General features: G+C 40.0%; 2 protein-coding genes and 3 non-coding genes across 6 annotated transcripts; 3 read left to right on the top strand and 2 right to left on the bottom strand.

Annotated features, from left to right (window-relative positions):
• The first annotated feature begins 11,756 nt into the window (after positions 1–11,756).
• LOC123644195 lies at positions 11,757–11,863 on the top strand. The gene has a single exon (XR_006737022.1). It is a non-coding gene; the product is annotated as a U6 spliceosomal RNA (small nuclear RNA).
• A 9,066-nt stretch (positions 11,864–20,929) lies between these two features.
• Positions 20,930–21,036, bottom strand: LOC123644196. The gene has a single exon (XR_006737023.1). It is a non-coding gene; the product is annotated as a U6 spliceosomal RNA (small nuclear RNA).
• A 121,911-nt stretch (positions 21,037–142,947) lies between these two features.
• LOC123644207 lies at positions 142,948–143,051 on the top strand. Its single transcript, XR_006737032.1, has one exon. It is a non-coding gene; the product is annotated as a U6 spliceosomal RNA (small nuclear RNA).
• A 90,177-nt stretch (positions 143,052–233,228) lies between these two features.
• Positions 233,229–1,006,766, bottom strand: CNTNAP5 (contactin associated protein family member 5). Of its 2 annotated transcripts, none has more exons than XM_045559127.1 (24): positions 1,006,685–1,006,766; positions 839,125–839,229; positions 818,839–819,032; positions 664,750–664,897; positions 645,131–645,334; positions 635,589–635,773; positions 617,762–617,905; positions 590,740–591,004; positions 573,196–573,345; positions 570,146–570,317; positions 537,551–537,657; positions 499,443–499,562; positions 473,744–473,944; positions 372,207–372,363; positions 356,566–356,693; positions 356,219–356,389; positions 346,603–346,821; positions 333,488–333,727; positions 326,122–326,346; positions 280,492–280,622; positions 273,402–273,489; positions 241,128–241,346; positions 235,952–236,023; positions 233,229–233,425 (listed from the first exon to the last, which is right to left on the bottom strand). In XM_045559127.1, the coding sequence occupies exons 1-24, from the start codon at positions 1,006,764–1,006,766 to the stop codon at positions 233,229–233,231; spliced, it is 3,924 nt and encodes a 1,307-aa protein (XP_045415083.1). The 2 variants fall into 2 exon arrangements, with proteins under 2 accessions (XP_045415083.1, XP_045415084.1); XM_045559128.1 differs by having other exon boundaries at positions 617,765–617,905.
• Positions 578,287–579,033, top strand: LOC123643549 (RNA-binding protein 42-like). Its single transcript, XM_045559129.1, has one exon. The coding sequence runs from the start codon at positions 578,306–578,308 to the stop codon at positions 578,879–578,881; it is 576 nt and encodes a 191-aa protein (XP_045415085.1). The 5' UTR covers positions 578,287–578,305; the 3' UTR covers positions 578,882–579,033.
• Positions 1,006,767–1,153,433: the final 146,667 nt, after the last annotated feature.

The raw sequence follows: 1,153,433 nt of genomic DNA, 5'->3' as shown, positions 1-1,153,433 counted from the left end.
TTAAGTAATTTTTGCACAGATAATCCAAAACTTATTTCTATCTATAAATCTGGGCATGGCATTTTTTTTCTGCACTTGTGTTTGTGCTTTGTTTTTCAGATTATGTGGTATTTTGTCTATGTAGGACTAAAGAAAATCTATTTTGAAATGTAAGTTTGAGTTTCCAAGTAGGTGAAATGAAATAGGAAATGCCAAGATGTTTTGGCATTAGCAAAATAAGAAATACTGACCAGGAGCTGGGTCTGTGAGATGCTAGATGGGCAGCACATTGGCTCTGTTTCAGGGGCGTTCCACCAGGAGGCACAAAGCCCACTGCCTGCGTACGGCTGAGAGAGCAGGGGAGCTCTGGATGTAGGATCAGAGCAATGGTTTCCAGTCTTACCACTGCTGTGCAACTTTGAACAAATCAATTGGCCATTCTGAGCCTCACTTCTTTTATCCCAAACATATGGCAATAAAACAGTCTTTACTTGATATTTGATAATTAAATAACATAGAACTAATTATAATAAGCATACCATCTCTGGTTTTTGAGCAACAGGCATATACCAGACCCTTGGTTAAATAGTATGCCATTCAATCCTCCCAATTGCACAGGTGAGAAGTTTCATTATTTTACAGATGAGAAAGTCAGTGTCCTGAGGCTTAGAGGAATTACCCAGGATCACACAAGTCTTAAGTAGCTTCATAGGGATTGGTTAGGAGTCAGTGGAGGTTGCCTGATTTCAGTCTGTAATGTCAGTCCAAAACTTATGTCTATGTATAAATCAGTCAAGCTACATACATCTGTAAAGATATTTGAAAACCATGAAGCATATGCAGATTGTTGCTACTTCAAGAAGATTAAAGATAGAGTATTTTAGGAATATTATTTTAGTTGATTCATTAATGTTTTCTTGATAGTAATTAACTTGTAATTGTTCACTGCCATTTTAAATGCTTAGAATTTTTAAACTCTCTTTTCGATCGAGTAGGGTATGATTTTTTTGTACAAGTAAGTGGGAAGTATTATAATTCTTATTTCACTGACATAGTTATTTTCTCAAGGATATTAATAGGGGGATGATGTCTGGACCACATATTTTTAATTCTTATTTCCTGTTTCTTTCTATTAAAAATGAATGTTACAGTACAGGACCTTATGATCACAATGAGAAAAACTTCCTAAGATGACATGTTGAACGACATTTAGACTCTGCTCTGCTGGTACTCTCTGTACCCCACGGCTCTGCTCATCCTTCCCTCCCATCGCTAACGTCCTCCCAATCTTCAGCATAACTCCTGTCTGTGATGATTTTCAAAATAAGTTGGGAGTTACTTTTTCTTTGTTTGTTTTGTTTTTGTAGGCTGCTACTCTAACCATATCATCATCCTGCTAATGTTTTACAGAGCCTCTTCATTGTCTTATTATAATTACTAAACTCTTCCTTTTGCTATCTCAGGGCCTTTAGGATCTGTCCTCTTTGTGACACTCCTCACTTAGCAGGCCAGCAAACAGGACACTAATCCGCATGAACTTTCAGGTCTCCTTCCCTTCTCACATAATGTCATCTCCTAGTTTTTCCTCAGTGAGTGTTCTTTCGGCTCCATTAAACTCCTTGAATAATAAGTTTGCATTATTTTCTCTCACAGGATTTTTCCACTGGTTCCTTTGTTCCCCCAAAACCTGTACTTACTCTTGTCATTTCAGGATCGATCATAGTGTATTGTTATAATGTCTTACTAAGATGTATATTTACAGGATACTTTGTTTGATTCACCTTTGAACTGTCATGATCCATAACAGGATGCTTTATGCTTAGTGAATTTCATTTTCTCACTTCACAGCTCCTTCTTCAGATTCTGAGACTGACACGCTGCCCACTTTGCTAAGAGGCCTTGTGACAGCTCCTTAAAGAATAGGAGAAAAGTTAGGTTTACACACTGAATACACATAACATAAGCATAAAGCAAAAAACCAATCCTCTAACCCAAAGCTCATTTTGGTTAAGTTATGTCATTTTCAGCTTCCGGACCTCTGGGTGCATGAACATGAGCCCTTTAAATAGAGCTGCATGTCTTATTCATCTGTGATAAGCTGTCCATCTTCTCTCAGCTCATATGTTCTACATGTATGCATGTCCACCAGTTGTTCTGGCATCATGGATAACCATGTGGTCCACAGTTATATTGGCCACTTACTGAGTGCAAAACACTCTGCTAAAAAAGTAGGAGCTATACGTCATTTAAACCTGACAATATGCTAAGGTGCAGATTTGTAACTTTTTTTCACTTTATAAATAAGCTCAGAGAGGTTAAAATATTTGTCCAAAATACTCCAGTTAACAAATTCTAGATCTAGGACTCAAACTAATGTCTGCTGACGTCAAAATATGTATGTTCAACCACTATGTGGCTATGCTATGCCATTAAATCATTATCAAATTGTATCTGTTTGTCAGTGCTAGAAATGAAAATTCAAGGCTCTGAGAAATGCCAAATCACTACATATTGCAGATCTCTATAGGAATTATTAGATGGCAAATTACTTTTTGCATCCCAGTTTTTCTGGCAAAACTAAAAACATTAAAATGCCTTTAAATATGTGAGACATATCAGTAATTCTAGTCCTTAATTCATTTTTACATAGTGTCTTCACTTATTTAGTTTCCTAAATAGTTTGCCTATAGGAAGAAAAACTTTTGATAAGGTTGATACAAAGTTCTGGCTCTGTTGACAGTTATATCACTCAGATTAAGTGAATTGGTTGACATGCACATTCATATTTTATACTCTTGTGAGTACTCTTAGTGTGTACTTTGTAAGTATAAGTTTGCATTCATGCTGAAAATCAATCCTGGAGATCCAGGATCATGATAAAAAAGGTAAGCTGATCCTCACAGCAGGTGGGCTAGAACTGCTGTGGTTTACCTGGATCAGAGGGCATGACATTTGTGGCCATGGTAGTAATGTGTGTGACTTTTTATTTGAATTAATATCCCTTTTAACTGTTAAGCTACTAATAAATGTGTGTTTATTACATTCATTGAATTAAATCTTGCTAAATTTGATTTGATTTAATTAGCCAAAACAATCAACCTGTATTAGAATTATGGCACATTATTAACCTTTATTTTATTTATTTATTTATTTATTTATTTTGAGACAGTGTGTCACTTTGTTGCCCGGGCTACAGTGAGTGCCGTGGCATCAGCCTAGCTCACAGCAACCTCAAACTCCTGGGCTTCAGCGATCCTACTGCCTCAGCCTCCCGAGTAGCTGGGACTACAGGTATGTGCCACCATGCCCGGCTAATTTTTTCTATATATATTTTAGTTGGCCAGATAATTTCTTTCTATTTTTAGTAGAGACGGGGTCTCGCTCTTGCTCAGACTGGTCTTGAACTCCTGACCTCAAGTGATCCACCCAACTCGGCCTCCCAGAGTGCTAGGATTACAGGCGTGAGCCACCGTGCCCGGCCTTAACCTTTATTTTAGATGTTTTGTTTCGGAAATTTTCCAAATGAATTAAGCTTGATCATAGAGATATAAGGAGGGAGCCAGGACCTAAACACAGGTTTTTCAAGCACCACTCACTATGAAGTCATCAAAAAAATGTCATACTGAATTCAGTTAGACATTAATAAAAACATAGTTCACCTAGGAGAAGAAATAAATGCTTTAGAAAATAAAGTTAAATAATTTAGAGTCAGTGTCTAGGACTATCATGAAAATGAAAAGGAAAATCTTGTTCAACTGAACCACATGTTCTTTTCTTCTTTCATCTCAGTCTGCTTTTCATCTAAACATTTGCTGTTGCAAAGAATACATCCTTAATGAAGCGAATAATTTTCTTTCAGTTACCAATTTCTAAATAATGTGTTAGGAAAAATAGAGTAAAAAATATGTTTCTCTTCTAGTTTTTTTTAATAGAAAATGGAGCCTTCATATTATGTAAATTAGGCAAATAAATAAATAATGGGACATTTGTTCAAGTTAGAGTTGCATGGTTCCATGGGAACTCTTGTTCTCAATTTTTTTTTAACAAAAATCTACAATTGAAAGCTTTCATTATTGATTTAACTCTTCCAAAATACTATTTAATTCACTGCACCTTCTCTCTCTTTGAGTCTCTGGCTCTCTACCCCTCCTCTCCATTCCCACTAAGTTGTTCTTCCTACAGTCCTGCTTTGAGCATGTGCCCCATTTAACACCTCCTAATGGTTGCTATGACCAGTACACAAATTCAGAACATCTTGACCCAGAATTCAAGGGCTTTTAGAGTCTTTTTATCACCTTTTCTTTCTTAGCTTCCAAATACATCTATTTTATTTCATTCAAATTGAGCTGTCCCTGTTACAAGTCTATGACTTCTATGTTTATATTTTAGAAAGATCGTTCTTGATTCAGTGTAGAGAATGGCTTAAGTAATGGCAGGGGAAGAGAGGAGAAAACACATAATATTTTTTAAATGAGTTATTCCAGAAAAAAATAATATAGATGTAAGAATAAAAGATACTTAAATATATAATAGTGGCATTTTCTTTAAATAAAGAAAAATATACATTAAGAGTTAGAAAGAGAGTACTGCACCCCAGAGAGAAAAATGCTGAATTTCAACAAATATTTAGATTATACTGGTGAAGTTGCCACAATCATCCAAAGAAAAACAATGAGAAAATAAGTATTAGACAAACACTAAAAGAAAAAATGCAACAATATGCAACAAGCTTAAATTTTTATGTTTAAAAATTAAATTAAAGAAAAAGATGTCTTTATTTTTAAAAAGTGAATATAATATTATATAGTGATAGTCCAGGAAATTATAAGTTTATGAACTGAAAGTGTTGATTGGACAATAATGATCAGTGGAACTGTACAGTGTATTGGAAGAGCTGTTAGCAATGTTAATTAAAATACATAAACAGAGATGCTAATAAATAAGGGAAGTGTACAAATTGAAAATAAAGCAAGACAAACAAAATAGGGAGAAGGATACTGGACAATTGTAGAAAATTTACATTTCTTAAACTTCAGGAAAGGATCTATCTTAAAGAATCATCTCAAAAAAATAAATTTTGTGTTTAAATTAAGGGCAAATTGTCCAGGCTTTCCTTTTAATTGCAGTGGCAATAGAGCTCTCTGCTTATGGTAATGATTTTATAATAAGAAAATGAACATGAAGATTAATTAGATACTGATTTGGAGCAGAGCAAGATGTGATCTAGATAATGGCGTATTGAAGGAAAATCTAGGGAGGGGTTTGGAAGGATGTATGACACTTGCAAAGCATTAGATTATGAAAGGAGGAAGTGGAATTGTGTGAAAAAATTGTTTGGATGTAGTAGGTCCATGCTACTTTATCATGAGTTTAAATGCAATGAATGAAAATAAATCTGTAGTTGCAGGTCCATATCATCAGACTTGTTCTACAAATTTGAATTGTTCCTTAAAGGGTATTTTTGGCTGATAGGAGTGCCACTGTCCCTTACCTCTGTAGCAATTTTTAGCTACAGTAGAAGTCTGCTGTTCAGATTTCCTCTACTCCCTTTACTGTGGGCTGTCAGGATTGAGACTGACGAAAGATGGTGAAAGAATAGAACTGAATTGGCCAAATGATTATTAAAAGCTCTAATATAATTTGTAACTCATTTAGTTATAAAATAATTGATCTGATAACATCCTTACATGCAAATAAGAGCAACCATAAATTATAGTAAAAAATTCCATTTCCAATTACAATAAAACATGAAAACTATTTGGGAGTTCAAATAAGTCTTGACTATGAAAATAATTTATTTCTTAGCTAGAGAGACAATCTTATAAAGATCATAATTATTCAACAATTATTTTGGGAATTCCATTGGATTTGAATAAACATATTAACAAGATTTATTGAAAGGAGAGTATGGGCAAGCTCATTCAAAAGCCCATATGAAAAATAAACATACAACAATAGTCAGGATATTTTTGCAAAAGAAGAATAATTAGAGGGAAATCAACTTTTTATAACATATTTAAAAGTTGCTAGATTTCAAACTTTATTCTCACAACAAAGTAAATTACAGGTGGATCAATGATTTACATTTTTAAAAGGAATCAAAAAGACATTAACATTTAAAATAGGGAAATTTTATATGAAAATTAATTAGAGTAGAGACAGACTTTAAAATACAGAATCCAGAAAAGGAAAGATGGATGCAAAATACAGAATCCAGAAAAGGAAAGATGGATACATTTGAAAATATTAATAAAAATGTAAGATTTCCACATAAAAAATTACATGAACAAAGCTGAAAGACATCTTACAAACTAGTGGAAAAGTACAGTGTGTGTGATAAGAAAGTGTAAATTCATTTAAGATATAAAGAACTTAATAAAAATTCAATAACTGAATAAAAATAAATTCATTTGAAATTATATAAATCTATGACTAAATTTACAACCATATGCATAATATCAAAAATGCAAAATAATTTTAAATGCAAAAATATATAATACTTTTTACCCCCTGGATTGGTGAAAAAAAATATTTTAAAATACAAATTTTGATGCATTGGGAAAATGAGTATATCACGAACTGCAGCAGAATAAATCATTGCCATGTAATAATATATGGAGGATAGCTTAAAAATGTTAATCAAAATTTTAATTGCATATATCCTTGATACTAAAGTTCCAGTTCCAGAAAGTTATCTTACATATTTCCTTTCACCTGTGCATCAATTTTTTGTGAAAGAATGTTCAACAAAGTATTTGTTTGTAGAAGAAAAAGAGTGAAACAACCTAATTGCCCAGAGGTAGGAGTGTGCTAAAGAAATGTGGAATTCAGTATGAGGGAGTGCTCCACAAACCTAGAAAGAGTGAGGAGCTTGCAACTACTAATAGGGGAGAAACTCAATATTGTAAGTGTAAAAAATGTGTTTCCTGTGTGGAAAAAACAAAAGGTATACACTGTGTGTGGGGGGGTGCGAGAGAGGAGAGAGGGAGAGAGATTGTGTAGCACACTGCTCAGGTACAATTCTAGTAGCTGCCTCTGAAAAGGGGAACTGGAGACCTAGGGTGGGAGAAACACTTTTTTTCACTTTTTTGTTTGTCTCTGATTTTTTTAACATGGGTGCATTAAATTTTTAATTTAAAAAAGTTTAAAAATTATGACTGCAATGTAGCCTGAACTTAAGGATGGCAGTGTTGATGAGGAAAGTATAACAGTGGAAATTAAACATATAAAACATTAAGAGAAACATATTTAGGAAGTAGACCTGGCCTGCCTGTGAGATGGACTGGATGAGGTTGAGGTTTAGGGGGAGTGAAGCGTTGATGATGAATTACTAATATATGGACTAAGAAGCAAAGAAGCTAAAAGAGCCAAAATCTAAGGTAGGAATTACATGAGAAATAGTAAGTTTAAAAAGGCATAGAATTAGTTCAGTTTTGTATATCATAATAAAATCTAAAGTCTATTCATTGCTCACAATGTGTCAGTCATAGTTTTAATTACTTTACATGCATTCACTCAATTTAATCCCCATAACAACCTAATAAAAAGGTATTAAGATTACAACGTCCTTTCAAAATTCTTGGCACATAACTGAACACACAGTACATATTTCTTTTTTTTTTTTTTGAGACAGAGTCTCACTTTGTTGACCGGGCTAGAGTGAGTGCCGTGGCGTCAATCTAGCTCACAGTAACCTCAAACTCCTGGGCTTAAGCGATCCTACTGCCTCAGCTTCCCAAGTAGCTGGGACTATAGGCATGCGCCACCATGCCCGGCTAATTTTTTCTATATATATTTTTTTAGTTGTCCAGATAATTTCTTTCTATTTTTAGTAGAGATGGGGTCTCACTCAGGCTGGTCTCAAACTCCTGACCTCGAGCGATCCACCAGCCTCAGCCTCCCAGCGGGCTAGGATTACAGACGTGAGCCACCTCGCCCGGCCTATATTTCATTTATCACAACACACTCCCATCAGAGTCAGGGACAGCACCCTATTAATAAATACATTGATATTTTTATAGGAACATATATGAATATTTACACTGAGTATGATAAAGAGACTCTTGGCCTCTTGGTTATACCAATTTGAAAGGTTTAAAGTTCCTTTGGGACATCCAGGTAGAGGCATCCGGAGAGAAACAGAATTCAGAAAGGACCTGGCAGCCATGACCAGAAGGGTGGTCACTGCAGGCATGGTTTGGATAAAACGCCCAGTTGGAGTCCACACTCAGAGAGGAAGGAACCCATGGCGTAAACCTGAAAGGGGTCAACACTGAAGGGACAGGCAAAAAAAAGAAAAAATAATGAATCGTAATAGCTAATATGTATGGAGAAATTTCTGTGCCAGGAAAAGCACATGCATTATTCCATTTCAGCTTTCCACTAACTCTATCAGAGTGTTTTTGTAATCGGCATTATGCTGGTTAGGAAAGAGCCTCTTTTGGTTATACCACAATGGGAGTGAATGTCAACGTCTCTGTTCTGCTCCAAAGACATGAGGTTTTCCACCTTGCTGAGTTCACAAAACGAGGGAGATATAGAGACAAAATGTTTGACTAACTTTGTTATATTTATGCCTAACTACATTTCAGTGAATAATTTAATTTTTATTTATTCCAAAAATCTTTACTGCATACCTATAGCCACAGGAAACTGCTGGGTGTTTGGAATAAAGGAATACATAAATAACATTTCTGCTCTCAAGTAGCTTACAGAAATTCTAGACAGTAGTTAAAAAATAAGGTGATAATTGCTCTTGGGAGAGTCACAAATCATGCTTGAGGAGTGCTAGAGGTGCCTTCTTGAAGGAGCTGAAATCTAAGCTGAGAACTAAGGTATGGATAAGCAAAAAAAAAAAGAAAATTTTTCATGAAGAGTTATGACCAAAAAATGCTCCTGAAAGACATGGCAGAATGAACAAAGGCGTAGCGTGAGCAAATGCATGGCTTTGTAGAGCAGACCGTAGTGCACTGCGGCTGTGTAGTCATGCGGAAAGCGGAAGTGTGCTGGAGAGGTCAGAAAAATGAGGTATGGCCAGATCAATGAAGCGCTTGCATGCGCTAAGGAGTCTCCGTTCTCGCATGCCATAGCGCTACACTATTAGCTTGTGACTCACAGAATTAGATCAGAGCTTTCATTCATTTATTCATGCATGCACTTTGCAGGTGCTGTTGTAAAAATATATGTGAGCACATTGATAAGTTGAAGAATGTGCTCCAACTGTGAGAAATGATTTTGATTCCATACAAGGGAGATAGTTGTTAGTTTCAATTATACAACATACTCAGGGTTTGAATTCTGAGTAAAAGAAATTCTGAATGTGATTACTGGCTTTCCAGAACTCCATTGTAACTGAGCAGTGGAGACAGCAATGACTTTAGGCAACTTTCTCAAGGCAGTGAGAAGCAGTGGGAGGTGCCTCGTCTAGGGAATAAAGAAGTCTTGGGTTGCAGTTCCATTTCTTCTACTTCCAACATGCTTTGCATTGGAAAACTTTTTCACTTCTGGAACTTTAGTTTTCCCACCTGCCAAATTGTTATCTTTAGCATAAGCAATTGGAAAGATGGACTCCCATTGTCTCTTTCTCTTTACTCTTTGAAAATCTAAGATAAAAAATGTTCTTGTTTTCACTCTAAAGTGCTTTTTTTACCCATAGGTAAGGGGGTGTGTGGTTTACTTATTCTATTGACATTTGAGTTTGCAATGTAGAAAAATGAGTGAAGCACACATGATTAATATTAATAATGATAATAAAATTTCCCACAAAGGTTTCCCACTAATCTTATATTATTCAGGCTATGGGGCGTAATGAACATCCTGAATATTTAATAACTCAAGGAAAGAAAATCCAATTGAAAGAACATCTCGAGCTGTCATATATATGCATGAAAAAGCCCCTTATCCTATGACAAGGGAGAACTAACTGGATCTGTCAATGGTAAAATATGACATTTTTACACCTTTAGTCAAATGCCACTACAGATTGCAAGTGACATCTTATAACAAAGAACAACTTCCTATACAATATGAAAAATATAAATCCTTCTTTCCTCGGGAAGAATTCATATTGAAAGGTCATTACAGTGCATAGAAAATCCCTCTGAAGCTGCTTAATGCACTTTCTATTTTCACTTCGTTATTATCAGGTGAGAGTGGGCCTGGTGTAATTAAAAGCAGGCTGTGATTTGCACAGGCAGAAGCAAGAGAAAAGCAGATAAGTGAGGGTTTGCTTGGGGAAAAATAATTGATCAACCCAGAAATAATGCAGACATGATGGAATTAAAATGTCTATGTCTTTGCACTTTGTTTGTAGAAAGAAAGGTTGTTTTCTTCTTTCTTCTTCTTCCTTTTTCTCTCACAACCTCCCCTGACAAGGCACAGGCATCTCCTTAGGGCAAAGGCATGTTCCTGCAAAGCACATAAAGACTTTATGAGATACAAAGTTTTCTTAAGAAAATGAGATTTTTTCCAATTCAGTTCACCCTCAAAATGAAATTAGTTTGGTGTATTGTGTGAATTGTGGCTTTTTTCCTTTCTTTGTATATTCAGCATTTTGAATATAACAACAGAGGCTAAGAGAATATTTGGGAGAAGGGAATAGACCTCAAAGAAATTGATTTGTATTTGGTGAATGTAAAAAGCTGCCATCAAAAGAAATCTTAGTCTGCTTTTTATGGTAAGCTTTTACACTGTATTTTTCCTCTTTATTTAAAAACCATCACCTTTTCAAATCAGGTGACAGCTTATTTTCCTTGTGTTCATTTTGCCCTTATTCCCTACCTTAGAAATCAACAAAATGTTGTTCAACATTTCCTTTCATTGTTCATTTTCATTAACGTTAATAGGTTTATATTAGTCCTGATAGAGTGCTCACTAAAAGATTGACAAGCCCTGAAACCCATGGTTAGTAATCCTTTAAAAATTTACTGCAAGCTAGAATTTGCCAAATTCTAAGATCACATAGGCACTGAATGTCGAATAGGATTTCTGTTTATCAATGTACTGGGAGAAACACTAGCAGCCCGCAGAGATCTTATGAGTTAGTCAATCCATTCCCATGATATAAAATAGATATGAAACCAAACCAGGAAAAAGAGGTGGAAATCCATTCCATTATAAATGTCCAAAACATATAGGGTACATAAAAATATCTTCTATTCTTTCATACCGATTTTTTAAAAACCCACGTACATTTTACTATGTCTGGCAGAATTCTTCATTTTATAAAAGATATGCCTTCCAAAAAATACCGGATGGAGGTATTGAAACTGAAGCATAAAAAATTGATTTTATATTATGTTTATAACCATGAAATCACAATATGCATGTAAGACGACTAGAAAAATACTTGAAATATCAACAAGAATTGTTTCTAGGTTTTGGAATATGAGTGATTTTTCCTCCTTTCAGTTTTAGTTTATTCTTTACATTTTCTAAAATTCAAATGATTAGATTTTATCATAATAGAATATTTTATTATATGATTGTTTCTTGGACATTTGGCTAAGATCAAGTGTAGTGGAGAGAAATGTAGTATGAAAGCTGTACACTGTAATTCAAATTCCCTACCACTTTATAACAGTTCTGTATTCATATAAAAAATTAACAGAGTCTCCCTAGTTGAAATAAGTTGAGAAGTTTCAATGAAAAATATTGGCTACATAATATACTGAGAGTCTATTTATTCAACAATATTTTTGATTGCTTGAAAAATGTCTACCATATTACCAGGCATATAATTGGGCTTTGACAAATATTTATCGCATTAAAAAAATTGGGTGCTCATTTCAGCTGCACATATAATAAAATTGGAGCAATACAGGGAAGATTAGGATGGCTCCTGCACAAGAATGACACGCAAATTCATGAAGCATTCCATATTTTCAGGTGTAGCCATTCTCATGGCATATAAAATTGACTTTAAATCAACAATGGTAAAAAAAGACAATAATGGTAATTATGTAATGGTAAAGAGAGTATTCCAATAAGAAGACATAACAATCCTAAATATTTATACACCTAACACAGAAGCACCCAGATTCATAAAGCAAGATCCAAGCAAAGAGATAAACAGCAGCATCTCAGTTGCTAGGGACTTCCACACCCCACTTAGAGAGTTGGACAGATTGTTCAAGCAGGAAATAAATAAAGAAACACAGGACTTAAAGGAGACTCTAGAACAAATGGGCCTAACAGGCATTGACAGAACAGGATACCTCAAAACTACTGAATATAGGTTCTTCTCATCAACACATGGAACATTCTCTAAGACTGATCGTATCTTAGGCCACAAAACATGTCTCATCAAATTAAAAAAAATAGAAATCATACCATGTATCTTCTCTGACCACACTGGAAGAAAACTGGAAATCAATTCCAAGAGAAACGCTGAATTCTACAAAAAGTCATGGAAATCCTGAAACTGCACAATTATTAGGTCAATAATGAAATTAAGATGAAAATCATAGCCACATGCAGAAGACTGAAACTGGATCCCCACCTCTCACCTCTCACAAAAATCAGCTCACGATGGATAACAGATTTAAACCTAAGACATGAAACTGTAAGAATTCTAAAGTAAAATGTAGGGAAAACTCTTATAGACATCAGCCTAGGCAAAGAATTTATGAAGAAGACCTCAAAGCAATCGCAGTGGCAACAAAAATAAATAAATGGGAACTGACCAAATTAAAAAGCTTCTGCACAGCCAAGGACACTATCATTAGAGCGAAGACAGCCGACAGAATGGGAGAAAATATTTGCATGCTACACATCTGATAAAGGGCTAACAAGAATCTATATAGAACTTAAGAAGATTAACAAGAAAAAGTCAAACAACCCCATCAAGTGGGCAAAGGACATGAACAGAAACTTTTCAAAGGAAGACAGAATGATGGCCCACAAACATAAAAAAGTGTTCGACATGTCTATTTATTAGGGAAATGCAAGTCAAAATCACAGTGAGATATCACCTAACTCCAGTGAGAATGGCCTTTATCAAAAAGTTTCAAAACAATAAATGCTTTAATTTTTGATTTGGAAATTTCCTCAGCTATCTAGTCCACATACTGCCAGAAATGGAAACTACAGACAAATTATTTTAACTTCACAAATATACCATTTGGAATATAAGCATTAATTTAAAAAATCAACAAAAACTGGGGCTATGGTGACAATTTAGTTTGAAACTCTGGGCTTTTTAATCTAGATGTAGTAAAAAGTCAAATGCCCATATATACTGTTTCATACTTTATTAAAAAATACCTATAAAGACATGTATTGGTACAGTTTTGTTCTTTCATGTGGCTTTATACCTAAGGATGCTTACAGATGTTAGCTTGGACATTCTAAATGTATGTACTTTTGGCTTTTGGTGAATATTAATTAGGTTTATGAGTTCAGCTGTTTCATTGAGACTCAAAATATCAGAGGCTTAAAGATGTAAGCATGGCAGCCCAAGGCTGGAGTGGCAGCTCCACTCGCCAGTGAGCCAGGTCCCTACTGTCATGATACTCCAATATCCCTACAGGGTTGTTCTTGTCTGTACAGTCTATGACACCTCACCCTTGTATCCACACCCCTCTCAGAGAAAAGAACAAACAGAAAGAGGAAGGGCATACCTCTTCCATTGATCTTTTACTACAAAAGAAGCAGGACTGAATATGAATCGTTAATCATTTTATTTTTTGTATTGTTAAATTCCCTATGAGTTAAGACAAATGACAATAAGAATGGTTACATAGCCTCAATGGTTAGCAGATGGAGCAGGATTTCCAAACTGAGGAGACACTAAGAGCCTGGAGGAATGATAAGATATGTGTAATGCATCAGGCATAATATTGGATGTTCCACATCTGCTATGCAATATTTAATTCTAGGACAGGAAAGTCCTAGCTTGGATTGCCCTTCAAAATGACTTTGAGGCAAGGATTTGGGTGCAATGGTTCTTTTGGGCAATGAACCCAGGCAAGGCTATGAGAACATGAGGAAACAAGGCAGGAAAGACACAAGTACCAATATTTTGCCACCGTGGCAATGGGGACCACCTGAGAAATTGTGTGCCTGACACTTCCAATGTGTCCAGTAAAGGACGAGGAAGGCAATGAAATTATTTTCCATATTCACAAACTCTATTCCTCCTTGTTGGGGCTGCGTACAACCTGCTTGCAACCTGTTCGTTGTCACTCTCATCATCACCCATCCCCCTCAACTCTGGCCCAACACCTGGACAATCTGGCTGGTCCTTCAGACTTCACTTCCTTGGGAACGTACCCCAATGCCTGTCATCATTTTCATAGGGCCCTGTGTTTTCATTCAATAGCATTTACCCCGAGTGTAAGTGCGTATTTACCTGTGTAATTATTTGTTTGACACTAGGCTCTCTCTTGATAAGCTCTACAATGCCAGAGCCCCTTTGGGCCATTTTCACCAGTGTATATTCAGCAAAATATAGGATTCGAAGTAGGCAATCAAAAAATTTGTTGAATGTTTTAATTGATTGCTATTCTAAAAAGTTTAAGCAGTCAAAGTCAAAAGAAAAGAAAAAAAAATTAATGAAAATGTAGCCACCCCCCCAAAAAATTGTTTTCATTCTACATAATCTCCCAATTGCTGACTAGTTTTTATAATTGATTTGTATTTTCATCATGATGTAAATATAATTCCATACTCTTCTTGATTTGGGACCTTACCATTCTAACAAGTATTTCTCCATGTCACTTCATAGTCATTGTATTATTAATTTTACATTGTCATAGAATCGTGGGGTGATGGCAACATTGTAGTATGTTTACTTATTCCTCCAAAGCTGCATATTTAAATTACTTTTTCTATCAGGTCTTCTTAACTTTTTATTGTATATTATCCTGTAATAAACAACATGCATAAACATTTTTTTTGTTTTTTATTTATTTACTTTGGATAAATTCCCAGAAGCAGAAATAAAGATGTATATAGCTACCTACTGCTCTAAAAATGTCATCTTTAAAATACTTTCTAAAAACAGTATGAATTTAGATTTCTACTAACTATATAGGGGCCCCATTCTCACTTGCTACCTTCAAGATAAGTAATGTTAACAATCTGTCTAGATACCTTTACATTAACATCTTTCTCAGTATTCAATAAACATGAAAACGTAAGTTTACATGGAGAGGAATATGTTTTTGTTCATTTCTCCATTCCTTGATTTTCTCACTCAACCTTTCCCCATATCTATTAAAGAAGACAATATAACCTTTTAAATAACCACTAACTATTTCAAAATACAAATTCACCAAATTCATCCCTTTAATGATAGACATCAAGGTGTTTCCAAGTTGTTTTTGTTTCCTTGCTTGCTTGTTGTGCAGCATTACAAATAATTCTCTAAGTACGTAAAACTATACTTTCCAATGCCTTAACTTCTTAACTCTCTAAAAAAAGATTCCCACCAGTGAGATTACTAGGTCAAACACTGTTTGTATTTTGAATTTTAATAGATACTGACAGATTCCTCTTCAAAATAATACTTTAGAATTCAATCACCATATACCACACTGCATGAGATATATATGAAAACATAGGAGATATATATGAAGATAGAACTTTCTCCGCATCTATTCTAGGGATAATTGACTAAAGAAAATTTTGATTTTTTGCTTTTTTGCATTGCCTACTCATATACTTTGCCAATTTTTATATGCATTTTATTTTCTCATAAATTTTGGGACCTAGTTTGATAATTAATACTATACACACACTTTCTTTATAGTATGAATTGCAAATAGTTTGTTCCAAATATAGTATTTGTCTTTTTGCTTTGTATGGCATTTTTAAAACTATGCATTATTTTACATTTACATTTTTATATAGCCAAATGTTATTTGTTTCCATAGATTCTGGATTTCTTATATAAATTGCTCTCACCTTGCCAAGTTTATATAGCCTCCGAAATTGTCTCAAGAATTTTGAACATTTTATTTATTATGCCAAAATTTATTCAGCTTTACATTTATCTTTACAGATGCTGTGATATAAGAACACAAACTTTTTTGTTTTGCTTTAATCTAAATATATAATCAAAATTTCCATAATCACTTATTAAATGAACCATCATTTCCCCACTGAAATAAAATATTACTTTCCTTCAGAGTCCTAATTTCTATCCTTCTCATTTGTCTCTTTCTTTTTTAATACAATACTTGTGTTGCAGCTTGATGGTAATTAATATATTTTAAAAAGTATTGGAATCTTGAAAAAGAAAAGAACTTTAAAAAGTATTTGTCATTTTCACAGCTATTTGTCCTTATGAGTATTTTGTTTTGAAATGCCAGTTCCAAATGGAAAGCTTGCTGAAATTCTTATGAAATTTGGATTGAAATTGTATTATAAATTTGAGTAAGAGTAATATAGTTATATTTTCATCATGTAGATTTTAATTTTTCTAAGAAATTTACAGTATTTGTTGTTCCAGTAATTATTTATATTGAACTATGAATTGCTGAACTATGAGTTGAAGAAATTAATTCTATGTTTTATTAATTCTATTTTTTAAATAATCTAACAGTGTTATCACTTTGTTTTTTTTTCTATTTTTTATTTCAGAATATTATGGGGAAATATTATGTTTTGTTTACATGGATTGCTTTTGTACTACTTGAGTCAAAGTTGTAAGTGTGTCCATTAACCAGACAGTGTACATTGTACACATAAAGTCTGATTTCCACATCACCTCATCCCCCCTCCAATCTGCATGATTTCCATTGAGTTTTACTTCCATCTGTGCACATGAGTGCTGATTGGTTAGTTCCAATTTAATAGTGAATACATTTGATGCTTGTTTTTCCATTCTTCAATGTATCAATTAGGAGGCTGATCTCCATTTCCATCCAAATTATTTCAAAAGGTATTAATTCTTTTTTTATGTCTGAGTTGTACTCCAGGGTATACATATACCAAATTATATTAATCCACTCAAAAATTGATGGGCACTTGGGTTGATTCCACATCTTTGCAATTGTGAATTGTGCTGCTGCAAACACTCAAGTCCAAGTGTTTTTGATAAAATGACTTTTTTTTTCCTTTGGGTAAATACCCAGAAGTGAGATTGCTGGATCAAATGGTAGATATACTTTTAGTTCTTTGAGTAATCTCTATACTATTTTCCATAGAGGTTGCGCTAGTTAGCAGTCCTATCAACAGTGTATAAATGTTCCTTTCTCTCTGCATCCATGCCAGAATCTACTGTTTCGGGATCTTTTGACAAAAGCCATTTTCACCAGGGTTAGGTGCTATTTCTTTGTGGTTTTGATTTTCATTTCTCTGATGATTACTGACCTTGAGCATTTTTCATATGCTTATTGGCCATTAATCTGTCTTCTTTTGAAAAGCTTCAGTTCAAATCTTTTGCCCACTTTTTAATGAGGTTGTTTGATTTTCTCTTGCTGATTTGCTTGAGTTCTTTGTAGATTCTTCTTATTAGCCCTTTATTGAACGAATAGCATGTGAATACTTTCTCCCCTTCTTTACGGTGTCTATTTGCTCCATTGATTGTTTCTTTGGCTATGCAGAAGCTTTTTGATTTAAACAAGTCCCATTTATTTATTTTTTTTGTTGCATAATCACCCTTGAGGTCTTCTTCATAAATTCTTTGCCTAGGCTGATATCTAGAAGAGATTTTCCAACATTTTCTTGTAGAACTCATATGGTTTCATGTCTTAGATGTAAGTCTTTTATCCATCTTGAATTAATGTTAGGGAACGGTAAGAGGTGTGGATCCTGTTTCATTCTTCCACATGTGGCTATCCAATTATTCCAGCATCATTTATTCAATAAGAATTCTTTTCCCCAGTGTATATTGCTGTCTACTATGTCAAAGATCAGATAACAATATGTAGATGACTTTATACCTGCATTCTTTATTCTGTTTCATTGGTTTATGTCCCTTTGGTTGTGCCAGTATCATGCTGTTTTGGTTACTAGCCTTGAAGTAGAGCTTAAAGTTAGGTAAAGTGATGCCTCTAGATTTATTCATTTTGCTTAAGGTTGCTTGGGTTCTTTGCACTCTTTTCTGGTTCCAAATGAAGTGTAGAATAATTTTTTTCTAGATTTGTGAAAAATGACGTTGATATTTTGATGGGGATTGCATTGAATCTGTAAATCACTTTGGGTAGTATGGTTATTTTAACAATAATAATTCTGCTGATCCACGAGCATGATATGCTTTTCCATTTGCTTACATTATTTACAATTTCCTTACTCGGGGATTCATAGTTCTCTTTGTAGAGATCTGTCACTTCCTTGATTAAATATATTCCTAGGTATTTTATTTTCTTTGTAACCATTGTGGAATGTATTAAGTCTTTGATTTGATTCTCAGCTTGACTTTTTGGTGTATAGGAATGCTACTGATTTGTGTACTTTGATTTTGTACCCTGAGGCTTTGCTGCATTTATTTGTCAATTTCAGGAGTCTCCTGGTAGAATCTTTGGGGTTTTCTAGATATAAGATCATATCATCAGCAAAGGGCAATAGTTTGGCCTCCTCTTTCCCCATTTGGATACCCTTAATTTTCTTCTCTTGTCTGATTGCTCTGGCTAGGACTTCCAGCATAATGTTGAATAGAAGTGCTGACAATAGACATCCTTGTCTTTTTCCAGTGCTGAGTGGAAATGCTTTCAAATTTTCCCCATTCAGTATGATGTGGGCTGTGTGTTTGTTGTATATGGCTTTTATAATATTGAGGTTTGTTTCACCTATGCTTATTTTGTTAAGAGTTTTTATCATAAAAGAGTGTTGTATTTTTTAATGCTTCTTCTGTATCTATTGAGATGATCATATTATCTTTGTTTTTGCTTCCGTTTATGTGCTGAATGACATTTATGAATTTATGCATGTTGAAGCATCCCTGCATCTCTGGGATGAAGCCCATTTTGTAGTGTAGGATTTTTTTTTTTTTTTTTTTTTTTTGGTGTGCTGCTACATTTATTTGCTAGAATTTTACTGAAGATTTTTGCATCTATGTTCATAAGGGATACTGGTCGATAGTTTTCTGTTGTTGTTTCCTTTCCTGACTTTGATATCAAGATTGTACTGGGTTCATAGAATGAGTTAGGGAGGGTTCCTTGCTTCTTCATGTTATGAAATATTTTCTGATGTATAGATATCAATTGTCCTTTGTATGTCTGATAAAATTCGACTGTGAAACCATCCAGCCCAGGGATTTTTTTTTGTTGGAAGATTTTTTATTCCTTTCTCAATTTAATTCCTCATAATTGGTCTGTTTAGGAGTATTATTTCTTCCTGACTGAGTCTTGGAAGGATGTGTGTTTACAGAAATTTGTCCATTTCCTCAACATTTTTTAGTTTATGTTCATAGAGATTTTTATATTATTCACAGATTATATTTTGTATATCTGTGATATCAGTTATAACATCTCCTTTTTCATTTCTAATTAACTTTATTTGAGTTGTCCCTTTTCTATTTCTGGTTAATATAGCAAGAAATCTATCAATTTTGTTTATCTTTTCAAAGAAGCAACTTTTTATTAATCAATTATATTATTCTTGTTATTATTTCATTTAGTTGTGCTCTGACCTTAGTTATTTCTTTTCTTCTGCTGGGTTTGGTATTGGTTTCCTCTTCATTTTCTAGTTCCTTGAGGTGATTCATTAGATTGTTGATTTGTGGTCTTTCTGTCTTTTTGATGTAGGGATTTAAGTATATGAATCTTCCCCTAGGACTGTTTTTGCTGAATCACACAGATTTTGATGACTTGTGTCGCCTTTGTCATTTAGTTCAAGGAATCTTTTGATTTCCACCTTAATTTCTTTCTTGATCCTATAATTGTTTAGCAGTAGGTTGTTTAATTTCCATGACTTTGTGTAGAATTAAGTGTTCCTGTTGGAGTTGATTTCTAATTTTATTCTACTATGATCTGATAAGATATATGGTATGACTTCAATTTTTTTGAATTTGTTGAGACATGTTCTGTGGCCTAAGATGTGATCAATCTTAGAGCATATTCCATGTGCTGATGAGAATGTATATTCAGTAGTTTTGTGGTAGAATCTTTTGTAAATATCTTTTAGGCACATTTGCCCTAGAGTTCTGTTTAATCTTAGTGTTTATTTATTTATTTTCTGCTTGGAGGTTTTGTCCAGTTCTGTCAGTGGGGTGTTGAAGTTCCCAGCAATTATGATGTTGCTGTTTATTGCTTTGTTTATTGCTTTATGAATCTGGATGTTTCTGTGTTATGTGCATAAATATTTAGGACTGTTGTGCCTTTTTGATGAATTTCTCCCTTTACCATTATGTAATGACCATCTTTTCTTTCTTCACTATCATTTTTTGAAGTCTATGTTATCTGAGAATAGCTACACCTGCTATCTTTTGATTTTCATTTGCATGGCATAATTTTTTCCATCCCTTCATCTTGAGTCTGAATGAGTCCTTGTGGGTTATGTATTTTTCCTGGAGACAGCCAATTCTTGGCTTATATTTTTTTATCCATTCAGCCAGCCTATGTCTCTTCAGTGGGGAATTCAAACTGTTCACATTTATTGAAAGAATTGATAAAGGGGATCCATTTCTGTTCATTCTGTTGGGTAGAACCTTATTGCTTTGTTTTACCTCTTGAGCCATTATTTTATATGGGCTCTGATCTATAGTTTTTGTGTAATTTTACACCAGTGGGTTTCTACTGTGCTGATGGATGTATAATCCAGATCTGAGTACTTCCTGAAGGGCAGATCTGATCTTGATAAATTAACTCAGTGTTAGTTTTTCTGAAAAAGTCTTTATTTCTCCCTCACATAAGATACTTAGTTTTGCAGGATACAAAATTCTAGGCTGGCCATTATTTTGTTTAAGAAAACTGAAGATGGGTTCCCAATCCTTTCTGTCTTACAAGGTCTCAATTGAGAATTCTGCATTAGCCTGATGGGTTTTCCTTTGTAAGTTCCTTCTGCTAAAAATATAAAATTTTTAATGAATTTGTGTGTTGTCTTTGCACAGGGGCCATGCTAATCTTCTCTGTATCATTCCAATTTTAGTATATGTGTTGCCAAAGTGAGCATCACCTTTATCAATTTATTTAGAGATATTATATTAGAATTTCTAAGGTTGTATTAAGCAAACTCTAATGTGACCAGCAAGTGAAAATAATTTCATGACTTTTCATAATTATAATAATTATCATAATTTTGTAATGGTATAAGAATTTCTCAAATTAGAGTAGTTTAAAAATTTCTCACATACTATAGGTTTAGTCTAACAATTGTTGTTCCCAAGGCACTTATACAAATGAAGATCCACATAGCCTATGTCTAAATATTTAAAAATTATAAATTAAACTATCCAAAAATAAACTATTAAATGTAACATGTTCTGTCTCCCACTTTGACTAACATATTTCCATTACCATTTGGAAAGCCATTTAAAATTTAGAGTTCTCTTTCTTTGAATTCTACTCTAGAATGTGGATGAACAAAGATAATGGATCCTGTATCACTACCATGAGACTAATAGTGATTTCTATTTTCTGGACTTCTTACAGTAATTTTTGGTAACTTTGCTTGCTTCTTTGATTTTTATTATTTTTGTGTGTGTTTGGACAACCATATTGCCTGTCAATAAGCATCAATGATTGATTATTTCACTGTTTATAGCTTTTGTTTGCTTGTTCTTATTCCTTTGCCATTTCCTCTCTTTGTTTCTTCTCTTTTTCTTCCTTTCTTTGTTATTCCATTAGTCAGTTCTTTTTGAACAATGTTGGGTAGAAAACATGATAGTAATGGTTCTAGTTACCTTTCTGACTTTTTAGGAAATGATTTTAAAGTCTCATAGCTTAGCATGATGATTACTGCAGAGTTTTGCAAGATACATTTTATCAAGTTAAGAAGAAATCCTATTACTTATTCATAATCTCCAAAAATCTTTTAATGATGGATGTTTGTTTAATTTTATCAAAAAGTTTTTATTTTTACCTACTAAGATGATGGTAAAGTCTTGTTTTTAAAATCTGTTAGTGTGGTGTATAACATTACAATTTATGATTTTGAGATTCCTTCATTTCTAAAATAATTTGGAATTTTTTCTTTCCCAAATTTCGATGACTAGACTACATATTTTAACTCACTTGTGAGGTTATTTATAAAATAGTTCTAAGTCTGCCTATTTTGTGTATATATATGTGAGTGTGTTTTAATTCTGCTTTTAAAATGTATTTTATTATCTCTTTTCTGGATTTGTTGTTTTTCATGTCTGCCTTCAGTAGTCATGTATTCGCCCTGCATGTTGCTTTTATTGTGTTTCAATCTTCCTTAACACAGGTAGTTGCCATTACCTTCTAGCCAGCATCAGGGAATTTTTTTAAGTATATATACAGTCAGGTTTAATTGCCACTTGGTTATTCTGGCTTACACAGATTGCTCTCATCGATGTGTGTGCGTGTGTGTGTGTGTGTGTGTGTGTGTGTGTAATATTGCATTACACTGTGCTTTTCCATGTTGGCTGAGAATTGAGAGCAGAAACTGGAGACTCAGGCTAATTTTCCACATAAGTCTTGCCATGTCTCCATGTATGCACACCATCTGAAAGCTGCGAAGGGCTATTATTTACTAAGTTGACTATGTTAGCTCTTGGAATAGTCAGTCTATTTTATTTTCTTTTTCAGTCTTCTCTGCTTCATTAAAATGATTTTGGTTTATAACTAGACACCATGCTCTGCCTTAACAGTCTTCTTTCTTCCTAAGTCTAATTTATAGTCATTCGTAGCTTAAGGATGGGGACACACTCTGAGAAATGCATAGTTAGGCAATTTCAAAGTTGTATGAACATCATAGAGTGTACTTACACAAACCTAGCTTGTATAGCTGTCTGCACACCTAGGCTGTATGGTGTAGCCTATTGCTCCTAGGCTACAAACATGTATAGCATGCTACTATACAGAATACTGTAGGCAATTTTTGTAACACAATGATAAATATCTGTGTACCTAAATATGTCTAAACATAGAGAAAGTACAGTAAATATATGATATAAAAGATTTTAAAGAGTGGTATAGCTATATAGGATACTCACCATGAATAGAGCTTACAGGATTGGAAGTGAGTGAGTGAGAGAGTGAGTGTGAAGGCCTAGGACATTACTGTAGATTACCATAGACTTTATATAAACAGTAAACACTTAAGATATACTAAATTTATTAAACACATTTTTATTTCTTCAATAATAAATTATCGTTAGCTTATTGCAAGATTTTTGCTTATAAACTTTTCAATTTTTTGGTTTTTTTTTTTTTACTCTTTTTTGAGAATACTTAGCTTAAATCACAAATACATTGCATAACTATACAAAATATTTTCTTTATTTATGCCTTTATTTGATTTAATTTTTTTTCCTTTTTTGCTTTTTGAAATTTTGTTAAAATCTAAAACACAAATATACACATAAGTCTAGACCTATGCAGGGTCTAGAATATCATTTTCACTATCTTCTCCCTCCACATCTTGTTCCATTAGAAGGTCTTCAGGGTCAATAACACATGTGGAGCTGTCATCTCCTAAGTTAATGCCTTCTTCTGAAAAATATCTTCAAAAACCTGTTTGAGATTGTTTTACAATTAACTTTTTTATATAAGCAGGAGGGGTACTCTCTGAAATAATTATTAAAATGTATGGTATAGTAAATATATAAACCAGTAAGATAGTCATTTTTTTCACTGCCAAGTATTATGTACTGTATATAATTATATGTGCTATACTTTTATAAGGCTGGTAACACAGTAGGTTTCTTTACACCAACATCATGACAAATATGTGACTAATGCATTTTATTAGGACATTATTATGAGGTCTATGATGTCACTAGGCTATAGGAACTTTTCAGCTCTGTTACAATCTTATGGGAACACTGTCATATATGCAGTCTGACATTGCCTGAAAGATCATTATACATCACATGTCTGTAATTTATTAATGCCATGAACCAATCATAAGTATACAGGCTCTGGAAAGCTGTTAAAGTATTATCTTAGGAATAAAATACACAGGATTGAGGCTAAGAGTTCTAAGTATGTTTTCTAGGTCTTCAGAGGCTTTTTCTCCCTACTTACATTCTCTAAACTCTATTCTAGATAGTTTTCAGATAAATAAAGCATAGGTTGATGGGTGTATAAACGATTGGCTGCCAAACAAACATTAATCCCCAGATGTTATAGGAGTTATTAAGAAATGAAATACATAATCATGTAGAAATTCTTATTAGAGTTTGATTATATATAACAATATCTTAGGATGGGTAAAGTAAATACATAGGAAAGTGCTAGTGAACTAAGAGGTAAGAGATCTAGACTCAATCTGCATCAACTTTGAGTGCAAATTAAGTCACATAACTTTGCAAATTCAATGTTATTCAAATGATTTTTCAATAAAAATAATTCAAACTTTTTATAGAAATTCTAAATACATAGATGTAGAAACACTTCCAACAATTTTACCTTCCTTCAAACTAACAATTAACAATTTAGAGTACATTCTTTGACATCTTTGTCCAAGCTTATGCACACATATAAACAGATACAAACAAGGATTTTTGTTGCTGTTTCTTTTTAATTTTCAATTATAGAGTTGCATTACTAAATAATCTTGCTGCTTCATTGTTTTACCTAGTGATACAAGCTGGTAGCTTTAGATAGATGTCAATTTTATTAGCTAAATATATATTATACAATTGAATATTCAGAAGGTTTTCAGGTTTTATGTTGTTTTTTTTCCACTTAAGCAATTTGACAATAAAATAATGGCACATGTAGTCTTATATCCTGGATGTTACTTTTTATTTATTTAGAATTGATTCACATATTTAGGACATATCAAAGTCTGTCTTTTTATTTTTTCACTTTTACATATTGTATTTGCAAAGCTACACTATACTTTATTGTCACTCAAACGCAATGCAAACTGAGTCCAGAACTTCTAACTCTTTAGTTCACTAGCATTTTCTTATACCTTCGCTATTTTTTACCCTAAAATGTTGTTATACATAATTAAATAATAAAGAATTTCTACCTCAAAGAGAATTATATATGCCTATGTCTTTCATTTTTTTTAATAATCTATAAAACATTGCTCCAATTTTTATCTCCACAAGCAATGGAAGAGAGTGACAATATCATCAACAGCCCCTGAGTCTATCTATACTTTTACCAATTGGATGGGTTAAAATGGTATTAAAATATAATTTAAATTTGATTTCTTACTAATAGTATGAAGATTAAATATCTATATTGACTATTTTGACACCTTCAATAATCAATTGCCTATCATAGTTTTGTGAACAATATTATGACAGAGAGAAAGAGAGTTGACATCATCCTGGGGCAAGATAATGAATGTGTACTGACATCCTTCACATATAAATGCAAACTGCTTTTGATACTCTTTGGTGATGGAGATTGAAAATAAAATGCAGTTACCGTATCAGTGGTTACATACCAAATGCCAGATTCTATGCTATAATAATAAATTGGCACAAATATTTATCCCATGCTTTTGGTGTTACCATATATAACTCATAATAATAAGTTTTAGTTTGCAGTCATCATATTTTTGGAAGTATTATAACTATAACTATTATAACTTAAGTATAGTTATAATGGAGACCACTACACTTGGAATTTAAGTATTTCATGGTGGTGCTATTCTATTACATTTTTACTTGGATAAAACACTGCTTTTGATTTACTACATTGGTTAGATGTGGGTGGTTTCAGGAGCCTCCACTGATATTTTCCCATGTAGTAACTTGACTTTCAAAAAATAATCAAAAAATGGAAATTACAAATAACACAAAAAGTTTCTATATTTCTCTGAGAGCAATAAAACAATAAAATGCTTAATAAAATCATAAACTTCTGAAAAGTATGATGAAAGAGCAACAGAGTGAGAGACAAATAAGCAGAATGTGCACGAACACACACATACGCAAATAATATTATGTATTCAAAGGAGACATAATTTTAATTATTCTAAATAGTAAAAATAATAAGACACTTATAAATACAAAACTGTACCAATACATTTGAAAACTAAAAAGGACTAATCCTTAAATCATCTAATCACCAAAACTTGGTCAAAGGTAAATAAATAATGTGAATATACCTATAAGTATTAAAAGTAATAAAAATATGTCCCATAGAAGTTTGTACTATTTTACCGTTCAGCTTCAAATATCAGAAAAATGTCAATATTCTAAATTCTGTAGTAACATAAGATAACTTTGAGGAAATTTTCTCAAAATCTATATTTATATTTTTTCACTCATGAATATAGATGTAAAAATTTCCAAACTGTCAGTAGAAAAAAATCCATTAATGTACAAAGCGTTATCAAAGAGTAAAGCCAAGGTGCCATGTATGCAATACTTGTGTATCATAAAGTCTATTGATATCTTTCACCACATTTTGAACTAAATGATAGTCATAAGGTTTTCTGAATAAATGTAGAAAATGTCTTTAATCTATTTCAGCACCCATTTGTTTTAAAACCCTTGGCAAACTAAGAATACTAGAAAACTTCTATTACATGATAAAGATTATCTGCAAATCATATATCATGCCTAATAGTAGAACATTAGAAATAGTTATTTTAAAATCAGAAATGAGAAAAGTATGTTTCTCATTGCTGCTTCTACCAGTATAGAAATAAAGGCTCTGGACAGACCAGCAGGATCACCAAACAAATAACAGGAGGAAAATTTAAAAAACAGATCTGTCATTAGTTGACTAGAATATGATTTTCCATATAAACACAGGTTTTTTTAAAGGCAGATGCACAGTACAGAGCTCAGTAGGTTTAAAAAATATGTAGGATGAATATATAAAAATTAATTAAACATCTTTACATCAATTTATAGAACATATATTTTCAAGTCATATATTTTTAATAGCTGTAAATAGGAAAATCCCCAGAAATAAATCTCATAATTTTTTTGCATGGCCTCTAATGAACAGAAAATTTAAATGTGTGTGTACATATGTGTGTCTAGATATATGTAATATATATGTATACAAGTAAAATTTATATACACACACACGTTTTCTTTATGAAAAACCTAGCATTATAGATATGTCAATTATTCTAAAGTGCATCTATGTAGTGAAAATAGAGTTAATAAAAAATTCTTCCAGAGTAATTCATAGGACTTGACAGGTGGTTTCTATTTTGCATATGAAAAAGAGAGGATCAAGATTAACTAAGACAGCAGCATTGTGCAGAATAGCTAACAGGTGAGAACAAAACAAATGTTTATCAACTGATGAATGGCTAAAAAATATGTAGTACATCCATACAATTGAATATTATTTGGCAGAAAAAATAATGGAATATTGATACACGCTACAACATGGGTGAAGCTTGAAATATGCTAAATAAAAGAAGCCAATCCCAAAATGACACATATTTTACAGTAACATTTATATGAAGTACCCAAAATAGGCAAGCCCATAGAGACAGAAAGTAGACAATGTTTGCCTATAGCTGTGTGGGCAGTGGGGAATGCAAAGTGACTATCACTCAATACAGGGATTCTTTTTGGGGTAATGAAAATGTTCTAAACTTAGATTATGATTATGATTGTACAACTTTGTGATTATACCAAAAAAAATGGAATTGTACATTTTAAATGGGTGATTCTATAATATATAAATTATATCTCATAAAGATGTAGAAGAATATTAGCTAAGAAAGTTTTGAATTTTTTTTTTTTTAATTTCAGCTCATCATGGGGGTACAAAAGCTCAGGTTATATATATTGCCCATGTCCCGCCAATCCCCCTGAGTCAGAGCCTCAAGCATGTCCATTCTCCAGATGGTGCATAACGCACTCCTCATGTAGGCATACACCCATCCCCTCCCCCCGCCTCAGTCTGATATCCAGTTGGTATCATTCCCCAATGTGCATTTAGGTGATGATCAAAGAAACCAATTATCTGGTGAGTACATGTGATGCTTGTTTTTCCATTCTTAGGATACTTCACTTAATATAATGGGTTCCAACTCTCTCCAGGAGAACCAAAGAGATGTCATATCACCGTTATTTCTTATAGCTGAGTAATACTCCATTGTATACATATACCACAATTTACTAATCCATTCGTGGATTGATGGGCATTTGGGTTGTTTCCACATCTTTGCAATTGTGAAATGTGCTGCTATAAACATTTGGGTGCAGGTGTCTTTGTTATAGACTGACTTCTGTTCCTTTGGGTAGATGCCCAATAATGGGACTGCTGGATCAAATGGTAGGTCTACTTGAATCCATTTAAGGTATCTCCATAATGCTTTCCACAGGGGTTGCAATAGTTTACAGTCCTGCCAGCCGTGTATGAGTGTTCCTGTCTCTCCGCATCCACGCCAACATGTGTTGTTTTGGGATTTTTTTGATAAAGGCCATTCTCACCAGAGTTAAGTGATATCTCATTGTGGTTTTGATTTGCATTTCCCTGATGATTAGGGATGTTGAGCATTTTTTCATATGTTTGTTAGCCATTCTTATCTTCTTTTGAAAAATTTCTATTCATGTCATTTGCCCACTTTTTTGCAGGGTTGTTTGATTTTTTCTTGCTGATTCTCCTGAGTTCTAAATAGATTCTTCTTATCAGTCCTTTATATGATGTGTAGTATGCAAAAATTTTTTCCCATTCTGTAGGTTGTCTGTTTATTTTCATGACTGTTTCTTTGGCTGTGCAGAAGCTTTTTAATTTAATAAGGTCCCATTTGTTTATTTTTGTTGTTGCTGTGATTGCCTTAGGTGTCTTCTTCATAAATTCTTTGCCTAGACCAATGTCTGTAAGAGTCTTTCCTACATTTTCTTCTAGAATTCTAATCGTTTCCCATTTAAGGTTTAAATCTATTATCCACTATGATTTGATTTTTGTGAGTGGTGAAATCTGTGGATCCTGTTTCAGTCTTCTACATGTGGCTATCCAGTTTTCCCAGCACCATTTATTGAATAGGGATTCTTGTCCCCAGAGTATGTTTTTGTCTATTTTGTCAAAGATTAGATGGCTATATGAGGATGGTTTTTTATTTGGATTTTCTGTTCTGTTCCACTGGTCTGTGTCCATGCACTTGTGCCAATACCAGGCAGTTTTAAGAACCACAGCCTTGTAGTATAGTTTGAAGTCTGGCAAATTAATACTTCCCATTTTGTTTTTATTTTTTAAAATTGCTTTTGCTATATGGGGTCTTCTCTGATTCCATACATAGTGTATAATTATTTTTTCTAAATCTGTGAAAAATGATGTTGGTGATTTAATAGGGATTTCATTGAATCTGTAGATTACTTTGGGTAGTATAGACATTTTAACAATGTTGATTTTTCTGATCCACAATCATGGTATGGTTTTCCACCTATTTACATGTTCTGCAATTTCCTTCCTCAGTGTTTTATAGTTCTCCCTGTAGAAGTCCTTTATCTCCCTAGTTAAATAAAGCTGTGATTATTAAAACTGCTTGGTGTTGGCAGAAGTGCAGGGACACAGACCAGCAGAACAGAAGAGAAAATCCAGATATAAAACCATCCTCATATAGCCATCTAATCTTTGACAAAGCAGACAAAAACATACTCTGGGGGAAAGATTCCTTATTTAACAAATGGTGCTGGGAAAACTGGATAGCCACATGTAGAAGACTAAAACAGGACCCACAGATTTCACCTCTCACAAAAATCAAATCACGGTGGATAACAGACTTAAACATTAGGTGGGAAACTATTAAAATCCTAGAAGAAAATGTAGGAAAGACTCTTACAGACATTGGCCTAGGCAAAGAATTTATGATTGCCCCTAAGGCAATCATAGCAACAACAAAAATAAGTAAATGGGACCTGATTAAATTAAAAAGCTTCTGCACAGCCAAAGAAACAGTCATAACAGTAAACAGACAACCTACATAATGGGAAAAAATTTTGCATGCTACACATCAGATAAAGGACTGATAACAAGGATATATTTAGAACTCAGGAATATCAGTAAGAAAAAATCGAACAACCCTATCAAAAAGTGGGAAAGGGACATCAATAGACATTTTTCAAAAGAAGATATAACAATGGCTAACAAACATATGAAAAAATGTTCAACATCTCTAATCATCAGGGAAATGCAAATCAAAACCACAATGAGATACCACTTAACCCCAGTGAGAATGGCCTTTATCAAAAGGTCCCAAAACAATACATGTTGGCATGGATGTGGAGAGACAGGGACACTCATACACTGCTGGTGGGACTGTAAACTAGTGCAACCCCTATGGAAAACAATATGGAGATACCTTAAACAGGTTCAAGTAGACCTACCATTCGATCCAGCAATCCCATTATTGGGCATCTACCCAGAAGAACAAAAGTCATTCTATAACAAAGACACCTGCACCCGAATGTTTATAGCAGCACAATTCACAATCGCAAACATGTGGAAACAACCCAAATGCCCATCAATTCACGAATGGATTAGTAAATTGTGGTATATGTATACCATGGAGTATTACTCAGCTATAAGAAATAACAGTGATACGACATCTCTTTGGTTCTCCTGGAGAGAGTTGGAACCCATTATATTAAGTGAAGTATCCCAAGAATGGAAAAACAAGCATCACATGTACTCACCAGAAAATTGGTTTCCCTGATCATCACCTAAATGTACATTGGGGAAGGATACCAATTGGATATCAGACTGAGGAGGGGGGTGGGGGAAGGGGATGGAGGTATGACTACATGGTGAGTACCAGGCGCACTGCCTGGGGAATGGACACGCTTGATGCTCTGACTCAGGCAGATGGGTGGGACAGGGGCAATATATATAACCTGAGCTTTTGTACCCGCACAATAAGCTGAAATTAAAAATAAATAAAGAAAAAAAGAAAGAAAGAAAAGTAATGGGGACAGTGTGCAGCCTTGTCTGGTTCCAGTTCTGAGTGGGAATGCTTTCAATTTTTCCCCATTTAGTATGATGTTGGCTGTGGGTTTGTCATATATGGCTTGTATAATTTTTAGGTAGGTCCCGTTTATGCCTATTTTGTTAAGCATTCATATCATAAATGGGTGTTGAATTTTGTCAAATGCTTTTTCTGCATCTATTGAGAGGATCATATGGTCTTTATTTTTGCTTCTATTTATGTGTTGAATTACACTTATAGAATTACGAATGTTGAACCACCCCTGCATCTCTGGGATGAAGCCCACTTGGTCGTGATGAATTATTTTTTTGATAAGCACTTGGATATGATTTGCTAGGATTTTATTGAGAATTTTTGCATCTATATTCATGAGAGAAATTGGTCTGTAGTTTTGTTTTTTTGTTGCATCCTTTCCTGGTTTTGGGATCAATGTTATATTGGCTTGGTAAAACGTGAAGAAGACATAATTCTGAAGATAGTATGAATCTGATACTTTGATAAAATAAAAAGAATGAAAAATAATAGAGAGGTCAAAGATGGAGAAACGCATTAGTGAAAATTTGTTACCCAATTTAAAAATGGTTTTACAAATCACTGAGAAAGAAGATGGAATACTCAATAAATGACTCTGGAAAAAAATTTAGTCTTTCATATAATGTACACAAATAAATTAAATATAAATTGAAAACCAGAATGAGTAGCAAAACTTTAAGACTTTTTGGAAAAAAATGAGAATTTATTACCTTAACATAGGGAAGAGATTATTAAATTATTAAGGTTATTAACTATGAAATGTCAGATTTCCTTAAGTACTATGTTTGACAGTTGATATTTCTGACATTTCACTTTAACACTTCTTGTTTTATGTTTATTGTGAAGGTACATCCTTATTCTTTCAAAAGCATGGTTTGGCTCATGATTATCTTTCAATTTTTTTAGAGCACTTTTTATGAAACCATGGATGAGTTAAAAATTCATGTTGTTTTTGAATAGAAGCTCTGTCATGGAACCAATGCTGTGCCAACAGGTCAAAATATCAATGAACTGTTTGTAAAGGATGTGGCTACTCAACACACAGTATATCGATGGTTTGAGAAGTCCTGTTCTGGTAATTTTTATCTTAAAAATGAGGCATGTGGGTGACCTGAGACCCAGGTGGATATTGATGAGCTCAAAGCTGCAGTGGAAGCGAATCCACCTCAACCTAAGTGTGACTTAGCAGCAAGGTTGGATGTTACTGTTCCAACAATATTGGACCACTTGAAACAAATGGGCAAGGTAAAGAAGCTGGATAGATGGGCCCTGCATGAATTAAAAGAGCTACACTGGCTATGACCTCTAATATTATGGCAAATTAAAGTAGTCATGGCAGGCATTATTTCAGTATAATTTAAAGTAATGATGTCACCATTTTATCAACAAGTAGGATGTTTACTCTATATTTTTATATACCCTTACCATATGCCATATAAAGATTGTTTTTGTTTTTGATTTTCAAAGAGTCTTTTGTCTTTTCTTTTTAATGTTTCCTTTTTGAAACAGGGTCTTTCTCTGTCTCCCAGGCTAGAGTGTAGTGGAGTCATCCTACCTTACTACAACCTCACACTCCTGGGCTCAAGGGATCTTCCTGCCTCAGCCTCTTAAGTAGCTGGGACTGCAGATGCACAACACCACACCTGGCTAATTTTTTAATTTTTTGTAGAGACATGGTCTGGTTCTTGCTTAGGCTGATCTTGAACTCCTGGCCTCAAGCCACTTTTTTGAAGTGAGAGCACCTATGGTCTATGTCAGAGACTATTTTTTCCCAGTCTGCAAATTGATGTCACCAATAGTGCTCTCCTTTCTACTATTTAGCTGTCCTGGTGATCTTACAGATGACAAATACAAGTGTGAATATGGATTAAAAATAAATTTACCATATAATTTACTGACTGGAATGACATCTTCTGAGAGTGCGAGTAAGTATCACTCTGAAGCACACTGGTGTAACAGGTGGAACTAGCGTAGTGGTCTCCATCATAATTGTAGTCAGTTCCTTTTTAATAACTTCAAAAATGTGATGGCAGAAAACTAATACTTATTCCTACAAATTATATGTTGTAACACCAATAGCATGATTATTTGTACCCATATATTAGTGCAGCATCTGGCATTTGGTATGTAACTACATGTTACGATAAATGCATTTTGTTTTCAATCTCTATCACACAATTGGATTAGTTTGAGAAAAACAAGTAGCAAAAATACATCAGTAATGCACCATTCAGATAAACACATAAAACAGGACAGAGAACATGTAATTTTTACATGTGTTGCTAAATATGTATATCTTTGTGATAAAAATATATACATACACATAGGTAAAATAAATTAAATGCAGAATGGTAGTGATCACTTGAAAGAAGAACAAATAAAAACAAGAAGGGGAATCAGGTACCACAATTAAGTTGGTAATATTTTATTTTTAAAGCTGGTGGTGAAACAGGAGTTTTTGCTATATTATTCTTAATGTATTTGCTATATTTTGAAACACAAATTGATTAAAAAATGTAAATCAGTACCATTCCTACACTCCAACAACAGTCAAACTGAGAACCAAATCAAAGACTCAATACCCTTCACAGTAGCAACAAAGAAAATAAAGTAGTTAGCAATACATCTAACTAAGGATATGAAAGGCCTCTACAAGGAGAATTATGAAACACTGAGGAAGGAAACAGCAGAGGACATAAACAGGTGGAAAAACATACCATGTTCATGGATCAGCAAAATCAACATTCTTAAAATGTCTATACTACCCAAAGTTCTCTACAGATTCGATGAAATCCGTATTAAAATACCAACACCATGTTTTGCAGATCTGGAAAAATAATTCTACGCTTTGTATGGAACCAGAGAAGATCCCATAGAGCAAAAGAAATCTTAAGTAAAAAAAAAAAACAAATTGGGAGTCATCAATTTATCAGACTTCAAGCTATACTACAAGGCTATGGTAACTAGAATGGCATGGTACTGACACAAGAACAGAGACATAGACCAATGGAACAGAACTGACTACAGAACATAGACAAAAAACCATCTTCATATAGCAATCTAATCTTTGACAAAGCAGACAAAAACATACACTGAAAAGAATTCTTATTCAATAAATGGTGCTGGGGAAAATTGGACAGGCATATGTAGAAGACTGAAACAGGATGCACACCTCTCAGTGAGCTCTCACAAAAATCATCACATGGTGGATAACAGATTTAAACCTATGGCATGAAACTATAAGAATTCCACAAGAAAATGTTAGAAAATATCTTATAGACATTGGCCTAGGTAAGGAGTTTATGAAGAAGACCCCAAGGTCAATCACAGCAACAAAAAAACTAAATAAATGGGACCTGATAAAATTAAAAAGCTTCTACATAGCCAAGGAAACTATGATGATACCAAATGGACAACCTATATAATGGGAGAAAATATTTGCATGCTACACTTCTGATAAAGGGCAGGTAACTAGAATCTATATGGAATTCAGGAAAATCAGCAAGAAAAAAATCAAACAATCTCATTAAAAAGTGGGCAAATGATACAAACAGAAACTTTCAAAAGGAGACAAATGGCCAAGAAACATATAAAAAATTGCTTAACATCTCTAATCACCAGGGAAATGCAAATCAAAACCGCAATGAGATATCACTTAACTATAGTGAGAATGACTTTTATCAAAAATTCTCAAAATAATAAATGTTGGCTTGGTTTCAGAGAGATAGGGACACTCGTACACTGTTGGTGGGACTGCAAACTAGTAAAACCTCTATGGAAAGTAATGTGGAGATACCTCAAAGTGCTAAAAGTAGAACTACCATTTGATGCAGCAATCCCAGGACTGGGCATCTACCCAAAGGAACAAAAGACATTCTATAAAAAAGACATCTGCACTCGAATGTTTATAGCAGCACAATTCACAATTGCAAAGATGTGGAAATAACCCAAGTATCCATCAATCCAAGAGTAGACTAATAAAATGTAGTATGTGTGTACCACGGAGTTCTACTCAGCCAGAAAAAAACAATGGTGACCTAACACCTCTTGTATTATCCTGGATAGAGCTGGAACCCATTCTACTAAGTGAAGTAACACAAGAATGGAAAAACAAGCACCACATATACTCACCATCAAATTGGTGTTAATTCATCAATACTTAATGTGCACATATAGTAGTAATATTCATCAGGTGTTGGGCAGGTGGAAGGGGGAGGAGGGGATGGGTATATTCACACCTAATGGCTGTGGTGTGCACCATCTGGGGGACGGACACACTTGAAGCTTTGAACCAGCTGGGGCAAAGGCAATATATGTAACCTCAACATTTGTGCTCACATCATATGGTGAAATAAAAATAATGTAATGTAAATTACTAGTAGTGAAGAGTTAACAAATATGTGGTCTAATTCTCTTTATCCTATGTATTCATTCAAATAACACATTCTCCAAATTTTTTTGAATTTTCAAACTGGCATTGATCAGTGTACAAATCACCCTGAAATCATTTAATAGATTTGCTACTGCTGCATGTCTTGGTTGGAATTACATAGACCAGGTCCTATAATGTCCAGTACCAGGTGTTTAGAGAGCCATATAAAGAAATAACAGGGCCTAATAATGCTTGTTTTATTAATTTTAATAAGATTCTACAAATGATATTTTGAAATAAATTTTAGATTTAGCATATAGTTTTATTTATTAAATCATTTTACAGAGGGCTAACTACAGCAAATTAAAAAAAATCAAATTGAAAATCAACAACAATTTAGAGTTTAAGCTACCAAGCTATAAGCTACAGGGATCCTTAATTCTATACATAGTTATTTTCTATGAGAAAAAAAAAAAAGGCACGCAGTTAAACAACTAGTTACAAGACTAATGTTGTTCCTCTAATAATTAATATTTTCTTTTCTCACTTATTTTTATCTGCCATTAGTAGAAGAGCTCTACATGAAGAGTTGAGTTGTCAGAAGGTATTTAGGTTATTAAAACTTTAAGGAAATTCTGCATAGCAACTACATAGTTAGACATCTTGTTTGTTACATTCACTCGTTATTATCATGTACTATGCACTGGTGCAGAATATCATGGTCCCTAATGGGCTTGCAATCCAGCTGGTAATTAAATAATACAGAAAAATGGTAAGACACACACATACCGGCAAGATTGTGGGTTCAAAATAAATAATATCTAGTCTAGAAAGAGCATATGCACGTGTAGCAGTTGATGGCTTCAGAAAGTGACAGTCAACATAAATAATTTCTGAAACAATATAATGCCTTCATAGTTTTAAGAGAACTATATAAAGGTGGGTGTCACTGTTTCTTGTAATTTATAATGGCCAATTTTATTTGAAGAAAAAAAAAAGACTATGGGCTCCATGATCCACTGATCTTTATCTATAATAGTGAACAGGGAGTAGCATGGTGGCAGGCTATGTCTCCACACAGAAGGAAATGTACTGAAATTGCTTTTTCCATTACATTTACTGGGTTTCTGAGGGAATTCACTCACTGTGTATGAGTTCAGAAAAGGAAAAAAACAAAAACAAAAAAAACCTCAGAAACGCCTGGGGTAAATACAAAAGGCTTTGATGGAGAAGATTTTGGAGATGGACAAGATTTTTACAGGGGAATAGGATGAGAAAAGGTAGTAGACAGCATTTCTCTGATTAACAATTCTTCCCCTTAGGAAGAAGCTGCTGATCTTAACCAACCTCAAGTAATTTACCTATTTAATTTTCACAAAGTCTTTGCTATGAAGGCAGGTGCTGGAATTCAAGCAAGGGAATGAATTTAATATTCGGGAGTGAGGCTATGTTTTGCCTTTCCTGCAGTGTTACATAACTAGGATACAAGTTGAGATAAGAATGAAAGATAAGAAAATATTGCTTTTGTTTTTGTCCATTTAGATGGAAAATTGTAGTCTGTGTAGTTCTTCAAAATTACTTTAATCTGCATTGAGTTCCAATATTATTCAAATAATAATGCCTAGGATTTATATAAAACCCTTCTTTAAGGGAGCAAAGGAGTTTTATGGGTGCTATCTAATTAGTCCTCTTTATAGCCCTGGGTAAAAGAGGGCTGGGACCAGTGGGCCCATTATCACAAATGAGAAAATGTGAATATGAAACCCTAACTAGCTCACTTAGCAAAGCAGTAGTCATGGCTGCCTGGAAATGCTCCCCAGCCCTACCAAGTCTCCTTTTTTTCATGCCAAGCCTTATCAACTTGTCAGGTGGAAAGATGAACACAGGCTCTGCACCCAAAGAGACCCTCAAATGCTTATACCAATACTTATACAATGTGTATTGTTAGCTTAAAAGGGTTAGTCTGCGCCCTCTTTCTTCAACAGAAACCTCACCAACTTGTGGACCCTATCTTGGGTCTTGAGCACACTAAGGCCCAAGGCTTCCTGCATGCCTCCATAGGTATAAAAACATCAATACTTCACCCACTGTCAGGTCTGCACAGCTTCCACACTTTTCTTTCTGACTTGCCCACAACACATGTTCCTTTTTTTTATCCTCATTTCTACAGGGCTTTTCTAAGTGATTGTTTAATAAATTAATTTATATAAAGTTAGTGATAATTTGAACAGACTATCTTTGAAAGTCACTTCTGATGCTTCTCGCATTAGGGAAGCAACCAAAAAATGATAAATTCTATAGTTTCACACATTGTGAATGATTAAGAGAACTATGGGTCAGAGTTTACGCTATTTCATGAGTCGAATACATGGGTGGGGTAGGGGCTCAAATACCTTCTCAAGTGCTAGGCATTTTCAAATCTTTTCTCTAATTAGGATCCTTAATTTTTCCTATTACACGACTGTGTTTTAAAATAGCACTCACTGTCACTCTCTAATAGATACCATTTGAGTCATAAATTATATGGTAAACTTATCTTTAATTTGAATTTATACTCAATCACACACAATTTTTTAAATAATGGTAAGAATTCTGAGAAATTAAGTAATTTTATAATAAATCATACATATAATGAATGCTGCAGCCAGTACTCAAAATTTAAAGCACAGTGTTTAGCACATGGAACAAAGCACAGATTATTTTTTAAATAAGCTGACAAGATTCATGGTCCTTCCCAGTATACAATGATATCATGTTGTGCCATCAGAAGGGATTAAATATTCCATGGTAACTAATTACAATAAAGTTTTGTACCTCAGTTACATGTTATACCCATCATGTGTTGAGAGGAAGGGAGAGGTCTGGAAACATATTGGATTTTTTTATCAGGAATGTTTTTAATTCATAAGTCAATTTTTAAAAGTAGATTAGTTGAATATATATCCTACTTTCAGATTTAATTTTGGTTAAGCAATATTTTGATGCTATAGTAAATGCTATTTTTAAAAATAATGTTTATTTGATTTTTTTGTATTTTTTTTAAATCTGAAAAACTTACTAAACTCAAATACCATGCAGTATTACTCAGCTATAAGAAATAACAGTGATATAGAATCTCTTATGTTCTCCCGAAAAGAGTTGGAACCCATTCTACTAAGTGCAATATCCCAAGAATGGAAAAATAAGCACCACATGTACTCACCAGCAAATTGGTTTCCCTGATCATCACTGAAGTGCACATTTGGGAACAACACCAATTGGGTGTCTGGCAGATGTAAGGGGTGGGGGGAGGGGATGGGTGCATACCTACGTAATGAATGCGATGTGTACTATCTGGGGAATGGACATGCTTGAAGCTCTGACTCAGCGGACTGGGGGGCAGGGACAATATACATAACCTAAACTTTTGTACTCCCATAATAAGCTGAAATTAAAAAAAAATGGATTCAGATGATGTCAACCTGATCCATCCATTAAAAAGTATCTCTCATGAACTGTCACCCAATGTTTGTGGTGGCCATTGACAATCATTGCCTAGAGCCACGATTCCAGTAGGGGCTTTATTTTGATTAATCACTCCTTTCATGTTACAAGTATACCACAGAGATAATTTACCCTTGAATTGGTTCAGCTAAATCAGAAAAAAACTAAAATTCCACACATTTCAAAAAACAGTAAACACACTTTTTACAGTTATTCCAAAAAATAAAAGTAGCAGCCTTCACAATATAGATTTTCTCACTTTGAGAACAAGAACCCTATTGTAATATCTAAAAAATTCACAAACTCCTACTTGATAGTACTTTTCCTTTTAATACATATTGATTATAAAAATATAAATGATGAGCCTGTAAATAGATTGCTATTATGTTAATCATAACAGTACTCTGCTCATGCTTAAGATACATCAAAGCATATGTCATAGGGATAAAATAAAATATTGTAAATTTAAAAAATGTATAATTTAAAAAATTTGTCTTTTGGGGTCTTCTTAATAAATTCTTTCCCTAGGTCCATATCCATAAGAGTTTTTCCAGCATTTTCTCCTAGAATTCTTATAGTTTCATGCCTTAGGTTTAAGTCTGTTATCCATTTTGAATTAATTTTTGTGAAAGGTGAGAGTTCTGGATCCTGTGTAAGTCTTCTACACGTGCCTATCTAATTTTCCCAGCACCATTTATTGAATAAGGATTCTTTTCCCCAGTGTATGTTTTTGTCTGCTTTGTCAAAGATCAAATGACAATATGATGATGGATTCTTATCTGTGTTCTCTACTCTGATTCATAGATCTGTCTCTGTTTTTGTTCCAGTACTATGCTATTTTGGTTACTATAGCTGTGTAGTATAGTTTGAAGTCTGATAAAGCAATCACAGCAACAACAAAACTAAAAAATGAGACCTGATCAAATTAAAAAGCTTCTGCACAGCCAAGGACACAATCAACAGACCAAACAGACAACCTATAGAATGGGAGAAAATATTTGCATACTATACATCCAATAGAGGGCTGATAACCAGAATCTATAAAGAACTCAAGCAAATCAGCAAGAAAAAAATTAAACAAGCCCATTAAAAAGTGGGCAAAAGACATGAACAGAAACTTTTCAAAAGAAGATAGACTAATGATCAAAAACAAATGAAAAAATGCTCAATGACTCTAATCATCAAGGAAATACAAATCAAAATCACAATGAGATATTACCAAACTCCAGTGAGAATGGCTTTTATCAAAAAGTCCCAAAACAACAGATGCTGGTGAGGATATGGAGAGAAAGGTACACTTATACACTGTTGGTGGAACTGCAAACTAGTACAACCTCTGTTGAAAGTAGTATGGAGATACCTCAGAGAACTAAAAGTAGACCTACCACTTGATCCAGCAATGCCACTACTAGGTGTTTACCCAAAGGAATAAAAAGACATTTTATAAAAAAAGACACGAGTTCAAATATTTATAGCAGGACAATTCACATTTGCAAAGATGTGGAATCAACCCAAATGTCCATCAATATGTGAGGGAATTAATAAAATGTGGTATATGTATACATGGAGTACTACTCCTCCATAAACAAAAAAAATGGTAATCTAGTATCTTTTCTGACAACATAGATGGAGCTGGAGGCCATTCTTCTTAGTGAAGTACGGAAAAACAAACACCGCATGTACTCAATACCAAACTGGAACTAATCAATCAACACTTATGTGCACATATGGAAATAAAACTCAAGGGAAATCAATTAGATGGGAGGGAGGAGGAGGTGATGGGTAAATTCACACCTAATGGATATAAGGCACACACACTAACTGGCTGAAGAGCACACTTATAACTTTGACTCAAACTGTACAAAACCAAATTTTTTAATGAAAATGTGTGTATCCCTATATAATTTTGAAATAAAAAATAAGAAATAAAAATTTTATGTTCATATTCTTCTGGGTTTTTTCCATATAAATTATCTACTACTGATAATAATTTTATTTTTTCTTTCACATTCTTACATATATTAGTTCATTTGTTTGGCTATAGCACTAGCAATGGTCTCTAATATAATCTCAAATTAAAGTGATCATGGCAGATTTCATTGTCTCAGTACAATCTAAAGGGAATAACTTCATTATTTCATCAACCAATGGGATGTTTACTATATATTTTATGTACTCTTATCATATAAAGATTCTTTTTGTTCTTGATTTTCCAAGTATTTTTCCTTCTTAAATTCATAAACACATCATAAATTTCATCAGAGAATTTTCTATATCTATTTTAATGTTCATATAAAGTCATCTCTTAAAATGTTAATACAGAAAAATCTATCAATTACATTTTAATCAATTTTGAATTCCTGACATAAAGTCAACTCAGGGAAAATATATGATCAGATTTTTACATATTAATGTGTTTGATTTGGTAATATTTTGCTTTGAATTGAAAATATATTTTCTAGAATGAGATGAACCTACAATTTTATGTTTGCCTGCAATTTTCTCTTTTTCATGCTGACCTTGTCATGGTTATTAGGGTTTTTAGCCTCATAAAATAATTGGAAGGATACATTTTCTTTTTTTATTATCTGAATGATTAATTTAAGATTGGAGCAATTTCTCACTTTACAATGTAATATTTTGGCTAGTAATGTCATGTGAAAAATCTTTATGAGAAGAATTTAATTACGAAGTAAATAACATTAATCATTATATGACCATTCAAGATTTCTTTATCATTTTGTGTCAACTTTTATAAACAATATTATTCCAGTGATTTATACATTTCTTAAATATATATGTTTTGTTATGTTTTTTTTTCAAAGTATTCTCTTATGATGATTTTAATTCTGCATGGAACTTTAGCAGTATTGAGTTTTTCACACTTGATATTTATTAAATTATACTTGTTTTCTCTCTCTCTTGCTTCCTTCCTTTTTCCTACCCTCTCTTTCCTGTTTTTTCCCTATCTCCCCACACTTATTTTGATCAATGAGGTTTTAGACTTCTCAATTATGTTAGTCTCTTGAGAATCCACATTTATATATATAGATTCCCTCTAAATATAGTTTTCTGTCATCTTTATATCTTCCTGTATTCTCTGAGATTATTTACTATTTTATTTAGCAAGATAAATATGTTTTAAATTGATATTTTATTTTAACATATTCATGTAAGGCTATATATTTTACTCTGAATAAAATAGTAGCTATAACTTTGATAAATTTTTTATTATTATTATAATTTCTAATATAATTTTGTTTGCTTAATGGTTGACTTATAAATTATAATATCTGAATATATTCTAAGATTAAGCTTTACATTCTTATTATTGATTTCTAGCATTCTTGAACTGTTGCCAGAAAAACTACATACACAACCTTAATCCTATTTAGAATTCTATATTTGATATATTAGCTCATATTTTTAGTTATATAAGCTCATATTTTTAACTATTTTAATTGTCCTTCTTACAGAAAATACAGGATCTTAGATAACCCTAATTACAGTTACCCATTCATGATGTATTGTATAATTTAGTTATATTTCTATGCATTTTAAAGCCAATATAATATTGTCAGTGTTATACTGTCAAAATTCAATTTCTTGATAAGTTCTTTTTGTTTATTTTTTTTTATTTCAGCATATTTTAGGGATACAAATGTTTAGGTTACATATATTGTCTTTGCCTCACACAGGTCAGAGCTTCAAGCATGTCCATCACCCAGACGATATGCACCACATCCATTAGGTGTGAATATACCCATCCCCTCTTCCCTCCTCCCACACGTCCAACACCAGATGAATGTTACTATTAAAGTCATGCATAAGTGTTGATCAGTTAATACCAATTTGAGGGTGAGTACATGTGGTGCTTGTTTTTCCATTCTTGTGATACTTCACTTAGTAGAATGGGCTCCAGCTCTATCCAGGATAATATAAGAAGTGCTAGACCACCATTATTTTTTGTGGCTGAGGAGAACTCCATAGTATACATATATGATATTTTATTAATTTACCCATGTATTGATGGGCACTTGGGCTGTGTACACATCTTTGCAATTGTGAATTGTGATGTTATAAAAATTTGACTGCAGGTATCTTTTTTATAGAATGTCTTTTTTTCCTTTGGGTAGATGTTCAGTAATGGGATTGCTGGATCAAATGATAGTTCTTCTTTTAGGACTTTGGCGTATCTCCATCTTACTTTCCACAGAGGTTGTACTAGTTGCAGTCCCGCCAGCAGTGTATGAGTGTTCCTATCTCTCCACAACCACACCAACATGTGTTTTGGGACTTTTTGGTAAAAGCCATTCTCACTGTAGTTAGGTGATATCTCATTGTGGTTTTGATTTGCATCTCTTTGATGATTAGAGATGTTGAGCATTTTTTCTTATGTTTCTTGACCATTAGTCTGTTTTCTTTTGAAAAGTTTCTGTTCATGTTCTTTGTCCACTTTTTAATGGGGTTGTTTGATTTTTTTCTTGGTGATTTCCCTGAGTTCTATATAGATTCTAGTCATCAGCCCTTTATCAGATGTGTAGCATGTGAATATTTTCTCCCATTCTGTAGGTTGTCTGATTATTTTTATGATAGCTTCCTTGGCTGTGCTGAAAGTTTTTCATTTGATCAGGTACCATTTATTTATTTTGTTGTTGCTGTGATTGCCTTTGGGATCTTATTCACAAACCTTTTCCCTACACTGATGTCTCATAATAGTTTTTCCAAGATTTTCTTCTAGAATTCTGATAGTTTCATGCCTTACATTTAAGCCTGTTATCCACCATGAGTTGATTTTTGTGATAAGTGAGAGGTGTGGATCCTGTTTCAGTCTTCTACATGTGGCTATTCAATTTTCCCAGAAACATTTATCGAATAAGGATTCTTTTCCCCAGTGTATGTTTTTGTCTGCTTTGTCAAAGATTAGATGGCTAAATGAGGATGGTTCTCAGAGTCCTGTGGTATAAAATTAGAAATCAACTCCAACAGAAACTCTCATCTCTACACAAAGTTATAGAAACTAAATAACATTCTGCTGAATGATTATTGGGTTAAGAGGAAATTAAAATGGAAATCAAAAGATTCTTTGGACTAAATGATAAAGGAGACCCAAATATCAAAATCTGTGGGAGACAGTTAAAGCAGTCCTGAGAGGAAAATTTATATCCATAAATGCCTTCATCCAAAAGACAGAAAGATCCCAAATAAACAATCTAATGAATCATCTCAAGAACTGAAAAAGGAGGAGGAAACCAACCCCAAACACATCAGAAGAAAAAAATAACAAAGATTTGGGCAGAACTAAGCGAAATCGACTACACACACACACACACACACACACACACACACACACACACACACAGAAGATAATAAAACAAAAAGTTGGCTCCTTGAAAAACTAAACAAGATTGACAGCCCTCTTGCTAGATTAATGAGAGGCAGAAAAGGAAGGACTCTAATAAGCTTCATCAGGAATGAAAAAGGAGAGATTACAACTGATACTAAGGAAATACAAAATATTATCTATGAATACTATAAAAACCTCTATGCACATAAACTTGAAAATGTGGAGGAAATGGACAAATTCTTAGCAACACACAGCCTACCTAGGCTCAATCAGGAAGAAATAGCATTCCTGAACAGACCAATGTCAAGTACCGAAATGGAAGCAGCAATAAAAAACCTTCCTTAAAAGAAAAGTCCTGGACCAGATGGTTTCACACTCAAATTTTACCAGACCTACAAAGTGGAACTAGTGCCTACCCTGCAGAAATTATTGATAAGTCCTTTATTTGACTTTCATTCTTGAAGGATTCTTTTCTTTCATTTGTGACACTCTTGTAATTTTGGAAGGTTTTAGTCTCCTCATGGTAATGGAACCATTCAATTGTCTTACAACTTCCATGGCTGCTATTGAGAAGTCCTTTAATATATCATATTTCTTAAAGATGAAAATGCTTTAGTTACTTATTTTTGTCTTTCAATCTTTTACAGTTTCACAGTTATTTGTTTAAGGATGGATTTTTTATAACATCCTTGAGAGTTTCTGGGACTCTTAGATCTGTTTATGTTGTTAATAAGATTTTTTTAATTTTTTTGAGCCTTTTTTCTTAAAACATTCATTTTGTCCATCTCTTTTTCTTCTTTGTCTCTAAAACTCCAATTATCTGTATGTTGCACCTAAACATTCTATTCTCTATGCTGTTCACCTTCGTTTCTGTTTTTTCACCTTTTTGTTTGCATAGTTCAATCTAGATAACATCTTCAGAGCTATATCTTTGGTCATATTTTTCTCTTCATCTGTGCCTTTTGTAATGTTATGCAATAACTGATATTTCAAACTTAATATATATGTTCATTTTTAAACTGTATGTCAACTTTTATAGTTTTCATGTTTTTCTAAAAGTTTTAAGCTTGACTTTTATCATCTTGAATAGACTAAAATACTATTTTATAGCAATATTTCTAATATTTGGAGCCCCAGGGATCTATTCCATTGTCAGTTATTCCTTCTGGCTCTTGTATATAGAGTTCAATATACTTATTTGCATATGTGTCTGTAAGCACCTATAAGCTGGACATTATATTCTCAAAATCAGTTTCATATTGAGAATCATATTAAACTATGCTAAATGGCCACTCAGAAAATGCAAAGCCTAGCTGCAGTCCATAGACTAATTTAAATAGTTAATTTTTTATATCAAAATTGCTTTAGGGTCATAGCACAAAGCAGTTGATGTTTACCAGTTTTTTTCTTATTGGTAGGCCCAAGACTCATTGTGGTCTGAATTCCTATGAACTAAATTGCATATTTCAATATCGCTAATGTTCCTTTTACAAAATATTAGTGAAAGGAGGAAGAAGAAATCATTTAGTTATGGAATGAATGTATATATTCCAATGAATAATGTATATATATATAATGTTTAGCTGGTCATGAGGATATATTATGCATTTATCACGTTTTTTCCACTATCCATTTTTTCTTGTTCTTGCCCCCAACCAGCACATCTTTATCTAGTGGACTAATTTAAACTTTCATTTTAATGGATCTGAGTCTATAGAGGCTCTGTATTTATTGAATTTCTCTATTGTGACCTTTATTATAGGATACAGAAGCACTAAACATAATCTTGCCTGCCTTATTTGTAGTAGCAAACCAATTTTTAATTGATAATTGATATCACCATACAGCCAGTAGAATAACGACTTTTGGTTCAGGGTTATGAGAAGATCAATATAAGAATGAGTGCATTTTGTCAGAGGAAGTGAGTGGGCAGAGAAGCAGGACCAAAATTAATTCATCAACACAGGTTGGCCTCAAAATCGTCTGTAACATTTTTTTGAAGTGCAGATTTTTGGGCTTGCTTTCATCTCCTTTGTTTACTATTTTTCAGGCTAAGGTCCAGGAAATTTGTATAAAAATGATTATGTATTTATGAAAACAGTTTTGAAGTACTAAAACAATAAGCTATGAGTATCTATTTAGCTTCAGAAGAAAAAAAACTTGAAAAAGGTAATGAATAAATAGATATGATTTAGTATAGGAAAGTATTAATATTTTGTAAATTCAACTTTTTTATAATAGAAAGAGCTACTTTTTAAGTTAGTGAGCTTACTAACACCAAAGTGCTTTAGTTTAAACGGATACCAACTTGGTTTTTTTTGTTTTTTTTTTTTTTTTTTGAGACAGAGTCTCGCTTTGTTGCCTGGGCTAGAGTGAGTGCTGTGGCGTCAGCCTCGCTCACAGCAACCTCAAACTCCTGGGCTTAAGCCATCCTACTGCCTCAGACTCCCGAGTAGCTGGGATTATAGGCATGCACCACCATTCTCAGCTAATTTTTTTTTCTATCTATATATATATTTTTTTCTATCTATATATATTTTAGTTGGCCAGATAATTTCTTTCTATTTTTTTTAGTAGAGATGGGGGTCTCACTTTTGCTCAGGCTGGTCTTGAACTCCTGACCTCGAGCGATCCACCCGCCTCGGCCTCCCAGAGTGCTAGGATTACAGGTGTGAGCCACTGCGCCTGGCCTCACCTGCCAACTTGTGACAGATATTGTAATGGGGATCCCTTTGGTGATGAAAGTCTGCAAGTCACATGATTGTAATATCCTATCATTCTAACTTTAAGTCCCCCAGATTAGTTTATACCTGCTAAGAAGTACCTTTGCTAACAAATATTATTTTATGTTCTTATGTTGATAAGATGGAATTTTAATATAGCAGATAAGAAGTTGCTTGAATATTCCTACCGTTTTAAGCTCACGAGGAACTGCCTTAAGACGAGATACTGCCAGTCCATGGAATTTCCAAAGAATAAAACTGGCAGCCTTTTTTCTGAAGACATCTTCAAAACAATCCTCCGAATGCACACTCTCCGGTATAGCTCATGGTTTTCTTGTCTGCATGATCGAGTCTTTGATCTGCCTCTTAGACTGAGGGCCCTTCCTGTGCCCTGTCTTCACCCATGATGTGTCTGTTGTCACTGCTCACCCTTCCTGTAGCATCTAGGTTTACACTGCTAGCAAATCTAGAGTTTGGGATAAGGGGCAGAAAATCACCTGAAGTCAGCATCCACATGGTCATAAACCTAGGAACACAGCATTTCTACTGTGTTAACAGTAGACTTGAGATGTAACAAGTCTGGATTTGCTTCCTAGTTCTTCCAATTTACTGGCTAGAAATTTCAAGCTAGTCCATTCATCTTTACCTCCTAATCTGAGGGGATAATAATATCTTCCTCTTTCCCAGGGGACATTATAGAGGTTAATTAGATGGCACAACTTATGTAAAGCATCAGACAGACATTAGAAACCCAATAAATAATACACATTTTGTTTTGTTACTGCATCAGGCTAAGATATCAAAGGTCCCAGAGGAAGCATCTGAATCTCACACCTGTTTTCTCCCAGAAATTTTAAAACATAATAACTTTGTTAAAGAAATAACAGCCAGGAGGCTCATTTTTTTACTCATTGGATAAACGAGGGTGATGATCTTCATCTATAGAAACTGCAATCACATTGACAGCACAGGGAAGTATCATATTTGAAGGGATTGTTTTTTCCAATGAAAAGTCTCAGTTTATGCTTACAGTGCTTGGGAAGAAGAGATTGGAATGAAGCAAATGTTAAAGTAAACAAATAAAACTCAACAAATCTACATAAAGAAGGCAAACAACTAGCATACTATGGAGTAAGAATTCCCTTACCCTTTTTTCATTATTCCTTCCCTTTTCTTCTCTACTTCTCTCTTCTCTGGGGCCACTGATCTGCTTCTAATGGGTCTTATGAGGATCATACTAAAAGACATTAGTATGCACTGAAAAGAGGAAAAAGTATGTTAATATGCTAAGAGCAAGGCAGAGTTTTCCCCTCCAAAAATGCTCAATTACTGGGTAAGCCAAGGCTGCAAGCCAAAAAACTAACAAAAAATATTAGTCTACACCTCAGGCTGGAAATTCTATTTTATGTAAACCCAATTTCTTATGTTTTGTGCCTAAGTGACCCTGACAAATGAAGGCAAAGAAATCTAACAAGTGTTTGTAGTGGAAAAACTAAATGCAAACATGACATAATGAGATGAATTTTGAGTATACTTAAATTGAAAAACCTGAAACACATTAAAATGGAGATTTCAGATTTCAGTGTAGGGTTTATGGGTCTAGAACTCACAGATGAAGCTCTGGAGTTATGAATTTGGGAGGCACTTATATATAGATAATATGTGAAACTCTTCTGTTAGGCTTATAATCAAATGCTACCATGTTCATTTTGAAAAATAATTGACTACATGTATGGTCTGACTGAGTAGAATACAAGATTCTTAACAAAAGATCTGAGTAAACCACATGTCTACCACACTGAGCTAAACATATACCAATTATCAATAAGTACTTGTTAAGTTGATTTCCTTTGAAACTAATAAACTGTTACGACTTGGGTTTGTTCAACTTCTATGGGCTCCAATGTTATCAACTATAAAGTGATGGGGCCTCAGTTAAACACTGTTTCCAGTTCCTGTCAAGCCTAAAGCTCTGATTTCATATATTGTTGGCTTCAACTGTATATTTTTGTTGTTGTTTTTATTAAATGTTTGCAGATGGGCCTTCAAAAGCCCCTGATTAAGTAGGATATGCTAGTTGTCATTCTGAATGAGCAAAGAAGGACCTGACTTATACCTCCAAAGTAGTTTTATTGTCCTAAAGTCTATGTGGCCAGAAAACATATTTGGTTCAAGCGGTTGGTTTTCTTATTGAAAAATAGCACTAAATGTTTCATCCTGTTTTATATATATGAGACAAATTCTTTGAGGTGAATTTTATAAATCAGTGACTTTTCACCACTATGTCTCAGAGAATAAAATATATTAATAATTGAAAATATTTCTTTTGCTTTCAGAAATTTGAAGGTTGTATACTCAAAGGAGTTCTTCAAAGAAAATAAAGTGATTTTTCCTTATAGAAGGCAGCAGTGTGAAGATGGGCATTTGTTATCTATTTGGGTACTATGGAGATTTCAAAAGGCTCCCTTCCTCTTTCATTGCTTTGCCCTAAGTGCATTGACTGCCTGTGTGGTCTTATCAAATCTCCTAACCTCTGTTTCCTCATGTCAAGATGTTGGTAATGCCAAGAACTAGCTCAAAAGTTTCAAATTAAATAACATTAAAATCATATCATATAAAATTGAATATTCATGTATGTATATACATTATTAAACATATTTTCCCAAACACAGTACAGACCCTAACAAGCACTTAATAAAATGTATGTATTTATTTCTTAATGTGGTAGTCATAAAATTAACAGAAAGAGCATAAAGAAGATATTGAGGCTCTAACATGTAGAGAAGAGGTCAAGACAAACAATTGGAATGAGACTAGTTAAACTTGAGCTAACATTTCCTGAGCATTTAAGTTATGGCAGACATAAAGTTAGGAATTCTTCCAAGTAACATCTCACTTTTTCTTCTCAATTCTCTTATGTTGTAAATAATTTCCTCATTTTGTAGATTAGATCATTGAATTTCAGAGCTCCAGAAAACTTTCCAAAGCCATACTAAGTATTTTCTCTATGTTTAGGTTTGCCACATAAAATGATGGGTACCCATTCAAGTTTGAATCAGATAAGCAACATGTTTTAGTATAAGTAACAAATATTGCACGAGACATGTTTATTATCAAAAAAAATTATCTGAAATTGAAAGTTAGCTGGACCACCTGTACTTCTATTTGCTAAGTCTGCCAAATGTATGTATATTTCTACCCAGGACTTTTGACTAAAATATCCCCCTATTTCTACGAATTGTTAAATAATTTAGGCAAATTTAAACAAATATTTATTGTAGATGCAGCAAGGTGTAGAGACTGCACAGAATTTGGAAACAGAAGACAAAGCATCAAGTCTAATGACCACCAGCCAGATGGATAGCCTTATAAAATTGTTCAGTTTAATATTCACTCTCTTTACTATGAGAATGCTTCTTAGTAATTGATCAAAACAAACTACCTAAAAGCTAAGTGACTTAAAAAAACAATTTATGGATGTGATTATAGCTCATGATTCTATGGGGCAGCAATGTGAGAAGGACTCAGATTGAAGATTCTTCTACACCAACTGAACAAACTTGGTGGTTTTCAGCTGGCAGCTGGGCCAGGGTGGACCATCCAAGATAGCTTTTCTTTCCCATCTATTACCTCATTGGTTGCAGATGGAAAGGCAACCTCAGGTGGGCATTTCCAAACTTGTCCTTCCAGATAAAGAGCAGCCTTCTTCCTTGGTGGTTCAGGATTCTAACAGACCAGACAGAAGCCACTGGTCTTTTATGGCTGCCTGGAAATGTTTGAGCATAAAATATACTGCACCCTACTATGTCAAAATATTTACAAACTGGCCCAAATTAAAGAAAAAAAAAATAGACCATGGGAGGAGGGTCTGAAGATTTGAAGGTTAAAGATTGGATGAGGGAGATTAAATAATCATGTGTGAAACACTACTTAGAAGCTATAAATAAATGCTTATTAATATTGTTTTATATTGTTATATTCAAGATATCTATCATTTTATTCCATTTCCATTTCAGTGGCTGACACATAGTGTGTGCTCAATGTTTATATATATATATGTATATATATAGATACCACAAGATAAAACCAAAATGAGAAATGCTGCTATGTCCTCCCAATAACTTTCAAGATGAGAAGGAAATTTATGTTAGGTAAGGCAATATGAAGGTGGCCATATCCAAGGTATGTAAAATGCTCTGTATGTTCAAAGGAAGGAGGGGTAATGTCCAATGATGAGGGAGAATCAAGAATTATTAGGGTGCTCTGACCTTTGGAGTTCCTAGTTTAGAGGGAGGGATCTTCCCTTTGATTTATTTACTGTTTAAAATGGTCTCTGACTGACATGAGAAGATATTTACTTCTCAGAAGAAACCTTTACTAGTAGAAGAGGATGAAATGGCAAAATTCAAATGAGAAATAAGGGAAGGTTTCTCAGAGTGTATTATATTTGAACTGGGTCAGCCTCAGAAGCTATGCTGTCATCAAATAAGTGTGTAAAGGGGTGAGAGCACTGTCTGGTTAGCAATGAGGGCTGGGAACAACACACTGCATGCACTGCGTGAAGGCAGCACAGGAAATGAACTAACTAGAAATTGAGGTTGGGGAACTTTTGAAAATGACTTTACATGCCACAGAGGTGCTTGACTTTTATTATCTTTATTTAAAGGGACCATAGAGTGCTTCTTTTATAAAATAAGTACTGCCATTCTATGGTTATTGTTGTGTTGTAGAAAAGTAACTCTGGTTGCAGTGTGAGGAATGTAATAAAGAAGATGTGGCTTAATGGCAAGCAGTGTATTAAGTGGACATACATGCAGAGTAAAGGTAGGAAAAAAAAAAGGAAGCATATGTGAAAACAATGGCATGGGGAATGTAAGGAAAGGCAGGGTGGTGACCTCTTTGCCTTCTCGGCAAATGCAAGTAAGCCATGGAGATTCACTGAGTGCATGTAGTGTTATTATACAAAAACATTGCAATGGATCATGAGGAAAAGTTGCTGAGTAGATTGGGGTTAGGGAGAGAAGTGGAAGTTATCTTTGCAGGGATGACTGTGAAAACCAGAAGAGATGACAAAATACCCGAAAGGTACAGTTTCTTCATTTAGTAAAGAAAAAATTAAAACCACCCATAGAAAAGGAACTTGGCATAAATAATCTATTTGATCCTCCCTCAATGAAAAAATTGAATTTGGGCATTTATTAAATGCCAAGCACTGAGAGTGCAGTTGGAAGTAATGAAGTGTTAGTAAAATATAGGAATAAATACAAAGATAAATAAGACAATTTTACATAGCCATCACTGCTAAAATCAAAAATGACGCAATAGGAAATGCTGCCAGTAAGGTGGAGGTGAAGGTAGTTTGCTCAGATACAAGTGAAAGGATTCCCTCACTGAAAAGAGAACATTTGACCAAGGAACACAAATAATGAAAAAGAATAAACTAGAAAACTATCTGGTTATCGCCTGACCAAAAGGTCAAAAAGTGCAAAGATTCCAAGAGACAAGGCTTGCATGTTTCAGAAACAGAGAATATCATGGTGGCTGGAGCAGAGCATGTCAGCTTCAGGGTAGGAGGAAAATGGGTTAATGGTGGGAACAGAGAAGCGAGAGTGGAAGTCTCTAAGATGTCAGGTGTTCTGAAGACAGAAATCTTATATAAACACTATACCACAAGTTTTCTAGGACACCAGCCTACACAATATTGCTCAAATTGAACAAATGTAATACCCACAGTCAGTAACTTCAGCCAAAGGATATATCTCACGGGGGGGGGGGGGGGGGGTTGAGATTGTTTTTAATGGCTTTATTTGCTCTTGAGATTTTCTTTTCTATTCCATTTCCTGCCCATGGTTGTTTGTGTACACAGGTGCAGAAGGTAAAACCAAAATTAATTTAGTTACTAAAATGAAAAAAAAAAAAAAAAAAAACTCCACTAGTGACATCAGCTGGACTGCTTCTGCCATCCAACCACCAGATTGGATTAGAATTGCCGTTAATAGAACTACTATGTGCCAAAAAGCAAAACTGAACCCAAGCTGAGTCTAGAATACAAATCACAGCCATCAGTCTCAAAGCCTGGTCTGGAGCTCTTTCTGTCACAGCTGTTTCCATTTCTCTTCCTGACACCTTGAGGCAGATAGTCATTTGATGACACAAGAAGATAAACAGAATCTTGTTATGGCCTTTATATAAAATTTGACAAATTTCGAAGAGGTGGGCCAAAAAGTAAAGGTCAAAAGTCATCCTGTTCAGGAGAAAGGGGCAAGATGGTGGGCGAGAAAAACCTCCAGCCAGAGTGTCTCTGCAAGAAAGACAGATTTTAGAAGAAAGTGAAAAAAAAAAAAAATAGGCAAGCATATATCGGATGAGGGTCTGAAGAAAGTGTGTCTGGAACTACAGGAGACTCCGCGGCAAGAAGTTGCAGAGGGGATCTAGAAGGAGAAAGGCCCTTAGAGGCTTGGAGACCAGTGACAAGGGTAGGTAGAGCGGTTAAATTCCCCCTCCCTTGCATCTCGGACTGCTGCTGGGCTCCTGAGTAGTTGGAGAGACCTGCTAGCACCAGCCAAGAGATCGCTGTGGCCAGTGAGTGGTGAGCCTCTCGCAGGCAGGGCACCAGGCTCCCAGCTCCCTCGGGCACCTCCCGGCCCGTAGACTCCAGCCGATTGGCAGGCACCATATTGCTTCATTCTCCCCTTCCCCTTCCCTACCCGCAGCTGCTGAGAGAGACAATTTAGCTACCACCCAGAGGCATCCACAGGGAATGGGACCTTTCCTTTGGGGGCCATACAGCAGACTGAGGGGTGCTCAGACTGTGAGCTCCCTACTCACCAACCCTCCCAGATGCTGCTAGTCTGGTGACTCCAGGAGAGCAGGACAAATCCTGAGGCGGAGAGACACCAATCCAGCTTGTGCACCCCGTGAGTGACTTGAGAACAGCACTCCTCTCCCTGGTAGGGTCAGGGATTGATCTTTGGGACCCAGGGGACAGGATTGCAGACCAGATCCTGTGCACCCAGGTCTTGATCACATTGTCCAGGAGCAGAGAAGGAATATTTGTGAATGAGCCTACTGAGGTATGTGTGCCTTCTGGGGCAGGTCAGCATGCTTGAGGGGCAACCCTCACTCCTAAAGGAAAAAAAAGTCATTATATCAAAAAGACGCCTGCCCTGAATGTTTATCACAGCAAAATTCACAATGACAAAGATAAGAATTCAACCTAAGTGCCCATCAACTGATGAATGGATAAAGAAAATGTGTGTACACATGTGCACACATGCACACACACACACACACACATGCACACACACACTATGGAGTACTACTCTGCCATAAAAAGGAAGGAAATAATGTCTTTTTTACAACAACTTGTATGGAACTGAAGACCATTATCCTAAGTGAACTGCATCAGGAATGGAAAGACAAACACCACATAATCTCAGTTATAAGTGGGTGCTAAATTATGGGTATACATGGTCATAAAGTGGTGTAAAGGACATTGGAAACTAAGAAAGGGGAGGGTGGGAAGGGTATGAGAGACAAAATTTACCTATCTGGTACAATGTATGCTATTCTTGTGAGGGGTATGCTGAAAGTCCTGACCTCAGCATTATACAGTTCATCAAAGTAACAAAATCACTTGTGTCCATTAATTTTTTGAAATAAAAAAAATAAAAACAAAATTTATTTTTAAAAGTTGCAAAGACCAGCAAGTCCAAATTAAGGCACTGCCAGATCTGGTGTCTGTTGAGAGTACCGTGCTTGCATTGCAGACTTTGCCTTGTAGCCTCATGTGCCAGAAAAAGAGAGAGACACTGAGAATGAATAAGTGATATCAGTGACCGAATCTCATAAGGGATGGGAGAGTGTGATTGGGATACTCTTATAAGGTACTTTCACTGCATATGAAGTTGTATAATGTTATTTGATGAAACTAAAAATAAAAAGTAGATAATTTTAGTATTATAAATGTAGTTTTCATTACTTCCATTTCAAGGTCAGATCAGGTTGCAGAAAACCACTAAGAATACAGATGATCTGAACTGCAATACTACTCTCAATCTCACATGAGACATTCACTGAGATAGAGAACATTCTAGGACATAATACACAAATTAGAAAATTTTATAATAAAAATCATAAAAAGTATATTGTTAGACTTCAATGCAATTAAACTGGAAACCAATAAAAGAAAGATAACTGGAAAATACAGTAGTAACAATATATTTCTAAAAAGCATATGGGTCAAAAAAATGTCTTAAGAGAAACAAAAAATATATATTTTGCATTAAATGAAAATAAAAGTATCATTTATCTAAATTTGTAAAGTTCAAGTGAAGCAGTAAAGAAAATATATAATATTAAAAGCAAATGTTAGAAAAAAAATTAAAATCAATAACCTAAGCTTCCACCTTAGTAAACTTAAGAAAGAAAAGCAGTTTAAGACTAAATAACCAAAAGAGAATAATACAAAATCAATGAGATTGAAAGCAAGAAAACAAAAAAAGGAAATTAACAACATAAAAGAGTGGTTATTTGGTAACATTAATAAAGTTAATAAAATTTTAGTCAGGCTAATGAAGAAAAAAATGGAGAATATACTAATGTCCAATATCAGAAATGAAAGAGGTTCATCACTACTGACCCTATGACATTAAAGTAATAATGAAGGAATACTTTGAACAACTCTATGCCACAAATTTGATAACCTGGAGAAATCCTTGAAAGTAACAAAGTAGCAAATTCACATAAAATAAATAATTTAAATAATTTTATATATAATAAGAAATTAGGCTAATAGTTAATAGTCTTTGAAAAAAGAAATCACCAGGCCCAGCTGGTTTTATTAGTGAATACTACCAAATATATAAAGAAGAATAATGCCAGTTCTTCACAGTCTCATTCAAAAAACAGAAGCCACAGAAACACTTCCTAATTGTTTCTACATGGTCAGCATTACCATAACACCAGAACCATATAAAAACATTATATGAAAGAGAAAAAAACCCAAATACATATCATGAATATAGATGCAAAAATTCTAAACAAAACTAGCAAATTAAAACTAACAATGTTTTTAGAAAACTATATACAACAAAGTGGGATTTATTCCAAGCATACAAGGCAGAGTCAACATTTGAAAATCAATCCATGTTATCTATCGCATCGATAGGCTCAAGAAGAAAAAGAATACAATCATATCAATTGATAGAGGAGGAACATTTGACTAAATAGAATACACATTTATGAGTAAAGAAAATGTCTCTCAGTGAACTAGGAATAAAGGGGGGATGTATTTAACTTGATTAATAACATCTCCAAAAATCAACAGTTATGTCACATTTAATGGTGAGAAAATAGACTCATTCAAAGATTGGAAACAAAGCAAGGATGTTACCTTTCATCAATACTATTTAATACTGTACCAGAAGCCCAAAATACTGCAGTAAATCAGGAAAAAGAAATGAAAGTTATACCAAATAGAAAGAAAGAAAGAAAACTATCCATATTTGCAGATGACCATATAAAAAAAAATTCCAAAAAATCAACAACAGCAAAAACAAAAACAAACAAACAAACACAAATTTTTGACACTGAAAAGAGATTATAACCAACTTGCAGGATACAATGGTAATACACTATCATCAATTAGTTTCCTATAGACCAAAAGTAAACTACAGGAATTTGAAACTTAAATGTAACTCTTTACAATAGCTCCCCTAAAATAAAATACTTAGATATAAATTTTCAAAAAAAAAGTACAGGATTTACATTCATAAAATTACAAAGTGCTGATAAAATAAATCAAAGAAGAGCTAAATAACTGGAGATATAGGACATATAACAACTGGAAGTGTTTACGGGTTAGAAAAGTAAAAGTAATAATGTCAATTCTTCCCCTCCTAATCTATAGATTCAATGCTCTCTCAATCAAAATCTCAGAAAACTATTTTGTAGATATTAACAAAAGTATTCAAAAGTTTTATATGAAAGGCAAAAGACTTAGAACTTTCACTACAAAATTGAAAAAGAAAAAAAAAGTTGGAAGACTCAAACAAATTGATATCAAGACTGACTACAATGTTTTAGTAATCAAGCCAGTGTGGTATTGTCAAAAGAAGAGACATATAGATCAATGGGTCACAATAGAAAGTGTAGAAATAGATGCACACAATATAATTAATCGATCATTGATAAAGAAACAAATGCAATTCTATACAGAAAGGATAGCATTTTCAACTAATGTAATAATTAGATGTCCATATGCAAAAATTTAACCCAGACACAGAACTTCTACATTTCACAAAAATTACCTCAAAACATGTAGATCTAAATGTAAAAAGCAACAAAACTTTTAGAAGAAAATATACGAGGAAATCTATGTGACCTGTGGATTGCTGATGATTTTTAGATACAATGCCAGAAGCCTAATCCATGAAATCAAAATTGATTGGGGCTTTAGTAAAATTAAAAACTTCTATTCTGTGAGAGACTCTATTGAGAACATCAAAAGACAAGCCACAAACTGGGAGAAAATATTTGCAAAACATAAGTCTGATTTTAAAAAAACTCACATATTTTTAAAAACCTACAAAAAACCAAGTTAGCATTAAGAAAAAAAACAACCACATTTAAATAGAGGTAAATGATCAAAACAGATACTTCACAAACAAACGCATACAAATGGCAAATAAACATATGAAAGAATTTCAATATTATTTTTCATTCAGGAAATGCACATTAAACAGCAATGATTTCATGCCTTAGGTTTAAGTCTGTTATTCATTGTGAGTTGAATTTTTGTGAGAGGAGAGAGATGCAAATCCAGTTTCAATCTTCTGCATGTGGTTATCCAATTTTCCCAGAACCATTTATTAAATCAAGATTCTTTTCTCCAGTGTATATTTTTGATTTGTCAAAGATTAGATGACAAAATGAAGATTGTTTTATATCTGGGTTCTCAATTCTGTTCCAAAGATCTATATCTCTATTCTTGTGCCAGTACCATGCTGTTTTGGTTACTATAGCCTCGTAGGATAGCTTGAAGTCTGGTAGACTGATGCCTTCCAATTTGTTCTTTTTGCTTAAGATTGCTTTGGCTATACAAGGTCTTTTCTGGTTTCATATAAAGCATAGAATTATTTTTTCTAGATCTGTAAGAATGATAATAATATTTTGATAGGGATTGCATTGATTCTGTAGATCACTTTAGGTAGTACGAACATTTTAATAATATTGATTCTGCCAATCCATGAACATGGTGGGGTTTTCCATCTCTTTACACCATCTACAATTTCTTTTCTCAGTGTTTCATAGTTCTTCCTATATAGGTCTCGAATTCTAGAAGAAAATGTTGGGAAAAACTCTTATAGACATTGGCCTAGACAAAGAATTTATGAAGACCCCCAAAGCAATCACAGGAGCAACAAAAATAAATAAATGGGACCCGATCAATTAAAAAGCTTTTGCACAGCCAAGGAAACTATGATTAGAGTGAATAGACTACCTAAAAAATGAAGAAAAAAATTTGCATTCTACATATCCAATAAAGAGCTGATAACTAGAATCTATATAGAACTTAAGAAAATTAACAAGAAAAAATCAAACAACCCCATTAAAAAGTGGGGAAAGGACATGAACAGAAACTTTTCAAAAACAGATAGAATAAGGCCAACAACCATATAAAAAAGTGCTCAACATCTCTAATGATCAGGGAAATGCAAATAAAAACCACAATGAGATATCACTTAACTCTAGTGAGAATGGCTTTTATCAGAAAGTCCCGAGACAATAAATGCTAGCATGGATGCAGAGAGATAGGAACACTCTTACACTGCTGGTGGGACTGCAAATTAGTACAATCTCTGTGGAAAGTAATTTGAAGATATCTCAAAGAACTAAAAATAGAAATATGATTTGATCCAGCAATCTCACTACTAGGCATCTACCCAAAGGAAAAAAATGACATTCTACAATGAAGACATTTGCACTCAAATGTTTATGGCACCACGATTCACAATTGCAAAGAGGTGGAAATAATCCAAGTGCCCATCAATACATGAGTGGATTAATCAAATGTGGTATATGTATTCCATGGAATACTACTCAGCCACAAAAACAATGGTAAGCTTGCACCTCTTATATTATCCTGGGGGGAGCTAAAGCCCATTCTTCAAAGTGAAATATCACAAGAATGGGAAAAGAAGCACCACATATACTCACTATCAAATTGGTACTAACTGATCAACACCTAGGTGCTCACTTGGAAGTAATATCAATCGGGAGCTGGGTAGGTGGGAGGGGGATGGAGGGAATGGGTAAATTCATAACTAATGGGTGCGGAGCACACTGTATAGGGAATGGGCATGCTTGTAGCTCTGGCTTGGGTGATGCAAAGGCATTATATGTAACCAAAATGTTTGTACTCCCCTAATATTTTGAAATTTAAAAAATATATAATTCTATAATTAATAAGTTAACAAATAAAACAATGAGAAATAACTGAATACCTATTAGAATGACTAAAATACAAAATATGGCATTGCCAATTGCTGGTGAGAAAGTAGCACAAAAGGAGCTCTCAATGATTGTGGATGAGAATTAAAAATGGTATTCAAAATTGTACAGCCACCTTGGAATACAGTTAGGAAGCTAATTATAGAGCTATAAATATTGCCTGCTTCTAGATATTTACACCAATAATTTCAAAAATTATGTTCATATAAAAAGCTGCATGTGAATGTTTCCTGCAGCTTTATTCTTAATCACCCCAAGCTGAAAGCCATCAAGATGTTCTTCAACAGGTAAGTGGGTAACAAACTGTGGTATATCCATGTAATCAAACATTATTCAGCATAGAAAGAAATGAACTCTGAATTCATGCAAAGATGTGAATAAATATTCAACGTTTTTTTGCTAAGTGAAAGAAGCTAGTTTGAAAATGCTACATACTGTGTGTTTCTAATTATATAACATTCTGGGAAAGGCAAAGTTCTGTGGTTGTTAATCGTTTGGGAGAGAAGGGGAAACTTCAAGAAGTGGAGGACAAGGGACATTTTTGGGAAGTGAAACTATTCTTTGTGATATTATAATGATAGTTCCATGACACTCTCCATTGGTCAAAGCCTAGAGAACCTGACACCACAAAGAGTGAGCTGCAAAGTGTGCAATTATTTCAAAAACTCATTCAAAAGGTTGTGAAGTATCAGGATGGAATGGAGAATGTAATAAAATAATCTAACAGTATTTCAAATGTATGTAAAAAGCTAGCAAAAGAGGTGGACAGAGAAGGTGATGACCTAAGTAATTTTGGAAATGAGAGGGGTCTGCAAGACTAAAAGAAACTATATAGGAACTATATTCTAGTTGATCAAGCTGCTTACCATAGGGGTATAGTTTAACAATTCTGACATTTCTATGCAAGTATGCTGGAACTGAAAGGATAAATGAATGAATGGCACACAGTGGGAGGCAGGCTTCTCAGCGTTGGAGTGGGAGATTACATATAAGCAGTGATTCAGGCTAAAATGATCCATGTGGCTGTGGATTTGAGTTAGAAATATGGAGTCATGCTTACTTGACATAGATGCAGATGATCATATATAGAATTATTTACAGATAGGTGTATATACACTTGATTAGTATATGCACATGTACTTCCTTGTTCTGTCAGGTGACAAGGCCTATAAGCAATGATACCCTAGGGGCATCAAGCACATTTAGTGCAGGAGCCAATTGAAAGTGATCCAATAGCCAAAGCTGGAACAATCAGCCAAGATAAATAGCATAGTTTTGGACTATAATAAAAAATAAATATGCATAAGTCCACATTGACTTAATACTTTAATACATAAATTAAACACATGAATATTTGGGAGAATAAGACATACCTCTGTGCTCCTGTGCAGAAGAATTCCAAATAATTTACTTGGAAATCCTTCCCTGAAGCACATGGAATATACCTTTCGACTCCGTAAGTTTCAAAGCATATAGTATGGAAAGGAAGATAAAAAAGAATGATTTTGCAGTGAGGAATAATAAAGCCTAAATCAATTTTGATTTCATGGATTAGGCTTTTGGCATTGTATCTAAAAGTCATCAGCAATCCAAAAGTCACAAAGATTTCCTTCTATGTTTTCTTCTAGAAGTATGCAGTTTTGCATTTTAATTTAGATCTATCTGTTTTTAGGCAATTTTGGTAAAGTCTGTGTCTGGGTTTATATTTTTGTATATGGGTGAGAAAAAAATAAAGGGCATTCTAACTGGAAAAAGTCAAATTACCCTTGTTTGCAGACATACGATCTTATATTTAGAAAAACCTAAAGACCTCACGAAAAACCTATTAGATAAACAAATTCAGTAAAGTTGCAGGATGCAAAATCAATACACAAAAGTCAGTAGCATTTCTATACGCCAGCAGCGAACAATCTGAAAGGGAAAACAGCATTTTACCTTCATGGTTTTCCTCCCAAAAACCTATTATCCAAGTCTAATCATAAAAAAGCACATCAAACAAATCCCAGTTGGGGGACATTCTAGAAAATACTTGACCAAAATGCCTCAAAATTACTAAGGTCGCCCAAAACAAGAAAAGCCTGAGATAATTTCACAGCCAAGAGGTACCTGAAGAAACATGAAAACTAAACATTATATAGAATATCTCATGAGATCCTGGAAGAGTAAAAGGATAATAGGTTAAACCTGAGAAAATTTGAATAAAATATGGACTTTAGCTAATTACAATGTATTAATATGGGCTTTTAATTTTAACAAATTTATGATATAAGATATTAGCAAAGGAAACTGGGTGTGGAGCATATGGGAACTCTGGATACTATCTTTGCAATTTTTCTGTAAATCTAAAATGGTCCTAAAATAATTAGAAATAATTGTTGAGTGCCTACCCTGTTTCAGTCACTTTAGAAGGCATGTAGAGCAAATGATATAAAAAAGCAGATAAAATTCTTGTCTCGATGAGCTCATACACTAGGGAAAAGACAGACAATAAAAAATGTTAACTATTAAGAAGATAATCTTATATAAGAAAACGGTAAGACAGAAATAAAAAGTTATCAGAATAAGATGACTTTGTAAGGTACAATGGATGATGGGGGAAGATAGCATTTAATCAAGTCATCAGCAGGGCTAATTTCAGCATTAAGCACTGCAGTCTGTGGGCCATTCACTCATATAATATTTGAAATAAAACAAGGACTTCAATATAAGTGTGAAATTTTCAATTTTTTTATTCCCTTTGAGAGCAACAAAATTCTTTTTAAAACACACAAAACCCTGCCTTCAGTAGCCCTAACAACACATTTATCCTAGGCATGAAGAAACTATATCTGAACCCAGATATGGAAGGTAAGAAAGAAACAGGTATTTCAAAAGGAACAGAAGGGTATTTAAAGCTAGATAGAAGGGCCAAAACAACAATGTCTACAACAATAGCAATAATATTAACTAAACAACATTTATTACTTAGTATGTGTCATGCATTGTTCTACATATTTTAACTCATTTACTCTTTCAAAAGCCCTGTATAGTAGGTACTATTATGTATCAATTTCACAGGTAAGAAAATTGAGGTCTAGAGGCACCGACTTGCTTGTCTCAGAAGGGCAGGAATCAGGCAATCTGGTTCTAGAACACATGATTGTAACCGTATTTCCACACTGGAGCTGTGTATTGACTGACATTTTCTGAGTGCTCAGTGTGAGCCACGCAATGCTCTGGGTGCTCATTCTGTATTAACTCATGTCACTACCAACCACTGCATTGCAGGAGTTTGGAATAGAAATCCCTCTATTTTAGAGACAAAAATAAAAGCTGTTTCTGGCCCAGAGAGTTTGGCTCCAGAGTCCATGACCTTAGCCAAAGCAGGGATGTGTGTGGAGCATTTTGAGAATATTAATAGAATGAGGCCAAGATAGCCAGCACCAGAGTAAAATAAGGAAAATTCTACTCAATTCTGCTATTTTATTTTCTAAGTTTTTCTTTTTTTTTTTTTTTTATCGGTAGAAACACTTTTCTGCCATATTCCTGGTGGGTTTTTCATTAGTATTTTATTTCTGGAGTTACATTAATAGATACCTTAATACCATTAAAACTGATTTTCCCTTTGCTTCTGGACCAGGAACTGATATAAAGACTTTTAAGGGCAATAAATTTGAAGATATGTTCATCTCATGACCAAGCAATTCCACTCCCAGATATATACCATAACTTAACCTTCGCACTGTTGTAATAAAACGTTATCTCCATTGCTACATTACACATATCTGTTAATGTTTCTCTCCCTCTGTAGTTTACAAGCTCCTTTAGGGCAGACACAAAGTCTTATGCATTCAATATTTTCAGTGCCAACACTTGTACTAAGCACAAAGTAGATACTTAATACATATGTGGTGAAATGTACTCAACATTTTAAAAAGACATAAAATGGTAAAGAAGGTCATTATATATTCAGTTATATCCACTCCTTCAGCAAGTTCCCTACAATTCTTCAGATCATTTTCCACTCAGGCAGATTGTGAAGTAAGGGGAGTTGTGTAATTTAAAAAAAACCTCAAAATTAAGAAATAACCTTCTTATTGATCATAAACATATAAATATAATGAAGTTACTTCTGGAAAGAAGTAATGAACATTTTTAAAATCTGAGGGATTATATATCCAAGAATATCTTGTTGTATTGTGTATTGCACTGTATTTTTGAGAATCCCAAAAGATTAAGGAATACGTTGGATTCACCATTATGTAAGCATCAAATCCTCAAAAGGTCTTAACATTCCTTTACCACAGATAACCCCAAATATACTTCAGTGCTTACATGACTACTATGAAATTCAAATTCCTCACTCTCAAAAAAAAAACCTCAGGCATTAAACAATACAGTATTAATGATGTTTAATTTTTACATTCTATAGGAGAGTGGAATTTGACTGTTATAAATGTATTGCCTAAAACTAAACAATTTATTTGATTCTAATAAGTCAATCTATATATGCTTACCTTTGAAATCATAATGCATAAGTAAACGATTTTTTAACAATTGCATAGCATTTAAATTTTGAATCAAAATATTTACACCTGTAAACTCTTAGATTTTCAACAATTTCAGATTTGGCAAGAGTCTAAAATCTCTCCAAAATTCTGAAGTTTGGTTAGCTCATAACTTTACTAGCTAGCTTTAAATTTATGTTTTACATATAAGAAAGAACAGAAATAGTGGCATTCAATTTACAAGTAAGGAAATTAATCAGAGATATATTAATAAGACCTTATTATGAGCATAGTGGACATTGTAGTTCAGACACAGAAAGTAACAACAATGCTATTTGGGAAACTGAGCTCAGAAGGGCACCTGATTAGTCTAAAGATAATCTTATTGAAAACTCTTGGTAAAGAAATAAACATGTGACTAAACTCAGACCAATAAAATGTAAGACAAGGTTGCTACAAGATTTGAGAAAACATATGTTTTGTGCACTAAAGAAAGATGAAATGCACACAGTCTTTAGTTCCCTTAGGATACCTACAAAGAACCAAGCAACATTCTTAATATAAGTTATCCTATGAACAAAAGAGGAACAAGTTTCATGGTATAGCCAACCATGTAGACAGCAGAACAGAAGTATAAAATCAGGTCCTCAATGGATCCTGAGCCTGTGCTAACTCTAGGCCTCCTACTGTGTGCACTAATGAATTTTATAATTGTGTAAGGCAGTAGGGAACACTTTATGTTATTCAAAGCCAAAAAGTTTAGGTACTGCAGATAATTCTAGAGATAGCTACTATTAATGCTGTTTTCTGACATCCAAGCAACAAGCTTTCTATTAGGAGCTCTGCTCACAAACAGCCTTGGGCAAGGGACAAAAAAAAAAAAAAAAAAAATGACTCACCATTTTCACATGTACTCTTGTCCTTTTCCCCCAGATATAAATCTCAACTTTTCTGTGTACCTTTATCACTTCTCAGAAGTGAAAGGATGTAGAAATTAGAGGTCTGATTATATCTTTTCTTTTCAATTACTTAGATAAAAAAGATAGTGAATAAGAGGGTAAAATGGAAAGGGCAGGGTTAGGTGTTTACACAGGAAACTGCCCAAGAGCATAGCAAGGGGTAGCTCTTCTCCTCTGCTCCTGTAATCTCTTGAGAATTCAGCACTTATAGCCACTTTCTAGAACACTATCTTTCTACATAATGCACTTACTCACCTAGCCCCTTTTAAGTATGTGTCTTACAATAGGTGCTTCGTGGCTAACAAAAAATGTGCAACAGTGATCCTGGCTCCTAGAAGCATTACAGACTTATCTGTGGTGAGAAGTACACAGGCAAAAAAATAAGAGAATGCCAGGGTCAGTAACTGGCATTTATTGAATGCTGCATTTAGGCCAGGTATGCTACCTAGGTATTTTCACTTTGCAAGTATAGTGTAAAATTCCTCCCAACTCTCTAAAGTTTGTTGTGTTCTCCACATCCACGTAAGTGTGGAGGTGGAAGCTTCCAGTGTGGAACAATTTTTAGAGTTAAAACATTTTATGAAAGAGCTGATACTTGAAGTTACCATTAGGAGTGGAAAAAAGTAAAGGCCTCAAATGAGCACTTGAAAGACATAAAGAAAAAAAATTATAATTGAATCAAAAATGTGGATTGAGTCTATAAGTCTATACTTTTTTCCATTTAAAAAAAACTCATTTGAGCAAATGAAAACATGATATACTATGTTCTAGAAAAAAAATGCCATTAGCAAACAAGGTGTTAAGGCATTGCTCTGCAAAAGCATCAGAAAAATCAGACTCACACAATTTGTAGGAGATAAATGTCATTGTTCCTGTAGAGTTCAAGCTACAGGAGCTTGAGAGGAGAAAAGCTCCCTGGAGCAACAATCAGACCGGCGATATGGGCATGTAGAGGGCACACTTACCCTCCAAAGAAAGTCAGAGCCATACCTCCATGCAAATCGTAAAATAACTAGGTATATAGAGACCACACACTGAGATGACATGCAACTGGCACTTTTCACTTTTAAGTACAGCTCTTCCACCTCACTCCTTAATACCACCAGAGGTAATTACGTATAATCATAACTTGCACCTACAATGAAGATAGAAAGGGATTCTAGAACACAAAAGGGAGTCAGTATACCCCCAAACAACCAATAATTGTGAAAGTAAAACCAAGACAAAAGAACAATTAGTAGAAGAACTAGCAGGGAAGAAAAATAAGTCAGTAGGCCAAATAAAGACATTTAAAGGAAGGATAATTCCTATCCACAGAGAAATTAAATAGAATATTGTGTCATATACAGCTATCACATAATCAATTAGAAATACTGACATTTGAGACTTAATCACATAAATGAAACAGATCAATAAAAGGAAATCACCAAAAAGTGAATTATTTTAAGTTTTCCTGGAACATGGAAAAAAAGATCAAAGATGTAATTCCTGAGAGAGAATTCAAAACATAAGGATAGAAACAGAAATTTTAAACTAGAAAATTTCTCCAACTCAAAAGATTTTGGTCATCAGATGATGAAAGTTGCCACTTGATAGTACAGGATAGTATTAACATAAAAAGAACAATATCTAGACATATCATGGTGAAATTTTGAAAAATTGAAGGCATCGAAAAATATACAAAAGACTCCAAAAAGAAAGAAAAGATGTTACCTCCTATAAAAACAATTGACCAGTAACTTCAAAATTCATATGGAAATTACTCCATGAAATATAATCTTATACCCAGCACACTAGCATTAATTTGAAAAAAATACAAAAAATTATGTATATAAGAAATCAGAAAATTCCTCATAGTTAAATACTCTATAAAGGGATAATTCAAAAATTTAAGGCAGCAAAATAAAAAATGCAAATTTAGAAAATATGAGATAAAAATAAAATTTAAAAAATTAAGTGTTTCATTATTGATATTGGAGAAAATAGAATTCAAGGTGAGGATACCAAATAGACAAAAGGATTGTTTTTCATTTATAAATTTTCCAATTAACTATAAAAAAATTTTTTTGTTTTGAGACAGAGTCTCACTCTGTTGCCCAGGCTAGAGTTCCATGGCGTCAGCCTAGCTCACATCAGCCTCAAAGTCCTGGGCTCAAGCAATCCTCCTGCCTCAGCCTCTCGAGTAGCTGGGACTACAGGCATGCGCCACTATGCCCAGCTAATTTTATATATATATATTTTTAGCTGTCTATATAATTTCTTTCTGTTTTCAGTAAAGACAGGGTCTCACTCTTGCTCAGGCTGGTCTCGAACTCCTAACCTCAAGCGATCCTCCTGCCTCAGCCTCCCAGAGTGCTACCAATTAACTATAAATATATAGCAGTCATGTACATTTTCATACCTGCATATAAACATTTCTACTACCCCTCAAGCTAAAAGAAAGTAAAAATTGATGAAAATGAAAGTAGAAGTTTTATAATCTATAATCCTAGCATGAAGTTTGATCATCATTTACAAAATTGTCAACAACACAAAAACATATAAATAAACCATGCATTTAATAGCAATTAATGCAAAAATACATAACTTAGTACCCAACAAACAGAATGCTTATTTTTTTCAAAGTTGGACGCATTAAAAGCATAAATATATTTTTCAAAAACAAATAGGAATACAGCACTGATCATGAAAACATTGACAACTCAATGAATACAAATTGAAGGTGGAGATTGCTATGAAGGGAGGAGTGGATGGATGGTGATCTGAGAAGGGTTACTGACTATATTTTGTTGTTTGCTTTTAACATCTCAGGCTTTGCTGGTTTAACCATGGTTCTACTTTGATGATCTGTCACACTATGAAAGAAGTTCACACAAACTTGTGAATTCTCACAGTCAAATTATGCAATGTGATGCTCCCTCCGCAATATAAGGCTATACTAAAGGAGGGTGTTGAATGGCCATTTTCTATGATAAAATGCAAAATGAAGTGATGGTCAGTGTGGGATATGTCAGTGCTTTGCCAAACTTTTCACAATATGCTTTTTTAGGAAAATAATGACATTTGAATGGCATACTGGATTAAATGGAAGAAGAGTTTCGGCTGCTCCTGTCCCTGCTTGGATACTTCAAAACCAAGGAGATCAACTTCTTGGCATCTACAAACAATTCAAGGTTTCTATACTCACGTTGTTACAGAAATCAGTCTTGTACTATTAAAGATAGGGCTTAAGTGTAGTCTGGAAAAATGAAGCCATAACTCAAAGAAATGAGGCACATGAAATAAAATAAAATAACATGGCAAGTATATAGATAAAGAACAATTTCTTAAATCCAGAATACTGTGTGTGTGTGTGTATGTGTGTGTGCCAGCCAGAAATAGAAACAGAGAGACTACTACCTATTATATTTATCCTGTTCTTACCCATTTGCAAAGCATACATGAGCAAATCGGTAAATTCCCTTGAGTAACCTAAAAGCCCATATTTTTTTTTACCAATGTACCATGTTCAAAGTGTGTTATAATTGCTCTATTTGTTAAAATTGCAATAGAATTCTTCAAATATTAGCACTGAAGACCTTCAGATTTCTCTTTGTAGGAACACTATGCAGAGTTGAATAAATTATTTTTCTCAGCAGTTTTTTTTCTTTTTGTTTATTTCAGCACATTACAGGGGTACAAATGTTCAAGTTACATATATTGACTTTGCCCCACTCAAGTCAGAGCTTCATGTGTGTCCATCCCCCAGACAGTGTGCACAACACTGATTAGGTGTGTATATACCCATCCCATCTGCACCTCTCATCTTTCCAACACCCGATGAATGTTATTACTATATGTGCACTTAAGTGTTGATCAGTTAATACCAGCTTGATGGTGAATACATGTGGTGCCTGTGTTTCCATTCTTGTGATACTTCACTTACTAGAATGGATTCCAGCTCTATCCAGGACAATACAAGAGATGCTAGATCAGCATGGTTTTTTTGTGACTGAGTAGAACTCCATGGTATGTGTATGTATGTATGTATGTGTGTGTATATATATATATATATATATATATATATATATATATATATACACACACACACCACATTTTATTAATCCACTCGTGTTGTTTCCACATCTTTGCAATTGTGAATTGTGCTGCTATAAACATTTGGGTGCAGATGTCTTTTTTATAGAATGTCTTTTGTTCTTTTGGGTAGATGTCCAATACTGGGATTGCTGGATCAAATGGTAGGTCTACTTGTATCTGTTTAAGGAATCTCCATATTGCTTTCCACAGAGGTTGCACTAGTCTGCAGTCTCATCAGCAGTGTTTGAGTGTTGCTATCTCTCCACATCCACAACAACATTTATTGTTGGGGACTTTTTGATAAACGCTATTCTCACTGGAGATAAGTGATATCTCATTGTGATTTTGATTTGCATTTCTCTGATGATTAGAGATGTTAACATTTTTTCATATGTTTGTTGGCCATTAGTCTATCTTCTTTTGAAAAGTTTATGTTCATGTCCTTTGCCCACTTTTGGATAGGGTTGTTTAATTTTTTCTTGCTGATTTTCCTGAGTTCTATATAGATTCTAGCTATCAGCCCTTTATCATATGTGTAACATGAGAATATTTTCTCCCATTCTGTATGTTGTCTGTTTGCTCTCATGATAGTTTCGCTGGCTGTGCAGAAGCTTTTTAATTTCATCAGGTCCCATTTATTTATTTTTGTTGTTGCTGTGATTGCCTTTGGGGTCTTCTCATAAATTGTTTCCCTAGGTCAACATCTACAAGAATTTTTCCAACATTTTCTTCTAGAATTCTTATAGTTTCATGCCTTATGTTTAAGTGTGTTATCCACTGTGAGTTGATTTTTGTGAGAAGTGAAAGGTGCAGATCCTATTTCAGTCTTCTTCATGTGGTTATCCAATTTTCCCAGCACTTTTTATTGAATAAGGATTCTTTCCCCCAGTGTATGTTTTTGCCTGCTTTGTCAAATGGCTATATGAGGATGGTTTTATATCTGGGTTCTCAATTCTGTTCCATTGGTCTATGTCTGTGTTCTTGTGCCAGTACCATGCTGTTTTAGTTACTATAGCCTTATAGTATAGCTTGAAGTCTGGTAAATTGATTCCTCCCAATTTGTTCTTTTTGCTTAAGATTAGTTTTGCCATATGGGGTCTTCTCTATTTCTATATGAAGTGTAGAATTACTTTTTTCTAGATCTTCAAAAAATGATGTTGGTATTTTAATAGGGATTGCATTGAATCTATAGATCATTTTGGGTAGCATACACATTTTAACATTGTTGATTCTGCCGACCCATGAGCACAGTGCAGTTTTCCACCTGTTTACATGCTCTGCTATTTCCTTCCTCAGTGTTTCATAGTTCTCCCTGTAGAGGTGTTTTACCTCCTTCATTAAATATATTCCTAGGTATTTTATTTTCTTTGTTGCTATTGCGAAAGGTATTGATTCTTTGATTTGGTTCTTAGTTTGACTGTTGTTGGTGTATAGGAATGCTACTGATTGCTGTACATTGATATTTTAACCTGAGACTTTGTTGAATTTGTTTATCAATTCCAGATGTCTCATGGCAGCATCTTTGTGGTTTTCCAGGTACATAAATAGAAGCAAAAACAAAGACCATATTATCCTGTCAGTAGACGCAGAAAAGGCATTTGACAAAATTCAACACCCTCTTATGGTAAGAACACTTAACAAAATAGGCATAGACATGACTTATCTAAAAATGATATGAGCCATTTATGACAAACCCACAGCCAACATCACACTGAATGGGAAAAATTTGAAAGCATCCCCACTTAGAACTGGACCAGACAAGGTTGCCTTCTATCACTATCTATTCAACTTAGTGCTAGAAATCCTAGCCAGGAGCAATCAGACAAGGGAAGGAAATCAAGGGCATCCAAGTGGAGACAGAAGAGGTCAAACTATTGCTCTTTGCTGATGATATTATCAGTAGTTTTTTATATAAAAATAATTTGTAGGTTATATCATTTAAGCTTAATTAAATTTTGTTTTACAGGCATTTTCACTGCCATTCTACACAGTCAGTTCTGAAATGATGAATGCATTTGCTCATTATAATTACAATATATGAACTGTTTTGCAGAGGTTTTGCTGGGAATTGGCATAATTTTTTGGCTGTAGAACACTGGGGGCCCTTTTACATTATTTATAGAGATATATAGGCATAGAGACTCTTCCCTGCACACATATGTTCTCACACATGCTCACACACACACAAACAGAATTCCTTAGCTATTAAGAAATTGCATGCAGAAACAACCTGGAGTACTGGAAAGGTTTGGAGTCACATTTTTCTAGGTTGCTTTTCCAGCATGGCCATTTACTGGCTGTGTGAGCTGGCATTTATTTCTTCTACCATAAAATGTAATAGTCATATCTACCTCACAGAGGAGTTATGGAGCGCAAAAGTAGTATATAAACTTTCTTAGAACAAAGCTTTATACTTGTCATTCAAAATATGGTACCTGATACCATTATCCAATGTATATTCCAATACTAGTACACATGTATTTAATGCTTCCTATGCTCCAGACATTATTTTAAGTGTTTTTTTTTTACCCATTAACTCTTGTAAAATTAACTCCATCTTATAGATGAGGTCGCTGAGGCCCAGAGAGGTTAAGTGAGTTGCCTAAACCTATATGGTATGACAGAAAAGGCTAGGTGATCATTGATAGTCTTATCTCTTTTTTTTTCTACCTGCACACCTAACGAAAGGCAAGTAGGCAAAAATGCTGACATCACTTCCAAGCCTACAAGGGCTTTCTCTTTGGCCATTGGATGCTTGGCTGAAGAGAAACAAGCAGGAAACTGCAGGAATACTGGAGCCACTAGGTAAAGAGGCCTGTCTCCCTAAATGGCTGAGGGCAGCGGAGCCTCCTCACTCCCAACATCTCCCACTGGACTGGAATGTGAGTTATAAAAAACACTAAATTTTTGCTGTTTATCTGCTAAAAGCTTGGGATTGCTTGTCACAACCATCAGTGTTACTTATTTTGTCTAAAGAACTTAAACAATTGACCTTTAGCGTGTTCACTGTCTCTTCTGAGAATAACCCTGATGAAATTCTTGCAGACAGAATTTCTTACAGCCAGTGGTCACCTTTCTTTCTCTTTTTAGACTTTGGTACCCCCAACTATCCTTATATGGGTCCTAATATGAGTGATGCTTCCAAATTTACCAAAGAAGTAACCAGATATAGTGGCAAAATCCCTTTGCACTATGCCCTCCAAAACCTATTTCTCTGATAATAAACACCTCCTCCTTCTCCTTACAATACCATTCTGTAACTCCTGGCCTAAGTCATCACTTCTAGAAAACCATGCCAAAGTGGTTATTAGTTATTCCCTTACATCCCAGAGCTTTTGAAAAATAATTCTACACGACATGGCTTGTCTTTCACTGAGAAGTTTGAAAATTCACTCTCCCTTCTTCCCGTAAAGATGGTGTGTTTACCATCCAACACACCAATCTCTCAAATATTATACTTCACTTCTCATTTTCAGGGACTTTAAACTGCTCTACTAATCAAATCTCAAATTCAAATATCTCACTCTCTCCTACTACCTCACATCGTTATAGGTATTTTAATCCATTACTTCCAGTCTATTATTTTCTAGGCCTCATTCCTGTCTCTTTCACATCTCAAATTTCATGAACTTTGACTGGCACTGATTCTCAACCCTGACACATATTACAGGTGTCAGTGGAAACTTAAAAGCATTTTCCTAATCCCCATCTGTAGAAATTCTGATTCCATTGACATGACTGAGTTCTGAGCATCCATAGGTTCAAAAATTCTCTCTCTGGGGTTCAAATATGCAGCACTTGGTAAACCCTCATGTTTTACATTCTTTCAGTTCATCCCCTTCTTAACTATTCAGTTCAGCTTCCGCTCCATGGCTCATTATTTCACCTCTTTTGTCAATAGTTGTAACTCCCCTCTTCTTTGATCATAAGGTTTTCTGTCTGGAAACACTCCAGCCAGGGTCATCGCACACCCCTCAGACTGCCGACTAGCACCTGGGCAGTGAGTTCCTGCAGCAAACCGAATGGCCAGGAAACACCATGTCATGGCCCGTTGTGTGGCCTGGTCGCCAGCCACAACTGAATGCTCACTTCCACACTTCTATTTTCCTGTGCTCTGCTCCAGCTCTGATGTACCAAGGGCATCTCCACTCTCTTTTTCCTTCTAGCTTCTTGTTCTCAAGACCAAGAAAAACATTCTTCCCCCTTGACCCCCACTATGAAGAGAGGTAATCCATGTGTACTTATTCTGCTATCTAGAACTGGAAACCCTCAAGTAACTTAAACAGTGTTGCATAGGTTTTGTTTCATACTGGCTTCTTTTAACCTAAGATATCACCAAGCCTAGCATACTCTATTGGGTATTAGTATTATTTTTTATATAATTTCTTATAAATGTTCTACATTATTAAAAAAAATACTAGAACACTGAAAAAAACTCTGATTATAAAACACTTTACAAATTCATTCTGAATTTTTAATCATCAAGTCTGAATGTTCACCATCAGGTGCCCCATTATAATTTCTGGCAGCTTAAATCAAAGTTCTAGGTCACACAGCCCATAAATGTTAAGTGAGAATTCTTCTCCATGCTGTGATCACTAAATGTCTGTAAGTAATCCACCTGGTCTCTAAAGAAAATGCCCAGGGCAGCTGTTTCTCTAGAGCTATCATTCTACATGGTGAATTCTGAAATAATGAATACATTTGCTCCTTACAATTACAATATCTGAACTGGTTGGCAGAAGTGTTTGAGTATGAACATCATTCATTGGATGCAGAACACTGGGGAGAAATACAGTTTCCTATGTGCACCTATGATCACCTAAGATCCTCTTCCCATGTTGAAGATGACAGTATCTACCTTAAAGGGCTTCACTAGGAGAACAAAGGAGCTGAGAATTGGCCATTGGGCTTTACAGGGAGTGATTTTTAGAGTTCAAAGAAAAGGCTCCAAAAGATTTAGAAATCCTGCCATCTAAATATCCAGCACAGTTCAACCTAATTCTATTTGAACAACTCCTAGTTAAATCTTCCTCAGTATTTTAAAATGTCCTGGATGGTTTCTGTCTAGATATGTAGGTTACTTTCTTTGGGCATGATGGGGCTTTTCTGAAACTAATGATTTGCCCCAGAGGATAAGGTCCTCTAGCTAAGGCTTACATTTTCAACATTATAGGAGAAAGGGAATTACTGTTGTACATGGTGGCTGTATTAACGTCTCATGAAGGAGAAGATTAAAAGATTTTTTTTTAAATGTCCAAAGGCAGAGAAAGGAAACTGCTTGTCTGGGAGAAAGACCAAAATGTTTCAGGCATGTTTTCAGGATGATTGACAGATTGAGAAGAGTATAAGGCTGATATTAAAGAATAATAATATAATAAAGGTACCATCAAAGCAAACTCATATGACATATATATTACATTAAGGCAGGGGTTCTCAGCCTTGGCACTGGGGACATTTTGCACCAGGTATTTTTTGCTGTGGTGGCCATTCTGTGTGTCGTAGATGTTTCATAGCACCACTGACCTCTGCCCTTTAGATGCTACTGGTACCCATACCCCAAGGTGTGATAATTAAAATTGTTTCCAGACATTGTCAGATGTCCCTGGGAAGAAGGGGAGCCAAAAGCCTTGTGAGAACCATAGACTAAGGGGCATGAAATTTCTCTGTTAGCCAGTGAAAAGCAAGTGAAGACTTTTGAACAAGAAAAAGCGAGCTTTATGGAGGTTATTGTGGTGACATTACACAGGGTGTATTATAAGTGAAAAGAACCAGAAACCGAGTTTGAGTTTTGAATTGCAGTAATGTAGAAAATGTGAACTAAATGATGCCAGTGGGAAAGAAAGGAAAGGATATTAACAAGAAGAAAGGACTTAGGAAAACTAGAATCAGCACAATGATTATTGGGCCTGAGGAACAATAGGAGGAATATTAATTGTTTTCATGACTTAGGCAGTATGTTGAATACCATTTTTTTTCTCACCCTCTTCACTCTTGGAACCAGATTTGTTACGATTTTTTCCCTTCCATCTCTATCCAAGAACACATTAGATGTTTGTCCTTGGTGTGAAGGCAGAGCAGAAATGTGCACTGAGCTGACGAGATCTAGAATTAGGTCTAGACAAAACATGGAGAACAACCTTGAGGAAGTGTATGCACAGAGGCACTTACTGAAGTAGTGTGATCTTCTATGGAGAGAACGTCAGGTAGAAAATTAGGGAAGGTCATAGCATGTCATAGGTAAAGGCGTTCATGTAGAGAGGAGCAAGAGAGGGGGGAAGGAAAAATGCCAAAAGGGTAAACAAAGTCTTAAGTTCAAGTGCAAAAGGAAAAACGTTTCTAGGAGTGTGAAATCAACTTAAATAATTTAAGAAGTTAAAGACCATGAGATATCAGAGGGGACCAAAGATGGTCCCTGGGCAGGTTTAGGTCATGCTCTGAATAATAGAGAGGGCAGTGGTTATTTAATAGACAGATATAAGTTATGTGGTGATGGGTGGTTATAGAGGCTTAAGATGAGTACTGTCAACATTTTGCTAGAATAAGAAACATAAAGAAATAGAATGGCATCCTGAGAGGGAAGATCAGGTATACATTTTAATGAGGTAAGAGAAACCTATGTCTGTAACAGGAGTAAGTAAAGGAAAAAAAAATGATTGAAAACACGGAAAGTAAGCCCTAAAGATTATAGATCTCCATTAGAATGTGGACAGGTCCCTGTGTTTGTGTAGACATACATAAATGAACTACTTTCTGTTTCAATGGCTTTGAGCTGTGCCGAACCTTTTAAAAGAACTAAACAAAGATTGACACAATTGGATATTGCATCTATTTATACCAAAAAGAAATTTCAAACCCTATAAAATTTGTCATATTTCAAGAATTAAAAAATAGACCTACAATGGGGAAGAAATAAACCATGCTCTGTAAATGTCAAAATCATGAACAAAATCACACCCGTAAGAATCAGAAAAACTGCTGTATTTATAGCCAGTGCTCCTGGTATGGAGAAACAGGTGGCAGGTTTTTAGTGAACTTTGTACTATGGCCATTTATTATGCTTCAGACCTTTACAATATTTTTGCAAGAGGACTGAAATTTCTCAGCCAAGATTGTTAAGCATAAAGGCTGCAACATGAAAGTTGTGTAGGCTATGTAGGCTCAATTAGTTCATAGAAAAGCAAGATAACATGAAGAGCCTATTTACTGGCTCTAAAACATGATGCTTTAGTTCTTTCAACTAAAATCCTTTATTTCTGTTTTAGTTTAGACATCAAAATGAGGGCTGACATTAAGAATGCAAAGCCACAATCTTACCTGCATCTAGCTTGTTGAATTGCCTCCTGCCTGTCCCAGATTCCCACAATGGATTCCACCCGGGGGAGGTATACTATTCACACAGACACTGGGCTTCACTCTTGAGGTGACTGGGAATTGTTAACACTGCGTGATGTTCATTCAACTTTCTGGCTCATGACAAAGGTGAAAAAATAATGCAGTTATTTGATAACGTAGAATGACACAGTATTGTCTTTGTATGTATACTTATAGTTCTTTTCTACTAGTATTTAAAGTTAAAATAGTATATTTGGTCATGCAACATGTATTCCCAAAGCACAGTCTTAAAGAAATCAGTCTGTAGGCCACAGACATTTCTTCTTATAGGTATTGATGAATGCCACCTCTGCTTCCATTTTCTAGAATTAACTCTTTGGTGACTGAAGAAGCTGCTAGCTAATGCGAACTTACTTGGCACTCCTAGCGATTTTCTGCCCATATTGTTTTCACTTTCACTCACTGAAGAAAGACTTTGGAATGCCTTCTTTGTGTAGACCTTGTGCAAGAGACATATCAGAAGATTACTAGAGGATAAAAAGAGTAATGAGAAATACTTTGTACTCTCACATGGCTCTCAACAGAGATAGTCACTATGGAAGATGCACATGGTGGAACACAGTGGGGAGGAACCAGGGAACCTTCAACAGAGGAAAGTACAGACCCATGAGTAATACTTTGAAATATGTGAGTTCACCAGATGGGTAAAGGTGATTTCACATCCAAGATATTAAAACAAAAAGTACAGACTCATGACAAGCCATGATGTGTCCAGACACATGAATTTCCAGACACATTTAAAGCATTTTAGAATGGAAATTGAAAGCATTTTAGAATGTCCAAAGCTTACAGAAAGTGGCTGCATGATTAAAAAAAGGAAAGGATTAGGAATAGAAATATGAGGAAAGTGTAATGAGAAGAAATGTTCTGGAAAATTCATTTGCCTAACACATTATTAATAATTATCAAAGTGGCTTTGGGTTCTGATGGAACCTGCAAAGTTAGCATTTGGAGGTGCCACTAAGGATGGGATTTTTTTAAGAAATGAGACTTGAAACAAGAGCTAGATACAGAATCTTACCCATATTCTTTCCTGAGGTAATAGGAGCCAATAAAACATTCTCAGCCAGAAAGAGGCAATGGCAGTGCAATTCAGGAGGAGCCACTGGGAATTCAGCAGAGATTGCACTGGAGTAGGTCAGGACGTTGGCAGCTGCCCTTTGTTGAAGACCCCTTTCTTGGGATTAAAGGACACAGGGGTATGACTGAAAAATGATGCTGAAATTCCTGCTGATGCCTGTGTAACAGTTTGGCATTTAATTACTCTGTCACTGATTATGCTTTCATTACTTCTGTATTTAGGCAGCATCACGTAATAAGGTCAGACAGGTCTGTCCAGATTACACTTTAGCCCAATCATCAACCATGTGACATTGGGCAAATTCCATATTCTACTTCCTGCTTTCTCTCCTTCCCTCTCTTCCTTTCTCCCATTTTTGAAAACACTATTCTAGTGATTTTATTTATATGATTTAGCTTATTTTTCTTAGTTATGCATGCATGTAGATTAAAGAAGAAATTATACAAAGATTACTATAAAAACCAACCAATAGGCTCTCACTTTTGTAGCCCCAAGTCTTATTTCCCCAAGCAAGACATTATCTGGTTTTTTTTTCCTGACTCCTTGGTATTTGTTTCTAAATATCATGCTGCTATTTATTATTCTAATTTTCACTTAAAATATTTTCTAGTGACATCTCCCTGTGAAACATGAAGATTTAGATTTCTCTCTTTGATACCATGTCTGTACCATTTTTTCTGATTGTTAACATGAGATTATGTGTGTGTATATGTGTATGTTTCTCTCAGGTAGAGCTTCTGTAAGAATCTTCTTTTGTTCAGAGTACTCAGAGTTTTCACAAAGTTTAACTTGATTTTCTATTTATAAATGTTTATTTGAATTCCCCTTTTCAACGTTACCACATTTAACTATATTCAGTTTTCTTTCTTTCACCTCTATTTTCATAAGTACCTACTAGAACTATGCTATGGATGTTTGGGCTTTTATTTCTTTCCTTTTCTTCTTTCTTTCTTTCCTTTCTTTCTCACTTTCTTTTATTTCTTTCTTATACTGAGTTGCTTTTTTTTCTCCCTCTCTCTACTACCTAAGGGAATAGCACTCTGGTTTGTTAAGCCAGTCTCCATGCATCAATCTGCTTTGAAGCTTCCAAAAAATTATACCTGCTGTCTCCTCTTCTATTTCATTGTATATTCATGCCAGTAAATAAACCTCCATTGTTTTATAATCCTTACAGTGGGCATAATGATATTACTTTACACAGTTGTTATGAATATTAGAAATGAAACTCGCCTATCACATAGAAACTCTATAAAATAAATGCAAAGAACTATGTTAAACTTCTTAAGGACAGGCAGAGTAGAAATAAAATCAGATAATGTCAAAAGAGAGAAAAGTAACTTCTCTTTTTAAATAGAACTACAAATTCATTTGTAATCTTCTTATACTTTCTCATCTCAGTCTTTTAGAAAACTATTCATTATGCTATGTTATTAATAGTTCATACTATGACATATAGGTAGAACTCAGCCCAATTACGAAAGAAAAATTTAAAAGTTTGGTGAGGCTTGGAATTTTTAAAATAACTATTGATTATTTAAATGAGCCTTGTAATCCTGTATTTGCATAACATTTCAATATTTATCTCATCTACATGTTTAATACCCAACATATTCACGCATTCCTAATTCTCTGCTTCTTCAGGTGCCAGATCTCGGCAGGGTCAGACATGCAAGACTGTGGCAGGTGGGGATGTTTTCCAATGGACAGTCTAAAGCAAATACAGATCCAGAAAAGGGGACATGTGGTGTGATTGGAGAATGGACTAGAAAGATGAAGAAACCATCTGTCCCTTGGAAAGACCAACAGTAAGTGCTGAGTAGAAAAGAAAATAAAGAGATGAAATTGAGGTTGCGGCAAAGAGGGCAGAAAGAAAATAAAGACACTGATACCTTGCAGCTAGATTCGAGACAAATTTCACACACGCTCCAAGTCTGGCATGGATTGCCCTGCTTTGCTGGCAGAGAAACAGACCACTGAAGTTCACTTCCCCTCCCATTTCCATATTTTCTACTGAGAAAAATCTAAATAGTACTGCAGTTTTGATTCATGATCTGAATCTGATCAAATTCCTCCTTCAAATTTTATTGCTAGCCCTGCTCCTTTAGACAAGCCTCATTTCAGCAGGTGTGTCCCTACGTCCTCCCTAACTGGTATCTTTTCACTACAAACCATCAAGTTAATTTTCCAAACACCACTCTACATGTATTTCCTAAATAAACTCCCAAGGAACAACTCCTTGGATATCAAAGTTTAAACTCAGTCTAACACAGAGTATTTCAGCATTTTCATAATTAAGACCTTGTTTCAATATTGTGAACAGGTAAGCAAAACTTCGTAGATCTCAAATGTGAATGGATGACTTTAAGCGTATACTGGAAGTCATTTGAATGTAATGGTTAAGAGTACGGTTCTGGAAATTTAAAGCCTGTGTTCATATCCCACTCCACTGTATACTAAATATATGTCCACTGGCAAGCTACTCAACTTCCCTACACCTTAGTGTCTTAGTCCATTTTTCTCTTGCTATAACTGAATACTGTAGACTGAGTAATTTATAAAGAAAATAGCTTTATTTGGTTCATAGTTGTTGAGGCTGGGAGGTTTAAGAGCATGGCACCAGTATCTGACAAGAGCATGGTAGAAGGCATTACATGGCAAGTGTGTGCACGAGAGGGAGGAGGGCAGGAGCAGGCAAGAGAACAAAGGGGCCAAATTCATCTTTTTTATCAGAAGTAAACTCCCATGATAACGGATAACTAGCCCGCTCCTGTGATAACAGCATCTGTCCATTCATGGGAAACAAAGCCTTCATGACCTAATCACCTCTTAAAGACCCCACTACCCAGTACCGTTACATCGGCATCTAAATTTCAATGTGAGTCTTGGAGGAGACATTCAAACCATATCACTCGGCCTCCTATCCTCTAAAACAAGATTATCACAACAGAATTTACTATAAGGTTCTGAAGAATGTCAGTGAAACACATAAAAAACCATTTTTAAAGTTTTTAAATCATTTTAAATGCTTACTAAATGTTAATTATTGTTATTAGCTGAGAAAACATGAATTGACAAAAAAGCAGTATGAATTTGTGTTTTATACACCACAGATGTATCTGCATTTACTTAAAATAAGGATATAATAGTTAATAAATGCAGGCGATACTTAGTCTATAGATGGTATTTGGTGCACATCTGAATTTGCAAATAGATTTTAGTAGCTTTCTATTCACTTAGGCTTTAGGAACAATGGTCCTAGCATGACTGGATTCAGGACCTTTTAATTTGCTAAGTACATCACTTATGAGATCAGTGTTTTTAAATGGTTTGGGAATACTGGAACCTTTTTGAAAATCTGATAATACCTTTTGGTTCTCTCCCCACCAGAAAAATGCACAAAAAGGAATATTTACAAAATTAAGTATTCTGGAACTTTCATCTAAATAAATCAATAGAGATGTAGATCTTGAAACAATGTCTGGAGCCTGATAAGTGCTTGAAATATTATGCATAATTATTATTCCATGTTTAAGAGAGTGAGTAAAAGTATTTTTGCCACATTCTTCTCATGAATAAGAAGAAAATAATACATCCCCAAAACAATTTGAAGAATGAAACAGAATCTCAAACTGTGTCTTCAGTGAAACTAGGTATTATACCTGGTGCCCTTATAACATTCAAGGAGCAACTACCAAGTGCACTGAAGATTAAATGCAAGGGTGAAGGGACACATGCAACAGCTACAGCTCAAGAGCTCGGATAAATGTGGAGACTGAACACAAATATCCAGAGTTGGTACTTCACCTTGAAGGCTCAAAGCAATGTTATTGTTTAGCACGGTGACAAAAGGGTGTTTGCTCCAATAGTATAATTTTTTGAACCACATTCTACATGATGAGGTATCAAGGGGAGGCAGATCTGGATGAGGAAACACAGAGAAGTCATTTTAAAAGAAAGCAGTCTGCCTGTGAAACAAGATGTAAAATAGAGATTTTCATTTTAAGTAATCATTTAGCTGTTAATCTCTATTGACTGGGGAGAAGGAAAGCCAAATAAATGTGGGCCTGACAACTATGTTTCTATGGAGATCCACTGTGATCTAGAGAAAATTGCTTCTAGCTTAGGATGCTTCTCTATTTTATTCCTGGGAACATGTTTCAAATAGTTGATCCAAGAAAAATACATTTTATTCAAGGATTAATGATATTACAATAAGCAACAACACAATTTACAAATATACTAATAGAAATACTAAAAGTAAAAAGGTTGTTAAGGATAATAAAAAAATAAATAGCAGAGAAGAAACACTCGCCAGCAAAAAAAAATCACCTTCAACCAGATAAAAATGGACACCATATATAAATTTAAATAAATTCATAAAACAATGAGGTAAAATCAGAGGAACTCAAGACTTTGGGATATCTTGCAAAATAATAGAAAGAGGTCATTCAAAACTAACATATCAGTTAAAAAGTGGAAGAGAAAAATAAAACACCATAGAAACAAATTCTAAGAAGCAGTATAAAGAAAAAGTAGTTACTACTAAAAATAGAGAAATGAGGAATAGAATATAGATTACAAAATAAAATATTATGGACAAATAAACAATAAATTAAAATAAATAAGAAATAAATATCCATTAGGAAACACAAAGAAGATACAATATTTCAATAATTACTGTCCTTTGGGAATAAAAGTTTCAAATTTGAAAATAATATCAAAGATATAACTAAAGAAAAATTTTCAAAATTCAAAGCAGACAGACACATGGATTGAAACAAAACCTTATTCTCCTAAAGAAAGAAAACAAATATAAAAATGATAATTAATATAACTTAGAAATATCAATAGATGTTCAAAATAACTATTCAGTGGTGTTGAAGCCATAACACCCAGTATCTCAGATTGTGGCTGTATATGACCTTTGCAAAGGTGATTAAGTCAAAATGAGGACTTTAGGGTGGGCTCTAATCCAATCTACCTTGTATCTTTCTTTATAAAAAGAGAAAATTGGGCACAAGAGAGACACCAGAGATATGTGTGCACAGAGGAAAGACCATGTAAAGAGGCAGGAAGAGGGTGACCATCTGTAAGTCAATTAGATAGCTCTCAGAAGAAACTAACACTGTAAGCCTCTTAGTCTTGGACTTCCAGCCTCCGTAACTGTGAGAAAATACATGTCTATTGTTTAAGCCACCCTGTTTGTGGTATTTTGTATGGCAGCCCTAGCAAACTAACATCATAGGATATAAGGCAAAATGAAATATAAAGCTATAGGTAAGACAAAAAAAAATGTGAAGCAAGTCTTAGACTTCTACAGTGAAATTAAAATTTGGAGGGTATTTGCACAATGCCTCCAAAGTCCTGTGAGACAAGAGTGGTCCCAGAATCTTACAGACAATCAAACTGCTACAACTCAAATTTTAAAAATGAATATTTATGAATATGCAAGAACTCAGGCAATATATTTTGCATAAGCACTTCATTAACAAATCTACAGTACATTTAATTAACAGAAACACTGAGTATTTAACAGTAAAATATCTCACTATGAGCAATTAATTGATTTAAATTTATGTTTGAGTCTAAAAATTTTTCTGTGATTTATGGTTGCAGAACAGAATGGTTATATATGTTGATATTATGAACCACATTAATGTAGAAATAATGTGACTAATAATAAGTACGAGAGGAAAGAAGTGTGAATACTGGGAGTATTGTTAACTATCATAATTTTCCCAAGTTTTCTAACAGTGGTGTCAAAATATAATTTATAAAGTATAAACCAAAGATTAGAGATGGTAAGGTAAAATTTTAAGAAATAAAATAGATAAATAAATGAATTAAATAATCAGCTAAAATACATGGTGAAAGTTAGAAGAAGAAGAAGGGGAGGTGTAGAAGAAGGGGAAGTAAATTGATATAGTCTTTGCTCAGATAAGAAAATTAAACATTACTTCCTAAAGTAAAAAAGGATCAGGTCTATTATATAAAGCTATGGTTAAAATGGTAATGGCTAGAAAATCTCAAACTAGAATCTTAAATGATGAGAAATTTTAAACAAAAACACATACATACCAAACTGGGGGTAAGGGCGGTCATAGTGCATAGATTGAAAAATAAGAAAGTGTTAAAGTCATGTGGTCTCAGCTGCAACTATTTAAGTCTTTCATCTTAGTATAAAAGAAGCCACAGGCAATACACAAATAAATGTGTGTGACCAGATATGACCTAAAGGCCACAGTTTTCTGAACCTTGATTTTAATAGAATGACTAATTTCACAAAATGAGACAAAGGTACATGTTGTTTATAAAAGAAACTATGAAAGGTATTTGTTTGTTGTTTTTTGTGGGGTTTTTGTAGAAATGTTGATAATAAAGGAAAGGGCAAAGGCATACTTATGATATGAAAAATAGAGCAAAACTCTTATACTAATAAAACATTAGAATGAATTTAGGGCAAAAGAAATAAACTTTAAAGAATGAAAAAAGGATTAAATCTATAATGACTATTTAATGGTTACTATACCAAATAGTATATCATCCAAATCCATTAACTAGAACTACAGAAATAAAGGGAAACACAGTCTCAATAGTATTAGTAAACATTAATACATCTTTCAGCATATGACAGACCAAATCAGAAAAAAAAATACAGACAACATAAATAAAGTAAAATACTCTCAATAAATAGAAAGTTTTTGATATTTTATACTTCTTACAAGCTAACAAATTGGTCTGTCACAGTTTTACAGATACTGGCACAACATCCCATTCTCCTGAATCAGAGACAATGTAAACATTAAGATATTTGCATCAGTTCCATTTACTTACCACAAAGCTCAATAAAACACACACTAAATGCAAAAAGATCCACACATAGATACAATTCAAACAGTGAAAAACAAAAATCATGAAAGTAACAAAAAGAAACATTACTCATTATATACAGGAAGGCACCAATACAATTAACGGCTTATTTCTCATCTGTGACAATGGTGGATAAAAGGCAGTGGAATGATATAGCCAGAATGTTGATGCATGGAGTGTGGGCTGTAAACCAAGAATTTTATATCTAGCAACAATGTTCTTCAAAAGTTAAAGTGAAACAGATGTTCCTAAATAAATAAAAAGTAATTGAACTTATTGCTATCACACCTGCCTTATAAGAAATAATTAAGTTCTTCAGGCTGTAAGAAAATGGCACCACATTATAAGTTAAGTATAAAAAAATCATCAAAAATGGTAAATATGTGTGGTAATGTGAACAATTGCATATATTCATTTTGCTAATTGTTTCTCCTAAATTTAAAAGACATAAAATAGTGTAAAACAAGAATTATAAAATTATTTTAAATAGCTATATTTAAAATCACTATTTAGGTAGTGATATATTTGATAGAAGTTTATTTAAACATATTATACATGTTACATCTCTTTATGGTTATATACCTACAAAGATACACACACACATACAAATATATCGCAAAGGAGGGGGAAGTAGAAGTTTCTATATTTTAGTGGAATTACATTAGAATTAATTTGAAACAGATTTTGGTTTTGATAAATCTAGATGTTTTTCCTGGAGAAATAATTCAAATTTCAGTAAAATTTTCCAACAAAGTAGTATGCTAAAACATTTGTGTTTAAGAGAAAAGAAAGCAATGAAGGAAAAAGATAAGAACAATAAATGCAGGAGACATATACAAAATAAATAGCAAAATATGTAACATGAATACAAGTGAAAATGTATTAAAAACAATGAAAACTTAATTATTTGTCTAAAGGTCTGGAAAAACATTTAAATATATGCTGTCTACAAGAAACAAACCTTAGATTCAAAGAAAAAACAAATTTTTGTTTTAAAAGAATAGAACAATGTATACTATAGGAGCATAATCATAACAGAAATTAAGTGGCTGTATTAATGTGAGACAAAATATACTTTAAATAAAAAAAGTAGTATCACTAAAGACAGAGAGGGGACATTTCTGAAAATGGCAATACATAAGGAAGAAAAAGCAAGTATTAATGTGCATATGTCTTGTAATAGACTCAAAATACATGAAATAAAAAAGAAAATGATTGAAAAAATAAAGAGAAAATTCAGGAAAAATAGAGATTTCCCCATACCATTATCAATAATTAATAGAACAACTAGACAGAAAATAATCAAGAATATAGCTTTGAACAAGATTGTCAACATAACCTAACATATATAGAATGTTCACCCCAACTAATACAAGATATACATTATTTTCAAGCAAACATGGAAAATTTTCTAGGGCAAATATTATGCTAAGCTAAATAAAATAAATTTAAAATTATTAAAGTCATACAAATTATGCTCTCTGACCACAACACACTTAAATTAGAAATCAACTACAAAAAGAAATATGAAGGAGTCCTAGGCAAGGAATTAGGCCAGAAAAAATAAATAAAGGAAATTCAAATTGGAAAGGAAAAGGTCAAATTATTCTTGTTTTCTGACAACATGATCTTATATTTAAAGAAACATAAAGACTTCACCAAAATATGCTCAGAATTGATAAACAAATTGAGTAAAGTTGCAGGATACTAAAGCAACATTTAAAAATCAGTAGTGTTTTTATGTGCTAACAATAATCAATCTGAAAAAGAAATTAAGAAATCAATCACATTTTAATAGCTAAAACAAAAGAATAAATTTAATCAAGGAAGTGAAAGATTGCTACCAAAAAATTATAAGACACTGATGAAAGAAATTGAAGAGGACACAAAAAATGGAAAAATATTCCATGCTCACAGATTAGAAGAATTAATATCATTAAAATGTCTATAATACCCAATGGGATTTATAATTCTAATGCAATCCCAATCAAAATATCAATAACATTTTTCACAGAAATATAACAAGAAATCCTAGAATTTGTATGAAACTACAGAAGACCCTGAATAGCCAAAGAAATTCTGAGCAAAAAGACCAAAGCTGGAGGCACCAGACTACCTGATTTCAAATTATACACAAAAAGCTATAGTAACCAAAACTGTGGTACTAGCATAAAAACAGACACATAGACCATTGGAATAGAATAGAGAACCCAAAATAAATCCACACCTTTATAACCAACTCATTTTCCACAAAAGTTCCAAAGACATACATTGGGGAAAGAAAAGTCTTTTCAATAAATGGTGCTGGAATAACTGAATATCCAAATGCATAAGAATGAAACTAGTTCCCCATCTTTCATCATATACAAAAATCAAATCAAAATTGATTACAGACTTAAATATAAGACTTAACACTATGAAACTACTACTAAAGGAAAGCATTGAGGAAATGCTATAGGAAATTGATCTAGGCAAAGATATTTTAGGTAAGATCTCAACAACACTGACAGGAAAAACAAAAATAGACAAATTAAATTATGTCAAGCTAAAAAGCTTCTTCACAGCAATGGAAACCATGAAAAATGAAAAGATTAGTGAGAGAATGGAAGAAAATATTTGAAACTACGTATTTGACAAGGGATTAATAAGCAGAATATGTAAGATACTCAAGCACCTAAATAGAAACAAAAATAATCTGATTAAAAAATGGACAAAAAACCTGTATAGCCATTTCTCAAAAGAAGACATACACATAGCCAATAGTTCTATTAAAAAAATGCTCAATGTCAGTAATCATCAGGGAAGTGCAAATAAAAGCTCAATGAGACATCATCTCTCTCCCTTTAGGATGGATATTATCAATAGGACAAAAAATAACAAATACTAGAGAGAATATGGAGAAAGGGGAACAATTGTACTGCTGGTAGACATGAAAATTAGTATAGCCATTATGCAAAACAGTATGTAAGTTTCTCAAAAAACTAAAAATAGAACTGCCATATTATTCAGCAATCCCTCTGCTGGATATATATCCAAAAGAAAGAAAATTAGTATATTAAAGAGATATCTATACTTTCAAGTTTATAGAAGTAATATTCATAATAAGTATGATATAGACTCAAACTAAGAGTCCATCAATGGATTAATTAATAGATAAAATGTGGCATATATACACAATGGAATATTACTCCACCATAAAAATAAGGAAATGTTGTCATTTGCAGCAACATGGATGGAACTGCATAACATTACGTTAAGTGAAATAAGCTAGACACAGAAAGATGAATGTTGTATATTCTCATTTATACACGGGAGCTATAAAAGTGAATTTCATGTAGGTAGAGAGTATAATGCCAGATAGCAGAATTTGGGAAGGGAAGGGATTGGGGGATTGAAGAGAGGTTGGTTAAGGGGTTCAAAAATATAGTTAGGAGAAAAAAGTTCTAGTATTTGATAGTACAATAGGGAAACGATAGTTAATATTAATTTATTGTGTATTTCAAAGTAGCCAGAAAAGAAGATTTGTAAATGAAATTTGTAGCCACAAAGAAAAGTGTTTTAGCTAATGCATATCCTAATTGCCTTGATTTAATCATTACACATTATATACAGTTATCAAAATATCACACATAGCCTAAAAATATTTACAAATAACATATACCCAAAAAAAGAAATATGGGATACCCACAAACATTTTTAATTAAATTACTCACTTTCAAACAACTTGTGAGTCAAGAAAATATCCCAAGAGAAGTTAAAATATTTTAATAAAAATAAAGAAACATATCAATGTATATGAACCACAGACAAAACAATACTAAGAGAAAAATTTCTTTTTCAAATGCCTATTTATAAAAAAGAAAGGTTTCAAATCAGTAGCTAAGCTGTCACTAGTAGAAACTAGCAAAATAAATATAGCAAACTCAAATAAAGAAAAAGAAAGGAAATAATACAAATAAGAGCAGGAATCAATGAAATAAAAACAGAAAACAATGGAGAAATTTGATGAAACCAAAAGTTGATTCTTAGAAAAAAATCGACAAAGTTGATAAAACTTTGTTTACATCAGGGGTCAGTCAACTATAGCCCGTGGACTAAATATTGCATGCAGACTGATTTCTACCAAGTTTTACTGAAGCACAGCAACACCTGTCCAATTATGTATTAATATTATCTATGGCTGATGGCTGCTTTCACATTACAATAACAGAGTTAAATAGTTGCAATAGAGACCATATGGCCTATAAAGCCTAAAACATTTATTATTGAGAGTTTTTAATTGCTACATAAAAATTATACATATTTATGAGTTACAGGTGACATTTTGATACATACATAAATGTGTAAAGATCAAATTAGGGTAATTAGAATATCCAGTACCTCAAATATTTATCATTTCTCTGTGTGAGAAACATTCCAAATGTTCTCTTCTAGCTATTTTTAAATACACTATAAATTATTGTTAACCATAATCACCATATTGTGCTATCAAACACTAGAATTTATTCCTTCTACCTGTATTTTTTTTTAATCTGTATTTTTGTACCCATTAATCTACTTCCCTTCAGCCCACTCCCTTCCTAGCTTCTGGTAACCATCATTCTTCTCTACCTCCATGAGACCAATATTTTTATCTCCTACATATGAGTAAAAACATGTTATGTCTTTCTTTCTGTGCCTACCTTATTTCATTTAACATAATGTTCTCCAATTTCACCCATGTTGCTGCAAATGACAAGATTTCATATTTTATGGCTGAATAATATTCCATTGTATATATACATTCCATTGCATATATATAATATTTTATTTATTTATTCATCCATTAATGAACACTTAGCAATTTACAATTCCATACTTATGCTGACTATTGTACATATGCTGGAATCAATATCAGAGTGTAGATATCTCTTCAACATAATGGCTTCATTTCTTTTGGCTATAAACTCAGCAGGGTTGCTGGATCATATGATAAATATATTTTTAGTTTTATAAGCAACCTCCATACTGTTTTGCATAGCAGCTGTACTAATTTATATCCCCCCCAGAAGTGTACTCGCATTTCCATTTCTCTACATCATCACTAGAATTTGTTATTTTTTGTCCTTTTGATAATCCCCATACTAACTTGGGTGAGATGACATTACATTGTGGTTTTAATTTGCCTTTTCCTGATGGTTAGTGATGCTTTGCAGTTTTTTATATACCTGTTGGCCATGTGTATGTCTTCTTTTGTGAAATGTCTATTCAGATCACCTGACTATTTTTAATTGGATTATTTGGTTTTTTGCTATTAAGTTGATTGAGTTCCTCACATATTCTTGTTAGTAATTCTTTGTCAGATGGATCATTTTCACGTATTTTCTCCCATTTCATAGATTGTCTCTTTACTATGTTGTTTCTTTGATGTGCAGAAGCTTTTTAGCTTGGTATAATCTCACTTGTCTATTTTGCTTTTGCTACCAGTGTTTTTGAGGTCTTATCCAAAAGATCCTTGCCCACACCAATGTCCTTTATTATTTCTCCAATGTTTTCTTCTAGTAATTTCATAATTTCAGTCTTACACTCAAGTCTTTAATCCAAAGTGATTTGATTTTTGTGTATGGTGAGAGATAGGGGTCTAGTTTCATTCTTCTGCATTTGGATATCTATTTTCCCACCACCACTAATTGAAAAGACTTTTCTTTCCCCAATTTATGTTCTTGGTGCTTTTATGGAAAATGATGTGGTTGTAAATGTGTGGATTAATTTGGGTTCTCTATTCTGTTCCAATGGTCTGTGTGTCTGTTTTTATGCTAATGCCATACTGTTTTGTTTACCGTAGCTTTGTAGTATATTTTGATGTCAGGTAGTGTGACACCTCCAGTTTTGTTCTTTTTGCTCAGGATTTCTTTGGCTATTCAGGATCTTCTATTGTTCCCTACAAATTCTAAGATTGTTTTTTTCAATTTCTGTGAAGAAGGTCTTTGGTATGTTGATACAGATTTCACTGAATCTGTAGACAATTTTTGTAATATAGACATGTTAATGATATTATTTTTTTCAATCCTTGAGTATGTATTATCTTTTCATTTTTTTGTGTCCTCTTCAATTTCTTTCATCAGTGTTTTATACTGTTCATTGTAGAAACTTTTCTCTTCCTTGGTTACGTTTATTCCTATGCATTTTACTTTTATTATTTTGAGGTAAGTTCCTTCTATACCCAGTCTGTTGAGGATTTTTATCATTATATGATTTGAATTTTACTGAATGTTTTTGCATCTATTGAAATGATTATATGGGTTTGTTCTTGGTTCTGTCAATGTGATGTGTCATGTTTATTGATTTGTGTATGTAGGGCCATAATTGCCTTCCTGGGATAAATCCCAGTTGATCAGGATGAATGATTTTTTAAGGTCTTCTTGAATTCAGTTTGATAACATTTTGTTCAGGATTTTTCCATCTATGTTCATGAGGGTTATTGGCCTGTAGTTTTCTTTTTTGTTGTGTCCATCTCTGATTTTGATATCAGGATAATGCTTGCCTCATAGAATTAATTTGCAAATACTTTCTCTCATTCAATATTTTATGATGGTTTGACTACAATTAGTAGTGGCTCTTCTTTAAATATTTGGTAGAATTCAGCAGGAAGCTTCTAGGCCTTGTGCTTTCTTTAACTAGAGACTTTTTATTACTGTTTCTATCTCCTTACTCATTATTGGTTTGTTCAAGTTGTTTATTTCTTCATGATTCATTCTTGGTAGGTTGAATGTGTCCAGGAATTTATCCATTTCTAGGCTTTCAGCTGGTTGGTGTATAGAGACTATCATAATAGTCTCTAATGATCCTTTGTATTTCTGTGGTATCAACTTTAATGTCTCCGTTTTCATTTCTGATTTTATTTATTTTGATTTTCTCTTTTTACCTTAGTCTAACTTACACTTTGTCTACTTTATTTTTTCAAAAACCATCTTTTCATTACATTGATATTTTGTTTTATTCTGTCTCAGTTGTACTTATTACTGCTTTGATCTTTACTATATGTTTCCTTCTATCAATTTTAGGTTTGGTTTGTTCTTGTTTTTCTAGCTTCTTAAAGCGCAACATTAGATTGTTTATTAGAATTCTCTTTATCTTTTTGATGTGTTTATTGTTATAATCTTCCCTCATAGAATTGCTTTTGCTATATCTCATAGGTTTTGGTATGTTGTGCTTTTTTATTTGTCTTAATAACATTTCTAATTTTCTTTTTATTAATAACTTCTTCATTGATCCATTTGTTGATCAGGAACCTGTTTAGTTTTCATAAATTTGTACAGTTTCCAATATTTCTTTTATTATTGATTTCTAATTTTATTCAATACTGGTTAGAAAATATACTTGATATGAGTGAATCTCACTGGGGTTAGGTGATATCTCATTGTGGTTTTGATTTGCATTTCTCTAATGATTAGAGATGTTGAGGTTTTTTTTATTTGTTTGCTGGCCATTATTCTGTCTTCTTTTAAAAAGTTTCTGTTCATATCATTTGCCCATTTATTGATGGAGTTGTTTGATTTTTTCTTGTTGATTTTTTTTATGTTCTAGATGGAGTCTTGTTATCAGCCCTTTATCAGATGTGTAGAGAGCAAATATTTTCTCCCATTCTGTAGGCTGTCTATTAGCTCTAATGATAGTTTCCTTGGCTGTCCAAAAACTTTTTAATTTGATAAGATCTCATTTATTTATTTTTGTTGCTGCTGTGATTGCTTTGGGGGTCTACTTCAAAAATACTTTGCCTAGGCCAATGTCTGAAAGGGTCTCCCCAACATCTTCATCTAGAATTCTTAAGGTTTCATGCTTTAGATTTAAGTCTGTTATCCATCTTGAATTGATTTTTGTAATAGGTGAGAGGTGGGGATCCAGTTTCAATCTTCTGCTTGTAGCTATCCAGTTTTCCCAGCACCCTTTATTGAAAAGAGATTCTTTTCCCCAGTGTATATTTTTGTCTGCTTTGTCAAAGATTAAATTACCATATGCAGATGGTTTCCTCTATCAAAAAATCCCAAAACAACAAATGCTGGCAAGATGTGGAGAGACAGGAACACTCTTACACTGCTGGTGGGACTGTCAATTAGTGCAACCTCTGTGGAAAAGAATTTGCAGATACCTCAAAGAGCTAGAAATATAAATACCAGCAACAGCACTATTAGGCATCTACCCAAAAGTTGTCTATAATAAAGACATCTGCACCCAAATGTTTATGGTAGCACAATTCATTATCGCAAGGATGTGGAAACAACCCAAGTGCCCATCAATTCATGAGTGGGTTATTAAAATCTGGTATATGTTTACAATGGAATATTACTCAATTATAAGAAACGACAGTGATCTAGCACCTCTTATATTTTCCTGGATAGAGCTTGAGCCCATTGTCTGAAGTGAAGTATCACAAGAACGAAAGAATAGGCTCCAGATGTACTCACCATCAAATTGGCACTAACTGATCAACACTATGGTGCTCACACGGTAGTAATATTCTCCAGGGATTAGGGGATTGGGATGGGTAAACTCACAACTAATGCACATGGTGAGCATTGTAGAGGGGAAAGGCATTCCTCTAATCCTTGCTTGGAGGAGGTAAAGTCATAAAATGTAACCAAAATGTTTGTACCCTCATAATATCTTGAAATAAAAAGAAAAAGAAAAAGAAAAAGAAAATATACTTGATATGATTTTGATATTTTAGAAAGTTTTTTGATTTGTTAGGATTTGTTTTGTGATCTAAAATATAGTTTATTCTGGGAAAATATTCTATGTTCTGTTGAGAAAAATATGTATTCTGCAGCTATTAGATGGAATGTTTTGTAAATATCTATTACGTTTGTTTTGTCTAGAGTATAGTCTAACTTCTATGTTTTCTAGTTAATTTTCTGTCTGGCTGATTTGTCCACTGCTATAAGTTAGGTTTTGAAGTCCACTATTATTATTGTATTGCTGTCAATCTCTTGTTTTAGGTTTATTATTATTATTTTTTTAATATTTGGGTGCTCCCATGTTGAATTCATATATATGTATAATTATATACAATTATTTACAATTATATTTATAATTATATATGATTATATCATCTTGCTGTATTGACCCCTTTATCATTATATAATGGCATTCATTTTTTTATCACTCTTGACTTTAAGTCTATTTTATCTACTATAAGTATAGCCACCTCTGCTTTATTTTTGGCTTCCTTTTATATAGAATATCTTTTTCTCCCCCTTCAATTTCAGTCTATATATATCTTTATAGTTCAAGTGAGTTTCTTATAGACAGCATACAGTGGATCTTGTTTTTGTTTGTTTATTTTTTTATTTTAGGATATTATGGGGGTACAAATATTTTGGTTACAAGTAATGACTTTGCCTCCCCCAAGCCAGGGCTAGGGGCATGCCCTTCCCCCATACAGTGTGCACCGCATGTTTGTTTATTTTTTATCCATTCATCCACTTTGTATCTTTTAACTGGAGAATTTAATCTATTTAAACTCAACATTGTTTCTTAGAGGTAAAGATTTGCTACTGCTACTTTGTTACTTGTTTTCTGGCTGTTTTGGAGATCCCATTTTTCCCTCTCTTACTGTCTTCCTTTGAGGTTATGTGATTTTTTTAGTAGTATGTTTTGATTCTGTGTTATATATTTTTAGTGTATCTATTATAGGTTCTTGCATTGTGGTTGCCATGGAGCTTAACTTAAATGATGGCCTGTTGTTTTGTCCTATTCTGAGGAGCACTTATAGTGAGCACCAGGAGCTAAAACATTGCCCTAGAACAAACTTGTTGCCCTGTCATTGTTTCCTGGCCTGGGGGAAGACTTATAGTGAACTTTGGAGTGTAAACACTGCGCCAGAACTAAATAACTGCCCTGACATTGTTTCTTGTTCTGAGGAAGACTTATGGTGAGCTCCAGAACTTAAAATTTTTATGGAACTATATTGCTGTCCTGCCACTGTTCAGTCTGGAGAAGACTTAAGTCAGTACCAGAACTTAATCCTCACCTAGTTTTTTCCGGGGCAGGGGAAATCTCCACAGGAGCACCTGTGATTTGTGGAAAATACAGCATGGAATTTGGGCCTTTGGTAGATTGTGTTCCCTACAAAGCTCTATGACACCAGCCAGTCTCTTCAATGTGGCGTCCCCGCTGATCAGAGCGCAGTGTAGCTGTCAGGATCAGCATGCCAAGTGCCGCTTTCGGCACCCCACCCCAACCCTTTGTCCCCAGTTCACCCTCCTCGTAGTTCAGCCCTCCTCATATTCTCAGTGATTCCTGTGGGATGGCACCAGAGTGTGCTTCTTTCTAGGGCCAGTAGGGAGATCATATGTCCACCCCTCATTCCTTCCTTTCACCTCAGAAACAATGGGTCTAGGAAAATTCTCCACGAGTGGCATTTTTCTGGCTTGGTAGAGGGAGTGGTGGAGTCTGAAATGACCATTCCTGTTACTGGAGTGACTTCTCTTGATTCTGCAGGATCAGGGGCTTCTTCCCTCATTTCTGGTATATTCAGAGTGATATTCTATTCTTTAAATGTTTTCTAGTTGTATTTTTGTTGGGGGAAAATGCTGGGGGATCTATTCTACCATCTTGCTGATATCACTCCCTTAAAGATCTTTACAGAAAAAGTAGACCAATGCCTGATACAGACTTGCATCTTTTATGAACATACACACAAGAATTCTTAGCAAAATGGCAGCAAACTAATCTAGAAATGTATATAAAAGGATTTTCCATTATGACTCAGTAGAATTTATCCCAAGAATGCACAGCTGGTTTAACAAAAGTCAATTAATGTACTACATATATTTAATATAATGAAAGACTAGTAAGAAACACATGAATATTTCAAATCATGATAAAAATTGATAATAGTTTATGCAAATTTATGGTAAACCTCTTAACAAATTAGAAATATAAGGGAACTTCTTCAACCTACTAAAATGTCTCTATGAAGATCATATAGATAACATCATACTTAATGATTAAAGACTGAATGTTTTCTCCTGAGATTAGCAGTAAGAATGCCTACTCTTTTTACTTTTAGTCAACATTGTGTGGGAAGTTCTAGGCAGTGAAATAATGTGAAAAGATGGAAGTACGGAATGAAGAAAGAAAGGAAGAAAGAAAGGAAGGAAGTAACAAAAAAAGAAAGGAAAGAAAAAAGGAATTAATTTAAGTGATCTATATTCACAAATGACATAATTCTGCTTGCATAAAATATGAAGAAAGGCACCACAGATAAATATATACTAAAACAAATAATTGAGCTTCTAATAGTCACAGGACACAGGATCAATATATTTTAAAAATATAAACTGTGTTTCTGTACATACTTAATGAGCAATGCAAAAATAAAATTAAGGAAACAATTCCATTCACAATAGCCATCATGAAGAATAAAATACTTAATAATAGACATAGACAAATAAATGTGAGACTTATAAATTGAAAACTATAAAACATTGCTGAGAGAAATTTAAAATGATATCTACAGAAATAAAGGACATTTTATGTTCATGGGTTGGAAGACTAAATATTTTTAAATCATCAATTTTTTAGAAAACAATCTGCAAATTCAATGAATTTCTTATAAAAATTACAGTAGATTTTTTTATAAAAATTGACAAATTGATTCTAAAATATATGAGGCAATGCAAAACACCTAGAAGAGCCAAATAATGTTTTTAAAAATAAAACAAATTCTGAAAAACTAAAACAAATTTTGAAAAGCTACAATAAACAATTTTAAGACAGTATAAAATCATTATAATTGAGAAAATGTGATCTTGGTACAAGGATAAGCAGATATATCAGTGGGACAGAATTGAGAGTCTAGAATTAAAATCTTATAGTCAATTAATTTTTGACACTATTTCCAAGATAATGCAATGGGAAAAGGATAGTATTTTGGGCAAATGTTGCTGGGACAATTATATATACATATGCACAAATATCCACTTAGATTTTTATGTCACAAAATTAATTCATCAGTGATCATAGCATATTAGATCCTTTAGGCTTTAGAAAAATGTCCATTCTATTCACAGGCAATGAGCCTGTGAAGGTTCTCTTGAAACTCACTACATTTGCATTAGGGTGAAGGGAAATCGCCCCTCCTCCTCTTGAAGAGGCTTTGTGGGAGGTGAGGAGGCCTTTTTGAGTGTACCAAAAAGTCTCCTTCTCAACTTCCTGATCAATCCCTTAGCAATTCTGTATGGCATGCAAATTTGCAGTACATGATGCTCAGGAGTGGAAGAACCACTCATTGAATACCTCCTCCATCAGTTATCTAGAACTTTGTTTTGAAATATGAAAATATTTGGCCACTTCCATTTAGTTTGATTGCCTTTGCCCTGAAGTTTTGGAGTATGAAGTCATGCCACATTCACTCCTCCAGAAACTTATTTTTGAAAGCCTGAATCTGAATAGAGTTGATGGGGAGCAAGCAGCACATCTAATAGTTTTGGGCAAAGGTGAATGCTTTGTAATGGGCCTGTTTGGAATCCCAGAGATGGAAGCCTGACTGGATCATTTTGAAAAGAACTTCCAAAACAGAGAGTTTCTTGACAGTTAACCTTGCCAGAAATTGTCTATCTGGTGAGATAGGCTTTTGGGTGTGGAAGCTTATGGGGCACCTTAGTAGCCATCAGAGAAGAGGTGGAGAGGCTACATCCCTCAGAGAGTTTTGGCAAAGAATTTTCTGGGACTACTAGGATTCAAAGAATCTACATTCAGAGTTCACTCTTCCAAGCAGATTTTACCTGTTCCAATTTTACCACTAGAGGCCAATCAAGAAACAGAGACCAGAAAGGGCAATGGAGCTCCTGAGAAGCCAAGCGGGGCAGTGAAGGAGCTCAGAGGTTCACGAAGCAGGAAGCCCTTACCACCTCAGGAGGCAGTGGGAAGTGTCAGGGATGTTGAGCACAAGGGCTGGGGTCACCAAACAGGCCGGGACCTCAGCCAAGTCTATCAACAAGAGATGAAGCCAAAGAAGAAATGTCACCTGAGATAAAAGGCAGGGAGATAAATACCATGGCTTTTCCTTTCTTCGTTGTCTCGGTATTAGTCCAGTGCCTTCAACTGGTCAAGCATGGCCAAAATTCCAACCCTTTCTGGATATGCACTGAGCAAGGACCAGCTGCCCTGAATCGCAGAGCAGAGGAGAAGGTTAAGAAACGCATCTGAGTGCAGTAGTGCCCCAAACAACCAAACGATCACAACATTCGAACGCGACCTTCCGTGTGCCTATCTTTCCCAAGGCACCCAGTAGAGAGGGGAGAGAGAAGGATCACAGTGCAGGAAACAGAGAATAAACCAGCTATTCTCTTCTTCCTCCCTCTCATTCCCAACCTCCTTCCCCACACAAACACATAAACAGAGCTCCCCCATCCTCCACAGGTGGAGACCAATCTGTGTAAGATTAGACAGCACAGCAGCAATGGTCCAAGTGTACCACCACATCACACTCAAACTAAACTAAATGCAGAATCTTCGTGCCACATGGGCTGGGGACATTCTCTAGTCTTCATACAGTTACCAGTTTTATGACATTTCTTCCAATGGAAGAACACAGGATTAGGAATTATATGGATTTTGATTCAAATCTTGCTAGACTCTGTAGATACCTACAATCCTAATCAAGTCATTTAACCTCTCAGAATTGAAATGTCCTCCTCTGGTACAAGAGGATGGCGATGCCAATCATTTAGGCTCTCATGGGGTGAGTGCCCCTGCTTCGGACCAGGTAAATGCTTAACAGGTATTGGTCTCATTTCCATAGTTTTATTAATTAGATTGTTATTAATCTCCTCTCCATCTGTGAGAAGCTGAACTATTTGATAAAGCCCCATTAAAGATTAAACCTCTGTCAAAGAGAGAGGAGTACTGTTTATCCATATATCTCTTTTTACCACATCCATTTCTTAGTGGTGACACAGTAGTTACTCAAGATATTACAGGTGGAGGATAAGGAGGATACACAGTTGACAGAGAGAGCACTATTCACACTGTGGGCTCCAATTCATTCTGCATTCTTTCATGTAAAATCAACATCCACTGAGCATTCACTGTTCACGTCCTTCCGGAGCTCAGGATCAGGGGCTAGATTGCTTTCATCCAAATCTTGGCTCTACTTCTTGGCAACCAAAGGACTTTGGGAAGATTATTTAACCTCTTTCTTCTACGGTGGTACCATGTACAAAATGGAGATAATCATATACCTATCTCATAGGCATATTGTGAGTACTGTGAAAAATTAGTTATGTAAGATGTTCAGTGCACGATACACACTAAATAGAGGTTGGATGTTACTATCCTTTGCAGGTACGGATAAGCCTTTAAGTCTCCCAACAAGGAATTCATATTCATTCAACTGTGATTTGTTACTAGAAAAATTTTCTGCTATTTACTTACTTGTATGTTTATTCATCCACACCTTTTTAAAGATTATTTTCTACTGCATTTATTGCCACAGGGAAATTCATACAGACATGTAATTACCCAGATTCAGTTCCTCAAGTATTTCTAATGGGACTAATTTATTTTATAGATGGCTTTCCTACACCAAGTGATAGATATCTGTATAAAAATAAACACATTCAACTGAATTGAATCCCATGGGAAAATGAAAATTGTGTCTATGACTATATGTCTGTATGTATTAAAAAACTACTTTTGTATATACAATTTTTGTGTACATTTCCTTCTAACATAATGTATTTTAGGTAATTTAAGTGTTGAGTAAGTAATACTTAATCTTTGATTTTTTGCAGAAAAGGAAAAATAAATTGATATTTTCATGTTTTTAATATTTTTTACTCTCTTTTTTTAATAAAGGACTTTGGTCCCTGACTTCTGTCTGTGGTGGACTCTTTGCAGCCCTGCCACATTCTGTCATCCTGTGCAGTTGGAAGTTTACAAAGGAGAGAAATAAGTTATAAATGGGTCTACCCTGGCAGAGGCCCCTGCCTCGGTGAGCAATCATCCTGAGCTGACAGGTTCACAGCCTCACATCTCTTCTACCTGGCTCCCTTTTACCTTGCCAGTGGAATGGTTTTCAAATTAAACTTCCACACATCCACCGTCCAAGGAAGCCATGACTTTGATTGCCTCGGCTTGTGCCTTTCAGGTATTCTAATGAACACCTGTCATTTTCAGATCAATATAATTTAAAGCACCGTTTATTTATTTTCATCTCCTCTCTCCCTTGCTAAATAAAGGTTATAGCACTACCCACTACCCCAACCCCCCATACACACGTACTTCTCTACCAGCAAAGGCACATCCAGGCAGCCTGTTTTATGTCCAATTTGTTTATCGTGATGAGAAATGAGGGAATCTTTGGCAGAGATCATTAATTTTATAGCTTGTGTTTCAAAAAGTAGTGCCTGGGCTATTTACATCTCTTCATATTAACACCTGAGAAAATGAGCCTGCTGAAGATATAAACCAGAAAGTGTGTTTACCGTCCCCCTCTAAATATAATTCATGGCTCAGAACAGATCTTTATGACTCATGATCAAATATTTTCCTGGGGTTGCATTTGATGTTTGCTGCAGTGACACTGAATGTCTTTGGGTCTTTTGATTCAAAGACATTTAGCTGACTGTTGGATTTTTATATTCAAGATGGAATTATTACAATCCATCTTGGCAGGGAGAATCACTCTTTGAATTAACTGGTATGAATATTGTGCTTTGCAAAAGATTCTCAAAGTAGGAAAAAAAGAATACTTGTTTGGCGAGAGAAGGGTCTGAAAGGAATCCCAGAGATTGCATAGTGCCATCTTGTTGTTTTGATAATTAAGGCGAATGAAATCTGATAGGCTAACCTACACAAGGACAAAGTCTGTTCTAATCCCAGAACCCATACCATGCCTGGCACACAATTTGCACTCAAATTTATTTATTATATAATGAAAGAACTTCTACTCTTTCTTTTTCCCCTTTCCTCCTTATTTTTGTCTTCTTCTAATGCATGTTTATTGAACATTGACGGGCTAATCAATTAGGAGCGTGTATAAGCAGAGTCCAGGTTTCTACTCAGAGATGCTATGAAAGCGGCAGGTTTTGAGTAAAATCTTGGACCAGAGCTTCTCTAAGGCAGGTCATTCTAAATGTTGACCCACATATCCAGGCCTTCCTAACACCACTTCAATAGAAATTAATTTAAAAATTATTTATAGACCTATTACTATATAGTCTCTTCAGAATGACTGGGGTGAAATCTAGGAATATCTATTTTATTATTTTCTTTCCACTTTTTGCTGGAAATGCAAACTGATTTGTCACATTTACCTACCATCCTCCACAAAGTTTAGTAAAATGATAGGGAAAATATGAAAAGAATAACTAAGTAATAAGAAAGAAGAGATAAAGGACACCAAGAATTTCGATGACATTTTGGAAGACAGAAAGAAAATAGTGTCTTACAACTGTGCTGAGAACTCAGCCCAGAGAAGCTGGAGAGAGTTGGAAGCTGGAGCTACTTTGCTCACGTGGAGAGGCTCTGCTTTGAGCTTGGTGGGCAGAGAAAGCCAGAGCAGGAAAAGGGCAGAGATCAGGGGGATTAATGAATCAGATAAATCAGATTATCTCTCCCTCGAACCTCTCCATCCAGAGTTACAGACACCATAGAGTATTCTCCAATCTGGAAGAAGCGGATGCCCATTCAGTGGTGTTTTACTATCTGTCTAGAGATAGCCAGAAGTCCTAGTTCGTACCAAGTATAAGGGACTTAGTCTGAAATCGTGGGATGGAAGTGGGATAAGCAATCTCATCCCTACCTCATTTCTAAGCAAACAGAGCATCCACATGTAAGGGCTCATAATGAACCCCCCACCTCCTTCGCACAGATACTTCTGGGCAGACAGACCAATTCAAGAAGAAAGGAACCCCAGGGTAGTTTCTTATGCTAATCAACATTTCCCTTCATTCACAACTATGAATGAATATCCAAGAGACCATCAGACATTTGAGAAAAACAAATGTAACAGTAGTAAAAAAAAAATGGAAGCAGGCAGAAACATGTCATACACCCAAATAAAAAAAAAAAAAAACATAACAGATATTTGAGGGGACAAAAAGAGAACTTAATGGAAAAAAAATAAATCCTTCTAAAAAAGAAAAAAATTGTGTTTATTTATTAATAAATATTTATCAGCCACCTGCTATGAGCCAGGTTCTGCTGTAATAAAGAGGATAAATCACAGTAAGCAAGGTACATAATGTCTCTGCCCTTATGGAACTTACATTCTAGTGAGGACATTTAAAAAATTAGTAAATAAAACCTAATTTCAAGTAGCAGTAATACTGGAAAGCTAATTAAGCACGTTAAAGAACAAAAGAGTTTAGCAAGCAACAAAATTGACTTTGAGTGCAACAGAAAACAAATGCATTAATAGGATCTTAAGGAATTTTAGAGGATCAGACTTTTACAATGACCAAAATCAAGCCACAAACCTGGCGCAGTGCTGTCACTACTGGCTGCTGCCTACGTTAGCATTCATGCTCCTCCATCACCAGAAACCCCCAGAAATCACTGCAGCTGCTGCTTCAGGGAAGTCCATGCAGCAGCCTGCCAGGGAAACTGGGGAGGCCCTCTTTAGTCACATCATTAGCTCCCAATTTGAAGTCTAAGGTGGGTGCATCTAATGGTAGAGCTCTGTAAGCCACCAAGAAGAGGCTGTAACAGTTAGAATGTGGCCTTTTCAGTTCTAGGATATGAGATAGACTATGATTTTTCTTTTTTCTTTTTTCTTTTTTTTGGGGGACAGAGTCTTGCTCTGTTACCCAGGCTAAAGTGCAGTGGCTTCATCATAGCTCACAGCAACCTCAAACTCCTGAGCTCAAGAGATCCTCCTACCTCAGCCTCCCAGGTATCTGGGACTACAGGACCGTGCCGCCACACCCAGCTAAGTATTTATTTATTCATTTATTTATTGTAGAGATGGGGTCTCGCTATTGGCTGATCTTGAGCTCCTGGCCTCAAGTGATCCTCCCTCCTCAACCTCCCAAACAGACTCAGATTCTTAAATGGAGGATTCCTTAGGCATAGGAACGGGTTTAAGAGAGTGAGCTACCAAATGAAATGACAAATATCCACCACAGTGGATAAAAAGATCAGGCTGCAATTCTAGGTCATGTTTCTATCCTCTTGGGCCTTCGATGCCATTTTTTTCCTCATCTCAAAAATGTAGACTCAATTATTGCCAAAGTCACTTTCATCTTTTACATTCTACAATTCAGTGATTGAAAGGTAAAAGACAAGGAGACACAGTTCAAACATGACATTCAGAAAGTAGACAGGGAAAAGTAGGAAGAGAATTTTCTGAGTGAAACAAGAAGTTCAGTGCAATCTTCATGAGGAGAAAGACAGAATGTGGAATTACAAAAGAGAAAGAGAGAGCAAAAGGAAGAGAGAATAGAGTGTGCAGAGAAGCTAGCTCATGCATTTATGAGACAGTTGAATTTTTCTGCTTGAAACATGAATCAGCTGAACTGACTGATACAAAAAGAAAACTATAGATATTCCTTAGCCTCACACTCATAGCAGAGAGAGGTTGTGTGGCAGATAATGCTTATGACACTAAGTGCCTTACCTGAGGTGGGAAAAGTCTAAGAATGTAAGAAAGAAATATCATTATTCAATCTTGAAATCATTCATTCATTCAGCAAACATTTTGCCCCACCTTCTGCATTTATTAAAAATAAAACTTATACTGCCCTCTGCAAGGACTCACAGCCTAGCTATATCATTAATAATTATTTCATCACTATAACAAGTGTCATAAAGTCAGTAAGCATATTATGAACTCAAGGAACAGAAAAAGGACACCTGGAAGCCTATGAGATGATATACATATATATCCTATAAATATTTCATATATATATACACATACACACACATATTTCCAAAGCGAGATTAAGCTCCATCTTGAAAGAAAAAGAGAAACTCACCAGGAGGATATGTTCTCTTTTTTCTTCTTCTGGAACAAAAGAGAACATATGATCTGAGAAAAATACTGAAAAGGGAAAGATTTTGACTTATTTGGGGAATTGAAGGTCAGTGCAGGTGAGCTCGTGCTTGCATGCAGAGAAGCACGCCTGGAGCCCAGGACTTGAGCTACATCACCCCCGCTTTTGCGTGTCTCGTTCAGTCATGGGCTACATTATGAACATGACAAGCAGCACCAGAGGGTTTTGGATGAGGAAATAATGAGGTCAAATTGATGAGGAGTTTGGAGGTAAGAAACAATAGGACAAATGAAAAGATAATTTTAATGCAACAGGAAAGAAGCAATGATAGATCCAAGGAAAGGTGGTGGAGAAGAAATAAATAACATAACAGGTTCTAGAGAAAATATGACAAAGATGTGAGCTGGTTCATATGCTAATTAGGTCAATTTAGTCATTCCACAGTGTATATGTATTTTAAAAGAACATGTTGTATGTAACAAATATGTATAGCATTTATTTGTCAATTTAAAAAATCAAAAAAAAAGAGAGAAAATATGGAAGATCAGTTGAGAGAATGCAGGGAGCACGATCCTGAGCGTGGATTCCTCACGCCCTGTCAAGTGACTTGCAATCTAGGAAGCAAGAAAATGGAAAAATATGTAAGAGTGTGTGTGTGTATGTGTGCATGTGCACATGTGTGGGCATACATAGTAGTAACATATACACACAATGCTATGCAAAATGTAAAAGATTTGTTCTGTGATCAAAACCCTGAGTGCCACATTTCCTACATGGTAGCATTACTGTAAGGCTAATGTATTCAAGAAACACTTGTTCTGTGGAAAAGATGAAATTTTTATATGTGATCTTTAAAAACAATTAATATTTAGCTCCCCAGAAAAATGAGAGACTCATCTTTCAGCTGTGGGGCACAAATTGATCAAAGGAATTAGTTTGGTACGAGTCTGAGATGGGCTAGGGTTGGTGAGAGGATGATACCAATTAAATAAGCTGTCCGCACATAGAGGGAAAACGTATAGACTGCTAAAGAAACTAAAATAATCAGCTCCCTCTGGAAGAACCATTGCTCTTGGTTTGTGGGTGGTTGTAGCAGGCGCAGTTGAGAGAAGGTTGGTTTAAGGAATAATTTAGAGACAGATAAGACAAACAGACTGGCCTGTGAGGAGGAGGAGCCTGGCTGTTAGTGGCAGAAGGAACAGTCCAGGCACTGGGAGAGTTGGCCGAGAGCAGGAGCAATGAAGAGGTAAGTTTTGATAGTTGAGCCAAAGTCCAACAGAAACACAAAAGAGAAAGGTCACCTCAGACAGCAGGATCATCCTGTGTGAAGACAGGCAAGCCCACCATGGCAAGACACGGTCATGGGCCTCTGAGCAACTGGACATGTCTGAGTGACAAGGCATGTGTGTGTGTGTTTGAGGGCTAGAGATGCTGAGAGGATGGTACCAGTCACGTGTTGGGGGCATGTAGTGGGTGGGAATGCCTGGGCTAGAGAAAGGCAGGAGGCAAATCTTAGATGATCTTACGTAGAATATCCTGGAGCCTGGGCTGTACCCGATGATGTGGTGTCAGGAGGAAGGTCTGTGGTAAGATCCACAATTTCAAAAATCTGTCGTCACAGTAGAGAATGAATGGAGGGAGGGAGAGATGGAATGGACCCATACTAGTCATTCTAGGGGTTCTCAAAACTTATTGTGTGTGAGAAATCCATCCGGGGATATTGTCAAAACACAGATTCTGACTTAATGGATCGCAGTGGAGTGGAATGTGAGTTTATGCATTTGTAACATTTCTAGGAGTCAAAAGATGCAAGGCTGCTGGCCCATGGGCAGCACTTTGAGTAGCACAGGATAAAGAAAAATCATTTTTCTGACCCTGGGAAGTGATATCGGCCTGACCTATAAACTATGACTGCTGCTATACACCTATTTAGTGTGTTAACTAGCTGATTTCCTGATTAGTCACAACACTGATATGTAGCACCCATGAATTTCAATTACTAACTGCGATAGCCATTTATGAATGTTCACACAGGCCTGTGTCCTCTAGGTTTTCTCGTCTGTATGCATCAAGGACGCATCCATTGGCATGTTTCTTCATAGAAACACCTGTTTCATTTGTAGATGAGTTCTCCATGAAGCTATATGCCCACCTGATTTTCTCTAATAGAAATATAAAAACAGATCACAAAATAGTAATGCATTTTTTTGCAATACTCACAGTCATAAGTTTCTACTCCAAGCTGGAGAGGCTGGGCAAATTAAATATGTTCCTTTCCAATGTATGTTTAAACATTGATGTAATGAGGCTTCTGTTTCCTCTCTTATCCAAACTGATTTGGCGACCCATACTTGTCAGTGAGGGGAGTTTTCTTATGTTTCCATCCTCTTCCAGTTATAGGCACATATAATTTATTTTGGTCCTTGCTTGCAGGTTGAAGAGTGACTGACTCTTCCTTTTCTAAACATAGAACAACAGAAAAGGAAGAGACCTCTGCAAAACTTTTATTTTTGTCAATTGGGTCAAGCTGTTCCTTAGAGTCAGTCTTCCTTCATTAACTTACCCAAACTGTATATAATATGCAAAAATAATAGGTCTATAGAAGTTTGATTTAGTTGTGAGATGTTTTCTCAGCCTCACTTATGGCTTTTAATTTTCCTACCTCATGTTTATTCTTTCTCATCCCCAAGCTCATTTCCAGTCTTACCTGGCAAATTTGTTTACTGAAAATCTATACAAGTTTCCCCTAAAAAAATGTTAGATGCCTATTAAATAAAAATAAGAAGTGAAATATTTCTCTACAAATGAAAAAATATTCCATTAGGTCTGCTGTCAAAAGCTACTGTGGGTCAAAGATTTTACTCTACTAATGAGCTAACAAGTTAGCCTGCTATATTGTCATTGTCCTGAGAGAAGAAACAGACTCCTGGGCCAGAGACAAAGGACATATATTCATAGGGTGACAGCACAGGCTTCAGGTTCATGTGGGTTTTCCTTCCCATCCCCGTTCCCACAGGGATGACACAGAAAGCCCCAGAGATACACTGCCCATGCAGTGTGTGTGTGTGTCACAGCTGAGGAACCTTGAGTTTAGGGAACCCAAACCTTTTATTATGAGCTGCAAGCAAACATGCCCAACATTTGCCATTTATTATACTGGACAGAAACCTAACCTGTCCTCTCCTCTAGAGGGAGACAGCATCTCTGTCTTCCCAGGCGGTTCACTACTCAAACATCTTTGACCAGACAGTCCAGAACAAAAACGCTGCCAGCGCCTCTGCTCACCTGCTCACAGGAGGGGTGAGGAAGCGAAAGATACACAGATAATCGTATCTCACACCTATCACCTGATTTCTGTAATTTATGATCTCAAGCATCAATAACAAGTTGACACATAAAAAAGATTATTTTCTAAGATTTCATTTTCATCAGCTACCACAAAGAACAGTTGCCATTGTATTTCTCAAAGAAGCAGGATGAAAAGACCTTTGGAGTTTAAGTCATGAATTTAATTGTGGCTCAGCTACATTTAGATGAATCATTGTGGACAATAAGCTTTCACCTGTCTAACCCCCGGGTAGCAGGAACCTAAAAAGGGACAATGACACTTCTGTAGTATGAATGTCCCCGCACAATACCTGAACTACAGTAGGCGCTCACCAAGTGCGTTTGCTCCTCACACTCTTCTTCTCCTCACTCTGGGAGTTTACTCCTGCAGATGGAGGTACCCTGGCCTTCCCACTCAATCCTAAGTAGAATAGCTCACTGCCATTTACTTTCCCTTTATTCTCTGACTAACCAAAGAAGAAAAGAAAAGGAGATACAATCTGGGACAGTCTTATTAGAGGGGCAAAAAACAAATGCACAGGACAGCAGCAAATCTTATTATAAACTAATTTTAAGAAAGCAACTATTACAGCGATGCAATTTGATTAATTAGAGTTCTCTTCAGGCACAGGGCAGAGGAGTTGGAAAAGAACACAGATTTTGGAGTCATGCCTGCCTTGAACCCAGCTCTGTTTCTCAGTTTATAAACCTGTAAAGATATCAAATGTGGAAGAGTTCAGTTTCTATAGAAATATATATAAAATGGGCTTCAACATGTGTATCTACCGTGCTGTAGGGATTGAATGAAATAACATGGGTGAAGTACCTAACACACTGTATTATAGGTACACAAAGAAATCAGTTTCCTTTTCTTACCTCTTCCGTCTACCATTTATATCACAAAGTTTTTTAACTAAGTATTTGTGGACTTCCTGACCACATTTGAGGGACACCTCACTTGATCTTGCTCTTCTTCCCAACTACTCTCCTACTTTTTTATTTCCTTAATTACCAGAACTCTCAAAGGAGTGACCTATGTCCATTGCTCTCTCATGAATTTTCTTCAGCATGAACCTTCTCCCCGGCATAACTCTGGGATACATCAATTTAAATGCACTGCCGAATCACCCACCCCAGTCATTCTTGCAAGCACATTTCCTGTTATACTTTGCAGCAGATTATATTTTCCAAAAATGGCCATAGGAATATTTCTAGTCCTTCATGTCCTTCCAAAACTTTGTCAGCCCTCATCAAAAGGTAGGGTCTATTTTCCCTCCCTTTGGGTAGATGTGTGACTGCTCTGACCAACAGTTTTGTGTTTTTCTTTTTCTTTCTTTTTTTTTGTTTTCCATTTACAAGTATTTATTAGGGTAAGAGGTCATAAAATATATTTTTACACATACATAAGAAAAAACACATTTGAAAGAATAAAAAATAAAATGACAGAGGGTGACAGAATTTAGTGTTTATAAATGAGATCTTCAATAATTTTAATAATTCAGAAAAAATTTAAAGTCTATTTAAAAGCTGAGACCATGCTTTATAATATTTTGTAATAAAAAAGGCATTAGGCTTTTAAAGGTGATATATGATTTAATAGTTTTTCAAATGATTTCACAATGGGTTTCTAGATCTTTATGTGGACATTAAAAAAAAATCAAGAACTTTGGCAAGTCAAGTATTAATCCATAGCAGCTTGGTAAAAGTTTACTTTATATAAAGATTCTTCAATGTCCATTTGTTCTTGTTACAGGAGCAGAGAAAATGAAACTAACATGCTAATTATATTTCAGAAGTCTGTAAGCTATACAGCAAAAATAATTACCTTAATAAAGCCTGAATTCTAGGAAATTCTACAGAATATGACAGGAACCCGTCTGTGGGACTTCCAAGGCTAGGTCATCAGACACACATGGCTTCGGGCTCTTCCTCTCTTCGGACGTACGCGCCTTTGAGGCCGGACCGTGAGGCCGCGAGGCCAAGCCCAGGCTGAGGCTGGAGTGGTGCCCCAGCGCCCTGGCCCCGCTCAGGTCCCGGGTGACAGCCAGCACCGGCCACCTGACCTGAGTGACCGCCCGAGGGTGGTGCCAGCTTTTAACTGCCACGTCCTTCCGGGCTTTGCCTCCTCCAAGCGGAGGCCCCAACGCCGCGGAGCGGGGACAAGCTGCCCCGCGGTGCCTCCTCTGCACTCGATTCATGGATTCTGCAGATCCAGTAAACGGTTTCTGTCTCAAAGGTTTAAAGTCATTGTTTTCTCAGGCCTGGTAACCGGAACATATTCCTCACCAACCACTCCTTCGGAAATTCTCTCCTGTTTGAGTGCCGAACACTTCAAAGCTCCGGGCTGTCACCCTGATCCTTTGACAGATCTTCTCTTTGCTGTAGTTCATCTTCCTGCCCTGCATCGACCCCGGGATTTCCTCCCGAGGAGCTGCTCTCCGCCTTACGCTGTCCCTTGTGCGGCGTGCGGGGCCACGCCGGGTGTTTGGAAACCCGTGTCAGGACGCAGCCGCGGCGCCGCCGGCCCCTGAGACCCGAGTTCAAGGGCCTCTGACTCCCGGGACCGCGCAAGCGCCTTCCTAAGTCCGCGCCGGTCACTTCGCTGCCTCCTCTGAGCCCGGCCTCTCCTCTGTCTCTGCTTGCCTTTCCCTCACCGTCCCCGCCTGTCCCCACGGTTCAGTGGTGAAATGGACAGGCTCACGGTGGGGGTAATTTTAGCCCTAAGTGTTTTGGTTTTGTCATCTGTAAGATGAGGATAATGGTGTTATGTATGACTCAGGACTAATGGAGAGAGGAAAGGCATAAATAAAAATAAAGAGCTTACAACAGAGCCTGTAACGTAAATTAATAAATATTAACTATTAGCATTCTCGATTGCTTTCATATTCTTACATGCCTCCTCATTACAATAATTAATTTCCACATACATGAAATTGGACTCATGTTCAAAGCCTAAAATAACACTTCTGCGTCTCTCCACTCCAGACAATGGTACTAACATCGTTTAAATCACTTAGGCCCAAATTTAAAATAACTTTTGAACTCTTCTCATTTTGGTAATTTTGTTGTACTCATATCTCTTGTACCTTTCTTTAGTCTTCATCTTGTATTTGGGCCTTCAGATGTTTGGTAAACCCTGATTGTATGAAAATTTTCACTTGTGTGCACCTCACCGGATTGCTGGTGGAACGGCCACCCCCACTCCACCCTCAGAAAAGTGTTCCAAACAGCAGCTTTATGGCCACTCGTCACCACCCCAGGATGCTGGGTTCCCCATTTTCTAGCACAGCAATTTACACATCTCAGGAGTATAGTCACGGCTATCCAGTGAGCTTGATTAACTCATTTGACCTCATTTTCCATTAACATATAAAATACATTTTCCTAGGTGAACATTCTCCTGATTGTTCTATAAAATAAAATTGCCAACTTAAGCATGTGCCTTTGTAAATGGTAGTTCTTTCTTCCGATATGCATGATCCATTTTTGGGGTTGGCCTTTCAAAGTGGCTGTTTTGCATGTAAATATTGTTATGATTGACCACTGTTCAATATTACATAAAATAAATAAAACTATGGGTATAGGGATTTTTGATAAACAAAAAGAAAGGACTATAATTTTTTTTTTTAAGTTTTGGTTATATGGAAGCTTCAGTATCTAAAATAATCCCCAGGATTCCAATACAGGATTGTAAATAATATAAAAGTTATTGATAATCTTAAATGAATTAATCAATTTACTTCTTTCTCTGTAGAAATGATATATTTTCTTTTCTGAGGTAATATGGTATAAGGTACATTCTTTAGAGATTCTAAGAAAATTAGCAAATCAGACACAAATTGATTTGATGAGACCATATAATCACAGAATCATTGAAACACTTACAGAGGCCATGATCTTATTTTCTGGCCAAGTTTTATCTAAAACAGTATGATATTAATGAAATTTCATGATATTAATGAAATTATTTATAAATACTGTAGTCATCTTTTGTTAATGCACATTATCTCAATATTTCATAAGATTTAAATATTTTTTCTTTAGCATTCAGCTTAGAAAGTAATTTCTGAATAAATAATACTGAATTTACTAATGTTTTCTCTGCATTTTCTAGGTATCTTGAAGCATTAAAAAATTCCGTACTATCTTCATGAGTTATATGGTCTTCTCAATTTTGATACTATCATCACAGGCAAAAACTAAACAAGACCCATCCCCCAAGTCAATTATGTTTTTTTTTTTAACTGACACATGGAGAGATTTAAATTGAAAAGATAGTTTTAATAGGCAAGTCAGTGAATTGTAGAAAGAAAGTGTTTTTGTTGTTTTTTTTTTAAAGACGTTCGAAAAAGAAAAAATATTTCATGGAAGGCTATCATTTTGATTTATTAAACAAGAGAAAATAAATAATAATCTTGCAGGGAGACATCTCAACAGTCTATCTTTTGCAAGAAAACCTGCTCTTCCTCTAAGTATTGAGCAGTTGACAAATAATTAAGACTGTAACCAAATATATTGATAAATTGCAGATAAGAGTTCCCTGTGGGAGCCAGGCAAGGGATGGATGACGGAGTATCTTGAAAGGCTGTGACTTATCCATTTCTCAAGCCACTGTATTTGCATCTGGAATGTCTCTAATGTGAAAAACAATAAAAAGATAGTAAGAGAAGTCTATTGGGGTACTGCCCTTCAAGTTGTAGAAATAACATTTGATCCTAATCATCTTCTATAATATTTAATGTCCACCGTCAGAATTATTAACATAAAAAAGAGTAATGTATTTGCTCCAAGAACATAATGCATTTATAATGAAGAAAATGAATATTACTGCAGATCAAACTACCTCATCCTTGGTTTCTTATGATTAACATTAAAAATGGACTAAAGATCAAAAATGGCTAAATCCTATTAGATAATTTGAAACTACGAATTCAGCCTTCTACTTGAAGCATTGTCTGATGGCTGAGGAATGACCAATGTACTAGATGTAAAGTCAGATGATAAATAGTAGCCTATTCAGCCAAGAGGTTTTCCTGCAAGGTGCTAAGGGGATGAGAGCTGGGCTGCATTTAATTTGTCATTGTTATTAATGATATGGAGAATAGTACAAACAACAGATAGATTAAATGGGCAGGCAATGTCAGATTGGAAAGTGTTACATATCAATGCAGTCAATGCACAATGATGAGACCCAAAGCAAGCTGATAACCCACAATGCACCCAAGAGGTGACAAAACACTATTTAAGCCAGAAAATAACAAAATGCACACAAAAACCAATGAAATACATAAATTGAGGATAAATGAAATTAAAAAAAAAACAAGGAAAGCACTAAGTTAAAATAATTAAGACTTGAGTAGTCCAGTATATATCACATATGTGGTTTGAATATGTTCAAATAGCCAGGGTTCTTTTTTTTTATTTATTTATTTCAGGATATTATGGGGATACAAACATTTTGGTTACATGTTATGACTTTGCCACACCCAAACCATGATTTGGGGTGTGCCTTTTCCTCCCTACAATACTCACCACATCCATTAGTTGTGAGTTTACCCATCCAACCCTCTAATCCCTGGAGAATATTACTACTGTGTGAGCATCATAGTGTTGATCAGTTAGTGCCAATTTGATGGCAAGTACATGTGGAGCCTATTCTTCCATTGTTGTGATACCTCACTTTGGAGCATGGGCTCAAGCTCTATCCAGGAAAATGTAAGAGGTTCTAGATCACCGTCACTTCTTATAATTGAGTAATATTCCATTGTATACATATACCAAATTTTAGTAATCCACTCATGTATTGATGGGTACTTGTGTTGTTTCCACATCCTTGCAATAGTGAATTGTGCTGCCATAAACATTCGGGTGCAGATGTCTTTATTATAGAATGTCTTTTGCTCTTTTGGGTAGATGCCTAATAGTGCTATTGCTGTATCGAATGGTTTGGTATTTCTACTTTTAGCTCTACTCTATTTTATTCTCCTTTTTTGTACTTCATCACAAATGTCAAGTTGTAATGTCAAGTTAATGGATTCATGTTTGTTGTAAATGTTTATTTAAAATATGTATGCATATACAGTGTGATTTCTTCTGGAAATATGATATAAGCCAAAGTTAAAAGGACAGTGGTGGCTTATCAAAAATTTAGCTCTTTTATCAGTTTTTTTAAGGGTACTACCACTATAGAAACTGTCAGCTATATCTCTATGTCTCCTGTGAACATGAAGGGCAAGTAGATCCTCACTTCTATTTAGTTCTGTATTCTTGACTAAAGAAATTGAAATTTATTGTGTATGCTCATGTGTGGTCATTTCCCACAAATCTACAACCTTGCAGTACTGCAAATGCATTTCAGAGTTGCATTCCATACGATAAAAATTTTTTTCTAAATCTCTGATCTATAGAACAGTGTTCATGATTTCACAAATTGTAAATAGTAAAAGAATAAATAGAAAAAATACTGGGACTATGTACAAAAAAAAAAAAGATTCTTCAGAATAGTTGCAGCCCTCACCTTAATACACTGTGAGGGTATTGCTGACTGTCCTCTTTCTCTTTCTCTCTCTCTCTCTCTCTTTTAAGAAAGAGCTCAGCTAGGACTGAAGCCACCAATCAACATAAGAGAGCCAATTTATTGACTCCAACTGTAATAGACTTCAAAAAGGTACATAACAAATAATAAAATACTAAAAAATATTAAGGGGCTGCCAAGTTGGTCATAGATCCATCAAATTGTGTTGGCTCCAACTACAGTCATCACATTAAAACATTCTTGGAACACACAGTCAAGTGTCGAATAACAGGCTCTCAGAATGGGAATGGAATTTAGGTCATCTATATTAGCCCTCCAACTAGATGTATAAATTCCAAATAAATGGCCACATAGCCTCTTATTGCACACTTCCAGTGGTGGGGAATTCACTGCCTCACCAGGCAGTTCATTCCATTTTAGGACAAGTTTAATTATTTGAAAATCTTTTCTTCCATTAAGCCAAAATCTAGCTTCTAATAATTTCCACTTAGAGATCTTACTTCCTTTTTCCAGGTCTACAAAATAAAGAAGGAGTGAAAATAAGAGGCCCAACAATTCCCTCTTAATTCTGGCCACTAACTTTGAAGATAGCAATCATGTCAACCTAAGTCTTTGTCACAGGCTAAATACCATCTTTTTTTTTTTTCAGCTCTTCTCTTCACATATCCTCAGTGGTTTACCCACCAGTTTCTTGTTCTCTCTCTATCTCTTCATCTTTAGTTTATTATGAGCTTTATTTTAAGAGCTTTATTCAGGATTTAATCTGCCACTATTCTAAATAATGATGTAATTACCATGAAGTAAAGTGGTACTGTCACCATCTGGTGCTGAACACTAAGTTTACTCTACTGCCAAAGACAATACTATCTATCTTGGAGCCTCTGTTGGTTGATGATGGGCACTTAGTTGATGGTTAGTCACATACGTGGGATAATTTCTGGCCCCTTTTTTCCTCAAGCCTCATTCTTTCATTGAGATATCATTGGTGCCTCAATAATTTGTAAGCAAAAAATGTACTTTCGCATTGTACAATCCCTTGGTAGAAGGCATACAATGTTTTAAAATCAATGATGTGAAGGCATAAGTAGTTATCATTAGATCACTGGCTGAGCAAACAAGGAGGCTGATAAAGTAAAGAGTAATTTTGTATAGGGAAGGAAAGGGGGCTAGAAGAATGTATATCTGTAAAAAAAGTGCTTTGCTAACTTACATTGTTCCTAAAGTTATTCTTTAAAAAAATGTGTGCTGAGATGGAAATGTCATATTTGGAGAAAAGTAGACTGGCCCTGGATCCGTGCTCATCTACCCACTTGTTCTTTGAATTTACAGCAATTACGTAACATCTCCAATCATTAATTTCCTCCTTCACAAAATCTAGATAATTCTAGCACTGACTTCAAAGATTTAAAATGAGAATTAAATAGGATAATGTACTACATTGATGAACAAAATTGACCAGTATGGAGCTTTACATTTATACACAGTAACTTCTACTTCTCCCTTAATACCTAGGATAGGACTCATGAAAGTTTTAAATCCTACAGATAGCTCATTAGCAATTTTGGTTACTATTAATACAAACCTCTTCTGGGAGCAGATGAATATTGATGAATTGTGATTTGAGGGGGAATGAATGTAGGTCTTGCCTACACACATCCCTTCCTCCTAGCTCTACCTCACTGCCATTGTGCCTTGATCTCTCCTGAGCAATTTCTCAAATCTGCTTTCTCTGTGAGAGCTGAGTGACCAGGAATTATAGGCGGACGAGCAAGAAAGCAGACAGGGCAGAGAGGGAAGCAGGGATCACTGATCACCCAGCGTAGGCCAGCTGAGGAAGGAGGCATCTGTGCCTAGGAAATGGAAGGGCTGCAGAGGAAGTGAGATGGGTGGAAGTGGTGAAAGGGAACTACCTGGCTCTCTTTGGTTCATTTCCTTACACATCAATGTGGGAGTGGGCTCCAGCGTCAACGGAAGAACGCTGACACAAAGGGCAAGAAAGACTCATTTTTGAGAAAGACTTTTTAATTTTTATTTTTCCAGAAGAGCAATGATAAGAGGGCACAGACTCAAGGCAGGGCATTGGCAATCAACCAAGAGCCCCAGGACCAAGGAACAAGGAGGATAGCAGGAGCTCACGAGAGATGAAGGATTCAGGCTACCCTTGGGCAGAAAAGGATGCTGGACGTGTATGGCCATTGAGACATGGTCTCCGGGTAGGAAAGGTAAAGTTGTCCAAGGGCCCAGAGAGATAAAAAGCAACAAAACACATGTTCTTTTTAACTATATCCCATGTTGGCCATGACCAAAACAACATGCTGGTTCAATGTCTTATATCCTCAAGATGCTTTGTTTTTCATGATCTAGAAATACTGGGAATGTACTAATATGTATGACTGGGCAAAATATCAGCATTATAATTACCATAGACATGTTAACCATAAATAATGAAGTCATTGGTTAGGTCTGAGCCCATAAAACAAAAAGGTAGCAATTAGTGAATCAGTGTCCGAAGGAGCCACAATTGTTTGTGGGGTTTTTTTGTTTTGCTTCTTTTGTCTTACCATAGCTCCTGATGGATGCTGTTTACTTAAATTGCTTTGCAAAAACTCAGTTTGCTTTTTTGTTTCATTTTGGTTTATTTACCTAGAAATAAATGATTGCTACATTCTTGGCTGCTGAACTCTGGTTCATATTTCCCATAAATGAAGTAGGTAAGAAAAATATCCTTTCCTTGAATGAGGAGGATTTTTTAAAAATATTCTTTTAAATATGAAATCAATCAAATCCATCACCTTAATCATGGTATGAATAAATCAGATTCCATTCTTACGACTCTTTTAGTTCTAAATAACTTGTAATTATAATTAGCTCTTAAAAGGTCAGTTGTGAGTGTATGAGTCTTTTGGTGAGAGCCTGTGTTCCCCCTCTGCGGGGCACCATAGAAGGTTTTGCGCCACCGTGGTCGTGTGTGTGCACACAAACACAAACAGACACACAAACACACACAGCCTGTGCAACAGAGTGGAGCAAGATCATGCTGCAGAATCAGCCTCACCCAGATTCAATTCAAAGCCTCTGAACTTAGCTTCATCACCTTGGACAATGCACTTAACATCTCTGAAACTCACTTTTCTTGCTTTTCTTGACCGCAAAACTTTTTCACGTTTTTTTGTACCAGTTTGAATAATGCTGGCACAGTCCCTAGCAAACATATCATATGATGGCCAATTTCATCATGATCCATATGTATAAAAATTTAGCTTAGTGACACATGCATAGATGGTACTTAAAAAATAGGGCCTAGTGTGGTATTTCTCACTACTTTATCATCATGTTAAATTTGGAGCACCAAATAGAACACCATGTATATAACTGGTATATAACTGCCACAGAATAAATGATAGCTGCACAGTGTGATATAAGTGAACTAAAGACTGTTCTTACACGAATACAGCAGGTGAGTGGTCTCCAGGACGGGATCATGCATAGGGGGCTCCTGATAAAGGATGCTGATAACAGGGCTGATTCATTTTGCATGAAAAGCTCGTACTAAAAAACTAAACCCACGGCAGCTGCTTAATAAGTAGTAGACATTATTATGCTCTCCACAACTAATATCGGACATAACAGGTTTATCCATCGCCTCAATCGATCTCTGTATCAGTAGTGAATATTTACGCTTCCTAAGTGGATTAGCTTTAGGAGGCCAGGCATTTTGTTTTGTTTTCTTTTTTCCAAGGTGTCTAGGCCCTTATTGATACAGGGTTTATCTAAAACAAATAACATGAGTCTGTGCAAAGGAGAGAGTTGAGTGAGAAGCAGGAGATGTCTCTGTCAGGACTGCAGTCAACACGGGCAGACGGGGTGTTTGCTGCTGCGACTGCCCACGCAGAGCGTCCGTGCATCCCTCTGCCAGCGTGTGGCCGTGGGCGCCGACAGTCACTGAGCTAGCTAGCTGCACACCGCAGCCCGCAGGAGACAGATGGGAATGGGACCTTCCTGGTAAGGATTTCTCCGCTGTGCGCAATTCCGAAAACTAGGACTAGGAGCCCTTTAACCTAGGGAGGTGGCTCTGCCTTGGCCAGCTTTCAGGATCATACCTCTGAGAAAAATGATAGCAATAAGCCAAAAAACAGAGAATAAGCTAATTTAAACGTGTCTTGTGGTTGGTTTTTTTTTTGTTTGTTTTTGGAACTGGGGGCATTGTTCATGCCCACCTAAGCCTGGAATTGGGTTAAGATCCTGATATTTGGGCAAATTTACCCAAGATTCACCCTGAAAACACACATATACACTCCCAACATAAGAACAAATAGAACTGTCCAAGTACGATTTGACACATGCTTAAGAATAAGCCATACTCCATGTACCACAGCGTTAGACGGCCTTGAGCTGGGTGCCTGCTGGACATGGAGCATAAGGTCTCATCTGCATGGGGTGTTTCTGCCCTTCTCTTCTGAAAGTGGACCGAGACTTGCACAGGCAGGCTCCAACACGTGTGATGCTTGAGAATACCCTCAGACTTGTGAGGAGGGCAAGGCCATGATTATAATTAAGCAGACAAGCTCAGGGTCTGTGGCCCGTGGTCCACATGATGTACTTTCAGAGGCATTGTCTCTCTACTTTTTCTTCCCTTGCTTTGCTGAGGCTCTGACACTGAGGCTTTAAGGGCAAGTAAAACCCCAGTCCCCGTGGGGAATGAACCCAGTGACTTGCATTTATTCAGAGTAAGTGACTACCAACCAACTGTCCTGAAAATGGATTCAGGCCAAAGAAAAAGGAGAAGAGAGAATAAGATGATGGAGAACAAAGAAAAAATGGCACTGAGAGCATCAAAATGATGAAGTTGGAAGGACAACTTCATGACTGTATTACAGCAAGAAATGCTCTCAGACTAGATCTGGGAGCTGCCGCGTGTGCATAAACACTAAGAAGTGCAGGAAAGACTATTGCTAATTTGTGGAGCTGGATTTTTTCCTAGTTTATTTGTTAAAAACAAAAAACAAATATGAACAAACAAAAATTCCAAAACTGATTTGACTTTATTAAAACAATGGTGACATTTTTATCTTATTTTTGTTTTTTAGTTTAATTCCACAGATGAACTTAACATTTTTTTAAGGCCCCTAGAACCTTGATTCTAAGAGACATGCCGAACTTAGAACATGGAAAACGCACTCACGTGAGGCATGTTCTTTTCATTAAAGCTTTCTATTTTACTTTCCTGCTTAGTTTTCTCTGATGGTGCTATGGTTGGTCTGCTAATTCTATTATTTAAACTTTTGAGGAGTTTCAGACTGTTTCCCAAAGTGACTGTAGCATACACATCCCCACCAGTTAGGTATGGGGTATATCAGCTTCTTCACATCCTCCGCTACAACCGTTATTGTCTGTGTTCCTGATAATAACCACATTGGTGGCAGGAAGAAATATCTTGTGAGTTTGATTTGCATTTCCCTAATGGCTAATGCTATTGAACATCTTTTCATGTCTTCATTGGCCATTTCCAAAACTTCTTTGCAGAAATGTCTGTTCAAATTGTGTGCAATTGTTAGTTATCTTTTTTATTGCTTTGAATAATGATTTTCATAGTCTAGATACTAGTTCCATATCAGATATAAGATTTGCACATATGTTCTCTCATTCTGTGGGTTGTCTTGTCACTTTCTTGAAGATACATGTACAAAATAAATGGGCATACATTTAGATCTATAATCCATTTTTAATTAATCTATGTTAAGATATAAGACTGTGGTCCAATTTTATTTTTTTTGCATGTGGATATCCAGTTAATGTAAGCATGATTTGTTAAGACTGTTTTTTCCCCACTTAATTGTCCTGTTATCCTTGTTGAAAATTTAACTGTATAAATGTAAGTATTTATTTCTGGACCCTCAATTATATTTAAATGAAATATATATGTTATATGTCTATCCTTATCCTGACATTACACTGCTTTGATTACTGTGGGTGTAGTGTGTTTTCAAATCAAAAAGAGTGGGGAGTGACAGGTTTCTCTTGGGAGTGATGAAAATGTTCTGGAATTATATAGTAGTGATGAGGGCACAACTCTGTGAATGTACTAAAACCATTGAATTGTACATTTTATATGTGTAGATTTTATGGTGTGTAAATTATATTTCAATAAAGGTGTTTAAAAAGTCAGGAAGCACTTCCCACAGAAGCTGAGGTCCCATCTCGGTTTGGTATAAGAGTTTGCAGGTGGAGAAGAAAAGGAAAGGCGATCCCAAGCAGAAACCGTAGGGGCGCAAATGCAGAGGGGTGACTCGGAACAGTTTTGTGCTGGGTTACTTAAGCAGACAGCACTGCAGGAGGAAAACAGAGTCCACTGAGGATCTCATTCTGTGCAACAGAAAGGAGTTCAGATTTTATTCTATAGACTGATGAAAATATTTTTATCATGTACTGCCTGTATATGTACTTACATAGTTCCAAATTTTAAAAAATATATATATATGTTACTGAATTATTAGTTCAGTATATAATATTTGTGTCTTATATAATAATATACAATATATTATATATATTATATATTTTAAGTATATAATGCTTTGTAATATTTTAACATTATTTAAAAGCTATAAAATAAGAAAAAATACTAAAACAAATATAAAAATAAAGATAAGCAGAAAGTCTGATGTTCAGTTCTCCCTTTCCAAGCAATCAAGTTTACCCCTTGGGTATGATCAAATAGGTGCAGAACTCTTCATGGTGAGAGGAAGGAAGGAAGAAAGAATGAAAAGGAAGGAAAGAAGAGAAGAAGGGAGAGAGGGAAGGAGGGAAGGAGGGAGGAAGAAAAAAGGATTGTACTTTAATGTAATTTGCAATGTTAAACCAAGAAAATATTTCAAATTCAGAGGGAATCCATTTCTAGTAATGGAGTTTAGTCAATGAGATATGTTAGTAGGGAAAGATGTAACGGCTGGAGGCCTGTCTGGAACATTTAAAATAAATGGGATTTAATTGCCACATATTTCTTTATCTTAATGTACATGTCTTAACCTGCTATTGCATAAATTTCTTTCTTTATTTTTAAGACCAAGCTATGACAAAACAGAAGAACAAAATATAGTGATGCTTTGGCTGACTCTTTTTCTAGCTTTGGTAGAAAATGATTTGTATTATATTAGCTGAAATGTCTTTTGCTGTGTTTTTGTCTTTGTTTTCATCTTTTTCTTTTTCTTTCTTTTTTTTTTTTTTTTTCAGGCAGAGTCTCTCTCTGTCATCGTAGCTTACTGCAACCTCAAACTCCGGGGCTCAAGTGATCCTCCTACCTCAGCCTCCCAAGTAGCTGGGACTATAGGCACGTGCCATGACACTCAGCTAGCTAATTTTTCTATTTTTTGTAGAGACAGGGTCTCACTTGCTCAGGCTGATCTTGAACTGCTGATATCAAACGATCCTTCTGCCTGGGCCTCCCAGAGTGCTAGGATTACAGGCGTGAGCCACCACAGCTGGCCCTGAAACATTTCTTTTATGATTAACTAGCATAAAAAAATAATAACAAGGAGTATATTGTTCTCTTGACTGTTTAAAGAAAACACAGATTGCTAAAGGACTGAAAACGACTCTTTCCAGTTTTCTTCTACCCTTCCTGTGTGGAAAAAATATAAAGTCTCTTATTTCTTAAATTAGTATTCAAAGTCCTCTCTTTATTTCTTTGACTTTACTTTCAACCTGTATATAATAGCAGATAAAAAATGCTTGCCACTTCCATTTTATAAATAAAGAAATTACAGGCCAGGTGCAGTGGCTCACGTCTGTAATCCTAGCACTCTGGGAGACTGAGGCAGGAGGATCACTTGAGCTCAGGAGTTCGAGACAAGCCTGAGCAAGAGTGAGACCCTATCTTTACTAAAAATAGAAAAAAGTAGCCGGGTGTGGTGACATTCGTCTGTAGTCCAGCTACTCAGGAGGCTGAGGCAGAAGGATTGCTTGAGCCCAGGAGTCTGAGGTTGCTGTGAGCTAGGGTGATGCCACAACACTCTAGCCTGGGCAACAGAATGAGACTCTGTCTAAAAAAAAAAAAAAAAAAGAAGAAATTACAGTTCAATAATAACTGACATTTGTTAATTATTCTGCTTTACACATAATGCTTAACATCCACATCTTTTCAAAAATTTTCACCAAAAGTGTGTGAACTAAGTATTGTCTCCCCATCTTACAGATGAAAAGACAAAGTTAATAAGAACAATCACAACATGGGAAACAGTCATCCACGATTTAGTCCAGAGTTCTTCTGCTCCTGGGTCAATGTGTACTTGCTCATTGATAAGCACCTGGTGAGATCAAGCTGTGCACCACGGTCCGTCCTGGACAGCAGATCTGTGGATTCCAGAGATGTGAATGTGAACAAGACAGACCAAAACCTTGACTTCACTGGGCATCTTATATTCTTGAGGGATCATAAATAAATAACAGTGGAGTTATATAAAATAACCCTAAGTGAAAAGAGGTTTTATGCTAGAAAATAGAGCAGGAAAAGGAGTCAGAAACTGATTGGGGGATGAGGGCACTATTTTAGTTGAAGTGGTCAGTGAAAGCTTCTCTGAGCAAGGGCACATGCATGCAGAGATCTGAATAAAGGGCAAGAGAGCACATGCCTCGAGGTGGTATTTGAGTATTCAGAGAATAAGTAGCAGCAAGTCAAAGATTCCCCAGGCTGACAAAGCAATTTGCCCACCATAGTTGAGAAAGAACAAGAAAGTTGGTACAGCAGGGTGGGGAGGATGTGAGACGGGGAGAGCGGCAGGAGCAGACCATGTGGGATTTTGAAGGACAATATAAGTACTTGAGCTTTAATTACAGTTGTAGGGTGATCCATTAGAGGGTTGAGAGCTGGAGAGGGCTGTGGTCTTATTTAAGATTTTAGAAACAGCATTCACGAGCAGAGAAAGGGAGACCATTGGGAAGCTCTCAGGACAAGAGAGCAAAGAGATGATATTGACAGAGGCCCAGAGTGGAGTGGCAAGTAGAGAGATGGGAGATATTTAAAAAAGAAAGAACTGACCAGACATGTGGATTAGTTCAATTTTTAGTGTAAAATAACTGGGGAAATGAAAAATAGTTCAATACTATTTTTGGTTTTTGTTTGTTTAACTTGAGTGACTGTGTACATGTCAAGTCTATTGAGTGAACTGGAGAAAACCCTGAGTAGAATAAATTTTAGGGGGTAGTGAGCTAAAAATGCTTCTTGAAGCATGGTAAGTTTGACTTGTTTCTAAGCCATGCAAATAAGGATATGGAATAAGCAAAGAAACACGCCATATTTTACTGATCCCAAAGCTTATTTTCCTAATGCTCTTTAACAAATCTCTAAAATAGAGTTGCCTGGTACAACTGATGTTCCCTTAAATCATTGGTAGTCAGGTGGCGAATATGATGTAGCTGCCATTGTCCGATTTTGGGCAAACTTAGCATGGCTGTTTGTATCGTCAGGACTTCAATTAAGTGCTGTGCATTATTAGTCTTCTGGCCACATAAATGACTTTCTGATTCTTACTCAAAATATTTGGGACTCCTCAACATGTAAATAGCACTTAAGTGATAACTGTATGAGATGCCCTAGGGCATCAATACAGGCAGGAAGACAAGAAGCCTAAACCTGAGCCTTGTGACATGCCAACATTCAGAAATCATAATATCAGGATAAATTCAGCAAAGGAAATTGGAAAAGAGATTTCCAGGCAAGACAGTGGACTAGAAGCAGCCTGCATGCACCACTGTCAAGAACAGGACCAAAAGTCTCAGGTGGCTACAAACCTATCGATGGGCCTTCTTAGAGAGAGCATCTTGACACATTGGAGAAGTGAAAGGTGGCATTCAGAGTGAAGGAGAAGGTGACACAGTGATCCATTTGGCAAGATCGGAAGGCATCCACATGTAGAGAAGGGCAGGAGGAGAGAGCCCTGGGGCTCCACACTCCCCCTCCAGACACTGAGGTCCAAGCTATGAGGGGACCCCCACCACCATTGCAGACCTTCCAACTGATCAGGGAGCTGTGCAGCGACATTGCACTGGAGAGCAGGAACAGCAGGAAACAAGTAACCTTCATTTCCAGGTTGTTGCAGCTGACACCATTCTGAACTCTCCAGTCCAGTGCACCTGATCTAACACAGGGCTCAGTTTTGCTGCAGTTGCCTCCTCATCACACCAGCCAGTCCAAGGTGGAAGCAGGGAAAGCAGATGCTCTTGAAAGCCCATTATTTGGGAGCTGAGCACCCTTCCCCTTCACATGGGAGTCTAACAGAATGGCATCACGATGCCACCTGAGAAGCCTTGTGGCAAATGCCTCCCCAGGTCCTGGGCAGGTGAGAGCCATGGGCATACAGAAGCTTGGCCTTGATCCTCTGTCCCCAAGGCTTCTACACTGCCAGGCCCTGTGGTGCAACATTCTGCCAGGTACATGTGAGCTGCAAGCCTCCATCACATCTGCACCCAGATGGAGTGAACACCTCCAGCTCTGACACCCATGACCACTCCCTAGATAGTGTCACCCAGCTGCAATTGCCACCATTGTGGGGAGACATGGGTAGAGCAATATCCTGCAATGTCAGCCTCTATGGACAGGTAATTGCCCAGTGTCTAGCCTGAGCTTCCAACAATGGCCTAGGGAACAACCCACCACTCCACATAGAGATCATCCAGCACTGGCTTGGACTATAACAAACACAGGACAATACAAAACAGCTGGGCTACAGGCTGTCAGTGCATCTGCCCCTCTCCTGCAAAGTCAACCTTCCAGAATAGGTCAAAAAAGTGCCATCTAGTGACCTCTCCTTCTTCTCACTCAGTAGGAGATTCCCCACAAAGCCAAAGAGGTGCACCGCAAACCTATCTGCCCCAAGCTGAGAGAAGAGTTTTCAGATGAGAAGAAATCAGCAAAAGAACTTTGGCAACATGAAAAACCACCTAATTCAACACCCTCAAAGGATCAGAACAGTTCTACAGCAAAGAACCCCAACCAAAATGAAATTGTCAAAATGTCAGAAATGGAATTCAGAATATGGATTGCAAATAAGATGAAGGGCATTAAAGAGAAAGTTGAAAACCAACACAAAAAAGCCAAAAAAATTTTAGGACATCAACCAAAGAAATGAAAAAGTCACTAAAGACATAGATGACATAAGAAAGGATATAACAGAACTCAAAGAAATAAAAGAGGCATTTAGAGAACCTCAAAATACAGCAAAAAGCTTCAAACCCAGGCTAGACTAAGCAAAAGAAAGAATCTTGGAACTTAAAGACAAGGCTTTCAAGCTATCCCTGTCAGTCAAAAAGGCACAAAGATGAAGAAGAATGAACAAACACTCAGAGAAATATGGGACTATGTGGAACAAGCCAATATATGAATCAGAGGTATCCCTGAGGAAGAAGAATAAAAACCAGAAGCATGAAAAACCTATTCAAGGGAATTATATAGAAAAACTTCCCTGATATTGTCAGAGATTCAAATATCCATACACAAGATGGTAATCAAACACAGGGAATATTCATAGCAAATAAGACATCACCAAGACACAGATTCATCAAACTGGCCAAAGTCAAAATGAAAGAGACAGTTCTACAAGCTGCAAGATGAAAGCCACAAGTAACCTACAAAGGAAAACACATCAGTCTAATAGCAGACTTCTCAGCAGAAACCTTACTAGCCAAAAGGGATAGGGATTGGATCCCCGTTTTTAGTTTTCTTAAACAGAAAAATTTCCAGTTTTATATTCCACAAAACCAAGTTTCATAAGTGATGGATAAATAAAGATTTTTGCTGACAAGCAATCACTATGGAAATTTTTCAATACTAGGCCTGACCTATAGGAAATTCTCCATAATGCTTTAAACATGGAACAACACAATAGATACCCACCAGTGTAAAAATACCTGAAAGTTAAGCTCACAGAACTTACAAAACAATAGCACAAGAGAGAAAACAGAACAACAAACTATCATCCAACATGATGAACACATCAGTATTCACATATCAGTACTAACACTAAAGGTGAACAGTCTTAATGCCCAACTTAAAAGTCATAGACTGGCTGAATGGATGACAAATCATAAGCCAGTTATATGCTGTCTCTAAAAAATAAATCTAACTTGCAAGGACTTGCACAGATTCAAGTTAAAGGAATGGGAAAAAAATTATGTGCAAATGAAAACCAAAATCAAGCTGATGTAGCCATTCTCATACCTAAAATAGGATTTAAATCAACAATGGTAAAAAGAAGATAAAAATGGTCATTATATAATGGCAAAGGGAGCAATTGAACAAGAAGGAATAATGATCCTAAACACATACACACCTAACCCAGGAGCTCCCAAATTCATAAAGCAAGTTCTTCTAGAACTAATCAAAGAAATAAACAGAGGCACTGTAATTTCTGGGGACTTCAACACCCCAATGACAAAACTAGACAGGTCATCAAAGCAGAAAATACATAAAGAAACACTGGAATTAAATGGAACTCTAGAAAAAATGGACCTAACAGACATTTTCAGAACACTCTACACAAAAACTACTGAATATACATTCTTCTCATGAGCACATGTGACATTTTCCAAGAGTAATCATAGGCCACAAAATAAGTTCCAGCAAATTAAAAAAAAAAAAAAAACGAAATCATACCATGTATCTTCTTAGACCACAGTGGAATAAAAGTAGAAATCAAATCCAAGAGAAAAACTTAAAGCTTCACAAAGCCATGGAAATTAAATAATCTGCTGCTGAATGATCCTTGGGTAAATAATGAAATTAAGAGAGAAATCAAAAGATTTCTCAAATAAAATGACAAAGGGGACACAAGCTCTAAAAATCTATGGGAGAAAGAAAAAGCATTCCTAAGAGGAAAGTTCATAGCTGTAAATGCCTACATCAAAAAGACAGAAAGATCACAAATTAAAAACCTAAATTCACATCTCAAGGAACTAGAAAAAGAAGAGTAAATCAAACCCATAGCCAGCATAAGAAAATAAATAACAAGGCTCAGAGCAGAACTAAACAAAATGTAAATAATGACAACAAAAAAACAATACAAAGTATCAATGAAACAAAAAGTTGGTCTTTGAAAAGATAAAATCAATAGCAATTAGCTAGATTAATCAGAAACAGAGAGAGAGGACTCGTGTAAGCTCATTCAGAAATGAAACAGGAAAGATTACAACTGATAAACAAAGAAATACAAAATATCATCTACGAATATTACAAAAACCTCCGTGCCACGAACTAAAAAATGAAGAGGAAATCGATAAATTCCTAGAAACACACAGCCTCCCTAGAAACACAAAGCCTGAGCTAGGAAAGAAATATAAATCCTGAACAAACCAATAATGAGGAGTGAGATTGAAGCAGTAATAAAAAATTTCCCAAGAACAAAAAAAGACAACCTGGACCAAATGGATTCACAACCAGATTCTAAAAGATATAAAAGAACTTGTACCTATCCTACAGAAATTATTCCATAACTTCAAGAAGGAGGGAATCCTCCCTAACTCATTCTACAAAGCCAGTATCACCTTGATAGCAAAGGACAGGAAAGGGCACAACAAATAAAAGAAAAAGAAAACAAACGACAGACCAATATCTCTTATGAACATAGATGCAAAAATCATCAAAAACTTCTACCAAACTGACTTCAACAGCACATCAAAACAATAATTCACCATGATTGAGAGGGTTTCATCCCAGGAATGCAAAGATATTTCAACATGTACAAATCAATAAATTGTGATTCACCACATAAACAGAAGCAAAAACAAATATCATATGATCATTTCAATAGATACAGAAAAAGCACTAGACAAAGTTCAGCACCATTTTAGAATAAAAACTCTTAATAAAATAGACATAGATAGAAAATACCTCAATATTATAACAGCCATATAGGACAAACCCATAACCAACATCATACTGAATGGGGAAATATTGAAAGCTCCCACTCAGAACTGGAACAAGACAAGGATGTCCACTGGCACCACTTCTATTCAACATAGTACTAGAAGTCCTAACCAGAGCAATCAGGAAAGAGAAGGAAATTAAGGGTATCCAAATGGAGAAACAGGAGGTTAAATTATTGTTCTTTGCTGATGATACGATCTTACGTCGAGAAAACACCAAAGATTCCACCAAAAAACCCTGGAATTGATAAACAAATTCAGCAAAGTTTCATGCTACAAAATCAATGTACACAAATCAGTAGCATTCCTAAACACCAACAACAGTCAAACTGAAAATGAAATCAAAGATTCAATACCTTTCACAATAGCTACAAAGAAAATAAAATACCTAGGAATATATATAACCAACAGGGTGAAAGAGAACTATGAATCACTAAGGAAGGAAATTGCAGCTGATATAAACAAAGGAAAAATCATATCATGATCATGGATTGACAAAATCAACATTCTTAAAATATCCATACTACCCAAAGTGATTTACATACTCAGTGCAACCCCCATCAAAATTCCAACCTCACTTTTCATAAGTCTAGAAAAAATAATTCTATGCTTTGTTTGGAACCAGAAAAGAACCTGAATAGCCAAAGCAACCTTAGGCAAAAGGAACAAATCCAGAGGAATCACTTTACAAGACTTTAAGCTATACTATAAGGCTGTGGTAACCAAAACAGCATATTACTGGCCGAGAGATAGAGACATGGATCAATGCAACAGAACAGAGAACCCAGATATGAAACCATGCACATGTTGCCATCTGATCTTTGACAAAGTAGACAGCAATATGCACTGGGGATAAGAATCCTTATTCAATAAATGATGCTGGGAAAATTGGATAGCCACATGCAGAAAAATGAAACAGAATCCATATCTCTCACCACTAACAAAAATTAATTCAAGATGGACAAAAGACTTAAATGTAAGGCATGAAACCATAAGAATTCTAGAAGAAAATGTTGGGAAAACTCTTCTAGATATCAGTGTAGGCAAAGAATTTATGAAGATGACTCCAAATAGCAATTACAGCAATAATAAAAATAAATAAATAAATGAGACTTGATTAAATTAAAAAGTTTCTGCACAGCCAAAGAAACAATCGACAGAGCAAATAGACAACATACAGGATGGGAGAAAATATTCACATACTATACATCCAGTAGAGGGCTAATAACCAGAATCCACAAGGAACTCAGAAGATCAGCAAGAAAAAAAATCAAACAGCCCCATTAAAAAGTGGGCAAAAGACATGAACAGAAGTGTGTCTTCTCAAAAGAATATAGACTAATGGCCTATAAACATGAAAAAATGCCCAAGGTCACTAATAATAAGAGAAATGCAAATCAAAACCACAATGAGATATCATCTAACACCAGTGAGAATGGCTTTTATCAAAAAGTCCTAAAACAGTACATGCTGACATAGAGCAGAGACAAAGGAACACTTACACACTGTTGGTGGAACTCCAAACTAGTGCAACCTCTCTGAAAAGGAGTATGGAGATTCTTCAAAATACTAAAAGTAGTCCTATCATTTGATCCAGCAATCCCACTTCCACTAGATATTTACTCAAAGAAAAAGAAGTCATTTTATCAAAAAGACAATTGTACTAGAATGTTTATGGCAGCACAATTCACAATTGCAAAGATGTGGAATCAACCCAAGTGCCCATCACTTCGTGAGTGCATTAACAAAATGTGCTATATGTATACCATAGAGTGCCATACAACAATAAAAGAATTAATTAACACCTTTTGCAACAGTCTGGTTGGAACTGGAGACCATCCTCCTAAATGAAATATTGGAAGAATGAAAAAACAAACACCACATGTATTCACTATTCAACTGGAACTAACTGATCGGCACTCATGTGGAAATCATGCAGGAGGGAGGGGGGAGGAGGGAATGGGTGAAATCATACCTAAAGGATATAATGTACACTATCTAGATAATGGGCACACTTACAACTTTTACTCAAGCAGTACAAATCAAACCATGTAACCAAAACATTTATACCCCCATGATATTCTGATAAAATCAAATAAATTTTAAAAAATTTAAAATGCCAAAATCGTTGTACACAAATCAGTAGCATTTCTGTATACTAATAATAGTCAAGCTGAGAGTCAAATCCAGGACTCAATACCATTTACAATAGCTACAAGGAAAAATAAAATACCCAGGAGTATACTTAATTGTGGCGGTAAATATCTTTGTAAGGAGAACTACAAAGCACTGAGGAAAGAAATATTAGATGACACAATCAAATGGACTGTGCCAAATCCATGCTAATGGATTGGCAGAATCAATATTGTCAAAAGATCCATCCTGCCCAAAGTAATTTACAGAGTCAGTACAATCTCCATCAAAATACCAATGTCATATTTCATAGATCTAGAAAAAAAATAAGTCTAAGCTTAATTTGGAAGCAAAAAAGAGCCTGAATAGCCACAGCAATCTTAAATAAAAAGGTCAGATCTGAAGGCATCACATTACAGGACTTGGAGTTATACTACAAGGCTATGGTACTAGTATAAAAGTAAAGACACAGACCAATGGAACAGAATAGAGAACCAAGAAACAAAACCACCTACCTACCACAAACTAATCTCTAACAAAGTGGACAACATACACTGGGAAAATGAAGCCTTATTCAATAAATGGTGCTGGGAAAACTGGATAGCCACATGCAGAAGAATGAAACATGACCCCTATCTCTTCATGTATACAAAAATTAATTCAAGATATACAAAAGACATAAATGTAAGGCATAAAACCATAGAAATCCTAGAAGAAAAAGTAGGAAAAACTCTTCTAGACATAAGCCTAGGCAATGAATTTATGACTAAGACTCCAAAGGCAAATACAGTAATAACAAAAATAAATAAATGAGACTTAATTAAATGAAGAAGCTTCAGCACAGTAAAGAAAATAAATGATAGGGTATATAGGCAACCTGCAGAATGGGAGAAAATATTTGCAAACTATACATCCAATAAAGGGTTAATATCCAAAATCTACAAACAATGCAAACAAATCAGTGAGAAAAAACAAACAACCCCATTAAAAGTGGACAAAAGACATGAACAGAAGCTTCTCAAAAGAAGATAGACTAATGACCAACAAATATATAAAAAAAATGCTGCTGAACATCACTAATCATCAGGGAAATGCAAATTAAACCCACAATGAGATATCTCCTTACCTGTGTTAGAATGGCTTTCATTAAAATGTCAAAAAACAATAGATGCTGGCATGGATGAACAGAGAAAGAAACGCTTATACACTGTTGATGGGACTGCAAATTAGTACAACCTCTATGGAAAACAGTATGGAGATTCCTCAAAGAAATAAATGTAGACCTGCCATTCTATCTAGCAATCCCACTACTGGGTATCTACCCAAAGGAAAAGAAGTCATTTTATCACAAAAACTCTTGCACTACAATGTTTATTGCAGCACAATTCACAATTGGAAAGATGTGAAATCAACCTAAGTGCCCATCAATTCATGAGTAGATAAAGAAAATGTGGTGTCACACACACACACACACACACACACACCCCATGGAGTGAATGGAAAACAAACACCACATGCACTCACTAATAATTGGGAGCCAAACGATGTGCAGGCACGGGCACGAGAGATGTAAAGGACATTGGAAACAAGGAAGGGTGGGGTGGGAGTGGAATGAGGGTAAAAACTTACCTCCCGGGTACAGCGCACACTGTTATGGTCATGGACACACTAAAAGCCCTGACTCTTAAGTATTATACAAGGTATCCATATAACAAAAACATTTGTGCCCCCTTAATGTTTTGAAATAAAAGAAAAAAGAACTTTAAAAAGAGTGGTTAATTAGATAAGAAAAAATGGAAAAAAGTAGAGAAAGCATTTATTTACAGAAGGAGAAAATAGTCAACGGGATTAAATGTTGCTGAAAGTTTAAATAAGATACAAACTGAGGATTCAACTTGGGAAAAGGTGAGCCATTTATGACCTTGACAAGGACAGGAGCAGTTCCATGGCAGAGGCAGTGACAAAAGCCTCATTGGAGTGACTTGGAAAAAACAAGAGAGGAGGAAATGGAGTCACAGAAGATAACTTCTTTGAGGAGCTTTAGAATAAGAGTGATCTAAAAACATAGACGAGGGGTTGTCAAGAGAGACTTTGTTTTAAAACAGAAGATCTTACAATCTTTTTATAAGCTTATCACAATGTCATAAAGAAAAGAGGGAAAAAGAGACATGAAAGAACCAGGGACTACAGAAACAAAGTTGCTAAGTACACAAAAAAAAGGATACATTTTGACAGAATCAGTCTGGCCTTACAAGGAAACAGGCAGAATGCTGCTTTTGCTGCATGGAAGAGCCTTCTTCACATTGAGCGGATGAGAGACTTTCACCTGCACTCAGGGCAAGCAGAGTAACCTAAAGGACAATGACTTGTCATAGTAACAAGGTTCTCCGCGCTTCCAGCTCCTCCTCTGGCACATGCACGCCACAAACTGTGCCTTTAGATAACACTCACTGTGCTATAGCAGCCCAAGGAAAGCTAGATGCCAGGGCAGTTTGAACAGTTCAAAATATTCTACAAAATCGAAGGTGCTATGATTGTTTTCCATCAGACTGTAGTCGGCTCTCAGAATCATTTTTTGTTCATTTCTGTGCCAATGTGCCTGTACACCACCCCCACCAGAACCCCAATTTATTTTATTGGCAACAGTAAAAAGCCCTACTGGGGAAGAACCATGTGTTTCACTCCACATGGCTTGCTAAATGCCAGTAGCTCACACACAAGGACAATTTGGAGCACAGTCAGCGCCCCGGATCTCCTGGTGTGACTTTCCTCAGGGTGTGATGGCTGTCTCAGCACCACCTGGCACCCCCGAAGCTACCAACTGCTGTGCTTTGGAGGAATCCATGAGGGCTGGGACTCAGGAGGAGCTATCAATACCATACATCTTCAGAAAATTGGAAAATGTGAAAGCATATTACTGAGAGTTGCTAAGCAAAGGATTTGAGATTTTTTCTTTCTTTTTCCACTTCAGATACGTGTTGTGTATGTGTTTCTGTCAATTATTACCCAATCGATTCTGTAGATACCTGTGAAATGCCTACATTTTAGGCATCTCCTCAGCCCTGGAGAGGCTCCAAAGCCTTGTGACAACATCAATACACAAATAATTGTCCCAGAAAAGCCAAATCAGGGAAAAGCCCAAGTTCCAGAGTCCACAGGGACTCTGCAGGGAGAAAGCAACTATGTTAACATCGAGAAGGTAACTTGGCAACTCTGACTTCTGTGTTTGGTTTTGAAGGAGGTAGGGAGTGGGCATTTCAGAAGTTCCAGAAAGGGAGAACAAACATTCTGAAGACTCAGAGATATAAAATGACAACATTTTGGAGAATTGTACACTTTTAAATGTATCACTCTTCTGAAGACCGATTGGATCATCAATTACTCATGGGAAAGGATTATGCCTTTTCATTTTTCTGTCATCTAATGACAAAAGCTGTCAGCACAAGACACGTACAGGATGTGGCCAACATGGAGACGCGTGGCCCTGATCCTCATTCGAGGGTGAGTTTCTGCCGGGTGCGGGTGCCATCAGCAGACAGCATCTTGCTGTCAGTCATCTCAGGGTCTGCTGCAGCTGCAGCGTACAGCCTCACCTACGGGCATGATCCCCCTGGGGTAGCCACAGGCCGAAACTGAGCAAGGTGGGAGTGTCAAGGCCCAGCCCTTTGGCTCAATGTGAAAACAATTCCATCGACCAGTATTTACTCCAGAGCATCCACCAGTTTGTATGAGGATTTGTGAGCCTGCATTACAATTTGACTTTTCCTTCCACAGGTGTTGATCCCAATGAACCCCCCTACTTCAAACTCCGTGCTTCTGGAAAGCTCAACCTGTGATGAGCTTTGCACATGGTAAGAACTAAATCACTGATTGGCTATTTTTGCTTTCTATCCTTTTCATTTTGGTTATTGTGGTTAATGCCAGAAACAAAACAAGAGGGAGCACAAAGGCGGCAAGCTTCACCTGCTTTGCAGTTTCTGCCCAGGGCCAGTCTTCTTGCCCATTCAAACCCAGGAAAAATTGCTCAGCATCAGTAGTTAAACAAAAATAAATGAATAAATTTCTTATAATTGTCTGTAAAGCCTTTACAAAAATGCAAAAACAGGGAAATAAGAAAAAGAAATTTGTGGTGATAATACAAATTGCAATAATGAGCATTTGAGAATAAGTGCTGATTCATTTTTTTAATTGCAGTACAGATCAGAATTGATCTGGCTGTCTCAGAGGAGGCATATGAAGGGAAGGAGGAGAGGGGTGTGAATATCAAAATCATTCCAAAGGCATTAAGATAAACTTAGATAAAAGGCTGATGAAATATTGAATTTTAAATAAATATTCAAGAGATGAAAAGCCCCCAAAATCTCTTCTTGCCTCTTTAGATAACTGGGTCTGCTTAAAAGGAGTGTGCTTATATCAATATAGCCCAATAGCTTTCTCTTAGGAGACATTATCCAGGCTTTTTTTCTATTAAATAATTTTGTGGGTGTTGTCAGGCAAGTACTTTTCAGTATATATTTCTTCTAAAGCTAAAGTCATAATCAGTAGCACTGGAAGTTTCTAAGGTATTATTTAAAGCACTGCCTTTGTTTTAAGAGTTATGATACAGAGTCTGAGGCAGATAAAGCAGTTGGTGTCAGGTGACAGAGACAGCAGAACCAGGATGAGAACTCAGGTCTTGAATCCCAGACCAGCACACTTTGTAATATCCCAAGCTGCAAAGTATCATTTGATTGCAACTGAGGCATGTTTTCACGTCTCTATCACAGATAACACCATTATCTTTGTTCCAAATAGTGGTATAAAATAATTCCAGGGTGTGATGATAAACCAGCTCTGTGGGGAAATCTGGGGGAACAAAGCCTGGATTTGTAGCTTTGCAGATTTCTCTGATGTAAATATTCACAAATGTGTTCACTGTGGACAATTTCAAGCTACAAAGTGAAATCACTGGGAGCTAATTTGGAAAGTGAGGTGTATCATCAGCTATAATCAAAATCATCCCGATCATTAAACTGGGCCTGTGGCTACCATTGCACCCTTCTCATCGTCTCAGACTCCTTGCATGTTCAAAGGAAACATTCTTCACAGGCTACAAATACAGTTAATTAGTGAAGAAACAAATGTCAGCTCCAGCAGAGAATCCACAGAACTGAACCTGCAATGTGAATTACTTGCTTTTGAGGTCCTCAGGAAGCTGGTGGGAGAACATACAAAATGTTCCACATCTTTAGAAATTAGAATCCATGGAGATATGATAAAAAAAAATCCTGTCTCCATGTAAACTTTCTAGTTCTTGGATCTTTGAATGTTATATAATATTTTAAGTTAAAGGCAATTTTCATCACATAATGGAACCTTCCTATTTTTCCACTAAACAGAGGAGATCCAGAAATCTGTGTACAAAGCTTATTGGCAAAGTGAGAACTAGAATCCTGTCTTCTAACTTCCAAACACTCTCAAACCTTCTGCTCTGTACTGACCTACATAGATTTCTGTTTCCAGAATTAGCACTAAGTTTCTATAAAATCCCTTTTCTCTCCTACAAATTTAAGGGTCTGAATTTTTTTCCTCTCTTTGGAAGGATCTTAATATGAGCTGTGCCCTAGACAACTCACACCTGTCTCCAAAACCTCCTTCTTGAATGCTATTCTCTCAGTATCATATTTTTTCCTTCGTGTCTTCATTCTTTGATTTACACACAAAACATCTATTAAACAGCAATAGAACCTCAAAACCAGTATCCAGAATGCTTACAGTCTAAAACGGGCAACAGACAAGTAAAAACAACACCACCACAGTAAAAGAATAAATGTGATAATGTATGTAAGCACACATTGGGGAGGCATGTTGGGGTAATCAAACCTTCTGTGGTAGGCAATTAGAGTTTCATGGGGCCGAGACCTAGTCTGGGTCTTTTGGGATGACTAGGAGTTTGCAAATATGTTGGCAAAGAGTAATCCTGGAAAAGGAAATAATATTAATAGCATGTACACATGACCTGATTAAGTAATTAATAGGCATACTCTCTCCCAAGTTTCACTCCTTTTATGCTTATTTTCTCCCAATCTAGACTGCTAGGTTCAAGAAGTATCTTCACAAAGAATAAGAAAGTATAGACCTCAAATGCTTGGCTTTTACATTGAAAAAAGCAAAGTTCCAGATCCAACAAATGAATCAAAGAATACCTGCGGATGACATGTCTGTATCCCAGAGAAGATATAAAATTTTTAGGCCAGGGGATCGAAGGGAAAGCTAAAGAGAAGATAAAATAGAAGAACTGGTGAGATTTCTGAGAAAAAGCCCTAACTGTGCCCTCCTTTTCTCCCCAGGAAGTGCTCTAAGCAGGAAGAATATCAATAAAGCCCATAGTTCAGTCTGGGCAATCAAAGGAGATCCACTTCAGGCATGAGAGCATGAGAAAATGTGCTGACAGCCCCCAAGTGAATCTGGTGATAAATAATTAAAAATAAATAAATAAAGACTCTGGAAATAGCCTGAAAGTGAAACAGCAAATAAAGATATATTCATACAAATCTATGAAAAATTGGTGAGAAACTCAAGAAGTTGTGGCATTGGCACCTCTTATATTATCCTGGATAAAGCTGGAGCCCATCCTTCAAAGTGAGGTATCATAAGAATGGAAAAAAAAGCACCACATGTACTCGCCATCACATTGGTACTAATTGATCAACACCTAAGTGCTCACACGGAAATAATATTCATGGGGTGCTGGGCGGGTGGGAGGGGCTGGTGGGGGTGGGTAAACTCACAACTAATGGGTGCGGAGCCCACTGTATGGGGGAAGGGCACGCTTCTAACCCTGGCTTGGGAGAGGCAAAGGCATTACATCTAACCAAAATGTTTGTACCCCCATAATATTCTGAAATTTAAAAAAAACTAAATAAATAAAAGAGTCAAAATTTTTTAAAAAGTGTTAGAGATCAGCCTTCAGTACAAAACCATAGCATTTTTGTTCTTTCTGATCACATAAGTAAATATGCTCTGTAGTAATTTTGGAAAGTATTAATTTTATAAAGAAAGTTTTAAAGTTACCTACAGTTTCATCTCCCAAAATCCCATTAAGATATTTGTTCATTTTCTTCCAGGCTTTTTTCTTTGCATTTTAAAATATGTATGATATATTATATGTAATTTTATTCTGTTTTTCTTTCACTTACCATATAATGAATGCTTCCATCATTAAAAATATTTTGAAAATATTAAAAAATAATATGTGGAAACAAACCAAGTGCCCATCAGTACGTGAGTGGATTAATAAAATGTGGCATATGTATACCATGGAGTATTACTCAGCCACAAAAAAGTGGTCAACTAATGCCTCTTATATTAACCTGGATGAAACTGGAGACCAGTCTTCTAAGTGAAGTATCACAAGAATGTAAAATCAAACACCACATGTACTCACCATTAAATTCATGCTAATCGATTAACACTTCTGTGCACATACAGAAGTAGGAAGCAGCATTCTTCAAGGGTCAGGCAGGTGGGGAGGAGGAGGGGATGGATAAATTCACACCTAGTGGGTACACTGCGTGCTGTCTGGGAGATGGGCACACTTGTAGTTTTCACTTGGGCTGTGCAAAGACAATTTATGTGATCGAATGGTTTATACCCATGTGATGTTCTGAAATTTAAAAAAAGAAAATGAAAAAAAAAAGAAGTTCTGGTATTGGAAGCAAGACTGCTACCCACCCCCATCCCCCTGCCCACAGCTGAGTTAGGTAGAGACTCTACTTCCAGTGACTGAAGCAAAGAATACAGGGTTCCCTCTCTTCCAGCTGGAGGGCTTTCTTCCTACCCAGCAGGGCTTCAGCATTTCTCATCCTAACCCTAGATGCCATTGCTGAGGCCAAGTCCCAGGTGAGTGCATTAGAGAAGTGAGGGCAGAGCTTCTTCTGCCTACCTCCCCACTCAATGGCAAGAAGGCTGTACCTTGGGCATGGCATGCCAAGAATACTGGGGTCCTGATAGTTCTTCCCCAGCTTTTGATGAGGCTGTGTGAAAACAATTGGTAAGATAGTCATAGATCTAATGGAGATAAGACCTAAACTGCAGGCTACTTTGCAAAACAGAAGCAGAAAATAGAAGAACTGGAAGAAACACTGCTGGGGTAGAATAAGTATTAAAAACTGGCCTCAGCAACCATATTTTCCAAGTAGCTTTAATTTGATTTGTTTAGTTTGTAAACAAACATATGTCCCAGGGTATTTTACTAAAAACAGTAGAGCAATAGCTGGCTATTAGTGGAGTTTAATAGTTGGATGTGGTTTGGGAAGGAGTAGAATAGAGAACTTCCAAGACCACTGTCTTCCCAGAATGACTGTGGTCATAACCAAACATGTACACCCCTGAGGAAGAACACTAGAGGCTTATCACTGTGTATGGGGGTGGATGGGTAGTGAATAGACTTCACCAATATAATCCAGACAGTCACTAAACAAATAAATAAGCATAAAACAATGAAAAGTTTCAGACTTGCTACAATAAATTATCTCAAATGTCCATCTTCTAGCAAAAAGTTATGAGGTATGCAAAGGAAGAGGAAAGTATAACCCACACAATGGGGGGAAAACAGGTAACCAAGCTGCCTATAAGAACATCCAGATGTTGGATGTAACTAAAAATGTAGGCAGTATAAATATGTCCACAGCAGGAAAACAAAGCATTATTAAAGAAATAAAAAAAAAAGATATGATGACAATGGTGCATCAAACCAAGAATATGAGTGAAGAAATAGAAATCGTAAAATATAACAAATAGATATTCTGGGGTTGAAAAGTGCAATAGCTAAAATTTTAAAAAAAATCACTAGAGGGGCTCAATAATATATTGAACTGGAAGTAGAAATAATTACTAAAATTAAACATAGATCAATAGAAACTATATAAGCTGCATAACAAAAGGAAAATAAGAATGAAGCAAAATGAGCAGAGCTTTAGAGAAATGTGTGATACCATTAAGTGCACCAAGATAAGAATAATAGAAATACCAGAACAACAGAAGAGAAAGAGAAAGGATGTGAAAAAAATATTTGAAGAAATAATGACTGAAAACTTTCAAAATTTAATAAAAAGCAATAACTTACACTCCAGCAAGCTCAACAAACTCCTGGTAGTATAAACACAAAGAATTCCACAAACTGACACATCATAGTAAAAATTCTGAAAATTAACGACAAGGAGAAAAATCTTGAAAGCAAGATAAGGATAATATGTCCTCCTACTAGTAACCCCAGTAAGATTTTCAGTGGATTTCTCAGCAGAAACAATGGTCAGAAGGCAGTGGAATAACATATTCAAAGTGCTCAAAAAAAAAAAAAAAAAAAGAACAAATAGAGACTGCTAGGCTAGAATCCTATATCCAGCAAAGCTATCTTTCAAAAATAAAGGCTGAATAAAGACTTTCTCAGATAAACAAAAAATGAGAGAATTTGTAGCTAGCACCTCTACCTTACAAGAAATACTAAAGAAAGTTCTTTAGGCTAAATAAGCAAGTAACCTCAGATAGTAATATGAAACCACATGAGCAAATAAAGAGCACTAATTAAGAAGGTAATTATTTAAACTATAAAGGACACTGTAAATGTATATTTTTCCATTTTTTCTCACTGATTTGAAAATCAAGTGTATAAAATAATATGTATATTATGTATTACTGAGACTATAACACATAGAAATGTAATATATGTGCAATATATTTGCCTAAACAGCACAAGGGAAGTGGGTAGGAGCAAAGCTATGATGTGTTAAGGAAACGGTGACAGATGGTAAAGTGATAACTATAACAGCATATGGTTGGGTTTCTAACATCAATGAATGTCATATATAACAATAATACCACAAAGTGATATGGAGCTATATAAGAGCAATATATTTCCATATATTACTGGAATTAAGCTAGTATAAATCAGAAGCTTGTTTTGATAGGTTAAGATGTCCATGATAAACCCTACAGCAGCTATAAAGAAATGGTAAAATTAATAAAATTAAAATGTTACCACAAAATTCTTACTTAATACAAAAGAAAACAGTAAAAGAGAAAAAAAGAAGCAACAAAAAAGAAACTTATAGAAAACAAACATTTAAATGGTGGATATAAATTCAACTACACCAATAATAACATTTAACGTGGATGGATTAAACAATCAAATGAGAAGGCAGAGATTGTCAGACTGCATAAAAACATGACACAACGTGTTATCTATAGGAAAAACACTTTAGATTGATTGAGAACAAAAGGATGGAAAAACATATACTATGCACACAGCAACAGGAAACCTGGAGTGGCTATACTCGTATTAGATATAGTAGAATTTAAAACAAAAACTATTACTAGAGATAAAAAGGGATATTTTGTAATGATAAAATGGCTAATCATTCAAGAAGACAAAACAATTATAAACATACATGTACCTAATAACATAAAAACAAAATGTGCAAAACAAAAACTGGCAGAAATAAAGAGAGAAATATGCAATTCAACAATAATAACTAGAGACTTAAATACCCAACCTTCAATAATGTGCAGAAGAACAACAGAGAAGGTCAGCAAGAGAATAGAAGACTAGAACAAAAACTACAGACCAAGTAATCTTAATAGCCATCTATGGAATATACCACCCAACAGCAGCAGAATATATGTCTCAAATGCACGTGGAACATTCTCCAAGATAAACCATATACCATGCCATAAAAAACTCAGTAAATTGAAAAGCATAGAAATGATGCAAAGTATGTTCTTCAACCACAATGGAAGAAAATTAGACAATTATCAATTCTTTATTTAGAACGAAAAGAAAATCAGAGGAAAGATTTTAAGCAGTAGTCTATTCTGTCATAGTTGAGAGGACAGATCAGAGTAGATTAGATAAGCAATAGAGAGACCAGTTAGACTTTTGCAATACTCTTTGGCAAAGGGTTTTCAAATAAGGCAATGGAGATGGGAATTCAGAGCAAATTCACGAAAGATATCTTTACCCAATTAGAAGAATGCTACCAATAAAAATACATAGTATAAGTAATTAGCATAGTATAAATAATAAGAATGATAAAGCCAATCAAAACAAGTGTCATAAGCAAACATATCAGAGTGTGGAGAGAGCTTACAATATAAATAATGTTGGGAAACATTTTGTATTATTGGGATCCTCATGAATAATGCATGAGAAAGTACAGGATACCTTGGGGTGAGAGAACTATGGGAAAGAGAAAGTCTACCTTTTGCAATAGAGTTTTCCACCTCAGTTTGTTCCTGTGAACTGAGGCAAAAGACACATACATAGACAAAATGATTTGGACTAAGCTCCTATTTAGTTTAGCGCAGAAGTTACCCACCCATATGTAACCATGCATGGGTATGAAAGGCAAAAATAGAACTAGGTGAAAGGTCACACTACAGCTCATGGCTACACTTACCTGCATGTACATATGAAGGGGATAGGGAAATATGGAAGTGAGCATACCTCTATGGTGGTTTTCCAAGCACAGATACAGAAACAGAGAGAGTCATGTGTGAGTGAAAGAAGAGGGTTAAAAGAAGTTGATGTTGAGTGGCAGATTTAGTGGCCTCAAGAATGACAGAAATCAACAACTGAGTTTGCTGCGCAGCCCAATACTCACTGGATGGGTCAGCATTTCTGAAGAGAGACCGAATTAAATTCTTGTGCCAGCCCCAGTCTTCAAAGGGAAATGCTAAATTATTTGAGCTGGCAGCTATATGACGTTAGATCATGAGGCTCATCTCAGGAAAATCTTTATTGCTGGCTTAGTAAAGGGAATAAATAGAATACTAACTAAACTTACATCATTAGAAGTGTAGTAAATACCCATACTGAATGAGAAATTGCTGAAAGGCACATAAAGAGGTGACACTTGTGATATAGTTATTGAAATCAGCTTATAACAACAAAAGCTTGAGAAACCTAAAAAGTATAAAATTTAAAAACAGAAATCCTTCAGTGGGTCATAAATCCAATTAAACTACCTATTAGTGCCCATTTCTCTCTACTGTTCCTTTTCCTACACATCCGTACAACCAAGATGCCAACCCTGACTAGGACCTTCACCCTTGTGAAAGCTTTTCATGACTTTCATCTTCAAAATGTGCTTGTATGCACCTCTAAATTGTTTGAGAACATATTTCACACTCACTACAGCAGAGAGGCCTCCTTAATAGTTTTCTCCATAGAACTAGTCCCCTACTCAACCTCCCTCCTGCTTGGGTGTTGGATCTCTGATCACAACTACTGAGAAATGAGCTTTTTGCTATGCCCTAGAAGGTAAATGCACACAGAGAGTGCTTTATTCATTAAAAGAACAGAACTAAATTCAGTCTCCAAAACTGGACTTCCCCCTCCAATGGCTGCTAGGCTGCTGGTTTCCAAGATGCTGCTGGGGAGAGGAATGTTGGAAGAGGACAAGTGAAAAGGCACAAAGCCCACTGTTCTTACCAAGACTCAACATTTTTCCTTGGATAAACACTTTTCAGATCATTGCAAGCCTTTGGTTAATTTACAGAGTTCTGAAGAACTTGATTTTGATAAATTATTGTTAATGTTTCTGTTACATTTATGGAAGAGTAGATTTAGGGAGGATTCTAGTTGGTGTATATAGTATTAATTAGATCTTCATTCTCTAAGCAGATATATAATGAGAAGAAAAGAAAGCGATGGAAGAGGAGGAAGTGAAGAAGAAAAGGTGATAAGTAGAAGAGAAAAGAGGGAATAAAATTCAACTGATGCTTAAGTGTTTGGCTGGCCTAAAATCAAACATCTAATAATTGGGAAATGCTCACACCTGCACCCGCATCTCCTAACTCTTAGAACTGTTTTAGTAAATCCAAAAAGAAAAAGCGCAATTACATTTTTTTAATTAAAAGTGGGGTGATTTGGTTAGAAAGACTTAGAGAATAGTATAATTTCCAGTTGCCAATGGTGGTTAAGATGTGGCTTGGCCCAAATGCAGAGAATCTCATAAACTAAATGGAACAGGGAACAGATCTCAAAATCATGAACAACTCTGAGAGTTCCCTTCCCCCAGGGCATGGAGAGCAGAATCACACAATTGCTTATGGCATTCTTCATAAGACCATAAACACCAGGAATGTTTGAGAAATGCACTAACCTCTTCCTCTTCTTCATCTGGAAGTAAGCAAAAAATAATATCACTTACGTAATGTTTTGTTTTTCCTTTTCAATCCACTCCCAATTTTTTGATAGATAGGCCTGGGTTCATGTAGGGACGTTCTTTTCCACAAACTTTTTCCTCTTAAGCTACCTTAAAGAGAAGCTCATACACTTCATTTTGGTGATGAAAAGGAAAAGGATCTGAGAGTTTAAGTGATTTCTCCAAGGACCTTATGTTAGTAGTCACAAAGCCACAATCGGGACTCAGGTGCCTTTCATATTATCCTATCCTCTTTAATAATAAAATCACGTTTCTTCCTGGCTATTGTAGGTGTAGCAGGAAATACTAAAGTGCTTCTGGGTAAAGAGAGTTCTGATCCAAATTCCTGATGATCAAGCAGACCCAAGAGCTTCTTGAAGAATCAGTAGTGAAATTGACGTTTTAGATTATGTTGGTTAATTACGGCATGGGGCAGCAATTTTTTAGCTGTATTTGCCTGCTTCCAACCCTGAAATTGAAATTGTCTTTATCAGATAATTTTCAAACTGTTTAAAAGCACATTTTCATGACATTACAGCTAGCAGGTTTAAGGGAGAGGGTAAATGAACAGGGAAGGAGAAAAAGCCAAATAATTCTTCATTAGTGTGTTATTCATCATCACAAGCCTTTGGAAGCACATATACTAAAATAGGAACAATATGGAGAAGATTAGAATGGCCCCTCCATAAGGATGGTACATAAATTTGTGAAGCATTCCATATATTTAAGGAATCCCTAGTCAATAAATGGTGCTGCGAAAAAACTGGATAACCACCTGCAGAATACTGAAACATGATCCACACCTTTCACCCCTCACAAAAATCAACTCACAATGTATAACAGATTTAAACCTAAGGCATGAAACCATAAGAATTCTAAAAGTAAATGTTGGAAAAACTCTCACAGACATCTGCCTATGCAAAAAATTTAAGAATAAGACTCCCAAAAGCAATCATACCAAAACAAAAATAAATAAATGGGACCTGATCAAATTAAAAAACTTCTGCACAACCAAGGGCACAATCATTGCAGTGAATACACAACCTACAGAATGGGAGAAAATATTCAGATGCTACACATCTGGTAAAGGACTGATAACTAGAATCTATGTAGAACTCTGGAAAATCAGCAAGAAAAAAATCAAACAACCCCATTAAAAAGTGGGCAAAGGACATGAACAGAAACTTTTTAAAAGAAGATAGACTAATGGACAACAAACATGTGAAAAAATATTAACATCTCTAATCATCAGGGCAATGCAAATCAAAACCACAATGAGATATCACTTAACTTCAGTGAGAATGGCTTTTATCAAAAAGTCCCAAAACAACAAATGTTGGCATGGATGCAGAGAGATAGAAAAACTTATACACTGCTGGTGGGACTGCAAACTAGTGCAACCTCTATGGAAAGCAGTATGGAGATACCTCAAAGAACTAAAAGTAGAATTACCATTTGATCCAGTGATTCCACTACTGAGCATCTACCCAAAGGAAAAAAAGACATTCTATAAAAAAGACATCTGCACTAGAATGTTTATAGCAGCACAATTCACAATTGCAAAGATGTAGAAACAACCCAAGTGTCTATCAATCCATGAGTGGGTTAATAAAATGTGGTATATGTATACCATGGCATTCTACTCAGCCACAAAAAACAATGGTGATCTAGTGCCTCTTGTGTTATCCTGGATGGAGCTGGAGCCCATTCTACTAAGGGAAGTATCCCAAGAATGGAGAAGCAAGCATCACATGTACTCACCATCAAATCTGTACTAATTGATCAACACTCATTTGCACATATGGGAAGTAACATTTATAGAGTGTTGGGCAGGTGGGAGGGGGGAGGAGGGGATGGGTAAATTCACACCTAAGGAATGTGGTGCACGCTGTCTGGGGCATGAACAGGCTTGTAGCTCTGATTCAGTGGTGCAAAGGCAATATATGTGACAAAAGCGTTTGTACCCCAATAATACTCTGAAATTTAAAAAAAAAAGGTAATAAAATGAAAACAATAAATAAAAAATAATGTGTTTCTCTATCTTTGCCCCAGAAACAGGACTCTCTATTACATCAGAACCTAGGTTTGTGGGCAAAAGGAGAGAAAATGTCATAAGCATGTCATTATGAACGATGGTGAGAAGGGCATATTACTTCCACCAGTTGTTTCACAGATTCTAGCTTTTGGGAACACAACACATTACATTAGCTATTTACTTAGCACATACACTTAGAAGATGGCTTCTCAATGCTTCTTGTCCTTGAGCTGATACCTTATCTACAACTTTAATATGTAATTTCTTATCTAAGGATAAGCTCCAGTAGCTATAGTTACATAGTTACTGAATATTCCAGGGTCAGGAACTCTCTCTAGCACGGCCCATATCATGGCAGGAGCTGCTTTTCAAACACCAAGTTGCCTTGTGCCACCATAGGCACAGCCTTTTTCTAAAACCCTATAACGGTGCCCTATAACTCTTGCATTGGTGCTTGTCAAGTTCAAATGATGTCCTCATCTGTTCCACATGCCACAGCTCCATCGGATCTGAGGTCATGTGACTGTACTGACATGGCAGCTGGCACCGTACCTAGACCTGCTGAAGAGTCTCATGTTCTGGATCCTGCTCAAAACTCCCGGCCTCATAAGTTACCAGGTAAGTGATGCAGAGCAGTATTCTCAAGTGGAGAACATGCTAACTGCAAAACCCAGAGGCCCAGCATGTGCTATGCCTCCTGCTGAGAAGAGCAGGTGTGAAAGGCAACAACTCTGTCTTTTACCTTAGACACGATGTCCCAGCATGTTCCAAACCATTGGGCCCATAACAATCACCTTACGTGCTGACCCCCAAACTCTTGTTAAGTTTATCTCTCTTTTCCTGACACTACATGTTTTAGTAGAGTATTTGGAGTACTTGCTACTCTACTCATGAGATCCTATTAGCATTATATCATCAGTATAGTGGATTAATGGGATGTTCTAGAGATAGCAACAATGCTTGTCTTAATCCTTCGGGATGCTCTAACCAAACTGTTATAGACTGGGTGTCTTATAAATGACCAGAATTTATTTCTTTTAGTTCTAGGGAAGTCCAAGATCAAAGTGCCAGTAGTTTCAGGAGCTGGTGTGGGCCTGCTACCTGTCAGAGCTGGCGTCTTCTCACTGCATCCTCACACAGTGGAAAGGGTGACAGATCCCTCTGGGGCCTCTTTTATAAAAACACTAATATCCTTAATGACGGCAGAGTCCAAAGGCCCCATTTTCTAATATCTTCATACTAGAGATTAGGTTTTGACACCTGAATTTTAGGAGAACGTGAACACTCAGCTTATAGAAATGAACAAGGTCCTTTAGGGCTATATTGTGACAGAAAGTAGAAGAATTAGCCATGTCTAGGGACAGTTAACATAACTGTCCTTCCCACATAAATGAAAGCGCCTTTTGTTTCTCCTTACTGATGTATGTTGAGAAAAGTGTTTTCACCAGATTAACAGCTACATACTAAGTGCCAGAGCCTGGTTAATCTGCTCCAGGAGAAATACCATATTGTGCCTGTGCATATAATTGTGGCTATCATTTGGCTAAGTTGACAGTAGGCCACTGCCATTTTCTAAGAGCCATCTTTAATTTCAGGGGCCATACGAACTCATCAGATGTGATCTTAATGGGCAACAACACTGCAGCATCCTCTAGAACTCTAAGTCTTTAATGACGGCTTAATCCCTGCAATTCCTGTGGGATGTACGGGATGTATTTGCCATAACTTCTTGGTTTACTGCCTGTGCTGAGAGGAAGGTGGTGCTGAGGGCCATTCCAGGGACCTCACTCGGTCCTCAGGAGCAACATGGCTCTTGTTCCACAGATCATGGAACCAAAGTGCGTGTTCTGCCAGGTGCTAAATATATTTATCCCAATTATACACTTGGAGACAGGGAAATGCTAACAGGGACAATCTGTAGAAAGACTGAATCCCTTGGGAGATGACGTGGCCTAGAACTCCAATCATAACTGTCTCAGCAGGGCCCTTAGTAGCTGGAGGATTCCGATAGCACTTTAGTTTCTCTGCAGTGATATGTCAGAACTCAAAGCCAACAATTCTGAAAAGCCTGAGTATTCTTTTTTCTCCTGAACAATTTTAGTCAGATATATTATCATAGGCTTTTTTTTTTTAGAAGGATCTGGGGAATAGTGAACATAAATACTTGTGGTTCATTGCAGAGTCCTCCCTTTCTCTCTCCCCTTCAGTCCTCCAGTCAGTGGGTTCTGGGCTGCACATTACATTGGGGGGCTATGGTTTTCCATGCAGGTTACCTGCCCTCCCTCCAGGCAGCAGTCTGTACTCACCCTTTCCCTCCATTCCCCTCTCTCCCTCCCTTCCTTGCTTTCTCCTTTGTTACACAAGTCAAATACTACCACAATCAGGTATTGACCTAATGTGCCTCATTGAATGTCATGATCTGTTAAAGGCCTCACCACAGATCCCAGGGGACAAGCCCCTCTCCTAATCACTCCAGCCTCCCTGTATGTTTTGGTAATTACATCTTGCCTCTGACAGTTCGATGCCATCACCTGGCCTCTGCCATTGCAGAATCCCATCGTCTGCGTTGATTTCAGGGAGCTCGGTCCACAGCAGCATCTCCTGCTGTCCAAGAGCCGGCACCAATTACACACATCCTTATCTTAGTCAAAGGACTGCCCTGTCAACCCGCCTGGAAAACACAGTCAAGTGATGGTTTTTCTGGCTTTGCATAAATCAATTACCACATTCCCATCTCTGGCTCTCTAAACCTTCTGACCCTTACCTCGATACTCTGACACTGCAGTCTTGCTTTCCCTGCAGAATTCACTGTTAACCATCCTTGTGCCGATTTTCAGAGAGCCACCCCCACAGCACATCCAGGCTGCTTCTCGCCGACCTTTTCAAGATGTTAAACTTCAGGCACTGGCCACTGCTCCCAAGTGCTTACCTGTCCAAATCTGTATTGCAGCCTCCCCCTCCTACTCCAGCCCTCTCAGGATCCATTCCCACTCCTCTTCCCCTGATTCCTACTGGCGTCTTGTGATGTAAGTGCTAATTTTTTTTCTTTTTATGTTGGGGGTTATTTTCTTCTATGCATTGGGCTATATGTCCCTATGTGCGTGGTGCAGAGAGCTGACCTTGCTCACCAGCCTGGAGATGACGAGGAAGGTGAAGGAGAACCCTCAGAAGGACAAGCATCGTCATGCAGGGCACTTGCTTCGGTGAAGTCCTTACGGGAGCTCACCGAGAAGATAGCATTCGAGCCAAGACACAAAAAAGGCGACTGGACAAGCCATAATGAAATCTGGGGTAAGAGTGACCCAGGTAAAGCCAAGCTGAAGAGCAAAGCACCTGACAGGGTGTGCCTGACAGAATTGGATGGGGACGTGGGGTGTGGGCAGCAGGCATGGAGAAGAGCCCAAGAGAAAGAGGGTGGTAGGAGCGAGACGAGAGAACTCACTAATCTACCAGCACTTAATGAGACATTGCCTTAGACCATTCAGGCTGCCATAACAAACTACCATGAACTGGTGATTTAAAAACAATGGAAATTTGTCTCTCACAGTTCTGGATGGGAAGTGAAAGATCAAGGCAGATTTGGTCTCTGGCAAGGACCTGCTTTTCAGCTCACAGACTGCACATTATTGCTATGTCCTTACGTGGTGGGAGGGACAAGAGGTCTCTCTCAGGCCTCTAAGGGCACCAGTCTCATTCACGAGGCCTCTGCCTCCATGACCCAGTGACCTCACAAAAGCCCCACCTCCCAACACCATGTCCATGGGGGTTAGGGTTTCAACATGTGAATTTAGGAGGACATAATAAGCATTTAGTGCATTGCAGACATAATTTATCATTTCCTTCAATTTATAGCTAAGAAAACTTATAGCAAATTTAAATAGTTTTGCCTTCTGGCACTCCCCTAGAGATAGCATTGAAACCAAGGAGGACTATTTCTAAAGCGTGTGTTCTGAACAACCATGCTGTAGTCGCAGGTGGGGAAAGAAACACAGCAGCCACGTTCCGTGTAAGCCCGTGAGTCCGACACTCCTTGTGTACGCTCTCTGTGCTCTTATTCCCGGTTCTTATCCTGGACCTTGCTACAGTGACAGGTGTCAGCTAAATTTGCGTCAACTGAACTTCATTCCCTCACTCTCTTCCTTAGCGACGCCTCCTCCAGCCCTCTCTGTTCCCCTCCTCTGATGTCTCACTCTGCATAGCATTTACATACCGTTTATATAATATCATACCATAAAATGGACTCATTTGTCTACTGTCTTTCCAGCTAGGACATGAGCTCTCTAAGGGCATGCCATTTTGCACCCTGCTGTGTCCCTAGGGCTTAGAGGAGTGCCTCGTGCGTAGTAGGCCTGCCATAAATATTTACTGAACAAATTAACGATGAATAAATCCCTGAAACCCACTCAAAACAGTATCTGACATGTGTTAATCTCTCAATAAATGGTATTTGTTGTTACTATTACTTGCTTTGTGGCCTTGCTTAAATACTTAATCTCTCTAATTTCTGCTTTGACATCTGAAAAATGAAAGAATTATCTGTCCCGTGTGATTGGAGTAAGGGATATGTGAGATAATGTGTGGAAGGGAACCTGCTCAGAGTAGGAAATCAATATATCCTTTATCTTTTTATTAGTCCTTTGTCAATCTATTAAGTATTAAATTCTGTGTGTTAAGTTTGCTTAAACTGAGAGAGAATTGCTCGATTTAATTTAATCGGGGCTGTGCAAATTCACAGATTTTTATCCTTTCAACATTTCCCTCCTCCGTTTATTATCTATTATTCACTAAATGCAGCAACCATCATGGCTTAGCCTCAAGGTCCTGTTTACAAACCGCACCACATGGAAACCAAACACATTTTCTCGCATTTGCACACAGAGATTTCAGAGCAAGTAGAGATCATTTAATAATGCACAAAAAGTCCCAGGATTATTAAAAGAAAGTGAATTATTCTTGGAAAACACTCAAGCCAACAGCCTTCTGTCTCTCTGTGGCTGAGAAACTAGTGCAGCTGAATGCCCTGTTGGTCATCGCAGGACCCGGTCATCACTGGCTCACTTGCATGTTACTTACCACATATTGCTGGCTCATTTGCATAGTGCCTTGGCTGTATCACTCTCTAACTGAAAGAGGTATTTAATTAGACTTGTTTAACTTAAAAGAATGGTTTCCCAGGATTGGTTATGAGTTTCATTTATTTTATTATAGAAAATAGAATTTTCTGGAATTATTCCAGTTCATGCTCAAAATAAAGCACAACTTCAGATGTCGGTCGACTTTAAGTAAACCCTATCTTGGCCACTTATGAGTAATGCTTTGTAACTGAAGTCCACCCAGTTTGGGCCTCAGTTTAGGCATATGAAATAAGAATAATAACACTTCACAAGGTCATTGTGAAAATAAAAGTAAAGGAAGATAATATAAAGTTCATGGCCCATACTAGGAATTCAAAAGATGTGATAAATGTCATAATATAACATGTTTTGTTTTTAAAAACTATGTATCCGATGCCTATGATATGCTGGCTACTGCTCCGAGCTCTTTGTATTAGCTCATTGAATCATCAAAACACTTTCAGATAAGCCGTTATTATCTCCATAGCACGGCTACTGGCCTGCAGAGAGAACACACAGAACGTGCCCAAAGCCCGCGGGTCAACAGGCAAGAATCAGTTCCTATTCTTCCTCGCAGCACTCACTGACTTGAGTCACTCAGTCCTTTTTGCACCCCGTGGAGGAGGTACATCAAGAGCAGCATTTGCCAGAGGAGGCCATGATGTCACAGAGAAGCCAGGTATCATTCCTGCAGGCCGTCCCAGCACTGGTAAGAGCTAGACTTAAAAGCAAGGCGGTCTGAGTCCAGGGAGATACTTAACTACTTACTATGCCCTACTGCCCTGTTTGATCAGTAACCCTAAATGATTAAAGGAAGTGAAAGAAAACAACTTATTCTTGCAAATCACCTTCTGATAAGGCATTATTATTTTTAAGCATAATGCAGTTCACTGACCCCTGGGAGCATTGGTAACACTGCCGAGGACGGGAGATGGGACTGAGGCTCTTGGCCTCCTCGTTGCTCAGAGAGCTCAGAGCACAGCCCTATCACGTGCACCACTGTTCTCAGCCTCGAGCTGAGAAGAGAAGTCGGTACCCAGTTGCCAAGCGGAGATAAATAGGAACCTAATTGGTTTTTTATATTTCAATTGAAATATTTATTCATGTGAAAAAACCCTCACTCTATTAAAAGTAATTTGATTTAGAAATATTTTTCCTTGAAAGAGTTCTGAATAATGTCCCCATATTCTATGTCATGAAGGCAGAAGGGAAGATATTTCCAATTAAACACTTGAAAACATCTTATTCATAAATCATTTTGCCAAATTTACAGCAATAAATTCCACAGAAGTTAATGTGTGGATTGGGAACACGGTCTTTGTTCACAGTCCAAGAGGGACAGAGAAAGCAGAAGCGTAATTTCCCTGTGAGAAAGCCTCAGAGGATAGGTGGTCTCTACTAATCTAGGTTTGCTGAGGTAATTGTCCGGCTGAGTGTTTATAGGAATATTTTATCAGTTGCTTTATTTTTCTGTTTAACTTAAGTGTGGGCTGGATGTTCATCCTGTGCTCAGACCTCACCGCATCAGGTTTCAACTGCTTACTCCACTGTCTCCACTAGAATGTGAACCTCTTGAGGCCGGGAGTTTTCAATAAGTTATTTTTGTGTCCCCCGAATTTTGGCTATGCCTGAAAATGATGCAAGGGGAGCTCACATTTAATAAGTCACAGCCACGGAGATAACCAGGCAGAAACCATGAGCCTCGTAGGTGCCAAGATGACAAATACAAAGGGAAGAAGAAAATACCAGGAGACATGTTTTCTGCCTGGTTTCTGCCTACAAAAAACTTAAAGTATATTTTAATGATTCTCAGCCATTTTTATCCTTGATTTCTCCAAATGAGATTTTGAGGGACTTGATTTCTACAGTTTATATTATAAAAATAATAGGCATTTATTTTCTAAATATAAGTTCATAGCAAAATATTTTACATGTTATTGGACACTAAGCTCACTGCCACATCCCCACTGGAATACTCATCTCCTTTGGGGAAAGGTGTTTCCTCCCCACTGGTTGAGAACAGTTTGTATCTGACGTGTAAAATACATTCTTACAAACATCTGTGCCCAACCGTAGTGAACCACTATTGAAAGAATGGCTTACTAATGCTGCATTGCTAGTGCTCACTGTATATGGGACTGTATGTTTTAGTCATCCAAGTGGTAGTTACATGTGTAGCAAACATTTGATGTGTGCTGTTGTCACAGATTAAAATTAACACATCATTAAAATATACAATTTCACATTATTGCAGAGGCTGGGGCAAAGTTAGCAAATTTTCTTTTTCTGTTTTTGTTGCTGTGATTTTCAGCCTTGTAAGGGGGTGACTCCACTTCAACGTGAGAATGCCAGGATGCCCTCTCCTCTATTGCCCTTTCTAAAAGCACCCACCACAATTTCTCTGCCTACCAAGAATCTGGAGCCAATAGCTGTGTCTTTAGCTTATCCCAGCTTCATTTTGGTCTTAAAGAGCAGAAAGCCCCCTCTGCAGCTTCATAAGTCTCATTTGTACTGTTTTTTCCATCGTGCCTCCCTAATAATCTCTCCTTTCCCCCAAATATTTCCCCCATGTCCCTTGGAAGTCTATTGTCCCATTGCTCCTCTACAAACATACTGCTTTATGGAATAGTTCATGGTCATTAAAAAAACGAAAAAAAAAAACAAAAAAAAAACAGGGCTGGGCACAGTGACTCACACTTGTGATTCCAGCATTTGCAGGGCTGAGGCAGAAGGATCACTTGAGGCCAGGAGTTCGAGACCAGGCAGGGCAACATAGTGAGATCTCACCTCTACAAAATAAAAATTTAAAAGATTAGCTGGTGTGGAGGTGTGTGCCTACAGTCCCCACTACTCAGGAAGCTGAGGCTGGAGGATTGCCTGGTACCAGGGGTTTGAGCGTATAGTGAGCTATGATCTCACCACCACACTCTAGCCTGGGAGACAAAGCAAGAACCAGACTCAAAAAAAAAAAAAAAAAAGATGGAGTCTTTTCTAATGTGGAGCTGATTCACAATGATAGCAGTTTTCACAGATGGGTTGGTCATGTCAGGCATAAAATTTAAGTAGACATTGTGGAAACTGGAAATCACCACTGGAATCTCTGAAAAACCAAATGAAATATTCCAGAAAATGCAGTAGGTTCTGGGCAAGAACGTTCATCCAGGCTGCTGCACTCCCCAAGCACACACACGAGGTGCTGAGCTGTGCTGCAGTGGTGAGGAAGCAAAGTCCAAGGCTGTGCCCCACCTCCCAGGTTACAGGTAACCTTCCAGAAGGTTACAGCCAACTGAGAGATTTGTGCACAATTCCTGCAGTTCCCTGTGTGGTAAGTGGTCGCCATACCATCGCCTCAACCTCAGCATTGAGGCAATCAGGGCGGTTTAGAAATAGGAAAGATTATTAAAGTCTAAATTTAAAAAAAATGTATCACTTGCAACCTCAGTGCCCAGAACTTACTGACTCCTTATGGAACCACGGTGGGGGAAACTGGGCACCAGTCCTCTGGCTTTGCATACTCTCCCCTTACCCCACAGACTGTACACCATGACCAACTGACCATGCGATGTGGTTCACCTCCTTGTCTCGGACTGTATCAGGGCAACCTCAGCTTTATATATTTTTTGTCCTTGCAGCATATAGTCACATGAAAAGGCAGTTTAGAGATCACTAATAAAATCTAAAAGAAACATGAAGGAATGAGTGCCTTTGCCACTAGGGCTGGGAATCCTCCCACAACTCCCAGATGTGGATGGAGTCCGGCCACACAGGTCTTCCAGAGGTTTCTCCAATGTCTAACAGGCTCTACATGTGGCACTTTGAACATCTTCCATCATCAAAACAATGCAAGATTCAGGTTTAGTTCTTCAGCTGGGCTTACAAAACTCACGTAGTGACTCATATACTACAAAAAGCATAGTTCCATACAATTTTAAAAACTCAGTTTATAGCAATGTTTCCCAGGAGAAATGCAGATGAAGCTGTAATTTGAAATACCAGAAAATTTGGAATGAAATTTGAGGGAAGATGTATAATAAAGAATCAAGGATATCTGTGGCTGCTACCTCTTCCTCCTCACCATTTCCAGACTCAATTTGCTAGCCTAATTGTAAAACATTTTAGGGCCAGAGAAAATGTACAATAGACAAGTTTGATGATAACTATCTGTTATTCCCCATTTTCTTCTGCTTATTCCAGACTTTGGTAAGTGTTGGCTCCTGAAAATATTTGCATCACCTTGTGTTCCCAAAGAATTTAACAGCAAGAGAGGTGTTGGGCTCGATTCCTAGAACATTGTAGGTACTCTATAAATATATTATTTTAAATTGAATAGTTTCATGAGATTAAAAAATTATCACCCCTTTTTAGGAAATAAGGTGCATGCAATTCGGGTTTATAAGGCTAACTTCTTTTTCTTATTCACATAGATGCCTACTACAATATTGAAAAAGTGTGTCTTTGTAATGGACATATTAATCCATAGGTCACATGTCACATTAAATACACCTGCCAATGCACTGAATTTCCAAAAACAGAACCTCTCTCCCCGACTCCCTTGGTTAGACTGATAGAGCACTTGCCATCATGTCTGTTCAATGTAATCCTGTCTGCCATTGGTCTATGGATGAACATCTGACTCAGGCTGGGCCAATCAGATGGCCAGAAGGCTTGGCCTGGGATGCTTCATCTACACCTCCTGCTCATAGCACAGAATTACAGTGTTCTCTCATCACTGCAATTCTGTGTTATGGGCCTGACCTCTTCTTGATTCCAACTTTTACCTCTTGAAAAGAGACTTTGTTGATCCTCCTGGGTAAAGAAACCAATCACTTCTATAACTAGAATCTCTCTAGAGTATTTAATAGAACATTTTGGGAAAAGTGAATTTTTTTGAGAGGCAAACACTAAAGTTTTCAAACATCTTTTTAGTTTTTTAATTGATACATAATGATCGTACATATTTATAGACTTTGTTAGGAAGTTGGGTGAGATCTAGTGATATGGGTTCTGCCCAAGGACCATGTCTTTGGTAGCATTTTTTTCCCAAATATTCATAACACAGGGTAAACAAAATGATCTCATTAATGAAGACACGAGTTCAAACAAAGGAGAGCCAGTAGGTAGAAGGTTTCAAGTATGAGTCTGAACAGAAGAGTAGAAGCAAAATTCTCACATCAAAGAGCATTCCGGCTTTGCAGATGTTCTTACATCTGATGCTAGTCTTCTGCTGTCTGGATCAGCACAGCAGAAAGGCATTGAATCTATTACTTTATGCCATATTTCAAAGTGAAAATATGTGACCTTCATAACTTGTTGTTTCACTCAAAATGGAGATATTTATCATTCATATCGTACTCCTTGATTGGATGAATGTATATTGGAAATTACATTGCAATGTGCGACATTGAAAAATTAGTCATCATGATAATATCACTGGCCTCTGGCCCTCACCTGCATCTCATGGTCCCTATCTAAAGGCAGAGCTACATTGTTGCACAAAGGGTGACCTTCTCTCACTACACACAGCTGAATTCCAGGTCCAAACATGGCCATCTGCAGTTCATTTCCATGTGTCACACATTTCATGTCTCTGAGCCAAAATGACCTCAAGAGAATTCCTCATTTTCCTCCACATATATTTCCTTCACATATAATCCTTTTATGATGTTATGATTTGCACTGCCAGTTGTTCAAGCAGAAAATAAAGTGTCATTCTTGACCTAAGCAACCAATCTAATTGATTTTTTTTATTAGTTGTTTTATCTGCCTCTGTCGGTTCCTATCACTGCTATTGTCTTACTCCAGGCCCAGAGGTTGTTTCATTAACCTTTTAATTTGTTTTTTAATTTTTCTGACTCATCATACACATTCTCTGCACCTCTAAGAAACTAATTATTCTGTCATTAGTATAACTAAATTTTTATTTTATTAATAACTCACAGAGTTCTTCATACTCCAGCTCCACAAGCCATCTGCATACTCAGCTCCTTGTTGTTGAATACAAGTTCAGCTGCCCTCACCTAAGAACCGAATATGAAGGCCAGTGTTGGTTAAGGAAACATGGTTTATACAAGTGCCCTCAGCCTAATGAGATGACAGACTGTTGTCTCAAAAGACTGTCTCATCTTTTTCTGCTTACTGAGCAGCCTGCAAATGGAAGGGTAAAGGAGGTACATAGAAAAAAGCCAGCTTGGTCCTTTTGCTCAATATTACACAGCAAGTAAGGGACAAAGTCAGTACACAAAGCTAGCTCTTAAGACTCTAGGACCTTAACATTTCCTTCAATTATTTCTATACTGTTGGGCTTTTCATGGTTGCAGTTGTCTCAAAGCCCTAGAATGGATAGTCCATGACCTTCTCTTTTCTTCTTTCTGTGTCCCACACCTCTTACTTTCAGGAGGTGCTTGGGAGTGTCTACGCTAAGTTCCTCCCTCAGGCTAAGCCCATTCTAGCTTGTTCACTGAAATGGAAATTGCTACTCCCCACCATTCACCCCATGTCATCTCCTAATGTGGGCACTTGTCATTACAATCACCTTAACTCATTTAAAGCCAATCAGGCATTCACATTCTTTAAGGAGTAAAATTTATGTTACAGATAAAATAAAAATTAAAAAAGTCAATTATCTTAATGAGTTGCAGGTGGAGGGAAAAAAGCCATTTGAAAGGGCATACCAAGGAGCTATGGATGATGGAAACCAGATGAACAGTGCTTAACTCCCATAGCAGAGAGGGCAGCTGTGCATGACTACTGGGAGCAGAACAAACAGCTGTCCTTCCAGGTCCTGACTGCGTGCATTGTCAGCGAAAAGAGCATGGGGGACAGCGGGGTGGGACACTGGGTCAGCGAAGGCAGCATTGAAAGCTGCATCACAAGAGGGAGAGGATTTTGTGAACTGGAGGAGAAAATCAGTGGGACTGAAGACAAAGGTGAAACAAGGAATGGCATCCACACTCTGCTCTGACCATAGCCTCCTGGTGTGAAGGAGATCACTGCTTGAGGGAAATGGGGTCGGGTGGCATGCCTCAGTTTTAGGATACATGTTTAAATGGAAGAGAATATCCACATCTATTTTCATCTACAATTTTTTTTTCTGGAAATTGACCTAGGTTACAACAGGAGTTTAATGTGAGATTTGTTTGTTCCAGTGGTTTTTAAGGTGCTTTCTTTCTTTGTGCATTTTTGTTGCATTTGCTGGTTTGGTTTGCTTTAATTCAGCAAAGAGACAAGAGTCCTCCAGTAAGCCGGGGCAGATTAATGGTAACTAGCTGGGAACAATCCTTGTTTAAGACCCTCCCAGTTACCAGCCCATTGTAGAAACCAACTCAACTTCTCAATTGGTATTTTCTTTTTGAAGCCTCAAACTTCATACATTCAACTTCCTGAAATTTCCTTTGACTTCAGTGTCTGCAAGTGCAAGACGTTGGCCAGGAACTAACAGTACTAACTCTCTCTCTTTTTTTTTTTTTTTCAAATTCAGTGTATTACTGGGGATACAGATGTTTAGGTTACATATATTGCCTTTGTCCCACCCGAGTCGGAGCTTCAACCATGTCCATCCCCTAGATGGTGCGCACCACATCCATTAGGTGTGAATATACCCATCCCTTCCTCCCACCTGCCCAACACCCAACGAATGTTACTACTGTATGTACACATAAGTGTTGATTAGTTAATACCAATTTGATGGTGAGTACATGTGGTGCTTGTTTTTCCATTCTTGGGATACTTCACTTAGTAGAATGGGCTCCAGCTCTATCCAGAAAAATACAAGAGGCGCTAGATTAGATCACCATTGTTTTTTGTGGCTGAGTAGAACGCCACCCTTTATTAATCCAGTCATATACTGATGGGCACTTGGGTTGTTTCCACATCTTTGCAATTGTGAATTGTGCTCACGCCTGTAATCCTAGCACTGTTGGAGGCTGAGGCAGGAGGATCTCTTGAGCTCAGGAGTTCAAGACAAGCCTGAGCAAGAGTGAGACCCCCCCCTCTATTAAATATAGAAAAATTAGCCGGGCATAGTGGTGCACACCTGTAGTCCCAGCTACTCAGGAGGCTGAGGCGGGAGGATCACTTGAGCCCAGGAGTTTGAGGTTGCTGTCAGCTAGGCCAGTACTAACTCTCATTCACGTATGAGTCTTAGACATGGTTGGGTTCAGAAAACAATTCCCCAAAATGTGGTGCTTGGACATGCTGAGTGCTTTTGAAAATTGTAAGGTCTCAGAAATAAACCTCAGAATCAAGGTCCTTTTAACCTTGTCCTGTTCCTCCTTCCCAAACACAGACAAGGACTCTCTGTAATTTTGTTATCTGACCAAGAAAGAATTTTACCCAAAGAAACATAATTGCCTTCTAACCCCTCCCTGAACTCTCATTATCTAAGGAGAAGAATGCAACCACACCTGGATGGATTTTTTCACTATCTTGGGCCTGCCTCTGGGCTCATTCAAATTCCAAAACAAATGATTTACAAGTTAATTTCTGTCTCCCTTGTTCATTCATTCTCCCTAATAATCATTTACTTTCCATCAAAAGAACTGTCTCCATCCCTCCCACCCCGCCTTATGAGAAAGATATGATAGCTTCTGTATCCCATTGAGAGGTGGGGGTAATTGCACTGTGATTTTCTCCTGTGCAAGTTAATAAATTTGTATGCCTTTTTTCCTGTCAATATGCCTTTTGTCAGTTGATTTTTCAGCAAAACTTCAAAGGGCAAAAGGGAAGTTTTCCCTTCACCCCTACATTTTTAAGAACTATCTGTTTCCATTAGATTATGTGATACCAATATCTATCAAGTGTAGGCATCACTTACTATTACCAAAAATTAGGCACTTGTCCCTGAGGCCACATCAGAAGAGTGAGAACAAGTGGTTTGAGGAGGAGAAAAGAGAAGTTTATTAATTTCCTGGCCAATGAAGGGGTTGGCAGACTCCCATCTCAAAGCACCAAAGTCCTATTTCTGAGTAAAAGTACAGAGTTTTTAAAGGTTCTGATCTATCCCATCTTCAGCTAAAACGTCTCGTGACCTCCGCCCAGACAATTCCCTAGAGCCATCTTCTGTGGCACGAAGAACAAAAGACATTCGAGTCCTAGTTCTCCAAAAGGAGTGGGGGATGTTTTAAAGACACATAAATCATTTTGCCATTTTTTGAGCCATTTCTTCTGTTACATATTCCTCTGTCAACGTTACTCTTCCATATCTACAGGAAGAAGGGGCAACTACCCTGTTATGTTACCTTATGGTTTGAGTTTCAGAGTATCAAAAGCATTAAAGACTTCCACAGAATTATTGATTTTTTGACCTAACTGTGACTGAAGCTTATGTTTTCCAGTGCTTAGTATACCACACTGTTTACCTAATTCCCTACCTTCCCTAGAATAGCCCAGATCTCAGACACAGATTTCTCTGTTCCTGAGTTCAACCTGAAGGTGTCAACTGGTTTTCTAACTCCTGGGTCACACTTAGGCATTTGGGCTTTCGTGACAGAATGAATTTCATTTAATAGCAGGAGAACTACTGAGATGAAATCAACAAAGGCTCCATTCCCAACAAAATAAAGGGAACTGATGTTTGAGCAACTTTCCTACTCATGTCTTTCTCATTATGGTTTCAGGGAGTTTTTTCCCCTGTCTGCTATACTTTCATTTGTTAATAGTTTTAACATCACCGTCTCTAACTTGTTTTATAGTTTTCCAGCTCATTCATTTTTTTTAATTTCAGTTACTTAAAATGAATTTAATGTTCAGCCATGAGAAGAATTCTTTAAATTCTTTAAGTTCTCTCTGAACAAACACCTAACAATTTTTGAGAAGTTAATTTGTTGGGCACTAGGACAAAGAGTATGGTTTGTTATGAAGGATTTAAAGAATGGAAAACACTGAGAACTGATGTGGCAGCCTCTTTTTTATGTCTGAGAGAAGTGAGACCAGTGAGGGCAAAGACCTGTCGGAGGACACCAGCTGATCACAGAAAGGTGGGGCTCACAGGCCACGTGCAGCCTCCTATCCACAGCTGACACCCTGACCATGGAGGGAAAGCTCTCCCTCTCCTATGGCTTTTGAAGAAAAAAAAATGACTATTCAATTTTGCAATGCTTGTCCTGATAATGACAACATTCAGGGCAAGGGAGCTCCCCTCATTCGTTTCATTACATATCCCAGAACATTTGGTTCTCTAGTACTTGTCTTCTTTGTGAATGCTCAATAACTCAACATGAGCAATAGCCTCTTCACCTTACTTGCTTTATATAATATATGCTTGTAGCTTGGGGTTTTTTGTTTGCTTTGTTTTGTTTAATCAGCTAATCACAAATATTCTGTTCAAACAAAATAAACACTTAACATGAAAAAGGAAGCTTCTATTGCTGTTACCAATCTTTCTTGTCCCTCCTAATGCAGGGTCTACTACCTTTTGGGCTGATGTTATTTTACTTTTGTCTTTGGCTGGATGTTAAAGTTGCTTTCCTAGATAAATTATCAATCAACAATTCAGCACTTACTGAGAGCGTGCTAGGAGCCAAACTTGAGTTGGTTAGGTGATAGAAAAGCAGCATGGTTTAAAGGAAAGTCTAAGAGCATTAAGATTTAAAGTATAATTTAATCAGGCCCCATTCATTTATTTTTGTTGTTGCTGTGATTGCCTTACGGGTCTTCTTCATAAATTCTTTGCCTAGGCCAATGTCTGTAAGAGTCTTTCCTACATTCTCTTCTAGAATTCTAATAGTTTCACACCTAAGGTTTAAGTCTGTTATCCACCGTGATTTGATTTTTGCGAGGTGAAAGCTGTGGGTTCAAAGCTTCTGCACAGCCAAAGAAACAGTCACAAAAATAAACAGACAACCTACAGAATGGGAAAAAAAATTTTGCATACTACACATCAGATAAAGGACTGATAACAAGAATCTATTTAGAACTCAGGAAAATCAGTAAGAAAAAATCAAACAACCCTATCAAAAAGTGGGCAAAGGACATGAATAGAAATTTTTCAAAAGAAGATATAAGAATGGCTAACAAACATATGAAAAAATGCTCAACATCCCTAAACATCAGGGAAATGCAAATCAAAACCAAAATGAGATATCACTTAACTCCAGTGAAATGGCCTTTATCAAAAAGTCCCAAAACAACACATGTTGGCATGGATGCGGAGAGACAGGAACACTCATACACTGTTGGTGGGATTGCAAACTAGTGCAACCCCAGTGGAAAGAATTATGGAGATACCTTAAACAGACTCAAGTAGACCTACCATTCGATCCAGGAATCCCATTATTGGGCATCTATCCAAAGGAACAAAAGTCATTCTATAAAAAAGACACCTGCACCTGAATGTTTATAGCAGCACAATTCACAATTGCAAAGATGTGGAAACAACTCAAATGCCCATCAATTCATGAGTGGATTAGTAAATTGTGGTATATGTATACCATGGAGTATTACTCAGCTATAAGAAATAATGGTGATATAGAATCCCTTTTGTTCTCCTGGAGAGAATTTGAACCCATTCTATTAAGTGAAGTATCCCAAGAATGGAAAACAAGCACCACATGTACTCACCAGCAAATTGGTTTCCCTGATCATCACCTAAGTGCACATTTGGGAATAACACCAATTGGGTATCGGACTGAGGTGGGGGGTGGGGAGAGGGGATGGGTGTATACCTACATGATGAGTGCGTTGCGCACCACCTGGGAATGGTCACGCTTGAATGTTCTGACTCAGGGGGATGAGGGTTGGGGAAGGGGATGGGGTATAACTACATGATGAGTGCAATGTGCACTGTCTGGGGAATGGACAGGCTTGAAGCTCTGACTCAGGGGGATGGGTGGGACATGGGTAATATATATAACCTGAACTTTTGTACTCCCATAATAAGCTGAAATTAAAAAAAAGATTTAAAGTATAAAAAAAGAATTTGAATTTTTACTGTAAATATAATAACATACTAGTTGTTAGCCTGGGCTAACAGAAAAGCTTGGGCAAGTCAGAACTTTATTTCCTCAACAATTGATACTTAAATTTATTCTTAAAAATGTATATATGTTTATATATTTATGGGGGCTGGCACATTGCATATGCTAAATAAATGGTAATTGCTATTATTTACTTAGCAAATTTTACACATTTACTATCCACTAGAATAAAAGAGGATTGCTTTTCATTTTCTCTGAAGTGACTTCATTTCCTTCATTTTACAAACTATTTCGTCACCATCTGTTTTGTGAGGTTGGTGAATGAAGCTTCATGGAAAGCCTGGGAAAACAGGCTTTGCAGTGTGTTGGAGGACAAGAATGCTTACCTTACTCTTCCACTGTCTCCAGGTTCACGAACAGATCCCTAAACCTCTGGGACCTCTCTTGCTTGGAAGACAGGTCCCTTCCGGTGTGAACACTGGGCTGTGTCTTCCAGCAGCAGCGTGGATGGCTGAGGCCCAGCCCCAGACGCGTCATCACATGTCATGAATATCTGTCCCCAGAGTGGTGACGCTCACACCCTCTAGCCATCATTCACAGCTACTCTTGTTGCATCCTCTACATAATTTAAGTTTCAAAAGGAGTCTCAGAATTCATCTTAGCTACACTTAGCTGAGTCCCACACTCAGGGGCATAATCCAGGATGGAATCCTTTAAATGCCTCTAGGCATAGGAAGTCCAGCCTTTTAATTTTTAAGGAGAGATGTTAGTTAGGATTTTTTGTTTGTTGGTTGGTTGGTTTGCTTGTTTGTTTTCCTCTTTCTGCTGGCCCAAGTCTTTCTTTGTATGCCCCAAAACAGCTAACAAGTGCTGTTCTTACATTTAGGGAAAACTAAGCAAAAAAGTGAAAGAATGAATTGTGCATTTCATCTATGTCACCTTTAAAATATACAATTCAAAGGTGGACTTGGTCCTCCAACAGGGGAAGTGCACCTAAACAAAGTCACATCCAGACCTGGCAAAGGGCACACAGTGAATGCCGCAAGATAAACTTGAATAAGCTTCTTATAGTAATATTTTCATTTGAATAAACATTGAGGGAGACTTTTAATTTTAAGCTCTAAAAAGTTTGTGCTACACATGCACTATCTAATTTAATAGAATTTTCATGTAGTCTAATCTCATGGATTTTTAAGAAAGTTTGGAGAGTAGAGTTTTATGTGCAACAAATGATTAGAAAATTTGGTTTGTGATCTTACTTGTTGCAATTATTTTTCCCAAAGCAAGTAATTTAATTTTTTATTAAAAGAAACATCAATATATTATGGAGTAAAATGAAATATTTTGCACACATTGTTACAATAAAATAAAAATCTTAATATCCTATTTCAAACATTTATCAAACTGCTTAAGTTATATCCTGTAATTCCTTGAGTAATGTACAAAAAAGTTGTAGAAATGATCCATCCCTGGTTTCTCAAGCTCAGCATAGTTCTCCTGTGCCAAATCTCTGACGCTAAAGTAGCTCTTGCAAGAAAAAAGCTTACTCATTTTATTACAAAAATGCAATTTAGAAAATGCAGGGAAGTAAAAATAAGAGGTAAGTTTATATTGTACCTAATAGTTGGCATCTAGCACTCTGCTTTTTCTAATGGCCAGTATATTATGCACTGTGCATTGAAGGGTTACACTATAATTTACTTAGTCATTCCTTTACTGTTGGAATTTTAATTTTTCAAGATAGATATTCTCTTTTGTGTAAACATTTTCATAAATATTTGATATTCCATATTATATATTTAGGGTAGATGCCTAAAACAAAACAAAACCAAAAAACCAAAAACAAACAAAAGAGCAAACATAACAAGCAAACACAAAAACCTTCTTATTTGTTAAGGATAAATAAATCATTTCCATGCTTTCCTCTTTAATACAAATGGGCACCCCTATGTAAGGAGCTCCTGCAGAGCAGTCAGGCTAATTATGAGTTCTCTGCCATGAGTATTCACTCAAACACTTGCATCATAGAGCAGCTGGTATCAGAAGTGAGCCCAGTCTTGTGGATGCCTGTGTGCCCACTGAACTTCATAGTTGGCAAGTTTAGGACCAAAACCACCCTCAGTATTAATGAGTCACTAACAGATTCTCAGACCCCACTGAAAGCTTATACCCACAGTTACAGCTTAGAATGTGAGACGGCACAGATGGCAACCAGCCGGAGCGAGATACGCAGGGCAGACGGGGCTAAGTGCTGACTCTGACCAGTGGAAATAAGTCAGAGTCAATTCTGTTACCAGAACAGTCATATGAGCTCAAAATAATTAGAATATGCTGTCTCCAACCACAAGTACCTCCTGGAGACCAAAGAAAGTATTTGGGAGGACAGAGAATTCAGGAAGAGGCGATGAACACAGTGAAAGGCATAAGCCCTGAGGACACACAGGGGAAGGCAGTCTCACCAGTCCTGGGAGTTTTGTGCCACTGCAGAAGGAAAAAAGAGAGACAGGAGGAGTAACTGATTAGGGGGGTTCCAGGGAGCAAAATGACAAGTAGCGAATCCTGGCGGGGTGGTGAGCTCAGTCCTTGCATTAGTGTCACCCATTATTTCTATTTCATTCTGTTTCTTTTTCTTTTTTTTTTTTTTGCCTTTTTCAGAAAATGTAGGTGGTACAAGTGTTCTTTGTTACATGGATGAATTGTATCATACTGAAGCCAGGGCTTTGGGTGCCTTTTTCTTCTTTTCCTTTGTTCCAATAATTTTTTTAGTAATTGCCACATGCCTAACGCTGAGCTAAAACTTAGGCATTCAAATATGAATAGGACGCACTCTTTGTCCTCAATGACAACATCGCAATGTCAATGTTTTGAGAGACATAAAGAGATGTGTGTGTAATAACTATGGGATATGGTAAAAGTAAAAACTACAAATAGGCCCGCGTGAGCACAGATGAGGGGGCAGCTAACCCAGTGAGAGGGTAGAAGCATGGAAGGCCGTGAATAGGAAGCAGACAATCATGAAGAATTAGGATTGGAGACGTAAAGGCTGAAACGAAGAAACAAAAATTCTGAGAAAGCAGATTGCTTGCCTATACACACAGAGAGAGAGAGGAACAAAAGAACTTATGTTAAAAACAATCACAGATTTACAGTAGCTGACTTTTACTGAACATACTATAACATGTCAGGCGCTATCCTAAACATATTGTATTTATTAGCTTAGTGTTTTTCAAATCATCAGTCACAAAGAACCATTTTTTCTCTGATTTTAATCTGTTGCAACTGGATAATATTCCTGCTGGGCAGTCTAATGCAAAGTTTATGCCATGTACAACTTAACATGCAAGTTCAGCAACATCCAAACCAATCTCTACCCTATTCGACAAGACATGGTCAGTGATGACACACTTAGATGTCATGATAATGTCAAATTACTATAACATGTTTAAATGCGTCCTCTCAACATTTGCACTTTTTCTGGACCAGTAACTAACAGTGCTCCACAGACATTGCTGCCTCTGGGACAAGTGACTTGGGAGGTTGCACAGGACCCAGGCTTGGTCTAGTGCTCAGCTGTCACCATCCTGAAATTCCTGACAATCTTGGAGCAAGGATCCTTTCCTGTTCATTTTGCACTGGGCCTTGCCAACTATGTAGCTGGTCTTGTCCACGAAACACACTCTGAATAGCACAATATCAACACATTTAATTCTCACAAATGCCCTGTGAGGTAGGTACTATCTTCATCTTCAGGAGACGAATGCGAGGCACAGGGTGGTTAAGGTCAATACAGCTGATGAGGGACGAACAGACCTGGAGCCAGGACGTCTGGGTCGAAAGTCCAGACTCCTAACCACACGCTAAGTAAAGCAACTTTGGGAAATTATTACATTTAATATACTCAGTGTTGCAAAAACAAGAGGAAAGGAAAATTAAAACCACCTCAACAGACAGAGGGAGTTTGTCCTTCCTTGACTGAAGGAATAGCCCTGCTAATTTTAAAGCTACTGCAGCACAGGTTGTGGGGCTGTGCTATTCTGCAACTTGGTGAGGGCAGCAAGGAAGGGAGCTGTCCTAGGATTTCTTTTTCATTTTTGGAATACAAAAAGGTGAAATTCCTGACTACTTGGAGTGCAATTTTGCTAGAGATCTGAGTGGCCCAGAAACATTTCCTTCAGCCTCCCTTGCATCAGGGCTTGGCCACGTGACAGAGGCTCAATGAGACAGGTGTGTGTGCCCCTGCGCCAGACCTGGGGCTAGCAAAGTACCGGAGCAGCCACAGTGGAGGGTTCTCTATGGTGGCTGAGGATGGTGGCAGCATGTCTGGCTCCTGGAGTCAGCAGCAGAGGCTGAGCTCCATGCCCAGTGCACAGTCTTGGTGGCACCTTCCATGGTGACCTGCATTCTGTGATGAGGACAATGGTGTCCCCCACTCATACAGGGCTGGGACATGGGTGGTGGTCTGGCCTGTGGCCACTCTTGGCTCTTCCCATTTGCAAGGCAGCTGTCCCATGCTTCACAACCATTTCTTCACTCCCTGACATCATTTCAGTGATTTCCACCTTTGCTCACACAAGCCCTAATCTGCATCTGTGACTTGCTAACAGAAACCCCTCCTGAGACAAAGACTAAATGCAAAGATGACATAAATCTTGACATTTCAAAGCAAAAGACAAAACGACAGCCCCAGAAAAGTGAAGGGCTATGGTTTGCACATGAACGGAAGAGTTCCCGAAATACCATAAAAAGGTAGAATTAGAATGGGGTTAATCATTCATTTTAAAATTAAATATTAATTATCAAGATTAATAACAATCTTATATTTATGGAAGGCATTTCCTACCTGAAGAAACTCCAAGAGCCCATTTGAATTTATAAGCCAAGGTAATATATAGAACATAAAATCATTAATTAAAACATGAAATTCATGAAATATATACAACCTTAACCAGCAAGAAAAAAAGGTATGCAAAAACGTATTATGTTAACATCCATCATTAACAGAGTTTCAGGGAGATACTAGCGGTTGGGTTGTTCAGTTCTCTCCACTGATTTCCTTGTGTCTTACAGTCCTCGGCCACTTTGTCCTGGGTCCCCAGACACCTCCGCCAACCTGCTTTCCCTCCTCTGGCGTTCGTTCATGGTCCAATATCACTCCTGCCAGAGACCTTATCTCTAATCTGGTGGTGTAGGGGGCATAGAATGCAGGAAGGGACTGTATGTTCCATAAAGACGACACACAGACCCCAAGGTCAAGAGGCTAGACTGAGAGAAAACCCAAAGGAAAATGTAAATTCTGCCAGGCATTGGTTTTCCTGAGCAGAGTTGTGGACAGGGAGTAGCCGCATGTGGTGCCAGATCTCTAGGAGTGACGTGACTCTATTAACATATGTGACTGCTAGCACAGGGTCCCACTGTGTCCTGCCACTTACCCAGAATTAAACAAAGACATAACAATAGCTCCCACTTCTTCAGCGTTTAATGAAATGCATGCTGCACACAGCATTGCAAATGGAAAATAACTTCAACAATCCATCACCTTTAAATATTAATATTGTATTGATCAAGGTGTTTCAGGGCAGGGAAGAACATTAATGGCTCAGTGGGTGTGAAACTGAGAAGAGTTTTATGAAGGGTGATGTGCAGATGTTGTGGACAAAGGTTAGAGGGCCCGAGGGCTCATACCTAGAGAAGGAGACTCCCAAGCCCACCAGGAGCTGAGGCCATGGAGAAACACAGCCACTGCCGGGGCCCCACAGGCACAGAGGAGGGAGTGAGGGGCATCCTGTCGTGTCTCTTTCCCCCTGAGACACCCTTCCACCTGCTCCCTGGGGATGTGATCCGTAAGCTCAGCCTCCCAGAAGCCAGGGAAGGGAACAGGAGCTGTGAACATGAACCTGGGGTGTGCTTCACACTCAGCATTAGTATTTACATGTGGGAAGCTGAAGTTCAGAGGGTCAGTGATTTGTGCAAGCGGCCTTCAGGCAGCAGAGCTGGATGCTGAAACTAAGACAATGCACTTTCTCTCCCTGCCCGCCTGGCCTCTGCATCTGCCCACATGTCCCCCAGGACTTCTCAGACTTTCTCACCTACACACCCTTAAAATCAGAGGCAAGTGGATATACACTCAGCCTGGGGATGGGGTCTTAATCATAAACAACCCACTCCAAGTGTGAAGTATATTTAAAGTCTCATGTTTTACCTTAAACAGTAATGCAATTTGTTTTTCTGTTCCTAATTTGGGACTCAGAAGGGAGGCAGATGGGAGGGGGTGAGAGATGAAGAATTGCCTGTTAGGTGCAGTGTCCACTGTCGGGGCAGCAGGTGCACTAAAGCCCTGACGCCACCACTGTACAATTCAGCCATGTAACAGAAAACCACATGTACCTCCTGAATGTATTGAAATCACTCTTGAGGCTGGTATGAATCCCAGCGTGCTTGCTCAGGAGAATTATCTCTTCAGAACAGTTCTTACACACTTGGTCACTTCCTTTTAAGGGTGAGTTAGGCAGCAGCGACAGTGGCCTGGCTGAAGAGATGCAGGAAGAGGCAAAGCCAGAAGCAGCTACCACGGCCAAGCTGAGAAAGGACACGGAGCCGGGCTGAGCTTCTGGGCCCAGTGCCGATGTGTAGGCTTCTTCCGTCCCCGCCCTGTGGGGGCAGCCTGGGCGGCACACTGAGGCCTGGGTCTGGAGTGTCCAGCGTTGGGGGTCTGGGAACTCGGGAATACAAACCTGTAAACAGTCCACTTCCTGACCTACTATTTGTTAGGAATGTTATGCATTTCATTTTAATAGGGGTTTTCTAAGCTTCCTCCTTTAGTTCTCATTAATGATGTTTTTTCAAATGTTTCCTGTGGTACAGAGAGCACATAAAAGGTCAGAGAGGTAAAGAAGGAGTTCATTCAAGGTCGCACAGTTTAAAGTCCAATGATGCTGACCCCCAAACCCACACTATCTTATGCTAGCCCCGGATTCAGTCACCACGTGATCCAGCCGAGGGCCCGACCTTGGTGGAGGGCCACGCAGGCCTTCCTTGGGCTGGGGCCTGAGCCCCAACATCAGACAAAAAGCAGTGCTGGGCACAGGTCCATGGGCCACCACTGCCATAGTCTATTGCCATGTGACCTTGCCATGCTGTGTTGAAGGTCAAGGGTTTTAACCACACAGAGCTGGGCTCATGCACCATCTGTATCACTAATGTGCTAAGTGATCTTTGCCAGGTTACTTAGCTTTTCCAAGCGCCTGTTGTCTCACCTGTAAAACGGAATGAACAGTTTTCTACTCCATGGGGTGGCCGGGAGGGTTCAGTGAGATCACGCCTGGGAAGCATTTTGTCTGGCACGGGGATCCCGGACTCCACGGCCTTGCAGCGTGACACATGCTTGTCAGTTGCCATCATGAGCTACTGTTTGGGACCTAAGTCTGTATAATTAAAAGAGTCAGTGTTCACGTATTTAGAAGAACCAAAGAAAGAATTCAGGGTTGTGAGGAAAAAGGAATCTCTAAGTTACAGCAGGTGAAGGCATTTTGTGGAGAAGAGGAAATGGGACTGAATCTCTGGGGCTCCGGGCACAGAGTGGAGAGGAAGGCAGGCCTGCTGCAGCGGAGCCCCGGCGTGGGGCTACCGGCCCCCGCCCTGTCCCCGGTTCCCCGGTGCTCAGCGGGGCCACACGGGGAATCACAGCAAGAGTGTCAAGCGTGCCCGGGCCCTGCCCAGGACTTTCCGGCTTAGGTGGTCTGTGTGCACCGGCGCCCCAGGAGTGGCTGAAGTCGCCTGGTGATTCTGCAGTATCAGAGTCTGCTTAGGTGTCCCCTCAGCGTGTGTCTCCTGGGCCACCGCTGCCAGGTTCTGACACCCCACGGGACGCGCTCGCTGGCTCCCAGCCCGTACTGCCACTCAGTCCTCCAGGGTCTCTACGGTCTGGGAACCGTCTCGCTCCCACCGCTCCCGTCCAGGCAGCCTCTGGAGTTTGTAACAGAGAGGACTCTCCCAGAGCCGGCACGTGTACAGTCAGGGTGGCTTTGAGTCCTGCGGTCCCTCCACTTTGGGCAGCTCAGTGACCAGAGAGCAGAAGCTGAGCGCTGTGATGAGTCCAGTGTCCCTCCCGGGTCTGTCCTGCCTGTTTATCACTTTGGAAAGTCCCTCAAGGCAGAATGGAGTCCTGGTTGTCCCCTATGGGCCAAGCCCTGAGCTAGCGCAGTGGGAGCAGAAATCAAACGAGAAGGAAAGAGGATTTAAGAAGTGAAACTGGAAAACATTTAATCAATTGATTGTGCCTACTTAATGCCAAAAATGTGATATTTTCATGCAAAACACGATGGCTATGTGCATTGAACAATGATTTGTGACCATGCGTCTCCATCTTGACTAGATTCAGCTTTGCCTTGGAAGAGCTGGTCTTGGGTAGAAACATACTGAGACACGAATTTCACTCTTTTGTACCCATGTGTTGTCCCAGACCCTAGAAAGCCACAATATTAGGGTAAGAATGAAAGTTCCTTCAAGGAGCATAGTGCTTTTTTACATTGTGAGTGCTCAGAATAATTGTTACTGTCATTGAGAGACCCCAGTCCCCTTCCAAAAGTGAAATCTGCCCCTGAGTGGCTGGTTGGTGTTTTTTTTCTAATATTATTTTGTAAGCCAGATATGGTGTGCATGACCTTCTGAACAGGGAAAGCACATTGAAAATAGAAACAAAACAAAAAAACAGAAACACCACTGTCAACTGCAACAGCATAAACCTTCCCTTAGGATTCGATGGACTTTTTCCGACCTGAAAAAATATGCCTTCCCCACGGGTAAACTTCACCTGAATTACTCGGGTTTGTTGCCCTGAATATTGTCACATATTTTTTAAATATTACCCTGATGCAAAGGCAGAGACGGTAGAGATTCAAGGAGAGGGAACAAGCAGATTATTTCATCAGAATGAGGGCACTTCCTCTCTGCTCTCTGTTTAGCGTGGTTTACCGGATCCTGAGCAAGGTGGTTTTGCATTCACCTCCCTTACTGTCACCAGCTGCACCAACTGACTCAAACTGCAGCGCAAAGGTGATCATTTTCCTATAATAAACACTCAACCACTGTAAGGTGTCCAAATGCAAAGAGAGTTTTGAATGTGACCTTATGGGAAATGAAGAAAAAGTCAGCTTAAAGCCAAGTGAAATGCTTTGTTCTTTTCTTCCAGCCCTTTTTCTTTATTTCTTCTACCCTTTGGAATTTTCTGGAAGGTACTGTGGCAATTCTTTGTGCAATTTCATGACTTTTGTGTAGAATCTATACAATGAAAGGCCACTTGTGTAATTTAAAAAACAAAACCAAATTCCTTTGTGGTTGTTGGGATACCCCCATGAGAGAGGGCCTGGGCTGGACTGGGAGGGCACAGCGGCTCTTTGCCAGCAGAGAGTGGGCGGCACCGTGGAGGAGTGACGGATGGCACGGTGGCTTTGAGGAGGAATTTGTTTCCTTCTACTGGTCCAGGGCACTAGCCCCGTTTCTGGCCTGAGCTAAAGTGGGGAGTGCTCCCCACACTCAGGGAACATGCTTTCTATCTTTATCTTGAACATACAAATCACTTCTGCAACAGGCCTTCTGTAAGGCACAGCTTAGAACGTGCTGTTTCCCTTTTTCCAGACATTGTAGACTCCAGTCAACAGCTAAGTGAGAGCTGCCATCTCTATACCTGTGGGAATGAGGTAAAAGGTGGAGGATATTCAAGTAGAAAAGGTAGAGCATACACCTGGCTGTTGGAGAGAAGGGCAGGAAGACAGTGGACCAGGCAGAGAAGCTGAAAGATGGTCTATACCTGGGTGGTCTGTTTTCTCAGTGAACACAGTGATAATAAAAGCAGACCACATTCACTGCCAACTTTTACCAGGCATGCAACAAAAACCCACCCTCTTTGCTGAACAAGCTAACTCACTAGAGTACTACAGGTCATATGACTAGAGAGGGCCTCAGGTGGTCATGTAACCTGGCCTCTAGAAGGAAGTATCACAGATCCACGGAGGATATGTTTCAGAGTCGTGAACCTTGTCCAAATCCTGGATGTACGATTACTGCCTTGGTGGCTTTGGACAAGCCTCTCAACTCACGTGAGTCCCTGTCTCATCATCTTCAGCATGCCCATAATAACACCCAACCTAAAGATTCCTGGGGGATCAAATGACACATTTTGGGTACATATGTCCATTACAAAGCCTACCTATAATACATCTTCAATATCAGTTAGCTATCACTACTTTTTAGTAGATAAGTTACTGTATTTCATTATATTTCATTGTATTCTATTATCATTCATGTTACAAAGAAAGTAACTGAACCAAGATTCTAATTGATTTGCTACAAGCCACGTGGTCCAGCAGGAAGGGGCCTGAAATCCACCTCCTGTGCAGTTGATCCAGCATTGCCTTTGGCCCCGCACAGAGCCAGGGTTTGTGGCTATTTGATGACTTGCTTAGTGACCTGCGGTTCCTCCTCTTCCTGTCTGTCAATCAGCAAGTCAGTGAATGTTTAATGAGATCTCAGGGTTTGACAAGATGCTGAAAGAGATTGAAAACACAATGGTCTAATTGGGCATTAAAAAGAAAGGATCTTTGTTACTAAAGAACATATCATCATCAAATTATAACACAAATACCAACGCCGTTTAACAGTATAGGCACCACACAAATAAACAGACCCGAAAAAGAAATTTATTTCTGCCTAAATTTTCTCATAGCTTTCAGTATGATTCTTCAAATTTATGTAGACAGAGAAATGGCAGGTCATCCAAGCAGAAACAGCTAGAGGCCACCTCCAGTGGAATATAGCACCATGCTTGTGACAGCACGATTGCCTTGTTTAAACACTGAGGGTAGAAGTTTACTCCCTGCTTTCTGCGGCCAAGACAGTCTATGAACAGTGACACGTCCAAGTGAAGGACATGTTCAAAGAAACAATGAGGTGGAGGATGTTTCTGCACAGTGCACCACCAGCTGACTAAGTTCTGTTCTGCTGGAGAAAATATGTTGCAGTTTCCTAGATGTTTTAGACTATAGGTTTACCTTTTTATAACCTCTGAGAAGGTCCTACCAAATTTATCTTATTTTTGTGATCTTTGATGTATAGCATTGCATAGTTCTATGTCATGCTCTTGGCCACAAAGAGAAACTGATCACCATTTTGTCTTTGTTCTCCAATGCCTTTCTCTCTAACTAAGTAGAGTGATGTAAATGAACATATCTTGGTTTACCTCACTCATTAATACGCATATTCTGAATGAGGGTTCCTTGGAAGAAAATGTTGTCCAGGTTCAGGAAAGAACAACTTTATAGATTATTATGCTGGCCCGGATAGCATCCCTCAGAAGTCATGTCTATCCTGAACCTCACAATGTGACATTACTTAGAAACAGGGTCCTTGCAGATATAATTAGTCATGATGAGATCATGTTGGATTCAGGGGGGCCCTAATCCAATGGTTGGTGTCCTTATAAGAAGAGAAAACAGAGACACACAAAAACACGGGGGAGAACAGCACGTGAAGATGGAGACAGACTGGGTCTTGTGTTTATCAGGCAAGGAATGCCAAGGTCCATGGCCACCACCAGAAGCTGGATAAGGCAAAGAAAGATTCTTCTCTAGAGACTTCAGAAGGAACATGGCTCTGTTGACACCAGGACTTTGGACTTCTAAGTGCCAGAAGTGTGAGAACAAATGTCTGTGTGGTACTTTGTTAAAGAGCCCTATGAAACTAACATAGTCATCTGTAGGATGAGGGGGAGTAGTATAGGGGAAAGCAGGCATTGAGGATGATGCTTTTATCAATACCTTTTAGTTGCAGGCAACAGAAAGCTACAGCAACATGGCCAGTGCATAAGGGAGATGGCCAAGAAAATAGATGAAATGTCCTATACTGGAAACTCAAGGATCTAGATGCAACCTGCGTCATTCATTGGCGTGTCCTGCCTCTGTGTCTGCTTCTCTCTGCATAGTGACTTTTCCCCCTTACTTTTCTCTGAAGATCATTTTTTTTGCTTACATATGCTCCTCTATTCTCAATGACATTTTCAAAACTTTGGCAGTCCTGCCTTTTTGCTTTCCATGGCCACTGAATCTAGCAAAAAAAAATATATATATGTATATGCCTTTTGATTGTCATCATGTCACTGATTATATGTCACTCACTCTCCAACTTCCAGATTCCTAGGAACAGTGGTATGATCAGTTCCTCTGAGGTCATCTCACCATGTCCACTAGGCTGTAATGATGGGTCCCTTTAGGGAGACCATGTGAGAAAAAGTCCAAAAAATGTTATTTGAGTGAGAAGACAAAAATTGGTGCGCCATCATAGGCAGAACTGATAATATCTGTTTTGACATTCCCAGGAGAAAGAGGTAAACCAGTCAGTCATCACCAGCTTAGAGCTTAGAGAACATTTTCTTTCTTCTAGAGAAGACAGGAGACTATTGCACCTCACCATCTCTTAAATAAAAGTTTTTGGAAGATTATCTTCCCCTCCGTGGTATAATTTCATATTTCATAAGCCTAACACAGGGGACACAAACATCCTTGCCAATAGAAAGGTCCATTGACACACTAATTATATATTAAAAAACTGAAATATCAATCCTAATATTACTGGGCACTCATAAAGTCCAGTTTTCAGTCCAGCAAGAACAAGGACAAGATTCTAAACTGTGGAGAATTTAACAGGGTGCTAGCTCCCATCAAGGCAAGGTTATTGACTTTATTCTAAATGAACTAGACACTTGTTGAAATATTATGGGTTCAACTCCTTAGGCAAATTTTCTGTCTTTCCTCACAATATGTCTACACGTAACCACGAGTGTCTGAAATGTTTAACACAATCTCTCAAATCTCTCTGCACATTGGAATCACACAGGAAGCTTTAAAAATATGTGTGCCAGATTTTATCCTTAGAGACTCCATTACAATTGCTGGGCATTGTTTAAAAGCTACAGTATAGAGTGTGGGCAGAGAAAAGAGAGACCTGTCAAACTGCTACGACTGAAGGATTTTACCAAAAGTAGGCCCTTCTTCTGTGTATGCAGAAATAATGCACACCAAAATGTGGGTTCACGCATAGATGAATGCCTGAACGAGAGATCACTTACCTCCTAGGCAACTTAAGTTTGTTATCAGCAGTGGCGACATAGCTTGACTCAAAATCCAGTGACAAGTTCATTGTAATTTCAAACTTTCCCCTCCACATTCTGCCCCAGGTCTTTCAGCCTGTGAATATTCCTTTGGATGTAGCTAGAATGGAGCTGACAGAAATAATCTAAAATGGTACCAGGAAATGCACACACATGATTCATATGAAAGGAACCTTTGCAGGAAGAGAAGAGAGCAAATAAATACCTCATTTCACCCAAAAACTGAGCTGCAGCTGGCAAGCTGAGAATAGACCGGCTTTGTTCATGTCCAATCTTGTTCAATAGAGACAGTCCCACACGGCTGAAATCAGAAGGTAATGCCGGCATTTACGCTCTCCTTCTGACTTTCTGGAATTCTGCAGGCCGTATAAAGCTCGCTTTGTGTAGTGAACAAAAAACAAGACTCACCCCACACCCTAGGACTGACTTAAATGCTGCATTCATTACCTGTGGATCACCCTTAAAACAATAGGACACAATTTCCCAAAGACCAAACACTAAAACAAAATGAAGCATTTTATCTTCTGCCCAAGCTGACTATAGATGGGAGGACACAGGGTTTTGTGGGGGAGCTCGGCACATAGCTGGAATTGGATAGTCATTTCCTCAAGCTCACTATTCAGGATCTTGCCCCATAGAATGATAGCTTTTCGGTAATTCAGGTCTGGAGAACTGACATTTCTAAAGATTTTTGTAGAGTAAAATGAGGATTTCTTAAAATAAAGGACAGAAAAACAAAAGCCCTGCAATACCATCTTTCCTGCAGGGTCTTAAGCTTTTATACCATTTTCCCCCTACCAGACTTAGCTCCTCTTTCCACCGTGACCCAAGAGCAGTGGCACCTGCCCTCCCTTCTCAGGACAGCTAACAGCTACTGAAGTTCTACAATCATGAACAAAAATACGTCGGTTCCCATGACTGAAGACTTTGCTTCATGTCTCCGATGTCTGAAACAACTAGGTGAACACATATATCTTTGGGGTTGGAGGGAAAGCGTCTGGGAGGTGGTGGCATATTCCATCTGTTATACATAAAGCACGCGAGACATATGTTTTGCTGGGGGAGAGGAGAGCAAAAAAGGAAGAAGGGAAAGAAGGGAGGGAGTGAAGCAAAGCAAGGGAGGAGAAATGTCAGCAAGGAGCTTGAGCTGCCAACATCATAAATGGGAAATGGAGTTAGAACCCAGCCAAAGTTTAGGGCAATTAGAGTAGGGTGTGAGTCACAGGGCATCATTCTCTGCCCCGTTCTAGGGGCCTCCATGCACTCCCCCTTCAGGGAGAAACTCGCTCTCAACCATGTTCAGTCAGGAACAAGCAGCTGGGTGCCAGTGAGGAGCCCTGGCTGCAGTGCGGAGGGAGGACAGCAGCAGTGTGCATTTTCTGTCAATGACAGGAAGCCCCTGCACTTTGTATCCGATCCAATACAGGAAATGTGGATTTCCAAAAGGAAAAATGAAAGTGCTAGGTTGACACTCTCTCTTTCCTTCTTTCCTTGTCATTCCCAGTCCTGACTGGGTAGATAGATACCTGTCTCAGTCCATTTGCCCTGCTCCAGAGGAATATCTGAGGCTGGGAAATTCATAAAGAAAAGCAGTTTATTCGGCTCACAGTTCTGCAGGCTGTGCAAGAAGCGTGGCCCCAGCATCTGCTTCTGGTGAGGCCTTCGGGACGCCTCCACTCAGGGCAGAAGGCAAAGGGGAGCAGGCGTGTCACATGGGGAGAGAGGGAGCAAGGGAGAGAGGAGGGGGTGCCCACACTCTTTTAAACAGCCAGCTCCTTGGTGTGAACTGATAGAGTGAGAATTCACTCGTTACCATGGGGAGGGCACCAAGCCCTTCATGACCCAGGCATCTCCCACGAGGCCCCACCTCCAACACTGAGGATCAAATTTCAACACGAGATTTAGAGGGGACAAATATCCAAACGATAACAGTAACTAAACTTTTTCAAGTCAACTTGGAGATATATATATGTATATTATATACATATATATAATTGAAATATCATATAGTATAATTTATATGCTCATAACTCATGTCCCCAAAGACTGTGAAGAATTTGAAACAACTACATAAGATTCACATTTTTGGTAATGAAGCCATGGGGCACTGTCAAGAGAAAGGAAGATATTCTTAGTCCTTTTTCTACATGCATATAGGTCAATTTATTGCACATGTATAAATAATTGCATGTATATATGATTAAAAATAGATACATAAAGTTTCAATCTTGAAATACATGAGAAGCTGACATTTTACTGTGAGATACTATTTTATTAAAGGATAAAAAGTCTGAAAAACCTACTTGTTAGTAATGAGAGATTCAGGTTGAGAAGCCAAGTGCCTTAATTGAGTTAGTAACACGTATCACATGATTCTATTTTATTATAAAAGAAAATAAGAACTGTAAGCAGATAATTACCTCTAAGGGGATTTGAATGAAAAAAAAAAGAAAATATTTTCAGCTCTAAGAGAAGCCATATATCTATAAATGGGTACATGGGAAATATATATTTTGCTCAAAACACATCTGCTTTATGCAAAGAAAATTGTTAGCATACTTATATTTCCATAAATAAAATGTAAACTGCAATATTTTACACTTAGGATGGTATAAGGAACTACCTTAAATCATTCCATGGATGGGGGATAAATTGTGAGTTTTTTTAAGCTTATTTCTCTTCAATTCCAGAGCAATTATAAATTTGATTCAGTGAGATTACAGTAGAGAGAGGCAGAGTTAAATTGGAGACATAGATACTATATTCTATAAAAATCTTGGCATCGTAAGTGAGAACACAATTTTACCACCCAACATTTCTATACTCATTGAGAGTCATTACTAAACTATTCTTCCCCTGACAGTGACCCTCTGTCAAACACACACAGGCACACATGCAAGCATGGTGACACACTCCCACCTATATGAAGCAGTAATTTTGTTTCAGCTTAATAAGGCAACCCTGAGGCCCTTTTTCTCTTTCATTCCAGAAGAATTAGGTAAAGATGTCATACACCGCTTTTAAATGGTTGTTAGTCTCATTTAATCATTTAAAATATTACACTTCAAGCCATAATAAAATCTGGGGGACTGAAGTCCCTTGCTTGCAATTGTAGTTTAGAGTGCACATGAGACTCACCTTGGAATAGGAGTGTTACTGATAGAGCTGCCATTGAAAGGCTGGAGGGGCCTGTGCTGATAACACAGAGAAGAAGGAGACGTCTTGTCTCCAAGTATCTTCCCACATGGAATTTGTTTTCAGAATTGACCTAAATAAGAAATGCTTGCGCACACAAAAGAGTCGTGGTTTCCTCTTTTGCTATAGCCAGCCAGAGAAGACATCACAGAGAAAGAAAGGTCCCATTGGGCCAAACCAAATTTACATGGTAGAAACAACTTTCCTTAGTTCGCACAGAATCCAAGAACCTTCAACCAACTGTAATACAAGTCTTTAATATTAGACAGCAAAAACTTTGGTTGCCAACTATTGTGAGACCAAAGTGAAGCAAAACGAATAACAAGAGAAGAGACCAAAATAGTGATTAGAAAAGACCAAAATAGTGAAATTACTTTATATCTGTTTCTTAGAGAAGAAGCACTAAAAGTCTGTATCAGAACTATGTTTCATATTTTATTGATCATATCAGTGCATAATTTATCCTGAAATGTGAGTACAAACACTCCCAATAAAATTTTATTATCTTTTTAAGTTACTGAATTTTCTGACATTATTAGAAATGTGTGCTTGAACTTACTGGGTCACCTCTGACTACCAGAGTCTTCTGCCCAGAGTGGGAAAACCAATTAATCAGTCTTGTTTACACAATTATGCTTTAGTAAGATGCATTTCTACCCGAGTATATGAAGTGTTTCCATGTCTCTTTGTACTACATTTTCTAATCCCTATATATTCCTTTTTTTCCTTTCAAAAATGTTCAGACAAAATCATCTCCTACACGTTTAATATCCTTGGGTCAAGCCAGATAACTGGCCCATGTGTTTCAGAAGAGTAATGGATTCAAATTCACTTCTCACATTGTGAAATAAGGCAAGTTATTTAAACTGTAGGCCTCCATTTCTCTCAGTATAGAGAAATGGTTTTACTGACAACTGGAGTTTCCAGGAGGAATAAACAATCTGATTATATCAATGCCTGGTACTCCTCAAATCACAATGTCATCTACTTTGCTGCTTGTTTTGCCTTGATACTACTCTGAGTGAATGATTGCATCTCTGGAACAGAAAGGAAACTCAAATGGTACAAAGGCTAGTGCCTTGAATTGGAGGTTTTATTTCGATTTCTGATCTTATAAGACTTACCTAATTATCTGGAAATCTGATTTACCACCCCAAATCATTTGCCTGTTGGGTGTTGGTTTTTCCTTCAACAATGCTGTTGAAAGGCTGATTCCTTCCTGCAGGTAGCTCTCGTAATACCCTGGGCTGTGGCCTACTTCTGTAGGACCTTGAGGATTTCGTGTCTTCTCTGACAGCCATCTCCTCACATGCAATAAAAGGAGATTTTAGAGTCCGTATCACTTTCTAAAAATTGGGCATAAAGCATTATAAAATAACTTGCAGGTTTCAGGGGAAATGTTCTATGAAGATTAATGTTATTCATCAGAACTGTGGTGAAGTGACTTCTTTTTTATCCAATGAAAAATGAGAAAATACCCTCTCATTTTAATGTTGTCAGAAATTAGTTCTAATTTTTTACATGGGCAATGGCAATTTACAATTGTCAGACACTTATTATAATTTTTGCTGTTAAATATATATATAAAATTTTAATTAATAAACTAAAAATAGGCAATGCCTTATTTAATATTATCCTGCCAACATGATTACCTATTCCATAGTTCTTGAAATAATCCTCAAAGGTTTGATCTCATCACCTTGATGCTAAAATATACTCTACTTATTTCCAAGTTATGCAAACTGATGATTGGTTAAAAAATAAGAAGGCAGATATTACTTTAAAAACATGTGAAGAAAAAATGAAAATCAAAACAGGAGATTTCCAAAATCAAGTATGTTCTTTTTACTTTTAAAAAGGAGACAACTGGAAATGAGTCATAATTGAGGCTAAGATGAAAATACAAACAAACACATACAAAAAAGTCTCAAGAAAATGAAAAAGAGTCTGTTGGTGGAAATCTTAGTGCATATAATATTTTTTAAATTGCCAAGCAGCAAAAATGTGCACTTCCAAAAGGAGTAGGCATAAATCAATGTCAATCAGGAAAAAAAATACCTTAAAAATTTTGCAATGAATATTTTTCATAACATTATGTTATAGGAAATATATATGATGGGAAAAAAATTGGTTGACAGGTGAGAACTTATGATTCAGAAATTTCTTGGGTGGGAATCAAATATAACCAATCTTTTATTGCATCTTACACCAACTACAAATCGAGGATTTATACTTCCTTGCAAGTGACTCAGTTTTCTAACACACTATGCTGATGCTGCTACCTTTAGGGATAATATCTAATGAGAATATGGGCTTTAATAGGGGCTGGGGCTCTCATGTCCTCTTTGGGCAAGAGACATGGCTTTGGGCCTATATGAAGTTGGAACTAAGGACTCTGAATACAGGAAATTTTTGAATAGGTACATTTTTGTTGAAAGAGAGATTAAAAATACCTTATCCAAAGGCCTGAGAAAATGTCAAGTAAAAAATTATCTCTCTTGTAAGATCATAAGATCCAATCCTATGGTGTCCGTGAGCACCCAGGCAGAATTTAGACACCACACTGTGAATATGAATCTCCAAACTAAAAATTTAATAAAAAAACGTATCTGTGAGCAGTGAAAACTGTGGGGCACCTAGCTCACTTAAGACACGTCCATAAGCCCAGGGTAAATTAATATCTTCAGGGAAAACAATCCTAATGTTTACTTTGAAACCACAAAGAAAACTTTCAAACCATGCAGGTCATAAGAGTAAACCAAACAAAAAAAGATTAATAGCCCCAAGAACCTGAGATAATAAGACAATTTGAAAGACACAATAAATATGTTCAAAATTATTAAAGGTATAAAAGTAGGAGTAGAAATCAAAATGGAAGAAAAGGATGCGATGAAAATAAAATAGTCAGGGCATCTTTTAAAACATACTAACCAAAACTTCTAAGAGAAGAAAATGTAATCATTTCAATTCGAAATGCAATAGGTAAGTAAGTTCAATAGCAAATTAGACACAGCTGATGTGAGAAAACTCTTTGAAGTACAGTACTGAGAGATAGAGATTTAAGAAAATAAATAAGCAAATGGTAAGGAAACATGGTAAGGAAATGATGAGACCCGGCAAATATCCAGGAGATACAGAAGTGGATTGAGACGATGCAGAGAATGAAGGATAACAGTGTACAAGACACGATGGCTGAGGGTTTTCCAGCTTCAGTGAAAGACATGAATGCTTGCACTGTAGAAGCATGCCAAGTCCTTAGTAAGATAAATAAAAGTAAGTCCATACTTGGAAATTCTTAGTCAAAGAATAAAACATCAAGTGTCATGATAAGAGTAAAAAACATAAAAAATTTAAAAATTAAAAAAATGTAAAAGTAGATTAATCTCCTCCCTGTGCTAATGGAAAATAGCTATCAACTTAGAATTCTGTATACTTCAAATTGTCATTCAACACTGAGGGTGCCAGTGGAACAGAGTAGAGGGCCCAGAAATAAGTTCAAATATATACAGTCAACTAATTTTTGACAAGGGCATCAAGAAAATATAATGAGGAAAGAATAATCTTTTCAACAAATTGTGCTGGAAAAATTGGATTTTCACATGCAAAGAATGAAACTGGACACTTACACCATACACCAAAATCAACTCAAAATGGAAAAAAAGACCTAACTATAAGACCAGAAACTATAAAATTATAAAGAAGCAAACATAGGGGAAATGGTCCTGAAGTTTGGCCTTGGCAGTGAGTTTTTGGATATCACACCAAACGCTCAGTACACAAAAGTAAAAGTAAATAAATGGGACTATGTGAAACTAAAAAAGTTTCTGCACCTCAAAGAAAAAAATCAATAAAATGAATAAGCAGCCTATAGACTGGGAAAAAAATATTTGTAAACCATGTATCTGATAAGGGTTTAATATCCGAAATTTATAATCAACTCATATAATTTAATAGTGGTAAAACAAATAACTCGATAAAGACAATGGCAAAAGACATGGATAGACAGCTCTCCAAAGAAGACACAAAAAGGCCCAAAGGTACACGAAAGGTGCTCAACATCATTAATCATCAGGGAAATGCAAATCAAAATCACTGTGAGACACCCCACACCTGTTAGGATGACTATTATCAAAAAATCAAAAAGACAACAAATGTTGGTGAAGGTGTGGAGAACAGCAAACTCATACACTGTTGGTGGACATGGAGGTTTGCATAGCCATTGTGGAAAACAGTATGGAGGTTTCTAAAGAAATTAAAAATAGAACTACCATATGACCCAGCCATCCCTCTTCTGGGCATATGCTCAACATAAATGAACTGACCGCCTCATAAAGATATTTGCATTCCCATGTTCATTGCGTTGTTATTCACAATAGCCAAGAGAGAGTCTGTTGATGGAGGAAAGAGTAAAGAAACTGTGATACATGCATACGGTGGAATATCATTCAGCCTTGAAAAGAATGAGATCTTGACATTTACCACAGCATGGATGAGCCCGGACATTATGCTAAATGAAATAAGCCAGACACAGAAAGAAAAATACTGCATGATGTTACTTATATGTGAAATCTAACACACACACATGCACGCGCACACACACACACACACACACACACACACACACACATACAGAAAGAAAGGAAAACAGTGGTTACCAGGATTGGGGGTGAGAATATAGGCAGATGCATGTCAGAGGATATAAAGTAGCAGATATGTAGGATAAACAAGTCTAGAGATCTAACGTACAAGATGAGGAACAGAGGTAATAAAATCATATTGTATTTGGGATTCATGATAAATAAGTATATTTTAGATGCTTTTTTCACAAAAACAAAACAAAACAAAAAAGTGGGTAACTGTGAGATGATTAATATGTTAATTTCCTTCACTATAACAACCTTTTTACTATCTATATGTATCTCATAGCATCATGTTGTATACTTTAAGTATACACAATACAATGTATGTTAAAAAAGAGTGAAGGTGAATTCAAAATATTTTCAGTTTAATGAGTTTATAATTCACAAATCCTCATGAAAACAAATTCACAAGAAAGGACATTGAACTAGGAAGAAGGAAATACAAGACACAATTATGAACAAAACAAAGATACGTAAACAAATGAAAAACTAGGCATCTACTGAAAAACAAAAATAATGACTAATTTTGGACTTAAAAATAAGGCAGAGCTTAAATAGTAGATGAACAAAGCATTAGATCTTTCCTCTATTGCTGTCAAAAAATATGGTGATATTATCTCTTAAACTTTTCATGGATGTATGATATATTTTAAGGGTAATTTTAAGAATAATGCAAATTAAAAAAAGGCTTCCAATCGGGGGGAGGAAGGAGAGAAAAAAGAAATAAAACAAACTTGATAAGTTTAATGGATAGATGGAAAGAATGGGTTTTTAAAAAACAAAGTGACTGTGTGATAAAAATAATATTAGAGAAATAAATCCAAGGTACCAATATTTATAATAAGTTATAAATAGATTAAATTTGACTTTTAAATGACAGAAATTCACAATCTGAATAAAACATGCTATTTTATTTTCTTTAATTTAATTATTAACTTGTTTGTTAGCTGTCCAACAAATAGACTTCTAAAACATAATTTTCCATAAATATCAATAGATTCAATGCTTAGCATTGCTTCCTTTATTACAGCTTCCACAGTTTTAAGGTTCTCATTTTAATGCATTTCTTTTTTCTCTTTATGCACTGTTCTGTCATCAAGTATTTATAAATGTAGTACTCATTTCTTTCTATTTGCACTTTTCTTTAGATAAAGATTCATATGCAGTTATAAGACACAATACAAAGATCCTATGCACCATTTACCAAATTTCCCCCAATAGTAGCATCCAACTATAGTACAACATCACAACTAGGAAATTGGCCTTGATACAGTCACTACACTGCACAGTTGGCCCCACAAGGATCCTTCCTGTTGCCCTTTTGTAGCCGCACTCACCTCCTTCTTACCCCCACACCTTCCATAACCCCTGATATCCACTAATTTTCTCTCATTTCTACAAATTTGTCACTTAAAATGTGTTACATAATTAACTCATACAATATGTAAGCTTTTGGGACTGGCTTTTTTCCCTCAGCATAATTCCCTAGAGACTCACTCAAGTTGTTGCTTGTATCAGTAACCCATTTATTTTTATTGCTGAGTAGTATTCCATGGTGTGGATGTGCCACAGTTTTTTGTTTATTCACTCACTGAAGAATGCCAGGAGTTAGCTATTCTCCCAGCAAAACAAGTCCCATGGCAGGATCTTTGTAAGGGATTTGGAAATAATAGAAAATGAAAGAAATAATATAGACAGAGAAATGATTGAGATGGAGACAAAGTGCAGTTTAAGTGATGGGGGAGTTAGGGGTCCTCTCCAGCATTCCCGTGAACTGTGAGGCCACGAATGACGTCCCACATCAGTATTTATGGTTACAGCAAATAGTTGTGTTTTGTTAGAGAATTACGTGTACAGTTCATTTTTTGAGTTTTCCGGGGGAACCTTACCTAATTCTGTCTACAAGAATAGATGGTTACAAAATCCTTCTAAGATAAGCATGTTAAGCTCTAAGTTAGAAACAGACCTAGCTGAGCACAAAAGTTAAAGATAAAAATGTATAAAATGAGAACACTGAGTCTTTGTGCTACTCTAATCTACAGAGACTACAGAGACATGTAGTCAAGAGTGAAGCAACAATAGCCTTGAAGTCTAGGATAGTGCTAGTTGCACGTTATCTGCTGGGCAGGCATTTCAATCAGCTTCTCCACCAAGGACCCAAACCTATCTTCTGCCTTGCAAAAAAGCTCAAGACGATGGCTGGCAGGAAAGAAGAAACGTTGCTTTGCAAACGTCCTCTGACAATGCCTCCCTTGTCGGAAGCACCTTCTATTCTGTGAACTAACATGTCCAGAGATTCCTTCAAGGCAAAGCCCTGCAAAACTCCACAGCCTATTTCCTATCACATCTCCCAGCCTATTTCCCAACAGGAGAACATCAGGATTTTCTAGTTTTTGGACATTGCAAATAAAGCTACTATAAATATTTGTACATGAATCTATTTTTCTGGGATCCATGCCCAGGAATGCAATTACTCAGTCATATTGTAGTTGCATGTTTAGTTTTTTTCATTTTTTTTTTACTTTTCACAAACTTGTGATCTGTTTTCCAGAGTGGCTGTACCCTATTATATTCCCACCAACAATGTAGGAGATCCGGTTTCTCCTCATACTGGACAGAATTGTCCTGCCTATTTTTCGTTGCAGCCATTCTGATAGGTGTGCAGTGATATCTACTTTTTCTTTTAATTTGCAATTCCCAAATGCCTAATGATGTAGGACATCAATAAGCACAATACCATGTGATCATTGGCCATTTGTGTATCCTCCATGCTTTTTGCCCCTTTTCTAATTGAATTGTTTGTTATTTATGTCAAGTTTTGAGAGTCCAGATTCAAATCCTTTGTCAGATATGTGATTTGCAAATATTTTCTTCCACTCAGTAGCTTATGATTACATTCTTTTAACAGGGTCTTTCAAAGAGCAAAAGATTTTATTTTTATTTTTAAAATGTTTTTAGAGATGAGCTCTCACCATGTTGCCCATGTTGGAGTGCAGTGGCAATTCACAAGCATGATCACAGCATACCACGGCCTCAAACTCCTGGGCCTAAGGGATCCTCCTGCCAAAGCCTCTCAAGTGGCAGGGACAACAGGTGTGCACCACAATGCCTGACTCCAAGCTGTTAACTTATATGAAGACAGTTTATCAGTTCTTTATTTTACAGTTTGTGTTTATAATGTTTCCAAGAATTCTTTCCCTAGCCATGAATCCTAAAGTTTTCCTTCTATTTTTTTAAAGTTTTCTAGTTTTACATTTTACATTATTTAAGTGTGTGATTCACTTCAAGTCTTTTTTAATAAGATGTCAGATGTAGGTCAAGTTTCATTCTTTTTTTTTTTTTTTTTTTGCCTATGTCCATTTGCTCCAGCACCATTTGTTTAAAATTTCCACTATTTAATTGCTTTTATGCCCTTGTCAAAAACCAATTGGGGGGAGACAAAAATGTCAGAGTAAAGGTGACCTCCTGGATTCCTGCTCCCAGAGAAAGGTATAGATCTTGGTCTGCTACACAGGAGTAGATCGTTCCCCACAAGAACAGCGTTGTGAATCAGCAGAGAATCAGTGTGGTACACACAAAACAGGGAAAAAAAAAAAAGGTGAACGGGAGATAGGATTGTGAAATCTGGAGAGTGCGAGACAAACAATAGGGAATAGAGTGTGGGATGGCTGTGCCCACCTGGCCAGCGAGTGCAGTGGGATCAGACCCACAGGAGAACGTCCTGCTTCCCCACTGATCTCCACACCCACTCAGACAGGGACCTGCCTGAAGTCAGTGCAAAATCGCAGCAGGAGACATGGAGCTCTGTGGAGAGGATATAATAGTGGGAAGTATCTTGAACACTCCAGAGCTCTGTGCCAGGATAGCACTGGGCAGGGGAGGGACTAGTCTGAGCTACTGCTGAAGGGACTTAGGAAACAGGTAACTTGCCTCTGGCACTCAGACGGTCCAGATCAAAGGAGGTGAACACTAAGTAGGGGTCTCTAACCTGGAAACCACTGCAGGCAAATAGGCCCGCTCAGAGTGGGTCAGAAAGAGTGAGAGTTCCTCCTGGATAGGCATGAGATTGCAGGAGGGTAACATAAAAGAGACAATGGGGCATCCTGATGACTCAGCTCCCTGATCTGGCACCTGTCAACTCCTGGACAGTCGCCCCCAATGCTAGTGCTCTGTGGGCAGGCGGTTGCCATTTGGGGGGCCCACAACCAAGACACTGAGGTGTGATACGGTGTCAGGTGGCTCCCTTCTCCCAGCCCGGGGACTCTCACAGTAAGCTCCGCCCTTATAGGACCTATGGTTAACTACCCAAGCCCGTTTTGATGGGTGATTTCTGAATACTTCCCCAGTCATGGGAGGCTAACACCTGTGGGACTTATAGGCTCTGGGGCTCTGGGCGGACTGGGGAACCACCTCCTCCCCCAGCCAGCAACTTTCACACCGAAAGCAGTAGGCTCTGCCCCTGGAGGTAGGTAAAGACAACAAAAGCCACTTTCCCTCTGTGACTAGCGTGAATCTACAGGGCCTTGACAAAAATCAATAGTAGACAACCCAGTGACTTAGCTTGTCAGTCCAGTTTAGGTCATCCAGTAGGTTCATAACTCTGGGGCTGGATTTCCATGTCCAGTCAGCTGCCAACAGTGGGGTCCATGGTCAGGGAAAAAAATCCTGGCAAGAGGCTACAATAGGCTCCCCAAGTAACCCCTCCCATCAGGATCAGCCTCCCAACTCTGTTAGAAGAACGCTGAACAACATATTAGCACCCTCCCCCCCGTCCAAGCAGCAAATCAAGCAATCATACAAGTGCACACATCCAGGCTGACAGGTAGCAGCTGTGGTCTTCCTTGCTCCTAAACAGCATCTACTGGAACAGAGCGTAAACAGGACATGTTACTTTCTAAAGGAAAACTGAAAGGTGGGAAGCAATGACTAATCCAGATGGAAAGGGCTCAGTCAAAGAACTCTGGAAGTATGAAGATTCAAACAGAAAACACACCCTCAAAGAGGAACACCACCTGTCTAGCAATGGACATTAACCAAATTCAGAACACTAAAATGACAAAAGAAGAATTTCAAACATGGATTGTAAGAAAACTCAATGGTATGCAAGAAAAAAATGGATAACCAACACAAAGAAACCACAAAAAGTATCCGGGACTTGGAAGAAAAATTCACTAAAGAAATGGAAATATTAAAGAAACTTCAATTCAAACTCCTAGAAATGAAGAATTTATTCAGTGAACTACAAAACACAGTGGAAAGCCTCAAAAACAGGGTAGATCAAATAGAAGAGAGAATCTCAGGCATTGAAGATAACACTTTCCAATTAAATAATTCAGTCACAGAGAGAGAGCAAAGAAACAAGAGAAAAGAGCAAATACTACAAGAAATGTGAGATTATGTGAAGAAGCCTAACATGAGAGTTATGGGCATCACTGAGGGTGAAGAAGAAAATACACAAGGGTTGGATAAGCTATTTGAAGATATAATAGAGGTAAATTTCCCAGGCCTTGCTAAAAATCTAGATATCCAGGTACGAGAAGGTCAAAGGACTCCTGGGAGATTCATTGCAAACAGGAAGATACCATGGCATGCAGTCATCAGACTGACCAAAATATCTACTAAAGAGGCCCTTCAATAAGCTGTAAGGTGAAACAAACAAGTAACATACAAAGGAAAGCCCATCCGAGTAACGTCAGACTTCTCAACTGAAACTTTACAAGCAAGAAGAGACTGGGGCCCCATTCTCACTCTTCTGAAACAGCATAAAATGCTCAGCCTAGAATCTTGTGCCCTGCAAAACTAAGTTTTGTATATGAAGGAGACAATCTCAGGTAAGCAAAGACTCAGGGAATTCACCAAGACAAGACCAGCCCTCCAAGGAGTACTCAAAACAGTGTTACACATGGATCAACACAATAAACACTCATGAACGTAAAAGCACTCAAAAGCTAAAGATCAAAGGCCAAATATCAGAATGGCTCAAGAGAGAAAACATAACAATGAAGTTCTACCCAACAATATGAACAGAAATGCACCCCAAATATTGGTTCTCTCAATAAATGTGAATGGCTTGAATTCCCCACTCGAGACATAGGCTGGCCCAATGGATAAAAAAATACAAGCCAAGTATCTGCTGTCTCCAGGAAACTCATCTAACCTGCAAGGATGCATTTAGACTGAAAATAAAGGGGTGGAAATCAATATTTCAAGCAAATGGAAGCCAAAAGAAGGCTGGCATGGCAGTTTCAATTTCAGATAACTTAGTTTTTAAATCAACAAAAGTAATGAAAGACAAAGATGGTCACTATATAATGGTGAAGGGTACAATTCAACAAGAAGACATAACTATACTTGCTATGTATGCACCCAACTTAGGTGCACCCAGATTCATAAAGCAAGCCCTACTTGATCTGAACTAAATGATAAACAGCAACACCATAATAGCTGGAGACTTCAACACCCCGCTGACAGCACAGGACAGATCCTCCAAACAGAAAATAAACAAAGAAATAATGGACTTAAACAGAATGCTAAAACAAACAGGCCTGACTGACATTTAATGGACATTCTATCCAAAATCCACTGAATATATGTTCTTCTCATCAGCTCATGGGACATTCTCTAAGATTGATCATATCCTAGGACACAAAGCATGTCTTAAAAAATTTTAAAAAATAGAAATTATACCAGCCGGGCGCGGTGGCTCACACCTGTGATCCTGGCACTCTGGGAGGCCGAAGCAGGTGGATCGCTCGAGATCAGGAGTTCAAGACCAGCCTGAGCGAGACCCCATCTCTACTAAAAATAGAAAAAAATTATCTGGACAACTAAAAATATATAGAGAAAAAATTAGCCGGGCATGGTGGCGCATGCCTGTAGTCCCAGCTACTCGGGAGGCTGAGGCAGCAGGATTGCTTAAGCCCAGGAATTTGAGGTTACTGTGAGCAAGGCTGATGCCACAGCACTCACTCTAGCCCAGGCAACAGAGCGAGACTCTGTCTCAAAAAATAAATAAATAAAAGAAAGAAAGAAAAGAAATTATACCATGCATCTTTTCAGATCACAGTGGAATAAAAGTAGAAATCAACCGTAACAGAAATTCTCATTTCTACTTAAAGTCATGGAAGCTAAACAACCTTCTCCTAAATGATTATTTTATAAACAAGGAAATCAAGATGGAAATCAAAAGATTCTCTGAACTAAATGACAAAGGAGATACAAGTTATCAAAATCAGTGGGACACACCTAAAGCAGTCCTGAGAGGAAAGTTTATTTCCATAAATGCCTATATCCAAATGACAGAAAATCTACAGACAACCTAATAGATAGACTCAAAGAGCTAGAGGAAGAAGAACTGACTGACCCCAAACCCAGCAGAAGGAGTGAAATTAGTAAGATCAATTCAGAACTAAATGAAATTGGCAACAGGAAATATATATGGGAGATTAATAAAACAAAAAGTAGGTTCTTTGAAAAGATAAACAAAATTGACATGCCTTTGGCTAGACTAACTAAGAGCAGAAAATAAAAATCTCTAATAAGCTCCATGAGGAACATGAAAGGAGAAATTACAACTGATGCCACAGAGATATAAGATATCATCTATGAATTCCATAAAAAACCTTTATGCACACAAACTGGAAAATGTGTAGGAAATGGACAAATTTTTAGAAACACACAGCCTCCCTAGGCTCAACCAGGAAGAAATAGAATTCCTGAACAGACCAATATCAAGAACTGAAATCAAAACAGCAATAAAAAACCTTCTCAAAAAGAAATGTCCCAGACCAGATGGTTTCACACCTGAATTTTACCACATCTACAAAGAAGAACTAGTGCCTATCCTGCAAAAATTATTCCACAACATTGAGAAGGATGGAATCCTCCCCAACACATTTTATTAAGCCAACATAACCTTGATACTAAAACCAGGAAAGGATGCAACAAAAAAAGAAAATTACAGACGAATATTCCTAATGCATATAGATGCAAAAATTCTCAACAAAAATCCTAGCAAACCAAATCCAGGTGCTATCAGGAAAATAATCCATCACGAACAAGTGGGCTTCATTCCAGAGATGCAGGGATGGTTCAACATACGCAAATCTATAAATGTAATTCACCATATAAATAGAAGCAAAAACAAAGACCATATGATCCTCTTAACAGATGCGGAAAAAGCATTTGACAAAATTCAACACCCTTTTATGATGAGAACACTTAACAAAATAAGCATAGATGGGGCTTACCTAAAAATGATACAAGCCATATATGACAAACCCACAGCCAACATCATCCTGAATGGGAAAAAATTGAAAGCATCCCCACTTAGAACTGGAACACGACAAGGTTGCCCACTGTCTCCACTTCTATTCAACATAGTGCTGGAAATCCTTGCTAGAGCAATTTGACAAGAGAGGTGAATTAAGGGTGTCCAAATGGGAGCAGAAGAGATCAAGCTCTCACTCTTTGCTGATGATATGATATTATATCTAGAAAACTCCAAGGATTCAACCAAGAGACTCCTGGAATTGATAAATGAATTCAGTAAAGTCTTAGTATACAAAATCAATACACACAAATCAGAAGCATTCATATACGCCAATAACAGTCAAACTGAGAACCAAATCAAAGACTCAATACCCTTCACAATAGCAACAAAGAAAATAAAGTACCTAGGAATACATTTAATTAAGGAGGTAAAAGACCTCTACAGGGAGAACTATGAAACACTGAGGAAGGAAATAGTAGAGCACGTAAACAGGTGGAAAACCATACCATGCTTATGGGTCAGCAGAATTAACATTGTTAAAATGTCTATACTACCCCAAATGATCTACAGATTCAATACAATCCTTATTAAAATACCAACATCATTTTTCACAGGTATTGAAAAAATAATTTCATGCTTCATATGGAACCAGAGAAGACTCTGTATAGAAAAAGCAATTTTAGGCAAAAAAAAAACAAAATAGGAGGCATCAATTTACCAGACTTCCAACTATACTACAAGGCTATAGTAACTAAAACAGCTTGGTACTGGCACAAGAACAGGGACATAGACCAGTGGAATGGAACTGAGAACCTAGTTAGAAAACCATCCTCATATAGCCATCTAATCTTTGACAAAGCAGACAAAAACATACACTGGGGAAAAGAGTCCTTATTCAATAAATTTGCTGGGAAAATTGGATAGCCACATGTACAGAACTGAAACACGATCTGCACCTCTCACCTCTCACAAAAATCAACTCATGGTAGATAACAGACTTAAACCTAAGGCATCAAACTATAAGAATTCTAGAAGAAAATGTTGGAAAAATTCTTGTAGATGTTGACCTAGGGAAACAATTTATGAAGAAGACCCCAAAGGCAATCACAGCAACAACAAAAATAAATAAATGGGACCTGATCAAATTAAAAAGCTTCTGCACAGCCAAAGACACTATCATGAGAGCAAACAGACAACCTACAGAATGGGAGAAAATATTTGCATGCTACATTTCCAATAAAGGGCTGATAACTAGAATCTATTTAGAACTCAGGAAAATCAGCCAGAAAAAAATCAAATAACCCTAACAGAAAGTGGGCAAAGTACATGAACAGAAACTTTTCAAAAGAAGACAGAATAATGACCAACAAACATATGAAAACATGCTCAGCATCTCTAATCATCAGAGAAATGCAAATCAAAAGCACAATGAGATGTCACTTATCTCCAGTGAGAATGGCCTTTATCAAAAAATCCCAAAATAATAAATGTTGGCATGGATGCAGAGAGATAGGAACACTCTTCACTGCTGGTGGAACTGCAAACTAGTGCAACCCCTGTGGAAAACAATATGGAGATACCTCAAAGAGATACAAGTAGATCTACCATTTGATCCAGCAATCCCATTACTGGGCATCTACCCAAAAGAACAAAAGTCATTCTATAAAAAAGACATCTGTACTAGAATGTTTATAGCAGCACAATTCACAATTGTAAAGATGTAGAAAGAACCCAAGTGTCCATCAATACATGAGTGGATTAATAAAATGTAGTATATGTATACCATGCAGTACTACTCAGCTATAAGAAACAATGGTGATCTAGCACCTCTTGTATTATCCCGTATAGAGCTGGAACCTATTCTATTAAGCAAAGTATCCCAAGAATGGAAAAATAAGCACCACACGTACTCACCATCAAATTGGTTTTAACTGAACAATGCCTAAGTGCACATCTAGGAATAACATTCATTCGGCATCAGGCAGATGGGGGGGGGAGGAGAGGGGTGTATACATACATAATGAGTACAATGCACACCGTCTCAGGGATGGACATGCTTGAAGCTCTGACTTGGGGGGAGGGGAGTGCAAGGGCAATGTATGTAACCTAAACATTTGTACCCCCATAATATGCTGAAATAAAAGAAAAACAATTGGGCATATCTGTGAGGGTCTATTCTAAATTCCCTATTCTGTTCCATTCATTTATATATCTATCCTTTGCAAATAGCACATAATCTTGACCATTGTAGCTATATAAGTCTTGAAATAAGATAGACTATTTGCTTCCAATTTATACTCTTTTCAAAATTGTTTTAGCTGTTCTAGTTTTGACCTCATATATAAATTCTAGAATAATCTTGTTTATATGTACAAAAAGATACTGTTAGGACTTTGATAGGATTTTTGTTAAACCTGTATATTAATTTACCATAGGAGGATTAACATCTTTACTATGTGAAGTCTTCCAGTCTGTGAAAGCATTAATTTAGTTCACCTTTGGTATCTTTCATCAGTGTCGTATAGTTTTCAGCATACAATCTCGTGTATGTTTTGTTACATTTACACCAAAATATTTCCTTTTTTGAATAATTATAAATGGTATTGTATTTTTAATTTCAATCCATTTGTTCAGTGCTGGTATGTAGAATCACAATTGACTTTTGTATTGTGATTTGGTAATTGTAATCTTGCTAAAGTTGCCTATTAGTTCTAGGAGGTTTTGTGTAGATTCCTATAGATTTTCTCCATACATAATTATATTATTGGAAAAAAGAGCAATGTTTTCTCTGTCTTTCCAATGTTTATACCTTTTATTTCCTTTTCTTGCCTTATCACTTTGTTTATAAATTTTATGTTGAATAAGAGTAGTAAGAGCAGATGTTCTTGCATTTTCCCCAGTCAGAAGGGAAAAGTATTTAGTCCTGTGCTTGGCTTTTTGAGGAACTGCCAAACTGTTTTCCATGTTGGATGTATTAATATCATTTTACATTCCCACCACCAGCAATGTAAGAGGGTTACAATTTTTCCATATTCTTGCCAACACGTATTATTTTCCATTATTTTTATCATTATTATTATTATCATAGTAGTAGGTGGGGGTCTATTTCTGGACTATCTATTCTGTTCCCTTGATCTATTTGACCATTCTGTCTCCAATAACACACTGCCTTCATTACTACAGCTTTATAGCAAGTCCTGAAGTCCTGTGGTGTCAGTCCCCTGACTTTATTTTTCTCCTCGAACACTGTTTTGGCTGTTCTGGCTGTTTTGCCTCTCCATATAAACTTTGGAACTATTTGTCTATATCCACAAAATAACTTGCTGGGATTTCTATTGGAATTACATTGAATTTATAGATCAAACTGGGAGGAACTGACCTTTTGAGAATATTGATTCTTCTTATCATGAACATAGACTGTGTCTCTAGTTCTTTAATTCTTTGATTTCTTTCATCAGAGTATTATAGTTCTCCTCATACAGATCTTGTGCATATTTTGTTAGATTTATATCTAGCTATTTTACTTTTGAGGGTTCTAATGCAAATGGCATTATTTTTTAAATTTCAAATTCCAATTGTTTATTGTGGTTTAAATAGAATTAATCTTTTAGCCTGAAACCGTGCTATAATCACATATGAGTTCCAGGAGTGGTGGTGTTCTTGTTGTTTTTGATTCTTTCAGATTTGGGGGGTAGACAATCATGTCATCTACAAACAAAGACAATATTATTTATTCTTTTGTAATCTGTATAAATTTTGAAAGGTAGTCTTACCTATGTAACCTATCTAACAGCTGAAAATACACCATCAAACAGAAAGTAAGAGACATAAACTCAGAACACAACTACCCTTTGCTTAATTAAAACACTTGCGAGGCCTAACTTGTTATCTCTGAGTTCTTCCTCAGCCTTGACAAAGTCCTGAGTGGACAGTAGGACGCAAGTTTCTCCTGCTTCCTCAAGAGGAAACAGTACCAGATGCCTCCCGCTATCAAAAAGAAAGAAAAAACTAATTTCTGCTATCAATCTGCTACATGAGAAACAGAAAAAGCCAACATAGCAGCTTCACAGCCGCTTTTGTTATCAGTCCCCTGAAGCAGAGGAAAAAAAGCCAATTCTACCCTTTAAAAGTACCGAGCAACTTTCCTCGCTCACCGACATTTCTTTCCTCCCTCTGTGTGTCGTGGCCACTCTCTCTTTAATGTGTAAAGTTAGGTTAGTAATTTAAGATCTTTCTCCTTTTTAATGCAAGCATTTACAGCTATAAATTTCCCTTTGAGCCTGCTTTCATTGCATTTCATAAATTTTGGAATATTTATTTTCATTATTCATATCTAAGTATTTTTAATTTCCCTCGTGATTTCTTCTTTGACCCATTTGTTGCTTCAGTATGTTTAATTTTACATATTTGTAAATTTGCCTTCTGTTTTCCTTCTATTTATCAATTTCTAGCTTCATCCCACTGTTGCTGGAAAGTATGATTTGTGCAGTTTTCATCTCTTTAAAATTGGGACTGTTCTTTTGGCCTAACATATGGTCTATGCTGGGTAACGTTACATGTACACGTGAGGAGAGTGTATATTCTGCCATGGTTGGGTGGAGTTATCTATATATATGTCTCTTAGGCCTAGGTGGGTTTTTTTAATATTATTTTTACAGTGTGGTTGAAGTCCTTGATTTCCTTGTTGATCTTCTATCTAGATGTTGTTAATATAATAGTAATAAATTATTTTGGATATGAAACATGAATGAATTTACTTCTTGTCTGTTGGATTTTGTTTTTGTACAATTGGAGTGTTTTGGCCCTTGTTTGCTGTAATTCCCTTCTTTTTTATTTTAGTGTCCTTTGTGTTTTTCTATTTGGCACAGGTTGTAACTTTCTTTCCTTTTTTCTTACTCACATTTCCCAGGGACAGCTTTGTTCTTACTCTACTTACTCTGAGAGATTCTACAGGAATTCTTCCAGACTACCTTTCCCTTTATCTCAGACTTGCCTGTGTTTTCCACTCAAAGCAGCCGAGGCCCCATTGTGTTTGACACACTGAGTTATAACTGTAGTGAGAGAAGGCACATTCAGCTGCCTTGTTGTTGAAACAGCCAGGCTCTGTTCTCCACGCATCCTACTAGCAGGGCTGTGCTCTTGCACTGGAAGAGTACTCACAGGATTCTCCAGTTTTTCTTAGTCAGTTTTGAGCTCAGGCTTCCAAGTGAGAAAAATCAATCCTCGTTTTTGCTTCTCCATTGTCTCTAGCCTTCTACAGCTTTTCTTTCAATTTGCCATCTCTAACCTAGTCCCACTCCAATCAACAGAGGACAAACATCTCTTCATCTGCTTCTCTCTAAAAGCAGGGACATAATTGAGAATTCTGGGACTTTAGAACTTGTCAATATCTTTCCTGTGGTTAGGCCTGACTAGAAACAATCTTCTTCAGCCAGCCAGACTTCGTTCTCTTTTTGTTATCTCAGGACACTAAAACCTGGCAAATTAACATGTACATTGTAGTTTAAGCCATATTCCAGATCCAACATAATGTCAGCAGACCCACAAACCTATGCTTCTGTCTTGTGTGTGATGCTCACATTACACGGTTTCCTGCCCATTACATTTGCTCTGTGGTGTTTATGAATAAACCCTGCATTCAAGTTTGGTTGCAGATGCACTGGACCCCTGGCAGGTGTTTGGTGTGTGGGAAATGGCACAGAGGAATGAGAAAACATAGCAGGCCTGGAAGACAGCAAGTAGTTCAGTATGATGAGAGGACACAGAATAAGGGAGGGAGTAGAAAGACATGAGGCTAAGATGCACAAAGAAATCAGAAAATAAAGGGCATGCTTGTGAAAAAAAACTCTAGACTTTATTCCGAGGACAATGGGTAGCCACTGAAGAAAGGGTTTAGAGCACTAAAGAGCAACATAATCATGTAAGTGTTTCAGAATTGTCTCTCCGAGGGCAATGGGAGAGCTGGATTTAATAGCAGAGACATTGGAGACAAAGAAACTGGTTAGGAGATTGTTATTGTTCTCTAGTCAAAAGACGAGGTGGATCCCACTGTGCTCCAGCCACGGGCCCAGGAGAAGATCCTGAGCGCCAGAGGAGGGGAACGGGGCTTCCACCACCGACCATAGCACAGCCGTCCGCAGCCTAGGAGCCGCATGGTAAGCACAACTCTATCCACCAGAACCTCCGGTCGGAGAGCTAAATAGTAACCCTGACCCCTCAACGCTACTGCAATACAGCGGGAGCTTATAGAGTTTCTTTGACCTTGATCATTCATGCTTCTGACCACGCTAAGGATTCAGTAGCAATCTCTTTCTTTCCCACGAGGGCTGCTGCTGTCATGTGGAAAAGGAAATAACACTGCACATGTGTAGGATATGTGATGTTTTCGTAAGATACAGAAAATAAACCAGAAACAAATTATGGGGGAGAGAGAAGGCAAAAGAAGGAAGAGGTTCGTATATATGACGAATTAAAACTAACCCAAAGTGCCAAAATGCCATAGTGTTATCTTACTTGGCATTTTGGCAACTGAACTCTTAAAACTATTTGTAGGAACAACAGATTAAAGTTTTGAGGGTATTTGTTAGAAAAGCAGGCTGGTACCAGGTCAATTTTTATTTACTTATTTAAGTGTTTATTTTAATCAATATTTTAATTCCATGAGGATTCATAGTTCTCTACATAGTTGCTTCTCTACGAAAGTGGAATTCCATTGCCCTCTCCCCGTCTTCCTCTCCAGGGTTTTTTATAACTCTTTTCCTTTGCGCCTCAGTATCTCAAAATAACATGCTATCATTGCCACGTCTTGATTGTCTTGATTTTCACTTTCAAGGATTAGCTATCAACTCCCCACGATGGGAGGTAGCCTGTCTGTGAGGTTCACACAGATCTGCCTGCCCCTCCGTTGCTGCTTCCTTGCACCCTTCACCGTCTTCTCTCCCTGCTCCCCTCCCCCCTCTGACATCATAGAACTGTAACTTGACTTAACTGAATCATCGGTTTTCACATGATTTTGACAATTTAAATGCTATTTAGACCTGAACTGCAGTAAACTGACTACTTTTACTTTGTACCATAACTTGTAACATTTCCTACAATGAATAATTATTTTATTGTTATTGTTGTCTTATTCCTTTTCTTAGTTATTTTATAGGCTTATTACTAAGTTCACCCCAAACTCTCATAAAACATTGACATCTCAGGTCTTGTATCAGTGGCATCTTCTTGGAAAAATCTGTCCTGAAACCTCTGGCTAGTTTCGAAATGGACTGAATCCCTGCAATTCTGGTACAGAGCTGTCAGGTGGTCTTCCTCCTGCACCACCACAACGGTGATACTTTTGGATCCCCTGGTGATTGGATCATTATTCTCCCCTTTTGGTAGCCAGCATAGTCCCACAGCTGCTTCTTAAGAACAAAACATGGTAAGTACATTTTTAGACATATTATATCTTATAAAAATATTCATTATACATTGTCACTTGATTCAAAATTTAGCTTGCAAAAGAATTCTAGATCAAAATTAATTTTTCCTTAAAATTTTAAGTCTCGTGTCTTTTGTTAGTGTAAGAGAAGTCTCAAGCCATTGTGATCAACTCCCGATTTTTTTTTTAAATGTGACCTCTGTATTTTCTGTCTTTCTAGAATTTTGTTGTTGTTCTTAGCATGCAGATATTTTCTGTTGATGCACCTTGTCCTGGGTCTGTTTTCATCCAACCAGCCAGGTACAGGTACATTGGGCTCTTCCACTCTGGACACGCAAGCCCTGTGTGTCTGAAGATATTTTTTCAATCATTTTGCTGCTGATTCTTTTCTCAGTTATGATGAAACATCTCTTAGGCACATATCATAACTTCTGGATTATTTTTCTAATTTTGTACCTTTATTTTACTATTACTCATCTTACTTTTTTGTCCTCTTTTCTGAAAAATTTCTGCATCCAGTAGGCACCTAATTATACCTTTTCACCTTCTATTGAGTTCTTACGTGCATAATTTTGAGATGTTCTTTTGTCCTGTGAACATTTGTTTTCTTTCTAAGTTCCTTTTCTTAATTCATAATTGCAAAGTCTTTTCATCTTTCTCTAAAGGCATTTATTGATAATTATTTTTTGAAGTCTTGCTGTTATTGACAAAGCTGCTCCAGTTTGCTTTCTCAATTGTTGAATCTGGTCTAAATCTCTCATGCAAGAGGCCTTTTTTAAAAACCTAACAATCTTAGGTCATCTATTCATCATTAAGTACAGCAAGCTAAAATCTATTTGTAAACTCTGAGTGTGGGCACTGTGTGCTTGTCTGATGGGCGTTTAACCAATCTGTTTGGTGGGGCAGGTCAGAGCTTCTAGAGAAACCCTTCCCTGTTTCCAGAGGAAAGGGGAGCGGCCAGGTGGCCACACTCAGGAGGATGAGTAGAGTAAGAGTTCAGGCTCCTTGGCCTCCGGTGGGTGTGCATTCACAGGGTGGCTGCAGCCCTCAATATTTCAGTCTTCCCTTATCTAGGGACATTTTATTTTACTCTCCTTGAAGGATAACTTCAAGTGTCTTCCTGGAATCAGAGAAGGCAGTGGCCCAGGAAAGCAAAGTGAGACCAGGATCCGTGGATCTAAGTGATCCTCAACAGCTTCTACCCACCTATCTTCATCTTCATCTTCCTCACATACCCACCCCATTACTTCTATTTTAGGGGATACATTTTGCAACAATCCCTGAGACTCTTAGAGATGCTGCAGTGTCAATCATGTTGTCCTTCAGTTCATACCCCTCACCCCCACCCACACACCCAAATGCTTCTAAACGTGAGGGAGGCCTCAACACTAGTATTTTATAGTTTCCAAAATATTTTTGCTGTGTCTCTCCACACCATGTTCTCCCTCTTTGTATGTTTATTAACTAACAAACAAAAAATAGTCTCGTATTAATGTTTAATGGGATCGCAAGAGGGAGTGAAGTTAGATGTACGTGGTCCATCAGTCATATACACTCGCAAGCCACACACTAGTTTTCATTTGAACGTGTACTTTAAATTCTGCTCAGCTGAAGTCATAGTTAACAGTCTAAACAGGTCCCTTGGACAAGTCCAATCTGCCCATCTTCAGAGAGGTACCTAAGTGAGCAAATGATCAGGTTTTTTAGGTATGGAAAGGAGTATCAGACACATGCATAGACACACCCACACACATGTGCACACACATACATATTTTACTAGTCAGGGTTCTCCAGAGAAACACAACCAAAAGCGTATACATGTGTGCATAAATAGGTAGGGGGAATTATATTAAGCAATTATGAAGGCTGACAAGTCCAACATCCACAGAGTAGATTAGCAGGCTGAAGACCCAGGAAAGAACCGATGTTAACGTTTGAAAGCCACTAGCCGGCAGAATTCCTTCTTGCTTGGCAAAGTCAATCTTTGTTCTATTAAATCCGTCAACTGATGGGATGAGGCCCACCCATATAACAGAGAACAATCTGCTTTGTTCATAATCCACCAAGTTAAATGTAGATCTCATCCAAAAAACACAGAAAAAAATGTTTGATCAAATACATGGGCACCATGGTCCAGCCAAATTGACACATCAAATTAGCCATCACACATACACACACACTCACACTCACACTCATGCACACACACACAATTTTTATTAGTAGATATTGATGTCTTGTATGAAACATAGTGGTTAAGAGCTCAGGGCTTAGGCTACCAGAGTCTAAGATTGAACTTATTTCACCTTTGAAGCCCATTTTCTTTGCTCCCCTTCTTCTTCTGCTTTTATTTTCTTCATTTTCTTACAATGAGAAGGATAGTAACATTATACACCTATAAGGAGAGTAAGTGTTTTATAAATACACTGTAGAATGAACTGATAATGCAGCTGAAGCTGATTGCCTGTCTGGTTCACGGTAAGGTTGCAGAGATGTGTCGTATCACTTTTGCTGTCACTACCGTCTTCTCCTAAGTATTAATTCCTCAGAGAGGCATTTCCTACTCATTTTCTCTAACATAGTGTTCCCAATCACTCATTAACACCTTTCCCTGCCTTATTTGCCTTCCTAACACTCACGGAGGGCAGAGTTCTTTTTGTTTCGTTCACCACTGTGTTTCTGCAAAGTACCTGACATACGTGTGGAAAGCAAAAGAGAAAAGAATGGAGCACATAGATTATTAGTATCACAAAAATCAGACATGTGCTCAAACACTTTAACTTTTTGTTTTAGTCGGACTTAGTCTCAAAAAAATTAAAGTCCTTTTCAAAACTAAACACAATATAAGCACATCTGTTAGTATTGCAAAGCAGAATAATGGAAAAAACTAAAAATTCAACTTTGACAAAATAAAAATTTCCACTCATTAAATATGTAATTAAAGAAATGAATGGACAAACCACACAGACTGAAACATATTTTTCAAAAAACATATATCTGGCAAAGGACTGGTATTCAGAATTTATAAAGAAGTTCTACATTTCAATAACAAAAATTCAACCAATCTAGTAAAACATGAGCAAAATATTTTAAGATACCTCTCAAAAGAAGATACAAATATGACCAATAAGCACATGAAAAATCGCTCAACATTATTAGACAGCAGAGAAACATCCATAAAAACTACAGTGAGATATAACTGCCCCCAACCAGGATGGCCAAAATTAAAGAATGATAATAACAAATGTTAACAGGTATAAGTGGCATTAAATATGTTACAGTGTTGGTAAGAGTATAAAATGGCACTAAACTCATATCTCCTCAGCAATTCTAAAGCTAGGTATTTATCCAAGAGAAATGAAAATATATATCCACAAAAATACTTATACCATATGCTTATGGTAGATTTATTCCTGAGGCCAAAATATTGAAACATCTTGGTGTCCACCAATAGGAAAGTAGATAAATAAACTGTGATATAATGAGATAAAAATATTATTTAGCAAAAAAAAGAAAAGAGCTAATGCAACAGGGATGAACATCAAAAATATTATGAGGTTACATAATACAAGAAACCTTACGTGAAAAACACTATACTGTGTGATTCTATTTATATGAATTTTAAAAATACACAAATTTAGTTTATCATGGAAAAAAAATCAGTAACAATTGCTTAGGAGGGTGGTGGTGGGAAATGAGTGGGAGAGATTAAGGAAAAACTCCCTGGTAAAGTTTAATTATTGATAGGGGTTTGGTTATCCAAATATATGCATTTGTCAACACTTAGCAAAAGAAAATAAGATTTATGTAGTTTATCTTTTGTAAATGTTACCTCAAAGGGCAGTAAACACTATTAACAAATATTGAACTCTACATAATGATATGCAGGCAGGAGTATTTATCATGCACATTTATTTAATTTACTATGAAATGAACCAAAAAGGTAAGATGGATTCATAGATGGAGACACTGGTGACGGGAAGAGTAGACATCTGATGAAGCAAGCATGGTAAAATGTTACTAGTAGACTCTAGAGGGTATTCCCTGTAAAATCAATACAATTTTGCCATACGTTTGAGAACATACAAAGTAAAATGTTGGAAAAACTAAAATCTGAATTTAAAAAAATTAAAAGAATCAAAGATATCATAGGTTTTCAGGAACCTAAGGTGTTTTTGTGGTTCTAGTTGCACTTCTGAGCTTTGAGTTTTCAAGGGTTCAAGGCAAAAGGACAGATACACTGGGTTATAGAGTCCTTGCTGCCTGGAAATAGACAGTTCCTGGTCATGCAACAATCTAAGTATGACGCTACCTAAGCCTGCCTTGCTCCCCAGATACGCTGTTAGCTCAGAGGTAATCTGAAAAAAGAAAATAAGCAAAGGAAAACCCAACACATTATTCTTTTTTTTGTCTTTGAAAGATACAAAGAAGCATATGTTTTCCCAGAAAGTTCCATTTAAATGTCAAAGATGTGAATTGCATTCCATGACCAAAGAGCACATGCTGGTGACCTCCAGTGAGGCTGGCCCAATTCCTGCTTCGTGAAACTGTTCAGCAACAATTACCCTCCCCGTGGTTAAATCAATACCTTGAAGTCAATACCTGAAGTTTTGGTGTTACATTACCAAGCATGCTATTTCACAGACAATACTTCAAACACTATTGTTCTGAAGGGACTTGAGACCAAAAATACAGCTATAAAGTTCCTGAAAAATACTCAGTGATGCAAATATCACTAAGTAGAGAGTAAAGATTACATTGGGGCCATGCTGTAAATCTCATAAGAGGCAAGATGTTTCACCTGAATTGTCTTTGTTTTACAAAACATGGGCCTGGGTACATTTCCTCACATCATTTATTTGCATTTTAACATTTACCACAGTGCATTAGCACCATTTGCATAGGGAACATTCTATTAGATTATGCTCTCTTGAGGCAAGGCCAATATACTTTTCATTTCTATATTTCAGCTAGGTACTAGGTACATTTACAAGGTAGAAGTAAAATTAATTATTTGATAAATGAATGAGGAAGGAAAGAATAAATATTTTTAGTTAATTTGTTTGTGTATAGAGTTTGACTCTATGCATTAGCTGATGCCATATCTTAAGATGGCCTACCACTTAGAAACATTTTATTTGCAAATAAACAAAAACCAACCCAAAGTGACTTAAGAAAAAAAAAAGACTCATGTAATGAAAAGTTCAGTGATAATGTTACCAAAAGTTCAGTACTTGTCACTGAGACAGCATCAAAGGAATGAGGACAAGTGGTTTGAGCAGAAGGAAAGAAGAGTTTATTAATTTGCTGACAAATGAGGAGGCTGGCAAACTCCTATCTCAAAGTACCAACATCCTGCCTCTGAGCAGAAGTACAGAGATTTAAAAGGTTCTGATTAATCCCATAACTCCATCTTCAACTAAAACAATCTCCAGATTCATCCCACCTACAGCTAAGACAATCTCGTGACCTCTGCCTGGACAATTCCCTTGATCCATCTCCTGTGGCACAAAGAACAAAGCACCCTCCTCTGCTCTTCCAGACCACTGGCCTGAGGCACGGATTTAGGTTTCAGTTATCAAAAAGGGTGAGGTGGTTTTGAAGAGACAGAAAACATTTTTACCCTTTTCAAGCCATTCTCTCTGTTACAATAAGACTGGCTTTAGATGTACATTTTCTGGAACTAATGTGAATCTATTTTCTCTTCATCTCTCAGCTCTCCTCTACTCTGCTATTCTTACATTTTTGTATCACTGGCAGACTCTCCCCTGAGGTCCCAGTTGGCTGACTGCAACTCCCACAGAACATCCTTTCAGGTTCAGATCAAGTGGAGAAAGAGAAAGAGTCCTTTTCCCTGTATCCACGGCAATAGTCCTGACGGTAGCACTGATTGTTGTAGCTTGGATGTCTCTCCCCTACATGTATGTCAAAGTTTTTGTTTCACATAAACTATCAATTCCCATTCTATACACAATTAATAAATTCAAAATCCATAAAGGATCTAAAAAGAACCTACAAACCTTTATTTGAACAACATGTATAATAAAATATTTTTTTTCTGAATCATTTCTCATATACAACACGAGACAAAGTGTTTTTATTACATTTATTCTCCAAGGGATCTTTCAGCCAGATGATACATTACATAAAAATCACTTCCTAATGGTTTTCTCCATCTTGTCATAAAAACTTAAAAACTTGTTCACATGGCTAAAGCCATTTCCCTCACTCCTTTATGGCATATCTGAATTACACCTAGTCATTTTTCAAGGGTGAGCTTAAACTCTGTCTTTCTTCTAAATATTTTCAAATTACTCCAATGGCGAATTTTGTGCTTCCTGTCTCTGAACTGAGATGATATTTCCTGTCCCTGCCAATCATTGTGCATAACCCATGATATGCATGTTGGCACTGTATGACTTTAGTTTCATACAGTGGCTAAAAACACTCTTGTGTAAATTGAGTTTGTGACGATGTCTCTCATTTTTAATTTTTCTCAGATGCAAAATGAGTAGAAAAGGTGCACATCATCTAACTAGGAATAAAGAGATGTCATAAGCAGTCCATTTAAAATTGTATTTGGCATACATTAAATATTATGGAAGTGTAGCCACAATTTTCATTATTTAATTAACCCACTGGTTATTTTTAAGTGTATATTGGCACTTCACAAAACTGTAGACTCTTTGAGGACAGATAATCTATACCAAAAGTTTTTGTATTCTTAGCATCTACCACAATGGCTTAAAGATCACAGACAGTCAATAAATTTTGGTCCAATATCCCCAGTTGCTATTATCTGCTATGGGAGATTTGTGCAGTGGAAATTTGCAAGTATAAGATACTATATACTGGTAGAGAGATACCTTTTTGGTAAAATATATATCACTTTTTTGTTGGATTTCTTGTCTTTTCTGAAATTGTTTTGTCCCCAATACATTTTTCAAGGGCCCTTCTCCACCGGAGTCTATCTGTGCAGTCTGTGTAACACTGAGCTATTTCATTTCCTTTTTTATCTTATTGGGATAAAATTCTGACAGTAAAATGACATAAAAGAAAAAATGCTCATCATAATGATTATTTTAGGGTGGACAGGTTCTCTTTGTTAAGAACATTCTTTGCAAAGGATTTTTAAACAAAATTATTTGCCTTCATTGTACATTTATCTGGTAAAACTTCCAAGCTTAATTTTTCAGATATTTCCAAAATTAGTAGCTTAAGTAGAAATATGGTTTGTTTTGACATGTGATTATGATTTTCAATGACAATGGTTTTAAGACATGTTTGCAAATTCTTGGACACTCTTGCCATCAAAAAACATAGTCTACATCCCCTCCCCCTGAACCTGGGTGGGACTTTGGAACTGCCTCAACAAATAGAAAGTGACACAAATGACATGGCATGACTTCCATGGCTACTTTGAAAAGGGACAAGTAGCTTTTGCTAGGTTCTTATGGGACACTGGCTCCAGGAGCTCTGACCTAAAATATAAGATGTCCCGCTGTCTTAAGATGACCATACTGAAAGATCCAGTGAGAAAGATCATAGAGGCAAGACACCGAGGAATCCCCAGTTCTTCCAGCCCTTACTGTTTGAATCTCTCATCCCAGGAGGTGGGCATATGAGGGAAGGCACCTCCCAATGGTGCCAGGCTCAGCCACTGTCTTACTAAAATGGTATGAGATATCCCAAGTCAGATCCTAGTCAACCTCCAAACTGGGGGGCAAAATAGATTATTGCTAATGTCTTAAGCTAATGTAGGCAGTTTCAAGCATTGAAAGTGTGTGAATAAATTGGTGCTATGATGTTGGGGATTTTCATCAGAGGAATAAATAAGATGAGGCATATACAATGTAAGGATTTATACCATAGCTTTCATTAATAAAACACACCCAAATGGATAAAACCTGAAAAATTAATGGGAAGTGAAAATAAACAAGTAGTAAAAGGATATTAACACTACAATATTGTGTATATTAACTTAAAATTTTTTTAAAATAAATTTAACAATTTATATAAATACTATGTGTTAGTTAATATGTGTATATACATATAAATTAATATGTGCATATATAATACATTTTGATAGCCACATACATTAATAGCAAAGTTATAGAACATCACTCAAAAGAATATATATCATCTGGTTCCAAACAAAGCTAGAATTATTTTTTCTAGATCTGTGAAAAATGATGTTGGTTTTTTAATAGGGATTGCATTGAATGTATAGATTACTTTCAATAATATAGACATTTTAATAATGTTGATTTTGCTGATCCATGAGCATGGTATGGTTTTCCAACTGTTTACATCCTTTGCTATCTCCTTCCTCAGTGTTCTTCCTACAGAGGCCTTTCACCCACTTAGCTAAATATATTCCTAGGTATTTTATTTTCTTTGTTGCTATTGTGAAACGTATTGAGTCTTTGATTTTATTCTCAGTTTGACTGTTCTTGGCATATATGAATGGTACTAATTTCTGTACATTGATTTTATAACCTGAGATGTGCTGAATTTGTTTATAAATTCTAGTAGTCTCATGACAGAATATTTGGAGTTTTCTAGATATAATATAATATTGTCAGCAAAGAGTGATAGATTGATGACCTCTTTTGCCCCCATTTTGATGTCCTTGATTTTCTTCTCTTGCCTGATTGCTCTGGCTAGGACTTCCAGCACTTTGCTGAATAGAAGTGGTGGGGAACCTTCTCTGGTTTCAGTTCTAAGTGGGAATGCTTTCAATTTTTTCCTGTTATGAATGGTGTTGGCTGAAGGTTTGTTATATATGGCTTTCACCATTGTGAGGTAAGTCCCATCTATGCCTATTTCGTTAAGCATTCTTATCATAAAATATGCTGAATTTTGTTGAATGCTTTTTCTGCATCTGTTGAGAGGATCATATGGTCTTTGTTTTTACTTCTATTTATGTGGTGGATTACATTTATAGATTTGTGTGTGTTGAACCATCCCTGCATCTCTGGGATGAAGTCCACTTGGTCCTAATGGATTTTTTTTTATAAGTACCTGAATTCTGTTTACTAGGATTTTATTGAAAATTTTTGCATCTGTATTCATAAGGGATATTGGTCTATAGTTTTCTTTTTTTGTTTCATCCTTTCTGGTTTTGGTATCAGGGTGATGTTGGCTTTTTAAAACATTTTGGGGAGGATTTCTTCCTTCTCAGTGTTGTGGAAAAGTTCTGCAGGATAGGCACCAGTTCTTCTTCGTAAGTCTGGTAAAACTTTGGTGTAAAACCATCTGGTCTGCAACTTTATTTTAGGAGGGTTTTTTATTGCTGCTTCAATCTTGGTACTTGATATTGGTCTGTTCAGAAATTCTGTTTCTTCCTGATTGAGCCCTGGGAGGCTGTGTGCTTCTGAGAATTTGTCCATTTCATCCATGTATTCAAGTTTATATGCATAAAGATTTTTATGGTATTCATAGATGATATTTTGTATTTCCATGGTATTAGTTGTAATTTTTCCTTTTTCATTCCTGATTGAGCTTATTAGAGTTCTTTCTTTTCTGATTCTAGTTAATCTAGCAAGATGCAGGTCAATTTTATTTATCTTTTCAAAGAACCAACTTTTTGCTTTATTAATGTTCTGTATAGTTTTTTTATTACTAATTTCCTGTAGTTCTGCTCTGAATTTGGTTCTTTCTTTTATTTTTCTGCATTTGGGATTGGTTTTCTCATCCTTTTCCAGTTCATTGAGATGATTCATTTGATTGTTTATTTGTGACCTTTCTGTCTTTTGGATGCAGGCATTTATGGCTATAAAATTTCCTCTCAGGATTCCTTTAGTTGTGTCCCACATATTTTGAAAAGTTCTATCCCCTTTATCATTTACTTCAGAGAATATTTTGATTTCCATCTTAATTTCCTCCTTGACCCAATAATCGTTCAGCAGTAGATTGTTTAGTTTCCATGACTTTGTGTAGAGATGAGTGTTTTTGTTGGAGTTGGTCTCCAATTTTATTTCACTGTGGTCTGAGAAGATGCATGGTATAATTTATATTTTTTTAAATTTGTTGAGACATGCTTTGTGACCTAGGATATGGTCAATCTTATGTTCCATGAGCTGATGAGAAAAATGTATATTCAGTGGTTTTGGGGTAAAATGTTTTGTAAATATCTGTCAATCCCATTTGTTCTTGAGTTTTGTTCAAGTTCACTGTTTCTTTCTTTATTTTCTGTTTGGAGGATCTGTCCTGTTGTGTCAGAGGAGTGTTGAAGACCCCAGCTATTACAGTGTTGCTGTTTATCATTTTGCTTAGATCAGGTAGAATTTTCTTAATGAATCTGGGTACACCTGAGTTAGGTACATAAATATTTAGAATCATTATGTGCTCTTGTTGAATTGTTCCCTTTACCATTATATAATGACCATCTTTGTCTCCTATTACTTTTGTTGATTTGAAGACTAAGTTATATGAAATGAGAACTACTACACCAGCTCTCTTTTGGTGTCCGTTTGCATGGAATATTGATTTCCAGTGCTTCACCTTGAATCTGAATGAATCCTTATAGGTTAGATATATTCCCTGAAGACAGCAGATACAAGGCTATAACAACCAAAACAGCATGTTACTGGCACAAGAACAGAGACATAGACCAATGGAACAGAACTGAGAACTCAGATATAAAACCATCCTCACATAACTGATCTTTGACAAAGCAGACAAAAACATACTCTGGGGAAAAGAATAGTTATTCAATAAATGGTGCTGGGAAAATTGGATAGCCACATGTAGAAGACTGATACAGGATCCACACTTCTCACCTCTCACAAATATCAATTTACAATGGATAACAGCCTTAAACCTAAGGCAGGAAACCATAAGAATTCTAGAAGAAAATGTTGGAAAAACTCTTACAGATATGAGCCTAGGCAAAGAATTTATGAAGAAGACCCCAAAGGCAATCACAGCAACAACTAAAATAAATAAATGGGACCTGATCAAATTAAAAAGGTTCTGCATAGACAAGGAAACTATCATCAGAGCAAATAGACAACCTACAGAATGGGAGAAGATATTCACATGTTACACATCTGATAAAGGGCTGATAACTAGAATCTATGTAGAATTCAGAAAAATCAGCAAGAAGAAATCAAACAACCCCATTAAAAAGTGAGCAAAAGACATGAACAGAAATTTTCAAAAGAACAAAATGATGAAGGGAAAGACAGACAGAGAGAAAACAGAATCAGATTCAGATGCACAAAATAATTTTGTTCCTCAGCTACAGAAAAACCAAAAAGGAGGGATTTATTACAGAAATACTTGAGCTTTTCCAAACTACATTGTGGAGGAAGGAGCTCACTGTGTACAGAGCACAATGAATGGAGAAGCACTCACGTCAAGTGACAGGATCTTGGAATTTCAGAAGAGAAACAAAGGGAAGATCCTAACAGGTTGCAGAAAGCGTGAATCGCGGTCATGTTATGAGGAAGGAGGAACTGATATGGCATAAGACTTCTCAGGTGCTATCTCAGAAACTAATAGTGCAGCGAAGTGACACCTCAACAATTCTAAGGGAAGAGATTTTCAAGCTAAAAATTCTATGCCTCACTTAGCTAATAATCAAGTATGAGAAAAGAATTAAGACTTTTCAGATAAGCAAGGCATAAAGTTTTTCATTTTTGTCCTATTTTTTTTTTTTCAGAATGCACTCTCTCAAAATGCAGGAAAGAGCCAAGCAGGAAATCAGGGTCTCCAGGCAAGGAGAGTAAAATGTAGCACAAGACACAGTGTATCTCCTGGCTGATGATGAGGGGAAAACCCAGGAGGAAAAAAGCAACAGGCCCGGAGAGCAAAAGTCTTGATTGGAGCAGGAAGATCAAAGGCTGCAGGAAGCAAAGATGAAATAAAGCCGCATACCTGACGTGTTTTGCATATTGAAAGGAGAATCACACTTCAGGCAGTTTAAGGATAAACTTGTGGTCGACATATAGCCCGACAAACATGGGAAAACATAGGGACACAGAGATTCACGGGAGAATAAATGCAATTACAGTACAACAAGTGGCTTAAGCCAGCTAATGTTTTTTTAGTGGCAGTGATGTAAACACAGAATATTACTGTGGCCAACAATTATGCCTTAATTCTTCTGGGTGGAGGGTGTGTAAAAAAGCTAAATTCTTATTTTCCACAGTACAAAAACCATCCTGATCTCTGAAATTGAAAAGTCACAAGTTAGCCGTGTAAACATGTTATTTAGAAAAATAGAGCACGGTACTGGAAGAAACAGCTGAAATAGTTTAAAGTGTTTTTGTGTGGGGGGATGTTAAATCAGAGAGAAAGATGGGTGGGACAAAGAGCTGTTTTTGTTTTTCATTGTAAGATTTTACCAAACTATCTTACTTTTTGTGCAGGTTTTATGTTGATTAAGTAATATTTAAAACTGAATTACTCACAAGTTCACAGTGGAATATGTACTATGGCCTGGACATCCTCCAGACACTATGGGAGATGCAGGAAATTCTGGAGAAATTTCAGTATACGTGTGGTCTGCAGAGAAACTCGAATTTAATTGAAAGTGGAAGTCTTCTACATAAATAAACTACCTAAAGATTGATAATTAACTGAGAGGTTTTATAGTGCGGAATGGAGTAATAGGAAGCCAAAGAAGGCAGCCCTACGTGAGCAAAATAGCTTTATAGGGGAGGAAAGACTTCAGCAGGCCCTGGAAGGAGATATTTGTATGAACTAAAATTTGGCAACATTTTCTTAACACTCTACCATGCCAGGTACTGTTCTGAGTGAGTTCTGTTGTTCCTTCTTTGATTTAATTCCTGATCCAGCCTTGCGTGGTAGGTTGTGTTATGATCATCCCTCGTTTTCAGATGAAATCCTTCAGGCTCCACACAAGTCCAGTGTCTGCACTCACAGGAATGCTGAGTAGCAAGTAGGGGGTGAATGAGCAACTTACACTGTCGGTCACAGTTTCCTCCTCTGAAATATAAGTGTCTTAGGCCATGTGAACTCCAAGTTCTCTTCCACGGATATTCTTTGTCCTATAATCCTCAAATTGTGACTTTTCTGGGAGCTTGGCTGGGGAGGGAGTGGGGGAAGAGCATGCAACCAGTGTGTTTGTGTCTTTTTTTTTTAATAATTTGAATAATAGTACTCATTTGTCTTCAGTTTAAAAATAATAATAATAATAATAGAAAAGAGGATAGTGGTTAGGCCCCTAATATTAAAAAAATGTGATAATGCACCAGCTAGTTAGCTCTCATGACCAGAGTTCCTCTTCATTACTGTAGAAAGGTGGCTACAGCTTAGCGTCTAGGTCAGTTAATTTGAGGTTTGGAAAACAGCCCAGTCTGGAAGTTCAAGCATATTTAACTTGCATTCTAATTGAATTGGGTATTTTGGCTGGATGCTTGACCCAGAGCAAAGCATTTGATCTCTTCATGAATTGCCAGCTCACAAGTATGCACCTCATCTGCTGAGGAGGCCTGAGTCTGCATGTGCTCACCCAGGACCAAGAGCTGAACCTGGCAACACCAGGCCTCGGCCCAGGCTTTCTTATTGCATGTGTTTTCCTTCCATGCACCACAAGGAAGTAGAACACAGGGGTTGAGAGCACGGGATTGGGATTGAGATCTGTCCGCAAGTCCTTGCTCTACTCTAACTATGTGACGTTGAAGCTTAAACTCCCTAGCCTCTGCTTTCTTATCCGAAAAATAGGAAAGAAGAAAAAAATAGACACATGTAGTGACTACTGCACAAGGCTATTGCATTAAAAGAGATAATGAACAAAATTTTAGCACAATTCTTAACATTTTAGGTTTCAACAAATGTTAAGTGTTTTTTGTTATTATTTGCCTTGGTGTTTATTTGCTCATCTATCTGTCAACCTACCTACCTACCTCTCTTTCTCAGGGACTTACCGACAATGTGCATTCCTGTCCTTACCCCAGCCGACTCACTGGTTATTTTCGAACCACTCCTAGGTGTGCAGACTTCAGAGTCAATAACTAAATATATTTTAACTAGCTACTTTGTACTGACTTCCAAATTCAGATCTTTGGATTTTGTCTGTTTTTCATCTTAGGACACTTCTTTTGAGATGGCACAAGAAGGTGAATGTAATGGTTTTTAGGGCTCAGAACATGATACCCCAAAGTACAGCACCTGGGCATGCTGAGTCCTTTGAAGCGAAGTGGATTTGGAAGGGCCTCAGAAGCAAGGTCTTTCTGACCTTTTCACTCCCTCTCTTTTCCCTCTCTTTGTTCTCTCCCAAGTGCATCACAAAAACTAGAATTTTCCTCCCACAGAGTAAGTCATAAATCCTAGGAAGGTCTCTGGCCCCCTTCCTTTTCCCTGAAGGTGCTCATGTGACAGGTGTCTTGGTCCATAACTGCAGGGGAAAGGAAGAAGGAATGTCTTACAGAGACACAGAAAAGAGTCTGAGCAGACAAGCCCTGCTGGGGCCCCCCTCACTCGGTTACCAGGAGGTCACACCCTTTTTGTCCAGTCGTTTTTCTCCACAGCTATCTACTTTATCCACTTCTCTCATCAGATTTAACATAAAAAATGCAGAATTTTCCATGGGCCTTCGGGTCTTCATTTGTAAAGATTCCCATGTCACATAAAACTTTAATTAAATAAATTTATTATGCTTCTCTCTTGTTAATCTATCCTTTCTTATAAGAATGTCAGCCATGACCCTGCCATGAATGAGGAAGAGAGATGACTTTTTCTCCCCTGAGTGATGTTGGTTACACTGAAGACAAGGCATTTGGAATCGAATCGCCCATGTCTGATTTGTTTCTCTTTCAGCATTGACTGGGAAAGCAGTAGTGAAGTAGTTATGTGACCTTTTGGAAACTAAGTTTTCCCATCAACAAAATGTGAATGCCAGGACTTGCTTTGTCTCTGCAAAGTAAGATCGTGACTGTGAGAACTGCAAAGTCTGTGAGGCCGGCACTGCGAGAATGAGAGAGAATGCACGAAACGTGGCACAAAGAACGAAAGCCAAGAGAAGGAGCTGCCCTTGTTAATGCAGCTCTCGCCAGAAGGAAACCTCAACAGATCATTATTTTCACTTCAGAACTTCGTCATGACAAACACTAAGATTGGTTGATTGGTTTTTAGGAAGGTGATTAAATTTTTATCCTGTGATTCTCCCTTAACATTTCTGAAAATGTTTCTTGAACTTTCAATGGCCTTTTATTTTCTCAGAATAGAATCATAAACTGATCAGTTGAATGAGGAGGAAAACCAGAATACATCTTGTCTACTCTCTTCATTTTGTTACCTAAAGTTAGGTACTTCTCGCTAGGTCTGGAGCCGAGAGAGGGACAGGAAGCCTCGTGTGTAGCAAAATGCTGTTTATTTTGGGCATCTGGGTGCAGATGGGTGGAGGCCAAAGAGCGTCCACCCCGAGGGAGGGGAGAGCCTTGGGTTTTATAGAGGGCTTCTCACGGGGGGTGGGGGGTGGTTACCTGGGCCAGAACAGCCGCTGCAATAAAAAAAATTTTTTTAAACAACCAATTTCTGGGAACCCCTGGGTCAGTCTCATTCTGTAGAGATAAGGGTGGAGGGTAGTTCTGTCCTTATCAGGGGAGCTAGTAGTGCCCACTGCTGCTGTCTGTTAGGTTTACAACCTCTGGGACTCTCCAGACTCCTGCGGCTGTTGTTTTATAAGCCTAAATTTTGCATAAACCACATTCTGTCCTGTACATACTTTTCAGGTTCCCACCTGGAACAAACCTAACACTTGTCCATGAGGCTGAATTAGTGAGACAAAAGAACAAGGAAAAGTGGTTTGAGGAAATGGAAAGAGAAGTTTATTAATTTGCCAGCGAGTGAGGAGGGCGGGTAGCGTCTCAAAGACTGCCATCCTGATGCTATCCTGATGTCAAGCAGAAAAACAGGGTTTTTTTAAAAGGGGGGTTTTTGGCAGTTGGGCTCAGGCCTACAGCGACCACTAGTGTCACATGTCATGGGTTTGGGCTATTATTTAACTGTAATTGGTGGTTTCTATGGACCTTATCAACGATCTTGTGATCCTTGAATAATTCTGTTGACCCATCTCCTGTGGTTTAAGCTACTAGAAAACAAACAGCAATTACAGTCCCTCTGTTTACTGGCCTGGTGAAGGAATGTAGGTTTTAATTCCCAAAAATGTTGGGAGGTTTTAAAGAGACAACTCACAAAACATTCCCTTGCCCTTCTCCAGATTTTTACCTCTGTTAACGGAAAAAAAAAAAGCCAAACTCTGTAAAATAATTTTAAAGAGATTTGCTCTGAGCCAAATTTGAGGACCATGACTCAGAGCCACACCCAAGAGGCCTTGAGCAAGTGGACTCGCTGTGGCTGGGTCACAGTTTGGTTTTATACATTTCAGGGAGACAGGGGTTACAGGTAAAGTCATAAATCAATACGTGGGAGGCATATATGGGTTTGACCCAAAAAGGTGGGCCATCTCAAAGAGGGGGCTTATAGATTATAGATGAGTTTAAAAATTCTTTGACTTGTAATTGATTAAAGACAGAAAGCTTTGTCTAGAGACTTGGAATGTTTTAAGATAAGAAGCTCTTAATCAGAAATAAGCCACCTGACATACATTTGTTGTATAAATTGAGGACCTGTAGGTTTGTCTTGCATACCCTTAAGCTTGTTAATGGGTTATAAACGATGTCCCCAAGATGGGGGGGCATGATGAGGCACCTCTGACCTCCCCGCTCCTGGCAGACAATTTAGTTTCAGGATATTCCTTTGGCCACGAGGGGGTCCATTCAGTCAGCCGGTGCGGGGGTGAGCCTCAAAATTTTATTTTAGTTCACACCTCTGTTACAATTTTAAGGCAAAGACACTTAGACTAAGGAGCAAAAGATTCCCCCAGGCCCCTCAGCTTTTTAGGGGAAAATTCCACCCAGTTAGAGGGACTTCACATTCTTACAGAGCAGCATCCTTTGTGCATTCTTTGCTGGGGGGGTTAATATCATGTTCTTTGATAGTCTCTTTAGCATTTGAAATTATTCAAATATGTAAAATGAACACTGACAATTAAATCACAACCCCGTTGGACTTCTTGCCTCTCATTTGGTAACACAGAGCACATTTCCTTGCTCTCTTTTCTGCACAGAAATGCACCCTAATCTTTCCCCTGTAACATCTCTAAGCTGGTTAAAGCAGGACTAGTGGGGGTAGATGGTAGCTTGTTCCAGTTTCCACAGAGCTATTCAGAAAAATATTCCTTTAAACTGACAGTCTAGCTCTCATCAGATTACACTTTCATATTCAAATGTCTGAAACTGGAAAACAGCACTGCTTTTACTGAGCCCTTCTTCATTTTCATCTGAATAATACTAATTCACCTAATTTCTCCTTTTGGGCCTACTTTGCTGGTCAATTATCTCCTCTGCCTTCTTTCTTTTCTCACTCCTGGAGTGAGGTTCCTGGGGTAGGAGGGCCTTTTTATTTGTTTGAATGGACCTAATGGGGAAGTTCTTCCTGACAAAAGGACATGAGCACAGACTAAGCCAATTAGTTGTCTTTAGCATAGATTTGTGAGGATGGAAAAAGAAAAAAAGTCAAGAGGAGAGAGGCAGCCTAATGCCATGTCTCTGCACTCGGACTCCTGACATCACAGCCAAGACCATTCCTTGCCTCAAGCTGTGACCAAGTAGAAAATCAGCTCATGAAGGCGGACAGCACTGAGCCCGGCCTTGACCGCCAGCGTGGCTCTCGGAGTCCCCTGCTCCCCCTTTCAGTCTCATGCAGGTTCTAATTCTGACCCTTCAACAATGTGACCTTAGACATTTGACCTCTTCTTGCTTATTTTCAATTTCTGTATGTGTAAAATGAGGAAGAGAATGCCTTGCACTCATTCTGGGAAAATCTCAATTAACGGTGTTTAAATCAGTAGCTGCAAAGAGTCGCTCAGCATGTAGAGAAGACGCTGCTGCTGGCGATGGGGAATCTGGGAAAACGGTGTTTATTCCAAAATGTTAGAACAATGGTGTTTCCTTAATCCTTCAGGCTATTAGTTTTAGTAAACCAAACAAAAATAGTTTAGCTAAGGAATCCAAACCTATAGGATTAATTACTTAGACAAGTTTTAGCAACTAAATAACCTTATGGACTGGAGAAGGATAGAGTGATCCACAGGTAAGATTCCCAGGAGATTATTAGTAATGGTATGGCGATAAATGGAGATTGGAGGAAGTGTGTTGCACTTTGTGGATGGTGTCATGACACTTAACTAAACCTTTCTGCACAAAGCATTTCTTGGCGTTTTCTGGAAAAGGGTTGTCATGCTCCCATCCAAGTATTAACCAGGCCTGACCCCGCTTAGCTTATGAGCTCAGACGAAATCAGACAGATTCAGGGTGATGTGGCCACAGACAAAGAATTGTCATCCTGAGGTTGAAAGAACATTGATCACATCCAGGGCACAATTTTAAAATTCTTCACTTTTTTTTTGCCTATGCAATAAAATTTTTAAAATATTAAAGAAGTGACTAATTTTATTAGTTCTCAGTGTCATCCTGCATAAGTACTATGATTACATGTTGTTTGGTTTGACTTAGACTCATGGTGAAAAATCAGTATTAAAGAAGCAGCATCTTCTTGCCTAGACCTTTCTCCGTATCGTCAAGCTTGACAGCCGGGAAGCCTCTGAGCCCTCTCTGGATCAGCTCTTTCATTTCACATTAGAGGAAACTGTTGCTGAGAGTGAAAGTGTCTTGTCCAAGGTCGCACAGTGTGTCAGGAATAGATTTGAAACTAGGATTCAACCAGGCTTCTGAATCCCAGGTCAGTATAATGTCTATTTTCATAGAATAAAAATTAGTTAATGAAGTTTGAGAGAAAATATCCAATGCTAAAAAAAAAAAAAAAACATGGTATAAAATTGTCTTGATTTTTTTTCTTTTTCCGTCTTCAAAAATCTACCTACAGTGAGATGAATAAAGTTATGATGCTCCTTTACTGCCCAGGTTCTTTCAGAGTGTTCATGTACATCCAAGTGACAGATTTGGGGAATATACTTTATTCCTCAAATGTTATTTGCTAATGTGATCCTTTTTTATTTGCATAGTGTTTTAATCTTTTATGGAACACCCATGCATAGCTTTTGGAATTCTTTTACATGCCACAGTTTCCATGGAGCTGCATTAACTACCCATGACCTTAACCCGGACATAATAATGCTCCCAGTTGCAGGACATCAGCATCAGCCGTTCCTGAACCTCTGAGACCAGTGAACACCCAGGGGATAGTGGGTGCTAGGTAAGTTTTGAATAGCACTGCTTATTTCCATGTTCATAATAATAAAAATGATGCCAGTGAGCAGTTAGTCCAATGACTGAACCTAAATGGAAACTGGTGTTTCTGTGGTAGCCCACCACGCCACTGTTGGGATAGAGTTTAATAAATTGGCTTGGAGTCTTTTATTAGAAAGACTATTTCTAACTGTCTTTCAGTTACAAAAAGTAACCAGGGCTTCTTAAACTCTTGCCTTAACATGAAGTTAATATTTAAAGGATATATGTGAAACTCGCTGTAAGGAAATTCAATAAACACTTGATAGATAACAAGAAACTAGGGATCATAGCTAAGTTTTCTAGGATATAAAAGTTATTTACTTTTCTTCAGTGTTTTCAGGGACTTATGCTGTACTTCTTTGTTTTTATCAAAACCCAGACATGCTGCGGGAAAATCACTGTATATGATTTTCTCAGCACTCGTCACAGTCCTCTCCGGTCCACGTTCCTCACTAAAGCCACCGTAGCCTTTCAGTCTGACGTTTAACCGTTGACCCAGGAAACAACATTCACAGGAGGCCCCAAGCCCTCTGTGCATTTGGCAATGTATACATAAGGCAGAGTGCGTCCTGAGCCTCGGCTCCTGCTCCCAGCAAGCTCAGAGACCGCCAGGTAAGCACAGAGGGTCCCTGGCAAGAGAAGTCCAGAAGCAGTGAGTGCATGTGTGGCAAGAGGAGGAAAGATAATAACACACAACAGAGAAAGAGTTTTTCATTTGACCTCTGTTCATATTAAAGGTCAGTTTGTTTTCCTCTCTACAAATCCTTCTCTTTCTGAATTTAGGGGTGTTTCTTGTCTTCCCCCATGCTCATCAAATTTTGTCACCTTCCCTTTTTTCAATAGTGACCTTTGGCCAACGTATCATGTCATCTTAAGATATAGTCATTTCTTTTACATTAATTCTGCCTAGTGAGGCTTATCTGTGTATTTGATAAGCTACTATCAATCTCTTAAGTGGAGTTGTCATAGGATGTATCATATAACATGCTTTAAGACTAATTATTATGAAATAATATTTATGGTCTTAGGTGAGAATCAGTTATTGAAAATCACTCTAAATGTCAGCTATTTTTCTATCAAAATATTATACTCAAGTTTTCACTGTATGCAATTATGGAGAAAAATGTCTTTTGAGATAGAAATAATCAAAGCCTTTGAGAAAAGAAGATAGATGTCTGTTATTGTTTCCATCTTGCTCCTACATTCCTGCACCTTTTCACTGAGGGGAACTAAATTGGTAAACTTATTCCTTTCTGAGCCTTGTCTTCTAACACCATCACATCTTTTGCCTTTCAGGTTACCGTAGATGGGTTATATGATGGTTCCCTAAGATCTTTCTTTTTTTCCTAACTGGCCTGAAACTTTCCAGAACGTTGCCTTTCCTCTATTAAGGATGAGTACCCAGGGTCAATGCCAGGGATTATGGCCAAGCCCATTGAAAGCCTGGAGGGCCCAGCATTCAGCTTTTCTGATTTGAATATGACACTACTCTTGGTTCTTCTTTATCTTTCAGCATTTAGATTTGACCTTGCCACAAAACTGACAGTTATTCAATTCAAAAATTCACATCCAGCTTTTTAAAAAGAGAGAAGTGAAGAACTCATACGAACTCTCAGGATTTTTACAGCTTTCTGTTCAGGGCTCTTCTTTTCTAGCAGAGCACAAAAGTTTTTGGCCAATTGTCTAATGTAAATCTGCCTCATTTTTATCTCTTCCTGTGCTTATCAGTGTCTTGCCAGCTGCAGTCTTCCTCATTTCATCCTTAAATAGCCGTTACACTTCTTTGTACTTTCTGCTTAGCTGTTTACTGGTATTATTCATCCCAACTCCAAAATGCAGAGCTGGGATTGCAGAATCTGATCCTCCGTTTCTGACATTCCCATTCTCATCAGCCCACTTGCTGGAGTGTTCCAGATGCCCTGTCATTCCTCACTAAGGTGTTAAGGAAACAACATCAGTACATACCCATTGTCCATGTGAGGCATGTGTTTGGAAGCTTAGAATTGTCCTGTTGACATTTCCGTATGTTAGAGTCATCTGCTCTGAGCACACAAAACTTGCTTTTTTCCTTTAAGGTGACACACTCAGCCTAATTAACTTGATTGTACAATTAAATGTATGATCCACTCATGTCCCTGAGACTTCTCCAAAAGATTTTTACTTCTTTTAGGTCCTTCGAACCAGACAAGCAAGATTCCAACAAGGAAGAGAGTTTATTTCTATTATAACTCAAGTTTATGTATGCTTTATGGTTAACAAGTATTTTTATATTCACAACCTCTTCTTTTTTTTTCTTTTTTTTCTTTTTTTATTTCCACAGGAACTCTTTGAAATAAGCAAGAAACTGAGGTCATCCAGGTTATATCTGTCAGAGCTGCCGACCCAAGGGGCTCCTTTGCTTTAAATCCTTCCCTTTTCAGCTAACTCAAGAGCAGTCTTGATCTCTTTTGAATTCCACACCTCTCAGAGAGCTAGCTCTCAGCATTTCCAGCCTCATTTTCTAAGTTTATGTGTACATTTTAATGCTATTGGTTTCCAAAAGAAAAGAGTGTTTATTTTATATCTCTACTTTTCATGCTAAGAGTGCCCAGACTTTGAATCCAATGCATATTTTTCTAATTCAGGTATCAGCAAAACACAACCTACAAGTCCTAGCAGGAGCCAAGCCTGTTTTTATACAGCCCAGGAGCTAAGAAAGTTTCTGGGTTTTTTTGTTGTTGTGTTATTTTTGGTTTTTTCCTTTTTCTTTTTTCTTTTTCTTTTTTTTTTTTTTTTGCATTTTTAAGGAGTTGAACAAAATCAAAACAAGAAGAGTAGTTCAAAATACACCAACATGATAGGAAATGTAAATTTCAGTTTTCATACAGAAAGTTCTGTAGAACACAGCCAGGCGCATCCCTGTACGGAGTACCCACGAAACACTTTCCCAGGACAGGGGCAGAGTGGACTAGTTGCAACAGAGACTGGTCCCTGAAGTGTGAAACATTTACTGTCTGCCTATGTACAGAAAGATTCTCCAATCCCTATTGTCATTGATGAATATTTTCTCCCCCTCCTGGCTTGCAGCTGTAATACTAATAACTAATATTAATATTTGTATTGCTCTGTGTAGTTTACAAAAATACTCCCACATTTCTCCTTTTATTACTCATGATAATTCAGTAAGGTAAATATTTTTATACACATATTACAAATTAGACACCCAAGCTCAAAGCAGTGATTCAACTGTCCCTGTTACGTACAGCTGGGAAGGACTAGTGTTGGGGAGAATGAAGTCATCCAACACCAAATCCCATCTAATGCCTGCTTGGGTATGATGTGACCTAGATACAATTCCATTTCACTTCTACATGTGCCCTATTTGTCGCCTTTGCTTTCCTCATCCAAAGTGGAAGCTTTGATGTAAAAGGTCTTTCTCACGTCTTTGCTGTGTTGCCTGTCGTTTTTGAATAACAACTTTCTAACCTTATTCTAAGCCATATTGAGCTAAGTACAATTTCCTGAATTGTCACGCTGGCTCTTGCCTCTATGCTTTCTTTCAAATGCTATTTCCTCTCTCTTAAGTGTTATTTTCTCCCTAACTTTTAATCATCCTGCAGACCTTTGAGACGCGGCTGAAACGCCACCTCCCTGAGGCAGGTGCTCACTGGCAGGTGTTAATCAGAGCTCCAGGCGCTCTGTGGCACCTGCTGCGCAGGCTTGTCGCTGAACTGCTGACCTTCCCAATGAAACCATGGCCCCTTCCACGCAGGTGCTATATCTTATTATGTGACTATTCGCATTATATCTCTCAAAATCCATCAAAGGGACTTACTGAGTTTGAATCAGTGAATGAATTAGGAAGGGAATGAATAACTACTCTCAGACCGTATACAACAGAGGCGGTATTACACACCATATTATTAGCACAAAGCCTCATCTTACACATCCTAAAGGATGACAAAACAAAAAGATATCTTTTCATGTAGGATATAATGCTGAAGAACTTATATAGTAACACACACACACCTTAAGTCGATCCACATGTACTTGCCTCTGGCAGCTTGATTTGTCAGTTTGCCTGCTGCTTAGAATTAATTAATTAGTATTAATTTATTTATTGAGACAAGATCTCACCATGTTGCCCAGGTTAGAGTGCAGTGGCTGTTCACAGGCATGATCATCGTGCACTGCAGCCTCAAACTCCTGGGATCAGGCGATCCTCTCACCTTGGCCTCTGGACTAGCTGAAACTACAGCTTCTTAGAATTTAAATAGAGAAGGAATAAATCCGATGTTCAGCATCTAGCACACTGAAGTTGTTCTGTCACCATTGTGTCACAAAGTTTGCTTAATAAGCTTACCAGCTCCTTCATAGAAACCCAAAGAGATCTGCAGGATCGGGGTGCACTGCAACAGGAATGCACCACTGGTATTCCCAGATGGGTGTCATGGTGCCAAATGATTGCTTTCTGTTTATTGGGCGGGCAGGGGAACATTTGACTTCTACCGGATTGTAAATTTACATGCTGAAAGATGTGTCTTGTTGGCTCCAGGTTTAAGTAAGCATTATTTCTCCAAAGGCTATTCTACCACTTTAGATATCCACCAAGTGGGTCCCAGCTACACCGCCATCCACCAAGGATCGGGCCTGCGAGGAGGCACATCACGGAGTGAAATGACTCCTGGAGCCCCGGTTCACACTCTACTGCTGCTTCAGCGTGGCTGGCCTGAGAAAGTCTCATTTCTGCATTAATGGCCTTTAAAGACCCTCTATAACATCCGTTTGTCTTTTTATAAGGAATGTCTTTTTGTTTGTGTGTTTCTAGTTTTATTGAGTAGAAGTCTGGGACAGAGTAGTAGCACTGGAGCCAAAATGCACCCCTTGAATTAGTTCCAGAGCAGCGAGGTCTAGCTCCGTGTGGCTTAAGGCCAGAATGGGTTAGATCTTTACTCCTCCGCTAACCAGCTGTATGGTTCTGAGAAACAGGTGTTCACATTCTATTTTCCAGGTAAGAAATTGAGTCACAGATAGGGTAGAGCTTTGTCCCAAGCTTCATAGATAATAATTAACACAATGGACGCTGAATCCAGTGTTTGTAACATCAAAGTCTGTGCATTAATTTTAGCAAATTGATTGTTTCAGGCTAGATATCCTCATCTGCAAAATGAGAAAGCTACTACCTCTATGGTTTTATTACAGTAGAAGGTAACATGCATAAAGACCTGGACACTTAATAGGTCCACAGCAAATGGTAATTATTTTATTATTCTATTTATTACTTTTGCATATCCATGAGAATGTTTAACACACTCTAATTCTCTTCATAAAGCTGGCCTGTATTTCTTTTTCTCCCCCAATTTTTTTTATTATGGCAAAATACACATAACAAATTTTACCACCTTAGCCATTTTGAAGTGTACAGTTCAAGGGCATTAAGAACATTTGCATTGTCATGCAACCGCCAGCACCCTCTGTCTCCAGAACTCTTTTCATCTCTCCAGACTGAACCTCTGCACCCATCAAATCTTACCCTCCCTCCCTCCTTTCCCACCAACCCTCCCTGTCTGCAGCAACCACACCCTTCTGCTTTCCGTCTCTGCAATGTTGACAACTCTAAGTACTTCAGACAGGCAAAGCCAGCACTTCTTAAATAAGAGCTTCACACCCCAAAAAGGTCCTGGAAGACAAAGACAAGGTGTCACACTCCCCAAACCAAAGTGCCAGGGAAGTGAGAGCTGCGGCACTTGCCCTGTCACAGAGAGCAATCCTGTGCACATGCAGTGGGTGGCATTTTTGCTCCCGGCTGTAGGATAAGTTTGAACTCTGAATGCATCAAGGCCCTTTAGAACAGTTGGAGCTTCTCAGAGGACTTGACTCAATTGGATTTACCTTTTCCACTAGTCAGGGCTGTCATCAGGGCCTGTGTGTCCTCCTCCGGGTGGATCTCGCATTCCTGGACCCAGGTTTCAGCAGCCCTGGTGTGCTGGTGTCAGACTGAGCTCAGCCACAGTGCCCATGTGTTCAAAACGCTTTCCAGCCTGGCCTCCAGCTCAGACACTGTGGGATCATTTATCTGATCAAATTTAGGCCCAAGAAAATTCCTTCTTTTTGAACCATCATGAAAAATAAAAGAAATTCATATATATATTGCAATGGACTGAATGTTTGTGTGCCTGGCAAAATTCATATATGGAAATCCTAATCCCTGATGTGACAGTATTATAAGATAGGGCTTCAGGGAGGTGATTAGGTCCTGAGAGTGCAACCCTCATGAACGGGATCAGAGCTCTTATAAAAGAGACCCTGGAGAGCCCTCCCCATCCCCCCATCGCGTGAGGGCGCAGTGAGAAGGTGGCCATCTGCCACCTAGGGGGCCTCACCGCAGCCTGACTGTGCTGACACTCTGACCTCGAACTTCCAGCCTCCAGAAATGGGAGAAATACATTTCTGTTGTTTATAAGCCACCTGGTTTATGGTATTTTGTTATAGAAGTCTGAATGCACTAAGACATCATTTACAAATCTGAGTATTTAAAAAGAGCATGAATTTTCCCCCCAAATATTGTATGTTTGTTTGGACACAACTTTTTTTTCCTCCTTAATTTCATAGGCCTACACCAAATACAGAGATGAAGCAGAGGATTCAAATTTACATACAAACTTCTCATTTTATTCTCTGTTTATGTAAATACAATCAAGCTTATCGAGTACATGAATATTGTTTTAAAATCTTTCGAGTGATGAGTAATTGAACTTCAGAGATGCGATGAGAAGGCACTTGTTCACCTACTGTCCCTCAGCAACCAATTAGAAGACTTAGAATTTGAGCCAGGACTGTCTGCCCAAAACCCTGTAAGGCCACTGTCTTTGATATCACAAGTTATTGCAACATTTCTTTTAAGATAAGTGATTCCTTTCATTATTTAGAATCGTGTCCTCTCTTTCAGGGGAGACATGTCAAAGGCTCTCTCTAGAAAGGATTTATTAAAGGTCACAAACCTAACTTATGGCAGAGCCAGCTAGAATTCAAGGCCTATCTCTAGCCCAGTTGGCTTACAAATAGCTACTGAGCCCTCGCGCTGAACAAAGCAGGGCTGCCCTTTCTATGCCTCACTTTATTTAACTCTGTGTGACACATGTCGTCTGTCTTCTGTAAATGAGAACATGATGAAGGGACAAGTAATGACACACAGCATTATGGGGGCCTCGACCATGTATCCTGCTACGTGGTTTGCATGCATTGTTTTATTTAATCCTCGGGACCTGTGAAATTGTTTTAATGTTTTTGGTTTGATTTTGTTTCTCAGTTTTTATCTGCAAAATCTAAGCATCCCTTGGTTAACTTATTTCAGGTCACAGAATCAGGGAATTGGATTTTAGGGAATTTCTGCCCCAGTGGCCTGGCTTCAACTTCCGTGTGTCTCTTCCAAGTTAAACGCCTTTGAGCCTCAAGCCGTGTTGCCCCTCACTTCTCCACCCTGTCAGCTCACTCAGAATCATGTTTTCTCCCCACGTCTTCACCGCATGGCCGTAAAGAGGGTCATCAATGTTTTCATCTTGCTAAAGCCTGTGGCATTTATCTATTCTCATCTGACTTAGCTCCTCAGTGGCGTTTAATGACTCTCCACTACCTCCTGATGAAGCACTTTGTAGTCAGGGCTCCAACTTACCTGGTTTTTCTCATTCCTCAGCGGACACTTGCAGATTGCCTGGTCTGGCTGCTCCCGTAACAGCGCGTTGCTCCCAGCTCTGTTTTCTGTATATACTCACGCCCTAGATGGTCTCAGCCTGTGTGTGTGTGTGTGTGTGTGTGTGTGTGTGTGTCACACATATACACACACATACATACTTACCCATACATGCACATGGATGTGTACATTTAGATACATGCACATAGACATATATCTCCTGGGTGTTTCTTCAGACCAGACCCCAGTGCTGAATTGCACACGTACACCCAGCCACTGACCTGACATCTCCACTTGATGCCTAGTTGGAATCTCAAACTTTACAAAACATCAAACTAAACTCATTATCTACATCTATCCTTCTCAATTCACAGCCACCATGCCCAAAAAACAAAATACAACAGAAACTCTAACTCCATCTATTCAGTGGCATAAGACCAAATTCCAATCTTTCTTGATTGTTTTCACCCCTCACACTCTCTTTCCAAACACCAGCAAGCCCTGCAGATTCTGTCTGGCCCCAGCTACTGTTATGGTCTTTGCTGCCACAGCTCTAGTCCAAGCCACCACCCCCTCCCTCAGGCTTTTGAAATGGCCCCTGACTGTTTTCTCCTCCTCTCCTTCTGTTCCCCTGTGGTCCATTCTCCATCAAGAATTTCGATGATTTTTTTTTTTAAAGGGAAAATCGGATAGTATCACTTTCCTGTTTAAAACCACTTAAGCTTTTCATTTGCGTGTGTTCTCTGACTATCCCATACATAGAAGTGTTAATGAACACTGCATGAAGTGGGTTCTGTTGCACAGCACTTTATTAATACGTTTAGTCTCTCAAACACACGAAGTCCAGGTGAGGTTAAGATCCTCTGGAAGAAAAAGATGCGGGCAAGCAAAGATAAGAAATGTGTCTTCAGTGAGTGGGCGCTGAGGAGGGCAGAGGGGACCCTAAGGGTTCATTTGGGCAGCTGAAACCAGGGTAGCTCCAGACACTGAAGTTGACTTTTGGCCAAATCGGTGGGCTTGCCCTCGTACGCATTTGAGCCAGGCGTGCAGTCCAGGATAACTCGGCTGAGTGGTGAGAGAGCCCAGGACAGCACTTTAGCCATGTCGAAATTACTAAACCCAGGGAGTGGGAGTTTTGTGTTTCTTCAGCATCCCCATCGGTCATGACATCTGGGAGTTAATGGTGTAAGGAACGAGAATGGGAGCTGAGGGATTAACTGTTCGACTCTTCATTAACTCAAGAAAACACAGCAAGGCACATTTGTCTTCCACACAAAATCATACAAAATTTTCTCTTTATTAAATATACATTATTTACAGTTTAAGTCTTTCTTCTGTACAACAATAACCATAGAAAACAAAGAAATCTAAGGCTAACTTTTATTTTTTTCCCCATACAGTGTATTAAGACATGTTACATGGTCTACAAAACTGACTTGGAATGAGGCAACATCACTTGGGATTTTGTTTTAGGAACAAAAACCAGAAGATCAAAAGGAAAAAGGAGACTCCAGAAGGTCCACAAAGGAGATGACCTCTTTTGTGCTTTTCCCATAATAAAGAGTCTGACATCTGGATATTTGGGGGGGTCATTTTGTGTTTTATTATTTACTTATTAAAAGTAATCTCCCTGCTCTTTCTTATTCCTCAAAAAAGAGGGCCCAAACACGCGGCAGGGAGACTAACTTCCCACCTGAAAAGGACACGGTAATGCACTGGCAAACCACAGCCATGAACCAAATGTGATTTTGTAAATAAAGTTTTATTGGAACGTGGCTATGCATATTCATCTACACCTGTGCATTTTCTTGTTCTCTGAGGCTTCCTGTGACAGGCTAGTTGACTAAAGGGAGTGTCAGCTCAAGACAACACGGGATATCAGGAGGCCTGTCAACTGCAAGATTCAGAAAGAGAAAATTCTGGGTCTTGTTCCTCACAAAATACAAAGTCTCTTTCACAATATAACTATGTTTCTTTAAGAAGGTTTCATATTTTTCTCTAGAGTATTTGAGGCAGGACAAGGTTACGCATGATACTGCCATTCAAAGGGAAGAGACTATGTCAGTATTTCATGTAAAATCTTTGAGACAGAGGTTGACTCTAATGGGAAGTAGGACTAGGCAGATGCCCATTAATATTTTCTCTTCGAGTCGCACTGAACGGGGAAGCCTTTCAAAGAGTCTGCAGGGCAATGCAACGCTCCCATTGCAAATCCAGTGCCTTTGCCATGTATGCTCTTTGAGACGACTGCTGGCATCTGAAGAGTGTAAGGCTATGACACTAATGTAGATAAGACCAGGCTTAAATCACTAACACAATTAGCTTCACCTTTTGTCCTGGCCTAGGACTATTTTCCTAATTTTTTCCTGCTATTTTATAAGGGATTTCCGTGTGTCATCAAGGAGGATTGAGGAAAGCAGTGCTCCCAGGAAGCGTTGGGTGGTGGTCCCTGGCACTGCGCACTGTCAGGGCTGGAGAGCATCATACCTTCCTTTCATCAAGGTAGCCCATGCATGCCAGGACTGACGAAGGGGAAAGAAAGACCACCAGACTGATTCCAGGACCTCAGGACTTTTACCTGCAGGGGCTCTGATTCAGGATAGTGGCCTAGGTGCTTTCTAAGAGCTTCTTTTCCTTAAACTTCTATATGGGTGCTTAACAGGCACAGGTTAGGTATTTGTAGTGATAGCTCTTAAAGCACCCTGGGAAAATCCTGATGAAAATTAAAAATTGAAAAAAACAAAAAACAAAACATGAGATTGGAGTAGGACTGGGAAGGGTCAAAAATGTCATGCAAAGATGAATAAAGAATTATTCATGCAAAGCCCGTGATATTGCCTCTTTCCCTAATGTGTAGGACAGTGATCCAAATGCACTAAAGAAACTCCTGAGTCAGGATCCAGGAAAGTGGGAAGAGCTCCGCCACTGGTCATGGAGGAAGCAGTGACCTTCCTCTCCTTGGACGGCCACCGGTGACTGCCCCCGCCTCCTCCTCCTCCTCGACGTGTTCCCAGCAGGTGTAGTTAAAACACCAAAACAAATTTTTGAGTTAAACCTTGTTAGTCTGCTCAGCCACTTTGTAGACTATAAACATTACAAAAGACAGACAGCTAGTTTACAAAGTACAATATTTCACTAGAAAATGTGCTTTTCTGTTCTTCCTCAGAGTACCTTAGTGCAAAATAAAAAAAAGAAAAAAAAACTTACCACTCAAAAATAGCAAAACAGGTGATTATTAAAACCTTATATGAAGGATTCAAATAATTGTCAACACCAAAGGGGAATTCTTCCTTCCTTAACAAAGAGATATGTATGTAGAATTTTCTACAGAAAAATTAAACAACAGCCCTATTTTTATAAAGTGTGTGTGTGTGTGTGTGTGTGTGTGTGTGTGTGTGTGTGTATGTTGCACTTTTTCCCCTTTGGGTGGTTCAACTATTTGGAATTGTGAACGGAGCTGAGAACTAGGGACAACCCAGATCTGCAAACTAGATGCCTCCACAGGTGGAAGTGGTGGGGGAGGGGTGTGGGAGGAGAAGCCCAGACAGACCCAGGAACAGGACGCAGAAGAAATCCAACTACACAATGTATCTTTTAAAGAAAACATGTTCAAACTGCATGAGAGACATGGAATAGCACTCAGTTATCCTCCAAGTATTATTGAAGTTTCAGGTTTGCTTGCACCTTCTTCCATTAACCACCTTTGCCATCTGCGGGAACAGCAAAGCCTGCCTATTTGTTTAGTCTATGCATGACCTGAGGAGAATGGAGGACTAAGTGTGCCCAGGTCTTTAGGTTAAGAGGAATGAGTGGGAGAATGACACAGGTGTCTCAAAGGCCCTTTGGCAGGCTGGCGTGGACGGATTGTAGCTATGGGGAATTTAAAGGAAGCCAGGGTCATTGGTGGGCCAACTGTCAAGAGTTTTCCTAAGAAACAGCTCAATAAGCCAGAGTCCTGTCTCCCTGAATATCTTGGAAAAGACCCTCTGCTGGCACCCTCCTGGTGTAGCTCCTCTTACTGAATCAACTTCCTGCAGAAAGGGGGCAGACTGGAAAAATCAGAATTGGAAAAACAATCAGGATTGGAAAAATTCACCCAGTGCACAGAGAGGATACTAAACCTGGATGAATAGCACTTTTCAGTCAGTTGTTGACTCAAGGATAAACTTCATCTAGTTCTCTGACATTTTTCTATGCAGAGTTAAAATGGTTCATGAGAACAAAGGAGGGTTTTAGGAAGAGCTGTACTACAACAAAGCTGCCTTCAGAAACGTCTGGAAGAACAAGGCATGCACCAGGTCACTCACAGATGGCAGCAAAATAACGAGAAATTGGAAAGAGGGAGGAGAAGTGGAGATTGTTGTTTCCTACCCCAAATAGGATCCCAGCTCTTCACTTAGGTCTGACTGGCGGGAAGAAGACTTTTGGAATCCGCCAACCAGAAGTGAAACAAGAACGTAGAAAATTCAATCCATAAGTGTGGCAGAGACAGGGACCATTTATTCTTGTTGTCCTTAAGGAGTCAATCTACCTCCTTCTACAGAAATCTATATGCATGGATAGATATTTGCTTGAAAGAGGAGAAACAAAGCAACTTATTGAAGGTGGAAGTACTAAATGAGAAACAAAATTATAAGGATGTCCCAGAAATGTTATCTGTTTCTTTCAGTCTCCAGTAAATGCTTTTACAAAAATTCTTGTGCGGGACGTTTGCTGTGCATTATATAGCACTGTATGTATACCCTTATGACAGTACATATATCTAGCATATCCTACTAGACTTTGAGCTGTCCAAGGGCAACAACAAGGTGTAATTTATATTTGTACACCCAGTGCCTAGCACACTCGGGGGACTGGGCATTCAGTAAATACCTTGTGAACAGATAATGAAAGAACAATCCCTTTGTTTTGTTCTGATCCTGCTCTTGCTACCCTGTGGTGGGCAAGGGTCTGACAAAAGGTACAAGTCCAGTTAGTACATCTGTTATTACTAAAAAGAACAAAAATTGTCATAAAAAACAGCCCTAGGAGCCTTAAAATAAATGTTCCATGTGCAGTTCAGAAAGAATAGAAGAGCCTAATCTCTTCATGAAAATATATCTAGAGAAATGACAAATATCTATTTCTCTAGACAAATTCTCATAGAAACCATGACAATCTGGCCTATGCACACAATGCACGATGTAGTGGGTGCTAAATATATTTTAGGGTAGGCAAATATATTGTCGCTTACATAAATAGATTTGTTTTGTGGAAATAATATCAAAGAAACAGCCCCCTTAGAGTATGAAATTGCACAGGCATTTTTGGTTTTACTGTAAAGTGACCATATTCCATAAAATCTTTTTGTAAACAAAGACTGAGAGTGAAAGTGGAGGAGATCCTGGTGGTCACGTTGGCCAGAGCATTCACTTGGGAAATCCGAATGTGGTTAAAGAGAGATTAGAATGCTTTCAAAGACTTGTTTGAGATTAAAATTGCTCAAGGATTGAAACACACTCACACAATTGAACAGTTGCATAAAACTACATGGATCTTGGTACCACTGAGGAAAGACAGGTAGAATTAGCACTTATTTCTAATTTCAAATTGTGTTTTGCTTTGGAGAGTGTAGCTCACTTGCATTTCATATACATATTAGAGAAAGTTAGAGTGTTCTCTGGGGTTATGAAAAAATCCAACCCTGTAAAAATAATGCTGATTTAGCCCTGAGACTCTACTTGCAAGAGCGACGTGTAGATTGCACTGTCTTGGCACCCACATTTAGGTCTAGGGCACACGGTGCACATGCATATGTAGTCTACACATGTGGGGAGGATGCCAGTGGGTTTTGTGGTGCAGATATGGTCAGGATAGTGCTTCACAAATTCTTCACCCTACAGAACACTCTCTAAGCTTATGGAGGTACATGAGAAAATCAAATACTCTGAGTTAGCCGTTGCTGGTCCTCCATTTCTTCTATCAGCACTATGTCAGCAAAATACAGTCCTCGCTTCCCGGTGACTTGAACAATGAAGAGTTCCGGCTTTTTATTCACACCTTCCTTTTCTGGTCCATTTCATTATTGGAGATGCTTCAGGCTAAACCCACTACACTTCACGGTGACTTTTATTTCAGGGGACAAAGGAATATGTAGCCAAGTGAAAGGCTGATTTATACAGCCTTTTTATGGAAATTGAAAATTCAAACGTGAAAACCGGAGAAAGGAGAGGAAAGGGCAGGGGAAAACAGTATTTAAAGATCTTTCATCTTATTAAAGAATCATTCATCTTATTAAACCTAAAAGGAGGGAAAAAAAGGTATCCTTCTTAGAATCACTTTAAAATAAATTTACTAGCAAAAGGATATTATGGAAATGATAAAGTGATTAAGTAAGAATCCACAGAAAATTTTAAGGAGAGACTGTATATTTAGAACAACATCTTAGAATGGAGAAATATGATTACATGCTAATTCCTTATTCCACAAGCTCCGAAACTGAAAGAAAGGCCATGGACTTGAAATGGAACAAAGCAAGTAAGTTCCTCCCCGTGTGCCTCCTCGTTAAATAATCAGAGGCAGACACACAGGAGGGACAAGATGGAACATCTGCTAACTGGAAAGCCTGGGAACAAAGGTCTGGTAATTGTTTTCCAAATCGAATCTGCCTTGGAAAGAGAATCAGCAAGTATTTTCATGTCTGTGGATCTTTATATTGTCATTTCCGGCATCCCTGAGCATATGTATTATTTTCTTTTTATTTTTTTCTCCAAGATGGCCCAGAGGCAAAGAGTTAGGCATGTAAGAATCACTGAGATTCTTACCACCACCTCATGGATGAGCTCAAGGTGCCTTCTTAATGACTGTGTCTTCCAGGCTTAATTACCAAAAGGGGAGGACCCCGAAATTTGACACCACCTCCTTTGGAAGTGCGAGCCTGTGAAAAGGTGTGAGCATGGGGGGGTGTCTTTATATACACAGTGTGTAGCAGATCTGAAAATATGACGTGCTACAGAACCTAAGGGCCTCTCCCAACTCAAGCAGTGGGGTCAGCTATGACCGTAACACCATGTAGGTCAGCGCATCCTAAATCTCTTAGCAAACATCTCCAGGGACAAAGTGATTCATTATGTCTGTTTGAAAACGTGAAACCTGCACACCTGAATTCACTCTCTGTACCACGTCTTTAGTGAATGGATGAAAGGGAAGAAGAAATCTGCTTGGTATTTCTCTTCTTTCATGCAGTTTTTTTTTTCCTTTTTCATTTTTGTTTTAAAGCTGAGTTAAGATGGTTTAAGCTCTTTCATTGAACCAGGTACTATTTTAGACTTTTATTTGAATTTCTTTATGCTGCAGCTACTTGTATATTAATATATATGTATATATTTTTTTATTTTTACTCAGTATAATAACCCCTGGAATACCTAGCTAACATTTCTTACAAAGTTGGAGGAGGCATTTTTGAAGTTATGGAACATCTACTTCCTAGCAGCTTTCTTCTTACTTCCCAGTTTCAAGCTGGTGTTTCCCTGCGTCTCAAAGTGGTGGCCCCAGGGGAGCGTGGGAAGAGAGGAGCAGAGTCACTTTGTCAGCGCTACCAGCCACCCTGTACTTGAAAACACTCAGAGGATAAGAGTGGTAGTGAGAAGGGGTGGTGAGCTTGGGCAAGGGGCTGTCTATGATAGGGAAATTAAACGAACACAAAACAGATCTGTCTTTTTTCCTTTTAAAAGCCACTGAGGCAAACCAAGATTCTAGGTTCTTCTCCCTCTGTCCTGGGCTCCCTGGTATGAATGGACTTGAGACGGAGAGGATGTCAGGAATGACTGTCCTATGCCTGGGTCACAGAGCTGGGGTTCACGGGAGGCCTGCAACCCTGAATGCTGCAAAACCAAACAGTGCATTTCAGAAACCAGAAAGACAGAACTGAACATGTGGGAGTGCACACGTGTCCCTTCCATGTCTCGAACAGTAACGCCAGTCTCTTGAGCGGCCACTGTCACCACGACAGGTTTGTCAGAGCAGAAGACAGTGGCCACAGCGGCCCGTTCTCCCGGGCTGGGTCAAGGGCATCGATGCCGTGGTGGATGCAGGTACGTTCCAGAAAAGAAATGGCAAACACATAAGAGGAAGAGAATGACCAAAATTAAAAGATAGAAGACAGAAGAGAAGGAGAAAAAAATTAACAATAAGAAGAAAAAGAGTGTTAGGGACCCTGCAGTTTTTCAGATGAAATATTCCCGTTTGCACTCGCTCACTGGGTTTTGCAAGTCAACATCGTTTCTGAAGGAACTGTCCAAATTTTCTGGGTACTCCTTCTCCTTCATCTGGTTTGTGCGCTGTGACTGCTTGTGCTGGTACAGGAGCCGGGTCATGATGCCCACGACACAGAAGATGATGAAAATCGCCACTGCTATTACCCCTGGGGAGGCGGAGGAAGGAAAAAGAAGAAAATCATCCCAGGTCACCTGCTCCAGAAGCAGAGTCAGACTACACAAAGGAGGCACTTATAGGAACCAAACCAAACAAACACACAAACAAAACTCTGCCATAGGCCCAGAAATAAACACCTGCCGAAATGCCCTCAGTCCTTAATTACTGTTAAAATCTCCTTCTTTTGGACTAGCTGGGGAGAACGCCAGTCTAAATCAGAGAAGGTTTTGTTTAATGGACTAAGAATGCCGTCTTATAAATATGGAGTTGAATTAGCAAAGGATTTTTTAATAAATTTTCTAAGATCTGCTGTAAAGAATGTGTCAGAATCGTTTGTAATTAGCACATTTCTTTTTCACCCTGCAACTAAATATTTTAGAATTACTTTAGCATCCTAAGAAAAACCGGTACTTAAATATTTCACATCCCAATACGTCCTCTCCTGATGTAAATTTGCTTTACGTTATATGATTGTTTTGCTAAAAAAATCATTAATAATGAAATGATTACCAAAAATTTAGGGCACCCTTATGTTGCTCCGTACTCTGCTAGACAGAGGCTCCTCGGTGGTGAGACACCTCTGCCCTCCAGAAACTCAGTAGACTAAAATGCCTGGTCCTGTCAGATTTCCCCTTATTTGGTTGTATCTTATGTGACTGGATCTACCTTGCAAGTTGCCTTCACTGACCCTAAGGTCTCACCCCTACCTTCGCCGGGAAGGTTCTGGGCCCATGAAAGGCAATCTCTGCAAAAAGACGGTGAAAATGTGGAAGAGCATGTGTCTCTACACAAATGTAGGTTTCTCAGCATTAAAATATTTGAAAATATTTATATTAATCAAAGATTATTTTATTTCTAATCTTCTACTGTTTATTTTTCTTTCTAAGGATAGTAAAGATTGAGGAAAAATGTCTATTTTAGAAAGCTAGTGTTGGACACCCTATATTATGATTTGCATAAGCATGGATATTTGAGAGTTACATATATTCATTGTGCGTCTTCCACCAATTTTTTGAGCTAGGGTCATGGTTAAGATTTCTTACTTTTTTTTTTTTTTTTTATTTTCACTATTCCATTTTGTGGAATTTTCTCCAACTACTTTAGAGCAAGGCAGAGTAAGTCCGCCTCAGTTAGCACATGGGTGGATAAACGGGGTGGCAGTGAGTGCCTCAGCGGAGTGGGCGACAGCAGAGAGAGAGGGAATAGGAGGCTGGCTTCCACCCCTTCGATGCAGGGGACAGTCAGCGCTGGGGGCTCTGCACGCCTCCAGGGATCTTCCATGGATTGGAAGGACTTTCCAAGAGACTCACAGAGCATATAAATGTCTGGGGAAGAGTCAGCAGTCACAACAGTAAGTCTTTTTTCCACTTGTCAAATGGGAAATTATAGAGAGAAAAACAGGGACAAAATTGTTTCCTACTTTTCTCAAAGCCAAAGAGAAATCAATTTGGACTTTCTTCTCTAACGCAGAAATTCAGGTCAAATGTTTTAAGAACTTCCTTCAGGAGAGGCTGTGGTGTTCCTTGCTTACAGTCTTACTGCAAGGAGCACCTCCGTGCTCCCACGGCCATGTGAACAGGAGCCACTGGTCGTATTGCTGCCTGTTCACCCAGCCCCTCCCCCCATCCGTTTCCATATCCCCCCACTTAGCATGGGGCCCAACTTGTCGCTGGGGTCATGAAATACAAGTGAAATGAATGGATACTGGTGACTTTTACAAGGAGAACTCCATCTGCCATGGATCAGCTCGTCTAGGCTGCCAGAAGGCAGGGATGGGGGCACCTGCTAGGGTTATGGTTCTCGGGTGGAAGTGGATTTAGTCTGTCACAGGCATCTTACATTAGCAAGGCTTGGGAGTCATTCTGGGTGGCAAGATCCAGAAGGAAAAATCAAGCTACAGCCGGCAGCAGCCAAGCTGAGGCAGAATAGAGAGGGGGGAGGCCAGCAGGCGCAGGGAGAACAGCAGAGCAGGGGGGAGGGTGGGGAGGGGAGCGCACAGCTGAGCAGACAGGGTCTGCATCTGTGACCACATGTACCGCGGAATTTGAAGCTACGGTCCTGTGGGCTTCACCCTGCTCATAAGATCCAACCCAGATCACTTGGTGGAGAAAACCTGACAGGATGGCGGCTTCCCCCATCTGTCTGCCCCAACGTGGCTCCTTTCCCATGTGTAGTTTTATTGGTCCGCTTTGTTTGTGCTTTAGAAAAAGTGACAACTGGATGAGACAAACAAGATGCTGGCTGCTGTCTGTAAGCAAATGCTCCAGCTGTGGACTTAGCGCTCAGCTGCCTGGTGCACCAGAGCTGGGAGGAACCTGCGGAGCTGCTGGTGCCAGGGGAGAGGGTGCTTTTGATCACTCGGCACATGTGACTATTCATGAACCCCTCTCAGTCTGGCAGATAATGCGGGGTTCTGGGTGCTGGAGGGCCCTAATTAAGGAGGGCTTCAGACAGCTTTCTCCAAAGTGTAAGATCATTTACGTCTTTTCGTTTTCTGCAACAGTGAATGTTTTACCTCCAATGACCGCAGAATCACTTCGAACTGCATTGGTGAGTGGTTCCCGTTCATCCGTCTTCCCAAAGGGATCTGAAAGGAGTAAAACATGAGGCTTCACTCCTCACTCAAGGCACTGGCAGGAGGTCTACAGAGTGGAGACGAAATGACACAGCTGTGGATTACACCGGGTGCTCTCAAATATTTGTGAGTTGGAGAGTTGCAAGAAACCCAAATAAACACACCCAAGCAAAGAACATCTGAAGTACACTGCTTGCACTCCATAGTTCATGACCCTGTTAGTTTGCAAGTAAGTTGCAGGGAAAGGGGTTGAACCAGATGATGACGTATCCTGCCCACGTGCCCTCAGCCTTCCCCTGACGTCTCCAGTTGCTTCTCTGGGCAGTTCCCATGCGTGGCAAGGGTCTGTGACCCCCAGGACACACACCTCTCTGCTTGACAGTTTTCTTCAGTTGCAAGAGGATTCAAGGTTATTTCCCGGGAAGAACAAAAGCACCGGAGAATTAAAGCCTCTGGCGCAAGCCCACTGATGAGAGAGGCATTGTACAGTACGTGCGCTGCCATATACGGTATGAGAAACCCTGTCCAGTTTAACAGCACACAGAGCCTCAGGGCAGGCTGCTGGCAAAGCACGGGGTGGGCGATGCACAGGCCACGGCAGAGTTCAATCCCCTCTTTGCTCATAATTAACAAATTGTTTGGCAATTGATAGTGCACTACTTCGTGTCATCATTAGGGTTGCCACATGTCATTTAAATGTTCTCATCTGTAAACTGGGAAAAATAATAGTCTCTACTTTATAAGGTTTTGAAGAGTTGCTCAAGATATTAATAATATGTATGTTTTAGAACAGTGCCTGACACAATGTTGAGTGCTCAATAAATCTTGCTTTTTCTTATAATTTTGCTTATTATTAATTATATACACATACACACACGTGTGAGTGTGTGAATTCTAGTCTCACTAGTGGCACATCAATCTTCTGATGGAAAAGACCAGAATTTACACCTCATGTCCCACAGCACTGCCACCCTGCTGTGCAGGTACACATGAGAGACGTTTGGCAAGTATATCTAGTGTGATTGAGTGAACAGAGGGTGGTGGGTTATGCTGTTTATGGTGTATACAGAGAGTCTTTTTCTAAAATCATGAATCTGGAGCTAGAAAACATTAGTACAAGAGAGAGTCTGATGGGGTCACACAGGAAGGGCACTGTAGGGGAAGAGGGGCTGGTTTGGGGCAGGTGTTCTGGACGGTGGGATTGATAGGGGAGAGCTATGGAAAGGACTTGCACTTGGAACTTGATAATACTATTAGTCATCTTCGTATGCTTAGATAGCATACATGCACACACACACACACACACGCACACACAAACATAGACAGATAGACATGTTACCGATGGGTGACAATGGGGTGATGGTGATGAAGGTACATGTCAGAGACAGAGGGAGGGTGGGCAGGCAAAGTGCAGGTGGAAAGTGAGAGGTCAGAAGAGGAGGGGAAGGAAGGAGAGAGGGGGAGGGGTAAGGAAGTGGGCAGGCAGAAGGCAGGGAAAGGAAGGGAAGCAGACAGAAAGGGAGGGAGGGAACTAAAACTATTTAGTGGTTAGACACTCTATATCCTACTGTCCTCCAAAGCTTGTTATTCTTTTATATCCTTGTGCTTACCCACCTTCCTGGAATGCCTCCTGCGTCTTTATAAATACAGTCACGCGTCACTTAATGATGAGAATATGTTCCAAGAAATGCGTTCTTAGGGGACCTATATAGCATGCCAGGGCACTGAATGCTGTAGGCAGTTGTAACACAGTGGTAAGTATTTGTGCATCTAAACATAGAAAAGGTACAGTACAAATGTGGCATAAAAGATAATGGTACACTTGTATAGAGCACTTACTGTGAACAGGGCTTGCAGGGCTGGAGGTTGTTCTGGGCTCTGGGCGAGTCAGTGGGTGGTGAGTGAACGTGAAGGCCTTGGACATTACCATGCACTACTGCAGACTTCAGACACACTGTGCACACGGGCTACACTAAATTTACTTAAACAATTCTTTCTTCAGTAATAAATTAACCTCAGTTTACTGTCACTTTTGTACTAATAAACTTTTAATTCCTTTTAAACAGTTTGACTTTTTTGTGATAACACTTAGCTTAAAACACAAATGCATTGTGCAGCTGTATAAAAATATTTTCTTTCTTTATAGCCTTATTCTATAAGCTTTTTTCCTGTTTTTAAAATATCTTATTATTTTTTACTTTAATTTTTTTTTTTTTTTAAAACTAAGACACACACACATTAACCTTGGCCTACACAGGGTCAGGATCATCAATAGCACTGTCTTCCACCTCCACATCTTCTCCCACTGGAAGGTCTTCAAGGGCGATAGCAGGCATGGAGCTGTCATCCCTGTGAGAACAATGTCTCCTTCTGGAACCTCCTGAAGCGCCCGCCTGAGGCTCCTCTTGAGGGGCAGGCTTGTTTACCCAGCATCGCCACAACAGGTGTGTAATGTGTTGGGCTAAGGTGTTAGGGTGGCTACAACCTCACTAGGCCCTTCATTGACCAAAACGTCTTTATGTGTAGCATGATTGTCTTCGAATCTTAACATCCATCTGGGTTTAGATCACAGCCTTTTTTCTTACTCCAACTTACATCGGTTTCCCCCTTAGTCATGTTTATAAACCAACGTATCTGTGATCTTAGCCCAGATTTCTCCATTCCTAGCATATTTTGCTGATGATATGTTAATATACATTACACTCAGTTTATTAATTCTAACTCTCTGGTATTTATTGACACCTACCCCGCCTCACCCATTCCTTCCCATGGAAACCACAATAATGTCTCTGAGCCGTACTCTCCCTCGTTCCTTCTGCCTCCTGCCGCACCCCCTGCTTTCCCATGTGGTTTTGGGAACTGTAAGTATAAATTTTCCTCTCAGAGGCTGTCGACTCCGTGTCTGTCACCTTATACCCGGTTGAAACAAACCCCAGACACATTCCAAGATTTCCAAAATGATGGTGACTAAGAAAAGACAGAAAAGCTACTATATGGATATGGTGCTGGAAATTTAATAGGAAATTTAAAATTTTTTCCTAAAATAGGAAATTTAATTTTTTTTCCTATTTTTATAAAAGGCTGATTTAATTTTTTTGGTTACATACCCAGAGTAGTATTCTAGTTTTAATTTTTTTGAGAAACCTCCATACTGTTTTCCATAATGACTGTACTAGTTTACGGCCTCCCCAAGAGCATACAGGAGTTCCCTTTTCTGCACATCCTCTCCAACACTTCTTACCCTCTTGTCTTTTTGATAATAGCCATCCTAAAGGGTATAAGGTAATCTTGTGGTTTTGGTTCTCATTTCTATGATGATTAGTGATGATAAGCGTATTTTCACATACCTGTTGGCCATCTGTATGTCTTTTTTTGAAAAATGTCTATTTAGATCCTTTGCCTATTTTTAATTATTTTTTCTTTTTTTGGTATTGAGTTGTATGAATTCTTTATATGTTTTGGATATTAATCCCTCATCATACATATGATTTTCAAATATTTTCCATTCTGTACATTGCCTTTTCATTTTATTGATTGTTTCCCTTGCTGTGTAGAAACTTCTTAGTTTGATATAGTTCCATCTTTTCTTCTTTTGCTGCCTATACTTTTGGTGTCATATTCAAAAAGATTATTGTCAAGACCAATGCCAAGGAGCTTTTTCCCTATGTTTCCTTCCAGGATTTTACAGTTTCAGGTCTCACATTTGAGGCTAAATTTTTTCAAGTTAATTTTTATGGTATAAGGCAAAGATTCAATTTTATTCTTTTGCAGGTGGATATCCAGTTTTCCTAGCATGATCTATTGAATAAGTAATCTTTTCCCTATCATGTGTTATTGAAACCCTTGCCAAAAATTAGTTGAACATATATGCTGGGTATATTTCTGAGATCTCTATTCAGTTCCATTGTGTTTATTTGTATGCCAGTAACATGCTCTTCTGATTACTATAGCTTTGCAATATAGTTTGAAATCAGGGAGTGTGATGCCTATAGCCATTTGCACTTATGTGTTCATTATAGCATTATTCACAGTAGCCAAGAGATGGAAATAACCTAAATGTCTGTCCATGGATGAATAGATAAATATATTGTGATATGTATATATATATATGCTGAATACATCTAGCATTTTTACATATATATACTGAATAATATTCCATTGTTTTGTAGATATATATCACAGTCTTTATTTATATATTCATATATATAAAAACAATGGAATATTGTTCAGCATTATATAATACAAGCAAATCACACCACTTGTGACAACATGAATAAACCTTATTTCATTGCATCAAATGAAATAAGCCAGGTGCAGAAAGACAAATACTATATGATCTCACTTATATGTGGAATCAAAAAAAAGTCAGACTCATAGAAGCAGAGAGTAGAACAGTGGTTTCCAGAGGCTACAGGGTGGGGGAACTGGGGAGATGTTGGGTAAAGGTACACACTTACTTAGAAGATGATTACATTTTGGTGATCTAACGCATAGCACGATGACCACACTTGTTTACTTGAAATTTGCTAAGAGAGTAAATCTCAAGTGCCCTCAACAGAAACACACACAAAGGGTAACTATGTGTGATAATAGATGTGTTGATTAATTTAATTGTGGTAGTAATTTCACAATTTCACATATTTATCAAATCATCACATTGTATACCTTGAATATATATAATTTTTATTTTTCAATTATTCTTCAATAAAGGGGGAAAAGTAAGCCTGATTTTAATCATATAAAATGTATTAGTTCAGGACCAGCTCGCTGCCTCCTTGTTCCCTAAACACTTCCATCCTTGTCGCAGTAGCCACTTAAGCAGTAGTGGCTATATACTCACACACGCCACACACACTGTGCACTATTATATATGTGTATAACATATAATATATGCAACTCTGCATTTAATTCCAAGTACTCACCATATTAAAAGTAGAATTGTATTAAATATATTAAAAAACACCCATAAGAAATCAGTCACAGTTTTTAACCACCTGTAATTACACAAGGCAAGGAATTGAGTCATAGTAGCCAGACCGTTAACCTGGAAGCTTCTCGAAGACACTGAAAGTAGAGCTAGTGAGCTGAGCTCCACTGGACATTCTCTTGAATGTACCTGATGAAGAATGCACGGTGGTCACCGCATTCACATCTGAGTCCACCGTGGAGCCGCAGCTGGACTCCGTCAAGGTCCCTTGGACAGTCACAGGCGCAGCGGTGGCGTGGCGCAGAGCTGCCTTCAGTGGCGCCACGTGGTTGTACTGCACTGAAGACATGCATCCAACAAAACCCAGGCTGTTTGCCTTAGCAACTTCAGGATCCAATCTATGGCTCTCTGCAATGTAAAAGACAATCCGAAGTCTTTTTTTCCCCAAACTATGCTGTATGTCCTCTTTGAGTAATGTCTAAAATTACAGAAGTTATCTTGTTATTCTTTGACTAGGGAGAACCCTCCCCCATCTCTCTTCACCTCCTCTCCCCAACTCCACCCCCTCTACAAGCATCAATATATCAACCACATGTCATAGAAAACTGCTAGGGCCAGCTCTGCTTTGAAATAAAAATGTTCCAAACTTCTAAATTTTCATTCATGTATTTTATGAACTGTAACAAAGATAATAAATCTGTTCTGTACTCTAGATGTTTTATAGAATTTGTGTCATTATCGCCGTCACCATTTATCTATGGAAGGTGGTGATTAGTGCAAGCAGACTACGATGCTCATTACAGCATTTTACTCAGAAATGTACCAGGAAAAAAAAAAAAAAAGAAGAGTCAGACAGAGAAATTAGAAGTCAAAGTTGTCCTCCCAGAGATGTATCATGTCCATTGTTTTAGGTCACCTGTATAGACTGACCTTCTATTCAAGATTTCTACCTGCTCGGTCCTGCCCATGGAACTGATGGGTGAGCATGGGTGTTTCATGACAGCTTTAAACTTCCCAAAGCATCTTGGAATCTTTATAAAAGATGAAAATGCAATCATTTGAGATTCATAGCAAGATCAAATGTCTCATTTTCTTCAAGATTTGTGGTGAGATTACTTGGAATCCTATTTCTTTCTCTTAAAAGGGGTCATTGGAACAAATTGCTGTGAGGCAATTCTGTAAAACTGTAATGCATAACGAGCCATATTTTAAGGTGTAATAGTTTTAACATACCTAGATGGCTCCAATGGTTATTTTATTAGGATAATTTGTTTATTTTCTGGAAGGGGGCAGGAACTTTCCCATCTACCAGTATAAATTATATACTTAGACAATTCATAAATTGTCAAAGAATGTCTCTATTGATCTGTAAGCATGCATTATGTTGGCAGCACTAACGAGACGATGTGATGAGGATGTGGAAGGAAATGAGAAATTAACCTACCTTAATAAGCCCTTTGCTATTAATAATTTTGGCCTCATTTTACTGTTCCCAATAAATTTAACCAATTTTTTTTCTTCAAAAGCTAAGTATTTTGACATGTTTTTATACTCCAAGTCATTTAATGCCACTTATTCCTCTGTCTTTGGGTAATTATTATGAAGAAAAACTTAACTAATTTATTATCCCTCTCTTCTTACCATAATGAAGAAAGAAACCAGGGCAGGTGCCATGGCTAACTTCTCTAATCCTAGCACTCTGGGAGGCTAAGGTGGGAGGATCATTTGAGGGCAGGAGTTCAAGACCAGCCAAAGCAAGAGCAAGACCCTGTCTCTACTAAAAATAGAAAAAATTAGCTGGCCGGGGTGATACACACTGGAAGTCCCAGCTACTTGGGAGGCTGAAGTAGGAGGAATGCTTCAGCCCAGGAGCTTGAGGTTAAAGAGAGCTAGGCTGACACGGCTGCACTCTAGCCCAGGAGACAGAGTGAGACTCTGTCTCAAAAAAGAAATAAAAAGAAAGAAAGACAGGAAGACAGAAATCATGTATATTAATGTCATGTGGCTGCTATGAGAAATTACCACAAACCAAACAGCTTAAATCAAGCAGCTTAAAACCCAAATGTGTTATCTTGCAGTTCTGTAGATTAGAAGCCTGACACAGCTCCAATGGGGCTAAAAGCCTAGGTGTCAACAAGGCGGAACTTCCAGAGGCTCTGGGATACTGCATTTGTCTGCCTTTTCTAGCTTCTCAAAGCCACCCACATTCTATCGCTTACAGCCCCCTTCTCCATCTTCAAGACAAGCAATGTTTCATTTCTCTTTTCCCTAGTCACTTCGACCTAGAATTCTCTCCTTCTGCCTCCTTCTTTCACTGTGAAGGACTCTTGTGATTACATTGCACTCATCCTGATAATCCACGGTTATCTCCCTATTGTAAATGCAGCTGATGGCAATGTTAATGCCATTTGCAACCTGGTTCCTCTCTGACACACACCCTAACAAATCCATGTGTTCTGGGGATTAGGATGTGGATATCTTTGTGGGTCTACAAGTCCATGTGTGAGATTCTGTGAGAACTTTCCAGGTAATGACAATGAAAATCCAATGAAGATGTGAAGTGTCACGCTTCCTCAAGTATAAGACAGCACTGAGGTATGCAAGGAAGCTTCGGTCTTCCAAATATTCAAATAAATATCCTGCAGGATTGATGGCTCATATTTGTTACTTACTCATGAAAGGATCACATATGTTTATTTGTTATTATGAGCTTTAAAAGAGTGTTTCTCATGTGAGGCTTCTCACACATTGTGCAATGGTCTTCCAGGTCAAAAAGCTTTGATGGACTGGATGCAATTTGCCGGTGGCACAAGAATTCCATGTGCCCAGCTACAGTTCCAAATACACATCAGCTACTGATTGGTAGTTAGCAAGGGGCAGAGCTAGAGGTCAGAAGTATTTAGAGGAAAAAGCAGAAGACAAGAGAAGGAACTCATAAATTGTCATAAAGTTTTTACATTGTAGGATTTCAAAATCTCAGAAAGTGACATAGCATTGTAGCTTTGCCTGAAGTTTCTAAGTCAAAATTGACAGGTCTCATTCCCAGAACTCAGCTGGAAAGGAGCCTACGTTGGTGTCAAGGTCCTTGGAGGACATCACCATAGTGACCGTCATGAATACCATCTCCAGGTAGAAGAATAGGCACACAGATAAATCAGGGGAATGCCAGAAAACGACATTCTTGCCTCAAAGGAATAAATGTTTTAAATAAAGCCTTATCTCTAGAGCATTGTGTTTATTCTAGAAGTATAATTAGGATGGAGATCTGGAGGCATTTCTGAAAAGCAACAAAGAGAGCAAAAATTGTGATATGAGAAAACATTCTCAGTATGAGGCCTGAGATAACAATGTCTTAGATTTTTACGCAGTGTAGTGGCAAAACAAAACAAAACAAAACAAAACAAAAACAAAGTTAGGATGGTTCCAAATGACTTTTGCTTCTTATAATAGTGTTAACTAATATGTGGGAGGGAATAATTATTTGCTAAGAAGAATTTTTTTAAACAGGCACAAAAAACTCGGCATTCACCACTCATCGAATAGTTACTATGCGACACTGTAATAATTATTGTTAAAATATTATTTTGATTCCCCTCCAAAGTTTTCCAGGTGTATGTTATCATCCTTCAACATTTACATATGAAGCACCTGATACTTGGAGAAGCAAGGCAGGTATTGGAGATCACGAGGTAGAGTTGAGATTTAAACCTGTCATCATGATTTTAAATGCCAACACTTTATCTAAGCAATGCTGCCTCCATAAAAACTCCAAAATATCTTCTATACAGAGTAAAATAATTTTACATAAATTATCTAAAAAGAAATAGGCTGTAAAAACTAAGGAAAGCACAAGTTATTTTGGTTGAATGCCTCACAAAATTCACTAAACTCTGTATTATATTAAGGACAAATGTATTTCCTAATCCATTTTGTTCGGTTTTTAGGTCACAATTGTATTAGATTCATATGGAGTTGGGGAGGGGACAATTTTTGTGTTGAGCTAGAGAATGAATATCGAAGACAAACTTCATACTGAATGTGGCTACCCAAAGGGTGATGGGGGGAATGCAAGCCAAGGACCCACCACTGAAAAGCACCAGGTTTTTCAAGATTTTCTGCTAACATATAAAAATCTCATCCAAACCAGAATTATAAGGTTTCTGTTCACAACCTGTGCCACTGCCTTTCTTACAAAACAAACCCGAGCCATGTCCAAATGTCTTATTTAAAATTGATTTAGTTTCTCCCTCTCCATACACTTTAAATATCATCAAAATACAGTTCCCGATTTTCTCTTGATTCTATTAGTAGCTCCATGACCTCACATAGTGACGTCGAAGCAGCATGGGCTGCTGAAAGGTACAGGTTGGAAGTTGGATGAGCCTGAATTGGTGACTCTGATCCTTGTACATGTGACTTGTTTCTCCATTTCCGAGCTTCAGTTTTATCCATTGTAAAACAGTGATAATAGCACCCGCCACGGGAATGGTGGTGGAAATACATAGAATAATGTAAGCATAGTTCATAGCTCAGTGGCCATAAATGCATTTTTGATTTTGTTTATTTGTTTGTTTGTTTATTTATGTTTTGTATACATTTATGTTGCATGGCATGATGTTTTGATACAGTATTGTATACATTGTGGAATGGCTAAGTCAAGCTATTTAACATGTGCATCACGTCACATCCTTATTCTAATTTTTGTGTGTGATGAGAACACTTAAAATCTACTCATCAATGTTCATATATTCAATATATTGTTATTAACTGTGGTCACCATAATGTACAATAGATCTCTTGAATGTATTCCTTCTAACCGAAATTTTGTCCTCTGATTAACAGGACACAATAAATGCATTGTATTAGTAGTAGGAAGTAGTTATGCTTATAGTGTCGTTTACTCCTCCTACTGTTCATCAGTTCCAAACTCCTTCGCCCGGATGCAACGCCCCTCAACAGGCCCAAGTGACACTGCATTTGGACCTAAGATAATGACGTGCTTGCTGTGAAATCTGTTTATTAAATTTCCACTTTCTACTGACTCACATCTGAATAACTGCAGTACTCAAACCTTGAATGACTAAGTTGATAAATTTATTATAGACTAAATTTTCCAGACATTTAAAAACTTGACTTTCTACATTAATTTGTAAACGCCCTTATTTCTTCAAAGAAAAGCTATGCTCCTCTGTTCAACCCAATGGATCTGAGATGCACAGGAAAAGTGTCACAGAACCAGTTTGCCCCAGAATGTATAACACTTCACACAGTCACAATTGTTTGACAGGAAGAGAGTGATACAATGAATCCAGGCTAATTTTATACAGGCAGATTTTTGTGGGGCTTTTTATATTACAAAAAGAAGAAAAGATCAGCAATTTTCTAAAAATAGGCATTGCTCTAGGCTGTAACATAACATTGGCTGTATGTCAAAAGTCATTTATGACATTTGAATCTTGCAGTGTCACAATCCAAGCCATGCAGACTAATACAACTGGGGCGTATAAGAGTAAAACGTTGTACCAAGATAAAATATAAATAAAGGGAACTGATGTTAATGGAAGGTACAAGCAAAATATACAAGTAAAGAGTTTTTGCCTCTAGAGTCCATCATCCTTTCAGGTGAGGGAGAAACAGTTCTGAAAACTGAATTACTAGTAGTGTTCTAAGTCCAAGAACTGTGTCCCTCAGATAAATCTTTTAATCCTGAAACGGGAACATCAAACTGCATTAAACACACACATACATGCACACACACACAAACTTGGCATTTGCTTAAGGCTTTTATGCTTTTCTTGGTATGCTCATTTGTGTGTCCTATGTAAACATTCCATCCTTCTGAAATGAGAAAGGGTGAGATAATTATACCCAATTTCTAGTTACAAAAGACAAGACACATAAAGTCCAGTAATTGTCTAAAGCAAATTTCCCAGTTCAGGCCTGGAACCTAAGTCTCTTGGCCCCTACTCTCCCCTGTTTTCTGTTAGGCCATGCTCAGTACCTTTCTGTATGTATGGATCATTGACAACCTGAAAAGAAACCTTACCTCCTTAGCCTGACTTAGCGCCACTCACTGACGCCCATTCTCCCTCGCTCCATCCAGCCCTGCCTGTGCCCCATCTGGCTCTGTGCTCTCCCCTAAGTAGGCGCACATTGTTCTCTCTACCCGAAAGGCCTTGCCGTCTCTTTATGACCCGGGTAACTTCTACTCCTCCTCTGCAAAACATGCATCTGTTTATTGGCCCCTATGACAACCGCAGCTCCGTGTGTGACGGTGGACTCACAGTGGCTATCAAACAGATATCCCCCCTCCGAGCTTTCAGTCATTTTGGAGGATTAATTTAACAGGCCAGCAATGATTTCAGGCAATAAATCTTACAGTAGATGGAGATCATTGTGGCTGTGGGAGTGTAGAAGGGACCCCTGACACAATCTAGGGCAGCAGGGATCAAATTGAGAATGCAAAAGAACTTCCAGGAAAATGTATTAAAGACCCATATTTGTGGATCTCTACTCTGATTCAGTAGGTCTGGTTGGGGTATGTGTGTGTGAAAAAATTTGCATTTTTAAAAACACATTCTTAGGCAATTATGATATAGATAGCTCATGGTCCACATTTTGAGAAACACCGATTTAGGAAATATTGCTTAGAATAAATATATTTAAATAAATAGAGGGTGGGTAGAATGTTCCAGAAACAAAGCAAAATCTATACAAGGCATAGAGGGAGAAAGTGTATCCATTTAAGACACTGAAAAAATAAGGTTAACTCTGTCTTAAATGAGGCAAAAGATTATGTTGAAGAGATGAGAAGGAGCCAAGTACCGTAAGGACCATGTTCCCATGGCACTTGGCTCACTTCCGTGACACTGTTCTCCCTCACGTAGGGTCTGTCCTCCCTTCCTGCTCTCGGAAAACCCGTCCCTTTCAGAGCTTCATTCTCATCCATCAAACACAGGCCCCAACGCAGAGTGAGGGCTTAGTTAACATTAGTAAAATAAAGTAATGAATGAAAAAACTAACAGTCCTTAATGTCAACAGTAATGCAGCCTAATCAGTGACATTTGTATACAGATATTGAACTTCTACAATCTGCACATTATAAACACATAGCTTCTTTACTTTTACATTTACACGCACACGTGTTACCCAGAGCTGTCTCTTTGACAACGCAGGCCGTGTTCTGGTCAGAAGAACTTCATTAATATTTCTTGTAGCTCTGCCAGGACTACACACGGGGTGTTTCTCTTCATTATTCTCAGCATTTTGGTACCTGAAGCCAAACGAACTGTTGACATGGAATCTGAGTGCCCATGCGAGTTTGGCTGCTACGTGTCTCAAAGCCTCTGCTGTTCGTAAGGACCCCGCACTCTACGAGGCAGGGCCTACGCACTGACTTCACACTGCCAGGGAGGCCCGCCCCAAAGGTGACGTGACAGGCGCCTTCCCTTCAGGTGTCAGGCTGAAAGTCTCCTCCGCAGAGAGGAGACTTCTCTGGGCACCTTCCTGAGAAGTATAGCCTCTCTCTTCCCGTTCTCTAATTTTCTGTACTGAGAACAATTGATTTCCCTATTTTCCACGGACTTTGTAATTGTGTTTCCATGTTGTTCATTCATCTTTTTTATATCACTGTAGACCATAAATTTCACAAAGAAAGTATACCTACTTTGCTCACAATTAATTACTTATTTCTGAACATAGCACCTTGGACACAGAAGTTGAGAAATAAAGATTTTTGGATGATTGAATAGGTCTGTATTACATAATGTCTGGCATGACGTAGGTCTTCCATGACTCTTCTTTAAGTGAGAATGCATACACACAGACAGATGGATGACGAAGAGATAGCTACTAATGATACAATACAAGAAGCCAAAAAAAAAAGTCAGTGCAGTAAACAAAATTCTACCATTTGAGAATTCATCATTTCAACTGAACAGCTCACTGGCTGAACTAATTTTTCACTTTCTAATTGGGTTGCTTGGTTACATGCATTATGTAAAGGCCCCTGTATGGATATAGGACAGTGACTACTGCCTCTGTGAAACCTTAGCAACATATCCAAATTTAAAAATTCTAGGTGTCATACTCCCAATGCTAATTCTGCTTATTTTCCATATATAAATCACTTTTCTAGCTTTAAGATTGGGATTTGCAAGTTGATGTAGAAACACATTCTTTTGGGATTGAAAGAAACAAAAAGAGTTCCTCCTCGGGTGTTCATTATTGATTTGATTTAAGTTCAGAACCAAGTGACTCATGTGGACTAGTTTATACCTATTTCGATTACTCTGTTAAAGGAAATTATCAAAACAGGTCCTGTGTGTCCCAACAGAGAATCTTCTAGGAGAGTTCAAAAATAACCTATAAAAATACACTCCACTCTAATGGGGAATTACAAGTTACAGAGTTAACAAGAAAAAAGTAAAAGTTGTATTAGGCACCTTCAGTGATTTGATGTTATTTCTTTATTACAAAGGTAGGAATAAATGTAAATTATATTAATATTTATTAGGAGACTTTCTATATCAGGAAACAGAAAATCTACCTTACATGGAACTAAACCATACAAGAATTAATTATGTCTCATAACAAGATCTAGAAGCAATTCTATTCTCTGGGCATAGAATATCAGGGCTCCCGTCCCTGTGGCTGTCTCATTCTCAGGACGGAGTGAGGTGATCCTGCAGTGCCAGGCATTACATCCAGATGCAACAATGTCCAGAAGCAAAAAACAAAAAGTGTAATGTCTGTGTCTCTATTTAAAGATGGAAAATCCTTCATCAGAACCACATATGCTCAGCAACCTTGCCAAAGTCCTCTGATTAGCCAGACTGTGTCAATTTTCATGTCTAATTCAATCACTGACAAGAGAAATAGACCATAGCCATTTTCTTAGACCTGAAGTCTTCAAACTTTTTGGTCTCAAGGTTCCTTTTCACTTTAAAAAAATCCTAAAGTGATTTTGGATATCTGTATCTACTTCATTATCAATCTGTGTCTACTCTATTATAAATTAAAACTGAGAAACTTTTAAAACACGAACCCACAACACACACTCCACTAGTGTAGCCTCTGAAAAACTTCACTTTATATGGGTAAGAGAAAGAGAGTGAGGAAGGAAAATAATGTCTTTTTATGAAAACGAAGATGGTTTTGTCCCAGGGGATTCCATGAAAGGATCTCAAGATCCACCCCAGGACTCCTAGACCAAACTTGGAAAACCACTGGATCAGACCAATTGGGAGGAATTCTCAGGGATTGCAGGTGGAGGCAACCTTCCCAGGAGCATATGACTTTATGGAAGGGCATGAATACTTGTACAAAATTGGAATTCTGTTAGGAAGGGCAAAGGGAACCAGAATGGATGTTGAGTAGGCAGCCAACACTGTCGGTCACGTACATGCAAGCTAGTCTCTAAAAGCCGAGCAAGCTTTCAACATTCACATATACTTAGTTGAAAAGATGGTCATTTTTGATGAGTCATATATTGACCTCTAGAAGTATACTGATGTTTGATATATATGTACACACACATATATGTATATGATTTATCACATATATTTTTACAAAATATACATGTTTTCCAGTTTAAAAGTCAATTATTTTTGAAACATCTTATACTGACCTCTGTAAAGATCCTGATGTCTAGATTGAATGACCTAAATGTGGTTTTTGTCAGTAGGGAAAAGTGGAGATTTTCTGGGCACTGAATGGAGCCCAGCCATAGGCAAAACTATCGCATAGGTGATAATTATACACAGTGATGTTTTTTGTTTTCCTGGTGCCAGGTCTCCTTCATTCTGGTGCTAACCCGTATCATGTATCTTGAACTACCAGACAATGGTGTGTGCCACTCAGCTTGACTTCCGCTTTACTATTCTGTAATAATACCAAGAGAGGCTAATTACTGAGCTTCTATTAATATTAGATTATGTGGTGAACCATCATGCAGACAAATGGTCCACAATAGCTTTAAGACTTGGAAAAGATAAAACATTGCTTTGACAAAAAAATCTAAAGGTCATGGAACCACCATAGTTTTCCTCATGAATTAGTAAGATCACTTCACCCAGTTTCACCTTGTGCTCACACTTCTGCCATCCAGCAGTGCCAAACAAAGTGAGATCTTCCTACGTGATATCTATCATGAATGGGTCACTTAGCATGTGCCAAAAGTTCCTTTAAGTACCTTATGACACTGGAACATCTTCTGTGCCACTCTGCCCACTGAAAGGCAAGAAAACTGAAGCAAACAATATGCCTAAAGTAGCGGTCAGTAAGTGGTGGAGCTGGATTTGCACCCAGGTTGTGTAAGCCCAGTCCCCGGCTGGAGGGTGCTGCACTGGCTTACTTTTGTAATTGCTAAAGCTTCCAGAACACCAGGTATGCACCAGGATTTGTGCTGCTCAGGTTAAATGAGTACCTGTGTGTGATGATCACAGCATGACAACCTTGAAAGACAGGAACCACTTTTTTTTTTTTTTTTTTTAGACAGAGTCTTGCTCTGTTGCTCAGCCTAGAGTGCCCTGGCGTCAGCCTAGCTCACAGCAACCTCAGACTCCTGGGCTCAAGTGATCCTTCTGCCTCAGCCTCCCAAGTAGCTGGGACTACAGGCATGCACCACCATGCCCGGCTAATTTTTTTCTCTATATATTTTTAGCTGTCCATATAATTTCTTTCTATTTTTAGTAGAGATGGGGTCTCGCTCTTGCTCAGGCTGGTCTCTAACTCCTGACCTCAAACGATCCACCCGCCTCGGCCTCCCAGAGTGCTAGGATTACAGGCGTGAGCCACCATGCCCAGCCCAACAGGAACCATTAATCTTTGCACCACAGATGAAAGAAATTAAGCCTTGGAGAGGTTAAGTAACTGTCCAAGGTCACACAGAGAATGGTGGAATCTGGTTCCAGACAAAAAGTCTGGGTGTGGCAAGTACAGAGACTCAATGTCCCTTGTTCATTGGGTGTGCTCAGTGAGTGGACCTTCGAATTCAACTCTTTATGCTTTTCTCAGACTTCAGTAAATAGTTTTCCCCTGAACTTACTAACCTTCTCCAGCAAAGTTTGCCCATCCCAGAGTGAAAAACTCCCTTCCTTCCTGATGAAAGGAGATGTTAACTGGAGAACTAATGAGGTGATAATGTTGGATAATTGCTAACTGTGCTCTTCCTCAAGATAGCACATTTATCTGTTAAAAAAGATTCTTCAAAGCCTTTATGAAAAGAAGCAGCGAATTTCTGGGATTTCAATGTAAGAGGCATTTTAGAAGTAGTGTGTTTTGCAGCTTGCTTCAAATCACAGCACAAATTCGATTCAGTAAATACTAATTGAGGATGAACTGAGCACGAAGCACTGGTTGTGGGTCTGCAGGAAGCCTGGCTGCTTCCCAGGCCGAGCAGGCCGCAGTCACAAGGCGGCACTCGCCGTGGGGATGGCCCAGTGGAAGCCTCTCCTGCAGAACTCGCACCCACAGTGCTCCCTCCCGGCAGCCCGCAACACTCTGCATCTACAGCTCTTGCTTCAGAGCTCACCTACGCTTCCCTGGTTAGTCTCTTGAACCCTTTTCTTTGATACACGCCGAGGTGGCCACCAGTGTAAGGGAGCACAGACCGGTTTCAATAACCCGGATGTGATCAAACATAAGTTCATCTGCTGACTGCTGCAGAGTGCAAGGGGCCCGTGCAGGATCACCCCGCCCCCAACGTCATCAGTTCTCAGTCGAGTGCAGCATTGTTGTGTTATAGCCTGTGGATTTGACTAACATGGTAGCATTTCCTTTCCTCTTTGTCCGTCTGATTCCAGAGAATACAGAATCATAAATTATCCCAGTGTGTTATAATTTACTTTTGGCTACATGCATCAGGAAAAAAATTAATAATAACAGTGGCCCAAATAAAGGCAGAATTTATTTTATTCCCAGTTAATGAGAAGTCTGATGTTAGGAGGCTCAGTTTTGGTATTAATATCTTGCCTCCACGTACCATCAGAGACCCAACATTCTTTTTCAGATTTATACTCCGCTCTCCATAGACCACAGCCTTGGTCTTTCTCCTCATAAGATGACTGGAGGAACCCCAGACATGAGCCCTGTGTTCCGGGCAGAAGAAAGCAGGGAGGGGGAAGAGGGAAAGGGTACATGCTTGCTATGTCAGGCCATTTGGAAAACGCTTATGACTTGTCTGTCAAGCACAATGTCCCACAGCCACTCTTAACTCAATGGAGGATAGGAAATACACTTTTTAACTGGGAACTTTATTCCCTCAAAAACAATAAACAACAAAAAAACACTGCATTAAAGTGAGAAGAGAAGGAGAGTGAACATTGAACATTGGAAGGCTGTTTGTTAACAGTCTCTGGCTCAATCCCCTTCTGATACGTAACCTTTCTTTTCTGTTCTCTCCTTCAATTACATAGTTATGCGATTTCTCCTCTAACACCAGGTTTTTACCACCAATGAATCAGCCTCCTTGGTTCAACACTCACCTCTCACAGTTATTAAGACTATATCTTTGGCCAATTTTCATGATATATTCTGGGCTCAATTTCCTTATCTATAAAATGGGGGCAAATACAGTGCCCGCATACAGCAGATTAAAGAGGGCAGCAGTCTTTGACGTGCTTGTGCCAGGAGGCAGGGTCTGTTTCCCTTCCCCTGGGATCTGAGCTGGCTTGCAACTGCTTTCTCCACTGGACACACTGGAAGTGATGCTCTGCCAGTTCCAGAACTAGCCTCAGGGGGACTGGCACCGTCTTTCTGAGAGACATCATGTGGAGAAGCCCTGGGACTACGTGGAGAAAGAAGGGCCAGCAGAGCTCAGCCTTCCAGATGTCCCTGCCAAGCCACCAAGCATGTGAGCCACTCCATTTAGACCCTCCAGACTGGCCCAGCCACCAGCCAAATATACCAAGTAACTTAGTCAATACCACAAGGAGCTGAGGAACCCACCCAGCAGCCTCTACCCAAATTCCTTCTCCACAAAATGGATGTCCATTTAAATTACAGGGTGGTTTAATACACAACAATAGATACCAACAATTTTTCCACATCTGTCGTAAGCATTAAATGTACTTATACAGGTACAGCCCTTAGCTTATTGCCTGGTGCATGGCAAATACTCAACAATTTCTAGCTTATATATTTTCTTCTAAGATCTTACACACCTATCTGTGGAAGACCTCAATGCAGGTCTCTGTCTCGCACACACCTACCCCGAACTAAATCTGTTCTAATTAGCCTTTCAGATAGTATTTTACTTCTATTCAGCCATTTTATTATGCCTTCTTTCATATACTAATTTATTCTTTCTAAAATTGTAAGTTCTGTGATGTGGGGTTTATGCCTTATAAGCCTTTCATTAAGGGCTATATGGCATAGTGAAACAAATACGATCTGTGGTGTCAGGCAAATCAGGCTTCGCATACCAGGTCAACCAATTAATGAATGGACGGCAACTGCTGTAGTTTGAAATCCTTCTGAAGCAGACCCCAAGGCAAGCAGCAGAGTGCAAGTAGTTTATTTGGAAAGTGAAGCAAGCACTAGGGGAGTGACGGAGGAGATGAGGATGGGAAGGAAACATACATGGTGCATTATCAGACCGACTAGCACCATGGGGAACAAGAGCTTAACCTCACCAGGAAAACCCCGGGAGCCAATGACGACCACATACCTCAGACTTATCCCAACTGACAGTGCGAGAGCTGGGGTATTAACACACCAGCTCATGTTACAATCGGCTTAGGGTTATTCCTGGCAGGCACTAAAACCCTGGCACTCTGGCTTGACACATAGGCAGGCAAAGCATGCTTCTGTGACCAAAGAAAGCTCTCAGCAAAATCTCAGGTGCCGGACATTGTAACCGAGCTGGCAATGAAGCGGTAAAGGCAGGGAGTGAGGACAGAGCACCAACAGCATCTGCCAGAGCAAACTTGGACAAGTTATGGAACCTTGATTTCCTCATCTCCCAAATCAGGATAAAAATGATGAACCCAGAGATCTATTATACTGAACTCTACGTACATTACTTCTAATACTCCCAAAGTCCTGCCCTTGTAGATTTCACAAATATCAGGGAATAGAGTTGAGGAAATAGCTGAAGTGCAATAAATGACAGTTGACTAAAACTCAGTGAATCTACTAAAAAATAGCAGTACATGGCTGTCTTTAATATACTTATTCCCAGCTTCCTGGAAATAGCAGAGATAACAGTGGGGATAATATTGTCTTGGCTTAAGTCATTCAAATAGTTTAATAAAAACTAAAAGAAAAAAGTTCTGATTAAGAGAAACATTCTATATGAGATTATGATAATAGAAATGAAAAGCATGTTACCATTTTTATCATAGCAATTACTGACTTAGCACTAACAGATTAGAAGCACATTTGCCTTAGTTTAATCAGTAAACATCAGCTATATCATAAAGGAGCACTTGAGAGAATGCCCACAAAAATATTCCACACTGTAATCAAAAACATAAAACCACAGCTTGGAAAAAAGCTCTCTAGGAAAAGACAAGGAAAATACTATATATAAGAATTTCTTCCTGTTTAAAACCACCTATGACTTCCCAATATATTTCACGTAAAATACGACAAACAAACAAACAATCTTGGCTTTTTGGGACTTGGACCTGCCTGTTTAGCCCATCCCAGCCCACCGCCTTCACTGTGGCCTCGCGGTGCAGAACCAGGCTCCACACGGGGACTCCCAGAGAAAGGAGCTGCTAAAAGAGAGAGAGCTAGTAGGCTTGGAGTCTCTCATCTGCCAAATTTTCTTTCCAGCCTGAATTTCACAGGAATTCTTTCTTCCGTTTCTATTTTCAGATTTCCCATCTGTAAATGCCTCCCTACAGCATCTAAATATTAAGCAATCACTGTGCACTAGGCAATATGTGTAAAAACCTATAATACATACATACTCGTGTAATTATTTAATCATCAAAATAATCCTGGTTAGTTGTAATGATGATTCCTTGTTTACAGGTCAGAAAAATGAGGCCAGAAAAATTGAGGAACTTGCCCGGGTCTCAACTACTTATGGCTGAGCCAAGCTTTGGGCTCAGTCTGTACAATGCCAGACTGCAAGCTCTCACCATTTTACCATCCTGCCTTTATAACCCATGAAAGCTTCAGTGCTTGCTGCTCAGATGTGTTTCTGGCTGATGCTTAATTTATAAGTAGCTCAAGTAGCTCCTTCTAGAAGGAACAATATGAAATTAGAGACAGATGATATTTGGGGAGTTTGAAGGGATCGCTAACAATGGTAGAAAAGTGTGTCAACCCATCCTTCCTCAGCTATGGAGGCCCTGGGTATGTTGCTTACGAACACTGAAGACGTGTGTCCACGAGCCGCAGTAAGACACTGAGGATCACAGGGCAACAGCTGAAAACTTGAATTTGGTGTTCTTCAAGGTTCTCGAAAAGTTAGACATGACTTATAAAATTCTAGAGCTTTCAGGAGCAGAGCACAAAGAGAGATGCATGTTTCGTATCTCATTTACAGATGAGGGAGCCAGTTTTGCTGATTGACGTGGAATGACTAGTGGCAGTTTCAGAACTGAAACTCCACAGTATTAGTCAGGGTTTTCCAGACAAATGGAATTATTAGGACTATAAGGAATTGGCTCACAAAAGTATGGAGGCTGAAAAGCCAGAAGATCCATACTCAGCAAGCTGGGGACCCAGATGAGCTGATGGTATAAATTCCAGTCCTAATCCCAGTAGTCTCTAGACCCACGCAGAGCTAATGTTTTGATTTGGGTCCCCAGGCAGGAAAAGATCAGTGTCTCCCGTAAGGGCAGTCAGTCAAGAGGAGTACCCTCTTACTCAGACTGTTTGTTCTCGTCAGGTCTGCAACTGATTGGATGAGGCCCGCCCACCGTGGGGAGGGCCATCTGCTTTACTCGGTCTGCTGGTTCAAGCGTTAATTTCATCAGGAAACACCCTCACAGACACATCCAGAATAAAGTTTGAGCAAATGTTCGGGTCCCCTGTGGCCCGGTCAAGCTGACACATACAATTATACATCACGTCCACTTTGTACATAGGTCAACACATTGTGCAGCCTCCTCAATTTTAATTTGCTACCCCCAACCTCACTCAGGGGAATTAGTATCAAGTATCAAACTTCACAATGAATCAACACAAGGATACAAGATGGATAGAAATGGTGCATAAGAAAACTCTTCAGCCACAGAAAAGATATCACTGTGGTCCTCTGAAGAATCCTATGGGATTAGGTCCTCAGGTGTAGATTTTACCAAGCGTGCAAGGGAGCATGAGAAGTCCTGATCTGAGATGCTGAGTCCCGTTCATGATCTCAGCTCTTGGGGTATCCCTCCTCTTTCCTTTGGCACAGCCAACACCTTGAGTTCCAATTCCTTCAACCTGCCACCCCTAAATTGAAACTCAGAGCTTATATAACTTCAGACTACAGTAGTATAAATTAGGAAGTTTTATCCAGAAGGTTTCAGGATTCCCAAAACAATCATACTGCAGATTCTAGACTCCATTGGAAGTTGGTGGCCGGTGACTCCAGATTCCATATCCTTTCTGCTATGGCAAGAAAAAGGGAAAAGGTGAAGAGTAACTAGGATGTCTGCACACACAAGAAATGATGTATTGCAAATGAAAGGACAGCTCCCTGACTGTCAAGTGGCTGGCACGTGTCTGTGGTGAGCAGAGCCATGAAGGGAGCGCTTTCGTGGGAAACCCGGGGCGTGTGGTCAGTACATGCACAGGTTCAAGATACAAAGGTAAGGGGGGAGTCATGCTCCCGAGTGAGGCTTGGAAATCCACAGGTTAAAAATATAAACTATTATTAAATATCCACACTTATGTTTATATGTGATTATTAAATGTATGTCAATATTTTAACTGGGAATATCATCAAGCTCAATTTCCTTTTCATCAGCTATGGAAAAATAGGTTTGCTTGCAGCCCAGAAATTCATTGATTTGGGTCAGCAAAATTGGCTTTCAATTTCCTTTTTATCCATTTTTCTTTTTTAAAAAATAGTATTAAATATGGCTTTGGGGTCTGCTCTGGCATTAGAATTTTCAAAGTCAAAGTTCATAAAATTTCCATATATCAAAATCATACAATATTCAAAACTAGAATAAACTCCAAACATCATCTGGCAGTCCCTGACATTTCAAAGAGGATAGATTTTCAGCCAAGAGGTATTAGGCAGCTGTTCACAGTCACATAGTTCTGTGAGCACCGAGACACCCCTGCCTCCAATCCTACTGCTTGTCCCCAGTCTGGTTGCTGACAAAAGCTCCCTGAATCACATAGTACAGAATGACCTTGGGATGTTACCAGTGATAGTCAGTCCTCATCCTTAGTGTCTGATATTTGAGGTTTAGTGGGGTTCAGTGCGGCGGTATGCTTGTCTGCTCAGGGATACAGAAAGGTAAGGTACTCAAAAGAGGTAATGTAACCAGGAGTCATCTTTGAAGATCTTTTTTCATTGACAAGTAGGAGGGTGAGAATGCAGGGAACATAGGTTACAATATAGAATTTCCTGGACTGATTCCACTCAGTTAGCCCTTGGGTACTGTTGGCTTTCCAAAGGCAATAATTCCTCTCCTGGATATATACCCAGTACAACTGAAAATAGGTATTCAAATAAATACACACACACACACACACACACACACACACACACACACACACGTTCATAGCAGCCCTATTTGTAATAGCCAAAAGGTGGAAACAATTGAAGTGTTCATCAAAGAATAAATAGATTTTAAAAAACACCCTGGTACATGCATACAACATAATATCACCATTACTCTGCCATGCAAAGGAATTTAGTACTGATACATGCTGAATGTCATGAACCTCAAAGCTATGCTAAGTGAAAGAAGTCAGACACAAAACGTCACAGATCGTATGGTTCCATTTATATGAAATATCCCAAGTAGGTAAAGCAACAGAGACAGAAAGCAGCTTAGTGGTGTCCAGGGGCTGAGAGGAGGGGGTTGGGGACTGACTGTTTATCGGGTATAGTATCTCCTTTGTGGGTGATTAAAATATTTGGGAGCTTAATACAATGTTGCTGCACAACATTGTGAATGTACCAAATGTGTAAATGTCACTGAATTGTGTACTTTAAAATAGTTAATTTTACATTATGTGAATTTCATCTCAATAAAAATATAAACATAACGATGGGGTGTCATAGTCTACTGATGTCTCAACTTGTCCAGGCTACAGTCCTCAGTCATTTAATTGAACACTGAGCCAGGTGTCGCGGTGGAAGTACTTTGCAAACATGAATGAAGTGCATAATCAGTTGGCATTAAGTAAGGGAAATTATTTTGGATAATCTGTATGGTTCTGATTCAACCTGTTGCAAAGTTTTAAAGGCAGAATAGCTCTTCAGGCTTTCCCGAAGAAGAAGAAATTCCATCTGTGGGAAGCAGCTTGCGACCACGCCAGAGAGTTCCGGCCTGCACCTGCCTTCTGGGCATCAGACTCGGCCTCCACAGCCAGCTGAACCGATTATTTGCAGTAAGTCTCACTACATTCTCTCCTCCTGTTATGCCTCATTGGCTGAACCTTGACTGATACAGGTGGGTTCTAAATCTAGGAGATTTGGCATCTAAAGTCTTCTGTTCTCTCAGCCAACTCTGCAGCAATCTTCTCACAAGGACAGAAATCTTATAGAAAGAGGAAATCGTTCTAAAAAGTGAACTTTGCACCTTCAAATACTCATACTTCTTCAAAAAATAAATAAGTATTATGAAACTACAGGGTTATGACAGGGAGGTGAGGCAGATGTTTATACCTGATGCTCACTCAAATATGGGAAATAAAAGGACTTTTACCCAGGAGACACTGAGATCCACCAGCTCTCTTTGCCAACATGACTTTCTGAACCTCTCTCTCTAAACAGGAGGTTGGAAAGTCTTTTCTAGGAAATCTGCCTGTTCCAATAAGAATGGCCTAAAGGTAAAGACATTGGAGCTCGCTCAGTAAAGGCCAGCCCTGTTCTTCAGGGCAGCTCCCCGTCAGCACATTCTAGCCGCCCCAGTCAGAAACATGAGCAGACAGCCCAGGCTCATCCCCAGTAGGGGGAAAGCCACCAACGGGTATGAGAGACCAGATGACGTAACGAAGAAAAAGCAACTTGAGGAAAGCAACTATGGAGAGAGAAGCAAAACACATGGACACATACAAAAAGAATTGGTCAGGCACGTACAGGTGGTCACACACATGTACAGAGGAACATGCTCGTACACATATACACACATGTACATACATGTACAGGTATGCACAAACACAAATACCCACATGTGTGCACTCACAGGGGAATTCAGATACAGGCATGCACACCCCCCCACACGGGCAAACATGAACACATACACACACACAAGCCATTAATATACTCAGAGTGGTAAGAGAAGATAAACCTTGAAGCCCCATATAAATCTCCAAGAGCTTAGCTTGGTGTCCTTGTGCATAAAGGTTTCACTCATGTCTTTGGAGACACACTCTGCCCACATGTGATCAAGCCCCGCCTCCCACAACATGCCAAAGACACCTCTGCAGCCCCCAATGTAATGTGAGCTCTCACTAGCACGGATGACACATACAGGACCTCCCATTCGGAGACCTAGAGCAGCCAATTTGTGCTTGACACGCAAGATATTTGATTGGCCCCTGCCTGATGGAGACACCTTGCTCTGTAGAACTAACAATGACGTGTCACCCTTCACAAAGAGGGGCCCCGGTCCTCTCCCAGGGTCAGTGGGGAAGAGCATCCTGGTTACAGATGGTTTTACTTTTGCGTTTTCCTTTCTCTAGCCTTTGAATGCCCTTAGAATACGAATTTCGTGCCTTAAAGATCAATTGTTCTGTAATTACTGCTTGTGCACAACGTGGGGTCTCCACTGAGACCACCGGATTTTTAACAGCAGACACAGCTCCACACCCTTCTCCTGTAATCGTGGGACACTTGGCTGCCGTGTGCTGCACCCCAGCAGGGACTCCATGAGTGCTGGTCAGTGGGCTCACGGGTTCCCTTCACTCCTTCTCCAGCCTTGCCCATCGCACACCTGCCGGACGATGGCAGCCGGACTCCGCACTGATTGTGAAATTCTGTTGCTCATCTGGAGTCCAAGGCTATGAGTCCAGAGCCACGAAACTATTCAAAACCCCTAAACTGAGTGTGGCCTGGGGTAACCGACCAGGACTGTGTCAGTTTTAGCAGGCATTACTCCCCATCCCTGGAAATCCCTTAGGCTTGGGTAGACCGGAATAGCGGGTCACTCATGTACAGGATTTTAGAATCAGGAATAGAAACACAAGCATTTCCCTCCTGAACTGAAAATAGGACCTCTGTCAGCAATGCACTACTAGTCAAGAGAAGTGTACTGTAAAACGCACAGGGCACACACGGCACACGGAGACCTGTGTTCCGAGGTGGGAAGGAAAAGAATATGGACAACAGGGAGTCCCCGGCTTCAGAGACCGCACTCTGCCCCAGGGAAGCAGCTCCACACATAGGAGAAATACAAGGCAGGGAACTGTGAGCAAGTTCAAGGTGGGGAGAGATCTGTCCCCCACGGCTGTGGACTAATGTGAGCATTGCCATGGTGCACGCTCCAAACTGGAATCTCTCCGTTGCTATTGGACCTGCGTCTCCTCTCCCCATCCTTCATGCTGGGGATTTCTCAACTCCAGAAGCAGCTGAGCAGGCCACAGAGCTGGCTTAAAGGAGGAGGGTAGAGGGGCAGCCCTACAATCAGTTATGATGCGTCCCCAAGTTAGTAAACCTGGGCTCAGATCAGACCAGACCTGTTTGATTCCCCCTACAATGACTGGCCAGAGCTACACCTCTTTCTCCTTCCTCTTGCACCCTTTATTCCTGTCATCTGTGGCCTGACAGCCACCTACCCAGTGAATCACCCAGATCTTCCAGCTCCTAGTCCACACTGCCTCCTGCACCTGCTCCCCAGTGCCCAGGCCATCCCCAGTGCAGGTGCTTGTCTGCTCACACCTGAAGGACAGACGTCAGCACAACCTCCACACCCGGCCCCTTTCCTCCGTCCTACTTGCGGTCCACAAGACAGACTGGCAGCAGCAGCTCTGACCACAAGCCTCCCCTCCATGCCTTCTCCCACCCGCGTGGTGCACGGTGGAGTCTGGACCCCTCGCAAAGCACTCAGGTCCTTTCTAGTATCCCCCCAGCTGAACTTGCTGTTTGCTTCTCCTCTGTCTACTGCCTGCGTGTACAAGTCCCTCTGAGAATGGCTAGTCACTGTTCCCGCCACACCATCTTTGCCTCCCCGCTGTCTTACTTGCTCCACGCCATTCCTGCTTCCTGGAATGTGCCCCATTCATTGAGACAAAACCTGTGCCTCGAGACTAGGGCCAGGGCTGGTCTCCCCAATGGCACTATTCTGGGTCACCTCTGCTGGAAATGGTCTCTTCCTCTCATGAGCCCTAAGCACACTCGATCTGCACAGTTCTTTTCAAAACTACTCATGTGATAATTGTTAAATAAGTGTCTTATCTCTGGAAATATGTGTTTCATCACTTTGGGAACAAAGATGCATAGGCTACACCTCTTTAAAATTCTCATACATTCACTTAGTACCTTGCCTGGTATACCATAGGTGCTCAATGTATGCATTGGATGAATTATCTACAAATAATGCTAGGCAGCAATTTTCCTAATTTCAAATACTATATTTATATAATGTTGATCTTTTAAGAGAGGCATGCCCTAGGCAAGGCTTAAATTCTCTGGAAGCATTTGAAAAAGGTGAGGAAATAAATGAGAAAGATAAGGCACACGTCCTAGTTAGGGTTGATTAGAATAGGCAGTAGTTGATTTTAAGCGAATGAACTCAAACCATAAATTTCCTAGGCAGAATGATTTATTTATTCTCTGCACTGGAAAGCAGTCATTGGGACTCTTTATTAAGCAGAAGATAGAGAACCTTAGACTAAGACCCGCACTCTGACACAGATCATTAGCAATCATAATTGTGGAAGGGAAAAGGAAAATCCCGAGATTCAGGTCAAATCTCTCCTAGGAATAAATGACCTATAATCATTCCTAAGTGGCAATGTGCTTCATGCTATTTTAACCTGTTTCAATATGCAATTTATTATCATTAATGGCACCCTACAAAAATAAAATCCTGGTAGACTAAAGGAATAACCAGTGGCCACACAACCCTCCTGGACCTCAATTCCCTCTCCTTCCATGTGGGAAAGCATCTCCAATTCTAATCTGTGCCCATTCCCCTTGTTTCTTTCAGGGGCTACCCTGTAGGGGGCTTCCATCCTCACCAAGCTTGGGAGAGCCCCTGCAAGGCTGCTGAAGGGAGTTCATTACTCTCAGCTCGGACCCTTTTCACTTCATTACCTTGTCAACATTGACATTGATAACACTGGCCCAGATTCCCCAGGCAAAGGGCAAACAAATCAATAGCGGTGCCATTGGCAAGGAAGAGGATATCAGCCAAAGAAAATCAATAGGCACAATGGTTGTAAGCTCTCATTAAGAATAGCTGCTGTTTCCAAATACCACTCAGTGCCAGACACTTGACTCGCATTGCCTCTTATCTTCATAACAAATCAATAAAGCAAAGATTGCTACTTTTACTTTACAGATGAGGAAACCAAGGCTCAGAGAGGTGCAGTTAGTAGTGACAGAAGTGGCAAGTGACCTTTATAGGGCTTGAGCTCAGAACTGTCTGATTCCAAACCCATTCATTTCCCACCTCACTCTCATGCACCATTGTGAAAGAAAAATCACAGTGTTTGAAAAACCTGGAGATCCTCATCCAAGATCTAGAGGCAGCTGGTTGCGTGACATTGGGACCTGTAATGAGCACTATGATGACGGTTCAGGTTCCTACAGCTCTAACATTTATACATATATGTAGTTTTCTCTTCAGTGAACATTAAGGAGCACTTAATATGTGCTGCCAATATGGGGGTAGCAAGGAAGACAAAACCGTAAATAAGACGGGAGTCCTGTCTTTGAAACCTCATGCTCAGCCCAGGCGGAGAAGGGGAGAGAGAAGGAGGTGATGTCAGACATCTTCAAACTGCAGACTAGATTCCAGGATTCTAATCTTGGTTGACTTACCAAATATCACATGTCTACAACCCATCAGAGACAGCTCTGCTCCCAAGAGCAGAAGTTTAAATAATGTCAGGTGTGTTTGGCCTGGTTCCACTATTTTAAGGTGATTTCATCAGAGGCTGAAGCAAGGGGAGAGTGAAACTCAAGTTTTGTTATGCAAAGAGTGGAACACCTTTACCCCGAAGGGGACTGGAATGTAAAGTCATTCTCAGAAGGAAAGGAGCTGTGTTGGATGAGGTGGCTTCTATTATTACTTTACTGGGATTACAAACATTTATTGAGCTTTTATTTTATATCAGGCATCATGCTAGTCACATCATCTGCATTGTCATCTGATTTTGCAAACAATAAGTGTTGTAATAACAAATATCTGTATTTGAACAGAGAAATCCAAAGTTCAGAGAATTCAGTAATTTGTGCAGGGCACATTAGGTAGTGGTGAAGTCACGATTTGAACCCAGGGCTGACTGTAAAGCTGCACATACAAGCAACATCCTAAATCTCTGCCATGATCAACACTCCCCTCGCTCTACATTCAGAAGAGACAAAGCTAAAATTACAGAACCCCCAGCAGAATTGTCTGGAATACCTCACGTTATTCCTGAAAACCCCAAACGTGGCAGGATTGATTAGGGTGTGTAATCCAGACATACACACACTAGTTTTATGCTACTGGGAAAGACAATCTGTAGGATCTCTTTGGAGATCTCTTTGTAGACAATCTCTTTGATTCCATTTTCTCATCTAAAAAAATCTCCCTGGGTTGTGAAAAAAATTAGTTAATATAGGAAAGAGTTTAGATCTGACACATAGCACTATATTATCAAATAATAATACTAAATACTAGTTTTTATTAATATAACACTGTTAGTATACCACAGATATTATATATTGTTAGTATTATTATTTGCTTACTGTGAAGAAAACCTAGTGTTTAGCATAGTGTACAAGAGACACCCTAAAACTTTGAAAAACTTCAATACTCCTGACAGACAATTTACCCTGATAAATTTCCTGTGAAACAAATAAGTTTTAAAGTACATAGGATCTTAAGAACAAGGACAATTTATTTCTTTTTAGTTTTTAGTAGCACATTGTGTAGTCATAAGAATGTTCAATACTTTTTGTTTGAGGAGAACTAATTCAAACTTTCTATCAATTACAGTCACGCCATGTGACTTCCGGTCCACCACACACACTACCCTTTGCTGACACAGCCGGGCAGAGATGAGCAGGGTCTGGCACCTCCTTGAAGGCCACCCTCTCAGAAATAGCTTGGGAACAGCTCCTCCCAGCTGAGGACAGTCGCATTTGGAAACAACATATCATGGATACCTTTGTTTCACTCATTGGTTTTACTCACTAGCAAAGACAGAGCAGACAAGTGATGCTATCAAATGAATAACTCCAGGGCATGCTGCTCAAAGAGTGGTTTCACTCTTAGAAAAAACAGACAACTTTTACAGAACAGTACAGAGCACAGAGCAGGGCTGTGCTGCTATCATGAAGTGATTCATTTAAGATATAGAAATAAAGCTGCATCTCAAATGAGAAGATAACACACATTCTTGTTGCATGAGAAGAAACTAAATCATCTACTGAATTTCTCCATGGGGAAAAATGCAGCTCATTATTTTTAAAAGAAACAATATCAAAAATTCCATGTAACCCAGTTGCAGTTCCATGTTGGTTATCTACAAAGTAGAAAATACAAGACGTGGGTGTTTGGGAAGTTGGGATGATTGCTGAAATCTGATATTTCAGGATGCTTTAAAACACAACATTCACCTCATGACTCAGGAAGTCAGATTAGATTGATGAATCTGAAATATTTCATTACTCAGAAAGACAATGTCATTAAGAATTATCTGGACACAATATAAGACAATTACACACAATGTTACAATTTGAGTCAGGAACAGGCTGTGGATTGGGGATTTGGTATTTACTAAAGAACTATGTGTGACCATAAACAAAGTGAAATATCATTTAAGAAACATATGCAGCCGGGCGAGGTGGCTCACACCTGTAATCCTAGCACTCTGGGAGGCCGAGGCGGGAGGATTGTTTGAGCTCAGGAGTTTGAGACCAGCCTGAGCAAGAGCAAGACCCTATCTGTACTAAAAATACAAAGAAATTATATGGACAGCTAAAAATATATATAGAAAAATTAGCCGGGCATGGTGGCGCATGCCTGTAGTCCCGGCTACTCAGGGAGGCTGAGGCAGGAGGATTGCTTGAGCCCAGGAGTTTGAGGTTGCTGTGAGCTAGGCTGACGCCACGGCACTCTAGCCCAGGCAAGAGAGTGAGACTCTGTCTCAAAAAAAAAAAGAAAGAAACATATGCATTTAAAATTAAACAATTTCTTAGAGGAGTCACTTGGAAAGTTGCAAACTTGTTCCAAAGAAGGTAACATGCATTTATTTCTTAGAAAAGCATCTCTCAACTATTATTTTTTCTGTTGTAACACATTTAGACTGTTGATGTACACAAGCACAATCTATTCCCCAAATTATGCACAATTCCTAGACTACCTCCATGATTGCACCCCCTTTTGTCCTCCTCACAGGAGAGACAGCAAACTACAAATGAGAAAAGGGGTAGTATTATCGGGGCATTCTTGATCTCCTCTCAGTCCAGCTCATTCTCTGGTAAGAGCATCTCAATGTCCTTTTGAGAAGTAACCTTTCCCCGTCCTCAGCACACGTGGTTAACATTGAGCCTACCCTTTTGGTCTCTCCAGAGCCACAGCTGGGTGATGGTCCAGGTATGGCTGTCCGGTGTATCCCAGCCATCTGGACACTGCCACAGTCTGGGTTTGTCACTTGGCATAAATTGGTCCTTAGAAGCTCAATCCTAAGACTTTTTTGGAAACTTTTGAAAATGAGAGGCTTTGTTTCCATATAGGATGCTGAACTGGTAGTATTTAAGCCTGGAAGTGTTGCCACTGAACGTTGGCTGTGAATGAAGCCTCACAAAGAGGAAAGCAGGGTGAGAGACAGACAGACTGCCGGGGGCTGAACTGTGATAATACTGGAGCTTCGGAATCCAGCTGTACCCAAAGCAGGTCCCACATTTTGAACTTTCCATTTTTACCAACTATTATATTCTCTTTCGTTGTTATTGTTTAAGCTGGTATGAATTTGATATGCCCGTGAAACAATACTCATTGACAGTGAGTTACACTCACCCCTTCGTGACTACCATGGTTCCGAATGGCTATTTTAGAGCACGTTTGAGTGCCTCTTTGGAAGTTAGCTTTACATTCACCTTGACGGACACATTGAAAAATCAGTTCTCCTTTATGTTCTTATAATCCTTAAATATCAAAAACCATTTAAACTAATATTTATTGAGTATATGGTAAATAACAAGTACTACGGATATAATGTTGCATGAAATCCTTATACATCTCCATGAATAAATTAAATGAATTAAGTGTTACTATCTTCATTTTACCAGCGAGGACCTACAAGCAGATCAGGCAAATTCACCAAGGTCACACAACAGTTAATTACAGGAGAGAGGCAAATGTAGGTCAATTTGTCTCCAAACAGCTGAGCATCTTCCACTCTAGAATTTTACTTCCCAGTTTAATATTGACTACACCAGATTTGAAACATAAGAAGAGCCTGTGTACAAAATCAAAAAAGAATTAAAGTTTTCCAAAATGAGCACTTTAAAGTCTACATCTTTCATTTATATGCATAAATTCTGCTGTTCCCTAAAAATGGCAACATAACTCACTCTCTGCAAGATGCTTGGGAAGGGATTTCAGTGGTCAGAGTGTTCACTCAATGATACTGCGATGCTGCAGAAGACACAATAGGCTTGAAGTTTAAACTTGAGGAATTGGGGAGAATTAAAGAACCCTGTTCTATAGAAGCAACCAGAATTCACTTTAAAAAGGACAAAAATACATGCAAGTGCTCACAGATACCCCTGCACTTTAAAGATTAGCTATAAATTTTATGCATCTTGAGAAGAAATTCTTTCAATTTTTTATGGCTTTTTAGGGCCAAGTAAACGTTTAAAACTACATAGGCAAACTGCCATCAGAGCAGAAGTATAATGTCTCTACCAGGTATGAGCTTTGCTCTATCAAACTAGCAAGTAGGCAGAGAACTAAGGAATGCTGGCCTCATGAGCGAATAATGCTATTAGCATGCCCTGAGTGCAAACTCCATTTTAAGGTCTATTCAGAAACTGGTAGCTACAGTTTAAAGGCAATTCCTTTCCACCAAAACTTTAATATGTTTCTGTATTTTTAGAAGTAACTACTTCCTAAATTTGTAAACCAGTAAGAAGTCTTCCCTGAGGAAAATAATTATTTAGTTCTTAATTATATCAAAAAATAGTAGATTTATTTTACAATCAAATTTAGTGATACATTTTGGCAGAGTAAAAAAAGAGAAATCAGGACCAGAAACAAATATTTAAACAAATACAAAAGAGGCAGAGTTTCTTTTAGAAGTTTCAAGCTTTTTGAATTGCTAAATCCGTCTGACTATTCATGTTCTTGTGACAGGGCCAAGTTAGACAGAGACTTAGAAACACACTGATAAGGCACACGCTGTTTGAAGCAGAGGAAAGCACATCTCTCAGCTTTCAAAGAGAGTAAGTAATTTCCCAGAAACAGATGATCTTATCCAAACGGGTGCCTTTCCTGTATATGTGTGCGTGTTCTCCCCCTCTCCTTTTCCTTTTAAACGTTACTTTCTCTTAAACTCACTGAGGTGATAGGCCAGAACCAAGTAATTGCTTTTGAAAGTCAAGAAATGTCAGTAAACCAAATAATGAACTTAGTAACATGCTATGGCTTGTCCTATTTGAGCACCAACATTTGTAGAGAACCAACAATGAAGTTTTAATGTACATGATAATCTCTGCTATTTTCATGAGCTGGTCTCTGTGTCATAGGAACCCTCAGGAAAGAAACTGCTTTATTTGTCATGGTATAATATCTGTAGCATCATGACAGGCATAGAGTATGCACTAAATGACTATCTTCTAAAATAATGAATTGGCTTTTGCAAAAGAAAATGAACAAACTTGCCTTTGCTCTGCAGTGGAATGCTATTAGTGGTACTGAAGAAAATGGAGACAATAGATTCACTACATAGTTTTTCCCTTAGTACTGACTATGAAAAATGCTTATAAATCCCTGATTTACAGTTGAAAGTGTCTTATAAAGTAATATTTTCTAAAATTGTGGAGTAGGGTTGCATGTGTCCTCAATTCCACTAATCCATTTCTACACCCCCTTTCTTTCTCTTCATCCCACTCTGCTCCTTTTCTGTATACAGGGGGCTTGATCTTTTTGTTTCCAAATAGTCCCCAGGATTAGTGTCCCTCCTTAATAATGAGCCTAATGTTCATGTTCATATGATATTCCTTTACCTCCAGCTAGCAACTTTCATAGACCACAGATGCTGGGGTTAAATGTGAGTCCAAATCCTTGTGTCTGTTTAATAGTGGTTTGGATGGGAAGGAAGGCCAGTAGGAAAAGGTCTGGCACCCTAAGAGCAACAAAGACATTTTATTGGGTATTATTCCTCAATCTTAACACAGTTTTTTTTTTAAAACCTGATAATCACATAGCATTAGAAACAAAATGACAAGGTGCCCATTAAACATGTAGTACTTTGCTTTAAAGTTTTATTCCACCAGTCTTATTGTTGATTTAACTCAAAATGGTGAAGGGTCATATGAATGCCATACACACTTGCAAGATTCATAGAGGGATTTTTTTTTTTTTTTTAAAGAAGAGGATGTTATTGGAGCTTCCATTACACGAAGTAGATGCCATGAAAAAGGCCTGGGCTTTGTAGTCAATAAGCCCAAGTTCTCTCCCCTCCCAGGATTCTTTTGATTTGGTTAAAATGAGGATTCAATGACCCAAAATATATTTAGGTAGCATAGAACAATAGGATAAACTAGATTTTCTAAAAAGAAATACTACTTGATTAAAAGCAACAAATGTATTTTTTAATGCCTTGCTGAACTCCAGGAAGTGAAAAAGAATCCTAACTTTTTTTGACATTTTTTTTTTCAGAGGGAGGGTGAGATGAAGGCAGTGAACCATAAACCAATATTAGAATTATATTGGGGAAAAATAAGTGAGTTGTTTTAAAGAAGAATGTATATTTTAAGTCTTGAGCCCTTGCACAGTGAAGATGTTTGACCTGAGACTCTGATATTATGCTTTAGTGAAAAGTGAACAAGGAGAAAAAAAGAAGAAAACACCTAACAGCATAGGGAATAAGCAGCACCTCTAATGTGGCTCTGAATTAAAAGAAAACAAAGAAATCAGCAAAACAAAACAGTAAGAAACATAACAATATGATATATTCTGATATTGATACTACCAACATTTCTGCTGAAACCTCAACAAGAGTCTTGATCTCAATCAGGTATGGAGCTCAAATTTATATTCCTCCACTATTCAGAAAAAAAAAAAAGTGAGACATTAAAATTGCCCTAAATTGGTAGAACCTCCTAGCACCTGGCAGAAATTAACACAAATCTTTAAGGAAAGCTTCCCAATTTTTGATCCTCAGAGTCCCCCAAAATTAATCTCAACCAAATATGAGTGCACTCACACACACACTCACACAGAGAGAGCAAAAGGAAACAGGCTACCACAGCAAAGAGAAAACAGCAAGTAACATATTTGGAGCCCCACATGCTTCAAATATTAAACTTAGCAAGACAAAATGTTCAATAACTATTAGTGGAATATTAATGAAATTCTGTTTGGGGGGGGAGGTTTGTTTGTTTTTTTTAAGAAACAGGATCTCACCTGGGCTTGAATAATGGAATTCCTAAAGACATAAAAAGATGGAAACAAACAAAAAAAGAACAGGGAAAACAGACTGTCTTAATTAATAGACACATATGAAAAAGAACAAAATGTTACTTTTATAAATAACAGGCATAATCAATAAAAAATGACTCATTGAATGAGATTAGGCATAAAGAGAGAATTATTGAATGTGAAGATAAAACCAAATGAGTTGCCCAGAACGCAAAAGATATTGTAACAAAGAATAACAGTTATTATAAAAAGAGGTAAGCGATATGAGGATAAAATTAGAAAGTCTAAGATTTATCTAATTCAGATCTAAAATAATTGAATAGAGAGAATAAGGAAGAAGAAAGATTTAGTATGTTCAAAATTGTTAAGAGGTGATGAATAGATGCATATGATAATACACATGAACTAGAGTCACAAATACATGTGAACCCATGAATAGATACATGAAGCATAATAATGTCAAGTAAGATACTTAAAAAATAAATCTACAATCAGACACAGGATAATGAAAATCATAAAGCACCAAAGAAAAAGAGATGACTTGAAATCAGCTTATGGCGGGGAGGGTGGGGTGGTCAGAGCATCTTCAGCAGCAGAGCAGGTGCACAGCCGACTTCTCAGCCGCAACACAGGGGCCAGCGGACAAGGGCGCAGTGATGTGCCAGGGAGTGTCTGAAACGGACTCTTCAGCAAAAGGGGTAAAAGAGTCCTGACTTAGCATTTGGAATATCCACCGGTATAAACACCTCTAATACAGCCAGTTTCAACCCATCACCAAGATACGATTGGATGCAGAGGTGGGGAGATGTGTTTAACCAGCTCTTAGGAGCCGATGCCGGGGACTGCATTGCACCTCTGAATAATTCCCCAGTATCTCGAGGAAAATACCTTTCAATAATGAATTGTATGTCTAGCAAATTTATCTTCCAAGCTTAAAGGTAAAATAAAAAGATTTTTATGATAAAGAGTTTACAGTTAAGGGACCCTTACACAGAAAAAGTCAAAATGATTAGTTCATAAAGAAGGAAATAAATTTGGCAAACAGTGAAAAAGTCTGAGATAAAGGAAAAAATGAGGAACAAATAAACTAGTGGCTTTATTAATAAATCAAAAATAAGCAATATCTACAGAAGATAATTATTATGAGGAAGAGGAAAGGAATGAGAACTAAACAAACGAAATTCAACCCAGAAATCTGTTATTATTCATTAGTTCATACAACCACATTTGAAAATTAAAATTAACGTTTTCTAGACCCTACTGAAGCTAGGTTTCTGGATTCACATTACATTCTGGAAACTACAAACCCTTTATGAATCTAGAGGGCTGTAGCAGGAGTCATTTTTCTGCCTTTTCAGCTCTTTCTACTGGCAGGCAAAAGTCATGGCAGCACGAAACGTTTTCTGCAACCACTTTTCAGAGATCTCCTGCCTCTTGTGAAGTGACATACAGTTCTGGGGCCACAGTGGCTTCTGGACGCCAGTCTGGAATAAGTGGGCAATAGCTCCCCATTAATCATCTTGGGGAGTCATGCCAAAAGACCCTAATAAGAACCCACACCATAAGTGCTGCAACATTTTTTAAGCAACTAATTTATTATGTTGAACATATTCCTGTTTCAAATGCCTAGAATTATTAATGTTTTCTACACTGTACTGTGACTGAGAGAGTTAGAAAGAACATGATAAAATTACAGGAAAAGTTGGATATATAGAAAGTAATGTGGCAGAAACAAATCCAACTGTACAAGTAGCCCCCAAATGTAAAAGGACTTACATTTGCCAATATAAAGAACAGGGATCACTAGATTGGGTATAAAAATCAAACTTTAGTTGTATATTCTTCACAAGAACACATATAAGGCTTAAAGAAAAGGAAGGATTGAAAAAAAAAGATTCAGAAAGATAGACCAGGCAAATACTAAAATAAGAAAAACTGTAATAGCTACATTAATATAGACAAAATAGATTTAAGTAAAAAAGACTATTAGAATCTTAAAAGATCACTTAAATATGATAAAATGTTCAATTCATCAAGCATATATAAAAATACCAATCTTCCATGCATCGAACAAATACCCTCATCATATGTAAAGCTAAAATTCACAGAGCTTCCAGTAGAAAAAAAAAAAAGAAAATTCATTTCAATCCTCTATCAATTGTTGATGAATTATCAGGTTGCTCAAATCCTCATTCTCTTTACCTAATTTCTTTAAGTAAAAATTAAGTAAATACAAGTAAAATATTAAGTAAAATTTTAAGAAGTAAATTCATTTATAATTAAGTAAAAATTTAATGATTTTTACTTATTTTACTAACTTACCTTTCACAAACTTCTATAAAGTAGATTTAAATGTCAGTCCCCAATCCTGCCACACACATCTCAGCATTTCCTGAATCAGAAAGCTGGGTTCCAGATCTTGCGTATTATGGGAGCGAAAGGCTCTAGATTTGAATCACTAAACACCCTAATGAAAATCATTTATTCATTTATTTTGACAAAACCCACTGGAAAGAAAGGAACCAGAGCAACATACCTGTGACTTTGCCCAGGGTGAGCGACCTTATGACTCTGAACTCCACTTCTGGGGAGAAGTTATAACTGAGCTGGAGCTGCCGGTCCACCTGCAGGACGACAGAGCACAAAGGCACATCAGCAGCTCTGGTCTGGGGTAAGAGGCACAAAACACTCCCATCTGGAAACAGCTTGGAAAAGCACACAGAGAGCAGACCCCTCTCTGGGATTTTCTCTCCGGAGAGATTAGAAGTGTCTTGCCAGTTCCCCCACAATGCAAATAAAATAGCCCTTTCTTTCTTCTTTGTGAAATGAGGGCTTTCACACAAGTCTTCTCCCTGGGAAATTCTATACAGCTTTTTACAGGTATTTATCTCCCCGCTGAGATTTTCTCACCAAATTCTTTGCTGCAAACAAGGAAACAAATGAACCCTGTGCAGGAGCTTGCTGTGCAGGATTAACATTAATGGGAGGCAGGCATTTCCCCTCCTTTTGCACTTAGGGCCAGCACTGGCCCCTTGGTTCCAAAATTCTGACCTGGTCTCATTCAGGTGTGGGCAGAGAGATTTTCCTGGGCAAGGATTGCAGTTTGACAAAACACTGGGTCCTGGGGAGGAGAAGCTAGCTGGACAGTAGCCACCACCATGGACAGCTGATAGCCCACCTTGCTGGGGTGGGAGGAGCAAAGGCCACCCACTGGGATTCACTGGGACTTTATTCACTTCTATGATCCTCCTGTAGGCATCCCTCCTCGGCTCGCCCATTGCTAATGCCAGCTCCGTCTGTTTGGTCCCTGCCTCCTCACTCTTAGACGAAACTTCCCATCCATCCCCACTGTTTTCAGTGTAGTCAAATCCTACAGGTTCCTACCAGGTTCTACTCTGAATATCCATATGATATTATCCCTGGGAAGAACCCTCATTATCTTACAGTTCACCTGTAAGGACAGGAGGCTAAGACTCCTTTGTCTGTGTGCCTGACTTTGCACAGCCTGGGAGCAGCCGGTTGGGACTCATCTAGTCCTTCCCTCTCCCCCGCCGTGACGTTCCTTCTGCACCTGTCTGCTCACGCTGACCCTCCTCCAGGAACCTCCTGGTGCTGCAGTGGTTTCTCCTGTGACAGAGACAGTGTCTCCTGTGACATGACTACATGCTTTGTTACTATTTCATGTATGACATTGAACTGTAATAATATTTGCTATTTATTGAACACTGGGTATGTATGAGACATGATATTAATATATCCTTCAAAATCTGTTCCTCCCTAGAATACTATGAAATAGACATTATTGTCCCTGTATTACAAATGGAGAGACTGACGCCACAGCAGCTTGGCCAAGGCCACACAGTGTCACAAGAGCAGTGTCCCGCCCACCACACAATATGGTATCTGTTTTACTTGTCATACCTCCCTAGACATTTAAGCAGCAGGTAGATGAACACAGTGTCTTTTTATTTCTGAATGTCTCGCATACTCACTCCACCAAGGTTTGAGTTTCTACTGTGTGCCAGGCACTGGGCCATGGGCCCCTGGAGCACAAGCCCTCTAGGAAGCTGTCCCTGCTGCCGTGGGCAGATTACCCCTGGGCAGATTAGTTCTTCTCTGTTTTCATCATGCTTTTTCCTACCTCTAACCCTGCATTTGTGCTACTGCATTACAATGAATGACCTGCTTTCCTTTCTCTCTTCCTCTGCTTTATTGCCACTAAGCTATTGGTTCTTTGAGGGCTCAGGTCACTTCTTATTCATGTATGTTTTCTACAGAGCACTAGCACAGAAACTGGCAAAGTTTGCTGAGTAAATAAACTAAGATCCTCTATTGCTTCCCTGTCTATCTGGTGAGCTATAAAGACAGAATCTGCCATAACACCGGACGTCTCTGGTAGCCATAACACCTTCAGTACAACATCAGCTTTTCAGTGCCCTTGGTTCCCAGGCAATAGTCTGTTTAATGCTCATGAGTTCAGATTAAGCTCCTGCCCCGAAGGAGTTTCCTTCTGGTCCTACCACGGGGCTCTCACCTGCCTCCTCCCACTCTCTCTTTGGAGCTGCCCCTTCCTGCAGGGTCATGCTCTATTGTCCAGGTAGGAGAGGGGGCTAAAGTGAGTGGGGATTTCCTGCCAGGTGGAGAGCAGTAGCAGGAGTCTTAGAGCTGGAGGTTGAGCTGAGATGCCCCTGGCTTCCGCCACTCACCTCCTTCCTCCTCAGCCTGCACAGAGCCAGTTTCCATCTGCAAGTGATTCCTGATCATTGACAGATCTAGGTTCAAGTGTTGCACACGGCAGAGCTAATTTTCAAGCACATGAGTCATTCATACCCAACTGTTTGCTTTGTGAGAACTTATCCCTCCTTAGCACTTTAATCCGATGACTAATGAAGGAGAGAAGGAAGTAAGTGACATTCACAGTGGTTTTTAGCAAAACAAGTGTTTTCAAAGGTTGGCAGAGGAAGGTGGGATGACTCAAAGGAAATGAGGCCATTCATGGGCTGTGGATGGCTCAGGGGATGGGTCCGAGCCCTTGCACGGAGGGTGGGCACCTGCACACTAGTGCTGGTTCAGATGTGTTACCTCTTTGCAGAACTAACCAAATGCAGAGGGCAAAGAAAAATAAAAGGAGAGGGTAAGACAAGTATGTTTTTAGAACTTCATTAACTATGATATGAGCTAAACAATCATTGAAGTACTAATAGCAGGAAATTTATTATTTTATTAGACTTCCTTATGCCTATTTTATAGTTTAGTATTGTTTTCCTATTTAATTACAATAGTTAGGGTGGTAAAGGGTGAAGCATCCTATCTTTTAATTATCTCAGAAATCTGAATTTTGGAATTTGGTCTAGAGAAACTTTGCCAATCTTAACACCTGGAACACCCAGCCACTTGTCACGTCATTAAGTGGATCGGTAAGGGGAGGGAAATGCAACAATCTGTTTTGAGTAAGCCCTAGATGCCAGGCTTCCTGCTTGGTCCTTTAGCTACATTTTTCCATATAATCTTTACAAGAACTGACTGAGCCTAGTTGCGTTCATCTTTTCATGCATAGATAAATAGACAGAAATAGAGACAGAGCTATAGATACCCAAGTAGACAGGCACAGAAAGGCAGCGGTCTCAGTTCACACAGTGCAAGTGACAGAGAGTGAATTCACACCCAAGTCTATCTCCCCGAGGGACACCTCCCTCAGCCTCAGAATCTTTACCTCTCCAAGAAAGGAATTAAGTAGTGGGTTTCAAAAATATCTAGCCCCTCCTTTACAGCTTAGCTTCGTTTGTGCTGGCATTTGGTTAAACTGTGTAATGTCATCAGTGCATTTAAAATAACATCACTGAAGTTCACCTCCACCACCAGGGCATTTTGGGGACACTTGAGCCTTAAAAAATACTAGCCAAATTCCAATTCTTAATCATTGCCAAGAGTTCTTGCTCCTGGCTGCAGGCCCAGGTCCCCAGGTCTCCAGCCCATGGTCACAGACAAAGGGGAGGAGGAACCACTCAGGCTGGGGGGTGTGGCGGAATCTGCTCTTAGGGACTGTGATGTGGCTGGATGAATATTGTGCGACTCCTGCCCTCCCCTCTGACAGTCCTGGGCAGTGCCTGGTGCACTCCCCCCAGGGCCTGTGGTGGGACTGAGGGTACAGCAGTAGCCTGCCCTTGTCTGTTTTCAAGGAACAGCTTGTTCTAGGGGGAGAAGGGGAAAGAAAACTGATTGGGTGAGGAGGGTGGGAATGTCAGGGAGGCAAATATTAATAATGTTACTGTGTCGATAAACTAATTTAAAGTTAAACAAAAAGTCACGCCTCTAGGTCTTTCTGCTCCCTTCAGCACTTTGGAAATAGTATGTTCTCAACCAATCTGTGCTCATCATTGACTAGAAATTGATTGGTGAAAATTCTCTAGATGGAGGAGAGAAGGAAATACTTCTCATTGTCTTATTTGTCTTTTATTAATAGAAAAGAAGATGGGACATATAAAAAAAAGGAGAAAAAAGGAGTCATATGTACAGATGACCACAGGAACAGACCCCAGTTCTTCCACTGGGACTTCAGTGAAAACATATTCAAACAAGAAGTCATTGTTCCCATTCTTTTTATCCCTCAATTTGGCTCAGCCCAAACTTGCTCTGAAGACTGTCCCATCACTTATGTGAGGAGTAAATGCTAAAGGTAAGCCCATTAAATTTTGATCAATCAAGAATTATGTGTACCATATATTTGACAATTATTTCTGAACTTCCATCCAATTGGGATATCAAATAGCCAATCTTGACTTTTCCTATGTTCTATATCACTCAGTACCACTGACGTTCCTCCTTTGGCATCTCTCAAACCCTTCTCTCCTTGGCTCCCTGCACTGCACTAGCCGGGCTCTGCCCATCACTTCCTGACTAGTCTCTGTCTTGTGTCTCATCACCCCTAGACACGTCTTCCCATGCGGTGATCGCAGGGAGCCCCTGACAGTGAAGGTCTAGCCATGCTGCTCTCCTGCCTGAAATCCAACAGTTTCCCTTCCCCTCTCCATAAGGTCAATTGGATCTTCTTCCCAGAGTACCAGAAGCCCCATGGCACTCATCCATTTACTATAGTTCATAAATATTTAGTAAGCACCTCCAGTATTTTAGCCACTTGCTGACAAAGAGGGGTTTCATAGTAATGAAAATGGATACAAATCCTTATTCTCATGCAACTTACATTCTAGAGTAGGGAGACAGGACAGCAAATTTGATAAATAAGTAAATTGTATGGTATATTAGTTGCTAAGAAAAAAAACAAAGCAGGCAAGAAGAGCAAGGAGTGCAGTGTTGAAGTCAAGGAGACAGGTTGCTGGGTTACAGAAGATGATCAGAGACGGTCTGATTGAGAATGACATTTTGAGTTACTTGAGTCCTGAAGGGAGTACGAGAACTGGAGCTGCAGGCAGTTGGAGAATGGCATTCTAGACAAAGCAAACAGTGAGTTCACAGGTTCTCGAAATAGCAGGGAGGCCAGAGTGGCCCGAGTGGCATTCTAGAGGGAATGGTAATAGACAAGGTTAGAGAAGTAACCGGGCAGGGAGCAGGGATGGCATGTCATCGCTATCCTTCCAAATCTTTGGCTTTTTCTCTGCATGAGAAGGGGAACTGCTGACAGGGAATGGATAGAAGAGTCCCAAGATCTGACTATTCCTTCAGTAGGATCACTCTGGCCTGCTCTGTTGAGAATAGACAGCTGAGGAACAAAAAGAGGAGCAAGAATGTGTCAATCAAGAACCAACTGTAAATGGTAACAATCCAAGAAAAGGACAAGGGTGGCCTGGGGCAAAGCAGAAGTTGCTTGTCCACATCGTGTTATATGCAAGAGAAAGAGAGATAAAAACTGAACAACTGGAAGAATGGAGCTATCCCTACTGGGATGAGAAAGGTTTTGGCAGATGGGTGGTTGTTTGGGGGAAATTCTCAGGAATCAGTTTTAATTTTGTATTTAAAATCAAGATGTATCATGGACATTCAAACAGATATGTAAGTAGGCAATTAGATATAAGGCCTGGACTTCTGATTCATCAGCATATACATGGCATTTAAAAATATGGGACTGAGTAAGATGAGCCACAGAGTGCATGAGGACACCAAGAAAAGGAATCTGAGGATGGAGTCCTTCAGGACTCCACTGGGGAAAGTTCGGAGAGATAAGGGGGGTGCATAAAAAGAGACAAGAATGAGCAACCCACAGAGGCAGAGGGATCAGCATGCAAGAGAGGGATCTTATTTGCAAGTCTCAAGAGCAGAGAGCAATCACTGTGTCAATTGCTGCTACCAGGACAGGTAAAGATAAGACTCAGACATCACCATCAGATTTTGCAAGATAAGGACATTGGTGCCTTCAGAAGTACAATTTTGTGGCAGCACAGCCACAAAGCCATGTTGGTGTGGGTTTAAGAAAAAGGAAGGGGACATTTGAAGACCAAGCATCAATATATAAACATTTCCAAGGATTTGGTCAATCAAGTGAGAGAGACAATGGGACAGGTAAAATGAAGTCAGATGAGAGACAGGTGTTCCCCCTTGACCCAGAGAGTTTTTGTTTGTTTTACTTTGTTTTGTTGTTGTTGCTGTTGTTTTTTTTTTTTGGTGCATGTAACAATTGCTTGTTTTATGCTTTGAAGAACCATCCAATAGAGCTGGAAAAATGGTGAAACAGGAGAGAGAAAGGAGAATGCTGGAGTGATGTTCTTGAGTAGAGTATGAGACCTAGCACACAGGCAGTAAGGAAGTAGGTCACATCCTGGCTAGAACCATCAACTATTCATATTTGGCAACAGGAGGGAGAGAAAGCACAAAGACACAGATGTAGGCAGAGGCGTAACGTGCTGTTGAGAGTGTAAAGATGTTCTCTTCTGGATGCTATGTTTTTTAAAAAAAGAAAGAAAAGTCATCAACTGAGTGTGAAGAAGTTGCAATTGTTGGCAGCATCAGGAGAGAGGAAGAAGTGTAAAATGGTCATCTAGGGAACAGGACAGTGGATGGGTTAAAAACTACAGGGTGATTGCTGGGCAGATTGAAGGGCTCACTTGTGGTCATGATTCTAAGGGGATGATCTGGACTCTGCCTATTCTGTCTTGGGATCTGCCATTGCCTGCTGCCTGTCCTTTGTCCGGAGACCACTGAGATTTCAGGGTCTGCCACACACTGTGGTCTTTCAGAGAGCTGAGCCTATGCTCACATGGACGCTCTCCCTGAGCATGCTCGTCTCCCTTCTCCACCTAGTCAACTTCTACTCATCTTCAAGACTCAATTTCCTCCTAATTTCCTCTGGGAAGCAAATTCCTCACTATAATCCAGCTCAGGGGCTATCAGACTTGAGCAGATATTAGAATCTCCTGCTCCTTTCCCTCCTCCAACAGTTTCTGTTGAGTAGATCTGGTGTGGACCTGAGAATGTGCATTTCTATCGAGGGCATCAGTAACACTGATGCTGTGGGAAATGGGAGCACATCTTGAGAAACACTAGCTACTTCCAAGGCTGGGGACAAGTGCGATGAGCACTTGGCTCTGTATGTGGCTTGGGGTGTAAGCTCAGAAAAGTTGGATTGAGCAGCCAAGGTGCATTGGTTGAGCTTGGGAAGAAGAAAGGTCAGGCACCTGAATGGTAAGCTCTCTCCCCTCTCGGTTAATCTTCACGTGGTGCATCCTTCTGTTGGCAAAGTTCTCTACATCAATGGTGAATACATGGATTTCTTCCTTGCTTAGCTGACAGCGAACCTGTAAACTTCCTTGAAAGAAAAATGTTAGAAATTAGAATTAAACATAGTAATCATAAAATGCAAAGGTATGATCAGATCATCTTTTAATTGATGACTACTGCGTTATAGAGACCCATGTCTCAACCCTTCCATCATTCAAATTTTTAAAATATATTACATATGTTCATCAGAGTCCATACAGAAAATTCTAAATAGAGCTGCAAAATTAATGAGAGAGAGAGAGAGAGAGAGAGAGAGAGAGAAAAGTGTTACCCAAAACCAAAATGCCAGTTAAAAAAATAAAATATCTATTTTTTAATTGGATTATGAAACTTTAATATGATAGAGTTAAGATCTTCAGTCTCTTGTCAATTCCTACCACTTACTATAACTCTCTTTTTTTCCTAATTGCTGTCTCCTTTTTAGATCTAAGGAAAAAAAGAGAACTCAGTCCTGTTATTACCCACTGGTAGAGTGTGGTGTGGTGAGGGCACAGTGACTCACTTTAACCCTTTATGGACCATTGGAATATTCAAATTTCATTAGGATAGTGTTTTTCAAATAGCCATTTTCTATACATTGCAGGTCGGGACATCAATTCACTGGGTCTCAATCAGTATTTCTTATATAATGGGACAGAATTGAAAAAGAAATGTGAGAATCCCAGGAGAAATATTAAGGATAGAAGCATATCAGTTGTGTGTGTGTCTGTGTGTGTGTCTGTGTGTGTGTGTGTGTGTGTGTGTGTGTATGTGTGTAAGAGAGAGAGAAGAAGAACATCAGATCATAATGACAATGCAAAATGGTTGTTAAGGAGAACTGTTAAAAGATACAAAATTACAGTGGGACAGGAGGAATAAGTTCTAGTCCCCATACCACCGCAGGATGATTACAGTTAACAATGTATTATACAGTTTCAAATAGCTAGAAGGATGATATTAGATGTTTCCAACACAAAGAAATGATTAATATTTGAGATGATGGATATGCTAATTACCTTGATCTGATCACCATATATTATATGTATTAAAGCATCAAAATACACTGCATGACTATGTAAAATTAGTATTTGTCAATTAAAAAAATGTAAAGTTTGAAATCCACCCTACATAAGAAAATTGCCATGGGAACAATCATTTATTGAGTGGCTACTTTATCTCAGGCACTGTGACAGGCACTTTTTCCCACTTAATCCTCTCCCCAGCATCACAGGCTGAGAGGATCGCATGGAGTAGCCACATGCACACTGTTTGCCCTCGTTTCCCTTCTGTGACCATCTGATCTGCTGTCACTGGAGTCCATGCACACCAAAAGGCGAGAGCTCTTCCCCAGGTCACGTTTGGGGTGGGACACAGTGGAATTTAGGGGCAGTATCATAAGCAGATGGCCATTAGGGAGAAAGGAACATTCACTCAAATTTGAGCCAAGAAACACTAAGTGACTCTGTCCCACCCCCTCAACGTTTCTCATGTTAAAAATATAATTCTGTGACCTTCCTCAGCCTGCCCATGGCTCACAGGCTACCAGTCCCAGGCAGACTGACATTTCTGAGGAACCAACATGTCCATGACTGATCCTCAGTCCTCACCCAAGTATTGAATTCTTTTTTTTTTAAGACTATTTGTTTTAAAAATAAGTTGCTGCTCACAGAATTTCAGAACGCATGAATGTGAAGTAAGAGTGAATATAATCCAAGGCCGAACAGAAAACGGTAGTTCAGGGCTGTGAGTCTGTCACCACGCACAGCCAGCCCGCGGGGACGCTCTGCAGCTCACCCTGGCTTTCTCCTTTGTCGGTCCTGACCATTACAGATTGCCAAATGTTATTATGTTTGTTACTTTATCACTTAAAAGTGAAGAACTGCTCCCTAACAGCACACGTGGGGGTGCCGTGTGCAGACAGGGCAAGGGGACCCCCGCCCGCGTGTGGCAGGGAAGGGCACTGGGGGGCTGCTGGGGACTGTGCTCTTCCAGGCTCTTCTCATTCTAAGAATCTGGGTGTTTTCGTGTTTATTCAGCCTAATAAAGTAAAAGAGCATGTGCTAATTATGTGCCAGGCACGGTGATAACCACCACATTCCGCGCGGCGCTTTGAACTCTTACTGTCTGTGTCTGGGCGACTCACACTCACACACAGATTCTCTACGTATTTTCCATTGCAGGCGTCACTTCAGCTCTGTAGCCCTCACTGCGTCCGCCCTGTAACCGTCCCTGTCGGGAACCGGTGATCCCCCCAGAGGCCCCGTCTGCTCCGGGACTCTGAAGCCCCCCAGCACCCAGGTTTGGCATGAAACGCCTCAACCGGCTCCGCGGGGGCCGCGCAAATATCCCCCTCGCTTTCTGGGGGGCTTTGATGCGATCAGCGGCTCTCAGGGACCTCGACTGGTGTCCTGAAACCCGCACCAACTCGTTTTCACAGGAATCCTGGGAGGAGCATGCGACTTTTCAAAATAAGCTTGTCACCACAAAAGGCCGATTTCCAGTCCTCCGAGAGGCTGGGGGTGAGCTGGGGAAGGTGGGGGGCCGGGGCCGGGCATCTGCTCCAGCTGCGGGGCCACGGAGCTAAGATCACTTCCACGTCCCCGCGTCTGGCTCTGCGGCTTCCAGCTGGGCACGGCCACATCCGCTTGTCTCTGCGGGACCGGGACCGGGGACCAGAGCTGCCCCGTACTCAGACCCTCCTCTGCCTCCCCTGCGCGCTTCGTCTGAGCTCGCCCATTCCCTCCCGAGACCTTGCGACCCCAGCCCTGCCATGGCGCCCACCGCAGTGCAGTCCCGCAGACAGCGAGCCCGCAGGGGGGCGGCGCTGTCCAGTAGTCTAATAAACCCCAAACGGACTGACTATTTCGGCCTGAAGTGCACTGCAATTTCCCTAACACACTGAAATGCCTTTCTTTCCTATTTGGTCTCATTTTTTTGGGTCTGTGTATATATTAACATTGCTACGATATAAAGGGCACACCTCATTTTGTGTCAGTGTATGGACAAAGATAAGATTTTCACAATGTGGAAATTAAAAATAAAACGGATTTGAGCCTTCGTTAGACCCTCTTTTCCAAGTCTGCTTCTGAAATAAACATATTTATAATGGAATAACCTTTTGTCACCAGCAAGAACCCTGTAAAAGTTTCAAGGTATCCTATTAATGTGGGCACACTCAAGTTATACCTAGCTGCTTCTTTTGTAATATCTTCAGGCAAAATCCGTGGCATGATTTTTAGAATTAAACAACAAATATTATCAATGCTGCTTAAAAACAAAGAGGAGGCATCACATCCTGACGAACTTGCTGGTCACCGTCTGGACAGAGCTAGACTCCTGGGCTTAGCATGCGTATCTCACGAGGACTGAGTTCCACTTTTATCTGGAATGGTTTTTTTTTTTTTTCCTTTAATTTTCTCAATTTTACAGGTGAAAAAACAGAGCTGCTAGAAAGTGAATAACTTTATATTGTTCTTATGAAGTGACGGAGTCAGATTTAGAAACTAGATCCAGCTGGTTCTGAAGAGCCCACAATGGCCCACTGGAAACCTCTTTGTCCAAAAGGCCCTTCCATGACAACCCTTCTCATTTGACTCCCGCTGTCCTTCAGAATTCAACATAAGCCCACCGTGGCCTCAGTGAGGTGCCCTCTGCAGCCTCCTAGGCCCTGTTATCGCCTTTATCCTGGCAGGTACTGAGTTGCCTGTCTGTCTACTGCCTGTCACACACACAAGTCGGTAACTCCTTGGGGGTAGGGACATGGCTTATCCATTCTTGGATTCCCAGTGCCGGGCCCATGGTTAAGTCCTCACTAAATTTGGAAGGAAGGGAAAAAGAGAAACAAAAAGAAAGAAGGAAGGAAGGAGGGAGGGAGGGAGGGAGGAAAGAAGGGGAGACCAAAATAATTCAGTGGGGCTTAGAAGTTTTTCATATATAAAGCGATGACATCTCTGGAACAGTACAACTCTAAGTGGCACTTATTTTCAGTGTGTTCAGGAACCAATTGTTCTTGGATGCTGCCTCCCACTCATGCTTACTGGCTTGAGTTGGGTGTACATCTGCCTGGAAAATCCCAAGGGTGACATGCCAAAGGAACTCCATAATTCCCACTGGCCCCTTATGGAGCTGAGCAGTATCTGCCCTGGTTTAGACTCCTTCCCGCCTGTGTCTGGGGCCCGAATGTTTCAGGAAATTCATTCAGGTTTGTATAGCCATGAACCGCCTGGAACCTTCTGCCTCCTGCCTGTGTTTAGGATTCCAGCTCTTTTCCATGAATCTGGATTTGCCTTATATGCCCAGTATAAGGCTTTTCAAATTTGTTTCAAATTGAAACACTTTATTCAAATGATATCTACAGTGAAGGCTAGAATAGAAACAGGAAATTGTGGACCTGCTCCAGGTGAAATGCTAGTGGGGCCTGGAGAGATTCTCCTGCGGCCACTGCCCTCTTCCCTCTCACCCACCCTCATCTACAACCTCAGCACAACTCCTTGGGGTCTTAGGAGCACAGTGGAAAATACCTGACCTTTCAGAGAAAAAAATGCAGCCTACTGGGATTTGGTCACATCTCCCCGGACAGCTTCTTGTATCGTGCATTTGAGCCCCGTGAGCTTACAGTCCAGAGCCTCCTGGACTGCCTCCTCACTCCAGGTGAGGCCCGACAAGCTTCCCACGGAGTTGGCGAAGCATTAAGTTGATCAATGTCTGATTTTCTGTGCACATCTAGGTAGATATCACTGGCTTAGGAAAAAGCCTCGCAGGTTAAAAAGAAACTATGTTCACCCTGGGAGACGTTGGACCTGTTTTCAAAGCTGTTCCAATACTCCACAAAGGATTGCCCAGTACCTTGCAGTAGGACATTTTATAATTTATATCCTGCATGACAATCAGCTACACAGGAGAGGGGAAATGAGGGACCAGGAAGTCGGAACTGAAAAGTCCAAATGGTGTTTGGTTCAGCGACTTGAGTTGGGACTTAGGGTGAACGTGCTTGTATCTCAGTTGTCCAGGAACATTACTTTTTGTTCATTTTACCTTTTCCCACTTTGTTAGTGTTTCTACTCTAATCTGTTTTCCACACTGCCACTACTGTGAATATTGTAACACTCTATTTGGTCATGTGACTCTAGTGCCTAAAAAATTCCAAGACTTCCTAATTCTACATGATAAATTCCAACTTCTTAACCTGACATTCAAGGCCCTTTTCTTTCCTTACCACCTTCATCACATACAAATTGTTCATATCTTAATCACACCCGAACACTCAGCGTCCCCCCAAACAGTGCTTGTTCTTACCTCTGTAATTGGCATGTTTTTGTTTTCCCCTTAACTGCAAACACCCCTTTGTCTCCTTATAAGAAGCTCTTCCTCGTTATTTAAGATTCAGTCCACGTGACCCAGGTCCCACCTTGCCCCTAAGATTGATACAATCTTTCCTTTCACTACATTACCACTGTGCTTGCTTATAATACCAATCTCGATTTATCAAGGCTCTTTTGTCTTTCTCATCTCTTGAATTTAAGCTCCCCTAGGAGGAATAGTTGCTTATTTATCTTTGTGTCTAAAGAGAATAACACAGGGCTTGCTATCTTAAATCTCCAGAAGACATTTGTTGAATAAAATAGCCACTATGGAAAATGTTATCATCACTTCACCAAAATTATAAACTCATATTTATTCAATGCCTGCTGTGTATAAGACACTAGAGAAACAAATTGTTAAAATGCTGTAGTTCTATCTTCAAAGAGCTTATAATCTATTTGAAGGAGACAAAAGCCACAGTCACACTTGCTGCTATGATGCGCCTATCATGTATTAGGTGCTTAACCTCTTACTAAAGATATTTTTTTTCATCAAATCCTCAGATTAGGAAATGGAATTTCAGAGAGGCAAAAAAGCTCCACAAGTAAAAATATAATAATAGTATTCAAATCCAGAAGTACAGAACTTTAAAGTGTGTAAAACACGTGCCTCCAAAGAGAAGTGGGTAGCACAGGAAGATGAGTGGGTGGGGAAAGGAATAGATTTGGATGAGCAGGGGGCTAGGTAGACCGTTTGACAGTACAGAATGCATGTTTGGGTTCAAAAACAATAAGCAGTTACAAGGGTTGAAGCAATCAGAGAGAGATTTTTCAGAGACAGAGGTTTACTGAAGGAAGTAGAACTTAGTTGGGAGGAAAAAAAGTGATACACTATGTAGCAGCGGAGATATAAAGGAAATATAAACAGAGCCACGTGGCTGGACTTCACCCTACCAGCAGCAGAACTGTGGGCCAGTAGAGCTGATGAGAACCTTAGCAGGCCTTTACCTAACCAATGTTCTCATTTTAAAAACAGGGAAACCATGCTCCTGCAAGGTGAGCGGGAACATGGAAGAGAATGGTAGAGAGAGAGCCCAGACTGGGGAGGTCTGTGCTAGAACGCCAAGGAACTTGAACTTGTTCCTGTAAAGACAGACCCCGTACGGAGCTTTACACACAGGTGCAGCTGGACTGATCCACGTGAAGTGACATTTAAGCACATTAGCCTGGGTACCACAATGTGCACGTCAGATCTAAAGGGAGAGACACGAAACACTATCGGCTCTCACAACGTCAAAGGGAAGACTGACCCAGGCATTGGACCACCACCTGGAACAGGAGATGGTTCTCTTATTTTGCCTTAGTAGAGCATTGCCAATTTCTTGCTTTTCCATTTCACTTTGAAAGGAGGGGCTCTTCCACATGTCCATCCCTTTCCGTTCTGCATCAGTCCATACCAATCCCAGACTTGTGCAGCCTCCTACGCACATTTTAGTTTCTCCTACCCAGATCATCCTCACCGGCCAGCTCCTCTGCCAGGCTTCGCCACACACACACAGGGGACCCTCATCTGCTGGCTGCTCAGCTTAGAATTCTAGAAGCCGTCCTGTTTCCGCTGTCCCGTTTCCCTCACCGGCACCCCTACACATACGCTCCACATGCAAGTCATCCACAGCCGCCTGGTCTCTACAAAATAAATCCTGTGTCTCTTCCCAGCTCCACCACCACACTGCAGACTTGGCCACTGCAACACATCTGGACTGGTCACCTGGGTTCCAGTCTTCCCTCCCCACTCTTACCCCTCGTATCCAACCCCTACAGCAGTCAAAATAAGCATTTAAATTGTAAATCAAGTGCCACTGCTTAGAATGTGTAATAGCTCTCCAATGCACTTAGAATAGACGTCCAAATTCTTTCACGGGGCCTGCAAGAGTCTACATGATCTTCACCTCTTTGATCTGATTTCATTCCATGCTTGCCCGCACCCACTACATTCCAGCTATGCCTGACCTACTTATGTTCCCCTAATATTCCCGGCTCACTCCTGCTGCAGAGAATTTATTCCCACTGTTCTCCCCACCTGGAATGCTTGTCTTACAGACCTTTGCGAGAAGCCCCTTCCCGTTCACGTCCTAGGTCTGATGTGACCCCCACAGCGATGCCTTCTGCAGCCACGCACACCCAGCTCCCTGCCTCCATCAACTGTGAGGATTAATCTCACAGCAACTCAGCGATCCTCAACCCACTGTGTCCTCTTCTCTCTCCTTTCCCAGCTCAAGTCACCTGGCCCATCACTGCCCTCTAGGATAATATGTAGTCTCGATTCCCTTAGTCCTTTCTTGCTTCTGGAATGTGATATTTGCTTGGCAGAAGCACAACTGCTTACTCTACTCCTGCTCAGTTTACCTGGTGGAGGAAACACAAACCATGCGGATTGTTCACAGCCACTTCAAATCCATGATGCCAACTTCCAGTGGGCTCCCCTGTGCCCTGGCGAGCTCAGTGCATTTCCTATGTCTTTGTATCCACCTCATTAAATGGCTCAGACAACCATTTAATACCTCCGTCCATTTCTCAGATCTCCAACGCGGCTCAGCTACTAACCACCTCTCCTGCTTCTCTAAGAAAACTGACGCAATTAGACAAGAGCTTCTACAAAGTTCTCCCACCCCCACATTTACTGACCTGTCAAATCCTGGCCCCATGTGCTCTGACTTTCTATCAATTTAGACAAACTGTCCATGTTTCCATCTAATGCTGACCTAGGCGTTCCTTCTCAACCTCTCATGTACTCAGAGACACTGCTCAGACCACAGCCTCCTCCTGCACAATTTGTTTTTAAATTTCATCTCTCTACTTCATTCCATTAGCATTTTTCCTATCTTAACAGAAAAAAGTCTTCAACTTTCTTAACTTTGGCTATTGTCACATTTTTCTGTTCTCTTCTGGCTTACAGTAAAACTCCTGAGGCATTATTTATACTTTCTTCCTCCAATTCCTCCTTCCTGTTTATTCTCAAACTCACTGCAGCCAGATCTCACCCTGGGCCCCCACCACAACTCCCTCTGCCAAGATCACCAGGGACCCGCACGTTGACAAATCCAATTTTCCCTTTACACTCCTCATCGCACTCTCATTAGCATCCCACAGTCATTCTCTTCTTTTTCTAAAACTCTCCACTTTCAGAACATTTCTTTCCCCTCGTTTTCTTCCTACGTTACTGGTCGCTCCTTCTCTCTCTCCTCTGCCGGTCCCTCCGTCGCTCCGTGCCCTCCTGGCAGTGAAGCGCCAGGGCTCGGTCTGTGACCGTCTCTTCCCTGTCCACACCCGCTGCCTTCACCGTCTCTTCCACGGGGCGGCCCCATTTACCAGCTCCTTGGTTCCCTAGCGCCACTGTAACAACATGATTTGGAGGCTGGAAGTTTGCAATCAAAGTGTCAACAGGTTCTTGCTTCCTCTGACGGCCCCAGGGGAAAAGCCTCCCTTGTGTCTCGCAGCCGCTGGTGGCTCCGGACAATCCCGGGCGCCCTCAGTGTGGGGCTGCGTCACGCCAGTCTCTGCCCCTGTCATCCCACAGGGGGCTCTGCCCTCTCTGCGTCCCTGTGTGTCTCTGCATCTCTGTGCCCACAACTCCTCCTTAGCCTGGGATTTAGGGCCACTCTAATCCAGTATGATCCCATTTTAACTCAATTACATCTGTTAAGAACTTATTTCCAAATAAAGTCACATTCTGAGTTCCAGGTAGACGTGAATTTTGGAGGAACAAAATTAATTACCTATTGTTACTGCTATTACCACTATTATTAAAATATCATTGGTTGCCCATTTTGTTTTAGGGACTGTCTTAAATGCTTTCCTCACATTTTGTCATTTAGTCTTAGAATATGACACATTATGATATGCTAATTTTGCATATAGGGGACACTAGGTCTGTGTAATGGGGTTGGACATTTAAACAGCAGCCATTTCATGCAGGTTTTCCCTCTAATTTGACTGTGATCTATATTTTCCTGGAGGTTAGCAGCCATACTTGGCATTTTTCCTTAGCACCTGTCGTATAAAGATAAAACATTTAATAAAAAATCCTTTAGATGAAGACATATGACAATATCACATAGACTTCACAGAGAAAACACTAAAACACAATTTTTGGCTACTTTAAATCCAAACTCCATTGTCCAGGCTTGTCCTCAAAATATTGCATGCACAATTGAATGTTAGGTGCAATGAGACATTGATGAAATAGATTGTATTAATAGAAGATACAAATATATAGCTCATGTTCATAGACTGGATGAATTAATATTGCTTAAATGTCCATACCACCTAAAGTGATCTATAGATTTAATGAAATCTGTATCAAAATGCAATGGCATTTTTTCAAATAAACAGAAAAAACAATCCTAGAATTCATATGGAACCAAAAAAGATCTCAAATAGTGAAAACAAGTTTGAGAAAGAACAAAGCTAGAGACATTACACTCTCTGATTTCAAACTAAATCAAAAAATTATAGTAATCAAAATAGTATGGTACATAAAAATAGACACATAGACAAATGTTACAGAACAGAGAGCCCAGAAATAAATCTGTACATCTGTGGTCAACTAGTATTTGACAAGGGTAGCAAAAATACACAATGGAACAAAAACAGTCTTTTAAATAAATGGTGTTGGAAAAACTGTATATATACCCATGCAAGCAAATAAAATTGGATCCTTGTCTCATACCATATATAAAACTTAACTTGAAATGGATTAAACACTTAAATATAAGATCTGAAACCATAAGAAAACATCAGGGAAAAGCTCCTTGACATTAGTCTTGGCAATGGTTTTTTTGATATGACACTAAAATCATAGTCAACAAAAACAAAAATAAACAAGTGAGACTACATCAAACTAAAAAGCTTCTGTACAGCAAAGGAAATAATCAATAAAATTAAAAGGTGATCTATAGAATGGGAGAAAATATTTGCGAACTATATATCTGGTAAGGAATTAATATCCAAAAAATATAAGGAACTCAAACCCTACAATAGCAAAAAAAAAAAAAAAACACCAAATAACCTTATTAGAAAATGGGCAAATGACCTGAATAGACATTTTTCCAAAGGAAACATTCAAATGATGAATAGGTGCATGAAATGGTGCTCAATAACACTGCTTATCAGAGAAATGCAAATCAAAACCGCAATAAGATATTACCTCACACCTGCTAGGATGGCTATTATCAAAAAAGGCAATAGATAACATATGTTGGCGAGGGTGTGGGGAAAAGGGAACCTTGTGCACTGTTGCTGGAAATGGAAATTTGTACATCCGTTATGAACAGTATTGAGGCTCCTCAACAAATTAAAAATAGAACTACCATATGATCCAGCAATTCCACTTCTGGGTGTATGTACAAAGGCAAGAAAACCTGTACCTCCAAGAGCTATTTGCACCCACATGTTCATTTCAGCATTATTTATAGTAGCCAACACATGGAAACACCCTAAATGACCAGTGAGGGATGAATACATAAAGAAAATGTGGTGTGTACATGTGTGTGTGTCCATAATAGACACACATACATATATATACATTGGTATATATATACATATGTGTATATATGCATACACATACATATATATACACACACACATACATATAGTGGACTGTTATTCAGACAAAAAAAGAAGGAAATCCTTCCATTCCCAACAACATGGATGATCTTGAAAGACATTATGCTGAGTGAAAGAAGCTAGACACGGAAACACAAACACTGTATGTTCTCTTTTATGTGTGAAAGGTAAAAAAGTAGAACTCATAGAAGCAGTGAGTAGAATGGCAGCTGCCACTCGCTGGGGGAAATGGAGAGATGTTGGTCAAGGGTCAAAGAGTACAGACTTCCAGTTATAAAATGCACAAGCTTTGGCAATCTATTGTATAGCACAGGTGGTGATGGATGTGTTAATTAATTTGATTTTGATAATCACTACACAATGTATACATCTGTCAAATCCTCACATTGTACACTTTGAATGTTTTTAATTTTTATTTGTCAAGTAAACTTCTAAAAAATACAAATATGATGACTTCAAATTAAAAAAAATCAAATATTTTTAAGCTGTTTGGAAAAAGAGACATTTTATGCATTAACAATTGCAAATTCTATGGAAGATAAAGTCACTTTTTATAGTAAAGGTAAACATTACGGTTTTTCTCCATAGTTTCTATCTTGGGCAAGGTGAGGGCAGATTAGAACTGAAAAGAATCAGCTATCCTAAAGAAAATATTCTCAGCTATTTGAAAATTTCTCATGAGTCAGTAACTGCAATGTGCTGAGCATTCCCAGATCCACTCAGCTATGATGGTTTTCTAGGGCTCAATTCATTTCCTATTCTAAAACAACCTTGAAAACTCTCAGAGGAATAAACAGGTACCAAATCCTCCATTCAGTGATGGGTTCTGGTTTACTTTATTCAGCCCTATTCTAAGCATCTTAATAAGCAACAATTATCTTCTTCTATTTCAGTGCTTCTGTTTACGTTTGCACAAAATATTCCACAACCTGTCTTACCTTGAACTCAAAAGGCATTTGCATAGAGAAAGAGTCCCATTACTGGGAATGAATGCAGACCAATTGCTACTCTGTTCTGATCAGTTTTCTTGTTGCCTGCTTCATTGAATGGCAGCCCTCTTTCAAGGAAAGAAAAATACATTGGATTACGAAATTAGGAGTTTCTTTAATTTTCATTTTTCTGTTGATATGTACAAGTGAAACCAAACAGGCTCCTTGGTTCAGGCCTGCCCTCTGAATTCAGTCTCTGCAGCACATGTAAAAGGTACATGCCAAAAAAACCATGGGAGAAACTGGCTTATGTTTTATGTGCTTAGAGATTTCATTCAGCTACTAAAGATCTCTTTTTCTTTCTTCTGAGACCCAATTAGAGTTCACTTACATTTACAAACTCTCTTCTCTTATTTATATATAATTTATGGGGTTTGAAGGCAATAGTCATTAGGACCCAACATAGTAATTAGTGTTTAAAGTATTCAGGATGTGGAATGAGACAGCTTTGTAAATTTTATGTTCACTTTTTACAATCCAATTGCTTTTAAATATAGATACTTTTGATAATGACACTTAAAACTTTATAATATTAGGAACTAATGTTAGGCATTGTGTGTTTTTGAACAATTTTTAAAAGTTTTGATGACCACAGATACTGATAGTGTACAGCAATGTAATTTTACAAAAATGTTGGGTCACAATTTGTGATTTGTTGCCTGTTTGGCTGAAATGCCACTGAAAGCGATGACTTCTTCCTAAGAAGGAGCTTATGCTCATTTTCTTACATCTCTGTGATGCCCAGTGCACCAAGAACAGAGAAGACAGAGCAGTTAGTACTGGCTTCAGGCACTTCCATAAATGAAAATATAAATGATGGTCAATTAGGGATGATTTCCTAAACCATTTTCTAAAATCGGTAACAAACAGTGCAACTTGCTCACAAATAACTCCAGGCCCTTTCCAAGATGCACAGTCATCAAGACATAACCAATGCAGAAAAGCAAGCACCACATGTACTCAACATTAAATTGGTATTAATCAACTTAACTGACCAACACTTAAGTGCACATATGGAAGTAACATTCATCAGGTTTGGGGCAGGTGGGAGGGGGAGGAGGGGATGGGTATATTCACACCTAATGGGTGCGGTGTGCACAGTCTGGGGGATGGATAATATTTGAAGCTCTGACTCAGGTGGGGCAAAGGCAATGTATGTAACCTAAACATTTGTAGCCCCATAATATGCTGAAATAAAAAAATTAAAAAATAAAAATAAAACATAACCAATAACCATAGGATCTTATTTATTGGCATGAAGACAATCAGGTCAAGAACTTTCCTGACTGGGGGAGCTCCAACTTCTGCCTCTCACATCCTACCTGTTCTGTGATGTGAAAATGCTGTGAGTTGGCCAACATGTGCTTATTATGAGTGCCTGCTGTGCACCTTCTGCTGGGCCTGGGACTCCACAGCCACAGGCCCCTGCTCTCATGGAGCTCCCACCTACCAGGGAGCCATCCACAAACAAAAAAATATTGTGACCCAGAGAAAATGTGCCAAGCTCTGTGGGCAGAGAGAAGACCAGCTTATTCAAAAGGATCTTCCCAATATTCTGTCATGACTGAGCCAGTCCACGGCCTTCCCACTGACCATGCTTCCCCTGGCATCCCCCACTAGACCAGCAACAAGTCTGTCTTCCTCCTCCATGCCCGTGTACTGCTACTTCGCTGTGAAGAGGCCTCCCTACGTGTTATCATAATAAAATCCAATGCCTGGCCTGTGTTCTTTCATCTTAACTCAACATGTCTGTTAGTCCTGTCTCCAGGAATCTCCTCCCCATCTCCTATACTCTGTCCTAAGGACACGTACACCCTCTCAGGCTTTATTATTGTCCCCCCACTGTTCCTTGCACATAGTAGGAGCTGCCTAAACACCTGCCAAATGAAAGAATGAATGCATTTCAAAAAACCTGTGCATAGAAAGAAAACAATGTCATTTTTTTCACCATGTCGATGTCATTTTTTCACTATGTCAATATATTTGTTCACTTATAGCAAAGTTGAAAAAGAGACAAGTGTGCTTTTATTGAGAGAAAAATAAACTGTAATTGTGTTTGGGTTTCCCTGCCATTTAGCAGAGCTCCCAGGCCTCTCCCAGCAGCCCTGCATCACTGACAGTGCATCCGAGCCCGGGGAAAAGCGGGGAGTTCCTAACAGGAAGCTCAGTGCTCCCTGCACAGCGAGGCTGCATCATTATTTTTGCCATTGTTAAAATGATTCTGAAAAGAACCCTATTAATGCAGCGCCATAGTTAAGAGCTTCATTTGCACAACAGGGAATGGGAAAGAGGCATGCGTGGTGTTGGACGCCGGAACGCAGCCTGGAGTGCATGTTTCATCGCCAGCTGATAGCAATTGAACGGGTATCATTTGTTATGCAGGCGGCAGTCTAAGAACTCTGAAAGACCTAGTCCTTATCTCAAGTTCAAATTTCTGCCTAGTAGAGGGGAAATTGGGGAAAAGATGAATTCCTTGGAGAAGTATGTTTACATAGAAAAGAACCAGTGATTCTTATTTATTTACTGTTTTGTAAACAGCACTGTACCTAAAACATTACATCTGCTAGATACTAATTCAAGTGCAGAGACTTCTGCACTTCTGCGCTCAGCCTGATAAAGGGCCAGGTGATGCTCCCACCCCTTTCTGGGTGAGGGAGGGACTGGAAATAGAGCCAGCTGTGAGACAAAGGGGCCCTCTGCTCTGCATGCATTTCATCTCCATGACTTGCTTCAGTAGGAAAAGAAGAGTTATTTCAACCAAAGTTGGGACTCAGTCACTAAGGTGCTTCAAAGCCAATAATGAACTCTGAATTACAGAACTGTAGCCCATGTTTTGAACGTTCCCTTTCCCCTTAACTTTTTTGTTGATTAATGAGAATTTCTGATGGTCCAAAGTTAGTACAAAGCCAAGATTTTCCTTCTAAAAGTCACTTAGTGTCACCTACCTGGTGTTTCAATTCCAGTCACAAAGTCAGACCCTCCTATACTCAAAGGTTCCACTTTGGTAAAATTGGGCCTGTTAACAGTCCGCAATCCCCTCTCACAGGGAGAGCTGTGAGGTGCTTACTCCTGCCTTGGGGTTGTGAGGGCTTTGCTGCTGGTAGAATGATGAGAGAGGCATAAACTTAAGTCCTTAGAGATGGGTGTCTTAGAAATCAAAGGCACTATTTGTTATTTGCAATTCATATTTGCAAAGTGCTTCAAGCTCCCTGGGGAAAGCTGGAATACAAACACGAGGTATGTGTGTAATTAATAACTCTTCAGTGGGGATTATGGCCTCTCCGGGTAAGAGCATATTTATACATTGACACTCACATAAGAAAGTAAAATGATTTCAAAACAACCCAGGGCATATTCCCCCTGGACGTAGGGAGAATTCATTTGTAGAGCGCTCAAGAACATGGTTGGAAGCTATCACGGACACACACAGTGCACACACTCACATTCAGCTGGGAGGTGACTCTACCATGCTCACTTGAGGATGGGCAGGAAAGAGCATGATAGTCCTTATGACTAAATGTGCCAGGATCCTTTCCCAGAGAATCGTGTACCGAGACAGAAAACCAAATCACCTTTCCCAATTCTTCTCTTTATAAACAGTCCACAAAATTAACATAAGTATTTGACAATGAAAACTTGTAAGAGGATGAGCTATCTGTAACAGGAATAGTTTCACTTAGAAGCTGCCTTTATTTTTATGTGACATTATGATTTTGACATCCACTCTGACATATTAGCTTCTGACTAATATTAATAACAATATACAACTATATTTGTGTGGAGTTTTACACAACAGTTTGCTAACCATTCACTAATTCCAGAATCTTTCATGAGAGTTCTAAGGTGAATAACTTTCTAAAATCTGCTTTTAGCCTTTATTTTTTTTTTTTTTGCCTTTATTTTTTTTTTTTGCCATAGTCATCCCCTAGAAAATGTTATCTTTTCCCCAGTGTCTATTTTTTCTCCCTTCTACCCTTTATATCTTTAAATCTTTCTTTGCTTGGCCACTGACCACAGAATAAAGCAGAATAAAGGTGCAGTTTCTTAGCACAGGTTACCAACCACAGTTCCAATTTTTTTCCTCCCTCTAATATATCCTCAATAATCTAACTGGGCATTGGTGTCCTTATTGATGACAGTTTGTGTGATGTGTGATCTGGGCCAAGAGACATAGCCCCTCTGCGAATCTTTGCTAGGTCAGTTAGGAGAGAGAGAGTTAGGTGGTCATTCTTCACTGTGTGAGTTTTGACAAGTCATCCAACCTCTTTGGCCCTAGCTGCACAATAAAGATATTAATGTCTACTTCACAGGTGTTTTGCTAGATTTTTTTTTTAAATGTAATGTTACAGCTTTGCACAGCACATAACTGATACTCGACATCCAGGAATTGTGCAGAAGTCTGACACCCGTCCCATGCCTGGGGACAGGGTAGTGCCAGATGCCATCTCCCAGGGTTGGATTCTATGCGTCAGATCTCCTTAAGACCACACCAAACTTTCTGGCATGGATCTGGGTGTGGCTACCTGGAGGGTGCTCACCTCCAAGCAAGCTCCTCTGCATTCTCGGAGCTTGGCCAGGGTTGTCACGAAGGACATTTGCCGAGTTCTGCAACAATCCTAGCAATTTGTAATGCATATCTAGGCCTTAAAATTTTTTTCATATATTTAGATCTAACAGTTCCACATCTAGGAATTTACCCAGGGCAATAATTGAGACCCCAAATATTGAGCAGTAGGCAATTGATTTTATGACCAATTTTGGGGGAAAAAAGTAGCAAAACATTAAAATAAAACTAACGTTTCTAACAGTGTTAGACTAACAATAAAAAATGTAAACAAATCATATAATCAAATACAATTTATCTGCTAACATATAACAATATGTAAAGATGTCCACAACATAATATAAATGAAGGTAATTCTAAAACAGTATGTATAGTCTGATTATATTTGCATTTCAATATCCATAGGTAGCTAAAGCCAACGCATTATGACCTCTGTTTTACACATCGTGCTAAATACTTTACTACCTTATCTTTAATCCTCACAATAACCCTTCAAAGTAGATGTTATTATTACCATTTTATAGATGAGGAAACCAAAGGTCAAAGCATCTTATGACTTGACTAAGGTCGCTAGAGCACTGGATGTAAACAAAAATCTTAGCCTATTTATCTTGGTGACAGGATTCAGGGTGATTTGTTCTTTCCTTCCTTCCTTCAGGCAGAGTTCCACTTCTTTACCCCGGGTAGAGTGTAGTGGGGTTCTTGGACCCGACTGCAACCTCAGACTCCTGGGCTTAAGCAATCCTTCCTGCCTCAGCCTCCTGAGTAGCTGGGACTACAGGCATGCGCCACCACGCCCGGCTAATATTTTCTGTTTTTGGTAGAGACAGGGGTCTCACTCTTGCTCAGGCTGGTCTCAAACTCCTGACCACAAGCGATCCTCCCACCTCGGCCTCCCAGAGTGTTGGGATTACAGGGGTGAGCCACCACACCCGGCCTTGTTATTTCTTCTTTTTGCATATATTTGCTTTTAACCTTTTTTCAGTAAGTATGCATAAATTCTAAGTTATTTTAAAGCTGTCTTTATAGCAAGTACACTGGAGGAAGGTGTTGAGGACACACCTGCAGACAGGTAAGCGGCACTCTCAGTGCCATAGCACATCTGACTTCACAGTTAAGATTTCACCCAGGCTCCCTTGGCGTGACTTAGGGGAGTCCGCTGTCCTGTTACTTGTAAATCGCACCGCACCAGCCCCCTCTTCCATTGCCATTCAACAAGAAATATCTCCTGGCAGCTTGCAGAGACCTTCTGCTCCAACACCTCCCGTTACTGCCTGGATATTTAAACACTGAACTACTCTCTCCATGTGGAACAGCTGGCTAGGAAGCCTGTGCCTTAATTAGCCTTTTCTCCCTGGGGATTTACGCTCAGTAAATTCACTCTTCAAAGAAAGTACAGCTGGTGAGATGAAACAACAGAGTCAATTATCTAAAATTTCCTTTTTAAGGGAAACATCATTTGTGCCTATATGTGGTCGGGGGCAAAGAGGAGTTATTTGTATTAGAGACACTAGACATTGGCTTTAGCTTGAACCACCCAAAGTTAAAGTCAGTGCCATAGTGGACAAGAACACGGATTTTAGAAGCGGGTATCTGATGCAAATCTTAGATCTGCCGCTTTATCAGCAATTTAAAACCACTCTGCCTCAGTTTCACGATTTGAGATGATTCATAGTATCTGTCACATAGGCTTACACATGGTGCCTGGAATGTAGTCAATTGCTAACGTTTGTTCCCTTGTAACTATCTTTTATCTCTTGCATTGGTGTGCAATGCACATAACAGGTCCTTGGTAGACATCTGTTAAGCAAATGCTTACATTACACTTACAGAGAAGCCATTTCTCAGGCAAATTCAACTATCCAAACACAGCTTAGAAGGGACTGAGAGGAAAAGGGAATTTCAAATTTTTAATAAACCTCCTGTGTGGCAGGCACGGCTTTAGGTATTCTACAATATTCTTACATCCTTCCTTATTTATATCACAACATTTTTTTAAAGAAAATGAGACATAGACATTATTATCAAACTTTATGACCATGGCAACAGTCTCTGAGAGATTAAATATCTCTTGCAAGTTTACAGCAGTGGTAGCTTCAGGTGTCACCTACCGCTGACATCCCAGCTCATGCCCACTGGGTGCAACTTGGCGGAAGAGCAGCTCAGAGCCCACCCAGAGACCGTTCACCCCACCAGCTCACCCAGCCAGAGAAAATTAGAGGCATCAAGTTAAATGGCTCCCCCTACATGACGAGCCTTGGTCCGAGACAGATGACAGCAAGGAAGGCAGGAGAAAAACTGCAGAACACAGACAAGAGGACTCAGCTGCCCTAAGGATTACTCAGTTATGCATTAAATAAGCATTATGTTCCTCAGCCTAACATAGAGCTACTTAAGAAAGGCTACATCATGTTTAGTTGGTAATTGCAATAAAGAAGGAAAATGTGTTACATAATGCAAATACTGAAATAGTGACATTTTATTATTTGCAAATAAAATAAGAATACAAGTGGGTCAGGGTCTCCCTGGCTTCCTTCCTTTGCCCTCAGAGACAGCCCCACCCGGGTGCAGGACTGAGGTGCTGTGGTCCGTTCTCATGGTTTAAGTCTCACCAGGGACATGATTTCAGAAGAATGTCTCCGTTAACATAATTATTCTGGGGGACAACAGGTCAGGTCAGGCCCCAGGGTGTTTCTCATCACAGCATCTGCACAGACCCTGGGGCGCACCGACTTGGCTTCTCAAAGACGACCCTCCAGAAGCTGTAACTGTCCCAGGGCCCCTGGCTTGTTAGGGTTGCAAACCTGGTTTAGAATCACCTGGAGGGCCTGTTAGCACACAGAGAGCTGGGCCCCACCCGGGGTTTCCAGTTCAGCAGGTCTGTGAAGATGGGAGCTGGGGGGCATCAGAAGTTGCAACTCTATCAAGTCCCCACGTGCAGCTGATGCTGTTGGCCCAGGGGCCCCAATCCCAGAACCGCTGGGTTGAGAGAACTGGTCTGACCCTGGAGCAAAGCAGGAGAGAGAGAAGAGGGAGGCCCGGGCTTCATCCCAGAACACCGTAGTCAGGGGCTGGGGAGGGGCATTGGGCCTGGAAGCCCCACTCACCTTCTAATCCCCCCACCTTCTCTCTTTAGCCCCTGCCATACACGTCCCTGGGTTTCCTTCATGCCAACCCTTGCGGCTCTAAATCTACTCACCGGCACAGCTGAGCACTCGCGGGCCCAGGCCGAGTCTGAGACAAGGCTGTGCAACTAACTTAGGATATTTACCTTCACTGCTAACCCAGGAAATGAGAATTAAAATAACAAGATAAATACTTTGGAAAGGTTTTAAACAGGGTAGGAATATGATCATAACATTTAAACCAAGGTACTTGTTTCAGTATTTCATATTTAATGCAGTTTTAACTCTGTAGGTAAGGTCTGAAAATCTAAACAATTCAGAGTTTTAGAATTACCACTTGAAGTTAATACATAAATTACATTAATATAATATGTAATATTTTTATATAAAAAAATCAGAGTATACTAAAATGCAAGAATACCCCAAACAGACATTTAAATCCTTAAATTCACTTTCATTCGATAAGACAAAGTGACGCAGAAAGACTCGTGGGCCTTCTCCCTTTTTAACAGTTACAGGCGCTTTTGAGGTTCTAATAAAAGCTCTGGGTCCTGTCCACAGAAAAGCCCCATAGACACCAAGTGCAGGATGTCACCCAGGGGTTCTGGGATGTCCTGGATGGGGTGGCCATTGTGCCCCATCCCAAGAGTGCCTGGTGTAAGTACCCCGGCAGTTCTGCAGAAAGGACAGCATGTTTCCTCTGTCTCCTCCCCAGAATCTGGAATCAAAGGAGACTTGTTGATCTGCAGCCATTGCCAGGGCCTGAAGTATAACTCCCGGAAATGTTTCCCATCTCACAAGCTATTCTTGGGAAGGGTTCCTATCAGAGCAAGAAAGACCCTTTACAATGCGCTCATTTCTCTCCCCGCAGGGTCCTGCTTCCTTGCTATCCTACCCCACCCAAAGTACAAGGGCTGTTCTATGGTGAGTGTCAAATGTCTGTGGTGGCTTCTCATAGCTCAGCCCTGTTACCTGCTAGGGCCTTTCTTAATGGAGGGTGAGCTTAAGTGGGATTTTAAAATACACGATTATATAGAAACATTCCCAATGCTGGCACACCTACCTGTAGATACAAGTAATTGTTGTAGATGAGAAAAATGTAGGGAATAAGTCTTTTTAAAGGCAAATAAATGACTGTTCTCCAATTATTCTAAAAATATGAATGTATTATTCTCATTAGGGATAAGAGATCATACATATCCTGTGCTTTGTGTGCAAGAAAATAGACAGTGGCTGGACCTTAGCAGAGTGTGGTGTTTTTACCAAGAACTCTCAATATACGTGGTTTCAATGATTACTATCTTCATTTACATAATAATTCTCAGATTTTGCCATTGTCTTCTTCATTGGCCATTCTTCTATTTTTATGATAGTCAAGAATATATGATTAGCTTAAATATATGTGATAAAAGTAGAAGTCTATTGTTATTAGGAGGAATTAAAGGTTGGATGGGGAAGAACAACATGAATTTAAACTCATCTTTGTTTCATCTCTGAGATGTTGTAAAAGTATGTTAAATCCAGGTACAAGAGTACAAGAACTACCGGGACATGCACAAATTAATAAATAAAGTGTAAGGTCTCTTGCTTGTGTGACAGTCCAGTGGGCATGCAACTGGGTCAGAGACTGGGACCAGTAGGACCATAAGAGATGCCTCCCACACACTCACTCCCCCATCCAGGCCCAGTGATCACACCCTCCTTCCAGCCGGCCCAAGTGCCCTCGGTATTGTTCCCAGGGCGGCCCTAAGCAAACCAAGGGAGCTGCCGTGAGTGTCACCATGCTTGGATGAGATATTATTTAAATAATTGACAAGACATGGGTTTTCTCATGCCAACATTCACCAGATGCCGTTACTGAGTGAAGCCTCCCTTGGCCGCCTGCCCTGGGCACTCTTCAAAGGGGGCTTCCAGCTAGCGCGTCCCTTTCCACTGCACACAATGACTAAAACATTCCTGCAAACTGTGTCATCGCAGATTTTTGTTTATTTCTTTCAGTCAAACAGCCAGCACCTGCCAACAAGCATGCTACTTCCTGTTTGGAAATGCAGCAGGGGAATGAACAGCAAACTGTTTCTGGCATATTAGCAAAAAGATTGAAAATAACACACAAAGATGGTAAAAGGGAATGATGACTCCCAGACGGCTTTGGGAAAGGGCATGGTCACATGTCTGAAAGAACTTCAGAACTGTCACTTATGGCCAGCTCTGCATCGTAGTCAGTGACTGCATCTGTAACAATAACGAGGGCGGCTTATTACCATGCACGGGTATTTACCTGGCCGCAGATACCTGCTAGGCACTGCACATGTGCTGTACTCAGCCACACACCTGCCCTCCGTGGTGCTGTTGCTACTACAGATGGGGATCCTGTGTTTCAAAGGTGTTCCAGGGCTTATCCACGCTCACCTAGCTAGTGAGTGGCAGAGCTGTGACTCATCCCTGGCTCTATCTATACTACTCTTTAGTCTGGTTGGGTCACCAAAGAACAATGTGAGCAGGGACACAGATGATTTCCTTCTTGTTTGGAGAAGTTCACTGATTTGCAGAAAGCTGTGTGGCTAGTTTACAATAAAGTCCAGGCTAAAACACAGATGCTTGTCAACCTTAGCCTGCAACGCTTTCTGCATGTAACCCACAGTGCATGGGGTTAGTGTGGTGACGGTCTTTGCAAAGCTGGAGTGTGTGGCGGGAGTGAGTCAAGGAGACTAAGCATTTGATTATGGGTCAGCTTTAGAAGCAGATCAACACCCAACATGATAGTTTGTAAATCTATAATGAGTGGTTCTAAAGATTAACAGGACAATGAAGCAAGCTAGTTCCATTAGCACCAGACCTGGCATCCTAGGTAGATCTCCCAGAATCATCCCCCAAGGAGAGGTTGGCTCTAAGCCTACTCCATACCTGCACTTACCAACTGTAGCTGGGGTGACCATACAAGTGGTGTGCCCAGAACAGCCCCAAGTTATACTATTGTGTAGGTAGAATTATAGTTAGCACCCCTTTGAAGTTTCCCTATTTTAGTGATAAACTATTGGTTGCACTAATCACAGCATCTATGATGAAATATCACATTTTTTTTCTGTGTTATTTGTATTTTACAAGACTATAAGCTCTTTGAGGATAGGAAATATGCTTTATGCACCTCTAAATCTTGACATTTCAACACAATGCTGGGCACTCATTGGTAGAGGAGAGGCTCAGTAAATAATAACTTGCTCCTAAATGTCGCATTTCTGACATTTTCTCTCGAGTTGCCTCTACCTCAATTTCTACTTGAGATCTAGTTTTTTTTAATTTAAAATTTCTCTCATCTTGCAAAACATGCACTAACAGAATATCCCCCCAAAATTTCCCATGCAAGCCAAGTCTTTAAGCAAATGCTCTGAAGTGAGTAAACATAACATCTGCATTTGGTATATAAACATCATGGATTTGGAGGGAAATGACTCAGAGTTTGCCTAGACACTATATGAGATGTTGATCTGTTTTTCTCATTTCATTGTCTGCAGTCTTGTTTTTCACATTATTTAAAGAAAAGACTAAATGACTTCTGGACACGGAAGTGCTATTCAAAAATGGCAATACTACATCTAGTCGGAAAGCGGCCGCTCATCTCATAATGTTTTCCTATGAACAATTCATGCAAAGGCAATCAGTCCATTAGATGATTTGTGTTCCATAAATACACAATAGTATGACTGTAATTATTTGTTCAGTATGCTGTTTTAAATTGCCCATAAAGCTTGTCTCAAAGGAGGAGGGAAAGAGTTAAGCAGGACAAGGTTGTAATGAAAGAAGGTGAAAGATCTTAATGGAAAAATACAAATCATGAGAAACAGAGACTCCCATGCCAGGCCACCCCAGTCAAAAGCTCTGCACAGCAACCTCCCTTCCCAGAGGGCCGGGAAGCTGCACCTCTGCTAAGGTTCCAGCATTAGTTAGAAAGACAAGCAGTAATGAGAATCTGAGGCTAAAAGCACAAAACCAAGGATCATTCAGGGGTAAAATCATAATTGAAAGTCAAGCAGGTAGTGGGTTGTAACAGTTGGATTGCACGGCTGGTGATAATACAGAAACTAGGTGCTCTGCAAAAAGAAGAGACCCCATAACAGGAGGACCCATCAGTACGTGTGCGGGGGCCTGAGACCCTGCATTTCTAGCAAGTAGCAGTCATATGGCAAACAAGTCCTGAAGACGTCGCAGGGTGCTGCAGTGTAGCCTCAGGGTGTCTGCAGGACCGAACCTCACTTTCCAAAGTTCAGCGTGCATCAGCATAATCTGGAGGACTGGATAAAACACAGAAGGCTCAGCCCATTCCTAGAAATTGGGAGTCAAAGGGTCTGGAGCAGAGCCAATGATTGGCACTTATAACAAGTTCCCAGGCAGTGGAGAACGGCTGCTGTGGGCTCTTGCAGCATCTCCTAATGTCCAGGGCAGAGCTGTTAAAGTTACAGAACCAATTCATCTAAGGCATTGTTTATTTTTTCTACATAAAGCCCTTCCCCGCCCCCCCTGCAAAAAAAGGAAAGAAAGAAAAAGAAAAGCTGATTTTAACAGTTGTGCCTTGCACCCTGCTCTGGAGATGGTGCCTTGAGGCAATGGCTTTCAAAGTGTCGCCCTTGGACCAATAACCTCAACATTACCCAGGAACTTGTTAAAAAAACTTTTTTAGGCCCCACACCAGACATAACCAATCAGAAATTCTGGGAGCGGGACCCATTCATCTGTGTTTCAAAGAGCCTTGCAGGCGACTCTGGTGCCTGCTACAGTTTGAGCAGCGCTACCTTAGTGTAAAAGAAAATGCAGGTGAGAGATGAACAGGTGGATGGAAAGGCCAAGCCAATGAGCTGGAAATTAGACAGCCCGAGATCTAGGCCAGGCTGTTTCTCTTAGTTTTCTTGTCCCTCTGTTTTCTTATCTATGTGTGGACCTGACCCACACGCCTTATTTGCTGGCTCTGGTGTTAGATAGGTTGTACTATTGTCCCCAAATACAAATTTGCGTGTTACACACCCTCTCCCAGGCCCCTGAGGCTGGCTGTGCCTCGTGGGAACTGCGTGCTTTCCTGCCTGGCAGTGTTGGGATTTGATGATCTGACTTGCTTTGACCCAGGGCCTGCGGGCAGAAACTGTAAGAACCACTGCATATTTCCACAGGCTTCTTTGATATTTTCTTCTATCCTGAGAATAGAAAGTCCCAGATAGAGTTGTTGCTTCAACCTGAGACTTTGAATGAAAAACCTCATGGAGCAGAAGCGTAGGAGCTAAGCCCCAGCTTGTGGGACACAGTGAGGATGTGACAGTTGCTGTTGGAAGCTACTGAGGTCTGGAGTTTGTTGGCTATGACAGCGAATTAGATTAACACAGGCAGGTGTACAGATCAAAGAGACAACGCGCATGACAACTTGGTAAGTATGAGGGGCCGCCGTGTTTAAGAGAGGATTACGAAGACATTGAAAACTAGAAGCCCCTCAACTCAAGATCTCCACTGATAGGGTTTTCCTAATTTCACCTCTATAGTGTTTGTTTTTCTTTGCCTTCCTTCCTCCCTCCCTTTTTCTTTGTGCCCGTTCCTCCTTCTATCCCTCTGACAGTCCCTGTGTTTTTACTTTCTGTTTTCTTCTCCCTGCATCCGAGGGGGTGTTTGGGATGCAACTGGAGAGGGCAGGCCTGTCCTTCTCGGCCACTAAGCAGGTCTTGGTGTAGACGTCCCTCTGGAGTAGACAACCATCATTCTACCAAATGGATGATAAAACAGGCCAGAAGCACTGGAATATTCATTCTAGATGGATACAGTCCCCAATTTTTGCAATGAAACCTCCTAATAGTCTGACACTTTCAAAATGCCTCCAATGTTTGAAATCACATTTTCCTTCTGAGCAAACAAAAAATAGACTGAAGCCTTAATCTAAGTGACAGTAGACACAGTTTTGACTCTGGATACATAATAAGATGGGGGTCGAGGAAAGAGCTACCATCCACACTCACAAAAGTTCTCTTCTTTGTGCAGATCTAGCCTATTTCTGTAAGAGAGAGAACCTGCCCTTCCACGTAGTTCTGCAAACAGCTGTGTTTCTCTAAGACTTTAACATGAAATTCACCTGCACCTACTGGGCCAAGACCCCTAGCAGAGAGGCCTCTCAGCAAGGGAGAGCCGACGTGGGAAAGACACGGTGACCAGGAGAAGACACTTCAAGGCAGAGGCAGGTGCTGAGTGCACGGCTGACACACAGGCCTGCGGAACCTGGGCTGCAGCGGCCCGGTTGCTGTCCTTGGCTTTCTTCTTTTGTCACTGACTCTCTCTGTTACCAACAACTAGTTTTTCCGACAGCTGTGCTATCCTGTCTTCCTGGGCCTCCATTCCTTTTTGCTTGTTTCTTTTCTTTAATTCTGAATTGTCTAATCTGGTTCTTAAATTTAGCCCTGAAGCTGGAGGATGAGATCACTCAAACAAATCTCAGCCCTCAGGTCCCACTGACCAACCACGACGTCGAAAGTGATTTCGATATTTCAGTTCCACAACAGGCCCAACGCTGCTTTCACGTAGGTGCTCCACTGGCTGCATCGCCAACTGCTTACTGATTTTTTAAAGCAGAAAATTATGATGAAACTCTGATGGCAGATGATTAAAATTCCTATAAACCTGCGGTCATGGGGACAAACGGACCCACAGGGCCATGCTGTCAGTCGGAAAAATTTTACCAGAAGGAAACAGGAACCCTCGGTGGTGGCGAAAATCCAGTCTAGCTGATGTAAAAGCTAAACTAGACATTCGGTCAGCTGAACAGTTTAGTGACTGTCGACAGTGCTGAGCTCTGTTCTAGGTACTGGAGATACAAAAGACAACGCCTGAGTCTGCCAGAGCGACAGGCAACAAACACGGGTAGAATATAGCTCCGGCCCCCAAGCTGATGAAGAAACACCAAGCGGAGTGGAAGGCGGAGAGGGGAGTCAGGGCCGACGTGGGGACAGTGCACTCTCCGTCAGCCCCACTCCTTGGCCCTCACGTGGCAGCCTGTGGTCGGGGAGAGTCTCAGACGGGGCAACGTGTACAGAGCCCCACGTGAAACTGAGCCACGTGGCTTTGCAAGCAGAGAGGTTAGCGCAAAGCCCAAAGCAGCGGCCTGCTGGGCACATTCTGGGCATGAGGAGGAGGCAGGGGAGCCAGGCTGCTGATGGAAGCGGTGGGCTCAGTCGGGAATGAAGAGACCGTGCAGGGCCTGCTGCAGCCAGGAAGGAGCTCGGCTTTCCTTCTGGAAGAGAAGGAAACTCACCGGAGGTTTGAGCAGAGGAGTGACGCAGCTGATCTCTCAGTTGGGAGGGGATCTCTGGGGGCCTGTGGAGAAAGGACCGCTGCTGGCCCAGGGGTGGCCGGCTGCGTGGGGAGGGGGGGATGCAGGGAGGGGTCTGCTGCGGTAGGGGGTCAATAGTTCCTGGATTCAGAATCTGCTCTGAAGCCACAGGGGAAGGGGAGATTGGAGAATGACTGAACTGGAGACATACTTCATGAGTTCACTGCCAGTTTCAACTCAGGGAGCAGTTACCTAACGTTCCAGGAGCCGTGGCTGGTCAGTGGGGTTTGGGGGATGAGCCTGGGGGACAAGCGAGGCTACACCACGTTAAGTGTCCTGCCCTGTTTCAACACTCAGACTTCACTTGGAAGGGGGTCTCTGGAGTCGGCTCCCATGTTTGGCGAGTGCACATCCACCCCTCGTCTTCTCTGTCACACTTTTCAGCACAGAGACTCATAGCGAAGCTATTTCTGCAGCGCAGCACTGCACATGCTTCCTGGCGGTCTAGCTGTGCCAAGTTAACTGGGGCGCTGGTGGTGCTGTCCACAGAGATGGGCGAGAGTGGGATCACGCACATTGCCTAGGGAGGCAGGTGCATGCGGATAGCACAAGCAGACCGATTTGTATTCGGTTTCATTACTGTTTTCAAATTCTCTACGATGCACCCCCTTCTTTCCTGCCTCTGAGCCAGATCCGCCCCACCGCCTGCTCTGCACCCTTGTTATGTTACCCGTGCCTGGCCTGAAGAAGCTGCCAAATCAGTAGGCCACAGACATCTTTTGAGCTGAAGGAAACCTTAAGAAAAGAGAAGTTCACTGGGTGTACGGAGAATGTTTTCTCTCGGGGATGAGAATTCTGGGTGCTTCACAGTCATCCAGTGAGTTTCATAGCCCCTTGAGGTTTTATGCAACTCTGACTACACTCTGTGAGAAGAGCCTTCACCGTCTGTACCTCATGGTCCAGCTCAGAAAACTGAGGCCCATAGTAAATAAGTGTCTGGCCGAAGGTCATCCAGGGTTTTTGTTCTGTTCTGTTTTGTGTTGTGTTGTTTTACTTTTCCCTGAAGTATAAGGCATAATTATACTTACGTTTGGAAAGATGCATGTATGATAAGTGTAATGATCCACATGTTTTCACAAATGGAATCCATCTAGTTAGTTCAGGAGACAGAATATTCCAGCACCCCAGAAGCCCTTTCATATCCTCTTGTCATCACTATCCCTGAAGCTTAACTATTATTCTCATTTCTAATAACACAGATTAATTTAGTATGTTTTTGAAATTTATAAAAAATGAAATCATAGAGAATGAGCCTCTCTTAGGCCTGGTTTCTTTCAACATTAAGTTTGTGAGGGCTGGGCATGGTGTCTCAAGCCTGTAATCCCAGCACTTTGGGAGGCCCAGCCAAGAGCATTTCTTGAGGCCAGAAGTTTGAAACTAGCCTGAGTAACATAGCAAGACCCCATCTCTACAAAAAACAAAAAGAATTAGCTAGGTGTGGTGTGTGCCTATAGTCCCAGCTACTTGGGAGGCTGAGCCAGAGGATCACCTGAGCCCAGGAGTTGAAAGTAGCAGTGAGCTGTGATCGTGCTACGGCTTTCCAGCATGGGTGACAGAGCAGGACCCTATCTCTAAAAAAATAAAAAACAGTAATACAAAATAAGAAGTTTGTGAGATTTATCTATTTTGTTTCATGCAAATATAAATCATTCATTTTTGTTGCTTAGAATGAATATATGAATACCTAGTTTTTAAAGACCAGGAAGCACTAGAATTGTGGCAGGAGGACCCGCAGGTGGCCAGACCCTCATGTTCTCACCCTGTATAAGCCCTAACTCCTGAGTGTAGGTGAAACCTGTGACTTGCTGCTGCAGACAGAATATGGCAAAGGTGATGTGATATTGCTACCATGGTTAGGTTACATTATATTGCAAAAGGGAGGGGACAGCCCTCCTATAATTACAAGATCCATTTATACACACCCACATTTGCTCTCTCTTGCTGGCTTGAAGACATAAGCTATGACCAGTGGAAGGTACCACATGGCAAGGAACCTCGGTGGTCTCCAGGAGGTGAGAGCAGAGCCTGGGCAACATCCAGGAAGAAAACGGGGATCTTGGTTCTAAAACCACAAGGAACTGAGTTCTGCCAACAACCCAAGGGAGCCTGGAAGCAGGACTTTCCCCAGGGGAGCCTCTGATGAGACCACAGCCCGGCTGATGCTTTGATTGACACCCATGAGACCCTGAGCAGAGGACCCCAGATGAACTGTGTTGGACTCCTGACCCAAGGACACTGTGAGGGAAGTAATGTCTGGTCTTTTAAGCCACCACATTTGTGGAAAAGTATGTTACTCAGCAGTAGAAAATTAATCACAACCTGGCTTCCTGGCTTTCTAGTATGGTAATTGTTATTCATTTATGTTGCTAAAGGTAAAACAAACACCCTATAAACACCTCAACATTCTTTCTCCATTCTCAATAACAGCCAATTCGGCAAACATAGATCATGCGGAACATCAGTCCTGGTTTTATAATTTTAAATATATATTGGCCCCTTGCCTTTAAGTTATTTATTATTAATAATTGGTCAGACACAAATGAGGAAACAAATGGAAGAAGCTGATTTTAGGGATCCTGGGGCACTTTCCTGGGAGAATGCTCTTAGAGGAGGAAAAGAAAAAAAGAAAAGAAAATTAGGGTTGTATATTCTCACGATGCTATTTTCAGCATGTATTTCCCATAGATGCATCTTAAGCACTTTGGAGTAATGCCAACCAGGGTGCGATGTAGTTGTGAGTCAATATCCTTACAACACAGGCACTTAACAGGGGGACGTGACTGATGCAATACACCTGCCAGCATGAGAAGAAAGCTCGCCCGCTCTGGGGAAATAAGTTTCCGATAGCCCATTTCTATTTCTTTTCACTTTGTCCTTGATTTATTGCCTTTGCCCAGCTTCAGTATGACAAAGGCTTCAGCTTTCAGCACAAAATGATATTCCAGGCTCCACTAAATATATTTGTAAGACAAGGGCAGCCAACAAAATTAAACTGCCGGCACAAAGACCGGCTGTTATTTAAAGCTGGAGAGAGATTACGGGGGATTATTACTTTATCAAAAAATATTTCAGCTACGAAACCGGTGCTTATTTCTGCAGTACCTTTGGCTGTGTGCTAATTTATCTCCCACCTTGCACGGATTTGGCCTTTCATTGCCAGTTTATTGAAAAGCCTGACAAATGTCGGCAGCCTATGTTGCTGGACACCCAGGTTTACTTAGTTATTGCTACAGAAAGCTGGAAATCAGGACCTTCAAAGAGGAATTATGTGCACTGTTTCTTTGATTTTTATTGTGCTTTCATCGGAACTATCAGGCACTTCATCTCTAACCTCATTTGCCTTTTCGGAGGCCCCGGCCAAGGCCGGCAATGCAAATAGCTCAAAACCAACAGCGTCACCATTATGAAACCGATGACTTGGTCACGCTTTTTCCCCTATCTTTTTTGAATGCAGTATTTTATCTGTTATAAATTGCCTCTCTTTTAAGATATTTTTCCTCAGAACCTTATCATACTTTGAGAGGAAAAATACCTACCAAAATTAGAAATAAGAGGATGAGAGCAATCCATTTTTATTATCTGCAACTTCTTGAGGTTTTACTCTCATTTTAGCTCCATGCTTTTAACTAAAGTTGTTAACCAATTTAATTTCTTCTCCTTCATTCTTAGGTGTGCTTTAGTGCACCGCAAAGATAGGACAGTGCACTCTTTTCAAGATGGGCCATTAGACTAGGCTTGTAAAAGGGATATTTTGCTTGAAAAATAAAGTGTGCTCCATTGTTAAAAGAAGCTCTAAAGCAATTTCATGAGGAAAAACTGGCCACAGTTGTGGTGTATTTATTGCCTATAGACACTGGGCCCCCTCATGGTGCTAGGTGGGGGTGCTGAGTCCTGGAATTAGTATCATATTGGTGATACAAGTTGACAGTGACTATGACAATTTCTGTAATGGACTGCTACAGAAGCCCATTAGGAGGGCACTGAACACCGTCTTTTGGAAGGGTTCAGGAAAGCTTCCCAGAGGAAGTGACATTAAATTGAGACTTGAAGAAATAAGAGTTTGCCAGCCAGGAAGGGATGGAAGCAGAAAAGAAGGAAAGGTTTCAAGCAAAGGTAAGAAAATGTGCAAAGACCCAGAGTAAAGGTAGAACATGATGTATTCACTAATCTGAGCATAATTCAATATAGGTAGAGGGTACAGCGGGGTGTGAGAATAATAAGAATTGAAACTTCAGAGGAAAGCAGGAAGCCGGGATTGAGGAGACTCTGGAGATGAGCCTGCAGGCCATGGGGAGCTATCGGAAAATGAGTGGCATGCATGCATTTGAATTTTGAAAAGATTACCCTGGTCAGAATAGAGAATGAATTAAAAGGGCACAAGCCTAAAGTTAGGGAGAAATATTTGGACGCCATGACAGTAATCCACTTGCAAGGTTATTGTGGCCAGGACAAAGATAGTCAAAGTAAGATATAAAGAATTGGATGGGTTTAAAAGAGGGTGAGGAAGCCACTACAATACAATGTGCTGTAAGTGTATCAGTAGAGTTTGCCGATTGATGGACTCCGGAGAGGTGAGATGGAGGAAGGGGGGTGATGCTTGTCTCTGACTTGGACATTTCAGTGGACGTAGGACACGTCTCTGAGAAGGAGAAGACTCGAGCAGAGCAGACGTAGCCGGGCTGAGGGGAGCTGGGTGGAACTGCAGGTCAACTTGGGACGTGTTGAAGTTCAGGGGCCTGGGGGTGGCCAAGTGAGCTTGCCCCCTTAGGCAGATGAGACAATCTTGCTAAAGCCAAATGGATCCACCCACGTAGGCATCTCCATCTGGGGTTCAACAGCATGTGGTCACCAGTTAGAGTCTTAGAGACGGATGGGCTACCTCAGCGAGGGAGTATCTTTCTTCCAAAAACAAATTTTATAAAGCCGGAAATGCCACAAGAAAGTCAACATTTAAAGGGCAAGCCCAGGATGAAGTATCACACAGGAGACTGCGAAGTGGCCAGCAGAGCTCCGGCACTCCTGTGAGGGCTGGCACACGCTGGGGAGTCCACAGAAGGTGAGGCTGAAACGGACCCTGCAACGAGGAGCTGCTTCTGGCCTTAGCATGAACTATTGCAATGAAACGTGCTGAACTGTTAAGAAAGTAAAATCATTTGTGGTATGTTTTGTTTCCAATTAAATTATTTCTTCATCCATTCTTCCACGCATTCCTTCATTCGCTACATTCATTGAAAACAAAATCGGGCAGGTGATGCGTGCAGCTGCACACATAATCACACACATGTCTTCAAGCAACATGCTCTCGATATTTATACGTATTTATTGGTAGGGAGAAAAACTAATTTTAACAAGACTGTATATCACTTTGTTGGTATTCTAACAATGGATTACTTTCAAGTACTTAATTAGTCTTTTTTTATCAGAGTAATACATTTACAAAGTCAAATACTATAGAAAAACTTAAGGTAAGACAGCAATCCTTGTCCCACCCCCGGCCTCCTCCTCATGTTTAGTTCTATTAGTTTTCTTGTTATTAACCCTATTTTATTAAATATGCTGCCATTTCTTGATCTATCCTGTTGGGCCTAAGAATACTGAGTCATAGAAATGCCCCCTGTATTTCTGGAGACAAGATTTGATTTCAGAAGTCACATAAGGCTTTGCCTTAAAGAAAAAAGAAATGTGTTAGTTGGAAAGCTGCCTTGTCCCAGGAGGGCGTCTCCTTGGTCAGTAAAAGCTGCACTTCAAAGAGACAGCTGCAAACTGGGCCTATGGTTCTCACCTGTTTTGAAAGACAAGGCAGGCCTCTTCCTAGAGCCATGGGTTGCCAGAGCTGGCAAGGACCCCCCAGATGAGAGCTGATCAGATAGATATGCTAATGCCCAAGCCGAGCCCAGACGGAACCATGCAGTTAAAGTAATTAACACAAAGCACAGCTCATGTTGACTTCTGAAATCATCTCTGTCCCCAAGAACACAATCACCGGAGCCAAGATGTCTCTGTTTTTTGCTAAAGTAATAGCCTTATCAGAAAACTTAGAAGTTTGCCACAAGAAGATTTTACAACTCATTGTTCCCCTAGTTAGAGTTAGTTGAAGGATCTGTAGTTGCCTTTTAGAAGACTTTGACCCTAAAGCAAACTGCCTGTTAGTATGTGAATCCCGTTGCCCTTGGCAACGGGAGCCTGTACCTACCCTATATAATACCTGTGTGGATATTCAGTTTTGGAGATATTTCTAGCGGGAGGAAATATCCCCATCCGGATACCCTGCTTTTATCTATTTTCATAAACCTTGGCTCTGTGTATTATTATTATTTCTGTTTCCTACTATTTTTTCATCCTTTGCGATGACACCTGCCTGGGAGACCTGATCGGAAGAAAAAACCTCTTTGCTGGGAGCGTAGCTAACTCCCTGCAAACTGGCGTGGTCAACTTAGAGACCTGATCCGAAGAAAGAGAAAAAACCCCTTTGCGGGGGAGCGTAGCTAACTCCCCGCATAGCCATTTTAGATATTATCTTTTGCCCTCTCACAATGGTCAATGAGGAATTACCTTTTTTACCAGTCACATGTGAGCCCCTCCCCATGTTTTCAATATAGGTTTATCGCAATTTTGTTTAGGCTGGTTTTCAAAGTCCTTATTGTATGTCTGATGTAAATATCACATTAAGCTGGTATCTGTCACTTGCAGACTTTCTTTAGGGGCCTCCCTCTGAATGCCCTCTCCCCTTCTGTCTCATTCTACACCTGCAGATGTGGTTCCGTCAACCTTAAAGCTATTGACATTCTGAGCCAGATAATTCTGTGTGGTGGAGGCTTTTCTGGACTTTTAGGTGTTGCAGCATCCCTGGGTGCATTCCACCCCCTGCACACCAGCAGCACTCCCCATCTTGACAATGAAGTATGTCTCCAGATATATTTCCACATGGCCCCCAGGGGGGAGGCAAAAACCATGCCCATTTGAGAACCATTGGCTTAGACTGTTTGTTCCCTGGAACATCTGCATACCTGCTGCCCTGAAATCACCCGTCCTGTTCTGCGGGGTTCCCTGCCTCCTGAACCCCATGTCTTTGTTTCTCATATACTTCTTCAACTGGGTGAAGCACACTGTGGCAGGCAGCCTCCCCGAGGGCGTCTGACACCCCTGCCCCCAGGTATCCGCACCCTTGTGTAGCCCCTGCTTACGCAGTAGCAGTGTCCCTTCCGAGTTTAGGTTCTGAAAGTCCAATCTCTGTTCCAGCGGTTCTCTTGCGCGCTTCCCCTCTACTGCATTTCCGCAGGGAAGCCAGCTGGCACGCTGTCTAAGCAGCCTTATTCAAAAGACAGCATGTCAGGAACCTGAAAGCTCCTGTCAACAGCCACACGAGGGAGCTTGGAAGCAGATTATCAAACCTTTCAGATTATCACAGCCCAGGACAAGAATCTGACCTCGGAGAGACCAAGAGCTAGAACCATCCAGCTAAAACAATCCGAGAGTCTGACCCCTCCCAGAACTGTATAGGGTGATAAACGTTTGTTGTTTTAAGATGCTAAGTTTGGGGGCAATTTTTATGCACTATCAGATTGAGTAGTGTCCTAGTGAAGATATTTAGGAAGTCTTAAAAAATGACATGACACATGACTGATAACTTGAGCAAACATGGAATTCCAGTTTGAAAACTGTGTCCCCTTAGCACTGTGAAGACTTTGTCCCACAGTCTGCTCACAGCCCTTACTGAGAAGTTCTGTGCTTGTCTGGTTCCCAGTCTCTGTCTTTCAGAGATTTAGGATTTTGTCTTTGCCTTGGTGTGTGTGGCTTTTTCTACTCATTGTGCTGGGTAAGAAAACAAACTTTTACATCAGTTTTCTTTAATTCTATAAGGTATTTTCAATTATCTATTTGTTAATACTCCCTCCACATCTATTCTCTCTCTACATCCGACTAGATATTGGACATCATGTTTTGACTCTGAATTTCTTTTTTTGTTCTCAATTGTCTACTCTTTTTGTATTTGTGTTCAACTTGTTAGAGGATTTCTCAGATTTTAACTTCCAACTTTCTAGATTTAAAAAAATTTTCTCTATCACATTGGCAAGAGTTCTTTCTCATTATTTGCCAGTTTTGTTTTAAAGACCGTGTTCTTGCTTTATAGATTCGTATATTCTCCTATCTTCCCAAAGATATGTTTTTAATGTTTCTTCTGCCTCCTGTTGTTTTCTCCAAGTACCTTTGTTTGCTCACTTTTATCTTTATCTTTCATCTCAGGGGTTTTCTGGAAGTACTGGGTGGTCTTGGTTACCCATTCAGTTATGGCCTAGGCACCACCAGCGGGTTGAAGGTTCCGGGCACAGGCGCTAAGCTTGCCAGCATGTGGGCATCACTGTCAGTTCGTCATATGGGTGAACTATTTTTTCAATGGAGACTTCTCTAAAATTCTAGTTATCACACACAATTTTCATAAGACTGTTGGGTTTTTCATACGGAAGAACATTCTCATTCCCTGTATGGAGAAAGGAACGTCTCACTGTAAGGACTCTGGGAAAAAGGCAGAAAAATAAGGCTGGGGACCCCACAGCCCAGAGTGCAAATGGCACTTCAGTTCCGTCTCTGTCCCTGTACCTACGCCTGGCCCTCAGCTTTGGACAGTCTTGGGTTTCATTTCTACATGCCAGAGAACAAGTCAGTCTAAGGTGGAAGTGGGAAGGACCTTGCTTATCTGCCTGAAGAGGGAAAAGCAGGACTAGAATGAGACAGTGACCTGTGCCAGCTGCCTGGACTCTCGTGTCTTCAGGCCACAGTGGCCTCCGCGTTGAGCACAGCGGCCAGGTCTGAGCTCTCCCCACGTCTCCAGCAGGGCCCGGGCCGGAAGCAGCCTTCCTCCTTCATCTGCTCTCTGATTTCCAAAACTGTGTTGCAATGTCTTACCCAAACTAAGCTCTCTTCTGTCCTTTTCGTCTTTTTGAGTCGCTATCTTTTTCATGGTTTTAATTGTTTAGCGTCATTTGGGAGGAGTTTCAGAAGGGGGAGATGATACATGTGCACATTCATCCTCCGTGTTTAAATAAGAACATGCATTTATTACAAGCAATTTTTCTGAACCAAAAAAAAAAAAATTCTGGTGAGCCCTACTAATACTTTTAAAATCACTTTTTTGGAGAAGGCAGCACTCCCTGATGTGTCGTTCCACCGCAGCATTTCAATTGGCAGTGACTGTCAAGCGCGGCCGGCCGGTCTCAGAGCTGGGGGCTCTGGCTGCACCCTGCGGCTCGCGTCTCAGAAATCCGCGCCAATAAAGACATGTTATTTTTTCTTCACTCAATAGTCCTATGTGCCTCCATGTGCACCAAAGTATGATTGGCTAAATAGAGGGAGGTATCTGGCAAACTCTTTTATTGGCAGTGTATTTCTAAGTATTCCAGTGGGGTTTTAGCACTCCTTATATATCACCCCATTATTTCTGCCTGGCCCATATTTTAAATGAGGATCTGTAAGCAAAGTAGCACGAGGGGCTCTGGGAATCGAATATAGAATTCCTGACAAAGCACAAGACCTAGAAGAAAGCTCACACAAACACTGAAAGGAAACGATAGGTCCCGTGACAGAGGTGCACATAGTACAGTGACAGGTCAGAGAACAGAGAGGAGGGTTCACAAGTTAAAAAGTAAGACTACTGGGCTTTGATTTCCAGCCCCACTGAGTCCTTGCTGTGTCTTCTGGAACAAGTCATTTAACCTTTCCGGGTCAAAATTTCCTTATCTGTAAAATGGGGAAATACTAGTAGCAACTCCCTAGTAATTGTGTCAGAATGAAATGATTTAATCATGCACAGTGATGAAACCACGTCTCGGCACACAGTCAGCACTTTATAGGCATCAGCTGCGACCAACTGTTCTCTAGCCGGGAGATCAAAGAAGGCTGTGTGTGGTTGGTGGCAGAAATTTAAACTGGATTCTTCAGGTTGAAACTACTCCCCACCTCTCTCTTCCCTGCAGCTTCAGTATAGGGGATCTGATTTCCAGAGTCCTCCTTTCTTAACACTGTGAGGTCGAGCTACTTATTAAAGTGGAAACACATCTTCAATAACTTTGAATTAGGAGAAATAGTGATAATTCAAGGCCTACTTGCCGAACAAAAGGTAATTAACTGCACCGAGAGCTGAATAAGCCCTGAGCTCGGGCCTTCTGCTGAATTTGTTTCACATCTCGAGATGTAAGTATTTACAGGTCAAGTGCTCTAAGAAGAATAAAAACATGTCTTTGCTCCAAGAAAAGCTTTCTTCACACTGACTCCAACTATTTTCCTAATCCTTAAACCTCTAATTAGAGTTCTAGTCCAAAAGCTAAGCATTCAATCCCCCATTCTCTCTACTCCTGGCTTTAAAAAAATATATTAAAAATAAAGGTGGCTCAGTGACCTGCCAGCACTTCGGTCTGTTGTGTAATAACAGACTGTTGTATTTATTCCACATCTTTCATCTGAGTCCCTCTGAACCCGTCCCAGACAGGATCTCATTAATCCCCCACAACACTGCTGGGAGACCCTTGACCGCCACGATTATCCCAAATTTGCAGACGAAGACCCAAGGCCCTGGTATGCTCCTTTCTTCTTTTTACAAACAATAAAGCATCACCAGGGCGGATCATAACTATCCCGATTCTCACACTGCAGGTGTAAGCAACCAGCCTTGCTGAAAACACAAACAGTTGCTCAGTTCTTGGAAAATTTCAGAAGAGTTGTTTAAACGGGGAAAGTACAAAGTGAGAAGACCCCGGAGAACCAAACAAGGCCAGGCGGCGCCAGCCCCACCGAGACCCCTCCCCAGCAGCTCGCATACGTTACGGGAGGCAGGACGGATCTCAAAAGAAATGTTAATTACCAAGAACAAGAATATTCGAGTAATAAAATGCATATTCCTGCACATCTTCACTAAAAGCCCTCGGGGAGGCGCCAGGAGGATCTGACCTCTCCCCAGTACGGCCTCGCTGCAGTCCCATAACCGTCTTCTCATGGACTCTGTGGGGTGGTCCCGCACTTGCTAGATGCAGACCGTCTGTGCCCACTCAATTCAACCACGTAATTCAATGCAAGAACGCTCCGGGGCCCGCCGTGTGCTGAGGTTCTCCACCACATGCCGGCATGAATCGGGTGTGAATCCTCACCGCAGGAGCCTCCCTGAAGCCAACAACACCACACTCACTTTTCTACTATGAGCTCACAGAAAAGCACCCAGCACACAGTAGGTGTTGTGGACTGAATGTTTGTGTCACCACAGAATTCATACGTGGGAGCTTAACTCTCAGTGTGGCTGTGTTTGGGGATGAGGCCTCTACGGAAGCAGCTAAGGTTAAAAGAGGCCATGAGGGTGGGGCCCTCACCCTGCAGAGTTAGTTCCTCGATGAAGAGACGCCAGAGAAACACAGCCTCCCCTCACCAATGCCCCCAGGAAAGGCCACGTGAGCACATGGAGGAGAGGGGGCCTCACCCGACACCAACCCTGCCAGTACCTTGATCTTGGACTTCCTGTCTTCAGAATGGTTCGAAAACAAATTCCTGTTGTTTAAGTCATCCAGCCTGTGGTATTTTGCTATGACAGCCCTAGCAAACTAAGGCAGTAAGTATTAAATGGATGTTTGTGAAGTTAATTATGTATTGACATTTCCATTAGCTTTATTTCCATACTAGCCTTTAACTCCTTCTCTTGCCGAGGGACTTCACAGACTGACTCAGAAGCTGCTGGTCCCCCTATTTTGGTTTCCTTTGATGCGGTCACACGCGGCCCCACGAGCTCCACATCCACAGTGGCTGTGGTTGATGCGGGGAGTTTCCCTTATGTTTGACTACGTCTCTGCAGCTGTATTTTGCAGAGTCCAGCCTGCAGTGAGAAGAACTCTTCATTAGTCCTATGTATGTACTCTGTTCCCCAGTTTTTAGTTTTTATAGTTCTCTCTCTCTTTCCTCTCTCTCCCCTCTCTCTCTACATATATATGTATATATACACATTTTATTTCTTTTAGAAACATCAGAGAAGTTCCCAGAAGGTCTGTTTCAGAGGGCATTTGAGAAAGACATTCTTAATATTTTTCATATTCATGCTTGGACATATTCAAATCTGCTGCCTGTGCCTAGTGACAGCCAGGGGGACACCCTGCACCTTATCCTTCTTCCTCTTCTTCAGGGTAATGTCCCACCCATGAAGTGCTCTGCTTCTATGCACCGGGCAATTTTCATTTCCTCTTTGTAGTAAATCTTAACCCCAAGTGTCCTGGATCCTAGCTGTCACATTCATGCTCTGATAACCCAAAGATGCAGATGATTCAGATTATTACCACGATCAATAAGAAAGTAAAATGTGTTTTGTGCTTTACAATTTACAAACACATCTACTTGTGTTATCTCATTTGACTTAGTTCACTCAGTTTTCTATTAAAAAAGCACTCTAGACTGAGTGACCCAGACAACAGAAGTTCATTTTCTCACAGTTCTGGAGGCTGCGAAGTGCAAAAACAAGGCGTGGGCAGATCTGGTTCCTGGCGAGGGCTGTCCTCCTGGCTTGGAGATGGCACCTTCTTCACACCTCGTGTGGCATTGAGAGAGACAGAGAGTTCTCTGGAGTCTCCTGCTTTCAGGTGACTAATTCTGTTGGATTAGGGCTTCAATTTACGATCTCATCTAACCTAAATAATCCCTTACTCCAAATGCAGCCACACTGAGGGGCAGGGCTTCAGCACGGAACTTGAGAAGTGAGTCAGCGACTCAGCTCAGAGCCATCTTCAAGGACTTATGAGCACCTCGAAAAATAAGGCGGCCGCGGCAACCAAGAGAAGAGGAGCCAGGACGATCTCCCAGATCCAGCTCTGCTCGGCGTGCCTCTCTCTCTCCACCCTGGCCTGCGGCTTAGCACCGCGGACTGACTGTGTGACGCGGGACTGTCCTTCGCTCCCGCCCCATCTTTGCCCTTCCTCTAGGAGGGAGAGGTGACGTGGAGGACTAGGTCCACCCTCTGGAGGTCACAGTGCCCAGGACCTTATTATTGTGAAACGGATGACGAAAGGGCAGCAAGAGATGGCTGGAAACCCCAGAAATGCAAGAGATGAAGCAACCAAGACAAATTCTGGGAGATATCAAAAGAGTTTTGGGAATTTTAAATTCAAAACCGGCAATGTGTTGTTTGACACATTCAGTCCGGAGACTGAAGTGGTCGGGGCTCGGTGAGGCCTCCCAAGGCATACTTCTCTGTCTACAGCATTGCTGCTGCTCGGAGGGACTCCAGCATGTGCTGGCGTCAGAGAGGGGGTGACAGGAGGCAGCATTAAGCTTTGCTGGGCATCTGTGAGAGAGCAGTGAGGACGGGGCTGTCCTAAGGTCAGCCCAGCCCCGGCCAGCAGCTGCGGAGTTTTGTTCTTTGAAGACGCTCCCTCCCTGGATTCCCTCTTACTCCCGCCTCCCTTGAGCTAGTCTGTTCAAAACATAAAGTGTCTCAGTTCATCATTATTCCCTCCAAGGTGTGTGCAATCACAAATGCAGACAGTGCATCTTATGAATGCATATGTTTTAAAAAGGAGATTGATAAAAGGGAAACACTGAAGCAAAGTCAGACAGACCATTTGGTGCTGGAGGGCAGAGGAACAGCCACCTGTGAAGGTGACCTGAGAGCCTCTTTGGTTTGTGGCCCAGAGGATTTCTCCATAGATGGACGGCCTTAGAGTTAGCGCATAGTCTCAACTTGGGTTCTTATTTCTTCCAACAGGGAGCCAAGAAGACAGACGGTGAAAGAATAGAAACAAGAATTGATTGCGAAAAATGTATATATTTCATCTGAAATACAAATAAAATGGAGAAAAGGAGGAACAATCAAAGAAACATTTTTTATTAAAAAATATAATGTCTGGCTAGAGAACACAAACTTGTCTTTCATGACCTGACTCAAGGGTCACCCTCTCCATGAAGCCTCCACTCTACTTCTAACAGCCTTCTCCTTAGTGTCTACGGCGCTCAGTGTCCTTGTTTATGTGCCTGTCCCTGACCAGATTCCATAAAGGCAGGGCAGGGTCCTTTCTATCTCTGTCTCTCAGGACCTGAACCGGTACCTGCCCCGTGAGGGGTGCTCCACGAATATTTGCCAAGTGGCAAGTGTGAGGAGAACTCCTGGCACAATGGAGAAGGCAGAGCCTTCACTCAACAAAACGCCGTGAAAGTCAAGTTTATCTTTAGAACGCTCTCATCTGCCTCTCTAGACCCTTCTCCTGTTTTAAAGACCCTTCTCCTCTGATTGCCACGTCTCTGAGAAGTCGTCTGAGGCCCAAAGCCCTGGGTTAGGGAGCCACAACGGCCTTCTCCTTCTTAAGGATTCTCTGACCTCAAAATGCCTCTCGTTCTGCCTCTGCTCTCCCATCCCAGAAATTAAAATCCTTTTCTTCATTTAGGAAAAAGGACCTGCTTTTATTTGAAAAGGTAGCAGCAGCTTAACCCAAATAAGTCTCTAGTTGGAGAAATTTCAAGAATAATGATAAAGGGCAAAGACGAATTCCAGTCACACCCGGCCAGGGCGAGGCCTGCATGCGTGACTGGGGTCACACTGGTCCCTGCAGGGTCAGTGATATGACATAAGCGTGCAGGCCGAGCATTTTATTCCATGTTGACTCAGTCCATCCCCTAACTCCATCTGCCGGCTGCTCAACCAAAAGGGCTGAGATTAGAGCCACGTTGCATAACCTGGCTGTGGACATTTGCTGTCTCCTGGGGACAGCGAGACCGACGCCTTCATAATTTCCCCCAGATACCCAAAGGTGTCTTCAATCAAAAAAGGTTAAGAAACCTGGACTAACAGAAGCTCTTCATTCCATCTCAGAGAGGTTTGAATCAATCTTATTATGAAAACTCTCACAGATAAAGACCTTTCCCCATAAACCCTTTAGCATTTTCACTCTCCTGATCTTTTTCCAACCTGTAAGCATCCTTAACTTCCAAAAGAATTTCAGAGGCACATTAAAAGTACTCCTAGTTCTTTATAATGCAGTGCCCCGGCCCCGCCATGTGACCCTCTGGTGATCAGGTCAATGGCTGAACAGAACAAACACACCGTGAACAAGCTGCAAGGATATCGATCCTTAATTCCTCAAAGCAGCATTTCAAAGTGTGCAAATGAAGCCTTAACAGAAAGAAATATTAATGCAAAACTACACAAGAAGAGAATAAAGAATCACAAAATCTAAGACTCGGGAAGAATCTCAGAGGTAATTATTTTTCCCTCTCATTCACTGCTGGGATTATTATTATGTTTTCTCCAACACATAATCATTTAATTATTATTGGAAGACCTCCCATGACAAGGAATTCACCACTCAAGGTATTTTATTCCATTGTTATAATCCCTGAATTCCCAGAAGATTTGTCTTTAAAGTTAGTCAAACTCTACCTTCTAGTCAGGTTGCCTTAAAAATCTGGATACTGTGACACGCTCCTGTGTCTAGATTGCTTTGCAAAAAGTTGAAGGCAGTTTTTGAGTCTTTCTGTTTCCTTATCTAAAGACAGCACCAGGCCTTACTTATCTTTGCTTGTCTTCACAGTTCCCGATACTGTGCAGCTGGACTTGTAATTACTCGGGAAGTTAATGAAAGAATGAAGGAATGATGCACGTATCTCGGTTGTATCTCTGCAGAGTGAGGAGACAGCAGGAGAAGCCCAGGACTCTGAGTCAGGACATCCTCCACCACTGCCTGCCACAGGGGGGCTCCCGGGAGCAACGGGGACTGGGGCTGTCCTAGCCAAGGTGGGGAAGGGGACGCTCTATTACTAACCATGGCCCGGACACTCATCTCTCCTGAGTTAGCCTGAGCTGCAAGGACTCACACTGGAGCTTTCACACGTGCCCTGAGACCTAAGCTCAAAACAAGCAAACAAACAAGACAATATTTCCTTGTTTCCTGCCTGTAGCCAGGGTTTAAAAAAATGCAGGTCCCTATGGGATCAGGCAGAGCTTTTAATGAAGGAAGGCTTCAGGGTGTAAGAAGATAGGGGCAGGGTAGGATTCAAGAATGCCTTCCCAATTAAATAAAAACATTATGTGTTAAAAAAAAAACAAAAACACAACACAACACTCAGTTTATCCCTTGTGGTTAAGAATACCAAATATGTCACCAGATTGGGAAAAAGAAATTGAATCCTAACTCATTTGCTTATTTGCTGTGAGAGTTTGAGCAAGTTATTTAACATTATATGCATCAGTTTCTAAAACTATAAAAAAGCTGCGTATATTAATGCCACCCATCAAATTGGGTTGTTGTGAGAATTAAGCCCTGTGTGGATTAATAGAACAGTGCCCAGCATAGAGTCATATACATGTGTGTCTGTGTGTGTGTGTCTATGTGTGTGTGTATCTGTGTGTGTCTGTGTGTGTGTGTCTGTGTGTGTCTGTGTGTATCTGTGTGTCTGTGTGTGTGTGTCTGTGTGTGTCTGTGTGTATCTGTGTGTGTGTGTATCTGTGTGTATCTGTGTGTGTCTGTGTGTGTGTATCTGTGTGTGTGTCTGTGTGTGTCTGTGTGTGTGTGTCTGTGTGTGTCTCTGTGTGTGTGTGTGTGTCTGTGTGTGTGTGCCATATGATACGCTTGTGTGTATATGCACTGTCTGTATTTGTGGCAGCCATGTTTTCACGGGCACAGCCTGACAGGCGCAATGTCCCTGTAGAACCAGACACAAGGACATAGCGCATTTCCTCCAAATATGCTCTGGATGAAATCCTCTCTCCTAGTGCTCTGCAGTCATTTTACTGCTTACTGTCCAACCCCACTGTAAGAGGATAAGCTTGCTCAGAAGGAAGACTGCTGGGTTGCTTATTGGGAGACCTGGTTCCGGCCCCAGCTGTGTCGTGAATTACCTGGCTGGCTGGTCTACGTCTACCTGCTGAACCTCCACATGCCTTAGTGCCTCAGCCAGCCTTATCGACCTCACAGAGGCATGACAGGGCAAAGCTTAAGGCCTGGTATGTTTATATAATGGTCCTAATCATAATCACATAAAAGCTACTGATAAATAGGCAGTGTAACAACCCATAGTGTTTCCCCTCCCTCTTGCAGGCTCTGCAAGGCCAGATGGACTTGGAATGACCAATCATCACCCTAGTTTCTCTCTTTCTCTGTCTCCCTCTCTCTCTGTTCTTACCTTCCATTTTGCTCTTAGAATGAATGAAGCCTGTTACACGATGTGGGTCACCGTTATTACTGCTGCATTTCTTAGAGTTTCCTCATAAGGTCTAGAGAGTACACCATGTATGGGACATACCCCTGGCTTCCTTCCTGCCAGGCTCCACCACTGCTCACCCTGAAACTTAGCTGCATGGATTGGGCAGAATCCATCAAAAGCCCAGACTCAACTCATGATAACAGCAGATTGCAAGTGGAGGAAAGGCATGTTCTTGATCACAGGACAGTGCTCTTTGAGGTCATACTCCAGAGATGTCCACATCTTTGCGCTCTTTGCCTATTCCAGCAATTGTCCCACCTCATAGGATTTTGACCTAATAGTGTCCTTGGCTGTGACTAGATCAAGGGTCCTCATCCTTGCAGGGTGGGATTAAGCTGTATGGGGAGAAAATCTGAATTCTCTTAGCAGCCATCAGAACTGGTGGTGCCCTTCAAAATTTTTTGCATGAACTGTGTTCTACCTCCCTTATCATTGTTATCATTTCATATTCCATTTGTCCACATTCTTTCTAAAATCTGATTCTCACCTGTTTTTCGAATTAATAATGGATAATTTAGATGCTACAGCGTACGTTCTATTAGATACCCCGCAAATTGAGAAATGTTCTCTTCCTCAGGTACTAGGATATTGAGCTTGCCATTAGTCCAGAAGCTTCAATAATAATGTACAATAGCCTAAAAAAATAATTTAGTCCATTTATGTAGTGTTAAGGAAAAAAAATTCCCTATAAGTATTTGTGAATTTTATATCAAGTTGAAATAATTGTAAAAAGAAAGAAAGTAATAAAATTGTGATTTATATAATAATAGTATTATAGTTTTATTAAATAAAAAATGCCCCAAATCTTATGGCTTTAGAATAGCAAATGCCAAGTTTGTCATTATATAAGAAATTTAAGCCTCAAAAAAAGAATCTGATTCTCAGAAGCAAGCCCTTTATTCTACAAGGTTATGACTCGCACAGGCTACTTCTCTCTAAGACCTGGACAATCGCCTTCTATTAAATGCAGCCTGCATTTATGCTCGTTGTTTTAACAGCCCTCTGTAAAGAGGACTGCAGCAAAGATGACAGGATATATGTGGCAAGTGTCCTTCTGAAATTCAGATATGCTTATGATCTTCTTTGCACTTAATGGATTCCAGCACAAAATAAATAATAAAGAATTACTGCTACACAGTTGAGGCAAATTAAAGTCAATGCATTTGAAACTTCAGCAGTGAATTGACACCAGCCCTGAATACCAATTGCAACTCATAAAGGTAAAGTATAATCAAGGGTTTGGCTGGAAGTCTGGAAATACGCTGCTCAGGTGGGAGCAGCTTGAGCTGGAAATTATGCAGAGTTCTGGAGGGCACGCACTGTCCCTTCGGCCCAGGCTGACACTCCACCAGGCTTCATGCCATCAGTACTTACCATTCTTGCAGAGCAGAACAGCCAGGAAGTCCTGAGAAGAAGAATTGATAAAGAACAAAAGACTGGGTGCCTGGGCTGTCACAAAGCTAAATGCAATGTTCTCCTTGGATGGAGCTGAATCTGTGTAAATAGCTGAGGATGAGAGGCTTATATTCTTGGTCACAGGGTAGGGTTCTTGAAAAATGTAAGTAACCGACGTGCCAGCCTCAAAAACAGCGGAAACCTCTGCAAAATATAAGAGGGAGAGCATACATTGAAACGTTTAGTCAATTACCAGAATAGCCATAACTGCTCGTTTCTTATTTCCTCTGCACCAGGCAGGGTGTGAGGGGTTTCATATGAATCATATAATGTGTTCCCTACAATAATTTTGAAGTGGCAGAAGTCATTATTCTTATTTACAGATGAGAAACTTGAGGCTCGCAGAGGTTACTTATGCACCTTGCACAAGGTCACTAGCCGGAAGAGAGAGCTCAGGTTTTCCTCCTGAAATTTAGGTCCAGTTCAACATTCATAGCTCTGCAGAATGACTACCATGTGCCAAGCTAATTTCCCGAGAAGCAGGGATCAAATGTCCCTGCCTCCAGCACAGCGCATGGAGAAATTTACTGGCACCATCTTACTTTCAAAATTGAGATCCTAGCAGTTCTGGTTTGTGTTTTTCTGGTGTTTCAGGAAAATTGTGAATGGCCTCTAAATTACTGAGAGTCAGCCATGGGTGTGGGCAGCGATAATTCTCTATGGTGTTGGGTACAAAGTGAGGACCAATGGGAACAGTGAAGAAGGAATTTATGGAAACAATAGAAAAGGCATAAGGATCCAACTCCTTGACTCACTTTTTTAGACATTGAGGCATTGGCATCATTTCCAAAATATAGCAAAGACTTAGTTAGGTCTTTCTGTGGGAAACAATCCCATAGCACAACACATTAGATGGAGGTCTGCCACCGCCAGGAGGAAATATGGCATCTACAGACTGCTGACATTCAATTAGCAGGAACCTGCAAATCACCCAACCTCCTTGTAGGTTGCTCTCACCCCAACTGTTAACCATTTTAGTTTAGTGGAACTAGCATAGCACAAATCAGCACTACAAGTGAAGTCTCACTCGATTTCATGCTGGCTGGGTGGTCCCAGGCAAGTTAGTGAATTCTGTGGAGAATATTTTCTCATCTGTGAATGGGAATCGTAACACCGACCTCATCAGTATTTCTATGCGGATAAATGAGACGGTGTGTGCAAAGCACTTAAGAGAGTGGCCCAGCACAGTTTGAACTTATAGACTCTCTGTGTTAGAAGAGAATTTAACCTGAACCCATCCCAACAGCCTTTATACGATGTATCTGATTATTGACTGCAAATCTGTCCAAATGCTGAGATATTCTCCTTAGATTAAGGCTGCTTTTGATTTCACTTTAAATTTTATCTCTATACAGTATCAGGGTGTGTAGGAAAGGTTCCTTCACAGAGCAACATAGCTTAGATCTGGCACCAAATCTCTGTCACAAAAAATTGCACAGTAAACATGAACCCATATTGGCATGATTAATTTCTCTTTGTCCTGAATGACATGTAGAATGTTCCTAATTCTCCATGAAATTCTCTGATTGAGTTGGTGGAACCTTAGAACATAATCAAAACCTGGCTTTTGCCTCCTAATTCTATTGCAAATTTGTTCCACCTTGTGAAAATTCTGTAACAGTCTGTAATAGTGCCAAAAATTTAAAGTTGCATATTTATGCGTATTGCCTAGCAGATTGGGAATATTAGTTCATTTTTATCAAAGGTTCAGGGAAGTGTTTTGCATTTATCATGCAGGTTACAACATCGGTACTCCTGATTATGAAAGTATGCAGCAGACACTTATGAGAGTCTGAATTTTGATTATCAGCTTGATTCAATCATTTTCGTTGGGTGAATTTTCTAAGGGACATTTGGCCTACATTTTGAGTTACCATCTCCTAGTTAACAGAATAAAGGGCTTTTATTTGATGTTTGTGTGTATGCTTAAACAGACGTCTAATTCAGAGTATTCTATTATTAATAGCATATTAGATATGGGCATGTACAGTTATTACTTTTTTCTTTGTACTTAGGATAAGAAATTAAAAATGAAAAGCACTTTGTAATCAGAAATGTCAAATCAAATTTCTATTGTCACTCTTCCTCCAGCCCCAGTTGTAACTAGTGTTTAGATATTGTCTATTTTTAGCACGACACTAACTTCAGCTATACACCTAGACTCTGTTATTCTTTCAGTTTCTGTGTTTTATAATCTAAGAGTGCAAGTTTTTTGATCCGATAGATCGAGCTGTCTGAACATCCAAAACCATTAAATGGATAAAAATCTTAATTTGAAGGTGATTTCTAATGACCATCATTCTACTGCACGGCCACAGTGCCAATATCAGCAATATCCCTCGAGCACCCACTTGGTGGAAGGAACTATGTTGACTAGATTCTGAGGAGGTAAGATGCACATTTAAAAAAATAAACACCAATGGAAGTTAGCCTGGGGCTTGATGTGTGAGTGACAGAGACCAACGTTCCCAGAGCTGGGTGGCCATGACGTCTGGCATGAGCTGTGAGAAGGAGCTGGGAAACAGGACAGCACTAGGAGGCACCGTGTCGCCGAGCCACCGTGGAGCTGGCTGACCTGGAGCTGGAACATGGCTCTGCCTGTCTTTTGCTATCGCAGGGTCCCACCCAGCCCCAGGTTGCTCAAATAGAAACCGGGGTGAATTCAGTCTTGGGATGGGCAGAAGGCTTGGAAGAAAACACATGCAAACACGGTACCTAGTAGGAACTCAAACAGTAGCTGGTCTTAATAATGGCAACAGGACTAAATTTGGAATTAGAACGAACAGAAAGACGAGTCCTGGGTAATAAGTAGTCTAGTGGTTATCTGGAAATCATCCAGGCTGTGATTAATTTAGAAAAAAATCAGACTAACTAAATACAAATGAAACAACTGGAAGTTTGAAAATTGAGTGAATATTTCAAAAATTATTATTACTTTTTTTAATGATACTGGTCCTGTGGATATGTGTTTTTAATGAGTCCTTATCTTTTAGCAATACATATTATAATATTTGTAGATGAGTTAATATTATATCTGGGATTTGCTTCAAAATAATAGAAGAGGAGGACAGGAAGTCAGTATGTGGATGAAATTAAAATGGTCATGAGTTGGTAATTGCTGAAACTAGATAATGAGTATAGGAGTTCTTAAAATCTTCTCTCTACAGCAGGGTATGCTTGCCATTTTTCCATAATAAGAAGTAAAAAAAATGGCATAAGTTGGAAGGAATATAAATATTACAGAATTTCTGGATAGGTTCTTGGCAATACCTAAAATGTACTTGAATGTACATACTATTTTTCTTCACTGAAATTCTGTTATATGTATTACACTATCTATGTACAAAATTTGGGATGATCCAGATTTTTGAACAATAATGAGCATTTAGTGGACTTTATAGACCAGGAGTTATCCCAAGTGCTTCGTGGAGGGCTCAATGTATGTTAAGCACAACCCTTGTGAAAGATTCCTATGTGTTCCACATTTATAAACAAGGAAACCAAGGAAACTAGAGGTTGAGCTACATGACCAGTGTCACACACTGTAGGTTGTAGATGAGCCCAAGTCTGAAATTAGGCAGGTGTGGTGACAAGATCTCCACTATTACTCTGTGGCCTGTAATGCTCTGGTGACAGAATGGAGTAAATAAGAGAAGGAAATAGCACCAGATGGAATATATTGCAGTTGCTAAAACTGATGCTTAGAAATATTTATGAATATGATTATATTAAGAAGCCAGAGGTGTAACTCTCCATGACCTTGGATTAGGCAATGATTTCTTAGATGTGACACTAACGGCATAAGCAACAGCAAGAAAAATAGATAAATTGGACTTCATCAGAATTAAAAACTTTTTTTTTTCAGGAACCAGAATTAAAAACTTTTGTGCTTCAAAAGATATTATGAAGAAAGTGAAAAGACAACCCATAGAATGAAAGAGAATATTTGCAAATCATTTATCTAATAAAGGAATTATATTCAGAATATACAACAAATTCTTACAAATGAACAGTGTAAAGAAAAAAATATAAAAAATGGCAAAAGATTTGAACAGACATTTCTCCAAAAAATGATATGCATAAAAATGGACAATAAGCACATGAAAAAAAGTTGAATAATAATTAGTCATTAGGGACATGTGCATCAAAACCACAATGTGATATCATTTTATACTCAATAGGATGTCTACTATCAAAAAGTCAGACAATAATAAGTGTTGGCAAGACTATGGAGAAACTGGAACCCTCATACACTGCTGGTGAGAATGCAACATGGAGCAACCTCTTTGAAAACAGTTTGGAAGTTCCTGGAAAGGTTAAACATACAGTTACCATAAGACCCAGTAATTTCACTTCTAGGTATATACTAACATATATCCATCAAAAATGTGTACATGAATGTTAATAGAACAATTAGTCATAACATGCAAAGAAATGAAACCATCCCAACATCCACCAACTGAAGAATGGATGAACAAAATGTGGTGCTTTCACACTATGGCATACCGGCTAGCAATAAAAAGTAAAGTAACAAAGTACTGAAAAATGCTATAACATGGATTAACCTTGACAACATTATGCTGGGTAAAAGAAACCAGATGCAAAAAGGCTACAGATTGGATGGTTTCATTTATACGAAATGTCCAGAGTAGGGAAATCTGTAGATTAGTGGTTTCCAGGGCTTGTGGGGAGAGGTGAATGGGCAATGTCTGCTAGATTGCATGGGATTTCTTTGGGGGATGATGACAATATTCTGAAATGAGACAGTGGTGATGATTGTGCAACTCTGTGACTATCTTAAAACTCACTGAATTATATACCTTAAAGGTTTTATGATATGTGAATTACATCTCAATAATTAAAAAGAGAAAGAGAAACACAAAACAAAAGCTACATATGTGGAGAAATGGAATTCTATTACCATATTCCTGCAAAGAATAAAATAAGAGTCATAAAAAGGAAAAAGGAACCAAAAAAATGCTGGCTGGATGTCTAGTTCTAACACTTATTAGCAAGTCATTAAACCTCCATGAACCCCTCATATGTTAAGTTAACATATTAATACCTGTTCTACTAGTTTGGAGACAGGAATATATGCTGCAGTTAATTGCCAGTTAATTTTATGATAATTTTTCTTTGTACCATTATAGTATGAGAAAATGGGCCAATGAATTGTATTTCTGACCCAGGAGTTGGTAATAACAAATGTCCAAATTCCACCCAAGCTATGTCCAGTATTTACACGCCATTTACCTAAAATATACCATGCCATAGCAGGAAGCACGGAAGATTACCCCAGGAAAGAACAGCCTTTGCTCAGGGCTGTCTTGTAGCCGATGGCTCCCACTTCCATTCCAAGCCACATTTCCCAGAGGCAAAGGGCATGGCTCAGAGACTTGGTTAAAAAGCCCACTGTACAGGCATCCTAAGTACTGAATATGGAGGGAATAATTTCCTTAGGATTATCAGAAGGAGAGAAAAGTTTGGAAACAGTGAAATATGAAGCATGCTAAAAAGGCTAAGCGGCACATTTGTCTATTTAACTTATGGATCAAAATAAAAATATTGGAGAGATCACAGGGAACATTCCAACATATACAGGTAAAAGACACAGTGGCAGGCACAGAAGAAAATTAATAAGAATTATTTCAGAGAAAGGAGCCAACAAAAAATAATTGGCTAAATTTAGAACAATATTATCTATAAGATGTTTGAATAATGTCCCCAGAAAAATGCAGAGAGGTCTGCTGTTCATTTTCTTTCAAGCACAAGTCTCCGGTATAGATGCTATTAATATAAAATAATGTTTGTGCACTTTAGTGACTGGGCCTGGTAGTGTTTACTCTCTATTTGCTTATTCTAGCATGTGGGCCCACCCTAAGGGTGGCACTCAGAGTAAGTTTTCTAGAGTAAGTTATTCAGAGACCTTGCTCCGTATGAACACCCAGTAGCACTTGGCTTGTCTTAGCTCACACTAAGAGCCTCCTGGGATAGGGCCTGCTTAGTTTCAAGCTTCCATTTGGGGCCCAACACACTGTTGGCCCTAAAATTTGTACCATTAATTTTCTCCCAAGGAGTATAATGTGCTTCCCAGCAATAATAAACAAGTAATTCAAACTAACTGGGGTGGAGGCCCAAGTATGAATGAATGGAAAGCTTCATTTATAATATTCTTCAAAGAAGACAGGGAATGCTTTTCTGTTTTGTTTTTAAGTTCCAACAGTAAATTGGACTAAATAAAGCGTTGTTTGGTAAAGGTGTTTGGAAAATGTGTTTTAATGAATTGATAAGATTTATTTATAATTGCCATCATTGTTTGTATGTAAATGGTGTTTTGAGTGATTAAAACATTTTATTTTAATAGCTGTGGTGCTGCTTTTGTAATGTTGTTTACATTATTTGCTTAACAAACTTTTTTCCCCATCAATAAAATAAACTTAAAAATACTGCAAAGATTGATAGTAGACCAAATCTTTTGTTCTTATTTTTGAAAAATACGAAGTATTTATCCTGAATAATGAGATTTTATAGTTTCTAGAGTTATCTTGAATTTACCTAGAGAATTCACACCAGGACCATCACGCCTTGTGCAAGGTGTGCATCCATCACGATAAAGTTTTGTCAATGTAAGGAATTGATAAGATTGGGAAGGGGTATGGAAAAAGCCCTGGGATAGGAATTTTGGCTCTTGTGTTCCAATCCCAGTCCACCAATGAAGTAAACAGGAGCCACTGGGCAGGGCTTTCAAAGCCTCAGACCTTTGCTCAAGTCACCTGCAGAAGAGTGAAATTTCTCTAGATACACAATACTGTGTTTACTGCTTTACCTATGCACCCTTTGTTGTCAAAATAATTTCAGATGGCTTAAGTATCTCTAAGGCTCCTCCAGGGATACAGTCTATGATCCTTTGGCTACATTTGTGAACTGAGGAATTGGAACTGGAGACACTAGTGTGCCACTAACAACCCAGCTAACACAACAGAAATGCGAGTCCCCTCTTCCCCCACGCAGCTGGCTGTGCGGCCATGAGAAGCGTGCCCTCCTGTAACTATCCATCCGGGCTCTCCTGTAATCATCCATCCAGTCCAGTGGCACAGCCAGTGCACACACACCATGACAAGCGGATGTGAGCATGGTGAGGAGCTATGCACAATCTCCAACCAGAGGGAGGCAGAGGGACAGTGAATGATGAAGCGTGTATAAGGGCGCAGGCATCACGCGGCCTGGCCGTAGCCCCGAGGAGCTATGACCCCGCACACGGGAGAAGCAGAACTGCTTAGCATACCTTTTTTGCAAAAGGGCCCTTCATAAGGAGAATTGGTGCAGTCGCATAAGTAGCCGCTGTGCTTCTCCACACACTTGCCCCCGTTGTGGCAGGTGCTGCCGTAGCTGCTACAGTGACCTGGGCACCCCGGCCTGACTCCAGACGTGAACTTTGCCCTCTCCTCCAGGTCCAGCCTCTGCCCGTTCAGGTGTAAGGAGCGGATGCATCCTAGGAACCCTTTCTGTCTTGATGATGTTCCCCCTACGAGGTAAAACATAAGAGGAAAAAAATATATGGTACCATAAGGCTCAATTCTTTTGGGTTTAATATCTTCGTTGGCAACAGTTAATTACTCTGTTCTCAGGCTGTGCTGAATAAATTCTTCCACTAAAGTTTCCAGTAAGAATTGGGATTTCAAAGAGCCTCAATAAATGCATGTCATTCCAGGCTGGGAAACTCCTACCTACCCTATCCTTGAAAAAGAAAAGAGAGAGAAAGAATATAGTTCTTGTGGAATCCTGTATTTTATAGGTTTAAGAATAAAACTTCAGATGACCATGTTCCCTGAAAATAAAATAAAATGTGTTCTGACACAGTCTACAGCACACTTGCATTTGAAGTAAAGGCACAGAGTAGGACTGTCCCTTCTGGCAAGACGTTAGCTATGCCAACTTAGAAAACTGCAACCAGCTTCCCCGTGCTCGTACAGTGTGGCACAGTGCAGTCAGGAGAGGGCCGACTGCAGGGCACACAGACATGGGTCGAAATCCATGTCAGTCACTGACTAGCACACCAACCACTCAATCACCTGAGCCTCAGCTACTTCATCTGTAACATAAGAATAAATTTATTTCATGTGTGTACGGTAAGGTTTAGTTAACATCATAGAATACAATAGGCGCTCAATCATTGCTGTTCCTGTATCCCTTCTCTTGAGCCCTCACAATGGCTAGAACCAGCAGGTCCTTAATATATGCGTGCTGACTGATTCTGGAGCTCACCCTCTAATTGTACCCGGGAAGCCAGATTTCTCTTTCTGGAATAAAGAATACGGTTGTAACCCAACTTTCTGCTGAGGATACATCTTAAAGGTTACAGAGAGATTTTATATGTTCCTTGCAAATTATCCAAGAATAAGGCAGATTTGAAGTTTCAGAGTATTTTGTTCCCATTGGAAGTCCAGGATTTTACCAGCCTTACCCCTGTGTTATCAGAAAAACATGTATTTGAGAGGCAAGTTAGAAAGTTACACTAAATCCCACCAGCTCGTATTTATTTGGTGCGAGGAATTCCGGGAGCTCCCAGAGAAGGCAGAGGCACAGCTGGCCCTTAAAGAACATGAGCTTTGTTTCAAATCCTTGGACTCAAGTCCACACACACGGGTGAGTGGAGGAGACACGCAGCTCTTCGAGGTCTACCAGATGTACTAGCGGAGGGGGAGAAGGCAGAAGGGAAACCACTAGGGGCAGGGCCACATTGTCACTCATCCTCTGCACTCTCAGCATCTCCCATCCATGCCTCATTCATTGCTAGCCCCTTATCCCACAGCTTCTTTTAATTTTAGTCTGGGAAATGACCAGATAAAAATATATTCCCATCAAAGTGGACCAGATGAGAATTCAAAATGTGTTGTCTCAAACAGGGAATGTAGATGTTAAATAAGAAACAAAGCTGTTAATTAAAGGAATGAATAAGTAACGTAAAGAATTCCTGGCATTAGTCAGCCTGGCCCAAGGGTGGTGGGGTGGGGGAAGGTAAGGAAATAATCAGAAATGCGATCTAGGGGGTAGGGCCTACGGGGCAGGGTCTGCCTTCCCTAAATCACACCAGGGCACCAGACCTGTAAATATACCTACGACATGCACTGGCCGCATCCAAAGACAGAACGTTCCTAAGAGATACATCTAGTCTCTTATTCCAAAGTAATGATGAAACTCCATTGTATTTTCGGTTCCGATAAGTGATACCCAAGCAGGTCAGGAGGCCAAACCCAGATTGCTATTCTCCTGTCTGTCTCAATTTTGGTGAGTAAATCTCCTTTTAACCACAAGATAAATCAATTATAAACACAAGCTGATCGTAGTGGAAGGTTCATTCTTTCTTTCCTAGAGATTGTGTAGAATAAAGAGGGGTGGATTTATGCAGTGTTTGGTTTGGTTCTGTTTCCCTTATTTTGCAGTCACTTCCCATGGTGGATTTGAATAACTCTTCATATATCTTGTTGGTGTCATTTTTCTTTTAGCGGAGGTGAAGGATGCAAGATCTATTGCACATTTTCCTGCATGTGACTTAGTCAACAAGGTTATAAATGGAGAAGAAGGTGCCTGGGTTGGTTTCTCTGGCAGAAGTGCACTCCTTGGGGTCTGAGACGCACAGAGCCTGGAGAGTGCCCCAGACAAGGGGCCGCTTCCATTAGCGACGCCGACAAAGTGCAGTGTCACAGGCAGCTGTGAACTAAACAGCACATTGAACTAAATTTCAATTTTTACCTGGCTGCTTTTTATTCTTTACAAAGGCAAAAACTAGAGGTTTGGTTGCTTTTTCTCTATGAAGAAAAATATGTAGACTAAGGATAGAATAATTTTTAAAAGATTCCCCCCTACCACACACACACACAGACACACACACACAGACACACACACACACACACGCACCAAGAATGCTTGTTGGCTCTCTGCATTCTCTAATGATGACACCTACTATGTGTAGAGTGTTGCTGGAGGTCTGAATCTTCTGTGAAACTTAAACACTGCAAAGAAATGTGGCAGTAATCTTCCCTCCTCCTCCTCAGTCACAGCCATCCTCCCCCAAGTACCCCTGGAGGCACCTGTGACCCAGAACCGTGCTCAGTGCCGTCTCTCTCACCCCGACCAGAACCCCCACAACAATGTTCTGCCTTCAGCCCTGACTCTTCCCATCCGCTCATCGCTTTGTAGCCAGAAGGAACGCAAATTTGAAAATTTGATTCTGCCATTCCTGCTTGATACCCTTCACAGACCAGCCACTGTGCTAAGAACCAAGCTGAAATTCCTTCACGTGGCTGACAGGGCAAGGGCGACCTGGCCCCCCTGCCCTCCACAGCACCCTCCCCCACACTCCCTGCACCAGGCAGCGCACCGGGCGCTCTCTACTGCCCATGGCTGCCCAGCGCCGCATAGTTTATCTGCACTGTGGACCTCGTCACGTCACGTATGTTTTATGTACCTGGTATGTTATTTCCCCCATGCACTCCTGCTTGTTCTACCCCACCCCTGCATTTGCACACACACTCACCGGCACACCAAAACCACGCATATCTTAGTCACTTATTTTTCTGTTCATCAGTGTTCAATTATTTTTATTTGTTGTTAGTTTTTAAAAAGCAGGAAATATATATTTTTTTAATTTTAGTAAGTTCCCTATTGAAAAATCAGAAGATCTCTTAAAAATGAATCGCTGTCCTGCGCAGCAAATCTCAGCCACAGCTGCCCTGGGGTCAGCTTCTTTAAGATAGGGCCACAGGCCCACTGGGACCCCTTCATTCATTCCTGTCGTCTCCCTGCAGCATTGCAGGTATTTAATTTTTCAGCTGTTGCTCTAATATACCTTCCTCTTCACTTGTTTGCCTTTTGTCTTTTGTGCATTTCACTGTAAGGTTGGAAGAACAAAAACATGTACCATTATACTTAGAGCAGCTTAACACCATTTTTTTAAGGCTCAGCCTTAATCTCTTTGAGAGCTCTTTGGTAAGCAGAACAATGCCTCTGATTCTAAAAAATACATTTCAAACGTACTAGTTCTATGCTAGCAACTTTACACTAAACTCATTGAATTCTCAATGGTAAAGAAGACTTTCTTCCTGTTATTCACATTTCATCGTTGAGAAAACTTAGCATCAGAAAGATTGCTTTGGCCAGAGTCAAGAGTCAAACAGATATTATGTGGCAGAGCGAGGAATCATACTGGATCTGGTGACCTTCAAAGCCCTCATACAGCTCTGTGCCCTAAAACCCTAAAATGAACTATTAGACAATATGTGTCAATGACACAACTAAGTGATTCTTCTACATTCCTCCTCTGATCGCCTACATGTTTTCTTCCACCAAGTAATGTACACCCATACATTTATCCTCTTGGCTTCCATATTACTCTTCTTGACAACTTGGACCATTAGTTGGCTGGCCTAGCTAGAAGCAATTTTGTATGAAACTCTTCAGTTGGCCCTTGGTATCAAGTGGGTTCATTATGATGATGTTTCCTTGGACTGAGTATGAATCAACTCTTAAAAACTTCCCTGTCATCATTCTAAGCCTGTCTTAGAAAACCTCCATGTGTCAGCTCGACAAATGCTCATTGCTTTCAGAAAAACATCTCAATTCCTGCACCTTCCTTGAGCAGAAGCACAAGAGCCTCTATTTCTCTCATGTGTACCTCTTCCTTCTGGTACATGCACAAGCAAAACTCCTTTGTGGGGAAGGCTCTGGAAAAACACTGAGTGGACCAGGCAGGGATCTTATTTCACAAAAATTAGTGCAGCATCCCCTTTCTTTCCTCCTTCCTTCCTTCCTTCTTTCCGTCCTTCCTCCCTCCCTCTGTCCTTCATTCCTTCCCTCTTCCTTCCTTCTTTTTCTGCCCTTGAACATGGAGCTGCTTGTTTTCTACTAAAGTTCAGGTACATTACCACCTACATCTCAACCTCTAAAGTGGCAGCAGGTTTAACATATACATGATGAATAAAAACAAATACACTAACCATCAATTATCTTCTTTTTCCATCCTGCTCCCTCCAACTGGCAGAATCTGGGTACCAGGAAAAAAATCATAGTAGAGACTAGCTCCAAAATGTGATTTCCTTAAGGACAAGATGTGAATCTGGTTGAATTTTGCCAAATAGAGTGATTTCTTCTTCATTAATCACTAAACACACACTATTCAATAATGTTGGTATCGCTAACTGTGTGCACAGAAGGCAAAACAATGACGATAATAGTGAATCTGAACTAAGAGTTTACTTCATGTCAATTACCTTCCTACAGGCTTCACAGACGCTTTCCGATCTAACCCTCACTACAGACGGTGGCACCCAAACCCAGTGCCAAATGCCCTCAACAAATTAGGAAAGAGCTTTTTGAGAACTTGGATTCAGTTAACAGCAGACTTAAACAATTTCCTTATTTGGTAGAAATGACTGTCGTGAGAATGAAAAACTTTTGAAGAACAATTCACTAATGCATATCAAGAGCCAATAAAGCATTTTTTTTTATTTCAGCTTATCATCATGCGGGGTACAAAAGTTCAGGCCACATACACTGCCCATGTCCCGCCCATCCCCCCCAGTCAGAACTTCAAGCGTGTCCATTCCCCAGACAGTGCACATTGCACTCATCATGTAGTTATACCCCCACCTTAGGCTCCCCCAAAGCATATTATTATTGGCTTTATTGCACTTTCTAAAGAAAATAGCCCGAAATGGAGCTGGAAGGAGGATTACAACCAGAGATATTTATTTTACCTTTACACATAGTTGTCACAAATTGGGGGAGGGAAGTGTCTGACAAAAGAATGGTAAATACATCAGGGTAATTCCTTATGGAGACCTACTATAAAAGTTAGGATAATGAGAAAACTCAACTTCAGTGATTGAGGCTCTTTTTAGTTCTCTTGTTTAATTTTTTCTTTCATGTAATAGCACAAAAACAAAAGTGCATGGGAGTATACAACATAATGAATTTTCACAAACTGAACACACCCAGATAGCTTGCACCTAGATCAAAAAACGGAACTTTACCAGAACACCAGACACTTCTGTCTAGGCAGTAACCGCCCCTCCAAGGATGCCACTAACCTGGTTCTGACATCAGAGACTATTATTTAAATGGAATCATACTGCATGTGCTATTTTGTGGCCAGCTTTTATCGCCCAGGATTCTATTGATGAGATTTTCCCACATGGGTGAAGGGGGACGTGGTTGTTCATTCTCACGGCTGTATAACATCCTGGCATGAGAACTAGTCCATAGATTATCGTTTTGTCTGCTGTCCATGGGCATTGCAGAATAGTTTTTGGCTATTATAAATAGTGCTGCTGTGAATAACCTTCCGTATTTCTTGTGGTAAACATTTCTGTAGGGGGCATACCTAGGGGCAGGGTTGATGGGTCATAGGGTGTCTGTTTGACTTTACTAGATAATGCAAAACGGCTTTCCTAAGTGATGTGCCAAGTTATGCTCCCACCAGCAATAAATGAAGGTTTTAATTGTTTACGTTCTCAGAATGATGTTCTTTTTAAACTCTCTGGTCAATATGCTAAATATCAATGATTATTCTATAAACAATAGATGAAAAAAAAGTGAGCAATTGCACTAAAATATTCCCAGCCCTAGCATATTTATTGGGAATCTAGATTTCTACTTTCCATTTTTATCTGTGGTTTGTGATTCATTTATAACCTCCTCCTGTATTGGGTTTAAACTAGATCTTTCCTACTGTTGAAGGCCCACATGACCTTCTAGTACATAAAAAGGTGTTGATCTCACAATACATAATGGCAAGGAAAGTTATAATAATAATTATAAAATATTGAAATATCTAGAGGGCTTTTAGTCTTTTGTAAGCACAAATCCAGCAGGACACATTATCATCCACATTTTCCTGCCGAGAGTGCATGCGGTACCATCAGAGGTTAAATGGCCTTCAGGAATGAAAGGGAGGGAGCAAGGTGGCCTTGCAGGAGAGAACAGGGGAGAAAAGCGAGGGTGAATAGACAAAAGGATCAAAAATGATGGAACCAGAGGAAATACATAATAAAACATGCCCTGACAAAAAGGAGAAAGCAATGGGCTTCAGAAACCCCAGAATAGTCGAGCTATTGTAAAATAAAAATGGAAACTCCCCCTCCATATCTCTCTCTCTCTCTCTCTCTCTCTCTCTCTCTCTCTCTCACACACACACACACACACACACACACACACACATTGTTGTTCTGGAGCAGACCCTCTATCGAGGACCGTTTCTTACCAGTGGCTGTGTGGGTGGGAACCCAGCGAGCCTTTCCCTGCCTCTGCCCTGCAGGGCAGCAACGTCACCCTGACGCTATCTCTACCCCCATATTTTTGATGGATTAATTTCTCTGGGAAGGGATGGGGTGGGGTGACAAGGAGGGTGGGCAGGATTCTAGAGAACAAAGGTTTAGGCGGAATAGGGTGGGGAATGAGAGCAGAGGGCACCCGACCCTCCGTTGAGAAGGGCACCACCTCACTATTTTAAAACACACCCGAGCGCAAATCCGCGCTCTGGTGCAGCGCAGATGGCGGTGGGGGATGCAGGGTCCACGTGCGAGTACCCTGGGTAGGGAGCAGGGCGCGGAAGTGTCATCTCTCTGGGGCCCTGGGGCATTAGGGCTTCAGGTGTGCTCCCAGACAGCTAAGTCAGCAAGTGACTGGCAGAGCAAGGGGAGAGATCTGCTCCCTACACACAGAGTGCGCGCGAGTCCCAGGCTGCCTGATTCCCCAACAGACCCTGCTAACTTCACATTAACCTTATTTCCCCCATATGAGGAGAGAGGCAGGACATCATCACACAAGCCATGAGCGGTGGCGTGTGGAACCAGCCTCCACGTGGACTTAGGCGCGGCTTCCACTCTGCTCGGACCCCTTGGATATACACACCACATACCACGGCACAAACGACCCGCTGTAACACCCAGCACACACCTTGGCCTGCACGCCTTAAAGAGGACATGGTCTCATTCATCCCCGTGTCCCCATCGCCCAGCCTGGGGCTGATAACAGAGTACACACCAGAACGTATCTGTTGAATAAATTATGGGATAAAAGGAATGTGAGGACAAAAAGAGGAGAAAGGACACAGCGGAGCAGGTGGAAGGCAGGAGCAGACAGCTTGCCTGGCCGCCTCCCCACCCCACTCCAGTGGATGCAAACTCCGCTGAAAACCCGCAGGCCTTTAAAGAGTCCTTTGGACCCCGGAGTGGGAGAAGAGAAGGCTGGTCCCCAGAAGGACAAAGAACACATTCTGTTTAAGCCCCTCTGCACACAGCAGGGGGGCCTGAGACACAATCCTCGCCCTTTGGCCTGAGGCACGGATGAGGAAGCTGGAAGCTGAATTAAGGCTTACCTGTTCCTGCACAAAATCACCTTCCCCACTGAAGTGGCCTTGAAGCCACATCCCTTTCTCCCAGTTTGAGAAGGAAATTGGTAACAAAATGGGAATGAGTGTCGGTCTGCCGGCAGCATTGTGTGGAGGGGATTGTTACATCTCTTCCCATCCCCCGCTGTGCTCGAGGACTTCTCACCTCCTCCTCCCAGTCATTGGCTTTGTAGCCACAGACTTGGAGAAATGGGAACCGGCTCTAGGTGGTGTCACAGCCTCAGTCTGCCCCACCGGGGTGGCTGTCTTCCAAACTGGAGCTTTCCTGCAACTGCTCGCATGTCGGGGTCACACCAGCCCCAGGGCACCTGGGCTTCTTCCCTGTCCCTCGGTTTGGCTCCTTGGATGTTCCGGGAGGACTGTTTTATTGCCCAGGAAGATCTGGCTTGAGTTTCTTTTTACAATTAGAAACCCAGCTCCACATAGATGGTGCTGTTCTAATTTTTTATATTTTTTATTTTTTACTGAGTTATAAATGTTGACAACTGGAAGTGCCAGGAGAATCAAATTACTGCTTCTAACATTGGGTGTCTGTGTGGTCTAACTCTCAGGGCCCCTCTCTGAGCTGCATGGGAAAATGATGCCACGTCGCACTCCCCTTTAAAAAAGACGGCACGATTCCTCACATGTTTTGCCAATGGCAAAAAACAAACAAGAAAACTTTTTCCATTCTGCTTCTCTTGCTTGTTATTAATCCAGTGGAGACCAGTAGATGATGGCATGAGCTTCAGCTAAAGCAGAAGAGGTTGTAGGCAAACATTTCCAAAACATCCCTTGCATAGTAGGGTGCAGAAAACACTAAAATGGGTAAAATGTGGGTTAAATGTATCCCACTCTTGAGGTCTTCAAGAAGAGAGAAAATTTTCCTGAAAGGGTGATTCAATTGTTCTCCTCCCTGAATATAAAAACAAAACAAGTGTTTCAAAACATTTTTAAGCTATAAGAATCTGATTTTGTGGATGAGGAGCCATGTGGTTTTTCACCACTTTTTTTTTTTTTCACTTAAGCATTTCTGAGTGGCTACTGCTCTTCCGGGTGTTTTTATACAGCACCCAAGGTAGGTGCTCACGGGACTCGCCTGCCAGCATTTGGAGGTCTCTTACCTACTTCTTAAACGAATCAGAGCAACTTCCCTTCTGTAATTATTATGGGGAATATCAGAAGTCATGTATTTTTTTCCTAAAAAAATGATTCAAGTATACTAGACCTATTATTTGACTTTGAAAAAAATAAACTTTTGGGGACAAATTAGATGCAATAATCAGAGATTTACATAATGTTGAAAAGACAATTATTTCTTCACTTTTTTTTCACTATTGACATAATGGTAAGTATCATCGTCCATGCACAATGGTTTTACATAATAAATATGCTGAAAGGTAATTTTCCAATCATCTTTTAATGTGAGAAGAATGGATACTTCCTCCTACCCTGTGAGACACATGACACCTTCCCAAATTGGAAACTATTGGCCTGCACCTGGACGGCCGTCCTCAGGAGGCTCTCACAAGGATACAGCGTAGGTTACTATTCCAAGGGGAGACCGCCGCAGCTCACCTGTAAGGCTGCATTATGCCACAGATCACGAGCTTATGAAGCGCCAGAGCACAGAATTAATGTGCACACCGAGCCTGTCTGGCTTCACCATTGACCCCTCTGAGTCTGACGCGCTTCACCTGAAAATAGGAATAATAAATCCCTACCAGCCTGGAAGCCGGAGTAACATTTTTGAGGAATCTCTCTAAGTTTTATGATTTATAAAGTCAGTATAGTATTTTCCCCAGGGGATTATAAGTTTGGAGTAACTTCAGTTTATTTTGACACAAATAGAACAGTTGGGCTAGGGAAGAAAGTGGGCCTATGAAAGAGCAAAAAAGAAAAAAAAAAAGGAAGGAAGAAATAAAGTCATAAAATGAGAATCACAGGCCCACATCTTCACAACTCTACTCCGTAACTGCAGCACAGTTAGGTTTGGAGGGAAGGAGACATTTGCATTGCTACAACACACATGGGTGTGAGTGCAAGTATGACTGTCACTCCTGATATGTATGTGCAGATAGCAGATCTTCAAGTCTTGAAAGATCAGTTACCAGACTCTTCATTCTCATTCTGCAGACAAAGACAATAGTACACTTAGGCTAATTATTTTTCTACCAAGGTCTCATGGCTGGTTGGCAGCTGACCTTAAATGCATATTCAGATCTTTTCAATTCACTTTCAACAATAAGTGGTGGCCCTTGGGCTTCTCTTGCCTCATCCTCATATTGTCTGACACGTTAGTATAGAAAAATAAAACAGAAAGGGTGGCACCACAGGTAGCTCCAACGGTGTGACTTCCACGTGCCTGCAGCATACATTTCAGAAGCTACGTGTAATGGAGTCTCTCGTACTCTGTTAAAGAAATATGACCAGTGCAATGGCATGGCTGCAAATGTCCCTAACCATCACGGAGTTACAACAGCCTGAAGTTAAAATATTGATTCTGAGAATCCAGCGTGCATTGACTCATGTATCAACACTTCAAGCTGTCACTTGGCAATGGCAGGGGCAGTGCTGAGAGGTACATCCTATTCTGTGAAGTGCAGCCTGTTTCCGGTGCTCAGAAGCACTTGTGACCACAGCGGCAGTGCCAGTGATTGCCATGCTGCAGGACGCTCTGCTTTGATTGAAAGATCCTTCAGTGGGCAAAAGCATCTAGACAGACGCATCCAAATTAATACTTAAGTAATGCCACACTCACTCTATCCCGGTAAAGGAGTGCACACCAATTGTACCTTTCCCTGCCCAGCAAATATAAAAATCTAGAGTCTCTAAATTTCTGAATGATAAAGAATGCATTTCTCCATCTTGGTGACTATAATGAAGCAGAGCTTATTTATTTATTTATTTATTTACTGAATAACCGAATTACACAAAATGGAAATGTTGGGACTTCAGCTTTTCTGCCGCCTGACATTTCTAAGCGTGCATATTGCTGAAGACTAAACAGTAAAATTCAAGCCAACAGACTAAAATGACCTCCAGCAGCCTTTTTTCTTCTTCAAGTACATTAAGACAAATTCAATAAAGCAGAGTAACATCTGAGATGGGACTTATTGGAGAGAAACAGCAGAAGCAGGTGCTCGCCGCAGCTGACCTTGCTCCAGCTCCAGCAAGACATCTCCAGACCGATCAGCATGTTCTCACAGCGCCGCATTTGTGATCAATTTACCCGAAACGTCTGCAGATAAAAATCCACCACAAAACACAGCTGCTTCCTCTCCCTTTTGACTTGCACAGAGTTTACCACATATTCTGTCCATATGATAATTTCATAGCTACATGAAATTTACATGAAAGGGTAAAAAATATGATTCCATCTTTGTATATATCTTTCAGCCAGAAAGATTCATAAATACTGCCTGAAGATAAATTCAACTTTGGCATGGAATATAATTTATGAAAATTGCAAAACGTTTCAATTGATTCCACCAAAAAAAGATATTAAATTTTGATGACTAGCAAACTTCCTCAGAGAAATAAAATGTGATGTTTAAATAGAATTAAAGCAGCAATATAAATTAAAAAAATATTTTGGTAGTAAATCATATCACTTACACAGGTTATTAATTAAGCAAATGACTTACAATCATAAAAAATGTTTTTAATCACTTATATCTTAGCTTCTGCTGGATCTGTAAAACATGACAGATGAAGAAAGAAATATGGATCTTGCTGAAGAGACAGAATATGACATCCTAACATTCTGTTCCTTGTTTCCTTTAGCTGGAGTGATGTTAGTGACTACTGTCCTCAGAGTTAAAGTTGCACAATCCCAAATTTGAAGGGAGCATGTAGGAAACACCCAGTGGGTGCTGACAGCATTTCATGGCTAGCCGAGGAGCCACATAGTGTGGGAGTTGGTGAAAACATAAATAAATACATAAACAGAAGAGGAAAGAAAGTTAAATCTGGGCAGACTGACAAATTCTGTCACTTATTTACATCACTGTTCTAAGCATCTGAACTTCAAGTTTTATATAAGAGCACACTCTTTGCTTAGGTAGTATTGCAGTATCTCTAACATTCAGGTTTGTTTTTTCTTTTGTATTTTAAAGCCTTATAAGCCCTCCTCAATCCACTGTCAAAAATCTTTTTGAAATAATGGCTGTAAGGCTGACTTTATCTTTGGCCAAGAAATTACTTCTACCTCTCTCTCTCTCTCCCCTCACTACACACACACACACACACACACACACACACACACACACGACTATAAGCTACATTGCTCAATTCATCTTTCAATCCCCACCATCCAACAAGGTGCCTGACCTGCTGCAGATGCTTACTGACCATTTACGGAAGGAGGGAAGGAAGGAATGACCAGGAAATGACATCTGGATGCTTGGATCCCTCTCGGCCCATGACCTGCAAGGGCTGCCAGTTCAGACAAACAAATTGTCGAAAGCTGATTCCAAGTGGTGTGATTTTAAGGAGTACCAAAGAAGCCCCTAGTTTATAAAGGGCCAGTTCCTCTCCCAACCATATTACTGATGACTGAAGTCCCTTTGAGTTGGCTCCACTATCTCATTACACCAATAACAATAATTATGAGGAGTAAGGAATCACCAGGAAGAGTTGCCCACTGACTTAGAGCACACACCTACTAAGGTGTAGAGAGTCCACATATCCTTTCCCTGAGAATATATTTTGATTGTAATAATAAAAAGGGGGTCTATGGGCATCTGAAGATAATATATACAAAGAGGAAATAACATAAAGAGTCTGGGATCACCCCAAAATCTGCTAAGGGGTAGCATAATCTTTAATTGCTGTGGCTAATGAAGTCAGAAAGAAATAATTTGTAGAATTAAATGTAGGATTATAAATGCTTTATGACACACTTTAATCATTTCCCAGGACTAAAATAAAAGAGAGATTTTCCTTGCGCCTTGGTCATGTAGTGGTCTTACAGGGATTTAGCGCAAACGTCACCTTAAGATGTCACCTACCTACAAACAATTGGCTGGTCAGCTGCAGTCGGAAATGGCCCTCGTCCGGGGTCTCCCTGGTGCTCCTCGGAAGGCTGTCTACCTGGAGGGAGGTCTCCTTGAGGTTCCTCTCGGCCCGGACATAATGCCATTGGTTGTCATTCAGAGGAGAAGGAGACTGGACCACAAGCTCTACAGGGCCATTCCCAACATCGATGGCAAAAGTGATCTCTGAAGGAGCTGAAACCAAAAACGGGAACAGGGAGAAGAATGAAGGGAGTCGTCAGTGCATCCAAGGCACAAACATGTGTGTGGGAGAAACAATTATAAGTCAATATCAATGTAGAGAGGACTTCTAAAATCCCTGACGTACTGAAATCACCCTTAATAGTAACAACTACCAAATATGATGTGTATATACATGCCCCAAGCTCTTTTTTCTTCCTTTTTTTTTTTTTTTTTTTTCCCTCAGTTGGTTCCTGTTGTGTAAATTCAGAAAACAAGATAGGGACCTGGGCCGTCATGCCTATCTGATAAACACGTATCAGTGCTGAGGTTCTGGGTGTTCTGGGTCTATTCTGGCTTTAGCAGTGTCCTCCTGGGTCTCTGTAGGCCTGGGGTTAGCTAGGCAGCTCCACTGCTGCAAGGAGCAGACCTGTGCCCTGGGAAGTCCAGTGGCCTATTCCATATTTCATTAATGCATGCAACAAAAGCATTCATAATATCCTCTCCCCCCAAAAAAGGGGATACAAGTTGCAGTGCCTGCAACCAGACCCAAGCCTCTCATCTTCATGCCAGACTCCTTACATAATTCTTTTTGCCTCTGTAACAGTCTGCATATCATAAAAGCCAGGTGTCAGCCAATCAGGAGTAATAGTTCCAATGATGATGAAATGACAATGGTGTTGGTGATGGTCATGGTGATAAGCAGTGGTGTTGGTGATGGTGGCAGCGACAGCAGTGGTGGTGATGGTGGTGATTGATGGTGGGTGATGGTGATGGCAGTGGTGGTGGTGGTGGTAATGGTGGTGGTGGATGGTGGTGGGTGGTGGTAATGACAGTGTTGGTGGTGATGGTGGTGGTGGGTGGTGGTGATGACAGCGGTGGTGATGGAGGTGGCGGCGGTGGTGGTGGTAATGACAGTGTTGGTGGTGATGGTGGTGGTGGGTGGTGGTGATAATGGTGGTGGTGATGGAGGTGGCGGTGGTGGTGGTGGTAATGACAGTGTTGGTGGTGATGGTGGTGGTGGGTGGTGGTGATAATGGTGGTGGTGATGGAGGTGGCGGTGGTGGTGGTGGTAATGACAGTGTTGGTGGTGATGGTGGTGGTGGGTGGTGGTGATAACGGTGGTGGTGGTGCTGCTGATGGCAGTGGTGGTGATTGTGGTGGTGATGGTGGTGGGTGGTGGTGATGACAGTGTTGGTGGCGGTGGCAGTGGCGATGGTGGTGGTGGCGGTGGTCGCTGGTGCTGGTGTAACCACTAACAGAGACGGATGGCAATGGCAGCACAGTAGGGGCAACAACTCCACGTCAGGCACCATGCTAAACAATGACAGTGGAGTGTCTCATTTTAATTCTCAAAACTACTCTATGAGAAATACATTATTAGCCCCATTTTATGAGTGAGAAAATTAAAGTTCCGAAAATAAGCACTTTTCTCAAAGTTTCCCAGAAAGGAAGTAGAATTTGACTCCAAGGGCAGAATTCTTCATTGTTTTGCTCTATTGAGCGTATCATATTGTATTTTCCATTATCGCACAAGAATTTGCTAAATCGAAAGGAAGTGGAAGGTGAGGTTGAGGAAAGGACAGTCTCCTTTGCATAACCAGAGCCTCCTGCACCAGACATTCCCTTCCCTCTTGGCACCTTGTGATTGCTCCCTTGCCCTTGTCCCCTAAAACAGGACATGCGTATTTATTTGACAAAGTCTACATTATCAGAAATGCCAAAGGTCAAACAGCACCCTGGGCCTCTCTCCTTCCTAAGTCTGTAAAGCCTAACAGAAAGCTATCCTCAGCATGAGGAACCCACGGTGTACAGAACTGCATGTCACTGAGAGCTTGGATTGCTTTGCTTTCCATCGCGCCCTGATCTTAAGGAGAAGCAGATGGTGGTGGCTGTGAAAAAGGGATTTGAGACCATGAACTCTGGAGCCGCTGTGACCAAGGTGAGTTCTGAATCTAACCATACCTCACTTTTCTCATTTGAGAAATGGGAATAAAAACAGTACCTAATCTTCAGGTTGTTTATACATGAATCCTGGTGAAACTCTTAGAATTGTTATGGCACATAGTACATGCTCAGCAAGTGATAGCTATTGTTATTATTACTGTGCTGCATGATTTGCCAAGTCAGGTACATTGGCTTTGCCTTACAAATTCATGCATTAAAGGAAACAGAATTTAAGGGAACATATTGGATGATAAGCAATTAGACGACTAAATAAGAGTGAAGGTGGCCCCTAGTGTCATTGCCGTTTCATATTCAGACCCCCAGTGCCACCTTGCAGCCCCGCACATCTCAAAATCAAAAAACGCTAAGAGATGATGGGCCCCACATTTATTTTTCTCTATAGAACATGGAGTAAAGAATAGTGAGAATTTGGGGGAGCAATGTTAAAGATTTTGCTAAAAGCATTCCTGCAAAGCTGGTCTTGTGGATATTAAATTCCACTCAGCACATCTTCACGGAGCGCTTACTGCTCCTCTGTGTCTGCCCCCTGACCCCAGCCACCACCTCCATGTCAGGTTTCCTGTCCGTGCTGACCTCTGCCCCAATCTTCATCCCCTTGTTGTGCAATGATCCGTTTACTGTCTCCCCAACCAGTCTGCAAACTCTTAATGAATGCCTCGTTTATTATGTACCCAGCAGCGAGCACTGCGCCTCATATGCAGGCAGCTCTCACCAAAATGAAGTTTATTCATTAAAACATTGTAACACTGCACACACTAAATATAATTTTTCAATTTTCTTTACTTTTTTTTAGGTTTATACCAAGATATTAGCGTACTTGGAAAATCTTTTAAAATAATTTTATTCAAGTAACTATTAAAGACCTACTATATTTAAGCCATGTCTCCTAGAACCAAGGAAGCATAAATCAAATGCAATAATAATTGCTAATATTTATTAAGTGCTTACCATGAGCCCTATACCCTGCTAAGCATTTTTCATGAATCAACTCACTTAAACCTTGCTACACCCTTATGAGACATATAATGGTTTACAGCTGGGGAGCTGAGGTACCAGTGGGTAAGTGAGCTGCCCCAGTGGGATGGGGCAGTCAGGACTTGAATCCAGGTGATGTGTCTCCAGAGCTCACTTTTAAAGCACTCCTCAATGACAAAACCTCTGGACCTGAGTATATAATAGTTGTATATCTGTATAGTGTGCAAGTAATATTTTGATACAGACATACAATGTGAATTAATTAACATTTTATTTTTAACTTGCACTCACTTGTATTTATCTTTTTGTCCTCTATATAGCTTATCTTCCTAAATTTATGATAATTGTTTTAAGATATAAACTTTATCAATTATACTTTCTTGATTTTTTTATCCTGAGACTTTGCTGAATTTATTTATCAATTCCAGGAGTCTCTTGGTTGAATCTAGTTCTCAGTTTTGTGAACCTTAGTTTTGTGCTTCTTAAACAAAAACAGAGAACCAGGCTTATTGTGCCTGAGCTTGTGACTTAGAGAATAGTAAGGTATTAAATGGATGTGTTTTAATCCCAAAAAAAACCTCTGGACTTTGAAACCTATGTAGTCTACCTTGGCAGTTAAAGCTAGAATAGGTAATATAGATGCCAGGAAACAACTGATTGGAAAAAAAAATGTGAGTGAATGAATGATGCATCCAAGATGAGTGACCTTGTGGCAGGGGGCACGAGGCGTACTTGAGCTAGCTCACACTTGCTGGGGGAGTGGACATTACCCGACCCCCCTGGCCAGGAAAGCGGGAGGCCTGTGGCAGCGTCACATGAGCTCCATTGGGAACTTTCCCTCTAACCTTGCCTTCCTCCAACCTCTGATGAATACCTTCTATCCCCATCTACCCTTTTGTGGTTCAAGACAAAGCTAAGAAGTATCCTCCACCTTTCGGTGGGTTATCAAGCCAGGCCCTGTGCTAGACCCTGGGGATCCAGAGATGAAGAAGCAAGATGAGCTCACAGTTTACTTTTGAGAAGACTGACAAAGAAAGGGCATGTTAAGTACTGTAACAGAGTGTCTATTGTGGGCTCCTAGGAAATGAGAAGCCTTCTAAGGAAGACTTCCTCCGTGATATTCTTCCCAAACTGTCCCCCTGCCTGTTAGCAGTGGTCCCCAACTTTTTTGGCACCAGGGATAAGTTTCATGGAAGACAATTTTTCCAAGGGGATGCAGGGAAACAGAGCTCAGGTGGTGATGCGAGCAATGGGGAGCGGCTGTGACTACAGATGAAGTTTCACTGTCTTGCCCACCACTCTTCTCCTGCTGTGCAGCCTGGCTGTACAGACCAATACTGGTCCATGGCCCAGGGGTTGGGGACCACATTATTAGAGAACATCCTTCTACCCCAGTACTCAGTCTCGAGCTTCATGGAGATGGAACCACAGCTCCACTTCTGCATCCTCAATCCCCAACCCCATCAGGCATGACAGAGAGCTCAGGGTCCATTTGTAGAATAAAGAAGTTGCAAGGCCTTAACCTAGTTAATGAACCATTGTGACCTCCCAGGTATTCATCTCTAAAATGAAATATTGTTAAATTTTTTTTGAAACATGAACACTTTGAGGACATGATGGCAGCCATGTTTGCTACCTCCAGAAATAAAAAGCACATACAGTTTTGCACAAAATTGCAGGGGCTTCCTGAATGACCCAGGTTTCACAACCTGGAGGTAAATTATTCCACGTTCTCTTGAGTTCTAACATTCTTGATTCCTAAGATGGTTTTGCAAAGCAGGGACAGGGTTGTTCTAAGGAGCCAGAAAGGTCTGGTGGGGTCCTGGGCCCTGACCTTTCCCAGCCGTGGGACACTGGGCTTGTCACTTGCCCTCCCTGGGCTCATCTTCCTCATGTAGGTATTGAGCAATGATAACCACAGTATGATACTGATAATCCTAGTTCAGATTTCTTGAAAACAAAATGAAACAATGGATGTCAAGAATTGAGTATAGTGTCTAGTCAGAGTAATTGCTCAACAACTCAACAAAAATTTAATTATTAGTAATATTAATCTTTACTATTTTCTGAAATTCTGACTATAGTATCTTTAAGTCAACATTAGATTTGGTGCTCAACCTCTCTAATCATCAGGGAAATGCAAATCAAAACCACAATGAGATACCACTTAACTCCCTTAACTCCGGTGAGAATGGCCTTTATCAAAAAATCCCAAAACAACACATGTTGGCGTGGATGCAGAGAGACAGGAACACTCATACACTGCTGGTGGGACTGCAAACTAGTGCAACCCCTGTGGAAAGCATTATGGAGACACCTTAAACAGATTCAGGCAGTCCTACCATTCGATCCAGCAATCCCATTATTGGGCATCTACCCAGAAGAACAAAAGAGATTCTATAACAAAGACATCTGCACTCGAATGTTTATAGCAGCACAATTCACAATTGCAAAGATGTGGAAACAACCCAAGTGCCCATCAATACACGAGTGGATTAATAAAATGTGGTATATGTATACCATGGAGTACTACTCAGCTATAAGAAACAATGGTGATATAGCACCTCTTGTATTTTCCTGGATAGAGCTGGAACCCATTCTACTAAGTGAAGTATCACAAGAATGGAAAAATAAGCACCTCATGTACTCACCATCAAACTGGTTTCACTGATCATCACCTAAGAGCACATTTAGGAATAACATTAATCAGGTGTCGGGCAGATGTGGGGGGGAAGGGGATGGGTGTATATATACATAATGAGTGTGATGCACAACGTCTAGGGGATGGACACGCTTGAAGCTCTGACTCGGGGTGAGGGGCAAGGGCAATATACATAACCTAAACTTTTGTACCCCCATAATATGCTGAAATAAAAAAAATTACACTTGGTAATATTTTTGGTATGATGCCTCTGAAATTTAGACATTAACTCTCTTTCCCTTTCTCTCTATATATACACACACATACATTACACATAAAATTTTTTTCCACTAAGTAACCCCCTTTCTAACAATACTCAGAGTGTTTTTGGAAAACTATTCCCTCTTTCTGTTTTCCGTGGGCTCTGGAAAAACTAGCCCACTCCCAGGTGTAGGGGTGGCTCCGGCATAAACCAGTCTGCAATGTGCACTTCCCTGGCCAGTCATTGGCTCCCAGGCGGCCAGGTGAGCTGCATCCCAGGAGGATTGCCTGTAGCTGGGACAGCAGCAATTCCTCTCCAGCTGGGATAACGCTCTACCAGGAGGTGGGGCTAGCTTTAGACAGAAGTAGACATTCCAAATTCAAAGCAGAGAGAGAAAATGATCAGACCACTGATAACTTTGTTAAATGCTGAATCCAACCAGCAATGAAGTCAGTCCCCCTTCCTCTGGACTGAGTCACATGCTCCAGTACCAGTGAATTTCCATTCTTGTGTCTGCCAGTTCAGACTGAGTTTTCTGTTAATTGCAGCCAAAGGCATCTGGTTGACATATGGGTGTCTCCAACCCTGTGTTGTATAAATAAGACAAGGGGGGAAGAACTTGCCCAAGGCAGCTACAAACCCACTTGGAGGAACAGAAATTTGAATCCACGTTGAGTTCTATAGTCTAGGCTCTTTCTGCGACGCCAGACTGACTCTGCAAAGCCACTGCCTTCCGGTCTCCTCCCCTAGTCCAAAGTATCAATCTGTACAGCCATTGTGAGATAATTGTCAAAACACCTAATTTTTTTCACAGTCCCATTTGAAACACATTCACTAAGACTTGAGAACATAGTGAAGTGCTTTCCTTTTCGTAGAATACAGACTATTCCCAAGGCTACAAAATTCAAATATCTTAGTTGGAAGCAGCCTGGAAGGAAAAGGATTGAAAGTTTCATGGAAACCTGCCATTCCCTGTTCAACCATTTGGATCTATCAACCTTGGAAACTGCTGCTCAGATAGTTATGGAGGAACACCCCCTGGGGAAGGAGGGAAATCTATTCTGAGCCACTGCATCTGTTAAAAGGCCATTTCCTTTCCAAGTAGCTGGTCTGTAGAGGTTTCTTGCTATGAACCTTTAGGGTAAAAATTCCATCTGCCTAAAATGCAAAGTTCGGATGTAGTTGTAAATAAGGAATGCAAGATTCCCTTTTCCTAATTTGGGATTCTTTTCCTTCTTAAAATTAATAATAAAAAATATTTTGAGAACTATGAGGCCTTGAACTTTTCAATGTTTTTATATAAAATCTTGTTTTGGAAAATTATGTTCCCCAATCTATTGATAAAGTATATACCAAACAATTACATCAAGGGATTTTTATTTTTGTCAAATTTCATTCCAACCTGCATTCAAAACACTTTATACAACCCAAAGGGCAAACTACTGTATCACAAAGTACAAATTGGACATTGATGTGTAATTAATGCTAAGTCATCAGTCATTACCTTGTGATAATATACCATGACATTTGCCGCTGCTTTAATGAATCAAAAGGCCGTGGGGCCTGATTTTTATTAAATTTACTTTGAGGTTATTATATTTATGTCATGAAAGGATTGGCAGTCAGCTTCCCATTTTCAGAGCTGGCCATGGTAGGTATGAGGCATCCTATTTCACACTAAAGCCGCAAGAGCTTCCTCCATTAATAGTCTAAATCGCCAGAGTAAAAGGAGGTTGAAACTACCAATTAAGAAGATCTCTTTCCTTGTATGTATTGTGCTGTAAGTGCAAGAGAAACACTTAGCTGCTTGGAGATTTTCAGGAGACGTAAACACCACCACCATCTCCTCCAGTCAGTGTTTCTGTCTCCCCGTCTGGAGCTCTCAAATTCCCAACTTCTGTTGCTGAGACATTACTTATGCTTTCAAGGGCACTTTATGCGGTCACGTCCTTATTGTGATATGGTCAATTGCCTTAATCAAACTATGGAAAACATTCATTTAGACACACATGGATGGGGCACCAATGAGAAGCATGAATACCCATGGTCATGGGCACGCTAAGGTTGCGAGTACAGTCCACCCTGTGCACAAGCAATAAGGGGTCACACGGAGCACAGGGAACCAAAAGACAATAGCAAAAGTAACTAGACACACGTGTGCTTTCTTATTATCACCACACACAGGAATTCTAAGCAATGTCAGTGGTAAAACTTCCTCCACCAAACAAATCTTTTGTTGGTCTAAGTTTTAACAGATGCTGAAGCTACCGTTAATTTTTAAGAATGTATAAACTTCAAACTAGTACATTTTTATTATTTATCACTCAATAAATACTATGTTTGATGGGGAAATTAATATAGAGAACTCCAGATTTGCCATTGGCTCCTGGACATGCAGACTCAAATATGTGCGTTCGCTTTCAAGAGAACTCAGATTCTTGCTCTCATCTTCACAATTGCTGTGCTAACACGGTTTAACTCAAAGCGACTGCTGAGTGCACGAATCTACGGAACCACAGGGGTTGGAGGCACAAATTGCAGCCTAAGAGAGCTCAAGCAATTTCAAATCCTTAGGGACTTTGCAACTTTTTACTAACAGAAGAGAAATCTATGATGGATTTTCTGGTGAAAATGCTCTGTCCCCCCGGCTAGAGTGCAGTGGCATCATCACAGCTCACTGCAACCTCAAACTCCTGGACTCAAGTGATCCTTATGCCCCAGCTTCCCTAGTAGCTGGGACTACAGGTGTGTGTCACCCGGCCTGCCTAATTTTTCTATTTTTTGTGGAAATGGGGTCTCACTGTGTTGCTCAGGTTGGTCTCTAATTCTTGGGCTCAAGTGATCCTCCTGCCTTGACCGGCTGTGTGCTAGGATTACGGGTGTGAGCCATCACGTCTGGCCAAAACAATGTATTTTCTTTTCTTTTTTGTACTAGAATATATTTTTACTGGCATGACTACATATGTTCAGTAATAAAACATTTCACCATCTTTACTTCTATTATTTTTCATTTCACTTCAGTGATGATTACTGAACATAGCTTGTATGTAGGGGTTGGGTGTTAAAGGCTGATCCACATCCTGGCATTATTTTTACTGGATGCACCATTGCTCATGGGGAAGTGGTAGAGAAACCACGGGAGTTGGCAGATAAGTCAGGAAATTACTTTTTGAGCAAAGGTACAACAAAAAAGTAGATCCCAAATATGAATAGAATGCATAATGTCTTTTCAGCTTTCCATGGAAAGCGTAATGAAAAAGTCCTGTGGTGTGGAAGATTAAAGTCACAGCTGAGAAACACCCACGGATCAGATAATGGACACTGTAGTATGTATCCAAGGGAATTTTTGAAATGCACATATTGTGATGAAAGAATGATGAAATACTGATATATCATAATAAATCATAAGGCATTAAAAGGAACTAGAAATTATCACTGCTAATTTTACAGATGTCCAGTGAGATTAATTTGACAGTACAAATATGTACCAGTGATTGGTGGCAAGGATAACATCAAGACATGTTCTGTTGACCAGTTACATTAGATTCATAATTGAAGGCACTTACAGCTTATTTCGAGTCGAATGAAGTCTTTAATGCCAAGGTTTTCTAGGAACACTCCAGACAAAGCTGTGGTTTTGAAAAAGAAGGAGATATCGGCACTGAATTCCGCATGGAAGGGAGGGAAGTGGAGGTAAGAGGCTTCGGTATAAAATGAGACAGCATTCCAGAAGTGTCCTGCAAATGAGAAAATCCGTAAGCACGGTTTGTCATTTTCAGTGGGGAAGGGGAAGCACTGGGCATGTGGATAATTTTCAAGATTAGGGGACACTGCAGGGAAAGGGGATAAGGTAGTAAAAACGTCTTGTGCTCATGTAATGCAGAGAGAAAGCTTCTTTCGATTTAGTACTCACGGTCGCCATAGCAACGCAAGGGACCAATTCTCCAAGCAGCTTCTGAGTCTGATCTGTCGGTATCAGTGATGACTATCTGAGTGACAGGCAAGTGGTCTTTGAAGGAAAGCAAGCCAGTATCATTTGCCCTGAAAAACATAAGTTTAAGAAAAAAGGAGGACAAAATGTGGATAATCTAGGGACTGTTTGCCAAAACCCTTCTTTTCAAAAGCGATTTGGGTGGTTGCAGCAAGGTAGGGGCAGGGAGGAGGATAACAGAAGGCCTTTCATCCCAGAAGCGTGTGTGAAAGGAAGGAATGCCAATGACAAACCCCATGGACAGCTTCCAAAAACAAGTGGATTTTACACCTTCCCTTCATGTGCTCGCAGAAACACAGACAGTTTACATAGATTTCTGCTGCCTGTTGTGGCTAAGAACATCCCACCTGCCCAACGTGTGCTGATGTGACATTAAGCGTCACCTCTTATTCCCATAAAGAGATCAGCTCTTTCAGTAACTGACTGAAACAGGTGTCACAAATCCCACTTGAAAATCACTCCAAGGACTTGTTTCAGCCACATGCCAACAGGTTTTAATCAACTCTAGATGTTTTTTACAACATTTAAGCTCAGTATACTGCTTACTACTTTTTGCTTTTCATTTTGTTCTTAGGTTTAAAGATCTTGGTAGTTAATGATCCTGGTTATGGCTTTTTTTTTTTTTTTTTTTTGGTGAATCATGTAAATAAAATATTGACTAGTCATCGTTTGACAAGAAAGTTAAAAAAAATAAGAGTAAGCCATTTTTTCCCTCTTTTTAAGGTGCTTTTTTGAACTCGTGGAAAGGGCCACACCATTTGGCAGAGAGTGAAAATCGAATGCAAGAAACTGGCACTGGATATATAACCAGGAATATATGAGGGCATAGGTATTCTTTTCTCAAACAATAATCCTATCCTATGCAGTAAGTGTCATTATCCCCATTTACAAATGGAGAAACTCAGGCTCAGAAATATTAGATATAAGGTCACACAGCAGAATGGGCAGAGACCAAGTTGCATTTTCGGTATCCCGATATCTGTCTCATGTCTTTAAGAACATGGTTTTACAAGCACACAGATGTGCACTGTAATCCCAGTCCCCAGCTCCATGCTGTGTTAGCTTGGACAAATGATTTCATTTCTGAGATCCTCAGGGCGTTCAGTTTTAAAATGGGGACAATATTTACATCACAGAGTTATTGAGGAGATTAAATAAGATTATACAGTCACTTAGCATGGTTCCTGATCTATGGTAAGTGCTCAGAAATGGTACTGGTAACACCTATTTTAGTTCTCATCTCTGTCCCTGCACCACTGTGTGGCCCCGGGCAAGCCAATTCATCTTTCCATGCATCCGGCTATGATTCTGTACGGAGAGCTCACACTACACAGCACATGTGGGAAATTAAAGTTTAAGATTTATCATCCAACTCATGAGATTTGGAGAAAAACACCTATTAGTTCATCTTGGTTATAAATAAATCAAATATTCACCTGCACACCTATCCCTCAGGTCTATCAACCAGAAATGTAAAGGGATGCATCTATTACCTGAGTGCCTGTATTGAAAGGCCATTCAAAGCATGTGGAATAAGGCTTTTGTCTCAGTTTGAAAGTACTTCTGAGAATGATGCACAGACACAGGAATAAACTTAAATCTTCACATTCCAATGTCTTTTCAAGCAGAGATTTTAAAACAAATTCTAAACAGCCCAGGTAGAATGGAGACCAAATCCAGATTTCCTCCTGAAGAAATTCTGTACTGCTATAGGATTTATTTCTGTCCATTTTAATTTTCAAGGTGAAAATGGTGGATTTTGAAGTCTGTCCATCAATGCCAACTCCTGCTTCCCTGTGCACTTGGCCTCTTGTCTACATCAATTTAATGCCCTTGTGTCAGAGTGTTGAGATATACAAATAGCACTCTAAGCATGAAACTCTCTTCCAAATAACAGAGAAAAAAATCATATTTAGATTGATGATGCAAGGCACATTACTAAGAATACTTTTTATCTGAAAAGAAAAAAAATGTAAATTGCTCTCCAAAGTTGCTTAATGAAACAGAAACAGATACAATCTCAAATGCCTACAGGGGTCAGGGAAATAATACAAATGAGTGAATCCAGCTTTGTGTTAGTAATAAATGGAAACTGACACACAGTTTCAGTGTCGGGGGAAAAAGATAGACTGATAGAAAGTGGCTGCCCTCCTTTAGGCAGGGCAGTGATATTCATTAGCAACAGGTAATTATGCCATTCATGAATACAAGACCAGAGAGCCAGACTAGAATATTAATGAACATTTTTCAATTTTCTAATCTTGGCAATGAATTTAAAATTCTTTAAAAAAAAAAGTGTGGTGAGAACCAACACTGAGTGGGCCAAGAAACGCCCGTGAGGGCTGTGTTCAGCCTGTAGGCAGCGTGGCCAGCAAGGGGAACTCACATATGTGTTCAGGCTTTTAGGATCATATTGAGAATATGATTGGATTTAATTCCATTTGTGACTGACAGGTATAATTCCAATATTTCAAAACAATGGGTAGGACATTTAGGGCAATAGTGGTAGTGATGGATTTTAGTCATAATAAAATTTTGAAAATTAGGGTAGCAACTATTGATACACAAGGAGTCTACAGCTATAGATATGACTTGTTTTTACACCAAGGTTAACTATTTTGCAGACTTTGACTTCTTCTGGAACAAGGTACAGGGCCCTTCATGAGTACAGTTGAGATTGTGTCGTGAGGGGAAAGTACGGTCACTAGGACTGGACTGACAGGAGTTGCATCCAATGCACTGGTTGTAGAATATCAGTGAGGTCACTCTGGCCTTGGTTTCCTTATGTCTTAAATGGTGATAATAATACTAATTTGATATTGTTGTATAACCCAAAGTGGATAATGTATATAAAACAGCAAATACACACACTAGCAAATAGTAGAGGCTCAATCAATAGTTACTGAAATTCTCAGTAAAGTTTGAAATAAAAATGTGCAATATGAAGAACATTTAAAAAGAAAATAAAAAAAGGGAAGACACTGTTGGAATGAAGGAGCAGAGCAGCCAGAGGTTCCAGCCTATGGAGACCGTCAGAGCAGAAGGAATAGACATGTGGTCTCCAAAAAACACTTTAGCAAGATATAAAGGAAAAAAACAAAACTTGTGTAAAGAAAAAACTCAAATATCTCAAGAGCAAGGGTGTGTCCCAGAATTAGTCAATTCAGTCTTATCTCAGTTTAACTATCTGAATCTTGGGATTTTACCAAATTCAGACAAGCAAGGCAAAGGCGAAAGCCATGGATTTTCTAGTGTACCATTCATGTGATGAAATGTCACAGCCCACTATTTTCATCAACCAATCTGGAGTCAACTGCTGCTCTGGAAACGTTTTTAGTAGAGTAATTTGGGTGCCTGAACCTATTAAGAGAAATAGGGTATTTTTCACCTTTTTATGTCCTTCCCTCTTTCAGTCACTCAAAAGTGGCAAATAAAACATGCATATGACAGACAAAGTTAGAATATTATAGGAAGAACTCAACACCTCAGCTCCCTTTGAAGCCCTTGTGCACATCCAAGTGGATCAACCTCAAGAGACTCCGCGTGCCCTTCCCTCAAGCGGGTTACACGCTGCCCTCCTGCCCTGTTCCTGCCACGGAGGAACGACCTGTAGTCTGCAGCGCTGCGTGGGCGCTTGCCAACAACCATCTCAGCTTTGCTTAAGGGGCAGTTATTTCCCTTTTGCCTTCTGATTAAGACTTCCAGATAAAAAAGACCCAGGGGATCAGGTAACAAGAGGCTCAAAATGAGCTCAAAGTTCGCTTGGCTGCCAACAAAAGCACATGCAAACATCGACTGTGGTCAAATATACAGAGTCTGCACCAGGATAATACCCATCCCACTGTGTTCAACACTGACCAGACCATATCTGGAATCCCGTTTTCTGTTCCCAGTGTAAGAAACAGGAAGAGGGAGGAAGGACACTTTAAGTATATATTTAATTTTTGAGAAACTACATTTTTGTCTATAAACACTCTGGAAACCTGAAACCATAGGGCTTTTCACAGCTAGATGTGAGAACACAAAATAAGTTGTTGGGATATGAACACAGCCAAGGTATACTCAATGTCACTTTGTTATTAAGAAATTAAAATGGCCCTCAAGACTTTATAGGTGTAAAATTGATTTAGAAAATACTACCACTGATGAAGATTTTTGGAGGCATAATTTGTTGAGCATGTCCTGGATAAGAAGAACGAAGCAATCGGTAGTGCCATAAATATATACCTTTCCAGATTGCTATCAGTCCAATTAAGGAAGCAAGTAGATTACAAGGCACAGCTATTGGATTGCATAGCACATTCATGATTCAGCAACATTTAGACCGGATGACTCCCAAATATATCTCTCCCATTCTCTGGAACAGATCAACTGTTTGTGTTGTCCAACTCTCCAAATTTCACAAAACTCAAATCTGATTCCTACTTAGAAATGTCCCCCAAATGGTTTACATTCTCCCTTCCTTCTCTGTCCTAATTTCATTTTTTTGCATACAATTCGTTCTGAGATTTATTCATTTTTTGACTAGTGTGTGTATAATTATTATTTTCCCCATTGGAAAATGGGTAAATATTATCTAGAAAATAAGCTCAACATTAATCAGCAATATGGCAAGGGTATCTACAAAGTTAAACAACCTGTACCCACTGTGACTCCCTCCTCTCACCTATGGCTAACGGTGCATCCTCCATTTTGAATCCCATTTTCTCCTGCTTTCTCAGGGCACTTTCTCCTGCAACTGCAGCTTCTGCCTTTCTGCTTGCATGCTTTAGGCACCCTCAGCCCTACCTCTCAATCTAGTTACTTCTCTTTCTCCTTTCTCTTTAGGTAATTGTCTGCATTCTCTCTTTTGTCTCATCTTCCTCTGCTCCCTTTTCATCTTCAACCTATGGCAATCAACCTTTTCCTCTTTCACTCCACGGAGGCTTCTCTCACTAACTTGCTAATTTCCATAGAACATGCTAGTGGCTAACTTACCTTACTGTGTTATAGCATTTTACATTTTACATCCACCTTCTTTCCTCACACACAGACACACACACACACACACACACACACACACACACACACACACACAGAGTTTTTCTCTGAGTATGTATTTATTCGACCACCTGCTAAACATCTCCTTCAGAAGCCAACATGCACCTTAAACTAATGTACTCAAATCCCCTCCACTAGTGATTGTCCCATGGGTCAGCTCTCCTGCCTGCCTGTTACTCACCTCCGTGAGTGACCTGCCCTGCATACCCACTTGCTGAGGCCATAAACACGCAGGTCTTGGGCGGGCGCGGTGGTTCACGCCTGTAATCCTAGCACTCTGGGAGGCCGAGGCTGGTGGATCGTTTGAGCTCAGGAGTTTGAGACCAGCCTGAGCAAAAGCGAGACCCTGTCTCTACTAAAAAATAGAAAGAAATTAGCTGGACGACTAAAAATATAGAGAAAAAATTAGCCAGGCATGGTGGCACATGCCTGTAGTACCAGCTACTCGGGAGGCTGAGGCAGGAGGATCCCTTGAGCCCAGGAGTTTGAGGTTGCTGTGAGCTAGGCTGACACCACAGCACTCTTGCCCGGGCAACAGAGCGAGACTCTGTCTCAAAACTCAAAACAAAACAAAACAAAACAAAACAAAACAAAACAAAAAAACACGCAGGTTTTCCTCTCTCCCCCTCTTCCTACTTCCTCTCTTGTTCTCGATTAACAACTTCCACCAATTTCACCTTCTTTTTTCTCTCCGTTTAATGGGCTTTTCCTCCCCATTCTAGCCTCAGTTTTATTTTGAGACCTCACAGTCCCTGCCTAGGCCTTGGGGATGGTCCCCTCAACTGGCTCCACACTTCCAATCTCCCCTTCTCTCCCTTCCTCTCATTCTTCATATTACTGCAAGAAACAAAATGTGAACCGTGATTCATATTGTATTGCTTAAAACCTGCTAAGAGGTCTCTGTCTCTTACAGGTAAAGTCCAAATTCCAAAATATGTAACATAGTAGAATGGACAATAAAATTCTGTTGAAAACTACACTTGCCTTTACAGAGAGGAGACCTTTCTAAAGAAAATGATCTGCAAGATAGAGGCTCTCCTAGAGTTTGAGGCTGCTATTTATAGAATGTATTGATGGTTTGGGGGTTCAGCTGAACACCTCACATCTCTGGAGCTAAGTGTGGGAGCTGCCTCTTGTCTTCCCCTGGCCACTGAAGCATTGGAATACAGTTTCACACATGGTCTCATTAAATCCTGAAATGATGATGTTATAATAATTACCTGCCTTGTACAGCAGAGGAAATTGAGGTTCAGAGAGGTGACAAAAGTTCTCAGGGTGCATTATTTGCAAATGGAGAGGCTGGAATTTGAACCCATATTTAGACACCAAAGCATTTGCCTGTACCCACCAATGTCTGCTGTGCTCCAACACGGGTCCCACCCCTACAGAGAGCAGCTCTCTCATGAATGGAAGCTGGTGTTTCTCACATTTAGTCTACGTCTCCTCTGGACAGAGCTGGAATGACAATACCAGGCCCTGAGTCCTTGAGCTGTCCTTGGCGGCCCTTAGGATGACCATCCCTATTCTGTGCACACAGGCTTTCTCCACACGAGATACAATTCAATTGATTAGGTTTCAGTTTACTAATTTGCAATCATTTTCCAGCCCTGAGTTCCCTGAGATTACACAAGGGTCACCTTGGCAGGAGTTCTGGAAGTCCACAAACTCCTCAGTTACACATTTACAAGCAATCTCTGGGTTTATTTCTACTCAGGGCAGATCCATCCACTACATGGTGAGTTTTACTAGAAAACTTTCAGGGGCAGCCCTGTCTGGGGGAGAAGGAACCTCAGCGTTACTTCCTTACTTCACCCGGAGTTTGAGGATTGAATGAACTTTGTGCTGGCTCGCAATTACTTCTGTTGTGTTATTCATTTAATTGCATATGTATACATATACTTTTCTTAGACTTGAGTTTACCTTCTATCAATCAATGCTGCCCGTTATTCTGTAAGATATTGTGAAAATAGAAAAAAATAAAAATAAAAAGATGACTTATAAATCTTATTGAACTGACTCCATGCCACATCTGCTAGACGCACAAATTATTGCTAACTCAGCCAGCCTCCCCAGAGATAGATATTTCCTCCTCCCTTTTTCAAAAGGAACCTGAAGCTCAGAGAGGCTAAGTGATTTAGACTCTATAGTTAATAAGTGACAAATCCAGGATTTGTTCTTCCCATTACATAATAAAATATTTCTTAGAAATTCATTACATTTTACATCCAGAAAATGACAATGCTGCTAGCAAAAATTGCTACAATTTGTGTGTTCTAAGTGTATTACATGAATTAGCTCATGACATTTTCACCAAATACCTATAAGGCAGATGTGCAAAGGAGATAGAATTATTTCTTCTTCCTCTACATGACGAAGACACTATGCTTTGAAGAAAAAAAAAAAATGAAGACATCAGGATTTATTTCTAGTTCACCAAGAGCATCATAGTGGCCCTCAGAAATGGCCCCAGGCAGGGTAGAAATGACAGAGGCAGAGAAGAAAGTGAGGAGGAACATCACGTCACCAAAGTCCCGGCCTCTCGGGGCTGTCCCCTTCAGCCACGCCTGGCTAAGGGTTCCAGCAAGTTCTGATCAGGAAGAAGTTAGAACAAATTTCTTGCTGTGTAGCCGTGTTCTGACTCTGGCGAGCTCTAAATGTGCCCGTGGTAAAGCTACCTCCTCGGGGAGAGGATCACTTCACCCCACAGGCCAGGAGAGCCGATTGTGAACCGATTCCCCCGTGGTCTGCATAAAAACCCAAGTCCCTCCAGCAATCTGGCCATATCTATCAAAGTCAAAAAGTGCATCATCTAGCAATTCTAAGCTGAGATTCCACTCACTACACATATTCATTTGAAAATGGAAAAGGGTATAAATCAGGACTCAACAATTTTCATAGCAGCATTGTTTCTCATAGTGACAAATCAATTACAAACCAAATGCTTGGGAGTGGTAATATAAGTAATGATATGACCATACCATGGAATACTGCACAGCCATTAAATAGCTGGAGTGTATTTTTTCATGCTTATTTGGCAATGCCAAGAGAAAGACGTCCAAGATATATTTTATCTGGAAAAAGCAAGCTACAGATTTATGTTTAATTTTTATCTCACATTTGGTAACAACTGAACAAATACATATTTATAAATATGTTATGTGCATAGGAAGATATTTATATGTAGAAAAACCCTACTCACCCACCTAATATATAGGAGTAAAATTTTGCATATGGGGTGGAAGTAAGTACTTTACAGTGGAAGTAAGGTGGGAGCTTCTATTTTTTTATTTAAATACTTCTGAAATATTTGAATATGATAAGGATATTATATTTCTTTCATAATAAAAGAATCCTATAAAATAAAAAAATCATAAAAATAATCCCAATTATGCGTTATTAAAAATTCGGTGGAGCAGAACTGGCGATTGTGATCAGACACACAGGGAAGACACAGAGGCAAGCAGCGCATCTAACTGATTGGCGTCTGAGTAAGCTGCCCTGAGGGAGTTAACGCCGTGAACTTTTTGACCAGTGAGCGAATCAAAATAGAAGCCAAAGTCTGATTGCATTTTTAAGTAAAATGACAATGTTTTGGTGTACAATAAAAGTGTAAGTCAAAATTTTGTAGAAAACATGCTATATAAATGCAAAATCTTAATCTCAATATTGACTTTGAATTCTATTTCAGATACAACTTTGCAATTGCTCAAATAACGAGGCTTCAAGACAATTTAGCCATAGTGTATCTGTAGAGCTTGACAGATAACTGATGTAGAAGAAACCTCAGCCTGTGTTTTAACTGTTTCCTACAAACATACAAAGGAGTGTTTCACAGCTATGTTTTGTTTTCCAGAACAAGTTATCAAACAGTTCATATTAGATATTATCCCCCAATAGATAACAGGATGTTGGCATCATTAAATAAAAAGAAAGACAAAAATAAAAGACCTCTTTAATGATACCTTTGGCAAAGTATCAACTATTTTAACTCATCTAGAATTCTACAAAATAATGATGTGGCAGTTGAGTTTTGAATTTTCAACCTCTGGTTGTAGGTTCTTTTCCACATTTTCACATTTTTTCTTCTTCTCTTGATTGTGCAATGCCTTTATGTTCTTTCCACTCTGACATAACACAAAACATTGTGTCAAAAAGAAAATCTGAAACCCGGTCATGGGAACATTAATGTGACAAAGCCAGCATCAAGTTACCCCAGAATGTATACTTTAAGGGAAAATTCAATGACAGAAACAGCAGCCAACAATTGGTGGGTAGAGGGCATATTTGGTGAGGAAGAGACGATGGGGGGAGGAAATACCTCTATCCCTTCATTCATTCATCCTGTCACTCAGCAGTTAATGCGTGGAGGGCCCAGCACGTGCCCAGAGAACTTCTCTCCAACACAAGAGGCCCCGATTCTATTGCAAGATGGAAGTGGGGATTCAGGGACCAAGTGAGTAAAAACCCAAATAAACCCTCCTAATTCCTGCCTGTGTGTAGGACAGGCTCTTCCAAAACTCAAAAGCGGCAGAATAACTCATAAACAGATTCATGAATAATAAGATTCAATCAACAGAGATTGTGTGCTTTATTTTTTTTTTTTTATAAGAGATAAAACCTTGGTGTGCCCTAAGGTGATCTTATTTTCTCTCTCAGGACTGGGGACAGGAGCTGGACTCAGGATGTAATCTGGTATGAGGCACTCTGGCTGCACTGAGACTGAGAACCTCAAAGGTGAAGGCTTTAAGGAGATCGAAAGTGATCTGAGAGATCAGAGAATGACCTAGGTGAGCAAACAGAAAACCCTAAATCCCTTGGATGTATGCAGTGTCATCTCAGTAAGTCTCATGGGAGGGGAATGAGGGGCCTTTGGGAAGGGCAAGGCCCTGGGGACTGGATAGGACACTCATTTACAAAGAGAAAAGCTCATTTTGAAGGCAAATATATAAAGAGATAACTTTTGGAGCAGGATGATCAATTGTAACTACTTTTTCAAAATTAGCTTATTTTTAATTGAACAACAAAAATTGTATACCTTTATAGTGTACGACATGGTGTTTTGACATATGTATAAGTTGTGGAATGGCTAAATCAAGCTAATTAACATAGCTATCACCTTCCATGGAAACAACCTCAGTGTTCATCAATGGACAAGTGAATAAAGAAAATGTGGTCTATGCACACAATGAAACACTACTCAGATTTGAAGAAATAAGAAAGACCTGTCACCTGTGAGAACATGAAGGAATTTGGAGTGTACCGCATTAAGTGAAATAAGCCAGGCACAGAAAGACAAATGACTACTTTTGATACCAGGAGAAAATCAATCTGCAGCAAAAGGCGTTTAGGTTAAACTTGGGTAAATATTTCTTCTGAGATTGTCAAAGAAGGGTAATGGCTAACAATGAAGTAAATATCTCTTATTCCTAGAATGGCTGTGGCCTGACCTACCTAAGGACACAGAGGTAAAAATATGTCCAACAGAAGTCATTCATCCACCCTTCATTCATGAATCCAGCAACATTTACTATATAATTTCTCTGGCAGAGATGTAGAATCAAGGGCTAAAGACTGGCTCGAAGCTCCATGATTCCATGTACCAAAAAAAAAAAAAAAAAGACATCTCCTAAAAATATTCTGTTCTTTAAGAAAAAGAACAATAGATTTCCTTTTTTTGGATTATCAGATGACCGGAATTAAAGCCCTACATCATCTTCTCTTTCTATTTTTGCCATATCAATTTATAGAAGGGTACACTAAGGGCAGGAGGCAAAGAATAGAGTTACCAAAAATCGAAAACTTCTGTACTTTCTTCTAAAATAAATAAAATAATGGTCTGCTGTTAAGCAAGAGAGCTTCATTTTAGTTCAACATGGTTGTCTGGATGAGAAAACTCCTCACCTAGGACATAGATCACTACTGACAGGGACACTGTGGGTCCCCTGTCTTCTCCAACACGCTGCCTGGCTGTCCTCTGGGCCCTCGTCTTGGGTCACCATTTCTCCACCTCCCACCCAGCCAGGACTCCTCTGTGCTATCACAGAGGCTGCAGACTGAAGCTGTCACTGGTTTCCTTTCTTACTCTGAACAGTCCATCGGTCTATAGGAGCTGCATCAGGAACCAAGCTACCATCTGGGCGGCTTTCTACAGACTGCACGGCTAAGCTGGAGAGAAGTTCCTTTGCAAACAGTCACTAACTATAAAATTATTATGATAACTTCTTCCTTCTTCCTTCCATCCTTCCTTCTTTCCTTTTTTTCTTCCTTCCTCCCTCCCTCCCTCCTTCACTCCCTTCTTTTTTTCTTCCTATTTAGTACTTTGGCTAAGATAGAAACCCCTGAGAAATCAGCTCTATAGCACTGAAGGAACAGCAGGAGGCGAGGTGAGCAACTGGCTATGCAGCGAAGCTTCATTTGTATTCACAGCCACTCCCCACCGCTTACAACACCACCAAAGCTCTGCCTCCCCTCTCCTGGCCCTGGTCCGTGGAAAAATTGTCTTCCATGAAACCAGTCCCTGATGCCAAAAAGATTGGGGACCGCTGCTATAGCACACCTGATTCAGATGTCTAGTTGGGGCTTCCTTTCACTTAAGAAGGAAATGTGCTTTGAGGTTCACTGAGTGATTTATTTTATCTCTCCCCGCCAATCTTCATCTCCTGAGCTGCCTGTCACCCACCCCTAAAACACACGCTCATTTTCCTCATTTATTTGGGCCTCATTGAAATATAAAATATTAAGTTATTCAGTTATAGAGGTCTATTAAAACAGAAAAAACAATCAGTCACCAGAAGCTTGGCAGGTGCCAAGGTGAGCAGCCGACTCAGCCTGAGCAGTGCGCGTGCCATGCCGACGTGAGGTCAGAGACCCCGGATGCCCTAGCCAGCGTCCTCACAACCCATAATCCCAACACCAGCGGCTCCTGCATGGAGTCAACAAGAGCACCTGTGGGTTCAGCTGGAATCTCAACTCTACCCCCTAGACAGGTGACCTTAACCAAGCTAAATGTCACTCAGGTCCTCAGTTTCTTTTTCTGGGGAAAAAAGTAGTAAAACCAACCTCAAGGGTTGTTAATGTGAGATGTTAATATTAGATAACAGTATATAAAGTACTAAGAACACTTCAGGATATAAACAACATTTTTAAGTGACAATACCATCTAGGAGTTGAAATATATTAAACTGCTATCCACCAGGTGCTACACCAGCCCAGGTCGGTTTTCTGATTAACTTTACAAGAGCAGAAACTTGAGGAACTGTACGAGGCAGATGCATCTGAAGTTCTCAGGAGCACTCAGAACGCCAGTGACATGAAACGCCGTGGTCTGAAACAAAAGTCTGAAACGTGTGAAAACCCAGCTTGACTGTATGTCGGCCAAGAAAGGGGTTGAAACTATGTTGAACACTACTGACTATTTCACAATTGCATCAGCTTTCGTATTAATACTTTTCCTTTCTACAGTAAATAACAGAGTGGGATAGATAAATAATGAATGCATGTCTACAAGGATTGGCCGGGTCTCATGTCTGTATATTGAGTGTCCACAATCCTGTATGGGCAAAGCTAGCTAATTGTTATTTCACCTGGAAGGAGCTTTCAGGTCTAGATTTGCCCCTCCTCCCTGCCTTCATCTCCTGTGAATTCCCCACATGACAACTGTGCAACAGCCACACCAGTATACTCGTGTTTTGGAGAACTGGTGACTTTTTCTTTCTTTCTTTTTTTTTTTTTTACATTTTCCTGTCTAAGCACAAAGGTCCCCCTTACCTGTAGCACACTAACTTGTTATTCCTTTAGCTACTTCTTATGGGTCTTCAAAATTTAACAACCACTTGTCTTTACAATCCAACTTTCCCAGACCATTTCTACCCCAGGTCCAGGCATACCTGCTCTTATCTCTGTTCCCAAATTCATCACACTGATCCATATATTATTAACTACCTTTTTCTTCCCTGCTGTTCTGAGCGTTCCTTAAGGGCAGAGACTATGGTGCCCCTGACTTTGTCTGCACAGCAGCCTGTGTCTGGCACAGAGTAGGCACTCCGCACATCAGTGATAAGCGATTAAATGTCAGGTGGAGTAGTACATACAGTTGCTTCTGTAACAAATTATTTTTCAAAACCATTTATCATACAGTATGATTTGTACTAAGACAGTGAATGAAACCCAGAAGAGTTAAATCAGAATCTCAGTCTTTACTCCCTAATGAGAATGAGGAAACTTCTGGTCACTTCTCACTTGGACCTTGCCCCAAGGTGCTCAGCATGCCACTCTGGGACATCCACGGGGGAAGCGGAGTCCCTACCAGGAAAGGTTCAGTTCTTTTCTCTTGACCTTTGGAAGGTTGGTTGTTGAACAACACCTTTATCTAATAATAAATTCTGGTGCCCTAATAGAGGTCGCTTGCCACAGAAAGTGGCACTGGCTGGGGATTCTTCGCTGGCTCTAAAGGAAATGGAAAGGCTCATGAAACATGGGCTAGCTTATGAAGGTGAAGGGAAGGATGTTTCCAAGCGTCCTTTTGAGCGTGCCTGTATGATGCAGTCAAATTAACACATGGGGGGTTCAGAGGGCAGTGACCTTGTGAACAGGTTAGAAGAGAGAGAGGCTGGAATCTGAGTGGAAGAGATGACCAGTGGAAAGTTCCAGAAAAGGGGCGTAGTGGCACTGCAACACATCTAAGTGATGTGACTCTGCTCTCCCCCACTGAGCCCCAGTGGCAGTGAATTAATCCCTGGGTAGCTGTTCCCGGGAAGAGGGGGCACTGAGGCAGCCGGCAAACACCTTGTGCAGAAAGGGCTGCACTGCAGGGAAAGGAACAGTGGGGAGCGATCAGGAATCCAGCTAAGGAAGCATCAGAGTCCAGGGCAACTAGAGGAAATTTGTCCCCTTTCAACAACTTTTGACTTTGCTTTCTGCCTCCTATATCCACTTCTCTGATTATACACACTGAAGGGAACATGTTTCCATTCAAGTCTGTAAATCTGTAAATAGTGTCTAACATCATGCACAGTGAATGTGACCTTATAAATCAAAGAAATGAGTGAATCTAAGCTGCTGGGAGCAGAGGATTTGAATATGTTTTCCTGGAAACACAACCATCTAACACGTCCACACGTATCTCCCAAGCTCGGAGATGCCATTTTGTGATAATTCCCGCTCTTCAAAGGTTTTCTGAACTCATCTGTTCAACTAATTATCACCAAATGTCTACTGCACCAGGAGCAGGTCTTGAGGGATGTTATGGTTAAAGGGACGTGGTCTCCATCCTGGATACAAGGTACATTTGGTGTGTGGGCATCCACAGTGCTGCAGTAGAATTCAGTGTGGGGTAAGGTGGGGGCACGAAGAATGCCCGAGTTCATTCTACCACCAGTCAACAGCATCTGCTGTCACCCGTAAGTATGAGGAGTCTGGGGTTGGGGAAGGCACCGAGGTACCGTGTCCTGGGGCCCACGCAGCCCTGCAGTGATCTGAAGTGGTCCACTGGCCTGGAACCCAGGGGAGCCAAACAGTCCTTTCCTCGCAGAACTGAGGTTTTCACTCAACCTTACATTTTATTTGAAACAATCCCTACTGTTAACAATTTGAACAGTGAAAGAAAAATACTTAAAAGAAATTTTAACTGGGATGAGAACAGCCTGACATAAGAATTCTTAATTATTATAATTGAGCAGCATTTGGTGAAACGAGTAAAATGCCATAAGCCACAACCAAAGAATCCTTAAGTTCAGTCAAAGCAAAAATGTATTTGGAAATGTTCTGTGCCTATTTTCATAATCAACACAGTGAAAAACAAGCAGTTTGTCTGGAGGACACAGGAAATGTAAATGTGATGGGCAGGAAGCTTCACACTGAACCTCATTTTGCAGGAATAAGCTGGTTAGGAGAGTAAGAGAAGTTCTGGCCACAGACACACCTGAGTTCAGATTCTGGATATGTCACTTGCCAGACATCTGTGACCTTGGGAAAATTATTGAATTTTTCTGTAATGGACATTTCTCAGCCTTAATATGCAAAAGTAAGAAGTTTATATGGACTTTAAAGGTTGTTGTGAGGATTAAGTAGGCTCAATAAATACAAATTCCCTTTGCTATATTTTTATTGGCAGCAAAAGGGAAGGCTAGTGCCTAGAACACAGCCGGAGCATAGAGAAACAGTCTGCATAGCCACTCATTCCTACCTCCCTCACTCTTCCCCCGAAACCCACACTCCGCACATCACAGAAGCCCTGACTCAATGGCAAAGCTCAATATTACATTCCATTTCTTTGTTTGAGATGAAAGTTTCAGAATATAAGGAGGTGATGGTGTAACCACGTGACTTTTATGTTACAAACCTCAGTAATAGCCCCCAAAATAACATGTAACTGGCTATTTTCAAACTTAAAAAAAAATCACAACCATTAGGGAACTCTAGTTCATGCTGAATTTCTCATCCATGTCCTTCTCTGTTTGGGAAAATTTTACGCTTTGATTAATGTGCTGCTTCCACAGCTGCAGAAAGATCGTGATTCTCATTACCACTCGTCCTGGTCAGCGTCACAGTTGCAAAAGTGTCGCGTGTCCAGGCAGCTCTCATCCAGGCCACACTCACACTGCTGGACCCCAGGAGGGGACCCTCCCCAGTACGGGTGCCTTTCACGGGACCGGCCGATCCACCAGGTAAATGGCGCTCCATCTGAAAGACAGGACATTTCACAAGTCAGGGTGGCACAGCCTAAAGTGACACGGGGGTGCCACAGCAACGGAGATGGAGATGTCTCAAAAAATAGACATGACCCATCTTCCTTCTTTCTCTTGTTCCTTTCTTCCTCCCTTCCCACTTTTGTTCTTTTGTTCTCTCTCTCTCTCTCTCTCTCTCTCGGTCTCTCTTTATATCGATATTTACATTTATACACACATATGTGCCTATAAACATGTTCACTGAAGGATTTATATGGTCAAATATTGATTAATGACAACGTTCACAGGCAGGGTCACAAACTTGAATTCTTTCCAGATCAGGCCGGTATCACAATTGAGTAAATTGGGCCAGATTTTAGACCAAAAATAAAATTTCATATATGGATTTAAAAAATAATAATTTCATTTTAAAACTACTAAAGAGAAAACGACAGCACCCAGGCCAAGATCAGCCCGGCCTTTGTCCTCAGTGTCTGGTGGGCGACGAGGTGAATGGCGACCCCGGTGCAGGGGGGCTCTCGCAGGAGGGAGGGCGTCCTCACCCACCGCCGTGCATTTCTGTCACGAGAAGACTGTTCCCGGGGTTACCATACTCTCTGATGTTTTTTCAACAGCAGTCGTAAATTCCAAGTTCAAACATTTAAGGAAAAAAACAAAGGCACTGTGAAGGCTGGCGCGTGTGGGCCAGCAAGCCCGTGCGAAGGCAGTGTCTAACCACCTTGGCTTCCAGTTTACACACAACAGAAAACCATGCTTCAGTCTAGCTCTTGTCAATCTTTTTCTTTACAGAGTTTGATTTACTGAAATTTGTTAGATTTTCTTTTATGATGGAGAACATGTAAGTGGGTTAGAATTATCATTCAGAAGGCGATACCATGGCCAGAGGTGGCGCTAGCGATGGACATGCGTTGTCATTAGGCTGAAGCATGTGAGGCCTGGCTTCCCTTTGGTCATTACTGTCTTATTTATGTTTGGGTGTTAAAATGTGCTTATTTAAAAAATTCAAAGAAATATTTATTAAGGGCCATTTTTATCAATAACAATTTTAAGGTAGAACGATAATATTTCAGGATGCTTTCACGTTGGAACTTTGCCTAATCAAGATGTTAGTTTACATGTCAATCCTTATGTACAAACATGTAATTTACAAATATTCTCTATATACGAACAGCAACAACTTTTTCTGAATTGCCCCCACTGCTCAAGTTCCCACGGAGGTCAGAGAGAAGTGTCCTGCAGCCTTGGGGCCACATGTGGCCTTCTGGATCCTTGAGTGTGGCCTTTCGGCTGGATCCAAGTTTTGGATTCAGTCGAGGGGCTGCACTTGGGGATCTGGAGGGCAACGTGTGGCCCTGAGGCCACAAGTCCCCACCTCTTGTCTGATTTCATGAGGAAAACCTAGGAAAGGTCCTATGAGCAGCGGAAGCACAGTAGGGGTGCCAGTGCACAGAGCAGACCACCTGACGGACCGACTCACCCCACATAGCAGCCTGCACTCTGCTGCTAAAATAGTGCAAGCCCCTTCGTTATCTTTTAAGCTAGAATACCAGTTCAGGATGTCTGTTAACCAGCGTCTTCTTTTTAAGAATAATTATAAATGGTATGAATTCACTTCCCCTAGATTCAAATATCTATAAATTATTGTAAAATACGTCAGATGAATTGCTTTCTTCCTAAATCTCTGCTCAGGTAAGTCACACTCACATGGCCTAGAGGGCTGACAGGTTGATTTACAGCATAGGGTACTTTCTGGACTGGGGTAAGCTTATTATCCCAGCGTGTAGTCCGGGCAGCACAGAAGTAAATCATTTTGTATTTGAATATGTTTGCCAATGTTGGCCTTGGGCCCAAGAATGAAAAGACATCTCTTGACCTCTCTCGCTCCCCAGCTGCCCAGGCCTCTCATCCCAGAGTCTAGAATCCAGACCACAGAGTCAAGTTCCACGTCATCATGAGTTAGTTCATGTGTAAACTACTCCAAGGTTGTTAAGCATAATAATGGCTTCATTATTAATGGTTTCAGTTCAGAACAACCAATTTGCATATAACTTCTGGTGGATATGTTGCTTCTAGTAGCTTTACAAACTTCTGTCTGGTGTCTTCCCTAGAATTCCCAGTGGCAACCCCAAGGCTTCCTTCTGTTTTGAATCCATCCATGTCTTCTACCACTGGGACCTCTTGGTGCTTCCCTCCTAATGTCTGGCAATTATTAATAGTTTAAAGGTTGGGTGCCTATCAATTTGTGAGTCGATTAAGAAAATGGTATATGTATATATGTATACATATATGTATATGTGTGTGTGTATATGTACACACACACACATCCCATGTATTACTACTCAGCCATAAAAAGGAATGAAATGATGTCTTTTATGGCTACTTGGATGGAACTGGAGACCATTATCCTAAGTGAAGTGTCTCAAGAATGGAAAAACAAACACTCCATGTACTCTGTAATCATTGGGAGCTAAATGATGGGCACACGGGCACAAAGAGATGTAAAGGACATTGTGAATCAAGGAGGGGGGAAGGACGGATGGGTAAAAACCTACCTATTGGGTACAATGAAGACTATTTAGGTGATGGGCACAGTAAAAGCCTCAACTTAAGCATTATAAAAGATATCCATGTAACAAAAACATTTGTACCCCCTTAATACTTCAAAATAAAAAATAAATGTTGAAAATTTTCTTAACTGATTGACTGTCAACAAATAAGGAGAAAGGAAGGAAGGAAGGAAGGAAGGAAGGAAGGAACGAAGGAAGGAACGAAGGAAGGAAAGAAGGAAGGAAGGAAGGAAGGAGAGAGAACAAAATGTGTGTGTATGTATGTGTGTATATATACATAAATAAATATATATATATATGAAAGCAGGAGGGTAATTGCTAACTTTTCCTCTCAGATGTCCCATCCTTGTGTCTCTGTTCCTGTGCCATACTGGGCTGTTTACAGCAAACGAGGAAACTGAGGATCAACTAGGGGCTTGATTTCCCTTAATTCTTGACTCTAATTGGGGAGTCAGGAAGAAAAACTACACCTTAGCTACCAATCTGGGCCATTGCAGAAATTGCATTTTTATTTCTCCTGACAGAAAGTTCTTTCAAAAGTGAAAGAACAAAGAATGATTATAAATATTGGATTTTTAAAATATGCATGTATCCAACAAATTTACTAAGAATAATATTCCAAGCACTATTCTAGGCACTTGCGAAAATCACTTCACAAAACAAAGAAACAGACAAAGCAAGCCCTCCCTGAGTTTATGTTGTAATTGGGGGAAACAGTATTTCGAAAGGAGTAAGAGGTATGGGGGGATACAGCAGGGCAGGGGATCGAGTGCGCCATGAAGAAGGACGTGAAGCAATTTTACATTGTCCTGGTCAGGGAGATCTTGGTGCAGAGATACTCCCCCCAATCCTAAAGGCAGGGGCAAGTCACAGGTGGCCACATGGACAGGAGCACCCCAGACAAAGGAAATGGAAGCTATGACAAGGCCTAAGAGGAAATTAGGACATTTTCTAGAATCTATAGACACAGGTTTTTAAACTGCAATTTTCAAAATGTTGCTGAAACTCTAATAGGAAGGTTCACAGAAAAAAACAAACGGGTAGCCAGAAAACAGGTAAAATAGAACTTAGATTGATCAGGTTCTTGGTCAGAAGCCAAGAATTCACTCTGATAGTTCCAAGGCAAAGCGTATTTATTAGGAAGACATTGAGCTGACACAGAATGATGAACATAAAAGAAATGGATTTGAGATTAAGCATAAGCATGTGCAGAACTGGCCCAGTGGGGGATCCCTGCCTGGTTGGCTGCGCCCGAATGTCAGACGCAGAGAGACCAACTCAGCAATCTGCTGCCTGCGCCAAGACCTCTGCCCTCCGAGGCTCAGGCCAGCAAGCTTCTCACCATCAAGAGAGGTTTCTGTGGCCCCTGCGTGTGCAGAATAGCAGCCGCACGTGTCACCTGCTCCTGGTGCTCTCTTCCCAGTCAGGGCTTCTCACGGGGAGCTGATGGGTGAAGCCCGAGCTGCCTGCCTGAGTCCCAGGCGGGGGGCTTGGGGATTTGGATTCTGACTTCTTCACTGTGGCAGCAGGACTCACAATATGAATTTTCTCTAACCAGAAATGCTATTCAAAAGGTGATGGGCAGGCCTGAACAGCGCACGCGTCCACTACGGAGCTGAGCAGACACTTAGTATCACTTAATGGATCAGTACTTTACACCTCTGAAATCTCAATTTCTTCAATGAAATGGGGTTATCAATGCAAATATATACCTCTTCGGATGCTGCTAATAAACAAAGGACTGTATGAACTGTGGTAGGCTGGGGGCAAGAGGTCAACAGTTTTGCTTTGACAACCAAGAAGCTAGTCTGCTTTGACAAGAAGCAGAGTGGGGGACAACTCTGTGCACCCCACAGGGCAGCGTAGGTCTCTCCACAGTGAGAGTAACGGCTGCGAGACGCACTGTGCCCTGCAGACTGTAGAGGCCAGCGCTTTGGCACGGCAGCAGCTTTTTCATACACGGTCCCAGCAGCCAGCCGGGCACTGCAAGGACTTCCAGAAAGGAAGGGAGACTGGGACCCCCTGGGAGATCCCACCAGGAGCTCCCAGTAGCAGCCTCAGAGGTCTTGGAGAGGTGGCAAGCGCCTTCCTATGCATGATACAGAAAGGGTGAACCGCGTTACTTTGCATTACTTCTAAGCATTTGGAAATAATATCATCATGTGACCTCAGGCACACAAATAAGATCTGGGAAAATTCAGATTACATGTTTATTATATTAGTTAAAAAAGCTCCAAGAAAATATTTATCTTAGAAGGTACAGAGTATGTGATCATAGAAGGTGATCACTTGCCCTTTATTAATCCAAATAGAATACTATTAAAAAAAAAGATCAATCATGCTCACCGTGAGGTTTATAAAAACAACAATAGGAAACATCAGCGAGTATCTACTAGGCCACAGCCAGTGCTCTGAAGTGCTCCACATATGTTCACCCATGTAATCATCCCAATCCTACAAGGTAGGTATTATTATTTCCCATTTTACAGATAAAGAAACTGAGGCACAGAAGGATTAAACAGCTGCCTTGAGGCCTTACTGCTAGCAAGTTCAGAATGAGGATTTGATTCTGAGCCTTCTTGCCTAAGAGTCTCTGGCTTTAACTCCTATGTTATTCCCCTATACTCTGCTTTGGGAGAAAATAATTCATGGTTGAAAAACTTAAGGCCTTTCAGCAAAATATATATGGGTGAATTTAAGTCATGAGAAATAACTAAAAAAATTGTAAGTGATAGATAATTTATTACATTCACTACAACAAAGACAACACAATTAATCTATAAACATCTCCTACCTATCACACATTCCCACACAACAATAATGTCACAGCAGAAAGTAACGTCAGCACTGCGTGCTGGGACCTTCTCAGATCTCCCCACCCTGAGTCTCAAGGAGAGAACCATGAGTGCCTGTGGCTTTGCTGCAGATGACATGCAAGCTAAGGGGAACAGTTTACACCCCATAGCTGGCTTCCTCTTTTCAAATGTTCAATGCCTTTCTGAGTTTCTACTTGCAGTATTTTTATGCCCATTTTTTAGGACCTGAATTTCTCCAGAATTTTAAAGTAGCTAGGGTCTTTGACAAACAAGTTAAAGTAGAAAATTTTGCAAAACCATTATTTAACTCACTTGGCACTGTAGACTGAACGAGGGTATATGTAGCCTTAGGTTTGCCCATAAAACCTCTTGCCAGAGAACTTCAACACAGTGAGCCTCTTTCCCTCTTAACCAGTGCAGAGGGGAATTTCAAAGATCTGCACTCTTTCCCCATCCCTGTCTCCACTGCAGTAAATTCTAGTTATGCTCTACCTCCCATGTAGATTGTCAGCCACAGGTACTTAGGTTTCAAATTATCTGCAATACGATGATGCAACAGAAACTTGGAAAAGAATTCTCACAATTGAGCCAAAAGCAGACAGAAATAAAAAATACAATGGCATATTCTAGAATATCTTATGAAGTGAACTGGAGTTTGGGGAGGTAGTACACATGAGAAAGAGAGTGAGAGAGAAGAAAAAAGAAGAAGGAGAAGGAAGAGAAAGAGGGGGAGGAGGAGGAAGGCAAGGAGGAAGGGGGTGAGGAGAGGAGGAAGAAGAAGTGCAGTACTGCATCCTTACTTGTGAGCTCGGAGATTTAAGCCCTTATCAACTCCTTTATAAAATGTTTCAGAAAAGTATTATATCTGAATTTAAAACACTACAGAAGGTCAAGTGTAGGAATTTTGCTAATGTGTGCATAAGCACACCATCCTACCCCTAACGTTTCCTAAAGTGGAACATACACATGCTATATACAGGGAAATGGTTCAAAGAGAGAGGAAAAAATACACACACACACACACACACACACACGTTTTATAGAAGATATAAACCCAAACCCAACTTGTACATGTTTAGTTCAAATTATGATTTTCCTAATGTAGGAAATTCAGGAGAATTCATGAAACAGGTTAGTTGCATAATTTTATGACTTAATCAATATGAGCTGTTGAACAGAGTTTAAATTGGACATCCCTCTTCAATCTTGCATTTGATTACATTAAAGTCTTGACAACCTGGAAAACAATGAACATGACAGACTCCCAATAACTACAGCCACAGCCAAGAGAATATGGCCTCCTCTCGCTGCTATGAACAGTACAAGTAAAATTCCACACCACAGCAGAATGCAGCTGGAAAGGTCTGTAAACGTACAGAGACAGTGCTGCCGTATTGAGAAGTTGCTGTCATCGTGGTTATTGTTTTCCTTTACTTTATCTCTGAGTTTAGAAGTAATATATACTCATAGCCTTAGATTCTGGTAAACTCAATACACCAAACTGGAGGAGTTTTAGCATTCATTTCTCTTACTCCTACAACTTCAAACAGGTCTATAGTGATCAGCAAATAAATATGACAGTGGGTTCATGGGGGGAGGAGACATCCCTGCCCCAGTGACGTTGGGCTTAGTCTTGCTACTTGCCTTGCCCCGTGGGATGAGGGAAGAATGACAGTAGCTCAGTTCAAGTTCGGACCTCAAGAGCCATGCATGTGTTCACCTGTCCCTTGGGAGCTTCAGTGACATGACCGTGAGAACAGGCCCCAGATGGTCATGACCTCTCCAGCCTCAGCCCCAGACAGTGAACACACAGATGAGTAAGCACGAGAATAAGGAGTGAATGGTACATGCCACTGAGCTTTGACAACTGGCCATATAGGTGTATTGTGACAATAACTGACAAAATACAAATTATATGTCAACCATATGAAAAAATTTCTATACGGATTATAAAGAAGTACATAGAAAGATCAACGATGCCCTTACATTCAAGGCATTCGCAATATAGTCTGGAACATAAAGAGACATAAAGGTGGATGAGAAAAATAAAGGGAATCATTAACTCTGTTTTGGACCAGCTAATTCTCTAACTTCCCACCCATAAATGTAATCACATGCACTGTAGTGTTCACCCGGGAAGTCACCTCTAATGGTTTCTCTACTTGCCCTTCTTCCCTGTGTATTTAAACCCCACTGGGTTCACGCTGTCCTGTCCCAGCTCAGTCCCAATTATTAGCAGCATAACCCTGACTCCCACACCTATCTTTGCCCCCCCTTCAAACATGGTGCTTTGTTGTCCCTGCAACTTACATAGCAGTTTTCCTTAATGGTAACAGTCCTGTCTCATCTCTTTAAGTCTCAATGCCACCCACCCACATTTTCAGTTAGAAACTCTTCATAGAACTTTGGAGAAACTACTCCCATGGCTGGTCACTCAACTGTAACCTGATTCAGCTAGATCTTGTACCCCTTTCTCACAGCTTCCATCCACAGAATGAGGAAAGATTGGAAGCTTTGTGTGTGTCTGTGTGTATACATATTTATATGTACATATTGCATATAAATTATGAATGTGTATATAAATATACGATTCATAAAATAATATAATTAAATATAATGGTATAAATTATATATGTTATCGTTGCATTGAATGATTTCTCAATTCTATGTTTCGTGAAGGTCATGGTGTGATATATCACTGTTATAAATTTTAGTAGATTTTTGTTACCCTAAAGAGGCTCATAACATTTAGAAGAAGAAGGTTGTGTACACACACAGCTAAGAGTAATGCAAGTCAGAGTGAGATCACTGTCCAAATAGACCAGCCAACAAAATTCTAGAGTAGCCCAGAGTGGGAAACTATGACTTTTGTCCAGGAGCCCTGAGACAGTTTTCAGGAGAATGGTGGCATTTGACGAGAGGCTTCCTGCTGATGACTTCAGCAAATGGCACCATGGGAAAGAGTGTGCAGCTAAGAGCTACCGAGGAAGGGATTTGACTTCACCACAGAGTCCTTAGGAAGTGATTGTTTGGAATAATGAGATTACTGCACATACTAAACCTATTTTATTTCATTTATTGTAGTTAAACATTGTTGGCTTACAAAATAAGTACAGAGAAAGATGCCACCAAAGTCATAAGGCCAAGAAATTACCAGAGATTGCAGCAAATGCCTCACCCTAGGAACAAAATACAAATCATCAAAATACTGCTTTGGAAAAGAAGCTTCTGTCAACCAAAGAGAGTATTTTATATACTCATTTTATCTAAATAGAATTTCATTTCTGAGGAGACATTTAGTCAGAAAGAAAAACAACCTCAGCCATATCAGAAAGTAATGGCAGGCATTCATCAAAGTCAGTCTTGGTCTTGCTGCTCGCTGGTCAGGATCATTAATTCAGCACATATGTCTAATAGTGTGATTAAGGGCTAGTCAGTGACATTAGGAATTAACATTTTTATAATGTTGTTGAATGTTCTCTTCTCCCTGCCTATTTAATTGAAATGAGCTCAAAAGAGAAAGGGGGAAACAGAAAAGATTAATGATACTCCCTCTCAAAACAAGTGACAAAAGTCACTTTGATGGGATCATCTGGAGCTGGACTGGACAAAGCTCTCTAGAATCTACCACAAGTATCCTCCATGGTTAAACAAAGAGGGAGACAAAGTGATTAGTTTAAATAATTTTATCGGCATTGTGTACATTTTTGTGGGAGAATATAAAAATACTTTTCATTTTGATAAAATTTTTTTTCTGAAGAGCTATATTGAAGAATCTCAATAAGGTGTCCAAAGTCACCCAGCATCAGAGGACTCTAGTCCCCTAAGACTCTGCAGTGGACTCCTGTCCTGAACACCCACCTTCACAAAGACTCACAGGCCTTTTCACTTTTTAATCTGCTGAAAACATATTGAAATACTGTGAGCTACACGGATGAAAATGAGACACTATTATAAACTCGTAGGAACTGACAGTAATAAAGGAATGACTCATCATTGGAGTAAGATCTTCAGTTTACTACACAACTGCTCAGATATGACAAACTTAAAAGCAGTCATTTCCAAATGTGAGGTGACAAAAATGGATGAGGACTACCACATGCACATCAAATTGGGATGTGAAAAGAAAGAAACCCTCATTGTGTTAAGCTGCAGACATTGGGGATGGCGCAAATTCACGACTATAGCACAACTCAATCTATACTGATTACTGCAGTAAAAAAAAACAAATGAATGAGAAACAGAGTTGGAGAAGTAAAATACCTGATGTCTACACCCAATCATAGAAATTGAGAATCATAATTAATTTGGGTGCCAAGGTTAATGCACATATGTATACCTGTGATACTGATAAAAATATCTAGCAATTATTGAGCATTTAAAATATTCCAGGCAGTTTTATGCACTTTTTACATCTTCATTCATTTAATCTCCACAACAACTCTAGGAGGTAAATATAATACTTTTATATCCATTTCGCAGATAAGGAAACAAAGGCATAAATATTAATAGAAGTGAAATTACTCGCTAGTAACTCAGCCAGTAAATGACAGATTCCAGCCACAGCCACAAATATATTTTCCTGTAGGTGATTACATAAAATAAAATGCGTGCTTCTACCCTGGCTTTATCCCCCAGAAGTTATTTTGACAACATTCAAAGGGACTTTTAAAATGTGTATCAGATGATTTATCTCTAATTAAAATCCTGCAGTAGTTCCCCATTTCCACAAGAAAAAATCCCAGCTCCTCACCATGGCCCACGAGACCCCACATGCCCGGCTCTCGCAGAGCTCAGCCCCTTTGGTCCCACACCCCAGCCTGGCACTACCCTCCGCTGCCAGGAGGCAGCGCCTCCAGCCCTCGCCGATGCTCTTCCACGTTTCCGGCGAGAATCTCTCTTCCCACCAGCTACACAGAGGCTGATCGTGTTCTAGCACTGGACCCTGAAAGTATTAATAAATCTCGCCTCTTCCCAGTTACGCCTACCTAAAATATTCCAGAATCGCTCTGTTATGTTCTTAGAAGTACTTACTGCTACTTGCAACCATTCTTTTGTTGTTTTTTCTTAGTCAAAACTTTATTGCTGGGCATTTATGTTGTTTTACTTCAGTGGTCAGTATAGAGAAGAATGTCTTTAAACATAAATACCATGTGCATTGATGATTATTTCCTTAGGATAGATTCTTAAATGATTTAAAGTTCTTGTTATAAATTGTCAAATTATCCCAGAAATAATCAGCCAACCAGGTTGCCTAACTCGTCATACCTTCTTCAATATGGAATATTATTAAACACAAACATCTTTGCCAGACCACTGGGGGTAAAATGGTAGATTATTTAAATTGAATTATTTTTTACTCAGTAGTGAGGTTAATCATTTTTTTCAAACATATACTGGTTAAATTTTTTTGTCTTTTCCTTTGTTAATTGATCTGTTTCCTTCACCTATTTACTTTTTGTTAATTTATACAAGCATTTTATGTACATAAACATTAAAGCTTTGTCATCATTAGGTAAGTATTGTTCTCATTTTGTTCACTTTCCTTTCAACGTATTTTGGCATTTCTTATTTTAAAGTACGCTGGTTCTTCATTTTAACCTATCGATGTTGTGTGGTTTTTTCCTGTCTTTTACCTTTAGGCAGTCCTGTCAATCTTTACATATTCTTCTAGCCTTATGGTTTTGTATTTATAATTAATTTTTTATTCATCTGGAATTTGTGTTTTGAGACTTGTTCATGAGTACATACCCAACATACATAATAGTGCCTGGCTTGCACTAGGAACTAAATATATATTTGCTGAAAGAACAAATGGCTAAACACCAAGAAAAAGACACATCAGCCTACAAGGACTGTCCACAGCTACCATCGAAGAAATCAGGTATTTTTGTCATTTTAGCGACAGCCCCACAAAGTGACACATGTTAAGCCTTTGAATAAATGCTTGCTATACATGTGACATAGAGGAGACCACCATACACAAAGGAGTTCACAAAGCAGTTCATTCATGTATTGAACAAAATGACATAAAACATTGACAACAGACAGGACACTTTGCTGCATAAAATACAAACAGGTATGCGCCTGCCATCAAAATCCACACACTGTAGTAGATGAGGGGAAGAAAATGTTAAAACTTAGTTTTAATGCAAGTTAGAATGAAATAAATTTGAAGTGAAATTTTAAGTATGTGTCAAGGGGGGAAAATTGCCAATGTTGAGTGGAGAGATGAATTCTAGGGGAAAAAATCGAAAGTCATTCCTATTAATATTATGAATACACTTGCCATTTCTGTTTTCCAACCAGTGAAGGAAAACTGGATTTCCATACCATTAACATTCAAAACAAGGTTCACGCAACATATCTCATTCAGTCTTTCTTCAGACAGCTCCGAAGACTTTCATTCTCATTTTACAGATAAGAAATGGAAGCTAACAATGGATTAGCAAATGCTCTAAAATCACACAGAAGGGAACACTTGAATTTTGATCTTACAGCTCCAAACCCCAATAATGGTTTTATATATCATGTGAAACTTGGTCTTATTATAGACAGAAATATAAAGGTACCATAACACTTTAGAGCAATTGTTCTTGGGTCAATATTATAATAGTATCCATCAAATAATCCTGAGATTGGTAAACTGTAGATTGTTACTGAGTATGCATCCCCAACCCTCCTGAGGGTATTCCCAATTACATTGTCTCCCCAATGACATTCATCTATCTATTGACTTATCTAGAAAACAAACAAATCTCCCCCCAAAATGCTTGCAGAAATAAATGTTCTAGTAAGTACTATTGTTTCTAACAAGTCCAGTTGGCTGGAATATCTATAATTTTGCTCAATAGCTACCTAAGGGAGTGACAGGTTAATCATGTAACCAAGAACCAGTTGAAATTTTTCTCTAGAAATCTTAGATCAGTGTTTCACAAAGTGTAGCCTCTGGCACTTGAATCAAAGTAACATGGGATGCTCCTAAGAACATGGATTTGTGGAGCTGTCCCAGACATTCCGGGAGCAGGGCCCAGGATCCTCATTTCTTTCATACGCACCAAGCGACACTAAAATTTTACCCTAAATTTTACACACTAAAATTTTATAATCACAAAGTTTGAACTTTATTCAAAATTTTCAAGCCTCCCCCTTCTTTCTTTCTTGAAGAATTCTTGTTTGATGACACCAAAGATTGCTAAGTACTAATTAGCTAATTAGTTTTAGGTTTAATTCTGATATCATAATACATGTATTAGGTTATATTAGTTCCAGCTAAAGAAAGGTATGATGATAGGAAGAGACAAATAAAATATAGACTAAAAATAAAGTTTGACTTGTACCAGAGAAAAAGGTCACCAAACTAATGTATTCATTAATTCTTATGGCCACAGAGTTGTTCTACTTTCGTCTTGGTCCAAAATAAATCTAGTTAGTGTTCATTTGATGTCACTAATCTTCTTACAAATTCCCTAGAAGATTCCCCAGAGAAGTACATCTCACAGTTATTCGTTTTTCTCAAGCACCCATTCTCATTCCCTTTGGTTCATTTTCTACAGCAAACTCTGTCCCATCCTCTGGATAGAATAGAGAGATCCTGTCCGAGTTCCTGTAGCTTGTTTCTACTCTGCCTCTTACACACACACACACACACTCCGAGTTGCCAGGTCCCAGTCCCTATGTCAAATGGCTCTCTCTTGTTCACTTTCCACCAGTTTCTGTGGGAACATGGTGAAGTTTTTCCTGGATTAATTCTTTCCCCCTCTGTTTACTGATGAGCCCCTCCACTTAGCTGTGTTCACCACTTTCCCTTCCACTCCACCACCTGGCCCATGGAGATGTGGAGTGATTACTTTGTCCTCTTTCATAGGTAGTCATCTATTACTTATACAGAGATGCCTACAAAGTCTAGATTCTCCAGTCCTGCATTTTTTCTCAAGCTACTTGGTAGACATCACCATGTAACTGCTCCATCAGCACCTCAAAAGTAATGTGATGTGTCCCCCTTCCCATCCAGGCTTCTTTCATGTTCTCCCAGGTTTCTAGGCTAAGAAGTTTAGTGCTGTATCTAACAAAGTAGCTTCCTGACCATCAGAACAGCAAAGGCTGCTGATGTTCCCCTTAGCAATCCCTCTCCCACCCTGTCCCTGCTGCCACATCTGCAGCCTGGGCTCACATTCCGCTTGCGAATCACTCAGTGTACCCTGCACACGTGCACTCAACTAGTTTTCTTCCACCTACTATTCATTAGGATGTTTTCTGGCAGCAAAACATTCAATAATATCTCATTTTTGAGTGAATTTAAGCAAACAAACAAACTCGCAATCTGATGTACAAAGCCTCTGCTCCTTGGCCCCAAGCTACTTTTCATATTTGTCTCCTCTCCTAAACATGTTATTCTTCAGTCAAATTCAGTTGCTACTCATTTTGAAGAAAATATTTTGTTTTGTTTGGCTTTCTGCTGACATAATGTTTTTCTTCAGGAATGGTTGACTTCCACCCTCCATATTTTGACACGTGTAAATTCTACTGCTCTTCTCTTTCAAAGTCCTTCATAAATCTTTTTTTCTCCTAAGAAATCTTTAGAAATTTTATTTGAAAATGTGTCCATTTATCAATTATATAGCACTTTGAAAAAATATAAAAATTATCAATTGCATACCAAATATCCTACATTTGGTTATTTCTGTTAAATGAATATAAGGTCTATTTTCCCTACCAAGTTGTAAGTTCCTTATACCAGCAGTCTCCAACCATTTTAGCACCAGGGACCAGTTTCATGGAAGATAATATTTCCACAGACTGGGACCAGTAGTGGGGGATGGGGTGGGGGGAGAAAGATGGTTTTAGGATGATTCAAGCACATTACATTTATTACATTTGCAGCTGCTCCCCAGCGTAAGCATCATCACCTCAGATCATCAGGCATTAGATGCTCACAAGGAGTGTGCAACCTGGATCCCTCACATGCGCAGTTTACAGTAGGGTTCGTGCTCCTATGAGAATCTAATGCCACAGCTGATCTGACAGGAGGCGGAGCTCAGGCAGTGATGTGAGCGATGGGGAGCAGCTATAAATACAGATGAAGCTTTGCTCGCTCGCCTGCCTCTCACCTCCTACTGTGTTACCCAGTTCCTAACAGGCCACAGACTGGTACTGGTCCGTGGCCCAGGGGTTGGGAACCACACCCTTATACAATATTAAGACTAATTATATGTATGGAATTCCATTTTCCCAATACTTCCAAACAAAGACTGAAGAATATTGATTATTATCCTATGTGCATGTATAATACATTAATCCACACATGTTCTCTCAGAGATCCTAATCTTGACTTAAATAAGGCATTCAATAAATCAATAATTGTGTGCTAAATAAAGTGAAAAAGGAGTGAATGTTGTATTTGTTAATCAAAAGGCCATTGTGATCATTCATGTCCACAGACCCACCTCCAAATCGTCTTTACCATTTATCAAGACAACAGCGAATCCAGTGTGGTTTACATCATGTGTTTTTTAAACAGACTGTAGATTCCTCATGGTGATGGCATATTTTGTGGAGTTTTTGTGTTGAAAAATATGCAACAGAGAGTGAGAATGCTTATGTAAGTAAGGCAACTGATATTTCCTATAGTTTTATCAATGAATTCACTGTAAATTGCAGAAAGTTTGAAATAAACAATCTTTAGTTGAAACATACTAAATTCAGTATATTTTTCTCATAAAAAATAAATTTGGTATGCATCTTAGTCCATTTAGGTGGCTATAACAAAATACCATAAACTGAGTGGCTTATAAACAACAGACATTTATTTCTCACAGTTTTGGAGGCTGGGAAGTCCAAAATAAAGGCAATTTCCATGTGTCATGAGGGGCTGCCTGGCTTGTGGCTCAGAGACAGTGCCTTCTTGCTGCACTCACATGGCAGAAGGGACTAGGGACCTCTCCCAGCCATTCACGAGGGCTCCATCCTCATGACTGGTCACCTAACAAAAGCCCCACCTTCTTCTTATACCATTACATGGGTGGTTAGGTTTCAACAAATGAATTTTGGGAGAACAAAAATATTCAGACCATAGCAATATGATAGCATTTTATTAATAATTTCTATGGGAATTTAAATAGCTGCTGAGAAGAGAGAAGTAGTATGGAAGAAATAAGTAAGCTGGGCAACCAAGATTTAATTCTTCAGTTTCTCTTCTAATTTCTTCACAATTTTTACCAACACTTTATCTTGAGCTCACCCATCATAAAACAAAACAGAATCACATTTCCAGCCAGGCACTCGAGAAAGCTGTAATACTGATTCCTCACAGGCTATTTACTTTTGAACACATTTTTAAAATTTCTTTGTTTAAGTAAAATACAGTAAGATGGAAAACATATTTAGAGTAAAAGAATAAATTTTCACCCAGATGTTGATCAAAGAAACCTAAAAGGAGGGAGGGTATGCTATGTTTATCTAATAGATTCTTGAAATGCTTTATCCAATCAAGAATTGCCTTCCTCTCCACACACACACACACACACACACACACACACACACACACACACACACACCCCTCACATGCCCTTTCTTGCTCGAGTTTGCCTAAGTGCCCTTATCCCTTTTTTATTTCTTCTTTTTCCCTTTCTCTGGTTGTTTTTTCTGCCTCCATCTCTGTCTCTGTCTCTCTTTCTTCCTATCTTTCCTTCCTCCTCTCTTTCCCCACTTCCTTTCCCCAAATTGTTTTGACCTCTCTTGCTCCCTCTTCCTTCTCCACATCCCTTCCTTTGATCCCCCCAAACAACAACTCTTAATTTCTTATTTTTAAACACATGAATGCAATCACAGATTCAACAAGAATTAATCACAATTCTATCTACAGTATTCTTTTGCAGGTGGTTAGTAGGCATTATCTGGTATGATAAAAGGAAAAAAAAGAGAAGAGGAAAGAAATGAAAAGAGCCAGCAACAACCCTTTGTGTAAATACCTACATGGATCCCGTTTCCCTTCAAATGCATTATAACAGGTGGGCAAATACGTCAAAGAAAGCATGAAAGAGACAGAATGGGTTTGCTTTTCATAATGCTAATGAACAAACAAAAATACTCTATTCATTTGTTTCTGTACTTAGAACATAACTGATGGCTGCAAGTCTAATATTCATTAGAGGTCTGAACAAGGCAGAGACAGAAAGTTGATGGAGCCCACAGATCACACCCATTAGGAAGTGCTGGAAACAGTGCAAGGCAGCAACAGAAGAAGAATGGGCACAGAACAGCTCTTCTAATGAATAAAATATGAAGAACTTCGCAATTACACAGACCAGAGAGAAGTGGCCAGAGGATCATCAGCATAATGATAGTAATAAAAATAGGATTTCATGCCTGTATCTCCTATTGCACATGCCCAAATCTGAATAATATTTATTAACCTACTCTTCTGTTTATGATTATTTGTAGGGTCCATAACAAAAAAATAAAGCAAAGCTATGGATTTCTTGCCTTCAAGGATTTTCGGTTCCATAATAGCCCACAAAGGTCATTTCATTATTCTGAAAGATATTCTACAATCATAAAATATGTGGAAGTGGTAATTTTGGTTTCTAGGCAGGAATATACCATTTAAAAGAATATTTCACATTTTGAAAAATTAGATAAAATGACCAATTGATATAACTGGTTAATTTTATGTGTCAATAGAAAGTAATTTTCAAAATAAAGAACTGAAAACACTGGCTAGTGTTTACTCAGGACTTACAATGTCCTAGCTGCTATGTTTCCACATCATAGAAGGTGAGAGCAAGAAATGAGGTTATGAGAGGTTGACAGTAATCTACTTATGGGCAAGGATGATTAGTAACCATTATGTGCCTAGCATATATTATTTCTTTAAATAATAGTTGAATAAGTAGTTATATATATCTTTGTAGATATATATGTTGGCACATACACAGCCCTCATACACAATAAAAAAATCATCCTTATTAAAAGATTAGTAATGATAACTCCAATATAATTCCCTAAAAGATAAATTATTTTACCTAAGATTTAAGACAGGATTATTACCAGAATATTTGTAGTGACATTGCTCACAGCCAGGCATATATTTTTTCAGTTAACATGGTTCAGGTCTTCATTCTTCAAAAAGTCACTTTGTTGCTATCACAAGAAAAAGCTAAGTGATTGGAAAATAACATGATATACTACATTAGCACTCAACTCTGGGGCTGGCAAACCTACCCCTTGTCTCTCGTCAGGGTACACCATTAACAGAGCCTGCCTTCTAGGATCTCAGTCAATAGAAACAAGTCCATTAAAGGGCCTTTCAGTTGACAGAGACAGCTAATGCACTGTTGGCTGCTCTTAGTAGAAGACTAGAATCAAATTAGAAAAATAAGCACATTAAAAAAAAAACACCCACCTCTGAGGGTTACAGGTTTCTAACATACTGCAAATCAACAAGATCTAAGATCTAGGATTTGATTCTGGTTATACAGAAAATATTTCAGAATAGAGAGTATTATTGTATCCTAAGTATCTCTGGTTATTCTGGAATTGTTAATAGTAACTATCATATTCCACCAAATGTGGTAAAAACAGGTCGCCATTGATAATAAGTTTTATCATTATTTTATGTACCACTAAGAAATAAAAACTGCTGCCAGTTCAACAAGATAAACCATTGATTGTAAGATTCATTCCAATTTCAGAGATATGAAATGTAAAACAAAATTTGGTTTTGATTCCATTTACATATGTAGTTAAGCTTCTCATGACTCATTTCATGTGCAATCAATGCTCTGTTTTACCTAGTCAGGGAATTGCTTAGTATTCGAATTTTGTTTGTTGTACATATAACAAAGATAAAGGATGATGTCTACAACAGAAAACAATAACAGCAAATCCATCAGAATTCTATTAATATTTTCTTATGAACAATAACCACCATTTGGCTTAAATTAGATATTAATGCAAGTATTTCTTTAAAATATTTGAAGACTAGTGTTCTTAAATAATAAATATATATCTAATGTGGTGCTGTCAGAGAGAGTCCTGAAATTCTCTGATGCTCATCTCATTGGGAGATGAAGTTTGTATCTTCTTCCTTTAAACCTGAGTGAGCTAGTGACTGCTGCAGGGTCACTAGCAGGGTCACTAGGGTGATATGACACTCCATGACTTCTCAGGTAGGTCCTAAGAGGCCAGTAGGGTCCAGTAGTTCTTAGATTGTGATTTCAGGAGAGACTCTTGTGGATTACCTGCTGGGAGCCTGAAATGCTCCCCTCATGTGAACCAGCCAACAAAGTGAGGAGGCTTTTATAGGACTCTAAGGATATGTGGAATTTCATCACAGATGAAATTTACAAATTGTATGACGAAGAATCATTCAATCTTTTTTTTTTTTTTTTTTTTTGTAGAGTCACCAGATTTCAGAACAGGAACATTCAGAAAAGGAGAACAGATTTAAAATCTTCTAAAGATTTTAATCCAATATGTCCATGCCTCAAATTTTATTATACATATTACTTCTTCCTTGAAAATTTCTTTGATCAACCCAGCTATAAATAGTTACCAGTTGTTTGGATTTTTTTTGAAAAAAATTGTTTGTGTAATAAAGTTCTATGTTTAAAAATATTTTAAGCTCCTTGAAAGAAAAACCAATATTACTTATGTCCTTTCATTTTTTTCGTATAAGATGATTTTCAATAAGAATATGATCAATAATTCTAAATAGACCATAATGAGTAAGAAGATTGAATCAATAATCAAAAATTTCCCAACAAAAGCCCAGGGTCATATGGCTTCACTAGTGAATTCTACCAAACATTTAAAGAAGAATTAATGCTAATCCTTCTCAAACGCTCCCTTCTAAAAAATTGAAGAGGAGGAATACTTTTGAACTCATTTTAAAAGGCCAGTATTACCCTAACACTAAAGCTAGACAAAGAAAATTACAGGCCAACATTTCTGATAAACATAGATGTAAAAAATCCTCAACAGGGTACAAGCAAACTGAGCTCAACAGCACCCAGAATATTGGTACACCGTTTTCCCTGAGAGGTAAGAATGATATAATATACATAAATAAATAAATGTAATACACCACATTAGCAGAACAAATGATAAAAATCATGTGATCATTTCAACAGATGCAGAAAAATAATTTGACAAAATTCAAAAATGTTTCATGATAAAAACTTTCAACAAATTAGGAGTAGAATGCACCTCAACTATGCAAAGGCCATATATGACAAACCCACAGTTAACATCATACTCAACATTAAAACACTGAAAGCTTTTTCTCTGAGATCAGGAGCAAGGCAAGGATGCCTACTCAGGGGACTGCTGTTCAACATAGTACTGCAAGTCCTGGTCAAAGCAATTGTAACAAAAAAAAAAAAAAAAAGGAAGAAGAAGAAAAAATCTACACTGGAAATTACAAAGTAAAAAGTAAAATTATTTCTGTTGACCTGTTTGTAGATGAGGTGATCTTATATATAGAAAATAATAAAAAATATACCAAAAATCTGTTAGAAATAGTAAATTAATTCAGTAAAGTTGCAAGAAACAAAATCAACATTCAAAAATTAGTAACATTTCTATACACTAACAAAAAACTATTAGAAAAAAATCCATTTAAAATAGCATCGAAATGAATAAAATACTGAGGAATAAATTTAACCAAGGAGTTGAAAGATCTGTACACTGACATTTTTCTAGAGAAAATTTATAAATGGTTAACAACTATATGAAAAGGTATTTGAAATTACTAATCATCAGAGAAATTCAAACAAAACCTGCAAGGAGATATCACCTCAGACCTTTTAGAATGGACGTAATCAAAAAGACAAAAGATAAGCGTTGGGGAGGATGTGGAGAAAAGAAAACCTTTGTACACTGTTCTTAGCAATAAAGAGTGATACAGCCTTTATGAAAAATAATATGGAGGTTCCACAAAAAATTAAAAATAGAACTACCATCCAGGAATCTTACTTGTAAATATATACTCAAAGAAAATGAAAATATAATTTTAAAGAAATATCACATTCCCATGTTCATTGTGGCATTATCCAGAATAACCAAGATATGGAAACAAACTAAGTGTTCATTAATAAAAAAACGAAGAAAATGTGAGATATATATACACACATATACATCTTACATATATACAGTATATGTGTAATATGTAGTATAAATATACACTTACATACAAGAAAATATTATTTAGCTTTAAAAAAGAAGGCAATCCTGCCATTTGCAGCAATATGAATGAACTTGGAGGACATTAGGCTAAGAGAAAAAAGCCAGACACTGAAAGACATTGCATGATCTTCCTTATATGTGGAATCTAAAACTTTGAATTCATAGAGGCAGAAGAGTGGAACGGAGGATTCCAGGAGCTGGGGAATAGGGCAAACAGGGAGACATTGCTGAGTACAGTGTTTCAGTTATGCAGAATAAGTACTGGAGATGAAATGTATAACATGGTGACTCTAGTTAATAACACTTTATTGCATACATGAAATTTTCTAAGAGAGTAAATCTTAAGTATTCTCACCACAAAAAATAAAAAAATAGAGAAATAAAAAAATAAAGGAATGAAGAAAGTAAAGAAGGCAGAAGAAAGAAGAAAGAAAAAGAAAGAAAAGAAGAAAGGAAAGAAGAAAGGAAGAGGGAGAGGAAGGAAGGAAGGAGGGAAGGAAGGAAGGAAGAAAAGAAAAGAAAAGAAAAGAAAAGAAAAGAAGAGAGAGAGAGAAAGAAAAAGAAAGGCAGGCTATGTGAGGTAATGGATGTGTTAATTAGCTTCATTTTTGTAATCATTTCATGTTGTATGCCTACATCAAAGCATCATGTATATCTTGAGTATATACGATTTTTGTCAACTGTACCTCAATGAAACTGGAAAAATATGACTCCTAAATTCATTATAAAGCATATATGAAGACTGTCCTAGTAAAATAGAAAATAAAATTCTGAAATTTTTAAAATTCAATTTTGACAGTAAAAGGGAAAAGAAAGATACCATCATTTATACATTTCTTACAAAAAGAAGGGACTTTACAAATCCATAGGAGAATAAAATGATTTTTTAAATATTTAATTTGGAAAGAAATTTTTTATTGTGAGACCCTTATTAGGAGGACATAAAAACAGTTTAGTGGAAAATGCCCTCAATAGCACACATACCAAAAAATGCAATACAATGAATTTCACACAGAGGGATTTCTTAGACAGGAAATTTGTTTGGTGGAATTTCTTGGGAGTCCTTTGAAAAAAGCTAAGGTGCAAATGTTGACAAGGCAATGTGTGCAGTCAAGGAAAAGCGCTCAAATTGCTGGCTTGAGCTTAAGAGTGAAATTTAGAAACACATCAGTTTAAAGAGGTGATTAGCAATGAAGCTGTTCGGGTGGGGCCCTGGTCCAGTGTGACTGGTCTCCTCATAAGAAGGGAAGAGATGCCAAGAATGGGAGTACACAGAGACAAGACCAGGTGAGGACACAGCAGGCAGGTACCACCTGCAAATCAAGAGAGAGGCCTCAAAATAGAACCAACCCTGCTGACACCTTGACCTTGGACTTCCAGCTTTGAGAACTGTGAGAGAATAGACTACTGTTGTTTCAGGCACCCAGGGTGTGGTATTTGGTTCAGCAACTCCAGCAAGCTAAACCAGATCCCATACAGAGAAGCTTGGTGCTCTGCAACAAATGCCTAGTAATGTGGAAGTGGCTTTGGAATTACCCACTTCCCAAAGACTTGAAGAGTTTTGAGGTGCACATTAGAACAATCTTATATTGCCTTAGACAGACTTTTGGTAGGAAGAGGGATGTTAAAGTTGATTCTGGTTGAGTGTCAGATGGAAATGAGGAACATGTTATTGGAAATTCGAAGAAGATGATCTTTGTTATAAAGTGGCAGAAAATTTTGCTGAACTGTGTTCTAGTGTTTTGTGGAACTTAGAAATTGTAAGTGATGAACTTGGATTTTTAGCCGAAGAGAATTCTAGGTAAATGGTCAGAGTCACGGCCTAGTTTCTTCTTACTACTTGTAGTAAAATTTGATTGAAAAGAGATAAAGTGAAGGAACTGTTAAGTCAAAAAGAGCCAGAATTTGATTTCTGAAATTATTAGCATATCTATGTTGCCAAAAAGTAGAAGGTGTGTTCTGGAGAGGACATCAAGGATGTGGCTCAAAAAATCACTTGGTAAAGAGATTATGGGTCTAATCAGTCACCTCAGTAGAAGCCAGGAATAGACAGAAATGAGAGAGACTCTCCCAGCATGGACTACAGTGACAGAGACAGGACAAAAGGAAGGAAGACTAGGAGACTTCTGGGATTCTACATGACGGGAAAATAGAGCTCTCTGGCTGCAAGCATGTGTTATCATTCAAGAAAAGGGAAGAAAGACCCCAAAGGTGACTCCCAGATTGGAAGGGCTGTCACTCTGCCATTGTCCTGGATGGCACAGGCCCAGGGCTCAAGGCTGCCTCCAGATCATTTTTAGACGGTGGGGCTACCTCAGTTTCAGCAGCCCAGGTTGCCACTACCCAAGGCCTCAAGGGGTGAAGCTGACACATAAGACCTCAGGGGATGATGTTGCCACCTTAGTGGGCTGGGAGGATGGAGCGTCAAGCCAAAAATAATTATTTTAGCACCATACAGCCTAATGGAATTCATCATATTAGGAGTTGGACTTGCTTGGGACCCCTGACCCCACTTTCTTCCCAATTCCCCTTTTCGGAAGGGGAATGTCTGCCTTATGCTTGTCCCACCATCATGTTTTGGAAGCAGATAATTTGTCTGGTTTTCCAGGTTCACAGCTGGAGCAGGAATCCTATCTGGAATCCCATCCATACTTGATTTAGATGATGTTTCAATGAGACTTGGGACTTGGAGTTGATGCTGAAATGGGTTAAGACTTTTGAGCTGTTGGGATGGGGTGATTGTATTTTGCATGTGAGAAAGGTAGGAATTTGGAGGATCCAGAGATTACAAGCTGAATTGTGTCCTTCCCAAATGTTTATGTTGCTGTCCAAACCCCAGTACCTCAGAATGCATCTTTATTTGGACTTAAGGTCTTTAAAAAATAATTAACATATGACTGTTCATGTGGGTCCTAATTCAATACTACTGGTGTCCTTACAAGGTCCCTGCTTCAGCAGAGGCACCAGGATGGGCACACAAAAAGGAAAGCCCACGTGCGGGCTCACAGGAAGGCAGAAGTACAAGCCAGGGAGAGGCAGCACGACAACACAGCCCTGGCAGCACCGTGCTCCTCACTGCTGGCCTGGACAGCTGCGAGACAGTATGTTTTGGTTCCTTAAACCACCAATCTGCGGTATTTTGTTATGGCAACCAGGAACCAAATCAATATTGTTTAGGATTCCTCCTGATTTTCCAGAGTTCTGAATTTTAAAATCCCCAAAATATTGAAGGAAAACTTTAATTTCCCTTGATTATTAAGGGGATTAGTGGTATTCATGAAAATATGTAAAACAAATACAATTTTAGTTTGCTGGTGTGCTTTCAGAACTAATCCAGATGTCGCGTGTGATTTCTGCTTTTGCTTTTGTTTGTCTGTCTTCTTCTACTGCCCTGCATTTAATAATTTTGGATAAATAAGGTGGGAATCTGTTGGTCAGCTCTATGTGCTGTAAGATCTGCCCAGCACCCGGCACGGAGCAGTATGGGCAGAGGCAAAGGTGAGTGTTGGGGTCACTCTCTTCCTCCATCTGCCTAACGGGGTTTGCGTTACTGTTGGGAAAAGACGGAAATGGAAGCCGACAAATGTGCCAAAGAGCAGAGAGCAGCGTTATTTAGGCTGAGAGTGAAGAAAGCAATTTGCACCACCTTAGAGTACATTAAGGAAAAAATAAGGAATTATAAATTACATTTTCAGTAAGATCCAGTAGAATATAAACTAATCATTAGGCTCTGAAGAAATTTAGCATTCTATTTTCATAGCTGGTTGTAGGTACACAAATGATTTATTTGTCATTTTGAAATTTAAAAAGTACAACAAACATATTTGCTGTACTTAAAATTGACTTACAGTTAAGATTTTCATTTCTGAATGTTGTATTGTGTATTTCTAAGGCCCTCGGCGAGGCTTGTTCAAGAAAAATGAAATTCCTGGCTGTATCTTTTCTCACTCTACTAAAATATCTCTCAAAGCAGTAGAGTCACCTGAAAATTTAAAATAAAATTTAAAAATAGATTTTTCTAAGTCATTTAAAAATTTTGTCTTAGGGGAAAAAAATAAGTTGTTTCTGGAAATAACATCAGCTGCTGAGTTGTTTCTGGTTAAATCAGTTGTACACTTTAAACTCAGCAGAGCAGAGTGGGAAGTGGGGGAAGCAGCCAGATGTGACTACAGCTTCAACTTGGGAAAAGGGAACACATGTTTGCAGAAAATATGCAAAGGAGGAAACCACTAGATTTTTCAACAGCTTTAGTGACAATATTTGGCAGCTGAAATACTTCAGTTACATACTCTGAAGACAACTAATAAATTAGTGTCAACACAAAACATCTAGGCCGCACAAAGCCCCTTTGCAGATGAAGGAACTGAAAACCAGTTTTGGGGATTGGCCTAAAGATGTGGGGTCGGCATGAAAAACCAGACACCTTGGGACCGTGCAAGCACACAGGTGACATTAAGTTCACAGACAATGTGGAACTGTCCTTGAGCTAAGAGCCTTGCTCCCACCTCGTCCTCACTGCCTGACTTGGCTATCTACAACCCCGAATTCAACTTTGAGAGAATTTCAGTAGCCAAAGTCTACACCCTTTACTTCTTTTTCCACCACTCTCCCCAAAGACATCATCTGTTTTAGGCAACGCAAACCATGAATCATTTACCATCAAGATTGTGAACACTGAGTCCTTGTTTCTAAGATCAACCTTGTTACACCATATCAAAATCTCATCCACACACTCTGCTAAAATCTTGACAGAAATGTTAAGTGAGACAGACTTTCTGGAGAGGAATTTAGCAATAATAAAAATCTTAAAAATCTACTCCTAAGGATCTTTCTTAAAATTTCTTGATAAGAATATTCACCATAGTATTGTTGAGTGTACAAAAAATTGGCATATAATCTAAGTACATTCAACAGAGAAATGATAAAATAAATTGTCATATAACCACAAGAGGATCTATTATCACCTTGCAAATTTAAAAAAAAACACGATATAAGTTTTTTCAAATTTCTATGGTGAAGTTGCAAAGCAGAAAGAAAATTAAAATTAAATGTCATTTAAAAATCCCTTTTTTATACACCAGATATCAGAACAAATGATGTCTTCTTCATCCTCAATCCCATGGTAAGCTTGCTACTGGGTTCAGTTGTTTTTCGTGCATGCATTTTTTCCTTTTAGATTGTAAGTACCCAGAGACAAGAACTTCGGTTTCATTCACTTGATAAACATTTCTTTATGCATGTAATTAAAAACCTTTGGATGCACACCATAGGAAACAATGAAGAATTAAACCTTTCTTAAACATGTATTATTTTCTGGTAATTGTAGGAAGTCATTTAGATATGCCCTTCTATTTAATTCTTTCAATATCCTGTAAAGAGAATTTTATTTTATACCCATTTTATAGCCAGAAAGACTTAAAGCAAAGCAGGTTGAACAATTCATGCAAGATATAAGGAAAATAACCTAAATTTAAACCTGGACTTGTCAGACTCTACCTATACATACTCTTATCCATGACAGAGCCCCATCTCCTCTCCTATTGAAGGGGGACTCAGTGTCCTATGTTCAGTGAAGTCATGGGCTGGACCTTAAACAATTCCATGGCATTCACTTTAGTCACTGGCTTTGTTTCATTGGCCAGGCTCTAGCAAATTCACCTATCTGGTCTCTGTGGAAACATAGTTTTAAAACCCATCACACCCAATAGAAACAGTTTAGCATGCATAATCACCAACACAGTTTTAACAGCAGCATATTTAAGGGCAATAGTTGGGTTTCTTTGTTTGCTTTCCAATAAGTGGAGAGTCTGGGCTCTCCTCTTTCTTCCCTTCCACAGTTATACCCTGATACATCGAGACATTGTCAGAAAAATGCCTAAAGCAAGGGAGGGGGACATTTACCGATGGTACCCTCTACTGAAAAACACAGAGTGTGTTGGCTTGATGTTTACACTGTTTTCTAGGAAGAAAAGTACAATTATGAAGTAAAAGTAAGAAAAGGCACCTCTCCCCATTACAAATTACCCCGACAGGACAGCTTTCTTAGGCACATAGAGGGGCGATTAATGAGTCATAAAAATAATTTAATCTTTGCACTTTTACATTTTTCTAATTTAAAGTTTTCATTTGGTAAGAATGTGGCAGGAAGGTGGACATACAGTGAAATCAACCAAGCAAATAGTTGTCCTCTTTGCATCTGTTAATCTTTTAATCTATTTGGTACAAAGAAATGAAACAACTGGTGTGGGTAGACTGTAACAGCATTCTGTAATTAGTGTGGTCACATGCACATGGTTACCCTTACTCTCAAACTTTAGTGTTGTTTTGTAGAATAGGCAAGCAATTAGGCAGTCTGGGTATCCCAGGCCACAATGAGTAAATTTTGTTAGAGAATAGTCCTTCCTATTGACTCCTTTAAGACATTGTATTAACATAATGTTTGTATTTGTATCCATCAGTCAAACACAAAGTTAAAGAAGAACAAACCAACTACCTCTATTGTAAGGCATAAGAAGTCTGTGAAAATTCCAAACCTGATTCCCTTTAAGTCTCGCAGTTCATTCAGACGAGCATGGCTTAGATTGTTGATGTTAAATTTCCCCAATATTTGCAAAAGTTGACATCTTTGTACAAGCTACAACAGAATCATGCATGGTGCGTCTTTCAGTTCTTTAAATTGCAGATTCCAGGCCCTTATGTCAAATGAACTAAATCAGAATTTCTAGGGATAAGGCCTAGAAATCAGCATTTCAGTGAGCTTTCCATGTGATTCTTATGCACACCAGGGTTTGGGGGGATACTGTGTTGTGTCAAGTTGAGGCTTTCACATTTATCTGTGTTTCAATCTGTCTAAACAAATATTTATTGAGTGTCTCCAGGCGGGTGCTACTGTTCTCCAGGCTAAAGTGCAACATTCAACACTCCTCAGTTATTCCCAGTATGTTAAACTGATGCATATTCCACAATTCCATTCTGAAATGAAAACCTTTCCTAGGGTGGAAACGATGCCAGTGTGGCAGGCTGAGGCCTCTGGTCTTTATTACGTCCCTACACATATGCACACCCCATCTCCTCAGAATCACCATCACAAAACAAATCAAATTGGATTCTAACAATTTTAATTTTCCACCCTACTCTGGAAATGGCATCATTTGCTATCATGGTTAAAGGAGATGGTGCTCCCGATTAAAATAATTATATAGTGGGAGCTTGGCCATATGAAAATAAAGCGTGGGGGATGATCATCTAGAGATTAAGAACTGTTTTCAAAAGGATAAGCACCCGGGATACTTAGGCAGGGGATGATTATGAGTAACAGGAAGAAATTACGCAAAGGAATATTTTGCACTACATACCACAGAAGTTTTGCCAGACTAGCCCTAATTTAGAGCAGGATGATTTCTCAAGAGACGGGTATTTATCCACAGGTTGTTGGAAATTGCAGAGACCAACAGCCTAATTTTATTTCTTCTCATCTTAAGTAGGTACCATGCCAGAAAAATCCATCAGCTAATCAATATCTATTTACTCTTCATCTAGCAGTTGCCTATTCTGAAAAATGTGTGTACACTTTTGTTTTCTATTCACCTAGGCATCCCTGGTATCTAGCATGGATTTTTATACATGACAGGTGCTTGGTTATTGATTGTTGTTTAAATATGGAAGGAATATAAAGAAATATACGTTTTTCACTGCCCTAGTGTAATTAAAAAAACCAAATGCGCATTGATATAATGATATTCTGTTAAAGATACTTGGAGTTTTCAAGTATTATGTAAGTGAGAGCTTCTGCTACTATTACCACTACACCTAATCTATCTAGCAATTTCATAGAAAGAGGCATTCTATAAGTAAATTTTACAAATAATAAATGTGAATTTTTCAACATGCATTTTTAAGAAAAAAACAATGATAGTAATGTATTTTGATAGACATTTTTAAACTATACCAAGCTTTCTTAAATAGCATATGGTCTAAAACATTCAGGATTATTATCATGAGCAAAATTTATATGTACCAAGGTTTATTAAAATATCTAGAGCTATTTCACATTTTTTTACTTTTTTTAAATCATTTTCCTTTGACATTGGTCATGTAGGGGACCTAGCAGGAATATGAAAAGAATTTTAAAATTAAAATATGTCAATTTGGAAGGAAAAAAAGGTAGAATAAACAGAAGAGTGCAGATGATTTCTTTCAACGCACCTTTTTAAAAGTTAAGGAAAAAAAAAAAAAAAAAAACTAGATCAAAGTGTGCCTGGGCTTGAAGCTGCACCTGAACACCAATTTATGTAAACACACATCTCGGTAGTATTGGATTTAGATGAATTACAGACTTGTCTTTGATAGGTTCTGGTATATTTCAATGGGAAGGCAATCAGAGGTAGAATTAAGCTAATAAAATCTGTATTTTGAGAAGGCGACTTGGAAGTCATTTTATGTGACTGCTTATTTATTCACATGTCCATTGTCTTCCCTCAGGTGAGGTGACAGACTAGTAGATGTTCCCTCATGTCCAATCTCCCTCTTTCTATAGCAATGGAATTTTTAGGAGAATATGATTATCCAGATAAAGACTGTATTTGCAAGTCTTCTTTGCAGCAAGATAAGCCATGTGACTCAGTTCTGGTGAATGGCATATGGGTAGATGTATATACATGCCTTAAAGAAAAAGTCCACCCCCACCCCATGCTGTTTTGGTAACCCAGCCTCTGTGGGAACATGGTGGTAGGACATCCAGGATCATGCAGAGACGTTTAGCTTTGGGGGGATGGCAAAGCAATGAGAAAGAAGTCTGAACAAAATGACCAAAGACCACCATGAGAAAGGCATAAATGTATCTTGTGTTTAAGATATTGCTATATTGATTCTTTATTTCAGCTGTCAGGTATGCTTCCTAAGCAATACCATACAAAAGTCAGGAGAGGCCACACATCTCTCTTGCTTACTTTTGTGTTCTCAAAGGCCAGCACAATGCCTGACACACAGTAAGTGCTGGAACAGTTGAGGAAGAGGGCTCAGTGTTCACATGGCACCCTTTTCAGTAAAATGCCCGCTCAGTTAAGCTGCCTCGTGTGTCTGACCAACGATTAACTCACTCTGCATTTCTGGGATCAATGGCAGGAGTATTACTCTTGCTTCTTAATACAATGTCCTGCTGTGGTGCTTTCGTGTTTCTAGTAGTCCTATCTTCCCTCATGCACTATGCAGAAATTGCATTTGCTAATTTGTCTCAATTATTCCTGCAGTTTTGCTTACAGGGTTAATGAGGTATTTTTTACAAGTGAAAAACGTGCCTTTGCAAATCTGTCTTCCTAGGTCAGAGTTTTTTCCAGATTATCTCTGAATTCTGGATTCTTAGTTGTATTTACAGAGTTAAAATCTCTATATATGTGTCCTTAGTAAAATATAGATTATATATTTAATATATAGGTCACCCCATGTAAATATATCTATGTATAGTGATTATTATACAATTTATAGTATAAGGTATAATATATAATTCACCCATTACATATTATAGTAATATTATATAATATATATTTCTTAGACTTACAAGCAATATTATATTCAGAATTCCCTAAATGGGCAGCTACTCTGGGCTTACTTTGAAAAGACAGGAGTGTTTCATACACATCGAGGAATATCTAGCCTAGATAACAACTAGAAGGTAATGCCGTTGCCTTTGAAATAATCTACATCAGACATGGGATGGCACCTGAAGCCCACCACGACAGTCAAATCCGAAGGGCCAGTTTTAACTATTCTAGCCCAAGCTAGTTTAAATTTCTAAGTAAAATGTGGCCAGTCCTTGTACGTGGTCAGTTCAGCCTGAGATGAAGAAAAGGATCCGAGATGTACCAGTGCACACTGGTGAGGAGAAACCCTTCAGGCTGCCCCTGAGGCAGGGAGAAGGGAATAGAGGGGTCAGGAAATGGACCTCTTGATTTGTGACACCCCTCCCCTCCCCCAGCATTGGAGAACCGGGGGCTGGGGGGAAAACAGGGCCAATTACCCGTGACATTACATCAAAATTTGGGTTATTGTAAGGTTTCACTCTGCTTAAAAAGGAAATTGAATCTATGAGGGTAAAAAATAAATGCATATTGAAACATTTAAAGGTGTATAGGTTTGCAAAAGGGGAGACATATTTTATCCAAAATTCCCTTCAGTATGATTATTATAAAACCTTTTATAAATGTAATTTTATAAATGGAATAAGATTTTAATCTAAACCAAAAAGCATGAAAAACTGTTTTTAAAATCTATAACTTTAATATATGAAGTACCAGTTGTTTAAACTAAAATTTTTGAATAAATATTTTTAAGTATATGAAAATAATGTTGTAAAGGACCAAAAAGACATCACATCACCCATGATTTTCACTTCGAAATTTACTTAAGAGACAATAAAAGGTGGGCACCCCCCAAGCAGAATAACTACAAATGCAAGGAAGACGGGGTCTCGTGGGAAGCGGGCGGCGAACCGCACGCGGCTGCTCCCTGGGACTGCAGCGTGGCTGACCCGGAGCGGCGCTGTCGCTCGCGGTGGCTCGCGGCTCTGACATCTAAGTGGTAGGTGATTGGCATGACCTCTCGTGTCCGTCTTGGAACTGGTATGTACTCATGGAAACAAGGATCAAGGCATCTTGAAACACTCTCGGAAAATACCTTCAGACGATGAAGCGCTGCGCAGCTGAGGGCCACAATCAGAAACCGGCCGGTGTGGAATCGTGGGGGTCGCTCACTTAAGGAGGATGCCTCGGCTGTCAGCACCCAAAGGGCACACGAGCCTCTTGAGGTGGCAATAGTTAAAAACAACTGGAGCTGAGTTTCTTATTTGCAGGGGACAAAGGTGACCCCTGGTAACGCAGGGGACGTGGAGGGTGAAGTGAAGGAGACCCACCATGCACGCCCTCTCCTCCCCGCAGAGCGCCTTTGGTGACAGCTGACTCTAAACACTTGTCACCATCAAGCTCGGCTGCTCTGTGCGGCATCACGCAAGCCTTCCCTCATGTCCCAGATGGGTGCAAGACCCTTCTCTGGGCTCGCCACCCTCCCTGTGTCTATGCTGCTGGTGGCCGGGAGCACACACCCCCTGCCACTGCCACCTGGTTTCCCGTTTCTCCATCCCCCTCGACAGAGTGACACCAAATGATAACAACAGTGCTGCTTTTTTTATTTCCATGTTGCAAGGACCTCACACATGATTTATGGGATTTATGGTTAATTGAAGTTCATTAAATAAAACAAGGAATAAGTCTCTATCCCTTCTCCCAGTCTGTGAAGAGCCTTTACATGACACCAACTGTGTGTGACAACTCAACAAGCACAATGGACAGGGGTTAGTAGAAGTTGGTGGAATTAGGAAATTGCCTTCCGCACTGATAGGGGTCTGGTTTTGAGCCATTTTGTCTATTATAGTATTTCCTCTACTCTATAAATACCTAATTTCAAATATCTGTCTCACCTCACTAATTTCTGAATTCCATGAGGGTCATTCTGCGCATTTGTTTGGTGTTTAGACCAAGGTGCACTGTGCCTGTAGACGTGAATAAGGAGGCTCGATGACTGTCCTCAAGCAGCTGACAGTGCCCTGGGAGAGAAGGACCATCAAGAAGGCAAAATATGTCATAATGCATGGACTATCGTGGGAGTACAAGTGAAGCTCTTCAGATTCAGAATGATGTCAGGGAAGGAGTCATACATTAAGCTAAAAAAAAAGAATGTAAGGATATTCCTTAGATTAAAAAAAAGAAAGAAAAATATGTGCAAAGTCAAGGGGATGTGGTACACTGTGGAAGCTGTAACTCAGTATACAACATTAAAGCATGAAGTAGAAGGAAAGGAATCTTTCTGGACTAGGGTGGGGACCTGAGGAGTCAGGCGTGAGGAGCCTCATGGGCCTGAGAAAGAGGTTGGGATTTCTCCTAAAGACAACTGCGGAGCATGGACAGATTAGCACCAGATGAGTGATATGATCAGATCTGTATTTTAGGTAGGACCTTCCTGTAGCAGTCTAGAAGCTGGTTTGAGAGGAAGGTGAGCAGAGCAAGACAGGATATAAGGAACACATTGTCAGATGTCATAGTAGGAGAAACATAGCAGACACTTGGTAGCCAGTTGCTGCGGTCTGAATGTTTGTGCCTCCCCTTTCATACACTGAAATCCTAACCTCCAATGTGATGGTGATCAGAGGTGGGGCCTACAGGAGGCAATTAGGTAATGAGGGCAGAACCTGCATGAATGGGATTAGAGCCCTTATAAGCAAAGCCTGAGAGAGGCCTGGCCTCTTCCACTAGGTGAAGATGCAGCAAGAAGACACCATCTATGAACCAGGAAGACGGCCCTCTCCATACCCCAAATCATCTGACAACTTGTTCTTGGACTTCCCAGCCTGCAGAACTGTGATAAATAAATTTCTGTTGTCACCTGGTCTATGGTATTTTGTTCCAGCAGTCCAAACAGGCTAAAACACCACCCACAAACTCTTCCTCCACATACCTTCCTTTCACGCCAATATATCTCATGTTTGGTAAAACATAAGTCGATAAGAGCAGAACTATGGAATCAGGCAGCTTGGGTATAAATCCTCATGGCTACGTAATCTTGGTCAAAACCCTCAAGCATTCTAAGCTTTAGTTTTCCATCTGGTAAAATGGAACTAATAATGCTATCTACCAAATGCAGTTGTGGTGAGGATTAAATGAGGTAATACAAGTAAACACTTAGCACCTGGCATGCTCGAGTTTAGCTACTTTTATGGCCACAACTACTAGTTTCACGTGTCTATCCTGCATGAGCCTCACTCACTGGAGGTGGAGCCCAGAAGAAAAGAAAACTGTAACTGGTCTAAACTGATCCATGTCCTTAAATTTCTCTTCCAGATGCTTTTTTAGACAGAAACAAGTTATACGATTTTGGCCAGTAAGATGTAAAAGGATATCAGGCCAGGGACTTAAAATTTGAGTTGCCAGGAAGGCCTTCTTTTCTGAATTGATATTATTATTTCTGCTGAGATGCTGAAACATCCACAAACATCTGGGGATAATGAGGACCAGGCTTAAAGAAAATATAGCAAAAAATGGAAAGTAACTTGTCTGTGATGAGATGCTGAATTGAACAATCATAGAACTGTTCAAATATAAAACTTTTTATTAATAAATCTCCTTATTTTTAAGCCATTTTGCACTGTTTTCTGTTACTTGTGGTCAAACACTTCTTGACTTACAATTAATACAAGAGCCTGAACTAAAGCAGATAGAGACAGGGGACGGGGGTAGTCTTGAGAACACAGAGGATATAGAATATAAAAGACTCGGCCGCCAGCTGGATGTCAGTGTGTGTTGGTGCCACTCAGTCTGATGAATTTTATGGGAGGAAGGTTGTGAAGTAAACAGATGAAAAACTCCAAGGATTTGGGAAGGGAAGAAGGAGGAATCTACTAGAACACTGATGTGCAGTAACAGCAAGAAGAAAAGCAGTAGAGGATATGTTCCTGTACACCAAAAGAGAAGTTTTCGAAGAGTCAGAACAGGCTTAAATGCCACAGAAGCATCAAGCTGGCTGATGACTAAGAAATGTTTGCAGCGTTTCACAATGAGGCAGTCTCAGATTGCTCTGAAAAGAGCAATTTCATAAGAATTCTGAACAGAGGAGCCAGTCTGCAGTGGATTAAGGAGTCAGCCAGGGATCGAAAATTGGAGACTCGCAAATCTGGCTGCAAAGGGTCAAAGAGAGAAAGAGTCATATTCATGTTCATATCTTCAGCACAGCACACGGCATGTGGTTGTACTCTACATGCTTGCCGGCCGGCTGGATGAACAGATGGGCGGCGTAGACAATGGATGGTCTCCTTGTTGGACTGAGAAGACTTCAGCATTCTAGGCTCTAGGATCCAAATTTATACAGAGCAAACCCATTGGTCTTCTATCACAGGTTGTGTACAAAAGCGTCTGATAAGCTAAAATTCCCCACCGAAGCTTGCTGTATTTAACTTACAGAAGAAGTTGCAAAATGGAAACTCCCAGACCAGAGGTAACCTGAAATTGTTGCCTATATGATGCTTTTTAATCTTTTGAATTAATTTGCCAATATTTAAACATCAAGAGAATTAACATAAAGGTGTGGATTTCTGGGTTCTCTGGAAAGTCAGAAGACTTGGCAACGCTGGATCCACCTTCCCACGAGTGAGATGCTTCGCTGAGGATTGACCTGGGCTTTCGCCTGCCCGATTGCCTTCACCCCCATCCCAGTCACCTTCGGACTCTGAACTCCAGCATCAGCCACCACCTATCCACTCATGGATGGCAAAAGGTGGGATCTGGGGTCACAGTTTTAAAAATTCCTAATTTCAGAGAAGAATTTTTAAAAAAGTAATTATTTCTTTTACATTTAAACCTATCAAAGTTGGGAAACTTAAGAAAACCAGGTTGCATTTCAAGAAAAATAAAAAATAGTCTATTTCTTTCTAAAGAAAAGTTATATGAAACTTAGAAATAAGACAAACGGATGACTGATACCCTTTCAATGTCATGTGAAGCATTGTTTAACAGGCCCATCCAATATTTAATTTAATTTCCTAGAAGATTATTTAATTATCTAGGGGATTAATTATTTCTTTAGGGATTTATCGTTGTTTGACATGCTCTTAACTATTAATTAGGATCACATGTTAACTTGTAGATTTTGTCCAGTAGAGATAAAAATGATTTCTAGCTCCAAAAGTTATGGTTCATTGTCTTATAAGACTTTGACCATTTTGTCTCTGAGTAAGTAAACTAATAGTACAGCATAATTTCCTGACTAACCATGTAGATCTCCGTTTCTCATGAATGAGTTGTATAAATGTTCAACATGTTACTGTATTTACATGAAAGTCATGTTTTCAACTTCATGAAAATTGTAATTTAACATCTTTGAGAAAGGAAGAATTTTCCTAAGTATTATATTTAGCACTTACACAAACTGGGTCTTTATAGAAATAATGTCTTCGTTTTTGTTACCTGCTTGGACTTTGCAGACAATGTCATGTGTAGTAATCCCTACAGAAACGAACACACCCCTTCCCCAGGAAGTCGGCGGTGCTTCTTCAAGCTGTTGTCTCTACTTATATTTCGTATGAATGAGAATTCTGATTACAGTAGAAATTGTCCAAGGAAATTTGCTACTTTTAGAAGGGCCTAAGGCAGAAAACAATCCAAATACAAATGATGCTAGATGCTGCCCACCCCACAGCGTTGCCCGAGAGGCTCTATCCACACTCTGTCAAGCAGAGCACAGCACAGGGCGAGCGCGTCAGCCCGCAGAGAACGCCAGAGCTGGGCCCTCTGCCCAGGGCGCAGAGGAGAAAGAACCCATTTCTAAGGCTTTTCTGTAGGCAGGTAAGATTGCATTAAAGAGAAACCGTACATAAATAATTGCTGATTCACCACAGTTGTCCGCTGCTGAGCAATTCTGGCTTAGAGAACTCAGCAATTAACACCAGTTGTTAATGATCACTAAGTGATGGCGTGGGACTTCACTGCCACCAAAAACAAAGAGTCACACTGGTTCTTAAGATTAAGGTAGTAGCAAGGAAACTATCTGCAGCATCCTTACTCTGTAGAATTCCAGGAAATGCAGTCTCAGCAAAGACACATAAATGCCAGTGTCTGTGGCAATAATAAATGGCAATGTAATTTACATCTCTCTTGTGCTAATGATTCTCCTTGTACTTCCAATCCTCCCATCCCCCAAAGGCAAACACTCTCTGCCTTTGTTTGCCCTCCTTTGAGCCCCTGCAACAGAAGCACCTGCAGGAATTGAGGGCAGAGGGAGGTCAGGCTGTTTCCTTCCAGTTTCCTCTCTGCTTTGAAGAACTACCAGTGGCGGAGCCCCTCACTGGACCCAGCATCCGGTGTCCCTCGGGTACCTCTCTCCCAGGGCTCCAGCCCTGCGTGCTCCCCAGTGCCAGAGGCAGTGATGATGTCACTGCTGTGCTGCACTTTGCCTGCTGGTACCTCCATTCATGCTGACACTTCTGTGAGCAGTTTCTCCATTAAAACCTCCTCATTCTCACTACGTCTAGTTCATGCAGTAAAAATGTGAGGGAAAAAAAGTCGACTTGAGTTTTCAGTTTATTAATTACATAAACTCAAAGAATATCGAAAGCCCAACTGTAAACATTCAGAACATTTAGAAAACAACAATGACTAAGATGCCATCTGGGTCCAGGTAGTTACTTGACATATTAATTCCCTTTATTCACTCAAGTAGTTCCTGTTACATCATTGATATAATTTTTACTTTTTGTAGCGACAGGGTCTCTCTATGTTGCTTGTGTTACTCAGGCTGGTCTTAAACTCCTGGCCTCAAGTGATCCTCCTGCCTCAGCCTCCCAATGTGCTGGGATCACAGGTGTGACCCCCTGCTGTTCTTAATCTTATCCTGACAGTACTGTTAGTATATGAAAAGCTATTCATCCTCATTTATGCTTTAAGATGTCCAAATTGGAATAATAATTTTCTGTAATCCTGCTTGTACCCAAAGGACATTTACAACACTTGAGGCTGATGACAGTGTCCTTACTTTTATAACAATTTTTTTAAATCCAGAAAGACAAAGGAAGAGATGCTCATGTTATAGAAATAGAAAGTGAGACAGAGAAGTGTTAGGTTTGCTGAATGTCCCAAGTTCGTGGGTTGAGCCACTGTAGAATTGGACCTTGAGTCCAGGCCCCCATCTCTGACACCCTCCCCCATGTGGCTGATTAGGTTCACAACACCTGGCCGTGGGATAAATGTGATTATTTTATTTGGAATATAAATCCCCCGGTTAAGAGATGGCAATGATGCAGCTGGAGTATCAGGGATTTTTTTCTTCATTTTTTTTTACATTTATTGCACTCTGAGTTTATTTTGATAATAGGATAACATCATACAGGTCAACAAATGTGCCATGCTTTCTAGAAGTGTTCTTATTCCCATGTACTTGAGAAAATGGGAGTCGCCCAAATTAAAAAGAAAACTTGATTTCTGTTTTTAATAATTTGCATTATATTTTAGCTGTGGGTAAGACGAACAAGAGAGTTGAAACTACAGAAATCTTTAAATTCTTTTTTCCTGTCTTTCCAAACCAATGGACATTGACTCCACGCCACACAAAACCAATTATTTCAAATGTTTGGAAAAGGAACACTTGCCTTTTTGGTAACTTCCTTGCTACCAGTGATTAAATCACAAATGATGGGGAACAGTAACCTAGAATCACAGCTACCACTTCATAATTCTCTGGTGTCAAGGCCAAACCTACAAAGATTCATTACTGTCTTCTGGGCCGAGCACCTGCAATGCAGGTAGGAGGGATGCAACCTGGGCAGATTGATATGTTAGATTTTCCCTTTCTGCCTGGGAAGTTCGGAAGCCTGGAGGGACAGATGCACGATGAAAGACTGTAGTGTTCTCAGATGAAGCATCACACAAGGTGACCAAGGAGTAAAGAAAGCATGATGCACTAAGGGTTTACTTCACTAATTACAAAGCCAGTAACCATCTAGGTGTTTGAACACCTTAATACTTTGCTCAATCTTTTATGCTACTCACTTTTATGTTACTTATACCCTCTCCACTTTGCAAAGAATCATTCGTTTTACTGAATTGTATTACTCCATTCTTGTTACAAATCATCCGTAATGCCAACCCCCATTCATTCCACATTTATTGAGAGAGTGCCCATGATATGGCGATTCCCAGGGTAGACACAACACACATGTCACTGGATTTAAACAGAGTAAACAGAACCGGTCCTTGTGGAATTTACATTCTGGAAGGGAGAGTTACACACACACACGCACAGCACTCTGTAAAATATATGTGTATGTGTGTGTTAATATAATACATATCTATGTTGCTATATGGAGATACCTTAAACAGATACAAGTAGACCTACCATTTGATCCAGCAATCCCATTATTGGGCATCTACCCAAAAGAACAAAAGACATTCTATAACAAAGACATCTGCACCCGAATGTTTATAGCAGCACAATTCACAATTGCGAAGATGTGGAAACAACCCAAGTGTCCATCAATACATGAGTGGATTAATAAAATGTGGTATATATATATATATATATATATATATATATATATATATATACCATGGAGTACTACTCAGCTATAAGAAACAATGGTGATATAGCACCTCTTGTATTTTCCTGGAAAAAGTTGGAACCCATTCTACAAAGTGAAGTATCCCAAGAATGGAATAATAAGCACCACATGTACTCACCATCAGATTGGTTTCACTGATCATCACCTAAGAGCATATTTAGTAATAACATCAATCGAGTGTCGGGCGGATATGGGGGGAAGGGGATGGGTGTATACATACATAATGAGTGCGATGCACAACGTCTAGGGGATGGACACATTTGAAGCTCTGACTCGGGGGTAGGGGTTGGGGAGGCAAGGGCAATATACATAACCTAAACTTTTGTACCCCCTCAATATGCTGAAATAAGAATTAAAAAAACTATATAAAACATGCAGAAAACAAATAGAAAAATAGCAGAAGTTCTTATATGTAACTACTTCAAATACATATAGATTAAACTCCAATTAAAACGTAGAAATTAGAAGTATAATTTTTAAATTATCCAATTATATTTTGTCTACAAAATTCTCACCTTAGATTCAGAGACACAAATACGTTGAGAGTGAAAGATAGAAAAGAAATTTCATGGAAATAGTATGGAAAAGAGAGTTGGGGTGACTATAGTAATATCAAACAAAATAGACTTTAAGTTAAAAGTCATTATAAGAGAAAGACAGGCATTATATATTGATTAAAAGGTCAACTCATTAAGAAGATATAATAATTATAAATAATTATAAAATTTATATGTACTTAAAAACAGGGCCTCCGTTGTGAACATATAAAAATGTATTTTCATATTTTTATATGAAAAATATTGACAGAACTGAAGAGAGAAATAGATAATTCTATAATAATAGTTGAAGACTTGAATACCCTTCTCTTAATAAAGGATAGAACAACTAGACAAGACATCAGTAAGCAAATGAATTTGAAGAACACTGAAGCCTAATTGGGCCTAAAAAAATATAATACATATCTATCTATCTATCTATCTATCTATCTATATATATATATATATAAACTATTACTATAACTACGCACACATTACATAATTATATAGTATACAATTAAGGGGGAAATACCGAGAAAAAGGAAAGCAAAAATGGCAGACACGGAGGGCCTGGGTGTGGGAGGAGCAGAGGCCGGAGCGGTGCTGGCTGGGCGGCTCTCCGTGAGCAGAGCTCCCAGGACAAGTGGTGTTTCAGTCACACCTGAAGCAGGCGAGGTGGTGCAGGAAGCAGCTACGTGGGGAGTGGGTTCCCAGCAGTGGGACCAGCTGGCACAGAGACGCTAAGTGGGGAGCCGGAGGAACGGAAACCGTGTGGTTCTGACTGGAGGGCCAGGTGGGACATGGGGGTGGTAAGAGTAGAGGTGGGGGTGGGGAGGCATCCAGATTATGTCTGAATTTCTAGACCACTACAAAGACAACTGTAACCAGGAGATAGCTGTAAACATTCTTGTGTCTTTCCTCTTGACTTAGTTTTTCTATGTTTTAACACACAGGCAAAAATTTAAAATGGGTTGATATAATATTAAACATATAAGAAGTACCCTGTCCTATCAATTAACACTTTAAAATTACTTCCCCATGGTATCACACATTCTTCGTAAACATATTTAAGGACTGCATAATATTCTATTTTTCCTTCCAATGGACAGCTTTAAGAAAACAAATGTAGCTCCTGGCATGTTCCTGGAATAATGATATAATGAGTTTCACACCTATGTCCAAATACTGTCTTATTATGTTTGTTTAATCCTTTTAAAACACTCAGAAAAAAAAAAGAAAGAAAAAACTTCCCTTAGGCAGTAATGATCTTTTCAAGACTGCTCTACCTGCCCAGGTGCCAAGACCCTTCAGAGGCCCCCAGGGACACCTGTGTTTGCAACAGTGGAGGGAAGTCCAGGCCGCGTGTTCTATCTCTGCAGATCAGGTTACCTCTAGTGCAGTCCTTGGAGTGCAGATTTAATCTTTTATGTTGCTTCTTAATAATGAATATAGAACTGAGGCAATTTAATAGGGGAAATCCTTGATCTTCCAGTTTTTGTACCACAGTGGGGGTGGAGGAGAGCCAGATAGGCAATGCTGTTCAAGTGGTGACAGCTATCAAAATCCATGAACACTTGCCCAGGGGGATGCAGCCAGCCTTTCACAGCTATGGATAGAAACTTAAAAACTTAAACCTAAATCTGGGACAAATGTTTTAAACTTCATATTGTCCTGAGCACAATGATAAGAGTATGTTAGTTACTGACTTGGCTGATGCCACCAGGCACTGACCTTCCATGACACGTCCAGAAATAGCAACCTGAATTCTTTCAAAAGAAGGAAGGAAAGAAGGAAGACAGGCAAGTTGCATTCATATGGATGTTTGTGAGCAAAGTGGTTTAAAAGCTTTGTTTCACTTTTAAATAAAATGCATAGATGCTTATTCCAACATGAGAACAGCTGGCACATTTAACATTATAATGTAAACATCTGTTCATGTTCATGTGTTGATATAAGCATATCAGATGGCTATGTTCCACAAATTCAGATTGGTCTTAAAGTAGTGCTTTTTGATAGTCTCTGAAATAAATGATAAAATCAGGAAGAGAGAATGGGGAAAAAGGGGCAAATAAATCCTTTGACTGTGCCCCCAACTCCCTTTAATGCTGCATCCCATTCCTTTGCCAATCATCTTAAATTCAGCCCCATCTTCCTAATAGCTGCTTTTACATAACGGGAAATTTTGTTCCAGTTCTCCTTTCCCAGTGCTGTGCAAAATTGATACAGGGCAGACATTGCTTGACACGCAATTCTCCAGTCCCTTCTGAAATTCTGCTGAACTTTCTCTTTAAAGCAAATAAAGCAGGTAAACTCAGCAGCCATGGAATTGGCACTATTACATTCAGGGACATAAAATAAGGCACTAGAGGAGATAACTTCTCACTCACAAAGTCTTAAAAAAAAGTCCCTAAGGGATAACTTTAGCTGTTGGAATATACACAGTCAAGGGTGGCATTAAAAGCCATTGTTACCTGTGAAGTCTCTCACTAGCAAAAGGAAGATGTGCTAATAGGTTCATAGAAGGGCATGATAATTCTGAATTCCACATGGTGTGCAGGACAAAAGTGCTTGTGCTAAACATAATTCTTATGGCACCCCACTGGACACCTCAAATACAGATACTCAATATAAATGTCCTCATCTGGGGCAGAATAATTTGGTTTTGTTGTTGTGTTCTTCTTCTTCCCCTAACCCTATATGAATGAATGCCTTGGTAGGTGTTGAGAAAAAGAAATATTAAAGTTTAAGGAGGAGGAAGATGATTACACCAGAAATATCCAGAAAGGATATTCCTTACCCAGAAAGAAAAAATAACAATAGCATCAGCAGATATACAGATATGTGATAAAGCATATAGAGAAAATATTAATTGTAAAACTGAGGTAGTAAATATGTAGGTGTTCACTACACATTTTTTTAAATTTTGTATATATTTAAAACTTTTAACAGCAAAATGTTGGAAAAAAATAAGATCAAAAAAATCCCTTTGAGTCAATCATATAAGAAAGTAAAACGAAAACAAATAACTCAATTTAAAAATAGACAAAAGGCCTGAATAGATATTTCTCTTCAAAAGAAAGATATAAAAAGAGCCAACAGGCATACGAACATCACTAATCATCAGGAAAATGCAAATCATACTCTTTAGAATGGCTATTATCAAAAAGTCAAAAGATAAAAATGTTGGCAAGGGTGTGGAACAAAGGGAACTTTTGTCTACTGATGGTGGGAATTCAGATTGGTGCGGCCATTATGGAAAACAGTATGGAGGATTCTAATGAAATTAAAAACAGAACTATCATATGACCCAGCAATCCCTCTCCTGAGCATATACCCAAAGGTAATGGAATCACTGCCTCATAAAGATATCTGCACCCCCATGTTCATTTCAGCATTATTCACAATAGTCAAGATATGAAAACAATATAAGTGTCTATCAACAGACAATGGATACAGAAGCCATGATACATATATAGAATGGAGTACCATTCAGCCCTAAAAAAAGAAGATCTGGCCATTTTCCATAGGGGAACCTAAAGGATATTATAATATGTGAAATAAGCCAGACATAGACAGAAAAATATTGCATGATTTCACTTACATGTGGATCCTAAAAAATACTAATTCAAATATGCAGGATAGAGAACAAAACATTGATTACCAGGACAGGGAATGGGGGCAGGGGAGTGTGCGGGGTAATGGAGAAATAGAGGTCAGAGGGCACGAAATAGCAGATATGCAGGATAAACAAGTCTAGAGACCTAATGTACAACATGAAGACCAGAGGTGATAAAATTGTACTGTATATGAGATTCATAAATGAGTAGATACAGCTGTTCTTGTCACATAAACTCCTCAAAAATAACAGGTAACTATGTCAGATCATGGATATCTTAATTTGCTTCACTATCATAAACTTTTTACTATCTACATACATCTATATCTCATAACATAATGCTGTATATTTTAAATATACACACCAAAGTTTATATTAAAATACAAAAAAAGAAAACTAATAGAGTCGGAAAAAATATTTTCAAAGGATATATTAGATGAGGGTCTAGTTTCTAGAATATATAAAGAATTCTTAAAATTCAACAATATAAACAAAAGTAACCCAATTTTTAAAAAATGATCAGTACCTCACCATGAAAAGATGCTCAACATCATTGGTCATTAAGAAAATGCAAATCACACCCCAGTGAGATACCATTTCATAATCACTAGAATGAAGACAGTAAAAGACAATAATAGGCAAAGTTGTGGAGAGATTAGACTCTTCAAATACTGCTAATCAAAATGTAAAAGGGTGCATCCTCTATGGAAAAGTTTGGTGATTCCTAAAATATTTAAACATAGAATTATCATATGATCCAGCCATTCTACTCCTAAATATACACTCAAGAAAACTAAAAATAGGGAGAGAAAGATGGCAGAGCGGTGGTGACCTCCTGGATTCATGCTCCTGGAGAGGAAGGCATGGATCTCAGTCTGCCACAACGCTAGAGGATTGCTCCCCCACCAGAACAGCAGTGTGAATCCACGGAGAATCAGCGTGGGACACAGAGAGCAAGAAAAGACTGAGGTGAACGGGAAACCAGATCGTGAAAATCTGGAGAGTGCGTGGACGGACAACAGAGAGGGGAGCGTGGGTCGGCTGTACCCGCCTCACCAGCGAGTAAGGGGGGTTCAGCCCCACAGGAAAGCGGCCTGTTTCCCCACTGACCCCGACTCCCACTCAGTTAGGGATCTGCCTGAAGCCAGTGCAGAATCACCATGGGAGACGTGGGGCTCTGCGGAGAGGAGACAATAGCGGGGGGCATTTCGGACCCCGGGGATCTGTGGGCGGACTGCAACCCATCGGAGAGGGTTTGCGCTGGGCTACAGCGAAAGACACCTGGGGGACGCCGAACTGTCTCCTTTACGCGGGCGGCTGGGCTCCCTCAATCCCTGGCTCATCCGGCCCCTGTCGGACCCTGAACATTCGCCCCCAGCACCAGCGACCGGTGTGCAGGCAGCTGCAATTGTTGGGGTCCCCAGCCTAGCCACTGCGGAGTGACTGGGAACCAGGTGGCTCCCTCCCCTGGTCCGTGGCCCCCCACTAGGAGCTCCGCCTTTGCGTGAACACTGAGGGCTTCCCCAGTCACGAGGGAGCGGAGCGTGGACCTCACGGATATTGGGGTGGGCGGACCGTCGCCCCCGGGAGCTGCAGCAGCTGGGGTGCTGGGCAAATGTGGGCACCCCCCTCCCCCTAGCCACTGTCTTTTGCGCAGAGAGAGGCAGAAACCACCCCGGGAGAGGAAGAGGCAAGGAAAAAGTCACTTTCCGTCTGCAAGTAGAACAGCCCAGAGACAGGACTCTCAAACCAGTTTCAGGTCAAATTAATTATCTGGGGCTGGACCCAACAGGAGCAATCCCCCAGCTGAGGGAGCAAAAACCTGAACAACATATGAAGGGCTCCCCCTAGTGACAGAGGAGGCAGCTTACTAGGCTGCTGCACAGCCCAAGATCAGCGCGCATGGCATGCCTATATTCAGGCTAAAGCAGAAAGAACGGACCTAAGGATTGATCCAGATGGGAAGGGCTCAGCAAAAGATCTCTGGGAGTATAAAGAATCAAGCTGAAACCTCACCTTAAAGAGGATTACTAGTTCTCTACCAATTGACACAAACCAGACTCGAAATAGCAATATGTCACAGGAAGAATTTCAAACATGGATCATAAATAAGCTGAATATTATGCAAGAAAAAATGGATAACCAACACAAAGAAACCACAAAAAAGATCCAGGACTTGGAAGAAAAATTCACTAAAGAAATAGAAATACTGAAGAAAAATCAAACTGAACACCTGGAAATGAAGAATTTATTCAGGGAGCTACAAAACACAGTGGAAAGTCTCAAGAGCAGGGTAGATCAAACAGAAGAAAGGATCTCAGAGATCGAAGATAACACTTTCCAATTAAATAAGTCAGTCACAGAGATGGAGCAAGGAAATAAGAGAAAAGACCAAAGCCTAAAAGAAATGTGGGATTATGTGAAGAAACCTAACGTGAGAGTTATCAGCATTCCTGAGGGTGAAGAAGACAATAAGCAAGGGTTGGATAAGCTATTTGAAGACATAATTGAGGAAAATTTCCCAGGTCTTGCCAAAACTCTAGATATACAGGTTTAAGAAGCTCAAAGAACCTCTGGGAGATTCATACCAAATAGGAAGACACCACGTCATGCAGTTATCAGACTGACCAAAATTTCCACTAAAGAGACCATTCTTCAAGCTGTAAGGAGAAAGAAACAAGTAACATACAAAGGAAAATCCATCCGAATTACGCCATATTTCTCAACTGAAACCTTACAGGCAAGAAGAGACTGGGGCCCCATTCTCATTCTTCTGAAACACAATAATGCCCAGCCTAGAATCTTATACCCAGCTAAGCTCAGCTTTATATATTAAGGTGAAATTAAGACATTCTCAGATAAACAAAAACTCAGAGAATTCACCAAGACAAGACCAGCTCTCCAAGAAGTACTCAAAACAGAGTCACACACAGACCAGCACAAGAAAGACCCACAAATATAAAACTACTCAAGAGAAGATGAAAACCCAGTTATCACAATGGCTCAAGTGAGAAAACAGAATAATGAAATGCAACCCAACACGAGGAACAGAAATCAGTCTCACTTATCAATTCTCTCATTAAATGTGAATGGATTGAATTCCCCACTCAAGAGACATAGACTGGCCCAATGGTTAAAAAAATACAAGCCAAGTATCTGCTGCCTTCAGGAAACTCATCTAACCTGCAAGGATGCATTTAGACTGAAAATAAAAGGGTGGAAATCGATATTTCAAGCAAATGGAAGCCAAAACAAAGCTGGCGTGGTGGTTTTAATCTCCAATAACTTAGTTTTTAAATCAATAAAAGTAATGAAAGACAAAAATGGTTACTATATATTCGTGAAGGGTACAATTCAACAAGAAGACATAACTATACTTAATATATATGGACTCAACTTAGGTGTACCCAGATTCATAAAGCAAACCCTACTTGATTTGAACAAAATGATAGATAACAGCACGTTAATAGTCAGAGATTTTAACACACCACTGACAGTACAGGACAGATCCTCCAAACAAAAATAAACAAAGAAGTAATGGACTTAAATAGAATGCTAGAACAAATGGGCCTGACTGACATCTACAGGACATCCTACCCAAAATCCACTGAATATACTTTCTTCTCACCAGCTCTTGGGACATTCTCCAAGATTGACCATATCCTAGAACATAAAGCATGTTTTTAAAAATTAAAAAAAAATAGAAATTATACCATACATCTTCTCAGATCACAGCGGAATAAAAGCAATAATGAACCCTAACAGAAATTCTCATTCCTACTCAAAGTCATGGAAGCTAAACAACCTTCTCTTGAATGATTATTTTACAAATGAAGAAATTAAGACGGAAATCAAAAGATTCTTTGAATTAAATGACAAAGGAGACACAACTTATCAAAATCTGTGGGACACAGCTAAAGCAGTCCTGAGAGGAAAATTTATTTCCATAAATGCCTATATCAAAAAGACAGAAAACTTACAAATAGACAATCTAATGAATAGACTCAAAGACCTGGAGAAGGAAGAACAGACCGACCCCAAACCCAGCAGAAGGAGAGAAATTATTAAGATCAAAGCAGAACTGAATGAAAAGGACAATAAACAAACCATAAGGGAGATTAATAAAACAAAAAGTTGGTTCTTTGAAAGAATAAACAAGATTGACACACTTCTGGCTAGGCTAACCAAGAGCAGAAAAGAAAAAACTCTAATAACCTGCATCAGGAACATGAAAGGAGAAATCACGACCAATGCCACAGAGATACATGACATCATCTATGAATTTTACAAAAATCTTTATGCACACAAATTGGAAAATGAGGAGGAAATGGACAAATTTTTAGAAATACACAGCCTTCCCAGACTCAACCAGGAAGAAATAGAATTCCTGAATAGACCAATATCTAGATCTGAAATCGAAACAGCAATAAAAAGCCTTCCCAAAAAGAAACGCCCTGGACCAGATGGGTTCATACCTGAATTTTACTATACCTACAAAGAAGAACTGGTGCCCATCCTACATAAACTATTCTCCAATATCAAGAAGGATGGAATTCTCCCCAACACATTTTACCAAGCCAACATAATTTTAATACCAAAACCAGGAAAGGATGCAACAAAAAAAGAAAACTACAGGCCAATATCCCTTATGAATACACATGCAAAAATTCTCAATAAAATCCTAGCAAATCGAATCCAAGTGCTTATCAAAAAAATAATCCATCACGACCAAGTGGGCTTCATCCCAGAGATGCAAGGATGGTTTAACATACGCAAATCTATAAATGTAATTCACCACATAAATAGAATAAAAAATAAAGATCATATGATCCTCTCAATAGATGCAGAAAAAGCATTTGACAAAATTCAACACCCTTTTATGATAAGAACACTTAACAAAATAAGCATAGACGGGGCCTATCTAAAAATGATACAAGCCATATATGGCAAACCCATAGCCACCATCATACTGAATGGGGAAAAATTGAAAGCCTTCCCACTTCAAACTGGAACCAGACAAGGCTGCCCACTGTCCCCATTACTTTTCAACATAGTATTGGAAGTCCTTGCGAGAGCTATCAGGCAAGAGAGCAGAATCAAGGGAGTCCAAATAGGGAAAGAAGAGATCAAACTCTCACTCTTTGCTGATGACATGATGTTATATCTAGAAAACCCCAAGGATTCAACCAAGAAACTTCTGGAATTGATCAATGTATTCAGTAAAGTCTCGGGATACAAAATCAATACACACAAATCAGAGGCATTCATATATGCCAATAACAGTCAAACAGAGAACCAAATTAAGGACTCAATACCCTTCAAAATAGCAACAAAGAAAATAAAATACTTATGAATATATTTAACTAAGGAGGTAAAGGACCTCTATAGGGAGAACTATGAAACACTGAGGAAGGAAATTGCAGAACATGTAAATAGGTGGAAAACCACACCATGCTCGTGGATCAGAAGAATCAACATTGTTAAAATGTCTCTACTGCCCAAAGTTATCTACAGATTCAATGCAATCCCCATTAAATTACCAATATCATTTTTCACAGATATAGAAAGAATAATTTTATGCTTTGTATGAAACCAGAGAAGACCCCATTTAGCAAAAGCAATTTTAAGCAACAAAAACAAAATGAGAGGTATTTATTTGCCAGACTTAAAACTATACTACAAAGCTGTGATTATTAAAACTGCTTGGTATTGGCACAAGTTCAGGGACATAGACCAGTTGAACAGAACAGAAAATCCAAATATAAAACCATCCTCATATAGCCATCCAATCTTTGACAAAGCAAACAAAAACATACTCTGGGGAAAAGATTCCTTATTTAACAAATGGTGCTGGGAAAACTGGATAGCCACATGTAGAAGACTAAAACAGGAACCACAGCTTTCACCTCTCACAAAAATCAAATCACGGTGGATAACAGACTTAAACATTAGGTGGGAAACTATTAGAATCCTAGAAGAAAATGTAGGAAAGACTCTTACAGACATTGGCCTAGGCAAACAATTTATGAAGAAGACCCCTAAGGCAATCACAATAACAACAAAAATAAATAAATGAGAACTGATCAAATTAAAAAGCTTCTGCACAGCCAAAGAAACAGTCATGAGAGTAAACAAACAACCTACAGAATGGGAAAAAATTTTCGCATACTACACATCAAAGGACTGATAACAAGAATATATTTAGAACTCAGGAAAATCAGTAAGAAAAAATCAAACAACCCTATCAAAAAGTGGGCAAAGGACATGAATAGAAATTTTTCAAAAGAAGATATAAAAATGGCTAACAAACATATGAAAAAATGTTCAACATCTCTAATCATTAGGGAAATGCAAATCAAAACCACAATGAGATACCACTTAACCCCAGTGAGAATGACCTTTATCAAAAAGTCCCAAAACAACACATGTTGGCGTGGATGCGGAGAGACAGGAACACTAATACACTGCTGGTGGGACTGTAAACTAGTGCAACCCCTATGGAAAACTATATGGAGATACCTTAAACAGATTCAAGTAGACCTACCATTCGATCCAGCAATCCCATTATTGGGCATCTACCCAGAAGAACGAAAGTCATTCTATAAAAAAGACACCTGCACCCGAATGTTTATAGCAGCACAATTCATAATTGCAAAGATGTGGAAAAAACCCAAATGCCCATCAATTCACGAATGGATTAGTAAATTGCGGTATATGTATACCATGGAGTATTACTCAGCTATAAGAAATAACGGTGATACGACATCTCTTTGGTTCTCCTGGAGGGAATTGGAACCCATTATATTAAGTGAAGTATCCCAAGAATGGAAAAACAAGCATCACATGTACTCACCAGCAAATTCGTTTCCCTGATCATCACCTAAATGCACATTGGGGAATGATACCAACTGGATATCAGACTGAGGCAGGGGGTGGGGGGAGGGGATGGGTGTATGCCTACATGATGAGTGCGTTGCGCACCGTCTGAGGTATGGCCATGTTTGAAGGTGCTGACTCGGGGAGGTGGGGGGTGGGGGGAGGGGATGGAGGTATGACTACATGGTGAGTGCCAGGCGCACTATCTGGAGAATGGACACATTAGAGGCTCTGACTCAGGGGGATGGGATGGATATGGGCAATATATATAACCTGAGCTTTTGTACCCCCATAATAAGCTGAAATAAAAAAAAAGAAAAAAAAAGAAAACTAATAATGTATGTTCACACAAAAAATTGTGTATAATATTTATAGCATTATTATTCATAACAGCCAAAAAACTATAAATTACCCAAATGCTCATTAACTGATGAATGGATAAACAAAATGTGTTGTGTACATCCAAAGAATATTATTCAGCAGTAAAAAAAGGAATGAAATATTGAGATATATTACAACATGGATGAATCACAAAAACATTATATTGTCTAGGTGCAGTGGCTCACACCTATAATCCTAGCACTCTGGGAGGCTGAGGCAGGAGGATCACTTGAGCCTAGGAGTTTGAGGTTTCTGTGAGCTAGGCTGATGCCATGGCACTCTAGCCCAGGCAACAGAGTGAAACTCTGTCTCAAAACACAAAACAAAACAACAACAACAAACCCCCACATTATATTAAGTGAAAGAAGCAAGGGGAAAAAAACATATTTATATCAACTATCCAGGATAGGCAAATTCATGGAGATAGACATTAGATTAATGGTCACCAAGGGCTTAGAGGAGAGGGAAATCAGGAGAATTGCTAACAGGTAAGGGGTTTCATTTTGGATTAATGAAAATATTTTAAGATCATATAGTAGTGAGAGTTGTGCAATCTTGTGAGTATACTAAGAATCACCGAAACTTACACTTTAATGTGATGAATTTTATGATATGTGAATTATAGCTCAATAGAAGAAAAGAAAGAAAGAAAGAAAGAAAAGAAAAAAGAAAAGAAAAGAAAAGGAAAGAAAAGAAAAGGAGGAAGGAAGAAAGAAAGAAACAAAGAAAGAAAAAGAGAGAGAAAAGAGGAAGGAAGGAAGGAAAGAAGGAAGGAAGGAAGGAAGGAAGGAAGGAAGGAAGGAAGGAAGGAAGGAAGGAAGGAAGGAAGGAAGGAAGGAAGGAATGAATTACAAGAATCTACAACTGAGAATTGTGTGTAGACAGCCTGTCCATGACTTTATAGACTTGACCAAATGCTTCTTTGTCTTCACCATTTCCACCCACCAACCTCAGGAGCCTGCTAAGGCTGTGTGTGGCGAATGTGCTCTGTGAGCACCATTCACAGAAGCAGTGAGAGGCATCGCCAGGTGAAGCTGTTGAGGGAGCAGAGGGGCTGGCGGCTGACCCTGGGAGAACCTGGGCCATCCCATGTCACCGCACAGCCTGCTCCCTTGGCTCTGCTGAGAGGAGGGAGGCTAAAGCTGGCCTGGCTCTGTGTTGAATGTCCTGAACCTCGGTGTCAGTCACGCCAGGCTCCCAGTGGGTGGACCATGGGGTGGGAAAGGCCACAGGACAGAGCCCGGAGGAAACCTTCCAATATCACTGTGATTGTCAGTCTGGGCCCTTCATCCCAAACTGTAAACAGGCATTCATTCAAAGCATGCAGGAATGGAATCAAATACATCTATGTCAGGAGGATTTATTGAGAAAAGAATTTATATATGTTTCCCTCCCTGTTCTAAGCAAGTAACCAGCCCCTATGCTCTTAGTCTTCGGGGTGATTTGCACGGCAAGGCAGAAAGCACAGCTGCTTAAATCAGCCTCCTTCCTGCCTATTCTTGCTATTTAACTGTACAGCATTGTAACTAATAGCTATATGAAGCTATTTAAACTCCAATTTAAATTAATTAAAATTTAAATTGAATTAAATATTCAGTCTCCGCTTGTGCTAGCCATGTTTCCAGTGATCAACAGCCACGTGTGGCTAGTGGCTCTGATGCTGGACAACGTAGGATAGAACATGTCCACCAACACAGGAAATGCCACCGGACACCCTGGCTGCAGCTTCTTGGGAGGGGCTGAGGCAAAAACACTGAGGAAAAGAGAGACGTCCCTCCATGGGAAGAAAACAGAGTGAGTCCCTCATACAGGCTCGTGCATGGGCTGGGGCGAGGGATGGGCAGGCTCCCAGGGGGCCCAGGTGGCTGGAACCCACACCTGCATGCTGCTGGCAGAGAAGAGGGCTTTGGCCCACGTCTCTCTGGAGTTAGCAGTGGCACCGCGTGCCTGGCTTGTGGGAATGTTAGTGGTGCCCGTGGCAAGCAGGTTAGGAGCCTCCTCCCCCGGGGAGACTGTGTAAGCCCCCCTGGCTCCTTGTGCTCAGGAAGGGGACCCAGTAATCACCAAGATTGCATTCTTGGCAGGCCAACTCAGATTCAGATTCAATTTGAAAAGAGAACACAAAAATGTTTTATTGCTTGCTTACCATAGTTTACAAAAAAGATTAATATCTGCTACTAATCAAATAACACATGATAGATGTAGATGACTAATTATACAAACAAACATACACAAATACATGTATCCTCCCTCGAACTTAGCAGTATTGAAATCTCTGAGTTTCCCAGTTGCAGTTCCAAGAATGTCAGAAGAGAACGAGGGTCAGTGAGGCCTGTTTGAAGCCAAATTTCCAAGGCCTTTCCTCAGCCTTCCTGCAGATCCTGTCCTAGCCCGCATGCCTCACAGCCTCCCTGCTCCTGTCTTGCTCATCTCAAACCCATTCTGCAGCTGCAGGAAAGTGATTACCTTAAAACATACATCTGAGCAAGTCACACCTCTTTTACTAACCTTTCCATTATTACCTCTTTCCTCAGAGAAAAAAAATCTGTGGCCTTAACAAGACCACAAAGAGCCTCCAGGCTGTGGCCCCATCACGTACCACTTATTCCTCTTAGGACTAAAATGCTTCCTACCTTTCTGCAGGTCCATGCTGTCTCCCCTCTGGATCTTGGTGCACGCTACATTCTAACGTATACCTTGTTTCCTTATATAAATGAGGGCGATAATATAGCCTATTTCATAAGGGTGTTGTAATAATGTGATAATTAATTCATGCAAGTGTACGGAATAGTGCATAGCATACAGTCCGTAGAGTTGAAAAACAAGAATTACAAAGTATAGTTATCTATACCATAGTTGACAATAGTTTATTGTATTTCAGAATAGCTAGAAGTTTTCAAATGCTCCCAACATAAAGCAATGATGGATGTTTTAGGTGAATCTTGTCCCAGTTACCCTGATTTGATCATTGTATGTTGTGTGCTTGCATCAAGATGTAATATGTAATCCATGAATATGTACAATTATTATGTATCAATAAAAAAATTAAAATAAAATACATATATTAAAAAAAATTACAAAGTAATTGTGCTGAGTTGTGAATGGCTGACCGAGGGCCGATGCCTGCACTGCTTGGGCAGCACCTGCACCCCAGAGGGCACTCCCAGATGAAGAATCCTCTAGTGGAGGATGTGCTTATGCCAGGTTTCTGGAAGGATATGGCTTTTTTTTTTTTAATTAAGGGATGGCCTTTCAGATCTATCCATCAAATTACTCACTCACATTGCTCACTTAAGATAAGATAGGCCTTGCTGAAGTTGCCAAGGAAAAAAAGTCAGTCTTGAATAAAGGGAGAGAAATCACTAGGGTAACAATAAGGGGATCATTCTACAAAACACCTGACCAATACTCCTCAAAACTGTCAAGCTTATCACAGACACAGAAAACCGGAGACACTGTCAGAGCCAAGAGGAGCCTAAGGAGACCTGTCAGGCGAATGTAATGTGGGTGTCCTGGATGGAATCCCGGGAGAGAAGAACATATTAGATAAAAACTAAGGAAATCCAAATAAACTCTGCATGTTAGTTAAGGAAAATGGATTGACATGGGTCCATTAGCTATAACAACGTATCATACAAACGTGAGGTCTGAACGATAGGAGGAACTGGGGACAGGGTATGTGGGAACTCTATATTGTTGTCTATTTTGTGTAAATATAAAACTATTCTAAAAAAGTAAATATATTATTTCAAAAAATATCAGGGCATCTGAGTTGCGTAAACAGACCCACTGTTGAGTGGATGTGTGGCTCAGATGAAGTTCATTAAGCTTTCTGAGATGCATTTCCTCATACATTGAGACAGTTGAAAGGAACAGAACTCAGTTTCCCACAAAATTCTAAAATTCTGTGAATTTGAAAACAGAAAGTAAGGATCCAATCCATAAAGAGTACCTTAGCTACACCAAGAACTGTTTCATGGAACTAAATCTTAATCTATAAGTCACCAATAAAAAATGTATTTGTGAATACATATTTGTGCACATGTGTGTATAGTGTGTGTGCTTGAGTGTGTATGTGTGTGTGTTTAATGGTGATGGTGTCAGGATTGGACATACGTTTGAGAACTGAAGAATGGCACAAATACCTCGACTCCCTCACTTAAGATGCTTCAAAAGCCAAATGGTCTGACAGCAAGTCAGCCTGAGCTATGGTTGTCTTGCTAAGCTCATTGATTCATTGATGAAGGACATATTTTAGGGAATTATTAAATGAACTCAGCTTCCTTGTTCCTCTTCAGGAACATACGACTCAGTGATTTAAACAATGATTTATACGAGGACTGAGTAGCTCAAGGGAGCAAAGGCAGGGCTGACCATTGTCACCAGGGAGAAATCAGCTTTTTACTGGTCATTTGAAGACCATTTCTCATTGAGAGGCAGGAGGAAAAATAGATAAAGTAGGTGAATTTAAGACGGGGTGGATGTTAAAGGAGATATCTCTCTAAGATAGAACAGATTCCAAGCCTTTTTATTTCATTTGCAGCTGAAATTCTGGGATAAAAGTGCAGGAGGAAGAGATGAAATTGAGAATATTGGTGCATTGCTTTCTGCTTCTTTGACTTACCAGCAAAGGAATTCTTGCTATTGGGCAAAGGCGAGTGAAGATTTTGAAAAGCTTTCTTCCACAGTCAGAATCTCAAAAGCAAACACTCCCAAATATGCCAAACTTCCCAATAGTAACATTTTCTCAGTTTTAATAGGAACCATTCTATCCATCTTTCTCTGGGTCATCTGGATAGGCCCCAGTGGCACCACGACATTTGTTAACACCCAAGGTGATTCCCAGTTCTGAGTGTTTTTATTTGTTTAAATCTTGAGGATAAAACCGTGAAGGCTTTGGGGTTCCTCTCAGGTTCACATTCTGGCTCTACCTTTTCAGATATGAGTGGTTTTGAGCAAATTACTTCACCAGTCTTCAACCTCAGTTTTATGGTCTTAAAAGTGGAAGCAGGCCGGGCGCGGTGGCTCACGCCTGTAATCCTAGCTCTGGGAGGCCGAGGCGGGTGGATCGCTCGAGGTCAGGAGTTCGAGACCAGCCTGAGCAAGAGTGAGACCCCGTCTCTACTAAAAATAGAAAGAAATTATCTGGCCAACTAAAAATATATATATAAAAAAATTAGCCGGGCATGGTGGCTCATGCCTGTAGTCCCAGCTACTCGGGAGGCTGAGGCAGTAGGATCGCTTGAGCCCAGGAGTTTGAGGTTGCTGTGAGCTAGGCTGACGCCACGGCACTCACTCTAGCCCGGGCAACAAAGTGAGACTCTGTCTCAAAAAAAAAAAAAAAAAAAAAAAAAAAGTGGAAGCAATGCTGCTACCTAGGAAATTGCTTTAACAACTAGAAGCGGAAACATGCACAAAGAACCTAGGACAGCGCTGAGCTCTCCCCACCCCCTGCAAGGGTCACCCAGAGAACAGCGAGTGTGATGCCTCCCCCTGCCAGAGGCACCAGACAGCCTTGGCCACGGGCACCCTGGCATAGCAGCCCATCAGCCCTAATCCCCTCCATCGGGTTCCCCACTGCCCAGTTCCCTTTTGATTAATAGTCTTTCCTTAGATATGCTAATATGTCCTTTACATCCACTTAGGTTTGGGAGATACTTCCTCTGTTTCGGATGGTTTGACGATGTCAGATAGTTTAGGTATACTTTGGAGTCGCACTCACAATGGTGATTGTATTTTTCCTGTTCTGCACTAAGTACCAACTCGAGAGCACTGATTGTGCTAAATATCAGAAAGGGTGCAAACTGGCTGTGAAACATAGTTGCTATTAAAACTTAAATTATATAAACTTTCGGTTGATGAATCATATTAAAAACAAAGAGAATACTCAAAACTAGAGACTTTCATATTATTTTACTGCATCTCACACGATCTCTGCTCTCGAAGTTATCTGTGTCTGCTGTAACTGAACCCTGTGTGTCTCTCCCAGTCCCACTTCCGGTTTCGGCGTGGTCATGGGTGAAATCGGCCATGCGAGGGTGTCACACGTGGAAACTGATGAACTACAAATCGGGGCTTCATTTATCGTCCTACTGATTCTCTAGACTTGAGAAAGTGATGGAGAAAATACTTGTGATACAGATTAAATTTAAAAATATGTCATGTTGCTTCCATTACATTGTAACACATGCACAAAATTGAGGAAATATTCTGCTATTAATAGTATTCAAAATCTGTTGTTTGATTCACCAAAAAAGTTGACAAACAAGTGAAGTTTCAACATAGGCCTTCATTGTTTCACTTTTGTCTTACCCATTAACGTAAATGAGAACAGCGACTGGCACTGATGTTGGAATTATATTCTTTTACCAATTGCAACCACAGGTTGACTGTGATTACCAGAATGTGGCAAAAAATCAACAAATATATTCTGTAAGTATAAAATGTCTTTATAGAATTTATAATAATAATCATATTTTACTGTTATTGTAAGTTTGCTGTGTACCCTTTGTATCAGTAAATTTATGATAAATTTATGTACACATATTCAGATACACATTTTTTTGAAGAGCTTATTGTTCAACATTTACCATTATACCACCAGGGATACTAAAAATTGTCTAAAATTGTGCTAAAAATTGTTGCTTACATGTATTATAGTGAATGATTCTTATTTTTTGTATCATTAAGTTCTTCACCACTGTTCCTGCCAAACCACACAACTGTGGAGATAATTTCAACTGGTTCAAGCACTTGGTGTTTCACTACAGAAAAGAACTTGGTGTCAATATTTGACTCTAGGCAGGCAAGCAGCCAGCGCACTGATTCTAGACACAAACTGCTTGGGTTCAAATCTCAGCCTTGTTGAGCTTAGTGGCAGCAGACAAATTACTCGTTCACTTAATGCCTCCTCAAAGAATCAAATAAAGACTACTAGAGTTTAAAAAGAAAAGAAAACCAAAATTGTTTTTAAAATGACAATGCCAAGGTTATTCACTTTCTAGGCCTGGGAGCACTCACTTGTGAAGAAATTTACTAAGTAGTTCACAGAGAAGAGAGAAGTCTGGGTGTTTTAAGGTTAGAAAGGGGAGGTGGTGGAGCTGTGCCAACTCAGCAATGAAAGCCAGCACTCGGATGGAATGGAATGAGCCCATACGTCTGTATGCAGTCGGTGCTAAGGAATCCCACTGCTCATGGGTCAGGCGAGCGTCTTCAGCCAGGTTGAGCGACAGTCACTCAGAGTTCATGGCCTCTTATCAGCTCCCACTGGTTAGAGCCAGTTATGAAAAAAATACAGCAGTCAAGTTTGTTGGTCTTGTTTTACTTTCTTGTGCTTTTTGTTTTGCTCTCTTTTGCTATATAACATCATTTCATATGATATATTAGGTTTGAATGTTTTAAAACATCCAAAGGGGAAAAATGATTTCATTCAACTGAAAATAGACTGGCCTGTGACTCTGGAGTGGGGCAGTGGTTCTCCGCGGGGAAAGTACAGTCGCGATGGGACGTTTGTGTTCCAGCCACGGGTGCCACAGGGTGTCAGGAAAAGAGCAACTAACGCATGTAAAGTACTTAAAACGAGGCATGTAATGAACACTCGATGGATGTCAATTGTTGGCACTCTTATTTCAAAATCCTAATAAAACCTAGTCCAGTCCTATGTCCCAGTAGATCTGACAGTGAACACCTCTCATTCCTCATATTAAAGAGGTTTGTATCACTTATAATATCTGTGTTCATAATTCCAGAGCTTTGCACAATGTCTTGGACACATTATGTCCTAAACAAATGGTGACCACAGTTAATCTCTTCTGGTAAGCAGCGATATTCTGAGGATTTTTATTTCTAATGTTGAATGAGATCATCTCTGAGCATAGAGCATAGTCAAATAATACATTTTCATTAAACATAGAACAAAAAGGCATTTATTTATTATGTGCCAATTATGTTTCTACTTTTGTCTCTACTTTACAAAAAAATGATGCCCAGAAAGGTTAAAGCACCTTGTCCAGGTACAAACAAACAAACAACAACAAAACAATGGTGAAGCTGAGATTTGAACCTGATCATATGTGACTTCTTTTGAGACAGAGTCTCACTTTGTTGCCCTGGGTAGAGTGCTGTGGTGTCATCAAAGCTCACGGCAACATCAAACTCCTGGGCTCAAGTGATCCTCCTTCCTCAGCCTCCCAAGTAGTTGGGACTACACATGTGCACCACAATGCCTGGCTAATTTTTTGTATTTTTAGTAGAGACGGAGCCTCGCTCTTACTCAGGCTGGTCTCAAACTCCTGAGCTCAAGTGATCCTCCTACTTTGGCCTCTCAGAGCGTTAGAATTATAGGCATGAGCCATGTGCCCGTCCCCGTGCAATTTCTGAACTTACTCCTGCCACTATGGCATGGTGCCATAGTACCTCCTTTTCAGAAACTAAAACTTGTCAGTAAAGAATTTCAGAATTCACAAGAAGAGATTCATGTGTCACAGGAAAAAAATTCTCTGATTTCAAAAGAACAGATGGATGTGCCCTTCGAGGAATCCTATGGGAGGGCTGGGAGGGAGTGACAGATGCTGAACACAGAAGGGCCCCTGCGCCAGCCAGGACTCCACGGAGACCATGGCGCTCACCCCCTGGCTTCTGAACAGGTCATTCTTCGATTCAGTTCGGTAACGATGGAAGATAATACCCTAAGCAACTCTAATCCCACCACGTGCACATGATTGGGGAATATATTTTACTTAATTTCTCTTAGTCTGTGTTCATATTTTCTTTTCCAACATTAGTAGGAAAAGGAAAAAGAAAGAGATTTGGAACAAAAAAGAGATTGATTTTTGTTCGCGCCATCCGTCATGTGCTGGGCTCTCAGCGCTTGGACGTGGAGGCCACACCTCACAACACCTGAGACATCTTTCTGTCCCCTTCACCTCCGTGACTCAGCTGAAATCTGCCAGCAGTGGTTTCAGTGATCTTTTGCTGCTGAACAAACTACCTCAAAGTTAGTGCCTTAAAACAGGGTCCACAAATTTTCCTGTAAAAGTTCAGATCATATATATTTTAAGCTTTGAAAGCCATATGGTCTCTGTCATGGCTACTCAATTCCCCCGGTAGTGCAAAAGCAGCTATAGTGAATATGTAAACAAATAAAGCTGGCTGTGTTTCAATAAACCTGCAAACAGTGGGTGACGCGGACTATCATTTGCTGATCTCTGGTTGAGCAAAACAATGTATTGTAGCTCAGAATTTCCTGAGGCCTTTTCCACATGTGGTATTGGCTGTGACCACGTTCACCTCGGAGTGTGGCTGGCACTGGAGCATCCCGAAGGCCTCATTCCCACGGCTGCCCCCCAGCTAGGATGGCTGGAACAGCTGAAGACTTTCTGGTCCTTTCTATGTCTGTGGGGGCTCTTATCATTCAATAGTCCCACTCACGCTTCTCCTATGGCTGTCAGATCCCATGATCACAAAGGTAGAAGCTGTTATGTCTTCTGACGCTTACACAGAGAACTGGCACAGAGTTACAGGGTCGAAACAAGGCACAATGACAAGGCAGCCTAGACTCCTGGACAAGGGAAAACGGTTCCCTCTGTTTCTAGGATGAGCAGCACGCACAGGCAGGAATGGAAAGGGTTGTCAGCGGCCACTTAACAGACGAACCACCATTGACCTTATCACGTGTCACGTGATTTACCTAAGATGACGGTGGGTGCAGAGGTTCCAGACCATGGAAGTTCATGGTCTAATTGAAGAAAAGAGGGACCACTGAATGCGTGGACAGAATAATTCATCCCCCAAATACTGGCTGAGTTTTAAATAGGTGGCAGCCACTGTGCTATAATGCCAGGAATACAGATCCAGATAGACACATCTACCTCTCTGAGTTTACAACATGATGTGATATATGGGCCTGAAAGAAATAATTGCAGCAATGTTGGGGATCAGAAAATCATACTCCAAACCGAAGGCCTCAGAAACAGCCTCAGAAGCAAAAGTCTTTCTCCAACCTTCTCCCGCCCTTCTTTCTCTGGCTCCTCATTCTCCCCCAAGGCCAGAATCCCTCTTCCCCAAGGCAGTCCGGTAAGAGAAACCAGAACCTCCCCAAAGCCAGCCATAAAACCTAAAATTATTACTCTAACTTTACCCACCTTTCTGTATAAAAGCTGGCCATGATGAAATTCTCTAACCTATCCTGTTTGACTGCAGGTCATAAGACCCCCATTCTTGAGAGGGTCCTGCCCCACACTAGAAGGAAGGAATGTTGCTCAGAGAGGCAGAGAAGAATCCAAACAGACAGGCTCCGCCGGGTTTCCCACTCAGCCTGCTAGCACTTGATCACACACTTTTGTCCAATCATGTTTCTATACAGCTGTCCACACGTTGTTGGACCTGAGCATAAAAATGGACAGTTTCCCCTGTATATTTGGATCTTCATTCTAAAGGCACCCATGTCACATAAAACTATGATCAGACAGACCTGCCTGCCTTTTCTCCTATCAGTCTGCCTTTTGCCAGTTGATTTGCAGCAAACCGTTAGAGGGCGAAGGGGAGGTTTTCCCTTGGCCCCTGCAGCAACATCATGAATTCTAGACTAGAAATTTGAATAATCAAGGAAGCATGGAAACATGCCTAGGGGAATTCATCTTGCAGATGTTAAGGAAGACTTTGAGAAGGAAATCATGTTAAAGCAAAATCTTAATGAATAAGGAAGGGTTGGAAGGACCGACCAGTGTGAGGGTATTCCAGGCAAAGAGAACAGTGCGGACATGTGAGGAGGCCAGACAGAGCTCGGCTGTGCGGGGAAATGCGGGAGAATGGCAAGAGAGGGGTCAGAGAGCCCAGTAGGGACCTGGGCTTTGAGTGACCTGCGGGAACATCTAGCCTTTACCTGGTGGGCAAGTTGATCTGATACAGGATTTCAGAATGGTAAGATTTTAAGCAACAGTGTAGAACAGAAATTATTAAAACAAAAAACTAGAGACAGGGATATCTGTTAGGAGACTATCACACTATTGCAGGCAAGAATTGGTGATGCCTTGGAGGGGACACATTTCAACACTTCCGTTTACTCACCCTGCTCAGAGCAGGAAAACTGGCACTGGAGACTCGGTTTAGAGGAAGAACAGAGCGTGAGGAAGAAGATGCAAAGACGTGAGGGGTACAAGGCGTGTTGACCTGCAGCAAGACCGCTTGAATAAAACTGCATTCGAATGAATCAAAAGAATTAACTCGACCTTCAAGAATTGAATAGTTTTAAATTTCTGTAACAGACCTTGTGCTGAAAATGTATTCTTAACAGATATAGATGACTTTTTTAAAACTTTTTCACTCCAAGCAAAAATTCATTTTGGTGCTCAATGTAAGGTTTTTAAAGTATCTTCTGTTTCTCCTCAAGTTATACAAGTAATGTATATTCACTATTTAAAAAATTTCCCATGAGTAAAGATGAAAGAGTTGCAAAACAGAGGGAGCATGGGGGAGAACAGAACTTCCCCTTGCAGCCTCTCTTACACTTTCCTTTTTAACTCCTCTCTTGCCTTTGTTCTACAAAAGTGTGAAGATTCATTGTCCTGTATTGGACACAAGTAGACAAAATGGAAGAGAAAAAAATAATGCTAATTTTATTTCTTACGGAAGTCTCTAGTGAAGCATTCACACAAAACCAATTGAACTAAGAATAAAAGACCGCAGAGATGCTAAATAGAGACTGAAGTGCTTTTTGATCTACAGTCTAGAGAAACTGACACACCTCTGGTCCCACTGCCCCCTGCGGTCAAAAATACTCAAACCGTGAACACACATGTACACACACATGTGCACACATGCATATACACACAAACACATATACATTCATGTACACATATGCAAGCAAACACATGTGTATATGCATATATACACATGCATGAACACACATAGATATAGGCAAATGTCGCTTCATCCTGTAGAGTCTTTGCTGATGGCCCAGCTTCATGCCGCAGCTTCAGCCATGTGCCCCCTCTGTGCTCATCTTAGCTCGGCTGATTCCCACTCATCCTCCAAGACTTGTTGAGCCCTAATCATATTCAGGAACTCAATCCCAAGGCCAGGCCTCTGTAAATACCTCTATCCCAATTATGGTTATTTTGTTTAAAATTATTTTACTGACTTGTCTCCGGCTTGAGACTGTGAGTTCCCGAGGGGCGGTGCTCTGGTCTTACCCAGCACTGCAGCACCAGGAATTCACGAGAGCCTGGGAGAAGAGTAAATTCTGACAAACGTCTCCCGGCCTGGGTGTGGTGCTGTGCAAAGTAGAAACAGGATGGTACTAAGGACAATAACATGACAGTTCTCAGCAACAGGCAGGTGGCAAAGGTGGATGTGTTCATTTAGGAAGACCAATCTAATGAGTCATTCTTTATATCCTAAGTGTGAACATTATCCTGTGTAATTATCTTCCTGCTATTATCAAAATACATTACCACTGAATTCAATGTTTTTCTCACCTTTTATTTTTAACATTTTACAGCTAACTTTTACCTGTGAATTATTTATAATACATTTTAAACAGGTGTAGGATAATTGACCTTGTCTGTATGAGGCACCCATAATCTCACCCTGTGATAATTGACTCTGAGATTTGGGCTATTATTTAAGGGTAATGACTTTTCATCAGTTTGGCAATACATTACTGCTTAACAGGTTCATCTGATTCTATTAATACATTTCACAGTGTTGCTTTGTGATTTCCCCTTCAGGCGTAGCACTTCCTCGCTAACTTCGTGTCCCTGACTGCACTCAGAGTGTTTCCAGTCATGCCGGGGATCTTAGTCCTCTTTGAATGAATTGTGTTATCATTTACCTCCTTCATGAACCCAGCATCCTATGACTTACCCTAGAACTCCAGATCATTCTGTCTGACTCACTCCCCTGCATTATCCTTTTTTTAAATTCTCTCCAGGGCTTACTGACGTTTTCCCTGAAATTCGCGCCCTCGTCTGTCTCACGGCTGACGGTGTCCTTGGTCAGGATCAATCTCTCTGACTTCACTCAGGGACCAGGTTCCTTCCGCATGTCCCCTCCTCAGCCTTTCCCCTCCCATCCATTGTGCTGAGTGTCACTGGCAAGTGAGAGCTTGGAAACACAAACCGGACCATGGCACTTCACTGTTTAAAGCATTCCAGACACATTCGAATGCCCTTAAGATTCTATTTGCTTAAAAAAAAATTACACCGGCCGTTCCAAAATTATTACTGCCAAAAGGTTCCGTCATGGTTGCATTTCAACAAAACAAAGGCCAATTAGAAAATTTTGTTATCTTTGTTGTTAGCAACCAATATAGAGTTTAGTTATGGTACAGGATTTGTAGTAGTGATTCATGGAAAGATCCCAGCAAAGAGTATCTTACAGATAGCAATAGTTTCCTGCAATGTCTACAGGAAAAAACTAATGTCTAGAGGGCATGTGACCTTGGAACTCCAGTTTTGGTAAGTTTGGAAGTTTTGTACTTTGGATCCCATCAATTCAGAACTAGTGCTAGTAAAATGTACTTGAACAAATCCCTCAGTGTTTGAATATGTGGCAGTAATAAAACCTTAAGGCACCCCCACCCAACAGGCTGACTGAATGGACCCACTCTTGGCCAAGGGAATGTCGCAAAACTTAACTGCCTGCCAGGAGGAAGGAGGACAGACATGCCTCATCATGCCCCCCTCCCTCCTTGGGGACAACCTTTGTAACCCATTAACAAGCCCAAGGGTATGCAAGACATACCTGCAGGTCCTCAAGTTACACAGCAAATAAATGTCCTGGTGGCTTATCTCTGATAAATAGCTCCTTATCTTAAAACATTCCAAGCCTTTAGGCAAAGCTTCATGTCTTTAACCAATTACAAGTCAAAGAATCTTTAAACCTACCTATAACCTGTAAGCCCCTGGTTTGAGATGGCCCACCTTTTGGGGCCAAACCAATGTATGCCTCCTACGTATTGATTTATGACTTTACCTGTAACCCCTGTCTCCCTGAAATGTATAAAACCAAACTGTGACCCAGCCACAGCGAATCCACTTGCTCAAGGCTTCTTGGGTGTGGCTCCGGGTCATGGTCCTCAAATTTGGCTCAGGGTAAATCTCTTTAAAATTATTTTACAGAGTTTGGCTTCTTTTCCATTAACAAATACATAATTTGATAAGTAAATGTCTCCCTCAATAGAAGCAAACAGGACAAAATTAATCTACTAAAAAGACATAGTATTTCTCAACATTTTAGTACTCTAATTGTGTATACACAGTAACTAATAATTACAAATAATTCCTCTGTATTCCTTAAAATAAGGAGATTTGCCCAAGAGAATGTATGCTGTGAAGAAAAATAGCTATTTTTTATTACAGACTTTTTGTAGCTCAATCGGATCTTCCTGTCTGCCACTTACAGGTTTCTCTGCAGTTTCCATGCACAGGAAGTACCATCCTTTCTGAATATAGAAATTGCTTCCTGTGATTACCAACCACCTTTCACATCAATATTCTCTAAGCACTCAAGAGAGGAACTTAAGAAAAATGTAATTCTGTGTGAAAAGGAAACCCATGAACCATAATGAAACTTCCAGAGCAGTGCAATTCATATTAAAGAAAAAAAAGATAATATTTAAAAGGTCCTGAAGAGTGTTAAACATACCTAATGAAATGTTTAATAACTGTTCAGAAAAGCCTGGCTGCTAACACCCCTCTGCCATCTATATCAACTGCATGGTCTTGCAATGCAGAGCTGCACGTAGGACCTGCACCCACACTGCATTAGCCAGGGTCCTTCCAACGCCGTGCGTGGGCCCTCCCAGCAGAAAAGCTGGGGTGGGGGATTTGTATCAAGTGCCCCAATCTTACAGACCAGGATCTGAGAGACAGGGACATAGGCAGTCTTAGTGGTAGCTGTGGCAATCCTTCCTATGCCTAGCACAGGCCAGGCATCCCACTGATTACATGCCAAACCTGGAAGGAACATAGCCACCATCTGGGCTAACCCTATCCCAACAACTCAACTTCTGGACTGCAAAAGGGTCGTTCACAATAACCACATTTCAAGTGTTCCATGGCCACAGGGGCTAGTGGCTGCCATGTTAGACAGTGTACGTATAGAAAATTTCTATCAATGTAGTAAGTTCTGTTGGACAGGGATGATTTGAAGAATGTATCAGGGATTTTAAATAATTCATTTGAAACTTGTATCCAGAAATCAATAAATGTCAAATTATTTCTCACAACTGCTGGTGATTATAATTCCCATTTATTTATACAGATTTCATCCAAGCTTCAAACCTCCACTGTTTCACTTATTTACTGCTAAGTAACAAACCACCCCCAAAATGTTCTGGCTTTACAGAACTATTTTAGTATTAGTATTTCTCATGACTCTGTAGGTTGACCTCATTGAGCTGGATAGTTCCTTTTCTAGTCTTGTTGGGAGGCTCTCAAGCTTCTGCAGTCACACGGCAGCTAGAGTTAAAATGTCTAGGATCGCTTCCCCCCCACGTTTGGCAGGTGGGAAGGGACTGTTGACAGTCTGGGCTCACCTGGAGCACAGAGGACACTGCCCTGCGCTTTCTCTCTCCTTCCCTCTCTCTCTCTCTGTGCGTGTGTAGTCCCGGGTCCTGTCCCTCTGTAGGTAGGCCATCTTTGGGGTTATTTATCACATTCACTAAATCACACTCCTCCACAAAGTGTTCTCCTACCACTTCAGTTTACACTTCTCTAAATTTCCACAAGACTAATTTGCTTCTGACCTTCCACTGTTCATGTAAGTGTCATGTTTTCCTTCAGATCTTTCTTCATATCATGCGTCCTTCTCCACCCCACTCCTCCAAAATGCGTAAGTTTATTTTTTATTTTATTTTATGTTATTTTATACTCCATAATAAGTTTCTTAATAAAAGGGATTTGGTCCAGAGTATCTAGTATCTGTGGACCTCTCCCAACCACCAGCACATAGCTGAATGCTGTGCACAAACAAGCCATTAATAAATAAAAGACTGAATTGAGTCCTCACACTCACCCCAGACACCACTGTCTCTATTCAAAAGCAGAGGAGTGTCCACCAATTTCTATGGAAGGTGGTATGTTAATGACATCTGGAATTGGATGGGCCAAAGTTTAAATCCCAGGTCCAGCATCCCATTACATCATATTGCTTCCAAAACAATCGTGAAGTCTTCATAATGAAATTGTGGAAATGGTTTAAATCTATAAAAAGTTAATTATAGAATGAGAAATAAAAATGGTACAGGCACCGATGGCAAAAAAAAGAACTCAGAGAATTATAATAACGTAAGGCTTCTGAACTTACTGGGCTTAGGAGTTCAGCATTTCAGCTTATGTGCCCTTCCCTCTTTCTCAGGAACTCTCCGTAACACACACACACACACACACACACACACACACACACACACACACACACACACACATTTATTTTAGGTGTTGGGTGTCTCTAGACTCTTTAAAGGCATTAACCACACAGACAAGCTTGCCATTGAAGACGCCTAGATAATAAATTGCGCTCGTTTTAAAAAACCTCAGTTGTAAAAGCAGTGCAATTTGCTCTACTGAAAATCCAGATTTTAGTGATTCAGGATGGAACACCATAAAACTGCTTTTGTTGGCAGTAAAAATATTTTCACTACCTCAAATCATCACAAACACCAAATGTAACTATTTTTCTTTCAATGCAGAGATGCTGGGATACTCAGACTCATAACCTACAAGCAAAAAATTTTATCAGCTGCCTTAGCCTTTGACACAAATATTTCTATAGGTGATTGAGATGATCTATGTGAGTACTAAGAAATAAAGTGTAAGCAGAAATGAGCCATTTTACAGTATTTATTCGGCACTGCCTCCAAAATAGTGGGGAAGGCAAGATGGGAGACAGGAAAATGGAAATTATGTGTCTTCTTTAATTTATATGAGAGGCAAAAAGGAAATGAAGACCCTGCACTCTGGCAGTTGGAATTAAAAGCAGCATCCAAGGGGATTTTCATTCAGGAACACCTTGGCTCTCAAGTAATTTACATTTTGAAGATCAAGAGGCTTTATTAACCAATTTGAAGATTGTGTACCTCCGAGGTTAGCTAGAAAAGTACTCAGAAAAACACAGTTTAATCCCTGCGGCATATACGAGGGGTGGGAGAGGCGATGAGAACCAAGGAAGGAACCCGACATCTGTTGAGGACGACTCTCTGCAAACCCAGTGACACCCGGGGATCAACTGCCAGGGCGCTGGGGCCAGACGTCAGGGATCTGAAGTCCACTTTCCCCGCTCACTGGCTGAGGGACCTTGGGCAGGTAGTGCGACCTTTCAAATGTCAGTTTCCCCCAGTGTAAGATGTAAACAATAGCAATTCTCACCTTGCAGTTTGTTGTGAGGATTAAATGACATAATGCATGTGAATTTCTTAGCACACTGCCTGGCACACACTAAGAATTATGTAAGAGCTATCTGTGATTATTATTGCATGAACTTTCTCATTTAGTCATACAAGGTGGTAGTATCCTCACTTTACATCTAATGACACAAGTCTCAAAAATGTCCCAAGGTCGCACAGCTATCAAATAGTCTGGTTGATTGCAAAGTCTATGCTGTAAGCCAACGTAGTCAATAACATTTTGGCTAGAACGGCAGCCACTTCTAATCCACACAAGAGAGTTAGCTCTCCACGGGGAAAAAATTGGCCATTTCCAGAGTCTTGGCACAGAGTAAGGGATATTAAAATTTTAACACAGTGAGTTTTCAATAGAAACTTTTCTAGTAAATGAAGAAATGGTTAGTAGAAATAAGCTCTGACACTTTTGTGCAGCATAATGCTTTTAGTGCACACTTAGGAACTAAGATTGCTAGCTCTGGTCTCAAAGCGCAGGAGTTTGCCGCGGTGAGTGTGCATTCAGACGCTGGCAGGACCACATGTTAATAGCACTTTGCTGGCTTCATTTGAGTGGCCACAACTCTCCACCACAGAATGATAGTTCCTGTCATTTCAGGGAACCTCTGTTTACACGTTTAGCTTTTGCTTCCTTTCCCAAACCAGATTCTAAACTATGACGGTGGGTCTAATGGGCTGTTACACTTTGCTAATTTACCTATTAATTTTGCAAATGGTCTGCTTCACGGAAGATAAACCTTATCCTTTGGAAACATGACATTCTTCAGCACAATCCAGCTGGAAGGACCCCCAGGCCTTGTACAGAGAAAGACAATGACTATCCAAGGTGGCATTTCACGACTTACTACCTCCCAGTGGCATCATATAGATAAAGCGATTACTCAGTCAATAAAGTAAGGTGATTAGCCAGTCAATAAATGTTAGTCGCCTCACATTTTGCAAGATTGACTAAAAGACTTTTTTTCTCTTTTTTGTCATGAAAATTATAGGAAAAACTAGGTACACCATATATATAACTTAGTGTGTCCAGAATTCAATAAGCTGGAGAATTTAACCTGAGTAAAGCCATGAATATCTCTTTGCTTCTGGTGATTAATGGAACAGAAAAATAAACATCAATGAAATTAGTGGGAAATGCCTCATAGACTTCCTTGTTTCAAAAGCCGGCAACAGGCAGGGTGTGGTGGCTCACGCCTGTAATCCCAGCACTTTGGGAGGATAAGGTGAGAGGATCACTTGAGGCCAGGAGTTTGAGATCAGCCTGAGCAATATAATGAGACCGACTCTACAAAAAATTTAAAAATTAGAGTGTTGTGGTGGCGGTTACCTGTGGTCCCAGCTACTTGGGAGGCTGTGGTAGGAGGATCACTTGAGACCAGGAGTTTGAGGCTACAGTGAGGCATGATTGATTATGCCACTGCCCTCCAGCTTGGGCAACAGAGTGAGATCTTTTCTCAAAAAATAAGTAAATAAATAAATAAACAGCCAATAATGGACCATGAAGCAGTCTGAAGAGCATTCTGCACAGTGCATGGGAGAGGGGGGCCCAAGGTCCCCCAACAGCTGGGGTTCACACAGGGGCCACACCCTGCTTGCAGAGACTCCTCAGTGACTGAGATTAACAGGAGGAAGCACCCAAATTATCACTTTCAGGTTCTAAAAATAGCTAATTTAACCATAAATAAAGAGCTCTCAAGTGAAACACACCCCAAACACATACACCTACACGTACATGTCACACCCCACTGTCACCACTACCAACTGCAACAACAAAAACCTAAAAAAATAGATGAGAAAATTTATGGTGATCACTACAGTTGTTTACATGAAAGTAATTATTTACAGAGTGATTGAAACAATCTATTTCATTAAGTTCCTAAATAGTTTATATTCCATTTTTGCATCACTAATCAGCCAACATCCTTTTCCATAGCTGCTAAGAAGGTGCAATTCATTCAAAACCCCTCCTATACTTATAAGTTCAAAATTATAAAATCAGCACTTCTTCTAAAATTGCAGAGTAAGGACCTTGGTAAATTCACTCTTCCTCTAAAACAACAAAAATACAGGTGAAACAATTAAAATAAACCATTTCAGAACTCTAGAAATTAACCTAAGCCACAGAAGAAACTGGAAATTGTCTACACAAGAGAAACTCCAGAACCTCAGGTAGACAGTGGGGTTGTGACGGTCCCATTTCACTTCCCCCCAGTCCAGTGGCCCAGTACCCTGAAGCCTGCAGTCTGGAGACAAGGAAAGATCTGAGGACTTCTGAATCTCCACTGAAAGCACCAAACTCAGAGCACACTCAACATTTTGTCCAGACTCACATTTTCCTGGCAAATCTCTATTCTCACAGAGTGGTGGCTGTTTAATTTCACTCAGAGCTCAGCTGGGCTGGGGAGCAGGGATGCTAACCCCAAGGCATGGCCAAAACAAAGACAGCGAACTGTTGGGAACATCTCGGCTGCTTAAGGTTATGATTTCAGATGCAGCAAAGGAGAGTTTAGTGTGGAATTTAGTAGGAGATTCTGGAGAACTAGAAGACCAGACAGACTTCGAAAAGGTGCTGCATTTTCCTGGTGGTCCCCGGGACCCCACTCGTGTGAGGAATGTGCACAGCCCAGAAAAGACCCTGGAAAGGAGAAAGCACCAGGCACTCAGCCCTGACCCACCTGGAGGGCCTGCACTAGCTGTTCTGTGACACTGTGACACGCCTAACGTTCAAGATGGGACTTTTCGCCTTGATCTCCTTGGCAGAGGGTAGAAGGCATATAGGCAAGATAAGTAAAGACATCTTCTGACTAGCCATTGGCTGCCCACTAAATTATACTTTGACAGATGTAACACAGGATCAGAGGTTGAAAAATAAAAACAAGTACTAAAAGACAAAACTGAAAGCAAAAACAGAGAACTCAGAGGCTACAAACTGCTACAAATACAGAATATATAGGATTAATTCAGGAAAGTCACTAAATGAATAAATGGCAAAAAGAAAAATAACAACAAACAGCAGTTAACAATACGCACTGGGGTGTGGAGAAAGCTGGTAGCAGAGTTGTTACACTCTAGTACCTAAAATGCCCAATTTTCAATGAAAAATTATGATACATGCAATGAAAGAGGAAAGTCTGCCACATACACAGGAAGAAAATTTAAAAATCAGCTAACAGAGAACGTTCCTGAGGACACCCAGATTCCGGCCCTGGTAGACACGACGCTGCTGGCCCAGAGAAGCTCTAGCACTGCAGTCCCCTGGGACCGCGTCTGACAACTGCAGTGACACAGATACTAGGGAAATGCTTGTGCTACGCACTGTGCCAGACTTGGGGTAAGACACAGGGACACGGTTGGGACAACCAATCACTCTCAGCTTTCCGGGACACGGCACTCTCTTACAGGTGACTTAGACCAGTCAAGGGACAGTAAAGACATTGTTCTGAGGCGCGGTTGCGGAGGTGATGTTAATGTCTCTGTAAAGAACAGCACACACTGCTGTGGAAGCTGAGAAAGGAAGAGCCTGACCTGGTGTGGGAGTCTGGGAGGACTCCCCAGAGTATGTGACATCTGCTCAGTCTTAAGGGACAGAGAACGAGGAGTCTGGTTGACCCTCATACAAATGAAAACGTTGACAGAGAACCTTCAAGGGAATCTGACCAGAAATGATACATTTTTTCTGGATGCCCATTTTGAGGTTCAGGTTGTAATTTCCACTCCCCTAAAGCTTCAAAATTAGAGACTTCTGAAAGTAGTGTATCCACGGGGTAAAAGGCAGATGGAGGCCGGGAGAGAGGGCTACAGAGCTGTGTGGAGGCTGAACCTCCTGAGAGCATAGATAGCACGTACCCAAAGGAATTAGTAAAGAAATGAATCCTGCTTTGAACTAAGAAAAAAAATATTAATAAGAAATGGGACCATTAGATTGCAACCCGGGTTCTAGGATCAATTCTGTCACTTATCATGATTTATGATTTGGGGACAGTTCCTTAGCTTTCCTGTCCTCACCTGTAAAACGGCGATTAAAGGTCGCCTGTCCTCTGCCGCTCACAGGGCTGCCGTGAGGACCACCGTATGGGCTTATTTTGTAAATGTCAAAGTGCTTTAGAATCAAAAGGGATGAGATGGTAATGGTGTTGGTGATTATTTTCAATAGCAATATAATCAGAGGTGGCCTGGCAAACTCTTTTTATTAAGAAAGGGTAAGACTCCTGTGTCTCAAACGCTGTTTTCCCAAAGTGTGAACCACAGCCAGGGCTAGTTCTTAGCTCAGCTCAGCGCCTTGAGGACATCCGCCATTTACTTACCAGGTTTATTTACCTTGCTTGCCACAGAGGGGCCCCCCAAACCGGAAGGTGATGGTACTCTCTGCTGTGTCATTGCTGTCCTGCCTTTTGTGACTTTGCCCCTGGCCATGTGGGTGGAGCTGACAGTTCCTTTTCTACTTTACAGCCCAAAACGGATTTGTAGCAAGAGATCTGACAATGCCCTGCCTGTACCATGTTTGTGATTCTGAAATTAAATGTTTTTGTAATTCACCTTATTTCATAAGCATTTACCAAGTACCTAGAGTGGACCAAGCACTGTGCTAAGCCTTGGGGATGCAAAGAGGCAATCACTTCTCCTGCCCTGGCAGGAGTCCGTCTTTTGCTGAAGAGACCAAGCAGCAGCAGTCAGGGGACTCGGCAGTCAGGGCTGGAGTGGAGACAAACGTGAGCAGGGACGGAGCCCAGAGGGGCCAATGTCTAGCTCCGAAGCAGTCAGAGAAGGACAGCATGAGAACAGGCACGTTCCTTTCCCGGCCCCTCCTTCACTGAGCAAAGGGTTGGGTTTGCTGTAACTCCCACTGTTCTGCTCTCACATCAGGAGTCCTTGCTGGGCCAGTGGGCTCCCGTCACAGGACACAGCGTCTGACAAGCAGAGCGTCTGGTGCTGCACTGGTCCAGACCCTCGCATTCTGGAGCACTCCCAGATGGTGGACGAGGGGCCCCAAAAAGTCTGCACCTCCATAAAGGCAATGAGAACATTGCCAAAAATTGTCAAAAAGTTACTTTTTCAAATCTCTGGAAAATAACCAGAGGCTTATAACCATCTGAGGAGTATTTATTTAAGAAAAATAGCTGACTCTGAGGAGAGCAAGCTTTGTAAGGTTTGACTAGTCATACTCCTATATCCTCTTTGGTTCAGCCTCCCAGCAGCCTCAAAAACTAATAACCTCACAGCACAGCAGCCCACTCAAGGATGGAGAAAGAGTTTGGTAGCCCCTCAAAAGCCTCACCCAGAGAACTTTTACTATCTGACCATTCTCAAAGCTCCCTAGAAAGCTCCATTTTCAGGTCCTGTGTCTATACAACCTGCCTCAGAGCTCACTCTGTGCGAACAGCCCAACCCCGAGGGCATTTGGTTTATACAGGTGGTGGCAATTTTTAATATTATAGCCACTGGAGGCAGTAGTAATGCCACTTAACACCAACAAGAGGCTGACTAAAACTGTTAAGGGATAAATTGGTGAATGGGGTGTCCATAGGGGGTTTTGAAAAGCTCCAGGATATTTCTGGGGAGTTTGAAGGCTGTGCACATGTACAGGGTATGCTCATGCTCAGAAAAGAACTACAAAGATCCTAATTTTTCATATCTGGCTGACCTTAAGGGTATACAGAAACAGGACGTGATGGCTAAGGCAGAGCTGTGAACTGCCTGCATTAACATAACACAACTCAGAGCCCACAGCAAGGCCTGGAAGACTCACTGGTTCAGGGCATTTAAAGAAAACTGTCTAATCATTAGCTACAAACAATGCTAATTGAACAGAAACCTTAGTGGCCACATGCAAAAAGGAATGGAGACTTTTCATAACCGGTCCAGTAAGCAAACAAACAGCATCGGCAACAATAAAAACAACAATAAAAAACAGTAACAGAAAAAAAAAGCGGGGAGTGGGTATATGAATTTCAGAGTTGATCATTATATGATTAAAATGTCTAATTTTTAAGAAAAAAACTACCAGTTATAAACAGGAAATTATATCCCATACACAGAACTAAAGTCAGTAAAAACTGTCCCTGAAGAAGCCCAGATGTTGACTTAGTCAAAGACTTTAAATCAGCTATTATAAATGTGCTCAAAGATATAAAGGAAAATATATCTAAAGAATCAAAGAAAAGTATGACAACAATATCTCAGAAAATAAGACAACTAACTGTATAAAGCAATAAATATAAAACTGTATTGATGAGCTTATAATGTTTAAAGATCCAATGTGTATTGTAATGAAAATACAAAGGAGAGGAGAGGAAATAAATCTATATTATAGAAAAATTTTTGAATATTATTGAAATTAAGGTAGTATTAATTCAAACTAGATTGTTTTAAATTAAGATGCCAATTGTAATTCCCAGATAACAAGTTAAAAAAAAAAGATTAAAATAGAAAAATGGCAGATAGAAATGCTATCATATTTTTAATTACGTTAAATATAAATGAATTAAATAATCAATAGGTAGGGATAGATGTAAAATGGGAGAATAGATACCAAAAAATATGATCCAAATATATGTAGTCTGTATGAGATGTGTATCATGCCCAATGACACAAATATGTTGGAAATAAATGGATAGTAAAAGATACACACCACAAGCATCACCAAAAGAGAAGTGGAGTAGCTACACTAATGTTAGAGAAAATAAATTTTAAGAAATTAATTGTTACTAAAGACAACAAAAACACATTTTATAATAGGAGGGGAAAATCATCAGGAAGATATAACAATTATAAACACAAATACATCTGTAACAACAGGGGCTCAAAATAATGAGGCAAAAACAAAAGAAAATTTGAACAGCAAGACAATTTAACAGTAACAGTTGGAGAATCCAATACTGCTGTTTTAATAATGAATGAAACTAGGCAGAAGATCAACAAAAAAAGACGTAAACAACCCTACACATCAATTAGATCTAACAGACATCAACAGAACACTCCAAATATCAACAGCAGAATACATTATGTTCTAAGTACACACAGAACATCCTCTAGGATAGATCATATGCTAGGATGTAAAATAAGTCCCCAAAAATTTATTTATTTTTTTTTTTTTGAGACAGTCTCACTCTCTTGCCTGGGCTAAAGTGTTGTGGTGTCAGCTCATAGCAACCTCAAACCAGGGCTCAAGTGATCCTCCTGCCTCAGCCTCCTGAGTAGCTGGGACTACAGGCATGCGCCACCATGCTCGGCTAATTTTTCTATGTATTTTTAGTTGTCTGGCTAATTTCTTTCCATTTTTTTAGTAGAGCCGGGGTTTCACTCTTGCTCAGGCTGGTCTCGAACTCCTGACCTCGAGCGATCCACCCGTCTCAGCCTCCCAGAGTGCTAGGATTATAGGCGTGAGCCATCGCACCCTGCCGAAATTTAAAATTATTGAAATCATAAAAAGTATTTTCTCCAAAGACCTTGAATTTAAATTAAAAATCAATAATTTTAACTTGAGAGAGTCATAAATAAGTGGAAATTAAACAACAATCCCTAAATTAAACTGATTGGTCAAAAAAGAAATCACAATGAAATAATAAAAAAAAAAGCTTTGAGACAAATGAAAACAAAGTACAACACGTCAAAACTCCTGGGATGCCGGAGAGCATGCTTACAGGGAAATCTATAGATCTATAGCTGTAAATGCCTCTATTTAAAAAAAAAAAGGAAGGAAAGAAAAAAGAAAAATCTCAAACAACAATCTTAGCTTTAGCCTTAAGAAACTAGAAAAAGAAGAACAAACTGAACCAAAATCAAGTAGAAGAAAGAAAATAATAAAGATTAGAACATAAATGAAATAGATAATAGAAAAATGATAGAGAAAAATCAATAAAAGCAAAAGTTGATTGTTTGAAAAGAGCAATGAATTTGACAAATGTTTAGCTCGACTGAGAAAAAAAAAAAAGAGAGAGAAAGAAGAGACGACTAAAATTGCTAAAACCGGGGAGGTAAGAGGATATATCAATTGGTAAATTCACGTCTGGTAGGTACAATGCACACTATATAGGTGGGAATAGGCACACTTTCAACTTTGACTCAAACAGTACAAAAGCAATTTATGTAAACAAAAATGTACCCTCGTAATATTCTGAAATTAAAAAAAGAAAATATTATTTTAAAAAAGGAAAGAAAGAGAATGTGTCACTACAGGGCTGGCTGTGTGGTGGAGGGGGCAGGGTGGGAGCAGGGGTGGAGACGGCTGATGATGAGCAGGGGTATTATTTTGGGGTGTTAAAATGTTCTAAAATTAGATTTTGGTGATATTTGCAACTCTGTGAATATACTAAAAACACTGAACTATACATTTTAACTGGATAAATTTTATGTCATGTTAAATATATCTTAATAAAGCTGTAAAAAATCAGCACTTCATTGTTGTGAAAATACTTGGCTTTGGAGTTAGAAAAAAAAACTGAGTTGAAATCTACTCTTTTTTTCTTTTTCTTTTCTGCAGAAATTACTCATCCTTTCTGTGCCTCAGTGCTTCCCTATGAAATCAGAAAAATAATACATATGATAATTAAATTATATAATGCCTATAGTAATTAGCCTGGTTTTCTAGCACAGAATAGGAAGGTATTCAATAAATGGATGCTGCTTTTATTATTATGGTAGATAGTTGATATTGTGTATAAAAGTGGGTCCCAACAAGCAAAACCTACTGGGAATATTAACATGTATGCTCATACCTGAGGCCTTCAAGAAACAAAAATTAGCTAAAATATTTAGGAAATCAAGATGAGAGCCAGAAAAATAAATGTAACGTGCACATATTTTGACATTGTTGATAACACTGCATTACTATCTTCCTATCAGGAATTGTGGATTCATTTTTTATTTTAGTGACAGGGTCTCGTTCTGTTGCCCAGGCTGGAGTGCAGTGGTGTGATCACAGTTCACTGAAGCCTCAAACTCCTGGGCTTAAGCAATCCTCCTGCCTCAGTCTCCTTCATAGCTGGGATTCCAAGAACATGCTACCAAGTCCAGATAATTTTTCAATTTTTTTTTTAGAGATAGGATCTTACTATGTTGCCCAGGCTGGTCTTGAACTCCTGGGCTCAGGCAATTCTCCCACCTTGGCCTCCCAAAGCACTGGGATTGCAAGCATGAGCCACCATGCCCAGTTTAGAATTGCGGATTCTTAATTCTGTATTGCTCATCTTAATCATCATCATCGGTGCTATCACCACAACTGCAATCAACAAATTAAATCCATTAAGAAAGCACATTCTGAACGCATGTTAATTTTTTTAAGATGTGTTAATTTTCTTAAGATGATGCAGTGCATTAAGATTGAGCACTTCGACTCTTAAACTAAGACAACACCATTATTGTTACTAATAAGCTCAATATTGCTAATAACAACTCCCATTTAAAGTATTCTATGCCAGGCTTACTAGCAAGTAAAATTGAACACATAATTTACATTGTAAGTGGCCTCTCAGAAATGATTTTCTTTAATCCTCACAATAACCTCATTTTACAGATTAGGAAACTGTGGTTCATAAAGACCATGACATTGATATAATGCCACTCAGCTCCTAAGCAGTAATGCAGAGTTGCTGCTTCTTATGCCCATGTCTTTTTTTTTTTTCTTTTTTTGAAACAAGAATTGGGTTACATTGTCTAATAAACTTATCTTTTAATCAAGATTGTCCTGTAAAATCTCAGATATGTGCTTTTGTGGCTATATTTAGCTTAGCACCACAAGGGGGTGGAACCTTTCTAAATATTGCATGATAGTGATGGTTATGCTGATAATTACCCCAATGATGAAATAACAGTAGAAGGTAAGGATAAATGGGGAAAAGCATGCAAAATTGCTTATATACAAGAATAATCAAGCTCTGGTGACAGGCAGAACTCCCCTGCCGGTCAGGTCTACTGAGCATCTTCCCTGGAGCAGGCCCTGCTCTAAGCATGGTAAATACAGTAGGACATTAACACACACAAACCCCTGCCTTAGGAAGCTTAAGTCTAGAAACATGCACACATCAGTAAGCAAATTACATCATCTAAAAATAAGTGCTGAGAAAAAAATGTAGCAGAAAAAGGGAGTCCTGGGCCCAGAAATGGTTGCAATTTTAAATTGGGTGGACAGTGAAGGCCTTGCTAAGAAGGCTATGTTTACACAAACTTTAGAAAGAGGTGAAAGAGCAAGCCATGTAGTAAATCAGAAAAGAGATTTATAGACATGGGAAAAACAAGTGCAAAAGCTCTAAGGTGGATTTTAGATTTTACATCAATGGTACAAACAACTAAAGAAAAATAAATAAATTGGGCTTCATCAAAATTAAAAACTTTACATCAAAGGACAATATGAATAAAGTGAAAAGATAAAATAGGAGAAAATATTTGCAATCATAGAACTTATAAGAGTCTAGTATCCAATATACATAAAGAACACTTACAACACAACAACAAAAAGGCAAATGACTCAATTTAAAAAAGGGCAAAGGACTTGAGGAGACATTTCCCTAAAGATGATTTACAGATGGTGAACAAGCACGTGAAAGGGTGATTAACAGCATTAATTATTGGAGAATACAATTCAAAAACCACAATGAGATGCCATTTCACATTGGCTAGGATAACTATAATCAAAAAGGGCGGGGGGTGGGGAGGGGGATATCAAGTGTATGCAGAGACAGCAAGGAGGCCCAGGACGTGGAGGGCCTGAGACGTCACTGGGCTAGCTCTGAGCCATTGGATCATTATGGTCAGGAGGAAATGCACACATTGTGGTCAATTCATTATTTTATGTTAAGAATAAACCAAAAAGTGATAAGAAACAAAAAAGATCCATTTTAGAGGCAATCGTAATAATCCCTATGGGAGCAGATACAGCTGGGGCCTGGGGAGTGACCGAGGCCGTGGAGAGGTCTGCTGTGAGGACAGCCAGTAGGATTAGGAACGTTATGGGGGTACGGGAAAAAGAGAGGAATTGAGGCTAACTCCCACGTTTTTTGGTCTGAGCATCCGGAAGAATGAAATGCTATTTACAAAATTCGGAAAGGATGCTGGAGGAGCAGATTTGGAGGAAGAAGATCAGGCAGTTATTTTTAGACATCATAAGACCAGTAGGCAGGTGGATATGTGAATCTTGTGATCAGAAAAGGAATCTTGGCTGGAGATCTAAATTTGAGAGTTTCCAGTGTGTGACTGAGTGGCAATCCTGAAGGAGAAGACAGAGATGAAGGAGAGAGCCATGGGCTGAGCCCTAAGCCTTCTTATTTTAGGTAGAAGAAAAAAAGGAAGAACCAACAAAGAAGACAGTGAAAGTGCAAGCAGGGAGGGAGGCACAGGTAGGAGATGCTGCACCCTAGAAGTCAAGTAAAGCAAGTATTTCACAAAGGACCAAGTGATCAACCGTGTCAAATGTTGCTAAATCAAGGGACGATCTCCTAGTATTGCCATGAGATGTAGTAACTATGGACCTCATGGATGGCTTTCATAATGTAACAGGCTGGCTCCCCACTGAACAAATTTCAATGACCCCAACATTTTTTATTAAAATCCTCTCCCTTAACTAACTATTTGATCCTTTGAGTTGTTTCCCAGAAATGGTGGATTTTCTGCAAGACAAAGAAGCTGAGATTCTGAAGGCCCCTGGGCAGACTTCCTGAGCCAGGACTCACCGTCCCCCACAATCTGCCCCAATGCACTTAGCCCCTTGTTTGTTACACCTGGACCTGCCCTAAGGCATGTGGCCTCTCCTTTAAAAGCCTAAGGTCTCTGTTAGTCAGAGAAACAGATTTGAGGCCCTTCTCCCGTTCTCCATACAAGACATCTATCCTACTAAAAATTCCTTTCTTCCTTGGCAATCCTTAGCTCAATAATTGGATCTTTGTGCAACAAGCAACTGAACCTAGGCTGAAGGCCCCTTGTGGTTTTGTTAGGTAGATATTGAGGGATTTGGGGGCCGTTAGGAATGGAAGTTAGTACCTTGCCTTGGTGCTGCCTCGAGCAATTGCCCACCTGGGGAGAAGGACAAGGGCAGGCCCCAGGTCCCTAGGGCCGCCCCATTTTAGTCCTGTCCTGAGGGACTGCCACACCTGGGGAGGAGGGAATACCCTACCAATCTACCAATCAGAACTTAGCACCCCAACTGTGAAAGAATTCAGAGGACTCTCTAGTCCACAAGCCAAGTGGCCTAGGTAGAATAGACTCTGGAAGGTGATTTAGGACAACCTAAGGCTAATTACCATGTCATTAGCTTAAATCTACATTGTGGTTCACCCCAATTGGGCTTTCAGAGAGGCCCATGGGAGATTCGCACCCACAGTAAGACTCAGGTCATATAACTACTAACTGTCCATCAAAGTGGTTCCATGATGATGTCTCAAACATGGGGAGGTCCCTCTCCAGACACTTTAAAACAAGACACAAACCATAACCAAAGTCTCTTTTGGTATGACAAGGGATCCACTCATTGTCTGTGGTGTATGTATCATGCTCTGTAAACCTGTATCTTGCTCTTGCCCTATAATCCTGTCTTTCTCTCCTCAATAAACCTTATTTTCATGCTTGCCTTACTTTGGTGTGTCCAGTCATTCTTCAGCCAAGAGCAGACCAAGAACCAAGAACACAGAACGAGATTACTAAACCCAACAGTTCTGACGACAAAAGAGAAGTTTTGGAGAAATTGTGTGCCTCAAACTAATCCTTTAAGATCTTTTAAATGCAGGTCTGGGCACTGAGGATCTAAAAAGGAACACATTTGCATACCATCTTTAGGTATTTAACTTACTACCGTAGAAGTGGATGAATAATACAAAGAAAATAGGAGCCAGGTAAAAGTGAGCAGGGAACTGACATGGCAGACACGAATCAGAGCAGGCTTCACAGAGGAGGCAGAGCTGGGAACGACAGCAAAAATGTTATCAGCAGCGCTGGAGGCAGAAAGCTCCGCAGGAAGTGGAGCAGGCATGAGTGAGTAAGACTTGGAGGGAGAGCAGCACAGATTTGCCCGGGGAAGGAGCAGTGTCCCAGCGCTTCCTACCCCTCCCTCATTCCAGAAGCAGCTTCCAGCTGGTTGCCGTTTCTACCTGCACTGTGTCTGACTTCATTACCTTTTTTTAAGTTCATTGACTTGAATTTACTAACTTCTTTTTAATTTGCATTGCTCTCCTAGTAAAAAGAGATATGAAATCATAAATTTGATGTGCTAATTGTATACATTTTTTTCTGACACGTTAAAATAAAAAAAGGCAAATACCACTTCTAAAACATTCATCCATGTGCCACACAGACACCTTCCTGTGAGTCATACCTCGGGCATCCCCGAGCTCCAGCACAGAGGATCCGGGAGGGACTATGAAGGGAATAAGAGTGCAGGGAAGCTGGGGCTGCCAAGTCTTGGCAAATAAAGTATATACGAAGCTGTACTCCACACCATGAAGTTTCCTGGGTGATTTCCTTCTTTCTAGTAATGATTCAATACACGTTTAATTTGCTCCTTGCCCCTCAATACCTCTGGAATGTTGTCATGCTAAACATCTGCTCCCAAACCTTTCAGTTAGTGGCTTAAGATCCCTCAGCTGTTCTGGGGCTTGCTTCTTCCCCAGGGGAGCCACCAAATAAACGTCCAGAGGGAAAGCCGAGCCTACGGGAGCTGCCAGGCCTGCTCTCTGTGGAAGCCCCCTGGTGCCCGGGGTTTGTTCTGACGCCACGCATGGCTAGAGCATGCTTTAACTGACGGGGTGTGTACAAATTGAAGCAGGCCAAGAGAGCCTGATAACAGACAGTGTTGCAAGGCCAGGGAATTCCCTGATACATCACCATCAGTCACTTCCATTTAACCTTTATAAAATTCACTCTCTACTGTAATGACCTTTCAATTCCAGGATGAAAGAAAAGTTCACATTTTATCATTTGATGAACTAGTTCCATCATACTTGTCTGCAGCAGAGCTTTCTTGTCAATTCCTCATCCTTTGGGCCTCTTCTCCCAAGGACTGCCTTTATCAGTAAAGCAAACCTGTCACAAGGATGCTGCTCTTAGCTTCCCTCCCCGGTAAATGAGAAAGAGACGAGAAGAAACAATGATCACCTTTTCTCTTTCATCAACATAGGTGCCATTGGTACCATTAGATTTTCATTAAGTGATGCAGGAAGAAGAAATAGGAGAGAGAGAATAGATATGGAAATGGCTACTGCTTAAAAAATGGAGCCATGGGGAGTGCTTTCCATGCACTATTAATGTTAATGTAGTGGAATTGCTCCATCCTCTTAATTAGACTCATAATTCTTAACCTTTAGGTAAACTGTGTATTCAGGCATGGTGGAGGATGAGAAATGAAATTAGCATTGCCCTGAAGCAGGAAGGAACACACCCACCAAAGACCCGAGGGCACTGCTGAGTGACTGGAGAAAGCATTATGCTTACCTTGACCAAAATAGCGATGAGCAGGCTCACATGCGTGAACTGTTGCTCAGAGACAGAGATACCCTCATGTTCGCACTGTGAAACGCATGGTAGCGCTGAGATCCCAGAGACCTGAGTTATCAAACCAGAACATAGAATTGTGTGGCTCCTAGAGTACACACGTGTAGATTAAAGAATCCTCCGTGACAGTGCAGAACAGACATCCTCCCTTTAGCAGGAGGTACGAATGCTTTTCTCATGCAAATCAGTCAGCACTAGAATGGTCTTAGCAGACCCCACAGAGAAGCATTCAAGTTGCCTGCAGTCATGAACTGCCCTGGGCAATCTTTTCTTGTAGCTCTTTTCATTTCTTCCTTGGTAAATCTTTCCCAGCTGCCAGGATGTTTAAAGCCCTTCATAATATCAAAGGATGCCTACCAATCTCTAACTGCCCAGTCGTTTTTAATGTCTCCCCCATCTTTTTATCAGAAAGCACCTCAAGCTGCCTTAAAATGTCTATTTTAACATCCAGAATAATAGTCTCTCTTTGGTCCTTTGCTGTAGTTCACGCTCCATCTTGAACACCTTTGAAAGTCTTGAGGCATTAAAATAGCTCCTCCAAACACAACATATGCAGCAGCAGAAGAGGCCAGTGTGGGAAAGTAGTACAAGCTGTTGGAATGCCCTCAGCACGGGGCACTTGTAGAGCACTTGTCACCATGGGCACTTGCACTACAGGGTAGTGGCCCTCATTGGCCAAGGCTGTCCAGCACTGTCAGTTTTCCTGCTGCCAGAGACCAGGACAGCATTCAGGGCATGAGGGAAACTATGTCAACAGTGTACTGTGGTATACTGTTTTACACATGCACACACACATGGATGGAAAATATTTCAGAGGCAACAGATTTATAAAAGCAGCATTTAATGAATGTTTGTGTGAATCAAAAATAAATATTTTTTTTTTAGCTACATAATAACACATGCATATAGAGACAGCTTTATCCACATGTATGTTAGGGCTTTGTGACTAATTAAAAGTTAATTTTGAAAATTTGCTTTGCTTTTCCAAAAAAATGGAATAAAATAATACTTTCCAAATATTAGCTCTCCAGTTGATATTGACATTAGCATGAACTAACACTAAAACTATAATATTAACTAAATAGTAAAGCTAATTTTGACATTAACCAAATATTTGATGTTAGCTAAAACTAAAAATCAGGATATACATATTCAGGCTTACATGAGAATCTATAAATAGACTTACAGGTTTAAAAATAACTCATAGTACTTTAGAGGTCTGATGTATTTTTTTCTGGTGTGTCACACATTAAAAAATGATTCACTTTATAGTAGAAGAAATGGAAAAGATAATATTGTAAATATGTCTTTTTATTTCAATTCTTTTGTAGATATGACTTTTTCTATTTTTTTTTTTGTTTCTTTTTTTTGTTTGTTTGTTGTCATTTCACTGGCTGATGGGCACTGAGGCTATGCACCAATTATTCCTGTCTCTTCACCTTCCAGGCACATGGTTGGAGCATGTTCCGTGTCCTGTGGGGTTGCATGTATATCATTCTGAGCAATGGGTTGTAAGCAGAAGTGACATGTGTCACTCCCAGGCTGCAGCAGGTTGGAGGTATTCCAGAACCTTCTTTTCCTCTGCCAAGGTGACCAGCAACACTTGAAAGGGGTGCTACTCCATCACTCTGGGTGGCGGAGGGAGAAAACACAAGGCAGAGCCCGCAGCCGATCCACTGTAAAGACCTGGCCTAGCTGAGAAATGGAAGCTTGTTGTTTTAAGCCATTGAGATGTTCTGGTTTTGGTTTTTGTTTGCTTTTATCTTTTTTTTTAATTGCAGCATATGTTAGCTTATCCTGTATGATATAAGAATACCAATTATTGTTTTCAAAGTACTTTTTTTGACCATATTCTCACAGGATTTTTATATTCAAGACATTTTTTTTGAGCACCTACTTTGTGCCAGTTGCTAAACATGGCTCTAAAACTATTCAGAAATAAATATGACCCAGATGCTGCTTTTGAACAACTCTCACAGGATTGGAAAAGTCTCACTTAAAAAATGAATTTATTTCAATTTTACCACCAAGGAGATTCATGCCTGCTGGGCCTCTTAGCTGCCAGCAGCCAAACCAGAGCTCCTACCGCCACCATAGCCCTGTGTTCCTTTAGGAAGCTCATTGTGGAATGATGCCATTTTGGATAGTTGTGTCTACTGTCATGGACTTTTATCATAACTGAGGCCCTTTGGAAGAACACAAGGTTATTTGTCTAAAATCTCGTCTCCATGTTGAGAATCTGCTCAACTTCACTCAAGATAAACAAATGAGAGAATACAGGATCCTAAATCAGAGACAATTCCCCAAAGGATTTTTCCTTCCTTTTCCCTCTCTCTCTCTTAATCCTCCCAAGATGGATTCTGCAACTCCTTCAATATTCTGACATTTTATCCTTTCTAAATTCTAATCCAAAAATTCTGCTGAATGTACAGATAAATTGTAACAGTGTCAGCAACTTCATTTCTGACTTTTTCCTTATCTGACTCCCTCTCCCTGTCAGCGGTGTATTCACAGATTTAGTTTTCTATTCATAGGGACATCCTATGAAATGATTACCCAGATAGAGTTTGAGTGACTTCTGACTGTGCCTAGACAATACTGGTTTATTAGCCAAAATCCAGTCTAGGCTTGACCCAGTTCAAGAGAATGTTGTATAACTGGCAACTGGGAAGCTGATGACACGGTAGACTCAGGCCCAGACTCTGTTTGCCTGTCCATGAAATAGGATTTAATTGTAACAGGTCTTACTAGATTTATGTATAATTCTATAGATAAGGACAGGGTCACATGGCTCTAAACCTCTTTGAATCTCAGTTCGTTCATTGGTAATAACCTGTGCCTCATGGGATTGGAAGGATTAGCTAAGATGGTTTTATAATTCATCTGTACTAGAAACTGAAATACTTATCACAAAGCCTGCCCCATTGCTGCTATAGATTTAAAAGCTAGGCTAGGGTTAATAACTTTCCTTTTCCTTACTTTAAGTCCCTCCTACAAAGAGATTATTTAGGAGCCTGAAAAAAGAAAAAAAAAAACAATACTCAAAATATATATATACATAACATACATATCATATATAGACATGATATAAGTAAGGATTTATTTTACATATACATATACTTATGACATATGTAACCAAGCACATGTATATCAGTATGTTCTCTTCAGTAAACACATCTCTCCTTATTTGGCAGAATCATCACACAAAACAAGAAGATCTGGACTCTGGGTCTCAATTCCGATCCAGCTTTTCCTTCATCCTCTCTTAAAAAATATCTATGATTATAAGAGCATGGGCTTTGAAGGTAAATGTACCTGGATTCATATCCTTCCTGTAAAACCTGGGATAAGTTACTTCACCTCTGAGTCTCCATTTTTTCATTTATACAACTAGACTAATAAGATTATATTTAATGTAACATTGTGTATATGTAATATACATCATGAATACATACATTGTATACACACACACAGTCATGCACTGCATAATGAAGTTTTGGAACAGACCACTTATACAGTGGTGGTTCCATAGGATTATAATAGAGCTGAAAAATCCCTATCACCTAGTGATGCCTAGCCTTCATAAAGTCATAGTACAATGCATTACTCGTGTGTCGATGTTGGTATAAGCAAACATACTGCACTACCCATCATATGAAAGTATAGCACATACAATTATGCACAGCACATAATGTTACTGAAAGTTTGGTACTTGTCCCCAAGGCTGAACAAAGAACAAAGACAGTGGTTTGAGGAAAAGGAAAGAGAAGTTTATTAATTTGCTGGCAAATGAGGAGGATGGAAGACTCTCATATTAAAGAAACATCATCCCCCCCTTTAAGCAGAAATACAGGGTTTTTAAAAGGAGTTTTCAGCTTCAGGCTATTGCTGTTTACCTATAGCATTTCCAGTGAAGGGGATCTCAGGACCTTTGTGATAATTCTGTTGAGCCCTCTCCTGTGGCTTAAGATACTAGAAAACAAAGAACACTTTTCTGCCCCTCTGATTACTGGCCTCTGGCAGGAATGCAGGTTTTAATTCCTCAGAAGTGGTGAGGGGTTTTAAAGAGACAACTTGTAAAACATGTTGCCTTTTTCAGACCCTTACTTCTGTTACAATAATACTTGATAATAAAGGACTATGCTAGTGGTTATGTATCTACCTAACTATACTTTTTATCATTAGTTTAAAGGTACTTCTACCTATAAAAAAGTTAACAGTAAAACAGCTTTCGGAAAGAATTCCAGAAGAAGGCTTCGTTGTTGTAGGAGGTGACAGCTCCATGCATGTTACTGCCCCTGAAGGTCTTCCAGTGGGACAAGATATAGAGGTGGAAGACAGCGACATCGATGAGCTTGATTCTGCGTATATCCTAGGCTAATGTGTGTATTTGTGTCTTAGTTTTTAACAAAAAGTTTAAAAAGTAAAAATAATAAAAGTATTTTAAATAGAAAAAAAGCTTATAAAATAAGGATATAATGAAAGAAAATATTTTGTACACTTATACAATGTGTTCATATTTTAAGTTGTGTTATTACAAAAAAGCCAAAAAGTTACAAAAATCAAAAGTTCATAAAAAAAAGTTACAGTAAATTAAGGTTAATTTATTATTGAAGAAAAAAAATTTGTATACATTTAGTGTACTCTAAGTGTACAGCATTTACAAAGTCTACAGTAGTGCACAGTGATGCCCTAGGCCTTCACATTCACTCACCACTCACTCACTGACTCACCCAGAGCAACTTCCAGTCCGGCAAGCTCCATTTACAGTAAGTGCCCTATAAGGTGTACCCTTTTTTTACCTTTTATACAGCATTTTACTGGACCTTTTCTATGTTTAGATATATTTAGATACACAGATACCATTGTGTTACAACTGCTTACATATGTAACACAGTAACGCACTGTACAGGCTTGTAGACTAGGAGCAAGAGGCCACACCATAGAGCCTAGGTGTGTAGTAGGCTACGCCATCTAGGTTTATTTAAGTATATTCTATGAGATTTGCACAATGACAAAATGGCCTTGGGGTGCATTTCTCAGGACATATCTCTGTTAAGTGATACATGACTGTATATAAATATACACATATATAATAAATATGTATGTAAATACATGTATATGTAGGTATGTATCTTATCCATGTATGTCTTACAGTGGCACTTGGCCTGGTTCCGGCAGTTAGCAAGCGGCAGCTGCTGTCCTCGCTGTTGGGGCTGCCATCATGAAAATAACCAGCGGTAGTGAGTGGAGTGTCGCGATTCCCCTGCTGGCTGGTCCTCCACACCCGGCTGCAGGGGCTCCAGACCCTCCCTGTGCTTTCAGTCCCACCTTGCAGAGTGTGCGAGGTTGGCTTTCCTCATCCTGTGCCGCCCTTAGAGCTGCTGAGATCCCCAGGCCACATTGTGTGGCTGCTGCTTGGAACCTGCGCTCTCGGCACCCAGGCTGCCTGCGAGGCCTGGGGACGTCTGTGTCCCGGTGCTCCCTATTCCTGTCACACCCTCTGCTCCCAGGGCTTACAGCTTTCCTCTCCCCACCACCTGCCCCTTCCCTGCTCCCCTTGTGCCATTTGAAAGTCAGCTGATGGCCCCCTGATGCTTCCGACCCTGGTCTCTCATCACCCTGTCACCTCTGACCTCTGACCTCAGGCTTTAATGTAGCCCTTTGACCTGACTCTCCCCCCCATATCTCCAATCAGCATGTTTAGTGCTAAATTTGTTACATTCCTCCTACTAAAATCCGGTCTTTCTCCAACTTCTTAACTCTGATCTTTTGTTAATAGTTCTTGCATTTTCACTTTTATCCAGGATTAAAAGACATTTTAGACCTGCGCCAGCCAGTTCTATGGCAGCTACTAGCTGCATGTGACTGTGTAGCTCCTGAAATGTGATTAATACGAATTAAAAGATGCTGTAGATACAAAATGCATGCCAGATTTTGAAGATTTTGTATGGAAAAAAATAATGTAAAATAGTTTATTATATTTTTACTAAATAGATGTTGAAAAAGCACTATTTTGGATATAGTGGCATAAATAAAACATATTATTAAAATTAATTTCACCTGTTTCTTTTTATGTTTAATGTGGTTATCAAAAATTTTTAAATCACCCATGTGGCTTGGACTATCTCTCCATCGGACAGCACTGTCTTACAGTCTGCTTTCCTTGTTCACTGAAACTAGTCACTCACCAGGCGGGACTGCTGCCTCCATCTAAGTGTTATTTATGTTTTTCTTTTCCTTTCTATTTCTGCGACCCACCCTCCATGCTTCTGAACTCTTCCAGAGAGCACCGAGCTAGATACCCACCCAGGCATCCTGTCTGCGGCCTCTCCGGACCCGAGTTCCCCCTGCCACACGCTTTGCCTCCTGCTGGTGTCACTGTCCAGGCCAAGCGTCTTCACTCAGGGAGGGGCTCACGTGGTCTAGACAAGCGCGATGTGTCTGGAACAGAGGGGACCCTCCAGCTTCCTTCCCGCTTCCTTTCTGCCCTTCTTTCCGTCGTCTCTGACTCTTTGTCTGAACTAAGCAACAACTTTAGCTGCTTCCTTGCCCCAACTTCCCCCATTCCCTGAGGGAGAATCACACTGTCCTCCATCCAGCCTTTTCCCATCCGTCCCTCAGCCCGGAGTGACTCACACCCACACTGTGTCTAAAAAGAAGCGCTGCCTTCCCATAGAAAACTCTTGGGATTCACCTAAGTAGCCGTGGTTTCTCCTCTCCACAGCACTCTAGACCTCCCTAATGTATAAATATAGTCTCCAACTCTGCCTGCAAGGGCACAGGCTCCCTAAACAGCAGTAGGCACCATGGCCAGCGCTCTCTACATATCATTCGTAACCCTTGAGAAATCCTGCCAGCTAGCTTCAATCCCGCCTGTCTTGCAGATGAGAAAATGAGATGCAGAAACTCGGGCTATAAACTCTGACAACGGCCACTCTGCAAATAAGTGGCAGAGTGGGGAAATTTTGTTACTATTATTGTTATCATTTTGCTTCAGAGCCTAAAACATTGCCACTGTACCATGCTGAGGTTATGGTGCAGCAATCTCAGCAAGTTTCATAGCTTCTCTGTGAAATCAGTGTTGCTGTATGAGAAGTACAGTGTTTGGCAGTTCTCATCACACCCTACACACACGTACACACATGTACACACACAGCCCCCCACACAGGAGAAAACAGAGAAAGATGAAAATGCCACAATGCACCCACTCCCTCTTCTCCACAAAAATGTGCAGACAGTGAAAATTACGTTTAGAAAGGCACTTCTGTCACATCAAACAACTCAGGTAAACTGAAAAGTTATGAAGAATGCAATTTCCCAACATTTTTCATCCTTCCGATGATGTGGGTAGGATTAATGCTACTTTCATTATCCTCATCCTTAGAGACGGGGAAACAGGCTTAGAGACGGGGAGTGCCTCCTCTAAAGTCGCGCGGCTGGTAGGAGTGGACCGAGCGCGGAAGCCGAGCACGTGAGGACACACAGCCCAGCTCCCCGCGGGTGTCTTGCCGCCTCCCCCGTGGGAAGGTTCCGGTGAGGATGCACAGCATGGAGCCCGGCTCCAGCCACGGCAAGCGCGGTGAGGCCGCCTTAGCACAGAGTCTGTGTAGACCGTTAACCCATTAACCTCACGTGTGTGGCTGGTACGAATTTCATTTCCACATCTATCCCACAACCCCCCAACTATGCTTATGAGCACTGTAGTGGGCACACACATACTCCAAGGTAGGACATTGTTTTCCTTGCTATTCTTGGCTTGTTATGACCTTGGGGAAGTTTCATACCTTCTCTGTACAATTAATACCACCTCATGGAAAGTATGTTCTGGGAAGATTAGGCGTATGAAGGTGTCAAAAATATCACCTACTATATAAATACATTAGCATAGTTCATAGGTTTAAGAGTCTCACAAAAGTCTCTCTCTCTCTCTCTCTCTTTTTTTTTTTACCAAGTCCTCTAGTCCCTTCACTGTGACAAGAAAGTAATAAACTCAGACATGCATTTTAACTCACTTTGTGCGGTTAGTATGGAGACACGGAGTGCCAGGGCAGAAAAGACACTCAGAATATCGAATGTAGCTCTGCAGTATTAAAGGGGAGAAACTTGAGGCCCATAAAACGTAAGTACCTTGATGAAGGCCACAGAAAATCACTGGCGGAGCCAGGAGTTGGGGCAGCCGCCCCCTCCCCGCCCAGCCCCCGTTGGTGCCAGGCACCACAGCAGGCGGGGTGCGACCTCTGAGTCGGTGTGAACACTGCTGATGCTTACGGTTAATTGGGTGAAAATCTGATTCATGCAACAACTTCTTGCTAAACTTTTACTCAGGTCCAAGTACTGCTATTCCAGGCATTTGGGGAATACAGAATGAGTCAAAGAAGGTCCCTCTTTCAAGATGTTAACGCTCTATTGACAGGGACAGGCAGTGACCAAACAGGTGAAGAGGAGGAGAATACCGGACACTAATAACTGCCACGCGGAGTGTTAGAACAGAACGAGTGGCAAAGAGCGATAGAGAGGACATTGCAGTGACGTGTGAAACCGAGTTGAGAGCAACACGGCAAGAGAGAGCTAAGCGTGGGAGAGGACAAGGCTTCTGAGCAGCCAGCACAGTCCGTGCAGCAGTCCTGAGACGGGACAGGCTCGTCACGGAACAGGAAGAAGAGAAGCAGGGCTGGGTGCAGTGGGTTAGTGGGAGAACAGGGGCTAGCGGGGCTCTTTTCCAAGAGCAGCGGGAAAGGTTTGAAGCCAGATTATAATGTCTCATTTTGAAAAGATCGTCACTTCGGCTGCAGACTGGGTGCCCACTGCAGGGAGGTGGGGCACAGGATGGAAGACAAGGCGGGAATCTACCGCACGGGTCCAGTATGGGGAGCTGGGGGGTGTGCAGGAAGGTGGTAGCCATGGAATTAGAGAAGAGACTGGTGAGTTTGAGTATTTGTTGATGTACTGAATGGAGAATGGAGATGGTGAGGAGGGAACGAGTCCCAGGTTTTGGCCCCAAGACACTCAGAAGATGAGGGCACGTTAATTGCAAGGAGAAGCCTGGATGAGTGGATTTGAGTGGCTGGCAGAAGTAGCAGGGGACAAAGACCTAATTCTAACATTCTCAACAGTGCTGCTAGGGCTGGGTAAATACCGCATTTACAAATAAGTAAACTAATGTTTAGAAAATAACTGTGCCCACAAGCCAGCAAGAGGCAAACTCCAAAGGTGAACTCTTTGGACCTACCGTGGGATTCTGGGACCCTCTGCTGGCAGCTGGGGGAGCACAATGTTCTCCTTGCCCACTGGATAATGTGATAAAATACTGGCTAAAATGACAGAGTACCTAGACTGTCTCCTATGTGCCAGACACCGCATCTGTCTCATTAACTGTCACAGATAAAGAAACCAAGGCTCAGAAGGCCCATGTAACTTGCTCAAGATTTTCCAGCTAATAAGCGGAAGAGACAAAATTTAAGACCCAATTTTATGATTCCAAAATTCATGCTCTTTTCATTTTGCTGCCACCATACCGTATCTTAAGGTTAGAAAATAGGATTCTTCTTCCTGTACACATATTCGAGATAAAGTAAGTAAGCGTAGTCTTTCATAAAGGGATGAGAACAACGTACGCTTTATTTTGTGCCGGGTCTAACTGTTGATTCTTGGGAAATCCACTTTGATTATTTAAATAATTCATGGTCTGAACAGCAATTCATTTGCAACCGGGTGTATATCATCTCTTGAATTTACGTGGGATAGTTTTTGTTTTTCCTCAGATTCACACCCACACATTTAGCTTCATTAAAGTATCCACCTTCTTGGTAAAATACACCCACGTCTAATTTTGACATTCCATCCCCAGTGCGACACCGCTAGTGAATTATTAGAACATTAGGGAAGGTGGCTTTCATGCACAGTAAAGTGCACTGACTTGATTCATGTGATGGTATCTTTCTTTTCTTAAGACTCGTGGCAAACTCCTACAGACAGATTGTAGCTGTATTATTCTATGGGTAACAAAATTCCCCAAGAGGGAAAAATGGAGGGCCAGACATACTTCCAGCCTAAATTATAATTGACTCACTAACAGTAGGCAAGACACCAGTGTCTACGAGCCTAAGACCTTCAGTTGGAGAGATCTGCTTCTGACTCCCAACTTGGCCCCACATTCACTGTATTTCCTTAGGCTACTTCACTATTCATGTAAGATTTTGAAGGTGATATAGCCATTTTAAAACATGTCTATACACTTGTTCCATTAACAGATAGAATTGGATTTCCTTCCCTTGAATGTGGGCCGTGCGACTGTCATCTGCCAGTTAGAAAGCAGCAGAAGTGATGCTGCATGACTTGCAAAGCCAAGTAGCAAAATACAACACAGTCCCACCCGGCTCAGTCTCTTCCCTGAGACTGAGCCACCACGCTGTAAGAAAGTCAAGCAGCTCCACGGAAAGGCCATGGGTCCCACTGAGGTTCCAGCCACGTGCCCAGCGGAGACCCCCCCAGCATCAGCCAGCAGCCCCTGCCTCGGATGATCCAGCCACAGCCTTTGAGACACCCTAGACGAGGCAGCATTGCCAAAGCCTGTCCAAACCGCAGATTCCAGAGCAAAATCAATGTGATTGCTGTTTAAACCACAAAATTTGATAGCACATAATAACTGATAACAGGAACAGAAGATATGCCTTTTCTTTCGGTACCTGAAACCTCCTTTTATTATTTTCCTCACTTCTGTGACACCTTTCTCCTTTTTCTGTATATTACATTAGAATGTAGACAAAGGTTAACCGAGAGACATTTATTAGAAGCCAGTCTCTAGCACTTAGTAGCTATGAAAACTTGGGCAAATCACCTAACTTCTCAGAGCCCCCCTCCACTGATAACCTGAGAATGATAATACAAACTTCACAAGACCATGGAGAGGATGAAATGTGATAATGTGTGTGAAATGCCTGCACAGAGAAGGTACTTGGTAGCCCAGAGCCGGTATCAGCAGCAGCCGTGGCAGCATTAGAGAGCATGCGTCATAGGAAGCGTGGGTTCTTTAGAGAGTCCTGTTGTACACAAAGCAGAAACAGCCTTTTAGCAAAGAAATTTCGAATGCTGCCCTGATATTTTGTCTTCAAGATATCATGGTATAGGTTTGTGTTTTTGATTATGCTGCTCCTGTAACAAAATACTTTTTTAGTTTTTTTTAGTAGTATGGTGGCCACCTGGTGTAGTGAGAAGACTACGGACTTTGGGATCAGTTCTACCCATATATTTTTTTATATTAATGTTAGGTAGATAGCAAGGGATTCCAGGTCTCCTAGGGACACAAGTGGGTGCTGCTGCTTTGGTGCAATTGCCCCACCTGGGAAGAAGGTCCCCGTCTTGGTCCTGCCCCACCCTAATCTCCCGAATGACTGCCATACCTGGAGAGGAGGAAATACCCTATGAAGCTTCCAATCAACTTAGTGCACCAGCAGCAAAAGACTGTGGAGGACTCTGTAGCCCATAAATGTACCATGGAGCCTACAAATTGAGCTAGAACAACCCAAATGTGTATTAATGCGACTCCCAATTATCCAATCAAAGTGGTTCCATGGTGACATTTGAACCACGAAGGACGTGCCAATCTGGGCACTGAAAAACATGATGCAGACCATAACCAGTCCCTTTTTGCTCCATTCCTTTTGCTCTTCCTTTGCTGCAAAAACGGGTCTGGTCACCATCTGTGGCATATGTATCAAGCTCTGTAAACCTGTATCTTGCTCTTGCCCTATAATCCTATCTTTGTCTCAACAAGCCTCATTTTCGTGCTTGCTTTACTTTGATGCGTCTGGTCATTCTGTGGCCATGAGCGTGTCAAGAATCGACATTTCAGACTAAAACTTGACACACACATATATTTTATATATATTATATATTTTATATATATTTTATGTATATATAGTGTGTGTATGCGTGTGTCTGTGGATGGAGAGAAAGAGGGAAGTTAGGAAAGAAGAAAGGGAGAAAGGAAGGGAAGAAAGGAAGAAGGAAAGACATGTGGGGGTAGGCAGTGCCGTGGGACGCAAGGATTTCAGCTCTCTGAGGCGGATCTCCAAGATTTGTGTGGGTGACTGGCAGAAGCAGCCTGGCAGCAGCAAAATGATGGGCGAAGTAGTCAAAGCAATCTCGGTTCAGCTGAAGTGGGGGAAAAGAACAAAAGCACTGCCATGAATCAGAGGCGATCCAAGGTGATCTCTGAGCCTCTGAAGAGAGCCCTGAATTAGAGTGGGGTTACAGAGAGATGTAAGACACGTTTCCGCCCTCAGGGAGCTCACAGCTGTTTCTAGTTCACCAGGCACAGGGAGCGACCTGGTGTCTACGTGATTAGCGAATTATGGATACCTGGTCTAGCCTGACTTACACAAACTGACAGCACGTCAGATTTGAAGGGTACCGATCCCCTGCTTAAATGGTTCCAGTGACTTCCCTCTACTCCTAGAATAAAACCCACCGCCTAGGCCTTTCTCGGCATGGCCTCTGGACATCCCCACCCTCACTTTCCCCCCACCCACCTCCCCCTCCAGCCACATGGGCCTTCTCCACATTCTTCAGCCTGGAAACTTCTGCCCCAGGCATGTACAAGCCCACACCCTCTCTCATTCTCTGCTGAGAGGCCCACCCTTCCCCAGGCCTTCCCCACTGCCCGCTCCGAGACACAACGGCCCACATCCGCTCACTCTGGGCCCCTGTCCTTCTGGACTTTCCCTCTTCACTTTTTGCATCACGACCATGTATGCATCTGTGTGTGGGATTCCTGACATCCCTGCTATCATCCTGTGAGCAGGAACTGTTTTCAGTGTTTTATTCCCACTGTCCAGAACAGTGCCTGGAATATAACAGATACTCAATAAACATATGGTGTATGAAAGAAAATGGAAATTCTTGTAATTGATCTTGTTTGGTACAAGTACTGGAAACAAAGCATTTTCAGTTTAGTAAACCCCAGAGTACCCCGATGTGCTGTTTCTTTTCTACTAGTAATTTGGCTTTTCTGCATATCACAATTTCTTATTTAGATTTTTTTTTTTTTTTGAGACAAAATCTCACTCTGTTGCCCAGGCAAGAGTGCCATGGCGTCAGCCTACATATATAATGTATATCATACACACTATAGTATTATATATTACATAGTGTAGATTATTATGTACGGTGTATACATACATAGACATATACATTTTATTATGTATGGTATGTACCTGCATGTTTATTAAAGTATCAGTTATTAAGGAAAAAGAAAAAAAGAATGAATTTTAAATACTTTAAAAGAAATAGGATTGTATCCCTTTAAATTCCGTTGGAACATAACTAGGTAAAGCAATTGACTGCAGGTAGAAACCATGTGCACCTGCATGAATGAATAAACAGGAATGACTTTTAACCATCCCATTATGGTAGGTAAATAGGGGTTCTGAAGTGCTATAGGGCACTGGATCCTTAGCTCTCCTGCAGAAGTTAGACAGTCCTCCTGGCAATCTTGTTTGCATGACTGATTTGCTCCACAAATGCTTTCTGTTCATAAAAACCAAAGTAAACTCTGGCTCAGGCTGTCCTACGGCTATTAGATTTCAAAGTAATGGAGCCTGAATTTCCAATGGTTTCATGTGTTTCAATATTGACTTCTTACCTATGCCTTTCAGAGCTCTCAGCTTTACAGGGAGGGTATTCCCACATAGACAGCCGTTACGCAGAGTGGTGAGTGCAAAGGGATGCGTGCACCAGATACTTACGCCCCGACGAGGAGATCCAGCGGGGGCATTCCAGCCACCATGGAGTCTGTTAGAAGGGACCTTGGGATAGGAAGGCCTTTCAATGCCCATTCCCAGCAGGGACCTGGGCACCTGGCTTCTCCAGTGATCACCTTCCTACACCTGTCTCAGTCTTGTTTTCCTTCTGGGGAAAGTTGTGGGCTATGGAGATAATTGGCCATGTGATTAAAACATCTTCTAGACTGTGGCTTCAGTATTTATTTTTCTGTCCTCTTTGTAGGCATTTCCTGAGCTGGGTCCTGTTTCATTTCATATGCTCATCATACGCTGCCTTCAGGACCCTGGCAAAATTCCTTCAGGCAAAATTCCTATGAAGATTCTGACACGTGAGAAAAGGCCTATGCTCAACCAGGGCAGCCCTTGTACCCAGGGACAAGTGGCCACCTCCTCCCCCAGTGACAAGGTCCTGCTGACCACGGGTGCTGGACGTTCCCCAGCCCTGTGGGAAGGTGCTCTGTAGCACGGGCCTGGCCCTGCAGAAGGCTCAAGGTGGGAACGTGGCCGGCACAGGGAAGGACGCATGGGCAATCACAGGCACCTTTTCCACGGACCCCGGAGAGACATTGGAGAGGGTTTCTAGCACAAACCTTCAGTGAGGGAGACAGAGGACACATTCCATTGGTTGGCACTTATCAGTAGCTCTGGGGAACTGTCAGAAAATGACAGTATCATGGTTCAGTCACAAACGGAATGAAAAAGACACAGTGGTGAACCACGCATGACCTCACCCTGCCTGTCTCCCTTCTCCTTCTCCTGCTGCTGCTACTAGATGAGTGGAAGCAAACCCCAAGCCAGTGCTGAACGAGGCTCTGGGGACGCCCTTCAGGCAGCCACAGGGCCACCCCACGAAGGAAGGAGCGTGTGGGTCGCAGAAGCTGCTGCGTCTAGGGGAGGATGGCACAAACCTTTCGCTGCTGCCGGGAATGCGCCGGATTCAGGCGGCCCTGGCAACCCCGCGCCTTAGCCGAGAGAGCCCTGGCTACTCTTGTCTCTCCTCTTCTCCGTTTCCCTACACAGTAAAGACAGTCATAAAAACTATTTTCCCTGATTGCCCCACTTCCTGTGCCTTTTGGCTTTGGGGGGCTTTGCATGGTGTGTCAGAAATAGCATTTGACTTCTGGTGAGGCTGGTTGCAAGAACCAGATCTGTCCCTCCCCAGCTGTGTAGCATTAAACAAGCATCTTACTCTCTCTGAGGCTCTGTTTTCTGAAAGGCCAGATGGGGATAAGCCGTACTGTGGAGACCTGCCGTCTGGGTTAGAGATGATGCTTGTACAGTGCCCACATGTGGCCTCAAACATAAGAAGCCTCGGTCACTGGTGGCCATTCAATACTTTCTTCTTTCTCTCATCTTGCCGTCTTTCACTTGCTCCCTTTATTATCTATTTTGTGTAGTACCGATGGGGCTCAGAAAGCAGTTCCCCAAAATGAAGGCCTCAGAATCAAAAATTTTTCTCTGACCTCCAGGCCCCCTGCCTCTCAGTCCCACTCTCCCTGAGTGTGGCCCTAGAAACTAGAGTCCCTCTTCCCCAAGGTGGGTCATAAAAGCCAGAACTACTTTTCCCAAAATCCAGCCATAAAACCTAAAATTATTCTATGTAAAAACTGGCCATGAAGAAATTATCTGACCTACCCTGTTTGATTGTAGGTCATAAGAGCCCCATTCCAGAGATGGCCCTCACCCAGGAAGAAGGAATCGGCTCAGAGAGGCCAGGAAGAATCTAGACAGACAGGCCTGGCTGGGTTTCCTCACTCTGTTAGCATTAGACTGTACCCTTTTTGTTCAGTCATATTTCTACATGGTTGTCCATACTTTGTTGAACCTAAGCATAAACATGGACAATTTCCAGGGCCAGGCCTGGTGACTCATGCCTGTAATTTTAGCACTTTTTGAGGCTGAAACAAGAGGATCACTTGAGAGCCTAGGGGTTTGAGACCAGCCTGAACAATATAGCGCGACCCTGTCTCTACAGAAAATAAAAACAACAGCCAGGTATGATGGTGCCTGCCTGTAGTCCCAGCTACTCAGGAGGCTGAGGCAGGAGGATCACTTAAGCCCAGAAGTTTGAGGTTGCAGTGAGCTATGATCGTGACATTGCACTCTAGCCGAGGTGACAGAATGAGACTCAGTCTCAAAACAAAGAAAAAAAAAAGGACAATTTCCCCCATATCTTTGGGTCTTCATTCTGAAGTCTCCTGTGTATAAACACTAAAAAATTTGTATGCCTTTTCTCCTATTTAGGGGACCAGGGGCCTTGCTCCTCATGGTACAGAGAAGAATCTATAGCAAGAAGGCATCCTCACTTTCTCTTATTAAGTCTACCTGCAGCCACAGTTTACAACACTTTACAGCTTCTACTAACCCTGGCCTCTAGTTAGTAGTAGCCAATAAGCTATAGGAATCAGCCCACAAAATTTACAAAAAAAAACTTAACAAAAAATATTTATAATTGCCTTGATCCCCTTTTCCATTTATCAGATTGCCAAAGTTAACATAATATGATAATACTCACTGCTGGGAAATGGACACTCCATCCCACACTGTTGCTGGAAGTATGAAGCAGTGAGACCCTGATACATTGCAGAAGTCAAAATGGCAAAAGCCTTAAAAATATGCTCACTCTCTGCCCTGGAAATGGCACCTCAAGGGATTTATCCTGAGGATATAATCAGTTATGTTCACAAAGATCTGCTTGAAAAGTGTTCTTGTAGCACTACTTGAAAAAATGGAAACAATCTACATGTCCAAATAGGAGACTTGTTAATTGGAATACATCTATATAATGTAATGAGCTGTTGTTAATAAAAATGATAGCATGAAGTCATATTTACTGATGTGGAAACATATTTGTACATTTTGTGTGTGACAAACACAGGTTGCAAAACAGTATCGCTGGGACAGGTATGTCTTTTCTGCGTACACCCAGCTTTTAGCTGATAGAGGAGAAACTCGTCCAACTCTTCTATTACATAGAATGGCAGGTAGGCAAGTAGGAGCAAGTCTCTACCATTCTGTCCTCACCTTCTGTCCTTAGCTTTCCCCAGGGGGAAGGAAGTAGCTTAGTGATAGGAAAGACCAGGAACATGTCCCTGGAGGTGTGTGCCCTGGGTGTTGGCTCTCAGATCCACGTGGCTACAAATGGTGCACATTGTTCTTTCCATTCCTGCTTCCAGGAGGTGAGCTCACCTACTTGGGGGCCCAGGTGACTTCTGTCCCTGAGGCAAGGGTGGAGGCTGGGGCCACACGTCCATGGCACCATCAGGGTAAATGCTGTGTAGCCCCACCACACCACAAGCAGTGTTCGGTCTGCAGGTGGAGGTCGAGGGTCGAGGTGGCCCATGCTGCATTCTCCAAGCCGGCTCACCGGAAGGAAGCAGACACTGCATGCACACACCCATCATCCTCCTTCATCTCCCTGCTTTGGTCCAGAACCCATGGGGAAAAGAGGATTAATGAGGACCCTCACACCCAAGCAGATGGATAGTAGGTTCCCACAGAGTCCGTGAATGTACAGGGGGAAGGATTCACACCTAATTGCTACAGTGGTCATCCCCAGGGGGTGAGATTATCTGCAGGCATGAGTTTTCTAATCAATTCTATTACTACATAATTATTATAATCGTTCTACTTACACCTTTAAAGTACAAATAAGATTCCCCTTTGTGCTTGTTTCCTGTTACAGCACACATTTTGGACCTTCCCTGCTGAGATGGAGGCGGTGAGCAAGCTAGCATTTGTTGGATACCTAATGTGCCTCAAGCACAGCACAAGGAGTTCAGATGACATTTTTTCTTCAGTCTTCACATCAGCTTTAGGGGTCAGGATTTTCATGCAAACTTTGCAGATGGTAAAATTGAAACTGCAGAAACTGAGCAACTTGCACAGTGTCACATAATGAGTAAATGGCAGGATTAAGCCCTTACTCTCAATATGACCTGCTCCCAATCCATGCCCTTCCCATTGGAACATAATCAGGGAATGGAAGACGGCTGAGTTGGCAAAGGGCACAGGTATAAAGGTAATGGTGGAGCCAAACTGATATCACAGAATGCATATGCTAAAGGAAGTCTCACAGTCAACATGAGCACACACCCAGTGCCCCTATAATTTTCACAAACCCAGTCCTTAGAAAACCGGAAGCAATGCAAAGAAGAGCAGAGAAGGTGACTTCTGGAGAAAGATACCCTGGGACAGTGCTGAGAGGAGCAGGTGCCGTCTGGACAGCCAAGGGAGAGAGAAACGTGAATAAATACAAACACTGACTCTCGCGGGGCAGTACCCTCTGGAGACTCTGGGAAAGGGACACCAACCAGCGTCTGCGATGTAATCAGCCCTGCAAGCACGGCTGAATCCGAGGAGAGCACAATAATTGATTTTCACAATGATGATCCTGAGTCATCAAGAAAAGGTTACATTTTATGTTCAGAATTCTCTGTTTAAGAAGGCAAGGAAGCGTGTAATCCATTTGAGAAAGATTTTCATTTTAAATAGTTAAAAATTCTTTGGAAAGATTTTTGGTGCTTAAAAGGATAAGTGACAGTTATCTGGAAAATTCACTTATGTGGAACAAAGTCTTCCCTGAAGATTCTAGATCAGCCAGGCAGTGTGTTGCATTTCGTTAGGCTTCTGTCACTTCTCCTCTGTTGACATTTTATTATCTGTTTTTCTTCAGCCTTTGAAAATCCCCAACTTCCAAGTGCTGGACTGTATGCTTCTTGAGGCTAGAGACTGTGACACCCTTTCTTAGGTACTTCATACCCTTGTGGCCTTTTTTTTATCCCAGGAAACAAATGATGAACTGACATTCACAGAAATGACCGACTCCCTGGGCATGCATGAACTTTGACAAATCCCTCCTGGCATTTTGGAAAAACTCTCCTGGGTCTTGGTAAGCAGTCCTAGAATTTGTTTTGTTTTGTGCCAGCATGTTAATAACTACATTAACCAATCGCTCTTTAAAGAAAATAGGAAAAAATAATTAAATAGGATTAGTCTAATTATTTCTAAAAGCAAACTTTATTTTTAAAAAGTCACTTCCACAAAGACCTCCACTTTTCAGGTGCTATTCCCGACATGCACACACAGGCTGGCCCGCCTGCCATGCCGGCCCCCTGGCCTGATGCTGCTCCCTTACGCATCCTCTGCCCCAGACACAACTTGTCCCTCCTGGGTGAGTGTGCTGAGATCCTGGTGCCTTCTCATGCTCTAGTCCCTCTCCCAGAAATAGCATTTCCTACTGCCACACTTTCTGTGCCGAGCTCAAATGCCCTCATCAAGGGCCACTACTCTCCAGCAGCTCTTCATTCTCATAACTGTTGCAGGATGGCTGTTGTATTTGTTTTCTTTTTGACAATGAGAAGAAAACCTTGATAGGGGACAGAACTCTCTCTAGGTCCCGTCCTGGGTTACAGAGCCAGAACTAGAACATAGCTGGACCTCTCTTGGCCACATTTCTCTCCACTGCACAGTGAACAACTGTGACTGTAGCCCCCTTCTCGGCAAATATCCCTCACATTGATCCTCTGGGTTTGGGAGGCCCATCTGTCCTGCATGGCACGCACAGAGGGACAGGGGACTGGCGAGCCTTACCTGGCGTGTTGAGCAGGCGGGACCTCCTGCAGTGGTAGGCCACCTCCTGCTCACAGTGCTCCGAGCGGTCAATCATGGCCTCCAGCTGCTCCATGCTGCCACCGTAGTCCAAGGCCATGCTGTAGGGCCTCTCGGGGTTGGCGCCCCGCACGCGGGTCAGCTCTGTACTGTTGTGCTGCACTGACGTCCAGATCTTGTCCTCTGTCCAAACAACACAACCCAAAGCAAGAAACGTGAGATGGGAGGTCAAGAAAGTGGCATCCAAACAGTGTGATGGGCCACTCAGCATGCAACCATTAATCGCCACCTGAGTGTTCAACTTACGCAGACTATCATCACAGAAATTTTGTTCCTCATGGAGCTCCACCAGAGTTAGTATAAGGGTCAATAATCTTAAAGGCCGAATTTGTAGAGCCTTTATTCCACCAGCTTTATGCTAAGCATTTAATGCCTATGATTTCAGTTAAAATTGATGATACCTGAATTGGAAGGGATTCAATAGTGCTATGTCAAAAGTTGTTTTAAAAATGTGAATGAGGAGAATTAGGCAGCTCACCCAAGATCACATAGCTAACAAGTGACTAAGCAAGCATTAGAATCAAGGGTGTCAGACTGCAAAGCCTGCACTTCCAGCTACCGACACACTTCCTGGTAAGAGAAACACTAGCATAGATAATTTTCTCAGAGAACCATTTTCTTAGAGAACAAGGTTGAGATTGTATGATCCACACTGTACATGTAATGCACTTAATTACAGATTATTAAAATTATTTATTCTCCCTATTACCTCTATTTGAAAAAAAAAAAAAAGGAAAGATTTACAATAAAAGAACACACAGGGAGGAGGACCTTTAAATCAGATTGAAGGACATGTTTTGCCTAACACAGGAAAGGCAGGAAGGCAAGGAGAAAGGAGAGACTGAAAGATCTGTATGTGAAGCGTATTTCTGCCGATAACAAGCTGGAACAAGTCATTTCCCTTTTCTGAAGCTCATTTCTATAGTCAGTTAAAAACAACAACACTGACAACAGAAATGAGACCGCAATACTAGCGATGCTGAGGCAGGATGTTAATATAAAACAGCAACCAAAAATAGGAAGTTGCAAGGCCCTATCTGGGATTCATCAGACACCCTGCAGTAATAACCTGGGCTAAAACATTTACTGCAATTGGATATGCAATTTAATTCTGAACATCCTCCCAAATAAAGCAAAAGAGAAAATAGGAAGACTTGAAAAGCTTTTGTCATCTGGGAACCTTGCCCACATAATTGCACCATTACTCTTCATGGGTTCTCAGAGCTGAGAAGGAACCCAGTATAAAAATCATGTGCTTCGTCCCTTCCCCACCCTCTCGGTTTACAAATGGAGAAATTAAGGTCCAGAAAGTGAAGAGTGACTCAAAGAGTATCTATTAGACGATGAGATGAGCACATGCTCTGAAAGTAGCCATGGTTAATGAGCATGACTAAGAAGGAGGATCACAGCACCTGACACGACTGGGATGAAAAGAGAAAGGAACTGATCTCCCCCCGCCCCCCGCTCGGTGCCTGTGTGAACTCTTTCACTCCACTAACTCTGTGCATGACTTGGGACAAGTCACTTCATGTCCTGGCACTTCAGTTTCAAAATAGGAGGAGGAGGAAGAGAAAGAGAATTTGGTTTTAATGATCTCTAAAGTATTGTCCAACTCTAAAAATGGAAATACTTCTCGCAACATAAAATTAAATTATGCTTAAATTTTCTGACTCATCTTAAGACTGTTTTCTAAAACCAGCCCATTGATAACCCGCATGTCCCCATCATTTTAGTGAGGAAGGATTACATTTTCTAGAAAGTGAAAAAAAAAATCAGTCATTAGATCATTAGATTCTGACTTTGAAAATAAAAATAAGACATGATTGATATTGGTAAAAATAACAATATTGCAAAAATAACACCAAATTTTACACATGTTGTTGGTAACATGCTGATAAAATAACCAAAGAAAAATTATCGTTCAATAATAGATTACTGAAGAGGGAGAAAAAAGACGGACAGTTTTGAAATATCCATGATGCCTATGAGAAGAAGACAAGGAAAACCCTGTCTCATCTATAGTAATACATGGGATGTTCCTGCTCAGTTCTAGGACATTTTACAAACATTATCACCTCCACTACTCACAACAAGCCACCACCGCAGACATCACCAGTACACAGACACGTATGTGTGCATGTAGTGCTGTCTGCTAGGCGCATGCACACGTTCACAAGCGCCAGCTTCCAATACCGTATGAGGAACGGTAGGAGAGATGATTACTTGAAGGCCAGATCCTATTAGCTGGCTTTTATTTCAGAGCTGGTGTGTGTCCTCTGATTGTTTTTCTCCTGGGAGATAGTGGGGTAAGATTGAAAACAAGAAGGTAAATGGGCATTATTTTTTCTGTTTATTTATCTATCAATCTACCCATATATCTAGTAAACTTGTCCCCAGTCTCAAAGTGTCCAATCTCATTCCAAAGTTGGTTCTGCACAACATTACTAAATAATACAGACTTCTATCTCCAAGTGTACACAGACTTTCACATCCATATATGCATTCATCTACTTGCTCATATATTCATTTATTGATTTGCTTATTCATTTACTCCTTGAGTCACTTTACCCAAATCATATGCTATCTTTGGCCAGATGGGAAAAGGAAGCTGTATCAGGGAGTAAACCTTTCATCTTCCAGTCACTGATATCATTACTGTCATTGTTCCTCCTCTTCTATCTTTTCTTCCTCTGCTGTGTGGATTTAGCCAGTCATCCAGACTGCACATGGAAAGCCCAGAGGTTAATGCCGCTGCAGGAAAGTTGGCTTTGGGGGCTGCTGCCCTGAAGCCTAGTCTGGACTGGGGAAGGGTGGTTTGAACTGGAGGAGGTGTATGTGAAAGTCCTCTCTGAAGGATTTCAATCAAGCATACTTCATTTGGCAGACTTTTAGGTGAGTGGGGAAGTGGAGATTCACACACAAGTGGACCCACACATGGCTTCAATTAAAATTGGATCCACAAAGTGAATGTTCAAGATGGTCGATTTGCCCAATGGACAGTAGAGACTAGTGGACACAGCTTGGCCTATGGAGTCAGAGTATCTGGGTTTGTGCACCAGATCAACTCCTGCTGGTCAAGCAACCTCAGTCAAATTATTCCTTCTCGAAAGTGCAATTGCCTCATCAGTGATAAGTAAAACGCAGCAATGCTACCAACAATAGCATGAAACAGCCTGGCTTTAGAAACACGCCTGTCCAGATTGGAATCTGTGTTCTGCTGCATGTCGGCAGTGAAAGTTACATAAGGTCTCTGAAGTTCCCTCATTGGAAAACAGGGATATTATAATCAATCATTTCATCCATAATCACATTATAATGATTTTGTGTCATGTTTTACAGAGACACATAACAGATTATAGGGCATTCAAAAGAGTGAATAATCTATGTGTTAGAACTTTCTATAACATCAGAACAAGAGGCTGGACTTCACTCCTTAGAGAGTTGCGGGTGGGGAGCTCATCTTATACATGAGGTTAATGAGCATGATGGACTGCAATTTCTTGTGATACAGCTGCTGCTGCTGCTGCTGTATATAATAAATTATCACTGCCTTGTTCAGTTCTCTTTTCACTGAGGAATAGCCTCATGTGACTATTTATTTGTGTCCTTTGCATTTCCTGAAATTTCTTCAACAGATCTTGGTTTTTAGTACTCATGAACCCAGAAACCTGGAAGAACATTGCCCTCTGATACTATCTTTTGCTACCCAGGTCATTCTATTTCCTTACTTCTACTGTATACCACCCCCTCGATCCCACCATTAGAAGCATGGCTTTATCTCCCTAACTGCTGAAAAGCACACACATATTGAGTTGCCCAAGACCAAAGAAAGGAGTGCATTTGGAGATTTTTGAACAGGCAGGGACTTATTCATCATCAGCTTAGGAGGGAAATAGGACCACTTCACTAAGTATCCTAGTTAGCTTAAAGTAAATTATTATATATCTAAAACACTTGCTTTTTTAAAGTTGCATTCAGCACAGTGGGCTGGCATGAGTATGAATGACCTCAGGACCCACATCCATAGCAGCTGCTGTACTGCCTTTATGTGCAAAGCGGTTACAGGCCATGAGCCATCAAATAGCACACAAGATGAAGTTCCAAAGCATCCTTTCAAAGACATAACCACATGTTGTTTTGTAAACTAGTAAAGCATTTCCAAAATTGTATTGTGAGTTTTAGCTTTCTATCTCCCTATAAAGCTATGAGATCTTCTAGGATGTAAAATGTGTCATCATTCTTGTGTTCAGATATATGCCCAGTTAGTTTTGTGCTAGCTACCAGAGTACGTACCCAGGAGGAAAATGCCCTAATTCCTCCAAATCTTGCCGTCATTTGGGGGGAGAAAGCTGTGTACACAAGAATGACAAATGTCGCAGGCTATTACAAGTTCTCTAGAGATTACCGGAGTGGGTGTGCAGAGGTCTGCTGGGGCAGGTTTGGTAGGGCTCGGGGGAGAGGGCAGCTTATAGAAGCTGGCCCAGTGGAGACTGTGAACTGTTTTTCTTGAGAGTTTTCAAGGTCAACAGGGCTCTTTCACCTTCAGACTACCAGAGCCTAGGCTAGCACTGAGTGCCTTAGGACTTCTGGGTATCTTTGTCAAGTGAAAAGATAATTAACCACCACCATTTGTATTGTGCCAGGTTCTGGGTTTCAGCATCTCCGAAGTTGTTCTGCTATGCATACATTATGTAACGGTCCAAATTTAAAAGAAGTTTCAAGTTATAAGATCAAAACATGCACATGTACATGCACACCCACACGCACACAACAAGAGAAAAAGATAAGGTCGTACCAGCACACTAGTAATGATGTAATATTCTAGAACACTTTGTATTATCATCCCTGTGGTGAAGTCTTCCCTGCTTATCACCCCAGAAAAGCCCTTGAGTAACCCTTACTCCCCGGTCTCTAGGTGACCTACCTGGTTCTTCTGGTTCTCATCTCAGAAGCTGTAAACTGTTTACATACAGAGCCACAATTTAATTTTCTTTCATATTTTTTCTCTCATTATATCTGATTGGTCTTATTATTGTGATCATTATTATTAATAATAGTAATTACAGATGCTGTAAGCTGTTCCATCCGTTACCATGGGGATCAGCACTCAGAAGAAAGAACAAACAAAAGGGAAGTAAAAAAGGAAGAGACAAGAAATAACTCTGATTAATAAGACCTCATTCTACACACATATCTGTCTCTTTGCAGAGCCAGAAAAAACTGTAATTTTTCTATCACAATGCTGGAAGGAAAGGAGGTCTACAGATTGTCAATACCCAGCTTAATTGAACTGAAATCACTGTGGGGAGCTGCTTATATCCTTTGAATAGTGTGCCAATTCACTTACACTCCTACTGTAATAAAGCAAGTCTATATTAAGGTCCCTGTGGTCATTTCTGGTACAGTTATCTATGTTGACAAAGTGAATTTTCTATGCCAAAGGGTAAAGACAGTCTAAATAATCCTCAAAGTATTATCTCTACTACTCATTTGCCATCTACTCATGTGTGGTCTTGTGATATCTCTTGTCATTTTGCATTGGTAGTTATTTAATTTTTCATATGTTTGTCACTTGTCTCCCCATTTAAATCATAGGCAATGGCTGCTGAGTAAATACAGGCTTGTGAAAGGCTTCCGCAATTCATAGAAGCTGACGCGACAGCAGAAAGCTGGGCTTTGACATCGCCAGGCCTGGCTTCCAGTGCCAGCTATGCTGCCCACTGGATTCCCGAACAGGAAGGGACAGGTCACCTCCCCAAGCCTCCTTTGTAAACTGGACGTCACCCGTGGTGCAGTGTTGTCTTGAGCACTGAACAGAAAGCACAGGCTTGGGACCAGGTGCAGTGGCTCGCACCTGTAATCCCTGCACTTTGGGAAGCGGAAGTGGGAGAATCACTTGAGGCCAGGAGTTCAAGGCCAGCAAGGACAACACAGCAAGACCTTGTCCTTAAAAACAGAAAAAAAAAAAAAAAAAAGCACAGGGTCGAGTTGAGCACAGCGCTGACTGGGTGTAGGTCCTCTGTCTTCACAAGGCTTTGCCTGGTACCTGACTCCAAATCAGAGCAGAAATGCTACCTGTTATGAGCCCTCCTACTGCAGCCATGCAGGGGGATCCAAGGAGATCATTGCATCGTTAGATACTCTTCTGGGCACCTGTGCTGAGGGGGTCGATTCCACCTGCCCCCACCCCAACCTTTAAAGGGAAGGAAGACAATTGGTGAAAAGCGGTTTCCAACTCCTTTAAACAGCTTCAGAATTCCCCCAGGCGCTGTTTCCCCTCCCCCGCGTACGGGCCTGTGCGAGAATCTATCAGCCTTGCTGAAACCACCGCAGGCGCGGCTGCTTTTAGCGTCTGGGCTGCTGCTGGGGGTGCCGAGACGCCGCGTGCCTGTGCATCAGCCCGCAGCACCCAGCAGGGCGGCTCCGCCCGTCCGTTACCGCCTTGCCCTGCCCGCCTGGGCCGCACTTGACCGCTTCCAGACAGCGTGCCCGACCGTGATTTATCCTCACGCTTCGCTCTGGCCTTTACTTTTTTTTTTTTTATTTCAGCTCATCATGGGGGTACAAAAGCTCAGGTTATATACATTGCCCATGTCCCGCCCATCCTCCCGAGTCAGAGCCTCCAGCCTGTCCATTCATGCTTGAAGGTGCTGACTCTGGGAGGTGGGGGGTGCGGGGAGGGGATGGAGGTGTGACTACATGGTGAGTGCCGGGCGCACTGGCCTTTACTTTTTATGTACCTTTTTGGAATGGGTTATTTTTTTTTTTTCTTTTTCCTTGTGTTAAAATAGTTGGCATGATCAAAGAGACCTGGGAAATCTGTTTTATGGCTGTTTGGACCCGAATCTGTGTACACTGTATCATATTTGTTTATCTTTGTACATTAATTTATTTTATGAAAAAAACATTAAGCACCTAGTGTGTGCAGAACACAACCTTAGGGACTGGAAATGGGTGGGAAGAAGGATGCAAGGTTGGCTGACTCTGGATTCTGAGCGCAAGGAGCCCACAGATGGTTTGAGAAGGGCAGGCCCCCTGGCATCAGGTGAGTTGAGTTGAACATCTGGCAGCAGCTGTGGGTTGGGGGAGCTCAGGGGAAAGGGTGGGGACAAGATGCTCCTGCCCTAACTGATGCTCAGTGTGTTGGCCCCTTGGGTAAGGAAAAGGAAGGAAAAAAAGCCCTAAATCTAAGTCATCAGCTTGGAAGAGGACTGTGAGTTTCTTGGGAGGGTCTTTGATGCCTGTTAGAGGGTTTTATGTAGGCTTTAGGAGTATCTTTATGGCAGACACTATTTTGGTGCACTCTGAGGATACAATTGGGGACTCACACAGACCTCAATTCAATTCCTAGATGTGTCACTTGCTAGCTGAATGATACTGGATATGTTCCTCCACCTTTTCCAACCTCTGCTGTCTCCAGATACAAATGAGAGATGATCCCTACCTCACACTTCATCATGTGGGTTGAAGGAGATAAACTCTGGGAATTTATGACCCAGTACCTGGGACACAAGCACATAATAAATAGTAGTCTTCATCACTTTGTTTAGGAGATCTGAAGTGGCCAGTGTTGAACTCATCACAGAACTTATAACTGATTCTGGAGGAGACAGACAGAAAGAAAACTCAAAGAGGAGAGCAGAATTATTCATCGTTCTTTCAGCTGACATCTCCACTCTGGAGCTCATGACACCAGAGATGACCAGTGCCAATATCATCTCCAGTGGGTAGCCTTTGCTCTTTCCACCAGAATCCTGCACTTGTTGCTTTCCCACAATGTTACCACATCCCGTTGACTCACTCCCTCTGCAAAACTTCAATTGCTACACATGAAAAGGCCATCTCAGAAATCTTCCCGTGTCTAACACTTGACCCACAGTAGGAATTCACTTACTGCTGAACTGAACGTTCAACAGACTGCCAGGATTTTTACTGACTTCAGAGACAGCGCTTGAAATCAGCAGGAAAGTGATACAAGGTAAGAAAGGATGTTTAGCTATGCACTTGAAATTCTGCTGTGCAGCCAAGGTTGTCTATCAAATAGCAGAATATTGGAAAAAAATTAAATAAGCATCTTTAGGTGTCTGATTGAATAAAATATGGTTAACTGACACAGTAAAGTACAATGCAGCCATAATAAATAATGCATAAGATCTCAGTTTACAGACATCTAGAGTGAGTTCCACTATATATTGTAAAGTGACAAAATCAAGGTACTGATGCATAGCAGAGTATGATAGATTTCATGAGAGAATAAAGGAGAAAAATGAACACACACAGGAAGGACGAATTAATATAAATGGTTATCTTTTAGAGATGGGTAAGAATGGGATGAAGGCAATGAGAGTGAGAGCAAAATGCCTCTGGTCAAGCAATGTGTGTATATTTATCTGTATTTGACTTTTGTACCATAAACATATTTTACACTGTCAAAACATAAAATTAAATCAAAAGGGTGAAGAAAATGTAAGTCCTAAAATTACATACTAATCAGAAATAAAAATGCCTAACTGTACATTAAACCGATAAAATAACCACAAAACAGAAAAAGGAAGTAATTCAAGTAACTTTTCCATACATCATTCTGTCTGACTACACACCCTCAGCAGAATATATTCTAAGAACAAAAATTAACATTGAAGGAAATCTTAAACTTTGCTTTTGTTATTGATGCTGATATTGTCAATGTGATTCTGAAACTGTGCGTATATCGCAGGACAGAGCAAATGAGTGAATATGGTGATGTTGGGACGAGTTCTCACTATGAGAGAAAATGTACATAACAGAGAGAATGATGCGAAAGAAACCTAATGGAACTGGATTTGAATTGGAGATGACCTTATGAACTCATAAATTAAAACACACACACACACACACACACACACACACACACACACACGCTAGCTCTATCCACTGAAAGGACCTAGAAACAATTTGCAAACCTAACACCTAGATCTTGCTTTCCAAATACCATTCCCTACAAAGAGGAAGGTAGGCTTCTTTAGGGAAATAGCTGAGGCTGTGTGGAGGGTAGGGAAAGTTCAAGGTGACATCTCAGAAGATCTTGCTGTGCTCAAAGGTAAAGCAATGCTCCACGATTAATGGGGACAGGTAAAAAAGAAACAGGAGAAGATTTAAAGGGACCACGACAAGCCATTTTGAATGTCAGAAAGAGTAATGATAGTAACAGTTACAATGTTTTAAAACAAAATAATTTATGAGTCCATAGTGACGTGAGGGAGGTGGGGGCCTGGGAAGAAAGCAAGAGGGCCTCTGCAGAGAAGACCACAGAGTGACAGTCACAGGTGGGGAAGGAATCATAAAGTTAGAAAAACTACATTTTACAAATTCCAGTGTCATGACTTAAGAGTCAGAACCATGAACGGATTGGGCGGGAACGCTGGGGGGCAGGACATTCACACAGCGTCCGCATTGACACCGCAGACCACGTGCTGGTTACAAGCCCGCTTCAGGACGCAGAGCTCTGGCAGGACCGCTTCACCCAGCCAGGGAGCCGCGCAGCCCGCGGTGGAGGGTGGAGGGACGGCCGTCGTGTGTCTGCTGAGGGGTGCACTGCGGAGGCACACGGTGCCCACGAGGTTTTCTTGCCAAAATGTTCCAACAATAAATAGTCAGAAAAAAAGAACACCATACGGAGCATTTTCCTTACCAACTGACTTATACTCTTCAAAAAGATCAATGTCATAAAAACCAATCAAACAACCAACCAAACAACAAAAAGAAAAAGAGAAAGAAAAAATAAGGCGTCCGGCAGAGGGGCCTTCCAGAAAAAAGGGGACTAAAGCGACATTCTAGTCAATTCCAAAGCGTGGACACTGCTTGAATCCTGAATCGATATATGAAAATAGACACTGCTGTAAAAGACATGCATGAAAAACATGGACTATGTATTGGATAATGTTAGCTGAATTAATGTTTATTTTCTTACATGTTGGCTTTAGTGGCCTTCTTATATAGGGGAATATATTTGTTCTTAGGAGAGAAGAGCTGACTTCTTTAGGTTTAAATTATCAGTGTGTCCACAGTTTACTTTCACATGGTTTGGAAATAAAATATTTGAGAAGGTGGGGGGAGGGGAGACAGAGAAGGCAGGAAATGAGGACGGTCCAAGCACGCAAATGTGGCAAATGGCAACAGTTGGAAAATTTAGGTGAAGGGTATATGGCTGGCATTTTGCTATTCTTTCAACTTTTCTTCAGGCATGAACAGTTCACAATAAAAACTTTGGGGAACATAAGCTAGGTCTTGCCACGATTCTTCACATATAGCAAGTGCTCAAATCTGTGGGACCAACAATTCACATGCACACACTCTCACACCAACACACACACACACACACACACACACACACACACAGAGCTAAGGCCTAATTGGCCAAATAATTACCAAAAACCAAAAAATATTATTAAATCCAACCATTCACACCGTGGTAGCTCATCCATTCTCAAGTGCAAGTGTTTATTAACTCTGCTGAATTAATTTTCGTGAGTGCTCTCAGAGTGTCAGGTATTGTGCACTCACAGAAGTTATTAGTTTCATTTTTATCACTATATTCCCAGAAAAACCAAGAAACCAGAGTCTATGTTTCTGAGGACCGAGTGACAAAAATAATAACTAATAACAGCTACCGTGCATTGGGTATATAATGTTGGGCATTTTTGCGATTTACATCAATTATCTCATATAATGTTCACAACAAACTTATAAATAGGTTCTATGATTAATTACAGAGGAAGAAACTGAGGCATTGGGAGGCTGAGGAACTCACTTAAGTCAAATAACTTGGCAGACCCAGGAAACATCTGTGTGGGATTCACATGAAGGAACTAATCTGGATGTGGCAGACATTTGCTGCTCACATGAATTCAGTGCGAATCCTGGAAACCGTGACAACCTAAGGAGCTTCATGGGAGAAAGAATGAGGGCTTGGCCTGAAGAAGGAGGGGAAGGAATGATATTCAGGGAGAGCAAGACTGTGTGTGACGCATGAGAGTTGACAGGAGACTCCCAGGCGGCCCTGCAAAACCCATGTGGAAACTGTCCCCAAGGACAGCAACCAGTCAAAGTCCCTACCAGCCTCCCTTTGCAAATACGTATAAATGTGACACATTCACGCACATGCCGCTGAGAACACAAGGCTGACCGCTGCCCCTGGGATGTGAGTCCACCTCAAGACAAGAGTGAGGGGCAAAGGCCCTCAGGCGAGTGGCTACTCTGCCTTCCTGCATGTGCACGTGCACACGCACACACATGCACGCACACACATGCACGCACACGCAGAGCAAGGACTCACAAGCTGCCCGGCCCTCTTGGCCCTTCTCTCTTTGGAATGTCTAGACTGACTTTGATTCCTCGTTGCTCCTGGGAGCAGGGGCTCAGAGCAGGGGTGAACAAGAGCACGCAAGCTTTCTGGGAGACCCCTTTGACACCGACTTCTTACTTCCCTCTTCCAAACAGGAAAAGTACCTGTTCAGCCAAACCACGCCCCTGCTCAGGACACCCAGGTGGGCCAGGGGGCCTCAAACAAGGAAACGGCCCCCTGGGCACCTGTTCTCTGCATTGCCTCATCCATGATTCTGCTGAACTCAACACGACTGTTCTTTCTCGTCTTTTCTCTTCTTTTGCTAGTCCCAGGACACCTGGCTTCCAAGGTCAAAGCCAAGCCTGACGTCTCCCATGGAGTCTTTCTTGACTCCACTCCTGTCTCTGAATTCCTTTAGCGTTTAGATCCTCCTGTGATGGTGGCATTGGGCAGTGATGACCTTTATTCCAGGAGGTCTTAGGGAATGTCACATACTGTACTGGGTGTATTAGACACATTTGCTAGTTTAATTTTATTTAATCTGCACATCAACCCATTGAGGTAAGAATAAATGGTCATTCCTACTATACAAGTAAGGAAACTGAGCCTCATGGGAGTTAAATAACTTGACCAGGATTCCATTGCTGTCAATTAGCTACAGGATAATTGTATAAGTTAAATAAAATGGCCCAGCTGAAATTGCTTTAAGAGCTGGATGGCTTTGTTTCATTGTTGTTGTATAAGGTCCTTGTGCGTAGGGGCCAGCAGCGGTCACAGCACCCAAGGCAGTGCCTCAATAAATCTTAGTTGCCGGGACTGCCACCCCATCCGCTGGCACCAAAAGGAGAGACTCACCAGGTGTCTGCAATAGGAGGTGCTGTGAAAGGTCCATCCGGAAGGAGTCAGGGTAAGCCCTGTGTTCAGCGCTAAGAACAGCTCTGGTAGGCACCGACCAGAGCACCTTTGAATCGGGACCATGAATGAGGACGGGGATGTATTAAGCACCAGGCACTGTGCTGATCACCTGGCAAGATACGCCCTAAGGTCCAGTATCTTCAGGTGCTTGCTCAGCATGCTACTTCTGACCACTGTTCTACGCCTACCGAATAAACATTGCTAGGAACAGGCCTAGAAAATGGCATTTGAAACATTCATCCCAGCTCATGCTTTAGAAAACTAGACTTTGAGAACATAGCTTTTATATAATTTTCATCTAATACTCAGAAAAACCTGAAAAAATGGGTACGATTTCCCCCATTTTACAGGTGACAAAAATGATGATCAGGGAGGTAAGGTGGGCACCATATGACCTCATTCCTTCCAGGTCACTTCCTGGAGGAGTCCACCTCGCCACTGACTTAACGGAAGGTGACCAAGGGATGGGGCAGTGCAGGCCAGAGGGGATCCTCTGTGGAAAAGGGTCTCTCCTTGTCTCTGGGGCTCTGTGTCACCTGCCCCAGGAATCCAGCCTCACAGCCTCAATCATAGCTTCAGCTCCTGGCTTCACTGTTTGCTCCTTGTGAGACGTTGGGCAAGTACTTTGATCTGTCGAGATTTCATTGTCTTTCTCTATAAAATGGAGACAGGGCACCTCTTCACACGGTTGCTAGGAAGACCACGTGGCATCATGAATGTGCATACCTAGCCTGGTGCCTAATGCTAGTAGCTGCTGGATAAATGTCAGCTCAGAGGGCAGCTCTTCAAGGCCATCTCCTCTGACCACCACCCCAGCCTCCCCGTACCTCTGCGTTCAACCGCCGCTTCCTTTGTACTATTTCTGTGCTATCTCTCAGTGTCTGTTTTCACACTGTACGTAAAATGTCTGTTTGCATTGTCTGTCTTCTTCTCTGAACTGCCAGTTCCTTGAGGACAAGAACAGATTTATTTATTTTGTAACCTTGGTGCCAAGCGCAGTCGATACTTAAAAGTTTATTTGAATGACTTAATTTCTGAATGACCAACTGAATAATTAACTGACTGCCTTAATTAATAAATAATGTCTAAGTAACTGAAAACTTGGAAAAACAAATGAGGAAATAAATAAATGAGAGAATTAACAAATGAGTAAATAAACGAGAGGCTAATAAAGGAATTTGAGAAAGCAGTGAGTGAATTAGCAAAGGGGGAGATGAATGAATGAATGAGTGATCGGATAAATGAATGAAAATCACAGTGCTGTCGCCTGGGCCTCCTTTTCTCAGTCCCCTGGCCTGGAGTCAACTGGCCGTGCTAAATGGGTGTGTGAAAGGAATTTCTCTAAGTACATGTTAAAATTCTTAGCAATTCAAAGGTGACAATGCTTTAATTTCAGGGTAATGCTACAGCTTTATGACTTAGTAGTTTTATTTAATGGCCCAATTTAGCAGGAGATTATGCCTTCTGCCACTAGCCCAGAGAGACCACTTTAAGCTCAGGCCCTCAGCACACACACATCGGCTTCTGAGCTTCGCCTAAGAGACCAGCCTTCTGGAAGCTCTCTGTGGTCACCACGCTTTGGCTGACAGCACAATGCATTAAACAGGGGAAGAGAGACACTTAGAAAAAGCTTCCCTTCTCTAAACTGTTGAATTACTATTCTTCTTCAGTCTAAAATAGCCCTCTGGAAAACACTTCATTTACAGGAAACAAATTGTCCCTCTGAAATATAAGCAACAATGCAAGTATTATTCCAACTGATTAAACTGCTAGTGAGCCACAGCACATATGTCACCCGTGAGTGAGTCTCAACCGGGAAACGATGCTTGTGCTACCAGGGGACGCAGCGTGCAAGCCCCTCCCCGGGATGAGCAGAGTCTGCTGTCCCTAAGGACAGTGGGTGAGTTTCCAAGGGAAGGTGAAAGGAGAAAAGGAGAAGGACCTAGGTTTCCTCTACCACCACTCTGCGACAGTCACTCTCCAACACTGTTTACGTGGTAACTCATGTAACTGGCTGCATCCCAACCACAAAAAGCTGCCATCATCACCTGCCACGTACAGAGAGAGAAAGTAAAGTATAAAGACTGAGGGTCTTGTCTGCGGCCTCACAGAAAATAATTATAATAGACAATAATATAATTCAGAGGGCATAATAAGTACAGGCTCTATTCTAAGAGTTTTACTTGATGCATATAAACTTATACATCCTCACAACATGCCCTTCAGCAACCGTAAACCATGGCTAAAGAGCTTGGCATTTACTCAGGTGGAGGTGGAAGGGAGGAAGAGGGGCCAGATCTGTTTTTAAAAGATCACTCTAGCTGTTGCATGAATTATGAATCAGGGTGGGGAAGGCTGAAGACTTGGATGTTTCTGACTACAAGGACAAGAGATTATTAACTCTGTGAACTTTGGGGACCACAGTGCAATCATTTCTGTATTCTCAATAGTGTGGCCGGTCAGTGCCTGGCCAGAGCAGATAACCAATGTGTATTGATCCAAAGTAATGGAGGAGGGGTTGCCTCCCGTGCCTTGGGACCCTGTATTAAGAAGCATCACACACAGAGCAGACGCTTCAGCACTAGGTGGCTATAATTGGTATCCTGCTTCTAGAACTTACAACTTACTTACATTAATGCATTTGTGAAATGAAAATTGTTCCAGCTCCTTCACAGTGATGCATGTTGTCCTAGCTTGGTACCCAGTAGATGCTCAACACAATTTTATGCTGTCTGTAATCAAGTGACAACTTTTTGGCAACAGTGCTTCTGCAATGGTAGCTACTCAACTTAGGGTTAAAGACTGACTTGAGAACTTGAGCCCAGCTTGTTCTAGTACAAGCCTTTAGTAGGGCAATGGAAGTTAATACTTCCTTTTGTGTGTGAGTGTGTGTATGCTTGTGTGTGTGTTGCAAGTAGAGTGTTTTGGGATAGAAATCAGCAGGGTGATAACCATCATGGACTACACATACACAGGACACAGACAACTAAATGCTATGTACTTTGGCAAAAATTAACAACATACTAAGGACGTGGGGGGAAATAAAAGCTGCAAAACTGAGTGGCCCCATCCTACATCGTGGGTGACTCTCATTTTCCCTACGCTAACAGACCCGAGTGCAGCCCAGAGGGAAACTCACTGACATTACTCTAACTTTGGGAAGCAGGGCTGACAATTTAGGCCTAACCGCCTGGATACATTGCTTTCTTTCTGTCAATAGCTGGGATGATAATCTATTACCTGCAATCACACTGCACAATTATGTACAGGAATATTGGAGAGACCTCAGTTGCAGCTTTCTGCCTACTCCATTATGCATGCTTTGATGAGTTTTAATGAAAACAGAAGCTGCTGCCAGCAGAGTGAGAAACGGAGCATCATAATGGCCAGAGTGACAAGATATGGAGACTTGGAAGGTGGTTTGCAAATGGATTACGAGCTGTTGAGAATGGAAAACAAGTATTGCTTTAGAGCTTTGACTAAACGTTCCTTGCAAATTCCTCCTAATGCCTGATGATTGCCTTACAGGTCCACATGCATGAAATTGGCATTGTATCCGTCAACATAGGAAATAAATGTGTTTTTGTTAGTGGTTCTAGACAAACAATTTTGCATATCAAAACAGAGGAAAACAGTGTGCAGCTGGGAAATACCTTTTATCATGTTGACAAGGTGTCCTGTTAACATTAAGAAGGGCATGCTATAAACTGAGCAGAATGAGCTTAAATGTCAAGTTTCAAGGAAAATCTTGTCAGAGTGCCTCACCCTTCTAATTCTGTTTTATGAATATAGGAAGCTTCCCATCAGAAATGCTCCCTCTAGGCTTCTAGAGCCTCTGAAATCTCACAGCACCTGGAGGAGTAAAGATTTTATTGCTGGCAAAAGGAGATAGCTGTCTTTTCTGGCTGGAATGACTATACAGATATCACCCACACTAGAACAACTCTGCGAGTGAATGAACATACAATTAATTACACCACAGCATTGTGTTACCCTATTTCATGACCACCTAATTTTGAGGCTAAGAATTTTGCATATTTATTCTAATTCTCACATTGATCTTGAAAGGCAGCTGTTTTTATCATTTCCATTTTGCTGATGAGGAAACCAAGGTGCAGAAATGTTAAATGCCTTGCCCAAGCCCACACAGCTACAATGTCCCAGCCCTGGAATGTAAACTCCAGAGTGACTCCAAAACCCATTCCCCTACTGTGCATCCTCCTGTGTTTGAAGAAAAGAGAAATTTGTTGGGGCTGGGCAGCAGCGAAAGGGCACGAAGGCAGTAAGGAGACAGAAGCTGTTTATTCCTGGACTTCCGCAAGATGTTGGGGAGAGTAGCGATGGTTAAACCCAGTTAAGGTTAAACACTGAGGCTGTTTCCACAGTTCCAAACTGTTATTGATTTAATAGGACAGGGTCCGGGTTGAAGATAAATTATGGGAAGTGGAAGGAAAAAAAGGGTAAAGGTAGAAATTAGTCTCCAATTTTGCAGTGATTACTCAGAGTTCAATTTACACTAGACTCATTAGAGTGTGTGTAAAAGTAGATCCAAAGATTTATCACACACCTGGCCCTTCCATTCCAACAGGGAGCTCTCAGTTCTGTGGGACACACAATAAACGCTGACGGTTATAACGCAGAGTGAGCCGCATTACCCTAGAAATCTACACATGGTACGAGGGGAGCACAGAGTAGGGGCCTGACCCAGCTGAGGGTGCCCGATTGTACCAGTCAGGGGTCTCTGGAGAAACAGGACCAACTGGATGAACCAAATGTCATATGTGTATGTGTGTGTGTGTGCATGTATGTATGACATATATGCACACATATATTCATGTATATATGACATATGCATTACAATAGTATATATGTTTATGTATATATGTATTATATATTTATGCATAATGTTATACATATACACACATAAATGAGTGCGAGAGAGAAACTGATTTTAAGGAATTGGATCACAGAAGCTTAGTCTGTCCAAAGTCTGCAAGGTGGGCGGGCAGTCTGGAGACTCAGGAGTCCAGACACATCTGCCCTCAGGACTCCTTGCTCAGGAGAGCTCAGTCTTTGTTCCTTGAGGGCCTTTCACTGATTGGCTGAGGCCCACCCACATCCTGTAGGGTGATCTGCTTCATTCAAAGTTCACTGATTTAAAAGTTAATCTCATTCAAAAGGCACTTTCACAGAAAACACTCAGAACGGTGTCTGACAAACTATCTGAGTACCGTGTCCCATCACTCGAGAGAAAGAGAGCGACACCCGGCAAGCCCCATTCTCCTCTTGTGTCAACCCACGATTCCCACATGGGAACCTCAGGGATTCGCTGATGCTCGCTGCTCACTGCGCCCTGTTCTTCCTCCGCCCCCGTCTGCTCTTTTACCCTGGACTCCGCACCAAGAAGTCCTGCATTTCTGATGGCACCTACCCATCCTCCAAGCTCACCTGATGTGTGTTTTTGCCTAGCAACTCAACCCGCAGACCCCACTAGGTCCTTGGTTATTTCTCCTGCATCCTTCCCTACTGGCCCAGTCAGATGGATGCCGCCAAGCATCATCACAGACTTCTCCATCCTCGGCTGGAATGGGCTGAATCCAGTCCACATTTCTATCACCAGACAGCAACATGGAGCCCAGACCTTGTGACAAAACGCTGCATTTTAGCAGGTCACAGTTTCTCCTCGTTGTCTACTTGTGTCTCAGCTACTTCTGGGTGGAGTGCCTGTCTCAACTCTTGGGATCAGTTACTCCTCTATGTCTCTCACCCACTGTGTGGTTCTTACCATAAAAGGAGGCCCTTTCTGGATCAGGTGGAAATTTATTACATGAGTCTATGCTTCATGTATCTGCATGGTTTATGGATTCCACTCACAGCCCCTCCCTGTGCCGCCATCCTTGATCCTTAGGAATTCTACTCATTTCTCCAGTTTCTTTGGACAGCCAAGGATGGAGCAGGTTGCTATGGATACCTTCCCTTCACCCCAGCAGTTCCACTTCCCACCCCCTCCAGCCCTCTATGTGCCCAGGAAGGCTGCCTAAAAGCATCCTACCAATCAGTGATTTTGCATTTGGACTCTAGCTGGGTCTGGTCAGTGGGGAGCACGGGAAGGGGACTGGAGGGAACGAGCAAGCACTGAGGGCAGTGGTCGTTCCGCTGAGCTGGCTGCTTCCCGCACAGGAGGCCTCACTCTCCCAAGGCACAGCTTCTCCACACGCCCCTCCTTCCCGCTCTGACAACGCTGCCCCCTCCCCTCTCCAGGCCTGGTGGGAGGGACAGCTCGTTTGCCAGTAGCTCTGTGGCATGAGCTCCACCCTACAGCTTCCATTTTATGCTCACCCCTTTGTAAACAGTCCCCAGTTTGAGCAAACCACCTGACAGACCCACCCTCTTCAGAATGAGGTGTCGTGCTATGGTGCACGCGTGGCGTGGGGAGGGCGCCTGTTGCTGGTGCTTAGACTGCTGCTCGCCTTCTGTTCAGAGCCAGCCGCAGTCCCACACGCTCGGGAGCCAGCCACGGTAAGACCACCCCTCCTTTTCTGTTCTGCTGGAACTGAGGCGTCAGATTTTCTTGCCTGGAAACTCCAGTTCAGATTATGGAGCTTCCACAGCTTCTGCCTGCTCCTGCTCCAGTCAGCTTGATCCCTTCTTATCTATGCAGTCACAGTTTTATGAGGTTTGCAGTGTTCTACCCCAGTGACTCAGCTCGGTGGGGTTGGTGGCCCCTATACATAGCTCTGCTCCAGCCATTCATGCTCTCTTCCCGGGAATGCTTTGCTTCACTGCATCTCCTGCCAGCTCCTGCTCCCTGTCCTGGTCCTAGAGGCATTCCCTGCCTGCCTGGGAGCCCCTCCACTCCACCCCAGGCAGGCCAGGGGCCGTCCTGTGGGCTCCCAACTCACATGATACGTATTCTGTCATTGTCCTTATAATGTAATTACACTTGTCTGTGATTAGTCTGTGAAAGAAACTAAAATAGTACTGTTATGGATTGAATTTTGTCTCCCAAAATGATATATCAAATTCCTAACCCTCATTACCTATGAATGTGACCTATTTGGAAATGGGTTCTTTACAGATGTCAACAAGTTGAGATGAGGTCATGCCTCATTAGGGTGAGCACAATCCAATAGGAACTGTGTCCTTATAGGAAAGGGAAAAACAGACACACAGACACATGAGGGGAGAAAGCCACATGACAAAGTCACAGGGAGGCAGGGTAGTGATCTCTAGGAGAAAGCCCTGATGCTGCAAGCTAAGAAATGTCAAGAATTGGGCAAATCACCAGAAGGTCGGAAGAGGTAAGGATGGGTTCATTTCTATAGGTTTCATGGGAAGTGTGGCCCTGCAGGCACCTTGATTTTGGATTTCTAGCCTCTGGAACTGTGGGACAATAAAATTCTGTTTATTTAAGCCACCCAGTGTTTGATATAGGCATACCCTGTTTTACTGTACTTTGCCTTATTGTATTTTATAGACATTGCATTTTTTAGAAATTGAAGGTTTGTGGCAACTGTGCAATGAGCAAGTCTAGATATGCCATTTTTCCAACAGCACACGTTCATTTGATGTCTCTGTGCCACATTTTGGTAATTCTTGCAATATTGACATATCTTTCATTATTATTGTATCTGCTTTGGTGATCAGCGATCTTTGATGTTAGTATTGTAATTGTTTTGGGGGCACCACAAACAGTGTCCATACAAGGTAGTGAACTGGACTGATAAACGTGTGTGTTCCGACTGCTCTACCAACTGCTGTCCCCATCTCTCTCCCTCTCTTCGGGCCTCCCTATCTGAGGCACAACAACGTTGAAATTAGACCACTTAATAACCCTGCCATGGCCTCTAAGTGTTCAAGTGAAAGGAAGAGTCTCACACATCTCACTTTACATCAAGAGCTAGAAATGATTACACTGAGTGAGAAAGACGTGTTGAAAGCTGAGAGAGGCAGAAAGTTAGGCCTCTTGTGCCAATTAGTCAGGTTGTGAATGCAAAGGGAAAATTCTTGAAGAACGTTAAAACTGCTACTCCAGTGAACACACGGATGATAAGAAAGTGAAACCTTCCACTTGAGAAAATTTGAGTGGTCTGGATGGAAGATCATACCAGCCACAGTTTCCCTTAAGCCCAAGACTAAAGCAGAGCAAGGCCCCAACTCTTCAATTCCATGAAGGCTGAGAGAGGTGAACAAGTTGCGGAAGAAAAGTTTGATGAACTTTAAGGAAAGACACCATCTCTTAACATAAACGTGCACAGTGAAGCAGCAAGTGCTGATGGAGAAGCTGCAGCAAGTTATCCACAGGATCTACCTAAGTTAATTGGCAATAGTGGCCACACCAAACAAGGGGTTTTCAATGTAGACAAAATAGACTTTTATTGGAAGAAGATGCCATCTAAGACTTTCATAGCTAGAGAGAATCAATGCCTGGCTTCAAAGTTTGAAAAATCAGGCTGTCTCTTATTAGGGCTAATAATGAAGCTGGTGACTTTAAGTTACAAGTCTGAAAATCCCAAGGTCCTTAAGAATTACGCTAAATCTACCTGTGCTCTATAAATGGAACAACAGAGCCTGGATGACAGCACATCTGTTTACAACAAGGTTTACTGATGTTTTAAGCCCACTTTTGGGACTTATTGCTCATAAAAAAAAGATTCCTTTAAAAATATGACAGCTCATAGACAATGCACCTGGTCACCTGGAGTTCTGATGGAGACGTTCAAGGAGATGAATGCTGTTTTCATGCCTGCTAACACAACATTCATTCTGCAGCCCAGGGATCAAGGAGTCATTTTGACTTTTTAATATTATTTGCAAAATACATTTCATAAGACTACAGGTACCATAAACAGTGATTCCTCTGATGAATCTAAGCAAAATAAATTGAAATCCTTCTGGAAAAGTTTCACTATTCTAGATGCTATTAAGAACATTCCTGACTCATGGGAGGAGGCCAAAATATCAACATTAAGAGGAGTTTGGAAGAAGCTGATTCCAATTCTCATGGATGACTTTGAAGACTTTCAAGACTTCAGTGGAGCAAGTAACTGCAGATGTGGTGGAAACAGCAAGAGAACTAGAATTAGAAGTGGAGCCTAAAGATGTGACTGAATCGCTTCGTGTTCGTGCTGAAACTTGAGCAGATGCTTCTTATGGATGAGCAAAGAAAGTGATTTCTTGAGATGGAATCTACTCCCGGTAATGATGCTGTGGACATTATTGAAATGACAACAAAGGATTTAGAATATTCCGTAGGTTTAGTTGAAACAGCAGTGGCAGGGGTAGAGAGGACTGACTCTAATTTTGGAAGAAGTTCTACTGTGGGTAAAATACTAGCAAATAGTATCACATGCTACAAAGAAATCTTTCATGGAAGGGAGAGTCAATCCATGCAGCGAATTTCATTGTTGTCTTATTTTAAGAAATTGCTTCAGTCACCCCAGCCTTCAGCAACCATCGTGATCAGCCTGCAGCCCTCAACATCAGGGCAGGGCCCTTCCTGCCCACGCGAAGATTATGACTCCCTAAAGGCTCAGATGATCATTAACAATTTTTGCAATATTTTTTAAATTAAGGTCTGCACATTGTTTTTTTAGACATAATGCTATTGCACACTTAATAGACTACAGGATAGTGTAAATATAACTTTTATATACACTGGGTAGGAAACCAGATACTTCATGTGACCCCACTCCTCGCTTTGCTGTGGTGGTGTGGAACTGGGCCTGAGATACCTCCAAGGTCTGCCTGCTCTTTGTCACAGGAGCCCTAGGAAACCGACGCGAACACACTTTCATAGCTGTGGCACTTTGCACATGCCTGCAATGTGCAAATTTATATGGAGTAAAATTATATTGAGCTGACCTGAATCGTAAATCATTTATTAATACGAAGATGCTAAAAGTAGGGCAAATGTGTGTTCCTGAGGAAACTAAGTCTTTTATCTTCCTCATCAGTTACTTCACTCAATCCTCCATCCAAAAACTGTGCCTTCTCGCTGTCCCATTCACTAGCGGTCTGGTGAAGCAACTCAGAACATAGTTCTGGGGATGGCACACTGTCCACGGTTTGTAGAGGTCTAGCCTCAGTCCACTCTATCAATAAGCTGAATTGCCTCCTTAAGTCACTCCAATATATTGGCCTACTTTCCCCACGCAGGGACAATGCTGCTTTACAGCAAATGGGGCAGCTGTTGCTTAGGCATTTGGCGACCTCCCCTCCAAAGCTTGCTCTGCGTGTAGGCGACATGCACAGACATAGATCTCCCAGGTTAGGTACCACCTTGCCTACAGGTAGGGGGAGCTAACGTGCCCCTGTGTGCGTTACTATTAGAGGCAGCTGGGATTCAAATTTTCTGTATTCCACAATGAAAACCTGCCCATCTTCAGCCTCATGACGTCTGTTTGCAAGTATCCACAGACTTCTTGGGAGAACTTCCTCTTTTCTGTGCAATCTCATTGGATTGCTCAGAAAATTTTCAATGAGGAAGGGCTATGAAAACACCTGGCCCCAGATCCTAATTTCAGAGATGTGGGACTGGCCACAGGCACTCAGCTGGTCAGCACAGGTGTAGAAAGGGAACTCAGGTCTCCTGCCCCCCAGCGCTGTCACACTCTTTATGGGATCACCCCAGTGGTGCTCCCAGAATTCAGAAACCAGAGCTAAAGACAGAACAAGTTTTCCTACTTCGGTTTCCTCTATCCCTTCTCCCTCACTCTCCTCCCTGGACCACTGTATCATACTCTTCAGTGTCATAAGTCATTCCTATTTAAGAACATTGAACATCTGCAATTTTTGAACATAAAGATGCATATCTGATCATTACATTTATGTATCAGAAAATTGTTTGCCAATTAAATATGAGAATTGTGTAATTCAGCCTATACAGAGCTTTGCTTTTATTTCTATAGGTATTTTAGGAAACAAACAAAACAAAAACCTATTTTCTACTGCATGTAACCAAAAAAACTCAAATTCATAAGAAATGCCCAATCACGCACATCAAGCCGATTAACTCAGGACATAACTCAGATGCGCTGATTTCTTCAGAATCACATCAGCAAATCAGCAACTTTAAATCCAGGCACACATGCACCTGTAGCCGTTCTTGGATAAACTACCAAACATAAACCCTAGAGCAGGCTGCTGCGAGATGAAGCAGAGGCTTCTGTGTGGATGAGACCTATGAATGAAGTAGGCCCTCTATGTCCTTGTGTTATGCTAACATTATTTTGGAGAGTTTAAAATTTCTAAGCTCTATTTGATGTATATATTTTAATTTCAAGATGTATTTTAATAGAAAAAAAGTCTACACTTGTGCAGTAAAATTAAATTTTATGATTTAAATATACATATATATATGTCTAACATATACATTCATAGAAAAAAAACACACATGTTCATTCCTAGAAGGAAGTACCAAGGAAATTCTAATAGTATAACAACAATCTCTGGATTGTAGATTATAGGTGGCTTTAACATGTCCTTCATATTTTTACTTTTCTCTCTCAAATTTTCTATAATTAACATTGACTACTTTCATAATATTTTTTAAAAACCACTGTTTAAAGCAAAACATGTGCAACACAAAGTATCCAACTGCCGTCTCTGTGATAGGGATTATTACTGAACTAGGAGGCTCTGCTTCCTTCTTGAGTCTTGACTGTTAGTCACAGAATTTATTACCTTGAGCATGTTATGAAATGCTCATATTCTCTTTCCTTCTGTGTTTGATGGAGATAAAAAACACGCCTGCCTCTGATTTTTGTTGTGAGGATTAAAAGAAATGATATTTGTAAACTCCCAGGTCCATTCTCCGAGATGACTGGAGCTCTGTAATGGATGCCCCTTGCCCCCACTCCTACGAGCACAAGTCACACCTGGCCACTCTGCAGCAGGCATTTCTCTCTTTTGCCTGATTCTGCAGCCAAATTACTTCCTCCGTTTTTTGGTAAAATGTGGACCAGGAAGAATTTGCATCAGAATCACTGGGGACCTCAGTAAGAGTGCATTTACTGAATTAGAATTTCTGGGCCTGGGACATCTGCATTAAGTAAACAAGAAGCCATATGTTAATTATATTTTTAAAATAACCAAGATCTACTGAGAGGCCTAGTCGCTGCCTAGGTTGTTGAACACTATAGGTTATTGCAATCATGAAAAGAAAACAGTTGTATACTTTCTAATTTTGTTATAGGGCTGCTGAAAGGCAGCTAGCATACACCCATTTTGGAGAGATGAAGCACTATGGAAATGCAAGCAAATGGCATCCAATTCCAGGGAACGAGCATCTTCTGCAGAGAAAGTGTGGCCCTTTGTATCCAGATGGGCAAATTACAAAGTGTCCATCACCATTTCTTGCCATGGATTGCTTACATTTCTGCCTGTGATATGACATGGGAGTGTTCCCGCGTTCACTGCCTCATGGACGACAGCCACTAGGTCTTACTTCTCTGCACACCTTCAGCATCTAGAACAGTGTCTGGCTACAGAAAGAGCCCCATAAGTGTGTTGCCCTGTTGCAGAGAAGCCTGGGGCCTGAGGACTCAATGAGCCTTAGGAGACCCCTGCTTTCTAGCTTCACTACGGGATGCAGCTGGCATCTCTGAAGACTGGTGCTTGAAATAAACAAACAAAAGATGCGTATGTGCCAATTAATGATGCACACAATGGCAGAAGTGCTTGCTTAGCTGGATTTTTAAATAACTATTACCTCAGGATTTGGCTTTGTGGAATTATGTTGTAGAGTAAATTAGTGATCATAGGCTGTTTCTAAACCCACGTAATAATAGCCTCTTACTATGTCCTTCTGTGCTCCAGAAAGAAGTTGCAAGCTATCAAGAGATTTCCAGGGACAGCAGAAACAGCTCACTTTTCTGTTAGGCATCTGCAGGATCTGCAGGCTGGCTAGCTGCTCCAAGACATATGACTGCATTTAATTCTCATAGCTCTAGGGGTGGGCACGGTTATTCCCTAATGACCAAGCGAAACTCACAGAAGCTAGGATTCACCCAGGTCACACGGTTCTCAGGGCAGAACACCAACCAAGCTTTCCTACTTCTCCAGTCTGGGCTTCCCACTGATTACGAGTTTTGTTTTTTGTTTGCCTTTTCTTTCTGTTTTTGTTTTATAAAACAAAATGTCCTTGGCAAGCCCTACAGAAAATGCTGGAAAGTTAATCCCTGCTTCAGTGAAATATTACCAGGACCATTCACAAGCCTTCTTTTCTGTCTCTCTCTGATGAAAATAACCTAGCTGTGAATTCCTGTTATTCACCAAAACACCCTTTCCCTCCACAAGTTGTGCCTTTCAATCCGTATCCACACAGGTGTCCACTTCCAGTGCTCTGCACCGTCAGGTGGCCGGCTTACGCAGGAGCCTTACCCGTGATATTGCAGTACACCTGGAGCGGTCCCAGCGGCCCACTGCCGTCCGAGTCGATGCGGAAGAAGCCGGCCGTGTTCCCCTGGTGCCTGTACACCTCGCAGGACTGCTCGTAGACGGCTACAAAGACACAAAGGCAGCAGAGAGGAAACTTCGCTTGGATTTGCATATCCCTCTGCAGGGGTCAGTAACTCCCACTTATATTTACTCCCTGAGTATTTTTTTCCCTTTCTCCTATAGCCTTGACTTTTTCCCCAGAGCTTTAACAAACTAATGTGTTCATATCCTTGACAAAGTCACATCACCCATTCATTTTAACTCATCCATTCTTCTGAAATCTGCTCAAAGGTTATATCCCTCAAAGCGTCTCCCGTCACCTGCTCTGTGCCCCTCCCCTGTGCTCCCACTGTACACTGAGCTAGGACCATCAGTGTCCCCTGCCGTCTCCCTCAGTGGGTTGCGGGATCTGCAAGTGTAGCTACGTTGTGTGTTTGATGCTGCGGCCCAGCCTCTAGCAGAGTGTCGCACTCACAGCAGGAGCAGAATAAGTGTTTGACTAGTAAATTAAAAAAAGTAATGCATATCCACAGTTGAGACTGTTTACTACTAAAGTAAGTGCACTGTCTTATTTCTATATGCCTGGGGCTCAGTGTGGTAACTAACGTACAGGTAAGTGCACAATCAGGCTTAGTCCATTTCGACTTAACACGCGTTTGCTGAGTCCCTAAAACGTGTCAACAGATGTGTTTGCTCCTCTCTATGGAGGGGGCAATCAGTCTGTGCCCCAGAGAGCTCACAGCCTGGCTGGCAGCCACAGAGGTCTCTGTGGTGCTCAGGTAGAGGCAGGCTCAGGTACCCTGAGACTGGAGGCATTGACCGATCTGCAGGTTTGAGAAATATAAAAATTGTATTAAACCAACACAAATAAATCTGTTGGAGTATGAAGGAGACATCCACTGTCTCACGTGTGAGAATATAGAATGTCACTGGATGCTTCAGACAAAGTCCCATAGCTCAGAGCAGCAGGAACACGTCCAATCATGTCACCCTCCCATGCTCGAAACACTTCAGTGGCTCCCAACAGCTTTCAAGATACAGTACAAACCCCTCACCGTAGCCCACTCCTGCCCCTGTGACTAATGCCCCATCCCAGCAATATGGAGCTGCAGTTTGTCATGATCAAGCGTGAGGGGTGCCTCAAATAATTCATTACCAGTAAAGTTATAAAGCCTGAGAGGGTTTGACTTTTTATAAATTAGAGTGAATTCAAGGTTATCCTTGTACTCAGGGATCACCTCACATTTCTGCACACTCTCTGCAGCAGGAGGTACCGGGGAGTGTGACAGGTACCCCCTCATTTTGAGCATAATGTACAGCTTATTTATGTTGGCCTGAACCTGACAACACCGTCAGGTATGCGTCACACTTGCAAAGTCAACTCTTTGGTGAGTGGCCCGTCCCCAGTCACTCTCACACTCCCAGGATGACAACCACGTGGAAGGAGTTTCCGTTGTCCCACAAGGGGTAAATGCCACCCAGCAGCATGTGGGTGGTTGCATAGCGGTTAAGAATATGAACCCTGGAATCAAAATGGGTGGTTTTGCTTGGCTGGGCTACCACTTACTGCCTGTGGGAGCCCGAACAAGCTCCTTCACTGTGCTAGGTAACCGCTGAGGGCATGCCCACAATGGACACTCCCTGGTGTTCACGTCCTGCTCATAAATTCACGCCCTCCCCCTGAGGGGGCTGGGCCTGCTGCCTTACTCTAGCAGATAGAATTTGACAGAGTGATAGACGTCATTTCCAAGATCAGATTATAAAAAGGCAGCGATTTCCATCTTGAATGACCCTGGATCATTTGCCGTGGTGGAAGCCAGCTGCCACATCACCAGGCAGCCCTGGGGAGAGGCCCAGAGCACCGAGCTTGGAAGCTTCTGCAGCGTGCCAGGTGAGTGAGCGCCAAGGCAGACTCCCACAGTCACACCGTGCAGTGACTGCAGCCCCAGCCAGTATCTTCACCGTGGCTGTGTATGAGAAGGAGCCAGAACCACCCAGCAAGTTGCTGGCAGACCCAGAGACGCTATGAGATGATGTGTGTTGCTTCCACATGCTAAATTTTCAAATGATTCATTACAATAGATAGCTATTAAACCCTCAAAGCATTAATTTACTTATCTGGTTATAGGTTTACGAAGAGCCTACCTCATACTGTACTGTTGTAGTAAGAATTCAAACAGATAATCCATGTATGGCACATAGGAAGTACTTGATAAATATGAACCACATTATTATTATCCCATTGTTTTATCTCATATTGCCTCTTATTTTTTTCTTGAGTTTTTTATTTACTTGATTTTTTCCCAATTTTCATCATAAACCACAAGTTTGTTATGAAGAACCAACATCCCTTTACTCCCTTCTGTACAGAGATGATGATGTTTTCTTCTTATTCTTTTGGTATTGACTATTATTATATCTCTCAATAGCATGTCTATAATGTTACTTCTTGACTTTTCACCTTTACAAGTTACCTGGTCACTTACCAAAATGGAAGATGAAAACTTCGCTCTTTTTCTCCCCATCCCCCAAATATAAACAACTTTCCATTTCCCTGTCCTTCCATTATAATGGTATTGTAACTTTAGTTAGATCCATGGTTACTGTTCATGATGATATGGCAATGTAAATGCTACTCACAAATTAGCTACATATCATAATGTGATTACTTTTCCTTTCCTGAACAAAATTTAGTTTTTCTTGAAATTAATAATTGTCTTATTCTCTCATTTGCCCAGTTTTCTATGAATATATTGGTAATGTAACTCCAAGTTTACTACAACAGTCAAATGTCTCCCAAATTGTATAGGTGAGAACTAATATAAATAAATTCTTACCAGGAAAGAGAGACAAAATGGGGGCAGGGGACAGGGATGAAAGTTATACCATTCTAGATGCTTTATATTTTTAACTTCAAAACCATGAAACTATTTTAAATAATTAAAAAAACCAAAATTAAATGTAATAGAAAAGCAATTTTAAACATTTAAAAGAAATTAAAACAAATGAATTTAGGAATTCTTTTAATTACTATTGAAATTCAGTATTTCGTCTTCACTCTTTTGTTACAGAAAGTTTCAAATACATACAAAGAGCACAGAGAGTAATAAAATGAACCAGATATCATCACAACCAGCTTCAACAATTACCAGTATATTTGGCTAATCTGTCATCTATATTCTCAGTGTATCAGTTATACATTACTATATATAAAAACAAACAAACACCCCTCTCCCCCCAAAAACCACTTCAAATTTGACCTAAAACAATCGCCACACCATGATTCTACAGGCCGGCCATGTAGTGGGCGCAGGTGGGCAGCTCACGCATCTGCTCAGCTGCTGGGTCCGGTGGCAGGGACGGCAGGCAGCAGCGCTTAGGTTCTGTCCACAGAGCCTCTCGTGCTGTAGCAGGGGAGTTGACAAGGCAAAGGCTCCCAGGGCAGCAAGAGGGGGCTTGCCAGGCCCCTGCTTGCCTGAAGTTCGCTGATGCCCCAGCGACCAAAGCAATTCACCGAAGCAACCAAAATCCTCATAGAGGATCTCAAGGACCTAAATGAAATGAAGCTATAGGACAGAAGTGGATTGTGTCACTACTGAGCAGGATCACACTACAGTGTGATGTGAACGTAAAAGAAATGTTTATTTTGCTAAGCCATTGAAAGTTTGGGGTCATTTACTACCTAAGTTAATCTACTGTTCCTAATATATTTGTTCCTTAAGTGTTGGCTCAGTTGCTGGGAGATCTCAGAGGGCAAAGCCTGGTAACAGCATTCCTGTTTATGGATACTGTAAATAAGCTCATAAAATACAAGTACTTTCCCCAAAGACAAACCAGCTGGTGAGTGGTTACTCTAATTCTATCATTCCTTCCTGATTTATTAGTGGGAATACTTTATAAAATGAAAACAGGATCCCTCATCAATTATTTGATGTCCATAAACTACAAGATTAGAGGGGATAAGCAAGATAAATGTTTTATGCTTTTCCTTTAATTCATCAGTTTCAAAATACTGAAGTGTTTCCCTAGTGTACTCCAAAAGTGACCAATGAGAATATTTTTAGTATTATTATGAACTCATAGATAAACATATTTAGTGTTAAAACAGTAGTTTTACTAATAGGGTATGGTAGGACATATCCTATTAATAATATTAAAATCTTAAATTAAATAATCTTATTTTTAAATAATATTGATACTGTATTATAAAAGTATTATACATAGCAAGGAAAAGCTAATAAATAATAATGTTATTGTCAACAGAATACAAAGTTTTTATCATAAAACATTAAATATAAAATACAAAAACTACATAAAATTCTGCAATCAGAGTTGGTAATGTCAGTTTGAACTCATTATTTAATGCTTTCTTTTCAATGATTTATTTTCATGATTAAACCACTGAAAGTGCTAGAAACAGCCTAATGCACAAGTAGTATTGCTATAGTAGTGGTAAATCTAAACACAATTTACCACTTAAAAAGAACAAAGATTTTACTGACTCCATTTTTTTTTTAAGCACAAAAAGTACAGAATGAGATCAGAATGGCTTATTCTGTTTAAAAAAAAGAATCTTATTAAAGATTGGACTCATGTCAAAATGGCACAAGGAGCTGATTTGATGGAATAATTTTGGCATCAAAAAGAATAGTTACTGCAATTGTTAAATATATACAATCTACTAGTTTCTATCTAGTTATCCATCTTATCTATCTATCTAATAAGTCTACTGGTTCACCTCTGAAGGTTGCTGGAGAATAAAGTCATGTTCTGAAAACCGGAATGAATACCCTGCCTTTTTTACATGAACAGTATTTGAGGGTAACCTAATAGTCCATGAAAAAAATCTTTACACAATAACCAAAGCCAGAAAGTGCAAAAGGAATAATGGAATTGAAATCATCCTTTCGTAATCCCCAGTGTGATAAAAGATTAGACAGTGATCATTAAGGACCACTAAACCACTGATGGGGGGTATTTTAGTGAATGGATTAAATTAACAACACCCAAACTCAAGGTTCAATCTTATCAACATTGACTAACAGGGTACCTCTAATGTGACGCAATAAGAAATACATAGCAATACCTCAAACATAGTCTTGCCCCAAAATTGAAGCTTAATCTAGGCAAGCCCTAAAATCTAAACACCAATTTACAGGAAGAGGTAAAGAAACACGCTCAACCACACTATGAAGATGCAATTAGTTAAATCCAGAATGTGTCAAGGTTTGACTCAATTTCTTAAAAAAACAAATGACAAAAGGGGGTGGGGTTACAGGAGACATATCAATCAAACACTGTGTTTAGACCTGGTTCAGAGCTTGATTTAAATTAAATAAAGGAAAGAAAGAAAGGGAGGGAAGGGAAGGGGAAGGGGAAGGAGAAGGGAAGAAGGAAAGAAAATGAAAAAAAAAAGAAGAAAAAGAAAGAAAGGGAGAGAGAAGGAGGAGGAAAAGAAGAAGGGAAGGAAGGAAGGAAGGGAGGAAGGGAGGAAGGGAGGAAGGGAGGGAGGAAGGGAGGAAGGGAGGGAGGAAGGGAGGAAGGGAGGGAGGGAGGGAGAAAAGAAAGAGGGACATTTTAAGACAACTAGAAAAATTAAAAATGAGATTTTCAGATGACATTAAAAAATATTTTTAATTTTGGTCAGGTATGATAATGGTATTGTGGTTATGTTTTAAAGGATAAAAAATTTCTTCTGTGTTAGAGAATCATTCAGTATAAATACTGTATTTGTAATGAAATGATATGTCCACAATTTCTTTCTAAAATGCTCCATAAAAATATAAGAGGAAAGAGTAAAAATGAAAATGGCAGAATATTGATTACTGTTGAACCTGTGTAAAGGGTATATGAGGAAGAATTATATGATTCTATCTTTGTTGTATGTTTGAAAATGTCTCCAGTAACAATTTTTTTAATGTTTAGGTATTTCAGGTATTCTATGGATTTTGTCTTATTTTGAAATAAAAAGTGTCTTCTGGATCTTTCTGATCTGCTGCAGTACTGACTGGTGGGCTCCCTGCCTGGTCACCGGTGTCTCCCGGAGCATGCCCTTGCCCTCGTGCTGGACGGTCCTTTCAAAATTGGCTTTTTTCATTTAGCATGATTCCCTTGAGTTCCACTCAGGTTGTTTAAAGTATCAATAGGCTATTTTTGTTTAACTGTTAGTAATATTTCATGGTATGAACATACCACAATTTGTTTAATGACTGACCCATTAAAGATTATTTGGATTATTTGAGTTTTTAGCTATTTCAGTTGTAGCATTTTAAAATTCTACAATATTTTTCCCTTTGAATGTTATTTCCTTTACTAACATGGGATTTTTGATATATAAATGCAAAATTTATTTAAAATCTCTGAGAATATTTATTATTAATATAGTTCATTTGACGCTTTCTTTTTTCTATATAGGCTGTTCCCTTTAAATTGTGTGTGCTTGTTTGTTTAGTTGGTTTATTTGTTTTATGTTTTATTTTGGTCTTTATCTTACATTCATCTTATATTATTTTCTGGGATATCAGTTAATCTTTGGCAGTCCTCTCATATTTGCTGGAGGTCTCTGAAATACTTACTGGTATCTCTAAACAACTGTCTGTGGTTTGCCTTCCAAGGGCTTTAATGTAGGGTCATCCGGCTTGACCATTTTGTGAGCAATCCCCATGTCAGTGTCTGTAGGTCTTTTCTCTTGGTCTTGTTAAAGTCTATGATTTAGAGGTTGTATACTCAGCTGTTGGATGTTTGGGAGCTGAATAGAAGAAGGCTAGGAGGTCTCAGTATTTTGTGTATAAAGGCTTTCACATAGTACCCCAATTTCAATATAGTACAACTTCCTTTAACTATACAAGTTTTCTCCCACTTTCAAGAACTTAGATTACTCTTCCTATACTAGTCCTACCTCCACCTTCATTGCAGAGGTAACTGAAATATCCAATTTCTATGCCTTTGGTGAATTTGTAATGTAAATTTGTTTGTTTCTTGGATTTCACTACATCTAAATTAGGATTCAGTTTGTTAAGTCTGCTAATCTTTCACTATTCATCTACGCACTGTGCAGTTTTCAACATTTTCTTGCTCTTTTTTTCCTGCCTTTTTTCCTGTGTGTGTGCATGTGTGTGTCCGTGTGTTTGTCTTCCTTTTGTCATTGTGAGTTTATGCCATTGTGGCGGATTCGATTTGTGTCAGTTTACACTGAACTGGAACTACATTTCCCAGAATTCCTTTCCCTGCTTACTTTCCGGTTATCCCACAAGGGACATTTTACGTGAGATTTGGAAGGTGGAATAGACATAGCACACACATTTATCTCATGCTTGTAAAGCCAGCGCAGGACAATCACACACATTGGTTATCTGGCGACACAGTGTGGCGCAGCCAAGCCAGCTGCCCCTCCCATGGGCTACCTTCTCCTTCAGCTTCTCCAATTTCTGGCCAGCTGTGTTTTCAGATCTTTATGATCACCCCTGCACTGAAGTTGCTGGTTTAGAAGTGGCAAGAGTTCAAGTGTTTTCTCTGATCAGCTGCTGACTAACAGAGCCATTTTAAAAAATTCATTTACTATCATTCGTGTGGGGTTTTACAAAGAAGTGAAGGTAAATCTGTTCCAGGAAGTACAAACATGCTCTTTTATTTATTAAATTGTCCCTGTAGATATCACTGCTTGCCTCACACATTATGGAACAAATACTACATATACATTTACTGGGAACCTACTTATTTTTCAGTAACTCTAGAGTAGGCACTGAGAAAACTAAACATAAAGACATTGTTCTAGATTTCAAGTAATTCAGGGTCTTCAACTTACCAAAATTAACCCAATCTAAACTCAAAATTTAAATAGTTCCGATAAGAGAAATAGAAAAAGTATTTAAAGTAAGCACCCCAGGAAAAATAGTGAGATTCAGTGGTTTCTCAAGAGAATCCTTTAAAGAACAGATAATCCCAAGAATACTGATACTTCTTCAAAGCACAGAAAAATAAAGACCTTCCACATTTGCTACACAAAGTAAATATAAAGCTGATCTCCCAACCTGATGAGCATCATGTCAAAAAAGAAAATTATAGAATCACTTATATCAATATGAAATTTTAAATAAATATCAGAAAACAGAACCAAATAATGCTTTTTAAAAGCACATCATGGCCAAGTGAGTGCTTAATCCAAAAATACAAGAGTGGTGCAATATTGGGAAACTCATTCATGTGTAGGTGTATATATATATCTGTGTGTGTACATATATATATCTTAGATACAACTATAAATATCGATTAAGACAACTCAAATCAGCAGGAACAAAAAGACAATATGTGCTTTGAGATAATTGGAAAACCACAAAGGAGAAGATGATATTGGATCTACTCCTCATACTAGAGACCAGGATCAAATTCCAATTGAGCCAGTGATTTGAATATTAAAAAATAAAACACATACATGTACTAGAGAAAAATAAGACTCGATTTCTGTGTAAACTAGAAGCAGTAAAAACATTTCTAAAAATGATTCGAAATCCAGAAGCAATAAAAGAAGATATAGATAAACTTGCTTCTTTAAAAATGAATGAAAAATAGAAAAAAAAATTGAAAAAAATGAACAAACTTTTTTTGGGAATGGCAAAATATCATAAACAAAATAAGAGGACAAATGGACAAACTGGGAAAAATTACAATTTATATCACAAGATACTAACATTTCTAATATATTTTTAGGAATTAAAAATAAAGACTAAAAAGGTAACAATCTATATAAATATATGCTGATGATATGAATGGGCATTCATAGGAAAATAAATGCAAATAAATCTGAAACAAATGAAAATATGTCCAACCTTGCTCCTATTAAAATAAGGATTCTGTGCGATTGACAATTCCATATCAATTTCTATTATAGATGAGAAGGCAAGTGAAAGGGCAGCAGGTCCTGTACCCTCATGTAGGACGTGAGGATCTTCAGCCTCAGGGGATGTGTCATTTGCTCGGGGCTTCTTAGCTAATGTGACCAAGTGTTAGAAAAAAGACATATCTTACCTAACCTACTGTTCCTTAATGACAGATTTTGTGAAAAATAATAGAATATATTAATGTTCAATATGTTGATTTGTATTAGTTCAATGTGTTATAATTTTTTAGCTTTGAATTATACTTTTCTTATAATGATGAGATATTTTAGAATCCTCTGAATCTAAATATTCACTCTTTCCTAAGTGAGACATTTGTCCAAAGTAGATTTGACACTTTTACTTATGAAATATTCTTCCCTCCCCCAAAGAAAATTAAAGTTTCTCTCTCTCTCTAAAAAAATACTAATGAAATTTACATTGAGAAGCTATTTTTCACATATCAGAATAGCAACGATCTAAAAGTAGTATCACAAGAATGGAAAAACAAGCACCACATATATTTGTACTAACCATCAAATTGATATGAACCAACTTAACTGACCAACACTTAAGTGCACATATAGTAGTAATATTCTTTGGGTGTCAGGCAGGTGGGAGGGGGAGGAGGGGATGGGTATATTCACACCTAATGGGTGCAGTGGTGTGCACTGTCTGGGGGTTGGACACACTTGAAGCTCTGACTCGGGTGGGTCAAAGGCAATATACGTAACCTAAACATTTGTACCCCCTGAAATAAAAAAAAAGATAAAAATAAATAAATAAAGATTGACAATGTCCTCCATTGCTAAGTCTGTTGGGGAAAAGGACAACAGCCACACACACACACACACACACACACACACACACACGTGTTGGGGGGAGGAGAGAGAGAGAGAGAGGTGACTGAGAGGGATGCAAAATCATACAAATGCTGGGTGTGGAATTTAGCAATATGTAGCAAAATTACAAATACATCTATACTTTGAGCTACTCCAAAAAACACTGTCAAAAATTGGGGAAAAAAGATATATTCATAATTTCTTTGAACACTACTTGTGTTAGCAAAAAGGGGGGAATCATCCCCTAGGTCCATGGAGGACCAGTTGAAGAAACTACTCCACTCACACAATAGAGTATCATTCAGCTTTTGAAAAGGAATCTCTGCTCATAATACCACAAGGTGAGCTACAGAATATATGTTTATGAGCGAAAAGCAAAGTGGAGAAAAGTATGTATAATATGCTAATGTTTACCTAAGAAAGAGGGTTATGAATTTACTTATTTTTCCAAAAAATAACAGCATTTAAAAAAAAAAAAGTTATGTATGGAGTGGGAGGGAGGAGTTTCGATGGATGGAGATAGAAGGTTTTATTTTGGAACTAGGTAAATATTTTACATAGTGAAATCATAAAGGTATCATCTTTTATGCAGGGGTAGAAGAGACGCCATAATGTTCCCTCCTTTACCCTCAGCTCTCAAATCTGAGTGGGTGTTCACCCCGTGAATGCCGCATGGGTGCTTCTCAGCAGAGAACAGTATGGGCCCGGCATGTGCTAGCATGGTGACATGTCTCTGCAATACACATCTTATTTGAGACTAACGGCCAGACTTCCTTCCTCCAGGAAGCCTTCCTGCATCGTGAGTCTCAGTTAGGTAGTCTTCCTCTCTCTGTCTCCATCACTGTGTACGGTAATCATTGGATTCACCACCTTTGGTCTCCCTAGCCAGTGTATAAATTTCTAGAGTGCAGAATTTTTCTCTAAATAAAAGATAAGCATTTAATGAATATTAGTTGAATGTCCCCATAGTCACTAAAAGTTGAATTGAGCTAAACTGAAAGATTCCGTGGCAATTTCTTTGTTCTCTGCAATACCTAGTAGAGTTCAAGGCGAAGAGACTGCCCTTAACTACTCATGAAATGACTTGATATGTCTTATACAAGTTTTAAATTAGCGTTGGAGGTCATCCGTAGGAGAACCATCACATTTTCTGCTGGGAAGAAGACAGGAGCATGAAGGAAAAACAAAGGAAGCGCTACCTATGCCAAGATTCATCTCCATTAAAAGCAGCAACTGGTAAACCTAGTGTTCCATTTGAAGGTCTAATATTAGGGGTACACACAAAGATATGTACTCTTCAATGAAAAGGACAATGATAGACATATTAAAACTCTTTAGAATAGATTTTTATATTAATGTGAACAGATGTATAACATCACTGGACAGAACAGATGGATCAGTGTTTTCATTTTTGAGGAAAATAGTCTGAATATAGTTATGGCAGCTAATTTATTGCCTAAGGTACAATTTGAAATGTCCTTGTAATGCCCACTCTCATTAAAGATAATGATAGTATTCAGACAGCAAAATAGTTTTATTTAGACCTCACCTTTTCAAGTACCAAGGTCAAAGCTGTAGTTTTTCTGCTCAGCCATTTATATTCCTATTGTAAAACTATAGAAATAGACAAGAAACTTAGTACATATTTTTAAAGCCTTTAAAATGTTTCAGTCCTATTTCTTTCCTTGCTTCCTATGCCCCCAGCAATATAATATTTATCACATGATTGCATATTTAGTTACAGATCTACATGCATAGCCTACAGACATCAATAAGATCAAATTAATTCTCATAATTAAGTAAATGCTTGTGAAGCATTTTGCATTTAGCAGCCATTTATTAAATTAAGTTTATCAAGCCTCTTGTGCAGTGGGTTTGCAGGACTTTGCCTTGGCCTTATTTCAGTGAACAAAAGGGAAAAAAAATGTTAAAACTAATGGGAGTGCTGAAATTAGTTCAAAAAAATGTGTCAAGGGATTAAATTAGAAAACAGATCTTTTGATGTCCCCGTCTGCATATAGCTGGTACAGGCTGAAAATAGACATAGGTTTTGTAACATTTCCATTACTTAAAGGAGGTTAGTGGAGATGGAGCTAGATTAGTGGTTGCTAGGGTTTAAGAATGGGGGATGAGAGAGAGTGGGTGTGGCTGTGACAGAATACCTGAGACTGGGTAATTTACATAGAACAGAGATTTCTTTATTACAGTTCTGGAGGATCTGAAGTCCAAGGTCAAGGGCCTACATCTGGTGAGGAGCTTCTTGCTGCACCATCCCATGGTGGAAGGTGGAAGGGCATGAGAGTCCCTGTGTTCTCAAAAGGGGCCAAACTCATCCTTTTAACAGGAACTCACTTTCCAAGATAACTAACCCACTTCTGTGATAACAGCATTAATCCATTCACAAGGGCGGAGCTGTCACCTTAAGTTAAGGTGGTAACTTTGTCACCTCTTAAAAGCCCCACCTCTCAATACTGTTGCATTCGGGACTAAGTTTCTCACACATGAATTTTGGGGGATATATTTGAACTACAGCAGGCATAGCATGAGGGATCCTTGTGATGAAACTATTCTGCATCTTGATTGGGGTGGTGATTACACAAATTGACACGTGATAAAATTTCACAGAACTAAACCCCCACAATTGAATGCATGTAAAAATGATACAATCTGAATAAGCTCTGTATATGGTACCAATGCCAATTGCCTTTTTAATATTGTACCACACTTATGTAGGATGTTCTCATTGGGGAAATTGGGTGAGAGGGGTAAACAGGTCTTTGCAGTGCTTTTTGGTTTGAAATTTACTGTAAATTATTTCAAAATAAAATTTTTTTAAAGGAGCTGGGGGTATAACCCAGCAATTTCACTTGTAGATATATACTTAACCAAAATGAAAACATAGTCCATATAAAACCTTAGATATAAATGTTCATTGCAGCACTATTTATAATAGCCAAAAAGTGGAAACAACCCAATAGCCCACGGACTCATGAATGGAGAAACTTGTGGTATATCCATACAACAGAATGTTATTAGGCAAAGAAAAGGAATGAACTACTGATCCACGCTACAAAATGAAATGAGTAGATCTTGAAAACATTATGCTAAGGTAGAGAAGCCAGTTACAGAAGACCATATATTTCATGATTCCATGTATGTGAAATGTCCAAATTAGGCAAGTCCGTAGGGACTGAAAGGACATTAGTGGCTGCCGAGGGCTGAGAGTGGGGGCAGGGAATGAGAAATGACTGTAATGTGTATGAGATTTCTTTTTGGAGTGTTGAAATATCCTAAAATTAGATAGTGGAGATGGTTGCAATGTTGTGTGAACATATAAAAACCACTGAACTTTAAACAGGTGAAATGTACAGTGCATAAAATACACCTCAGCAAACCAAGCTGTCAAAAAGCTGAAAGTTGGGGTGTGAGGTCACAGCACAGGCCCCAGAAGGTGCTTTTGGCTCCAGCACACACTGCAGCAGAGCCCTGGTGTCTGGGGGATTGTGTCAATATCAGAGTCTCCAGCAAACTCCGGCAAACCTATGGCTCCCTGCAGGTAGCTTTCCAAACACAGTTGCTCTTAGCCCTGGAAGGTCTCCAAGGCCTCTGGAAGGATCTATTCACCTAACTGTGACTTTCTGGCTTTACACGTAAAAAAATGCCTTTGGATTGTTGTGATACTTAACTCTTGACAAGCCCCACCCGTGGGTGGTGTCAATTGTCCTGGCCTCTGTTTGGGGCCTGTGGGAGCACAGCCCTCCACGCGTGGCTGGGCTGCAAAGGAGAAGAGGTGGAGAGCCTAAATAGGCAGCGACTGTCATAAGACTGGAAGATGAGGATATTATTTTATTCTTCATTTTATATATACATAAGCATAAAACAACAACAACAAAAACCAAACCGGAGGCTCAGAGAGGTGAAACCACGTGCCCTGCAGGCAGGGTGGGCCCAGACTGGCCACCTGCCCCCTCCTGAAGCTGACAGGGGCTCAGTGACCACTGCTGTCCTCGTCCATGGAACAAAACCTCGCTAATGTAGATGCCCAGGTGCTGTGAACAGATCAAATCCTCAGCAGGAATTGCTGGTTGACTCACGCAACTAGAAAATAATATCTACAGATAAAATAGCAGAGCTCACTCAGTGATCCTTGGCTTGGATAGAGGAAGCTCCGTCTGGTGAGGTGGGAGCCGAAGTGAGGCTGCTCGACCTCTTTGCCCAGGCTCGAAACCCTGCGCAAGAGCAGCTCTGCCACACTGGTCTCCCCGAGCTCGTTCCAGTCCTCCTCCTCTTTACGGTTCCTGGCCAGGCCACACGTTCAGGAGAAGATTCACTCTGTGTTTCATAGCTTAAGTCTTGACCTTACAACCAAATGATAATACCCTTGAGAGTAGTTTATGGGGCACAGTACAAAAGAGAGTTTTCAAGCCAAGGAGTTTTGAATGAAAACGCTGGCTTTGCTACTTACGAGTTTTATAAACCTGGCCTCGTTACCGTTCAAGTTTCAGTTTTCTTAAACACAAAGGAGTGCTAATAGACCTACTTCAGAAGATTTGTAGTGATGGGGCTCAGAAACGGATACCCCAAATAAGGGTGCTTTGACCCGCCTAACTGAAGAAGCCTCAAGGTCTCTCTGACCTCACCCCCAAGCCCCACAGTCTCCCAAAGCCAGGAAGAAGTTTTCTGAAGTTTCTTTATCTGCCTCAAGTCAGGACCCACCAAAAAGAACAATTGTTTTTCCCTTCCTCCCCCTGTAAGACCAAAACTCACACCTCAATAGACCCTTTTGAAAATAATGTCTGTCTCTCAGGCTCATTCAAATCCTGGAAGGAACTGTTTACAAATTAATCTCTGTTCCTGTATCCACAGATCCATTCATTCTCCCTCTTAATCCTTTATTGCCCCTGGCAGAATTCTTCTTCTCCCCCCTCCCACAACCTGTTTTCCCAGGATAATGTATAAGCTTCTGAACCGCACTGGGCAGGTAGATAATCATTCTGTGGTTCTCCCCATCTACACGTTTATAAATTTATTTTCCCTTTCTCCCACTAATCTGCCATTTGTGAGTTGATTTTTCAGTGAACCTTCAAAGGATGAAGGGGCAGTTTTCCTTCACCATCTACAGTAGTGAATTTCCAAACTAAGTTCACAGTAAGTCCTCAGAAAGAGTCAGTTCCTACCCTTCTTTTAACCCCTCCTTCACAGAAAAGTATAGTCCACATGCATTTGGCAAGTGTTGACTGAGAACATTCCCGAAACTGCATATATTAAAGTAATATAAGACCATAAGACAGGAACTGTGATAAGAGTCTGATTTCTACAGAAGAATAGACACAGCTAAAAGTCAACCAGCCATTGTTCCCTAACATGCCTACTGCTGTAACTGCTTATTGCTTAAGTGTCATGTATCCTTGACAGGGGCAAGATTTGTGACATCCCCGATCACTTTTGTAGATAACATCGTTATTGTAAAACCTAAGGCTGGTCTTTGCGATATCTTCCAGACGTTGCACTCAGGGGCATTAACTGATGTCACCTGGACTAGTGGCCATGTGTGGAACTGATGCAAGTGGTCCAGCCACCCTCTACGCGGGAACTCTCTCAGCCCAGAAGACAATTTCTGCTTCTCAACACCATGAGTTCATCCCCAGCCAAGAAGCAGACCCAATTCATTAGCCCTTCGCCAAACCACGTTTAAAAATCTTAGCTCCAAAATTCTGGAGGAGACGGATTTGAGAAATATCTCCCATCTTGCTTAGCACCTTGAGATATCAAGCTCTTTGCTGCAACTCCTGCTGTCTCAATATATTGGCCTCTGTCTGGGCAGCGGGCGAGGGACTCAGCTGGGCCTTAACATTCCCACCCAGAATATAGGCAGCCAGTCCTTGAGGTCCAGCTACATCAGAAGTTCACATCCTGCAAGCATCGTGATCGGGTGGGCACCCCTCGATTAGTAAGTACCCTTCCTATGCCGTTTCTTATGTATTCTGCATCTTACTCCTGGTATGCAACTGCTAGTAACTATACTGTATTTTTAGGGATGCTAAGAAGAGCATCCAAAATTTCTGCTCTCACATTGACCTTTGGAACAGGACTGAGAATCCGGAGATGAAACCATCTGCATATGGTAATCTAATCTTTGACAAAGCAGACAAAAATATACACTGGGGAAAAGAATCTCTTTTCAATAAATGGTGCTGGGAAAACTGGATAGCTACATGCAGAAGAATGAAACTGGATCTCCACCTCTCACATCTCACAAAAATCAATTCAAGATGGATAACAGACTTAAACCTAATGCATGAAACCTTAACAATTCTAGAAGAAGATGTTGGAAAGACCCTTTCAGACACTGGCCAAGGCAAAGAATTTTTGAAGAATACACCCAAAGCAATCACCACAGCAACAAAAATAAATAAATAGGATCTGATCAAATTAAAAAGCTTTTGCACAGCCAAGGAAACTATCATTAGAGCGAATAGACAGCCTACAGAATGGGATAAAATATTTGCTCTCTACACATTTGGTAAAGGGCTGATAACAAGAACCTATCTAGAACTTAAAAAAATAAACAAGAAAAACATCAAACAACCCCATCAATAAATGAGCAAAGAAAATGAACAGAAACTTTTCAAAAGAAGACAGAATAATGGCCAGAAAACATAAAAAAATGCTCAGTATCTCTAATCATTAGAGAAATGAAAATCAAAACCACAATGTGATATCATCTAACTCCAGTGAGATTGGCCTCTATCAAAAAATCCCAAAACAACAAATGCTGGCGAGGATATGGAGAGATGGGAACACTCTCACACTGCTGGTGGGACTGCAAATTGGTGCAACCTCTGTGGAAAAGAGTCTGGAGACACCTTAAAGAACTGAAAATAGAAATACCGTTCGATCCAGCAATAGCACTATTAGGCATCTACCCAAAAGAGCAAAAGACATTGCATAATAAAGACATCTGCACCCAAATGTTTATGGCAGCACAATTCACTATTGCAAGGATGTGGAAACAACTCAAGTGCCCGTCAATTCATGAGTGGATTATTAAAATTTGGTATATATATACAACGGAATATTACTCAATTATAAGAAACGACAGTGATCTAGCACCTCTTATATTTTCCTGGATTGAATTTGAGCCCATGATCTGCAGTGAGGTATCACAAGACCAGAGGAATAGTCTACATATGTACTCGTCATCAAATTGGTACTAACTGATCAACACTATGGTGCTCACACGGTAGTAATATTCTCCAGGAATTAGGGGGTTGGGGGGTGGTAAATTCACAACTAATGGTCACAGACACTGTGAGTATTGTAGAGGGAAAGGGCATGCCTCTAAACCTCGCTTTGGTGAGGCAAAGACATAAAATGTAACCAGAAGATATTTGCACTTCAGTGTTAATTGCAGCAGTATTCACATGACTAAATTGTGGAATCAGCTTAAGTGTTTATCAAGGGACGAATGGATAAAAAAGAAGTGGTATATGTACATAATGGAATATTATTTAGCCATGAAAAAGAAGGAAATTTTGTCATTTGCAGAAACATGGATGGATCTGGAGGACATTATTTTACGTGAAATAATCCAGGCACAGAAAGACAAATATTTCATTTTCACCCTCATATATGGTACCTAAAAAAAATTGATCTCATAGAGGTAGCGAATAGAACGGTGGCTACTAGAGATTGGTAAGGGTGGTGGGAAGGGGTAATTCTGTTAAATAGAAGGAAAAAGTTCTAGTGTTCAATAGTGCAATAGGGCAACTATAGTTAACAATAATTTATTATATTTCAGAATAGCTAGATGTTTTCAAATGTTCCCAACATAAAGCAATGATAAATGTTTCAGGTGAATCATGTCCCAATTACCCTGATTTTATCATTATATGTTATATGCTTGTATCAAAACATAACATGTACTCCATGAATATGTACAATTATTATGTATCAATAAAAAATTTAAAACATTTCTGCTGTCAAACAGAATAAGAAAGAAATGTACCTGTAAGCATTTGCAATGTAGTATGACATGGTTTATGATGAAGACATGTAGAAAGTCTAGTTTACATTTGACAAGAAGAATAGCTAGGTCTATGAAAGGCATGAGTTAGATGGTGTTTGAGCTGTGATGGACAAGCTGAGTAAAAGTGTCCCAGGTGGAAAAGCAATCCTGTGGCCTTCCTGGAGGAGGTGGCAGCACAGCATACGGCTCAGAGGAAGGAGAGCATGGCATGTGTCAATTACTAAGAGTAGTTTAATGTTGCTTAAGCAGAAATGAGGTGAGACACAGGCCCCACTTCCAGGCATGGCCCTTAGAGACTTCGTATTTGCCATTCTTAATTTTCTTTCCTGTCTACCAGCTGAACTGAGCTTTCCAAGGACCTGGAAGGAACTGGAATGATAAGATAGAAAGTGTTTGAATCCCTGTACAACTTCATGTCTCAACTATCCTGCAGTGTATTGTGAGCAAAAAGGAAACTTTAATTTGGCGAAGCCACTGAGATTTGGGGGCTCTTTGCCACCTTAGTTAGCCTACCTTTCCCAATACACTTGCTCCTTAAACTTCAGCTCAGTACTGGGAGATTTCTGAGGGCTGGCCCTGCCAGCAAGCTTTCTTATTTATGGATAATGCAAATGAGCTCATACACTGTGAGAGCTTTGCCCAAAGCCCCCTCTGCTGATAAGGGGAGTGAATCTGACGTTGGATCTATGACTCAAACTCCTTCCTATCTCCTCTAAATGCTGAAAACAACTAACACTCATAAAATAGTTATATGGTGGTCATAAGTTTTCAAAATTGGTCTTAACTACACAAAGTAATAAGGGAAATCCTGGTGAAAGTTTTCTGATGACATCCTTGGAAATAATTACTCAGTATTTATCTGTCTGTATTTTACTTTCATTTTTTTTCCTAAGTCCAGAATCCTCTGTGCAGATGCCAAGGGGGTAAAATATTGAATATTTTTGCATTTATACACCATAAAAAAATTTGTCTTTCTCTGTAAATTGGTGACTGTCTATGTTTTTAAAACTGTGAGAAAGACACTTTACAATGAAAAATCTGTGTCTTTTAGTATGTGCAGTTCATATGATAATTGACAAGGAGATTAACTAACGTGCCCGGAGCCACTCTTATATTTACTTTTGTTACCCAAGATGTCTCATGTTAGTGCAACACGGGATACTCATTTCCAGATTAAATGCAAAACACATTGTAATTCTTCCTACTAGATTATGCTTAGAGGTTCCTTCTTATTATCACAGTGTTCAGAGAATACTAATTGCCACGCAACATGACCACCGGTGAGAAAACTGAGACACAAATCTCTGGGCTAGAGACGAATTTGTTGTAAAACTAATAAAGCTGAAACTTCAGGATCTCCTTGCAAAACCCTGATGCGTATCCTAGCAATGTGTTTACGAGGTTATGTCTTTGGTAACTGTGTATCAGTGGAGGTTCTGTCAGAGAAACAGACGCTTAGGAGACACACAAGGATCTGTGGGAGGGTCTGGCCTGCTGCAATTGCGGAGGTGGCAGGTGGTGGCTGAGGTCTCTGGAAGGCTGTTGTCCTTGGTCAGTTGCTGAAGCTTGAAGCCCACAGTGGAGAAAGGAAAGTGGATGTGAGGTGGGGCGCAAGGGCAAGCTGGAATAAGTAAGCACATGCTGAGCCAGGACAGACTGAAACCCATGACACTTCTGTTGTTGACCTTAGTGACATGAATATTCTGCAAAAGCTGGGGCCCTTACTTTAACTGATTGCAATTAAAATAACTTATTTTTGGTCATGAAGCTGAATGCACACACCTGGCCCGGGACTTAGAGCGGCTGAAGCAGGATCTAGAGGAAGGTGGAGCAGTTCCAGGTGCAGCCACTGCCACCCGCCAGCAAGGTGAGTGAGCAAAACAGCAGCAGTGTGTGCGAACCTCCGAGGACTGTTGCTTCCCTCCCACCTTCCAAGCCTCCAGATATCTCTCCTGTGGTTCCCCTTAACTAGAAATATACAGGAAAGAAAATTCTGGGGAATAAAGCTCAGCCAAACTGTGTCGATACATTATAAAGCTATCAAACTTGGCAAAAATAAGTTCTTTTAATTGCAATCAGTAGAAGTAAGATATTGAACTGCAACTGGCTAATATTACTATCACTGTCCCTTTCCCCTGCCCTTCCCGTGATTACACTTCTCATGCCAGGGAGCAATGAGAGGCCACAGAAGCTTTTAGGATCTAGTTAGGGGAAATTATGCTGCGGATGCATGTCTGTTTAGATTGGTGGGATACGACCATGCCGTTTGGATGCGGATAGTTAAGCTGTTGTTACCCATTGCATTTTAGGAGTAGTTCCCACGAATATTCCTGCCGCTTCCTGTGCAAATTCATCCAGCGTAATAACAAAATGTTGAGGGCGAGAGGTCATCTCTCCAGAGAGACGTCTCCTGCAGCACCCGGCACTAGAAGTGTGTAGGTCGTGGAGGAGAAACAAGGTTTGAAACCTGGAAGCTAGTCTGTGGAAATTCTTCTAAATCTTATATCTAATTTATGAAACTGGACAGGGGAATTCCCAATTTCAACCACAGTCACAAAAGTTTAAGCAGCATTACCAATAATGAGGTGTGAAGCTGGGGGAAAAAAAAAAAATTTTCAAAACTACTAATACAATTTCTACAAAAATGATTTTTATCAATGATTCTAGAAGAAAAACTGAATTACCTCTTAATTTTCTGCACTTTTTTCACAAAATCATCATGTAAGGAGGGAATCAAAGGCAACGTAGCCAAAAGGTAAAATAAAATAAGAGTATTATAAAATTGTGTCAGGAAATTCATAAAAAATACTATGTTGCTTAAAAATTTGGAAATATCTGTGGTACTTGTCTCTTTTCTAAAAAGTTAGTCATTTGTAATGATTTATTTTCTCTAAAAATATTAATAATTTAGAAAAAAATAAATTGGACGCCTTCCCCCAAACTATTTGTTTTGAGCCTTTGAAACCGGATCTGCCCCAGCGCTGAGCACAGGGCCGAGCCGGGCGTTGGCATTGGGCGCCAGTCACTTGCGAGGTCACCAAGCCGAACTGGCAGCCTCCTTTTTGCAGGACGAGTCCGGGCTGCTGCCCCACGTAGGCGGGAGCCCTGGACTCCAGACTTAGGGTTTGCTCTGCATCCAGAGATCTTCATCCTGCCTTTCCACGTCCAGACTTCGGATTTTGTTTTTTTTTGTTGTTGTTGTTGTTTGTTTGTTTTGGTTTTTTATCAGAAATCTTGAGTGAGAGCTCTCTTTAGGGAACCATTGTAAATGGATGGTTTGGCAGAGGACATCAGCCCACCTCTCAGAGTCAAACGCTGGTTTCCGGAGCGAGCAATGCCGGGCGGGCAGCAATCACTCCCTCTAGAATACAGCCCTAGAGGCTGCTTTCCATCCGCATGTGCTATGCGTTTCCTACCCACATGCCTACAGACACCAGGGAAAGCCACCAAAGCCTTCTGATCCAAAGCAAACAAGCTCGTGCTGGGTGGCACATAACTGCTTGCCACTGAAAACGTCACCAGATTTACACAGCAAGTTCAATTTCATCTTTCCAGATCGCTTGCATCTCAATCTTTCAAGATTCATTTTAAGGCAGATTCAAAGCAGAGAGATTATTTCATTATCTGTTTCAACAAGTAATTTAAATCCTACTCTAAGGCCCAGGCTCTGTGTCTGTAAAAGAGCCCCAGCTTCAGAATGCCTGTCTTTCTTTGACTTGAGAATAGGTTCCCCGTAGCACTATTTATACAGCAACATACTGTCACCTTTGGGGAAGGTGTCCTGTGGGACAATGGAGCCGTCTTTCTCTTCCTGGGGATCCATTATGTGCACGTGCAGCAGAGCCTGGGCGCCAGCTCACACCGCTCCCCATTAAGCTCGTGTTCCAGGGCATCAGTGCAACCCTCTGCGCCCGCCGGCTAGGTCTCAGGTTGGAAGGGGTGTCTCCTGACTGATCATTACCTGTGTGCTTTCCCTTTTTGTTCCATTTCAGCTTCCTGAAAACTTAAATCTGAAGTTGCCCAATTTTTGCTCCAAACTCTCAAATACTTTTTCTCAGTCGCTGCTGCCTGAACTCTGCCTAACCCTTACCAATATTCCACAAAGTCCTTAATGAGATTGTTTTATGTTGTCGTGCTAGAAAATTGAAAATGAAAGAGCTTTGATTTCTTAGCAGAGGAATCACATAGGGGAATCTGTGCACTCACTTTTATTCTTTATCTTCTAATTAGAGGATTGGACTTTGTAAAGCAGGAAGAATGAGGAGACCGGAGACGATCACAAAGGCATTATTTCAGCTCTCACTTTCTTCCCTCTTTCACTTTTATTCCCACCTTACCATGATTTTAATTTAAAATTAAGAAACCTGAAATGATCTTTGCTAATAGAGAAATAAAAAGACTCATGTTCTTCAGAGAATAATTTTGAAGAATTGGAAAGTATGAAAGAAGATATTCCCACCCCAAATGGCTGGTGACTTCCAGCCCGGTTGTCCATTGCCTACTCGGCAGGTATTTCACTGTGGTCCACCCAGTTCCCCTGGTCCCCTCATTGGCCCTAATCCCAGTTTGTGTTCCTCCCTCCACGTCCAGCAACACCCCATGACCCTGTAGTGACAGTTGTCCAGGAGCCAGGCACTCCCTCCCCTGGCCCCCATCCCTCCTTGCCCCGTGTCCTCCCCGCATTACTCAAATACCCACTTCCTGCAGGGACTGGCTTCTCCTCACTTCACATAAAGATACCCGGACCTTAGGATGTCCCATATTTTTCTGAACTTTTCAATCGTATCTATTCCACCATTTTAACAAAGAATCAAGTGCCACCTTGGAAATCATTCCATATGCTTAGATTTTGTCCTCTCGACTTCTTAGGGCGAAACTATACACACTCTCATACACACACTTAACACGCAGGTCCATATGTACAGATGGATAGACATAGGGATAGATAAATAAGAAAGGGAGAGGGAAGAGAGAGACAGGGAGACTGCTTGCCTTCTAGCATCACGCCCAAATGTAACTGTTGGGCATTTTGGGGGGCTGGGAGGAGGAGGGCCAAACATTAATAGAGCTCTCGTATCATTTGCTAAGCACCTTCTGGCCTTTAAATAACGTTATTCCTATTTTATCAAGAAATAATGATCAGAATGGCAAAAATACAGACATTTCACAACATTGTTAGTGAGTCTGTGGGGAAACTGATAATTTCTTGCATTGCTGGTGAAAGTGGATTCAGCGATATGCAGCAAAATCACATCTAACCTTTGACCCAGCAATTGCTCTTCTGGGAATTTAACCTACAGATATTCTTGCCAGTGTGTGAAGTGACATATGTTCAAGTTTATTTACTGTTCTTTTTATTTGCATGAGATTAAAAAAAATTTAAAAAAGCTCATCAATTAAGGTTTTGTGAAATAAATTATGGTACAACTCCACAGTCAGATTCCAAGCAGCTAGAAAAGGTGATGAAACTCTGTGCTGATACGGAAAGATAAGTTCTAAGATAGATTGTTATGTGAAAAAAGAAAAGTGTAAAACAGTGCATGTGATTACATTTGCATTTGCTTGTATTCCTATGAAGAAATCAAAGTAGAAGATACAAGTTACCTGTTACAGGCTTGGAGGCAGGGCAAGGCAGAATAAAGACAGGGTTGTAAATACAGGTCCTCACTGCACATCTTTTTATGTGCATGATTTGTAACCCAGGTGAACATATTATCTATTCAAAGTTTGATTTTAAAAAATTCAAGCACTGTTTGTTAATATACTTTAAAATAGATTCTTAAAATCTATGGAGAGAATTGCAGTCCAGACAAGATGGTATAGACTCATTTTCCCCTGCTATTCCCTATGAATTACAACTATAAGCCTGGAAAATAATGCAAGAGGCAACAAGGAGAACTCTGAAATGTGGAAAGAGGAAGGGAACACGGTTTGGGAGCTCAGGACGGAAGAGATAACACGGCAGGAGTGCGTCTACACTCCCCACCTGACTCAAGAAGGCTACTCAAGCCTGGAAGTTTCTTGACCCTCACCTAGCAACAGCCTGGGAGCATCATCCCTCCCTGCCCCCACACTATGTAGAAAGGGAGTACCTCTGATTACACAGTTGAACCTGGCAGCACCAACAAGGGAAGCCACTGGGAGCCCCACTACCAGTAAGTAGCCAGGGACGGGCTCTCCATGGGCGCTGGCCTTCCTCTCCATCTCCAAGAGATGCTGGGGAACCCGAAAGCACCTGCGGGACAGATCCTGCCACAAACACAGGCAGCTGGCACAGGAAGCCTGAGTATCGGCTGCTCTGTCCAGAAACACAAACTGTGGTACATGCCCTGAACACTACTGAGAAAAAAAAAAAAAGGCAACAACTTGGATGGATCTTCAGGGGATTATGCAGAACAAAAAGTCAATTCTAACACTACCTCCCTTCCCCCTCACAAGCCTTGCCTGCTACTAGCCTTATCTACAGGAGGATTTTTAGGAGAAATCTCACCTTTGAATGAAGATTGAAATATTGATACTTATCTGAAACTTTTGCTTTCAATGAGCTTATGTTTTGTGAAATAAAGAAATCCTGAGAAGGTATATCACCTAAGAGTGAGAATAACAACCCCGAGTCTTGCTCAAAATTGTATCTGAAGGCAGCATATAATCATTCCCTCTAAATAAAATTTAAAAAAAGAGTAGGAGACAAATAGAGACTTGTGTTTTGATTGCATAAGATATCACGTGTTTAGCATCTTAGTCAACTCGAGGTAACATGACCAATGTTACCGTTGAGGTGCTACACAAACCTAAATGGCATCAGTTGCACAGGAGAGCTGTATTAAGGCAGAAGTATAACTAATCATGGTTTAAAAAGATGACTATAGGTGCCAAGGTGACCAGCAGAGTGGACTGTGATGGTCAGTGTTACGTGTCAACTAGTGTAGACTACAGTGCCCAGTTATTCGATCAAACACTAATCCAGGTGTTGCTGGGAAGATATTTTTGCATATATGATCAAAGTCCATAATCAGTTGACTTAAGTAAGGGAGATTATCCTAGGAACCCTGGGCAAACCTGCTTGGCTCAGCTGGCCAGTGTGACGGGCAGAGAGAAGGCTTCCCTGAAGACGGCACCGCCTGTGTGGACGGCAGCTGACCTCATGCCGCGGGCTTCCCGTCTGCCCGTCTTGACTGCTTGCCCTTTGAACTTAGGACTGTCTAGCCAGCCCCCACAGTCACAGGGGGCAATTTCCTGCAATAAAGCCCTTAATGTACTTTCCTACTGGTTCTGTTTCTCTGCTTGAACTCTGACTGATGCCAATTTTGTCCATCATCATTATTCTTCTCCGTTAATAAGACCCCCCAATCTATGAAGTCAGTCTCCTTACCCCAACTTTAACCAAGTGCATGTCACTCGGATTCCTGGCCCTTCCTCGCTGCCTGGCTGTGCAGACCCCACCCGTGCTAAAGGTGTGACTCGAATCCAGCCTTACCCAGCATTTCCCCCCTTCGCGCCTCATCTCCTTTCGGTGTGGTGCCTGTATTCTGACCATTTTCTGTATTCAGTTTAGCCTTTGACCAGGTACAATCTCATAGTATTTTCTTAGTATATAATACAGCCACCCCCATGTCCCCCATATTACTGCTAACTTTAAAGTCCTTGGGAACAAAAGTCAGATCTCCAGTTACCCAAGTGTCACCCACCACGCTTGGCTCCCTGTTGGACCCAGAGCAGATGCTTATTTACATATGTCTCATATCAGCGTGTATCCACGGTGAGTGATTCAAAAAGAGGAGAGATTTACAGGAATTGGTGCTGCATGAAACTAAATATCTCAGTGAAACCCTAACATAATAGTAGCCAAAATAAAGTGTGGAATCAGCTATGTGCACAGATTTGGGGATGGATTAGAATTATAAATATGCCACATGCCAATTAATAGAAATAAAAACAGTTTCTTGCTCTGATTATTATCTCCTGAGTGTTTTCTGAATCCAGTGATTTCAGGAACGATGGAGGCCTCCAGCATTATATTTCATCACAGGCAACTGAAGTGTGATTGTGGTGGAAAGAAAAAAAAAAAGGTGGAAAGAAAAAAATGAGAGTGAGTCCTCTTCATTGGGGGACTCGTCAAAACTCAGTAATGGGAGCTTAAATGGAAGGTTCTCCATAGTGGGATCATCGAGGACCCAAATAAAACTAGCTAGAAAACGTTAGAAGGTGTATTTTACCTCCTAAAAGAAACAAATCTTCTAGCTATCAGAGAAGCACAGTGGCAGCAGGGGGTATTGATCCAGAGCATCAGCTTGAGAAAGGATGCAAGAAAACACACACTGTACTCAAAGTTCCCTTCCAAACATAGAAATCGGCACTTGTTACCAATCCAAAAGCTGTCCACAGACAACCAGAAAATGCAGAGGTGTAGAGGGCTGATGAAGCAAAGTAGGCCAACTTACTAGAGCACCTCCTATCTAGACATTACATCCAGTGCTGTCAGCGTGACCTCTCATTAAGTCATCAGAAAATCCTGAGACATAGATATCACTATCCCCACAGTTAGGGATGAGAGCACCAAGGCTCAGGGAAGTTGAGTAATTTCCCCCCAAGTCACTCCCTTAGTAATTGCTAGAGCCTGGAATTGGACCCAAAGCAGCCTAATGTTCAAAAACAACTCTTTTTTCATGCTGCATCTCCATTAAAACAAAAACCTAAACAGAACAGGTTTATTTTCTATATGTTTTGATTATCCCTTAGTGAAGTCATTGGACTGAAGACTCCTGCTAAGTAGAAGCCGGAGAGCCTGGGGCCCCCTCTGACGGCCCATGAGCTCCAGGCTTCCCAGTCTGCGTGTGTCACCTAGCAGTTATTCCACCGAAGGCCCATTTAGACAACACGCAGTCATAAAATCAAGTGTTAACAGACAGAAACACTCGCTCCCTCCTCCAGCCATGGTGACAGCGGAATCAAGGAGACAGGAGCAAGGGGATGATTGCCAGGGTCTCCATCATCACATTAGCTGCCAGCAGGAATTCTGCGCAGCGGAAAACTGACTTTGACAACTCCTTTGCTGACAGACTAATAAACTCAGTTGCATGTCCTGCTATAATGTTTATGTTTTCTATGTATATTTACTTATCCAAAAGTCCTATTTATGCTAGTATCTTAAAATTGCGTACTACAGCTATGAGACTGAAGGATGATTTACAAGACAGTTTGAGAGCTACTGGGGATGGGGTGTGGGGACCCTTAAGAAACAGGCTTTCAGTAAAAAGAAGGAGCCTCAGTTGTTTCAACACATTAAAAACGGGGAGTTTCTCTACATGATGGCTAAAGGGACGCCTGACAGAGGCTGTGGGTGTCACCTCATCAACTCTCTTCCGCCTTCCTTCAATAAGGAGGGCCCGCAAGCACATTTCAAGGAAATGCCAATAAATTGAAAATTGGAGCTTTATTCCCTCAACATTTATTTTGCATGAGCAATGTCCCAGACCTCGTGCTGGGTGTTAGGGACACATACAAGAAAAGCCGAAGTACCTGACCTCAAGGAGCTCAGACTAACGCCAGAGAAATATCAAAAGCCAATTATTGCAACCATGCGAGCAAATGGAGGGATACTTGAGCAGAATGTTGAGTAGAATAGAGAATTATCTGGAAGACAAGTCAGAAAGAACATTCGAGGAAGAAATAACTGCGAAGCCAAAAGATGGGAGTGGTAAAAAGAACGTGGTGTGCTCAGGGAGTGAATAGTCCATCAGAACTGCTAGAACATGGACACCCACGGGGCCATGGCTGGAGACAGTTTGTGACCTAAGAGGACTTCAAATAATGAAGGCCCTCACTTGCGGAGCTCCAATAGCAAGGTTTTTCTAAAAAATTAAGATTATGTAAAGCTACCAAAAAATATGAAGCAGGGGAGTTATATAATCAAAGCTGCTACAAAAACTAAATTTTAAAATAACTCTGGAATTTCACTAACGACCACGGACCTTGTCTAGAGCATAAGATAGCTGAATAATCTTGGAAGAAGTCACAATATTCAGGTTTTTGTCCTACTAGGGTCTTGTCACTGAATGTCCTTGGGCTCTCGCTACTAAACTTTTCTGAATCTCGTGTCTTTCCTGTGCATTAGAGAAAAGAATACCCGCCTTGTCCCTCTGCAAGATTGCAGTGGGAACAAAATGATGTAAATACATCAGAAGGAACCTATGAGGAAGGGTTATGATCATACTTGTCAGAGAGATTTCACGCCCATTGATTCATGAATTTATCTCAATAGCACTAAAGGGCAGATTCTATTATTTTCCCTTGAATATGGCACAAGATTCTATTATTTTGCCTTGAGTATGGCACAAGTGAGGCTCAACTTGCTGAAATAACTTGCCATAGTTCATGGTGTTATTGTGTTACAGAATTTTAATGAATGAAGAAATATTTCCTGAATTTTATCTCTGAATTACACAATGAAAGTATTTTTGCGAGATTCAGACTGAACACAATGGAAATTCCTCTATGTCACGACAGCTTAGACAGTCAAGTTAGCAATGGTTTAAAATAAAACTGATAACCTGTATTGAACAATAACAGCATCTCTTCATTTTCTCATTGCTTACTACTCTTAGGACTCTCTGAATTGACTCATTCCAAATGGAAACCCCAGCAATTCAACCCAACCAAATGCTTCAGGGTAAAGCTGTAGGAGCTCTAAATATCTGGGACCCTTATAAAACACTCCTCATATTTTAACTTGTTTTACTTTTAAAGCCTATTTGAGGTGATAATGTGAATGAACACTTAGTGTTTTCAGTAGATAAGAAATAGGATATTTAATTTGTGCAAATGTTATTCTGGGCTAGAATATTAGAAAATGGTTAATGTAAGAAATGGAAACTATAAAGTGTGATTATAGCACACCACAGTGAGTCAACACACCCACCCTGAGTCCTGCCACTAAAGAAAATCAAAATTATCTTCTTAGTAGGCATGTGCAATCCATGTATAATCCACATTGTATTTATGAGAACTAATGGGTTACAAAACAGTGACTTGTTTAAGGTCATTTGTGGCAGAGATAATCTGACTCACGCCTCCTGAGCCCAAGCCTGGGGTTCTATCTGTGACATTGTGTCTCTTGGTTCTTCCACTGATGGCAACATCTGTGCCAAAACCTAATCTCTGTTTGGTAATCTACAGTGGAAAAAGTGTTCCTACAGTGATATGATTTGGTACATCATCTGATACCTCTTACTTGAAAAATATTTCTAAACTTTGAGGAAAATAATTTTAAAATTTATAGTAGATACCATTTAACTTGGAAATACCAAATGTCATATGCTGTGGCAGATGTGCTCCATCCTTCACCTCTCACCCACATAATAACCATGTAAAGAAGTTACTATTACTTTAGAGATGAAGCAACTGAGGCAGCAAGTAGTTAAATAATTTGTCTAATGCTGGAAAGCTATCAATAACTCTGATCTATTTGGATCCAAAGTGGAGGCCCAGATGAAAAATAAGTCTTCATATACTGAGCTTAATATGTAGGAATATTACAGATTCCTTTTTGCTCATGAGACATGCTAGGGCTGTGCATTTCTCTGGAAATTAGTCTTCTGTTGATTGAAATACATTAGAAATAAGTGATCATTGTTCTTGCTTAATGTTCAAAGTAAATATCAATAATTCTCCAAAGGAAGGGAACATCAACAATTAAATTATCTTCAGTTAATTATCTTCTCTCATATTTTGGAATCTTTTGTTGCTTCTAGGGCTTTGGAATAAAACTAAAACTTGTGATTACATTCCTTGCACTTTGTCAACACAGTATAAGTATTTGAAGTTGGCTTTACTAGAGCTTCAATGAACAAAAAGATGGGGGAGGATGGAGAGACATAAAGAAAGAGAAAGGAAAGAAAAAATAAAACAAAGTAACATGTTGAAGATGACTGTGAGAAAGTCTTAAATCACTGACATGTATTCAAAAGGAAGAAAATCAATCCAAGGTAAATATGCTTTTCGTTCTTCCCGTCTTTGATAAGAAGGCTTTGCATGGGTTTTGCTTTTAGTCCTGCTGTGTTCCGTAAGATATTTGAGAGCGTTCTTCTTTCCACTTAGAGCTGCTGTAGTGTGATGAGGAAGTGCTTTCAAGTTATCTAGAACTGAGTTCAAATCCCACATCCACCAGTGCTGTGACTTTAAGCATTTTGACCATAAAAGAATGTTTTCATTCATTGATTGTCTACGATGTGGTCTCAGACGGAGCGGAGTATGCAAAGAGGAATGCACAGAAAGTCTGGAAAGGAAACAGAACCAGCCCATTGTGACCTGGCGGAGTAAGTGCTACGTGAGAGGCGCTGAAGGAGCAAGAGGAGCACTGTCTAAGCAAGGTCCCGGTGGGCGTCTGCAGGTGTTGACAGCTTCCTCAGGCAAGGAAAGCAGGAAGACGTCTTTCTGGTCCAGAGATTTGCAAAGGTGAAGACCCAGTTGTTTGAAGAACTGCCGTGGTCTCACGGGGTCGCAGCTGAGGAGGCGAGGTGGCCCCAGAAAGTGAGACGACGTATATGAAGTGCCAAGTACAGTTCCGACACTTACCTGGGCTCAGTAAATGTTGGTTATTCCCCTCCCCTCGGCTGGTGCCTCGGGTGGACCCCAAACACCCTCCATGCTCACCCTTATTATGGGTCCTTCCTTTGAATCTCACCTTGAAAAACACCCTCCTGAGACTCCCCTGTCTCCTCAAACCTGGCCCTGTGTACTGGCCCAGTCACTGCTCTTGGAGGATGCACACATCCAGTTCGGGCCACTTGGGTCCCTCCCTTCAAGGAGGAGCAGCCCCTCAGAGTCAGTCCTGTGTGCTCAGTTGCACACGGCGTTACCTGGTGTTACCTGCTTATTCATGGACTCAAGGATATTGGCCTTTTCTCCCAAAGGAAAATGAATTGCTCTCCACATCAGGGAACGCTTCTGAATCACCTGTTCCCTGCCAACACCTAAGATAGTCATCAGCCACCAAGTTCTCTTGGAACAGCAAATGCCAATGTATTCCATTTCTGCCCCAGGCACAGGATACCCCTAGAAAAATGGTTTCCTTTCCCTTTTCCTTTCCTTTATTGTGTTTTTCTTCAACTTCTTTTTTAAATGTCCATCCAGGCATTCAACAATTACCAACCACTATGATGGAAGAGTAACCTGGGGAATGCTATGTACATTTCTGTGTATAGTCTATTCCTGAAACACTCACCTTCTGCCTTCTAGGTTACACTTTTTCTTTGTGTTTACTTTAATTTTTTTTCTCACTGGTCCTTTTTGATTATGGCTCAGATGTACTTCTTCTTGAGTCCCTTAAAATGTTTGACCCTTCAGCTTCCACCCTTGGGACCACCCCACCTGACTGACTTCATCTACTCAGAAAGCTTCAGCCACTATATGCCCACTGGTTTTGATCTTCCCCTGGGCCTTTCCTCTAGAATATTCTGGCTAATTCTGCCCAGTGGGCACCTTTCCAGGCAAACACTGTGCCCCACATTGAACAGTGACAGCATCTGCTAAACCTCCTCCCCTTCCTGCAAGTCCTCTATCTATTCAGACAGTAGCTCACATGCAACAGGGACCAGGTACCATGCCAAACACTTTATAGACATCATCCTACACAGTCCTTACAGTATTTCCATGAGATTATTGCTTTCATTAGCTCCATATCACAGATGAGGAAGTTAAAGCACATAGAGCTCATGTGGCTTGTCCTAGGTCACACATCATGTAAGCTGCCGGGCTGGATTTGACACTACCTGTCACCCTGAGCCAGACCTCAGTACTTAGTCACTACATTCTTCATCCTTGAAGTCTTCCAAGCTAAAAGGCTAAAAGTCATCCTTCTCTCTACTGTGTTCAATTTGTCTTCAAGACTCCTTGATCCAATTTTAGATATGCCTTTCACACCGGGTCCTGCTTTCTAGCTTGTTCTGGCTGTCATTATTTGCTGCCCACACAATTGCAAATAGCATCCAGTATCTCTCCCTTGCAGCCACATCTTCCAACTTTAGTACTTACTCCACGTACCAGCACAATTATATTTCCAAAGGGAAACCGACAAACAAAGCAAACAACAAAACAAATATTAGCCACTCAATCCTCAACGTGAAAATGAAACCAACAAAACTGTGGCTGGCTGCTAGTTGCCCGGTGGAAAAGCAAGCTCCTTCTCAATTTATCACCTGCCTTCTACTCCGGCTGCATTTCCTGCATCTGCATCTTCCCGCCTTTCATCTTAGAGTCCAGCTGCGTCAGCTGTCTCAGAGCCCCTCCCTGCTGCATGACATGTCCTGTCCCTCTGCCTTTGCACATGCTGCTCACTCTTCCCGGAAGGCCGTTCTCCTGGCACTTCATGCCCGTCCTGCAAGTCTGCTCAAAGGTCAGTTATTCTGAAAGCTCTCTCACCTTCTTGAGAGAGTGACATGCTCTTGCTCCAGTGACTCAACATTGCTGTGTGCATATACTTCATAAACTCATTTATCTATTTGTTCGCACATCGAAGAGTGGATACCTACTATGTGCCAGGGAGTAGACCAGGGGCGAGAGACACAGGAAAGATTCAGACATCCTCCTGTCCTTACCGAGTTCCCATCTACTGGCACACTGAATTATTTTATTTCTGCTTAATTTTCTGTCTCATCATTTCCATAATAGGCACTATATGTTACCAGCAGCTTGCATGTGGTTAGTACAAATATAAGTATGACAGAGCTCCTTCTCTAAAGGAGTTTATAGTCTCAGTAGGGGAGTTAACATGAATAAAAATAATGATGACACAAAAGGCTGTGGCTGGTGTCATAAGACAAAGCAGGGTATGGATTTAACAATTCGTTTTTCTTCTTCTTCCTCTTCTTCACGTGTCTAGTTGCAGCTGAGAACAATCTGCTGTCGGCACTGAGAGTTAATAATGGAGATGGACTTTTTTAGATCCTGATAAGAAACTCATAGAGTAATATTAGGATATGCATTGAGCTAAGACATATGAGCAATGTTTTAAAATAAATCTTATCGTTACTAGAATCCCTTATCCTCTCCAAAATTTATTTCAGCAACCCAGATGCTATGCAGCCAGATGACCATTTACCTACTGTTAAACCAAGTGCTACCTCTGGGTGATGACTACTGTGGAGTCTGATAGGCAGACAACTTGATATGCTTCCAATCAATACCTGGCTATTGACTGCCCAATGGAAGAAGCACTATAGCAGGCTTGGGAGAGGAAGAAAGCTGACATCCTCTTGCAAAGCTGAAAAATGAGCTAAAGGGCATTGTTAGGATGTCAGAGAAGCTACACTGCGGAAAGGGATTAGCAGAGGTTGAGAAGTGGTGAAGGGACCTTGAGCAGAGCCCACGTGGATGTCGTCAGAGAAGATATTGAGAAGATCAAGGACAGCCCCACACGAGAGGATGATAAGTAAGTGTTTGAATCACTTATTGAATCTGTGCAATGTGAGAATAATCATTAAATTCATAGTTACGGACACCAGATGTGCTTCCAAAAGGTGCTTGTTGAGTGATAAAAGAAAATTCTGTGGAAATAATCTTAGTCCTATTATACAAGTCATCTAAAAAAACCCACTTTAAAAAAAAAATCTGAAGCTCACCATGAGGATCAATGGTAATATCCGTCTCAATATGCAACTGGTACCGAAAAAAGACATGCCAAATAGTTTTGTACGTTATAATAAACAATGCTTGCAGAGAAGGTGAAACAAGATCTCAGAAAATAGTGATCAGAGTATAAATTATACTAAGAGTTTAGGAAGGCAAGTTGGAAATACGAATCAAGGCCCTTAAAACTACTCAAAATCTTTGGCTCCATAATGCCATTTCTGAGGCTAGTTCAAGTAAATAATTGAACTTGTGAGGTTAAAATTACTTAAGCACAAAGATGTTCAAAATAGTGTTAATTACAATAACAAATATTTGGAAAAAACACAGGACCCTTTCCCCACCAAAAAATATTAAAATCATTGAGTATAAAAACAAAAATGTCACTGGACTATTTATTATGGAGTTATTAAAGTGATATTTTTAGATGTTACAATGGCATGTTAAAAGCTCCGGGAAGTGCATTTTGATTTTTTCTGGAGGAAAGTGCTTTACAGGAATCCCATCTGGGTTTCAGGAATGATTGGCTAGAGTTACTCATGTTTTCCTTACTGGAGTCAAACACTTGTAATGTCCCACAGGATAGCTTATATATTCCTACCACCATGCCTTGCCCTTGGCAATCCTCCTGTTTTCAGTGGGCTTCACTTTTCCTTTTTGCTATTCCAATTTTAACTGTCCTTCAAGTCCTAAGTCTCTACTTCCTTTCACAGTGCTCTCCTGATGATTCTGGAACACAGAAACTTTTCATCTTTGAGTCTTGTAGAGCTGCATTTTCAATCATCATCTCACACTTTCCTACTCTCTCAAGCAATATGAAGGATGTCATGAATGTTCTATCACCAAATTTATATACAGAAGTTTGCAAATATCTTACTTGTCTGAGAGAACAAATAAGATGTAGGGATTAAACTCTGGTATCTGCAGCCATATTCCCTTGGCTACAGTCCCAGCCTCCACCACTTATTCGCCGTGCAGCCTTGTGGAAGCTATGTAACTTCTCCAGGCCTCAATGTCCTCATCTGTAAAATGGGGATAATAATACTATCCATCTCACTCTATCATTTTGTTGATATATAGATTTCTATCTATCTGTCTATGCACTAATCTCCCACAAACAAAACCTGTTCCTTTAGATCTTAATTTGTATTCCTAAAAAGGGGACATGGTTTACCCTGAGCAAGACATACCCTGACTACTTAGCAGTTTGGCTTCAATTATGTAACCTCCTGAATTTGCACACTGGATACAGCTGCCTCTGGTGGTAATTGACTCCTGCGGTCTGAGGATACTGAACCTTGCTTGGGTTGCCAGGGCTCGATCTGGCCTGCGAGCATTGTTTACCTCTGTTGAATAGGACACGACCTCAAGGAGAAATTTCCTAACCCTAACAACATACAACATAGAATAGTGTCCAGTGGCACTTTCTGGGGCAAGGGATGGCCCAAGTTTTGTCCTGATACACGGAAGCTGCCACAGATTGGCTAGGAATGCCCCCCACACTCATCACCTCCTTCTTAAAGGGGTGATTTGGAAAAATGTGTGTTTGAAAAGTGACCTAACTTACATACGCAAGTTTGTATGTGTCTTCAGCTAAGGAGGAAAGAAAATTGAGAGGGAATGAAAATATCTCTACTGTCAATAGCAGCCTGCTGTGTCTAAAGACGGGGAGGTTCCACGTTGCTGTTCCTTCGAGAGTCCAGTGTGCCGTCCTCACCCAGCCTCCTCCCTTATCCACAAGGCTGGACAAAAAGTTAATCCCCTCCGCCCTAAGTCAGTCCTACTGGCTCACACTTACTGAATAAAACGTACCAATACAAAAACAAAAACAAAATGCCTATCCTCAAAGAGCTTGAAAAAACTAACGAAATACTCAAGAAGTGATCATTTTTACATATTATAGCTATTTATCAATCTCAAGAACTTGAATTTATTGTCCCGACTGTAGACCATTGCTCCAACAAAACATGTCTCAACATGCCAAGGATTCTGTCGTTTCCACGGAGCCGGCCTGGCGGCGTGTTTGTCTCTGTTTCTACCCGAGGGCATCCTGGGTACCACCTGCATCGCAGCAGCTCTCACCTCTGCTGTCCCTGCGGGGGGCACATGCCTGCTGAGGGCACGAAAGCATCCATGGATTCCGTCAATTTAAAAAGTGACTCAAAACAATAGTCCTCACCCAATCAAAGGACGAGGAAGTCAATTAGAGGGAGGACAAACTTTTGAATTGCCCAGGCATCCAAGGTGTGCTTGCCAGACGTCACAGACATCCAAGTGCCTTTGATTTGTCCTGGCTGGGTGCCCAGAAGGGGAGACAAAGTTTCATGAAGTTGCAGCCCACAGTGTAGGCACTGAGCAATTTCACAGAAAGGGGAATGGGAAAGTGTTTAAAAAAATGATATTTTTAAGGCTTTGTATGTTGAGTATCTTGCTCATCAGCCTTGACAGTGTTCCTTTAAAAATCAGCACTTCACCTCCATTGATTTTCAACTTCACACTTTTTCTAAAAAAGCTAGAAATTTTCTATTTTTAGCCTGATAGATGCAGTAAATTAAAGGAGAGCAGCATCCATAGAAATGAACTCCTCAAAAAATTGTTACATTACTTTTGGAGAAAATGAGCAGAATAAGAGAATGTCATACTGTGATTTGGCTGAAATTTGGTTTGCTTTGACTTAAATCTTCTTCAGGGTTCTGCTGTCTTGCTGTTAAATGAACGACCATCCCGGCTTCCTCTGCACTCCCAGGAGCTCGGCCCTGACTCTGGGCAGCTGTGTGTGTCCTGCAGTATTTCTGCACAGGTACATGCTGTTCTTGGCTATTTGAGGCTAATATTTCTAGAACCAGATGTAAAACCTATGGATTGGTATTTATTGGGAACCTTACGTAAATCATGTAATTTTAGCCTTAGATGAGGCCAAAAGAATTAGTTCTCCTTGATAGGATTTGTGGGGAAAAAAGGAGCTTTAAAATGATAAAATTATGGACTTACTAAGTGTAAGAGCTAGGTAAAATTTAAATTTAATATCTCTCATTCCACTGTTCTCTTCGCTATTCCAAATTTTTAAATAGAAAAATTTAAATAAGATATTTTATTATAAAAGCAAACAATGTTTTTCATTTCCCCAGGCAATTAACATAAATGACAACATTATGCCCTGATGGCCAGTGGCCCGTTTCTTCTCTGATTTGGTCAAACTCTTCTGTGGCCATCACTGGTGAACGCTGTGTTCCAAGGCACAGAAGAGGCCATGGAACGGCTGAGAGGTTTCAGGGGGGAGTGTCAACATTGCTCATCCTCGATCAGTCTGATTCCAGCCAAGCTGGCACCTGCCACATCTCTTTTGCATCCCTGAGTGCCAGCCCTGCCATAGCAGGCATGCGAGAAAGCCTGTTAGATCCTTCCCTGGGTGATGGCTCTCACTGGAGTACTCAGAATAGCTCCAGCCCTTGGCTTGGCTCTTCCGTCTTTCTAAAAGATCCTTCTCCCACCCCTCTACCTTCTGAGCCAATTTCAAATTTCTCATTTTCCATGATATCTCCTACAACTACAGCCAGAACTTCCAGATATGCCTTTTTCAATAACACTTCAGTGCATTTCGCCCAGTTAGGCACACAATTCTCTAAATGGTGGCTCTTCTCTATTTTGTCATATGTTTTTGTTTGGTGGTCGCAATAAGACAATAAAGTCATAAGAATCTGGGCTCATATTCTTCACTTATTTTTGCTCCTTATTCCTCACTGTTGGTATAGCCTAGCCCCCCTCACTCTGCCCCTTCTCCTCCTTCCCCCTCACCTCAGCATCCCCCAGCCCTGCGGAACTATGTGCAGATTCAGACTTTCTGCAGAAGACCATAATGTTTTATGCTTCCTTGTTTCTTTTCTTCTAAATATCCTTCCTCCCTGCCACGCCTAACCCCCCCGCCATATTCCTCCTACAAGATCAGCTCAGACTTTCTATTTGGAGTCACTGTAACACTGAAATTGACAGGTCGTCATCAGCACTGATCACCAACATCCTGGTTCTGTTGTCTCACATTCCGCAGGCGGTAAAATCACATTGCAGCCCGTATTGAAGTTGGGGGTGCCCATGCGACTTTATTTGGCCATTGGAATGTGGGAGTGTAAGTAATATTTGCTACTTCCAGGTAGGAGCTTTTAAAAGCTAGCACATGCTAGCTTCCTTCCCCGTGTTTCCCTCTCCCTACCATAGTTCCATTCCAGACGATGGAACCTCTGTTACCATCCAAGAATGAAGACAATTTGGAAGAAGGGCCCCTACCAATGTGTGATGGGCATGTAACATAGATATGGCACGGCCACTTGTTACCTAGACCACTGAGATGTTGTTCATTACAGCAGCATGACTTAGCCCATCAAGACAATGCAATTGAATTAACAGCCCCCCTCGTGTTACCTCTACCTCAACACATATTCAACTGTATTGTCACTGCCTCGTTTCCTGTTTGCCTTGCTGCTGGATCACAAACTCCGTGAGCACGTGGCCTATGTCCATGCGTCCTCCATGCCCACCACAGTGTTTGAGTATAGTATTCTCTCAAGAAACACATGTTGAATAAATGAATAAAAAGTGCCCACCCCATGCCAAATACATCCTGACATTAACAATGGTATTCCTGAAGTTCTGCCCACTCCTCTGTGTGCAAACTGTAAATCTACTCACGGTTATGGCAGGTGGCACCAGTGTAACTTGTGTCACTGCAGTTACAGTAGAAAGTAGTCCAGGACTGGGAGCAGCTTCCTCCGTGTTCACAGTAGTTTGGCAAACACCTAACGAGAAAAAACACAAAAGCAGACAAAGTAAACTCAATCAGTTGACATAAAGGGGAAAACAAAAATGTCTTGTAGCCACCTGCATGAATTAATAATGGAAATTGATCTGCTGTACTTGTATACCTGTGTCAGACTTAAATGACATCAAAATAATACTAATATTATGTTTTTACCACAAGAGGCAGCTCTACCTTGATTTAGTGGGTAATGAAAGTCTCAGAGTGGATTTAGGTATTTAAGTGAAGGATTTTAATATTGGGGCAAATTCGCATTGACTTAAAGTTAATTTGAAGTGTTCAGAATCCGTAAGGTTTTCCATTTACTATAGAACAAAATGTATAAATGTAATAATTTTACATGTTTGAATGGTTTTGCATTTTTAAGGGAAAGGGGAAAGGGGTAGATAATTGAGGTCACTGGCTTCATGCTTCTCTTTTAGGGGATGGCCAGGTATCTATTTTAAACTACACGAGGACAACATGAAACTTGTAAAGGTGATACCCATTCATCTAACATGCAAAGAAATGCTATCATTTTTAAAAGTGCCAAATGCCATTCTTACAATAAGGCTGTCTTGACTTATGGTCAAAACAATATGTCTATTCTAAAAAATATTTTCACCACAAGCATTAAAAATTCTCCAAAACATTTATATAATTTGAATAAATAATCACACTTAGATGACTCTATCTTAAGGGTAATGTTTAAAATATAAACCTATATATGTTAATGAGTGTTATTCACAATGGCGACATTCACAATGGTAAATAATGTAAGCATTCAGCATTAGAAAATCAGGAAACACGTAGTACACAAAATTAACGGGCCATCATAAAACTGCAACAAATGATGTGGACAAAAAAGATTTTAATAGACTGGGATTAGATTAAGGGAAAATTTAAGATATGAAGCATCAACATAACAAAATACTACACACATTTTATAAATTTCAGAAATGGTGGGAAGAAAAAACATCAAGAGTTATTGGGCGAAGGGGGGAGGCAATGCTCAGTCCTGGACAGGGCGGGGGCTGTGGGGAGGCTGACATCTGAGTCCCAATCTCGTTCACTGCGTGGCGCCCGTGGGTCACTCTGCACCTCTTATGCTCCTGCCACTAAGAAATGGCCTGGCAAGTGCCCAATGAGTGTAGTGAATAAGATCAGGAGTAGAAGCAGTGATAAATACCAGGATTCTTGAAAACAATCTTTATAGAGAGTCTGAGAGAAAAAAGAAAAAAATTCTATGAATTTAAAAAGAGAGAGGGTGTGAGCGATGGAGTTTCAGAAGTGGTGTAATACAATAAATGGGTTCATTGCGGAGCCTCTGACACTCTGAGGCAGCAAAAGTAGGATGATTTACTCTAAATGTCCTACATAGGTAGAAAACCCTCCAGCGGCGATTGTTTCAAAGCCCAGAAACTAATATCCCTGCATATGTTCAGACGCATTATTAGAAATTTTCTGCTCAGCACAGCAAACATACAATTGTGCTGACAGGGCTTATGTTTGGGAAAAGTTTGTTGATAACATCATGGCCCCAACTATGGCTTAAAGAACAGGAAAAAATATCCAGTGATTTTGAATTTTGCATTGGAATGTGTTCACAAAAACCAACCAAACAAATAAACAAACAAAAAATGTGTTCCACTCCCTTTCCAAATTCTACACTTCCTCTTGGTTCCCACCCGCTCTCCTGGTCGTGGGGGAGACGAAAGCACACAGGCTTGTCACTCAGGTGATCTGCAGTCCCTGTCCCCCTCTGAGCTGTTGCTGTGGAGGGACTTCCAAGAGCTTGGAGCATCGGCGTCTCCATCTACAAGGTCCGAGTAAGGAGCTCTCTTCCAGGCTTGCCTTGAAGGAAGCCTGAGGAGCTAGCACTGTTTGGAACCCCTGTCCCCACATCCTTCTTTTGCATCCACGCTCCCTGTTTCTGAGCACGGCTTCCCTGCAGTTTCCCTTGTGCCACATTTTCCTCTTCCAAAGCTACAAGTTCTTCTATGACCCCTCTATACCTACTTTCACCCCGTCCCACCTTACTTCCCCCAATGCACATGTGCACATGCGCGCGCACACACACACACACATACTCTCTGTCTCATTTCCATGATTAGCAAATAATGGTATTAATGTTGCTCTCCTCTCAAAAAAAATGTACTGTTTTAAGAATGAAAAACTGAGCAAAGCGAAGTCAGTAGGTGCTATCCTTTAGTTCTTTTGGTTTCAGCCCCAAGAAAGTTCAGGGTTGCCTCTTTTTGGTGGCTGAAGCTATAAGGTAAAAAAACTTAGACATTCTTTGGCTGTGTCTTCAGCTGTAAGAAGAAAGTTTGCCTGCAGTGAGACAGAGACAGAACAGCAACAACACCACAAACCCGTCGACGCGGGGCATGCGTCGAGAGGACGGCACCCTGAAAGCATCTCTGTGGTCGGTTCTTGCTCTCAGGATTCGGTCGCAACCCCGAACGTCTGGGCCAGCTGTTGGAATCTGCACTGGATTCTGTGAGATAACCAGAGAGCTTTCCAGAAAAATCCTCCTTTCAATCAGGCTAGTTTGAGTTAGGATTCTCTTACTTTCAACTAATAGAATCTTAACTTTTTGTAAGACAGCATCCTATAATTACCCCCCTCATTTTTCTTATATTCTACACTTTAAAATATCTATAAAACTCAAGATTACCACATCTAGTCAGGCATGCAAAGTGGGGGGCCTTGGGGGAAAGCCATAAAAAATATCTGGGCAGCTTGAACACATCTTTAATAAGCCTCACATGGACCTCATTTTGCAGTGTTAATAAACACAATTTAGCAACAAAAATCTAGACCAGAAACTTATTCGTCTATGGTCATTCAAAAAAACAATGATGTATTTCCGGGAGGGAAAAAGAGTCCTTGGGTAAGGGGAAATCGAATATTCTTAGAATGAGACAAAAAGTGAACGAGCACTTGCTGAGCTGCCTTCGAGCTTGGTTCATTTTGGCTCAGCGCACACCGTGATTAGAAAAACTCATCTGTGAAGTAGATGCTTGAAATAAAAGATGCATAAGCCCAATTTGCTCATTTAAAAAGGGCAGTTTTACGAGTATAATTTCCATATTCTTTAATCAGTTCATTTGAACTGGTGTTTTGTTTCATTTTCTCTCCACTTGGCATACACTGAGCACTGAAGACATGAACCCAGAACAAGCACAGCACAGAGCTACTGTAGCGAAAAAAGTGCATTACATGCAAGGGGACTCACTCTCTTAGGTGTAAGGCTCTTAATTAAAACTTCTAGGAGATAATCACTCTGAACGTTACTTTCTAAAACCCCAATGAAATTGCACATATAACTGGATCCGGATGGACGTGGCTTCCTTTGCTGCACAATGTTTAACAAAACGGCTTTCTGCATGGACACAATAACTTTCCTCGTAATTTCAAAAGCTCAGGTAAACTAATACAGAGATGTACCCAGTGAAGACTAAGACAGTGTGGCAGACACACTGGAAGCTGTTTGCCTCTCTATAGAAGCAGAATGTGCATAGTTTTAAGGGAAGTGAAAAAAACAATTGAAAGAAAGGCAGAGAACAGTTAGAAATGAAAGGACAGAAAAAAAATCGTAGGCCAAAAATCATTATCACATGATAATTTATCATTTTCTCCCAAATCAAAATGTCTTCCAAAGGAGAAGCATCATTGCTGGGTGGGGCTGGGACAATTCCAGGTAACAGATAAGGTGGGAAGGTTCACCGGAGTGGCTAAGGGACTCTCAGGGGTAGAACTCAGCCTCCAGGGGTATATGGTTCAGGCACCATTGTTGTTGTTTTGTGTTGTATTTCGTTGTTCACAAGAGATGAAAAGGAACAAAATATTTCTCTTTAAAGGTTGAAGCATAGCAATGGAGACCGTTAAAGAAACAGGATCCCCACCTCTCACCTCCCACAAAAATCAACTCACGGGGGGTAACAGACTTAAACCTAAGGCATGAAACCGTAGGAATTGTAGAAGAAAATGTTGGAAAACCTCTCATAGACATCAGCCTAGGCAAAGAATTTATGAAGACCTGAAAGGCAATCACAGCAACAACAAAAATAAATAAATGGGACCTGATCAAATTAAAAAGCTTCTGCACAGCCAAGGAAACAATTATTAGAGTGAATAGACAACCTACAAAATGGGAGAAAATATTTGCATGCTATGCATCCAATAAAGGGCTGGTAACTAGAATCTACACAGAGCTTAGGCAAATCAGCAAGAAAAAAAAAATCAAACAACCCCATTAAAAGGTGGACAAAAGCCATGAACAGAAACTTTTCGAAAGAAGACAGACTAATGGCCAACAAACATATGAAAAAATGCTCAACATCTCTAATCATCAGGGAAATGCAAATAAAAACCACAATGAGACATCACTTAACTCCAATGAGAATGGCCTTTATTAAAAAGTCCCAAGACAACAAATGTTGACATGGATGTGGAGAGATAGGAACACTCTTACACTGCTGGTGGGACTGCAAACTAGTGCAACCTCTATGGAAAATAAGGAAATACCTCAAAGAACTGCAACTAGAACTACCATTTGATCCAGCAATCCCACTACTCGGAATTTACACAAAGGAAAGAAAGACATTCTATTAAAAAGACACCTGCACTCAAATGTTTATAGCAACACAATTCACAATTGCAAAGATGTGGAAACAACCCAAGTGCCCATCAATCCATGAGTGGATTAATAAAATGTGGTATATGTATACGATGGAGTACTACTCAGCCATAAAATAAATGATGAACTTCTCTTGTATTAACTGGATGGAGCTGGAGACCATTCTCCTAAGTGAAGTATCACAAGAATGGAAAAACAAGCACAACATGTACTCACCATTAAATTGGAACTAATCAATCAACACTTATGTGCAGATATGGAAATAATATTTGCTGGAAGTCAAGCTGGTTGCGGGGCAGAGGGGAGAGGTAAATTCACTCCTAACGGGTACAATGTACACTATCTGGGGAATGGGCACAGTTATAACTGACTCAAACAGTACAAAAGAAATTTGTGTAACCAAAACATTTTTACACCTATGATATTCTGAAATAAAAAATAATAATTTAAAAAACAAGTATACATGAAACTTTTATTAAGAGAGATCATCTTCTGAGCCATAAAAGTTAATAAAATTAAAAAAAAAAAAGAAACTGCTTCAAAGCAGGGAGAGAGGTTTACAGGATGATGGGCAATTGAGCCACTTTTTAGACTAGAGGCAGAAATTCCTTAAAATTTAAAAGAGAGTCCAATTTCTAGCACCCTGGCCAGCACACTTCCAGCAGGAAACATTCTCTCTAGACTGGCATTAGGAAGAACAAAAGGACCCCTGAGTTTTCCTCCAGAAAGATCCAAGTCGTCATTTCCCTATAACTTAGCTTTAGCTGGGGCTGAGCCGAAGTTCCCGGCCGGGCAGAGGGGTCTGGGAGAGTGCTGGGAAAAGCCATGGAAATCAAGATAGCTGGGGAAATGCAGTCAGTATGTTTGTTTCTAATTTTGAAAATTTCACAGAACAGATAAACATTTTTGGCTTCTCTAAACAAAAATCAGATTACTGAACAAGGGTCATAGCAAATCTCATGACTACACCCCGGAACCTCCAAGTTTGTATTTTGAGTTCAGTCCTCTCTCCTAATTCCAGACTGCCTGCTGGACAGCTCCACTGGGTGTCTAATGGATACTTGGAACTTTGTAAACCCAAACCTGACTTTCTGTCTTCTCCCCCGCCCTGTCCTCTCCCCCCACCCGCTCCACCTGCATCCTTCACGATTGCACTGGATGGGCAACACCGCCCTTACCCATGTCCAGGCCCCGGAACCTGGAGATCCTCTCCTCTCACAGCCTGCTTGCAAGGAGTGAGCGAGCCCTGCTGGCTGCTCCTTCAGGAGCTGACGTGCACCCGACCGCCTCTCACTCCCTCTCCTGATGCAGCTGTGGTCTGAGCCACCAGGATCTCTTACCTGAGCCACTGCAATTATCAGCTAACTGGTCTCCCAGCTTCCATCCTTGACCCTCTCAGTAAATTCCCAACACAAGAGCAAGGGGCATCCTTTAAACCCTAGGGCAGATCTTATGAAGGCCCTTGCCACTGACTCCCTATTGTATTCAGAGTAAAAGCAACATCCTGAAAATGACCTACCAGTTTTTACTAATCTTCATGCCCCTGAATTCACCCCTGCTCCCTTCCCTTTTCTGCAGTTGCCCCAGCCATGTTGAGCTCTTTGTTGTCCCCAGAGCACACCAGGGATGCTCCTTTGTCAGGGTCTTCACACTGAAATCCCTTCTCCCCAGAATGCTCTTCCCAGATGTCCACATGGTCCATGGCTATGTCTTCTCAAGTCTGTGCTCAAATGTCACCTTCTCAAGGAGCCTAGCACCATTATGCTACTTAAAGTCGCAACCCTTCCTCACTGGATATCTCCAGTCCCCTTTCCCTACCACATTTGTTTGTCCTTATCATTTACTGCCTTTGAACACATTGGATACTGTGCTTATGCATTACATGCGTGATTTGTGTCTGTCTCCCTGAAAACGAATGTGAGCTCCATACGGGCATTGCCTGTTGTCTGTTTGGTTCACTAATGTGCCCACAGTAGTAAGCAGGACAGGCACTCCACAAATGGTTGTTGATTGAGTGAATGAGTGGGCGGGTGAGTGGACAGACATTTCTGGGGTGCAGAGCCCGTGAGACTGCCCTCTGCTAGCTAAGCCTCTTCAGTCAGCCACTGCCCGGCTGGCCTTCACCTGTTTACAAATGACCCTCTTGCCCCTGAGCAGCACAGCAAGAGCTGAGCAGGAAAGAGGAGACACAGGAGCCTCACCTGGGTGGTGAGGAAACAGGAACAGGCAAAGAGAGAGGAGCCTTCTGTGCAGCCTCTGGGAGTGGCAATTGCGAGAGGGAGAGAAACTCAGATTCAGAGGATACAGTGAATTGGAGGCTCTTAGTAGTCATTTAGGGCTGCAAATAAATGACGCAGTTCCTTTTGATTACTTATGACAATTGAGCTGTATTGTTGGGCCCTCATAACTTTATCACCAAGCACTTAGAAAGATAATTGTCCTTAAATTGGATCAGAAGCAGAATCCTTTTGCATGATGCATCTTAGAGCTCCTTTTGGGAAATATCTAGCATTCCTGATGAAATCTGTGTGCAATTTTTGATAGGTTTTAATGAGAAAAAAGTCTACTGAAAAATTCAATTTACTCATCTGGCTCACCTTGATTCTTGTACCTGTAACCAGATATTCAAAAATGTAATAATCTTAAACCAGCATTATGACTATCCCAATAATATTTAACCAAACATAATTTTTTCTGTCTAGTCTCCTACCAAGAGGCAATCTCAATCTCTGTTTTCTTAAAGGCTTTTCTCTTGCCAAGGAGCTTGAAGAAAACTTTGACACGTGCTCACAATTGCATCTGAGATGTTGCTTTGACAGTTGTACTTTCCCTGTTTTACAGATGAAGAAAGCGAGACTAGATGAGGGTAAATAACTTGTCCAAGTATGATGCGACAGAGTCAGGAAGGCAAGCCATGCCACCTGTCACCGAAGCACTGTGTATCCTCCTTCTACCAAATGCCAGATCATCTCCTTAGAAGCGAGCTCTCGGCACCCATCTGAGGGCATCGTTTCTGCCAGAGTGGGGGCGGGCAGCTTTGTGTAGCTCGCCTGGTGGTTCCAGATACTGTTATGTAACTTGGAGCTGTGAGTTTAGATGTTTTAAAGATATTTTTAGTAGGAAAAGAGATCTTAACAATATGACAAACGGATTAATTGGAAATATATAAAACTGAACTAGAGAATAAAATACATATTTATTACATAATTAGCATAACAATGTACAATTCATTCTGTAAATTCTCTACAATGAGAATGGGAGGTTTCAATTCCATTTTCAATCCCTCTTCACTGCTAATTTGTGAACTCTTTAAAATAAATTAACCAAGAAGACAGCCCCTGCCCCTGTCCTGCTTTTAAATTTCAGATTTTTCAGATGACAAGAGACTTTTTCTGTATCTTAAGCCTATCTGAGTAAAAGTGGTTGTTTCATTGTTCTTAATACTAATGTAAGAAAACGTGGGGCTCTGCCTGCTTTCAGTAGGATATTATTATACCACTGTAATCCAAAGTCATTTAACCTATCCAGCATTTTATTGCATATTATTTAAAATAAACTTAAGAGTTGTATAATTATTCCCATACATGCAGAAAAACGCAAGAGCTCATCAATGCCTATTAAGCACATCCGTGTGGTTAATAGATCCATCTTTGGTCTGTGAATCCAGGGACATGGGCTCCACGACCAGCCGGCTGTGGATGTTAGGGGACCTCCACTGCGTGCCGACTCACAGGGACCACCGTGCTCCATCCGAGTCACCCACAAGGATTACACCCGAATCTGTATCACTTAGCATGTTAAGCGTCTTCCTTAGGTATGCAATTTTTAAGACCAGAAATTTCTGAATTCAGTTTCAAAAGTTTAAGATAATCAAAACCACAGGATGAATGTTTGGGGGTAAAGAAGAAATATGGTCTTGAGAGAGAAAAATGGTTCTAAAGTTGGTTTCAGCCAGAAACTTCTGTGCAATGTAATTTCCATCGTACTGGGAAGAAATTAGAATTCCTTACTTTAAAGAAAATACTTAAGCATATTTATGATGGGTTTTAATAGGATTAAGACTCAATGATTGAATGATTACTGTAGCCCAGCTAAAGGAAAAAAAAGAAAAAAGAAAAAGAAAAAAAAAGACTCAATATCACTTGACTGTCAATCTTGCAAAGAACCTTACTTAGAATCTTAATGTCTTGCATTAAGTCTTACAGTCTAATAATCATTAACTGGGTTATAATTTTATAAAAAATTTAATATTAAGTCTAACAAAAATTACCAAATTCTTCTTTCTTCCTATAAGTCTCCTGCCAAGATGAATCTTTGAATTGGACTGTTATAGGTCTTTTACCTTGTAGAAAGATTGTAATAAAACATTGAAAATATTTTTAATAGCTCTTCTGATTTGCAATTTTTAAGGGAATTTGACCTTTTTGAGTGCGATCCTTGTAAACTTCAATTTAAAATGTGTGAGGCAACCGATTTAGACTTTTAATTGAAATCTTCCTTAGCAGAACATCTAAGGTAGAATTAAGGTCACTCAAGTTAAATGTTCATTCTCTGAATGTTTAAGTTTTATAAGTATTTGCCACATTCTGGAAATTTGATAAAATATATTATAAATGTAGTTTAAAATCTTTGAGAATACTTAAACAACTAGATAGAGGACTAAACATTTCCGAAGTCCCCCTAGACCTGATTGCTAAAATCTGTTACACTTATAAATAGAATAAGATTTTATAAGCTGAATTAATAAAAAATAAGAAAGGAAATTTAAAGAACAAGGATTTTGACATTTTAAGAAATTCAGTATGACTTTTTTAAAACCAAAAGTAAACGTTGCTAACAATCTGTTCTGCACCAAAACACTGGCATCAGCACCTGTGTTGACTCTTCATTCTGTTCTGAAATTCCCCCTTTGCCACCCACACCACAGGGGCAACCTGGCTCCTCCCTCAGGCTCTGCACAAGCCTGGGAGCCTGACTCCCATTCGTACAGCCTGGAGCACTGAATTCTGGCTCTAGTTCCCCTGTCTTTATCTGTCTGTCACCATAGTGGGTCTCCAGTGAGAGCAGAGTGGGCATTCAAGCCAGGTCTAACTCTCTGCCCTCTATCTCCCCCATCAAACTCTGGAAATAAAACTAAATGGGTGGGGCCTTTGTTCCTTTGGAACAAGGCTCATGTGGTAATGCACTCCTAATGATCACCCTTCATTACAGCCCTCTATTGATCCGGGTGCATTTTGTTACCTGTAAAAATTAAAAGAAAAGGGTCCTTTGTCTAAGAAAATAAGCCCAGAAGTTAACCGTGTGTGCCCGAGTGCCTATCCTTCCAGGGCAGCTATTTAGACATAGGTACTTTTTAGACATATTCCCACCTCCCCAGAAATCTTTGACTTGAACACACCTAGAGAAAGTCATCTCTTAAAGGATAGGTCAGCATCAAGAAATATTTAGTGCACTTATATAAAAACTTATGGTAATAATTTTTCCTCACGGCTAAATTTCCCTCTTCTCTATTTCTCATAACAGACTCAAATGAATTGGATAAATATCGACAGGCCTTTGAAATCCCCAAATATACAGATAAATGTTTTCTATACATGAGTCTGAATGTATTTACGACCCGTGGAGCTACCTCCCTTTTTAAGAATTTTCATCCCTTCTTTGTACAGTTGAAGGTCAGTTTCAATTTCTGTATGCTTTCCTTAGACACAAAAGAACAAAACATTTCAATAGTCCTCAAAATGCGAGCTGACTAATGTAAGCTGTTTAATGAAGCTCATACATTAACAATCAGCTAGGTTGTGTTCCTTTGTCTGTTTGCTTTAATTAGCAGGCAACTGCATTGATCTTGTTTTGGTCAGATAGCTTTTTTGAAAGCTTTTGAAACCTATTTCTATGCCTCTCCATTCTAACAATTACCATAATCCCATTTTACCCCCACAGTTGGATCTTCATTATAATTGAAATTTGTTGTAATTACAGCAGATGCAAACATTAAAGAATTAAGGGAATAAAAAGAAAAGTGTCAGAAGTCAGTTTCCTAAAATTTCCAGGGTCTAGTTCACAGCAGGGAGTAAATGGTGGATTGTTGCTGAGAAGATCCCCAGAAAACGGACCAACAGTGATGATCAAATGAGTCTGCAGTGCACGTCAGTGATCCCAGGAGCAGTGCTGGGCTCGGGAGGGAGCAGGCACCCAGGCATGCCCCTCCCTGCGTAGGCTGCCGATGTGAAGGTCCTCTACTGCAAACCTGGAGTTTGCCTCCACGAGGTCCTCGGCACTCTTCAAAGGCCAGTTCATAGCAGAGGACACTCAGAATCAGGAAGAATTCATCAATGTCATCCATACCAATCTTGTTAATATGAGCAGCAGCCAGAGGCTATGAAACCGCTAGGAAGTCATTGCTACTCAGATACTTTAGGATCCAAGGAACATACCCCTACCCTCAAACAGTAAAATAATATATACCAAAATATTCATCAAAGACGACGACTCCCTATCAGCCTGGTGTGCGTCATTTTGACTAAACAGGATAGAACTGAGTTTCTGTAATCAAATCTATTTATCTCAGTGGCCCAGAAGTGGTCCCTCAGACTGGAAACACACCACACAATTTACAGATGGGCTCCGGAGTTCATGGGAGAGAAACCCGGTTACGTCATTCTACCTCACGTCCTTTAGGTAAAGGGTTTTGTGTTCCTTGCACCAGCAGGATTTTGTTTAGCACGAGGAACATGGCACCTCAGTTGGAATATTGAGACTAATCAGGAAACATAGAGCTCTCCAGATTCCTGTGATGGTCTTATTCTTAAATTTTAGGATGTCGCTCAGATCCCACTATGAATAGGAACAATTCTATTGTTTGACCCGGTGCTTCTCAAACTTTGGTGAGCTGGAAGATCCTGATGCGGAGGTTCTGCACTGGTGGTAAGTTCACAGGTTGTGCCCAGACTGATGGTTCCCAGACTGCACTGAGTGGCAGTGGTTTGGACTCCAGTCGAGAGCCATTCTGTAGAGGTGGCTCGGGGGGGGGGGGGGGGGGTTGCAAATTGTGGGGTTTTATTTTTTTTCTTCTTTTCTTGTTTTTGGTCTTTTTTGGGCAAATATTTCTAATTTTTTGGTAAGCTTTAAATTAAAATGGTATAGTTTTCAAATGTGTCATATATCCAATTTTAACACACTGCACCTAGGAATATGTTAGTTTTGTGCTCCAAGTTAACTGTGGAGAACTTGATGTAAATCTTCTCCTGCCTTCCCTGGTGTGTTCGTGGGATCTTCTGGCGGGCGTGTTACCAGTGGGGCAGGATGTCACCCTGCACTGTCAGGTGTCATCAGTCTGCGCAGGTAGAGCGGATACGGGGAGGCACCACCACTGCACAGCCACATCCCTGACACCCAGCTGTGCTCAGGGGCACCTGCGTGCTGCAGGCTCTTTCTGCATAGCAATAATGAAGCAAGAACACGTGAATGGGTGGATGTGACATCAAAATAGTACCCTATTTTAGCGAGTGTTAACACTGACTAGACATTTACCTAGATTTTATATTTCTAGAGAATGCATATCGTTCTCAAATTTGAAATAAGAAAGCAATTATACCTACTTTTGAATGCTTGTGGATTAGTCTTATTGAAAAATGTATGCTATTGCAAGGCAAGGTATTGAGAACTTTTTATCGGTGGGCAGCTACTTCTCTGTGTGAATCAAGATTTCTCCATAGTTAGCAACCAAAATACAATAGCCGAATAACGCTAATCTATGACTGCAATTTGTGTCCCTCCCTGCTTCCCTCACCCCGGAGGGTCAAAACACTTCATTGTTTTCATAGCCCAAGTTTAGAAATATTTAATTTAATCTTAACGTATTACTCTTATTTGTTATGGCTAGAACTAAAATTTTATTTGGTAGAGTAAAAGAATTTCATTACATTAAAAAAAAAAATTTGAGCCGGGCATGGTGGCCCACACCTGAAGTCCCAGCTACCTGAAGGGCTGAGGCAGGAGGATCCCTTGAGCCCAGGAGTTCTGGGCTGTAGTGCACTCTGCCGATTGGGTATCCACACCAAGTTCAGCATCAATATAGTGACCTCCCGGAGTGAGGGACCACCAGGTTGCCTAAGGAGGGGCAAACTGGCCCAGGTCAGAAACAGAGCAGGCCAAAACTCCCGTGCTGAATAGCAGTGGGATCACGCCTGTGAGTAGCCACTGCTCCCCGGCCTGGGCAACATAGCCAGGTCCCATCTTTAAAAAAATAAAATTGAACACCACCCCCCTACTCATATAATTCAAGCCAAGAAGGACACAGGTTACAATTAAGTTTATCAAACTCCCTCTGGGTTTTATTATCTGGACTCCCCTAGGTTTTATTTTCCAGTGGACGTTAGTACTGTCCAGGTTGGCCCTTGTTGCTGTAGCCATTGCCACGGCCTGTAGAACTCATGGATGGAGTGAGCAGACCTCAAAAGGATTTGGATTACCAGGATGCTGATCCGTTTTTGCATGTTGTAAGGTTCTATAATTTTCACTTTAAAGGTCATGCGATAAAATTAAAATTGAGCTGGTATTTGAGAAACAGAGGATTAAGGACTGTGCCCAGAGCTGCCGTGCCTGAGCATGGAGGCTGTTGTGATGGATGGAGGGAGGGCTGGTGTGGGACTGTCCCTGTGTGCCCCAGTCTAGCGTGAGCTCCCTCAAAGAGGTGACAGAGTACACTCCAACTGCTCAGGCTTCACATTAGAGAGACCCAAATTCAAATCCCAGTTTTGCCACTTTCTAGCTCTGTGACATCTGAAAATATTTATGTCTTTCACAGCATTAGTTTCCTCATTTGTGAAATCAAGACAAAAACATACCTGAATCATTGCGGAAATGCAATAAGTTCTTATAGAATGTAAGTGTGAAATCTTATTATTATTGTCAACTATACTTGCAGTTGATTTGTGACACAGATAAACTGTTTTTCCCTCTTCTTTTTCTTTCTTTTTTAACTGATATGTATATATATATATGTGTGTGTATTTTTTTTTCTTTTTTTTTTCAGTTCACGGAGAGAGAGATTTGGTTTTCACATTGCTAAGTTCAGTTTGCTACTCAGCCTGGCTGCAGATCTGGTATTTTCGTTCTCTGTTGCTAACCACAGGAGCTAAGAAAGATCACACTCCCTCTTTGCTCATTTGTTTCCTCAGTGTCCTGTCCACCTGAGCAGCAAAGCTGGCTTCCTGGAGAGAACAGAGCTGCCAACTCTCTGTTCAGTTAAGATCTGCATCTGGGGCTTGAGAGGTGGCAGAGACACCGGGGCAGAGCACTGCGGAGCCACGGACGTGCTGGTGGCCACAGGTTGTTGCCAACAATTCTGGCCATAGCCAGTCAACAACTTAACAGGCCCTTGACTTCATGTCTGTTCTAGGCATAGGTTTTAAATCCAATTTGATCTAAAATACTATGATTCTTGCACATGGAGATTATGGAGAACACAAACAGAAAGGAAAACACTAAATCCTTCTTTTCCATAAATATAATTATATATATATATATTTTTTCCTTTTCAGCTTGTCTAGATTCTTTATCATCTAACCTAAGGCTGTGAAAAATGTGGTCTAAAAAGTCTCATATTAATGAGAATCTTAGTTGGAAATGTTGAAAACCAAATTTAAGCCATTTTAGGAATGGAAGAGGCATGGGCTAGCAGAATGCAAATAGGAGCTAACAACTCCACAAAGGGAAGAGTGGGGGGGCCTCAGAGAATGCTGCCCCTGGGGACCGAGATACAATGGATACAGCCAGGGTCTCCTTTCCTCTGCGGGTGGACTCCACTCGCTCCCCCCGCACCCCGGCTTCCCCCCGGGACAGGGCCGTGGCTGGCTGCCAGCTTTTGAGTTCTGCAGCCCGAGGCTTCTGCTATGAGAGAAGAGCCTTTCTCTCTCTTCCTACGTTAGAGAACACCTGCGAAGGGCTCTGCTGGGCCTGGCTGGCCAGGGCTCTTGTGAGAATATGGAGCTCCTGGAGGACCATGTGCCGAGGTGACAAGACAACCCCAGGTAATGACACAGCAGGAGGTCCTAGACAAAATTATAGATGGCTGCTAACGAACCCCCCACAGTTCTATTTTAACACATAAATCCACAAGCCTCCTGCCGTCATCCTCTCTGATTTTTGCATGAAAAATCCCCCTGCCAGTTTAGGCTCGACTTACGTTCTAGCCCAGAAAATGAATTCCCAAAATTAATAATCCACACAACAATGTTCAGTCCTTAACCCTTCATCAATCACATTTTTGTTCACTTAGAATCAAATGCCGTGTTGACAGTCACTTCTTAGATGGCTGAGGTCACCTCTCCTTTTGTTTTTGATTTTTTCCTGCAGGGCTAAGCAAAAAGTGGGAGCTCATCCTGCTCCCCTCCCTCTTCCTACTCCTACGGCAGGTGTCACCACACTCCTCGGCATTCACGGAGCTGCGGGTCCACCGAGCCCAAACCCCGCCACGCATGGGGGTGCTGTCTGACGCCACCATGGCGAGCACCGAGGCTGGTACAGAACTTGCAGCCTCTGTGCCATCTCCAGGCCCTATAGTGGTTGGGGGAGATTCTGCTCCATCCCTTTTCTTGCTTCATTTCCGCCCACATATTTGCGCACATAAGATAAAGTTAACAGCTCTACCAGGTATTAAACTGTAGACTCAGTATGCTAGACTTAGTGCTAGACTCTCACAGTAATTACTTCAACTAATCAATGAAACAACCTTGTAAGATAAGTATCATTGTCTTCAGGAAAGTGGGCTCACAAGTCAAGTGGCTTATTTGAGATTCCGGAAGTTAAAAAGGCAGGCTGCAAACCTGGGTACGTACACATCAAAAGCACGAGTCCTGCAGACCAGAAGGAAAAAGAAGCAGGAGAAGTTACCTTTAAGGCCAAATGTTTGTTTTGTAGAGAAAAGGGGGAAACGAAGGCCAGTGCCTGTTTATGACCCTCCAGTTCTCTTCAATGCTACCTCTTGGAGCCACTGTAATAACACTCCTGCCTGCCTCCCCGAGTTGCCCAACTGCCAGCAGTGAACAACTCGCGGGGTTTCTGGTGGTAACTCTCATTTATCTACTCTGGGGTAGCATTTTCAAAAGCACATCATGTGGATGGGAAGTTCTGTGGAAATCAAGTGTTTACTAGCCATATATATTTGTGAAATTGTAACATGGTTCCAGTGCGTTCCTGTCCTGCACAGTTCATAAGTGTGTGGCTGCATGCACACACGTGCACACACACACAGAAATCCTGCATTGAAGAAATTCATTTAACTTTTCTCACTCTAGCATTTCTCAAACGTATTTGAACAAAGAAATCATTTTCACAGAATGCCATTAACATTAGGCATAACTAGGAGTCTAGTTCCCCATTGTGGAGGAGAAATTTAAATGAGACCATATTATGATGAGCTCAATAAAGAAATGTCTGTTTAATTTGCTGACACAATATTTCTAAAAGACTGATCTTCAGATATCCTGGGGTGTTGAACAAATGCAGATTCTCAGTTTCCATTTCAGATGGACTTAAAACCGCTGGGGTTCTAGGGTCAAAAAATCTGCATTTAAAAGATCTTTCCAAGTGACTTTAATGCATTCCAAAATTTGAATCTACCAGCCAATAGAGTTGAGATCTAATTTTAAGATTACTTTTAACCCATCATTAGCCTTGAAGAGTGTGCCAGGTAAACATCTGCAGTGTGGTGTGTGTCTTTATGTGAGGCCATTTTTGCCAGTAAAAGTTTCAGATGCAGTCGACCAGCTGGCTACAGAGACCCCGTAAGGTGGTCCATACCTTGGAAAACATCCCATCCAAGTGGGCTCTTACCTGGTAAGGCCTGAAATTCACTACTGATAGACTCCTGGGACCATAGTCACCAGGATTATGACTCATGCAAGCAAACCTTGCAAGAGACTGGCCTATGATGCTAGAATCTCAAATTTACAAATTTACATTAAAAATTATCATTTTCAAAAGATCTAATATCTTCACCAGACTGATCAGTATGTTTTCCTCCTTCCTCCTTTAGGTGAGCTTCATGGAGTTGCACGATATTAAAGGGATGTAAGTTAAACTTGAAATCAGAACAAGAATAGTCACAGATTTCTGGGTTTAATATCACTACTCTCTGACAGAGGCTGATCCAAACCCACACTAGAGAGTGAACACACAAATTTTGTTGGCCCATCAGGTTACCTCTTCTCCAAATTTCATAGATTTCAGCAGGCAGTTTAAGGGGGCATCTGTCAATAACTCTAACATGAGCTGTGATAGTTGGGATTTAAAAAAGTAAAGATTCTCTTATTTTAGAAAAAAATAGAAACCAAGACCTTACTGATGGCCTATATTTAGATTGCAATGTGTGTTTGTTTAAAAGGTATTCTAGGCCGGGCGCGGTGGCTAACACCTATAATCCTAGCCCTCTGGGAGGCCGAGGCGGGTGGATCGCTCGAGGTTGGGAGTTCGAGACCAGCCTGAGCGAGACCCCGTCTCTACTAAAAATAGAAATAAAAACATTATCTGGACAACTAAAACTATATATAGAAAAAATTAGCCAGGCATGGTGGCACATGCTTGTAGTCCCAGCTACTCGTGAGGCTGAGGCAGTAGGATCGCTTAAGCCCGGGAGTTTGAGGTTGCTGTGAGCTAGGCTGATGCCATGGCACTCACTCTAGCCCGGGCAACAAAGTGAGACTCTGTCTCAAAAAAAAAAAAAAAAAGGTATTCTAATTTAGAAAGTAACTTTGAACTGGTCAACAGAAACAGCAAAAGAACACTTAAGATAGTACAATTGTCTAAAGTAAAATAAAGTTTTTAACATCTTGATCGAGTCATAGTTAAACCCCTTCTCTGCCAGGATCTGTGGAGAAAGTCCAGTAGTGGCAGATTTTCTCTTCTGCGGTGGCTGTCTTTGGAGAAGGACCTCCATGAAGGATACTGACCTGATGGCCACACCCAGCCTATGGCCGGGGCCTCTACGGTCCACATTACGTTCCCTCATCAGATCTGAATTCTGAGGCCCAATCTTGGCCTTCCGACTTGCCTGTGGTGCAGTCCCAAGCTGCTGAACTAGGGACAAGAAAAATGTAAAACTTACAGGGCTGGCCCTAGCAGAGTACCTAGCCTCGCGCTACCCAATATGGTAGTCATGGCCACACATGGATATCTAAATCTGAATGTATTAAAATTAAATAAAAGCAAAAATTCCATTCCTCAGTCACAATACCTACATTTCAAGTTCTTTATCACTACTGGTGACCAGGTGCTGGTCTAGACCAATGGTATTTTATTCATGGAGGCACAAGTTTATATGGCATCCTTGTAAGCTTCACCCATTCATAAGAGGGAATATTCGGATCCACTCTGAGATCAGGATTATGGGAACTCAGGAGTATGAAAGTGATGTCATTTCTATCATTTCCCATTTGATGCTGCACCAGAAAATGAGCTTTTCTTCTTAAGTGTTTGATGTTTTAAAAGTCTTAATTTAGTTCTTCAGCTACAACTAGATTTATCTGTTTGATTTTCCTTATTTAAGATTTAGCTTCTTACCAACCTACTTTTATTTGACACATTCTTGCTTTAGAAATATTAGCATTAATCCAGCCACTGACTAGCCTTGTTCTCCTGTATCCTTGAATGTTCTCCTATATCCTTGGGATGATCCATTAAAATCTATTAAACGTTTAGCTTAACTTTCAAAAGGCAACATAATTCTTTAGGAACTTCCAAATTGTTTTAAGGCCCAATAATTTCTAATGAAAATACTTGCTAACTATATATACAATCTTGGTAAAGTAATTTAACACCTGCAAACTTTAGTTCTCTCCTTTGTAAAATGAAAACATTTTATTTTAAAATATGTTAATATAATTCTCCATAGTTTTGAACAAGATAATTAGTAGAGAAAAAGAAAAAAACCTAGCATGGCACTTGGTCCATTGTTGAACTTTACTAAACCTAAGTGACTCGAGTTAGAGTTCATTTTATTATAGAAACAAGTAAGGGACAGTTTCAAAGGAGAAGAAAAAAATTACATCTTCAATGAACATTTTTTTTTCATAAAGAGGCTTTAGATGGCATTTGGCAGGAGTTGGAAGCAGCTCTCCACCATAGAAAATGCTAGAGATTTTGACATAGTAAAATGAATAACAATGTTGTTTTAAGTCTCTGCCAGGCACTTTTGAAAAAGGAGAAAGAAAGAATAAAAAACAGTGACAGAGTATGGACTGTATATGATTCCAGTGCTGCTTTCCGGGCTCATGTGAAACCTTTCTTCTTCAATAACTTCACTTTCAGATAAACAGCTGACACAGTTACAGCACATTGGCACCCTTCAGTGACTTTTTTTTTTGTTCTACCAGGTAAACAACGCCAACTTCACAAGCTTTCCCAACTCAGCCTCCAGGAGCTGCTTAGAGGGTACACTGGGCAGATCTTATTACCAAGGGACCGTTGACATTCTTTAACAATCACCAAAGATACTTTGTACATTTCTCTAGAGCTGCCTTCTATTGCAGACCTACCCGTTTTTTTCTCCTTAAAGCACAAGATTGTAATAAGAATAATGTGCTCCTATGCTTCCTTGCACTGTATTATTTATAGACTACATTGCTCAAATACACTGCTATGGTTTGCTCGTCTAATTTTATGATGGTCTTGCTAAACAAAAATACTCTTGCTAGCTAGTGCTTACAGAAGGAGCACTTAACACCACGTGAATGATGACAGCTGGCTCCGGCATTGCTTTTATTAGGCACTCTTGCTATTCAAATAGAGCGGTATTTGGCGTGAACCACATTGGGAACTTTTCAAGACGAAAGAAGAGGCGAAAGGCTTTAACTCCTAAATCTCACACAGCAGTCTGCAGAGCTTGGGGTGTAAAAAGACATTAAAGATTATCAAGTTTGTTCCATATCTTAAGGCAGTACTATAATCGCAAAGCACGTGCTCTCAACGGAATGCATCAGCAGAGATCAAGAACTTTCTTAGGGAAAGCAAAAGGCAGGTACAAAACAGGTAACGCTTACGACTGGCAGCTAAAGGATATATAAAGAGAAAGAGCCAGAAACATTCAGATAAGAAAGGACCAGTGTGAGCAGTCAGGGTGGCTTCCTAGCGTAGGGAGAATTTCAACTAGACTTTGACAGATGGACTGAATTTGGGCAAAAAGAACTGGAAAGAGAACTCCAGACAAGTGAAATAGCAAGTGCCCAGGGGCTGCAATGAGGCTGCTGCTCTGGGGCAGGCAGTGGTCTACTTTTGGAATGCCTTTCCCACTCCTGTGTAATTTCTGCTTGCCTGTCAAAATGCAGCTGGGATGTTACTTCATGCCCTGGGTGAAATATCTGTTTTCCTGTTTCCTGTCTAGCTCTCTTGCTCTTGAGCTTCTTGAAGACAGACTATATACATACGCACATATATGTGTATGTATATATGTATACATATAGGAGCATAGTAGATGCTCAGTAAGTGCATATAGATGGAATGATGAATTAATATAGTAGGAGATAAAGATGAACAGGGAAGGAGAGGTGAGGCCATGGGACTGCAAAAGGCAAGCTGGAGAATTTGGATTCTTTTGTTTAATGACTTAGAACCTGTTGTGCTGGAGGTCAGGTGAAATGCACATACAGAATCTGATATTCAGAAGAGCTACAGTTGTAATGATGTATGTATCTGGGGAAGTGAGAGAAAGGTATGAGACAAATTATCTTCAAGAGAATAGGTCCTGGCTATTTCCCTATTTCAAAAGCAGTTCTAAATTGTCAATAATTCTATTGAGAAAATTATATTTTGAATTCACTATGATGTGGAGAATGCAGTGGTTGCAAATGGATTTTTTTAATGAAATTTTTAGCAATTTTTAAGAACATTTTAATAGATTTAAGGGGTACAATTTTTTGTTTTGTTACATGGATGAATTGTATAGTGGAGAAGTCTAGGCTTTGAGTGTACCTATCACCTGAATAGTGTGCAGTGTACCCAATATGTGACTGCTCATCCTGCACCCCCCCTCATCCTCCCGCTTCTGAATCTCCAATGTCCAGCAAATGGAAGGTTTAATGCAAGTGGGGCTCATCCCTGGGGCCTCTTCCTACGGATCCCACACAGTTGTGCAAAATGTGGGTTGGGAGAGAATCTATCATTGAATCCGGGTTTTAGAGCAGTGAGGATTTGCCCAGCTCTTCGTCAATGCTTGGCTTTCCTCTACTTCCCAGATGCCTCAGAGGTTGAAGAATTATTTAGTATCACAGAAAACAACAGTGATTTGTATTACTCTCCTTACTATTTGCTCAAGTCCCTGCCAACCACATGTTCGCATTTCTCCTCTCAGTGCGTGGGTCTTCTCACATAAACTCCAGAGTTGCAGCTTAACACGAGTAAGCACGGTAATTGGAATGACCTTTAAAATGCATATTCCTCTTGTCACTTTCAGATTCTTAGGATTTACCAAATTGCTAGTTGAAATATCATTCCCACCTTTTACACTGGTGTTTATTTTGAGTAGGCAGACTTTTTCTTTTATTATTGCTAAATGTAGATGTAGCCTATATTCTATAAGGAATGACTTGCTAGAAGCTAAACCCTTTAACCATGGCAGTCCAAAAAGGGATTTGGGGATAGAATGGGGAGGGGAAGGGAGTGGAATTAACAGCAGACAGGAATTCCCAGCACACTCATGTTTTGGGAAAATGCGGAGGAATTTGTTTTTAGCAAAAACCCCACTTAGAAAGTTTCTTCTCACTAAGGAAAGCAGAGTTTTGCACTTCTTAGCCCCTCAGCCCCCACAGCAAACACGTGGTTTCAGCAGAGGACACACACACAATGTTGAGATCAGAATCACCAGCCAGAGGTTTGTAGGAAGCATGGGAAAGTATAAACATCTGAGAAAGTCACTTACAAAAATTTGCAGCGACCTCTGAACAGTTACTTTTGCGGAATCTGAGGACAAGAAGTCCACATCCCCCATTCTAGACATGTTGCCCCCGTTCCCAGTATAAAACAACCTTCCTCTCATACTCTCTCCTAAACTGTGTTTATTTGTATCATGACACTCATCATATTTGGGGGCATATATGTTTATTTCCCTCATCATTTAGTCAAAATCTGTGTCCTCTGAGGTGCTTTCTAAAGTCAGAGATCCTCTACAACTACATCTTCAGCTCCTACTTTGTACCTGGCCCAGCAGAGATGTTCCAAACACAGGAGATGAATGAATAAGCCATGATAATAAAAAGCAGACCCTGATCCAAGGGCACAAGAAAGACCAGAGCAGAGGAAAACCGATGACACACCCTCTAAGACCAAAGACTCTCTGCCTTGTTCCCTCATGGATCACCAGGGCAAGGAACACACAGCCGGCACTCAGAAAAGACTGGATGAATGAACGACTGGGTCACAGAGGCAGAGCAGCAGAGCATGGGCAGTTTCTCAACAAGTAGAAACTAGAAGCTGTGTCAAGACTCACTGGATAGGGTGGCTGTAAACACACACATGTGCACACACAAACGCTGAAGCTGATACATACAATTCTCACTTCAGAGCTCAGGGCTCTATAATTCTCAGTATGATCATGTGGCCAAATCTAAAAACTCAGAGCTGCTTAAGAACCACATCAGGGATTAATTTGACATCCAAAGCAGGGATAGCCCCCTATCTAATTATCACAGTCAAAATTATGGGATAATTTTGAAAAAAAATTATATTTTTCAGCATGGGTAAAAGCAGGCAGCAAGGTGATTCTAACATTTTGTCATAATGAAGTGAATGGTGTTCTGGGTGTGCTAGACATCACACGTTTAGAGACTGTAAAATTGGGAAACACATAAAATCCCACTCAGTCAAATAACTCTCTGTCTTAGGTTTGTTTTTTGTTTCCTTTTGCGTTTCCACATGTTGGGAGAGCTACTGTTAGGTCCACGGTGCATCCCAGTGTTAGCAGAGAAGGGCCCTGCGGTGGGCCTACTCAGTCACGTCCAAGAGATCTTTTTAAGATGAAGCTAAACCTAGAGGGAAGACTTCAGGTCTGTAACTCAAATCAAGTGAAGACATTCATCACTTGTCTACAAAATAAAATAGGTCACGTATGTAGGTAAATTATTCAGAGAAGTGTCACCCTTTTCTGCCTGTACGGGTTTTATGGAATCCGGCCTGCTGATGTACCTACAGCCCCATCCATTTCTGTCCCTCTTGCTTTTAACTCTAAGAACTGTCATCTTTCTGCTCTCCGTCACTCCTTGCCACAACTCCAAGAGGGAAGCAGGAGTAACATTACCTTGCTTTTGCTTAACACTTTGCAGTAATGAAACATGACCCCCAATTGACAACTGAGGGAGCTGAGATAAAAGAGTTTACGTGACTGGTTGTGTCCAAAGTTGGGCTACAAGGTGAGCAGCACAGGCTTTACCACCTCACATGCTGTTAATAATATTGGTTTCCCATCTGCCGATGAAAGAGACGGAGGCTCCCTTTGGACAGTGCAAAAGTTTGAGTGGAGGGTAGGCATGGAGTTGATGATGCCTGGACCACACGAGCAGAGGGGCAGCTCAGCAGCCAGAAATGCATGTCACAACAAAACCCACAGGCCTGATTTGAGGTCTATGAACTTCCTATGAGATATCTTAGTTCAAAATGTAAGTAGCAGAGAGCTAATTTTAAATTTAGGTTTCACTACAGAAACAGGTGAGAACCTTTTATTACAGGTCAGACCTATCCCCAGGTGAAAACACATTAAAGTCCTTTTCTCTTCCAACTGTGTCTATAAATGTTGCTTACAATGGGCCACTGATGAATGCGTTTGGACCAGAGACAAACAGTGTTCAAAGGCTGCAGGTGCTTTGCCTCAAGAGTCCAGTGAGCGGCCGTCAACACAGACGAGGAAAAAGTGAATGTGTGCAAGGAGGTGCTCTTCAGAGAACGTGAAGGCGGATGGAAGGCTCCTATCAGGGCGCTGGACAAAAGCTTATTGAGACATTGATTGTGTGAAGGGATCAATATGAAAGAATCTCTTTCTTCTTATTATTAATTTAGAAATGATTTCTGCCTCACAGAAGTGAATTGAGAATCTAAAGTAACCTTTTTCTCATGTGTTCTATCTGGATCAAAAGTTTCCTGGGCTTCTATGTCATCTAAAACATCCACATTTCTTGGCCATTGTTTCTCAGGAGAGATGATTCAGGCACCTGTGGATGCTGACAGACGTTTCCTTACTGCTGCCTGAGCATGCACAGCGAACCCCAGTCTCCGCACCGTAACCCTCGGCATGAATCCTTCAACTCCGGAAGTGCCTGTGATCATTCTCCCGGCTTGTTGTTCCGGCTTTGTTTCCAACACCAGTATTTCCCATCACCAGCTGGTGGGGTCCTCACCAGCGTCCGGCGGGCCGGAGTGAGGGGTCGCCCCTGGCTTGCTCAGCACTCTGAGCTTCCCATGAATCAACGTGCACAGGTAGAGAAGAGCCGTTTCATCAAGACAATGACCCCCTTTCCTTATGAAAACAAGGGATGAGAGGAACAGGGTTGGCAACAGGACACAGATGTATTTGTTCAAGGCCACTTATTCTAATCCAATCCAGGTTTCAGACCCCTCCAAAGCCCCTCTTCCCTACTGACATTCAAAGAGGTATGAGACGGGTGGGGGAGAAGCCCGCACTTAAGCAGCAGACAAATGAATCAGTTCCTTTTCTGAGGAGCTCCGGATGGAACACCCTCGCCAGGTCAGCTAAGACCCACCTCCGCAAGGCAGTCGTGTCAGGCTGGCTCCAGGGTCCTCCGTGCCCGCATCAATCCGGAGAACTAGATAAATTCGAATCTGTTGGAGGAGGCTTCGGGTCTCTCCAGGTCTCTGGGTGTGTTCCTTACAAGGTGGTGACAGCAAGCCTCCCGCAGGGATGACAACCCTGCGGCATTGTGCTGCCCCACATCCCTTCTCTTCCTGACATTAATACCATCCCTTTCGTGATTTTAATGCAAGATGAAAACACATCATCTTCTACTTCACGACTCTGCTAACGAATGTAGATGCTTCCTTACTGCAGGGTCAGAAGCAGCACAGTGCAGGGCAGGCCTGATCTCTTCAACTGGGCTTCGTGACCTGTGGCCAGGCCCTGCCACAAATGGGCTGTCTGACCTTAGACAAGTCACTTAGTGTCGCTGGGCCTTCGTTTTGTTATCTGTCAAATGGAGCTAATAATATTACCTACTTCATAGCATTGTGGTGAGGATTACAGCAAAACACACACACACACACACACATACACACATGATGTCCACATTCAGTAAGTATCATTTAAAGCATCGGTCCCCAAACTTTTTGGCACTAGGGACCGATTTCATGGAATACAATTTTTCAGTGGATAGAGGCAGAGGGGGAGAATGGTTTTGGGATGATTCAAGTGCATTGCATCTATTCTGCACTTTGTTTCTATTATTATTACATTGTAATATGTAATGAAATAATTAGACAGCTCACCATAGTGCAGAATCAGTGGGAGCCCTGAGCTTGTTTTCCTGCAGCTAATGCCACCCCTGATCTGACAGGAGGCGGAACTCAGGAGGTGATGCGGGCGATGGGGAGCGGCTGTAAGTGCAGATGAAGCTTCTCTTGCTCACCTCCTGCCGTGCAGCCCAGTTTCTAACAGGCCACAGACTGCGACCACTATGGGTCCACAGCGCTGCGGTTGGGGACTGCAGATTTAAAGATTAGCTATTAATATGGCCTATTACTAAGATTTTATTTATTTATTTATTTATTTATTTATTTATTTAATTTTTTGAGACAGAGTCTCACTCTGTTGCCCGGGCTAGAGTGCCACGGCATCAAGCTCACAGCAATCTCAAACTGCTGGGGTTAAGCAATGCTTCTGCCTCAGCCTCCCCAGTAGCTGGGACTACAGACATGCACCACCATGCCTGGGTAATTTTTTCTTTATATATTTTTCATTGTCCAGCTAATTTCTTTCTATTTGTAGTAGAGTCGGGGTCTCACTCTTGCTCAGGCTGGTCTCGAACTCCTGAGCTGGAGTGATCCTCACTACTCGGCCTCCCAGAGTGCTAGGATTACAGGGGTGAGTCAGTTCGCCCAGCCTATTACTAAGATTTTAAACTATTTTTTGTGCTGGCAAGTCTCCCCTCACCCTGACTTAAGTTCTCTTTCACCCAGTGCTGCCAGTGCAGCCCATCCAGTACAGCAAACAGGTGGGCAGCACCTCACTCATTCTCAAATGGGAGCACCAGGGCACCTTTTTTGACCTCCCTAAACCCAGCCGGCTTTTCAAGTTCCTGCTAAAATCCCACTTCCTCTGTGGTACTTCCCTTGGCCTACTCTGGCCACCAAAGCCCATTTTCTTCCTCTGGTCTTCTGGCAATAGGCCCTTCAGATCTATCTGAATCAAGGAATCAGCCTAACTTGAATTTGAATCCTGGCTCCCCCAAATACTGAAGATGTGACCTTGGGTAGTTACTGGACCTCCCTAAGAATTGGTCATCGTATGTGTAAAATGACAATAATGGAACAAACCAGTGGTTCTCAAATTTGAGGTGCATCAGAATCACCTGCAGGACTCATTGAAACTCAGATTGCCCGCACCCCAAGTTTCTGACCCAGCAGGTAAGGGCCGCAGTCTGAGAATCACAGTTCTAACAAGTTGCCGGGTGATACTGACGTTGCTGCCCTGGGGGTCATGTTTTGAGAACCACTTGGTGGACCTTGTAGACTATGTGGAGAATTAAATGAAATAATATTTGTAAAATGTTTTCTCAGTAACTGTTACATAAAATATAACTTTTCATTTTCCCCTGTGAAATAGAACACAAATGATAAATAAAAAAGCTCAAGTGATCTTGTTTTGATTTTGGCCCCATCCCATGAGTTGAGGGAGAACACCATATTGTAGCATTTCTCACTTCAGAGTTAGAAGCTCAGATTGTGTGGGCACTGCCCTTACAGTGGCTTTTCTGGCACCCGATGTATAGGCTTTCAATTTTAGAGAAGGACTAAAACATATGTATTACCCCACAATGCAATCTTTTTATATTACCCACTGTTTTTAAAAAACTCCCACACTTAGGGTGGGTTTTTAGCAGGAGTCTGTTTATGGGAGGTTATCCAACATGATGGTTTCCAAATTCCAGTGTTCACAGAACTCCAAACCCTGAACCAACAAAGGTAAGACTCTTGACCAGAGACTTTAGCAGGTGCTTTTCTTAAAAGAATGTCTGTTGGGGAAAAGGAAATGGAGAGAGAAACTGCATTTCGTAACCTATTTGATGCAGGAAATTTAATGCAGTGCTCATGTCATATACTCTTTGGGAAAAGTAAAATGTTTCATTTAGAAAGGATTAGAACAAAAGCTCTCCACGAGATGCTATAGCAAAGATCACGGGCGCACAGCCCTGGCTTCCATATCTGTCTTTGTCACCTCTATGTGACACCCACTTCCCCCTGTGCAGAACCAGGGCAGAGTGGTCTCCTGGGACCCTCCTGAGTAGCATCGCTTTGTGAGGGAGGTTTGCAGGGAACGAGCCATCTGGCCCCAAAGCCCTTTACTGAGTACCCGAAGGCCACGTGAAATCAGTGTGTATCAAGCTTTGTAAGGGTGTGTAGGCAATATCTGGGGGAGGTGAGCTACTTCCATTATATTGGCACCCCACAGCCTGTGGAGTTTGTCTAGATGGAAGTTTGCTGCCCTTTCAACAGGCCTGGCCAGTGACTTTCCTCATAAAAAAAAAGGTTATGTTTGTTACCAGCTGCAACTGTTTTAAAACCACATTCCACTCCCCTAGAACCAAAATGTCCCCTCTCTTAGACACACCTGAGGATCTGAGCATGCCCATGTTTATTCACAAAGGTCTTGTCTGTAGTGGGAAGCAGGGGAGGAGCCGCATGACAAAGACCAGGGCTCCCTGGAGGGAGAAGAAATTCAGTGCCCCCACAGCAGCCCTGGGACTGATTTTGACACCCTTTGGGTAGAGGGACATTGGGAGAGAGTTGCTAGAACTTTTCAGAGATGCTGGGAGACTCTGGCCAGGAGTTCTAGGCGGGGGCAGGACCATCCCTCTCTCCCACACCTACGTCACCTTTGCAGACTCCACACAATCCCACCTGCAGGATTAGAAACTGGAAGGCAGTGGTCCTCAGAGTGTGGCCAGTAGGCCAGTCCCGCAACAGAAGCATCACTCAGGAATTTGCTAGAAATGAAAATTCTCAGGCTCTATACTCCTTAAATTTGTGTTGTAACAAGCCCCTCTGATACAAACACACTCAAATTTGCCTGCAAGATTTAAGAAGGCCCCTACACTTAGGCATCTGCAAACGCAGGATCATTGCGTGCGTGGATGTGGAAGTAAGGGCCTCCTTAAATTTTTCTCCCTAGGTTCACCCTAGTCCTGGGATCAGTGCTTTAGGAAAATCTGAAGACCACAACCTTGGCTTTTCCCGTTAGTTACTTTCTTGGCAGTGGCTAGTAGCGCAGAAGGGCAAGTCCTTTGACAAGAGCAAATCAAACCCCCAGAGGAGTTGCAGAGTGACTGATTTCGGGGTACATGAAAGAGGTATTTCTATGGGGATCACCCCAGACACTGCTGGGGTCACTTGCAGTGGTGGGAGATGGGGGTGTCAGAAGGAGACCTAAGTTTTCCTCTCCTCGTGGACACTGGAGAGTTGGCAAACCTTTCAGTAAAGAATTACCACGATGAACAATCACTGCGTGCTAGACATGCCACTGAGCACCTGACTTCTCACACTTTCTCATGTAACTTTGAACACAAAGGTAGATTTTATGATCCTGGTTTTGCAGAAGAGGAAACATGGACACAAGGTAATATAACCAGTTTCATGTGTCAAACTGGTAAGTGATGGGGGGCATTATATGCACCCTACTGACCGTCAAAGCTGCTGCCACCTACACTGGGATTCGGCAATTTTCCCAGGTGTGACTCTACTTCTCCCCACCTCAAGCAGCTGACTCATCAGCATCCCTCTTTTCCCCTCTTGGTTTGTCGTCACACCTTGGATCCCATCTCCTATTCAATTTCTGGACAGCATTTGATAATCTGTCCCTCCTGCCCTGGACCTTGAACCCTGCAGGACTGGACACGGCTCCTGGCACTGACTGGAACTCATCCACAAGGATGCTGGGAAGAGACACCTCTGGACCTGGCCCTCCTTGGTCTACCCCGACCCCATCTGACATTACACACCACTTTGAATGTCCCCCTTTTAAATGGAATTGCATTAGGCACACAAGGTATACAAAGAATCTGATATATTTCATATGTTTGAAAATTCTACCTGGTTGAGCAGAAGCTGGGGTTACATACTGAGAATCACAGACACACAGTGACTGCTATTTCCAGTTCAGTACCTGTTTGCTAGATAGTACACAGGAGAGAACAAAGGCAAGGTTCAACTCTTGACTACAACTGCAACCCTGTGTGACCTTAGGAAAGCTGACATGCCCCTCTGGGTCTTAGTTTTCCCCATCTAGAAAGGAGAGACATTAGTGCATCTGTCCTCCCAGAGCTCTAGAGCTGTTGCAGCATCCTCTCCTACTTGGGGATGTACATAGTCAGCTTCACTCACTCACTCAATGCCTATCGATCACATTCAACCACAGAAGGCTGTGAGAAACAGTTGTTCACCAAATGAAGCAGTTATTGAAGGTGATTTTTCCCTGCAATAGCTTATACTATTGCATCTTGCCTACTACAAGTCCAAGGGGGTGATTAGATGTAGCTTATGAAGAGCAGGGGCTTGGGGTGTAAGAACATGAGGCTGGGGGTCTGGCGTGCAGAAAAGGGGCAGTGGCTACACACCGTGTCGTAGGGGTTTAGAAAGACTACAGAAATGGAACAGGTCTGTTGGAAATGCTCCACTGCAATCCCAGCTGCCTCCTTCTCCCATCTTGTCCTCGTACCGCCATTGCTGCGAACTGTTGCTGCCTAATGCCAACACTTCCCATGCTACCAGAGCTGTGGGCAGGGCCAGTTTTTCCCAGAAGCCAGATGACTTGGTAATTTGTCCATCACTGAGATACAAATTGGTTAAAGTTCCTTAATCCCTGAGAAGGGAAGCTCCCAGCTTTTATTCAAGGTGCTGTGTCAAAGGTAGTTTGTAAACCACGCACGTTGGACAGCAGACACCAGGGTATCTAGGCACCATCTTTCAGAGAACCTGCTTAAAGGACCCCCACTAGAAGGAGAGCATAAGATTTTGGAACTTTTGTGCCTCTGGTATGAATGCTATCCTGGATTTCTCAAATCTGATTTCCCTAAGTGACCAAAACTAAGACCCTTAAGATGTGTAAAATGTCCAGTTGGGGTAAGCAAGAAAAGGAAGCTGGGAGGGTTGGACCCCACTTTGTGTCAAGGAAGGAAAGGAAGGGGTGGGATGTGGCAACCACGGAGTGCTGGGACGGAGGTCTGGGACTCTGTAGCTCACGAGGACATGGCAGGGGAGGGACCCGGGAGTACCCAGAGCCACTCAGGCATCCTCTGTGGCCTTTCCAGACAGCAGCACAGGTAAGGAAAACCACAGCCAGGCTATTTTGCCTCCCTCCCCAGCAAGTAGCAAGCTCCTTGAAGGCAAAGACTTTGTACTTTCCCTGAAATCAAATTCACATTGATTAACACATTAAAAATAAAACACCAGACTCGGAAATCACCTGCCCTTCTAACCCCTGCCTCTTTCCAATTAATGTTAAATATAAGTTCAAGAAATAATGAATCAAGCAGAGGCTTTTGCCACAGCTTTCCCCTCTGTTAAGACAGTGTCTGGTAAATCAAGAAAAATGTACCACTTACCCACTAAACTAAACACAATCCCTTATTACACAATTAACCAAAACACAATTGTATGTAATACAATTATACAAGACTACAATTACACAAAAGTAATGATGCAGTATAGATGGCAATGACTTTCATGTAATCGAAAATAACGAGAGCTTCCTTGATTAGAAATTAAGGTAGCATAAGAGACACTTATTGACAAATATTCCCTGTATTGATCCACACTTTGCACAAGGCCATGCTGGCTGAGGAAGGAGAGTGCTTCCTCCTCACCATTCCTGGACCCTATAGGGGTGGCCACCATTCCCTGTAATACCTTTTATTCAAAGGTCTCTAAACTAACACATTTTAGTGAAGTACACATGATATTAGCCACTTTTCCAGCTGGTCAAATACAAAAATAATGAAGCAGAAGAGCCAAGAAGTCCATGTGATGTGCTGCTGATCCCGTGTGTAGTGGTATTAACAGAGAAACAGGTGCATAAAGTCCCACCAAATTATACTGGTCATCGCCAGCGTTAGCAGACACCAAATTCTGCACAGCTGATTTCGGTACCGCTCAGTGGAGACACCCCCTATTGCCCACATTTCCTCCCCTGGACTGGGGCATCGCCTCCCCTGCTGTGTGCTAGCTCTCTTCCAATCCATCCTTCCCATTTTTTCTGAATACTCTTTCTACTAGACAAATCTGACCACCTTTCTTGCTGATTCTTTCTAAGAACATGAAGGCTAATTTCACTGGCACACAAAGTTCTTCACGATGGGTCCTGGCCCACATCTCTGGCCATATTGTGTGCCACCCACACCAACCTACCGTCTCTACTGAGCTGTGTTCTATTCCATCCACAACACCATTAACTGTAAGACATACCATTAGTTTATATGCCATTAAGAAAAATGAATGCTGCCAATTAAACTATTATACACCATCAATTGCAAACTGTATTCCAATATTAGATATTTCGAATGCAAACAAAAAGTATTTTGAATTGATGAAATACTTGCAAGCCCTGCTCTCTCCTGGTTCTGAGCAATGTTCCACTAATCTCCTTCACTCTCTCCACCTAACCCAAGCCGCCTGTGCCTCCTCCTCCAAGACTGGACTCAGCAGCACCTCCTGAATCCTTCTGACCTCGTTGTCCAGGCCAGACTAAGTTGCTGCTGCCATGTGTCCAACAATTACGGGAGCATTTCTTGGTCGTTTATCTTACTTTACTGTAATGGCTAATATACTCCCTGGTGAAACACGAGCAGAGAGAGGCCCTATGTCGCCAACACATAGGCAAGCACTTAACAGATATTATTCACCCATTCAATAAATAGTATTTTGCCTGGGGTGAGCAGAATTAGAATGAAGGAGGCAGGCTCTGGAGAAGAAACATGGGGAACATGGTAAACCTTGCTGAAAATTCTAAATCCATCCTCTGTAGCTTTCTGCAGTGTGTACTTGCATTTAGAAAATCCTATTAATAATGTAAGAGGAGCCAGATTCCAGTAAAAATAGAGAGAGAAACTGAGTTTTGTCAGACATATGGGTTACTGATTCCCTCTAGCCAGGGTCCAGAGTCCTCTGGGCCACAGAAGCAGTGGATTGGGGTTTGCTGTGTGCCACTGGGCACTGCCCAAACCTCTGTTGTGGGTCTCCCAGCGGGTCTGAGGCTCACCTGCCTGTGTTAGAGGGATACCCACTGCAGTGAGGAACGGAATGGTTTAGGAGGGAAGTAATTCCTTCCTTCGTTTTGCTTTACTCTTAACTTCAAAGTAATCAAATGTTGTTTATGCATAAAATTTTAATCCTTTCACAAATTTGTATTTTGATTTAATTTGCATATCCCATTTACTGAAGTCAACATGAAGAGAGACTCAACTAATTTAAACCATTTTTCTCTGGGCCTGAAATCCTTTCAGAAATATTTTCCATTAGGTGACTCAATTATGTCTAATGTGGCTAATGTCGGTGGATTAGAATTTTGCTTAAAGAAAGTCATATTTAGAACAGTGAGAATGGGAAGGGGGTGGGAGAACAGAAGAGAAGAGACAATAATTACCTGTCTTTGATGCTACACAGATCAATGTGTAAATCACTGAAATTCCCCAGGGAACCTTGCTGAACTGAAATGAGGTCCTTGGGCTGGTTATCAATAAAGATGAGCCTCATGCAGCCTTGGAAAGCCTTAATGGGATTTAAACATTGGGAATCGGTGAGATTGTTGGGGCACCCTGTGGGACAGAGAGAAAAGATGAAGAAGAATACTGAAATGATCCGTCATTGCTCTGGCGACCTATTGATGGAAGACCTTGAGGTCTAATTATTTTGGTGCTTTTTCATTCACAGCGGTGCACGCCCTTTCATTGTAAATCTCAGCATTCTCAGGGAGGGGAACGGAATCGGTACAAAATAGGGCATACTCAATCACCGTAGAGAAAGTAAAAAGTGTGGCAAAGGGAATACCAGTACTATAGTATTTATCTCAGTCTGATGTTTTTTCTTTATGTTGGTAAGCTCTTTGTCATTCTTTTGCTCAGGATCCTTCACTCATCCCAAGGAAGCAACATATTGTAACTACCTGGGAATTTTGGGTCTGTCCTGAAACATGTATCTAAATGCACAATTCAGGTCTGAATTACACTTTCAAAGGACATTATGCTTTGGCTAAGGATGGCAGTAGAGTAATTGTCTGGCTAATTGTTGGCATTAACAGGCTTAGTTCCTGAGAAAGGTACACTCAGGAACATAACTGGAATTTTGAAGAGATGTGCAAAACAAATCCAGACATTAAGGAACTAAGGGTTTAAATGCACGTAGTTACAGGGCTGTAATAGCATATGTGAAAGGTTAACACTATACCTTTTTTAAAGGGTGTTCTTTTAAAAAAATGCATTACACTGACTTAACATAGCTTGCAATCAGGGTATATCTACTTCTCATTAAGACAGGTATAGAGCATCGCGGGAATGTAAGTGCTGTGCTCCTTACTAACTTCATCCCAATGGTTTTAATAGGTTCAGAGCATATGGGAATGCAAGCTTGAAACCATGGCAATAGCCCATAAATAATTGGGAATTATTTCAGCCATCTCTAATAGACAGTCGCTGCTGGGCTGAAGCCCGGCAGCTGGTTAACAGCTCACAAGCACACCATAAAATGAAGAGAGATGCTACAACTTCTAATTGAAGCTGTAGAGAGAATTTATGTAAGTTGACTATTATTACTGAAAACATTTTTCACCTTCCTTAAGTTTACAGTCTACATGTGGGGCATTTGTTTACACACTGTTCAAATCATAGATAAATCTTCATCTCCTTAGCATTGTGCCCCTTAAAATCTGGATCTGAGAACACATCAACTGGGGGAGGGGAGTCATTTTGCCTTTGAGGCATGCCAGATGATTACTGTATCATAATTACTAAAAAACGTTTTTCCCAGAAATAATTCAAGATCCCTTTTCTCTCTTTGTTGCTGAAATATTGAGTAAGGTGCAAAATCATGCAGTCTGTAAGGTATATCTTCGGGGCCCTGAGACTCTTCTTCTGTAGCCTCTCTGGTGCATTTTTTTTTTTTTTTTGTCATCTCCTTGTTTTCACTAGTGGACTATGGAAAACACAGATCTGGATTTGAACCCTTGCTCTGCTACTCACTAGCTCTATGGCTTCGTGCAAATTATTTCATCTGAGCAAACATCAGTCTTATTGTCTATTAAATGGGGATAATATTACCTACCTCACAAACAGGCTGCGTGAATTAAAAGAGGTAAGACACATACAGCCTTAACAGAGACTGGAGGTGCATTCCTTTCCTAAAGGAGTTTGCTCCCCCTGCACACACAGAGAAGATTGGGGTGGAGGACAGTGGCCCTTCCTCACCCTAAAATCAAACCACAAAGATGCTGCTCCACATTGCTTCCCTTCCAGGGGACCCCAATACGTACACTGCACCTGTGCAAAGTCCCTTTTGTATATTTCAAAGCTTTAGCCACATTTCCTTCATATGAGAGAAGTGATTTATAAATCCTATTTAAGAGACTACAGGGCATAATTTTATATAATATGTTTCTTCAATTTCTCAATGGAAAAGAATTGGCAAATGTAGTTCAGACCCTGATCCATGCCCATATCTGTAGGAGCCGAAGCCACGTGGTCCATCCCTTGCCACGTAGCAGGCTCTGTGCTGTACATCTAAACCTTGTTCTCACTTAACTCTGCCGGCTATGCCGAAGGTGAGCTTATTTCCCCATGTTCCAGATAAGGAAATTCAGGGACTGTAAGTGTCTTGCTCAAGGTCAGACAGCCACCGAGGTTAAATCCTCTTTAGCGATTATTTCTATAGTACAAACAACCGACTAGGAAATTAGATATTAATGTTTAATGAAAGAAATGCCATCAAACAACTAAATAAAATATATACGCATTGATAAAAATGCACTAGATGCCTAATGATTTGTCTTTCATCATTACCAGTTTGCCCTTGTGGTTTCATCATTGGAAAGATTCCCAGGAACCACCTAACGTCAGAGAAGGCAGAGTCTGAACTGGCTTCTCCAGTGTGCAGCTACAAGTTCACGGGCCTTCTACTTCCTCCCCATTGCTGGCTGCCCCACTCCGTGGGCAGGGCCTCCAGGGATGTAGGGAAGGAAGGGACAGGGGACCAAGACAGCAAAGTGGCAGAGGGGTGGCCTAGATGGCCAAGCATACTGGCTGCTCCTTTCCACCTGAACTTTTCCCCTTGCAGGTATTGCTGACTCTTGGTACACTTTCTCTAAGTTTTCAGCTGAGTTTCTCCTTTCTAATGTGATCACAGAGCTTGGCATAGCTACAAAAATCTCCTTTGGACATGTTATGTAACACCAGCTCTTACAGCTAAAGTTCTTTTCTTCCTCAGCACTGACCTAGATAATTTATATTTGCACAGCTGTGAGAGATTTTGCTTCTCACTATTTTGGGTTTGAGGGTGGGTGCATGTGTGTGTGTGTGTGTGTGTGTGTGTGTGTGTGTTGGGAGAATGGTCTAATTGACAAAGTGAAATCACCACAGTGAAATAATTGCCCGCTGCATTCTCTCTCCCCCATTTATTTTCACTCTCAAAGGTTGGAGAATTTACCTCCAAAATAGTAGCTATTTCCAGAATAAATCTGCACCCAGGTGGTGTCCTGGGCTGGGGATGTGGCATCATCGTCCAGAGTGAGAGTGATGCGGTTCCTCCTGGCGCTGATGCTAACCGAGTGCCACAGGCCATCGTTCAAGTTGCTGCCTGCAAGAGAACAGGAAAGACAAGCACAGGGCTGAGGGGCTGGGCGAGGTCTGGGGAGAGGGGCTCATTCCCCAGCCTGCTGGGGTCCACGCGCAGTCTCGGGGCATGCCCCACTCTTCACTGGGCTTGAGCCAAAGCCCCCACTGTTTCACAAGGGACATCTTTCTCCCTCCTTTTACCACTTGATTCTATTCTCCTTTTCTTTCTTTCTTTTTTTTAAGTACCTAAAGTACTTCTGATGGTTTTGGCTTAAAAACAAAATCAAAGTTACAAAAGTCATATATACAACAACCCAAAGCATGGCATATACTGATGAATTAATGTATAAATGCAGAATAAAAACAGAAAACAAGCACAAAACCCAACAAAACTTGAAATGTTACCAGTAGTTTTATCTTTGGGTAGGGGGCTTATAAACAATTTTGGTTTTCTCATACTTTCCTAAAAACAACTTTTATTCCATTTTTAGTAAAAAGTAAATTATTTTTAAAGTAGAAAAGTAAAGCCAGATTGCAATGGCGTGCCAGGCAGAGGCAGCCTCCTGTTGGGGAGAGGTAACGGACAGGTGCACTTCCAGCCTCTTCCCATAACTATCCTCTAATTTTATCACCTGTAAATATTATAATCCCTACTCTGTATCACTGATCAAATGAGATCAGGCAGTTCTGTTTCTAGAGACATTTGGGGGCAGAGTGGGTGCTACGTCCAGTTCTCTCCTGTTCTTCTGCCCAGATGTCTTTGGTGCACACATTACTGACCTACCATGTTGAGAAAACGCCACTGGGAATTAGTCATGAGAGTTTCAACTATTCCCTCCAAAAATTTGTCATCTGTTAAGATGGTTATGTCAGTGCAAAGCACTTGACGAAGAAAACGTGGCCATATTAACCAATCAAGTCACAAAGATTTGTCTGTGACAAGAGCACACACCACACAGCTCTTCATTCAAGTCATTTACTGTGCCCTGTTATGTGTGGAGATGCCTTCTCTCTCCTTGCCTCAGTTTTTCCCCTGCAAAAGGAGGACAGTGATTGTACTGAAAGGCCCTTGTGAGAACTACAGCGCTAACACAGCAGTGTATGCGGAACAGTTCCTGTCAATCCTAAGCAGTGAGCAGTGGCAGCTCAAACACAGGGATGGAGCTGCAGCTACAAAGTGGACCTGGCGGCAGGGAGTATGGATATGGGCACCCACGGTCTCTATCCGGGGTGGGCCACAGTCAAGTGAAGAGACATATGCAAAGAAGATTAAAACACAGCCTTTTGAGTTCTGGCTGGTGGGGTAGACCAAGAAGCAAGCAGACAACAAGGCTTGCGATTCTGAGTGGAACAGTGTATGATATGTGGGAAGGAAGAAAGAAGGCCGAACTAGCCCACGGGAGGGTCCCAAGAGTGTTCCACAGAAGTGGGTGATAGTTAAGGGAAGTTTTGGAAACTGAGAACGTTTGCAATTCAGAGCGAGGGTTCCAGGAGACAGAGCCTGTACAAACACCCGGAGGTCTGGAACGAGAAGCAGGGAGGATGATGGGAAGAAACTGGGGAGGGGCCCCAGTCACCCAGAGGCTTTACGGGCCAGGCGAAGGGGGAGTTTTACCACTGTCTTTTGACAAATGATTCTGGAGAACACTACCCAAACCAATTCCATCAGAATCTCTGGGGATGGGCTCTAGGCATCTGCATTTTCTCAAAAGCTCCCTGAGAGACTCTAATGTATAGCCAGGATATAAATCTCTGCTTTGGAGCCTGGGAGTCAGTGAGGGGTCTTTAGCTTGGTAATGACTGGGTGGAGGTGTTGATTCAAATAATCCTCCGGATGCAGAGTAGTGGATAGGGGCTGGGAGGAGTCCAGGCTGGAGGCAGAACTGCAGGAGTGGTGGGGGTTGGTAATTGCTTGCAGAGGCCCCGAGAGACAGAATGGTAGGGCCTTCGCTAAAGTAGCAGCAGGGAAAACAGAGAGCAAGCAATGGATGAAGAGCTATTTGCAGAGGTAAAACAGACCTGCCTTGGTAGAGCCTACTGGAGCAGCCCCTGAGAAGCCAGCTGGGAGGAAAACACTGACAATCTCAGCGGAGTGGCAAGTAAAGAGCTTGTGCCCCCCACCCCCCGGGGCTCTGGAATGGCTGGGGAAGCTGCCCAGGGAGAAGCACAGCACCAGGCATGGGCCCAGCTGCGTTTGCGCCAGGGCAGCTGGGCCCCATCTGCTCAGAGTGGCCAGATGCAGGAGACCTCCTGTGCTTCCAGCCAGCCCCTTGCGGGCAGTCCCGCTGCAGCCCCGAACATCTGCTCGGGGTAGAGGGGAGAACCCACAGGCCGCTCAGCCTGGTGGCCCTACTTTCTCCCGAAGGCAGTTGTCTTCAGACAGGGTTTGGGTCCTGGCCACAGGGACTCTGCTAATGAGGTAGAGGGTCTGTCAGGTGTTTCTTGGTGAGGAACATTTGATTTCTTTTGGGTATTTGGGAAGCACAGTCAATTGTAAGTCTTTACTTTTACTTTCATTTGCATGCTCATTTGAATATATCTGCATAACATATGGGCCAGCATTTGCAGGTAAACTCTAGACTGTTTAGGCTGGAAGGGAGTTAATAACTAGTTCAGCATTATAGGGTCTAAATAGTCCCTGGGGGCCAAGCACCCTGCGAGGCATCAGGGATGCAATAGAGAAGAAAGATACTCAGAGGCCACCGGGAGCAGCCCCTCTAACCAGAGACCTAGCAGTGTTTTACAGATGAAACTGGCTGGGAGACGGGGCTGCTCCTGTGAGTCTGCAGAACCAGCTTCTCTGCTGGAGTTGTGGTCCGGTCCCTGTCCCACATCACTGTCCATGTCTCTGTCTTTAAGGTTTTTACTTAATGAGGGTTTGCGGGGTTGGTCTCTTCTCTCTTCGCTTCTTTTCTTCTCTCTTTCTCTTCTCTTCTCTTCTTCTCTTTTCCCCTCCCCTCCCATCCTCTCCCCTCTGCTCCCCTCCCTTCTCTTCTCTCCTTTCCTTTTTTTTTTTTTCCTCTTTGGTCTGCTTTTCTTTGAGTTGACCTTTTCCTACCTTTTCCTGCAGGGGGTGGGGGTGTTATATGAAAAGCTTAGCTCTGTGGAAGAGAATTATTAGAATACTAGTTTTTGATGCAGGCATCACCTGGGAAGCTTTTGAAAATACAGAACACTGGGCCCACAGCAGGTTAATTAAGTCAGATTTCTGGGGGTGGCCCCAGGCTTTGGAAGGTTCAAAGATCCCTGTGAATTCGGCTGTGCAGCCAGGGTTGGGAACTACTCCATTAGATGTTTTGAAAGAGAAAGGAAAGAAGCTAGGAAAACGTGGCTAGTTTAGGGCACCTGACCCAGCATCCATTCCAAGGCAAGTAAAGTTGTACCTTCTCTTCTAAAAATCTTTGCTTTCCACCCGGGCACTCTTTTCCACTTGATTCTGTTAATGGACCCAAAAAGGACCCCCAGAGATTCTCCAAGGTCTGGATATTAAGAATACTCCTTTAAAGGTACAAGTTGAAGTGCTATTAATTATTAGCAAATTAAGTCAGATTGCTTTCCTCCTAAACCTGTCTGAGATAAATAGCTTTGAAAGAACAGACATGACCAATTAGGACAGGAAAGCAACACCTTTGAGGCCAGGAACACCTGGATGGGGAAAAGCCCCTGGGGTAGAAGAGCAGGGTCTTAAGTGCCACTCTGGGAAACTAAGCACCCACATGATTTAGGGACCAAGACTTAAAAGATGGGATTTGGGTTCTGGATAGAGAGTTGGATGATTACAAACAGAACATTTCTGAACTTTAAAGGGATGTCAGGCATTATTTGGTATCTCCCAGAGCAGCAAAGAATAAAAACTGATTATATTCAATGTTAGCGGGTACAGAGGGAAACAGGCAATTTCATATGTTGCTCTAGCAGCCTAGGTTTGCACATTCTTTCTGGAAGGCAATATACCAAAAGGTATCAAAAATCCTAAGACTGTCATACCTCATCACCCATGAATTTTATTCTGAAAAACTAATCCTAAAATAGTAACAGAGCTTCGCTGAAGATTTATGGTGAAGACAGTTCATGACACTGTAACATACAATAACAAAAATTCACAGCTGCCAATATTTCCAGTAGTAGCAGGTTAGCTAAATCAAATGTGGGGTACTTTTAATATGGAAAAATAATGTAGTGATTAAAAATCATACCATCCAAGAATGCTACTGATATCTCGATAAGAGAAAAACTCTAGCCAAATAGTATATGCTGCCCAATTCCTATTCTGTTAAAAATTAACTGCAAGAGAAAACACTGGAATGATGTAGAATGATAGTATCATAGCTTATTTTCATTTTTTCATCCATATAGTACTGAAATTTTCAAAGTTTCTTAAATAATGTACAATTTTCATCTTAAAAAAACTATTTAAGCTGAAATGAAGGACAGAAAAAATGTCCTTTCCCACTTTTGTATTCATGGCTTTTCCCGGGTCCCGGAATCCAGCCTAGGACATCAGTACAAAAGGCTTCTTAAAGAGAGAGAGTTATATAAGCTGTCCTGTGCTTCCCAAGACCTGAAAAGTTTTCTCTATAGATAAAAATGACATTTTCCATCTTTACAACTGAACTTGCAAATGAACCTTTGAAAACACAGCCCAATTGTAAAAATAGCTAATAATACACGCTAACAATATTAAATGCCTACAATGTGCCAGGCACTTTAAATATATAATTCCTAATTTTTGCAATGGTCCTGGAGTTCAGATTTATTGTCCTCATGTTATAGATGTCACACAGGAGGATGGAGAGGCTATGCGGGGTCCTACAGCTACTAAGAGGCAGAGCCTGTGTTCAAAGGGAGGTGTCAGGCACGAGGGCTGCGTCCCTCCTGTTGTGGAACCATCCAAGCCACCAGTCCTGCCCTGCTTCTGGAACTGCTTGGATGACCAAGGAGCTCTGCTTGGATGACCAAGGAGCCTGCCACTGGCCCTGGCCATGCCATTGCCTGAGCCTGAGCCACTGCCCCTCCCGTTGGAGGTAGTACGTGGCCTACTGCCCCCACTGCGCATTCCCGAGCTCCTGTCCCTGCGTCCTCGGCCCCGGCCCCCTCGGCCTGAGCCACCCCCTGGCCTCATGGCTCTTGAGGTCCCAGAGCCCCTGGGTGAAGACAAGAAGAAGGGGAAGCCAGAAAAATTGAAACGCTGCATTCGCACTGCAGCTGGGAGCAGCTGGGAGGACCCCAGCCTGCTGGAATGGGATGCTGATGACTTCCGGATCTTCTGTGGGGATCTGGGCAATGAAGTGAACGATGACATCCTGGCACGCGCCTTCAGCCGCTTCCCATCCTTCCTTAAGGCTAAGGTGATCCGAGACAAGCGCACAGGCAAGACCAAGGGCTACGGTTTTGTCAGCTTCAAGGACCCCAGCGATTATGTGCGCGCCATGCGTGAGATGAATGGGAAGTATGTGGGCTCCCGCCCCATCAAGCTCCGCAAGAGCATGTGGAAGGACCGGAATCTGGACGTGGTCCGCAAGAAGCAGAAGGAAAAGAAGAAGCTGGGCCTGAGATAGGGTCTGTGGCTGGGCACCCGCTCCTATCCGGCCGGGCGCTGGCTCCTCCCCCAGCTGTCTTTGCAAAACCCCCACCTATCCACTCACCTGCCTCAAAACCAGTTTCAATAAATTTATGTTCATTTCCAAAAAAAAAAAAAAAAAAAAAAAAATTCAACTTTGCTTGTGTTATTATTATTTTGGTAATAGCTTTATTGAGATAAAATTCATGTACCATATATTTCACCTATTTTAAAGTGTGCAACTCAATGGTTTTTAGTAGATTCAGGGTAATACAGTCACTACAATCAATTTTAAAACGTTCTGTCCCCATCAAAATGCACTCTGTAACCTTCATCTCTTATCACTCCAACTCCTTATGCCCTCACCTCCAGCCCTGGTCAACCACTAATCCAGTTTTGCACCTCTGTGGATTTCCCTATTCTTAGCATTTCATATAAATGAAATTATATGATAGGCACCATTTTTGTGACTGGCTTCTCACGCTTAGCATAATGTTTTCAAGCTTTATCCATGTGACAGGAATTGGGATATTTGTATAGCTGAATAATGTTCAATTATATGAACATACCACATTTGGTTCATCTATCACCTGTTGGTGGACATTTAGGTTGTTTCCACTTTGGGGCATTATTGCGAATAATGCTGCCATGAACATTTCTGTATATGTTTCTGTGTGGACATATATTTCCAATCTTCTTGACACCTAGGAGTGCAGTTGCTGGGTCTTATGGTAACTCCATACTTCACCCTTGGGGAATTGCCAGACTCTTTCCAAAGTGGCTGTGCCAGTTTACATTCCTACCAGACAACTTTGCTTTTAACAATACCGACTTCAAACTTTAGTCCTGTCCTTTTGTGGATCATCTAGCTTCTGAGAAGAATTAAAATAAGATTCAACTTTTGTTTCTCAGGAAGTCTACTTAGGTCTGACCTTAGAATGCTAAGCCATATTTTATTACTTTGATTTTACTTTGGTGGAGGTGGGGAGTCTTGTAGTATACCCCTTGCATTCTGGCTACCAGTTGCTCTTCTCTTTCTCTATTTCCTCAGTCAAATTCCTAACAGATCTTTGAACTTTAATCTTAATCTTATTTTAGTGTCTGTTTTTATGTTTTGAAGATAGAAGGAAAGGCAAGATCATAATCTGTGTTGCAAGATGTTAATAAACTACTGAAACTGAGAGGCTGTCCAGGAGCCTTAGCATCAGCCACGACTAGACTAAACCATCACAGCCACACACACGCAGAGGTACACACACAGAGATACAGCCAGGACCAGATAGGCCGTCACAGCCAGACACATACACACATACAGATACAGCCCAGGCCAGCACAGAGTCCCCAAAGACTATTTCCAACCCTGGAAATAACTTGTGACACATTTTCTTGACACATTTATTTGCCTGTTACCCCTTGCTCAAGGCCTTGTCACTTACAATTTCTAGGAATTTAGACAGATATCTTAATTTCTCTAAACCTGTTACCTCATCTGTAAAATAGAAACAGAATTGATAAGCTTGCCTTGGAAGTTTCTAGGCTCTATCGTCTCCAGAACACCCAATTCAGCTGTTTTTCTATGTCCTCTCATATCTACCCTTATTTAACAGTTCAAAGGTAGTTTTAATTTTTGTAAGAACAAAGTAGGGAATATATAAATAATTGAATAAGGCAGTCTTAAAGTAAATGTCAATCACATAGTAAAAGAGAATATTGTAATTACCAGTACCATTATGCTACAATTCAGAGCCTGAGTTATGTTTCTCTTGGACTCCATTTATTCATCAGTTATCAAAGTCTATTAACTCTCCCCTACATATGGTAGATTAAATTCTCATATTTCTTCAAATTCCCTTTTATTCTCCCCCTTCTGCTTATAGCTAGGAATTTTCAGGACGGCCTCCCTCTTTCCCCAGCCTCCTGCCTCTTTCTGGTGGAGGACACCTCGGTAGAGAAAACTATCTAAAGAGCAATGTTATCATCAATTTCACAGCAAATACCCCTCCAACGGGTCATGGAGCCGAGAGTGCAACTCATGCTGCTTAGCTGGACAATCTATGCTTTCCGTAACCAAGTTTCTTTCTATCCTTTCAACCTTATTTCCCAATATCCCTACATAAATTCCCTACTCCAGCTAGAGTAGTGTATTCGTTTGCTCCAAGTGAACACATTTAGCAAATTGGTGCTTCTACTCTCAGCCTCTGCTCTACCCGTACACTGCGCAGTTCCCACTATCCAAACGCATCTCCCAGTCCTGCAAGGCCCAGTGTTTACCTTAGCACAGCCTCTCCAAAACTGTACGGACAGACAGCCGCTGTTTTTTGACTTTCTATCACAGTCACCCAGCACAGTGGAGGGCAAAAAGAAAGTGCTGAATGATTGATTGATCGAATAAATGAATACGTTACTAAATCAGGAAATGAACGAAGCAGACTAGTGCAAAGCAATTTTTCCTTGTAAATTCCTGTAACATCTACTGTCTGATCTACTTATTTCATTCATGTTATTTACTGCCTATTGATATTAATTAACAATTCATCTATGTAAGTCTCATCTCCCCAGTGGGATTACAAGTTCCTGGGGGTCAGAATCTGAGTCATGTCTGGGTATCCCCTTCAGCAGCAGCGGGGCAATGTCCTGCCCTCTCCAAATGCTCATTGATTGATTGAGCATCAAACCTGCTGAATCTCCCCTGCCAAGTGTCAGCAGCAGGGCCGTCTCATGAGCATTGGCCATAAATCACAGGCTAAACCTTTCCTGGTTGTTAAAACCTGGCTCATATTTCAGGATAACCTGGATCCTGAAAACTTACTATCAAGGTATAAAGAGAAAACATCTGGGTTTGCATCTGCTGGAGTCTGATGGGAGTCTGGAGTCTGTCGCCACACATTTGTGGTTGGTGGTGAAGGGGTTTTTTCCCTAGTACAGACTTGAATGCTCAGATCAAACATCTACGTGATAAAAATCAAGCTCAACTCCAGAGAGATGTTTTCCTGTTCCTTTCAAGATACAGCTCAAACTGTGTGGTCCCTGACCAATATGCTGCCTCCCCTTTTGTCCATCCTCCCGTGCACTCTGTGACTCAGTACACTAAGCCCCCCAGGGAGTCTTACACCCCTGGTTCTCCTCCTGTTTCTACTCTCTGATTGGAGCATGCTTTCCTTCCCTATTTGGCCAAATTCTATTCATTCTTCAGAATCAAACTGTATTGTCCCCTCTTCTAGAAAGTCTTTTCTTCCTTACCCATCCTGTTGCCTCTTCTCTGTGCTTTTCCAGAATCCTGAGCACATGTCCTATTGCATTATAAATGCCTCTTTCCTGTCCCTGCCAACAGTGCCTACCAGGTGAAGGGCAGTACCTCCATCCCCGGCTCAGCCATAGTGCCCAGCGCAGAGCCGACATTCCAAAAGTTTCCTGAATTAGGTGGAAGCAAAGTGAACTATATAAAAGAATCGTCAAAGTAGAAAATATAGAAGAGCAAGGGAAGTAATAGGAGCCTTGGGTAATAGATGAATCTGCTATAATAATAAAGATCAAGCTCTCTCAATTTCTCTTTTGAGTAAGGTAGAGAAAGAAGAGTAAGTTAATAAATAAAATGCTTCTGTTGTCATTACCCAAGCCTGAAAAAGCTGCAGATGCCCAAGATCACTACTTTGGTAAACATTCCCAACCTTTGCTTGATATCTTGAAGTTCAGCCAATTATATTTCGCAGGTCCCCATAAAATGCAATGCTTCATCATATTTCTGTCTTCTGAAACTCGAACTCTGTGCTCAGCCAGACAGCTTGTTGTGACAGCCGTGGCCCTGGGGCTATCTATTTATTTGCCCTTGCTAATGGGATTGCCTCATCAACATTATCTTAGCTGAAACATGGAGGCATTAATGACAACTTAATTGAAGCAGAGGATGGAGCTTACAGACTCGTCATGTTTGCTTGACATGCAGATGGCGGCTAGCTACAAATGACTTATATGAAAAAGGGCACTATTGGGGGAGCAGCTCTGTTAATTGCAGGGCTGTAGCCTATAACCATCTGGCCGCCTGAATTAATCTGGGTGGGCACGGATCTCCTACACAATGCAGCTCACTCTCTCAGGCTGTCTCCCACCTCTGGGAGCTCCACTGCCCTTTGTCTAATTAGCACTTCCTCTGAGGATAACTCATTCCCGAGTTTGACACACTGTGCAGCATATAATTGTTGTTACATGACTGTTTGTTAAAAATCACTACAAGCTCTTCTTTCTGCATTAGAGGTATATCCTTCAAAAACATTTTGGAGGTCAACTCCGCTAGTTTATTCATTGAGACAAGGGTTTGTGTGCGAGGCACACAGTGAGGGAGGACTTGTGGTGAGCAAGGGGTGGTGCCCGGCTTGTTCCCATGGACCCTTACGTCCTAGTGATGAGAAGGGCATTGAACAACCAATTGTATAAACGCAGAATTATTTTACGTTGTTATGAACTGTGATGAGTCCCCACAAATCTCTTATGTCAAAGTCCTAACCCCCAGTACCTGAAAATAAAACTTTATTTGGAGCTAGGGTCTTTAAAGGGTAATTATGGCAAAATGAGGTTCATTATGTCCGGTGCCCTTGTGAGAAGAGGATGTTTGGACAGAGACATGCACGGAGGGAGGACCACGAGAAGACACAGGGAGCAGGCAGCCACCTACACACAGGCCAAGAGAGAGGCCCTCGGAAGAAACCACACCTGCCGACACCTTCGTCTTAGACTTCTAGCCTCCAGAACCGTGAGGAAATACGTTTTTGTTGTTTAAGCCACTTAGTCTGTGGTATTTTGCTATGGTAGCCTGAGCAGACTAATGCAGGCATATATACACACACTTAGGGCAAATGCTGCAAAGAGAAGAACTAGAAGACCAGAAAACAGGCCACCCGGCCTGCCTCCGAACGGTTTCCTGAGAAAATACCAACCGAGATAAATTCCGAACGATAAGTGGGGTGGTGTTCGCCACAGCTGCAGCAGGAATTGTTTAATTTAAACGCAGTTGGTGTCAAGTAATTATCAAGTAGCCATTCTGGCCATTCTGGCCATTCTGGCTGCCCATCCAAGGCTCTGCCACCAGAGTCTCACCGTGTCCTGAGCTAGAGAAAGAACGAGCTCGTCATGGCAGCAGAATACGGAAAACCCATGACTGATGGAATGGATGGCTGAACTGATATTTTTGGAAAGGTTTTTCTCTAGTACTATTCAAGAAATTATGGAAACACTGAAAAATTATAAGGTGGTAAAAGAAACATGACAAACACTACTGCTCGCTCCTTGGAATTAAATGGGATGAGCTGCGATGGTCTCTCCAATAAGCCGCTTGCCTCAGCTAGAAGAATTGTGATGGCATCTGGTTGACTTCTGTGTCTTTGTAGCCATGATTCCTTTGGTCCCGGGATTCTGCTCTGTTCCAGGTGACTGGCTCTCACCTATGTCTTTAGAGCTTATGGTCATAAAGTGGTGCTCGGCTGCCGGGCTGAGACCTCTCAGTTTAGACTCTCCCAGCTCTTTCTTCTGGATTTCATTTGATTGTGCTGAGACCATGTCTTTAAAGTATAGACTCATCTGCTCATCCTGAAAATTCCAGTTTGGATTTGATGCCCTTAATGACTCAAGGCAGTGCACTGCACAGTGGGAATCTCTGGGGAGAAGATTCTCTAACGGAAACGTAAGGTGGTCGTTCTCCCATTTGGCCTCCCTGCCACTTTCTCTCCTTTCTGAAGGGACATAAACATTTGCAGATCCTCATCTGTAAGAAAGCCTGCCCCATATTCAAAGATCCTTACCATTTCCCTGTTTTCTCTGTACATGAAATAGCTTCAGCACCTGCAACTGCCCCTCTACTGACAAATTTGAAGACTCTATGTATTATGATAACCTCTCTACCAAACCCCTCCTCACACACAATTCTAGTGGGGTTTAAAGAAGGTTACCTGCACCTCCCCCCCTCCCCCCCAAAAAAAAAAACTTTTCAGATTTGGATATTTGACTCCAAATTCTCTACAAGTCACTTAAAGTCTTTTTTTTTTTTTTTTTTTTTTTTTTGAGACAGAGTCTCACTTTGTTGCCCGGGCTAGAGTGAGTGCCGTGGCATCAGCCTAGCTCACAGCAACCTCAGACTCCTGGGCTTAAGCGATCCTACTGCCTCAGCCTCCCGAGTAGCTGGGACTACAGGCATGAGCCACCATGCCCGGCTAATTTTTTTTTTTTTGTATATATATTTTTAGTTGGCCAGATAATTTCTTTCTATTTTTAGTAGAGACGGGGTCTCACTCTTGCTCAGGCTGGTCTCGAACTCCTGACCTCAAGCGATCCACCCGCCTCGGCCTCCCAGAGCTAGGATTACAGGCGTGAGCCACCGTGCCCGGCCACTTAAAGTCTTAAGTATGACCTTTCGGGGACATGCAAGGCATCCCATTTACCAAAACTGTGATATCAAAGAGGCCAAGTTTACTTTTCTTACTTCACAAAACAGCAGAATTTGGGGAGTTGAGAATCATGGCCTTTGGCAAGGGCTTGGCTCTGAGTACTCCCAGTCAAGGCCACTTACCCCATTTTCAAAAGAAGACTTTTAGGTTGATAATTTTCTTGATGATAATAACGTGCAGGGTTGACCTGTTTTCTTTCAAGAACTCATAGAAAAGTCTAGAAGGGGATTCAGTGATTCTAGACCAACTTCCTTCTATAGCAAAAGAGGATTGCAAGGTCTAATGGAACCAGACTTACTCACGTCTTGCACCTACTCAGCGCAGCTGGGCTAGAGCCCCTAAGGCCTGAGTTCAGGCTCTCTGCACTGACATTTGAGAAGTACTACAACAGGGAAAAAAAAAAAAATTAAACCGAAGCCTTCTTTCTTCCTATTCTTACTGCCTTACATTCTCCCATCGAAAAAATAAAAATAACATTGAAATGTCAGATCACTTTCAAAATAATTATAGTAGTGGCAGTTTTCTCTTTGGATTGCTTAATGTTTCACATGACATTCAAAACATTCTGCCTTATTCCTCTGAAGAAAACAAACCAGGTGGTCTCCTTTACCTTTACAAAATGCCCCATCTTCTTAGTAATTCAGACTGGTTTGAGCCATGCCAATCTCCATGCTAAGTATCTCTTGAAGAGCGTTTAAAATGACAGCAATGTCCCTCATTAAAAAATAGAATGCGGCATCTGTTGTTCAATGCACACGTGTGGATTTTGAGAGATCCTCATGGCCACATGACCATTGTGAGAGGTCCCCATGGCACATGGTATCTTATGAGAAGTGGGAAACAACTGACAGTTTGAAACACATAAAATAAGTCATCCAGGTGTTTGCTCATTCATTTAAGATTTGCTAAATGGATTTTCTGATTCCTGAAAATGCTAATGGCAAGGCTCACTGAGCAGCAAGACTGCTAAGGGTATTCTCTGTTTCTGTGCCGCTCCTGAATTCCCACATGGGGCAGGGAGAACAGGGCTGATGGGAATGGGAACGCCTGTGCAAGGGAGGGCACAGTCTTCGGAAGCAGATAGACCCTTACTGAGACAGCTCACCCATCACTTCGTGGCCTTAGTCCTTAGATGATAATCTTGCCAAGGAATTGACACTGAGCATCAAAAAAAAGTGTGAAAAAAGTATGTCATACATACTCAGTGAATATTTGTATATGTGTTGATTATAGACATGTATGATTTACTTTATGTTATATAGCAACTTTAGCCAAAGTAGACCGTATGTTTATAAAGACCATGGGCTTCCCATTTTGTGTGAATCCCACTTCACCCAAGAATAAGACCACCAAGTGAAATGTTTTGGAAAGTCACAACTGTAGATCCTCAGTAGCCCATTTTCCTCAGTAGCCTACCCTATTGTATATTTGTCTGTAGATCTTTCATTTAAAGCAGAGTTTCTTTACATTTGAGTTATGTAAGCAATTGACTATATAAATAATGAATATGGGTGGAGTAAGATATTGTACAAAGACCATGAACTTGAGAACTCCAAGGAGGAGCCGGAGGCTGCACACTATCCTGGTCCCGTGAACTTAATGTCTGATTCTCAATTTCCGTCTACATGTGCAGGTACAATGATAACCACCTCATGAAGTTTATGAGTTTTTCCCTACAGTTCTATCTGACAAGGTCCTAGCGCAAAGCCTGACCGGCAGGAGATCTACAATGGTTGTTGGTTCCACTCTCACATCACTTATGGTGAAATAAGGTCTTTGACCTTTCCTCGTGTCTACATGTATAAGGCTTTCAAAAAAGGAAATGACAAAAATAGAAAGTAAAGAAAAATACAAGAAAGGGATTACACTGTTGTTTTTCATCTTCCTGAAACTTCATCCCCTAGAATAATTAAACTCACATGTCTTCTATTTTGAGGATGCATTTTGTTTGCACTTCCCTCTCTGGTCTCCAATGAAGAAAGCCCCGAATCAGCACCCCTTCTTCCTAGACTGTCAGGCGCACTGTGCCCAGCTCTGAAAACAGGCCGCGGGTGCCTGGCATCGGTGTGCTGCCCTTTCCACGGGAATTACCTTCTCCTTTAGAGCCAGGATGTTAGAAACCCCTGAACGAGTCTGAAATAGACCTTTGACTATCTGGATTCCCCGACCCATTAGTAAGACGTGGTGCTATGTATGTTCTGTTTTATGTGACACCCATGTGCCAAGGGTAGCTCCCCTGGCCCTCAAAAATTATTGGGACAGTTGTCATTATTTTTTCATTATTCACATGGGATTTTCATCTCTCATAAAGTCAAAATAATTTTTGTTTGATTATGTGTTCGTCCCTCCTCTCCCCAAGGGGGAAAATGACCAGAAAATAAAAAAAAAATCTTGATCCATTTCAAAGAAAAATTAAGAAAGTTCAAATTCTTTTAAATGCAGGAAATTCTCCCTAGGAAGAGAATTATGCAAGAGTTTTCTAAGACAAACTTCAGGAACACAGGGTGCACATTTTTAAAGCTTCCCTGTTCCTTACTTGTTTCAGTGTTTGGGAGAGAAGTCTGAAATAACTGATGATTTTTTCCCTCCATAGCTGGGTAAGGCAGCAGTTTTCACCAGCCTCTCTCTCGGTGATAAACGCATTTTAATGGACTGGCAGGTGCTTAATAATACAGGCGGCACCTGGATTCTTTAGAGCCAAGTGCCTCTGGGGCCTGCACTATATTAAAACTGCATTTTTGACCTGAGGCCTACTGGATTCTGTACTCAAAAACACCTCACCGATTTGAGAGAAACAGCCCAGTACCAGCTCACATTTTTCTTCTTCAAATAAGGAGGATTGAGGTTTAACTTTTATAACTCTGAACACGAAAAATATTATGATTCTAACTAATTAACTCATCTCCATTACTGAAAATCTAATAAATTTTATACAAGTCCTCCAACTGTACAAATTCATCCTCAACTCTTATGACTCTATGGACTGAGTGAGGCCCCTTCTAGCTATGGGTGTTGAGTCAGTATGGAAGGAAAAGAAATTTGTTAAATAGCTTCTCAACACTATGCTAAGTATTTAAGCCTTACTATCTCATTTAATTGCCATCACAGTCTTGCAAAGAAAAAATTATTTATTTTTAATCTCATGTGATAAGCAGCCTCTACGATAATCCCCAATAACAGATTATGAAAGTCTGTGCTTTCTATCTTGGGTGTTCCTTCTTGCTCTCTCCTGGCAGCCTGCTGGAGAAGCTCCTGAGGGTAAACTTGAGGAGGAAAAACTCCAGAATATTCTTCTTTGGCATATTTTGAGATGGCTGTTCAGAGAGCCAGAAACCAGAAGTAGCGCCTGTCATGGGGAAATTTGCATCTGCAGAGACAACCTGCAGTGACACAGCCAGGCTTTCTCTGAGGCCTCCCTGTTCAGATCCAGGGATTAGCCCAGTTGAACAGGTTTAAGGGCTGAAGGGAGCATTGACCACCTATTCTCTTTAGGGCCGCTGCCTGTGAGGTTTTGGCTGCACAGCAAGACCACCTTTGCTGGCCAGGCCTCCCCTTCGCCCCCTCCCACCACCCACCTTGCCCCTGTAACCGGATTTATCACCACAACTTATTTTTGGCCATGCGTCGAGCTCCCATTCTTTCTGTAACCTCAAGATGGTATGAAAGCATCAACCATCTGGATCTTTCTTTCAGTTTTTATATTTTGTATGACTTCTGTGCACATGTATGCTTGTGATAAAATTTGTAAGCCTTTTTTCTTGTTATCAGTTTGTTTTACAGACTCAAAGTGTCAAACTTTCATGGGAAAATTTGACACATCCCTACATTTGCAAATGGATCTTCTGAGGCCTGCTCACAGCACATCAGTGAGCCTGGGAGCAGACCTGACCCCCATGAGCTTCAGAACGACTACAGCCCCAGGCAGCAGTGGGGTACGGCCTCGCAAGACACCTTGCGCCAGACTCACCCAGCCAAGGTGCCCCCTGGATTCCTGACCCGCAGAAACACACTTAACAAATGTTGCTTTCAATCACTAAGTTCCTGTAAGTTGTTATGCAGCTGTAGATCCTGCATACGCTACAGTTTACGTGAGACAAAATTAACCAGTTTATTCAGGGCCACGGAACAGGAAGGAGAAAAGATACTTTCAAATCTGCCTGTCCGATCCACAGACCTAGGCCCTTCTAGTATTCTCTGGGGTTCAACGGGCCTTTTTGTTCACTCATGGACACTCAAGTCTCTCTCATGTTCTGACTAGACCTTGACTAGTCAGACAGGTTAAAACAAATCGGACAAGTCATATATTTTACTAGTTAATTCAGTTTTCTGTAATTTATTTGGATAATAAAACTCACAGTCTGGTGGGGGAAGAAAGCCATCTAAATTAAAGAAAAATGCACTGTAGTGTACTCCACAATGCATGCTGCCCAGGGTGCACAGTGGAGGGGGATTTGATTAGACTGCTTATTCTGGGAAATTTCCCAAGGGATGTTTTGAACTATCAGCGTACCTCAGCCCCTAGGCCAATGTCTGGTGTGTGGTCTGACCACAGTGAGTATTTGTCAACTAAGTAAACACACTGTTTCTTGAAGGAACAACAGATATTAATATAACATATGGAGAAGCAGGGAGAAGCTTTCACTGTTTCATATTGAAGTAACAGCAGCTGCAAGAGGCAAAGAATTGCAGACATGACTTGTTCATAGACCTGCCTCACACTGCTATACCTTAAGATCTGTGTACCAAATTGCAGTGAAACTTACGGCTTCCCTAACATCAGCTGTCTGAGACCATGTAAAAGGTTTGCCATACTCAGTGCCATATGTGCTAGCACTTAATATCTTAAGAATATATTTTTTGAAAAAATGATTTTTAAAACTCACTAATTTGTACTTGAAATACAATTTGGGGGGCAATAAAAAATTCAATGGTCATGTGGTTTAAAAGGAAAATATAGGCTTGGAGGTCAAACAGATTCCAGATGAAATTCTAGCTCTATCACTTAGGAAAATGTGACTTGGGCAGTTATTTCTATGACTCTTCATTTCCTCATCTAAAAAGTAGAAAATAATACCTTCCTTGAGTGTGCAGCGTGTCTATAGAGGACCTATGAGAGTGCTCTATGGATGGTCTATATCACGCTATAAACTGCTAGACCGGAATGCTTGTTCCACCTCTCCGATGAGACTGCTGAGAGAGAAGGAAATTAAGGGACTTGCCAAAGTTTACTTTGCTAATTCTGAATTCACTACTTTTTTTCCTACTAAGAAAAAATGCTGAGTTTTCAGACATGGAGTAAATTTGTGAATACTGGGACAAAGCACATCCCTGGGAGTTGGATTCTGTGTGTTTGGGTCAGAATCTCAACCTTTGTTGACTCCACCGAATGAGAAGCCGACCTAGAGTGTTGGCAGACAGGTACCTGTGAGGATTTCGGCCAGGCGTTCTGTCATTTTCTCAATCACGAGTCTCAGGATTCCGCCCTCCAGGCTCAGCAGCAGGGTCCCCGAGCCCTCAGACAGCTCTGTGGACAGAAGCAGACCATCCTTGTTCCATGTTCGAAACTGGAAACTCACTGAGAGCCCATCAATTTGGGGGGTGCCAGGCAGCAGCAAATAACTGCCGCCGGAGTTGACAAATGTGATGGGCACAATTTGTGGTTCGGAGCAGGAAAAAGTGACATTGCCCTGGAAAACAATAAAAATCAAACATATAAAAGCCATTTTTTATTCTGCAATCTGACAGCTGATATAAACAACCACCTGGAGCTGACCTTAATTTCAGGATCATTCGACATTCGGCTGCAAGATCTTAAAGGGGAAAAAATATGTCAGCTTTGCTCAGACACACTCACAAGCGTGTTTCCCATTCCCGTGTCAGGGGGCATGTTGCTATTTGCAAAGAGGACTGAGACTCCCGGAAGGGGAGGGGATGGAGGCAGTCACATTTTCTAGGAAGAGTAAAAATAATTAATTACGTTCACTTGCTGAATAAATATCTATGGTAAGTGGACTATGTACCATGCTCCAGGGTAACTTTTAAAGAAAAACACATGGAAGAACTTTGTTATAATGTGGAATGTGCTGACAGAGAGATATCAGCTCCCTTGGGAGCTGGCAGAAGAAATACCTGAACAAGCAAAGGTTACAGAACGGAAGGAGGTGGGGAAGGAGGGCAGTGGGTGTGCCCTGGCTAGCATTTGCAGCACAAGGCATCGTGTGTGCAAAGGCTTGGAGAAATTAGCAAAGTGGCATCCCTGAGGCAGTCCAGGGAACTTGTCATCTGTGAGGAGGTAGGGCCAGGGAGCAGGAAGCAGGTGAAGCCAGAAAGGTGAGTGGAGGCAGAATTTGAGAGCCCTCTGATGCTTGCTGAACAGTCTCCATTCAAACTTAGTAACAGCAGAGGGACATGGACCATATTTTTAATTTAATTAGAGTATTTTTAGTGACATGACAGGTAGATGAGAGGTCGGACTTGAGGAATAGTGAGTGTGTATAGAAGAAGGGTGGGGAGATTATTCTGTGCATAAGTGAGGGGAAAATGGGCCAAGATTATCTGAGAATGACTAAAGTAAGCTTCTACATCAGAAAGTTGTGGGAAATTAAGAAATGCTTATATGTGCCCAACTGAACCCTGTGCTGGGGTCACTTCTAATATACCAGTAAGGAGAAAGCCTGGAATACCTCACAGACTGCAAAGAGGTGTTCTGTGAGGAAAGCTGCTTGGAGTTTATGTTGCAAGCTCCACGCCCAACCAGATTCTATTTCCACCGCTACCCTTTGTCTCCTGTAGGCTCCAAACACTAATCTCCACCACAACTCAGTGAGCTTACACAGGCTAGTTCACCAAAACAGCCAGAGACATAACCAGGTTCCCTGTAAACGTTTCCTGTGAAGGCCACTGAATAGCCCCTTTTGTGGCTCAGCCTCTCCAAGCTCCCTCAGCAGCCAGTGCCACTCAGGCAAAATGGCAGGGATTCCGGAAGGAACACCCGAGCTCCAATGGCTGCCTGAATGCAACGTTCCTTGGAGGTGGCCAGGTGGCCGAGATATCAGATACATAATACAGTTCTCAGTCCCAGAGCAGGTGAGTGGTTCAACTCCAAAAACCTCTTAAACCAGGAAAAACATCCTTAGGTCCCAACCATGTTTGTTTATGATAGTCTTGTATTTCTGAAAACAAATAACAGTTCTCAAACAAACTTCTACCAAGAGTACATTTCTAATGATTCACTCATCACTCACTCACCTATGACCATATTTTTGCATGAATCATTTATTGTAGTTGTTTACATGTTTTTCTCTTTAGACTGGCTTCCCCACAAGTTATTTAATGTGTCAAAGGGTCAGGGCTTTGATCTCCACCAAGAAATCGTCCACCGTTTACGCTGCCCCACCATGCCAGGCAGCAAACTAAGCATTTACATACATATCTTGTGAATTCTTCACAACAATGCCATAATGTATTATTTTCATCATTTAAAGTATTAAAATAAAAGTGTAGAGATGAATCTTTAAATTTAATATTTTATTTGGGAAGAATTGTAGTTCAGCGCATACACGCAGACCGGGTGGTCTTCAGTATGTCTGAAGAACAAAGAGAAGGTTAGAGGTTTAATAAAAGAGGAGACGTGTTAGGTACTGCTCTCAAGAAAGTCCATGGGCCCAAGGAAGGGTTCGGGGACCTGGCAGGTTCCGACTGGTGAGCTACAGTGGTGCTGGGTGAAATTAGTCCCAGAGTTACCCAGGCTTTCTCAGAAGCTATAGATAACACTGGTTTCAGGTTACAGCAGATGATTTGTACAGTCAGGCTTTCAGAGAATTACATTCCTGGAGCAATGTTTTCTACCTTGAGTGCTTTTTCCCCTGGCTTCTCAACTCTGTTTTAGTTGGGTGTGACAAGAATGACCCAATTTGTATGATCAACTTTCATGAAAACATGCACAAACAGGGCTTAAAGAGAATAAATAACTTGACAAAAGCCATATGCCTCGTTAGCACTGACAAAACCACATTTGCCTGACTTGGAAGCTTTTGCTTTTAGCCACCATCTCTGATACCTCCCTTCCCTGCACTGAGCGCCACCATTTTTTAAAATCTACTGACTTGCTCATGGTATCTCATTGTTGTTTTAACTTGCATTTTTGGATTTCTGGTAAACTTCCTTTCAAGAATTAAAATATCTCCAATGATGGCTGACTAATTGTGGCAGGCTCATCTTTTGAAAGAAGCCAAACCACAAAAGCTCTGCAGAGAAGTTAAGAGATTGTAATAACTTTTCTTCCTCTTTTCTTTTAATTTGTTATCATAATAAATTTGCTAGAGCACAGCCGGAGGACTTACTTGACCAGGCCGCTGCCTATCCTCACCCTCCCTCTGCTCCACTGTGCAATGGGCCCAAGTACTTGACAACTATGAAGGGGAGCTCAGAACGGAGTCCCTGGACTGGATCCTGGAGCAAGGACTTTAATAAATGCCTTCGAGGACTCTCACTGGATAAAGTCAGGTCTTGCATGGTGTGGTTATCAGCACCTTGCTCAGCAGGGAGCAGCAAAGCTCTGAAACGCCCTGGGGTAGGTTCTCTGTCCCGGTCCCCAGTGGGCCAGGCTCCTTTCTCCCTGTCCCCATTCCCTTCACAGTTTCCTCTGTTGTCCCTGCCTCCATGTGGCCCCAGCTACCTAAAACTTCTCTAGAGCATGCCCTGCTGTGTTCGCCAATGGTGATTCTCAGGACAAGCAGGAAAAAAGAAATGTCAGCAGATGAGAAATTCCTTCTACACCAAATTGGACCCGGCTCTCCAGGTGCTTGGTTGTGTTTGCAGCTCAGCTCTGCATCACACAGCCGCAGGGGCTGCTCCTGCTAAAATCCGGTCTCAGCTGTGCTCCTGCTGGCACAAATGCTGCCCAGTGCTGAAGACCATCAGTGCCAACCAAAGTGGGGAGAAAGAAGAAATAATGAGCTACATGTAAAAGTGCTACTTTTGAAGACGACATGGACTACCTGACCCTTTTCAGTAGTGCCACTTGGGACTCTGGAATCGAAAGACAGCCAGCATTTGAGAAAGTCCCCACCGATCGTATAGGAATGGCACGCAAGAAGACAATTTACTATAGAATTGCATCAAAAGAGAGATGGCGAATGGTCAGCAGACTATATTCTACCCTATATACCTCCTCAATCTATTTCTTCCAATTTCATCCCTCTTACCTGCAAGAAGGAATCTCCATTCCTCAGAAGCCCTCCATCATTTAATTCATTCAAGATTTCAATACTTATTCAAGATTTCTCAAGCATTTCAAAACAATGTGCTAAGCACATGGGTTTATAAATTATACAGTAAATGTGACCCTGATCCTTTGCATTCTATAGTCATTAAATTTACATTATGACTGCAATCGGTACAAAGAGTTCCCTGGCAAGGGAGAATACACTGGGATCACATCTTCAAGGTAGAGCACCTGGTCTTGGCCTCACAGCAAGATTGACAGGAAGTCAATGAACTGCCACGGGTTCTTTGTTCCTTGGCGTATCTTGTAAGATCCAGAGGTTCTTTCACCATCCAAAGAAGAAGTCACTCTACATGGCAGGAGCTAAATATTTAATGTTATGTGCCTTTTCTGGCTGCAGCCACAGAGCTCTGGTGGGACGGTGGCCTCCTCCATCTGTCCGAGGCCACGATCAAGGCTATGGTACAGCCTCCCCAGGGCAGCAAAGCCTCAGACCACTGGAGCCCCCAAGTTGGGCGTGAGCACCCTCTGTTCCCAGGATGGCAGTTCTTAGTGCCCTGCACTTTCATCCTCATTCACACTCATCATAATCTAATAGGCAAGATGCCCAGAAGTGCTGAGCCAAAGACAGAGAAGCCATTTGTCCCTTGGGGACCACCAAATGATGTCTACTTTTCTTCTGACAAAGACTGTCTCCTGTATTTAACTCTAGTCAGGCTCCTCTGAGCCCTCCTTCTGATAGGGCCTGATGCTGGGCTCTGTCCTTGGCCCACTTATTCCAGTTTTAGCAAGAATTCTGCTAAATCAGTGCAGCAAAAATCCCCCACCCTTGGTCTGACCTCCTTTATCTTATCACGATGGCGAGGGCCTGCCTTCAGCAAAAATCCTCTTGGACTAGTTCAGCAAAGAGGTAAGTACCTCTCCTCTAAGTAATTTTCCACCCCGACCCCCGCCCTACTTCTTGGCTGTAAATCCCCACTGTTCTTTGTATTCAGAGCTGAGCTCAATCTCTACCCCCTACTACAAAACCCCACTGTACTAGCCCTTCTTATCTTCTTTAATAATTGTCATGAATAATTTTTTTTTATTATGACTTCTCTGGAAACCCACCACAATCTTTTTCTTTGAAGCCCTCAAAATACAGAAGCTCCCATTCCACCTCTTTTCTCAGAAAAATAAAAAGAGTTTGATTTCTACCAGTGGAGCACAGAACTTTGAAAGCCTAAAGACCTGTTTGTAGGTCATTTGAGAGAATGTCCATACCTATGTAAAAATACTTTGTTTAGTACCACAAATAACAAAAGCAGATCCTGCCCTTTCCCTGGTCCATGGAGCTTGGTGGCCTCCTAAGGACACCCAGGCCCTCAGAACACAACCACCAAGTTTGTGTCGGTGAAAGAAGAAATGATTTCCATCGATTCATCTTCCCCCAGGAGCCATTCCCTTCAGAGGGCAGAGAAAGCCCCGTTCAACAATTGCCATGAAGGGGAAGTGGCAGGGCTCATGCACAAGGGACATCTGTCCTACTCTGGAGGATTACATAAGCCATCCTTAGGGAGGTGACATTGAAATTTGAGATGTTACAGAAGAGCAGGAGTCATTAATTGGAGAGTAAAGACAAGTGCTGTCCAGCAGAGAGTGGAGGTGTTTGCACAGAGTGGGGGCAGAAAGGCGAGGGCTACGTTCAAGGACGTGGTCAGGTGGCTGCAGTTCCACAGCCAGGCAGGCAAGGTGAGTGGAAAGGGCACACAGGCCTTTAGACCATGTTGAGGTCCTGGAACATTATCCTATGGAAGGACGGGAATGGGAAGGGGTGAAGAGACAGCTGATACAGAAACTGGGGTGTACAGTCACATCTGTGCCTTAGAATGTCCTCTGGGGGCTGTAGTTAGGGCATAAGGGGTGTACTGTGTGAAAAGAGTGGCATGGGCAACCCTTGGAGCAGGTATTGTAGTAAGTAGGCCAGAACAGTCAGGGCTTGTTGAGGGCTCAGCCTAAAAGTCTAGAAGGGTTAATGTGTGTCAACTTGACTGGCTGCAGGATGTCCAGGTGGAGAATTATTTCTGGGTGTGTCTGTGAGGGTGTTTCCAGAGGAGATTTAGCATTTGAATTAGTGGACTGGGTATTGCCCTCCCCAGTGTTGGGGGCACCATCTGATCTATGAGGGGCTGGATAGCATAGGAGGCAGAGGAAGGTGGGATTCACACTTTCTGGTTCCTGCCTGCCTGCTTGGGTTGGGACACCTGTTCTCACCTTCCCCGGCCCTCAGACTGGGATTCCCACCATCAGCAACCTGCTTCCCAGTCCTTCGGAGGCAGGGCCACCACTGGCCTTCCTGGGCCTCAGATCCAGACTTCCCAGCCTCTGTAATCCAGTGAGAAAGTTTCTCATAAAGAGTCTCCATTTCTCTTTCAAGTCTTTCTCTTTCTCTCATACACACACACACACACACACACACACACACACACACACACACACACACACACACGAACATCCTGGTTCTGTTTCCCTGGAGAAGGCACACTAACACAAAAACAATGTGGGAGAATGAGCAATTTGCAGGTATTAATACCGTTGATAGGAGGTGGGTGAAGGGGTGGGAGAGTCCCTTGCACAGCAGACGTCTAACAGGAAAACACAGGTGGCCTCGGACTGCTGACAGGCCTGCCTTGGTAGTGTGCCCTGTCGCCAGCACCACCCCGCTGGAGTGTGTAAGCACAATGACAGCAAATGGAAGCTCTCGAGCTCACACTTCCCATCAGGTTGCCTTCCTCCCTCCACCAGGCGTGGCCTCTTCAGTCCTCTGCACCCCCCCACACCTCCTCCCTCCAGGGCCCGGAGGACCCTTCCCCTGCTCCAGGGCTGAGGCCTTCCCGACACCCCAGCCCCTCGGAGGCTGCTTCTCCGCTGGCTTTCAATGGCATGTGCTACCTGCAGAAATTTACCATATTCCTTTCACTGCCTTATAATAATTAGCTATTTTTTGACAATTGCCTAAGCCTTACATAATAGTACATTTATAATTGGGTATAGAGCATCTTGCTTTGAATTCTGAAAAGGAAGTGAGAGTGTTAAATTTAGGCAGAACTAGATTCTTGTCCTAAATATTTACTGGGAGAACCCTGTCTTCTCTCTGATCTCATCTTCTGCTACGTGGTTGTGAGAATAATGGTAGCGGGACAGCTGAAGCCCACAAGAGACCATGTGCACCGTTCCTGGCCCGTCGGTTTCCTTTTCTCCCAGGTCTGACACTTTTCTGAGTGACCAGAGGCAAGTCATGTCTACAGCCTTAGTCTCCTTTTCTGTAACCAGAGGTTACAAAACTGGAAGGCTCCAAGATTTCCACTGGTTACCCCACTCTTGGGTCCCCGAGGCTGAAGGGCCACATGCTTTTCATGCATCTATTCACTGGGGGGGGGGGGGGTCAGTCACAACCTGAGTCATCCCACTGTCAGCATGAAGAGTGTAATCGAGTATTTGTATTTCAGAAGACTTATTTTTTAATAATCCAGGGAATAAAGAAGGAAACCCAGTCTTCTTCCCTAACAATTCCTGTCTCACTGTAGGGAAGAGAGAAAAAAAATAACCATAGATGATAATGATTTTTTTAAAGTAAGCAGAAGATTATATAACTATATACATGCATATATAAAATAAGATTCTCAATGTTTATAAACACATTTGCCAGGGGATGACGACCAATTGACTGATTATCTTCCTCCTTCCTCCCATCCCTCTGCCCAGGAAATGTGCTCTAGGATACCTTGCAAAGAGAATGCTGGAATAATGCTGAACCATATGAGCAATTACAGCAGCTGGAACTTTCCTAGAGATGATAAAATGGAAGAAATTGTATGCAGTTGCTTAGCTGGGTGCTGGTCCCCGGGCTGTGCGGTGACAAGCTGGAGAAAACAGTGAGGAGGAGAGAGAAAGGGGACAGGTTCTCAGTGGCATCTTCCGTCCACGCACATTCAGGCCATTCTGCTGCCACATCTGAAGTGTGTCAAACGCTGACTGAAATCCAACAAAACCTGTCCACCTAGAAGCTTTCCCTCCATGGCCCGTCACAAAGGAGACATTGCAGCAGTAGCACAGTTCCCGTGATCACCTCATGGAGACGGGGGAGCATCATGGCAGGGCCTTTCCTTCCGGACACTTCTGACGGAGAAAACTAGGACCGGTCAGGTCTTTGTCAGGTGACCACAGAACCAACCAAACAAATTGACACTGATCTGTTGTTATAAAGAGGGACCAACTTCAGAAGACGCTGCTGTGCTGACAGACCCAATGATGGAAACACCACGGTGGCCTGAATGTCAGTGCGTAATAAATAGATGGAACAGACTGGAACGTACTGGACAGGAGCTAACGGTGCTCCATGTTGTCAAACGTTCCTAAGCTCAGACTCTATCATGTGTGCATTGGCGACGGGATGTTTTAGCCGGGTCTCTGGGCACGGCATAAATGCCACAGTTTACCGAGCCAGGACAAGGCGTTGGCAGAACTGAGGAGACAGACATCCTTAACAGACCTCATCTGTACCCATGCTACAACTTCACGATTACACATAATCCTTCAGTCATTTCAGTTGAGATCATTGGTGTCCATGAAAAACTCTAGACCTTAGCAGCAAAAGACAACTGTGCCTGAATTTCCCACGTAGGTGCTGGCTTTGCCTTATCTCTCTGTCAGGAAGCCACTCTCTTTCAAGATTTTTACTTATTTGCCAACCTTGTGTGGACTATGTAGATCATCAGCTATGGCTACAGCAAAGCATCACTGGGAAATTGCTCCCTGGGATTTCTCATCTGTGGGCAGGTTTCCTCCAGTCAAACTCTGGCCAGTTATGTTGGGTTTTCAAGCACATTCCTTCTGGACTCATTTCATGACCCAACGATACCTACTGCTACCTGCTATTAGTGACTCAGCCATTCAGCTATTTTGTGGAAGACTCCAGAAAGTTATTGGCTGCTCTGCTTTAAATCATCATCTGAAAATAAAGAAGCTGTAACTGAAACGTGCATGAGGAGCACGCAGGGCCCATGGTCTCTAGCGCATCCTCAATCCCTCAGTCGGGTTGTTTGCCACTCCCTGACTCTCTTTCCCTGGGTCTTCATCACACCCTGCAAACACTGCTATCAGCTCAACAGTAAGACACTGGTCTGGGCTCTAGTCACCTGGAAAGAATAAGACAGAAATAATAGACCATGCTTTGTCTGTTGAAAAAGACCTGCGATAGTAGATCAGGGTGGGCTGGGAATAGAGCATGACCACAGGTCAGGTGTGCCTGAATCCAGCCTGTGACAAAGGCAGAAGCTAAAGGCAGGGCCTGCATGGGGGGAAGGGAGGAGGGGGGTGCATGGCTACTCCCATTGGGGGTCCTCAGTGTAGTCACAGCGAAGTCCTGGCACATCCCTTCATTACGCTCTGAGACAAAATAATAAGTCAGATGTGGCTGTCCCACCACTCCAGAAAACCAATTTTTAAGACCCTGAGAGCACACAACAGACCCAGCTCGAAGCTCTGCTTACCTTGACTGGTTTCAGAGTTTCTTAAATGCACCACTTCCAAGGGTTATATTACTGTGCTGAGCTGTTATTTACAAAGAATTTTGATTGTGGGTGTTTGTTTTGTTTTTAATCATCATCCAGACATCACAACACCCTGGTGAGTAAAAAATAAAGCTAGCAGTGCAAGGCTCAGCTTCAATCATGAGGCATCAAACAAAGCCAATCAAGCATTTATAAGCTGGGGAAAATGATCTTGATTCAATCTAATTTGTGGGGAAAGATTTCAAAGCCAGTTCTTGATTTTCCAAATGAGTACAACCATTTCTAATTTGATTTGTCTGAAAACTACCAGGACTGACTGGCATGCTATCAGCAAATGCAAGGAAGAGACTGGCTAGAGACTGGCCTGTGAGCTAAAGCTATCTTCCTGATTCACAGACTCAAGGAGAGGACAGAATCAAATTAAGGATCATTTTCATGTTTAGGGGAAGGTAGGCTCCTTCATTTTTTTGTTTATTTATTCAGCAGGTATCTATTAAGCAGTTCATATGGGCTGGGCTCTATCCTCATGGCTAAAGACACAACTTAGGAGGCGGCAGGCTCAGACCTTGCCCACTTGGAACCTGCGTAGCCATGGGATGAGGGTCATGGAATATATCATCACAGCTTTGATCAAGTGCCATGAGGGAGATATGTGAGTGGCGGGAGAGCATGTAATGGCTTCAAGAAGTGTGTTTTGATTTGAGCTTTGCAATACAAGTAGGAAGGAGTAGAGTTGGAAGCAAGATTTGAGTGGAGAGAGAAAACAGGAAGGACGAACACTGTGAAGAGGCTTTGGTGCATTTTAGCAATTTACAGGAGACTGGACATTTGGCATTTCTACACACAGGCCACATTTTGTTTCTGACAAGGGAGGCCTTCAAGATATCATGCTCCTTGGGGTTTCATTTGTGGGACATTCCAGAAAGAAGCATCTTTTGTGTTGGATCGGAGGTCCTGCTAATGGTCAAGGTGTGTGGGCAAGTTGGAAGATGGTCCCCCATGGTCCTCTTCTCTGGCCTCCCAGCAGCCACCTGCCTGCAGGAACCAAGAGCCTGAGAGCCACATACTGCCTTTGTCCCCAGGGATTTTCCCTTGACTTTCTTTCCTTTTTGTCCTCCCAAACCTACCAGTTCCCAGTATCAGCTCCTTGGCTTTGGACTCCATTTTGACCCCTGCCTGTTGGTGTCTCTGTTTTGGGCCCTGTATTTTGTGCTTGTTCTCTGTGTACTGAAGATGAAACCCCTACTCATTTTTGAAAGTTTTTGGCTTTCACAAATAGTAGTTCCTTTCACTTAAAGAAAAACCTCAGAGGAGGACCTTAGGAAGTGGTGGGGGTGGGGGGATGAAAATAGACCCGTGATTAAACTGAAAACCTCTAGTTTTAAATTGGAAGATAAAACTGCAACTCTATCTGGAACATTCTTTAATTTCTGTTAGAAAATATTATGCAAAGCTATTTGGAAACATGAATCGAAAAGCTCAAAAATATTAATAATCTTTTTTGACACTCTACTTTCACTGTTAGAAATCTATCCCCAGGAAATAATCTGAAATTGAACTAAGATTTATACACTGAGCACCATTACTTATAATAATACAAAACTGGGTCTGAAATTATGGGAATAGCTAAGTAAATTATGGCATATACATATGACATACAATTTTGCCACTACTAGTAGCAATGTTTATGGTAAGCATGAAAATTTCTTACAATCTAATATTAAATTAAATGAACAGAATACAAATTTGCACATATAAAGCAGGTAAAATACACCTATACAATTATGTAGGTAGACAATAGTAACTAATTTGCTAAATAATGGCCCTTTCTGGGTAGTGGAATTATGGTGATTTTTATTTCCTTAGTTATAATGTTCTCTATTTCTAGCATATTTAAAATGAAAAGGCACAACTTTTATAATAAGAGTTTTAGTTAAACAGTTTTATATACATGAATTCATCTGAAGGTTTTCATAACAATAATATTCAAGATTAGTAATTGCTATTAGGGAATTAGTGTAGATTACTGAGAGGAAAAAATAATAGCAGTTGATCCAGGTAGAGATAAAAGCAGCCAGGTGTGAAACCCAATGACCACTACTTTTCAAATGATTTCTACCCTTAAATAATCTCAGAATTGCTTTTCCTTTCCACTGCAATCTTTAGTCATGTGTCTATTCTACTCAAGTAGGCAACAGTAACAAGTCATTATAGTGGCAAAGTGGGATGGTTAATTTTAGGTATCACCTTGGCTGGATTAAGGGATATTAAGAAACCTGGTGAAACATTATTTTGGGGAGTGTCTGTGAGTGTGTTTCCAGAGGAGATTAGCATATGAGTCTAGGTGGGCTAGGTGAGGAAGATCTGCCCTTGGTATGAATAGGCATCATCCAGGCTCCTGGGGGCCCAGGGCTGGGGGAATGGAAACAGAGAAAAGGTTAGTACATCAATGTGTCTGTAGGAGCTGGGATAGACTTTTCCTCTCCTGTCTTTAGACAACAACTCCAGCCTCCTTGGCCTTCAGACTCCAGGACTTGGACAGTGCTCCCTCCCTCCCCACCTTGGGTTCTCAGGCCATTGGCCTTGTTGTGAGAGTGACACTATCAGCTTCCCTGGTTCTTTTTCAGGCCCTGGGACTCAGGCTGAGCCATGCGCAGGCATCCCAGAGTGTCCAGCTGGCACACAGCCAGTGGTGGGACCTCTCAGCCCCCACTGTCACATGGGCCGATTCTCTTAGTAAGTTCTTCATGTGTCCTAGTGGTCTTCTCTGTGGAGAACCTTCCTACACATGAGGGTAAAGGAAGGTAGGGTGTGTGTGTGTGTGTGTTTACATTTTCCTTTCTTCACCAAACTGCTTTTCTTGGCTCACAAACAAAACAGCTTCCTACTTTATATGTAGGTATATGGTACTTTCTTAGACTAAATTCACTTTAATAAGGAATAAAAATTCTTAGCTCTGAAAACATAATATGAACTTTTTGGTTCTTGGGTAAAGATTGGAATTTGCCAATTAAATATTTTAAAATAAAAATATAAATGAAAGAGAATCTGCTACTGGAATACTTATAGTTGAGATGGTAGCCTAAATCAATACTAATAGAAATACCATGTATGCCACATATGTAATTCAAAATTTCTGGTGGTCATATTCTAAAAAGGTAAAAAAGAAGATTAACTTAATTTAAATTTTAATACAGGGTTATTTAACTCAATACATAAATATATTATTTAAACATGAATTTATTAGTAGTATAAAATTACTGCATGATAATATAATAATTACTGGTTAAAATTATTTGTTTTCTTATATTAATCTTCAAAATCTAATATGTATTTTACCCTTAAAACACATCTGAATTTACACTAGAAATACTTCAAATGCTGGTAGCCACATGGCTAGTGGCTGCCATCTTAAACAGGATAGGTGCAGTGCACCATTACCACCATGATGCAGAATCGGGCTTTCCAGCTTTGATACTGACATAGAAGTTCTTGCATGGGAACTCCCATATACTGACCTTTATCGTTCAAAGAGATGTGGCAAAGATCTCTAGTTACCTACTAAAAATGCATGTTCCTTGCCTTTCATGGTCATGGAATGCTGAATCATTTGAGGGCACAGTGTGCCCAAGTGGATGATGACATTCTCCCACTTCCGTTACAGACACGGTCAGGTGACTGAGCCTGGCCACGAGGCATGGCATGGCAGAAGCATTGGGTGGCACCTGCTGGAAGGCTCCTTAATGGGAGCAGACTCAGCTAAGAGGAACATCCCTTTAGCCTTCACTTCTTCCTTACTTCTGTGGCCTGATGTGCAGATATAAGACCTCAAGTTCAACAGCCTATTGGGATCCTCAGAATGGAAGAAATGGAGTTAGAATGGTGAAGCAGAAGGATTAAAAGATCTGGGTACCAGACTGCTCCATGGGGTGGGAAGTGCTCTATGTCTGGTTTGCTGCAGGAAGCGGGGGGGGGGGGGGGGGGGGCGCATTGCGTCTTACAGACAGCTGAGACAAGCACGTTACCTGGTGTCTGGATCCTAAGTATTTGTTTTGGGCTGAACTGTATCACCTCCAAATTCACATGTTGAAGCCTTCTCTTCTAGTACCTCGGAATGTGACTGTCCTCGGAATGTGACTGTACTTGGAGACAGGGTGATTTAGGAGGTGATTAAGATGAGGCTGTTAGGGTGGGCTCTAATCCAGTCTGACTGGTGTCCTCATAAGAGACATGAACATAGGAAAGACCACGTGAAAACACAGGGAGAAGATGAACATCTACAAGCCAAGAGAGGCCCTCGGAAGAAACCAACTCTGCTGACACCTTCATCTTGGACTTCCAGCTTCCAGAGCTGTGGGAAATTAAATTTCTGTTGCTTAAGCCAAGTGGTCTGTGGTATTTTTTTATGGTAGCTCAAGTAGACTAATACAGTGATAGGATGATTTAAACGGTTCTCCTTAATAAGATCTCTTGAGTTGAAAGGTATTTTAGAAGCTATCTAGAGAACACACTCTCAGTTTTTCTCTACAGAAAGAACAAGTTAACTGTGACGTTTACACAATTGACTTTACTAGCTACCTCGTAACCCAATTGGATGGGGAAGCCACAGCTCCTGACTCGCACAGTGATCTTTCTAACTAGGCCACGCCCCCTCTGCTGAACCAGAGACGTAGAAACCCTCAGTGGAAAGAGGCACCCAAAGATCATCTTCTAACCCTCCACCTCCAGGCAGCTAAGACTCAGACTGTGCTAAAGATCTCTTAATTATAGGGGAAGATCTCCAGGTAGGCAGAGGATCAGCCTCCCTTCAGAAGATGCTCCAATGTTAAATAGGAAGGCATTCTTCTTCACAGCTCGTCAGACCCTGAGTGTTTTTCTAGTATAATCATCATGACATAAGCTTAAGCAAATATTTATTATGTGCCTCCTGCCTGTAGTGTGCCCACTTCCTTACTGGGAATTCAAATTGCTCCTTTCTCCTCTTATAAAAATTTTTTTCACATAATTCAACATTTATCGAGCACCGATTTCACAATGTAATTTTACTTTATTTAAAATTTAGAAACTCAATGATTAAAGAAGAATACAAAATGTGCATAAAGCATATCACAGCAATTAAACATGATTTTGGCATCAGAAAGGCCAGTGATGGAGACCAGGTTCTGTCACTCACTAGTTAAGTATCTTGAGAAAGTTACTTTAATATTGTTGAGCCTCATATTTCTCAACTGCAGAAGGAAGCCACAAATAGTTATCCACCTTATGGGGTTATTTTGAGGATAAAAATAGATAAATATGAAAATTAATTGACAGAATACCTGGCACATACTATATGTTTAATGAGTGATCTTTATTAAAGTGTATATTAATAAAAAAAGGAACTACATGCAAAAATAGTCATTTTAAAATGAAGACTAGAAAATCTACATCTGCGTAGTGTTGATGGTTACCTTTGATGAGCAAGCAGTTGATATTTTTTTTCTGCCTTTCTATGTTTTCTAAATTTCCTATAATCTGTAAGCATTAGCTTTTCCCATGAAAAATGGGAAATATTACTGGTTTATATTTTGGTTGTTCAGTTACGATAACGGGAGGGTTGTGGCTCTGGGGCTCTCCCAGAGCAGCGTGAGTCCTACTGGTCTCCAGGACCTTATGAGATGGGACCACTGCTTTCTACAGTGCGAATGAGGGCTGCAAAAATACTTGAATCACAAGACAGAAATTTTGCACACATGCAGTAAATTGACAAACTCTGGTATAAACGTTCAATTTTGTGGGTAAAAACATAAAAGAAAAAAAGACACCTAGATTGCCTTGCTGGTCTTTGACAGTCATCACACTGGATTAAAATCCGAGAAAATGCACTTACTTTCTGGTTTACTAGAAGCCTATGGAGAAAGTATTTGCTCTGCTGCAGTACGGAGCCTGGCATGGCCCACACTCAGGGGATGACGAACAGTCATCAAGGGCTGCCTAGAAAACTAGAGGCACCTTCTGGGGCTTCCCAGGCTTCCATTCACCTTGGAAAGTTGGCATTGAGATTCCACAATAAGGGTCCGATTTTCCACTGTGGTTTTTGCAGTATTCTTCACAAACATACTGTGCTTATAAGTGTCCACCATGTGGCATGCATAACTGAAGCAAATGGTGGGTTTTAGAACATGCCCTTACCCCCAAATCTGTTGGGACATGAGATATTTCTATTAGACACATCAAATGCAACTTATGGAGGCTAAATATGTCCACTTAGCCTTGTTCATGATCTCAGAGCTACTTTCTTATAGACTCAGTGAATCTGTTAATTTTTATTTTTTAATTATCATTATTATTTTTAAAGATAATATGTTTATTTAGCTACTGGATGGCATTGATGCAAGGTAAAAACATGAACTTCTTTTAAAGAGCTTATTTCCTTGGCTGACCTAGGGCATATTTTGGGGCTTGTTACAGCATCAGGGAATACACTCAAGTACTAACTGGCTGCCATAGGGAGACTGGCTGATCCCGTGGACAGACGTACAAGTGCAGCAACGAAATAAGGTGTCAGAAAAGATGTAGAAAGAAATGGCAGGGAAATAAAACAATTTCAAAATAGGAAGGTAAGCTGCATAAGAAAATTTAGGTGGAATATGAGTAAGAAGTTTTTGGTGAGCATTGTAACATTGCAAATCTTCACAGAGAGGCGTAAATTGTTTGGGTACTTCCAGAAGTCCACCTGAGAGTGTTCTAGACTTTTGGAGTATGAGAAATACTCTCTAATGTAATAAATTATGTGGGCCCATAAATGAGAGTAGTTGTAGTTTCACTATTTTTTGTTGAGCATATATGTGATAACAAAGTTAAATAAACTGATATTTTACTAATCTCAAGAGCTTAGACCTATATTTGGGATTTCGTACTTCATACATTTGTGAAACATGCCAGTGTTGTCTAAGACTGTGCTCAAGTGATATAGGAAATCATGAATATATTTATGCCTCCCTTTGTGTTTCCAAACCCCCTTCCAGATGTTCAGAGCCTCTAGTTTTTAACCTGAATTTTTTAAAAAAACAATGAGAGATTAGTGCTTGGGCCAGTTATCCATTTCCAAGGTTCTGCTCCAGAATGACTCTACTTTGCCCTCCTTTTGATAATGGAGTTGGACCCTGTAAACATCTCTCTTTTGTCAGCTGGACAAAGGTTAGGTGTTGTCCGTAGTGGGCGCAAGAGGGCCACTTCAGGGTGACCGAGGCTGGAAGGCATTTCCAGGTCCCTGTCCTCCATCGCTGTCACTCAGGGAGGAGGCCGGGACTCTGCACGGTGAGCTCCAGCTTCACCCTCTGCACGGTGCCAGCTTCTCCAGGCAGCTCAGATCTAAATTCTCTGGAAAACCTTCTTGCTACTTGCAGGCTGCCTGTTTCCCGGGTACCCACACCTCTTTGAGGAGGTCTGAATCTTAGCCTGGGAGGTGGGCAGGGGCAGCTTTCCTAGCTGTTTTTCTTCGCCATCCACCTTCTCTCAAGCTAGATTTTTTGCACTTGCTATTTCTGGACCTCTTGGAATCATCTTTTACGCATTTTAACAGTTAACCTCCTGCTACCAGCTAACCATTTTGTGTGTATCTATCTATCTATCTATGTATCTTCTTTTCCTTTTCAAACATGCTGGACCTCGGCAGCTAGAGACTTCTTCTAAATCTTGTGAGCAAAGGGAGAGTTTCTAAGAAGTTAGCTCTGTCGTCTTACCTGGGACACATCCAGCATCAGGTCCCTACTTATTCAGGGTTCTGATGACTCAACAAGGAACACACTTACAGCAGATTATTAGGGATTTATAAAGACAGAGACAAAGTTTAATTTTCTCTGTATATTTCTCCTTATCTAAAATTCAACCTGGAGTTCTTGGCCTGTTGTCCATGGTTAGACTTCAGGCCTAAAAATGTTATGTGAAATAAAATGTGTTCATAGTTTTCATTATACCCTTAAAGGGGTGTATGCCCCATAAAATATTAATAATCACTGATCTAAAACCTTTGTGTTGTACTTGTAAAAAGCCATTTATAGAACAGGGTAGAGATTACTCATAGGACTATGGTCTTCATGAGGAACATGTGATGAGAAATGGTGAGCAGAGTGAGGCAATAAAAATAATTATGATAATATTATTAGCTATTAGTGATTCAATGCTGATAATATCCTAGGAGTCACTTTATCTATGCAAAGTAGATGTTATTAGCTTTATCATGTAGAGGAAGGACACCGAGGCAGGGAGAACTTAGTTAACCTTACCCAGATTCTGCACCTCTTAGGTGGCGATGCTGGGACTTAGTCATACTGCCTTCAAAGATCACAGTCCCCTCAGCACACAGAGCCTCCATCCATATACGTTTCCTGACTATCTGCCACATATTCAGCACTCTCAGTGACACAGAAGAGCATCTCTTTTGTGAAATTTAGCAAAATGCTTAGGGTGACAGGAATAACTCGTACAGAACTAAACCAGGGTAAGGCACTTTGTTTCCCACGTCCCCTCCTTGAGATTTTGCTTATACCATGCCTGGCTTGGGCTGCCACCCTAGCACCTTGAACTGATCTGAGATGCACCCTTTCTTCAAAGCCCAGGCCAAATTCCCGCACTTTGTTGAAGTCCTTCCTGAACCTGCCTACTGGCCTGTAAATTCCCCTTTGACCCTCGCGAGCTATGCCGGAGTCCCGCCGGCAGGGGGCGGTGTCCGGGCCGACAGAGTCCCGAGCAGCGCTGGGCCCGGGGGCGCGGGGGTGACGGAAGTGAGGACGCGGGAAAAGCAAAGGGGAAACGAGAATCACGGCCAGTCCTCAAGGTGGCGAAGAAACCAAAACGTGGTTGCGACGCCACAGAGGCAAGTGAGATGCGGAGCGGAGGGGTGGCTCCCAAATGGCGGCCGGAGAGGGTCTCAGGGGACAGCCGAGGTCCGCGCATGCGCTCTGAGCTCGAGTGCTGCGCCGGTGACCTGGTGCCCCGCGTGTGGCTGCTGCGAGCAGAGGGCAGTTCAAGGCCTTTCACCGTCTGGAGGCAAAGCCCACGTGCCGCGAACACCGCAGGAGCCCGATAACTGCATTTTGAGGGCGACGGTGACTCGAGTGCCAAGCCGTGCCGCGCGGTACACATGCAAGAGTCACGGCGAGGACGGCTGAGGGCCCGAGCCCGACGGGGCTCTGAGGAGAGCGGGGCCTGGGCCGCCCAGGCGGGGTCGCCGACACGCGCGTCCAGCACCACCGCCCGCCCGCCTGGGACCCAGCGCCCTCCTCAGCCGACTCCTCCGCGCAGGCGCCGCGGTTTCCTCCCGCTGCGCTCGCGGAGCCCTGACCTCCCACCCAGCTGGCGGCGCGGCACGGTCACGCCAGCGCGCCCTCAGGGCGGCTCTGTTTTGTGGTTTTTCAAGCTTCCGCATTACTTGCCATGTCGCCACTGGCCCCTCCTGCTCGTGGCTCCCGGAAGCCGCGGCCTCCCGGCCTCCCCGCGGCCTCCTCGCAGTGCGGCGGCGCCAGGCGTCGCGGTCGCACGGCCTGAGGGCCCCGGGACCGGCTTTGTCAACGAGACCCAGTCAGACGTCATGGCATCGCCCTGGCCGGGCGTGGACCTACCGCGAGTCTGGAGAAGGCGGTTAGTTTGGGGCTGGGCCAGGGAAGAGGCGGAGGAGGAAGAAGGCAGCTCGGCTGGAGTGGGCGCGACGGGCGCGGAGAGGCACGGGAGGGGACGGGGGGTGGGGCCAGAGAGAATTCCAGAAACGGGCAGCCTGGCCGGCGGGCGAGGACGCCGCACCGGGGAGAAACTGCGGGAAGCAACCCTGTGTATGGGAAGAGCCAATCATAACGATCTGCAAAGCCCACATCAACGTTTCTGTCACACAAGGACACAGCGCCGCTGGAAGCAGAGGGCTGAGTTTCTGGGGACGGACTAAGTCCCCATGCGGGACGCCCGGCCGTCGCCTGCAGCCCCGGAGGAAGGGCCGGGCAGCCGGGGCCGACTGCGGAGGCGACACCGGGGCACCGGCCGGATTAGACTCCCTCCCTTTGCCGCCACCTTCCTTTCTCTCCCCAAAGGCAAGGATTCTGTCCCCAAGCTCTTACACTGCAAGAGACGCCAGGAGGGGTTTCCTTGGCAATTAGCAAACCACACGGGGCCATTTCAGAAACACCCCATTGGCCTTCATGGATCTGCGCAGCCTTGTATTTGTTTTTTGTTTTGTTTTGTTTTCACTTTCGTGTAAAAGTCATCATTCAGGATCCTAGGAAAAAAGGATGTCTAATTAAAGTGAATAAAATGTGATGATGGAGCGCTTTCCACAAGAGGACGATGACGTCTGTGAATGGCGTAGCCGCTGACTCTATATCATTGACCTTCCTAGTCCTGAGTATTAAGTATGATCCGTATCCAGTGTGGATATAACACCCGCCTCCCGCCTGCCGCGCACAGATGTTCCGGGGACAGAGGAGCTAACAGGACCAGAGCTGCAGAGCTCTGTCACTGCCCTCCAGTGACTGCCCCTCCTGCATGAGCATCGAGGTCTGCGGCATCGTCTCCAAGACGGCTCTCTGAAACCAGAAGTCTTCAGATGGAGGAGCAATCGTTGCTGTTATTATCGGTGGGGAAAGAGCATAAAAAGAACATGCTCAGCTCATGAGTTGGAAGTTTTGTGTAGAAGTACCTGACTTGATTTCAACTTTCACATATCCCCACGCTGTTAAAAAGCACTTGGATATTCAAATGAGTAGGAAGAGCAGGTGGGGTGAAGCTGGCAGGGTTTGCCGGCTTCTGTGGACCCCATGGGTGGGCATGGGACTTGGTGCAGACTTTAACCAATACGGGTTGCCTCAAAAACCCATAACCTTTGACCCAATAATCTTAATTTCCAGTCATCTATTTCAAATTTCAGAAAATTATTTTTGCTTCATGGTTGTAATCTCAGTATTATTTTGGCAGTAAAATTCAAACAATTCAAATTTTAACACAGCAAACTCTTAAATGGACTATAGTAAATTGATTCATGTTTAAATCATATTTATAAATGAAGAGATAGAAAGAAATTTTCTTTAATAACTTCAAGTAATAATTTCTTGGATAAGCAAATGAAATTGGTCACCTTAAAAAACAAAGCCATAACACTGATTTAAGGTAAACCAATTACCAGAGAGGATGACTGCTATGGTCTGAAAGTTTGTGTCCACCCAACCTCCCCCTCCAAATTCTTATGTTGAAATCTGATCTCCATCGTGATGGTGTTAGGAGGTGAGGCCTTTCAAGAGGTGATCAGGTTGTGAGGTCATGGGATTAATGCCTTTACAAAATAGGGGTAAGGGAGTTTGTTTGCCCTTCCACCATGTGAGGACACAGTGAGAAGTCTAAGGTCTGCAACCAGGAAGTGAGCCCGATAGAACTTGGCCATCCTGGCCCTATGACCTCAGACCTCCCGGCCTCCAGAACTGTGAGAAATGAATTTCTACTGTTTATAAGCTACTTAGTTTATGGTATTTTGTTGTAACTGCCTGAATGGATGAAGAAAATGACCATTCCACTGCTAGTATATTTCTCTTTTAGTTTTAAACCAACCACGTTACTCTTCATATGACCTTGAAACTATTTAATTTCAATTTTCCCAAAGAAAGGAAGGGAGCAACTGCTCAGGAAGCTAATAACGTGGAAGTGATTTTTCCGGGGTATGAGGAGCATGCGGCATAGATGCAGGGGTTGTGAATGTCACACTGGTCACAGGGCAGTGGAAGACAGCAGGGACGTGGAGAGAGAAGACATGATATGTTAGTTCCTTTTTCAAATGATTCCTTCCATCAAGGGAAAGTATCATTTATCACAGAACGTACTCACAGAGATGAAACATGATCCCAGGGACAAGCTGATGAGATTATAGGCTTCACTAGACAGTAGGGAGTTTTCTCTGAGCAATTTTCACGAGCTTCTGGGTCATAGGAAGGCAAGACAAAGGTTTCTGCCACTATGTGTGTGTATGTGTGTGCACATGAAAAAATGAATGTGTGTAGTTTCATGTGCACACTTATCTCTTCCATATGCCTCTGAGTGTAAGTGTTATCTTGATTTTAGCGCTATAAGAAATAACCATCCACACTCCAAGGAGTTGTGTGACAGCACAAATGCAAACAAAATACAATAAACTACACAAAAGCCCACTATTGTTCCTTATCAATAAACCTGTTGTATCTGAGACCGCTGGGCAACACCGTTCTAAAATGCCTTCTTTTAAAGAAGTTCATTGTTTGATCAAATCTAAAGTAATACTTGTTGTTACATTTCCTAAAACTGAAGGAGGTGTACAAGTCTGTAATATATTTACTCCAAACTCACTTCATGATTTGTAGTTTGGGAGTAAACTAAAATTAAGATTGAGAAAAAAAAAAGAGCTATCTCCAATCTAATTTTATTATTCAGAAACTCTATGTGACTTCATTAATTGTCTACATAAAATGAACAAATAAATATTGGCTTTCATGTCAACCTCAGTTAAATGGATTTGTAGAAGTTTTACTTAATAACAGCTTCAATGGATCGGGTGCTTACTGTGGACCATGCACTGTGATAAACACATTATAAACAGATTTAATCAGCACACTAACACTTGGAAGTAGACACTATAATTGTTCTGATTTTACATAAGAGGATACAGAAGTTCAGGAACTAGCTCACAATATCCCATAGTTGAGTGAGTCAAAGAGAATGGATTAAGAATGTAGGAAATCAGTCTCTCAAATACTACGTTACTGTTGGTGCTTCCAAGAACCTTGGATTGAGAAAACCATCTCTCTAGGATGAGTAGAAAGGCATTTTGTGACTGTTTAGCAATTTCAGCCACTGGGTTGGGAGTTTTACTACATGGGCTCAGTATTGGCCATTGCCCATTTAATCCCTTGATTTCAATTATTTCGAGACCAAGGCACAGAAGTGAATTGACATGTTCAATTAGCTCCAACCATATTGTTCCTATTAGCCATTTGCTTTTTTTCTCCCCTTCTGTTGAAGACAAAGTAAAGTAACATGCGCATTTCTACTATGTTCTTCTTCTAAATAAAAATAAAATATTTTAAGAATAATAAAGTGAGTGACACTACCTCCAACTCGCAGTCAGGCTACTCTCCTTCCCTCTGGGAGAGAAGATGTAACACTCAGAAAGGAAAGCTCAAAAGAAAGCATATTTCTTAGACTGTAAGAAATAAAATTAATCATTTTCAGGAAACTATCGGGGCAATATATTTCTTATATTATGTATATAATAAACCACATTGTGGGTATTGTACACATACTTCGATGGGCCATTTACTTTCTGATTGTTTATTATACGGTGCTGTATTAGCACAGGACAGAGGATTAGAGAAAGAAGAGGGAGGTATTTTTTATGTCTACTTTAAGCTGTTAGTTTTACAGCATTTCGGGATGTGGAGGATCGTCTTGTAGTCAAATCGAGCTATAAAGACTAAATTGAATTATCCCCATGGAACAGCTGTTAAATCTCCAGGGTGTGGGCAGGTCCCACAAGATTGCAATGGGGATGCTGCCTGCATGTCGCCTGCTAGAGAGGCTTACAGTACATGAGGGCAGTGCTGGGGCCGCCCTGAGCTTTGAACCACATTCTGTAATTTACGGTATCACCATACTCTTGCTGCCCAATTTGTTGATTCCTTGAATCTCCTGAACTTCCCAAGACTCAATAACTATAAGTGAGACTGTGAACTCTGGAGAAGGACAAAAACATTGTGCCTTCCAAAGCCCTTACTTAGCACCACAGTGACTTAGCGACTTGGAGCAAAGCTAGTATTGTAGCGGATATGTTGTCTTTGGGGGAAACTTTAAGCTTGACTACAGGAATGAAAGAGTTTGTACTTCAGTCTTTAACAGTGTAAACCGTTCCTTCCCACAAGGAATTCCTCAAGGGAAAATACTAGGTATATAAATGTGCATGTGTGGGGCTGTGGGTGTGTGTATAGTGATAGGGATTCTCCCTTAAGCAGGGTGCTGGAAGCAATTTGGAAGAAAAATAATGTATCTTTCTTCCTTTAAATGGTGAAGGTTAAAATTAAGGTTGTCTCTACCTGCACAGTAAGACAGTTTTCTTGGGATTTTTCTTTTCCAAGTGCATTAGTACTCAATGGATTATTTATGCCTCATATTAACAGTGCTGCCAATTAAACCCTGAGGAGTAAAGTACACCAGCAAAGTTTTAGGCAACTTGATAAGTGCTACAGTAGCTTAAAAATCACCACGACATTTATTAGAGTTTTAGATAACGATTCTCTCAGAAAAGGAAATGATGGAAGCTGCCAATATTTGGAAACTGATGTTTTCTTGTTTCCTGTTTTCTTCATTTTTTGCTCTGTTGATTCAGTGACTGTATTTAATATATCTCAACATTAAAGGTATTTTCTAACACATAATATGTATGGAGATTTTCTTTATGAATGTTGCCATAGGGATCTTAGTTATTTATATCTAAAGCTCAGGCTTTGATACTTTCAAGTCTCAGTTTATGAACGATAGAAATGAGCAATGTTTTTATAAACTTACTGTGTGTCCACTTGCTCTGCCAACTCTTGGCACAATGGCAGGTAGCGCCGCCCTGTGACGTGCATGACATTAGGCTAAGTTAACCTTCTGGTGGGGCATGATCTCAATACGTTAGTCCAAAAACCTGTCCTTTACCGAGCACTTTGAGCCGAGCACGGCCCTGCACACGAACCAGACGGTATCTCATTTAATCCGAGGGCAATTCTCCGAGTGTCTCTGTGTTGGCAGATTGAACTCAAAGAAAATGATATATTATGAAATATTTCTTGGAAATAAGATTGAGAAAGGCATGAGCATTGGTATGTTTTCCATGGCTCAAGTCTCCTGACCTAAACTCAAGAAAAATCTCATCAGCACGCCAGTGTTTAGGTTATTTAGGAGCTGGATGACCTAAGCTCATGTAGGTAAGTTGCTGAATTGCCAGGAGCCTTGGGAATGAGCAAAGGAGGGACAAGTAACATCTCTGGATCTCCTAGAACCAGTCAGGTGACTAACCCCTCCCTAGGACTATACTAACTCTTCCGAACCAAAGGAGTCAGAAACTTGCCACAAACCTTTTAAAACATTGGCAAACTTTAATCCCAGTGAGGTTTCTCTCTAGCAAGCCTGCCTCGCACTCTGGAATACAATGGCAAATTTTCAAAACATGTGTTAATGTGGAGCCTAAAAATATGAAATATTCATTATAGGTTATACTTATCAAGAGAAAAAACAAACACAACATCATTTAATACTCAAGTTTTTTTTCCAGATAATTCAATAACCAGATTTTGAAGAAAATCAGGTTTTGCTTGTCAATGATAGGGTTACCTATTTTGCCATGGGTTAAAAGAAAAAATGTTTAAGAGACTTCCAATTAGAGAAATATAAAGTAGCAATTTTTTTTCTATTTTTCCTGCTAAGTAGAACTAAAAGATACTGAAAATTATGTGTAATACAAACCTAAGAACACTCAGAAGGATGGGAGAAGAAAGCATGTATAAAGAACAGTGTGGCAGGGAGTTCACTGAATCTACTTCTTAAGTCATTTGTCCTTGCCATATTGCTGAAGAACAGCCCAGAGAGACCAATTGGTGCAGACTAAATTAAAAAAAAATTTGCCATTAGAAGACTGGTCTCTCTAGCCAAAGGATGAGGAAAGGGGTAGCATAAATAGATAGAATGATTTTAGGTAGTAACTCCTCTACCCAAGCAAAATACCATAGAAAAAAACATGACCCAATTTCCATTCAGCCATGCTGTAACAAAGTACCCAAAACCCGGCCAGGGAGGTATCAGAGAAGACCAATCTGGGAACTTCTGGGTATCCTGAAATTTAATCTTTTGTCAGATAGTACCAAGTGTTTCTCTGTGGTATCTATGGAGACCACATGGGAACTGAACCCCACTCAGCAGTAATGAGGAACCCCACCCACTCCCTGCAGGGGTATTGTCAGATATGGCTTAGTGGTGAGTGAGGAATTTCATCACAGTCCAGTGATAACAAGGACACCCCCAGCACACACACACACTCACACACACACTCACACACACTCCATGAGGTCACTGGAGGTCACATGAGAGCAGTAATGAGGCCTTACTACTCATCCCAACCAGAGAGGTCCTTCATTGCTTTCAATACATTTTTTTTTTCGTCTTTTGGCAATAGAAAGAAAAAATATGAGTAATGCAATAATCTTTCCTCTCCTCTTGAATTTTCTAAATTATGTTTGACAACTGGAGCAAAAATAACACTATCCGAAATGGTTCTAAATATATAGAGAAGGAATAATGATTAAGACAATTATATGTTAAATAAGGGAAAGTAAAAAGCTGTAAAATACAGGTTTCTATACTTCACTCAAATTGGTAAAATTATGAAACAAGTAAACCATAATAAGGTATATATTTATCTATAAATACATATACAAATGCCTACCAAAGCCACTAACAAAAGCTATATACAGAAATACACTCAAACACTAGACGAAGCAAAATGGAATTTGGAAAATCATTTAAGAAACACACAGGAAGGTAGAGAAGAGAAAAAGAGAAAAAAGCAAACAAAACAAAAATTAAGTAGCCATTTAAGCCTAATGCATTATTAATTAATTTAAATGTTAATGTTTTAAGTACACCAATTAAAAGACAGAAAGTGGAAGACTGGATTAAAAAACATGACCCAATTATTTGCTGTCTATAGGAAGATCACTTCCAATGTAACTATACAGGCAGGTTAAAAGCAAAGGAATGGGGAAAAAAAGTTATATCATGCACTTCAACATTAATTGAAAAAAAAGTAGGAGTGGCTATATTAATATCAGATAAAGTAGACTTTAGAACAAAGAAAATCATCAGAGATAGAGAATAATATTATATAATGATAAAAGGGCTAATCCACCAAGAACACATAGCAATACTAAATGTGTATGTACCAAACAACAGAACTATAAAATATATAAGGCAAAACCAGATAGAACTGGAAGGGGAAATAGACAAATCCACAATTATATTTGGAAACATCAACAGCTTCACTAAACACCTACCATGTGCAAGGCACTCTGCTAGGCATTGTGAAGCAGTAGTAAAAAACAAAACACAGTCCTGACCTTTATGAAACTCATGGTCTATTAGAGAAGACAAATATTAATTCATTGGAAAATCATTTAATTTGCCAGTATGATCAATACTACAAAGGGAATCTCAAAAATACAAAGTTTAACCTCTCTTATTTAAAGTGCCCTATTTTTAATATCAGCAGTAAGTAGGCAAATATGTAATTCCCAAGGTGTAATATGTAAGAGAATCTGTGGTTCTCTTGCTGCATTTCCCAAGATAAAAAAGAAATTCATGTTATCCCAGTGTAGGCTGCAAACCCTACCCACAACTGAACACACCCCACAGCCAGGACAAGGGAATTCCATGGATGCCTCTAATGCATTTGTTTCTTTCAATAATGCAATTTACACTGACTCAACCTCTGCCACCCTTCCTGTTCCCAGTGTCACCTGGGAGGCTGATGGGAACTTGAAGAGCATGAGATAAATATATTCTGAACAGATGCAGGGGTGGGGTGCCTAAAATGACACTTACCCCAAAGTAGTAGAAACTGTCAAGACAAAAATGATGGTTAGACTTACCACAGTATAGATCTGATGCTTTCGTCTCTTAGCCAGGTCAATTATGTTTACTCCATTGTAGTAAAGGTTTTCAATACATCCATGGAAGTTTTTCTTTAAAAAGGTTCCAGGTTTGCCTGGTACTGGAATTCCTCCAAAACTGAGCTTTATAGGGGGAATAAAAATCAACTCTTAGTTAAATAGGCTCTAAAGGAATAGGAAAGGAAAGAAGTGAATTTTAGTAGATTCAATTGTATGCATGAACCAAGTGGCTCAAATAATTATAGATGCCACTTGATTACACATTTAAAAAGATACTGATTAGCTCATGTAAAAATAACTATAATTGCCTGCTTCTTAAGGGCTTATTTTATAAAACGATTTTCACTTCCTTTCTGAACCTTTTTAATACTAAATAAAACAATAATTTACAGAAGGATGAAAAAAAGAAAAGAAAATCAACATTTTTATATTTATCTTTTATACAAGCATCTTTGAGACTATGGCCATACTAAAACTAAGAGACAAACAAAACATACCTCTATTTAGCTACAGAGAGACCTAGTTTAAAAGCCGCATTGTATCCAAAACTGTATGGACAAGATTTTTGCCAAATTATCGTCTATAAAGATGAAAAATAGGAAATAATCCAAAAGTCCTTCAGAGTTTTGTAAAGCAAGTGATCAAGAATCAATATGGTGAGCTCTTAATTGTTAATAATGATGCTTATTAAACATTTGTAATAAAATGGGGAATGAGTGTAATGTTGATTGAAAAATAAAAGAGTTATAATTGGGTATAAAGTATGATGTCATCAATAAAGTTTTGCATACAATATAGTCCAGAAGGAAACACACTGAATTGTTAATAATGTCTCTTTCTGGAAAGGTTATGAGGTACTTTTCTTTACCACTTTTCTTTCCTTTTAATATTAACACAAATTACTTTTTTAATGGATATATTATTTAAGAAACAAACCTGACCTGTTATGAATATTTTTTCTACTATGCAAGTGAAGCAGGATAGTTTCTATAATCACATTTATCCCAACACCATTTAATGAGAAATTCAGTTTTTCTCCACTTCATTGAAATAACACCACCAGCATGTACTTAAACTATGCAAATCTTTGGAAACCCCCGCCCCTGCTTCTTTCTTTCTCTCTCAATGTTTCAGGAGGATGTGTTCTCCCAACCAGAATGTCTTGTCCTTATATGAATAACTGCTGGTACTACTTCTAGATGTTTATTTTCTTCACAAGTTCCACACTATTTTTTTAAAAAAATTCTTTCTTAATGCACTACACAGTGCATTATAATAGGTGATGAGGATTATTACTACTATTGCCCACTTTTACTTACTACTGATTTAATTTTTAAAGAGACTTATATGATATTTTTTCATCTATTGTATTTAAAATTTAATTCCAGGATAATTTTATTTAAAGTAGCTTGTTGGAATTTTGAAGGAAAATTTGTTATTTCCATTAATATATTTACTGGGAGAGGAATGGATACATTTTGACATATTTCATTTTCCTCTTCAAGAATCCAAAGTCATATTCTATTTTCAAAATATTTCTGATAAGGCCCCTAAACTAAGGTTATTATTTCCATAGTGCACATACTTGTCATTAAATTAACTGCTATACATTTCATGCTTTTAAAAATTCCATTGTATATAAATTAATTTAATTCATGAAACATTTTATCACATAAAAGATACACCCATCCTATTGGTGCTGGTTTATTTTCTCTAACCAAATACTTGTATATACTTTTATGTTGAGTCATATACTTTTTAGCTGATTTCTTTGAATTTGTAAAGGATATATGGGCATAACTCTTTATATTGTGCTTTGCTTCACCGTGCTTGGCAGATATTGCATTTTCTACAAATTGAAGGTTTGTGTCAACCCTATCTTGATCAAGTCTATCAGTGCCATTTTTCTAATAGCATGTGCTGTGTCAGCATCTTTATCAATAAAGTATTTTCAAATTAAAGTATGTGTTTTTTTAGATAATATCATTATTGCACATTTAATAGCATAATGTATATATAAATTTTATGTGCACTGGGAAACCAAACAAATTTCTGTGACTTGCTTTATTGCAATACTTAATTTGTTGTGGTAGTAGGGGACTGAACCCACAATGTCTCCAAGATATGATTGTAATCATATGATATATATAAAACATTTTATTCTCTTTTAAATAAAGAGAATTTTATTTGTACTTTTTTCCGCCTTATTTTGTTGTTTTGGTCAAAACTTCCTAAGGCCTAGCCAAAGCTTTTAAAGCAATAGTAATCAATAATAATGGTATAGAACCTTGTAATAACAACACCACCAACAAAAAACAAAACCCAAATTTCTATTTTTTAAGTATATATGATGCTGATTCTGATTCCACATTAAGAAGATAATCTTCTACTTTCATTTCATACTTTGTTTATTTATTTATTTACTTGAAATAGGAATGAAAAACTAGTTTAACAATTGGTCTTTCAAAACTCCATTTGACAGAATATAGGATATTTTGTTTAATCTACTAATGGGTTGAATTGTATTACTACATCATAAATTAACAGATTCTCTCTTCTTGACCACTCACGTGTTTCATTTGCCTTGAGATATATGCATTCATATTTTAAGAAATAAATGAGTTTGAGCTCTAGTTTTCTTTTGTCAAGTATTTAGATCAAGTCTAGACTTCAAGGAAAACTAAGAAGTTTTATATGTAAGAATGGTTCATAAATCTTAGAAAATAATCTGAAAAGTTTGAAATTAGTAATGAACTTAATTCCACAAATATTTTATAAAAATATTTCTTTGATAAGTTATAAAATCTTCTTTGTTGATTTAGTAGTCAAAAATTTTCAATTTGAGTCATTTCATTTTTAAAAAAGGATACATTTTTGACTTGAAAATTTTTTGCATAAATCAAATTTGTAATGGAAAATTATAAATACAATTGAATATTTGTTACTTTTACTTATTCATTTTTATAATTTTAAGTATTTAATGATTTTTTTTTTATTTTCATGTTGGCCACCTTCCTCAATTTCTACAAGAAAAATTTTATTGCTCTACTTCACTCAGTTATGATTTAGGAAAATACTGGTTGCAGGAAAATATTTAGAAAAAATAGAAAAGAACCCACTGTCTTTTTAAATAGCAACAAGCAGTGCTTGAAGGATTCAGAATAGAGGGCTTTGTCAGGAGTCAAATAGCATGGAGGATACTGTACCTAGCAAAATTGCAATTTCCTACTGCACCAAGGGAAGCTATCCCTCCTCGTAGTCTGAATGGAGAGTTTGGAGAAATTCAATGGGAATAAGCACACAGTTAGTGGTGTGGGGCCTGCTCTCTGGTTCTCTCTGGGGAACTGAAACTGGATGCAGGTTGGATGACTGTAGACAGACGTCGTCACAGGCTAGATCTTGGAAAACACAGAAAGGTACTTCTGCCCAGATTCCCACACCTGTGATGGCTGCAGGCCTGTTAGAGTTGTCTCAAATTCCACATGGCCCCAGAGCAAAAGAGCCAGAGGTGAGACAGATCAGTAGTGGCGAGGAGAGTGGCAACAGAAGAGCCTAAGGGCTGCTTCACAAGACCTGGTCAGTCCAGCACAGTGTGAGGGAGGCTGGGAGGGTCCCCAGGCCTGTGAAAGCAGGATGAGGGGGACGGATGCGCCAAGGCTGTCAGGACATGTGCTGAGGGCTGGCAGCTGGATTTGGATGTCTGGGAGAGTCCAAGTGACTACCCCTTACAGCCATACGCCACTGCAGGTATCACAGACAAGAGCAGCAGAAACGGAGAGTTGATTTTCATCCCTCTAAACTTGGTAAGACTAGTGAATAACATGCCTCCTCCAATGCAGGACAACATGCAAACCACCCAGCTAGTGACCTGCTTGGGGACAAGGAAAGAAGTAGAAAGAGGAAATCACAATGTACCCCAATAATTACACAATAATTCACTCCCTCATAAGTAGGCATTAGTAGCTATTATTCATCAAGGTTAGATTTTCTGCCACCAGGAGAAGCAGAGGCTAATGAACATGTTGAATCCAGTTAGGGAGAAGAACAAAACTGTATTTATGCACATTTGAATGTGACTGTGAATTTTAAACCTATTTTATATTTTTAGATTTTTCAAGTAGTTGAGAATTTGAGGTTATAATTGTACTGTAGAATTACAGATTTTAGTCTATTATCAGATAAGTTAGACTGGGGAAATTTGCCTCATATATTGATGTTTTCTTAACTATTGGTTTTTCTAAATATTTCATAAATACTTGTGGACTACACACGGTGTAGCCCTCTTAATTCCTTTAATAATCATATTTTTAGATCATTTGCATACATATTTTTATCTGATTTATCAAAACATTGATAATAAAAATTAAAATCTTGCTCTATACTGTGTTTCTGTGCATCAAGCCATCCATGCGAGGGTCACTGCTATGCAGGAACCAGGCTGGCCAAATCACTGTAGCCATTCCTTGCAAAAATTGCATATTGATCATTCTCAAGCTATTCTCCTACTTGGTTCAGCTGGCCTCTGATTGCCCATGTCCCAAATTTCCAACAGTGGCTTTTCTCCTTGAACTCTGGCCATTAGTTCATTCATCTTGCAGCTTCACTGGTTAACCAACAGCTGCTTTTCTGGGCCTGGCTTCAAGGCCTCGGCTTCCTGCTGCTCACACCAGGGCAGCGTGAACCAATATCTATGTAGCGTAAAATGTTAAAAAGTTTTTTATCTTTGCATTTATTGATATTTCATGTGCTACACACATATCATTAGTATAAGTGTTCTTAATTAGGGATCAAAATGGTTATTTTACAACAGCCTTTATTTTTTGATCTTAATTTTTACTTTTGAAGGTAGTAATTTTTCTACTCATGCCTTCCTTCTGTACAAATTTATTTGGTACATCTTTGCCCCAAATTAAATCTTTGTTTTTTTTTTTTTAATTTTTAATTTTTTTACTGATTTCATTGTTGAGGATGCTAATGATATAAATATATATGTTTCTACTTGGACTCTGACATATTTCATCATGCCACAGATATTGCTGATACTGAATAGATATTATATTTCAGCATGCATAGTCTGTATGAAGTGGCCTCAGTGTATGGAAGACAAGAGCTGGAAACCAGCTTCCATTAGATCATGTGCTCATTCACTAAGTTGCCATAGACTTTCCAAACAAAATTTGTCTTATCCCACCAGTAATTTTCCGTTAAAGTTAATAAAAAACTCTTTTATTCTTATTATGCTGTTATCAACCCTCAGAAACACTTGCAAACATTAATTCTGATTTTTTGATACAAATTCAGTTCCCTGAGTAGCTGTTGAGGTCTTACTTTCTGTGAGCCATGATTCCAGGCTCTGTGGTGGAACTAAGGATAAATCACACACTGTCTCTTCTCTCTGGAAACGTGGGCCAGACACTAATGACAAACCTGTCCTCCAGCAGATTGATGGGAGGCAAAGTATGGCAAGAGCAGTACAGAGACAGACTGTGCTATGCAAGCGAAGGAGGAGGAGGGATTGGAAATGACTGTGGAAAGCAAGTATGGAATTGGAGTGTAAAGTATAGCAGCATTTTTAGGAAAACATTCAGGAATATCGCATTACAGAAACATATATGAAGAAAACTATGGAGGGTGATAGAAAGGATCCCCACCCCCAGCTGGAAAATAAAAAGTAGCTGATGATACTCATACAAGTGACCAAAAGAAAAGGAAACCATAGAGTTTTAAGTTATAAATAAAATGAGCAAGATAAGTTGGAGTCATGTGACAAGATTTTTGAATGCTGGGATGAATAGAGAATTACTGAAGGATTTTTAGTAGAAAATTAATAATCATCTTTAGGAAGATGTCACTGATTGCACTTAGAGGGCAGAGGTTAGATCCAGGAGGATTATTGTGGCCTCTGGTGACAGGTGACGGAAGCCCAAGAAATGCCGTGAGCCAGCACTCTGCAGATAGCAGCAAAGAAAACTGACTTTCTTTCAAGTTTTTGCGCGAAGGCCACCATCTCAGTGATGCCTACCCTGACCCATATGTCTAAAATTGCAGCATCCTCCCTCCATCCCCGAACTCCTAAACCCATTACCCTGATCTGTTTTTGTTCTTCTTCCCATAGCATACGTCATCTTCCCACTACATCATTCACTCGCTTGTCACATTTCCGGCTTATAGTTCATCTCTCCTGCTAGAACGGAAGCTCCACAAGGACAGGAATCCTTGTCCTCTTCATTCACCTGGTTGAAGCACATAGAGGGCACCTGGTACACAGCAGGTGCTGAACAAACGTATGTTGAATGTTTTGGAATATCTCTCTGAAAAAAAGTTTCTGAAAGGCACAGATATCTTATTCATTTTTGAATATGTAATTCCAAGATGTATGATTGAAACATAGAGTTAACAAATATTTGTTGAATTGGATAAAATAAAAAAGATCACTAGCAATTTTCTTCCAATCTGCTTTTGTCTTATTATCCTTTTTGACAATTTAGCCTCTTTCTTTTCTTACTTTTCTTGTTTGCTTGGTCTTGGCAAATTGCATGGTGTGCCCTTCATTGATCTTAGTGGCCAACAAAAGCAGATATTGGATTGCAAAATTTCACTCATGGCCTCATCATCTTGGACAACAGGGTCTCTTTGGTAACCTGCTGGATTTGCTGTTGTCATAGATGGGCTTCGACTGGGCGAATCCCCTGAGAAAGCTTGCTTTGATGTTAAATGCATGTGGTCCCAGAATCTGCCACTCTCTTTTCCTTTGATCTTATTTTTCTTCTTTCTGGTATTTACTTGTCTCTTTTTCAATCTTTGATGTGACTTCCATGGCAATGAGTTCATTCCTCCCTATTGGCTGTTTCTTTGACCCTGTTTAAAGGTGGCAGTCTTCCTTTTCTGAAGATTCCACTTTGTATCTGACTTGAATTTCTGATATTTTTGAAGTTTCTCGTTTGTAAATATTTGTCTCACTTTTGCTCTGACAGTCCACTTTGTAACCGAAGGGGTATGATAAAGAATCCAAACTGCTGTCTTCTTTCTCAACCTTTAGGACTTGCACTGCTGGGTGTTTGTTGAGCTGTAAAAAACAGTTCATGGCCCTTCAGGAGGAAAATCCCACCACTGGCCTTTGGGACAGTAGTAAAGGGTTGATGCATTTCTACTATTAGAAATGAGGCCACCAGCTTTCTTTTGGATTCCTATTGTGTTATCTTGGATGGAGGTGGACCCCATTCTTCTAAGTGAAGTATCACAAGAATGGAAAAACAAGCACCACATGTACTCGTCATCAAATTGGTACTAATTGACCAACACTAATGTGCACATATAGTAGTAACATTCATCAGGTGTGGGGCAGGTGGGAGGGGGGACGGGTAAATCCATACCTAACCAACACGGTGTGTGATGTCTGGGGGATGGGCACAGCTGTTGGGGTGTGCAAAGGCAATTTATGTAACCAAAGTATTGGTACCCCTGTAATACTCTGAAATTAAAAAAAAAAAAAGAAATGAGGCCAAGAATTCCCAATTTTTCTGGTAAAGTCTCTTGATTTTTAAATATTAGCCTGAATTCAAATGATTAAAAAATGAAGAAAGAAAAACAGTATACAGGCCACATGGGTTGATGGTAATCCAAATCTTGCCCAGGGTCACATTTTCATAAAACTTCTTCTGTTCTAGTGAGTGTGGCTGGATCCATGACTCAGTCTGTCACATCTTTGGAACTTCCGGGCCGATGACTGCACCGTGTTCACAGTGCACATGATGCCTTCTTCCTGACCCTACTGTGGAGTCACATATTGAGAGGAGGCAATCGGTTACATTTTAAGTAAATATTATCTCTTTTTTATTGCTTCTATAATCTATTCTTTCACAATTTTCCAGTATGCCTTTATTTCTACATAATAATCGTCCTATTTCTTTTTTGCTGGAGGAAGACAATGAGTGATGTCTTACGCAGGCACAGTCCTGCATTGAAAGGAGGCAGTATTGGCCTCGATTGTCCTCCCTGTTAACAGAGCACCTATGCTCACACCTGGCTTCCTGCCCTGCGGCCAGGTTCCCACCCCTCCCAAGAAAGTCTGGCTTTGGCTGGTGACCCAGCCCAACTGCTGCCCCTTACGCTCCACCTGGGTTTGGCCTCTCTAGTGTAACCTTCAGGGCTCTCTCTTGGATGGGATTTTGTTTTAGTCAGATTATTTTTATGTGTTGAGCACCATGCTGAGAACTTACTTTGACTAGTTTTTCTCTAAACTTTCACTTGGATACTATTAATTATTTCATTTTACCACTGAGAGGAAAAAAAGAAGATGGCATAGAGTGGTTTAGCAGCTTGCCCGAGGCCTCGCAGCCCCAAGGTGGAGGAGCTGGAATTGCAGGTCCTTTAGTCCAGAGCCCCGTCCCTTACCTGCTGCACACACTGGCTCCCCCTGGTTCCTCTAGTTCTCATCCTATTGAGTAACCCTCTGAATGAAGCAGGCCCCAGGGTAGGGTGGCAACTTGTCCCAGTTGGACTGAAACATTCCCATTTTTAAAATAAGTTTTGCACCCTCAGAACCCTCTCAGTCCTGGGCAACTTGGCGCAGCCTGCCCCGTGGTCTCAGGCAAAGCGAGCAAACTGTCCCATGCTATCTGGTGACCTGCTGCAGCCCCGAGGAGAACAAAAGGAGAGGTGGTATGCAGTGGTGGCAGAGGAAGCCACCAATATTTTCTCAACAGTATAAATCAGCTGTTCTGACTTTCTTTGACAGAGCAACCCTATGTTCTCAATATACTTACTATCAGGGTTTGCACCAGGGGGTTCACTAGGGGACTTAAAAATTTTTGTGGGAAAATGGAATTAAAAGATAAAAATGAAAGACATAAACTTTATTTATTAGCATAAGCTCCGGTAGTTCGAGGCACTATTGTAAACAGTGATATCAGCCAGTTAGTCCATCCTTAAATAACTGAGGGTCCTGGGAATTTAACCATATCAACACTTTTCTTTTTTTAATAGTATTAACTGAATAAAAATGGGTGCCCTTTACAGATTTTAAGATTAGAAAACAAAAAGAAGTCAAAAGGAGCCAAATTAGAACTGTAAGGTAGATACCTAATGATTTCCCATCAAAAAACTCTCACAAAATTGCCCCTGTTTGATGAGAGGAGTGAGCAGAAAAATTGTCATGGTGGAAAAGGACTCTCTGGTGAAGCTTTCCTAGATATTTTTCCTTTAAAGCTTTGACTAACTTTCTTAAAACTCTCTCGTAATAGGCAGATATTATTGTTCGTTGCCCCTCAGGAAAATCAACAAGCAAAATGCCTTCAGCATCCCAAAGAACTGTAGCCATGACTTTTGCTCTTGACATGTCCATTTTGGCTTTGACTGGACCACGCCCACCTCTTGGTAGCCATGGCTTTGGTTGTTCTTTTTCTTCAGGATTGTACTGGTTAAGCCACGTCTCATCTCCTGTTACAATTCTTTGATGAAATGCTTCAGGATCTTGATCTCACTTGTTTAAAATTTCCACTGAAAGCTCTACTCTTGTCTGCAGCTGATCTGGCTGTAATGGTTTTGGTACCCATTGAGTGGAGAGTTTGCTGAACTTTAATTTTTAGTCAGAATTTAGTGAGCTGAACCAGATGAGATGTCTGTGGTGTTGGCTATCATTTGTGTTGTTGATCATAGGCTCCCTTCAAAAGGCATGAGCAAGATTTATGTTTTCCTCAAAAATTGCTGTGGATGATCTGTTGCTGCAGGCTTCATCTTCAACATTGTCTGGTCCCTTCTTAAAATGAGTTATCCATTTGGAAACTGCTGATTTTTGGGGGGCATTGTCTCCATAAACTTTTCATAAAGCATCAGTGATTTCCCTGTTCTTCCACACAAGCTAAGCTTCACCATAAATTTGATGTTTATTCTTGTTTCAATTTTAGCACAATTCATGTCCCTCTGATAGCAGCTCTTTACTTCTTAATGCCCCAAAATAGATTCTTTTCTGACATGAGTTCATTTTGGTGCAAAAATATTTTGAAATTCATGCACAGTTTTTTCATAATATGCAACTGCCATGAACTTTTTGAAGACCCCTTGTATTCAGGACATTGTTTTTATCAATGTTGTCATTGTTGTTCTTGGTCCAACTCTGCTTAACTGCTAGGCCTGTGGTTCTTTTCTCTAAATATGTTTTTTTTTTTTTCACAGATTCACAGACATTAGGACCTGACACAACCCAAATGACCTAACATATATTTTATAATTTTTTGTTTGAGTGAATTTACATTATTTTTATGTTAGGTTCTTTGGCCAATGGGTTAAATCATGCACATTTCAGTACTGAAGCAAAAAGCTCAATGGAAATCCTAACTTCAGTACCCCCTACCCTGAGGCCAGAGGGGCTTCTGGCATGGACCTGGAGTCCTAGAGGCCCCATGGTGGCCATCCTCCTGTCACGTCCTGTCCTGCAAAGGAAGATGCTTGTGAGACAAGGGGGATGACTGTATGAAGCTGCCCCCAGCCCTGTAGGCCATGACCTTGCCACACAGCGCCCCAGAGTTTGCTGCCTCAGCAACTCTGAAACTGCACTGAGGGTCTGCACTGTCTTCTTCCCCAATCTGAGGAGTGGCCAAAGGGCAGCTGTTCTGAAGCAGGGATAGAGCTGGGACATGTGGGCTGTGTTTGTGAAGGTACATCTGTCACGGGAGGGGCGTAGAGCATATTTTATTCAATAGTTGCTTAGGTTGATTTGTAACTTTTAAATATTTAGATCCATGGTACGTGCTTCTCCATTTGTACTCTTGCCTCAGGCCCTACAAATATATGAGTTGGGCCTGGCTAACTTTATATCATTTTATTGATGATTATAGTAATTTAGTAATAGTAATTAGTGTAGTAATTTGGCTCAAATTTAGCCAATCTCTAAATGTCTTATTAGCCACTTCCATTAGAAGTGGCAGGCTAATTAAAACCCACTATCATCCCTCTAATAGAAAACAAGAAGATATGGCACCATTTGCTCTTTTAGTTCAAGTTAATAAAAACAGTGATTTTTATTATATACTCCTGGTATTGAGATAGTCCCTCCATCATATTTGAAACAATTAATTTACTTGTAATAAACACAAGAGAAGTCTTTCTATGCCATTTCACTACAATAAAACTTGAAAATATATAAAATTAGCAAGTCGACAAATCACAGCAATTTTAAATTTAAAACTAGAAATAAAGATGGCACCAAGTAACATGATTTGCAGCCTTGTCTGTAAGCAGAGGCCTGGATAAGCCCCAGAGTCTGTGCTTGTGTCTCGGGGGTTGGTTCTCCCTCCCCCAGAGGGAAGGCCCTGTCATCAGATGGCTCTCGGGTTGGACGACCACACAGACCAGGGCTCAGATGCTGTTTCTGTTACTCGCTGGCTATTGGAGAATAGGATTAGGACATTCCTTAATCTTGCTTTTATATTTGTGACATAAGATATGATAACCTCCTTCACAGGGCTGCTTTGGGGGTTAAACAAAATCACAAAATGCCATACATAATAGAAACTCTTTTTTTTCCTTCCGTGTTTTTCCGTCTGTCTTCTCTTTTGCATCTACTCATTTTCCTTTCATTTTTTTTCAGTTTAGTTTTCTCTATGTAGGCCTTCTGCTTTAACCTTGCAACTGAATTTGCAAAGGAAAAAGGATCAATAACAATTATACTGTCACATAATCTGGAAAACAGTTTCCTTAATGATCTGTAGTCATTTTGATCACCAAATAAATAGTTTTATTATGTCTGGCCAGTCCTTTAATCATGTCTGAAGTATAAGGGAGGTGTCCACCAGGAAATGCCAAACAAAGGCAAGGGCAGCAGCGAGGGCTGCCCTCTGAGCATGGGAAATTGCCAGGAACTCCTTAAGGAAAGACAAGTAGGGTGTGGATTGATATTGTTTATGACTCATAGAAAATTCATTCATTTACTCAAGGGCATGGATTGATATCATTTATAATTAACAGAAAGAAAATTCATTCACTTACTCAATAAATGTTTATGGAGTGTGTTTTATGTGCCAAACACAAGTCTGTAGAAATAAATGAAAGTAAAGAAGAAAATCTCAACCTTTATGATGAGCTTAAATTCTATGACTGGGGTGGGAATGACGAGTAGATAATTTAAAAAATAAGTAAATTTAATTATATATTATAATGTGTTAAGTGTTAAAAAACTATGCATAAAAATAAATTAGAGCATGCCATTTTAGTATCAAGTATAAGAATTGCCTTTTAAGTCATACATTCTATTTCCTAGGTTTCTTCTTCAAATACTTTTTTGCAGGTGGTACAACATTCAAAAAACTTGAAGAGAAAGTAAAAATAAAAGTAAAAGATAAACCTTCCTTCCTCCTTTATCGCCATCTCTGAGATCCTGTCTCACCTGGTGCTTTAGTATACTTCCAGAAATTTCTTTGCCTATATGTGTTTCCAAGTTTATATGTTCTTTTCTGTTTTTTAAACACAGAAACTGTTTACACTTCCCTGCACATTCATTTTTCTTTTCATTTAACATTTATACTGGAGACAGTTCTGTATCAGGACATCCAGGATGGCCTCATTCTTTGCAGTCAGTGCACTGCACTTTGTGAGGGTTTGTGAAGTACCTGCACACAAGGTAAGCCCGAGGCCAAGGCCTGGCTAATGGACTGGTAAAGACGAAGGAGTCGCTCTTAGATTCAGACAGTGTTTGACTTGCAAAGACAGCAAAGGAAAGAACAGTCACACACTGCGCTGCCGTGGTCCCGGTCCCACATGCCAAAAAGGACGAGATCTAAACAAAAGGGGACAGATGACCACAGTGTGAACTGCAGGATTCCCCTCAATGAGGACCCAATTCTAGATTGTAGCTAAGGCATTTTATATGACGTGCTCTATTCTGAGAGGGTAGACGCCCCATGCCTCATTAGAATCTGGGAGGTGATGAGAAACCTAATGGCCTCCCTGGGGGCGTGGGGGAGGAGAGAGGGACAGATAGGGCCTCAGAACAGCTCCTCCCAGGCCTCCACCCTCTCAAGGTCTAGGGGGGCTCCCGCCAAGGCTCTCAGGTCAGCCGTGGTGCTAGCCTTTGGCTGTGTGGCCTCTCTGGACACATGCAAGGTCACTGGACAACATGACAGAGTTGCTCCCACACGAGGCTTACCATAATTTTTAACTCTGATGGATTTTGGAGTAATTTCTAATCTTTTATATTCTTAGCATATACTCCTTTGCATACATTTCCTAATAATGGGCACATAATTTGCTAGAAAAGAATTATTGAGTTGAAGAGCATTTGTTTCCATATTTGAATGGCATTACCTTTTCTTTGATACTGTATTAATTACAGTACATCAACAATGTATGAAGTAGTTCTGGTTCTTTTATGTCCATGCCAATATGATTTATTATAGAATGCTGGTCTTGGCAATCTAAATTAAAAATACTGCAGCATGAATTGGCATTCTTTTTTTATTAGTGAAGTTGAACATACTTTCATATAGATGAGAGCCATTTGTATTTTTTATATATTCATATTCTTTACCTATTTTTTATTGGATTATGTGTTTTTTTAAAAATTATTTATAGGAACTTTATTTTAATTAATAAAACTATGATTTTTTTAAATGCTTTTTTCAAGTTATTTGGTGGATGTTGATGTCATTATATATATATATATGTACATATATATATATGTATATATATATACTGTTTTTGTGGAAGGTCATGTGGTTTGTAAAAAATTTTATACCAACATAATTTTTCATATATTTTTCTAGTTTTCTGGAATTAATGCCACACTTAGAAGACCTTCCAGTACTCTTAGCTTACAAAAATATTATCTCAATTTTTTTCTTTTTTTTTTTTTGGTTATACCCCACCTCCCCACCCAATTTTTAAAAAGTTTCCATAAAACTTATTTCTGAAGACAGGTGAATAGATACGCATTTTTAAATGTTTGGGGATTTTAGTTTAATGTACTTTCTTGGGTTAGTTTTATTTTTTTTTCTAACTAAGAATTTTTATTAAAATATATTTTGTAAAATATTTTTCCAGTATCTATGAAGTGATAATGTGTAACTCAGATATTTTTAAAAACATGTTTTTATCAGTTTGGGTGCTTATAAAATGGCTATGTAAAACAGGGTCACTGAGCACTCTTAATGGAAAAGACTTCATGGATTATAAGGATGTCAGAGAAGGACTAAGGTCCTAAAAATATCTCATTTCTAAAGCACTTCTGCTCCAGGCTGGGAGTAAAGTGAACTGTTACAGTCTTTCTACAGCATTTGGAGAAGTCAGATAGGTTAAGTGATGTGAACTGGGAAGACATTCCAATGAGAAGTAAAGAATCTACATTCTTTCTGCTTCTTATTTTTTTGACAGCAGATTCTGTGAGCCCTTGTCTGGGTTTGCCTTCTGGGCTGGAAGGGAAGCTGATACCTACATACATTATAGTGTAGCAAATCTCATACAATTGTCTCATAGAATGTCATCATGTCATTAGATTAATACCCTTAGGGTAGTCTAAGATGAAGAATGAAAGCTACCACCTTTTCTTGCTAAATATTACCACATCATGGTAAATTTGAAAAGGAACACAGATTCGCATGATGTAATTAGCCCTGATATAAAAATTCCATAGGGTACAGCAGTGCATGGGAGAGTAGCACATACTCTGATCACGGTTCACCAGAACACAAGGGCATGAACTCAGTCGTCCTTCCGGAGGGTGGTATTCAGGTCTCATATGTGCTCATTGGGCCCATGGCAGAAAGCAAATCAGCAACCTAGATTCTGATCAATACACAACACTGGGGTAAAACAGACCGCAGAGGTAGGTAACTTGTTCAGCTCTGTTTCTTCCAACAGGAGTGCAATTTTGCTTCTGGGTTACTGCCATGAGGAGCTTTCATTTCCTGGGCTTATGCAAGTAGTTAGTGGTAAGGTGGTGATTAGAACACGGACTTCCTGCCCCAGTGCTCTCTCCTCTCCACACAGCCTTCGGGGTGAATCTTCAAAGGCTGGGGACCTCTCTTGGCACATAATTCCTGTCTTCCAGTGCAGCCGAGGTCCAACACTGTTGTTACAATCCATCTTCTTTTATGATCATTGGATCGAGCTGTCTGCGCAATCGGGAAAAGGCTTGAGTTCCCTGAAGCAGAGGTTGCTTCAGAAGAACATTTCAAGGTGTTTCTTTCTTATGGAGCATTTGTTATAAAGCACCAAGACATTCATGCTTGCCCTGAAGAAATCAGTTCCAACCTTGTAAATTGAATGACATCATTGGATTTCGTTTCCCTAAATGCTAACCACCTTTGCTACAATGTCACTCAGCTGTGATCTCATACGGATTCCATACAAGAGACCACAGGCAGGCAGATCTAGGCTTGCAAATAGATGTTAAATCTGGCAACAGTGTGAATTTTAGAACCATCTTCTAGGACATTAGAAGGAAAGTATGTAGGTGCAATGACTAGACTTAAAGATGATTGTATGGGTTTTTCTTATCGTTGTCTTCAAGTTCATAAATGATTTCTCTTTACTTACTTTGAGATAATTCCAATATTGTGTGTGTTCTTTGTCAATCAATTAAACAAGCTGACAAAGGAGAGCGACTGATATTCAGATTTCCAGTTTTTGACAACTTAAAAACATGTACCTGTTATCTTGTATTCTGAGTCAAAGAGTGACAAATCCTTTTTTGGAGTTAATGAATGGCATATTTTATCCACAGTATACTAAACTGAGGTTAAGATCAAAGGATCTTTCTTACTTTCATGACAGTGATTGAAAAAAAAAGAGTCAGCCCCTGATTTTCCAATTATTCATCTCCACTTCCACGGTTCTATTATCTGTTCCGTGAGTGATTGAAACCGTCTCCTAACAGGCTGTCCAGGCTGGGACATGGACACACACGCCCAGACACACGTGTGTGTGTGTGTGTGTGTGTATGTGTGTGTATAGACACAGGATAATTTTATTGATATAAACAATGTGTAGAACACAGTTTATGAATAATAATAAAATATACAATAATCTTTACTGTAAATTCCATATAACCAGTTGATTCTTATAGGATGCTTTTGTTGATGTTTTTGCTGAGCCTCCTTTATCTGTAGGCACACACAGTCTCTGTCAGATATTCTTGTTTTTTATGTCTTTATTTCTTTTACAGGCTTTAAAAATGTAAAAAATGTAAAAATTAGTCTTAACTTACAAGCTGTAAGAAAACAGCCTTCAAGTCAGGCATGTAGTTTGCTGACCCTTGGTCTAGACAATCCACAAAACAATAAATCAAACCTCGATTCGTAGTGTTTGTCAATCTCTGTAGTGTAAATACTCCCACTAGGGCGGCTGTCAAGCTACAGAGCCATGTCCCTGAACCCGGAGTTGCAAGAGCTGTGTGCAGCGGCCCAGTGGAGAACTCCCACCGCACAGACATGGGAGTTATAACAAACCTCAAGAGCACATGCAGACAAACGATGCATAGATAAGCATGTAGATATCATAAAGTAAAATAATTAGGAATCAATGAATTTATCAACTATTAAATTATTTTATTTAACTGCAAGTTTATATAATTTAATTTTTAATAATGGCTGTGTTTACCAGCCACGTCACAAAACTTTGGAAAATCTAGCATTTGGCCCTCATGCATGGATACAAGCTGACGCCAACACACACCGCGGGCCTATTTATTTACACCCCGTAACTACTGGGAACTGTGTGGACGTGTCGTGCGCTGTGCCCTGGCCTGACCTCCTGCATCACACAGCCCTGCTCTTCCTTCCAGACACAGCAGTGATGTCTTCTGCCATTTTTCTAGGTTGAGTCAAGTGCCCTCTGCTCTGTATAAATATATAGTTATAATTATACATAATTATAATATGAACATTATATAAACATATAATGTTTCTGCCATTTTTCTAGGTTGAGCCAAGTGCCCTTTCCCCATATAAATATATGATTATAATTACATATAATTATAATATATACATTATGTAAGAATGTAATTGTATAAATATAAAATTTCTATGAAATATATTCTGAGCCCTCTGTGCCCAGGGCTTCGCAACACTGTAGCTTTTACCTTCTTGTTCTGCAATGGTTTGTTTCAGACTGCAAACTTCTCCAACTCTGAGGGACTCTGCCTCAGTCATCTTTTCATGTTTACTGCCCAGCACGGAACCTGGTATATGGTAAGGGCACCATATACACTTCTTGAACTGAATGCTAGCAGGGATGGCTAACTCTTGGCTGCCAGTTTTCAGGGCTTGCTGCAACCTTCTTTGTATTGCAGAACTGGTTCATTTCCCTGTGTCTCTCCTGTGAAACAGCAGGGGAGAAACAGCTTGTGTATTAGTCAAACGTCTGCATCAGAATGGACGCTAAAGACTACTGCCTACAGTGCAGGTGTTATATGCCATAGATTTTGTTTATAATTTCTATATCTTCCATTAACTCAGCTGATCAAAGTCATTGTTTAAAAAGGGAATGACTGCATGTAACCAAGAGACTAGACAGTGACATAGGGAAGCTACAAGCAGGAAAAAAAATAAAAGTGAGGAGACCTGCTGATTTTCAAATGCACACAGTTAGCTGATACGTCCTGGGCTCTCTGCACTGACCCTGTCATCCCCCCGGCCCGCTCGCTGCTCGGATTCTCTCTGGACGCCCCCTCCCTATGCTGTCTGGCATCTGTGGAGCGAAGATGAGTCTCAGGGTAAGAGACTCAGTGCCCCACATCTTCTCCAATTGCTGTGCTCACTGTTTTCTCACTGCTCTTGAGCAAGAGCCCGGGGCTGTGCGGGGAGAGTCAACCCACCTCATAGTCAATGTCCAGGGCATCCGCCTCGCCCGTGGTCCGGAAGTGCTGCGTGTGCTTGTCCACAGTGAAGTTCACCTGCTTGCCGACCCGCTCCATGAGGACCGAGTGCCAGTGCTGATCGTCCAGGAGACTGCCCAAGGTGGCCGAGGGCGGGCCACTGCCCAGTCGAGCCTTGCTGTCATCTGTGAAAAGGGGAGGGAGGCGGGATGGTGTCTGGAGTACTAGAATGTTCTGCGAGAGAGGCCAGCTCTCCGTGTCCTGAAGGTAAAGAAGGAGGGTGTCGTCTCTGCAGGCCAAGAACCGTGCTGGGCTTGCGAGGGAACAGCCGGCCTTGCACAGAGATTCCAGGATCAAATTCTAGTTCCCTTGGTACACACACCCCCTGCCAACATGAAGCGGCCTGTTCTCAGGACTCGAACAATTAAATAATAAAAGGAGCTATAGCCTAATGACTGCACGACTAAGACCGAAAACAAGGATTTTCGCTTTTGTAAATCACACACATTCTCTGAGTTTGCACGCACGGCTCTTGCGCAGGGAGGGCAGGTCCTGAGCTGTGCTTGGGAGGAGGGCAAGGCTGGGACAGCGGCTGGGGAGACAGTGGGCGCTTTGGGTTAGGTAAGTCTGTGGGCAAAGGCAAAGGCGAGGAAAGAGCCACTCTAGCTGCTATTGTTGAGTACCTACTGTATGCATAGCACTTAAGTAGGAATTTATAACCCCCGTCTTTAATCCTCTACGGGAGAATAATTATCTACTTATTTACAAATAAGCAAGCTGAGACTCAAGGAGGTTAGGACACATAAAAAGTGTCCTGGGGGTGCACAGCACTTAGTGCGGGCACCTGTGCTCGGGTGCAGTCAGGATTCGAGTCCCAGTCTGCTTGCTCCCTTGTCCTCTGGCCGCAGCTGCTGATCGGGGGACGAGGCACAGTGTGGACGGTTCAGCTCAAGTAGAGCTTAGAAGACGCCCTTGGGAGGCTGTGAGCGATTCAGGTGGAAACTCATTTATTCATTTAAAACTACCTGGGTCCCCAACCATCTCCCCCTCTTCCAGTTTTCTGGGAGTCCCTGACTGTACCTTTCTACCAGAAAGAGGACAGCTTTTTTCTTCCCCAGTGGAACTTGCCTCAATCTTGACAAGATAAACAATTATTACTTATGCATAAATTTTCAATTTTAAAAATATTTTATGTATTGAGTTCCTTAGTAACTAAAGCTAAATGTCTCTCTCCCCTCCCCCGGGACCTGCTTGTCCCGCAGCCGCAGCCTATTCAGCAGCGGGACGTGCGGGCGCAGGCGCTGCCTCTTCCTCTGCAGCCTGCGACCCCCTCCTCGGTCTGGCCCTGAGCCACGTTCCCATCGCTGCATTGCTCTTCGCTGCTTCCTTCCTATACGGCAGGGGTGGGGGCATCAGATCTGTTATAATTAGAAAGTGACAGCTGGTGAATTAATAGCTGACTTTATTTTGTTGGTTTATTCATTGTTTGCTCCACGACTTTTTAGATCTCAACCATTTGTTGGATTATGCTAATGAATTAATGGATTTTTTTAATTTCTCCCTCCCTCCTTTCTTTCTTTCCTTCCTTCCATAAAAAGGCCTTGTAATCTTCCTGCACTGATCAATCACAGTGAGAGGTGATGGATAAAGGAGACACAGAGTTTAAAGGTATTCTCCCCTCTCTAATGGGGAGAAGCTCAACAAATGAATCCATAAGAAGTGTTCTGATGGTGCACGGCCCGTAGTGTGGGGACCGTGGAAATGCAGGGTGGGGAGTGTGAGGCCTCTTGACACAGCGGGCACAGGCTGAGACCGGACCAGAAGGAGAGCACGGGTACAGCAGGAGGAGCACGTGCCAGGCTCTTGGGGGAACCTCAGTGCAGAGCACGAGGGACTTGGGACCTGGCTCCCATCACCCAGGGCTTTGTGCGCAAGGATACACCGTTCATTTCACCTTTAAGGAAACTTAGTCTGCCTTATAAACTACTGGTTCTAAGTAATAAGTCAGATCAGTTTAATATTGGAGTTTTCACTTTGAAATTGATGTTTATCTCATTTTTTTCCCTTAAAAAGAGAAAGACAAAAAAATGAACAATGATTTATTAATAAGTCCAAGATATTAAATATTTGAAAATTCAAGTCACCACGTACATGAAAAGAAAAAAAAAATGGAGAAAGGAATCATGCCCTTTTCCCCACTTATTTGTTCTGCGTGCTGTTCTTTAATAGAGCCAATAATAATATCGAGTAAAATAAAATGTTTTAATATGTTTCTCCATTAAGATTCCTGCTTCAGAATATGAACTTAATTATAGTAAGGTCAAATTGATTATATTTTTATTTAACGTTTTGGATACATTACCAAATCCTCCTTCCCTCCCTCCCTCCATCTGGTCACCTTCTGTTACTCACAGGTAAACACTGTTGTTAAGGTCTTGCTTGCGCTTCCAGAAAAAAATTAGGCATATGCAATCCAGGAAAGATACTTCTTTATTTCCCCTCATTTAATTTTTTATCCTAATAGTAAAATGTAATGCATATTTCTTTTCAGCATTCCATTTTTATGTAATCTATCCTGGAAATCTTCTTTTGTCAAAATATAAAGTTTTCCCATCCTTTTTACAGTTGCAGAGTATTCCATGGCCTGATATACATATTTTATTTAACCAGTTTACTATTGATACAATTTAGATTTTTCTGTCTAACTTAGATATTTAGAACTGCTGAAATACTCGGCCTATAGATGGCATCTTGTACAGTTCAGCGTATCTGTAGCCTACATTCTTAGGTGAGAAATTGGTAGTCAAAGGTTGTCATGTTTGCAATTTTGACAGACACTGCCAAATAACCCTCAATAGATGCTATAGCTATTTAAACTTCTGCTAACAATTCACAAGAGGGCCTTTTACTATAGCCTTGCCAACAAAATATAGTCTCACTTTAAATTTTGCCTGTCTGATAGGTTAAAAAAGTGTATTTCTGAGTAATTTTAATATGCATTTCTTTTAATTATGAATAAGGTTAAAAATCTTTTCATTTTCATTTCCTTTTCTGAGAACTGTCTTCTCTTATTTCTTGATTTTTTTTTCTATCAGTTTTTTTTTTTTTACCAATTTGTATTTAGCTCATTCCTTTTAATATGAATTTTGGCAATAACTTTTTGCCATTCTTTGTTTTTTTAATATGGTTTTTCTGTTTTATTGGTTTGTTTGTTGGATTTGTTAATTATTGTGTTGATAAATATACTTTTTTATTTTATGGCTTCTGGATTTGTATTATATTATAGTTTAAAATGTTCTCCTCCTTCTAAGATCATTGAATAATTTGCTCAAGTTTTCTTCTACTTCATTTCATTTGGAATTTATTCTGATGTATGGTAGGAGACACAGTTCTACCTTTACTTTATATTTTGAGATGACTACCCAATTGTCTCAAGTCTACTATTTTAAAACCTTTAAGTAATTTTATTTAAGGAAATAGGGTGTGTAACTTTCAAATATAAAGAGAAACACTACCAAATTGGATGAGGTGGTTTGTTAAATTGATTAAATCAAAGTTTTCTCAACACATAGTTCAGGATCTTCAAATGCTGAACCTTCCAGTAGTAAGTTTTCAAGTTGGTTGTTGTCCAACATACCCCCCTGGCATGCACTGCCACCATCAGCACCACCATCTCAATGGCACTGAACACTGGGTGGTAGGAAGCAGAGCCAGCAGTGGGGGCCCTGTCCACACTCTCCCCAAGCTCTAGAGTCAGCCCTTCCTCTCTTGGGTCCTGACTATGGCTCAGAAAGTTTACCACTGTGGTTCCAACAATTCTACTCCTCACAATTTTGAGACTTTAGGGAAATAAAAATACATCTTCTTAAATAAATAGTGACTATTTCTGCATATAATGAAACCATAAACTTAATTAACACACTTATCATTTTATGCAAATAGCTCATGAAATTTTTATGAATACTAAAAGCAATTTGTTGACCTTTCCTCAAAAATTGATAAACATTGCTCTTTGTTTACATTGCTCATTTACTAAGCCAGTATTTTTATTGCCTGAAGGTAATGTGGAATTAAATTTACCAGTCTTTTGGAAAAAAATTTGTCAATAAGTATTGAGGAACTTAATGTTCATAACTTTTTACCTGTTAATCCACTGTCTGGAAATCTATTCTAAGAAAAATTGAAATGTCGTAAAAAAAATTTTTTAATGGCAAGTGATTTAAAAATAATTCAATAATTTTGAAAGAGGAAAAAAATTTGAATATATTTAGATAGAATCACTAGATGGAATATTATACAGCTGTCAAAATGGTATTCATAAAATACTTACATCATTTCAGAAGTGTACACAGTAGTGAGTGCCCTTTTTGATAAAATAAAAAGTAACATTTAACAAATAAAATATTCTATGATGTATACCACACTAATTTAAAATACATAAAAATGGAAAAGTATAAATACAGATTGAACACAACTGTGGAAAAGGCACACATAAGCAGTATGTGCAGAAAAAACTCAAGAATACCTTCACCACAACCTTAATTTTTAATTTTTTCCCCCTGCATTTTGCTTTCTTTCTTTCTTTCTTTCTTTCTTTCTTTCTTTCTTTCTTTCTTTCTTTCTTTCTTTCTTTCTTTCTTTCTTTCTTTCTTTCTTTCTTTCTTTCTTTCTTTCTTTCTTTCTTTCTTTCTTTCTTTCTTTCTTTCTTTCTTTCTTTCTTTCTTTCTTTCTTTCTTTCTTTCTTTCTTTCCTCCCTCCCTCCCTCCCTTCTTTCTTTCTTTCTTTCTTTCCTTCCTTCTTTCTTTTTTTAAGACAAGGTCTCACTCTGTCACCAAGGCTAGAGTGCAGTGGCTTGATTATAGCTCACTGCAGCCTTGAACTTCTAGGCTTAAGTGATCTTCCTGCCTCAGCCTCCTGGAGTGCTGGGATTACTGGCATGCACCACCACGCCCAAGGGCTCCTGTGTTTTAGGCTGAGCATAAATATTTCTGATAATGGGAAAAATACATAAACTTCATTGAAAACATAATCCTCATTCTGCGTAGCATGTTGATTGAAAACTATATATAAGTGATGTGTAAAGTATTGAATAGCTTCTGAATCACAAGTTACTTTTTAATTAATCAAAAACGGGCAGTCATGAATGGATTTCATCTCCCCTCTCCATAGTGATTCTATGCTGACACTCAGATATCTTGTATTAAAGCAAGGTGAATAAATCTTGGTTTGATTAAACAATTGAGGAAACTAAATCTCTGCTATTCATTAAGAAGAATGGTTAGAATTGTACCTATGAAGAAAAAGGATGGTAGTTCTAGGGAATGTTCCATCTTACCTAAAAATCTCCATTATTAGAAATTACAATAAAAACTTAATTTTTAAGCAATTATCAAACTCTTCGTCTTGGAATATCTATTTCAAGTTTTATCTCAGTGGCACTTAAGGTTTGATTATTAGTTTTTAATTTGTTAAGGCAAGATAAAACTTGAGGAATTATGAAGAACAAAAAAATTAATAAAACTATGTAGAAGTTAACTTTTGAGCCAGGAACATTTAAAGAAAGTAGTTATTTTTAATTAAATAAAAACTTGTTTTCATGTGCTTTGAGGGATAGTTAAAATGAAAAAATATAAGTACTTCCCAAGGCCTTAAAGAATATAATATTTTTAATAGAAATCTTGATGTGTTTGCAAAACATTTCTAACTTTATCTTTTTTATCCTCCTACCCCTAACCTCAACATGCTGTGAATAAACATGTCAGTTCCTTCACTCTCACTTAGAACTCATTCTTTCTGGTAAAGGGCAGGCATACTGCAGAGTTTTCACCCAGATGCTTTGTTTGATTAAATCTTCTTTCTTGAACTTATCTTAACAGTTCAAACACAGATGCCACTTTAACTTGCACAATCTGTGAATTTCAGATAGCCTGAGAAAAAGGGGATGAAAACTCTCTTGTTTAAGACTGTAATTCAGCAAAAAAAAGCATCTTGGAAAGGGTTTGATTTACGTTGATAGGTGGCTACTCGTGGGAAGTTCCCGATGCCTGCCTCCATCCGACCTGCAGAATCAACCTTCCCCCTTTACTTTGTCAGATGATCAATACTGGTACTCACTTGTATTTATTAAGCTTATCATACAAGGTAAACACTTTACATACGTTGTATGAATTATTCCTGAATACAACTCTTCAAAAAGTTCAGTCTCCAAGGAACCACATGACTTATGCAAGGACTCAAGAATTAGGGTTATCACTCAACAATATTTGGCTGCAAAGCTAACATTCTCTCCACCACTCCTACTGGACAAAATGATACTTCCATTGTCCCTCATTTCTCATGTTCTTACTATCTGCGTTCCACCATTGACCCACACACGCTATGTAGCTTAGTAGGAGTGGAGGGTCTCAGAAAAGAATTTGATGGGTTGGAAAGGAGAAAGCTGTGGAAAAGGAAAATGGGGCAACACCAACAGGTGGACACGGTGTAGAATAAGAAGGAAAATTCCTCCTCCTCCTCCATAGGCTAGCCAGTGTCATCAAGGACCCCCTGCCACCCTTGCTCAGCCATATGCAGAGCTAATGAATGGCCTCCTTCACTCAAGGGAGACCCCCTGATGAAAATAAGAAGCTGACAGGAAGCAGTGTGTCCCAGTGACTTAGCCCCCAAACCAGAACAAATGTCCATGTATCGCTAACGTAATGATATACATGTCTTTAGTTATTAAAAAATTTCTAAATTTTATTGACTGAAAATACTCTGTAGATTTAGTTGTTGTTGCTCAACTCTGGTCCCCACCTTGTGTCCCTCTTCTGTGACTTTGCAAAATGCTATCTGAATACATTTATGTTATATGATTTTGATGATGCACAATTATTTTGTTTCTAATCAATATCACAAAGCTAGAAGGCAGATAGAAATAATTATGTTATTAGGCCGGGAGCTCCTTGAGAATAGAGACTGGTAAATCCCACTTTTAACCCCCTGTGTCAAGTTTAATGCCTGAATTAACGTACTTATTCAGCCTATTTTTCTGGCATGAATGATAGAATTTATGAAAAACGTGGTGCACCTTATCCCGTCAACACTGTCTGAAATGTCTGCCTCCCTGCCCTCTTCATAATCAAATCTCCTTTTAACCCAGCGTTAGTCCCGGACTCCTCTGTCCCATACTGATCTCTCCATTATCACGATTTACCACACAAATATTGACTGCTTGACACTGAAATGCATGTTAAAATTACTCATAAATACATTTTCTAACCTATCAAACAGGCAAAATTTTAAAGCTAGGCCATATTTTGTTGGCAAGCCTGTAGCAAATGGAACTCTTGTGAATTGCTAGCAGCCATTCGAATAGGTATGGCCTCCACAGAGGAAAACCTGGCAGTGTCTGTCAAATTGCAAACATGAAAACCAACGATATGAAGGTTTATAGCATTTTAGTGATGAATGTCAGCACATTAGGGTAGAATTAGAGAAGGTCCTAATCTCAGGTCTACAGCCAGGCAGCTGTGTGACCTTGAGCGGCTGACGGAGCGTTACTGACCACTAGTTCCTTCATCTGTAAATAGGTTTGGATACAGCTGGCAGGACTGTCCTGTGATTTAAATGGGATATATATCTAAAATGTTTAAGGAAATGCCTAAGTGGGAGCTCTCAAAAAAATGACAACTTGAAAAAAGTCTTCCATAGTATTTAGTACAATTCTAGAAACATGATAAACATTTCATAAGCATGTGTGAATTGGCTTATTCGAATGCCTGAATTTCAAAAGAGCTAATGTAAATGTTCATTTGATTCTTTGGAGAATGTGAGGAACTTTCACCAATATCTCAATGAGTGGATCGTGTAATATGGCCCTTCAGCATCTGAACCCTGCACTTGGCCCCCAAAGCGCACCGTGCTCTGTGCATGTTCATTCTATTCCAGGAGTCTCACCCCACTACAGCTGTACGTACTGGGGATTGCACAAACATTCTGCCGCAATTCAAAGGCGCTGGACTCATGTAAGGATGAGTGACCTGCATGTACTATTGATGTTCTCTTTAGCTCTTACAGCAGTTCCCCAGTCACGTAATATCTCCGCTGTTTGATTCTCCACCTGCAGGTTTGGGTTCAGGCTATTGTAATTCTGCAGAAGGCAGACTACCATGGGCAATTTGAATCAGATGTGAAAAAAGTGGGAAGGGGGAACATTTCCAACCCCTTTATAGGTTGAAAGAAGAAATCTCTTTCCCATTAAGCAGTTCTGGAAAAATCAATGTTCTACCCTGAAAAAAAGTAGTCAAAGAAGAGCCACCTAGTAAAATTTCACCATAAAACTGCTTCTGCCCAAGTCAGACACAGTAAGGGTAACTAGATAATGTAAATCAGAGACTTGGCAAAGATCGTCACTTAAAAAGAACGCTCACTGTATGTCTCCAAGCACCTTTCTCAGCAGCTGGCCACAGCGGCGAACTTCTTCACTCTTAGCCTAAATTTCTGAATTGCAGAGTTACTGATTAGATAATGAACATACATTGCACACTGGAGAATTGTCACTCAAGAAAACACTACTAGAATTTCCACCTCAGCTGGGGAGGGAAAAACTAAAACTCCCTCCTTCATTGGACCAGCATCATTCTTTAGCCCATTAACTTGAATTCTCTCTCTCTCCCTCGCTCTTCCCCTCCCTCTCAGTGCTCCCTGCCTTCTGCACTTGGCTTACCCTTCCTTCAAAGGTGCCCTTGATCACATAAAGGAGGCCGAGGCCCTTTCCTTCCTCCCTGGATTAGGGAGTTGCTTACAACCCATGAACTCAGGACTGCCTGTCGTGAAGCAGACCCTGACAGATACCAAGCCACAGAAGGAGGCCCGTGTCCTAAATGTGCAGGAGGCAGGAGGACATTCTGTACTGAATTCACTGGCATGTGGTAAGTCTGGGGCTCACCCTGGCACAGCCGGGGCACTTAAAGTAAACAGAATTTCCCTTTAAAAATCATGGGAATGCCCAGAACTTTATATTTGTCTCTTGACACATAACATTCCCTTCTCCCCTCAAAAACAAACAAACAAACAAACAAACAAACAAATAAACAACAACAACAAAAAAAAACCCCAGAGCAAATAAAATGTTTCTCCTTCATTTTTCCTCTGAAACCTAACTTTCATAAATGTACCTAATAGAATAGATTGTGAGCAAGTCCCCTTATAATATGTATGTGTATTAAAACTTGTTAAAGTTACTTTAGGGTCTGAATTACTAAAATAAGTAAATAGGTGGATAGATAAATAAATACATAACAATAAGCTTGCAGCTCTCTCTGTATACCAACATTATCTTGTGTCAAAAAATGCTAAACATTTCACAATATGTCATTTTTCTGCCTCCACCTGGATAAGAAAAATATATCACTTAGATTGTGCTCCAGTGACTTTCACCTGATGCACTGGAAGTGTCAGAAACTGTGACCTGTCTGGAAGTGTCAGAAACTGTGACCTGCTACATAAAGGACTTTCCCATTGTCCAACATGAAAAGGGAAGAGACAAAACCCAACCCTACCCAAGTTGAGGTACAGGGCGAGCTTCCCCTTCTGGAGCTCCAGGGTTATGTGGTCTCCGCGTTGACCTTCTCCATGGAACAGGACCCCATCCCCTTGCATGCTCTTGAACTTCAGGGAGATCACATCTTTGAGAGTGCTCATCAGCTTCTGATTGAACCTGTACAGGAGGGAGCTTCGGCCGTCAAAGTCAGCGACGTCAGATTCTAGGCACAGAGAGACGGGTAGTGGGAGAGAGATCAGTGCATTTCCTCATGATTGCTGTTCCCTTTCCCACGCTAGAAAGATGTTGTCTAATTCACAGAAATGTTCTTGAGATCTGGAAGGTCTGGTCTCAACAGGACGCATATAGACCCCACCCAACCTAATTAGATGCAGGGGAATTATTCATTTAGGAGTAACCACCACACACTGAGTCAAAGTGAAATGATCATCAGCTTGGAAGTAGAGACTCTCATTTGTGGTATGTCAGCTTTTGCTGCAGGAGACAGGGTAAGAATACCCCAACTACCTATGTCAGGTCTGCTGTGCCAGATGCCTGGTTTATGATAATCTCTCAAGATTTATCCTCCTTATTAATTGGCTTCTGACAGTTGGAATTACTTGATCTCCTCATCCCAGGCTCAAGGTTACAGATGAAAAACAGATATCATCGACTATTCCAACTCTGGTTGAATAGTACTGTCTTCCTAGAACTCTGTGTTGGGAAGGATTCTAAGACTCCTTCCAGGTTCAGCAGAAAATGGTTGGTATTTGAACAGAGAAGGCAAATTGTTGCATCTCTGTCATCCCTGCTTTATCCCATGCTGGTGATATAGATCATTTTAGTGTTTTTATACAAAATATCCATTCATTATTATTAAAGCCAAAAAAAAAGAGAAGGCCAAGGAATCATGATTTAGATAAACTTACATAGTTGACGTATATAAACATGTCTAACAAATGTATGTCAGAGTCTGCCAAGAGGGACTCTATTTGGAAAGTGTTATCATAGGTTATTTTCACATTCTTTTTCCTATTTTTTATGTAAAAAAGTTTTATAGTGAGCTTTTATTACTTTTATAATAGGAAAAATGTAAGGCTATTTAATTATAACTTGAAACAGATTCATTGTAAACCATCTTGTGTGGGTGGTGTGGTGGTGAATGGGTCTGTGTAGGGGGTGGAATTATTCATATTTGAAACCCTGTACCCAGGAAAAGTCAATTTTTCATTATTTACTAAGCAATTAAAATCCTCAGTTTGAGAATACACAATGATAAATTAAGTATTTTTTTTTGACCAAAGATCTAGAAACATTCTTTGTAAGTCTGAAATTCTGAAAAAGGAAAATAAAATCATACTTTTCTGTAGCTAGTTTTAAAACACAAAATCTCAGTTTGTTCCTATGAAATAAAGTAGTTATAACGGAAAGATCATTGATGACTGCCTCGACCATAAAATGAAACTGTTCAGATACATAGAGATTTTCACAAACGCCCACCTTTCTCAGAACCTCCTCACCCCACCGCATCAGTGAGGCTACACCTACTGTCTAAACTGGAATTCTACCCAAACTAAAGGGAGACTATATACCACAGCTTCAACCATGCTATAATAGGGATTGTGGGACAGATAAGGTCATGGATTTCCAGCTGTTACAGCCACAGCTTGCTAGTGGGTCACCTTGGGCAACTTTACCTCTCTAAGACTTGATTTCCTCATCTATAAAATCAGGATAATTATATCCATTGGAGAAGACTGCTGTGAAAATTAAATGTAAAGTGACAGCGCATCAAAGCAATGCCATCATGCATGGCACGTTATTTGTGTTACATCAATAATAAGTAGGAGGAGTCTTAGTAGTGATCAGGATAACCAGAGGGCCTTGAGCTCCTAACGGGGCTGGCGCTCCAGCTCCATGTCCTCACCCAAAGGATTCCTTATCAGTGTCTGAGTCAACAGTTCACTGCTCAGGATTGCCAAGGTGGCCCCAAGTTCCCTGTTCTGCTGCATTTCAGCTTCTCACATGTAATGCTTTCTTCTGATTGCTTCCAGTCTGCCACGGTGCCAGCTTCTGCAGCAGAACTGGGTCTGAGGTGTTTAGTGCCCAGCAGTGAGTAGAATGACCACACAGCGTCCCTCGGAACATCTAAAGGTGACTCAGGGAATAATGCCCACACCAAGGAGAATGACCCGGTTCAAAGGGGGCAGATTCAGAGAGGGTTTCTCAGAAGAAGTAAGCAGCACGCCGGTCTTGAACAATATGAAGAAGTTACCCAAGGGAAGAGAGGGATCCAGTGTCACCGGGAGGGGGACAAGAAGCAGGAGAATGTGTGGTGCGTCACAGGACTGCAGGAGGCCAGCGCGGTGGAGCAGGGGATGGGCAGAAAGATCTCTGGGTCCCCGTGTGGTTATTTCCTACAGGCCGAGACACGCAGCATGAACTGTGTCGCGTTAGCAGTAACTCAGTTCCATGTGTGCTCATGGAGCACTTGCCCCACTCCCACACGCAGACACGGCGTTTGAACTCCGGCTTCCCCAGGCCCTGGGCACACCCTTCTGTTTTTGCCCCTCACATGCCACGTCAGACTCACCGTCCACAAGCTGTGTGTGTTACATCCACTCAGACCACCACGGCACGCAGCCTCCCGAGTGTCACCGGTGCCCAGCGCGGAGTCTGCATCAGGCCGGCAGTGGCCCGTGTGTGGCTGAGTGAAACAACACGGAGGAAATTTGCCTTTTGCTCCCTGGGAGTGACGACGTTAAACAAAAGGGAGAAGCCTGCTTTGCAGAGCAGCTCTGCTGCTGGCCCAGTGCCCGACTGGGAGCACGTTTATGTCAAAACTGTGGGCCTTACTTTCTTTCCTTGGAAAACGGTGCATAATAACGTACTAATTTACACTTACAACTGATTGTAAGGATGCAATAAGGAAGTTTGTGTAAAAAATTATATAAATATAAATATTCACTATGTTTCCTATTTCCTCCTTCCCTCTTCGTTTTCCCATCCCTTAGCATGGCGCCCTTGGCCACCAGGTCCACTCGGGAAGGCGTGAGGTCTTCAGTCAATTCCTGAGTTCCAAACCGTTCCAGTCTCCCGTCCACTGCGCCACCGCCCCGCCTCCCACCCATCCCGGCTGTTACAATACATGCCCGTCTCTCTAACGTCTGGCTAGTCTGCTGACTCTACTGATGACATAAATGTTGGTGACATAGGTTACCTCTAAGAAAACACATCTCCATGTTGTCATGGAAACCTAAAGGAAACCGGGCCAATCAGGAGACTAAGAACAACAACAAAAATACTGTTGGAGACCAGCAGACCTGGATTTCAATTTTTGCTTTGCTACTTACTGGGGGCCTTGAAGCAACTTTCTTGATTACTCTGAGCTTCGGTTCTCCAATCTGTACAATGGGGCTCGTAGAAACCTACCCTCGAAGTCACTGTGACAATTACATAAGCTCACACCTGGAAATACAGAGGCACCCAGTAACCGTCCATCCCCTCATTTCACATTAATCCAAAGGAACAACTCCATGGAGAAGATTTCAAACATGGTACAGTGATAGTAATCAAGAACACGGCATGAAGAAATTCAGTTTGGGTTTGGGATTCAGTAGCTGTCACCTCACACTGAGCACGCATGCACTTGATCCCTTGTCACTGTTGCCTGCCTTCTATAACCTGAAAATAGCCTCAGAACTGACCATCCGGATTCGACCTCCACCGATACATTCTCTCATTTTCATAAAGCATAAGAAATGTTGTATCCCACCATGGCTAAGGCCCTTCAGTGAACCTCCTCTGAGCTAAGAATTAAATCTCATCTCCAAGACTCCACATGATCTGGCTCTGCCCACCTCTTCCATCTCTTTATTTCTTTTTGCAACTCTCACTGCTCCAGGCCTGCTGTGACGTTAGCGTGTGTGCCCATGCATGTGTGTGTGTGGGCAGCGACAGACAATGTGTACGGAGCCCACACCACAGGCCCTGTAACTGTTTTTGGTGCATGAACTCATTTGATCAGATCAATTACCCTTTCAAGAAGATACTATTATTGTTCCCATTTCACAAATGAGGTCACCATGGCACACAGAGATGAGGAAGTGTGCACTTAATAAGTGCCAGAGCCAGCAGTCCAACCTGCCCCATCTGACCTGAGCACTTTCCCCGGGGCTGCCCTCCTCCCACAATGCCCCGATGCCCAGCGCATCAGTCAGGCTCCTGGCCCTTTCCCCAAGAGGTACCCCCTGCTGGTCTCCCTCTAAGCTCCCTGCCAGTCCCTCCATGATCCACCCATGGATGAGAGATTTGTTTTGTGAGTTATTTGCAGTCCAGCTCTGACATCAGTGCATCCCATGGGGACGATGGTACATTGTTAACCACATTAAGTCAGAGCCTGGCGCTGGCCCCAGAAGGTGATGCTGGCAAGAAACACTTGTGAAATGAGTTAGTGACCTGTCGTGGTACCTAAGCCCAGGCATGATGCTGCCTGGCTGTCCCCTGACTTCCGGCCACATCCCCTGCCCTGCCCTTCAGAGCCAGGGGCACATTCACACGGGGAGGGCTAATTTTTCTGGACACACACACTCAGCCACTTGAGCTGTGCCCCGGCATCACTCACGTGTGCTCATCCATGCAGAGACAGGACACTATCCTCAGTGAGCACGGGATTAGCCTGGAGGAGCATGGAAGATTTCCTCCTAACACCACCAACACCTGAGCAGAGCAACGCTTTGCTGATCTAAGAGAGCCCAGCCAGACGCCCTGGACCTGTGCAATGTTAATTAAGTTGTATACGCAACGCACCAGCCATTTCACAGATGAACAAACAGGTTTTAAAAAGTTTTTTAAGAAGGATTAAAATTTCCCCAGCTGAATACTTAGCACCTCCCTGGACACTAGGGAAATACTTAGCATTCCAGTAGTAATAATGACCCATATTTTTATATGGTTGCTATTAACAAAAAAAATTATTATATATTTTTTTTCTCATTGGATATTATTGTAACCACTTTGTCCCAATCATCTCATTTGGAGCTTAATTTGTAGCATGGGTCTGGTTATGGACATCAAAATCTTCATTTATGTCTTACAAGAATTTTGATAGATTCCCTTTAAGAATAGCAAAAAAAAAGAAAGAAAGAAAGAAAGAAAAAAGATAGTGTGTTGAAAAGTGCATAAAGAGAGGAAATGGGTTCTTATTGGCAGGTGGAGAAATAGGTGATCACCTCAAATGTAGTTTTAGAGCCACCAAGAAAATAACTAACAAAACTTCCACATTCTCTATCACAACTTCTTTGAGACATTTGTAGAGATTTCTTCCTCTGGATAAAATAATCCATTCCCCGGGGGGAAAAGAAATTAATTAGCACATATTATTTAATTTAATGTTCTTAACAGCCCTGCGAAGTCTATATTTTTTCCACATTTGTAAAACAGGGAATACAAAGTTCAGAAAGATTATGCACCTTGCCCAAAGGCATACAGAAGAAAATGAGTTGACACTGAAGCCATATATTTTTCCTCATAAAAAACTCAGGGATTGCTGTAAGGCTTACATGAGATGTGAGGACCTTGCACAGTGAGAACAAAATGTGCAGTGAGGAGTGTATATGTGTGTGAGCATATGTATAAGAAAGAAGATGCCAATTTAAAGCAAGGATGGTGTTGAATAGGAAGTTTTCTTTTCCTTAAAAGTTGATATGAATTTCCCTGGGGTCCCTGTTCTTTTGCATGTGTTCCTTCAATTGCAGACTAAGTCCACTCAGAGCACTGACTGTTCTTGGGAGGGCCAGGGAAACCACACACATACCTGGGGGTCTTTTTTAAGGGAGACATGCAATGTCCTCTCTGCCCCTGCCATCTTCACAAAGCTCAAACCCTCTATGCTACTCGATTTCTGTGGTCTCACTTTACTCATGCATTCTTGCATTCAAGCTCAATGGAGGTCCCTGCTCTCAAAGACTAACCTGGAGATATCAAACACACAGTTCCACACCGTGGGAAGGCGGTGAGCACAGTGTGATGGGGAAGACTGCAGGGGAGGGCGGGGCGGGGAGTGGAGCGGACCCTCTCCAGGGTGGGACAGAGGGTCAGGAGAGTGTCCGGGTTGGCGCAATGCTTCTCTGGAGTCCTGAGGGTGAGCGGCAGTCAGGCCAGTGTGGTGCAGGAAAGGGCTGTACCAGTAGAGGGAAGGAACCACATGTTCAAAGCAAGGGTGAAAGAGAGCCCGGGGCCCATCTTGGATGTACCAGGAGCCAGACTTGCCAGAGCCAGGGTCCTAGGAGTGAGCTCTCTGGACCAGCAGCACTGGGGTCACTGAGCACGTGTTGGAAGTACAGGATTTAGGACCTCGCCACAGACCTACTGAACCAGAAACTCTAGGTGTGGGGTGCAGCAGTCAGAGTGCGAGGGAGTCTCTTGGTGATTCCTATGCTCGGTGCTGTTTGAGAACCGCTATGCTGAAGCGTGGGATGCCAAGAGCAGGAGGGAGTCAGCATGTTGGCACCAGAATCAGGGGTAAAAATAACATGATATGGGATTCAGTGTGACCTTGAAGTCAATGGAGAAATAACTATTAAAATATTTAAAATAGAGAAAATGCATGGTCAGTTTTGGTTTTTAGAAGGAGCTCTTTGTTTTCTAGAAAATTCATCAGATTAGCTGTCGGCCAGCATTCTAATCTCACTACCCATCCTACCCTTTCTCAGCAGAATCGCCCAATTCTGTTGTCTCTTGCCGAGGTACAAAAGCCTAACGTGGTCCTTTGGGGATTTTTCCTGCTCTGACGCGTGATGGCCATTCCTCGGAGTTCCTTATCTCATCCACAGTGCTGGTGACCCAGAACACAGCTGTTGGATATTTACTTCCTGGAGTGGACAATTTCTCCCTCTTTCTCCAAATTGATTTTTAGGATCTCATTATCACAAACTCAATTCAATTCAATTTGTGGTTTGTTAAGATGAAGATGCATTGGCAGATTTCTTTAGAATATGAAGGATGGGCCAATCATGGCCCCAAGAGTCCCCCAAATAAGGGCAGGTCCTGCAGCTCACGACCTCTGCTTTTAGGGCAGGATAAAGCCAGCACGCGCCCGGCATCCCGGCGGTACTGAGAAATGCCAGCACTGGCCGCCTTCCCACGGGGCCCTTAATTGCTGACCTGGCTGTCACAGCTTGTTTTCTGAGAAAGACAGAGTTCTGGAGGCATATCCTGGCATATTTGATGGATGTTGGTAGCTTGTCAACAAACTAGCTAAAAAAAGGGCTTCACTGAATAAAAGATTCCAAGCTCAAATCCCCAAGTGGGCTGAGGCAGGGCTCCCGTGTGGGCCGGTGACAAGGAGTCTGTTTCCTCACAGGCCAGAAAGCCGAAGCTCAAAGATGACAGGAGGAACTATCGATTCACCCTGAGACAATTAGTCCCACTTGGACTCTTCGCTTGTTCACAGTAAACATGATTTTCAATACAATTACATTTTGAAGCTTATGTCATGATACATTACATAAGAAAAATGATTATTATTCAGACCGTTCACTTGCTCTGAAGACCCGAGGGCTTTGGCTAGCAATCCACAAACCACCAAGGTTTCCACAGTCAGCTCAAATTTGCACAGATTCCCCCACCAATTCTGTGACTTTGCCAAGCCTTATCAGAAACTCTGATGACCTCAGATGAACTAAAAAAATCAGAGAAGTTTCCAAAGCTAACTGTGAAAAAGTTTAAGAATAGCTTTTCTTTCAAAATTTCTAACTTTCCTATGTATGTATGACAGCATGTGAAAAAAGCAAGATAGGTCTCAGGAAGACAACATGCAACACATTCAAAGTATAAGAAAAAACAAAATTCTGGATTTCAATTGTAACCTCAGCAGATACACATTTTAGCCCTAAGAGTCAGACTTGCCTTCCTATAACTTCTAGGTTTTTCAGATATTTCAGATGCATAGATCTCACTTTGCACGCTTAAGATTTGTAGCTCAACTGGACTGTTCACTAATTAGAAAGACGACAAAATAATGTATTGGAGAACTTCCATAGTAGACATCCTTTCATTCATTTACTCCTAAGTTCATTGGCAGGTATTGGGCATATTCTGTACTCTTTTTGGTCCTTGTACTGAGCTCTGAAATGCAAAGATGACGAAGACATGGGCCATGCCATCCAGGGACTCACACGCAATAATGTCCACGTAGCAAATGAATCACTGTGGTCCACAGTAGCGGGCAATAAAGGGACGCGATATTGCCATCCCCACAACTTAGCACCCAGATAAGGACTGTTGGGGGTGGAAAGGAGAGAAATAATAGAAATAACTAAACTGGTTATAGATCGGGATTGTAAGGAGCTGACTGGGACCAAGTCCCTCCAAGTGAAGGGTGCAGGGGGGCAGTAAGTGAGAAGTAAGTGGTCACTCCCACTAAGGTGAAGACAGGTTGGCAACAGGTTTCACAAAGGGGATGATGTTTCATGAGTCTTATTCCCAAGTTCACAGGAGGAAAAGGAACGCTCAAGGCAAAGGCTGGTACGGAGCAGCCAACCCTTGTTGTTAAAGCAGCGCATACAGTTATGAGACGATGAGCTGCTTCATGGTTTATCGGGTGGTAGGTGGTCTTCAACCCCATCTCACAATTGCTCCCTGGAAGGGCGTTCATGGGCGAGAGGCATCTAAATGGCAATGCCAAAATTGGAGAAGAGAGCTGTTATTTACCCTCTAGTACTAGTTGGTATGTTTTTCTATAAAAAGATTTTCTGTAAAAAATGGTTTTACATTTGGGAAAGTTGAACAGTCTTTGCTAATGCTTCTCCCTGGGCACAATCTGAGGAACTTAGCGCAGGTGGGCAGTGGGCAGCCAACAGAAAATCACTCCAGCCACCACTTCAACAGGGAGTAAATGTAAGACAAATTGTTGGAGGCGAGACCTTAACATTTTTGTGAAAACCCACTGATGCACAAAGTGATTGATCTAACTATTAGGTCATTTTCCCTTTTAAGGTTTCCTTTAAAACCACCACCATTAGCATACCGGTCATGGAGACCAGTCAAATCACACACTGGGTGGTGGGGCATTCATTCAGCAGGAATAATTGTTAGCTGTGGATTTTCCTCCTCCTGGCCAGCCTTACCAAAGACCTGGTTTCCTAAAGCTCTGTATTTACGAGCATTCATTTGCCTTTTGTAGCTTCTAAAAATCTGTGAGCTCCTAAAAGGCCGGAGTTTATTTTTATATCTCCAAACCCTAGCAGAGACGGGCCTCTGAGTTCTGTTTGCTGACTGTTGAAGGAGTCTTCAGATCCTCAGTCAGTCAGAAAAGTTAAAAAGACGTTATCGATTTAAGATAAAAGATCACAGTGTTTGTTACATAACATGTGGTTATCACACACACACAGATACACACACCACTATGTATTTGTCTCTTCATAGAAGACATGTTTTAGTCATTCCTATATGAATTAAAAATAAACAAAAAAAGGAGAGTAGACAGATCTCATTCATCGAGCAACCTAATTTTAAGACACGTCTGGGCCTCAGTTTCCTCATCTGCAGAATGAGGGAATTGCAGTGAATCTTGCATCATGTAGGTTTTTGCAGCTCTAAAATGCAATCATTTCCAAAGTGAAAATCAGAGCTCACATTGGACCTCCAAGCCCCCAGGTCTGACTGCTGCCATCCTGCCCCCTGCCAGAGCCCCACGGTTACAACTGCTACCAACTGGGCCTTCTGAAGCTCCCTGTGATAAGGCCATATGGGCCCTATCATGCCAAAGGTGAAATTTACAACTTCATGGGCGCTACCATGTATGACAAATGACCCCCAATGATGAGAACAAAAACAACGAGGGCAGCTGAAGCTGCAGTGACAAAGAGATTTATCTGGGAAAGGAGAATATGACTTCAGCTCTGAGGCTGATGAATTTTGGATAATACCACTTGGCAGTAATTAACCAAATAGGAGCAAGGTCTTATGTAGAAAGGAGTCAACCTGAGGTATAAAATGATGGTCGTAATTCCTAATGAGGCTGGGAAGCCTGACAGATCATTATACTTTATCAAAATTTATAATGCTTTTTAAAATTAATTAGCTTCTCATATTTAAAGAAATTCAAATAGAAGCCCTCGGACAAAACTCCAGGTAGCCTAAAGTCTCCAGATGGCCTGATGAAGGTGTTGAAACCCTTCTGGACCTGGTGTGTTTAAAAGCTGACCTTCCTTGGAGGTGCAGATCAGATGTGATCATGAATAAGGAAGAGAAGGAGAAATGGAAGGAAGGGTGGTGAGCAGCCTAAGTATCTGATGAAGGTAATGATCACAGTTAAAGCTTTTTGTATGCTTATCATATGCAAAGCACTGTGTCAAGCAATTGCATGAAAGAAGCAAGCACTATTATTTCCTCCTTTTTCATAGAAAAGGAAACTGGTATCCACAGAGGACCCAAGATTGCCCAAGATTATACAACTCGTAGGTGGTAAAGTCAAGTTTCCATCTTTGGTGGTTTGAGTTGACAGCCCGTAAATTTAACATTACTCTATACTGACTTAAACGTTTACAGATTTCATTGAAAATCTTTAAGATCAGGAATAACAGATGTGAAAATGACAGTGCAGACTAAGAATGAAATGTCAGAGTTATACAAGAAGTGAAGCTTGAGACAATAGCTTTGAGTTCTGGCTCCTGATCATAACTACCTACAAACTACAACAACAAAAAATACTTACATGAGTCCTGGTGACCCTATCCAGAGATTATGATTTAGTTGAAGTGTAGCCAGAGTAAGTACCTTAAAAAATATATATCAAGATGATTATTATGTAAAATTAGGTCTGAGAACTCAGGCAAGGAATAGAAGAGTGGAGGGGTGTTAGTCCAAGAGCTCCTAGCCCAGACAATAGCTAAAATTTATTCCTGAAGTGCCTTAGCTACATCTGTTCAGGCATTGTAGATTTATGACTTTGGTCTTGTGAATAAAAAATTAATTGGGGTAATAGAAGATTAATTAGGATATATTCCCTCCAAAAATATTTCAGATACCAACACTTGGCAATCTTAACAACACAGTGTATCATGGAAAACACGAGAATACAGAAACAACTCAGAAACAGGATCAACTCTGCCTCAGAAGAAGCCTACTGGTTGTGTGACTTTGGGGAAGTTGTTCACTCAACAAAGTCAATTACTATTGATTGAATGGGCCTTATTCTGCGCTGAGTACTGGGTATCTGTCCTTGGCTTCATGGAGCTCATAACCTGGTAGGCGAGACAGGTAATTTGCAATGGAATACACATGTAAATAGATATTCTAGGCAGGTCGGTAGGTACATAGGTAGGTAGATAGGTAGATCTGTCCACCTATATTTGGGAATAAATGCTGTGAAAGAAAAGAATGCTATGTTTGAATTAGAAAAACAAGAAAAGTACAAAAGTACATTATTTAAATTGGGAATCAATTGACAGCTCTCTGAGAAAAATGATACGAAAGCAGGGGCTGATTAAGAATTGAGCCAAATATGGGTGGGTGGGGGGACCCAGACAGAGGGAACAACAGTCTGTACCAGAGCCCTGAAATAGCAGAATGCCTGGCATGGCAAAGGGTGAGGCTGATGGCCCGCAAGCGTGAGTCCAGATTGGGGAGGGCATTGCTGGATGGTTGCAGTAGTAAGAGACCAGACACTAGAAGGCTTGTGCTTCCTGCACAGGGCTGTGCGTTTCTCCTGAGTGCAGTCAGAAGTCGTTGAAAGGTTTTCAGTAGGCAGTGGCTCAACTCTGTATTTTATGATGATCCTGCTGGCTATAGCAGGGATAATGGACTGAAAGAAGTGAGGAGTGAAAGTGAATTGTGGAGTTAAAAATTCAGGTGACAAAAGATATAATTGAACTGGGCTAGAGACTATGAAGATGAAAATAAATAGACATATTTGTGGCGATTTTTGGAAGCAATACTGATAGAACATGTTGATAGATTTATAATAGAAAGTTAGGGAGAAAGGAGATTTCAAAGACTTCCAGGTCTAGTTGGGGCAACTGGTAGTATTTACAGAGATGGGAAAACCATAGGAAGAAAACACTGTGTGCAGTTGGATGGTACAAGGCAATTGAGAGTTTACTCTAATATATGTTAAATTTGAGCTATTTGTGACATAAATCTAGATATCAATCAGGTAAACATACATATATTTTTAAAGTTCAGAAGAAATATTTGGCTTGTGATGAAATTTACTTTACTAAAAGTCACTTCACATTTATAAATTTTAATTTATTTTTCTATAATCTATAGGAATAACAATTCCTCCCGTAGAAGATTGCAGTGAGATTTGGAGTGTGTGTTGCACATAGTGTGTGTACTAAGTGACAGGAAGTGAGGGTGCTGATGACAATGACAGCATTTCTAATGGCAACTACTAATTTAACAAATTAGGGGAGATACTGGCTCTCTCCTCCAGAAAGGGTTGTGTTAATCAGAATTCAGGATAGTTCTCTTCACACCCCATCTCTTCCTCTCTTGTAGTGTCTACAGAAGATGCATTGTCTGTAAGGAATTCTCTACTGACATCTTTATTTCAGGTGTGTATCTTTCTATCCCTGACTCGATGATATAGCAGGATCCGTGTCCTTTATTTCCTTGGTTCACCCGGATGAGCATGTTTGGCCAAAGACAAATCAATTTGACAAGAGAGGTGCCATAGGAGAAAAAACTGTAATGGAGGAGTCTTCAATAATTCTTATGGGAAAATACTGTAGCAAGCTGGACTGCCAGCTCCCCACATATGGGAGATATGTAATAGTCAGAATGAACCTGACATATTTCAAGAAAAGGGTGTAACTTATTTGGAATAACTATCTGCAGGGATGTTCAAATCAATTTCTTGGCTTACCGTAGAATTATTTACTCCATGGAATTATTTAGTGGTGGTAACCTCAGCAGGAGTAAACCAGTGGGAGATGGCATGCTGTCCCCCCAAAGGAGAGAAACTGGAAGTGACAGGAAGCTGAGAGCAGAGCCTATGACAAACGAAGTGAAGACAACAGTAGACACAGGTTCAAGTGTGAGAGAGGGCCCCTGCCTACCAGAGAATATGGCTAATGTTTCCCAAAACAGGCAACATGTGGTGGCAACAGAGGAATTTCCTCTGTGGTTAGACGCCTACACTGGTATGAGCTGTCACTTACTAAGTACGGACAATTTGTTAATGCTCTGCTAAATGCTTTCTATATAATAATTTAAATAGTCATAGGTAGTCTTTAAAGTAATTACCACTGTCTTTTATAGATGAAGAAACAGAGGCTCAAAGAAGTGAAGAGCGTTTGCTGGAAGGCTCACCTTTTTAAGAGCAGATCACCTGCACAGACCCCGGCCAAGAGCACAGGAGTCTGCTGCTCTGGACGTCATTGTCACCACCCTAAAAAGACTGCCCTGGAGACATGAGGCAACAGCAACCTCAGTAAAGTGGAGCAGGCCAGTCTGGCATTTATAAGAAGGAGTGAAGAAAATGAAAGACAAAAAGAGTTTTAAAACAAAAAACAAAAATAGAGACTACTTTTACTTGTACATATATTAAAACGGAGTATATCAGAATAGGTTTATGAGGCTCCAAATATCCACAGTTTGAGAATTGCAACCATGGATAATTTAAATTACTTACTGAGGAGAAGTTGTTATATTTAAAGAAATCTGTGTACAAGAAACATTCTGATAAACTCATACTTTATAGTACCTATAATAGGGTGTGTGTGTGTGTGTGTGTGCGTGTGTGTGTGCGCGTGTATGGAAGGAGGCCACCTATTAGAAAGATGCTGTAATTTTTTAAAAACACAATAAAAATCTTTTAAAAATAAATAAGGATGGCTAACTCATCCTAAAAATCAGGTGCAAAAAATTAATTAATCACTAATTAAGTATTCCTGGAGCATTTAGCAGGTGTGAGACACTGATCTGGTCCCAAGGGACCGAGAGGTAGAACACGATGGCAATCTAGTGACGACACAGAGAGGCACCAGGAAATAATATCACAAGATGAGACCTGGGATCGAAGCATAACTCATGAGGGGTGCGGGTCCCAGGACAAAGTCCAAAATCAGAAAGACTTTAAACCTAGGTGATGTTTGAGCTGGGTGGTGAATGGCAATCAGGAGTCCTCCTGTGAAGGACAAAGATACTGCAGAGAAAGTCAGTGGCCAAATGACAACATGGAATTGGGCAAGAGACTCACAGTCCACACAGGGAACCATGCGTGTCCACGGGTGGAAGCTGGATGAGGGAGGTGTGGGGAATGACGGGGGCTGGAGCACAGAGGGACCTGAGAAGTGTGGACTCTTTCCAAGGCCAGAGGGGCCCATGAAGGGACATGTCAATGCTCCTTTCAGAAAGGTCCAGGAAGCAAGGAGACCGTGGGGCCAGCTAGCGAAGTGCCAGGTGAGGGAAAGTGAGGGACAGACGTGGCTGAAGACGGGCAGACTGAGGCACCGGGAAGCAGGACCAGCAGGACAGAGTGGCTGGGCTTGAAAAAGGAATCTGCAGACATGGGAGTTTTAAGCTAGGTTTGGAGAAAGAAAAACAAAGACAAACAAAACAAAATACAACTAAACAAGAGCCTCCATTTGGGGCCGACTCTGTAATGCTGACAGACGAACGAAAGGCACTAAGACTCCTCAGGTCCCAGTCTGCTTGGCCTTCTCCCACAGAGGGAATACTTCCAAACTGGAAGGGGGAGACTTCATTGGAAGGAAATTGCAGCCCAAGAGAGGTTAGAAAAGAGAACAGGCTGTCTAGTACCATCACTGACTGTGCTCCTGCAGCAGACGGATTCTGCCAGGAGCTACTGAAAGCGGGTCCCGACAGCATGGGAAATGCAAGAGCAGAGAGAGCTGGATACCTTCATCTCCACTTTCTCCTTCCTTGCTTCCCATACACTAAGCATAACAAAACCATGTGGTTGTCATCTTGCTTCCTATATGCCAGCCGCTCTGCTGCCTGCAGCTCCTTTTGCAGGCAAGTGACTTTTCAATTTCTGAGACTCAGCTAAGGTAGACGCCTTTGTCTGACTCTTCCTGATACAAACAGTAACACTCGCTTACTTTCTCCTCTCTGCCCCCTCTGCCCCCTTTAGAGATTCCTATCAGGCACATGTTAATCCCATATTGCATGTTTTTATTTGCATTCTGTTACCTATCCTAGACTATCAGCAAAGCCAGTCATTCTAGAATCACTGAACGTATCCTGTGTGCCCAGCACCATGACTGGCCCTGGGATACCTGTGAGGCACAGCTACCACCTTTGTGACGCCTGGAGTTGAGTCAGGGGAGGCAGATGTCAGACAAACAATTGCACAGTTAACTGATGAAATGCAATCATAAAAAAGTGCTTCAGATATAAATATAGGACTTAGAAAAGTCTAGAAAAAGGTCTTATTTTCCCTTAATTCCCTAGAGGCTTGCAGGATGTTTGGGATCCAAGGTGCTAAATGAATTTTGTCAAGTGAATGAATAAATAAGTAAATGAATTAATGAATGAATTAATTAACATGCTGATTTTTCCAAAATGGTAAACCTTTAAGTCTTACAAAATTATAGAGTGTAAGATTTCTATGCATCTTCAGCAACATAGTCAACTGGACTTTTGAGAAAAAGATTTCTAAGTCCATAAAAACAAAATTAGTTTCCTAGAAACTAAAATGGGTTTAACAAGAAGTAATTCCAGATGAACCAGGTTGCCTCAGCGGAGAGAATGAGGCTGGACTGATTTATGTATCTACCCTTTTAACAGATATGTCTAGAATGACTGTGCCTGTGAGGTGCTGGCCCTTTACAGACAAGGCTCCTGGGCTCATGGCACAAATGCTAGTGCAGGGACTCGGGGAGGTGAGTGACAAATAAGGAAGCAGCAAGAAACCCATGAGATCACGGTCTGTGGTAGGCACCACAAAGTGATGAAAATATGTCATCAAGCCATGGGCTAGTGGGTGCGCAGGAGGTAAGACAGGGGGCTTTAGAGGGACCCTCAGGATGGACTTCTCCAAACAGGTGACAGGAGAATAAAGAATCACATTGGCAGAAGGAGCCCACCACGTAAATTCTGGGAAAGATTGTTCTGTGCAGATTTTTACTTGCCAGTGAGGAGTCTCAATCTCATTTTAAGTATAGCAGGAAGGGGATGCTATGCTTTTATTTCTTCTTTGTAAAGAATATTTTGGAGATTGCAAAAAAAGAAAAAACGGGTTTGGGGAAATTGTGGTGTGGAAGCAGGGATTCCAGGTAGGAAGGAGGCTACTTAAAAAGAATAACAAAACAAAGTTATTTCAGTAGGTCAGATATACTCATAATTAGGAGATTTCTGCATCTAATTTCTCAATGCATACTGTATAATTTTCCAGAGTCAAATCATGTAAGCAGCAAAGTGGTTTTATGTTTCTTTTCCGGAAAAAAATAGTGCAATATAAAACACTTAATAAAAATGGCTTTAACAACAAAAAAAAAAAAAAAAGAAAGAAAGAAAAAAAGAACTCGAGGTGAGGACTGACAGAGGCATCTGTGTTTTGGAGGAAGGAACTGGCAGAACTACTGGGAACTGTGGCTAAGCTGCACAGAACAAGAGGGCATGGAAAGTAGGGAGCTTCCTGGGGTTTTGCTTAGGCAAGTGGACGGATAGTGGCGTCACTTGCCAAGATAGGGGCATGCGAAGAAGCAGGTTGTTGAGGGTACTGGTAACCAAGAGTTCCATTTTTCTTTGTAAATCTGAGATATCTGTTACACCTTCGAGGGGAAATATCAAGTAGGAAATTGCATATGTCATTCTAGAGGTCAGGCCAGGAGATGCAGATTGGGAGTGACCAGCATGTAGACGGTGTATAAATTCACAGAACTCTATAAGTTCATCAAAGCATGGGCTGTAGATGGAAAGTAGTAGAAGGCCTGAGATGGGGCCCTGGGAAGGAGTAGGGTTAACAAGTGAGTTAGAAGGAAAAGCGATGGCTATTTGAACCGAATACTGCTGAGAGGTTGAGTGAAGTACCCACTGGATTTGGCTTCGTGGAGGTCATGGTGATCTTGAGTGAAGTATTTTCTCTAGAACATTCTGAATTAGTCAAAGATCCCCCAGAGAAACAGGACCAGTAGGATGTGTATTATATAAGCAGATATATTAAGAGATTTAGTGTAAGGAAGAGTGTATGCGATTGTGGGATGGCTGAGCAAGTCTGAGACCCACAGCGCAGGTTGTCAGGAAGGAGCTGAAGCTGCAGTCCACAGGTGGAATCAGGGAAATCTCAATTTTCCTCCTGAAACATTTCCACTGATTGAATTAGTCCCACCCAAATTATTAGGATAATCTCCTTCACTTCAAGTCAAAGATTGTAGACATCAACCACATCACAGCAACACCTAGATCAGTGTTTGGCTGGATAACTGGGGACCATAGCCTGGCCTACCTGACACATTAAATTAGTCATCAGGTGTCCAAAATTGACTGGAATCAGTTGCAGTGTGAAGGGAGGTGAGCAGGTGGAGACAACAATTAAAGACAAGTCTTAGAGAGAAGCCATTGCCACTCTGGGAAGAGGAGAGGAGAGGTAGCTGCTCAATAGGGCATAGAGTTTTTGTTGTTGGTGGTGGTGGTTTTGGTAGCATATGCAGCAAAGTTTTATGTTTATAGGAACAATCCAATAAAAAAGTGGATATGATAATGCCAAAACGGAGGATCGGATTCAGAAGACGTGCTGCGGTGTTGGTTTTAGATAGGAGCTGAGAGATGTGTCCCCCACTCACCCCAAGGAAAAAGAAGTGCCAGAGCACCAGAGCTAGCTCTTGGAGACCACAGAGCACCTGCTTGGAGTTCACCCCCGAGAAGTGCGTCCTGCATCCAGCACCCCCCAAGGTGGGTAACTTCCCACTGCCAGCAAGGTCGACCTGAAGGCAATTCATCCCCTTGAAGGAAGTGGTAGACCTGGATCCTACAGGGGGTGAGGTAGAACTTGAGTATCTCAAAGCCAGGAGTTCTTAGGTTGGTCCAGAATTAAACTTTCTCAGATCTGTGACCCTCCTAACACTGGAAACCGTGGCTGCTATAATGGGCCTTGGTTTTTTTTTTTTTTTTTTGGAGGAGAGGGTCCCCTGCTGCTGTCAGATTCTCCAGGGGGTTCACCAGGAGAAAATGTTAAACACGCTGCTCACAGGTGTCTTTCCACCCTGCAGTCTATGATGGAACCGATGCTGTGACTCCTCTTTCTGTGTAAGCAGACTGTGGGTGAGCAACCGGGCACGCGAGACAGTGTCAACTGACCAGACTGGGAGGAAACTAAAGTGTGAAGAAATGTTAAAGAGTAATAGGATTTTCAGGCCAAAATGGAAGGCTGGCATAATGATATATATAAATGAGCTTTTTCATGTCAGCATAAAATCTTCCTACTGTATTTAAAAATAAACCTCTGAGCAGTGAAAATTGGTTATTAAAGGAGAGCTAACAAGAGAGTCAGGATGCCCCAGAGGTCCTGGGATAGGAAGCATATACCCTTGCAGGAATTCTGTGCCTTATGATACAGAGCTTAGAGTAGAAGACAATCCCTCCTGAAACCAATGGTTTGTTGATGCATCTGTTGTAAAATACATGTTTTGAAAGTGATTATTCAAGATTAATACCATCATCTCACCAGTGAATGCCCTCCTGCAGGACTTTATTTTTAGCAAATATTCTATGTCCACAGCTCACCTGGAGAGTTTGTTAACATTCAACTTTTTGGGTCCCCATTCTCAGAAATCATAACCTAGTATGTATGAGATGGAGCTGGGGAAATGCATCTTTTAAAAGATCACTTCACATGATCCTGATGCAGGCATTCAGTTGATCTCACTATGGAAAACAGTGGCATATCACCCATTAGGCACTCCTGTAACCAAAAATAGGCATCTCCTAAACTAATGTAGTTGAAAGTATTAGTGATCAAAAGTGTTTACACATCAGGCATCATTGAGTTTTAGCATATAAGAATGTCGCTGCTTACGGCAGAAAAACAATTTATTGTGATTCAATTTAAGGTCTCAGTACAAAGCCTACAGGGAGAATTATAGGGATGGCGACTTTCCCTGAATAATCTTGACTGCCAGTTCTACCCATGATCACAAGTTTCCTTATGTGTAAAATAGAGCTCTACTTTCAAATTCAGTACAAACAATTCACAGATGAATGGGTGGAGGGCGTAATTACAGGATGGAAGCTTCCCATGAGTTACACTGGGTTAAAATGTTCTTTCTCCTCCTCTTCTGGAACAAGTCAAGAAGGAGAACTTTTTTCCCTTGTGACTCTGGGGTGGTAGGGAGAAGACTTTATAATACCTCACCCCAATTCTGGGGAAGAACTGAGCTTAAATTTTTCTTTTATTGCTAAGGACAAATGATTGCTCAAACCCCAAGTGTACTTAATTTTGAACTTTTATATTATCACCTCCAAGTTTCTTCAGCCCTAAGTAGAAGAATTTTTCTACTTCTGGGTTGGATTTCACAGTTTCAAATATAAGCCAGTATATGTAAGTTATTAAAGTCTGGAAATAACCTTAACATAAGGTGATTATCATTCCCAGTGCAGCTAAACTGATATTCTGCGGACAGCGCCACTCACAGGCAGCAGTGTGAAAAGGTGTGGGTGGGCACTTACTGTAGGAACAGCCATAGACCTCGACCCTCATGCCGATTTTTCCACTTGGGTTCCACGCCAGGGGCACAAAGCGGACAAACCGGGCTCTCACCGAGTGCAGCAGCTTGTGGTGCACCACGCTGTCGGCATTCATGTTGCCTGCAAAGGTCTGTGGAGAAGAAGGGAGACCCAGTGAGCTCCATGACACAGGGGACTTCAATGGAGATCCACATATGTTGCTCCACAGTGTCCTTCTGAGGCAATCTTCAATCCCTCAGGTATTTCAAGGGAAATTTGACTTGGGTGAAAACACTGCATCATATGTTATATTTTTTTCGGAAATAATGTACATTATTCTTTAAGAAACTCCCTTTTTTGAATTTTATGAAGAAAGCAATCGTAGCAAGTCATAAGACATGGCACCTAAAAAGCTTTTCAAAGTTAACAATACAGTGAAGTTCTGATGTCCCTAACGCTCACAATCTCTGTGGAAGGGGAGGCAACTGACAGTCTGCTGTGAGAAGGAAAGGCTGTTATTGAGGTAGTTGTTACCATTAATTGGGACCGGTCACTGCACTAAGCACTCCCCATCTCCATTATCGCCATTTTGCAGATCAAAAACAAAAAACTGAAGCTTAGAGAGAGAAAGAGGGAAGGAAAAAAAAATCTCTGAATCAACCAGGTGGCTAGTAACTGGACTGCAATTTAGTTTTATTCCAAAGCCCATGTTCTTTCTACAGCCTCACACTCTTCAACTATTCCATTGTTGTCATGGGAGGGAGACAGTACAACCCAGATCTGTGTGTTGTTCATTTTCATATTTCCTTGTGAATTGTAAGCAAAGCAATACCCAGCTCAGGAGCTATTTCGTCCACTAACATTATGCTTTTACAGCTTTCATTTGGATGGATGATTATTGGGGAATTTTTTTTTCTGCAGATGGAATCCAAAGGCTCACACCTAATCTTTTTTTATTGGGGTAATAAATATATAACAAAAATTTTGTCATTTTAATCATTTTAAAGAATATAATTCAGTGACATTAAGTATATTCACATTGTTGTGCAACCATCACCACCATCTATCCCCAGAACTTTTCCATCATCCCAATCATATCTCTTCTTTGAGATGGGATGTCAGCTAGCATGCCAATTACGAGCCATCATCCTCCTTCTTTCAGCCTCAAGTACTCATGGATAGAGACTTCTTGCTGCACAGTCATCACCAACCAGTGAAAAGATCCACTGGTCTCTCAAATGGCCAAAGTGAACACAAAGTAAGAGGATTCTGTCTATTTCATGGAATCTATCTTCAAAGACTCTAACCCTAACCTTGATTGTATTTTCACAACACCTGTGAATCTAGAGTGTCATGAATAATCTCTGACATTTCTACTACACAGAAAACACCCCCTAGCTAACAGCTCTAAAATTAGGGCAATTGATATAATTATTATCATGCATCATGAAGTGGCTTATAAAGAGGGAAGAAGCTCACTTTCTATTGTGCAGCTACTCTTGGAGCAAAACTCTTATGTAAGAGGATGACTTGGTGGAGAAGAATTTCTTGAGATTCAAATTCAACATTTCCACCCACAGATTGTCAAAGGTTTGGCTGTTTTCCCCCAAACAAAGCATGATTTTATTTGGCAGCATTGCTCTCCCAAGTGTCCTACTCCCAACTGTAGCCGCTGGCACGGGTATGAAGCTGTCCTCCATCCCTTGCTCACCTAGACAGCACTCCTTCCTGTGCAGTTTAGTTCTTTCTTCAAATTTCCTTGTGTCCATGTCACTTTCATATGTGTGGGAAGAAAAAGGGGAGGTGAGTTCTGGTGATTTCTCATTGTTTTAGGTAGAGTGAAGGGATTTCGTGTTTATCTACAGCCTCACTGAGGGGCCTTCCACTCAGCATTTTGACCTGATTATGTGCCACATCCCACCTCCCCAGGCACGTGAAGTCTGTGGATCTGTAGCATCATTTATCTAAACCAAACGTACGACAGAGACTATTCACACTGAATGTGATTGGTTGCCCCCTTCTGGGTTCTGGGCAATTCATAGACTGAATATCTCTTCAAACAATATTTAAAATCTGATTGTATACTCCAGATAGAAAAGTTTATTTTATGATGTGGCAATACTTTATTTGAGTTTATCTCTCAACTCACGTGTAGTACACTCTGATGAGAAGAAATCCTAGAATCTCATTCAAAGAAGGCAGCATTCTGGCATGACTGTGTGGCACTAGGTAAGCACATAAATCTTTCTGTGTCACACTATTTCACAGTGTTACGATTTCAGAGTCTCAAAGTCCTGCAGAACCATATTATTTGCAGTTTCACAGTCCAAGCAGACCCCAGGTCTCACAGTTATGAGATCTCAGTTTGCAATGCATGGCCTCCAGGTCCTCCTGGAGCTGGAAGCCTAAAATCACCGCAAATATACTTAGTGCTAGAGGCACATTGAGTCTAAACAAAGCTGCAACCAGTCCTTCATCAAGTTCACCAGTGGATCGAAGACAGCCACTTAGCAATGCAGGACACCATGGGCTAGAATGAATAGCAAAGAAAGATCTTCCTGTTATATGTATTAAAGTCACCATTCTATCCAGAGCTATCTCAACTACTGAACATAACATGTGAACAATAGGAATGACAACCAACTTCTTATCAGCAACAATGGAGACCAAAAAAATGCTGAAAGTAAGAAACTGTCAACTTAGCATTCTATATGCAAAGTTGGGTCTCAGAAAATAATATCCCTAAATATGGCACTTTGACATGCTGAACTAGAGAAGCAGCCTCAATTCTCTCTGACCTCCTCTCCACCCCCCGTTCTTGCCTCTCAATCTTCTGTCACTCACAAAGCACAGGATGAGGCTATTCTTCTCTACCTATAACAAATATCAGAGCCACCAAAGAGGAATACAATTGACTTTCAGCCCTTCTCTAAAATTGCATTAATCAGAGAAGATTAAAACTCACATCACAAAGAGACTGAAAATTAGACAACACACCTAGAGCCCAGATAAATTTTGTCTCTGCTCCTATTCAATTCCCCAAAAGAATTATTTACTAACCACTGTCTGAGCATTGGGCACATTCTTTCCCCCCAAAAGCCACTTACTACTCCTCGAAATGGCTACATTTTCCCCCATCTTCCTTTCCTCTAAGCAGAAGGGGATGTAAGCATCTAGACCTCGTCAAGGTACGGGGTGATCATTCTCCTGTGATGCCCCCATTCTTAAACATGTTGAATAAATTTATATGCCTTTCTCTCCTATTAATCTTCCTATTTTCAGTTCATTTTCAGTGAACCTTTAGATAGCAGAGGGAAACCATTACCCCTTGGCCCCTACACCAGCGAAAATAGCTTTCAAATATAAAGGAAAAATAAAATAGTTTCATTTAAACAAAAACTGATATAATTTATTAGCTATGAAACTTCACTGCTAAGAGATGATAAAAAAAAAAGTTATACAAGCTTAAGAAATTGATGCCAGATAGAATTTTTAGCATGTAGGGAGGAATGAGGAGTAGTATTCATAATCACAGAGACACAGAATAAAGAACATGTCACATATATACACAATGGTATAATATTCAGCCATAAAAAAGAACTAAATTCTGTCATTCACAGCAACGTGGATGGAATTGCATGTCATGTTAAGTGAAGTAAACCACACACAAAAAGACAAATATCACATTCTCACTCATATGTGGGAGCTAGAAAAGTGGATCTTGTGGAGGGGGAGAGTAGAATGGTGTTTCCCAGAGACTGAGAAAGGATGACGGAGGGAGAATGAAGAGAAGTTGGTTCATGGATACAAAAACACAGTGAGATATGAGGAGTAAGTTCGAATGTTCCATAGCACAGTAAGGTGACCATCATTAACAACAATGTATTACATATTTCAAAATAGCTAGAAGAAATAATTTGAAATGTTCCCAACACAAAGAAATGATAAATGCCCGAGGTGACGGGTGTCCTAAATACCCTGACTTAGTCATTACGCATTCTAGGCATGTATCAATGTAACATGTGGCACTCCAAAAATATGTACAAATGTTATGAATCAATAAAAAAATGGAAAATATGTGTATAAATATTAAAAAAATTTGTTTCTTAAACATTTTAAAAGTCAATTCATAGTTTAAAGAAAAATAATACATTGTAATGTTTATAATGTATGTAGAAGTGAAATACATGTCAAAAAAAATAAATGAGGCAAAGTACAGTAAATGGAATTATACATGTGGGCAAAAAATCAAAAAGGATATAAAAGATTGAAACAGCCCTATTCAGTAAAATTGACCTAATTGATATTCATAGAATACTCCATTCAAGGACTGCAGAATATGCATTGTATTCAAGTGCACGCAGCACATTCACTGAGCTCTCTACCACACACTACACGATAAAATAAGCCTCCATTGAAACCATACAGTTTGCTTTTTAACCATAATTAAATTAAATTAGGAATTGATAATAGGAAATTATCTAGAAAAACCTCAAGTATTTGGAAGTTAATCAACACTTCTAAGTAACCCAACGTCAAAGGAGAAATCAAAATGGAAGTTAGAAAATAGTTTGAATCGCACGATGATAAAAAACACTGTATCAAAATTTGTGGGACACAGAGCAAATCTTAGAAGAAAATGTATGGCATTAGTGCTTTGTATGTAAGAAAAATATAAAATTAAAATCTAATTTTCTACTCCCAGAATCTAGCAAAAGAGTAAATTAAATTTGGAATATTACTAAATTGGAAGACTACTCAGCAACTAGAAGTAACCATGTACTGATCCCTGCAGCAGAACATTAGTTGACCAAAAATAAGCCAGCCATAGAGAGTGCATACTGCATGATTGTACACATATAAAATTCTTGGACAGGCAGAACTAAGCTCTGATGATGGAAATCAGATTAGTACTTTTCTTGACGGTATGAGGCAGAGAACGACTGCAAAGAACCTTCATCAACTCATTTAGTCATAGCATCCCTGTGAGGTAGACAAGCTGTATTATCTTCATCTTAAAGACAAGGAAACCTAATTTTGGAGAGATTAAGTGAAATCCTAAATCATAAATAAAGTCATAAGTCAAGAAATTACCAGAATTGGGACTAGATTATAGAGATTCTGATGGAAGTCCAGTAACCCTTTTGCTTCACTCCATTGTCACCGCCATACATAAGCTGAGTCAGGTTTCTGCAATACAGAATCGCCATGGCTGCAGTTATAGCCAGCGTTTTCAAGGTCCTCCTCCATGCCAGCCACGTGCTAGTGCTAGGTTATTTGCATATGTCAGTTCACTTTGTGCCACTTATCATCAAGGAAGGCTTTAGCCAACTGTCTCACTAAATGAGACCCTCCCCCTCCCACACACATCCATTTAACCCTTCTGACTCTGCGATCCATCCTACAATTGTGTGGTCAGTTGATATAGTATCCCCACCTCACCAAGGAGACCCTGGGACTCAAGAGAGGTTAATGTCATGAACACACTGCAAAATCAGTGCAGGTCAGTTGCATTTTCAATTCTGAGAGACATTATTAATAGATACACTACTACTCAGAAGTGTGTTTTTGTTTTTTTGCTTTCTCTCCCCAACCCCACCTTGAATAGTATTATACTGAATTTGAGCACAGGCCTTAACAGTTATGAGATCAATGTTATTATAGTTATTACCATTAAATATTATGTCTATGCTTCTTAATGAAGCTGTTCATTGATTTTACCCCCGAACATGGTGCAGGAGTGTGTCTTTCTTTCCCTATAATTAAAGAACTTGTGGCTCAGAGAAGTTAAGTTCCTTGTAAGGTCACAGAGATAGTGAACTCAATCTCCCATATTCTTCTTCAGAGACCTCTCCACCACATATGGCCTAAACATTATAAAGAAAAATAAGCATATAGGAAGGAGATCACAGAAGTGGCTTACTGAGGATTAAGCAAGCAGGAGGCTGTACAAGAAATTGACGAAAGGCACATGCCAGAGTCAGCATCCAGCTCCCTCCCCTGTGCCACTCCCTTGTTCCTGGATATTAAACCCACTTGGGTTCATAAACAGAAGAACCTGTGGTCATCCTGAAGGTGCTGCTGCCCTTCCCCGGTGCTGCCTGCAGGTAGGGCACGAGCTGTGAGGCTAAGCCAGGGGTCAGCACTAAGACTGGCCCGTCGGAGTGGGTGGGTCTGAGTGAGCTGCCACCAGAGCCGCTCATTTAGATGCAATGAATGCTCTGTGTTCAGCCACCCCACACCGATGACTTTGGCAGGGAGATCACTGGCATCTGGGTGCCACCAGGCAGATGTTATTAATTTGCCTAACTACAGTGCGTGCAAGAAATAACAGATACAATAACCGAATCCCACACAACGGCCTTGACAGGGAATATCGGGAATTCTCAGAAAGACTCTATTTCAAGTCTTGTGCTCTGCCAAACACACGTGCTGCCCAGGGGGCTGTTTTAGGAGAAGCAGTAGAGGGGGAGAGGAAAGCGATGAGCTCTGGGTGCTAATCTTAGCAAGCCTGCTGATTCTCTCTGTCCCCACGACAGGGCACGTGGACTGTAATTGCTCTGGGGATAGAGATTATATCTCATTTTAAACTGCAATGTCCAGACCAGTGCACGAAACACAGTATTTCTTAAAGGTATGTTGAAATGGTTAGTAACCTGAACCAAATTTGTTTCAAAATCAGTGAATGTTGCTCACACCGTTATTAGAGACTCATGGGAGGACTCAGTAAACAGATGAACAAAGGAACATAAATAACTTTTGTAAATCTTGGTTTTCCTCATCAAGAAAATGGTGAAAATAAAATCTCCCTGGAAGTTGTGAATCTCACATGCAATACATATGTAAATGCTGTGAACTGGATAGGTTCTTACCAATATGAACAATGCACTTGCAGAGAGAGAGAGAGGGAGGGAGAGAGGCAGGTTCCAACAGGAAATCCTTGTGGAAATGTCTCTGTTTGAGCAGTATTCTGCAGTAGTGACCTATTAATACCCTCAGCCCCATGAAAGACGTGTACCAATTATGCTTAAATGTTCTGAATGATGCTCAAAGGGTTTTCCCCCAAAAAGAGTGCAAACTAAAGCTAAGGATGGGCTGGAAGCCCAGAGCTAATTAGAAATGCATTTTCTTTTATTTAAGAGGGTACCTTTGAACAAACTGCTATTCAGGGTATGTGCAGATATGAATTCCCAACAGGCATTTATAGGGGAAAAAATGAGAGATAGGTGTTAGGCACTGGCTATTGCTGGTAGCTGAGAGGAACTCTGAAGTGATAGATTTTAGGAGGTTAAAATAGAATCAAACTGTTGAATTCTCCCTCTTTTCCTAATCTTTCTTGCCCATTATATTATTATAAGTGCATATATGTGTATCCACTTGTCATTTCATAGAAACAGCTATTTGATTAGAAGACCACTCAGAAATTGATTGCTGTGTAAGAATCTAATTGTATCCTAACAGTTGGCAAGAGAGAATGAATGATCCACACCACTCACCACCCTGCCTCTTTTGCCTGGTTATGGCCTCCAGAGAAGAGGAAAAACACAAGGACTTCAGACAACAGTGGAGAAAAACTGTCATTCCCATCTGATCCTTACCACTGGTTCAGTGATCCTGGGCTTACGGAGCCCCCTCGGTTGGGGCTGTGCTGGCGACAGCCATGTGCTCGTGTTCCATTCCCTTCTCGTAGGAGTCACTGCCAGCTGTGTGCTCTCACTCCGCTGGCGCTGTGTAACGCCACCACGGAAGATATACTTGCTTACTTCTCTGTCCCTGGCAGTAGCAATGCCCCTTAGCAGGTATTGGTGCTTCTTCATTCCCAGCCGGCCCTGGTGCAAACTTTATGACACACGTGCTACTGTGCAGCTGGTGGCCAACTTGCCATTTCATCCTCGTCTCTCTGTTCTGACCTCAGCTGTCAGCCATTCTCCTGCAATGTGGTGTGGACACTTCAGAAAATGAAATCCAAAGTGAGGTCCTAACATCAGCCACTTTGTTATTCATTTACCCATATGAAAGTCATTTCTGATATAAACCTTATCAGATATAAAGTCTCCAAACACACTGAGGGATCCCCATCCTAACTCATCACATATATCCCTTTCCTTTCCCAGTGGTGGGGTGTCATAGGATTGCCAGCAGAAGTTGCTTAGAACCCACGACTATGGTGGGGAATGTCTTCAATTCAGTGACTCTCCCAAAGGAGGTGCCGGTGTTGTCAGAGTGACCAGCTACCAGCCCCAGGCAGAAAAATTCAGCTTCCCGTAGTTGGAACACCCCATGGTCAGGGAGCATCTGCGTCTCTACCGCAACTCCCCCCATCAAAGTGACTAGTTCTATGTCCTATTTTCTCAACGTTCTTCTAGTTTGATGAACCAGCGTACTCCCCTGTAAATTATTTGCATTAAAACTTAATCAATAACTTAAGCAAAAATTGAACTCGTTGAATGTCATGAATTATAAGCACCAAGAAAGGGAATTGATAAAGTTATTTTAAAGTAGAATTTGAAGAATCCTTAAATTGCCATTGGCTTCTGCCTGTTTATAGCTTTAACAATTGATTTGGAAAGAATCTTCTGAATGAAACTGCTCAAAATTCTTCCTAGACCAATAAAAACCTTACATATATAAAAAGTCTATCAGATTCCCTATGACCATGACTGTAAGTGTCCGGATCACTTATTACTAGAAAATAAAATATGACCAGCTAATTTAGAAATCACATATATCAAGCTGGAGCCAAACAGCAATATGGCTTTGTTACCCACTGGCTCGGATGATGCAGACCACTAATTATTCTTAAAGGCATTATGTATATAAAGATAAATATTTGTGCAATGAATGAGTGCAGACATATTTCGCCAAACTCCTCCATTTCTATTGCTGTGATAGTTCTGAAGTTCCGGATTTTGTGTGACTTCTGCTGTGCTAAGTATAAGGGGTAATAAAGTGACTGTTGACAACAGTGTCATGTATTTGTTTCTATCTCTGCGCTGAGAGAGAGAACACCAACATGTATGGCAGCTGCGCCATATGGCACACGCCTGGAAAAGACTGAAATAACCGCTTAGCAAAATCCGACTTTTCACATTCCACTAAGGGGAATAGAAACAATGTCTTTGCCCTTTTGAAAAATAAATAGAAAGCTTTTTCAACTTTCTCATCGACGAAGTTGGGAACTAGAGCATGGGAGTTGGCAGCAGGGCCTGACCTTCCATTAGAGCAACCTGGAGTTAAGGACAGATGTTGCAGCAAGGGCCAAGCCCCGGGCTAGAAAGGGAATAACCGACATGTGTGGGGTAAAGCCCTGGGGCAAAGGGCAAAATGGAAACCAAGATGCAAAGACACACAGGCTACGGGCTCCCTTCTGTGCTTGCGGGCACGGCAATGGCTTTAGCAGGTCATCTCGCCAAATTTTCCCCTTCCCAACACCATCTATCTCTGTTTTATCTGCTTAATTTTCCTTCCTACACTTATCACCACCTGACAAAATAAATACACGTATGGGCCTGCGTGTGTGTATGTGTGTGTGTGTGTGTGTGTGTGTGTGTGTATTCATTCATTTGCCTGTCTCCTTGGCATGACACTGAAGCTTCGTGGGAGCAGACTCTTATCCTAGAATCTCAGGTGAAAGAGGAGGCCCATAAATATTTTAATGAATGAAGGAATGTTATGAGGCATTTGTTTCCCTACTTTTTTCATCATAAAACCCTGTGATTTTATCCTAGTGCATCTCGAGGAAATAGTGCTCCGCAGAAATGCGAACATAATGTCGTAACAGAAGAACTTCCTGTTCATAGCTTTTGATAGAAAAACAAAGGATGGGAATTTTAAGAATTTTTTTTCAATGAAACATCATGAGTTTAAGGGGGAACTGGAATGATATTACAGTTTAGAGCTCTTTCTACTACCACCGCTGACTTTAGGGCTCTTAATACTCAGACTAGAGTGCTTCACAGAGTTCTGGGTTCTGGGTCCTGCTGCCCCTTCTATTTAGCTGACCAGAGAATAGGCTGAGGCCGGCGTGATTTCTCAAGGACCAAATGATGACTAAAAGGTTCTAGGACTCTCTTATCCTTGTTTCCTCCCCAGAGATGTCAGGCTCCAGGTATCAGTGTCTACACTGGGAGATAAGCCCCAAATCACCTGGCCTGTAGTCGATTTTCTCCAAAGATAATTTGACTTCCCTGAATGAGAACCTTTGAGGAGACAGCAGATTCTCATTGAAAAAGGAAACATGACAGTAGACACCATGTGTCTTTCTTTTTTTTCTTTTTCATTCATTTTCCTGAGATCCAGATCTCAAACTAGTACTCTACAAAGAAGATATAAGCTCAGTGTCAGCCTTTGGCAAAACCATATAATAGACCAAGTTTATTGTGATCTGCACCTTCACTCCTGTTCCCTTTCTGCTCTTAGCTGACTTTCTAGGTTTTGTTTTTTTTTTTCCTGTTAAATTGTAAGTGATTCAAGCATTGGCCTTTCCTAAGGAAAGTGAGCATGTGAATTTTTAAAAGGGACACTTAAAACACAAGAGATAAAAGAAGAAAGGGAAGAAGGAAGAAAAATTTCACATGCTAAAGAAATTAATTTCTGATGCTAGTTTGGTTGACAAGTGGAGGCAGAATCCCTGGATATTAGTTGCAAGTCCTGAGGACTGAGACCTGAGTAGATACAGACGTGCATAATACCTGGCCTGTGGTTCACCTCCCCTCATTTCCACCACCACCTTCCGCATCTCCTTCCTGGATCACAGCAACAGCCTCCCGGCAAGCATTCCACCTCCAGTGTTATTCCCATCTCATCAATCTGACAAGAGAGTTCATTACCTTTAAGGTCAAGAATGCATAGGGCCCTCTGCTTTCCAAACCTTCTCGTGCTGCTTCTTTCCTCACTATGTTTCTTCTGCCATATCAAACATTAGAGGAGCCCTCAAACACCAAACAGAGTGGCGAACTCATTCCTTAAGCATCTTCTCCACTGTCCTCTTCCCCACTCCCTTTGTTCAAGCTGACAGCACTCTCCTTGTCATCCCCATGCTCTCTTTTGTCATAGCAACACATCAACAAAAATGTTCGTATTCAGGTTGGCTTCCTCTCCTAGTTGGCATGCACCTTGAGGGCCACTTCCCTGATTCCTTTTTGTGTCCCTAGCACCTGCACAAGCGACAGCACACAGAAGGTGGGAAATGCTTGTTTGTCCCCATGAATTCAATGGAACTTTAGATAAACCTCAGTACAAAGAAAAGAGGGGATATCAGTAGAGGAAATTTCTGGTTGTCCACTATCATCAAGCACAAAAAAATGTAAACCTTTGGTCTAATCCAGGTATCTGTTATCATGAAATCATTTCCTCTGAACTATGATGCCTCTATGAAGATACTGACTTTTTCATTCTTCATTTCACTGACTGTCCCTAGATCTCCCTTGAGAAGTGTCACTGGATCATTGGCTGCATGATGCAGGATGAAGCTCAGGGGCTTTGAAGGAAGGTACCCTTGAAAATCACCTCCAACTATTATTTAATGTACAGCTTTAGGCCATTCATATCATCTTTCAGAATCTTGATGTCTTCATCTATTAAATACAGATAACAATGTCATATGAAATTAATCATATATATTAGTCACATGTTTATTTATTTCCTAGAGTAACATAACATAGTGGTAGTCACCTCAAAATACAACTTGGTGGAAGGTATTATAAACTGAATGTTTGTGTCCCCCCAAAATTCATATGTTGAAATCTTAATCCCCAATGTCATGGTATTAGGAAGTGGAGCTTCTGAGAAGTAATTAGTGCGTGAGGATGGATTCCCCCATGACAGTATTAGTGTCCAAGACAAGGAAGAGAGCCAGCCCTCTCTCCCTTGGTTCTGCACCATGTGAAGACGCAATGAGAAGACAGCTATCTGCACACCAGAGTGCCGGCCCTTGCCATACACTGGATCTTCCAGCATCCTGACCTTGGACTTCCCAGCCTCCAAAAATGTGAGGAATAGATTTCTGCTGTTTAAGTCTATTGCAAACTTGTCATAGCAGCCCAAACTGACTAAAACAGAAGGTCTTTAGAATTGCCAACCTGCACTAAATACTCATCCAATTTAAACAGAAAAAGCTTGCTCATTATGCAAATTCAATGTCAAAGAACTCCTCAGCCTCTCTTATCTACAAGAGTGTCACCCAAATTTTCTTCTGTACAAAAATGCCTGGGAGCTTTTATTATTGTAACATGGTGAGGTCCTAAGACAGAAGAGCTGAGACTCACGAAGATACAGCGATGCTCAATGTTAGCTCCTGGTCAGTAGACTGCTGGGCTTGATAGTGCACAAGATAAAAACGTCTGGAGCAAAATGCTGGGGGACCTGAATTCTAACCCCAAATGTATATTATGCAGTTATTTTATTACTATGATTATTGTTGTTGTTATTATTGACACGTTAACAGAGGTATTGGGTCCATTTATACAAAGATGTATCTACTGCCTCAGTGAATTTACTCAGCTAAGAAATTCAGTGAATTTTTGTTTATTTTCATGGCTTTCTGGAACATCTAGAACCAGCTATTCATTAGAAAAACTATAAAATTGAAAACAAGACCCTGACACTGTATTTAAAGTAGCAAGCTATTTTTGAATTGAAAAGTTGTTTAAAAAGAAAAAAAAAAAAAACAGTGATGCTTGTTGTAGCCTGCATTTCATTTCAGTTCTTTACAACATACTTATTAAAGCATTTTTCTATCTAAAAAAGAAAAAAAAAGACCCCCTAGAACTGTGAATTGATTAGCCTTCTCCAGTAGTTTGCAACAGTGCTTCCACTGCTGACATTAATCATGCTTCCAGCGGCTGCCTTCCACCAATACCAGGGAGGTCTGTATGCTCAATATCGAATGCAAAGGATCAACACCAGATAAATATATTTGTACCTTGCTGCATTGAGGAAAACTCAGGCCCTGTTCATACTTCGCTTCATTCCCAAGTTTAAATGGTGAATTTCAGTGTAAGCAGTTTGATAAATCTATACTTGGTCTTGTTTCATTGTTGACAATGTTTGAACCAAGCCAGACAGGCATTCTGAGTCCCTTAGCATGGCACATAAGCTCCTCTAAGCTGGCCCTGTTCTGTCTTATGAGTCTTATTTCTCACAATCCCTGCATGTACTGTAAATTTCAAAAAATTAGACTGCTCATTGCCATTGGCCGTGCACATTACATGCAATCCTGTTTCAGTACCTTGGTGCTTTGCCTGCCTGGCCCTGCAGCGCAGTGCTGCGGACGGACTCTGTCTTGCTGCCTGGACTCCAGTCATTGCTCTCCCACTCGCTGGGTGTGACACCTTGGCATGTACTTAGCTTTTCTGTTCTAACATTTGCCCAGCTTTAAAATGGGGTTAATAGGATGTTTCTGTAGTGACTGCTGAGAGGAATTCATGTGTGTGTGTGTGTGTGTGTGTGTGTGTGTTAGTAGATATACAAATGTATGGGTATGTGTATTAGTTAACATGTATACTAATAATTTATGCCAGAATTATTCTAAGAAGTAATTTGCTATATACATTGACAGAGTGCTGGGATATTGCACAGAATAGTTCTAGCCTGAAGTATGATGTTCTGGCAGTGTCTGACCTATGTAAGTGTTAACTCCTATTTTGCTAGTTCTACATGTTTAGTTAAATCATAATTATTATTCTTCAGGCCCATGTTAAATACCGCCTCCCTTATTAAACAGATCTGAACTTCCCAGGCAAGAAAGAAAGGGGAATGTTTACTGGATGTAGAGAATGATCCAGGTACATGTTCTCACGTGAATCCCTGTCACATCCTGTGTTGTTTCTGGGCATTTTAGAAATGAGGACACTGAGACCTAGACATCCAGCGTGTTGCCCATGGTGGAGCTGGGATTGGAGCCCAAGTCTGTCCCCTGTGCAAGTCCCCGTTCTCTCTGCTCAACGCTGTTGCTTCCTGGGAGGCGTCATTGCTCCTTCCTCTGAACTGCCACTGCGCAGTGTTTCTTACTCTATCATGGCACTTAACACTCACTCTTTTGCGCTATAGCTATGCAAGTACACATCAGACCTTCACTATGGAAGAATAAACATTTTCAGAGCAGAAATCCCATTGTCCCCTATTTCTGTCTTTGTTCATGCATTTGCTTTATCAATGGACATGTTTGCTTCCTCTATAAGAGTCTACATTTTTAGGGTGAATTTAATTGTTGGAAGACTATACTCCCCCAGCATTTATAGCAGTAAGATCCAGAGTATTGTATTAGGTCTTTTGGTGAGCTAAGAAAATATACATAGTGAGTAAAAGACTGCCACGACATGAGGCCCTGATAGTTTCATGGAATATTGAGCCTGAATTTGGGGTTCCTAAGATTTCTTTGGTGTGCAGGTAGAATGTATATCACAGAGGAGGCAGTGCAGTGGAAAGGAAGGGAAAAGGCCAGTCAGACGGGCTGCAATCTCGTCTCGATCACGGTGGGACCTGGGCAAGTTACTGCACCTCTCTGTGCCTTAGTTTCTGCCCCTGTTAAATGGGTATGAAAACACTGGGTGTATCAGAGGGCCAGTACAAGGATGCAAGGCAAAGAACATGCAAATTATTTAGCAAGTCCCTGCATATAGCACATCTTCACTGCATGTTCAGTATTCATCTGCTTCCTTTTGTTGCCACTATGCCACTTGCCAGGAGAGGGTCAAGATGGGATCGAGCTCCCCATGGAGGCTAAGCCACTCTGCCAGGAACTGTGGGTGCAGTGCTGGTCCCGGGATGTCTCATTTCTGTCTCTCCTGTTTTCATGCTCTTTGTTGGCTCTTTATTCATGTCTTGAGAAAGCTCATGATGACTGTAACAATTAAGTATTAGAAATGTATAAAATATGACTGACATCGCATATGTAGTGTAACTGGATTCTCTAACTTACCTTGAACATTTTTAAACCTTGGTGGCTAGAAGGCAGAACGAACTGCTAGCTTAAAGCTGACGGTGTTTTCGCCTTGATATATACGGAGAAATTGCACATTTGTGCAGAAAATTAAACACAGCACTTCAGTGGGCCCTTGGTTTTGCTAAAGTAAAGCCACATCCCTGTTCAGGTGAAGAGAATCCTGAGACGTTGTGATGTGGAGCTGCCCTGTGTAAGGATGGAGCAAGCCTGAGCCTATGTGGGGCAACTGCACTCGCCCTCTTTCCCCAGGCCCCTCGATTAAGGTGGGAGCAGTAGCCCCCCTGGTTTTACACTGTGGGGATTCAGGTCAAAGGCAGGGTCCCACTGTGGGTGCAGCAGAGGGAAGCACAGCAAGTCTTGTAATTTCCTTTTACTTATTCCCAAGCTTTCACCCTGTGTCTAAATCTTATAGCTCAGAGTCACCTAGGCTTTGGAGAATTATGACAGGACACTAGAGAAGTAGACTTTGATACAGCAAAAAGTCCAGGAGTCCTGGGTGAGATGAGGAACAACAGCAAAGATGGATTTGAAGAACTCGTGAGCATTGCTTAAGATCTCTCAGGAATGTTTAGGGGTCACAGTAGTCATGGAAAATGGGGACTCGGTTAATTGCCATTTGGAAATAAAAGAGACATCTGAGGACACCGTATGCCACCTTAAACGGACCTACACCTGTGACTCTACAATCTACAACAGTAAATAGGCACAGATCAAATCTAACGAAAACTATGTTCACTTGGGGAAGTTCTCCCATTCTTAATCCTATATTCAATGATTAGAAATCCAACAAAAAATTTTCTACACTAAAAAAGTAACAAAAATAAAATAAGCTAATATTTGGAAATTGTTTACATTGTACACTCAAAAGCAAAACAACTTTTAAGAGTGTCCCAGGGACTGTCCGCATTAGACTTAATTGTCTGTACATACATGCCTGAATATATTTAAGAAAGAGTTTTGATGAATATTAAACTAAAAGTGCTTCCTCATAATTCCTCAGTTAACCTGAGACCCACATTGCCAAAGCAAACTGACCAAAGCATATTTTTGTTTTTGTCCATCCTTCCTTCCTTCCTTCTTTCCTTCCTTCTTCTTTTCTTTCTTTCATTTTTTTTTTCTTTTGGCAAAGAACAACAAAATGCAAATCAAAAGTCAGATTTATTCAAATACCATACTTAGGAGACATATCTGAACAAATTATTCAGAGCAGGAGCTAGGGATTCTGAGAGAGATGACAGGGTTGTATGAATAAATTTCAATATGGCTTTACTTCTTTGTGATATAATCTCCATCTTAATTTCCAGTGAGGCTGTCAAAATGCATTAGAGCTCTGTCTCCATTAAAGAGATTTTGGTTTTGTGAACTTACTTACTGAGTTATTTAGAGATTTCACTTAACTAACCTATTCCTAGAGATTTGTAAAGACAACCGGTTTAAAGGATTAGTAATCTTTTAACTGTTTTCCTTTCAAAGGCAATCAAAGTCCTTTCTTTCTATTAGCAGGGGTAATTGTTGGGTATATACCATTTTATCCTGTTTAGATTATTTGACCTTTTCCTCATCAGCTTTTATAGTTCTTCATTCTTGCTAACATTTCTTCACAGTAAGCAATCTTGGTGTATAGTAAATGCTAATTGGCCCTTTAAAAGGTTCCCATGATAAATATCTTTATGCCTCAATTTAAATTTTCTGGGCAGGAGAAGAGATGGGAGAAGTCACTTTGCCGTGCGTCCTTCATCCAGATCTGTGCTCCTGTCTCACCTTCCTTACTCTCAGCAACCCCTGATTGCTGACTCCTCGCCTTTTTCCCCTGTCATTCCCAGTGCCTGGTCTCACCTTTTCCTTTTTCCATAAGAATAGCAAGTGCTCTGGCTTTAGAAGACTGTCACTGGTCCTGGTTGGGTTTTCTCCACAAGAGTTAAAGCAAAAGACTCAGAGGTTACAAGGAAAAGCACTGAAGGGGACTGGCAAACGCCATTGCCCAGTGCAAGTGGCAGTTTACTAGGGGCCATGAGCGGAGGGTGTGGCTTGCTTCCTTTTTTATCACCTGACTGGTATCAGGGAAAAAGGGATGCTAGCAGGTCAGTGAGCTGAACTCACCAAGATGCCTTTATCAATTCCATCCATTTTTATGATCAAATTGTTTCTTCTTTCCATTTTAAATTTTCTAAATTTTCTATTCTAATTAGCATATCTAAATATGTTAATATCTTAAAATCTAAAATACCTCAAAGATCTAAAATCTCTTACTGTTTATACATTCTTCTTAACAAATGGTGTATCTGTTATGTAACAGACTTTTTAAAAATACACACTGGAAATATATTATTTTTAGGTAATTCCCTAGACAGTCTCTGTGAGGTAGATTTTATTTTACCCACCTAATAGAGAAAGACATAGTCCGAAGGAGTTCAAATCATCTGTCCGAGGCCACATCTCTGTTAATATGTAGAACCAGGATTTAAGCCTTTGCTGGTGCAGCTTCAGAATTTAACTTTTCTACAGGACCACGCAGAATACTATGGGAACTGGCAGTTGTCTGAACCGATGCCTGGCAAAAATACTTTTTTCTCCCTCGCAGAAATACTTTCATAGAACTGTCTCAGTCCTCTGCCTTTATGGGGGGTGGATATGCCCTTCTAAATGTTGTTCAAAGATATTGTTGACCCTTCTTTTTTTATACTGTGTCATATGCATCTCCTATAGAACTACTATTTAAGATACTGAACATTATAACACTCTTATTTTTTATATAAGGTCTTGGCTAAATAATTCTTTCTTGAGTTTAGTCATACAAAAATAATTAATTTACTGCAATGCTAAATGTGCATTTTCTGTTAGTGTCGGTGAAGGTATGAAACCTAACACACATTGCCATTTTTGCCTCAGCTGCTAGACAAACAAGTCTTCCCCAGGGGTTGCAGTCCAATTGACTAAATGCCTGCAACCTCATTCTGCTTCTGCATCTCTCGGTATGTCTCTGTTTAGCTTTGTCTTCCATGGTCTTGTTTCTCATAAGCTGATTGGGAGCAGCAGGCGTCCCATGGGAAGAAGCAGGGACTGGTGGACTATCGCGGCTTCTTACTAGAGAATCCTGTGCTGGAAGGTAACCTTTTCTGTATTGTGGGAAGAGACATAACCAGGTTTAAAGAGTCAGAAGTCGCTTAGAGTTAGCTACTGAGCTATGAGGTAGACACATGAGAAGTCACTCAGAGGATGCGGACGGGAAGCCAAAATGATAAACAAAAATAAAATGGGGAAGGAAGAGAAGGATTGAGGAGCTGCCTGTGTCAGCAGTTGGCTTCTCTGGAGCGGAGGGGAGGGTCCAGCACGTGGATTGTCAGTAGACACGGTGGGTCATGCTCCCATTGCTATAATCACTCATGCTTTGGGGGCACTTATACCTCTGATTTTTTAGCTGAAACAGACTTCAACCTTCACATCTGTGAACATTTAGTGTTTGTACTGTTGTTACTGTTTAGATTCTTTTTTACAAAACAAGGGTATGTAGCTCTGTCTTTTATCTACTTGCATCTCTACTTGTAGAAGGCAGGGACGCATTGTTTATTGTGTCAAAGCAACTGATGCCAGACTCTTCACTAAGTGAATAATTCATCCATTTGTTAAGTATATGTGTATATCTTTCGTCTGACAAAAATGAAACTGGTGTTACCGTGAAAAACAGAAGCAAAAACCGCCCTATTTTAGAAGGCAAGAGACATAACCTATGGCCTAATTAACCATACCAGGGACAGTGTGAAACGCGTCAAAGACACTGAGCATCCTTCATGTTACTGATAGACAATCAACCCTTAGAGGGGAGAAAAAACTTGCAGATTTTATTTTGTGTGGGTTTTGGAAAGGAGGAGAATGAATTATATTCATATTTTCAGCAATCTTTTCTCCCAAGTTTCAGCAACACTCTTTTTTTAAGCAAAGCATTTTATTAGCTTTTCAAACTCCCTATTTGCACATCTTATCTGTACCTAAACATTACAGGATAGAAAAAGTATTTTATTTTTTTCAGCTCTATTTCCTTTAATTTGCCCATTTTGAGTTTGTCTCTACTGAAACAAGGTTTTGGAAAAAGAGATGTATGGGGAGAATTATGGGGTTCCTTTGGCCTCCTGGGTCCCGTTGACAGGGTCCATCCACTCTGGTTAAGGGACCAATGAACCCAGAAGCCCTGCTATGTGCCCAGGGTTCTGTGAGGCCCTGAAGATAACGGTTTGCACAGAAATGGGCCCTGTGCTCAGAGCTTGCAGTCAGGCCGGGGACAGACATTATCATGTAGTCACACAAATTAATGGATGATTATGAAGGGTAAGGAACAGGAACATATGAATGCTTTGAGAGCGTATAACCCTGGCACTGGGCCTAGAATGAAAGTTCAGGGAATGCCTTCCCAGGGAACTGATGCATATGCTGCCATTGGCTCCCTAAGCTTCTTAAAAGCCAAGGCTTTTGCTAAACATGGAAGGACTGGACTCAATGAGGTGTGATGGGTCGTACTCAGAGGTCTCTGTAGAGGTGCACACTTGCCTTGCTGGAGTGGCCCCAGCAGGGCATCGTACTGCTCCCACGGCTCTGGTGGCTGCTCCGATGGCTGCTGCCACTGCAGCCCAGGGGTCCCTGTGCAGCTGCTGCTCCCCAGCCCTCCCCCAGCCCAGCGCCACCTGACAGCACCCTGGCTCACAAGAGTCACACGTCTGTGGACTGCGGCCCCTGAGGTATGAGGCCTTGAAATGAAGTCTGTGCTCACAAGTGCTCATCTGAGTGTGGGGAGTTAGTGGGTCAATGCCAGAGTTGATGGATAAATTCTTTCTCTTCCATCCTCTGGATACACTGTCAGAAAGTGCAGCAGCTCCCAAAGGCTACTCTGAAGCCTTTGAGGAGACTGTCGCCCCTTTGTAATGGCTTTCCCTCTTCCCTGTCTCTGTCCCATTTTTCCTCACTCCTAATTCCCCAAAACAGCTTTGACCTCAGATTTTATTTTGTTGGATACTCTGGCTCAGACAGGAGGGCTGTGGAAGGAACTCGAAATTGGTCCCCATCCTACTTGTCTTGATCTCAGGGTATAAACTCGGAGATAAAAAGAAATCCCTTTGTCAGAAATAATGGATTCTAAGAACATCAGCAGTGGGGTGCAGTAGCCAAAACAGTCTACTCATGGCTATGTTGTCCCCAGCAGAAAGATGACATTCTAGATGGGCTCTGTACTCATCTGTACCAGGCCACAGCCGGAGCCTGTGTGGGGTAGGGGTGGGGAGAAGGGGGATGAGCTCACATTGCTATAACCAACTACCATAAATTAGGTGGCTTAAACAGCAAACATTTATTTCTGACAGCTCCGGGCATTGGCAGGCTGAGATTAGGTGTCCGGCATGGGCAGGTTCTTGATGAACGCCCCCTTCCCAGTTTAGAGACGGCCATCTTCCTGCTGTGTCCTCACAGGGTAAGAAAAGAACAAGCTGGCTTTCTGGCCTCTTATTATAAGGGCACTAATCCCATCATAGGGCTCCATCCTCATGCCTAATTATCCTTCTTTTTTTTTTTTTTTTTTTATTTTTTGAGACAGAGTCTTGCTCTGTTGTCCAGGCTGGAGTGCCGTGGCATCAGCCTAGCTCACAGCAACCTCAAACTCCTGGGCTCACGCAATCCTCCTGCCTCAGCCTCCTGAGTAGCTGGGACTACAGGCATGCGCCACCATGCCTGGCTAATTTTTTCTATATATTTTTCATTGTCCAGCTAATTTATTTATATTTTTAGTAGAGACAGAGGTCTCACTCTTGCTCAGTCTGGTCTCGAACTCATGACCTTGAGTGATCCTCCCGCCTCGGCCTCCCAGAGTGCCAGGATTACAGGCGTGAGCCAACACGCCTGGCCCCTAATTACTTTCTAAAGGCTCCACCTCCAAATATCATCACATTGGGATTAGGGTTTCAGTGTACGAACTTTGCGGAGACATTCAGTCCATTGTGGGGGCGGGGGGGTGGTGGTCGGGGGAGAGGTGGCACATTTTTAGGGGAGTGTCTACAGAGCACAGTCAGAAGAGGGTACGAGGTTGGGGAGACATTTGAAATGACCCTGAGAGGAACACTGAAGGCACTGAGGCAAGCTGTACTGAGACAGACACACCAAGTGTGGGTGGAGGAGAGGGTGAAAGGGAAAGTCAAAATTACCGTCAGATAGTTACTGAAGAAGGACGCAACTTCTTTTGTATAGCTGTAAACTACAGAAGTAGAACAAATTGGAGCAAGTTATTGTAAGAAAGATTTAGCTCAGAACAATTAAACCTTTTTCTTAGGAGAAATGCTGTTCGACAATGGAAGAGACTGCGTGACAAGGAAGCCACATCCCCAGCCCTGCCTGTTTTCAAGCCTCTGCAGGCAGGACACAGAAGAGGAGATTCCTGCAGAGGGTGAGAACTGGGCTGGGCTTTTGCCAAGGCTACTTATCATGTGAGGAGTCTGTGATTCTGAGTTTCAAACAAGGTTAGCACCTCATTTAGAGAAACCTGTGCTGCAAGCCTCTTAAGAGCATGGATTGGCTCTCCTTACTGGCCAGTGACCTTCACACAATAGAAAAGAGATTTGAACAACATTGTTCTTCAGCCTTAGGCAATTCTGAGCAGTTATCCTACAAATACAGGCATTTCCTTCCAGTCGACCATGTGAGAGAGAAGGACAGTGTAGTACAATCCATCATTCCACAGGAAATGCAACTCGATTGAACAAGGTCAACTGCATGCATGTCTCCTGGTGCACTCACCCCAGGCAGTTCACTTATTCACTCTTTCATTCAGTCATTCAACTAACATCAGTGCTGTCCAGGTGTGGGCCACCATGGAGATGCCAGGGGAATGCTGTTCTCTGTGGGAATCCATGGCCAAAGGCAGAAAGCAAGAGCACAAGAAAGAATGCACTGGGTCACAGAACGTGAGGAAGAAGGATGTGGAGATTGGTAGGGCAACTGTGGCTCCATCCAGGGATAGAGTCCTCAGAGGCACTTCTTAGGGAGGGGACACTTTCCTTGTCTTAAAGGATACATATGATAGTTCTTGCTCAAGAAGGAAGCAAAAATTTGTCTATTGCAGCCATAAAGATGCTCAGGTGAGCCTGAAATTATATACTGATTCTGCCATTTACTTACTACTTGAACATCTATAAAAGCAGATTCATTTACTCAAAAAATATTTTTGAGTGCCTACTCATGTAGCATGTATTATGCAAGGCACTGAAAGTAGAGCGATGAAAAGACAGACACAAACCCTACCCCCGGAGGATATAGTCTTAAGGGGAAGGTAGTCATTAATTGCAGATTAATTTACTTAAATGCTTATATTGCACAATTGTGCTGAGTGAGAGGACTGGGAGACCCAGTTTGGCCATGGGTATGAGGGATAATTAGCACGCCTACCTCACACGACTGGAGTGGGGTAAAGAGAAATGGTGAATGCAAAGTCCTCAGCATGGTGGTGGGCACAACGGATGATAGACACAGATTCACTATATAGATGATATTGATATTAATGATACTTTTTCCTCTCCCATTAATGTCCCTTCATGAAAACAGACATATCCATCATCCTCATCCACCCACGCGTCCTTTCTTTCCCCTGATTTTCAAGCTGAACTTCCCTTATGCATGTACAACAAACATATTTATATCTTCAAATCATGTTCAAGTGAAATGTCTTTTATGACAAAAACCAAGGTATGGCAGGGAAACTCTTGCTCAATGGCTGGCTACCTGCCATTTGCAAAGTGACTTTGAATCACTTGCCAAGTGCTGAAGCTGCTGTGGGAATACTCAAGCCGGGGAGGGACGGGTCCCACTTTTGAGTCCATATGGCATCTGTCTTCTTCTGGATTCTTCACTGTTTCCACACTCTCATCTGTCAGAAGTGGAGTTGTGGGTAGGAAAGGCAGGCACAGCGAGGTGACCAGGAAAGGATGGACCTAGCACCCACCTCCGAGATCATCCCTTCCCCTTTTCTCTTGTGGGTTAGAGCGGAGGAGGTTAATAGCAGAGGAAGAATGAAGCTGAGGGACAATCCGCACTTTATTTAATATGTGCCTCCTTATTTATTTTTCTACTTAACCAAACAAAGGATAACGGTTTTGAGTTCAGATGAACTTGAAATTTACTCACCTTTTCTAAGTATCAGTTTCCTCACCTTTAATGTGAAAATAATGTGCCTTTCCCAAATGGGGATTAAGATGCCACATATATAAAGGACCACATATATAGTAGTTATCTGATAAATGTCCTCTCCCTTCCTTATGCCCCAAGTTTACCTCCTTTCTCTATGCTCTATCCTACATTGAATCTTAAAAAAAAAGACCAAACAAATAAAAAAACAACAACAACAAAAACTCTTTAACAGGTAAAAATTCCAAATTTCCTATTACAATGACACATAAATATCTATTTCTTTCTTTCTTTCTTTCTTTCTTTCTTTCTTTCTTTCTTTCTTTCTTTCTTTCTTTCTTTCTTTCTTTCTTTCTTTCTTTCTTTCTTTCTTTTCTTTCTTTCTTTCTTTCTTTCTTTTTTTTTTGAGACAGAGTCTCACTTTGTTCCCCGGGCTAGAGTGAGTGCCGTGGTGTCAGCCTAGCTCACAGCAACCTCAAACTCCTGGGCTTAAGTGATCCTCCTGCCTCAGCCTCCCGAGTAGCTGGGACTACAGGCATGTGCCACCATGCCTGGCTAATTTTTTCTATATATATATATATATATGTATATATATATATATATTTTAGTTGCCCAGATAATTTATTTCTATTTTTAGTAGAGACGAGGTCTCGCTCAGGCTGGTCTCGAACTCCTGACCTCGAGCGATCCACCCAACTCGGCCTCCCAGAGTGCTAGGATTACAGGCGTGAGCCACTGCGCCCGGCCAAATATCTATTTCTACATAAGAAAGAAAAGAGAGATGAACTGAAAAATTTTATGCCCAGGGAAAATTTTATGTAATGTGACCATGTAAACTCAGTGTAGCTGAGGACAATCATTCTTCTGCAACACACTTGGAATATTTATAAAAATCTACCCTACATTATGTCACAAGAGAGACCTCCATAAGTTCCAAGGAATTAACCTGTTATTTGACCACAATTCAATGCAATAAAAATATATAATAAAATAATAAATTAAAAAAATTATACCTCTGGAAATTTAATAACCCAGTAATAATTTAATAATAAACCATGGGTTAAAGGGGCAATAATAAGAGAAGTAAGAGAAATGACAATAGATTTAGAGTTGAACACATAAAAAACCCATATCAAAGCTAAAGCATCATTTAGAGGAAAATGTGTAGCTTGGCTACTGTGACTCCTGAAAGAGCTTATTCCTCAAGATGGATCCTGAATGGCTAAGTGGGCCTAAATTCAAAATAAAGCCAAGTGGTTATTTTCTGATTATATGTCACATGTGTACTCTGTGTACTCCGAGTTCCCAGAAAACCCACGTTTTCTTAACTTTGAGACTTTCACAGCTGCCTGTTCTTGTTTACATCTCCTGAACCAATCAATAGGCTGTGACCTATGTCAACCAATCAGAAATCAGCAATCATCAACCTATCTGAACTAAGCAAGTTTGCATCATTTATTTGCATAAGACAACCTGCATGGGGACCTGGGTGGGAGCTTTATAATAGAAAAATTCTCCCTTTGTTCTCTGAACACACCTTTAGTTTTACCCTCAAGGCTCTGTCTCCTCAGTTTGTAAACTGTTCACTGGAATAAAGCCTCTTTCCTCTAAACTCCATTTCAGAGAACTTTTGTTCACACTACATTGATAAGAACTTGAAGCTCTGACTGCGGGGGGCGGGGGGCAAGGGCAATATACGTAACCTAAACTTATGTACCCCCATAATATGCTGAAATAATAATAATAAAAAAAAGAACGTGTGAGAGCAGGAACATAAGCCAAGCCTAAGAATTCCATTCCTATAATATGATATTGGTCATATCTTGTAGCACTTTATTATTATTAAAGAAAGAAAAGCATATTTATGTGAATCAGAAAATAATACTATATATTTTGATTACAGCTCATGAGTTATGATTTGTGGAATATTAATCATGGTAGCAACCGTGCTAGGAAAGTGCTTTGCATAAACCAGCCTTAACCTTTCTAATAGCCCTACAGATTTTGCTAGTAAGAAAATAGAGGCTCAGAGATTTTACATAACAGCTGGCATACGGTGGGGTTTCCCTGTAGCTGAGGTTTTGTTCTCATGTGTCTGATTTCCATGCTGCCGTATCACACTGTCTCCCACCGGGCCTCAGTGCCAGCGTGTGCAGGGCTGTCAGCACAGTGATGTAAGCAGTTAGGAAGCAGAATCAATCCTTACTGTGGCTAATAGGGAAGTTTTCGTGGTGCAGGGAGGCTGCAATGGGCCTCAAAAGACTGCTAGAAGCTGGAAAGTTAGGAAGAAGGCCATTAAAATCAAATGATATAGCGGGGCCTGTAAACTTTCAAGACCTCAGTTCTCCTGTCTGCAAGTCTAATACTAATGTTCTCTCCAGGACGGTGATGGGAGAGTAAATCAGGTCATATGAATGCAGATTGTAAGCTCTGGAGAGGGCTAGAGCTATACAAACCCGAGGAACTATTATGATTACTCCAGCGATAATGTTTGCCAAGTGCTTTAAACTCCTTGCAAGAAAGGTGACATGGAAATGCACTGGGCCATTGTGATCCTTGGCACAGGAATGTGGGGTTGGAGCTGGGACACCTGGAGGTATAACTGAAGTGTGAATGCAGAAGGTAGCAAAGCAAAGGAGCAACTCTGCAGCAGGTTTGCGCGAGTATATTTGAAAACTTGACATTTCAAAATACATACCTAATTTTATTTCAAGAAAATCCCAGAATCTGAGGAATGTTAAGAACACTTTAAAAGGAAAAACAAAATGACAGTCTTTCCTTTGTTAAGTATCTTGTTTTACTTTAAAAGAAACACAAGCTCAATTTACAAACTTCAGAGAAAGGGATTAAACCAGAAGGAATCCAAGAATCAAACACACACTAAATGGTTTGAGCTAGGATTTATGGGCACGAATAAAGGTGGCAAAATATTTTAAGTGCCTCCTTTTTACAGTTTGCAAAGCCCTTTCATATAGATACCTAGTTCCTCCAAATAATGTCTCTTTTAGTAGGTGTCATTATCCTCACTTTACAGATTAAATCAGAGGGTTTACATGAAGGAACTTGACAACTCATGGTTGTTATGCAAAGACTCTCAATAATTGTTATTTTAATTGTATTGATGGAAAAACTAGGTTAAAGGATTTAAGCAGTTTTTTATAAGATTATGAAGCTGGAAAAGGTAACAAATTGAGAGTTAAATCTGTTGTTCAGGTTTTTAAAACCACCCAGTGATGCTTCCCTAGGTGAATCCACTCTCCCCCTCTCCAAGATAATTTCATGGAATCGTCTCTCTTTGCATCTGCAATATTCCTTCCTCTCCCTGACACTTAGCTGATGACTCCCTTGTATTTTTAGAACATAACAGAAACAGACTAGAACTACCTCATCTACACATCCCCAAAGCCCTACCCTGCCCTCATCCTAGCACACAGGCTACCTTGCCCCGGTGGTGTGGACAGCCCAGCCGAGCGCTCTCGCTAGTAGGCAGGGCCAACTTGTCCATGTGTATGGCTTATCTTAACCTCCTGCCCTCGCTTCCCTTCTGAGCCACCCCTTTCACCATCAGTTTTCTTCTTCTACCAGGTCATCCATTGGAGCATTGCCAACATGCCTTAAGTCTCATCCTAGGAAACAAATAACAAACAAAAAGCAGGCCAACAATCAAACTGACCTAGATTCCACTTCCTTTGTTACTCCTGCCCCAGTTCTCTGCCTCTCTGCTTCCCTTCATTGCTTCCCTGACACCACACCCTCCTCCTTCACAGCCTCTCTCAGGGGTCTCTCTCAGTTTGCTCTGTGGCTCTGCCATTCCAGTTTCTAATTGCTAGAGGCCCCAGGGCTCTGTCGTGTGTCTCATTCTCTTCATCACCCGAGGAAGATCTTTTCCTAGGTGATCTTATTAACCCCATAGCTGTGAAGACCATGGATATGCCCTGTGACTTCCACATCTGTATGTCTAACCTTCTAGCAAATCTACCTGCAGGTCTGGCTCTGCAGCTTCCAGGCTCATTGGTGACTCAAACTTTACAGAACTGAAACAAAGCCTTCCATCTCCCCACCCCCCCCTGCCCCCTACAAATCAGCTCTTGCTCAACTGTTACCCATCTCTGTAAATGGCACCACTGTACGAAGATCCTCCCATGACTCTCAGTCTTGGGGTTTAATCCTATCACCATTTTTGGTCCATACCTCAGAAATCACCCATCAGTCTTTCCCATTGGCTCAATCCCAATAGGATCCCTTTTAAATTTCATCAGCCTTACATCCTTGTCCAAGCCATATCTTTTCTTTCTTGAGCCACAGCAATGATTTCCTAACTGGTGTCACTTCTTCAGTTCTTGTTCTGCCTGCTGTCCATTTTCCCAAAGGTGGCATACTTGTTCTAACACGGAGAACAGATCACACTACTCCCCAACGTAAATACTGTGTTGGTAGCCTGTTCCTATTTGATTGAAGTTCAAACTCCACACGCCTTACCAGGTCCCACAAGTTGTCTGAGTGATTTGTGGCTGCCTTGCCCTCCACCATTCTCTTTGCCCTGTGCCCTGGCCTCCAGCCACCCAGCTACACCAGACTTCTGTCCCTGAGTGCACCCAGATAGTTCCCACGTCAGGTTCCCTGTACGTCGCAGTCAGAACTCACTCTCCCAGATCCCCTCTCATGGCTGCCGGTTCTGTTGGGTCAAGTCTCAGCTCAGATGCCCCCTGCTCAGAGATCCCAGCCCTTCCTCTCCCAGGGAAATATCACTTTCTCCACATTCTAAGTTGTTTTCTATCACATTGACCAGCAGTTTACTTTTTCGTATGACACATATCATTATCTAAATTTGATTTTGTATGTTTGTTTCCTTTCTTTCTTTCCAGTGGAACATGCATCTCCTGAAGGCACAGACTCTGTTTTGACTCTGTTCTATCTCCGGAGCCCAGGACAGAGCCTTGTACTTAGCATATTCCTAGAGGATATTTACTGACTGGCTGTGAGCTCCAAAACTGCTTCAAAAGGGAGTAGAGGGAAGATTTATTAGATAGAGTCTTTATGACAAATTTGGAGACAGACGATATAAGCCCATGGAAAGAAAAATGGTGACTGGTGCAAGAGTGTGTAATTTAGTGCTAAAGTACATGCTACGTATGGCAAGTGCTGTAAGGAATATGCTGATTTGATGGAGATGGAATTGGACTTTGTCTAGGCTCCCGTGATTTCCAGAGAATTACAACAATTATCTGTCTCTCTCTCTCTCTACCATAATATGAAGGCATTATACTCCACAGCATCCCCAAGGACAAATTCGATAAAAATTGGTCAGTATAGTGAAAAACTGTGAGCATTGCAGGAAGAGAAACTTGGCTTTGAATCTTAGCTCAGCCATGTACCAGCTCTGGCAAATTTCCTTTCTCTCAGATTCTCAGTTTTCTTATCTCACAAGATGACTTGGGGAATAAATGAGATAATGTGCACCAATACATTCCTAGCCACATAGTTAGTCTTAATAAGCTATTAAGCTATTAATAACTTAATAAACTATTAGTGGCTATTAATATCTGGAATGATGACTTCACATATTAAAATTTATGTAAAATATGATTAATACCAATAGTAAATCAATAAATAAGAAAAGAGTTCTTGATATAAAAGCAAATTAACTGTATTCAGAATGAGAGAACCATTTTTAAGAAAAACAATAAAACAAACACAAGACAAACAAATATGGTAACCCAGGTCCTAATTCTAATTTTGATTTCTGTGTAGTCTTCAGGGAAGGAGTTTCCCAACCACTGTATGGGGAACAATGTGTTTAAACTGTAACCTATTTGACCAGCTCCTGGCCCTGAGTATCCTGTTAGGGTCCACTGTGCCATTTGCTTTCCTGCCCAACCATTTCACCATGAACTCCACTGAGGAAGCTGCACTGCCTGACCTCACAAGGGAGGCCATGCCCAAGTTAATAAAAAGTTAACAGCAACCCAGAGAAGTTGAAACTTATGTCCACACAAAAACCTGCACACAGATACTTATAGAAGCTTCATTGACAATTATCCAAACTTGGAAGCAACCAACCAAAATGTCCTTCAGTAGGTGAAAAGATAAATAAACTGTGATATTATACATCCAGACAATGGGACATCATTCAGAAACTCAAAAAAAAAAAAAATACGGTATCAAGCCATGAAAAGACACGAGGATCTTTAAATGCATGTAACCAAATTAAAGAAACCAATGATTACACACTGTATGATTCCAAGGTTACATACTGTATGCCTTTCTGGAAAAGGGAAAACTAGAGAGGCAGAAAAAAAGAAATCAGTGGCTGCCAGAGGTTGGGGGGATGGAGAGATTAATCAGTGGAGCACAGAGGTTTTTAGGGCAGTGAAACTACCCTGTGTGCTACTATAACAGTAGACACATGCCATTATACTTTTGTCCAAATCCACAGAACGTACAGCACCAAAAGAGAGGCCTAATATAAATGATGGACTCAGCAATACTGACATTTCAATGCTCCCTCCAGAGAGGGAGAACACAGGAGGCCATGCATGTGTGAGGGCTGGGGCATGTGGGAAATCCCTGTACCTTCTACCCAATTTTGATGTGAACCTAAAACTGCTCTAAAAAATAAAATCTATGTTAAAAGATTAGCCATAGTCATCTTTCATAGGGCATTGGAGAAAGTAAGCCTTCTATGCAAGATAATTCATATGCAAACTGAGCTTGCTCCATGTTATTCTTGGATGAAAAGTTGTTTCCCTCTCTCAAAATGTAAACATAGAGTAACAAATGTCTGCAGATGTCAATAACAGAGGTCAGCAGTACCTCAGCACAGAACATCACCCAACAAGGGTAGGTATATAAACAGTCGGTGCCTCGACCGTTTCATACCAAGGCATAGAACCTGTAGATATTCTCATAAAAATATGGCAAGATAAATTCTCAAGGATCATGTCTGCACTATTTTGAAAACATGAAAACCTACTTGACATAAACATAATTGTTCAAAAATCAAAGACTGTTGAAGAAATAGTGGTAAGACCATATAATGGAATTTTAAGCAGCTATGGAAAAAAATCAAACAAATGTACATGTGGTGATAGGAAATTTTTTTAAAAATATGTACTCTTTTACATTTACATGCATACAATTATGCTTCTATATTTAGAGAAAAATCTGTAAAAATACATGCAAAAATATTTAAAATGATCACTTTAATAATCCTACCCATGGGAGTCAGAGAGTGGAATAGATAGAGGGACAAATGACGAATTTTACTTTTATTCTTACATTTTTTTCTAATGTCTGCTTTAAAAAACACATGTAAATAACATATAGCGCATTCCATGGAGTGAATTCACACTTTATCAGTGTTTTGTTGTCTTTATGAAGTCCTTAATTGAAGGAACTCAAAGAGTTTTTGATGAATATATATGCTTGGACCAGTTTGATCCTCTCAGGTCATCTAATAAGGTTCTAAGTAAGCATCAGTCCCCCCTATTAACAAAATCCTGTGAGCATATGGTGTGTGATGGTACCAAAATGGGTCTAAAATAAGGAGAAGCCCTTAAACACCATCCCCAGAAATTAGCACTGGCTCCCAGAACCATGCGTGGCAAGGAGCCTGGATCCAAAGACTGGCTGGCTGTTGACTCAGCTAAGAAGCCCACTTGGATCCAGATGGTGCTTAAATGTGCACACAAGATGGATGTGAAAGTTTTCCTTGTATCATTCACAAATCTAGCTGAAAAGCTCCTGTATTTCCTGGAATTCAAAAAAAAAGTTTAATTTGTAGCTGCTACATTCTCTGGTAACCATAAAGTTTCCCAAAATCTATTTGCTTTTTTTCCCCAGTGACTTTTATTATTATTCTTAAGATGCATTATGACCATTTTTGATTGCATCAATTACTAGTGGCTCCTAATATATTATTGTCTCTAAATTTTTTTAGTTTCTATACCATTTACATTCCTCATTCTTTCTCTTAAGTGGAGTGACCCACTAGCTAACCTTTAAATATAAAGGAAGAGACTTTTTTCCAAGAATAAATCCTTCCACTAAATAATTATTTCTCACGTGGACAACAGTGTTCCTAATGTAAATAACCCCCATCTCAGCTGTCTGCTGGGTGAGCCTGAGCTTTGCCTGCCACATTATTATACAAAACCTCGGCAGTAACTGCCTGTGAGGCAGCTTTAAGGCTATTAGCAAAGATTTTTCCAGCTTCTTTCTCCGTAGGGACTTTTATTTTAATCCCTCACACTTCTTACTTTAATGCCATAAAATCTAAATCTTACTTTGATTCAAATACAAGACACAGCCTCGCATCCCCAAAACCTCAGGAGAAACCTGTTTACAGGTATCAATATTTCCATTTAAATACAGGAAATGAGTTAAAAAAAAAACAAATCAATAATGCCTTCCCCAGCACTTCTCAGGAGGCGTGAAGCCTGACTCACGGAGGAGCTCTAATTCATTTCTCATTACTTCCTTAAGCTTAAGAAAAAGGTTGGTCCATATGGACCCTTTGTGGATGCTCACACCAGAGTAAATGTCTTCTTAAAAACAAGAGAAATTGGGTATCAGCGTAGAATGGCATGCTCACAAAAAGGCATGTATGCAACCATGAACTGTCACCCGCCCAAATGCTGAACTGCTGAACTTTATAATGATAATAACACCATGCATTCAACTTTGTCTTACACACACACACACACACACACAGAGCGCACACTCTAATGTCACAGCATCCTGGTATTTTAGTTTAGACAGACTCTTAAGGATCACGAAAAACTCCAATCTTAGCACAGCAAATCTTGACTCTATCAGCTCCAGCAGAGACCTCTTCTGTCTTCCTGAATATGTCCATTTACCTGGAACTGGGTGCTTCATAAATCACCATTCCAAGGGTGTTTCTTGTTCTGAGACAGTATTTACTTCTCAGTAATTTCTATTCTCCTTCCTACTTCTGCCTTTGGGAATATTTGAAAAAAGCTTCCGTTTCCTCATTACTGATTTTCAATACAGAGAGCCTAATTACATTAAATGAGTGGCAGCTGTCACTCACACGTTTTCGTTCTCCTGAATTCATGATAGGCAGCATTTTTTCCATTTCCATATTAGTGTAGATGGTTGTTTTGAAATTAAAGGTAGTAATTCTCCATTTTTTTTTAATGAATTTTTTAACCCAACTCTCCCAGTTAGTTCTGGGACTCAGGTTCTTTCATCTACTATACTATTCCTCCTTCCCAGTTCCATTTTTTGTGAAAATTTACAAGTCTGATACTAGTGTTAACCCTGTTCCAAGGAGGAACAGCAGGTCAATATCTGGAATGACTTTGTAGTTCCTTCTCGGGGACACATTTCAGGGTGATGCACCTATTAATGAATTTGGAATATTCTGTGGTCAGCAGTTTGGAGTTCCTCAGAGTTACCAGTTAGTACATTTCTTCATTTGTCCACCTGGATAGCTGAGTACATGCTAATCTGAAATGACCTACTGGATTTTTTTCTTTAAGTCTTTTATTTTGAAATAACTTTAGACTTACAGAAATACTGCAAAAACAGTGCAGAGAAAATCTGTGCACCACTCAGGCAGCTTCCCCTATGCTAAGAACTTGCATAATCACAGCATCATCACCAAAACTAGGAAATGATACTGGTGTAATACTGTTTACTTTCCCACAGTCCTTATTTGCATTTTACCAGTTTCTCCCTGACTGTCCCTTCTCTGTTTCAGGTTCTGATTAAGGATCCCACATTGCGTTAGTTCTCACATGTCCTCTAGTCTGTGACAGCCCCTCAGTCTTTCCTTGTCTTTCTGGTTGTTTTGTAGAATCCCCATTAGTTTAGGTCTGATTTATTTATTTATTTTTGAATGTTTAGATAGAGTTAATACATTTTTGGCAAGAATGTCACAGAAGTGACATTGTGCCCTCGGCAGTACATCGTTTTGGGGGGATCATGATGCTGGTATGCTTTTTTATTGATGATGTTAATGTTCATCCCTTTCTTATGGGGGCGTCTGAAGGTTTAATTGTGAAGTTATTGTTTTTCCTTTTGAATTAATAAATATCTTTGGAGAGATACTTTAAGACTATGGAAAATCTTGCCTCTCCTCAATTTTTCATCCACTAGTTTTACTATTCTTATCTGCAACAGGTACTACTGTGGGTCTTCTCATGGCGATTTTCTATTTTGTTCACTCATTCTACTTTTGCTAATTAGAATTCTTCTGTAAAAAAGAGCTACTCTCTCTCTCATTATTTATTTATTTATCCAAATACTTATTTATATCAAGTTAGACTCTCAAGGATATTTAGTACGGTTAATGGGTTATAATATGATGTGGTCGTGGTTTATCTTGTTTCTCCAATTGTTCCAGCACTGAGATCTCTTTTAGACTGACTCCTGTGTCCTTCTGGTTTTCCTCCATCCTTTCCTCAGTCATTTCTTATTTTCTTGGTGTCACTGGATGTTAGGCCCATTTATGTTCTCTCTTCCCCGGCTCTAGTATCAGATCATTTCTCCAAGAATTCCTGGTTGTCTTTATTGGAGAATGGCATCCAGAAACGAAGCTCTTTGCACTAGAGGAGCTCCATCCTGTTGGAGGAGCTCTGACATCTAGCTGTGCCCTGCCTGGGCTCTAGTGGTCCGCATTTCACTTGCTAGGCATTCGCACATCATTTATTAACTAAGTGATCCCATAATTTTGCCCAGAATAAATATTTCATTCACTAGCATATATTTTATAGATTCTATTTTCTTTACTTTCTTGAAAATGAGAACTATTTTGGATCATTTTTAATATTTCAGCATATCTGTTCTCAAGTCCTGTACAGAATACTATTGACTTCTTCTGTCAGTACGCTCAGTACTCAGAGATGTTACGTGTGTGCAGAAAGGACCAGGAAACGTGAACTCATTTAGAGCAGCCAGAATCTCTTTTATTATCTCCCTGCTATTTGGAGTTCAGTTCTCTATTGACCGTGTTGGTTCATCCCTTTCCAATTATATTTGATAATATCGAGAATTATATTTGATAAAAACTACAGAACTTTAACTTTCGTTTGGTTGTAATCAGAACATATGCTCGCTTGTTATATAACTTTTATATATATACACACATACATATATACAATTAATGAATGAACTAATTAATCTTAGTATAATTAACATATCTCTAATATAATTATTTATTAATATATCTTATTTTAAATTCATTTTATATTTAAAATCTAAGAATTTATTTTTACTTAAAAATATTACTAATTCTCTTTATTGAAAAGTAATGTAGTCTTACTGTAGAATAAAAAATCCCATAATATCACCATCAGAGATAAAGACTATCCCTACTATGCACACATGCACATATATATATGTACACACAAAAGTGATATTACAATGCACATACATTAATGTGTTCTGCTATTTTCATCTAACATATCAGGAGAGTCATTTCACATGTAAAATTATTCATAAACATAATTTTATTAATAGCATAGTAGATCATTCTATGTGTTCATTAGAATTCTTTAACTAGATCTTTATTATGAAATCACTTCTTTAAATATTTTGCCATTATAAGTCACACTGTAATAAATAACTTTGTACAAAAATTTTTGTCCACATTTATAATCACCTCCTAAGATAGTTCCCTAGAAGTAGATTCACATTGCTTCTAATAAAACCAAAAATATATTTAACGTAACTGAAAGTGTTGGTTTTATCTGGTTTTTCTTTATACTTCCTGAAAACCATAATTTTCCTGAACTTTAGGCTTCTAGATAGTATTTTTTCTAATCTTGTGTTATTCTTTTGTATTTATCTTTAGTTACCTTTCTTTACATAATTGGTAAATACTCTGCTAAAATCTGAATTTATCAGGGAACTCCTCATGCAATCAGTTCAATGACCTTTAGTGCCTTCTTCTCTATTCATTTATCTTGATCATTGCTGATCATTTTTTAAACACAATTTCATTTTTCATTGTTTCTCAGTTTTCTTGACATATTCCTTTTGTAATTCGTTCTGGGAACTATGAGTGTGGTCGTTTTTGAATGAGTATGCTAGAATCCTTTCTAGGGATGAGATTCAGTGCTTTCATGTGTCTTCTGTTGTTTCCAGTCTATAAAGCAAAACCTCCTTGTGTTAAGAAATAACACATCTCTTCATCCTTTCTTATGTCTTCCAAGAGTTTGAGGCTGCCTGTAAGGCAAATCAAAAATTTATCGATCATTTCTGTCAGTGGAGACTCCAAGCTAATGTGAGGAACAGCGATGCTCCGAACCATAGTGGGGTCTTTCACCTGCGGCTGCTCTGTTTTGTGTCTTTGGGCTGCCACATCCTCATCTTCAGTTTGAGTGGTAGTCTATTCCCTTAAGGATATAATATTTGTTATCCCTGAATTTTAAATGTATGCCAAGTTCCTCAGGTGTGCTTAAACCATCAGGTTTAAGGAATTTCAGCCAGTATCCTACCTTCCTCACATGCATATTCGATTCTATCAGCCTTTTTTTTTTTCAAGATTCTAATTCCTTTGGACATAGTTACACTTCCATTCTGTGTTAGCGAGTGTTATATTACTGATTCTTGGTGGATGTGCAAGATAGCACAGTTTTATCTGCAGTAATAGAACCCTGAGTCAAATTGGTTTAAATAAAAGAGAATTTAATACTTCACACATTAGTAAGTCCATCAGTAGAAAAAGCTTACGAGTTGATTGATGGAGTAGTTCTATGATATCTTCAGGAATTTCTTTGCAACCATCCATAGGTCCAGCTTCATCCTAAGGTAGATGCACTTCATTGTCAGAAGTTGGCTACTAATAGCTACTGGGCCACTTGATTCCTAAGTCTTATTAAGTAGGGAAAAAATGATAGACCACCAATAGAAAGACATAAATCCTTCTTTGCTATATGACTTGAAAATTTAGGACTCCTGGCTCTACCCTGTACAGCAGAGTTTCTGTACTGTTGGAATCTATCAAGGAAACTGGAGATCGTGGAGACACTTTCTCTTCCTTCCTTACCCATAGGCTAAGAATTGATGCACAGGGTAAGATCAGGGATATGGTTCCCTATATCCTTCCATATGTTCCCCCGCATTAACTTTGACTCAACTTTATTCTTACCAGCTACTGCAACATTTCTTAGAGTGTTTCAATTGCAAGAGTCCCACAAGTGTATGAAATACCATGTACTAGATTGGTTTTTAGAGTATTCATAAAGCATGTGAGCATGCTAAGGTCTATGAGAAGCCTTGTGGTTGAAAATAAGTCTCTTTTAACATATTTAACCCCTCATTTTCCAAACCTAATGAATCAAGGAACTCTCGGTGTTGCATATCAGCTCTTTGAATCCTATGGTAATAATGTTTTCAAAGAGGACACTTCGGGAAAAGTCACTGAATTGTATATAATAGTTATTTCCATTAGAAATTTCATCTCTTACTCCATACTTTGGTATACTAAGACATTCCTGCTAAGACTGCAGGTGTCAGAGTGAATGTATTCGTCTCATACCTGAATAAGTGCAGGACGCACTGCCCCAGGATATTTTAAGCTAAAGGAATTTGAGAAAACAGCCAAAGCAGGAAGGTCATCCTCACTCTCCCAGGCCCCCTACCCTTCTTCCCTGAAACAATCCATGAAACCTAGGAAGGATTTTATGATTTTCCTGAAGCAGGTCATAGGACCTCATGTGCAAACGCCCTCCCTACAGTTGGAGGAAGGGAGCATCCTTATTTGTGAACACACAGGGACACCGGGAAGAAGCTGAACAAATAAGCCTTTTTAAGTTTTCTACAGTTTATTAATATTAGATAATATCCTTTTTGCCCTCTCATATTTTTGCAGGACTATCCACTCTTCATCAAACCTACTAAAAAAGAAAAATAAAACTTAGGTCTTCGTTTCCTTATGAAGGCTCTCATGTCATATAAAAGTTATATTAAATAAATGTGCATGTTTTTCTCTTGTTAATCTATTTTTCATTATTAGGGTTTCAGCCACGAACCTAAGATGGGCAGAGGAAAAGCTATTTCCTCCCCTACATGCCCCGGGAGGTGCTCTCAGCCTCAGCCAAGAGTCAGTGCTGGGTGGGCATGTCAGCCATGATTCTGGAAAATCAAATGCTGGTATCAGTTACTGAATCGATAACCAGCAGTTGGTACTTCACATCCAACTTTATTTCCCTAATTCCCTCTCCCTTGATCTGGAGTGGGAGGTGGGAGGTTAAAATATCCTGGGTTTCCAAGAGCTCAGTTTTCTCTCAAAGACATCAAGGTCTTTACAGTTGCTCTCCAGGTTTCTTTTTTTTTTTTTTTTTTGTAATTTATAAAGAAAAGTTTATTTGGCTCACAGTTCTGGAAGTTGGGAAGTCCAAGATCAAGGGGCTGCATCTGTTGAGGACCTTTTTACTACATCGTAACTTGGGAGAAGGTATCGTATGACAAAAGAGAGGGCAAGAACATGTGAGACAGATGAAAATGGGGACCAAACTTATCTTTTTTTTTTTTTTTTAAATATTTTTTTTTATTTCAGCTCATCATGGGGGTACATAAGTTCAGATCATATACATTGTCCCTGTCCCGCCCATCCCCCCGAGTCAGAGTCCCAAGCGCGTCCGCTCCCACTCTCCAGACAGTGCGCCTGGCACTCGCCATGTATTCATACCTCGATCCCCTCCCCCCCCACCTCCCCGGGTCTGCACCCTCAAGCATGACCATTCCCCAGAGGGTGCGCAATGCACTCGTCATGTAGGCATACACCCATCCCCTCCCCCCACCCCCCCATCCCAGTCTGATATCCAATTGGTATCCTTCCCTGATGTACATTTAGGTGATGATCAGGGAAACCAGTTTTCTGGTGAGTACATGTGATGCTTGTTTTTCCATTCTTTGGATACTTCACTTAGTATAATGGGTTCCAGCTCTCTCCAGGAGAACCAAAGAGATGTCGTATCATCGTTATTTCTTATAGCTGAGTAGTACTCCATGGTATACATATACCACAGTTTACTAATCCATTCGTGGATCAATGGGCACTTGGGTTGTTTCCACATCTTTGCGATTGTGAATTGTGCTCTGTCCCCCCGGTGACTTTGAGAAGAGATTAGCAGTCGCTGCATTTGAGAGGTCCTCAAAGCAGAGACCAGGAATCCCTACGGGTGTGACAGCCCCTTCCTCTGAGCGTCACACAGCCCACCCCGATCCCCCAATCTCCCCTTCAGCCTTCACAACCTTGCTCTTCCTCCTGCTGCTGTGCTTGGTTTGCGTGGAGCACAACCTCTGCTGCACAGGGTCTAGACGTGGCCTCTACAAAGCACGGCACCCGCATGGAGAGCTCCAGCTTCACAGTTGATTTTCCTTTGTGGAGTATCTTCTCACTTGGTAATTTTTTGAATCCCTTTTTTTCTCAGTTCTTGATATACTGTTTTCTTCTCAGAGCATCTATTTTAGCCTCTCTAGAATTATTTACATATTCATTATACTTTGTCTTTAATTATAGTGAGTACAGTACTGATTATTTAAAAATCTTGTAGGGTAACTGCCTTGTCTCTATTTTTTTCCACCAACCTTGCCAAGTAAGTATTGTTATGGCCACTTTGTTTTAGAGGAAACCAAGGCTGAATGGAACCGTGTCTGTGGCCACTCAGCGGAGACTAGTGAAACTGACCCCAGATGGCTCTGACTGTAAACTTCACCCTCGTTCTAATAAGCCTGAGGGAACTTCCTGTATTGGGTTTTGATGTGTGCAGTAGGTATAATTAGGAACTCCTTACATTTGTCCCATGGAGATTTTTTTAAACACATGATATATATGTATACATACCATTTGTTTAGTGCTTTTTATGTGCTGGAGACTGCAGCAAGCTCTTGAAAACCTGGTCTTTATTCTTATAACACCTTAGGAGGTTAAACTGTTCATTTCCCATCTATTCCATCACTTGATGCTTATAAATCACAATTTGCCAAGTTATAATGCTAAAGCAAAAAAAAAAAAAAAGGAAAAAGAAAGAAAAAGAAAAGAAAAGAGAAAAAAAGGAAAGGGTTTTTTTTTTTTTTTAAACTCTAGCTGTGATTTGGAATCACCTCAGTAGCTTTAAGAATTTACCAATGCTTGTGTCTCTTCTTCAGAGATTCTGTTTTAATTGGCCTGAGGTGAATGTAGTTTTTAAAAGCTCTCTTGTTAAATCTAATGTGTAGCCAGAGTTAAGAACCATGAGATCAGATGATTCAACTAAAACCACGTAATTGACTGTTTGCAATTAGATCTAGAGTTTCCTGGTTTCTACCCAAATTCTCTTTCCATTAGTCCAAATGGCACCCAGTGTTTTTTTTTTTCTATGCAAATAGACAAAGACATTTAAAGACTCTGCAGTTATAAGTCCCTGGCTCTCCTGAAGCACTTGGATGGATGGAGATAGCTCTCTAGCTCCTTTTTCCTAATAATCAGCTTCTCACCACACTCCGCAGCTCTCAGGGCAGCCCAGACACTGAGCAAACCCCCGGCTCAGGCAGCCAGGGCCCACCAAGCTCCCCATAATCCCATTTCTTTGTTCTCTTTTTCCTTTTCTACTTAAATTAGCTTTTTAAAAAAACTTCCAGCTGTCAAGCTATTTTAAAAATTGTTCTTTATTTTAAACAGACAATTTTACATGGCTGAACGTCGTAAAGGGCGTTATTCAGTATTCAGGAAATGTTTCCCTCCCAGCCCCGTACTCCCAGGCGCTCAGCTTCTCTCCCCAGAACTGTCAATGCCCAGTTTCTTTTGCCTCTTTCCAGAAATATCTTATGTCTATATAAATACATATTTTTATACAAATAAAAATATATAGCACACTCTATACAATACTTTACATCTTGCTTTTTCACAGATTAATAAATTTTGGATATCTTTTCCTATCCGTATATAAGGTGCTTCCTCATTCTTTTTTATGTCTTTGTGCATTCAATTGTATTGCACTGTTCGGCTGATGGACACTTGGTTTGTTCCCCGGCTCTTGTTATTATAGACAAGCCTCTCAACTAATTTATTACATGAGCTTGTCCATGTGAAGTACATTTCTAAGATAAATTTCTAGAAATGAAATTGCATAGTCAGAATGTGAATATTGATAATTTCTATAGATACTGCGAAAGTGATGTTTTTAGAGGTTGCACAGGTTTTCATTCTGAGCAGCACATCTGAGTATGTGGGCGTCCTCATAGCTTCACCAACATGCGTGTTACAAAACGTTTTGATCTATATTTCAATCAGAAAAGTGGAAATGCCATTCAATGTAGTTTTAGTTTGCATATCTCTTAATACATTTAAGTTCTAGATGCTAATTTTTAAAGGTATCTTTTCCTGGATTTCTCTTACATTAATTCTCAGCATTGTGCTAATCAAACTTGCTATTTATTATTGTAATTATTTGTTTCAATCTAAGCTTGAAAGGCTAATGAATGGGCCAGGTTGGGAATCTAGCCAGTATATTTATTTTGGGGGAAAAAAAAATCTTCTGTAGTTCCATATAACTGAATTACAAACATGTTTCAAAAGCATGCGGCGTCAAGCATGCACACTCTCCACACTGCACATCACGCATGTGCTGCTTATTTGATGGGACCCAAATATCTGCTCAGCTTCACGGTACAGCACTGAACAGCAAGTGCATTCGGAAATTGTCTGCTAGCCCCCTCCCAAGAATTGATTTCTTTCCCTAAGTAATTGCACTTTGAATGAAGGTCTTTAAATAGCCATAATAAAAGAGTTAGCATTTTAGAAGGTTTTGTGAATTTTATAATTTTCCATCACATCAGGGAGCCAAATCCTTTCTATGGTTTAGAAGGAATACGCTTTAAACCCCAAGGTCCTCAGAAATCAATTTATGCCAACGTGCAGGTTTCAGATGTGAAGTGGAGGCCAGAGGGGTGAGTAACTCGCATGGTGTCACACCGCGGGCGGCCCACTAGGAGCAGAAACCGGGCCTCCGGCCCCCAGCCCAGAGGTTACCACTCTGCATTCACCTGTTCAGATACTGAAACTAATAATTATTCTTCATTCTTAAGTGCAAGCCGAAGGGTCATTCTGGACTTGTAATTACTTTTCTTCTTTTCTCTGACTTTGCATCAGGCATGTACATGGACATGACACAGACTCAGGTGCAATGGCCCCCAGGGGTTGGGGTCCTGCTGTGTGGCCCAGAGCCCCTCTGAGAGAGGCCTCATTCACTCAGCTGATGGGTGCGTTGGCAGCTGGCAGCCTTCAGCTGAGTCCCTCTCTTGGCACTGCTATCCGCAGAAGGGAACCTCCTTGGCCAACGCCATGCCTCCTCCCCGGGGCCTGCAACCTAAGACTGTCTGTGTGGGGGCGACAGGCAGGAATAAGGCTCAGCCCCTTTCCTCAACTTGAACAACTCTGAAGGGCTCTCCCAGCCCCCAAACCTCCCATGAGGTGGCTGAGATCTCAGCTATGACTCCAATCACAAGTTGACAGGAGGAAGAAAGGACTGGTAAATATGTTGCTGCAGCTTGTCTTTAAAGTAACACGTGAAGAGGTGGAATTGGGAAGTGATCAGGCTGCTGCTTCTCTTTAGAGAATGTTCCCTCCAGATCCATGACTTCATTCTAAGGTGGGTTTCCTTTCCCTGAGGATGCGGACTCTGTAGTGTAAAGGACCCTGCACCTGGAATTCTTTCTCCCACGAAGCCTCTAGGTGGCCACTGCTAATCTGGGCCTAGGAATTTCAATGTGGATTAAAATCGGGTATGATTATGTCTTGTTATACGTCAAAATTATATTTTGACTACAACAAATAGATATTTTAATAGAAAGAGGCAGAGGAGAAAGAGGAGGCTTATCAATAACAGTAAAAAGGAGAGTCTGTACTTCCATTGTGTGTTTGATAGCATGCATGAGAGCCTTTTGGAGACCTCCTAGAATGAGCACTGTGACCCAAGTTTTATATTACAAGACTGAGATGAGAGATGCTAAGTAACTCACCAAAGCCAAGTAGTTAGTAAAGGGAAGAACCAGGATTTGAATGTGGGGTTTTAACCCCAACCCACGACAGTCCCCACTCTACAGATTCTCTCTCCAAAGCAAAGCCCGTGAAAAGAGAACTTTTAATGGAACAGGAAGTGCAGAGTAAACAAGCAGTCAAATAAGAAGAAAGAAGCTGTATGACCTTAGAAATGCATCTCAGAGACTGTTTGTAAATTAAGAATATAGGAAATATATTCAATTAGCTGTAGGCACCTATGCACAGCTATTAGATGTATGATCTTCCAGTAAAAATGACAAATCTAAGGTTTAAGAATGAGATCCTCACACTCTACATACACTTCTTAATGTCCGGTTATAAGTGTTTTATTGGGTCTTTCACATGCATTGACCCATATAATCCTTACAACTTTTTCATGAAGACGTTATTTATCAACCTCATGTTAGAAATGTATAGGTGAGACTCACAAAATAGAAAGGACTTTCCCAGCAAACTTCCCTAAGAATAGTAAACCTGGAGCTCAACCTCAGGGCTAAGAACTTAAGGTGTAGCTTTTCCTCTGCTTTCCTGTGGTGCTATTGTTTGAAGGCGGCACGCAGGAACATGTGTTTCAGTGTTTTCAATACTGTGTCCTCTGTAGCACCAATATTTTAGGAGACATTTGGAAAATACTAAGGCAAACTTTGTTAAATTAGTTTCCTCACTGTAACGGAGAAATATACGCCCAAACCTAAAACATTAATGTGAATGGTACATTACTGAGAAGTGGCAAAGTATATGCAAAAATTTCCCAAAGTAGTTTTCCCAATTAACACCCCTCCTTTCTTTATAGACTATGTATTAGGCGTTCTAATATTCCTTGAAAAAATCAGTTAAGAACCACCAAGAAGAGCTCTATCAACTCTATGACCGATGGATTATTGGTGATTAATTCATGTCTCTTCTAGAACTTCAGTTCAGCTGAGCACACATTTGTGGCGTGCCCAGCATGCGCCATGCGTCCTGTGAGAAGAAAGGGTAATGAGGAGTATCCCAGGAAGGCAGCCACCTTGCTCCACTGTCTCAACGACTATTAGAAGTCAAGCTCTATTGTATTACTCCCCATTAATTTCCTTTCTCTTCTCTTGTACTCCCTTTTCCCTTTCTTATGCTCTATTTAATGCAGTCAGTGTCTGAATCCATAATATGTAAGAAATTCTATCTCAGGAAATTAACTGGCATTATGGCATCTCTATCCTGCTCTAAAAAGAAAGAATAACTAAATATATTCATTCTTTCTCCTATTCGTTTATTCACTGAGGGTTTTTGAGTACCTACTCTGTGCCAGACAATCTTTGAGGCACTTAGAAAACATTAGTGTTACAAATTGGGAAAAGCTGAATGTCCTGATGGAGCCCATATTCTAGCGGAAGGACAGATAGGAACATAGTAAGGAAATCATATGGTATGATAGAAAGGTTTGGGTGCCGTGGACAAGAGAACAAGTGAGCAGGGTAAGGAAAGCTCTACTGCTGGGGTGAGGGGGTGGGGCAGGCTGCAGTTAAGGAGGCTCATCATGGAAGTGTTGTTGAGAATGTGAGCTCTGAGCAAAAAAAAGAAGTAGGGAGTGAGCTTTCTGGTTATCAGAGCAGAACCCAGACATAGGAAAGGGCGAGAGTAGAGGCCCTGGTGTGGTCAAGCAAGAACAAGTCAGCCAGCGTGGCCGGGAGAGCAACAGGAGAGGATATCAGAGAGGTCCCAGGAAGTTGTGTGTGTCACAGACAACTTTGTAGGCCACAGTGTGGACTTTGCCTGTTTCTACTCAGCACAGTTGGGAGCCACTGCCCAAGGTTGAGTAGAGAAGAGCCATAATCTAGTTTAAAGTTCAAAAGGATGCCTCTGGCATCTGTGTTGACAATCATCTCCAGGGAGATTATCAGGGACACTGTTAAGGGAAAGGTGACAGTGGCTTGTAGCTGGGGACACAGTGGTGGACATGGTGACAATTAGTGGGATTCAGTATATGCGTGAATCTTTACTGAGGTTTGATATACACAAACTGCACACATTTAATGTATACAATCTGATGAATTTACAGACATAGGCATACATCCGGAAACCATCACCTCAGTCAAGGAAATAGATATACCCATCTACCTTCAGAAGTTTGCTTGTGTTCCCTCTTTTTGTGTGTGTAGTTTTTTTGTTTTTGTTTTTGTTTTTGTTTTTTTTGGTGGTGGTGGGAAGAACTCTTAATATAAGATTTATCTTCTTAACAAAATTTTAAGTGCATGATACAGTGTTGTTAAGGATAGCCACTATGCTGTAGAACACATCTGTAGAACTTAATTATCTCGCTAACTGATTCTGTATGTACTTCTGGAGGAAGAGCTGATGAATTGTGCCATGTGAGAGAAAGAGAAGAGGAAGGTTGTTTCAAAGGCTTAGGGGCTACTGGAAGGATTGAGTTTCCATCCACCAAGATTTCAAAGGCTGAGGGTGGAGCAAGTTTGGAGAGAAAGTTACTTTGTTTCAGGTGTGTTGAGTGTGGGATTGCTGTTGCAGGTACAAGGGATTTGCTGAGAGGGCAGGTGAATCTACAGGTGTAGAGTTAAGGAGGGGAGTCCATGGAGATACACATTTGGAAACGGGAGAATAGGTAGATCAAGACAGGGATAAAAGAATCATCCTACAAACAAATCTGACAAAGGTCTACCACCAAGGTAGGAGGAAAACCCGAAAGATGAGGTGTCCAGGAATTAAGGAAGAAGGAAGTGATCAAAAGCGATGTACTGTGGAATTAGGGTTGGACATATCCTGACTAATAGCCAGCAGCACAGCCATTAATATGAGGCACTGAAATCAGGTCCAAGCTAATGAAAATGGACCCCAGGTACTGGCAGACCGGGTGGTGCTATCGTGTTTATTCCCTCATAGCCCAGGGGACAGCAGTCTCCTTCTCCTAACTCTGTGCACTACCATCCACAGTAGAGAAGCTAACAGACACGCCCAAAGTTACTGAGGTAAACAGTAATTAAAACATCAGGGTGGGAGCCCAGGTTTTGGAACTGTAGTGAGTAACATACAAAAAAGTGGAATAGCTTATGTAATGTATGATAAACACTAAACACTGAGGTCAGATTCTGGAAACCAACAGCACTTGGTAGACACGGCCTGTTTATCTCTCTCAGAGCTACTGGGCTGTTCCTTGTTAAAGATATGGAAGATGTTGGAGCTCTATGAATCAACATCTGTCAAAGTATATTTCTAAAGTGAAATACTAAAATCATTGAGTATGTACATATTTTAATGGAAGCAGGACATTATCTTTTATTTTTATATCTTCTAAAATATTTGTTATGATTTTATTATATTTTTATAAGGGTTGCACTGAACACAGTTTTGAAAGCCTGGGACAATCTGAACTCTGTCATGTGGTCATAATATATGACTGTCAAGGTTTAGAAAGTAGAAAATTTGTTTAATCATATTTTGTCTATAGGCATTGTTGTTTTCTCACCCATTCTTAACACTTGCAGATTTATGAAATTCATGAGAGAAAAGTAGAGTTGCTTCCATTTCATTTGCAGATGTAATATCCTGGCATTAGATCTGTTCTTGCGGACACTGGATGTTCCAAAAGCTAAACAAAGCCTACAGGTCAGTCTTTCCAATGATGAAAATGTCCTCCTTCCTCTTCAGTATCCATGTTATCATCTCCAGTAAATCCAAGTTAGAAATGTCTAACTTTCACTATGCTTAGATCTTTTAACGTGGAAACAACAAAAATGGGCCCCAGCTGTAACACCCACATATTTAAGCAGGCACTTAGTTAGCCCGCTATGACTTTGGGCTCACTCCTGAAGGAAGCAGGAGAATCTCACTTCCCAAAAGGGTGATGGAGATTGAGCCTTTGAGTTCACTTGTGAAATGCACTAAAGGAAGGGTATTCAACCTTCACGGGACTTTTACCAAAGATAAGTCACACAGCGAAGGGCTGATGTGGAAAAGCTGGTTCAGTGAGATGGTTTCCGGCACCTGCTGTGTGAGGCTGCCTGCTGTCACCGTGACCAGCTCTGCTCTGTCCTCCAGCACATTCTCCGGCCACTGATGGGACTCTTGCAAAAGTTAAGGGTGACAAAAGAGGACCTAGAATCCAGTATGCACATTTTATTATTATTTTTGTAAAATTAAAATTAAGCTGAGATTTCTACCTATGGCAAAAATTACACCTGTTCCTTAAAAGGGTATGGAAAATGAGAATAGTAGATTTTAAAAATCCACCTGCTTAGCACATTTTGCAGAGAAACAAACTTTGTAAACACTTTCGAACATTCAGCCCCTGATCCTTTTATGTACATGTCTATCTAAATGTCTATTTTTATTTTTTTAAAGTATCATTTGCTTCTTATACAAAGCATAAATTATACAGAAAAGGGAAAAATGACAAAGAAAATATTTCTAGATATGGGGCATGGAGAACATGGACCTAATTTAAGAATAGCTGTTTCTAAAGAAGGAAGAACTCACAGCTCAAGGGTTAACTCTACATGCAATGGAAGTGAACCTCCCAAACTGAGGGTCAATCTTTTGTGCTTATCAAAATGGGAGCTACATTCTTGCAAAATTATCGACAAAACCTCTACATATAGAAAAATCTGATCATACTTTTCAAATTAGAAAAATAAAGGGAAAATATCTACTCAGAAATAAAAAACTAGATTACTTATTGAGCATTAAAAGTAACATAATTTTCTCTCCCTGTGTTGAACAATATTCAGAATAAGCAAAAATGACTTACCCTTTGCCTCAGGAAATACTTGTTTTATGAGGTAAAACTATGAACCAGCTAAAATAGCTTTTTGATCAAGGCTAACAGCTTGCTCATAGAGACTCACTTTAAGATTTTTGATACTCTCTGGCCACTACTCAAAAGATATTGGGTCACAAACACTTCCCTGTCCCCACAGGTTCCCCATCTGGCAAGATTAGTCTTAAAATAATACAATTTAGGCCCTGGACTCCTAAGAACATGTGTTCCTGCCTTCCATATGGGACTAAGACTCTGACATAGTGAGGTTGTCTCTTACTACAGCAGTTCGGATACATTTAGCTTTCCTTGAACCAAGTGGTGTTTTTTTTGGGGGGAGCATGTCTTGGAGGAATTGTCAGTAGACAGCCCTAAAGATTTCAGATCACTGCATCTCTAGATCTCTTGTGCACTAAACTAGCCCTTTTCTTTTTTTAATTTTACCTTTCTTTAAACATCTGTAGTGTTATCTATGTTCTTTACCACCTCAAGAAAAGGAGACAATAAATTTTATCTAGTCATTTTTAATGTCCTTTTATTCTTTTGTTATTTAATCCATTTTTAAAAATCTTAAGCTTTTATCTCGTCCTCCCTATTTTCTCCTTATGTATCTGTGTCTTGTTTCACTGTGTGGTCAAGTCTTCGGCAATCCTGTTGAGTTTTTACAGGGCATTATTTTTGTCCAAGAAGTGGATGGTTTTCATCTGCCTGATGGGTAGGATATTTCCATTTGCAACTCTTGGACAAACCTCTCGTCTACAACATTTATCAGATGCATCTTTCTTCAACTGAAATGTGATCCACCCTGTCCTGACTACCACAGTTAAGATGGAGCACAAGGCTGGCTGAGGTGGTTCATGCCTGTAATCCTTGCACTTTGGGAGGCCAAGGCAGGAGGATTGTTTGAAGCCAGAAGTTCAGGACCAGCCTGAGCAAGAGTGAACCATCTCTACTAAAAATAGAAAAATTAGCTGGGTGTGGTGGCATGCATCTATAGTCCCATCTCCTAGGGAGGCTAAGGCAGGAGGATCACTTGAGCCCAGGAGTTTGAGGTTGCTGTGAGCTATGATGATGCCATTGCCTCTAGCCAGGATAACAGAGCAAGACTCTGTCCCAGAAAAACAGAAAAAAAAAAAAAAGATGAAGCACAAGAAAAACTACAATGCCCAGAATGCCCTGTTAAGAGTATCCTTGTTTCCTGTTCTATCTTCAGTTTTAACTGTGGCAGATACTAGTCCCAGATAGAATGTAGAATGTTCCACTTCTGGATTCTTTCTCTCCTTCTAAGCTTGCAGATATCACTGCTTCAACACTGCAGTGTGCTGGGAATGAAAAAATTCATGTAAGAATTTGAGGCACTATGTATGGAGAAATAGGGAGAGAGAATGATACAAATTCTGACCATGACTGCTTCACAGCAGGTCTGCAGCAGGACACATGTACAGGTTTCTGCGTGCAGTATGTGTTGTCTTTCTGACCCACGGACATGTGATTTCCAGGCAGACAGTCTTGCTGTTTGCAAGATGTGCATGTTTCTGCAATTTCACTTCATACTCTAGCTCCTCCAGACTCCCAATCTGTGACAATATCTCTAGGTTTGGGCCATTACATTAAATGCTACACTCCCATCTTACAGTGCAATTATGGCTTTCATTTCTTTTTTCTTTGTTGTTTTCATGAGACACTGGGAAAGACAGAGCCAAAGACTGAACGTAGATTCACATCGACACCTTAAGCCCCTGAGAATGGGGTTCTCATTCAAACTCACTGTATGGATTCATGGCAGGGTTACCTCGCATTGAAACTGTGTCCCACTTGTCACCTTCCTACCGTGATCTCTGCAGCATTCTGGAAGATGCCAGCCGGGGCTCTCCTTTGTCTGGAGACTCCACTCAATGTGGCTCACCGAGCTCTGTGGCCCTGCCAAGGGTCTAGCGCTTTCTTCTCTTCATCTAACATGTGAGCCCGTGCACCCTGCTCTAGCGCTGCCTCACCGTGACAGAGGCCCGAAGCTCCGCCACTGTATTGGCTCTTCCTCCCTGTGAAAACACAACATCTTTACCCAAGTATTTCATGAGTTCAATAACTTAATCAAAGATTTGCAGAACTGTATGGAGGAGGCAATTCATGGATTTTTAGCCTTCAATGATCCTGCTGCCTCTACACACACTCTGAAACAACACAAAATTATTTTTTCTTATCTCATGAGCAGAGAAATTTTACCTATTTGCAGGCCCTGAAGCCTAAACTTCTCTCCAGAAATGAGCTTACCAAATCAGTTTTTACTACAGATACTAAAAAAATGAAGCAACACTTCTTCTATGCCTTTATCTTTATAGAATCTTTGGGTTGATGTCCTTGCTTTACAAAGCAGATTGCAAAAACTCAGATAAGTCACCTGACGTCCTTACACTTGCACAGCTGGTAAATGGCAGATGTCCAGACTTTGAGGACGGTGAAAACTCTCTCTCCAGACCTGGTATTTCTGTTTCCAGGCACTGCTTTGTCTTTTACAGAAATACCTTCTGCGTGCACCCTCGGTGAGCTGCTGCACTCATCTGAGGCTCTGTTCCTCATGTGTGAGATGGCTGTAATATCCATCTAGAAAACAGCCGTGCGATTGAGACCCCCTAAGGGGAAGGCAGTGCTGGACATGTGATAAACACTTCATATTAATTTCCTATTTTCTCCCTTGATAATTCTTTCCTCAATCTGGTGACAAGTATACAACTTCATGTGTCACAGGAAAATGTTTATTTCAAATGGATTTAGAGAAATAGGGAAAGGCCATTGTGGCTCTCCTATTTGTATATCCACAGGCTAAACTGCACTGGTATTCCCTAGGAATTTGCTCTAAAGTGACAGCTTCATGTCACTAATACAGCTTAGCTGTCACCTGTACTTGCAATCCTTTCCCCACTCCCAAGATTAAGTTCAGTGTCCTACCTTGGTATTTCCTCCCTGACTCTATTATTGGAGTTAATATGTTAAATTGTTTACCCTTTTACTCCTCCATGTAATCACCAACTCTTAGAGTGGTGTATTTACCATTTTTGCTTCAGTAATGTAATTACAGAAATTAAGTTATGAGTAATATAATAGACAATTGACAAATGAGTGCATGAGTGACTGTCAATCTCCTTTAATTCCAAAATATTCTTTGGCACTCCTGATTGTTGTACAATGCCCAAATCCTCTGACTACACCTGGCCAGATAACTCAGCAGAAGTAGAGAAATACTCCCTGCTTCTCAGGAAATAAGAAACACTCCCTTTCTTATTCTCCATGGGTGCCTGCTGACCCACTCTAATTCTTTCTGCTTCCACAATCTCTATTTTGTCCCTCTAGCCCCTAACACGCAACATACACTTCTTGCTTTGAAAACCATTCAGATGAGCTTCCATATACTGACCAGAACCCACACTTTCTGCTTTTCACTGGTTCTCTTCGTGCATGGCTGAGGTTACAGATGAGCCCATGACAGCTCGTGCCAATAAGAACCCTGCCAGGCTCCCTGTGCTGCCTGCCAGAGAAGGTGAACTTGACAGAGGGTAGACAGTCAGTAAAGGTAGGACATACAGTCACAGAATGGGAGGAGCTGTCCCAATACCTGCCCTTGTCTTGACCGTAACCCTGGCATTGGGATGAAGGGAAGAGGCTTCCTTGATAGGGATCACCCCTGAAACCAGGGCATTCTCAGGGGTCTGGAAAGTGTCAAAGAATCCAAAGAATATCTTTGATTTCAGGAAACATCTTTTCTACAACATTTCTACAAATACTTGTCTCAGCCCCCCACAGGAATGAGTTCCTTGGTTTGATGTTCAGAATTTGTTCTTTTCTCTAGAGACATGTAACTATCAAAGACACTATCTGTTGGACACAGATAAGGTGCTATCTGTGGATGATATAGAAGAGGGTAAGCCAGTGTAAATCGAAGTCTTTGGAAAAAGAGAAAGTTTAAAGGGAAACCTTTCTAACGATGTGCAAGGTAGTAGCCTCTTTGAGGAAACACACAAAAGCTTAGCTTGTCTGTATTTCTAAATATCAGGCAGAATGCTGAAAGAGAAGGCTTTGAAAGAGAGAGACACAAGGTAACCTGTCCTAGCTACTCTCTTAGTACACACAAAGACTTCATGATGTGTTTATTCTGGGCCCAAGAACTTTACTTTTAATCACCTGTGTTTGGGTAGGGAAATACAGTCTTACATGAAATATAGTCTCAATAAATTTCTGATAATTTGATATGAAAACTATAGATAAAATAACCTAGCAAAAACCATTTCACACCTTCCTTTTTTTTCTTTTAAAACATTGTTGAAGTCATGTCTCTTCATAAACTCTAGATATCGAAGTTTATTTTTTAAGGGTTGTAAAAAAAGGTGATAGCTTTGAGTAAATTTGGTGAACAGGTGTAAAGAAATAATGACATTTTATGAATGTGGCGGTATAAGAACTGACTATGAAAAATAAAGGATAAAAAAAAAACAAGCAACAAACTATCTGTATTTACATAAATTACTCTAAATATATATGCATATGTGTTTAAATGCATCAGAAAATGTAATGACTATTTTAGTATTCCAAGCAGTGATATTTGGAAGGAAATCAAATTTTCCTAATAACACTAAACTTTCTTTGAAGAGTTTATAACTTTTTCTCTAATAAATTTATTTTAGAAATAAGGTCTCATCCTTTTAATACAATCAGTGATAAGAAATCTACATCTTTTCAAGGTGGATTTGAGTCTAGAAAGAGCCAGAGTCATTTCAAGACCAAACTGGGGAAGAGTGAGTGAGTGGGGATGCTGGCTATGCTGGATTAGGTTCCTACTGATGAAAAAGTTCTGGGTTGATTTGACGGTTTGCTTGAGAGCACTTAAGACTACTTCAAAATAAAGGTATTCCACAGTGTTTCTATAAATGGAATCATTAAAATTAATGCAATTTCTTATTGTGACTCTTTTGAACAAAATGTCACTTAATTGGCAATTTAATGTCTAATATTTTGAAAAAAATCAGTCTTAGTACAGGTGTGGTAGACAAAGGGGTTAGTGCTTTTACTATACACAGGGCTCAAATGGTATAAGAGAAAGCACTAGAAAACTAACAGATACAGAAAGGACATGAACAGTAATTCACAAAAGAAGAAAATCAAATAGCTCGCACAAATGGGAAAATCAGAAACTCAAACTAGTACAGTCATGCACCACATAATGACGCTTTAGTCAAAGATGGACCATATATGTGATGGTGGTCCCATATTATCACAACACTGTACTTTTACTGTACCTTTTCCTTGTTTAGATACACAAATACCATTGTGTCCCTACTGCCTACAGTATTCAATACAGCAACATGGTGTGCAGGTTTGTAGCCTAGGAGCAATAGGCTATCCCGTATAGCCCAGGTGTGTAGTGGGCTGTATCATCTAGGTTTGTGTAAGTGCACTCTATGAGGCTTATACAGTGATGGATCTGACTAATGACACATATTGCCAGATGCATTTTTATCATTAAGCAATACATGACTGTATTTTAAGCTAGAAATGTCAAATCAAAGCAACAATGCTATATAATCTCTACCAGTTACATTAGCAAATATTTTAAAAAAGTACTAAAAGTTTAAAAGATATCAAAAAATAAAAAACAGACACTTCTGAGAAGGTTATAGACTTTTAAAAAAATATTAAAAATAAATTTTAATATTATATATGTATTTATATACATAGACATATAGAGAGAATTATATATACATAGATATAAATATTAGATAAGAAAACAGATAAGAGCTTGGGAGACATGCACACAATGTGATTCTATAATCAGGAAATAATCCATAATACTAGAAAAAAGTAGCTTACACAAATATATTAATTACAATATTTTGTACAAAATGAAAACTACTGAGCAAACACTGAAGTCTAATATCTTCCTCCTCGTATACACCAAATTGAGTATTAGTGATGGTTTTATTTAGGCAGTGTAGTTATGGCTAACAAAATGTTCTTTCTACATTTCTACATTTTCTAAATTTAGTATTAATATAGTGATCATTTTTAATAATTTTTAATAATCAGCAAAATTAAGATTTAGATTTTAAAGGGAATAGAAAATATGTTTAAAAATTTCTCAAACTTCCTCACATTGACACATAACATCTACAAACTGCCCACAGATGACAACACACTGAGCAGTGAAAGACTGAAAGCCTTCTCCCTAAGTTTAGGAACAAGAAAGGATGTACACTCTCGTCACTTCCATTCAATATTATAATGGACATAATAGCCAAGTGATTAGGTAATAAATGAAATAAAATGCATCCAAATTAGAAAGAGAGAAGTAAAACTCTATTGGCAAATTCAGTTGTTTTTGTAAAGTATATTGGCAATGAACAATCTGAAAATAAAATTTTAAAAATTATTTGTAATATAACCAAAAAGAATAAAAAGAATTAAGAAACATTTTAACAAAAGAAGTGCAAGACTTGTACACTGAAAGCTGTCGAAATAGCATGCGGACTACAGTGGGTAAACATGGTCAGGGACACAGAGGACGTGTGTGAGCGTGTTCGTATCTGTGCAGGTGTGTATATAAACACACATGTGCATTCACCTTTTAAAACACTTAGGTTGATGGCCACAAAGGGCATTACCTACAATGTTAGTTATGAATTAGCAGCTGAGGTGTCAGACAGAAATATCAGTCAGGTAGGTAACCATGAGTATGGAAAATGCATGTGAGTAGATGGAGATCCCACGACCCCGCCGTGGGAGGTGGTGCAAGTGCCGCAAGCTGCAGGCCAGCCCCCCGCCCACCCCGCTACCTCCCAACTGCACCCAGGACAACGGGGAACACAACCTCAGCGGAATCACCATGCGGGGCAGTGTCACAGGTTCCTCCCGCTAAGCTCTCCCTCCGCCCCCATCTGCCTTAGGACTTGTCCCTCTGAGCCGGGGAGAGGTGGGCGAGGCAGTAATCAGGCCCGAACCACGAACCACTAGCCGTCCAAATAAGCGGCTGTGTGCCCTCCGCCTTCACCCTTCCGGCCTCTGCTGTGTTCTCCAGTTAGGAAGAGGTAGGGAGGAGAAACAGAAAACACCGCTGGAGGAGGCGGCTTTAGCCTGCCCTACGCCAAGTGCCCTCCTTAGGAGCTAAAGACTGCCCGGGGACCAGTTAAGGAACCACTCAAGCGTTGGTGTCTGTATCAGTTTCCTATAACCACCGGAGCAAATTACCACGAACTTAGTGGCTCAAAGCAACATAGATTTATCTTACAGTACTGGATGTTAATAAGGCTATTAATATATGCAAAGTCATTTACAAGAATCTGAGGAATAAAATTAGCAGTAACACACCTTCAGTATCTGCTATTTAACAAGTAAATATAGTTTCGGTTATTATGAACAAGTCTCCATGATTTCTACTTTGATATTAATTAGGAGAGTAAGTAGGTGTTGTTGAAAAGGAAACATTGGTAGTTTATTTTTTAAATTATAATCAATAAAATTTATACATTTTAACATGTTTTTAATAAGATAGCATTATTGAAATTTTCATCTGCATCATCCTTTCGCATTTCATTTACAAGTCCTAAGTGCTGTGTTGTTACTAACTGATATGTTCACAGTGTGCTTACTGTGCATTTGTATACAAATGCATTATTTTATTTTCTTTATTTTGCTTTCCTTCAGACAAAAAGTCTATCTGATTTAAATTAAAAAGAGATCAAAAGTAAACCATGACAATCACAAACCAAAGTAAATCATAACAAAACTCATAACCTTGCTGATGATTTTGAATTAATGCCAATACTATTTCATCAGTGATGGTGACTTACCTACCCAGTGCTGAGGTTTTAAGCAGATATATTTTTTGCTCACTCTCATACCATGCTGTTTTCCCCCACCCAAAAACACATTGGAATTCAAGTAAGCAAGTGATCAAATGTGGTATTTTAGAGATATTACTGAGATAACCTTAAGTGCACCTTAGTTTATTTTTAAAAAGAAAATCATTCACAAACTTTAACACTTTATTATGATAGCAAATTTTTGCCCCACACTTTTGAATTAATCTCAACCAACTGGTCTTGCAAATTTTCCATTAAAAAAACACCACTTAGATTCATGTGTTTAGAATTTGTCTTATGTTCAGTAATTTTCAGAGAACTGCAAGGTCAAACAACATGGTATTTTTCTTATTGTTATTTCTCAGTTCTAACAAATATTAATAGTCAAGTTGATTGGAGCTTTGTGTAAATGTAGGCCAGTGGGAAGAAAGAAGGTTGGAAATAGGAGGAGAAAGGATAATTTTACAGATACAGTAAGAAAATGAGACCATGCTAATGCCTGAAGAGATTTAGCAGCGGCTTGGCAAAGCCACTTCAACTTTTACCCTCACTTTCTCTTCTTCTCTATCCCAATTAGCTGTGATGAGCAAACAGGACAGTCGCTATGAAAAACTCTTTGAGAAATAATGGCTACTATGTAAATGTAAAGACAGACATATAAAAAGAATTATATCTTGATCGGTAACACACCCACTACATTATTTTATTTATGAAAACTGACATTTTCATAAGCACTTCTTTCCATTTCTGTTCAATTCTAAACTGCTGCTCCAAGTTGCTGTATAATTCCTCTTTGGTAAAGTCAGAATTTTAGCATCTGTCCTCCCCCACGCTAATGACAGCAGGTCTCCACCTCCACACAACTGATAATGAGCCTGCTATGATGTTGTCCTGGTTTCCACTGAATTTTTATTTGGGTCACAGTAATAGAGGAAAATAGGAGTGAGAGGAAACTGTGCCTTAGAAGCTCTCAGAAATGGCCTGACTGCCCCATCACAGAGGTGATGAAAATGCATATTCAGACATAGTCAAAATATTTTAGAAGATAAACACCCTACTAGATATAGCAAAAAGTTTCATGGCTTGAAGTCTAAGGACTTTATTGTTTTCAACATAAAAAATTTTGTCACTCTGAAATGCTTTCCGTAATAATTCTCTACTTTCTTTTCCCACGTGTATTAAGCTAGTTCATGATGTTGGAGCTTAAAAAATCATACCCTGAAATATAGCACTGTGGCTTGGTGAGCACTTTGAACTAAAGAAAATTTAAACAAAAAATTAAACAGCCTCAGAACTAAGAACTTTCTAATTTTCTTGTTTCTCCCTACCGCCAAGTGCAGAAAGGGGACCATGCAAGGTCACACCCAGCAAAGCCATGGGTGCAGGGCTGCCCGAGGTCTCGGGAGCCCACCCCTCACGCCAGTGCCCCAGCATGCAGGCCATGGAGTCCAAGGAGATTATTCTGGAACTTTAAGATTTCCCATCTGCCCTGCGCAGTTTCAGACTCACATGGGGCCTGCCATGCCTTTCTGCTGGCCTGTTTCTCCCTTGTGGAATGGGTATGTCCACCAAATGTCTTTCCGCCACTGTATCTTGGAAGTAAATAACTTGTTTTCATTTTATAGGTTCACAACTGAAAGGAACTTGACTTGAGTCTCAGATGAGACTTTGCATTTTTAAGTTGGTGCTGAAACAAGTTAAGATTATTGAGACTATTTGGATGGAAGTATTGTATTTTGTGAGAAGGACATGAGTTTTGGGGGCCAAGGATGGAATGTTATGGCTTGGATATGGTTTGTTTGTCCCCACCAAAACTCGTATTGAAATTTGATCCCCAGTGTGGTGATGTGGGGTGGTGAGGCCTAATGGATGGGGCTTGGTCATGAGGGCTCTACCCTCCCGATGGCTTGGAGTTCTCACAACAGTGAGTGACTTCTCCCTCCAGCAAGACTGGATTAGTTCTCCTGGGGATGGAGAGTGGGTTGTTATAAAGCCAGCAACCCCTCAGGCTCTGCCTCTTCATACATGTCCGCTTTCCCCTTGACCTTATCTGCCATCCTATGATGCAGCACAAAAGCCCTTGCCAGAAGTCAGAGCCATGCCCTTGAACTTCCCAGCATGCAGAACCATGAGTTAAATAAACCTCTTTTCTTTATAGATTACCCAATGTCAGGCATTCTGTTATAGCAACACAAAATGAACTGAGACTAATAAGAGAGTTTTGTTCTTGTTTTTGAGTGCAGTGCAAAAAAGAGAAAGAGAGAAAGAGTGAAAGAATCAGATTCTTTGTGCTGCCTCCCATCTTATTACATCTTTTGAATACTTGGGGAAACTGAGTCCCCTCCCTATCAAAGAGTAAATATTCCTCTCCAACTATGTAATTTCCTGTTTTTTTGCCATTGAAATATTTTAATTATCACTCTGGCTGAATGAATAACTATTATTTCACAATGATCTGTGAACCTATTTTTACCAAGTATTTTAAAACTTTGATAGTCAACAAACTTTTTAAAAATCGCAATTAAGGACTTATGTCCCCAAACTTGACTTTGGAAAATACAGAAAAGCACCTGAAAGTCAAAAAAAGAGTTATTAAACCAATTATACATGTGATATGTTAAATTATATGGAAATATTGTTATTAATAAATAAGAAATTACTTTTATCTTTGAGTTATAATTATATTGGTATGTTATTTATATGCTTTCTAAGATTACATGAGATTCCTAGAAATATGACACATCTTGACATAATGTTGTCATTCATAATCTTTGGTTATTATGTCAAATTGTTGTAGGTCATAGAAATAACCAAATTTCCTTATCCAATTCCTTGTATATTATAATAGACTCTCTCAGATCTTTAACCATGGCCATTTTAAGTCTTATTGAACACAACTAATTGCTTTATTTTGATGCCTTTTCTGAAAGCACTTTGTTAGCAATTAGAATTCAGAAGTGTGATATATTCAAGGAGTTATATGGGAAAAATAAAAAGTACTCTGACAAGTACAGGTTTCTGATAACTTTGAGAATTTCCAAAACTATAATAAAAAAGAAAAATGAACCCATAAAATTGCTAACCTAATATCATGCAGAACAAGAATTAAATACATGGAACTGAATTGATGAAGAACTATGATATTTTTATGACTTTTTCTTTGATATATTGCCAATTCTTTTAATATTTTGTTATCCAGATATAACAAGACTTTTTCTTTTAAGATACCTATAGCTTGCTTCAATGTAGTAATTTGTACTTTTATAAACAGAATTGGAGAAATTACTTTTTTCTGCCTGACTGGTCCCTCCAAATTTTGAAACCATTCCAGAGTGTTCTTATTTTATGGCAACATAGGTATTTACACAAGTTGAATAAGAATTCACTCTTGGTAAGAAGGCACAATTGAAAACACTGGTTGTATTATCAAAGCTTTGGCAGGAAATGTCATACTTTCAGATACAACCTGACAGTTTTAAGTAAATTAGGTTGACTTTATAAAGCCAATAAAAAGCCCCCTAGAAAAATTGTTCTAGGACTATTAAAAAAAAAACCAGTTTATTCTGGCTGCCTTGTAGGTAAGCAAAGAAAGCATTTTCTGAGGGGACCAGGAACTTGGAGATATTTTGAGAACTTCCAGAAGAGAGGTATTCACCCAAGTTTATAGATATTAGTGGCACAGTTTGAGGGTGAGTCCCTGGTTTGGCTTCATAACTCAGAGGTCTTTTAAAAGTCTCATCTGAGATTCCTTATGAGAAGTCCAAGCATAGTGTACTTAAACAGAACCTATAAGGCCAATCACGTCTCCTGTTGTACTTTATGCAAATAATCAAGCCAAGTTTATTGAGACTAAAGTCATTTTGAAAACTGGACTTACTGTGATTATTTTTGGTAAAAATGGGATGATTGGAGAGAGAAAAATTATGTTTCAGAAGAAAATTGTAGTGTACCCATTTTTACATCCTAACTCTATTCCTCGTTTTTGATATTTTTTTTATTTTTTACCTGCAATTTAGAATGGATCTGAATTTCTTGTGGCTTCCTCCAATACCTGGCTACAAGCCTCTAAACTAATGTTTCCAATTTTCTCCCAATTTTCTGACTTGAAATCACTAATATTAAAACTGCCTTTTCTCTGAAACCTTAGAAGTTGAAACTGGTCAGCTTGATACAATCTTCAGAGAAATCGCCATGACAGTTTATAGACAGCCTTTTGTAACATTTGAACAGCAATCCAGAAAAATCTGTCAGATTGACACTTCAGCTCCAACTGAAGATGCTTCAAACCCAAATCTAGAAATTATTTCAACTGACTTCCCTCCAAACTCTAGAGAAAATAGTTTATAAATTGCTCTAAGCACTAACCTTTGTTTTTTTCTCTGATTCCATAGAAATGCCACATATTAAAGACCTGTTTGCCTGCTCCATATAGAGGCTTAACTTTGATGGGAGCCCTGTGTCCTGAAATAACACACGACTGTTTAATTGGGTGGGCCTACTCCCGGGAATGGGGACTGGTTTAATGCGAATCTTTGCACTGAACTACTAACTACATTTTTCTCTCCATAGCTACCAACTCTGCTTTTAATGTGTAAAACTTCTAAGGAAATTTCAGACAGGTAAATGTTGGGGATCGGAAAATGATACCCCAAAGTATGGCACTTTGGCATGCTGATTGCTTTGAACTAAATAAAATGAAAAGGCCTTAGAAGCAGCCTCAGAACCAAGGACTTTCTAACCTTCTCTTGTTTCTCACCCCACCCCACCCCCGCCCCCAAGCTCATTGATGAGCTCTCTCTGGGAGTTCCCTGATCTGACTGAGGAAATTTCTTTTAAAAGATATTTGTCTTAAAACTCCCTCCATAGGAGTCTTATCCAATAACCTGGAAAGATTAACCACCAGAGAAGAGAAAAGCTGTCATCACACTCAAGAGGGACTTTTTATCTATTCTTTTGAGGGCAGTTCCAAGAGATTACCTAGGAGACTTTATCTGCATAATAAGACAATCTCTGTTCACAGTGAAGTTCCTCCCCTCATCTTCCTAAGATTTGTAGCCACCTCCTTCAGAGCACAGAGGAATTTTATCCCCAACTATTTTGTCTGTTGTTTGGGGTCATTCAAGTTCCCTGAAAATCACTGACTACCCCTCAAAGTTCCCTACACACCCTGTTTCTCTATCCTCTATGAAAGTAGTATTTAACCCTCAACTCTATTTGACCCATTTTTTGAGTCACATATTTCGTATGGCTCCAGTGCATATTTGCACATTTATAATTTTTTATGCCTTTTCTTCAGTTTTTCTATTGTCAGTTTATTTCTGCAAACCCAAAGCTTCAGAGGAGGAGAAAAAAATTCCCTTCACTCCTGTAAAGCCCAAGCTACATATCCTTGTGCTACGACATTACTTTTCACACAAGTCTCCTTCCTCTTTTCCTCTTCTTCAACCTAGTCAACAAACTTCCACCACATTTATCTTCTTCATCTACAACTTTAAGCATATTAGACTCCTGATCAAACATTTTCAAAGACTTAGCCATGACTCATTTTTGAATGACGTGCAAAAACATTTGCTGGCTGTTCAGATTGAGATAGGAGACACAGAGTTCTACTACTTTCTAGTTAAGAAATATTTGGCAAGATTTTCAACACTCCAAGGATTTCCTCCATGTAAAGTGGGCGCAAAATTTCTCTCTCAAAGTTATGGCACAATTGGATGAAACTGAATACATAAAAGTTACTTGGCAAGATGATAGCTTTCTTCCTTTTTTCTTTAGCCCCATCCAATTTTTCCTTATACTCGTACCCCAAGATAGACAAGATTATGGATCTTCTGTGAATATAATCCCATCTCTTCTGTTTCTGACTTTGTTCATGGTGTTTCCCCTCCGCATCCACCATATGCATGTAACTAAACTTATCTTCAGATGAGCAACAGCTACCTTTGGCTTTACTGGGGATCAGTGAAGGATACCCCAAAGTATGGTGTTTGGCATGATGAGCACTTTTGAAATAAAGGAAATTGGAAAGTCTTAGAAGCTTTGTCAGAACACAGAGCTTTCTAATCTTTTCTTGTTTCTCTTCCACCCCCTGCCAAGCACAGGAAGGTGCTTTCCCTGGAATTTCCTTCATTTGATTGAGGACACGTCTTCTAAAAGAAAGACAATTGTATCAAAACTCCCTTTCTAGTAATCTCATCAAATAACCAGAGGAGATTAACCACCAGAGAAGAAAAAAGACAAAAAATTGTCACCATGCCCATAGTTTTCATGTATTCTTCTGAAGGTATCTCCAAGAGATTACTCTGGAGATTGCATAACACAGCAACTTTTGTTCACAGTGAAAGTCTGCCCCAAATTTTGCTTTGTCCCATACTATTGTCTATAGTGTGGTCCCCATTCAATTTTCAAAGAGAATCATTTACAAATTATTTTCTGCTCTTTGTCCATTAGATCCCCCTAAAAATTATTTACTACACTTCAAAATTGCCTACATTCTCCCATCTCCTTCCCTTATATGCAATTAAGCTTCAGTCATCTGGTCCTTCTTTGAGTCTCATATTTTGTATGGCTTCTGTGCTTATGCACATTAATAAATTTGCATTTATTTTGTTAATCTGTTCATTGCCAATTCATTTCAGAGAAACTTCAGAGCGTGAAGGGGAAACGTTTCCTTCATGCCTACAGATTTGGCATAATTGGCAGGATACCAAAACCACTCTTCTTCTCTGAAAACAGAAGCAGTTGAAAGAACCTGGGACTGACAAGCTGGCAAAAGGTGAGAAATCTTACCAGTCAATCTCCTGGATCTCTGTTTATGAAACCTTTTGGAGTGGATGATAAAAATTACTATTTGTCTCTTTTTTCCATCTAAATTTAGATTAATAAAAAAAAACATTTACGGACTAGTCCTTGAGCATAATGACTCTGGTGAATTTTTGGTATGAGTACTCATACTATCTGATCTCTTTTCTTTCGGAAATGATCTTGGCTTTTTTCTTTCTGTTTTTGTGTCACTTGTCATAAAAAGAACTATAGGATATAAGGTTGCCCTTTTGTCTTGTTTTGTGTTCTGAGAGCCTGGATTATGCCCAAGTGAGAACCTCTCTCTAGGTCTCCACCAGCCTGGGGCTGGAGCAAAATTTTGGGGTCATGCTAAGTGGTCAGTCTGGAAAGACTGGAAACCTGAGACATTGTTTTTAACCAGCATCCTCTGTGTCCAAATGTACAAGCACTCAAGCGGGTTTGTCTTAACATGTTCCATTCATAAGGGGCTTTTGTTATTTCAACCTCTGTTGCCTGGTTAGTGCCAGATTGCCTACCCAGTGTCACAAGTTAATGTGTCTGTGATTGACAGCACCCCACATTTTTGCAGGCAATTAGAAATAAACCATTTGTAACACCATCCTTAATCACCTGTGGTAAGAGATATCTTTTTGCTATCTTAATCTATTTCTGAGGGTGAATATTTGGGGCTCATGAGAACTATACCTTCTGGACCCTCTTTGGAAATATCTTACTTAAAAAAATTTATTCTAAACATGAAAATTAAAAAAAATGTATTCTAAACATGAAAATTCAGCTCCTGGTCTTTCCCCTCTAGAGAGGTTTATTGGATTGAATAACTTTTCAAATAATACACTATTGGAGATCCTGATTGTCAATGATCAGACAAAAGATCATTTGAATTGAAAAGACTTTTATATTTGGGGATAAACATTTAAATAACTCTCATAATAAGCAATTACTCAATTAGTATTTATGGGAAGATCAAATTGAAAGAAAGATACATAAGAGTATAACATCTAGCCTTAAGAGATTCTCTTAGTAAAATTAAAGAGTGAAAATCTGACCTAGAACAAAAGTTAAAATCTTTTAGACCAGAATATCATTTGGATGTCTGGGCCCCTGATTTAGAATTCTCCAAATCCAGCTCAATTTAAAAAAAGAAACTGGTTTATTAAAAACAGCCCCATTTTTGAGGTCTCTCTGTTCTCTCTATAGGATCTTGTTTCTCCCATGAAAACTCAGTGGACTGAAGCTCCCTCTCCTTGAACACCCGCTTATTATATGCTCTGTTCTCTTCCACCTGCTTCCTTTCTTGTGTGCATAATTTTTATTGTGTGAGGATAATGTAAAACTAAATAAGCCTTCTTGGAAAACTGCCAAACTGACTCCTCTAAGACATGTTCTTTCATTTATGTCTCCACCAAACTCCCTTTGCCACCTTCAACCTTCCATCCAGTACCCTTGGTATAATCCCCCCAAGCCCTTGCCCCCTCCATTCGGTGGTCAGTAGATGAAAACTTGCTTACAAAGTGAAAACTTCAGAGTCCTTGCTATGACATAGAAAGCACCAAAAGAGACTTCTAGCAACTTAGAGGCCCCTTGAGGAACACAGAAAACGCACACTGGTCCGCCTTTTGAAATCCTCTGGGTTCCTCATGGAGACCCGAGAGCCAAGGGCAGGTTCCTCCGAGGTCCGAGCTCTGCTCTCTTTTCCATTCAGCTTCATGGTCTCATCGGCTTTGGAGATACCAAGGGCTACTTTATACTGTGAGAGGACACTTGGCCTTTGAATATTTAGTCACTGACAAGTTGCTAGGAACAGCTGCAGTTTGAAAGGTAGTTGGAAGCACCCCACGTAAGTGGTTATTACTGCAGGGGCAAACTCTGATTTTCTATTATTTTTGTGGGATTTTTTTCTTGCATGTGTAGGTCCTTAATTTCTAAAGATCTGAGTATTCTGCCCTCTGGGTACACCTCCCTTTTACATCTATAATTGTTAGGCTTCAGAAGCTACAAGTGCTTTGTTGGCCCTATTTGTTAATGGGCTTTCCCTGCACCCCAAATCTGATTAAGAAACAGAAACCAAATTAAAAAGTCACCTATCTAACTAAATTCAAACCTTGTAATCAACCAGTTATTTTAAACAGGATTCAGAATTTTTCTCCTAGGCTCATCTGTATACTTCCTTGTAAATCCTGTAACATATTCCTATGATATAAACTACATTGGAATTCATTTTAAATCTTCATCTTGTTCCATTTAACTGACACACTCCAAACTCCTTCTTGGTAAAACTTACATTCTTTCTCTCTGCCAATGAGATGTACTTTCTACTTTGTCTAAAAGACAGACTATAACTGGTTCCACTTTAAAACACACACACACACACACACACACACACACACACACTTTGGATTGAATTGCCCTTTTAAATTAATGAATTTTACCTGTGTCATGGCTAACAGGTTGAAATCAAAGCCATAAATCTTTACTTTGGCCTGACTGTACTTTTCTTTATCCATGTATACCTGTCTATGTGTGTATGTTGTCCACATGGTACCAAATTGACTTATAGATAATGAATATTCATAAAGCAAATAAGCCAAAATGCTTTTCAAGTTTATAAGACTAAAAATTTTTGGTAAATAAAAATAATGTTGGTTTAGTTAAAACTGGCCTGCATGTCAAAGTTAAATCTAATGCAGACACACAACTTTTAACCCTTAGTTATTTAAATTCATAATAGTATGAGTTTGACCTAATATGAGTTAAGTAAATAGATGTAAGTGGGACTAGAGTTTATAAATGAACTTTTCTTTAACAACAATTGTGTTTTATAATAAGTTTACTTAAAGGTTTCCTAAATCTCTTTGGTATTATAATTATACTCCTAGAGTTTTACTAAGTTAAATTAAATGATGGATATTCATTGACTACCTAGATCATTTCCAAATAAGATAAATAACAATATATTAATTGTTAAACATATATTTAAATTTCTTGCTTTTGACTTCTTAAATTTTACGAAAAGGCAAAGAAATTTATATTTTGTTAGTAAATATGTTTGTAAATATGTCCTGTTCCACATTAAAAAAATGTTCCATGAGGAAACATATATTCTTAGAAATTATATAATGGAGGTCTGCAGAATTCTGTATTACATTGCTAAGAAATAAAATTACAATTAATACATATAATTGAAACTACTAAAAATAGGGAAATAATTTTATATGCAAAGTCTACAAGACAAATATGATATGGGTTTTGGTGAGAAAAAATATTAAAAGATGTAAAAATGTGTTTTGTTAAAGAAAAAGCAATTTTTGTCTAATTCAAAGGTTATTTAAAGATTATTTCAAAATACAGATATAGGAAAAAAATAGAAACAAGGCTCAAAGAAACCAGTAAGTAGAAGACAGAGATGCATAGAAAGTTGTAAGTATAAAAATATATTTTTTAAAACAAAAGTTATATAAGACCTAAGAAAGTTATATAAGAAATCTTATAAAACATTTTATGTGTGATCAAGTTGACTAAGATTAAAATGAAATTATGTATAAACTTTTCTGAAAATGAGCCTTAATATCAAAAATACACTGATACAAAATTAAAATTTAGTCTTCTTTTTGAAACAAAATTTTCATATACTATTGACAAGAAATAATTAAAAAATCATCTTTTGTATGAACTTTAAAAAGAAAAATGAAAGAAAGAGAGAAATATATTCTGTATTCCTTTTTCTATATTTATTAGGTCTTCTAATTACTTGGAAAAACTTAGTCTACTCCCTGTCAAAGAGTAAAGGTTTTTTTACAACTATGTAACTTCCTGCATTTGCTTTTGGAGTCTTTTAATTCTAATTCTGGTTAAATGAATGACTATTATTCCATAATGATCTGTGATCCTATTTTTGATCAAGTGTTTTAAACTTTTATTTTTGACAAACTTCCCAAAACTAAATCCTTTTGACCTCAAATCAAGTTTTGGACATTCTAGAATAGCACCTGTAAGCCCCAAAGAAAGGCATTAAACCAATTAGGCTTAATTGACATGTTATTTGGAAAGCATTACCAAATAAGAAATGATATTTAACCTATTTTGAGTTATATTTACATAGATATGTTATTAATATGTCTTTTAAATTTTATGAGATTCCTAAAATTCTGATATATCTTGGTATATGTTATCAGACATAATTATGGCTATTACATTAAATTGTTGTAGGCCACAGAAATAACCAAATTTCCTTGTCAGTTGTGGCATTGTTATAATAAATTACCATGGTCATTTTGATTCTTATTGTTCACAGTTTATTCTGATGCTTTGTCTGAAGCTCCTCACAGGCAATTATAATACTAAAGTGTTGGGTCTTCAAGGAGGCATATAAAAAATAAAGAGAATTCTGACAAATATAGGTTTTTGATCATTTCTGATATTATAGGACTCAGTAAGAATTTTCAAAACACTAATGGAGAAATGGACTTATGAAATTGCTAACTCAACATCAAGCAGAAAAAAATTAATTACATAGAACTAAAGTAATGAAAGATTATGATGTTTATGACTTTTTGTTTGAAATATTGCTGATTATTTAATATTTTATATTCCATATGTAAGATAACTCTTTTTTTCATTTATGCTTTCTACAGCTTACAGAAATTTGGTAATGTATATTTTTCTAAAAATAATTAAAACATTTATTTTAATTATTTTCCTTGCATGGTTCCCCCAAAATTTAGACAATTCTTGAGCATTCTTATAGCAATATAGATATTTGCATAATTTCAATAAGAACTTGTTCTCTTTTTAACAGGACAATTGAAAATGCTGGTTATAACATGGCTTTGACTGGAAAACCGTGTCTTCTGATATGACCAGATGGCTTTCAGGAACCTAAGGTTGACTTTATGAAGCCAACTGAAGTCCCTGGAAAACTGGCCTGGTATCTTGATGTAGGCTTCCCTTACAGGGTTACTGGCCTTGCCGTAAGTAAAGAAGTCTCACTTCCTGACAGGTCCCAGAACCTCAAAATATTTGCTACCTCAAGAAGAGAGTAATGCACCCAAATCGTATAGGTATTACAGGTGTAATCTGAGAGCAAGTCCTTGGCTTGCCTTCTTAGATTTGAGGGGTCTTCAAAAAGTCTAATCTGAGATACCTTATAAAACATTTCAACAAAGTAAATTTAAAGAGAGCCTATATGGTCAATCGCTGTTCTTGCTGTACTTTATTCAGATAGTCAGGCCAAAGTTAATGAGACTGAAATCATGCAGATCAATTGTTCTTACTACGATTATCTTTGGTCAAACTGGGAAGACTAGAGAAAGAAAAATTAAATTTTACAAGAAAACTGTAATACAGCTACTATTAGATTACAGCTCATTGTTTTTGAGATGTTATTTTTTTACCTACAATTTTAACTGGATCTTTAATTATTATTATTTCCTTTAATTTTTGACTATGCGTTTTTCAATTTTTCCCCATTTTACTTTTCAACTTGGAATCGCTGAAATTAAAACTCAATTTTCCTGAAGCCCTGCAACCTAAAGGAGGTTGATGCAGGCTTATGAGAAATCACTGAAACAATTTATTTATAAACAAAAGTTCACCGGAACATCTTATACAGACTAAAATTCAAAAAAGCTGTCACATTGCCACTGCCTGGTTCGCCTCCAACTGATGCTGCTTCAAACTCAAAGCTAGGAATCTTCTCAACCGACTGCCCTCTAAGCCCTAGAAAATAACTAGTTTATAAACTGCTCCAAACATTAACCTTTGCTTTTCCTCTGTTTCCATAGAAATGCCGCCCACTGCAGATCTATTTGCCTGCACTGCACTGTTTATAAGCTTAGCTTTAAAGGAAGCCCTGCAAATGAGACGCACCTCTTGAAGTGAGATTCGGTGGTTAAATTGGACTGATATATTCCCAAAAGTGGGAGACTGGTATAATGGGATCCTTTGCCACTCAACTAGTAATTTGTTTTTTTTTTCCTCTCTTTACAGCTACCAACTCAGCTTTTAGTCTGCAAAACTTCTAGGAAAATTCCAGCAGGGGAATGTTAGGGCTCAGAGAACAGTACTCCAAGGTATCATGCTTTGGCACGCTGAGCACTTTTGCATTAAAGGAAACTGCAAGACCTTCAAAGCTATGTCAGAACCAAGGACTTTCTAACCTTCTTGTTTCTCTCCTATCCCCTGCCAAGCACAGAGAGGGGCTCTCTCTGGAAGTTCCTGTATATGACTGAGCAAACTTCTTTCCAAAGAAATGCAATTGTATTAAAACCTCCTCCCTTGGAATCCCATCAAATAACCTAGAAAGATTAACAACCAGAAAAAAGACTAAAAGTCATCACCAAGTCCAGAAAGACTTTTCATCTATTCTTCTGAGGGCAGCTAAAGAGGTTACCTGGGAGACTTTACCTACGTAATACGACAATCTGTGTTCACAGTGATGTTCCAGTCCTCACCTTCCTGAAATCTGTTGCCACCTTCCTTGGTGCTCAGAGGAACTTCTTTGGCCCCACTCAATTGTCAAAGAAAATCAGTTATAAACTGTTGTCTGATCTTTGGGCCAATTCATTTCACCTAATAATCATTTGCTACCAAAATTGCGCATATTTCACATCTCCCTCTCCTCTATAAGGAGAAGTGTTAGGTTTGTTCCAGGTGGGAACCCAAAAAGTATGTATAGGACAGAATGTGGTTTATGCAAAACTTAGGCTCCTCAAACAACAGCCGCAGGAGTGTGGAGAGTCCACAGACTTTGTAAATCTAACAGACAGCGGCAGCCAGTATTCCTCTTCCCCTGACAGAGATGAAGTCTATCCCTCCCTCTCTCTCTGATAAGGATGATGCCAGAGCTGAAGGATGGATGTGACTGGGGCAGGGGTCCTAGGAGCTGGTTGTTTGAAAAAGAATTAATTACAAAAGGCTGTTCTGACCCACTTACTCCTCCCGGAAAAACCCTCTATGAAACCCACCGCTCTCCCTTTCCTGGGGTGGACGCTCTTTGGCCTCCACCCATCTGCACCCAGATGCTCAAAATAAACAGCATTTTGCTACACATGAGGCTTTGTGTGTCTCTCTTGCGGCTCTGGACCTAGCAGGAATGTTATTTAAGCTTCAGCCATCTGGCCCTTCTTTGAATCTTATATTTTCTGTGGCTCCCATGCTTATGCACCTTAATAAACTGTATGCCTTCCCTCCTGGCTGCTGCCAGTTATTTCAGTGAGCCTTCAGGTGGCAGAGGGTAAGCTTTCCCTTTGCCCCTAGAGTTTCAACAGCTACTTTTTCCCTAATTTTTTCTTCTTTTCACCTGATCTGGATGATCTTTAGACCTCCCTAGCATTTCCCTTGTACTTCTGCTATACCTGTCCTATGAGAACTTTTCAGCAAAAACTTATTCTCTCAGATAGATTGCACACTTCATTCTTCTCTTTATACTCCGCAGGAGTGAACAGTTGCCTTATCATTTGCATTTCTTTGAAGAGAGGCAGTGCTAAGAGGCAATGATCATAAGCATTTAAAAGGAGTGATAAAAAGAAGGAAACTTTAATCACTCTCCTGAGGTCTGAGAAGGGAGAAGGAACTCATTCAGTGAACAAAAGAGAAGATTTTGGATGGAGCTCTTGGATAATACCAAGAATTGAATGAACTCAAAGAATTCTTAGTAAGAGGCCAGAAATTATAAATAGTACCTATGACGTGAGCAAGGTGAGCTAATAGCTCACAGCCTCACACATGGACGGGCAGGAAGAAAACAAAGTTACAGGTTTGAAGAACAGAGATCAATATAAAATCTGCAATTTAGAAACCATATTTTCCCCTATGAATTTCTACTCTAAAGTGGGAACTTTTTAAAATGTATTCATCTTATGTACAATATGTAAAAAATGAGAACACTATTTTGTAGAACTCAAGTTAAGCATACCTAAAAACAATGCCATTTTTTCCCTCTATAAAACTCAACTTTTTATTTTTCTTGCCATAAAATCCTTCAGTTTTGAGCACGTTCTACGTGCTCAGAGAAGACTCTGTTCTAATTTTTTAACATTTTTTTAAACAAGAAATACTTATTTAATTCTCATAATAATCTTATGAACTAGGTATTCATATAATGCCCATTTTAAGGATAAGTAAATTGAGTAATTGGGGCAGTCCTAGGTCACATATATAAAAATAAATTTGAGAGCAGAGATTTCTGCACTAAAAGAATCTGCCTCCAGAGCCAGTGTTTTTAACTGGCTTCCTTTCAAATATAGTATTCTTATTGTCTAAGAACCTTCCCCACATTTTCTTCCAGAATTCTTAAGGTTTCACCTCTTAGGTTTAAGTCTATTGAAGTTGATTTTTGTGATAGGTGAGAGGTGGGGATCCAGTTTCAATCTTCTGCATGTGGATATCCAGTTTTCCCAGTACAATTTATTGAATAGAGATTCTTTTCTCCAATGAACACTCTCAAAGCAAACACAGCCGCAACACAAATAAATGAATGGGACCTGATCAAATTAAAAAAACTTTTGCACAGCCAAGGAAACTGTTATTAGAGCAAATAGACAACCTACAGAATGGGAGGGGATATTTGCTTTCTACACCCTCCAATAAAGGGCTGAAAACAAGAATCTATATAGAATTTAAGAAAATCAACAAGAAAAAAATCAAACAACCCCATCAAAAAATGGACAAAGGCCATGAACAGAAATTTTTCAAAAGAAGACAGACTAATGGCCAGCAAACATATAAAAAAATATTCAACATCTCTAATCATTAGGGAAATGCAAATCAAAACTACAATGGGATATCACTTAACTCCAATAAGAATGGCTTCTATCAAAAAGTTCCAAAACAACAAATGGTGGCATGTATGTAGAGAGATAGGAACACTCTTAAGCTGCTGGTGGGACTTCAAATTAGTACAAACCCTGTGGAAAGTAATATGTAGATACTTCAAAGAGCTAAAAATAGAAATACCATTTGATCCAGCAATCCCACTACTAGGCATCTATCCAAAGGGAAAAAAAAACGATATTCTATAATATAGACATCTGCATTCGAATGTTTATAGAAACACAATTTACGATTTCAAAGATGTGGGAAAAGCTCACATGCCCATCAATACATGAGTGGATTACTAAAATGTGGTATATGTATACCATGGAATACTACAAAAAACAAAGGTGATTCTAGCACCTTTTATATTATCCTGGGTAGAGATTGAGCCCATCCTTGGAAGTGAGGTATCCCAAGGATGGAAAAACATGCACCACATGTCCTTGCCATCAAACTGATCCTAATTGGTCAACACTAAGGTGCTCACATGGTAGTGATACTCAGTGGGTGCCGGTCAGGTGGAGGGTGGGAGGGTGGAGGGTAGACAGGGTTGGGGGGTGAACCCACAGCTAATGGAGATGGGCACATTGTATGGGGGAAGGACATGCTTGTAGCTCTCGCTTGAGTGAGGCAAATGCATTTCATGTAACCAAAATGTTTATACCCCCATAATATCCTGAATTAAGAAAACAATAGTATTCTTATTGACCCAAGTTTCTTCTCTGTCAAGCACAGGCTTTATATTCATATTTGGGGCCACATATGGAAAAACTTTGTGCTTTACTTGAGGAGTTTCTGCTAATAATGCTCACAAGTCTGCGCAGGCATACACACAAATATACACCACAAGATCTTGGCTGGAACACAAGTTTTGCGCTTTAAAAAATTATTCATAAAATTTCATAATTATAGCCCAGCTTTAAGGAGGAAGCGTATTTTGTGCAGGCCATGTGCTTAGTTTATCAGGAATATTAAGCACCATAAACAGGCTCCCTGGGGATAAATTCTTCATGATGATCATCCAACGACGAAACACCACTCTAGCCTACCCTCCTGTCTAAACTTAATGTGCCCTTGGCTTTCTCCTATGGCTGCACACAGCTTCGGTACATTCTGCAAACATTTAATCCTATTTATTACTTTTTTGCTATCTTCATTTATCCTCCTTGTACTCATTTCACATTTGCATTGTTGCAGCCAGTGTGGGTGAGCTTAAGTCACAAGCCTCTGGCTGGTGTAGGTCATGCTCACACTGCCCATGAAACAGCTGAGCCGTCCCACTCACTGCAGAGCGCTGCAAGTCGCATGCGGCCCAGCAAGCATGGCGCTTCCCCCACTAGAGACTGACAGTCACGGTGGCTTAAATTTCTCTAAGTAAATTTCAGGTAGGATAGTTGGATTTCTAGTTACGAATCTTCACCCTTACTTGCAATATATAAATAGTTAGAGTATAAAATAATCAACTGGGAAGGAAGTTTAGAAATGGCTTCATCTCCCTTTCTCATTCTAGAGGTAAAGATATAGAGGCCGAGGAAGCAGAAGTAACTTGATCAATGTCTTTAATTATGTTAATGTGTGCTGCAGTTGGAGCTGACAGCCAAAGTTTTTTACTACAAGATGAATGTTTTCTGTTGTTGTTTGTTTTTGTTTTATTTTTATTTTTAGTTTTTGTTTTTATTTCAGATATGGTCTCTATTGCCCAGGCTGGAGTGCAGTGGCATTATCATAGCTCACAGCAACTTCAAACTTCTGAGTTCAAGCAATTCTCCTGCCTCCGCCTCCTGAGTAGTTGGGACTGGAGGCATGCGTTACCACACTCAGTTAATTTTTCTAGTTTTTGTACAGACCAGGTCTTGGCATGTCAGTGTGTTGCTCAGATTGGACTCAAACTCCTGGCCTCAAGCAATTCTCCCACCTCAGCCTCCCAAAGTGCTAGGATTACAGGTGTGAGCCACTGCCTCTGGCCACAATAAGTGTTTTTTAATCAGTTTCACCATAGGCCAAAAATATTTCAAAATAAAATTAAAAAATCATTTCCTGGAGACGTACTATATTGGAGACACATCACTGATGACATAAAGCTTTTATAGGATTCTGTAATGTGACTGTAAATTGGATTCTTCCTTTCCATATTGATAGTCATGATACTGGTTCAATTTCTCACCATCTCATCCTGGAAATCCTGTGTTCCATGCCATCTTGGTTTCTGTAACAAAACATCATAAACTGAGTGACTTATAACCAAAAAAATTTATTTCTCACAGTTTTGGAGGCTGGGAAATCTAAGATTAGGGTGTGGGGAGATTTGGTGTCTTGTGCAGACTGTCTTCCTGGTTCATAGATGGTGGCTCTTCTGTGTCCTCAAATGGTGGAAAGAGCTGAGCAGCTCTTTTTTGTAAGGGTAATAAATCCAATCACCACCCAAAGGCTGGATATCTTAAGACCATCACATTAGAGATCAGAAGTTCAGAATATGAATTTGGAGGTGACACCCACATTCAGACCACAGCACCCCATTACTGAATGAGTGGTTCCATCTCCACATTTATTCATTGTCAACCTATTCTCTGTAGAGCTAGAATAAAACAGTGTTTCACAGACTGTGTGCTTATATAATTCCCACTCAGTGGATTTCAATCATGATATCTTTAGTTCCCTTCAAAGTTACAGAACTACAAAAACCTGGTGGAGGAGACAAGATGGCTGACCAGAGAAATCAGCTGCCAGATCGTCCCAGAAAGAAGGAAAAGTTTTAGATGAAAAATAAACAAACATACAAGCATAGATCAGGTGTATTTCTGAGGGAAAAGTACCAGAATGTACCAGAGAGTCCATGGGAAGAAGTTGAGGAGCAGAACAAGATGGAGCAAGATATCGGCAAAGGACAGCCCCCAAGAGGCTTGGAGTCCAGTGGAAAGGGTAGATGGGATGGTTTGTTTCTCCCTCCCTCACCTCTCTGGCAGTCAGAAGGCTCCCAAACTGCTGGAGAACCTTACTACCCTCAGAGCCCAAAAGATTCTGCCACCAGTGAACTGGGAGCTTCTTGAGGACAAGGCACCAGTCTGCCAGCTGCCTTGGGGTGCTTCCAGTCACCACAGACCTGAGCCAAGACAGGAGGCACCATGTTACTTCTCCCCCTACCGTGTGCCTTTGTCCTCCCCAGGAGGCTTCAGCCCTTCCATGTTTGTCTTGCTCATTCCCACACAAACATTTCCCAACTCCCACTCAGACTGCAGGAGCAACAGGGCACCAGTGGGTCCCAGGGAATCTGCATGACCCCAGAGCCTGGACATTCTGAGCAGGTCGCCTCTGCTGTGGTAGAGAATAAGGATTCACCTGGAAGTTCTAGGGCCCCACCCACCACCTGGGGCATTCAAGTATTATTCCACAGGGGCTAGAGCTGGTCATAGGTCCCATAAACAACACTGCAGCGTGTTCCTTCTTGCGAGTGCCACCTACTGACAGGGAGGTCAATTTGCACAGCTGTTTACAACATTTACTGACTCAATCATAAAGGGCATGGCTGATTCTTACCCACAAGAACCACCTACTGTCTCAGAGATTAAACTGGGTATGCCAATACAATTCACACTGTTAAGAAGACCATGGAGGTGGGAAAGAGAAAGGATTCCAAAGATCACCATTCTTCCTCATCAAAGAGACATAGGGAATCTGCCCACACACATAGCTCACCACTGCCACAGCCATCAAACAACTAGCAACTGAGAAAACCACCACACTAAGGATATCTATAACCAAGGCATCCATCCAGGACCTAGATCACCATCAAACCACAAACAAGCAAAGCCAAAGGTTCTTACACAACATATGCTGCAGATACACCTTTATGTGTTAAGGCAGGGAGAGGGAAAGCCCCATCTAAGCCAAAGAAAATCCAAAAATAAGAAGTGACAACTGGACAAGGCATGGTGGCTCACATCTGTAATCCTAGCATTCTGGGAGGCTGAGACAGGAGGATCACTTGAGGTCAGGAGTTCAAGACCAGCCTGAGTAAGAGTGAGACTGCATTGCTACAAACAAATAGAAAAATTAGCCAGGTGTAGTGGCACACACCTGTAGTCCCAGCTAATAGGCAGGCTGAGGTGGGAGGATCCCTTGAGTGCAGCAGTTTGAAGTTGCAGTGAGCTATAATTATGCCACTACACTCTAGCCTGGGTAACAGAGCGAGACTGTGTCTCAAAAAAAAAACAAAAAGTGACAACTCCCTGAGATGAGAAGGAATTGGTGAAAGAATTCTGGAAGTGTGAAAAAATCAGAGTGAAAGGACACCCCCAAAAGGGAACGCAAGCTCTCTAAGAATGGATACCAACCAAAATGAAAATATCAAAATGACAGATAAGGAATTCCAAATATGGATTGTAAGGAAGCTCAGTGAAATTCAAGAGAAAATGGAAAACCAACTCCAAGAAACCAGAAAAACAATTCAAGAACTAAATGAAAACTTCACTAAAGAGATTAACATATTAATTAAAAAAAACACAACACAAAATTTCTGGAAATGAAAAATTCATTTAAGGAAATACAAAACACAGTGGAAAGTTTTAAGAATAGACTAGAACAGGCAGAAGACAGAATCTCAGAGCTTGAAGACAGCCCTTTCCAATTAACTCAGTCAGTCAAAAGTAAAGAATAGAGAATTAAGAGGAATGAACAAAGCCTAAAAGAAATATGAGATTATGTAAAACAGTCAAATATAAAAATCATAGGCATTCATGAAAGTGGAGAAGAAAATGCACAAGCACTGGAAGACCTATTTGGAGGAACAATTAAGGAAACCTTCCCTGGTCTTTTTAGAGATATAGACATCCAGGTACAATAAGCTCAAGAAACGCCTGGGAGATTTATCACAATGGTGCAATAACCAAGACACATAGTCATCAGACTGGCCAAAGTCAACACAAGGAAGGACCTCCTGCAAGTCATGAAGCAAAAACATCAAGGAAGTTAAAAAGGAAAAGCCATCAGGCCAGCTGGAGACTTCTCAATCGAAACCTTACAAGTCAGAAGGGATTGGGACCCCATCTTCAGCAACTCCCACTGTAGAATTTTGTATCTTATGAAACTAGGTTTCATCTATGAAGGAGAAATGAAGACTCTTCCAGACAAGCAAACACTGAAAGAATTTCTTAACACCAGACCTGCCCTGCAGGAAATATTCAGAACAGCATTATTCGTGGAGCAGCATAATAGATAGACACCTGCCAGTGTAAAACAACCCAAAAGCTAAAGCTCATAGCTCATATAAAAGAATACCACAAGACGTAAAACAAAGCAATAAGGTACTACCCAACATGATGAACAGAACAGTATTGTACACGTAACTTCTATCAATCAACGTGAACAGTCTGAATGCCCCACAAAAGAGACATAGCCTGACTGAGTGGATGTAAAAATGCAACACAACTGTCTGCTGTCTGCAGGAAACACATCTAACCCACAAGGACTGATACAGACACAAGTTGAAGGGATGGAAAAACATATTCCATGCACATCGAAACCAACAGAAAGCAAGTGTAACAATTCTCATATCAGACAAAAAAGACTTTAAATCAATAATAGTAAAGAAAGAAAAAGACGGTCATTATATAATGATAAAAGGAGCAATTTAACAAGAAGACATAACAATCTTACATATTTATTCATCTAATGCAGAAGCAACCATATTCATAAAGCAAACCCTACTAAATCTAAGCAAAGATATAAAGAGGAGCATCATAATCGCCAAGGACTTCTATAAGACCTGACAGGTGGGACAAATCACTGGAGCAGAAAATAAATGAACAAACACTGGACTTAAATGGGACTCTAGAACAAATGCACCTAACAGACATTTACAGAATATTTTACCCCCAAAATACTGAATATACATTCTTTTCATCTGCACATGAAACATTCTCTAAGATTTATCATATCTTAGGCCACAAACCATGTCTCAACAATTAAAAAAAATAGAAATCATACCATGTATCTTCTCAGACCACAGTGGAATAAAATTAGAAATCAACTCCAAGAGGAACACTCAATTCTACACAAAGTCATGGGAATTAAATAACCTGTTGCTGAATGATTATTGGGTCAATAATAAAATTAAGATGGAAATCAAAGATTCCTTGAACTGAATGACAAAGGAGACACAAGCTATCAAAGTCTATGGGATTCAGCAAAAGCAGTCGTGAGGGGAAATTCATAGCCTTAAATGCCTAAATCAAAAAGATAGAAAGATCACAAATCAAAAATCTAATGACACATCTCAGGGAACTAGAAAAGAAAGAGCAAACCAAACCCAAGACCAGCAGAAGAGAAGAAATAACTAAGTTCAGGGCAGAACTAAATGAAATGAGAAACAACAACAACAACAACAACAAAAAAAAGCAATTCAAAGGATGAATGAAACAAAAAGATGGTTTTTGAAAAGATTAACAGAATTGATAGATCTCTTGCTAGAATAACCAGCAATAGAAGAGAAAGGGTCCAAATAAGCTCAATCATAAATGCAAAAGGAGATATTACAACTGACACCACAGAAATACAAAATATCATCTGTGAATACTATGAAAATCTCTACACACATAAACCAAAAAATACAGAAGAAATGGACAAATTGCTGGAATCACACAACCTAACAGGACTCAGTCGGGAAGATATAGAACTCCTGAACAGATCAATAATGAGCAATGAGGATGAAGCAGTAATAAAAAAAAGCTTCCAACCAAAAAGTCCCAGACCAGATAGATTCATCGCTGAATTTTACCAGACCTACAAAAGAGAGCTTGTTTCCATACTACAGATATTATTGTGTAACATTGAGAAGAAGTGGATCCTCCCCAACTCTTTCTATGAAGCCAGTATCACCTTGATATGAAAGCCAGGAAAGGACACAACAATAGCTATGAGAAAAACAACAAAAACCCACAGACCAATATCCTTTATGAATACAAATGGAAAAATTCTCAATAAAGTACTAGCAAGCCAAATTCAACAACACATCAAAAAAATAATACACCAGGACCAAGTGGTTTTCATCCCAGAGATGTAAAGATGGTTCAGGATACAAAAATCAATAAATATGACTCACCACATAAAGCAAAACAAAGACCTTATGATTATCTCAATAAGTGCAGAGTAACATTCAACAAAACTCAGATCTTTTCATGATAAAAACCGTCAAAATATGAGGCATAGAAGGAACATATCTTAAAATTATAAAAGCCATATATGACAAACCTGCAGGCAACATCATAATGAATGGAGAAAAGCTCAGAGCACTCCCACGTAGAACTGGAACTAGCTAAGGGTGCCCACTGTCACCACTTCTATTCAACCTAGTGTTGGACGTCCTAGCCAGAGCAATCAGGCAAGAGAAAGAAAAAAACAAGCGTATCCAAATCAGGTAAGAAGAGGTCAAACTATCACTTCTTGCTGACAATATGATCTTATATCTGGAAAAACCCAAAGATTCCACCAAAGGACTCCTAAAACTGATAAATAAATTCATCAAACTCTCAGGTTACTAAATCAGTGTGCACAAATCAGTAGTATTCCCATACACTAAAAAAGTCAAGCTGAGAGTCAAATCAAAGATTTGATATCATTCCCAATAGCCACAAAGAAAATAAAATATCTAAGAATATACTTGACCAAGGAGATAAAAGATCTCTACAAGGATAACTACAAAACACTGAGGAAAGAAACAACAGATAACAGAAACAAATGGGAAAGTGTATCATGCTCATGGATCGGTAGAATCAACATTGATAAAATGTCCATACTAACCAAAGTGACATACAGATTTAATGCAATCCCTGTCTGAATACCAATGCCATATTTCACAGATCTAGAAAAAATAATTCTACACTTCGTGTGGAATCAGAAAAGAGCCAGGATAGCCAAAGCAATCTTAAGTAAAAAGATCAAATCTGGAGGTATCACATTACCAGACTTCAAACTATACTACATGGCCTTAGTAACCAACACAGTAAGGTATTGGCACAAAAATAGACATAGACCAATGGAACGGAACAGAGAACCCAGATATAAAACCATCCACATACAGCCAACTGATCTTTGACAAAGTAGATGATAATATACAATGTGGAAAAGAAGACTTATTCAATAAATGGTGCTGGGAGAATTGGATTACTACATGCAGAAGAATGAAACAGGATCCATATCTCTCACTACTCACAAAAACTAATTCAAGATGGATAAAACTTAAATGTAAGGCATGATACCATAAGAATTCTAGGAGAAAATGTAGAAAAATCTCTTCTAGATATCAGCCTAGGCAAAGAATTTACGAAGAAGACCCCAGTGGCAATCACAGCAACAACAAAAATAAATAAATAGGACTTGATTAAATTAAAAATCTTCTGTGCAGCCAAGAAAACAATCAACAGAGCAAATAGACAGCCTACAGAATAGGAGAAAATATTTGCATGCTGTATATCTGATAAAGGGCTAATAACCAGAATCTCTCAAGAACCCAATCAAATCAGCAAGAAAAAATCAAACAACGACATTAAAAAGAGGGCAAAAGACATGAACAGAAGCTTTTCAAAAAAAGATAGATAAATGGTCAATAAACATATGAAAAAATGCTCAATGTCACTAACCATAAGGAAAAAGCAAATTAAAACCACAATGAGATATCACTTCACCTCAGTTAGAAAGGCTTTTATTAGAAAGTCCAAAAACAATAGATGCTGGAGTGGATGTGGAAAGAAAGGAATACTTGTACACTATTGGTGGAGAGATTTGTATAATCTCTATGAAAAACAGTATGGTGATTCCTAAAGGAACTAAATTAGACCTACCCTTTGAGTGATTAATCCCACTATGGGGCATTTACCCAAAGGAAAATAAGTCATTTTATCAAAAATACACCTTCACTCAAATGTTTATTGCAACACAATTCACAATTGTAAAGATGTGCAATCAACCCATGTGCCCATCAATTCATGAGTGGATTAACAAAATGTGGTGTATATATATGTGTATGTACACACACACACATACACACATATATTTATAATGAGATACTCTCAGCCATGAAGAAGTATGAATTAAGGCCTTTTGCAACAATTTGGTTGGAACTGGAGACCATTATCCTAAGTGAAGTGTCTAAAGAATGGAAAAACAAACATTACATGTATTTGCTATTAAATTGGAACTAACTGATGAGCACACATATGCACAGAGGGAAGTAAAAGTCACTGGAAATGAAGCAGGGGCAAGGTCGGAGGAGAGATGGGGGAAAGACGTCCTACAAGGTACAATGAATGCTATCTGAGTGATGGGCACACTTATAACCCTGACTCAAGCATAATAGATTGGTCCATGTAGCCAAAAACATTTGTACCCCAGTGATATTTTGAAACCATGGATATGTCAAAAATCTGTTATTTTTTAATACGAGTTCTGTCATGGAACCAATGCAGACAGGTCTAAATATCAACAGACTGGGAAGGATGAGGCTAAAGAATGCACAGTATGTCTGTCAGTGGTTTGTGAAGTTCTGTTTTGGTGATTTTAATCTTGAAAATGAGCCACATGGACGACCCAAGACCAAAGTGGATAATAATGAGCTGAAAGCTGTAGTGAAAGCGAATCCATCTCAACCTATGTGTGAATTAGCAGCAAGGTTTGAGGTTACTATTTCAACAATATTGGACCATTTGGAACAAATCGGCAAGGTAAAGAAGCTGGATAGATGGATTCTGCATGAATTAAACAAGCATCAGAAGAGAAACCATCTCGAAGCTTGCCTTTCTTTGGTGTTGTGACATAAAGGCAAACCATTTCTACACCGTATTGTTATGTGTGATGAAAAATGGTTCTTTTTGCCAATGGCAAGCATTTGGCACAATGGTTGAATAAAGATAAAGTGCTGAAACACAGTCAAAACTGAATATTCATCAAAAAATCTAATGGTGTCTGTTTGGTGGTCCAGAGCTGTTATTATCCATGACAGCTTCATGAAACCTGGTCAATCGATTACAGTGATGTCTACTAGAAGCAATTGGATGAAATCATGAGGATGCTAGTGATTAAACAGCTGAGATTGGTCAATAGAGACAGGCCAATCCTCTTGCAAGACTACATGTCACAAAAAACACCACTCAAACTATAGAAGCTGGACTTGGAAACTTTTTGGCATCCCCCCTATTCACTATACCTTGCACCAACTGATTGCCACTTCTTCCAGACTTTGGACCACTTCTTGCAAGAAAAAATATTCAGTCATCAACAGGCTGTGAAAAATACCTTCATGATTTCACCAACATTCACTCTTCCAGGCTTCTTTGCTGCTGGCATAACAAGCTACTGTTAAGATAGCAAAACTGTGTTGACAGTTTAGGCACAAACTTTGATTAATTGCACTGCTTCTTGTTTGAGATATAATAAACTACACTTTTGATTCAAAATTGGATATTTCATATTCAATGACCTATTTCTTCTTTCCATTCTGCAGTCTCTTCCAGGAAGTCCTCCACCTGCCTCCTCTGTCTGGTCAGGGATCTTACTTGCAAGTTCTCCCCTCCACTGCACTAACCACATTGTTTCAGGGCTGTGAGTTTACAAGACTGTCAAAGTCCTTAAGAGAGGAAATTCATTCACCCTTTGACGTCCTGTCATTAGCACATATCTAAGTGGACTCACCTTTAACCCACATGCCCAGACTCCCGCGACCCAGTCAGCTACGTGTTAGGCTCCAGCACTGCAGGCTTTCCCTCTGGGTCCCACCTTCCGTTTGCTACAAGTCTACTCATTCCCTGTCTGCATCTTTCTCCCGGTCCCACTGCCTCTGACCTTGCTTTTGCCTCCCATAGACACATTTGGATCTGATCTATACATCTATGGGCCTCAAAATTCGATTACCAGGGCTCTGTGCCCAAGAAGCAATGTCAGTCCAGCCTCACACCCACTGTGGCTGAGAACCTCTTCTGTGTCCACGTCCTGGACTCTGCCAAGGAAGGCAGGTCTTCAGGGCGGGAGGGAACTGCTGACAGAATTCCCGGAATGCACGAGCTTCTTACTGACCCAGTGCTTTCCTGGAGCCCAAGAGTGCTGGGGAATTGGGACATTTCTGTTTGATGCACCCTACATTCTCACTGTCCATCACAGTGCTTGACACATAGTAGATAATCGATTTAAAAAAAAAGTAAGCAGGTTAATGAATGTTAATGAATGTATTCATTTTTAGCTCTGACAGCTTTTTTTCTAACTCTATCTACTTTTCCCAAATTAGACTTCCAGATCCTAACACAAATACTTTCTTCTTCTCTCTCTGCCTCTAAAACCTCAAATCTCTATTGTTCTTGCTTTTCTCTATTTCTCTTTTCACACACATGGACACACACAAACACACACTCATCTAGACACACACACATGAGGGCTATATTTTTTTCTCTTTATTTCAACTTTCAATTGGAGTATGTGAAGGTGGAATATCAAATGAGCCAATGCAAGGATGAGGTAATGCTTTCTGACTTAGCTGTCTAGTTAGCTGCCAGCATTGTCCAGTTTATTCTGAAAGCCTCCCTGGCAGGTCTGATTTAGCAGGCTAAATGGAAAACACACCTGTCCTTTGTTTGTGACATGAGGGTGCTGGGGAAGTTACGTTAGAGTAGTACCCAGATGTGGCTCTAATCTCTACCTTGGGCTGGTGATTCTGCCTTCCAGGGTCTGGGTCCACTGTTGACATCCCCTCCTATAGAAGGAACCCCTGCCCTGACTCATCTGCTGGTCTTGATTCCGTTGATAGCTTAGTGGATACAAGAGACATTCTGCTGAATGATACGACTCAGAGGACACACAAGGTTCTCTCTCTTGTACCAAAGCATTATTTACATTTGTTTATAAGGTTAGGTATCAACTCAAGTTTATGGAATTCTGTTTTGGGGCCTGCCTATAGCCTCAGGATCAAGTCAGGCAGTTTGAGATGCTAATTAAGAGTTAAAGACCCAAGTTCTGTATTTTGTAAGTTCCTGACTTTCATGAGAACTTCAGACCCCAGATCAAGTACCTCCTCTGGAAAAGTGTCCCTGACCCACTGGTCACTCTCTTCTCTGTGCCTTGCACATTAACTTCTGTAATAACATCGTCTTACCAGATTGGTTATAAGATCATGGTCTCCTCCACAGAGGAGCGCAGTCTCATTCTTCTGAATAATAATATACCATAGAATCTAGTACATTGCTAGTCACATATTAAATTCTCAGTTTTGTTTACTAAAAGAGTAATTTTGAGTTCTTGGAAGTTTAGCGAGGCAGCATGAGGATTGCACGTGGACTGTAGTTCTATGAGGCGAGGGAGAGTGACCCAGGAGGAAGTGGTGCCTTCATCACCTGAGGACCAGCTCACATAGCCCACTGCTCAGGGAGGGTATTGCAAAGCAGCCAATAACACGTATCTGTTGGACGATTTGTCAGCTGAGTCTCTCCAAACAAGGTCAAACCAGCTCTACTAAATAACAATTTGCACACATACTTATGGCCCTGAATTTTATTAGTAGTAGTTTTGCCTTAACACAGGTTCTCAAAGCCCATTTTTTACCCTTTTACTCATTTACCCCTTTTTCCCCTTTATTTGACATGCCTATCCTACTGGTACTTGGCTGTAGTGAAATTTCAGAGATTAACCTGAGTATGTGCAGATGACAAGCTCTCGAGCCCATGACAGACTAACCCTTGCTAGTGAATGACTTCCTGACTTCTGGCAGAGTCGGGGATGAGTGCAATCCTCAACTGTGTCGTATGTGTCCGGCCTCAACAAAGTCTGAGTTTGCCATGTATCAAATGAGAATAATCTGTTGTCTTTACAGATTTGTTTTGAAAAATACCTCCACAAGAAAATAGCTTATAAAAGCAATATAAGCACTTTAGATTTGAATTTAGAGCCTGATATTTAGAATGCTCTAACAGGACTTGTTTTTGATATTTGAAAAGATCCAGAATAGATAAAAACTCACCATAAAAATTGGGACTGAGAATCAACCCAATCCTGGATCTTGGAGGCATTTCCACTAGCTTCCAATCACACTTGCTTAAAAAACACGATCTCTAGACTACCGCTGCAAGATGTCTATTAAAAATTATTTTTCACATTTTATCTAACGAGCAGTGACTATTTTATGATGAAAAAAATCTTTTAAAAAAATTCAAAGTGGAATTAATATCTTTTTCCCTTTTGTTATATGTTAAAAGTACAAGGTAAAAGAAGTTGTAATCCTTTCCTTTATTTTTAGATCCCACACTGAATCTCTTCTGCATCCTCACTGCATGTAAACCTCCTTCCTCCAGCCTGTCCTCAGTGGCGCTGTGTTGCAGTAGTCACTTTAAAGACTTTACAGGAGCTCCAGAATGACTGCTCATCAAGGTCCCAGAACTCATTGGCTTCATTCTCCCTCACAGAGCATTCTATTTTCCCCTAAACGAAACCCAGAAGCCTTTCATTTAACAATTGATCTCACTTCCTACTGTGGCACATTCCTAAAAACAGAATACTTAATTTGGCATCAGAAATGCCCAGTCCACTGGTGACTATGTCTCAAATTTTCTGCTTGGAGGGTACATACACACTCAGCCCAAAAATACACATAAATATAAAATGTGAGAAACTCTCAAAAAACAATTTAATTATGAGCAAAGTATTTTTTTTCCCTGAATGATGCTGAATAAAATACCCAAATCTTTATGCATTTTATTTTTGGTACACTGAAAGCTTGTTTGGTAAAGAGGTTGAAGGTTTATAACCTAGAACATCAATTTAATGCGTGTGAGGTTGAGGTAAGTCTGTACTTGCACAGAAGTGTCCAAGGCAGCTGCTCCAAAAATCAGAGAGGCAGTAATGACTTGGGGCTCTGCAGGTGTCTGATGTCATGCTATTCTAGTCAGAAACCCCATTAATCCAGCTCTTCAACATCACTATTAGTCAGGAATGTGCAAATTACAGTGACAATGGGATATCACTCCAGATCTATTAGAAAGCAGAGCCAGGACAAGCGGTGCTAGTGGGCAGGTAGGAAGAAGGGTGGATGCGCTCGTGCCTTGCTGGAGAAAACTCGTATTGTAACAGTCTTTTAGGAAAACAATCTGTCAATATCTGTTTCCATTAATTATCCACATACTTAACAGTGAAGACATCTCACTGCAGGGAAGGTATGCCATAGAAATAAATGTGACAGCATGTGTGAATGTAACTGCAAAGGCACTTGTGGCATTGTATGTTTGGACCTAAATATAGTCAGAGCGAACGTTCACAGGGGGAGGGTTGGCTGAGAAAGCTGGAACACGTCCGTGCCGTGGAAGATTGTGCGGACATCAAAACAGAACCAGTTGCTGTCATATGCATGGACTTGGAAGAAGCAGAGAAGAGGATATAATAGGATCTTGATTTATAAAACAAAAAGTAACTAAAACTTCTATGCATGTTTTAAAATAAATGGTTATAAGACTGTAGAATGAATTATAAGAGGATCTCCATCACCTTCCCCAAGCATTGGATACCTAGAGCAGTGGTTTTCACTGAAGGTAATTTTGTCCCCCAAGGGACATTTAATAATATCTGAGACATTTTTGGTTGTCACAATTTGTGGGAAAGGTGCTACCAGCATCTAGTGGGTAGGGGCTATTTAATGTCCCATAGTGATCCTATTAAATATCCTATAGTGCACATGACAGCCCCCCACAACAAATTATCTGGCTCAAAATGTCAATAGTGTCAAGGGCAAGAAACCCTGACCTTGAGAATGGAGATGGAAGGAAAAGGAAACTATGAGAGCAGGATGAGTAACGTGAAAAAAGAAAAATGAGCGGGTAGTGTTTCAAAAGGAGTCCATGCCACACACACACATATCAAACAAACACAGTATTACCAAAATGAGTAACAGTGGGCTGGACAAGAGCTGAAGTATGTCTATGCTGAAATGTGAGATCATGTAGTTAACTTGAACTGTCCCAGCTTGGAGTTCACCTTGTTTTCATGCAGCCAGAAGGCAGAATCCTGACAGGAAAGAGTCTTTCATACATTTAACAGGAAGACACTCTTCATGTTTTTGGGTATCTTATGGAGAATTGGTTGTTTATACACATTTTTGCCATTTACCATGTCAACATGCTGAAAATCCCCAAAGCAAAGAACTGCCATCTGCTTTGGACTAATGTATCAATAAGCACTTTAATTAATAGGAAAAACCACTTGCAGAAATTAAGGCATGGAACACCTGCGCGAGGAAACCTTTATAGGTATTTTGTCACTCATTCGACAAGTACTGCTTAGTGATCTTCGTGTCAGGCAGGGGCCCAAGTGCCCGGTGCTGACAGAAAAAGTGAATGCAGTAGTTCTCCTCTCAAAATGCCCAAAATGTTTGTGCCCCCATAATGTCCTGAATAAATAAAAAAATAAAATAAAATAAATAAACTTTGTTGGAATTAAAAAAAATGAAAGCCCCTAGTCTGGGGTCAGGGAGACAGACATGCAGTGCAAAATATGGTGAAAACTGTCCCCATGTGGGCCCGGACAGGGGAGGATCACTTCGTCCTGGTGGAGGAGAGACCCAGGGAAGCTTCAGCGGGAGCTGAGTCTTGATGACAAGGAGGGCCCAGTGGTTCTGTCACCGCAGAGAACAGCAGGATTGGAGAGAAATGGAGGGAGATGTATTTAGGGGAAACAGAAGACTGATTGGAAGTGGGAGGTGAGACTCCTAGGTTTCTGGCTTGGGGAACAGGGATTAACACTGGCATAAAATAAAAAAACCCTGCAAAATACTCTGTGCTAGGATTTGATAAAGATCCTTTTTCTATTCCCAGTCATGATCTGAATCATTAAAGTAAAACTTTAAGTGCTGTTGTTCAAACTCTTCCCTTGGTTTATTAATAGCTTCAACAATTAAACTTAATAGGATTTTAGACACTCCTTAAAAATGATAAAGCCTGACTGTGGAGCATAAAGTAATATAATTATCTCATTATTTCCTGATCACAAGTCTATGCAGTGTACCTGGAATGTGAGACAGATCCATCCATACTTGGAGGAATTACTGATTACACAAGCCATAATTTCACACTGGGCCTTATGAAAATCTGTAGTATAAATATATATTCTGTTTCAGTTGATGGCATATTTTAACAGTGGTTTCCAGCTTATCATTATTTAAGGTTTAGATATTAACGTTAACAAACAAAAGGCTATCAGCTCTTCTACAGAGCCAAGAGGCCTGCATGGTGTGTCCCTGTTGGTGTCTCCCTGTGATCTCATCCCTGTCAACCACTCTGCTCTGCAACCCTGGGGCCCAGCAACACGGAACCGGAGCCCACTTGCGTCTGCTCTTCCCCCCGACTGAAACTCCTTCCCTCTGCTTTGCAGCCTGCACAGAAGTTGCAGCTCATCTTTCTAGTCTTGCTGCAGTGCTGTCTTTTCAGGAAAGCACTTACTGGAGAGGTTTTCCTTTTAATTTCTCTTGCGAAGCCTTGCTCACACTTCAACTCTATACCTTATCATATACGATGTGATTAAAAAAAAAAAAAAAGAGCAAGTGCTGCCTGTACAGAGCTGTGGCCGACACACTGCCAGCCTCACGTCCCCAGCACAGCTTCTGGCACACCGCAGCAATCGCAAACACACACACTCTGTAAGACAAGCATGTCACGTGCATCTGTGTGTGAACTTAAACATACGTGTGCATGTATTAATATTAATATTTTAAATTAGTGATCTCAATGGTCTCCATATGGACACCTCTGCTTCTATCTCCTGACTCACCCATGGACTTCAATACATGTTTAACTTTTCTTTCGATCAAATAACATGTTATAAAGAAATTATAAAAGCAGAAGAAGTAGAAATGTGTTTATTTTTCTTTTGCTCCAAAGGTTAATTGCTGAGATTTTTTTTTTAAACGTAGTTTAATGTTCTACATATCCTCTTAAAAATACGACGTAGATAACTGTCAGGTTGGGGACAGAGGGCTCTAGCTAGGCAACCTTTGCAGACGATGCTGAGCGGCGAGGCTAGGGGTCTGGCTCCCAAGACAGACAGTCTGCGTTCTCTCAGCTTCTCTATATGGGACCTGTGGACATTTGCTTAACTTTTGCATGCTTTAATTTTTTGTTTGTTCTAATCTGTAAACTTGCATAAAGCAGAACAGTTTATAATTCTGATTTCCAAAAAGAACTAAAAATTATTATCATTAGTAGTAGTATTATCATTAACTCATTTGGTTGCAAAATCTGAACTTAATCTGAAAGTAAAGTCTGCCTTAAAATGATGTGAGGCTGTCAGAGTCGCAGTCGGAGCCACGTGTGTAAATAGTCACATATTCTTTGGCAGCGTTAGTGTGCAAACACAGTGTGCTGGCTTGAGCCTGCAGAGGATGGCATGTCATACTGAGTGCATGTTTCACGTCACCTTGCTAAATCCAGAACATGTCGCATTCTAAAACACATCAGGTCCTGAGAGTTTCAGATGTGAAACCGAGGCCCCGTTCCTGCCTTGTAAGTTTGTTGTGAGCAGGCAAGCACAGTGGTTAGTGTGGACCCTGGCACATACAGTAAGACCCCCTCCAGGAGAGCTGCTCTTAGTGTGCTGCAGCCATCACGGCCATGAGAAAATCACTTTACCTTTTGTGTAGTATGTTACTTGCTTTAGTGTGAACTGTTTAGTAATCCTGTGACTTTATATGTTATAGACATTTGTCACCAATTCACTAATGTGCTAATTGAGATATAGAAGTATTAGGCAACTTCACACGAAGAAAAATTAGCTGATTTCATTTGGAATCACAGTCAGGTAGGTCCCCTAACCCCAGCCCAGTTTTACTGAAACACCCAGCAGGTTACTAACCCACCCCAGGGTCACTAACCCTCTCTGGAATGTCTGGTGCACAGGCCTGGTGAGGATCCCGTTTTCCATCAGCCAATGGATGTTCAGTAGGACACCCGACTCCTGTGGGCCCAACTAATTATGGTAATAAAATAACCCCTCTGAGAGCCGCAGGTGGGGCAAGGAAGGGCAGTGAGCAGCGGAGGTTCGGGTGGGGTCCGTCTCCACCTGTCCCTGGCTCTGCCCTCCTCCGCGTCTGGCCTGTGCTCAGGCAAGTATCAGGAGTTATAGGAGTTTTTTTCAGGCCTCACATCAGCAGGTAGGAAAAGGGGCCATCTTTTCTGTGTTTTCATTTTTTTTTTTTTTTCCTTTTCTGTCTCAAGAATGAGGAACTTTATTTCCCAGAAGCTCCCAGCAACATTTTCTCATACTGTATGTGCACTTGACCCACAAGGGGATACATGAGGGCTGGATTTTTCTTGAGTCACTGATGATCCTCTCAGAGCTCTGGGTTTTGCACTTGGGTGCTGAGCCAAAAGTCACTGGGGGGGAGGCAAAGTAGCCCCTAAGGAGGCGCGTGTCAGGCTTGCTGCGGGAGGAGCAACCACTGGAGTGGGAAGTTGGACAAGATCACCAGCTTTCAAAGATTTTTTCAAAGCATTAGAAACTATTATACTAAAAATAAAATAAAAAATACAACATCTTGTGAAACCTATTTATACAACAGGGAAGTTTTATAAATATTTATAAAGCAGCTCTGGTGATGGCCGAGCAGAAGCCCTGTTCTGTTGGCTTCTGCCTTGGCCCAAAGCAGCCCCTGCGGCACCTCCTGGGAACCCTGAGATTGGGAAACCACAGGGCCGGCCGGTGTCTGAGCTCACTTTCAACCGCCAAATTATACGTATTACGTAATCAAGTCTTCCTCTAATGGAGGAAGGATGGCACTGGCTAAGCAGTACTCAAAACCAACTGGCTAAGCAGTACTCAAAAGCAACCGAACATACAAATGCCTGTTGTATTATATACATACAAATATGCTATATACACATTTTGGTAAATTTCCCTTATTAAAAAAAATTTTCAAAGTAAACATCAACATAGATACTAAAAACATGGGCATAGGTACTAAAAACTATGTATTTAATGATATTTTATTAGATGGGCACATTTTCATAATATAAAGTAAATTATCTTCAATACGCTCTTAAAGCAGGATCTGTAGGAGTGGATGAATGTATAGATGGATGGACAGATAAGTTGATGGTTGGATAAGTATGTATCCAGGTGTCTTATATTCATAAAACACCTGAGTAATAATAATGACATGATGAGGGATTTTAAATTTTTCTTCTTTACATATTTTGTATTGTATAAAATGAGCATGTTTTTTTTTTATAAAAAGAAAAAGGAAATCTATAAATATTATTAATTTAAAAAATCAAAATGAGAATCATGAGCTTAGACGGGGAGAAGCTTGACATGATCAATGACGGCGCCTAAGTACATTACCCACATGAAAACCATTTAGTCAATTGGTGCCTCCCTGTGTCCCCTCAGCTAGAATCGTGAATCACCTCTGTGTTGTGCCTGCTTCCAAGACAAAATATGGGTCTCCCAGGGCCCACTATGGAGATTCAAACGAGTCACTGCAAATCAAGTAGAAATGGCTTTTCTTGCTGGCTTTGGCAAGGCACTTTCTAATTTGAGCTATGCTTCCTTTACCCCTGAAGAGTAGGAAACTGCAGGTTGTGAAGCAGGAAAATCAGTAATAGGATACAGACAGAAATCCCCCATTTCAGTAATTCAGATGAAGTAATACAAGATTGCACGCTGCCAGCTCCAGGCCTGCACGTCTGAAAGCTTGAGAAAACAAGGCATCATTATCGCATTACTCCTTGTGAATCTGGTACTCGGAAAACATACAGCATCTCAGCTTGTCCCACAAATCATGCATGCATGGTATTCTGAAAAGATCCAATGGGGCAACAAATCAAAAGCTACTGTGAAGGACAAGGAATATAATATAGTATACTTTCAGTTATTAAGAAAAGCAATTGAAGACTGTGATTTAGCTCTACTCTGAGGATGGCATTAGGAAGGGAAGCACTGAGTTCATCTACAATGTTGGTGTCTTAGGCAAACCACGAGCAACTGGATGGAGAACAGGGATGGTTTGGTTTAAGGTTTCTGATGTCCTTCCCACCACCACCATTCCACCTGCCTGCCTCACAGCTCTGTTGGATTCCAAATTATTCTCCTGGCACTAGCCTGCCTGGGGTGTATGCAGTGTTCTCAGTGAGTCACACAGACACACGAGGATTAATCCAGACGACGACACAAATCCAAACTTTTGACAGGTGCCAAGGGTGGAAGGATGTGAGAACAGAGTCAGATTTTTTTTTAGGTTAAGAACTAAATAGAAACCTATATCAAGACAGAGAAAGAAAGAGGTATGTGAAAGCAAAAGCTGAATGTGGGGTTTCTAGGCAATTCTGTGGACACAAATGATCCCTGCAGCTTGATCTCCTGTTGGCTGTCGTCCACATCTTTCTTAGGTGGGTCTGAGCACCAGCCCAAAGTCAAAGGGCCTTAAACTGCAGGGACGATGCCTTGAACAAGTTCCTATTGTGCTAAGGGAGATTCTAGAACTTTTGCCTCTTTGGTTACAAATATATTTAACGATCTGATGGCTAAAATGTAACTTAAAAAAATTTTCCAACCTCCCCAGACTGGTGATTAATCTTGTAATACTTGAGAGTAGTTACCTTGTAGACTATTTTTGGTATGAATTGAATGTGCAAGCCTGAGTGACTGTTACATATTGATGATGGCATAGGGTTAATTGAGGAACGATGACGAATGTTCTTGATACATTGTTACAAATGCACACACAGTAATTTCCAGCTCATTCAGAGAGCCCTGAGTCCTATTCATTCAATAGGCTTCTGATGAAAGGGCTGATCACTATTAATTATAACACTAAATTCTGACTCACTTGCAAAACCTACTTTTGCCCCAATCTCATACATCCCCAACCCAACTCTTATTTCAAGCACCGTACTTTATTGCTAGAATGTACTTGATGCTTTCAAGGACGAAGTTACTCTTCAGCAAGATGCATAAGATCTACAAACCAGCCCCCATCTGAAACGCGGGCCTTACGGCTCACTGGGTCACCTACTTCCAATCCAGTTTCTAGAGCCTTCAAAATCCTGATTGCCTTTGTTGCAACAGGCTGTTTCTTGCCTCCACGTTTCTTTCCATTATTTCAAGACTTCCTGGAACCTTCCAGTCAAAAATGAGGCCCCATTCTTGTACTCCACAGTACCATGAAACTATGTTTTATGGTCATATCTGTAATATTCTATTGCTCTTATGTTTTTAAGCACTTGTCTCTTCTGATTAGATCCCAGAGGGCAGAGATGATGTTTTACGACTTTGGATAATACCAGAGCCAAGTATAGAGCCCATGTTAGCAAAGTTTTATTGAATAAACACACATGTGACCACCAGGTGACTTGTACAAATGTTTACTTCTTCCTGTAGGAACTTTAGAAACTGGAGAACCTAAGGACTGCAGTTAGGTGGTCCCATGGACTAAATTGTGTCTCCCCAAAATTCATGGAAAATTTGAATTTCAAATTGAATTAAAGCTTTAACTCCTCCAGACTTCAGGTAAGGCTTTTAGGAAATAATTAAAGTTAAATGAGATCTTAAGGTGGGGGACTAATCTGATAGGATTGATGGCCTTATAAAAAGAAAAAGATCTCCCTCTTCCTCTCCCTCTCCCTCTCCCTCCTCCCTTTCCCTCCTCCTTCTCCCTCCTCCCTCTCCTTCTTTCCCTTCCTCCCTCCTTCCTATGAGCAGGCACTGAAGAAAGTCCATGTGAGGACAGAGTGAGAAGGCAGCCGTCTGCAAGCCAGAAAGAGAGCCCACACCAAAAAGAAAATGAGCCAGCAATGTGATCTTGGACTTCCCAGCTTCCAGAATTGGGAGAAAATAAATTTCTATTGTTTACTGCACTCATTCTATGGTATTTTGCTAAGGCAGCCCAAGCTTATTAATATAGGTAGAAACAAGAAAAGATAGTTTATTAGATCTAGTCTAAGAAATAAAAAGGTATAGTCTAAGAAAACAAAAGAAGAAGAAAAGAAGCTCATCTGAAGGGAATCTTAGGAAGAAATAAAGTGATAAGACTTACAGTTCTCTTGCACTATCAGAGTGATAAAGGAACCCAATGATTGCTGAATGACTTTCTAACTACCAGGGACATATATGGAATTTTATTTACAGATACTGTCTCATTTTAATTTAAGTTTAGAAAAAAAAAACAGTGAGGAAACTTTCAGGGAGTAGCATTATCCTGAGAACACTTAGGCACCAGGGCTCGGGGCAGGTGGGCATCAGGAATCGCATCTAAGCCCGTCTCCATCGGCCACACCTGCCAACCTCGCTCCCACTGCCGATGTGGTTAACTACGTAGTGAAGTTTCATCTACTTATCCAAAGCTTTAAAAATAGCTCTTCTGATGACATTTGATACTGTCCTTGAAATTATTCCCTATTTTTCTTAATGAAACTTTCCATAAATTCCATGGGGCCTTTGACAACTTTCTAATAGGAACATTGTTTGAAAAGATCTAAAAATATGAAGTTTAATAAAAAAAAAGGCTTTTCAAAAGAGTCATTAGGGAAATTGATGAGCCCTGTTTTCGTATTCACTCTCTCTGAGGGCTCATTAAGGAAGGGGGTGGGTACAGAGAAGGGGTCAGTGGAGGAAAGAAGGAAATTAAACCATGGTGGGAAGTTATGATTCTAGCCAATCTTGACCTCTCCGGCAGAAGGGAGGCAGAGATAAAGGTTATTATCAATAGAGGGAAAAGAGTTTACCAACCTACCAAGTAAGAAGCTCCACTCATTTGCATATATTCTTTCTAACTCAGCACCTCTTCCTCTCTCCTTCCCCATCCACCCAAACCCACAGACACACAACCACGAGTGTGCGTGCATGTACACACCCACCCTCACACAGCACCCAGCTCCACCTAGAACCCACCTCAGCATCTCAACCTGCAGCCCCAGTATGCCTGCGTTAATAAAGCACAGGGTCCTGGGAACACCCGGACCAGCTTAGTTTCTGATGCTGGGATGAGAAGTCTCCAGTTTCAACAAGCACCTCAAGGGATTCTTATGGATAAACTAACATTTGAGAACCACTCATCTACCTGAACTTAATGCTCATTAAAAAAGGTAGGAAATTCAGATTCCTTACAGATAAAAGTCACCTAGAGCAGAAAGACTGTATAAGCTACCCCCCTTCTCATTGTAATATGAAAGCACATACTTATGGTTAATCCAACAAATATTCCCAGTGTCTCCTACACACATGCAAGACACTGTTCCAGGTATGTAATTCAGATAAAGCTGTGGAGTAGAAAAGATCGCTTGCCTTATGGAGCTGGTATTCTGTGGATTCTATCCAGAGCCCCTTTTCTCTTCCAGATCTCATCTATCTGATGGGAAACTGGGTTGGTGAGGAGCAGGGGCCGTGGGCCACAGCTGTGAGGGACATCAGATGCTGAGCCTTGGGTGAGGCACGGTTCTGGCTAAAGGCCCCCGACTTTTCTCACCTGGAAGCTGGGATTCAGCCCTAGCTCTGCCCTGGACTGGCTGGGGGCCTTACATCGTCATGTAACCTCCCTGCTCCTGTGTTCCCTCTGCATCTATTAAGTTGGAAAATTATCTACTTTTCCAACTCCAAAAGCTGGCTGTGAAGATCAAATATGAAAATAGAGGTGACTGTTTTTCTCAATTTAAGTGGCTTTGATGAATGAATGTTCCCTAGCATCATGCAATCTCTCACTCCTGTCATGACTCTTGTATCATCTTTTGCCCCCTGTATGACTAATTCTCCTTTACTGAATATCTGTGGTCTATGCCAGGCTTTATAAATCAATAATCTAATCTGTATGACAGCCCTTTATAGATTCTACTACAGTCCTCCCCTCTTATCTACAGTTTCGCTTTCCTTGATCTCAGTTACCCCCTGTCAACTATGGTCCAAAAAAGAAGTGAGTACAGTACAATAAGATATTTTAAAAGAGATCATATTCACATAATCTTTATTATAGCATATTATTATAATTATTCTATATTAATCTTAGTTACTGTTGCTAATCTTTTTCTGTACCTAATTTATAAATTAAATTTTATCAAAGATATGCATGTATAGGAAAAAACATAGTAGATATAGGGTTTGGTACTATCTGAAGTTTCAGGTATCCACTGGGGGTCTTGGGACATAATCCCTGTGGGTAAGGGGAAACGACTATGCTATTCCCATTTTGCAGGTGAGAAGCCTCCCTCTGAAAGTCCAAGCAGCTGGCCTGGTGCATCACAGCAAGCACACGGGTCACCGGGATTTGAAGCCAATGCAGTCTGATCCACAGGCACCTGTTCTTTTCCTGTTTCACAAAGCCTCTGTTTTCAGATTGTACAAATCTACCAGGTAATTTTTCAGTGCAATATGCAAGAAGTTTTCCAATTTGGTGCTTTTATATTTATTTATATATCCATTTTTTAAATTTCAAAAACAGTAAAACAGCTGATACTTCATTTAGGAGATAAATCTGTAGGTCAAGTGGCGAGTTTTCTCTCCCTGACTCAGCTTAACTTCTTATTTTAGCAATCAAACAAACTGAGCCTGTTCTTTTCCTTCAGTAACCTTTTAAGCTTGTTTAAATAGTTCTTGGCTTAAATCTCCTATGCTTTAATTTTCGATTAATTTGGTTTGAGCCTTCTGGTAATTCAACTTGTTACATAAAATTGTCAATAAAATTCTTAGCACATCTGGTTTGATTTTAGTTTGCAACATTGGGATTGGCTGTCTGTGCCAAAGGAAAAGAAAACCGAATAAATTCAGTGTGCTAGCTGAGCAGATAATAAAGAATCCTGTTAGACACTGGGGCAGGGGCTGGCGAAAGGGTTAGTGAGCTGAGCTGGGATGTGGATAAATGGCCAAGACGGGTACCTCAGACAGGTGAGGTTACAACTAACCTTGATCTATATGAAAGAAAATAGGACTTTCTTATAAAATATCTTCCAATATTGGCAATAAAGAGGGACTTTGCATGCAGAGAAAAGTGCATGTAGGCCCAACATTTCTCCCTTGAAATTCAGTTTGTTACTGGGAAGAGCTTGCTAAACAGTTATGCCCCATTAACATCATGGCCAAGTATAGACTTTTGACTCTCTTCCTTCCCCTGAAGCACAGCATGCTTGAGTTTAAGATTTCCAGAGCAGTGTTTCTCTAATGTGAAGCTCTTAAAGAATCACCTGGCAGCTTTGTCATATATTGCAGGTTCTGATTCAGTAGGCCTGGGGTGGGACTTGAGATTCTGCACCTCTAACTAGCTCCCAGCCAAGTTCTGGAGAAGGTTCCACTCAAGTTATGGACAGCCAACAGGGAAATCAAGTAGTGAGTATCAAGAACCACATAATCTGGTTGCTAAAGTATCATTTGCTTCTCCACTAGCATCTCTCCTTTCTTGCTTGAGACTCAGAAAATGCCAGTTGAGCATTCAGTCCTTCAGTGGATACTTACCCAACTTCAGTCTTTGTCATTTTAGCACAAAAATCAAGACCCTGTCTTCCTAACCTCTGCACCCAGGGCTTCTGGTACATGCAGTTATTCTTTCCAGAATGATACCAAAGGGCAATGGCCACTCTCTCCAGAGACAACCAGAACTCCCCACATTATTTCAGAATACAACCAATAGACAAATACTGGCTGGATTCAAAGCCTAAACGTCTTGAGTCCCCAGAGTTCAGGTCCAAGATAAAATGCTCAAACTTAGTGGCAAAAATCATAGGTGGAAGCGTATCTAGCAAGATGAGTTCTACATCTAGTGAATGTGGGCAATTTCAGTGAGTAGAGCTTTGCCATGGATGGAAGTTTGGTGTCTTCCCTTCCCACAAAATTCAGATGTTGAAACGCTATTCCCCAATATGATGGTATTAGGAGGTGTTATTTGGGGGAGGTAATTGGGATTAGATTAGGTCATGATGGTGGAGCCCCCATGATGCGACTAGTGTTCTTATAAAAGAGGAAGAGACACAAGATCTTGCATTTCTGTGCTCTCTCTCTCTCTCTCTCTCTCTCTCTCTCTCTCAGCATGCAGGCACTAAGCAAAGGCCAGGGGAAGACATAACCAGAGACAGGGCAAGGAACAGGAACCCAGCCATACTTGCAGCCTGCCCTGGACTTGCAGCCTCCAGGACCATGAGGAACACGTTTGTTAGTTAAGCCACACAGTCTAATCACAGCCCAGATTAAGACACGCATCTTCATCCCTTCATCACAGCGGGAGAAGAGACTGATGAGAAACCAAGTTTGCACAAACATGCTGATGAGCATGAGCAGGTACAGCAGATGCTGTCCTGTGCTACTCCCCTCTGGCGAGGGCATCTCTGCACTCCCTGGAGAACTGACAGTGCCCACCAGTAACCCGGGCCCTCCGAGTGGAGCAGATGCCGCCCCTCCCCTGTCAGGGGTGCGTGTATGGCTGGGGCCTGGCCGACAACACAGGTCATATTTCTGGTCACAGTCATTAACTCTCTGAGCAGAATGTGACCACACAGAACTCGGTTCTGGACTTCCATAGAAGACTGAGAGCTCTTGGGGGAATGGGACAGAGATCAAGTGACTAAGACATTATTTGATGTCTGTGTCCAGAGTTGCCTGGAACAGGTGTAGTCCTAAATTATCAGCTAGGTAAACCACCCATGTTTCTTCCTTTACTAAGCCACTTGAGTTGCGGTTCTGTCAAATGCAAGAGCATGATCTCCGAGTAATAAAAGACACTATGGAAGCAGATCTATATGCAAGAATGAGGAGGGGCGAAAAGGAGTGGGAATGGGTTTGGGTAGGAAAGGTCAGGCCTGGTTACTAACAGCATTTGAGAACTCAGCAGACGCATATATAGGAAATTAATTATATAGGAAATGAACCATACGGCACACAGGCATAAAGATATTGTTTTAGTCCATTTTGTGTTATAAAGAGAAGAAATTTCTCTCTCATAGTTCTGGAGGCTGTGGGTCCGAGATCGAGGCGCTGGCCTGTGGCGAGGGCCTCCATGCTGCGTCCCCCGGGTCAGGAGGCAGAAGGGCAAGAGCACAAGAAGGGGTCAAACTTGCTTTTACAGAACAAGCCGGCTCCCACAGCGACGCCGTTATTCCCCTCACCGGGGCAAAGCCCTAATGACCTCATCACCACTTATTCGGCTCCTCCTCCTGACACTATTATATCAGGGATTAAGTTTCCAACACATGAACTTTGGGGGACATATTCAAAACATATAAGACATGATACCTTTTTCCCCCTAAAAATGACACAATTTAAAAAACAGCATTTGGACTCTTGCTTTCAATTCTCCTAAGTTTCAAGCTAACAGCTTATAGGAAACAGTCCGTACTCATGAGTGACACTTGGCTAATTTTTATTTTTCCTTCACTTGTATGCATCTGTATTACCTCTGTGAAATACTTCCTGGTTCTCCAGTGTCTGGCGAGGTGTCCTTTGCCATGTGACTCTTACTCTCTTGCTTACCCTGGGGTAACTCTCATTCTACTATAATGCAATTTCCCGCACCCCCCCCCATGACTATTCCTTGGGGGCTGGGGCTGTGTGTTCCTTCTCTGAACCCTAATACCTTACACGGTGTCAGTGCACAATAAATGGAGGTTGGCCGGGTAAAGGAATGGCTGAAATTATCTTCAAAGAAACACCTAGGGCCCAAGAATACTTCTGAAAATACAGAAAGCAAATTGGAAAGTCTCTGGCATTCTCATACGGAGGCATGGGCTGAGAGATGCCACTGCCCCTTCTGACTGATAATAGCTTCCTCCCGGATTTTCTCATAAATGCTCTTGTCTCCCTCAGATTCATTCTCAACACTGTAGCCAGAATGTTGTCTTTAAAAGGGGGAATCTCTTCCTTTGACTCCCTGCTTAAGATCCTTTGATGGCTGCCAACCGCTTTCAGAATTCCAAGTGACCAAATACTTATCATTGCCACAAGGAATTTGAAGGCAATGACAGAATCTGCCCCTTTCTACCTGCCTCCTTTGACCTTCTGCAATTCTAATGAGCTTTTTTTGGCTCAGAGGTTTCATATAGTCTGTTTTCTTGCAGGGTCTACACTTCCATTTCTCGCTTGTTATTCCTTCTTGTATTTTAGATCTCAGCATAGATGTTGTTGCTTCAGAGAAGCCTTTCTTGGTCCCCATGCCTAGGTCAAGGGCTCAGATTATGAATTCTTCCTTTGCAAAGTAATTCTACTGAGCACAGGAATTACAAACACTTATGTTTCTAATGATCTGATAAATTATTTCCTTAATTATCCTGTTGCTAGAACATACAATTTGTTTGTCTAGCTCACCCATTCACCCCAGGACCTAGCAAAATTCCTGCCATGAACAAAATATATTATCATCGTTATGACAATGATGATGATGATGATGATGATGATGATGGTGCAGCCAGGTGAGTTAGGTCAAACCTCACCATGTGAAAACAACTGGGCAACTACCCTTTCAATCATTTTCAATCCTTTCAGATAATCATATATTTAATAGCTGAAAACTACATTCCACTTTAATGTGTTGATGTTTTAAAGAAACAGAAGTAGAAAATTTGACAATTGTTTCTAAATTGAACACCTGTCTTGGTTGTTGCGAGCTACATCAACAGCTGTTTCTAGCCTCAGAGGAAGGGTCAGACATTTCTGTGGCTGTTGCCACGGGTAAACTGCTGCTTCATCTGTCTGTTGTAAACAATTGCACAAGAGTTTGCAAGGTAGAAGCGTCTATTTTTGAAAATCCCCATTTAGAAATGTGTGCCACGATCGAGTACGTAGATCTGCATGTATATCTTCCACAACACTCTGGCTATGTGTCCAAACAGACACTGCCCTGGTTGAGTCGATTCTGGGGAGTGATACTTGGTTTCCGCCTCCCCCTTCCCCATATGCCGGTAAGTGATTCAGCAGGCCTTAGACACGATGACAAAATAGACCTCCCAAATGTTCATGAGAGGGAGTAAGGGTGTTTCCACAACACAGAGGAAGCTGGTGGAAAACATAATTCATGGTGAACTGTAGTCAAATGCAAATAGATAAATTAGCTGAGGAAGAAACAACAGGTAGGTGGGTCTTTGTATCTTTCTGTAAGCAAAGAATAAATATATATGTCAGAATACAAAAATCAAAGAGAAATAAAGAATTAATTTAGTTATTAGGAAGAAGCTCTGAGCAGCAGAAAGACAAGATCAGGCCACAGATCTGGAGATAAGGCACAATTCTCAAAGGACAGAAAAAGAAGTTAGTATTGCACGAACTACTTCTAAACTAAGTACTCCTTGCAACATACTCGGCTTACTCAAGCCCAGAACATATTTGGCCAGAGGAAGGAGCCAAGTCTACAAATGAAGGACATGGGCCTTGCTGTGGCTCGAATGCATTGAAAATGTCATCTTCAATGCAACACTGTTTGGAGGAGGGGCCTGATTAGTAATGCATTCACGAGGGGTCTGCCCTCATGAATGGGTTAATTCCATGACTGCAGGAGTGGGTCAGTTCCCTGTCCCTGGAGTGGGATCCTGATGAAAGGATGAGTTCTTCTCCCCTGCCTTCACTTCCGGCCAGGGGATGACACAGTAGGAAGACCCTTGCCATAAACTGGCACTATGCTCTTGGATTTCCCAGCCTCCAGAATGGTGAGTCAAATAAATTTCTGTTCATGAGTTACCAATTTGTGTATTCTGTTATAGCAGCATAAAACAGGCTAAGACAGGCAACTTAAATGTAAAACAGAGCAGAAGGATAAAGAAAGCACATGTGAATGTATTTATTTATTCTTCACAGCAAGTAGTCTGTGTAATAGTCAGATAAAACTTCCATAACAAAATAGCATAGGCTGGTCGCTTAGACAACAGACATTATTTTCTCACAGTCTGGAGACTGGACATCTAACACTAAGGTAAACGCTGATCCAGTTTCCGTTGCAGCCTTACCCTTGGCCTGTAGATGGTCACCCTCTTCCTTGTCCCCACGTGACCTTTCCCGTGTGTGCACTCCTGGTGTCTTCCCTTCATCCTACTAGGACGCCATGCCCTTCATGGTCCTAGCTCCAAATACGTCACTTTGGAACTTAAAGCTTCAACCTATGAATTTTAGCGGGACACAATTCACTTCATGAGTCTACTTCGGTGAAATTTTCCCTGAAGGGGTCACCTAGGGTAGATATCCTCCCCCCAGTACTCTGCCCTGGAACCCACAGATTGTCACCAGAGAGATTAGGAACAAAATGGCAAGAGCAAGGAGTCAGGAGTGTCACATAGGCCTGGTGCAGCACCAAGAACTGGGAAAGAATAGAAAATCTGAACGGAGGCTCTTGGGAATCGGTGAGGTTTGGGGATGCCTGGGGTGAATGGTGAGCGGGATATGAAGGTGTGCCCTGCTTGCCTTGTGGAGCAGTGTGGGCGTGTGTGTCAGGTAGCACTGAAGGCAGCAAGCCACGCTGGGCAGTATAATCTAGGAAGATATATAAAATAGATGAAAAATCTTTTCAAAATAATATAAATAAAATTTGACTGCAGTGGGAGAGTCAATAATATCACTGGGTCATTAAGCCATAAAATCCTTCATTAACAGTTTCCCCTCTTACGTGGAGGGGAGAGAGCAGGAATGAAGGCAAGCGTCAAACATGACGAATAAGGGCAACATGGACAGTGCAATGGTGGTTCACAAACTGCAAAAGGCACGGCAGTTTAACAGACTGATGGATAGTACATTTTCTTTACCAAATACAGCTGTCCAGTTTTTAGAGATTACATGCTACCTCTGCAAAGAAAATAAGGATGCCAAGACTATCAATTGCCAGTGTTATATAGTCTGTCATCAGAGCAAAAGCGTTAATGGTTGTAGCAATTACAGACCAAGGTCCTTGTAAAACATACAATGCTTAATCACATAATTGCTAAATCACAAGTTGGAGAAAAAACACGTGTACCCTAGACACTCCACCTTCTTCGGGGAGCTTCTCTTGTTTAAAGAGATGCAACTTTTTTTAACTCCACTTTGATACCTTGTACAAAGGTATTTGAGGATATATTTGTCTCTGAAGCAGAAACACATTATGGCTAGAATGCTTGGGTTTTGTACTACCTGTAACTCAATCTGGGTAAGTATACTTCCCCTCAGTGTTTCAAGATGAGAGCGGCAGTGGCGTCACAGTCTCTGGCCCCTTGGTTACCTTTGCAGAACCACCTGGAGAACCTGCCTGCTGAGCAGCTGCTGCTGGCCCTCACGTCCAACCTGGTTCTCTGTCCTTGCCGCCTGCAGCACATGGGGGAAGGCAAGGGAGTTGAACGGTTCCTGGCAGTAGTTTGCTTACACCTTCCGTCTTCCGGATGAACTCTAATCTCCTGCGTGTATACTGCTTGTTCTCCTATCCCCGCTGCCTGCCCTGGTCCAGCAAGACGGCTGCCCCCTCCAGGTGCAGCCCTGCAGCCCTGATGACCTTCCCCCGTCACACCAAGGACCTGTGCTTCTTCCCCCTCCCAGCGTGCCTGGAACCACACTCCTCCTCTCCCATCTTCACGTGGCTGGTTTCCACCTATTCCCAACGCATCGGCTTAAGCATCCTTTCCTCCGGTGCATCCTTCCTGTCTCACAGCCTCCGTGAGTGAGGTGACTCTGCACTTGTCATCTTTTATCAGATTTATTTGCCTTCCTTGTGATTATGTGCCTTTGTGATTACAGGGATGTTCGGGCCCAGTGATAGTGTTTGGAGAATAAGGAAACACTAAACCTGAGATAAGAGGAAATGCTACAGAAGCTGGTGTAATCAAAGACAGGTGGATACTCACACTGATTTCCTCACTCACAGAGCTGGAATGAGTCATGACTTTGCTGTCTCACCTCTAAGAGAGAGTTGAAAGAAATAGGAGAACATGGATGTGAAAGTGGTTGTACAAAGGAAAACTTTTTTTGCAACAGTGTGGCACAGAGATTTAATCCTCATCAAATATCACATGTTCCCGTATACTTCCCAGCGCCCCTTGTATTCAGACTGGAGCCATCGAACTAGTTCCAGGAGGTCGACACGAGCAGGAGTGGTACGCACCACGCATGGACCAACACGGTTAAAAGCCGTGGACTTTGTGATCTCAGAGGCCACGTGTCCTAGACGGCAAAGCTTTAAGATGAAGGAGGGATGCCTCATTTCATATCCAACCATAATGTGAGAAACTGTTTTTAGCCTTGAAATTTTGGAAGTTTGTCTTCCATGAACCGTTCATAATTACATAGACTAGTATAGAAATTGGTAACTTGAAGAGCTTCTGCAAAAAGAAGCAAACAAGAAAAAAAGATAAAGAATAAATAAATAATTAGATGCTGGCAAGAAGTCTGATATTGGAAGTTGCAAAGATGGAGATCTAAATATTCTGGAAATTAGAAGGGTATGTTGGCTGTGTTTGGTAAGCTTTAGAAAAAGCAATTAGCTCAGGAAGAAATTTGCCAGTTTACATGTGTAAACACAAAAAAAAAGAAATGAAAGATTACAGAAATTTGAGGACTTTCTGATTGCAAAAAACTGAGTGTCTCTAGATAACCAAAGGAAATGATGAGATTTTACAAAGACCCAGGAAAACCTTTCAGTTAGGTAAAGAAAGTCAATGCAAAGATCTGATTAAAGGTGTGCTATTTCCCTGCATTTTTCCAGAAAGGTTATTTGCAATCAAGTTGAGAGAGAAAGGCTTGGAGACGGGACACTGTTGAGACAAAAATTTCTGAAAGAACTTTGGGGCTGGGCATGGCGGCCCCTGTAATTCCTGTAATTCCAGAACTTTGAGAGACCAAGGAGGGAGGATCACTTGAGCCCAGGAGTTCCAGACCAGCCTGGGCAACACAGGGAGACCTCATCTCTACAAAACAAAACAAAAAACAAAAATTAGCCAGGCATGGTGGTGCATGCCTGAAGTCCCAGCTACCCGAAAGGCAGAGGCAGAAGGATCACTTGAGCCCAGGACTTGGAGGCTGCATTGAGCTATGATCACACCACTACATTCCAGCCTGGGTGACAGAGTACAACTTCTCTGTCTCAAAAAAAAAAAAAAAAAAAAGAGAACTTTGGGTGTAGTTACTGGCATGTAGAGCTAAGTGGAAGTATATTGATCAGAAGTTCTCTATGTTTTTGAGGCAAATATTTTACCAAACATACCATGAGTTTAGACCAAAAAGCTTTTAATATTTGGTCCTTAATATTCCTTATGGCTACAACTTTCTGTGAACAAGGAATAAAATGAAAAAGTACAGCCCCCAAAGTTGGTATGTCCCCTAATTTCCATTTTTGCTGATTCCAGGGAAGGTAATAGGAAAGGAAAAACCTTCCAGAGAGGGGTCTCAGAGCCCAGGCAATGACAGACAAGGAGATTTGATTTGCCCCAGAGAGCAAATCAAGCTTCCATTTTCCAAGGACGGAGGACATCGCAGCGTTTGCCAAGCAGGGTTGCAGAGTGGCTACAGGCCAGTGACCCCATGCGGCACTGGGCTCTTCCTCTTCTGAATGAATAGCTGTGTACTTTGCAGCTATTTTATTTCTGTTTTGCACATTGGATACAGAAATATATATGTGTATGGGGGGGAGAAGGTGTGGAGGATAGGAGATGATATTTTTTATTTTTATTTCTTCTGTAGTCTTTAAATTCAGATCTTTGTACCGAGAAGCCACATGCAGACTTCATGGACGCACTACTGCACCCCTGGCCTTGGCAGTAGATGTGGTGATTAAATGGGACTTTGGAATGTTTTCTGGAAGCATGGATGACAAAGTATGGTGTGGCATGTCCACTGACTGCAGGGACAGGATGAGGAGGGAATGCACTGTGTAGGAGGGTGGCAGATATTTAGTGACAGAACACCTGGCGGTGACAAAGACAGTGTTCACCATTCATTTCACAGCAGTCAGCCATGGGAGCGAGTCTGCCCAGTGCACTCTTAGGATACGTGCTGCAGGCCATTCCGGGCAGGGGAGAGCCAGCGTGCACCCTCCACTTTGTTTTTGCTCACCCTTGCGGCTTTGCAGGTTGCTTGTTCCAAGCAGCAGACAGTAAGATGGTGGATGGCCACCCAGTCACACCTGAGGTGACTTGAGAAAGAAATCTTTATGGCATTAAACCACCAAGATTCCAAGGGTGTTTTTCTATTGTGGGCATCTAACATTAATTATTTTGACACACTGTATGAAAAAAATGCTTACTAGCATTATAATCAAGTGAATACCAGCCTATATGACATTACAAAAATCTAGTGAAATGTACGTGTAGAAAAGACTAGAAGAGAATAGATCACGATACAAATAGAAGGGAAAGGTGTGCTATAAATGTATGTAACAGTTGTTAAGACTTTCTTCTTTGAATATACAAACATAATATACCACTCAGGGGAGGATTATCTACACATCTTAGATATGTTTTAATTGCCCACAGAATTCCTTTAATCGCTCATTTCTTACAGATGATTACCTCCTAGAAAAAGGCTGAGGTAAAATCAATCAATGTCAAAATGGCGGTAACCACTGACATAAGGACAATCAGAAGGAAAATTAACTCATTTCTGAAATAATAATGTACTTTAGAAAAGGTGTCAGAAAGTCCCCATTATACATTGAAGCCTACGAGGCTGCAAGCCAGGAGTCCACCTGGGGGGCTTGTGCTGTGTCCTCTACCCCACACCACCCGTCCCATGGAAATGAGCCAACACCTCTGCCTAGAACGAGCCCTAGTGGTGGAAACTGGAGAGGGAATAGCACTCTTCTCTGTAAAAAGCAATCCAAAATGACCTTTATGGCTATTCAAAAGAAAAAAGAATAGTTTTGAGAACCATGTTCAAGCTCTACACTCTAGTTTTATATAAAGCTGTATTTCCCAGTATTAAATACAATCAAGGGATGCATTATACTGATGCAAATATGTGTGGCATGTACTCCCTTCTGCATCACAGTGATAGTGTGAATGAGCTCATTTTTTACTGCAGGAAAATAGGCTTCTACGATCATGTTACCTTAGTCTAGAAACTTCTAGGAGCTTCGCACAGCACTTAGCATAAAAGTCAACATCCTCACCAAGACCTATAAGTCTCTATCTCTCTCTACATTTCCTTCTTGCACCCAACTCATTTTTATTCTGCTCCTGAACTTCAGGTACTGGCTTTTTCCAGTTCTTCAAACAACATGCCAAGCTTGGTCCTGCCCCAGGGCACTTGCCCTGGACATTTTGTCATTCCCGCTGCCTGGGCTAGTTTGCCTCTGGTACTGAAGATGGCTGAACCCTTCTTAGCATTATGCTACAGTACATATATTATCTTTTCAGAGAGACCTTCCTTGACCTCTTAATTCAGAATATTTCTACATCTAACTCCAGCCCAAGGATTCTTTAAAATTCCATTCTGCATTATTTATTTCATAACACTTCTCGTTATTTAAAATTACCTTATTATTTTACTTGTTTATTGCCATTGTGCTTATCTGGTGTGCCCAAGGCCCTTTTTCTGTGGATCAGCATAGTGTCTGGTACACAGGAAATAAGAGATCACTAAATATTTCTTGAATGACTATGCTATGTGGAATAGTAGCACAAGATCCAGCCCCCATTGTACCCTGAATTTTTTTGAAAGTGCAATTTCATACAAGGAAAACATCTATAGCAGGATAAATAATATGTACCCCAGGTTAATACACGATGCCCCACCCCTGTCCCACTCTATTCCAATTCCAGTCCATGCGTCCTAGGATCAACTTCACAATGGTCTCTCTGTTCCCCTAATATACTATGCTTTACTAATCTGAGGACTAAGTCCATGTTGTCTTTCTGTATTTTTACTCTCTCTCATCTCTGCTGTCAAACCACTCAGCCTCCCAGTCTCAGTTCCACTGTCCCGTTTCCTGTGAAATATGACCCAAGCATGCTTGGTCACTACCACCACTCCCCAGTAGGGGCAGGTCACCCTCTGTGTTCACTGTACTCTGATGTTCTATCAGGACAAGTGTGTGTGTTTAAGGTAATTATCCCTGTGGATGCATTTCAGCCACTATCAGAAGAATCCCTTAAGGACAGGGTCTGTTTCTTCTTCACTTGATAGAGAAAGAATTATGCGTAATGGCTGGAACATGGCAAAAACCCAGTAACTGTCTTTGATTTTTAAAATAGAATTGATTGAACAAAAGTATAATTATTTAAAAATAATTTTCACAAGTACTAGTCTCACAATTTGCTGAACATTATGTAAGTACAAAGAGTAACTGATATTCTTTTAGTTATTTAAAACCTACTTAAAACATTTTCCTTTCAATTAATCACTGGGTTTTTAGACAGCATTGGATTATGCATAGGATTAAATTATGCATTGGCTTTATATTATTTTTATTTCTTGATAGAGAGTAACATTCAGAAGACTTCAACACAATTCAGTTTTAAAATTTTTATATTACAAGATTCAGAAATTCCACTACTTGGAATCCATACTAACAAAATGATCAGGACTGCAGATGGAGAGAGACCCATTTACTACAGAGTATAGTAGAGGAAACGGTAACATCCTAAGTGCTCTACAGTAGGGAAAGGATCAACTATTTTATTAAATAATATAGGAGAAATTATTTTCAGGCATAAAGAAATTGTAAAATATTTTTAAAAATATTTATTTACTGGAAAACATTGATTTTATTATGTTGTTGAGCTTTATAAAATTAATAAATAAAACAAATTTCACCAATAAAGTGATTTTTAAAAAATAATAATCATTCAGTGATTTACATACTGTTCTAAAAAACCTTAATATTGATGATTTGAACATTAAAAACAAAATAAGCACAATACTTATTCCTTTATTTATTCATATAGTTTAATCAGTGCCTTAGCCTTATCTGTCTGTAACACTTAATTATTGCATTATTCAGAAATATGTATTTTTTCAATATAGTACTTTTTAATATAAAATTATTTATAGTTTTCTTCAAAATTATAGTAATTTATATATTAGAAATTGTTGATATATCCACTTGTCTCTTCTCTGTAGATCATATTTTTAATTCTCTGTGCAGGTGCAAAGGTTTCTGGAAAATTCAGCAAACTAGCTACATGCAAGATATTCTTAATCCTAATATTTTTGTATAGAATTTTTTAAATATTTCAGCCCAAATATTTTATATATGCAGTGTTTTAACCTTCTTTTACAATATCTTTCTCTGAAAAATACTTTTACACAATAAAACTTGTCAAATAAATTGCCTCTATGGGCCAGGCACAGTGGCTGATGCTTGTAATCCTAGCACCATGCAAGGCTGACACAGGAGCATTGCTTGAGGCCAGGAGTTTGAGACCAGCCTGGGCAACATAGTGAGACCCCTTCTCTTAAAAAAAAAAAAAAATAAGCCAGGCACAGTAGTGCACGCTTATAGTCCCAGCTACTCAGAAGGCTTAGGCCAGAGGATCCCTTCAGACCATACGTTTTAAGGCTGCAGTGAGCTCTCATGGATGACACCATCGTATTCTAGCCCAGGCAATACAGCCAGACCCTGTCGAAAAAAAAAAATTGCTTCTATGATTCTTTTGAATGTTTTATCAGATTTAGATTTATATGAAATCATATGGTTTCTCAATTTCATTCCGTTCTGTTATAGAATATGAATTTATCTAATTAAAAGTGGAAGCTCCATCAAAAGATTCTTCCCAGAAATCAAGAGACTCCAACATGCAATTATAGATTTGTTAAAATTAAATTTTATACACATTTAAGTGTTCATGATTTAATTTGTTCAGTTCCTCCCTTGCTTTTGTAGGAATAATTTTCAATATATTCTGTTTGTAAGCTTTGTTTTCAATAACTATAATTTTCTAAAAGCTTCAAAAGCTAAGGTTTTTTGGCTCTACATTTGTTGAATACTTTGAAAGAAATGTGTTTTTGAAGAGTTTTAAAGATACTGGGAAATGTTCCCAATTTAATATTGAATGGGAATAAAAAAAGATAAAACTAAATAAAGCACCCTAAGAGGAAAAAAATATGTAAACTATTCCTTTTTCACTATTTCTAGCCTGTATATATTTTTTGCACTGTAGCATGCCTGAAATTGGGGTGCATCTTCCTGCTAATAGCTCACTCTTGGCCACCATATAATGGTGCTTGGCCATGTAAAACTTGCATAGACTTTGCCCCAAGGCAAAGCTGGGCACATCTTTTTTTGCTGTATGTGTTATGTGCATTCCTGGTAATAAAAGTGCTGAGTTGGCTGGGAGAGGTGGCTCACGTCTGTAATCCTAGCACTCTGGGAGGCCTAGGCGGGCGGATTGTTTGAGCTCAGGAGTTCCAGACCCGCCTGAGCAAGAGCAAGACCCCATCTCTACTAAAAATAGAAAGAAATTATATGGACAGCTAAAAAAAATATATATATACATATATGTATATATATATACATATATATATAGAAAAATTAGCCGGGCATGGTGGCACATGCCTGTAGTCCCAACTACTTTGGAGGCTGAGGTAGGAGGATCCCTTGAGCCCAGGAGTTTGATGTTACTGTGAGCTAGGCTGATGCCACGGCACTCTATCCCGGGCAACAGAGTGAGACTCTGTCTCAAAATAAATAAATAAATAAAATAAAACAATAAAAGTTTTGAGTTTATTTGTTATTTTAAATGGCTTGAAAATGTATTTTTAGTCAACATTGAAACAACATTGTTCAAGTGGAAGAGCAGCAGCTCAGAGGACAATATTGTGTTGGACACATAGACAGGTATGTGCACAAGGCAATTCAAGAGAGACAGACTCTGAACGTGCATGAGTCTTAGGAATATCTTATCCAATTTATTTTGCATCTATTTTCTTTTAATGTATACCCAAGAATGATATTCTGATAAAAACTTCTGATTATATACTTTGAAGGCCATTTCAATACATACGAAAAAAAAGTTCTAAGTGGTGCAAAACCATTATGTCAGTGTTTATTTGACAGCATTTTTTCCTTTCTTAGGAAATAATGGTGGGTCTTACAATCATTGGCACCTTAGATTAAATCATAGGTCTACACATATAATAAAAGACCAGAAGAAAATACCTTAAAATATTAACAATGCCTCTCTCTGGCCTACAGAATTACAGATGCTGATAATTTTCTTAATTTACTATTTAAAGTTTCTAAGTGGACAAAATGTATATGCACAAGTATCTATATAATGACAATATTAATTGTTACCAGTATTTATAATAGCAATATTCAGTACTTATGTTTTGTTACTGTGTGGAGAAGTTATCATAAAACTTGTACAACAACTCTTCTAGATATCAGCCTAGGCAAAGAGTTTATGAAGAAGACCCCAGTGGCAATCATAGCAACAACCAAATAAACAAATGGCACTTGATTAAATTAAAACACTTCTGCACAGCCAAGGAAACAATCAACAGAGCAAATAGACAACCTACAGAATGGGAGAAAATGTTTGCATGCTGTATATCCGATAAAGGGCAAATAACCAGAATCTACAAAGAACCCAAGCAAATCAGCAAGAAAAAAATCAAACAACCGCATTAGAAAGTAGGCAAAAAACATAAACAGAAGCTTTTCAAAAGAAATAGACAAATGGCCAGTAAACATATGAAAAAATGCTCAAAGTCACTAATCATCAGGTTAATGCAAATCAAAACAATGACATAACACTTAACCCCAGTGAGAATGACTTTTACCAAAGTCCAAAAACAATAGATGCTGGCATGGATGTGGAGAGAAAGGAACACTTATACACTGTTGGTGGGACTGCAAACTAGTACAACCTGTATGGAAAACAGTATGGAGATACCTCAAAGAACTAAAAGTAGTTCTTTGACCTATCTACCATTTGATCCCGCAATCCCCCTACCAGAGGAAAAAAAAGTCATTTTATAAAATAGACACTTGCACTTTATTGTTTATTGTAGCACAATTCACAATTGCAAAGATGTGTAATGAACCCAAGTGCCTATCAATTCATGCATGGATTTTTAAAATGTGGTATATGTATGCCATGGAGTTCTACTCAGCCATAAAAAATAAATTAATACTTTTTTAACAATCTGGGTGGAACTGGAGACCATTCTCCTAAGCGAAGTATGGCAAGAATGGAAAAACAAACACCACATGTACTAGCTATTAAATTGGAACTGACCAAACAGCTCTCATGTGTACAATAGGAAGTAAAACTCAACAGAAATCGAACAGGTGTGAGGGGAGAGGTGAGGAAAGGGTGAAATCATTCCTAATGGGTACAATATACACTATCTGGGAGATGGACACACAACTTTTGACTCAAGCAGTACAAAAGCAATTCATGTAACCAAACATTTGTACCCCTGTAATATTCTAAAAAAAAAAAAGAAAAAAGAAAACTTGTATATGTATATATGACCATATCTATAAAAATACCTATATAATAGAATTAATAAAAAATGAAAAAGAAAAACACCAAATGCTAACTAGTAGTAGGTAGCAGAGACAGACTCCCTCTGCGGAGGTATCCTGACCTCTATTTTCTCTTTACCAATTTTTCAATAATGACTTTATTATATCAATCTACAAAATAATTTTATCAATCAACAAAGAGCAAATAATAAGAACAATATAAATGCAATTATCAGCATTCAAAATGATTTGTATTTGTATCTTTACGTAGTTGCATCACTGCCCATGAAGACTGTCACTGTGGCAAGTTCTTTACACCTATTATTTCATTTCCTCTCCACAACAACTCTACATGGGACATCTATGATTATCCCTATTCTAAGAAAAGGGAAACTGAGGCTTAGCGCACTTCAGGGCCTCTCTAATTCCTACATTTAGTAAGAGATGGAGCCAGAGGAAGGCCTGTTCTGTAACTTAGACAACCTTGCGTTCAGGACTGTGGGACACCCCTGGGTTCCTCATCGTACCACCATGGCCACCAATGATCACAAAACACCTGTGAAGCGAACTTCAGATGGGACGGTTCCCATTTTACACATGAACAAACTGGAGCAGAGAATGGTCAAGCAACCTGGGGAAGACGGCAGAGCTGCTCTGTGAGAACATTAGTCTAGGAACGGCCTAAACAAAGGTGCAGACCTGTAACCTGTGAGTAATGGAAATTGAAATGGAGGTCCCAAGTCATGTTTCAAATAGTCCTGGGGCCGCCTTGCAGCTGAAGATCACTTTTCTAAAATTTATGTTGCATCACTGGGTTCAATTTCAAAGATCCATGTACGGAGGAGGTGCAGGAGCTTTTATAACAGCCTTGCAGTCAAGATGTGAACTGAATTGATTTCCTTTTCTATGGCAGATGAAGGTGGAAAATAATTGTAGTAATAATTTATATAATGATTTCCAAACTCAAAGCACTGGGAAAAACACATTAAATAGCTCAATGCCTTTTGAATATGCCATTCTATGAGCTATTGAGTTTCAGGAACTGTTACAAGAGTGGAAGGCACATTGCGTGTGACTTGGTGAGCAGTTTATCTTCAGCCGTGCCGTGCTGAGTCACACCAGGGATCCACCCAGCCTAACGTTCTGCTTCTCACGGCAGTTCCAAAGGACAGTAGAGGGAGGCATGGTTAGCACCCTTTGGAATCAGTCTTCAAAGGTTTAATAAACTCCCTCTCCAAAACCCAATGGATATTTTTCAGTGCACATTTTAAAAAGTAACTTATGTTTCTCGTCAAATTTTAGAGTAACACATATAAATTAGAAGATAAAGAAGCACTCATAATCCGGCCAGTAGACCTTCTCAAAAGCCACACTGTTGCACAAAAGGGTACAGGTGCCTAGCATGTTTAGTGAGCACGCTCATACTGTGTGCAATTTCAGCCTCAACCACAGGAGGCAGTGATGTAAAGCACAAAGAGCACCGCAGGGGAAGCTTATCTGGTTCCAATTCCAGAGTCAGCTTCTCATTCATTAATCCTCTAATCTCTCTGACTCTCAGTTCGTACAGCTGTAAAATGGTGACAATAGACCCACCTCACAGCACAGTAGTAACACATAAAGGGAACAGCATATGTTGACTGGCTGGTCCACATAATGAATGTTCATAAATGGTAATTGGTTATAAATGTATGGATTTCATTTTCTTATATTAAATATATCTTCTAAAACCAAACCAATTTTCTTATGCCTCAAGCAATAAGCATTTGTTTTAATATTATAGGGATGGTGACAAGTTTGTATTCACAAACTCATACTGTTTTATACCCCTTAAACATGCTCCTTTAACTGTCTCTATTTTCAGAAATGAGAAATCAATTTTTTATCTATCATCAGTATGTGATGATAAGAGTATGTCTTTAGACAGCTGAAGATTCTCCACACATTCATTACTCTAGGTTGTTGTTGACAATAGTTTGGTCACCTATTTCCTTCAAAACAATCTTTATTAAACCAAGTCAGTGAATGTTAACTGTGAGGCTCTGGCAAAAATGGGAGGTGAAATGGTCTTCAAAAGAGGAAAAAGAAAAAAAAATATACCAGACATCTCTGAAGACTGAAACACAGCACAATACAATAGACAAAATACCAACACCGAGTGCTGCTGTGACATGAGTACTTGGACCACTAGCCACAGAATCACCCTGATCATACATGGCAAGCTCACAAAATGGTTATTGTTATTAATTAGGGAACTAAATTATAAAACTAAAAAGTCTTGTTGTTTGATAGTGGACCCAGAAAGCCACCTTTAACTTCTCATTCAGTATGAAGTTATTTTCTATTATGTCCATGAACAACATGCATTCAAGGAATATCTGCTGACTGTCTTCTGTTTTCCAGTTGCTGTTCTTGCCTAGATGACATACCACCAAACCAGACAGAAACCTCTGGGGCCACAGAACTTACGTCTAGTGCAGAAAAGATGGGCAGGATGTGCAAAGGAAGAAATAACTCCAGAGAGCGATCAAATGCTTATAAGGAAATAAAGCAGGAGAAGAGGGTGGAAAAATCACTCAGGAGAGGGAGGTTTAGAGAAGGTGTAGCTAAAAAAGCAGGGAGTATGGGTTCCATCTGTCACCATCACCTGAAGCATCCTTCAGGACTTGAACTCAAATGCAAAGTATTTATCAGCATTATGGGTCTTCCATTAAAGCAGGAGACAAGAATTTGTGGGGGAAGCAAATAAACATTCAATTAAAATTTTTATTTTAATTCTATTTATAAGAAAGGGCCAAATCTCTCCGTGGGCAGGTCTTATGTCTGACTCTTTCAATTCCCAGGAAAGACAGTGCCCAGTATACAGAGTTGTCAATAAAAATCTGCCGACTAATTGGCTTGAGAATTTAGAGTGACAGTGTAACTGATGAATCAAACAGAGAAAGCTAATAGGGAATACCTCATAAAAGTTGTGCTATCTGGTACTTCACTTTTAGCAATTTGTTTTTAGCACTAAATTATACAATCCTTACACTTTACTGGGATCATGAATTTTTCTCATTTTTACTATTCAACATTCATTATAAATTTCAAAACTTCATATTTCTAAGCACTTAAACAAAGCAGATCTAGCTTCCTCTTGAACTTTTTGCTTCAAAATAAAACATCTATGTCCAAATTAGTGTTTCTTTAACTTATGGAAATATTGCAAACTCCACTAGTCAAATACATCAGAATCAAACCTAAAGTTGACTGAGGAAGTTCCTAGGCTTCTAGCCTGGAAGTATCACCTTGTAAACTGATGGCAAATTAAAAGAGCTTCATCAGGAGGACTAGACCCATATTATGGTGGTTAAATCTGCAGATACATTTGTGGCTCATATTGGATATAGCTAAAATACTCCCAATATTATGTGATTTTCAGGTTTTTTTTTTTTTTTAAGCAACAGGATGGTCTAATTTGTGCTTCTCTGAAAACACAAGGCATCAGTGAGGCAGTCATCATCACTATAAACTGAGGGGACAATGTAGACAATGCAAAAGCATGACAAGGCCCAGGTAGAAGGCCATGTTTTTAAGTTTCCAATTCTGAAAGGTTGCAAATCATTTCTCACCCCTAATTCACACTGGCTGGCATCCACACTCTGGCCTGAGTCCTTGCATTGCAGGCCACTTACAGGATGCACACAGTCACAAGGTGAAAACCATGAGCCCAGCTTCCTCACCTATCAAATGAGGATAATACGACCACCCACCTCGCAGAATGTTGTGAAGATTCTAAAATGTTTAGCGCAGTGCCTGGCACAAGTAAACATCCAATTATAGCTAATATTGTTGAATTTTTATTTCCCATCAAGATGATGCTGTTGACCTCTTAGTGAGCAGAGTCAGACGTGGCCGCTGTTCTGATGAGCACTGCGCGTGCGACGGGCGAAGCATCCATCCCTCAGGGCCAATCACGCACCCCTGTGTGACGGCGGTGGCCTGGAGACCAGGCGCAGAGAGGAGAGAAGCTAACTGGTCCCTGTGGGCATAAAACTTGGGCACTGAACTTGTGACCCGGACTTCTTTCCGTGCCACCCCTATTTCACTTAGCTAACAGGGTTTTAGTTGAGACCAGGACTTTCACATGCTGTGCGGGGCCTGCAGGAAGTACAAACCCCTGGACTAGAGAATTTTTCCCAGGAGGGAAGTGGCCTGGAGGAGAGGAGATGGGTGGGCTGTTCAGAGAAAAGGGGGAAGTTCTGGGGCTTTGCCAACGACATGCTGGTCTGTGGACCAAGAGCATGGCATCACTGGAGGCTTTTTGGAAATGCAGAAACTTGTTTCTACTGAATCAGAATCTTCTGTAACAAATCTCCAAGTAATTTGCATGCACACTGAATTTGGGGGGCACCACTCTAAAACCGTTGTTCTAACTTTGCTGTGTATTCAAATGGCCAGAAAACTCTCAAAAATCCAGATGCTTGTGTCTGCTCTAGACCAATTCAATCAGGATATCTGTAGGTGGGACCCACACAGCCGTAGTTTTTGCAGCTCCCCAAGCAATTCTAAGGTGCCACAGAATTTGAGAATCACAGCTCTCGAATATAACTGTGAGGATGTTACGCCTGCTTCCGAGGCTGAGTGTGAGCTGGGCAGAAGCAGCAAGCTGTCCCCGAGAAGGCATGAGTCAGCGGGGAACGAGAGAGTGGCTGCTACCAAGGGAAAGCCCTCGGCCAGCTGGAGCCAGGCGGACCCAGGAGGAATCCCAGAACCGCCAATTAGCAGCTCCACAGCCTCGGGGAAGCCATTTCACCTCTCTGGATTCTAGTTTCTTCATAGGTAAAAATAAGGCTAAGAATACCTAGTTTGGAGCGCTATTATCAAAATAAAAGTCAATGTACTTAAGGTACCTGCCTTATGGTGGGAGATAAATGAATAGGAAGTATTGACTAGATGAAAACATTATTAAGAAAAATATATTTTATTATCTGGGTGAAAAAATGTCCAAATGAGATGTTAATAGAGACCAAACTCATGGCGTTCAACGATGTTCTGGAAAAACGTAGATGTTTGAGACAGTTTCAACAGGCTTTATACACCTGGGATTTTATTTATGAGCCCAGAGAAGGACAGAAAGTCTAAAACTGTAGGTGAGATAAAAGCCAGCGCATAAAATTGGCCAGCAATTTTAAATGACTTTATATAATCTAGTCTCCCACCGTTTAATGTATGCATTACATAGTATATAGTTAATTTCATTTCTTAAGATAACTCTATGAAAAAAGAGCTCTTGTGTCCCAGATAGTCCCAGGAGAGCCAAGGGAGGGGAAAGCTGCCAAAGTGGTCTTAGCTCATGAAAGTGATTATCCAGGGAACTCTTGTGAAACTGCACTGACTCGGGTATTAGAAAAATATTCGGATAATAACCATCGGAAAAGAGAACACTACCTGGGATCTTGCAATCTAAAACTAATCGTGTTCCCTGGAGGAAAAGAAAAATACAATCACACCACTGAATATAGAGTCACACTCCAACAACTAACCTGTTTTAAAATAGCAAACTGTACTGAAAAGCTGCTCTGTCTGTGTCTCTTGATTTTCTGAGAACACAGGCTGCTCCCAACGCTGTGCTGAGGGTCTGGGGTAAAAGTCCCTCGTCTGGCAGGGGAACCAGATACGTCAAAGCAATTGCAATAGTTCGGTCAACAGTTTCAAAACAGGGAAGGGTAGTATTTTAAACATTTGACAAGGTTTTGCCCACCCTAGTGCTGGTATCACGGCACGGGGACTCATTCCTAGCTGGGTCATGGAGGCCCCGGCTGTACCGTTGCGATCCTGGATCACGGGAAGACTTTGAGTTTCCTGGGGAGGGACTGGGATGGCCCAAAGCTACAGGGCGATCTGGAGAGCCTGGGTATTTTACCAGTGGGTGAGGAAATATTCTGATGGACAGGTTCAGCTGTATCTTTACATCCCAGATTTGAATAAAAGTAAAGTGCAAGCACTTCCCTAACTCACAGGAAAAGCCCCTGCTATGGTCTGAATATTTGTGCCCCCCCCAATATTCAAATATTGAAACATAATACACAATGTGATAGTCTCAGGAGGTGGGGCCTCTGAGAGGTTATTAAGTCATGAATGTGGAGCTCTCTTGAATGGGGTTAGTGCCCTGTGACAGAGGCCCCGAGACCACGTAGCACACATCTAGCAGGTGCCACCTACGAACCAGAAAACCCTCACTGGACGTCAAATATTTGCCATCGCCTTGATGCTGAACTTCCTAGCCTCTTGAACTGTAATAAATAAATAAATATTCTGTTTATAAGCCACCTAGTTTATGGCATTTTGTTATAGCAGCCCACACAGACCTACAGCCCCTCTTCCATTCTTGGTGGGCAAGGCAAATCCACCCAGCAAAAATAAATATTGTCAAGACAGAGTAGGTTTCCTGTTGTCTCTTGAAATTTTCTCTGACATGCTGGGCTGAAGCCTGCGTCTCTGGCTGGCTTACGAGAGCCCGTGACTCACAGAGCCGACAGCAAGGCTCCAAAGGCACATCTTCCCGGATCCCCCAGCTGCGCACCCAGGGCAGTGCCATGGCAGACGCTGTGGTTGGACGGCTCAGCTCTCTGCCCCTGAGCTGGCAAGCCCTGCACCCTCTGTTACTTAATCTCCAACAGCATCGCTTCCCCCCGCTCCACTGCGGTGCTTTTTGAGGAGTATTTCCACATAATAAAAAGGCCTGGCTGCCTGCCAGAAATGTTGAGAGAAAATGCTCTCCGGCAAAAACTAGAACAAGCAAGCAGGTGGCCGCTGCAGCCTACCTCCCCAACCAAGGCCAAACCAAGGCTCTGGCAGGACTGACTCTACCAATTCACAGGGGAAGAGAAAAAACAATTTCTCCTACCTGGGCCAAGAAAGTCCTGGACAGCCAACAGAGAGTACAGTTAAAGCTCTAGGGATATCCTGGGGATGGTTTTCATGGTGACCAGAAAGCGGCTGGAAGGAGAAAGCACTGAACGTTTAATTGGAGGCCTGAGTTTGAGCCCCAACTCTGCAAGCATCTGGCTGGGAAACTTACTTAACCTTTACCCTCTGGACGTCTGTTTATTCTTCTGCCAAAAAGATGACAATAATGAGATGTTATCTGTCTTAAGAGAAACTAGATTGACTATAGAGAATCACTTTTCGGTCAGAATCTCAGCTCCTCTGTGTATTACATATGCTGCTTTAGGAAAATTGTTCTTTCAGAGCCTCAGCTTTTTCACCTGTGAAATAGGAAAACATTAGTTTTGCAAGGTTGGTTTTTAGATTGAATTTGATCAATATCAGTTGAGAGCCAATTACGCACTAAAAAAATCTTTGTGTGCCCTGGGGATAAATATGCTGTTTATAAGGGTGGGGATGTTCATGCCCCACCCAAAAAGTGTCTGCTCTGAAGGGGTTTGCAATCTGGTAGGAGATACATTTTAAACTAAATACATAAATAAATAGACAATTTCAACTGTGGTCAGTGTCAGAGAGGTGCTTGGTGCTGTGCCTATGCTGGAGAGCTCTGCATCAGTCTAAGCAGGCTGTCTGTGCAGTCTCTTGCTCATAGGGCATAAATTAATTATCCATCACAGCCAAGTCCGAAGATGAATAAAGGGAGGAGGACTCCAGGTAGGTATGTGATTTTCATTTCAGACATTTGCTTATTGAGCACTTCTTTATATCTACCAGTTTCAAACCTCAAACTCCATAATTATTCCCATTTTAGGATTAAGTATAGTGAGGCTCATTGTAGCTAACTAAACATTATACACAAGGTACACAGTTAGTGATCCAAAAAGCTGGGATTTGAACACAAGTGTGCATATACCCATGGGTATATACACACCTAATGGGTGCAGTGAGCACCGTCTGGGGGATGGACACGCTTGAAGCTCTGACTCGGGTGGAGCAAAGGCAATATACGTAACCTAAACATTTGTACCCCTGTAATATGCTGAAATAAAAAAAAAATAAAAAACCACAAATGTGTCTGATTCCAAAGTCCTTTTTTTTACCCTATTGCCTGCCTAATCTTGTTAGATCCCCTACATGTGTGATTCATTTGAGCTTTAAAGCAGCTCTGTCTTGAAAGTCTGAAAGCCACATTCCCTTGGATCTTTGCATCCGGCATACGGGGGACTGCTGATTCACCCTGGGAAAGGAGGAGCAGATAGGGAGTGTGGTTCCTGAAAGAGAGTGAAGGTGTAACCTGCCTGCGTACAAATGCCACCAGGGCTGCTAGGAGTTACATGCGAGCTAAGGGAAGTGGCGGAAAGAACCCACTATTTGGCCTGAGCCAGAGGAAGTAGGTTCTAAAAGATGCCTTTCACATTCTTGCTTAGATGGTCCTGACCCTCTTCATACTTGGTCAGTAGCAGCCTTGCGGCCAGTTTGTGAAACCACTACTGAAGAAAGAAATCAAAACTCATTTCTCCTCCTCATACCTAATTGGTCCCAGGAGAAACACATTTGCCAAGTTTCATCAATTAATCTGGCTTCTCCTTGGGGTTGACCTGCAAGATGACACTAGTTTTATAGAGATGATAATCTTTTAAATACCTCTATGTGTGAAAACAAACAAAACCATATCTCTTTCTGAGAAAAAATTGCTCATTTTAAGTTTTCCATGGTAGAGTGTTTTTCATCCGTCTATATTTTTTACTTTGACCATGCTGGATAACATGGTACATCAAACAGCAATTTAGAATACCCTTTTTGCAAAATCTCTGAGTGCCAGCACTTTCTCAAGGGATAGGGGTTTGGGAAATAAATAAGCATTGGATTAATATAATTTCAATTAGTTTACTTAAACCTTAAAGACTATGTTTCTTTCCATAGACTCTTTCCTTTTAATCTTCAAACTAATTTTTTCTAACAGAATAGGAGAAGGGGGTGTAGGAGAAAGAGCTTAGCCTTTTTATCCTCTTTCTCTTTATTTGTTTTTTTATTATTATTTATTTTTTTATTTCAGCTTATTATGGGGGTACAAAAGTTCAGATTATATATATTGCCCATGCCCTCCCCATCCCCCCAAGTCTGAGCTTCAAGCGTGTCCATTCCCCAGACAGTGCGCAACGCACTCATCACGTAGGTATACACCCATCCCCTCCCCCCAGCCCCCACCTCTGTCCAATACCCAATTGAGAAACACGCTCTCTTCAACTGACTTGAAAGCTCCTTGAGGATCCATATATTTTGCTGCTTTATAGCCCCATAATACTCCACACATTGCTGGAGTATTACCGGTGCTCAATAAATGCATTTTTAGTAAATAATTAAATATATTTCATTTCTAGCATTACAACAAAATTGTTAGCTTAAAAACTGATTTCAGCATTTCCTTGTTCTAGAGTGGCAGAGGAAGAAAGAGCTTCCTCTTCTATTTAGGGAAACTGCTTAATGAATATTTCGGTTATGAGAAGGTCTAAACCAAGGTAGTTAAAGACAAGGTACAATGACAGAGAAGGTGCCTTCTTCCTTCTGGTGAGGTGGTTATTCTGCTCCAGAGGGATTTTTTTAATTTATAATTTTAAAATTGTTTAATGACTAGGTAAACTCAAATTTATTTATTATTTATTTTAGGGAGCCGGGGCCATGTATTATATAAGGATGGGAAAAGAGAAGGAACTTTATTTGAAGTCATGAAATTGCAAGGGCCTGGGGCCTCTGAAAGTAGAGCCACTTAGACATCCAGAGCTGGCGAGCAGCGGCGGGAACACAGGGAGGATGGCACCCAATCTCGGTGTTCTGCCATCTTCCTTTGGTGCTGTGACCGCTCCTCATTTTCAGCCAAACTTCAGCAAATGGAAAGCCCACTCTATACCACAAACAGTTCTGAGCAAGCGGTATTGTAGGGACTCGTGGCAAGAACTGGTCACTGATGTGGTGGCTGGGACACATGAAAGGGAGTGGGAGGTTAAGCATGACAATCAGGTTTTGAAAAACTAGCCGTAGGAATTTGCTGGTATAGATGGGAGAATACTAAATTTTCTATAAGCAAATGCTAGATGGATATTTGAGTTATATGTTTAGATATTGAGTAAAGGAAAATGCTAGGAGGCTGAAAGGCGTGGGATAAAAGTTAAATCCACATTGTTTTGGGGAGATAAATAATGTGTACATATAGGGATCAGGGAGGATAGAGGTGAGCAGGTTGGAGTGGGGGTAAGGGAGAATGACAGGATGAGCCCCTGAATCCAGCAGATTCCCCCGGAGAGTGGAGGACCCCACATGATCATCAAATGCAAAGTTGTGACTCCTCCCCGCAATCCTAGCTGTTCTTCCCACTCTATCCACAGCCAAGTGAGAAGAGATTCTGTATAATTTGTGAGTAGCACTTGCTGAATACAGCAAGTCCACATGCATCATCCTCTTGTTCAGTTCCAGGGAGGTTATAGCCGGGTCTCCTGAGCAGCTAGCTTCACTTATCAGAACTTCAGCATCCTCAATAAGAAAACGGAAATAGTGTGCCCCTCTGTAGGGCCATTGCTGAGAGTTAGATGATGGTTGAGGGCCTTTAGCACAAAGTCTCCTAATAGTATGTAGTCAATGAATGTTACCTGTCACTGCCTCTGTTGTGCAAACTCATGCTGCAGAGAGCATTCTAGGTGGTTCCTCTGTTTTCTGGTGGGTGTCAGGAATAGACTCCACGAGGAACAATGGCACTACCTTGTCAATTCATGTAGTCTGGGGTTTCTTAACCTACTGGAGACTGAAACACACACACATACACACACACACACACATTTCCTATAGTTTCTACTAGGAATATGGATAAACCATAGAATTTATCATCTAAACTGGAACACTCAAAGACAAAAAAAAAATCAGTATAGTTATGTGCAGACAATAGGCATCAAGCAGGACTGTCTCAGGAAAGGCTGTGTGTCAGGTTGTCCTAGTGTTAGCTCTGTCTGAGTCGTGGTGCCGCAAACCTGTCTTCTTCAGTTCTTTAAAGAGAACAATGCCAAACTACTGACACCTGGCAGGTATTCGTAAATATTGAATATAAAATTGAACCAATAAATAGAAACAAATTTGACATACATTGTAACCTGACGCATAAATAAGAGCAATAGTAAATTATGTTAGAAGCATTCTTTAAGGAGGTGTGTGTTTCCTCATAAAGAATTTGAACATAATTAAAATTGAAAAAGTAAGAAAAGAGTAAGAGGATTGGAAGAGGAGGGAAGAAGGATTGATTCCAACCACTGGTAAAATCAAGGGCTAGAAACCAGTATAAATCAACATGGCTACGTATCTCTCCACCTTCGTTCTATCTATGTGCTAAAGATCACCTGCTTTCAGTTAGAAACCACAGCTTGGCTGGAGATGACTGGGTTAGATGAAGCCATTCTACATCATCTTAAACTCATGATTGCTCAGTAAAAGCACCGCATCATCCACATGAGGCCTATTTTCTCAAAATTTCTACTAATTTGCAGAAAATGTTGAAGTCACTGCCTGTCTTGGGCTTTGTTTTGATCGTGGACAGCAAGTGAACACATGATTGGCCATGTGAGATATTAAGATTGGGCCATTTTCATGTAAGTTGACTATAATGAATAATTAGGCAAAGGTAAACGTTTTCAAAAATCTGTTTGATTACATCTCTGTAGGAGTAAATGCCTTATTTTTTTATTGAAGTATCTCATTTTTTCCCAGTATTTTTTCTTTTGAAAATAATTTGTGATTCCTTTGTTGAGAATTAATTAAATGAGTAGAATCTGCTTATGCCTCGTTATGAACTTGTTATTTTCAGTGTCTCTCCTTAAATATAGCATTGGGTCTATTAAGCCTGATGATCTTGGATATTTTGGGCAACTCTGATGATATTATCATCCCATCAAACTTAAGGACAGACTTCATCTGCATTTGTGAAATCTGCCATCTCAGCCTTAAAATTTCCATCAGCTTTCCTAACGCTAATCACATCCAGTGAAGATGCTGCAAGTATGCACCAGGGGATGAACTGGCACTGGCAGCTTAACACAATGAGGGCGTTGCTGATCCATCTGCCCGGAGCACAGGGACACTTGCAAGGAAGGTAACGAAGTCAGTTATGGGTGACCTGTTTCCTGAGACTGGCCCCTGCTGTATATCAACATGGTGATGATTGCGAATGCTCGGACCCTGGCTTCAGACAAACCTAAATTCAAATCCTAGCTCCTCCACTTACTAGTTACTTGACATTTGCTCTACCAGCCCTGAATTGCCTAGATTTTTCATGGCAAAAACACCACTCCCCGTCATTAAAGCTGTTCTTGTTAGCAGATAAACCTATTCCTAATTGATGTGCTAAGGTCATTGTTGGTAATTACAAAAATAATTAAAAAGGATGATGGCTCAATACTTATTTAATTTAATGAACTAATTAATTAATTTAGAGATGGGGTCTCCCTCCGTCACCCAGACTGGAGTGCAGTGGTACAATCATAGCCCACTGCAGCCTGGAACTCTTGGGCTCAGGTGATCCTCCTACCTTGGCCTCCCAAACTGCAAGGATTGCAGGCATGAGCCACTGTGCTCAGCCAATATTTATTTTACTGTAACACAGGCATTTAGTAAACCTTTTGGAGCTGAAAGTTAATAAGGATTGGTTTTACTCAATCACTTACATAGGGAATAAATGTTGGGGTTTCATGATGAAAGAAATAAACATATAAACTGTTTACATTTCTGCGTCACTCTTGCATATCATATCCATTTTGAAAATACAGCAAACACAATACCAGGACTTGCAGTTTATACCATTTTTCTTTCTTGGCTGCAGATTGCTCATGACAAGTGCAATCAATAAAAGCTTTCTTGCCAAAGGCCAAAAAGCACCTGGATTTTCTACCCTTCATATGTAAGGAGATGAGGCCAGGGGAAGGTGCTGAAGCCAAGCCCACCTTGCATGGTGATGTGCACTGTTGGTTATTTATGACAAACACCAGGTCAAAGTACAAACCCCTCACTAGCAGGTATTCCCTTTTCTGACACGTTTAGAAGCAGTCTGCTCTTGGTTGGATTTCAGGAAGGAACATTTATATTTTGCATGTGGTGTGGGAATGTGACAGTGTATAATAGAATCTCACGGGTGGAGGGGCCAGAAAGGTCTTTACGTTCCCTTCCCTCCACCTGAGGCCTGCACTGTCTGGTAGCAGTTGTTCCAACCTGCCGGTGTTGCCTGAGTTCCCCTGTCTTTAGGGCTTTTTGTTCTTGTCATAGGGTTCACATTTCATCTTCTCCCAGTCCTGCCAAATAACAGCCTTCAGACTGGACATGTACAGTGTTTTTCTCTCTTTCCCATGTGACTCATTTTCAATGTCCGTGCTCTTCTGGTGCCTTTTCCTCCCTGAGTACACACTCGTTGGTCTGTGTCATTCTTTATGTAATACCCAAAAACAACCCCCCAAAAGTAAGATTTTCCCTAACCAGCTCAGAGAACAATAATATTAAAGGTGTGGATGAATTCTGGGGGAAAGAATATGTCACATTTTTAACCAACATTAACAGCTTTAGACTTGGTTATAATACCTAAATTCTCCAAATGAGAAAGTAGTTTTCACCCAGACTCTGAACTTGGAATGTTGGAAGTTTGGGTCCATCATCCAAACAGGTACAGACTTTGACTTTGATGGATTAATATTTTGACGTCTATTAGATGCAGGTATAATTTAAATAATCAAGAGACATTTGCATAAATGACAACTAGGAGGGAGGCTCTGATCCACTTTTTTTTCTTGATTATGTTTTTAATTGGATCAGTCAGTACTTCCTTTAAGTAAAAATAAGAGATAAAATCTTGCTTGTTAGGGCCTTTTGTTTTTGCATAATTTCATATCGGAAGCATGCCTGACATGCCCTCAGCCATGGAATACTAGTCTTCTTTCCTTTTTATTTCCTAGTTCCCTGTACTTGCTAGCTTCAGACTTGCATTCTGTCACTCAGGGTAAATCTAAATTCATGGGGAAAATCCCCTTTAAGAAGTTGCTCCATATACCTTTGGCTTTTGTGCCTCTTAAAATATTTCCCAGGAGTACAGAGTGTTTCAGTGTGAAGTTGGCTGAATAAGGATGCGAAGTTTATTTCTGAGAAAACTCATAGCACTTGAAATTAAGGGGAAAAAAATAAGAAAACCAAAAAAAAAAAAAAAAAAAAAACCTTCCTGATTGGCAGAGGGTTCCATTGGCAGCAAACCTTGGCAAGGCAACCAAGAGTCACATGAGGAATCCCAGTGAGGAGAAAGCCTGAGGGCCCGGTGTAAACTGGAGGACCTGGTGGGCCCCTGGGGAGCAGCTAATAAAATTTGGATCGTGCAGAGTGTGAGGTCTGAAACTCAGCGAGCAAGCAACACACGTCGCAGATAATACTAGAGCTCACAGGCAAGACAAAAGCATCATCCAAGTCAAGCAAGTTGTTGTCAGTGATGGTTGGAAAAACCACAATAAAGAGGTGCTTTTCTTAGGATGATGAGAGATGGTAGGTCAAGGAGTGAGGCGACCAAAGAGGGGTTAGGAATTATACAGAGACCAGAGGTTAGGATGAAACAGTGGGTCAGAAGCTGAAATGGACAGAAATCTGTCAACAGGAGGCATCCACAGCCGTGGACGGTGGAGCCCTGTAGATAAGGAGGCAGGATCTGGGCCCAGCAGGTAGATTTTTCTGTGCTGTATTTAACAGTAGAAATTTAGAGCAAAGTGTGAGTGCCCTGGACTCTGTGGTTCGTAAGCAGGCATGTGACTGCAGCTGCTGGGACAGAGCAGTTTAGGCTAATGGAAGTGGAATGCATATTTTGATAATGAGATTTAGAAACTCAGTATCAGGGGGAAATGCGGGGAAGGTACATAAAGGGAGGATGTTTTGTTCTTTCATTTTTGGTCTCTCTGAAGCCTCCACAAGCTTTAGAAAATTAAAGTGTAGCATATAACTTAGATGTGTGTGAAGGTGTTAAAAGGGGAGGTGGCTAGCAAGGACACTGCCCAATGTGTGGCTACGGAGCGCCTGGCCTGTGGCTAGTCTAAGTTAAGATGTGCTCTTGGTGTAACTTACACACTGAGTTTTAAAGACTTAACACAAAAAAAGGCACCTTTCTGATTAACATTTTTGTGTTATTATACATTGAAGTAATAATATTTTGAGAAATTTCTTAAATATATTATTAAATTCATGTCAATATTTTTTGCTTTTTTAATAAAGTTACTAGAATATTTAAAATTGCATCTATAGCTTGATATCTATGCCTCTTGGCCAATGCCAGCCTGCACATCTGGAATCCCACTGATTTGTACACCTTCCCCAGCCTCTGCTAACTGGACACACACACACCACATCAAGTTACTTACACTTTTTGAGCTTCAATGTCAACATTGGAAAAATTGGTATAAACAATGTTACTATTAAGAGGGTCACTGTGAAGAAAAGAAGTCATTTATAATCAGTGTGGACTTTTTTTTATGGAGGAGGTTTTACAAGGGATGTCCTTTTTGACTGGGCTCTACAGCACCATGCCCCGACCACACTCAGGAGCACCGAGGTTCACAGCCTGGAAGGTCAGAGTTCAGGGGTCACTACCTTTGTTCTTTTCCAGGGCAGGTCAGCAAACATGGCATCCAACCTGGAAGCACATTTTATATCTGTTCTGTCTTTGGAAAACAGAATTTTGGGTTGTTCTAGCCAGCAATTCTAATGGTCAGAGGAGGACAGGGGAGAAAACAATTATAGAAGTTGAGAAAAAACTTTAAGTTTAAGGCCTGGAACACCAGCACATTAAATAAGGAAGCGGAGCACATTCTCAGAACCGGGGAATCTGGAAGTCCATCTTTTTCTTCAAGCCATCAGGGCTTTCATTGTTCATCCATTGAGCTATGTCAGGATACCAATCTCTGATATTTTCTTTTAATTTTAGCTCACATATATATAGTGTCTCTCACTATATCACCCACTATATCTTTTGAACCCAAAATAACCCTGGAAAGCAAGCAAGTGTGGTAGCACTCAAACATTGCAGATGAAGTGGCAAGAATACGGGACCAATGCTTATGGAGCATGTGATATGTGAGAGGGTATGTTGCATACTTTACCTCATTTAATACTCAGATCTCTTAGCCAGAAAATTTAAATGTCTTTCTTAAGGCTGCACAGACAGTAAGTATCAGAATCAAGACTATCACCACTCTTTCTGTATTTTAGCACTTTCCTTTGGAGAACAAGGTGAAGAGCTAAGTAAAATTTATGAGCAAATGACCTATAGGGTCATGCATTTGCTTGCTCAATACTTAGAGACAGTTTTTAGCAGATTCATGCATTGAATATTTACTTCACCAAACAGAACCTAATAATCTTTGCTCGCATGTTCCAAATTCATTTTTATAAAAATAATATTAATGAAATAATAGTGTATGGGTATGATTTTTTGAACACTTGGTTGTACATGCACCATGCCATTTAATCACTCCAACAGTTCTGCGAGGTAGATACTACTATCTAGTTTTGCAGGAAACAGGCTCAGTGAACTGAAGGAATTTGATCAACACACAGCTAATGAATGGCGAGGAAGCTGCATTAAAATTTGTTTAACTTACCCATTCCTGCTTCCTCTTCTATGCAATTATAAATCTGGCATTGCATTCATTATCTTGACTCTAAAATTCTCGGATTTAACATGCTGTCTCTCTGTTTCTTTTCTGCCCTCCTCTGAAGAGGTGGGGAAGAGAGCAGATGGTTTCTGCAAAGTTCTCAGGCTTGAGATTCCCTTTCTGTAAGCACACTCTGTATAAAAATGTCTGGTATATATATGTTACAGCTAGTTCCTATTAAAGACCATTTCAATCCACTTTCGTAAGGTATTTAAAAGTAAAGTTTATTGCCAGAAAAAGTCCTTACTTTATAAGCCAAAGCAATCCATCTTATCAGAACTAAAGAAAATAAATGAAAACTGGAAGTCTAGATCAGGAATTGGGAAGACTAAAAATATCTCAGAAATAAGCTCCTCTGTTAAATTTTTGATGATAGTTATCTATAGCAAAGTCTCAAATGTGGCGGGCAAGAAAAATAAGTTTATGTCATAGGCACTCACAATTAAAACCTAAAAACAAAACCAAGAGGAATTTCTCAAGCAGAAAACAATTTTTTTTTTTTTTTTTTTTTTTAGAAATACGTAAAGTCAATTTGAAATGAAGAGGAAAGCTAAAACTGTGTCCCCTCAATGTGGAATTTTCAGGTGAAAACTGGAGAAGTACAGCTTCAGAGAGACCCTAATCAGTCAGGTTTCCCCAACTCCACTTTTTTCTCCTCCCATCAGTCCTTAAATGATGCATTTCCCCAAACCCACCTTCATCCTGTCCATCTTTGCCTGGAGTCCCCCTCCTCTCACCCTTCTAGCCACCCCCACCCCAAGCCTCCTAACCACAGAATGGGGCTCGGCTGTGGTCTCCTGGCCTGAGCGCCTCCGGGCCCCCATCCCCTACCTGCCATCTCCTTCACGCTTCCTAACCCTGAACTTTACTTATATCTCCCACTACTCTCCTCTTCTGGAGTCTATTCTTTTTCCTCTTTAACTTTAAATTTTGTGTTCCTCTCAAGATTATACATGCAAAACCTGCCTCCTCCATGCGTTTCTCTGATTTATTCAAATTATTTTCATCTTTGCGTTTTCTAAAGTCACGTGACTGTGTTTTCCAATCTTTTCCAGATCAGAACACTCTGATTATATTTGGACAGCGCGGTGGGAGGTTGCCCACGGCCACAGGGACAGGGGTCCACCCAGGCCTAACCCAGCAGCTCCAAGGCTGAAAGAACCAATGGTTCAATATAAAAATAACCCATTCCTCGCCACAGTCCAGCAGTCAGGAAACTCTGCTTCATGGTGTTGCGGACTGTGACTTTGGAACCCAACACGGGGGTCTATAGTGTGATGAGTACACATATTCTAACAGAGGGATAATTGAGGTGGAAAAGAAAGAGGGCTGACATTCTGCTTCAGTTATTCTGATATGGCCCTTTAAATGGATTTTTGGAATATGAATATTCCACATGGCTTTTTTGGTAAGAAATTCTGATGTGGTGACATTTTGTCTTGGGTCTTAAAAACATACACAAAGTCATTTAACTGATAAACTTAAAATTGCCAAATCACATACTCGATAGCATTCTTCTTCCCCTCCTTCAAAACTTGCAGAACCCAAATGTTCTGTTTGTTGGCCAAACATGGCCCCGGCTGTCGCCAGATGTGCAGGGAATAAGCCCAAGGTGCGTGACACACTCGCGTCATGCCTGTCCCGGCCTGGGACTTGGCCTTTCTAGTTTGATCCTTACCGCAGTCTCTCAGAGAGGTCTGTGCCTCTCACCTGGGACTTGCAGTCTTTATTTAGTGTCAATACCATGTTCCCTACTGAGAGATCTAATGTCTGTCTGATTTTTAAAAATTATGTAGTGATAACTTATTTATACATGCACATTTTTAAAAAATATCACTACTGTTGTTGTTCCTCTACTCCAGCACTGGTCTGTCCTCATTAACACCCGCCCACATGGCTTGAGTAAGTAGGGTATCTATTGCAACAAACGATGTCCGGTTTTCCAGTTGACTCAAATTTTTACTTTATTTTCTTTCTGTCTGACTGGATGTTTAGACCTATTTGGTTGATGAAATTTTAATACTTTTTTTATTATGTACAAGTTTTTTTTTATTTTTTTGCTCCATTGCAGGCTGTAGGATAAGGTTGTGACTTGAATGGATAGATATCCTACAGCCGGTTACCGATTGTACAACTGCTTTATCTTCTTAGACTCAGAGCTACCTTTTGTTTGGCCCGCATTTGCTTTTGGGGTCAATCTACAGAGGCCTTCCTCCCTTATCACGTTCCCTGTTCAGACTATGGATGAGAAAAATCGCTCTCCCTGGCTCTTATCACGGCCTCTCTTTCCCAGTGATTGCAGACAGAAAGCGGCCCAAAGCTCCCATCACTCACAGGAAGCACAGCTGTGAAGTCGGCAGAGCCCTGAATATCTTATCTTCAGCACTGTGAGCAGATAAGTGATCGTGGGATGCTCCTAAGGCCCGATTCAGGAAGACCCCAAAGGGAAAAACCTAGCTCAGCTAACTGGGGACCCTGATTTGGGACCTGTGGCCATGTCTTAAGGGCACAAAGGGTCCCAAGGGTTCTGCACGGAGGCCTAACTCCTGAAATCTTTTATTTTGTTCCTATGAAAAGGATTCTTGAAATAGGTAGCCAGATTCACATTTTTATTTGTTCTTATATCTTTACTTAAAACACTAGGAAGTGAGGAGTAGATAAAATAACCAGCTTTGGAGTCCCATGGTCTTGATTTGAATTCAATCTCTCAATTTGAATTCAATCGCAGCTCCTATAGTATTTCCCTTTAGACCAGGGTAGGGGGGCCCTCCCCTGGGCTTGTAGCTTTAAAGGGCTCTTGCTCCGGCCCTCCTGTGTTTCTGTTTCCCATGCTGTGAGTAGGTGGGGCTGGCGGGTGATGGGCTTGCTTGGGGCCTGCCCTCTCCCTCATCTAAGCCCACCCCTCACCCCAGTCTAGACTATGTTTCAGGTGCCCAGGCTTCAGAATTCCCCTTCTGGAGCCTGTGAGGGACTCTCCCAGGGAAGATGGGCCAGGCCACAAGACTAGTGTGGGCACTCACGGGAGTGGGGCTCGTGCCCTGCAGGCAGTGTGGGCAGCCTGGAAACGTGAGCTCAGCCCCTCGGGGTGCAAGGGATCGAGTCAGGCACCAAAAGGGCAGGGGATGAGTGCATCACCTGTTCTGATTTCACCCCATACCTTCACATTGTTGTGAAAGTGTATGTGTTAGCAAAGGAGGGGAGGATATAAACGAACAGTTCATGTGATTTATAACTTTTAGATATGCAAGCATGCGGTAGGTGGGCCTCCATTTACAAACTTGGCCCAGGCCCCACCTTCACCAAGAGTGCTGCCTTCTGGTAGGGCTTGGAGTAGATGTCTTAGATTTCTTAGTGTCTACGAAGCACAACTCTTTCTTTTCTAAAAATGGGGATAATAATACCTACCTTTGCTTGAGTTTAATTTTATAATATCTGTAATGACACAGAGCACATGCTAACTGGTCAGTAAACACAATTTAGAAACCTACCCTAACTGATACCCAGGGAGAAGGAAAAAGACAAAACAAAACAACAGCAAATTCACAACACTTGGGTTTTAAGAGTGTTCAGTTACAACCACTCACACATTTCTTGTTACCCTTTGTTAAAAGATAGTCCTCTTCCTTGACTGTTTCAAAGCAAAGAGCGTGGACAGCCACAAAACACTGACTCATTCCTGTCTTTGCCAATATATATCAGTCCAAAGACAGCCCCAAGTTCACGCAGCAAAGGCCACTTCTAAATGTGTCTCTCTGGTAGTGAAAGCACTGCTTTGAAGAGCTGAGCTTGATCTTGACATAACCATAAGCTTTCTCATTCAGTCTCACATCCCTCCCTCCGCACACTCAGGCTCTGCTGAGAGAGGTCTCGCTTGGATTGTGAGTCAGCCTCAGAAGCTGCATATTTTAAAGTGCGAGAAGCTCGAAGTTGCATTATGTTTTCCCTCTGCTCCTGGGTTTTCAACTTTCCCTTCTTAAAAACAATTTGCTTGCCAGGAGTATTTCCCCCAAATTCTCTCAAGCTGTGAACATAATCTTATATACAGAACATTTTATATTATCCAAAGCTGCATATTAGAAAAATATGTATTTCTCCCTAGATACTTATACTGTATAAACAAAGCACATCATTCTCCCAGAAAACTACATAAATTTTATATATTTTTGTATCAAAATGCTCTCCCTTAATTTAATCAAAATTGATAAATGAGTACAGAAACAGGCGCTGAAGCCCTAAAGACTAATATATTTAGTCTTCCTGATGTGCTGTATGCATATTTACACTTCACAATTAGATGACATACAGGAGACGTGCAATATCCCAAAGAAATCCTGACAGCTTTATTAATTCTGCCAACAGCTCACAGGGTTGTTGGTCACGGGGGAATATTTACTGGATTTCTTGCCTATAAGAAGAGTTACATTTGGAATGGAAATTAATCACCATGACCCCAAAGGTGAGGATTTGAATTTTTACTTTAAATGTTCACACTACATAAATTCAGCAGTCATTTCTTTCCAAATATTCTTCTAAGCAGTCTCCACTTTTGTCAGGACTCAGTGTTCACGTCCTGTTAGAAAACATTTTCTCAACTTTCCAAGGCCATAGGACAGCCCATGCAGCGTGCGTGTTCCAAGCAGGAGCAGGCCATGTGTAAAAATTATGAATCTTAAAATAGAGTTTCACCATAAAAAACTGAAGAGAGAGAGATCAGATAATGCCTGCTTCCTAATGATAATGAGGACAGTAAATAATTTTAAAGCCTTCACAGCATGTTAAAAAAAACCCTCTCATTTATCTTGCCCATATAATAAATCTATATTACGCTTAAGCCAGCAAAAGCATGTGTAATTTCTATTCTATGGGGGTGTATTTTTGGAAAGGCAAACAAGATGCTGTCTTTTCACCATTCCCGGATTAGCATACAAAAGACAAGTGTCGCTTGTCAGATGAATCCTAATTGGCTGACGGGGCAGAGTTTTACGGCTTCACTCCATCTGTACATGAAGACCCAGGCATTAACATGCAGGGAAGTGAAATATGATATAAAGTTCATAGTGCAAGAGTTAAAGGAAGAACACCAGCACATCAGTCAAATATGATCATCCTAACACCTGTCAAGGGGAAGCATCAGTAAAAATACTCCTGCGTGGGAGACTGAGGGGGTTATAACAACCAAGTCCTACACGAGACACACATGGGGAAATCTTTTGACAAATGCACTAAAGAAAATGAAATTTTATGCATTGGAGACCTATTCATAAATCATTCTGAGGGCTGCCCAACTTTTTTTCTGGAAGGTGAAATTTAACTCTCTCCCAGAGCCAAATAGAGCCAAATCAGTTTCTAAAAGTCTGCAAAGAAATTGATATTATATCCATAAATGCCATGTGGTTGATTTCATCCATCCAGTTTAGTAACATGTACATTTAATTCTTAAAAATGGTCATTTCCAGTCATGTAGACTGAAAAACTCTAACTGGTTAGCAGGCGCGATGGCGCTGGGTTACTAAAGTGGAAGACACCTCAAACTTCCATCCAGTTCTGTAGAAAAAAGTAATTCCAGTGGCCACTGGTTGGGCCCTTACCACATACGAGGCTCGAGGAATAAGGCTTAATGTATCAATCTTATGTGTTTCTTTTTAGAAGTGAAGAGACTAAGTTTGTTGAGATTAAGCCACTTGCTCAAAGCCACAGAGCTAGTGGGGTGGGAGCCTGATCCTGAGACCGCGGAGACTGAACTTGTAAGCACAGCCCCCAGTAGGAGCTGAGAAAAGGTTGTCAACACGGGGCACGTTGGGGACTTTGTGGTTTGTCTCCTTGTGGCCGCTGGATCATCTGCTTGGAGGTTTGACTTTGCACTGACCCCTAACCTGACCGACTGACTCTATTCTTTTTACCATTCTCATGCTGCAAATGGAAACGTGAAGGCCCATTAATTTTGTGTAGTCCAGCCAGGACTGCTGGAGCAGAAGACAGGTCCCCAGCTCCCAGACCGGCCCTCTGTCACCTAGATAAGCCCGAGTGCGCACACACAGCACCAGCTACGATTTCACATCAGGACCCTTTACCCATGAATTCGTTCATTCCCTGCATCTCAAAACCTTGCCGAAGGGCCTTCTCCCTTCCCTACCCTGCTGCAATCTCTGTCAGGCACGCTGTCCTCGGTACTCTCATTCTTTGATCTCTGAATGCTTCCAGAAAGCGCAGGCAAAAATCCTCCTTTTTAGGTAGAATTTTTGGGGCTCTAAGGAATGGCTGGTCTGAAGGACAGTGATCAATCAGGACAGAAGCAACGATGTTAAAGCGGCGATTTGCACCCCATGCTCATGAGGGGGGATAATGATACCATCAGTGTAGCCAGCAGCCGTCGTTAGCGTAAGCGGAGCGTGCAGCGGTACCCTGCCGCCCATCTGGACCTTAGCGGAGGCACAAGGTGAAATGGACACTAAGGGACAAGGCGGGAGAACACTGATGAGTTGCCCGGGAAAACTCCACTTCTCACACACGGGGTTCCAGGTGGCAAAGTAGTGGGGGCTTTGCTCACGGCCCTCTGTGCTGACCGTGGGGGAGGGTGCTGGGGGGACGCTGCTCAGTATTGTCCTCGCCCTTGCCTGAAATCTGACATTCCTAAAACAGTGAATTTACATGTTTGCCACTAAAGCGCCTTAAGCGAGAAGGGCCCCTGGGTCCTCTAGCGATGCGGGCTACCGTGCGGACAGTCGCCCGGGCGTCTCCCAGCAAGTCTGTGCTACTGACGCTCCTTGCGGCCTCCTGCACAAAGCACACTCGCTCGGGAGAGGGGTCGGCGCACCCCGAGTGCACGCCCCGGCCCGCGGACACACAGGCACACGCACCCACACGCTTACTCACAAGCACAGGTGGACTCCGGGATAATGAGGAATACAAATAAATTAACAAGAACGACGAGGGCCGCCTTTGCATTTCTGAGGGTCTGTTCTGCCTCTGGCATTTGAGTAGCTAAAAAAACCACTGCAGATGTTTGGAGATCAGCCAAGACGCTTCAACTTGGTCTCATTCCGTGCACCCCACATGAGCCTGAGCTCTCCAATTGACAACCTAAATTTCAGTTTCGCTTCTGGCCTTTTGGTGGTGGTGTTGATACAGCATCTCTCAGATATCTGATTCTAGAGTTTCCCTGAGGAATCCTGACCGGGCTGACCCTCTGGCTGTCCATGTGCATGTGGCCCCACAAGGACTAGTTGTCCTAGCTCTGGTGTCTTGGAACCTGACCCTGATATTGGCCACGGTAGGGGGAGGGGGTGTTTGTGTGTATATGTGTGTAGAATTGGACATTGCATCATTTATTCCAAGACTCTCAACCAGAGGATGATTTCTGTGTTGTTTTATAGGAAGAGCCCAATTATTCATATTATGTACAAGAATAGGCTCAAATATTTATTTACATGGTTGAAATGGACTCACTCTGTTAATCAACTCAGAAGTCTCTTATCAACACCCATGGTTTGGGTATCCAGAAAGTTCCCAAGGGGAGTCTGATTTCCATCTCTCTGGCATGTACAGGTTGAAAACATCCTCTTCCTGTATGTGGCAAAATGAATTCATGTAAGGCCCAAGTAACTAATGAGGTACAGCTTTTGATAATCACCTATCATGCAATAGACACCTTATATACCTCACCTCCAATCCCCTTATAATCTGACATGAGAGACATTGTTATTTGCATTTCATAGGAAAAAAAGATGAGCAGGGAAGAGGGAAGACGACTGGGCCACGGGCACTAAGGTTCGGCTGTGGTGGAGCTGGGACGCAGACCAAGGCTTTGTGCATTTGTTCCCCTTGCTCCCTCTGGTGTCACTGTGCCCCTTCAGTGACACTTTGGACGTACTGCTCATATGCAAAGGAGTGTCGGTAGAGAACAATGAGCTTGTAAGCCAAGTGTGACCATTGAAAAATTGACCAGGGTTACTAAGACAGTTTGGTCATGAAACCACTTATTATTTTGGTAAGAGGCAAAAAGTGGTCTTTGAATTTTATCCTAGGGACCCTTGAGCGCATATCTACTAGTAGTGAATGAGACAAATTCATACGATTCATGTTCTATAAATTTTAAAAACAAGGGGTTTCAAAGCAGGTGAGACCTCTTGCAGGAGGGTTTACCTGACAGAGCCGGCCTTTGCCCCGCCTGCTTCCTCCAGAGCCTGCCTCACCCTGGTCTGGGCACCCCAGGCCCCCTTGACTGACAAAGAGTGGCCTCCGGACCACTGGGTCTTCCCAGAAGGCTATAGGAAAAATTCCATGCTATCCTGCCTCTAAAAAACGGAGCCTCTTTTCAACGACCTGCAAAGTATCTAGCCAGTTTGATAATCTGACTAGTACTTAGAAGTAAAAGGGGACCAGGTGACAAATTGCTAATATTTCTATCCTGGTTTCTTTAGTTTGTAGAGTGATGTTGGTATTTTAGTGTGCAATAGCAACGTTAGCAAAGATGATACTGTCATTAGAAATCATATTAGGAATTCAATCTAATCTGTTGTATTAGCCTCACACTGGATTTATTTCATTTGTGTACAATTATTTCTTCTTTTCTACTACTTGCTCACTGAGTTCTTTCATACTTTTCTATTATATGCCTTTATGAAAAAAAAACAAAACTCCTGCTTAGAATGGGGTGGGTTATAAATAACTAATAAGTAGCTATAGTAATCATAATGAAACTAAGGGTTGCACTTGTTCCATCCACTTGTGCTTCTCTGACCATTTCAAGTAAAAAAATAAAAATCCTGCATGGGTTGAACCTGCACCCCTTCAGCTACATATACAGCATTTTTTTCCCTCTTATTGCAGAGCATAAGGACTGGTACCTGCACAGCCTCCATTTTTGACAGCCAAGAAAGAAGGAAAAGCCACTGCAGAAATAGCAACTTGCCTGTAGCTCACACGTACAGAGTGCCTGGTTACAGGGCAGACACTGCAGCAGGCGGCACGCAGGCGGGACATCTCCCAGGAAGGGGGCTCCCCTGCCACCCACCTGGAGGCTGCAAGTTTGGGACGTAATGAGCTGGATCTATGTTTGGGGCTGGGATGGGGAAATGGGGAAAGGCTATTGATGCAGCTGCTGCTACTTGTTTTTGCCATCATTATGATCAATCATTATTGAGACTTTCTAATAGACTGCAGTTCCTGCCTTCTCTCAAAGCTCTCTCTTTTGGGGAGGAAGGAAAGAAAGAAAAAGATTATTAAAATAGAGTATTATATGTCCTGCTCATGGGGCAGCTGTGGGAAAATACAGAGGTGATTAATTATGCTGGGAGGGAAGAGTGTTGGGAGTTCGGGTTGGGAGGACTTCATTGTGGGGCTTTATGCAGGGAGGACATCTGTATTTTGGAGACCTCTATATTTAAATGAGTTCCAACACGGGAAACTAACTCCTCTTTCTTTATGAGACTAACTGAACTGTCAGACAAAATGGCCCTCACTGATGTGGGCTAGCTTTAATTCCGACCTGTGTTGCTTTTCAAAATGACTGTTTCATTTCTTAATTGCTGTAAAGGAATTTCTGACACATTGAACTCCTTGGCTTTTCTAATTTTATTATAATATTCGGGATATATTTTCACAGAAAATAAAATAAATAAAAAGATAGAATTATGTCTCTTAAGATATTATTAAAATGACATATTGAAAGGGAATAATTGTTCAGAAAATATGGTTGCTTGTCAAAGTTATTTAAGATGTGAAAATTGCACTCCATGCTTGTGTGTGTGTGTACACGGATGGTGTGTATCTATTTACCTGCAGTCACATCTGCGGACAAGGGATTCCATGTGCTTTGCATTGGGTGGTGTTGTGATTTCAGTTATACAGCTCTTATTCTAGCTGTGAATAAACTAACTTTTCCTGTTAAAGCTATGAATTTATCTGTCTCATCCAAAATGTTTTCTACTATGAAACATCTGAAGCTATGCTGTTTGGGAGTATTACTGGTTATTAGTGTACACATTTAAAATTAGTCAAGGGCGTTTAATGTCACATGACCACTGATGCATTATTGTAGGAAGGAGTGTGACTCTTAGAAGGCAACCATTAGGATACCTTTGCCAAGATGTTACTTTTTGTCTGGTGATTCCTTTTTTTGTGGAGCACCATGATAGCACAGTCTGAACCCCCTGTCTTCCTGGGGTATTGAGTATTAGCCAGAGAGGGTCAACCTCTTCCTCTAACACAGCACACAGCTGGCCCCGATTTGAGCTTGTACTTTTAAATGTGCCATATTATTTCACAGTCTTCAAATAATGAAGTCTGAGAGAACATACTGAATGTCTGAGTTAGCCAATGGGCACTCTAATGTCATCTTGCATTTGTCCAGCCCTTTTGCCAAAATGCAACCTCATAATCCATCTATGCCACATATTCACAATCTTCCAAATTGGGTATAATGAGCCCTCTTTCCTCAGCAGTGTCATCAATCCAACAATTACTGTTTTGAAATGCCTGTCAGATCATCTCTGGTCATGTGAAAACAGCATATTCTAGGGGCATTGTTATGTAGCTAATCTTTGAAAATTGTTTTTTGGGAACCAATTAATGAGGTACTGCACCTCTTCTCTCCCCTGACGACTCCGGCTGCCTTCTGCAAGTTAGCTCATCCGAGGCCCACACCCTAGATCCGAAGCCGCCCAGCAGAGTCCTCTTACAGTCTGCATTGCTGTGGGTATTTTTGTCACACTAGGCCATTCGCATGGGTCACTTTCTTACTTGGGGGCTAACGTTTAGCTGTCCCTATGTGTATTTGTGCTATATGAGGACAGCTTTAATGAGCTATGGGCAGAAGATAATCCCCAGCAAACGCATCAATTGCATGGCTTTCAAGTCAAATTTATAATGATGGAAAAGTAATTTTAGAGAACATTTCAGTTTTATCACTGTGGAATGAGACAGCCAGAGCAAACAGTCAACAAATTACTATCGAACATTTACTTCGTACAAGGCAAAGTAGAGAGACGGAGGTAAAAATCAGGCTGGTCTTTGTTTTCCAAAATTGCTTTATTCGGTTTCATGGACAGACTAGCTCACATGGCGCAACATTTGGAGAAATTATAAGTAAATACAGAGAAGAATTCTCCAAGTCCTAAGAGATGCCCTAATAAAGTAGAAAAGGAGAACAAATGGACAAAAGATCACTTCGACTTGAAGTAATTGAATCAGGAGAAGTGTCGTTGTGGGCCTGGGATTATATTTGAGCTGGACCTTACAAGATGAGAGAGAATTTCCAGAAGTGGAGATGTGTGTGTTGAGAGGGTCCAGGGGACTGAAGGAGAATTCCAGGTGAAGGTGTTATTGCAAACCTATAAGCAAAGGCCTAACGACACAGAAGCATGATGGCGCACGGCCAGTCCCGGATGTATTGAACCGGCGGTGGTGTTGTGCTAGGAGTCCGGGAGGAATACGGGTTGTTGTCCACAGTCCGGCATGTGCCCACAGTCCAGCAGAGGAGATTAGACTTACCTGTGGAGTCGTAGGAGAGGCCATAAACTAATTAACACACAAAGTGTATTTGTTTCCTAGGGTTGCCATAAATAATTAACCCAAACTGGGTGGCTTAAAACAAAAGAAAAGTAGTGTCTCACAGTTCGGGAGGCCAGACGTCCAAGAGCGGAACACTAGTAGGGCCACGAGGTCTTTGAAGGTTCTAGGGAAGAGGAACCTTCCTCTCCTCTTCCTCGCTCTGGGGCTCTTGGCAGCCTTTGGGTGGTTTGTGGATGCATCACTCCAGTCTCTGCCCCTTCCTGATATGAACTTTCCCGTGTGACTCTGTCTTTTCCTCTTTTGATAAGGGCATTAGTCATTGGATTTAGAGCCTGCTCTGATTCCAGCATGATTTCACCTTGAGAGCCTTAACTATCTTGCGTTAGCAAAGGTACTGTTTCCAAATAAAGTTGCGCTCTGAGGTTCTGGATGCACATGGATTTTGTGTTGTGAGGACACCCTTCAACCCTCCTCTACAAGTCTATTTGTGCACAAGTTAAAAAGTGACAAAAGGGTTTAATCCCACATACACTTCCATTGAATAGAGGAGTGACTTTGTTCCTCTGAAGCTTTAAATCTAAGTCCATTCTTCTCTTACTATTTTCTGATCCACATTCTAGTCGGCATCTTTCCCTCAAATAGACTAATTTTGTCTTTGATGAAAATCAATTGAGACAGGTAAGTTCCTTCCCTGATTGTTGTCACAAGCCCCCTGCAGGGACCCCTTAGCAATTAGGGTTTCTATGCTTACTGCATTATTAGACACTCTGATGTCATGTCAATTTCCAAATACTGTGAACTTACAAAACCACTGGAGGCTTACAGCCAAAGTTCTACCCATGGGTTGTCCTTTCATCAAGCTTAAACTTAAAAATTAAAAAAAACCCTCATAATCTCTTGAATTAACACTGGAGTAAGAATCATCCAACATCAGCTAATGTCATTACCCAGCCTCTAGTCACCACACTCCCAAAGTTCTGCATTTCCTTAGTTTTCTTTCTTAGTTACAATTTGTTCACTTTGAATTGATAGCCCCTAGAAGGACACTGAAGATATAATTTAACTCGACCAAGACATTTTTGATAGTGAAAACTGGTTCAATTAATTATCACACTGGAACAATATGTGTAGGCAAGATATCTTCCTGAGCAGAGCCAGAAGATGCATCAGCCTATACACCTATCGAGCCTTGTCTCTTGTGTCCCCAATACACATCTTGTGTTTCTATTATTTTCAATCAAACTGAGGATGTCAAAGGCTGTTGTATGTATTTTTTCCAACAATCTTGTGACTAGTCACAATACCTGATTAGCTAATATTTGTTGAAAATAAGGCGGCATTAAATTATTCAAAGCCAGCATTTACTGAGTACCTACTGTGTGCTTGGAGTGGGTATATGCATTTGAATAAGATACAGCCTTACTCTCAGAGAGATTAAGTGGCTTTGAAAGTGCACACAGGAATGAGGAAAGAGGCACAGATTCCTCACTTCCAATCTGTGTTATTTGTACTTGGTGGCCTCTCTTGAAAGGTTCTTTAAGTCTTGGCAGATAGGAATGGTTATAAATTTGGTACTTTAAAGACCTCTGAGACCATTCTAGGTCCAGAATCTGTTACTTCCGTGGCTTCTCCTTGCTACCTTGCATCCTTTCTCTGGGATTTACCTCCTACATCTTTGTCTAAAATCTGCTCCCACTTGAACCTTAGAGTAATAATATGTTTGCTTACATGGGAATCTTTGTTGGATAATATCTTTATTTAGTGGAAGGAGGTTAAGGAATCTATATCAGCAATAAAAGAAATTGCAAAAGAAGCTTATACTTCTGGAAATCAGCCAAAAGTCAGAATTCTGACTGGCCCATTTTGACTGGCTAGCCAGCCCATCGGACACGAATGCACAATGGCTCTGCTGTTATCTAGCGTTGCAAGATGAGGCATTGCTAACTTGTTCCTGAGAGTCTGGGCCTCCAGCAAGATGCGTGACGTAGCAGCCCATCCTCAACCAAGTCCCTAGTTTTTATTTGAAAGCTACGCTCAAATGATTTTCCTGGGAACTGACTTAAACAAAATGTCAGTGGCTTTAAGATCTGGCCAGTGTTAAATTCCTGGCCCTCCAGGTGGGTTGCCTTGTTTATAGACCCACTTACATTTTCTGTCCTGATACTTAGTAACCCAGGCCCACCTATAAGCATGGTGGATGCTTCATCCCTCCTGGGAGCAGTCTGAGCAGCGTCACCCTGACAGGGCAATGCCCACTCTCCAACAGCCACAGGGGCTCTGCCCGTCTCCCCCCAGCAGGCACCTGCATGCGTGAGCTCTGGAATGTGCAAATGCCACAGTCCTAGGACAATAGGTCCAGAAGCACAAGTGTGGTTATTTTGAAGGTACTTAGCACCTTACATTTGAGGGAAGAAAGGTGCCCTTTGGGATTCTGGCAAAGTCTCGGTCAACAGTCAAATTCTGTTTAAATAAGGATTCAAATATTGCTATATGTGAGTACTTATTGTATGTAAGGGACATTGAGAGTCTACACAAATCACCTCAGTGAATTCTTATATCACTGGGATGTGTGTTTTACAAACATTTACAGATGTGAACTCTAAGGCTCAGAGATATAAAATGCTGCTCAGGCTGACACGATTAGTAAGTGGCAGGGATTCAAACTCAGATTTGCCTAAATCCAAAGTTCATGTACCAAATCTGTTCGTAAAGGAGACTTTTACTAAGTACATTTAAATTAAAAGAGACTCAAATGAACCAATATAATCCTGATCCAGTTTGAATCAAAAATCCTCCTTCCCCATCATCTTCTTATCTAAATCCAGGGAGTATAGTTATAGGTTACTGATGGCACTGTACATACTGTCAGATAAACAAAGCTACTTCTAACTGGAAAAGAAATTAATTCAGAGTCTACTATCCTTATTAGTATCCAGTCCAACAAGTACTCTGATAAGTAGTGCCCAATTATTTCTAAAATGCATTATTTTCTTTAGCTTCTTTCTTCTTATTTAAATAAGGAAATCACACAAGTCATTGAACCACCAAACAATACACTCAACAAATCCTTAATATGTCCCTTCATCTGGGGTTCACACTGATTAGAGAAAGCGAAGGATGATTGCCTCAAAGAATCCTGATTGTTACTTTTTAAAGTAAAACAGCTGGCATATCTGTATTTGTAAGTAGGTAATGTTTTTATTTATTATGAATGAGTCTTGTGTAGTGGGAAGGACAAGGGCTTCCGGTTCAGAAGCACTTTTTTCAAATCTCATCATGGTGCTGGGTTCATGATTAGTACCGGGAACCCTGTGGCCTCATCTTTAAATTGGGATAATCTCTCCTCTGTAGGGTTGGGTTTATAAAAGCCATCAGCACACATGTGGCTCATGGTAGTAACTAGTACCATTGTTTCTAACATACTTGAAAGATAGATTCAGAAATAAAACAAAGAGACGAAACAAATACATAAACGGCAACAAAAATCCCATCTGCAGTCTCATCAAATAGCACCTCTGATTCATAGGTAGACCAAACTCCACATGTCGTTATTAACATCAATTTCATGTGGACAGGAACTAATTCATGAAGTTTTATTGTCCCTGATTACCAAGTTGATGTCACCTCCATTGCTAAACCTTAGAGTCCAGATTGATTATGTCCTTATAGCATGACTTAGAATTACTGATCTCTGGACGCAGTCAATGCCCACGAGGGCAGGAGTGGGGAAGATGTAAAGTACTATGTTGTCTCTCTTTGTTTCCTGCATTTCAGTAAAATATTGGCAATTAGCAACACAACCTTACAGTGATTTGGATAAGTCATATGTTACTATTATTGATATCTAATTCCAAGATCAAGATTTTCATATAAAACAAGTAGAGCGAAAATTTTCTAAATGCTCCAATACCTATCAAAAAGTAAAAAGTTTGATCATAATTTAGAGTTAAGAAAAAATCAAGATGAAACACATTGAAATTTAAAGATATATATGTACATATACATATACACACCACATATATATTCATTTAAATTTATTTAAATATGTATATAAATACAAATGCCCTGAGTCCTCAAATGCATCTACAGTGTACAAATGCAGACACAGATATGTATACAGTCAGTCCACAATGTTATCAACGGGTTCTTAGAAACTGCAACTTTAAGTAAAATACAACAAAACCAACTTTTTTTTCTCATTGAGAGGACTTTCAAGGAAATGATATTTGAGGACTGACTGTTCTTAGTTTCACTTAAAGTCGCAGTTTCCAAGAACCTATTGATGATGCTAAGTAAGGACTTACTGTATTTAAATCTATCAATATAAATGCATATAATTTAAATCTATAAATACATATATATCTTTAATACTAATAAATATGTATATATGTGTATATACACACATGGATAGATATATTAAGATAATGTATCAACTTTACCTTAAAAAATAAAGTCACATTCTAAAATCATTAGAGTTTTTATTTACATCCTTACATTTACATAAGGCTGTTTGTAAGGTTTCAAGTTTCTAGGGGAAAAAAGGGTTTATAAGGTATTCTTAATGATTTTGCAAACTTAAATACCTCAAAAAAATTTTTAACGATGTTATTTTTAAAACTTCTCTACAATGTTATTAAAAGAAAGATTTTGCATTTTCTAACATGATAATTTGGCTTTCCATTACACAAAATTGACAAAGCCATTTATTGAGTTGTCATTTAATTGTTTCAGAAATTATTCATTAAGTGACAAATCCATCTCAAGGAGAGAACTCAACACTTTATAAGGAATGTGGGAGGGGTGTATGAAGCAGTCATCAGTAATAAATTAGAATCCCCACCAAGGGATGCTGAGCAGCTGCCTCTCCCCAGAGGTGTCTCAGAGAGAAGAGGGCCCGGACCCCGCTGGGCAGAGTGGTGGGTCATCACCTGCAGTCACTGGACGTGCATTTGCCTGTGCACACCGACGCCAGCAGTGCAGCTGCCCACACTGTATCTGAGTGTGAGTGCTGTGCGGGACGCTGGCTGGATGGGAGGTGAACCAAGGCCCTAGGCAGAGCTTGTCTGGCAAGCACAGGATCTTCCCTTAAATTATCTGTTTATTAAGGGGGCTTAGGATGCCCCTCCCAAGCTATGACTTGCTTCTTCCTCTGTACAAACCTATACGTGTTAAAATTCTTACATACTTATAGCACTCACATAAACACAACGTCCGAAACACAACGTAAGACCTTGCAGACATAAGCACTAGATGGGAAAGACGTGGGGGATGTCCAGATGTGGAAACCTAAGGCAGAAAGTGCCCACCTCTCAGGTGAAAATGTATGAAACATGGTCACTTATACCTACACAGCATGCTCCTTCCTCTCGTCTACACTCAGATTCCTCAGTATTCAAGGGAGGCACCACACACACTCAGCTGAGATGTTACACACAATGCCACCTTGTCCGTGCCCTAGCTCTTGGGTCCTTATTTCATCAGTTCTTTCTTTTCGGTTTTACAGTCTGTTAGTGGAACTCTGGCCATCAATTATTGCAGTGTGCCATAAATGGAGACAGATAGGACAAAAATGTGGCTAACTCATTGTAAAATCACAATAGCTTCTGGGGAAAAAAATTGATAGCACTTATTCTACTGATAAGTCAGAAACTTCACTCCTTTCTCCGTTGCCCATCTGTGCATAGTCTTTCACTGTGTACCTGTCTGTGCATTTGTCTTACCTGTGATGGGGGATTTCTACATTCTACTCTTGAAACCGCCTTAATTTAGTGCATGCAGAATGTGACTAGCAGATGCTTGATACACTAAATTATAATCAGATATGACAAGATGTTAGAGGTTCATGATTCTTTGGGAGAGATTTTGGCAAGTACATCTCTTTTCCCACACAAAAAAAGCACCTAAGGCATTCAGTTCAAAAAAACTCCTGCCCGCATCTTATGACTCCAATACCTTAAGGGGAAAAAAAGTCACTTTTCCCTTTTCCTATGAGCTCGTGAATTCATTTCTAAAAAATGCTTGAGTTGCTAAATTAGAGAATTATTTTCGGGGCAAGTCTATGGTGCTAGACAAACTTAGTGGCATCAGTCACGTCCTCTCCCTGTAATTCCAAGAGCTGCTGCGGCCGTTTGTTTACAGGCTGCCCTCCTCCATGAACAGCTGGTCCTAGATGGAAAATGCAAGATCGACTAGTGTTCACACTCTTGTTTTGCTTGCACTCTCTACTTTCATTAGCATCACATGATCGTCCACCAGAATCAGTTACCTTTATTTGAAATTAACATCAAGGCCCACAAAACTGGAAGCCAAACTAATGCTAATGGAGACTTGTGGTTACCATATTATGCTTTTCTTCTTAATGTCAATTGTTATCTATAATAATAAACTCACTGATGCCTGCTTTCCTTTGAAAATTTCTTTTTTTAGATACTTGAGAGACTTTTGTTGAGGCCCCTGCCAAGCCTGGAATCTTTCCATCTGGCTAGAACTGAGTAGGCACCTGGGGCTCCAGATTTGGGCCTCCAGTCCTTTTCCTGAGGCGTCAGTGACTCCCCAGGCTCTTCCTCCAGCTCCTCTGTCTGCTGCCAGCACTCTGGGCTAATTGCTTTAACGAGCCTGCTTCGGTAACTGTCTTCGCCTGCAGCCGCAAGGAGAGTGTACCCTCCGCACTGAGCATTTAGTTTATTAAAAAGCATAAAATAAAAAAGAGGCTGACTTATTTAGCTTGCTTTCTTTTTTGTATACAAAGCTCAAAAGAAGGAAAACTTGAGAGCCAGTGTCCTCTGGGTGTTTTCACCAGGTATATCATATGTACCTACCTTTAAGGATAATCAAATCTCTTATATTTTTTTAAGCACTGTTTAAAGTTCCTTGCGTACTTTAGTCTGTGTAAAGTTTACACAGTGGTTCTCAAAGTGTGGTCCCAACAAGCAGCACTAGCAATATCTGGGATTACGTTAAAAATGCAAATTCTCAGCCCTACACAAGACCTACTGGTTAAGTTGTATAGGTGGGGCCCAGCAAGCTGTGTTCTAGCAAGTCCTATGGGACATTTTGATGCATGCTCATTTTGGGAATCTCTCCTTTACAGACCACATGAGTTAAGTACCCTTATTATACCCACTTTCAAAGGAGGAAACTGAGTCTTCTAGCGTTTTAATCATCGATCAGAGTCACAGAATCTCTGTTAGACTTTGAAGCTGAGATAATCCATGTAAGAAAATAAGAATGATGATGAAACACAAACAATATTTGTACCTGGTAGCTAAAACCTAAATGAATAAAGTATACTTTAAAAGATCTCTTCCTCTCAGTCATTATACCTAGCTATCATAATTCAATATATTTATATTTAGGAAAAAAAATACCTAATGCTTTGCTATGTGTCACAGTTGAGACATTAACTTCTATTTCTGCTAATCTAAGGTGGGTGTCTCCAAAACCTAACAAATTGTATATTGAAAATACAATTATAAGTTGAGGTTACTGTGAATCATTAAGTACTTTAACAATAAGATTAATTTAATAGCAGTGGATTTGGGAGAATTAATTTTAAGCAGATCATCCTCCTTACTCTGATATCAGCTGCTGGATCCTATCCCATTACAAATGCAACCAGTTTGTAGGGGACTGCGAACATCTGCTCTCCCCTGGAAAGTGTCCACGTGAATATTAATCCTGAAGACTACATGTTGACTCCCTGTCCATGTGATGTGTTTCAATGTCACATGTGTAAATGTGTGAGTGTGTTTACTCTTTAAAGAGGTTAGACCCCATATTGGGAAGTTCTCTGAAACTTCTCAGCAAATTCTAGCGTTAAGGAGGGAAAACAGATGGATGTCAGTGAGGAACTTTCAAGGGCTAAGTGTGGAGCCAGAGGGCTAGGGGGAACCTGCTGGAGCTGGGGGAAGACCAGCTGTTGCTTTCACAATGCTTATTGGTCAGGAGTTCCCTGTGCCCTTTTTTATAGATCTTCATGCAGCAATAAGAGCCTCTAAGAACAACAAAAGACCTTAGCACAGAACCGCTGGGATGATGCAAGGAGAACATTGAGCTTCAAGAGCCTTTTGTTGACTGTTCTAAGCTGGCTGCATAGTGAAGCCCAAGCTTGATTTTCATGTATTTCCCATTATAACCCACAAGGTAGCCCATAAACTAAGGGGTCTGAGCAAGGAAGTGTGGGGGAAATGGATGCAATGGGGCTGGAAGATTCTAGATAAGTGCCTGCCATGGATGGGAAGAAAGATCCACTACAAAGTGGCATTTTCAAGGTCATACAAGCAACTGGTGGTGCAACTGGAGTCTGACTCTAATCAAAAGCCTCTACATTTCCCTCTACCCCTTACTTTTCTTGGTCTGTTCCATGGCGGTAACTTGCTTTTACATGGCATGCTAAGTTCTTAGTTGAGTTTTTAATAATGGCCAACTGTGACATTAATATCTATATTAAAAGCTTATAAGTATATGACTGTGAGAGAACAAAGAAGAGGACTATTAAAAATATCCTGAGAAATGTATTCGCTATCATGTTCCTATGTGTAGTTTTTATTATTTAACAACTGAAAAATGTTTAAACAGAAAAGTGTTAACAAACATTATGTGTTGAAGTGGCTAACAAATAATGACATACTAACTAAAGAAGATACGGCGGTGCTCACAGTCTACAACCTCTATTCAGTCTCTCTCTTCAGATTTACCTTGTATAATATCCCTGACTAGAAAAACCTTGTGTCTAAATCATTAACTCCTTATATCCCAAATACAACTTATACATATTCTTATAGTGTTTCTCCTGCTGAGAATGCATCTTCCTTGCTACCATTTTCTCTTCTCAGCTGCTTACATTTATTGAGCTTTTATTAGGCGCATAGCACTCTGTGGTTGCTGAGAAGCCAGAGGAACTTAAACATGGTCCCTGCCTGTTCAACTCATCCAAGTCTCTCCCACTCACAAACTGCCAGGCGCACCCTCCCTGACAGCTTTGTGCCTGCAAACCACCCTCAGCACTACCCGCATACGCATACGCTGTGTTGCCGTGTTATTTACTTGTCTCCTTAATGGTTCTGCACACCCAGAAAAGGGAGAGACCACATCTCAAGCCCAGCACCTAGCACTGTGCTTGGCGTATAACGAAAGCTTAAAAGATATATGTTGATGGTAATGAGATTCTCGCTTTCAAATTGTTTTCTGAAATTGGTAGGCTTAAAATACTATATCAAACAGTGATCAATACTCAGGATGTTCTAGGCCAAATTGGCAGAATAAATGTGCATAAATCATGAAGATCACAGAGTATCTCCCAGAGAATTTGGAAGTCGCTCAAGGATGAAATCGGGGAACTGATGACCAAAATGTATAATCCATTGGTTTCAATTGACCTCTGTGAGAGGAAACTGCTGCATGGCAAGTGCCAGCCCTTCATTCCAAGGCAGACCTCAGAGAGCTGCAGGGACTCACGGACCACCACAGTGCACAAAGGCCAAGAGGGTCTATGATAATGGACCTGATGGCTCATGTATTTGGGGAAAGGCAACATGATGTTTACAGCAGAAAACTGTAAATTGAATATTAATAAAATAGAGAATTTTCAGAGAGGAAGATCAGCTAGTGAGGGAGCTTGGAATCAGCCCTGTTAGTAGCAGCTCAGGACATGGTGACAGTGGACTGGGGCTGGGGCCAGTCTTACTGACAACATGGGGCTTGTGCAGGGGAACGAAAGCGAATGCCCCCTCTGGTTATTTGTGGATACAACAGAGACAGTGCTGCTTCTGGCCTATCTTTCAAAATGACTGGTAACAGGATATGGTCTGGGTGGATTTAATGAAGAAGTCCTTTTGTTCCAAATAAGTTAATTCACTTTACCAAGTGGATTGCTGCTCACAGTTGGAATTTTACGATTTATGTTGCTTCCTTATGTCTGCATACCAATCGGGAAGGGTTTGGGGATCTGCTAAGATTCTAAAAATTGTTGCTCAGTTTGTTCCTGAGACACCTTCATGCTTGATTATTTAGTGAAGCAAGGGACTCTGGCTTGTTCATAAATCATGATGCATCACTAAGTGGCTGCTTGGTGGCCTCATTCATGAACATTCCACTCAGTGCCAGCCCCAAAACTCTCCAAATTGGATTTTTAGAGCATGAAGATTTGCTACCGTACATTGGAAAGGTATCTTTTTAGGATTCTTGTTCTGAAGTGAACTTTTTAAAATAAAATAAATCTCTTGAGTACTATCCCATCCATAGAATATGTTATGTTTGTATTGTTTGGTAAATCAACTTTAAAAAGCATGACAAAGTCCATATCACCTAAAAATTGAGAATCTGCAAAAGACCAGGTGAAAGTATGCATTTAAGAGATTCTCTACTCCTTTACACACCATCCTTAAGCCAATATTTGATATCGATGTCTTTAGGTATTGACTTTTTCTGAAAAGTTAAACAGAAAAATTTAGACAGTTTTATAAAAATCTCCTGTTTGGCCATTCTCTTGTCTTGCTTTTAAGGCTTAACTCTGGTGAATCCATAGTCTTATTTCTAATTTGAAATTAAAATTCAAAATCAAAAAGAAAAATTTCAAAGTAACCTATTTCATCAAACAGCATAATCTGATGAAAGTAACAATGACTATTAGCCACAAGGCACATTTTACATATTTATATAAAGTCTTGGTAAAATACCCCAAAGGCCTAGACAGTTTCAGAGACTTTGAGCTCTGTTTTCACCATTTAGAAACTGAGGTAGGTATCACTGGTACCACCACATTTTTATATTTAGCAACACGTGAATTAAACAATAAAGTTTAATATTATTCTTAAAGAGTGGGCCTGACAGTTACCATTTAAGGTGAGAAAAGTAAATCAATTTTGTGAAAATTTTTTAAAAAGTCAAATGTAGTAAAGGAGAAACAAAAAGTACAGTTTTGCAATCAAGTACTTATAAATCTTGCTTGTGAACTATGGAGCCACCCATTTCTGGCTGTGTGAGCTTGTGAGTGTGGGTCTCTGTGAGCCTCAAGTCTCTTGTTTATGGAAATATTACTATTGAATCACCAGCGTTTATAGAATAATGCTTTTTTATGTACAGAATTAGATTTGATTACAAATGTGGTTTGTAATAGGTGTTCAGTAACTGTTAGTTTGCCCAATATCAATATAGGTGGATTCTCATGTTTTCAGATTTGAGCCTAATTACTGTACGTGACTTATCATGATGCACCTACCTAATGTCCTTGTATTTTACTCCATAAACTGGAAGTTGTGATGATCCTGCCTCAAAACACTTCTCCCAGTATTTGCAGCTCACAAGCTGGTCCTAAAGCTGCCTCCCTCCTAAAGTGCCCTGCAGGCATTGCGAGCAGCTCTGGGGAAGCTGTAGCTGGAATTTACTGCCTTGCTGCACCCCGAGGTCCCTGCTTTTCCTTCTCTACTGCCCAGCATCTCCCACTGGCCCAACAAGGTGAAGGCTGTTTGGGGTGTGAGGTTGGGGATGAAGATAGTCTCCTTCCTCCACTCCAGATTCTGGGCACCTTAGTAACTCTGCAGTTCTTTTAATAACCACTTCGAAATTAGTTCCTGCCATGTGTCCAGTAATATTAGGCACAGGGGCTGCATGGACATAACAGAGAGCCCTGCCTTGAAGGAGCTTGGAATCATTTGGAAACAGGAAAACCAACAAGGGCAGGGAGGTAAAAGAGGCCTTTTCACTGCCACCCACAAACCTGGAGAAATTGTCATCCCTTGAAACACATGCTGATCCAGAGGATAGACTGAAATCAGGTCATTTGGCTCTGAAGAAAATGAAACTTGTTTTTTTAAAAAAAACTTTAGACAAAATAACTTATACCTGCAACTCAATTTGAAAAACAACCAGTTCTGATTGAAAATGCAGAGAAAACAAATAATCTCATATCTATTTGTCCCTCTAAAGTCAACATAAATTCTTAAAATTGTTCCTCAAAATGGAAAGTGTGTTTATTTCTCATTTCAAACTAAAAACCAAACAAAATGAAAACCTTTACAAATTTATGGAGGCTTCAAAATTGAGAAAAGAAGTGAATAGTCTTCAAAAGACTATTTCTGAAATGAAGAAAACCCATACCCTCTACAAATATTAAAGTGACCTAAAATACAGGTGGCAATAATAATATTCTCAAGAGTCAGTCTGCCATAACTAATCTTGATCCTCAATTACCACCAGTTTCAATTAGAAACGCAACTGATAGGTAGGCAATTAACAATTAACAATGAGTACATAAAATAGAAGTTTTTTTTTCAAGGAAATGGGGCCAAAACAGAAATATGCATGTTAAAAGAGCACGGTAAAATAGTAATTGGCATTGATTTAAGGAGGCAGATTCTGAGAAGGAAAGAATAAGATATCAATTGCCAAATCATCACATTTTATGTATGTTTGTACAAAAAAATTGGTGATGTTTTTCCTAAGCTAAAAGTAATATACTTTAATAGGAACTGCATTAATTCTGTAAATCACTTTAGGTAGTATGGACATTTTAACAATTTTGATTTTGCCAATCTATGAGCATAGTAGGATTTTCCATCTGTTTACATATTCTACAATTTCTTTTCTCAGCGTTTCGTAGTTCTCCTTATATAGATCTCTCCTGTCCTTCATTAAATACATTTCTAAATACTTAATTTTCTTTGATGCTACTGTGAAAGGTGTTGCATCTTTGATTTGATTTTCAGCTTGACTGTTATTTGCATATATGAATGCTAATGATTTGTGTGCATTGATTATGTATCCTGAGACTTTACTGAATCCATTTATCAATTCCAGGAGTCTCCTGGTTGAATCCTTGGGATTTTCTAGATATAATAGCATATGGTCAGCAAAGAATGAGCGTTTGACCTCTTCTGTCCCCATTTGGATGCCCTTAATTCCCCTCTCTTGTCTGATTGCTCTGGCAAGGACTTCTAGCACTATGTTGAATAAAAGTGGAGATAGTGGGCAACCTTGCCTGGTTCCAGTTCTAAGCAGGAATGCTTTCACAGATCTAGAAAAAATAATTCTGTGCTTCGTATAGAACCAGAAAAGACCTTGTGTAGCCAAAGGAATCTTAAGCAAAAAGAACAAATTGGGAGGCATTTTGTCAGACTTCAAGCTTTACTACAAGGCTATAGTAATCAAAACAGCATGATACTTGCACAAGAACAGAGATATAGACCTTTGGAAAAGGACTGAGAACCCATATATAAAACCATTCTCATATTATCATCTAATTTTTGACAAAGCAGACAAAAATACACACTGGGAAAAGAATCTCTATTCAATAAATGGTATTGGGAAAACTGGATATCCACATGCAGAAGATTGAAACTGGATCCACAACTCTCACCTCTCACAAAAATAAACTCAGATGGATAACGGACTTAAACCTAAGACATGAAACCTTAAGAATTCTAGAAGAAAATGTTAGGAAACTGTTACAGACATCAGCCTAGGCAAAGAATCTATATAGAAGAACCTCAAAGGAATCACAGAAGCAACAAAAATAAATAAATGGGACCCTATCAAATTCAAAAGCTTCTGCACAGCCAAGGACACTATCATTAGAGCGAATAGACAACCTACAGAATAGGAGAAAATATTTGAATGCTACACATCTGATAAAGGGCTTATAACAAGAATCTGTATAGAACTTAAGAAAATTAACAAGAAAAAATCAAACAACCGCATCAAAAAGTGGGCAAGGGACATGAACAGAAACTTTTCAAAAGAAGACAGTCTAATGGCCAGCAAACATAAAAAAGTACTCAACATCTCTAGTCATTAGGGAAATGCAAATCAAAACCACAAGGAGATATCACCTAACTCCAGTGAGAATGGTCTTTGTCAAAAAGTCCCAAACCAACAAATGCTGGTGTGGATGTGGAGAGATAGGAACACTGCTGGTGGGACTGCAAATTAGTACAAAACCCGTGGGAAGTAATTTGGAGATACAGCAAAGAACTAAAAATAGAAATACCATTTGTTCCAGCAATCCCACTACTAGACATCTACCCAGGGAAAAAAAAGACATTCTATAATGAAGACATTTGCACCCAAATGTTTATGGCAACACAATTTACAATTGCAAAGATGTGGAAACAACCTAAGTGCCCATCAATATATGAGTGGATTAATAAAATGTGGCATATTTATACCATGAAATACTACTCAACTACAAAAAACAATGGTGATATAGCACCTCCTATATTATCCTGGATAGAGCTGGAGCCCATTCTTTTAAGTGAAGTATCACAAGAATGGAAAAACAAGCACCATATGTACTCGCCATCAAATTGGTACTAACTGACCAAAACTAAAGTGTTCATGTGGAAGTAATATTCATCAGGTGCCGGTCAGGTGGGAGGGGGGTGGTGGGGGTGGGTAAGCTCACAACTAATGGGTGCGGAGCGCACTGTATGGGGGAAGGGTGCATTTGTATCTCTGGCTTAAGTGAGGCAAAGGCATTATATGTAACCAAAATGTTTGTACCCCCATAATATTCTGAAATTAAAAAATAAATAAAATAAATAAATAAAAGTGACAAACAAATTATTTTATTCAGTGAATAAAGCCACTTTAGCTATCTGACTGTCCTCTTCCCTTCCCTCTTTAATAATTTGCTGACAGCTTTTCATCTATACAACATAGGGCTGGGATGGGGAAGGAAAGTTGTTTTTTACAACTTGGAGCAAACTTTACTTCAGTCCCAAGCTAAAGATTATTTCTAATGACAGAATGGTTCTGAATGTCATATTTGCTTAGTACTTTCAACTTTTTCAATTATCATCAAGTCTTGGATAGAGGCTGTTTCAGCACTGTGGCTTTAAAGTCAGACCAGACTACAGGTTCCCATACCAAGATTCACAAATTAGGCAACTTTGGTCGAGTTGAGTTGTTGTAAAATATGCAAAGTGCTTGGTACATAATGAACAAATAGATAAGTACTCAGTAAATCAATACAATCTCATTAACAATCAGACTTTGGTTGTGTATTTCTCCATTTTTTCTTTTTACAGATGGAGAAACTGAGGTCCAGTCAGTGAATTACTCAAGTTGCCTCAAAAGGAGGAGCACACTAAACTCTTTGCAACAGACATCCTAAGTTTCCTAGGAACTGGAGCCACGCTGGGGATAGGACTTATACATGGTCTAATTATTTCTAATGGGCACTCAACAGTTTAAACTGCCAACAATCTGGGTATAGGAAAATGACAGTGATGTTCATGGTTACCATTAGCACATCTCAGTTTTATTCATTGGAAGAGAAAAGTTGTCCTACCCAGATGTTGTCTTCTTGCTTGTACTGTTTCCAGTTGCGTCCTGTGTCACTGAACATCAGGCTATAACTTGTCACCCAGTCAGAGCTTCCGTATCTTCCCTGCGTGGCCACTGCTGTAATCTCCACTCTGTTTCCCAGGTCCATCTGGAGCCACTGCTGAGCATTGGAATCTGCTGGGGACCAACCGCCAGTTCCTGGAACAGGATCAGAGAGAGCTGTAGTCATGTCTCATGTAGCTGCAACTTTCAACCGTCAAAGAGAAATGAAACAGTGTTCAACTACGACGCCTTTCCCCCACAACGAGCCCTCCTCTTCCCTGCCTCTGCACTTAATCCTCTCACACTGTTCATCCTCCACCTCCAACTAAACCTTTCTCATGGCTTAAGACTCATTCCAAAACTGTATCTTCCATGCATCTCTCCCTAGTCATTATGGCTTCCATATTACGAACTTCCTAATGAAATTTGTTTTATTTATTTCTGTCCTGACAACTTTAGCCTTTGGTTGTAGACATGTACAAATTGCCTCACATCCTCTCTGACTGATATCGCCTTCCTTCCGTCTTTCTTCCTTTCCTTCCTTCTCTTGTTCTTCTTCCATTCCCTCCTCTCTTTCTCTCTGCAGATATGTACTATGAACTGACCACGGCCAGACAGGGTGCTGTGGATACAAAGATGAAGCACACTGGCTGTGTCTTTAGGGGGTACCATTCAGTTATTCTGTAGATGTTCACTGCATGCCAGGAGCATGCTGGGTGCTGAAGAGGGAGAGATGCTGACAGAAACATGTAATGTGGGGTGAAAAAAACTCTCAGGAGAGGTAAACTATAGGAGCACAGAGGACAGAATGCCTCAGGAGGTGATCAGAAAGGCCTTCTAAAGACAGAAATGGTAGAGCAGAAACCTGAGGCAAGTGCAGCATGTCCCAGAGAAAAAAGGCAAAAGTCGGGTGAAGATCAACTATAAAGGATAAAGCAAATCTCAGAGACATGAGAGAACCTGACACATTCTCGGATCCACAAGTGCCCAGTACACTTGGGATGCAGCAGCATGCTAACATACTTTAAAAAGCCTTTTGGTCACAGGATTTCATTGTCATTCTTGAACTTTGCCAAAGATCAATATTAGCTCTCACCTGGTTGGAGAACTTATGGTCTAAGTTTTCTGTTTTCATTCCACATAGGAATAAAAAAGTCAATGTTCAATTCTACTGATCCTGGAGTTCACAGAACTTTTGAAACCTGAGTGGGAGCCACTGCAGACTGTCTACGCCCTGGGTAGGGATGGCATGGAAGCAACCCCTTTGTAAACCATCTTGCTCAAAACAGTAAGTCGGGACTTAATTGAATTTTTAGTTTAGAGGAGCTAATCAATAAATCCTTGTTATTTAAATTTATGTCATTGAAGATCATTTTAGTGATGTTTCAGTCTACTGTCCTCCCAACGTGGGAGGTTCAGCCTCTCCCTGGTCACTGGGTGCTTTCCAGAGCCCCTGTACCCCTGCAGAGCGTCTCTCAGTACAGGACTGGACACGCAGATGCAGGAGATGGAGGACATTAAGGCTGATCCTACTCCGGCCGTAAGGCACAACCTACAGGATGTGGTTGATTGTCTTCCAGTAGAGCTAGTCCTTAGTAGGTTTTGTTTGATAAATTGTTTTTTCACCCTTTCCAAGAAGATTCAAAGGCAAGAAAACAAAAGAAGAGAACGTGCTCAGTACCTTCTGTGGAATGTGTTGTTTGTTTTGCAAGACACGAACACAGTGGCAGATACTGCTGATATTCACTAACGTTTGTTCTCTCTTCCTTCTGCAGTAACAGAATTACAGTGGGTACCCAGCTTCATGGTATATTTTAGCTTTCTGTACTATTATACTGATGGCCATGTGGCCAAGCTCTCTCCAATGAGAATGTGAGTGAGAATAAGATGTGTTACTTCCAGACCTCTTTCCCACTTGCTTTCCTTGTCCACCCCTGATGGGCGTGGTTGACAAGGTTCTAGGTGATGGCAGAATCACAGCACGGAAAGATCCTGGATCCCTGCATCAGTGCATGGAGGAAAGCGCCTGCCTACTTGAAAACCCATCCTAACCTATAAGATGAATGAGAACTAAACACCTGTTGTGTTTAAGCCATTTCACATTGGAATCTATTGGATGCTGCAGTTTGGCCTACTTTAACATATATGCCATCTCCTGGGAAGTAAACAGCATTTCCCTGTTATTTGTTTGAGGAAAGTGAGATCCAGGAAGTGTAGAACACCTGGCACCCAGGATTCAAACATAGTCAAGGTAAATCAGCTATTTGAGATTATTCTCTGCCTTTTCTCAGCTTCTCCAAATTGACAGGGAGATTTTAACAAAGGGAGAGATGTTACATTTCCAAGAAACCCAAAATTATTCTGAACCTATTCTTCCTTTCCACTCAGTGTCTGTTGCTGCCCAGTTCATAAGGCTATTTTCTTCTTCTACTTTTTTTTTTTTATTTTCAGAATATTACAGGGGTACAAACACTTTGGTTAAATAAATTGCCTTTGTACCACCGGAGTCAGAGCTACATTAGGTGTGAATATACCCATCCTTTTCTCCCCCCTCCCACCTGCCTGACACTCAATGAATGTTACTTCCATATATGCACATAAGTGTTGATTGAATAGTTCCAATTTAATGGTGAGTATATGTGGTGCTTGTTTTTCCATTCTTGTGATACTTCACTTAGTAGAATGGGCTCCACCTTTATCCAGGATAATACAAGAGGTGCTAGGTCATCATCGTTTTTGTGGCTGAGTAGTACTCCATGGTATACATATACTCCATTTTATTAATCCACTCATGGATTGATGGACACTTGGGTTGTTTCCACATCTTTGCAATTGTGAATTGTGCTGCTATAAACATATGAATGCAGATGTCTTTTTTATAGAATGTCTTTTTTTCCTTTGGGTAAATACGCAGTAGTTGGATTGCTAGATCAAATGGTAGTTCTACTTTTAGCTCTTTAAGGTATCTCCATATTACTTTCCATAGAGGTTGCACTAGTTTGCAGTCCCACCAGCAGTGTATCAGTGCTTTTGTCTCTCCACATCCATGCCAACATTTGCTGTTTGGGGACTTTTTGATAAAAGCCATTCTCACTGGAGTTAAGTGATATCTTATGGTGGTTTTGATTTGCATTTCCCTGATGATTAGAGATGTTGAGCAATTTTTCATATGTGTGTTGGCCATTAGTCTGTCTTCTTTTGAAAAGTTTGTGTTCATGTTATTTGCTCACTTTTTAATGGGGTTGTTTGATTTTTTCTTGTTAATTTTCCTGAGTTCCATACAGATTCTTGTTATCAGCCCTTTATCAGATATGTAGTATATGCCTGTTTTCTCTCGTTCTGTAGACTGTCTGTTTGCTCTAATGATAGTTTCTTTGGCTGTGCAGAAGCTTTTTAATTTGATCAGGTCTCATTTATTTATTTTTGTTTTTGCTGTGAATGCTTTGGGGGTCTTCTTCATAAATTCTTTATGTAGGCCGATATCTACAAGACTTTTTCCAACATTTTCTTCTAAAATGCATATGTTTTCATTACTTAGGTTTAAGTGTGTTATCCATCTTGCATTGATTTTTGTGAGAGGTGAGAGGTATGGATCCTGTTTCAGTCTTCTACATGTGGCTATCCAATTTTCCCAGCACCATTTATTTAATAGGGTTTCTTTTCCCCGGTGTACGTTTTTGTCTCCTTTGTTAAAGATCAGATGACAATATGAGGATGGTTTTATATCTGGGTTTTCAGTCCTGTTCCTATGTATCTGCTCTTGTGCCAGTACCATGCTGTTTTGGTTACAATAGCCTTGTAGTATAGCTTGGTAGATTGATGCCTTCTGATTGGTTCTTTTTGTTTAAGGATGCTTTGGTTATACGGGATGGGGTCTTCTCTGGTTACATATTTTTTTTTTGAAATAGGGTCTTCCTCTGTTGCCTCGGCTAGAGTGCAGTGGCTCAATCATAGCTCACTGAAACCTCAACTCCTGGGCTCAAGCAATCCTCCTGCCTCAGCCTTTTGAGTAGCTGGGACTACAGGCATGCACCACTATGGCCAGTTAATGTTTTTACTTTTTGTAGAGATGGCGTCTTGCTATGTTGCCTACACTGATCACAATCTCCTGAACTCAAGAAATCCTCCCACTTCTGCCTTCCAAAGTGCTGGGATTACAGGCATGAGTCATTGCACCTAGCCTGTTTTCTCCTTTAGTGTAAAAAATAAAGTTACTGAAACAGTATGATCCCAACCATATTAAAATATGATAGAAAAAAAATTTATGTATTTCTTCTAAGTAGTGAGAATGTGAGTGGTTTTATACTTTTCTGCTTTTTGCATATAACATATTTTCTGTTGTCTGCATGTCATTTTTTAATAAACTAAGAATCTTATTACTCATATGTGATTTATCACATAAAGAATACATACAGCAATCTAAGAGCTAATGATATAGGACTTTTGCCTTTTTATGTGACCATTACTATTTTTGAAATGAAAATCCTCACAGTTTAACCATTTATCTCTTATTAATACCTCCAAGAGTACTCTAGCCATGCTTTAGAGTTTTACCTTCATTTATTCTAACTGGCATATGATAAGAATTTATGTTAAGAATGTAAGAAAGAAAATAAAATGACAAGGAACTTTCCCTTGCAAAAGATAGAATCACAAAAAGACTGACCCAAATCCAAAAGAAACCAAACAAAACAAAATAAAAAATGGAGGGATATTTTGTGCTAAAATGATTTCTTTAAATTTGTCTAAAGAAAATCATATCTCCCTTTTGCCCACAGCAAAAATGGTAGCTTATTAATACCCCTGAAATTAAGCAAAATGGAATAGTTGCCACTAACACACCAAGTTAAGAATTTTCTGAACCGAAGAGCTTCCACCTATGCTCTTGAAATGGAGGGATAGTATCTGGGCGATAATTGCCAAGGACTCTCTCCCTGCTGTTGAAGATGCTCCCGCATTACCGCTAATAGGCAGGACACCCAGGGTTGCCATGGTTGCCATGGCAAACATTTTGTTCCTTCCACCAAACAATAAATGTGTTTTCACAAATGATGAGAGTAGCCTGAAGAAACTATTCGTAGTTGCTCTAAAGACACACTGCGCCCACACTAGCTTCCTGTTTCTGAATTATTCTCTAAATTGAGGGTGCAACATACACACAAATACATGTATTTGGCAAGTTGAAGGTGTTAACTAAGCCAGTGCTGTCTGTAATTGGGGCTGAGGTATCAATGACTATTAACTACAAAAACTCCCATAAATTCTGCAGTTCGAATTTAAGGGCATTTAGTAGAAATTTAAATTTAAAGGAAAAATGATCTCACCTTAGATTTGTATAGCATCTAGAATCGTTCAAAAGTTTCTCAAACACAGAACCCAAGATGTTTGGAGGCTATATCTTGCTTACTTCTAACATACCCCAAGCCTTGTAGTCTAAATACTTTATTATTTGACTGTTGGAGAAAAGGTGGAATAGAGACGTTGTGCCAACAGTCAGAAAATTAGGCTTAAGACCCAGTCCTGCTCCCGAGGCTAGGCTGGGTGAGAGACTCTCAAGTGTGCTCAGTCACACAGCCGGCCATGCTGGGCAGTTTTCCGAGATCGTGCAGCTAGTAAATTGTGACGCAGCCGATCCGAGCCCCGGAAAGCTGGTCTCCAGCACCCACGGTCTCCGCTCTGCTGCAAACGGCCTCTAGGCAGCACTGACAAATCCCTCCCGTCCTCATCCTGCCCCTTCCTCATGATAGCAATTCTCACGAGAAACATAATTCCCCCTTGACATTGCTTTCAGCATCTCATTGGATTCTCATGGCCATCAGCAACAGTATTTTTAATTTTCATCTGCCAGAGAACAAAGCAGCTTCGAGGGGCCAACTAGCTAATCCAGGCGATGTGGCTCGAGACGGGTCCCCAACTCAGGTCTGGGCCGTGCCTGAGGTTTCAACAGGAACGGAAGTCTTGAGAAAGCAGGAAAACACTCTCACCGAGACTTCTAAGCAACATTTATAGCAAGACAAGAGACCCAGCCCTCCCGCCTCCTGGGCAGCCCCTGCGCATCCTCCACGCCGGTTATCGCTAACCCTGAGTCCACGTCACACGCTGGGGTAGACTCCAAGCATGACACAGAATAGCTGGTAGAAAATGCAGAAATTCCTCAGTTTCTATACTTACTTCCACTTCTAACTCAGAAAAGGAAATGAGAATTGATTGATGTCACACATTGGAAATGGGCACAGAATGGATTATATACAGGTCTCTGCTAAGCAATATTTCAAAACTGTCACTCAAAAAAGGAGAGTTCATTTAGTCCAAGACCAGCTGGAGCTAAAAGAGTCACACACACAGCATTTTCACATTTAATCTGTTTTAAGGTCATATCCTGGCCATTAAAACAAAACAAAACCAAAAAAAACAACAAAAAACTAAAATAAACCCTTTGGGGAAGAAGTTTCCTAGGTACGTACTTCTCCCTTCGTTACAGAGGCCCTATATAAAACCACTCACACACTCTCACAAATGACTGGGAGGCCTACTTGAATTACTAGCTATATCTTTAATTATTAAACAGCTGGTGCCTCTCTAAGCAAGGGTTCAAGATTTTCCAGGGACAAAGCTACCTAGTAATGGTAATGAGTAAAGCAGAGAGGCTCTCCCGTAAGTGCTTAACATTATACAGTATACATAAGAATAACTACAATATTCACAAACATGCTTGTAGTGCTCAAGACGGCTTCCTGCTCCTCCCCTTAGAGCGCTACCATCCACGTGTAACAGGACCTGGGGCTGGGCAAGGCCTCAGACTGGGGAGCTGTTGGCTGGAACCCTGGGCACCAACCTTCTGCTGAGGGGCAGGTGGGTGTTGCAACTGGGCCCTGGCTAGGGCTCCTAACTTCATCCATGCATTAAGTCAGGGACTAAGGAGCCTCTCGGGGGGGGGGGGGGGGAAAGAAAGTTGCAACTTGACCCAAAACCCTATAGGATTCAAAAAAGAAAAAAAAACCCTATAAGAAAACATGGAGTGGCCCTGCTTGAGACAAGTTTGAAGGAAAGAACAAAGGGGCTTGGAAGAGGAGATTCCTATAAGGGAGGGAAGAGTTTGGACCCAAATCAGACCCAGTGATCAGAGTTGAGGGCTGCCGCAAGAGTACTGTCTGGGAAAGCACATCTGTGTACAACCTAGTCCAGGTTCTCCAGAAGGCAGTTATACAACAAGATTTGAGTGTGAGTAGTTCATTTGGGAAGTGAGCCAGGAAGCCAGCTGAGGATGAGGAAGATGGATCAGAGAAGAAAGGAAAGCCAATCCCCGGTGCAGCATCAAGCCAGCATTCCTGTGAGTAAGCATCATGCCACAAATGTCGGTTGCACCTTAGGGTTATCCCATTCCAATGGGAGAAAGCTGGGGTTTTTATATACCACTGTCAGGTGTTCATTGAGGGATTCCGGAGAGCAAGACGGTATCTAACGCACAGAGAGAAAGACCTTGGGCAGAGAGGGGAAGATGCAGCTACTGGAGTTGGAGGTGATTCTGTTGGGGATGTTTTCCAGATTCCATCCAGACTTCTTTAGTAGGTGGACTCACTCCCCAACTGCAGGTGTTGGCTGACAGCTGGAGCCATCCTCTTCGGACATTTTTCCTTGACCAAAGAGAAGACTTCTTGCCTGGGAAGCTTCCGCTTCTATTGTCCCCATCTCAGCCAGTGTCAGACTGATGAAAGATTCAAAATGTCGGTCCCATTGTCTCAAGGTATGACTGTCTTTATGGTCAGTCTGAGGTCTAGAACTTCTTCTTGGCATGCAAAGTGGCCAGACTTCAGCGAAGATTATGCTCTTGCTGGCTTTCCCCCTTCTTAACCTGCTTCCCTTACAGAGGATCTCCAGAGAAAACTCCCCCACAAACCACTTCAACAAAAAGTCTCAGCTCAGCTCAGCTTCTAAGATGCTGGCTTTTTGCTGAAGTGGTGAAGTCCAAGGGATATGGGCAGCGACAGCCTCTGAGATAGTGTGTGTACCTGGCATCACACCTGTGTGTACCTGGCGTCACACCTCTGTGTCTGTGGGAGAAAGCTGGGTTATTATTTTGAAGGATGCTTATTACTCAGCAGTTTTGCTGTGATGTCTTTTAGCAAGGGGGATCTTCCCTTTTGAAGAGTGGAGCAATCAAGTCACTGGCGGGTCAGGAGAGGATACTTGCCTGCCTGTTTCATGGTTCAGAAGTTGTACAAGACATGAGCAAGATCAACGGGAGTGCAGTTGGGGCTTGGAAGATTTGGAGTTCAGTCTGAAGAAGGATACTTCACATTTATGAAACCTACAGATCAAGGACTATTTCATATATGTATAAAGACACCCAAGCATTTTTAGAAACTTAGGTGGGAGATTCATGTTTATAAAACTTGAAGAGGTTAGAACTAATTGTTCAATATAGCAGTGGATATTTAAATTTAATTTAACTTAAAAATAAATTAAAAATTTAGTTCCTTGGTCACATTAGCCACAGTTCAATGCTGAAAAGCCACGTGTTGCTAGTGGTTACCTTGTTAGACAGAACAGTTATACACATTTCCATCCTTGCAGAATTTTCTGTTGGTCAATGCTGCTTTAGAATTTCTCTGATAAAAGAGGTAAAACCCCAGCTCTATTTTAATTTGGCAAACCAAGACACTCTAATTCTACCCATCTGCTTCTCAGGCCTAGGGGATTGTTAGTGGATTTTAGTGGATTATTTATACCTCACTTAATGAATATATAATTATTGAGTTCTATCCGTGAGCAAAGCAGTGTAGATTCAGCTGCAAGCTAAGACAGTCTTCCTGTTTTTAGACATATGGAGAAAAAAATTACTCTCCCCAGATCTTTAATGGAAAAATGGAGAAGTAGAATCAGAAGTTATTTGAAACTGCAGATCTCATATTGTTGACATTACCACTGAAAATGTTTTTATCATGAACAACATGCTTTTTACACAGTGAGATTACCACATTTAATTTGGTTTCTTGGGGCAATTTTGTTTGAAAGACAGTGCCTTGTCTAAGTCTGGTGTTTGAGTAAAAGCTGTTACTTCCTTCCTTTGTGACTTTAGACAAGTAATTTCCTTTCTTCCATAGAAATGGTATGGTTGGTGACTACCCTACCAAGGATCAAACAAGACAATATTTGTCAACTCATAGACGTCATGACTATGGACACAAAATGATTAAACATGAGTTTGTTTAATTGTTTTACCCAAATAGTCAGAGAGAGAGAATGAATATTTATAGACATGGTTGATTATTCTTACTCTGTATCAGATGATTAATCTAAAGTCAGTCAGGGTTGCATTCCCTGAGTTTGGGGTCCTGGAAGAGTTTCAATGCTCTAAGGAGCGGTGCCCAAACTTTAGCGAGTGTGAAAGTCACTTGGGGAACTTGGAGAAACACAGGTTTCTAGGTACGACTGCTAGAGTTTCTGATGTAGTAGGTTGGTGTGAGTGCAAATATCTGCATATCTATCCAGTTCCTAGGTGATGTTCATCGTTCTGCTGTTTTGGCGGCTTACAAACGCGCGTGGGAGGCCCTGGTCTCCGTATTTCCCACCACATTGCTGTGTGTGGCTGAGGCTTATTAGCTCCAGGATGATGCTGGTGCTGAGAATGTCATGTTGAACAGACTCGACCAGCCCTGGAGCCTGTCCTCATTTAGAACTTTCTTTTATAGAGGGCAATACATTTTATTTTTAATCCTTTTTTAAATGTAAAAAAAAGAACAGATATAGAAAAAATCTCAGAAAACAAATGTTTTTCTTAATAAATTATGAGATTGTCAATACACTTGTAACCAACTTGTTTTAAAAATAGACGTGTGGATGCCTCTCAATCTTCATGTCTCTAACTAACCTCAATAAGTTAATATTTTCCAAGCAGTGTGAGCTGGATTTTCTGTTATTTTCACAGAAGCAAGCTAACAAAGATACGCCAGAATACCCTCTGACTGCTGTGGATATTTGTGTAAAAAAGATTCATTAGAAGCCTATCTTTAGCAAAACAAATTTTAAGGATTCTTTGATAAAATCTGGATTTTTTAAAATGAAGCATGCCCATTGACGAAAAAATTAAAGTTTAGACATATTCAACCAATTTCATAGATGAATCTAATTGAGATAAGTGAAGTGTGAGACACTCAAAAGAAGAACTGAGGAAGGGACCACCACAGGAAGAGGAGGACTCAAACTGGGATCCCAGAGAAGGATGCACTGAACATCACGTCACATCCTACCTTCTGAGTCTTTGGAATTTATCTCATGTTACCACTTTCACCCCACATGGTAGATTCATTAATGCTTAGCTCATCTTTTCGCAGACATTTCCGTGATGTCTAAGTGAAAGACTTCTTGAGAGGCAAACATACCCCTACCTGACTATCCCGGGTTAGACAAAGCAAGAACATTCACCATACAATAATTTGTTCCACTATATCTTATATCCTCCTAAATGTCACACATGCTGCAAACACAGTCATAAACTGCCAATCACTAGACAAATATAAGCCTTAATCCCATTGTTATATTTTTAAGTCAAAATGTTTTAAGGTAAATTCAATGAACCAATGAATTAAAGAAGCTTTTGTCTCTTTGCAAGAGACATCAGATTGGTGATTCACTACATTTTAAGAAGTGTTGCTTAGAAATGATCTCAATTTGGCCTGTCAAAGGAAGTGACCATTTATCAGGAAGAAAAGAAAAGGTGAATGAAGGGTTTCTCTTTCTTTTTTAGGCACTTCCATTGTGCCAAATTGTGATACTTAACTCTTTAAAGCATTATGGTGTTAGTAAGCAAAAGTTTTCTGCAATACTTTTCCTTCTCCCCTGCATCATTGTTTTGTTCTGTACTTAGCCTGGTTGGACAGAGAGCCATCACTTTGGATTTGTCTGCGTTTGAGACAAGGTCCCAGGGCTCTTATTAAATAGCAAAAGATTTCTGTCCTGTATTTCTCAATGATCTATCGCTGTCCCAGTAAAAGAAGAGGCCTAGGGCATTGTTTAAATATGTAGATCAAGGTTAATTTTTCCCACAGGTATATTAGGCCACAGTATGATTTTGGGGACATCGAGGAGGCACAGATATATGAATCTCTGTTTCTCCCTTGATGTCTACAAATCAAGTCTTTGTGATTAAAATACTAAGAACCCTAGTTGAAATGCCAAAATTACCTGAAAGGTTCACTATTATGCCAACAGCAACTTTATTCAGATTAAAATCTCAGATAACATGAATAAAGATATTGGATAATGCGGGAGAGAAAGACTTAGATTCAAATCGGAACCCTACCAAAATTAGCTGTGTATTTTGGGCCAGTGACTTAACCTCTCTGAGTTTGTTTCCTCATCTTTAAAAATGAGAATGATACAAAGTATCTTAGAATGCTGATGTAATGATACAAATATAGAGCTGAAGTTTTGGACAGGGTTCCTTATTCATGATAAGGTATCCAAATTTGTTTCCCTTCCATCCTCCCCTACAGCTGAGATCAGAGCGAATAAGTCATGGAGATGAGAATTGAAGGGACAGAAGATTCAGGGATGCTCTAGAACAGCACATCTCAAATGCGAATGTGCAAATGCAGCAGTTGGTAAAGCCTGAGTTCTGAAGCAGTAGTCCTGGGGAGAAGCCAAGATTCTGTATTTCTAACCAGCTCCGGGGGGAGGTCCATGTTTCCACCCACCAGACACACTTCCAGTAGTGAGGGAGAGTAACAGACAACAAAGGGAAGCATTGACCTCTATGCCTACCATGCCCAGGGTGGTCTGGACAGCACAAAAGAGAGGAAAGTTGCTGAAAAGGAGAAAGGGACACTTCTAGGGTAGAGGAGAAAATCCAGGGACAAAATTCTGCATGTCTAACTTCCCTTTTAAACAGGTTAGATTATACCCGTATCATGCCTGGCTCAATCAATCCAGATGGGAGACTGGTGCTGTCTCTAGTGAGCAGACACTGCAGCGCTGCCTGTGAAACTGAATCCCAGGATTCTCGCCTGGCTATTTGGAAGGAATCTTTAGACAGCCGATACGGTAATCGTGCAAATGAACCCTGATTCCTGCATAGTCTCCAGCCCCCATCTCCCCGTGAAGGGCCTGATGACACCAAACCAAACCCAAACTTCCAAAGACCTTCAGGGCCCTTAACATGCCTCGCCAGGGCTGCCCACGGAGGTGGGTGGGGAGGAAGCGCGCATGGACTCTGCTCCAAAGGGGGAGGCAAGGCTTTTAAGCTTCCTCATCCCTCCATCCACGAGCCCAGGAAGCTGAAAATTTCTTGACATAAGAAATCAAATTCTCCGTGGCAACAAAATTGTCAAGCTAGAAACACACAATCTCAACTTACACAGGCAAACATCTTGAAAAAATATATTGAATAAGGAAGATAGATTAAAATTTCAAGGAACAAGTGGTAAACATAATTGTTTGCAAACTGTATTTGGGGGAAAAAAAGGATGGGAAAGAAAAATACCAACCTCTCCTCTCATGGGGCCAAAGACATCTATTCCTATTTGCCTTTTAATCACATAAAGCAACTTAAATCCTTCCCCTCATTTTCAAGTAGGCCTAACCCACAGCTGGGCGGCTTCACGCTGTGCCACCAGCTCCTACACTTCCTGCTGACAGTAAGTGCTTCTCCGAAGCCCAGCTAACTTTAATGCTCAGATCAAAAGCTTTCTTGCCACAAAACAAATCACGTTTGACAAAGACTGATCCTTCCTAAGCCACAATTACATAGATTGACTTGGCAACCTAAGTTAATGGTGATCTGACCTCCAGCTTAATGTATTTTGTCATTTTTCCCCCCAAAGTAATTAGTTCTCTTCCTTGCTTTTCATTTTCTTTGTGTGTGATGAGATGGAGGCTGAAGGGTGTATAGAAGCAAGAGAACAAAAATTCCATTTGGCAAATCCCTTCCCTAGATGAGATAGCGGCATTGAGACTATTACAGTTGGGCTTTACCCATTAATCCCCCTCCTCGTGGGCGGTATCAACCAGACCCCGAAGGGCACAGCAAAACCTGCAGGTCAACAGCTGTTCCTAAGGGTACGTTTTCCCTCAGAACGATCAGTTTGTCATTGATGGGACTCATTACACTGCTTTACGCAGGGTAGAGGCAGCTCAGCAGACATCGTTTTCCCAGCACATCCTTCCTGTGGTTGTTCTTTCTCCTTTTGAAGTGATCCCTGCTTCTGCCACAGCCATCTACCAGCTGTGCACCCTTTCTTCCTGGGTATAGGTCAAGGAGACTCGTGTCTACCTGAGTTCCCAGCACACACTGGGGTAGAGCATTCCTTAACCTTCCATGTTCAATGATGCCAAAGGTTTATGTGGTTCCCAGGGCATTCAGCAATTCTGAATGGTGCCCAAGGACTTGCCTGTAGGGTAACACTGGGCACATTCGAGTCTATTGAGGGGACTTGATGCTACAGCAGTTGAGGATTTACAATGTAGGTTTTATCTCAGGTGAGTGGGAAACCAGAATGCTCCTGGTCAAGTGTGTAGAAGCCTGAATGGTGTGGAGTAGGAGGAATTCACCAGTTACTATGATGAATGAAAGCATGGAGTATGTTAAGAAAACAACTACCCAAAACATAGAAATCATAAGCAAGCACAGTGTGCCCTTTCAGTATAGTCCTTAGGCAGTTTCTAGCAAGTCCACTCAATAATTATTTAATTCCTCGGGAGAATGCACCTGTCATTTGGTTTTGCTATTCTCTGGTTGATTAGACCTTAGATACTGTGAATTTGTTATGTATTAATATATATAATAAATGTCTGTCCAAGAGAGAAGATAGAACCCCCAAGTTTCATCACCCTATAAGATATCATGATGGTTAATTTGGGTTAGGGATACCCAGGTAGCTGGTAAAGTGTTATTTTGGGTTATATATGAGGGTGTTTCTGGAAGAGACCAGTGTTTGAACATGTGGACCGTGTAAGAAAGATTCACCCTCACCAAGGTAAACAGGCACCACCCAATTCACTGAGGGCCCAGACAGAACAAAAAGGCAGAGGAAAGGTGAATTTGCTCTCTCTCCTAGAGCTGGGATATTCATCTTCTGCCCTTGAACATCTGAATTCCAGGTTCTTGGGTCTTCGGGCTCTGGGAATTGCACCAGTGGCTGCCCAGATTCTAGGCCTTGGGGACTGAGAGATACAACCCTGCCCCTCCCCCTCCCCTGAGTTCTCAGGTCTGTGAACTCAGACTGAGTCACTAGCTTTACCATCTTGTGCCATCTTCCTGGTTACCACCTGAATGAGTTGAATATTTTTTTTTTGATGTGCTCATTTTACAATTGTATGAGAGCTATGTTTTTACCTTATTGAAAATCATGCTTTGACAGGTATTTATTGCTCACCTGTTTTAAATTATTCCTGGGATCAAAAAAAGAGTGAATATATATCTCAATTCTTGATCTTTAAGAGTTTAAATCTAGTGTGTGTGTGTGAGTGTGTGTGAGGGAGAGAGAGAGAGAGAGTGTGAGATATTGGACATTTAGCACAGGCAGGAGTTTGGTGTTGGGTGTAGAACTGAAGGAGGCAGGTTCACAGTGTTCTGTTGAAGGAGACAAAGGGATGAGGCTAAATAAATCAGGTCATCACAACTGCATTTGTTAGGGAATGTGTCAGGGAAGAGGACATGATAGAGGTTGAAAAGTTGAGACAGAACGCATTGAGATAGGACCTGTGTATTGAACAGAGCAGAGTAGGGAAACACCCAGCACATTCATAGTGATTGCCCATTGCTTTCCAAAGTAAGTAATATATTTTCAAATATGACACTGCTATAATTTGAATGTTTGTTCCCTCTGAAACTCATGTTGAAACTTAATCTCCAATGTGGCAGTATTAAGAGGCGGGGCTATTAAGCGGTGATTGGGTCATAAGTACTCTGATCTCATGAATACATCAATTCATTTGGGAGTTAGTGGGTCATCATGGGAGTGGGAAGAGAGGCCTGGGCTAGCATGTTAGCATGCAGCCCACTCGCCATGCGATGCCCTGAGCTGCCCTGGGACTCTGCAGAGGCCCCACAAGCCATAAGACCCTTTACCAGACATAGACCCCGACCTTGGCCTTCTCAGCTTGCATAACTGTGAGAAACAAATTTATTTTCCTTAAAATTTACCAGTTTCTTTTATAAGCAACAAGAAATAGACTAAGACATCAAAAGCACAGACTACAAAAGCAAAAATAAACAACTGGGACTATGCAGAACTAGAACCTTTCATACAGCAAAGGAAACAACACACTAAAAAGGCAACCTACATAATGAGAGAAAATATTTGCCAACGATATATCTTATAAGGGTTTAATAGCCAAAATATTTAAGAAACATATACAACTCAATAGAAAAAAACACCCAATTAAAAAATGGGCAAAGGATGGAAGAGACTTTTTATTCCAAAGAAGACATACAAATGGCCAAAAGGCCCACGGAAAGGTGTTCAACAACACTAATCATCAGGAACATAAAAATCAAAACTACAGGGTGCATACCTACATAAGGAGTGCGATGCGCACTGTCTGGGGAATGGACACGCTCGAAGCTCTGACTCCGGGGTGGGGGGTGGGGTGGGGCATGGGCAATATACATAACCTAAACTTTTGTACCACCATAATAAGCTAAAATAAAAAGAAAAAAGAAAAAAAAAGAATATTTCTATTTGGGAAGCCAGAACATATACCAACATATAAACTTATAATTAAAATACATTTTTAAATATTAAAAAAAAACCCTACAGAGTGATGTCACCTCCCACCTGTTAGGATGAAAGAAAGCATTTTATTTTTGGTGAGGGTGTGGAGAACAGAGAACTCTCATATGCTGTTGGTGGGAATATGAATTAGTAGAGCCATTATGAAAAACAGCATAGAGGTTCCTCAAAAAATCCAAAATAAAAGTACCATATGACCCAGTGATCTTACTACTGGATTCATATCTGAAGGAAATAAATTTAGTATCTAAAAGGCATAGCTGTATTCTCATGTTTGTGGCAGCATTATTCACACCTCTTAATCACTTAGGTTGTTCCAAGAAATGGAAACAACCTAAGTGTCGCTTGATGGATGAATGGATAAAAACAATATGTTATACATAAAGTGGAATATTATTCAGCCATAAAAAAGAAAATTCTGCCATTTTTGACAACATAGATAGACCAGGTGGGCATTATGCTAAGTGAAATAAGCCAAGTACAGAAAGACAAAAACATGCACGATCTCACTTATATGTGGAATTTTAAAAAGTTGAACTTAAAGAAGCAGAGAGTAGAATAGCGGCTGCCAGGGATGCAGGGTGGGCCAAATATAGGGATGCTGGTCAACGTGCACACACTTGAGTTGATGAGATGAATGAATCTGAGGGACCCACTGGCTCAGCATGATGTCTGTGGTTAACAATACTCTATTGTACGAGTGACATTTGCTAAAGCAAATCTTATGTTTTCACCACAAAACAAAGAAAAAGATAACTATGTGAGATGATGGATCTGCTAACTAATTTGCTTGTGGCACTTATTTCCCAGTGCATATATACATCGAATCATCATGCTGCACACTTTAAATATGGACAGTTTTATTTGTCAGTTATACCTCAACAGCACTGGGGTGGAGGGGTAAGTGCAGTAATGAAATGACCCATGGCTTTTCTTCTCTAAAATACTGAAGCGATTGTGACCCTCTGGGCAGGACAGTGTCCTGGTGCTGTGGCTGAGAGCATGGCCGTGGGGACATGACTTCCTGGCGGGAGCCCAGTGTGGCCATTGCTCTCCTCTCTGTGCCACAGCGTTTGTCACCCGGGAAACAGAGATCTCAAGGATACCTACATGGAGGGTAGCCGTGAGCTCTGAACTGATGTGCCTTAACAACCCGGCGCAGTGAGGCTTGTGGGAAGCACTGAGGTCCTGGCATCCTGGATTCCGGCTGTGGCCAAAGCGCACTGCTGAGCGAAGGAGGGGGTGGCTCTAGGCACACAGTCCCAGCGTTCAGGGAGGTGCCCTTTGACATCTCCACACATATGGAGAGCGTTCTAGGTTTCCAACCAAGTGTTATAATTCGTTCTTTGGGATACATTTGATGTCATTCCTCTTATAAAATAAAAAGGAGGTTTTAAAGAAATATATGTAGAAAAGAGGTGTTCATTGAGACAGGGTTATAACTGCTGCTAGGCCATTTCAGTAGACAGACAGGACGTAAGGCTGGTTTTAGAAGGAGGAAAATAAATTATGGCTTTATATTGATATTTCCAATATAAATAAAAATTATAGGATTTTTCCTTAACTTTGTAAATCTTATGTGTCTAGTCACTCATATGCCAAAATCTGTCCTTAATCACATTAAAGTACTTACTTTCATGTTTTATCCTAATATATGTGTATATTTTTATATGTTTGTGTATACATGTATACATTTCATATACATTTGTGTGTACATGTATATATTACTATATCTATATATACATATATATCCTACTACATATGGATATAAATATATATGCCCAACCCTGTATATGTCTACCTCTCTCTAAATATGTGACCTCTGACTTTGTGTATATCCAACTTTATATTTATATTAGACTTTCTATATATATCATACTATATATATGCATATTATACACATGGTTTATATTTTACACACATGTATATGTACACATGTATAACAAAATAATATCAATATTATCACTAATGACAACTGTTAGCTATTAATTAGTAGTACAGTTTGTAATAACATGATAATTTACATTATCCTTGTCAACTCCTTATGAATAGTATTTGTGCCTACTTTTGCCAGTGATGTGTCAGGGTTCTAGCACAGTGTTAGCTCAATAATTATTAACAGAAGGATTTGTCATTCATGAATTCACGCAATGCAGCAGTTTGCAACTCTTGTTTCATTTTAGTATGACAGGGAAAGCTTTTCTTAAATTCACTTTATCAATATCCTTGCTGGGTCCCATCCCTGACAATTAATTCAGAATATCTGGGAAATGGCTCAGGTCATGCTCTCTGTAAGGCTTTCCAGGCGATTCAGAGAACCAGTGATCTCGCACCTCCTTGAGCCAGTGTTTATTTTCCCCGTTAGGGCAGTGGTTGGGCCCAGGGACTGAAGGAGAGGCTGTCCGCATGGTGGATGCTGTGCTAGAGGATGAGTCCTAGGACGACACATCCCACTGTGCGACTGTATCTTCTGCTTATCCGTCCTCACTCGGACTCTAGTTGGTAGAGAGAAGAGAAATCAACCTCCTCTCTTCAGTCAAGCCAGCCTTGGGCTCATGCACCCAGGTTCCCCAGTGGGCAGAGCAATGGTAAGAAATCAGAGGCAGACACCTGTACTCAGTCAGTATCTGCCCATTAGGGAGGGCGCTGGCCGTGATCTGACTTGGCTTCGCCAGAGACTGCCAACGAGCTACTGGGCAGTGAAGCCTTTCTGCTGCCACACATTTTGGAAGGGACTGAGACAAAGTCTGTCTCTGGAAGCCCTATTGGAGACCATATTCAAATCTGCCAACCCTTATTTTCTTTCTGAAATGAAAAACGGGCCTCCTGCTTTGGTTCAGGTCTCTATCCTGCAGTGAAAGAGGCATCTAGGACAAGCAAGTCAGCGCTCACTCGGCAGAGTGCTGCGAGGCAGGGGCGATAGGGCCTCTTTACAGACTAAAACACAGAGGCTGGGAGAGGTAAGTGACTTGGAAACACAGAATGCGTAAATGTTATAACTGGTATTTGAACTGAATAATTAGTTTCTAAGTCTCTTTTCTTTCTACTACACCCCTTTTCAACTTGTACTAGTAAGTCAAGTTGCTAATGTGGTAATTGTAAACGTGAACTTTGAATTCAAATCACTTAGGTTTGAATCCAAGCACTTCCCCTTCTCACCTCTGGGGTCTTGGAAAAATTATGTAACTTCTCTGAGCCTTGGGATCCCTACCTGAATGTAAAAGGCAATAATGCTCACCTTACAATGACTTTTTAAAATGCCATAATAAAAGTAAAGTGCTTAATGAAAGGTTTTGGCACAGAATATCCAGCAAAGGACAATATTGGTACAAGATTGTTGTTAATATCCTCCTGCTGGGTCTCTGGCCATTTTCATTTTCATTTACAATAACATGCTTAATGGGTTTTCTCCATAACACAGTGGCACTTGCTAGCTTTTAAGTTACTGATTCTGTTTTAATAGAAAACGTGTAACATATAGCATAAAACAAAAAACAAACATATAAGCGAAAACTACAAATCAATTTCATTATTAATAACGATTCAAAATTTTAAATTAAAGAGATAACAAATTAAATCATTCAGTATGCAAAAAAATCAATAACACAATGACCAATTACATCTAATTCCTGAATGCAAAGATGGCACAACATTGGAAAATCTAGTAATGTCATTGGCCTAATATATCAATGGAAAATATAGTAAAGACTAATTCATATAAACTCTAATTGGCAATTCAATCTCTTAAAATTGCATATATATTTTTTCTCGACCTGGAAAAGAGTTTATAATATTTACCAGATATTTAAATATTATGAGATATCTAAAAAATCTTTAAAAATTAAAATAATTCAAATCTCTATTTTTCAGTAAGAGGGATTATACATTATATCTGTACATCAGCATCCACGTTAGGTTAAAAATATGTCTGGATAGCCAACATTGTATTAGTTAAAGACATTTCATATTAGAGACCAGTTAAGAGTATCTACTCTTACTTCTATAACAAGTTGTAAAGCTACACATCAGACACTTCATCATAGTTATCTCTAGCTGGTAGAACAGCAAATTATTTGTACTGTCTTACTTTTAGTTAATAGCATTTTGTATATTTTTTAAAAATCAGCAATATTGATTTTTAGTAAAATTAGTTATTGAAGGAAAATTTTAATCAACTTCATTCTTATTATAAACATATTTTCATAACAATATGTTTTGGTAACTATGTTAAATACATGACATGAGAAGATAAAGCAGATGCTTTTTTAAAAAGTAATTTTCACAAAGGCCTCATGATAATCACAAAAGGACTGCTGTGGGTACAGGGAACATGAGTCCACGTACTTTAAATATCTACTATGTGATGGGAAGTATGGCCATAACTCTCCTTTTCCAAAATCTCCCTATGAACACTGCCCTTGGACATGATCCCAGTGTATGGAAGCATGCACTTCCTTCCATCTACCCGCTGCAAGGCTATGCAGTGCATGACTTAGGATTTTGGTCACCCTACTTACCAACTCTCCAGTTGAGCTGAGCTGGACTGGGAGTACCAGTGAGGTCTGAGGAACTGGAAAAAGCCATCGGAGACAGCAGGGATGCTAGCGGGTCATCACAGTTGTCTAAAATGACCAGAGGGAGGGGTGGAGGGGGAGAGAAAGATACCAGATTCAATTAGCAAAAAATATTCCATGAAGAGAGAAGTCCTGACATTAACTGCCATCATTTGTTAACCACCTGCTCTGAATAAAGTCAGGTACTATTTGTCTCCACGTGTTGTTGCATCTACTCCTCGTAACAAGGTATAACTTTCTTTCACAGATAGGGAAATGAAGTTCCTAGATGCCAAGTGGGAGGTCCAAGGTCACGATACTATAAAATACGTAGCCAGGATTCTCACCCAGGCGTGTGTGGCTCAGAAGCCCAGCTCCCCCTCCATTCCTTGCATCAACCACTGCAGCAAAGCCTCAATTTACTACTGTTGAGCTGGTTGTATAAGAAAGAATATTATTAAGGGGAAAAGCGTTGTTTACCTACTCTGCCAGCATCAATCCCCGAGGAATCTCATCGTCATTGTATTTAGAGAATAGGACAATTTAGAATGTCTTGAGCCCAGTTGTGTGAAAGCCTTTGGAAAACAACTTACTTATTCTAATAACTTATTTATCTTCCATAAAGCAGTGGAGAATAATCTCAGATGTCGTACAGTCTTGAATTTGATATTCACTTCCATAGCTACCCTTCCAGCCTTCCCTAAATGTGGTAAACATGCTTCCTAAGGCTTCTTTGATGACACCCAAATGTGGGACAGCATGGGACATGGGCAGGGCTGCTGGTCTTGAAGCCATAAATATGTCCCTCCAGGTTGACACTGATGCCCTGACTGTCCACTCTCTTGTAGAGGACCCTTCCCTTCACTCTTCACATAGTGGTGCTTTTGTTTGGATGCTTGTCCCCTCCAAACTCATGTTGAGACTTAATTATCATTGTGACAGTACTAGGAAGTGGGGCCTTTACAATATGATTAGTCCATGAGGGCTTCAGCCTCATTGAGTTCGGATTAATGCTGCAATAAAAGACTTTTCAAGAGCATAATCTCTCTCTCTTTCTCTTTCCCTCTCTCTCTCCCTCTTGCCTTTCACTATGAGATGATGCAGCAAGACATTCACAGATGCCAGCACCTGGATATTATAATTACCAGCCTTTAGAACTGTGAGCCAATATATTTTCGTCCCTTTAAAAATTACCCAATCTCAGGCATTCTGTTATAGCAGCACAAACGAACTAAGACAATGCATCATCTAAATTTCTGTAAAATTTCACTTATCTTGTTGTATCTTCTACTAGGTGGCACACTCTTTGTGGAACCCTAGCAGGAATCTGGTACATAGTAGGCCTTCAGAAAAGGTTTGTTGAAAGAATGGGATGGTGAGTAAATGAAGAAGGAGGGAAGGAAGGGAACAATCAATCAATCAGTCGACATGATAGTACTAACAATCATTTCTATTTTTCCCTTTTGTGCACACTTAATCCTATAGGACATTGGAAAAGGACTTCATGAGATCTATACATACCTCATTCAAAAGAATTTAAAATATGCCATTCAGTTTGAAAGTAAACCTTGTGGTGATAAAGGCTCTCAGGAAGAATTGATCTGACATTTTTTAAGAGGAACATTTACATAGGATTATGCTTGTTTATTCAGCAAATTCTTAGAGAGCGGTATTTCAGCTAATTGCAGGAGAATTAATCAGAAACATAAGGATTAAATTCTTGTTTGTTAAGTATGTTAAAAAAAATCAACTGGCAAAGTATATTTTGAGTTTTTCCCAAACACAAATGTTGAAAAATATTTTGAGGTATTTGACAAATACAAAACTGAGCCAGATCCTCGCTGAAGAGGAATAACATAAAAATCACAGCAGTGATGCCTCAGAAGTCACGGTCACTCTGCGAGCAGAAAGCAGAGCCGGGTGCCACTTTAATCTTGGCGTGAGAGGCAGGTGAGAAGCGGTGTGTAGACACTTGAAAGAACTTGTTTGAAGACTCAAATTTGTTACACTATCTATATATTAGGAAGCAATTCGATGATGCAGATCTTGCATTTGCTTATGCCTGTTGTGTCATCAAGAAACATCAGATGCACGCAGACAAATGAGCCCCACCGGAACACACAGAACGTGTGCACACAACAGGCACCTTAACCGTCAACATGCACCTAAATTCACAGCCGTGTTATCGGCCTTGCCCATCCTCATCTGTGGTCAGAATGCTCTTTCCGCTTCATGTAAGACTTTCTCCACTGCTTCACGATAAATCACAGCCCTTCTGACACTCAGTTCCTTCCACAAACAAGTTGCAGATACATGTATGTCTTAATACTTAACATATATAAAAGTATGCTACTAGTTTTATTAGATTCTTATAGTCTTTTATATGACATTTTTAGTCCTGTGCCCATAACCCTACTTGTCCCCTAAACTTTTTCTTATAAGATTTCTGTTGTTCAATTAGCAAGTTAGTTTTAAAAATGTATATATTATGTTGTAGCAGAATCGACTGTACCACTGCAGATGTTTTAAGTTATCACAATCACACATCACTCAGGAAAAAAAAAAAAAAACCTCACATTTACTTTTTCTCCTCTTATTCTAGTAGTCCTTGGGTAAAGTGTAAGTTGTTAAAATGATCATGGAATGAATAGTAGAAGTAGACGTGACCTAACCATTTCTATTTAATTCAGTCTGACAAATATTTTTAGGGTTGCACTTTGTGCTTATCCTCAGAGAGAGATTGGGAATAGAATGAGTAAAATAAAGTCTCAGACTTCAAGGAGCTCACAGGCCATTGAGAAATACAGAGATGTAAACAAATAAATAAACCCTTGGGAAAATTTAGGAGCTTTTCACCAAGGTCACATCCAAGCCAGTAAAATGGAACCCAGCCCTCCAGACGCCCAGGCATGAGATATTTCGGTTCCTCCAGCTCCGTGCAGTTCTCTCCTTCGCGAGGCGCCAGCCCGAGGGAGAACCAAGCCTCCCAAGCCCGTTTGCCTGCGACAACATCTGCCCTGTTCCCCACGGCCCATTCCCGCCTCGGAAAGGTGTCTGCCTTGTGTCTCAGTTTCTGGGGACAGTTGCCCCACTTTAGAAATTAGGAAATCCATAAAAAATGACCTATGCTGATGGAAAGATGTGGAGGAGATTTTTGGGGACCCCTTTCCTCACAGACCCTGTGCACTGCAACAGTGGCTTTTAGAGAACATATCTGAACTTTTGAGGTCCTATTCCTAAAAGTGATAGGAAGGGGAAGATTTCAAATCAGAAAGAAGGAAACGCCCCCCAGAGCAGATAGGCCATTTCCTCTGTCACCTCGATGTGAAGGGAACGACACTGACAACCTTGCCTCAGTTGAGAACAGAACAGGACTCTCATCGCATTAGCCTAGTCACTGGGAATTGAGGGTCTGCCCATAGAACCCTTCTAAATTCAATCGTGTGTATTATTTTAAACATGTATATATTCCTAGAGCAGAGGAGGAATGATCTAGCATAAACTAAAACAATAATTAGTCTTTTATTGTTTTGTTTTGTGATTGGGATAGCCTGGGATAGTGGAAACTACCTGGAGGGCTAGAGCCATGAGATTTCCATTCCTAGATTTGTTTCCTCTCTTGACTCAGTGATTCCAGATAATACACTCAAGTACACTAAGCCTCATTTCCATTGTCTGCAAAATAAAGAGTCTTCTCTACCATATCCAGCCATAGGATCATTTTAAAGACGGAATAAGAATACGTGGAAAAATGTCCGGTATTAATTATAAAGCTCAGAATGAAAACATGAAGCAATATATGAACTGCCTGTAATATCTGCTGCAATTGAGAGAAACTATCTTAACAATTTTATTTCTGGAATCTCTTTTCTCTGCCACAAAACCTTCCCAAGAATTGGTGTCACAGATAGCTCTTTTGCACTGAAGGTTCTCAGTGGGCCAGATGAGAAAAAGAAGGTGACATAGAAGGGAAATGAGGATGGTGAAGGTGCAGCGTGAGCGAGGATGACATGGCACTGTCCTGCTCCCTCTGCAGGTGGGCAGCCTTGTGGAGACAGAGTCACAGCACCTGAACTCAAGGCTGGGGAGCAGGAATGAAACTGCTCCTGCCGGCTCCGATAAGCAAACCCGTGTCGTTCTGGGGCTTCAGGCTCCACGCACATCTCAGCCTCCTAAGTGTGTCTGCTGACGCTAAATCCAGCACTCCACGCCTCCAAAAGCGTATATGCCTGCTTCTCTGTGTTTAATGTGGAAAAGAGGGAAGAAACCAGACTCCAGACAAAGGTGTTCGAAGTTTAGGGAAAAAAAATACTGAGGGACTAAAAGCCAGGCTTCTCTCGTACCCGTTTCCAACAGGATGCACAGCCTGAGATAGACCATGCTGATTTCCCCAGAAATCCCTTTCCAAGAATGTACCAAACTTCATGGATGCATTGGCTGAGTAGAATACTTTCAAAACAAGCTGCCAAAAAGGCCTTTCATGGGCCTCTTCTTCAAAAGAGTTGTTGTAAACCTCAGATGAATTAAAGGGCTATTTTTACAATGCAAACCCTTATTCATATGTGATGTATGATGTTCCATTTTTCTTCAGCACATAACTTTACTGCCATCTGTACTGTTTCCTTTCTAACATAAAGGCCACCGCTGCTTTCCCCACGCCCTTCAGATAAACACCCACACCTGCGGGTCTGACCAAAAGTACCTCAGTTCTTGCCATTCAGCAGGTGTTTAACCATGCCCAGTCCTATCTGCATATGACTTAGCCTTAATTCAGAGACTAAGAGGACTTCAGAACCAGAAGAAACCTCTGAAATTGTGAAATCCAAGCCCTGCACTGTACAAATGATGGTATCGGGGTGTAGGGAGATGACAGGATTGCCCAGGATTATTCAGTTAATCACTGGACCAGCCTGGACCGAAACTCAGGTTTCCTTGCTGTTCAAGGTTAAGCCAGTCGCCGGCCACAACAGCAGCAGACAGGCAACCATTACTTATGTTATTTTTCATAACAATTTTTTAATTGATGACTTTTTTTTTCCTGCAACAGGAAGGACATAGTTTCATTTCTTGGACAACAGAAAAGGATTGATGCAGAATAGTCTGATACCTTTCCCCCAAATTTGAATTTCTTCTCTATTTTTCTTGCCTTTCTTGTCTCTTCCTTCAACAGTCTCTCCTACTTCCCCACCCCCAAAAGGAAAAAAAGTCAAACAAACAAAAAAAGAAAGACAAATGAAAAAAGGTAAGAAGAGAAAAATAAAAGAAGCTTATTCATTTACTTATTAATATTTGCATGGATACTTAAGCATTTTTTTCATTTTTCCAGTTCAAAGAAGTGGAGATAATTTGTTCTTCAATATATGTGTGCAATTAAATACTAAAGGTCTTCTTTCACATTAATTAAAAGGTAAAGGCACAAAACAGAATTCTGAGTAAATATGATATTTACACAGCTTCTTAGAAATTATCATTGACTCTTTACGATGATTCTACTTTAAGTAACATTTTTTTGTTGCCAACATATATTTTTATTCATTATTATTAAAATACCAATAGAGTTACAGATGGTACTGAAGTTAAATTGTGTGCATCGTCTTGATTACCACAGTAAATAGTCTGTATATGGGGATTCGGAGCTTAAAAGATTCACTTGTATTTATAGGTGAGATAAAATTCCTCTTAGCATTGCACACTTAATAGCCTACTTTGTTTAAAAGACGTAAAGCATGCATTTTGTGGAGTGCCTACAACAGTGCTTAGAAGTGACAACTCATGCTTTTTGCTTCATTTATTTTTCCCCTTGTTGCCTATAATTTCACTTAGCAAACAACGAAACTAAATACTGCAGTATTACTCCTGAGTCTGACCCTGTCCGTCATCTCCACAATGAAACCCTAAATCGTAAATTACTTCAGAATGAGCAAACCAAAACTCATAGCTCTCTACCATGAGTCATGGAGAGGTCAAACCTTCTCTATCCTGACATCCATTTCCAAACCGATGCACTGCTTGCCTTTTGATCACCTGCTAGATACTCATGGTGTACTCTTGGCTGTACAGAGACAAAATAAAGTCGAAGACATCTTCCCTGAGCTCAAGAAGCCAAGTATCTACTTTGGAATGAAAGATAAGACATTAAAAAAAAACAAAAAAAAGCTCCTTGTGTTTGTGAACAATTACACGCAAAAGACCATTGTCCTGGGGGCCTGGCATCCTGAGCTCTCCTCTGCATGCACTAGTACTGTGCTCTCCTTTATGCTGTTCTGTGTTTCAGAGTTGTCAGTTTCACAATGGCAGGTGTTATTGTTCATTTGTTCCATCCATACACTTTAATTGAGCACATACTAGGTGTCAACATTTCTGTCAGGCTTTAGAGATAGTAAAAGTGATTATTGCAAATTTCTCAGACGTGATGGAGATGAACACACACCATTCCCTGCACTGGGAGAGTGATTGGTGATGGGTAGATAGAGCCACAGTGGGCCCCGGGACATCCAGAAGAGAGCCTAGTCCTGTTCAGGGATTGATTCTTGTATTCTTTCCAGGCTTTTAAAGCATTCTATTCAAGATTTTAGGAAAGATTTGATTTGGAGTTACTAACCTTCACTTATAAGAGGGCTTTTTAGGATGACATCATGATAAACCCGACAAGCATAGCAACAAGGTAGCAGCAGGATCCTAATTCTTTGGGAGCCTCCCAGTGCAGCTCTCTGTTTAAGATGTCCGTAGTCACTACAGCAAGTTTGAGGGGGAGGCACTCATCCTTATTGTATGGACAAAGACTCCAAGAGTTTCCTTGTTCGTTTCACAGGCCTGTCAGTGTCTACACTGGGCTTTAAACCAAGGTTGATAATGACTATCTCCACATTACCTGAGTCAAAACCTGCTTCCAAGCCCTACAATGATGGCAGGCCTAGACCTGGCAATGGCCAGTCTCCTGTTGGACTGATGATCTTACGTGAATATGGCTTTTTTTTCTTGGATGTTCAAGAACATCTGGACATGGATGTCCCACAATTAGCCCAAACTCAATGGCTCTGAAACACCCTTCCCTAAATGGTTTCCTTTCAGATTACAGTCCCCCAATGTGTTTTTCCATACTGCCACTGAATTTGTTTTGCTTTGTTTTATTTTCGTTCTCAGGTTAGAAATATTTGTGTTCACAACAGACTGTTTTGCTTTATTCTTTTCCTGTTCTGTCCATAAATCTAATTTATTAATGGCTTAATCTAATTCAACAAATGTTTCTTAAGCCCATCACATGTAACACATGTAATGTGCTAATGATGTGGAAATACAAAGGGTCAGTCTGAATAGAGAAGGGTGTGTGTGTGTGTGTGTGTGTGTGTGTGTGTGTGTGTTTGCTCTACCATTTAGTATCCGGGACTCAGTTATTATGTTCAATAATTCTTCGTTGAATGAAAGGATAAAAGACATAAACTCTATCATGTTTGCTTATTTATTTGTTTTTTGGCCCCTTGGAAGGATCTCTGAGATTTATGGTCACTTTTTTCCTCTTTCCTATGATTTGATTCTAGTTCAGGCTTTTCAAATATCATGTTATCACTTTTTGCAACAGTCTCAGTTTATTACTGGGCTCTACTCCCACCAAGCCATCTTTTTAAAAACCTGCTTGCAACAAATTTCCTTCAAAAAAGTTGTACTGGATATGCCAGCCTTGAGCTTGGCTCCCAGAGGTGGCATCATGAAGGTGAACAGCAAAGAGGGAATTATTGGCACACAATAGGTCCAGGCTAAGCATAACGCAAGTGTGCCATTGGTGGTGCCACACATCGGTCAGAGAGTCGAAAAGTGAGGTTCAACTGGCCAGGTCACGGGAAAAGGACCTATTGCCAGGATCAGCTGTGGTTAGCAGGCTAAGGACCGTGCCTCCAAATGCATCACTCTGGCGTGTTTAAACACAAATACAATAAAGCTATTAAACATTTGGGATCATGAATGGAGTTTACTAGCTTAATTAAATTAGCTAAAGAACATGAAATCTTTTACAACATGAGATATGAAAGGTAAGATTCATAGCCAACAAACATTAGAGGTTTCTGGAATATGAAAAGCTGAGAGGGGTAGCTGGATTACTTGGAGGATTTTATAAGAGACCCATAAGAAAAAAGCAAATCTTTGAAGAAATAACATTTTTTCTACTTAAAATCTTTTCCTAAGTTCAACTTTGCTTTAATATAGCCCTGTCCTTCCCATTCCCAACTGTCAACACCCAGCTCAACATGCACTTGGACACACAAATCATTACAAAATGCAGTGTCAAATCAGGTTCAGAGTTTTGGATTATTAAGCAAAGCTAAATGAATTAATGGATTAGATGGTATAGAATAAGAAGTTTGGGAAAATGGGAAAAATATGGAAGATAGTATTTAACATTGAAAGTGGAGATGATATATTTTTACTTTAAAAAGTGCATTGTTCAAATGGTTATGCATAGAATACTAAAATGAGAGAAAGGAGAGAACCACAGAATTGTAAAGGTAGTGTTTCTGTCAATTTAGTACTCATCAGAGTGTAGAATTTCTGTTCCGGAGCCATGTCTTCCTCAGTGGATGTCTGTTCTTTTTTGAATATAATCGGGCTAAACTTCCAACAGCTAATCATGATCCTGCACTGAGTGGTTCTAAATTACACTGAAAATCCTGGGTACTAAGGAAACCATGATCTTAAAGTGTAGCTCAATCAACCCATACACATTTATGAACGTTTTTCATCTTCCATGGGCCTAGGCATAGTGTTCCTGAAAGAAAAACTAAAATCTCTCATCAATCTGCTCATCGGAATTTAGGAAAATGCCCGATTAAAAAGATAGGCTTGAGCTGAGGCCAGCTGTCTGACAGCACAGCCAACGTGACCAGCCATTTACGAGCGGATGGGATAAATATGTACTGATGATTTGAACAAATATTGACCTTTATTGGTCTTTGTAGATGAGAAAATAATGACAGCCCAGAGATGGTAGGAGTGGTCCTTCGAAATTATAATCTGGTTGACTGTGTGTGTGTGTGTGTGTGTGTGTGTGTTGTGTGTGTGTTTGTTGGAAACTGTAGTATATTTGAAAATAGTCCAGACATTGGAATCCACTCCAGTCTGAATTCAGATCCTGACTCTGCAACTTACTATTATAATTATATGTCCTTTGGGAAGTAATTTAGTCTCAGTTCTCTCTATGTATAATGGGCATAATAACTATATATAGGTCTGTTGTGAGGACAAGAGACAATTCGTGTAAAATATCTAACCCAGTGATTGGAGGAAACTGGACACACATCAGGTCCCTTCATTTTCTGTCACTTTCTCTTCCTTAGATTCCAGCTCCTCTCTAGTTCCAGCCATGGTTTTGGAAAAACAAAATCCCTCGTACCCTCTACTATATCTGCTAGAATTTCCCCATCCAGATGGTTTTAACAGTTTTTTATCATCTGTTCAGAATTCATAGGATGTTCTGTTTATGCATTACTTATGTTCCAAGACCAAACATAGTACATCTCCTAAATTTTATTACATTTTTCTTGTATTCAACAAACACTTCTTAAGCACAGTGTCCCAGGCGTCTCGCTCTCTGATGCAGCCCAGCGAATCCTGAGATCTGGAAGCATGGCTCTCGTATCACCTTACGAGGGATGAGGCAGGGTGGGACAGCAGGCTGGAGGAGATGTTGGATTCCTTTCTAGTCCTTACATATGATTTATTTTAAAAATTTAGACATATTAGAACAAGACCTCCCAAGTTTGTGTTTCAAAGACCATAAAGTTAAAAAGCAGGGAAGCACTGCTTTTGGCAAGGCAGTCTCAGCAATTTGTGTCTTAGACAGTTTGCTCTGATTTCAGGGTGGAGAATGGAGAATGTGTGTGTGAACGCGTGCCTGGGCTGGGGCTGGGGCTGGGCCAGTGAGGGTGAAAGGCTGGGGGCAGGAGGACCCAATCAGGCCAATATTTCAATAGAAATATTGAAAAAGAAATAATAAAGGCCTGAACTAAAACAATGGCAACTAAAATGAAGAGAAAGTAAGGAAATGTGTTATACTGCAGCAGCAGCATCATGACCTGGTGAACTGAAGGGAGGTGAGAATGAAGGATTCCTGCAGGGTTTCTAGTTTCATTGACTACCTGTTTTGTTAGCCTGGAGAACTGGAACGTTCACAAATCACTTTCTAAAATTAACAAATCTTTAAATCAGGCAGAACGGAGGTGATTAATGACCCCACATTTAAATGACTTCCAAATCATAGTTAAAGCTCGTTATCTTTCTTTTAGATAAATATAATAAGAAGTGTCAAGGGACTAAGAACTGTGTATATATAGTGTTTATATATATGTCTTATATATATACATATATATATATAGAACATCTTATGACTTGCCATAAGATGTTGTAAGGTGATGCATTATTATTTTTTATTATTATTATTTTTTTAGACAGAGTCTTGCTCTATCACCTGGCTAGAGTGCAGTGATGTCGTTGTAGCTCACAGCAACCTCAAACTCCTGGGCTCAAGCAATCCTCCTACCTCAGCCTCCCGAGTAGCTGGGACTACAGGCATGTGCCACCATGCCCAGGTAATTTTTTCTATATATTTTTAGTTGTCCAGATCATTTCTTTCTATTTTTAGTAAAGATGGGGTCTCGGTGGTCTTGCTGAGGCTGGGGTTATGCATTCTTAATTGACCAAAGGCAGGTAAGCAATGAGTTCTATAGTCAGGAAAAAGATAGTTAACATTGACCTGAGGTTGGTAGGTCCCCATGCCTTCAGAATAAAGTTTTAGTTCCTGGATTTTATATATTCCTTCATGGTCACACTGTTGGTTATTTTATCTTCTAATAGTCCTTATTTCTCAGTCTAGGGTCAGATTTGCCAGTTTACTAGCAGTTTTCCAGGCATGCTGTGTCACACCGTTGTGCTCTCCTATTTGACTCTGTCTTGGATGCCACACGTCAGCTTCCCCTTGTTCACCTGTCAATTCATTGTTCCAGAAGCTTGCCTTGTTCTCTCCAGGCAAGAAGACGCCTTCCTCCTTTGATGGTCTTTATGCCTTATACTCCACCTCCACGAGGAGGATCAACTCAGTGATGGACATTTGTTTTGAAGAAGATATTGCACGTCGTGAGACCTCAAGCTCTTTGAGAGCAGGGACTCTGTCCTGCTCATCCCCCTACCTTCATTGCCTTTCACAGTGATGATCACAGAGCAATTTCTTGATAATTATCCGTTAAGTAAAATTTTAGATAAGGGGAGGACAGTCTTAAATTAGTACTGAAAATCCGGGTAGGAACTAGACAGCTTTCTAAAATGGGAAATGTTTCGGCAACAGTGAAGTGAGTCATTTGTCAAAGTCACACAAGGAAGCGAGTTCAAGACTGTGAGCTCCTGAAGAGAATATTAATGAAATTGTCATTATCACTCCTTATAAGTGTGTGATTTCTAAATACATTCTTTATTTGAGCTTTTCAGAAATGCTCTCAGAAAGGTGGGACAGCCCTCATGTACTCATCTGACAGATGGGGAGGCACAGGTGTCAAGCTCACAAGGGCGTTAGCTGAGAAAGCAAAGACATCTTCTCTCCATTGTACTAGTCCCAGCCTGTGAAACCCTCTCATTTTGCAGGTAAAGAAATCAAGGATCTGGGAGCTAGGGATGCACCTGGGAGTATGGGGGAGGGGCTGGTTGCAGAGGGCCTTGAAGTCTGATGAGTGAAGAACCTATGACAGAGTGAATGTGTAGGACAGAATGAAAACATCCCAGCTGTGGGGCCCGTCACCATGCTTGTGCATCGGGTTCTTCCACTGACTGGCTTGGGCAATTTAGACAAATCCACTCCCTTCACTGTGCTGCAGTGTTCCTCCCTGGAAAATGAAGATGATGATGTCTGCTTTCCACGGGGCATGATGACAAATGTGGGTTATCACGAAACACCAACAGAAAGTACAGTGCTTGGCACAGAGAAAATGCTCCATGATTGGTAACTCTGGCATTGTTATTATAATTACCCTGTAGGCCTCTGTGAAGATGTTTGAGTGAGGAAATGGTGTTTAGAGTACATACATTTGCATTCTGAAGTAATGAAGTAAAAATACTTTCAGCTTCCAATAGTGACCCCCATCCTTCAATTGATCACTAGGTCTAGATTTCTGTATTCTAGGGATGGGAGATATTTCTTGGCCAGGGGTGGCCAATAAACTGGCATGGGTGTCCCCACTCACCATCTGGTTCCCTTTGATCCATGATGGATGGCTCTACCTTATGCATTTATTCTCTTCTTAAAAGACCTTTCTCACTGGAAGGGAGGGACTAGGAAGAGCTTGTGATTAAATTTCAAGTCCAGCCCTTTTGTTTTTGGCATTCTTTCATGTGCCATTACTCTTACAAAATGTGTCCCAGCTAAGGCACTAGAAGGAAGACCTTGATGTATTACCTGGATATAAAAGTCAACCCTTCAGAGTTCCTCAGATTACCAGATTTCAGTGTTGGAAATGCTACTTTTCAAAGTAACTCTAAAAATCCCCGGTGTAATGTAGTGGACCAAACTGTGGTGTGGCATTTGTTAAAGCTTTGTACCCGGAGAAAGTTTGCATGTGAGAAGGCAGGAAGAGAGCAGGTTCCAACGGACACTCCACGTTGGTCCGGAGGGCGCGCCCGTCTGATAGCAACTAGGATCCTGAAGGACTCTGTGAAATGACCTACCAGGCACTCAAATGTAATGATTTTCTGAGACATTTCGGGCCTCTAGATAATGATTTTTTGGGGGACAGGCTAAAAATAAAAGCTTGTTCCAGGCAAAATGCTTCAGCATGCTCTACTTTTCCTTGTAAAATGTTCTTCTTGCTCATCCTGAATTACAATTGTGATTCTTAAGCAAACGTTGGCTATAGCTATGAAGACATAAAATGCTATAAATGTTATATGGACATGTCCAGGTATTCAGTGCTGTAATTTAAAAGCATCAATAAAGTTTCAGTTGTATTCAGAGTTTGCAAATCTGTCACGGTCAGATGAGTTCAATTTCCATTTTTTCCTCACCAAACCCTTCAAATTATGCATGAACAGATTAAAAATAGCAGGAAAATACATTGTATTGTGTTCACTAAATATCTCCCATTTTGGAGAAAATCTTTAGCAATCAAATAACATGAGAAAAGACACACTGGAAAGCAATTATAACCCCGGGAAAATTTCGTTTCATTGCTGAAGACAGAAAGTGGTGTATTTCAAAACTGTGAGCAAAGATTAATGGAGACGAAGGGAGTGGTAAGTGCCTGTGAAACAAGACATTTAACTTTAATGTCATCTCAAAACATGAGAAGTCATCACTTCAAGTCCCAATAACTGCAAACTGAAATGCATTCATTGTTATTTTTTTCTTCCTTTTTTATCCCCCCAACATTATACTTTGCAAGTTGAATAGTCCTGACAAGGAGTTGGTTTGAAAGTTAAGGGTTCTTTTCCTGCACAAGGTTAAGTTTAGCTTTGATGACAGCACAGCGTGGAAATCTCCTGCCAAGCATTTCCTCCAGGCAAGAAGGCAGAGGATTTTCACTTTCTCTGTCAGCTTTAGCTCTATCTCAAGTGGTTAGGAGTCAAGTCTTGGAAGAGAAGAGACAGAATGAAAAAATAAAACCTTTAATGCATAGCATTGGTCTGAGAGTTCCAGACAGAATTTTTCAAGTGCATTTTGATGAACTGGGTTACAGAATATAGTTTCTTAAAGTCTGTACAATATGTTAGGAAGGGAGTCTGGTTTCTTTGAATAGAATTTTAATTTGGGAGTAAATTTAGAGTACTAGGAAAATGTGAATGCATACTATTCAGTACAAAACATTATATTTGTCATACAGACTTGGACTAAATCTATGTGAATACTGAAAACTGGAAAAATTCAGTTGTTTGCTCATGTTTGATATCTGTTGATATTCGGACTATATAGTCTTTTTTTTTTTTTTTTTTCTGCCTATAACCTGTGCCTTCAAAAGAGCAGCGGATCCTGATGCAATTCCTACCTTAGTCACTGTAATACCTCACCCTGGTCCAGACTGGTCTCTGTCACCTATTGCTGGCCTAGGCACTTGTTTTTGATTTCCTAGGATACCTGGTGGGACAGGGCTTCTCAGACTTTATTGCATGAATCACCCTCATAAAATGCAGATTCTGATTCAGGGTCAAGCTCCCACGTGCCCAGGGGCCTTGATGCTGCTGATCCATGAGCCACACTGGGATCATCAAGGCCCTAGAACACAAGTGGCCTCTATCTCCAGCTTCTGCTCATCTTACTACCTCATGGAACTGCCCCCAATGGCCCACTTGGGCCTCTGGAATCTCCCTGACCCTTGTGACAGCACAGAGCGAACTCGGCAGGCGTGCCCCAGCCCCATGGTGGAAGGAAAAGAGATGGCAGATGAGAAGAGGAGGCTATCCACGTGGGCATTACACGGACAGTTCCCTTTGCATTACAAAATGTCCTGCCGTGTAGGCCATGTCTGTACTGTCCCTGTTGGCATCACCACCATCATTATGATAGCACACACCAGTTATTGAGTTCAGACAATACGCCACTGTGACAGGTGACTTACATAAGTTAACACATGTTAGGCCTTACTGTCCTGGTTTTACAAAGAAACTGAGCCTCAGAACATTGAAGTAACTTTCCCAAGGTCACAGGGCTGCAATTAGCTAGATCTGCCCAAACCCATTAGCATTAATCACCTGCTTATCGTCCTGCAGAATGGACCCAGGACACTTGATCAGTCCATTCTATTCATCTGCTTTCAATCTGGGTACCAATTTTGTAATGTTAGAATAAGTACAAGTGATTCCTACATACACTTTGCCAAGCCCCGTTACAATATCTGTCAGAGTATGCCCAAACTTCAAATCGTCAAGCAAGGGCAAAAGGCTCCCAGTTAAAACTTTCACAGGAAGATTCCACCTGAGCCCTTTCTTGAGATTTTGGATCAGAGGTTGGAAAATATCGGGAATATATGCATGACTCTATCTCCAGCGTGTACTGGAGCCAGCAAAACACAAAGAGGAGGTAAAAGGAGAACGATCTCCAGTTTGAGGTTGGGTCCACTTTATTGCTGCTACTTCTAGGACTACAACTACTTGTTTTTGCTATCTTGAAAATTGGAAATTTTGTCTCCTGGGACACTAGAGGTGTGGTTAGTCCTCTAAGCCTTAGTGAACTTCCTGACCTCAGCAGGCATTTACTTTGGCTTTCAAGGGTTGTCCTAGAAAACCATGGCTGTGAGCCTTCACATTATACCTGTCCCAGTCCATGCTCATGTGTAGACTTTGCCCGAACCTGGCCCTGTCTTGCCTCCCAGAGTCTGACCTCACGTAGCCAGCTGGTTGCCACTGGCAAACTCTCATGATGGCATTTGTTCTTGAACTTTACACTACTAAAGATGTCCCCACATAAAATTAAGGCTTTCCTCCAAAAGCTTTCAGAATGGCCATTTAATCACATTTGTGGGGCTGCTTTGACATACCCGCAATTCATTTTCATAATAGCTCTAATGGCAGTTTTAAATGATCACTGAAATAATCGTATCGAGAATATGAAATTGGGAAAACTTCAGTTCAGAACTATCGGGACCATAACAAAACGATAGAATACATTCTTCCACTTTAATTGCAGAAATAGTTTTAAATGATTATATTAACATTTTTTCATATTTGCTATCATATTTGCTCTCAATTTAGGACATATATTAATACAATAATTATAATAATATTCAAATTAACATCAGACTGGTTTACAACGTACATCTTCAATACGTGCTTCAAGAAGATACACTCACATACATACACATCTATTGATCATATCTCACTTATGCAAATGCTGTTTTGGGGGAAAAGAAAAAGCAAAACAATATTAATGATAAGACTAATGGACAGAGTCTATGATTTTTAACAATGTTGATACCTAAGGTGAACCAATACTATGAAATGTAAAATGTGTCTTGAAATATTCTTCTGTAAGCTTATATCACAGACATTTGAGAACAAATCCCAATATGCAAAATCCTGATCTTCTGCATCATTTCAAACATGCTGTCCTTCAACCACTGCTGAGCTTCCTGATGGCTCCGCTGTTCCCTGATTCAGAACCAGGCTACGGTGGCTCCTGTCTCTCATGGCTTCACATAATAGTTATGTCTGCCTCCCCAACTCGATTGTGAGTCTCGGGAGGGGCCCCATGCATTATTCTGTACCTGGGAATGGGGAGCCCATGGGAGGATGTATACCGGAAAGACTGCAGGGTGTTAGACGCATGCCCTTGAGTAACATATTTAACCTCTCTGAACTGTGTTTTCTTTGACATAAAATGAAAGAATTACCCTTTCTTAGTATGACCATTTTGAGGAGGATTAAATGTGATGACAAATAAAGGATCTGGCTTATTGTAAGGATTCTGTAATTGTTTATTCTCTTGCTTTCTTCAAATGTCAGTGGTGGTCAAATCTTTCCTGATTAGCTGATCAGTTGATAGGATTTCCATAACTATTGGAGATTGTTACACCTTAATATCATTTTCTCCTTTTTCGGCTGAGCTTACAAGCAGTGCGTATACCTAAATGTGGCCCAGGCTGAGAGAGAAGCAGGGGATGGTGGCCAGCAGGCCGCTCAGTGCTTCAGGGTTCCACACCTGGTATTAGACAGACATCTGGGTAAACCACAACAGTGCAGAGTGACTGGACTGATGCTTATTGCTAAGCCATGCGAGTCAACTCTTAGCACTTGTGATGAGGTAACCCAGGAAAGGGGAAAAAATGAAACATAGCAGGATACCTCCCATTCCTTAGGGGGAAACAGATGCTGAGAAAAGTGTTGACACCACTTGGGGTGACTGCAGAGGAGGCGTGGGTCTCAGAGGTGATTTGTGCCAGAGGACAGGTGAGGGGGCTGCAGGAAATCCAGGTTTCAGTCAGTATGTAGGTATCTGATACACAGCCAGAATGTGGACACTTTGTGCCTCTGGACCAGGGTTTCAGGATACAGGTAGAGGCATAAGAAACACAAGGTAGGACAGATGCGCTTGCAGCCACTGAAGAGGCTAGAGACTGGAAATGGGGAGTAGCTAGTCAATGGGCATAAAGTTTTTCAGTGATGCAAGATGAATACATTGTAGAGATCTGTTGTACACCAGTGTGATTTAGTTAACAATACTGTATTGTGCACTTAAAATTTTGTTAAAAGGATAGATCTCATATTGTGTTCTTATTATAACTAAAAAAAGTTTACAAGAAAATAACAATGAGGTATCATCTAAGTCCAGTAAGAATGGCCTTTATCAAAAAGTCCCAAAACAACAAATGCTGGCATGGATGCAGAGAGATAGGAACACTCTCACACTGCTGGTGGGACTGCAAATTAGTACAATCCCTGTGGAAAATAATTTGGAGATAACTCAAAGAGCTAAAAATAGAAACACCATTTGATCCAGCCATCCTGCTACTAGACATCTACCCAAAGGAACAAAAGACATTCTATAATAAAGACATCTGAATCCAAATCTTTATGGCAGCACAATTCACAATTGCAAAGATGTGGAAATAGCCTAAGTGCCCATCAATACATGAGTGGATTAATAAAATGTGGTATATGTATACCGTGGAGTACTACTCAACTACAAAATACAATGGTGAACTAGCACGATCTTTTATTATCCTGGATAGAGCTTGAGCCCATCCTTCAAAGTGAAGAATCACGAGAATGGAAAAATAAGCACCCCACATGTACTCACCATCAAATTGGTCCTAACTGATCAACACTAAGGTGCTCACACGGTAGTAATATTCATTGGGTGCCCGTCAGGTGGGGAAGTGGGGGTGGGTAAACTCACAACTAATGGGTGTGGAGCACACTGTATGGGGGAAGGGCATGCTTGTAGCTCTGACTTGGGTGAGGCAAAGGCATTATATATAACCAAAATGTTTGCACCCCCATAATCTGAAATAAAAAGAAGAGAAAAAGAAAGACAGTGCTAAAACAAACAAACTGACAAAAAAAGAAAACAATACAATGGTGTGTGACTTAAGATGTACAGGTGTTCAAAAGTTATTAAGAGAATAGTGTGAACAAGTTTATGTCAATAAATCTGAAGACCTAGATAAAAGAAATATTTGAGAAAAATGTAACCAATCAGTGGTGTATTAAAAAGAATAAGAGAATTCATTAACTTAGAGCAAATCCTAAAGATAATTCAGCAATATTCAACATTACAAGGATGGTTTCACATTAGAAACCTGTTTAATATTATATCAGATTAAAAGATAAAAGGAGAGAAATAATAGGATTAATTCAAGATATAAAAAAATCAGTATTGAAGAAAAATATCTCAACATCTATTCTGGATAAAAACTTTTAGCAAATTAGAATTAAAAGGGTATCTATGCCAAACTTAGAGTAAACATTACCCTTAATGATGAAATGCCAAAAGCATTTCTTTAGAATTATGAGAAAGACAGACACACCCACCGCAAACATCACTTACTTGGCCTTGCATTGGAGGCCTTAACCTTAGAGTACGCAAGGAAAGGAAAGAAAATATCTGATGATTGGAGAGCAGGAAGCACAACTCTGATTATTTGCAGGTGATATAATTGTATATTTAGCAAACCCTAAACAATCTACATTGAGATTATTAGAATAAATAAAAGTGTTCTTCAAGTTGCCACACAAAAAATCAATGCACGAAAATCTACTCAGCTATAAGAAATAACGATGATACGACATCTCTTTGGTTCTCCTGGAGAGAGCTGGAACCCATTATACTAAGTGAAGTATCCAAAGAATGGAAAAACAAGCATCACATGTACTCACCAGAAAACTGGTTTCCCTGATCATCACCTAAATGCACATCGGGGAAGGATACCAATTGGATATCAGACTGGGATGGGGGGTGGGGGGAGGGGATGGGTGTATGCCTACATGACGAGTGCATTGCACACCCTCTGGGGAATGGTCATGCTTGAAGGTGCAGACCCAGGGAGGTGGGGCGGGGAGGGGATGGAGGTATGACTACATGATGAGTGCCAGGCGCACTGTCTGGAGAATGAGAACGGACGCGCTTGGGACTCTGACTCGGGGGGATGGGTGGGACATGGACAATGTATATGACCTAAACTTATGTACCCCCATGATGAGCTGAAATAAAAAAAAAAAAAAAAGAAACAAACAAGAAAAAGAAAATAAATTATTTATACACACCAGCTGTAAATAATTGAAAATGTGATTTTATAAACAGAAGATTTACAGTAGTTTTAAGAACTTTGGAATTAATCTAATAAAATATGTGAGAAAATTGTAAAGCATTTTGCAAAGACCTTTAAAAGATCTAAATAAATGGAGAGAGATACATCATTCCTAGAGAGGAAGACTCAATATTGTAAAGTTTGAAATTGTAATGAGCCCTAAATAGATCTATAAATTATTTGAAATGTCAGTCTAAATCCAATCTCTGAATTCCTTTCCTTCCCTTCCCCTCTTTGCTCTTTCCTGCCTGGCTTCCTTTTTAACTCTCACAAGCTAATACTAAGGTTTATTTAGAATAACAAAGACCCAAGAATATGCAAGATATTCCTGAAGAAGAAAATAACCAGAGACAATGCCTTGGTATATATAAAGAATTATAAATATCTGATCTGTAGTAATTAAGGCACTGTATCAGTGTGGGATAGAGTATTACCAATGTAAAAATACTAAACAACCAGACACAGCCCAGGAAAAACATGAAAACTTGATTTGTGATAGAATTGGTCCTATGGATCAGTAAGAAAAGAACAGACTTCATGGTGGTGCTGAAAAAATATTCATGTGGAAGTACAAGAAATTTTGCATATTTCTATTTATCCAGACACAGAAAATATATTCCAGATAGATTAAAGATTTCAATGTACAAGGCAAAGCTAAAACAATTTTTAGAAACAATATAAGATAATGTCTTTATGATTTTAAGCTAGAAAGAGAACTCAAATTATCAAGGAAATGATGGATTAATTCCTCTATACAAAAATTAATAACTTCTGATAATTAAAAAGTATATACATACAAAAAATGAGTAAAAATCCAAGATGCAGATTAACAGATAATTTTGGCAAGCATGTAAGTGACAAAATATTAGAATTCAGAATTTTATAAATAATTTCTACAAATCAATTAAAAAAAGAACAGATGGTTCAGTAGAAAAATATTCAAAATATCTGAAGAGAAACAAACAAACAAAAAAAATAGAAACTCAAATGGCTCACAAACTTTGAAAAGCCTAAAGTAGTGTTTAGGGAGATGAAAATCAAAACAGAAATGAAATGTCATTTCACACGCTCCGTAGTGACACAAAACAAGATATCTGACAATAGGAAATCTTGATGAGATTAAGCAGGACTTGGAACACTTACATATTATTTATGAAATGTGAACTGGCACAAATTTTTGGACATAATTTAATATCATTAATAAAGTTAAATATCTGCACATCTTTTGACCAAGAAATCCCATTGCTAGGTGTATACTCCACACAAAGGATTCCCCCACTAGATGTGCAAAATTATTTATAATGGCCCTGCTTGGTACAGCAGAAAACTGGAAGCAACACAAATATCCACTAACAATACAATGGATACATAAGCTGTTGTACGTTATTACAAAAGAAAACCATTTTGCACTGAAAATAAACTATGGCCACATGCATGCAGCTACATTGATGGATCTCAAGAAAATAACATTGCCTGAAAAAGTCAAGTCCTGGAAGAAGATACAGTGAATCAATCTATTTATATGAAGTTTAATATCACATAACTAAATATGGAACTGTAAGTGGTAAAACCTTTTTAAAGGAAAGCAAGGGAACAATACACACAAAATGTGTCCACTTATGGGATATCTTCAAAGCAGGAGGAAAGAGAACAAGATTCGAGAGGGGCCCACAGGCAGATTCGCACATGACAGCTATTTCCCCTAACTTGAGGTCAAAGGCAAATCGATATGTATTCATTATTATTATGCATACCTTACAGATAATGTATACATAATTTTATATTCCTGCAATTTAATAGAAATGGATATTAGAAGGAAGAAAGAAAATATTTAATGCTTGAATGAAACTATATGAATGATTTAGAAATGACTTTGGAACTTGAGACACCAGGTACATGACACTTATCCAGACCGCCTGCCATGTCACCTGCAGGCACAGAGGAATTGGGCAGGGCAGAACTGTTATGGAAAGCTAGTATCATCTCTGGGGCTTGGGGCCTCCAAAGAACGAAAGCAGATGGGGAAGTCCACAGACTGTTACAGGACTTTTGAGACTGAGGGATCCTGTGTGACTCTGCATGACCTTTGGCCATTATGGTGTGTTTCTTTGGTATTTTACTAATTTACTAATTAATTACTTGACTAAAAATGACACTTTTTAGAAATTAATCTCTTTTAAAAATGCTTTGTGAATGGGAACTGGTATGCTTTCAAGATGCTTTGGCGTTCTAGACAATACATGGTAGAATTCCACAAAATACCCTATACTTTTGTGGCAACAGATAGCTCTCTGTTAATGAGTATGAGTTAATGAGTGTGCTATCTTTGCACAGAAATATGGAAAGCGATAGAAATTAGGAATCACTAATCATGTAAACTATTAGTAAATTTCCGTGATGAGAGCATTACTGTTATTTTTGTGTGCACATCCTGTATTTTAAATTGAGTCTTTAACCCTCAAAGCAATTCTTCAAGGTGGACCCACCCTTATCGTAGCATGAGGAAGCAAGGGCTGCCAGAGGGTGCACAATGCAGCTATGAGACGGAAGAGCCAGGATGTGAATCCAAAACCAACTCCAGTCCCTTGCTTTTCACAGCTGTATCAGGCCTTTCCCTATCCTCACCTAGGCATGGGGTTTAGGTAAGACAGAGCTCCATTTCTTCTTTATCAGCGGTAATATCTGGAACAATTTAAGCCACTGTGCATGTAGCTTGACAATTTTCTCCTTCCCTTGGGCATTTTTCAAATCATCATTTCCTGATCGAGAAAAAAATGGCACTATTTTTATCTGGTACCATTTATTTTTGGGGAAAAAGGACACTGAAAAATACAAAATTAGGCCCATCCCCAAAGCAGGGCCCGAGTCTGACACTCACTCACAGGGGCAGTCTGGCTGCATGCTCCACGGACCCTCAGCTCCTGAAAACTGTGAGTAAATTAAAGTCCCTCACCCAAAACCAGAGCTTTTGTGCCCTCGTTTAGAAAAAATAAAGTCGGACCTACGTTCAGAGGCTTGAGTCAATGACAGTGCGTATTTCCAGGTTCTTTTTCATCCTGGCCGCCCCACCGTGGCGTCTTCTCTTCTCTGTTACCCCAGTGCTCTCCGCCAGTGATCGCTCCTACGTGATTATCTGTTTCATATTTACACCTGCTAAATGTTTACTTTTTTTAGTATGCGTACATAGTTTTGTTTTGCTTTGTTTTGTTTTTTAAGTGGAGTTGGGTCGTACAGGAATGGGCAAACTGCAGTCCAGGCCAAAGCCAGCCCACAGCCTGTTTTGTAAATGACATTTTGCTGGATCCCAGCCACATTGATGCTTCTGCATGGAGTCTGTGGGGCGGCCTTCAAGGCTGAGGGCAGTGCTGAGTCTTGCGAGAGAGAACCTCGCTTCTCACGGAATCTTTACTCTGGGGTCCTTTATGGAGCAGGTTTGATGGCCCCTGCACTCGGCTGTTCGTTCATGTTCCCTAACATCTCAAAAAGCATTAGCTGAGTGTTTCCAGGAGTGTTCCCCTGGGAACCTGTGTGAGGAGGGCTCCAGGCTGCATGCTCAGGGGAGGGACGGTGGGGTCACAGTGGCGTGTGCCCCAGGTCTGCTGGCTCTCCAGTGTGGCCACGCCACCCACACCACCCACACTAGCCCTGGCAGTGCCCAGCTGCCTGCCTTTGCCAGAATAATAGATGGTAAGTGAGTTCTTACTGTTGTTTAAATTTACATTATTGATTGTTAATAAGATCAAGCTTCTCTTCAGATGCTTTTTATGCTTTTTGAGTTTTTTCTTCTGCAAGTGCCTGTGATCTATTTGGCCATTTTTTGCATGGTACATTTGTCCTTTTAGTCATGACATTTGGTTTGCAGGATCCCTTATATAACAGCAATCTTACTGAATTGAGACGCTGCAGATAACTTCTGGTATTTTCTTATCCATCTATTAATGTTTCCTATTGTGTCCAATATTGAAAAGAAATCCTTTATTTTAGAGGATTAATACTAGATTAGTGAAGCTATCATTATTATTATATTGTATATAATTGTATTACATATTATTATGTTGTGTGTATGTTTTATGTAATGTATAATGTTATAATAATATCTCCTATTATTATAATTATATTATTATATAATTTTTATAATGTGGCAAACTAAGGTAATAAAATTATTGTAAGTAAAATATTTTATTCTCAAATAATATCAATTAGGAACTGGTTTGATTGCAAGTAAACTACTTCCAAATATTTGTAATTATTTTCCAGCTTCTAAAGGAAACACACAGAGGGGCAGTGGATGCATCCTTGTCAGGTGACCGTGTGTTCTAAACAAAAGAAATTAGGCCCCGAGGGGCTACCTGAACACGCAGCACACCTGTACAGGTTTCACATCTGTGCTACGTGCAATTTCGGTGTTGTTGGTCTGCATGGCAGGTGGTTGCTCCCGCTTGTGTCCCTCCATAGCTGGCCTTCCCTGACGTAAGATGCAGCCGAGTCCTTTGGGGCCGTGGGTGTGAAGAGCGCCTATGTGCCACGTGGTGGAGAGGTTCAGTACCCCAGGAGAAAATAGGTGGGGGAGGGTTTGGGAGGTAATTTGACCTGAAGGACTATTGACGCAGCTGTGTCCTGGAGTCCATAAAGGGATCTGGACATGCCACTAAGGCCTGAGTGACTGAGAGGTGGGACCATGTGCCCTGAAAAGGCACAAAGCATTGCGAGAGAGATGCAGGCTAAGGCTGATTAGGTCACTTATGACCCGGAGCCGGTGGACAGCGATGAAGCCAGCTCCGCACCCGGTCCTGCTGGGTCTCACTTCTGTTGATTTGCTGAAGCTGTTCGGGGCTGAGCTCTGGCAGCCCCTCTCCTACCTCCTCTCTCCGTCTCCTCCCTCTCCGCACTTTCTTCCTCCCCAAGGTACGTATCAACCATCTGCTAAAGAGTAGAGACTCAGGTCTGAAATTCAGGAGATTTAACAGGGATTAGTTTAAAAATAACTATTTCAAATTTCATGAACAGGTTGTGGAGTAAAGGAAAAAAATCACTAGGTTAAAATGTGGATCTCCACAAGTCCAGTGAGGTACTGTTTCTCAAGTGAAAGGTTAGTGCTTTGGTGTCTTTTTAAATCATAACAAAATGTTTGCTTTTCAAAACAAAGAAGGCCAAGCCAAAACTTTAGAGACATTTTTTCTCCCCTGCCGACTACAATTTCATATCACATTAATCCTTAAAACAGCCTGTTATTCAGACTTTCCCTCCATTCAACAAATATCTATTGAACAGCCACTATTTTCCGGCATAGCCTAGGTGCCGGGGATACTTCAATGAGCAAAGACACAAAGCTACCTGCCTTCACAAATCCTAACTCTTAGCCTGTCGAGATAGCCAAGAAACAATGGATATAAAAAAATAAGTCAACTGCTTGTTATAGGTTGAATTGTATCCCTTCAGAAAAAGCTATGTTGAAGTCTGAAGTCACTAACCCTAAGTACCTGTGAAGGTGACCTTATTTGAAAATAGAATCTTTGCAGGTGAAATCAAGTTAAGGTGAGGTTGTTAGGGAGGGATTTCTTCATCCAATATGACTGCTGTCCTTACAGGAAGCGGAGATTTGGACACATAGACACAGACACACAGGGAGAATGTCATGTTATGACACAGAGGCACACGGATGCACAGAAAGAAGACCACAGGAAGAAGAGCTAGAGATGGGAGTTACATGTTCACAGCCAAGAAAAGCCTGGAGCTACCAGAAAGTGGAAGAGACCAGAAAGGATCCTCCCCTATAGATGCTTTAGGAGAACGAACAACACCTTATTTTGAGCTTCTAGCCTCCAGAACTGTGAGATAATACATTTCTGTTCCTTTAAGCCACCCCATTTTGATGGCACTCCTAGGGAACTCATACACTGTGCATACTTGTACATGGTAAAAGCTAGGAAAGAAAGAAAAAACAGAGCAAGCCCAGGAGGAGGAGAAGTGTTGGGGAAAGCAAGAAATGAGAGTCAATATTAAATAGGGTGGTCAGGGTAGGACTCCTTGTGACCTTAACATCTGATCAAATCTAAGGGAAGGACATTCAGGCACGGGCACTGCTGGGCAAAAGTTTTAGCTGATGGGGCTAACCAAAAGTGAGGGAGAGGGCAGTGCAATATGAGGTCTGAGAGGTCCCAGGCCAGATCATGAGGGCACTGTCAGCCACTGTAGAGGCCTGGGCTTTTCAGATGGGAGCCAGTGTTTGGAGTTTTTGAGGAGTGGCTTGATTTATTTCATATTATGATGACGTAGGGAATAGGCTACTGGGGGCAAGGGGACCATTTAAAGTGCTACTGCTCTAATCTGGGCAAGGGATGTGGATGGCTTGAACCTCAGTGGCAGCTGAGTTGCTGATGAAAAGAGACAAGACTCTGGATGCATTTTGAAGGTAGAGCCCATGTGATTTCCTAACTGATTTCATGTGGCTTGCAGGAGAAAGGGTGCAGCCAGAGAGGGCTCCAAGGTTTTCCGTCAGGTAGCTGGCTGGCAGAATGGAGGTGCAGGATGGAGATGATGCAGACACTTACAGGTAGAGAGTCTTGTGGAGTTCAGTGCTGACATGCTGAGTCTGAAATGTCTACTCGACATCAATATCAGTCTGGGTGCCAGAAGGAAGCAGCTGACACCCTCTAACACATGGAGGAGAACGGAATAAAGGCACTGTCCTCACAGGGCAGAGAGGGTGGAGAGTTACCCACATGGGGTGGTGGGGCACCTGGGCCAGCCACAGGGGTGGCAGTGAGCATGCTTCGCTCCTGTGCAAGGGCAGGGAGGGGCCCAGGCTGCAGAGGTCAGCTGGGGGAGGGCCAGGACAGTCGGGAGGGCAGCATTCGTAGGCAGAAGCAGCCTAAGAACTTCAGCAGCAGGGAGCAGGAACGTGATGTGTAGCTAACATTCTGACTCACTCTCTCCCAACCCGTCTCTCCTCCTCTTGCTTCCCATGGGCGAAACATGACAGAAGCCAGAGAAAAAGAAGGAAGTAAGAGTAAGTATTATGTTCTCAAAGAGTCTTTGTAATGACCATTCGTCCCAGGAGAGAAGGCCGGGGAAGGGAAAGGGCACCAGTGTGAGTAACTGGAGACCAGGTGGCCTGGAGGCAGCTGCCACACTGTGCTCTGAGCTTGCTGAAGGGGCTGCCATGCCCCACCCCAGGAGAGGTTCAAACCCACTGTGACAGGTCAGTCTGTTGTAGGCATTCTTCCTCTGTAGTATTCTAATACTATCTGATTGCCTCTGTCACTAACCTAACTACACTGTCTTATCTGGAAACTTATTTGTCTCTCTTCCCATCTTGACTCTAAGAGAATAAATAGACAACCTACAGAATGAAAGAAAATATTCACAAACTATGCATCCTACAAAGGGCAAATATCCAGTATCACCAAGGAAATCAAACAAAGCAGCAAGAAAACAACAAACAACCTCATTAAAAAGTGGGCAAAAGACATGAACAGACATTTTTCAAAAGAAGATACACGAATGACCAACACATGAAAAAATGTTCAACATCATGAATCATCAGGGAAACACAAATTAAAATCACAAGGGGATAGCACATTGCCCTCGTCAGAATGGGAATTATTAAAAAAAATCCAGAAACAATAGATGTTGGTGCAGATGTGGTCAAAAGGAAATGCTTATTCACTGTTTGTTGGTGGGAACATAAATTAGTACAACCTCTATGGAAAACAATATGGAGTTTCCTTAAAGAACTAAAAGTAAATCTATCATTCATTTCAGCAATTCCACTACTGGGTATGTACCCAAAGGAAAAAAAAACAGTCATAATATCAAAAGGACACAAGCACTTGTACATATATTTATAGCAGCACAATTTACAATTGCAAAGATAAGGAATCAACCAAAGTGCCCATCAACTGATGAGTGGATAAAGAAAATGTGCTATACACACCCACACACACACACCATGGAATACTTACTACTCAGCCATAAAGAGGAATGAAATAATGTCTTTTGCAGCAACTTAGATGGAACTGGAGACAATTGTCCTAAGTGAAGTATCTTAGGAACAGAAAAACAAATACTGCATGTGCTCACTTATAAGTAGGAGCTAAATGAGGGGTACATATGGTCACACAAATTGATATAACGGATTTTGGAGACTTGGAAAAGGGAGGGATCAAAAACTAACTCTTGAGTACTGTGTACACTATTCAGGCAACGGGTACACTAAAAGCCCTGCCTTTACCACTATACAATTCATCAATGTAGCAAAAAAACACCTGTACCCCTTAAATCTATTGAAATAAAAAATTCATGTGGGCAGGATCCATATCTTCTGCAACTTGCTCTCTATTAGACTATCCACATCGTGGGCATCCTGTGCCTCTTTGTTGAATGAATGAAAGAATGTTGAATCTGTATCTTTTTGTTCTTTTCTAGGAACATAATCCCATTATTTTCTATATTCTGTCCCTTCAAGTACCCAAATATGAGCTCAACATTCTCTCTTCCTGGTGACATCATCTGAAGTGTCTTTAAGTAATGTTTCTCAAATATCAATACTCCTAAGGAAACTATGGAATGCTGGCAAAGGTTTCTTTTTTTCCTCTTTTTTCTTCTTCAGTTCTTCATATAAGCATTAGGATTTGACTCCAATTGAGAGGTTTCGTAGTCTGAACATAAAAATGTCATGTTTTCTCTGACTTTTTCAAAATAATTTATTTCAATTACAAGTAAGTCACTCTTGTTCTAAAGAATTAAAGCAAGTGAGATACATGCATCCAAACCAGAAATAAAGTCTCTTTCGTTAAACATCAACAATGATTCAAATGTAGGGTGTCACTTGGATAATTTTATTTAAACACGGTGAAAATTATTCTTTGGCAACATCCAGGTGTTAGAGGATTAAGAAATAGAACAAGTTGTTTGTCTAGTTTTGATTCTATAAAAATATATTGATTTAATAATAAATGTGACCTTACATCATGCATCTGGACACATCAAAAACTTTTTATTCTGAATAAAAGATGTGAGCTAATGCTATTAATTTATAAACACTAATCAACACTTTCTTCCATGTTTATTTTGTTTTACAAACAAATAGAGATATTTGTTAGAAAATGAGATAAAAGAAAACATACAGTTTTTTTGCCTTTATAAATCTGGTAAATCTCCTTTAAATAAGCCATGTATGCTATGTTCATTACCACTTTTAACTTGAAAATATCATGTAAAAACAATTACTTTCCAGACTAGTGGTTAATATTAAGAATACTAACTCAAATTATCCAGGTTTCAGTAAGGCCAGAAACTCTAGTTTCTCAATAATGACTGACCTCCAGATTCTAATATCATAATGGCACTTTATCCCAAAAGGAGAGACTGCTCTTCTGGCTAAATAAAAGTATCATTCACATTAATAATTACACTTGCCCATTATTATCTTGTTAAACCAGATTTCCCCCAAGACATCTCTTTTAGCCAACATCAACATTTGCCAGAAAATATGGTTTTCATAAACAGTACAGTCATGCAACTTGTCTTTTGAGAATTCTTTGTTTAAGAAAAAAGAAATAAAGAAGAAATTATAAGTAACGTATTTGAAAAAAATTAAAGACCAAACTTGTGTAATGGTACCAAGTCCAGAAAGAGGAGACCTGAGTTTTGATACTGGCTTTGCCTGCGAGCCTTGTGACTTCAGCCATGTTATTCTCCCTTTTATTACGTTGCTCCATTAGTAAAATTGAACATTTGGGCTAAGTGACGGCAAGACCCTTTCCTGTGAATTTGTGGTCTTTATGTTTTTAAACTGAGGAAGAGACTAAATTTAAATGATGGATTTTGTGTGAGCTCAATTATCCCAAATGAAAGAACAGTCACATAATAGTTTGATTTACTGACCTTTGTAAGGTCATAAATCACGGGAGAGTGGACTAAAGCTGAAATCATGCAATTTTTGACTTGGGCTATAATTATAGGAGTGGAGGTGAGTAATGCAAGGTAGGGTAGGTGTTGGTTTGGCATTGCTGACATGAGATACAAATGTTTTAATCATTTTAGTATATTGGTTGATACTGATGTCAAGGCTCTTTAAGTGATCATAAATTATTTTTAAAGAATTTCAATGATTGGAAGCTTTTTTAAAAATAAAGACTTTATAAAAGTCTGTTGCCAAAAATTCTGAACAAGTAAAACTTCTTGAAGAAGCGTATGTGGGCATGCAGAAGTTCGAAAACCCAAAGAGGTGAGAACAACCTACAATACACAAAAAAGCAGTTCATAGAGTCCCTATCCTTTGAGGTCTTCTCCACACACATCCAAAGGTTCATGTACATAACAAGATCTGTGTCATACGGATTTGGCTGGCCCGAGACAGGGCTCCATAAAATGATCACTCAGTCTCTTTCACACCTCAGTCATAAAATGTTGTTTGCATTTGAAAACACTAATTTTTTGAACACCAATAAAAATCAAACACGATCCTCAAAAAGTATGAGTACGCACTTAAGCCTTTTAGTTCTAATAAAATATGTCATAAAGAGTCAGGCTTGCACTGTTGTCAGCCAAGAGATGAGAGAGTTTCCTTTACACAATAAACAATAAACACCTTGAGTGATATCCTCCCAGAGAATGAGAAGAGTTGAAAAACCCATGCCAGGGGAAATAACAGATAGTCAATAGTTTATATTAATAAGGAAAGTTGGAGAAAATACTTAGAACAAAATGCCCACAGACATGGAATTTTCATATAGGTATTGCATATAGGAAAATTGCACATATATATGTATACATATATGTAATATTTTTGCATCATGTTCTTAATAACTCTGTTATTTATTAGATAACATATGAGCTTATCAATGACATAGACATCTGTTATAACACCCCATTACTGTTTTAATAAAGAAGAGATGGCTCCAGATTAAAAGGGATTTTTATTTCCATGTATCTTCTCTGGGAGCACAAGTGTCTTGATTTAGTTTTTTTTTTTTTTCTTTTCCTCTTGCTACTTACATTTTTGATTAGTTGATATACTATTAAGTGGTTATTTGCAAGGTTGGGATATCTCTGATTTTCAGGTAAAGGTACTTGATACAATAAGTGTGCTATAAGGACCAGTGTGGTAAAATCTGTCAGGTGAGCCCTCAGTTCACACATGGGGAAATGCAAACATGGAAACTCAAAGGCTCATTCTCTCCCCTGCTCCCTAATCCACCTTCAACATCGGTTACCGCCCGGTACTGTGTTTAACTCATAAAACCAATACTGTTGAATTTCTTCTCTAACCTTGAAATTTGCGCATAAAGATCATTGCTACCAATTGTTAGCCTAACAGTGATTCTTATCCTATCCCTATTCAGACCATCAAAGCAATAAATCCTCTAATAACATACACATTTTGGAACAAAGGAAGGTAAAGGTCACCTTTGAGAGTACTTAGGAAAAGTTGTCTGGCAAAACATATGAAGGTTGTCATTTTTAGCTCAAGCATGAAGGTTTTGTATCTTTTTGCTTTGGAGAGAAGCCTCAATTCTCAGGCTCCACAAATAGCAAAATTGGTAATTTTTCTAATTTTACAGCTACAAAAATTCTTAGTAAACTTAAAAGATTTGCTCAAAGCCGACATGGGAAGCAGAGTAAAGGAGGCCCGTGAGGTGCCTGCCCTGTTCTTCAGTGCTGTGTGTGGGCAGCTCTGTCCCTACACTGGTGCCCTGGGCCTTTTAGATGAACCTGTTGTCACCTGCAAATTCAGAACAGCAATCCTGAGACCCTGCAAGGTGTTTTGGAATTTATTAGCAATCTAATGACAAAAGCCCTGCCAATTTTTACAATGTAGACCTTTGTCCAGTCTATTAAACATATAAAGCGAGACAAAACCAAACCGAAATCTGCCTAAATAAAAGGGATTTTTTTTTCTCTTTGGTTAATCTGATTTAATTGTACTGATAAATTATATTAATGAAGATTATCCATGGCTCTCCTCATCAATAGTTACATTCACACTCTTTCACGTATGTTATCTCCTAGAAAATGCTCAACAAATTTCAAGTTCAACATGATAACCACAGTCTGGAGTTGCAGTAAGTGAGGCTCAGCAACCTTTCAAGGGTCAAAAGACCAGCGATTTGCAGAGCAGATGTGTGGGAACCTCCGTGCCTCAGAGGTTCAGCGTTGGCTCCTGGAGTCATTCTGGCTAACAAGGCTTAGGAATAGACTTTACAGAGGTTTTCAACAATTTTAAGTGTTCAGACCATTACATATTTTATTGATTTATTTTGTTTCTCTCCCTCCGTTAAAATATAAGCTCCACAAGTTCATAAATTTTTGTCTTGTCTATTGCTGTATCTCCAACACCTAAAAACATGCCTGATGTAGGTGATTGACAAATATTTATCACCTGAACAATAAAGAATAATAGTTCTTAATTATCATGATGGGAGTATGTGTTTCCTCAATATTTTGATTAATTTCAGTTTGACTGTTTAGTAGAAGAAAACACAGAAGAACCCACAAACAGCTTAATCTTCAAAATACTGAATACGTGGTCTTGAGTTCACTCATCTAGGCCACACTTAAGATACTTGGATATAAAATCCGTTAGGCCATGATTAATCCCATTCTTCATCATGGCAGAATGGTGGCAGATGCCACTGTTTAATTCTCTCCACCACCCCCCACCCCAGCATCCTCTCTTGCTTTTGTTCTCATTTTGTTCTTCTTTTCTTTTATAAATAGATCTTTCAATTAACTTATCTAATTTTAAGAATCACTTAGGGTTTTGTTAAAGGACCTGACTTTCAAATCTCCCTCAGGATTGTTATAAACAGGCAAATTTGGGAAACACTGCTCTTGCTGACTCATATACCTTTTCACCCTTGTTTTTCCTGCCTTTGGAATCTACATTTTCTACACTGAGTCATTGGTATATTTTCCGCTCATGTGAGAAAAAGTCTAAGCACTATGTACCCGGAAAGAGAGGCTGCCAGGAAGGCTTCTATTCACAGGGTCTCTCAGCTCCCAAAGCCATCCCTAGCCTTTCCTCTGTTGAAAGTATGTTCAAAAGATCAGCACATTTCGCCTGACACTTCCCAATTCTCTCATTTCTGTTCTTGTAGCCACTCCCTGATCAGACCTTCAGTGACCTTCCCCATCTCTCCGATAAATCATAATCTCAAAACATATTCTGTCATTGATCGTATATCCCCCCAGGTGCCGAGCCAGTATGTTTCCTCTTTGTCTGCACTATTTGCATTTAGCCTTAGCTCAGATTATGAAATAAAACCATATCCCCTGTTAAAAGAATTCAGTCATTAGAGGACTGGGGGTCTAGGGTGAAACAACACCAACTCCAACTGGGCAATTAATCCAATGAGGTTTTGTTGTGAACCTACCACAATCAAACACTCTGATGAAAGCTGTGGGCACAATAGTACACGAACCTCAGACTTTACACCAAGGGGGTTCCTAGTTGGGCAACTTACCACTCTGTGTTTCAGAAATGCTGATGTTGACAGCTCACCACATATGCCTCCCCTCTCTTCCTTTATATCTGCAATTTATTTGACTTTTTCAAAATTCACAAGCCCACTAGGTCCTCTCCTACTGCTCCTCTCATGGTCATTGGGACATGTGCATTTTGAAGAATTCCCAGGGATTCTGATTAATTATCTAAACTTTTATTGTAGATCATTTTAAGAGAACACTAATCTAAGGTTTTGGATCTAACCTTTGGAATTAGAAAGATCTTAGCTCAAATTCTGGCTCTTCCATTTTAGTTGAGAGTCCTTGAGCATGTTACCCAAAGACCCTGGACCTCGGCTAGCACAGTTTGTATACGAAGAGTGATATTTATTGCAATATGATGTCATGAGGTATAAAGAGAGCATGATCATGTCTTTGAAACACAGTGGCTGGTAATGCATATCCTCCTCTTTGTGCTACCTTTTTATTTTTTTCCTCCATGTTATTCTTCTCTCTCTTGCATTGTGTTTGAAGAATGTTGGAGTAGGGGAGGATAGCGGTGGAGGGAAGAGAGAGGGAAGAGAGAAGTGGTTATTGCACTGAGTGTCCTGCGATATCTGATCATCCCGGTGCTCTCACTTCTGCCCTTCTAAGCACCAGGTCCCAAACTCATGGTTCACAATTTCTCCTCCTCCAAAGGCAAAGGCAAAGTTCACCTTTGAAAAAAGCAAGCAGACACTTCCAGCAGAGGGGGGAGATATGACCCGGGAGCATGCAACACACTGAGTTTGCACTACGTTTTCATTAATTCAGCCAGTTAAATGCCAGAAGAATTTCGCTATCTCTTAAAGAAGAAGGCAAAGAAGTGAAATGATTGAAATTTGACTTTATAGGAGGACCCTGGTGGTTCTGAAAGACCATGAAGCTTATTTAATTTGGCACTTCCATATGTGAAATACAGCAAATATGTAAGAGACTTTAGGGAAATTGAAAAGATCATCCTACTAATAAAGTTTAACAGGGCCAGCATGAACACATCTCCGCCCTCACTTTGGAACACTTAACCACTGCTTTTGATGATGAGTTTAACATAAAATATGGAATTTGCTGTTAAACTTAATAAGGGCTTTGTTGTAAAAGGGAAAGAAACATTAGTAATATATACATACATATACAGTATAAGCATCATCTAGAAATATACCTACAGCTATATTTCCATATACAAACATGTATGTGTGTATACATACATATATTTATTTGAGTTTATAACCTTTCATAAGCATTTATTTATTAATACATTTATAGTTATACATGAACAGATTTCACAAATAAGCATATTTAGACTAATGTGTCTGTAAATGTCATACACGACTACAGAAAAGATACCTTCATATGTAAACCCCTGTGTGCATGACACATACACAGACAAGTATGAGACTGTATTTTCTACATCAATAGATCTCCAAATGTGGTTCTGGATTAGCACAATCAACATCACCTGGGAACTTGTTAAAACTGCAAACTCTCAGGCCCAGCCAGGGCCAACTGAATCAGAAAGGCCTAAGGCCAAGCAAGCTGTGCTTTAACAAGTCCTTTAGGGAATTCTGATTTACGTGTTGGCATGGTTAGCATGAAAATGATTGTTCTACATAATACATAGTAACTGTACTTTCCACTTATCTTGTTTATAGGCATGTACACATACGTCCTATGCTAACAAATAAATAAAATGCATATTTGAATATATTCACTGATGTAAAGTAGCTGCCCATTAGTTAGGAACAGATTAACGAACTGGGGGATTAAACTCTTTGATGTGCAGAGGGAGGCTGCTTACTACACTGGCCTTCCCAGCAGGGCACAGAACCCAGGCAGTGGTGGGAGAAGACTGAACTCACACCCCGAACCCCACCCCCAGGATGTGTGAAAGGGGAGCCCTGAGCAGGCATCCTGCGGGGGTGAGCAAGTGTCAGGAGCCAGACCCCTCACTCCATCACACTGGCAAAGACCACCCTGGTGTAGTCTGTGCACATGCTGTCTCTGGAGTGTAATTTGCCTCCACTCTCACACTAAGTCCAGGGGGTGGAAGAAGCATCCCCTGAATAGAATTGGGCCTACGATTTTTGTGTTCGCTCTGCTTGCAATCACACCTCAGTGTGGTTTGACGGGGGATGCAATAAAAAAGGATATGAGGGTAATCCAAAGGAGCAAAAGGTTGCATATCAAGATATTAGATACTTTTATTTATTTCTGGATCTGCCATTGCTAGTCTGATAATCAAACTTTTATATGCCCAACACTCACTAAGACATTATGGTAGTTTCCAGTAAAATGTAAGAATTTGCCCTCACCCTTGGCAGCTTACAGTCCATTGGGTGGCAATAGGAATGCACAAGACGAAACCAAACAAAGTCTCAGAGAGCAGCCTCCTGCTGGGCTGAATGACGCTGACATAGCAAGGGGCAGGAACAGTGAACACTGTGGTGGGGAATGAGGGGTTTCAGCTGGGATTTGAAGCACAAAGCATATTTTAACAGGAGAGCTAGGGCAGAGTATGTCTATATGTGCAGATATCCTCACCTGTCAATTGGGTTAATAATAAGGGTTCCCTGACTATAAAAGCACTGTGCTGTAGTTAGGGGGTAATGAGTGCCAAAGGAATTTGAAAAGTTCAAACCATCATACAAACACCAATAAGGTGCATGTCTGAGAATTTCTCCTTGAGACCCAGGACAAATTCACTAGGTCTTTGTATCCTGGGTTTTGGTCATCTCCTCCCCAAGTGAACATATATCTGCACCATATGCCCAGCGCTCCGGCATACCCTGCAGCACTAAGTTTCTCGTTTGTTGCTAAATATCTACCGACTTTGCAGTAAGATACCAAGACAGCCTCTCTCTTGAGGCCATGCCTCTCTGTGTCTCAGCCTTGGTAACAAGGCGGCCCACGTCGTGAATGCTAGCACAATGTAATCTCAATGTCATTGTGACTCAAGGAGTAGATCTAGATTTTAATAACTTGTCCCCCAAATTGGTCTTTCTGCCTTGTCCTTTCTTCCCCAATTCGTTCTCCACACTGCCACCAGAGTAAGGTTGGCAGATTTAACACATAAAAATACAGGATGCTCAGTGAAAGTTGAATTTCAGTTTGGCAATGAATAATTTTTTAGTGTAAATATGTCCCATGCAAGATTTGGAACATGTTTATGCCAAAAATGTTGTTCATTATTTATCTGAAATGTAAGTGTATTTTATCTGACAACCCTATGCCAGAGTGCTGTTCCCACATGCTAATCTCACCACACTGCCCCTCTATGCAAAGTGCCCACCCCACCTGCCCCAAAGCTGGGGGGGCTGTGCATATATGGCCCTTTCTGAAGTAGTTCCTGCAAGTTTTCCCAGATTTATCTTCTTTTAGACATGTCTCTTCTGTCTTGTGTGTATGTCTTCGCACATGCTGCCCTCTCTCCCTCAAAGGCTTCCTCAGCCTTCCCCTGTGAATTCCCAAATACCTCGTCCGAGTGCTTTTCCCTTCTACTTTTTGTTATAAATCCTGGGCATCATCTATCTGTCTGAGACCTAATAACATAATCTGCTATAATTATCTACTTATTTACCCCTCCCCATTGAATGAGGGCACCTTGAGGGGGTGGATGTTATTTTTCATCTCTTCACCTCCAGCCTTTGAGAAGTTTCTTGCACATTATACTAAAAAATGAGTTTTGGATACAAGTAGGAATTAGTTAAGTCAACTTCGTTATAACCTTTCCTAAAGTAGACATTAGAAAGAGATCACATGGGGGTTGCAACAAAATGCATTAACTGTGTTTTATCTGCTTGCCAAACAAGAAAGGATGGGCTGTGGTTTACTATTTGATGGGATTGATTAATGTCATGCATGATGGTATTTGAAAGGAAGCTATTCAGCCTAACACAGACATAATGATATAAATTCAATATCAATTGATTCTACTGGATTACAGCACATTGAATGTACGTTTCATTCTTGACTTTTCATAAGACTTGAATTTATTTTAAAGGAAAGTGGATATTTTTACTATTTATTGAAAATAGTTAAGAAGGAAAACTATTCAAGGTTTTCTAGGTTACCATAAAATAATTAGCAGAGAATGTGCCCTTTTGTAGCTGACGTTATAACATGAATTGGAGAAACATAATTTTTAAGTGACCCCTCAATTTTAGACATACATTTTATTCATTCATTAAAATGTTCAGTTATTCTATCACTAATGGAATGTTTAGTAAATGCCAATCACTATGCCCAGTGGTAGGGACAGAGGAATTAATGGCCATAGAGAAGACTGTAAATCATACTGATGTACTCAGTAGGGTTCCTGGTCAAAGTGATATCTTCACCGAATATTGAAAGATTGGTACAAATTACAAAAACGAATAAGCAAAATATGGAAGATCTTTCATGTTTAGGGATTTATTTTCAACTCTTGAGAATGAAGAACAAAATTCTCTATGACATATGCAGAAGTTCCATGTTAAGGAAGGAACATTTTAAGCATAAAAGATTTGGAAGTATAAAAGTGAACTAAGTTGGGTGGTATGGAACCAAATGGAAGAAGGCTTCTAATTGAAAGGAGGGAAGACAGCCGAGCCAAGTTGGCTTGATTGCTACTAAAGTCACCGGCAGAAAATGAGTGGAGAGAAAACCCAATACCATAGAGACAAATGCAAGAATGTGAATGCAATGCTACTGGGTAAATGCTTGGTACTTGTAAAAATGTTGGAAAGTTCTTGTGGCCACACACTTTTAAGTAACTGACAATACTTAAGTAGAAACACATGGTCTTGTAAGAAAGTTAAGGAACGGGGGAGGGGGGGATGAGACTAAAAGATTAATTCCTGGATTTGCTAATGATGAAGTAGCCTTCAAAATTTCCTTGTGCCTAGGTCAACATTCTTGACTTGACTGATACAAGCTCTCAGTTTTCTAGGAATAATGGAAGGCACAGTACTTGCAGTCAACAAAACCTAAAGTCAAATTTACGTTTCTAGACAGCTGTGTGAGCTTTGGTAAATAACCTCACCTTCCTGAATCTCAGTTTCATCATCTATAAAATTGGGGCAATCAATCCCCCCTGTTAGAAATATTTTGAGCATTAAATGAGATAGTATTTGTAATTTTCCCTACCATTACATATAAGGAGGACTACATAACTGTGTGTAGGATAATTACCTTTCCATATGTCCTTTGAAGAGGATGAGAGGGTGAGATGTCCAGTGCTAATAAATATTACTCCCATAAGGGATAAATAAGAAACAGACATTTATCTTCTGTCACAATGGAAGAATTAGATTAATACAATTACTAGAAGTATGCTCCCAAGTCTGATTCTTTTGGGAAGGAATTATATTTGTAAAGGCTTAATAGTAAATCTACTTTTCCTAAATAATAGATAATTAAACTTATATGAGTCAAGTCCAAACTATACTTAGCTGCTTGAATTATTTTCTTTCCAACACATTTTAGAATCATGACATGCCCTCTGTCCCATTGCCAACTCTGAATCTCAAAATATCTTAGAGCTAGGAATAGCTACCGATTGATTAAATTAAGATTGAAGGGGTAGAAGAGAGTCCTGCTCTATTTGTTAAGAACTGGTCTGCCACATAACTAATACTAGTATTGTCATTGTATAGATAATATCATTGTATAAATATATAGCATTTTCTACATCTTAGAGCAGTGCATTGATAATCTTGTTTGATCCTTACCACAGCACATGATGCAGGCAGGGGATACATTAGCTTCATTTGTTAGGTAAGAAAGAAGCAGCACACATGAAAGGAAATGACTTGCTCAAGGACATGCACACAGCGAAGATTAGAGCCAAGGCTGGAAGGAAAGCCTGTCTCAGTCCACAATGTTTTTCATGTAATTCACTGAGAAACTTTCCCCACCTGACCTGTTTGCTAGATCAAATAGCTTCATTAGATACAGACTGAAAATGTATTATGAGATAGGGCGCTAGCTAGCTAGAAAGAAATCATGAAAAAAGGAAAAAAAAGGGAAATGTGAAAATAGGGTTATTTGCATATGTGTAAGGTATATTCCTAAAACATCTTCATGATGCTTAATACACTAAATTGAATCCTGTGTTGCCACAGCTTGATTTTGTACAAGGTGAGAAATCCCTGTGCAATATAATTTTGACTCAGAAACAATAAATCACTCTTAGGAACACAGGAATTCTTACACACTTTGCTTTAATTCATTCTACAGTTATTAATGGAACTCTCTAAGCAAGTCACTCCACTAATTTCTAGGACTATTCAATGACAAATCAAGGCTTTTATAAAAGCCACAATATTGAATATAAAATATAAATATAAAATTAATACCTAAAAAATATAATACAAAATTACATTAAAAATGAGAAAAAGAAGAAAATCTATTTTCTATTAATGTATCAGTCTAAATGAGCAGACCTGGTTAGAAAAAAAATTCCTGGCTTCTCGCAAACTCCCCTTCACATTCTCTTACAGAGGGGCATTCACAGCACCCGTGGGTGTCTCTGACCCAGCTTTTTTCCTGTGGAAGCTACTGGCTATCGGCAGGCTCAATGCATCTGTGGGGAGAGGGAAGCACAAAAAATCTAGCTGAGGGGCCCATTCAAAGTGAACAATAAGAAGAAATGAGTTGGCAGGGGAGGGCATTTCCTGTAACGTACATAGCAGAGTTTAGAGCTCGAATTATCAGGGGGATGATTTTCATTTCCTGAAATCCAGAACTGAGGAAATGGAAGCATTTCTTATCTATAAGTTTTCATGTAACATGTTACCAAATAGTATCACAATTCTTTAAATGATTTCTATCAACTTGTGGAATTAGTTATAATGAGTCATAATAAAACTCATCTGGAATTTATATTCAATGTTAACCTTATCTAAATATTTCTAAACTTCTCATTTCATTTTCAATCTGTGTAGAATTACGCTTTGGTTGCTGCCAACTGGAGGGTTGGAGGAGGGTAACTGAGACTTATTACTGAAGCTTTATCTTTTCTTCATTTCTCATTAGTATTTGTATTTATATTCAGATTGCAAACAAGGAGCACCAATATTTATTTTTTTAACTGTATTGAATGCATTTTTGGAACAAAACTGTTTCCAAAATTATACATAAAATACGAACTTTCATATTTCTGATGATGATAAAAATAGAAGAGAAATTAAATGATGGGGCAAAATATCTATTTCAAATTTCCATCAAGTGCTTCCAGAAAACAAGCAGAAAATAGACTCTCGAGAATCATATCTGATGTTGGCCTAAAATCTTTGCCTCTTCACCATTTACAGGAAATTGATTTTCTGTGATGGAAATCATTTCAGCCCTGCAGGCTCTTTGATGTCCTGTCAAAGACCATTGTGCATTTTCATGCATTGTTTGTAAGCTACCAGAATACCCTTTCGTGAAATTAATTGTTGGATGAGAGACAAGAAGCCAAACACTTTTTTTCCATATTTATAGTCTTAATGTTTCTCAAATCACGTCTTTTCATCTCTTTCATTCACTGTTGAATCACCCAATTCATGTCGCTTAAAAAAAAAAAAAGAAAGAAAAAATGTTGGAAGTGCATTTGCTGTTCTGTGATTTAGATTTAAAATAAGCCACCCCTTCTACCCCACATAACTTGCAGACTGACATTTCATATAATTAAAAGAAGCATCTTCATCTTGAATGTTGATCGCTCTTGGTTTTCTAGAATGCAGTATCTGACAATAATGTAATCACTCTAAGAAAAGCTTTACGTTTATTGTTTTGTGATTTTGAAAAAAAAACAAGTAAAAGAAAGAAAACCTTCATACCTTTCCCAAAATAAAATTTATCTTATGGCATATATGATACCAGTGAAGTAAGGGAGTGAGCATGAGCACATGTGGATGCCAGGTTGGGGGCTGGGGGGAGGGGTGGATGTTGGAGGTGGGAGAGAAATTCCAACACAGTCTTTCTTGAAAGAACTATGAAATTCAGAGACATTTTTCACAAATACTTTCTTTGAATTCAAACTACTGCTGTGACATCTATTTACAAGTTATATTAATCCTATATGGTAATGAACAAACTACCAAGAGTTAACACAGGAAAAATCTTAGAAGCTAGCTTTAAGCTCAGGAATCAAAATCAAACAAACAAACAAACAAACAAACAAACAAAAAAAAACTACTACCACTACCATCACAACAACAAAAACATTTCAAGTCTAGGATGCAGTATGAGCACTGCCTCTGAGGGACTGTGACCAAAGTGGACTTGGTAGTCTTAGTGGAACACAAGCTCAGTAGTAGTCTCCAAGAACACACTGAAACTATTACATAACATTAAACAAAGACCTTGAAATTACTGAAGAAGATCTCAGCATACAGAACCTACCAATTAATTTTCAAAGTTTGGTCAGGTTGGTTAGACTATAATTAGAGTGCTCAGTCTAGTTTGTAGCCCTAGCAACTGATTGATAATATCAAGAACATGGATAAGGTCTAGTGGAAAGCAGCAGTCATATTTAAAAGACAAAGAAATTAGACAGTAAGGAAGAATAAAGAAAATGATTTTATAGCCTAGCAGATGCCTGGGTTGGATGAGGATATTAATTTTTACACACATAATCAGTTCAACTGAAAGAAAAATATCACGAAGCAAAGATAGTTGTTTAGTATATACAATAACCCAGGTGGTGGCAGGAATGGATGCTCAAGAATACAAATGAGAAAGAAAAAGTGAAACACAAATGAAACCAAACAACAGAAAACAAAACAAACAACCTGATGTAGAAAGTAGGAAGGGTTTGAATCCAGTCACTGGAGGGATATCACAGCACTTACCCCAGGTATGTGCTTGCTGTGAGGTTCTATGAGAAGTGCGTGTTTGTGTGTGTCTTGTGCATGTGCCTGCACATGGAATAAACATGGATTAAAAATGTCTACCACATGCCAGGCACCGAGGGCACATCCATGTATCTATTCCTCCCAATCGCCCATGTAAATAAGGGGATTTTGCCTGTTTTTACATAAGAGGAAAATGACACAGAAAAGGAGGAAATGGCTTATCTCGGCACATTTGTTTCAGGGAGAAGAGGCAGGATTTGAGCCCAGCCCTGCTCAACCTCGGTAGTCTCCATTTTCTCATCGCACCCTCCGACAGAGAACCCAGCAGTCATTGTTGAAGAAATAAATAGATTTCTGCCTAAACATGGGTGTTGCTAGGTGTAGAGGCCACAAAACCCGTAGGAGAAAGGCTGCTTCAGAGCTCCGAGCTTTTGAGGGTGATTTCATCATCAAGTGAATACATGGTGTTTCCCTTCCCCTTAATTCACCCACACAAATTATTTCATGTCCCCCGATAATGAGGTGTGAAATGCAGGGTATTATCCCATGTTTAATGACCATTTTTTGTGTTTTAAGGGAATCGAAGTCCAGGGGAGCATGTCCAGCCACTGCAACCATCCCTTCATCCCAAGGATGTGGGGACAGTGAGGACACCAGGAAGGAGGGGAAAGATCCTGGCGTGGGGAAGGGAAGACGGAGCAAACACTACTGCGGACTCAGCACTTCAGCCTCCAGGACTGTCAAACCAGTGTGTAAGTTTTCCTTAATACAAATTAAAATATTTTAAAATTGCATTTTGGATGAGCATTTACTGACGGGGAAGATCGCGATGTAAGCTAAAGTTGAAAAACTCAGGGTACTAAATTGTAAATATGCAAACCTCTATAATACATGTTTGTGTATGTGGAACCCACTTGTGTGATATACATGTACACGTACAGGTACATCTTGGAGACAGTGCAGGTTCCCTTCCAGACCACTGCGATAAAGTGACTCACATGGACGTTTTGATTTCTCACTACATAGAAAAGTTGTGCTTACACTATACTGTAGTCTACTGAGTTTAATAGCATTATGTCTAAAAAACAATACACATACCTTAATTAAAAATACTTTATTGCTAAAAAAATGCTGATAATCATCTGAGTCTTCAAGGAGTCTTAATCCTCTTGCTGGTGGAGGGTCTTGCCTAGAGGTTGGTGGCTGCTCACAGATCAGGGTGGTGGTTGCTGAAGGTCAGGGCACCTGTGGCAATTTCTTAAAGCAAGACCACAATGAAGTTTCTCACATCGACTGGCTTTTCCTTTCATAAAAGATTTCTCTGTGATACTCTATGATAGCATTTTCACCACAGTAGAACTCCTTTCAAAATTGGAGTCAATCCCCTCAAACCCTGCCAGTACTTTTTCAACTCAATTTATGTAATATTCCAAATCCCTTGTTCACATTGTCTTCCCTAGGAGTAGATTTCATCTCAAGAAACCACTTTTTTTGGCCATCGATAAGAAGCAACTTCTCACCCATCAAAATTTTATCATGAGATTGCAGCTATTCAGTCACATCTTCAGGCTCCATTTACAATCCCAGTTCTCTTGCTGTTTCCACCCCATCTACAGCTACTCCCCCTACTGAAATCCTCAGATACCTCAAAATCATCCATGAGAGTAGGAATCATCTTCTTCCAATTCCTGTTAATTTTGATGTTTTGACCACCTCCCATGAATCATAAACGTTCTTAATGATATGTAGAATGGTGAAATCTTTCCAGAAAGTTTTGTATTTACTTTTCCCAGATCCATCTGAGGAATCACTATCTATAGCAGCTACTAATATAACCTCATGAAATGTATTTCCTTAATAATAAGACTTGAAAATAAAATTGTTCCTTGATCCATGGGCTGCATTTAGGCTTTGTTATTCCATTTATAGAACAAAAGCATAGCACATTTAGCACAATTCTGAAGAGCCTTTGGATTTTTGGAACCGTAAATGACTATTGGATTCAACTTAAAGTCACCAGTGGCATTAAACCCTAACAAGAGTGTCAGCATATCTTTTTAAGCTTTGAAGCCAGGCATTGACTTCTCCTCCCTAGCTATGAAGGTCCTGGATGGCATTGTCTTCCAAACAAAGGCCATTTTGTCCATATTGAAAATCTATTGTTTTGTGTAGCCACTTTCATCAATGATGTTAGCTAGATCTTCTGGATAACTTGATGCAGCTTCTACATCAGCACCTGCTGCCTCACCCTGCAATTTTATGTTATGAAGATGGCCTCTTTTCTTAAACTTCATGAACCAACTTCTTCTAGCTTTCAACTTTTCTTCTTCAGCTTCCTTATCTCTCTCAGCCTTCACAGAATTGAAGAGATTTAGGGCTTTGCTCTAGGTGGGGCTTTTGCTTAAGGGAATGTTGCGGCTGGTTTGATCTCCTATTCAGACCAGTAAAAATTTCTCCATATCAGCAATAATTCTGTTTTATTTTCTTTTCATTTGGAGTAGCATTTACAATTTCCTTCAAGAACTTTTCCTTTGCATTCACAATTTGGCTAACTATTTAGCACAAGAGGTCTAGCTTTTGGTCTATCTAGACTTTTAATATGTCTTCCTCACTAAGCTTATTCATTTCTAGCTTTTCATTTAAAGTGGGAGACTTGAAACTCTTCCTTTTACCTGAACACTTAGAGGCCATTGTAGGGTTGTTAATTGACCTAATTTCAATATTGTGTCTCAGGAAATAGGAAGACCAGAGGGGCGAGAGAGAGAGAGAGAGAGAGAGAGAGAGAGAGAGAGAGAGAGTGAGAGAGGGAGAGAGAGAGATGAGGGAATGGCCAGTTAGTGGAGCAGTCAGAACACAGCACACGCATTTATCAAATCAGTTTACTGCCTTATATGGGCACAGTTCGTGGGGCCCTAAAACAATTACAATGGTAACATCAAAGATCACTGATCAGAGATAGAATAATAAATAAAAAGTTTGAAATATTGCAAGAATTTCCAAAATGTGACACAAAGACATGAAGTGAGTATATGCTGTTGGAAAAATGATGCTGATAGATTTACTCATGGCGGAGTTATCACAAACCTTCAATTTTTAAAAAGTGCAATATCCACAAAGCAGTATGCCAAAAATGATGTATGGCTGTATATATGCAAACAACTCATTTATATATATATATATATATGTATATATATATATATATATATGTACATACACACACACATATATATGTGTGTGTATATATATATGAGCATGTATATATATACATATATACACACACATACATATACAGAGAGAGAGAGAGAGAGCACATTTATAAACACAGAAAAGTAAAGACCATGATATTAAAGATGTTAAAAGGCATTATCACTCAGTGATTCAATTACTGGCATTTCATAATTTCTGATTTTTGTAATTTATAAATTTCTAAACTGAGCATGTGTTACTTTTATAATATGACAAATTATACAAATTTTAGTAGTTATTTAACAATGACTTATTCCAAATTAATAATAATATCTATCTTAATGTGCACATATTCCCTTGTACTTTTAATAATTCCTTCCTTTTTCATTTCTGTTTTGAGGGGGAAAATTCAGCCTCTCTCTACACAATTTATTTTTAATATAAACACAAGGGATATGGAAACTTTGAAAGTTTAAAAAAAATGTACTATATTTAATCAAATCCTGGCAAAGAAAAGTACATAGGACTGCTGATCCATTAATTCCTCAATCACGAAGCATTTTGATGTCATTAATGAGTAGGAGCTGTGGCCAGGCTTTTGCAACATAAGGACAAATGAGCACAGCCTCTGAGCCAGTAAGTTGGCCAAAAGAGACCGTGGCTTGCACCTAAGTGAGGGAGGGAGTCATAGTGTTGCTGTTCGCTGATAAGGAACATAAAACACAACAACGTTTGGCTGACAGAGAACCTTTCTGGACTCTTCTCCTCAGAGCATCCTGTTTCACTATTTACCATGTGTACCAAACAAGCTTGACCTTTGCTGAATGCCCAGGGTGGCCGGGACAGTTTGCCCTTCACTCGAGCAGACAGGCCTGGACTCTGGGGAAACAGTAAACGCCCAACACCAGACACAGGAGAAGGGCAAGAGTCTGAGTTGACGACAGAAGCCGACACATCATGTGGCCTCCTAGGATCTCTCCAGACAGCAGGATGTTCCCAGGGAGGCTAGTAATTCCTGCTCAGGCAGCCAATCTCAGCATTCCTCTTCCTTCTTATGAATCTCGGTGCCCATCAATGAACCGGTCATAGCAAACCATTCACTTTTTTCATATCTAGAGAACAGCTCAAATAAGCTAAATGCTGAGGGTTTGCAGCGATATTGTTGTATTAGCCCCCCAGTGATCGAAAACTGTGCAAGGGCATCTTGCAGTTGGCCAATTGTGGTGCCATGATTTGTGTGTTCAATAACTAGCAGAAATTACACTTCAGATGACCTTGCTCAAGGAGACAAGATAGCTTCAGGCCAGTGTGCAGGGGAAGAGAGCGTTGTCAGAGGGAAGAAGAGCCAACAGGACATCTGAAATTACTGCATGGGAGCCAACATTTTATATCCCTGCTGTAACTCTATCGTGTTTTGAAAAAAGCAATAACCCTCTTTCTGTCTGAGTGACAGCCATATGGGGTTGTTACTGTAGTTCTCAGCAACTTAGAAATAAAAAAATTCAACCTACATGATGGGGTGGGGGGAGGGTGGAAAAGGAAATTAGGGACTTCTCAAATGGCTAATGGATCTGAGCACGGCCACAGGAGTTTGTTGGGTTTCCTATTTAAGAGAATGGGCCTAATGCTCAGGGAAGTCAGAGTAACTGATGCAAGGTCACACGGTTGGGAGGGACAGGCCATAGGGTCTGTGAGCACTGTCTTCTACTTCATCTGTCTCTTTGCTCTCTTCCAATTATCTCAGTGGGCCTTCCCTGCCCTTTTCCCTGCTCCTGCCTCTTCTTACCAATCACGTGTCTCCTTCGACCCATGGTTACCCTTCAGCATGGAGGCAGGTGGCAGCCACATGCAGAGGGACAGGCTGCCTTAGCTCACGGTGGCCCTTGGTCACCACTCTGGCTGTGCTGCTGCCCTGTCTCCATCACACTCACCCAAATGGGAGTTTACCCCAGATGCTCCTCAACAAGCTCCATAGTTTACCAGAGGAGGGCAGTGGGAGGCTTTGGCACCCTTGCCTGCCTTTCATGGAGTGGCAGAGGACACTGCTGTGTGATTTAATAGCACCATCTCCACTGATGTCCCAAGGCGCCACTCATTTGAGAAGCGTCTGCACACAATGCTAATATTGGCAAGATTTCTGAAAAGCTAACTCAGGTACTAAATCATGCCAAATGAACAAGTCAAATCCATATTGGGCTTCTCCCAAGGTAACTCTCAGAAAGAAAAGCAAAGGTTATGTCGGTGACTGAAACGGAAGCCAACCCAATGCCCTTTCAGGAAAAAAGAAAAAAAAAAATTTAAGACATGAAGTCTGAAAGTGTATTTCTTCAGAACTGTCTCCATATGCTGCCTACCTCGCTTTCTTCTTGAAGCCCTGTTCTCAGATTCTGTGTACCCTGTTAGTGGTCCCGTCGTGGATTGTTGCCATGTTTTTCTAAGTCTTCTTGCCTCTTCTCTCTCCAAAGTGTAAATATATAAAACATTCCCTTAAATGTACAACGATGGCGATCTGGCTGTGGCTGTAGATGTATTCTACACTGAGGCTGTTCCTTGTACCCATTATTTTTTCCCACATGGAGAGAAGAATAAGACAGATCTGTGTGGCATGGCAAGCGCTGGACCTTAACTCAAGTGACCCAGAGGCTGTAGCCTTCACACTGCCCCCTCGTGGGAGCTGCGCCTCATAGTGCCCAAGCCTGAGTGAGACTCTGAATACACTAGCACTTCACTCTGCACCGCGCACAGCTGGACAACACAGGATTTAGTACTTGGCATTGTGTTCTCACCATTGAAGCAGTGTAAACCAAACAGGCTAGGGTTCCTGGATCTTGGAGATGGAGTTTTCTGGTGGCTTTTGCTAGAAGTTCACCACTACCTTACCATTTATTAATATTATTTTTCTAAAAATAAGTCACTACATTTTGTCCAGTGTTCCTTGAAAGTTCACAACATATGTCAAGTCTTTGTAGTTTCTATTTGTAACTTGAGTCTTTATAGAAACATAGCCCATACTGAAGTTTTCTTTCAGAAAGGCTTCTTTTCTCTTTATCATGTTTTTCCATCATCCTCACAGTTCATTTTCTTCTATGGATGAAGTGAATCCATTTTTGGGAAATGTCCATTTGCCCTTGGTGTGTGTGGATAGTCGATCGGTGCATCGTCGTAGCCCTCATGCCCACAGCCCCAGCGCCAGCCCCACACGCAGGCCCACGAAGCCCAGGGCCACCACGGCAAACGTGGCAAGAAGACGCAGCCTCTGGGGCCCTCCTGGTGTCCTCACAGGTGCAAAGGGGAGGGCTGCGAAGGGTCACATCAATGCAGCCCATCCCCTTCCCTGAAGGCTTGCGGTGCCGTGGGAAAGAAGACAGTTTTGTGACTCAAACAGAGAGAAGCAAGAAGGAACAAGCAAAGGAGGCAGTGCTGTCGCTAGAAATAGCCCACCTATCGATTCTAAAGTGGGCGTCGCGATTCGAGGAAGCGGGGAACCCTTGGATTCCAGCCGCGGAGAGTGGCGGCTGTGAGGTGTGCTGTGTGGGAGGTAGGGGAGGCCGGATGGGGTGATCTTTCAAAGTTTGCATCAACTGCAGAGCACTGCGTGGATAATGTGTATTCCCAATTCACAGTCTGTGTTAATATATAAATGCTTGGCTTGGCTTTGGATGAAGAATAAGCCTCAATAAATGGCAATGATAATAAGCATTGCTAATTTTATCTGTGTCTTACCCTGGCTTTCTATACAGAGGATTTGAGAGCACTGATGGTGCCTGTGAGTGTTCTTGCGCCAGAGGTGGGGCCGAGCAATTTCAGCTGCTTTCCTTTCTTGTTCTTTCTATTGAGGCCAAGCCTACCCCCACCACGTGAGATTCTTCCACATATTGTTAGAAATTCCAGAGAATATTTCCTAACTTACCCTTTTCCTCCTCCAGCCGCATCAGAGCAGGTTTGCTCCAAGTCCTCTCTCAACACCCACATCTGAATGTCTACACGGTGAAGAACTTTTAGCCCAACAAACAGAGCGATTTGGTTGAAGTGATACCAGAATTATGTTTGCCTTCATTGCTGCCAAGCAAACATAATCCATGCTAAGAAAATCCTGAAAGTCCAGAACAATTTTAGCTTTCCAGGGTTTTGCCTTCTGCTGTCGGCCAGTCCAAGGCCTGTGCAAACTCTTTCCTTGGCCTGCCCCTCCTCTTAATATCAACTTTTAGGAAATGATCAGAGTCCCATCTATGCTGCAGCGTGAGCTATAAACAGAGCTCCAGTTTTCTGTTCCCTGAAAGCATTAATAATTTATTGCAGAAAAACTTCTTCAGGAAGAAGAGAAGAAAACCAATTATCATGCTAACACATAGGTGGGCGCATTCCGTGTAGCAGGCCCTAGCGTGACCATCACAGTGGATTTATGAGGTTAGTGCTCTTCTGCCTCCTTCACAGCAAAGGACTGACTTGTCTCGAGTCCCACGTCCAGAAAAATCAGACAAGAATTAGAATGAACGTACAGATCCCTCCGGGCAGGCACTCTTCCTTCTCTTCCTGCCTATACTCCCTTCTTTCTCTTCTCTTGTTCCCTCCCTGTCTTTCCTTTTGACATAACTGTGCTTTGACTTCCTGCTTTGTCATTATATCACTTGGGTTCTCCTTGTTTTCCTTTAATAAATCTCAGGCGTCAAGAATTGGCACACAAACAGGGAAGGTAGCTCTTCGTGCGTAGAATCCAGCCTGGACTTGTGAAAGTGTACCCGGCTGGCCCTCACGCACTGCGGCTGCAAGCCCTGCTGTCCTTGAGGTTCCTGTCTAGACAGGTTCTCTGCAACCCATCTAATGGGAGATGTAGACAGAAAATCTGTTCTCCAGAGCCCCAGGGTTATTTTAAGAACACTAGGGAGAGTCCACGGTAGTGATACCAGTTTCTCCACGTAAAACCTGCTACCCTGTGTTTATGCTTAAAAAAAAAAGTGAGAAAAGTATTTTTTTCCCAGGAATTTTTGTACAATGTTGAAAAAAGTGAGAATCTTTAAAAAAAAATTGTTTTCTTTTTTACTTGACAACTCCCAGTGACAAGTGGAATTGAAATTACCAAGTAAAAAGGGGCCTGGAGTGTAAAAGAAACTTTACTAACCCCTTATGGTTTTAAGTTTGCTGTCAGACGAGGAAATATGTTAAACAGAGACCACTCTCAAACCTGCGTTGAGGAGTAGAAGCAAGCTTTGTTATTAAATTATGTATGGTTTTCATAAACATTAGAACTTCACTTAAAAGTAAATCTTCGGTGGGAGGGAAAACCGACAATGGTAGCGTCCCTGAATATTGATTAGAAATTTTTTATTTTGAAAGAGAGATAGCAGAGGTAGTGTTTACAAAACAGAATGTAAGTTGGGAGAATTTAGAGGAGATAATGAGATAATACAAGAAGGAGAAGAATAAAGAGTTTTTAATATTCGTAAATATAAGAGGCAAGGTGAGCAAAAGAAAGCCCGTTGACTTACCACCATGTAGAGCAGAGGCGGTAGATATAATTGAAATTCCCAGTAGCCACGGCCTTGCTGCCTTGGTAATAAATTGCCTCCTTATGCAAACAACGTTAATAATGAGAAAACAAAAATCAAAGGAACAGGGAAAAAGAACTAACCAGGACTTGGGCTGTCTCCATCTTTGGAGAGGGTTCAGAGAGGGATTTGAGAGGGTTTGGTGAAAGGACAAAGGGAAAGAATGCCTTGGATCTGCAGACCCAGGGTCTCCACCAATGACACGGTTGTCTTTGTCAATACAGAGCTTCTAATTGCAAATCCCAATTGTCTGATTTGTTCCTCCTGGTGGCCATCACTGTATAGAAGGAAACCCCAGGAATTGGAAATAGTAGAGCTCTTTGTTTTGGCGGCTTCTGTTAATTAGCTTGAGATATTGGCACAGTAACAGAGATGCCACTGCCATTTAGAATAAGTAAAAGTAGAAGCCAATAAGAGAGCAAGGTAAAACGGAAAACTGGCAATAACCAGCTAAATGACCTACCAGATAAGGCTTCGGTATCAAGTGGTCTAAGCCGATCTGCCTATTAGAGACCTAATTAAGGCTAGAGAGCAGCCATGCCCATTTCCTCATCCTGGGTTTCCCTGCACTTAAATCCCAATGTAAGTGTCACTCGTTCCGAGCTTTAGATTATTAAATGAGATTTAGGTTTTTCCTGGCTCTAATGATAACTGAAGATAATTATTATTATTAAATCTCCCAGACGATGCTTCAATCAGGATTATGGCACATCCGTTTTAAACAAAACAGTCCGTGTAATTCAATTCATGTCCTGTTTACAAACTCACAGATGTTAAGCCATAGGAACGAGGGATAATGAAGCAAAGCAGACAAGTCACACATCAAACACTTGGCCATTTTGAGATTTTTGTCTGGATTATTAACATTCATGTTTCTATCAGAAAATAATGAGCTCTGGGATGTGGAAATTTGGAGAGTTTCCATGTGTGGGTCATAGTCTTTCTTGTGGCCAGCCCCACTCTCACACTCACAGTCCCCTGCGTCTCACTGAGGAGCACAGCTGCGTGTGTGCCCCTCACTTACACAACATGGACAGAGCCAGTCACTAGACCGTGTCACGTAATTGTTGTAAAATAGTCAGATTTTCACCAAAAATTGGCAATAATCTTGGGTCTTTAGGTAGAAAATGTCTGATTTTTAAATACAGAAAATTATAAGAGTAATGTTTTGCTCATCAACCATCCATGAGCCATTAGTTTGGGACTTCTGATCCGAACTGTACACATTTTCCCAGTAGACATCAGGACGCTTTCTTGTGTTTTCTTCCGCGTGCTGTTCAGGGCAGTGAAATGGAATGGCCTTGCCTGTGTGTGGAATGAACTAATGGGCGATACTCATGGCGTGGCGAAGGGAATGGGATTCATCCAAGCACAGCTGGGCAGACACAGCAGGGACAGGGACAGGTTGCTTCAGGTCCCTTGCACTGGAATGTGCCACCCCTCAGTTCTGGAGAGGCAAAGGCAGAGAAAGGGGATTGCAGACATGCATTAGGGTGAGCATCACAGCCATTCAGAAACCTGATATTTAAAGTGAAAATTCCTTTGCTATGCTTGAAGCAGGGGAGGTGAGAGAAAGGTGCTGCCGTGGAGTGTTAATCCCCGCACACTGTTTTTGACACGGATGGTATGGCAGGCATTCTGGTAAAAGAACAGGGATGTTTTCTTATTTGATCTGTGCAAACATGTAAGACATTTCCATTTTATAGAATGAGAAACCATGGCAAAGAGAGATTAAGGGAACCAGCCCAAAACCGTGCAGCAGCTACCGGCTTGCATCTACTGTATCTTAGGTGCTTCCACACATGGTTTTAATTCTCAAAACAATCATGTGAGATGGAAATCATTACGCAAAGTTTGCAGAAAAGGGGAAAGGACCTCAGAGGGTTTCCCTAAAGCATAAATGCAGCCACCAAGTAAAGTGGCTGATTAAGCTGGTCCGACTCAAAAGACTGTATCTTTGACTGTAAACACAATAGCTGCCCTGCTAGACATTATATTGTCTCATGCTGTCTCCTACCCCACCTGCAGGGCAGGCAAGCTCCTTATCATGCACACAAACGTTAAGCCAGCCCAAGTGACAATCAAGCCCAATTCTGTTTGACTCCAGCACTGTGTTCCACCTGCTCCGCCATACTGCACCTGGTGAAGTCCGCGGTACCACTTCCCCCCACACAAACACGCTACCCCACCCAGCCAGCCACCCTCTGAGTAGTGTGGGACAAAGCCCCAGCCTCCCCTTCTCCGGCTAAGGTCTCCATTCCTCAGTGTCACCTAGCTGAGGTGAAGACTATTTAAGCTGCATCATTTAAACTCTGCTCAGACATCTCCAGTTGCTTCTGGTTATACTTAGAATGAAATCCAAATTTCTTCATGTGATTTACATGGCCCCGTGTAATCTGTCCCTGCCTGTCCCTCCTTCCTCTCCCCTGTCCCTTTTGCGCTTCCAGCCACCCTGTTGTTCTTGCAGATCCTTCAATAAACCAAGATGTCTCAGTCTCACGGACGGCCTCTCCACTTAAAATTTTCTTCTCTCAAACCTTGCTCTCTCACTTTATTTAGGTGTGTGCTCAAATATCACTTTTTCAAAGAAGCATTATTTAAAAAGAGAAGTATATATTATTAAAAAAAAAAAAAAGAGCCCCTGCACTTTTTACTACTTAGGGCTATCTGAAATTATATTATTGTCTGTGTATTTTCCTATTTCCTGGATCCCTCACTGGAATGTAAGTTCCATGAAGGCAGGGGCATTAGCATATTTACAGCCTGGCTACTTAGAACAGTATCAAAATAAATATGATCTGAGCAAATCGCTTTGCATGAATGGCTGAATGACTTCAAGGCTGCCAGTACATTCTCTAACATTTGGCATGCATTTTATGTTTTCAGAGCCAGAAACACAAGAACAGTCATGTTTTGAAATCCACTAAGAACAAATACTAGGGATAAACACAGATGTAAGGAAAGGAAAGTTTTGGATCGATTCCAGCTAAGTGAAGTGAAGAACGGAGTCAGAGACCTTGGAACAAAGAATGGAAATGATTAAGCTGTGAATGTTGTTAATAGCGGTTTTAATTCTTTAAAAAAATGGATGCAGAGGCAATAATTTGAAGTTTAAAGAAAGAGGAGATTTGTTCTTCATTGAAGGAAGAGTAAATGTTATTTTTTTCCTCCTTCCCCGCAGTTGAAAAGAAATGAGATGAAAGACAGAGAGAAATACCAAGGTGAGAATGAGGGAGGCTGAAAGCGTAAGGGCTGTCACAGAAGGTAGGAGCTTCTCTGTTGGACGGATTTAAGGGAGGAAACCACATTGCTTTCAAAATGGGAGCTTCAAACAAAGTCAGCGTAGCTTTCACTGACCTATAAGGGAGGAAGGAGGTTAGCATGTTTTGTTTAATTTCCTGTAGAATGAGGAGCCCTGAGAGCCAGCATTTCTGTCCTGAAGCATCGCCATGTAGATCAGATTCAGACCCTCATGCCTGACTTTTCAAAGCATGCTAATCCCATCTTGACATTTGCAGTAAATGAAAACTCTCTGTCAGTAGGTAGATAGGAGGCTTTCCTTCTGGGGGTCTCCTGTGACCATACTGTGATACAAACAAAGTAACGACTTCCACAGTCCTGCTCTCTAGGGCTGAAGGCAGCATGTCCCCAACCGCATTGCAACCTGGGGTGTGGTGTGGTTTGGGCAAAGTGCCAGACACCAGGGGTCAGGATAGTTTAGCTCTGGTGAGGTCCCTCCATGGCGCCTCATGACTTCACTGCTAGGCTTCAGTCTCCCCACTTGTTTGCAGGATGGATGAGACTAAATATGCCCCGTAGTCTCTTCTCAAATTTAAAATCCCATAATTATAAATCTTTAGTGGTCATAGGAGGAGTGGTCCAAAAATACACCAGTTATACACTATTTTGGAGGTACACTGTCATTAGCAACTTAAGGTCCCTTTTTTGGTCAACTTCAGGGGGTGACATTTACTTTAGAGAAAATTTGGTTTCAAAATACTCTGCCTATATTTGGAATTTCTAAGTAGTTCATGATATTTAGGAATATGAGGAGGTGCGGAGAGGAGAAGGCACGGTGGCATGCACGGTGAGCCTGCCTTGAAGTACGCTCTGTGATGTGCTTGTTACTATCGTACTTACTGATTCACACAGTAACTAAGCATTTCCTAACTTACTTTTCAAAAAGAGGAAAACTGGTATTTTTCTCTTATTTGTAGATGAAATCCTATTAAATAACAAAACAAAAAAAAAACAAAACCTTATCTTGATTTCCACTTTTCGCTCTTCATTTCACACTCAGGGTCGGGGTAGGATGGTAATAAAGAGGGAGAATCGGCCAGGCGGTGGCTCACGCCTGTAATCCTAGCACTCTGGGAGGCCGAGGTGGGTGGATCGCTCGAGGTCAGGAGTTCGAGACCAGCCTGAGCAAGAGCGAGATCCCATCTCTACTAAAAATAGAAAGAAATTATCTGGCCAACTAAAATATATATATGTAGAAAAAATTAGACGGGCATGATGGCACATGCCTGTAGTCCCAGCTACTTGGGAGGCTGAGGCAGGAGGATCGCTTAAGCCCAGGAGTTTGAGGTTGCTCTGAGCTAGGCTGATGCCACGGCACTCACTCTAGCCTGGGCAACAGAGCGAGACTCTGTCTCAAAAAAAAAAAAAAAAAAAAAAAGAGAAGGAGAATCATGTTTCATCAATGTCAAAGCCAGGGCCACCATTCTCAAATGAGCAACAAGGATTTCATCTGCAAGCTGTGGAGAACTTGAGAAAAAGTAACCAGTAGCCAAACCAGCTACACTGTGTGGTTATAAAGGCTAGCCCGGCCATCTGGACTCGCATGGCATCTGGTGAGTAACTTACCTCTCAGTGTCTTGCTTTGCTGTCTATAAAATGCAGATGATAAGAGGACCTACCTCATAATGCTGTTTCTAAGATTAAATGAAGTAAGTACTTGAAGTAAATGAAGTAAGTACTTGAAGTAAATGAAATAAGTACTTGTACTAAGTACTTTATGGACACATAAAGTACTTAGTACAAGGCCTGGCACAAATGAAATATGTAATATGGACTAACTAATCTTAATGTATGTTTAAACATTTTTGTTGTTGTTATTCAAAACATGATCCCTTCACAAGGAAGGGGATTAAAAGAAGCTAACATGTTATTTATAAAAAAATGACATTTTAATGACATATTTACATGTCCAAACTCCAATGCTCTCTTACTCATGTAAATGTGTCCTTTACTTCATTCAATAATTATAGTGAAAATATCCAACTTTCATTGAGTACTTATGTACCAGGATCAGTGCCATGAACTTAAAGTGTACTACGTTATTTAATCTTTACCTCAGGGGTTTTTACAGAGAAAAAATTGCGTAAAGAGATGAGCAAGTAACCTACTCAAACTTTCAAGCAGTGGGTGACACGGGACTCAAGTTGGGCAAGCTTTGCCACCCCACTGCCCACACCTACTGTGGCATCCACTCCCTTTTCTTTTACAGGTTCCCTGTGTTCACTTCATGTTTTTAACCTTGAGTTCTTAAGATATGATTAAGGATGTGTTTCAAATGTCACTTCACCCATGAAATATTTTCCAATCACCCACATCATCTATTTAATCCATGGATGAATTTTAAATGAGTTCTAAAATTTAATTATCAATATCTGTTTAATGATTTTTATATTTTAATTTGCAGGGCCAGTGGAAGGTCATTAAACCATTAGCTTTTCTTGATCTAAGGCAGTTACCAATATTTCTTGGACTTTACTTTTTTCTTTTCTTTCTTTTTTCTTTTTTTGGCCTGCATTTGCAATGAGCACAGAGAACATCATCTTTCAAGACTGTTTTTCTGTAAGGTTTGGATGACTTTTTAAAGCAAGGAAGGGGTTCACATTCAAATGAATGTGCAATAATGCCAGTGTATGGACACCCACATTACTCAATACATTTTTCTTCCCATCAATAAATGGTTCAATGAATGCTGGGTGTTTGCTGAGTGCTAGGAGTCCCTGTGAGGAGCCCTCCTGGGGTTCATGTTAGTGTGTATGTCTGAACGGGCCATGCGAGGCTACCAACTTCTCCAGTCCTCTCTGTCTGCCCCACCCCCATTATACATGATGATAGTGAGTCAAAGTTTATTTTCTCCACATCCCAGCCCCATGATCTCCGTCATCTTCACTTCCCTCCAAGCTCGTCCTACCCAGTGGAGTATACTATGAGATCAGTTGTCATGCAGACCAAGTTTTAACCTCACCCCTATTTCTTTATGTCTGAATAAACTTAGTCAACATATTTTCACCTCTTTGACCCTATCTATAAAATGGGAGTTAGAATATCTACTTTCTAGGGCTGTTAAGATAATTAGAAATAAGTTGATATATTAGGCACTTAGATCACAAGAGTTATCATCAACTAACCATTGCTATAAGGAGTGTAGTCAATTTTTAGCCTCTTTTATGGCCTATACCTCCTTTTCTCATTGATATTTCCTCTGATCTTGCCGTTTTGTTCATCATTATGTGGGTATTTTTTCCTATTGTACTGTGTGTGGCTTTTGTAGATGATCCCTAAAGCCTTTGTGAGATTGGCAGGATATAGCACAAATAAACAACATAAGCAAACAAATAAAATTAAATAAATAAACATAGCCTTTTGACCATGAATTTCAAAACCTTGTGTTCTCCAGTTATAAAATCTGTCAACAATGATGATTATTTATAAATCCCAAAGAACCAACAAAGTGAGAAATGTAAAATTTAGCACAGGGCTTGCCTGTGCCGAAGCAATACTAATTACAGCCATTTATGTCAACAGCTTACCATTTATACCTAATTATCATGCCTCAAATATGCATTATGTATATCATTAGGTGTGTGTCAAATTAACTCTGTTGTAAGTTTTATTTGATTATGCCATTATTCTCTGCACCTGCATGCTCAGTTTTTATAGTTTGCTGCTTATGTGCCATGGTCAATTGCTCTTAACTTAAAAAAAAAAGGCAAAGTCAGCACACACTGGGGAGAAGTATGTTCATCTACCATTGAAGAGTTTATTCTTGGGGAGAAGGTGGCCTCAGCCTGTTAATCTGATGACCTTAATGTTGACTCATTTCTTCCCACAACTGTAGCTTTGTCTTTTTTTATTCACATGGTGGGAATGATAGTCACTTTTCTATCACCTAAGAAAGTCTAACACAGTAAAAACAGAATGACTTTGGGCAGTAGTAGATGCAGATTCAAAGCTCTGTAACTTACTTGGTGTGTGATCTTGAGATAATTTCTTAACTGCTCTCAGTTTCAGCTTCCTCAAATACAAATACTGGCATCTACCAGTGATGGTTAATTTTATATGTCAATGTGACTGGACCATATTTTTGGCCCAGATATTTGGTCTTTATTCTGGGTGTGTCTGTGAGGGTGTTTCCATATGGAACTAACATTTGAATTAGTAGACAGAGTGAAATAGAATTCCCTCCCCAGTGCGGGCAGGCCTTATCCAATCCACTGAAGGCCTGAATGGAACAAAGAGACTCTTACAAAAGAGTAAGACAGTAATCTTTCTCCGTCCCTGCCTGACCTTCAGCTTCTTCTTGATTCAGACTTGGCCTCTGGAACTTTCACCATCATTTCTTCTGGTTCTCAGGCCTTTAGACTCAGACTAGAACCACACCATCAACTCTCCTGAGTCTCCAGCTTGCTGACTGCAATACTGTGACATCTCAGCCTCCATAATCGTGTGAGTCCATTTCTAATCATCAATCCCTCCGTCTCTCTCTCTCTCTCCAGTTGTATCTATCTATATATACACGTGCATACATATATTTTACATGTATATATACACATACATGCACATGTAAGTTATACATATATGTTATATATGTCATATATACACACATAAGTTTTATGCATACATATTCTGATTCTCTGATGTACCCAGAATAATAATTATGCCATAGGCTACTTGTAAGGATAAACAATATCAATGAAGAACAGAAATATTGTTTAGTATCTGATTCTTAAGCTTTTTTTTTTTTTTTTTGAGACAGAGTCTCGCTCTGTCACCTGGACTAGAGTGCCGTGGCATCAGCCTAGCTCACAACAACCTCTAACTGCTGGGCTCAAGTGATCCTCCTGCCTCAGCCTCCCAAGTAGCTGGGACTATCAGCACGTGCCATCATGCCTGGCTAATTTTTCAGTAGAGACAAGGTCTCACTCTTGCTCAGGCTGGTCTTGAACTCCTGACCTCAAGGGATCCTCCTTCCTCTACCTCCCAGAGTGCTAGGATTGTAAGTGTGAGCCACCACACCCAACTTTAAAGACTCTTACTAAGTAGTGGAACTTCTTTTCCTCCTTCAAATGTATTTGTCCTTCAGGATCTTCAAAATTTAGATGAACATTTGTTTTCTTGTGAATTTCTTAGAATTTTTTATTCTTTCATGCAGGTAGACAAGCTGTTTGTTGATATTTGATAGTGAGTGCATAAGTGAATATTTGTACTCAAAATAAGACTGTAAGGTTCCTATTTATCTTTAGTTTTTAGCTGTGCCCTTGCAGTGTCACACTGGAATAACAGGACATCATATATTAGCTGTGGAGGGAAACCTAGGGGTCACCTTTTCCAGTGCTTCTGTTTTCCAGATTAGGAAAATCAGGACTCAGTGAAGTTAAATAACATAGTCACTCAGTTTGTTAGTGACAAAACTGAGAAAAAGTGTTCAAATTGATCTTTTCGTTGATTAAAAACAAGAGCTGGCAAACTATGACCCATAGGCTAAATCCAGCCTGCCACTTATTTTTGTAAGTAGAATTTTACTGGGACACAGTCACACTCTCATTTGTTTGCATATTGTCTGTGGCTTTCCTGATCTTATAGCAGAGTTGAGTAGTTAGGACAGAGACTACATGGCTTGCAATACCAAACATATTTACTATCTGTCCTTTTATTCAAAAAGTTTGGAGACCACCGATTATAAAAAGGAACAGTTCCAAAACACCAACTGTTGAAGTAGGATATCACCCAAACCTTCTTTCATCTGAGTGAATGAAAATAACCAACCAACAAACTAGCTTTTACATAGTGAGTTTTATATCCCAAGACATATACAATGTCACATATGCAATGTCCGCATTTAAAGTAATTGTTCCTGTTATGGGGCAGGATTATGAAGGTTGAAACCCATGAAATATAAATGTTGCTTAAAGCCACTTCAGACCTTCTCCCCCAGGTTTGCAATGACTATTAAGGTGTTCTTATTTCAAGGAGACACACTGGGAGTTGAACTTTAAAATTCCTGTGGGTATTGAGGGCAGTTTATTATTTCATGCATCTATGTACAAGCAGTCTACTGGCCACAAGCTTTATACTTCTAACACACCTGCCTCCTACCTGCAAGGGACTATCCAGGTTTATCCTATCAATGGAAAGATACACCAAATGTTTACCCTGGTGGGAGGCCTTGGTAAGATGAATTACATCTGGCTGCCTAATGGCTAGAAAACCAACAACGTATGTCCAGAACCAGCACATAACTATGAAGTAAGCCAGAGACAAGTGACATGTGTTCTTATAGCAGGTAAAAAATAAAAAGCTGTCATAAAATTATCAACCTGTATTGAACATGTTAACATATCTGGCACAAATAAGTAAACACAGTCATCCCTCTGTATCCCTGGGTTCCACATCCTTGGATTCAACCAACCTTGAATCAAAAATATTTGAAAAAAATTTCCACATAGTCTTTAAAAAAACAAGACTTGCATTTGCTTCATGCCAAGTACTTGAATGTTGAATCCAAGCAAATGGAGTGATGTGTAGGCACTGAATTAGGTATTTTAAGTAATCAAGAGATGACTTAAACTACAGGGGAGAATGTGCATAGGTTATATGAAAATACTATCCCATTGTAGGTAAGAAGCTTAGTGTCCACAGATTTTGGTATCTGTAGGGGGTCTTGGAACCAATTATTCATGAATAACACAGGACGACTATACTAGGTATTAAACATTATCTGATCAACTTTTTCAATCACCCTATGATATGGATGATGCTCTCCAGTGGGGTATTGGGGTTGTTAGTAACAGAAAAGGCCAAATTGACTGGCTTAAGCAGAAAAGGAAATTCATCATCTCATGCAGCCACAAACGGGACAGTGTCTCCAGAATTGTTTAATTCAGTGGCTCAACAATGTTATACAGAACCCACATTTTCTTCATTTCCCTTCCACCACTTGCAGCATATCATCTTCATTTTCAAAGCTGCTGAAACTAACATATGTGTGACAATGTTCAATGGGAGAAAATAAGCCATTTATTTCTAAGCATCTCCTTTTAGGGCAAGAAAATTCTTCTCTTTGCTGTAATTTGGTTACATACCCAAGAGGCAGTTCTTGGGAGAGATACCAGACCTCTGTGACTGTCTTCAACTTTGGTGTTAGGGTTGGGATGGGTTCTCTCTTCCCACCAGCACAGTTGGGTGGAAGAGGGTGAATGCTTGAACAAAACTGGGGTTTAGGCACGAAGGAAGAGTGGGTAGAAACGGTTTTGTGCAGCTTTCTGGTGGTGCCTCGTACAAATCCAATCTAGATTATCAATGATGGGTGAAGCACAGAGAAATTACACAACATATTCCAAATCATAAAAGTGAATTTTTTTAAATATTTTTTGGTATTTACACCCTTTTTTCTTCTAAAAGGAACTGTAACATTAGAATTTCACCTGTAGTATAAGATAAAAAGCAAGCAAGTGGGAAACTTCAGTAAAGGGATCATAAAGTTGGAGTACCAGGAAAAAAACAAAAAGTAGAAAAATTAGGAAACAGAAGAGTCAGAATTTGCTTCTCAGTTTCTTGTCTGCAAGAGCCTAACACAGCTGCCTCTCCACAGAACAGTAGAGAAGCCAAGCCAACCCCTAATGCCACAGGAACAGGTGCATTACTTCATTTTATATGCATTACTTCATTCATTCATTCAAGAACATTTACCATATGAGATCCAACAGGCAAGTACCAGAAAATAAAGAATCAGGCACTCTGCGCCCAAGAGAAGAGGGTGGTTGTGGGGGAGACAGACATGCGGCCAGACCCCCAGTCAACTTGTCAAATGCTTCCTACACAGGGAATCGGGGAGAATCAGAGCCAGAGTCTTCGATGGCTCTAATCCCCTCGTTCCATTTTACGCTCGAATGAACTGAGCCCCAAAGGTCTTAGAACTAGCTAGAAACAGGTGACTCTTTTTTGGATGCCTTCTATGTTCCAGGCTTGGCTGAATGTGTTTTCTACATATATCAGATGATCTGATCTTCACAATGACCCTACAAGGTAAGTATTCTTATGATCCCTATTTTACAGAAGAGTAAACCAAGGCACAGACATAATAAATGACTTCCCTAGGTCATGTTACTGGGTACGTGGTGGAGCTGGGGTTTGACCCTGACCTTCTAGCTCTATGAACTCTTAACAGTTAGGCAAAATGCTCACATTTGCTAGGCCTGGGGCAGAAATGTGTCCGTGCCATTCCTGCAGCAGTTCTGTGTTTGGACACTGACACTGTGAGGATCACTCCCTTTCACAGATGTATAAACCAAGGCTCTGAAGGGGAAGCTCACACCCCAAAGGTCAGCCCGGTGAACAGAGGGCAAGCTGGGGGCACATTAATCTCCCTCTGATTAGAGTCTCTCTTCTTGTCCTTGGGTCATCTCCCCTGTCCCTCCTGCTGCTCAACCCTTGTCCCCACCGGGATGCCAAACTGTCTCCCTAGGGTTCTTGCAGAATTGACTATGAAAATCTTAAAGATTTAATGCTATTTCAGGACCGTGATTACCAATTGTAGCCACGTGCCAACTCCATTTGTGTTTTCTGAGGTCAGGCCACATTAACTGGCAGAAACCTACCTTCTTCCTGAACCCTGTTTTAGAAGCACTTTGCAAGGCCAACTGGGGCCCTATTTTGTTTGGGGTGGGGGTGGGTGACATGGTCACTCTCTCCAGGCTCACTCCACCCCACTCTTCCACAAGAGGCTCAGCTGCTCTCCTTCCCAATTTGCAGTAGACTTGGTCACTGAGGGAGGAATTGCTTTCACTGAAGTACCACAGCCATTTACTCCCTTTCTCTCAAGTAAATTTATTGGTTTTTATTTTGTTTTGATTTTCAGTCCATGAATTCCAAGGCTCAGCACTCCTAAAAAAGGTAAGTGACAAACCTCAAATGTACACATTCCCCTCCCCCCTCTTCATTTTATGCATGTTAAATATATATATCTGCATTTTTCCTGCAAAGGAAAGCAAGAGCTGAGGTGTTCAAACTAATTAACCAAGAGAGAAAAATATACATGGTTTAAAAGACAAATTTTGGGAGATGGGAAAGAGACAGTGAAAAATCCTAATTTTTCCTAGTAAGCGAATTAAGCAGATATACTTTAAGTGGGCCCATTGCTAATAACATCCTACACACATGCACATCCCCCCCCACACACACATACTATTCATTTGGCACACGGCCTCCTGTACATTTCCGTATACAGACGCCGACCATGAGTGCAGTTGAGAATTCCAGAGGAGAAAAGCAGCACTGGCAAACTCAAGTATGATTAGAGGAGGTTGAATATCAGTTGTTGAAGGAGTTGAGAGTGTTTAGAGTATAAAAACGAAGGTCAGGTTGGGGCATTTTCACTGCCTTTGAATATCTAAAGGGCAGTCATGTAGAAAATGGAATAGACTCATTTTGCATTGTTGCAAAGTGCAGAGCTTGGATGACTGATGGAAGGTAGAGAGGCAGGTTTTGGCTCAGTATAAGGAAAAAAAATGGAACAAATTAGTGTCATCAAAAAAGGGAACGGTTTGCTTCTGAGAATAGGGAAGTCCCTCCCCATGAAGAGTTTCAAAAAGGGGCTCGTATGGCCATCTGTCAAGGATTTTATAGAAAGAATTCACGCATTAGTTGAGCAAAAGTTCTCAGTCCTGGCTTCCCAGTGGAATCATTTGATGAGTTTTTGAAAATTCTGATATTTGGGCCCCACCCCAGAGATTCTGATTTAATTGGTCTGCAGTGGAGCCTAGACATCATGATATTTGAAAGCTCCTCGTGTGATTATAATATACAACCAGATAAAAAACCACTGGGCTAGAGGCTGTATCCATCCCATGGGTCATTCATTTGATGGATATTTATGGAGCAAATACTGGAGGCCTGATCCTCTGCTTTGAGCTCGGGAGAGAATAGCAGACTCTGGTGGTGTCTGTCCTTGGCACTCAGCACACTGGACTTCCCGCTGCAGCCCCCACCTTTCTTCATCGGAAAAATTTCTCCTCCCAGTGGAGGCCCCTTTGCCCATAATGTGGCAGGACAGAAGTGCCAGAGAGCTGTTGCCCCTTGGCGGCATCTTCCAACCCAGAAGTAGCAGGAACTCCCTCACCTCAACCTGCGGGGCTGTTCTACACTGGCCCTCAGCATTTCTCCAGTGGAATTAGCTCCCAACCCTCTTCTCCCCACGTCTATTAGCTGATAACACCCATTTTGGGATGCCTTTCCTACTTCCCTGTCTCTGGCCCCTACTACTGCTCCCTTTATCCCCCAAATAAAGTCCTGGCACTTGAAAACTTGCCTTAAGGTCTGCTGTAGGGGAAGCCAAACTAGGCAGACAGAGAAGAACATGGCTCATTGTGGCTTGAGGGAGCCTGCACCGTAGCAAGGACAGCTCACACATGAACAAAGCTTGTAAGTAAGGGGAGCATATCCCAGCTGTTCTGATGAGGACACTGAAGGTTGGGAAGTTTATGTATCTGCTTGCTCTAGACTGACTGCGTCCCCCTCAAATTCATACATGAAACCCAGTCTCCAGTGTGATGGTATTTGAAGGAGGTGCCTTTGGGAGGTGAGTACATCATGAGAACAGAGTCCTCATGAGCTGGATTAGTGCCCGTATATCAGACCCAGAGAGCTGTCTAGCCTTTTACTCCATCCGACGATACAGAGAGAAGATGACTGTCTGTGAACCAGGAAGGAGGCCCTCACCAGTCACTGAATCTGCCAGTACCTGGATCTTTGACTTCCAGCCTCCAGAACTGTGAGGAATGAATGTCTGTTGTTTAAGCCGCCCAGTCCAAGGCATTTTGTCACAGCAGCCTGAGCTGACTCAGACCTGCCCCACTGTGTTCAGTTCTCTCGCAGCCTAGTGAGGACCTGCACCCAACATGGGGAGACGCCACGGCTACACTCTAGACTAACACTCCATGCTCCCTCTGGCTATCAGAGGCTATTATTTTAAATATTTTTAAAGCACCCTTTATTGTGCATACCCTCTCCACATTTGATTTCTAATTTTTTTCCTAATTTCCAATTTTTTTCTAGTTTTTTGCGTAATGTTACTATTCTTTTTTCTTTCTCCCTTCTTCAGATAAATCAGTAAGTGATATGAATTATTCAAATCGTGTCATTATGTTATGAAGGGTTAAGTTTTTATAAATCTACTGTCAGTAATCCCGACCTCAACTTTCAGCCTTAGCCTAAGGGTAGTTTTAAGTTGGCTGATCACTCCTGGAATATTCTCAGTAGAGCTAACCCTAGGGATGGTCTAGATGACCTTGATTCCAGAATTTGGTATGGAGCCTCACCAGTAGTTTCCATAGCAACCAACATTGATGAATGAGGATGATTTTCATTTGCCTGTCTCCAAGTTACAACTTTCCTTTAATAGGAAACTAAAGGAGAATTATGATTGCCAAGCAGAGAAGTGTATGCTATAATAGGATAGGGTTATCAGCTATTTCCCTCAAAACTGAAATTTAGATTCTTGCTGGTCTGCTCTCTCCATGGCCCCTGCAATCTGATGTGTTCCTCTCCAAAACCCTCGCGTGAGATGCTGCCTGTTACAATGCCCCTTCCTCCTCTCCACCTTCCTGAACTCTCTCCAGCTACCAGCCCCACGTCTGTTGGTCTCTCCTGCCACAAAACCTCTTCCAGCCTGCATTAACTGATCTCAACTCTGAATGGTATGTTAATTTTAATTTCATACAGCATTTATAATGAGTATAGTATTGGGCATAAGAGGAATGGTTAAGAACAGAGGCACTGGCAAAAGGCAGATATGACTCCAGCTCTGATGTGTAGTAACTCCGAGGCCTTGGGCTATTTGTTTAACCTTACGGAATCTCAGTTTTCTCATTTGAAAAATCTGGATAATAGTAGAATCTACCACATTTATGTAAGGATTTCAGTGAAATAATGGAGATAATGCATGTAGAATAGTGCCTAGCATATAGGATGCATTCAGTAAATAATAGCTAAATCATTATCAACTTTTCGTTGCTGCGTCACTTCATGGGGGAGAATGCTCACATATGGGGTACAGATGGCACAGTCAGACCACCCTGGGTTCCACCCCTCCCATGTGCAATGGCACACACAGCCTGGAACATGCTCAGCAAGTCGCTTTCCCTCCCTCAGGCTCCACTTTCTATTCTATAAAATGCATTTGCCACAGCCCATTTTAGATAGTTTCAATCATATTTACTCTAATGAGTCACCAGATAGGAAGTACTTGTCCATGTACAATATTAATACTTTCAGTGGGTGCTCAATAAACTTATTCCCCTTGTCCCATTTGTCCTCTCACCCATCCTTTAAGAAGTTGTAATTTGCTTAATAACAGTGCCTGGTGTTCACTTGATAGTATTAATTAATGCATGGTCATGTGCCTGGGGACACATATACACTTGGTACAAACACATGACAGGTATGTCCAGGTTAACCTGACAGCAGTTGTTATTGATTCTTGGATCTAAGATCTTTGGTCTCATTGGAAGATGGCTCAATAGGGATTATTTAGGCTAAAGGGCGGGGGATGCATCGTCACCTACAGGTGACAATTGTATAGATCTTGGTCCTGTGTCATCTCTCAGACAAAGCAGTCTTGAAAAAAATGTACATATTTTTCACATGTATATCAAATATATATATACATGTACACACACATGATGAATTTGTATTGGAAATTCACGTAAAAGCCTAAGGCCAATGATTTAAGACATTTAATGACATCATATGACAATGACAACAGTGGAGAACTTTTTAAAAATATTGAAACATAGACTGAATTAGTAGCCCATTAGGAGTTCCCATGAAGGGAGAACATCTCAGCAACACAAAGTCTAAGAATCACACAACTAGTAAGTGGCAGACCTGGCTTTAAACCTGGTTCATCAAACTTCCAAGTCTCCTGGACGAGGTGAGCAGCACTTCCCAACCCTGAAAGCATGCTCAGGAGGGTGCGTGGAGAAGGGACAGTCACATGGAGAGCAGGCAGAGCAAGATGTGCCAGGAAGAAGTGGGGGGGAGGCTGGTGTGCTCCTGTCTCTCCTCTGTTTAGAAGCCTTCCGTGGCTGACATTGCTCTTAGGAAACAGCTCAGTCTTCTGATGCTGGCCATAAGGCTCCCATTGTGAGCCCCAGCCCAATTCACCCATGTCATGGACTATTTCCCCCTTGTACCCAGTGATCCGGTTACCCTGGATTTCCTTCAATGCCAGGCACTGTCTTCCATGGGCCCCTGACAGGTGCTGGACACACTCCTTGAACTTCCTTTTCCTGCCCCCCTCTGGGGGCTTAGCTGAGCAGTCACATCCTAGACCGTGTCAGATCTTCTGCTTAGAACTCCCTGTGTGCCGCCTCCAGACACTTCCCACAGCCAGAGTCTCCGCTACTCACGTGTGTGTCTCCAGCACTGAGCTTTAGAGATGCGGTAAGTGTTAAACAGGCATCAAAAAAATATGACTGAATGTATTTGGATATAAAGGACAGATCGATCTTCAGAAGGGGTAGGGGGCTGAATAGGGGGCTTTGCAATATCCAAGCTGGATATTTGTGTCCCCCCAAAATGAATATATTGAAACCCAACGTGATGGCAGGAGAAGAAGGGGCCTTTGGAAGGTAATTAGGCCATGAGGGTGGAACCCCCACGATGGGATTAATGTCCTCGTGAAGAGACACGAGAGAGCTTGTTTTCTCTCTTTCTGTCTCTAACATCTCTATCTCTATCTCTGTTATCTCCATTATCTCTACCTCTATCTCTTTCTCTGTCCCCCCCATGTGAGGATACAAGGAGATGACAGCCATCTGCAAACCAGGCAGAAGTCCTCACCAGACACTGAATCTGCCAGCCCCCTGATCATGGACTTCCAGCCTCCAGAACTGTGAGAAGGAAGTATCTGTTGTTTAAGCCACCCCGTCTATGGTATTTTTGTTATAGCAGCCCAAACCGACTAAGCTAATCTATTATCCAATATCTCTAGATTATCGGCTCCCATTATCCACATCTACAGAGAATTTGGAAGTTACCAGCCTGAAATTTGCTTTGTAACAGTCACCTTCATGGGCACATGAGTAAAGGGATGCACAAAGTTAATTGACAGAAGCAGAGATGCTCACACCCTGGGCGTGTTTAGATCCACGTGTTGATGCATTTCAAGTGTCAGTTGCTTAACACACTGACTTAAAAATAGTAGAGGCAAACAAATTTAAATGTTTTGATATGACACCAAAAGTAGACTTTCCAGTGCTGTCCTTTTTTTAATCAGAAATAAATTTTATAGGCTCTCATAGAAAGGAAAATCTGGTGGGAGTTCATTCCTTTGCTTCCCCGTTCCACCATTGCCCGAGAGGTTTTGAGCACTGCAGAGAGAGCACGGCACAGAGGCCTGGACGTTCAACTTCCAGGACAGAGGTCATCACAGAGCGGCAGGGGTGGCGCAAAGGGGAGAAGGCAGATCTCCTCGCCTCCACCAAGAATGGTCTGGGTGAGTCAAGCAGCAGCTTCTGTGTTACTCGGGACATCAAGGGAATAGTTTTGGCGTCAACAAAAGATGCACAGGTGGCCTGGCCAGCTGCGAGCTGTTCAGTGTTTGCAGGCCCTATAAAGGCTCTAGGAACTTTATTTTTATGGCCAAGGCCACGGGAGAAGAAGGAGCACTGGCTGCCTGGACATTGTTATTTCTCCCATGGATTCTCACTGCTCGTTCCACGCCTGCTTTCAGAACTGTGATGGATTTTTAAAAAAGAGTTTATGGTGTTCTTTTTCCTTCTGTTTGAAGAAAATTTCTTAGCCAAGGAGAAGTAATGCAGAAAATCATGCTATTTGCCCTGGTTATACATCTCAAAGAGAGCTCTGAATGTGGATAATGCAGCCGCAAAGCCATCTTGTTTGTGATGTGAGCCTCCATCTCAACCGACATCAAGATAAACTTGACCTTTTTCTGGGCTTCTTTCCCTGTGACAAATACTACCTTAGATCACATGGTAGCAAGCTTTTGTTTCCTCATCTAATTCTTCCTAGTAACACCAAGCATCAAGAATTAATGTCTAAACAGGCCACATTCTCTCTTGACTCATTGATCAAAATTAAATGAAAATATAGTGGCTGGGCATGGGGGCTCACGCCTGTAATCCTAGCACTCTGGGAGGCCGAGGTGGGTGGATCGCTCGAGGTCAGGAGTTCGAGACCAGCCTGAGCCAAGACCCTGTCTCTACTGAAAATAGAAAGAAATTATCTGGCCAACTAAAAATCTATATAGAAAAAATTAGCTGGGCATGGTGGCACATGCCTGTAGTCCCAGCTACTCAGGAGGCTGAGGCAGTAGGATTGCTTGAGCCCAGGAGTTTGAGGTTGCTGTGAGCTAGGCTGACACCATGGCACTCACTCTAGCCCGGGCAACAAAGCGAGACTCTGTCTCAAAAAAAAAAAAAAATAAATAAAATGAAAATATAGGGACCCAAAACGCAATGACTGGAAGAGCAGTGAGAGTGGAGCGGCCCTGTGAGCAGGCTAAGGGGGGTGGATCTGAAGCGTCTTGGAAATGAAAAAGAATTTAATGAAGCACCCACAACCTTGAAGGATTCCAAACAAACATGTAACCTGTGGGAATAACCTGGAATACAAACCTGAAAAAACATATTTGCCCTCAACTTTATAGGAATTCAACACATTCAAGGAAAACTGTCAATAATGTTCATTCCGTGTACATGCTCACACAGAAACATACATCTGTATGAATGTGTGCACGGGTTTACCCATCCATACATCTCTCTATATAGAGGTATAGTGCCCGGTTTGTTGTAGGCACGGTTCAGAGACCTGAGAATACAAAAGGGAACAAAAACACCCTGGTCCCAGCCTCAAGACAACCTGCATTTCTATGGTGAAATATTTTCTGAATTAGCTTTTGGGATGTGTAGAACAAAACTAAATGAGAGTATTTAAGATCATGTCATGTCCCAGTAATTTTGGAAATTATGTTCACCAGAGTGATTTAGTCAAGAAATAAATAATAACATAATAAAGTAGCCTTTAACCCTTGGCAACCTGGGACAGTTCGCCCAAGAGAACTTGGCCTGGGCAAGGCATGGCAGTAGGGTGGGAGTGCAGCAGCCGGGTCCTCGATCCCTCAGCCCCGCTTCCGCACACACGCATGGACTCCGCACGTGTCAGCATCGTGCGCACAAAGGCAGGTGGATCTGTGTCAGGACACTCCTCTGGAACAGTCGCTGTTTAAGGTATCTATTGAGAGATTGCTGCAGTACATTTATGCGTTTATGGACTTGCATTATCTTAGAGTGGAGGAACATTTCAGCCCAAGCCTCTAGGTAGCGTAGGAATTTCCTCTGAGAGAAGCCTAGGCCATTCGCCCCACCCGTGACAGGGACCTCGCCAGCACCGCTAGTTAGAGTCATTCCATCTAGTGACGTTGGAACCGTGTCAGTCCACCCCAGGGGCTGCGGGGCTGTCAGCAAGACACCTGGAGCAGAATGCGTGCACCCTTATGGCAATGAACACGAGGGTTACTTCCAGTTGCATCACTTCACTCAAGCTCTTGTGTGTCTTACAGTTTTACACCCTTATCTCCATTTCTGAATTCCAAAAAGATCTGAAATCAAATATTTTTGCCCATAATTCGTTTTGTGGAGATCTCTAACCTGAACTAACGTGGGCTAATCAATTCTTTATGTATTCCACTGTGTGAATAGTCACATGGTTCCTTGCAGAGCTATCGATGTGTTTGCTTAAGGGCACCGCCTGGGACCCCACTGAGGTGTTAGCTAATACACAGGACACACACTGAATCACTCCTTTAAATTTTGAAAAATTCTGAAGACAACATTGGCCCGAGGCTTTTGAATAAGGAGTGGCGTCCCAGCTGAGGCTCTCATGGCCTCCAGGACCTTGTTCAAAGGCCACCTCCAGACGGGCCCCATGTGCATCACCTCCTCCAAAACTGCAGCACCCTCCTCCTCCTGGCTCTGTGTCCTGCATATCTTTTTCTCTTTTTCTAATCACCTTCGAGTTACTTAGGGTAACACTTAGCACAGAAAAAGCATTATAAAGTGATTGTTAAATGAACTCTAGGTCATTTACTTGGTATGTTCCTTGTTTATTTCCTGTGTTCCCTCCTCTCTGCAGGTGCCTATCCACCCCAGCCTCCCACTCGATGTGAGACTGGTGTGCTCAGTCCCCCAGTCCCTAAGAAGAGTGGCCATGAGATGAGCTCCATGAATCACATTGAATAAAATAATACATTAATTTAGAATATCATTTTTACAAATAAAACTTAAAATGACTTCTTCTCTACTACTCAACTAAGTTTATTTTAAAATTTTACAACACAAAGGAAAAAGAACATAAAAATCATATGTACAAGATATTGTACCATTAACAATTTGACGTATCTTTTTATTCTTATTTGTTTTTTATTCACTTAAGTCACAAGCATTCCCCACCTCGTGAAATATTCTTTGCAGGTAGGATTTTTAACTACTTCATAAGATTCCAGCATACGGATACAATATAAATTATTTAGGTATTCTAATGTTAGGGAGTCCATTTTCAAATGATTACTTTCATAATTCTGAGATGAACATCGTTGTTCAAAATAATTCTGTGCACATTTCTCTGTGTTGATTTAGGGTAGAGTCCTGGGAGCGGAACCCGGGGAAGTGCTAAGGTCCTCAGCATTGAAAGAAATTGAATGTGGTGTGAGAACTTTCTGACACTCCCGTGGCCCACCCTTCTCTCAGGAAACATTGGGACAGGAGGATTTTGTGTCTGTGTGCGTTTTGCTTTTATTTTGGAATAAAATTTAGCAGTGTGAGTGATTTTTGGCATATTCCGGCATTTGGGCATTTAGCAACTGGAATCTGAGCTGAAGTGGCAGTTTCCAGCGGTAAGCGCACCTGCCCAGTGTCGAGATGGCTGGCACCAGCTCCTGGCTGCAAACACCTGTCTGCTCTTCTGGGCGCCTCCATCTCCCTTCTCTTTATCAACAGGTGTCTGGCCCTTGCCCTACCTGCTTCACCCGGGCCCTTCTAAAGTCAAAATGTTGCTTGTGAAAGACCCTTTAAAGTAGAAAAATCACTATACAAATGCAAGGTGTCACTAATTCAACACCCCAGCAATGGAAATTTTTGTCAGCTACATATTATTTATAGTCACTATCAACATTTATCAAATTTCAATCCTTCCCATGAAATTCAAAGCTCCAAATCCCCTTAAATATACTTCAAAACATAACATCTTCTCTGTAATTAATAACAATGATTGGGCACAGAATTCTTAAAAATAGACTTATCTCTCTTCAGCAACAGCACGTACTCATGAGAGAGCAAAGGAAGTAGGTAATTATAGTTCAGAGTCTCCGTTGTCGCTCTCTGGGGAGCACTGGGCCCACCGCAGGTGACAAGCCCCTGCTCTGAGGGTTAACATTGAGGTGGGAGGCTTGATGCTGAGGGGTCCGGTCACAAGGCAAACTGCTTCGCTTCTTTTCTGGGGCCTGGACTTGCAGGGAGCTTTGTTTACCTTTAGTGTCTTTCAGACGGGACAAACTCTCTGTTCAATGGCATGAAAGTGATCGGATGGCATCCTGAAGGTATTTGCCGCTCTTTAAACCCTGTGTGTGTGTTTGTGTGTGTGTGTGTGTGTGTGTGTGTGTGTGTGTGTATTTTGGAGTGGAAATAGGGCGCTTTTATATTAAACACTTTATTCTCCACTATTTATGTTGTTAGGAATATACTAGGATTTCTTGATTAAAGGTAAAAATCATGGCCTTTGCCTTTGAGTGGCTCACAGTCTTAGAGGGAAAATAAAATCAGAATAAAACAAGTAAATGGATGATCACCACACAGGTCCATTTCTAGGATGGAAGGAAGTCTGAGTGGCTTCAGGGATGCCGTGAAAGGGGGCCTATTCCTGTCGCAGGGCTCAGCGCCTGAGTGAGTCCTGAAAGGCTAGTGGTAGTTAGACACGTGGTCTAGAGAGGAAACGTTTTCTATGCGAAGGCTGCTGGTGGCGGGCAGAGCATGACTGCTAGAGTTATTAGTACATCTAGAGAAATCTAGAGAGCTGACACACGGTGATGTGTGTGTGTGTGTGTGTGTGTATGGCGGGGTGCGGGGTGGGGGGAAGCAGCTAGAACCCAAACCATGTGGATGCTTACATGCCATTTGTAGGAGATTAGATACAAATAATAGAGCCACATACTCTTCAGTCAATAATCACATGAAATAGGACTCTCTTGGCCTCAGGGACTAATGCTTCACTTTGGTTTTGAGTGTCGAGCACAGGTCTCACCCAGCGCCAGGTGCTCTGGCCACGCTAGAACACCTGAACCCCCAACATACGGCAGTTGAGGGATAAAATGGTGAATTGCAGAGAAGGCTTCAGGTGAAAAAAATGAAGTGTAAGGTCTCCATGAAAAGGCACGCACACTTATCTCTGAAAGTCACAGCCTCAACATTTGTGCATGAGGCACCAAATCACACGTCATTCCATATGCTGCCGTAGGAACACAGGCCCTCTAGGTCAGTAATGCCAAAGTCCCGTTAAGTCCCCTGAATGGAAACAAGGTATTGATGGCTGCTCCGTGTGGAATCATGACGCAAATGTTTTTAAGAACAGGTGGTCCTTGTCCTGCGCTTGCACTCTGCACTCCTTTGCTTGTTGCTGTGTAGGGGAGGGTGCATGAAACAGAGACAGGGACGAGCCACTCAGACACGGCCCCTCGTCAGTGTCTGCGTGTCACCCGACTCCAATCACAGACCCGGGTGAGGTGCTGACACCGAGATGGGAGAGGGGGCTTGGCCTCAACTCTGCCGGCCTTTTGCCCTATCCTTCCTCATCTGTAAGTGATCACTGACTTTTCTCTTTGAAGTAACATTTTTCAATTTTACAGAGGAAACCTAATTTTGGTAAGATAAGTGCTCACTGCTGAAATCTTTCATTAAATCCAGCAAAGCTGAGCTGTTCCCAAATTTGGATCATCTGGGCCAGAGATGGCACGGGCAGGACATCCCTTGGCCTCCCGCCTGAATTAGAGCCTGGCGCCCCCTCCACATGCTGCCCGCTCTAGCCAGACGGTGTTGGTCTCCAGGTTCAGAGCCCCCCGGATACAGGGATCTCTCATCCGCAAAGGCCACTGCCACCGTCTCTGCATGGCAAGCACAAATCCACCCCTTTCTCTACAGGTTCCGACATGGTTTCTGTACCTTGCAGCAGCGTTTATGCTCATATATCACACACTCTTCACTAGAAGGTGAGTCCCCTAAAGTTAGACTGGTTTTAATTCCATCTTTAATTCCCCTAAAGCACCCAAAATAGCAATGTCTTATGTGTGTTTGATACATGAGTATTGACAAATGAAAAATTTCTCTAGAATTGGACTTCTGTCAGTTTTAAGCCATTGAATCTCAGTGAATGGGCTCAGAGTTTATTTTATAAAACCATTTAAGGTATAATGGCTTCACTGGGGTTTTCTCTACACTAAGTTCTATATGGATCAAGCCAAAATTGAGGGTTTTTTTTCCTTCTTTCTTCTACTTTTTAATTTATTTATACATAAAAGTCTGGATAAAAATGGACAGCAAATTTGCAAAAAAAATATTTCAAAGGAAAAGAGATATCACAAAAGTGGTATGCAGCTTTATTTTTTTCATTTAATCACTCATTCACACATTCAATGAAAACACTGATGCCATGTCAACGCTGCGTCAGACTGTGCTCTAGGCAGTGGAGACAGTGTGGAAAGGGCCACGTAGCCCTGGAGGAGCTCGTGCACTGGAGCAGAAGGCACACACTACCCAGAACCCAGAACAACGTGGGCCCGGCTAAAGGAAGCAGCGAGAGGCAGAGAAGCCAGGGAGGCACATCTCACTCCGCCTAGAAAAGAAGGAGGCATCCCTCTTAAAAGATGTTATACCTAATCTCCAAAGAAGTCAGGAGGACAGGACATCCCAAAAGGACAAGACAGCATATCCAATGACAGAAGAGCATAAAGCATGTTCAAGGAAACACCTGCTGTTTGCAATGGTCAGAACTTTTCTGATGAAGGGACGTTTCCTAGAGAAGGTGGCAATTAAACTAAGCAGTGTGTGGAGAAGAGATCCACTGCTCTCAGCCAGCCAGATCCAGTGTAAACTTTAATTTTCGTGTTTCAAACACACATACATACACACACAATATATATGTACCCACTCCTTAGCCTTGTAGCTGACACTACCAACTGTTCCCAACTTATGATTTTTTGACTGGACAATGGTGTGAAAGCCATATGCATTCAGTAGAAACTGTACTTTAAGTACACAAACAACCATTCCATTTTTCACTCTCAGAACAATATTGAATAAATTACGTGAGATGTTCAACATTTTGTTATAAAATAGGCCTTGTGTTAGACAATTATGCCCAACTGTAGGCTAATGTGTTAAACGGAGCCCATTTAAGGTAGGTTAGGCTAAGCTGTGATGTTCACTAGGTAAAGTGTATTAAATGCATTTTCAACTCGATATTTTCAACTTACAATGGGTTTATGGGGACATAACCCCATGGAAAATTGAGGAACATCTGCAGGTGTCCATCCCACCCCATTGTTATTTCCTCTTCCCAACCTTGTTACCCCATGGCCATAGCAATGAGACAGCTCAAACACAAAGGCCTGGGGACATTTTTAAGGTTTTTTTTCTGATTCAGCTACAGCTCTGCGGATTTATACAATGGAAAAGACATGGCCCCTATGCTTGGAAAGATCAGATGATGACAAGCAAGATTATGCCCTTAGGGGGTAAAATGGGTATCTGTATTTAATTTGAAAATTCGACATCACAGCCTTCAAGTATGAAAACCACAGGCCCTAGGTTAGCTGCAGGACACAACTTCAGGACTCCTCTCCTACAGTTAGACTGCTCATCTAGATTTAGGGTCCATTGTCAACACAATAATCCATTGTACAGGAGTTCAGAGAACGGCATGATGAAAAAATAATCAGTCCATCAGTTAAGTCTTCATGAAAGAGGCTGTGCTTGTCCTGGCTTTTGAGGATGGGAGCAATAAACAAAGTGTATATGGCAGAGAACAGCATGAGTTAAGAGACACAGGCAAGTATCACAGCTTGTGAAAACACTGTAGAAAGAAAAGAAATTTAAAAATGAGCAAACAAAGCCTAGGTCTCCACAAACAGAGTTTTGGTGGAGATAAACATGTTGCCACAGGTGTGGAGACCTAGGCTTTGTTCATTTTTACATTTTGCTTCTTTGTAGGTGGGATATAGTATCTGTGGGGAAGTGAATAGGAGTGGAAATAGCTAGAGGATGAGACAAGCTTAACATCTCCATAAGGAAAAACAGAGTATTTGTAGCACCAGAGGGAAACAGACACTCCTGATTAATCAAAGTTCTTCTAATGAGCACTTAAGTTGCCTGTTCCTATTTCTTGATCCTAGACTTTCCTCAAGCCCCTTCTTACTAATGCGGTGCAGAAGCATACAATAGCAACACAGAGCAAATGAACCAATCAAGCTCAGTCCTCCTTGTAGAGGTGGGAGAGCTGAGGCCCAAGGAGGGGCAGGGCAGCCCTGGGTCCCCCGGCTTCCCTGAAACGGCACGTTGCTCTTTGGAAACACACCTGGCACGCAACTAGAGCTGGCCAGGGAAATGCCCGGCTTTCAACAGATAAGAATTCCCAGAAATGTTGCAAATTATAAGACATCATAAGGGGCCTTATGAACTTGAAAATTTTATAAGAGATCTGAAAAACTTGGTGATTTCTTAGCTTATACAGAGAACCATTATATAATATAATTTTTGAGTTTTTCAGGCTTTCTTCCTGTTGTCTTGCCTTTCTGTTGAGGTCCTCACTGCTTCTAAGGCAAAGAAATGGGAATTAATACGGAGCTCTGCTAGTCACATTGGCACACCCTGTCCTTTTCATTTTAATATAATTCTCTCAGCAATCTATATAGTAGATATTTTTAGACAATTATACAAATGAGGAAACGAAAATGCTGGCAATAAAACTCAGGTCACACAACCAGAGAGTAGTAAAATCACAATTTGAAGCTTAGTTTATCCGATTATAAAGCTCAGTGATCTTTGCACAAGATAACATTTCTCCTGGAGAATGGAGTCTCGGGAGGTCGGGTCGGGGAGTCTTGGGGACTGGTGGCTGCTAAGGCCGGGGAAAGCAGGTATATATAGAACACTAGGTGGGAAGGATCGTTAGAACTATTGACTGCAGCCAATTATTTGTATTTCTGTGTCTTTCATTTCAATTATCCACATGATTTCCGGGCCCCAGGACCATGCACAATTGGGTTTTATTAGATAGCATGTTTTATTGACTAGAAGTAGACAATATGGATTTTATGAGATAGAAATAGCATTGTGCCAGAACCATTGCTGGGGGTAGTTTACTAATAGAAAGCTTTCTGAAGAAGAGAATACCATATAATAGAATGTTGTTTCCAAACTAATTTTTATTAATAGGCCTCATAGTTTCTGTCTGGAGCCTAAGTTGTTAATATCAATGGCCAGGCTTTATCATTCTTTTTTCTTTTCCATGGCCTAATTAGTTGGGGAGTATTTCTTAACTGTGTCAGCCTCTTCCTCCTTAATGGAGACAGTTTCATCATCCTTGTAATTCTTCTTTCCTTTTACTGCAGGAAGAGAATGAGGGTAGGATTAGGAAACTAATGGTCCCATGGAATGACCCCCGAAAAGCTCACTGAGGCACTGAGGCTAGACTTTGACAACACCTCAACTTTGGCCTTTACAAATGAGTAACACCAGAATCGGGCCCCACATACATTCTGGAAATGTGTTTGGGTGCCACGCAGGACGAGTTAGCACATTACACTGGTAATGTTGCAGGGAAGAACAGCAATTAAGGACCCGCAGAAAAAGAGGCGGCTACTTGAGCCACGTCGACTTCCATCAGACCACAACTGGCTTATATTAATAGAGCGACAGACATTCTGCCCTTTAACGGAGCCAAAGGTTTTTCTTTTTTAATATGCATTCATTCAAAAATGTACTGCAGAAAAGAGATTCTTTAATTACAGAAATGCACCGTGAAGTTTTGTTTGCCGTCTCGTGTGCTAGGATATGGATTCAAAAACACGTCCAAGGTGTGGTTCAGGCTCGCAGCGATCCCACAGTCTGCCAGCTGGAACAGATCCGGACTACACGGGGGCAAGACCGCATGGCGGGTCCCTCACAGAAAGACCCTGCGGGACGCAGGAGCGCCACAAAGAGAGGGGTGCTCTGTGGAGGGGGTTGGCGAAGGGCCCACGGGAGGCGAGACACGTACGCTGAGTCTTCTAATGCTCCAGAGAGGCACGCAGAGGAAGAGTCTGTTCCAGAGGGAGCAACACGAGCCCTCAGCCCCAACTGCGTGACCAGGTCCCCCAGGGAGAAATCGACCTGGAGGTGACCACTGCAGGACAGCCCTCAGCGCAGGAGCTCGGATCAGCTGAGGGCAGCGAGCAGCACGGTAGATGCTGATGTAAGAACCTTTGAAGAAGGCATAGGGACTCTTCTAGAAATTGTCTTTTAGGAAAAGAGGCTTGGAAAGGAGAGGGTCGCTCACGTGAAGCAGGTGCAGCTATGGACTGGGATGAGAAAGCCTGGGTGTGAGTTTCACTTTGTCACCCGGGCGAGTTAGAGGTGTCAGTCTGTCTGAATCTCAACTACCGTTCCTGAAAAATGAAAATTGTGATGACTAGTTTATCTTCTTCTCAAGGATATTTTGCCGATCAAATATATCTATCATATGCTTTATAAACCAGGCAGACTTCTACAATGGAAGAAATACGCTATTGTCATTATCATCATTATTATTGCCGTTACTGATATCGTTATTAAGGAATTCAAGAGAGAAACGTGAGGAGAGGTGCATGAGAACAGCGGCCCACACAGGGTTCCAGGAGTGGGCAGTTCAGTGAGGCGAGAGAGGAACTCACCAGCACGGTTGGCAGGCTGAGAAGGGGACACTTCTTCTAGAACAGCATTAGAGATGCCAAGACCTCATCCCACACGTTACTGCCTCTAACCCTCCACAGCCTGCTGCCGTGGGTGGGACAGTAACTGTTTCTCCAATTTGCAGGTGAGAAGTTGAGATGATTCCTAGCTGAGTGCCTAACACAGAGTGAAAAATGAGCTTTTGGTAATATTGTTATATTAGCATTATTAATATTGTATCACAATTATTGAATGCTCACATAGATTGAATATTTGGGTATGCCTGAGAGCAATAATCATAATTCCAACTTATTAACCAAATTGCTGACCTGAGAGATGGGATTAATCCATTTGGTTCTATTTACCTCACAGAATTATTCTAATGGTAAATTCAGATGGCCCATTTGGAAGTGTATTTTAATAGACAAATAAATATAAATCACAGTAAGATCATATTTTACAGGAAATGTTTACCTGTGCAAGAGAATCTTAACCCTAGTAGTTTAGCATAATTCACCTCACTTAAATATCTAACCACAGTAACACAGGCCATGACCCCTGCACTTTGTGAAACTAGCCTAAGGATTCGGTGAGAACGCCCTGCCCAGTCTCCACGCGGAGCACGCACGTACCCTGTGCATTCGTGCATTCAGCAAACTGAAGAAGTGATGGGTTCTGCTCGGAGCTCCAGTCCTCTCCACTCAGGTGTGATCTGAAAATGGGCCCCTTTTAAACCTCATGGCACTGCCAGTGTGGTGCCTTTCAAACAATCTTTTTTCTTTCTACCAAAGTAGAGCAGGACCTCTCTATGAAATCCTTTTCCTCAGTAGAGTGTGAACATATTCAATGGACCATCTATATAGATTTTTACTAATGCACTTTTGCTCACGCCTCTTTGATGGTCTTTCCTGGAGAGGACCAAGCCCTTGGCTTTCATCCACTCTCCACACACAGCATTGCATGCTTACGGCTGGGGTGCAGTGCCAAGACACAAAGCAAAGTGAAACCTTGTCCTTGTCTTCGGTAATTTAAAAAGGTCAGTTCATAGGAGAAATAGCCTATTTCTTTCTAAAGTTTCTGTAGTAGGAACGAAAAACATCTAAACAAAAGAATGCTTACAACATACCTGTAGGGCCTTTTTTCCCCCTATTAAAAGTCTTTTATTTAGCTCTTGCGTAGAATCCACCCACTCTGCTCAATGGAGAAATAATATCAATGTCTCACAGCTGCACTCCCAAAACACATTTGGGTTGAATCTGTGTGGAGCCACCAGAGCTAAATGAATCCTGAGATTAATTGCCAATCACTTAGCTATCAACAAATCATCAGATTTGCTGAAGCAAGGACACAATTCAGTTCCTGATGGCAGAGTCAGATAAACTTGAGATTGAATCCAACCTCTGGCAGTTACTTACACAAGTTACTTAACACTTCTCCATTTCTACTTCCTCATCTGCAAATAAGTTTAGTGATACTCATCATGAAAGATGTTGGGAGGACTTAATGGCCATGGGGGAAGCTCCTCTTGACATTCCTTCACACCATGAGCAGGAAGGTGCTTTGCTTACAGAATGAGTGATCTGAACGAAGTGATTTCAAATGCATCACCACAGTAGGGCTGTAAGGTGAAGTTCTGCTTGATTAACTCGATTTATAAATCAGAAAAATGGGGCCCCTCAACATCAAATAATGCATTTAAGATTGAATAGCTATTCCATCAGGGTCAGTATTATAACCCAAGTTGGAGGCCAATGATACTTCCACTAAAACACAACTACCATAATTTTTTTTTAAAGAGCATATCCAAAAGGTCTTTTAATTGTTATTTCCTTTTTGCAGAGGTGGAAACAAAAACATGTGGAGATGAAATTGTGAGTTCATGGATCTACAATGAGTTGGTGGTAAGTTGTCCTGTATTCATGTCACCATTAAGAAAAGAAAAGGTAACTGGGTAATACATTTCTGAAGAAGAAACATCAGTGGATTTGTGAGAAATTGGCTACTGAGAGTCTTCAAATAGTACCAATGCCTTGGTAAATGGATGAAAATTCCACCTCAGTTTTGTGAGCTCAAAACAATATTTTAAATTGTGTTTTAATTAATACCACCTTAATAGTGATACACATGGCTTTCAGGTCAGATCATTTTTGTAACCTAGCCCCTTAATAATTCAATTTTCTTCTTTATCATTTTATTTTTTTGGAAAACTGGTTAACTAGATTGTCCTAGTTTTAGATTTTTCTGAAAAATTCGACCTCAAAACTGACTGCTGCTCTTAATAGTCATGAGAATATTATTCTTAAAGTCTTTACACTTTGGGGGATCACTGCTATTATTATAATATCCCCTTCTTTCTTTCCCATTTATAAATGAGAGGAAAACAACACAAATAGTTTTAATTAATGCATATTCTGTATATATTCATTCAATGTTTGGATGTCCACTGTCACCGTAGCACATTACTAAGCAGTAAAGAAGCAAATTGCTGTGATGACGTTGGCAACCTAGTTGGTGAGATAAGGCATATAGTCAAAGTACGTTAAGAATATAACAATGAAAGCATTAAATAACAAAATGGGTCTGGGGCTCACTGCTAGTGTTGGAAGAACTGAGAGGATACTGCAGTTACCAGTGAGGCTTCCATGGAGGACTGTGCACACAAAAGGGGGAGGTTGACACAGGTGGGGTGATCAGATGCTCCGCCTAGTGTAGCTGCGTCTCGCATTTTTTGGCGTCTTTTTCAGGCATAATAATTAAATGTGTCCCTCTCACTCGTGAACTCCTGGCCTCAAGCTATCTTCCTGCCTCAGTCACCCAAAGTGCTGAGATTACGACATGAACCTCCGTGCCTGGCCTCCTCTCACTCTCATAAGTTGTATGGCCATTCTCCGACTAGGCGAAAGGGCAGTCATTCCACATGAACATTTCAGCTTGGACAAAGGAGGGGACCGGTGCGGTGAGTGGAAGGCAGAGCTGTGGGAGTGGAGCCCGTGTCAGTGTGCCCAGAGACTGGGCAACATGGCACCGAGCTTGGGAAGGCCCCTGGCTACCGAAAGACCAAGGAGTCTGCGATTCCTTCCTGTTCCCACTCCCTTTCACTCCTATCGGGGTTATTGCACTTTAAAGCCACATAAATTCAACATTAAAACAAGGCAATTTCTTGGAGCTTAGGGATAAAATGAGAGATGACCAGATGCAGACCCTGACAATATATTTGCAATTTGTAATTTTAAGTAGCAAATCCTTGTCAACAGAAAATAGGAAATCAGAGAAAGGTTTTCAAAGTCTAATTACAACAATAGCTGTGGCCTTGAATTTGGCAAGTTGACAATCCATATGGAATGAAGATGAGATCTCAGACAGAGATTTAATGCCAAAAGATCCTTCTTTTCTGTGCATGCAATTTACCACAATTCCTGCAGTGCTCTCAGGATTAGGGGTGGGATCAGTTTACTCATTTGCAATAGTGACAGAACGCCTTTAAGAATGCAAGTTAGGTTAGCTGGGGCACAATTCCCTCTATAGTCAGATAGGAAAATAACAAACCAAGATAAAGAGATTTTAAAGCAATCATTTTGGAGCTTTAATTAAGGCTTTCTTAATACTATGTAACATTGAGTTTCAGGCCTTTCATTTTAAACCATAATTTTATTATGCTCAATCTAATACCTTGTGTTGGGGCAAGATGTGCCTGTTCTGTTTGCCAAAATTTATACAATATGAAATATTTAATGCCATCATTAACAGAGAATAACAAACTCTGGCATGAATGCAATTTTGGAAATGTTGGGAAGTCCTATCCTCCAACCTCCCCTCTCCTTCCCTCTGGCTTCTTGTAGATATCTTAAAATCATCCCTATATAATCATCTTAAACACCAGCAAAGCAGGCACATTATTCCGTGTTGGAGAAGGGGGTGTAGATGTGTAGAGATGAGGGGTTTTGTGCTGTGGTCACACAGTTCCCAGCCCGTCCTGGCAATGGGACCGAAGGTCTGTTTGACCCGAAAGCCCACAGAGTTCCCTTCACTCTCACTGGCTCACCGCTGCGAGCACCTCTGGAGAAGAATTACACCTTCATCTACTCTTTACTGTGAAAGATTTTTTCCTAGCCTTTCTGCCTTTCTTATCATCAGATTTTAAACGAGCACTGGCATTGGTGTCAAAGAGCACTCAGTTCAAAACATGATCTGTTCCTCGTTAACTGGGCAATGCAGGCGAAGGTTATTTTTGTGTGTTTGTTTCTTTTGATATCTCTCTGTGTTGGTTTTCTCATCTGTAAAATGGGCCTGTAAGGTTAATAATCCAAAGATGTAATGGGCCTGGCACACAGTAGGTTGTGTTGGTTCACAGTAGGTAGGTTGTAGCCCTGGCACTGGTACCTTTTCCTTCTGTCTCACCTCACCACACACTTCTGCTTCTAGAAGTTGTGAAGTTTGGAATTCGCCAATTCCATAATGGAATGAAGCTCATACTCATCAAAGGGCTACGGAGAAAGAGAGGATGTGAAATGAAGGAGAAATTGCTCTCTTGGGCCTGGATTGATCTCAGATTGACTGTTATGCTTGCAGATACCACAGGGATGAGCACTTACACTAGGTCTGATAAATAGAAACAATTTTGCCAGAATCATTCAATATGCAAACACTTTAAAAATAAGCAAGGGCTGTTACGACTTTAAATATATCTGTGCCTGACAGGCTGCCTAATGTTTCACGATTTAATTAGTAATATCATTTCCCTGGACTTAAGGTTATCAATCATGTTACAGTTATTTCATTTCTGGCTGTCTAAATATAGCTGCAAAGGGTTCTGGCATTGTTCCCTTTGCAAAGATGACAGAAAATTTTCAAGGAGAAAATGGCGGCAGGGAGAAAGAAGACCACTGTGCACAACGAGCCCCGAGTCGGGCCCACCAAGTAATTCCATCCTTAATAAATCCATAGCTATTTAGCATCTCCTCTCTTCTCATTGTGAATTGGCTGATACGGAACCTCCAGCAGAAAGCTTACAAAAGAGCTGAGGAGGAAAAATGAACACACAAAAGCCAATTAATCTAATTAATGGTGGTAATAGTGCCATGCATCTGTCTCGTACAGTTCACAGCAGGCACTTCTGAAGAAGTGATTTTATTTAACCTCATTTAATTAGCGTTAAGTGCTAAATTGTTTGGTACACACTATAAAACTCAGCTGATGTTCATATAAGGGAAAGATCAATGTGGGCTGCAGTGGTAGGGGAAGTGTCGGCTCTTCACTCAGATTGTAAAAGTTGGAGGTATCAGATAGTTTGGGGAAGTTTAGAGGATGGGGGCAAAGGCTTCATCCCATGACTCAAAATGCCTCACGATTTTCCCATCTCTATACTCTCTTAAAGGCTAATTCAGCATTTGACCACAGAGATATGTGTTTTTATGTTTGCATCTGTCGTCAATGATGATGGAAGTCCTGGGAGCCAGACATAAGCAGTAATTGTGTTGACTGTGCAGACATACTAATCACGCATGGCATTCGCTCCTGCAGCTCTTCTGCCTGGGCTGTGCTGACGTGGATGAAACCAAAATACAGAAAGAGGAGAAAGCATCTGAAATATTTCAGGAACAAAAGTATGGGAAGCAGCAAAGGAAAATGTTCACATGTGTGCTAGCAGACCAGCTGCAGAGGAAGCATGTTTTTTGGTCAGTGGTTTGCATTGAGGAAGAGTGATTCAAAGGGATTAAGTTAAGACACTCAGAGGAGGTTTAGTAATGGCTTTGACTTATTTAATTCAAAGCAAAGGCCATCAGTGTGTGTGTATGAGTACATATGTGTGCCTATTTGTATGTGTGTATGTGTGTGTATGTGTGGCACCAATACCAACAGTTCCCATCCTTTCAAGATGCAACAGTGTTGTCAATAAGGTGGATGTGGCCAAGGCAAGGAACACACTGAACCTCCTGAGTGATCCAAACCTGTTAGACAGATGAACAGTTATTATGGCTCCATCCTCAACATGGGCACATTCTTACTACAATATTCACCCTCAAACAACACTAAAGACAGTAATTTCAACAGAGATCCCAACACTCCCTCATCTAAAAACCAAAACAAAGCACACAAGAGCATGTCTGGAAACAAGGCTGGGATACGGTGTGGACAAAAGCATGGACTTCTTCAAGGTCACGTAACAAGATAAATGGCGCGTTTGTCTTCATTCCGTTGGTGTCCACTTTTGTCTCATGGCAGACCAGTATCCTGACTTTCAAACACACCACACACCTTTTGCTTCGTTCATGTCATTCCCCTGCCTGCACTGAAGTGTTTGGAACTGGCCTGGGGTCTTTAAGCCTGTACTGCCGTCTGGGCTCCGTCCTGGACGTGACTTTGTTGGTTGTCGGGGGCGGGTTGAGTAGCTGTTCTGCACCCCGGTTTGCTCACCTATAGAATTAGACCAGATAGTTCTAAACTCTTGATAACTTTAGTTTTCCCTAAAACTAACCTCCGTTTCCTAAGTCTATTCATATTTTATTCATCTTTTAAGATAGAGCTTACGTCCTGAGTCTTTAAAGAATACTTGTCCAGATCTGGCCTTTTCATTTGATATCTCCCTGTGTGTGCCTCCAATGTCCCTTCTGCTTTTTCGTCTCTGTCCTTGGCTGCTCAGCCTAGGCTCGGGGAGGCAAAGCACAGCCTGTCTGAGGAGCACTTGCTCTGTGCTCCCACAGCGCTTCCAGTTACGGTTACCGAGAGACAGCACTGCTAGCCCTGCACTGTAATTGCTGTATCTGTCACTTGCGTCAGACTCTGACATCCCCAGTGGCTGGCGCTCTGTACCCAGAACAGTGGTTCTCAAACCTGCTCTGCGGTGGAGGCATCTGAGGAGGCTTTGAATATCCGAACGCCCAGGTCCTTCCACAGACAATCACACAGTAGCTACTATGGGGAGGATCCCAGCCGTGAGTATTTTTTAACCCCTCAGGTGGTTCCAAGTTTGAGAACTGCTGCCTTTCAGCATCCAACTCTGAAGCATTCAGTACTTGTTTGTAAATGAACAAATAAATTATTCCCTGATGAAAAGAACCAGCAGCGGTTTCTTCCCTTCCTTTTTGTCCACTGAATTTTTTGCCCATATGCTTTATGATTTTTATTTTGTTAAACAAAATGCTATATTATAGTCTACTTTAAATTACTGTTGCATGTAGCATGGGACCACCCACATAGAATTTGACTAGTGAGCTTGTTTTGAATGAAACTTACTACTGGCCATTCAGTCCCATAACACCATAGACAAAATTTTTAAAAAAGTAAGTGTTTTGTTTTTGCTGGTATGAATGGCAGTTACTCATTCCATCAAAATATGCAGCATATACTGAGTGCCTGGTAATTGCCGTGGATTGCTCTAAGGATCAGCATACAATAAGGGTAAGAAAGAAACGCCCCTGCTCTTAAGAAATGTCTGTTCTAATGGGAGAATGGGAACAATAAATGAGTGATCAACAAGCACCAGTAATGCACAGACATTTCGGTTTATAAGAGCCAAGAGGACAATGAGGCAGGTGGCATGATAAAAATGTGTAGAGCAGTTCTTTTTCTCAAGGTAGTCTACACTGCCTTCTTTTCACTGGGTAGTCTATGCTGGAGCTGACAGAAAGTTGCTGAGCAAAGTCAGCCTCACAAAGACCTGGGTGCAGAGAGTGCTCCGGGCAGAGGGAACAGTAAGTGCAAAGGCCCTCAAAGCTTGGCCTGCTCCACAAACAGAACGAAGGCCAGTGTGCCTCCACAGTATGCACTGGTGAGATGGAAGTAATTCTGACACTCTGCATTCTCCCAGGTCCCGGGCAGCATTATATGCATGAAAGAGTATTTGGAGCCAGATATACCCGAACCAGATCTTTCTGATCCCGTTTACTAGCTACAAGCTGCTGGAAAAATTACAAGGGGAAGGGACCTGAACTGAAACTGAGCCAGCTAAAATGCAGGTGCAATTTTAGCAGGTGGGTTATTATGAAGACTCCAGGAGACATGCATGTAGATTCCCAGCCCGTAGAGGGCACTTAGCAAATGTGGATGCTTCTCTTTGCCTCGCCTGTCTCTCCCTGGCTGTCATGTAGCAGGTCTCCACAAGTCCTGCAGCGAGCAACCTGGATTAAAAAGTGTGAGCTGCTATCAGGAGCTATTTTTCCTTGACTTTCCACTCACCTTTTTCTTCTCCCAAACACTCTCTCCATGTTCTCTGGAGAGCTCAGAGTTCCCACAAGCAGATTGGGTCATGACGGTTTACAAAGCGAGCTGGCTTACTGTCATGTCACTTCCTCACCCGAAAACAAGGCTCGGCATTTTGAATGCTCTTACTATCCCTTCAATCTGCCCAGTGACAGAGGTGTCCTCTGGAAGGGACAGGTCTGAGAATGACTTGTCAACTCTTCTAAGTTGAATGAAAGACATGCAGCTGCACAAATCACAATCTGAGGCATGCACTGTGGCTTCTAAAGCTCTTCAGTTATCAAAACACTGAAGGACATACATTTGGCTTTTGAACGCTTTGTGTGTGTGCATATGTGTGTATGCATGTATAGATGCACACATTACATGTATATATACACACCTATTTTACACACTAATATATACATAGAGAGATAGATATATTGCAAATTATTTGTTTGATCATGATCTTCGCTTTTTCACCTTATCTCAGAAAGACTAAAAGATAAATGCTTTTAAGATAAAACAGTGGTCTCTTTTTAAAAGTAGACACAGACCAGTGGTTCTCAAACTTGACCACATATCAGAATCACCCGGAGAGTGTGTTAAACTTATGTTTCAGTGTCTGGCTCTCAGAGCTTCTGGTTTCATCAGCCTGGGGTGCGGCTTCGTCATTCGCGTCCAAGAGCCACTGTTGTAAGTTTTGTGCTTGAGCGTAGAACAGGAGAGTGGGTCAGAAAGGGTTTGCAAAGGAATAGATATCGTGGAAGGAAATTCACTTCTCTTGAACAGGCCTTTTTAGTATGAGTACTGTTTGATTAGACAATACATAATGTTAAGTACTCATTAAGTTAATGTACTTCATTACAGATTGTTTGAATATTTCTTTTCCTCATTCTCCAACCCACCTCCTTACCCCAAACCAGCGTGGACAAATCAGAATTCAGTGCATCTTGTTACAAATTGAGAAAACGAATTATCTCTACAGAAATGTATTTAGAGCACACTATGTACCATGCACTGTTCTGGGCACTGGGGACACATTCAGTCAAATCTCTGCCTCCATGGAGTTTATAATCTGCAATGGAGACAAACAAGAGATGAGTCAATCAAATAAAATATTTAATAAGGAAGGGAGAGATAGAAAAATATCATGTGGTAAAGTAGGATTAAGAAGTATGAAGAGACAAGAGATGTGAGGTGGCCCGAATAGTTCTCAGGTTCCTGTCCTAGGTAGACATAAATCGTTGGCGTGGTTTGCATACTCTGAAAGCTGAATGAGAAAGTCAAAGGGAAATGAGGAAAACCTAAGTGGAAGTGACACTTTGAGGATAATGTCAACCATTAGTTTGTAGCACTCTGGGGAAGTGAGTAGGAGAGAGATTGTGTCAATGATTCTTTCACATTTTAAGGGCAATAAAATGGAAATATTGGCAAAACATGCCAAAGACCAACTCAAAGATCTGTGTTTAAAATTGTAACCATGTTTCATTTTCTTAAAAGTCCAGGTTTTGCCTTCTTTCATCCTGAATTCCAGCTGAATGGCAGTAAGCTGTGTTGGAATTAAGGGTGAAGTTTGACTAGGACCTTTTGCCACTCTGAAATGCATGACTATGAAAGACAATGTAGGAAGAATGTCACAGAACACCTTCCTCACAAAGGATGTCCATTTCTTTAATGTGGTCTTAACAGAAACTCTGGTATCTGAAAAGTGTCAATAGACAAATACAGAATTCTCAATAGAAATATCACTGAAAACATATAGGGGTTCTGGGATACATTTAAATTAATGTAAAAATGGAACAGTTTGATGGGCGTGGGGGATCATGCCTGTAAGCACAGCACTTGGGAGGCCGAGGCCAAAGGATCACTGGAGGTCAGAAGTTCAAGAGTTTGAGATCAGCCTGGACAATACAGTGAGACTCTGTCTCTAAAAACAAACAAACAAAAAAAAGAAAGTAAAGAGAAAAATTAGCCACCAGGCATTGTGGTATGCACCTGTAGTCCTAGCTACTTGGGAAGCTGAGCCAGAGGCTGAGGCTGGAGGATCACTTGAGCCCAAGAGTTGGAGGCTGCAGTGAGCCACTGCACTCCAGCCTGGGAGACAGAGCGAGACCCTGTCTCAAAAAAAAAAAAAAAAAAAAAAAAGGAACAGTTTATCTTCTAGGAAAACAACAATCACCATGACCTAACTCAAAGTATCTGCCGTGCTTCCTGCACAAATGCTAAGCCAGCGTTGAGCCAACCAAAGAGAAAGGAAACAACAGAGCTCACCTCAGGGGACTCAGTGCATAGATACAGTGACATAAAACTATGGATGTCCAGCTGCTAGCACTGATCCTGCCATCTCTCTCCTTCTCTTTGATTCCTTTGTGTGAATATTTGGGCAGGAGAGAACTTCACCTCATACCCTTCTTCACTCCCCATGGAAAATAACAGGTCATCTGCTCATGCTGTGGGGACTCTGCAGTGGGACTCATGCCTTTGCAGGAAGTCCCACCTGCCTCACCTTTTATAGCTTGAACACTTGGTGCCCAACTTATCCTTGTACTAAATGGGAGGGAGCGACCACAGCTGAGCTACTCCCTGACCTGGATTTTCCTTCTTCAGTAACTGCCCATATATTTCCCCCTCGTTAGTTCTTTGTCTACACCTAACAAACAAAACAAAACAAAAAGTGGCCCTGTAAAGCTTTTAATTTTTTTTCCTTCTTTGTTGTAAGTTTGTGTTAACTGAGGGTGGATAAAGAGAGAAAGAAATTAACATTGAGCATCAACTTTGTGTCAAGCATTGTACTTACATGCTGGCACAGTTTGGTCTCAAGACTTTTGTAAGGAAGGCAATAACAATTTCTTGGTTTGAGTTTCAGAGAAGTTACGTAAAATGTCTAAGGACACGGAGTTGGTAAATAATAGTGGCATCTTGTTACGCCCCAGTCTGTCTGACTTTGAAGTTCTAGATATTTTTCCACCTCGAAACTTGCCTGTGCCTCTGCTAGGATCTCACTCTATTTTGTTTTCAAAATGTATCACTTTTCTCAATTTTATCCAAAAGCTGAGGGCCTGGTTAGCTCTTACCTGGTTAGAATGCCAATAATCCTTATGCCAAAAAATCTTTACTTCTAACCTGGCTTTCAGTCCCAGATTCCTAAGCCTAGTGATTTTTAAAAATCATTTAACTCTTAATGTGTCCATGGTTTATGAGACTGCTGTGAACTTAATAAAATCTGACACAAAGATTTAGCAAACTTAGTTATGTGGGAATATCCATTTTGTGACGATTCATTGAATTGTACATCTATGACTTTTGCATTTTTCTACATATGTGTCATGCTTTAATAAAACATTAAATATATTAATCAACTGATTCTAGTCATATGTAAGAAAGATATATGAATCTTTGATTTTATATATCATGACAATAATACTATGCTAATCATATGCTATTGTCATATCACTATAATCTCTACATATGTCTAGATTTCTAGCTATATGTAGCTAAATATAGAGTAGTTGTTTTAAGTTTATTTTAAAAATGTAAGGTTGATTTAAGATTTGAAAATTAATTCATGTACTAATTATATGAATAAAATAAAAATAATATCTTAGATGCAGAAAAAGCATTTCACAATATTCATTTTCAATATTATAAATATATGCATATATAGAGTCTTGCACATATGAAAGGAAATTATTTAAATAATCAAGGGTATCTACAAACATATATGAGAAGACATCACATTTATTGATGAAATTTTGAAAGATTTATATTGAGATCAGGAATGGAAAAAGTGGTCTATGATTCTCACTTCAACTGAATATTATACTGAAGGTTTTATCCAGTGTAGTAAGAAAGGGAATGATTTAAACATTAAGATCAAAAAGGAAAATATATAAATGCCATTAATCATGAATGGTATGATTAAATACACAAAAGATCTGATAAAGTCCATAAATAAATTATTAGCATTTATGAGGTTAGCAAGGCTGGTGGATTCAAGGTCAATTTACTAAAATAAATTTACTTCTGTATATTAGCAACAAACAATTAGAAGATCATATTTGTAAACAAGATACAACTTATAATGTATCATAAAAATATAAAACAGCTAAGAATAAATATAACTAAGGAAGTATAGTCTTATATTCAGAAAATTCTAAAACATCATTGAGTGAAATATACAAGAAGACCTAAATAAAGGAAGAGGGAGAAATAGACTTGGTTCATTGACTCCTGACTTAATGTTGTAAAGATGTCACTTATTCCCACACTAGTCTACTGATTCAGTGCAATCTCAGTTGATATCCCAACACATTTGGTTTTGAAACTTGACAATTGATTCTAAAATTTGTATAAAAAATTTTAAAAAAGAAGAATAGCTAATTATACTCTTGAATAAGGTAGAAGGACATTTTTCTCTTATCTATTAAGAATTATTATAACTATAGTAATTAGGACTATGTGATATTGGCTAAAGGTTAGGCAAACAGACCAGTGGAATAGAATCGGAAACCTAGAAATAGACCCATATATATAGACACTTGATTTATGGCAAAGGTGTCATTGCAGAGCAGTGAGAAAATGATCTTTTCAATGATGTTGGGACAACTGGAAGAAGTAATATGTGACTCTATTCGACATCATCCACAAAAATAAATTCCAAAAGAATAATAGATACAAATGTGAAAGGTAAAATAATAATGCTTCTAGATGATAGAAGACTCTCTTATAATTTCATAAACAAGATACAAGATGCTATAAAGTAAAACATTGCTGAATTATATCATTAAAATTGAGAACTTCTGTTTGGATTTAATTAAAAGAGGGGAAAAACCTACAAATAGGATGGGAGAAGGTATTTGCAACACAAAATAGACCAAAAACTCCAATGCAGGATATAAAAATTATTTCTACAAGCAGAAAAAATGAGCACAAGACTTGAACAGGTCTTGTATTTCCTTTACCCACCATGGAGGTTCAGAGTATTCCATCTATTTAAATTTGTTAAAGAGGTTTTTTAACCTTTTTTGAGTGAGAAATACAACACCAGTGCAAAAAAATGCACAAAAAACTTTAAAACTCAAACACTTATGACACGTAATTCATTGTGTGATTATGGAATAATCTATATTTTTACTGTTGATATTCACTCAAAGTGTTTCTACTTTCTAGCCACTGTGCGTAATGCTGTTGTGATGACGTGCGTGTGACTCAGAGGGATATATTTCCAGGACTGGAACTGCTGAGTCGCAGGACATGGGTATGCACATTTTAAATTTTAGTAGAGAATAACAAACTGTTCTCCAAAATATGTGTACATGTTTACATTTCCAAGCAGTATATCAGCTCTTTGCAAATTCTTGATATTGTCAGGTTTTTAATTTTTTTATTTTAGTCCTTTGTCAGTGGGATTTTATTTCAGTTTCATGTGGATTTTTCTAATTACTAATGAAAGTAATGAGCTTGCTATATTGCTACAAACAAAAACTTGAAGGAACCTCCAAGGAACATAATATTGAGCAAAAGAAGCCAAACACAAAATAGTACATTCCGTTTATAGAGTTAAAAATATATGGTGTTTAGGGATGCTGGCTGCAAAGGTAAAACTATGGCGGGGGGAGTGTGTTGGCTATTGGGGCTAGTCAGTGGCTTCAGGGTGCTGGCAGTGTTTTCATTCTATACATGAATGGTACCCACACATGTAACGACTTAGCATGGCAAGTGGGTAAGCCATATTTCTGGACAAGCCTGCATAGAATAGAGAACTTCTTTATGTTTTCCTTCAAGGAGTTTAAAATTTGCTTGGGAGGACACATAAAACTCCATTATTATATCCACAGCAGCACAATAATCCAGCAAACTACTGTAAATGGGACATTGTCATGCCAAGCTAGGGAGAAGTCAACTGTAGGTGTTCCTGCCCTTCAAGTCTGACTCTGGGGACCCAGCTGAGGACGGGACAGCACGGTGGCAGTGTGTGCGCTGAACTACAAGGCAATGAGGAACCCTGAATGGATACAGTGGTGGCTCAGAGGTTTTGGTTTGGGAAAATTGTGAAGTCAGAAACGAAGGCTATTATTTGAAATGAACCACTGTATAATTAATGTGAAGATGGGTCAGAAAGAAGGCAACAGGATGTCAGAGAAACTTTTGTCACCCCCAGTGAATCATCTGCCTTGGGCTTTGGAGTTCTGAATGTTCGACATTTCTCTTTGTGGTTACCCTTCTGGTTTTGTTTCAGTTATGCTGTAGCTTCTTCATGAGGGCTGTTTTCAGTTAACCACGTCAATTATGAAGCCTGGGGTGAGGGTGCCATGATTTGGGTTTCTAGAGGAGATCAATAATTGTATAGTCTATGAATTGCCAAACACACACTATAACAGGCTCATATATGTAGGCGTACAAGTGATACTGAGATCATTAACAATGTCAGAATCAGTCGTGACAGGATGAAAATTCATGAAACAACCCACCCGCCGTATCACAGCCAGAAAGGAGACTTGGTTCACCTACAGCCGCGTCACTGCATGTCATTTCCCTCTAAGATATGCAGCTAGACTTTAGCATGTTTTCATAATGGGCTTCCAGCAGTCTCAGGAATCCAAATTCACTCTAAACTCTCAAGAGTGCCTCCTCTTTTTTGTGTTCTTCCTTTGCTCTCTGTGGCCTTTCCCAAGTGTGTATGGAATTTGCCCAAATTTCATTTCATTTTTTGATTGTCTGCCAGCCAGATAATAACAGGCATCCGATCAAGGGTTTAGTTAAGTGCTCCATCCAGCAGTATTTATGCTACATAAATTATTCATACAATACCACCCTGGACAAATCACACTTTGATTATACAGTCATTTTTCAGTCCATTCATTTACCAGACAAGTCAAGATCACCGGAGATCAGAGGAGCCACACTTGTGAATTGATAATGAACTTGGGCTCTTCACCCACTCTGTGTCCTCGGCTCCCCTTTCTGGAGGGGAGCTCTCTATCAAGGGCCTTTGTGAAGATCAAATGAGGTAATAGATGTGAAAGTTCTTTGAATGGCAAATGTACTGAATAAATAGAAATTGTTATCCTTGGAAGGTACACTCTGACAGTAGAATACTTTGGGGTCATATAGACCTGCCTTTGAATGCCAACCAGTTGTGCAACCCTGGGGAACTACCTAAGCTATTTGAGCGTCAGTTTCACTGTAAAATGAGGGTCCCAGTAGCCCTCTCTCAAAAGGGGTGGAAGGAATCACACATATAAACTGCTAGCCCCGTGCCTCACCGAAGGCAAGTATCAATAAACAGTCTCCTGTTTCCTGTGGCTCTTTGATGGCATTATTCATTTGAAAGCCATCATGAGTATCATTATTAATTTCTGTTTATTTGTCTTTAATGTGAATATGAGTTTTGCTACTGATTTGATTCTAAGCTCCTGAAAGACAGACCTTCTTCATTGTTTTAACATTCCTCTCTCCCAGGCCAAACATAGTGACAAATATATGCACATAAATCCATTGACTGTGAGAATCCAAAGATAGGCTTGAAAATGGAATCTCCATTCAGCATTTTACTTATCTCTGTATACACTCCCCACTCCTAAGTATGAAGCCCTGTGTTCAGCATAGACGGGGCAGTCCATGCATAGGTACAGAGGAGTTCATGGGAAGATGCCGCAGACAGGTTTGCAGATGCTTCCACTGAGCTCACAGCAAAAACATCAAAACCTGGAGAGGTACTCTGCAAATGATTGGACCTACTGAAGCAAGTAAATAACGAAAAGTTGAATGCTACATCCTCCGCATGTTCAGCTTCCTTAGAATAACTTCCAGTAGCCCTTTTGAGCACTTATTATAATTTCATGAAGTTATGCCCCAATAGTTAGAGCCATTAGTAAGGTTGTCTTACTGCACCTAAATTGCTTCCAGCACCAACTACTTGATTTGATGAGCTTAATGCAAAATAAAAACCTGGGGTCTTTGTGTAAAAGCCAGAAAAAAAGTGCCATTAAAAGTGCTAAAATCCATAGACATATATATTGCTTTCTCCCCAGTAACTATCTCCCTCAATCTGTCATAATGTGTTTCTTTGTTTGTTTGTTTTTTTTTAATTGGCTATTTAGTGCCAATTAAATCAGGCAAGGGGATGCTCACAGGTGACTGGGCCAGCCCTTGACTTTCAGGTGGTCACCGTGGCTCACGAGCTGTCAGTGTGCCCGTCCTGCCGGTTGCCCCACAGATGCCCTGGGCTCAGGTCAGGAAGCCCATCTCCACTGCCCAGGGGCTTTCTCCCCAATCCACGGAGGACGGGAGACCCCCAGAGGACTGGGGCCTCTGCCCTGTGACAGGCTTGTGATCTGAACTTAGAGTGGCAACAGGCTCCCCTCCATGGAGTCATTTGACTAAAGTGCCCTGGTGTCGCCAGCCTGGGAAGTGTCATCTTTGTCTTTCCCTGCCCCAAGATGCCGTGGGGGTGTGTGACTGTCCCCAACTCCCCTGTATATGTACCAAGGCCCCTGCCTCAAGTGGAAGGTGGCTGCTGGCCCTGTGTGGATGTGGCTGGATGGGTCTGGGGCACCAGTAGATGGGAAAGCTGGTGGCCTAAAACCTACTTGTGAGCTGAGGACCTAAGGCCTCCATCCATGACCCTTTGTCCCACAGGACATCAGTTACAAAGCACAAATTTCAAAGATAAAATTATTAATAATTTCAGGGGTCCCCGAGTAGGGGACCTTCGGAGCATGGGGCCCTGTGTGACTGCACGATTGCTGGCTCATGAAGCTGCCCCTGATTGATGACCTTGTATCCCTGAGGTTTTTGGGACCCTCTCGCTTACTGCCAGGCTGTAGGCTACTACGTAACACATCTCTGGAAACTTCTCATCTTACGCTTTCAATGTGATGGTGGCTCAGTAATACTTCGATTTGTTAGAATTGTGGGAATGCGACAGGATTCAGGCTTGAGTGACAGCCTAAGAATATCTCCCGTAAGGAGCATGAATGGGCTTTATGGACTCAATTTGGAAAAAAAAAAAAAATCTGATCACTTTTGGGTTTCTGAACTGTCTCAGGGAAGTTGCTGTGATGTCTGTACTGGAGAAGCGGCGCTCCAGTGAAGGGTTTCCACAGACTGCTGTGCTGCTGACGAAAGCATGCCGCATGGCAAATCAGCCATTTTTAACATGTAAAGGACTAAATCTAAAAATTATTTATCTCGACCATATTAAAAAGTCCTGTGGGGATACACCTTTAACAAACAGTTCAGAAAGTTTGGAAATAGGATGGTGAGCAAAGGTGAGCTGGATTGTACCGGGTCGACTTGGCTAAACCGGGAAGTACATTTTCCAGATTTCCCTTTCCTATATGGCTCTGGGGACAAAAAGGGCACTTGGAGAAGATTCGAGATGTGGTCTGGATGCCTCTGGAAGGTCTTCATGGTCAGACACAAGGACAGGCAGAAGCGGCAGGTTCCAATTGTGGTCACTGTCCTCAATTTCAGGTCTAGCTTTTCTTCCTCACTGCTGTCCCCGTTGACTAACAGGGCTCCCAAGCCCATCCCCAGAGGGTAGCTCGGGACCCACAAAAGTGTGGGGGTCACTACACAACTGCCCCGGCTTCCTTGTCTCCGAGCTCGCATTTCACAGTCCCGCTTAGGTGACAGAGTGTGCAGGCTTCTCAGGGGTGTTCCCCACTCTGGTGCTTCAGGAGCACTGGTCTGAACTCTCTACTGACAGCACGTCTGACACCAAATGTGTGAGCCTTTCCTGCACACCAACCAGTTCTCCGACTCTCCAGACACCAGTGGGGGTCCCACAATTCAACTCAGTTCTGACACCATCTATCTGGAGTCAGTGTCAGACCCCACAGGTAAGGGCTCGGTCCCACGAGACCGCCTCCCCCACCACAGATCTCAGGTCATCTCAGACCCTGGTCTCAGGTTGTCACCAGCACCTCTGACCGATCAGCTTTAAATCTGGGGGTCTCCACAACCCCCTCCTCAGTTTTGATAACTCGCTGGAACAGCTCACGGAACTCAGGAAAGCACTTTACTCACTATCACTGGTTCATTACAAAGGATACAACAGAGGAGCATCAGATGGAAGAAGTGTGCAGGGCATAGCATGAGGGAAGGGTCGCAGAGCTTCCTTGTCATCTGGGGTACGTCACCTCACGGCACCTCAACAGGCTTGGACTGAGAAGCTCTCCGAACACGATTCTTTAGGGGTTTTTATGGAGGGTTCATTACATAAGCACTGATTAAATCACTGGCCACTGATGATTAACTCCCTGTCCTGCCCTCTGCTCTCCCGAGAGGTTGGAGGGTTGGGGCTAAAAGTTGCAGCCTTCCAACCACGCCTTGGGCTTTCTTTTGCCCATTCACCATCAGGGAGACCCAGCCCCAGCCATCTCTTTAGCATACAAAGACACATCACTCTGGACAGTCCAGGGTTTTAGGAGCTGTATGCCAGGAACTGGAGACCTATTTGTTTTTTATTAGCACAACTGGTTAGTGAAACCCACTTCTAGGCCTTTAGTTCCCCAGCTCCTTCTACACTGTGTCTGCCTGATTCCTATAATAATAGCATGTATAATGAATTCAAAAAAGGAGGTATGTGGAGAGATACACAGAAAAAATAATAGTGTACTTTGATTGCTCTTTTCATTCCATGAAAGAGTCAATGGACAAAACTATATATTGATTATTTAAGTAATATAATTTAAAAATCATATGTAATGGATATATTTACCCTCTGTGGACTAACAACTGAGATTAAATATCTTTCAGATGATCTGTAGAATATTCTCAAAAAAATGACCACTAGGAAGCATCAATATGTTCTCAAACAGGGAAATAATGCAGGCAGTATTATTTAATCACAATAGAGTAAAACTAGAATTAACATAAAAGCCACAAAATCAATGAATCCCACCAATTGGAAATTATATAACAGCAACAAAAACAAAAGTCTGACAACATGTTAAAAAAACTCTTGGGTGGAACAGTAAATAAATAATAAATACAAAAAAACATGCAGAATATCTACAAAATGACAATGAATACAAACATTAAAATTTAAAGAATCCAGATAAAGCAATGCTGATAGGAAATGCTGAATGAGTCAGCCAAGATACTGTTTTTTTGTTATTTAGACTTGAATAGATCAGAAAGATTAATAAAACAATATTTTCATGAAAGCATTGGGAAAAAGTCACTTTTACATGTATTCAAACATTTGCAAAATGTTGGGTGTGCAAAGTTATTTACTGCAACATTGTTTTTAATGGCAGTGATTAGTCATAGTCTAAATATCCATTAGTAGAAGATCGGTTAAAGAAATTATGATACACCCACACAATTTAATACTGTGCATCTTCAAAAGGAATGGAGTGTTTTATGCACTGATCTGAAGCGATCACCAAGGTATGTTATTAAGTGAAAGAGCAAGGTGCAGAACAGTGCGCCTGTATGCTGATGTGCGTGTATTAAAAGGGGGAGGGCACCTATATGTGCTTGCATACGTGCAGAACATCTCTGAAGGACACACAGCAACCTGAAAAGTGGTTGGTCCCAGGGAGGGGACCCGGTTTCCTAAGGAATAAGGCTTCAAGAGACTTTTAACTGCATACCTTTATGTACATTTCTAACTGCACAACCTGAATGTATTAATTGCTCAAAAATAAAACAAGGACAACAGTAACCCTACTACCAGCTACCAAAGCTATCAGTATGATAAGCTTCTAGGCTGTTCCGAATGAGAAGGTAATGGGGTGGAACTAGTGCTGGGCCTGGGGAATTGTGTCGAACTTCTAAAGCCACTCTTATTTATATGGACTGTCACAGCCCACCCATAGCAATGTGCTCTGCCTGTGTGGAGGGTAGGGGGTGGGAATTAAACAACATAGTAGGAAACTGCTACATTCTGCCATAGATGTGTGACTATATACCACCCAGTAAATAACTGTGATTTTTATAATTCCCTAAATCTAATGAATTGCTATGAATTTTGTACACTTATATATGGACATACGCACTCACAATATTCTTAATGTCACATCAGTCACTCTTCTACCCAAGTGTGATGCTGATACACCATCATCTCCTGAGTTCCATATACTTCAGGTGCTACTCAAGGCCACCTGTAGCCTGGGCAACCTCTGTACTGAATCTAGACTCTATGTCCACCACCTTCCCTACCACCCCTGTACTACCCACCTGGCACCGGACACGGGGTCTCACATGTACACCCTCCTCGCCGGTTTCTGCATATTGGTATCCTCCTGACTCTGAAGGCCGGCTCACATACAGTCTGGCAAGCCTCTCTTGATAACTTCATCTGATAGCCCCGCATACTCCCTGAAAACTCCCGCCACTCTATATTTGTCACGTATTGTCCTATATATCTCTAAATATATCATTTCTCTTAAGAGTTAGATCTTTCAAGTCCAGGAGAAAATTTTCTTAACATTTTATGTAGCAATTAATGAGCTTTCCTATAAAAAGTATAGTTAATAAATAAATGTTATGAATGAATGAAGGAGCAAATGAGTATATCAACATATATGTTAACATTTTCCTCATCTGAAGATGGTACGATGATGATAATGATGATGGAAATATTGTAGTTACTCTTCTTTCAACCAAATGAAATACAACTAGCTCTATCTCTTTTGACTTTTCAACCTGAAAGTAGAATTAATCCAGGCATTCACAAGTGCTTTTTGCAGGTATAAAAACAATGAAAACAAGATTTTGCTATTGTCTCCCCACATGCCTTCTCAACTTCAAGAAGCACTATAAAAATAATCTAGTTTGAGCACCAATATACTTCTGTGTGCCAGGCACTGGGCATTGAAACAAAAGATGAGACATTTCCAGGAGAAGGAGCTGAGAGTTGATGGGAGGGGCCGAGTAAATACAGGGTAAAAACTGAGAATGAACAGTGTTGGTATTTAGGTAAAAGATTAAAAATGTAATGTAGGAATATCCTATGTTCTTTCATCAGATTCATTAGTGAAAAAATCAAAGTAATATTTTTCCCATTCTCATTCCCAAGGCAATTATATAGAATATCAAGAAATAGGGGCCAGTTCCAAATGCCTGGATACCTTAACTTTCATGAAGCCTATGGCTGAGAAAAGTGACCTGAAGTTATGATGAGTGGGAAGTAAACAAGCAGAGCAGACGTCACAGAAGCCAAATGGGAAATTAGCAATATCAGTATATTCATTCTCGCCCATATAGTAGCTATTGCCAGGATTATGTTGTATGATTCATAATATAACTGTTTTTATTTTATAGAGTTAAAAAAGTAAAGATTAACAAGGCTAGGTAACTCGGATGTCAATGTCTAGATCTGTCTCACTGTAACGTAGCAAAAGCCCTCAGAAAATGAAGTATAATTCGGATTAAAAAATTAAGATTTGACATTGCAGCAGTCATTAACAACCTTGACAAAAAAAGAAAACAAAATATTAAATGCAGCAAATGAGACAGAATGTGGTGCGGTTACATCACATTTCTGAAGAAGGGAGGCTCTCTGATATTGCCTGGAGAATCGTGAAAGAGCCACCAACCTGACCATCACTTCCGTGTCTGCAGTGGACACGTGTTCACGTGTTGAAGAGTGAATGGAAATTCAAACAGCAGAGGCAAAATATCTCTCAGTGATACTTACTGGTGGTTATGGACAAATAATATGTCAGGAATTTGCCTCAAATTAATGTAAAAACAGAAAGATGGGGAGGTGAATGAAGCAGGAGTTGGTAATTGGTGGAACTGTGAGTACCTGGAGTTTATTATGCATTTAGTTTTTCCTTAAAAGAAGAAAGAAAAACCAATGAAGGCTGTAAATGTTGACCACTTGGTCAAGAAGTTTAGTTATATAGGAAAGCTAAGAAATAAGGTAGGTAGTTAGCAGCTAGAAGAAGATACAGGTCAGAGACGTCAAGATATATGTATATTTTATATATATATCTTTTATATGTAAAGCATAAATACATATTTATAATGTATAAATATATAATAACTATACTGTATTAGTGTATCTATTAATATGATAAGCATTTTAACTATATTTTAATAATATATATTATAGTTAAATTGTATGTAAAATGCAGTAATGAGTTGCTTAATGACAAGAACACGATCTGAGAAATGCGTTGTCAGGTGATTTTGTTCTGTGAGCATCACAGGGCATGCTGACACAAGCCTGGACGGTATTTAGCCCACTGCACACCTAGGTTACATGGTGTGTAGCCTATTGCTCCTCGGCTACAAACTGTACATCATGCACTGTACTGACTACTGTAGGCAGTTGTAAGGCAACGGTACTTGTGTATCCAAACATATATAAACATTGAAAGGTACAGTAAAAATAGAGTGTAAATAATAAAAGTGGCACACTGTACAGGGCATTTACCGTGATGGAGCTCGCGGGACTGGCAGGTGCTCCGGGTGCGTCAGGGGGTGAATGGTGAGTGAGGGTGAAGGCCTTGGACATCACTGCACACTGCCGTGCACTTTGCACACACGCTGCACTCAGGCTGCACTACATTTATAAAAAATATTTTTCTTTCTTCAATAAAAAATTAAATCTTAGATTACTGTAATTGTTTTAGATTACAAAATTTTTTCACTTTTTGACTGTTTTGTAATAACATCTTAAAAAACACAGATTGTACAGCTATGCAAAAATATTCTTTCCATATTTATTCTATAAGCTTTTTTCTATATTTAAAATTTGTTTATTTTTTAAACGTTTATTTTTTTATAAAATAAGATAAAAGCACACACGTTATCTTAGACCTAGATCAAGTCAGGATCATCAAGACATCACCAGGCGATAGAATTTTTCAGCTCCATTATAATTCTGTGGAACTGCCATGGTATATGCAGCCTGTCGTTGACCAAAATGTCCTTATGTGGTGCATGATTGTAGTATGGTTTTATGATATTGAAATATTTTAGATGACAGACACTTGAGAGCTGCAACAATAAGTGCTAACATTTACTGTGTTGCACATACCAGGCCCTGTCTTGAGTGTTTTACCTAATTTATCTCATTTTCCTCACAACATCCTTGTGAGGTAGATAATGTTTTTAATCCAAATTCACAGATCATTAAACTGAAGCTGAGGGAAGTTAAGTAATTCCCCCAGCCCAGGTTCCCCCCAGGGAAGGGCAGGTAGGTTCCAGAGCACAGATGCAGAGATTAGATTGCCCACAAGGACACTCCTTCCTTGACCCTGGAGCGCTGGGCTCATTTGGATTTATATAATGAGGGTGGAGAGAAAGATGGAGAAGGGTTAGCTTTCTCGTTGCTTTCAGGTCCCTCTGTGACTTCTGTCAGTGTTATCATTTCTCTGTAGCAGAAGAGTAAACTGAGCCCCAAAGAGATTGAGTGACTTTCCCAGGGTGAGGCCACAAAGCCAGTGTGAGACAAAGACCTCAGTCACCTAACTTCTGGCACTGCATTCCTTTCATCTGCTAAATCAGCTAGGGTCTAGGATATAATTATTCCCTGAGGATGATTTGCATGCATTTATTTTATTATTCAGCAATTTTAGCTGGTAGTTTCTTCATTTATTTCATTTAGAGATTTGCTTTTTTAAAAAAATTTGTTTGAAAAGTGGCCCCAGGGACTTGGATTAGCTTCTGTGCCTATGGCATTGCTTTCAATATTTGCAAAGGAAAACTCAAAGGTCACTTTTTAAAAAAATAATACAGTGTATTTTACTTCCTAAATATTTAATTTTGGCTTAGATGGTGGTGGAGGGAATCTGGAAGCTTCAGCATTTTGGAGTTCAGTTTATGGGAGGTCGTGGACCCAGATCTGCAGTGGGTCCTAGAAGACTTGTGGGAAAGTGTCTCTGGAGTGATTGTGGCCATTCAGCGACATGTGGACACAAGCCCCACCAGCCTGAGGGAGACACAAGTCAGGCACAAGGAAGCGATGGTTGGTATGAGCCAGAACTACTGGTCCGCACTACAAAGAGTGCACGTCTGATAAAATCAACCTTTCCTATTTGGAGAAAGGCCTGAATTAAGTGATCAGTATGGGGTAGCCATTTAGGCTCACCATGTTGTTAACATTGACTTACTGTTTCTGTCTTAGTCCAAACGTCACGAGTGTTTTGGCACAGTCTCCAGACACTCTGGTGCAGGGGCTTATTAGGACTGGAGTGAGTGAATAGCTGAATTATATAACTTTTCAATTTAATTTGAGGATCTTTTGCACAAGCAGGGAGCAGCCTTACCTGGATTTGCTCTTTAGCACCTACTGCTGAACCAAGTCTTGAGTTAAAGGGAGACCTCAGTAGATGCTTGGGATTCACGGTGTCAATTCCTAAACCACTTCCAAATACTACCCGCCTAGTCTGCTTGCAACAGCCCTTGCCCACCCTTGTTTGGGATCCTTCGCACCTTTGCAGTGTTGGTCCTCCAGGTTAACGTACCTTACCGAGTCAGCACTGCACTGGAGGTCAACACAAGTGAAACAGTGGCAGATTCTTGTTAATGAGTGTGGCGTCCAAGTTCAGGCAGCCTGGGTTTAAGTTTAAAGTCTGCTTTTTCTATTTAGTGTGTGCAAATTTGGGAAAATGACTTAATTTACCTTAGTTTTCTCATCCAGTAAGTGAAGATGACATGTATTGTTATAAGAAGAAAATAATATCATATAGTAGAGCACTTGAAAGCATCAGTGCCTACGGTAAGTGATCGAAACATTAGCTGTAGTTATTTTCATTATCCTGAGCAGCATGGTTCTTGTGACTTTCCCCAGGATTCTCCTACCTCCCCAACACCTGTGATCCAGGCTTGGGCACAGTCTATGGGCCCTGCCAGTTTCTAGCTAGACCAGGAATGATAAGAAGGTGTCTGAGACATTTCGAAAGCTGATCTTTTATTCTGTTTTCCAGCTCAGTAATCATGAATCGAGAACCAAGAATCATAATTCTTGAGTGTTCTGCTCAGTTTCCCAAACGTCAACTGTCATCTCATTTGTAAGGAGAAAGTCAGTGCGATACAGTGTGCAGACTTAGAAAAGGAATGCCAGACCCTGAACAATGCTAGGTTGGAATCCGGAATTGACCACCTACTTATTATACTTGTTACTTATTATATGTAATTGTGAATACATTCTTTTTCTGAGCCTCCATTTGTTTACCTGCAAAGTCGGTTTGATCATCTCAAACTCATAGGTGATGGTGAGATTAGAACTGGTTCAAGGTGGCATACCCAGGGTCCGATACATAACTCCATCCATAATGTTTTGACACTTAGCACATGCAGGTGCTGTGCTGGACACTAGGACACAGAGGCAAGTGTGATAGACGTTGCCCTCAGGGATCTCACTACCTGGTGAATGACAGGTACACAGACCGAGGCGACCTTTGTAATCAGTATATCCAGAGAGATGGAAGCACCTGGTGCTCTGGGGCCCGGAGACGTGGTGTCACATCTAAGCCACGTGCTGAGAGGCATCTTCATGGATTCAGCAATCGTTGAATCGAGGCTGAAAGAGTTTTGCAGCCACGGAGAGCATATAGGGCATTCCAGGTGGGAGAAGAGTATAAGTGAAGCCCTGAAATTGAAGGGTGTAGGGGGCAAAGGAACCCGTCCATGCTATTGGAACTTACAGTGTGAGAGGTGTTGGGGAATGAGTCTCGAGAGATAACCAGATCTTAAATCACGGAGGTCCTTGAACACTGCACAAAGGAGCTGGGGATTGATTCATCAACAATAGGGAGACATTGAAGGTCATAGGACCTAATAAATGGAAGATGTTATTATTACTATTAGTGCTGTTGATGGGGCAGTTGGAGCAGTGTCCTTAGGTGGTAAGTGATGCCGCTTGCACAGGCTGGAGTTCCTCACGCATGTGACATCGCTGCGGTGGAGCTCCTGGGATTTTATCACTCTTTCTGACGTTTCCCAGGAGAATAAAGTCAGATGGCCGAAGGCTCTAAGCCATTCCCCAAGCTGTCATCTTACCAGGTTTATCCTCCCAACTCTAACCTATCCCAGGCACAGAGAGTAAAGCACAGGCTCAAGGTAGGATTGCCTGGAGGTATATCCAAAATCTAACACTTACTAGTTGTGCCCTTAGACAAGTTTTGTTTTTATTTTTTACCTGTGCCTCAGTTTTTTTTTCCATCTGTAAAATGGAGATAATAGTACAGCACCTCTTAGGGTTGTTTTGAGGATGAAAGACTTGATATATGTATTATCATTAGAACTAGTAAGTGCTCAGTAATCTTAATTGCTGTTGATGCCCTAAGTTGTGCGGATCCTTCCACTCCCACTGTGAGTTGCCCTTGGAGCAACCTGAGTTTGAACCACATGGGTCCACTTATACAGAGTGTTTTCTGCCCCCGCCACCCCTGCACAGCAAGACTGACCCCTCCTCTGCCTCCTCCTCAACCTACTCGACATGAAGATGATGAGGATGAAGACCTTTATGATGTTCCTCTTCCACTTAATGAATAGCAAATATACTTTCTCATCTTTACAATTTTCTTAACAATATTGTCTTTTCTCTAGCTTACTTTATTGTAAGAATACTGTATATATTACACATGACATGCAAAATATGTGTTAATTGACTGTTTATGTTATCAGTAAGGCTGGGGAGTCAAAAGCTATACATGTATTTTTGGCTGTGTGGGAGGGTGGTGCCCCTAATCCTTGCAGTGTTCAGGGGTCACCTGTGTGTGCTGGGAGGCTGTTGTCACTATTCTCCAAGTAGAGCACAGAGAAACGGCAGCAAAGGGCCAGATGATTCACTGCAAGGTGGTACATGCTAAGGACCATACAGGCTCTGGTGGTGCCAGGATGTCTTTAAAGAGGTGCTCGATTCAAGGATGAGGGTGAGGGAGGAAATGGGACAGGAAGGGATTTGTTTTAATCAGTGTTTTAAGAACAGGCACACTGTTTTACTTTGTGCATTTGTTTGGTTGTTACTAAGATAACAACTTTTCAGTGTCATCAAAGGACATAGGATTTGAGAGGAGAGGCTGATTAGAGAGCAAATCTTTGTGGTAGAGATGGGGTTGCAGCAAAGAGCTTTAAAAAGTGGACTTTAGAATCAAAATATCTGTGTCAGAATCCCAGCCAGAGCCTCCATTAGTGTGCATTCCCTGGACAGAATGCTTAACATGTTTTATTCTCCCAGGAATATTGTGAGAATCTACTATGATAGAATACATGGGCATGCTTTATAAGCTTTAGAAGAACATCCAAATGCTATTCTATCATTAGGGATGGGTTATGTTAGGATGGCAGAGAAGTAGATGGACAGTTCAGTGAGACAAATAACATGGATAAATGAGAGGATTTGGCTTATTTGGGACACAGAGAGGAAAACAATTTGTCCACAGCTGGTGAATACAGTTCACCAAATAGTTCATGGGAATGAATATGACGGTCTTCCTATCCTTGAAGAGAGTACAGGCTAACCAAGGAGAGAGACGGGGGAGGGCCATGCAAAGAGTTTTTGTCAGGAGCATGAAAGAAATACACTTGGGAATGGATGTCTAGACCCTCCAGGGAGCAGATCCTAAGTGGCAAGAAATAGAGTTGATTAAATCAGAGTGAAGGAGTTGCTGGAAGTCATTGCACAAGAGTAATGAAATCAAATTCTGTTTTCTCATGCACACCTCTTGCCCAAAGGGATTTTCCTACAATCCCGTCAGCAGGGCTCACATATGGCCCTATGAATGAGATTTGATGGGCAGATATGTAATGGGAAAAAAAATAAGGCTAATTGGGTAGGTGATTCATCTAAGCACAAATGGGAGCTAAAGACAATTAGCTCAGGGGTCAAGGGTACTGGATTTGGTTTGGAGTTATATGATGCAATAGAACAAAGTGAGGTGTCAATATTTCAAGTATGCGTGTGTCGAAGAAAAAGGGAGACTATCAACATAACTTTTGGGTGCAGGATGGAGGACAATGCACATGACAATGCTGCAAAAGATCTTAAGGAGTGGAGTTTAAGAGCAGTTTGGGAAGAGGTGGACTTAGTTTTGAATCTCTGCTCTGCTTTCTGCCCACCAGGAGATGTTGGGCAAATTGTTCCTTTGTTTCCAAGCCTCATTTTATATATCTGGCAAATGGGGCAAATGGTGTTTATCTAATAAAGTTGTTTTAAAGACTATAAAATAAAGAATGAAAAGTCTGTCACCCTGTGTGCATTCAATAAATGTTGGCTGGCACAAAATAAAAATAAAGAATAGAAGAAAGAAATGCATATGGAACTTTAAAAAAAAGCAAGTTAAAAGTACTAACCCTAGAAATATGACTCTGACCTTGGTGGGCCACAGTGGCAAAGCAACTCATCCATGACTTGTTCAGAAACAACATACCAAGTTTCTAACGTGGTTCAGGCACTTTCCTGTGGGAGATGAGAGGGTAGAATTTGCTCTCAGCCTTTCAAGGAGTTCACATTCCAGGGAGAGCCTGATAAAGACAGTGGCAGTGGCGGTGTGGCACTCTAAAGGTAGGAACCCGCAGGAGCACCGAGGACAGCAGTATCTGCTCTGGCTGATTTTCCTGTGGTCCCTACTGTGCGAATTTCCCCTGTACTGTTCCATGGCCTCACACTGATCCCTGGTGAGGCAGCCACCAAGTCCCTACACGTGGTGGGTAACATCAATCCTGAGACAGTGGCCATCAGAGCTGGTGCCCATCTCACCACAAAACTTGCCCCACACTGAGCACGTCTTCGCATTGTGCATGTGGAACCACATACTCCTCAGACCCCCACCAGCTCCCATGGTGACTTTGACAATTTAGGAAAAAAGCACCCCTTTCTCAATGTACTTTGCCTTTGTTTATTAAAAATGCTTTATAATATGTTGATTAAAACAAATAATTGTGACTCTTTGGGCCTATTTATCAAGAACATTGTTGTATTCAATGTACAAATCTATGATGTCTCCAGTGCGGGTGTCCCTGTTGGCTCCGGGATCCTCATGCAGTCCACCTGATAACACCACGCCAATGGCCCTGATCAATATTACAATCTTCATTTTTAGAAAAGGAAATAGGGTCATGTGACTTTGATAAAAGACAGAACAGAAATTAAATGCATGTAGGCCTGACTTCAAAGTCCCTGTTCTTTCTTCTCTCTGAAATGTTGATTACTGGAAAGCATTAACTACTTCTCATGATGACTTTTGTCCCTCTCTGTAAAGAAGAAACAATTTCAGTTTGCACGTTTAGAGCATCCTCTCTAATAATGCAAGAACCTTCTTTGATTTATTGTGCTATAGCACTTCCAATTCATTAGGCATTCCCTCTCCTTAGTTTGTGTTTCAAAACTCATTATTCAACATTTATCTACACCAAACTATATTTGCCATCCATTAGCTCTCTATTAGCCTGAGGTGCCGAAATGAGCAAGTTTCTCCTCCATCAGAATGCATTGTGCCTCGTTATTTGTTGTTTCCCCATAATTTAGTAGCATCTGCAAATTTCCAAGCTTGGTTTTAAACATTGAGGCTATATTATCAGTAATACAAATCATGCAAGATAATACTGAGTTGAAATAAGCATCTCTATTTTCATCTCCACCAAGCTGACACACAAATGCAACGGTATTTTTATTGTTTTCTGTATTCCATGAGCATTTTCCCTATTTTATACCCAACTATGGAGATTAGGGGAAGTGTAAAAATAAGAAGTTCAAACTATAGATTTTCAAGATGAAGTATCTGCTGCACTTTAATTTTTAATGTGACTCTGGGTGCACACCCCTCCCTAAAGAAAAAGATCCCATCATCTCATATATGAACTTGAATCATCTTGTGTCTAATCATTCATATTCAGGCATTTTTTAGATTCATCAAGGTTTTGTCTAATAATAAATCAGTTCTGAGTTGCCTTTGTTTCATCAATCATCACCCCTTCAAAAATCTATCCAGTCAAAAATCTAGACAGTCATCAAAACAGGGACCATTCACTGGACACTGATCCCGTGCTAGCGTCTTCTGGAGGCTTCATGCTGTGCATTTACTATTCCTCACCACAAGCTCTCAGGCATGTTTGTTTCCCATTTCACAGATAGGACACAGAGGATAAGAAAAGTCAAGGGACTTGCCAGATTCACGTAGCAGGAACTGACCAGAATAAGATTCCCACGCAGGCATGTCTAACTCCCAAGGCTGTGCTCCAGCCAATAAACAGTGCAGCCTCCTGTAATAGTACTTAGGAAACCAAAAACATGAACATGAGTGCATGCAATGCACTCTTCCTATGGAGCCCCTGAGGAAATGTATCCCAGGTCTCAAAGTTACAAAAATGTGTGATGTGTGTTTGAACATAGAAGAGATTCATTTTAAACTTGTGGACACTGGCTTTGATGATTAACCATGAACTTCTCTTGCACTGGACACTAAGAGGCCCAAAGCAGAGTTCACTGCCTACTGTTAATTTTGCTGTTGGCATAATTACTTCCATGTTTTATTTTTCACATCATGTGGTTTCATCATTTATTGAGTCCTTGTGGGCTATTTGTACTTTGGTAACCTATCTCAAACAATCTGTGGACTAAGGCAGTGCACATTTGTTTAAATAAGTGCTGAGGACAGAGGCAGAGGTGAGAGAACACATCCTCATGCATCAGTCTCTGTGGCCCTTCAAGTGGACCATTTTGGACTTTAAATAGGTAACTACTTCCCACAACTGGCAAGCATCTGAGACATTGAACTCTAGCAAGGAGGAAACCGTGGGTGGGGAAAGCTGAGGTCTAGCCCAGCTCTGTCACTTAGCTCAGTGACCCCTGGGCATCTCATTAAACCTGTCTGTCTCTTTGTCACCTCATCTATACAATGAAAAGACTGAACTAGTGTGGAGTTGGCCAGCTCTGGTCTTTGGGCCAAATTGGGCTCATGGCCTGTGTTTGTACAGCCTTTTTAAGTTCTAGAGTTGTTGAAGAAGAAGAAGAAAGTGGAAAAAGAGGAAGAGGAGGAACAGGAGGAGAAGGAGAAGCAGCAGCAGGGATGACATGTAGCCCACAAAGCCTAAAATATATAATATTTGATCCTTTACAAAGCTTGCCAATCCCTGGACTAGTTGATGGCTGTAATCTCTTTTACACCTCAGTTTCCACCATAGTTCCGTGACTTTGGCTTTACTCTGATAGACTTTTGACACTACATAAGTCCCTTAACCTTCCTGTATCTTAGTTTGTCCCCCTGTATAATGGGTATAATACTACCTAATGTTGTAATAGGACTATTATAAAGCCCAGAAAGATATTGTAGGGTGAAAAGGAAAAGGAGAGGGTGTTCAGAAAGTGTAATATGATAAAAAGATAGAGGGCATCAGAAGAGATATAGGCACTACTATCTATCCAGGTTCAAAAGGGCACCAGCCCAGGTTGACACAAAGATGGTGCAGGTGCCAAGGATATGCCATATGCAAAGCAGAAGGCCCCGCATTCCCCAGAAATTCCAAGTAGTATGTGTCTGACCTACTTTGGGTTTTCAGTCCAGCCAGCTGGCTCAGCAGAAGCCATCTGCAGTGCCACAGGCACAGGCAGCTCTGAGCTGCTTCTACCTAAGAATCTTTGGGCACAGAGCTTGTTACCTGACTGTATGGACTGAGGACCTCTGATCTGTGTTAGGGTCCAGCTCAAATGCCTTCCTCCAGGTGTGTATGGGATCCCTACACGAACATCTGTTAGGGCTCCTGAATTAAACTCACCTTTTCACTCGTCTTCTCCCTTTGAAAGGCACTGCCATTCATCCGGGATGGAAACCCACAGTTACTGGGAGCCTGTATGGGCCAGATGCTTTACACATTTTATCTCATTTAATTTTCCTGCCAACCCTGTGAAGTGGTTCACACGCTCCCATTTACACAATGATGAAACTGAGGTTCAGAGGAGTATAATAACATTCCCAGAGTCACAAACTAGCAGGTGGCCAGATCACAACTGCAAGCTTCTGCTCCACTTTGCCACTTCCCAGGTTCTAGCAATCACCCAAGTTTGGGCTATGCAAGTCCTTTCTCTTTCCTTCCCTCACATTCTGCCCATCACCCAGATCTGGGAAGGAGCCCCTCAGGGCATCAGTCCCTCCTTTCCCAGAGCCTTTAACAATCCCTGCCTGGACACGCTGCCCAGCCTGAGTGGCTCTCCTTCACTAAAACCGCACCTATGTTCTTCTGATCCACTCTGCCTGCTCTCGGGGCCAACCGCGCTCCCCTATGCTTAGCTCACCCATTTCCCACGTGTTTCCCTCCTGACCTCACTGGTCTGCTCTCTGCTGTTGGGGGAATCTCTCTGAGCCTTTTGCCAGGCCCCATATTTCCCCTTACCCACACATTCAAATCCTACACATCTTTAATTTTCATTCTTTCCCTGGTAAATTGCTTCTCTTCCCTCTCATTCTTACTCTTCTCCTTTTAATTTCTAAAGCATGTATTATTTATGAAACTCTTACTAGTTCTTTAGCTCGATGGGCTTGATGTATTTGACAGAGTACAGATTTTGTTTCAAACTCCATTTGAATCCTACTTCTTTGAATTAGTGTGGGACTGGTAATATTGATTTTAAAAAGCTTTTCTAAAGGATAACATAAGAAAGTGTCTCTTATAATGGCAAATACATGTAGACGATCAATGCCTACTTCCTTCTTCTCTTTTTAAAGCTACCATTGTGATTGTATAATATACCTTACTCAAGCCAGAGCTCCTCTCCCATAGTCTTGTATTGTTTCTCATTATTTCTTCCATAAAAAACTGTGCATTTCAAGTACAAGGTAAGTAACATATTTAAAAAAAAGAGAGACCATGAATTTTGTTTCTTCTTTGGTTATTTTAGCCTTTAGGATTTTGCTGTACGTATAGGAACTAATTAATAAATACTTGATATTGATTAATTAGAACCTCATTGATAATGGGGACATCAATGATTTTACCTTCTATCCCAGCTAAAGTAATCAATATAATCCCACGAAAAAGTTTACCCTCAGGCAGTACATTTCAAGTTTTATATATTCATATAAATTTATTAAAGGGAAAAGTATCCTCACCCAAAGTAATTGGTTTGTATCATTATATGTTTAAGAAAGGTCAGAAAAATTACAGCATGCTAAGACTGATAATTTTTGTAATTTTATAATCGTCCCAAATTCTTTTCAATATAAGCAGTATGGTTTTGCTAAATAAAGGATTATTAAATCAGGAAATACTTTTTCACAAATACAATATTTTTGCTGATTATACTTTCTTTTCCTCATCCATACATTCACTCAATTTTGTTTCTTGTGGCCTTACTATGTAATGGCCAATTCAGGTGCTAGGAATGAAAAGTTGAAAAGATTTAGTGCTTTCTCCTCAATGATCTCACTCTCAGTGGAAAAGACAGACTTACAGAGAAGTGAAAGTAATATGAAGGGATGGTCATAATGACATATAATGACACAGGTGCACAGTTAACTCTGGGAATGCTTCGCAGACCAGAGGCTGGGATTTGAAGGAAGCCCTTACGTGGGCTAGGAAGGGTGGGTTAGGTAAGGGTGGGGCCAGGGCGTCCGTCCCAGTCATCCATTGCCCTTGTGGACACTCTGCTATCACTTTAGTGCTGTTTTCAACTAAGATGTGTTCAATTCAATAATGGATGAATTAATTCATTGTCTTCTTATTGTAGCGGGACATGCAACATGGAGCAAGATCTGGACAGATACATTTACATTTTGAGCCCAAATCATTACCTTTTTGTGTAAATCAAATAACCTATATCTATTCTCAAATTACATAATTTTGATTTAATAATTTCTCCTCTAACTAACCTCGCCAACACTTCAAAAATATTTTCCTTAAACTGCTTTGCAAAGCTTTTGCTACCCTGAAAATATTAGAGAAGATTGAAGGAGGGTACAAAGCATAACAGGGCTGCTGAGTTAGCCACATGTGGGCCCCGAATGCTGACTCCTTCTTGTTGCACCTGTGTGACCTGGAGCAAGTTTCTTAAGCTTTCTGAGACCACTTTTAAAATTTGAAAAACACTAGGAAATTAGTAAAAATATAAATTGAGATGCTACAAATCAAATACATACCCCATGCAAAGTAGTCCAACAAAATGTTTGCTTTCTCTTCTTATACTTAAAAAAAGATGGATGTCTTCAGTTTTTGAGAAGATGGAGTAGACATGCTTTTACCTTTTCCACCTACTAAGATCTACTGAAAATCCTGGACATTATAACTAAAATAAACATCTGAAGATTATAAAAATTGTAAATAACAAAGCTGACTGGCTAGGTAACTTAGAACCCGAGTAAGGGCACAGTGGCAAGCCTTGGGCTTTCTTTTTGCCTCATATATCTTGAACTTTGAATTGAAGAAGCTGGAACCTGGAAACACTAATGAGAACAGACAAAAATGCCCCAACCCAAACCTGTTCTTTCTTGGAAAAGGGCCAGGAAAAGAACAATAGAGAAAGCTGGAAAACCTAAAAATAACTGGTTTATCTGGTCAAATGCCCAGAAAATCTATGGCCACAACTCTATCCATACAAAGACTGAGTGAGGAACCTGTGCTTTCCCGTCATAAGACTATATTGAGGCACTTAGGTGGTGTCAAAGAAGTTCAAGTAGGGACCAGAACTTTGAACCCATTGGCAGTAATAAGCTTCCTACCCCCAGTTTCAGTGCAGACCACATGGAGAGCCAGAATTCTTATCCCAGCTCAGCAGTGATGAGGAACCTACCAGTCGTGTGCCAAAGAAGGCAGCATAGAAAACCCAGAATTCTGCATCTACCAGGCAGTTTTGAAGTGGTACTTCCCACACTGACTGCTAGAACAGTGTTTAAAAAAACATAATTAGAACAGAAAATTTAAATAAGTCCCAGAATCTTATAATATGAAAATAACCAAGTTTGAATTTAAAATTACTTATCCTATTAAAAACCAAGAGTTTCTTAAATGGAATAAAACATTAATAAATGCTAAAATCAAGATGAAAGATATTAGAGTTATTTGGCAAAGATTTTAAAAAGACATCATAAAATGCTTCAATAATCAATTATGAACACATATGAAACATGAAAAATTAGAAAACCTCAGCAAAGAAACAGTATCAGCAATAAATAGAAGATATAAAGAAGAATCAAATGAAAATATTAAATATGAAAAATATAACAACTGAAAATAAAAATATCAAGGGATAGGCTTAATAGGAGAGAAAGAAGACAGAGGAAAGAATCAGAAAACTGGGAGATAGAATGGTAAACTTACACAATCTGAAAACAGAGAGAAAATAGACCAAAAAAAATTTAGTAGCCTCAATGACCTGGGATTGATTAACAAAAGATTTAAAATTTGTGTCATCAGAGTCCAGGAAGAAGAAAAGAAAGAGGGTGGGGTTGAAAGATTTTAATTAATGGTTGAAAACTCCCCACATTGAAAAGAAGACACAAAGTCATAAATTCAAGCTTAGTAAACCCTAGGTGGAATAGAACCAAGAAATCCATACCAAGACACATCATAATTAACTTCAAAAAACTAAAGACAAAGAAAAAAATCCAGAAAGCAACCAGAGAAAAATGAAACCTTACCCCTAAAAGACAAAAATATAAAACTGAGTGATAGGAGGTTACTCATCAGGCACCAAGGAAGCCAGAAAAAAAGTGGCACAAAAATTTTAATGTACTTAAGAAAAGAACTGTCAAGCACAATCCTTTATCCTACATCCTTTATCCTGCAAAAATATCCTTCAAGAATAAAGAGTAAATGAAGACATTCTCAGATGAAGAAAAAAACCAAGAAAACTTGTAACCAGAAGATCTACCCTAGAATAATTGCTATACTATGTTATATAAACAGAAAGAAATGATAAAAATGGAACTTTTGAATACCAAGAAGGAAGAAAAACCACAGTAAGCAAAAATATGCATAGATTTAAAAAGTTTTCCTTCTCCTCTTGATTTTTCTAGATTATGTTTGACACCTAAAGCAAAGATTTTAACACTATCTTATCCAGTTCTACTTGTATGCAGGGAAATATTTAAAACAATTACATTACAAAAGGAACATAAAAGGAAATAAGTTTTCTATACTTCACTCAAATTCATAAAATGATAACACCAGTGGACAAGGATAAGTTACTCATATATAATGTAATACCTAGCAACCACTAATAAACCCATATAAAGAAACACATTCAAAAGCACTATAGATAACCAAATGGAATTCTAAATAAATGTTCAAGTAATCCACAACAAGGTAAGAAAAAGAAACCAGAAAGAAGCACAAAACAGAGAGAAACAGAATGCAAAATATTAAATGTTAAGTCCTAATAGATTATATAAATATTAAAATAACATATCAATAGTGTAAGCAAGCCAATTAAAAGAAAAAATTATCGAGATTAGATTATAAACCATGACCCAACTATCTGCTGTTTACAAAAAAACTTATTACAAATATAACCAAATAGACAGGTTTAAAATAAGAGGAAAGAAAAGGTATATCATGAGGCTGGGCACCATCATGAATCAAAGGAAAACAGGAGTGGCTATATTAATATTAGATAAATTCGACTTCAGAGTAGAGAAAATTATTGGAACTAGAGAAGAACATTATATAATGATAAAAAGGGTCAATATGCCAGGAAGTCAGAGCAATCATAAAAGTGTATGCACCAAGCAACAAAGCTGAGAAATTTGTGAAATAAATACTGATAAAACTGAATAGAGACTAGACATATCCATAATTATTATTGGGGACTTCAACTTCATTCTACATCATTCTCTATATAATTGACACAATAGCTAGAGAGAATATCAACAAAGTTATAGACTAAAACTCAACAACACTATCAACCAACACTCACTCTTCCCAACCACAGCCAAACATGCATTCTTTTTAAGTTCCCATTGAATATATATCAGGATAGATCATATACTGAGTCACAAAATAAACCTCAACAAATTTAAATTAAACCAAGTAGTATATTTTTTTTAATCACAATACAGTATCACCAATTGTTAATTAGAGAAAGAAAGAGAAAAAATTTCAAACACTTGGTAACTAAACTACACACTTCTAAGTAATAAATTGGGCCAAAGATGCAATTTGATTGCTCAGAGGCAATCAAAAAGACACTGAACTGATTAATAATAAAAATACAACATATCAAAATTTGTGGCATAAGTTTAAAGTGATGCTGAGTGAAATTTACAGGACAATTTCATGCATTAGAAAAGAGTTCAAGTCAATAATCTAAGCACCAGCCTCAAAAATTTAGAAAAAGGAGAGCAAGGAAAGCAGAAGGGAGGTGAGGAGGGAGAGCAGAAATCAATGCAACTGAATAAAAACAGAAAAAAATTAATGAAGCAAAGGGCTGAATTTTTTAAAAAATCAATAAAATTGACACAACTCTAGCAAAATTGAAAAAAGAAAGAGAAAAGAAACAGTATCAGGAATGAAACAGGAATAACACTGTAGACATCAAAAGGATAATCATGGATTGCCACCAACAACTGTATTTCATAAATCTGAAATTGGTGAAATGGTCAATTCCTTCAAAAATATAAACTACCACAACTCACTAAACATGAAATATATAATTTAGATAGCCCTATAACTATTAAGGAACTTGAATTCATAAAAAGAAATTTCCAGGATCAGATAGTTTCATTGGAGAAAACTACCAAAGAATTCCAAAGATTAATTAACACCAATTCTGAACAATCTCTTCTGGAAAATAGAAAAATAAAGAAGGAGGAATAATTCACAATTCATTTAATGAATCTACATATATATACACACACACATATATACACACATATATACGCATACACATATACACACATGTGTGTATAGATAGATAGACAATCTGTAGATATATAGTCCCTCATGGTCATGTATACAGATGCAAAAATCTTTAAGATAATATTTGAAAGTGGAATTCAGCATTCTGTATATAAATATAATTATGCATTATTACTAAGTGGTGTCTGTTCCCATCCCCAACTCTGGTACATTCATACCACAGAAAATTATTCAGCCATAAAAAGACATAAATAAAAGGAGAGAAAGGAATGAAAAGGAATTGATACATGCAATTGTATGAATTTCCAAAGAATTATGCTAAGTGATAAAAGCCAATTCCCAAAGTAGCACACTGTATGATTATATTTATAAAACATTCATGATAGGACAAAAATTATGGGATGCCAGGGTTTGAGGAGGGTGTGAGGTTGGGAAAAAACTGACTATAAAACGACAATATGGGGGACTTTGTGTTGATAGACACTGTCTATTTTAACTATGTTAATATCCTTATCTTGGTTTTGATGTTGCACTACAGTTTTTCAAGATGTCATGGGGAGAACCTGGTAACAGGTACACAGGATCTCTCTGTATTATTTGTTACAACTGCAAATGAATCTATGATCATCTCAAAATAAAAAGTTTCATGAAAATAAAGGACGAGTGGGACATTGGCCTTATGCTAGTCCTCCTTGGACAAAAATTGCATTGGATAAATTGCCCAAAGTCTTCCTATTAAGGCAATCTCTTACTACCCCTGATCTCATATCAAGGAATACAACGGGAATATTCCAGCACCATAAGAAATTCCCCATTCTACAGCTGATTCATTCACACTTTCCAGAAGCGAGTCCTTTAGGCCTATGACTCAGAAAAAGAAGCTGTAGTGGAATGCTTATATTTTCCAGATACAAGTAAGGAATTAACACCATAGAGAAGCTCCCACATTTTAAGAGCTACTTAGACAAACTGGAGAGCATCTAAGAAAAGTTTGCTAGGATGGAGAGCCGTCAGGAAATCATTTCACATAAGAAGCAGTTCAGGAAGTTGTGGATATTTAGCCGGGGGAAGAGAAATGGTAGAAAGCCCATGCATTTGAAGGGCAGTTAGGTAAGACAAACAGGAGGCATATTTCCTCTTACTCATAAAAAGTGTTTCCCAAAGGGTGGTTTTGATAGATGATTTTAGGTGGTGTAAGAACTAACATATTTCATGTTCATTGTTGTTTTCTCATTTAAATGTGTATTAGAAAAAATAAAACTAGAACATGTACTAATGCAAAATTTTTACTTATGGTAGTATATATACATTCTTTATTAGAATATACCTAATTTTTAGTGAAAAATATAAGCATATAAGAGTATAGGTGAATTACAACTACAAGGATTTTGAAAGCTGTTTATGAATGAGACTTTAGATTTTCACTAGAGATAAGTGCTTACTTATCACTAGAATTCTTCAGTTATATCTAAGAAAATTTATCAAAGATTCTGAGGAAAGTGTTCTTATCTTGGTTGGCCCTTCAGGAAAAGCACTCTCTTAGGTCTTTTGCTGACATTTCAGAATCAGCATCCATGATTTTTTTAGGTTGTTTTTGAAGGAGCAGTGGAAATCAACGTATTGTATGATTGCTGCAGATGCACTAAGAATAATTATAATGACATTATTTCAAGCCAAGAAAAACCAATCAGCAAATTCTACTCTAGGTATTCTCAAAATTGTTTATCTTTGGATCCACCATCACTTTCTAGGAACATTTTTAACAGAATGGATTTAGGGGCAGCCTCAATGTTTTCTATGCAACTGGCCCAATGCAAATGGAAAATGATTTTCACTGCCCCCAGGTGAATCTGGCGTGCAATCAATTCACAAACGGGTACTCCATATTACATAAACAGAACACACCCACACTCACACAGCGGTTCAAAGAAACTGCCGCCGTCACAAAGCCTGGGTTACAGTGCTCTTTCTGAGCTAGCAGGTATAACAATCCTGCCTTAGTTTATGGCAACTTAAGAATCATTTGTTAGAACTGCAAGACTATTTATGGCACAAGACCACATTATACAGTTCATTTATCATCCAGAATGCAAGACAAAATGCATATTTTTGAATGGAATTTAGCTTAATAATATAAACATGTTACATTAATTTTCTGAGACATACATGGTTTAAATTGATATATGTAGAGCTAGAATATTGGCTGGTTAGGGTCAGTGGGGAGTGAATACAAGGGAAATTGCAGGAAAATTTTATTTTAACTCAGCTTCCAAAACATGTCTTTCCAAATACTTGAAAATGTTGGTGATTTCCTTCTTCCTTTTTCCATGTTGAACAAAGATTACATGCAAACTTTGTACTTCACGTATCGACTATACTTTGACAGTAATAAGCAACATTACTGAGTGGTCTTAATGTTCTAGGCACATTCTATATCCAGCAATTCATTTATTCTTCTCAACGGCTCTTGAAGCTAGTAATGTTTTACTGATAGGAACAGACTGACTTACATCATCTGTCTAGTGCCTGGTGGAGCTGGTGTTCGAACTCGGGCATTTTGAACAGTATCGAACCCACATTTTAAACCTCTGAGTCAGTAAATTTCAAAGCTTCTTGTCCATGACGCATCCTATGAAATAACTCCTTAGAGAAACTAAGTGCATACATACATACACACATACATCCACTCATGTACACGCACACGTACACATACACATGCATAAAGGAAAGAAATATTTTTTCCTTTGATAAAGAGACAGAAACTATGCATTTGAGATATTTTCTCATCTATTTAATTTTTAAAATGCTAGTCAAGGCTCACTAAACTGATTTCACAACCCTTCAATACGCTGCAGTCCACTGTTTGAAGTAGTATGCACACGTGCGCTGTCTCTGTGAAGTGGGAGACTACGGGCTGCGACAGAAAACAAAGGTGCGGCCCCGTGTCTGAGCGCTGAGGCTGCAGGGGACTTAGCCGGTGCAGGGTGTGCGCGGCAGGGCAGGTGCCCGGCGGCTACGGAGGAAGCAGTGTGTGCAGCTCCCACATGAGCACGAAGCGCTGGTGCTTTCCTGGAGACGGTACGACGCAATGGGAAGAACGTGAGTGTCGGAGCCAGAAGACCAGAGTTTGAAGCCTGGTTCTACTAATTGCTGGCTGAGTGTTTTGGGGCAAATTAATTAATCTCTCTGAGATCAAATGTCCTGTCTGTTATACTGCAATAACATAGCAGGTGTTTTTGCTGCCCCAAATCAAATACCCTTATCCTAATTACGATCTCAGTCACAGAGGCATGAACAGCTTTATCTAAATTGAGTCCTGCTGCCTTCAGAATCTACTGGGCTATGGCCCTGTGTGGATATTTCCTCCTCCCCTGTATCATACACTCCCACACCCACCCTCCTGCTTCCTGGGGCCATTTCACAAATTAACTACCTGCCCCCAATTTCTTGTCTCAATCTTTTCTAGCAGAGTAACATGAATTAAAAGAAACAAAACTGACATAAGAGTGATTTTGAGGATTGAGTGACAGAGAGTATATTAAAGATGTGAGCAAAAGAAATTCTTGTGCCTATATAAAATGAACTGTTGCAGACCCATAAAAATATGTTTACAGATGTAGAAAGGTGTTCAAAACATTTCATTGAATAAAAGCAACAGGCTGCCATTCAATATGAAGGCCACAGTTCTCTTTGTAAACATATTGTCTATGTGAATACATGTACACATAATCATAAGAAAGTACAATTTTATAATTATATACTATAATTTGTATAGAAATTGTTTTGCAAGGATAGAATTCTAGGTTTGGTTCTTCTCTATATTTTCTATTATTTTATTTTTGGAGTCAACATATATTGTTTAAGTAAACTCAACCAATAATATGGTTTATTTCATTGCCACTGCTCCTGCAACCCCACCATTCAACCTTGTGGTGTGTTTTGTAGAGAAATGGGGAACCATGTCCAAATGCCCTTACTGTTGTCGGTGGCCCCTACAGCAAGGTAGCCTGAATGAATGGCTCCCAGTCTGAATCTCTTTAGAGTAGGGTCAACCTTCTAGTTCCCAAATGCTGATTCAAGTCAAGTCATATTACAAACCAGAGAGAATCTTGCCTGATTCTACCTGTTTTTTGTAAAGCTGATATCAGAGATCTGCATCTCATTCATCCACCTGTTTAATGGAAGACAGAGTCAGGAGGACTAGTCCCAAACCAAGACATGATGGCATTGAAAGAAAACTAAATATAGACAAAAAGCTCAAAGAATTAGGGTAAGGACTTTGAAGCCTGAGCCTGGGTAACAAAAGATGAGGGTTCCTGCAGTCAGCATTTCTGGGGTAAGAGCTGGCCCATGTCAACATGTCCTTGTTCATGTGCTTAGTTCATCAGACAGTTATGGGGCCACAGGCCAACAGGGTTTTCTTAAGTGAGGCCTCCCAGTAATTTGTGACAACACAAATGTCAGGAAACTAGAGCTGGAGTTTGTATTTAGGATATTATCTCTGGTTTATCAAACAGCTTGGCTTAGGAGCACAACCCACTGCCAAGGATCTCTTCCCAAATAAAGTTTACAATTCCGATTATGATTCTCTGGCTGTATCTATAATACTGAAAGGAATATTGAGACTTATTTGGAAGCATGTTACCCAGGGTGCAGTTAACAAATTAGCCTTGCTCACAACAGTGATTAGAGATCAGATATTGGGAAGTGCTACAAAGACTTCTGCATGCCCTAAGTAAGTAAATAAATAAATGACCCTTGTGTAAAATTGCACAGGCCACTGTGTCTCACTCTTTCAAGCCCTAATAATGAAACCTGATTTTTCCTGGATCGTTATATGTACCAGCCACTTTTTAACAATCTTTCAATCTTCACTAATATTAATAATGAGAGCTTGAGCTTTTCTTATTTTATAAAGGAGAACACTGAGGTTCTGGGATGCTCCGCCCTGCCCTAAGTCCCAGAGATGGCAGATAGTGGAGCTGGCCTTCACAGGCAGTCGCTGGGACGGTGTCTTCTACGTTAGGGCGGCTGCAACTCCAGCACCTCCCTTTGGGACAATCGGTGGATCTGCTCTTTTTTGTAGTGCCAATTTGATCTCTATCTTCTCCACTTTCATTACCATTTTCCAGAAGGAATAACGATCTGAAATGATTGGCGTTTAGAAAAGAATTATTGATTTTCCAGAACAGAGTTAGCACACTCTCCTGCAAATGTACAAATGCAAAGGAACTATCAGTGAAGGGAAGGGGGAGGGGCGGCACGTGGTCCTCCTCTGCTGGCAGAGATTGGTGAGGGGAAACTTGAAAGGCACCCAGAGGGCGTGTCTGAAAAAAGGCCGGAGCAGAAGGGGAGTTGAGAGAGGATATGAGACAGCGCATTGAAAAGAAAGCTTGGCCTTCTCAACCAAATGGCCAGAATTAGGGAGTTGGGGATACAAGAAAAAAACTTCAGATGTGAACATTGTCATAGATGCAATATAATTACTTGAACTATAGTCTTTGAAAACAGCCTCAAGTAAATTGAGTCTCAAGAACATTGAAAAGCTGGAAGCTCTGGCATTAGCAGGAGGTCGGGCCCTGGATGACGTCAAGCTGTGGCAGAATGGACTCTCCTTTTTAAGAAGTCTGGTGGACTGAGATTGCAGCCAGGGCTTGGGACCAGCCTGACAGCAAAGAGTGTGAAGGTGAACTGAATTTTAACCCAGGCTTCACCAGTTAATGCTTTGGGTCAATCATGTCATCTTGCTTTGTCTCAGTTTCCTTTTCCATAACATGGGACATCTAGTAGTGCCTTATTTATAGAACAGGCTGTCCAACTCTGCATGTTTCTGAGAAACACAAATTTTACTCATCACAATTTAGTTGAATAACAAAGTCCTCCAAAAATATTGCTCAAATTTCAGTTACCGTGGTATATGAACTTGAATAATTGCACAAAGTACGAGCTTTTTTGCTGGCTCCTTAGGCCACTAATCCCCACATAAATGGCAGAAGCACAGCATGCTCAGTGGCAGTCACATCCCTTCTTCCAAAGTTCCTTAGTGTTGGACACTGTGCATCTGCAAGTCAGTTCCCCACAGGCAGCATAGTGTGTTATTGTGTTGCTTTCTTGTCTCCCAGTGGTAAATCTATGTGACATTTTACAAAAATTCATAATTGAAGAAAAGAACTGGAAAACAAAGATAAAAGTGCTGCAAAGAAATGAAAAATAATAGCACTAGGAATAAAATTAAAATTTAAAGCAAATGGAGTTATTAAGCAAGTAACCAAACTTGGGAATCTTAAAAATTGTGGCCATGCAAGGGACTCTGGACATGCAGCCGAGCAACTTAGTGACCATAAACTTAACATACATGAGGAAAGTGGTTATGATGAAAAGGTTGAAGATGTTCCAGAGTTACTGATGATGGCAAAATTTTCCCATTAAAAGAAAACTCAAAGATATCTCACAACATTTAAAGGGCAAAGGATAAAATGTTAGAAGCTGATTACATCTTAGGAAGGAATATGACAATTCACCAAGGCTTAGAAAAGACACTTGCTCCTAATTGTAAGTCATACGAGCTGTCGGCAAGAAGATCAAGCTACTCTTAGTAAGTTTTTTATGAAGAGAGAAAACACTTTAATTCTCAGTGTTTCTGATAGGTTTAAACTAGAATGTATTAAATACATATTAGTTTTAATATTTTCTCGTATCTCTGTGCATTTACCCCAAACTGTAAGAATGTTTTTCATATTTGACATCAACTTTTAAAAGTCACAGAACAATCACACTTTTTCCTGTTGATTGTTGAGTTTGCAGTGTGCAGTTTCAGCTTGCACAGAGGGAGAATTGCCCGCATGGCCGTGAAGATTAAATGAGACAAACCACAGTGAACGTGGTTTAGGAATCATTACAATAATCACAGTAATAATTTTTTACATAAAATCATAATAATAAATTATTATCATTGATAGATCTGACGTCAAGGTAGTTAGTTGTTGGAAATGCTAGACACAAGATGATGGGATTTATAGATCCTGCTTTAATCATTGCCCCCACTCCTCATTTGCCACTTGAAACGATAGATCAGAGGCTCATAAGCAATGCTTAAAAGTTCCAGGGACCCACAGCCATGACTGCTGCCGAGTGCCCAGGGGATGGGGCAGGGCTCCTCCCGCACCACCCAGTGCTTCTGTGTCGTTCTCTCACTTCCACTGTCCTCTCCTTGCTTTCACTTGTCCCTTTTTGTTTGGTTTTATTTTTTATTTTTCTCACTTTCTCCACTTATATCCTACAGGATTGTTTGTCTATGCCCAGCCTATACCCATCGAGTTTATTTATAGATAAAAATAAATGTAAACTTGTTATTTCAAATAATGAAAATGAGGAATTGAGTAATATTGAGTCACCACAGCTTTTAAAACAGTCTCACTGTAGGAAAATAATGGCTCTTTTTTCAACAAACATGAAGCTTTGTCAAGAAAAGGATATTTCCAATAATTTCCCTACTCCATCCCTAGTCTCCTCGGTCTTAACACCTTTTATAAATAGCACTCTGTGATTAAAGGGTGTATTTGAATTCATGTACTTAGCGATTGGTGGAAATGCTACGTGCTCCTTTCCTCCACAAAGATACCTACGTCCTCATTTCTGGAACCTATAAATTTACCTTCTAGGGTAAGAAGGATCTTTGCAGATATGACTAACGATGTTGAGACAGGGAGACTACCCTGGGTTATCAAGGTGGGACTGAAGCACAGTCATATTTATCCGTGTAAAAGAGAGTCAGAGGAGGATGTTAAAGACGGAAGCAGAGGTGGCAATGTGACTGTGGAGGCAGAGAGTGGAGTGACGTGGCCACGATAAGGAACACTGGCAGCTTCCAGGAGCTGGAAGAGGCAAGAAACAGAGTCTCTTCTAGAGCCTCTGGCAGAAAAGTGTCCTTGCTGACATCTCGATTCTGACCCACTGGTTCCGATTTCACACTTCCGGCCTCCAGAAATATGAGAGAATAAATTTCTGTTGTTTTCAGCCACTGAGTTTGTGGTAATTTGTCACCGAAGGCACAGGAAACTAAATCCTACACCTCTAGATTTTGCATAGTATCCCAAGTAGCTTTTACTTGACATTCATTGGGTGCATTCATTGAAATTCATTGGGCACCTATCCAGCACAAGGCCTCTGGGACACAGATTTGAATAGGACAGGGCTCCTGTCTTCTAGGGATTCGTAATCTAAACAAACACTTAAACAGGATAGTTACAATACAGTGTAACCTTTCAAATACTGGGGCTTGGTTACAAGGAGCAGCCAATTTGTGTAGTGGGATACTACTTGGCCATTTAAAATAAGATTGTAAATAAATATATTGACATAGAAATATATTCACATATGTAGATATAAAGACAGTACCATTAAATAATTTTACAGCGCCTAAAAATTATCAGGAAGCATACGGTTCAAACCATTATTCATAGTTTTCCCTAGGGAGTGGGTTATGGTGTTTATTTAATCTTTTTGTTTAGTGTGTCCCAATGTCCTGATTTTTTACTAATAAGAAAACAAAATATTTTTTATTAAAAATTGTCTGTGCCCAGTACCAGTTAGAAGTAGTCTCAGGATATAAAAGTAACCCAGAGGAGGAACCTAAGAACTCTGACCAGGTGATGTGCCCCCACATCAAAGGTCCCAGGCATAATACTCATATTATATCTTCTCCTGAAAGACGGAGGACTTGACCACCTAGAAGCAAGTAAGCTGTATTTATTCAATACTCAGATGCCATTGATCAAACGGGATATCATTAATTTAATAACAGTTTTCAGAGGGGAGAAATCTCATCCCTAGATTAAATATGCATACCCTAATCTCCAAATATTACAGTGTGAAATGAAGTCTATATGAGGTTTGAGGAAATGTGATCATTTTCAAAACGTAATCTGGGCTTTGTTCTGCTCAAGGCGACAGTGAAATCATTTGGATGAAACAGAAGCCTTCCAGAGTTTGAGTGTGAGTATCCACAGCCCTCCTCAAGGTGTGGAAATAAAGAACTGCTGTCTCACTCCCGCTGCACCGCACCCGCCAGCCCCACCCCCAGCACACACAGCCACCTGGCACCGATCCCTCGTGCCCACCGAGTGGAGATTTCCCGAACCTAAGTGCGGAGGTGGGCGGCACCCAGAGAAATCCCTCTGATTGTTGTACTGGCTGCTTTGATATTCTACCTCGAGAGCACATCCACTTACTGTTAATAGCTTCAGAAAGTATTTCTCAATTTGAAACCAAAACCAGACTGTGAATACATCACCCTTTTTTAACTTTATAAAGCAGATGGACGTTAAGCTGATAAACCTCCAGACGGAGACTAACATTAGTATCAATACTGTGAACTAAATGGGATTTTTTACTTTTGATTATGAGTCATCGAGTTTGTGGATTGTAGCTCAACCGTGTTGAAGTGAGAACACCAACCATGAGAGGAGGAGGCTGCTGCTCAGCCCTGGAACTCCTATTTCTGTTGGCTGGCACCGCCGCTCCTCCAGCATTCTATATTTGGGGCCTTTGTATTATCATAATGACGGGTTTCACTTTTGGGGCATTATAGCTGCTGTTCTGCATATGAAGTCTGCAGAGAATTAATATCAGCTCCGCTTTCAAGATGTCGAAATGAGCACCCGGGGGATTTAGAAACTTGACCAGCAGAGCCGAGTGTACACTTAGTGGAGCTGGCGTCTGACCCCAGCTCTGTGTGACCCCGGCATCTCTCTCCTGACGCTCTGGCTCATCTTTGCTGGTGGACAGATCTTTTTCCTTTTTTGTACCCACATAATAGGTTCAATAAATTATCTTTGCATGATACAGGAAACAGGCTGGACACACTGGAATTGGTCAGGGCAAAGCACCCAGCTCAAGGTCTGCATCAGGTACTGTGCCGGCGCTGTGTATTTTTATCAATGCCAGTCCTGCTTGTCAGCTTCTTAACCAGCTACTTCAACCTCTGGCCAGTAATTTGCTCAATCTTGGGACGGAACATTCAGTAATTAGTTGTTATTCTTATGCCTGAACTCTAACCACTTTTACTTTATCGTCACTGTCTGTACCTGCCCCACTCTGGCTGCTTTGTTCAGGACTGTCTGCCCAATTCTCAGTGACCACACACAATTTGGCTCTCCAGTAAGTATGGGGGACTCACTCTGGACAGGCACCAGGGCATTAAGACAGTGAACAAGACAAATAAGAACCTGCAAGAACGAAGAGAAACAATCAAACATATAATGATACTGTAGTAGGATGAGGTGAGTCCAGGAGGATCATGGGAGCCTTGGGCAGAAGGCAGCCGTCTACACTACGGTCAACAGAGACTTTCCACAGGAGGTGACATTAGAGCTGACACCTGAAGGGTGATAAGAGTCACAGAGACATGAGAGAACGGCCTTCCTGGCAATGTGGAAATCACGTATGAAGGCTTATGCCATGTGAGAACACACGTGTGTGAGTAAGATCTCAAGGAGATGCAGACTGGCATGAGCTGGCGGAGCAGTGGATGATAGCATGGAAGAGGTAGAGAGACACCCGGTTATTGGTATCTTCATAAGCCATTTTGTGGCTTTTGACTTTAACAAAGAGCAAAGAGCTACATTGAAGATTTTTTTTTAAATCAGGAAGTGATAATATAACATTCACAAGGTAGAGAATAAACTAGAGGAGGGAAAAATGGATGGATGCAGGAAACCAGTTAGGGATACAAGCATGTGAGGTGTGTCAAGCTCACAAAATTGATGGGCTTTATGATCGGTTGCACATGGTGAATGAGGACAGGAAAGGCTGTGGCCGCTTGCCTGAGCCTTTCTCATCATGCCGAATAGTGAAGTGTGGGACCCTGCCACTACTGACCTCTGGGAGACAGTTACCTTGATTCTTATATGGGGCCCGTTCCGGTATCAGCTATATTCTTTCTGCCCTAAGTGGTGGAAGCCCTGATTCAGGTGCACTTAAACAATACAGGAGGATTTTATCTCAGATACCAGGACACGTGAAGGAAGAGTAAGCTTTGGGATAACTGACTTAGCCACTCCATTGCATCATCAGGGACATAGTTGCTTTCCACTCTTCTGTGCTTCCTACAAGCGCCGGCTTCATCCAAAGTCTGGTTCTGTGTGTTCGTAGGATAGCTGCCTGCAGCAGCATGAACAACATGCTTTCTTATCATTTCCAGCAAGAGAAAGAGACTGACTTCTCTTTCTCAGCAAATATACCAGATTTTGCTTTACATCTCATTAGCCCAAATATATAAGTCTACTCATCCCTGGCAAATCTCTAAAGCTAGGTATGGAAATACTTTTCTTGTCTTAAGCTAATCACCTAGGGTAGACTGTCCTGTGCCCGTGTTTATCCCACTGCTTTGGTGGCACCATTTCTTTCCTGGGATCCGAATCTGACTCCATCTCCATGTTCGCTATCAGGCCTAGAAATAGTTTTTCTTCCCAGGTCCTGGGCAGAGACTTTGCCTTTATTCCTTTGGATTCCAGGCACTTATTGCAGTACCTGGCATACGGAGGGTCAAGAAGTATTTACTGAATGTAAGAAATGTGTGTTGAGTACTGTATGTTAAACACAGTCTGAGTGTTTTCGTATTTCTCGTACCTTAAGCTTCTCTTTCTAAATTATAACTCAGTAAGAACATGGACCAGACCTTTTGATTTTGTGGCTGGCATTGCTAAGCATAAAATATTTCAGTAAGTACCTTTGGAATCATTTAAATCAGAATTGTACAATTTGAAATCATAGAATAAAAAGTAAATAAATAAAAGATATCCATGTCACCATTCCCATTTCATGGAAAAGTGACACTCAGAGCTTTGTACAAATTAGCTTAAGATGACATCGTTAGACCAAGATGGAAATTATAACTAGATATTCTAACTCCAAGTTCAATGTAAATGGCTTTTTGCTATGTGTTGTGATTGCTACCTGTTCATAATTAGTACTTCAGAACTCAAAGTTTGGCTGTATTATTTTTCCAGTGTCTGTGGTGAATTAAAAAAAAATAGATATTACTTCCCCTAAGTTTCTTGTAATCATTTGCTATGACAAGACAACTATTTAGAAGGAATAGTTAGAGGCTGGAAAAAGAAACAAAAACATAACAAAACAAAAACACCCAATAAAAACCTACATTTCTTATCACTAAGATCAGGGGACTTTACAGTCTTTGATTAGATGAATCCTTGAATGAATGTGATGCTACCGATGCAGAGATAAATGATTGCTTTATCCTCCATGAAAAAATGTAAAAAGCACACTTTCTGTCTTTCTTCCTTTAAAACAACAACAACAATAACAAACCCCAAAACACTCCAAAGAAGAAAGGGACCCCAGCTTTTTGTGTCCTACTTGGTGGCCCTGATTGATTGAGTAGTAGGATTTCCTCACATATACAATATAGAACTTTCTTCATCTCTAGCTCTAAATCTGCAGCCACTGCTCCATCCTTAGCTATGCCACCTCTCCTGAGAAGGCTTTCACTGAGTGTGCAAAGCATTTGTTGAGTACATCTATGTGCTGGAGACTGTAATAGGTACTACAATGGAGGGAGGGGGTGGGGATTAGAATGGGGTCCCAGCTCTCAGCCAGACAATGGTTTCACAGAAGTCAGGACATGTCCACACATTGTGCACACAGCCCCCAGCAAGCACACAGTGGGGTATAGATCCCATACTGGGGTGGAGACAGCTCCCTAGGGGAGAAATCTTCTGAGCTCACTTTTAAGAAGTGGAAAGACAGGAATGAATTAGGAAAAGCTGGAGAAAGGCCTAAGGGTAAACTTCGTAGAGCAAGGGTGAAGAGGAGTTGACTGCGAGTGAGAGGAGGGACAGTAAGGAGTGCATGGGAAGGGAGGTTATAATAAAAATAACAGGAGTTAGTATGAGCCAAATCATGAAGAAAATTTCAGGTAAGATGAGGATCTTGTGATATAAACTGTATCAATTAGACAGAATGAGAGGTGCTAAGTGATAAATAAATAAATAAAAACACAAAAATCCAAACACAATCAAATCTACAATAAAAAAAAAATTATGGGCAACATGGTGGCTGGATTCTAAAGGCAGTAAGACTCTAGGAAGCTGTGGCAATGGCCCAAACAAGAGAGAAAATCCCTGGAATAGGCAGCAGCATGGAGAAGAGGGGAGGCAGGTGAGAGGTATTTCAGAGGTAGAATCAACCAGATCCATCTTAACTAGACGTGAGGATGGGAGGGATGGGGAGAGGGGGACTTTGAGTTTTTGCATTTGCTGTATCTGGGACCATCTTGCTAATAGTCACTAAGATAGAAACTCAGAAGAAGAAAGAGTAAGTGTAAAAGAAGAGATAACTGAGTTAAGTTTGCACATACTGGGGAGATTGAATTCAGGGATTAGGTGCTAAACCCAATTTTGTTATTATTTAACTGGGTAGCTTTGAGATAGTTTTTAAACACTGCTACTTTTTTCAAATGGTGTGTTTATGTCTTAGATTTACAAGATGACTAAAAGTCTTATAGCCATTGGAATCTCTTACACTTTTTTTTTTTGTATCATCCCCTGAAAGAGGAAAGCAGCCAATAGAACATCCTCCCCAGAATCTTGTTTTAATGAAGTGGCCGGAGACACGACTTGAGATACAAGGATGAACCAGCTTCTCTAAAGCTCATGTCCTCCTCATTTCCCTTTTCTCATAGACTTAGGATCAGAGTAGCTTCTATCAGAGAAAGTAAAATGATGAATACCACTAGTCAGAGATCAAATATGTACTGAAAGGATTATTGAAACTTCAGAGACAAAATCAAATTTTGAATAATTTGTGTAGGTGAAAAAAGGTGGATTAAGTGATGGATCAAAGACAGTAGTTAAGCTTCTCTGTTTTAGAAAATGTTTTCTCACATTTTCTAAAATGCAATAACAAGGCAGACACTAATGCTTTGTTCAGTAGGGCACAGGAAGGACCTCAGGTTGAGTGACAGCTGACACTGTCCTACCCTGGGCTCCCCTGGCCTTCGAGAACGTGCACTAATGGAGACGGCACATGATTTCCAGGAAGATCCTGAAAGGGGACTGTGCCCAGATCTCGGCAGAAGCAGACCCTTCAGGGGGACCACTCAGACAGACAAGGCCTGACCTGACGTCAGCTGAGTCTGTCCACTGTTGGGGCAGCTCAGCCTGGCCATTCTCCCTGGTACTGGCCCCCCAGTGAAAAACACCATGGAAAGATTAACTTGGTGGTTAGCCTAGTCTGCCTGAGGTCAGCGTATTCAGGTGAGAAATCACAGCTCTGAGAGACAGTCGTCAGACTTATTGGGAGAGTTGAGGAAGTTTGACTGGAAAGCGTCATTTTATCTTAAGTGTAATTCTGAATCTCCAGTACGGACTCTTTCTTCTGTAAGAAATGCCTGTTCTGCCAGTATGCAGAGAGGCTTTGCAGTGTTCAGTCTGGTCTTGATCATCACTGCTCCCGCACAGACAATGACATTGCTGTGGGGGTCGGCCACTTAGCAAACACAATTCTTCTATCCCTTCCTTCATTCCTTCATTCACTTATCCATGTAGACATTCATTCATCCCATTGTATTTAGGAGACAACGTATGTCAGTTGGAATTCAGGTGTGAAACTTTGGGTAAAATATTTAACCTTTCTGTGCCTCTTGTTTTTCACCTGCTAAGTGGGAACAATATTGATCCCCATGTCATAGGACTGTTGTGAGGTTTAGAGGAGTCAGTATACATACAGTGCTGAAAAAAGTGCCTAGAAAATGAAGAGCATTCAGTGGACCTCAGTAGTTATTTTTTGCATCACTGGTTTCCTTGTTGGGTCAATTCCACTTTATTCCCAATGTCTACCATATGCCCTGGAGATTGTAGGAGGCCCCATGCTGCATTTTTGCTTGTAATGCAAAAATCTGAATATGATTAATGACATAAACACACATTGATAAAAGTAAACTATATTTATTGTGTACTTCTTGTTTACTATGCATTGTGCTGAGTCTTTTATGTACATTATATCATTTAATACTTGGATTCAATACATTATGTAGTTCCTATGTATGGTAGGCAGAATAATGACTGCCTAAATTCTACTATCCAGAACCTGTGAATTTATTAGGATACCCAGCAAAGGGGAATTAAGGTTGCAAATGGATTAAGGCTACTAATCAGGTGGTCTTGAGGTGAGATTATCCTAGGTTATCTGCAAGAGTCCTTGCAAGTGGAAAAGGGTGATGGAAGAGAGAGAACCAAAGAGATGGCCTGTATATAGGTCTCAGCCCTGGACTGCTGGCCTTGAAGCAGTGGACGTAGCCATGAGGCAAGAACAACTTGCCTCTAAGGAGCTAGAAAACAGAGGGAAGGAAACAGATTCTCCCCAGAGCCTCCAAAGGGAGGGATCTCAGCTGACTTGGATTTTTACCCTGTAAGACCCAGGTCAGACTTGTGATCTATAGAACTATAAGATAATAAATTTGTGTTGTTTTAAACCACAAAGTTTGTGATAATTATTACAACAGCAATAGAAACGAATATGCTGTGTGTTGTGCTCATTAATTGTGACCAGTCGGGCATTACTGTAGTGCCAGATACACTCCTGGAAAACGTAATAATCGCTTCTGTTGGAGACATTTACTCTTTAGTTGAGAAACTGAGAAAGTAAGTATAGCAAAAACTGGGAGGAGAATGAGCCATGAAGGTACGATGTATGAAAACTGAATTTTATAAGGTGTGACTGGAGTATCTGGGTTCTGGAGTAGCTGTGGGTTCTGGAGTAGCTGTGGTATTCTGGAGTAACTGTGAGATTCTGGCATGTCTGTGGGATTCCGGAGTAACTGAGTTTCTATAGAAACTACCGGATTCTGGAGTAACTGTGGGATCTGGAGTAACTGTGGGGTTCCAAACTCCAAGACAAGGAGGAGAGGAGCAGCTTGAGATTCTCTTCAGTCATTTTTAATGTGGGAAATATTTTTTTTTATAAGAAGAGGGGTTTAGACTTACTTTTCACTATTGTTTTAGAAAGGCAAAATAAGGGTTAATGGTCACAGAGTAAGACTCTAATTTAAACTAAGGTAAATGCATGCTCAAGAGCAGGGTTCTCTGTCAGGGCAGTGCTGCTCTCAGTGGCCAAGATGCTCGAGAAGTCAGGGTGCCACCAGTGGGTCACACAGGGACCAAGGCATTGATGCTCCACTCCTGAGCAGAAAAGCAGGGACCAAGCCTCTGGCCAGTTGCTCATAACCAAAGCTGCCTTCTCCCTTTATCTGTGGGGGCCGCGCTGATGTTCCCATTTTCTATGTGTTCTATGGTGAGAAACATTGTATGAATCATTGGTGTACAAAGAGCTTTTTCATGTAAATTAAAATAAATCATCTCTGAAAGTCTAGATGATTATAAAACTCTATGTGAAGAGTTAGGGAAGGGAATGAAATGGGGAGATCAGAACTCATATTTATGGAGCTAATCTTTTGTCTCTTTCTTTATCTCATTTAATCCCCACCACGGTTGCGCAGGTAGGCATGATTTGTGTCCTGTCTGCTTGGGGAGGCAGAGTTGCTGAGAACAAATCGATTACGGAACAATCAATGAAGGAAATGGTGACTGGCGGGCGGGGCCGGTTTGGTGCAGGAGAACGGAGAAGGCTGGGAGCTGTGCTGGCTGCCCTGGTATAAGGAGGCTGCTTCCTGGAGGAGCTGGAACTAATTGTGGCTGAAGGGGAGGATCTGGATGTGGGTGACCCCAGAAGTGTTTATCAGGATTGTTGGCCAGAGAGGAGGGAGGAGACCGTCCTGGGTGAAGGAACAGCTTGGCCAAGACTTGAACTGCGGGCGCATGACAGCAGATGGCGGGCATGGACTCAGCTGGAAGACAGTGTAGCAGATGTAGCTGGCTAAGGAGGGGACAGTCGGATTTCAGAGGCCTTGAGTTGCAAGAGGAAAAATTGGGACCTTAAACCCTGGGCTTTGAGAAGCATCTATGATAATAATGTCAGAGGAAACCAGATTAAAAATGCATCTGAAGAACACAAGCTGTGAGTTTCCAGATGAAAACCTGTTGCTACAGTCTTCAGGATACAGTGTTTATTGGTGACTCTCACCGTCTAAAGTAAATAACGGACCTCAGACCTCTGTTGGAATCTTCTTCTATACACACAGTCTCACTTTGACCTAATTTAACAAATATTTGTAGAGAATTTACTTTGTGCTGGGCCCTGTTCTAGGCACTGGCAGCACAAAGGTGAAAGGAAGATGGTCCTTCCCCTGATAAAAGGAGCAGAGAACCACCTGCGACAAATGCGCCCGAAAGGCCAATTCGAGCAAGACCTACAGTGAGGCAAAGATAAGACTAGCTTCCCTCCCACCTCAGGTGATGAATGTGTCAAATTTTGGGGGGCCTCAGTTTGTGAGCCCACACCCAGAAAATCTAAATTACTAACTTCTGTCATCATACTTACCTTTCTCTGAGGTCAAGCCTTTGAGGAGACCACACAAATGAGGTGTCTGAATGCTCACTTAGGGAACGAAAACACAATGCGTGACACATAGTAGGTGCCCCCAAAACTGTTTCTCAGGATTTAACGCTTATGATGATATAATATGTCCTTTTTCCCCTGATGGGAGGGTCTCATTTTAGCAAGGAGCTTCCTTGCTTTAACCATAGGAGAAAAATGACCATGGTGAAAATCTCTCAGGCTTTGCAAGATCGTGGGGCAGACAATTTTGTGAAGAACGTTTAATTGTTAAATCATATTATTGTCCCTAGGTACCTACCATAAGAGGGGGAGGGCAATGACTTCTCTTTTTAGCAGCTGCGTGTGAAAGAACTGTCTCATTTCATCCTTATAATAATTCTGTGAGGGATGGCTTATCCTTTTTAGTTTGGAGATGTAGAAACTGAGGTGAAGAGAATTCCAGAAGCTCACATAGCCAGGAAGTGGCAGATTCAGGATGCAAGCTGAAGTCTCCCCAGTGCCGGATTTCATGCTCTTTGTGTACCCACTGGCAGGCCCTCCCACACCTGTGCAGCCCATAAAGCAGCCGTGCGCACAGGTGCACCCATAAACAGGCTACTTGCAGTTCAGGCTCGACTACCTGAGGTGGTGGTTTCTGACAGGACTGTTCTGTAACTCTGCTTCTCAGAAGTCAGTCTAGGCTTTGCTGTGAATTACAGGAGCTGTCTGTGAGCATCTGAACACTTTCCTAAGTCCCCCAATCTGTTTTTACCTGGTAAGTTGCCACCTCCAGCTGTTTTCCAAATTAATGTGATTAGGGCGGGCCTCTGCAGCAAGACAAACTCAGTTTCCGTATTGAGAACTGTCTAGCCTGATTAATCATGACAGATACCTTCACAGAGGATGAATTTCTGATACAGCAAGTAGATACTTTTAATTCCACATTCTGTTCTCTTATAAATTCCAAAGCAGCATGTCCTGAAAAGGTAAAGGCAGCACCCCAGACACAGGGAAATAAACTTCTCCTTAAGCTGCTCGTATGTGTCCAGACTTAGAGGTTGTGGCCATGAGCCTACTACAGAAAGTGTCTTACAAATCACAGACTATTATAATCCGAAAATATTGGAAGCATTTTCATTTCTCACCTCATCATCTTAAGGAAACCATGTTTGTGAGAAGAAAAATAAGTTCTGTAAGCCCGGTGTTGCTTCCCCCACATAATGCTATGCCAGCATTTTCAATGAAGCATGTTTACGTACTGAGCACACACTCTGTGCTGGCATTCAGAGGCTCTTGCCCTGAAGGAACTTGCCATCTTGTTGTGAAGACCAGAATCACACAGATATTAAATAACTTCACAGAGAAGCCAGACAGAAGCTAATCAGGGCTGACAGAAACATGCCAGGGAAATGACACTAGTGTTTGCACCTCCTTCTTAATGGCTCCAGGAAAAATAAGTCTGCTTTCCACCACAATAGAAAATAGATTAAAAAAAAAAAAGAAGAAGAAGAAATTGTATGTACTGAATGACTAATATGTGTCACATATCACAATAGACACTACGGGTTAACTTGACAGGAAAATTTGAGCATCAGTAGTGATACCTTACGCATAACCACATGGGCGACAGATTACATAATAGGACCCAAACCAGCTCAGTTTGACTTGACATTCCAGTGTAGCATATGGCTTCCCTTTGGGGAGAAAGCAAAAGCACAACTTTCTGAGGACATTTCATGTGAATGGGGGCCTTCAGCTATTTTATTCATTGCTCACAGAAATATGTTGTGTCTATGTCAATTCAATAAACAGTGAACCATTTTATAGCTATGGCTTTAAAATACAAGCAAATCTAATGAGTCCATTAGATTTTGGAAATTTTAATAATGCGGCTAAGGACAATTTTTACTGATGAAGGTTACAGAAAAGAATAAATATAATAAATACAAAATTCACTGGTATTATTGGAAATACATTTTATTTCCAGGACTTAAAATATAAATAGGGACAGTAAATATGTTAGTAGCTAAAACTTCTATAACATTATTGTTAATTATATTGTTGATAATAATTTTACTTATGTAACTTAAAAAGAAAACTCTAGAAGATAAGAAATAATTTCATCACCAGAAAAGGTGATACAATAATTTATTTTATAGAATATCAGGGGGATAATCACAAGGCCAATTAAATATTCCTGGCAGATTGGATCAGCAGGAAACTACTTAAAAAAGCACTTGCTTAGAAGTAGCAGGACTAGACATGGGGATGTAAACCTTCCATACAAGGTTACTGCTTGAATTTCAAAAGGTCATTGATGGACAAGCTCAGAGGGCAGGTAGGAGACAGCCAGCAGACTTAGTGATTTAAAGAGAGATAATTCTTCAATTAACAAATCATATTTGAGCACCTAATATGTGCAATGCCTTTTTTAAAGTGTTAGGAAGCTCTTAAGCTGGTGAGGAAGAAAAACTAACAACCCATTAAAGACAATGAGATACTTACCATGGTCTACTTGACTTGGAGATAGCACAGAGAGGAAAGGGATGGTGACCCACTGATGCCCTTGAACTTATGGAAGCATGGAAGATGTATTTATCTCTGATTGGAGGGATGGTGAGTAAGAGTTCCAGGGAGGTATTACTAAGGGAGAGATGATCAATGTGAGCTATTCTTAGAAGGGTGAACAAGTGTGATAAGTGGATCAGGAATGAAAGGACTTTGACCCTAAGCAGAGTCATCATGGCAGGATGGGTCAGATCCTGTGGCAGGCACAGGAGTCATACGGCAGGGTGGTTGGCAAGGGGGTTGGAGAGACAGTCAAAAGCTTATGCCAAAGATTATGCAAAGCCTTCTATCATATTCTATGGAATTAGGTCTTTATTCTGTAGTTAGTTGTCCTCTAGTTCCAGTGTACATAAGCATCATCCAGCCAGGAAACTCTTACTTAGGGGGTCTGAGTTGATGTCTAGAAATCAGCATTTTAAAAACTCTTTCCAGGTTGTTTCACTTCTGTGTAGTCCCAGGGTCACAATCCTAAAAGACACTGCTGAGCAGGAACTGCCAAAAGGATTTTGGAGAGCTGGCCATCTTTGTCCATTTATAAGTTCATTTTGGTAAAGTCAAGGGTAGATTGGATTAGATGCTCAAAAAAGGAGGCACAGTGACTCCTTAGTAAGCAATTACTCCAGGTAAGAAGTGATAGATGCATGGACTAAGAATGAATTTGCTAATTTATTGGATATAATTGACAAGGAAGAAGAAAAAATAAAAAAATTACTGCAGGAAATGGTGCTGTTATGCAGTGACTGTGTACAGGTACATGTGTGGGCTTAATTGGGGAAAGATCTGGGCTCAAAGTGGGCTTTCTGTGCCCGTTCCCAATCGTGATGCCAGTTGTTATAATACAGCTCACAAGATTCACACCAGACCTGGGAATTGAGAAATTACCAATCCATTAATGTTAGCTGACATCACAGTCTAGATCAGTGAAGAACATAAGTAAGCAAATGAAACAAATATTATAGAATTTTGGAGAACAGATCTTTTGATAGAAAATAGAAACTTGGGAAAAAACTTGAGAATGGGTAACCAGAAAAGAACAGGAGGAAAACTAGGAGAAAGAGGCATCCCTGAAAGGAAGAGGAAGAAAGAAGGACTAGTCACTAGTGTCAAAATATTCCTGGGGTGAGCGTTCACAATGGCTCAGAGTGTCCAGTGGCCTCTATGTCCTACTCCACATACTTCATCATTTTATTTTCTCACCATGACTACATGGCATGGATAGCTACTCCAGTTTTACAGAAGATGCTGAGACACAAAAGTGATTTGTTATATTGCCCAAGTTCACATGGCTAGTGGGAGGAGAAGTTTATTTCGGGCCGACTTCTACCCAGCCTGGAAGTCTGTGTCCCTTCCTCTCACACAGGCTACCTTCTTAGCAATGTGAGCGGAGGAAACATCTGTAGACTATACCCAGTAAGAGGAAGAGAATGCAAGAGGTGGTGGGATAGAGGCACTGCACATCAGTAATGCTTTCTAAAACCTTGTCTCTGGAAGCAAAAGAAATGTAACATGAGACCAAGAGATGTGAAATTGAGAAAGGAAAAGGCATGCTTCAATTCAAAGGGGAAAGAGCCGGCAGAGAGGGAGACGTGGCAGGTGCACGGGAGAAGGGCATCGGGGTGTTGCTTTCACAGTCACAGTCAAAGCCAGAGCCTGGGCCATGGACGTGGGGAGGGTGAGGCAGAAAGCATTGAGGATAGAAATCAGGATGTTGTTTGGTGGGAGAAGATGAGTTTGGGAAGGTCCTGCCAGGCCGATGGCATCTACCTTCTTGAAGACCTAGGAGATATTTGCTGAAGAATGGGGTCTGGTGCTAAAACAGATGCTTGAATAAAATGAAATATAAGTTGGAATAACCCCTCAGAGGATGTTGGAATGGCAGGTGAGCAAGGTCATATAGAAACCTGGCCAGGAAGTTTAAATGGCCCAGGTCAGGATGGGGACAAAGGTGTGGGATACTCGCAGTTTCTGTGGTCAGGTAAAGCTCAGCAACTGGTGTCTGCTTTTGACAACCTCCCTGATCACACACCACTGGTTAGGAATGGCTGGGCCAGAACACTCTGGGAGGATGCATGAGTGATGTGTGTCCTGGGGTGAACTAAGCTGAACCGGATGTGGGCTGGGGGAGAGGAAGAAGGAAGCTTACCAAGAGGAAAAGTAACCTTAAAACATGAAAAGCGTTATCAAAAGCTGTAACTTAGCATGGGGGTGTTGAAGGAGATGAGGCAGAAGGGAGAAGTACTGCTGGGGGATGTTGGAAAGTAGAGTTAGGTGAGTCTTAGTCTCTGGAAAGAACTCCACTCCAGCTGAAGAAGTTGGACTTTATCCTTCACCAGCTATTTTAATAATAAAAGCAGAAAAGTCACCATTGGCTTAGACTTCCTTCCTTAGCCTTAGAGATGTTCATATCCAGCTGTATCTCATGATATCAGGGATGGGGAACAACATGTGGTCGGTTCCCTCTCTGTGCTGGAAAGAGATTTACATACACTATGTCTAGTAGTCACACACTCTGCAAGATGAGTGTTATGCCCATTTTGGCCAAGGTCACTCAGGTAAACAGCAGAGGAGTCCGAGTCCACACTTCCGCCCACTTGGTTCCAGTCCAAAACTGTCCCAGGGATGTAATTTATGGGAAGACATCAATATGAACTTTCTAACCAAAGCCCCTTTGTGTACAACAAAAAGAGCTCCTTCCTTTTCCTTGATGGAAGGAACAGTTTTTGAAAATCAAGGGACATGTTCTGGGGCTGTTGCAGGAAGGAAACTAGAAAAGGCAAGCATTTCTTTCAGGCAGTACAGGTGAGAGGAGGCAATTTCACTAAGCAATAGCAGGAAAGGGCGTGGGCGCTGTGTGTTACATAGCTTCCGAGGGCTCCACAACTGTGAAAAAAGTAGTCATGGCCCACCCAGCTGCCGAAGCCAGGATGTGCTCCAAAAAATCTGGGATTTGAGCAGTAATGAAACCCTAAAGAACTTAAATTTCTTTTTTACTTCTTTCCTTCCTCATGCTTTCTGTGCCCTTCTTTTTTTGCAGGCTTTGCCTCCAGCAACTTCCAGCCAGGCGGCAGGAGGTGAGCAGTGACGCTGACGCTGCTCCAAGCAGCCAGTCCCCGTGGCTCTTGCTCCTTTTGAAGCATGACCTAGGCTCACCTTTGTCAAAGAGGGGGTACAGGACCCCAGGGCCCAGGGGTCCTAATGCATCAGCTCTAATATATTTTTTAATATTTTTAACACTGCTTAGTTTTTCCCATCCTATTCCTTTAAAAACTATTAGCATTCCCACTGCCCAAATATTCACATCTCCCCTGCCCCAAATATATAGCCTAAAAAGACAACCAGCCCAAACATCTAGACAAAAAGCCAAGAGCACATAGTTTCTCAGGAGATGGCAAATGGCACCTTCCTATACTTAAATTGCAGAATGTCTCTGGCTCTCTGCTTTGCCTCTTCGGTGAGCCTCTGAGCTAGTTAAAGGGCTTCAGGATCCGTAGCTGTGATAAGTCAATCCTTGCCTACTCTGCAATGTCTAACGCCAGTATAAAGTCCCTTGGCTCCAGTAAATCATTTTGACATGTTCTCTTTCCTTTATTTTGTTTCTTTCTAATTCCTCAGCATGGGTTCCAAGACTTGTCACAGTTTGGAAAAACTAGGATTTTCCAACATCTTTATCATAGGGGACAGGCTAGCAAACACTTTCTACGATCAGGAGTTGGTATGATTTCTAGGTCTGGTTTTAAGCTGAGCAAAGACATACTTTGATGGGCCTTTTGTAGTTAATTCCTCCAAACTTTATCTTCTGGTGATACAACATTAGGCTGTGAGAAATTACATACCAGGGCAACACTGGGCAAGCTTTTAAATAGAATGTAAATAGCTGTCTCTGATCGTAATAGCTACCATTTATTGTGCCTGACACCATACCAGGTGTTTACGTGAACCATGCCATTTATCCCTCAAAATAATCCTGTCACACAGGTTATTGCCTTTTTTTTTTTTTTTTTCAGTTGAGGTGATGGAGATTCAGAAAGGTCAAGCCTGTAATATCGAGGCCAGAACGCCAGTCCCACCAGGTGTTCCCACGTTCTTCCAGACCAGACCTCACGTCCCTCATGTTCTTCCTCTATCCCAAAGTAGAAATCTTTGTCCTTGTGGTTGATGGTGTGGAACTGGCTACACCTAAAATGTACATACCAGTCTTTAGTGTGGATCAAAGGGAACCAGGGCAAAGAAATACAAGAGGTGAGTACAGAGATTACCTTACTTTCTTACCTACAAGAAATTATGTGAATTTCTTGCCTTACTAATGGCTGAATCTGACGATTTTTGGTTCTGCTTTGCCACAGCCAAATTTGCACAATAAATTTTGGTTTTGCTTATCCATACGCAGGCCTGTTCTTGAGTGCCTAGATGCAGCGGTGACAGCTCCCTCAGTTACGGTCAGTTCTCAAACATGTAGTGGGCATTTGCTGATGAATAAGCAATGAGGACAAACAGATGGTTTCAAGGTAGTGTGGTTGGTTCAGTGATTAAGGTACGCACAGGAATGTATGGGCACACAGAGCAGGGACGTCTAGCCCAGCTTGGGGGAGGGATGGCCAGGGAAGACTTTCTGGAGGACTTTCTGAACTACTTCTTGAAGGATAACTAGAAGTCAGCCAGGCGAGGAGGGGCTGCCGCTGGGCTCAGCAGAGGACAAGGCATGAACAAAGGAAGACATGAAGACAGGAAAGAGTGAGGTATGGGCAGGGAACTGCCAAGAATTCAGAACAATTGGAATGTAAGATGCAGCATTAATTTCAGAATGAGGAAGGGGGGCTGAGTTCAGAGAGGTCAGCCAGGCCCAGGCCCGTGAGGGCTTTGTCTGCCACGTGAAGGGGAGAAATGCGGGCAGGTGTGCGTCTTGCACAGAGCTTTCCGGGCTGAGGTGGAGCATGCGCTGAGAGGCAGGAGGTGAAAGCTCGAACGATCAGCCTAATGGCCTCCACCCACTCAAGAAACCCAAAGGATTAATGATAATTATTGAATGGAAACTTCATAATGGAAATCTATAAACACTAAAAGTTCTGCAGTGCAAAATGCCTGCATTAATTTTCACTTCCTATTTGCCATGAATACCGAGACCCGTGGTCGAGGGAAAATGAGATAACATCCAGCTTCCTTCTAATTCCTTCATCTCTGGTGCGGAGCCTTGTTAACTCTCCTCTGAGCATTTCCCTGCTCGTGTCCTGGTGTCTGTGTCGTATGATTACTTCCTTGGCTCGGGTTTTTTAATTATAATTTGCAGATGACGGTTGGTCTTTCTATTGATACTGGTTTAAAGTAAAGGCTTTCAATAGAGTAACTTAATGATTTCTACTCTTAATCAGATTAAATTTAAGGCCATGTCACTGTCTTCCAGTTTGCGCTACTCCAAGTGTGATCTGCAGACTAGTGTGGGCCCAGGGACACCTTGTCACCAGACCAGGAGAAAAAAATAGGGAAAATAGGTGCATAACGTGAGAGGAAGCACTTAGAAACCCACAGCAATCTGGATGCATAACTCTATCTATGTTGAACCTAGTAATAAAAACCTGCCCTGTATCTCTCTCTCTCTCTTTTTTTTTTTTTTTGGTATTTGGTATTTTCATCCTTCTACATTTCTAGTTTTTCATTTCGTTGTGTTTTACAAAGTATTAGTGTGTGGTGGATGGGGCCAGAGAGAGGGGTTGAGGAAGGATTGGTCCTTTATCACAGATAGTTTGAGAAACCTTGTTCTACTTCACGGAGCAAAATGAATGCTGTAGAAAAAGAAAATAAGGTGAGATTGTCCTAGCAATTTTGGGTGAGTCCTATGTTTCAAGCAGGTAAACTGGATGTCTCACAGGAACTTTACCAATGTTCTGTGAAATAGACATTATTTTGGCCATTTTGTAAATGAAACAAACTGGAACTATGAGCATATGTACAGATTATTTGGGTTGGAATCAACCTCAAATCTAAGTAATCCCCCAATCTATTCTCTTTTTAATATTCTTGCTTCCTTGCTAAGAAACGAATAATTTGGTGCTAAAATTATGCTTAGCTTCTTGAAGAGATGGAAATTTTATTAAGATCAGGGTGTATATCATACACCATTTTAATTGTCCATAATTCCTAGCACAGCACGAGACACAACATTGATTTTCAGTATATGGTGGATGGTTGGTAGCACCCTAGACTTGTCCTTGCTATTAACATGCACCCTTAGGGGTAAACAGCAGCACCGAGCACTCTGGGATAAACAGCGAAGGCCTTCTCACAAGTAGACCGCGGTGTTTGTTAGAGAGGAGTCTGCGTCAGATCTCTACCCAAAGACAACTAAACCTTAGGCCATCTCTTTGGATTTGATGGGACGTTTTGTATTTTTTCTTTGAGAACTGTGTTTGTGTGTGTTTTGAGGAGAGGAGGGAAGAGAAGGAAAGAAAGCTAGGTGTGTTAATTTTTAAGACCTCAAACTATTACAGATGTCCAGGTAGGCTATGAAGTCACCAGAAAACGTTTTCTTATATGTCATTATCTCTGATCCTATCCCATCTCAGCTACCCATAATGTTAGAGTAACTGAATGATTGAGTACACTTCTTTTTTAGGTTTTAATCATGAACACTTGACATGCTACAGTCCAGGAGAATTCTCCACGTAGCTCACATTAAGTACTGTAGATGTTCTCCTGGTGCCTATTTCATTCAGGACTAACACACTTTGAAGAGAGCACATCTCTGTGCTGGTTCCCCCTATAAATTATATTTCAACACTTGCCAAAGCCCCAAGCAGAGTATGCTAAGTGTAACCCAAGCTGCAGACAGTATGTGAGATTGATATTTCAGAGAAATTGAAATACAGTCAGAAGTATGCTTCATCAAAGTGCAAAGCTATACCCTAGAATCCTAGAGGAACTAGATGCCCAAACTACTCAACTTTCCAGCCAGTGTGTCAAAGGCCCCATGTCAGGAGCAACAGGAGCACAGACAGGCAGGAGCAGAGTGGACGGGATGACAGCCACGAGCAAGTCAAACCAGGACAGCCCCAGGAAGTATAGAAGTCAAATTACTTATCATTGTGATACCCCCCGTCTCCCCACTTTCCTTTCTAAGATCTTGCTAGCAAAATCTAGTTATTTCTTTTTTCTTAATAACAGCAATTGCTTTAAGAATCTTTAAGGGCTGGGTATGGTGGCTCACACCTGTAATCCTAGCATTCTGGGAGGCCAAGGTGGGAGAATCACTCAAGGTCAGGAGTTCGAGACCAGCGAGACCCTGTCTTTACTAAAAATAGAAAAAACTAGCTGGGCCACTAAAAATAGAAAAAAAAAAATTAGCTGGGCAATGTGGCACATGCCTATAGTCCCAGCTACTTGGGAGGCTGAGGCAGGAGGATCACTTGAGCCCAGGAGTTTGAGGTTGCTGTGAGCTAGGCTGATGCCCTGGCACTCTAGCCTGGGCAACAGAGTGAGATTCTGTCTCAAACAAACAAACAAAAAAACCCACAAGAATATCTGTCATTGATTGAGTACCTACTAGATGTTATGCACTATGCTCAAGGTATTGCTATGGTCTGAATGTTTACATCCCCCGAAAATTTGTATTGAAATTCTACCCCCCAAGGTGATGGTATTTGGAGGTGGGGCCTTTCAGAGGTGAGAAATGGGATTAATGTCCTTTTAGCAGAAACCCTAGAGAGGATCTTCACCCCTTCCTCCCACCATGTGATGTTACAGGGAGAAGCTTCTGTCTACGAACCGGGAACCAACAGGCTCTCACCAGACACTGAATCTTCTGGTGCTTTGATTAGAAATTCCTAGGCTCTCACCATCAAATTGGTATTAACTGACCAACACTTAAGTGCACATATAGTAGCAACATTCATCCATTCATCAGGTGTCGGGCAGACGGAGGGGGAGGAGGGGATGGGTATATTCACACCTAATGGGTGCGGTGTGCACCGTCTGGGGGATGGACATGCTTGAAGCTCTGACTTGGGTGCGGCAAGGGTAATATACATAACCTAAACATTTGTACCCCCATAATATGCTGAAATAAAAAGATTTAAAAAATAAATAAAATAAAAATATCTTTGTCAGTGGAAAAAAATAAAGAAATCGATATAAAATATGAAAAAAAAAACTTCCTAGGCTCTAGAATAGTGATAAATGAATTTCTATTGTTTATAAGTCACCCAGTGTATGGAATTTTGCTGTAGCAGCCAGAACAGAGCAAGACAAGTATACCTTACATGTCTGCTTCTTCAGCCCTCTCTTTAACAGTAAGGCTGAGTATTACCATCATCTGGCTGGCGAGAAAACCGAAGCCCAGAGATTTCGGTTTGGGTGATAAAGCCTGTTTTGAAACTCCGATTCCTTGACCCTTAAAATGGTCTTTTTTATTATTATGTTTTTCTCTACTAGGAAACACACTAGACCTGACCCTTTCATTTTGCTTTGAAAAATACAGTACTGTATATTGAAAAGTCAAAGTTATGCACCAAACTTTTGATGCTCAGGTGGGAAATAAATACCAGAGTCACCCTTTGTGGGAATTTCAGCTTTAAGACGTACACACGAACAACCACCCCTGCTGGTAGGAAAAGCAGCGCGTCTGCCCGAGCCTTGGGCACCGCACGCCTCTGAAGATGAGGAGAAAGGTAAGGGTTTCTTGCTGGCAGGGAAAGGTCTGCTACATCCGTTCCATGTCACTGCAGGACATTCAAAGGGAATAAAAAGACAGAAAGCCAGAGGCTTGTGGTGGCCCCCGAGAAAGAACATGGGGACAGTAACAGTGATAAATGAAAAGGCCCTCAAATCAGTGCTTCTCAACACGTCCTCTGCAGAGCAGTGATCCTAGCTAATGAGGTGTTTGGCTAAGTAAATGGGGAAAACACTACTTATCTGAGTTTAAGATGTTCTGCCTTGCACATTAGTATATCAAAAGCTTGGAGAGACCTTTCCATTAAAGAAAGAAACAAACTTGTATTTTATATAACCCACCTTGCATAATGCTGATAAAAATAAATGTGCATAAATATTTGCCTTAGTGATATTCCTTAAGAACACTATGTTCAATTTCTGCTGTGGGCTTATGAGGCCACCCAAAGCGGTTACAATTCTTGGAGACCCAAATAACCAAGGGCTTTGGCATTCATCACCAGCTCCCTGTCCGCACGTTTGTGTCGTCAATGCTTCTATCTAGGTGGATCAGGTGAATGGTGAATAGAAGACTGCCTAAAAAGAAAACATATTTACAAACAAAAAAGATAAAGGCTTACTAACCTTGTCATTTTGGAACTTGTACCCCTTTGAAAGTATGACAAACACAACAGGACAGAGAATTTTGCAAACAATTTAAGGAAGTTTACAGACAACCCATAAACAACATGCATAAACCCCACCACCTCAATAAGAAACCTATAAATAAAAATCAAAGACAAACAACAGTATTGTCAGTTGACACCTTAAGAAGAACCAACAAAATTCTTTACTGAGAACTTAAAAGTGCAAAGACAAAGAAAAGGACAACCGCTAGTGACATGTGTGTATTTATCTGGCAGGAATGTGTTCAAAACATACGGGGAAGGAAAGAACCCACATTTCACCGACAGGAAAAAGGGTGTGTAAGAGGTTTCCCCGAGGTTACATTCCTAGTGTGGAGCTAGTGTTTGATCCCAGTTCCGTTTGACTCTGGAAAACACGCCCTTGCTGCTCATGGAACAACAGAGGGATGAGAAGTGGCTCTGGCTTTGGGGAGCAATGGACTGGGGGAAGATCAGAGACATGCATATGACAAGAAAACTAGTAAGACAGGTGTGCCCATGCACACACGTGTTAGAGGAGCAGCATGAAGACAACGAGAGCACCGGGAACTGCGCTCCACGGGCCTCTGCGTGTCATGACGGGGGGTGCTGTCCACACAGGACAGGCGCTTGTAAGCACACATGGAGTGCCTGGAAAGACGGGCGGAAAAGGGAGAGAAGGGCTGGCTTGTGGAAGGCTTCACATTTCTTCTTCAGGAGCCCAGACCGCAAACATTTTACACCGAGTCACTCACGCGCCCGCAAGTACCCGGGGCGCAGAGGGCGTCCTCCTAGGGCTGAGTTCCGGATTCCCACGTGCGAGACGCAGGCTGTGTGACGGGATGTGGGACGGGGAAAGGCAGGTGCGGCCAGACACACCTCGGTGAAAGCCAAGCTGTGTGTGTGCCGCCCACGAGCCTTGGGTGAGATTCGTTCCCTGTCTCAGAGGCACGTCCTTCTCTGTCGCATGAGGATCTTAACACTGACCTTTGACCTGAAGACTGCGAGGCCCCAGACTCCCTGAGCTGAGCTGACGCTGCCCTTCGCAGCTCTGTGACTCGGGACAGTGACTTTACCCCTCTGTGCCTCTGTTTCCTTATCTGTAAACTAAGGGTCAACTTTCAACATGCACTGACTACGTAGGGTACTTATGAAGATCAATGTGCTAATACATACCAATAACACGGCGTTGCGTCTGGTCTGTAATCAGTGTTGCCTAAACGTGAGGCCGTCCTCCTGATTTTTGCTGGTCTTCCGGTTGCTCTCGCCGGTCAGCACTCATTTCCTAGGCCAGGGCTGACACTGAGGGCGGCTCATTTGGACAAACTGTTCCTCAAAGCTCAGTCTTAGGGGTCTTGGAGATTGCAGTGTGGGGAAAGTGTCTTACAATTGGAGATTTTTAAGGCCATTCAGTATTAACCTAATAAAAAATGTGTGCCCAAGGCTACATCTTGTTTTCCAGGACAATCTCAGCCTCCTTTCTTCTCTTCCCTCTGTACAAGGCTTGGAGTCATGAGACCATTCAGGGGATGTTGAGGCAGAACAGTGGAGCCTTTGTCTATGGTGACATCGTTTTCCTTTTCTCTAAAATGTCCCCTTAGCATTAAAAATGTAATTGGCTTCCCTCCTTGCACGAAATGTGTCTCATCCTGTAACTTGACCTGGTGGGAGCATGATTAGTTAATTGCTATGGGCACCTGACGTTTGAGGGAAAAATGGGTGCCTGGGCCATCTTCCTTCTGGTGCAGCGGAAAATGATTAGGTGCAGCGGTTTCTCAGTAGGATGCAGCTGTTTCTAAGTGAGTATTCATCACTTGCAAATTCTAGATATTAAGCTGTTCTTGTCTGTCTTTTTCTCTTTTGTAAGGGGATGGGGGGGGACAAAGGCAAAGGCTCTGAATAAGTTTTAAAAAAGTTCTACTTTTTGTAATAAAAGTATCCATCGTTATTAATTCCAGATTGTTTGCAATGTGCATACTCGGCCACTGGCAAATTGTGAAATCTCCGAATTTTCGCTTTGTTTTCATTGTCTTTTGTATTCTATAAGACCTTCTTTTCTTTGAGGGGCTCTTTGTCCCTCCCTTCAGCACCCCGGAGCTCACACCCTCCCTGTCCTGTCCGGAGCTGGGAAGGAGCACACTGCCCATGCACACTTAGGTTAAGGTCCTGAGCGTCTAGAGTGAGACTGTCCCCTCCTCCCCCACCGAGGATGTGCAGGGTAATGAGCCTCTGAGAGCCTCTCCCTCTTCATCTTTTCTGGGTCATGGACGTGCTTTGGAAATCAGGTGAAGTATGAAGACCGTTATCCAAGAGAAATGCAAAGAGGCAGATATATATATATATATATATGTGTATACACACACACACACACACACACACACACACACGCACACACACACCCAGTGATTTGTGCTCAATTTCAGGGCATTCACAGCACCTCTTAAACACAAAATGGGAATTTTTACATGTCCTAACGTAGCACCCATGTAGGACTTTCTGTGATATGCCTGGGAAGGGGGGCTGTGGAGGAATGGGCTTTCTGTCAATCTCACTTTGTTCCACTTCCCTACCCTGCACATAATGTCAGTAACAGAGATCGTCTAAAAATTGGTATGAGAATGAAAATAAAGATTTTATTAATATTAATATTACCCACACAGAGCATTTTTTTAATCAAAGAGTGTTAAGTAAGAGACACAAAACTATAACACCATTCTGTGTTATATAACACCATCTAGAAACTCTGCCTTAAAGAAAACAAAGGTTTGGAGAAAGACATTTTCAAGTGGAGGCCAAGCTAAAAGGCATCATGTGGGCCCATAGAAATTGAGTCAGGGCTAGTCTTTACAATTTTTTTTCCCTGAGCAGTCCCTGAGTCAGAAAAGAAAGAATCCAATAACTTCAATCTTTGGGAACACATTTTGGAGCCAGAGACATGTTTGAAATCTCATATTTTACTTGAAAATTCCATGAGATTTTATATTCTACTCCAGAACATAACTATATTTTCTTTAATATTAAAATAGTGTGCGTTTCTTATTCTTTGAATGAAATTGATGCTTCATGAAGATGAGCCTTGCTTATTGGCATGTGTGTGTGTGTGTGTGTGTGTGTGTGTGTTTCCTCATTACCATTGTTCCTTCCTTCCACAGAGGAGGTGGTTCTGCAGCCACCATCGAGAAGCTTGGGTTGTGAGATAAGGTCACCCTGAAGGATATGTGTCCCCCACATGCTGAGCGTCACTTCACAGCATCCACCATCATGACAGTTGAGGAGGTATGAGCAACCATATGGCTTTATGAAACATTTAAGCAAGAGTAAGAGCACACAGGGGAACTACCGGCAAGGAGCCGACATAAATCATCATCTCCATAAGGATGGCCTTGGAAAGGAGGAACCCCAGACATGTAGGATTCTCTGCCTTCCACTATGAAAAATAGCCCTGGTTTATATTCAGAAGTTGAATGTGTTTCTTTACCAAAAGCTATGATCAGTTCCTGGTTTAGAACTGGTTCTCAAAAATATTTATGAAATGCATAAAACTTTCTGCAATCAATCAGAATGATATTTTGAGAACTTGCTAGGAGCTCATATCTCAGCTGGGCTGTAAAATCTCCTCTTCAATGGAAAGAACACAGTGCTTTGGAATCAAAGATTAGGGCTGGATTTCAGGTCATCCACTTAATAGTTGCATGGAGTTGAGAAAATTACTTGGACAGCCTAAACATAAATTTATTCATCTAAAAAGTAAGAATAATGATATTAACCACATAGGGTTGTGAGGCATATTAGCAATACTGTCTATTAATGACAAGACCTGACACACAGCAGGAGTAGCTCCTGTTACTGTAGACACTATATAAAATGTGATTCTTCACATTAAATCGAAGTTGGAGAAACTCTGAATGAAAAGAGAAATAGAGGCCTATAAAAGACAGCAAATAATTAAGGACATAAAGATGTGATATATATTGTATAGGCGTTAAAGGGTTTAGAGAAAAGCAACGTTAATTAAGACCAGAGAAGAGAGGACTAGAGCTGGCGCCCGGGGAGGATCTGTACAGACAGAGATAAGATGAACGTTCACAGTTCCCTCGGTTTAGAAGAAACCATCAAGATGGATTTTTTCCAGGTGTGCTTGAGCAGAGTGAAGAGACTGATTTGTATCATTTGAGGGCCAGTTAAGTGAAAGAGTGCGTGGGAGAAAGAAGAGACAACAATGGCCTTTCGACAATGCAGTTCATTAGTGCTTTCTAGCTTGATTCATTTTAGATTTCAGGGTTTATGTTGCTGAGAAACCTCAGGGAGTCTCCTCTCCAACCCAGGTTTCCTTATGACTGTCATGCTGTGGCCTGTGCAGGTGGGTAGGAACAGATCAGGGTTGCAATCTGTGTGAATGTCATATTTTAAACACATCACTGGCAACGTGGAATATTCACAAAATAAGGGAACGTGGGATGGGGAGTTCAAGGGGGAGGAACTGTGTCATAGGGACAATTAAGAAAAGAAGCGATAAGAAGATCCAAGGAAGTGTGGTGGCTGTCCTTAGGTACCTTCCCAATTACAATGAAGAGGGAAGACATTTGGTTTGAGATGTTCAGGTGAGCAGAGCTAAGGAGTGTGGTTTGGTGGGTGGTACTTGGAAGCAAACTTGGGTAAAGTGGAAAAAAGGATGTCCTATTAATTATCATTTTTGTTGAGAAAGTGAGATGTCCTGTGAGATCACACATATACACTTAGTAAGTTAAATAGGACGGTGGAGTCAACTATCTGGAGTGTTTGTAGGGAATGGGGAGATCTGCAGAAGTTGTGCAGTGTGTGGTTGGATCACGTAACTTCAAAGCTCCCTTTTAACTCTGCAGCCTCTGATTTCTAACTTTATATCACACCTTTTTCAAAAGGCAGACATATTATAGAGGCCAAGGCCAAACATCTCATTTCCATTGAAAAGAACAGTTAAAGACTATTTCTGATTTAACCAATGTTAAAAATTGAAGATTGGATTAGAGCAAATAAGCCAAGTCAAGATTCTTATCTAGCTGATCTCTGAGCTGCTAAATGAAGTAGAAAATGTCATCTGAATAGACTGGTCTATGGCCCTCTTGAGACATGCAGCTATGTCACCTCAGAAGCAGAGGCTACTTTGGCAACTTTAGTTTTCATCTCAGAATTTTCAAATACATACATATATGTCACACACATACACATGCACATGCACACATATGCCAATGGGGGCCTATGAAAAGAAAAAAATTGCAGGGAGTGCTTTGCTATACACAGACTTTAGCTATTGCGTAAGAGCTAAGACCACATTGCACCTTGTCAAAGGTGTTCTACCCAGATGACTTTTACAAAGATGTAGAAAGTTGAACCACAAGGAGCCTAGAAAAACCAAAAAATGGTGTAAAATTTACCTGTGCAGTTCCCAGTCCAGGATATGTCCCCTCAGTCCGTTGTCACATTACCCACATTGTCCCTTGTCTGTCTACAGCCTATGAGGACAGCGTGGCCAGGCCAGACTGCTCCAAATAATAAAAATTATAATAAATATCATTAAGTCAAAAATATGTTTACAACTTCTTGGCAGCATTCATTCACAAGAGCAGATATGTGGGGCAGGTATCATCACTCTTATTCGGGAAAAATGTGAAATGACAAGAGAGCATTCATGCAGTCAGTAAGTGGAAGGACCTGGACCAAAATGTATTTCTTAGATTTGGATTCTAGTCTAAGGCTCTTTCTATAGGACTAGATGTTAGAACGGAGCTTCTTATTTTTTTTTTTTTTTAGACAGGGTCTCACTCTGTTGCCCAGGCTAGAGTGCTGTGGCATCAGCCTAGCTCACAGCAACCTCAAACTCCTGGGCTCAAGCGATCCTCCTGCCTCAGCCTCCCGAGTAGCTGGGACTACAGGCATGTGCCACTATGCCTGGCTAATTTTTTCTTTATATATTTTTAGTTGTTCAGCTAATTTTTTTCTATTTTTAGTAGAGACAGGGTCTCACTCTGGCTCAGGCTGGTCTTGAACTCCTGACTTCAAGCAATCATCCCTCCTCTGCCTCCCAGAGGAGAGAGCTACTTTTTAAAATTTTTAATGGACACATAATGATGCATAAATGACTGATAGATCTAAACCAGTTTCTCAAACCTTGACTGTCCTCACATTTGGTGCTAGATAAGTGTCTGTTATGGGGCAGCCCTGTGCATTGCAGGATGTTACTTCCCAATGTCCCTGGTCTCTACCTCCTAGATGCCAGTAGTAAGTCCCCAGTTGTGGCAACCAAAAATGTTTCCAGGCTAGACACTGGCATATGTATTCTGGGATGAAATCATTTCCACATGAGAAGCATTGACCTAACCTTTCCAGCACAAAAAAGCAGTGACACCATCTCAGCATTAGTTTCTAACCTGAGTGAGGATTGGATGGTTTGTAAACTGAGACCTTCATTGGGCATTAAGTGAAATATTTTTATTTCTCCATACACAAAATGACATCATTTCCCAATGAAGCCACAAAACACTTAGCTATAGGAACCCAATAAGTAAAATTGAATTTGCCAACAAAAACTGATATTTATGCAGAAGACATAGAATCTTTACTCCAAACAATGTATCAACAAGGGTGAGAACATCAATAGAGTTATACATTCTCCCCTTGAATTGATTTTGTTTCACTTGCTCAGATGTTTTTTGGATTAACTTTACTAATGAATTTTCACAGCGGTTTATTCCCTTGACTACTAAGCCACAGTCTGTGCTTAATTATGATATTCTTTCTTAAGTCCAGGTCTTTTATCAAATCATTAACATCTAGAAAGGATTTGCTGAGATGACAGCTAAACTAATACATCTTGTTTGTAAAGGACAAAACCAAGAACTCAGTGCACGTGAATATTTGTACAGAAAAGCATGTATGCATTCCATGCACCCATAACAGCATACAACAACTTTCACCATTATACTTCTATTTAAACATCTTATCAGCTCTTTGTAAACCTGAACATTACCCAGTATGTATATTGTGACTCTGTACCCAAAACTGATGCAACAGTGATGACAAGAACAGCAGGAAATATTTCTGTTGTAGACTCACAATTTTAGAAAGAATTTCGACCTGATTTTACATATCAAAGGATGTGTAACAAAAATGTCTTCCAAAAACATGCAGTGCTGCTTTGCACTAATATAGAAGTAAACACTGCTGCAAATACACACATACATACATACATTCACAAACAGAGGCACACACAGTGAGACATACATTTCCAAGACATATGACATGCTGTAAGGTTGTATCAAAACAGTGAGTCAATACCTCAAAACCAAAGGAAATACTTTATAATGTCATGTTTCTTCCTGTATTCTTCATTAATTATATCATTGTTGAAGGAGCATTGTGTTTCTCAGGTAATAGTATCTTGGCCTAAATAAATTCCAAGACCAAGGTGCTCATTAATCCAATGTGTACTTACTATCCATATGCTCAAATATCACTATCTCCTGATTATGTTACTGAAATGTCAAGCTGAATATATTTGAAGTTCACATTCTGTCTGTTAGGCAAAAGAACCATGTGGAAGAGCTATAAAAATAACCACAGTAAATCAGAATGCAAAGGATGCTTGTTGAACACCACCCTGAAACAGCAGCCACGGTGGAGTGTGTCTGCACACCTCCCAACAGCATTTGATTCCAGAAATAAATAGATATTAATTTCCATCCAAAAGACCATTTCAATTCATTATCTGGAGAGGTAAATATTCACAAAGGTGACACCCAAGTCAATATTGACCTTGGGGAGTAATAAATCTTGACAGTCACCAGAACAAGTGGTTTACATAGAGGATATGCACATGTACAATTCTACAGGGTATATTACCCATGAAAGCAAACTAATACTAAATCATTTAGAATTGTGAATATATGCATATATGTGTGTATATACTATTTGAAATTATTAAATTACTTTAAATAATGTATTAAATATGCTATATTACTAATAAATTATTAAATTATGTATTATATTAAATTCCACTACAAATACACAGCAGGGGCATTTGGAGTTCATGGGGGGTCTGGGGGAAGAGTGTAGATATAGACACAAAGGCTTTCTGATGGACAGTACTCTAAGTAAACACTCAAGGCTTTGATTAAAATGAATAGCCTAACCAGAATCAGAAACCAAGGCTGAATCCAGGTAGGCAATAATTTTATTTTGTAAGTATACTTTCATCACTTCTACTCATGTGAGTTAACATTAGTAGGCACTGGGAGGGCCTCACTGTTAGAGACCAAAAGTCCATGTTTTTGACGGAGCTTGGAGACAGAGGCAGGAGGCCATGGAGGGGCACTGCCCTGAGGGCCAGGACTCAGGTTCGCTCCTGCGCTGTCCCACATCCGGGCTGGCTGCCTGCGCTTGGGCTTCACCGAGGCTGTCTGTGCGACAGTTTACTTTGCCATTTACTGTGCTCTACATGGGCAGTTTAATCACAGCTAACATGAGATCCCCTCTTTTGAGGAGGTCCCAAGGGAATGTCTGGGGTGCAGATAGATAATTCAAGGTCCTTCAGAAGAGAATTTTTTTAAAAATAAAAATAATCATTGACTACAAACTAAGGAGATCAAGTTGAGCAGATAATTTTTTTGACAAGCTATTATCTTTTCAAATCAGCAAATGCCAATAAGATCACGATCATCTAACCTGACGCTCATATACAACAGTAGCAAGATCAGATTTACAATGGGCTAAACATAGGTACCTGTTTATTTAGCGTGGTTTAGGTCCATGGTAAGATTTAAAATATTTAATTACCTGGACATCAGGTCATTGGCCAATGCAAGCAGACACAGTGCTGTGCACCCAGTGTGTCCTCGCCACTGCACACCAGTGGGGCATTGGCCGCGACTGACAAAGGATGCCACCTCCAATTTCCCTCAAAACCTTCTTATGCCTAAACACTTTTGCATAAAATTATAAATTTAGAGATTCCTGCAATGAAGAATGAGGCAGAGATCTTCAAACGTACCTCCATGAAGAATCAGAGAGAAGAACAGGCTTAGCACTGGGATTCTGGTTCCCTCTTTCTCTTTTCTCCAAAACAACTCTCTTTGTGACTTATTTTACACATTAAAATTCTGTCTGTGATTTCATTTAAGAAACCAAAAGTTTCTGCTTTCAAAATAAAGTTTAAATATTTAAGGCCTTATTCCTAAAAACTGCAGTCCCCGTTTCCTGAGCCACAGAGCTTCGCTGCCACTCCCGGTCAGGGAAAAATTGTCTTCCCTGAAACATAGGAACCAGGTCCGCACCGCAGGTGAGCGGTGGGGGAGGCCACTGCTGCTCCCCATCCTTCACGTCACTGCTCGAGTTCCGTCTCCCACACCCCTGCCCTCCTCTCCTCTCTAGCCTCCATCCATGGAAAATTTGTCCTCCATGAAACCAGTCCCTGATGCCTGGTGCCAAGAAGGTCGGGGACCGCTGACTTAAAATGTTAATTCTCTTTGAGATCTAGAACACTGCACTTATTAATTGCCTTGCTGTGAAAAACTTCAGAATACTCCGTGTCTTTTCTTCATAGCAGCCACTGATAGAGGAAAAGAGGCAAGATGGTGGCTCACTGGGCATGGGGCGAGTTAACTAGCCTCTCTAGCCTCTCTAAACCTAAGCAGGAAAGTTCACTGAGTCAAGACAGTTGTTGAAATAGAAGACACAGCAGACACAAAGACAGACCTCACAACTAAGGCAAGCAATAGCCCAGGTGGTAGAAACAAACTCACAAAATTTTGAGAATAAAGCAAAGAATTTATAGACCTGGATTTCCATACAACTGATGATAAAAGCAAGTTGGTACAAGCACTAGTCCTCTACCAAGTGGATACGCTGAGGCTGGTAGGGAGGGCAAGGGCCCCTCATTGCACCTAGTCATTGGTGAAGAATACACTTGTCAAATCTGACTTCCCTCTATCCCAGTTGGGTGAGAAGATGTTACAGGACAGATTCCGGGTAAATTTTGCATCCTGAAGTCAGAGAACAGATCTAAATGCTATCTAATTGTTGCTCTGTTTGAAACTGTGAGCTAAGTACCAGGGATACATTTTTTACAATTAGTACCAAATTCTATTACGTATGTACTTATTTGTTTGGCAAATAGAAATTGTATACATTTTTGATGTACAATGTAATGTTTTTATGTATGCAAGCATTGTAAAATGATTGAAAACTAGGTGGAATATCCTTCACCTCACATACTTACCACTTTTTTTAGTGAAAACATTTAAAACATACTCTCTTCTCAATTTTCAAGTATACAACACATTATTGTTAAATATAGTCACTTTGCTGTACATTAGATCTCCGGAATGTATTCCTCCTGTTTGACTGAAACTCTGTACCCTCTGACCAACTTCTGCATATTCCCTCCATGCACCTCCCCCCCCCCCCCCCCCCCGGCAACAACCATTCTACTTTCTGATTCTATAAGTTTGACTTTTTTAGATTCTATGTACAAGTGAGATTGTGCAGTTTTTTTCTTTCTATGCCTAGCTTATTTCACTCAGCATAATATTCTCTAGATTCATCTATGTTGTTGCAAATGACAGCATTTCCTTCTTTTTCAAGGCTGAATAGTATCCTACTGTGTTTATATACTACATATTCTTTATCCATTTATCTGTGGATAAACACTTAGGTTGTTTTCATGCACTGGTGATTGTGAATAATGCTCCAATGAATATAGGAGTGCAGAATTAGAAAATTTAACATCCATCTAACAAATTCTAGGGGTGCAGGGCTCCTAAGAGCTGCAGTGTGATGTAGTGATGAAAATATTGCACTTAGTGAGGGGGGTCTGTAGTGAGCATAAAACAGGAACAGACCCTACTCATAGTGGGCACGGATCATGGAATCCACAAGGCCGCTAATGATAGACATAGTGCCTGGCCACAAAAAGCTGATGGAAGCCTTTAATGAGTAATGCAACCAACTTTTATAAATGGTCATCCTTACAAGAATTGGTTGCCATAGCGACTTCTAGACATGGAGGAGGGACCATCTTTAATGTTAGAATAAGGTGGCCTGCACATTGGGGCAGAATCTGTGAGTTTAGACACATAGGGCTTTTCTCACCCTGGATCTGGAAGAACTGCTTCTGCAAGGATAACTATCTCCTTAGGCTTAAGAATAGTTCAGTCTTTGTGTTAAGTTTGAAGAAACCATAGATAAAGTTTTAAAAAGTGTAAGATTCAGAGTCAAGGAAAAATGGATTAAAAATCCCAGTGTGACCACCCACTAGTTGTTTTATGTTGGGTACATTACCATACCATCCAAGCCAATACGTCCTTACTCTAGAATGGGGAGAAGAACAACTCTTCCATAGAACTGTGGTAATGAATAGAATGCAATCTCATCAAATACCAATCTTAGCACAGGATGTAGGTTTGAAATCCTGCCAAGGAAGAAATACATTACTTAACTTTATCTCTAATCTCCAATGTTTCAACATTCCAATCTGCTGTTTTCATTACTTTTGATTGTGTCAAAAGGTTCCTGATTGTTGTAGAATGAGAGGCATTAATCTTTTAATATCCTGGTAGTTTCAGCCTATCTCCAATCAGAAAGCATCTGCCCTCGTTGACCCCAATCCTGTAACCTGACAGAGCTCAGTCACTCAAAGGTAAAACTCGTGGATGTGGCAGCACACTCCCAGGTGACTGTAGTGGGGGGCAGCACAGACCTGGGGGGGGGCTGGGGACTCATCTTACAGCCCCTCCAGAAAGCTCTGTTTCTCTGCATGAAGCAGGCATGTGGATGCCCTTCCCTCTTGTGAATTGATAAGTCCACTTACTTTCCATTATTGATTAATCATAATCTGAAGCTCACAGATCAGTAATAGTTGATGATGGGAAATGAAGTGACCTGTTGCTCTGAGAGGAGGGGAGAGACAGTGAAGTTGAATCCTGGAAGGTATAAATAGGGAGAAAGAGCCAAAATACTTAAGCCTGTGCCCCTGTGTGTATGCAGCCCTCTGCCATGGGTTAAATTAATAAACTTGGCTCATCAATTTTAATTGGTGATTTTGGGGAAATATTTTTATCATAATATAAACATGGATATACTATGAAGCTGAGTGCAAATGTGCCTGAGCGTTTAAGGTAAAATTCAGGAAATTACATGCTTCAGTGGCCATTTGAAGCTGAGCTCTCAGAATCCCCTGGGTTCCCATGCACTCTTCTTTTCTGGTGAGCAGCACTTTAGTGGAAAAGTTTGTAAAGCCTTAGCTTGGGCCATAAAATGTAAAAACAAGTCATTTAGTAAAAGTTAATTGAAACCGGCAGAGTGAGAAAAGTGGAATAGAAAGGAGAGACGGAAAGGGGGAAAGAACGAGAGAAAGAGTAGAGGAACATGGAGAAGAGGGAAGGGGAGAGAGAGAAAAGGAAAGAACATAAGAAGGAAGGCAAATTGGAGCAAAGGAAAAGAATGTTGAAGATAAGGAAGCAGAACAAAGAATTTAGGGAAGAGAAAAAGACGCTTAATACATTGGGCAAGACTAAACTGGTGATGGGGGGCTCAGTGCCATGATTGGAAGCAGCACTGTCACCTTTTGTTGTTTTCTCTGGAGCTGTGGGGATGACAATCCTACTTCTTCTTCCCATCGACTATTCTGTCATGGACGAAAGGCTCCACTAATGTACAGGGAAATGGGTGGACACTAGGAATTTCATAAATATTGGTGAAATGAATGAATGAATGAGGCATGTGGAGGTGGAATAAGTCTCTGTAGCCCGTCAATTATGGTACCAGCATCTGATTTGTAACCCTAAAATAACAAGTAAAGAACATTTCTGCTGTTTATTCACCAAAAAACAGGCTTCAGGAGTACACAGAAGGGCAATACGGCTGTCCCCAGTTTTCCAATTCTGCCTCCATTTGCCCGAATCTCCTAGGAATGGTGGCCTCTAGGAACTGAGAACACGTCCCATGTCCCCTGCCCAGGCTCACTGACTTATAAAGGTCTGTTTGAGGTCCTTTTTCCATCATGCTGACATCTTTTCCAGGGGCCTGTTCAGTTTTCTGGAGAGTTCATGGTCCCTACAGAGGATGAGGCTCTTTCCCCTACTCTTCCAGTTTCCCAGCAAGACAATTCACTGGCAAGGCCCAGAAGTAGTGATCACATCATAATCAAGCTCAGGAACCCACTGAGGAATCTGGAACCGTCACATTTCTCTGTCAGGGGAAGTGGATTCTGCCCACAGGCACTTTGGCACAGGAGTGAAAAGGAGAATGAGTTTCTCTTGTCTTGGCAATCACTCAGCTTTCTGATAACCCAGATGAAGGGGAAGTGGGCCATTCTGTCTTCATTTGAAAATGGAAATGTAGCTGTCCTTGCCCTACTTTCTATTATAAGTGATTATGAGAAAATTCATGTTGAGATTCATTAATAATTATAACAGCGGGTATAATTATTGGATGCCCATACCTTGTGTGTTTTATGCAGAGTCACTCATGTTATACTTGCACTGACTCTGTAAGGTGCATGTGAGTTTCCATAGGAAACATTTGCCGAGTGAGAATTAAATCAGTTTAGACCTGTGTGACGTGCACCCTCTCTACTGTCCTTTTCTCTCTCCCTGGGGCCCATCTGCTGCACCTTCAGCCTTGTAACATGTGAGAGGGGGGTCAGCCTGGGCAAAGCAAGGATTTGGCAATACTTGCCTTGGACATCTAGGACATTTTTATTCTTTGCCTTTCCCCAAATCAAAATGTTCTCTTTCCCTCTTCCAGACACCCAGCACTGTACCTTTTTTATATGTTTTCTGCTGGAAAGGGTCTGTTTCTCTCAGTCAAGTATGGTTCACTATAGATTTGCATTCCTATGCTTTCTGTCACTGGGGCTCTGTGTCTTAAAGATTATCTCTATGAATTAGAAGATTCACCTACTCATATTTACAGATTTAGGACATTAATGGAGTTGGCAGAAGAGTGGTTTGGGAACAGATGGGTGGAAGCATTGGAATAAAGTGGGCTTTTCCAAGGGCCTTGTGGGTGGCAGATCCAGGTTAGGTCTGCACTAGTAACAGGACGTTTTGGGAAGTTTCACATTTGGCAACTACATGCATGTAGTTTTGCAAGGCAGCACTGGAGAGGAATGGAAGGAGGGAAAGAGAGGTAAGACTGAACATATATATCCAGCAAATAGTGGCCTGTACTAACACTTACAGAACATCAGTCTGTTAGGCAAATTTCTTTAGACTGCTATTTGCTTTGGGTTGTCTTCAGAAGGATATTTCTGCTTCCAAAGGTGGATAGTTAAAAATAATATAAGCCACAAGCAGTGTTTTGGCATTTCCCTTCACTTTCTTTCTATCTTCAACATTACTGTTGTCATCCTTTAAAACTCAATCAATTCAGCTGATCCAGGGAACAGATGGCATTAATCAACCCCCAAGAATATGCTCAAAAGCAATGAGACATGTAGAGACATGGAATTTATGCCAACAAATCAATTATCAATGATAGCAAATCAACGAGGCACACCCAGCTTCTCCTTATTTCTCTTTCCACTGCGCATCCACTGGTAGTAGTAATGATCCCTGCTTTACCCCCCTGTCAGAAGGGGAATGAGAACTGGGATGTTGAGGTTTAATTACACATTTCTTAATGACTAGTTCTCACTCTGCTGACAAAAACCAGCATAATTTACAGACTAGAAGATGCATCAGGATGATGGATACAGACAGCATGTGCTATACGATGTCATGCAAATATGAAATATACTACACTGAGAATATGGTCGTTTGGTTATTCCCAGGGAAGAACTTCATTTCAGAGAACTGAGTACCTATTCTAGCATCTATCGCTCTCATTTGTCAAAAACAATGGAAGCAGCCATAGAATACATTTTAACCACAAATCTGCACCTTCTGCGAGTTTACTAGATCATACATCCCTATGTCTTAAATTTACTTGGCTGTTATTTTCTTTCTTATGTTGTATAACCTTTGCAGATTCTGCAACATCTTTCTTTAGGTCCTTACTTATTACCACCTGAGTTATGGTAATCATGTCTTAACTGGTTTTCTTGCCATTAACCTTGGCCTATTTCAGTCTATCCCTGACAGAGTGATTTTTTTAAAGCAGAAATATGACAATGATAATTAGACTTATAAAAACTTTCAATGAATCTCCATAGCTTTAAAAATAAAAATAAAAGACTTCAATGCTTACCTACTTCTCTAATTTCTTCTTCTGTCCCTATACCAGGTAATAACTGCCGCCTATTTCTATAGCTAGGAAAGTCTGACTTTGTTTAAGCCTTAGCTGAAGTTTCATTTTCCTCAAAGATTATACCTTAATGCCCCAGCTAATTTGAAATGTTCATTTCTCTGCCTTAAATTGCATACTGTGCTCACCTTCACTATAGCATTTATCTCTCTGACATGATTAAAGGTTTATTTCTTTGTGGCTTTCTAGTATTCAAAGTTCCTTGAGGTCATGGAATATATCTTCTTATTTATTGTTATTTCTTCAGCTTTATAGAAACACTTAAGTTTGGAAATGAGAACTTGTAGTTGGGACTTACTTCTTCAGTAAGTTTTCAAATGAGTAACACACAAACTATTAATACTTAGATCTTCTCCTGCCCATAGCCTAAAAGGATGGCATGTTGTCAGGGTAATGTTTTAGGTTTGCAATAACAACAACAACAACAAAAAAAAAGATCTTTCCAGTAATTTAGTACTAAATCTAACCTTTTCCTTTTTATACTGAACCCTTGGGTATGAAAAATAATTTTATAGCAATGTAATTATGCATTTTTAGATTATATAGGAAATACTCATTAAAATTGCATAAAGTTAATAAAATTAGCTCCAACTTGATACTGAGGTCAGATAGATGAAGAGGCCTTCTCTTTAAAAACAAGTGGTCATGTGACACATAAATAAGAACATCTCAGCAAAGCGATCATGGAAATGTGCAAGGTTGTACGGGTACAGCAGCCCATTCTTCAGCTGCCAGTCAAGTCTGAATTTATGCTCTTTCATTTAAACACCTAACAACTTCTTGGCACTTTCAAAACAGTAATTAATATTACTTATTCATTTAAAAAATAAACAGAACATAATTTAAAAGTAAGACTCTAACAATAGAGCAATAGGAGAATTTTAGTTTAGAAATAAAAACTTCTTAGTAGGAAACCATTCATTTATTCTCTCATCCATTCATTTGCCCAATGTTTTAGGCCTTAGATACAGACATTCACATAAAAGATAATTATCAGAGAACTTTGCATCCTATTTGGGGAGAAAAGAATTGTAAGAAGTGCTTACTATGGAAATGTAATTGATAAGAGTACTTGATACAGCCTTGGGAAAATGTTTGAGCCTCTCTCTCTCACTCTCTCTCTCTCTCTCTCTGTATGGTTGGGAGAAAATAAGGGAAGATAAAAAATAGGAAAAGCAATTCTAGACCAAGCAGGCAGCCTATGCAAATAAACGCAAAAGAGACGTGAGACAACAGAGCTTGTTTGTGCAATGTGAAGGAGTTTCATAAAGTTGTGTGGGAGGAGTGGTGGAGAGTCAGAGCCAGATCAGGCCCAGTGCTGTGCTGGGACAAAGAACCCATAACTGCTATTTAATTAATATTCCTTGGTCTTACATCCATAAACTTACAAGCTGTGATGTCAACAGAGGTGCCTTTCATGGTATTGTTATGAGTTTGTGTATGTGTGGGAGAGGGATTCGTAAGTCTTCATCAAGGCTGTATCCTTCCCTTTTCAAGTTTTTAAATCAAAATTCATAAAAGTAAAGCATCAGTCACTCATCCAGGTATGAGGCCTCTTATCTTTGGTTATTGTGATATTTAGCATCTTGCATCGAATCTAGATACTAAAATTTTTTTAAGGTATAAACCAGGAGTTGTCTCTGGTGGGAACTGCTACACCTAGGCCTTTTGCCATGGCTAGAGCTATGGAATTAACCCATATCAAGTTACCACAGATGCTTATACAGTGTCTAAATTAATGCATGGGAATAAATTTTCTATCTTGCAAAGAGTGCGTTCTTTGAAGATAGATAGATGTAGGTTCAGATTCAGATTTTTTCACTGCTTAGCTTTGTGATCTTGGGAAACTCATTTACTTCTTTTAATCTTGAATTTACTCATCTGTAAACTGAATCTGTAGGTCTACCTGGTTGTGCTGCCTTGCTAAATTATATGAACACAGTATATGAAGTGAGAGATATAAAGTGCATAGAAGCTGGTAGGAATTAAAAACCTTACTTTGTTGTTACTCTGATTATAATTGCTTTAAAATTTTAGAGTACAATCATCCCAGAAATTTCCAAATGGAATGACCAATAGGCAACATCAGTAGTTAAAGACAAAAATACATTACAAATCAACAGGACTTTAATAATAATAATTTGATCCATTTCCTTCATTTAATACACCAAGATCATCAGGATAAGTAAGTAACCTTTACAAGGTCACCAGCCAGAAAGCAGCAGTTTTGACAAATGAAGACAATGTCCGTTATGAATTAAAAATGTCATTATTGGCTGCAAATGAGTACCTTGCAACTTCTCAGTAAAGTCCTATTGAGTGAATTGTTATTATTCTCTGGACTTTTAGGTCACTTGACCCTTTTGCCATCTTCCTATTTCATGACAATAATTATTATTGTATATACAGGCCATATTTCAGTGGACAGACCCTATCTCAAATACTTTGAATCACCAACTAAAGGTTTTAGGAACATTTTAAATGGTATCACCTTACTTTGTTTTGTAACAGACACTAAAAAGTGAAGCAATTCAGTAAAGGGAAACTGGGACCCAATAAAGAAAGCAAATGACATTGTGCAGAGGAGCAGAGAAAAAAGAAAGTTGCAGTGTAGAAGACAGTAATTCATTAGAACAAGAATAAAGGGGGGAGAAAGTGAGGTTATTCACATGGAAACTAATGTTCTCATAATTTTTGACTCTTGTGTGGAAATTGCTAAGTTAATATTTAGTTTACATTTGCCAACTGTGGAAGTACCAGTCTAGTTTGGAGATGGGCGGCAACGTGAAGAGAGTTCATGTGTACTGTCAATATGTGCCAAATCAACAAAAGATCATTAGGACTCTTCCAAATGAACATTATAGTGTTTCCTTTACTTCTGCTGACTGTAAATCCCACAGAAACTTTCTCGCTGAAAAACATCAGCCTGTTCTTTGTTTATTTATAATATTACCTATTGATTGGGTTTGTGCATACGCTTCAGATAACTCAAGGTATAATGCATCTCTTTATGTGAAGAGCCTATGAATATGATTGACATCTTCATATATCTCAGATGAAATTCTGCATGTGATGAAAGGGCGAGAATAAAGAGTTTTTGATTCCTCTCTCAAGGCTGTATCTGTGCTAACCTAATATATAGCAACAAACTTAGATAAGGTGCTCAGAGATCATTCAAAGTGATTTAGTGGTCAAAATTAAGGCTCTTTATAATCATGTAACATATGTTTATTGTTAACGATAAAGTAAATAGTGACCTCATATATGTCTCACAAATTCTTATGATCTTCTGAATGTAAGTTCTGCCATTATAATAGTCTTTCAATATGCCCAATATTTGAAGAATCTCCTCAGTAAGATATTCAGCTATTGTTCTGTTTTGGACTAGATACATATCTAAATTACTGTTTTATACTAAAGCCTGTGAGCCCTAGAAGGTTGAATAACCTGACAGCTATTTGAAAGCTGTGGCCAAACTGAGACTAGAACTCCTTAGCTCTTATAACTCCTGGTTTCACTTTAACCAACTATCAAGTCACATCGCTTCTCCTTGTGTCAAAGGATTTGATATTATATGTAAAATGATTTTTCATTTAACACTGCCCTATTATATCTGAATTTGAAATTAACTAATTCCCCCAGGGTAAACCCAAAGGAAGAGTTGTAGCTATTTAATATCCTAAAAATCTGGAATGGGTGAATTTCTGGAGTTTTTATTACAGGTAGGTAATTTTGTTCTCTGCACAGATTCATGATATCTGTACTGTAGCTGGCCCTTCTAACCTGTCTTTATTTTAATTTTGTCTAACTAGAAACTTATAAAGTCTATAATTGGGTCAGCATTCATTTTTCCCTTGGAAATAAAAGCCCAAGTTTTGGTCAGATTACAAAAAAATTAAATGCACACACACATACACAAATCCATCACAACAATAAATTATTATAAGAAGAATAAAAACAATTAAAAGTTATTTATGCCTGAACAAAGTCCACAGATTTAACTACACACCATGGGACATCTTGGGTCAATAATCCATTTTCAAGGCTACCATCGTAAATGACATGAGATATTGTTTCAAAATATAGAAAAAATAATCTTGAAAAAATTTTCCAAATAAACTTAAAAAATGACTGTTTGAAATGAAACTGCTATTACTCGATGTATGCATACAAATGCATATTATAGATAAATAATAAACCCAAGCCTTATATTTAATGAATAAAGAGTGTGGTCAGTAGAAGCCTGGAGGAATTGTGGAATGTTAATGCTTTCTTAGAGGTTCTGCATCATAGGTTTTGAAGACCACCAGTAGGTACTGAGTTCAGACGTAATTTTCTGTTGCTATCCTATTATTCACTGAATTAATGCATTTTGCACAGCATAATAAACATTTATGATTTTTCTTTAAGAACATTGACTCCTAACATTTAGCAGGCAGCATGTATTAAATTGAAATGTTGATTGGAAAGGGGAAATTAAACTGCCACTTATGAAATACTAAAGCTCCTTATCACAAAGTTTCATTTGAAATGCTCAGAGTTAGCTTTGTTATTGCACCAGTAATGATAAGCATGAGTCTTAAATCCATGTCATTTTTGTTTTATGAGGATTATTAAAACATATTAACCATAATTCAATTAATTTACAGAAAATGCCATGTTAAATTTTTTTCCTGTCTTAGGTAAACGTGCTACATGAGGAAGCCCAAACCATTCTATTTCCATTTAACCTTTATTCCTCACCCCCACCTTTGTGGCTCCTTAAAGTACTCATTCTCCTCAGCTAGGTAAATGTGCTAAAGGGAAAACACAGCTAGTTTGCTGCCACACCTTTGCATCATTAGGACAATACTGACCTCTAGTGTTCTAGAAAGTAGAGAAACCAGCTCAGCACCATGTCTAACTTCCTCCTAACCACTTCGATCTCTTTCTACAGCACCATGGGAACAATTTCACAGAAGGAGCAGGAGGAGAAGGAGAAGAAGAAAAAGAAAAAAATTCATATGTCAGATTCTTACCTGCTCCTATATATAACTTGAAATAATTTCTAATCTTAGGCCCCTTGGATCCTCCCTTAGAGAGGTTGACCTCTTCAGCCATCCTTTAGAATGCAAACTTTAATAAAATCTTTATAAGGCATAACCAGTCACTATAAATACTGGATCTCCAAAGCTTCTGATAACAGATAAAAACATTGGCTCTGTTTTGGACTGTTTCAAGTACATAACATTTGTTTAATTGTCATCCCTTGAGGTATAACTCTGGGAAGAGATATTCGAGATCCTCTTGCACCTAAGTTGGTGGGGAATAAGGTAGAAACAATCCTAAATTATAAGTAGTCTCCCTATCTTTCTCTAACAAAAAATGAAATAAAACTGTTGCAATATGGATAACATTTCTGAGGTTCATGACAGGGACAGGGGATAGGGGAGCAAGCCCAGAAACTTGAGGGACCTTGATAAAGCATCTTTGGAAACAACACAGATGGCTTAATTGCATTCTTTCTCATTTAGGAGTTCCCAGAGCTGGAAAAACTTCCCTTCCTCTGCCTAGAGAGATAGCTGAGCCATTGAGCTTGAACCTCTGATCGCTCCAGAGATTTATTCAAGTTTGACAAACTGGATTCTTTAAATACGAAGTGCAGGTGGTGAATCACCGGGTGTCCAGCTTTCCTGCCTATTAAATTAAATGCCCTGCACTTGCCGAGGTTAGAGCTTGGACGACGGAGTGTACACTTAGTGCCTACTCATTATGTGTTCTGTTCGTTGGCACAAAGATTTTGGGGGTGGGGTATGCATTGAAGCTCTCCTCCTGTAAAAGGGGCAGCCATTGATCTTGTGGTTGACTACATTGGGCTATGACTCTTAGGCCAAAATTCCGAATCCTGTTAAACCGGTGCCCATTGGTTGCAAGATACCCCAACTGGAGCCTTCTGCCTAGGGCAGAGCGCAAAGCCACGTACTGTGGGGCGCTAGGCGTACTGCAAATCCGAGGCACCGCATTCGGAGATGAGCCGCTGTCACCAGCACGGTGGCTGGGAGCAGCTCTATCCCTGGAAGCTCAGCTCCCAGAACATACTATCTAAACCCCGGGCCCTTCTCAGGGAAAAGCCCTGGCTGAGATCAGGGAGGCATAGATCGTGGAGCTAGCTGGGAGGTTAAGAGAGCCTTTCCTTCTCCCGGAACTTTGCGATTCCGAGATAAAGGCAGGAAATCCAGCAGGGCTGGATCATCTGAGCTCTGCTAACTTTTGAGATGGCAGGAGTGATGGAACCACGCTGATCAGCATTTTTTTTTTCCTTTTCCTCTACCCAGGGAAGATACAATTGAGAACGCTTGTACAGTTGTCTTTCTGAATGCTACCCTTCCCCACCTCACCTGCCCGCCCCCAGCTCCTGGTACTCACAATTTGTCGCTGTTAATCCTAAATGCCACAAGCCAGAGAACAGCAAAGTCAAAACGCTGGTCAGCCGTGGTACAGAATCCATTTCCCCAGAGTGAGCGGTCCCTCCCAGTCGAATCCCAAATTCGCAGGCGCCGGCGGCGGCTTCTTCTCCCTCTTTCTCTGCTCTGCGCCGCCCGGCCCCCTCCCGCCCCCCGTCGGAGAGGCACTCGCGCTGTCACTCCATCCCGCGCCCGGGCGCTCCGCGGAAACCGTGGCGGGGGCTTCTCCGGAGCCGCGGCTCAGGCTACGGTCCCCGCGACAGCCGCTCGCCGAACGCGCCTTCCTCGCCCGCCTCTTCTTCCTCTTCCTCCCCCCTTGGAGGTGCAAATCCAAACCCGATTACAAGGACGGGCGCCGAGCTCGGCGGACAGCCGAAGCCAGCTCGGCAGGCGCGAGCGCCGGAATCAGCACCAGGGTGGCGGACAGCTCCTTATAGGCGAGCGGCCGCGCGGCGCCGCCCCCGGCCAGGCCCGCCCCCCGCTCGCCTATAAGAGCGGCCTGGGCGGGTCTTCGCCCCGCTCCGGCGCCTTCCCTTCCTCGGCGGCAGCCGGGCCTCTGCGGTGCGCGCCGGCTGCCTGGGAGGGAAAGGGGAAGGGAGAGCAAACCTCCCTCTCTCTCTCAACCTTTCTCCTCCCTTCCCCCCATTTGGAGTAGAGGTATTAAAATTTAAACCAGATTTTCGAAGAACGCTGCTGAAGGGAGGCTAAAAGGAGTTGCAAGACAGAACGCATTAGCAAGAGGGAATCTCCCATGGAAAGCTTTATAATGAGCTAGTGAGAAGCATCCCCCCTCCTTTGGAGGAGAGGGAGAAATAGGGCTTGAATTACGCTATTTAATTTTCCCTGCTTTCGTTCCCTAGCAGGGAAGGCTGATGGGTCTTGATATTATTGGGATGTCTGGTTTAGCGGCTTAACATACGTGCGCTCCCCTGCTTCCAGACTCCCGCGCCCCACTTCCATCGCTCCTCCTCGCACTGGCCTTTGCATCCGTTCCTCCCTCCCCGCTGCTGGCTCCTTGCTTGGGCCAAGTGCTGCACGGTGCCTGGTGCTTTGGGCTCCGGAGCCCAGGTGGGTCCCTGGCGCCCAGAGAGATCAAGAGAGGAGGGAAATGGGTGTGGTAGTGATGAGAGTCAGGGTGAAGCCCGGGTTGGCTCTAGAGATTCAAAATCCCAGGGCTCCTCTGGAGGGATTTAAATTTAAAAAGAGTGGTTTTGGTTTCTTCCTAGAGGTTCTTTATTGCAAACCTTGCTGTTGTTTTTGGCTTCTAGTATATATCTGGGGACTCTCCTGCTTTACCATAAATCAACTTATTTTGTTTTTATTGGAAGCTGTCAGAAAGCTGTCAAACCTTAACAAAATGAGGGACCACAATGATTTCTCCTCTGTGAAGCTCACAATGAAGTTAGGGCTGATAGACTCTACCCACTTCGGAGGAAGTTGGTGTCTCCCTCTCCCTCTCTACCCACCTCCCCACCCCCTGCAGCAGCAATTATACAGGCTTATTTTACGCTATAGACTCCTGACAACCCTTGGTCTTCAGCTGCCGGCTGCACAGCTACAGCAGATTGAGCTAGGTTTCAGGCACCTTCTGCATGAATACTGAGGTTAAGCTTGTGGTTTTGGTTAGAGCTAGACTCACATCCTTGGAATACCAAAAGATAGTTGAATGACAAATGGATTGGTGACCCCATTACTTTACTAAAGAAGAAAGAATTCTGAGGGTCCCATCATTTGTAAGTAAATGACTGTCTTTTTTCTAAGCTTCTAGCAGAAAATAATTATGTAAGTTGCTAGATTCTTGGACAACTGGAAGACCACACCAGCAAAAGCTTTAGTTGTGGGAGGGAGACCACACCCAGAAGATGGCAAATCTCAAAGTATCAAAGCGGAGGTGACCTAAGGAGCTTACTTATTGGCAGCTTACCTCTATTGAGATTCAAAGTCCAGCTGCTTGGGCTTTCAGGGGAGCTGCTACCCAGCCGTTAGCCTTTGAGGATTCCAGGTTGAAATACACCTATCTGGCCAGTTTACTCACATTAGAACTTCTGGAAGAAGCATGCCAAACCATTATCCAGCTTTGTATGTTCTAAGTGTATGTAAACACTTAGATATTTTTAAAAGAAATAAAATATTACATATATAATTTAATCCCCTTTCACATTCTTGTCTGATCCCACTTATCTTTTATCATACCTACAAGTAAACACTTTACTGATTTGGTGTGTATCATTCCAATACATAATCTTTTTATAATTTTACCACACATATCTACAACCATAAATAATATATAGTATTGCTTTGTCTTTAACTAGTGGTATCATACTGTTTCATTTTGTACTTTGCAATTTGCTTAATGTTATATTTTTGAAATTTATGCATTTAGATACATGAAATCCTAGCTCTTTCATTTTAACTATTGTGTTGCATTTCATTTTATGAATATGCTAAAATTTACTAATGAATTCTTCTCTTTAGGAATCTATAGATTGTATCTAGGATTGTTGTATTTTTTTTCCTAAAAAAATGGAATCTTGTACCTGTCTCTTAGATTTTTTTCACATGTATTTAGGAGTAGAATTTCTGGATCATTTGGAAATGCTTATTTTTAGCTTTACTAGGTATTGCCAGTTATTCTATAAAATGGTGGTACCAATTCACACCTCTCCTCTCCCGATAGCAGTGTGAGATTTCCCTTAGCTCCACATCGCTGCCAATGTTTCAAGACCTCTTTTTTTACAAATAGGGAAATGATAGCCAGAGAACACAGGTCTTTAGTCAATGAGCTTAATATTCTGCTAAATCATCCTACATTATATATCTAAAATATGTTTAGTTAAATAAAATATTTGAAAAATTATAAAAGATGTTGGCTTCATTTTCTGGCAGAATGATTTAAAAGGAATCATCTGGGCACGTAAAATGTGCTGGAAATTAATATTAAAAGGCAATCAGGGAAATTTGTTGCCATGAAGCCCCCAAAGTGTGAATGATATTCAAGTTATTAGTAAATATTGGAACCTTGTGTTTAGATGTCCATATGCAGACCCAGTGTATAGTATATAAATTGGGCCTAATTTAAAGTTCTATTTACAGTTGTAGCTTTTTTCTCTTTCTTAAACACACCTGTTCACAGAACAACTTTGAGCTTTAAATGGCAGACATTTGTCTGAGATTTGTTAACATTTTAGTAAGAATACTGCAGCTCTGAATGTAGTAAGGGGTAAACAGCTGTTCCACTCAGACAATAGTGTAAACAATGCCATCTTCTGGGGGCATTTTGCCAGCAAGTTTTTATTAGCAGTAGAATATTAATCACTATTAAAACTGTTTTCAGCCAGATTGATATTTACCTTTTGAAATTATTTTGTAAAGCTTTTAGCCTGATAAATTCACTTTTAAAATGGTGGAATAGATGCTGAATAATCTCTTTCCTTCCCATTTTGCTCCATATAACTCATATTTGCAGAGCATTTTTTTTTTGAAGCAGCTTAAAAGTTCTGCATAGATAGAGCAGATTAAACACTAATAGGGAATGGGGGAAATGGGTAATTGAAATGCTAAAATGTCTATATTTTAAAAATGATAAATCTGGATGTCCTCTCATGTCAAACTTATATCTGAAATCTTAAAAAAAAAAAGATAGAAATGAAATGGATTCCGGATTATGTTTCCTTGTCTTTTTGATTTTCCCTTGAGCACTTCCACTTATTTCCCCTTAATGGAACAGAAGGGAAAGAATCACTCACCAAATGGAACCATAGCATTCAAATATTCAACAAGTAGTTCGCCTCATTGATTTTGTAATTCTTCTGTGAGGCATATAGAAGCATGTTCAGTCATCTCCATTTTATAGATGGGATCCTAAGAGAAGGAAGATATTGACCTGTTAAAAATCACACAGAGTTACTGTCCCCAATCCATAGGGCACTGAAAATGAAAACATTTCACCCTATTTCTTTTATCCTTAGAAAGTTTATAGGTAGAAGTCACTATAACATATGAATACCTGGGATGTATTAGAAAAAAGTTCACATGTAATCACAGTAGGCTACTCTGTTTTGAATATCATTACTTATAGATTATTTTGACTTCACATATTGTTTGTTGTAATGATTGAAGGATAATTTCTGTTGCAACCCATATCTTCAAAATAGAGTTTTTCAAAATATTGATGTGGCAGAAAATTGAGTTAATTATTTTTCCTTTTGTCCTTCCTTTTCTTTATGTTTTCATTTGCTTTTCCTCCATTCTTGTTTCCTTCTTTATGGTATGTGGACTGTAACATGCTACAGACTGTGGGAAGCAGAAAAAAAATCTCTGCTCCTAGAGCCAGAAATTATTTAGGAAAATGAGATGTGAATACATTAAAAAGTTAAATTAACAAATGATGTGAATTAGCATGTGATTATTTGCCAAATGTCTCAAATTATAAGTGCTAAAGGAGTTTTTAAATTGACAAAAATTGCTTCCTTTGGGAAAGAAAAGTTGCCATTGCATAATGAATCAGTTCTTTGTCTCTTTGAGGGAACGGGATTAGAGTCACTGTTGGCTATGAAGCTTGTTATTCATATCAAGTCAAGTCAGGTGTATTTGCCTTAACAAAAAAGTCAAGCCTTGGATCATGAAGGCAGAATTCTACTTTTGTAGAAGAGTGGATGTTCAGATTAAGACCCAAGGACTTCAGCCACATGTTGAGGAAAACCCACTTTAGCCTCTCCCTACTTCTTCTGTCTTCCACTTCTTACTCAGATTCAGTCTTGTCAACACAACATCTATCATCGACATCAAAACTAGTCATTTTCTATCATCACCTCCTGCCAGTAGAGCAGCTATTTGAATACCTTTGCCTGGCATAACACTGTTTGCACATACTGCTCTTTCTTTATTCTTTTCCTTTCCACTGGCAAATTTTCAAATCCAAGCTCAGCTAACAACTCTCTTTTGAGATCTCTATTGATTATTATATAATGTTTCTGTTCACATATCTGTTTCCCCAACTCTGAGTAGTTCCTCAAGGGTAGTTTCTTGATGAGCATTTAACTTTGAGTCTTCAGCATACACTGTAAGTTTTCAAGCAATGTCCGATGTCTGATTAATGTTAGATATGAAAGGGCCTTGTTAGCTTTTTCACAGGTTGTGATCATTTCTGACTCATTCCTTGCACCAGAATGCAGAGGCTCCTTTCAGGTCATCTATCCTAATTTACTTTGGGAATCAAGATGTCAACTATATGAAAAACCAATGGAAATGCAATTTGGGATAATATCCTGGTAGTTAATTTTTCTAGCCATATATTTCTCAAGTATTTAAATTTATTTTAGGGAGAGAGTTCAGAGCCTAAGTTATCTGTATAATTACATTTGCACAAACCCAGCTATGCCACATCCAGAAACATATGTCCAAAAGGATCTTTCTTCTCACCTATTTCTGTCTCTCTCTAAAGAAAATCCTGTCTATAATCACCAAGAAGTCATTTGTTATGTATATTTAATATTATGTTTCAGGAGAAAACCATTTGGAATAGTTTAATGTAAAGAGTTCTGAGCTTAGAATCAGAAATTCTAAGTATTTGTCTTGGCTTTGCAGCTTACTAGTATGAGACCTGGAGTATATAACTTGGTCTCTTGGAGAATAAATTTCCATACTTGTAAATTGTGAATTATGATAACTTCTGGCTTTAGTATTTGTGCATATGCAGTAGAATCATACATTTAACAAGACTTCCATTGTACAAACACAAGCTAAAAATGCTATGTAAAGAAAACAATTTATTCACTCCATAACCACTGGATTTCAGATGCATTTTATTTGTCAAATTATCCTGGGAGTAAAAATAAAGGCAAACATCTAAAAAGATTACTCATTCTAAGGGAAACGTGCATAATTCATTACTCAAAATAATCCTAATAATTCAATCAATCAACATTAACTTATTGAGCAACAAGTCTAGTCTTATATCATTTGCTTTTGGTTAAATAGATGTGATCAATGACCTGGTCTTATCTTCAAGGTTCTCCTACTCCCCACAATTTCTAAATTGGAAGATGACATATACAACATAAGTAATGAGTTTCATCAAAGTGGCAGACATTATTGCTTTCCTGACCAACAGCCAATTCCAACTTCTTCCTTGATTGCAAAACAGTTAGGTTCTCTAGAGGAATATAAAACTATATTTATTAAATATAAACCTGCAGTAGGCATTTTGATTGTTTTCTCTTTTAGAATTCATGACAAAATTCTAAAGTCAGTATTATTGGCATATAAGTATATTGAGACTTCTGAAATTTAAGTAACATTGTCCAAAGCACAAAGCTATTAACTAGAAGTGCAAGTATTCAAACCTGTGCTTTCTAATTGCAGAATCTTGGTTTATCATGCCATTTCTTAGTGCCAAAAATGCTCACAAATGAAATAACTAGACTAAAGATTGTGTGTTTTTGTGGTGTGTGTTTATGTGTGTGTGTATTTAATCTACTCATTTGAGCTCAACTATGACAGACAGTTTGACTTCTATCAAAAAAACTCTCTTTTGGGTTGCCAATGTCCTGCTTTGGTCTCTCAGGAAATAGCTGTCTTTACAGCCAATGTGCTATTACTCAGTTTGTTAAGAAAAGTTAATGAAGAACAGCAGGTGTCTATTCTGTCACAGGTGCACACCTGATCTTTAAGTAAGCCAGGCTGACATCTAAACCTAAGGATGTGTCATAGCCACCAGTATGAAAACTCTTCTACAAAGTTATAATATTCTCTGAAGGTATATTTTTAGGAAATGATTTGGAAAAAGAAAAAGCTGATTAAGATTATTTCATTGTCTAACCTAATTCTTAGTGTTTATGTCTTTTTATCCCTTTTGCATTTAAATCAGCATAGAAAACACTGAAAAACATCTATAACTTGCTTTTTATTGGCATTTTTAATAAGGTGGAAAGAATGTTAGCCTAGAGCCAGCAGGGGGTGTGTTGACTAGTCAGAAGGAAAAAAAATGCAGAGCAGATTTGAAGCAGCAGTATGGGAAACTTTGTAAGTTGTTGAATCATTGTTTAGCTGGGGGAAGGTAGAGAGAGGATGCAGGAGAAAGTGTCAAAATCAAAAGACAAAATCATTGATGACTTATTTTAAATTTTTGCTTACATCTCTGATAGTATGTCTTAAATTAAGAAATCACACAAGACCTAGAATAATAAGTTTGTAATAAAAATATTGAATAAAATTTATTATCTTAGTTATTTTATTGTTATTAAAAATGAATATTCCACCTGCCTCTTCCAATGCAAAATTTAGAATTTTTTATCATTTGAAACTATACAATTTAGAAAAATAATATTTTCTGGGTTAGTGATATAGACATTTTGACTGTACATTTCTTTTATGGACAGTCTGCTGGAAATACTGCAAATAACTCCCATAAAAATTTTACTTTTATCATTTTTTAAACATTTTCCCCCATTTACTTAATAATATTCTCTCTCTTTCTGTCTCTCCCTACCTTTCTCATACTTTTGTTCTCTCGTTCTCTCTGTCTCTCTCTCCTCTCTCTCTCTATAGTCACCTGCAGTTTCACTAGTTCTCTGACTCTCCCAACACTGGGTCAATAAAAGGAAAGTTCAAAAAATGGGCAAACAGAAAAGGAGAACAATATGGATACTCATGAATACTCCTGATTTAATATGTTTTGTTTCTGTCAGACAACTAATTACAACTGCATGACATGGTCAGGAGAACAACTCCGAAGCACTAGGAACTCACACCTAGAAGAGGACCCGGCCTTGTCTTGAGGTCAGAAAAGGTTCCTGGGGAAAGTGGCCTATATATTTAGCTGAGAGAGGTGGGAGGACAATGATGTGTTTGTTCGTTTAGTCAACTTGTGGAAGGGAGCAGAATGCCTAGGAGGAAGACAACCAGAATTACTAATGGCCTCAAAGTAGACAAATGATTTAGCTGAGAGTCAGGCTATACAAGACTTATGAAAGAGTTTTGGTATTTATATTTATTGTAGAAGAAAGCAAAGGGTTTTGGAGATTTTGTTTTTAAGGAGGGACCTGGCCAGTGGTTTCATATTGTATAGTTGTTTGGCTCCAAAAGTAGTCAATCAAGTCATGTCTGATGAGATAAACTAATTTTCACAGATGCTTTAGTAGTTACACTGAGATGTGTTTCTCTTTCATTCAACATGTGCTTTCACTTTAGGTGTTTCTAACAATTTGCTCAAAGAAATAACAGCTTATGGATTTGAGATTTGGTGTTTTGAAGATTGGGCGCATATTAACTTTTTACTTCATTTTAGGTATATGATACAGAAGGCAAATTATCTAAAATATTTTTAAGTGTAAAATAGGATGACACTAAATCACAAAGTTTTGTAAAAATCAGAGATGAAGTAAATTAAATGCAATGCTTAGTGCTTGAAGTATTTATTAAATGGTTACTGTTATTCATGGGTGTGGTGTCATTAAATAGGACACTTAATTCCCAGCAAATCCTGACTGGGGCCATTTATTGCTTTTCTCATAGCAAAGATTCATAGGTGTAGTGACATCACAGTCATTGCCTCTATCAAAAATATTCATATTCCCTTGAGAAATAAGACATTTAGAATGTGGCTCATGCAAATTTTCTGCATGTTTGACATTTGCCTGGCAATTTGTTTCTAGTGGACAATGACTTATTGTCTGAGGAATTGATAGCGAGTTTCAGAATATAAATGACAATATCTCACTCCCAAAGAAAATTTGTTTTTAATATAGCTGAAAGGAATAGTCACAATAAAGCCTGTCTTAAAAATTCATAAGGGGAAAAAGACAGATGGAAAGCTATTTAAAGAAGACTTTGGCAAAAAAGCAAATAGTTGTAGCTCTGATTTTTGTCAAAATGATTAGAGACTGAAGAAGATCAGGACTGTAGGTGTTAAAATTCAAAAGTCTGATGCTACATTTGCTAGTCAAATATTTCCCAAGGAAATTCCATATCCAGAATTTGCCATCTCTATCCTCACCTCCCACAATAGTAACTTTTCTTTGGTATGATGTTATTTTTAGTTTAAAAAAGAGTCATCTCACCTTTGTAATGCAAGAAAGCATTTGTTCACAGAAGTAGTGAGGATAGAGAAACTTCAATTGTTTTTTTAGGAATGTTTTTACTATACTCTTGGAATGCTATATAAAATGGTATTTCCATCTTTGTCTTGTTTGTTGGAGAAATCTGATTAATGGATTTCAAAATCTACATCATGGTTTTCTAGCAGTTTCTCATTAAGTGAAAATGAAAACTAGATTCAGCATGAGTCTGGGCATTACCAGTGTGAAATTTCAGATTTATGGGAATGAATGGAATTCAATTAGATTTGGGGGAAAGAGTGTATATAAATAAAGTAAATATCCAATTTAAACTTGATCAAACTTTTCATATGGGGAATTTTAATTATTTCAACTCACCACTTTTGAACCATTTTCATAACTTCATACTGACATTTGTTCTGGTATTAAACAGAAAATAAGGCAAGCCCAGACCAAATGAGTTAGAGGTAAACAAGGGAAGATGATAATATCATATAATAATTTGTTGTAACTGAGAGGGAATTAAAGGTTTCGGTAACTTTGGTTTAATTCATAAAAGAACACATTTCCCTACTTGGACTGATTTAGGAACGTAGGCTAGTTGGCCACCATTATCAAGACTTGTGATCATGGCTTGCAATTATATCCTCTTTTGTTCACCTAGATTAATTCTGCACAGGAATAGATCATGGGGACATAGATAAAGGCATTGCACTTATTTTCTCTTTGGACAATTTCTGTAGACGTGTTTGATGCTCGTGATGACTCGCAGATGTAGTTCTAAACATTCTGCCCTGGGGTTTAGTCTGCGCATAAGGAGAGTTAAGCAATGTGGGGTTTATACATTTGCACTGGCTGTATAGTGAATAAGACGTGCTTCCTGTCCTTAAGATGTTTCCACATGTAGATGATGACACAAGCAAAAGTAACAAGTAAATATATACGAAACAAGGAATGAACTAAAGGAAGCTAGAGCAAGAAGAAATGTACTCTGTTTTCTTGAAACTCAGCAGGACTAAGATTTGGTAAATCCGGAGCAGATGACTAAGAGGTCATCCGGCATGGAAGCAAAGGAGGGAATCCTGGGCTAATGCAGGGAAAGGCCCAAAGTTGTGAGCCTGTGTGTTGTTTGATGGGGAAAATTGGCCTTTTCTGGTAAACTAGAATTAATCTTGTGCGCATGGGATTCCTACAGAAACAATGAGAAGAATGATTAGTGAATGTGTTGATGTTGTCTATATTTTAGATTGATCAGAAGAGAACATTGAGTGCAGAAGACAAAATGTTAAAATAGGGCCATTTTTATATGTAGGCTTAGAAAAGACTATAGATACTACTATTAGACTGTAAGGATAAAGGATATAACAATACTTTAAAATGCTTTAATTTATAATTATTTTCAATTACATTTTTAATTTCCCCCCTTTCAAATACACTTAAGCATAATTTTAACCTAGAAGGGAGAAGAGTCTAGTATTTGGTTGGCTCAGGCAGAAGACAAGGCAATTCCAATCACGGTTTCCCTAACCTCTTAAATTACTATAGCTACACAAGTAGAGATATTGGCCAAATATGAGTGATTTTGCAAACAAGAAGTCAATTCCTTGAAGAGATGTTAAGCTCTAAAGAACAACCTGTAGATCTTTTTACTTTGTTTACAACTAGATAAAATGTTATTTTTTTTTTTAACCTGAATTGGCTCAGGACAAGTTCTTTTACACAGGAACTAATCAAGCGTTTGTTGTCATTAAAGACCCCAAATAGTTAACACACTTGAAGAATTCTAAATAGACCAAACATAAAAATGTTAAAGGGTTATATTGAGTGACACCAGATCGACAGGAATGTATTCTTCAAAACCCACTACAGGACATCAGGGACTGTGCATGTGGTTGTGAACAAATTGGCAAGATCTGAGTTTGCTGTGGCATCTAGCATGTTCATAGAGAAAGATCTGTTGTTTTGTAAAGGCTTTCACACCCTTATCAGCCATCCTCCAGTCCAGCTGTGCTCAAAATGTGGAGGTCAGGCAAACACGTGGTTTGGAGTGGCTTTTTCTTCCAAGTCACTACCAGCCTGGGGACTCAATGTGGTAAAAGTAGGAAAAGGAGAGAACCATGGTGCCTGTGTAGGTCTGACCTGACTTAAAGCTCCGGTTTGGTCTGACCCTTTCCCACTTTGCCATTTAGACCTGGGAAAATGAGAGCAAATGTTGGCTCATCTTCTTCCCTTAAGAATGTATTTACAAGAAGAATCATGTACTGTCCTATCTTCCCCAAACCATATCCTAGCACAGGGGTTTGTGTTCCATTAGTACATGGCTAACTGGCTTTTCTTATGATGCTGAAAAGCTCATAACTTTAAAAGCTAGAATAAAGTGAATTAATCATAGTCCACAACTTTAAATATCTCTGTAAGAATAATAATTGTATATATTTGTGGGGTACAATGCTATTTGACAATTAAATAAATACCTTAATTAGTTAAAAAAAGAATCTGTAGAACTAATGCTGTTCTCTTGGAAGGTAATAATTGTACACATAACAGAATCAAAAGAATTGCCAAAATGTTCATACTTTATTGTCTTGTGATGTTGGCTTTGTAAAGTGATCATAGGGAAATTCTTCTAAATAAATAGTTTATTGTAAGGAATTTTTCATAAATATGGAATCTTAAAATGCACAAGAATATTCATTATAGCTTTGTTTTTAATAGTATAAAATTATACATAGCCTGTCCATTCAATATCACAGGTTGGCAAGTAAATTTTGTATGCACATACAATGAAATCTTCCACAACCAGTACCAATCATAATTATGAAGAGAAGGTAGACTTAAAAAATGTATGACATGCTAAGGGAAAATTAGCAAATAAGCTGCATTCAACATTTAATAAAAATATGCACATTATGTATATTTATCACTAATAAAATGGAATAAACAAATGTTTAAATAAATATGCTAGAATGAAAATAATAATGAAGTTTTCCTCTTAGAAAATTTTCTTTAGTGTTATTACAGCCATTTCTAAAACAATAATTTAAAAATTTATCAATGGAGATCATATTGAAGAGAGCCACTGATGAATTAAATGAATTAAAATGTTGACATTCTAATTACCACTGGTTAATAATATAAAATCAATCCATCAGCTCACATGAGGTTATCAACAGATAACCTCTTGTGAGAACTGAGAGGTAGAAGTAAGATTTCATCACCTGCGACTGGTGAAGAATCTCACAGTAATAATGTGTGTCCAAGGAAGACAGAATATGAGAGAGGAAAGTTGAGGAAAACAACACAATGGTCTTTCTGCCTTGTGCTGGGCACACATGGGTTGTGTCTTGCCTCCTTCACACACATTCTAGATTCACTGAGAGTGATGGACAGGAGGCACTCTACTCAGTGATCATGAATCTACTGCATATCCCTTCCTCAGTTTTCTCCTTCTGTAATATAAAGGGAGTGGCCCATTAATTTAAAGGGCTATGTTGGCTCTTAGAAGCATTTGATATCAGTATGGCCCTAGACATAATTTTAAAGGATTTAGTAGGAACCATCATAGTAAATGCATTCAACAGAAAAATATGGTAGCTAACTGGAGATCTTGGGCCTGTCCTGGTGCTGCAGGGGAGGGAGAATCTGTGTGCACAAGTGGTCAGAGGGACTCGTTGTGTAGACAAGCCAGATGGGACAGAGAGGGAAGGACCAGCCTGAAGCTTACAGGTTGTGACCTATGATCTCAGCAACTCCACTGAGTGACCTTGAGCATCTACTTGCCTGTCATTGGCCTCAAATGCCCCACCTGCAAGAAGGTATTAATATAATAATAGTTTCTCCACCTTTTAGCAAGGTTTCCTGAATGAGATAATGTACCTGTGAGTACTTTAAAAAAATACCAGCAGTTAATGAAGTGCTAAATACATAACACATTCTTAAAATAAACTAGTTATCAATAAAAGAAGTTATTTTCTCTAATCAATCCTGTCATTTGCTATAGTGAAATAATTACCAGCCATTCACTGTTGAAATCTTCAAAATTATGGAGCACAATCTCACAATATGTATTTGGACACTTTGAAAACATCATTTAGCTTGGACTTAGCCATTCCAACTTCAAGTATTAACTATAAGGAAAACACACTAGAAACATATCCATGACAGAGTTGCATTTATGCCCAAATAATTTTAAACCCAAATAAATGCTCAATCATAACAGATTTATTAAGTAAATTAAGGGATAATAGATTGGAATATGATAATAATTAACAATATTTACAAATATATTAGAAATGCCTTTTTGAATTGTTAATAAGAAAATCAGAATGCAAAATCATATATACAGTATATATGTACACAGCTATGTAAAATATACAAACATGAAATCTGGAAGTGTTTATCTTTAAGTGATGGTACTATTCTAGTTTATTGAATTTTCTATATTATCTATAATTATTATATGTTATCTTATAACCAGAAAAATACATTTTAAACAAACCAGAAATGGCCAGTTTTCATCAGTTGCAAAAAAAGGGTTGAACGACCAATGTGATGTGATTACTAAGAAAACCATAGCTCATTTTATTTTATTTCTTCCTTTTATAAACTCGTCTACTATAAATATGCCTACTATATTTAGGACACTGTGAGCACATATTATTCGTATTGGGACTATTATTTTTTAAAAAAGATAACTAGTGAGAGGTTAAAATTCTGAAGACAAGCTGGTACATTAAGATCTAAGACACTAAATTTCAATTTTAAACAATGTTTTTTTTCTGGAAGTGTGAAGGAACTGGAAAAGAAAGAGTGTGAATTGAGTGTTCCAAACAAGAGCATTGCTTGTTAAAAAAAAAAAAATCAAAAAGTATCATAATGTGAATTGAGAAATGGAGTTAGACAAAATTTCTGCCTTTTCTGTTAGCAAAACAGCCCCCCACAAAAGAAAGAAAAAAATATCAGTGTCATTACTACCAGTTCCTTCAATTAGTCATTTGATAATATGGTCACCAGGTTGTAGTTTGAGGTGTGGTGTCCTTGTCATTTTTGCACTTGAAGGAGTTGCCCCCATTTCACCCACACTTATCGTTTGCAGATTTCTATTAAGGAGAAAATGAGAAAGAAAAAAAAAGTCTAGCCAAAAAAAATTGTCATTCTAAATAAATGTAGAAGATGTGTTACATTGCAGTGACTTCTTAAGGACAGCAAGGTGCCTGGAACTCAGACATTTTAATTCACACAAACCTTATCTGCAGAGTGCAAAACCTGAACCATTCATAGGACTCAAGCTGGTTTAATTGCTTGGAGTTTACAGATTGCATCCATCATTTTAACTCTTTCAAGGTAAGAATGGAAAGGAATGAGATGCAATGGTTTGGAATCAAGGCAACCCATATCCAAAATGCAAGCTCTGCTAGTTATTGCTATCTAACTTGGAAAATGTTGCATAACCTCCTCTGTCTGATATCCTTGTGAGTTGAATGAGGTGATACTTTATCTCATTGCTGGGCCAATTGCATGAGTAGACACATGGAGGCATGTTGGACACAGAATGGATACTCCATACATAAATCCTCTTCTTGTTATGTATGAAGATATTTGACAAAAAATGAATGCGATCAGAATTGTGCTTTCAGGATCTTAACCTGGCAGAAGAATGGATGCTGCATTACAGCAAAAGGAATTAGTTTCCAGAAGAGAAGTTAAGAGACATTTGTAATGATCCGTACAGGAGCTAATAAATGCCTGAGGGGAAATAAATATTTACAGGGTGCATTTGAGAAGGTTTTACAATACATAAGCTCAGGAAGGAAATGGTCAGCTGTCAAGCAGGAATGAAAGAGAATAGGGTGATTTGAGAGATTCAGCCTTACAATATTGGAAGAGCAGATATCTTTGAGATCCTAAAGATTAGGAAATAAAATTGAGGGAGCTTTGAGAGACAGGGGCTAATTTAACACATAGACTGCCATGTGAGTTGTATTTAACTCAGGCTAGTTTTGAGACCAAGGCCAAATGATGCAAAACCCTGCAGTTGGTTCATGAAAGTCTTACTTGCTGATGTTCTTATTGTTACAATTAATATTGACAATTTAATTCTAAAAACGTGATTGTGTTGTAGGTAACTCACACACACAAAACAATAAAAAATAACAAATTAGAAAGGATCATTTTGTTTTAATAAAACATTGTGGCCCCAGGGAATATTTGTTTTTCTAGTGTGGCAGTCAATGTGTTAAACTCAGCTCCTTGACAAGGGTAAGGTAGGCCTGGTACGCACACCTATTGCTAAAAGTGCTCAAGAGGTAACGATGTTTCAGGGCAAGTCAGGTTAAACTTGTCCATTGGATTAACTGGCACAGGCAAGAATAATTAAGGCTATAGCTTTTCAATAAACTATCTTTAGTCATAAGATAGCCCCTTCAGATGGAAAGAGAAAAGGAATAAATGAGAGATAAGAAAGCAAATATAACAGACCAGAGAATACTGGCCTTAAAAGAACTGAGCAAATAGTCAAAAAGAATAGAATGCCTCAAGGGGCACTGACATTAAACTAATCGGCATTAAATAAACAAGAAAGCTAGTCATTCTTTGGCAGAATTGTAAAGAAATTTGGAAATTGAGTTAAATTGTCAACTCTTTGAAACTCAAAACGACTCTTAAGCCTTTCAACGCTCTCTGAGAGCTGCACAGCACATAAGAAGGAGGAGCTATTTCTCAATACTGACTTGAGATATTTCCAAAAAGGATAATGGAAAAGCATGAATATTCGAGAGCTATGGTCCCCAACCCCCTACCATGTACTGGGTACCTGTCTGGTCCGTGGCCTGTTAGGAACCGGGCTGCACAGCAGGTGAGTGGTGAGTGAGTGAGTGAAGCTTCATCGGTATTTACAGCCACTCCCCGCCTTTTGCATCACTACCTGAGCTCCGCCTACTATTGGATCAACAGTGGCATTAGCAGCATGAACCTACTGTAAACTGCGCATGCCAGGGATCTAGGTTGTGTGCCCCTTATGAGAATTTGTCTGAAACCATCCCCCCACCTCTGCCATCCCTGGAAAAATTCTCTTCCATGAAACCAGCCCAAGGTGCCAAAAAGTTGGGGACCACTGCTCTGGAAAATGGACTGGAGAAATGTAATCAGGTTTAGTCAAAAGAATCTTCTCTTGGTCAGGCGCAGTGGCTCATGCCTGTAAATCCCAGCACTTTGGGAGGCCAAAGCAGGAGAATTGCTTGAGCTCAGGAGTTCAAGGTTACAGTGAGCTATGATAGGGCTACTGCACTTCAGCCTGGGCAACATAGTAAAACATTGACTCTAAAATACATACACACACACACACACACACACACACACACACACACACACTAAAACAAAAACTTCCCTAACCCAGGGCAGGAGTTCCTCTCAATATCTCTCTAGCAAAGGTGTAGATTCCTATGGACTGTTGCCTATCTCATTCCTCCCTTTTCTGAAAGAGATCTGGGTGCTTATTGTTGTTATTCTGTGGTTGTTTCACATTTTTGTCTGAGTATGGGGGTTGTGGATAACTTTTCTTTTTGCTTCATAAACCTCTAGTCTAAGACAAGCTATGTTTGGAACTAATCAAGAAACTATAGAACAGAGGTGGAGAACTTGTGGCCTTCCAGGTTCTTAAGAGCAGCCTTTTGACTAAATCTAAATTTTATAGGACAAACACTTTTATTTTTATTAATAAATTTTTATTCAACTTTTATAGTTTTATTTTATTTTTAAAATTTAGGCTGGACACAGTGGCTCACACCTGTAATACTAGCACTCTGGGAGGCCGAGGTGGGAGGATCCCTTGAGGTCAGGAGTTGGAGACCAGCCTGAGCAAGAACGAGATTCTGTCTCTACCAAAAATAGAAAAAATTAGCTAGGTGTGGTGGTGTGTACCTGTAGTCCCAGCTACTCGGGAGGCTGAGGCAATAAGATCAATTGAGTCCAGGAGTGTGAGGTTGTGATGAGATATGATCAAGCCACTGTACTCTTGCCAGGGTGATAGAAAGAGATTGTATCTCAAAAAACAAATAAACAAATGAAATAAAAACAATTAAAAAATCATATTATTTATATTTTCTGGATTTTTGGAATATTTTTCAATTTTTTCAATTTTTGTTTTTTAATGTATTTTTCCTTCTGATAAATATTCACTATTATTCCTAAAAAATGGAAACAAATATATTCCAAATAGTATACTATTAAAAAAGAATTATCACAGTATCACAATATCCACTACAGTTAATTTTATGCAGTCATGGTTTAATACTACATCTGTGTGTTTGTTTACATTTCTTCCACTGTGAATGACATCATGTACAGTCTGTGTTTCTGTGCATAAGTGTCAATAAATTTAACCTTTTATAATAGATTTGTGTTTATTTTGTGGTAGTAAATGATAAAATAAAAAAAAAATAAAAAAAGAATGTACTTAAAATACCAATGAATAAAATGAGTTTCAATGACAAAATCCTTCTAGATTGACTAGCTTATTACTAATTAGAACATTAGTAAGCCATAGGGCTAAATTGACAGCTGATACACTCATGATTTAGTTCTAACCTCTCCCACCTGACTGGTGCCACTACCACATGAGGCTGGTTGGTGAAAGTTTATGGGAGTCGAGTTCACCAGTGTGTTATCAGCTTTTGAAAATGGTGCATCGTGTTTCTGTTTGGAGTGGAATTTGTGAATTGTTGCACAGCTTGACAGTATTTTCTAATTCTGTCTTCTTAACAGTCCATCATGTCAAAGAAGACCAAGAGAATACTGAAGGATTCAGATTTTTTAAACGAGGATTGGAAATGACAATATTATATTGTTTCTGCTAAAGATAAGATGATTTGGTTGCTTTGTAATACTGCAATATCAACATTAAAGAAATTCAATGCTCATCAGCATTATAACACTCATATGACCACAAATATTTTAAATTAGAGGGAGGGGTGTGAAAGGTTGTATTGCAGAAATTAAAAGATGAAAAGCAAAATCAAAGACAATTCTTTCAAGCAGCAATAAGACCTGGAAATCATGCCCCTGAAGCAACTTAAAAGGAGCTTATATACTCGGGGAACACAGGGAAGCCATTCAGTGATGTAGAAACTGTGAAAGAATGCGCTCTCCAAGTTGTGGGATGCTTAGACCCCAACCAATTAAGTTTCAAAGCACAAACAACTGCCTTTTTAAAGGAAAACCATAACTGATTGGCAGCATGAGTTATTAACCTTTAATTTAACAGAATAACTAAATACAATACTTCCAAAGGAAAATATATAATATTCAATTACTTTGGATGAATCAACTGACACTACTGACTCGGTGAAGGTTTTATACTTAATCCAGGTCATAACAGAAGATTTTCTTTGCTACAAAGAGTTACTTGCTTTGGGCAGTTTGCAACCAGAACACAGGGAATAAATATCTTCAACAACTTTTAGGATAAATGTCATGAAGTTGGACTGAATTTGGTAAACTTAGTGAGTGTATGCATAAATAGTGTACCATCCATGACAGGAAAACATGAAGGGTTTATTGCACAGTTAAAAAATTAATAGACACAGATACTCTCATTTCTTTTCATTGTATCTTGCCTCAGAAAAATCTCTGCCAAAGCCACTATATTAATTGACACTTGGCAACAAGTTATAAGTATTGTTAACTATATTTGTGCAAATGCAACACAGCAGTGTTAATTTCATAACATGACAAAGTTGAACAAGAAGTATTCAGTGTGGATTTGCTGTATCATTTTAAAGTGGATTGGCTATTTCAGGGACAGGTATTAGACAAAATTTTATCTCTGCAAGTACAGATAGTTAAATTTTATGAAGAACAAAATCAGCAATGTGAGTTATTGAGAGCTTTCCATAGGAATGCAGCATTTCTGTGTGATATGTCAAATCAAAAGGACTTGAATACTTCTTTGCAAGGTAAAACTAAGTCTATATATGATATGTGGCAAAAAATCCAAACATTTTGGAAAAAGCTATCTTTTTCCAAAACACTTCTTTAGAAGGAAATTTTTGATGAACATTTTCCCTTGATGAGCAGGATGACATATGTGAATCATTTGAAGAATGTGCTGTTATAGACCTATTAAATGGAGAATACAATGAAAGGGTCACTGACTTTGAGAATAATAACATCACACTCAAATTAGCAGTTCAGCCTCACCTAGTTGATATCACCAAGGCACCTGAAGAATTACAGATGGAATTAATCGAGCTCTCAATTGATGACATATTAAAGTTATTGATGGTAAGAAAGATCCAATTGACATATGGAAAAATGCAGTAGAATACCCATGCCTTCAGCAATGTGCCCCAAAAATGCTTTCTTGCTTTTCAACCACTTATTGTTGTGAATCTACACTCTCCTGCCTAACCAAAATCAAGGCACGCTTAAGGTCACAAATGACCGATACCCATCTAGAAGATGATCTGAAACTGTGGACCTCCATGCTGTAACCAAATATTCACATGGTTTTCCACAAAAAGCAGACACAACAAAGTCAAAGATTAGTTAATTTTAAGATTAACAAATAGTTTTCATTTTTTTAAATTATTAAATGCATAATAGAGACTTTTTACAAAATAGCATACACTTTTAAGTACATCTAACTGACGTTTCTTGAATGCAGCCTTATTTGATTACAGCTAAATTAATGCCAGCTTCCAACATGAACAGGTTCCCCACCCCTGCTATAGAACATTACCCTGAGATCTCAGACTTGAGTTTATTGTTCTGGATAGATGAGACTGTGGGTTGTTTCACCTATTGGGAAAAAGAGTGTGTTACCTATGTGGAAAAAAGGGAGTAAAGAAATGCTCAGTGAGCAGAGGAGTGGATTGTAGCAGAGGTGGCAGTGCCCCGCCCCCCAGCATCCCGTGGGTTACCCCTTATTCCCTAGCCCTTCTGTAGTTAGGCAGGGACAAGTCTCTTGTTCTAGCCACTAGAACCGTGGGATGAAGTAGTTTTTCTTCAGAACAGAAGCAGACAAAAGCTGGCATACAGCTTTTCAGCCTTCACCCTCTGCCACTCTATAGATTAGGAAGGTTGTGGGTATGGATGGTGCAGCTCCAAGACAGTAGATCATCCTTTATCATGGAAACACTCACTCCCTCTCCCCTGACATCCTGAAATAGGTATGTAAAAAAATAAAGAAATAAAATTTGTGGGCTGTTTCTGTAGCATAAACTTAAACTTTCCTGATTATTATCAAGGTTATTGAGTGCAAGGGTTAAAAAACACCTATTAGGGCGTTACTTTTGGAAAGTTTTTTTGCTATTTTCTAGAAGATAACATACTCAAATCTTTATAAGGTGAGATAACTCAGAATAAATCCCTCCAGGGCATCAATGTCAAACTCTGGAATCTCAGGGTGATGTGCAGTTGCCTTTTTTACATTGGATGTAGACGCAGATTATCTTGTTCCAGAGACCAGTGAAATGAAATGCAAGTTATATGCCCCACACTTACTCAAACTACAACATGAGAACCAAAGATTAGAAAGTTTCAGAGTAGAATCTAAAAATTTATCAGGAATTTCATGTATTCTTATCTTCTTTTCTCCTGGTAAAATGAAGGATGTGAGGATATATTTCTCCCCAACTTGAAAACAATCCCCCCACTTCTTCTCTGGTTCGTTTCACTTTCTCAGGAACTCTGACACATAGATTAGGTCTTACTTTTCCCATTCATACTAGATCTTCTCCTTCAGATTTTAAATATGGCCAAACCTTTTGAATCTTAAACATGCACTACCTTGACCTCAATTCCTCATCTAACTATCATACTCTTTCTTCTGTCTCTCACAGGAGAATGTAAAAATTGGTTCAGATTTAGTGTCTAGATATCTTTACTTCCCATTCACAGGTCAACTCATGGCAAGCCATCCAAAAAATGGCCCTAATTATGGTCACCAATGTCTCCATGGTGGTAAAGCCATCAAACACTGCTAATCCTCAGCATACCTGGCTCTCATAAGCATTTGACACTCTACCATTTTCTTTGAAACCCTCTTTCCTCTTGGCTTCTATGGACTATTCATTTTCTCCTGATTTACTGATAGCTCCTTTATAGAGTTTATTTTCTGCTATTGAGTCTTTGGAGTTCCTCAAGGCTCAATTTTAGGTTGTCTTATTTTTTTACTGTGTAGTCTTTCCCTAGGTAGATTCTTATACTCCCATGGTTTCAATGATGAAAATTTTATCTGAAGGCAGGACCACTTCTCCCAGTGCCAGACCCACATATCAAACTCTGTTTCCAGTATCTTCACTTAGATGCTGTAGAGAGACCTCAAACTCAGCATGTCCCAAGTATCTTACTTTGCTATTGCCTACTACAGGAAATAATAGTTCCTACTCAGCTTTTCAATCCAGAATCTCCTCCACTCCTCCTTCTTCATATACATCCCATCAACTCTAACTCCTCCATTTTTCCAGAAACTGTTGACTTGTTTCATCTCCTCTTACCCCCTTAGTCTGACCCACCGTAATAATTTAGATGTTCTATTTAAGTAGCTTCCTAAATAGACTCACTTGTCCCTTTGCCAGGCACTGCTCTATACTGTAGCCAGAGTGGTCTCTTAGAAACACAATTCTGAACTTTTAATTACACTGCTAAAAACTTCCTAATGATTTTCTCTTGCTGTCATGAAAAATTCAAACCTTTAACATGTTCTCCCAGGCCACAGATGAGCTGACCTTGCTTCTCTCTCTGGTATTTTTTCATTTTTATCCCCAATTCCTTTTATGCATCACGATTTTGATTGTTATGTCCTCCTTGACATTGATTGTTTATAGTTTCTTTTTTTCCAAATACAATTACTTTTCTGTTTATTTTAATGTGCCTAATGGCAACTTATCCTTCATATGTCCCATTTACATATTACATTCCCAACCTCCTTCGCTAAATTAGACACCCTCTACTTTTTATTTGTGATACTTATCATATCTGTAATTATTTAATCTTTTGTATTGTTTGAGAAATATATATTTTTGGTCTTGACTGTAAGTGCCATGTGACTAAGAACCTTATTTGTCATTTGTCAGCATATCTTTAGACCCTGGGATGGTGCTTGCTATAAAGTTGGCCCTCAACAAATAGGTATTGATGGATCAGGGGTCACAATGGTTCACTCACTTTAAAATCAATAGGGAATAAATTTAACTGGACACGTGTAGAACAAAATGTCACAACTGAACCGCCAGTGAATATATCTGTCCATCCTTTTTATTGGGGGACTGTGGTGGACAAGGAGGATGTTTTTTAGCTCTCCTTGACTCACCTCATGGGGACCTGGAGAGGGAAGATCAGGAAGATTCCGCCAGCAGAGACTGAGGCTGGAGAAAAGGGCACCTGGAGCCAGTGGCTGCAGAGAAGACTCTGGCCAGCTCGAAACCTGGGGTGAAAGGGATCCCTGAGACCCCCCCTTATGATCTGGCATGTTGTAAAGATCCCCGTCCTGATTTGGACCACGTGATAGAAATTAAGAGCTTGCATTTGCGAATGATTTCCCCCAGTTAATAACTCTTCTAGGGAGGATGCATATTGGGGAATAATAAACACACTTGTCACAAACATTTAGTGATATGCCAGGACACTATTGTACGTGATTGTATGCATGATCTCATTTATTTTTCACAGAAACCCTATTAAGTAGGTGACTACTCTTTTTGTACCTAAGAAAACTAAGGCTTGGGAAATTAATTAATGTGCTCAGTAACTCCCAGTTTAAAGGTGATAGGTCCTACATTCCAGTCCAGGAAGTCTCCATGCAGAAGCGGGGCTGAGTCACTGTGCATTTCTCTATAGAACCAAAAAGCTGTGCTTGGCCTTTCTATTCAAGTTTTATGGAAACTTAGTGGGATAAAGTCTGGTGAAAATATTTTCTTTTAAATTTTGCCTCTTTTAGTAACATGATCCTTCAATTGTTTTTTATTCTGCATACAGGAAAATCCTCAAGCATTTTGGTTTTAATGTTGCAAACATGATTTTGTAAAATCAAATGTGTCCATTCAGCTTTGTGAGAAAAAAGTGTACTACATTATTTCTAAATGAGGTTACCTGTGGTGTGATTTTGATACATCATATTTCTTTTCTAAACTTTTCAAAGATGTACATATTTCATAAGTTTCTAATTTATTCTTAGATTTGAATTGGGAGAAATCAGGCTTTATTGTCAGTAAAAGCTAAGGTGCAGAGATGCTTCTAACTGGGGGGAAAGAATAGCTTGGTAAGTGACATCAGAAAGGGCTAAATGGATTTTTGATTAAATTTTCAAAATTCCTTTTCATGTGAATGAAGCAGAGAGATTTTTAGCCTGGGAGGTAAATCTTCTACACACATCCAAGTTTTAAAAAATAAAGTCCCATTAATGCACTTTCTTTCATGATGGTATGATGTGATTCAGAGTGTCAGAAGTCACCTATGGGCCCTAAACAGCTCCACATTAGACTGTATATGGTGTTCAAAATTCCAACATATTGAACAACATCATTCTTGCAAGTTTAGGTGATATCCCTAGTTAAAATGTAAGTATTATGCCTAAAGAAATGTTTATGCCAAAACTAGTCATTAATACATTAATATAAATTAGTTCTCTGATGCAGTCTAGTGAGACAGAATTGAGAGTAATTTTGTAGGCTACAGGGGAGAAGAGATGGATGTGGTCCTAGTGCTTGAGCAGACACTGTGAGCAGTTTAGAAAAAGCAAAGATAAACATTGGACCAAAGATTACCTTGAGGAGGGAAATAGAGGCAGAGCAGGAATACACAAAGAGGAGTTTAGACAAGATAGAAAATAAGCTTGTTTGGCTTTTCAGTGTTGTCTGGTACTCACAGTGACCTGGCTAATCACCCTGTTATATGATGGTGTCTTCAAAGGAGTTTTGGAAAAATTCTGAACCTTTGAATGTGTTTCCATCGACAACACACATGTGATGATGCCCTAGGTGTACACACATGTGGATGAGATGTCAGGGCTGGGAAGGACTGTAGAGCCCATGTATGCACAGTGTTCTGCACTTGCCTGGCCTTAATCAATACCTCAGGGTGCCCTTGTCCTCCTTTAAGATTCAGGACCCATTTGAAAAGGGTCCTGGAAATCTCTAATTTCAGCAAGTATCTCATGCAAGTCTCATAATCAGTCAAGTTCAGAAAACCCTGGTCATGCAACAGATCAGAAAATTGAGCTCTGGGCAGGAGAAGGGACTTACCCAAAATAACATCATGATGAGATTCTTGCTGAGCTAAAAATCTAAAAATCTCAACTCAAAATGCATGTTCTATTCACTACCCTAAGCCCTTCCCAGCTGTGCTTTGATATATCTAGTTATAAAACTGGCCTGATGCTTTTTTTCTCTTCCGCGCCCCCCTCCCCCAGCCCCGTGTTTCTAATGTAAGCTACAAACCTGGATAAATTAGAAGAGTGGGGAGGAAAGATTAGGTTGTGCTAGTGTAAACCTTTTAATTAAATCAATTGCTTGTGCCTCTAATAAAGGGGGTGTTTAAGTGGAAAACGGAAGAGAACTAGGATGCCATATTAAATGCTCTCATTTATGGGGATTGCAGAAGGTGGAAGTGCCAGGAAGCTGGAATTCTTCCATTTGAACGGAGGAGTCATCCAGAGGTTAGAACTCTGTAGGCTCCTGGGTTGTTAGAAACAATACTCAGGTCCGTAGATGCTTCTGCAGTGGCTCCACTCATCCCCAGAGGGCGTCTATTAGCAGGTTGGAGCGGGCCCAGGAACGCAGGCTGCCTTGTTATTAATGGCAAATGAACCGTGGATGACGCTGCAGAGAGCCTCCCTGTGGTCCAAGTTCTCCACTCCGCATCAGTCCGCGTAGGGGGTTGCTCTGGAATTACACTCAGGCTGGGCTGAAGTCTGCTTCCCTGGTTCTAGAAAAGGCAGGTAGCCAAAGTGCTTTTGTATTGAGAACTAACTGGGGGTGAAGCAAGGTTCTGTGGTCAGCTCTTTAGAGCTAGTGCAAAGGAAAACGTCTGGAGAACCTATTTTTAACTGCCTTGGCGCCTGAATTGGCTGCTCCGAGGAGGAGCTGCCCAGAGTGGCCAGTAAGTAGATCCCTAATGTACCACACCCGAAACCAAATCTGCTTGCTGCTATGCATTTCATTACAGAAAGGGCATATTTCTAACCATTGTACCCTTTACCCACCTGACACTTCCTGTGTGTAGAAAGCAACTTGGTGCAGTAGAAAAAATAAGCAGCTTCAAGGGTGCAGTCTTGGGTTTGAATGGCAGGCTTGCCCCTTTTTAGATACGTGATTTATTACTTAAACTCCTTGGATTTTATTGTTCTCATCTTTCAGTCGAAGGTAATATTTTCTCCTCTTAAGAATTTTTAATAGGAATTCATTTAAAATAATATGTCATTACCTAGTAGATAAAATTGTTAGATTATACATTCCTTGAGCTTATAGTTCTTTCTTCATGAATCTCCCTTATTCACTGCTGTAACCCTAGAATTCACGATGAGGCTTGGTACAGGAAAGAAACTTAATATGTATGTTTGAGTGAATGGATGAATTAATAATTAAAAAATGACACTGGGTAAATTTAAGTTCCTTACAAATCCTTAATAGCCTACCTATTCTCCCCTCCTTCATGTAATCTTTCTAATATCATCTCACATTACTTACCTGAACATTTCATGAGGATTTATGTCTTTAAGATTTGCTCTCCTTTGAGTTTATTTTTTACTTATATTTTCACTTATATTTCTTGAGCGTAACCTATATGCCAAATCCTGTGCAATTTGCTGAGGGAAACTGCAGATGAATGAAACAACACAGGCCCTCAAAAAAGTTAGAGCCTATACAAATTTACACTAAAATAATAAAAAATAATATAAATGTAATGTATTGTGTTTTGATCAAGGAAGAAATAGAAAGCTAGGGAAACATCAGAAGGTGGCGCTTAGCCCCGTGGGAACTCAGGATAGTTTCTAGAGATGAATCTAATAGTGTCATAATATGATACATACAGGATTTCCAAATGTGTGAATGTATGAGTCTGTATGCGTGTGTGTACATGTCTTAAGTACTGGAGTTTTAGGAATAGATACCTTCTATTTTCATATAGAAAGTACATTCTGAGAGAGAGATTGTGCAGCTCCACATGGTGATTTCCTCATCTGTCTTATTTGTCTATTTGTAAGGTATTCTTCCTATACTATCAAAAGAATGACTCAGAAGCTAGAAAGTTCATTAATAAGTTATAGAAATGTATTTTTCTAAAAGCATTGATAGCCAAAAATCTGTAAAAGTTGAGAAGTTGCTAATGGACTATTGCTTTAATTAATCTAATGGATAATGGGAAAAGATGTGTCAGCTATCCAAGACAGGATTCAGTAGACAACCTGGAGGAGGTGAACACCCCAAATGGGGCTACATAGAAGTTATGCATGGAGCTGCCTTTTTAATTGTGTTGGGCAAATGGAGGCAGCTTGGAAGCCACATTGTTTGACTTAACTGCATCCCCATCATGTCTCCCTAGCAACTGCACACAGTGCAGGCCAAAAATGATTTTTGATTGACTTATATTTGATTTTGAGGTAGGACAGGATATTATGAGCTCTGAGCTCAAGCTCAAGCCAAACCAAACTCCACCAGCAGATTTCTTAATAAAAAAGCAAGGTCCCTTCAGGATATCTATGCTTCAGCCTTATATCTGGCAGTTGCAATTCAACCTCTGAGACATGCTCTTCCAGCCAGTGGGTGTGAGATTTGCTTGGAATGTAGTGTCTCCTTTCTCTCTCTCTTTCTCTCTCTGTCTTGAGCAATAGATGTACTTCTGTGCTGAATCTGGACTTATTGTTTAACTGCATTCAGAGCTTAAGCCAGGAAAGATTGAAAGGTATTTCAGGAAAAACTTAATATAATTTTCAACTTTGAACTCTACTCCCTGTAATGCTAGGAAAGAAAGAGAGGCAAAGTAGCTCTTAGCCTAGTACATTGAAAATACCCAATGAGTGTGAAATATGCTAAACTTCCTGTGCACATATTTTAGGTAGAATTTTAGTTGGCAAAGTATATGGTTTCCAACATCCAAAAAAATGGGAATGTTTCTGTTTCTTCATCCCAAAACACAACGAACACCCCAACTCTCAGGCTTTCTCTAAAACCCACTGACATTCTGTGTTGCTTGGGAGTGATTTGCTCAGTATTGTTGACATGTGAATGGCATGTGAAAAATTACAGAGGTCACATGTGTAAAACACACACAGGGAATCAATGTTGGCTTCTGTTGCTGGCAAGAAGTTGGACAAAATACTGGGTAGATATATTGCTGCCAGATCATGGACAGTCTTGAGCACAGGGCAGATGGGATTTATACTGCACATTTATTGAGCTCCTACTGTGACTCTAGCATGGCTTAAGGCAAACATCATGCATACATCGTAGCCCTAAATGTCTCTACGTGATTCATTCCTATGTTCCCCTTTTTCTACTGGGAAAGATGAAACTCAGAGAATATAAATAACTTTCTCACAGTCACAGAGTTAAAAAATGGCAGAACTTGGATATGAATTCAGATCCAACTGAATCAATGTCTTTATTTTTTTAAAAAACAATATTCATTTTAGGTCCTTGAGCAAAGGGTAGGTCTATTGTTAGGCAAAGCTGAGATATTAGAAATACTTGTTTATGCTATGGTCCCACTTTTGCCTGTCTTTTGCTTATCCTGTTCTCTCCGTGATATCCGAGTCCCTCCTCCCATGTTGTTCTGCTCCCGCGGGACCCTACCTTCCACTGGCTGTCCCTGTCTGCAAACACATTTGTTAACAACAGATAACGTCACAAAGAGTACTTCATTCAAAGAGGTTGCAATTTCAATGGGGTGTTGCAAAAATGTTTTACAGATATATTGTGAAATAAGGTCTCAGATGTGAACTCTCAATAAATACGAGGGACGGAGTTGGAGTTTCAGATACGGACAAGGCAGAAGTATTTTCCCCCCAGTGGTCCTCAACTCACATGCTGCTGGACCCTTTTCAGTGACTAGTAATTGATTGAGGCTTAGTAAAAGAGACTAACCCATTCATTCAATAAAGGGTTAGTACTACAACTCTGCCAGGAATGACAACAGCATTGGGGACACAGAGAAGGAAGTGATAGCTGCTGCCGGGAAAGAATACACCGTCGGGCGGGATGTACTGTCCAGCAGGCAGGCAATTGGAGCACAGGGCAATGGGGACAGTGATACCACACAAAACGGGGTGGGGACATGTAGGGGGTCCTCTGGACCAGATTGTGAGGTCGGGATCTGCTTACTGCTTCCCCGAGAAAAGCAACGTTTGAGCTGAGTGGAAAAATTCATAGGAAATAGCCAGAAATAAAAGCAAGGGGCCCTGTATCTACCAAAGTACCCAATAAATGCTTAACTTGAATCGTATAATTCTTTCAGCACTGAAACCAGTATTGCCAATTCCTTCATGAGAGTATAATTACTTGGCATCTCTATGTAAGTAACGACTGCGTCAAGGTGAACCTGTTCAGGACCCCAGAGCGCTGTGCTGTGCAGTACAGTAGCTCTCAGTCACATGTGGCTGATGAACATTGGAAATGTGGCTGGCGTGACTTAGAAACTAAATTTTAATTGGATTGAAGTGTGACATAATTATAAAATATACACTGAATTTTGAACTTAGCATAAAAAAGAAAATTTAAGGTATCCCATTTTTGTTTTGTCTGTTGATTACACGGGGAAGAGTATATTGTGTTAAATAAAATATAAAATTAAAAAAGTGGTGGGAAGGGCATCCCATGAGGAAGGACAGCACGTGCAAAGGAAAGGAAGCCTAAGAGAGCAGGGCGCGTACAGGAAACATCTGAGTCAGCTCGCCGGCTGTGAAAAGGTACCAGAGACTTGGTAGCTTAAACAACGGAAATTTATTTCTCATGGTTTTGGAGGCTGGAAAGTACAAGATCACAGTGCTGGCTGGGTTGGTTTCTGGTGAGGGTCCACTCCCTGTCTCGCAGGTGGACAACTTCACGTGGAGAAGAGAGGGAGGAAGTATGAGCCTTCATGTCCCTTCTGAGGGCAGTAATCCCACCAAGAGCTCACCCTCAAGACCTCCAGAAGCCCTCATGCCCACATACCATCACATTGGGAATCAGGATTCCAAATTATGAATGTGGAAGACACAAAATCAGTCTACAACAGGTAATTACCAATCCTACAGTACAGCTAGAGTGAGGGACACACATTCGAGAGTATTAGAAAATAATCAAAAATGAGAATGGAGACATAAAGGTGAGCTAAGTCAAAAGGGGTTTATTATTGTGTGTTTAAGGAAATATGAGTAAACCTTGGAGATATTGCTGTTTTGGTTCCAGATCACAGCAATAAAATAAGTCATATGAATCTTTTGGTTTCCCAGTACATATTAAAGTTATCTTTATACTGCATTATAGTCTATTAATTATGCAGTAGCATTATGTCTAAAAGCAATGTACATACCTTAATTAAAAATACTTTTTTGATAAAATATGCTAATGATCATCTGAGTCTTCAAGGAATCGTAATCCTTTTGCTGGAGGAGGGTCTTGCCTAGGCGCTGACGGCTGCTGACTGATCAGGGCAGTGGTTGCTGAAGGTGAAGGTGGCTGTGGCAATTCCTTAAAGTAGTTTGCTACATTTGTTCATTCTTCCTTTCACAAAAAAATTTCTCTGTAGCATGCAATACCTTTGATAGCATTTTGCCCACAATAGAACTTTCAGAATTGGGTCAATCTTCTCAAACCACGCCATTTCTGTATCAACTAAATTTATGTAATATTCTAAATCTTTGTTGTCATTTCAACAGTGTTCACAGAACCTTCACCAGCAGTATATTGCATCTGAAGAAACTAGTTTTTTGATCATCCACAAGAAGCAATCCCTCATTTGTTAAAGTTCTATCGTGAGATTGCAGCAAGTCAGTCACATCTTCCGGCTTTCCTTCTAATTCCAATTTTCTTGCTATTTCCACTACTAAAATATCGAGCCCCTCAAAGTCATCCATTAGAGTTGAAATAAATTTCTTCCAAACTGCTGTTGATGTTGATATTTTGACTTCCTCCCATGAATCATGAATGTTCTTAATGGCATCTAAAATGGTGAATTTTTCCTAGAAGGATTTCACTTTTCTTTGCTCTGATCCATCAGAGGAATTACCCTAACTATGGCAGCTATAGCCTTATAAAATGTGGTTTTAAATAATAGGTCCTGAAAGTCTAAAATTACTCCTTGAATCATGGGCTGCAGAATGGATATTGTGATAGTAGGTGTAAAAACAACATTAATCTCATTCTACATATTCATTAGAGCTCTTGGGTAACCAGGTATATTGTCAATGAGCAGTAATATTTCAAAAGAAATCTTTCCTTCTGAGCAGTAGGTCTCAACAGTGGGCTTAAAATGTTCAGTAATTTATGCTGTGAACCGGTGTGCTGACATTCAGGCTTTATTGCTCCATTTATATATAGGTGGAGTAGATTTAGCAAAATTCACAAGGGCCCTTGGAGTTTTGGAATGGTAAATGATCATCAGCTTCAACTTAAAGTCACCAGCTGCATTAATACCCTAAAAAGAGAGTCAGCCTGTCCTTTGAAGCTTTGAAGCCAGGCATCGACTTCTCCTCTCTAGCTATGAAAGTTCTAAATAGCATCTTCTTCCAATATGAGGCTGTTTCCTCTACATGTAAAATCTGTTGTTTAGTGTAGCCACCTTCATCAATTATCTTACATCTTCTGGATAACTTGCTGCAGCTTCTAAATCAGCACCTGCTGCTTCTCCATGCATGCTCAGGTTAAAGAGAAGGCTTCTTTCCTTAAACCTAATGGATCAATCTCTGCTAAGTTATTTTTTTATATGTATATTATTTATTTCAGCTTATTATGGGGGTACAAAAGTTCAGGTTATATATATTGCCCATGTCCCGGCCATCCCCCCGAATCAGAGCTTCAAGCACGTCCATTCCCCAGACAGTGCACATTGCACTCATCATGTAGGTATACACCCATCCCCTCCCCCACACCCCACCCCAGTCCGATACCCAATTGGTGTAATTCCCAAATGTAAAATTTGCATCTAATTCTGCAGCTTCCTGCAGCTTCCTTCACCTTCCTCACTTCCCTCAGCTTTCAAAGAATTGAAGAGAGTTAGGGCTTTGCTCTGTAGTAGGCTTTGCCTTAAGGGAATGTTGTGACTGGTTTGATCTCCTATGCAAACCACAAAAACTATCTCCATATCAGAAGTAAAGCTGTTTGGCTTTCTTACCATTTGTGTGTTCAGTGGAGTAGCACTTTTAATTTTCTTCAAGAACTTTTCTTTGCATTCACAACTTGGCTAACTGTTTGGCATAAGAAGCCTGGCTTTCAGTCTATCTTGACCTTCAACATGCCTTCCTCACTAAGCTTAGTCATTTCCAGCTTTTAACTTAAAGTGAGCGATATGTGACTCTTCTTTTCCCTTGAACATGTAGAGGGCATTGTATGTTTATTGATTGGCCTAATTTCATATTATTGTGTCTCAGGGAATAGGGAGATCAGGAGAGAGGGAGAGAAATGGGGAAACACCTGGTCAGTGGAGCAGTCAGAACACACACAACATTCATCAATTAAGTTTGCCGTCTGATAAGGGCACGATCCGTGGCTTCCCAAAACAATTACAATAGTAACATCAGTGATTACTGATCATAGATCACTATAACAGATATAATAATAATGAAAAAATTTGAAGTATTGTAAGAATTACCAAAATGTGACAGAGACACTAAGTGAGCACGTGCTGTTGGAAAAATGGCACCAATAGACTTGTCCCATGCAGGGTTGCCACAAACCTTCAAAGCATAATAAAGCAAAATGCAATAGACCAAGGTAACACCTGTATTTAAACCCAGAAGGCTAATGCTCTACTGAAGGATATGAAACAGTTTCTGGAAAAAATCCACAGGCAGCATTTCCATTTTAAGCCATGAAAAATACACATTTTAGTGATAGTGATCCTTCGGGTAGTGTTCAGAGTCGCTCTCTGACAACACCTTACATGTAACTGCCAGCAAGCAATTGCTAACTGAATATAGATTTTTTTCTTTCAAAGTAAGGATAATTCAGTGCACTTATAACTGTCATTCTCTCCTCCTATCCTTAGATCTCTACTCACTGGCAGAAAACACAATCAAGGAGCTAAGGTTATTGATCAGAAATGTTTTCAAAAGCAGGAATTTGAGATTATTTTGCAGTGACCACCATTGTCCACCAGGTGGCAAACAGCAATGAATCGTGGTCCACCTGGGCCGGCTCCCTATACATTCCAGGGAAGTGCGGTTTCCTACCTGGGGAATGATGATGTTCTCATTTCACATTTGACTCATTTACTTCATAAGAAGGCATTTGAGAGGGAAGAAAATAGAAGATTTCTTTTTTGCAAGTGTGAAAGAGACAACTTCACTTAGAGTTCAATTTTAATGGAGATTTAAAAAGAATACTTTGAAAAGAATACTTTATCACACAATAATTGAAATTGGAAAAGGGAAATGTGAATTTCCAGTGAGAGTTCAGAACAACAATGTCTACAAGAAGTCATTTAGAATCCGCTGCCTTGTAGCCTACACCTCCCCTACCCACTCCAATTTCCCAAAGAAAAATTGAAGCACACACGTTCAGAGGCCTCAGCTACATGAGAAACTTGCGGTCAGTCGACTCTAAGCGAGACCTGCTGGATTCTGGCCCTGCCTGTGCCGGGGACCGGCTGTGTGACTCCGCCAGCCTTTTACCTTCTTGGGGCCTTAGTTTTCTCACGGATAAAGGAAGGATGCCGGATAACAGCTAATATTAACAGCTCTTATGCCATGACCGTTAAGAACCAGATTCTGTGCTAAACAGCTTGTGACAACGTCTCATGTCTCGCTTCTCCCAACAGCCACGAGGCAGGCGGTTGCTGAGCCCCGCGCTGGCGACGGGCACAGGTGGCGCGAAGTGAGGCCGCGAGTCCGAGTCACCGGGTCCGAGTCACGGGGGGACAAGGGAGGAGGAATCGAGTCCGGGTTTGGCCAACTCCACCCACCACACAGAAGGCATTTAGGGATGATCTCTGAGCGTCTGTTTCATTGAGGAAACGTAACCGAGACTGATTATTTCAAAAGTGATAGAATAGCAGTTTTATAACTTGAAATAAAACTAGAAAAAACTTATTTGTTTTAAACAATTGTGTGTGTTTCTAATTGCTACTGTAACAAATTACTACAAACTTCGGGGTTTAAAACAACACACATTTATTATTTTACAGCTTTGATATTCAGAAGTCTGAAGTGGGTCTTGCTGGGCTAAGATCAAGGTTCCCCGGACGCTCCCGGGGAGGTGCCGCTCCCTGCTTTCCGCTCTCGGATGCCCCCCAGCATTCCGTGGCCCACGGCCCCTTCTTTCACCTTGCAGGTCAACAGCAAAGCAGCTTGGAGACTCTCTGACCCTGACACTGACCCCCGACTCCTTCTTTCATTCATATGGAAAAGGCCCTTGTCATTTTGTTGGGACCATCCAAATAATCCAGGACCATCTCAAAATCCTTGACGTCTGTGAGGTCTCTTTCACCAGGGCTGGTGGCACGTTCGGAGGTGCCGGCGATGAGGACGCGGGCGCGTGTGACCGGCTGGATCCGGTTTGCTGCGGTAGCTGGCACGTGCTGAGGTCCCACTGTTTCGGGGCCGGTTCCAAGCACTTTACAAGGTTAAATCTCTCTCTCCAGCAGCTCAATGAGGCAGTTACTACTGTTATCCCCATTTTTAAAATAAAGAAGCCAAGGCTCAGGGATTTTATATAATACTTCAAGGTCGTCAGCTAGGAAGTCTCTTTTCTCCAGAGCCTCTGTTATTATTTCATACATAACAGGGTCTCTGCTGTAACAATTACCGTGCTTTCCAAGTGCGTTCGGGATGCCGGCGTCTTCATGGTTCGCGTGGCCCTTGTCAGTTTACTTTAGGCCTCAGGCTCTCTTAGAAGCAGCTAAAACTACATCACAGCACTGGAAAAACTGCACCCTTGGCAGTCTCCCGTAGGTTGATGTTTTTATTCCATGCTCTAAAGAGACTCCAAATTCCACACCAGATGATACGGTTATTAGCTAACAGTGTATTTGTCATTAATGGATATATTTTTTCCTCTTTGTCTGCTATAACTTAGCTTTGTGTGTTCTTAACCTTCCCACAATAAAGTTTTACATTTATATACAATAAACGTGACTTTCTTTTTTTGCTAGGTGGTTTCAGGAGTTTTAACCCATGTTTGGATTAGTGGAACCACACCTCAGCTGAGACGCAGAGTAGTTCTCTCCTTCCTCAGCCCTCACACTCCTCTGTGTTGTCTGTCTTCCGCCAAGTCTTAACTGCTGGCGACTACTAATCTGTCATCCAGAGTTTTACCTTTTTTTTTTATTTCAGAATATTACAGGGGTGCAAATGTTTAGGTTACATATATTGCCTTTGCCCCACCTGAGTCAGAGTTTCAAGCATGTCCATCTCCCAGACGGTGTGCAACGCACCCATTAGGTGTGAATACGCCCATCCCCTCCTCCCCCTCCTATCTGCCCAACACCCAATGAATGTTATTACTATATGTGCACTTAAGTGTTGATCAGTTAATACCAATTTGGTGGTGAGTACATGTGGTGCTTGTTTTTCCATTCTTGTGATACTTCATTTAGTAGAATGGGCTCCAGCTCTATCCAGGATAATACAAGAGGTGCTAGATCACCATTGTTTTTTGTGGCTGAGTAGAACTCCATGGTATACATATACCACATTTTACTAATCCATTCATGTATTGATGGGCACTTAGGTTGTTCCCACAACTTTGCAATTGAGGATTGTGCTGCTATAAACATTCTGAGTTTTACCTTTTCAAGAATGCCACATATATGGAATTGTACAGTAAATAACCTTTTGCAACTTGTTTTCTTTCACTCAGCATAATTTCTTTGAGACCCATGTTTTGCATGAATCAACTGTTTGTTTTTATTTCTCAGTAGAATTCCATTGTAAATGTACCACATACATTTACGGACTGAACTGCGGGTGGACATTTGGTTTGTTTACAATTTTTAAAGTGTATGAATGAAGCTGCTGTATGTAGTCGCATACACTTTTTGTGTAAACATAAGTTTTTATTTTAATAGGAAAATACCTTGGAGTAAGATTGTTGTTATATAATAAATATATGTTTAATTTTATAAAAAATAAAAGTGCTGAACTGTATTCAAGAGTGACTTACCAGTTTGCATTTCCACCAGCAATGCATTAGAATTCCAGTTGGTCTACTTCCTCGGAACTTTTTATTACCAGCTTTTTGATTTTCTATTTAGTAATTTTAATAGATATGCAGTGGGATATCATTGTATTTAAATTTTGAATTTCCCTAATGGGTAGTGATGTTGAGGTTCTTTTCAGGTGCTTAATTGCAAATTGCAATCACAATGTATACTTTGATAAAGTGTGCAATCTTTTTGCCTAATTTAATTTTTTTCATTTTCTTACTGTTGAGTATTGAGTTTATATATTGTTGATATTAGTCTTTTCTCAAATATACAATTTATAAATAATGTTTCCCAATCTGTATCTTGTCTTTTCATTTTCTTAATTTTAAAACAGACCAATTTGAAAGTATTTTTGATAAAGTCCAATCTATTAAATTTTGTATTTTATTGCTCATGCTTTTGGTGTTATAGCTGAGAATTATTTACTTACCCATGGTAACAGGGGTTTTCCCTTTCTACCTCATATACTTTCTTCTAAAAGTTACATGTCTTTACATTTTACTTATAGATGCTCTTTGAGTTATTTCTGAATAAGTTATAGGTTTAGTTCAAGGTTTACTTTTGCATATGAACTGAATTCTTCCAACACATTGGTTGAAAAGATTATGCTGTCTCTATTAAATTTATTTTATACCTTTGTCAAAAACTAGTTGGGTTTATTTATGTGAGTCTACTTTTGGGTTCTTTATTTTGTTACATTGATATATGTACCTATCTCTACACCAATGCCAGACTGTATTGATTATTTTGGTTATATAGTAAGTCATAAATACAGGAAAGGTAACTCCTCCAAATTTATTTTTTTCCAAAATTGTTTTGGCTCTTCTGGTTTTCTACCTTTCCATATAAATTTATAATCAGCTTATCTACATCTATAAAATTTCCTGCTGGAATTTTGATTGTATTTGCATCAAAATTATAGATGGATTTGAAAGGAATTGACATCTGAACTATATCCTGTCTTCCAATATATGAACACAGTATGACTCTCCCTTTATTTATAAATCTTTAACTTCTAATCTTTCATTAACAATCTATAGTGTTTAGCACACAGGTTATTCACAGTTTTTGTAAGATTTAAACCTAAGTCTCTGATTTTTTTTTTGAGATATTTTTAAGTTCTTTACTTTCAGCACTTTACAAATGATGTTTCACTGTCTTCTGCTCTCTCTGGTAATTGTTGAAAAATCCACAATTATCTGAATTATGGTTCTCCAATAAATAATGCTTTGTTTTCCTCTCTTTTCAATATTTTCTCTTCTTTCTTTTTTTTTTAACAAAAAGTCTTTAGAAGTTTGATTGTGATGTAATAGAGCATGAATATGTTTGAACTTGTTGTATTTAGAGTTCACTGAGACTCTTGCATCATTTAATTTATATATTTCACCAATTTTTTCATCCACTAATCTATCATTTTTTTTTCCTGCGTCATACTCTTTCTCCTATTCTTCCGGGTAACATGATGGTGGTTAGGCCTTTGACTTTACTTCATAGATCTCTAAAGCTCTTTTATTTATTTCTTTGTTTGTTTGTTCTTTTTTTTTGCCTATGTTTTCCAGGTTAGATAATTTATATTGATGTATCTTCATGTTTATTAACTCTTTTCTCTGCTATCTCCATTTGCTCTTGAGCCTGCTTAGGAATTTTTTCTGTTTTGGAATTTTAGTATTATGTTTCCTATTTGTACATTTTCTTTTTTTTCATATTTTCTATATTTTCTTCTAAAATCTTCTATTTTTTCATTTGTTTCAAAAGTATTCACCCTTACTTCTTGGACCATGTTAATAATCACTGCTTTAAAATTTTTGTCTGATAATTCCAATATCTCTATCATCTCAGAATTGTTTTAATTGATTTTCTTTCCTCTTGCAAGATATCATGATTTCATACACCTTCATATGTTTAGAAGTTATAGATCATATCTGGGAATTTGAGGTACTATGTTATAAATCTCCAGGTCTTGTTGAGAATGTTTATTTTTGTGTTTTAGAAGACAATTTACCATATTATGTTCACCAGTCAAGTTTCTATACATCTGAGGGCTGTGGATCCAATGTCAACTCAGTTTTTAAAGCCTTTGCACCTCTATTCTGATCTTTCCTAAATCCAGTCTGAGATGTGGGCAGTGGTCAGTGCTTTAGTGTGGGTCTCAAAGTATTTGGTATCCTGTTTATATCCAGGCACGCTCAGACTTGGGATGAGCTCAAAATTTCGTATACACTTCATGGGATCATTTTCTTGAGATCCCTTCCCTCTGTGTTCTCTCTGACACTTTCTTGAACCCAAGGGATCCTCTATCTGATCTTACAACTACAAAACCAGGACTTCATTTCTCTGTTCTGTCATAAACTTTTTGTGACTGTGTCTGTCTCTGGGGCCAAATGACAAGAAGATAGAAGGAAACCAAACATGGGTATCCCCCATTCTTTTGAGGCCACACAGATGCTTATCCCCTGGAATTTCAGGAGTCTTCCCAGTTTCTGCTGCTTCTGTGCCACCGTGAGACTGCCTGGAAGCAGAGTTAGGAGAGAACAAAAACAGCAACATTAATGGGCTTTTTCTATTACCTCTACCCCATGATGCTCCCTTTCCCACTGTTTGTACAGAGACAGAGGCATTCTCCTGAAGTTCTTTCTGTCCATACCCAGTGCTCACTTCTGAATATTGTGCTATCTTTGAGCTTAAGGCAAAAAAAAAAAAAAATCAAGGAAAAAAAGGGAAGGAAGATTATTGCAATTGAGTAGTGGTTAAAATTTCATTTTCTTCCCCAATATTCTTGCTATCATTTGCTTTTTAGAGTCCTAAGATAGTTTTCTCCATGCATTCTGTCTAGATTTTTAGCTGCATTTGGTGGAAAAGACACATTGGTATATGATTACTTGATCTCCAGAACTGGAACCTCTTAATGTGCTGTTAACTATTATTTTAAATTATACTGAAATGAGTTTCAACATAGCTTAAAAGCCTTGCACAGAAGAGACAGAAATACCCAATTCATTATGTGTATTCTTTTGTTTTTGTTTTGCATTATTTTGTTTTACTTTTTCCCCCTCCAGCTACCTTTCTACCTGTTATGATATCTCAAGATAATAAAAATTAGAAATCAAAATTTGGTCTGATAATTGGGGCAAGCTTTGCTGTTGTTGTAATACAGAAGTAATGATCTAGAACATCAGTATCTAAATAACCCAGAGTAAATCCCCATTAAAACTACCTCATAATAATTAAACAACCTAAAGATTGAATTTTATCCATTAAGCCATAGGAGGCAGCAAGAAATAGCAAAAGACTACAGGGCTTGCAGAAAAGAGCACACCACCTTGGTTACTTAATATGTTTTAAGGCCTTAGGTAAGTTATTTAACTTATGTAGCCTTCATAAGTGAATCTTGAAAATGGGTTATAAAACACTTCCATCTAGATTTGCCCCTGATACTCTGGGAGAAGATAAATGAAAGAAGTTCCCAGTAAATAGAGGCACTCAAAAGGGCAAGTGAATGACGTATGATGAAAATGCAATTAAAAAAATACATTAAGCATAGAAGACTAGAAAATTTAATATGAGATCAGAAAAAATATACTTTAGGGTAGTTATAGCTATCTTGAGAGGAAGAGAATTAGAAATAATATATGGACATACTCCAAAATAATGATAATAATGGTGTTTAACACATGTCTACTGCTTACGATGTTTCAGGCACTATTCTCGGTCCTTCACATGTTGCCTCATTCAATCTGCATCCTCTGCATCCTATCTTATTTTCCCCAATTAACAGTTGAGAAAACTGAGGAAGAACAAGCTCATATAGCTAGAAAGTGGCCATGTTGAAATTTTAACCAAGCAGTTTTGGTCCAGATCCTTTTCTATTGAATACTATGCTATTGTACCTACCTCAATAACATTGTAGCTATTATTATTATTATCATACATTTTTATTATTCTATTATTATTGTCATTTCTAATCCTAGCATGTCTCTTAGATTAACAGTATTTGTTCTCCCATGTTCCTTAATTCATATCCTAGCCTGTGTAGCTAAATCACTCCTTAGGGGACTGATACCTTCCTTAATGCTCTTTGGTTGCCAGTTATCATAGGTAAGAACAGTGTTCCCTTGCTTTACAGAGAATCAGTAAGAACCAGAGAGTTGGCAGAAGTCACATCTTTGAGAGGAACATAACTTTTTTTTGATAAACCATACCTGAGAACAAATTTTCTGGGGAATTATGCTAAAGCCAAATCATCAAATAATAATGCATTTATGGAGCCACTGCGGAAGAAAGATGAAGCTATATGATATCATTAAATAACTCCATGTAAGAAATTAAAAAATAGTTCTCCAAACATGTGCAAAAATATTTGTAGCAGCATTAACCATAATAGAGAGAGAGACAGAGAGAGAGAGAGAGAGAGGAACTCAAACGTCTGTCAATAGTAAACTGGACGGATGAATCATGTGTTCATACAATGGAGCAGTTTATTATTACAGTGAAAATAAATGTATCACAACTGCATTTTACAACACACTTGAATCTCATGAAAATAATGTTGAATGAAAAGACATACCACATGGCATTACTTTTTTGGAGTTCCAAAACAGGCAAAATCTATGGGTTTTGAAGACCAGAGAGTGCCTGTTACTTGGCGGGAATACAGGCCTGGGGGGCAGGGTGAGGGGCTCCTGAGAGCTGTCGGTATTTTGACCTGTGTGCTGGTGACGTGAGTGCGAGCCTGTTGTGGACATCCCCTCACTATGCGCTGATGATCTGTGTGTGTCAGTCTCTGTGTGTGTCCTACTCAATATAAACTTACCTTAAAAAATCGAGTGAAAGGAGCAAAAAGGATTCAGGGGCCTTGGGTTTGGCTCCCTTGACTTTAGTTTCAACATCTGTAAAATAAAGGAACATAAATAATCTACCTGTTCCACCCTGTTTTTGATAGCGTATGATTTCTGTGCTCTGTCTGTGTTGGATTCTAAACCTGGGCCCATCAGTTAGTCGAGAGCTATGTGTCCAGCAGAAGAGAGCAGCCGAGCTGGCAGGGGCTCCACTCCGTTCTCTCTGTGCAGTCCACACGCCTGTGTCCCTCACACTCCACATGCAACCCGTCAGGTACCCTGTTGATTCTGTTTTTAAAATATATCCAGATTCCAACCATATTTTATCATCTTCTTTGTGACCCTCTTGTTTTAAGCCACTATCAGCTCTCATCTGGCCTGTCACAGAAGCATCTTAATTGGAATCAGTTCTCCTACCCTTGCTGCCCTTGAATACAGCAGTCAAATGATCCTTTTAAAATAGAGGTTAGAGAGTGTCATTCTTCTCTGTGAAATAGGTCCCCATGTCACTCACAGTAAAACCAAACTCCCTACGACGCGTTTCTGTGTATCTGGTGCCCTGGGGTATGTCCAACCACATGTCCTGCCAACTCGCCCTCTGGCTCATCCTGCTGCAGTCACAGTCACCTCCCTGCTGCTCCTGGGGTGGGCGAGCCTGGATGCCAGTGTCTCAGAGCCTTTGCACCCCTGCTTTGCTCTGCCTGGAATGTTCTTCCCTCAGATATTTACAAAGCCAGATCCTTATCAACTACTAAATCTTTGCTCAAACATCATCTTCTTAAAGAGAGCTTCTCTGCTCATCCTACATCAGTTTGCAAACCATCTCATCTCTACAACACCTTATCTTCTTTTGATATTTTTGCAATTTCTCTCCTTAGCATTTATGTCTTCTAATATGCTATGCCATTTGCTCATTTATTTTGCTTATAGTCTCTTCCTCAATCAGCCATAGCCTCCTTTATCTTAGAAAGATCAATCATTGGGGAAAAACCTGCCCAAAGGAGAAGAAACCATCTTAAAATTTTGAGAAATTTACTGGATAGTTTCTGTTCCTACAACTAGGAAATAGTAAGAAAAATTGCAACCTGTTTTGAAAAGGAGGGACCTGGGCCAGATTTAACACAATAAATCAACCTAAAGTTCTTAAGCTACTTTTTACTTGAACTTTTATCAGTGTTTTAAAAGAGCTTTTATGGTTCCCTTAAAGAAACAACTTTTTAATCAAGTGAATAAAACAGACTATGAAAGAAGAGGACTTCAGTGATTGAACTCTGTGATATGGAAATACAAAGACGAGCACGAGAGAATATGTGGAACGATTATAAAAACATATTGTGAACCCAGAGGATAAAGTGATCAAAGTCTATTTACCAAACCCTTCAAAATATTGTCTTTCCTCTCCACAGCCTCTACAACGGCACACTTGAATCTTGAAAGGCAAGTAAATAATCCCAATAAAGGGAAGTGCAGGGTAGAATACAATAGATGTCACAGGTAAATATACACATTTTTGAAAAGGGGTTTGGAGGCATGTTTCATACAACCCAGTTTTTTAAAATAAAACACAGAATATATAGGTCTAGAACTCAAAAGCTATTGCTTAAAATATCTACATGTGTATTCTTTATTTGTGTAATACCTTCTTCCCCCACTGTTTCTCATCAACATTTTCAAATTCTTCTATAATCGTATATTTTACTCACGGATTAAGAGAACAGTAAGGATGTTTTAAAATGAGGCAGAGTAAAAGACGATGGGTGGGATGAAGGACCAGCACTGTGTTGTGAGCTGGCAGGAGCTCACAGCCTCCCCCACCTCACTTCAGACGCGGGCTCAGCTGCGTCGCCTCTCGTCTCAGTGACTTTAATAGTTTTATCATGACCATATGGCTTACCTATTTAGAACACTGACACTATTTCAGGTGTCCAGAACTTACCCCAGATACTAGAGGAGGGACATGATTGAAGATGTTTTTAACCAAAAAAGAAAAAGCTTAAGGAATATTGTGACTTGAGGGAAAAATGAAAAAGAAGGTAGATCTCTCTGTGGTTCTCCAGAGCCAAAATCCAGGGGTGGAAATTTTAGAAAGACATACAGTAATATAACAAGGATGTTCTTTCTAATAATTGGACTATCTAATAATGCTTTGGCCTGCTGCCAAGTCCAAAGCACTTCTTGTCCCTAGATTATTGAGGGTGAGAGAGGATGGGCTGGTCAGATGCCACAGAAACAATCTCTGCTGCCTCCGGGGGGAAGGTATCTAAGAGCTTCCTAATGTCTTTGCCAATTTTGAAAAGCAGTGATTTGAGAATGGAGGTTAGATGGCTCTAGTCTAAATGATCAATGTCAGTTCTTTGTATGATTTCGATAAGAGATTTGCTAAGTAGATAATTCTAAACACGTATTTTACTAGATTATAGAGATGTGCTGTGGTTGGTTTCGGGTGATTCTATTTCACCAGCTTCTCCAGGGCTGATGTCTTCCCTACAGTTAGATTAGCATCACAGGTGAGTCTTAGACACTCTCTCATGCTCCAGCAATTTATTCTGGCTGTGCTATTACAAATTGGGTAGCAGGGGCTGGCCACGGACATAGGCCAGAGACAGCCAAGGGTCAGATGACCGACTGACCAGGAGGGTCTCTGTTCAGAAACCCTTCTCAGAGTCTGGAGGATCCTTCCCCGTTTCTTTTACCTGTATCTAATATGGTTCATTTACCAGCTGCTTGTTTTCTATCGGGAGTTTAAGCTATTCTTGTAAGGGTGAGCTTTGTTTTAAGGTTTATGAAAGTTGCATTTATGCTGAGGTGGTCTTGTCTCCTGGAAATCCCTGGGCCAGGTTGCATCCTACTGCTGAGTGAAGCATAGTGTTAGCCCTTCCAGACCTGGGCGTGTAGGCCTTATGGCTGCCATTAATCTCCTATAGTACACTACGCTATGTTATACGTTGTTGGTTTATTTAATTCATATATACACACACACACAAACATACGTAGTCAGCTTGACACTGGCAAAATGAATAAAAGGCTTCACACCTTTACTTTCAAGCAGAAAAAAGCTCTCCCAATTATTTGGATGTTTTCAGAAATCTGTATGGTTTATAATGAGTGCAGGATGGTAGCATAATGCTTTACTAATTCCACTAACATTAAAAGTAACTTCCTTCCTTTCTTCCTTCATTCCTATCCTTCTTTCCTCCTCTCATGACAAAAATATGGAACTTAAAGTCACATGCTACTGCAACAGAACTTAACATGCTCAGAAATGCAAACAACCTATGGTAAAGTTTCTCCAAGTTGATCATACGGATTGAAAGGAGAGGAGAGTAAAAACAAGTTAATGTGTTTTTCAATTTCCTTAAAAAAAGAAGAAAGAGATATTTCCAAATTGCCTTTCTTTCTCAGTGCATTTAGCTTTAAATTATGTTGGAAGGAAAACCTTGCCACCTCGGATATCTGGAGAACCCGCCAGCCACCTGTCCTCTTAGGCTGCTGAATGAAACTAAGCCTCATCCCTCTTTTCAAGATTGGCTATCCAAGTTGTGCTTTTAGGTTTTTGGGTTTTTTTTTAAATTTATTTTTAGATTGTTGAGATGTAGTTAGTGGATAGTAAATGGAGTTAGAGACAGACACACAGGTCCAGATTTATTTCTCTCCTCTAATAGCTGTGCCACCTGCCAACTGCTTCACAATACTGAGCCCCAGAGAACTCAGCTTAAACTGGAAACTGGGATTGACTATTTAAGATTTAAGTCATATAAGGTGTGTAAAGGGACTAGCATAGTGCCAAGAAGATAGTAAGTATACTATAAATACTAGCTAGTTATTACTAAGAAGTCACATAATTTGTCTCATTTAAATAATGATGTTCTATATTAAGGCTTATTTTAAGCTAATAACTATGAGCAGAGCAAACACACAGAAATAAAAATTCCATACGTATGACTAAAACTGTTCTCCAATAATCAGCGTATTGGTAGAGAATGCCTGAGTTGACACTTTCATTTACAACAGGGTTTTACTGCCTTCACCGAGGTCCTCATCATTTCACATGAACATCAAAGTGCACTAACACGGTGTGTCTCTCCCAAGCCCTGCAAACCCTATTTGCGCCTTAATGATCTCTAGTACCTTCAGGCAAATAGGACAATTAAATCTAAATGCACATAAAATCACCATTAATTTTAATGTTTCTTAAGGCAGAGATCAATCAGTGAGTCCCAGTGTTTTGAGGTCTAAATATGACCAGCTGGACCAATCTCAAGTCCTGAAGAAGGCAAAATTCTTCTTAAGGAATTCTTAGAATCCCTGTTGGCATCCTATCATGGTCTCCCGGGACTCAAGCTCCCTGCTAGCTCGGAATTAAATCTCTTTATGTCTTGTTTTCTTGTATGTGCTGTTTCTTTCCTGCACCACCTCACTCCAGACCTCTTTTGCTATTTCATACAAGATAAAATTAAAATAAAAATGAGCCCTCGATACAGCCTATATGTGTGCAGTAGGTTCTGTAGGAAGTGAGGTGGGGTGGGGCAGGGAAGGTGTGGGGGTCCTATCTCAGCCACACAAACCCTCCACATCCAATGTTAAACACCTGCTGGCCTTTGGCCTGCCTTCCACGTGGCCCTTTCCTGGTTGCTTCTCCTGTTGGAGTTCCCAGCTACAAATTCCCACTGCTCTGACCACTGTAGAGGTGGTTCTTTCCCAGCCTCCCTCCCTCTCTTCCCCTCTCCCTGAGCACAAGCCAAAGCTGCCAAGGTTGAGCAGCACAGCCCTTGAACCTTTTCTATTCTTACTTGGTTCCTATCAACATTCACACCTTCATGCTGCTTCTTTCTTCCCCAATCAGCTATCCAAGTGTTTTCCTAAACAAACCCTTTTTCTTTTCTAAGATCAATTATATTTCCAACAGATGAGAAAACTTCTCAAAATTCCCTCCCCACACGTTTGTACTCTGCTGCCTCTGATGCAGTCATGGGTCTCTAGCTTTCTTTATAATTTATTGAGTAAAAAAACAATCAAATGTGGTTGTAGCATCTAATCTGTGTCATTAGGGGCTAGCAGAGCTGCATATGAGCAACTTGCAGAATCTCTCTTCTCTTTTACCCAGTAAGCCAAGGAGTGGCATGAAATCCTCACTCTAGAAACTGGCCCTGATGGTGGTGGGTGGTGTTGAGGGACTAATGTCTCACATACGTTTAGTACTCTATACTATCAGAGCTAGAGTCGGCAGGACCTTGCCTCCCCTCTGCCCTAGAATGTAGTGTCACAGAACTGGCTTTCTCACACATGGCATCCCAGCGTCAAGGCCCTGGGTTCCAGGTAACCAGACACTACTGTGGTCGACAGGTGAATTCATTGTCCAACATTTCCAGGACACGGGCTTCCAATTTTCTGTTCCAAACTCCTCCCGTCCCCTCTGGGTACAGGCTCCGGAAGATTTAAGTTATTTGGAGCAGCACAGGAAATCAAAGAGACTTAAGTCCAGGGTGGGGAAAAGAGAAACAGAACTAATTTTCAGATGTCATTGGGTTTTCATTGCAGTTAATTACTGAGAGTTAGTGGGGCATGGTAGGAACGTGTGTGTACTCCATGGTCAGGATTTAAATCCCAGCTCTGCTGCTTGCTAAGCTGTGTTACCTTTGGCACGTGGCCTAACCTCTTCTTGCTTAATTTTTTTATAGTTTTTTGTCTCTAAATTATCACAGAATAAGTGTTCAGGAAGTTTTACCTAGTATTAATGTTAGTGGAAGAATTCACACATTCATTTGCAAATATTTATCAATATAAATATCAATATAACATAAACATACTGCTGAAGCACTATGCTATGCCTAGGAAGACAAAATAGACATATTCTCTACTCTCAAAGAGCTTCCCTTCTGGTGGAGAAGTCGGACGACACAATTACAAAATAAGTACAATCCTCACCAACTACTTTAAGAAAGAAGGAAGCAAAATAAGGGATGCAGTGTTAACCGATAATTGGAGGGCTTATCCTAGGTTGAAGAGAGGGAGGCACTCTCTAAAGAAGTGATGCTGAATCTGAGTCCCAAAGGTGAGCTCGGTAGGATGAAGGCAGAGGATGAGGCCAGGAGTGGAGCTAAGCTGAGAAAGACGCATGTGCACAAGTCCAGGCAGGGAAGGAGGTGGACTTGGTCCACCCCGTGAGATAGGGCTGGGTCAGCATGGTGGGAATATTCTGAGCTGGAGGCAGTATGCCAGCGGAGTATGGATTTAGGGGCAAGGACTGGCTCATGTGGGGTCTTTTGGGTGATATTAGAACTTTTACCTTGATTCTAAACAGCCACTGGGAAGTCATTGAGGAGTTATTATTTCTCATTTTTTTAAAATAAAATATTTTGGGATATTTTTCTTTTCAAATATGGTACTGAGATATTGACTGAACCAGAAATTATGTATGCTGGGCACATTTTAAAAAAATGGGTTTCTTTAACCCTGAGAAATTCTCAAAGAGTGCTTCAAATATTTGCAGTCCTGCTTTGTGTGCACAGGGCTAGAACAACCTGTGAGGCCAATGGTGGACATCAGTTGGCCCTGACTTCCCCTCTATCTGTTCCACATCCTTGCATTCATTCTCTTTTCAGAATTTACCCTGATTTTTGTTCAGATTGTTCACCCTTTCCCAAATAGCAACCATGGAATTTAGGCAGGAGTCCCTGGAGACCCAGCTGGAGGAGCAGAATGTGAGAGGCCCTAAGGGTGTGTGTGTCCCACACTACTAGAGTATAGTGATGAGATGGGGAGAACACAGCCGATGACCCCAAGGAGACATTGGCAGGGGATTCTGGGAGTGGAAATCATTGACCTTGCTGTGATATTTGAAATAATTCTCTTTACTCTTTTTTTTTAGAGCTCACTTGATTTATGATTCTTTCCTTGCTTCCTTCTTTCTGCAATCCTCCTTCCCTCCCTCTCTTTCCTTCTCCTTCCTTCTTACCTTTATTCCCTTCTCTTCCCTTTCCTATTTTTCCCTTCCCCTCCTTTCCTACCTTCCTTCCTTTCCTTCCTTCTTTCTTCCTTTCTTCCTTTCTCTCTCTTTTTGTTTTCTTTTCTTTTTTTCTTTTCTATTCTTTTCTTCCCCTCCCTCCTTCCCTCTCTCTCTCTTCTTTCTTTCTTCTTTCTTTCTTTCTTTCTTTCTTTCTTTCTTTCTTTCTTTCTTTCTTTCTTTCTTTCTTTCTTTCTTTCTTTCTTTCTTTCTTCCTTCTCTCTCTCTCTCTCTCCATAGATGATGATAAATTCCCTGATATTAGTTCCCACAGATAATAACTAGGACAGATGATTAGAAGCTATAGAGAGATCAACATGGATCTTTATTAGATAGAAAGGAGAGAGATAGAGAGACAGAGGGAGTGAGCGACCAATCATGCTTTAAGTTCCTGTACACAAAAGTCCTCAAGATTTTCTGAATGCTTGTTCAAATTTTCAAGTTTAATCATGCTGTTTCCTCTGCCTAAAACAGCCCTTCTTTTCCTAGCACATCTGATTAATTCCTATTCTTTTGCAATGCTCTGTTCAGGACCCTCTCTTCTGGAAAGGCTTCACCAAACCCCCCACTGTCTGAGCTAAGCTGAGAGCCCCTCTACATATAGAGAGATCCCAGCCTCATCATCTTTGCATCTCCATCACTCAGCTGAATGCTGGACTCATTGTTTTCACTCTGGCAGGTAGTGCTTAGAAACTGCAATTAACTGCCTCAAGGTAAAAGCACTGGGGGTATTCAAACATAAGTTATACCAGTGCTTTTATCATTTTTAGATAAGTCCCATCTATGTCTATTTAGTTAAGTATTTTTATCATAAATGGGTTCTGAATTTTTTCTAATGCATTTTCTGCATCTATTGAGAGGATCATGTGGTCTTTGTTTTTATTTCTATTTATGTGGTGAATTACATTTATAGATTTGTGTATATTGAACCACCCCAGTATCTCTGGGATGAAGCCCACTTGGTCATGATGGATTACTTTTTTGATAAGCACCTGAATTCAGTTTGCCAAGATTTTTTTGAGAATTTTTGCATCTATATTTATAAGGGTTATTGGTCTATAGTTTTCTTTTTTTGTTGTGTCCTTTCCTGGTTTGGATATCAGGGTGATGTTGGCTTCATAAAACATGCTGAGGAGGATTCCTTCCTTCTCAATATTGTGGAATAATTTCTGCAGGATAGGCACCAGTTGTTCTTTGTAGGTCTGATAGTGTGAAACCATCCAGTCTGGGGCTTTTTTTGTTTTCAGGAAGGCTTTTTTATTGCTGCTTCAATTTCAGTACTTGATGTTGGTTGGTTGAGGAATTCTATTTCTTCCTGATTGAGCCTAGGGAAGCTGTGTGTTTCTAATAATTTGTCCATTTTCTCCATGTATTCAAGATTATATGCATAGAGATCCTCGCCAGAGCAATCAGGCAAGAGAAGGAAATCAAAGGCATACAAATCAAGAGGTCAAACTATTGCTCTTTTTTGAAGATATGATCTTATATCTAGAAAAACCCAAAGATTCTGATATGAGACTACTGGAATTGATAAACAAACATATCAAAGTCTCAGGTTACAAAATCGATGCACACAAATCAGTAGCATTCCTATATGCCAACAACAGTCAAACTGAGAACCAAATCAAAGATTCAATACCCTTTACAATAGCAACAAAGAAAATAAAATACCTAGGAGTATGCTTAACTAGGAAGGTGAAAGACCTCTATAGGGAGAACTATGAAACACTGAAGAAGGAAATAGCAGAGGACATAAACAGGTAGAAAACCATACCATGCTCATGCGTTGACAGACTCAACATTATTAAAATATCTACACTACTCAAAGTGATCTACAGATTCAACATAAGTAATCACTATTAAAATACCAATATCATTTTTCACAGATCTAGAAAAAATAATTCTGCACTTCATATAGAACTAGAGGAGACCCCATATAGCAAAAGCAATCTTAAGCAAAAAGACTGAATTGAGAGGCATTAATTTACCAGACTTCAAGCTATACTACAAAGCTATAGTAACTAAAACAGCATGGTACTGCCACAAGAACACAGACATAGACCAATGGAACAGAACTGAGAATCCAGATATCAAACCATCCTCACATAGCCATCTAATCTTTGATAAAGCAGACAGAAACATACACTGGAGAAAAAGAATTCTTATTCAATAAATGGTTCTGGGAAAATTGTATCCCACATGTAGAAGACTGAAACAGGATCCACACCATTCACCTCTCACAAAAGTCAACTCTTGATGGAAAACAGACTTCAACTTAATGCATGAAACTATAAGCGTTCTAGAATAAAATGGTGGAAAAGCTCTTAAAGATATTAGCCTAGGGGAAGAATTTATGAAAAAGACACCTAAGGCAATCATAGCAATAAGAAAAGTAAATAAATCAGATCTGATCAAATTAGAAAGCTTCTGCACAGCCAAGGAAACTATCATGAGCGCAAACAGACAATCTACAGAATGGGAGAAAATATTTGCATGCTACACATCTGATAAAGGGCTGATAACTAGAATCTGGATAGACCTCAGGAAAATCATCAAGAAAAAAATCAAACAACCCCATTAAGAAGTGGGCAAAATACATAAACAGAAACTTTTCAAAAGAAGACAGACTAATGGCCAACAAACATATAAAAAAATGCTCAATATCTATAATCATCAAGGAAATGCAAATCAAAACTACAAGGAGATATCACTTCACTTCAATAAGAAAGCCTCTATCAAAAAGTCCCGAAACAATAAATGTTGGCATGGATGCGGAGAGACAGGAATGCTCATACACTGCTGGTGGGACTGTAAACTAGTACAATCTCTGTGGAAAGCAATATGGAGATACCTCAAGGAGATACAAGTAGAAGTACCATTTGATCCAGCAATCCCATTACTGGGCATCTACCCAAGGGAAAAAAAGACATTGTTTAGAAAAGACATCTGCACTAGAATGTTTATAGCAGCACAATTCACAATTGCAAAGATGTGGAAGCAACCCAAGTGCCCATCAATATATGAGTGGATTAATAAAATGTGGTATATGCATACCATGGAGTACTACTCATCCACAACAAACAATGGTGATTTAGCACCTCTTGTATTATCCTAGATAGAGCTGGAGCCCATTCTACTAATATCCCAAGAATGGAAAAACAAGCACCACATGTACTCACCTTCAAATTGGTATTAACTGATCAACAATTAAGTGCATATATAGTAATAAGAGTTATTGGTGTCAGGCAGGTGGGATGGGTGAGGAGGGAATTGGCACATTTACACCTAATAGGTGTGGTACACACTGTCTTAGGGATGGACACAATTGAAGCTCTGACTCAAGTGGGGCAAAGGCAACATAGGTTGCCTAAACTTTTGTACCCCCGTAGCATGCTGAAAAAAAAAAAAAAGACTAATGCTCTAAAGGTTTATTGCCAATCTAAATAGGGAAAGTAAGCAAAGTGTTTAGACAAATTTTTTAAAAGTCAAAATTAACACTATATCCAGGTTGTTTTATATGTTGTCATAAAAGTATCAATCCACAAAGGATTAAAAATGTTTTTTTGTTTGTTTGTTTGTTTTTTTTTAAACATTGGTGTTTCTTCACCACACAAAGTTTAATAGTTGTTTTTGTGTAATATGGTAGAATAAATTTAAATATCAGTTGAGGAGTCCTGTGAGATGGCCCACTGTGTATCTCTTGTTTTATTGTGAAGAGAACAACAGCAACAAAAAATCTCACAGAAATCTGTTCTTGACATTTGAAATGTTATGAAACATGTATGGTTTCCTCATGTCCTCATACCTAACCCATGTGTTCTTGCCAGTTCGTATTCATGCTGCCTCTGGTCCACTGCTATGACGGAGACCATCTTTTGTTACTTTAGTACCGTCCCATCTCAGAGACAATGTCCAGCCCAAGAGAAGAAGCCACTAAAGGTAGCTCTTCTTCCTTCAGTCACAACACAATGGGGACATTGGGTGAAGCCAGAGTCCTTCTTCCTATTCATCCCTGTGAGCACATGCTTCCTATGCCAGTGTGGGAGCCATGCTCTGGGAGTGGCTCTTTGTAGGAACAAGGCACAGGAGTTATTTTTATTTGGTATTTTCTCCCTAAATACTTTTCTGCTATTCCACTCTTCCTTACTTCTAATTTTAGATTTTTTCCCCCCACAACTTCTCTATTTGACTTTTGGAGACTGGAAATAAAATATCTTTACATTTCATATTTCAGGGTCTGTGAGTTAGTTGTGTATGTGTGTGTACTTGATTCAAGATGGGCATAGTTGTAAAGGAGAGAAAGAAAAAAATGCCCTATGTACTTCACATGACATTAAACTTGCCACATTAAGTAAACCACACAGTTCTTCCCCTTTTTATTAAAACAGCCCTGATGAGCTACTGTATCACCACTGTGCAAGGATCACAGTCCTAATGATAGCATTGAGTTTTTGAAAATGCTTTAAAACAGCAGTTGTGCAAAACATCTTCAAAGCTAACAGCTTAACTGCATCTGCTCTCCCAATTCAATGAAAATCCAGTCACCCTCACAGGCAGGCATGAGCAATTTTGGGTAAAAGGTGGAAGCTCTTTCTTTAGTTCTCTGTGTACTGCTTCACTGGGAACTCCTGCAGACTCATGAATACATCATTTGTCCTCTAGAGAAGACACAATGTTTTCCTGTTTTTAATAGTTCTTGGATAGGCTTTAAACTTGGGCAAACTAGGGTGGGAATTACGTGTCCAACACTGTGTACCTCTTGGATTTCAGTTAGTTTATTTAACCTCTTTAAGCCAGTGTTTTCCAACTGTAGGTCACACCTCATTAATGGCTGTAAAATCAATTTAATGGTCACAGAAATATATGAAAAATGAAATAGAATAGCAAACATCACAGTTCATTACATGTTGCAAGAGTTAAAATTTGTTTTGTTTCTACACAATATGAAACATTCCTTTATATTTCAGAGCTTCTCAAAGACGTTGCTCTAAGTCTCAGTTTTATTATCCCCAATCACCATTTCACTATTTGAAACCTACCTAAAATCAAAGATTGCTATGTCCTTTTCTGTCTGCTGGTCAGGAACTAATTCCTTTCCCGAGCGTTTGGCTCTCTGTTTGGGAAATACCCTGAGAAGCTGTGTGGTGAATGGAGGATGGGGATTCTTTAGCATATGGTCTGGGTGGAGACCCCTGAGATGAGGCTCAATTTCTGCACTTCAAAAGCAGGCTTGAGAAGGAACAGCGGTAGGTTAAAGACAGTAGCCTGATGGGGAGGAGAGAAAAAGAGAAGTAGTCCAGTGACATGATGAAAATCAGGGCTGTGCATGCGGGACGTCTAGTGAGGAATTTGCAGAAGTTAGAATGGTCAAAGCTGCTTGAGAACACCGATGTCTAAGATTTAGTTATAAGTATTGCTTGTTTGCTTATAGAGCTTGGCTCTTAAGTACCAAAAATGGAAATAAAAAAGAAAAAACAATTCCAACAAATATAAAATGATATTGTTTTTTAATGTTCTGGATTTCACTGACCCCTTATTTGTAACGTATATTTTCAGTAAAAGTATAGAGTATTCCTGAATGTCATAGAGTGGTGTTTGAGGCCGATACTGGAAAAGGAGCTGGTGGCCATGTTTGGGATCACAGGCATATCTGCAAGAAGTGAAACAAAAGAAAGAAAGAAAAAAATCTAAGGTATAAATTTGGAAAAAGAAGTTCCCTGGAAGAAATCCCCCAAAATGTTTGGCGGTGTGCTGGATTTTTTACAGAGCCTAAGGTGAGACACTCCTTAAAATTATTAAAGGACAGACTGAAAATTTAGAGCTGTGAGGCAGTTGATACCTGGTTTACATGAAGATGACAAATCATGAACATTACGTATAATTATATGTGCTTTTGAAAAGAGTTAGAAGAAAATGAGATGAATACACTTTTATGTGGATGAAGATTAGACAGATATATCCAATATTTTATTACTTTTGAATATCTATAGATCAAATTAAAAAATCAATTTGTAATGCCCCTTAGCAGGATGTAACTAACAGCTCACAGACTAATTTTAAGATCACAGTTTGACGTTAGAGTTATTGCACTTCAGACTGTAGAGATTTGACCTGCTGCATGTCCAAATTCATGTTTAGAAGAAAAGGCATCTTGTGTCAGTACTTTACCATCCAGTCCTCAGAGAACTAGCACAAAACAGATCCTCAGTAAAGATCAGTTTGTTAGAAAGAAGGAAAGAAAAAAAAAGAAAGAAGGAAAGAAAAAAAGAAGGAAGGAAGGAAGGGAGAAAAGAAGGGAGGGAGGAAGGGAGGAAGGAAGAAGGGAGAGAAAATATAGCTCCCTGAAATTTTCAGCTATGCCATATGTTGGCGTAACAAGCACGGAGGTTTAGAATGGGTGTGTGTGTACGTACATGTGCAACCAAATATTTTTGCATAAACATGTGTGTTTAACACCTAGTGTTGAAGTTATATGGCCCCTCACCAATATTCCAGTTATTCTCATTCCAGGAACATGGTGAATTTATATTTGCCAGTGCCTTGAAGGTAGGCCTGGCTCTGTGACTTGCTTTGGCCAGTGAACTGTGGCCTGACTTAATATCTGTCATGTGTGTATGGCATTAAAGCCAGTGCTCTATTCCCCACGTTCCCTTCTCATCTAGTCAAGATGATGGAGGCCCCGAGTGAGGCGACTGGAGAGCCAGACCCTCTACCTACCCTGAAATTGATATATGGTACGAGTGAGAAAGATTTTTTGATTTAATCCACTGAGATTTTGAGCCTAATTGTTATTGAAGTATGAACTAAAATAAAATTTTAAGGCTCCCCCCATCAGCTGACTGAATGGACACCCTCTTGGCCAAGGGAATATCCTAAAACTAAATTGTCTGCCAGGAGGAGGGAGGTCAGACATCCCTCATCATGCCCCCCTCCCTTCTTGGAAACATTCTTTGTAACTCATTAACAAGCCTAAGGGTATGCAAGACAAACCTGCAGGTCCTCAATTTACACAACAAATATGTCTGGTGGCTTGTCTCCCATTAACAGATCTTCTTATCTCAAAACATTCCAAGCCTTTAGACAAAGCTCCATGTCTTTAACCAATTACAAGTCAAAGAATTTTTAAACCCACCTATACCCTATAAGCCCCCACTTCGAGATGACCCACATTTTGGGGCCAAACCAATGTATGCCTTCCATGTATTGATTTATGACTTTACCTGTAACCCCTGTCTCCCTGAAATGTATAAAATCAAACTGTGACCCAACCACTGTGAGTCCACTTACTCAAGGCTTCTTGGGCATGGCTCTAGGTCATGGTCCTCAAATTTGGCTCAGAATAAATCTCTTTAAAATTATTTTACTGAGCTTGGCTTCTTTTCCATTGACAGAAGCATAACTTCATCTGTCCTGACACAAATGACAAGGTGGGTAGGAGGATCCACTGTGCAGTATGAGGCCTGAGTTGTGATTCTGGCTCTGCCACTAAGAACTGTGTGATGTTGGGCAAGTTGGGTAACCTATATGTGCTAAGCCTGTATCATCTGAACAATGAGGATAAGAATAATGCCTGCCTCCTAGGATGGTTAGGTTGTTATGAAGACGAAAAGGGATAACACATGTAAAACACTTAAAGGAATGCCTAGCACATAGTAAGTAATCAAAACTGTGTTATTACTACTATTGTTATTTTTATTATTACTGATACATTTTCAAATGTAATCAATTTGGCTGAGGTTATTCAAACAACTTATTAGTTTTAAAAACTTTTATTTCATTTAATCATCACTTACTTTAATGTATTTTAGCAGGTACAGTGTATTAGGCACGTTTATGTATCACCTTTTATTAAATCTTTGCAGCCATTTGGGGGGAGGATAATTATGTTTTCTTTTAGTAGTTAAAAACACTTACCTTCATCCAGTATAAGATCACATTATGATTTACTCTAATGTCACAGTTAGAGCCACCTCTATTCCACCCCAGATCTAGAGATGGAATGCTGAAATTGTGACATTAACATGATTTTATGGACATTCTGATAAGAATTTTACTTTAAACTGAATTAATTACTTAATTCAGTCAAATAATAGTAAGTTTAAACATATGACATGATGAAAAAAAATAAAGTTTGAGATGAAAAGACATTAGTGGATATTATGAGGTCTCCCATTCAGGTACCATCTTGTAGCCATGGGATTTTAATTTGGTCTTCCAAGGCCACTGCTTTACCAAATAAAACAGCCAGCTCATCAACATGCGACGGTTACAGGAAGCTTCACCATTGAGAATGGTGAGGTAAATGTCTGATATCCACCACCCCACTGTGATGGTGAGGCAGCTCTCTGAGACCTGATTTTCAATGGATTTCTTGTACTGACTCCATACATTCAGCCCTGGTGGACTTACTAGCTCTTTTGAGTCCTCATATACTGTCAATTTGACCTCTAATCAAACAAAGATAAACCATTTCTGTTGTAAATCTGGATGGATTAACTTGTTCTTTCACTAAATTGAACAGTGGATTGACCGGAAATATAAAACTCAATGAGCTGTGGGTTGGATCTTAGACATAGCTCTCTTTTCCTTCTCCCCTCTTTCTCCATGAATCCCATCTTTTCCTCTTTGATTTAGTCCAGATCTTTGAAATATGAGAATGGCAGCTCACCATTAGTAATAATGCATTTTCCCTTAAATATCAATGCTTAAGGTATTTTTACCCTGAATGGAGTTGGCTAGTGTTTACATCAGTCACTCATTTATGTGGATGTGAGATATTTATGTGTCTGTGTGGATAACTTTTCTCCAAACTGTATGTCTTTGGTTGTTATGAGTATGTAGGAAGTTATGCGAAATTATCTGGCCTTCTGCAAGGGATACAGATTTAATAAAATAAGCCAAGAAATGGAAGCCAGCAGGCCCAGGTCCTAGACCACACCTTGTCATTTGTGTGTCACATTGTCTGTGTGACACTAGGAAATCCACCTACTGTCTGATCTTTTCTTACTCCACTGTAAAATGACAGCCTTAAATGTGCACGATGCTCATTAGAGTTTTCAAAAATTCTTGGGACCTTACAAAATAGTCTCAATTGTAAAAAAGCATCATGTACAAAGATATCCATCACGTTGCTAGTTAAGTAATGCAAAAGCCCAGGGAGGACGAGGAAGAGGCATAAATATGTGAGATAGGTTGTGGTTATTTTAATCCTCATAATAGTTATAATGACTGCTATTTATTGGAAAAAGCCTATGAATCAGGCATCCTGCTAACTGCTTTAAACGTACTATTTCATATAAATGTCCCAGGAATCCTACCTGGGACATTTTGAATTATATACCATTCACATCCTAGTCTGAGAAGAGTGGACTTCAAGAGTTAAACATAAGCATATTAATTAATAGAAACTTGCAGAGCCAAGATCTTACCCCAGGTTTGTTAATCACTGTGCCTTGTGGCATCCCACCCATTGTAATCACAAGCAGTACATAAAAAAAAAAATAGGGAAGATTTTGGGAAAAAAGAAAAACAGTAAATTAACTGAAAACACAGGATTAAAAAAAATGTATATTGTGTGATCAAAACTATGTAACACATATAAACATAGAAACAGGCTGAAAAGAGTTATGCCAAAATATTCACAGTGAAACTCTTCAGGTTGTGAGACTTTGTTTTTACAAATGTTATTTACATTTTTTCTGTATTTTGTATTAAGCAGTTTATTTAATGATAAACAAATATTCTTCATAATCAAAATTTGCATTTAAACTCAAAATATGACAGCCAAGTGATAGTCATGTGGATAACATTTTACGCACTAAGTAAAAGGACCTCTTTGACATTTTCTCAAAGAATAATACTAATGGCAGTGACGAGCAAACCCTGAGGACATTTAATGAATGTTTTACATGTGCCAGGGATTGAGCTAAATGCTCTACCTTTGTTTTCTGTTTAACTAACACGACCACCTTATGCAGAACGCCCTATTCATCCTTCCATGTTATAGATTATTTTTTTTATTATTATTATTTTTATTTCAGCTCATCATGGGGGTACAAAAGCTCAGGTTATATACATTGTCAATGTCCCGCCCATCCTCCCGAGTCAGAGCCTCAAGCGTGTCCATTCCCCAGACAGTGCGCCTGGCACTCACCATGTAGTCATACTTCCATCCCCTCCCCCCACCCCCTATAGATTAAGCAACTGAGATCCACAAATGTTAGCCAACTTCTCAAATTCACTCTGCAAGTAATTAGTAGAGCCACAAGTCCACTCAAAATTTGCCTGACTCCATAGTGGGCATTCTTTACTCTTAAATAGCACTACCTATCAAGCCACAGTCATAAAGGCCTGGAAGTCCAGAGCCTAGAGGAGGTAATTGTAATCACCCTTCCTATATTAGATCTGAGAAAATAGACTGTAAGGTCTGGATTGATAGTCACAGGGAAAATTTGAAATTTTAGATTTGACACTTAATGAATTACTTCATCAATTTCTCATTTATACTAATTTATTTGTTGGGGGAATAAAAAGCAACCATATCCCAGGTTATCCCCACAGGCTATTTCCCTAGTTTGGATACATCTGAGACAAAATACATGTCCTTTAATTATAAAAGCAATTCTGGTAAAAAATGTCAGCATTCTTATTCATTGATGGATTGATTTTTAGAATGCCCATAGCTAAACAATCCAAGACTCTACAACAGGAGAAGAAATTAACGTTCAGATACAACACAGAGTATAATGTCTCATATATGGATTCCTGCAGTTACCGGTAAGTCCAATGTTTTAGAAAAAGTAGACACAGTGAGCAGTTTATCCTAGAAATTGTTCCATAATTGCATCCAGAAGCCCCACAGTAGTGCTTACCTATTGACGCAAAGCTGTAGCTGTGATGTGGTTGCCCAACTTGCCCCCAACGACCTCCCTTCTTGGCAAGCATTAGATAATGTCTCAGTTCTGTTGATGACACATCCATCATTCATCAAGAGCCCACCATGAGCCAGTCATTCCTGCGAGCACTGCAGAGGCCAGCACTAGGGCAAAGTCTCTGTCCTTTGGGCCTACTGGCTCCCACTCCTAGAATGCTTTGTATCTCAGAGACTGGCTGAAGGATCTCCAAGTGTGTTTTATGCACCAATTGGATTTCCAAAATGAAGCCACTGCCCCAGTATTACTAAGTTCAAGTAAAATTTAAGCCTGGAGTGAAACAGCTGATGTCAAAGTTAATGGAAGTGTCCAGCAGAGTAGAGACACAAACAGGGGAGAGAAGCAAAGTGGACAGTTTTATCTATCCAACACTTAGAGAGAAATAAGACTCAACTCACAAGATCTCACTGATATTGCAGTCTGTTAAAGCATGACAAGGAGGTAATACAGACAAAGTTCAGATGGTGTGAGGGCACAGGCAGTGGCGCTTTTCTCAATAAAAGAAAAAAAATGGGTAGAGCAGCCTGCAAGCCCTCCAGCAGGTTCCAGAGCCTCTGACCAAGACTCTGCCAAGAGCTCCTGAGCCAGGAGATCTCTGCAGCCCACTTAGATAGATCGGGATTCCTCATTTCATGCACCAAAATCCAAGAAGCCTATGCTATAAGCTATTTTAAGTGCCACAAGTTAAAAAGCAGGCACTTCTGTTCCCAACCTCTGATCTTATCAATTACCATGAAGATCAAATACCCCTGAAGTGGATCAAAATGACACCTCCTAGGTACTCTCAACCCCTTCCCTCTTTGATTCTTCTGAACTGCAAAAGTCACCTGAATTCAAAGACTACACTAATCACATCAGTTAACTGAATGTGCAATGGTTTAAGATGACTCCATTTGCTTGGGCCCTGCCTATACTCCCATCAGAGCTATTTTTTTTAAAAATAGCTTTATTGAGATATAATTCACATGCCATACAATCCAACCATTTAAAAGGTACAATGCAATGATTTTTCAGTATGTTCACGGAGATGTGCAACCATCATCACGATCAATTTTACAAAATTTTTCATCACCTCAGAATGTACCCTTTAGCCATCATCCTCCTTATCCTACCCTACATTACCCCTAAGATATCACCAATGTAATTCATTTATCTATAGGTTTGCCTATTCTGGGCATTTGATATATTGTACTCTGGCATAATTCAGTATGTGGCATTTTCTATCTGGCTTTTTTCACTTAGCCTAACATTTTCAAGGCTCATCCACGTGTCACATATGTCAGTACTTCATCATAGTTATGGTCAAATAATATTCTGTTGCATGGATATACCATGTTTATTTTTTAACCTATTCATTAGTTAATGGATATTTGGGTTGTATTCAACTTTTGGCTATTATTCATAATGCTGCTATAATCATGTGCATAGAGTTTGTTTGTGAGCATATGTTTTAATTTCCCTTGAAAGGAGAGCTCTCTGGAAGGGGAATTTCTGGGTCATATGGTAACTCTATGTTTCTTTAAGGAACTGCAACCAGCTTCCAAAAATGGCTGGATCGTTCTGTATTTACGCCAGTAGTAAGTGTTTTGATATCTCCACATGCTTTCCAAAACCTGTTATTACTGACCTTCTCATTCCAACAACCTTACAGAAAGTGAAATGGTAAGGCATTGTGTTTAATTATTTATTTATTTCAACATATTGGGGTATAAATTTTTAGGTTACATAATTGCTTTGCCCCACCCAAATCAGAGCTTCAAGAGTATCTATCCCCCCAGATGGTGCACATCACACCTATTAGGTGTCAATATGCCCATTTCCTCCTCACCCCTCCCACTTGCCCGACACCTGATGAATGTTATTTCCATATGTGCACATAAGTGTTGATCAGTTAATACCAATTTGATGGTGAGTACATGTGGTGCTTGTTTTTCCATTCTTGTGATACTTCACTTAGTAGAATGCTCTCCACCTTTATCCAGGGTAATACAAGAGGTGCTAGGTCACCATCATTTTTGTGGCTAAGTAGAACTCCATGGTATACATATACCAGATTTTATTAATCCACTCATGTATTGATGGGCACTTGGGCTGTTTACACATCTTTGCAATTATGAATTGTGCTGCTATAAACATTTGAGTGCAGATGTTTTTTTTACAGAATCTCTTTTTTTCCTTGAGTAGATGCCCAGTAATGGGATTGCTGGATCAAATGGTAGTTCTACTTGTATCTCTTTGAGGTATTTCTATATCACTTTCCACAGAGGTTGTACTAGTTTGCAGTCCCACCAGCAGTGCATGAGTGTTCCTATCTTTCTGCATCCAAGCCAACATTTATTGCCTTGGGACTTTTTGATAAAAGCCATTCTCAAAAGAGTTAAGTGATATCTCATTGTGGTTTTGATTTGCATTTCCCTGATGATTAGAAATGTTGAGCATTTTTTTCATATGTTTTTTGGCCATTTGTCTGTCTTGTTTGAAAAGTTTATGTTCATGGCCTTTGCCCACAATTTAATGGGTTTTTTTGATTTTTCCTTGCCGATTTTACGCAGTTCTGTATAGATTCTAGTTATCACCTTTTATCAGATGTGTAGCATGAGAATACCTTCTACCATTCTGTAGGTTGTCTGTTTGTTCTCCTGATAGATTTCTTGGCTGTGCAGAAGCTTTTTAATTTGATCAGGTTCGATTTATATATTTTTCTTGTTGCTGTAATTGCCTTTAGAGTCTTCTCCATAAATTCTTTCCCTAGGCTAATGTCTGTAAGAGTTTTTCCAATATATTCTTCCAGAATTCTTATAGCCTCATGCCTTAAGTTTAAGTCTCTTATCCACCGTGAGTTGATTTTTGTGAGAGGTGAATGTTGCCAATCCTTTTTCAGTTGTCTACATGTGACTATCCAATTTTCCCAGCACCATTTATTGAATAAAGATTCTTTTCCCCAGTGTATATTTTTTGTCTGCTTTGTCAAAGTTTACATGGCTATATGAGGATGGTTTTATATCTGGGTTCTCAGTTCTGTTCCATTGGTCTATGTCTGCTCTTATGCCAGGACTCTGCTGTTTTAGTTACTATAGCCTTATAGTATAGCTTGAAGTCTGGTAAATTGATGCCTCTCAATTTGTTCTTTTTGCTTAAGATTGCTTTTGCTATACAGGGTCTTCTCTGGTTCCATATGAAGTTTAGAATTATTTTTTCTAGATGTGCGAAAATGACATAAGTATTTTAATGGGGATTGCACTGAATCTGTAAATCACTTTGGGTAGTATAGAGATTTTAACAATGTCAATTCTGTCAACCCATGAGCATGGTATGGTTTTCCACCTGTTTATATCCCCTGAGATTTCCTTCCTCAGTGTTTCATAATTCTCCCTATAGAGGTCTTTCACTTCCTCAGTTAAATATATTCCTAGGTATTTTATTTTCTTTGTTGCTGTTGTGAAGGGTATTGAGTCTTTGATTTGGTTCTCAGTTTGACTGTTGTTGATGTATAGGAATGCTACTGATTTGTGTATATTGATCTGTAACCTGAGACTTTGCTGAATTTTTTTATCAATTCTAGTAGTTTCATGGCAGAATCGTTGGGGTTTTCTAGATATAAGATCCTATTGTCGGCAAAGTGCAATAGTTTGACCACTTCTTCCCCCATTTGGATGCCCTTGATTTCCTTCCCTTTTCTGATTGCTCTGGCTAGGACTTCCATCACTATTTTTAATAGAAGTGGTGATAGAGGACAACCTTGTCTGGTTCTAGTTCTAAGCAAAAATGCTTTTAATTTCTCCCTGTTCAGTATGATGGTGCCTTTGGGTTTGTCATGTATGGCTTGTATAATTATTAGGTAAGTCCGATCTATGTCTATTATGTTAAGCATTCTTATCACAACAGGGTGTTGAATTTTTTCAAATCCTTTTTCTGAGTCTATTGAGAGGATCCTATAGTCTTTGTTTTTGCTTCTACTTATGTGGTGAATTACATTTATAGATTTGTTATGTTGAACCATCCCTGCATCTCTGGGATGAAGTCCACTTGTTTATGATGGATTACTTTTTTGATAAGCACCTGAATTTGGTTTGCTAGGATTTTGTTGAGAGTTTTTACATCTATATTCATAAGGGATATTGGTTGATAGTTTTCTTTTGCTGTTCATCATTTCCTGTTTTTGTTATCAGGGTGATGTTGGCTTCATAAAACGTGTCGGGGGGGATTCCTTCCTTCTTAATGTTGTGGAATAATTTCTGCAGGGTAGGTACCAGTTCTTCTTTGTTAGTCTGGTAAAATTGTGGTGTGAAACCATCTGGTCTGGGACTTATTATTATTTTTTTTTAAGGAAAGTTTTTTATTGAAGTTTTAATTTCGTACTTGATATTGGTCTGTTCAGGAATTCTGTATCTTTCTGATTGAGCCTAGGGAGGCTGTGTGTTTCTAAGTATTTGTCCACTTCCTCCACATTTTTAAGTTTCTGTGCAAGAGGTTTGTATACTATTCATAGATGATATTTTGTATTTCTGTGCTATCACTTGTAATTTCTCCGTTTTCATTTCTAATTGACCTTATTAGGGTCCTCTCTTTTTTGCTTCTCATTAATCTAGCAACAGGCATGTGAATTATGTTTAATTTTTCAAACAACCAACTTTTTGTTTTATTATTGTTCCATATAGTTTTTTTATTATTGGTTACATTTAGTTTTGCTCTGATCTTTGTTATTTCTTTCCTTCTGCTGTGTTTGGGGTTGGTTTGCCCCTCCTTGCTGGCTCTTTGAGACCATTCATTAGAATGTTGATTTGTGATCTTCCTGTCTTTTGGATGTAGGCATTTTGTATGTAAATTTTCCTCTCAAGACTGCTTTAGGTGTGTTCCACAGATTTTGATAAATTGTATCTCCTTTATCATTTAGTTCAAAGAGTCTTTTGATTTCCACCTTAATTTCCTTCTCAATGGAATAATGATTCAGCTGAAGGTTTAGTTTCCATGACTCTGTGTACAGAAGAGAGTTTCTGTTGGAGTTGATTTCTGCTTTTACTCCACTGTGGTCTGAGAAGATGCATGATATAGTTTCCATTTTTTTTATTTGTTGAGACATTCTTTGTAGTCTACGATATGGTCATTCTTAGAGAATGTACCATGAGCTGATGAGAAAAATATATATTCAGTGGTTCTTGGGTAGAATGTTCCATAAATTTCAGGTAGACCCAGTTGTTCTAGAGTTCTGTTTAAGTCCATTGTTTCTTTATTTATTTTCTCTTTGTAGGATCTAATCTGTTATGTCAGAGGGGTGTTGAAGTCCCAAGCTCTTACATTGCTGGTATTTATCATTTTGCTTAGATCAAGTAGGATTTGCTTTAAGCATCTGGGTGCACCTGAGTCAGGTGCATACATATTTAGAATTTTTATGTCGGCTTGCTTAATTCACCATTATATAGTGACCATCTTTATCTTTAATTATTTTTGTTGATTTGAAGACTAAGTTATCTGAAATTGGGACAGCTACTCCAGCTTTCTTTTGGCCTCCATTTGCATGGAATATTGTTATCCATCCATTCACCTTGATTCTGAATGCATCCTTGTGGGTTAGATGTGTTTCCTGAACATAGCAGAGACTTGGCTTGTGTATATTTGTTTATTTGGCCATCCTATGTCTTTTTAGTGGGCAGTTCAAGTCAATCATATTTATTGGAAGAACTGATAATTGGGGAAGATTTCTGTCCATCCTGTTGGGTTGAACTTTGTTCCATTGTTTTCTCTCTTGAACCATTGTGGTCTCTAGCCTTTGACCTTTAGATTTTGTAATTTTATGCTGGTGAGTGTTTATTGACCTGATCAGTGTGTAATGCTGTTGTGAGTACTTCCTGGAGGGTAGGTCTTGTCTTGATTAATTCCCTCAGTCTTTACTTCTCTGAGAATGTCTTTATTTCTCCTTCATGTCAAAACCTTAGTTTTGCAGGATAAAAGATTCTGGGCTGGGCATTATTCTGTTTGAGAAGAGTCAGAATGGGGCGCTAGTCTCTTCTGGCTTATAATGTCTTAGTTTAGAAGTCTGTAGTTTATTCTGAAAGGTTTTCTTTTATAGATTACTTGCTTCTTTTGTCTTATAGCTTGTAGGAGGACCTTTTTTAAGGTTAATTTTGTCAGTCTGATGACTATATGTTGTGGTGTCTTTCTGTTTGCAATGACTATCCCAGGAATCCTTTGAGCTTCTTGTACCTGGATATCTACAGTTCTAGGAAGGCCAGAGAAATTTTCCTCCATTATATCCTCAAATAGATTATCCAACTCTTGTGTATTTTCGTTTTCACCTTCAGAGATGGCTATCGTCCTCATGGTAGAACTCTTCACATAATCCCACATTGCTTGTAGGCTTTGCTGTTTTCTCTTTTTTCTCTGTTCTAGCTTTGCAACTGACTTATTTAATTGAAAGGTGTTATCTTCAATCACTGAGACTCTTTCTTGTGTTTGATCTACCCTATTCTTGAAGCCTTCCACTGTGTTTTGTAATTCCTTGAATAAATTCTTCATTTCAGAATTTCTGTTTGATTTTTCTTTAATATTTCAATTTCTTCAGTGAATTTTTCTTCCAAGTCCTAGATTTGTTTTTGTGATTTCTTTGTTGGGTATTCATTTTCTCTTATATATCATTGAGTTTTCTTACAATCCATGTTTTAAATCCTTCTTCTATCATTTTAGTGTTCTGAATTTGGCTGATATCCATTTCTAGAGAACTGGTGTTCCCCTTTGGGGGTGTGCTTTCCATTTAATTCTTTATATTTGCAGAGTTCTTTCACTGATTCCTTCCCATCTGGAGAAGCTGTTGCTTCTTACCTTTGATTTTCAATTAGATAATGACACACCCTATTTAGTCCCTGAGCCAGTAGGTGGTCCTTATGGGTGAGATTTGACCACACCCTGTGTGATGAGTCAGTAGATGCAATAAAAGGGTGTGCAGAATGACCTCCTTGTCAGTAGGTGGTGTTTGCTGGGAGGAGCAGGCTGCAGTATTATTTTGGGTCTTGTAACCAGTTCTCATTCCTCTGGGGAGGCACTCTAGTGCCTCAGGTGGTGGGTGGTACCCTGAGCCTTCCAGTTGCATCCTTATTCTCTACCTCAGAGGGGGAAGGTCAGGGAGTGAGGCTTGGTGGGGTTGGGTTCAGTGAGCCTGTCCTCAAGCTCCACAAATGCTGTTAGTAGTGGTCAAAAGTCTGTTCTCTGCCTCTGGGCAAAGCTTCCAGGGAGGAGCTGAAATGGCCCCACTCAGCCAAAAAGTTTATGTGTGGAGGTGGGGCTGTTGAAACCTGTAGTCTGGAGCAGTCCCTGCTCCTTTCCACCCTCCCCTATTCTGCAGTTTCTCCCGATCCTCTGCTAGCAGGCAGGACCTCAAGCCAGCTCGTCTCTGCGGACTGGGATGCAGGCCGGGGGGTTCCCTTCCCAGGATCATGGCCTGTGCTGGCAGCACAGCCCTCCCATGGGAGGAGGGTTGCCCCTTGAGTGTGCTGCAGGTTGGACCCTCTCTGATCTGCCTCTGAGGCCACACACACCTCAGTAGACTCATTCACAAATATCCCTTCTGTGCCCCCTGGCAATGTGATGGAGACCTGGATTTACAGGATCTGGACTGCAGGCCTGAACCCCAGACCCTGGAGACCAATCCTTGACCTTGCCAGTGGGAAGAATGATGGTCTCAAGTCACTCATGGGGTACCCAAACTGGATCAATGTCTCTATGTCTTCAGGTTTGCCCCGCTCTGCTGGAGTCACCAGGCAAGCAGCACCGGGGTGTGTGTGGGGGGGAGGGAGTGTTTAGGGAGCTCACAGTCCAAATACCCCTCAGTTTGCTGCAGGGCCCAAAAAGGGAAGGTCCTGTTCCTTGTGGATGCCTCCAGGTCATGGCTAAATTGTCTCTCTCAGCAGTCGCAGGGAGGGGAAGGGGAGAATGAAGCAATGTGGCACCTGCTGACGGTATCGGGTCTATGGGGTGGAAGATGCCCCAAAGGAGCTGGGAGCACGGTGCCCTGTCCACAAGAGGCTCACCACTCACTGGCGGCAGCTGTCTCTGGGCTGGTGTCGGTAAGTCTCTCCAACTGCTCAAGAGCCCACAGCAGTCCACTATGCAAGGGAGAGGAAATTTAGCCACTCCACCTACCGTTGTCACTGGTTTCCAAGCCTCTCAGGGTTTAGACCTGACGATGCCTTTCTCCTTTCAGTTCTGGTCCACAGGTATTGTGGTTTTGATTTGCACTCCCCTGATGACTGACAAAGTTGAACATCTTTTCAAGCTCTTCTTGTTCATTTATTTCTCTTCTTTGGAGAAATATCTATTCATATCTTTTACATATTTTTAAAATTATTTATATACATTTGAGATATAACTCCTTTATCAAATCTATGATTTTGCAAATATTTTCTTCCACTCTGTGGGTTATTATTATTTTTACTATCTTGGCAGTGTCCTTCAAAACACAGAAGTTTTTAATTTTAATGATATTAAATTTATTTTTTTCTTTTACTTATCAGTTTTTGCTGTCATATCTAAGAATTCATAGCCTAACTGAAGGTCATAATGATTAACCCGTACAATTTCTTCTAATGCTTTTACAGTTTTATCTCTTACATTTGAGATTTAATCCATTTGAGTTAATTTTTTATATGGTAGAAAGTAAGGGTCCAATTTCATTCATTTGCTTGTGGCTACCCAGTTGTCTCATTACAGTTTGTTGAAAAAACTATTCCTTCCCTATTGAATGGTCTTGGCAGCCTTGTCAAAAATAAGTTAAGACTTTGTCTCTGGGCTTTTAATTTAATTGCTCAAGGTGTCTATCTTTATGGCAACATCACACTGTTTTGACTAATGTAGCTTTGGAGTTAAGTTTTAAAATTGGAAAGTGTGAGCCATACAAATATGGTTTTTTTTCCAATATTGTTTTAGCTATCCTATATCCCTTGCATTTCTATATAAATTTTAGAATTAACTTATCAGTTTCTACCAAGAAGACAGTCGGATTCTAGTGGGTATTGCACTGAATCTGCAGATTCATTGAGGAGTGTTGCCATCTTAACAATATTAAGTCTTCTGAAACATGGACAGGAGATATTTCAATTTTTATTTAGGTATTTTAAAATATCTTAAAACAAAATTTTATAGTTTTCAGAGTATATTTTTTTCACTTCTAATTATTATCTTTAATACTATTGTAAATGAAATTGTTTTCTTAATTTTCATTTCATATTATTCATTGCAAGTTTCTACAAATATAATTGGTATTTGTACATTGATCTTATGTGCTGCAACTTTTCTGAACTCATTTATTAGTTCTAATAGTTTTTTTAGTGGATTTCATAGGATTGTCTGCATACAAGATTCTGTCATCTATGAATAGAGATAGTTTTACTTCTTTCCCCCCTGCTAATCTGAATGCCTTTTAGTCTTCTTATCGCATTATTTCTTTGATTAGAAGATCCAGTACAAAACTGTATTAAAGTTGTGAGAGAAGATATCCTTGTCTTGCTTCTTAACTTTTGGGGGAAAGCATCTAGTCTTTCACCATTAAGAGTGATGCTCGCTGTGGGTTTTTGTCTTTTACATGCCCTTTGTCAGGTTAGGGAAATTCCCTTTTCCTTCTAGTTGGTTGAGAGATTTATCATAAAAGGATATTAATTTTTGTTAAATAGTTTTTCTGAATCTTCTGAGATGATCATGTGGCTTTTGTATATTACATAAGTGCTTTTCGGATGTTAAAGGCATCTTGCCTTCCTTGGATAAATCCTACTTGGTCATGGTCTATAATTCATTTTATATGCTGCAAGATTTGGTTTGCTAATACCATGTAGAAAATTTTGGACCTAAACTCATAAGCTATAGTGGCTTGTTTTCTTTTCTTGTGGTGTCTTTGTTTGGTTTTTAGTTTGAAGGTAATACTAGCCTAATAGAATGACTTGGGAAACATTTGTTCTTTTTTTATTTTTTGGAAGATATAATGAGAAATTTGTACTAATCCTCTTTAAGTGTTTAAAAGAATTCAGCAGTGAAAACATCTGAACCTGGGCTTCCTCCCACTCCATGGATTATTATTTTTTTTTTAGTAGTTTATGTATTTCTAGGAATTTGTCCATTTCATCTAAGTTATCTAAGTTATAAGCATATGATTTTGTGCAGAATATTTCTTTATAATTCTTACTTTTTTTTCTTTTTTGTTTTTTTAGAGGCAAGGTCTCACTATGTCACCCAGCCTGGAGTGCATGGGGTTCACAGGCACCCTCGTGGTACACTACAGGCCAGGACTCCTGAGCTCAAGTGATTCTCCTACCTCACCATTCTGGGTACCTGAGACTACAGGTGCGTCCCATTGTGACCATCTTTTTATTTATAAGACTATTAGTAATGTTCCCTTTTTCATTTCTGATTCTAGTTACTTGAATCTTCTCTATTTTTTTCCAGATAAGTATAGCTGATGGTCTATCAATTATGTTCTTTTCAAAGAACCAGATTTTGTTTTATTGATATTTTTCTTGTTTTTTTTATTCTCTATTTTATTAATTTTTGTTCTAGATTTTACTTTCTGCCCTCTGCTTGCTATAGATTTAGTTTATTCTTCTTTTCTCCTGTGTCTTAGGGTGGGATGTTAGGTGATGATTTAAGATCTTTCATACTTGTTATCATAGGCATTTATAGCTATACATTTCCCTCAAATGCTGATTTAGCTATATCTTGTAAGTTTTGAGAGGTTGCACCATCATTTTCATTCACCTCAAAGTATTGTCCTTTTAATTTTCACTTTAATTTCTTCTTTGAACCATTGGTTACCTAGGAGTATGTTTTAGAATTTCCAAATATTTGGGATTTTAAACTGTTCCCTTGTCTTGCATCAAATACCACAGACTCTTCTTGTTCATACTGAATTTTAGTCAGTTTTCTTGACTAGATATTTGTTCCATTTGCTGCTTACTCTCAGGACCATTCCAAGAGACCTTAAGCAGTTGCTTTTTGATGAGTTTTACCAGTCTGGCTGGGGAGCAGGTCAGAGGAGCTCTCCATGCTGTTGTTCTGGCAATCAGTTGCCACAACTGTTTTTTATGTCAAACTTTATTCAAGGGTATGTAATGAAGTTAAATGAAATATTCTTACATTCATAGAATTATAGAGATAGAGAATAGTTTTGAAATATTTAATCCCAGTGGTCTGCTTTTCCAGAGGAGGAATTTGAGGTCAAAGACTGGCACACAACTTCCCTATGGACAGAGAACTTCTGTGGTTAGCAGCAGATCCTATCTCCAGGCTCTAGTCCGTTATCCAAGGTTTACTAAAGATCTGGGCTAAATCTTGTCATGCTTTCTTGTTTACATATTGTCTATTGCTTCTTTCATGTGATAACAACAGAGTTGAATAGTTGTGACAGTGGCCTTATGACCCACAAATCTAAAAATATTTACTATTTGGCTCTTTACAGAAATAGTTTGCCTAGCTCTACATTAAACCAAACCCTGAATCCCACCTTTGGGGGGCCATTCCCTGGAACTACTCTTGTTACCAATTTCCCTATCCCTCAGGGTCCAGACAGGAGATAGGCTGGCTAAACAAAGTGAAGAAGCTGGATTATTTAAACTTAGAAGCCTGGTGTAAGGGCCCCACAGCACTGAAATGCAGATTTCTAAGATTCGGCTGTGCTGAGGGTTGGTGTCTCCAAAGGGTCTCATGACAGGAAGGTATGAGGTGATACTAGTTCTACAAATGTGAGAAAAACTGCAAATTGAATTGAACCACTATTCCTATTATGAACGACAGCTACCAAAGTGAAGAGGCAAGGCTGGTGTGAGCCTCACAGGCATAGGAAACAGGTTCTCTCACATCCTTTCTTGGCAGAGCCAGACAGAGAGCCACAGGCAAAGAAGCGCCATGGTTTTGAGTTTCAGCTGTAGCATCAGACAGGAGAGAATAAAAGTGCAGGTTTGAAGCTGAAAGACAAGAGCTTCACAATTGGCATTATATATATACGTGTGTGTGTGTATGTGCATTTTTAATTGAATAGACCATAGCTTGGAAAGGAATTTCAGCAAGAGAAAAAGGAGCAATTTGAAGGAAGAAATAGTCTGTGCAGAAAGGCTGCCATGAACAGAATACACATATTTCAAAGTCATAATCATTAAAAAATGAAATTAAAGCTCATATGGAATGAAACATAAGCATTGGGAAAATGAAGTATGTTTGCCAGGAGGGAGGGGGATGGCTGGCAGAAGGACTGATTGAAAACTGCTAGGATTTGAACATGGGCCAGCTATAAAATTACATAGGGCAAATGTGAGCTTTCAATATTTCTCTCAAAATTCTGCCTCTTGAATAAATAGTGTTACGAAAAGCTGGGTATCAACATGGAAAAGAATGAATGTGGACCCTTATTTCATGCCATACAAAAAAATCAACTCAAAATGAATTAAAGATTTTAAAAATAAGGCCTGAAACTGTCAAAGTGATAGAAGAAAACATCAGAAGTAAACTACATGACATTGGTCTGGGCAATGATTTTTTTTGATAAAGGATTTATCAAAATGGTTATTATCAAAAAGATAAAAATAACAAGTGTTGGAAAGGATGTGAAGCAAAGGAAACCCCTGTACATTGTTGGTGGGAATGTAAATTACACGGCCATTATGAAAAACAGCATGGAGTTTTCTGAAAAAACTAAAAATACAATTACCATATGATTCAAAAAGCCAACTTCTGGGTATTTACCCAAAATATTTGAAATCCATATGTCAGAAATATGTCTGTATGCCCATTTTCATTGCAGCACTATTCACAATAGCCAAATTATGAAATCAACCAAAGTGTCCATTCAGGAAGAAATGGATAAAGAAAGTATGGTATATATAAACAATGGATATGATTCAGCCTTACAAAAGGAAGAAATTCTGACATATGTGACAACATGGATGGAACTGGAGAACATTATGCTAAATGAAATAAGCCAAACACAGAAAGACAAATACCACCTGTTCTGTCTTATATGTGGAATTTAAAACAATTGAAATCATAGAAACAGAGAGTAGAATGGTGGTTACCAGAGGCTGATTGTGGGTGTGGAGAATGGGAATATGATAATCGAATGGCACTCAGTTAGATAGGAGGAATAAGTTTGATTTTTTTTAGATCAATTGCATAGCACGGTGAATGTAACTAATAATTGAGTTCTGTACATTTCATTATTGCTAAGAGAGTAAATTTCTAATGTTCTCATTACAAAAGCATGTTAAATATTTAAGTTTCTGGAATATTAATTAGCTTAATTTAATCTTTCCACATTGTGTTCAAAATTATAACATCACTTTGTACCCCCAATATATATATACAGCCATAATTTCTCAATATATAACAAATTAAACAAATTCCTCCATATCAATCAAAAAGTAGTTGTGTAGATGGAGACTTTAAATGTTTTTCTTTTCTTTCTTTTTTTTTTTTGTAAATAATGAGAATAGTATGGGAATACCACAAGATTTATAACCAATCAGAATGAAACATAATTGATGATCATTCCATACATTTGTAGACAATCAAAATTACATGATGTCTGGCACTGTTTTAATTTAAAGTACAAGAAAATAGTGCAGACTTTACCTGGGATTATCCTTGCAGAGTCCATAAGAGATGTTGCATGCAGTGCAGCTATAAAGCATTATTGCAGATGTGCTATTCACCCTGGGGATGCCTCTGTAACACTCTAGATAGCATGGGTTGTAGAGAGTGAAAAAGCATGGAGTAACTTCTACATACTGAAGTAAGGATGAACTATTTCAGCAATATTATTATTATTGTTGTTATTATTATTTTATTTTATTTTTTGCTACTCACAATACCAGCATAACCCTACACTGGTATTGAACTCTCTGTCCTTTAAAAGAATTCCACTTCCATTGCCTCCTTTGCTCTGTGGCTTAACCATATATGCTGATCAAGGAAAACTGTTTATTCATTTGCAAAATGTTTCTCAGCACTTTCTATGTCCATGGCCAAAGATGTAAATATATTTCAAGTAATTTCTGTCTTTACAAAGCTCACAATTGGATGGCAAATCTGAGGAGTATTTCCTGGTGAGTCAAGGGGTTGAACAAAGGTGTGGGGGATGCTGTGACTCAGAGTGTGTCACAGAATTCACAAGGGATTAGCTTGCTACGGATGTTTGAAGGTCAAGGGGCATTGCCAGGTAATAAATGGAGGAGGAAGCAAGGAGGTGTGGGAGGAGGAAGAGAAGTCTCAGAGAGCATGGAAGATTCACCACTTCCTCCAGAGGGCTACTATTCCGTCTGAGAGCAGGGGAGTGGCAAGGAATGACCTGTGGACAAGGAGGAAGGGGCCGTCCATGGGGCCTCTTTTTGTCATACTTGAGACACTTAATTTTATGTTGTAAGAAAGGGGACAACTGAATAATTTTTTCCAGGGACTATCATAATAGGACTAGCATTTTAGAAAGATAATGCAAATACCAAGAAAATATATATTAGAATCACTAGAGAAAGGTGTAGATGAATATGTAGAGAAAGTTACTACCTCAGTAAATCTTAAAACACTAAACAATAGTATGTTGATAGCGGAAAGTTGTACATGGAATAAAATTATTAAACATACGTGGAAGTGATGGATATTAACTTCAAAAGCATGCTGTCTATGAGCAACCTGGGAGGAAAATGGCAACTGGGATAGTTAGAAAGAGGACTTCAGCTGTGTATTTCTTTAAAAGAAAAATATGAAGCATATATGACAAAATAAAAACCTGTATTATTTCTCCCTGATATTATTTCTACTTTCTAGTACTTTCTAGTAACTTTATGTTTGAAACCATTTCCCAATTTTTTTTTTTTATTTTTATTTTTTTTAGGAAATTACTCTCTCAGAGAAGGTAGAAAGTAGATTGAGTTTAGAGCTGTAATAGCGAAATTTAAAGTAGAGCAATCAGGTAGGAGGCAATTATAGGAATTATCCCTTTTTGAAAGAAGAAAAAAATGAAGACATAGAGAGATTACTCCCATAGTTACTGTTGCAATAAATAATCCCTGTCTTCTGAATCCTAATCAGCTTCTCTGGTACCATTGACTGGACCCTGGCAGTCACACTTTCTGAGAAATGCCCCTCTCCCCACCCCATCTGCACATTTTGTGTTTCTACTGGAACAACTCATAGACTTCATGCCTGGCCCAGCCTCAACACACAGGAAGTGATTATTAATAATATAGTGACATTGTAGCAACAATAATATCGATATTCACTCATCCTATTGCCAGGAATCTTTGAAGTATGGCAACTTTAGTTGCTAAGAGAAAGCAAAGAATCTTATACTCAACTCTTTGTCTGCCCCTGGAGACTCCTAAAGAGATTGTTGATTTGATTTGTTAAACGTACACTAAAGAGTCCAAGTCCCTCAGTCCAATCAAGGAACTCTGCTATGCTGCTGTGTGCACCTGAGTGGTAGAGAGCTGTCATCACTCTGTTGAGCACGTCAGTGCGTCTCCTTGTTGAAGAAAGTCATAGGAATGAGTTAAGGTGTGTGCTGTGGTTACTGGGAGGCTCACTTGAGAAAGGAGCTATGAGCCCCCTGTGAAAGGTTAAAGGTGCTATGAAAAAGTTACCTGTTCATGGTTTCTGGTTCCCTAGAGTCGTGCCACCATGGGTGTCTGCTCCTGCCTTTTCCTTGTTCCCTGTAGAGCTTTGGAGAATGTTGGCAACTTTCTTCCAGAAAACTTAACACATTGACTGCCACACTAGAAAAAAAAGGTTTTTTTCCTGGTGCCACGATGTTTTCTTAAAACAAAACAATCCTTTCTAGTTTGTCATTTTTTATTGTTTTTTGTGAGTGAGTTATATACGATGCAATCCACGATTTACGAATGAAATTGTCAATATTAATTGTAACAGTAACAACATCAACAAGGAAGATTTTCACAAACCAGTGAAGGATTTTGCTTCACGTGGCCTGGGGCTCAAAATTAGCCTGAGTTAAATTCAACTCATATGGCAGTCAATGTGTTAATTTGAAAAAAACCTTTAATTAAGGCATGATAACATCTAGCAAGTATCAAAGCAGTCATGCCACATGGAACCAAAATTGTTTGAGGCCGACAATTGTCCTGTTTTCATAGCCAGCATGTATCAGTGGCTAAAGAAGAAAGGCTTCAGGTGTGGATTCAATTAATGATCCTTCTAGAACCCACTATCAACAACATAACCTATGGCCAAAAGAATTTACCTGCTGCACACAGCCTGTTTTTGACTTACCCACTTTTTAGACAAGACTCAATATGACTTAAAAGCTCATTCCAAATGTAAATTTGCTTATATAAAGGGAAAAGATTTGTTCATTCACATATGTATGTAGATGTGCGCTATTCTAAGTACTGGCAATACAGCACAAACATGGTCATTATATCCTCTTCTCAGGAGGCTTCAGTCAAACTAAGCTCTGATTGGGGAAAATTTAGCCTGTTTCAGTCATGTCCATTCCAGCCAGGAAGTCAGACACTCCAGGAAATAGCAAGGATATTACCCAATTGTGGGGGAAATTCTGTACATCTAACCAAAAGACATGAAGGCAAGAGAAAGGTGGGCCTCAGGTGTTCAGAGCCTGCAAGAGCAGCATGTAGTTGTCTCTGGCAGTCAAGATTTCTTAGAAATTTACAGCGATATTGTTGTAGATGTTTACCTCACTTGACTGCCCTGAGTCAGCAGACAGGATGGCCCCTGGAGAACTGGATCTCTCAGGTTTGAAGAGACTGTTATAGCCATTATATACATTAGTGAGGGTTCTTTAGAGAAATAGAACCAATAGGACATATATGATATTATATATATATGGTTCTGCATCTGTTTTTGTGTATATATATCTTTATATATTTGCCATATTTTATACATATAGAGATTTTTTTTTTTATGAGGACTTGACTCATAGAGTTATGGAGGCTAAGAAGGTCCAAGATCTGAGGAATGACTTGGCAAGCTGGAGACTTGGGAGATGGATGGTATAGCTCCAGCTCAAAGGCCAACAGGCAAGAAGAATTCTCTCTTATGCAGGGAAGTGTCATTCCTTTTGCTCTATTCTGGCCTTCCACTGAATGGATGGGGGCCACCTACATTAAGGAGGGCAGTCTGCTTTACTCAAACTCATATAAATTTACCAATTTATATGTTAATCTCATCTAAAAACACCCTCATAGACACACTACATAGAACAATGTTTGACCAAATAACTAAGCAGGCATGTCTCAGTCAAGTTGATACATAAAAGAATAGCAACTATACCTACTTAAATATTACTCATCTCAGTATCTTAAAAACTAATACCTCATTTGGCACAATTATTAGATATTTGTTAAAAGCACAATTGAATAGAATGAATTCATTATAACCCTAGGAAGTAACTGCAAGGCTCTTAATACAACGAAGATGACAATGATGGTTCACATTTTTAAATTAAACTATTTATTTTGAGATAATTACAGATTTACATATAATTATAAGAAATGATACAGAAATAATAAAATATATGTACACTTTTCACAGTGTTATGTGCAGAATTGTGTCTACTCAAAATGCATGTGCTGAAGTCCTAACTCCTAGTACCTCAATGTGACTGCATTTGGTGACAGTGTCCTTAGAAAGGCAATTCAGGTAATGAGATCATAGTCTTGGCCATAATCCAGGGTGACTCATGTCCTATGAGGACACAGACTCAGAGAAAAGACTTCTAGAAGACAGAAGGATAAGGCAGCCATCGGCAAGTCAAGGAGGGAGGACTCGGATGAAATCAAACTTGGCAACATCTTGATCTTGTGCTTGTAGCCCTCATAACTATGAGACAATAAATATCTGCTGTGTAAGCCACCCAGTTTGTGGTCTTGCGTTAGGACAGCCCTAGCCAACGAATCCACCCAATTTCCTCCAATGGTAACATCTTGCAAAACTACAGTAAAATATCACAACCGGGATATTGACATTGGCACAAGACACAGAATAGTTAAATCACCACCAGGATCATGCCTGTTACATTTTTACCACTACAACCAACTACAGGGTTAGTATATATATCCTATAAGGTTTTGTTTTTGTATTTAATTTTCTTTAGAGCGATTCTAAATGATGCTTTAATTTTGGTTTGCATATGTTCATTGCACTTCTATATACTAACAACAAACATATACTAATAATACTAACAACGAACAATGAATGGACAAGGTTATAGCAACTGACCTTGCTAAACTCACTTATTAGTCCTAGGTTTTTGTTGTTGTCAGACTGCTGGAGATAATTATAGATTTGAAATAACACATGTTAAATAATCCTGTTATCTGCAAATAGGAACAGTTTTACTTATTTCCAACCTGTGCTCCTTTTATATCTTTCTAGCTTCATGTTGAATTAGAGTGGTGAGCCTATATCCTTGCTCTGTTCTCAATCATGGAGGGGAAAAAAATTTCAGGCTTTCACCATTAAGCATAATGTTAGCTGTAGTTTTTTTTGTAAATGATCTTTATCAACTTGAAGTTCCCTTTTATGCCTAGTTTGCTGAGAGTTTTCAGATGAATGGGTTTTGGATTTTTTAACACACTTCCTCTGCATTAATTAAGATCATCATATGATTTCTCTTCTTTAGCCTGTTCATATAGTGGATCATATTGATTGGTATTTGCATGTTAAACTAACTTAGCTATAACTGGAATAAATCCCAGTTGGTCATGGCACACAGTGTTCTTTATACACTGCTGGATGGAATTTGCTAATATTTTGTAGAGAATTTCTGTATCTGTGAGGGATATTGATCTGTGATTTTTGTTTGTTTGTTTTATTGTTTTTTCTGAGGAGGGGTACTATCTTTTTCTGATTTTGTTGTCAAAGTAATAACAATCTCCTAAAATGACCTGGAGGTCCTTCCTCTTCTATTTCTGAAAGAGATTGTGTAAAACTGATATTAATTCTTCTTTAAATGTTTAGTAAAATTCTGGAAAAATATCTGGGCCAAAAGATTATTTTTCAGGAGCCTTAAATTTCAAATCAGTTTCTTAAGTGGGGATAAGACTATGCAGGTTTTTTATTGCATTTTGGTTTGAGATTTGTCAGTTTGTGGTTTTGGCAGAATTGGTTCATTTCTTCTAAGTTGTTGACTCAATGAACAGGAAGTTGTTAATAATATTCTGTTATTATCTTTCTAGTGGCTATAGGATCTGTAGTGATATCCCTGTTCCATTCCTGATGTGGTAATTTCTCTCCCTCTCTTTTTCCTTTTGGTCAGTTTTTCAGAAGTTTATCAATTTTATTAATTTTTTTGAAGAATCAGCTTTTGTTTTATTATCTTTCCATTCTTGTCCTTTTTTCAATCTCATTGATTTTTGCTCTTATCTTTGTCATTTCCTGCTTTATTATTGCTTTGAGTTTCTTCTTTTCTTTCTTTCTTTTTTTTTCTAGTTCTTTGAGGTGAGAACTTAGATGATTGATGTAAAAGTTTTTATGTTGTAATATAATCATTTAGTGCTATAAAACTATCCTTCAGGACTTTTTAATTATTTCAGGTTTAGCTATTTTGAGGCTCTGGCATGGTTTTGGAGTGTGTACATTTGGGATTGTTCTGTCTTCCTGTTACATTGGTACATTTTATCATTATGTGATGTCTCTCTTTTCAGTAATTTTCTTTGCTCTGAGGTCTATTTTATCTGAAGTTAATATATAGCACTTCTGCCTTTTAAAATAATACTGTTTGTGTGCTATATCATTTTCCATTCTTTTATTTTCAACCTACCTATATCCTTTATTTGAAGTGAATTTCTTGTACACAATATATCCTTGGATATTTTTTTTTAGTCTACTACCAGTCTGTGACTTTTGATTGGCATACGCATGTATATACCTATAAATTATTTATATATTAGAATATGAGGGCTTAATTTGGCCTTTTATTATCTGTCTTTGAATTATTTCCTACGTTTTCAAATCTCTGTTTCTCTCTCTCTTTTTTTTTTTAAACCTTCCTGTGTGTTATATAGACTTTCTTTTTGGATTGCATCTTGATTTATTCATTGTTTTTCATTAGTATATTGCTTTATAGTTTTCTGACTGGTTGCCATACGTATAACAATATATGCATAACATCATGGTCTACTAGTATTGATGTTTTGAATTCAATCATAGAAACCTTACTTTTATTTATGTATCTTTACTGTCTGCACTTTTGAAACATAAATGTCTTAAGCATTTCTTCTACATATATTCAGCTCCACATTAGATGAGCTTATAATTTTTCCTTCAGCCTTCAAATATAATTTAAGAAACTCATGCAAAGTAACATAGTCTCTTGTATTTACCCCTATTTTTACCCACTTACAAATTTTTCTTTCCTTTCTCAAGTTCCAAGCCATCTTCTGTTATTTCCTTTTTCCTTGAGAGAACTTTCAGTCATTTGACCCTCACTGTCACCCTCATTGTCTCCAAGTGGAGGTGGAAGATTAACTTCCTGCTGGTCCTGCTGCCTGGTGTGGGAAAGAGGAACAGGATCACTGTACTGGGAGTTACAGAAGCCTGGCTCCCCCCTGCTTCCTGCTCTCACCAGGGGGCTGGGAGTAGAATACCAGCTAGCCCTGACTCCTCCCCTCATTCTTCCCAATTCCTGTGAGTTGATGAAAGCATAGCTCCCCACTAGGTCTCTCTGATAGCAGGGAAGAGGAGAAAGTGAGGAACTCATTATCCTGGACTTGCACTACCTTGTGCTGTCTCCCTGATGCTCTATGGGGTGGAGACTCAGCTCTGCACTTGGCACCACTGGGACAGGGGTGAGGAGGGAATGTGGGGGATCCTAGTGGTGCTAGCTCTGTCTTCCCCTGTCTCTTTCTCCTGGGTGGGGTGGAGGCTTTGCCCCTGATGATACTATCCAGGCAGGAGATAGAAGATTAACTCCCAAGCTGTCCTCCTGGTGGAGGAATCTGAGGAGCACTCTGCTTATGAGGGTTTGGGAAGAGAGGGAGAACAGGGGATAAGTTGAATGAACAACTATTTATTATCTGCTCGGTCCCCATGAAACTGCAATGTGAGGAGAGGTCAACACGCTGTTTGTCTGTTGATATGTAGCTGGAGTAGGAAGCAAATTGCCCCCTCCACCTCTGAGCTGCCAAAAAAACCTTTTTCTCTTGTTAGGCTATTCCTTTCTCGGCCCTGCAGCTAGAGGTAACAGGCTTTCTTGGGGCTTCCATTGGTTCCTATTGGAGATTTGGGACTAGAGGCCTCTGCGGCATCCTGTCTGGCAGTGAAGGTGCCCAGGGAGCTCCCTGCCACACCATTCCTCAAGTACACGGGGCTTTCAGCAGCACGCCTTCCTCTTTCCACCTTGCAGAGACTTCCAGTGCTTGTTCACTGTTGTTTGTTCAGGACTATTAGTCGTACAGGGGAAGACTTAGGACTGGGGCTATTCCCTCTTGGCAGGACTGGGCGTCTGCCTACTTCACTACATTTTTTTGTGCGAGACTTAAATGAGATAATGTTCATCAGGATTAAATGATGTAATGCCTGGTATATTTATAAGCACATAGTGTTAGAGATTATGGGTATCCTAAAGCCTTCCATGAGAAACAAGTTCAGAATACGGAGAAGAGATGGGGAAAATGGAGTGCAAGGAAGGCAACAGAGGACTCCCTATTGTGGTTCCACACACATGGTGCTGGAGGAGATCCACAGACTCAAAGGTGCCGAGAAGGACTGGACAGTACTGCTCTACTGCAGTGTAGCCTTGACTCACTGCCCTGGCTTTAGGCATCTCTCAACAGAACAGAGATAGTATAATGGGGAGAAGTGATGATTAGTTTTTATTTTCATCTGAGAATGGGTAAAGATGAATTATTTTAATGCCATCAACACATTTTTCTTGGCCTTGAAAGAAACTCCAATTCAGAATAGCCACTATAATGAAACAGTAAAAAATTCAACTTTAAAACTAGGACAACAATCATCTAATAAATCATAGAATTATAAAAAGAAAACAGAATTGAAAATAGAATATTAATGTTTGGTGATTCAGAAATGCCACTAATAATGGATAGGTAAAATGAAGCAATGCCAGGAAGTGTAAACATAATTTCTGCATCAATATTTAATCATAATATTTTATCATTTTCTCATTCTTATAATTTATCTTGAATTTTGATTGAAGCTCTTCAGAGTCACAAAATAATCATCTGTCTTTTCAAAACTCCATTAATGTGCACAAATAAATCCAAACATGGATAGTAAAATGAATGTTGTAAGTTCATCAGATAAATGTCAATGTACTTTTTTTTTTTCTCTCCCCTACAGGATAGTGGGAATATTTTTTTTTTTTTTGCAATAGCTAATCTGACATGTTATAAATTCACTGTTAATAGCAGGCTGAGAAAGCTTCAAGCAACCTCAAAGAATCATCAAATTTAACTTCTCTTTTTAGAAAATACCACATCCACATGCTTCTGAATGGATTGGGCTTGTTTATTTACTTATTTATTTCTACTTTTCTTTTGAATTTATGATAAGCCTTTTTATTTTCCAACCATTTTTACTTAAATGTGACCCCCAAAAGTACAAATCATTTCTTTATATTCTCCACTCAGATTTAGCAATTGTTAACATTTTGCCACATTTGATTTATTATTCTTTCCTTTTGAAACATTAGAGAGTAAGTAGAAAACCCTGGACACTTTCCCGCTAAATATTTCAATGTACAATTCTCCAAATTATTATAAAACAGAAAATTTAACATTGATAGAATAGTACTGTCTAATGTACAGGTTTTATTCAAGTTTTGCCAATTGTTCCAATAATGCCCTTCAGAGCAATTTATTTTTTATGGTCCTGTGTTCAATCCAGAATGATACTTCACATTTGTATTTTAAATTTATATATGATTTACCTTATAATTCACTCCTTTAAAGTGTAAAATTCTGTGGTTTGCGTTTTTCAAAAAGTAGTGCAACCATCACCACTATCTAATGTCTAGGACATTTTCATTACCCCAAAATGAAACCTCATATCTACTAGCAGTTATTCCTCATTCACCTCTACACCAGCTGGTGGCAACCACTAATCTGATTTCTGTTTCTTAGATTTGCCTATTATGAACAAGTTATATAAATGAAATTCATATAAATAGAATTAGAAAATATGTGGGCTTTTATACCTGGCTTCTTTCACTTAGCATAATGTTTAAAAATTAATCTATGTTACAACACATGTCTGTAGTTCATTTGTTTTTATGGCTGAATAACATTCTATCATACGGACATACCACATTTTGTTTATCCATTTATTTCTCAGTCTATATATACAGTTGACCCTTGAACGATTTGGAAGTTAGGAGTGCTGACCCCTCATCCAGCCAAAAAGCTGTATATAACATTGACTCCCCAAAAAACTTAACTACTAACAGCCTACTGTTGACTGGAATCCTTACTAATAACATAAAACATTTTTTAACACATATTTTGTATTATGTACTGTATTCTTAAAGTAAGCTACAGAAAAGAAACTATTATTAAGAAAATTATAAGAAAGAAAAATATATTTGCTAGTCAATAAGTGGTAGGGGATCATCATAAAGGTCTTCATCTTCATCATCTTCACGTTGAGAAGGCTGTGGAGGAGGAAGAGGAGGGGTTGGTCTTGCTGACTCAAGGATGGTTGGGCGGGAAGAGGTGGAGGTGGAATGGGAGGCATAACATTGCAAAAATACATCATAATTTCTGTCTGACTTTTTGTTCTTTCATTTCTCTAAAAATGTTTCTATATGGTACCAATCCTTCTTCCATCATTTGCTTTAGTTTCAGCATCTGTATTGTAGAAGGGCACATGTCAAGTCTAAAAAAGTTCTGAGTAATCAGAACCCTCTGCCAGACCGTCTGATGCCGATTTGTGTTCTGGGATTGCTTCTTGTTCATCTTCTCTCTCATCCTCTGGCACTGGTTCCATCACGTCTCCACCACACCCACTTCTGTTAATCCCTCTGTTGTGGTGTCTGTTAAAGCTGCATTTTTCTGAGGTCCATATGTTGAAACCCTTCACCCCTCACCATTTTTGTCATATGCACAATCACTTTTCTGATTTCCTTGACTGGCTCTCTCGTAAATCCTACAAAGTCATGAGCAATATCTAGAATTAATTGTTTCGAGCTTGGTGGCTTTTCACAGCTTTTTCTACAACAATTATGGAATCTTTAATGCTGTAATTCTTCCAGACTTTCATGATGCTCACTGTATTGGGGTTCTCTTTATAGTGTTGATAATCCTTTCCATAGAGTACTGTGTGTAATGAGCCTTAAAAGTCCTGGTGGCCCCCAATCTGCAGTCTGAATTGGAGATGTTGTGCTTAGGGTCAAGGGGACAATGTCAGTAGTTGAGCTTCGTTGCTGAGCTCGTGGGGTTCTAGGTGGCCCATGGTATTGTCCAATATCAAAAGAACTTTAAACAGCAGTCCCTTATTGGAAAGCACTTCCTGACTTCAGGGACAAACCATCATTGGAATTAATTCAGAAAAAGGATTTTTGTTGGCCAAGCCTTCTTGATGTACAGACAAAAGACTGGGAGCTGGTGTTTATATTTTTCATTCAAGGCTAGAGGTGTAGCAGCTTTATAGATAAGGGCAATTGTATTCATAAACCTAATGACATTTACACAAAACAGTAAAATTAACCTATCCTTTCCTGCCTTAAATCCTGGTTCTCACTTCTTTTCTTTACTAATAAATGTCCTTTATGACTTTCCCCACCCCAGAATAGGGCATATTAGTCTTCATTAAAAACCTATTTAAGTAGATATTCTTTCTCCTTAACCATTTTTTTTTTATTTCAGCTCTTCATGGGGGTACAAAAGCTCAGGTTATATACATTGTCCGTGTCCCGCCCATTCCCCTGAGTCAGAGCCTCAAGCATGTCCATTCTCCAGACAGTGCACCTGGCACTCACCATGTAGTCATACCTCCATCTCCCTCCCCCCACCTCCCCGAGTCAGCACCTTCAAGCATGACCATTCCCCAGAGGGTGTGCAACGCACTCATCATGTAGGCATACATCCATCCCCTCCCCCCACCCCCCGTCTCAGTCTGATATCCAATTGGTATCCTTCCCAGATGTGCATTTAGGTGATGATCAGGGAAACCAATTTTCTGGTGAGTACATGTGATGCTTGTTTTTCCATTCTTTGGATACTTCACTTAATATAATGGGTTCCAACTCTCTCCAGGAGAACCAAAGAGATGTCGTACTCACTCTTCGCTGATGATATCATGTTATATCTGGAAAATCCCAAGGACTCAACCAAGAGACTCCTGGAATTAATTAATGAATTCAGTAAAGTCTCAGGTTACAAAATCAATACACACAAATCAGAGGCATTCATATATGCCAATAACATTCAATCGGAGAACCAAATTAAGGACTCAATATCCTTCAAAATAGCAATGAAGAAAATAAAATATCTAGGAATATATTTAACTAGAGAGGTAAAGGACCTCTGTAGAGAGAACTATGAAACACTAAGGAAGGAAATTGCAGAACACGTAAATAGGTGGAAAACCATACCATGCTCGTGGATTGGAAGAATCAACATTGTTAAAATGTCTGTACTACCCAAAGTAATCTATAGATTCAATGCAATTCCTATTAAATTACCAACATCATTTTTCACAGATTTAGAAAAAATAATTATACACTTTGTATGGAATCAGAGAAGACCCCGTATAGCAAAAGCAATTTTAAGCAATAAAAACAAAATGGGAGGTATTAATTTGCCAGACTTCAAACTATACTACAAGGCTGTGGTTCTTAAAACTGCCTGGTATTGGCACAAGTGCAGGGACACAGACCAGTGGAACAGAATAGAAAATCCAAATATAAAACCATCCTCATATAGCCATGTAATCTTTGACAAAACAGACAAAAACATACTCTGGGGACAAGAATCCCTATTCAATAAATGGGGCTGGGAAAACTGGATAGCCACATGTAGAAGACTGAAACAGGACTCACAGATTTCACCTCTCACAAAAATCAAATCACGGTGGATAACAGATTTAAACCTTAAATGGGAAACGATTAGAATTCTAGAAGAAAATGTAGGAAAGACTCTTACAGACATTGGTCTAGGCAAAGAATTTATGAAGAAAACCCCTAAGGCAACCACAGCAACAACAAAAATAAATGAATGGGACCTGATCAAATTAAAAAGCTTCTGCACAGCCAAAGAAACAGTCACGAAAATAAACAGACAGCCTACAGAATGGGAAAAAAATCATTTCGCATACTACACATCAGATAAAAGACTGATAACAAGAATCTATTTAGAACTCAGGAAAATCAGCAAGAAAAAATCAAACAACACTATCAAAAAGTGGGCAAAGGACATGAATAGAAAATTTTCAAAAGAAGATATAAGAATGGCTAACAAACATATGAAAAAATGCTCCACATCCCTAATCATCAGGGAAATGCAAATCAAAACCACAATGAGATACCATTTAACTCCGGTGAGAATGGCCTTTATCAAAAAATCCCAAAACAACACATGTTGGCGTGAATGCGGAGAGACAGGAACACTCATACACTGCTGGTGGGACTGCAAACTAGTGCAACCCTTGTGGAAAGCATTATGGAGCTACCTTAAACAGATTCAAGTAGACCTACCATTCGATCCAGCAATCCCATTATTGGGCATATACCCAGAAGAACAAAAGTCATTCTGTAACAAAGACACCTGTACTTGAATGTTTATAGCAGCACAATTCACAATCACAAAGATGTGGAAATAACCCAAGTGCCCATCAATCCACGAATGGATTAGTAAACTGTGGTATATGTATACCATGGAGTATTACTCCTTAACCCTTTTTAATGGTGCCTGGGAACTTGTCTGCTCCCTCTTGGTGGGCAAAAGCTGCTTCTCCTGCTATCTTGCAATTATTTAAGCCAACCTCTTTCTAAAATTATCAAACCATCCTTTGCTGGCATTACATTCTCCAGCTTTTGATCCTTAGCCTTCCTTTTACTTTAAGTTGTCATACAAGTCTTCACTTTGTCTCAAATTATGTTAGAGTCTATAGATATGCCTTTCTGATAGCAATCCTACACCCACATAAAAGCTGTATTTTCAATACGATGTAAAAGGATTTTTCACAAAAAATTTTTGTGTCTGCTGAAGTAGCTGTAGAGACAGTTTCACCAATTTCCTTTTCTTTTTTCTCTTTTGCCTTATGCTGGATTCATTTGTCTTGAAATGGTAGGCAACCACAGCCAAAGACCTCAATCTGTAGTATATATCAAGCAATTCAACTTTTTCTTTTAATGTCATGACTTTTCTCTGCTTCTTGATAATGATTTCAGCATCATTAATGGCATGTTGTAATGGGTAGCATGGCATTATTCAAAGTTTATGATATTGCACTAAACATTATGAAAAATACACCAGAATGGCAAGAAATTACTTTTTGCTGCTATAACAATTTACTGGAGAGATGAACTCCTCATCCGGAGATGATTAATGTAACATGACGTTTTTTGGTTTTTTTTTTGTTTTTTTTTTTGAGACAGAGTCTAACTTTGTTGCCCGGGCTAGAGTGAGTGCCATGGAGTCAGCCTAGCCCACAGCAACCTCAAACTCCTGGGCTTAAGCGATCCTACTGCCTCAGCCTCCCGAGTAGCTGGGACTACAGGCATGCACCACTATGCCCATCTAATTTTTTTCTCTGTATATTTTTAGTTGGCCAGATAATTTCTTTCTATTTTTAGTAGAGACGGGGTCTCGCTCAGGCTGGTCTCAAACTCCTGACCTCAAGCGATCCACCTGCCTCGGCCTCCCAGAGGGCTAGGATTACAGGCATGAGCCACCATGCCCGGCCCACATGAGGTTTTAAGTGAACATTCCCAACACTTGAGTTTGCTGCAATAGCAACAGCAGATGACTACAGAATCATTATGGGAGTACAGGATGTACTACAGTTAATATATGCATTATGATCTAATACTGCATCTTTACATTTGTTTACATTTCTATTGACTGTGAATGGTGCCATGTATGGTCTGTAAGTGTTTCTGGGTGTAAGCTTTGATAAATTTTAACTTTTATAAAAGATTAGTGTGTATTTTATGGTAGTAAATAATAAAATAGACTGGTATCCATATGAATTTTACACATTGATGACATACTTAACATTTTTCTAATTTTTTAACTGTTTCTAGCCACATGGATTGTCTGTAAATTTTTCTAAATTTTTGCAAATTGCCAAAAAATATTCCAACACACTTATTGTAAAAATTTAACTGCACTTCTACATTTCAAACCTTTATTGTATAAGGGTCAATTGTGTGTGTGTGCATGTATACATACATACACAAACTAACACATATATATACACATACAAACATATGTGTAATGTGTATATATGTCATTTGTGTGTGTATATACACACACACAAATATGTTATGTGTGTGTATGTGTGTATATGAGCATGTTTTCAATTCTCTTGGATATATACCTAGGAGTAGAACTGTTGGGTCATATGGTAATTTTATATTTAACTTTTTAAAAAATTGTCAAATTATTTTAAAAAGGGGCTATACCATCTTATGGTCTAGGAAGCAATATATGAGGGTTACAAATTTCTACATTCCTGGCAACTCTTATTATTATCTGAATTATTGATTATAGTCAATTTAATTGGTATGAAATCAAATCTCATTGTGGTTTTAATAAGCATTTCTTTAATGACGTGGGGTGCTGGGAATGTTGTCGTGTGTTTTTTGCCCATTTTTATACCTTATTTGGAAAAATATCTATTCAAGTTCTTTGCCTACTTTTAAATTGGGTTGTTTGTTTCTTGGTCATTAAGCTCTAGATGTTCTTAATATATCCTTGATATTAGAATCTTATCAGATATATGAATTGCAAACATTTTCTTCCATTCTTTGGTTTTCTTTAAAGTTCTGATTTATGTCTTTCAATTTTGTTTCTGCTATTCCCTTGCATTTTCATCCAAATTTAGAATTAGCTTGTAAATTTCTATAACAGAAAAAGTTCAGCTTTTGTAAACAGAAAATGTTCGGTTTTTATAGCTGAACTTTATAGAAATTTTACAGAACTTTATTGAATTTTATAGAAATTGTGCTGAATATAAAGACCAGTATAGACAGAATTGTCATTTTAACAATATTATGTCCTCTAATGCATAAACATAGTATGTCTTTCCATCTATTTAATACTTTTTCAATGATATTTTGCAGTTTTCATTGTATAGTCTTGCACTTTTTGTTTATGCCTATGCAATTTATCCTTTTCTGTTACTGTAAATGCAATTGTTTTCTTAATTTATTTTAAGAAATTTCACTGCTAGTGTATAGAATTATGATTGATTTTTGCACACTGATCTTATATCCTACAATCTTGCCGAACTCATTGGTAAGCTCTAGTTTTTGTGTGTATTTTTTAGATCCGGCCACAAGCAAACAGAAATAGTTTTATTTCTTCCTTTCCAATATCAATGTCTTTTATTTGTTTTTCTGTCATAATTGCTATGACTGGAACCTCGAGTAAAATGTATAGAAATAGCAAGACTGGCCATCCTAGTGTTCTTCTTAACTTTAGGGGGAAAACAGTCAGTCTTTCACCATTAAATGTGTTGTTAAGCTGTGAATTTAACAAGTAGTTTCTATCCATGCATTGATACAATTACATTTTCTCCTCTAATCCATTAATAAGATGTATTTCATTAATAAATTATCTATGTTTAAATATATTTTCTACTTGGAATAAACCATGTTTTGTCATGGGTTGTGTTTTTTAAATGTAGTACTGTGTTTGATTTACCATATTTTATTTAATATGCAGGCGAAATATAGTGGAATGAGCACTGACTAATGAGTGGACAAGCACAGATCATTTTGACCAGACCACCATTTGAGATCTGATTCTTTCACAAGTAGGGGGAACCATAAACAAAGGTATTTAATCACTTTGTGACTCAGGATTCTTCTCTACAAAATGTGAAATAATCACACCAAACTCATTGTAGAGTTTTGAGGATTAAGTAAATTTATATAGGTAAAGTGCTATAAATGTTTGCTATTATTATAATTCATTTATTTTCAGAAAGAGAGTCGATATAAAGTTTATATTTTTGTTGCCTTGTTATTATGTTTGAGTTCAAAATTATTATGTCTTTATAAAGTTTGTTAGCTGTTTTCCTTCATTTATTAAGTAAATATTCATTACTAGTTTCTCTGAAAAATTCTTATAACATTAGGAGATATTGCTTTCTTAAAGGTTTACTAATATTATTCACTTGTAAAACATTCTTGAACTTATAATATTTTTGTGGTGATTTTATTGCTGGTTTATTTTCTCTAATGGTTTTAGAAATATTTAGATTTTATCTTTTTTGTTCAGTTTTAGCTGACAGGGAGAAACTGTTAAAAATGTCCATTTTTTTCTTATGTATTAATTTGAAGTTGCTCATAATTTCATCTTTTGATTTCTTTTTTATTAACTTATTTTAATTGATGACTAGTAATTCTGTATGTTTATGGAGTGCAGTGTAACGTTTTGATCTATACATAAATTGTGGAAACATTGATAAAGAAATTTAAGAAGATACAAATAAATGGAAAGATAATCCATGTTCATGAGCTAGAATAATTAATATTACTAAAATGTCCTTATTACTCAGATTCAATGCAATCCCTATCAAAATTCCAATGTCATTTTTTTCACAGAAATAGAAAAAATCCTATTTGGTTTCTAAATTTCAATTATATATAATTATTTTCACTTTTTTCACACCCAATATTGTTTGGCAGTTTCTTTACCTTTTTTCTTTAATCGGTTCTGATATTTTTGCCTATGTTCATGACATCAGCCTTTTTCCTTGTTTTCCACTTCTATGATACCTGTGCTCAATGGTTTGTATTTATATTTGTTTATATTTATATTGTACACACACATGTGTGTGTATGTGATCTGTATGTGTGTATGTGCATAATTTATATTGTGTTGTTAATGCTTAAACCTATTTCAAACTAGCTAGAAGAGACAATTTTGAATGTTTTTACCAGGAAGAAATGATAAATGTATGAGGTGATGGATATGCCAAACACTCTGATCTGATTTTTACACAATGAATACATGTATTAAAATATCACACTGTATCCTATAATATGTATAATTGTTATGTATCAATTAAGAACAAAATAAAAGACAAATATATTAATTAAAAATAAATTCATTGTTCCTTAGTAACTCTAATCTATATTTTCTTGTTAAACATCATAATATTTCAAAAACATTATGCACCATGTGACTCCACTTTTGTAATATATACTCTTTAATGTATATGGAATAAATCTTACTTTAAGCACATTAAAGCATTAATAATCATTATCTCCATGTAGTTTAATTAGAGGCGATGTTATTTACATTATCTGAAATTTTACATTTCTCTGTAACAACCATGTGTTAACTGATTTCCACTTTAACAGAAAAAAAATGAAAAGTCTTTACATTCTATTGATGTTTCCTGAAATTATTCCTTCTAATTATATCAATCATTTTCTCAAAATGCTTCAATGATTTTCTGTTGCCTAAAGGATAGTGTTTACATTCTTTACCTAATATTCACAGGCCTCTGTCAGCTGGTACCCAGCTGCATTTCTAGTCTCACGTCCTAATTCTCACTCTCAAAACACCAGTTCCAACCAAATGCTTTGACCAGCTGTTCCCACACATTTCCTTCAGCCTTCTTCTTACTTTTTTGTTGTTGTTGTTGTTGTTCTGTCTGTTTCAGTTACCCAACTAACAGTATCTCTCTGACTTTTTCCACCTATGCAAATCCTAGCTATCTCTCAAAATGCAATTACTCTTTCCCCCTCATTCATAAAGGCTTATTGGGAAAAACAAAAGAAAACAAAACAAAACAGCCTAGTGGGAGCTTTTCTTCTTTGAATATCGTAAGGATTCCCTCTCTGGTACAAGGCTGCATTTACCCAGAGGAAGGGAGGACTTTTACTAAAAAAAGTTTCCATGAGGAAGGGAGATTATTTTGTCATTATAGTCTGCCCAGAGAGAGCGTCCTTGATACTCTACACAATGCTCTGTATAAATTAGTAATTCTATAGATCCTCATAATTAACATTTTAAGAGTTTATATCTGTTCCATGAAACTAGAATACAGATTATGTTCTGTAATTTTTGGTATCTATCAGATTCCCTTGCACAATGCTACATAAATATGTTCATGAATAAATATGCACCCTTCAGATATGTCATAGTAGAAAATCAGATCTCAGATATCAAGGGCTTCCCTCAGACAGATTCTTACATTTAGGCAAATTGTAGTTACAGAGAATTTACTGCATGGCCTTGAAAAGACCATTAAAAACGTTTGAAAGATAGAGGAGACATTGCATCCGTAATCAACATAGACTTTGACTCTTATTTAGACCTAGTATCTCCTATATTCCCTTTTTCCCATATATTCTATTTTTTAGTTAAAATATAGCATTTTCTCTGAGCAATAGCAACCATAAATACCGCTTAGTGACTATTTGACAGGCTCCATGCATGTTATCACTAAATAATAAGGATATTCTTTCCATTTCTTATTTGATGATTGGAACAGTAGTAATCCAATAAATGTTTCTTAAATGGATGACTGAATTCAATATGAATCACCACTATGTCACAAGGCAGACATCATTGACTTCATACTGATGAGCATGCTGAGATCAGACAGGTAAAGGTCAGAGTCACAAGGCCAGCAGGTGGGATGTTCTTTCTATTACACCCTTCCTCCTAAAAGGGGAAGCACATGTCCTACTGAGCATAGCTAATAAAGAGTAACTTATAAAAGTTACTTAATTATATTCTCTTCAGTGTAGATAATGGTATTTAAAATCAAATAATTTATTTCCTCCAAATCAGAAATATTTTGCAGGTAGAAGCTATGCTCTCTGCAGCTATTTGACCAATAAACACATATTGCATTAATAGTTCTAGAGGCAGGAGGCCAGAGCAAATGACACAGCACCCTGATAAATAGCAATAACTAAAAATGTCCTTGACTTCTTTTGGTCAGTGCTGTTATAAATAGCCATTTTGAAAGTCTTGTTTCCAGTATACTGGTTGTAGAGATGTCATCAAGCTGCCACATGTGTTTACGACAGTTGTAAAAGAACAGAGGTTGGGAGAGTTGTCCAGCAAGTTCTGACGTGTGGTCGGATCTGTGTCCGTGCTATCACCAGAGCAATGTGTGCAGCCTCTCGTCGGGTTATTACTCGACCTTCTGCTCCCAGAACCTGAGAGGCACTTGCATTTTTCACACTATAAAACTTGTGACCCCTGGTTTTTCTCATTTGGCATAAGCTCAACTAGGAAATTCTCAACTAAACTAAGTGCCCATCTTGAAAAACTGTGCAAGTCCTTGGTGCAAACATGCCCTTCTATGTGCTCACTTCAACTATGGTTTCAGCTTAATACAGCCGTGGTTTTTTAAATTTTCTTCTATTATTATTTATTTATTATTATTAAAATTTATTTTATCTTAATTTTCCACATTTTTTGGTAAGTCACCTAAAAATCTTTGGAAGATACTGGAGTTGATGAGAAAAATAGTTGTAAATCACAAGCTATAAAGCTAAAAGTACAATCAAAAAATGTTAGAGCCTATTTTCCAGATGAAGACCATGAGGTACCGAGGTATAAAGAGACTTGTCTAAGGACAAAATTAGTCTTCTGAAGCCATTGTTGCATGTTTTTTCATATTTCAATTCAGTTTTCTTCTTCTCATACAAACACGTGTGGGGTGCACGTCAACTTGGCACAGCCAGCTTCCCCCGTCTCTTCCTCTGGGCAGGGCTGGGCTGTTCGGATGTTCCCTGTCAGCTGGAATATTTAGAAGAGTAGGACTCATGGACCACAGCTGAGGTCTGACCTGGCTGTCACATTCGCAGAGGCCTCAAGGGCAAAGAAGACTGTTGGCCCAGCTTAGACTGTGCCTCTAAACACACAGGTTTTTCCCAGTTAGAAGATAGGATGAATTAGTTTTGAGCTTGGCTTTTCATTTTTTAGAATTTTCATCTGGGAATCTTAAAACAGCCAAATTTGCAATCTTTAATTTATAAACTTTTCTTGAATCGTATTGATAAGAATGTTTGAGACAGTGTTTACTTAGTGGGAAATATTTTACTATTAATATAATACCATAAGCCTGCATGTTAAAGTTACCTGGGTTGACCAGTGCTGGAAAAAACAAAAAATGACATCTGTATCAGTGCAGTGTCTGAAACTGTGCCAAGAAAGGTCTGACGTTAATAAAGACACAACCAGGCACCACAAGGCTAATTAGTGCGTTGAGTCTTTCTGTAGGAGGAAATTCGTTAGCATCTCTCCTGGGTCTTAATTGGAGAGTGACCTCAGGTCACACTTCCCAAGGTGGTTTTAAGGAGATACCACTTTAAGGACTCTTGATAGTTGTAGAAAGGAAAATATATTATCTCCATGTGTGAATAAGTTTGTTTCTCTAACTATTAAAGTTATGTGATTTATTTTTATTGCAGTTTTCTTAGGGCTTTCATATGCTAACGAACACTGTCAGTTTCAAAGAAAAAGATTTGATGGGCAGTCTTCCTTCAGCTCCTATGTCCAAAGGTGAGTATTCCTGGAGAGCGTGCTCCATAAACCATGATTTGTGAAATATTAAGACACATAAAAGCAAATACAACACTTCACGTGTTCGTATTCTACAGGATAAATACATGAGCATGCAGGTGGTCATACATGCATGGTCTTGTCCTTAAGGGTACGGAGTCATGCGGCTTGTCTGTGTCACTGGCTCCACCACTTACTAGCTGTGTGAAGTTGGGCAAATAATGTAATCTTTCTCTTCCTCAGTTTCCTTATCAGTAAAATGAGGATAAAGATAGAAGCTGTCCCGCTGGTTTGTCACACAGACAACGTGCAACGTGAGTGTGTCTGGGAGGCAGGACTGCATGTATTTTCACATCCACGTTCCGTGTTCCTCTTACAGGAGCCTGTGACTGATGTGCCCGCCAATCTGGCGCAGCCTGCTTGCCTTCCTCACTGTTGCCAGCCAACTCTCCGCCAGGCAGAACTGGGCTATCGTGATGTTTCCCTTTCATTTGAGCACGTAGAAGAGCCTGGCAAAATCCAGCAACTGTTAACTAATATGTAAATAATTCCTTTTGCAAATAATACAAAATGGGCCCTGAATTAATTTAGACTAAGATTGTTTCATAACTTACTGTATGTATTATAGACATTTATCACTTCTACAAGCCAATAAGTAAAAATAGAGACTTTTATATTTAAAAATAAGCACAAAATGTTAGTTCATATTTTCATTGTTGAAGTCATCAAATATACGAAGAATATCTTATATTTTCAGTCCTGTAAAATCTCCCCATCATGTCCCCAAGGATCAGGGGTCCCTCAAAAGTTGGAGAAGTATAACCAGAGTCTTCGCAAATTCAGTTTTCATGGACTCTTCTGAGACTAATTTCAAGCACAAGTCCCTTGGGAAAAATCCATCACAGCACACAGCATCAGCCGAGTCTCTGTTATGTACACTGTTCTTTACACTTGCTGTTTTTAATCCTCATAGTAGCCATATGAGGTCAATAACCTCCCTTTTCAGATGAGGAAACTGAGGCTTAAAGAAGTTCCACAGCTGCCAACTTGTGGAACTCGGATCATGAGCCAGGACTGACTGATGCCAAAGCCTTGCGGCACCTGCTCACCTCGCAGCCAGGTGAGCCTTAAAATCAGATCCCGCCAGCATCTCTCACAGGGGAGACTGGATCGGTGAACAACGCAGGCAGAGACCATCAAATTAAAGGCAGCAATACACAGAGAAAGGGAGTTATCCTGATGAATTCAAATGGTTTGTATTGTCCTACAGATTTACGTGAAGTTTGAGAAAAATTACTAAGATTATTTTCCTTCTCTTCCATTTCTCTACTAATTAGATTTCTGAAAAAAAATTGTTTAAGTTCTCCCTACAAATCAATTGTATATCTTGGTTTGAATATATGAGGATTGCTCACCTGGTTACTTTACTTGTTTCTGTAAGTGGGAATTGTGCAGACATGCATAGTACATTTCTCAGGAGCAAATAAAATACTTCAGACCATACCTCATTAATCTCTAGTACTCTTAGAATTTCTAAGGAAGTATGTGTGTATGTGTGTGTGTGTGTGTGTGTGTGTACACACATACCCCAGGTGGATAGGATTCAACAAAAGCAATGTTAGTAAAAGGTTTAATTTGTCAAGTTACAGTTTCTCTCTTCGTGATTCCTCATCCAAAATTCAGGCCTCCCACGGTGGTTGCAAATCACTACATATGTTATAATGAATAAGCTATGGATTTGGAAGAGACTATCATGTTTTCAATTTTATGTTACTTTCTTGTGTTCATTTTACAATATTTATTAAATGCTTAACATGTGCTAGCTTTTTTCTAGGTGTTGGCGATACATGAATGAACAAAACAGGCAGAAGTCCCTGCATATAGAAAACTCGCATTTTAGTGGGAAGGAAATAATAAACCAGTAGAGCACATGCCACACACACACCCCACATATATCATACCACCTTGTGTAAAGGGTTAATAAATGCTATGGAGAGTGGGGAAGGAGGAGAGAATTATGTCTTGGAAAAGGGGGAAGTGCAATTTTCAATAATGTGGCCATAAAAAGTTAGTGTGATAGGATTAGTTCTTTGTCCCTTTCTTTCTCTCTTCTTTTTCTACAGGCTCTGTCTGGGTCCCTGGCAGGATTCGGATACAGTTGCCCATCATGGTAATCAGCTGGATAACGTGTCCTTGGATAAACTTCCTGCACGTAAGCCTTTTTCTCAGTTCTTGCTTTTTCAGGAAACTTAGCAAAGACATCTGCTTTATTACAAAACAATATGCATTAACTTTACATCTTCAAAGTTGTTTAATCAGCTATAAAACTATTTACCTTCATACAACATGAATTATTTATTGAACCTATAATATGTCCAGAATTATGCTAGACATGGATCTAGCAGAGAACAAAACTAAAACAACCATCACAACAAACAGGTTTGCTCTCAAAGAATTTATAGTCTAGTGGAGAATTGGAGAAAGCATATGTTTAACAAAGAATCACAGAAAACATTTAATAGCAAATGAATTAATGTTCAAAACAATGTAAGGTACTATCTTCTGGTGAAATAGGGATAATCAATCTAGTCAGAGAGGCCAGGGGTGCCTCTCTGCAGAAGTGGGGATTGGACCAAAAACTGAGGAAGAGCAGAGGGTATCTGGGCCACGATTACAGGGACAGGGGAGGAAAGGACATTTCTGAGAAAACAACAGGTACAAAGATTTGGGGCCTGAGCATTCATTACCTTGAATAAACATAAACCTTGAATAAACAGGAAACAATACAAACTAAAGCAAAGTATCTGGACTACAGGTATTAGGAAGGAGCTTTGTGCAACTAAGACTAAGGGAGTGACCAAAGATAAGGCCAGACAAGCCTGTGGGCCATGCTATCATACACACACACACACACACACACACACACACACACACAGATGTATATACACATATATGTACACACACATACACACAAACACATAGATGTATATATACACACACATGTATGTACACACACATACACACAAAAAGAGTCGGTATCAATTCATTGGATTTCTGTTTTCAAAAGGCCATTCTGGATACCATAACTGATAATCATTGACAGTTTATACCCTGTGCAGGACCCTGTTCTGAGCACTGTGTATTAGTATGTGTTATTCATCTGATGCTCACACAGCCCTGTGAGGTTTGTATCGTTATCTGCATCATAAGGGAGAAGAGTTGAGGGACAGGGCCATTAGTTATCTTGAGCAAGATCACACAGTGCAGGTGTGACAGGTTGGACCCCAGTTGACTTCAGCACTCAGTCCACGATGTGGAAGGGTACCAAGAGGAGTGTACAGATGTGGGTGCCCAGTCAGAAGCTTATTTCATCCAACCAGGGCAGAAGATAGGAAAGCTTGGCTTATATGACCAAGATGAAATGGACAGAAATGGATCAATTGTGGTTCTTAACTGGAAGTGATTTTGCTTTCTACACCTACTCCAGGACATTTAGCAATGTCTAGAGGAATTTTTGGTTGTAGAACGTGGGGAGACAGTGCTACTGGCAAGGGTAGAAGCCAAAGGTGATACAAAGCAGCTCCCCGCAACAACTAATTATGCAACCCAAAGTGTCTGCATAAACATAGCAAACAAACTTAGCAAAGTCAGAATAACTAAGCTGACCATCATGATTCTCTGGGAATTAACTTCAGAAATTTGATGGAAAAGTTCTAAGGTAGCTGCTAAAACTTCACACTGGCAACTACAGAATGACTGTCAGCATATTACATGTAACTAACAGATAAAAGCAAACATTGTTTGAGGTGATGGACATGCTAATTACCCTGATTTGATCATCACATATTGTATACATGTATGAAAATATCACACTCTTTTCTATAAATATGTACAATTATTATATGTCAATTAAAAATAATTTTAAAAAGCAAAAAAGAGAAATGTTTTAGGGGAGACATAAAGAAAAACTTGTGTGGAGTGTGTGGGATGAGAGAGCAGGAGGCGTCAAGGCGAATGTGTGATAGAAAAGACAGCAACAACACAGCAGGGATCCCAGGAAAAGCACCAGGTTTGGGAATAAACTGTCAGACTAGTCACTCGAAGAGTTGTCATGTTGTCACTTGGTTTTAGTCACTCTTTAGCACAAGAGGGAATCTCGTGTTAGAGAGATACATTGCAAGTCATCTGGGTATGGATGATACTTGAAACCCTGGGCATAAATGCATCTTCTAGAGTTCTCACACACAGTGGGAAAAAATAGTGGCTTAGGACTAAGCCTTGAAGTTTCCAATGTTTAATGGCCTTTTACAGACAGAAAAAAAAAGAAAAGAAAAGAGAAAGAGAGAGGAAGAGGAGAAGGGAAAGGGAAGGAAGAGACCAGATCAATGAGGTAGGAATAAAGACAAAATGTGGTGTTAAAGAAGGGTAGATATTTTAGAAATGACAGAGTAGTGAGGAGAAGTCAAATAAGGTACAAAATTGGAGGGGGGGAGTAGTTGCAAGAACATGGAAGTCATTCAGCCCAAATCAAAACCTAAATTTGGAGTGAGGAGAACTTTCTGAGTTGGAGTGGGATCAGGTGCACACACATATACTCCATTCCAAAAATAATGCTACTAAATACATTATAGGGTACTATGTAACCTACCATATTCTAGACTCTAAACATGTGAAATGACCAGTCTTTACCCAAATACTATAAAGTATGTGTCATTGTCTTTATTTCACAGAGGTGAAATGAAAGCTTGGAGATCTTCAGTGATTTGACCAAGGCCACAAGAAACCTGGCTTCCAAGAAAGTCATGTAGGTTCCACTGCTCATATTCTTTCCCTTACACAGCACAATAAGTAAAAACCCTAAACTCTGTGCCATATGCTTATGTTAACTTTAATCTTACTATAAAATATTGATTCATCTCACTCAGATTCAAAATTGTTTTCACACATTTTCTCTCTTTTTATAAGCAAGGTTGGCCATAGGGTTATTAATCATTGCTGCAATAGATAAAGCTAGCTTGTAAAAACCAATCTCCATTATTCATTTGGAACCACATTGTGGGCTGAGATACTGTATCACCAAAGGAAACAGATGGTCTGTGTTCCTGGTAAAAACACTTTAAAAAGGTATTCCTATCTGCAGCTCACAGGTTCCGAATCCATTCCATCAAACAGATACTCACAAGGTCATTGTGTACAGTTGACCTTTAATTACTTTGCAATGGGAAGTGTATTATATTTATAAATGACATTAGAAAAAACACAATAAGTATAGTACAAATATATAATATAATTGAAAATGATGTATTTATGTTTCAGATCTAAAAATGAGTAAAAGCTAACTAGATGAATGAAATGTGTTCTATAACCCTCCTAACTGCTCTCTCTTAATCCAACTCACCTGCTCTGGTCCAAGATACACCCTCCAGTCAGAAAGACTTTTTTAAAAGGCAGATCAAATGATTCTGCTGTCCCATTTAAAATCTTTAAATGGCACCCTGTCACCTACAGGGGAGTGACCTTGAGCAAGCCACCTAACCTCTCCCTAATTAGTTCAAGATCACACATCCAATGTAGTGGCTGAGTTGGGAGTTAACCCCATGCAGTCAGACTCCTGCTCTAGCTCTTAACCACTAAGTTATTGCATAATGATTTCCTGAAACAGGGGTAGGCAAATTATGCCTTGGATGCCAAATCCCGCTTGCTACCTGTTTTCATATGGCCTGCAAGCACACAAAAGATTTGTATAACAAAGATTTCTACATTTTTAAATAATTCAAAAAAAAAAAAGAAGAAGAAGAAGAAGAATATCTCATTAGCATATGGAAATCACATGGAATTCAAATGTCTGTGTCCATGAATAAAGTGCTTTTGGAACATGGCCATGCCCAAGTGCTTCCACATTGTCTGTGGCTGCTTCTGTGGAATAACAGAGTTGAGTGCTTGTGAGAGAGACTGCTCTGGCCACCAAACATAAAATGTTTGCTGTTTGGCCCTCTGTGGAAACAATGTGCCAACACCTAACTGAAGACTGTGGTTGGGCAAGAGCGAGTGTGAAGCTAGGAGGCAAACCGGGGTCAACGAATGAATGGTCAGGTTGCTTCATCAGAGCATCTGGACTTATAATAAATTTGAACTTTGTACATAAAACATATCCTTTTGAAGTTTTACCTGTGGTAAAATGATTTGTATAAAATATAAGGATACCCATTTATTATAGCATTTTATATTGCATTTAAACATGTCTAAAATATGCATGTATCAAAACTTGGGTGCATTTTGTTGTTTTATATATTTTGCCTTCAAAAGCATTATACTTTCTGCCTGAAAAGCTCTTCTTCTCCATTAGTGTGTCATTAACACTGTCTCTTTTTACAAAATTCACTTTAGTGTTGCATTGCCTCCTCTGGAAGGTGTTCCTGGCCTCCCCCTTTCCTTGGTGGTAGGGGCCCTTTTCTGGGCTCTCAGAGCTTATATTTCTCTGTGAAATGAATAATGGATAGTTTCAGATTGTTCCATTGTGGTTGATTTTTGTAACTAAGCTCCTTAAACCTTGGACTTATTTTTATTTATGTTTTACCCCTTGTGCCTAAGACATTGCTTAACATATAGTAGAAGCTTAATAATACAAGTTTGTGAATTAATATTCAAGAAACACTACACACATCTTCAACCCAGTTTGGTCCTGTTTTCACTCCGAGGCAAGGACTGGGATTTTTCTTTGATAAGAGAGCTGAAGATGTCAAAAAGTCCTAATGACCCGCTAGAATTTTTGTAAAACTGGAGCCCATTGGGAAACTTACATACAGAATTTTCACAAGGAATGTGAATCTTGTTTAACCTAAATTACCCATAGATACAATAGAAAAACAAAAGTTGTTAATCATCGTGAGTTTTCTCTACTCATTCACTCTCCTACCAGAGACCAGGGAGATAAAGGATAATACAGTCAGTGAGAGCTTACTACTCAGGGAGGGAGCAAGCACCAGGAAGAGTATTTGGAATATCATGGACACCCAGTATATGTGACAAAGGGATATTTTAAATGAATAGACGGGTACGTCAATGGGGGCTATGGAAGAGGTGTCACACAGTGGGAGGGAAATCCAGGCATAGGGTCAGGGTGTCTTCACAGAATTCTGTGTAGTTTTGCTATTCGAAGTAAAATGTACAATAGCAATTATTATTTTTTATTCTTTACTGACTGCTTCCTAGGAGCCAGGCACCATTCTAAGTGTTTTACATGCATCAATTTCTTTAATTTTTGCAACACCTGTGAGGCAGGCGCATCGATCATACCCACATGCAGGTGATTTCTTGTAATTCAGGGCACAAGTACTGCTGCCTTCCTCCACGTCTTTCTGGCTTCTTCCTCCAACACCAAGTGCTTACTTCTCTCCGTTGCCTGACACCCAGACTCCTGAGAGAGACCATTTTGGTTCATTTAAATGTGATGCTCTAGGGGCTGCCTTTGTAGGTCCAAGCTCCTCACATAGGGCCTCTTTGTAAGCACCTGGTCATTCCAAAGATTGGCTAGAAAGGTCCCCATGGAAGACAGCGATGCATAGTTCTTTCATTTATCCATCCACTTATCCGTTTTTGTATTCCTTCAGCATACACTTAGCTTTCATGTGCCAGGCATTGGGAATTCATAAATTAAAAAATATGGTCCCCGATAGCCATGTCATCCCAAGTGCATGAGTGGTCAGTGGTAGGAGCTCTGGTAGAGGTGTCACAGGTCGCAGGTCAGAGTTCACGGGAGAAACTGTGCTGGGCCAGCCTGGAGGAGCCAGGCGAGGCTTTAAGTCAGCAGCAGAATCCGAGTAGAGAAGCCCCAGAGAAAATGAAGTGTGCCAGGAATGGTGTTCAGAACAGAGACAAGAGCACAAGCAGAGGCACTGAGGCCGGTGCCAGCCTGCCGTTTGGACAAGTCCTGGCAGTTTATCGGCCATGGATAAGAAAGGAGAGCAATGGGGAGGAAAGCAAGGGGAGTGTGTGTGGCGTCAGATATGGCTGGGCTGAGAGCTAGGACGTGGGTACCACGGCAAGGAAGCCACAAACAAGCAGAGAGTGTGGGATGGGGACACAGCAGGCAGCACAGCTCAGCGATCGCGGCAGCCATCCTCCGCAATTTGTGCTTTGCTGCCCTGATAGAGTCAGGGCTGTGTCCCCGCCTGGAGACAAGGGATCTATCTGACATGGCAGGTGGTAAAATAGCATGACAAAGGAGCAGTGAGATTGTAGAAAGGGGGTATGAAAGGCCAGTCGTTATTTGGGGATTTCATAAGCAGTTTATATAAAGGAATGTGCTGTTTCACTGCAAGCTTTTCCCTTTAGTCCTGTGTGTGTGTGTGTGTGTGTGTGTGTGTGTGTGTGTGTGTGTGTGTGTGAACTTGGCGCCTGTTTTGTACAATTTTCTAGTTTTTCTTTTTTTCTCATTTGGCATATTGCTATAAATTGAGCAGATATTTCAGGTTGTGGAAGGAAGATTAATAGACTGATGATACAATGAAAAATATAAGACTATCTTATAAGCATGTGTTCTTACATGCTGAATTGTTAAGAAAAGAGAATAAAACATATTGGTTAATCTAAGCAAAAATGTTCTCCTTTGTAGCAATATACTATTATTTTTAAACAAAAAGGGAACATACTTCTGAGTGAATATTTAAAAAATATTCTTCTATATTTCTTTTTTTGTGGAGTGGCCTGTAAGTGGTTGAGGTGTGCCAGTCTCAACTTGGGAAATTTAACCAAACTGGAGAGTTACTAAAGAGTGCACTTTAAAATTAAGTCATTTAATTCATGTAACAGCCTTACCTGTGAGACCTTACTACCCCTATTTTAAATGTAAAGTGCCTGAGAGGCACAGAAGTTAACAATTCTGCCCAAGGTCAAATTAATGTCTAACTGCAAATTCTAGAGGTGTCCTGTGTCACCCGACATGCAGCCATGTCTGTGTTAGCCAGGAGGACTCTGCTCTTCACAGCTGTAGCTTGAACGCAAATGCCATGTCAGGAAGGCTTTCTGTGAGAGAGAAAAGGCATCTATTTAACTTTAGAAATAAATCTTCAGCTACCAGAGGGTGCTTGTGTATGTTTAAAAGTGTGTTACCTGCACATGGATAATAAGTAGCAGCAACATTGTATGTGAAGCCCGGACCTGTGTAATTGGAGTTTGCTTAAGGAGCAGCCCATAAACCTGGGCACCATTTAACAGGACCCTCAATGATTATGTTCAAAGCTCCCATTCCATCAAATTATGTCCTCTTAAAGCCAAAGAAGACCTCTGAGATCATCTATTCCTAATCCCACCATTTTTTCTGTTGATGAAACCAAAAACCAAAGGCAAGAAGACATGATATACAACATTAGATACTAGCCTTTTTCTTCAAAATATGTACTAATAATTCGCTAAGAGTTTTATGAATAACATTTATGTCCAGATTAGTATTGACACTCTTATAATAGCGATAAGGACCCTGAAGCTGGTAGACTTTTGGTGGCTTTCTCAGGGTTAGACAGGATGAGACAGGTGTTGAAAGTAAGTTTAAGCAGGTATCCCCCGCTTGCCCAGAGGTTGCCCAGCTCAACCGAGTAGAATCAGGACTAGATCCCAGAGCTCCTCATGCCCTGCAGGAAAGCACTTCGTCTACTTCGTCTCCACTTCCATTCTGCTCACATGACACTTGCCAGGTTGAGTGGCGTGGAGGGCGGGGCGGGGGAGATGGGCAGTGGCAGGAAAAGAAGCACATAAAGAATAATCCCAGTTTATTATAGTTATAGTTGCCCTCTTCTTAAAAGCCCAACCAAGCCTCATCCCTGGTGAAAACCCCGCATGCTCTGAGAGTGCAGAACCGCGCTGCCCACTAATTTTGAGTTCTGTGCTCAGTGTCACTAGTGATTCATTCCGTGACCTTGATCAAACCACTAAACCTTCCTTTATCTCAGTTTCTCCATCCATAATGTGATTATAAATAACACATGCCCCCTAGCTACTGCACAGGGGTCACAATGGCATTAATAATGTAATTATTTATAAAGTACTTTGAAATCCTTGAGTGAAATATGATATTAAAAATATTGCTGCACTCAAAATATTCCCGACAGGCAGACTTAAATGAGAAAACTATTGCTCCCCGAGTGGAAAATATGTCTGACGTGGTACATAATTTTCCTTCAGAAAAATGCCTTCCATACAAGGGTCTCAAAAGCTCATTAGCTCTGTGTGAGATGCCAGAGACTGCAGTCTGTGGGCCGTGGGTAAAGGCCTCACCAGGCGGGCCCCTCTGTACCCCTTCACAACTCTATTAAAACTGGAAGGGGATGTGATTATAAGCACCTCCAAACTGGACTTGCCGGATAAAATACAGAACACACAGTTATATTTGAATTCCAGATAAGCAGTGAATAATATTTTATACCAAATACATCCTAATAAGTATATTACTTATGCTAAAAAATTATCTAAGTAAAATTCAGATGTAACCAAATGCTTCTTATTTTTATTTCCTAAAATTGCCAAGCTTATCTCAAACTATTCTTAGCTAAAAAACTTGATTATTTGTCTAAATTGGTAAAAATCTTATGTGGAATGATTATAAAGGCAGACAATTTTATTAGATTCACGTAACGCAAAAATTAACAAATGATATTAATGGCCCAGGTCACCAAGTTGTAACTTTCTGAAAGGCAAATGCCCTGCGTGATTCCTTCCATTCCCTAGAGTCAGTGTGGTTGCTCCTACAGCATGAGCACAGACATGTGTTTGCTGAATAAATAAATTAATGAATGGTGGAGTGAACGAGAAAATTGAATTAAACTGAAGGAATTTAAGGCACTTTGGGAACTTGTTTAAATGAATATATTTGGATTATAGTCAGCTACCATAAAAATTCTTCTAAGAAGACTGGAAGATTCTTACAAGAAGATTGGAAGATTCTTAGAAGATTCCTCTAAGGTGACTAAATTAGTTTAACTTTCTTAACATGCACATGTTTACTAAATTCAACAAGCATTTATTGAAGGCCTTTTTATGCACAAAGTGTCCATTTTGGTGCTGGATTGTACTATTAATTACTTATGCAGTTATTTGTTATTGATTCAGGAGCAGTTATTTGTTATTGATTCAAAATTCCACCTTTGTCTTCAATTATAGAAACAATTGCATTATAATAACTGCTTACTTATTTGTAATTCATCACCAAGTGGAGTGATTCTAAACAAAAGGAAGAGTAGTGAGAATGGAAATTATGGAAAGATTTTGAAAGACAATTTAGAAGTCAAGTTAGAAATACACCCATGTAGGTGAGGAAAGAAATCGAGGGAAAATAGAACCTCCACTGAGAAGTGAAATAGAGTCTGGGGTTGGAAACAGACAACCTAGGTTCAAATCCTGACCCTTTTCAAAGCTCTGTAACCTTGAGAAGTTTACTTAACCTCTCAAAGCACAGTCTGCTTAGCTATTAAGTGGGGGTGATAGTAGCTTCTACCGCATGGGCCATTGCACAGGATGAATGCAAAGGAAGCCCTTGACCTGGTCCCTGGCAGGAGAGGCCTGCTCTGCTCTTCAGTCGGCTCTCATCACCCCTCTTTGCACCATATTATTAGGTTGCTAAATATGAAATATCCAATTTGGAATCAAAAGTTTAATTTACTATATCTCAAACAAGAAGCAGCATAATTAATCAAAGTATGTGCCTAAACTATCCACACAGTTTTGCCGTCTTAATGGTAGCTTGTTTATGCCAGCAGTGAAGAAGCCTGGAGAGCAAGTGGCAATGAAATTGCAAAAGGCGTTTTCCACAGCTTGCAGAGAATTGAATATTTTCCTTGCAAGAAGTGGTCCAAAGCCTGGAAGAAGTGGTAGTCAGCTGGTGCAAATTCTGGTGAATATGGGGAATGACAGAGTTTCCAAGTGCAGCTTCTGTACTTTGAGCAGCGTTGCTTTTTGCAACATGTAGTCTTGCAAGAGGATTGCCCTGTCTCTATCAACCAATCTCAGCTGCTTCATCACAAGCATCCTTATTATTTTGTCCAATTGGTTGCAGCAGACAGACAACCACTGTAATCAACTGACCAGGTTTCATGAAGCTGTCATGGATAATACCAGTACTGGACCACCAAACAGACATTGTTAGCTATTTTTTTTATGAATGTTCAGTTTTGGTCTGTGTTTCTGCAATTCATCTTTATCCAACCATTGTACCAAACACAATTGTCAAAAAGAATCCATTTTTCATCACACGTAATAATATGGTGTAGAAATGATTCGCCTTTATGTTGTGACAGCAAACAGATGCAAGCTTTGAGACGATTTCTCTGCTGACACTCATTCAATTCATACAGAACCCATCTATCCAGCTTCTTTATCTTGCCAATGTGCTTGAAATGGTCCAATATTGTTGGAATGGTAATGTCCAACCTTGCTGCTAATTCACGTGTAGGTTGAGATGGATTTGCTTCCACTACAGCTTTCAGCTCATCATTGTCCACCTTGGTCTCAAGTCACCCACATGACTCATTTTCAAAATTAAAATTCCCAGAATGAAACTTCTCAAACCATCGACGTACTATGCTTTCATTAGTCACACCCTTCCCAAACACTTCTTTGATATTTCAAATGTTCTGGCGACATTGGTTCCATGATGGAACTTATATTCAAAAATAATATAAATTTTTGACTTATCCATGGTTTCACAAAAATTGCCCTAAAAAAAATTTGAAAGATAATCCCAAGCCAAGATATGTGTTTGCAAGACTGAGGAGGTACCTTTACAATAAAAATAAAACAAGGAGTGCCAAAATGAAATGTCAGAGATAACAACTGTCAAACTTAGTACTTAAGGAAATTTGACATTTCATACTTAATAACCTAATATTATGGAAGCCAGAGGGGTGAAGGCAGCACATCTATAATTACTTATTTACTTGAAATAAGTAATTTTAATATATATACACACACACACACACACACACACACACACACATATATATATATATATATATATATATATACATATAAGCAAAAGTGATTATGTTCTAGCATTACATTCATGGTCTGCCTAAAAATATAAAATATATATTTCCATACAAACGTAATGCTCTTTGCGGGCTACATTGGACTATCTCTACTCTAGATTGTTGTGGGCTCCTTTATTCTCCTCTCCTCTTAAAGTTATGACGATATAAATGTTTGAGAAACTCTCAGATAAAAAATAAAAAATAAATAACTTGAGTAAATTATGCATTTAACACAGAGTAGGTGCTTGCTAAATGCTATTATTACGTTCTAGGCTCTTGGTATTTGTTATCATGTTTAACTCCTACAGGTAGGTGTTGCATGCGGTTTCATTATTCCCAATCTACATGGCAGAAAAGAGAGGCTCAAAGAAGCCAAGAAACTTCTCTAGGGTGGCACAGTTTGTAAATGGGCTGCCGCCCTATGTGGCTAAAGGCCTCGCCTTTTATTTTACACCATTTTCCCCTGAAAGAGTGACCTGGGGTTAGTGCTGGCATTGTGGGGAAAGTGGTTCCATGTGAATACAGACAAAAAGTTTCAGGGTGAAGATCTAAATTTATTGTGCTTGATATTGAGCTAGGCCATCATGCACGATCCCTTTCTTAAGACTAACCTCACGAACCAGCAAAATAAAGTCATAAACTGAAAAATGATCTCTACAAACCTTGACAAGCAAGTACTATTAACAAAAATGGCAATAATCCTAGGAAACCAATTGCTTGTGATTCTACCACACAGCTACACTGGGGGCGTCACCACAGACAGAAGAGCACCGGGCTGTTGCTCTCTCCAGAAGGGGACATTTCCTGCCAGAGGCTGAGGGGAACAACATGAGTCTCACTGCGGCAACAGTGTTAATTTCAAGCTCTGTTAAGTACCTGAAATAAGAAATATACAATATCTTATGCAGAACAAAATTACATCACCATTGACTGTTTCATCGACAGTAAATAAATTACCCTTTGACATGTAGTTTGCATTGATCAAGCAAAAAGAAAAAGAAAAGGAAAACTTTGGATCCACCCTGAGCAAGACCCCCAGGCCTCTGTCTTTTCGGCTGGTTTTCATCCTTCCTTCCCTGGCTGGGTGTTACAGACTGCCTTGCTTCCCCCACTTCCCCACTTATTCAAGCCAGCTATTACTAATTATTTGTTTACAGCTGATGTACTCCCTCCGAGACCAACTTTGCTTCCATGCCAGTGACTCTCTCACTTTGAGGTGCATTGTAATCAACAAGAGGGTTTGCTAATGTCAAGATTGTGGGGTGCCATGAGAGCTTCTGTTTGGCGGCCCCAGAATTTGCATTTCTAATAAGTTTCTAAGGGAGGCTGATGCTGCAGGTTTAGGGCACACTCCAAAAATCACTGCTCTAACCAAAGAGATCCTGGCTCAGTAGGCCTTTTGACTCAGGGTCCAGCTGTTTGCTGTGGGTAACCTGTTATTAGGTTGGTGCAAAAGTAACTGTGGTTTTAGCATTGCTGTCATTTTCCATTTGATATTGGAATACATTCTTAAATAAATGTGGTGATGTTACATATCATTTTAATGCACATTTCTCGCTTTATAGTTTTTTTGCTAATGACTTACTACTTGCTGCTTATTTTATATTTATTTTAGACTATGGAAATTAATTATGTTATCCAAAGAGCAAATTCTAGCGATTTTCTTATTCAATTTCAAAATGGGTCATAAAGGAGTGGAGACAACTCGCAGCATCAGGAACGCATTTGGCCCAGGAACTGCTAATGAACGTACAGTGGTGGTTCAAGAAGTTTTGCAAAGGAGATGAGAGCCTTGAAGATGAAGAGTCCAGTGGCCAACCCTTGGAAGTTGACAACGACCAATTGAGAACAATCATCGAAACTGATCCTCTTAAAACTACAGGAGAAGTTGCTGAAGAACTCAACATTGACCATTCTACAGTTGTTTGACAGTTGAAGCAAATTGGAAAGGAGAAAAAGTTCGATAAGTGGATGCATCAGGAGCTGACCAAAAATCAAAAAAATTGTCGTTTTGAAGTGTCATCTTCTTGTATACAACAACAAACCATTTCAATTGGATTTTGACTTGTGTTGGGGGGGGAGTGGATTTTATATGACAATGGGCAATGACCAGCTCAGTAGTTGGACTGAGAAGAAGCTTCAAAGCACTTCCCAAAGCCAAACTTGCACCAAAAAAAGGTCATAGTCACTGTTTGGTGGTCTGCTGCCAGTCTGATCCACTCCAGCTTTCTGAATCCCTGTGAAACCATTACGTCTGAGAAGTCTGCTCAGCAAATGGATGAGATGCACTGAAAACTGCAACACCTGCAGTGGCGTTGGTCAACAGAAAGGATCCAGTTCTTCTCCATGACAATGCCCAACTGCACATGGCACAACCAACTCTTCAAAAGTTGAACACATTGAGCTACAAAGTTTTGCCTCATCTGCCATATTCACCTGACCTCTCACCAACCGACTACTACCACTTCTTCACACATCTCTACAACTTTTGCAGGGAAAATGCTTCCACAACCAGCAGGATGCATAAAATGCTTTTCAAGAATTAATGGAATCCTGAAGCATGGATTTTTACATTACAGGAATAAACAAACTTATTTCTCATAGGCAAAAATGTGTTGATTATAATGGTTCTGATTTAGATTAATAAAGATGTGTTTGACCCTAGTTATAATGATTTAAAATTCACGGTCCGAATGGCAATTACTTTTGCACCAACCTGAATATTTTCCAGCTCAGTATTTAGCTATTTGCCATAGCTAACCAATTCTAATTGAACCCTTTGTCACAATCTAAAACCTCTGTAATCACATTCTTCTCAACCTTGCCTCACCCCTATTGTCTATGCACAGACAACTCATATCTTGCCTGATTGTGTAGACAATGCCCATCTTCCTCTTACGTTCTTACCAGATTCCTATAGAGCCTACTGGGAAACAGTGTGGGAAAAATCAGACAAGAAGCAAGGTGGGAAGCAAGACAGATCTGGATGTGAATATCAATTCTACTAATGCCTCTCACAGGTTTCCTAATCTCTCAGGGTTTGCCCCATTATCTTAAAAGTGAAGCTTAAGAATACTCAGGTTGCAGAGCTGTTGTGAAAATGACATAAATTAACACTGAGGTTCTCAAATTTAGGGACACATCAGAATCTTCTGATGACCTGTTAAAAAGCATAGATTTCTGCACCCCACCCCCAGAAGTTCTGATTCTGTGCCTGGGGTAAAGTCCAAGGGTTTGCACTTATGCTAAGTGCCCAGGAAATGCTGATGCGGCTGGTCCACAGACCACATTTTGAAAACCACTGAACCGATTAAAATGAAAGGCTTAGCAGAGGCTCTAGCCAACTGTAGGGAGTCAAAATGCTATTTCCTTTTCTTCCTTTTTGTTTTTGGTCCTCAGGGTCTTAATTATTTGAATAGATCCATAAAAATTTTGATGCCTCAAGGTCTGCTTAACCTGATTTCTCTAAATCTGATGTTCCCATTTACCAATTCAAAAGTCCATTCCATTTTCATTCGTTTATCTTCATGACCAATCTAGTCACATCGCACCCCATTTCTTTGGTGATACGGCATCTTTGTCCAGATTTCAGCCTCTCAATATCCCTTCCATCTCTCTAATATTCAGTTACATTTGGCAACTCCCCAGAAACTCTCTCCCATAATTAGTCACATGCTTTGGCAGCAATGGAAGTGTGAGACTAGATTGTTTTCTGCTCCAGGTAAAGGCAGAGGATCATCTGAACTCTTGCTGTTCGAGAGCTTTTGAATGCAGCGTTCTGTTAAAACAAACAGACTGTCTCCATGCAGGCAGCTGTGTCTGCCCCCAGACACTTTCAACTTTTGAAAAGCAACAGGAAGATAAAAGAGCATCAAATCTATTCAGAAGTTTGTCTCTTGGCAATCTGCCTGTTGTTTGTTACTCTAGAAAGAAGCTTTTGAGCCTCCACTTTCTCTTCATCTCTCTGTGCCCACCTCCCTTCCCCACACTTGTGTGCCGGCACCCTCCCACACTCCTCCCATCTTATTGTGCGCAGCTTAAGGGATGCAAGAGGCAAAGATCACACTTTACTTTTAAGAGATGAAAGCCAGTGCACTCCATTTATAATGCCTTGCTCTTCTGCTACATGTTTCATCTAGGGATCTCCAACCACTACATAAGTGCTTTTAACTTGCTACTGTCCTTAGTTCCCAAAGGAGAAACTGAATGCAAGTCACTTTCTTTATGATATTGTATCTCATCAACTATGATGGACTGCAGAACTAATTTAAAGGGTCCATGTGCTTTCTGGAGCTGTTCCTTTTCCTCTAAAATGTATTCATTGTTTAAAAGACAATGTAGTTTCTGGGCAAGAATGTTCTCTCAGAAAGAATTTTGTAGAATTAATATTAAGACCAGCTTCATGTGATAAATATTATATGCCAGATCAAGTGTTTACTTAAAAATCAGTTTTAAATAGCACATCATAACAGAATCCACATTAGGGAGTTAGTAGACCTGAAATACACTAAGAATCATAAGCTCACCATAAAATTAAATAGAGAGGTGCATTATCAATGTGCCTCCCACACACACATTGGACACTTCAGAAAATGAAGAATAACTTGAGAATGACATCCTTCTTGTGTAATGTTTCAGCAGGTGTTAAATATCGGGTGTGAAATTCAAGTTACTTTGCCATCATAAGGTTGATGGAACGTTACAGAATGAATCTAGAAGGAAATACCTAACTCAAATCCCTGATGAAACTCAAATCTGATGAAACTCAAAAGTTTCTATGTATTTCGAAATATTTCCTCTAATTAACCAGTCTTTTTCTTTTTTGAACAAACACAAATCTTAAGTAAAATCTCAAACAGAGTTTACTTCAAGTGATTCTGTTCTTCTATAATCTGTTAGAAGTTGATCAATTAACAAAATTTCTCCTGGACTTAGAGATGAAGCAATGGAAAACAGAATGAAGCAATGGAAAGCAATTCCTACAGTCGGAGACTCCAGGCCCATTTGCAGGAATGCCATCCATCATTGGAAATGCATTGACATTCATGGACAACTTGCACTGAGGCATGATGGTGCATATATTATTTTATTTGTACTAAATAACAATGCCGTGTAGCAAATACCAACAACCCAGTGTTCCAAATTGGGTTAGAGGTTTAGCGAGGTTGGGAAATTTGATTAAGGTTATTTAGTACTAGCTAGAAAATCAGGATTGGATCAAAAAAACTAGATTTTTCCATTTTTGACAATTACTGCCTCTGTCATAGATAATGTCTGCCTCCACCTTGGCTTCATCAAATTTAGTCAATTTTTAAAAATGCATACATCATGGTTAATGTATTTGGTTTAATTTACCTGAGTAATTAGAAGTTGGTATTTGCTCAACATGGATAGTAACTGGTTAGTGACTTGTTAGATTAAGATGGTTTAAATATACACAAAACAGTAATAATATGTTTAGATTTGATGTCAAGGATCATTTGGCCAAGAGAGTGGGTTTCCACATCCAGAGAACATTTTATTTGTTTAAGGGGGCACTGCTGGTATTCTCTGGGCAGAGGCAAATATAGCAGAGCATGGGAGAATTCCACAAAATTAATTCATCTGTGTTTTGTATCATTTTCAAATATCTTGTTGGATATTCATGCAGAGGGGCAATATACATAACCTGAACTTTTGTACCCCCATAATAAGCTGAAATAAAAAAAAATTGATCCTAGAATCCAATTCTACTTTACATTTCAATAAAAAAAAACATATTTTGGTGGGTTTTAATATTACTGAGTTTTCCAGAAAATGCAAGTAACCTTTAATTTGAGGAAAAGTTTTACTCATTTTATTAAGAATGCTGCCAACAATTGTTCACTCTGTTGGAAAAGCACATCATGAGCTTCGATACTGTAATATTTAAATTGCTAATAAAATACACCTGTTTCAGGTAGCGTCTATAGCTGTTGCTTTCATCATGACTCTACTATGTACAGATGTAAGCATTTATTTCTTTGTGTCTTCTATTATATACTTGACTGGTAATTTACATATTGAGAGGCATATTATATCTTTATAAATTACTTTTCATCTGTTTTCCCTTTATAACTCTTGGAACAATATTTTAAAAATATTGTATTGATAAATCAGATTATCTATAAAGTCCATTTCAAAATAGTAAAGAGGAATTAGAAAACATTGATTATCAAAGGACAAACTGGTCATTATAGGGTTGAGAGCCATTGGGCTAAGCTCTCATTTGCCTACATGAGTTCTTTGACTTTTACTTTCTTGATTGTTCTAAACCCAACAAAAGCTAAATGCAGACTTATATCTTCATCTTGACTAGTGTAATCTGTTTGCTTTTTTCTAATAGAAATCATAGGTTTGTAGTAACTTTTAAAGATGTAATCCACATAATTCACTTAAAAAGTATTATGACAGTTAAAATAATAATGTCTAAAATTAAAACAACTATTAAAGCACCAGGTTACACTTGCTAATCTGGCAAAGATTAGAAAGCTGAATAAAGCCCAGTGTTCACACGTAATGAAGGCTAAAGAAAATCATCTTTTAGTGCTATAGGGATTGAGCTGAAGCAACTCTCCTGGAAGGGGACTGATGGTCACATTAAATACATGCATATATTTTACCTCAGCAATACCAGTGTTGGGTATCTCAAATATATCCTTGTATATATACCACAAATAAGTTCTCACACAGGTCCATAAAAATATACAAAAATGTTCATTGTGGTGTTATGTACAGTAACTAAAAACTGGAAGCAACCTGGGTGGCCAGCACCAGGACAGTAGACAGTGGAAAATTTGAATTTTTATGCAATAGTTGAAAGCATTAGATTCAGTGGAAGTGTAGGACCATGGATGAATGTCAAAACCTAAGTGATTAATAAAAACATCTCAGAAAAAATTGCTATATAATAATATGCAGTCACTTACACAAATTTAAAAATATGCAAACAAAATATATATTTTTCAATAATATATAATAACAATACTTTTTAAGTATATTGAAAGAGTTGCCTATAGCAGGCAGGTGGAATGGTAATGTATCAGGCTAAAGGTAATAAAAATTAATTTTTATTATTTTTTATTGTCTACATAACCAAATGTAATTTTAAAATTGTAAGGCTTTTATTTGTATTTCTTCAGAGAAAAGGCACATAATTTCACTGCAACAACAAATAATGTTTTCTGTAAATCTTTAGGAATCAGATTACTTTGCCCATAATATAGAGCTGATACATGCTAAATGTCAAGTAAATAATTCTTACAGGGAATATAGTTTTTCCAGAGTTGCTTTCCTCAGTGACCCTGTAAAACTCCTCTCCAGCCCTGGTTTTCACACATCCTCACTGACCTGCTCCCTTCTGTATTTCCACTCTCTTCTTTACCACAAAAGTTCCAGAGTCAATTGAACAAAGTAAAAGCCACCCTACAGGGTGGAGAGAGGGAAGATGAACTATTGCAGGAAAACCTATGTTCCCTTTAGTGACCTCAAAGATATGAGAGCCAGAAACAGTTTCAACATACACACTCTGACTATATCACTTTCCTCAAATAACTCTGTGGACCCCCACAAACTCCATTCGGACAGAATAAGCTTCAGTCACTTGCAGAGGTAATCTGAAAGGACAGGTCAAAAAGAGGAAGATTTGGTTCTCAAAATGAAGTTTTGAAAGAATGTTTAAAAAGGCAGTAAACACTCCTAAAATAATGTTATCATTAGAGAGGAAATGATTTGCAAAAACAAAGGGGATTGTTCTGCCCTGGATACTAGATCGGTACGGTGGGATATCCTATTTTGGGGGAGACTTTTTAAACAAAGCTTGCTTTACACTCACTCAATCAGCAATACCTGAAGGCTGTGCATTCTCTTTTGCTTGAACATTTTGACAATGAATTCAATTTTCAGAGGCACCGACCTCAGAAAGAAAGGGCCCTGAATATGGAGGCAAATATCTCAGTCATGAGAAAGGAATAACCACAATTATAAAAGATGCCACTGGTATATTGTTTACACAGCAGAGCGAAGTAAATTTACTTTATGTAGTTACAGTCATCCAATCATTAGTTACTTTTCTAAAGTCATTTTTGAAACTGTAATTGAAAGCCATAACTGGAATGTGGACACCCAACCCATTGCTGACTACAAGTGAGTCTTTGTCTGTATGCTCAGTTTCCCTTTATGGTTGCCATCTCTGTCTTTCTTGTTCCTTCCATGGCAACTCAAAGGAACATCTAGTAACAAGCATGATTATTTATGAGCATAGTTGATAACTGTTTATATGTCTAAATAATGATATTTCCTGTGTATCCTGTTTTACACATGAAGGGATTATTTTATTTAACCATGCACTTCACTGCACTGAGCATGCTACTGTGTACTAATAAAAATTTGAAATGAATTAAAACCAACAAGCCTGGCAGCAGACTTTTCTGAAGAAACCTTACAGGTCAGGAGGGAGTGGGACGATGTAGTCAAAGTGCTGAAGGAAAAAAAAATAATTGACACAAATAATAGTTGACACAAATAATGCTCTACCCAGAAAAGTTATTCTTCAGAAATAAAGGAGAGATAAATAATTTCCCAGACAAATGAAAGCTGAGGGAATGTATTGCTACCAGATTTCTCCTACCTGAATTGCTAAAGGGAATTCTTCAAACTGAAAAAAAGTCACCAAAGTAATAATCATTATACTAATATTGTAAACATGATGTTTACATCATTTATATCTTTAGTAAGAAGACTAAAAGACAAATCAATTTAAAATAATAATAAATATAATAATTTTGTAGCAGATAGACAATATAAGAATGTAATGACATCAAAAACAAGCACCACATGTGCTTACCATCAAATTAGTATTAACTAATCAACACTTATGTGCACATATAGTAATAACATTCATTGGGTGTTGGGCAGATGGGAGGGAGAAGGAGGGGATAGGTATATTCATACCTAATGGGTGGGGTGCACACCATCTGGGGGATGGACACTCTTGAAGCTGACTCAGGTGGGGCAAAGGCAATATACATAACCTCAACATTTGTACCCCCATAATATGCTGAAATAAAAAATATTTAAAAAAAATTCAAAGTGTCGGGTGAGAAGGAAGTTAATATATATGCTTTTCTGTGGGTTGTTTGTTTCTTTCCACTTTTTGTGATCACAGTTAGGTTGGTATCAGTTTTAAATTCTTGTTATACCCATTTATTATTACAGAATGACCTGCTTTGCCTCCTTGTACAGTTTTTGACTTAAAGTGTGTCTGTTTTTATGCCAGTGCCATGCTGTGTTGGTTATCATAGCTTTGTATTAATATTATAATTTGAAATCAAGCAGTGTGATGTCTCCAGCTTTGTTGCTCTTGCTAAGGATTGTTATAGGTATTCAGGGTTGTGTGGTTCCATCCAAATTGCAGGGTTTTTTCTATTTCTGTGAAGGATGTCATTGGTATTTTGATAGGGAATTAATTGACTCTATAGATTGCTTTGGATAGTACAGATATTTTAGCAATATTAATTCTTCTAATCCATGAGCATGAACTATTTCTCTATTTTGTGTTATTCTAATTTTTTTTCACACTGTTTTATAGTTTTTCTTGTAGAGATATTTTTACTTTTTTGATTAAATTTATTTCTAGATTTTTTGGTAGATATTTTTAATGGGATCGCTGTCTTTATTTTTTTAGATTAATCTTTGTTAGTATATAGCAATACTACAATTTTTTATGTTGACTTTGTATTCTGCAACTTTATTGAATTTGCTTATAAGCTCTATTAGTTTTTAGTAATGTCTTTACTTTTTTCTAAATATAAGTTCACATCATCTGTAAACAATAATTTGACTTTTTCTATTCCAATTTGGATTTTTTTTTCTCTTGCTTGGTTGCTTTGGCTAGGACTTCAAATACTACACTGAATAAAAGTGGTGAAAGTGGGCATCCTTGCCTTGTTCTAGATCTTAGTGAAAAGGCTTTCAATTTTCCCCATTCAATATAATATTAGCTGTGGCCTCGTCATACATGGTCTTTATTATGTTGAGATATGTTCCTTCTATACCCAATCTACTGAGACTTTTTATCATTAATGGTTGTTGAATTTTATCAAATGCTTTTGAGTACCTATTGAAATGATCATATGTTTTTTATTCTTGCTTCTGTTAATGTGATTTATCACATTTACTGACATGTGTGTATTAAATCATCCTCGCATCTCTGGGATTAATCCTAGCTGATCACTGATGAATGATCTTTTCAATATGCTGTTGAATTTGGTTTGCTATTTTTTTTGAGTATTTTTTAACTATGCTTATCAGGATATTGGCCTGTATTTTTCTTTTTTATTGTATCTTTTTATAGTTTTTGTATCAGGGTAATATTGGACTTATGGAATGTGTTTGAATGTATTCCCTCCTCTTCAATTTTTTAAAGTAGCTTGGGTAAAATTGGTACTAGTTCTTTTTTTAATGTTTGTTAGAATTTAGCACTGAAGCCGTTAAGTCCTGGGCTTTTCTTAAGTGGGATAATTTTTATTACTGCTTTTATCTCATTACTCACTATTGGGCTGAGGTTTTTTATTTTTTCTTGGTTCAATCTTAGTAGATTGTATGTATCCAGGAATGCATTTATTTCTCCTAGGTTTTTCAATTTTTTAGTGTATAGTTGCTAATAGTTGCCTCTAATTTTCCTTCTCATTTCTGTGATATCAGTTGTAATGTTTTCTTTTTCAATTTTGATTTTGTTTATTTTTGATATTCTTTTTTTTTCTTAGTCTAGTTAAAGGTTTGTTATTTTTATCCTTTAAAAAAAACAAACTCTTCATTTTGTTGTTTTTTAGTCTCAATTTCTGCTCTGATATTTATCATTTATTTCCTTCTACTAGTTTTTAGTTGGTTTGTTCTTGCTTTTTTATTTCATTGAAGTATATAATTAGATTGTTTTAGTGGTCTCTTTAAGTCCATTGTTTCTTTGTTTATTTTCTGTTTGGAAGATCTGTCCAGTTCTGTCAGTGGGGTGTTGAAGTTCGCAGCTTTTACAGTGCTGCTGCCTGTCATTTTGTTTAGATCAAGTAGGATTTGCTTTATGAATCTGGGAGAACCTGTATTAGGTGTGTAAATATTTAGGATTGTTATGACTGCTTGTTGAATTGTTCCCTTTACCGTTATATAAGGACTATCATTGTCTTTCATTACTTTTGTTGATTTGAAGCCCAAGTTATCGGATATGAGAAGTGCTATACCAGCTTTCTTTTGGTTTCCATTTGCATGGAATATTGTTTTCCAACCCTTCACCTAGAGTCTGGCTGATTTCTTGTGTGTGCAATGTATTTCCTGTATTTCCATTATTCCCTCAAATAAATCATCCAATCCTTGCATATTTCTGTCTTTACCCTCAGGGATGCCTATGATTTTTATGTTAGGCCTCTTTCTATAATCTATATTTCTTGTAGGCTTTGGTCATTCCTCTTATTTCTCTGCTCTATCTCTGTGACTTATTTGTTTAAGTAAAAGGTGTTGTCTTCAAGTTCTAAGGTTCTTTCTTCTGCCTGATCTAACCTATTCTTAAGGCTTTCCACTGTGTTTTGTAATTCCTTGAACAAACTTTCCATTTCCAGAAGTTCTGTTTGATTTTTCTTTAATATATCAATTTCTTTACTGAATTTTTTGTTTGTTTTTGGAATGTTCTTGTAGTTTCTTTGTATTGGGTTTTTATTTTGACTTGTATTTCATTGAGCTTCCTCACAATTCATGTCCAAAATTCTTCATCTGTCATTCCAATATCTGCTTTTGGTTGGTATCTATTGCTCGGGAGCTGGTGTTCCCTTTTGGGGGTGACCTTTTGCTCTGATTCTTCGTATTTCCAGAGTTCTTTTACTGATTACTTCTCATATGGAGTGGTTGTTGTTTCTTACTTTTAAATTTTCTTTTCTTTAGATAATGACATGCCCAGTTTAGTCTCTCAGTCAGTAGGTGGTGCTTGTGTATGAAAATCAACCACACCCTCTATGACAAGCGTGCAAATTGACCTCCCTGTCAGAAGATGATGTTTTCTGCAGAGAATAAGCTGCGATGTTGTTTTTGGATCCTGTGACCAGCTCTAGTTCCTCAGGAGAAGCCTTCTAATTCCCCAGGAGGTGGGTGGGACCCTGGAACTTCCAGGTGAGTCCTTTGTTCTCCACCAAAGCAGAGGCAGGTGGGGGAATGATGCTGGGCTGCATTAGGTTGAGTAAGCCTGCCCTCAGTCTCCACGAATGCTGGCAAGGGATATGTAGGGGTGAAAGGTCCATTCTCCTCCTCTTGCAAATCTTCCCAAGAGGGGGTGAAGTGTCCCCACTCATCCAGAAAGTCTGAATGTGGAGGTGGGGCTGTCTGAGCCCCACAATCTGGCTGTCTGGAGCAGGCCTCACTTTTTTCAATCCTCCCCCTTTTCTCTGTTTCTCCTGTGCCTCTGCCTGCAGGCAGGACCTCAAATCAGCTGAGCTCCCCAATGACTGTGATGCAGGCAAAGCTGGTTCCTGCCCAGGATGCTGGCCTGAGCTGGGAGCATGGCCCTTCCATTAGGAGTGGTACCCCACCAGCAGACTGCCACTAGGGCCCACACTGTGCTCTCCCCCTTGATCTACACCTGCAGGCCCCCACAGTTTCCAAGACTAGTTCACAAATATCTCCTCTCTGCCCACAGGCACTATAACTGAGACCTGGGAATACAGAATCTGGCCTGGGGGCCTATCCATGGGGCCCCAGAGATATATCCCTGACCATGCCAGGGAGAGGGATACTGTTCCTTTGAGAGGGATACTGTTCCCTTCCCATGGGGTGCCCAAGGTGGTTTGATGTCCCTTTGACTCAAGGCCTGTCTTGCTCTAATGGGGCTGCCAATCAAGAAGGAGCAGGGAGGGCTTGCAGGCAGGGAGCGCATAGTCTGAACATCCCTCAGTCTGCTGCCAGACCCCAAAAGGAAATATTTGAGTCTCACTCTCTGTGGGAGCCCCTATGTGGTGGTTCAATTACTTCTCTTTGCAGCTGTGGGAGGGATAGCAAAAGGGCAGAAAAAGAGTCTCGGTGGAGGAAAGTCGACCCTCTGGTCATCTCCAACACTCTTGCTGGGAGGCAGTCTGCCCAGAATGACCAGTATCTGGAGTTACACAGAAGACCTGGGTACCCACTGGACCCCTGTGTCTTCTGCAGTCTGTGTCAGAGTTGAGAAATATCTGTATGGGTACGAGCAAGATGGGACCTAGGGATTTGAAGCCCCTTGGGGAGGACAATGGTGCCAGGTAGGTGGAGAAGGGATATGGCACCTGCTATGTGCCTTGCATCCGTGGGGTAGCAGGCAACCTGGGGGTGTTGGGAGCCTGGTGTTCTGTCCACAAGAAGCTCCCTGCTCACTGACTGCAGCAGTCTCTGGACTCCTGTGAGAAGAAGGACTTTCCAGCTGCTTGGGAGCATGCAAATGGCAGTGCAACCTGACCTGGAGGGTGGGGTCAGGGTCAGGCAGGCAGGAAGAGGCTAGTACCTGGAGGGTAGGGTAGGCTGAATTCTGCTTCCTAGGCACAAGGGTGTCACATATGCATGTTAGATGCATGAAGAACACAGCTCTCCTCACCCCGCCCACAGCCCAGTGGGCCACCCTGCACTGTAATTGGAGGGCAGAGTCAGAGCCAGGCAGTCAGGAGGTGGCTGAGACCCAGAGGGTAGGCTCAGGGCCAAGCAGGCTGCAGGTTGCCTCCCAGGCACAAAGGTTCCATGGGTGCCAAGCCAGATGTGCAGAGGTCCATACCTGGTCCAGGGCCCATGCAGTGGCTGCCCTAGGTCTCTCAGGATGGAGTCTGCTGAACTGAAGCACCAGTGCCCTGCAAGCCAGGACTGGGGTGCAGCCAGAGACAGCTTTCAATCAGCTCCTCCAAACAGAGCCCCTGAAGATAACAACCAATGGGACCTGGAAGGCAGGGTCCAGGCCATGCAGGCAGGAGGTGGCTGTGACCCAGGGGGCAGGCTCAGAGCCCAGCAGCCTGCAGGTTGTCTACCAGGTACAAGGGTTTCCTGTGTGAGTGGTCAGGATGTCTGTGGGGCTGGTGGGCGTCCTCCTGCAGATCAGATCACACTGTACTGGCAAAGTGAGCCCAGCCGTCTTACACTCTTTTCTCTACTGTTCCACTCACACTCTCCAATCTTTGTATAAGTATCTCCCTGTCACCTTTTTTCCCTCGCACTGAGTATCCCATGTTGCTTCTCTGCAAATTCACAATGCTGTTTCTGGAATAAGCCATCTGCTTGTAGACAGCTGTCTGCACTCTTCACCTCCTTCCCTGGGAGTGGTGAGCTGGCGGGCCACCTCTAGTCTGCCATTTTTTCCCAACAATCTCTTTAATAAATGCTGCTGGGAAAACTGGATATCTGTATGCAGAAGAATTAAACTATATCGCTGTGTTTAACTATATACAAAAATCAACTCAAAATGAATTTAAGACTTGAATGTAAGTCCTAAAACTACTAGAAGAAAATATTGTAGAAGTGGAAGAGAACATTGGTCTGGGAAAGAATTTTTGGACAAAACCTCAAAAGCACAGGCAACAGAAGCAAAAATGGACTAATAGGATTACATCAAGCTGAAAAGCTTCTGTATAGTAAAGGAAACAATTAACAAAGTGAAGAGACAACCTACAGAATGGGAGAAAATGTTCGGAAATTATTCATCCAAGAAGAGATTAATAACTAGAATATATAAGGAACTCAAACAACTCAATTAAAAAAGACAAATAATCTGATTTTTGAAAAATGGAAAAAATATCTAAATAGACATATCTCAACAGAAGACACATGGCCACAGGTATATAAAAAAAATAATCAACATCACTAGTTATTAAAATCAAAACCAAAAAGAGATATCATTTCACCCCCATTAGAATGGCTATTATCAAAAAGGCAAAAAATAACAAATGCTAGCAAGGATACGGAGAAAGGGAAATGCTCACATAATGGTGGGAATGTAAAGTAGTACCACAATTTTGGAAAATAGTATGGAAATTTCTATAAAAACTAAGAATAGAACTACTATATGATCCAGTAATACCAATGCTGGGTATACATCCAAAAGAAAGGAAAAAATATATCAAAAAATATCTGTACTCCTATATTTATTGCAGAACTACTTACAATAGCAAAGAGATGGAAGCAACCTAAGTGTCTATCAATGGATGAATGAATAAAGAAAATGTGGTATGCATACATAATGAAAATTATGCATCCATAAAAAATAATAAATCCTGTCATTCACAGCAACATGGGTGGAACTAAAAGTCATTATGTTAAGTAAAATTAGCCAGGCACAGAAAGACAAATACCACATGTTCTCATGCGTATATGGGAGCTAAAAAAGTGGATCTCATAGAGGTAGAGAGTAGAATGGTGGTTACTAGAGCCTGGAAAGGGAAGTGAGAGGAAGGATGAAGAGAAGTTGGTTAATGAGTAAAAAAGTTCAGTTGGATAGAGGGAATAACTTCTAGTATTCAATAGTACAGTAGGAAAATTATAGTTTGCAATAATTTATTGTATATTTTAAAATAGCTAGAAGAGAAGAATTATAATGTTTCCAGCACAAATAAAATATAAATGTCTGAAGTTATGATATCCCAATTACCCTGATTTTATCATTATACATTTTATGCATGTATCAAAATATCACATGTATGTCCAAAATATGTACAACTATGACATATCAGTAAATGGGCAAAAAAGTTTAAGTACAAAAGTTTTCATAGTTGATTCCTTGAAAAAAAAGGACTATGTTTTCTACTTTGTATCATGTTCAACATTCAAAAAAATCCACTTCCTATTGTAGATTAAAGGAATTTTGAAAGTACTCACTTTAAAGAAAAAGAAATAAAATGGGCAGTTATAGGGTATTCTAAAGATGTTCTCCTTAGTACTTTCTCCCTTACACTTTATGCAGTTCTTTATTTCCCTTTTTGAAACTATCTGAGATAATCTTGGCTTGGAATGAATTCGATTTAACATATTTCTCTCCTCAAATGGAAGAATCGTAGGTGGGTTGAGGGTAACAGGTGCTCACCAGAGATTGAATGAGACACACTTTTTGGAACACAAGTTGCCCTCCATGAAATAGTAGGTAATTAAGCTGAATCACGGTTTGGGTTCAGGTTGTGAATGATTCAGACATGTGACCTTTACCTAGGAAACAACGGGAGTTAGTGAAGGGTATTTGATTGGAAAATTATATGACAAACAAAGCAAAATGGTTATGTTTTAATAACCATATTATGGCGGTGCTATGTACTGCAAAAACTGTGTCTAAGTCACAAAGAACTGAATTTAAAGTCTAGTTCTGCCACTTTCTAGCTGTGTAATATCTGACATATTATGTAAACTTTTGAGCCTCAATTTTCTCATCATAAAATAGACATAATAACCTTTCAAGGTTGTTATAAGGATTGAATATGTTAATGTATATAAATCACTCAACACATCACTTCACATAGGGGTATTTTTAGAAATCATAAGATATTAAATGGAAGCATTGATGTTCAAGGTGTAAGCTGAGTTAAAACGGGTGAGAAATTATAAGCAGGGAGAACACATGGCACGATCGATCCTTTACTCTTCATCCAAATTGTTTTTGAGGTTTGGGGCTTGAAATGGAGATTTGTCTAGTTGAATCTGAGCCAGTATACATAACTTATTTGGATTAGATGAGTAAACCATATTGATGACTGTTTTGTGTCATCAACAACTGTGCAATCGTAATCATGTGTGCTTCATGCAAAAAGAAATTGAGTGTGCTTTTGAGTGCTCAGTACTCAGGGACAGAATATGAAATCACAGTTAGTTAGAATATAACTGAGAATGTCAGCCAAATAAGCTGTAAGCAAATGTTCTACCTAAGAAATAACAGCATGTGCCAATAACAGTACATCTGCTAATGAAATGAAGATGCTAATAAAAAATGTTAAAATGTGTAAGGATTTTGAAATGTCAATTTATACATCATTTTTTGAGGCAAAACTTTCCAAATATTTTTCTGCAGTCAATTACAACAGTAGCTGCCACTTATAAGCACTTACCGTATCACAAGCTCTTTGCATACATTGCCTCATATCGTCCTCACAACCTCTCAGTGCAATAGATATTATTACCTGTATTGCTACACATGAAACTGCAGCACAAAAGATGAGTTTCTTGTTCAATCAAGGAGGTCACATAACCATTGAATGGTAGAATTGCTGTTTGAATTTGACTTCAGTTTAGCTTTTTTTTTTTTTCTCTCTCCCCAAAGCCCATGCTTTCTCCACCACATGGTGCTGTCATTTGTTGCCGTTATTTTGGGGGTCAAAATTAATAAACTTCATGAAATATAGCAAAGTGTTAAACTGGAGTGATAAAGGAAGCAATACAGAATAAACAGTTACCTCCTTTAATAATTATTCTGAGTCTGTCATTTTTTCCTAGTAAATATGAACTGTCAGTCAACACTCAAGAATGCCTGAAACTCCTGCATATATGATACTTAATGGAGTGAAATATACATTCATCCCTTTCTCTTTGATTATCATAACACCAATCTACAAATCTTGAAAAAAATATTAAAACTATTATACACACCACTATAGGAAGAAGAACAATAGCTGAATATTTAAAATTTCTGATAAAAATATATTTAATAATTACTTCCCATGGTGTTTATTTATAAGTGGTAATTATACACCTTTACTCCATATTGTATGAACAACTACAAATCACAGATAATCTCTAGCATGCACATATGTTGCAGCCCTCTAATGTCTGTGGGAGAGAAGCTACTAGCTAGGAAATACTGAGGTCCTGTGATGCTTGCCCATGCTGGTCACCTTTGCAGACTCCCTCTACTCCCCCCACCCCTACGCACCATGTCGATTTCTTTGGAGAATCCTCTGCTCTCATAATGTCTAATTGACAGTGCCAGCCATGAACACCCACCCAATCCTGCACTTTCTAGTTCCACATGACAGTCATTTACTTCTCTACCCCCACCTCAAGTTCATTGGATCAGAACCTTGCATGTCCTTTCTTTCTTCTCTGTCAATATTAGCTCTTCTCCTGAATCCTATTTTGTTTTAAAAAATAAGTGAAAGAGAGCTATGTGCTCACTTGAGTACTTGCATTCTAAATTTACCAACTCAATGCAGATTGACACATTTCAATGCCTAGAGATGAGTTTGACAGCCTTGCCTTCGAGTTTGGAAGGCTACTTTAGCTCCACACTGAGGATGGTGGAGGGAAATTAAAGACTTGCTAAGAAAATGGACTGGATTTTAGGGGGAATGAATACCAAAAGCCTGTATTTGCTTTGTGTGTGTGTTTTTAAAATTTATTTTACAACAAACATATTATTTTTAATAAAAATTAAGATAATATAGTTTTGCTAAGGTGACCTCCTGCTCCTTATTTAAAAATATTTTAAAGCTATAGAAAAGTACAAAAAGAGAGAGAAAAAAATCACTTCATATACTATAAATCTATTAATATTCCAAATTTGTATGTATAAATACTGAAGGAGAAATTTAAGTTTGCATAAATTGCTTTATAAGCATTTAGAAATAATTTTATAAAATAGAATCAAATTATACCACTCAGTATAAGGCATTTTATTTAACTTAAATATAACAACAGGAAAATATTATATAAAATTCAAAAAATGAGTAAACATCAGATAAGTATTTAATCAAAGCTAGAAATATTTATTTTTAAAATATCCTTTTGATTAAAGAAAGTTATTGTGAAAAACATTAATGGTTTATATTCACAATGATTTCACATTAACTACCTGCTTCAATTTAACATATAGGAATTTTCTCTCTACTTAGAAACTTGGAAAAATAAATCAATGTAAGCTTTCTCACTTTTCTATGCTCTAACCTCCATATTTTTTATTTTAGTTAATTTAAAAAAATATATTAACCTTGTTAGAGTTTAGCACATTTGTATTCTTTCCTGTTACTGTTATTACCTGGTGGATTTTAGTCTTATTTCAATATCTCAGAGGATTGAATCTTCACTGTCGGGTTTTTTTTTTTTTTTTTTTGACAAGGTTTTTATAATTCCTCGGTTATTTATTGTGGTTTAAATATTTCCTAGTTCGGTTCATCACAATATTGTAAGAATGAGTCTCATGTGAAGTATTCCCTGAGCTCTTGCATTATTGGTATTGTCTATAGATTGCTTTTATATTTAAAGGAAAACTTGGCTGAAGATAAATGTCTTGGGCCATTTAAAATTACATAGATACTTGGATATATCTATCACATAGTCTATAGTTATACTTTTACTATAGCCATTTAGGTTCTTCAAATTTGGTTAGTTTTCTTTCTTTTCCTTCCTTCCTCCCTCCCTCTCTCCCTCCCTCCCTTTCTTCCTCTCTTCCTTCCCTCCTCCCTCCCTCTCTCCTTCCCTTCCTTCTTTCCTTTCTTTTCTTTTTCAAAGACAAGGGCATGCAGGCAGTCTACATTTCGAGGTCACATATTTGATCATATCTGCCATGTCCTTTGTCAGTGCAATATTGGGAGTGTTATTTGCCCACAATTGTTTTTCTTGCATCCTTGTCACTTTCTTCTGGCAAAGCATACATGTATTTTCTCAGTTAAGTGTTTTGATTTTTATAACTAAATGATTTGAACATTCTTCTATTATTTTGGAAGTTTAACAACTCATAAAGATTGGTGGGCACTTGCTGTTTTCACTTCTCATCCTTTTACGGTTGCCTTTCAGCCAGGCATCCTTTGCACCCTGTTCCATGGAACAGCTCCGATCCTTGGGAACTACCACTTTCATTTCCAAGGGTTCATCCTCGGTGCTTATTTTATTAAAATTGCCAGCAGCTGAGCATATAGTTGATCACTTATTCTTCCTTGCTCTCCACATCTAGTATATACTACCCATTTCCATTAATCTCTTTGTCTCTTTTGTCTGCATTTACTTTATTACCTCAAGCTTCTTTTCTACTCCAACTTTTCCATTTTTAGTACACCTATTTTTCCCTTACTGTTTTTCCACTTGTATTCTTCTTGTAATAGTATGTATATGTATTCTGCATATATATATATGTATATACATATATTACTTTCTATCACATCCAACAAAAGGAAGCTACTTCTTAAAACTTAGTATGTACTTTCTTAATGTTAAGTTCTTGTTTACTGAATTTATGTTACCAATTTCTTCTAAAGCACACACACACGAATAAATGAAAAAGAAAAGAAAGATAAAGCAGGACAATAATGTAGCATCCAAATACACAAAGCAAAATGTGACAGAGTTTAAAGTAGAAATTAACAAACCCATAATTAATAGCACTGTCAGCAATGTTAATTTTAATGTGATAATAACCTACTAACGCTATAGAAGATTAGAAAACCCTATCATAAAGCTTAATATAACATAGATAGAGGCCTATAACCAACTGTTATGTATCACACATTCTTTTCAAGTGAAGAAAGAACATTAATCATGTACTAGATCACAAATAAAATGTCAAAAAATAACAGAATCAATATCATATAGATCTTATTTTCTTATGATGAAATAAAATTAGAAACCAATAAAAAGTTTTCCCAAATATCTAGAAATTTAAAGCCACTCTAAATACTTCTGGATAAAAAGAAGTATTTATTTTAACACTTTCAACTAATGCTATAAATTTTCCTCTAAGTACTATTTTAGCTGTTTATCATAAGCACAGCTCATAGTGTGTGCCTCATTATTGAGCTCTATGAAGGTTTTCTAAGTATCCATTAGGAGGAGAACAAAAAAGTGGTATTTTGGTCTGATAACCAAATCAAGGTTTCAAACCTCAGTGGGAAAAGGAATTAAGAGGAGCAGAGGCTCTCAAATATGACCATGCCTTGATATCATGGGGAGGGCTTATCAAACACAGAGGGCTGGGTCCCCCCCGCCTGGAGTAATAATCCATTAGTTCTTGGGTGAGGACCAAGAATTTGCATTTTTAACCAGTCTACAGGGGATGTCAATGATGTCCATATGGGAACCACACTCTGAGAGTCACTGGAGTAGAATGAAGAATTATAGGTGATAAGTTAGGCAACAAATACTACTTATTTTCCCAAGAAATTAAGGACATTTTAAATTATTATCAGAGTCAAGAAAAAATGTATTTTAAAAGGAGGAAGAGGAAGCATATTTGTAGCTCAAATTAAAAACATAAAAGATTGTAGGAGAGGGGATATTCAAGGCAGAGGCAGTAAATTATTCAGCAAGATCCTGAAAAAAAATAGAGAGGGATCAGAAACAAAGTGTGAAAGTGTGTGTGCATGTGTGTGTGCACACGTGTGTGTTCAGTGATTGTAAAAATATTTATTAAGAACTTGCTATATGCCTAATGCTATGCAAAGCACCAGAATGACCAAAGACAGCCATTTTCTTCAAGGAGGTGAGCGGGGAGTGACGGCAGCAGCAGAACATTGACCACAATGACACCCACAGGAGACTGCTAAGAGGAGAGGTCAGTGCTTGGTCTCAGATTGCACAGAAAGGAGAATCCAAGTCACCCTGGGGAGGTCAGAGAGCACTTCTCAGAAGAAATGACACCTGTTTTGAGCCTTTAAGTCTCACCTTAGGGAGAAGAGAGGCACTTCCTGTGAGACAAGAGGAAATTTACATTAGATTTTAAATTACCTGGATTGATAGGCACAGAGTAGGTGGTTATTAAATTTAAATTTAAAATGGAGGGAAGCAAAAAGGGAAAACAGAGAAGGGGGAGAAAAAAGAAGGATGGAAAAAAGGATAAAATGAATAAAAATGATTTTGAAATAGAAAAGCTATTTTAAAAGGTCTAAATAATGTTAAGGAAGACTAGATGATGTCATCTGCTGAGACTAAGAGGATTTCAGCATTAGGAGCGGGAAACACCTTTGCCAGAGGTACGTTGAGAAGCCAACTGGTAATGAGTAAAAGGGGCACTGAAGCTCAGAGGGGCCCAGCTGTGGTTAGTGCATTTTTATGGGATACCAGTTGTGGATGACATAGTCCAGAATAATTCAATAGCCCGAGGTTCTCAGTGAACTTTTCATGGCAGCCAATCCTGCTTAGCGGTTGCCAGATGAAAGCCTTGTAAATGATGTTGGGTGCTTTTATGAGGTCAGTGGGCAGTGCATGATGTTGCTCATTAAACTTCAGTATCTCAAATGGAACAACCGTCTAGTCTCCTGATAAATCTGGCAGCTCTGACAGCGTTGGGATTCTCTGTCTCTAACGTTGTTTAGAGGATAGAGGATTCTGGCCACAGAAGGCAACATCTAAGAATGAAAGTAAATGATAAAGGAAATATTGTTGCCATTTCTCCAAAGTATTTCTAATTCCTAATACCTAGGAAGAGCCAGAGCATTTCTTGAACAGACAGAAACAGCTGCTTTGCTGTGGCTTAAATGGTAAAGTTAACCCAACTAAAGAAAGAATCTATCTATAGCAGCAAGAAACATTAAAAACAAAACAACAAAGAGATCAAAAGCAGCACAATGTCTAATGTCCAAGAGAGATGCTCAATATCGCAGATATGAAGATTCAAGTCAAGAGGCAGGCATTTTCTCAACAGTTTTCATGATCCCTCCAACAACAGATTGTATGAAATTCTCCTGAACACTAACCGTTTCTTCCTCTCCCAGGAGGTATAGTCTTAGACAGAGGCAGAGCAATTTGGAAACTCATCATAGGCATGCAATGCAAATGTACAAGGGCTGTCCAGAAAGTATCCAGCCAAATAGAGACACATATTATATTATTATTTAATAATAACAATGACTGGATACTTTCCGGACAGCCCTTGTATATCTTTCTTTTGCCTGTATTGTTGGGAAAGGCACACTAAGCATAGACTCAGAGCAGAATTGTTTTCCTTTGTCTCACACGCAGAGTTACCCAACCTCTTCACCCTCCAGGATAACCTCACCAGTACGTAGCAGTGCAAAATGGACACCTCTCTAATCCATGGCCCCTGTACTACTGGGGTCAGCTTCTTGCCCTCTATTAGCAGCACATGCTGATGTGTAAACTTCCTCCATCTATCCCAAGCCTGAATTACAAAAAAGTATAGTTTCCTTCTCTGCTATCCACTTGTCCTCCTTTCCCTTAGTCTCCAGTGCTCTCAGTGACACCCCAAAGAGTTATCCCAACTTAGCTTCAGTGACGTGCAAGCGTGGCCCTGAGTCTGAACCGACTTCAACTCAGATCCTCTATTAACTGTCTAACATGCAAATTCACATTCACACTTCAATTAGCAACAGGATAACCAAGTCCTTTGGCCCCCTTTCTAACAAAGTGACAGAACTTCCAGGCAGGTAGAAAGTTACACTAGATAGTATGCAACAATAAAGTTTGCAAGGGTGTCTCTGTATATTGAGCACTAACATTGAATTTGCTGTAGGAATTATGATGTGTGTGAGGCCAACTACATTTAAGAAAGGGAAAATATATACTAAGATATCCATTTACAGCAAAACTAGTTTTAACTTTATGTGTCACTCTCTGTTTAATTTCAGCAACTTCTATCCCAAAATAAAGCAAAACATTTTATGGATAATGAACAAGAGATTTAATATTATATGGGTGACTAGTTCGGTTACTTAAGAAAAAAAAAGCAAAAATGAACTGAATGTTCTTAACTGGATTAGTATTTCTGACATAAGGATGCAGCATTAGTTTGACAACGATTGAAACTCAGCTCGTTATTTTTGTATGGCTTCTCCATTAGCTGTACTTCTTAGAGTTTCACTGCAGTGTTAGAATTGTTCATTTCTGCTTCTTGAAGAAATTTTGCTTATTAAAGCCTGTTATGGGAAGCCCAAATAAAACACAACTGAAGCAATTATGTGGATCATTCTGGACCCAAATTCCTCTCTCTCTCTCTTTCTCCTTTCAAAGTTACCTCAAATTTCATATCAACTATAAAGACCTGGACAAAAGAGAGACACTTTAAAAAATAATATAATTCATTAATACACTTCAGAAAATGCCAGTCATGCAGGTACTTTCTGCCACCTTCCCATACGAAATTCTTTATTACCATTATCATTGCCAGAAACGGTCTCATTAAGATGCAATACCTATTGGTGCATCAAATGAGTTATGAGTCATTCACATTTTAACATAAACAAGTTTAATCATCTATATTTTTTATCCCCATACCAAAGAAATCAGCGCTTGAAACAGGAAAGGTTGAAGAAAAATTTTAAAACATTCTCATCAATGAAGATAAGATATCTGAGTAGACTCCCTCCTATCAAAGTAGAGGGATGTAGGGAGCTGGGGGCCGATCACCATCCCCCACCCCTGCCCTACTATGGGCAGGGATAGAGCAACAGGAAGAGAGAATGGCCCAAATGTATTACTCTTAATATTGATTTTGGCAACTTAGCAACAGACTTCTCCAGTTGCCACTATTTATTAATAAGGTAACATGCTGTGAAAAAACAAACTGGGAGGTGCATAGAAAGATCTTCTGGTCCCCTGCTTTGATGGAAGCAGAACAATTTACCAAAAACAAGCTGGTTGACAAGAATTCCTCAAATGACTAGTTACTATATGATCTCTTTAGTGTACAGCGTGTACCGAGGGCAGTTTGGGTCAGTTTGCCGCTTGATACACACAGGATTCTACCCAAAGGACCAGCAACAGACTCCTAGTTTGGCTTTAAAGAGAGTCTGTGTGTGTGTGTGTGTCTGTGTGTCTCTGTGTGTGAGTATGAGTGCATGTGTCTGTGTGTATGTGTGTGCACGCATGTGTGTGTGTGTGCACGTGTGTATGTGTGTGTGCGTGTGTGTGTGTACATGCGTGTGTGTATGTGAGTGGCCAGGACCCCAGGGAGGAAGAGCAGAGACCAGCCCCCTCATCTTCACCTTCACCATCCTCACTTCGGGCTTAAATTCTAAAAGTTTAGAGCCCACTGTTCTGTACTCAGTCTGACTTTCTCCTTTCTTCTGACAGGTTGGCAGACATCAACCATAGGGCTGACTGATATGTTCGTCAAATCAATCTCAGCAAATTGACCTTGGGGTATTGACCTAGAACTTTCTGAGTCCACTTTTGTCCCCTACTTCAAAGTCTGCCCCAGGCGTGAGGCTCACGTGATGTGACTCCTTTGGGACGAGTATCAGTAACCAGGGTCTTCACATCGGGTCAGCCCCTGTGGATCACACACTGATCGTCTTCACTCATTTCAGTAAACAGACAACTGCTTCTCCTAGCTCTGAAACCCTGGACATTGCTACATTTTTACAAAATCATTTCTCTATTTTCATTTACCAATTTCCCTAACTCGGGGTCGCAGCTCTGTAGGACTGAGGGTGTGGGCTGAGGAGAATGCAGCTTCCTTCCTGCTCCTAAACTGCTGCCTGCAGTCCTCTTTGGGACTACACTTTCCTGCTCATGTCTTTGCTCCCTAATCTGCTTATTACCCACCTGACGCCCACCTCTGGACTCGGGCTCCTCGCCGCTTGTTTTCCAGAGGCAGATGTCCGGGAGGTGGCGCAGAGCTCTCAGCAAGGCAACCCTCGATGTCCACTGTCACCTGTTCATTGCTGCCTCACACGTACTCCCCAGTACTGAGGGCAGCAGAAAGAGGAGGAAATGATTGTGGAGCTTATGCCGACTGCCAGGCACTGACCTGTGGTCTTTACATGCATTATTTAAATTAAACTTCACCACAACTTCAGCTGTTAACTGTTTGTGTCTCCTGATTGTTGTGAGTTGCTGAGAGATTATATTCTCTGCAGTAACCTCAGTGTCTACCAACGTGCATGGAACATAGTAGGATCAATGAGTCCAGGCAGTGTGATAAGTTTATAACTCATAGTTCTTGAAAAAAAAAATACTTGAGTAACCCCTGAAAGTGTGAACTGGTATGGCACTTGTACATACTCAGCAAACCTGCTGACACTTTCAGTCAGAGTTACTGTAAACTAAGCTAGGAACAACAGTGCTTCCCAGGTGTGTTTTATGATACCCAGTTTCACTGCAGTGCTGTGTGACCAAATGGTCCCATGGTATAATGATATTTGTATCATCAGGTTAAACAAAATCAAACACATTTGTTTACTGCAGGATGTCTCAGACATATTATTTTGCTAAAGTATATGGTATAATCAAAGACAGAACATGTTCCCTATACTCTCCTGACCTCGGAGCATCATTGGGAACTGGTGTCTTTCAGAACACACATTAGAAAAGGCTACCTTCAAAAATAAATGAACATCTAGCTCAGCGGAAACTATGATGCAGAGGGAAGGACTTAAATCTTTCTTGAAACTTGATTCTGATCTAGAAGAGACCACACTCACAAACTGCACTCAAAATTTCTACGTTCGACTGCCATTAATGGATTTTATATAACTCCTAACTTTATCAAAACTGTCTGGATTGTTTGCAGTGCTAAATCCACAGCCAGAGTAGGCTTGTGTTTTTCTAATTCTAACAATGAGTGAGCATGGTGGGTGGTAGACAGGAAGTGATTAACAAAACTGAATAACAGAAGTAAATTTAGTTCCTCTTTTTATTTTATTTAAGTAATAATTACCTTCTGTTTCTTTATTGTGAATTCTATTTTTTCCAAAAGTTAATTCTGATGTAATTTAAAATGAAAATGCATGCTTGCTCTTGGGTTGAAATTAGTGATAAGTTTTAGTTGTTTCAAATTTTTATAAAACTACTAATTTTACCCTATTAAGTACTGGTTAATATAGAATGATGTCAATAACAGACATTACTTGTGGACTTAAACATTTTTCCTTCAAAAGAAGAATTTATTATCTGGTAAGCCAATTAATTTTCTCATCTGTAGAAGTGTGGTTTGAATGCTTTGCATATAATTCTCTCCACAAGCCTAGTACATTCTATTCCTACTTATCTGGGGAGAAATCGGACATATCTATATTGAAACAGCTTGTTAGGAGTAAAGTAAGGAGCTATGTGCAGATCTGTTGTACAGACTTATGTATTTAAATATTAAAATAATGTCTAGAACTATATCAATAATGGGATACAATTATAGTTACAATGGAGGATATTTCCAGTCTATCATTTTATTCCTTTTTAATTATCAATCTGTCAATCAGATATGCTTTGGAGTAGTCATTCTAAAATTTTGGTATACATTAGAAACATCATATATCCTTGTTAAAAATTCAGATTCCTAGGGCTCAAAATAAGAAATTCTGATTCTATATATCTGAAGTGCATTTTAATAACAGCATCGTGTGCTTTGGATGCCAGAGATCATAGACCATCTCACTGGAAGGTGGAGACAGGCTACTCAGAGCCTTGAGTTTTTTCTAATAATAAAACCAGTGCCACAGCACCCTGAAAACACTAAATGAAATAATCCATGTGAAGTGCCTAACATAACACACTGTGTTGACACAGAGAGTCTACGACAAAGGTCAGTTACTTTTCTGTTGGAGTATTTACTGACTGCTGCATCAAGAGACTAACGGTTCTTTGCGGACCTGTGGGAGAGACACGTGGGAGGGAGACAAGGCATGGCCTTGCTGAACTTACCGTTTTCTTGGGGAGGCGTGAGGCTGCGGGAGGGCATGGTTGCTCCTTCCACTGTGTTCTGTGCGCTTCTTGCAGCAACTCCATTCTTGCAGCGGTGTAGGCCACAGACCTGTCATCATTCTCAATGCTGCTCTTTCTCTCACACTCCATGTCCCATACATCTGCCACCGGCCCAGAGCCCGACCCTGTTCAGTCATTCCACTCCCACACCCAGGTCCTGACTGCTCCTGACTGATCTGTTTTTGGGGCTGCCCCAACTAACTTATTAAAAAGAAATGTCAGCTGTCAGATCACATCATCTCTCTGCTCCATTCCTTCCATTTTTCTCATAATACGCAGAAACAGATAAAGCCAAAGTCATTCCCTTTTTTAGTGGCTGTCCCCTTCCCTCCTGAGTCCATCTTCGGTTGGCTTCTTGGGCTTGTGAGTTTCCCCAGCCAGCCTTGGACCAGGCCCGCCAGCTCCATTGCAGGGCCGTGGTGCTTGCTCCATCCTCTGACGGGAATGCTCTTTCAGATATGTAAATGGCTCACTTCTTCGTCCTCTTAAAAGTTTGGGCACAGTGTCACCTATCATTGACTCTTTTCTTCACTGCCTCACTGAAAATTGTAACTCCTCTGCCTCTGGCATGCCCCATTGCTGTCCTTGTTTTATCACTCTCCCCAGCAATTGCCATTTATATTAGATAGTATAGAGTTTACCTCTTTATTTAACTGTTTTTCTTCTCTTTCTCTCTCCCTAGCAGAATATAAGTAAATTAGAGTGGGGTTTTTCTGTTTGTTTAATTCACTGATGTATCACAGCACATACAATAGAACCAAACACTTATAGTTATTACAAAAGGAATATTTAAGTGAATAAATGAATCAATGCCAATAAATAAATGAAATATAACAAATAATAACAGTTAGTGGTGTTCAATATATTTCAGATACTATACTCAAAACTTTATATGAATTATTTCTTCCAATGTCAATCTTAACAGCAATCCTTTGAGACAGGTATTGCAAGGTAGATATTTACAGATGAAAAATCAGGCTCAAAAATGTTAAATATCTTCTGTGATAATAAGTTATAAAACAGATATTTGGCAGGAGACTCATCTGGTTCCAAGACAGGTGTTGGCGTTTCCGGAGGATGTTTCTTCTCATACCCTTAGAGACATCCTGGTCAGATAGCATAGTCCTGGGTAGGCAAGATCTGAATCTTCCAGTTTAATAAATTTATTTAATTGACTTTAACAGAAGTTACATGCTAAGCTAAAATGTCAGTGATTAATTAAGTCATGTTCAAAAGACCTTATGTATTTTCAGATATTGCCAAAGAAATCTTAGAAACTTCTATTTTTGTACCTAGCTAAGTGTTGTCGAGTGTGAAAGCTCCATCATTAACGAACTTGTATCTCCATTTAGCGTTAATTAGAAAAGTAAAACATTCACATCATATGAAAATTGCTGTAGAAGCTTGCCATTGCTTCATAGGCAGCGAGTGTGCTGGACTGAATGAAGTTGTCATATTATCAGTGTTTACTTGATATTTCTTGTCATGTGCCTTCAAAAGCCTATGTTATGACTTGTGAGTCTTGTGTAGGTTTGACTGGACTTCCCCACCCTCATGGCGATATTCTGATCAAACTCTCCTCAAACATGCTAGATTTATTCTTATTAATATGTCTTTACTACCCAAAATTATCTTTTATTCTAAGCTTCTGCCCCCTTCTTTTCTCTGTATCCCAAATTCAATCTTCCAAGGCCTGGTGGACACATTCTCATTATCTACAAACTTTCTTTCTTTTTCTTCATTTTAGTTAACACTAATATCTTCCTTTTTTATTGTTAGTCACATGTAATATTTTCCCCTCAATTTACCTTATATTCATGCATGTTTACTGATTGAGTTCCTACACTGTGCCATGCTCAGCACTCTCTTGGATGTACACGTGAATACGGCATAATCCCACCCATATGAAATGTACAGATGGTGGAATGCATTTAATTTCTTCATTTCCATGTTGCTCAGGCATCCACAATGTTCTATATTCTTTTATTTAGAATGTGAAGATAAATAAAACATGGTCAGTAACCTTCAAAAGTCTGTAACGTGATGGGGGAGAAAGGCACCTAGCATGAAGCTATCAGTGCTATAACTGCAATGATTGCTGAGAAATGTCACAGCAAAGAGGAAAAGCACATGACCCATTTGGGGAAGGTAAGGCCCAGGAAGGAGGAGATGACACTTGAGCTAAACTGTAAAGAAGTCTCAAGACAGAGCTGACCAGTGTGGGAGGACTGACAAGAGGTTGTTTTCTTTATTCTTTCTCTCTCCAACTTTAAGAGGTGTGAAGTTCTCAATGAACAAGAATCATGGTCTCTCTCCAATGGTAGCATTATATAAAGCACTTACAGTAATTACTCAATTACTATTTTCTGAAGAATGCATTAACTGATTAATAGAAGTGCTTTTTAGGTAAGAGACCATTGTGCACTATTCAAGGAACTTGCCTTAGCTAGTCTGAAAACACAGCTAACAAAATGAAGACTGCAGTTCCCATTCTTATGTGAGCCCCTTAGGTAAAAACTAGAAAAGGAAAAAAAAAAAAAAAGCAATTTTCTTTCATGTTTCTCTATTGTGCTAACATACACTATGGAAAGAATGACAGAAGAAACTAGCAAGTCAAGAAAAAATACTTGTTGCCCAAATTTCTGGCCTTTTAAAAAAATCTTTCAACCTTGATTTACAGTTTTGTTTCCTCTATTGAGAAACTCCGTAGGTGAGCTGACATCTTTGCAGTGATAGTTCCCGCACCTGTGGGTTTTTCCTAGTGGGGTCAATTGCAGCATAACCTTCTGAGGATACATGGGGACACAGAACTGAATCGATTTCTAAACACATTTGGCAGCACAAAGTCTTAAAAAAGACTCCAGTATGAGAACATGTCCCTAAAATACCTCCCCGTTATGTCACAGCACTTTCACTTCTGCTGTGCGGCTCTGGTTCCTGCCACATGCCATGGCGCTGGGAGGCAGAGAACCTGGCTCTGGCTGAGGAACTAATTAGTTGTCTGTCCTGTAGCAAGTCACCTGGCTTCTGCCAATCTCAGCAAACCCTTAAGCATTCAATAAAGAACCAGTCACTATCTAGCTCTGAGATCATGATTATGAAATTACATAAAAGTTTCTCTAAAAGATATCCCTGGTCTCCTCATTTTCATGTTTCCTCAGCCTGCCTTTCTTGCTTAGGTGTTAGATGTGTCAAGAATCTTAGAGTGAGTAATTCCATTTAATTCTTTAAGGTTGCTTTCAAGTCTTTTCCTTTAGAAAGCCTGTTGGCACTCTTCTTGTCGCATGTAATTTCCCTCCTTGGTGTCTCCCCAAGATCCTTTCTGTGCAGCTGTCCCGTGTTGCAACCACGCGTCTCTTTGTGCTGCAGGTGTGCTGCAGCGCCCCCAGCTGTGCTGTACGGGCACCAGCATGGGAAATCGGACTCTTCATTACATCTTGTGGACGTATAGCTTAGTAGGTGCTCAGTAAATGTTTCATAGACAAACAAATGGAAGAATATGGTGTAATCGGAGCACTGAACATATGTGGCATGCATTGTAATGTCTCTTCAGTATGTTAGAAGAGGACTATTTCCAGTTAGTTTCATCTTAGTACTATAATATGTATTATCACTAACAGATATTTTTGTTTTAGAACATACTTAACATGGGTTATAGGCTTTGCTATCAAATACTGTCATATCAAAACCATACCGTTTGAAGAGAGTTCTGAAGAGTTTTTAAAAATATACATGTTCTATAGCTTTCCTTGTTACAAAAAAAAAAAAAAAAGTTTTTTTGCAGAAGACTATGGGTGATGAGAGAGTCAGTAAAGCCCCTTGATACTCTCCAGGCTGCTGTGCCCCCAGGAGAGTGAGGGTCCCTCTCCCCACCACTAGACTCCTGTTCTCCCTTCAGATCTCAGCTCAGGTGTCACCTGCAGGGAAGCTCTCCTTGACCCACCGAACTATGTCAAAAATCCTTGTTATATAGTTAATGAGTCTTCTTTGTAGCCATTTTCACAAATGTCAGTTTAGATATATTTTTCTGATTATTTGATATTTTTTTTCTTTCCCCACTGGTTTTGAGTTCCATGACAGTCTATGTCCTTATTACATCTTCAAAAATAATAAATATAACAATATTAAGTTCTAACAAGAAACCAAATATTGACATTTTTCATAAATAAACCATGTAAATATAGATCAATCTAATCCCTTTTCAGAAATCTAGCTAAGAGAAAAGGTCAGGTTAGAGCAATTGGCTTAAGCAAGAATCACATGCTGTCATCAACACCTCCCTGAATTATCCTGCTTGTTTAAAATATGGTGCATTAACAGAAAATATGAGGTATAGGAATGTCAACAGGTCAGGAGACAACTCATATTGAACAAATAGTTTGTTACAGTTCCCAAGAAGAGATAGATTGTCACGCCACACCACACAGGGCCCGTTGGGGGAGTACCAGCGTGGTCTAGGAGGTAGAGGGTGGGCGGGAAGCTGTGTGGCAGCTTTCGTTATGTTTGTTTCGGGAAGGAACAGGAGAGGCGGGGTCTGTAGTGTTGGCATTGGCTCCTGTGAACCATTGTGATGGGCTCTGGAGTACAGAGACAGTCTCCAGTTTTCTGGAATCTGGCCCTGGGGAGATTGGGGCCAGGAGGATGGTGGCTGTAATGTGGCAGCCTGATAAGAGAGGTGGTTGGGGGTGTGGACTTGGGATTTGAAAAGTGTGTCCCTGGAAGAACAACTGCTCCCAAAGAGGGCAAAGAGGTGATGAAGGAGGCGAGAGGTCAAGGCACCATGACTTAGGCATGTTATTAGTTTGTCCCAGGTTGAGGCGTGTCTGGCACGTGCATTCAGGGCAGGTGTTCAAGCATTAGGTTTACAGAGGCTAAGCACAAGGTCAATACACTGTGGCCCACTGGGCACGAAGCCTAGTAGGCCGAAGGACAAATGAGACCCAACACCCAGACTCTCAGTCAGCTGAAAGTTTGTCTTTCTTCCCATTTGAATCGTGGGAGTGGAGAGCATTGAAAACTTTTTATTCTGTAATTTTTTTTTTCTTTTTGTACTCGCAAGACTGTATACTGTGAAGAGGAGGAAGAAACATAATTGTGTTTAGATTTCTTACCTCATTTAATTCTCACAACATTACTGTGATATACGAACTCAGTTTGGCAGATGAAGACACTGAAGCTCAGAACAGTTAAATGATTTACCCCGAATCCATATAGTAAGCGGCTAGCTATAAAGCCTGTTTTTTTCCTAAAATACACCTCCTACATTCTGCTGTTTCAACAAAAGCAGCAACATATGCTCACTTAGCATGTGGAACATTCTCTGCCTTATATGAGTAGTATGTTTGGAGTACTATATTAAATGGAATAGGAGATCAAAAGGAATTTAAAATGTGAATCTCATTCACAAGGACTCTAGAGTCCATCTGGGAGACAAGGTATTAATATACATGTGACTTCTATCATTGAATCATCTGCTTATTCCCATATGGTAGAAGAGTGAAACCATATATCATCTTGAAATTAGTGCCCAGAATTCCTGTTTCTTTTACAGATATCATTATATGACTCTTGGGGGAAGGGGTGCAACTTTAGTTGCCCAAATTATCTCCTGCCTATCCAAGGAACCAAGGAAAGATTAGTGTGCAAATAAATGATCTGCGTTAGGAATAAACAGATACTGAAGCATGGGGGTTAAGTGAGATCATGACATGGAAGAGAGAGGAGGCCATGGACGAATCTGACATCGGCATTTAGGAAAAGAGAGTAACTTTTAACTGTAGAAATGTCTAATATTGAATTTGAAGTCAATCACATTGCTTCACTTTAATCTCTCCACATCTCCAAATGTTCTGTGGAATTTGGTGGCAGTTAAGAGAAAGAGCTGAAGAGCAGTGCTGATCAGAAAGGGGCCCATTGGGAAGATAACCCTAGGATGACACAGAAGCTATGGAGTCAGCAGAAACACAAACTATTGTAATCCAGGAATGAATATGGAACCATAACATTGCTGAGAATATACGGAAATTGGGAACAGAGTGTGGCAATGCTATCTAGACTATAACACTGGGGACACTGGCATCAGAGTTACCCTATTTCTCTATAATTGTGGCAATATGTTCCACAAGTTCTATATAGTGTATTTTAAGTGCTTATCAGAGAAATCAGTTTCTCAATTGCCATCTGTTATACCAAATTTGTCGAAGACCTAAATATAAGACCTAAGGACAGGAGGAAAGTGAATATTAATATTACAACACAGAGTGCTAGGTCCTCTCGGCAGCCTACTCTGACTCCAGAGCTAGTCAACAAATATTTCTATCCTCCTTCACTAAAGCAAGTACCAGGCAGAAGGAAAATCTTCATACTTATTTTTACCATACTAGAGGTTCCCCCGACCAGGTTGTCTGCTTCTTGAGGACAGTAATTACGTCTTATTCATTGCTGTGTCCTCACTGCTGAGCAGAACAGCAGGTGCTGGACAGAAGAGCCAATAGTGGATGGTGGTTGGACTGAATTCTATCGCTGCTGGGTAGACTTGATCAACCGTTCAGAGAATTACATAGACAAAGTTACTAAAGAATTTTTGGAAAATATTTCTGATTTTTGTAAGTATACATATCCAAAACTTGATCTTTTCCCCACTTTTATTCAAAGGACTATTTTGAAGATTATACAAAGACAAGCCAAACTCTCTGTTCTTAGAAAAGGCTGTTTTATAATTTTATTTAATTGTATCTATTTTTACTGACAGATTACAATTGTTTTCAGGCGTCATTTACAACAATAATTTTAAAATTTCACTACCAGCCATTCTTAGTGTATGAATTAAGTTGGTAATTTATATACCACTCATTCTCACAATGGATTTCAGTATTTGAAAGAAAAAGATACCCGTGCTGCTATTTTCTTCAATATCTCAGACATTTAGAACAGCAGAAAGGCCCAGTCCAAGGTCCTTATTTAACTGGTCAGCAGGTTTAATTTTCTTTGAGTTGATCATTATCTCATAATCATCAACCAGTCTGCTTTCTTTTAAAAAAGTGGCTGTTCCAGAGATAATTACCAGCCAGGGTCATTCCATGGCCCTTTCCCAGTCACCATTTCATTTAAGAGGCTAATTTGTTCCCTAGGTATTCTGCTTGTATTTCAGAATAGAATTTGTCTCCATTTTAATATTTAATAGTCTCAATATTTGAGAACAATTTAGAGAAATCATCTGTGGGGCCTGAAAATGAATATAGAATTTATAAAAACCTACATGTCCATAACATTTACAGGGACCATTTGCTTTAATTTTGTGGTAGGTGTCCCTAAGAGTATGGACAGTTCAGCTTTCACATCCAGTGTCTGCCATGCATTCTCCGTATGGTCTGTGTGGGGGTCAGTTCACTGTCTGAGCCTTGGTTTCCCCATTAGAAAAGCAGAAGTAATAATTATTACAGAATTAAAGGTTTCTAGGACTCTACCAAGATGATGCGCCGTGCAGTGAGAAGCTGTTCATGTTTATCAAAAGCTATTCAATAGTAGAAGCCCATCACTGTGATAAGACTTTTATGTACATTATCTCATGAACTCCTTATCCTGCCTTCTTGTGTCTTGCAGATCATAAAACTGAGGCTCTATTCAGTTAAATAAGTAGGTAGTAGATTTGGGACTTGTACCAAGTGTGCCTGATTCCAAACTATATTTGATTGCCATAGCTAAAATTTACCTGCTGCTTATTTTGTGTCAAGTGCCCTTGACACAAAGTATTTTATGTGAATTAATTCATTAATCTCTTATAAAAAATGATTTTATTGTTATGACTCTAACTTATTAATAAAGAAAATAAGACACAGAGAAGACAAGCAGCATTCCCAAAGTCACACAGCTAGAAATATTAACTCTGAGATAATACAAACAATCTGACACTGAAATTATTATTCAAACCACATTGACTTCTGGGGGAAAGAGAACAAATTTCATGTTTCCTTGCGAAGACTTTTCCTCTTTTAAATCTCTCCAGATAGATGCTGTTATCTCAAATGCTAAGTGATTAGATTCTGCATATTTTCTCTTCTTAAAATATGAATACTTTTTAAGAATTATATATTAGTAAAAACTATTTGTATGAATTAAAAAACTAGACATCCGGAGTACAGGCATGGTGGCAGATGGTACTGTAATAAAAACCTGTCTAAGAACTCAGTGCAAAGCAAAGCAGTGTCCACAAGCTCAAGCCACCTTTTGTTTGCCGCAGAATTCTGACACATGTGATAGAGTAAGTGTAGTGTTGAGAGAAGAGGGACTTTCTCCATAAATGAGCCATGCAAGAGACCCCAGAGAGATGTGGATGTAATCAAGAAATATTAATACCTAATCAAGAAATGCATCTTGTGTTAATTCTGGTGAGCAAAGTGCAGTGGGGAGGAGAGACAGGCATAACTGTTTCTCTAAAATGATCATAAATAAGCGACGGTAGAAAGCTATTATGTGCACCTCTTCGAAATCACCACAAACTGCCATATTGGCAGACTTGACATTTTTTTTCTGAAAAAAATAGAGGCAGGATTGCTAAGGTCTTTTCCACAATGGCCTAATCAGCACATTTCAAGTGGCATTGTAGTTAAATATCAACTTCAGATGGAGTTCTATAATTTTCTTTATTAATAGACAAAGAAATAGGCAGAGTAAGTCTAAAATCTCTGCTTAAAGGATGGTAGAACTGAATGAATAATGGTACAACTCTGTTCCTGACTGAATTTTACCCCTACAAGTTTAATTTTACTGCTTTTACACAATGACCCTTTAAACCATAAACACTGGAAAATAATATCTCTTTATGTCACATATTATTAACCCCACAGAGCTGCCCATGTGAGTTCAGAACAGAGCACGACAGAGCATTTTTGCTGGGCCTTTCTCACATTAAAGGATTTTGGAATGATTTGGTGAATTGTCAATTTAGAGCTTAGGCCTTTAGCTGCTAAGAAGCAGGATGAGCTGTTGAGGGACTGAATCAGGCATGCATGCCAAGAAGTGATTGTGCAGAGGGAATTCAATACATACGCCCAATATGTATCACCCGGCCACCTAGCCAAAGACACTCTTCATGGACTGGATGCAGAGGGAAGCAGGACAGGGCAGTTCTGCACAACACTGTGGGGGAGCCTGGCCTGGCTGGAACACCTTGCTGCACCCCCCAGAGGAGCTCCCACTCCTCCCCTGACTGTATTCAGCATTGGCATTGTGAGCTACACAGCTACAAATTTTCTTCTGCAACTAATCACACACACATTTTTTATCTCTGTCTTCTTTTCCCCCTGTCTATTTTTACATTTACTCTACACTAGGGACCTTAAACTTAAGGCTTACAGATGAAATATGGCAGAGTGATTTATTTTGCTTAGCTAATATAGTGTATATCTGTTTCAGTTTGAATGCTATTAGGTGAGAAACCCATTCTCCACTCCTAATATTATCCTTACTATTCTATTGTCTCCCATCACCCAGAAGAAGGTGAAGTTCAGCAGTCCCACCAGCAGTGTATGAGTGTTCCTATCTCACCGCATCCACGCCAACATGTATTGTTTTGGGACTTTTTGATGAAGGCCATTCTCACTGGAGTTAGGTGATATCTCATTGTGGCTTTGATTTGCATTTTCCTGATGATTAGAGTTGTTGTGCATTTTTTCATATGTTTGTTAGCCAATCTTATATTTTCTTTTGAAAAATTTCTATTCATGTCCTTTGCCCACTTTTTGACAGGGTTGTTTGATTTATTTTCTTGAGTTCTAAATAGATTCTTGATATCAGTTCTTTTTCTGCTGTGTAGCATGTGAAAATTTTTTCCCATTCTGTAGGTTGTCTGTTTATTTTCGTGACTGTTTCTTTGGCTGTGCAGAACCTCTTTAATTTAATCAGGTCCCATTTATTTATTGTTATTGTTGCTGTGATTGCCTTAGGGGTTTTCTTCATAAATTCTTTGCCTAGGCCAATGTCTGTAAGAGTCTTTCCTACATTCTCTTCTAGAATTCTAATCATTTCACACCTAAGGTTTAAGTCTGTTATCCACCATGACTTGATTTTTGTGAGAGGTGAAAGCTGTGGGTCCTGTTTCAGTCTTTTACATGTGGCTATCCAGTTTTCCCAGCACCATTTATTGAATCAGCAATCTTTTCCCCAGAGTATGTTTTTGTCTGCTTTGTCAAAGATTAGACAGCTATATGAGGATGGTTTTATATTTGGATTTTCTGTTTTGTTCCCCTGGTCTGTGTCCCTGAACTTGTGCCAATACCAAGCAGTTTTAATAACCACAGCCTTGTAGTATAGTTTGAAGTCTGGCAAATTAATACCTCCCATTTTGTTTTTATTGCTTAAAATTTCTTTTGCTAAACGGGGTCTTCTCTGGTTCCATAAAAAGGGTAAAATTATTTTTTCTATATCTGTGAAAAATGATGTTGGTAATTTAATAGGGATTGCATTGAATCTGTAGATCACTTTGGGCAGTTTAGACATTTTAACAATGTTGATTCTTCCGATCCACAGGCATGGTATGGTTTTCCACCTATTTACATGCTCTGCAATTTCCTTCCTCAGTGTTTCATAGTTCTCCCTATAGAGGTCTTTTACCTCCTTAGTTAAATTCTGTCCTCCAAGGCCAGGCAAAAGACTCCATATTCATTTATCTCCCTTTTTCTATGTATAATAAAGTCTCATTGACGTGAATGAATTAAAAAGAAATCTAAATATTTACAATGAAGCAATTTTACTAGAACAACAATAGAAAATCTAATTCTACAAAAAGCATATTAACAAATTTCATTTGTTATAGAGGATATATCCTCGTCATTATAAAGGATTGATTATCTTTACAAAGAACCAACTCTTTTGTTTCATTGTTTCTTTGTATTTTTTATATTTCCATTTCACTTAATTCTGCTCTGAGCTTTATTTCTTTTCTTCTGCTGGCTTTGGATTTGGTTTGTTCTTCTTGTTCTAGTTCCTGGAGATGTGACATTAGGTTGTTGATTTGTGATCTTTCTGTCTTTTTGATTTAAGTATTTAAGGCTATGAAATTTTCCCTTAGGATTAATTTTAGTGTATCCCATGGATTTTAAAAACTTGGGTCTCCCTTATCATTTAGTTCAAGGAGTCATTTGATTTCCATCTTAATCTCATCATCAACCCAAGGATAGTTCAGCAGCACTTTGTTTAATGTTCATGATTTTTTGTAGAATTGAGTGTTTATCTTGGAATTGATATCTAGTTTTATTCCACTGGGGTCTTAGAAGATACATGATTTGATTTTGATGTTTTAAAATTTGTTGAGATTTGTTTTGTGGCCTGAGATATGACCAATATTGGAAAATTTCCAATGTGCTGATGAGAAGAATGTATATTCATCAGTTTTTGGATAGAATGTTCTGTAAATGTCTAGTAGGTCTCTTTGTTGTAAAACTTCACTTAAGTACAGTATTTATTAATTTTCTTCTTCAATGATATGTCCAGTTCTGTCAGTGGGGTGTTGAACTCCCCAGCAATTAAGATGTGACTGTTCATTTCCTTACTAGATCTAGTATAATTTGATTTATGAATCTGGGAGCTCCTGTGTTAGGCGCATATATATTTAGGATTATTATATCTTTTTATTAAGTTGTTTTCTTTACCGTTATATTACTATCATCCTTGTCTTTTTTACCAATGTTGATTTAAAGCGTATTTTTTCTGATATGAGAACGACTTTTGGTTTCTGTTTGTGTGAAATATTTTTCCATCCCTTAACTTTGAGTCTTTGTGAGTATTTGTGGGTTAGATGTGTTTCTCGGAAACAGAAGATACTTTGGTTGTGTCTTTTCATGCATTCATCCAGTTTATGTATTTCAAGTGAGCCATTAAGACCATTCGAGTTGAGTGTTAATATTAATAATGTGGGATGCTGTTCTGTTCAGCATGTTGGATGATACCTTATTGTTTTGTTTTCCCTCTTATGCTATTGTTTTATAAGAACTGTGAGCTTACAACAAAAATAAACAAATGGCACCTGATCAAATTAAAAAGCTTCTGCACAGCGAAGGAAACTATCATGAAAGCAAATAGACAACCTGCAGAATGGGAGAAAATATTCACATATTATACATCTGACAAAGGGCTGATAACTAGAATCTATATAGAACCCAGGAAAATCATCAAGAAAAAATCAAACAACACTATCAAAAAGTGGGCAAAGGACATGAACAGAAACTTTTCAAAAGAAGATGGACTAATGGCTAACAAACGTATGAAAAAATGCTCAACATCTCTAATTGTCAGGGAAATGCAAATGAAAACCACAATAACCCTTACTCCCAATGAGAATGGCCTTTATTAAAATGTCCCAAAACAATAAATGTTGGCATGGATGTGGAGAGATAGGAACACTCATACACTGCTGGTGGGACTGCAAACTAGTACAACCTCTGTGGAAAGCAATATGGAAATACCTCAAAGAGATACAAGTAGAACTTGTACCATTTGATCCAGCAATCCCATTATTGGGCACCTACCCCCCAAAACAAAAGACATTCTATAAAAAAGACATCTACACCAGAATGTTTATGGCAGCACATTTCACAAATGCAAAGGTGTGGCAACAACCCAAATGCCCATCAATACATGAGTGGATTGAAAAAATGTGGTATATGTATACCATGGAGTTCTACTCAGCCACAAAAAACAATGGTGATCTAGCACCTCTTGTATTATCCTGGATAGAGTTGGAACCCATTCTACTAAGTGAATTATCCCAAGAATGGAAAAACAAACTCCACATGTACTCATCATCAAAGTGGTACTAACTGATCAACACTTAAGTGCATATATAGTAATAATATTCATCAAATGTCAGGCAATTGGGAGGGGGGAGGAGGGAATGGATATATACAGACATTAATAATGAGTGCGATGCTCACCGTCTGGGGGATGGACATGCTTGAAGCTCTGACTCGAGTAGGGCAAGAGCAATATACATAACCTAAACATTTGTACCCTTGTAATATGCTGAAATGAAAAAAAATTTAAAAAAGAACTGTGAGCTTAACTTTTGGGCTTTTTACATTACTTGTTATCTATTGTACTGTTCCATGTATAATGTACTTTTAAACATTTCCTGTAGGGAAGGTCTGGCAGTGACAAATTACCTTGGTGTTTGCTTGTCTGGAAAGGTCTTACTTCTCCATCACTTATGAAACTGAGCTGCAGGATACAAAATTCTTGGCTGGTAGTTGT

The sequence above is a fragment of the Lemur catta genome, chromosome 8, assembly GCF_020740605.2.
Source record: "Lemur catta isolate mLemCat1 chromosome 8, mLemCat1.pri, whole genome shotgun sequence".
In the NCBI taxonomy this organism is placed as follows: domain Eukaryota; kingdom Metazoa; phylum Chordata; class Mammalia; order Primates; family Lemuridae; genus Lemur; species Lemur catta.
Note: the sequence above shows the minus strand (reverse complement) of the source record. Positions and strands in the feature narration are given on the sequence as shown.

Excerpts from the sequence above, each read along its gene's own strand:
- LOC123643549 (XM_045559129.1), top strand. The coding sequence starts at position 578,306 with ATGCCATTGCCTGAGCCTGAGCCACTGCCCCTCCCGTTGGAGGTAGTA.
- CNTNAP5 (XM_045559127.1), bottom strand. The coding sequence starts at position 1,006,766 with ATGGATTCTGTACCACGGCTGACCAGCGTTTTGACTTTGCTGTTCTCT. Across the intron at positions 819,033-839,124 it reads TCAGCTCAACTGGAGAGTTG|GAACTGGCGGTTGGTCCCCA; the intron begins GTAAGTAGGGTG and ends ATCCTGTTCCAG. Across the intron at positions 273,490-280,491 it reads GGAGAGAGCTTACCATTCAG|GTGGACCGGCAGCTCCAGCT; the intron begins GTGCCTGACCTT and ends GTCGTCCTGCAG.